Genomic DNA, 1,021,739 nt, shown 5'->3' with positions numbered 1-1,021,739 from the left:
CTATAGGCAGTGTGCATACTGGAGTGGGATACCCCAGAATGTGGAAGAAACTGACTGCATGGTGCGGGAAGAAGGGTGTAGCAGACAAGAGCAGCTGCCTCCACAGTTAGCCCAACCAAGAATTTCTGCAGACAGAGGGGGCGGAAGCTGACAGATCAGGGAAGGTTAGAGCAAGGGGGCTCAGGAGCAAAGAGGTGAGTAAGAGCTGGGAGATCCTGAGGAATAGACCACACCCAGGATGTACATTTTGGATAGAGGAATAGTGTGCCACCCAAACTCGATTAAACAAATTTTTATTGAGAGGCTGCTGAGCGCCAGGTGCAGCCCTAGGCACTCCGGGGGACACTGAGAAATCAGACATAGAACCTCTTTCCAGGGAACTCCCACAGAAGTGAGCTGTGACTGCAGGAGGGTACACCACACTGTCATCCCTAGGATGAGACAGTGACATCCCTAGGATGAGGACATGACATTGAGTGAAACCTTGGAGGCTGGGTTGGACAATACTATCACTACCGCTTCCTGAGCACCTACTATGTGATACACACACTCTCCATTCCTCACAACAAACCTATGACAAGAGACTATTATTATAGATAGCGACTGAGTGCATGGACTCTGGAGTCAGGTTACCTGAATTCAAATCCCTGTCAAGTCCTAGCTGTGTTACCCTGGGCGATTTACAAAACCACTCTATGCCTCAGTTTGCTTATCTGAAAAATGGGGATAAATAACAGTGCCTGCCTCAAAGTTTATACTGAAAATCAAATGAGTTTAGTCTTGGGGTGGCTGTCTGGGTCCGCTGGTGGAGTGTGCAACTTTTGATCTTGAGATTGTGAGTTCGAGTCCCATGTTGGATGCAGAGATTGCTTACAAATAAAATCTTTAAAAACAAAAAACAAAAAATGAGTTTGGTCTTTTCAACAAATGATGCTGGAACAACTGCATATCCATAGGCAAGAAAACGAATCTAGACAAAGACTTCGCATCTTTTACGAAAATTGAAATGGATCATAGGCCTAGATGTAAAACACAGAACTATAAAACGGATAGACGATAACATAGATGGAAACCTATACGACCTTGGGTATGGTAATGATTTTTAAAAAATTTTAATCCCAGCATAGTTAACATACACTGTTATATTACTTTTGGGTATATAATACAGTGATTCAACAATTCTGTACATTACTCAGTTCTCTTCATGAGAAGTGTACTTTTAATCCCCATCACATACTTCCCTCACCGCCCTCCTCCCCTCTCGTAACCGTCAGTTTGTTCTCTGTAGTGAAGAGTCTGGTTTTTTGTTTGTCTCTTCTTTTTCTTTGTTTGTTTTGTTTCTTAAATTCCACCTATCAGTGACATCATATGGTATTTGTCTTTCTCTGACTTATTTCACTCAGTATTATGCCCTCTAGATCCATCCGCGTTGTTGCAAATGGCAACATTTAATTTTTTAAGGCTGAGTAATATTCCATTTTACATATGTACCCACCTCTTCTTTATCCATTTCATCTATTGATGGATACTGGGACTGCTTCCATAATTTGGCTATTGTCAATAATGCTGCAATAAACACAGGGGACCATACATCTTTTCAAATGAATGTTTTCCTATTCTTTGGGTAAATACCCAATTGTGGAATTACTGGATCATATGGTAGTTCTATCTTTAATTTTTTGAGGAACCACCATACTGTTTTTCTGGAGTGACTGTACCAGTCTGCTTTCCCACCAACAGTGCATGAAGATTCCTTTTTCCCCACATCCTTGCCAACACTTGTGTTTTCTATTTTAGCCATTCTGACATGTATGAGGTGGTATCTCATTGTGGTTTTAATTTGCGTTTCCCTGATGATGAGTGATGTTGAGCATCTTTTCATGTGTCTGTTGTCCATCTGGATGTCTTCTTTGAAGAAATGTCTGTTCCTGTCTTCTGCTCATGTTTGAATTAGATTATTTGGGGGTTTTTGGTGTTGAATTGTATAAGTTCTTTATGTATTTTGGATACTAACCCTTTATTGGATATGTCATTTGCAAATATATTCTCCCATTTACTAGGTTGTCTTTTAGTTTCAATGATTGTTTGCTTTGCTGTGTAAAACTTTTACTTTGATGTAGTTCCAATAGTTTATTTTTGCTTTTGTTTCCCTTGCCTCAGGAAACAGATCTAGAAAAGATGTTGCTACAACCAATGTCATGGTGATGATTGTTTACATACAACATCAAAGGCATGATTCATGAAAGAAAAAATTGATAAGCTGGACTTCTTAAAAATTAAAAACATCTGTTCTGCAAAAGACAATACTAAGAGGTCACAAGCCACAGACTGGGAGAGAAAATTTGCAAAAGACACATCTGATAAAGGACGGTTGTCAGAAATATATGAAGAACTTTTAAATCTCAACAATAAGAAAGCAACCAGTCCTATTTAAAAATGGTCCAAAGACTCGAACAGACACTTCACCAAAGGAGACATATAGATGGCAAATAAGCATTTGAAAAGATACTCTACGTCATATGTCATAGGGAAATGCAGATTAAAACAACAGTGAGATATCACTGCACACCTATTAGAATGGCCCAAATCTAGAACAATGACAACACGAAATGCTCACAGGCATGTGGAGCAACAGGAACTCTCATTCATTACTGGTAGGAGTGCAAAATGGTACAATCACTGTGGAAGACAGTTTCGCAGTTTCCTACAAAATTAAATATACTCTTACCATATGATCCAGAGATTTCACTGTTTGTTATTTGCCCACATGGGAACTGAAAACTTCTATCCACACAAAAACCTGCACACAGATGTTTAGAACAGCTTTAATATAATTGCCAGTATATAAGCAACCCAGACATCCTTCAGTACCTGAATGGATAAACTGTGGTAGATCCAGACAGTGGAACATCATTCAGCACTAAAAAGAAATGAGCTACCAAGCCATGAAAAGGCAAGGAGGAACCTTAAATAACTATGTGAAAGAAACCAATCTGAAAAGGCTACATACTGTATGATTTCAACTCTATGACATTCTGGAAAAGGCAAAGCTATGGAGACAATAATAAGATCAGTGGTTGTCAGGGGCTGGAGGAAGGGAGAGATGAATAGGCAGAGCACAGAGGATTTTTCAGGCAGTGAAACGATATGATATGGATACATGTCATTACACATTTGTCCAAACCTGTGGAATGTACAACACCAAGAGTGAACCGTAATGTAAGCTATAGACTTTGGGTGATGATGGTGTGCCAATATCAGTTCATCAGCTATAACAAATGTACCACCGTGGTGCAGGATGTTGATGGCACGCGGTGGGGGGTGGGGTGGTGTGGGGGCTGTGCCTGTGTTGGGGCAGAGGGTATATGGGAACTCTGCACTTTCAGCCCCATTTTGCTATAAACCTAAAATTACTTTTAAAAATAAAATTTCTTGGGGGAGCCTGGGTATCTCAGTCAGTTGAACATCCAACTCTTGATCTTGGCTCAGGTCATAATCCCGGGATCATGGAATAGAGCCCCACACTGGGCTCCGTGCTAGGTGTGGAGCCTGCTTAGAATTCTGTCTCTCTCTCTCTCTCTCTCTCTGTCTCTCTCTCTGCCCCTCTACCCACCCTGCTCTCTCTCTCTCTCTCAAATAAAAATAAAAATGAAATTTCTTAAGTTTGAAATAATGAAATGAGCTAATATATAAAAAGAAGAGTGTCCAGCACATAGTAAGCATTCTATAACTATTAGCTTTACTATTCACATCTGTCCTAACTCATAGCTATGGAAACTGAAGCACAGACAGATTTGTGACTTGTACACAGCCTGCAAGTGACAGAGTCAGGATTCAAGCTGAGGTCCCCAAGGCTCCAAAGCCCATGTTCTTCCCCCTACAACATGACAGTGAATGAATAGGCATATTAACATGTATCTTTTGGGGGCACCTGGGTGGTTCAGTTGGTTGAGCGGATTGACTCTTGATTTCTCAGGTCATGATCTCGAGGTTCGTGAGTTTAAACCCTGCACTGTCAGTGCAAAGCCTGCTTGGGATTCTCTCTCCCTCTCTGCCCCTCCCACCCCATAAATAAACAAACTTAAAAAAAAAATGTTTTGTTTATGTGTGTCCACATCTAGGCACTGTTGGGGTAGTATAGAGTATTCTTTTTTTTTAATGTTTATTTATTTTTGAGGGACAGAGCACAAGCAGGGGAGTGGCAGAGGGAGGGAGACACAGAATCCAAAGCAGGCTCCAGGCTGTCAGCACAGAGCCTGATGCAGGGCTTGAACTCACAAACTGTGAGATCGTGACCTGAGCCAAAGGCTGACGCCCAACTGACCGAGCCACCCAAGCACCCCCTAGCACTGGGTATTCTTAAGAGCTCCTCTAGCCTGACCCAGGAAGCAGTTTCAGAGACCGGGTAGGTTTGAAACACCAAGATAACATCCACAATGACTGGTGGGCTCATGGTCTCATGGTTTTTAGTCTTTTACTTCCCAAAGAAGTAATCCCTGCCAGGGCTCTGTGTGAAAGTAAAGCACCTCTCTCCCCCTTGTAGAAAAATGTCAGAGGGGTGTCCACATAAAATAGCCCAGATGACCGCGGAAAGGCCAGTTTTTTTTTTTCCCCCAGAAGATTCCTGAGCTTCTAAAGCAATCTGACTTTAATCAAGGATCCCCCTCAGAGAGAAACCTGGTGATAACAGTCGCTTACGTCAGCGGAGCCCTTACTATGCAGTCAGTGCTGTTATTACCCCCATTTTACAGATTAGAAACCAGGCTTAGGAAGGTGAAATAATCTGCCCAAGGCCACGTGACTAATACATAGCAGAGCCTGGAATGCTTGCTCTGATCACACTCTGTTGGGCTGTGTCCCGGGTGCAGTGGAAAGCGCATGGGCTTTGGAGCCACACAGCCGGAGAGGACACTTGGTCTAGCAGCTGCTAGCAAATTCCTTAGCCTCCTTACGCCTCAATTTCCTCCTCTATAAAAAGGGGATAATAACAATGCCTGCCTCACAAGGGTATGAGAGGATAGAACAAGCAAACTCATTTAAAGCAATTAACCCAGTACTTGATACATAGTAAGTGGTTAACAGATGTTAGCCCTTATTAATCTCTCTGAACCTTTAGTTCCTCATCTGTAAAATGGGGGCTAATAATAGTATGTAGGTCACAGAGTTATTGTGAGGCTTACGAGAAATGGCAAATGACATGTGAGATGAGACTGTTATGGTGGCAAACTACCATACCATGGCCGTCCAAAAAGGGTCGCAGATAAGCAAGCCAGCTTTTTTAAAAAGCCCACAGAATTACAAATCTGCCTGATAACAAGTGCTATTCAGATGACAAAGGCACACCTTGAATATTTTCCCTCAAAACGCATTTATTAGCTTAAGATCCTTTATTTGCTTCGAAGCTTGGAGTGTAGGTGGAGAATGCTCTCCAGGAAACTTAAGTCTAAATTCTTTTTCCCTTTTTTTTTTTTTTTTTTTGAGAGAGGGGCACAGAGAGAGAGGGAGAGAGAGGGAAGCGGGGCTCACCTGAAGCCAGGTTCAACCTGAAGTGGGGCTCACGGGAAGGGGGCTTGAACTCACCAACTGTGAGCTCATGACCTGAGCCAAAGTCAGATGCATAACAACTGAGCCATCCAGGCGCCCCGTAAATCTAAATTCTTAGAAGACGGTACTTGCAGAAGTTCAGTCCAAAATAAAGGAGCACATCTCTGATATGACATGCAAATGTTTTATTTGAGGAAAGTTCAGACACATACGAAACTAAACAATAATATAACACACACCATCCCCGCCCCCCCACCCCCGCCCCGAGTATCCATTGCACAACTTCAATAGCTTCCAACTCAAGGAAAATTTGTTTCAACTATACTCCCTCCTACCCAGTAGAGATTTTTTTTAATGTTTATTTTATTTTTGAGGGGGAGGGGGCAGACAGAGAGGGGGGACAGAAGATCTGAAGCAGACTCTGTGCTTATAGCAGACAGCCCTATGCGGGGCTTGAACTCAGGAACCTTGAGATCATAACCTGAGCCCAGGCATCCCTACCCAGTAGAGTTTTGAAGCAATTCCCACACATCATATCATTTCATCTGAAAAGATTTTAGTATAAATCTCTAAAAGATAAGGATTATTTTAAAAACAAAACCACAATACCATTGTCACACCTAAAGATTTTAAACAATAATCACCTAAAGGGTGCCTGGGTGGCTCAGTGGTTAAGAAACTGACTTCTGCTCAGGTCATGATCTCGCAGTTTGTGAGTTTGAGCCCCACATCGGGCTTTCTCCTGTCAGCATGGAGCCCACTTAGGAACCTCTGTCTCCCTCTCTCTGCCCCTCCCCCACTTGTGCATGCACACTCTCGAAATAAATAAATGTTAAAAAAATTATTTTTTTAATTTTTTTAATCTTTTAATGTTTATTTATTTTTGAGAGAAAGAGACAGAGAGCGACAGAGAGAGCGAGACAGAGAGCGACAGAGAGAGCATGAGCAGGGAAGGGGCAGAGAGAGAGGGAGACGCAGAATCCGAAGCAGGCTCCAGGCTCTGAGCTGTCAGCACAGAGCCTGACGTGGGGCTCAAACCCATGAATCGTGAGATCATGACCTGAGCCAGAGTCAAGCATCAGACGCTCAACCAACTGAGCCACCCAGGGATGCCCTCCAAAAGGGGCGCCTTTTTAAATTTTTTTTAATGTTTTTATTTATTTTTGAAGGAGAGAGAGAGAGAGACAGAGCATAAGCAGGGGAGGAGCAGAGAGAGGGGGAGACAAAGAATCTGAATCAGGCTCCAGGCTCTGAGCTGTCAGCACAGAGCCTGATGTGGGGCTCGAACTCAGGAACTGTGGGATTATGACCTGAGCCGAAGCTGGACGCTCAACCGGCTGAGCCACCCAGGTGCCCCCCCCCCCAAATTTTTTTAAATAAATGAACAATATTGCTTAGTATTGTCAAATAATCAGTGTTCAAATTTCTAATTGTCTCCATTAATGTCTTTTTTAAAAAACTGCTTGTTTGTTTGTTTGAATCAAGATCCACATGTTTCAGTAAGCTGAAAACTTTTAAGTATCTTTTAATCTAAACTTTTTTCTTTCTTTTTTCTTCCTGCAATTTATTTGTTGAAGAAACTAGGTCATTTATCCTATAAATTTTTCACAGTCTGGACTTTGCTGATTGAATCCCCATAGGATAGTTTACTATGATGCTCTGATCTCTGTATTTCCTATAAATTGGTAGGTACATCTAGAGGCTTGGACAGATTTGAATTTAATTTTTTTGGCAAGAATACTTCATAGATGGTATAATCTTCTTTTCACAGGAGGCACATAGTGTCCCGTTGTCTCTAAAATGACACTTTAAGACATCAGAAATATGATTGTCTTTACTAAAAGTGTAAGAATATAAAAAGAACCCACCCATCCATAGATGAACGGATAAACAAAATGTGACATTTACATACAGTGGGATATTATTCAGCCATATGTAATTGAACTTTGAGGACATTATGCTAAGTGAAAGAAATCAGACACGGGGGACAAATAATGTATGATTCCACTTATATGAGGTATATAGAATATGCAAATTCACAGAGACAGAGAGTAGAATAGAGGTTACCAGGGGCTGATGGAGGGAAGGAATGGCGAGTAATTATTTAATGGGTACAGTGTTTTGGTTGGGGATGATGAAAAAGTTCTGGAAATGGAGAGTGGTGATATTTGTACAATATTGTGAATGAACTTAATGCCACTGAATTGTACACTTAAAAATGGTTAAAATGGGGGGTGCCTGGTTAACTCAGTTGGTTGAGTGTCCGACTTCAGCTCAGGTCTTGATCTCGCTCATGAGTTCGAGTCCCACATCTGGCTCTGTGCCGACAGCTCAGAGCCTGAAACCTGCTTCGGATTCTGTGCCTCCCTCTCTCTCTCTGCCCCTCTCCCACTCATGCTCTGTCTCTCTCTGACTCTCTCTCTCTCTCTCTCCAAAATAAATAAACATTAAAGAAAAAAATTTTTATAATGGTTAAAATGGTAAATGTTATGTTATTCATATTTTACCACAATAAACACTCCCACACAACAGATAAGTCTCAAATGTCCACGGCAGACATCACTCTAGAGGCTAGCCTGGAGCTTTCACCATCTCGTGCAAATATCCCAAATGAATCATGTCCAGAGCCAGATGTACAACCTTCCTCGATGACTCCTCCGTTCAGCTGATGACCCTAATCCTTGGTAGGGGAGCCAACAGTGCGTTCTCCTTGCCTCCTCCTCCCTCTGCCCCCATCCACTCAGGCATCCAGATCTACTCCACAAATAGCTTTCCAATCTGCACTGTTTACCTCCACTGCCTTCGTCTTAGTTCAGGCCTCGTCAGCTGTCGTCTGGACAATTGCAACAGCTTTCTCATTCCAACCTGTCTTCCATATGCCTGGCTGCCAGAAGGATCCTTCTAAAATACACATACGATCCTGTCACTCCCTCCCTGGCTTGGAATTCTTCAAAGGCTCCCAATGATGGCCTAGCACAGGGACCAGCAAACTTTTTCTGTGAAGGGCCTGATAGCGGATATTTTAGGCTTTACCCTCACCTGCTCAACTCCACGACTATAGCACAAAAGCAGCCACAGACGATATAAAGACAAATAGGTATGACTGTGTTCCAATACAAATTTATTTATAAAAACAGGTGGTGAGCCAGATTGGGGCCCGAGGGCTATAGTTTGCTGAGCCCTGGCCTATAGGATAGAACCCAGGCTTCTCTGCATCGCCCAAAAGGCTATTGGCTACCTCTCCTCTCAGGACCTAGGCATCAATAGCCCGAGGCCTGAGGAAAACAGCTTCCACTACAGCAAGCAGGACTCTAATTAGACCTTGGGAAGAACTTAGCTATTGAAGGATTGTTAAGATTGGCCCAAGTTGTGGAGGGAGGTGGAGGAAGGCCCATCTCTCCTGGTTTTCCAACACGCCCTGTCTGGACCCACGCCTCATTCTGTCCTAAAGATCAAAACAAAATTAAATCAGTGTGTATGAGTGAGCCCCCATTCCATACAAAGCACCCCATTGCTATCCTGTCTGCCACGGAGGTGCAAAGCCCAGCTGGAGACACTTGCAAAGTTGCAGCAGGATGGATTTAAATAACAGCTCCAGGCGGCAGTAAAGGGAAGTCACAAAACAGTGCATGACTAAGTATCAGATGGAGTCTTCGAGGAGGCTCAGAGGAGCAAAAAACAAAACAAAACAGAGGCGGGGTCGAGGAAGGCTTCATAGAAAGAAGGTAGGGTTTGAGTCCATAATTGTAGAATTTATGATAATCACAGCATCCACTGCTTGCTGAGGGACATTGTGCGCCCAGTACTTTATTTATATTGTCTCGTTGAATCCTCACAACAACCTAGTACGTAGGTATTATTAGTCCCTTTTGTTTTGAGAGAGAGAGAGAGAGAAAGAGAATGTTAAGCAGGTTCCACGCTCAGCAAGGAGCCCAACACGGGGCTCCATCCCACGGCCCTGGGATCATGACCTGAGCCGAAAGCAAGAGTCGGATGCTCAACCGACTGAGCCACCCAGGCACCCCTATTAGTCCCTTTTTTTTATACGGAAGGAAATTGAACTTCAAAACACCAAGCAGCTTGCCCAAGGTCACATAGCTGAGCTGGCTCTCAAGCCTACCAGGTCGGAGCTGCCCAGGAGGGGCAGAGGGTGGGAGGGATCTGGTGCAGGTCTGGGGCACAGGTCCTGATGTGGCTGGCCTGGGAAAGGGTGAATGACAAGGTTGGAAAGGGAGGTCTGGGCTGGCTCATGGAAGGCGCTGGATGCCAAGCTCAGGAGCTTCAGGTGGTAATCACGTACGGGTTGCAATGGAGGGAGGGGGCAGCGCAGGCACATTCAGCAGTAGCAGGGCAATGAGTATGCAAGTCTGTGCCAGAAGGATGTTGTCGGGACCAGCAGGAGGGGACAGGTATAGGAGAGACACAGAAGAAAAGACTCATGTGGGGACACAGCTACCAACAGCTGTAGGAGCAGGTGAGGGAGGAGTTGCCCATTCATCCAGTTCTGGGTGGACCGGGCAGCAAGCAATGCCCTAGACAGCTAAGGTTAACATGGCAGCCGATGTTCCCTATGACTCTCTACTACTACTAAGCCCTTTACATGTATAAATTCATCTCATCCTCACAGCGTTCTTACGAGGCAGGATCTATTATTATTCCCATTTTCCAGGTAAAGGAACTGAGGCACAGAGGGGTTAAGCAACTCATCCAAAATTACACGGCAATGGCAGAGCTGGGATTCGAACTTGGGCAGCCTGCCTCCAGTCACCTTGCTCCTGATCCCTTCATTATACTGTGTCTATTGAGGTAATGCCTTCAGGAGGAAGCACGGTTCCCCACTTCCCTCCACATTCCCCACCCTCAAGGATCAAGCAGGAGAGGTACGTCAATGGCAGGATTTTTCACCAGGTGGCCCTTCCCAGTAAGATCTCAGGTCTCTGCTGCTACCTTGAGCCAGGTGTCACTCACTGTTGGGCAGAGGTCTGTGCTGGGGCCTGAACTGTCCAGGCACCGACCGGCTGGAGGAAACATGGAGCCCAGTCCTGTCCTCATCAGAGTAGAGCAGGGGAGGACGGGCAGGCCACCCCCAGTAGTGGCAGCTGCTGGGCCACAAACAGGGGAAGGAGCCCAAGTGGTGCAGCTCCACCGGGTTCAGGAGGAAGTATCCCACCCCCACCCTGAACTTGAAGTTCAAGTACATCATCTTCTCCCTGGCCCTGGAAACACCGAGGTCAGTGCTAGTGGGCCAGGGGTAGGAATGTCAGTGAAACTAAGGAACATCAAACCTAAACAGACGGTATGGCCCCACCAGGAGGGCCAGCCCCACAAAAGGTCCTCAGCACATTGTGACAACGGAGTTGGAGATAACCCTGTCTGACCTCAGCGTTGGAGTCTGGGCTGCAGCCCCAAGGCATTTGGGGAGATTCCTCTCTGCCACCAAGAACTGTCCCTCTAGGAAGTGAGAACACCCCAGGAGCCACAGCCTGGGTCCCTGTGGCCAGGGGGCCAATGAGCCACCTTAGACAATTAATTGATGTCGGGCTAAGAATAGGGAAGGAAAGGGGTGAAGACATAGAGCCCCAGCAGCCAGACATTTGCATGACTATTTCTGGATCACAGCAGAGAGCTCCGGTTCCATCTGTGCCTGCCGCCCAGGCGTGCCACTCGCTGCCTGACAAGGACAAGAAGACGAGCTGGCAGAGAAAAGGACACTGAGGAAGAAGGGACGGAAGCAGCGACTCTCACAAGGAGCCCTGATGCAACCCCACATTAACCAAGACCATCTGCACGCTTACGTTGCAATCGGGCTTCCGCTGAAAGGTTCCTAACTAAATGGGCTTTTGAACCTTCCAGGACATTTTTTTCAGACCTACGTAGCACGAGGCATGTTTCCCCCAAGGTGCTACAGCAGACTATTCTTGGCTTAGGTTGCTTTTTCTCCAGGTTCCAGGGTGACCTATGACTTTTGGTCACCATGCCAGGGTTTGGAAGAGAGAGGTCTTACAGCCCCTGGCCTTGCCCAATGGATGTTCCTTAAAGGCATCGTGTTGCAAATATCTCATCTCAGTTTACATTTCTGTTACTTCTTTTTTTTCTTTTAATTTCTTTTTAAAGTTTATTTCTTTATTTTGAGAGAGAGAGAGCACAAGTGGGGAGGAACAGAGAGGAGGAGAGAGCAAGAATCCCAAGCAGGCTCCCCGAAGAGCCCGAAGCAGGGCGCAAACCCATGAACTGTGAGATCATGACCTGAGCCGAAATCAAGAATTGGACGCTTAAAATACTGAACCACCCAAGCGCCCCTATATTTCTGTTGCTTCTGATCTCAGGAATTACTGCAAATATTTCCAAGGCATAGTTTGGGGGGCATTTACACCCACTACCTCCGTCAGCACCCTCTTTCAGCCTCCCAAATACATATACAACCTAAATAGAGCAGTGGCATGCTTATGGTGTAAACCCAGGGTCAAGACAGGACCCCAGCCTTTGCCACTGACTTGATTGACTTCCCTAATCTCCTCCTAAACAGATTCCTGGAGCTGCCACTGGAACACCCCCTCCCCCCGCCCCCGCCTCCCCTTAACTTTCAAAGAACCAGACCCTCTTGATTCTTATCTCCCTGGCTGGTCAACTTGCCTGTTCCTCAACTCTCCTGGAGGTAAGTTCAACCTCTTGCTGATCCTGGAGGAAGTGGTCTCTTAGAATAGCCACAAGCATCTCCAACTCAGCATGTCTGGATTCAACTTGTTCCCTTGGGAAGGAGTGGTATTGTGGCCACAGCACTGTTTTGGATTTAGATGTCCCCAGAACTGTGTGATCTTGGGCAAGTTGCTTAATCTCTCTCTGCTTCTGTTTCCTCATTTGCATAATGGAGACAGTAACAGTATTTACCTCATGGAGTAGTATGGGTTATCTGAGTTAATACATGCAAAGGACTAAGAGAAGTGTTTGGTGCATATTGTTTCATGAGTATTACATTGTGTGTGTGTGTGTGTATGTGTGTGTGTGTGTGTGTGTTTAAGATTTTATTTTTGAATAATCTCTACACCCAACGTGGGGCTCAAACTCACAACTCTGAGATCAATAGCTTCATGCTCTATGGACTGAGCCGGCCAGGTGCTGGGAATGTTAGGTATCTTTATCTTTCTCCCAAACCTACTCTTCTTCCTGTCTTGGTGAATAGCACCATTACCCAAGTCAGAATCCTGGTTGTTACCCATAATTCCTCCCTTTTGCTTCCTATCCACTTAATTTTTTTTCTTTTCTTTTTTTTTTAACTTGAGAGAGAGAGAGAGGACACGAGTTTAGGGAGGGGCAGAGGGAAAGGGAGAGAGAATCTCAAGCAGGCCCTGCGCTGAGCGTGGAGCCTGAGGTGGGCTCAATCCCACAAGTCTGGGATCATGACCTGAGCTGAAATCAGGAGTCAAATTCTCAACCAACTGAGCCACCCAGGCACCCCTCCTATCCACTTCTAACTGCTGACTGAATCCCCTAAAAGCTACCTCCTTAATATCTCCCACATCCATTGCCTTCTCATTAGTCCATGGCATAGCCTTAGTCCAGACTTTATCTGGACTTTTTCTCTCCCCAGAATTGTTATAGTCCTAGGGAATCCTCTCTGCCTCCAGTTTTGGCCCTCTGGTCTACCCACTCAATGGCTGCATTTCTAAATGGTCATTTCATTTCCCTGCTTAAAACCCTCCAAGCCACCCATTGCCCTCAGGATAAAGCCCGCCCCCCCTGGGATGGCATAGACCCTCCCTGATAAGGCCTTTGTCTACACCTCCAACCCCATCTGGGCCCTTCCTACCCTTCAGCCCTCAGAATTCCTGGAAATCTAACACATCCAGGCAGCTTCATGCTTCTGAGCAATTACTCACCGTGTTCCTTCTGCCTCTCCAGCCCCACTGCCCTTCCAGCTAATTCTTATCTTTCAACATTCAGCTCAAGCAGTACCTTCACTAAGAAATTTACCTGACCTTATCCCGGGAAGGACTGACTACACTCTGGTCTCATACTCAGTGCATTGACTGCTGTACATAATGTCTGTCATTTCCATTTATTTACATAAAATCACATTTATTTACATAAAAACTTACCTCAATTACTAGATGGGAATCATTTGGTGACAGGGACAATATCTTATTTGTCACTGCTCCTATGCTCAACACGAATTAGGTGCTTGATATACGTTTATTGGATGAATGAGAGCGAGGTCTGGGTTTAAATCCTGTCTCTGTCGTTTGCTAATTACGCGAGTGTGATGCAGTTTACTTACCTTCGGGGGCAGTCCTCCCATCTGTGAAGTAGAGATTGCAGATTACGGAATTGCAGAGACATAGTGATGCTTGGTAGATTATATATTCAAAAAGCTGCATGGGGCACCTGGCTGGCTCAGTCGGTTAAGCGTCTGACTCTTGCTTTCAGCTCAGGTCATGAATTCATGGGTTGTGAATATGAGCCCCAAAGCGGAATCTGTGCTGACAGCTCAGAGTCTGCTTGGGATTTTCTGTCTCTCTCTATCTCTCTGCCCCTCCACTCATGCTCTCTCTCTCTCTCTCAAAATAAATAAAAATTTTCAATATAAACAAATAAAAATAAAAAGCTGCTTGCCCAAAATTCCCAGAGGCAGAAATCAGAATGGATTCCAGGGCCGAGGGTGGGGGATGAATGGGGAATTATTGTTTAATGGGTACAGAGTTACTGTGTGGGATCAAGAAAATGTTCTGGAAACGGACAGCCGTGCTGGTTGCACAACATTGTGAATATACTTAATGCCACTGAAGTGTAAACTTCAAAATGGTTAAAATGGTAAACTGTATGTTATATTTTACCACAAAAATATTTAGATCTCTGGACGCCTGGGTGACTCAGTCGGTTAAGCATCTGACTCTTGGTTTTAACTCAGGTCATGATTTAGTAGTTGGTGAGTTTAAGCCCCTCATCGGGCTCCAAGCTGTCAATGCAGAGCCTGCTTGGGATTCTATCTCTCTCTCTCTCTCTCTGCCCTTCCCCTGCTCATGCTCACTCTCTCTCTCTCTCAAAATAAATAAATAAACTTAAAAAAATTACATAAACAAAGGGAGCTAAAACACCCTTACTTAGTACCTGTCACCTGGTAGGTACTCAGTATAAATAGAAGAAGATACAGGGCACCTGGGTGGCTCAGTCAGTTGAGCGACCGAGTTTGGCTCAGGTCATGATCTCACGGTTCATGGGTTCGAGCCCCGAGTTGGGCTCTGTGCTGACAGCTCAGAGCCTGGAGCCTACTTCGGATTCTGTGTCTCCCTCTCTCTCTGCCCCTCCCCTGCTCATGCTGTGTCTCTCTCTGTGTCTCAAAAATAAATAAATATAGGGGCGCCTGGGTGGCTCAGTCGGTTAAGCGGCCGACTTCAGCTCAGGTCATGATCTCGCGGTCTGTGAGTTCGAGCCCCGCGTCGGGCTCTGTGCTGACAGCTCAGAGCCTGGAGACTGTTTCGGATTCTGTGTGTCTCTCTCTCTGACCCTCCCCTGTTCATGCTCTGTCTCTCTCTGTCTCAAAAATAAATAAACGTTAAAAAAAAAAGTTTAAAAAATAAATAAATGTAAAAAAAAAAAATAGAAGAAGATACTGGAAACTCCCAGTCAGGCTATTCAAACTCCCTCCAGGAAGTAGGTGCTGCCATGCAACTGGCAAATGTCTGCCTCCTCAGTCAGGAGGAGGCACCTGGGAGACAGAAGTGTCTGGAAAGTGTCTTCTGTTGACAGCATAGTCAGGATTTGGTAGCAAGAGGAAACCATCTGTCCTCCCATCTTCAAATCCAAGAGATGAGAACTGAGCTCCATCCCTTTGGTTTGAACCCTGGCGGGAGAATGGTGGAAGAGAAAGAAATCAATGAGACATAGAAATAATGAGGGGGGGTGGGGAATGCCAGCCAGCCCAAGAAGAGTGTGGGGACTGAGAAACTTATTTTCTATCTCCCTTAAAAGCTAGAGGGGGGAAATAGTTTCCCAATAACAATATGGGTGAATGAAGTGAGATGTTTCTGGTTGCCAGGGCTTTTAGGCAATGGATGAAAATGTAGTCTCTCGGGAGAGCTTGAAAATGGAGCAGAGATCTCTCTGTGCAGGCCAGGATTTCTCAACCTCAGCAATGACATTTTGGACAGGATAATTCTACATTATCGGGGACCGTGCTGTGCATTGTAGGAGGTTTAGCAACCTCTCTGGCCTCTATTCACTAGATGCCATAGGCATCCAACCGCCCTAGTCATGACAATCAAAAATGTCTCCATTGTCGCACACTCTCTCTCCCTCTCTCTAAAAAATAAATAAACAAACATTTAAAAAATTTGGGAGGGTTGGTGCCTTGGTGGCTCAGTTGATTGGGTGTCTGACTCTTGATTTCGGCTCAGGTCACAATCTCACAGGTTGTGGTATCGAGCCCTGCGTCGGGCTCTGCACCGACAGAGCTCCTAAATGGAGCCTGCTTAGGATTCTTTCCCCCTCTCTCCGCCCCGCTTCCCAGTAAATAAATAAATAAATAAATAGTAAGTAAACAAACATTTAAAAAGATGTTTCCATTGCCAAATGTCCTCTGGAGGACAAAACTGCCCCCCCCCCACCCTGTTGAGAACCACTGGTCTAAGGTAAGCAGAGTATTTGCCTGCTTGGAGGCAGAGGATGAAGGAGTTGACATGGAGATTCTAGGATCCAAAAAGGAAAAACTCCAAAAGGGATAAACAAGGTGCTGTGACTGGCTAGCAGTCAGGGAGAAGACCGTAGACCCCCTGTATCATAGGAAATTGAGATGCGCTCCAGCCAGGCACCAAGGTCATGCAGCAAAGACCTTGCAGGGGCAGGAGTAGTGCATCCTCAGGTTTTCAGCAGCCACAGGCCTTATGCCAATCAGGTCCTGCTCCTCCATTGAGCTCAGATCTTCTGGGGTTGAGGTAGACCGTTAGGGAGACTTCTCTGGGCCTTCCTTGAAGCCACACAGATCATAGAAACCTGCAAGAAAAGCCAAGGCCTGGAAATACTTTCAGCTCCAAATCCCAGAGTATCCCCACCCTCCCTAGAGCCCCAGAACACAGAGCCAGAGAGAGGAACCAATAGAAGCTTCCTTAAGTTCCTCCGGTCCCACATCAATATTACGGACCTTTTCTTTTGTCTCAGGCTCCAAGGTGGCCGGGCACAACACTGTTACTTACCTGCCTTTACAGAACACGTTATTTTGTTCAACATAGACTTTTTTTGGCATTAGTTTTAATTTTTAAAACATTGCATTAAGATATTCTTTAGCTTGATTACTGGCTGTTTCATCATCTCTTAAATTTTGTGCCTGGGGCTAGTGCCTCACTCACCTCACTCTCCCTTCCTGGCCCTGCTCACGGGGTTCCCAAAAGGACAGCCCATGAGGCACATTGTGAAGGTACAGGTCACAAATGAAAGCCCATAGGCTGAATTTTCACCTAAATGTGTTTTGTTTGGCTAGCTCTGTATTTTTTAAAGTGTCTTGATTTGTTGCCAATTTTTTTTTAACATTTATTTATTTTTGAGACAGAGAGAGAGAGCATGAACGGGGGAGGGTCAGAGAGAGAGGGAGACACAGAATCCGAAACAGGCTCCAGGCTCTGAGCTGTCAGCACAGAGCCCGACGCGGGGCTTGAACTCACGGACCGCGATATCATGACCTGAGCCGACATCTGACACTTAACCAACTGAGCCACCCAGGCACCCCCGCCCACCCCCCCGCTTTAAAAAATTTTTTTAAAAATAATTAAATAGATTATATCCAAAACAAAACTCCCAATTTCCTAATTATTTTCTTTTAATATTTATTTACTTTTGAGAGAGAGAGAGAGAGAGAGAGAGAGTGAGAGTGGGAGGCAGGGGTGGGTGGGGCAGAGAGAGAGGGAGACAGCATCTGAAGTAGGATCCAGGCTCCCAGCTGTCAGCACAGAGCCCAACTTGGGGCTCAAAGTCCTGAATCATGAGATCATGGCCTGAGCTGAAATTGGATGCTCAACCGAGCCACCCAGCTGCACCCCCAATTTCCTAATTATTTTACCCCGTGTTACTATCATCTGTGCTCTTGAGGTTATATACAGCCGTTGCACCATATGGTAGAAACGCGCATTTGGATTGGTGTGCTGCGGCATGTCCCGTCTGAACTCTGTGTTCAGTTATGTCACACTGGTCCCACCGCAGAAGTCAGCAAATGCTGCAAAACAGGGCTTGCTCTGTTGTTTGGTTGATGGTCTAGACCTGAGGTAGTGAAGGAGAAAATGTTAATAATGCAGATTAAACCCGATAGTGCGTCATGTCTATAGCAGTTACATTGTGAAAAGCACGACAATCTGGGGAAATCGCCTTCCAGTATTTGACAACTACAACGCAATTCAGCAAAGAAATTGACTGACGAAATCACTGACTAATGCCTGAAGTTCAGACAAGAACCTTCACTGTTCTGCTTTCATCTTATGCCTTAACTTAAAAACGTCAACCAGGGGCACCTGGCTGTCTCAGTCAGTGGAGCCTGCAACTCTTGATCATGGGGTCATGAGTTTGAGCCCCACACTGGGTGTAGAGATTACTTAAAAATCAAATCTTGAAAAAAAAATTAACCAACTTTCATGTCAAAACTATACTTATCATCTGTGGCCTAAGGTTGGTTTTCTTTCTTTCCTTTTTTTTTTTTTTTAATTTTTTAATGTTTATTTATCTTTGAGAGAGAGAGCATGAGCAGGGGAGGAGGAGAGAGAGAGGGAGACACAGAATCCAAAGCAGGCTCTGATCTATCAGCAGAGAGCCTGATAAGGAGTTTCAACCCACAAACTGCGAAATCGTGACCTGAGCCGAAGTCAGATGCTTAACCGACTAAGCCACCCAGGCTCCCCTAAGGTTGGTTTCTGATGCAGGGATCCTCAAAAACCAATGAAAGCATTTTGTAGATATTAATTGGCTCTATGGAACTTACATGAAAGGTTATTATATTTTTATTATTAGCTGTAAGTTATGTGCTACACATTCTTTATTCAAATAAAAAAAGTGTAATAAACTATGCATGTATACATCTTTCCAGAGAGCCAGTTTTTGAACATTTGCCAGCACGCTGCTGCCTGTTTGCATCCATGTTGGCACTCCTACTCTAAAGTTTCTGGACTAAAAAGACAGTAACGGGGGTGCCTGGGTGGTTCAGTCGGTTAAGCGTCCGACTTTGGCTCAGGTCATGATCTCGCAGTTCCTGAGTTCAATCCCCACGTTGGGCTCTGTGCTGACAGCTCGGAGCCTGGAGCCTTCTTCAAAATCTGTGTCTCCCTCTCTCTCTCTGCCCCTTGCACTCTGTCTCTCTCTCTCTCAAAAATAAATATTAAGATAAATAAATAAATAAATAGGTAGTACATTTCTCTTCTGTTTCTCCCCAAATTCCTGTGCCACATAGTCCCAGGATGGTCCCCCAGGAGTCCCTCAACCAACAGAAAATCTCTCAGAATCTACCCTCCTTCCAGGAAAGGAGGGGCAGCAACTACCTGTCCCATGTCAGGCCATTCACACACATTCATACTTGAGTCCTTCTTCCCAACAGCTCATTAAGGGAGATGTGATTATCCCCATTCTGCAAATGAGAAAACTGAACCACAGAGCCAGGATGTCAGTCTAGGTCTGTTGCCCCCAAAGCTTGTGCCCTTTTTGCTGTGCTGCCCCTAAAGGAGACACGAGCATGGTTTAGGGGTGGAAAAACACAGGAGAAAAGCCTGTACATCTCTCTGATTCCAGGGGGGTAATACCATTGAATCAGTCCTATAGAAAAGGTCTGCTCTGCGGGAAAAAGGGGCATAACATCTATTTGAACAAATTATAGCTGAGAACTTCCCTAATCTGGGGGAGGAAACACATTCAAGTCCAAGAGGCACAGAGAACTCCCCTCGAAATTGACAAAAACAGGTTAATGCCATGGCATAGCATAGTGAAACTTGCAAAATACAAAGATAAAGAGGGAATTCTGAAAGCAGCTAGGGACAAAAGGTTAACCTACAAGGGTAGACACATAAGGTTAGCAGCAGAGACCTGTCCACTGAAACTTGGCAGGCCAGAAGGGAGTAGCAGGAGATATCCAACGTGCTGAATGGGAAAAATATGCTGCCAAGAATTCTTTATCCAGCAAGGCTGTCATTCAGAATAGAAAGAGAGATAAAGAGTTTCCCAGACAAACAAAAACTAAAGGAGTTTGTGACAAAACCAGCCTGCAAGAAATTTTAAGGGGAAATGTCTGAGTGGAGAAAAAAAAAAAACAAAAAAAAAAACAAAGCAACAAAGACTACAAAGACCAGAGAATATCACCAGAAACACCAACTCTACAGATAACACAATAGCATTAAATTCATATCTTTCGATAATCACTCAGGATGTAAATGGACTAAATGGTCCAATCAAAAGATATAGGGTATCTAAATGGATTCAAAAAACAAGATCCATCTATATGCTGTCTATAAGAGACTTGTTTTAGACTTAAACACACCTGCAGATTGAAAGTGAGGGGATGGAGAATGCTCTATCATGCTAATGGATGTCAAAAGAAAGTCAGGGTAGACATACTTATATCAGACAAACTCAGTTAAATTTTTTAAAAAACATTTATTCATTTTTGAGAGAGCACGAGCCGGGGAGAAGCAGAGAGGGAGACAGAGAATCTGAAGCAGGCTCCGCACTGTCTGTGCAAAGCCTGGCACAGGGCTCGAACCCACGAACCACGAGATCATGACCTGAGCTGAAGTTGGATGCTCAACCAACTGAGCCACCCAGGCGCCCTGAGACAAACTCAATTTTAAAACAAAAACCAAAATAAGAGATGAAGAAAGACATTATATCATAATTAAGGGGTCTATCCATCAAGAAGATCTAACAACTGTAAATATTTATGCCCTCAACTTGAGAGCACTCAAATATATAAATCAATTAATCACAAACATAAAGAAATTCATTAATAATAATACCATAATAGTAGGAGACTTTAATACCCCACTTATAACAATGGACAGATCACCTAAGCTGAAAATCAACATGGAAACAACGGCCTTGAATGACACATTGGACCAGGTGGACTTAACAGATATATTCAGAACATTTCATCCTAAAGCAGGAGAATACACATTCTTCCTGAGGACACATGGAACATTCTCTAGAATAGATCACATACTGGGTCACAAATCAACCCTCAACAGGTACAAAAAGATCAAGAACATATCATGCATATTTTCAGATCACGACACTATGAAACTTGAAATCAACCACAAGAAAAAATTTGGAAAGCCCTCAAGTACATAGAGGTTAAAAAACATCCTACTATGGGGCACCTGGATGGTTCAGTCAGTTAAGCTTCGGCTTTGGCTCAGGTCATGATCTCACAGTTCATGAGTTCGAGCCCCGTGTCGGGCTCTGTGCTGACTGCTCAGAGCCTGGAGCCTGCTTTAGATTCTGTGTCTCCCTATCTCTCTGCCCCTCCCTTGCTTACACACACACACTTTCTCTCTCTCTCAAAATAAAAACATTTAAAAGATCCTACCAAAGAATGAATGGATTAACCAGGAAATTAAAGAAGAAATAAAACAATACATGGAAGCAAGTAAAAATGAAAACATGACAGTCCAAGCCCTTTGGGATGTAGCAAAGGCAGCCCTAAGAGGAAAGCACATTGTAATTCAGACCTATCTCAAGAAGAAAGAAAGGTCCCAAATACATAGCCTAACTTTATACCTAAAGGAGCTAGAAAAGGAGCAGCAAATAAAGCCTCAAGCCAGCAGAAGAAGTGAAATAATAAAGATTAGAGCAGAAATAAATGATATAGAAACAAACAAACAAGAACAGTAGAACAGATCAATGAAATTAAATTCTGGTTCTTTGAAAGAATAAACAAAATTGATAAACCTCTAGCCAGACTTATCAAAAAGAAAATAGAGAGGACCCAAATAGATAAAATCACAAATGAAAGAGGAGAGATCACAATCAACATTACAGAAACACAAACAATTATAAAAGAATACTATGAAAAATTATATGCCAACACACTGGGCAATCTGGAAGAAATGGACAAATTCCTAGAAACTCATGTACTACCAAAATTGAAATAGGAAGAAATAGAAAATTTGAACAGTCCCATAACCAGCAAAGAAATTGAATCAGTTATCAAAAATCTCCCAACAAACAAGAGTCCTGGGCCAGATGGCTTCCCAAGGGAATTCTACCAGGCATTTAAAGCAGAGTTAATACCTATTCTTCCCAAACTGTTCCAAAAAATAAAATTGGAGGGGCACCTGGGTGACTCAGTCAGTTGAGCATCCAATTTCAGCTTAGATCAAGATCTCATGGCTCGTGAGTTCAAGCCCCATATCGGGCTCACTGTTGTCAGTGCAGAGGCTGCTTGGGATCCTCTGTCCTCTTCTCTTTCTGCCCTTCCCCACTCATACTCTCTCAAATTAAATAAACATTAAAAAAATTTAATATTAAAAAAATAGAAATGGAAGGAAAGCTGCCATACTCATTCTATGAAGCCAGCATTACCTTGATTCCAAAACTAAAGACCCAAGTAAAAAGGAGAATTACAGGCCAATATCCCTGATGAAACTGGATGCAAAAATTCTCAACAAGATACTAGCAAATCAAATTCAACGGTACATTAAAAGAATTATTCACCATAATCAAGTGGGATTCATCCCTGGGCTGCAGGGCTGGTTCAATATTCACAAATCAATCAGTGTGATTCACCACATTAGTAAAAGAAAGGATAACAATCATATGATCCTCTCAATAGATGCAGAAAAAGCATTTGACAAAATACAGCATCCTTTCTTGATAAAAACCCTTAAGAAAGTAGGGACAGAAGGAACTTACTTCAACATCATAGAGGCCATATATGAAAGATCAATGGGGAGACACTGAGAGCTTTCCCCCTAAGGTCAGGAAGATAACAGGGATGTCCACTCTCACCACTGATGTTCAACATAGTACTGGAAGTTCTAGCCTCAGCAATCAGATAACAAAAAGAAATAAAAGGCATACAAATCAGCAAGGAGAAAGTCAAACTTTCACTCTTTGCAGATGACATGATACTTTACATGGAAAACCCAAAACACTCCACCAAAAAACTGCTAGAACTGATCCATGAATTCAGCAAAGTCACAGGATATAAAATCAATGTACAGAAATCAGTTGCATATCTATACACCAATAATAAGGCAGCAGAAAGAGAAATCAAGGAATTGATCTCATTTACAATTGCAAAAAACCATAAGATACCTAGGAATAAACCTAACCAAGGAGGTAAAAGATCTGTATACTGAAAACTATAGACAGCTTATGAAAGAAATTGAAGAAGACACAAAGAAATGGAAAAACATTCCATGCTCATGGATTGGAAGAAAAAATATCGTTAAAATGTCTATATTACCCAAAGCAATCTACACATTCAATGCAATCCCTGTCAAAATAACACCAGCATTCTTCACAGAAGAGAACAAACAATTCTAAAATTTGTATGGAACCAGAAAAGACCCCAAATAGCCAAAGTAATATTGAAAAGGAAAACCAAACAAAGCTGGAAGCATCACAATTCTGGACTTTAAGCTGTATTACAAAGCTGTAGTTATCAAGACAGTATGGTACCAGCACACACACACACACACACACACACACACACACACAAACTAGACATAGATCAGTGGAACAGAATAGAGAACCCACAAATGGATCCACAAATGTATGCCCAACTAATCTTTGACAAAGCAGGAAAGAATATCCAATGGAATAAAGACAGTCTCTTCAGCAAGTGGTGCTGGGAAAACTGGACAGCGACATGCAGAAGAATGAACCTGGACCACTTTCTTACACCATACACAAAAATAAGTTCAAAATGGATGAAAGACCTAAATGTGAGACAGGAAACCATCAAAATCCTACAAGAGAAAACAGGCAGCAACCTCTTTGACCTTGGCCACAGCAACTTCTTCCTAGACATGTCTTCGGAGGCAAGAGAAATAAAAGCAAAAACGAACTATTGGGACTTCATCAAGATAAAAAGCTTCTGCAGAGTGAAGGAAACAATGAACAAAACTAAAAGGCAGCCAACAGAATGGGAGAAGATATTTGCAAATGACATATCAGATAAAGGGTTAGTATCCGAAATCTATAAAAATCTTACCAAACTCAACACCCAAAAAACAAATCATCCAGTGAAGTGGGCAGAAGACATAAAGAGACACTTTTTCAAAGAAGACATCCAAACGGCTAACAGACACGTGAAAAGATGCTCAGTATCACTCCTCACCAGAGAAATATAAATAAAAACCATGAGATACCACCTCACACCTGTCAGAATGGCTAAAATTAACAACTCAGGAGGGGTGCCTGGGCGGCTCTTACTACACTTAATCTTAGCCAAAAGGCTAAGAAGCGATTGGGTGGCTCTTGATTGAGCACCCGACTTCAGCTCAGGTCATGATCTCCAGGTTCAAGAGTTCAAGCCCCATGTCAGGTTCTCTGCTATCAGTGCGGAGCCTGCTTTGGATCCTCTGTCCACCCCCTCTCTGTCCCTTTTTCACTGTGCTTTCTCTCTCTCTCTCTCTCTCTCTCTCTCAAAAATAAATTTAACAAAAAAAGGAAAAATTAACAATTCCAGAAACAATATATGTTGGCAAGGATGTGGAGAAAGGGGAATACTTTTACACTGTTGGTGGCAATGCAAACTGGTGCAGCCACTCTAGAAAATAGTATGGAGTTTCCTCAAAAAGTTGGAAAATAGGGGCGCCTGGGGGGCTCAGTACGTTGAGCGTCCGACTTCGACTCAGGTCATGATCTCGCAGTTCATGAGTTAGAGCCCCGCGTCAGGCTCTGTGCTGACACCTCAGAGCTTGGAGCTTGCTTCAGATTCTGTGTCTCCCCACTCATGCTCTGTCTCTCTCTCTCAAAAATGAATAAACATTAAAAAAAATTTTTTTTTTAAGTTGGAAAATAGAACTACCCTACAACCCAGCAATTGCACTCCTAGGTATTTATCTAAAGGGTACAAAAATGCTGATTCAAAGGGGCACATGCACCCTAGTGTTTATAGCAGCGCTATCAACAAATTATCGAAAGAGCCCAAATGTCCATCGACGGATGAATGGATAGAGAAGAAGTGATATATATATACAATGAAATGTTACTTGGGATCAAAAAGAACGAAATCTTGCCATTTGCAACAAAGTGGATGGAACTAGAGTGTATTGTGCTAAGCAAAATAAGTCAGTCAAAGAAAGACAAATGTCACATGATTTCACTCATACTTGGAATTTAAGAAACACAACAGATGAACATAGGGGAAGGGAAGGAAAAATAAGATAAAAACCGAGAGGGAGGCAAACCGTAAGAGACTCTTAAATACAGAGAACAAACTAAGGGTTGATGGGGGGAGGTTGGTGGGGGATGGACTAAATGGGTGATGGGTCTTGAGGAGGGCACTTGTTGGGATGAGCACTGGGTGTTATATGTAAGTGATGAATCACAGTGTTCTCCTGAAACCAATACTACACTGTATGTTAACTAACTTGAATTTAAATAAATAAATTTAAAAAAGAAGAAAAAGAAAGAAAAGGCCTGCTTTGGAGCCTTATCCTTCTCCCCGTCAACAAGGGATTCCTTCAGTCTATTTGAAATCCCTCCTATCATGGCTCTGGATTCTGGAGACCCCCCAGAGCCAGGACCACCACCCTTTAATCTGGAAAGGAATAATTGTCACCAGGCTATGGAAGCAAAAAGAAATCTGCCTCCTGCTCAGGGATGCACACCCAGGAAACACACAGAACAGTGCTGTTCATCCCCAGCCTTGGGGCCTTGCAGGAGGAAGTCAGAAAAATCTGGGGGACACAATGGGCATCCCTCATTCAGAGCTTAGCATAATAGAAGCAGCAAGAATCCCCTCACCCTCCAACATTCAGGAGCTAGTGGTGGGCCTGGCCTTCTAGATTGGGGAGAAATTCCCTCCCCAGGTGTGGATGCCCTGAGGGTCCTACCTCCTCATTCATACGGAGGGGTGAGGTGAGACCTGGCCTGGAAACCACTGGCCCCCCCAGGGACAGCTTGGCTGACATTGGCAGGAATGAATCAGGAGCTGGGGCTATTCCATCTCCAAAGCAGAAATTCCTACCAGTGAAACCCCTTTCCCCCAGCTTGGTGGGGGGTGGGGGTACTGGGGAAGAGTGGGGATGAAGTTTAAGGAGTGCTTTGCCAGGATAAAGCCCCCTTCTCCAGAAAGCCATTCCAGTCTGGTGCTCCCCAGGCTCTCACTTCTTATGTGACTTTGGGCAACTCACTCTACCTCTCTGGTCCTCATTTGTGTAACAGAACCAACAAATGTTGGACAGTTTCCACCCTTTGACATCTAAGAATTTTCCATTCGTTATCTCAATGGTAACTTCTCTCTAACGTTGCAAGGTTGATATTAAGGATCCCTACATTGTACTGAGGAGCAGGGAGGTGAGGTAATTTAGCAGGGGTTAGTCAGCTGGAATTCAAACCCAGGCCTTGGTGACTCCAACTGCACAGCTTCCTGTCATAAACTGTAAAGTACTTGACACAGGACAGCAGGAACGGCTCTGCGGGGTAAGGGCAATAGATGTGGATTTTACAGCAGCATTAAACTACATAACTCAGTTCAATTCCAATCCGTTTCCGGTTCCCCCTTCCTCTGCACCAGAATTTTGTCAAGGTGCCTCAGGGCAAGGAAGGGTGCACTCAGCCCTCTATGTCATCTGCCCCTGACTGGTATGGCTGATTACATATGGGTAACTGCTGGGATGTCCTTTATTTCTTGTCTGGTGGTTTTCCTTGCTACATCCATGCCAGGCTTGTGGGCCCAGGGTCCCTGGGGGCCAAATTCCCATCTGCCCCACCTCCCCATCCTGCTATTCCCTCTCTGCTTCCCCAGGCTCTAGCCCCACTGCACCACGGTGTCCCTTTTGCCAGGACTGGGCCACCTAGAGAGTCATCCCTCAGGCTCTGAGTTGATAGTGCAGAACCTGCCTGGGATTCTCTCTCTCTGCCCTCTTCTCTCTGCCCCTCCCCCACTTGCTTGCTCTATCTCTCACTCTCAAAATAAAGAAACAAATTTTAAAAATAAACAAACTTACCCCACCCAGCTATCACTTAGGATATTTTCCTCGAATTGCCAGTCTCTGCTCAGAAGACTTTCTATTCCCCGTGAAGCCAAGGTTTCTGGAGAGTTAGCCCAGAAAGCAACTTTATTTCGGAGGGATCATCCCCTGAGGCAATGAGCACAGGACACCCAGCTCCTTGAAAAGAAGGTAGTGGTGGGGATGAGGTGTTAAACTGCCAGTAGAAAAAAAAAAATGGGTAAGGGCCTAAAAATTTACATCAAGGGGCACCTGGGTGGCTCAGTTGGTTAAGCATCCAACTTTGACTCAGGTCATGATCTCGAGGTTCCTGAGTTCAAGCCCCATGTCGGGCTCTCTGCTGTCAGCACAGAGCCTGCTTTGAATCCTCTGTCCCATTCTCCCTGCCCCCCCTCCACAGGTTCTCTCTCTCTCTCTCTCTCAAATCAATAAATAAAAACTTAAAACTTTTACGTCAATAATCATGTACAAATTTATTACTATTCTTTTTCCCAATTCTTCTTTCCCTGGGGGCAGAGATGTTTTAGTCTTGCAAGGCTTGGTTGTAGTAATAGCAAAAACAAACAAACAAACAAACAATAATAATAATAATAATAGCTACTATATGTAGAGTAGTTATTATGGGTCAAGCACCGTGATAAGTGCTATCCGTATTTCACTTAATTATCATAAAAATCCTACGAGGCAGTTCTTCTTATCCCCATTTTACACACAAGGAAACTGACCCTCAGAGAGCCTTGCCCCCAGGATCACACAGCTTACAGGTAGAGAGCCTGATTCTCACCCAGTTTTCTGACTCCAAAGCCTGTGCAGCAACCACTGAGACACATTGTCCAGATGCACCCTAAAGACTCGCTAGGAGGAGGACCAGTGTCACTCAGGCTGCCCCTTCACCAGCACTGAGAAATGTTGTACATGAACAAGTGCGACAGGCACGTCCTGCGTGAGGATGTGATGGAACGTTGGTGTGAACTGGTTTCATTATGCAGAAGGAGGAAGTTGGCTTGGAAGGAGGTTACTCCCAAGTACCAAAAGACCAGACTGTAGGTCTTGGCCCCCCTGGCATGGGCTCCCCAGGCCAGGCTCGGAAGCATTGCCCCGTGTTCCAGGCTGGAGCCACCTCCTGCCTGTCTTCCCTCTTGTCTGGAGGATGCTGGGAAATCACCGCCCTATCCAGGTCCCCTCATCCACCCAGGATTGAAGGTAGGTACCAGGAAATAGGTATTAGGGGAAACAGGTGCCAGCAGCCTGGCCCTGGAAGGCAACAGGTCAGGTGGGACCAAAGCTGAACATTCCAAGCCCAGCTGCTTCCTGGATATGGGTGTGTGTGTGTGTGTGTGCACGCACACACACACACACACACACACACACACACACACTTAGTGACAGAGACTGCTAACCTTCTCCTACTATGAGATTGCATCTTTCCTATAGTGATAGAAGTTTTTATTTATAGTTGGGCAACTTCCACCCAGAATAAAGACCTCTTTCCCAGCCTTCTTTTCAGGAGGGGTGACTATGTTCCGGTTAATGTATATGAAGCAACTTCGAAGCCGGGCTCAGGTGGGCAATTTTTTTCCCCTCGTGCCATTGACCGAGGTCGCCCGGCGGTTTTCAGTCGGTGCACGGGTTGACTTGGAGGGTCCAACACGGCTCCGTTCACATGTCTGGCATTTTGGTAGGAACAGCTGAAAGGCTCAGCTGGGGCTGTCAGCTGGAGCACCCACCAGATGCCAAGCTTGTGGTCTCTCCAGCATGATGGCCTCAGGAGAGTTGGATTTCTTATATGACAGCTCAGGGCTCCAAGAGCAAATGATCCAGGGATCAAGACAGACACTCCACGGCCTTTTGTAACTGAGCCTCAGAAGTCACTCGACATCACTTCTGCCTACTCCGTTGGCCAGTCACAAGCCCACCCAGATTGAAGGAGAACTTCTCGATGGAAGGAGTGTCGAGGAATCTGCAGCCTTGTTTTAAAAACACAGCGCCAGCCTGGGGGCCACTTAGGTCTGGACTTGAAGTCCGAGAAAAAAGACACTTCTGTCTTATTTAAGCCGCTACTATTTTGGTTATCTGCCACTCACAGCTGAATCCAATCCTAACAGACACACACATGTACACAGACACGCTCACAATATGCAGTTCACGTACAGCCCACAAGACACAGGGGTAGGTGGATATTGAGATCACACAGGATTAGGGGTACTCACTCAGAGGCACTCATTTAACACACCAAGTTCATGGCTGTCTTTCTCTGAAGTTCTTACCTCACTCCGTTCTTCCCTGTCATAACATTTACCATGATCTATTGTAATTACCCGTTTACCTGTCCATGTCACCCTGGCTCTGCTCATCACTTGGCCATGTCTGTCTCATTCATCGTCATTCACTTACAATTGAGCAGAGGACCTCAATGAATATTTGACCAGTTTGCACCTTGCAGCCTGCAGGTGACGCTTAGGACTGCTGGGGACGAGACTGAGCAGAGAGCAGTGAGACTGGAGTCTGTAAGGCACCTGAACAGGATGAGTCCCTGGACTGAAGTGCCAGTAATGGGAACAGGGATGGAATGGAGAGAGAGCAGGAGATGGGATTGGCAGGCTTTGGTGATGATGGGTGAGAGAGAGGCCGGAGTCAAGAATGGCACCCAGATTTCCAATCTGAGTAATGGAATAACAAATAGCGGCACCAAAAATATTAATTGATTGATTGATTGACTGATTGAATCAGCAAATAGTGGCACCATTTGCTGCAAGAGAAAACAGAAAAAGAAAGCCGACAACCCGGACGAGGGTAATGAGCTCAGTTTTGGCTGTCTGCATTCCAGATGCCTGGGGGACATCCAGGTGGAGTAGCTGGAGGTAGCTGTGAGCTCATAGTCCGCGAGTTCGAGCCCCGCCTCGGGCTCTATGCTGACAGCTCAGAGCCTGGAGCCTGCTTCAGATTCTGTGTCCACCTCTCTCTGCCCCTCCCCCACTCATGCTCTGTCTGTCTGTCTCTCTCTCTCTCAAAAATAAATAAACTTAAAAAACATGTTGGATGCTAACTAACTTGGATGTAAATTTAAAAAATACATTAAATAAAAATTTTAAAAATAAATACATAAATGCTCCCACCTCCAAAACAAAGAAACAAACAAAAAAAAGTGTTGGAAGAAGCGGGGCCAAGGTGGGGCGCTGGGGTGGAAGCTGGCAGACCACATTCCCATCTCCACCACCACCTGATTGTTGTCTTGAGCAAGAGACTCTGCCTTTCTGGCTCGTAATTTTCTGCTTTTGTTGTAAAGATGAAAGGAATGCTTCGGACCTGTTTCTTTCCAGCTCACACGTGTCATGATTCTTCATTAAATACTTGAAATATTTGATGTTCTACCCTGGACAGAACATCACTATGCTAGACACTGACCCCATTTGGCTCTACCCCCCGCAGCCATTTTCTTAAAGACCCACCAGGAATAGAAATGATCTTCATCGCTTACACCTGTGTCACACTTTGCATTTCTACTTCCTCCAGTAGAAATGACATCTATTGCACAGGCACCACGTGGTAGGCAGTGGGCCAGGCTCCGAAGCCCTGGGGCGAAGAAGGCATGGCCCTGCCCTCCTCACAGAAAGCAGGGAAGAGAATTAGCAATGCAATCCGTGAGACCCACTGGAGCTGTGGAGGCGGAGTGTGTGTGTGTCTGCGTGTTCAAGAGGATCTTCAGACGCTGTGAAGTTTTCATGAAGGGATCTGACAGACCAGTTAGCTCCACTCCCTCGTTATGTATGCGTAGACAGGCCCAGGGAAGTGAAGTCACTTGCCCAACAACACATAGCAAAGCCTAGCCTGAGATCGTATCCCAAACGTCCTCCAGTTCGCATCCATCATGTTCTTGCCACCTCACCATACTCCCCCTGGATGATTCAATAATCGTGGTCTCTTAAGCTTCACAAGTGCCAAGATACCATCAGGCGCCATGCTGAGCTCTTTACGTGGATTGTCTCATTTATTACTTCCAGCAATTCTGAGAGTTAAGTGTGCTTTTATGATCTCCTATTATGATAACATTGAGGCTTAGATTAACTGACTTGCTCGAGGTCACCCAGATAACATGTGACAAAGTCAATATTTGAACACAGGTAGTCTGAATAGAGAGCTATGTGCATGGGGGGGAGGGGAGAGAAAAAGAAAAGAAATCACCTTGCAACCTTGTTTACCATACAATTCCCAGACTCTACCCCCAGAAAGTCTGATTCTATAGGTCTAGGGTGAACAACCCTGAGCCTATATTTTAACCACGCACGCTAGGGGATTATGATTTGGTGGTCATCGGACCACATCCCAAAAAAACCAATTCTCTTGCTTCTTTTTTTTCTAAATTCAGCGTTTTCTGAATTTAGACGGGCTCTGCCCGTCCCTTCCTTAGGACCCTAGGAAGTGTCCCCCAGGAACTGGCTTTGGGAGAGTAGGAGTAAGGGTGCTCTAGGGACGGGCGTGTGCCCCCTGGTGGTCAGACATTAGAGGTCCGGAGCCGCACTCCAGAGGCCCCTGGTCGAAAACCACAGATGTGAATTTTTCTACAATTCTGTTGAGCCAGTATTACTGGGGCACCGCTATGCGCCAGCACTGAGCCAGTGGAGCCCAGGACAGACTGGAAAGAAACAAGACTTTTGGGAGCAGAATTCTTCAAGGTGACTGACACAAAGGCATTCATTTCAAGCTACAGTTGGGCGAATTTCATCTGGGCCGAGTAGTCCTATTTGACGATACACGGCTCTGCGGTTTAGGTCTTTAGAAAGGCTGCAGAAGAGTTTTTTGAAAAAGGCTGAGCCCGCACTCTGGAACGAGAACACAGACACGTATTTGCAGCGCAGCGTGAAGAGCCCAGGCTTTGTAGTCAGGCTGCTGCAGCTCTGGCTTCTGGCTCTGGGGCCCCGGGGACAGTTATTTCGTCTTTCTGAGTAGCAGGTGCCTCACCTGAAACCTGAAACAATGCGAATACCTCCCTCATAGGCTTGTAATGAGGGTGAAATGGCCTCTGAGAACAGTGCCTGGCACATGGCAAAAGCTCAAAAAATTGAAGCGTTTTTGATATACTTCGCAGTGATATATCATGAAGTATAAAAGATACAAGCCGGGAGTTCTGATATCAGTCTTGATTTACTCTTTGAAAGGAAACAGAGATAATTCTCAATCCCGTGGAGTTGAGGGACAGAAATCTCGTTCCGAATTCTCTACTATGTGTGTGGACTCGTGAAGACGTGAAGTCCGCTCCAGACCTGGTGGGGGCATAAATTAGGATGACAACTTTGGGAAACTGTTTGAAGGTGACTGACAGCACTGAGCATAGTATGACACAGCACTTCTACCCCTGAGTAGATTCCCCCAAAGAAGTGCATTTATACCTTGGGGAGCCTGTGTGGCTTAGTCGGTTAAGCATCTGACTCTTGATTTCAGTTCAGGTTGTGATTTCCTGGTTCGGTTCGTGTTGGACTCTGCTGAGCATGGAGCTTGCTTGGGATCTTCTCTCTTTCCGCCCCTCCCCCACTCATGCTTTCTCTCTTTCAAAATAAATAAATAAGCTTTAAAAAAAAGAGGGGAGCCTGGGTGGCTCAGTTGGTTAAGCGTCTGACTCTTGATCTCGCTCAGGTCATGATCTCACGGTTTGTGAGATCAGGCCCTGCATCGAGCTCTGCACTGACAGCATGGAGCCTGCTTGGGATTCTCTCTCTCTCTCTCTCTGCCCCCCTCTCTCTCTCTCTTTCTCAAAAATATATAAATAAACTTCAAATATAAAATTAAAAATAAAATTAAACCAATAAAAAAACAAATGAGTATATACCTTAACCAAACACCTATGTAAGAATGGTCATAACAACACTATTTATAATAACCCTCAAGTGGAAACTACACAAGTGTCTGTTAATACTAGAATGAATTTGGGGAGCCTGGGTGGCTCAGTCGGTTAAGTGTCAGCTTGGGCTCAGGTCACGATCTCGTGGTTCGCTGTGCTGACCTCTCAGAGCCTGGAGGCTGCTTGGGATTCTGCCTCCTCTCTCTGCCCCTCCCCTGCTCGTGTTCTGTCTTTCTCGCTCTCTCTCAAAAATAAGTAAATATTAAAAAAAAATTTTTTAATACTAGAATGACTTTTCAAAATGTGATATTTTCATAGAATAGACTATCATACAATGAGAGCTACAAATACACGTGATGACGTAGGAGAATCTCACAAACATAATGATGAGAGAAAAAGCCAGACACTGAGGAATACGTGCCGTATGATTCCGTGTATATGGAGTACAAAATGGTCAAAATGAACCTAATGCTGTTAGAAATTGGAATCGTAGTTACCTTTCAGAGGAGAGTAGTGTTGTGCCCAGAGTGGTTATGACGAGGCTTTGGTGGGGTCTGCCAGTAAGTTCTGTATCTTGATCTGTGTGGCAATTATCTGTGTGGCAATTATACAATTATACAAGACTGTGTGCACAGTCTATAAAAACTCATCAGGCACTTCCCTCCTGATTTGGGTGCTTTTCTGTAAGTATGTGGGATTTCGATGAAAAGTTTACCTAAAAAATTCTTGATGGTCCCTCATGACCAGTCACAGAATACACTCAGTCCTCGCTTATCACAAGTGGAAGCCCAGTGTTCTATAGGGTATCAGAATCAGGACTAGAATGTCCCTCTGGGGATGTGAGATGTGGCCTTAGTCCCATGAGCCTGAACCAGGTTTCCATTCACAACCAAGAACAAAAGAGCTGTCTTACAGATAAACTGTTTCTTTTCTTTTTTTAAACATGTTTATTTTTGAGAGAGAGACAGACAGAGCATGCGTGGGAGAGGGGCAGAGAGAGAGAGGGAGACACAGAATCCAAAGCAGGCTCCAGGCTCTGAGCTGTCAGCACAGAGCCTGACGCGGGGCTCAAACTCACAGACCATGAGATCATGACCTGAGCAGAAGTCAGATGCTTAACCGACTGAGCCACCCAGGTGCCCCAGATATAACTGTTTCTAAGAACATGGCACCATGGGGCCATGGAACACAGCGAGATCACTGTGTGGGTGGAAAATCAGAGCTCTAACACTGCCAATGTCAGAGCTAGCACCTGAGGACATACTACATGCTTGCTGGGTGGGAACCCCAGTCCAAGAAATTAACAAAAATTGGTCTGGAAGTAGTGAAACTAGCATAGAGAAACACAAAATAACCCCTACTGGAATTCCCCCAAAGCTAGAGAATGAACAAGACCGTGCCCCCTTAAGAAATAAGTAAAAAAGTACATGTCATGATAGAGAGATGACAGATGCAATGAATGAGAAAATTCGTAACCCAGAATTTACAGGTAAAAGGACAATCTGAAAAAAATTGTTTCAATTCATGAAACATGAAAGCTAAATTAAAATAAATATGTTTAAAATGTTCCAATACGTAAAGGAAGAAGTAGAATCCATTTGATAAGTGAGATATGGAAGGAAAGGTAGGTTAGAAAAAGAACCAAATAGGAATTCTAGAAATGAAAACCATGTAGACATTTAGGCTTTGAAAAAGAATTTAATAGATTAAGCAGGTAACTAGATCCTGCTAGAGAGTGAATGAATGAATTGGAAGACAAATGTGGGGAAATCATTCAGGATGTGGCACAAGGAGATATGGAAATGGAAAATAAGAGAGATATGGGGCACTTGGCTGGTTCTGCTAGTAGAGCATGTGACTTTGGATCTCAAGATTGTGAGTTTGAGCCCCACATTTGGGTGTGGAGCCTATGAAAGAAAGAAAGAAAGAAAGAAAGAAAGAAAGAAAGAAAGAAAGAAAGAGGAAGGAAGGAAGGAAGGAAGGAAGGAAGGAAAGAAAGAAGGAAGGAAGGAAAGAGAATAAAAGGCATGGGGTATAGGGGCACCTGGCTGACTCAGTCAGTGGAGCATACAACTCTTGTTCTCATGAGTTCGAACCCCATTTTGGGTGTGGAGATTACTTAAAAATAAAATATGTAAAATAAAATAAAATAAAATAAAATAAAATAAAATAAAATAAAATAAAATACATAGGGTATTAGAATGAGAAACTCCAAATAGGAGTTCAGAGGGGAAAAATAGAAAATAATGGAAGAGAGAAGCAGTACACAAACCAGTAGCAGTGGAGAAGATTCATGAACTGAAGAAAGACCTGAGTTCACACCAATTGAAGAAGCACAAGTCCGGAACAGATGTTTTGAGTCCATATCTAATACAGCCTGGAACTGTGGACCATCAAAGATGAACAGAAAATCTTAAAAGCTACAAAAGGGAACAGACTACTTACATAAGAACAAGAATCAGATGGTGGATTTCTCATCATTGCTGATGTTTCCAGAACACAATAACATAAAATTATCAAAATACTGAGGGAAACAACTGTCAATCAAGAATTTTATTCCCAGCTATCCTTACATTCAAAAGTGAGGGTGATGGGGTGCCTGGTTGTTCCAGTTGGTGGAACATGCAACTCTTGATCTCAGGGTCATGAATTCGAGCCCCCCATTGAATGAAGAGATTACTTAAAAATAAAATCTAAAAAAAAAATTAAGAGTGTAAAATAAAAAGTTAAAAAAAAAAAACTGTTTTGGAGGCACCTGGGTGGGTCAGTCGGTTAAGTGTCTGATTTCTGCTCAGGTCATGATCTCACAGTTTGTGAGTTTGAGCCCTGCGTCGGGCTCTGTGCTGACAGCTCAGAGCCTGGAGCCTGCTTAGAATTCTGTGTCTCCTTTTCTCTCTGCTCCCCCCTGCTCACATTCTGTCTCTCTCTCCTTCAAAAATAAATGAATAAACATTCAAAAAAATTTTTAATATGCTGTTTTAGACATACAAAGATTTTTAAAAGTTTATTAGTTATAGCAATTTACTGACAGAACAATTAAAGGATCACTTTAGTAACAAGGAAGAGAAATCCAGAAAGAAAGAGTAAAATGCAAGAAGGTGTGATAGTAAATAAATTGGTATATCTAAATAAGCATCTATTACTAAAACAGTAAAATAAGGAACTAAACAGTAACATAGAAGATGGGAATGAAAAGTTTAGAGTGAAGATCTTTATCTTATTCAGAAGGATAGAGAAGCTGGATACATTTAAGATTAAAATATAGGGGTGCCTGGGTGGCTCAGTCAGTTTGAGTGTCTGACTTCCAATCAGGTCATGATCTCACAGTTTGCGAGTTCGAGCCCCACGTCGGGCTCTGTGCTGACAGCTCAGAGCCTGGAGCCTGCTTTGGATTCTGTGTCTCCCTCTCTCTCTGCCCCTCCCCCACTCATGCTCTATCTCTCTCTGTCTCAAAAATAAATACACATTAAAAAAAAGTTTTTTTAAAGATTAAAATATAATTATAGGGGCACCACCATAGGGGCACCATTGGGTATAGGGATTACTTCAATAAAAATAAAACTTTAAGGGGCACCTGGGTGGCTTGGTCGATTAAGCGTCCGACTTCGGCTCAGGTCATGATCTCACGGTCCGTGAGTTCGAGCCCCGCGTCGGGCTCTGTGCTGACTGCTCAGAGCCTGGAGCCTGTTTCAGATTCTGTGTCTCCCCCTCTCTCTCTGCCCCTCCCCTGTTCACGCTCTCTGTCTCAAAAATAAATAAAAACATTTAAAAAAATAATAAAAATAAAAAAATAAAATAAAATAAAACTTTAAAAAGTGTAATTATAGGGGTGCCTGAGTGGCTCACTCCGCTGAGCGTTTGACTTCGGCTCAGGTCATGATATCGCGGTCTGTGAGTTCGAGCCCTGCATCAGGCTCTGTGCTGACAGCTCAGAGCCTGGAGCCTGCTTCGGATTCTGTGTCTCCCTCTCTCTGACCCTCCCCCGCTCATGCTCTGTCTCTCTCTGTGTCAAAAATAAATAAACATTAGGGGCGCCTGGGTGGCGCAGTCGGTTAAGCGTCCGACTTCAGCCAGGTCACGATCTCGCGGTCCGTGAGTTCAAGCCCCGCGTCAGGCTCTGGGCTGATGGCTCGGAGCCTGGAGCCTGTTTCCGATTCTGTGTCTCCCTCTCTCTCTGCCCCTCCCCCGTTCATGCTCTGTCTCTCTCTGTCCCAAAAATAAATAAAAAACGTTGAAAAAAAAATTTTTTAAAAAATAAAAAAAATAAATAAATAAACATTAAAAAAAAATTTTAAGTGTAATTATAAAAATACTAAAAATAGAATGCATACTTTTCAAACCAGTGGAGAGAAAAAAAGATGATTTGAAAACGTCAGTCAGAAGGTAGGAGTGAGGGTAGTGGGAAGAAACACAGAAAATCATGATAAATGGAAAACACAAAGACACAAAGTCAAAATAAATAAATAGCACAAAGTAAAATTATAAGTTGTTGTACTTTCTTACTATGGAATATTATACAGTGCATAAAATGAGCGAACAGGATTTACATGTCTCAACATGGACAGATTTCAAAAATATATAAGGTCGAAAGGAGAAGGTGATTTGCAGGGATGCCTGGGTGGCTCAGTCAGTTAAGCGTCTGACTCTTGGTTTTCAGCTCAGGTCATGATCTCACTCGTGGGTTCGAGCCCTGCATCGGGCTCTGCACTGCTGGAAGTACAGAGCCCGCTTGGGATTCTCTCTCACCCTCTCTGTCTGCCCCTCCCCTTCTTGTGCTGTCTCTGTCTCTCTCAAAATAAATACATAAATTTAAAAAAAAAGAAGGTGCTTTGCAGAATTTATGTCATGCACATTTACATGTATACAATTTGCCTGTATATTATTTATATATTTTTTACAAAATACACACACAAAAACTATGCATATGTTTTATAAATATGTAGGAAAAATAGACAAACATAGGTGGGAGGCATACATACCGGCTTCAGGATAGTAGTTGCCTCTGAGGCGAGGAAGGGAGAATAAAACTGGGGAGAGGAACAAAGAAATCTTCCATTTTATTTGTAAGGTTTATTTCAAAATGAAAAAGATCTGAAGGAAATATGACAAATTGTTAACTCTTGTTAATTCTGGCTCGTAAGTCATGAGGTTTGGATACTGGAGGCTACTGGAAAAATTCTTCCTTGCCTTTCAGAAAGCCACAGGAAGCCACTCTGTCTCTCTCTCTCTCCTGATGGATGTGAACAATGAAGCACACAGCCCCAATTGCTACTGGAAAACATCCAACAATCATGAAAGCAAGCAGGCTTAGAATGAAGCCAGCACTGAAATCAGTAGAACAGAGATGGAAAAAACCCAGGCTATTGAAACATCACTGGGTTAACCAAGCCTGAAGATTACCTTACCGCATTGTTGTCTGCTAAGTAAACTAAATAATTTTCTTATTGTGCAAGACAGTTTGCATTATTAGGGTTTTCCATTACTTGCAGACAAACTTAGAGTAACTGATACAATGGGGATGGAGAAGCAGGGATTTATAGAACTATTAGGGAGGTAGAATTAGCGAGATTCAGCCAAAGGCTGGATATGAGGGTAAGAACGAGAGCGAAGACAAGATCGATTACCAAATTTTTGACGTGGACAAGTGTGGGTGGTGGTACCATCTGTGACACAGGGAAGAACAGAGGAAGATCAGGTTGAGGGTAGGGGTGACAGTAGAGGTCATCTGTACAGCTTGGTTACATTGGGTTTGAGGGATTTGTTGGAAGCCATCTAACTGGAGATGTCTAGGAGGCACCAAACACTCAATACCGGAGTTGAGTAATGAATAGCGTCTTTCCAGAATTCATGTCCACCCGGAATCTCAGAATTGTGAGATTTGGAAATAGTCATTACAGATGGAATTACATAAATTAAGGTGAGATCATATTGGATTAGAGTGGACCCTTAACCCAATGATTGGCATCCTTATCAGAAGGCCATCTGAAGACACAGAGAGACACATAAAGGAGAACAGACGGAGGCAGAGCCTGAAGTGATACACCTACAAGCCAAGCCAATGACTGCTACGAATTGCTAGCAACTACCAGAAGCTAGGAGACAGGCATAGGACAGTTTCTATTTCAGAGACTCTGGAAGGAACCAACCTTATTGACATCTTGATTTTTTTTTTAAACATTTTATTTATTTTTGAGAGACAGAGCACGAGTGGGGGAGGAGCAGAGAGAGAGGGAAACACAGAATCCAAAGCAGGCTCCAGGCTCTGAGCCACCTGCAGAGAGCAGGGACTCAGAAGAGAAGTGAAAAGAGAGTTTCTAAAGAAGGATGTGCTTTTTTTTTTTAAAGATTAATTTGTAAGGTTTTATTTATTTCTTTGTAAGGTTTTATAATGAGCTTTACTATCAGTAGTGTATCGATGTAAAACTAGAGCTTTCTCCCTTAAAATTATTAAGTTCCTTGGGTTCTTACTTTGCCCGAAAGAAAGATATGCTTAATGGGATGGATAGTGTAGAGAAAAAACAAGTCCATTGGGTGTGACAATACGGAAGTCCCTGGTCTCCCTGGCCAAAGCAGTTTTGGAAGAGTGGCAAGGACAGAAATAAACATTGCTGTTATTGAAAGTGAGAGGGGTGAAGATGTTGAAATAGTCACTACTTCTTTAAGGCCTCTGGCCATGGTGGGAGCAAGGGGTGATGTCCAGAAGGGCAAGCGGAGTCTTGGATGGTCTTGGGGTTTTGTTTTGAGATGAAGCCTTAAGCATATTTATAGGCGGAGGAAAAAGAATCAGGAGGAAAAGGGTTAAAAATTACAGGACCAGAAGTGTGCCTGAGTGGCTCAGTCAGTTGAGCATCCGACTTCAGCTCAGGTCATGATCTCACGGTTCGGTTCGCGTCAGGCTCTGTGCTGACATCTCAGAGCCTAGAGCCTGCTTCAGATTCTGTATCTGCCTCTCCTCCTCTCTCTCTCAAAAATAAACACACATTTTTTTTTTAATTGAAAAAAAACCCTGACCCGTACTTACTCCTCAAAACTGTCAAGGTCATCAGAAGTAAGGAATGTCTGAGGAACTGTCACACACACACAAAAAGGAGCCTAAGGAGACATGACGACTAAACGTAATAAGGTATCCATGCTGGAATCTTGGAACAGAAAAAGGACATTAGGGAAAAACTGAGGAAATCTATGTAAGTATAGACTTTAGTTAATAATAATGTGGCTAATACTTGTTCATTATTGTGACAAATGGACTATTCTGATGTAAGATGTTAATAATAGGGAAACTGGTTTTGGGGCATATGAGAATTCTCTCTACTGTCCTCACAATAATTCTGTAAATCTAAAACTATTCTGATATTTTTTTGAAGTTTACTTTATTTTTTTAAAGTTTATTTATTTATTTTGAGAGAGAGAAAGAGAGCGCATGTGAGCAGGGGGAGGGCAGAGGGAGAGAGGGGGGAGAGAGAATCCCAAGTAGGCTCCACACTGTCAGTGTGGAGCCTGACTCAGGGCTCGAACTCACGAACTGTGAGATCATGACCTGAGCCGAAGTCAAGAGTCAGACACTGAACCAACTGAACCATCCAGGTGCCCCTCCTTTTTTCTTTTTTTAACATTTATTTATTTTTGAGAGAGAGAGAGAGAGCAGGAGAGGGGCAGAGAGAGGGAGACACAGAATCTGAAGTGGGCTCCAGTCTCGGAGCTGACAGCACAAAGCCCGACGTGGGGCTTGAACTCATGAACCGCGAGATCCTGACCTGAGCTGAAGTCAGAAGCTTAACTGACTGAGCCACCTAGGTGCCCCTACTTTACTATTTTTTTAAAGTAGGAACTTTATTCTGTTCTTTGCTGTATACCTACAATTTTTCTTGGTTTTTTTTTTTTTTTTTTTTTTGAAAGAGAGAGTGAGTGAGAATGGGGGAGAAGTGCAGAGTGAGAGAGAGAAAGAAAATCTTAAGCAGTCTCCACGCTCAGTGAGGGGCTCAATCCCATGACCCTGGGATCATTATCTAAGCTGAAATCAAGAGCCAGATGCTCAACTGACTGAGCCACCCAGGTGCCCCTAAAAAGTTTACTTTAAAAAAAGGGAATGGGGGCACCTGGCTGACTCACTCTGTAGAGCATATGACTCTTGATCTCAGGGTCATGAGTTTGAGCCTCATGTTGTGTGTGGAGCCTACTTAAAAAAAAAAAAAAAGTGAATGGAAAATGGTAAATATCGTAACAAAAAGGACAGTCAAATCTAAGTGAGGGCAGTGAGCAGAAGCTTTGAAAAGAGCCTGGAATTGGAGGCACCAAATACCCACAGGAGGCTGGGTTCTACAAGGAGGCTCAAAGCAGGACTTTGTGATGATCTATAGAAAGAGTAGCTAGGTTTCAGTTCCCCCACCTTCCCACTCACAGCACGGTTAAAACCCTTCAGGAGATAAGACCGTCTGGACTTTGAATCCGAGGGACTGCAGGAGACAACGCACTGGGCACGGAGGGTGGAAGTGAGCCGCTGAGCTGACATCAGTAAGAGGAAGTGAGAGTTCATTCTACACCTGACCCCTTGCACCCGGCTCCAGAAAACGAACAGCCAGAGAGATCATCATTCTCAGCAGAAACTGAAGCACCCCAAGGAAAACACCTGTAGATACTGATCCCAACAAAAGAGCCAGTTGGCCACCTCTTGTCCTATAATGAAACCCACCGGCTGACAATCTTCACTCAAACATCCAGCACTTCTAATCCGTTTTTCGCAATCTGCTTCCAGCCAGCTTTTTCTTTTCTTTTTTTTTTTAATTTTTTTTTTAACGTTTATTTATTTTTGAGACAGAGAGACAGAGTATGAACGGGGGAGGGTCAGAGAGAGGGAGACACAGAATCCGAAACAGGCTCCAGGCTCTGAGCTGTCAGCACAGAGCCCGACGCGGGGCTTGAACTCACGGACCGCGAGATCATGACCTGAGCCGAAGTCGGCCGCTCAACCGACTGAGCCACCCAGGTGCCCCAGCCAGCTTTTTCTTTAATAAGAAAGGACATCCACAGATCATAACACATTTGAGAAGAACCTCCAACATAAAGTAAAATCAAAACACACAAACAGAAGGAAAGGAACCCAAAAGGAGCAGAGATAATGTAGGGAGAAGAAGAAAACTTCAAAGAAGGTACAATGTCCTCAGAGAAATAAATGAAAATATTGCATCTATGAAACAAGAATAGAATGCTTTTATTTTACTTTTTTTTATTTATTTTGAGCGAGAGAGAGAGAAAGAGAGCAAGCACACATAGGGGAGGGACAGAAAAAGAGAGAGAGAGAAGAATCCCAAGCAGGCTCTGCACTGTCAGCACAGAGCCTGACTGGGCTCTTGAACTCATGAACCATGAGATCATGGCCTGAGCCAAAATCAAGAGTCAGATGCTTAACCAACTGAGCCACCCAGGCACTCCTGCCTGCCTTTTTTTTTTTTTTTTTTTTAGATTTTTTTTTAAGGTTTATTTATTTTTGAGAGAGAAAGAGTGAGCAGGAGAGAGGCAGAGAGAGAGGGGGACAGAGGATCAAGCAGACTCCATGCTGAGAGCAGAGAGCCTGATGTGGGGCTCAAACTCGCAAACTGTCAGATCATGATCTGAGCCAAAGTTGGACGTTTAACCAACTGAGCCATCCAGGCCCCTCTAAGACTTTATTTTTAAGTAATCTCTACACCCAACATGGGGCAAGAACTCACAACCCGGAGACCAAGAGTCACACGCTCCACCGAGGCAGCCAGCCACCCCAAGAATGGAATGCTTTTAAAATGAAACAATCAGAGGGGCGCCTGGGTGGCTCAGTCGGTTAAGCATCCGACTTCGGCTCAGGTCACGATCTCACGGTCCGTGAGTTCGAGCCCCGCGTCAGGCTCTGTGCTGACAGCTCAGAGCCTGGAGCCTGCTTCCGATTCTGTGTCTCCCTCTCTCTGTGCCCCTCCCCCATTCATGCTCTGTCTCTCTCTGTCTCAAAAATAAATAAACGTTAAAAAAATTAAAAAAAAAATGAAACAATCAGAGATAACAAAATTGGCTCCTGGACATTAAACATGTAATAGTGAGGGGTGCCCGGGTGGCTCAGTCCGTTAAGCATCAGACTTCAGCTCAGGTCACGATCTCGCAGTTCGTGAGTTTGAGCCTCGCGTCAGGCTCTGTGCTGACAGCTCAGAGCCTGGAACCTGCTTCGGATTCTGTGTCTCCCTCTGTCTTTCTGCCCCTACCCCACTCGCACTCTGTCTCTCTCTCCCTCTCAACAATAAATAAACATTAAAATTTTTTTCAAACAAAACAAAAAATATATAAATAAAAATGTGATAGTGAAAATGATAGATTTGATATAAGAGTTTGTGGTAGATAAAATGATAGCCCTCCAAAGATGTTCCCCCTCTAGCCCCCAGTGATCCTACATGGCAAAGAGACTTTGCACATATGATAAAGGAACTTGAGATGCGGAGAGCAGGCTGGATTGTCTGGGTCTGTAGTCACAGCGTCCTTGTGAGAGAGGCAGGCCAGAACATCAGAGGCAGAGACAGAGAGAGAAGGAGAGAGAGATCTGAAGATCCTATGCTATTGGCTCTGAAGTTAGAGGAAGGAACCCTGAGCCAAGAAGTGCAGGCGGGCTCTAATTGCTGGAAGAGGCAAAGAGACACATTCACCCCGAGTCTACAGAAGGAACACGGCCCCACACAGAACTGTGAGGTCCTGAGTTCTCTCCTTTGAAGCCACCGTGTTTGTGGTAATTTGCAATAACAGCGATGGGAAACGAATACAGGATTAAAAGCTAAAATCAAGGAAATCTCTTAGAGGTCAGAACAAAAACACGAAGGGACAAAAATAGAATAGATCTATCAGAAAACCGGAGTATCAGTTCAGGAGGTCCAACATCCAACCAATAGAAGTTGCAGACAAAGAGACATTTGAAACAGATGTGAGAAAATGATCAAAGAAATAATACAGGAACATTTCTAATAATTGAAGGACATACGTTTCTTGAAGGTGGAATCTACCAAATGGGAAAAAAAGGAGAAAGATTTTCATCAAGGCACAGTCTCAAGAAATTCAGATTACTAGGGATTTTTTTAAAAAGGCTCCAGCTGCTTCTAGAAAGAAAATAAAAATTCTCATATAAAGGATCAGGAGTCAAAATGGCATCACACACGGGGCGCCTGGGTGGCTCAGTCAGTTAAGTGTCCAACTCTTGGTTTTGGCTCAGGTCGTGATCTCACGGTTTCATGAGTTCAAGCGTCGGGCTCCATGTTGACAATGTGGAGCCTGCTTGGGATTCTTGGTCTCCCTCTCTCTGTCTCTCCCCCACTTATGCTGTCTTTCTGTCTCAAAATAAATAACTAAAAAAAAAAAAAATAGCATCACACATAAAAGACAAAGGGGAAATGCCCTCTCAATTTATAGAGAACTAATACTCCAACATTCAGCCAAACCTTCAACCAAATGTGACTATATGAAAATACAGTTTTAGACATTTTGATCTTAAAACGTTCATCATTTCTCAGAATGATATTGGTGAATGTGCTTTACCCACTCAAAAAGGTAAACCATGAGGTTTGCCCATCTGGCTCCATTGGTAGAGCATGAGCCTCTAGATCTAGGGTCATGAGTTCAAGTTGGGCGTGGAGCTTACCTAAAAAAAAATGAAAACAAAAAAAAAAAACAAAACAAAAAAAAACAAAAAGTAATCTATGAGAGAGAAAGATACAGAATTCAATCCCAGAGCACAGCACAGGAAATTCCCAGCATGTTTGCCAAGAGAAGTCTCTGGGCAGTACCTGTGCAGTAGCATAGAAAGAAATTTCTTGGGGCACCTGGGTGGCTCAGTCGGTTGAGCGTCCAACTTCATCTCTGGTCATGATCTCACGGTTTGTGAGCTCAAGCCCCACATCGGGCTTGCTGCTGTTAGCCTGTCAGCACAGAGCCTGCTTTGGATCCTCTGTCCCTCTCTCTCTGCCCCTCCCCTGCTTATGTTCTCTCTCTCAACATAAATAAATAAATAAATAAATAAATAAATAAATAAAACATTAAAAAAAGAAGAAGAAGAAGAAGAAAGAGAGCTCTTCATACTGGAGCAGGACAACAGAGGCTTCCAGGGGAAGAGATGGAGCCAGTTGATTACCTGACAGGGTTGAGCAGAATATTGTATTAAGAGGTATTTCATGAAGATGCTGGAAAATTGAATCTATGAAAAAACGGAAAAGCAAAACACGGTTCAAAAAGAAAACGTTATCATGCATTACTTGGTCCAGTACTAAACAACATCTACAAAGTCACAGAAACAGATTCACGGAATATGGATGCAAGCAGAATTTGTAATATATCTGTAGAAGGATGGGGAGGGGAAAAGAGCTAAAATCCTCTCTGCCAATGTAGGAAATCTGTATATAACATCTAAAATCAATGAATACCAAAAGAAAAACTAAAAGAGTTGACAATGAGAGCCTCTGGGGAGTAGGGCTTGTGAGTTTGTAAAAAACAAACAAACATGTATTATATATCTTTTATTAATATATGACTTCTTAAGTTACATATACTTCTATAATAAAATATAGAAGTTACTTTTTAAAATACTATAGGGGTGCCTGGATGGCTCAGTTGGTTAAGCATCCAACTCTTGATTTCGGTTCAGGTTATGATCTTACAGTTTGTGAGTTCGAGCCCCATGTGGGGCTCTGTGCTGACAGTGCAGAGCCTGCTTGGGATTCTCTCTCTCTCTCTGCCCCTCCCCTACTCATGCTCTCTCTCTGTCTCTCTTAAAATAAATAAACTTTAAAAGAAAGATAAATTTTAAAAATAAAAATAAATAAAATACTATAGGGGTGCCTGGGTGGTTCAGTCGGTTAAGCAGCTGACTTCAGCTGAGGTCATGATCTCGCGGTCTGTGGGTTCGAGCCCCACGTTGGGCTCTGTGCTGGCAGCTCAGAGCCTGGAGCCTGCTTCGGATTTTGCATCTCCTTCTCTTTCTCTCTCTGCCCCTCCCCTATTCATGCTGTCTGTCTCTCTCTCAAATAATAAACATTAAAAAAATTTTTTTTAATTAAAAAAAAATACTTTAGACAAGAAGGGACTAATTGACTACATGAAGTCCTTAAGAAGGGTGAAAGTATGCTACCCGGGACAGGAAGCAGTGAGCAGCCGGGGCGGGTAGTGAAGAGGTGAGAGCTATGGAAATAGTGGTGTTATAGGTACTGCAGTTTCCAGGGGCAGGAAGTGAAGAAAGGTCATGGCTGATGAAACAGGATGTAAGATGTCCCGCTGGGAGGAAAGGGAGTACAGGTGGGCGAACAGCATGAGGAGAGCACAGAACAGAATGCACAGATGTGGACACTTGGGCTGAGATGTTAAAGTAGTAGTCGTATGTGACAGTTATGAGACAGACCACCCCGCAGAAATTTTGAAGGTGTTTGAGAACTGATTTGGTGGCTCTTAGCCCTCCCTTTTTACCGTGAGGATGTATAGAGTCGGAGAGATTAGAGACAGAACTTGGAGACAGTGTTGGGAGTAAGCTGTGCTGTGAACCCCACCACCCTTCAGGGGAAGGAGTCAAAGAGTTTCACCTCAAGAAAAGGAGAAGGCTCCAAGATCCACTTGGAAAGCTTGCTGTGTGTCCCTCCAGTTCAAAATCCAATGGTTAGACGTTGGGCTGGACAACCACTGAGGGATGAGACAAAGCAGGGAAGGCTGAATACGAATCCACCTACACACCAGAATTTTCCCAGGCAGAGTACGCACAAGTGTCTGGCGTGGCCCAAAGGTGGGTCATGCCTCACAAGGATCTGGCATGGGGCCGGAGCAGATTTAGTCTGATAGAAGTCCTGGAGGATCAATGAGTCCTTGTCAGAGTGGATCTAGGGCCGTAGTGGAGATGCATAGACCTAGGTCAAGGCTACTACAGGTGGGGGCCCTCCCAAGAACCACTACGTGCCCACCAGACAGGCAGCTTTGAGGAGTTTCCGGGTACGGAATGTGAAGCCATCTTACCCCAGGACCATCAAGGAAGAAGTGTCCTGTTCTCCTTCCTCTCCCATTCTCTCTAACCCTGAGAGGATCAGAAACCAGTGCGTAAGTGGAAGAAGAAAAAGAGTGTACTTTCCCTGGTTGCAGGCTTTCTGCCTAAAGCAGGTCCTAGCTAGGGTGGCAGAGAGAAGACTTTCCTCTGAAAGGAGATTGAAGTTTTGGTTACCGCGGTGGACGGAATATTCTAGTTGAAAATCAAGACTGTCTTTGGTGTTTGAAAGTAACCATCCATGTTTTTATTACCTAAAAGTGACCAGAAAATTCATGAGACTGCCCAAGTTTACATCCAGGACAGGGGAGGGAAACTTGTGCCGCTGAAGGAACGTACAGGAGCCGAGGAGATGGAAATAAAGTTGCTTCTGTGGCTCTTCCCCATGAGCCATGCTTGTTCACACAAGTGAAAGGTAACATGGTAAGAGCAACATGGTAAAGAGTATAGATTTTGGTACCAAAGAGAATTGAGTTTGAATCTGGCTGAGCCACCTCCTAGCTATGTGACCTTGTGTAAGAAACATGACCTCTCTGAGTCTGTTTTTTCTATTATAAAAATAGTTGAGCATATCTCACAGGGTTATTTGGGAAGATTAAATAAGATAACATTTGGAAAGAGGGGCCTGGGTGACTCAGTTGAGCGTACCCCTCTTGATTTCAGCTCAGGTCATGGTCTCATGGTTCATGGAATCGAGCCCCGTGTCGGGCTCTGGCCTGTTAGCACAGAGCCCGCTTGGGATTTTCTCTCTCCTCTCTCTCTGCCCCTCCCCACTCATGCTCTTTCTCTCTCTCTCTCAAAATAAATAAATAAGCTTTAAAAAAAGAAAAAAGATAACATTTGGGAAAACACTTAAAGACATATTTTCTTCCATTCTCCTCTTTGTTATGAGATGTGGGTCTGGGGGATGTCAAGGAAGGCTCCCTGAAGACGGTGAGATTTTGCACTGACTGTCTTCTCCAGAGAACGAAAGAGACACAGAGAGGCAGAGGGGTGCTCCAGACAAAGGTGGAAGGAGACTAGGTTTGGTAGATAAAATGCAGGACGTCTGGTTAAATTTGAATTTCAGATAAACAACAAATAACTTTTAGTATTAAAAAAATGTTCGGGGCACCTGGGTAGCTCAGTCACTTAAGACTCTGACTTTGGCTCAGGTCATGATCTCACAGTTCGTGGGTTCAAGCCCCGCGTCGGGCTCTGTGCCGACAACTCAGAGCCTGGAGCCTGCTTCCGATTCTGTGTCTCCCTCTCTCTGCCCCTCCCTCGCTCATGCTCCGTGTCTCTCTCAGAAATAAATTAACATTTTTAAAAAATGTTCGGAACCTATTTATACTCCAAAATATTCACTGCTTCTCTGGAATTCATGTTTAACTGGGCATCCTATACTTTGATTTGCTAAATCTGGCCACCCTCAATGGGACAGGGTTGGACCACTGGGCTGTGGTGAACAGGGGGGCTAGGCGTCACCCAGCAGGATGAGGCCCATCCTCGTACATATTTTCTACGTGTTGTAGGGTTTCGGTTGAGAGGAAAAGACTTAACCGGCAGCCTCCAGAACTTGAGCGAGACTGAACGGAACTGAAAGGCCGTCAAGCCAGCTCCACGCCCTGGCCCTCAGGACAACAGCATCCCGAGCAGGTGGGTGTCTTTTACTCCTGGCCGCAGAGGAACGGATGCCCAAAGCAAGGGCTCGGAAAGAATTGGAGGCTCAGGATGTCCCCAAGTTCTCTCCCAGCACTTGGGCCTTCCCAGGCCCAGCCAGGCCCTGGCTCTCCTGCTGGGGCTGGGGTAAAACAGGTCCCCCAGAAGCAGCCCCTTGTGGGGGAGGTAGGTGCTGGCCGAACGCTGACTGGGCCCTTTGCTTTGTACCCATCCTGCTTATTCCCAAACAACAGAAGTGCTGCTCAGCCGCCTGGTCAGCCCCATTATGCTCTTGCCACAAAGTGCTGAGTCCAGGGGCTGCCCGGGCCCCATGACCTCACCCCTCCTGCACTGGGCCTCATCCTGTGAGGCTCCCTGGGCCTAGAGGGAAGGCCAGGGGGCCAAGCCATCCATAAGATTCTCCTGAGCATCTACTGTGCTTGGCAAGTAGCCCTAGTCTTGAGGAGCTCAAAGTTCAAACTGACCAGGTGACACTCAGGGGGGCTGCCTCGTTCCCCCCAAGGGCCATCATCGCCTCCAAATCGACAGCCCGTTCCTCCATTTCCCCACCAGCTCGTGCAAGGAGTATGTGGGCTGAGAACAGAGTTCACAATCCACGGCCACCGTAGATCAGCGGTGCCCTCAGAGGATTTGACGGACTGTACTGCTAACATCAAATAAAGAAAACTAGTGGGAAAAAAGAAAAACTGAATGAATGTGGGCTTTTCCAAATTCAAAGAAAGCCTTTTTTTATCGGATAAATTTTTCTAAGATCTTTGCAGCTTGGTCCCACTTGTCTCTATGAGAATCTGGCACGAGACGGTATCTGCTTTGGAACAATCAATAACGTAGATGCCATTTATTGAGCTGAATCCCTAACGCTGCCCTGAAACTTACATCTCCCTCCATCTGACAGCAGTGAGTCAGATAGGTAGTATCATCCTACTGTAGGCCAGAGATACAGGGCTGCCCAGAGGAAGGAATATGGTCTTTGGAGTCAGACAGACATGCATTCAAAAAGCTGCTGGGTTCCCTGGGCCAGAACGTGGCCCCTCAGAACCTCAGTAAACTCGTCGGTAAAATGGGTATTATAATAATCTGCTTCATGGGTTATTGCGAAGAAAAGGGAGGTGCTATCTGGTTCACAGTAAATGCTCGGTAAACTGCAGTTATTATTAAGGATGAACAGGAGAGGGGCGCCTGGGTGGTTCGGTCAGTTTGACGTCTGACTCTTGATTTCAGCTCAGGTCATGATCTCACAGTTCGTGGGATCAAACCCCATGTCAGGCTCTGTGCTGACAGCATGGACCCTGCTTGGGATTCTCTCTGTCCCTCCCTCTCTGCTCCTCCCCTGCTCACGCTCACTCTCTCTCAAACACATAGACTTAAAAAAAAAAAAAAAAAAAAAAAGGATGAATAGGAGAGACCCAATCCCAGCTTGGGAGAAAGACTTACAAACTAAGTGCTCCCTCATTTCCACTCCTGGAGTGGCTCTTCCCTGACTTTCCTGGAAAGAGATGGTGGGGGGGGCCAAAGTGCCCATGCTGTAACCATCATGGGGCATGTGAAGCCACAGTGCCAAGCAATGCCAGAGGGAGAATTCTCTAGAACGTGGTTAAAAATCATAATAGGGTGATATTTGGAAAGCATAGCAGTTAGTTGGATTCCTGGTAATTCTTCTCCAGCTTTCTCGGATTTCAGGTAGTTGAGGAAAGCAGAGAGAAGACAGGCTAGGGCTGCTCATGACTCCAAGAATGTTGAATGGATCTTTGTAAACTGTTTGCACAGTAACCCTGATCCTCCTTCCATACACACATGATAGTTTTGTGCGTGTGGGTTTGAGCTTCTCGACCAAACATAAAAGCCCGCTTTTCTGTAAAAATTAAAAACGGGCTCAATCAGTCTTCATTATACTAACACTTAAATAGGGTGTAAAACTCCCACATTGAGGTGCTGAGATGAAGCACAAAGACAACATATGCAGGTCGTTTGTCGCTCGGGTAAGGACTATATCAGAGTTACCTCTGTGCCTCCAGAGTTGCAAAACCTCATCAGAGGATGTCATTCATTTATTTATCCGATCACTCAAAATGTATTTATTGAGCTACGAGTTATGCCCAGAACTAAAGATACAATGACAAACAAGACGGATGAAGCCCCTGCCCTCATAGAGCATGAAGTCTAATAGAAGAAGCAGATACTTAAACAATCAGCTTTTTTATTTTCAAAAATAGCTTTAATTATCTTAATAGAAATTGTGTCCACATTGTTCAAAACCCAAGAAGTACAGAAAAATATACTGTGAAAAGTTTTGTCCTCTACTTGAGCCCTGAGTGCCTCAGTTTCCCTCCTTGGAGCCCCATATTTCTAGTTTCTAAAGTAATTCCTACAGCATTATCAATGCAATATTTAGAGAAGTACAGGGTGCATGAGGGACCACTGCAGGGTCCCTAAGCCAGTCCAGGGAGTAGGGAATGAATGAATGAATGAATGAATGAACAGATGACCAAGTAGGTATTTCCCTAAGACCCCAATTCCGCGGAGGAAGAGAAGGAAAAGTGAGGAAGGACCACCAGCCATGGACAGTGGGTTCCATAAGCCCTTGCATGGTCACCAGCTGGCCAGAACCTACCATGATCCCCAAGTCAACTCTGTCCCTTGCCAGCCACTGATCCAGACATCACCAATTAATCCAGCAGCAGAAACATTCAGGGTGGCACATTGTGTTTAGCATCAGACCTATATGTTTGGAATGTTCTGCCCAAATCTGCACATACTTGTGTATATATCAGAACTCGTTCCCTGGTTTTTGGTTCTAAGATAAAGCGGCTCCAAAGAACCTTGAGTCACAGACTAGAGAGATTGGCAGAGGGACTGGGAGAACTTTACTGGGAAGAGGTTCTTCCTCTCTCCAAGCTGCCATGGAATTTTTCTCCAGTATCTGTCACCAGAAAGAAAGCAGAGTCATAAGCAATAATAACCCCATAACGTGTCAGGTAGATACTATCTCCTTTTGGGGGGTTGAGAGACACTGAGTGACTTTGCCCAGAATCACCTAGGCAACAGAGCTGGGATTTGAACCTGTGTCTGCCTGCCTCAAAGCCCTCCTCACCCACTGCAAGCCTCTGCTCCTCAGAGAAGCTGTGTTATTTGAGCCACACATCCTCCCCTCAGGGCTTCTGGGGAAGCCAATGATTCTCCTACACTAATCTCACCAAATACCCCGAACTTCCAGAGAGAAATCATTTGAATCTTTAGGATATTATAGGCATAGTACCTCGGGCCTGTGAGGTTTCCAAGGTCCTGAAACAATATAGTCACAGCCCAGAAAGATTTACTGGCTCCAAATTTTTAAAACAAGAGCGCAAAATTAAAATGAATATTTAATAAAATAGCTATGGAGAGATTCCTGTCTACGAGTCAACCATAACTGAATCCAGCTCTTACATATTTATGTATAGATATAGTATAAGAAAGATTCCTGAGAACACAGTGAACCTTCTTTTCTTTGTCTTAATGAAGTTCAGAACTGTTATAGTCCTTTCCTATTTTTTAACAACAAAAATGTATATCCGGTATGGGAAGTGAGGTGCATTTTGATGTGTCAGGTACGACATGGGTCTTAGGAAGCTCCCAGGGTAGCGTGAGGAGCCTGGAGAGGGGTAGGGGACAAGCACTCACATGGGGGCCTGTCCTCACCTCACAGCTGTTCTGAGATCAAGACCACGGCAGCCAAGGTCTGCAGCCCCCAGCCTTGCCCTCAGCAGCAGGGCCTCTCTGGATTTCTGTTTCCCCAGTTTAAACAAAAGCCTGAGGGATGCCTGCCCAGCAGGCTGAAGCACCAAAGCTCTGGGGATCAGGGGGAACAAAAGCAGAGGGAAAGCAGAGTGCTGACAGGGCCAGAGGCCATCGGCCACAGGGCTATAAAGGGCAGGGCCGCAGAGGAAGTGGCACCAGATGGAGACCCAGACTGTGCAGCAGGAGCTGGGTGAGTAAGGTCCTGCAGGTGTCCTGGCCCTTCCATTCCTTCCCCTGCAGAGACATGCCCAGGAGGGGCCCTGCTTTTTCTGTCTTGTGGTCAGAGCCTCGGAGGATGGCTAGAGGAGAGTAGGGAACACGGGGAGTGGGGAGGCAGCCTGCTCTCGCCACCCCAAGAGGAGTGGCAAGTGCCATTTATGTGGCAATAACCACTGGCCTAGCAGTTATGGCTGGGAGGGGGCATGGGGCTCCAAGAAATGAGCAGCTTCCTGAGGCACAGGGAGAAGCCATGGGGGGCAGGAGCTGGGAAATACTTACTCAGAGGTTCAGAATGGAAAGATAGATCACAGAGTTTACATGCATCAGTCCCTGGGCCTAACACTGGCCCCAAAGAAGGGCCATGAATGGCTGTTCTGAGCCATGAAAGCTGCCTGTCTCGTTCCCTCCTCCCCTCCCTCCTAGCTTTCCTTCCTTTTACACTTCCTACCATCTTTTCTGTCGACCTAACCTCTATGAGCCTCAGTATCCTCATCTGTAAAATGGGGATAATGATAGTACCTCCCTCATAGGCCTGGTGCAAAGCTCAAATGTATTCATGCATATTAAGCATTTAGAACAGAGCCTGGCATAGAGTGAGCCACTGTTGGCTATCATTACCCCCTTTTCTTGCTCACTTTCCTTCGGTAAGTCTTTTTCTTTTTTTTTTAAGTGTTTATTTATTTTTGAGTGAGAGAGAGAAAGGGAAAGACAGCATGCGCCGGGGAGGGGCAGAGAGAGAGGGAGACAGAAGATCCCAAGCCGGCTCTGCACTGAGAGCAGACAGCCCGATGTGGGGCTCGAACTCACAAACCCCGAGATCATGACCTGAACTGAAGTCAGACGCTCAATTGACTGAGCCACCCAGGCGCCCCTCAATAAGTCTTTTCCGATGCCACCCATCCTCCCCCACAACCCCGTACTGCCCGGACTTGGGGCTCAGCACAGTGCCACATCGATCAGTCAGAGGAGACCCAGACCCTGCCATTGAGATGTTCACCCAGGACACATTCGATAGAAAGGTCGGTACTCTTATGAGTGCCAGAAATCAGGAAAGAAAGCAATTCACCACAGGCTGGAAAAGCAGCAATGTCTCTCTGAGGAGGCCAGGCCAAGGCCAGGGAGGCCTAGAAGACAGAGATGGAGGGAGGGAATGGTGGCCTGGTCATGCTTGGCTGGTTGGCTGGACGCTGTGTGGAGCCAGGTGGGAGGGGACCACACATTGGTAATATGAGGGTCTGGTCTAGATGCTTGCCAAGGAGTTTATACTGGGGTGCTTGAGACCTAGGCAATGCTGCACCCCATAGGGGGGTTCCTGGGGGCAGGCAAGAGGGCGACAGCCACACTAATCAAGAGGTCATGTCACCTGTGCGGTGTTTCACCTGTATTACTGCTAATCATTTCAATAACTGCACACAGAAGATTTACTGATGGAAAACAACTAGTGAGAGGCAGAGCCAGGATCCTAACCAAAGTCTATCTGTTGGACCTGATGCCCCCTTTCCTTTTCCTGTGCTCTATCACCTCATCCTCTCCCCATGAGGCCAAGTCACTGATATGTGTTTTGTCTTCCAGAAGCCCTTCCAACCACCAAGATGGCTCAAACAAACCCCATGCCGGGGTCCGTGGGGCCATGGAAGGTAAGCTCCCTGCCATCACATGGAATATTGAGTAGTTCCACAGAGCAGAGTATGAGATCCTGCCACAGAGCAGGGCTGTGTTTTTCCCACGCAACAATGATCGACCAATAAAATGCCAGTTTTAGGGGAAGGGTCTACCCACCGTCGAGATGCTGTCTCAGGATGGATCTTTCAGGATACCCCATTTAGACAGAAGGATGACCCTGGAAGCCCAAATGATACCTAGTTTTCTAGGTCACCTCTCCACCACACTACTAAAATCATCTTAAAATAGAGCAGCCCAGAGTGGATTATGATGCCATGGAGAAACCGGGGGCCCAGAAACGAAGAGATCCCACCAGATCCCAAACCAGGACTCCTGACTCCCAACCTGAACTTGATTGCAACCATTTCCTGAAGTGGCTGAAACTCAGCTTTTCACTGTTTTCCTCAACATCCCTTCAACTGGGTCAACTCTGAGGACAGCTCACAGCTTTGAGGGTCGTCCTCTAGCCAAGGTTCAAGAGCCGAGTTCTAGTACAAGGTATAAAAGGGGTTTATCACAACGCTCCCTTTATACCTTCCATTTCTGTCGAGGATGTGGCTGGAGAAGATAAGAAATAATCCACAGGAAGGTCTGGGACCCAGAATCCTTGGAAGCATGGTGGAATGACTCCACAAGTCCTTGGTCTGTCCACTGGGCTAGCTATTGTCCCTGGCAAACCATTCCTATCATAAGCAAAACCCCACAGTACATCCCTGGGCATGTAAACACCACCAACCAATGGTATTAACTCAAATTCCTTCCTATCCTGTCTATACTGGAAAAGACCCTACCAGGCATCCTGGGCTATAGCTAGTGACGGAAAACACAGGGTCAGACAGAAGTTAAGCTCTTGACCTGGGCCTCTGTTCTTCCTGAGGTACCATATTCTAGCTCTTTCCCTTTCAATTCCATTCAGATAACCATCTATGACCAGGAGAATTTCCAGGGCAAGAGGATGGAGTTCACCAGCTCCTGCCCAAATGTCTCTGAGCGCAGTTTTGATAATGTCCGGTCTCTCAAGGTGGAATGTGGCGCGTGAGTATGGACCCCATAGTCCTTATTTGTGGTCTCTGCAGATGGGGTGTGGAAAGATGTTCACCCAGACTCTAGCCATTTCTTGGAGACAGGCCTCCCTATGGAAGTAATCTCAAAAGAAATCACTACATGTGTAATTTAGTAACGCAAAGCTAGAAGGAACAGGAGGTTCCTAGTTGCTTGCTAGATTGGAGAGGGGGTAAAAACATGTAGACCATGCGGTGGGGCAGTGACAGTCGTTAGATCTGTGCCTCCAGAGCCCATAGGCTGCTACCTAGGATTTTCTCAGAATAGCCACAAGACCCTTTAGTTTTTCTTGTCTACAGAAAATAGAGAGGAAACTGTCAAGCTCTTTACGGCTAACTCCTTTCCTGCATGTCCCAGGGCAGCCACTACTGGCTAATTTCTCTATGTGCGAAGGAACTCAACCCCAGAACTTGAGAGCCATATTAGTTCCCAGTGAGTCTTTAGGAGTTTCTTGTTGATGATTAATTTCTTTGGCAAGTTAGACTCTTACTTCCTGACTCTTGGCAGGGAGGTTGAGGCCTTTACCATCAGCCTGAAAACATGAGGAAAGGGCTCTCCTTTGGCTTAAGCAAAACTGGCTCTGCAGTGGATAGGCTTCCACAAGTTGCTCACCACCAAATTGAGTTAACCCTTTAAAGGGAGTAAAATACTTTAAGGGATCATTGGTAACAAAATTGATCTGAGGTGTTTTAATAAATAAGGTATAGGTGTATGACGGTAGGAAAAAACCCACAAAGTTAAAAGGAAACAAGAGACTAGTAATCCATCAGCTGCCTGTTCATCCCTTTGCTTCCTTAGGAAGAAGCCAATAGGTTTGGCTGGAGCCAAAGCAATAGTCAGTCACTAGATCCTGAACCTGGAGCTCCAAGTAGAGAATAAGGTAACCTGGAGAGAAAGGAAATAAAACTTGAGACTGACTTTGCTAATACACATTTCTCAGGTCAGTGAAGTAGACCCTTTCAGTGGAGAATCCCAAAACAAATAGTCCATCTACAAACTTGCTTAATGCAGCTGCCAAGCTCATTCCCCACCTCTTGTGATAAATATTATCACTTCGTCGTATGGCTCTATTGGAATTGGCTTGATAGTTTACCCCACGGTTGACACCTAAAACAAAAGATGCCTTCTCCCTGAGGCCACTCAGGCTCTGAACACCATGATCAAACGTCACTATTTGTCTTTGGCAGCTGGGTTGGTTATGAGCACACCAGCTTCTGTGGGCAACAGTTTATCCTGGAGAGAGGAGAATACCCTCGCTGGGATGCCTGGAGCGGGAGTAATGCCTACCACATTGAGCGCCTCATGTCCTTCCGCCCCATCTGTTCAGCTGTGAGTCTCTGAAATGTTCACTTCTGTGCATGTTGGGAGGACGCGGTAAGAGAGGGTATACAGATGGACTGACATTTAGTATTACTTCTCATCAGTTATGCTGAAATGCAGCAGGAAGGATAAAAGTATAAAAGAGAAGACACTGGTCCAAGTTTGCCATTTGTTTTTTTCCCCACTAAGAGGTATTTTCATTAAGCTAAAAGCAAGGGTGGCAGGAAGTGGATACTCAAGAGCCCAGATCTTCTACAGCGCAGTAGGATAACTGACAGCTAGTTATGCCTGTGTACTTCATACGGGATAGTCTCAGCCTTAATGTTTGTGAAGTATTTATATCCCCTACTGGACTTTAGGTTATTTCCAACACCATACACACACAGGCTTACTTGTTCTATTAATTCCTGTGATCTTTTCTCACATTAGTGAATATTAATCCCTTGGTTGGCTGTTTGCTGCAAGTACTTTTTTCCCTGCTCTTATTATATTTTCTTCATGTCTTTTGTTGTCCCAAAGTATCACATCAGTTATTTGTACATTTTTTTTTTTAATGTTTATTTTTGAGAGAGAGAGTGCGAGCAGGGGAGGGGCAGAGGGAGAGGGAGACAGAGAATCTGAAGCAGGCTCCACATTGTCAAACTCAGGTACCTTGAGATCATGACCCGAGCCGAAGTTGGAAGCTCAACCGACTGAGCCACCCAGGTGCCCATTATTTGTACATTTTAAATATTATGGTATTAAACTGGATCGGGCAGGATTAACTCTTACCACCATATTGCCTGCAATATTCTTACAATCAATGATCATGTACTTCCTTCTGTAACCAGAAGTGTTTTGAATTTGAAAAATATGGTAATTAAAGAATTAAGATGACAGCCATAACGCTTATGCCAAATGGTTTTTAAAAATTTCTGGGTTACAGAATCATAAGGAGTCGAAGATTACCATCTTTGAGAAGGAAAACTTCATTGGACGCCAATGGGAGATCTGTGATGACTACCCCTCCTTGCAAGCCATGGGTTGGCTCAACAACGAAGTTGGTTCCATGAAGATACAATGTGGGGCGTAAGTGCAAAAACAGGGTTGGGGTACATTTCAAAGTAACTCTTGCAACTGTAAGCCTTGTGAATATTAATACATCGGTGGTTACATCTTATCAGATTTCATACATTAGATCATAATTGGTATGGGTGGCACATTGTAGTTATTACTGATATTCAAATTTCAAGTTGTTGGCCCTCTCAAATATTCCTCTGTGGAAGCATTTATGCTGACTACTCTTTTACGTTTTTTTCATGACCAAGGTTCATTTTCAACTATCTGTAGCCATATTATGCTCATGAACAGTGCCTGGCACATTTAGGATGCCTCTTGTTTTCTTAACCTACAAGCATTCTCAATCAGTTGTGTTGAGAAAAGAGGCTCCTGGCCAGGTATTGACCAGGTTCCTAATTTTAATAACCTAATGTGCTTTGGATTTTCTAGCTGGGTCTGCTACCAGTACCCTGGATACCGTGGGTATCAATATATCTTGGAAAGTGACCACCACGGAGGAGACTATAAACACTGGAGAGAGTGGGGTTCTCACGCCCAGACTTCCCAGATTCAATCGATTCGCCGTATCCAACAGTAGTGGATTAAAAGCCCCAAAGTAAGAGAAACCTTGCTAAGCAATCTAGAATGAGTTTTATGTTAGCTGCTGAAATCCACAATAAATGTCATTAAAAACAACAACTGTGTAGACTGAACTACCATACTTTTATATAAATCACGCTCGTGGGGCTGAGAATTTATAAAGACAAGCTTCGGTAAAATTCCGAATTCCCTTTTGTATCCTTCAGGTCACTCACCAGACCAATTATCCTAACTCAAAGAACATAAAAACATATGAAGTCTATCAGTCTACATAGTGACAGACACACTTGTAAATGTTCTCACGTCTCTTCTCATTAGCTACTCTAGTATGTTGGTGTCAGCATTGATTTTTTTCAACTTGTGACAAATCAATGCTAAACAAACTCAGGAAGTTTTTCAAGTAGGCATTGCCATATATTTCTACATAAAGTTACAAATAAACCCAGAATCTTGGCAACTTATTCTAGTTGCTTAATTGCTGAGCTCAATTTTGGCTTATTTCGATTAGAACATACGGCTCAATGGCATGCAAAAAAACCAGGACAGCTGTTCTCACAGCTGATTTTTCAGTAAATACACCAATTCTAAGCACTTTGATAACCTGTATGATTTGTTTTAAAGCCATGACATACGGTCATGGTACACTTAAGATGTACATCTGACCCTTTGAAAAAATTGTCATTATCAAGGCAATAATCTTAAAGTACACAAAAGATAACGCAAACACCACTGAAACTTTAAAATTTTTTATTCAACAATGTACACTTATTGTCTCTTAATTTGATCTACAAATTTCTCAAGTTTTTTTTTTTTCTGATAAAATAAGTAAATCTGGGTATGGATGTAGAGTGTTTGTAATTTATATTTTTAAAACACTGAACATGGAGTAAGACATCGATAAAGGAAGATCATAGTGTAACTGACACTTCCTCAGATTCCATGACATCAGAAACAGCTATGGCAAATACCTAAGCAATTAGCAAAGGGGTAAATTTCTGGCCACTGTTCTTTTATCTAGAAAAGCCCTATCTTTTTTGACTGGGCGAAACAAACACTGAAAAAAATCTTAATTGGGAGAGGGAAGGAAAAACACCCTCCAACATAACTGTAGTCCACTAAGTATCCTTTCCCCCATATCAAAAAGAGGTAACTCAGCTTGTGAGTGCTGATGCACACAAGACACAGAAATTATTTTGCTCCTTCAGTACATACTGAACATAAGTGAACTAGTGACAGATGCTGAGGAGTAGCCATATCATCTAAGATGATGCTACACTTCTCCCGTTTATGCCTTTTAAGGCCAGCCGTCATGGGTTACTTTTCCAATCTTGACTACTAGATTTAGTTTTTAACTGTCACTTTCAGAAGGATGGATTTTGCGGTTTTCAAAGTCAACAACATACAGTAAGAGCATACTTGATGACAGAGAAGTAACCCTCCTCTATAGGTAGGAAAACCCTTACAAATCAGAAATATTTCTTTTATATTGAGGAGCATGGGGAAAATACCACTAGCATTATCTTCTACTTAAGCTTATTAGCCTCTTCTATAAAAGCCCTAAGGAGATTACAAAACAATGTTTTAAAAGATGGTTTGACAAACCTGGCCAGTACATCTACACAATCTTTTAAGTACACATACATGTGAAGTAAAGCTATTTAGTACATGCAGACTGCAGCAATTTAACCAAATTCGCCCAATTCCTAAACTTATGCTAATCAGCTTGGGCAATTTTTAAAAGATACACATTATCTTTAAAACAACCTGTGCTTTGAACTTTAAACAGTTGAATGATTCTAATCTCAAGTCATTCACTCAGTAAAACCAAACATGTGCTAAAGCAATAAAGGTAAAAAGGCTATCCTACCTTTAAACCAGGCTTAAGACAGAACTGTCACAGAACTCCATGTGGCAAAGGTCCTTCCCTCTTATTTGTTTGAATTACCTTCCATTTCTGTTTGACCAAATAAACCAAAATTTCCACGAGGAAGAGCATCCAAAAGTTTGTAAAGCTGATAAAACTGCCCTGTTTCAAGAAAAGCCCTTTAGTAGATACAAGTCCAGCTCTCATTCAAACTGGAGTTTATTAAAATAGGTGCCAGTTTTCCTCTCTTCTAGTTCCGCTGATGAGCTAGCCCAGAACTATTACTTTGAGCCATGTTTCTAAGGATGGTAAAGCTAAGAACAGCAAAGTAATAAGGACAGGTCACTTCTGGTAATGACACACAAATTAAACTTTCAAAACATGTGCATAGCTTTATTCATCTACTTAGATCTAACCTTTTCATGGAGCTTCAGCAGAATTCGAGTGTGCAAAATGCATTTCTAAAACGTAATGCAAGCAAAGCTTTTCACATTTACACTGGCAGGAAATACAGAGAAACTAACAAGTCACATTAGGGAGAGTTCAGATTTTTTTTTTTTTTTTTTAATGACAAGAATTGCACAGTTCATTATTTTGAGACAATTGTTGCAGACATAAATATTTAAAATTTCCTAAGCCAAGGTGCTTTAACAATAAAAATTTTTAAGTTGGAAAGAGCCAATAACTTGGATCATAGCTCACATAGAATTCCAAATTAAAGTGGACTCCATTATCTCCCTAGATTTTGCAAACAATGCTTTTCATAACACCTTTTTTTTTTTTTTTTTTTATAACACTAAAGGAGACAGCAAGCTGAAACTTTTTTCAAAGCACACAAGAAATGGTGTCATCACATTACTTGAAGAAGGTGCTGAGGGGGTAAAGGGAGTGAAGAATCCTTTTTACTATTTCCCACTACAGAACAGCCACTAACAGATTAAGAAAAAGAAACAACAAAAAGTAAATTAAATCACTTCCCCAGTTTATAAAACAGTTCCAGTTTGTGACAAGATCTATAACTTTAAACAGAGAGCACCAGTTGGGCGATAGAATGAGCATTTCATACTGCATAAAAATTAGTGAGGTGGTAAGAACCATCAACTATCTCAGGCATTACTACATGGCCTTTCCAAACTTTTTTAATATACATGCAAGGCACATTGATATAAAAATAGATCTCTGGCCAACAAATATATTAAATAAGCAAATTAAAATTTTGGCTTGGCAATATTGGCAACATCAAAATATAACCAGATAGCTTTGGACCACATATCTCATATTCCTCCACCCCATTTGGTGTTTCTTCCTCCATTATTTTGGGTTCAGTCTCCTCCAAGTCTAGGTATGTGCTTGAGAAATGACTTTTCCTCTTGTCAAGTAGCATTCCTACTATATGTAAGTTTATCTTTGCTAAGTAAAAATATACTAGAGAAGCAGAATAGCTGAGTTTTGATGGATTTGATTACACGAAATCTGATTGGCTCGGGATGGCATTATTTCTCCTCTGAATACAAACAAAAAATAAGTCCCCAGCTTATGTAGTAAACAATTGTTTTCTTTCTAAAAGATAAATCAGCAACAACCAATGAAACTTCTTTTAAGCTACTCTTCCCAAATCCTCTTTTTGAGGCAGAGAGAGGGAATAATAGAAACAAAACTAAGATTTAAAAGATTTTCAGTAGTAGAAGACATTTTAAGGCCAAAAAGCGTAATACTAACAGAATTTTTATTTTCCTAAGTTACTGCCCTTCATAGGCCAATACCATAAATAGTTATTTGTACTGATTCCCTCCTGAAGAAAAATTCTAAATTCATTCACTTTTGTTAGTGGCTGTGCTACAGGAAAGGTACTCAAAGCGACTTAGAAACATATGGTATATAGTAATGTAAAAAGTGCATCACATTCTTGATTTTCAGTTTCTCATAGCAGCAGCAGGATTAATCCAAGACAGAGAACAGTTGTATTTCCACTCTAAAAATGCAACAATTCCTAATGAAATGTATTCAAGATTATGAAAGGATCCTCCTCTACAGACGATAATTGAAACAAGACTAATATGACAAACAGGGGCAAACTAAAGGCATTCATTCATATTTACATATTAAAACCATTTTTGTTAACACCAAATCTTTATGTCTAGCAAAAGAAATGTTTACGAATAAAAGACATTACTAAAGCAGTATCCATTTTTTGGAGCCTTTGTTTAGCACCTGAGGAAAAAAGGATCTATGGAAAGCTATAGAATTTACCTCAAGTTGGTTTCTTGGTCTGTAGAGTGTAACTTTGATATACAACAAAAGTGAAACTGAACTGGAAAATGTTTGTAGCTATTTTAATAAGGCTGTAGAAAAGGGATACTGCATTGGAATATGTTTGTAGCTATTTTAGTAAGGCTGTAGAAAAGGGATACTGCAGTATTATAAAATGGCTTTAGAACTCTGGACATAAGCAAAATTGTATGGATAAATAGAGAAGTCTGAACCAGCAATCCCATCACATGTGAGGATGGCTGTTCCATAGGTGTCTTGCCCATAACTGCTATTGGACACTCCCAGTAATGCAGAAGCAACATCCCGCTCATGTTTCCCTGGGTGTTTCTATTATGCAGACAACTTAAAATTCTATTTATTCATATGGAGTAGCAAAACAGTGTGAAATTTAAAACTCACTAAAGCAGTGCATTTGAAGGGGGCCAATGATTTATCATTCTTTAAAACCAGCCCAGGGTGGTCCTGGCTCTCAAACATGTGAACACATTTAAGTATATTTAAAAAGAGACATTTTAAGATATTCAAAGTATAAGCCCATCTTTCTCACCATAAAATAATCCTGGTGCTCTGCTGATTAATCACATTAATAAAAATAACATCAGCATTAAGAACTAATGATACCCTATGTATCTGCAAACTTCGAGCAGCTATCATACATACTTCTAGTCTTGTCCTCTGCCCCTCTAATTTTGGGGGAAAAAACAGATGAGCAAATCCTACCCTCTTTCAAAACCCAGCAGTTAAGTTATGGGTAGGACTGCTAAAGAACACAGCCCACCCAAAGAATCTAATTCAACTAGTACCACATCAACAGACCTGATCACAAAAATTATTGTTCATAATATGCATCTGTCCTGCTACAGTCTGTTGTGCAGTTAGCATAGGTATACAAGGATCATGTGTTCATATGACCCAATGGCATAAACTATACTCCTAATCCTTGGAAATGGGACTTTTATTATCTATTTCTCTGAAGAAAGCCTTGACTGAATGATTCTCTCCTTATTTAGAGTTTAAAATCAAAGTCCTCTTCCAGTTTTCCTTGCCTGTAGCCACTGGGTAGGACACAAAATTTCACACTAAATGGCTTTTCTGTGTTTAAAAGTTTTCATTAAAAGATAGACCACTAGATGCCTCCAATTGGTTAGTCACAAGATTAACAACCGAGTATGAAACTACCGCTATGTAGTGTTTTGTGAAAAAACACATTTTGTACTGTGGACAATACTCCTGAGGTTTGCCAGATTTTGCCTAGAAACTGTTATTTGAAAAACCAATGCAGCACTTTTTTTCCTTTATAAAGTTTTTGCAGATTTTGAATGACTGTGTAAGCAGATGATTAGGGGAACAGCAAAATTCTACAATGGAGAGAACTTCTCCAGCCATTTATTCCGAGAGAAAACAAACTGGCATTAACAAATTTCCTAATTATCGTCTATCCCCTCCCAGAAAGGAGGAGGAAGGGCTAACTACAGATGCTGTAAATATACTTCATGTGAAAGTTCATTACTAAGAAAGTCAGAGGAAAGGCTATGCAATTAACTTCAGTTCAGCAAAGTGGGGGCGAATAAAGAGAAAGATAAATACACCCTGTCTTTTGTGGGGAAGGGGAATTATTCAAGACATCTACAAGAGAGTGGTATGTGACACAAAAGCCTACAATCAAGACAGATTTAAAAAGAAATCTTCACCCATAATTAGTATCTTCATAGCTATTAAAAAAATAGGTCATGATTTCATTCTTAGTGCCATTTTTCAAATACTACCCTTTTTAGGATTAAAACCACCTGACTTTTAAATTCTGTGTAATGAAAACAAATGGCACAAAATAAATACAAGGTTATTCTCTGAATACTAATATAATGTCTTACACACATTCATTTACTAATTTTTACTATCTCCATCTGTCCCTCACACACACACACACACACACACACACACACACACACACGCACACGCACGTGCACACACACACGCGCACGCGCGCGCACACACACACACACACACACACACACACTCCTTTTTCAGTCTTTATAATGGAGGGATGTTAAAAATCCCCTCTAGACTGTATTTGGTTTATGCTACAGTACTAATACTCTGAGTTGAAGGAAAATTCTGTATACCAAACAATAACACATTAATGTTATTTAAATGTGCTAAATTAATCACAGCTGAAGTTTGTTTAGAAGCTTACACAAAAATAATCAGAAAACAAATCAACTCTTAAGATTTTTTTTTTTTTTTAATAAGTGCTCTGTAAGGAATTGTGTGAGGACCTAAGGAGAAAGACTGCGACAAGTAGAGTTAAGTGTTACCAAACAGCACAAAGGAGATTTGTCCCAAAGTCCTGCTTGTACCTAGGCAATTAAATCCATTACCCAATGCCCAAAAATACTGACAATATGATGGGGCACTAGGGTTCCCAGAAAGAGACATTCCTAACTATATATCTCTAACCATATAATCAAGGAAATTTCAGTGGAGAAAATCAGGGTGAAATGTTGCATTGTTTCATTTAGAAGTGACACTCTCAAAAACCTTTGGACAAACAGATAAGGGATACATTCTTTTTGGCTTCTCTAAACATGGAGGCCTGAGGGCTATGGGAAGGGAAGTAGAAAAGCAACAAGAGATTTCTAAAGATATTTTTTAAGTAAGTGTTGCCTCTAAATTAAAAAGCCCAATTTAGACGGGGGCTGTTTTGTTTTCTTTTTTAAATATATATTCATTCAACCTCTATGTCACAAACCCAGAAAGTTTCTTGTGAGTTGTGAGACAGAAGAGCTTTTAAATTCCAGGCAAGCAAAATGGACATTTTAAAAAAAGAAGGGGGGTGCAGGGGAATCTGGCCCTAAGGCGACAAGTGGTTACACAAGGCAATTGAACACACAGCAGAACTTTAAAACCTATAAAACAAACTGGAGTCTTTTTTTGTCCTTTAATCAACCTTATATCTTTTTTTTATAACTTTTTGAAAATTTTTATTTAAAAAAAAAAACACAAAAACACAGACTTCTTTCACTTCAGTATGTGGTATGTTCATTTTCCAGTTTGTTCAATGCTTTAAAGCTCAAGGATGCCTCTGCTTTCAATTGTACATGGGCCTGAAGCATCCTAGCTTTTGGCAAGCAGGCAGGAGACTCAACAAAAATCAAAATAGGAACAAGGCAGACTAAATGCAGGGCACATCTGTAAACATATTATACATTTGAAAATTACAATATCAGTAAAAGTGATACAGTTTACAGGTGAAATGAAACTATCTGGAACTGGCCTACCACAAGTTTCTGAACCTGGACTGATACAATAAGTTATTATATATATATATATTATGTATAAAAAGTTTTGTTTACATCAAGTGGAATTGGCAATCCATGCTTATACTTTTAAAATCTAAGCAGGGCAGAAATCCAGACTAAAGATATTTTCTCTATTCTAAGTTGAGTCCAACAGCTTCGTTCACAAACTACTTGTTAAAAGTCTCAAATAATCAACAAAACAAGAAAACTCATCCATACTACAGTCGCTCAAAACTGGACATTTCTTAAGCAAAGGGTTTGAGCAAAAGTAGTTACCTTCTCCCCCAAATACCCCAGGGGATCCAGTCTACTTTTATTAGAAGACTACACCTCTCTGTATATAAATGCCCTGCTTTTTTTAACCTGTATTTGACATACATGGATATACTAATTTCTGTGTGTGTGTGATGTGATGCTATGTCAGGCCAGAGAACTTGTTTTTATGCCACTAACATCACCCAATCTTAAATTGGACCCTTAGTTTCTGCACACACACAAAAAAATTTATTTTAGCATGCTATATACAAGCTGCAGTGCAACAGGATGGCAATGTGATGATAAGACAGGGCTAATGCTCTTCTCTGCCCAAAAGAAAATTTCCAGAATTTCACATTATTTTCCTTAAAAAACCCATTTTGCTCTAGTAATAAAATATATTTATTAAGATATAATTAGAAGCTAATAAGCTCAGAAGTATAGTTTGCATGGAAACACACCTTCTGCAGGCAGGGTTTATCACCTCCTCACTGGCTAAAAACATGAAAAGTTTTCTAGTTTTCATGGAGTTTTTTCTTCCCCTTTTAGATATTTCTGAGAAATTAAAAGAGAATTTACAGAAAGGTACAGAAGTTTCTCTTTCGATGTTCAATGAAAAACAAGGAAAACAGCACATTTAGTGTTAGTGACAGAGAGCAAGTCTGGAGCACCTACAGTTGAAAAGCAGAGTATATTTTTGCTCCCACTTATACAATTACATTAAAATATGGGCAAAGGAATATTTTTCCATATTAAATATCTAAAGCCAATTGTTTGTTCTGTAACTTTTCTTTAAATGACACTCATGGATTCTTCACTTGTTAAAGTCCAATATGTAACCAAAGCCAAGTGAACTATGTACCACCAACTATTCCAGAATTATAGAACTTCAATGCCCTCCCCTATCCCCACCCCACAAAAAATAAAAGGAAAGAAAGAAAAATTTCCCCAACACCCCACAGAGGCTGCTTAACTCCTGGCAAGACATGCAAATCATATTCGCTAAAAAAAATACACCCCTGCAAACTTCAAGGCATTTATCCAGCATTCTCGCAGGGCTCAAAGTATAACCAAAAGATCAAAGGAGGAGTGGGGGAAATGTTGAATCATTCTGGGTTCCCCGTGATTAGTGTATCACTTTAGTCACAGAACAAGATACAGAGATCTTTTAAGTGGATTTGCCTTTCCAGTGGGTCATTTGTTGCCCAAGTTGATGACAGCAGGAACTTTAGAACCACGCTTGGTAATAAGTCTGTATTCATTAATCACTTGCATTCACACTTAAAAACAAAAACTAACAAAAGAAAAAAGAAAAAAAAAACAAAAAACTATTCAGTACCGGAGATTAAATAACCATGTGTAGTCTCTTGAAATAAATTTTGATTCCTTATGAAGTCTAATTACTTTCAGTTGCCTTTTTTTAAATAACTATATATATATATGTATATATATATATTTGTATATATTATCCTGTGATTCTACTTATGGTTCCTCTGCTGCGTTGAAGATCTAGGAGCATAAAAGCCTTGTGTCCCCCATGAACGGTGGCTCTAATGCTGCAGAAAGGTTACAAATAGGCAGTCTGGTCCTTCATTGATCTGGACTATCCATGGCTTCATTGTAAGTGATTATCCTTTTGGGATCTGGAAGGAAGGTTAAAAAATAAATACATAAATAAATATAAGGTTTGGAATCCCAAAATGCCCATGTTCCACAACAAATTCCAAATAACCATCATCATTTTAGCTGCCTCTTTTTTTTTATGAAAACAATTTAAAGACCACTTCTTTGTAGTAACACATGTATGATCACAACCCAATAGTCTGGCATTTCCAGCAATAGGGTCCTCTAACCAGTGAGGGCTTCAACTCCTACAGATTAGAGAGGGGTTGAGTTCAGTTAACAAGGGTTATTTCAATGTGTTTCTCCCAATTATAAAAGCAGTACATTTGAAAAAAGCAAAAAAACAAAAAACAAAAAAAAAAAGCTTCAATCATCAATAATCTAATACTAAAATAAACACTTGGATTTACTTATTTTTGTTCTTAGCAAAATGAGGCCAAAATTTATTTTAACCATAGTGGAGTGTCTAGTAAGGAACTGTTCCAGTTGGTATCTAGCACCAAAAACTTCAGGTTAAGTTTGGCAAAACTATCTGTTCAGTTCTAAACATGACTTATTTCTTCCTTCCTCCAAATTTCACATAGAACCACCAGTCTTTATTCTTACCAGTAGCAAAAACCTGTGATCACCTGGGTTCAAAGTATAAAATAGTCAGAATATGTCTAGGCAAAAATTCCACTGTTCTTCTGAATTCCAATTATTTAGCTGTATGCTACACCCTCTTCTGGAGAGGCAATGATTCTGTTGCACACCATTTCTGCCTATCATATGAATTTTTAAAAGTATACATACTTTTAGTAAAAATTAGGAAACCAATAAAACATGTCACCTAACGGAAAAGTATATAAAGACCTAAAAATAATATTAAAGATCTCAAGCTCACTTCAGCTTAAGAGTCAATCTAATTTAGTGCAGAGATAATATAATATCCTTTTTAGGACTGCAACAGCCATGCTCTAGCATCCTGCCATGAATAGAATGCTCATTCTTAATAGTTAATAGCCATCTTACAGTCAATATAGGTAGGTCTACTTTTGCCGACTGTATTTTCTAGTTCTACCTTTTTTTCACTTGTATTTGAACAAGAAAGCACACAGAAAGCAACTCAAAATAATTTAAGAGCTTGCTAGTTATATTCAGGCCACAGCTGTGTTAGACAAAAGACCTGGCCTAAGTACAAGAGAGAGGTGGAAGGAGGAACAATGCTGGGGGGAAATCAGGGAAACCTACATTTAATCTTGCCACTTTCTAGCTTACATAATAACATCTCTCATTTATATTAACTAGCAAAGTAGATGGGAAATAGGATGCAATTCAGCTACAGGGTTCTGAAAGCCCAAATGTATTAGCTATTAGTTCTCCAGGCTAAAACTTTATTTCAGGTATTTCAAAGCTACCACATTTTAATATTTGGAAAAGCACATAATTATAACCAATTTAAAATTTTTGAAAATTCCAAATATCCCAGATGTGAATTATTCAGTCCCTTTGCCTTCTTGCTATTCACATCTTATACTTGTAGTTTATAAAGGAAGCTAATTTGCTATTCTTAAGATTTTTTTTTTAACGTTTATTTATTTTTGAGACAGAGCATGAATGGGGGAGGGGCAGAGAGAGAGGGAGACACAGAATCGGAAGCAGGCTCCAGGCTCTGAGCCATCAGCCCAGAGCCCAACGCGGGGCTTGAACTCACGGACCGCGAGATCGTGACCTGAGCTGAAGTCGGATGCCCAACCAAGCCACCCAGGTGCCCCAAGATTTTTAACCATCTATTATTTCAGAGAATATACAGCCCAAATAAGGTTTCTAAGACAGCTAGTATTTTTCTGAACCATGAATTTCAGTTCTTGGGCTACCACTTGTCTACCACACAAAACAGATAAAGAATGGCTATAAGTGGAAACACTTATTCATGTTGGTTTCCTAGATTAAAAATATTTATGTTCTTACTTTCACAGAGGAGGGAAAAACGTAGCTTCTTCACCTAACAAGTAAAGAGTATTTTCATACATTCTTGTTTCACTTATAGTGTTTCCCCGGATATAAATAACTCAAAATACAAAGACTATTCACTTGGTAGGTGAACTATTCCATGTTATTACCACCCAAACATAACCCAGTTAGTCATTAGTACTAACATTTTAGGTAACCTAACTATTCTTACCTTGCTTCTGCAAATTCCAAACAGATTCCATTTCTGCAAAGAAAAAAAAAAAAACAGGCAGATTATTTTATACAGTAAGTTTTACAGAGCAAAGTTTAAAGCTATGCTTTCCACTTTAAACCTAAAAAATCTAGACTGGTTATTGCCGAGATAGAGGTAGGGTTGAAATAGCACAGTTCTGCTAAATCTCAGACATGACATTCTTATTCTCTTGGAATTCTCAAGAAGTATTCTTCAGATTACCTTAAGGGTTGATTATAGATAGTCAATAATTATCTGAAATCAAACTACCGAGAGAGCAATTCTGTCTACACAAATAGCAAAGATATGCAGAAGAATTCTATAGATAAAATATTTCCTATAATAGCTCATTATTACTAAAAATGAGGTTAAAAAAATTTTTTTAATGTTTACTTATTTTGGGGAGAGAAGGAGAGACAGAGTATGAATGGGGGAGAGGTAGAGAGAGGGAGACACAGAATCTTAAGCAGGCTCCAGGCTCCAAGCTGTCAGCACAGAGCCCAACACGGGGCTTGAACCCATGAACCATGAGATCATGACCTGAGCTTAAGTCGGATGCTTAACCGAGTGAGCCACCTAGGTGCCCCTCAAGTATTTTTTGGCAACCCATCATAACCCAATGAGCTACCCAAGTCTTCTGAATGAAGCATCCAAATTTAATTAAGTATGATGCTTAAAACACCTTATTAAAATTTTACCTAACTCTTTGCTATAGGCAAGTGGTTCTGTTCTTCAAACTACACCTACTCTTATTTTCTTTTTTAATTTTTTTTTAAGTTTATTTGAGAAAGTGAGCGAGCATGAGCAGGGGACAGAGAGAGAGGAAGAGAAAGAATCACAAGAATGCTCCACGCTGTCAGCACAGAGCCCAACACGGGGCTCGAACTCACAAACCCTGAGATCATGACCCAAGCTGAAACCGACAGTCAAAAGCTCAACTGACTGTGCCACCCAGGCGCTCCTACCCCTACTCTTATTTTTAACCCATAAGGTCAAAATGCTAATCCATACTCCTTTATTAGTAACACACAATCCTCATTTGCTCCAATTCCATTCAAATATGATTATCTACAAGGTGCTTATTACTTTGATATCCCACAGCAAAGAAAATATGTACATGACCAAACTGTAGTGACAGAGAAAAAGCAAGAAAAATTGTATCTGGAAGCATACCAGAAAGCTTCACAGATGGCTTATTTGAAGGCTTGATGCGTAAGACAGAAGATGACTATTATACCACAAGCACCTAAGAATGGGGACTTTGAAAGGGAATACCCTATTAAGAGATTTACAATGTAAACAAAGACAACTTAGTAGTAAGAATGAACTATAACTATGACTGAGAATAAGTGCTCTTCCCATGGCCATACAACTACCATTTTAAAAGACAAAAAAGTGATTTTATTCTCTATTACTGGATTCTGTGTAATTGTTTTCTATATAATTTATCAGTGACCAATTACAGTTAAAGAAAAATAAAACTGAAGCTCATTAAGATAGGATATATCTGGACATAGGTTACAGTTAAGGTACAACATAATCCCTCCCCAGGGCTAAAAGTATATAAATCTAAAATTATTTTTTTATTTTATGTTTATGGTTGGAGGCAAAGAATGGTAGAAATCACATTCTCCCTACTTCCCTGTACTCCTCATGGTATTCACTCCTAAAAACACTTTTAAAGTTTTGAAAATTTATCAGAATTGGATGTTTGGACCAATAGGTTAATTATTCAAAAAAATCAAAGTAATTATCCAGATAAAATTGCATTCAAAGTATCACAACAAGTGCCTGATAAAAACAAAAACCGGGAAGTACTTCACTAGTTGTCACTTGGTCCAAGAGCTTAGATGGATGTTATGGGCTTTTAATCGCTGGACAGAGGCCCATCCAAAGATTGGCAGGAAAAGTCTCCTAGGTCTAAGGAGAGAGAATTGTAATCAATCTAATCAGGAAAAAAGAACATAAATCAGAAAAGGCTATTCTAGTCATGGCACTCATATCTATCACTTTAATATAATTTCTAATTCTATTAGTGTCAGACAATTAGGAATAGTTGAAATGGTCATTAGAGCTGTTATCCTACAAATTTCTGTACCTCAGAAGAGCTTTAAGTCCAAAGATAAGTAAGCCTTTCCTTTGTTGACCTATCTTCAAAAAAACTAATTCAACAAACATTTTTTAGTGAAAGTACAGAAATCTCACATTTTGCAACAAATAAATCCCCAAGTTCTGTATGCATCGGTTACCTGATGCTCACTGTTAAGTTTGCTTAATGTAAAAATATATTATTTAGTTGTATGTTTAGAAAAACAAAAACTTTTCATTTTAGCCCCCTAAGCTGTAAAATATCCTTTTCTCTTCCCCACCACAAACCTCAACCTGCCCCTTCCCCTCCCATCTTTTTTTTTGGGGGGGGGGGGGGGGGAGGGGACAACACTCAAGATTGTCACAGTAACAACTATACTACTTTAAAGGCAAGCATATAAATGTTAGAGTAAAAATGAAAATAACTATTTACGGTCACCCAATTTCTTTATTGGATTGAAGACGTTTCCTTAGCTTAAACCAGAACATTCAGCTTTAGGTTTTAAATATACAGATTTTAAATGATTTCTGGTAAGAAAGTTTTATTACCTTCAAACAGGGCTCTGGAATAGTGAATTTGATTATGCCTTTTGAGAAGAGGAAAGAGCCATATGACCTAGCTAAAAATTAGCCATGGGCCAACTTAGCTTCTGGCCAAGAAATAAATCAGCATTATCTTAAGTGTTGAACTGAAAAATGAATGCAATTCCCCTTCTAGTTATTTAATATTAAATACTTCTATAACAAGTAGCAACTTGATTTCCTTGATTAGAATTACAAGTTTCCATGAATCAAAAAGAAAGGGAAATAAATCAAATACTATTTGCATGTTTACTTGCTATGCTTAAACAACCTTACTAAGGCTAACAAGAAGCTAGTAAGAGAGAATATATAGGAAAGAAGTAAATTACATTTTGCCCTCTTTTAAATTACAAGTCTTAATGCAGATTCTAAATATAAAATGAGTTACTCTGTGTAACTGTTTTAATTACCCCAACAGAAAGAAGTTGAAGAGTAAGATACATCCAACTATACAAAATCATTACACAGTAATTAATCTTTCTACTTTTAATAATGCTCCCCACCCCTGGTCTTTAACTTCCCAGTTTTTGTTAGAGTTGGATCCCAGTACCCAATTATGCAAATAGTTACTGAAGAAAATTTAACATTCAACTTTCTAAAGCAGATTACTTTCTACAGAGCTCCCTACCATAAATGTCCAATAACCTAAAAATCCTAAATTCTAAGTGGATTAAAAAGTACTATTTAGGGGCTAGGAATATAGACGCAAAAACAAAGGCTCTGCCTCTGTAAACTTCGTAGAATATACAACTTTTCTAGGTAGAAGCATCAGCATGGACAAAGCTTGGTGATATTAAAGTATGAGGTGTGCTAAAAGCAGGGGGTCAGCAAAACTGACTTCTGTCTTTGCAAATAAAGTTTTATGGAAGAGAGCCACCTCCATTTTATATATTACCCATGACTGTTTTTGTGTACAAGGCAGAATCAAGTAACCAGAATTCCAAGGAGAGACCCTATGGCTCACAAAGCCTAAAATATTTACTATCTGATCACTCACATAAAAAGTTTACTGATCTATGCTTTAGTGGTCACAATTAATTTAGTAAGGCTGAAGTCACTAAGACAAAAAGATTTAGAAAAAACACGATTCAGGAGCAGAGCTGAAAGTCACTAAGAATGAAAGATATACACACAGATAAATGCTATTCTGCTATTCGGGGGACAGCACAAAGGCACAAATGAAGGAAAGTTTACTGTTTAATCATATAGGTGAAGGAAGTCACTGAAGAGATCTGAGATTATTGTACTAAATATTAGTAATGACTGAAGTTTCAACTAGAGTATGGATGAAATGACAATACAGTAGTCCTCTCCCTTATCTGCAGGAGATACATTAAGACCCTCCCCTCCAGTGGATGCCTAAAACTGCAAATAGTATCACACGCTATATATACTAAGTTTTTTCCTATACATACATACCACATGCCTATGATAAAGTTTAATTTATAAATTAGGCACAGTAAGAGATTAACAGTAAAATAGAACCATTATAACAATACACTGTAAAAAAAGGTTATATCGAGTGTGGGCTCTCTCTCAAACATTGTACTGTACTTACATTCTTCTTGTGATGATGTGAGATGAAAAAATGCCTACATGATGAGATGAAGTGAGATGAATGACAATAGGCACTGTGATGTAGCATTAGACTACTACTGACCTTCTGACGATTCAGAAGGATCATCTGCTTCCAGACCACAGTTGACCGTGGGCAACTGAAACCGCGGAAAGCAAAACCACGGATAAGGTGGGACTACTGTACAGAAAAAGAGCCCAGTAAATGTTACTGCAAAAGTGAAGAAATTAGGACAGCTGTATTAGAGATGGAAAGGAAAAAATGGATATGTTAGAGACAGGATCTATATAACCTAACAATCAGGGTTTGGAATTCCATTTCATATACAAAGAATTGGGAGCGGTGATGCTGAATATACATGGTCTGAACTCAGAGTAAAAGCAATTGAAGTTTCGAGCTTAACACACAGCAGCAGAATTGGATGAGATTACCCAGGAGTTTGAGTAGCATGAAAAGGAGACCAAAAGAACATAAACCTTTGAGGAAAAGAGAATGATATAAGGAAGGTTATGCTGAAGATGTACAAAGTAGGAAAGTGGGTTGTTAAGGAAATGCAAATTAGAGAATTTAGGGAGGGAGTGTTCAACTACTGCAATCCTTACTCAAAGTTAAGACACTTAACTTTCTAGTCACCCTCTTTTTTTCTAGCCAGATGTCACTGCCTGGTTCAAGCAATGGTATCTTACAGAACATTTCTGCAGTGTAATCTTTTAACAGGTCTCTCTTGCCCTTAATTGGGCCTTACCTTCTATCTTCTACACCATGGCTAACATTCTTTTCCTCTAAAAATACAAACCTGAGGGGCGCCTGGGTGGCTCAACTGGTTGAGCGACTGACTGGCTCAGGTCATGATCTCACAGTTCATGAGTTCAAGCCCTGCATCATGCTCTGTGCTGACAGCTCAGAGCCTACAGCCTGCTTCAGATTCTGTGTCTCCCCTTCTCTGTGCCCCACCCATGCTCATGCTCTGTCTCTCAATAATAAATAAACATTAAAAATTTTTTTTTAAATAAATAAAAATACAAACCTGAAAGTGACCAAAACACTTCAGTGGATTCTCACTGCCTACAGGGAGAATGAATCTGTTTGTCTTGTATTACATTTCTAGCACTGGACACAGGTGTACATCAATAAATTGGTTCCATTTCTTTTGAGTCTTGACTAGCCTACCCTGACCCCACCACCCACCTTAAGGGTTTCTCTATGTTCCAAGTGTATTTTATATATTTTTTCTACAGAGCAATCACACTAGTAATATATTTCTTTCCATGTATGTTTCCCTATTAGACCTTAATGACATGAATCCTTATTTCATCTAATTAACACGATTGCTTTGCACAGAGCTTGGTGCCATATGTGAATATTGATTTTGAATGAAATACCACTTGTAAATCAGTCATCAGGAAGTAATAATAGAACAAAGTAGTATTAGGTAGGCCCATTTGAAACTGATACTCAACCTTCTGTGACCTACAAAAACAGTCATTTCATGTGGTCCAGTCAAAATTTCAGCTTTCAATTCTTCAAAGAAAAAGACAAGCTAAGAGGGTTAAAGCCAACTTGAGGCTTATTATTATTATTTTTACTTTTAAGAAGCACAGGTTCCCCCTCACACACACCAAAAAAACAAACAAACAAAATATATAAGGTCAAAAAGAAGACTCCCATAATTAAATATCCCCAGATCAATTTACTATGGATCTTGCCTTCCAATCCTTATTCAAGCCATTTAGAACAAATTCTGTAAAATTCAGCAGGGGTAGTGACATTATTAAATTCTACTTTTCCCCCTTCTATTCCAGATTTACCCAATTTTTGATGATTACTGGCTATCTCACCACCATGTTTTTTGCTCTTCTGATTTCCTTTCCCAACCAGTCCACTGTACCTCCCTATTCTTTTGCAAAGAAGGCTGCCAGAAACTTCTCACCCTTTCCTTTTCCATTTTGACTATACCCATAGAGAATTAACAGCTTATTTTCTTTTTTAAAATAAATTTTAGAGGTGCCTGGGTGGCTAAGTCAGTTGGGCCTCCACATTGACAGCAGAGAGCCTGCTTGGGATTTTCTTTCCCTCTCTCTCTGCCCCTCCCCAACTCACATGGGATCTCTCAAAATAAATAAATGTTTAAAAAACTTAAGTAAGGGGCACCAAGGTGACTCAGTTGTTTAAGCGTTGACTTCAGCTCTCAGATCATGATCTCAGTTTTTTAAGTTTGAGCCCCACATCAGGCTCTGTGCCAATAGCACTGAGCCTGGAGCCTGCTTCAGATTCTGTGTCTCCCTCTCTCTGCCCCTCCCCTGTTTGCACTCTGTCTTTCAAAAATAAACATTAATTTTTTTTAATAAAATAAACTTTAAGTAACTTCTATTCCCAACATGGGACTCCAACTCATGACCCTAAGGACTGACTGAGGTGCATACTCTACCAACTGAACCAGCCAGGCACTCTGGTAACAGCTTATTTTCAAGTAAATTTGACTCAAGTACTTAGTTAGAAGTCATCACCTTTTCAGGAGATGCTTAATGAACTCTTCACCCCATCAATTTCAATCTTACATTCCCAATTTGGAGCTAAAGACTAAACAGAACTGTCTTGACCGCCTCTAAATATATACGTTAGAAACTTGGAGCTTGAGGGGTTTTGTTCATTTCTACTGCTATACTTATTCTAATCCAGTTTACTTTTAAGGTAAAATATCAAATTCAAGTTGCTCGGAATGAAACTGCTACTACTAAGATACTAATAGACAATTTCTGCTGTTATAGCATGGATGGTTACCTCCCTCACCTTCAGGAGGTAAGCTACTAAAATCTGAGGATTAAATTTTACCTTCCATAAATTCCTGGTAAGCTACCTTTTTGACTAATACCCAAGTAAATTCATAATTATTACACTCATAAAACACACTTAATGAGAAATCAAGCATCTTATATAGATACTAAAATGGTTAAGTCACTGGCAAAAGAAAGGATCTCACAACCATATTAAATTACTTATTACAAACATTCCTATATGTCCCATATTAGAGAGAGGGCGGAAAAAAGGATCCTTCCCCAATCTAGGAAATTGAACTAGGGCTGAAAACAAAGTCAAATCTGCAGGCAATTGTTAATAAAATTGTAAGATAGCTGTGATGCCATAAGCAATCATGGAGCAAAATGCAGTAAAGGTGAAAATATTTCTTCAGCATTGTGTTTAAAGGAGAAAATTTAGTATTCAGATTCTATGAACAAAAGTCTAAAAACTGTATACATAATTCCCCTCTCCCTTTTATGGACTAACCATAACTTGTCTCCTGTCTCATCACACCCTGTACATATAAGAAGTATTTACCAGTTCCTTCCTTCATAAACCTTTTTAAAAAGTAAATGTGTATTTTCAGGTAAATAATACATTCACATTGACTGCAAATACAAAAGGGAAAACCTTTTGTCATTTCTCTGCCTGAACTATTTATTCCAAGAGTTCATCAGAAAAATGGCTTTCAATATACCCAACAAATTGGCCACAATAACCTACCAGAAAGCAGATCTGTAAGTCAATTACTTAATACTAACTCAACTTTTATTTTTATTTCTTAAAGTTTATTTTTTATTTTGAGAGAGTAAGGGAGTAAGCAGGGGAGGGGCAGAGAGAGGGAGAGACCGAATCCCAAGCAGGCTCTGTGCTATCAGCAAGGACTCCAGGGCAAGGCTCAAACTCATGAACCCGTGAGATCATGACCTGAGAGTCGGATGCTTAACCCACTGAGCCACCCAGGTGCCCCTCAACTCAATTTCTGAAACACTGTAGTACAATCTGATAGAATAAAACAAAGACTGATATACTTATAAATTAGGAAACCCAGGCTTAAAAATGCAACTGATCTTTTCAGGTACACAGGAACTGGGAATAGCAGTGTTAAAATCCCTGTGTTTAAGTTACTTCCATCTCACCAGCCTATCACTGATATTGAGCAGCTCCCCCACTGCCTCCAGACTGATCTGATGATCTGGCAGCAACTTACCTTCCTTCTCTTTTATATTTCCTCACCACATCCAAAGCGGATCCCTTCCAACATTTACATCTACTCAGGTTCTCCAACTTATCTATTATCTTCCTCTTCTTTGCATTTCCCCACCCATCAAAACCCAGTTTAAATGATGCTGCGTCAATGAAAACATACCCTGCCTGCACTTACTCTTCCCACCTTTATTCCATTAGAAATTCTCCCTCCGTTGAAAGCTTCTAGTAGGGGCGCCTGGGTGGCTCAGTCGGTTAAGCGGCCGACTTCGGCTCAGGTCATGATCTCGCGGTCTGTGAGTTCAAGCCCCACGTCGGGCTCTGTGCTGACAGCCTGGAGCCTGTTTCAGATTCTGTGTCTCCCTCTCTCTGACCCTCCCCCGTTCATGCTCTGTCTCTCTCTGTCTCAAAAATAAATAAACGTTAAAAAAAAAAAAAAAGCTTCCAGTTATTTATATCCATGACACTCAAATCTTGCCTTATAAACTTGTGTATTGTTTTCTCCTCTACTTAAGCTCTTCAAAGAAAAAGACTCACCCTGTCAAAATCTTCCTCAACTAAGCAAAGTACTTTGCCTATAATAAGTACATCTTAAGGGAAAGGAAAACACACACACACACACACAAATTATTACTGCACAACTGTGGCAGAGAAAAGAAAAAAAGGATTAAGCTGAGGAAAGCTCTCTAGACTCAGGAGTTCCCAATCCTAGCAGGCAATTAGAACCACCTAGAGTTAAAATACATTTTTATTCCAGGGTGTAGCCTAGATCTAGTGAATCAAATAATTTATGCCAATAACCTATGGAAGTAACAGAGAAATAAATTTTTTAAATTTCATGTAGTAGCTTAGTGTTACCTCAGGGATATTTTATACTAGATAACTTTGATGTTAACTCACCTCAACTATCAAGAATTATATCTTACCATATTCATCTCCCTCGCATCTCTATATGCTGGGTATAATTTACCTATCAAATTATCTTTTTTTTTTAAAGTTTATTTATTTTGAGAGAAAGAGCAAGCACGAGCAGGGGAAGGGCAAAGAGAGTGGGAGAGAATCCCAAGCAGGCTCTGCACTGACAGACCAGAGCCCAACACAGATCTTGAACTCAGGAAAAGCGAGATCATGACCTGAGCCGAAACCAAGAGTCAGACACTTAACCCAGTGAGCCACCCAGACGACCCTCAAATTATTTTTTAATGAATATTCCAAAATAGCAAGATGTTAACATAAATACACACACACACACACACACACACACACACACACACACACAAATAAATGCTTTTTGAATGCTTGATAACCTTCAGTGCAGTATTAGGCATGGTAAATCAACCCGTTTAAACGAACACTTTGACCAAACACACAACTCACATCAACCTACCTTATTTCAACAGACTTGGCTTCAAATGACTTTTTCAAATCAATAACTTCAAATGATTATTTCAAAATCAAAGATTCACCTCAAAAAGTTAGGGTCTAATGTTAGACATGTTCTATGTCTTGGGTATGTGCATTAAAAGCCATCACTCTAACATAACTAAAGTGTCAACTAGCAAAATGTTAGGATACCGGGAATTTGTTTTTGAAACTCCTACCAAAAGAAGTGTGAACGTAGATAGGTGAAACAAGAATGACAATGCTATTTAAATGTTCAGGCTGGATGAGGAGTCCACTGGGGTTCGTTACAGGTTCCACTTTAGAATATAAATCTTTTATAATCAATTTAAAACTTAGAATATAATTTTTTTCATAATCAACTTAAAAAGGTATCACTTTAAAGTTTGCCTCTTAAGTGCCACTTGAAATCAAAAGAAAATAGGACCTACATCTCACAGTCAATATTAATACTAATATGTAATGGTACACTATTCCCCCAGGTAATAGAAAGATTAACCCTCTTGTTTCTTAAAACTTTACACCATAACGTGTCAAAAGGTAAAAGAAAAATCCCAAGAACTAGAATTCTCATCAATCCCTTTTTTATGCCTCATTGTATCTTTTTTTCATCTCCTCAATTATACTGAACAGATTTTTTAAAAATCTGCAGTACTTCTAAGGCTGCAAATAATGTTTAACCTAAAAAATGCAGTATTCCTACAGAACTGATACCAAGCACGTTCTTACCTATTTCCAAATAAAATTGAAGGACTTATTTTTGAAGTTGGGAAGTATGCAGAGAACTTCCATTTCTAAGCTTAACTTTAACCAAGAGATTACTTCTGAACATTTAAAGAAAATACTACACTGAAGGTACAAGAAAATACAGGTGGCCCTTTTAAAGGATATTCCAATAAGCCCAACTGATTATTACCTCCTTTAGAGTTTAAGACAACTTAAATATAATAAGCCAGCCTTCACTTATGAAAAAGATCTTCAGATCTTCAAAAGGTTGTGATTTAAAACAAATTCAAAGAAAAGAGAAATTAATGACCTAATGAACCATCCACATTTGGCAGTAATTCAAAGAACCTGCCACTTTGGGACCTAACTGAACTGAACATTATTTGTTGGGGGTTGGGGGGAGGCTGGGCAATCAATATCAATTTAATTTCAATATCCAAATATAAAAGTCAAATTGATGCACTCAACTAAAGCAAGTATTTTAGTAATGCCAACAAAACTAAATATAAACTGCATCCACGTTGAGGCATTTAGCTTATCTAAATACCACTGATTTCACATCTAGTTAGCCCATCTATAGGGAAAACGCACACAGAATACCTAGTAATAAATAGAAATTAACTTCCCATTTAAAAAGGCCTGCAATCCTTCACAATAAAAATCTATATAAAACCACCAGCCAACCATTTAAGGGAACCTGTCCCAGAATTTTTCGCATGTTGTGGAAGAACATAACCAGATATCCTCTCAGGTTCACACAATGACCACCAGTATAAAATACACAGGTAAAATTTCCCAATGGTCTCTGGAGGGCAGATGGCACGGAAAATAACACCAAAAACACCAACTTCCCCAGCAGGATTTAACTTATAATTAACCACAAGTCTTAAGAAACTCAGCAATTGTTTTGCCTTAACTTTCCTAAAAACATCCATTTCCTGTTTAACTCATTTACTTCCAAACAGCAGTGCTGGAGAAAAAAGTTAAGACAGGTAATTTCATCTGCCAGGATTTCTGCCCCTAAACTGCCACAAGGCAATACTACTATTTACTCCCATTTTTTAAAGGAAGAAAAACAGAAAAAGTACATCTGTTCATTTTACTAAATGTCTTCCAGTTTGCAGATAAGGAAAGGTATGAAGAGAGGTAATTTGCTTAAAAGTCACATAAATAGCTTTGTTATTCATCTCTGAGGCAGTGATTCTTCCAGGGAAAATATGGGAATTACCTCATCTCCACTTAGCTGATATGCTGCCCCTTCCCTGCAGTTCCAAGTCACTGCCTAAATGAGCCACTGTTAAAAATCGGAATGTGCAGCATGTATTAGGTGTGTGTCTGCACGCGTGGGGTATAGATTTCTATTAGAAGAGGGAGAGATGGAAGTGTTCCCAATACACTGAGGTTTTAAACATCATTCATTAAACCTCATTATTTGCTGTAGGGATTTAAAGAAGTTATACCATACAGCAAATCTTTAAGATACAAATAAACCATATTCTAAAAAACGTATTCGCATGGAACTTGAAAGATACCGGATTCCTTTCTTAACATAGGCTTTGGGGCTATGAAAAGTACAGACCCCAAGAGCCTGGTTCCTACAATGCTCATTGGGCTTGCCACTGCAGTTGTCTAAATTATTTTCTAGTTCCCATTCAGCACCCAGAAAAAATAGTTTGACACTCCATCTTTTTGGACTCCTCCTCATTTTACACAAATTAGAAGTATCAAATGAGCTGACTAATAAAGAAGTGTAGGATATAAAAAGCAAAAAAGAGGGAACATCTGTTCAAAGAAGTTTTAAAAATAACAAGAGAAAATATAACGTCCTCCCTTTAGGCACCACCCCATTCCTCTTCACTATTTGAAACAGGTAGGAAGTCAACTATACTTGTAAATATGAAAAGAAATGTTTTAAGTCGAAAAAGTGAACATTCCTTCTAAATAGTACTGTTTCCAAAGACCCTGAATAGTTTATCAACTGCTTATCCATGGTTATTCTTAATTTAGTTCTAAAAGTCTTAAAGAATCTCATAGTAATTTCCAAAATGCACCTTTAACACAATAGCTTATAAATGTATATACTAAATTGAGCAGTAAGAATCTTCATATAGGAACAAATGAGTTACCTTTAGTGTGATATACAATAGCAGCCCTCAGGTCAAAAGAACCCCAGCTATCATTTCTTTCTAGGCCTCTCTGGTATCTCTGTTCTTTGGCGGAGCCTAACAAAGTGTTCGTAGGAGACGCCAGAGGATTTTGATTTTCTATCTCATAGTCCTTTGAGAGAAACACTAAAGCACCTTGACTACTGGTGTCTGCTTTTTGCAGATCACCTATATGACTGGGTTCCAAGGATAAGGCTCCACTCTCATTAGTAGTCCCAGATTTTAAAATGCTACCCAGAACTTGAGGACTAGTCCGTTTTTCCAGCTCATAAGCCTTGGGAAACACAGGATGCTCAGTTCCTGAGGGGATTATTTCAGCACCCTGTGAAACCAAAGTGGCAGGATATTCCCCTTGAAATGTCACCTCCATCACTTTATGATCTGATGACTTCCCAATAACAGTCTCAGGGCCAGCACTGGGCTCATTTATAAAAGATAAACCCCACTGATTCTGGAAGATATCCCCCAGGTTTTGCTGATCTGTCTGAGAGGGTAGATCCACTTGTGCTGTGCTCAACAGCACAGTTTGCATATTTGAAGGATAGATGAAAAGGCTAGATTTAATTTGTTCAACAGCTGCTGAAGTCAGACTCATGTCCTGGAGAACTGAATCAGTCCCAGAAGAGATGGGTGTTAGAGTATTAGCAGCAGTAGTTAACAGTGGCTGACCCCCTGGAGAATACACACTCGCATCAGTCCCTGCTAAAACAGGCCCATTAGAAAAGTTGGCCGAAGTAACAGATTTCAGCGCTGACATTGGGACCTGGGATAACCGACTTGAAGACTGGGTCTGAGTTTCCCCAGCAGATGACGAAGAGGATGAAGATGAAGATGGTGACACAGAAGAGTTCTGTACAGTTTTGTTGAGGTTTTCCTTAACTTTGCTTGCATAACTTATTTTAGGAACTATTTTAGCACTGCTATTGTCCACTGGAAAAACTGGGGGTGGTTTAAATAGGGTCCAAGAGTCCTCTTTGGAGGTAACAGCAGAAGCGTGTTTTCCTTTGGGCCGATCATCAAACTTCTTGCCGCTCACACCGGGTTTAAGATCAGAGCTTTTCCGCAGCATATCACCCACAGCAGGTTTTCCTCGATTTGTTCCTCCAGGCCCAGTTTCATACTTCCAAATGGGCTTCGAACTATCTACTCGATTTCCCTTTTGTTCACTGTAGTCAGGCTTGAAAGTTTCAAGTCCCTGTTTTAAGGTTGGGACACTGGTCTCTTGTTGCATTATTTTGTCCTGCACTAAATTAAGGTTTTCACATCCCTTGGCACTATTGCGCCTAGCTTTCCTTTTTTTAGGAGTGGTATATCCGCTCTCAGATCCACTACCATCATTATCTGCTCCTTTGCCCATATAACCATTAGTAATATAGCCAGAATTATTTGTTACAACACCATTTGGAATTGCTACAGTATCGGTCTTCTCTACAGACTGGTTCTCTCCAGATTTATTTTCGTAAGACTTCCCATTCTTTTTGTCCATACTGTTCTTCTGAATGAAATTCCTGGTTTTAATTCCTGCTTTCCCAAAGGTGTTGGCCTTTACAGTCTGCTTCAGATTAGTGTCTACAATTTGTTGGTTGCCATTGAGGACCCTGGAAATAGGGTTGGTAGCTTCATCAGAACCCAGGCTCTTTAAAGATATTTCTCTTTCTCCAGCATTACCATTTAGTTCACCATAGCCTAGAAAAGGGGAAAAAGAAAGGTTTTGATTTACAATTACAAAACATAAATTACAGTACTACCTGACATTTAAAGACTATTTACTATGTGCTAGACACTATGCTATGAGCATTAGCTTTACTATCTTCATTATTTCACAACCAGGAGAACACTTGTCACCCCATATTACCGATTAGAAGTCTGCCAAGCAAGAGACTGAAGCAGCTGGGATTCAAACCGAAGTCTGAGGTCAGAAAGAACAAGACCTCTTAAGCAGTATGCCATAATATCTCTCACCTAACAAAATCAACTTCCCCACTGTTCTCACAAGGCTGCTATAAAAATTCCTTTACAATTAACATCAGAGCTACCCTCTGGGCACAAATCAAGTTATACTGATACAGTAACTGTATGTATTTCAGGGAAATTAAAGAATCCCTTTCTATGAAACCACAAATGACTGGCAGTCACCACAAGCAGTTTCTACTGCATTCTGCTGAACAAAAATCTAACAATTGTGAACTTTTTCTAAAGTAGTCTTGAATCTATTTTGACAATTCCCAGACATTAGATCATACTGTTAATGTATGAAACTAGACCACCTATGTACCAACTTCTAACTCCTCTAAGATATATTTTCTTCATTTTACATCTGGGTAAAAAAACTCTCAGAAAAATTAACTTGCCTAAGTCAGATAACTGGAAACCTGAACTCCAGTCAGCCTGGAACATGGTTTTCTATCACTAAGTAATACTTCCTACACAAGTGATGCTGTAATAATTACCAACAAAACTACAATGAATGGTATCTAATTTAAAAACTGCTACGTGTTCAAGCGTAATTTAAGACCTTCAACTGCCATAAACAGTTCATCACTCTACATTATTCAATTGGTAACAACCATTCCCATTTCCCTACCAGTAAAATAGAGATATTACTTATCTACCTTTTTATGAAATGTTCCCAAAAGCATTTTGAAGTCATTAGAAACAGATAAATAGGATACATACACATTCATTTAAGGCAGCTTTCAGAAGGGTGTCCAATAAGACGAAGTTAATTTACATTTGTCACTTTCGTTCATCCTTGTGGTCCTTTAGCCTATGAAGGCTAAAAGGCATGTGACCTTGTATAGTCTTATTTTGAAATTTTGTTTTAATTCCCAATTTGGTATAGATATAACCCATAAAAGCTCTTTGTGCATTTTAAAAGCATAAGGGATCTAGGGGCGCCTGGGTGGCTCAGTCAGTTTAGTGTCTGACTCTTGGTTTCAGCTCAGGTCATGAGCTCACAATTTGTGAATTCAAGCCCCAAGTTGGGCTCTGCACTGAGCAAGGAGCCTGCTTGGGATTCTCTCTCTTCCTCTCTCTGTTCCTCCCCGGCTTGTGCTTGCACCCTGTGTGCTCTTTCTCTCACTTTCAAAATAAATAAACGTAAATTTGAAAATAAAGGGAAAAAAAGCATAAGGAATCTAAGATTTTTTTTTGTTTGTTTCAGAATCACTGCTTCAAAAGAATGTGACATGGAACAGAACATAGTCTAGGAAGACTCACAACAGGATTTACTATTAATTTTAAGGCATTCATTTTGTATCAGAGAAAGGACACTAAAAATGAACAAATAAAGGCATTTTATTCCACTGTATTAACTTTCAGAAAATAATTCAAGAAAATATACTTAAGGCATAATCATTCCTAAGTCTGAACCATACAAAACTTGTACCATAAAATAATTTTGTTTTAAAATTTGTTTTAGAGACAGGGAGCATGCGCAAGAGAGCAAACGCTCGCATGGTGGAGTTGGGCAAGGGAAAGAGAGAATCTTAAGCAGGTTCCACCCTCAGTGTGGAGCCCCCATGAGGGGCTGATCCCACAACCCTGAGATCCTGACCCAAGCTGAAATTAAGAGTCGGACACTCAACTGACTGAGTCACCCAGACACCCCCACCCCGCCGAATAGAATAGAATAGAATAGAATAGAATAGAATAGAATAGAATAGAATAGAATGGCTGCTGAAAGAGCTTTGACAGTCAATCAAGTCAAACTTTTGGTGGAAAAATTCTAACCACGCAACTACTGAAGAAAGAAACTACTAAAGAAGAAATCTGTTTAGGTAGGATGTTTTCTGAAAGGTTCTTTTTTCTTTAGGGAAGCAGCAAGTTCCTGAACAGGAGCTCTCAACGTTAACATATACAAGTTTACCTGTATACAACTCTAGACCAAAAAGAAAAACATACCATTTAACATGCTAACAAGCTAAACAAAGTTTTGTACTCTCGAGCCCATTAGTCATAACTTTCTCAAAGGTAAGTAAACAGTCTTAAACACAAAAAAATTCAATGTCCAAACTGACTTGGACCAAAGCCAAGATTTTTAAGTGAACCAGGATATTCTTTCCTAAAATTACTAGTATTTAGTGGCTCCGATATCAGAAATCACCAATTTTGTAACAGCTCAGAGCCACTATACTCCCAAGTTTTAATAACAAAAAAACATTTTTTCATTTAACTACTTAAAATTTTTTCCATGGCAACTTTGTTGGTATGCAAAAAGTGTACCAGAGACATTCTTTTTAAAACTTAGGTCTTTAAGAAAAATGCGACCACCACAGAATTACTGAGAGAAATCACAGGGCTCTTTGCACTTTTATTATTTAGGTTTGCCATGCTAATACTACTTCAAATGGACTGTGCAAAACTTGAGTCCTGATAAATCTCGCTTTTGGATTAGAAACCGAAATTACTGAACACATTTGGCCCTCTCTTGCGCCCTCTTCTGGATAAAGAAAACAGGTTCCTCTTTATAGGTTTGTGGGTAATGGGTCCTAAAAGCCCACTTCAACATACAACAGATACATTTCAAAAACCCTCCTAAGTTTTCTTAGTAAATTAGCATCATACATGTTGAAGCAACAGTATTGTGACCGGGCCACACATAAAAAACTGTTCATCCCAAATTGTTTACATTCTCTCAAAACTGCTAAGCCCAGTTTCCCCTCTTTATTCTCTTCCAGGACAAGACCTACTGATTTGAAGGATGCCACCTTGAATGGTTCAGGGGCTGCTTCTATACATAGAGACAACAAAATAAAATTTTCGAATCTGAACAGTAATACTGTTTGATCTTCCAAGCAACGATAATAAAGTAAGATTTTCTTATCTCTAAGTTGAAAAAGACCTAGAGTTAAAAGATTTAGTGTTGTACACTTTCTAATAGTTTTTAAACTGTTCCAAATCCGTTAAGATTAAATACTGAATATATTTACGTGTTCATTGCTACAGCACGCCATCATCAGTCCCTACCCCCCCCAAAGTGGAAAGTCTGATATTCCAATTTCAGTCTTTAAATTAAAGCAATTTTCCTCCAGCTCTCAGTAACTGCTTGTATTAAATTTGATAGCCTGGGTTTAACATCCATTTTCTTATTACTCCCTTCATTTTTATAAAGAACCTTCAATTTGGTAAAAATCTGCCTGGCTACAAACTTTTAAGTTCATTTCTTCTCAGATGTTTTCTAAAATGACTTTCACCCTCAATTTAACATTTGTTAGAACCAAGCATTTGGGGTTCGGTATCAGTTTAAAAATAGAAAAACACCTTTCCTCTTAACATGGAAAAAAAGCCTCGTCCGAGACAAGATGGTAGTGAACCAACCTCATGGATGGGCCACCGCGGTTCTTCCTTAAGGACAAGAAATAGGGGTCAAAAAACACCTCGCCCTCTTCCCCCATCCAATCATTTTCCTAATCGCTCTCCCTGAAAGCACTACTTAAGCCCAGAGGGTAAATGCTGGGGGGCTGGAGGCAGCCGGAACAAGCCTTTTTTTTTTTTTTTTCTTTTTTTTGTAAAAATGAGCTGCTAGAAGGAAAGGGCCCAAGTGAAAGCCTGAGAGGCGGAGTCGTGAGCGAACCTGGCAGGAGACGAGGTTCCTGTGGCAGAGAAACTCGTGACCGGGGAGCCTGGTTCCCGCTGGGTACCCCACCCGGCCTTCAGGCACCGCCTCTACCCAAAATGTATCCCCCCCCACCCCACCCCCAGCCCTCCTGCCCCACGAAGCGCCGCGGACACCGCCCGCGGCCTCCTCCTCCCGCGGCTCCACTTCGAGGCCGGCTCCCCGCCCGGACCGCCCGCGCCTCCCGCCGCACCGGGAGCGGGAAACGCGGCCGCCGGCGCGCGGGGCCCGGTGCAGGCCGCTCCCCTCGTGGCCGCTTCCCTCCCCCACCCCAACCGCCCCCGCCCCTCACCCCAGGGACCCGCCCGGGGCCGCGCGGCCGCCACCGGGTTACACAACCCGGCCGGCGGCGGGGGGAGGGGCGGCCGCGGGCCGGGGGCGACTGCGCCCCCGCAATGCGGGGGGCAAGGCGACCGCCGGTGGGGATCCCGAGCCCCCCAGCTCCGCCGCGCCGAGCGCCCCTCGACACCCTTCCCCCTCCGCTCTTCAGTGGGCCGGAGTCGGTGACAGGAATCGGCTTCCAACATGGCGGACAGGAAGCGGCCCCGCGAGGAGGAGAGAACATTCCAGCCGCGCCGGCTCTGGGGGGAGCGGGCCCGGGGCGCCGGCCTCGGGAGGAGGCGCGAGGGCACACTGCCGGATCCGGTGCCCAAAAGGGGCGTCTAGAGGTGGAAATAACCCAAGAAACGGGGGGTCCCGGCCACCCCCCCCAGACGGGGAACCCCAAGGCCACAGGTGGGCTTGGGGTGGCGGGTGAGGGAGGACACTTCCTCAACTCTGCCCACCTACCCTCGCCTCGCCGCCTGCAAAAGGGTCTCGCGACACCACCCGAGTCGGAATTAGGTAGGCCTTCTTGAGAAACACCCCGAAGGCTTTTTGGGGGGGGGGGGGAGCTATGTTCACCCCAACTCAGGGCCACCAAATTTAGGTTCCTCCGGGGCCTCACGAAGGTAAACGAGAAAGGAATAATGAGGACAGATTTCCAAGGCCGACCCTCCGGGTCTCCCTCTGGCCCGGGCGGGGGCCGGGAAGGTCATACTGGCCTGGTTGGGCCTCTCCCATGCTGAGGGGAAGGAGAGGGCGCTGCAAACCCCGCGGCCTGGCTCGGGCTTTGGGAGAATGGAAGGGGGCTTCCCCAGACCCGCAGGGCACAGACATACACACACACACACACACACACACACACACTCCGACCGCGTCCGCGCTTTCCAGATCCAGCCCCACCCCCATCTTCTCTACCCCCCACCCCCATTCCCCTTCCCCCACTCGTCCTCCCTCCCAGACCTGTTTTCTTCTTCGGCGTTTCCTGGTGCTGCTGGAGGGCGTGTTTCTGCTCATGTTTCAGCGCCTTTGGCTGGGCCTTGGGGCTGCCCTCGGCTCCATGCTGCAGGTACTGGTGAGGCTGCTGGTGATGGTGGTGGTGATGGTGGTTGTGGCTGTGGTTGTAGAAATAATAATGGTGGTGGTGGTGCGGCTGCTGTTGCTGCTGCTGCTGTTGCTGCTGCTGCTGCTGCTGCTGCTGCTGCTGCTGGGGGTGATGGTGCGGATGGTGGTGGCTGTGATGGTGCTGAGGCTGTGGCTGGCCGGGCTTCTCCTCCATTGAAAGCGGCTGGGACTCCCTGGCTGAGGCTGCGGGCTGCTGCACCGTCAGGATCTGAGACTGCTTCTCAGGGCACACTCAGTATATCTGAGCGCGTCTAGCCAGCGCACTGGTTAACCGAGCGATTCTGCGAGATTGGCAGCGGCGCTCCAGCAATCAGGAGACAGGCTGCGCCGCAGGCCCCGCCCCTAGCCCAAATCCTCTTTCCTTCCCCTTCGCCACTGCCTCCTGGCCAACGCCACTTACCCTGTGCAACCTCACAGGGCCGGGCTTTCAACGTCAGCACTATGGCTCTCTCTTCTGTCGCTTTCTCTCCTTCACCGCGCATTCTGCGAACAGCACTTTCTACACTCCTCGCCCGCAAGCAAACTCACGTCGAGTGTAGCAGATTCCACTGGCGATTCCACTGGCAATTCCACTGGCTCTGGGAGTCATCTGTTGGTTTTGCAGCTCCTGGAATCTGTTGGCTTTTTTTTTTTTTTTTTTTTACCCTTTTCCGGGTAACCAGAGGGGAAGCTCAGTTCCCTTAACCCTGAGACCACTAAAGGGGCAATACAAAAAGAGGAAATAAATGCATTAAAAAAAAAAAAAAAAGAAAGAATACAAGAGCTTCACAATCCAGTAGATCATTTTGTATTCTGGATTCATTTTGCTTTGTATTCATATGCTAATCTCTTCCTTTCCACGAAGGGATTATAGGGTTCCACAATGGGGTATCTGTGTAATTTTCTAAAAGGGCACAAAGGGTTTAAATCATTGTTTCTTTGTAGTTGGAGGCAAGGGAGAGCGGGAGGAATGAAAATCTAAAATCTACAGTGAAGTAGTTTTGTTGTTGTTGTTGTTGTTGTTGTTGTTGTTGTTTTTAACTCTGCAGGTGAGGTCAACTGTAGAACCAAGATAAGTTTTAGAATATGTGGTTTCAAGAGCGAAAGACAGGGGAAAGGGCACTTTAAACGTTATTGAGTTAAAAATAATTGCATGTATGGAAAATATTGGAATTTTAAAAAAATACTCTATTGCTTTTGTAATGTTGATTTAATTTATCCTGCATTATTACATCACAGCCTGATTTTTTTAAAAGCAAATGTTAGTCCAGAACATTGTGACAGTGATTACTCAGGAAGGAAGAAAAGGGTTTTGTTGGGAAGGGGCACACTGGTACCCTTTGATAATATTTTATTTCTTGACCTGGATGGCGATGATCCATATACTTGCTTCATAATTATTTCTTAAACTGAACATATATATATATATATATATATATATATGTTATATATATATATATATATGTTCATGTATAATACACTATTCTCAGTGTATGTTCTTTGAGCGGATTTTTTTTTATTTAGCATAAAATGTGTATGATTTACCATTTTAACCATTTTTAAGTTCACTAGAAGTAGGTATATTCGCATTGTTATGCAACCATCACAACTGTCCATCACCAGAACTTTTTCAACATCCCAAACTGAAACTCTGCACCCATAAAACAACAATTCCTCCACTCTTCTCCCCCATTCCCTTTTAACCAATATTTCATTTTCTGTGTCCGTGATACCTTATACCACAGACAAGTGGAACCACACAATATTTATCCTCTTGTGTCTGGATTATTTCACTTAATATGTCTTTGACGTTCATCTCTGTTGTGGTATGAATCAAATTTTCCTTCCTTTTCAATGCTGAATGATACCCCATTGTATGTATATGCCACATTGTGTTTATCCACTCATTTGGCATTGGGCACATGGATAGTTTCCTCAATGTATATTTTACAGTTTTTAAAACTGGCTTAGGGAGCAAGTGGCTGGCTCAGTCAATGGAGTATGCAACTCTTGACCTTGGGGTTGTGAGTTCGAAACCCACATTGGCTGTGGAAATTACTTAAAAATATAAATAAATACTGGGGTGCCTGAGTGGCTCAGTCGGTTAAGCATCTGACTTTGGCTCAGATCCTGATCTCACAGCTGTTGAGTTTGAGTTTCGCGTCCAGGCCGTTAAGCCTGCTTTGGATTCTGTGTCTCCATCTCTCTCTGCCCCTCCCCACTCATGCTCTGCCTCTCTCTTTCTCTCAAAAGTAAGTGAACATTAAAATATAAATAAATAAATAAATAAATAAATAAATAAATAAATAAGTGGCTCGACTTCCCATAACAGGACAATATTAAAGGAGTAAAGAGGGGTGCCTGGGTGGCTCAGTCGGTTAAGCATCTGACTTCAGCTCAGGTCATGATCTCATGGTTTGTGGGTTTGTGAGTTCGAGCCCCACATCTGGCTCTGTGCTGACAGCCTGGAGCCTGCCTCAGATTTTGTGCCCCTCTCTCCCTCTGCCCCTCCCCCACTTGCACTCTGTCTTTTTCTCAAAAATAAACATAAAAAAAATTTTTTTTAGGGGCACTTGGGTGGCTCAGTCGGTTGAGCGTCTGACTTCGGCTCAGGTCATGATCTCACAGTTTGTGGGTTTGAGCCCCGCGTCGGGCTCTGTGCTGACAGCTCAGAGCCTGGAGCCTGCTTGGGATTCTGTGTCTCCCTCTCTCTCTGCCCCTCCCCCGCTCATGCTGTGTGTCTCTCTCTGTCTCAGAAATAAACATTTTAAAAAAATTTTTTTTAAATAAAGGCATAAAGAAGCTTTAAAGGAAAAATTTGTGCTCTGAAATTAATGAATGTCAGCACAAAAGCATAATTAGAAGGTAAAAGCCTTTTTACAACAGCATATGTCACTGAATCCAACCATGACCAGCTCTTGACTTGTTTACAGTAAGGATTGGCTTTGCCTTGCAAAATTTTGAAGAAAGACCCCTTTGGGGTGTGGCGGGGAGTACATTTACCCAAATTTGAGAGCTAAAACCCCAATAATAACATCATAACAAATAAGTCTTTGCCATTGAGCAATATTCCACCACTTTCTCATCTATTAAAGAAGAAATAAAAGTGTATATAAAAAGAATTATGTTGATAGGGCTTTATATTCTTTGCTAACTTAGACTTTTAGTTGGAAGGCCAGAATTCCTGAGTTCTAACTTCTCTTTCTACATTTTCCACATTACAGTTGCAGGCAAACCAAAAGCATTTATTCTGACTTATCACACCTTAGCCGGACTTACTTTCTTCACATACATTGTATGAATTTTCGGAAATTAAGTCTTGCTTTCAGGTGCTTTAGTTACTGTGAATGTTGCCTTAGTGGCATGTAGTAGTATGGAGAAAGGCTTGTGATATAATGTAAGAAAAAATGCAGAATATTAAATTTTATGTACACTAGCATCATAACCTTGTAAAAACATGAATATTTTAAAATAAGTATGGAAGGGGCACCTGGGTGACTCAGTCGGTTAAGTGTCTGACTTCAGCCCAGGTCATGATCTCATGGTTAGGTTCATGAGTTGAAGCTCTGCATCGGACTCACTGCTGTCAGTGCAGAGCCTGCTGGGGATCCTCTGTCCCCCTCTCTCACTGCACCCCCCGAACTGCTCACGCTGTCTCTCTCAAAAATAAATAAACATTAAAAATATAAAGTATGGAAATATAACAGGAGAATGTGTACCTTCTCTTCCACCTGATTTTTCTAAAAGTTTTATGTGAAATATTTGAGATTTGCCATGTATTTGAAAACAATAATGCCATAATATCAAAGAGAATAATTGTAGGGCTAACCTCAGTCAGTTGAGCATCTGACTCTTGATTTTGGATCCTATGCCCCTCTCCCCAGCTAACACTCTCTCTCTCTCTCTCTAAAATAAAGCTTAAAAAAAAGAGTATACTTAATTCATTTTTTCAATAAAATGCATCTGCATTAAGGAAGAAAATATACCAAGTCTGGTAAAATTATGGATGCTTCTTTTTCCTTTTCTCTATTTTCCAAATGTTCTGTTATGTAGTTATTACTTTTCATAATAGCATTATTTTTATTTATTTTTGTTTTTTCAATGTTTATTTTTGAGAGAGAGAGAGAGAGAGAGACAGAGCATGAGTGGGGGAAGGGCAGAAAGAGAGAGATACACAGAATCTGAAGCAGGCTCCAGACTCTGAGCTGCCAGCACAGAGCCCGATATGGGGCTCGAACTCACAAACCCATGAGATCATGACCTGAGCTGAAGTTGGATGCTTAACCAACTGAGCCACCTAGGCACCCCGCATAATAACATTATTTTAAAAAATTAAAGTAGGGGCGCCTGGGTGGCTCAGTCGGTTAAGCGTCCGACTTCGGCTCAGGTCACGATCTCGCAGTCCCTGAGTTCGAGCCCCGCGTCGGGCTCTGTGCTGACAGCTCAGAGCCTGGAGCCTGTTTCAGATTCTGTGTCTCCCTCTCTCTCTGACCTTCCCCCGTTCATGCTCTGTCTCTCTCTGTCTCAAAAATAAATAAATGTCTAAAAAAAATAAAAAAATTAAAATTAAAGTAATAAAAAATTGAATCTGCACCATCCTTTGAAATTCATTTTACAGTATATTGTACCTACAGTCAATGTGGGAAGTTGTAAGGAGATAGGAGGTTCCTATGTGTGGTAGGTTAATGTTTTAACTATTGCTATAATCACAGTTGCTAATATTTATTGAGCATTTACTATGTGCCAGGAACTGTACCAAGTATTTATCTTGGTGTTCATTGTAAGTCTTAAGGTAGATATTAAGCCCATTCTACAGATGAGGAATTTGAGGCCTGAAGACATTAAGAGACTTGCTTATAATTAAAAGCCACCAAATTTATAGCAGGGACTGAAATAGCTTCCAGGTTGGCTGGATAGAAAGAATATCTAACCCTATCAAAGTGTGATGTACATTTCTAAAATTTTAGTACATCTCTGAAAAACATTCAAGTTATATCATAACCACCACGAAGATGGTATCTGGTTAACAGAGGCAGATCCATACTGCAAAGCTAATGAAGATTCACAGCCCTTCAATGCACAGTCCATCTAAGGCCCTGGAGGGGCCCTAGAAATGGCCTTTTGAAAGAGCTAGATATTTTTTCAATATTTTGTAAAATTTGTTAAAGCAATATATTTTTGTCTTTTATTCCTTAATGAGGAAGGGCTCCCCAAACCCAGGAGTACCCAGGTTAACAGTCATTTGGGAATCTGACTCAGAAGTGTTGTAACTTCAGAGGTATTTTGAAAGATTCTAGTCATATTTTATAACAATATGGAGAAATGTTGGCAGTATAACTCAAGTGCAAAAAGCAGAGTAACAAATTATATGTACACATTATTATTGCATATAAAATATGAATTCAAGGACTATCAGAGAACTTGAAAAATGAAAGCAAAAAATCCTTTTATTCATTTGTTCATTCGCAAATATTTATTAGGCACTTTTTTTTAAAGTTTATTTTGAGAGATGGGGGGAGCAGGAGAGAGAGAATCCCAAGCAGTCTCCACGCTGTCAGCACAGAACCTGATGTGGTGCTCAGTCTCATGAACTGTCAGATCACGACCTGAGCCAAAACTGACAGTCAGATGCTTAACCAACTGAGCCACCCAGGTGCCCCCAATTAGGCACTTTTGAGGTACCAGGAATTATGCTTTTTGTTATTTGGGTGTTGTTTGCTTTGTTTCATTTCATTTTGCTTTGTTTAAATGTTTATTTATTTATTTTGAGACAGCACGAAAGAGCAAGCCAGAGGCCGGGGGTGAAGGGGGGAGAGGTGGGCAGAGAGTGACGGAGAGAGAGAAAGAATCCCAAGCAGGCTCCACACTGTCAGCATGGAGCCTAATATGGAACTCCATCTCACATATGGTGAGATCAAGACCTGAGCCAAAATCAAGAGTCGGACACTTAACCCATTGAACCACCCAGGCACCCCTCATTCTGTTTTTTTTAAGTTTATTTATTTATATATTTAACTAATATCTGCACCCAATGTGGGGCTCGAACTCATGATCCCTAAGATGAAGGGCCACATGCTCCTCTGACTGAGCCAGCCAGGTGCCCCTTGTTTTGTGTTTTCAATCCATTTCTCTTATTAACACAGTTTTGCATCTTGGTTAAATATATTTGCAAGCCTGTCTTAATTGTCAAATGGAAACCACTTTTTACATACCTTTAATCTTACATTTTGTGTGCTATGACAACTTTAAGAGATACAGAAATATTTAAGTCTCTGGACCTCAGTTTTTTCCTGTCTAAATTATGGAGAATGGGTAAAGAGGCCTCCAAATTTCTTCCCACTCTAACATGTCATGATCATAACTCTGCACTTTCTTCCCAGATTATCCCTTTATTTCATTATAATAAAACTATACAACAGCAGGAAATTTAGCTGATAAAAGTTAAGTTTTCAACTGTAACAATTGATTATAACTTTACAGAAATTATAATCAGAAACAATATTATGTCATTTTATATAAATGGAAATTGGCTCTCTGATGATAGTTCCAGTTTCAAAATGGGGCAAATCACTGGTAACATCCACTGTTTTATTTCAGCAGGGAAAGAATTTTATTCATGTATATTTCCTTTAGATCTTAATATTTTTGCCTAGAGACACTAACTTCAAAAAACTTTCAAAGGAATTGAACAGAGGTATGGGTAAATTAGGTTAGTCTTTTAATAACTGGAATATGACAACTTTTCCAAATATGAAAGTTTTCAAAAATGACATTTTGCTTTTATGAAGAGTATTATGAGAAAAGTTTGAGGGAGAAGCTATAGCAGAGTGGTATAAGTTTTGTAGTCAGAAATGAGATAGGATCCCTATTCTGAAACTGCTTAGATTAGTGACCTTGTTTGGGCAAATTATTTAACCTCTTTAAACCTTAGTTTACTCAGCTGAAAAATGGAAGTAATATTAATGCCTAACTCACAAAATGTAGTGAACTTTAAGTAAGATAATATAAACAAAGTTGTTGAGTATAATGTTTATAATATTAGTAAGTGGTACTAAATATTAAATGTTACTGATACTAAATTATTAAATATTCGATATATAAAGGTAAACTCTCAGATATATTTCATTAAAGAAACTGAGTTTCAGAGAAATCAATTAGCAAGTTAACCAAGAATAGAGTGTTTTCCCCAATTTTTGAAAGGATAGGCAAATAGCCCTGTTGGCTCTCTGAGCAACACCATGGCAGTAGGCAAGAATAAGCACTTTAAGAAAGGCAGCAAAAAGGTTGCCAAGAAGAAAGTGGCTAATCCATTTTCTAGAAATATTGGTATGATGTGAAAGCACCAGCTGTGTTCAATATAAGAAATAAAAAACACTGGTCTTGAGAACTCAAGGAATGAAAATTGCATTTCATGGCCTCAAGGGTCGAGTTTTTGAAGGAAGCCTTGCTGATCTGCAGAATGATGAAGTTGCATTTAGAAAATCCAAGCTAATTACTAGGATGTTCAGGGCAGAAACTGCCTTACTTCCATGGCATGGATTTTACCAGTGCCAAATGTGCTCCGTGGTCAAAAAATGGCAGACCATAACTGAAGCTCAGGTTGATGTCAAGACTATCGATGGTTTTCTCTGTCTATTCAGTTGGTGGTTTTACTTAAAAACTCAATAATCAGATTTGGAAGACCTCTCCCGCTAAGCACCAATAGGTTTGCCAAATCCAGAAGAAGGTGATGGAAGTCATGACCTGAGAGGTGCAGACAAATGACTTGAAAGAAGTGGTTAATAAACTGATTCTAGGGGCACTGGGTGGCTTAGTCAGTTAAGTGTCCAGCTCTTGACTTCAGCTCAGGTCATGATCTTGCAGTTGGTGAGTTCGAGCCCCACACTGGGCTCTGCGCTGACAGCCGGGAGCCTGCTTGGGATTCTCTCTCTCCCCCTCTCTCTCTCTGCCCCTCATCCTCTTGTATGGTCCGTTTCTCTCTCTCAAAATAAATAAATAAACTTGAAAAAAATATTGATTCCAGACAGCATTGGGAAAGACATAGAAAAAACTTCCCAATTGTTTTTTCCACTCCATGATACATTTGTTAGAAAAGTGAAAATGTTGAAAACCCTAAAGTTGTACTGGGAGAACTCATGGGGCTTCATGATGAAGGTGGTAGTTCTGAAAAAGCTGCTTCAGATGAGACAGATGCTGAAGTTGAACAAGCTAATAGCAATAAGCCACCAGTCCAAGAAGCTGTTTAAAATTCAGACTTTTGGGGCACCTGGCTCAGTCCATAGAGCATTTGACTCTTGATCTCAGGGTCGTGAGTTCAAGCCCCACATTGGATGTGGAGCCTACTTTAAAAAAAATTGTTAAAAAAAAAACATTAAAATTCAGACTTTTAATGTGACAAAAGTCATTAGTAATGTTAAAAAAATAGATAGGCAAATGCTGTCAACTAAAAGCAGTAGTATATTCAGTCTCAATAACAGTCCTCTCTGAGCAGCAGGCTCAGAGCTGACTTTCATTTTCTTCTCTTTTGCTTCGCTATTTTCTCTAAATGTTGTATGTTGAGCATTTATCCCTTTTGTAAAAAGAAGAAAATGTCTTTAAAAAAATTAATGAATTCAACATCCAACTATCCTGTGAACATCAATCCCCCCAAAAAGACCAAGAGAATTGATATGCCATTTTGGATTCCTTTGTGAGTCCCCAGTAGATGAAATGAATTTAAGTTTGAAATAATCAATACATCTGAAGTTGTCAGTATGTATACTCAGTTTGTTGGAGTCCATAATTAGATGCATCCAGAAGTTGTATAAAAGGTCACTCCCTAGGGGAGCCTGGGTGGCTCAATTGGTTAAGTGTCTGACTTCAGCTTGGGTCATGAACTCACGGTTTGTGAGTTTGAGCCCTGCATCAGGCTCTGTGCTGACAGCTTGGAGCCTGCTTTGGATTCTGTGTCTGCCTCTTTCTCTGCACCTCCCCTGCTCATGCACTGTCTCTCTAAAATAAATAAATGTTAAAAAATAAAAATAAATATGGGGCACCTGGGTAGCTCAGTCAGTTAAGCGTCCTACTTTGGCTCAGGTCATGATCTCATAGCCCGTGAGTTTGAGCCCCGTGTTGGGCTCTGTGCTGACAGCTCAGAGCCTGGAGCCTGCTTCAGATTCTGTCTCCCTTTCTCTCTTCCCCTCTCCCATTTTCCCCCCACCCCTCTCTCTTTGTTTCTCAAAAATAAATATTAAAAATTGGGGTGCCTGGGTGGCTCAGTCGGTTGAGCGTCCGACTTCAGCTCAGGTCATGATTTCACCCTCTGTGAGTTCGAGCCCAGCGTTGGGCTCTGTGCTGACAGCTCAGAGCCTGGAGCCTGTTTCAGATTCTGTGTCCCTCTCTCTCTGACCCTCCCCCATTCATGCTCTGTCTCTGTCTCAAAGATAAATAAACATTAAAAAAATAAATAAATAAAAATAAAATTTTAAAAAGGTCACTCCCTGAGAAAAAACAACTGGAAGACTCTGCATAAATTGAATGAAATTAACCACTAATAGGGAATCTAGTCAGCATGATTAGAATGTCTAAGAAGCTATAAGAAAATAAATAGAATAGACATGAAAACTACAACATATCAATTTTATTCCCCCCACCCCATTCTCTTTTGGTGTTTTAAAATTAGTATTTCAGAAGTTATATGATTGGTATTGTGTTAGTTACATATTGCTGTGTAACAGTTTACCCAAAACCCTGTCGTCTTAAAACAAGCATTTATTATCTCATCATTTCTGAGGGTCAGGAATTCAGGTGCTGCTTAGCTGAGCGCTGGCTCACGGCCTCTCCTGAAATTGCTGGGAGGTTCTGCTTCCAAGGTCACTTACGTGGTTCTTGGTAGTATTCAGTTCCTCAGGATGTGTTGGACTGAGGACCTCAGTTCCTCACTGGCTGTTGCCTCTCCATAGGCAGCCCAGGACATAGCAATTGTCTTCCCTCAGAATCAACAATAGGGGGCGTCTGGGTGGTTCAGTCCGTTAAGCGTCTGACTTCAGCTCAGGTCATGATCCAAAGGTCAGTGAGTTCCAGCCCCGCGTAGGACTCCGTGCTGACAGCCCAGAGCCTGGAGCCTGCTTAGGATTCTGTTACCTCGCTCTCTGTTCCTCCCCGGCTCATGCTCTGTCTCTCTGTCTCAAAAATAAAACATTAAAAAAAATAAAAAATAAATAAAAAGAATCAACAATAGAACAAGAGGGAGCCCTCGAGATGAAGCCACAGTCTTTTTGTAACCTATTCTCAGAAGGGACATCCCATCACTTCTGCTTCATTTTATTCATTCGACGTGAGTTCAACCTACACAGAAGGGGGGGGAACACAGGAGGGTATGAATACCACACTCTCATTGAAGGTCATCTCAGAGCCTGCCTACTGCAGAGATAAAAACATCCATCAAACTTATTCTGCTTGCTTTGATGTCATCACCTAGCTATATTCTGAATATAATCTCATATTATATATGACTTGCCTTTAAGGTGAGAAAGTACACTAATAGCACACACAAGTTCCTCATTATCTTTACATTAGTAAATATTCTTTTTTTTTTAAGTTTATTCATTTTGGGGGGGGGAGAGAGAGAGGGGGAGAGGCAGGGAGAGAGAGAATCCCAAGCAGGCTCTGCCCTGTCAGTGTAGAACCTGATGTGTGGGGCTCCATCTCATGAATCGTGAGATCATGACCTGAGCAGAAACCGAGAGTCAGATGCCCACCAACTAAGCCACCCAGGTGCCCTAGGTATATATTTTAATAGAGCTATCACTGTAGAATTTGATGCTGTGTTGGGAGAAATGTTTCTTATATCTAAGTTAGCTGACACCTAAGTAACTTAACCCAAGTTAAGTTACCTGCCTGGCCCATGAAGGCATTTTATATTTGCATTCCTATTTTCCAAGGAGGCTTCCTTCCTGGCAGCTTACATTGGCCCTCTCAAGACAGGACTATAGCCCTGGGCCTGGTCACAAGTTTTGGTTCAGTACTTAGTAAATTAGTAAATATTCTTAACTACTTGAATTTTGTCATTTGCTCAGGTCAGGAGCTCACAGTTTGTGAGTTCAAGCCCCCCACTGGACTGTCTGCTTTCAACGCAGAGCCCAGTTCGGATCCTCTGTCCCCCTTTCTCTCTGCCCCTACCCCTCTCACACATACACGTTCTCTCTCTCTCTCTCTTTCAAAAATAAACATTATATATATATATATATATATATATATATATATATATATATATGCCTATTTACCTTAAGAACTGGGGAACTTAATTTCTCAGTCTAATATCTGCCTTCAGTTTAACTAAAAGATAATCTGATATACACTCTCAATCCTGAATCCTATCTTTTCACATAAGGTAATCTTTACTCTTTTGCCAGATAAGATGCTATTCATAGGTTCCAGGGATTAGGACATGTACACATCTTTTTGGAGGCGACCATTCATCCCACAACAGGACATTGTAAAGAATTTTAAAATAATAGTAAAACTGACTAAATGTCAGTCTACTTTTTATTATTACCATGGGCAGGCAATTTCAAGCAATGTCAGTGATAAAATACTCCCCATGGGAGCAGCCCACTCCCCATACCCCCCTACTTTTGGTGGGCCACCATTGAATAGTTCAATGTAAGCTATTCAGCCTGCCTTAACTTTTCAGGACCAAGCACCGCATAAAACTATTTGGTGGATCATCAGTGGCCAGTCGCACCCCCTCATCTTGGTATGACTGACTTAGGAATCAACTTAAGCAAATGTCACCTACTCAAGGAACATCTCCCTAAATATCTAGACTCGAAGTACCACCTCCCACTTATTTCCTGTATTTGTTCCTTTCACAGCACTTGCCACACTTTTTAGTTATTTTGTTTGTAGATTAATTTTTTTTCCATCTCCTTTATTAGTCTGTAAGCCCCAAGTCCTGTATGTCTTATTCTTTGAGTTATCCCCAGAGCCTAACACATTGGTAGGTGCTCAATATATGTGTAGTTACCACTGCATTCTCCCCAGCTCGTGGGCTACCAGTAAAGCGGACTCGCTAAACATTGAACAAATTATTCTTTCTTCATTTCACGCCCATTACTAAAAAGAAATAGCCACTTGTCTAAGACTGGTGACATAGAGAACTATTTATCTCCATAATTCAGAAACAGCTGCAGCGTCATGGATCTTAGTAGAGTTTTCTCCTCTTCCAAACTCGAATTCAGGCATGATTAGGAATGTTTTATTCTGAAAAATTCAGAGTTATCCTAAGACTGAATCATAGAATAAGATACAAATACAGCACTAACATTAGGAAGAGGACCTACACATTTTGTCCCAGCGGCACACTAGAAATGACAAGAATCCAACCAGTAGCCCAAACTTACCAAGTTCCACAGATAAAGCATCCATTTCCTCTTCAAACCACGTGCTCCTCTCAATCTCCTTCAGTATTTCTTTTAGTAGCACAACTATTCACCTGGCTAGTTCTCCAGGCTTAATCTTCAGCTCTCTTTTCTTCTCTGTCTACACTGTCTTCCTAGGAGATCTCACCCATCTCCAAGACTCAGACATTATCCCTACAGGGTTATTCTGATGTATGGCCTCAGTCCTCTCCCCTGAGCTCCAGACACACAACCGCCTACTTGTTATACCTTCTTCATTATACCACAGGCACTTCAAGCTTATCATGTCCAAAAGCAAACTCTTGTTTTTTCCTCCAAGCCCCTTTCTCTCTGAGCTTCTCCATCTGTAATGACACTGCCATTCACCTGTGGCTGAGTCCAGAAACCCAGGTGTTTCTGGGTTCTTTGACTCCTCTCTTTCTCTAACCCCCCACAGTTAGATCATTCACAAGTCCTATGAACTCTGCCTACAAATATATTTGAATTGCATTTACTTCTTTCCATCTGCACTACTTCCTAGTCTAAGCTACTGGTCTCTCTACTTCCATTCTTAGCAAAATAAGTGGGGTAATCTTAACATAAAAATCCCATCATGGCATTTCTTTCCAAACTTGTGTTATGTCATTCTCTGCTCAACCACTGTATTATAACCATCCATTGTGCCTTTCAGTTCTTTGCACAAGTCAAGAACCTCAGCACATTCTGTTTCTTCTGGTGTAATTATCTCTCCTCCAGCTTTTCCCATAGCAGGTTCCTTCTCATTCTAAAACTGAATGTCAGCATCACTTCATAGATTCCCTTCCTGGCCTATTGAAGCAGATCTTTCCTCCTCTACTCTTATTTGTGTTTACTTTATCCCATACATTTCCTTCCTGGCACCTTCTCCCAATTAAAATACTTGATTAGAGGGGCGCCTGGGTGGCTCAGTCGGTTAACCATCCGACTTCGGCTCAGGTCATGATCTCATGGTTCGTGAGTTCGAGCCCCGCGCGGGGCTCTGTGCTGACATCTCAGAGCCTGGAGCCTGCTTTGGATTCTGTGTCTCCCTCTCTCTCTGCTCCTCCCCAGCTTATGCTCTCTCTCTCTCCTTCGAAAATAAGTAAAAACATTAAAAAAAAAAAATACTTGATTAGAGAAAAGTGGGGGGGGGGGGGTCCCTGGGTGGCTCAGTGGGTTAAGCTTCCGACTCTTGGTTTTGGCTGAGGTCATGATCTCAGTTGGTGAGTTTGAGCCCCGCATCATGTTCTGTGCTGACAGCACAGAGTCTGCTTGGGATTTCTCTGTCCCTCTCTCTCTACCTGTCCTCAGCTTGCTCTCTCTCAAAAAATAAATATGGAAACACAATTTTTAAAATTAAAAAAATAAATAAAATAAAATAAACTTAAAAAAATAAAAAATAAAATACTTGATTAGTCTTCCCCACTAGATTTGACACTACATGAGGACAGGAACTGTGTCTTGTTTACTGATGTATCTCTAGCTCCTAGTGCAGTATCTGGGACGTGGCAGGAGATGAACCAACTGTTGAATAAATTAAGGTGTCCTATTCTATTTTGGTCCCCGTGTTACAAGTGTATTTTGCACAATGTTGCCCAGAGGGGAGAAATTCTTATCCTTCCATTTCATGTCCATTACTTAAAAAAAGAAAATGACAAATGACACAGAAGGCCATTTATCTCCATAGTGCAGAAACAGCTGCAGTGTTATGGATCTTAGTAATGACAATATTTTTTCCCATGATTAGGAAATTTCATACTGAATTTTACAGGAATTGCGTAAAGAAATTGAATCATAGAGGCGCCTGGGTGGCTCACTCGGTTAAACATCTGACTGTGGCTCAGGTCATGATCTTACGGTTGGCGAGTTCGAGCCCCGCGTTGGGCTCTGAGCTGTCCTCACAGTTGTGCGGACAGCTCAGAGCCTGGAGTCTGCTTCAGATTCTGTGTCTCCCTCTCTCTCTGCCCCTCCCCCTGCTCACACTCCATCTCTCTCTCTCTCTCTCTCTTAAAAACAAGCATTTAAAAAAACTTAAAAAAAAGAAATTGAATCATAAAATACAGTAAGAATTAATAGTGTAAAAAGGTAGAAGCCGGAAAGTTTGGCCTGGGGCAACAAGATATTTTCTTTAAGCTTCTGAGGTAACTGTACCGATGTTTCCTTTTGCACACTTCCAAATCATCTTGGAAAGATAGACAACACGTGCTGTCTATTCTGGCCAGAAGTACTAAAGTCATTTATTAAGGCATGATTCACCCACCAAGAGGCCTTCATTTTCCTGAAGAGGAAGGGCAAACTAATTTCAGATAAGTCTTGAATAGTAATTTGACCTAACAGAAGTGTGGGTCCACATTTACCACTCTCTTGGGGCTTACACTACATGACAGCATCCAAAGCAGTGTTCGTTCCTTCCCAGCTACACTTCAGAAATGCTTTTCATATCTGAGCTTCCCAGCAACCAGTTCTCATTTGCTATCCCTCCCCCAGACACTCTTCGGGCTAGCTTGAAAGTGCTCAAAGCTATAATAGCATTCAAACAGCAACAATCAGATTTCCTTAGTGTCTGTCTTTGAGCAGTTCATTCCACATTTGTTTTTTTTGTTTTTTTCTGGTGCTTTCCCTGTCACACTATGACGTAAGGAGATCTGAGATTAGAGAACCTGACGTTCAAATAGTTTGTTCAAAGCCACAAGTGAAATTACCTGTCACAATCATCAAATTCCATCCTCCTGACTCCCACACGGGGTTTGAGACCCTTTACTAAAACTTTCAAGACTACGTACAATTATGAGTCTTGAGCATTTTTTTATCACCCTCTTCACATAAAGAAAAAATATTATTTTGTGGTTTCTTTAATAAAATGTCTTTATGAGGACAAGGCTTCTAAATCACCTCATTTTAAGTTTACATAGAAAAGATCGAAGGAATAAACATAGAAGAAAAGTCTTCCACGTGCCAAAAACTTTGAGGAACTTCTGCTAGTTAGAATATAAAAAGACTCAATTACAAGGAAGGGCCAGTTCAAGATTCCACTTCTGTAAAATGTATTATCACCCCAACAGAAGTCCATGAGCATTCCCTTATTTAGGATTGAAGGCCAGGTGAGGGCAGGGGGAGAGACAGTCAAGCCTTACGCTCAGACCCATTTCAATCTCTAACTGAACCCACTGCAATTCCTACTTAAATATTAACCAAAGCTAGACACACATAGACCTCTCTATGTTAAGATGAGCAAATGGAGAAAAACCAAAGGACTATTCAAAGATGTCTCAGTTTGGGGTGCCTGGCTGGGTCAGTTGGTAGAGCATGTGACTTTGATATCAGGGTCGTGAGTTCAAGCCACACACTGGGGGCACAGTTTACTTAAAAAACACATATACAAAGATGCCACAGCTCAAAGTATGAGGTCCCCTTGAAAAAACAGAACAGGGACGCCTGGGTGGCTCAGTCAGTTAAGCACCTGCCTTTGGCGTGGGTCATGATCTCGCGGTTTGTGAGTTCGAGCCCCGCATCGGGCTCTGTGTTACAGCTCAGAGCCTGGAGCCTGCTTCGGATTCTGTGTCTCCTCCTCTCTCTGCCCCTCCCATGCTCATGCTCTGTCTTTCTCTGTCTCTCAATAATAAATAAATGTTAAAAACAATTTTTTTTTTTAAAAAAAGAAAAATCAGAACAAAAGTGGGTAATATATAGAGCAGATTCAGGAAATCCAATCAACAAAAATGTAAGCATTTGCATTCCCTAATAATATTTCCCCACTACTGAAAATTGTGTCTAGGGGAGCCTGGGTGGCTCAGTGGATTAAGCGGCCGACTTCAGCTCAGGTCATGATCTTGCAGTTCACGAGTTCAAGCCCTGCTTCAGGCTGTGAACTGTCAGCACAGATTCTGTGTTTCTGTCTCTCTCTGCCCCTCCCCTGCTCACGCTCTGTCTCTCTCTCTCAAAAATAAATAAAAAAGCATTTAAGAAAATTAAAAAAAAAGAAAAGAAAATAGTGCCTACCATTAAGTAGTTGCTCAATAAATCTTTGTTGAATAAGCTGACTGATTACATTAGGAATCTGGTGGAGGGGAGGTGTGGGGGGATGCTGGCTGGCTCATTCGGTGGAGCATGCGATTCTTGACCTTGGGGTCATGAGTTCAAGCCCCACATGGAGGGTAGAGATTACATTAAAAAAAGATCTAAAAAAAAAAAAAAAAGAATCTCAGAAGGGGGAAACAGGGTAGGAATAGAAACAATAATTAAATAATTGTCCCCAGACTTAAGCCTGCTGGTAAAATGAATGAAAAGAAACCAACATCTAGACTAACCAGGTGACATTATTAAATATTTCAAGGATAAAGAAAAAAGCCTTCAAGAATCCAGCCAGGGAAAAACAAAAACAAAACAGTTTATCTCTAAAGGAACTGAACTCAAGCTGGCCTCAGAATTCTGCAACGCTGTAGGACACAAGTCAAAGCATATCCCACAGAATTCTCAGGGTAAATGTTTATAATTTAAGAATTAAGTGTAGACTTAGCCAAGTTGTCATGCAGTTGTGAGAGCCTCAAAAATAAGTGCTTGGGCTTAAAGTCTCAAAAATTAAACCACCCAGATTATCTGTTCTGAAAGAAAAAATGGCTCAAACACATACTGCTGAATTAGAACTCAAGAAAAGAGAAGAAAGTCATGGCATGAAAGGACTTATGCTTAAAAGATCTTTGAGTGTCAGGGGCGTCTGCGTGGCTCAGTTGGTTGGGCGTCTGACTTTGGTTCAGGTCATGATCTGTGAGTTCGAGCTCTTCATTGGACTCTGTGCTGACAGTTCAGAACCTGGAGCCTGCTTTGGATTCTGTCACCTTTCCCTCTGCCCCTCCCCTCCTCGTGCTCTGTCTCTCTCTCTCAGAAATAAACATTAAAAAATTTAAAAAAAAAGATCTTTGAGTGTCTAAAATGAGAGAAAATACAGAATATAAGAAAAAAGAAATTTGTTTTTCCAAGAAGAATAATCAAGGTAGAAAGGGCCAGATTGCACTAAAATCAAGCTGGGAGAGGTGGAGAGTGGGAGGTAAAGAATGAGGGGAGGACACCTGGCTGTCTCAGTCAGTAAAGCATGAGATGTCTGATCTCGGGATCAGGAGTTCAAGCCCCATGTTGGGCATAGACCTTACAGAAAGAAAGAAAGAAAGAAAGAAAGAAAGAAAGAAAGAAAGAAAGAAAGAAGGAAGGAAGGAAGGAAGGAAGGAAGGAAGGAAGAGGGGAGGGAGGGAGGAAGGGAGGAAAGAAAGAAAGAAAGAAAGAAAGAAAGAAAGAAAGAAAGAAAAAGAATCGGGGGGATGCACCTGGGTGGCTCAGTCGGTTGGGCGTCCAATTTCATTCAGATCAGGTTGTGATCTCACGGTTTGTGAGTTCGAGGCCCGTGTCGGGCTTTGTGCTGACAGCTCACAGCCTGGAGCCTGCTTCAGATTCTGTGTCTCCCTCTCTCTGTTCCTCCTCTGCTGTGCTCTGTCTCTCTCTCTCTCTCAAGAATAAATAAAGATTTAAAAAATTTAATAAAAAAAAGAATGAGGGGGAATAAAGTGTGCTAAGTACTGCATCTTACACTGGAGAAATCAAGAACTGTGATTTCACTGTGATATTGAAAAGAGGTAGTTTTCTTTAATTTAAAGGTAGGCAAAAAAATAATAATAAAGTAAAAATAAGTGTAGATAATTTTAGAATAAAAACAGGATATATAACTTCCAAATCATTAAACAGACTTTAAAAAGCAAAGAGGGGCACCTGGGTGGCTCGGTCAGTTAAGCGCTCAACTCTCGATTTCGGCTCAAGTCATGATCTCGCAGTTTGTGGGATGGAGCCCTTCCACAGGGCTCTGTGCTGACAGTGTGGAGGTGTGAAGCTGACTTGGGCTTGTTGTCTCTCTCCTTCTCTCTCTGCCCCTCCCCCTCAAAATAAATACACTTCTAAAAAATTAAAAATTAAAAAATAAAATAAAAAGCAAAGAATACATAGTCCAGACAGTAAGAGACAAGAAAAAGAGAAAATTATGCAGAATATGAAAAAAAAAAGATTAAGAAAATAAGATGAGGGGCGCCTGGGTAGCTCAGTCAGTTAAGCGTCTGACTTCAGCTCAGGTCATGATCTCACAGTTTGTGAGTTCGAGACCCGCATCGGGCTCTGAGCTGACAGCTCAGAGCCTGGAGCCTGTTTCAGATTCTGTGTCTCCCACTCTCTCTGCCCCTCCACTGCTCACTCTCTGTCTCTCTCTGTCTCTCTCTCTCTCTCTCTCTCAAAAATAAATAAACATTAAAAAATATTTTTTTTAAAGAAAATAAGATGACAGAAAAATTCTAAAACATCAGAGTATTTATCCAATCTATCCTTGACTGTTTATGATAAACAGTATTTCATTTATTCACTTATTATTTCAGTAATCTTCTGGAATATCATAAAGCCATTAAAATTAGGTTAGTAAAGGGGTACCTAGGTGGCTCAGTCAGTTAGGCATCTGACTTTGGCTCAGGTCATGATCTCACCTTTCCCGAGTTCGAGCTGACAGCTCAGAACCTGGAGCCTGCTTTGGATTCTGTGTCTCCCTCTCTCTCTGCCCCTCCCCTGCTAGTGCTCTCCCTCCCTCTCTCTCTCAAATATGAATAAAAATTAAAAAATAAATGAATAAACATTAAAAAATAAATAAATAAAAATTAGGTTAGCAAAGTATATGGAATGTTATACAAAATATAACAAAAAGCAAGATCAACATTATTTCTACAGTAATTCCAATTTAATTGAAGATATAGAAATGGACAGGCAGTCCTGCAGCATAATGGTTGATTATAGACTTTAGAATTGGATCTAGATTTGTGTCTCAGATCTACTATTTACTAACTGATGACCTTAGGCCAACAATTAACTCTCATCCTCAATTTACTCACCTGTAAAGTGAGAATGATAGTATCTTCTTGGAGAACTACTGAGAAGATTACAAGAGATAAATGTATAAAAAGGAAATCAAAGTAACTGACATACTCAGTAAATGATAACTAATATATACATGTGTGTGTGTGTATTATATAGAGACAGAGATTATACAGTATACAGATTATACATGTATGTATGTACATATATTGCATATGTACACTAATATATAGTTTATATAATGTGTTTATATGTTATGTATAATAAGTCATATATAATATCTGTGTGTGTCATGTTAACAATGGTTATCTCTAGGTGGTAGAATTTGGGGTGATTTTTATTTGTTTCTTTATACTTTTTATTTCCTCTTCCTGCTTTTCTGCATTTTCCAAAATTTCTACAGAGAATATGCTTGCTTTTGCAATTAGAAAAAAGTTATTATTTATAATTAAAATATATAATAAAAAGTTTGTAGGGTATCAGTACAAATAGAAAGAATATATTATAACCATCCAAAAGCAATATCCATTCTTAGATACCTAAAATGCACAAAATTATCTGTAAATGCAGCAGTGTCTCTCAAATAGTCTGAGTTCAGTTTTAGCAAAACAAAACAAATGTCTTTTTCTCTGAATGGTGAATGCCTTGGAGTTACTCCAGAATAATATTGAATTATTCACATTGAATGGTGAATGCCTGGAGTTACTCCAAAATAATATGAAATCGAACTTTATTTCAGAAAGGATTTTTAAGCCTAAAATCCTACAAATTGAATCAGTCCTGGTATGTGTATCTGTTCCAAACACCAATCTCCAAATTTACAGAGACTAGGTCTGGCCCTAGGAGATTAAGATGTACTAGACAAATACTACTTGACGGTGAGGGTAGAGGTTTGGGGGGCAGGGAGAGTAGAGAATGTTGAAGCCCACCACCAATCATTAAAGTGTTATTAGTAACATCCATTTCCACTCCAAGTGATCTTTACCAGGTAGTGTGTGAAACACATTTCATTCATTCATTTAGTCTTTCAGTTAATATTTATTTCTGAGCCTATTGTTATACATGTGGCACTGTACCAGGGAGTGGATTTGCAGTGGAGAACGGGGTCCCTGCTTGCATAGGGCCAAGAGCCTAGTAGAGAAGACAAATACTTATCCAAATGGACATATAATTGCAAATTGTGATGAGGATTACAGAGAAGAGTACAGAATATTATGAAAGATAATTGGGGGAGGGGATATTTTAGGGTAGGAGAAGGGAGGGGTTCAACATGACCTCTCTGAGTAAGTGACATTTCAGCCGGAACCCAGAAGATGAGTAAGAGTTAGGGGAAAGGATGGGGAAGAGTGTTCCAGGAAAAGAAAATGGCATATGCAGAGCCCATAAGGTAGGGAAAAAAAAGTTTGGAGCCTTGGGGTAATTGAGAGAGGATCAGTGCAATCTCTTACGGAAAGGCATGTCCAGGCTCCACTGTTTCTAATCTCAGTAATTGCAGAGCACGGTGCAGGATACGAGGCACAGGTCTTACTCAGATCTGTCACTTAGCTGCTCAACTTTATTGCTGAGCCTTGTTTCGACATCCTTGAAATGAGAATTATGAGTTTCCTTCTGGAGCTTCTTGTGAAAGTGCAATATATTTCATCTGTGAAATACTTGCCCTTTTTATTGTATTACTTAAGCGTATTTATAATGGAATCATCAACAAAATGTGGCATTTTCACTCTTAAAATGCCCATTCTGAGAAAAAGGAGTAGGAACTCTCCAGCAGTTTAGGAAAGTGAGAAGAAGGAACAATAGTCACTCATTTGCAATTGTCATTCAATTCCAGAAGGCTAATTATGATCGTGAGCTAGGTCATCTATTTTTGTAAAAGTAAACTGTTGTTTACAAGGAAATGGTCTGTTTGAACCTTAAGGGGAATCCGGTGGCTTAGCCTGAGAGTTTCATTGTGAAATTTCTAGATCTTCATGGTTTTCACTCAAATATATTCCTGCTTTTAACCACGTGGTACTTAGATACGTGTCACAATCAAAATGACAAAAATCTATCCAAAGTCTTCCCCTCTATCTTACACTTGTCCTAACTTCCATGTGCCAGGCATAATGCTGAACGCTTGCACGCAATAGTTCAGTTAAGCCTTGCCGTAACAGCCTTATGGAATCCAGTCTCATTATTTAATTATATAGTTATTATAAATAACAATTCTCATTATTTACAGTAGTTATTCTATAATGTGGAAACCATTGCTACTAAGGCAGATACCAGATTAGGTTCCTGTGAACCTGTGGTCATAATATTTTTTCAGCTGATCAAAATACATAACTTCGTTTTATGTGTGTTTCTGTTTAAAGATACCATATTTAATATATACTGACCCCTTAACATTGCAATCCTAACCAACAGCACTATAATTCACGCCTGAATGAAGCTTATCCAATATGTGTATTTTCTCCATCGTCTCCTTGGCAGCCTTTTTGTACTTGGGAACAGTAGACAGCACTTCCCCAATATGCTTGGAGGCCATCTAATTGGTGAAATCAACAGAAAGCATAAAATGCAAAAAAATGTGACACTATTTAGTGTTAGACCACACTATTTAGACCACAAAAAGGACACATGTTTACAGTGTGAGAGCTGAAGCGAGAAGGCAGATCTCAAGCTGGGAACTTGCAAGGTGGACAACTCAAAATTTTCACTGCCCTGGGAACGACTGGGTGGCTCAGTCAGTTAATCATTTGACTCTTGATTTCAGCTCAAATCAGGATCTCTCAGTTTGTAAGTTCAAGCCCCACATTGACAGCACAGAGCCTGCTTGGTATTCTCTCTGCCCTTCCCCTTCCCTTTCTCTCTCTCTCTCTCAAAAATAAATACATTTTTTTAATTAAAAATAAATAAAAAATAAATTTTCACTGTTCTGCACGTGTCCACAAAGAGGCACAAAAGCACCACAAGTACTGATTTGGGAATTACAAAGAAGTTTTAGCAACCAGGCAAATTTACAAATACAGAATCTATAAATAATGTGGATCAACTGTAGGTTTATGATTTTCATTATTCAGATGAAGAAACTGAAGATCAGAGAGGTGAAGTCACTTTCCCAAGATCATTCTAATAAAAAGTGTTAGGGGTGCCTGGCTGGCTCAGTCAGTGGAGCATGCAACTCTGATCTCAGGGTTGTGAGTTCAAGCCCCATGTTGGGTATAGAGATTACCTAAAATAAAATCTTAAATAAATAAATAGCGGTAAATATAGGATTCAACAGTTCTGCTCAACTCCAAAGCCAAATGCTTCCAACCACTATTATCTCCTGAAGTCTATTAATAGGGAAACAGTTAAACAAATTGTAATAGTAAAATCCTACAGAAAGTTATGTAAGGTGATGTATAGGTGATACCTTAGTACTACATTCCTATTATTTAATGAGTTACCAAATGAAATCGTAGGTGTTCTTACAAAGATCTTTCTATTCATTTTCTCACTTGATTCTAATAATCACCCTGCGAGGTAGGAGCTGTCTGAATCCCTATATGATGGATTTGAAAATTGAGGCCCAGAAGAGTTATGTAACTTCTTTAAGATCATACAGCAAATAAGAAAAGCCTATCTCAAGCTTTTAACCACCATATTATTCTAAATCCAAGAAAGAGCACATGACCAAAAGAGCAACAAAAAGACAGAAATTGAACATTGGGAAAAATCTGATAAAACAAGTAAATATTAGGGGCACTTGGGGGGCTCAGTTGGTTGAGCGTCCAACTCTTGATTTCGGCTCAGGTCATGATCTCATGGTTTTATGGGTTTGAGCCCTGCATCCAGCTCTGCGCTGACAGTGGAGAACCTGCTTGGGAGTCTCTCTCTCTCTCCCTCTCACTCTGCACCTCCCCTGCTCATGCTTTCTCTGTCTCTTTCAAAATAAAGAAATCAACTAAAAATTTTTTTTATTTAATTTATTTTTTTTAATTTTTTTTAACGTTTATTTATTTTTGACACAGAGAGAGACAGAGCATGAGCAGGGGAGGGGCAGAGAGAGAGGGAGACACAGAATCTGAAGCAGGCTCCAGGCTCTGAGCCATCAGCACAGAGCCCGACGCGGGGCTCGAACTCAGGGACCACGAGATCGTGACCTGAGCTGAAGCCGGACGCTTAACTGACTGAGCCACCCAGGCGCCCCTATTTTATTTTATTTAAAAACATTTTTTAACATTTATTTATTTTTGAGATACAGAGAGAGACAGAGCATGAACAGGGGAGGGACAGAGAGAGGGGGAGGCATAGAATCTGAAGCAGGCTCCAGGCTCTGAGCTGACAACACAGAGCTTGATGTGGGGCTCGAACTCATGGACTGCAAGATCATGACGTAGGCTGAAGTCAGTGCTCAACAAACTGAGCCACCCAGGCACCCCTAAACTTAAACATTTTTTTTAAAAAAACAAGTGAAGATTATTAAAAAAAATAAGACAGAAACACAAAACTTATTCAAGCACTCATAGTATATGACTACAAAGGAAGGGTAAGAGAAAGATGTGCTTATTCAATGAGAATCTATTTAGTATGCAGTTAACAGAGATTTTTACAGAATTTTAATTTCTGACCCTTACATAAAATTTTATCAACAGATTAAGGGATGAGAAAGAATAAACAATAGCATATATCATTGGGAATATGCTAAAGGATGGAATGTTCCATATAAATCTTTACAGAAAATTTTGTTGTCTAGTAAGCAAAACAGTCCAGATTGTGGGAAGTGTTAAATCAAAGGCTTATATTCCAGCCAGTGCAACGCCATTAGGTTTTCAGAAACAGGACGTCAGGTTTCATGTGTGAGCTACATAAGTGTTCAGGTAACTGTCTTTTTCCATGAGTTCAAACTCCATTCAAATTTGTGGGAATGGGGTACATGTTAGTTTACCTAGCCAGAGGGCAACGAGGTCTATCTTGGAAAATCTGGGGACTAAAAATTCCTCTGGGCTGTCTTTCTCAATTAAGCTGCTTTTGGTTGCAAGCAACAGAAAACTCCAGCTCAAATGATTTAAGTAAGGAAAATTTAGGGGCGCCTGGCTGGCTCAGTCAGTAAAGCATGCAACTCTTTTTTTTTTTTTTTTAATTTTTTTGTAATGTTTATTTCTGAGACAGAGAGAGAGACAGAGCATGAGCAGGGGAGGGACAGAGAGAGAGGGAGACACAGAATCAGAAGCAGGCTCCAGGCTCTGAGCTGTTAGCACAGAGCCCGACTCGGGGCTTGAACTCACAAACTGTGACATCATGACCTGAGCCGAAGTCGGTCACTCAACCGACTGAGCCACCCAGGCGCCCCAAGCGTGCAACTCTTGATCTCAGAACCTTGAGTTCAAGCCCTACGTTAGGAGTTGGAGTTTACTTAAAATAATAATGATAATGATAATAATAATAAAATTAAATAAATAAGAAAAGTTATTATCTCACATAATAGACAGGAGATAGTGTAGTTACTAAGATGTTTAATTTAGCAGCAGATGACATTATCATGGATATAGGAGGTTTGATGGGTTTTTTTTTTGTTTTTTTCTCCCTTCCCTCTCTGTCATCTTTAGTGTGTTGGCTTTTATCCTCAGGGTTATCTCCTCATGGTTGTGTGATGGCTGCTGCAGTTCTAGGGTATCACATGTTGACATGGCCGCATCAAAAGAAACTTTTCATTCTGTATGTCTGTATCTTTCCCTAAGGGTCTATCTCTCACCCCAAAATACCTGTTTCATGCATCATTGATTAGAATTATATTACATGCCCATGCCTAAACCATGATTGGCTTAGACCAAATAAAAATTCACCTCCTGGAGATAGGAAGGACCGAGGTGTCCATATCTCAGTAAAGTTGGAGTTCTGTTAGCAATAAAAAATAGAAGGGAGCAGCAGTTGGGAAGGCAACAAACAGGGTCAACCACACTACTAAATAGTGATTATTTAATGTCATCACACCCGTAGGCTAGAGCCAGAAAATATACTGTTTGGATAGTAATATCCTGTATACTTAGGTGTTATTAATTGATAATAGAGCTCTTTAATAAGTCACTTCAACATCCTAAGTATACTTTTTTTTTTTGGTAAGAATAATATGAATAACTCCTCCCCCACCCCAATCCATTTGGGTGAAAGTTGCCAACATGATGTCCCATTATCCACAAATACTTTAGAATGTAATTCCTACAAACATGGATGTTCTCCTACATAACTACAATCCATCATCAAAACTGATACGTGACTGCCACCTAATACTCAGAATCTATTCATATTGTCCCAATAATGTCCTTTGTAGCTACGGATTAGATCTAAGGTTTTATGTTGCATTTAGTTGTGACCTTTAATCTGGAATAGTAGTTCTTTAATCTTTCCTTGACTTTTAATATCTTACACGTTTGAAGACTGTTGGCCAATGATTTTGTAGACCGCCTCTTAAGTTGGGTTTGACTGATGTTTCCTAATGATTAGATTCAAGTAAGGCAGGGATACCTGGGTGGCTCAGTTAGTTAAGCATCCAACTTTGGCTCAGGTCATGCTCTCACAGTTCATAGATTTGAGCCCCGCAACAGGCTCTGTGCTGTCAACTCAGAGCCTGGAGCCTGTTTTGGATTCTGTGTCTCTCTGTCCCTCCCTCCTCTGCTCACGCTCTCTGTCTCTCAAAATAAATAAACAATTAAAAAATTAGATTCAGGTAGTGCATTTCTGGTAGAATTTTCACAGAAGTAACATTGTATTTTTCTCATCGCATCCTATCAAATGGTACACAATTTCAATTTGTGCCATTACTGGTGATGGTAACTTTGATCACTTGATTAATGTTGTATCTGCCAGGTTTCTCCACCCTAGAGTTTCTCTTTTTCACTTTGTAATTAAGTATTTTATGGGAAAGTATTTTGAGACTATGTGAAAATTCTGTTCCTCATGAAATTTTCACCCATTAATTTTAGTATTCACGATGTTTCCTGGATGAATTAACTATGGCTACAATGGTTACCAAATGGTGATTTTCTCATTCTAGTCTTCTTTCTGTGGTTATTAGTTAGCACTTGAGTGTAAAGAAAATCTTTCTAGTCCTCCGGTTTGTTTATTCATCTATTTATTTATATCAATATGGACTTATAGATTTCTGTATAATACATTATTGTCGTTATTTGTTTTATTTATTTAGTCCCTTTGAGCTGATTTCTGTGTCCTTTTGACATACCCTATCATTTTTTTAGTACTTTTTTTTTTTTTTTTTTTGCCAGAGTAAGATGTTCCAAGTTTATTTTATATTTCCCATATCCCAGCCTTGGAATAAGCTATTTCTCCCAGCATCCCTGATATCTTTTAACAGAGAGTACTATTTAGAAAACAAGATATGGGTACTGTGTACTCATTGCTATTGGGTTTTTGCTGTTCCCAGACCCTCTAGAAGCTAATGGTTGTTTATACATATATATGTATAGAATTTATGTTGTGTACAATATATAATATTGTTTACATGTATATATTATGTACATATATGTGTATGTACATACACAGACATTTGCATCTATAATATTTGTTTTTATGTCCGTTTCTATACACGTTAAACCTTGAGTTCACACTGTAAGTCCAATTCTAATATAATATTAGAGGGCCATTCTAGTTTTCTCCCTTTCTGTATCTGTGACTCCCACAGTGAAATATCCTCGATATTTACTTATTGAATTAATTCTCCCTCATTTTGCAAAGTGGCTAATCACCCAGATCCATGATGCCTCCTCCCCAGGCAAACACTCTCCCCACCCCACTCCCACTGCAACAATGTTCACCCAGTTGACACTGCCCTTTATGTGGACACCTGCTTTGCTCAGCACCACCAAATGGCTTTTGGACTGGATTATTTAGGAAGAGAGGGAGTCAGGAGGACAGGAAGGCAAGCAAGAAGACAGTCAGGGAGGCACGTTTGCCTTTTTTTTTTTTTTTTTTTAGATTTTTTTTTTAAGTTTACTTATTATTTTTGAGAGAGAGAGAGCTCGTGTGCACCCGCAAGCCAGGGAGAGAGGTAGAGGGAGAGAGAGAGAGAATCCCAATTCATGCTCAGCATGGAGCCCGACACAGGGCTGGATCCCACAAACCTGGAATCATGACCTGAGTCGAAATCAAGAGTTGGACACTCAACTGACTGAGCCACCCAGGTGCCTCTAAGATTTGATTGTTTAAGTAATCTCTACACCCAACGTGGGGCTCAAACCCACAACCCCAAGATCAAGAGTCACACACTCCACCAATGGAGCCACCCAGGGACCCCCATATGTTTGCCTTTGAATAAAACTTTTAGGAGACATATTTTAACCCAAAGGAGAACTATAGTGAAAAATGTTGGATGCTCTGACAGGCCAGTGGAAATTTTATTTTGGAGGAAGCAGATCCTCATGGCAATCATTAAGTAATAAGGTAAGTATAAATACAGTTTAATGTGAATTCGGTTTTTTTCTCTTCTACAGATTTATGTTCATCATTTTTACATGAAAATAAATCATACCACTTAAGCTAGAGCCTTGCTGCTCAGTGTGACCCACAAACAGTTGCATCAGCGTCTTCTAAACACAGAATCGCAACCCTGCCCTAGAGGACTCAATCAGCATCTGCGTTTAACAGGATCCTCCAGGTGATTCATCTGTACATTAAAATTTGAAAAGCACTGAGTTTGAACACTCACCAGTTAGTACCAAAATCCATCCTGGTCTCATTTTACAAAATGTACATAGTAAAAGTCGATCTTCACTAGTTCCAGAAGTTAAAGATAAAAATACTGTATCTTGCCTCCTAGACTATTATTTTTATTCCCTTGCTTCTTTCTTCTCTTCCTATCTGCCTGTCTGCCTCCCTCCCTTCCTCCTTTCCTTCTCTCCTTTTTAAAGTCTATTTCCCCTAAATAGTTGGTAAACACCTTTAGAATAGGAAGCATTTGCCGCGAAAGTTTACAGTTTAGTAGCCAGATACCAAAAAGTCTGGCTAGTGATTCACCAACTAACTTCTAAGGGAACTTTATTTATTTATTTATTTATTTATTTATTTATTTATTTATTTACTAAATGTTTATTCTTGAGACAGAGAGAGACAAAAGTGCGAGTGGGGGAGGGGCAGAGAACGAGAGGCAGACACAGAATCCAAAGCAGGCTCCACTCCAGGCTCTGGGCTGTCAGCACAGATCCTGACACGGGGCTCAAACTCACAGACCGTGAGATCATGACCTGAGCCAAAGTGGACGCTTAACTGACTGAGCCATCCAGGTGCCCCAGAGGGAGCTATATTTAAAGACTATAGTGGAATCAAATCCAGTTAGATGGCTCTGCTCTCAGAGTTAGCTTCAAACGAAAGAACTGAATTATTTGCTATTATCTTCCTTATTGTGAAATGTCAGCATTTCAACTGTGGAATCAACCTGGATTCAGTCTGAGACTTGCTGGCTGTGTAAACTTGGGCAAGACTTTTAAACTCTCTGAACTTCCATTTCTATTTTTGGAGAGCTTAAGCTCATGGGCTTTGGAATAAGAAAGCCTAGCTTTGAATCTTGCTTCTTCCCATTCTGCCCTATATAGACTAGGGCAAGCTATTTAACCTCCTTGATCCTCAGTAAAATATAGAACCACTTTGCCACAGGAAAATGCATGCCAAATGCTTACCCAGTACCTTGGCATGTTATCTGTATCCAATAATTAAGTCTATGTTATTTTTCAATTTTGAAATAATGATAATCATCTGCAACAAAGGTTGTTGGGATAGCTTAGATGAGATAACACAGAGTCTGAAGAGTGTCCGGCACAGAGTAAGCACTCAGTAAATACTACCTACAATTGGTTCACAGGGTTGTTGGGAGGACCCAGGGGAATAAGACAATGTGACTCATAACCATTATTGTTTCCTCCAATAAGGGATAATTCTTCTTCTGGGTCTTATTTTATTTTATTTCTTTTAACAATTTTTTAAGTTTTATCTACTTAAGTAATGTTTACACCCAACATGGGGCTCGAACTCACAACCCCAAGACCAAGAGTCACGTGCATGCTCTTCAGACTGAGCCAGCCACGCACCCCTTACTCTGGGTTTTAGAGTGTTGTGGTTTTTGCTTTTGTTTTAAAATTTTTTTTAATGTTTATTTATTTTTGAGAGAGAGACAGAAACAGAGCACGAGAGGGGGAAGGGCAGAGAGAGAGGGAGACACAGAATCTGAAGCAGGCTTCAGGCTCTGAGCTGTCAGCACAGAGCCCAATGTGGGGCTTGACCTGAGCAGAAGTCAGACGCTTAACCAACTGAACCACCCAGGCACCCTTGGGTTTTAGAGAGTTTTGACTATAGTGTCTCTAACCTGCAAGTTGTGTGTGTGTGTGTGTGTGTGTGTGTGTGTGTGTGTGTGTGTGTTTCTCAAGCCATGCCACATTGTACTTAGTCCCTATACTTATCACTTATTTATACACTGGGATGCTACAGAAGGCAGCAGCTGGGCATTTCCACTAGGATCTGGCTGAGTAAACCTCCTCTGTACTGAAGATCCTGCTCCTGAAATGGCCAGTACCATCCAGTTCTTCCCAGACGAGTGGCTGGATTTGGACTGCTAAAAGGGAAAGGGGAAAGCAGGAGGCAAGAAATGACCCCAAATCTTTAAGATAAACGGCAAGGACTACATCTGCCTAGGAAATGACTTCTTTGAAGGCCGTGCAAAGGATAAAAGGAGGAACAGTGGGAAGAACAGCATCCAATTGCTATGGCAACTGGAATTTTGCAAATAAATACTTCAGCATAGCTTGTTTCTCAAACAAACTGACCTATTCTTTCCATTATTTGGTCCCCCTCCTGTTTCCTTATCCTTCCTTCATTAGTGTCCACCCATTCCTATCTTACCTCAGAATTAAAGGAAAAATAATACTCGTTTTTGAGCCTGTTTATCTACCCCCCTGCCAAATTCAATCTGGCAATACATTGTTTATACACTGAGACAGGAAGTGTCCTTATTATAAATCAGGAGCTCTGTCCCTTCACATGTGTCATCATACCAAGGTCCTGGGAGGGATGGTAAGACAGGAACCTCCCCCAAATCCTGACAGTCAAAACAATAAAGGTCTACTAATGACTTGTGAGTCACCCGATTTCTCTAAGCTTCCCTTTCCCGGTGTGCATGAAGGAAATGCTGCTCTGAAATAGCGGAAATGTGGGCAAGATCTGGGTCATTTGTATTCATAGTCAATTGACCCAGTTTGGACCCAGATTCCCTTTCCAGCCTTAGCTCTCACTGGTCTCCTGTGCTTTAGCCAAGCACGTCTACTTGTTCCTGGCGCACACACTTCTGTGCCTTGGCTCATGCTATTCTCTCTGCCTGGAATGCCCTCTCCCCTTTTCTCCATTTCCTCCTTCTATTTTATCAGCCTCTCATCTGTCTTATATGTCTCAAATCAAATAACACCTCTTCCGCAAAGCCTTCTCTGATTTCCATAGCTGGTATGGATCTTGCTTTTCTTGTTTGTGTTCTTTTCTGATATCTGTAGTTGTTTATTTCATCTGTATCTTTCATTCCACAGCCCCGCCCTTGGAAGAAATTAAGCCTGTTGAGAGCAGAGACCATATATTCTCCTTAATTCCCCACAGTCCCAAACTATAAATGGACTTTTTACTTATATGTAACCCTCCCCAGCCAGTGCTTGACTTATAAGTTCTTTAAGACCAAGGGCCGGGGCTCCTGGGTGGCTCAGTCAGTTAAGCATCCGACTTCGGCTCAGGTCATGATCTCACGGTCCGTGAGTTGGAGCCCCGCGTCGGGCTCTGTGCTGACAGCTCAGAGCCTGCAGCCCGTTTCAGATTCTGTGTCTCCCTCTCTCTCTGCCCCTCCCCTGTTCATGCTCTGTCTCTCTCTGTCTCAAAAATAAATAAACGTTAAAAAAAATTAAAAAAAAGAAAAAGACCAAGGGCCATGTCTTATTCCCTATTATAGATCCAGCATCTAGCTTCTTACTTGGCACATAGTTGGTACTCAGAACAAAATAATGGTTGAATTAATGAATAAAAGTAGATGTTTTTTTGGTAATGAATTAGATTAATTTGTAAAATAAAATTTTAAATTATTGGGGAAACTGAGTAGTTACAGGTTCATGGAATTCATTCATTCATTTAGTCAGCAGTGATGAAAGCAAATGAGGATCTGGACATCATGGAGCTCATGTTTTAATGGAACATGCAGAGAATTAACACACAAAGAAATAAGATAAATTCATATTATGGTAAGTACTGTGAAGGAAATAAACATGGCAATGAAATAAAGCCACTTTAAACAGGTAATAATAACAGGATGTTATTTGTAGGGTTTCTCAACCTCTGCACTATTGTCATTTGGGACTGGATAATTCTTTCTTTCAGGGGGCCGTCCTGTACATTCTAGAATGTTTAGGAGCATCCTTGGCTTGTACCCACTAGATAACAGTAACATACAACCCCACCAGTTGCGACAGTCAAAATGTCTCCGGAAGGGTTCTGGGTGGCTCAGTCGGTCGAACTTCCAACTCTTGATTTTGGCTCAGGTCATGATCCCAGGGTGGTGGAATTGAGCCCTGCATCTGGTTCTGTGCTGAGCATAGAGCCTGCTTAAGATTCTCTCTACCCCTGCCCCTCTGGGGTGCCTGGGTGGCTCAGTCAATTAAGCCTGGGACTCTTGATTTCAGTTCAGGTCCTGATCTCACACCTCATGGGATGGAGCCCTGCATTGGGCTCTGTGCTGACAGTGTAGAGCCTGCTTAAGAGTCTCTCTCTTTCCCTCTCTCTCTCTCTCTCTGCCCCTCCCCTGCTCACACGTGCTCTCTAAGGAAGAAAGAAAGAAAGAAGTTAAAAAGAAAAAAAAGAAGTAAGTTTGAACAGAAGAATGGGTAGAAATTGAAGTTCAACCTAGAACATGGGACCAGAAACTAAAATAGCTTGGAGTAGCCACTAAGTGAAAGGAGTGGATAGCAAGTGGGCAAATATTCTGACTCCTAATTCCTGAAGATCTTAATTGTATTTCTGGAAATATTATTTTGCCTGCTTTTTTAAAAATGAGATACAATTGACATATGACATTAATTTTAGGTGCACAACATGACTCAATATATGTCTATATTGCAATGTGATCATCACAATAACTCTGGTTAACATCCACCATCACACATTCTTACAATTCTTTTTCTTCTGGTGAGAATGTTTTTTTTTTTTAATTTTTTTTTAATGTTTATTTATTTTTGAGACAGAGAGAGACAGAGCATGAACGGGGGAGGGGCAGAGAGAGAGAGGGAGACACAGAATCGGAAACAGGCTCCAGGCTCCGAGCCATCAGCCCAGAGCCCGACACGGGGCTCGAACTCACTGACCACGGGATCGTGACCTGAGCTGAAGTCGGATGCTCAACCGACTGAGCCACCCTGGCACCCCTCTTCTGGTGAGAATGTTTAAGCGATCTACTCTCTTAGCAACTTTCTGGTATACAGTAGAGCATTATTAACGGTAGTCACCATGCTGCACATCACAACCTAATAAGGACTTACTTATTTTATATCTATGAGTTTTGTTTTGTTTGTTTGTTTTAGATTCCACATATAAATGAGGGAATACAGTATTTGTCTTTCTCTGACTTATTTCACTTAGCATAATACCATCAAAGTCCTTCCACATTGCTGCAAATGGCAAGATTCCTTTCTTATGGCTGAATAATATCCCATTGTGTGTGTGTGCATGTGTGTGCATGCGTGCACCTGTGTCACGTTTTCTTTATCTATTAATACATAATGGACACTTAGGTTGCTTCCATCTCTTGACTATTATAAGTAATGCTGTAGTGAACATGGGGGTGCAGATATCTTTTCAAGCTAGTGTTTTCCTTTCTTCTGGATGAATACCCAGAAGTAGAATTGCTGGCACATGGTAGTTCTATTTTTAATTTTTTGAGGAACTTCCATACTTCCACACTACTTTCCATAGTGGCTACACCAGTTTACATTCCCACCAACAATGCACATATCAGTTTCCTTTTCTTCACATCCTCACCAACACTTGTTATTTCTTTTCTTTTTGGTAATAGCCATTCTTTTTTTAAAAAATGTATTTAATGTTTGGGGCACCTGGGGCAACTGACCTGTGGCTCAGTCAGTTAAGTATCTGACTTCGGCTCAGGTCATGATCTCGCAGTTCGTGGGTTCGAGCCCTGCGTCGGGCTCTGTGCTGACAGCTCAGAGCCTGGAGCCTGCTTTGGATTCTGGGTCTCCTTCTCTCTCTGTTCCTCCCCTGCTCATGCTCTGTCTCTCTCTCTCTCAAAAATAAATAAAGATTAAAATTTTTTTTAATTATTTAATGTTTATTTATATTTGAGAGAGAAACAGCATGAGCAGGGGAGGAGCAGAGAGAGAGGGAGACAGAATCTGAAGCACATTCCAGGCTCTGAGCTGTCTGCACAGACCTCGATGCCAAGCTCAAACTCATGAACCGTGAGATCATGACCTGAGCTGAAGTCGGACACTTAACTGACTGAGCCACCCAGACTCCCCAGTAACAGCCATTCTAACAGTTGTGAGGTGATATCTCATTGTGGTTTTGATTGGCGTTTCCTGGGTGATTAGTGATGTTGAACACCTTTTCAGGTACCTGTTGGCTATCCGTATGTCTTCTTTGGAAAAATGTTTATTTAGATCCTCTGCTTATGTTTTATTGGATTGTTTGCCTTTTTGTTTTGTTTTGTGGCTATTGAGTTTTATGAGTTCTTGATATATTTTGAATATTAACCCTTTATCAGATATATGGCTTGCAAATATTTTCTTCCATTTCATAGATGGCCTTTTTGTTTTGCATATGGTTTTCTTTGCTATGCAAAAGCTTTTTAGTTTGATGTAGTTCCACTTGTTTAGTTTTGCTTTTGCTGCCTTCACTTTTGGTGTCAAATCGAGAAAATCATCACAAAGACTAATGTCAAAGGGCTTACCATCCACATTTTCTTCTTGGGATTTAAAAAATTTTTTTGTAATTGTTTATTTTTGCAAGACAGAGACAGAGCACAAGAGGGGGAAGGGCAGACAGAGAGGGAGACACAGATTCCAAAGCAGGCCCCAGGCTCTGAGCTGTCAGCACAGAGCCTGACATGGGGCTTGAACGCACAAACTGTCAGATCATGACCTGAGCCAAAGTTGGATGCTTAACCAACTGAGCCACCCAGGCGTCCCTCTTCTAGGGATTTTATAGTTTCAGGTCTTACTTTTCAAGTCTTTAATCCATTTTGAGTTGATTTTTGTCTATAGGGTGAGATAGCAGTCCAGTTTCATTCTTTTCTGTGGCTGTCCAGTTTTTCCAACACCATTTATTGAAGGAACTACCTTTTCCCATTTAATATTCTTGGTTCCTCTGTCATTGATTTACTATATATGTGTGGGTTTATTTCTATGCTCTCTATTCTGATCCATTGATCTATGTGTCTTTTTATGCTAATACCATAGTGTTTTGATGACTATAGCTTTGTAATATAGTTTGAAATCAGGAACTGTGATGCCTTTGTTCTTCTTTCTCAAGATTGTTTTGGCTATTCAGGATCTTTTGTAGTTCCATGCAAATTTTAGGATTGTTTGTTCTGTTTCTGTGAGAAATGCCATCGGAATTTTGATAGTGACTGCATTGAATCTGCATATTGCATTGGGTAATATGGACATTTTAGGTATATTAATTCTTCCTATCCATGGGCAGGGAATATCTTTCCATTTATTTGTGCCTTCCTTATTTCTTTCATCAGTGTTTTATTGTTTTCCATGTACAGGTCTTTCACTTTCTTGATTAAATTTACTACTAGGTATTTTACTCTTTTTATTCCATTCGCAAATAGGATTATTTTCTTAGTTTCCTTTTGTTTTTTTTTTTTTTACTTTTTAAAATGTTTTTTTTATTTAAAAAAAAATTTTTTTAACATTTATTTATTTTTCAGACAGAGAGAGACAGACCATGAACAGGGGAGGGGCAGAGAGAGAGGGGGACACAGAATCCGAAGCAGGCTCCAGGCTCTGAGCGGTCAGCACAGAGCCCGACGCGGGGCTCGAACTCACGGCCCGCGAGATCATGACCTGAGCTGAAGTCGGACGCTTAACCGACCGAGCCACCCAGGCGCCCCTGATTTTTAAAATGTTTTTATTTATTTTTGAGAGAGAGACAGAACATAAGTAGGGGAGGGGCAGAGAGACACACACACAAAGAATCTGAAGCAGGCTTCAAACTTTGACCTGTCAGTACAGAACCTGATGTGGGGCTTGAACTTGTGAACTGCAAGATCATGACCTGAGCCAAAGTCGTATGCTTAACCGACTGAGCCACCCAGGTGCCCCTCTTAGTTTCTTTTCTGATAGTGTGTTATTAATGTATAGAAATGCAACTGATTTTTGTACATTGATTTTGTATCCTGCAACTTTACTGAATTCATTTTCTAGTTCTGATGGGGGTTTTTTTGGTGAAGTCTTTAGGGTTTTGAAACATAATACATAAATTAACACCAAATGACTGATGAAAGTGGACACTCCAGAGGCTTTGGGTTTGTAACTTTTGAGAATTTTGGAAATGCTCAGAAAGCCATCAAAGGCACACACTGAAAAATCCTTAATGGAAACCAGTTTATGCCGGTAGGGCACAGAACGAAGCAGAGAGACGATCTGAATTAAAGCACAAATTTGAGCAAATAAAACGGTAAACCCACCAGGTGCAAGGGTGCTAATCTTTATGTGAAAGATGTTGAAGATGCTATTGTTAATCAATGGCTAAGAAGAGAATTCTCCCACTTTGGCACAATCACTAGTGCCAAGGTCACTAGAGAGGCTGGCTGCAGCCAAGTCTTCAGCTTCACTTGCGTTACATCTCCCGAGGAAGCAAACGAGCCATCATGGGAATGGATGGAAGAACTGTGAGCACCAAACCACTGCATGTGGCCATTGCACAAAGCAAGGAGGAGCGCCAGGCTCTCACCAAGCACTAAATGGAGAAAATGGAGACTACGGGAATTGGAGGTAATGCTATCATCAACTCTCACGGGCAGCAGCAACATCAAGTAACTTCATGCCAATTGTCCTTCAGACAACACGGAAGTGCACAACTCTGCAAGCCTGTGGTCAGGGCCAAACCTCATCTATCCCAATATATGCAGTGGTATCCCCTCAGCAGCAGCACCTAAATCATCATTTAGCACCTGCAGACCACCGCAACTTCTAGCAGTCAAGCCAGCCTATCAGATCACCAGTCCAACAACCCAGACCTTGGCTATTCACCTTCTAACTTCTGCCTCAAGACCATGTCTGACTCAAGGATTCAAAAAAGTTGCAGGTGTTTCAGGTGTTCACAGGCCTCTAAAGTTTAAAGTAGAAAGACCATCATCCATCCAGAAGCCTAACCCTGTTTGTAGACAAGGTCATGATATGTTGAATGTATCTGTGTTAGCATCAGCTATTACTCAGAAGATCTTGGATGAGAAGCTGGTTCCTCTGATTCAATCTGTTCACCCAACTCCAGATGGAGAAAACTCTGGCATATTATTGGAGATGGATGATGCTGAAATTCTTCATATGCTCAAATGTCCTGAGTCTCTCCATGCCCGAGTTGATGAAGCCATCCTTATTCTACAATCCACCCGAACTCAAAATACTGCCCTGAAATCTACTAACAGCACTCCCAGTATTCGACCTGTGTAAGATGAAATTCCTGCTGGCAGAAATGAAAATTCCAAACAACGAAAAAACAGAAAGATTGGAGGAAATGATGAGAACAAAATCTTTTTTAAAGAAAAATAATTTTACACTTTACCAAGAAATATCAAGACAATTATTGATTGTCTTTTTTTTTCCTTAATAAATTTCCTGTAGCAAGCAAGCAGAAGCAATAAAAATCAGTCTAATGACCTTCAAGCTGTTTCTAAAATTAGAAGCTCCATAAATATTGTGGTTGATGACTATGGCATTTCTCCTATGGAAAGCATATTTTAAAATAATGGCTGATCCAATATTTTCCCTTTCACTTTCCTCTTTCTGTGCATATGCAACTCTTGGATAACAACTCATGCCAATTACCGTATCTCATATTCCCCTTAACTCCCCTAACGCCCAAATTGGTTCAGGAATGGGCATATGTCCCAAGACAGGATATGCAGGGCTAATAAGACCTAAGTTTTGGGACTGTTGTTCCAGCTATCAGGGAAATCTTTTCTGCCAGATAGAGGTACATAACTCCAGGACCTGTTAACAGCTGGCTTGGCACCAAGAAGAGAGAGCCTGCCTGAAAATGGAGTCATCACCAAGGAAGTAGACATTGTTTGAGTCCTGGATCAAACTCTATCAGAAGCAAGAAACTGTTTGAGTGGTATGTGAACCAATAAACTTTTGTTGTTTTGTTTTATATTTTTGTTTAGGCAGTTCTGGTTGGATTTTCTAACATTTGCAACATAGAGTCCTGTCTGACACAGACAAATTCTAGCATACGAAACTACAGTAACCATGTTTCTTTTTTTTTTTTTAAGTTTATTTATTTTCGAGAGAGAGAGTGAGCCCGGAGGGGCAGAGAGAGAGAGAGAGAGAGAGAGAGAGAGAGAGAATCTCAAGCAGCCTCTACACTCTCCGCACGCAGAGCCCGACGCAGGGCTCCATCCCACAAACTGTGAGATCATGACCTGAGCTGAAATCAAGAATCCAGCCAGGCGCCTCCAGTAACCATGTTTTATAATCTAAAAACCTATACTGCAACTAGGTATAGAAAGATACAATTTTAGGGGCCCCGGGTGGCTCAGTCAGTTAAGCATCTGACCCCTGATTTCAGCTCAGGTCACAATCTCACTGATCTCACTGTTTATGAGATCAAACCCCATGTCAGGCTCTGTGCTTGGGATTCTCTCTCTCTCTCTCCTTCTCTCTCTGCCCCTCCAACACTCTCTGTCTCTCTCTCTCTCTATTTCAATAAATAAGTAAACTTAGAAAAAGATAAATTTTTACCCTATGACCCAGCAATTGCACTACTAGGTATTTATCCAAGGGATACAGGTGTGCTGATTTGAAGAAGCACATGCACCGCAATGTTTATAGCAGCACTATCAACAATAGCCAAAGTATGTAAAGAGCCCAAATGTCCATTAACAGATGAATGGATAAAGAAGATGTGGTATATATATACAATGGGTATTACTCAACAATCAAAAAGAATGAAATCTTGCCATTTGCAACTACATGGATGGACTAGAGGGCATTATGCTTAGTGAAATTAGTCAGAGAAAGACAAATATCATATGACTTCACTCATATGAGGACTTTAAGATATAAAACAAATGAACATAAGGGAAGGGAAGCAAAAATAATATAAAAACAGGGAGGGGGACAAAACATAAGAGACTCTTAAATATGAAGAACAAACATAGGGTTACTGGAGGGGTTGTGGGACGGGGGAGGAGCTAAATGGGTAAGGGGCACTAAGGAATCTACTCCTGAAATCATTGTTGCACTATATGCTAACTAACTTGGGTGTAAATTTTAAAAAATAAATAAAAAAAGAGAAAGGGAAAAAAAAAAGAAAGAGGAAGCAGGGAATGCACATATATTAAAAAAGAGAAACAAAGAATAAACATATATGAAAAGAAGAACACGTCTTGTAAAAATATAAACAGTTGAAAAGCCAAATGAAATCATCTTTAGCTGCCATAGACCAAAAAAAAAAAAAAAAAAGATATATTTTTAAACATTAACTCAGAATTCTTGATATTTTTTTGACGTGCCATCACTCCACACTTTGATGAAAAACTATCAAAAAATTTTCCATGTCATAAATATAGATTTTAAATATCTACTCAAAAAAATCTATTCAAAAACAATTTTGCCTTGGGGCACCTGGCTGGCTCAGTTGGTGGAGTATGTGACTCTTAATCTCAGTATTGTGAGTTTGAGCCTCACGTTGAATTTAGAGGTTACTGAAAAATAAGGTCTTTGAAACAAAACAAACAAACAAAAAAAAACAATCTGGCCTTAATAAAACTAAATGACAGAGCTCCTGGCTGGCTCAGTCAGAAGAGCATGCGACTCTTGATCTCAGGGTCATGAGTTCAAACCCATGTTGGGTATAGAGATTATTTATATTTTTAAAAGTTTATCTATTTATCTTGAGAGAAAGAGAAAAAGGATGAGATGGGGAAGGGCAGAGAGAGAGGGAGGGAGAGAGATTCTCAAGCAGGCTCCACACTCAATATAGAGCCCAACGTGGAGCTTGAACTCACAAACTGTGAGATCATGACCTGAACTGAAATCAAGAGTTGGATGCTTAACTGGGCTTGAACCCACCAACTGCGAGATCATGACTTGAACCAAAGTCAGTCTCTTAACTGACTGAGCCACCCAGGCACCCCTAGAGATTACTTTAACACACACACATGCACACACAAACCAAACAAAAAACCCAAAATGACTATATCCCAGAGTCAATTAATTAATTGTGAAAGATAAGAGATTTCCTTCCATTTTCTGTGCTTTGCTTTCAACCCCAACTCAATTCAAATATAAACATGGATATTTTAGGGGAACCTGGCTGGCTCAGTTGGTAGAATGTGCCACTCTTGATCTTAGGGTTATGAGTTTGAGCCCCACACTGGGGATAGAGCTTACTTTTAAAAAAAGAACGTGGGGGTGCCTGGGTGGCTCAGTGGGTTAAGCATCTGACTTCAGGTCATGATCTTGCAGTTCATGAGTTCGAGCCCTGCATTGGGGTCTGTGCTGATAGCTCAGAGCCTGGAGCCTGCTTTGAATTCTGTGTTTATCTCTCTCTCTCTGCTCCTCCCCTGCTCATGCTCTGTGTCTCTCTCTCTCTCAAAAATAAATAAACATTTTTTTAAAAGGACATAGAGAGGCACCTGGGTAGCTCAGTCGGTTAAGCCTCCTACTTCGGCTCAGGTCATGATCCCATAGTTCATGAGTTGAGCCCCAAGTTGGGGTCTGTGCTGAGAGAGAGCTCAGAGCCTGGAGCCTGTTTCAGATTCTTTGTCTCCCTCTCTCTCTCTGCCCCTCCCCCACTAGCTCTCTGTCTCTGTCTCTCTCAAAAATAAACATTAGAAATTTTTAATAAAAAAGAACATAGATATTTTAAATGGTACATTAAAACATTTGCTAAGATTAATATAAAATGGGTTTCTGACTTCCCATATAGTATTGTGCTTCCTTCTAGAAACAAAGAAGTAACAAGTTAAAAAAAAAAGTGAGATAAAGATAATTCTTAGATAATAAGCATTGTTAAACTGGGTGGTATAATATAATAAGTGTCATAAAAGGAGTATGGGCAAAGAGCTTTTGGAAGCACAAAGGGTACGGTAATGTTGGCAGACTCAGAGAGGAAGTGACATTTGAGCTGTGTTTAAAAATGAGATGGAGGGGCTCCTGGGTAGCTCAGTCGGTTGGGTGACCGACCCTTGGTTTCAGCTCTGGTCATAGTTTTGGCAGTTTGTGAGTTTGGGCTCCACATCAGGTTCTGTGCTGACAGTGCAGAGCCTGCTTGGGATTCTCTCTCTCCCTCTCTCTCTCTTTGCCCCTCCCCCCTCTCAAAAATAAACATTAAAAAAAAACCTTTTTGGGGCACCTGGGTGGCTCAGTCGGTTGAGTGTCCGACTTCAGCTCAGGTCATGATCTCACAGTCTGTGAGTTCAAGCCCCGCATCGGGCTCTGTGCTGATGGCTCAGAGCCTGGAGCCTGCTTCCGATTCTGTGTCTCCCTCTCTCTCTGCCCCTTCCCTGCTCATGCTCTGTCTCTCTCTGTCTCAAAAATAAAAAAAATAAATAAATAAATAAATAAATAAATTTAAAAAAAAATTTAAAAAAATTTAAAAAACCCTTTTTTAAAATGTTTATTTATCTGTTTTGAGAGAGAGACAGAGAGAGAGAGAGAGAGAGAGAGAGAGATAGCACAAGTGGGGGAGGGGCGGGCGGAGGGGGGGGGGGGGGACAGAGGATCCAAAGCTGTGTTGACAACAAAGAGTCCAACAAGGGGCTCAAACTCACAAACCATGAGAGATCATGACCTGAGATGAAGTTGGACGCCCAACCAACTGACCCACCCATGTGGCCCTAAAAAAAATGTTTTTTAATGGGATGGAATTGGGGTGCCTCGGTGGCTCAGTCGCTTGAGCATCCTATTTCAGCTAAGGTCATGATCTCATGGTTTGTGAGCTGGAGCCCCGCATCCTGGCTCACTGCTGTCAACCAAAGCCCACTTTGGATCCTCTGTCTCTCCTTTCTCTGCCTCTCCCCCAACTCACACACTCTCTCTCAAAAATGAAGACACCATAAAACAATGAGATGGAATTTGTCAGGCAAAGAAGAAAAAAACCACAGTATTACTAGGTATAAGTAAAGTCATGTCATTTTGAGAGTCTATTATGTGGTTAAACTTTCTCCTGTAGGTCTTAGAAGCAAACAGCAGAAAAATTATTTATTATTATGAGAGTCTAGGGTTGATAACTATGGCAGCGATGTGGAAGATGGGTTGGAGGACGGAGATTCTAAAATCCTGGAGATCTGTGATAACACTGTGGTCGTCTGGGCAAGAGGCACTAGGAATCTGTTGAGCAGCAGGAAGAGAACAAAGCGATGGAAGAAGTTGCCTATGGCTGTAGCTGTGAGCAGTGGAGACTGGTTAAAGATAACTCTTTGGTCTCTGGCTTTGCAACTGAATGGATGGTACTGCCTGCCATTCTCCAAGCTAAAGAATATAAGAGAAGCAAGTCTGTGGACAATGAAGAGAATATATCCATTTCTTTTGTTTTTCAGCCTATATCTAGGAAAATGAGTATTGCCCTGCAAGTATTACCTATAGTTTAGAAAGTTGACTTTATCTATAATATAAAATTTAAACTTTACTTCTTCTTGTTGAAAATGTTTAATTGGTGCCTGATGTTCCATTGTATGGATGTTCTCTAACTCATTTCACAAGTTCCTTATTTACAGTTATTCATACTGTTGTTTAAAGATAATTTTAAGGGGCTCCTGGCTGGCCCAGTGAGTGGAGCATACAACTCTTCATCTTAGAGATGTGAGTTCGAGCCCCACGATGAGTGCAGATTACTTAAAAAAATAAAATCTTAAGGGGCGCCTGGGTGGCGCAGTCGGTTAAGCGTCCGACTTCAGCCAGGTCACGATCTCGCGGTCCGTGAGTTTGAGCCCCGCGTCAGGCTCTGGGCTGATGGCTCGGAGCCTGGAGCCTGTTTCCGATTCTGTGTCTCCCTCTCTCTCTGACCCTCCCCCGTTCATGCTCTGTCTCTCTGTCCCAAAAATAAATAAAAAACGTTGAAAAAAAATTTAAAAAAAAAAATAAATAAAATAAAATAAAATAAAATCTTAAAAAAAAAAGATAATTTTAAATTTTAAAAAATAGTTGCTTGTCCACATTTTCTGCAATAGACATGTAGCACTAATTTAGTTTTTCATGATTTTATTTTTGGGGGTGCCTGGCTGGCTTGGTTTGTGACTCTTGATCTTGAGGGTTCAAGCCCCACACTGGGTATAGAGATTGCTTAAAAATAAAATATTAAGGGGCGCCTGGGTGGCTCAGTCGGTTAAGCGTCCGACTTCGGCTCAGGTCATGATCTCACGGTTCGTGGGTTTGAGCCCCGCGTCGGGCTCTGTGCTGACAGCTCAGAGCCTGGAGCCTGTTTCGGATTCTGTGTCTCCTTCTCTCTGTGACCCTCCCCCGTTCATACTCTGTCTCTCTCTGTCTCAAAAATAAATAAACGTTAAAAAAAAATTTTTTTTTTAAATAAAATATTTAAAAAAATTTTTTTATGTTTATTTTTGAGAGGGAGACAGAGAGACAGAGTGTAAGCTGGGGAGGAGCAGAGAGAGAGGGAGACACAGAATGCAAAGCAGGCTCCAGGCTCCGAGCTGTCAGCACGGAGCCAGATTCAAAGCTCAAACTCACAAACTGTGAGATCATGACCTGAGCTGAAGTCAGATGCTTAACCGACTGAGCCACCCAGGTGCCCCCCCCCCCCACCAATTTTTTTAATGTTTATTTATTTTTGAGAGAGAGCACGTGTGCAAGCAGGGGAGGGGCAGAGAGAGAGGAGGACAGAAGATTCAAAGTGGGCTCTGTGCTGACAGCCCAGAGCCCAATGTGGGGCTTGAACACACGAATCATGAGATCATGACCTGAGCTGAAGTTGGACACTTAACTGACTGAGCCACCTCAGTCAAAATAAAATCTTTTAAAAAAAAAGGAAAGAGGAAGTCAGAATGATGAACCCTTTTATTTTGGACAGGCTGAGAGATGCTGGATTAGGAACTAATGTCTTCAGTTTGGAACAGGTTAAGTTTTGTTTTGTTTTGCTTTTAATTTATTTGTTAATTTTGAGAGAGAGTGTGTGTGTGAGCAGGAAAGGGGCAGAGAGAGAAAGGGAGGGAGAGAATCCCAAGTAGGCCCCACACTGTCAGCAAAGACCCCGACGCAGGACTTGATCTCAGGAAACATGAAATCATGACCTGAGCTGAAATCAAGAGTCAGACACTTAGATGACTGAGTCACTCAGACACCCTGAACAGGTTAAGTTTTGTACACTCAAAAAATCAAAACATAAAACGAGACTTCAGGAGAAACTTAAATGAAATATACAGATTTGGGGTCATCCACAGAGTGAGAGTTGCAATTATAGAAAGGAGAGAGTTGTATGGAGGGGAAGAAGAGAGGGTAAAGGAAAAGAGAGAACACACACACACACACACACACACACACACACACACACACACACAGAAGGCAAGGAAACAACATGAGAGTTGTTGCTAGTGTGAGTTCAAATCTAGTTCCATAAATTACCATCTGTTCCAAAAATCACTAGCTAAGAGTCTTTGGACAAATCAGTTAACGTTTTATTCCTTCACTTTTTATTTGACCTCTTCACTGTGGCCTCCTCTCTACATTCAGCTATAGAGAATCTGTTGTGCCAGTCTTTGGGTTATTCTCTGGTTATTTACCCTGATGTGGGTGCCTCCTAGTTGTATCCAGGGGATGAGGTGAGCCCAGAATGCCCCGTATTCCGTCATCCTCCCAGTTAATATTTCTGAACCTCAGTTCTCTCTTTGGTAGAATGGGTGTAAATAATACCATTTACCTGAGTGCTGTAAAAAACAGAGGAAATATAGGCAAAGTATTTTATTAGCTATTTTTTGTTGGTCAACAAACTGCCCCAAAATTTAGTAGCTGAAACCAACTATCTATTATTTCACGGTTTCTGAGGGTCAGGAATATGAAAGTGAGTTGCTTAACTGGCTCAGAGTCTCTCGTGAAGTTGAGACCAAGATGTCAGTAAGGGCTATAGTTCCCTGAAGGCTGTGGGAACTGCTAACAAGAGGGCTCATTCATATGGCTGATAGCAGGAGGCTATCAGGTTCCTCCTCAAGTCAAGTTCTCCATAGGGCTGTTTTGTGTGCCACCTCCCACAAATGCTTCCTCAAGTGATCTGAGAGAGAGCAAGGAGGAAGCTGTAATGTCCTTAATGATCTAGTCTCTGAAGTCAAACACCATCACTCCTGCTATATTCTGTTCAATAAAAGCGAGCCACTAAGTCCAGCCCACATTCAAAGGGAAACGGATCAAGCTTGAAGACAGGAGTATCAAAGATTTTGTGCATATATACATATATATATTTTTAAGTTTATTTATTTATTTTGACAGAGACAGAGGGAGAGCACAAGCAGGGGAGGGGCAGAGAAAGAGGGGGACAGAGGATCCAAAGCGGGCTCTATGCCGACAGCAGAGAACTTGATGCAGGACTCAAACTCACCAACCATGAGATTGTGACCTGAGCCGAAGCCAGAAGTGTAACCGACTGAGCCAACCAGGCGCCACTGTGGATATATTTTAAAAACATGACAAATACCTAGCACACTGTTGCTTCCTGAGGCTTGGTCCTGGACCTTCTTTTCTTTTCTATCAGTCTTGATTTTCTTCCAAGTCTGACCTTCCCAGAGCTTGTCCCTTCTTAGTAAATGACACTACCATCCGCTCAGTTACTAAAAGCCTGAGTCATTCTTGATTCTTTTCTTTCTCTGAGCTTCCACCCCCAAGAAATTCATCAAAAATTCTACTTCTACTTCTAAGGTAATGTATATATAAACTTCTAAGGTTCTATTTCTAAGGTAATGTATATATAAAAGTTAGGAAATTGAGGTAGCAGGGATCTACTTGAAGGACAGGGGAACAGAGGTTGGGTATGGCTCTCCTGCCTTCCCTAAGGCAGCTCTGTAAATGTACAAGTGTCTGTTAAAGTGTGAGTGTGAAGGATTGGGAGAGAGGGGGAGATCAGCATTGCAGAGGTGTGGATTGCTTGCTAGCATAAGACCAGCCACCTTTTTCCTCCATCCTTATTGAAATACAACTGGCATATAACATTATGTAAGTTTAAGGTACACTGCGATGATTTGATATACACATATATTGTTAGATGTTCACCACAATAAAGTTAGTTAACCCCTTCCCCCCCCCCCCCTGCTTCACATAATTGCCATTTTGTTGTGGTGGTGGTGGTAAGAACAATTACGATTTAGTCTCTTCGTAACTTTCGAGTATACATGACAGTATTGTAATTATGGTCACCATACTATACCTTAGATTCTCAGGACTTATTCCTCTTATAATTAGAAGTTTATGCCCTATGACCACCTGCACCCATTCCCGCCCCCCGCCCCCCCCCCCCCCCCCGGCTACCACCAATCTACTCTCTGTTTTTGAGTTCAGCTTTTTTAGATTCCACATGTAAGTGGGACCATACAGTATTTGCATTTCTCTGTTTAACTTATTTCACATACCATAATGTCCTAAGTTTCCATGTTGTCACCAATAATGGGAATTCCTTCTCTTTCTGTGGCCAAATAATATTCCATATATATATATATATATATATATATATATATATATATATATAATCTCACATTTTCTTTATCCATTTATCCGTCAATGGATATTTAGGTGGTTTCAATGTCTTGACTGTTGTAAACAATGCTGAAATGCACAAATAGCTCTACAAGATAGCAATTTCATTTCCTCGGGATAAATATCCAGAAGTGGGATTTCTGGATCATATGGTAGTTCTATTTTTAATTTTTTGAAGAACCTCCATGCTGTTTTCCACAGTGGCTATTACCAGTTTACATTCCCACCAGCAGTGCACAAGGGTTCCATTTTCCTCACATCATCGACAGCATTTCTTACATCTTTTCTTTTTAGGAAGAACCATTCTAACAAGTGTGAGGTGATACCTCATTGTGGTTTTGATTTACATTTCCCTGATGATTAGTAAAATTAAGCATCTTTTTAGGGCTCCTAGCTGACTCAGTCAATAGAGTATGTGACAGGTTTTTTTCTAATCTTTTTTTTTTAAGTTTTATGCATTTAAGTAATCTCTAAACCCAACGTGGGGCTTGAACTCATGACCCGAAGATCAAGAGTCATATGCTCCTCCAAATGAGCCAGCCAGACACCAGGAGCATGCAACTCTTGATCTTGGTGTCATGAATCTGAGCCCCATGTTGGGCATAGAAATAACTTAAAACTAAAATATATTTTTTATACCTAAGCATATTTTCATGGTTTTTTGTTTTGTTTTTTTTTTTTTTTTTTTTGCCATTTGCATGTCTTCTTTTTTTTTTCAACGTTTTTTATTTATTTTTGGGACAGAGAGAGACAGAGCATGAACGGGGGAGGGGCAGAGAAAGAGGGAGACACAGAATCGGAAACAGGCTCCAGGCTCCGAGCCATCAGCCCAGAGCCTGACGCGGGGCTCGAACTCACGGACCGCGAGATCGTGACCTGGCTGAAGTCGGACACTTAACCGACTGCGCCACCCAGGCGCCCCTTGCATGTCTTCTTTGGTAAAATGTCTATTCCTGTTCTCTGCTCATTTATAAATCAGATTATTTGGGGGTTTTTTGCTACTGAATTTTATGTCTTCCTTATATATTTTGGGCATTAACCCTTTATCTTACATATGATTTGCAAATATTTTCTCCCATTCCATAGGTTGCCTCTTTATTTTATTGACTGTTCCTTTTGCTGTGCAGAAGCTTTTTAGTTCAATGTCGTCCTACTGGTTTACTTTTGCTTTTGTTGTTTGTGCTTTTAGTGTCATATCCAAAAAATCATTGCCAAGACCAATGTCAAGAACATCTTTCCCTATGTTTTCTTCTGGGAACTATATGGTCCCAGGTCTTACATTTGGAGTCCTTAATCCATTTCAAATTAATTTTTGCAACTGGCATGAGATAGGGGTCCAGTTTTATTTTTTTCCATATGAATATCCAGTTTTCCCAACACTATTTATTGAAGTGACTATTCTTCCTTCATGGTGTATTCTTGACACCTTGTCAAATATTAGTTGACTATATATGCCAGGCATCTTTTATTAAGCATTTATTTTTTGCCTTGCACTACACCAAGTAGTTTGCGTGCATTTTCTTATTTAATTATCACACGTTTCTAAGAAGTAGCTGTTACTATTGCCCATCTGACACTCTTACTTAAAAACCTATTTTTCACTATGATAAAGATAATCCGCCTTCACATATATACTTTTTTATTCTTCTGTTGAATTATTTTCATAGGATAATTTTCAGAAGCAGAATTACCAGGTCAAAGAATATAAAGATTTTTAAATCAGCAATAACTTTTTTCTATTCTCACTTGGAGGACTTGTCTACTCCCTCCCTTCTATTTAGCTTTTCTATTAAAAAAGAAAAGCTGGGGGCGCCTGGGTGGCTCAGTCAGTTAAGCGTCTGACGTTGGCTCAGGTCATGATCTCATGGTTCGTGAGTTAAAGCCCTGCGTCAGGCTCTGTGCTGACAGCTCAGAGCCTGGAGCCTGCTTCAGATTGTGTGTCTCCCTCTCTCTGTCCTCCTCTGCTTGTGTTCTGTCTCTCTGTCTCTCAAAAATAAATAAACATTAAAAAGAAAGAAAGAAAAGCGGGTGCTTACGGGGCAGAATAAACATCTTGTTTTCTAGGGCAAAAAAGAAAAGTGGGCTCCTTTACTTCTTGATGAGTTGCCCAGCCTAGAGCCTGACAGAAAGTAGATAATAAATATTTATTTCATGGCTATTAAATACATTTAGAGTATCTGATCTAAAAGCCCATCTAAGAAAAATGACTAGCTCTGTCTTTAATGGAGATTCCAGGATGGGGCTTTATGGAATCACCTTATTTTATAATTGAACTCATTAATTCATTCATCTATAGTTTGTCTTATTGCAAAGAGAACTTAAGGTGGCTTAGAAAGTTGTGAAAGCAAAGAGCAAGACAAAATATATTATATATAAGGGGCACCTGGGTAGCTCAGTCAGTTAAGCCTCCAACTCTTGATTTCAGCCCATGTCTTGATCTTATGGTTTGTGGGTTCAAGCCCCATGTCAGGCTCTGCGCTAGCAGCATGGAGCCTGTTTGGGATTCTCTCTCCCTCTCTGCCCCTCCCCTGCTCACGATCTCTCTCTCTTTCTCTCAAAATAAATACATAAACTTAAATATATACATATATATATGTAAAGTATATATAAGAAAGGTGAAGCAAAGGGCATATAAGGGGAGGCAAGTAAAATAGAGCCAAGAATGAGGGAATTACAAAAACATGCATACCATGAAGTTCTATGTACTTGCTAATAAGGTCAAAAACAACTTTTACTTTAAGCTCGTTGGCAACTAACAAAAAGATGAAAATGTGATCAGTTACAACAGTACTGGCAGTGTTCACAGGCAAAAGCAGCCTTGTTTTTAGGAAAATCACTACTTTTCCTGAAGATAAGGCTTGACATCAATTTTTCCTGTGTCTTCTCTGATTGCAAATCTTGTGAGCAATGTCACCTTCAACAGCATCCTCCTTATGGTAAGCATGGAGATCAATTTTGAAGGGCTGTTTCTTACAGTGCCTCTAATAAAAGCTGAAAACATTACAGCCATATACCATTCAGTAAAAGCAAATAAGAATAATAATTTTAATTATTAGTATAATAATTTAATAATTATTGTATTAATTACTACATTATTATTATTTTATTTTTATTCTGCTCTCCAGAAGATAAGCAACTCTCTTCTGGTTTTATTAGATCAACGCTTCTTTTATTTAAAGGATTAGTGTAAAAGTTCTTGAACTGGGGTTCATGAGCAACATTTAAGGTATTCCAAATTCTCTAGAATTGTATACAAAAATGCTGTGTCACTTTGAAGGTTTATGATGTGTCTGTGTGGATTCAATTGCAACATATGTACCACTGTGGTGGGGATGTTGATAATGGGAGAAGCTACGTGTGTGGGGGCAGGAAGTATATGGGAAACCTCTGTACCCTCCTCTCAATTTTCCTGTGAACCTAAAACTGCTCTAAAAAAAAAAGTCTTTTTTTTTTTTTTTTTATTTTTTAACATTTAATTATTACTTCTTAGAGACAGAGCATGAGCGGGGAAGGGGCAGAAAGTGAGAAAGGGAGACACAGAATTGGAAGCAGGCTGTAGGCTCTGAGCTGTCAGCACAGAGCCCAATGCAGGGCTTGAACTTGCAAACTGGTGAGATCATGACCTGAGCGGAAGTTGGACACTTAACCAACTGAGCCACCCAGGTGCCCAAAGAAAGTCTTTTTTAAACAGGCGGAAAATGTGTCCATGAGTAGATGTATTTTTCTGTGAGGGGAAAGTCTAGAGCAGTAGTCCTCAAATTTAACCACACATTAGAATAACCTGAGGAGCTTTTAAAAAATACCAATGCCAGGGTCTCCAGATATCCTGATTTAGTCAGTCTTGGGGAGCCTGGATATGGCAATGTTTTAAAAGTTCACAAGGTAGTTCTGTTTTTTTTTTTTTTAATTTTTTAATGTTTATTTATTTTTGAGAAAGAGAGAGACAGAGACAGAGTGCAAGCAGGGAGGGGCAGAGAGAGAGGAAGACACAGAATTTGAAGCAGGCCCCAGGCTCTGAGCTGTCAGCACAGAGCCCGACGCAGGCCTCAAACCCACGAACCGTGAGATCATGACCTGAGCTGAAGTCGGACACTTAACTGACTGAGCCACCCAGGTGCCCTGTCATGAGGTGATTCTAATGTGCAAAGTTAATACGATACCAAACACCTAAGGATTTTGTTAAAATGCAGATATTGATTCAGTATAACTGGGGTTAGGCCTGAGAGTCTGCCCTTCTGACGCCACTGCTGATCTTCAGAAAATACTTTGGGTAGAAAGCCTTTGGAACAGTAATATTCAAAGTGTGATCTGGGAATCTTTGGGGTAGGGGAGAATGGTTTATATGCATATTAACACCAAGATGTTGCCATTTGCACAAATGGTGGGTAAAATTGCAAATGCCTGGCACCTGGCTGGCTCATTCAGTTAAGCATCTGACTCTTGGTATCTCAGGTCGTGATCTCCTGAATGGTGCGATGGAGTCCCCTGTCAGGCTGTGCATCTCTCTCTCTCTCTCTCTCTCCCTGCCCCTCACCCCACCCTCAAAATAAATAAATAAACTTAAAAAAAATTGCAAATGCTTTAACACAAATCAAGTGGTGGCACCAAACCATACTAGGACTCATTGTATTCTTTACTGCCATCTACTTGCAATTTTTAAAAAAAGGATGCTGTTTCACTTAAGAATATCCTCTATGAAGCAGTGAAACTTATTAATTTTATTCAGTCTTGACCCTTCAGGAACTGTGCCTTTAACTGGTCTGTATGACGAATGGGAAGGATTTATGAGGCACTTGCGCTGCATGTGTAAGAGCAACTGATGGCTGGTCTGGAGGAAAAATAGTTAAATGATTCATTGAGTCGTGACCCGAGGTAGCTACTTTTCCCATTGACTACCATTTTTACTTGAGACAATGACTAACAAACTATGGCTGTGCAGACTTGGACACTTGGCTGAAATTTTCTCAGAAGCGAACAAAGTGAGCCTGAACTTCCCGAAAAATCATTGACAGCCTTTCCTGCCAATGATAAAATTTGAATTTTCAAACCAAGATTAGAATTTTAGAAAACTTATTTCGACCACCATGAGCTCAACAGCTTCCCCGTACTTAAAAGATTTTTCTGATGATGATACATTTGTTTTTAAAATATTGTGTGGGGCACCTGCGTGGCTCCATCAGTGAAGCCTCTGACTTTCAATTTTGGCTCAGGTCATGATCTCGCAGTTTGTGGGTTCGAGCCCCATGTTGGGCTCTGTGCTGACAGTGTGGGGCTTGCTTGGGATCCTCTGTATTTCTCTATCTGCACCTCCTTTACTCTGTCTCTCTCTCTTTCTCAAAATAAATAAAAACTTAGGGGCGCCTGAGTGGCTCAGTCGGTTAGGCATCCGACTTTTGATTTTGGCTCAGGTCACAATCTCACAGTTCGTGAGTTGGAGGTCCGCTTCGGGCTCTGCACTGACAGTATGGAGCCTTCCTGGGAGTCTCACTCTCCTTCCCTCTCTCTGCCCCTTCTTTACTCATGCTGTCGCTCAAAAATAAATAAACTTAAAAAAATGAATAAAAATTAAAAAAAAAACATTGTATAATGAAGGGGAGCCTAGCTGGCTCAGTTGGTAAAGCATGTGACTCTTGATCTTGGCATCATGAGTTCGAGCCCCACATTAGGTGTGCAGATTACTTAAAAATAGAATCTTAAAAAAAATAGGAGCACCTGGGTGGCTCAATTGGTTAAGCATCCAGCTCTTGACTTCGGATCAGGTCATGATCTCATGGGTAGTGAGTTGGAGCCCTGCATCAGGCTCTGAGCTGACAGCACACGGCCTGCTTGGGATTCTGAGTTCCTCTCTCTCTGCGCCTCCCCCGTTTGCTTTCTATCTCTCTCTCAAAATAAATAAAAATAAACTTTAATAAAAATAAATAAATAAACAAGTAAATAAATTAATTAATTAAATAAATAAAATAGTGTATAATGAAATGTGTCAGCATTTGGAAGCTCTTCATAACCCAGTGAACTAATATTTTCAAATGACCAATTAAGGTGTAAAAGATCCATTCAAAGAACAAGAAAGACCAGCGGATTTTAATGAAACAAAAAAACCAAAAAGCTCATTGATATGATGGTTTCAGATTCTACACTGCCACTAAACTTCAAGAAATTACCACCTGTTGGGGCACGTGGGTGGCTTAGTCCGTTGAATGTCTGACTCTTGGTTTCAGCTCAGGTCTTGGTCTCACAGTTTGTAAGATGGAGCCCCACGTGGGGCCCTGTGCTGACAGCATAGAGCCTGCTTGGGATTCTCTCTCTCCCCCTCTTTCTGCCCCTCCCCAACTGCACTCTCTCCGCCTCTCCAAATTAATAAATAAACACTAAATAAAAAGAAATTACCACTTGTTAAGTTTCCATGTAGTATCAAAGAATAACCACAATTTTCTGAAAACTCTATTAAAATAATTCTTCCTTTTCCAAATGCATATCTACATGAGGCCATATTTTCTTCATATACCTCAGCTAAAAACAACATATTGCAACAGACTGAATGTGGAGGCACATATGAAAATCTAGCTAAAGCAGACATTAAAGAACTTGGTAAAAATGTAAAACAGTGACACTGTTTTTATTACGTTTTTTTGTTGTTTTGGAAAATATAGTTACATTTCATAAAAATATGTTATTTCTGTCAACAAGCAATTTGTTTATTCTTATTTTAAAATAAAATAATTATTTCTTTATTGTAATTTCTAATATAGTAATTATTGGTAGATATAACCCACATAAACAAAAGCTCATTGAATTTTAAGACTTTTTGGATTGAGAACTCCTGCTTTCATTAAATTTCAAAGAGATCCAAGACCTCAAAAAGTCCTCAAAATGGTAAATGGATAAACTTGTTGTATATTCTCCACAAAGGTTATTTTTCCCAGCTAAGCTTTTGAAAACTATGGAATGGCAGTGAGTTCTAGACTATATTTCTAACAAGAACATGGAACACAACAGCTCTGGGTTGCCAGTTAACTGGTGAGCCTTAATATAAACAGGTTGAAAACAACTCTTAGAAGCTCAGATCTAATTCCCTAATAGGATGTACAAAAGCAACTTTATGAACTGTGCTTTACAGGAATTAATCCATTTAATTCATGACAACTCTATATGGTAGGTACTCTTATTGTCTCTGGTGTGTACATTTTGTTAAATAAATGAATGCGTGAATGAGCAAATACATGAGTAAATAAAATTAAGAGTTTGTTTTGTTTGCTTTTTAAAGATTTGTCCATTTATTTTTAAATATTTATTTATTTTGAGAGAGAGAGAGTGCACGTATGTGCGTGCGCAGGGGAGAGGCAAAGACAGAGGGAAAGAGAGAATCTCAAACAGGCTCCACATTGTCAGCACAGAGCCTGACATGGGACTCAATCCAACACCCGTGAGATCACGACCTGAGCCAAATCAAGAGTCAGATGCTTAACTGACTGAGCCACCTAGGCGACCCAAGAGTTTATTTTTATGCCATCTCTACATCCAACACAAAGTTCGAATTTACAGCCCTGAGATCAAGAGTTGTATGATCTACCGACTGAGCCAGCCAGGCGCCCCTAAAATTAAGGTTTATTACCCATATACAAATCCAATTTAGAAAAGAGAAGGGTTCTCAATACAGCTAGAATCTAGAATCAATACAGCTATCATCATCCAACTAGTGCTCATTTCCTATCTTTTTTTACTCAACAATTTGCCCATCTGCAGTTTTCCTTCTGTGTTTTTATTGCCACCTAGCTGTTGTGTTTGATCTCAAAAATCCCACAGTTAATTCCTTTCCTTCTTGGGGTTGGAGATCTTCTCTTCCCTCTAAATCTCCATGTACCTTTTGAAAATAAATACAAATACCACAGCCTCTATCAATTTGCCCCACATCACTTACTGCACTCCAGCCTTCAGGCCCCCGATGTGGACCATGTGTTCATCCTATCAGGCAGATCTCCTCACACCGTCTTCTGATAACACTAATAATAACAAGAACTAACATTCCCTGAATAATCACTATGTGCTCTGTGCTTTATTGCATGACCTTACTTAGTCTTCATTGGGTAGCTACAGTAAGTACTATTTTTATCATCCCTATTTTAGAGATGGGAAAATAAAGGTTTATTCTATGCAGTTGCTATGCTACGTCTCACAGCTAGAATCTAGAAGAGCCAGGGTTTGATTTAAACCTCTGCCCTGCCGAGGGCACCTGGGTGGCTCAGTCTGTGAAGCATCCAACTCCTGACTTTGGCTCAGGTCATGATCTCACGGTTCCTGAAATTGAGCCCCGCCTCAGACTCCACACTAACAGTGCAAAGCCTGCTTGGGACTGTCTCTCTCTTCCTCTCTCTGCCCTTCCCCCACTCGCTCATGCACGTGCACTCTCTCTCTCTCTCTCTCAAAAATAAACATTAAAAATTTTTTTCTAATTAAATTTAAAAAAACATATATTTCTTGAAAACTGATGCTGTGGAAGATATAAGGATGAATAGAGCAAACTGAAGTTTATCATCTAATTAATCATGTACTATGATACAAAGATACAGGTCCAAATAATGCAAAAGTATATCCTCTGCAACTGTGCATTTTTTTAATGTTTATTTATTTTGTGAGAGAGAGAGGGGGGAGAGAGAGGATCCCAAGCAGGCTCCCTGCGGTCAGCATAGAGCCTGACTCCAGGCTGGAACTCACAAACCGTAAGATCGTGACCTGAGCTAAAATCAAGAGTGGACGCTTAACTGACTGAGCCATCCAGGCATCCCCTGTGCATCAATTTGTTTAGCTATCATTTCTTGATCATCTCCAATGTATCAACCACTTTGTAATTGCTACTGTTAGAGGGAGAATAGAGATAAATTTCTATTTCCTCATAGCAAGATGAAGGGGAGCAACAGGTAATCAAACATTTTTAATACAGGGGCGCCTGGGTGGTTCAATCGGTTAAGTGTCCTACTTCGGCTCAAGTCATGATCTCCCTGCCTGTGAGTTTGAGTCCAATGTCAGGCTCTGTACTGACAGCTTAGAGCCTGGAGCCTGCTTCAGATTCTGTGTCTCCCTCTCTCTCTGCCCCTCACCTGCTTATGTTCTCTCTGTCTCTCTCTCTTTGTCTTTCTCAAAAATGAAAATAAACATTTAAAAAGTAATACAATAACAAATGCTGTAACAAAGGTAGTTCCAATGTGAGGATCACAGAGAAAAATGTTAACATTATGTCACAAAAGAGAGGACTTTGATTCGGTTCTTTATGAAAGAATATTAGCCAAGTGAAATGTAGGGCTTCCTGGCAGGAATCTGGCCCATCTCTGGGTTTTTCTCTCATCAAAAGGAAGTCAGACTGTCAAAAACCTGATCCAGTTTTGGACAGAGTAAAATAATTAGGGCACCAAAAATGTCCTGGCCTGACCTGGGTTTCTGGGAATATTGGGATAATGTCAACAATAGCACTTCTCCTCACTTTTTCCCATCTTCTGGACCCGTTTCCGAGCTTTATCCTCTGAGTTTTTAGAAAATGAACAGTTTGTAGAAAATAAGGAGGGTAGAAGGGCATGAGTACCGATAAGAAATGAACCTCTAGAAAAAGGCTGTCTTTAGCAATCTGATTTCTTCAAGCCTCAAGGGATAGCGTATGAGCCTGAGGCTCTGTATTGTTTTGGGGTTTTTTTTGTTTTTTTTTTAATGTTTATTTATTTTTGAGACAGAGACAGAGACAGAATGTGATTGGGGGAGGGGCAGAGAGAGAGGGAGACAGAATCCGAAGCAGGCTCCAGGCTTCGAGCTGTCAGCACAGAGCCGGAGGCAGGTCTGGAACTCACGACTGGTGAGATCATGACCTAAACTGAAGTCAGATGCTTAGCCAACTGAACCACCCAGGCACCGGAGGAGGTTCTGTATTGTAAATAAGGTTAATTGTTGTTGTTGTTTTCTACACGTACATTTGCAAACACTTCTTTTCAAATTTTTATTTCAATTCTAGTTAGTTAACATATATGGTAAAACTGCTTTCAGGTGTAGAAGAAGTTAGTGATTCATCACTTACATATAACGCCCGGTGCTCATCCCAACAAGTCCTCCTTAATGCCCATCCCCCATGTAGCCCATCCCCACACCCACCTCCCCTTCAGCAACCCTCAGTTTGTTCTCTGTATTTAAGAGTCTCTTATAGGTTGCAAGGGTAATTGTTACCAGATGTGGCCATTAGGGTTTTCTTTTTCTTTAACGAAGTATAGTTGAGATACAATATTATATTAGTTTCCAGTATTCAACATAGTGATTCAGCATTTATATATATTACAAAATGCTCACATGAAAAGTGTGGTTACTGCCTGTCACTCTACAGTTATCACAATATTCTTTACTATATTTCCGACACTGTACTTAACATCCTTTGACTTGTTTATTGTATAACTGGAAGTTTGTACCTCTTAATCTCCTGCACCTATATCACCCACCTCCCCATCCCACCTCCCCTCTGGCAATCACGAGTTTGTTCTCTGTATTTGTGGGTCCGTCTCTGTTGTTTTGTTTGTTTGGTTTGGGTTTTAGATTCCACGTATAAATGAATCAGATGGTATTGGTCTCTCTCTGTCTCACTCATTTCACTTGGCATAGTATCCTCTGGGTCCATCCATGTTGTCACAGATGGCAAGATTTCATTCTTTTTTTATGACTGAGTAACAGTCCATTGTATATACACATACCACATCATTTTTATCCATTCATCTATTGATGGACAGTTAGGTTGCTTTTATATCTTGGCTATTGTAAATAATGCTGCAATGATCATAGGGGTGCATATATCGTTTTTAATTTGTGTTTTTGTTTTCTTTGGATAAATACCAGAAGTGGAATTTTAAAACTGTTGGGTTTTTAGGTCCAAAATGTCTGCCCACCTGTATTTGGTTTTAGCCCATTATGACTTTTATTTTAGCATTGGAGGGCCTAATCTGGAAAAAAAAAAAAAAAAAAAGTGGCTGATGTCCAAGGAATCGAGTTAAGTATGAATAATAATATTAGTCTTGGGAATTGTTATTCTAAGTAACTAAACAGGAAGCTGTTTCTCCTGCCATTAACATAGTGGAATTAAAAACATTCAGATTTCAGTCATAATTTCAATCCTGAGTCTGAAACTTTGGTCAAACGACTTCACTCTTCTAAGTCTTAATGTCTTTATCAGAAAAATAATGCATCTTTAATTCATTATTGAAAATTAAAGGAAGTGTCTAACACCCTGTGGTTATCTACTTGATGATGGTGATGATAATGCTAATATTGCTATTACTCCAATAGCTAACATTTATTGAGCATTTGCTATGTGCCAGGCAGTGTTCCAAAGTGCTCCAAATAATGGTTATTTGCTGAAAATCAGTTCACCACTACATGCATATGAAAGGCCAGTGGATTCTCATTTGTCTTAGTCAGCTCAGGCTGTTATAATAAAATATGTAGACTGGGTGTCTTAAACAAAGATGTTGATTTCTCACAGTTCTGTAGGCTGGAAAGTCCAAGATCCTGATGTCAATGTGATTGGGTTCTTGGTGAGGGCTCTCTCCCTGGCTTTTAGACGGCTGCCTTCTTGCTATTTCCTCCCATGGCAGGTTGGGGAAAAGCTCTGGTCTCTTCCTCTTATTAATCTCACCATGGGGGCCCCTCTCTCACACTTTTTTTTTAAGCATAGTTGGCACATGTTATTACATTAGTTTCAAGTGTACAATGTAATGATTTGACAAGTCTATGTGTTATTCTATGCCTGCCACGAGTGTAGCTACCACCTGTCACCATACAATGCTATCACAATACCATTGACTATATTCCCTGTGCTGTATCTTTTATCTCTGTGACTTATTCATTCTATAACTGGAAGTCTATACCTACCCCTCTCCTTCACCCATTTTGCCCATCCCCCACCCCCGCTCCTCTGGCAGCCATTGGTTTGTTCTCTGTATGTATGGGTCTGTTTCTGCTTTTAGCTTGCTTGTTTGTTTATTTATTTTGGTTTTTAGGTTCACTTAGCATAATAACCTGTAGGTCTATTTATAATGTCTCAAATGGCAAGGTCTCATTCTTTTCATGGCTGAGTTTATATTCCATTGTACATGTATATACCACATCTTAATGGACACTTGTTTTGCTTCCATATCTTGGTTATTGTAAATAATGCTGCATAGGGATGCATATATTTCTTTTTGAATTAGTATTTTTGTTTTCTTTAGGTAAATACTCAGTAGTGGAATTACTGGATCATATGGTATTTCTAGTTTTAATTTTTTAAGGAAACCCCATACTGTTTTCCACAGTGGTTGTACCAATTTACATTCCTACCAGAAGGTCACAAGCGTTCCTCTTTCTCCACATCCTTACCAAACTTGGGATCTCTTGTCTTTTTGATGGTAGTCATTCTGACAAGCGTAAGGTGATATCTAATTATAGTTTTGATTTGCATTGCCCTGCTGATGAGTGATATTGAGCATCTTTCCAGCTGTCTGTTGGCCGTCTGTATATCTTCCTTGGAAAAATGTCTACTCAGTTCCTCTGCCCATTTTCTATTGGATTATTTGGGTCTATTGGTGTTGAGTTGTACAAGTTGTTTATATAGCTTGAGTATTAACCCTCTATTGACATGAATTTGCACATATCTTCTTTCATTCAGAAGGTTGTCTTTTTGTTTTGTTGATGGTTTCCTTCTCCATGCAGAAGTTTTTGTTTTCCCACCCTCATGACTTTGTTTAAACCTAATTATATCCCAAAGGCCGTACTTCTAAATACCGTCACATTGGTGGTTAGGGCGTCAAGATAGGAATTTTGAAGGGACATAAACATTCAGTCCATAACACCCTAGAAATTGGTTCTCTATCCTGGCTGCACATTAATGACCTAGGGAGCTTTTAAAAAATATCAATGTCTTGGGGCGCCTGGGTGGCTCAGTCGGTTAAGCGTCCGACTTCGGCTCAGGTCACGATCTTGCGGTCCGTGAGTTCGAGCCCCGCGTCGGGCTCTGTGCTGATGGCTCAGAGCCTGGAGCCTGCTTCCGATTCTGTGTCTCCCGCTCTCTCTGACCCTCCCCCGTTCATGCTCTGTCTCTCTCTGTCTCAAAAGTAAACTTAAAAAAAAATATATATCAATGTCTTTATGCTAGACCTACTAAATCAGACTATCTGTGGGTAGAGCCCAGTTCTTCATTATAGAATAAAGGATAGTTAGAAAGAGATAATATTGGGGCACCTGACTGGCTCAGTCAGTGGAGCATGTGACTCTTGATCTCAGGGTTGTGGATTTGAGCCTCACATTGGCTGTAGAGATTACTTAAAAATAAAATCTTTTTTAAAAAGAAAGAAAGAGGGGCGCCTAGGTGGCTCAGTCGGTTGAGCGTCCGACTTCGGCTCAGGTCATGATCTCATGGTCTGTGAGTTCGAGCCCCGCGTCGGGCTCTGTGCTGACAGCTCGGAGCCTGGAGCCTGCTTCAGATTCTGTGTCTCCCTCTCTCTCTGACCCTCCCCCGTTCATGCTCTGTCTCTCTCTGTCTCAAAAATAAATAATAAAACATGAAAGAAAGAAAGAAAGAAAGAAAGAAAGAAAGAAAGAAAGAAAGAGGAAAAGAAAGAGGTGGTATTCACTTTGTAAAAAAAGTAACGAGCACTAATTTTCTTAAAGACTTAGCAGTCAGCTCAAGGAGCCCTGATTTCACCCAATTTTACTTCATTCCTGGATTTCTCTGTTTTTTCCATATGGGAAGAATATCCAAAGAGAGTCTTCTTGAAGATTTCTGTGGCTTTTGAAGAGAAGAACATACCACCTGCCTTTTCTCAGAATACTATCAAGTGTCTTTTTACTAGTTTCTGGGACAAGCTTTGAATTTCTTTTAGAGGTGTTCTGTTCTGGCTTTATTAATTTGATTACTATATATTGACTGTATACCATGCATCAAAAGCTGTGCTAGACGGTGAGGATTTAAAGAAAACAGGGGCACCTGGCTGGCTCACTCAATGGGACATGTGATTCTTTGTCTCAGGGTCATGAGTTTGAGCTCCACGTTGGGTGTAGAGATGACTTTAAAAAATAAGAAAGAAGAAACACATCCTTTATCTCTAAAGAATTCACTCTCCATGGTGAGAGACCCACACAAGCAACAGATAAAATGTGGAAACTTCTTTATTTTTATCTTTTTTAAAATATCTTTTTAAGTTTTAAAGAGAGAGAGAGAGAGAACACACATGTGTGCACACATGCACGGGAGAGGGGCAGGGAGAGAAGGAGAAAGAATCCCAAGCAGACTCCCTCGCTGTCAGCACAGAGCCCGATATGGAGTCCCAACTCACAAACCATGAGATCATGACCTGAGTCGAAATCAAGAGTCAGAGGCTTAACTGACTGAGCCACCCAGGTGCCCCAAATGTGGGAACTTTTATGTAAAAATATTGTGAAAGGCTTTGAGAATGCTTACAAGGGAGTAGGTTATTATAGGCTATTAGGAAAAGTGGAAGAGGAAATGTGCCATTTGCACTGGCAATATGATAACAAGGGCTGCGAAGTGGGTAGAGAGTAGGTATTTCTGGCAGAGAAATAGCATGAACAATGGACGGAATGTGTGATAGTTGAGTGTTCCAGGGGCACTCAAATGTAGGGCATTTAAGGAAATTATGAGAATTTTCCTCATTAAGGAAGTGAGACTAGGATGGCAATTTGTGGTCAGATTTTAAGGAGGTGGAGATTAGAGGGGCACCTGAGTGGCTTGTCGGTTAAGCATCCAACTCTCGATTTCAGCTCTTATCATGATCCCAGAGTCATGGGATGGAGCTCCTTGTTGGGCTATGCTCTGAGTGTGGAGCCTGCTCAGGATTCTCTCTCTCTCTCTCTCTCTCTCTCTCTCTCTCTCTCTCCCTCCCTCCCTCCCTCAAAATAAATAAATAAACAAAGAAAAAGAGGTGGAGATTAGAGAAGGTAGTTTAAAGAGAATCTGAAGCAGCCATTTTACAGAATGAGAAAGGGAGTTCACTAGAAATTATATCAGTTACCAGTTATGAGCACTTACTATATACCAGGCACTCTACTAAATGCAGGACATGCATTGATGAGCTAAGCAGACATGGTCCCTGCCTTCATGGAGCCTCCAGTCCAGGTAGAGAAGTCAGACCACAAATAGGTATATTCTAAAAATATGTAACATTATTGGGGCGCCTGGGTGGCTCAGTCGGTTAAGTGGCCGACTTCGACTCAGGTCATGATCTTCCCCTTCATGAGTTCAAGCCCCAAGTTGGGCTCTGTGCTGACAGCTCAGAGCCTGGAGCTTGCTTCAGATTCTATATTTCTGTCTCTCTCTGCCCCTCCCCTGCTCACACTCTGTCTCTCTGTCTCTCAAAGATAAATTTAAAAACATTAAAAATTTTTTTCAAATAATAAAAATGTATATATAACGTTATAATTTGGGATACATGCCATGAAGAAACAAATGGAGCCATGACAAAGAATAATGGTTGGAGGCCAGGTTGGAGAAGGGAAATAGCTTCAAACCAAGATTCAAAGGATAAGAAAGAGACCATGACAAGAGCAGAAGGAAGAGCTTTTGCTAAAACCTCACAGCAAGAGTTTTGCATTTTCCAGGAATTGAAAAGAGGCCAGTGTGGCTGGAGCACAGCAAGAGGAGTGGCATAAGATGAGAGTAGATATGTGGGTAGAGGCCAGATCACTCAGGGGTTCTTCTAAGCCCCGGTAAGGAATTTGAAGTATATTCTTAGAGCAAAGGGAAGTTAAGGGCTGGTTTTAAGCAGGGGAATAACATGATTTGCTTTGCGTTTAACATTATCTTAGTTACTAAATGGGGATGGATTGCATCAGGGCAATCAGGAGGTCTAGGGAAATTTCAGACAAATAGTGCTTCTACCAAATAGAATACTGGAGGAAATTAAGAACACAGTGGGGTTGGGTGAAGAAGGTGACAACATCGGTTTAGGTTTTATTGACTTTGGGGTGATAACACTAGTTACTTCTACCAAGGCTCTAAATTGGACTGAGGTAAAGAAGATTTACAGATTGAGTGCAGAGAATTCCAGAGACTGTGGGTATCTCTAATGCAAGGATAAGGAGGGTCAGAGAGGTCACGCCAAGAGTGGAGTACAGAGAAGCCAAGGTACGTTCTTTACACGGATCAACTTCTACAGGGGTATCAACACCTCACATCATCCTGTCGAAAAAATGTTCCACAGATATCTGGACTGGAGTTTAGGATAGATGTCTGACTGGACCAGTGCGATACACATCGTAGCACACAGCAAGAAGTTAATTAATATTTATTGAACAAATACGATTGATGTGGTAGGTTTTTTTCTTTTAATGTTTATTTATTTTTGACAGAGACAGACAGACAGAATGTGAGCAGGGGAGGGGCAGAGAGAAAGGGAGACACATAATCTGAAGCTGGCTCCAGGCTCTGAGCTGTCAGCACAGAGCCTAACACGGGGCTCGAACTTACAAACTGTGAGATCACAAACCGTGAGCCCAAATCAGAGGCTTAACCGACTGAGCCACCCAGGCACCTCTGATGTGGTAGTTTTCTATCTAGCAGAGATTGTTGAAGGTACAGGAATGGATGAAATTACTGAGGGAGATGGGGCGCCTGGGTGGCTCAGTCGGTTAAGCCTCTGACTTGGGCTCAGGTCACGATCTCACAATTTGTGAGTTCGAGCCCCGTGTTGGGCTCTGTGCTGACAGCTCAGAGCCTGGAGCCTGCTTCAGATTATGTGTTTCCCTCTCTCTGCCCCTTTCCCATTTGCATTCTGTCTCTCTCTCTCTCTCAAAAATAAATAAACAATAAACATTAAAAGCAAAAAAAAGAAGAAATTACTGAGGGAGAAAGAGAGAATAGGAAAAGAGAAAAACCAAGAACAACTAATTTCGGATTGAAACTGATCTGATAGAAAATAAATGGTGTGACCATAAGAGAAATTTGGGTTGGACTCTGAAGATCCTAAAGCTGAAATTTTTGATAAGAATGGAAGAATATCTATTAAAGAAAAATGATTTGGGGCGCCTGGGTGGCTCAGTCAGTTAAGTGTCTGACTCTTGATTTCAGCTCAGGTCATGATCTCGTGGTTTGCGGGATTGAGCCCTGCGTTGAGCTCTGTGCTGATAGCACAGCCTGCTCAGAATTCTCTCTCTCCCTCTCTCTCTCTCTCTCTATCTCTCTCTCTCTATCTCTCTCTGCCCCTCCCCTGGTCTCTCTATCTCTCAAATAAACATTTTTAAAAAATGTTTCATTTCTGTCTCTTATGCCCAAGGAGATTTTAAAGAATAGATAATCAGACAAGTAGGATCTCAAGAATTTTGTGTTGATTTCAGGAGATTAGTATATTTTACATAGGTCTCACCACGACCAACTAGGAGTTTAGAAACAACAGGATATTGAATAAAACGGCATTCATTCATTGAGAAACTGTTTCTTGTACAAAATGGCTAAGTAGTGTCTCTGTAAAGAACTGTAATTAAAGGGGAGTGAGAACAAATTATTTGCTTATAGTTTCAGTGGCTTTAATTATAATGTATTTAGATGGATGAGCCAGGCCATTTCACATGCAATATGTATCTAATGTATTTGAATTTCGAGTTCCAGCAAACAAATCCAAAGATACTAGAATAGCTCAGTTATTCCTCTGCTTTTCTGTAGGAGAGACAGTATAACTTTATGGTTAAGATTCAGAGCATTAATGTTACGCAGACCTGGTTTTGATTCTTGCTAGCCCTGTGACCTTATGTAAGTTACTCAACATCCCTAGGCCTAGTTTTCTCATCAGTGCTACATAGAAATTGAAAGGGCCTACTTCAAAGAGTTATTGTGAAAATCAAATGAAAAAAAAAAAAAAAGAAAACCTTTTAATTTTTTTTAATGTTTATTTTTGAGAGGGGGCAGAGAGAGAGGGGGACAGAGGAAACGAAGCTGTCGGCACAGAGCCCGATGCGGGACTCAAACTCACGAACTGTGAGATCATGACCTGAATCGAAGTAGGATGCTTAACCAAGTGAGCCACCCAGGCGCCCCCAAAATTAAAGCTTTCAGGGTAATCCCTGACATATTCCATTAGAAAGACATAGTAGAAACAGTATAATGCCCAACGCTTATTATATGGCAGCTACTGTACCTAAGTGCTTTCTTTTTTTTTTTTTACGTTTTATTTATTTTTGAGACAAAGAGAGACAGAGTATGAACGGGGGAGGGTCAGAAAGAGGGAGACACAGAATCTGAAACAGGCTCCAGGCTCTGAGCTGCCAGCACAGAGCTCGACGCGGGGCTCGAACTCACGGACCGCGAGATCATGACCTGAGCCGAAGTCGGCCGCTTAACCGACAGCCACCCAGGTGCCCCTGTACCTAAGTGCTTTCAATACATTACCTCAATCCTTTGAGATAGGTATTATTTCTTATCTGAATTTCACTCCTGAGGACACCGAGGCTTAAGGAATTCCATGTAATCAGACAGTTATACAAATACCCAGTTAGCACAATCACTTACTTCTAGGTATGCACAAGTAATTTGGTGCAAGAATACGCATGCATACACATGCGAGGATATTTACGAGCCACCGTTGCCAGTCCCACAGTTCCTGGCACTTTTCTCTGGAATTGGTGGTGCTGGAATAGCACAGCGGCACGAGTGGGAGCGGCTGGCGGAACACCCGTCCAACCAGCACGAGTGTTTTCATGAAAAGGGTGACGCATTGCAAAGAGCACCACTCTGACGCTAACTTGCCCTTGGACCTTCCATTAAGTTATTTAACTTAAGTCTTTGGGCCTCAAATTCCTCATCGGCAAAATGAGGGGGGTTGGCTCAGTTCTAGAATCCTCTGAATCTAAGCGGCCCTCAAGGCCACCACCTCGTATAGGCAGTTCTGTACAAATACTGGCCCCCATGGCAACGGCCACTCGGCTCTCAGCAGCACTGGTATGTGCTCTACTCTAGCCAGCAGTACAATTTCCATCGCAAATTCCTGGATGAATAGAGGACTTGAATGGGGGAGGGAATCTGTCGGTCAGAAATCTTAAAGCCCCTGGCTTTAAAAGAAGTTCTGGAATAAATTACCTGCGGGTGGTGTGTATCTGCTAGATCAGAAAAACAGCATCAACGTTTAATTCACAAAATCACCCTTTTAGCAGGTAGAGGAGCTGTCTTGGCTGAGATGAGACTTAAAGGGTTGCTTTGCCATTAAGTGCTGAGTCAATGAGTGGAGGAGACTGTGGCCTGAGTTCGTTAGCACGTTGGCAAGGATGCCAAAGGAACACTGCCAGAGAGTGTTTAAAATCAATCTGGATTTTTGAGAAGTGATTCCAGTTTTTATTTCTAAGGTCCATAGACTAATAAGACTGCCTTATATTGTGATGGTCATTATCAGAACCTCATCTTAGAAGCACAGGGACCCTAGGGCAAAGAGACAAGGATATAGATATGAGAGAAGGAGAATATCTCTTTTCAAGGAAAGCAGATGTCCTTGAAAAGGCTACCCTATATGTGCCCTACTCTCTGTTCTCAAGACCGTGAAGAGTTGTTTTCTGGGGCCTGTTGCTGGTAATGGTGATGATGACAATGCTGGATTCATGGGGAGGAGGAGTTCCTGCTTTTTCTTCCTCCACATTGCTTCCTTAGATTTGAACCAGAGAGTAGAAGGGGGTACTATCCTTTTTTTTTTTTTAAGTGTTTATTTATTTTGAGAGAGAAAGAGAGAGAGAGTAAGCATGAGCGGGGGAGGGGCAGAGAGAGAGGGAGAGAGAGAATCCCAAGCTGACTCCCAGTGCTGTCAGCACAGAGCCGGAAGCAGGGCTCCATCTCACGAACAGTGAGATCAAGACCTGAGCCGAAATCAAGAGTCGAATGCTTAACTGACTGAGCCACCCAGGCGCTCGGATCCTTTTATAAGTAGAATGTAAACGAAGTGAATGCTCAATAAAACACCAAGTTTAAAGAACTGACCTGAAAGGGAACGGTTGCAGGAGAAAAGCAATATGCACTTCACTAGGTTGCCACCTGAGGGCAGCAGTGCTGGCCTTTGCCACCTCCATAGGGCTGCTTACTGAGAGAGAGGCAGTGTAGCACCAAGTGCAGCAGTCCGCGTGGGAGTTTGGGGACTAGGCTAGTGAGAGTTCTCAGAAGAGGGTTCTCCGTAGTCGGAGACAGAGTGGTGTCCATGAAACTGGCGGAATCCTGGAATGAATGGCTGGTCTCTGCTGAAGACTAAGCAACAGAACTCGCTGAGAGGTGCAGGAGCTGTGACACTGAGGGCAAATCGAGGGGGCTGCCCCTTACAAACCTGTGGAGTTGGAACTTGCTGGTTTTCCTCTGGCCACGAGAGGGCAGACGGTGAAAAGAAGATTTGAGCTTTCTCACCCTCTCAAATTGGCTTCTATAGCCCTGGAGGAATTCGAAGATTCAGAAAGGATAAATCTTGATCTTGCTAACATGTGTATTTGGTCAAGCCATTTACCAGTTAGCACCCCTCCCATACCCCCCTGTCCCCACCCCCACTCCCAGCTCCCCACCTGAACATACACAATCCTAGGAGAGCAATGAGGTGGAAAGGGCAAGGGTGTTGGAGCTAACCTCAAGCCAGTAAATCATCCCAGACTCCCCCTTTATCATCACCCTCATATTCAACTCCACTAATTCCTGTCTCTTCTCTCTCTCAGATAGACTCTGAGGGTGGAGACCACATCTACTTTGGTCATTTTTGTGTCCTAGCACTCTTACAGGAGCTCATTAAACATTTATCGATCAAGATAATAAATGAATGAATTCATCTAGCTCACTGTTACCATCCTAGTCCACCAGAAAGGAGTCCATCTCCTTTCTGCTCTGCAGCAGGAACCCAAGTGGTCTCCTTACGTCCCCCTTGGCTCCTTGCAATCTGTTTTATATACTCTGTAGCAGTGAGTGATCTTTCTGAAATGCAAATTTGCTTAAAATTCTTCGTGCTTCCCATTGCTCTTAAAGACCATAATCCTTAATATGATCCATAAAGGGGGGCACCTGGGTGGCTCAGTCGGTTGAGCATCCGACTTCGGCTCAGGTCATGATCTCACGGTTCATGGGTTCAAGCCCTGCATTGGGCTCCGTGCTGACAGCTCGGAGCTTGGAGCCTGCTTTGGATTCTGTGTCTCCCTCTCTTCCATCTCCTCCCCTCCTTGCATTCTGTCTCTCAAAAATAAAAAAATAAACATTTTAAAAGAATATATGATCCATAAAGGAAGTGTAACTTAGAAGCTTGGGTACCTGCTAGGTAAGGGATCGGAGGAAAATTACTAAATCTCACTGAGACTTGGTTTCCTCATCTAAAAGATGTGAGCGATAATTACTCCTGCCTCCTAGGGTTGTTGGGAGGATTACATAAGCTACTACACATAAAATAGTACAGTGTTCAGGTCTGTGTTCAATAAATGGTAACTACAATTATTAGGACCTGAATGATGTAGTCCCTGCCTGCCGCTTACTACCTCCTCTCATTGGAAGTCCATTAAGCTACTTTCAGATTCCGGAGTGTGCCATACTCCTTTTTATTTCTACTCTTCTTTCTCGTCCCAAAGTTGGGTCTCCTTCCTCTAAGAAAGCTTTCTTGGCACCTCATTGTCTGGTTCAGGTGGCCCTGCAATGGGTTCCCACAGCATGCTGTAGAACATGGATCACGGATGTGTTACCTATTCCTGGCATACTGACTGACATTTAACAATGCCTCAATAATTGTGTTGAGTCAATTCCACTGTATTTCTCTTTTCCATGCTCTTTGAATATATTAATACTTCTTTCTGTTCTAAACCTAATGTCATGACTGCTACATCCGTATTTCCATTCTTTTTTTAATTTTTTTAAATTCTTTTCTTTTTTTAGTTTTTTAACGTTTATTTATTTCTGAGAGACAGAGTACAAGCAGGGAGGGGCAGAGAGAGAGGGAGACACAGAATCTGAAGCAGTCTCTAGGCTCTGAGCTGTCAGCACAGAGCCCAATGTGGGGCTCGAACTCACGAACTGTGAGATCATGACCTGAGCTCAAGTCGGTCGCTTAACTGACTGAGCCACCCAGGCACCCCCCCTTTTTTTTTTAATTTTTAAAAAATGTTTATATTTGAGAGAGAAAGAGAGGGAGAGAGAGAGACAGTGCACAAATGGAGGAGGGGAGAGAGACGGAGACAGAATCTGAAGCAGGCTCCAGGCTCTGAGCTGTCAGCACAGAGCCCGACGCGGAACTTGAACTCATGAACAGCGAGATCATGACCTGAGTTGAAGTTGGACACTTAACCGACTCTTGATACCGGCTCAGGTCATGATCTCACAGTTGTGAGATTGAGCCCTACATTGGGCTCCATGCTGACTGCGCAGAGCCTGCTTGGGATTCTCTCTCCTCTGTCTGTCCCTGCCTCTCTTGCACATGCATGCTTTCTCTCTCAAAATAAATAAATAAACTTAAAAAAATTATTGAGATATATGAAATAAGTTGTCCTCTGCCACACAGAGTGCCTAACTGATAAACCATTTCTCTGATTTAGGAAAACCCAGGCATCCTTCAGGGCTGAATTTCTGGCCCCCTTCTCTGTTCCTTTCTCCATTTAGAGAAGCACTTGTCATGTTATCTATAAATATTGGTTTGTCTATCTTTACCATGTGGATATCAGCCTGTGAGCTCTTTGAGGACAAGGTAGCTTGTCCGTGTTTCTCTCCAACATATTCTGTCTAGGGACACACTTGCTATACAAAACCAGGTACTGATCTAAATACTTCACATATTTTAGGGGCGCCTGGGTGGCTCAGTCGGTTAAGCGGCCGACTTCGGCTCAGGTCATGATCTCACGGTCTGTGAGTTCGAGCCCCGCATGGGGCTCTGTGCTGACAGCTCAGAGCCCGGAGCCCATTTCAGATTCTGTGTCTCCCTCTCTCTCTGACCCTCCCCTGTTCATGCTCTGTCTCTCTCTGTCTCAAAAATAAATAAACGTTAAAAAAAATTTTTTTTTAATAAAAAAAAATTCTTCACATATTTTAATTTATTTAATCCTCATGAAAGCCCTCTGATGTGGATACTATTATTTTTACCTTTCATGAAGGGGAAAGTGAAACAGAGAAAGCCTCATAGAAGGTAGAGGATAGAGAAGGGATTCAAAACAGGAATTTTGAACCAGAATCCATGAGCTTAACTCCTATGCAATATAGCCTTGAGGTAAAGGGTTTTGTGGACAGGGGATAGTAGTTAATATGAATATCTGAACACTCCTATACAAAGTACTTTCACCATATTATATGAGAACACCTGGAGTCTTCTCACCCTTGGTTGGAAACTAGCCAGCAGTTCTAGCCCTGAAATACCAACTACCCAGATACTTCCTACAGGCACAGGAAAATAGAGTAAAGAGCACAGGAGTCGTATTTTGTAACCATGAACCCTTAGAGATGCTAATACCCAGTAGGTTGCTCTGATTACTGGGCTAGTGTGTAAAGAAAGGATTGCATTAAAATATGAAAACCTTTCGTGGGGGCAAAACAGCCACTGTCTTAGCTATTCCAAGAACTAAATCACTCCATAAAACTGACAATTGGCGGTAGGGACCAATTGGTGTCACCAATTGGTGACAATTGGGTACGTAGTGTGGTGGGGAGGGGAGATAGTGGTGATCCCACTTCCTACTATTGTTTTTAAAAGAGTCTGAGATTAGGGAGCTCTTGCAAACGCCTTTATTGGCAGCTTCAGCCTGTTCTCCCAGGTTGCCATGACAACAAGAAGCCAAACTTTGGGGGTTGTTTATCGGTGAGTGATAAGGAGCCAACTGAAAGGAAAAGTCTTTGAGGAAGCCCGGGGTTGTTTGGAGGTGGAGGTAGAGCAAGGTGTCTATGTGTTGGTCTGGGGTAAATCCAGGTGACTCCCGACATGATGCACGAGTAGCTTCCTCCTAATTGCCTGTATCTCAGAGATCTGAACAAGTAACCAGGGGAGAGTAACCAGGGGAGCAACAGTTCAGTCAGTATTCATGGTATCATGTCGGCACAGGAAGTCTGGTTTTCTCCCAAGTGAGGGAACAGCGGGAGATGCTTGTACCTGAGTAAAATTCACCAGGGAAGTGAGTGATATTTGTGTTTAGGCTGAATTCCTGGTGACACAGCCATATGGCTTTTGCTGACTGCCATCCTCCAGACGGTATATTCCTTTTGTGGAGCAGCTAAAGTATATAAAGGACTGTGACTTCCTGTTGCCTTTAATCCCTCCCCCATCATCAGCCAGAACGCTTAAATAAAGACTCAGGAGCCCCTACCTATCTCTGTATCCTGAATTCCTGCCCAAGATCAAGGATCTTGATACTTCTCCGCATCTCTGATTTTGTCCCTAGAGTAGGAGGCTCCAGGGGACCACAGCTGACTCCGCCAGGCACAGAGGGTTGAGTCATCCTGCAGGCGTCAGAGCTGTTAGCAACAGCTCTGCTGATCCGTACACAGCTCCGACTCCCTCTCCAGTTCAGAGTTTTGGAGCCGTCTTGTTCGAAAGTAAAGAACAGAACACAGATGGCTGGTAACAGGATCCCGCAGGGGCCTCCTTTCCCACTGAGCCCATCCTGCTAATCCTTTTGTAGAAGAAGAGAACATAAATGGTGAATGGAGCAAAAAAGGAGTATCAGCTTCTGCACTGTTCTTTGGGTGTAGGTGGAAGGCCTCTGAGAACAACCTCCAGCTACCCATTACATTTCCCAGGAACCTTCCCTTCCTGTTCCTCCTTTCTTCTTCCACTTCTTTTCCCCTCCTTTCTTCCAATTTCCACCCGGGGTCCCTATTCTCTGTAGGGGCTTGGAACCTGATGGAGTGTTTTGCCGAATGCCTTGTACTTAATTCTAATCCATACATGTGTAAGAAAGTCAAATGCACTAGAAGTTCAGAGTGGCTGATTGTATCACCTTTATCTCTTGGGAATCCCTTTAGTTTCTTCTCTTCTGAGGTAGCATAATGCATTACAAAGAACACAGAACTTGAAGCCTGAAAGAAGCGTGTTCCAAGCTCTGTCCTAAAAAATAAATAAATAAATACATTTAAAATTTTTTAGGGTAGGGATCCTGGTTGGCTCAGCCGGTTGAACGTCCAGCTTCTGCTTAGGTCATTTGTGGGTGTGAGCTGTCAGCACGGAACCTGCTTCAGATCCTCTGTCCCCCTCTCTCTCTGCCCCTCCCCCTCTCAAAAATAAACATTAAAACCATTGTCAAATACATTTTTTAAAGATTTTTAAAAATTTGGGGGGCACCTGGGTGGCTCAGTTGGTTAAGTGTCCGACTTTGGCTCAGGTCATGATCTCCCAGTTTGTGAGTTTGAGCCCTGCATGGAGGCATCTGGTGTCAGCACAGCGTCCACTTTGGAACCCCTGTCCCCCCCCCCTTCTCTCTGCCCCTCTCCTCTCTCAAAAAACACAAACTTAATTTTAAAAATTTAAAATTGTTTATTTTTAAGTAATCTCTACACCCTCTGGAGGGTTCGAATTTACAACTTTGAGATCAAGAGTCACACGCTCTACCAACTGGCCCAACCAGGCGCCCACTCCCCGTCCCCCCAATTTTTTTAAATCCGCTTTATCATTTACTAGCTGTGTCATCTTGGGCAGTTTACCTAACCTCTCTGAGCTCTGGGTATGGCATCTGAAGTTGTATATAGTAATATCTACTTTGTCAGTTGGTTTGTAGATTAAATTAGAGGCAAAACACAGTATCTAAAATGTAACAGTTGTATCCAGTAAATGTTAACTCTCTTTCCTCCCATCTCCATAGGCTATAAGTACCAGGTCCCTTATTTTCAAGATTTTGGGGGAAAAAAATTCCCATTGAGAAATTTAGCATCCTTGCTCAGGTGCTGCTGATACAATTGAAGCAAGTGGGAAGTGTGAGTGAGTGTTTTGCAAAAGTAGAGGACCAAGCTTTGGTAAAAACTGGCATGTGAATACTCTAATGTTGCTTTTCCCCAATTTAGGGATTCTTGGTGAAGATTGCTGGTTTCCTCACATTGCCACTACAGCATGGTTGCTACAGATTTATTTTCCTTGGAAGATAAGATGCCGGGTTGCTGATTGGCCGTGTGACTTTGGGTAAGTTATCATCCCTTTCTAGGTTTCACGAGGACAAAGGATCACTGTTCCTCTTCGCTCCAGGAAAGGAGGAGGATTGTTTGAAGTTTGTGTAAATTCCAGGAGAAAAGTGAACATGGGCTGGTAGTATCCTTGGCACTGAGAAGATCGGAAGTGCTCATACAATCAGGTCAAATGCCACTGTTCAATTTCTGTGATTACCAAAGACTCAGCTGACACAGGGCTGTGGTTTGACATGGTTCCTTTGTTCCAGATAATAAACATGTGTAATGTCAATTATACTAATGTGCTTTGCTCCAGTTGAAACAAGAAGGAGGTTGATGACGGGGCAGGACACTGTACTTCATTCTCTCCGACGGGGAGCTCTCTGACAACATGTTTTTCCTGTCTCTCTTTGTAACTGCTAATTAGGTTCTCAGCTGGGCTGTCAGAGCCTTGACAGGTTTCACAGGCAGTCACCACCTGACAATTTACAACTATGGGCTTTCCACAGCTGGCATGTTCCCTCCCAGGGAGCCAAAGTTGCTCAGTCCTAGTTTCCTCCTATCATTCAAAGAGTCTGATCTGAGAGGAAAGCTAGCTTTCACGGTACATTATCCAATTCCAAAGCAGAACGTAGTGGCCAGTGGTGGTGATGGGAAAACCTCTGGATTCGTGTCTGTCCTCAATGGTAAGGGCTGACTCTTTGTTTTGGAAGTAGAGTGGGAATGATCCAAGCCAGAAGTGGCATGGGACTATGGGAATTTAACGTAGCCTTAAAAAATGTTATTACTATTATTATTTTTAGAGAGAAGGTGAGAGAGAGAGAGAGCACATGCTAGAGGGCACATGTGTGTGTGCACGTGAGAAGGGGAGGGGTAGAGAGAGGGGGAAAGAGAGAATCCCAAGCAGGCTCTATGCTCAGCACAGAGCTGGACACTGAGCTCGAGCCCACGAGCCATGAGATCATGACCTGAGCTGAGATCAAGAGTTGGACGCTGAGGGCACCTGGGTGGCTCAGTCGGTTAAGTGTCTGACTTCAGCTCAGGTCATGATCTTGCAGTTCATGAGTTCGAGTCCTGCATCGACCTTTTTGAGGGCAGGCCAGAGCCTGGAGCCTGCTTCACATTCTGTGTCTCCCTCTGTCTCTGCCCCTCTCCCGCACTGTGTGTGTGTGTGTGTGTGTGTGTGTGTGTGTGTCAAAAATAAATAAAACATTAAAAAAACAAAACAAAACTAGATTGTCTTGACCAGACTCTTAATAGATATGTAGCTGTTACCTGCTGATGAGGGCACTGAGGAAAAAAAGCATATTAAAAAAAAAAAAAGAGTTGGACGCTCAACCCACCGAGCCACCCAGGTGCCCCAACACAGCCTTTAGTAAAGTTGCTATTTATTTTGTTCTTAAAATGATTACCCCCTTGGGGCACGTGGGTGCCTCAGTAGGTTAAGCCTCTGACTCTAGATTTTGGCTAAGGTCATGATCTCATGCTTCCTGGGATTGAGCCCTGCATTGAACCCTGCCCTGACAATGCAGAACCTGCTTGGGATTCTCTCTCTCTTTCTCTGCCCCTCCCCTGCTTGTGCGCTCTCTCTCTCTCTCTCTCTCTCAAAAATAAGTAAATATTGGGGCGCCTGGGTGGCTCAGTTGGTTGAGCGTCCGACTTCGGCTCAGGTCATGATCTTGCAGTCCGTGAGTTCGAGCCCCGCGTTGGGCTCTGTGCTGACAGCTCAGAGCCTGGAGCCTGTTTCAGATTCTGTGTCTCCTTCTCTCTGACCCTCCCCCATTCATACTCTGTCTCTCTTTGTCCCAAAAATAAATGAACTTTAAAAAAAATTAAAAAAAAAATAAGTAAATATTAAGTAAATAATAATAAAAAAAAGCTCAACCTCTATACATCCAAAACATCGAAAGCAGGGACTCAGACACTCCCATGTTCACAGCAGCAGCATTCACAGTAGCCAAAGGTGGAAACAACCCAAATGTTCACTGGCAGACAAATGGCTAAACAAAATATGGTATATACACGCAACGGAATATTATGCATCCATAAAAAGGAATGAAATTCTGACACCTACTGCAACATGGATGAACCTTGAAGACATTATGCTAAGTGACATAAGGCGGTCATAAAAGGACAAACACTGTGTGATTCCTCTTGTATGAGGTTCCTAGAGTAGTCAAATTCATAGAGACAGAAAGTGCAGTGGAGAATAGCAGGGACTGGGGAGGTGAAGGTAGGATGGGAAGGCGTTGTTTAATATACAGGGTTTGCATTTTGGAAGATGAGAAAAGTCCTGGAGATAGAGAGCAGTGATGGTTGCATGACAGTGTGCATATACTTAATGCCACTGAACTGTACACTTGAACATGGTTAAAATGGGGGACACCTGGGTGGCTTAGTCGGCTAAGTGTCTGACTCTTCATCTCAGCTCAGGTCTTGATCTCGGGGTCATGAGCTCAAGCCCTATGCTGGGCTCTGTGCTGGGTATGAAGCCTACTGAGGAAGGAAGGAAGGAAGGAAGGAAGGAAGGAAGGAAGGAAGGAAGGAAAGAAAGAAAGAAAGAAAGAAAGAAAGAAAGAAAGAAAGAAAGAAAGAAAGAAAGAAAGAAAGAAAAGGGTTAAATGGTAAATTTTGTTATGTGGATTTTACCACAACCACCTTTGGATGAGGGAGCCTAGGTAGTTGAGGCAATACAGTGGAAGACCTGAAGATGAAATCAGAGCCTTTATGGGCATGGAACTAACTCTGCCCGAAGCCAATCTTAACTCTGGACTGTTTAGCTTGTGTGAACCAAAATATTCTCATTTTTCTTAAACTACTTTGGGTCTGGTTCTCTGCCATTTGGGACCAAAGAGTCGTAAATGACGTAGAACTGTTTGTGTGTTGGTCTTTTCCATTAGGTGATGATCTCAAGAATGGGAATGGTATCTTATTCATCTGTATTTCCACAGAGCCTAGTATAATCCACGTAATTGACATCTGATAAATGTTTGCTATCTTATCAATTCAGTATTCCATAAACATTTATTGTGAGTCGTCTATATGTCAGAAATTGGTTTAGGTGTGGGAGATGGAAATCAGAATGAGTGAATACGGATGCCTTGCAAGCTCAGTCGGTAGAGCATGTGACTCTTGACCTTGGGGCTCTGAGTTCAAGCCTCATGGTGAGCATAGAGCTTACTTTAAAAAAAAAGAATGAGGGGGGCGCCTGGGTGGCTCAGTAGGTTAAGCGTCCGACTTCAGCTCAGGTCACGATCTCACGGTCCATGAGTTCGAGCCCCACGTCAGGCTCTGGGCTGATGGCTCAGAGCCTGGAGCCTGCTTCCGATTCTGTGTCTCCCTCTCTCTCTGCCCCTCCCCTGTTCATGCTCTGTCTCTCTCTGTCTCAAAAAAAAAAAAAAAAAAAAAAAAAAAAGGTTAAAAAAATTAAATTAAATTAAATTAAATTAAATTAAATTAAATTAAAAAAAAAGAATGAGGGGCATCTGGGTGGCTCAGTTGCTTGAGTGTCTGACTTCAGCTCATGTCATCATCTCGTGGTTCAGGAGTTCAAGCCCCACATCAGGCTCACTGCTGTCGGTGCAGAGCTTGCTTCAGATCATCTGTCCCTCTCTCTCTCTGCCCCTCCCCTTCTTGAGCTCTCTCAAAAATAAATACAACATTTAAAAAAAAGAATGAGTGAATAAAAACTGTTATCAGGGAGTATGTGGAAGAACAGCTAACTACAAAGGCTGGTGTGATAGAGAACTCTAGGAAAAGATGCATACATATGCTGTGTTCCCAGGAAGTTGCTGTCACCTTGGTACCAAGTGCCTGACTGATGGGCATCTCCTGGGCTCCTGCACACGCCAGATATTTTCAGGATTGTCTAAGGCTTCGAGAATGTCTGGAAGGCACCTGCCTCCCAAACTGGTGTACGTGTAAGATTTATACCTGGTCCTGTCCTGTGAACCATGTTTCTTTCTGCTGTGCTTCTTAGTGTTGCCTGAGTCTCCACAATATATTCTGTAAAATGAGTGTGCCCTGTCCATTTCTCAGGCTTATGGTAAAGGTCAGAAGACCTCATAGATATGGGAGTTCATTGTATCTGGGTGATGGTTGCTTTCTTGTACCTGACCGTAGCAAGGGTTAACACGTTCTACCCTAGCATCCTCACAGAGCCATATCGTTTGGCCTCACCAGCAGTTCTGTTCTACTTGTAGTGAACATCTGTTGTTTTTGTCTGTCCACAATTGCTCCCTCTTCTTCTGGCAAAAGGTACCCTACATTCCTTGGGGGAATTTCCTCTCTATCTATTCCATTCCAACCGCATCAATTCTATGTAGTTCTTGTGGAGCTGTTACTCTGAGCCTCACACCACTGGGTGGACACAGAATCCCAGCTAGGGCAATCAAAATGTCTCATCCTTTGGTGAAGCTACTAGCCCACAAAAGAGCCCAAGCTGGGCCGCCTGGAGCTGTTCCTTATATTTCATGTACTCTGAGAGAGCAAGAAGCTTCCCTTTGCCTTTGAGGTCAGTAACCCGGGATGCTTCTGTGGCCATTTCTCCCACTCCACTCTGTCCCCTGTCCTGGTCCAGCATCCTTCTGCTGTATGACATAAACTAGGATGGAAATCGACCTTAGTAGGATCTATGCGAATCTTGCTTAAACTTCTCGTGGAAACATGTGTGTGACACATAAGCCCCAAATTCTGATCTGTTCATCCTCACAAAGTCCCCAATGCCTTCAATGTCTACATTTGCCATATCGTAACGTTCAGTATTGAGAACATTTATGAAGAGGAGAAAGAAAGGCTGAGGTTCACGATAGCCATTGTATGGTCCCATGTGATAAGTAGACTAGACCTCTGTCCCCTGCTCAGGGGTTTTTGACAGCTTATGTAGGAAAGATCGCACAACAGGCAAGTTTGAGTGGATGTATACACCTGAACTTTGGGACAGGGGTTCCTGTCACTAGTGATCATAATACAACCTATCAGTAAGGGAAGCATCTAGTTAAAACCAATGTTAGAAAACTCCTTGATTCATTTCCTGTGTGTTGACAGTAGCAATGGCAGCATTCAGTGCTGGGGTATTTTAAACTAGGTGGCAGCAGTGGAGAGCAAGCACCTGAACCATCAGCTCTACTGCTCCCAAAACAAACACAGACACCCTTATGACAAAATCCAGTCTGTAGAGAAAAACAGGCAAACAATTGGGAGCTGGGATGATGTGTGGAGACACAGAAAAAGGGGGGGTCAGACACCTAACAAAATTCTTTTAATTCCTGAGGCACTGGACCTTTCAGTTATAGGGTCTGATAAATTTCCTTTTTCCCCCCTTCTGAAACTGATTTAAACAGACACTTTAAACCAAAAGACTTCTTACTAGTATAGTATTACTACCTAGTAAAGAGAAGGCTAGAGAGGAGACACAAAGACAATTCCAAGCCAATAAAGCAGCAACTTCTTTTATATTTTGATTGCCAGCTGTTTGTTTTAATGTTTTTAATGTTTATTTATTTTTGAGAGACAGAGCATGAGCCGGGGAGGGGCGGCGAGAGAGGGAGACACAGAATCTGAAGCAGGCTCCAGGCTCTGAGCTGTCGGCACAGAGCCCAAAGCAGGGCTGGAACTCAGGAACCGCGAGATCATGACCTGAGCCGAAGTCACTTAACCGACTGAGCCACCAAGGCGCCCCTACCAGCTGTTTGTTTTATATCCTATGTGGCACGACACTGGTAGGAATTAGTGTAGTGGGTTTTTTTGTTTTGTTTTGTGTTGTTTTGTTTTTAATCTTGGCAGATGTCAGCCAAAGAGAAGGGCATGACAAAATCACCAATTGGTCCTGAAGATAAATTCCAAAAACCTCTCAGTCCACAAACATGCTGCCCAACCCTTCCTACATTCACAGATGTCCCAGACAATCATGATGCACTGATCATGGGGTGCCTGCCAGAGGGTGGGCGTCACAGCAGTGGGTTGAATATTTACGTCCTTAGGCATATGTAATAAGAGCTAACACTTGAACAAACAAGCTAATGCACACAACTCAAAATGTGTATTTTGTTTGTTACTTAAAAAAATCTAACTACATCACCCTTTTCAGAAAGATCCTAAGCATGGTCACCTATCAGACTGCATTCAACCTTCTAATTAAAAAAAAAAATTTTTAATTTTTAAAAATTTTTAAAAATTTTCTTATTCGATTATTTATTTTTGAGAGAGAGACAGAGAGCAAGTAGGGGAGGGGCAGAGAGAGACAGAGACACAGAATCCAAAGCAGGCTCCAGGCTCTGAGCTGTCGGCACAGAGCCCAATGCGGGGCTCGAACCCGTGAACCACGAGATCATGACCTGAACCGAAGTTGCACACTTAACTGTCTGAGCCACCCAGGTGCCCTCAACCTTCTAATTGTTAATTTCCAGGAATTCTCCCAGTGAACATCTGAGTCCCCACCCTATTTACTCGGTTCATGAAAATTGTATGTCTCTTTGGTTTTTTTCTTTTCTTTTCACCTCTACCTCCAGTCTCAGAAATATGTTTTGTAATTCCATGTGGTATAAAACTGAAAGTAATCAAATAATGAATTCTTGTTATATCTCCCACTTAGACATCACCTAGTTAAATAATTTACATTTCAACCTCCCCGAGAAAGGTAGGAGAAGTACAACACTGATACTACCTCCTCCAAGGAAGCCTTCCCTAACTGTCTCCCCTACATTGGGGCTAGACTGGGAGAGCTTTCATGTACTCCCAAAGCATCCTCAGCTCACTCCTGTAGTACTTACAACACAATATTTTAATTGTCTGCTTACTTACCTATTTCTCCCAATAAAATCTGATCTCTTTGAGGAAAAAAAAAAAGAGCTAACCCTTTAAATGGGCTAGGAACTTTTCATGTTATATTTAATCCTCACACAACCCTCTGAGGAGGGTAATTTTTTATTTATTTATTAAGTGATTTTATTATTTTTAAGTAAGCTCTATACCAACATGGGGCTCGAACTCACAACCCTGAGATCAAGAGTCACAGGTTCCTGGTGCCTGGGTGGCTCAGTCGGTTAAGCGTCCAACTCTTGATTTCTGCTCAGGTCATGATCTCACGGTTTGTGAGTATGAGCCCTGCATTGGGCTCAGTGCTGACAGTGCTGAGCCTGCTTGGGGTTCTCTATCTCCCTCTCTCTCTCTGCCCCTCCCCTGGCTAATGTCTTTGTCTCTCTCAAAGAAATAAACTTAAAAAAAAAAAAAAAAGAGTCACAGGTTCTACCAACTGAGCCAGTCAGGCTCCCTTGAGGAAGATAATGTTAACCCCATTTTACAGATAAGGAAAGGAATACTCAGTCTGGTTATGACACTGATGCAAAGTAGCATAGTTTTGACACTAGTAAGTGATGGAGGTGGGACTCCACAGTCAGTGTTTACTGCTGCTGTATCTTCCCATCCTCTGTTTGACACCTTCAGGGTTGGACTTCTTTTTTTTAATTTTTAAAAAATATTTATTTTGAGGGGTGCCTGGGTGGCTCAGTCGGTTGAGCATCTGACGTTGGCTCAGGTCATGATCTCACGGTTCCTGAGTTCAAGCCCTGCGTTGGGCTCTGTGCTGACAGATCAGAGCCTGGAGCCTGCTTCGGATTCTGTGTCTCCCTCCCTCTCCATTCCTCACCTGCTCATGCTCTGTCTCTCTCTCTCAAAAATAAACAAAGTTTAAAAAAATTTTTAAATATATATTTATTTTGAGAGAGGGAATGTGTGCATGCATGCGTGCATGGAGGAGGGGCAGAGAGAGAGGGAAAGAGAGAATCCCAAGTGGGCTCCACGTGCAGAGCCCAATGCAGGGCCTGATCCCCTGACCTAGAGATCATGACCTGAGTTGACATCTAAGATGTTGGGCACTCAATCAGCTAAGCCACTGAGGCACCCCAGGGTTGGACTTCTTTGAGACTCTGGAGCAGCTGATTTAACTTATTCATGGCTTGCTACAGATGTTTATCTGATAGTTACCTGAGACTGAAAGGTTTCTAGGTCAGGGCTTTATGGAACTGAGTTATATTCTACTATCCTTAAGGGTACCTTGGCCCAGCATTTATCTATTCCTGTGGGTTAAAATGGAAGAACCAGCTGTCTCCACATGCAGGGAATTTTCAAAAAATTGGCATTTTTCTACGATGTTCACAAAAGGAACCCAATTGTATGGGAGTGAAGAGCTCAAGAAACCACTTTACACATGATGAGGTTTATTTTCCAGCCTATATCAGACGCCTTATGTAGATACGTCTGAGTGAGGTATGACAACCAGACTTAAACCTGCTTTAGTTGGTTGGTCTTAGGACCTAAAGACAAAATCTGTGGATGAACCAATAGGCCAGGATGCACTGAATGGGCTTCCAGTAACATACTTATTTATTGATTTGTTGATTATCAGTTTCATGGAGTGTCTCACTACATTTCTACAATGGAAATTCTAAGACACATCCTTCTCACCAACTACCCTCTCATGCACTCAGCTTTAATGTTTTTTGCCGTCTACTGTAAGGAAATAGAGGTTTCCATAAATAATCACAATGTAATTGCAAAACATGTATACACTAGTTAAAGTTGGTGGAGATATCATCATGACTAATGCAATTCCCCCCCAAATTTTAGTAGGAGTCTGGTAAAACACCCAAAGAAGCTTTTTTCCTTTCTTCTTCTAAATATGCATATGTGCACACACACACACACACACACATGCACACACTTTGGAATTCAAATTATCTGTACATATTATTTGCATCATTCCTATAATTATAGATTTTTGAACTAAAAGAATTCCAGAGATCATTTTAGTCTATTGCAGTTAGATAGGAAGTTGAAGCCCAGAAAAGCATAAATTAAGGTCTGGCTCAGTGTATCATTTGCTTACAGGTTGTTTTGCATTGGTATTTAAATGTTTTGTGCAAGCAGATCTCATCTCTCTAATAGGATTTTGAGTTCCTAGTCTGGGAAGGGATTTGAGAAAGGGGACCAAGAGGCAGTGAGAAAAAAGGGGGCTCATGTTGAACCTGTAGTGTAATTTTAGCTCTCCACTTAACAGCTAAGTGATGTTGCACAAAGTTATTTAATTTTTCTGAACTTTCTTCTTCTGTATTGGGAGTCATCACAATCATTATCATCATCATCATCATCCTTCTTTCAGGGCTGTTGGAAAGATTAAAAGGATAATGAATGTAAAACACTTGCTTCATACAGTTTTTGGCACAGAGTAACTTTATAAATATTAGTTCCATTTGCCCCTTCTGTATTTTATTTAAGGCTAACATCATACAGTAGGAATTCAAGTATTTGTTGTTTATTTGTTTGTTTGTTTGTTTTTTTAAATAGGCTCTACATGCAACATGGGGCTTGAACTCATGACCCTGAGATCAAGAGTCTCATGTCCTACTGACTGAGCCAGCCGGCTGCCCCCAACAAGTACTTGTTAAATTGAGTTGAATGTGCCTTGGCCTTTTACTGAGTGACAACACTGAAAAGACAGTTTAATTGGATAGACACCAGACCAGTCAGTGTACTCACCTACACATTGTCAAGGTGCCTTTACACACAAAGATACATGCATGACAAGAAATACACTGACATTACACATGGTCAGGCATGTCTTACACATACTAAAAATATGTGCATGGCATCAAGCTGTCCTCGGTTGATGGTGCCAGGAGTACAATATGTTGGAAAGAGAGTGTGGTTGAGATTCACTCACAAGTGGGTTCAAATTCTAGCTCATAACTTCTTAGTTGTGTGATCATGGGCAAGTGACATAGCTCTCTGAACTGTAGTTTCCTTACCTATAATATGGAGGTAATAATAATAATCGAACCTATCTCACAAGTTTGTTGTGAGGATTAAATAAGACAGTGTATGGAAAGAGCTTATTCTTGGTTTTGCCACTGCTTGGGTAACTTTTCTAACAAGGTCGAGACATGGTTGGTACACATTCTTTACCCTGTAACTTTCTTTCCTTTATTTATTTTTTTTTAGGTTTTTATTTTAAGTAATCTCTATGCCCAACATGGGGCTTGAACTCAATGACCCCAAGATCAAGAGTGGCATGCTTGGGGCACCTGAGTGGTTCAGTTGGTTAAGCATCCACTTCTTGGTTTTGGCTCAGGACATGATCTTACGGCCTGTGAGTTTGAGCCCTACATCAGGCTCTGTACTGATAGTGCAGAGCCTGCATGAGACTCTCTCTCTCCCTCTCTCTCTGCTCCTCCCCTGCTCACTTGCACTTTCTCTCAAAATAAATAAATAAACTTAAAAATTTTTTTTAACTTTTTTAAAATTTATTTTTGACAGAGCACAAGCAGGGGAGGGGCAGAGAGGGAGACACAGAACCTGAAGCAGGCTCCAGGCTCTGAGATGTCAGCCCAGAGCCCAATGCAGGGCTTGAAACCAAGAAACATGAGATCATAACCTGAGCCAAAGTTGGATGCTTAACCTACTGAGTCACCCAGGCACCCCACTTAAAAAATATTTTTTTAATATTTTTTAATACTCTTCACAGCATATTAGCAGTTAGCAGAAGAGTGAATAATAGTTCAAGATAGTGCAAACATCCCAAATAAAGCTAGAGAGGTATGCAGGGGTTTTGTCTGGATTTTATCTGGAGGGCTTTGAGGAGCCATGGAAGAGTTTTAAGCAGAGAAATGATACATTCAGCTTTTAGAAATTGCATCTTAGGAAGATTGAAACCACTCACCTCAATATAGAGAATGGGGCATCCTGGGGGATGAGGAGAGTGGTTGGAAGGCAATTATAGTACCCCAAGTTAGAAACTGAGTTATGGGGGCGCCTGGATGGCTCAGTTGGTTGAGTGTCTGACTTCGGCTCAGGTCATGATCTCATGGTTTGTGGGTTCAAGCCCCCCGTAGGGCTCTGTGCCGACAGCTCAGAGCCTGGAGCCTGCTTTGGATTCTGTGTCTCCCCCTCTCTCTACCCTTCCTCTGCTTGCATTCTCTCTTTCTCTCTCTCTCAAAAAATAAATAAAAACATTCAAAAAAAAGAGAGAGAAACTGAGTTATGGGTGCGTCTGGGTGGTCAGTAGGTTAAGCATCCAACTTTGGCTCAGGTCACGATCTTACGGTCTATGAGATCCATGTCAGGCTCGCTGCTGTCAGCACAGAGCCCACTTTGGATCCTCTGTCCCCCTCTCTCTGCCCCCCCCGTCCACTCTCACATGCTCTATCTTTCTCTCAAAAATAAGCAAACGTTAAAAAAGAAAAAGAAACTCAGTTTTGAACCACCAAAGCAGAGCCAGTGGGGATGAAGAAAGAGATGGATTAGAGAAATGTTTAGGAGTTAAATCACATAAAGTGCAACATCTGCACTTATTCTAAGTATTAACTTATTTTCCCACCATTGATGAGTGTAATTCTCTTGTTTGCACACAATCTTAGAAATTAAACAACTGATACATTTTGCAGTATCAAAACTGTTAATAAGCCCATGTGTATGTACACAGATTTTGCAACTGGCCAAGTCCAGAATGTGGAAAGTTCTACAGGTATCTGATTTCATAGCCAAATAAACTGCGTACAAAAAAGAAAGAAAGAAGGAAGGAAAAAGGAAGGGGAACTGTTATACAAGAAAAGAGACATGAAAGACATCGCAATAAATCAAATGCAGAGTGCAGAACTTCAGATCCTGGTTCAGATAAATGGACTGTAAGAAGACATTTTGGAAACTATAGGAAAAACTGAACATGGATTGGGTATTAAATAATAAGAAGTTATTGTAAAGGTGTGATAATGATATTGTGGTTATGTTTACAACAAAGGTATTTGTTAGAGACACATATTGAAGTATTTACAGGTAAAATGCTATGATGGTTTACTACAGATTTACTTAAAAATACATTGGCGGGAAAAGGTAGTGGGAGAATAGGTGAAACAAAAATGATAAAGTGGTGGTAATAGTTGAAGCTAGGTGATGGACACATGGAGGTTTATTATTACATCCCACTCCTTTTGTGTATGTTTGAAATTTTCTATACAAAGTTAAGAACAAATATTATATAGAAAAGCCTGTTTCCATTCCTAAATGTGTGAAATAACTAGAACATTCTTGCTGTAAATTTCAGAAGAAGGGATCAGGTTTGGAAGGGGATCATTTGAGGGTAGGTGGAGGAAGAGGGGCCCTAAGGACAAGAAGGTATTAAGAAAACTGGTTTTGAGTTGTGTTGAAAAACCAAGGAGGAACACAGTTTCAAGATGGAAGGAGTATCAACTATGTCAAATATTGCAGATGTCAAGAAGGAAAGGATTAAAATAAACTCCACTAGACACAGCAAGTAGGTCATTCTTGACCTTGGTAAGATCAGCTGCAGTGAAGGTGGGAAGACACAACTTTTCCAAGAAGCTTGGCTGTGAAGGGGAGGAGAGACGAAGATCCTAATCCTTTTCCTCCCAAAGAAACTAGGGCATGTTTTTATGTTGAGGGGAGGTTGCCACTTAATAGTTGTTGACAATATAGGTGAAAAGAGTAATGACTGACTGACAGAGCAAAACCCCTTACTACAAGAAAGCATATTTGGAATAAATTATATGTATAACACACTAAAGTGGATGTCTTGTTTTTCTGATCATAGCCAGTTTACTTTCCTAGTTTGCTGTAACTTCTAGTAATTTTTCTGGAGTACATTTTTATGCATAAGTCTCACATATTTATCTCACTGCTTACTAGTTGAAGAATCAAGATTTTTTTTTTAAGTTTACTTATTTATTTATTTTGAGATTTTTGAGATAGAACCAGTGGGGAAAGGGCGGGGAGGGGGTGGAGAAGATCAGAAGAGGGCTCTGTGCTGACAGTAGAGAGCTCTGTTGGATCTAGAACTCACTAACCATGAGATCATGACCTAAGCCCAAGGAGGCTTAACCTACTGAGCCACCCAGGTGCCCCAAGAACCAAGATTTTTTTTTTTTTATAACTGCACTTTAGGCACACTTTTTGGTTCTTGAATAAAACTGCTCTCTTTATAGCCCACTGAAGGGAGTTCCTCTAAAAAAATTTTTCACCACACAAAAAATTAAAAGCTCTATTCGTTTCTTGCATCAGGACCCGTAGGACTCTAGTTTGTTTACTGCTCACGTTTCAACAACTTACCTTCACTCAACCTACCAAAAACTTCTCAAGAATTTGTCTCTTTCCTACCATTACCAACATACAGGGTGGTTTAATCTGTATTCGCAACTCTTATTACCGTTCCAAAAATTACTATAAACTTTTAGAATCTCAAATACTCAACTATATACTGATGACGCTGACCAGTTTACCTCTGCATTCCACGGAGGGGTTGAATTAAGATGTGTAAGAATGGGATGTTCTACATGTCAGGGCAAGCTTCTTATTCGTAAGGTTATGGCGGGAGGGGGGGGGGCGGATGTTTTTGGAAGAGAGAAGGAGGAGAGCAGATAAGCTCTTCTTAGATTTCAGGGTGAAATGAATGCACCTGACACCCGCGTGGCAGAAGAGTTCAGCCAGCTGAGCGAGACAGGGCTGGACTAAGGCTGGGACTCTGGGCCACCCGGGAAGACTCCGCCCAGTGCAAGCACTCGCGCGCTCCCGAGAGGGCGCGCACGCGTACGCAGTCGTGTCTCGCGCAGGGTCGGGCCTGTCAGGCGGGAAATCTCGCGAGATCGGAGACTGGGATGACTGTCGGGAGGAGGGGAGTGGTGTCGGGGAAGGGGGGGGAACCTGGGCAGCGGCCGGGCTGTGTGGCTTCAGGGCTTGGAGAGAGAGAGAGGGAGGGTGGCAAAGGTAGTGAGTTGGTGCCGCCGCCTGTCTAAGGAGAGAGGAGGGGTCCCGCTTGCCTGCGCCCTTCACGGGCCGAGAGCGCGAGGCACCGGCGAACCTCTGAGGCCTCCCGGCCCCTGGGGACCCCGCCCCGCCGCCGCCGGCCGGCCGGCCCGCGGCCTCTCTTCCCTTTGTGAGCGCCCCCTTCCCAGGGGTGGTGGTGGTGGCGGAGGGCTGTGCGTGGGCCCGCCCGCCGAGGGGCCGCGGCGGGGGACGAGAGGGCCTCGGCTGTGTGAGGACGGGAGGCGGCCGAGGCCCGGGCCGGTTCCCCCGAGGCGGCGGCGGCGGCGGCTCCCAGCACTTCCCCGCGCCATCTTAGCTGAGCCCAAGCGCTGAGGGCGCCTCCTCGACCCCGGTCGTCCCCTCGCCCCCTCCCCCCCTGCCCCTTGTCGCAGAGCTTGGGCTGGGCGGCTTGCTGGGGCTCCGGGGGGGGGGGGGCGGCGGTCGGTCGCCAGGCCCCCTCCTCCTCACTCCTCGCCCTCCAGCGTAGCGGCTACCCGAGCGCTGCAGGGGGCTGCGCTTGCCTACTCCGCCCAGACCTGTCGGCGAAAGGGTAAGGGCACCTCTGCTTTGGGAAAGGGAGACATGGAGGGGGCGGGGAAATTCGGCCCACTCGGGCCTCTCCGAGTAGAAGGGATGTGGGGGTGGGGTAGGGAGAGAGACAAGGAGGGTCTGTGATTCTGTGGGTGGGGTGAAGAAGCTGGTGAGCTGGGCGCCCTCCCGTTTTGAGGGGCAAGAGCAATTACATTTCTCTTTCCTGAGGGTCACCGGAAGGGGTGGTGGAAGGGGATGTCTCGAGGAAGGTGTGGCTCTCATGGGGAGACTGGGTTGCTGTGCACCCCGATTTAAAGGCGCGAGGTCCCTTTCCTTCTCTTCTGATCCCTCTGCTCCTCCCTCTCCTCCTTTGTAGTGTCTGTATTCTTGGGAAGGGTAGCCTGCTGGATGGATTCCACCCCCGCTCAGGAAATCTATACTCCTGTAGGGGTGATGGAAGCGTTTCTCCCCCCTACCCTTCCCCCTTCCCCATCCTTTAGTCTACTGCAATGCTGCAGAAGTCCAAGGCAGTTTCTTCATACACAGGCCCGTGTATACACTGAAGGGAGGGGGAGCAGGAGTGGGAAGTAATGGCGCTTCCCTTGGAAAGGTTACCCTTTTCCCTTGGTTTTAAATCGATAACAGTACCGGTTTAATATTCTTCCCCTGAGATCTGTCCCTGGGAAGCATATCTGTTCCTGTTGTTATTGTTGAGAAATATGGTCTCTGGAGAGGGACCCTGCCATGTTTGAACAGTTTTGATGTCTCTCTCTCGCTTTCTTTTTAAACACTAGATTGACATTTTGTGTGTGTGTGTGTGAACACGTTGGGTTTTCACTGGGATTCAGATGAAATAATTTTGTACTCTTTCATGTCCCTGTCTTTTTTTCTTTTGTGACTTTTGTAGTTTTTGAAGAATTATTAAAGATTAATGCATACAGGCAGGCCGTTTAATGGACCTTCGTTCTCTTTGAGCTGTGAATTTTTAGGGTTAATGCTATTTGTATAACATTGAAATTGGAATTTTCTGAAAATGATTAGGTTACAAACCTTTCTGTGGAGATGCTTTGTTAAGGAAATGAAAAAGAAGACATTAATTTGCCTAATTATTCTGTGAAAGGATCTGTGTTATGTAGTCATTTTCCACTTCTTTTGCTTCATGTCATTTATTTAAAAGAAATCATCTGGTTTACAGTAGTACTTGTTTTTAGAGTAGAAATAAATAAAAATAAAAATTTTAACATCCTGGAAGTGTGTTGCAAAGTGCTTTTTGTGATCAAAGAATAGTCTTGAAGTCTACTGTTCATACTTTTTTTCTTTAAGTGTTTAGATTTACTGATGAAGTGATTTAAAAATGTCTCATATATAAAAGTTCGTAGAATTACTTTTTTTTCCCAAAGCAGTGAAGACTGAAATATGTACAGATATGAGTTGTTTTGATATTTTACTAACAAGTTGCATTTGGTGTTTAAGCTTTGCTTAGTGGGTGACTTATTTTAAAATACCTTTGGATGTCATCTACATTTAATGTTACCCATCAGACGTTTTTTGGTGTGTTTGTTGCATTTTGAAACCTGTTTTAAGACAGGGATTTAAAGATGTTAGTAGTAGTAGTTTTAGGCAACAATTTCGTTTCTGTCATTTCATGATTTTGATATAAGGAGGCACATTAATGACATGGTAAATCAGTTTTATTATTTTTCCTCGGAAAATGGAATTCTCCTTGCTTTCTTTATTTCGTTTTGATTTTTATCTAAATTTATTTTGACTTAAACAGCACTTCTCATTTGAATTTTTATTTCATGGCACAAAGCTGCCATGTGTGTAGAGTTTTGGTGTATAGAGTTTCTCCCTATATGGGAAATTATGCCGTAAAGTTTAATTCTGTATGTTGTTGATAATTCATATATATTGGCACGTGTAAACCCAAGCATACTGCTCAGCAGAGAATGATTATGTTTTTGTCTTGGAAAGATGCAGGCAGAGAAGATTTGTCAGTAAAGGCTACAAAACTTAGAGAATATACACAGAATGTACATAAACTTCTTGCTATACTTCAGCATGCTAGAACTAAGAGAGACTCTTAAGAACAAGTAAAAAGAAACCCCATTATCCATAGCTGGTAAGAATTCTAAAAGTGGTAAAAGTATCTTCTTTACCAATTAGATAAATTCATTATTAAGGAAAAACTGCCTGAGGGTTATTTCGGCTGACCTCTGATGCCACTGTCAGAGAATACTGAGAGCTGGGTTTGGTTGATTCCAGTTTAGTATGGTACTTAGGTTTCTAAATAGTTCATCTACAAAATGGCAGTGTACATCACTTCCTGTTCTTTCACAACTGACTCTTTCTCTGGATTCCCTTTTAATGACTTAACTTTTGGCATTCTGATATCTGATTTGTTAATTTGGTTATAATTCTCATGTTTTATAGATGGAAGAATTTCTAAGAATCAACTGGGTTTAATAGTCTAATATTATCTTGACAGTAACCTACCTTCCAAACTAAAAGATAGTTTCTCAAACATATTTAAACTCTGAGAGGTTTTAGAGAAATAGAACAATGTACAGAACAAAAGTATGAGTGAACTGAATAGAAAATTATTACTGTGTTTTCTATAGTATAGATTTGAGGAGAACTATGGATATGGCAGTTACTTGAATGTGTGTTAATATTAAACAAACTTTCTGTATATCGAGGCACATACATATTTGGTCCCATGTTATGTCAGTCCATTAATAAGAAAGAAGCTGATTAGTTATAGAACACCAGGAAGACTAAATGCTGTTATTAACCATAAAGAGAATAATTTATTTTAGTAATTTGCTGATACTTAGTGGATATAAATACTTAGTGACTTCAGAAATTTTCTAGGGGCCAACAGTTGGCATTGAAATTAGATTTGAGATTAATCTGTTATTCATATTACCAGGAAATAAATTCTGGGTTTTTCATCTGACTGATTTGTGTATTAAAATCAGTTAATTTTTTCTTTGTATCACTTTTGGTTATCAGTAGTCTCTGTTATAATAATTGCACTCATACTAGTTTAACCTTTTAGAAATTAGGAGGTTTTGGGGCGCCTGGGTGGCTCAGTAGGTTAAGCCTGGAGGCTTAACTCTTAACTCCTGATTTCGGCTCAGGTCATAATTCTCACTCCCCTTCTCTCTGCCTGCCCCCCCCCCCCAAAATAAATAAACTTAAAAAAAAAATTAGGAGGTTTTTTTGGTATGTATTAACTGATGTTCAGAATCATGTATGAATGAGTCTTTTCTAAAAAGTGTTATTTCTGTAGTCAACTTCTTGTGAAAAATTGAGATTGATCTGTTAAACAGAGTGCCATCGTTACATTTATCTGCTTTTAGGTTTTTATACTTGTTATGGCTGGATTTTAAAAAAATATTCTTCAAAATTTCTGGGGCGCCTGGGTGGCTCAGTTGGTTAAGCATCTGACTTTGGCTCAGGTCATGATCTCGCGGTTCGTGAGTTTGAGCCCCACATCGGGCTCTGTGTTGACTGCTCGGAGCCTGGAGCCTGGAGCCTGCTTCGGGTTCTGTGTCTCCTTTTCTCTCTGCCCTCCCCTGCTCACACTCTGTCTCTCTTACTCTCAAGAATAAATAAACATCAATTTAAAAAAATATTGTTCAAGATTTGAAATTCTAAGATGTGAGAAAGATACAAACCTGTATTATTCCATTCCATTCCATTGTTGGATTGAAATATTTTAATTTTTAGTGGTAAAAATTGATGTTTAATTTCATTAAAGATGTCTCAGACCTTCTAAAAAATCCACATGAATTAAAAAGTTGTATGGAGGGACTAGAAACAGTTCTTAAGAAGAAAAAAATTTTTTGACATTGTATTTTATTGTTTTGAGAGACAGATTGCTGAGTAGGGAAGAGGCAGGGAGAGGGGGAGAATCCAAAGCAGGCTGTGGGCTTTGAGCTGTCAGCATAGAGCCCCATGCGGCGCTCGAACCTATGAGCACAAGATCATGACCTGAGCCGAAGTTCGACGTTTAACCTACTGAGCGACCTAGGCACTTTTTTTTTTTTTGTAAGTTTATTTATTTAGAGAGAGAGCACACTTGTGTGCACATGCACACCAGTGGGGGAGGGGCAGAGAGAGGGAGAGAGAATCCTAAGGTGTCTCCACACTGTAGTGTAGAGCCCAATGTGGGCTTGAACTCACATAAATACCTGGCATGTAAATAAAAGTATAGATATATAGCCTATTAAAAATGCCAATGTCAGTGTAAACAACTCATTCTTTTTAGAGTTGTATATTTAAAATTTTTTTCAATGTTTATTTTTTACTTTTTTTAAATATTTATTTTTGAGAGAGAGAGACACACACAGCACAAGTAGGGGAGGGGCAGAGAGAGAGGGAGACACAGAATTTGAAGCAGGCTCCAGGCTCTGCACTGTCAGCACAGAGCCTGACATGGGACTTGAACTCATGAACCCTGAGATCATGACCTGAGCTGAAGTTGGACACTTAACTGACTGAACCACCTAGGAGTCCCAACGTTTATTTTTGAGAGAGAGAGAACAGGGAAGAGTCAGAGAGAGATGGAGACACAGAATCTGTAGCAGGCTCCAGGCTCTGAGCTGTCAGCACAGAGCCTGATGCGGGGCTTGAACCCATGAACTGGGAGATGATGATCTGAGTCGCAGTTGGCTGCTTAACCAACTGAGCTACCCAGGCGCCCCTAAACATAACTACTTTTAAGTGGCCTCTAACATCTTTAAAGTTGAAAAGGAGCTGATTTTTCCTTTTGACAAAATGCAGAGTTAGAAGAAGGTGAATTATTCTATTTAGAAAGACATGCACGGGGGGTCTGGGTGGCTCATTCGGTTAAGTGTAGGATTCTTGATTTTGGCTCAGGTCATGATCCTGTGGTTTGTGGGCTTGAGCCCTGCCTTGGACTCTGCACTGATGGGTTGAGCCTGCTTGGGATTCTCTCTCTTTTTCTGCCCACCACCCAGCTCCTCATGCTCTCTCTCTCTCTCAAAATAAATAAACTTTAAAAAAGAACTCTTAGAAAGATACGCAAAATTTAGTTTCTGAGAAAAGCAGTGACAAATAATGGAATGGAACAAAATATTCTGATTTGCAACCACTGATAATGATAAAAGTGGCACGTAATGTATCTTAATTTCACTTAATAATATTAGCTGTGTAATTACTTTATGTAACTTAAAAAAAGTTTATTTATTTTGAGAGAGAAAGGGGAGGAGGGGCAGAGAGAGAATCCCAACAGGCTCTACACTGTCAGTGTAGCACCTGATGCGGGGCTCAAACCTGGAGATTGTGACCTGAGCCAAAATCAAGAGTTGGTCGCTTCCAACTAAGCTACCCAGGTGCCCCCCCCCCCCACCTTTATGTGACTTTTTAAGCCTTACTTTCTTCATCTATAAAATGAATATAGAACCTACTTTACAAGGTTGTTAGGTTTAAATGGGATAACTTGTTAAGTACTTAGCATATTGCCTGATACATAGTACGTGCCCAGTAAGTTGTTGGCTATCACACACTAGCTGTTTAATAAATGTTTGCAAATGAATACAGGGAGTCTAATATTTAACACTGAAGTGCATTACATAATTTTGATTTGGATTAATACATTTGGAGCTGGACATACCTTTTTGAAAGAAATGATTAGAATTTTTCTTTTAAGTCAGCTCCACACTGAGCGTGGAGCTCAACTCAGGACTTGAACTCAAGCCTGAGCTTCAGAGTCGGATGCCTAACTGACTGAGCCAACCCAGGTGCCCCTAAATTATTAGAATTTCTAATTCTTTTTTTTTTTTTTAATTTTTTTTTTTTAACGTTTATTTATTTTTGAGACAGAGAGAGACAGAGCATGAACGGGGGAGGGTCAGAGAGAGAGGGAGACACAGAATCCGAAACAGGCTCCAGGCTCTGAGCGGTCAGCACAGAGCCCGACGTGGGGCTCGAACTCACGGACCGCGAGATCGTGACCTGAGCCGAAGTCGGCCGCTTAACCGACTGAGCCACCCAGGCGCCCCAGAATTTCTAATTCTAAGAGTAGCTTACAAACTTTTTATACCTATAGTGGACTACTGGCTAGTTCTACAAGAGATATTCTTTTTCCTTTGTGGATAAACCTTTCCTAAATAATGAAATTTTCTTTCCCTTTTGTACTTCATTTGTTTATTTAAGAGTCATTTCATGTCACTCTTCCACATCCTGGAGCTCTTTTCACCTTCCTAGCTTTGAAGGCATCCAAAGTACTCCTGCTCTCCTAAGCTTATCTTTATAGGTTCCCTTTGTACATCCTTACCTTGAAAGTGGTTTGTATTCCACAATATATTAATTAACAGACATTAAATGATGATTATATGCCAGTAAGACATGATACCTGCCCTGGAGGAATTCTGTCTTTTCATTTTTTTCCACCTCCTGAATATTTTCTTAAACTAGATACTCATGAAAGCAAGGAATTGTCAGTTCCTTGGGGTTGTCAGTTCCTCTAAGCTAGTGTTTTTTAAACTTTAGGTTGTGACTTAATAATGGCTAGTGAATTCAATTTAGTAAGTTACAATAACAGTTTTTTTTAATGAAAAATAATAGGAAATAATCAGAATGTGGTATGTAAGGGTAAACATTCTAATGAGAAACTTTTTTTTAATGTTTATTGATTTATTTTTAGAGAGAGAGAGAAAGTGTGCTCACACAGGGCGAGGGGGGCAGAGAGAGAGGAAGAAAATTTCAAGCAGGCTCTGCAGGGCTCAAGCTTACCAACCATGAGATCAGGACCTGAGCCAAAATCAAGAGTCAGATGCTTAAGAAACTTCAGAGTTGGGCATCCCAACAAACTTTTTTTTTTGGCTGTATCTTTATGTGCTCTGGATAACCAGTTACATTTTTAAAATATGTACATTCAAGTTAGTTACCCAGTTACATTTTTTAAAAATTTCTTTTTCAACTCATCCTTTCTACCTTTTTTTAATATTTACTTTGTTTGAGAGAGCGTATTTGGGGGAGAGGTAGAAAGGGGGGGCAGAGGATAGGAAGCAGGTTCTGCACCGATAGTGAGCCTGATGTGGTGTTTGAACGCACAAACCATGAGATCATGACCTGAGCCAGAGTTGTATGCTCAACCAACTGAGCCATCCAGGCACACCCCCTCCCCGCTTTTTTTAAAGTGTATATTTATTTATTTTCGGTAATCTCTACAGCCAAGGTGGGGCTCAAACTCATGACTCTGAGATCGGGAGTCACATGGTCTTCTGACTGAGCTAGCCAGACGCTACATCATCTTTTTATGCCTTTACTTTATGTATTTACTTTTAATGCCTCTGAAGTATAATATACTTGTTTTTTCTTTTAATAAGTCTACTTTCAGTCTTTCCTGATTCTAGTCTCTAGTCTATTTGATAGTTATGTTATGCATATTCACCTTTATTAGGCTGCACATCTTGTTAGGGTACTAAGGACTCTGTCTAAAAGATCCTGGTAAGGGTACCAGCCATTTTGGGTGTGATGGTAACTTTTGAGGTGTTTATATTGGGGAACCTATGTTATTACATATCTAGAGTCATAGCCTGTGTGTATGAGTGCAGTTTCTTAGGAATTGCAAAATTTATTTTTTAAGGAAGGAAAACTTTTTATTTGGAGCATATTGAGAAAATGTCTTTTATTTTTATTTGGGGTATATGTGGATTTTAAAAATATTGCAGCATATATTTTAACAGGATTTGTAAGGTGACTATTTAAGTATATTAGATAAGTATATTAAGTATATTTTTAAAATTTCAGTGTGCTTCAGTGCATGACATTTTACCATATCCTTATGTTTTGATTGATGTTTTTAGTCCACTTGTGGTAGCAGTTATGAGTCTCTAGGCTGTATTTTTTACTGATTTCTTCAAATTTATTTCCACTGAGACTGAGAAATTTCAGAAAAACTTGATGAACAGCATTACTAAACAAGGGGAAGGCTTTTTCTTTGGGAAAGCTTTCTCTCTTTGCTAAACGCATCTATATTGTTGATTGGAAAGACTAAAGTTACTTATTTACCTGTAATTATACTTGATAAGGAAACTTTATTGTTGCATAGAAACTCTGTATGGTATGTGTGATAGTATTTAACATGTAGTGTTTCAGTAATCTCATGCTATGTAAATGGTAGATGATGACTGTGATGTTTTATAATAACGGATCATCACATTATAGGAGTATGGTGTTTGTTGGTTTTGTTCCTTAGAATTTAAGGGTTCTGAGTCCCAGAGGAACAACATAATGTGCTTGTTTTCAGATTCTTTACTTTGACATATATAGTTGTTAGCGCTGATTTTTCCATTATTGAGAAAATAGAGTAATGAAAAGATCCTTCCTTTTATCTTCATTTTAGGTACTGACAAAATGTTTTTGTGTATTATGTGTGAATATTCAAGTTCTGTAAAATAATGCTGTGAAACTTTAGAGTAAAAGGACTTCAAGAAGGAAAAGATGTGAAAGTTTTCTATTTAGAAAAGGAATGTCCTATAATAGACTTGGTTGCTAGCGATGGAAAGTATAGAATTTGGGTATCTCTTCGTTTATGTGACATTTTGGTTGAACTCATTACACATATACATACAAATATATAGTAAATTGGGTGAAGAGAACCACTATATTCAAGAATAGCATGGTTTTAGAAGAAAATAAAAATATTGATATGTGAATTTTGTTTTTGTAATATGTATTAGATAATACAGTAAATTAGAAGAATAAGTTTTGCAAGAGAGGCTTATTACTATAGTAAAAGTTGTTATCCCAAAATCCTAAATAAAGGATTGTTACCAAATGAAATTTTTTCTGTCACTGGTTGAATATATAGGAAGTAAGTGCTATTTATTATTTAATAAAAAATAAATGATAAGGGGGATGGGAGTATTTTGGTTTATATTTTACTTTGTTTTTGCATTTGGTAGTTTTAGTATTGGAATTGAATTAGATTTTGTGCCTGTAAGGAGGGCCAAAATGATATTTGAAAAAAACATGTTTTTAATCCACAAGAATGGACCTACTTTGAAAGTTGTATGTTTTGAGAACTTTGAGTAGGAATCAAAGAACTTTTATTTACCATATTTGGAATGTAGATATTTCAATAATGTATCATTCTTTCAAAAATTTACCTTCAGTTGGATAATTAGCCTCCTGATATTTTACTCTAAACAACTAAATTTAACAGGTCATCTGATTGATTTAAAAGTCTTGAAAGTGCAGATCTTCATTCAACCTTCTACGTGATGGTGTGGAATATATTAGGGTAGGAATGGTAAAACAGGTACAGTAAGCAAACACCTAAAATATGTCTTATGACTCTTTGAGGTGGTACATCCAGTCATTAACAATAAAATTCTGTTTTTGAGATATGAAATGTTTATTAAATAATAAAAATGTCTATTTTTGACATTAAGGTGCACTGTTACTCTGTTAATATAAATTATATTGGATTAAAGTTAGGATTCTGGAATGGTATCCTTAAATTTTAGTATTAAATTTTTTATTTATATTTTTAAAATGTTTTATGTTTATTTTTAAGAGAGAGCGAGGCAGGGGAGGGACAGAGAGAGAGGGAGACAGAGAATCTGAAGCAGGCTCAGGCTCTGAGCTGTCAGCATAGAGCCTGATGCGGGGCTCAAACTCACAGACTCTGAGATCATGACCTAAGCTGAAGTCAAGATGCTTAACCGACTGTGCCACTCAGGCGCCGCTTTTATTTTTATTTTTAAGTAATCTCTACAACCAGCATTCAGGCTTGAACTCCCTACCCCGAGATCAAGAGTTGCATGCTCCACCAACTGAGCCAGCCAGTTGCTCTGGTATTCTAAATTTTAGTATCCATTATTTTACTTTGTCTTAGGTGGTACTGTGTGATGAGATTAAAACATTTTTTTGAAACAGTGTTCTTTTTTTATTCCTTTTGATGCATAGTGATTAAGCTATTTGGTATACTCATGCTTATCTTAGTATGGAAATCAATTTTCACTTAACACTTTTGAGATACTCAGGTTATAACTTTTGATTTGTTGGTATATACTATGAAAACACCAAATCAAAATAGTAATTGATGAAATTTGAATTTAAAGACTACCAGCTTAGGGCACCTGGTTGACTCAGTTGGTAGAGCATGCAACTCTTGATCTCAGGGTTGTGAGTTTGAGCCTGTGCTGGGTGTGGAGCCCACTTTAAATAAATGAAAAAATATCTTTAAAAGAAAAAAATAAATAAAGACTACCAGTTTAGCCAGTACACTATGTAGCTTTAGGTTTATTTTAATTAAAATGAGATTCATTAATAACACATGTATTTATTATATATTTTGAGTTCTATATTCTAGGCACTGTGTTTATCATAATGACATCTATTTATTATACATTCAAGTGCTATTTGCTAGGTGCTGTGCCAGGATACAAAAAATGAGTTAAGACTGGATTCCTCCTGTAGTTCAGTTTAGTTAGGGATATAGATTTGCAAATAGGTATATACAATAACTCAGTGCAAGATTTCTCAACCATGGCAGTATTGACATGTTAGGGAGGATAATTAATTGTTATGGGGGGATCTGTGCTGTGTATTATGATATTTTGCAGCATTTCTGGCCTTTACCCATTAGATGCCAGTAGCACTCCCTGCCGCATGTGACAATCAAAAATGTCTAGACATTGCTAGATGTCCCCTGGAGAACAAAATCACTTCTGATTGAGATGCACTGGTTTAGTCAATGCTAAGGTTATGGGAAGTGGAATGTACAACGAGCTGTTATAGCAAAAGTAAAGGTAGAATTTAATGTTATAAGAGCTGTTATAGCAAAAGTAAAGGTAGAGTTCAGAAAGCTGGAATGAGCCCTGAGGGAGTGTGATTTTATCTAGGTCTTAAAGAAAAGTAGGACTGGAAAGGATATCAAATACCTGAGAGCATGAAAGATCAATATCTAAGAAAGGGATTCATAGTTTGTGGCTATAGGTTATTTATAGGGTTAGGGATGGATATTTGGTAAAAAATTACTTTGGGGCCATCTTAGTTCTTTTAACTGTTTAATTGAGGCATAATTAATGCACCAGACTGCATAAATATGAAGTGTAACATTATTGAATTTTTGCAGATGTATACAGTCATGTAATCACCATGCAGAATATGAAACATTTCTAGCAGTTCTTATAGTTATTTTTTGAAGGACCATTTTTGCCGATGTGAGAATCATATAAAAGCAGGAGTGTATTAATCAGATTTGTGTTTTGAAAAGATTACTCTGAAGGTATTATGGAGAATAAATGGGCAGAAATTATATGTAGGAAGATTGGTTAGAAGGTTATTACAGAAGTCTAAATACGGAGAGCTGACATGATGGATTTGAGAGACATTAAGGCAGAAAAATTGATAGGATAGGGGTTTACTAGAGGTAAGGGAAAGGATGTGTTGAGGAAGACTTTGTTTTGTAAGCAAACAAGAAAGATAGTGATTTTGGCTTTGGTTGTGTATTAGGAAAGACTAGGTTATGTTGTGGTAACAAACAGTTCAGGACTTTTAGTGGCTTTTAACAGTACATTTTTTTGCTTGACACGCTATATGTATAGTGTGGGTTGGTGGGGGCTTCTGCTTGTTCTTGCTATGCAGGGTCTCAGACTGATAGAGGCTCCATTTTAACACATTGTTCGCGATCTCCATGGCAATAGGAAGGAAACTGTTGCTAATAACTCACTGGCTCTTAAAGTGTCTAGAAGAGGGTCATGTCATTTTGGCTTATTCATTGGCCAAAACAAGTCCTATGGTCTTAACAGATTACACAGAAGAGGTAAGGAAGTGCAGTCATACTGTGCATTCTGAAGAAGAGAACTGAAATATTTCAGCCATAGTAAATATTTGCCATATGTTGAGTTACAGCTTATTTAGTCTTTTAAATAGTTAATTATGTTGAAATTTATGATAAGAGTTTTAGTAGTAGTAGAGCTGCCAGTTACTGAACATTTATTTGTGTGTGTGGTACTTTAAGATATATTTTTGTTTTAATCTTTTACAACATTTCTGCAAGGTAGGTGGCAGCCCCATTATATAGTGGGGAAACCGATGCTTGAGGTTAAAGAACTTACGATTGTGTAGCCAGTAAGTAATGGAGCCAGGAATATGTCTGTAAAACCTGAGCTAGTTGTACTCTACCAGGTTAAGTAGAATCTACATGGCAGTAAGGTAAAGGGAGGAAAAAAACTTTTTGATTGACTAATCAATCACATATTGCTAATTAGACTTAATTTTTAGAAAAGATTTTGCTTTTAAGTAATCTCTACACCCAGTGTGGGGCTCAAATTCACAACCCTGAGATCAAGAGTTTCACGCTCCACTAGCTGAGCCAGCCAGGCAGGCACCCCTAGACTTAATATTGTTAATTAGACTGAAGTGAATTAGCAGTGGTGTTCTTCCTGTAAATGACATTTCTCCAGAATGTTACTGAGATTTCACAAGTTTAGACTATTTCACTACATTTTAAAGATTCAAAGATTAAAAGCTGCTGTTTTGTATTCATTAATTCTCTCTTTTTACCACCTTCTGATATCTACCTATATCATAACAGAGTTATTAATGTTTGAATATGAAAATTTTTCATCACTTCTTTGTACGTGAAATACTAGTGTATGCAGTTTATTTCTCTATTTCTCTTCCTTAGTGAGAATTTCCTTTCAGGTATGGGAATTACTAGTCTTGGGGTATTGATAATTAGAATTAGAGGGAATGTGGCTGTTGGGAATAGAAAACTCAAGGAGAAGGCCGAGTCAGGATTTTATAAAAAAAAAAAACTTTAGTAAAGATTAAAGGAAATAAATCTGATTTGTAAAACTGTCTTCCAGCTTCTAACGAGGCAAAGAAAGAGCTTATCTTTTAGAGGCTAATAGTACTTTTACATGAAGTTAATGGACAGAGCTAAGAGCTAAGGCTCTCTATAATGGCAAAGGCCTGTGAGAAGTAAATTAGTCAAAGTATTTCCATCATACTTGCATCTTGGCACCACGGTTGTCTTTGGGAAATCATCAGCTTTTGCCTTAAAGTTGGAAAAGGCCTTAAATAATGGAAAGAGGTTAAATTATTTAGAATAAGTTATAACTGTTCATGGTATAAAATTTAGAATATACAGGGGTGCCTGGGTGGCTCAGTCGGTTAAGAGTCCGACTTCGGCTCATGTCATGATTTCACAGTTTGTGAGTTCAAGCCCCACATCGGTCTCTGTGCTGACGGTTCAGAGCCTGGAGCCTGCTTCAGATTCTGTGTCTCCATCTCTCTCTCTTCCCCTCCCCTGCTCACGCTCGCTCTCTCAAAAATAAACATTGAAAAATTAAAAAATATATATACAAAAAAGATATACCATGGAAAGTAAGTTATCCTTCCATGTCTATCCCCTTCCCACACTGTACCCCTTTGCACAAGCAATCATAATTTCTTATCTATCCTTTCAAAGATGGTTGGTATTAAACATTTGAATGGTGGATTAGGCAGGAGGAGAAAAACCTCCTAGTATGCATGTCTGCAGAACAGCAGTACACATTTACAAGCACTTCAAATGAGAGACATGAAAAATTTAGAGTTTAGGAGCATCTGGCTGGTTCAGTCGGTAGAACATGCAACTCTTGGTCTTGTGACTATAAGTTCGAGCCCCATGTTGGGTGTAGAGACTACTTAAAAGTAAAATATCTTAAAAAAAAATTTGTAGTTACTAAATTACCTGTGTGGTACACATGGGAAATTTAGGATATGTAAATCTTATTGGTATTTTTTAGCAATTTAGTGTGTGCAAAAATATGCAAAAATTTTTCTAAGAGCATAAATATACCGGTGATCTTAGTCCTCCTGATCTTGTTTGCTTTTTTAATATTTTAAGTGCCAAAAAAACATCAATTTTTTTATTAGGTCGATTTTCAGGGAGCAGGACTTTGAGTTTAGAGAGAGACTCGGGGTGCCTGGGTGGCTCATTCGGTTAAGCATCCGACTCTTGGTTTTGGCTCAGGTCATTATTTCACGGTTCATGGGTTTGAGCCCCTTGTCCAGCTCTGCTCTGACAGAGTGGAGCCTGCTTGGGAGTATTTCTCTCTCCCCTCCTCTCTCTCCCCCCTTCCCCCTCTCTGCCCCTCTACCCCCAATAAATAAATAAACTTAGAAAAATGTTTCTGAGAAGTCTCAAGGAGAATAAATATTCATGTGTGGTTCTAAATGTCTTCCTTGTAATGCTTAGTGCTATTTATTGTCCCCTTCTTAAAAATTTTATTTTACTGGCCCCTTACTCTAAATGTCTCCAAATGCCTGCCTGAAATGTCTTGTATTTCTTCGATATTCATAGATATGCTAGTTTCAACACATATAAAATGAACTCATCTTTTTCATTTCCCCTTGCAAAAGGTTCCCCTTATTTACCAATTTCAAAGTTAATAATGTTTTTTTTAGTCAGCATTACCAAAGTATAATTTACTTGCAGTAAAATTCACAAATTTTTAGTGTTCAGGTAACCGTCACCCTAGTGACAACAAAGAGCATTTTTCTGTTCCCTGGAAATTCCCTATAACCCTTTGCAATCACTCTCACTCTATTCCTAGGCAGCCACTGATGTGATTTCTATTACTGTGAATTAGGTTTGTCTTTTCTAGTTTCATAGAAATGTAATCATACAGTGTGTATTGTTGTTGTTTGTATTCTTTTGGCATAATGTCTGTGGTATTTATGTTGCTGCATGTATTATGGTTCATTTCTTGTATTCCTTAGTACTATTCCAATGTTTTGTTATACCATAATTTATTTATCTGTTTACTTATTGGTATTTGAATCATTTCCAGATTTTAGCTATTACAAGTAAAGCTGTTATGAACATTTGTGTGCAAGACTTTTATGGCCATTTATTTTTATTTCTGTTAACCTTTCTAAAACCTTGCAAGCTAGAAACTTTGGGATTGTTTTTGATTCTTTTAACCTCTATTCTCACCTGTATTCATCCAGTAGATTATGAAGTTATGGATTTTTTTCCTTTGGAATATGTTTTATTCTTTGTTCTCTTTTCCAAGTATCTTTAACATTCTTGTGAGAAAGTAAGTACTTTTTATTTTGTGAAGCCTTATTTCAGAGTAGAAGATCAAGGGTGATGTAGATGGTGCCTTTCTGAGTGAGGTTTATAGTTAGGTAGGATTGCAGACTGAAATTGGTCAAAGGATGATGCTGACTTTGAAGTTTCATGATGGGGCAAAGAAATGTTACTGTTGGTCTCTGGTTTTGTAGAAACCAAAGAGAATGCCAGTTGTGAGAATGCCGGTTTTAGTGAGAATGCCAGTTGTGAGAATGCCAGTTTTAGTTTCTCTTCGTTTTTGTTTTGTTGTATATTCATAGGTATGTATGTTATGGTAAAAAAAAATAAGTTTATTATCATGGGGAAAGTTCTCATTGCTGTGTGACCTTGAGCAAATTACTTAACCTTTTTGGGCTTAAGTTTCATCATCTGTAAAATGAGGATAATAATACCTGTCATGTAGAGTTATGAGAAGGATTAGATGCATTATTATATGTATAGTTGGTTCTTAGAACAGTACTTGGTATAAAGTGTTAGTATTATTACCTTGAGTCCAAGTTACTTTATTATTTTATTTTAGAGAGCGCACGAGAAGGGGGAGTGGGGCAGAGGGGGGAGAGAGAGAGAGAGAGAGAGAGAGAGAGAGAGAGAGAGAGAATGAGAATGAATATCTTAGGCTCCATGATCAGCCAGAGCCTGACGTGGGGCTTGATCCCATGCCTTTGGGATCAAGACCTAAGCCGAAATCAAGAGTTGGATGCTTAACTGACTGAGCCACCCAGGTGCTCCAATTCTAAATTACTTTAAGGGCTATTTTTTCCTCTCCCATTTCAGTTCCTCTTATATATTAGTGTGATTTATCTCCTGACAGACCACTCTTCTGTTAACTGTTCAAACCTACAAAGGCACTGTATTATGTGGCAACTATTTGTGGGTCTTTCTTTCAATTGTGGTAAAATATACAATGGTTAGTTATACAAATGAAGTTTTACAGATGTACCTATCACTCAGATTAAGCTAGAAAAAGTTTCTAACATTCCAGATTATCATAAATTACTTTTGCAAATATATCTTTTTTTAAAAATTGAAGTATAATTGACATATAACATTATACTAATTTCAGTTATACAACATAATGACTTAATATTTATATAGCAAAATGATCACCACAATAAGTCTGGTTAACATCTGTCACCATACAAAGTTACACATATTTTTTTGTTGTGATGAGAACTTTTAAGGTCTGGTGTCTTAGCAACTTTTAGATATGCAATACAATATTATTAACTATAGTATGCTGCCTTGGTAACCACCAATCTGTGCTCTGTCTCTGTAGATTTATCTGTTCTGGATATTTCATATAAATGGAATCATATAAAACCTTTTGTATCTGGCCTTTTTCATTTAATATTATTTATTTAAAAATTTTTAAGTGTTTATTTTTGAGAGAAAAAGAGAGCACAATCAGGGGAGGGGCAGAGAGAGAAGGGGACAGGGTATCCTAAGTGGGCTCTGCACTGACAGCAGAGAGCCTGATGGCAGGGTTTGAACTCATAAATCATGAAATCATGACCTGAGCTGAAGTTGGACACTTAACCAAATGGGCCACCCAGGTTCCTCTTTCACTTAATGTTTTAAAGGTTCATCCACACTGTAGTTTGTATTAGTACTTTATTCCTTTTTATGGCTTAATTCTACTCGATTGTATGTACATACTACAGTTTGTTTATTCATTCATTTGTTGGACGTTTGGGCGGTTTTTACCTTTGGTTGTTGTGAATAGTGCTACAATGAACATGTGTGTGTGCACGTGTACTTCTTTGAGTACCTGTTTTCAGTTCTTGTGGGTATATACCTAGGCGTGAAATTGCTGGGTCATATGGTAATTCTGTGTTTTAACTTTGAGGAACTGCCAGGTGTTTTTCACAGAGACTAAACTTTATGTTTCCACTAGCAGTGCACAGGGATTTTGGTTTGTCCACATCCATTCCAAGAGTTATTTTCCGTTAAAAATTAAAAAAAAATTATAAGCCATCATACTGTGTGTGAGTGCTACCTCTTTGTGGTTTTGATTTGCATTTTCCTACTAAGGACATTAACCATCTTTTCATTTGCTTGTTGGCCGTTTGTATATCTTCTATGGAAAAATATAAAACTTTTGATTCTTAAAGAGGTATGCTTAAGTTACCAAAAAAAAAAAAAGTCTGGGAAGATACAAAATATTTGGTGTTACTATGTAATTAAGTGCCAAACTGTTTGGTACAAATACAAAGTACTATGGGTAGTTAAAAAGAAGAGATTGTAAAATAAAAAGAAGGGATATGGTGACACTAGTTTAAATTTTAAGAGTATAAGACTCCTTCCAACATTATATATAATTAGAAATGTTATCATATTTTATTTTTTAATTTAAATTTTAGTTAACGTACAGTGCAATATTGGTTTCAGGAGTAGAATTCAGTGATTCATCACAACAAATGCCCTCCTTAGTACCCATCACCCGTCTAGCCCATCTCCCACCCACCCACCTCCCTCTGTCAGCCCATAGTTAGTTCTCTATCATTAAGAGTCTTTTGTGGTTTGTGTCCCCCTCTTTTTATTTTCCTCCCCTTCCAATGTATTCATCTGTTTTGTTTCTTAAATCCTACATATGAGTGAAATTATATGGTATTTGTCTTTCTCTGACTTATTTCACTTAGCATAATACATTCTAACTCTGAGCACGTCATTGCAAATGACAAGATTTCATTCTTTTTGATGGCTGAGTAATATTCCATTGTGTATGTATCACATCTTTATCATTCATCAGTTGATGGGTATTTGGGCTCTCTCCATAGTTTGACTATAGTTGCTAATGCTGCTATAAACATTGGTGTGCATGTACCCCTTTAAATCTGTATTTTTGTATCCTTTGGGCAAATACCTAATAGTGTAATTGCTAGGTCCTAGGGTATTTCTATTTTTAGTTTCTTGAGAACCTCCATACTGTTCTCTAGAGAGGTTGCACCAGTTTGCATTCCCACCAACAGTGCAAGAGGGTTCACCTTTCACCACATCCTTACCAACACCTATTGTTTCTTGTGTTGTTAACTTCAGCCATTCCGACAGGTGTGGGGTGGTATCTCATTGTGGTTTTGATTTATATTTCCCTGATGATGAGTAATGTTGAGCATCTTTTCATGTATCTGTTAGACATCTGGATGCCTTCTTTGGAAGAGTGTCTATTCATGTCTTTTGCCCATTTCTTGACTGGGTTATTTGTTTTTTGGGTGTTGAATTTGATAAGTTCTTTATAGATTTTGAATACTAACCCTTTATCAGATATGTCATTAGTAAATATCTTTCTCCCATTCCGTAAGCTGCCTTTTAGTTTTGCTGATTGTTTCCTTTGCTGTGCAGAAGCTTTTTATCTTGATGAAGTCCCAGCAGTTCATGTTTGCTTTTGTTTCCTTTGCCTTTGGCGACGTGTCTAGTAAGAAGTTGCTGTGGCTGAGGTCAAAGAGGTTGCTGCCTGTGTTCTCCTGTAGGATTTTGATAGTTTCCTGTCTCACATTTAGGTCTTACATCCGTTTTGAATTTATTTTTGTGTATGGTGTAAGAAAGTGGTCCAGTGTCATTCTTCTACATGTTGCTGTCCAGTTTTCCCAACACCATTTGTTGAAGGGACTGTCTTTTTTCCATTGGATATTCTTTCCTGCTTTGTTTGAAGATTAGTTACCATATAGTTGTGGGTCCATTTCTGGGTTTTCTGTTCTGTTCCATTGATCTGTGTGTCTGTTTTTGTGCCAGTACCATACTGTCTTGATGACTACAGGTTCGTGATATAGCTTGAAATCTGGAATTGTGATGTCTTTTTCAGGATTACTTTGGCTATTCAAAGTCTTTTGTGTGGTTCCACACTATTTCAGGATTCTTTGTTCTAGCTCTGAAAAAATGCTGGTGGTATTTTGATAGGGATTCCATTAAATGTGTAGATTGCTTTGGGTAATATAGACATTTTAAGTATGTTTATTCTTCTAGTCCATGAGCATGGAATGTTTTTCTATTTCTTTGTGTCTTTTTCACTTTCAAATGTTTTTTTTTTTTTTTTTTAAGTTTATTTATTTTTGAGACAGAGACAGAGCATGAATGGGGGAGGGGCAGAGAGAGAGGAGACACAGAATCGGAAGCAGGCTCCAGGCTCTGAGCCATCAGCCCAGAGCCCGACGCGGGGCTCGAACTCACGAACCATGAGATCGTGACCCGAGCTGAAGTCGGACGCTCAACCAACTGAGCCACCCAGGCGCCCCTCTTTTTCACTTTCTATCATAAGTGTTCTAGGGACATCTGGGTGGCTCAGTGGGTTAAGCGTTTAACTCTTGATTTCAGCTCGGGTCATAATCTCACAGTTCATGGGTTCAAGCCCCGCGTGAGGCTCCCTACTGTCAGTGCAGAGCCGGCTTGGGATTCTTTCTCCCTCTCTCTGCCCCTTCCCTGTGCTCGCTTGCTCTCTCAAAAAATAAACTTAAAAAAAAAAAGGGGGAGTTCTATAGTTTTCTGAGTATTATAATTAGAAATTAAATTTTTTAAAATGTTTTATTTATTTTTGAGACAGAGAGAGACAGAGCATGAACAGGGGAGGAGCAGAGAGAGAGGGAGACACAAAATCCAAAGCAGGCTCCAGGTTCCGAGCTGTCAGCACAGAGCCCAATGAGGGGCTTGAACCCATGAACTGCTAGATCATGACCTGAGCTGAAGTTGGACGTTTTAACTGATTGAGCCACCCAGCCGCCTCTTTAAATTTCACTTAAATCCAAGTTAATTAACATGTTAGGTATGTGTTTTGCAAATCTTTTCTCTCAGGATTGTTTTTTATTAATATTACCTTTCAGAGAACAGAAGTTTTCAATTTTGATGAAGTCTAGTTTATCAATTTTTTTTTTTATTAAAAAACTTTTTTTGGGGCGCCTGGGTGGCGCAGTCGGTTAAGCGTCCGACTTCAGCCAGGTCACGATCTCGCGGTCCGTGAGTTCGAGCCCCGCGTCAGGCTCTGGGCTGATGGCTCGGAGCCTGGAGCCTGTTTCCGATTCTGTGTCTCCCTCTCTCTCTGCCCCTCCCCCCTTCATGCTCTGTCTCTCTCTGTCCCAAAAATAAATAAAAAACGTTGAAAAAAAATTAAAAAAAAAAAAACAAAAAACTTTTTTTGAGGGGCGCCTGGGTGGCTCAGTTGGTTGAGCATCCAGCTTCGGCTCAGGTCATGATCTCGCAATTCGTGAGGTCGAGCCCTGTGTCGGGCTCTGTGCTAACAGATCAGATCCCAGAGCCTGCTTCGGATTCTGTGTCCCCCTCTCTCTCCGCTCCACCCCTGCTTGTGCTCTGTCTCTGTCTTTCAAAACTGAATAAACATAAAAAAAAATTAATAAAATAAAAAACTTTTTTTTAAGTTTATTTATTTATTTTGAGAGAGAGAGAGCACGAGCAGGGGAGGGGCAGAGAGAGAGAGGGAGAGAGAAAGAATGCCAAGGAGGCTCTGAACTGTCAGCGTGGAGCCCAGTGCGGGGCTGGAACCCATGAACTGCTGGTGACCTGAGCTGACATCAAAGTCGGATGCTTAACCAGCTGAGCCGCCCAGGTGCCCCTTGATTTTTTTCTTTCTTTCGTTCTTTCTTTCTTTCTTTCTTTCTTTCTTTTTTTTTAAATGTTTGTTTATTTTTAAGAGAGAGACAGAAACAGAGTGTGGGTGGGGGAGGGGCAGAGAGAGAGGGAGACTCCAGAGAGCATAATTAGCACAGAGCCTGACATTGGGCTTGAACCCACTGAACCACGAGATCATGACCTGAGGCGATGTCCAGACTCTTAGCTGAGTGAGCCACCCACGTGCCCCTAGGTGCTTTTCTTTTTAATGTAAGTTTTAGAATACGTTTGTCAGTTTCTTAAAAAAAAAAAAAAAAGACCATTAGTCTTTTGAGATTATATGGCATCTTGGAGAGCGTTTTGGAGAGCATGAATACCTTAACAATATTGATTGAGTCTACTGGTCTACCAGTAGAGCGTATCTCTCTGTTTATTTAGGTTATCTATGATTTCTGTCATCAATGCTTTGTAGTTATCAGCATACAAATTTTGCACATATTTGTTAGATTTATTCCTAAGTAATGATTTTTGATGTTATTGTAAATGTTACTTTTTTCCTCCAAACTTCTGTTTTGCTACTACTGTGTAAAAATACGTTGATTTTTGTGTATTGACTTTGTATTGTACAACCTTAAGAAATCACTTACTAGTAAGTTTGAGAAGCTATTTTATAGATTATTTGGGATTTTCTAAGTAGACAGTTTTGTTTATGATTAAAGATAATTTTCTTTCTTCCTTTCCAATGTGAATGCTTGCTTATTTATTTATTTATGCATGCATGCATGCATGCATGCATGCCTTATTGCACTGACTAGATCCTTCAGTACAATCTGGAATAGGTGTGGTGAGAGTGGATATCCTTGCCTTGTTCCCCATCTTATGGGAAAAGTACTTAGTCTTTCATCATTACATATGATGTTAACTGTAGGGTTCTTGTAGTCTTATAGATATTCTTTATCAAGTTCAGGAAGTTCCTTCTATTTTCAGTTTGCTGAGTTTCTGCCATGAATGAATTGAACTTTGTCAATTTTTTTTTTTTTGCCTCTACTGAAATCATATAATTATACTTTTTTTAAGTCTAATATAGTGAGTTATATAGGTTGATTTTCACTCCAGGGATGAACTCCACTTGGTGATGATACATTATTATTTTCATAAGTTGCTAGGTTCTATTTACTAATACTTTGTTCAGAGTTTTTGCATTCATATCTAAGGGAGATACTGGTCTGTAGATTTCTTGTTCATATCTGATTTTGGTATCATGGTATTGTTGACTTCTTAAGTTAAATTGCTAAGTGTTTATATGCTAGAACTGTTTATGTAGAACTGATGTGATTTTTTTTTTTTTTTTAATGTTTATTTTGAGACAGTACATGCAAGCATGAGCAGGGGAGGGGCAGAGAAAGAGGGAAAGAGAAGAATCTCAAGCAGGTTCTGCACTGTCAGCACAGAGCCTGACCAGGGCTGGATCCCATGAACATTGAGATCATTACCTGAGCAGAGATCAAGAGTCAGATGCTTAACTGAGCCACTCAGGTGCCCTGATGTTATTTCTTTCTTAAATATTTGGTAGAATTTAGCAGTGAAACCATTTGGGTCCAATTTTATTTGTGACAAGGCATTTAAATTCAGTTTATTTAGGAGCACCTGGGTGGCTCAGTTAGTTAAGCATCTGACTCTTGATTTGGTTCAGGTCATGATCTCATGGTTCATGAGATCCGAGCCTTACATCCGGCTCTGTACTTCTAGCACGGAGCCTGCTTGAGATTCTCTGTCTTCACTCACTCTCACACTTGTGGTGCACACACACACTCTCTCTCTCAAAATAAATAAATAAACATTAAAAAAATGCAATTTATTTATTTATTTATTAAAAATATTTTCTCTCATTCCTTTCATTTTTTTTTTAATTTTTTTAACATTTTTTATTTATTTTTGAGACAAAGAGAGACAGAGCATGAATGGGGCAGGGGCAGAGAGAGAGGGAGACACAGAATCGGAAGCAGGCTCCAGGCTCTGAGCCATCAGCCCAGAGCCCGACGCGGGGCTCAAACTCACGGACTGCGAGATCGTGACCTGAGCTGAAGTCGGATGCTTTAACCAACTGAGCCACCCAGGCGCCCCGTAAAAAATGCAATTTATTTAAAACAAACATAGTTAGGGGCACCTGGTTGGCTCAGTCCAAAGAGCATGTGACTCTTGATCTTGGGGTCATAAGTTCAAGCCTCACATTTGGTAAAGAGATTACCAAAAAAGTAAATAAACTTAAAAAAAAAAAAAAAAGTAAAACAGTTATTTAGGGTGTCTATTTATTCTTGAGTTAACTTTGATAGTTTGTGTTTATCAAATTAACTGATAAAATTATACATAATATTCTCTTATAATTTTATTTAAAGTATATTTTTGAGTGAGTGAGCGAGCCATGTGTGAGTGCGAGAGTGGTGGGGAGGTGGGGGACAGAGGATCTGAAGCAGGCTCTGCAATGACAGCAGAGAGCCTGATGTGGGGCTTGTACTCAGGAACCATGAGATCATCATCTGAGCCGAAGTTTGACGCTTAACTGACTGAGCCACCCAGGAGCCCCTGTCTGTAGGGTCTGTAAGTGATAGCCCCTTTTTAATGCCTGATACTAGTAATTTGTATCCTTTCTCTTTCTTTTTGGATCAATTGGCTTGAGATTTATCTATTTTATCTTTTCAAAGAACTGGATTTTGGTGAAATTGATTTTTCTCTTGGTTTGTTTTGTTTTCAATTTCATTGGGTTTTACTCTTTATTATTTTCCTCCTTCTGCTTTTATTGTATTTAATTTGCTTTTTTTTCGTTTGTTTTGTTCATTTCCTAAGCTGGATGCTTATGGTGTGACTTTACGTCGTTCTTGTTTTCTAATGCAGGGATTTAATGTTATAAAATTTCCTTTTAAGTACTTGTTTAGTTCTGAACCACAAAGTTTGAATCCTGTTTCCACTTTTATTCAATTCAAAATATTTTCTTATTTTCCCATATGCTTCTCTTTGACCTACCACATGTTTTTATTTATTTGTTTATTTTTTACTGTTCAAAGTTTATTTGGTATTTTAATTGGTATGACTCTTGGATAGTTGGTTGCATTGTTTACATGTAGATCTTTTTTTTTGTTTTGTTTTGTTACAGTATGGCAATGTATACTATTCTGATATATATGTACACAAGATCTGTTGGAATAGTTCTGCACAATATATGCAATATTGAATGTATACTTTGGATCCCAGGATGTGGTTAACTGGAAAAAAAAGTTGTATGAGGCATGTTGGGTGAAAGAACCAGGAATCATATATCACACACAGTAAATACATATATGATTTGAAGAACAACTGTAACATATGCAGCAATGTCACTGGTGCCTCTGAGGTGGTAGAACTATTTTATATTTTACATTAACCAATTTAGGACTACACAAGGTAGGTATCATCCAGTATCAGCATATGGCTGCAGGGTTTTATGAGCTATTCTGTTTGCAACTTGAGGAAACTAATGTTTTTCCTAGATCATTTTAATAATTACTAGAGTAACATAATAAGGACAATATATACAACCTCCAACTAAAATCCTCTTGTAGCCTAAACAGTGAAGTGGTACAATAGTAGAAAACTTTAAAACTGCAGTTCTTTTTGGATCCCCCTGAAGTGTATCTGTACTCTTCTTCAAGTAGGCCTCTTCCTCAGGAGTCAGATTTACCTTCACAACATCTGAGATTCCATTCTGTCTCAAGGAACACAGAGGAAGACATCATGTTTTATTCCATAGAATCCCTTAATCATGGTGGAAATTGGATGCACCCACCTAAGATTCTTCATTATACTTTCTGCCAAATCTGCCACAGGATGTGTAGTCTTTCCATTTGATGACCTTATACGCACTGTCAACCACCTGTTTCTAAGCCTCTTTCCACTGTTACTTATCTGCATTAGTGTCTCTGTCAGGGTGCAGATACTTCTGGGAGACACCAGCAACATTTGCTCCATGCAGGTACACTAGAGTCTCCATGCTCACCAAGGACCCACCCATGACAGCTTAATGGCTGAACTCCCAGCCTTTCCCCCATTAGGTAATGGAGCCAGACTGAATCCAGATTGCAACCACTTCCAGTAACACAGTGTTTTTGGAAAGGTGCTTATCTTCCAAGCCACACGTGTCAAGATCCACCGGATTGGAAACAACAAGCAACTTGCAGTTTAGGCTCTATTTTACAATAATTAGAAATGATGAATTTAAATATGTTTGCTTTACGCTGGACAGTCTCTTGCTAATAGGCCCCAGCTGTGATAATAACCAGCTTGGAGTTTGCAGTCATGTTACAGTCTTTACCAGAGGCAGTTTTTGGTGTTCTAAGGAAAAGGCTGCCGTGTTGGAGATCCATCATCTGTCCCTTCAGTTTGTCTTTCATGATATCAGTAAGAGCAAGTTCATTTTCCAAGTCCTTCATTGAGAGACTGATGGCAGGACCCTGGTTAAATTCTTGGTTTCTGCTCAGGTCATGATCTTCCAGTTGTGAGATCGATCCCCTTGTGGGGCTGCGTGCTGAGAGTGGAGCCTGCTTAAGATTCTCTTTCTCTTTCCCTCTGCCCCTCTACCTGTTCACAAACTCTATCTCTCTAAAATAGAAAAAGAGACTGATGGCACAGGCCATGCCAACAGCACCAACTCAAAAAACTGTAATCTTACTCTTGGGGTTATGGCCTGCCTGCCTGCCTGCCTTCCTTTCTTCCTTCCTTCCTTCCTTCCTTCCATCCTTCCTTCCCTCCCTCCCTCCCTCCCTCCCTCCCTCCCAAGCTGATCCTTGAGAATTGCCACATTGGATTTAGAACCAAAGGAATTGAGGGTACTTGTTAGGCCAGGTGGTGCGCACATGTGTGGCATTAGATCTAGACTTGGTGACAGTGGCTTCAGTACCCCCACTATATGTTATTTAGAATTGTGTTGTTTTGGGGCACCTGGGTGGCTCAGTCGGTTAAGCGTCCGACTTCAGCTCAGGTCACGATCTCGCCGTCCGTGAGTTCGAGCCTCGCGTGGGCTCTGGGCTGACAGCTCAGAACCTGGAGCCTGCTTCCGATTCTGTGTCTCCCTCTCTCTCTGCCCCTCCCCCGTTCATGCTCTGTCTCTCTCTGTCTCAAAAATAAATAAACGTTAAAAAAAAAATTTAGAATTGTGTTGTTTAATTTCCAAATATTTAGGAACGTTCCTGATTTAGTTTCTAATTCTGTGTGGTCAGAGAATACACTCTGTATGAATTTAATTCTTTTGTATTTGTCGAGACTTTTTTTTTTCCTTAAAATTATTTTTAATGTTTTTATTTTTTTTTTAAAAACTTTTTTTTTTAATGTTTATTTATTTTTGAGACAGAGAGAGACAGAGCATGAATGGGGGAGGATTGGGGGGGAATGTGTCAGAGAGAGGGAGACACAGAATCCGAAACAGGCTCCAGGCTCTGAGCTGTCAGCACAGAGCCTGACGCGGGACTTGAACCCATGGACCGCGAGATCATGACCTGAGCTGAAGTCGGCCGCTTAACCGACTGAGCCACCCAGGCGCCCCTAATGTTTTTATTTTTGAGAGAGAGAGAGAGAGAGAACGCACAAGTGGGGAAGGGGCAGAGAGAGAGGGAGGCACAGAATCCAAAGCAGGCTCCAGACTCTGAGCTGTCAGCACAGAGCCTCACATGGGGCTCTAACTCATGGACTGTGGGATCCTGACCTGAGCTGAAGTTGGATGCTTAACTGACTGAGCCACCCAGGTACTCCTGTTGAGACTTTTTTTTTTTTTTTTAAGATTTTGTTTTTTAAGTGATCTCTACACCTAATAGGGGGCTGAAACTCAACCCCAAGGTCAAGAGCTGCAAGCTTCACTGATTAAGCCAACCAGGCACCTTGTTTTGACTTGTTTTATGGCTGGGTGTATGTCTGGTTTGGTTAATGTTACATAAGCATTTGAGAAGAATGTGCATTCTTTGTTAGATGGAGTGCTTTATAAATGTGAATTAGGTCAAATTATTTGAGTGTTAAGTTTCTGTATCCTTATTGATTTTCTGTACTTGTTTGTTCAGTTATAGAGAGTAATTTTGGAATGTTAAGTATAATTTTTCATTTGTCTTTTTATGTTCTTAATTAAAAAAAAATTTTTTAAATGTTTATTTACTTTTGAGAGACAGAGACAGAGCGCAAGCAGGGGAGGGGCAAAGAGAGAGGGAGATACAGAATCCCAAGCAGGCTCCATGCTGTCAGCAGGAAGCCTGATGCGGAGCTCGAACCCACAAACCATGAGATCATGACCTGAGCCAAAGTCGGACACTCAACCAACTGAGCCAGGTGCCCCTCATTTGTCTTTTTAAAGTTTTGTCTGTTTTTCTTCATGTATTTTGAAGTTTTATCAGGTGCATATGCATTTAGGATTGTGGCATATGTTTTAATGTTTGTTTATTTTTTGAGGGAGAGAGTGTGCATGCAAGCCAGGGAAGGACAGAGAGAAGGGGGCGGGGGTGGACAGAGGATCCGAAGTGGGCTCTGTGCTGACAGCAGCGAGCCCATTGCCGGGGCTTAAACCCACGAACCCTGAGATCCTGACCTGAGCTGAAGTTGGAAGCTCAACTGACTGAGCCACCGAGGCACCGCCATGCTGATATGTTTTTGACATGACAGTTTTAGATGTGAATTCTACATTCTTATTATTTTTTTTCTGTAGGAAATATGTCTTTTCTCTGACTAGTCATAAGGTTTTTTATTATTGGTTTTTCAATAAATTGACTATAGTGTACCTTCATCTTGATTTGAGGTTATCCTGGAGGTGTTTATTGAGTTTCTTGAATCTGTGGGATTAAAGTTTCCATCAAAATTAAGAAATTTTTGGTCATTATTTCTTCTAATAATTTTTTAGTTCATCTTCTTATGTGGTACTCCAGTTGCATATATGTTAGACCATTTAATATTGTCCCACAGTCACTGTGATCCTACACATTTTTTCTTTTTTAATTGTGCTGTTATATGGTTTTTTATTCTCATGTCTCCATATTAATAGATCTTTTAAAAATTTATGTGTTTTCTTCACTGTCCTATGTCATATTAATCCCATCTAGTGTATTTTTTGATTTCTGAATTGTATTTTTCATCTTTTGAAGTTCCATTTTGCTCTATGTTGTTTTTTTCCTTTCTCCTTTCTCTCTTTGTTTTGTATATGTTTTTATTTAAATGATTGTAGATATTTAGAATAACTAATGCTCTTTTTTGCTAATTTCTCTTTCATTCTGAGATCTGTTTTTGTTGACCAAGTTTTCTGTTAGTTATGGATAGCATTTCTTGGTTTTTTTGGTATGTCTTTTTCTTTTTTAACAGATTCTATTTTATTTTAATTTTTTTAAGTTTATTTATTTTGAGAGGGAGCATGTGTGTGAGAGTGGGGAAAGGGCAGAGAGAGAGAGAGGGGGAGAGAGAGAGAATCCAAAGCAAGCTCTGCACAGTCAGCATGGGGCCTGACATTGGGCTTGAACCCACAAACGGTGAGATCATAACCTGAGATGAAATCAAAAGTTGGACACTCAACTGAGTCAGCCACCCAGGCTTGCCTAAAATATTTTATTTTTAAGTAATCTTTACATCCAATATGGGGCTTGAATTTACAACCCCAAGATCAAGAATCACATGCTCCACTGACTGAGCCAGTCAGATGTCCCTGCAGTTTTTCCTTTTTTTAAAAATATGGAACACTTCACAAATTTACATGTCATCCTTGCATATGAACCTTACTAATCTCTGTGTCATTCTAGTTTTAGTATATGTACTGCTGAAGTCAGCAGTTTTTGGTATATCTTTTAATTTTTGATTGAGTTTAGTATGTTCTCCCCTCTTTTTTTTTTTTTTATTCTGAATTTTTTGCTTTTAAAGAACATTACACTTTGTCTTGATGGGCACTTGCTTGTGGATTGCCTTAATCCCTTCAGGAATGCTAATTTAGCTCTGCTGGTAAGTTATGACCGTTTTGGGGACTCTACTGAGTTCTCTAAGTCTCTAAGGATTCTCCACCATGGTTGAGTTGGAACTGAGACCATCTTCTAGCCTGTGTGACCTCTGGGAGTTTAGCTCCCCCGTAGTTGTTCTTTGCCTGGCCTTACGGAGTTTCAGGAAACCTGTGCATGTGCAGCTTTGTATTCAGCCAGAGATACTGGAAGGCATCTGCTGAACAGTTCTGAAATTCTTTCTCCAGAAAGTCTACTTTCTCTATTTCAGTTGGCTTGGCCTTCCTAAACTCTGATCTGTCCTTTTTTTTTTTTTTTTTTAAATAACTTTAAAATTTATTTATTTTGAGAGAGGGAGAGAGACTGTGAGCAGGGGAGGGGCAGAGAGAATCCCAAGTAGGCTCCACACTGTCAGCACTGAGCCCAGTATGGGACCCGAACTCAAGAACCATGAGGTTATGACCTGTGCCAAAACCACGAGTCGAATGCTTAACCAGTCGAGCCACCCAGGCACCCCTGATATTTGTCTTCTTTGCTCAGAGACTGCTGTGCTTTTCTTGGAATCTCTTTGCCTATACTGCATTCTAGAAAGTGTTTCTAGGTAGAAAGCCAGTAACCCTAGAACTTACCTTGTTTCACTTCTAGCAGAGATTGTGGTCATGTACTGCCTCTTGTGCAGTGTCTAAAAAGGAATTTTATATTTTTCCAGCTTTTCAGATCTTATGACAGGAATATAAATCCTGTCCCAATTACTCTATCATCGCTCAGAAACAGAAGTTGATCCTGAAATTGCATATACCAAGTTTCAAAACGGTTTGATTGGCTTAAATTTTGTCATAATATGAATAGCCAATATTGTGATATTCTTTTTTTTTTTTTTTTTTAAGTTTTATTTATTTAAGTAATGTCTACATCCAACATGGGGCTGGAACTCATGACCGTGAGACTAAGAGTTGTGTGCCCCTCTGATTGTGGCAGCCAGGTGTCCCTGGTGGTATTATTTTTGATTGAATTGTGTCAGCACATACTTGACGTATTTCCACTCTTTCTTTTGCCTTTTGGAAGAGTTAGTGGGGTCAGTGGAAGAATATAACTCATACAGTAGTAAGTGAATGCAGAATATGTAATAAAATAGATACAAAGTTGCATGAGGATTTTTCTACAGTATCTTATTGTGTTAGTGGAATTGATGAAGAATTTACATACAAGATAATAATTGAAGTATATTTAGAAGGGTGGATAAGATTTATAGGCAGAGATGGTGCGGATAGCATTCCAAGTGAAGAAAATAGCCCTAATATACATGATGTCATTGGTGAGAAATAAGCTCACAAGTATCAATTGGACCCAAGTTGGGAGAACTCTGAAAAGTCACCCTGGAGAAGATTATAATAGTGAAAATTTGTGGGTTCATTTGAAGTTTTTGAACAGGAGGATTGAGTGATACTTTCGAGGTGCTTTAGAGATCTGAAATGAATCAAGAGTGCTGTATTCATTATGGTCTTTGTTTGCAAGCAGAAAAGTGATGGTGACTATCTTATGGAGAAATGAAAGTCATTGTAAGGCTACTAAATTGCTCATAGACTCAAAAGGAAGGCTAGAGAGCCAGTCTGGGACAGTTCTTGGGATCTTGATATCAGGAATGAATTGACATTCTAAACAGGAGGCCACCAGAATAAATTAGTGCCATCCATTTTCCCCCCAAACTTTTTTCATTTTGCTCAAGATTCCAGACTCTGAAAACAGAGAGTGGGGTTGGCTTAGCTTGGTTCATGTCCAATCATCTGTAAGAGCAGAAGTAGCATATTTATTTCTTTTGGATTTAATTTTTTTAAGTTCTCACTACACCCAGCATGGGGCTCAAACTCACAACCTCGAGATCAAGAGTCGCACATTCCACTGACTGAGCCAGCCAGGCGCTCCAGAGCTAGGCATATTTATACATAGTTTTGTCTAGGCAGAGGAGAGGTTATTTCCCAGAAGGAAATCCGTACCTTTACTAAAATGTGGGTATACATTCTGGGAGGCCCATATGACTATGGGTGTATGTCATAATGGATTAAGGGGGAAAGACGAGATTAGAATGCTTGTTTGGGAGGCTTTTTTCTCTAGACCAGACAAGAGGTGACAGAGACCTCAACAAAAAGTAGTGGCTATGTGATTGGCAGTAAGGGTTTGGAAATGAAGAACACTGTGGAGGTAGAATTTTTAAAATTTAGTAACAAATGCTTCTTACTCATTCAAATACACATGATCCTAAAAGTACTAGGTGATTGGCAAAAAGTCAATGATGAGGTATAGTGAAAACCATGTGATAGTAGGCAAATTACTTAGCTTTTCTGAACCTCAGGTATAATTTAGGTTGATAATTATTTTAGGGCAGTTGTGACAATTCAATAAAATAAGCAAAATGCCTGGAATATAACAAGATTTTCTTGCTAAGCAGAAAAACAGGGAGGATTTCTTTTGATTGTATTTGGTTGGGAGGTGCTTATATGTTGTTATAAGCTATAAGGAGGTGCTATATGTTGTTCCCTCTGAATACACAGTATTAGAATCTAATGCCTTTCTGTTTAGCGAATTTTATGCAAACAGAAAGGAAACATTCTGGATTAGAAGTTAGTTTTAGATTTAGGGGTTCCTGGGTTGCTCAGTCAGTTGAGGCTCCAACTCTTGATTTCGGCTCAGGTCATGGTCTCAGGGTTCATGGGATCGAGCCCCAAGTCAGGCTCTGTGCTGACACCACGGAGCCTGCTTGGGATTCTCTCTTTCCCTCTCTCTTTCCTCTTCCCCTGCTTGTGGGCATGCTCTCTCTCAAAATAAATAAACTTAAAAAAAAAAAAAGAAATTAGTTTTAGATTTAGAGTTTTTTAAGTAAGCCTTTTATATTTATTTTATAATTTTAGACTTACAGAAAAATTATAGCTAGTGCAGTTCTCATGTACCTTTCACCCAACTTCCTCTAATGTTAACATTTTATGTAAGAGTGTTCTATTTGTCAGAATTACAAAGTTAATACTGATATGAAACTGTAAATTATTGACTTTATTCAGATTTATCCAGATTTTCCCACTGAGGTCATTTTTCCTATTCCAGGATCCAATTCAGGATATTACCATGCATTTAGTAAATTTAGATTTTTAATTCCATGTCTGTTATTAAGTGTGACCTTAGGCAACCACTGAACCCTTCAGGCCCTTCTCCATAATGTAAATATTGACTTAAAGGATATCTAATTTTAATTTTGTAGTTTTAATTTTCTGAGTCTGTTTATATCTGTCATACAGTATACTTTTTATTTTGAAAGAGATTTTAAGATCTAATCAATACACCAGATCTTGTTGACAGTAAAAAAAATTCAATTTTTATCTTGTAACTTTAGCATTAAAGGAAAACTATATATTGAGATTTGGGGAAACTCACAAGAGCTTTTTCTTCTATTTGAACAAAAAATGACAAAAAGGTAGGGTTTGTGTTTTGACTCATTTTCTCTGTAAATACTAGTTAACAGATTCTCTATTTAGTTATGTAATGATTGAAAGGAAAGTCCAAAACATTTGTATTGTTAAACTGTTCATTTTGGGAATATTAGGGAGGACACGAAGCTTAGAAATGTAACTTGAAGTAGATTAATATAGTAGAATTTATGATGAAGATAATTGAGAACAGATATATCCTAAATACAGTTAAACTTTGGATTGCCAGTAACTTGTTCGGTGAGTGTTCTGAAAGACGAGCAAGCATTTCTAATAAATTTTAACTCCATAAACAAGCAATGTCTTGCAATTCGAGTAGTAAGTATGCAGTGCTGAATGTCACATGATCACAGCTGAGCCAGTGGTTCTTCTTTCTCTCCCTCTCCCTCCCTCCCTCCCTCTCTGTCTCTCTCTCTCTGTCTCTCTCTGTCTCTCTCTGTCTCTCTCTGTCTCTTGCTGTGGGACCATGAGTGATTGTCTCCCATTTTTGGATGCTCGGTCTCAGGCTGAGGTGTTTGGCAGAAATCAGTGATTTTTCAGAACTTTGGAAGGTGCCCACAACTGGCACTAGTGTATTTTTTGTCACTTCAAAGCACCTACGGACAGACAGTCCTTTGCATTTGCATACAGGAGTAAGCTTAGGAATGCTTTGCTTCATTCTAGGTCAGGCTGCCTACACATATAGACCCTTTCCTCTACTGCCTTATTGCCAGTTACATTAAATACAGTATATAACAAGTTTATTAATACTGTACTATATGAACATCCATGCGAGTGTATACAATGGCCCCTGTGCAGAGAAAGATTCTACTGAACCAATAGATAGCAGTGATTCTGTCAGTGATAGTGAAAGTCGTCTTACACAGTAACCCTTCTCTCCCATGTCTACCTCACACCAGCCATGAAGGTTTTCAAATATAAGTGCAGGTTAATTTGTTTATTTTTCTTTATATTTTGTATTTTCTTTATTATTTTGTATTATAGTATTGGAAATCATTTTTATATGAGTATTTTTGGGTTGTGGAATTAATCATCTGAGTTTCCACTATTTCTTATGGGGAAATTTGCTTTGATATACCTAAGTGCTTTGGATTAAAAGCATATTTCTTTTTTTTTTTTTTAATTTTTTTAATGTTTATTTTTGAGGGAGTGAGGGAGAGAGAGACAGAGACAGAGACAGAGACAGAGTGTGAGCTGGGGAAGGGGCAGAGAGAGGGAGACACAGAATCCTAAGCAGGCTCCAGGCTCTGAGCTGTCAGCACAGAGCCCGATGCGGGGCTCGAACTCACAAGCCGCATGATCATGACCTGAGCTGAAGTAGGTCGCTTATCTGAGCCACCCAGGTGCCCCTTAAAAGCATATTTCCAGAGTGAATTATACTCTTAAACTAAAATTTTACTGTAATCTAAGTAGTTCATTTTTTGTTGCTTATTAGTGCTTCTCAGGTTTGGGCATGATTTGAAAAATGTTAAATTGTTTATATTTTTTTTTTAAATTTTTTTTTTTCAACCTTTTTAATTTATTTTTGGGACAGAGAGAGACAGAGCATGAACGGGGGAAGGGGCAGAGAGAGAGGGAGGCACAGAATCAGAAACAGGCTCCAGGCTCTGAGCCATCAGCCCAGAGCCTGACGCGGGGCTTGAACTCACGGACCGCAAGATCGTGACCTGACTGAAGTCGGACGCTTAACCGACTGCGCCACCCAGGCGCCCCAAATTGTTTATATTTTTAAGTTGTTGCCCCTTTTCACTTCCATACTAGGTTAAGGAGAATATCCTATTGGAAATAATCTTAAGACAGTTGTATTTTATCTCTTGGATTCTCCTATTCAGAAATGTTGAACACAATGTACCAGTAGCCTTGACTTACAAATAATTGACTCTGATTCAAAAGTAGGTTCTATTAAATGACTTCATTACTTTTAAGGATCTTGAATTGTAATATTTGACTATTGTATTATTCATTTTCTTTTTTTTTTTTTTGTATTATTCATTTTCTTAAATTTACATTTAGTAATTGTGTAAGGTCTCATTATTTATTCTAATCCAACAATTCCCAACCTTTGGTTTACCAAAAAATGTTTATGAAAAATTGTAGATATATATAGGTTTGATGAAGGGCCCAGGAGTATGCATTTAAAAAAAAAAAATACTAGGCAGTTTTTATGCAGGTGGCTGTGGACTACACTTTGAAAAAACATAACTGTACATAAAGAGTTTTTATTTACTGTCACAATTCTTGTATTAAAACCATATTTTTCATTGTTTACCTGATTTCTGTATTGACTCTTACATTTCTTGAATGCCTGCTATGAGAGATGTTGTATTAGGTATATCAGATCAAAGATTAATAAGATAGCTTCTGCCTTTAAGGAGCTCAGTAAGTCGTTGGGTGAGATCGGTAAACAATTCAGAGCAGTCAGATGAGTGCTAACTGGGTATAAGCAAACCTTATGGAAGCATCACACACACACACAGACACACACACACAGACACACACACACACACACACACACACACACACACACACTTTGCCTGGAAGAATTAGGGTGGGAAAAGTTTCCCAGTGGAGATGATAACCAGAGATTGAAGAAAGTAGAGGAGTTTAGATAACATCAAAATAAAAAGCTTCTGCACAGCAAAGGAAACAATCAACAAAACTAAAAGGCAACCTACTGAATGAGAAAAGATAGTTGCATATGACATATCTGATAAAGAGTTAGTATCCAAAAATGTATAAAGAACTGATACAACTCAATACCCCAAAACCAAATAATCCAATTCAAAAATAGGTGGAAGAGGGGTGCCTGGTGGGCTCAGTTGGTAGAGCATACAGCTCTTGATCTCAGGGTCATGAGTTTAAGTCCGATGTTTGGTGTAGAGCTTACAAAAAAAAAAAAAAGGGCAGGAGACATGAACAGACATTTCTCCAAAGAAGACATACAGATGGTCAACAGACACATAAAAAGATGCTCAACATCACTTCTCATCAGGGAAATGCAAATCAGAACTACAATGAGATAGCACCTCACACCTGTCAGAATGGCTAAAATCAAAAAGACAACAAGTGTCGTCAAGGATATGGAGGAAAAGGAACCCTAGTGCACTGTTGGCGGGAATGCAAACTGGTTCAGCAGCTGTGGAAAATGGTACACAGGTTTCTCAAAGAGTTAAAAATAGGGGTGCCTGGCTGGCTCAGTTGGAAGAGCACATGACTCATGATCTCAGGGTCATGAATTCAAGCCCCATATTGGGCATAGAGATTACTTAAATAAAACTTAAAAAAAAAAAAAGTTAGAAGTACCCTATGATCCAGTAATCGCACTACTGGATATTTGCCCCCAAAACACAAAAGCACTAATTCAGACTAATGCACCCCTAGGTTTATTGCAGCATTACTTATATATTTATTTTTTTAAAAAAAGTTTATATATTTTGAGAGAGCAAGCACGAGTAAGGGAGGGACAGAGAGGACAGAGTGAGACTCCCAAGCCGACTTTGCACTGTCAGCAGAGTCTGATGCAGGGCTTGAACTCACAATCTGTGAGGCCATGACCTGAGTCAAAGTCAGGTGCTTAACTGACTAATGCTGCCCCTATTGCAGCATTATTTATAATAGCTAAATTATGGAAGCAGCTTATGTGTTCATTGATAGATGAATAGATAAAAAAGAGGTGGTATATATATATACAATGGAATATTATTCAGCAGTGAAAAGGAATGAAATCTTGCCATTTGCAACAACATGGTTGGAGCTAGAGAGTATAATGCTAAGTGAAATAAGTCAGAGAAAGACAAATAACATGATTTCATTCATATGTGAAGTTTAAGGAACAAAATAAGCAAAGGAAAAAAAAGTAGAGACACAAACCAAGAGACAGACTTTTTAAAAAAATTTTTTTAATGTCTTTATTTTATTTTGAGAGACAGTGTGAGCGGGGAAGGGGCAGAGGGAGAGGGAGACACAGAATTAAAAATTTTAAGTAAATAAAAATAATAAAAAAAGGGGGCACCTGGGTGGCTCAGTTGGTTTAAGTGTCTGACTCTTGATTTCAGCTCAGGTCATGATCTCATCGTTCGTGGGATTGAGCTCTGAGTCAGGCTCTGTGCTGACAGCATGGAGCCTGCTTGGGATTCTCTCTCCCTTTCTCTCTGCCCCTCTCCCATACATATGTGTTCTCTTTCTCAAAATAAACATTAAAAAAAAAGTAGAGGAATTTGGCATGAAGTGCTTACTGGTTATGAGCACTATGTTCTCTACACATAATTCATTTAACCCTCACAAAATGACATAGGTATTACCATTTCCCCTATTGTAGAGTTGTGAAAAATTTGAGGTCAGAGAAATTAAGTTGCTTGCCCAATAAGTTAACTGCCAAGAGTTGGTATGTTGGCAGATCCAGTTTTGGGATTTAGATATTATAATTCTAGAACCTGTGTTTTTAGTTACTGTGTGTTCAAGGCTCTGTGGTAAAAGGAGCATGACAATAAACTGAGAGGTCTGTGTCATCAGAGCACAGGAAGTTGGAGTTGAAACTAGCGAGGTAGGGTGGGACCAGATAATGTAATTCCTTTAATGTTAATGATTTTTGTTCCAACTAAAATACAATGTAAAGGGATCGAACACTTAAGTAGAGGGAATGACGTAATCAGATTTGCATTTTGAAAGGTCATTCTAGTTGCAGTAGACCAAATGGATTGGAGAAGGGCCACGAGTGGATGCAATGGCACTATTTAGGAAGTTGTTATAGTAAGGCAGCCCAAATGAGATAAAGTAGTAGCCTAGGTGGAATAAGGAGGAAATTGTGGAGATGTAGGAAAGTGGGTCAATTTGAGAAAGATTTAGGAGGACAGATCTACAAAATGTGATGATGGATTAGGTTATGGGTGAAGGAAAGGGAGTTGTTGAAAAATAACTCTTAGGTTTCTGAACTGCTGAATTGAATATATTAGGTTGGCTCACTGTTCTATATAGTCACAGAATGATTAGTTTGAGTGATTAGACTATGTTGAGTTAGAAGTGCCTTTGAGATATTAAAGTGGAGATGTCAAATACATAGCTTTATAGTACCTTTGAACTTTCTGCATAGTAAATAAATGAGGTGTCCATTATTTTGTCCCTAATAGCATAGCTGATTGGTACTTTTTCAGGGCTTTATCATAGTTGTTATCTCTTGAATCACTGGTAATAAAAAAGAATGTAAATAGAGTTTGGCTGTCAGTAGAGCTAATAAAAGAATGTGAAAATATTCTTCAATCTAGAAAGCAATTAAGACAAGTATGTTAGGACAGTTCTCCTTTGGATAATGGCAGAACTAAGAATATACCCTGATAAGAGACTAGGGAAAAAGAGGGCCAAAAAAGGCTAATCTAAATCTAAAATGACAATTTAAGAGCAATCTAGTTTGAATATTGAAGTTACATATTTCCTTCCTTTTGTTAATAACGGAATTATTCTTGACTTACCTAAACTACAATTACCCAAGTTACTGTAGATGTACAGTGGGATTAGTTATACCAGAAGCGAAATGTTTTTTTTTCTTCATTTCTCCATCATAGTCATTTGATGCTGTGCTGATAAATCAGCATAGCATTACTTTATACATTCAGGCATATTGTATATTTTAACTATTCACTTTAAATTTTCTTGAAAAACAGAAGAGGTCTGACTAATATTTCTTTAAGTTAAAGCTATTCTCAGATTATTAGATTTTGTTTATTGAATTTAGAGCAGTAGTTTCCCTTTATCAGAAAATATTGCCACTCTTAAAAGTATTGTGATACTGGACAAGACTAAGCTTTTGATGAAGATTTTATATCTTGTAGGTATTGTAATGTTGGTTTCTGTGTTACTAATATTTTATTTATTTTTGTAAGCTTTTTTTGTAAGATTTTTCTTTCTAAGTAACCCCTATACCTAAAGTGGGGTCAGACTTAACAACCCTGAGATCAAGAGTTGCATGTTTCACCAACTGAGCCAGCTAGCCAGGTGCTGTTTTACTGTTATTTTAAAGTTCTCTGGAAAAAATAGTTTTAAAGATAATTCATATATAGATATAGAATATTTGGAAGATAAAAGCCATCACTGAATTTACCACCTAGAGATATCACTGTTTTGGTGTATTTCCTTTACTGTTACTTCTCTGTATTTATTTTTATTTTTTTATTGTTAAAAAAATTTTTTTGTGTTAACGTCTGTTCATTTTTGAGAGAGAGAGTGTAAGCAGGGGAGGGGCAGAGAGAGAGGGAGACACAGAACTCAAAGCAGGCTCCAGACTCCACACTGTCAGCACAGAGCCAGATGTGGCTCTCAGACTCAAGATCTGTGAGATCATGACCTGAGCTGAAGTAGGACCCTTAACTGACTGAGCCACACAGGTGCCGCTACTTCTCTGTATTTTTAATGTACAGACCATGTAGAGTGTAGTAGTTAAGAATGGAAAGATTCTAGAATTAAATCCCATAGGTTCAGATTTCTGTTCCATCACTTATTAGCTATGTGATTTTAGCAAATTTATTTCTCTGAATCTTGAGTTTCAAAATTTGTAATATGAGGATATAAAAGTAAATACTACTGTTTGCTGTGTGCCAGTTGCTTTACTAAGTGAAAAATCTGAATCTTCATAACATCTCTATTTAAGAGGCACTTAATAGTGCCTTTATAGGGCGCCTGGGTGGGTCAGTCAACGACTTCAGCTCAGGTCATGATCTCAGGGTTCATGGATACGTGCCCTGAGTCAGGCTCTGTGCTGACAGCTCAGAGCCAAGAGCCTGCTTCAGATTGTGTCTCCCTTGCTCTCTGCCCCTCTCCTGCTCGCTGTCTCTGTCCCTCTCTCAAAAATAAACAAATGCCTATAAGAGGATAAATTAAATAATGGATGTAATGTACTTAATATAGTGCTTAGATAAGAGACTCTTAAAAACTGAGAACAAACTGAAGGTTGATGGGGGGTGGGAGGGAGGGGAGGGGAGGTGATGGGCATTGAAGAGGGCATCTTTTGGGATGAGCACTGGGTGTTGTATGGAAACCAATTTGACAATAAATTTCATATATTAAGAAAAAAATAAAGAATGTTAACCCCCCCCCCAAATAAATAAAAATAAAAATAGTTCATCCAGTGTGTATATCTTTGACAAGAAAAAAAAATAATATAGTGCTTAGGACATAATAAATGTCACTTATGTGTATTTTGAAAATTGCATTGTACAGTTTATTAAAGCTTTTATTGTGGCCACCTTCTCATGCCATTAATACTCCTTGAATGAAACTGGAATTTTTAAAATGGCTTACAGAAATTCATCAAATGGATTCATTTACTCATTTCTCTAGCAATAGACCTTTAGATTGTTTCTAGCTGTTTAGCTCTTAAAAATAATGCTATTATGAACATATTTGTTATGATTATTTTTTTAGTTTCCAGAGGTAGAGTTGAGTTAAAGGGCGGGAGTATATTTTTATATTGATATCTAGCGCTGCATTGCTTTCCTGAAATGCAGATCGGTGTACATTCTTTTTTCATGTTGTTTAAATAGTTATTAGCTTTTCTTTCTTCCCCTATTTTTTTTTTTTTTTTTTTTGAGAGAGTGTGCGTGGAGGAGGGGCAAAGGGAGAGGGAGAAAGAGAATCTTTCTGAAAATTATTTATTTATTTTTTATGTTTATTTTTGAGAGAGAGAGAGAGAGAGAGAGAGAGACAGAGCATGAGCAGGTGAGGGGCAGAGAGAGAGGGAGACACAGAATCTGAAGCAGGCTCCAGTCTCCAAACTCCAGGCTGTCAAGCAAAGAGCCCGACTTGGGGCTTGAACTCCTGAACCATGAGATCATGACCTGAGCCAAAGCCAAGAATCAGACCAACCGACTGAGCCACCCAGGCGCCCCGGGAGAAAGAGAATCTTAAACAGGCTCCATGCCCACTCAATACTGAATACTTTGGAACTGTTTGCGCTGGGCTTAATCTCACAACTGTGAGATCATGACCTGAGCCGAAATCAAGAATAGGCCACTTAACTGACTCAACCACCCAGGCACCCCTAAGATTGTAAGTAATCTCTACACCCACCCTGAGGCTCATACTTCCAGCCCTGAGATCAGCATGCTCCACTGCCTGAGCCAGCCAATTGTCCCTGGAGTATGAAGTCTTTGTTGGGTTTATCACCCTGAGCTCCATAGAGGTGGGCAGCAGCTTTAAGCACAGAACTGTCATTTTTACCTCCTGCGCTTTTCGGATCCTCCAGAGTGGGCAGCTCCGGTATGATAGTGGTAGTCTGCATCCCTAGGAGGCGCCCCAGCTGCGTTGCCCCCATCTCCTAACTTTTTTATTTTGAGAAATATAAGATAGATTGGAAAGTTGCTAGAATTGTGCAGTGAATACCCATTGTACTCCTTACGAACATTCACCAGTTGCTAACGTATGTAACTATCGCTGTATTACATAGATACTGACTTGATTCCCCTGAACTATTTGAGTTCATTGCAGACGTGATTGTAAATACTTACGCATTTATTGCATAAGAACAAGGTCATTGTCTCACTAAACACAATAAAAGTGCCACAGGAATTTTAACAGTACAATACTCTTATCAAATATACAGCCCATATTCAGGTTTTTCTAGTTTGTCACAATGATGTCTTTTAAGGATGGATTTTCCCCCCAATCGAGGACCTACATTGCATTTATTTGTCATATGTCTTTGGTTTTCTTTAACTTCTGGAACATTTCCCTGGTCTTTTTGGTCTTTCATGATATTTTGAAGAATGCAGGTTAGTTTTTCAACTAATTTCCATTTTGACAGATTATCATCTTTGTGAGATTTTAAAATTTGTTAATATGGAATTGTAGATATCTAAATAGTTTGGTAGTCTTTTTTCTTCCCTCCAAATCTTTGACCCAGTAATTTTTTATAAGAATATTTTTCAGGGGTGCCTGGGGGGCTCAGTCAGTTGAGCATCTGCCTCTTGATTTCAATTCAGGGCATGATCCCAGGGTTGTGAGATCGAGCCCCGCGTCTCCCCATCTCCCCTGTGCACACTCTGTCTCTGCCTCAAAAAAAGAAAAAAAAGAATGGTTTTCAGTGTATGCAAGAAATTTTGAAAAATCTAAATGAAAATAAATCTCCTCTGCAAAGTTGTAACACTTGTAGATTTTGAGTTATACTAAAACTTAAATTTCTGCATCATTCCTACCTGGCAAGTTTCTAGCACTTTGAAGAATCATTGAAATTCTAATGTTTTTTATTTGCATTGTAAAAATTCTTACAAACTGCATTCGTTGAAAGAACTAACTAAAAATGAAGAAAGCAAAATGAAGAAACAAAATGAAGAAAATAAGTCTATACGTTCTAGGACTCATGTAATAGCTGTCAGCATTTTAGTCTATATGCTTCCAGTCTTGAGGGAATCAAAGTGTATGTGTGGGAGACATTAAAAGAATTTTGTATCAGGGTGTCTGGCTGGCTCAGTTGGTAGATCACGCAACTCTTGATCCTGGGCTTGTAAATTCAGCTCCCACATTGGATGTAGAGATTACTTAAAAATAAAATCTTAAAAAAAAATTTTTTTTGATTTGTAACACGGTGCTGTAATTTGCTTTGCCCTCCTTTACTAGTGGTTGCATTATTAAACAATGAAAGAATGGACAAGTAGAAGTGTTATATGATCTTATTAATGGGAAACAACTGGAAAGAGCAGCTCTTATCAGTCAGCATTTAGATTCTTCCTAAGTACTGTAAATAATTCTTAATGGTTGTATCATACAGTTGTTTTTCTAGTTCTCAGAATATCTGTTGATTGGGGATGAGGGGACATTAGAGAGGTGAGTGCTTGTGGAATTGCAGATTATGAAAATCTTAAACTTTATTTGGAACTAAGTTTCATGTAAGTGCTATGGCCAGAAAATGAATTTCTTACCTTAATTTTTTTTAATTTTTTTTTTTAACGTTTATTTATTTTTGAGACAGAGAGAGACAGAGCATGAACGGGGGAGGGGCAGAGAGAGGTGGAATTCACACAGAATCCGAAACAGGCTCCAGGCTCTGAGCTGTCAGCGCAGAGCCCGACGCGGGGCTCGAACTCACGGACCGTGAGATCATGACCTGGGCCAAAGTCGGTCACCCAACCAATTAAGCCACCCAGGCGCCCCTATTTATTTTTTTAAGTTCATTTATTTATTTTGAGAGAAAGCGTGAGCAGGGCAGGGGCAGAGAGAGAAGGAGAGAGAATCCCAAGCAGGGATTCCCCACCAGCGCAGAGCCTGGTCCGGGGCTCGAACTCACTTGCCATGAGATCATACCTGAGCGGAGATCAAGAGTCAGATGCTTAGGAGCACCTGGGTGTTTCAATCAGTTAAGCGTCCAGCCTCGGCTCAGGTCATGATCTCATGGTTTGTGAGTTTGAGCCCTGCATTGGGCTCTGTGTTGACAGTGTGAAGCCTGGAGTCTGCTTTAGATTCTGTGTCTCCCTCTCTCTGCCACTTCTCCGCTCATGCTGTGTCTCTCCATCTCTCAAAAATAAACAAACATTTTTTAAAAATTAAAAAAAAGACACTTAACCTACTGAGTCACCCAGGCACCCCTAAAGATTTAATTTTTATTTTTTTAATTTTTGTTTTTTAATTAAAAAAACCCTTTTTTTTTAAAGTTTTTTATTTGAGAGAGAGAGAGTACAAGCAGGATAGGGGCAGAGAGAGAAGGAGGAGAATCCCAAGCAGGCTCCACACCATCACCACAGAGCCCCATGTGGGGCTTGGACTCAGGACTGTGAGATCATGACCTGATCCAAATCAAGAGTCAGATGCTTAACCATCTGAGCCACCCAGGTGCCCCAAATTTTAATTTTTAATCCAGCGTGGGGCTAAAACCTGCAGCCCCTTGATCAGGAGTCACATATTTCGCTGACTGAGCCATCCATGCACCCCTCAAATTGTATTTTCAAATCTAAGACTCAAAAGTTGAAATTACCTTTGGTCCATGGGGCTGCAGAATGGATGTTGTATTATTAGCAGATATGAAAACAGCATTAATCTCATTGTATATCTCCATGTACTTGGGTGACCAGATGCATTGTCAATGAGCAGTAATATTTGAAAGGAATCTTTTTTTTTTCCCCTTGAGCAATAGATCTCAACAATGTGCTAATAGTACTCAGTAAATCATGTTGTAAACAGATGTGCTGTCATCCAGGCTTTGTTCCATTTATAGATGACAGGCAGAGTAGGTTTAGCGTACTTCTTAAAGGCATTAGGATTTTCAGAACAGTCCATGAGCATTGCCTCAACTTATAGTCACCAGCTTCAACAGTCCCTAAACAAGAAAGTTAGCCTGCCCTTTGAAGCTTTGAAGCCAGGCATTGACTTCTCCCAAGTATGAAAGTCCTAGAAGACATTATCTTCCAATATAAGACTGTTTACTTGACACTGAAAATCTGTTGTTTTTAGTGTAGCCACGTTTATTAATTATCTTAGCTAGATCTTCTGAATAACTTGCTGCAGCTTCTACATCAGCAGTTGCTGCTTCACCTTGTACTTTTATGTTATGGAGATGGCTTCTTTCCTTAAACATCACGAACCAACCTCTGCTTGTTTCAAACTTGTCTTCGGCAGCCGCCTCAACTCTCAGACTATACAATTGAAGAGAGGTAGGGTCTTGCTCTGGATTAGACTTTTGCTTAAGGGGATGTTGTTGCTGGTTTGATCTTCTATCCAAACCACTAAAACTTTCTCCATGTCAGGTTAATATCCAGAATATATAAAGAATTTATACAACTCAACACAAAAAATCCCAAATAATCTGATTTAAAATGGGCAGAGGAACTGAACAGACATTTTTCCAAGGAAGGCATGCATACTCATGCCAATGGACACGTGAAAAGATGCTCAACATCACTTATCATCAGGGAAATGCAAATCAAAATTATAATGAGATATCACCTCACACCTGTCAGAATGGCTAGCATCAAAAAGACAAGAAATTGGGGCACCTGGCTGGCTCAGTTGGTGGAGCATACGACCTTTGATCTCGGGGTTGTAAGTTTGAGCCCCACGCTGGGTGTAGAGATGACTAAAAATTAAAAAAAAAAAAAAATGAAAAAAGGCAAGAAATAACGAGCGTTGGTGAGGATGTGGAGAAAAAGGAAGTCTTGTGCAGTTGGTGGGAATGTAAACTGGTGCAACCACTGTAGAAAACAGTGTGGAGGTTCCTCAAAAAATTAAAACTAGAAATACCATATGATCCAGTAATTCCACTACTGGGTATTTACCCAGAGGAAATGAAAACACTAATTTGAAAAGATATATGCACCCCTATGATTATTACAGCGTTATTTACAATAGCCAAGATATGAAAGCAATCCAGGTGTCTGTTGATAGATGCGTGGATAAAGAAGATTTGGTATACAATAGGATATTACTCAGCCTCAAAAAAGAGTAAGAGCTTGTTCTTTGTGACATCATAGGTGGACCTAGAAGGTATAATGCTATGTGAAATAAGAGAAAGACAAATACCATATGATTTAACTTGTATGTGGAATCTAAAACATAAAACAAACGAATAGATAAGTAAACACAAAGCAGAAACAAGCCCATAAATACAGAGAACAAACTGGCAGTTGCCAGAGGGAGGGGGTGATGGAATAGACAAAATGGGTTAACCAGAGTGGGAGATACAGGCTTCGAATTATGGAATGAGTAAGTCATAGGGATCAAGGATGTTACATAGAGGATACAGTCAGTGGTGTTGTAATAATGTTCTTTGGTGACAGGTGGTAGCTACACTTGTGGTAAGTATAGATTAATGTATAGACTTGTTGAATCACTATGTTGTACACCTGAAACTTGTGTAATGTATGTTAACTATACTTAAAAAAAAAAACAAAAATAGTATACAAAAAAACCCAAACCACCTTTCTTCATATCAGCAATAAAGCAGTTTCTCTTTCTTATCATTCATGTGTTCACTGGAGTAACAATTACTTCAAGAACTTTTCCTTTGCTTTTATAACTTAGCTGTTTGACACAAGGTCTCACTGTTAACATTTCTTTCAACATGCCTTCCTCACTAAACTTAATGATTTCCAGCTTTTGATTTAAAGTCAGAGAAGTGTAATTTTTTCACTTGAACACTTAGAGGCCCATTGTAGGGTTATTAACAATCACACCCAGGTAATCTATGCAAGGATACATAGAAATAGGTGTACTTGGGAGACTTAGTTTTTCTTGTCAATTCTTTCTACCTTTCAAAATTTTTGTTCCCCAAATACATATATTACCTTTTTTTTTTTAATTTTTAAACAGAGATAATGTTATGTTCTTTTCAAGAAGGTCCTTAATTATGCAACCTTATCAGTTACCATTTCATTTTATGTGTTCCTGTTCCAATTAGACTGAGTAAGGGGGCAATTTTTCTTTCTCTAAAGGGATTGAATGTTTGACTGAGTTGGCTGTTTTCTAAGCCTGAGCCCTCTGATTAACAGATGTAGGGAAAAGGGCTTTATGGTATTGAAGCAGTTGCTTAAGACCAACAATGTCCTTTTTGTGAAAATCTGAAGGTTCTTAAAAGATGGAATAGCATGACATCATCACTGTTCATCCAAGGAGCATTCCTCAAGTAATACTGAATATGCTTTGATTATCAGTACCCTTCCCCCATCTTCTTTCTCTTGCTTTGACTGATGTTATTGTCAGCTATTTGACTATATTTTACAAATGTGGAACAGTTACTTAATTCTCAAAATCCTAATTTGGTCTGAGATTTTAAAATAAATTATATTGGATTTTTTATTCTAGTTTAATCAGCTTTCTTAGATGTATGTTTTAGGATTAACAAACTGGTACCACCTACAAAAATTGTTTGTCTTTTACATTCAACCCTAAATAATCTAATAAATGATAGGCTTCCTTGGCCTATTTTTGTAGAACCAGGCACAAATTAGATCTCAATTGCTGTTTATAAGACTGTTAATTTCATTTTACTGTTCTCTTTTAGTAAGAAGGATATCAGTTACTCTAACGATATTTATCCTCTGAGAATAGATAAGATATTTAAAAAATATAACCTAACAGCCTGGTTTTTTTTTTAAGTGTATTTATTTTGAGAGAGAGAGAGAGAGAGAGAGAGAGAGAGCAAGAGGGCAGAAGGGGGTAGGGGCAGAGAGAGAGGGGAGAGAGAGAATCCCAAGCAGGTACCGCAGTGTCAGCACAGAACCTGGTGCTGGGCCCGGACTCACAAACTGTAAGATCATGATCTGAGATGAAACCAAGAGTGGAATACTTTTAACCAACTGAGCCACGGAGGCGCCCCTGGTTTTTTTGTTTGTTTGTTTTGTTTTTTTATTTAATTAAAAAAATTTATTTTAAATGTTTATTTATTTTTGAGACAATGCTAGAGACAGAGTGTAAGCAGCGGAGGGTCAGGCAGAGGGAGACACAGAATCTGAAGTGGGCTCCAGGCTCTGAGCTGTCAGCCCAGAGCCCGACACAGGGCTGGAACTCACAAACCATGAGATCATGACCTGAGCTGAAGTCTGATGCTTAACCGACTGAGCCACTCAGGTGCGCCCCCCCCCCCCCCCCGCCTTTTTTTAAAAGAAGATTGCATGTACAGTTTAATAATACCTTTAAGAACTTATTGTAGATATTTATATCTTTTAAGCCTGACTTGTAGTTTATCTAGCTATATCAGTCCTCTATGTTAGTTATTCATGTGCCTAATATTCATTTTTAGCATTCTGCAGAAATTATGGAGTTTATGAGTAGGGTTGCTGTGAAAGCGCCTCTGTGCTGTTTATTTTTCTATAGTTATTCCTGACAGATTTTTAAAATGGACAAGACTCAAATCAAATGTCTTTGTCAGTTTTAACATTGATGACTCTGTTGCAGCAATATTCTGAATGTGTGCAAGGCAACCAAGATGGTGCTCATTTTTATAATAAAGTACTTTACTTTTGGGAATTTAAGGATGTATAGAAAAGCAGTTATGCAATGTATACTGTAAACTCTAGCCTAACAGTATAATGGAGTGTTTCAGGGATTTTTAACATTTGTATTTATTTTAATTTTCATTTTTTTCTATCTTCTAACAGCCCAAAGAACGTGCACACATGTTAGATATTTTTTTGTTATCTTTTTTCCTGGTTGTGGAAGTTGAATGTATGATTATTGTTGATAATTAGAACATAAGGAAAGTATTGACTTGTGAATGTTGTCTGTAATACTGGCCATAACTACCTAAATATAATTCATACCACTTTGGTGTATTGCCTTCTTTGCAAAAACTACAGTATATATAATTTCTGTTTTCATTCTTTTATTATAAAATCAAACAGATGGAGAAAATTCACAAAACAAACATATAGGTTAATTTATTATTAGAAATAAAATTCCCATGTAATCACTAAGGCAAGAATAGAACTTCACCAGTCATTCTAGAAGTTCCTCCTTATGTCTCACCCCAATCACAATCACTCTTTTTTCCTAAAGTAACTACTATCTGACGTTTACTGTGGTAATAACTTCTGGGAAATTTTTTTATAGTTTGATCATCCAAGTGTGCATTCCTGTATCCCATTATTGACTTTTGAGAGTTCTTTATATATTTTGGATACAAATCCTTTTTCAGTTACATGATTTGAAAATAATTTTTAGCAGCCTGTGGCTTATTTTTTATTTTTTTAAGGTTTTATTTTTAAGTAATCTCTACACCGATTATGGGGCTTGAACTCACAGCCTTGAGATCAAGAGTTGCATGCTACACTGACTGAGCCAGCTAGGTGCCCCTTGATTTCATTATTTTAAAAGTCTTATTTGCAAGAGTAAAGGCTTTTAATTTTGGGGAAGTTCAAATTATTAATTTTGCCTTTTTTTTATGGATAACACTTTCGGTGTTGTATCTGAGAACTCTTTGACTAACCTAGGTTGCAACAGTTTTCTCCTGTGGTTTCATCTGAATGTTTTACATAAAGTGTTAACTTTTTCATTGAGATAAATGGACTATTTTGAATTAATTTTTCTTAAAAAAATTTTTTTTTTGTTTATTTATTTTGAGATAGAGAACATGCATGTACCAGTGTGGGGAGGGCAGAGAGAGAGAGAGAGAGAGGGAGAGAGAGAGAGAGAAAATCCCAAGTAGGCTCTGCACTGGTAGCAGGGCTATCAGTGTGGGTCTTGATCTCACAAACCACGTTATCATGACCTAAGCTGAGATCAAGAGTTAGACACTTAACTGAGCCACCCAGGCTCCCCTGAATTAATTTTTCTATAAGGTATGAGGCAAAGTTTACTTTTAATTTTTATTTTATTATTATTTTTAATGTTTATTTTTTCTTTTCTTTTTTTTTTAAGGATTTTATTTGTAAGTAATCTCTACACCCATCATAGGCCTCAAACTCAGCCCTGAGATCAAGAGTTGCATGCTGTACCAATAGAGCCAGCAAGGCACCCCTCTATTTTTTTTTTTTAAGTTTATTTATTTATTTTGAGAGAGCGAGAGAGCAAGCAAGAGGAAGGGCAGAGAAGGAGTGAGAGAATCCTAAGCAGGCTTTGTGCTGTCAGTGCAGAGCCGGATGCAGGGCTTGAACTCATGAACCATGAGATTATGACCTGAGTCTAAATCAAGAGTCAGACACTAACTGACTGAGCCACCCAGGCCCCCCATATATAAATTCTATTCAGATATTAACATTTTTTAAAATGTTTATTTAAATTTTTAAATGTTTATTCTTGAGAGAAAGAAGACAGAGCACGAGAGGGGGAGGGGCAAAGAAGGAGGGAGACAAACAATGCAAAGCAGGCTCCAGTCTCTGAGCTGTCAGCACAGAGCCTGATGCTGGGCTTGAACCCATGGACCATGAGATCATGATCTGAGCCAAAGTTGGACACTTAACTGACTGAGCCACCCAGGTGCCCCAGAATGTTTGTTTGAGAGTGGGAGAGAGAGAGAGCGGGAACAGGGTAAGGGTAGAGAGAGAGAGAGAGAGAGAGAGAGAGACAGAGAAAGAACCCCAAACAGGCTCTGCACAGTCAGCACAGAGCCTGACTTGGGACTTCATCTGAGGAACCATGAGATCATGACCTGAGTTGAAATCAAAGGATTGGATGTTTAACTGAGCCACCAGGCGCCCCTCAAATATTTTTAGATATATCTGAATTTTTTTTCTTCTTTTACTGTTTTGTATATTCCTTGGGGTTTTTCAAATACACAGTAATGTCAGCAACTAGTTTTATTTCTTCCTTTCTATTATGTATTTTTTTGCTTTGCTTTTTTTATTGTATGGGTTGGAACCTCTAGTACAGTGTTTAAGAGGAATGATTAGATAACCTTACTTAGTTTCTAATCATAAGGGGAAAGCTTTTAGTCTTTAATCATTATGATGTTAGCTGTAGGTTTTTTGTAGATACCCTTAGCAAGGTTAATGATGTTCCCTTCTATTCTTAGTATTTTGACCATTTTTATCATAAATGGATGTTGAATTTGTCAAATCTTTTTCTGCCTCTGTTAATATGTTCATGTGTTTCTTTTATCTTTAGCCCATATAGAATGGTGACTTAAATTCAGGAACTTAAAGCTCGTCTTCTTTCAGTTTTCTAAGAGTATGTAGTAACATTTTCCTTTTGATTTGTGTTTTTGCTAATTTATGTCTGTTCTTATTTTCCTTGGTTAGTTTGGCAGAGGTGTTTCAGTTTTGTTGATTTTTTTTTTTTTAACCCAAAGGAACCATCTTTTGGTTTTATTGATTTTTCTCCATTGGCTTTTTTGTTTTCTAATTTCATTGATTTCTACTCTGTTTCTTTAATATTTACTTTTTTATATTTATTTTTGGCTTTATTTACTTCTCTATTTCTAGGTTTTTTTGTTTTGTTTTTAATTTTGTATTAGAGAGCATGAGCAGGGGAGGGGCAGAGGGAGAGAGAGAATCACAATCAGGCTCCACACTGAGATGAATCTCAGACCTTGGGATCATTACCTGAGCTGACACCAAGAGTTGGTCAACTGAATGAACCACCCAGACACCCCTGTTTCTAGATTCTTAAGATAGAAGCTTAGATTATTTATTTGAAATCTATCCTTTTTTTTCTAATACAGATTTAGTGCCTTAAATTCTTGTTTTAAATTTTTTTTTTAAGTTTGGGGCACCTGGGTGGCTCAGTCAGTTGAGCGTCCAACTTCGGCTCAGGTCATGATCTCTCTCGCGGTTCATGGGTTTGAGCCCCACGTCGGGCTCTGTGCTGGCAGCTCGGAGTCTGGAGCCTGCTTCCGATTCTGTGTCTCCCTCTCTCTCTCTCCCCATGCCCTGCTCGCACTCTGTCTCTGTCTCTCAAAAAGTGAAAAAAGATTAAATTAAAAAAATTTTTTTAAGTTTATTTATTTTGAGAGAGAGAAAGAGCAAGCACAAGTTGGGGAGGAGCAGAGAGAAGGAGAGACAGAATCCCAAGCAGGCTCTGCACCATGTGTGCGGGGTCTGATGTGGGGCTCAAACTCACAAACCATGAGATCATGACCTGAGCCAAGATCAAGAGACTGACACTTAACCAACTATACCACCCAGGCACCCCGAGTGCCTTGAATTTCTATGTAAGCACTGCATTAGTTGTACCTTACAAATTTTGTGTTGCATTTTATTTTCATTCAATTTGTATTCTTTTCTAATTTCTAATTTCCCTTGAAGCTCCTTTATCGGCCCATGGATTACTTAGAAGTGTGTGTTTAATTTTCACATTTCGTGGGTTTTATAGATATATTTCGGTTACTGATTTTAAATACACTATGGTCAGATGATCATTATTTTGTATGAGTTGAAATTTTTTACACTTGTTAAGATTTTTTTATATCCTAGAATATAATGGCTTGGTGTGAATATCATATGTGTTCTTGTAAAGAATGTATATTCTGTTTTTGTCAGATAGAGTATTCTAGAAATGTCATTAGATAAAGTTGGTTGATAGTGTTGTTTCTATATATTTTCAGACTACTTTTTCTTTGAATTTCTGAGAGAGGAGTATTGGGAGTCTCCCAGTATAATTATAGACTTGTTATTTCTCTTTTCTCTTGCATCAATTTTTGTTTCATGAATTTGAAGCTCTTTTGCCAGTGAAGACAAATTTGGGATTTGGTAAAAGTAATCATATCATTATATAGTATTCCTCTTTATCACTTGTGATTTCCTTAATTCTGAAGTCTATTTTGTCTGATATTAATGTAGCTACTCTAACTTTCTTTTGTTTAATATTTTGCATTTCTTTTGGGATAAGTCTGCTGGCAACAGATTCTTTTTGTTTTCTACCATTTAAGATCCCCCCCCCCCCCCCCCCCCAGGCCTTCATTCCTGTAGAAGATTTCTACTAGATAAAGAATTCTGTTCAGGGTTGGTAGTTCTTTCCTTTTACTGCCTTAAAGATATTTCACTTTCTGTGGACTCCAGTGTCTTTTATTCAGAATCTGTTGTCATTTACATTGAGTTTATTTTCGTTTATTAGAATTTTGGCTAGGTGTGTCTAGCCTGATTTTCTTTGAATTGTCCTGTTTGGGGTTGGTTGAGCTTGTTGAATCTCTAAATTTATGTTTTTTTCAAATCTGGGACGCTTTCAGAAATTACTAAAACAGTTTTTTTGTCTCCCAATTTATTTTTCCTCTCCTTAACAATACCAGTGATTTGAAATGTAGACAAGTTGATACTGTCCGAGAAGTCACCAAGGCTCTTATTTTTTCAATCTTTTTTTCCCTCTGTGTTCTTTAGTTTTAATAATTTCTGTTGCTCTGTCTTAAAGTTTACTCTTTCCTCTATCATTTCTGTTGTGCACTTAAGGCCACGCAAGGAGGTGTTTGTTTGTTTTAAGTAAACTCTATGTGCAATGTGGGGTTTGAACTCAAAAATCCAAGATCGAGAGTTACATGCTCTACAAGACTGAGCCAGGCAGGTGCCCCTCATTTCTGATACTGTATTTTTCAATTCTGAATTTTTCATGTTGTTTTTAAAAAATATTTTGTATTTCTCTACTAAGAACTGATTTGATGTCTTTTCAGTTGTTTGCAAAGTGTTAACCATTACCTCATTTATTATGATTATAATAACTGCTTTCAAGTCTGTGTGATTATTCTAACATTAGTCATCTCAAAATAGGCATCTGTTGGTCCTCTCTTCCCTTGATAATTTGTCACATTTACCAGTTTTGTGTGTGTGTGTTTATGTGTGTTTATTTATTTTTGCATGTAGGATAAATTTGGATTTTACCCTGGACATTGTGAATATTTCTGAATCATATTAATATCCTCTAGAGAATATTGATTTGTTTTCTTTGTTTTAGTAGACACCAACTGGTTTAAATGGAAAGTTCTGTCTCACTTTCTGTTGGTGGTAGTTCCAGTAGCAGTTCTATTTTCAAAATCTTTACTGTGCTCTTTGGATTTGCCCTGTGCTATGCCTCTCAGTGATGGTATGAGACTTGGCAGTGGTGTATAATATAGATTATTTCCCTTTAGTATAGTCTTTGCTACGCTTCTTTAAGTGTATTTTATACAAGTGCAAATACAGTATTTGTTTTGGCTTATACCAAAACAAAAGAATTAGGGATCTCTTTTCCAGCTCTCTCTTCTCCATAATTTTCCTCCATTCTTTTCAGTTTCCAATGGTTTTTCTCGGTTCATTGTCTTTTTTTTAATGTTTATTCTTGAGAGAGAGGCAGTGTGCAAGTGGGGGAGGGGGAGAGAGAGAGAGAGGGAGGGAGGGAGAGGGAGAGAGAGGGAGAGGGAGGGAGGGACACACAGAATCCGAAGCAGGCTCCAAGCTCTGAGCTCTCAGCACAGAGCCCGACACTGGACTTGAATTCATTGAACTGTGAGATCATGACTTGAGCTGAAGTTGGACGCTTAACCAACTGATCCACCCAGGCGCATATTCTTTTTTTTTTTTTTTTAATGTTTATTCATTTTTGAGAGATAGGAGAGACAGAGAGAGAAGGAGACACAGAATCTAAAACTCCCTGTTCTTTTGATCAGAAAGACAAGTTTTTCTATGAGCATTTAGACCTGTGCATTGTACAGTTACTCATCACTGGGGCTACTCTTAAGTGAAGTGGGGAAAGGAGAGAGGAGTTTAAAAAAATAACGGGAATTCCCCCTCATACTTTTTGGACCATCAGGGGCCCTGTTTTCCAATTTTTTCTGTTCAAAGAGAGGTTTTCTCACAGTTTTTTTCTTTTCTTTTCTTTTCTTTTCTTTTCTTTTCTTTTCTTTTCTTTTCTCTCTTTCTTTTTTTTTCTGTTGCTAGGGCAGTGCATTTCTGTGACTGAGGAGAGAAAAAAGAAAATGGCTTTCCCCCCTATAGTCTTTAGATTACAGGGTTTCCTTTTTCTGCTCCTTTGGGCAGAAAGAGGGGATTTCTTTAAGAGTTTCCTTGTCAGCACCCTCAACATAGTTCTGTAACTCAGGCCATTCTTAAGTCAAAGCCAGGAGTTAAAGGAGGAAAATAGAATTAGGAAACTCATGGCTATTCCCATCATTCTTCACATTTTAACTTTTCTCCCCAGTAATTTTTATTACCTGTTTATGGAATGCTGATGTATATCCTCTGGTGAGTTAGCTACTTTCTCTGATATCTGTGTATTTAAGGAGTATTAATTCTTAATTGTGTTTTCTCTGGATGTTTCAGTTTTTGTGTTTGACTCAATTTTTTTTGACATACAAAATTTTAAAATGTATTAGTCTTGGGGTACCTGGGTGACTTAGTCGGTTAAATGTCCGGCTTTGGCTCAGGTCATGATCTCAGGGTTTGTGGGTTTGAGGCCCAAGTCAGACTCTGTCCTGATAGCTCAGAACCTGGAGCCTGCTTTGGATTCTGTGTCTCCCTCTCTCTCTGCCCCTCGCCTGCTCACACTCTTTCTCTCTCTCAAAAATAAGTAAACATTTAAAAAGATGCATTAGTCTTTTGTGAATTAAAAAAAAATGCTAATAACCTTTTCAATGTTCTTCTGTTCAGAATATGTATTATTCTAGTTGTAAAAATGTTCTATTTTATTTTTCTCTAATTTGAAGTACAATGTAAAATTTCTTAAAATTATAAAAACAGTTACTATAAAAATTCAGATAATATGGATGTCTAGATTAGCAAGTAATGTTTTTCTTCTTCCTGTTTTTTTTTTTTTTTTTTTTTTGTTTTTGTTTTTTTTCTAAATTTAAATTCAAGTTAGCATACAGTGTAGTCTTGGTTTCAGGAGTAGAACCCAGTGATTCGTCTCTTACATACCCACATACTCCCCCATACCCATCCCAGGTAACCATGGATCTATTACTTTAGACTAGTTTTGCCTATTTGAGAATGTATCAGGGGAATCATCAAGTATGTATTCTTTGTTTCTGGCTTCTTTAGCTGAGTGAGCATAATGCTTTTGATACTCACCTGTATTGCTACATGTATTGTTAGTTTATTCCTTTTTATTGCTGTGAATAGTATTTCATTGTGTGAATATACCACAATTCTATTCTACATTTATTTGTTGATAGACATTTGTATTATTTGCAGTTTTGGACTGTTATGAATAAAGCTACTATGTACAAGTTTTTGTGTGCCTGTGTTTTCTTATCACTGAATAAATGACAGCTAGTTCAGGAATTGCTCCTTCATATAGTAAATACTTATTTTTCTTGATATGCATCTGCTAAACAATTTTCCAAAATGGTTGTACTATTTTACACTCCCATGAGCACTGTAATGATTTCCAGTTCCTGACCTTGTACATTTATCATTTCTGATGTTTTCTAGAAGTACCTTTGGTATAGATTCCGTAGAGTGGTATTTTGTTTGAAATGGTCAGTGCATATGTTTTTGCTAGATTTTTCTCCATAAGGTTTATATCGTTTTTTTCCATTACCACTGCTAATGGATGAGTGCATACATACTTCCCTTCTACCCCACCATCAACAGGTGGTCAATTTTTGCCTTTCTGATTACAAAATAAAATCTTAGTATAGTTTTAATTTGTCTTCTTTTACTTGGAGTGATTTTGAACATATTTTCATATATTTAATGGTTGTTTCCTTATTTTTTTTTCTTCTGTGAATTACACATATCTGCTGGATTCTTTTCTATTTGCTGTTTTCAGAAACTTTTCAGATATTAAGTATATCAGATTGTTGTCTTTTTTTCTTTCCTTTTTTTTTTTTTTTAACGTTTATTTATTTATTTTGAGAGAGAAAAAACGTGAGTGGAGAGGGGCACACACTGATGATGTGGAGCCAGACACAGGGCTTGAATCCATGAACAGTGAGATCATGACCTGAGTCCCAAGTCTGACGCTTAACCAACTGAGCTATGCAGGCACCTCTCCCCACTCCCGACACACACTTTTTTTTAAAAGCTCTTTACATATTAGGGATATTAACATTTGTAAACATAAGTTTCAAACTTTTTTCCAAGTTTATCTTTTGTCTTTTTGTTGAGGTGTGTCTTTTTCCATGGCTTCTCCTCCCAAGTTGTCTTTTTATATTGTTAAATATGTATTAGTCTTTGTCATTATTGTTTTGGATTTGGAACAGTTAGGAAAGTTTCCTCAGTTCCTGATTATGGAGGAACTTAACCTGTTTCCTTCTACTACTTGTATAGTTTCATTTCTTAAAATTGTACTTATTTTACGTAATCTCTACACCCAGTGTAGGGCTCAAACTCACAACTCCAAGATCAAGGGTCACATGCTCTTTCAACTGAGCCAGCCAGGTGCCCCAGTTTCATTTTTTATGTTTGTATTTCCCATATGTAATTGCCATATGTTGTATTTATGTTTGTATTGCCTGTGTGTGATTCTGTTTAGTTTGAAGAACAGGTGTTATTTTTTTACCAAATAGTTACTGGAGTCTCCAAACATCACTTGTATATATCTGATTCCTTTTTTCCTCATTTACTTGGGATACCTCTATAGGCCAGTAATGTTTATGTAAGATATGTGATAGGGTTATAATTTTTATATATTTTTTCTGAATGTGTTCTCAGTTTTCTCTGCATTTATTTCTTTTTATAATTGTATGCTAAATTCCAAGGTACACTTACATTGGTTTGTTTCTCGACTATCTTTTAGATTATTAATTTGCTTGTCCTATTTTTAGTATTCTAATGATGCCATTGTTTTGCATTCTGTTTTGATATTTGGCAGAGGAAATGTCCCTCATTATTTCTGATTTCTCTGATTTCCCTGAGGGATGCTATCCTATGAAGTATGTTATTTTCATTGTACAGATTAGGAAAATGAGGCTACCCAAGTCCACAGTTTGTAAATAGTGTTGTCAGGATTCATGTCCAGGCAGTGGCAGTGTCATTCCAGAACCCAGAGGTTCTGAAGCCTCTCAGTTTTTAAATTTCTATTTAAAAAAATCTATATTTTAAAAATATCTATATTATCTATAATCTGTATATGTCAGTACTCTGGTATAAAGGAACTGATAACAGAACACCAGGGAATTACTGGTTATCTGTAATATCTACTTATCTAATGATACAGATTTGATGAAGGCCATATTTTAATGTGAATCAGATTTATGAGGGAAACAGTTGTCTGTGTGAAATTCATTACTTTCTCCCATTGTGTTTTTCTTTGGAATGTCTGTATCAGAGTTCATTAAACACTGGTAAATGGTATCTTTTCAGATTTAGGAACTACTGTACTAGTAGACCACACCTCCGTCTCAGTGAAATTCTAGGCCGCAGATAATTTTGTATATGCTGTCAGAAAATGATCTTGTAATTATTCTTAGTGGTTTTTGCTTTTCCTGACTTTTTTTTTCTCTTATTTCTCTTCAATAGTTTATGCCAGCGTGGCTTCATTCATACAGATGAACCAGGGATTGGGATAGCAGTATAAAATTAGAATCAGAGAACTGATTGCCCAGCAGGATGCCATCAACCAACCGAGCGGGCAGTCTGAAGGACCCTGAAATTGCAGAGCTCTTCTTCAAAGAAGACCCAGAGAAGCTCTTCACAGATCTCAGAGAAATTGGCCATGGAAGCTTTGGAGCAGTATATTTTGTAAGTGTTAAAGGCTTAATGTCAGTGACCAGCATTTACTTAATATCTAGTCCTGGCAAAGTAAAAAAAAAAAATAATATAAAGAAACATAGGCAATAGTCCATTTTATAATCACTTACATAGATATATGTGTATAATATGAAAGTAGATAGTTTTATTTATTGAGCTTCTTGGATTATTAAAAAAATGGGAAAGAATATTATTTTGCTTTAACTTACATGTTTAGCATTTTAGTACAGTGGTTTGAAGAGTCTAATGACTTGCATTACTACAGAATTAAATATTGCAGAAGAACTCTGATTTCTGTTAAGTCTCATACACAGTCAATTTTAGTGTTTTGGAAATCTAGGATTATTATTTGACAGAAGGATATGTACCAAAGTCTTTTTTTCTTGTGTGTATATGTGTGTGTGTTATGCTAAAATAATCATCAAATTTGCCATTTTAACCATTTTTAAGTGTACAATTTGTGGCGTTAATTACGTGCACAATGTTGTGCAACCATTACCATTATCTAATTTCAAAACTTTTTCATCACCCCAGGCAGAAGCTATGTATTTATTAGCAGTAATTCCTTCCCCCTCTACCCAATCTCTAATCTACTTTCTGTCTATGAATTTGCCTATTTTAGATATTTCATATAAATGGAATCATGCAATATTTGTACTTTTGTGTATAGCTTGTATCACTTAGCATAATGTATAGCATAATCACTTTGCAGGTCAACCATGTTGTAGCATGTATCAGTACTTCATTCCTTTTTATAGATGAATAATATCCCATTGTATGTGCCATGGTTTGTTTGTCCATTCATCTGCTGATGGATACTAGATTGTGTCCATCTTCTGGCTATTGTAAATAAATGCTACGATGAACATTGGTGTACAAATATCTGTTTGAGTCAGTGTTTTCAAATTTGGGTGTGTACCTAAGAGTGAAAATACTAGATCACATGGTAATTTTATGTTTAACTTTTTGAGAACTGGCAAACTGCTCCATAGTGGCTGTACTGTTTCCATTCTCACCAGTAATTTACTGGAGTTCCAATTATTCCACATCCTCACAAATGCCTGTAATTTTTTGTTATTTTGATTATAGCCATCCTGCTAGGTGTGAAGTAGTATCTTGATGTTTTGGTTTGTATTTCTCTATTGACTAACAATGTTGAGCATCTTCTCATGTGCTTATTGGCCATTTGCATATCTTCGTTGGAGAAATGTCTATTCAAGTCCTTTACCTCTTTTAAAATTTGGGTTGTCTCTTTGTTTTTGAGTTATAAGGGATCTTTATGTATTCTGAATATTAAGTCCTTGTCAGATACATGATTTGCAAATATTTTCTCCCATTCTGTAGTTTGTCTTTTCACTTTCTTGATGATGACCTTTGATATACAAAAGTTTTAAATTTGGATGAAGTCCAATTGGTCTATTTTTGTTATTGTTGCTTATACTTTTGGTGTCATGTCTAATTATCCATTGCCAAATCCAAGGTTGTGAATATTTACCCTTATGTTTTCTTCTGAGAGTTTTATGGTCTTAGCTCTTATATACAAGTCACCGATTCATTTTGAGTTGATTTTTGGATATGTTGTGAGGTAGAGGTCCAACTTTACTCTTTTGTGTGTGGAAATCTAGTTGTTCAGTGTTCCAGTGCCCTCTATTGAAGAGACTGTTCTTTCTCTGTTGAATTGTCTTGACATCTTTGTGAAATCAATTGGTCATATTGTATAGGTTTATTTCTGAACTCTCAGTTCTGTTCCTTTTGTCTATATATCTATCTTTATGCTAGTATCATACTGTTTTGATTACTGTATTGTCGTACTAAGTTTGAGATCAGGGACAACTTTATTATTCTTTTTAAGGATCGCTTTGGCTGTTTGGGGCCCCTTGCCATTCCATATGAATCTGAGGATTAGCTTTTCCATTTCTGCTGTTGAAATTTTGTTAGGGATTGTTTAAATTTGTTGATCATGCTTGGTAGTATTGGCATCTGACCAATATTGAGTCTTACTCCATGAACGCAGTATGTCTTTCTAAACATTTATTTAGGTCTTCTTTAATTTTGTTTAGCAATGTTTTGTAGTTTTCAGTATACAGGGGTTCTAATTCATTGCTTAAATTTAGTCATCAATATTTTATTCTTTTAGATGCTATTGTAAATGGAATTATTTTCTTAATTTCCTCTTGAATTTATTCATTGCTGGTATATAGGAACAGCTAATTTATGTGTGTTGGTTTTTACACTACAATTTTGCTAAATTTATTAGCTGTAGTATCTTTTATGTGGATACTGTGGACTTCTGTATATAAGATCATGTCACCTGTAAATAAAGATAGTTTTACTTCTTTCCAATTTGGATGCCTTTTGTTTTTCTTATCTATTTGCTCTAATTGTAACTTTGATGGCAGTGATGAAAATGAGCATCCTTGTTCCTTATCTTAGGGAGAAACTTTTTTCAGTTTTTCATAATTGAGGATGATGTTAGCTGTGAGATTTTCATAAATGCCCTTTATCATATTGAGGAAGTTTTTTCTGTTTCTAATTTTTTGAGTGGTTTTTGTTTGTTTGTTTTGTTTTTCATGAAAGGTTGTTGCATTCTGTTATATACTTTTTGGATGTCAGTTAAGATGATCATAATGGTTTTTCTCCTTCATTCTGTTAATGGAGTATATTGCATTACTGATTTTGTTGCATTGAACCACTCTTGCATTTCTGGGATAAATCCCACTTTGTCATGGTTTATAATCATTACATCTCTATTCATAAGGGACACTGTAATTTGTGTGTGTGTGTGTGTGTGTGTGTGTGTGTGATTTTCTTGGTGTGGTGTTGGTATCAGGCTAATACTGGCTTCATAGAGTCAGTTAGGAAGTGTTCTTTTTTAGTTTTTGGAAGAGTTAGCGAAGAATTGGTATTAATTCTTCTTTAAATGTTTGGTAGAATTCACCAGTGAAGGCTTCTGGTTCTGGACTTTGTTTTTGATTACTTATTCAGTGTTTACTTGTTATAGGTCTGTTAATATTTTCTTTCTTTCTTTTTTTAGTGTTTTTTAAATTTATTTTGAGAGAGAGAGAAAAATAGCATGAGCAGAGGGAAGGGCAGAGAGAGGGAGAGAGAGAATTCCAGGCAGGCTCCATGCTACCAGCACACAGCTTGTTGTGGGGCTCAAATCCATGAACCATGAGATAATAACCTGAGTCAAAATCAAAAGTCCAATGTTTAACTGAATGAGCCACCCAGGTGCCCCCATCTTTTGATGTTTTCCCTTAAGTTACTTTTATTTGTGGGTTCTAGGAATTTGTTCCATCTCGGTTGTCTAATTTATTGGTATACAGTTGAAAATAGTATGCTCATATGGCCCTTTTTATTTCTGTAGGTTGTTTGTAATAGTCCCGTTCTTTTCCTGGTTTTAGTTATTTGGCTTTTCTCTCTTTTCTTTTTTATTGGTATAAGCTCAGTCTGTTTTCTCCTGAATTTTAACTATAATTCTATTTTGAGATTTTCAATAAAAGACCCTTTGTAAACTTTCCTTGTTCATAGAAAGATGTATCATATCACCTTTAACACTGAAAAAAGAAAAGTGTACAGAAACCATTACTTACAACTATTTTCCCTTCAGATAACCCACTGATATTATTTCATTTACATCTGTTCAGCCTTTCAAGAATGTACATATATCTAGGATTACTGTTACCTCAATTTAGCCAGGACTTTTCCAGTTCCAGTGGTGAAAGTCCCATGTCCTAGAAACCCCATAGCCCAGGTCAAATGAGATGATTATTCATCCTACATATATCTGTACCACATAATATTTATAACCTGAGCCACCCAGGCACCCTGCCATTTAATTTTTAAAATTAAAGTGTATAGTTTGTTTCATAAAATTTTGCAGTACTGCTTATTTTTCTTATGAATAAGTGTACATGTATAACAATGGCTATATCACATTTTGTCATGTATCTATTTGATATATCATAATTCACTTTATCATTCCACATAATTAGATATTAGGTTTTCAACCCTGCCTGGTTTTTTTGCTGTTAAAAATAATGCTGTAATGAACATCATTATGTTTCCTCTTAATGGACATGTTTGCCAGTTTGGAGGGAAAAAGAAGGAGAATAAAGCAATGTGAATAGCCTAGAAAATAAAAAGAATATTCGGAGACTATTGAAGGGATCCCTGAATTACCAATTTTTTAAAGTTTATTTATTTATTTTGGGAGGGGAGGGGCAGAGAGAGAGGGAGAGAGAATCCTAAACAGGCACTGGGCTATCAGTGCAGAGTTGGATACAGGGCTCCTGAACCATGAGATCATTACCTGAGCCAAAAGCAGGAGTTGGGCACTTAACCAACTGAGCCACTCAGGTGCCCCAAATTGTCAGTTTTTAAAAAACTATGACACAGGGGTGCCTGGGTAGCTCAGTTGGTTAAGCATCTGACTTCAGCTCCTGTCATGATCTTGTGGTCAGTGAGTTCGAGCCCCGTATTGGTCTCTGTGCTGACAGCTCAGAGCCTGGAGTCTGCTTCAGAATCTGTCTCCCTCTCTCTCTGCCCCTCCCCTGCTCTCTCTCTCTCTCTCTCGCTCTCGCTCTCGCTCTCGCTCTCTCTCTCTCTCAAAAGTGGATAAACATTAATTTTTTTAAAAAACAACTATTTTTCTAAAGCAGTTATAGTTAGGTTCACAACAAAATTGAAAGGAAGGTACAGAGAGATCTCATAAATTCTTATCCCTTGTACATGCATAGCCTCCCCCATTATCACAATCCTCCACAGAATACGACTGATGAACCTGCACTGACATAATCACCATAGTTTACATTAGGGTTCATCCTTGTACATTCCATGGGTTTAGTGTAATGTATAATTGACAAATTCCCATCATCATACAGAGTATTTTCACTGCCTTGAAAAAAACCTCTGTGCAGCTTTTTGGGGTTTTTTTTGTTTTTTTTTTTAATTTTTATTTATTTTTTGAGAGAGAGAGAGAGTGAGAGTAGGGGAGGGGCAGAGAGAGAGGGAGACATAGAATCGGAAGCAAGCTCCAAGCTCTGAGTTGTTAGCACAGAGCCTGATGCAGGGTTTGAGCTCACAAACCTGTAGGATCATAACCTGAGCCAAAGTCAGATGCTTTTAACTGACTGAGCCACCCAGGTGCCCGTGTGGATATGTTTTTAAACTCCTTTGAGTAAATACCAGGGAGTACCATTACTGGATTGTATGGTAAACTATACTTAATTTTGTAAGAAACGACCAAACTATCTTCCAAAGGGGCTGTACCATTTTCCATTCCCACTAGCAATGAATGAGAGTTCTTTTTGCTCCACATTGTCAGCAGTACCAAAGGGTACTGTCAGTGTTCTACATTTTGGCCATTCTAATTGTATTTAATAGTATCTTATTGTTTTAATTTCTATTTCCCTGATATTGTGAACAATCTTTATATCAGCCTATTTGCCATCTGTATGTTTTCTTTGGTAAAGTGTTAGGGTGTTTGGCCCATTTTAAAATCAGGCTGTTTGTTATTGTTCAATTTTAAGAGCCCATTGGGTCCAAAGCTTTGCTTTATTGGGAAAGTTTTATTACTGATTCAATCTAGTTACTACTTACAGTAAGTAATAAGTAATAGTATTCAAATTTTCTATTTTTTCATTATATAGTCTTGGTAGGTTTGGTATTTTTAGGAATTTGCCCTTTTCATCTAATTTGTTGGCATATAGTTTTTCATACTACACTTATAATCCTGTTTGTTTCTGTAGAATCAGTAGTACTGTCCCCCTTTTAATTTCTGATTTTAGTAATTTAGTAATCTTTTCTCCTTAGTCCACCTAGCTAAAGGTTTGTCGATTTTGTTGTCTTTTTGAAGAACCAACTTTAGATTTCATTGATTTTCTCTATTGTTTTTGTGTTCGCTGTTTGATCTCTGCTTTAATCTTTATTATTTCCTTCCTTCTGCTAACTTTGGGTTTAGTTCTTCTTTTTCTAGTTCCTTAAGTTATAAAGTTACGTTGTTAATTTGAGGTTTTTTTTTTTCTTCTTTATTATTTTTTTTAGTGTGTTTATAGCTATAAATTTCCTCCTGAACACTTCTTTTACTTGGTCCCATAAGTTTTGATCTGCTGTATTTTTGTTTTCATTCAACTCTAGGTATTTCTAATTTTCATTGTGATTTCTTCTTTGATCTGTTGGTTGTTTAGAAGTATGTTGTTTATAATTTACACAACTTTGTGAATATTCTAGTTTTCCTTTTTTGTTACTGATATCTAACTTTATCCTGTTGAGATCAGAGAAGATTCTTTGTATGATACCTATCTTTTTAAATTTATTGAGTTGATTTGTGGCCTAACATATGGTCTATCCTGGCAAATGTCCCATGTACCATTGAGAAGAATGTATATTCTGTTGTTGGGTAGAGTGTTCTTCATATGTTTATTAATTCTAATTGGTTAATTGTATTAAGTTCTCTTGTTTCCTTGCTCATCTTCTGTCTGGTTGTTCCCACCATTATTATGAGTGGGGTATTAAAGTCTCCAGCTATTGTAGAACTGTTAATATCTCTCTTCAATTCTGTCAGTCTTTGCTTCATTCATTTTAATGATCTGCCGTTAGGTATTGTAAATGTTTATAATTGTTAAATCTTCTTGCTGTATTGAACCTTTATTAATATATAATATCTTTGTCTTTTGTAACTTTTTTTGACCTAAAGTCTTTTGATTTACAAGTTTTTTGTGGACCCAGTTTTTCATTTCTTTTAAGTAAATACCTTGGATGGAACTGTTGGATCATGGGGCAGGTATATGTTTAGTTTTATGACCAGTTGTCAGACTTCTTCATTAAGAAGTAGAAATTTTATACTTTCATCAACAGTATATGAAAATTCTCTTTTCTTCATATCCTTTCCAACATTAGGTGTTGACAGTCATTTTAATTTGAGTCATTCTGGTAGATGTGTAATAGTATTTCAGTAAGGGTTTAACATACATTTCCCTGATGATTGGTACTTTTTCATAGATTTAAAGTCCATTCACATATCTTTGGGAAGTTTTTATTCAAGTGCTTTGCCCATTTAAAAAAAAAATGGGATGTTTTTCTTTTTGTTGAGTTGTAAGTTCTTTGTACATACTGGATACTTACCCGTATTATGTATTTGTGAATATTTTCTCCCAGAACTGGAAAATTACATATATTGTGCTGTTTGTTGGGTATAATGATCTATGCATGTCAAGTTGATAACATGCACTGATTATGTTCTTCAGATCTTTTGCATCCTTTCTGATTTCATTTGTTTTGGTGTGCATGTTCTGTCAGTAACTCAAAGATGTATACTGATTGTGAATTTATCTGCTTTTCCTTTTAGCTCTCTCTTGTTTTACTTTATGCATTTCTAAGCTGAATTACGAAGAATGTACAAATTTTGGATTGTATCTTCTTGAATTGTCCCATTATCATTACAAAATTTCACTGTTTATCTTTCATAGTATTTCTTGCTTTAAAATCTACTTTGGGGTGTGCTTGCGTGGCTCATTCAGTTACGCTTATGACTCCTGATTTTGGCTCACGGTTTGTGGGATTGAATCTCGCGTCAGTCTCCGTGATGACCCCTTGGAGCCTGCTTCAGGCTCTCTCTCTCCCCCTCTTTTCTCTGTCCCTCTCACAGATAGGCACACACCCTCTCGCTCTCAAAATAAACAAACATTAAAAAAAAAATCTACTTTGATGTTAATCAGACACCTTTCTTTGGCTAATGCTTGCATGGTATTTCTTTTTCCATCCCTTTTTTTAAAAAATTTTATTTATTTATTTTGAGAGAGAGAGTTCATGTGTGATCAAGAGAGGGAGGGAGAGAGAATCCCATGCAGACTCTGCACAGTAAGTGCAGAGCCCCATATGGGCTTGAACCCATGAACTGCGAGAGCATGACCCAAGCCAAAACCAAGAGTCGTACACTCAGCCAGCTGAGCCATCCAGGCACGCCTCCATCCTTTTTCATTTATTATTTCTGGAACCTTATATCTAAAGTGTTTCTTGTTTTTGTTGTCTTTTTTCCCCCAAATTTCTTTCCCACCTTTATTGTGATATGATATGATATGATATATATGTTATCATATATATATTGCGATATGATATCATGATATATCATATGATAAAATATATCATATTTATATGACATTGTGTAAGTTTAAGGTGTATGGTGTGTTGATTTGATACATTTATATATTACAAAATGATAACCACTATATCATCAGCTAATACCTCCTTCCTGTCACATAATTATCATTTCCTTTTTGTAGTGAGAACATTTAAGATCTACTCTGTTAGCAACTTCCAAGTATATAATATAGTATTATTAGCTATAACCATGATGCTGTACATTAAATTCCCAGAACTTGATAACCTTATAACTGGAAGTTTGTACCCTTTGACCGGTATCTCCCCATTTTCCCCACCTCCCAACCCCTGGTAATCACTATTCTACTCTTTTTCTGAGGTTTTCTTTAGATTCCATATATAAGCAATAATATATAGTATTTGCCTCTTTTCTTTTCCTTTTAAGTTTATTTAAGCAATTTCTACACTCATCGTGGGGCTTGAACTTATGACCCTAAGATCAAGAGTCGCTCTCTCTTCCAACTGAGCCTGTCAGAAGCCCTGTATTTGTCCTTTTCTGTCTGATTTATTTCACTTAGCATAATGCCCTCAAGTTTCATCCAAGTTGTTGCAAATGGAAAGATTTCCTTCTTCCTCATGGGTAAATTAATATTCCATTGTATTTCTGTGTATGTGTGTGTACATCATATTTCTATCCATCGTTTGGCAAACACTTTAAGATATGATTGTTTCCATATCTCGACTATTGTGAATAATACTGTGGAGGCATCTGGGTGACTCAGTTGGTTAAGTGTCCTACTCTCAATCTCAGCTCAGGTCTTGACCTCAAGGTTGTGGGTTCAAGCCCTGCACTGGTCTCCACACTGGGTGTGGAGCCTACTTATGGTGATGATGATGATGATGATGATGATGATGATAATGTTGCAGTGAACATAGGGGTGCACGTATCTTTTCAAGATCCTGAATTCAGTTCTTTTATATATGTACCCAGAAATGGCATTGCTGGATCATACAGTCATTCTATTTTTAATTTTTTGAGGACTCTCCATTTGTTTTCCTTAGTGGTTGTACCAATTTACATTCCTACCAGCAGTGCACAGAGTTCCCTTTTCTGCATACCCTTGCCAACACTTGTTATCACTTTTTAATTAGAGCCATTCTGACAGGTATGAAGTGATATTTCATTGTAGTTTTGATTTGAATTTTCCTGATGATTAGTGATATTGAGTACCTTTTCATTTACCTATTGTCTTTTTTGGAAAAATGTCTATTCAGGTACTCTTCATTTTTTAATCGGGTTATTTTTAGCTAAAACTTGTTAAATGCTTTGGATATTAACCCCTTATCAGATACATGATTTACAAATATTTTCTTCCATTTCATAGATTGCCTTTTCATTTTGTTGATTGTTCTGCTGTGCAGAGCTTTTTAATTTGATTTAGTCCCACTTATTTTTGCATTTGTTGCTTGCACTTGGGTGTCCTATCCAGAAAATTTCTGCCAAGAGCAAAGCAAGGAGATTTTTCTCTATTTCATCTTAGTTTTAATTGAGGTGTTTTGCCCACTTATATTTGATGCAGTTACTATTTATAGTTGGGCATAAATCTGGTTTTTTTTTTCTTATATGATTTCTATTTATCCTATCTGTTCTTTTGATATTCTTTGTTCTTGCCATCTTTTTTTTTTTTTTTTTTTAAGTGAGCTCCATGCCCAGTGTGGGGCTTAAACTCATGACTGCAAGATCAAGAGTCACATGTTCTATTGACTGAGCCAACCAGGCGCTCCTGTTCTTGTCATCTTTTTAATTAGTCAAGAGTTTATTGTTGTTGTTATTGTTTTAAATATAGGTTTTACTCAGGCATGGGGAGGCCAACAGATCAGGTAAGAATGGCCACTGGAAAGGTGGTTTGTTATACTGAATAGATCCAAGTGAGAGGGGCATGCCACGCCAAAGTGGGGCACATGGGGAAGTGTTGGTGTCAGTGAGGAGGCAGAAGAAGCAAGGGAAAAACATGGGCAGAAGCATTATTGTGGTTTCTATGGGAAGAAGCAAGTGAGGCAAGGTAAGCAAGTTTAAGATTATCTAGGGTTTTATTTTGTTTTGTTTAAGGTTTTATTTTTAAGTACTGGGGCTTGAATTTACAACCAGAAGATCAAGAGTCACATGCTCTGTTTATGAGTTAGCCAGGAACCCATAGGATTACTCAGTTTATACGTTTTCACTAGGCTCTGGGATACAGGAGTTATCCCTAATTGTCTAGTGTTTGGCCCTGTGGTAATTAAAGCAGAGAATAGGGATCCTAGACTGTGAGGTTGTTGGAGGTAAGGGCTCTGGATTAGTGATTTGTATGTGAAAGATGTGCTTGTTTGCTGTCTCTGTGAATTCGCTAACTCTGGGAGTGGCAGTCCCTTCGTGTTAGCAAGGCCCCAGACGACAGAACTTCAAATTACAGCAAATAAAAAGACATGAATATACATTTTCCCCACCATGGAAAGATACATATATGTATATGTGTATATGTATATATCTATATCTATATATAAGTTTTCCCTTTTAATAACATTTTGGTCCTGCATTCTTTTATTATTTTAATTGTCACCCCAGTATAATTCTTATTATAGTTAACTTAGCACTTTTACCACTATACAATGTGAAAACTTTATACTATTTCAGCTGTTTCGTGTTCTTTGTGCAATTTTTCCAAAATGTCCATTTGATTCTTTTTATTTATTGATTGATTTAAAAAATTTTCTTTAAATGTTTATTTATGGAGAGAGAGAAAAGAGTGTGAGCAGGTGAGGAGCAGAGAGGGTAGGAGGCACAGAATCTGAAGCAAGCTCTAGGCTCTGAGCTGTCAGCACAGAACCTGACACGGGGCTTCAACCCATGAACCGTGAGATCATGACCTGGGCCAAAGTCAGATGCTTAACTGACTGAGTCACCCAGGCGCCCCTGATTCTTTTTTTGTTTTAAGATTTTATTTATTTTTAAGTCATTTCTACACCAAACCTGAGGCTCGAACTCAACAGCCCCAAGATCAAGAGTTGCATGCTCTACCAACTGAGCCAGTCAGGTGCCCTTTGATTCTCTTGTGTGTGTGTGTTTTAGTTTTTTTTAATGTTTATTTACTTTTATTTTTGAGAAAGAGAGGGAGGGGGAGACACAGAATCTGAAGCAGGCTCCAGGCTATGAGCTGTCAGCACAGAACCTGATGTGGGGCTCAAACCCACAAACTATGAGATCATGACCTGAGCCAACCAGGCGCCCCTTTTGTGTATGTTTAATCTGTCTGGTAATCCCAGTGTTTGAGTCCTCATTGGGTCTGTTTATAGTTTCTTTTGCTCTTCAGTATTTGATCTACTTTTATCAGGCTTTATAATTTTTGATTGGTCACTCTATATCATAGAGGACAATTTATAGATATTTTGGGTGATGTTATTTTTCTTCAAAGACAGTTGCATTTTTTTTTTTTAATTTTTTTAAATGTTTATTTTTGAGAGAGAGAGAGAGACAGAATCCAAAGCAGGCTCCAGGTTCTAAGCTGTCAGCATGGAGCCTGATGAGGGGCTTGAACTCAGAGTCTGTGAGATCATGACCTGAGCCGAAGTCAGACACTTAACTGACTGAGCCACCTAGGTGTTCCCAGTTGGATTTTGTTTTGGCCAGCTAATGGTATATTGGTGAATCACCTTGAGGTTTGGTTTTAGGCTTTGTTAAGACTAGTTGGTATCAGTTTTGCCTTTGTTACTAGGCCTGATTCTTACTCTTAAAGCAAGGCCCTTCTGGGATTCCAACTGAATGTTTGGGTGTTTATCAAGGCTCAATCATTTTGGTGGGGTTTGAATTCCAATCTCCATCTCTCCAGCACTTCTTGTGTTTTGACAGCTTTGCTGATTAGTCTTCCAGCTGCTATTTTCTGCTGGGTTTCTGGGAGCCTTATGCAGCTATGTGCTTAGAAGTTGATTATTTACTTGAGGATAATTTGCAGATTTTTGATAATTTGCTGCTGCTTTTCAGCTTTGTTTTCTGAGATGATGCTGTGTAAAGTCTTACATTTTGGAAACTCTTATTCTCTGGCCTCTGTCTCCTCACCTTAGCTTTCTTCTTGGACTCTATTTTCTTGTACCACGTGTTCAGGGATGAAGCTGGAGTAAATTTACATCTCACTTTGTGTTTTATTCTTCTCGCAAGCATTCTAATTCTCGTCTCTAAAGCCTTGCCTGCATTTGTTGCTCTTTAACAGGTTCATACAATTGCTTTGCATATACTTCCTGTTTTTATGGTTGTTTGGGCAAGAAGTAGTAGTGAGATTTTCTTAGGTTAATGTTTGATATTATTTGTACTTGTTTGGGCTTTTCATATATCATTCTGTAAATATATGTGTTTTTGGAGCAATTGGTGTTTCATTGTTAATAGTGAAAAGTATAGAATTTCCATAGATTTTCTCTTTTCTTTAGACCTGCCCATATGATCTATCCATTGGGGGAAGTAATGTTATTATCCTTTTCTTACATTAAAGGGACTGAGTTACATCACATATTAGCAAAATGTCAACGATTTAAAAATTTTAAATCTATAAAATTGTATTACCCCAATCCATAACTTGTCAGTAGTCCTTGTTGAAGCAAGTGAAGCAAGTAGGTTTTGAATTAAGGTTGCAGTTGGGACTTGAGGATGTATCAGAGGAAGGTAAAAAGGAAAGGCAAGCAAAGGCTTTTGAAGACAGCCCCCTACCCTGTACTCAGAAATGTAGGCTAGGGGCACCTGGGTGGCTCAGTAGGTTAAGCGTCCAGCGTCAACTCAGATCATGATCTCAGGGTCTTGAGTTTGAGCCCCACATTGGGTTCTCTGCTGTCAGCACAGTCCACTTCAGATTCTCTGTTGTCTCCCCACCCCCACCCCACCGCCCCTACCCTGCTCACGTTTTCTCTCTCTCTCTCTCAAAAATAAACAAACACTAAAGAAATGTAGGCTTTATTCTGAAGTTTTGAGGGAACCACTGAAGTGCAAGAGAAATATTGCATTTCCATTTGTTATAAAAAGTGTGGAGGAAAGTGTGGAGGAAAGATTGGCATTGTCAAAGATCAAAGAAGAGAAGCTTTTGTAGTAATGAAGCTTTTATAATAATTTATTAAATACTGAGAGCTTAAATAGATAGTGGCACTGAGGGTAGAGAGGTGAATACACTTTTTTTTTTATTAATTAAGTAAGCTCTACACCCAATGTGGGACTTGAACTCATGACCCTGAGATCAAGAGTTGTCTGCCCTACTGACTGAGCCAGCCAGGTGCCCCATGAATACATATTTTTGAGCTCAAGTTTAAATTGATAGAATAAGAGAACTTGTTTTCTGATAAGAGGGTACACATTGTAGTGCCTCACCCATGGAAAATAATTTTGTGTGTGTATGGGGGTGATTCTCTAGTGCTTAGACTTCCTTATGCAATAGTTTTTGGGATTGTCCTAGGCAGGCTAGAACATTTCAGAGAGCTGTGTTTGGGAGAGAAAGTTGCATAGTTCCCAAAGTAAGGATCTCATGGGACCAACTAAAGCAAATTGGTTTAAACTGGATATCAGGAGCTGGCTTAGAAGAGACCCAGTTAAACACAATATGTGATCAGAGATTGGAAAATAATTCCTATAGAGGACATTACTAAGATAGTTGGTGAAATTTGAGTATGGACTATATATGCACTAGATAATAGTATTCTATCAATACTAAATTTTCTAAATTTGATAATGTATTGGGGTTATTCAAGAGAATGTTTTTGTTCTCAGGAGATATATGAAGAAGTACTTTGGAACCAAGGGTGAGAATATGTATTCTCAAATCCTTTTCAATGTTAAGTAATGACAATATGGTGATAATATGTATTTTAGAAAGTTTCGAACCAAATGTGGAAAAGTGTTAACTAAGGATTAATCTATAGTAGTGTCTGGGAAACGATAGCCCATGGGCCAAATAAATCCAGCCTATGAACCACTTTTGCTCAACTTCCAAGTTAAGAATGGTTTTTACAGGGACTCCTGGCTGGCTCAGTCAGTAGAGCATGCCACATTTGATTTTGGGGTTATAAAGTTCGAGCCCCATGTTGGATGTAGAGATTACTTAAAAAAAAGGAAGAAGAAGATGCAACATAAAAAGGATAATATATGTATTTGGCTCAGAAAGCCTAAAATACTAATACTAATATTTCTTTATAGAAAATTTGTGCTGACTTCTGACTTATTGGAAGGCATAACAAAGATTCACTGACCTATACTAATTACTGTATGTCTGAGGGAGGGAAACCAGAAAAATGCTGTTTTAGGAAGTCAGGAAACCTAGGTTCAGATTAGGACCACCCATCAGGAAATGCATGGGTACATGCATGAAAGCCTCAAGGAGTCAAGGGCAACTACTCATATCAGGTGTTTTCTTTTCTTTCTTTCTTCCTTCCTTCCTTCCTTCCTTCCTTCCTTCCTTCCTTCCTTCCTTCTTTCCTTTCCTTTCCTTTCCTTTCCTTTCCTTTCCTTTCCTTTCCTTTCCTTTTTATTTGTTTTGAGAGAGAAAGAGGGTGAGTGGGGCATGGGTAGAAAAAGAGGGAGAGCAAGAATCCCAAGCAGGCTCTGTACAGTCAGCACGGAGCCCGATGGCAAGGCTCCATCCCATGAACCATGAGATCATGACCTGAGCCGAGATCAAGTTTGATGCTTAACCAGACTGAGCCATCCAGTGGCCCCAAAGGAGGTGTTTTCTGTTAAATGTCTTGATGTATAGGAAACATGTACCAGGTAAATGAGCAGTTTGAATATAGCCCAGAATTGAATATTTTTGCCACAGTTACATTTCTAGGTTACTAACGTTCGTATTTCGTGGTATCAAGTAAACCTGTGTATGTGTATATGTTGCATGTGTGTGTACGCATGAATGCATGCTTTGGTTTTTGTTTCCTGTCACTCCTACCCCATGACAGAGCTTAATGTGTGGTGTCTATCTATAGGGTATATAGAGGAAGGACCCTCTCATCAAATTTTTTTTAGATGACTAAAAGTACTTTGTATAATATTTCTGAATTTTCATTAATTGACCATAAGGATCACCTTAAGTCTAAATATACTCTGATTGAGCCAGCTGTGCTGGCTGTCTCATCAGGCAGGTTAATCAAGGGCTGGTATCTTAAGTATTTGAAACCAAGCCAAAGAGTCAGATGTCCAAAAGGACTATCTCTGCATTGCCAGGAAGATAAAAATGTCTCGGGCACCTGCATGGCTCAGTCAGTTAAGCATCCAACCTGAGACAGATCTCAGGTGATGATCTCACAGTTCTTGAGTTTGAGCCCTGAATCAGGAGGCTCTCTGTTGTCAGCAAAGAGTCCACTTCGGATCCTCTGTCCCCCTTTCTCTCTGCCCCTCCCCTGCTCACACTTACTCTCTCTCTGTCTCTCTCAAAAATAAACATTTAAAAAATATTTTCTCTTTTAGTTTCCAGTATCTTAAATATAAGCAGCATGATGTCAGTAGATGGGCTACATTGCACTGGCTTAGGAGCCAACTAACTTGCCAACAAATAGGGCAGACCATGTATGATTCTAGCAAATTCATTTATTTATTTTTTAAGTATTTTCTTTGTTTTAAAAAATGAGATGTAATGTTTACCTCTTTTTTCTAGTGTAAGGTTTTGTGAATATATATTCTTTTAGGAGCTTGGCAAGTTTTATATTTTCAGTGGTTATAGCAAATTGTTTAATGTTAATGAAAGATATAAATATACAAAAAAGATATAGAAAGATTATTTACACTTGGTGGTGATTTCAGATCATTGTTAATTGGTTCATTAAAATGGCTCCCAAGTGGATCTTCACAGTTTTATGGCTTCGAACAAAATGATTAGTTGTATATATTTTTTGTTGTATATATATTATATATACGTATATATATGTATATATATATTAGTTGTATATATATATGTATATATATGTATGTATATATATTAGTTGTATATATATGTGTATATATATGTATATATATATTAGTTGTATATATATATGTGTGTATATATGTATATATATATATTAGTTGTATATATTTTTTTCCTTTTTTTTTTTTTTTCTCTCTCTCTAAAGCATTATCTTTGTCTTTAGGCCTATAACCAGTTTTGTCTTCACCTTATTCTCAGGCAGTGAGAATAGATGACATGCAGTATTGTACTCTTTTTTTTTTTTTTTTAATTTTTTTTTTTTAACATTTATTTATTATTGAGAGACAGACACAGAGTGTGAGCAGGGGAGGGGACAGAGAGAGGGGGAAACACAGAATCCAAAGCAGGCTCCAGGCTCTGAGCTGTCAGTACAGAGCCTGACGCGGGGCTTGAACTCACAAACTGTGAGATCATGACCTAAGCCGAAATCGGTTGCCCAACCGAGCCACCCAGGCACCCCAGTATTGTACTCTTTAATTACTTACAGTTCATTTATTTCTGTTCTACATAGCATTTGGTTATGTGTATATACAAACACTTAAAACTTTTCTATTATTTTCTTTTTTTTTTTAATGTTTGTTTTGAGAGAGATAGAGGGAAGGAAGGAGGGAAGGAGAGAGAATCCCAAGCAGGCTCCTTGCTATCAGTGCAGAGCCCAGTGGGAGGGGAGGGGCTCAATCTCAAGAACTGTGAGTTCATGACCTGAGCCAAAATCAAGAGTTGGACACTTAACCAACTGAGCCACTCAGGTGTTCCTCTATTATTATCTTATTCTCTACAAGAAGAATATCCCATCTTCTTTTCAGTTTATTTGTTAATCACTTCAAGGAAAATGTAGAAATTATGTACTCCTCCCTGTATCCTTTTTGTAGGGGCACCTGGGTGGCTCAGTTGGTTAAGCGTCCCAACTTTGGCTCAGGTCATGATCTCATAGTTTGTGAGTTCAAGCCCCACGTCGGGTTCTGTGCTGACAGCTCAGAGCCTGGATCCTGCTTCAGATTCTGTGTTTCCTTCTCTCTCTGCTGCTCCCCGACTTGTGCTCTGTCTCTCAAAAATAAACAAATGTAAAAAATATATATATATGTATATATATAAAATATATATATATAAATATAAAAAAATATATATATATATATTATTTTTTTTTTTAGTATTTATTTATTTATTTTGAGAGAGAGAAAGAAAAACCCAAGCAGGCTCTGAGCTGTCAGCACAGAGCCCAATGCAGGGCTCGATCTCACGAACCAGGAAGTCATGACCTGAGCTGAAATCAAGAATCAGGCACTTAACCAACTGAGTCACCCAAATGCACCAAGTAATCTCTATACCCCATGTGGTGCTCAAACTCACCACCCCAAGATCAAGAGTTGTACACTCCACCAACTAAGCCCACCAGGCACCCCACATTTGCATGCATTATAAATCCAGAATTCAGTGTTAACAATTTTTGCTTTAGTCCTATATATTTTAAAGAATCTAAGAGAAAAAATAGTTTTAAAATTTATCCACATATTTACCGTGTTACATACAACATGATTATTTACTTTGGAAATTCCCAAACAGTTTACAAAAGGATGCCCGGAATTAATAGGTGGGTTTAGCAAAGTTGCAGGATACAAGCTCAATATACGAAAACCTATTGTATTTCTGTATGTCTGCAGTGAACAACTGGAACTTGTTTTATTCTAGAAGTACTGTCTGTAATACCCACAAAATGAAATAACTTCAGTTTAAATTCAACAAAAAATGGACAAGATTTGTATTCTGAAAACCATAAAACATTGAAAAAATTCCAAGGAAACCTAAATAACTGAAGAGATATACTGTGTTGATAGATTGGAAGACTAAATAATGTTATGCTGTCAGCTGTTTCCAGATTGATGTATAGATTCAGTGCATTCCCAATAAAAATCCCAGCAGGCTTTTAATTAGATATTGACAAGCAGATTCTAAAATTTGGGGGAAAGCAAAGGAACTAGAATAGCCAAAGCAATTCTGAAAAAGTGAACAAGTTCAAGAACTCAAACCATCTGATTTCAAAAACCTACAGTAATCAAGATAATATGATATTGTTGAAAGGATAAATTCATAAAACCTAGAGTCCAGACATAGACCCATACAAATGTAGTGAACGGATTCCTGGCAAGGGTGCAATGGCAGATCAATGAAGAAAGGATAGATTTTTCAACAAATAGTGCCAGAGCAATTGGACGTGCATGTGCATAAAAATAAACTTTGACGGACACCTGGCTGACTCAATTGGTGGAGCATGCGACTCTTGATCCCAGGATTGTGAGTTTCAGTCCCATGATGGGTGTAGAGATTACTTAAAAATAAAATCTAGGGGTACCTGAGTGGCTCAGTCAGTTAAGCGTCCAACTTTGGCTCAGGTCATGATCTCACAGTTTTGGGGCTCTGCTTGGACATAGAGCCTGCTTCAGATCCTCTCCACCACCACCCCCAAGCTCTCGCGTCTGTGCTCTCTCTCTCTCTCAAAAACAAGTAAACATTAAAATAATGATAAAATCTTAAAAGAAAAAGAAAAATAAACTTTGACTTACACCTTACATAAAAATTAATGCAAAATGGATTGTATTCTACATTTAAAGCCTATGAAGCTTCTTAGAATAAAATATAGGAGAAAGTTGTTAACACGAAAAGCATTATCCATCCAAACAGATAAAATTTATAAATTGAGCTTTATCAAAATTAAAAACTTTTGGTTTTTGGAAGATGCTTTTAAGAGATGAAAAGGAAAGCCACAGACTGTCAGAAAGTGTTTTCATGTTACATATATGACAAAGGATTAGTATCCATAACAAACAGAGAAGACAACTTAATAAAGGTTGTTAAAGCCCCTAATAAACATAGATAAGAAAACAACCTAATAAACGTTGAGCAAAAGTCTAAACAGACACATTACCAAAACAAAACAAAACAAAACAAAAACAGATGGTTAATAAAAATATAAAAAGAAACTTAACATCATTAGTTTTAAAGGAAATACAAGTTAAGACCACAGTGAGATATCACTGCATGCCTGTTAGAATGACTTAGAAATAAAGATGAGATGAAAGAAATAGAATGCCAAGTACTGGTGAACATGTCAAGCAATTAGAAATCTCATTTATTGCTGGCAGGAATGTAAAATGGTCTAGCCACTGTGGAAAACAGTTTGGCAGATCTTTTTTTTTTTTTTTTTAAACGTTTATTTATTTTTGAGACCGAGAGAAACAGAGCATGAGGGGGGGCGGGGGGGGGGGCTGTCAGAGACAGAGAGGGAGACACAGAATCCGAAGCAGGCTCCAGGCTCCAAGCTGTCGGCACAGAGCCCGATGCGGGACTTGAACTCACAGACCGTGAGATCATTACCTGAGCCAAAGTTGGATGCTTAACAGACTGAGCCACCCAGGTGCCCCAACAGTTGGCAGTTCTTAAAAAAAAGTTAAACATACTATTGTGTTTAACAATCTCACTCCTAAATATTAATCCATGAGAAATGAAAACTCAAGTTCACACAAAAAACTTTAAATGGGGTGCCTGGGTGACTGAGTTGGTTAAGCCTCTTAACTTTGGTTCTTGTGATTCGTGGGTCTAAGCCCCACATCAGGCTCTCTGCTGTCAGTACAGAGCCCGCTTTGGATCCTCTGTTCCCCTCTCTCTGCCCCCACCTGCTCACTCTCAAAAATAAATAAACATTAAAAATATTTTTAAAAACTATAAATATTTAATGGTAGTTTTGTTGATAATTGCCAAAAATTGTAATCTACTTCACAGTGCATGCCACAAAGAGTGAATTTTACCTGTTTATTAAATGTTCATTAATGTTGATTAAAAAAAAAAACCTATGTTATGGGGAAACATAAATGGACTACAGACTATAGCAAATTATCCTTACCTGTATTATAAAGTTTGTTTTTGAGAGACAGAGACAGACATCCATGAGCAGGGGAGGGGCAGAGAGAGAGGAAGACACAGAATTTGAAGCAGGTTCCAGGCTCTGAGCTGTCAGCACAGAGCCCAGTGCAGGGCTCAAACGGACAGACCGTGAGGTCATGACCTGAGTCGAAGTCAGACGCTTAACTGACTGAGCCACCCAGGTGCCCTGAACCTTAACTGTATTATAAATGAATAACATAAACACACAGAAGTGGGTGGGAAAGAAAAGAACCTACTCTTAAATGATTTTGGAAACAGTATTTTGTTGTTGTTGTTGTTGTTGTTGTTGTTTTTAAACAACAGACAGAGAGAGACAGAGCGTGAACAGGGGAGGGTCAGAGAGAAAGGGAGACACAGAATCTGAAATAGGCTCCAGGCTCTGAGCTGTCAGCACGGAGCCCGATGCAGGGCTCGAACTCACAGACTCTGAGATCATGACCTGAGCCGAAGTCAGATGCTCAACTGACTGAGCCACCCAGGCGCCCCTGGAAACAGTATTTTGGCTGAATAAGACTAAAGGCAAAAGGAACTCTAGTTTCTAGTTTCTCACAGGTGTATGGTTTGGCAATTCTGAAACTATATTGTAGATTTGAATAAGTAAATGTATTATAATATTATAGACAATGAAAACCAGTTTTTTTACTGAGAAAGAAGTTACAAATAAAGGGGGGAGGCTAGGTATAACCTTTTGGCGTTGGATTGGAATTGTGAAGGTATTAGTACTTCTGTCTCACACAACACAGAGGTGTGTGTGTGTGTGTGTGTGTGTGTGTGTGTGTGTATGTGTGTGTGTGATATACATACACACACACACACATAATGAAAATTCCTGTTATTAAATGTAACATGACTAAGGGAAATAATTGTTGCAACCAGGATCCACTGATAGATGCAAAAATTAGTGGGTTAAAGTCTGAGGAGGAACAGGATATATGCATAATCTCAAGTATGGTCCCAAAGATATTTATTAATTGAAATGGGAAAATCAGTGGATAAATCTGACAGACTGCCTTAACTAAGTGATCAAGGTTAATATCAACAGTGTTCACATCATGTACCCCGTCTCTTGACATGACACTGAGGACACATCATTTCTGTGTTGTTCTTATTAATCTAATCGTGAGGAAATAAACTCAGTTTGGGCACTGTTAACAAAATAACCAATAGTCTTTCAAAAGTGTCAAAGTCATGAAAGACAAAGAAAGGTTGAGGAATTGTCACAGGCTGAAAGACACTAAGGCAACATGATATCCAAGCAATGTAGGATCCTGAAACAGAAAAAAATGTTTTAGTGGAAAAATTGGTGAACTTCAAATAAAGTCTTAGTTTAGTTAATAGTTAATAACTTGTTAATTTCCTAGTTTTGATAATTGTACTGTACTATGAAAGATACTAACATGGGAAGCAGGGTGAAGGATATATGGTAACTGTACTATTTTTGCAACACTTCTATAAGTCTAATTATTTCAACGTGAAAAAAAATTTTTAAGCTCATTTGTAACCAGAAATTGACTTTTTCTAAAAAAGAAAAGGAAGTTTCTCTTGACTTCAGAGAGATAATGTACGCTTCATAAATAAAAGATTCCAGGTGATAAAATTGGTAGGTAAAGAAACATGTTTATTATTTTTAAGATTGTTATCTTATTTTATGAGTGAGCATGAGCAGGGCAGTGGGTTAGAGGGAAGAAGGGAGAGAGAGACAGAGACAAAGAAAGAATCTTAAGCAGGCTCCAGGCTCAGCACAGAGCCAGATGTGGGGCTCAATTTCATGACCCTGGGATCATGATCTAAGCCAAAATAAAGAGTAGGATGCTTGGGACACCTGGGTGACTCAGTCAGTTAGGCATCTGACCCTTGATTTTGGCTCAGGTCATGATCTCCCAGTTTGTGAGTTTGAGCCCCACATCAGGCTCTTTGTTGGTTTGTGGCAAAGAGCCTGCTGGGATTCTCCCTCACTCTTTGCCCCTGTGATCTCTGTCTCTCTCAGAATAAATAAACTTAACAAAAAAAGAGTATGATGCTCTCAACCAGCTGAGCCACCCAAGGCACCCCTAAAAATTGTAATTTTAAAAGCAAACCAATGGGGGCGCCTGGGTGGCTCAGTGGGTTAAGTGCCCAACTCTTGATTTTGGCTCAGGTCATGATCTCATGGTTTGTGGGGTCGAGCCCTGTGTTAGGCTCTGCTGACAGAGTGGAGCCTACTTGGGATTCTCTCTCTCCTCTCTCTGCCCCTCCCCTGCTCATGCTGAGCTCGCACACTCGCTCTCTCTCAAATAATAACAAATAAACAAATAAATAAAAGCAAACCAATGAACTACCACTCTAAAGCCATAATAAAACATCTCTAAGAATTCCTTTCTTAATCTGTAGGGGAAAAACTCCATTCACATTCTTTATTTCTTCTTCCTATTAAAATTGCTTATTTTCCCCTCAAGCAACAAATGTTACATAGATGTTTAACATTTTGACAGTTATTATGGATTTAATTTTTTTTAATGGGCACCTTTGGAATAAAATCACAATTTAAAATATTATTCCCCTAGAGAAAATTTGTTTCAAATTCTTAACAATTTGAACTTTTTTTTTTTTTTAATTTTTTTAATGTTTTTATTTATTTTTGCGACAGAGAGAGACAGAGCATGAGCAGGGGAGGGGCAGAGAGAAACGGAGACACAGAATCGGAAGCAGGCTCCAGGCTCTGAGCTGTCAGCACAGAGCCCGATGCGGGGCTCGAACCCACAGACTGTGAGATCATGACCTGAGCCGAAGTAGGACACTTAACCGACTGAGCCACCCAGGCGCCCCAACAATTTGAACTTTTGATTTATATCCCATTTGTAAGTTGGACACAAAAAGAGTAAAGAATAAAAACTCCATCTGTAATTTCACTACCCAAGGACAGCTATTATTAACAGTTAGGTATATATCCTTGAAGAATCTTGTTATGTACACATGTCGTAAGTGTGCATTTGATGTTGATCACATTTGTTTACTTTCCAGATTGGACACTAGTTGAAGGAAGAGGGACCTAGAAAACAGATTATTTCAAAAACAAGACTTTTTTTGTATTATAGTTTTGTCTGTATTTATGCTTGTTCCTCCATATACACTAGTGTGGAGAAATACAGAACAGAGGAAAAATATACATAGAATCTTAGAATTGGGCCCAATAAAAGAACCACACTGAGAAAACCCTGACTTGTAGACATTCAGTGTGCCAGTAGTATTTTTTAAATTGACTGTTTTTATTGAGTACAATTTATGTACATAAATATACAGATATTAAATGTATATAGTTTGATGAAATTAGACAAATTATGCCCCTATACAATCAACAATTCAAGATATAGAATGGTGACAGTTGTGGGGAATAGAATGGAAGAGATAGAGGATGGAATGATCCTTATTTGAATTCACCTCTTTGGGTAATAAATGCTTTACATATTTAAAAATTAAAATTTACTCAGTATGTGGGGGGGGCATGTCACTGAAATCAAAGGAAAACAGGAACAATGAATCCAACTGTATTTCAGGTATAACCACATTGGAGGACAGAATAGAACTAATACAAGTAATTTTTGTACACAGTATTTTAACTACATACCCTCAGTCTTGGGAAAAGGAAACTGGAGACAAATTTTCAACTCTTAATATATTTCTTACATATTCAGATGGATGTGACAGTTCTGAAACTATGTGTTAAAGGATTGAGCCGTGAATAATATTGATATTATTTAAAATTTTTTTAACGTTTATTTTTGAGAGAGAGAGAGAGAGCGCGCACTTGGGAGCTGGGAAGGGGCAGAGAGAGGAAGACAGGATCTGAAGCAGGCTCCAAGCTGTGAGCATAGAGCTCAAGGTGGGGCTTGAACTCACAACCCTGAGATCATGAAGAGTCAGCCACTTAACAGACTGAGCCACCGAGGGGCCCCAATATTGATGTTATTTAGAGTCAGGATCCTAACTTTGAAAGAAGAGAGAAATATGGAATCAGGGAAAGTAAGGAAGAACCCTGTGGGATTTGATAGGATATATCTTCTTTGTCTGTCTGTCTGTCTCTATCTACCTACCTACCTACCTACCTACCTACCTACCTACTTACCTACCTACCTATCTACCTATCTGCCTATCTGCTGCAAGAAGGTCACCGCAGTGATACCTCAGTACCAGAGAATATTCGGATCTTGAATTCCTCACTAAACCGAGCAAGAGCTCCTTGGAGTAATGGCTCATTCTGTTTCAGGGATAGAACATTAAAAGATAAGCCTTAGGAAATCTTGTGCCAGAAAGTTAAAAAGTGCTTTAGAAAAAAAAAAGATGGGGCCTGGCAAAAGGACATGAAACCAGAGTGAGGGAGCTCCCACTGGCCAAATCTGGAATTATTTGAGCATCAATATAAAATGGTAATGGATTGGGGTACCTGGGTGGCTCAGTCGGTTAAGCAACTGACTTCAGCTCAAGTCATGATCTTGCAGTTTGTGGGTTCAAACCCAGCAGCAGGCTCTGTGCTTACAGCTCAGAGCCTGAAACCTGCTTCGGATTCTGTCTCCCTCTCTTTACCACTTGCCTGCTCACTCTGTATCTCTCTCTCTCTCTCTCTCTCTCTCAATAGTAAATAAACATTAAAAAAAAAATTGTAATGGTAATCAATTATAGCCTATTGAATAAAAATAGGAATCCATCATTTCCATGACTGATAATAGATGGATGAATAAAAAGGGAGGGCTTTTCCCTATGTGTCTCTCTCAAAAATAAACATTAAAAATTAAAAAAAAAAAAAAGGAGGGCTTTTCCTTATAACAGAATGCTGACTGTTAAATGTGAAGGGAATGGTAGAGTTGGAAAAAATCAACATTTTGTAATCATCATAGTGAAGATTGTTTGGGGCTAGAAACTTCAGTGGTTGGTAATCTAGGGGAAAAGTTTTTGGAGCAGGATGTTTACGTGATTTAAAAGTATCTCTCCACGGTGGTGCCTGGGTGGCTCAGTAGGTTAAGCCTTTGACTTTTGATTTTGGCTCAGATCATGATCCCACAGCGGGCCCCTCCCTGACAGTGCAGAACCTGCTTGGGATTCTCTCTCTGCCCCTCCCCTGCTTGTGCTCAGTCTCTTAAAATAAATAAATAAACTTAAAAAAAATATCTCTTCACAAATTCCTTGTTAGATACAAGGTAGAAAATAGTAACTCTAACTGTATACATTGGAAAAGAAGAGACAGTGCTTGAGTGGGTTATAAAAATTAGTAACATCAAGGAGGAACAGACAGACCTTGTATACCTACACTGAAAAGGACACGATATTACTCTTGCAGTATTTTGGCCAAGGACGTATAACCAGAATCTAATCTTGAAGAAATGCCAGACAAGCACAAATTTAATAACATTCTATAAAATATCACTGCATATTTTTAAAAAAATGACAGTGTCATAAAAGACAAAGGTTGAGGAATTGTTCTAGATTAGAGGAGACTAATAAGGCATGATGAGGAAGCACAACATGTGGTCCCAAAGGAGAGAAAAACATTTGTAGACATTACATATTTTTATTTTTAGACATAATAGGCAAAGGATCTCATTTTGTCATTTAATTTTAATGTAATCATTACTAATAAGTTTGGATTTTAATAAATTATACTCATTTTTTTAATTTACTATTTTATTTAAGAAACTTTTTTAACATTTATTATTGAGAGACAGACACGGAGCGTGAGCAGGGGAGGGGCAGAGAGAGAGGGAGACACAGAATGCAAAGCAGGTTCCAGGCTCTGAGCTGTCAACACAGAGCCCGATGCGGGGCTCAAACTCAGAAACCACAAGATCATGATCTGAGCCGAAGTTGGATGATTGAGTGAGCCACCCAGTAACCCCTTTAATTTACTATTATAAAATATCTTAACATTGCAGAAGATTTTGCAGTTACAGTAAAGAGTTTTTCCCTGTAATTTTCTTTTTTTTTTAATTAAAAAAATTTTTTTAACATTCATTTTTGAGAGTGAGAGAGAGCATGAGCAGGGGAGGGGCAGAGAGAGAGGGAGACACAGAATCCGAAGCAGGCTCCAGGCTCTGAGCTGTCGGCACAGGGCCCGACACGGGGCTTGAACTCACGGAGTGTGAGATCATGACCTGAGCCGAAGTCAGACGCTTAACCCACTGACCCACCCAAGCGCCCCTTTCCATGTAATTTTCACCCATTTCTCTTAATGTTAACATGTTATATAATGTTTTATCAACATTACCTTTATCACAACTAAGAAATCAATATTGATCAAATGATACCATAAACCACATACTCAGAGTTTTCCAGTTTTTAAGACTACTGTCTCTTCTATTTTTAGAATCTGATCCAGAATATTGATTTGCATTTGGTATACCCTCTTTTATTTTTTAATGTTTACTTATTTTTGAGAGAGAGAAAGAGAACAAGCAGGGGAGGAGCAAAGAGACAGGGAGACATAGAATCTGAAGCAGGCTCCAGGCTCTGAGCTGTCAGCACACAGCCCATTGTGGGGCTTGAACCATGAACTATGAGATCATGACCTGAGCTGAAGTCATATGTTCAACCTACTGAGCCATCTAAGCGCCCCTAGTATACCCACTTTTAAATCAAGCTTTATCTTAGGTTAATTAAAAAGTGCAGCTGTTTAATGCAAAACAGTGAGATTGGATCCTTCATACCATATGTAAAAATTCAAAATGGATCAAAGAGGGGCGCCTGGGTCGCTCAGTCGGTTAAGCATCTGACTTCGGCTCAGGTCATGATCTCGAGGTCTGTGAGTTCTAGCCCCGTGTCGCGCTCTGTGCTGACAGCTCAGAGCCTGGAGCCTGTTTCAGATTCTGTGTCTCCCTCTCTCTCTGACCCTCCCCCATTCATGCTCTCTTTCTGTCTCAAAAATAAAAAATAAACCTCGAAAAAAATTTTTTTTTCAAAATGGATCAAAGACCTATATGTAATAGTTAAAACTATAACACTTTAGAAGAAAACATAGGGGTGAATCTGCACAATCTTGGTTTTTGGCAAAGGATTCTTAGATATGACACCAAAAGCATGAGCGACAAAAAAAAGTAGATACAGCCGTCTGGGTGGCTCAGTCAGTTAAGCGTCTTGACTTCAGCTCAGGTCATGATCTCATGGTTCATGGGTTCAAGTCCCACATTGAGCTCTTTGCTGTCTACACAGAGTCCACTTCCGATTCTCTGTCCCCCTCTGTCTCTCCCCTGCTCACATTCTCTCTTTCAAAAATAAATAAAACATTAAAAAATGTTTTAAATACAAAAAACTGGACTTCATCAAAATAAAAAAAACTTCTGTGTTTCAAAACTTTGAAAGACAATCTACAAAACAGGAGAAAATATTTTTAAATCACATATCTGATAAGGGATTTGTCTAGAATATAAAGAACTGTTATAACTCAGTCATGAAAAGACAATTTAAAAATGGGTAAAGGATCTGAATTAACATTTCTCCAAAGAAGATACGCAAATGGCCACGAAGCACAAAAAATGATGCTTAACAGCATTAGTCATGAATCTTGAAAACATTATGCTAAATGAAAGGAGCAAACACAAAAGACCACATATAGTTCCATTAAAAAAATTTAAAAAAATTTTTTTAATGTTTATTTTTGAGAGAGAGAGAGAGACATGGAATCCGAAGCAGGCTCCAGGCTCCCAGATGTCAGCACAGAGCCCAATGCAGGGCTTGAACTTAGGAATCATGAGATCATGACCTGAGCCGAAGTTGGACACTTAATCGACTGAGCCACCAGGCGTCCCCCAAACAGTGTCTTTTTTTAAAAAGTTTTTAAAGCAATGCTGTAGAGGTATAATTTACATACGTGCTATTTATTTTTTTAACAAGTTTTGAGGCATGAATTATGTACCATAAGTTCACCAACTTTAATTGTGCATTCCAATGATTTTAGTAAATAGGAGTTATAGCTGTCATCATAATTAATTTTAGAGTATTTTGACCTTTTGGAATTTATTAAAGTCTAAACTGAAGATCATTTCTTCCACAGGTGATTTGAGATGGTCTTGACCCTTTTATGAACTCAATACTGTGTGTGTGTATATATACATATAGTAAGAGTTTGGCCTTCCTTTCCAAGAGTTAAAAATTGTATTTCTGTTACATTTTTATTACTTTTTTCAGAAGTTCCGTAAGAATGGTAAATAATTGTGATATCATTGTAGCATTCTTAATTCTGATTAGCAGTTGTTTACAATAGACATGATTTGTCATGTTGAGGAATTACCTTTCTCATCTGGGTTTTCTAGGAATTTTACCTTTCCTGCAGCTGAGTACATTTAGCATTCGGCCTTTCCTGCATTTCTAGCATTTATTGAGCATTTACATGATATTTTTCCCCTTTAACTTAAAAAAAATTGAAATGAAGTGTTTTCCTATTATCAGAGTCTTTTTCATTTATATGATTGTAGTATATTTTATCCAAATGAAAATTTCTTTTAATGCCATGTAATATTTGGTTTTTAAATTTTATTTAGAGCTTTTATCTATATTTTCAAACAAAATTGGTACTCTATTTTGTGCTATTTGTGAGGTTTTAGTTATTGGGTTATACTGCCTTCATAAAACTAATGGGATATCTTTTCCTTTGTTCCCACTTATATCTTGGAAAGTTCCGCTGGTAAAACTATTTTCCACTTAAGGCTATTTTAAAGATAATTAATTGGTATTCAATCTGCCACCATTGTTTTTTTTTTACATTTTTTCTTTAGATCAGTTTTATTAATTCTTACCTAGAAAACTGTCCATTTCATTGAGATTTCAAAATCGATTAGCATAGATTTACATATACTAACTAGTCTTGTTTTCTTTCTGTTTATAGTACTATTAAAATTTCTATATTTTTTCTCTCAAGTAGATCACTAAAAATAAACTTGCTTTATTTTTCTTTCCAAAGTATGAGCTCCTGGATAATTTGATAAGTTTTCATATATATTTATTATTTTTTTAAGGTATTTGAAAGCACTTTTGATGTCCTTTTTGACATGATAGCTTATAAATGCTTTTATGCTCAGAGAGATAAATAATTGCCCAGATTTATTGTGTTCATTTTCACAACGGTCCTTTATTTTTTTAGGCACGAGATGTGCGCACCAATGAAGTGGTGGCTATCAAGAAAATGTCTTATAGTGGGAAGCAGTCCACTGAGGTGGGTGAAATATATACATTCTTACTGGTATGTTAGAGAACATACCATACTGGTATGGTTTAAATTAGGGGTAGATGGGAATTCTTTCAAAAACGTAAAATGTACTTAAAGAAAAGTGTAGAAATATTGTCTATCGCAGTGAATTTTCTTTCAGAAACTAAATATACCCATTAAAATTGTGCCTAGAGCCTTAAACAGGACATTTGTGGCATGCCAAAAGCCTTCCAGCTTGTGTCCCTTGCTTTTAATTTTTTAGTATATGTGCTGCTGAAGTGAGCTTATTACTTTTTTAAACTGTGGTTTAATACATAACTCTATCATAGAGAAATTACCAGTTTCTGAGGAGGTAAACTAGAGTAAGATACATTTAACAATAAATTATATTGAGTATAATTTTTTAGTGGTTTAGAAATTGTGTAAGACTTATTTTAAACAAACTTTAATAATCAACAGGCAGTATAGTCTGAAAAATGGGCAGTGTGTAATAATTTGAGAAACAAAAAATAAAATTACTGATTCTACATTGATACCACTTTAGTTCTCTATTACTCAATTAGTTCTTGTCAGATTGTATTTATTCTATTTATTATATGAATTCATTTTATAACATGTAGTTTTTTAAATACAGAATCTTTAGGCTTTAATTTTTAAATTTAGTTATTGTAATTGCGATAAAATACATTTAACAAAATTTAACATTTTAACCATTTTTAAATGTACAGTTCAGTGGCATTGAAGACATTCACATTGTCATGCAGTCATCATGGCCATTCTTCTCCAGAACTCTTTTCATCTTGGAAAACTGAAATTCTGTACCCACGAAACAATAATTCCCCATTCTCTCCTTCCCTTGGAAATCATTACTCTACTTTCTGTCTCTAGGAATTTGACTACTTTAGGTGTCTCACATAAATGAAATCATGCAGTATTTGCCCTTTTGTGAGTGGCTTATTTCACTTAACATAACGTTCTCAAAGTTAATCCTTGTTATAATATGTGTCAGAATTGCTTCCTTTTTAAGGTTGGATAGTTGTCTATATGTGTGTATAAACGACCACATTTTGTTTATCCATCCATTCATTTGTCAGTGGAAACTTAGGTTGCTTCCACCACTTAGTTATTGTGCTGCTGTGAACCTGGATATACAAATACTTCTGTGAATCTCTGCTTTCCGTAATTTCAGGTGTATGCCCAGAGGTGGAATTGCTGGGTTAGTCTTCACTTTTTAAACATTTTGGTTTTCTATACCTTTGGAATCTCTATTTTATGGTAAATCAGGGTTTTGTGAAGATCATACAATGGGTGTGGTAACACTACTGATTATTTCATTCTTCCATTATTTTGATACCAAAAAAAATCTTCTAAAAATTCCTAAAACTCCTAAAAAAATTCCATTTTTTATAAGTTCAGTCTAATTTTATTTGCCGTTTCTATAGCACAACTTCAGAAATAGTTTTCACAGCAGACCGGTACTGTGTTGGAGTCTGTTTGATTAGCTACACCTAGAAGAAAGAATCATTTTAGTGTATCATCTTTTCACATCTAATGCTCCTTCAAGAATGTTAGGAATAGTCCTCATGAAAGTCTTTTCTCCGTTTACAAATACAGGCTTTGTTGTGTTCTGAATTTGTGTTCCAGAGCATTCAAATATGAAATTTAAAGCCCATGAAATATTTTCTGAATTGAAGATCTTGTATCATACACATTTTATATAAAACACTGTACATATTTCACTGTATTTTGTTGAGGACTTGTGAAATAAAATAGGAAATACATGATCTTAAATTTTAGTACAAAACATTCCTTAAAGTTTTCTATTATGCTAGTTTCCCTGCCTTAAGAAATGTGGCCTGTTAGTGGAAAACCTTGAACAAGAGCCAAAAGCAGATTCCTAGTTTCCTTCCCACATCTACTAAACCCTTAGATTCTTTGATTTTTGGACCCAAGGACCTGTTTTTTCAGAGTTGTCTGGTTGCTTCTTAAGAGTAAGTATGTTTAGGATATGATGAAAGTGTCTAAGGTTGTCTTGGAGTAGCTTATGTCCAAAGATTTATCTGTATTTCCTCATAGCTGTCAATGAAGAAGGCTCTTAAGTAAAATTTGTAAGAAAATGTTTTCATACAGCTTGCTTTTTCTGTGAACATTCCTACATAATAACAATTGTTTGCTAGCATTTAGCAAGTATACATTTAGGAATTTAAATAGAACAGTAATTATTTGAGTTTTAAAAACAAACAATCTTAGTATTTGGTACAAGACATAAGCCAGAAACAGAATAGATCACCTTTATGAGATGTAAATTATATGTTAGTAAAGCTGCAAATAAGAAAGGGGAAGCTGAACTGAAGAAAAATCACTAAATATAGCATGTAATTTTTATCAACATCCTTGGTGTGTGGTTGTAAAATTTTAATGATACTCATTGATGATAAATTTGTTCTACCTTGAATAAAATACTTTTATAAATTATATAGAGTTTAAAGTATATAAGTGTGATTTCTTTTAAATTTGTTAGTTTGATATTTAAATATTACAAATAAAGCATTAACCCTGCTTACTCTAGTTATTCCTTTTTTTCTTATATAGCTTTCTAAAGGAAAGCAACTTTTCATAATTCTTTCTTTTATTCCTTTTTTTCTCCCCACAGAAATGGCAGGATATTATTAAGGAAGTCAAGTTTCTACAAAGAATAAAACATCCCAACAGTATAGAATACAAAGGCTGCTATTTACGTGAGCACACAGCATGGGTAGGTGTTTTCTCCCCTTGCTATAATTTAGTTGGTTTTGGTTTAGAATTAATTAATTCAAGAATGTTTCAAAATGGTTGTGTAAAGCCATGCAAAAACACCTTGAAATGTTAGTTCATTCTGAGAGAGGAAGAGCAGCTTTTCTTAGAACTCCTTGGCGATACGAGATAATAGAACTTTTGCAAGTTTACTACAGAGATTTAACTGACTTTTATGTGCATGGTAAACTGCTCTCTGACATTTTTTAGTAGCATCATTTTTCAAATGGTTTATCAAACATTGTAAAAACAATCCTATTATTCAGTGATGAAAGTTAGCATACCTTTTTGACATAAATATATTGTAATCTATTTAACCGCAAAGATCTTGGTGAAGTCTTAGTGACTCTTGGTGAAGTATGAACTGATTATAATTCCTTGGCTGAATAATACTAACTGTAGAGAATTGAGACACTTTATTACAAAGGGTAGAGATTAATTTTGTCTTGTTACCATTGAGGTGACAAAGTAGTAATCTAGCAGTGATATAGGCATAGTAACTGCATTTTTAAAGAGGAAAAGGCCACATTTTCTTTTAACAGAAATGATCCCCAAGGGTAATAATAGGGCCTACCTTATAAGGTGGTTGTGAGGATTAAATTAGTTAATGTACATAAGATACTTGACCCACAGGAGGTGCTCTGCGTTTGCTTTAAAGAAACATTTAAACTGTAACCTAAACTTTGTGCATATAGATCCAGAAGACAGTTTTCCATTTCCTAACAGTAATTCCTAACAAGTAACTATATTCCTTTATAGTTTTAGTTAGTAAGTATGAATGAAATACACATCTTATACATGTAATTAATTATATGTTGGCATAAAAAAATTAATGTATCATTGGCTTAACTCTATCATTTAACAAATTGTTAAATGTATAAATATTTTTTTTTTTCAGGTAAATGATGACTAGTGTGTGTTTGACATCAAACCATGTTCTTGATCTCCTTGGTGAATTTATTTTATCTCGAATAGAATCTTTTTACTAATTTAATGCTTTTATAATTTTTCTTCCTATGTAGCTGGTAATGGAATATTGCTTAGGATCTGCTTCAGATTTACTGGAAGGTAGGTTTCCTTTAATTATTAAGGGTAAAAATTATTAACAAAATAAAATGAGAATTCCGTATGATTTTCTTAAATACTATAAAAGCTTTCCACAAAGAGTAAGAACCTTAGCCTTTTGTAGGTTCTTAGCATGGTATGCACTATTCTGTAGTAGCAAAACTAGGTGAGTTTTCTTACATTATGACTTTGTAACAAGCATTTTTCTTCCTTCTTTGTCATTTAGCTTAATCTGTTCCTTCTGTTCAGAATGAAGATGTGTGAGAATAAAGGGAGAACTTCTCTTCTGTTACTTTTGTTTTTATAATCAACTAATTCTTACATGTTGTTAGCTTAGGGGAAAATTGGCTGTGAACTATTTACTTAACAGCTAAGCACAACTGTAATACTAATTATAAAGTTCAATAGCCTTGTTTTATTGTCTTGGGAAGTAAATCTTCTTGTTAAATGTTAGTTTTCAAAAATAGCCACATATATTAGTATGTTTATCTTTTTGAACAAAAATATTCTGTATAGTAATTATTTTCCAATAAATTCTTATTTGAAGTTCACAAAAAGCCATTACAAGAAGTGGAAATAGCAGCAATTACACATGGTGCTCTCCAGGGATTAGCCTACTTACATTCTCATACCATGATCCATAGGTAAGCACTTTGAAAATTATTATGTATTAGCAGCAAATGGCTTATTGCGTTTATCAACCCTGGAACTTATTAGCCCTGTAAATTGTGTTGGTTGTAGCCAAATAAAAGCATTTCAGAATCTTAAAAACATGTTTTTTAGGTTGTCCTACAAACATTTGATCTCCCTTTAGGTTTATTTTTATCTTTGTCTGCATGTGTTACTGGGTTTTCGGACATATGTGCACTTTATAGATTGTGGTAGGAATTTAATTGTAGCATCATTTAATTTGTAAAATGGAAAAGACATTGGGGATTATATAGTCTTACCTTTTTTGATTTTACAAATAAAGGAATTGAAGCCCCAATTCGTGACTACTTTTTCCGAAGTGCTTACAAAGCCAAATAAACTAGACTAGAACTAAATCTAGGTGTTTTGTCCTTCCAGTAACTGATAATGCTAGAGTTGTGCCATTGATCCCACAACATAGACTGAACACTCTTTATGCTGTTGAGCGTTAATCCTTGATAATCCATAATCATGGGTAATACTTTAAGATTAAACGAACTATTTTAGGGCAGTCTGGGTGGCTCAGTTAGTTAAGTATCTGACTCTTTTGGCCCAGGTCATGATCCCACGGTTCGTGGCATCCACCTTCGTGTCAGGCTCGAGCTTCCATCGTACCACCAGGCTTGTGCTGGCACTGGGGAGTCTGCTTGGGATTGTTTGTCACCTCTCTTTCTGTCCTTCTATCCACTCACATGCTGTCTCACTCTTGCTGTCTCAAAAAAAAAAAAAAAAAAAAAAAAAACACTGAACTTTTATAATGTATTTTTAGCATTGATTTAGGTTTTGTCTATTTTAGAAGGAAACTAGCTTTTTTTTTTCATATATGTGAGCCAGGCAATACATATTAAACTATATAGTAGAGTCACTGTGAGTTAAATGGCTTACCATTTTTTGGATGAGGATAGTAAGGTCCAAGAGAAATCCACATGCTAATAAATAAGTGAATGGAAGAGTTGGAATTAGAAACTAAGGTCTTATCAACATCAAAGTACCTCTCCTCTTTCAAAAAACAAGTGGAAGGATGGTGTACTGGGGTGGCTCAGTTGGTTAAGTGTCCAACTCTTGATTTTGGCTCAGGTTATGATCTTCAAGTTCTTGGGATCCGAGCCCCATGTCCTGACAGCATAGAGCCTGCTTGGGATTCTCCTTCACCTCTCTCTCTCTGCCCATCCCCTGCGTGTGCATGCTATCTCAAAAATAAATAAATAAACTTTAGGGGCGTCTGGGTGGCTCAGTCGGTTGGGCGTTCAACTTCAGCTCAGGTCACGATCTCGCGGTCTGTGAGTTCGAGCCCCGCGTCAGGCTCTGGGCTGATGGCTCAGAGCCTGGAGCCTGCTTCCGATTCTGTGTCTCTCTCTCTGCCCCTCCCCGTTCATGCTCTGTCTCTCTCTGTCTCAAAAATAAATAAACGTTAAAAAAAATAATAAATAAATAAATAAATAAACTTTAAAAAATAAAAAATAAGTGGAAGGAAAAAGATTTATTTAATATTATATCCATTACAATACTATAGTAAGAATTGACAAGTGCTTGGAATTTTTTTTGAAAGGTTAAATGTATGTTATGGTGCCAGTTGGACATATAATCCCATTATATGAATACTCATAATTTTCTTATTTTGCATGAACAGTATGTTTGCTGACTTTAAAAAGTAAGCTTGGAAATAAATTTGGGATCATTGGATACAATATTATCTGTGTGCTTCAGTTTTCATTTCATGTTTAGTTAGGAGAACTATGCTAAGGTTTGGAAATGAGAATAACCTTTAAAAAAATTTCGGGTATGAAATTTCTCTTTCTTTCTTTCATTAAATGGTGTACTCAAATTATATTATTATATTATATTATATTATACTATACTGTACTATACTATACTATATATGTATAGTATATATTATTATGGAGTGGTCAGCTAATTAAATTCCATTTTTAAAACCACTATTTGCAACAATAAACGGGAACTCAAATATAAACTATCCTCTAATTACTTGATTTTTCTGTCTTGTTTTTACTGCCATTTTGTGTTCTCTTTTAGAAAATTGTTACTGTATATTTATATTACTTCCGTATTTCTTGTTTTCTAATGTGGATCTTACATCTCCTTGTCCTAATTGAGAGATTATCCAAGGACTTAATTATTTTGATTTCTCCTTCCCTATTTTAAAAACTTTTATTTGATTTTTATCGTCTCAACATAATCTAATGAAGGAAAGAGAAATAATTTTCTGTGTTCCTTAAACCCAGAGATATCAAAGCAGGAAATATCCTTCTGACAGAACCAGGCCAGGTGAAACTTGCTGACTTTGGATCAGCTTCCATGGCATCTCCTGCCAATTCTTTTGTGGGAACGCCATATTGGTAAGAATAATCCTATTTGCTATTGATCCTCATAATTGAAATAGGCGATGTGTGGTGATACTTTTTCAGATGTCTTATCTTTTTCCTAGTAATATAATGTTATTTTGGACATCTTAACTTTAAACCTAGTTAGTTTCAAATACAGATTTGGAGTGCTGCCCTTGGATCTCCTGTTTTTTCATTTGTCCTCTTGATATTTTCTTCCATATTATAACCTGCATCATATTTTGGGTGTGGGAGTGAAAAAATTCAATGAAATCCAAGTGAGGAGAAAATAGAAATGCTAAGTGGAAATTTCTGTGTGTTCTTTAGATTGATACTGTGTCTTCAGACTAGGAGTATCTGAAGGCTGGTAGCTGATTTGGAGTTTTTTGGTTTTATTTTTAATTATGAAGAATTTCACATACTCATTAAAGTAGACAAAAGTGTAATGAAGCCTCACATACCAGTCACCCAACCCAATAAAAGTCCTGCCCTATGTACTCATTTCTCTCTCCTTCCTCCCCACCTCCCCCCCACCCCCACTGCCAGTTATTATGAAGCAAATTCTAGGCATCATCTATTTTATCCGTAAATAATTCGTTATTAATGTCAGCAAGTTTGAAGGAAATAATTGTCCAGATCTTCAACTCCCACATGTTCTCTGTGTATGGTGAGAGTGATGTCTTAGGTCCACTACATTTTCTTTACCACCCACTTTCCAAATCTCCCTCTCTCACTTTATAAAGGAAGGACTTCTTACCCATCCTGAATATTACAATGATGCATTGGTCTGGGATGTAATAGCCTCACAGCAATAGCAGAAGTACAGTTTGAGAGAATGTATAGTAATTATCAGAAATACTGAAGAGTCAGGATACAAAGTCTTAGCAAGCCCTTGTCCCTTTCGAGTCCTCTTCCTCCCCTTCCTTTTACTCCTTGCTTTTTCTCTCTCCCCAGTTATCTTCTCTCCCTTCTTTTTTTCTAGTGTAAAATTCATAACTGAGATGGCTGTCATAGGGACACATTAACATGTTGGCATTGAAAATGAAGTCAGACTTTTTTGACAGAAAGTGATTCTGATTTGACTAATTGATAGGACAGTGAAGACTGGCTTTGGTAATTTGGCCACACAGCAGTGTGTTGTTGTTACTGCTGTTTAATAAAACAACTCTGTAACTCCACGTTTTAAATATCTTTAAATCACATATATAATATAAAGTATATACATAAGCTGCACATTATATCCTTTGTAGCTATCAAATTATAAAATATAGAGAATGTAAAAGTATACAAGGGGATAAATAGATTTCATAAATTCATTGGAGGTAAACAAATTAAAAACTTGAAGAGTTTTTACTCTTCACTGCTCTAGATGATCAAAAATTTCTTATGTAGAACTCTAGTTTAGATAGAGTCTATTTCCCTTCTATAAAAAAGGGTTCTGTGAGCAAATAATATTTCTTAATGATTCTTCTGTTTAGAAATTAATGGTGAATATTAGATACTAAAAAAGCCCTGAAAAGTTCTACAAATAAAAAACAAAATTACCCTGTTTAGCTCTCCTTAACTTAGTAATTTCCAAACTTACTTCAACATTTTAAAGAACACCTTGGAAACACTCTTCTATTGACCATTGAAAATTTACTTTATTTACATACTTGTTAACTTGTATATAGAGAATTTGGAGCATAGTAACGAGGTACATATTTGGATGTCTTTACACTTACACGCAGACACACACACTCACATACACTGGGGTGTCTGGTGACAATCCTACTGAACATTAGCAACTGTTCTAAGGGTCAGTCTGTGCTTAACACCAAAAACAGATGAAGTATAGTACAATCAAAAAAGTTTAGACTCTAAGGGCGCCTGCGTGGCTCGGTCGGGTAAGCGTCTGACTTCCGTTCAGGTCATGATCTCACAGTTTGTGAGTTCAAGCTCTGCCTCAGGCTCTGTGCTGAAAGCTCAGAGCCTGGAGCCTGCTTTGGATTCTGTGTCTCCCTCTCTCTCTCTCTCTGCCCTTCCCCACTCACACTGTCTCTCCCGCTCTCTCTCAAAAATAAACAGTAAAAAACAGTTTAAAAAAAATGTCTAATTGAAAACATGAATTAATGTTCCATTTTATAACCAAGACACCTACCTGTAAGGTTGATAATTGTGTAAATGTCTTCGTTATGAGCTACTCTAGCCACGTGTATCATGGAGCACTATTCCTATTTAAAAGGAAGACTGACAAACTATTGTTATTCGGTGTTGATTATTGTGGCAGATATTTTCTTAAATGCATGGAGTGAGCTTGTCACATGAAGGAAAACAACTGACAGTATTGTCAATGATGAAATTCCATCTTTCAAGCATAAATCAGACTTTTGTAGTGGGATCCTGAGATCAAAATAGTTAAGACTTACTAGCCCAGGAATTATATAATGTTACAGTATGCAGCCCTGCTCTGGGGCATCCTTTCTTTAGGATGCTGTTACATGATCATGACAAATGGGGAGAGTGAGTCTCACACTATATATGCAATGGTAAATATTTACCTGACAACCTGTGGTGCATTTATTTCTCATTATAAAAATTCTTACATCCAGACATAATGTCTAGAATTCACACAGGTGTTCTCTATCTGGATGGTCATTATATTTTTAAAGAATAGTATACTGGGGCACCTGGGTGGCTCAGCCAGTTAAGTGTCAGACTCTTGATTTCGGCTTGATGACAAGCTGTGATGACAACTCGGAGCCTGCTTGAGATTCTCTCTCATCCTCTCTCTCTGCCCCTCCCCTGCTCGTTGTGCTCTCTCTCTAAATAAATAAATAAACATTAAAAAAAAAAGAATAGTATACCTTTTTTTGCTTTTAATTTAAATGTCATTTTATGTTTTAGGATGGCCCCAGAAGTAATTTTAGCCATGGATGAAGGACAGTATGATGGCAAAGTAGATGTATGGTCTCTTGGAATAACATGTATTGAACTAGGTAAGCATTGTTCCTTAGGTATATTATATTTGCTTTGTTAAATTAAGCCTAAAGTAATTTTGCACTGTGATGCTAATTTTCAGGTATCTATGTCCAATACTTAATATTTGTTAAACATGTAAAATATGTGTGATTACTATATTTACCTTAGGTAGAAAGTGTCTAAAGCATTTATGAATTACTTACCTCTGCCTAGGATACTTCTTACTTTGAATTAAGTATGAGGGTTAGATATTGGACCTCATGCCATATTGTAACAGTTTGATTTTCTGCACACATTTTATTCTGTTGCCCATAAAGGGAGCTATGCTAAAGGTAGCGTGCCATCATTCCCAGGGTGGGACCTAACATTCCCAGTGTAAGTGAGCCAGGTAGATAATTGAACTGTCACTGTAATTGATGATGATATCCATCTTCTTGCTCTTGATTCTCCATGCTTCTCCCCTTCCAGTCCAATATCCTTTCCTTTTTTTTCTTCTTATAAAAGTATTCCAGTCAACTTTATTTAAAAGTGGGAAGGGGCACCTGCGTGTCTCACTTGGTTAAGTGTCAGACTCTTGATCTTGGCTCAGGTCATGATCTCCTGGTTGATGAGATTGAGCCCCGCACTGGGCTGTGGGCTGACAGCTCAAAGCCTGTTTGGGATTCTGTCTCTGCCCCTCCCCTGCTCACGTGCGTGCTCGCTCACTCTCAAAATAAATATATAAACTTAATATAATGGAATCATTCAAAATCATGCACCACCTCTTGAGAAAATGTAACAATGATAAAAATATGTTTTACTTCTTGATATTCCTGCCAAAGATGTATAACTCAAATTTAATCATAGGACAAATTCAAATTGAGGAACATTCAAGAGTCTTGTACACTTCAAAATTGTCAAGGTTGTGACTTCAGCTATTACCTTAAGAGACTAGAAAAAGAGGAGCAAGGTGCACCTGGCTCAGTCAGTAGAGCATGCGACTCTAGATCTTGGGGTCATCAATTCAAACCCCATGTTGAGTGTGGAGCCTACTTTAAAAAAAAAAAAGAAAGAAAAGAAACAGAGTAAATTCAACCCAAAATAACCAGAAGAAAGAGAATGTAAAAAATCAAAGCAAGAATCAATTAAATAAAGTCTCTAGCCAGATTGATCAGGAAAAAAAGAAGACACAAATTACCAATATCAAGAATGAGAAGTGACATCACTACTACAGGTATTAAAAGGATTATAGGAAGGTATTATGAACAATTTTATGTTAATTTAACATTTAGATAAGACTCACCCATTCCTTGATGCAAATGATCAAGGCTTGCTTTTGCTACAGAGGACATTATTGGAACTTTGATTGAAATTTGAATGGGGGTTGAGGATTAGAGGATAGTCCTGTATCAGTATTAATGGTCTGATTTAATTGTGGTGCTTTAGTGGAATGTTCTTATTTATAGGAAGTATACACTGAAGTATTTAGGGGTGGTAGGGCATTAAGCCAGCAACTTAGTATTAAGCCAGCAACGTAGTGTAAATTGACCCACTTGAAAAAGTTCTTTGAGGGGCGCTTGGGTGGCTCAGTCGGTTAAGCCTCTGACTTTGGGTCAGGTCATGATCTCGCAGTTCATGGGTTCAAACCCCACATCGGGCTCTGTGCTGACAGCTCAGACACTGGAGCCTTCTTTGGATTCTGTGTCTCCCTTTCTCTCTGCTCCTCCCTCGTTCATGCTCTGTCTCTCAAAAATAAATAAAAGTTAAAAAATTTTTTTTAAAAAGAAAAAAGAAAAGAAGAGGTTCTTTGAGCTCTACTTGGAAATTTTTTTGCTAAGTTTGAGACTATTTCCAAAAAAAAAAAAAATTTTTTTTAACAGTATTTGCAAGCATGCCTCTATATAACAGGCTCATATTTTATTTTATTTTATTTTATTTTATTATTTTTTTCTTTTTAATAGGCTCATATTTTAACAGGAAAATTTTCTTTCTTTTACAGCGGAAAGGAAGCCTCCTTTATTTAATATGAATGCAATGAGTGCCTTATATCACATAGCCCAAAATGAATCCCCTACATTACAGTCTAATGAATGGTGAGTATTGCTTGGACATATATTACTCAACATTGTATAAATTAAATACTTTTTAAATAATGTTATCAAAATGATTTAATTCAATTAGGTAAAGTGTATTACTTGAAGAGATATTAAATTGGTTTGTTTTACCCTTACATCATGTTTATCCTCTATATATTCTGCTTTTTGTAACATATGTGTAACTCAGTTCAGAAATAAAGAATAGATGAGGCCACAGAGAAGCAAAAAGTATTGCTTTTTATAAAATTTTAAATTTTATTTTTTTCTTTGAACTTTTGAACACATATAACCCTGATTATATAATAAATAGCTTAATTTAAACAGTATTTTATAACTAAAATACATAGATCGCCACAACTTATAGTGGTATTTTTGGGGGGAATGGTTTATAATTTATGAAGTTTAAAGCATAGATAAAATGATTTATCAAAATTATCAGATAATTCATAACTTTGCGATTGTTCTAATTGTTACTATGATAATTTATATTTAGAATGGTTTGTTATTCCATGTTCTAGTGCTTCCTTGATTTGATAAAATTAGCTCATTCATGTAAAGAACTTTATAAAGGACAGATTGACAGTTTTAGAAAACTAGAATTTTTATCATTGATAGAAAATTTTAGTGTATGTATCTAAGTATATTCAAGTATATCTAGCATTTAAAAACTTCTGGGGAGATATCTGAAATGCTAAATACTTTTAAATTGGCAAGTAGTTACATAAATTAGTGAAACTTTATTTTTTTTAAGATTATATATTTAAGGTAGATTTGTGGATCATTGTTACCTGTTTAGAGATATGTAGAAGGAATCTTCTGGCAGAGTTTACCATCATGGTATATGTTAGTAATAAATATATTGAACACAGACTATCGTTACACTCTTTGATACATAGGAATTCAAAAAAGAATTCTTGCCTTCAAGGAATTTAAAATCTTACGTGAATATGGAAAGACAAACATTGATTAAGTAATTATTACTACCTTCCTCACTAAACTCTCATCAGTAACATTGTATAATAATATGTTGCAGACTTCTAGAGCACCTGGGTGGCTCAGTCAGTTATCATGTCACGAGCTCATGGTTCGTGACCTCATTCAATCCCTGTGATGTTAGCATGGAGCCTGCTTGGGATTCTTTCTCCCTTTCTGCCCTCCCCGGCTCATCCTCACTCCCTCTCTTTTTCTCTCTGTCAGAACAATAAGCATTTTTTAAAAATACATTGCAGACTTTTGATGTTTTACAAAATATCTAAATTGATTTTCTGGGCTTAATGGAAGTTTATGCACTTATTTAGGAATACTAAATACTTAGGTGTAAAACTGCTCCCTCCAAAACAAATAGATTGATGTTCTAAAATTGCAATAGAGAAGATGATCCAAGAGGCAAACAAGAAAGAGAGATGGCTTAGAGAAAAGAAACAAAAAATTGAAAAGAATGTTATCTTAAATTTGAATGCAAAGAAGAAAGATTGGCTTCCCTAATTTTGCCTCAATATAGAACAAGTTATGATATTTAAATATGTGGGAATAGGATTTTTTTTTAAGTTTTATTTAAATTCCAGTTAACATACTGTGTAATGTAAGTTTCAGGTGTACAATATAGTGATTCAGCATTTCATACATCACCCTGTGGCTCATCATGACAAGTACACTCCTTAATCCTCATCACTTATTTAACCCATCCCCCCACACACCCCCCTTTTGTCAACCATCAGTTCTCTATAGTTAAGAGTCCATTTCTTGGTTTGAGCCTCTCTCCCCCCCCCTCCCCACTCCTTCCCTCTCTGCCCCGCTTTGCTCGTTTGTTTTGTGTCTAAACTTGTGGGAGCAGGATTTTTTAAATAATCTGTGTAAATTTGTCCTTGGAAAATGGTAAAGATTCATTGGTTGCTTTAAATAGATTTTCATAGATTTATATAAAATATACAATATATTTTATCTGCTTTTTTTTTGATAATTCCTTTTCCATTCCCCCTCCCACCAGTAGGCACATGCCTTGATTTGTGGATGTTTTCTTTAATTAAGTTTTTATTTAAATTCCAGTTAACATATAGTGTAAAATTAGTTCCAGGTGTAGAATTTAGTAATTTGACACTTACATACAACACCTATTGCTCAGAAATATGGAATACTTCATGAATTTGCATGTCGTCTTTGCACAGGGACTATGCTGATCTTCTCTGTATGGTTTGTGGATGTGTTTTAAAAGGAAATAGCAATATGTTCACTTGATACTTTCCTTTACAATAGGTCTGATTATTTTCGCAACTTTGTAGATTCTTGCCTCCAGAAAATCCCTCAAGATCGCCCTACATCAGAGGAACTTTTAAAGGTCAGTTTTACTTGGTCTGTTTTCTACCCTTAAGAAATTAAAATAATTTAAAGAAGGTGTTTTATTCTTTTTTTGATTTTGTGTCAGTATAAAGTATGCTCTACTAATTTTTTACTAAAATGCTCATTTTATATACTCTTCTCTTTTGGAACTTTTCTTAGAGTTTTTTCATTTGTTTTTCCAAAATTAATTAACTGCTGTACCTTGTCTGAATAGAATATATAGTTGTATATTCCATATACTACCAACTGGCCATTTGTAAGTTCAAGAATATATTCATGAGTTATAACTCCATATTTTAATTCATGTGGAACAATGTCATATTTCAAAGTTAGTAAAAACAAAGTTTAACTTTGGATTTAATTTTTAAAAAATTTTTAATGTTTATTTATTTTTGAGAAAGAGAGAGGGTGCGAGTGGGGCAGGGGCAGAGAGAGGGAGACACAGAATCCAAAGCAGGCTCCGGGTTCTGAGCTGTCAGCACAAAGTCCAATACAGGACTCGAACCCATTAACCTTGAGATCATAACCTGAGTAGAAGTCAGATGCTTAACTGAGCCACCCAGGTGCTCTGATTTAAGTTTTATGTCTGCCACACTTTATATATTTATCAGTTGTATATTAAAATAATATGAAAGAAAGAGAAATGGTGTATAATATATCTGTATAATTATTGTGGGAGAAAAGAGCTTTTAAAAGAAACTTAAAAATGCATATCATGTTTCTGTTTCCTTTTTGGAAATAATTTTTCTAACTTGGCAATGAAAATATTCTAAGAATCATGTAAATTCTATTCAGTTTTCAATGTGTTTGGTTACTTAGTTTAAACACATGATTAGTGTATGCTCTTTATTCTCAAAAATTGATTATTTTATTTGGAGGTTGGCCATGTTATTAATAGCAATAATAACATTGTTGAACTTAATATAGTTCCTAAAACATCTAGATAAAGCAGTAGTAGATAAACATCTAGATAAAGCAGGATTTGACTGTCTTCTTGTGCCCCTAAAGGATATTGTTGATTTTTCACTATAAGATTTAAGTAGACCATTTTTACATGAATGTTTTATAATTTCAGAGAGGTTTAATTTATTTTCACTAACACACATCAAAGATACAAAGAAACTGAAATTTGATTGTATTATTTAGAACCACAGTATGTAGAAGAACAATATAGTTTCAGTAATGCTTGTGGGATTTGAGGCAGTAAGTTCATTCATAGTCTCAGAAATGAAAGCCTAGGTAAATAGGTATTTATAATAGTAACAAAAGGCTTAGTGTAGCTAGAAATTATGTTAGTGATAAATAAGCAAGATTTAACATTTATTTATTTTTGGGAGAAAGAGAGCATGAGTGGGAGAGGGGCAGAGAGAGAGGGAGACACAGAATTGGAAGCAGGCTCTAGGCTCTGAGCTGTCAGCACAGAGCCCGACGCGGGGCTCGAACCCACGAGCAGTGAGATCATAACCTGAACTGAAGTTGCATGCCCAACCGACTGAGCCACCCAGGTGCCCCTAAATAAGCAAGGTTTATATGTAGAAAACTACTAAACTTAGAAATTTAAGATTTATTATTTTTGGATAAGAAGACCGAATATTGTAAATCATGATACCTTAACCTTTCTAAGGCTCAGGAAAAAGAATCTGTCTTCTTATACTATAGGCAAAGAAGTGATTTGGTGATGATAACCCAACCCATGAGATGAGACCTGGATATTTGGTGGTTAGATCCCAAGTCTGCATACAGTATTCATTTTGCTAGTTCATAGCATGTATTGGCACAGCCTTACTGAAAATTATAGGAATTATCTATTTGGTACTTTCCCTTTGGTCTAATTATATTTCTGTTGCAGTTCATCATAAAAAGAGCTAATAGAAAAAAATTTTAATTTATGAAGCTATCTCAGAATTAAAAATCTATAGGCCTCGTGTTTTTGAGTTTGAAATAACAATACTTATGACAGTGAAAGTAGAATAAAATATCATATAATTAAAATTCTTTACAGAAGCTTTTTCCTCTTCTGGGGATGGTGTCTTTAGGCATTCAGAATGGTCCAGCATTTGACATACTGTCATAGGCTGTCCTACATACAATATAGGTTCTAACAAAACTAGGCTGTCCTGAACCCCTGGTAATAGAATCTTCTTTATACAAAGAAGGGTGGGAAAGCACCAAAATCCCCATGTGGTGTGTGCCCAGACTGACTTTGAGGAGTTTATGCTGTGACACTTACAGTTCTTATGAGATTATCTAAAATGAAAAATACATCAGCAGGGCCTATGGTGTGCTATATGTGTTTGGGACAGGATCAAGTGTGCTCTCCTGTTGAGGAGCAGAAAATCGTTAAAGTGTTGAAGGCATAAGCACAGAATCAGAAAGCTAAATAAAAAAATGAAGTTTTTTGAGTAGTAAAAAAATCAAAAGGCAAAAGAAATTCTTGAAAGAAGAAATGCTTTTGAACTAACAAAGATAAAAAGTATTACAAGAATTCAAGGACATTTCACAGAACTCAAGGCAAAAGGTTTCTTTCTGCAGTCTGTATGCTGTGTTTGTTTTTTTTTTTTTTTTAATTTTTTTTTTAACGTTTATTTATTTTTGAGACAGAGAGAGACAGAGCATGAACGGGGGAGGGGCAGAGAGAGAGGGAGACACAGAATCAGAAGCAGGCTCCAGGCTCTGGGCCATCAGCCCAGAGCCCGACGCAGGGGTCGAACTCACGGACCGTGAGATCGTGACCTGAGCTAAAGTCGGATGCTTAACCGACTGAGCCACCCAGGCGCCCCTGTATGCTGTGTTTCTATAAATCAAAATTTATACATAGAAAATTTCTGAAGAAATATATCAAAATGTAACAGTGATAATGATAGAATTGTTCTTTGTACTTTTCTGTATTTGATAAGGTTAAATTTATTAAATGTTAGTGGTAAAAATCACTATACAATGGCTTTTAATCAACTGCTAGTGTTTTATGGAGTGTTGTTTATACAGCATATAAAGAAACTCATACTATCCAAGTTTATGTTACTATAAAATCATTTTTTATTTTAACCATAATTTACCATAAAATCATTTCTGTTGAAACCTAATACAGCTCAGAACTGAACATGCCTTTTCTATGAAATCGGTTCTAAGAATATGTAAACCTTTTTTTAGCCTTTATTTAGGGCTCTGTTGAACTTCATTCTTAGTGTTTAATTGGACTTTTTGTTTATTTCAACTCTGCATTTTCATTTAGCTAACAAAGGTATCATGTTTCTATTAAATGCACAGAGGTAGTTAAGTATGCATAGAGTGTGTGTGTGTGTGTGTGTGTGTGTGTGTGTATGTAGAAGACAATTTCGTAAATTAAGAAGCCAAAAATGTAGTAGAATTAGATAGCTATAGATTATATGCATTATCTATTATGATTAATTAGGATAGTAACTACTGTTTGAGAAAGGGGTACATTTGTACGCATTAAAAATATATATATAAATTTCAACCTGACTTTCACCTTCTGCTTTTATCCAGCACATGTTTGTTCTTCGGGAGCGCCCTGAAACAGTGTTAATAGATCTCATTCAAAGGACAAAGGATGCAGTAAGAGAGCTGGACAATCTGCAGTATCGAAAGATGAAGAAACTCCTTTTCCAGGAGGCACATAACGGACCAGCAGTAGAAGCACAGGAAGAAGAAGAGGTAATAACTTAGAAATGACTCAAATATTGAGCCCTCTTTATTGGCTTCTTTCCTTATGCACCTAGTATTGCCATGAATGTTTTATATTAGTGGTTCCCAGATTGTGTTTTCTTAATATTGGTCCTGTAAGATCCCAAGAGGGAAAAAAGGTTTTGCATTCTTTAAACCTAACCCCTTCGTAGTACACAATGACCTGATAAAGCTCTGCAAAGTCTTTTATTAAAGAAACTTATTCAACTTTAATCTAGACTCCATCAAATTTTTTGGCTGCTGAACCCTGTTTTGCCTTATTACCTGATTCCATGGGACATGCTTTTGGAAGTATTTGAAATTATAGACTCTAGAAATTGACAGTACTCATTCAGAAGTCGTTAGAATTACAAAGCATTGTGCTCTGTCACCAGGGATACTTGAATCAGAAGTTCTATATAATTTCATTCCATCTGCACAGTTCTAAAGTACCAATTTTACAGATGAGTAAAGCAAAGCTCAGTGGTTAATTCCTCATAGGTTCATATGGGTTCAAATTCACGTATCTCTCACTCTCAAGGCCAAGTTCTTTCCATGTTGCCTTTTGTAGGGTATGGAAATATAAATTTGCAATAGAAATGTTACAGAACTTCCTCACAAGGAAATCTACATATTTGTGGAGCTATCTTTTTTTACTCTAAATATTTTCATTTTTCTTTGTTCCTGTCAGAATTTGTTGATTCTTTTTTACTACTTTTCAGAGAGATCAGTTTGCATTCTGAAACCAGGAGCAATAGTTACTTACTTTACTTTTTCTTTTTTAATAGTGCTACATAATTAACGAACTAGAAAATACAAGACTTTCTTAACTTACAGTTTTGGTGGTGTTCATTTTGTTTTTTAGTTCATACAGTGATCACTAGAAGATTATTTTGAGCTTTTTTAGATATCTGAAATATTTGAGTAAAGTTGTAAAATTAATAAAATTCTAATGTAGTTAAATCTATAACAGCATCTCTTTTAGGCTGGGGATATATATATATAATCATATGTCTGTGTTAAATTTTGCGTATCTTACAGAATTTTGGTGCCCAGATAACATGGCTTGCCTGGTTACTTCATAAAACATTCTTACGAATGTGATTAAATGTATAGGTAATACATAATTTTTAATTTACAAAAAATAGATGGGAATTAATACTAAATTGATGAAAGAAGGATAGGCTAGATAATATATTCTGAGGAAGGAAAATACACTTAAAAGGCTTCCTTAAAAAATAATTAAAAGGGGTTATTTATAAAATTAAAAATGATTGGTGCGTATTTTAAGTATGGGAGTTATTGAGAAATGAGCAAAATTTTCTCTATACCTCATGAGATGTGTGGTAGAAATAGATTTCAAAAGTGACAAATTAGAGAAAATGCTACACTGTGGAAATAACCCATAAATGATTAACTGAATTTTTGACATGGTTGGGCTTTTTGTTATTTAGGTGTTGGTCATTTTTATTTTGTTTGTTTTTCAGCTGCTAAACTTCCTTCCTGGTCTTGGCAAATACAGGGAATTTCTCACAATAGACCTCTAACTTTCTTTCTTAAAGATTGTGTGCCAAGCACTGTGATAAGTGATTATAAGTAGCAATTCAAAAGAGATAAAGATACTTGAACCTAATGCTTTTTTCCCTCAGGAACAAGATCATGGTGTTGGCCGGACAGGAACAGTGAATAGTGTTGGAAGTAATCAGTCTATCCCCAGTATGTCCATCAGTGCCAGTAGCCAAAGTAGTAGTGTTAACAGTCTTCCAGATGCCTCAGATGACAAGAGTGAGCTAGATATGATGGAGGGAGACCACACAGTGATGTCTAATAGTTCTGTCATCCATTTAAAACCTGTGAGTATTTGGGTTTCAGTGAAAAAAAATTTCAGCTTTGGTAAATAATTTTCTTTATCTGATTAGTTTAATAAGGAGCTTGTCTTGGATGTTTCAGAACTTTGGAACATTTTTCGGTAACTTATTTTAAAGTGACATTAGGCTTGTTAATTCCCAGTATAATATCTGCATTTGGGAACCTATTGTTTTGAGAATACAAAAAGAATATTTTAAAAATCTTAGAAGAAAGACATATATAGAAACACTAGGTAATATATAATTTGAAGTTAGTTTCATGAAAAATAAAGTATTTAAAATATTTACAAATAGTAAGTATACACTTGAAAGTCATGATAATGGTTGTCTTTGGGGAGTAGGAAAAAGGATTGCAATGGGTAATGATCAAAAGTGACTTGCATTGTCTGTAATGTTTACATCTTTAAAATAAAGATGTGGTTCATATTACAATGGAATACTACTTGGCAGTGAGAAATACTACTTGGCAATGTTGCCATTTGCAGCAATGTGGATGGAACTGGAGGGTATTATGCTAAGTGAAATAAGTCAGTCAGAGAAGGACAGATACCATGTTTTCACTCACATGTGGGATTTGAGAAACGTAGCAGAAGACCATGGGGGAAGGGAAGGAGAAAACAATAGTTTCAAACAGAGAGGAAGGCAAACCATAAGAGACTTAAATACAGAGAACAAACTAACGCTTGAAGGAGGGGGCAGGGCGGGGGGAATGGGTGATGGGCATTGAGAAGGGCATTTGTTGAGATGAGCACTGGGTGTTGTATGTAAGCGATGAATCATGGGAACCTACTCGTGAAACCAAGAGCACATTGTATATACTGTATGTTAGCTAACTTGACAATAAATTATATTTAGAAAAAAAGGAAATATGATTTTTGCTACATTATTCTTCATACTTTTGAGTGCAAAATTTTTAATTTTCTTGAAAACATTTGAAAGTCAGGTAACTTGTTTTTAGTAACTAATAGGAATACTTCCTTTTTAACTTCACAGCTTATAGTATTACCTAGAAGCTTATTAGGCACAAGAACTAAAAGGTAGAACTAACCCAAGTATTCATCAACAGACGAATACATAAATAAACCATGGTATATACATACAATGGAATATTATTCGGCTATAAAGAAGAATGAAATTCTGATATATGCTACAACACAAGTAAACCTTGAAATGTTAACACTAAGGGGTATTAAGCCAGATGCAAAGGAAATATTGCATAATTCCACTTACATAAAATATCTAGAATAAGCAAATTCGTAGAGACACAAAGTAGATTAGTGGCTACCAGGGACTTGAGTGGAGGATAAAATGGAGAGTTTTTGTTAATAGATACAATTTCCATTCGGGGTGATGGAAAAGTTTTGGAAATGGTGGTAGTTGTGTAACATTGAGAATATAATTATTGCCACTGAGTTGTACATCTAAACATGGTTAAAATGGCAAATTTTATATATATTTTACTATACTCACACAAATAGTGCTTAGGAATGATTTAGTTGAGTGGTGGTATTATTCAGGACAAACTCATGTTTAATTTTTGCATCCTTAGGCAGTAGAATCAGCAGTAAAATAAGATTATTCCCACAATTAGTTGGTTGCTACTTAATTTACTTCCTCTTCAGTTAATGAACTAAGCTATATATAAGGAAAGACATCATTTCTTAAAATATTTACAGTTACTTTTTGATTACTTACTTTGGACAGAAGGCAGAAGTATTATAAAAGTATTTTTAAGATAAATTATTGTTTTCAAAACCCAAGAGCCTTAGAGTAATTAATTTTTGACTGCTGTTTAAAATTATTAAACCTTTTCCATTTTATATATAATAATTAGGATATAAATCTAACCTCATATATTTCCTTATCCAAAATCTGTGTGCTATTTCATACACTTAGGGAATAATGTTTCTTGATTCTAATTATATTGAAAATAAAATGTCAGCATTCTCAATTTTTGTTTTTACTTTTTAAAATTATTTCTTTAAGATAAATTGATCACGTGGTGTCTAAATTTTCTTGAAAGTTCAAGTGAACTGTATTTGTTCACCTCAAATAGTATTGTCTCCTTCTTTGCTTAGGAGGAAGAAAATTACAGAGAAGAGGGAGATCCTAGAACAAGAGCATCAGATCCACAATCTCCACCTCAAGTGTCTCGTCATAAATCACACTATCGTAATCGGGAACACTTTGCTACTATACGGACAGCATCACTGGTATGTTCTTCCCTTGAATTAGAAATACATTTCTCAGGGACGCCTGGGTGGCTCAGTAGGTTAAGCATCCAACTCCTGGTTTTGGCTCAGGTCTTGATCTCACGGTTCATGAGATCAAGCTCCATGTTGGGCTCTGCACTGACAGCAAGGAGCCTGCTAGGGATTCTCTCACATCCTCTCTCTCTATGCCCCTCCCCTGTTCATGCTTGCATGCTTGCTCTCTCTCAAAATAAATAAATATTTTTTTAAGAAGAAATACATTTTTCATTTTGGATTGTGGCACCTATACTCAGGTTATGGACTATGTCTTATTTTTTTGTATCTGAGGATTATTTTGTAAAATACCCATTCAACATTTAAGTGCCTTTTATAAGATACTATATAGAATACTCTGAGAGACATTAAACTAGTAATGTCTTCACGGTGTGCAGAAATAACTAATATATTAGAATATATCAAATGCTTAAGAGGGCTAGAAGGTACTAAATAGGAATTCAGATTATTTTTGGTTTGTGGCATAAAGGAAGTATTTATAAAAGAAATTGTTTGAGATTTTAATAATTAGTTGGTTTTAGGCACAGAGAGGAAGAAAAAGTTATTTCTACAATATAAGAATTAACAGTAAGGAAATAACCGAGGCTAACCAAAATGGGGGAATGTTTGAGAAATGGCAAGTAATTCAGTTTGATGTATTCAAAATATAGTTCTGATTTCCCAAATAACAATAAAAAGTGGATTATGGGGGTGCCTGACTGGCTCAGTTGGTTAGTGTCCCAACTCTTGATTTTGGCTCAGGTCATGATCACAAGGTCCGTGAGCTTGACCTCTTCATTGGGCTCTGCACTGACAGTGTGGAGACTGCTTGGGATTCTCTCCCTCCTCTGCCCCTCCCCTGTTCATACTGTCTTTCTCTCTCAAAATAAATAAATGAACTTAAAAAAAACTTAAAAAAAGGATCATATATCAACAAGGATGTTGTTTTAGTGGGGTGCTTATTACCCTTATCAGTCAGATTAAGTAGGACCAAAACATGATAAAGGATACACTGGATAAAAAGAAATTACATTAAGATATCATACGAAAAGTAGGCTGTTAGAAAATATGACAGGAAGTAAAAAAAGATGTATCTGAGTAAAAAAGTTATCTGAGTTATCAGCTACATAAGCAGACTTTATAAATCCCATGCAGTGGCCCATGAATCTGTATGACATGTGGGGTCAAGAATGCCATCACCCACACTGGGTGTAGAGATTACTTACAAATAAAGAAAATTTTTAAAAATGATTAATTTTATATTATGTGAATTTTTAGCTCAATTTAAAAATCCAATTTATACATTTTTTTTCTTTATAATCAGTAACTTTTGTATCCTGTCCAGGAAATATGTGTTTATCCAAGTAATGATGGTAGTCCCATGTTTTCTTTTGCTTTATGATTCTGAGTTTTATGTTTAGGTCACATGATTCTTTTCAAAGCAATTTTTGTATATGGAATGATATATGAGCCAAGGTTTATTTCTTTATTTTTTATACAAATAACCAGTTGTTTCAGCAGGATTTTTTTTTTTTTAGAGAGTATGAGCTAGGGAGGGGCAGAGAGAGTGAGAATCCTAAGCCGGCTCTGTGTCCAGCACGGAGCCCAACTCGGGGATCAATCTCCCAAACTGAACTGTGCAATCATGACTTAAGCCGAAATCAAGAGTCTGAAGCTTAACTGACTGAGCCTCCCAGGTGCCCCTCAGCAGGATTTGTTAAAAAATACTTTCCTCTTTTAATTAACTTGACTCCTTGGTAGAAAATCCAATTAACTATGTGTGGCTCTGCTTCTGGATTTTATTCTGTTCCTTTGGTCTATTCAGCCTGTCCTTATACCAGTACCACACTGTTTTGGTTGCTGAAGTGTATGTCTTCCAATTTTTGTATGCTCCTCAAGATTGTTTTGGCTATTCTTTGTTTTTTACATTTCAATATAAACTTGAGAACCAACTTGTTTATTTCTTTAAAAGACCTGCTGGAAGTTTAACTGAAAACTGCTAAATGGGATCTTTTACATTAATTGCCTGCTTAGTTAACAGCAGAGTGGTCTTAAAATGCTTTTGAAAGAAATGTGTTGCTTTATTTTATTCTTTTTTCTCTATTGTTTGTATGTCTAGGTTACAAGGCAAATGCAAGAACATGAACAGGACTCTGAGCTTAGAGAACAGATGTCTGGCTATAAGAGAATGAGGCGGCAACATCAAAAGCAACTGATGACTCTGGAAAATAAGCTAAAGGCTGAGATGGATGAACATCGCCTCAGATTAGACAAAGATCTTGAAACTCAGCGTAATAATTTTGCTGCAGAGATGGAGAAACTTATCAAAAAACATCAGGCTGCTATGGAAAAAGAGGTGACTGATTCAGTATTATTAATTTGTGACCATCCCAGAATTAACCAAGATAACATTTTGATATTAGAGTATCTTTTCCTCAGAACCAAGCAAATCGATTGGAGAAAGGGAGGGACATTTATATAACATGTATAGTATGAAATACTGTGTCTGGGAACCAGTAGACATGGGATTGTTTCCTGATACTTGATAGGTTTATAGTGTCACGGTGGGTAAATCATTCAACCTTTCTGGCCCTCAGGTACTCTGGTTATCTGAAGAGTTTGATAAATCACCTATCAATAAGGTGGCTCAGGTCTCAAAAAAATCATTCATGATTCTCTTCCTTGTGTATTTTTTGGAAATCTTCCTTAAATTTATACCAGCATTTTTATATCAAACAATAATTAAAGATTAAGAGATTCAGATTAAGGTTTAGCCCATTTGTTTATTTACAAATAAATGTCATTCTACTATATGATAAAAGTACATTTTTTAGTATTAATGTTTTGTGAAACCTTTTCTTCTAAAGGTTTTTGTTGTCCCATCAGTTTCATTTTGATAGTCAAATTTGTCAAGTACAATGTAAGCTTCTCAGTAAATTCACAGAATACCTTCAGATATGTCTGACTAGTCCACAGTGAGGCATTATTTATCATAGCTACCCTATTCACCCTTCTTCTCCCCCAAAAAGAACCACTATCTCTTTATCGTAGTGGCTTATAATATAAATTTATTAATTTACATATTAATAAATATTTATCAAAATAAATATTTGATTTTGAAATCATTTGGTGAAAGAAAACTACCCTATTGGGCGTTGGGTAGTATTTTCAATAACTTAGGAAGAGGTAGATTCTAACATACTTAGGAAAGCAATTTATGAAACAGGATGTAGAATATGATTACAAATTTGTTTTAAAAATATATATGCTGGGGCGCCTGGGTGGCTCAGTCGGTTAAGTGTCCGACTTCAGCTCAGGTCACGATCTCGCGGTCCGTGAGTTCGAGCCCCGCGTCGGGCTCTGGGCTGACAGCTCAGAGCCTGGAGCCTGTTTCCGATTCTGTGTCTTCCTCTCTCTGCCCCTCCCCTGTTCATGCTCTGTCTCTCTCTGTCTCAAAAATAAATAAACGTTAAAAAAAAATTAAAAAAAAAAATATATATATATGCTTAGAAAAAGTTAGGAATATGTACCAAAATGTTTATATTGGTTATCTCTGGGTGCTAAAATCATGGAAGATTTTCCTTCTTTGTGTTTTTCTGTACTTCATAAATGTTCTACAATGTTTATGCATTGCATATATAATCAGATATAAGGTGTGCATGTCAGTCATTAGAGCGTGCAACTCTTGTTATAAGTTGTAAGTTTGAACCCCATGTTGGGTGTAGAGATCACTTACAAATAAAATCTTTAAAAAAAGAAAGATAACAATATGATGCATATATCTGATATTTAATATTTTCATATTATTTAACATATAAATAAAGGGTCAGGGTTTAACTTGAAGAGAGAGAATCTTAAGTAGGCTCCATGCTCAGCACAGAGCCTGCCATGGGGCTCCATCCCATGACCCTGGAATCATGACCTGAGCCAAAATCAAAAAGTTGGATGCTCAACCAACTGAGCCATCCAGGCGCCCCAAAGATCATCTTAAAGACAGGTTCCATTTTATTGGTTCTCTGAAATTCAGATATGGATGCTAAGTAACAATTATGAATAATTTGGTGGGGAGGATGCCTGGGTGGCTCACTCAGTTAAGTGTCTGACTCTTAATTTCGGCTCAGGTCATGATCTCATGGTTAGTGAAATTAAACTCCATTTGGGGCTCTGTGCTGAGCATAGAGTCTGCTTGGGATTTCTCCTCTTTCTCTGCCCCTTCTTCGTTTGCGTGCATTTTCTCTCTCTCTCTCTCTCTCAAATAAACTTTAAAAAATTAATTTGTTGGGTATTCTCATTTTGGTAATACTTATGCTGATTTTCTACACTTGATCTTAGCCAAAAGGCCGAGAAGCAATGTTGATTTTCTATTTTTGGTTGAAAATTACCTCCTTGGTAATGTCTTATTAAACTGTTGCCTTGAATGTATCAACTTAACTAATTCGATCCATTTTCTAAATTTCTATAGGCTAAAGTGATGGCCAATGAGGAGAAAAAATTTCAGCAACATATTCAGGCTCAACAGAAGAAAGAACTAAATAGTTTTTTGGAGTCCCAGAAAAGAGAATATAAACTTCGAAAGGAACAGCTTAAGGAGGTACTTATTTTATAAACATTTTCAAGCCAGTTGTCTGCTTACTGATTGTATGTGATGTTGATCGACTCATAGAGCCACTAAGATAACATTTTTTTTTGTTTTTTGTCACCATAAAATGTATATCAGTTTGAATGAAGACATTGATTATAATCAATTACTCTTCAGTGGATTGAGATTCTCAGTTGAGTAGGGTCTAAAAAGAATCGTTTCCTGCCAACAGAAGTTATTTTATTTATAATAGCTTTTGTAAGCACTTATTAAGTAACTGAATGATTAGAAATAAAAATATGTGAGCTGTGAAACAAAAAGCCGCACATTTCTTTCTGTATAACAGGAGTCAAACTCTATACTAGAACATTGGGTTTGAAAAGATTATAAATAGGATTCCCAATTGTAAATAAATATCCAACAGCATGCAGTTTCCCAGTGCAGTAAGAGTTAAATGTTAATGGATATATTAGTTTAAATAATCTTTTAGGTGTATAACTTGTGTATGTATGCCTCTGTGTGTGTGTGTGTGTGTTCATTTGGAATAGTGATTCTCAGTGTAGAGGAAGGGACATACTAGAGTTTTGGTGGGGAAGTTTCCTGGTGGAAGATTTTGAGAAAGACACCCTTGGGTATAATGTGGCCCGTGTTCTCCTTGTCTCTTTCTATACTGTGTGTGTATATATGTCCTCTTTGGAGAACTACTAATTTATGTGTTTGTTTTTATGTGTTTGAATATCTTGTGAACTAAAGTTATAAAGAATTGGTCTCTTTCTTGAATAACAGGGGAAGGACCATAAGGTTAGTAGTCTCTGAAAAATCAACTTACACTTAGGAATGATGGCTGATTTGTATTCTCTGCAATATTGATGTTTTTTTAGGTTGAAAATATGCTAGTATTAACATCCTAGGGTTTGTCTCATTGAGTGTATCATGAATGTTCTCATCTTGCCCAATATAAATGCAATTTCATTTTAGATCGTTTCTAAGATGATATTTAAAATGCTATAGAGGGACACTTGGGTGGCTCAGTCGGTTAAGTGTTCTGACTCTTGATTTCAGCTCAGGTCATGATCTCACTGTTCATGAGTTCAAGCCCTGCATCAGGCTCTGTACTGACAGTGCGGAGCCTGCCTGGGATTCTCCCTTTCTTTCCCTCTCTCTCTCTGCCCCACTCCCTCACGTGCACAAGTATGTTCTTTCTGTCTCTCAAAAATAAATAAATTTTAAAAATGAATACAATGCTGTAGAAAAGCATTGGTTTTTATTTGTTTAGTGGTATTATAATGCCAAATATTAAATACCACTCATAAATAATGTCTCTGTTCTCCCCTGGTTTTGTTGATTTTCCATTTAATTTCCAAGGCTTTTATATTGAGTACATCCGTAATCTTGCCAAAAGCTTGATATTTAGAATGTCAAAAACCAACTGAGACATAACTGTATTGTAGCCCTAATTTTAATTTACATTTGATTTTCCCCTGAAAGCACCACCTTCTGTCTATTCTTGGGATGGATTTAAAGAAAGATATGTTTTACTTCATTTACCAATTATTATGTACTTTTGAGTCATCATACTTGTAGTTATGCAGAACCAAAAGGTATGCATGTTTTCTAATGTATTTTTCTCTTTTCCTGTCCTAATTCACCGGTAACTCAAGAAAAAGGAAACTATTTACCTAACTCCTTAAGGTCATTGCCCTGTTTGAGCATTAGAGAGAACACAAATTCAGTACTTTTATTTAAATTTACCAGCTACCAGGGCGCCTGGGTGGCTCAGTTGGTTAAGCATCCGACTTCAGCTCAGGTCACGATCTCATGGTCCGTGAGTTCGACCCCGCGTCCGGCTCTGTGCTGACAGCTAGGAGCCTGGAGCCTGCTTCAGATTCTGTGTCTCCCTCTCTCTCTGACCCTCCCCCGTTCATGCTCTGTCTCTCTCTGTCTCAAAAATAAATAAACGGTAAAAAAATAAAATAAAAATAAATAAATAAATTAATTAATTAATTTACCAGCTACCAAATATTACATTAACTACTTTCATGTAGTTAATTTTTATGTTTTTTTCTTTTTCTCTTTCTTTCTTTCTTTCTTTCTTTCTTTCTTTCTTTCTTTCTTTTGTTTTAATATTTGTTTATTTTTGGGAGAGTGCATGTGAGGGAGGGGCAGAGAGAGAGGAGGACAGGATCCAAAATGGGTTCTGCTCACAGGCTGACAGCAGCAAGCCCAATGTGGGGCCTCAAACTCACAAACCACTAGATCATGACCTGAGCCGAAGTTGGATGCTCAACTGACTGAGCCACCCAGCTACCCCAATTTTTATGTATTTTGAACTGAGTTGTTTTTTTGTTGCCAGGAACTGAATGAAAACCAGAGCACCCCAAAAAAGGAAAAACAAGAATGGCTTTCAAAGCAGAAGGAGAATATACAACATTTCCAAGCAGAGGAAGAGGCTAATCTTCTTCGACGACAGAGGCAATACCTAGAGCTGGAGTGCCGTCGCTTCAAGCGAAGAATGTTACTTGGACGCCATAACTTGGAGCAGGACCTTGTCAGGGAGGTATGTTTGAGTGATATGAAATCAGAAATAAGTCCCATCACATTTCAGTTATAAGGCCTTTGCACTCATTCTCTCTGCCTAAATCCTTCTTCCCCAGATACCCAATCTATATAGCTAGCTCTCTCTCCTCTCCCTTCTTTAAATGTTCTTCTTTGTACTTTTTTCTCTTACACATACACTTTTTGGGGGAAGTCTCTCTTCCCAACTAGAATGGAAATTATGTGAAGTCCTAGGTTTTGTACAGGTCTTTGTATCCCTAGTGTCTGGCCCATAGTAGGCATTCAATAAATATTTATTAAATAAATAATATTTATTATTTATCCATGAATGAAGTATTAATTTTTAAATATGAGAAAATTAATTGGATGATTTATGCCTTTTGATCTGAAATGAGTGCCATGAATTGTGTGTTACCACTTAACACATTGTTATAATCATACATTTATTAACTGGTCAAGTGTAGAAACTCTTATCAAAATGAAAACAATTTTTTTTCATATCAGGGATAACTGTGAACATAGATAAATTTATTTCCAAGATGGCTTAAAATAAGCTTCAAGTATAGCATAACTGTTCAAATTCAGTAATAATTAAAGAAATTGAAATTAAAACAGTTGCATCAATTAGATAAGAACAATTAAAAAGACTGGTAACATGGGGAAATGGACAGTATTGGTAAGTATAAAGTATAAACTGATACTGCCCTTTTGGAGTATAATTCAGCAATAGGTTTTAAAATTTAAAAAAATAAAATTTAATATGCATCTATATTTTTACCAAATCTACTTCTGGGACTGTATCCTAAAGAAATAATAACATCGGGCGCCTGGGTGGCTCAGTCGGTTAAGCGTCTGACTTCAGCTCAGGTCATAATCTTGTGGTTTGTGAGTTCGAGCCCCACATCGGGCTCTGTGCTGGCAGCTGGAGCCTGGAGCCTGCTTCAAATTCTGTGTCTTCCTCTCTCCCTGCTCCTCCACTGCTCATGCTCTGTCTCTCTCTCTGTCTCTCAATAATAAATAAACGTTAAAAAAAATTTTTTTAAAAAAGAAACAGTAACATGGTTATATGATGTATCTATCATGCCATGGATATTTATTGAAAATTTGTTTAAAGCAGAAAAATGGAAAAATTAGGAATTGCAAAGCAGTAGCTTACTATTGAAACTTAAATTTAAAAACAATTTTTTTTAATGTTTATTTTTGAGAGAGAGACAGAACGTAAGTGGGGGAGGGGCAGAGAGAGAGGGAGACACAGAATCTGAAGCAGGCTCCAGGCTCTGAGCTGTCAGCACAGAGCCTGATGGCAGGGCTCTAACTCATGAGCTGTGAGATCATGACCTGAGCCGAAGTTGGGCGCTTAACCAACTGAGCCACCCAGGCACCCCTTACCATTGAAACTTAAAAAAAAAAGATCTTTATGTACTGATCTGGTGAAGATGTATGTCCATTATATTTTTAGGTGAAGAAAGCACATTACAGGCCTATAATGTATATTGGTATTCAGTTTTAAAACTATAGGTTTTGTATAACAGATGTGTCATGATAAGCATGGGGGGATATTTTGGAAACATTTGCACCAAACTGTTGGCTTCTGGAGAAAGGGCAAAGGAGGCAAGTTTAACTTCTACACTTCTACAGTGTGTTTGGGTGTGGGTGTGTCTGTTGTATGTGATACACGTGTTTCTTTTATTCTGAAAAAAATTTATTGAGCATGATGTGCTAGGTATTATTCTGAGAACTTCACATTTATGAACTTGTTTCATCCTCACATTAAATCTATGAAATTGCTATATTATCTTCATTTGAGAAGTGATGAAGCTGAAGCCAAGAGTTTAAATAACTAATCCAAAGACTTACTGCTCATCAGTAGCAGAGCTATGATTTAAAATACAGGCAGCCTAGCTCTACAGTCCATGTTTTTAACCACTACACTACATTGGGTATACTGCATGTAATAGACTTGAATAGCATACTCTGAAAAAATACACTGGATGACTTGTGAACCCTCTTCAAATATAAAACTAGGAAACAATAAAGAAAGGAAAGAGGGGAGGACATTAAACCTCTTGAGATAGATTTGGTACCTTTTAAACTCACTGCATGAAGTAGTGTTAATGAATAGTAAATGAACAGTGTAAGGAAATGTGCTAATTGTTTATTTACTACAGCAAATATTATAAAACTCTAATACGATGCAGCCATTATTACATCGGAGGATTACATCTATTTCTTGGTTATTCTGTTTCTTAGGATTTTTTTTCCAGGCATCATACAGCAGTAAATTATACTTTTGCTTTTTGTGTTGTGGATTAGGAGTTAAATAAAAGGCAGACTCAAAAGGACTTAGAGCATGCCATGCTACTGCGACAACATGAATCCATGCAAGAACTGGAGTTCCGTCACCTCAACACAATTCAGAAGATGCGCTGTGAGTTGATCAGATTGCAGCATCAGACTGAGCTCACAAACCAGCTGGAATATAACAAGCGAAGAGAACGAGAACTAAGGCGAAAGCATGTCATGGAGGTTCGACAACAGCCTAAGAGTCTGAAGGTACCCCTTTAACCTAAGCTTCTTGATAAAGGGGGAAAAGAGATAAAATGCATCCATGTAAACTGTAAAAGTCTAAGAGGTCTGGCATACAGAATTTGAATAAACTTTTTTCTTTTCATTTTAAGAATGTTTGGTTAGTTTTAATGTGGAGTGTCCATAGCTGTAGACTTTTTGCTTGTGTATTTTTCAGCAGCGTACCAAAACTTTTGACTGTGGGAAGTACCATAAACATGAATCAAAATTCTTACTTTAAATGTACCCAAAATGTGCAATGCTGATATTACGGTCTACATGTCAACATGGTAACCTGTTGTCTTCTCACTGTTGTCCCAAGTAATACAGTTTTGGAATCTTATTTCCTCTAAATATGATTTGTTTCCAGAAAAGGCACTAAGTTCTTAATCAGCACAAAAGCAATGAATGAAAACTGCTTTTTTATCCCCTCTCCCTTCATTATCTATACTTACCGTAAGAGGAACAAGGGAATCATCACAGTGTTACCCCCAGTCTGCTTGCTTTCTTTCTTTGCTTGGTAGTGTAGGTAAAAACCATGGTAGTTGGAGGTATAATATTTTTTTTAATTGGCACATCAGGGTAAAGCAAATTGTTATATGCCTCCCTCTCCAAAATAAGGAAAAACAAGTGTTGGTGATATATAATACAAAGGACTTTAAATTTTGTATTTATTTTGAATACAGGAACTCATTCATATAATATGAAATTCAAAATATACCAAAGTATATTATAAAGATTTCCCCCACTCTGCCTCTCCAGCCAGCTGATCTAGCCCTGAATCAACCAGAGTTAACAATTCTAGGATGTTTTCAAATTTTATAACTTGTAATAAATACTTGAAGGAATATAATCAATCACATTAATCTTAATGAGCAAAAACAAAACCATCTACTACATAAGCTGTTGTCTATAGTAGTACCTCAGTTAATTTTATTTACATCCATTAAAGCCTACATCCCACAGTATTTCCTTTTTAAACTTTACCCTGACCCCTTTTATTTGATAATTTAACTATAGAACTGTTCTTTGTCTTACCTGAGTAACTGTCCTGGAGTGAAGTGCAGTTCATTCACAGAGGTAATCTATGTTAAAATCTATACCCAATCATAACTCTGATTCCCACCCAACTCCATTCTAATAGGCTGTCTTGAATGAGATATAGAAGCAGAATTAAAGTGTTTTACCCTTTCCTTGTGAAGGATAAAATTTCACTTTGCTATGTCTTCAAAATAACTAACATCAATTAAAGAGTAGCTTGTGTTGACTACCCATATAACCTTCATTAGTCATTGCTTAGAAAAACTGGAATTCATAATGATTTTTCAGCTTTGTTTTGTCTTTGTAATGAAGATCTTTGTCTACAGAACAATTTCCCACCAAAAGATTTTTAAAACATGTCTGTAAAATTAGTTACCATTTTATTTATTTATTTTTAAATGTTTATTTATTTTTGAGAGACAGCGACAGAGAGCAAGCAAGGGAGGGGCAGAGAGAGACAGACACAGAATCCAAAACAGGCTCCAGGCTCTGCAATGCGTGGGGCTAGAACTCATGAACCACGAGATTATGACCGGAGCCAAAGTCGGACACCCAACCGACTGAGCCACCCAGGCAGGCACCCCAGTTATCATTTTAAAGTCAGCAGTACCCAGAAGTAAACCAAACTGAAAGCTTGTGAGTTTTCTATAGTCATACCATAAATCTAATATGACTGCATTTCGTTGAGACTTGGAATAGGTAGTTGTTTGATATTTAACCCTTCCTCTCTGTTTCCTCTTGTTGGAGCCTTTTCAGTTTGAAAGCTTATAAACACTAGATTTGATTTTTACAGATACTGTACAAAAAGTGAGGAAAAAGTAGTGTTTCATAGTCATGGACTTTGAATAGAAAGCCTCCTTTTCTTTATTTTTTAAAGTTGACAAACTTGTGTGCAAGCAGGGGAGGGGCAGAGAGAGAGAGGGAAAGAGAGAATCCCGAGCAGGCTCCACACTCAGTGCAGAGCCCAATGTGGGGCTCAGTCTCATAACCGAGAGATCATGACCTGAGTCGAAATCCAGAGTTGGACACTTAACTGACTGAGCCATCCAGGCATCCCTAGAATGATTCCTTTAATGACCAGTGAGCTCAAGATTTTCCATAAAGGAAATCATCCTGTTACATTAGTAGGGAAGAAAATCACGATACTTACTTAGTTATGTATATCTATCTACTTGCTCAATTTGAACAAAACAGACTAGATTTTAACACGAAGTCGTTCCAATTTTATTTGACTAAATCGTAACAGTTGTCTCTTTCAGCTTTCTTCAAGACTTTAATGGGGACTAGGGGGACTTTAGTTTGAGCACTTACGTAAGTTGGAGTTGGGGTACCATTTCTGTAAAATGGATTGGGTAAACACTTAATTGCCTACTCGGCTGTTTCTTCATCTGTCATCCAGATGATAGTGTTAAATGATTAGAAACAACTGTAACTGTGTTCTAGTTTTCATTTGAGTTTAGTATTGAGGGATACAGTTTATTCTTGGTTATAAGTATTAGTATTATTCATGTGAAAAAATTTTCAAGTTCTTTTTTCTTACTACGCTAATATAGAATGATAATTTTCTTGATATAATATTTTAGAAATAAAAACTTTTAAAAGAACGAATGTTATACAGAGGCAGGAGAGAATGTCTAAATTGTATTGTTTGATTCCTAGCTAAGTTGGAGGAATTTTGTTAACCAAGGACAGCATTTAAGTGTGGTACTACCAAGCATAGAGTTTTGCTTGGTCTCTACTAAGCAAGAGTTTTGCTTTCTAGCTAGACAATTCTTGACCCTTCACAGAATAAAGTATATGACTATGACATAGTGCTTCAGTTGGTGTGAAATACGGAAAAGGTCTCTTTGGGGCGCCTGGGTGGCTCAGTCGGTTGAGCGGCCGACTTCGGCTCAGGTCATGATCTGGCGGGTCTGTGAGTTCGAGCCCCGCATCGGACTCTGTGCTGACAGCTCAGAGCCTGGAGCCTGTTTCAGATTCTGTGTCTCCCTTTCTCTGACCCTCCCCCATTCATGCTGTGTCTCTCTCTGCCTCAAAAATAAGTAAACGTTTAAAAAAAAAAAAAAAAAAAAGGTCTGTTTGAGGTTGTAGTATTACAAGGGGTGGTGAATAGTTCCTTGACAAGTGTTTTACTTTGGTGTAATACGTGCATTTGTTGCACACTGAATCAACCAATCAATATCTAGCAGTATTTATATTTAGGTAAAATAATTTCAAGTGTAGTTTCTGCCTTAGTGTAGTAAATGAATATATTCTCATTTACAGGCTTACTCAGTATACTTTACAGAATTATATCTCATCTTGTTAAATCTTATTAAAACCTGAGTTCAGTGATTAGCAAAAACTAAAGCCAAAACTCTCTGTCTTAGAGCTCAATTATTTTATCTCAGAAATATTTATTTAGCTCATGGCTCTTATCACTCCAAGAAAGGATGTCCTCTCCCTTGCCCCATGACTTTATTTTTTTTAATTATTTTTAAAATTTTTAAATTTTATTTAAATCCAAATTAGTTAACATATAGTGTAATAATGACTTCAGGAGTAGAATTTAGTGATTCGTCACTTACATATAACACCTAGTGCTCATCCCAACAAGCGCTTTCCTTAATGCCCATCACCCATTTGGCCCAGTCCCCCCCGCCCCAACACCTCATCCCATAACTTTTGTTTGACCTTTAAAAGGTTAGTTAACTTGACTGACTTTCAAGTTTTTGCTAAGGATGTTCCTACCTAATTTATTTCCTTAAGGAAAAGAATTGTATGAAGCAATATTAGTCTGTTACTAATACCCTGCTTTTGTGGAATCTGTCATACACTATGTAGTTAGAGTTGAGGTTGTTATTAAAAGAAATTGAAGCAAAGTGTTTCAGATATGGAAGAGAGTAAATATGCTTATTTTCTGCCTCAGAGATTTGATAAAATATTGTCTGGCCAATAAAATACTTTGCTACATGTAATCAATGAGAAGAAATTTGATTTTCTGTCATTAATATATACCATAATCAAAGCTAATTTTAATACCTGCTCATCACTAAATTTACTAACAAAATAATGACTATTGCTTGAAGTCCTGTGATAAATGAGGTTCTTGATATTTTAATGTTTTAAATTAGAGCTTTTGTTATAAAAATGCATAGAATCCAGTGGTTTGACCCAATAGCCAAGTGTAAAAGTACCTGTGACGTTATGATCTGACCTTTTTGTTTTCTCCCTTTCTCCTAGTAGCCTTTCTTTTAATGAAAACCTAAGGTATACCAAATGCCAAATGTTAAAAATATATGCATCTATTTTTTTCTTCCCAGTCTAAAGAACTCCAAATAAAAAAGCAGTTTCAGGATACCTGTAAAATCCAAACCAGACAGTACAAAGCATTAAGAAATCACCTACTGGAGACTACACCAAAGAGCGAGCACAAAGCTGTTCTGAAACGGCTCAAGGAGGAGCAGACCCGGAAGTTAGCCATCTTGGCTGAGCAGTATGACCACAGCATTAATGAAATGCTCTCCACACAAGCTGTGAGTTTGTTTTATTTAGACAAAATAAATTTAGTGCTCCTTTCTTTCTACCAGCAATGAAATCCCAGCAATTAAAATACTAGTTAGAAATGATACTTCTCCCGCAGCTTGGGAAATAATGGTGATGGTCCATATTCTTCCTTCTCTGAGCATTGCTTGGAAGTATGCATGATGTATGCAGAATTCTTATTGATACATTCAGACATGAAGTTTTATTTATTTATTTTTAAAATCTTTCCAGGGAGGGGTGCCTGGGTGGCTCAGTCAGTTAAGTGTCTGACTTCGGCCTGGGTCATGATCTTACCATTCCTGTTCCTGAGTTCAAGCCCCACATCAGGCTCTGTGCTGACCTGAGTTCAAGCCCTGCTTCGGCTCTGTGCTGACAGCTCAGAGCCTGGAGCCTGTTTCAGATCCTTTGTCTTCCTATCTCTCTGCTTCTCCCCTATTCATGCTCCGTGTGTGTCTCTCTCAAAAATAAACATTAAGGGGGCGCCTGGATGGCTCAGTCAGTTCGGCGTCTGACTTCGGCTCAGGTCATGGTCTCACGGTTCATCAGTTTAGGCCCCGCATTGGGCTCTGTGCTGACAGCTCAGAGCCTGGAGCCTGCTTCAGATTCTCTCTGCCCCTCCCCAGCTCATAGTCTGTCTGTCTGTCTGTCTGTCTGTCTCTCTCAAAAATAAACATTTTTAAAAAATTTTTTTAATTAAAGTCTTCCCAGAGAAGTTTCTCTTTTTATAAATTTTACTTTGAGAGAGTCAGAGAGTACATATGCACATGCGCATGCAGACACACACACGCACGCACGCACGCACACGCGCAAGTTGGGGAGGGGCAGATAGAGAATCCCAAGCAGGCTCTGAGATGTCAGCAGATCCACACCCCTCACAGCTGGAACTAAGGAACTGTGAGATCATAACCTGAGCTGAAATCAAGAGTTGGAGGCTTAATCAGCTGAGCCACCCAGGTGCCCCAGACATAAAATTTTTTTGTTTTGTTTTTTAAGTTTATTATTTATTTTGAGAGAGAGAAAGCACAAGCATGAGTGGGGAAGGAGCAGAGAGAGAGAGAGAGAGAGAGAGAGAGAGAGATAGAATCCCAAGCAGGCTCTGCGCTATGGGCACAGATGCTGATTTGGGGCTCAAACTCACAACCCGTGAGTTCATGACCTGAGCCGAAGTCAAGAGTTGGATGGTCTATTGACTGAGCAACCCAGGTGCCCCTAGACACTAAGTTTTAAACAAGCTCTCTGCCAGTGCCTCTTAGCACATGCCTGTTGAGGCTTATCCAAAAAGCATATCAAGATTGGAACAGCAGCTTTGTTAGGTAGTGGGTAAAAAGTAGTACTATATTTGGAATCCAAATGGTAACATTTGAATAGAAATGTAAAATATTTTCTATATAAGTTTCATAAACATGTTTTTTTGGTATTTTAGAGTCTGTAGGCCAGGAAGCAAAATTGAGGATATTATGTGGATACTTATATAGCTATTTAAAATGTAACTACTTCAAATGTAAAAACCATTCTTAACTAGTGGAGTATATAAAAAAATGAAAGCAAAAAAACCCAGCTGCTGCCCAGATTTGGCCAGTAAGCTGTTTGCTGGTCCCTATGCTGTAGTTATTTTCATTGGAGAGAAAACATTCAGAGTCATACATATTACCTGATCAGATTCTAGATTTTTCTTACGAAAAATATGGTTATTTAGCCATCTTCCAAAGAGCTGATGATAGCTTTATCTTCCTAAAGATAAAGGTTACTAGACGTTCCTTTTTCAGAGATGTTCATTCCACGACATGAGAGAGAACAATTGTATATCCTACAAAAGAGTAGTCTGTCTTCTTTCACACCTCCTCTTTTCCATAGGTCAGGAGTAGAGCGCTCACAGTTAGATATATTTGTTTTCCTTCTTTCTTTCAGCTACGTTTGGATGAAGCACAGGAAGCAGAATGCCAGGTTTTAAAGATGCAGCTGCAGCAGGAACTGGAGCTATTGAATGCATATCAGAGCAAAATCAAGATGCAAGCCGAGGCACAACATGATCGGGAGCTTCGAGAGCTTGAACAGAGGGTCTCCCTCCGCAGGGCACTCTTAGAACAAAAGGTATAAGTAATATGAGGAAGGTAATTGTGCTAGTGTTTGCTTTTAGCAAAAGCATTTTATACATATTTTTCATATTGACAGAGGTGGCATTGGATTGTTTTCATAATACCATATTTCCTTAATTCTAGTTTTGGTAGCGTTTTGCTTTTTCTTTAAAATTATTGATTTGGGTGCTTGGATGGCTCAGTTGATTAAGTGTCTGACTCTCGGTTTTGGCTAAGTTCATGATCTCAGGGTTTGGAGTTCGAGCCCTGCGTTGGGCTCTGCTCTGAAAGCGTGGAGCCTGCTTGAGATTTCTGTCTCTCTGCCCCTCCGTGGTTTGCTCTTGCTCTCTCTTAAAAAATAAACACTTAAAATTAAAAATAAATAAAATTATTGACCCAATAATTAACCTTATAATTATTGAGTTCTAAACATCAAGGAAATATAATTAAGTAGTAATTGCTAGAAAAAGGAATATGGGGTTCTGTGAAGACAGTTGAATTGGGAGAGAGTAGTTCTGTCTCTGTGTTCCTCACTTCTTTTGTGTACCTTCTCTCGTTAAGGAGATTGGGGGTGAAAAAGGAGATTGGAGAAAAACTTGGATAGTGAAGAAACAGAACATTAGTAATTGCCTGGGAGAAGCAGGAATGAAGCATCAGGAATATATACTTGTATATCTTGGGCCTGTAACTATACAGATTGGTGGAAGATTATTAGAGGGCAGGAGGTAAAACCAGTTCCACATAGGTGAAAAATCAGGCTGAAAATGTTACTTCTAGACGTATCTTCACTTACTTATTTTTTACTTATTCTTTGTCAGATATATTAAAGAACAGAACTATAATCTCCAAATTCATTTCATCCTTTAAGGTAGTAGAGCTGTGTGTGAGTATTATGTATGTTTTAGGGAAAGGGTGATGGGCAGAATTTTGAGAGGAAAAGTATTTGTTTTTAGAAGTATACTTAACCCTTAACGCAGGGGTTAGGGGCTGTGACAACCCATGCAGTTGAAAATTTGTGTATAACTTTTCTTACACATTATAAAATTGACCGGAAGCTTTACCGACAACATAGTTGATTAACACATATTTTGTATGTTATATGTATTATATACTGTATTCTTACAGTAAAGTAAGTTAGAGAAAATAAAACAGGTATTTTTTTAATGTTTATTTTTGAGAGAGCGCAAGTGGGGGAAGGGCAGAGAGAGAGGAGACAATGGATCCGAAATGGGCTCTGTGCTGACAGCAGCAAGCCCGAGGTGGGCTTGAACTCATGAACCAGTGAGATCATGACCTGAGCCAAAGTCGGAAGCTCAACCACCTGAGAGCCACCCAGGTGCCCCGAGAAAAAAAAATATTATTGAGAAAATACATTTACAGTACTGTACTATATTTACTGAAAAAAACCCACATGTAAGAGAATCCATGTCATCCAAACTTGTGTTGTTTAAGGAGCAACTGTAGTAGAATATCAGTTTTATCTAGGATTCAGAGCTATGTTCAAGAATTCCTGGGCCATAAGCTCCCAACAGCTGGTATAGTCTTAGGTCCATTGTAAGTGAATACTTTTCTAATGGTCTTGCCTAATGAAAGTTGTCATTGTTTCTGGATAAAAATACAATGCCTTCTTATATTAAAAAATAATAGTCTCAAAAAATCCACTAAGATGTTACTATTTCCCTGGGACAGCTGTCTTTATTGCTGGCTTCTTTGAGAGGTATTTGCTTCTATAAATTATCTCAGTTATGTTTCTCACTCAAGATGAGAAACATAGAACACATATAAAATTTGAGAAGAATCTAGTTTGGGGATAAGCAGGTGGCTCTGTTCGTTAAGTGTCTAACTCTGGATTTTTGCTCGGGTCATGATCTCACAGTTTGTGGGTTTGAGCCCCACATCAAGCTCTGCTCTGGATTCTCTCTCTCACCTCTCTCTGCCCCTCCCTGCTTGTGCTTTATTTCTCTCTCAAATAAATAAACTTTAAAAGAAAAAAGAAAAATCTAGTTTGTACTATGTACAGATTTCATAAATATGATTCCAATTTGAATATTTAAAATTCACTGTAAAGTTCTGTCTCTTATGCTTCAAAATTATCACCAAAAGGAAAACTTCTATAGTATCGTAGAAATAGTGTTGTGAGAGAAATATAGGTACTATTATAATATATTTGTATTTTTATAGCTCCACCTAGTGGTTGAGAGTTAAACAGTGCTAATTAGTATCTTACTTAGGTACAGTCTTATTTCAATATATGAACCAAAGTTTACATGTTCTGCAAAGCCTGGTGTAAAACTGTACCCACTGGTAAAGACGCAGTGGTACTCTCCTGCTGCGTAGGAGTACTGCTCCTACTGCGTAGGGGGACTGTTAGTCCATTTTGAAAAGCAATTTGGATGTATATGTTGAGCTTTAGAATTGTTAAGTATTTAATATTTTAAGAATTTAGTCTAAGAAAAAGAAATCCAAAATATAGGGGGGAATATGCATAAAAATTATCACTATAACATACTTTATAATGGTTTAAAACACCTAACCATCTAGGTTACTGGAAGGATGGGGGCTCAGGCAGGGGTGGACGATGGATTAAATGGGTGATGGGGATTAAGGATGGCACGTGTTGTGATAAATCACTAAATCCTACATCTGAAACTAATACACTGTATGTTAACTAATTGGAATTTAAATAAAAACATGGGAAAAAAATAAAAAAATAAAACACTTAACCATCTGAAATAGAGATATAATTAAGTAATTATGACCAAGCCAATGAAATCTTCTTACTCAGCCATTTAAATGATGGCTACAAAGACAGTGTTAATATGGGGAAATGCTTATGATATGTTGAATGAAATAAAAATGACAAATTATACTTAAAGTGAATTGAAAGAATGCTAGTAGTGGCAATATTAATACAGAGATTTGATTGATTCTTCTTTTTTTTTATTATTTGAGAGAGAGTGCCCACAAGCGAGTGGGGGAGGGACAGAGAGAGAAAGGAGATAGAAAATCCCAACCAAGCAGGCTCAGCACTGTCAGTGCAGAGCCCGATGAGGGCTCGAACCCACAAACCGTGAGGTCATGACCTGAGCCGAAATCAAGAGTCAGACACTAAACCAGCTGAGCCACTCAGGTGCCCCAATTGGTTGTTTTTTATTTTTAAAATATTAACTTTGATAATGGAAAGTGCTTATGATATTTTAGTATTAATAATAAAAGAACAATAGGGTGATAAATAGTGCTTTGAGTTGCTGCTTGATTTTTAGGGCTAATGTTTACATTTCAAGTGAAGCACATGACTATAAAGTAGTTGGGTCATTTGGCAACTACCAAGTCCATGTACCTTCTCTACAAAAACTTTGAAAATTTTTAACAGCTATTTTTCTGCACTTTGTACCTACTGGTTGTACAGATAAGAAACCATCATCTGAAAATAGAGGTGAAATCAGAGTTGTTCATAGATGAATAACAATTCTCTTTGAAGATTGCTTTCAGCCTCCAAATGAACCAAAAATTGTTCCTTTAGGTTGTTGAGACACCAACAATGTAAGCTGCACTTGACTCACATGAGGTCTTATTACAACTTTTCTTGCTCTTCCTTTACATAAACAGCAAGATAACATAACTATAAATGTTAAATTCCATGTGAATTTTAGACATGCATGAAAAGTGGCAGTGTCTTTGAAGTATAAATGGGCTTTTTTATTATCATTGAATTTTCTTTCAGTATTTCACAGCATCAACAACATGGTTGGTAGGTGTTTTTTTTGTTTGTTTTGTTGTTGTTATTGTTGTTTTTGTTTTTATAATTTTTTGAGGGGGAGGGCAGAAGGAGAGGGAGAATCTTAAGCAGGCTTCACGCCCAGTGCAGAGCCAGACGTGGGGCTCGATCTCATGACTGTGAGATCATGACCTGTGTGGAAACCAAGAGTTGGGTGTTCAACTGACTGAGCCACCCAGGCACCCCTCAGTATGTCACAGCACCAACAACATGGTTAGTAGTTTTTAAGTAAGAATCGACAATTGGAATATTTTATAGGACCTTTCTTTGTGGAACATAAAAATCACATTTAATTTCAAAGGAGATGGGTTGGAAGAGCCTCTCAAAAGTCTTAATTATGGTGATTCTTACCTACCCAGTGAAACCACCTTTCTAATTTTCAGAAATAACTAACATCTTTTAAAAGAAATGGGAATTAATATAGCCCATCACAAATCTTAGTTTTCACTTTTATCTTGTTGAAAAATGTTCTGAGTTTAAGTGACAAAACTAATCAAAATTAAAACTGTGCTTACTAGATAAAAGGTTGAGAAACATTAATGTGTAAAATATATATGTATATATGTATCTGGTTGCTGTACCCCAACCAGACACATAGATACATATATATTTTTAAGTAGGCTTCACACCCAGCACAGAGCCCAGTGTGGGGCTTGAACTCATGACTGTGAGATCAAGACCTGAGCTGAGACCAAGAGTCAGATGCTTAATGAACTGAGCTGCCCAGGTGCTCCAGTGTGTTTAATACTTTTGTCATGAGTTTCCTTCATAATATGCAAGACATCTGGATCAGTTATATACTTAGCACATTCTCATCATTTATTAGATCCCTTGAATTAAAATAAATGCTTTTAGCAAATGGATTTTTGAAAGTTTTACATAAAAATATTTAAAAGAAAAATTTGAAGTTCTTTGAATCCTTAGAGATATGTAAATTCTATATGAATCGGGTATTTTATATAAAGAGAGTAAAAGTGGAAAATTATTTTACAAATTCACAATCATTTTTCTTAAAACTTGACAAGTTTAGGGGCACCTGGCTGACTCAGTAGATCATGCGACTCTTGATCTCGGGGTTGTGTGTGAGTCCAAGCCCCATGTTGGGTGCAGAGATTACTTAAAAATAAAACCTTAAAAAAAAAAAACTTAAAAAAAAACTTGACAACTTTAGAAAAACATAAATAGAAATTAAGATGTCTTTAGTCCCACCATTCAAATCACCACAGTTAACAATTTGATGTCTTTCCCTCAGAAAAAGCATTCATGTGTAATCTTAAATTCTTCTTCAGCCTTGGTATGAGATGCTTACTGTAAAACTTTGTAACACTTTAGTACTTAGAATGTTCAATAATTTTCATACTCTTCTTACTGGAATCCATCTGGCCATAATAATTATTATTTTATCATTTTCTCATGCCCTTACACGTGTTCCTTCTGCTGAAAATATCTTTTCCTCCCCTTTGTCTTCCTGGTAGATCTGTTTTCTTCCTTCAGAATCCAGTTTCTGCCACCTCCTCTGAGAATACTTTGCCCTCGTCTCTCTCCCTTATAGAGTGAATCACTCCATCCCTTTTTATTTTTGTACCTTATAAATTCGTTATTATGTCTTACCACATTCTATTGAGATTTTGTATTTGCATGTGTCTCCCATGCTAAACTTCATATTCTTTAAAAAGGGTACTTCTGAAAACTTGATACATAAGAACTAAACATTTGTTGAATTAAAGTTCTGCAGAGAAGTGACTGTTGGCTTAAATCATCAAATACCTTGATATCTGATTTAATGCTCCTTTATCTCTTTTTATCTTTTAAAAACTGTTTATGGAAATTTTCAAACATACACAAGTAGGAATTAGTACAATGGAATCTCCCAGTACTCACCACCCAGCTTCAACAGTTACTAATATTTTGCTAATTTTTTCTTATCTGTCCCCCTGCTCCACACCCACAGCTTTATGTGGTGGAGGCAGGAGGTGGGGAAGAATGTCTGGAGTATTTTAAAGCAAATTTCAGCATACCATCATTTGACTCCTAAATATAGATAAAGACTTTTTGAATTTAACATAATGATAATTCCATTGTGATATCTAAGAAAATTCATAATAAAATTTTAATAATGTTTAATACTCAGTCCGTGCCTAAGTTTCCCCTTTTATCTCAAAAATGTCTTAAGTTGGTTTATTTGGATTGGGGCCCAGACAGAGTCTACACATTGCATTTGGTTAATTTTTTTTTTTAAGTTTTTAAAATTTATTTAGAGAGAGAGCGAGAGCGAGAGAGAGAGAGAGAGAGAGAGAGTGAGCTGGGGAGGGGCAGAGAGAGGGAGAGACAGAATCCCAAGCAGGCTCTATGCCACTAGTGCAGAGCCAGACATGGAATTTGAACTCCTGAACTGTGAGATCATGACCTGAGCCAAGACCAAGAGTTGACTGCTTAACCAACTGAGCCATCCAGGCACCTCTGGTTAATTATCTTTTAAGTCTTTTAGTCTGTAACCACTCCTGCCCCCCCCCCTTTTTTTTTTTTTACTGAGGATTGGATCATTTACTCTGTAGGAATTCTCACATATGAATTTGACTTATTTAATTTTTGTGGTGTCATTTAATGTATTCCTGTCTCCTTTACTTCATATTTCCTGTAAACTGGTAATTAAATCTGGAGGCATGATAATATTTAAACTTTCTTTTCTTTCAAAAAATTTTGCAGGTAATTTTCATAAGGGTTACTGTGTACTTCCTTTTGCATCACATCAAGAGATACATAATGTCTAGTTGTCTCACTTTTAAATGATATTGATCAGTGGGTTCAGGTTTTGTCCATCTGATCATTCAAGAGTTCTCTATCAACCTTTTTTTTTTCATTATCTATTGACTATTATGTATTTTTTAATATTAAAAAAAAATCCTATACAGCCAACTATCTTTATTTGTAATACCTTCCAGTTTTTCAGAACTGATGATGATGGCTACCCAGCTATGAATCTTTAGCTCCATAGAATCTTCTAACTTTTTAATGAAAACTTTTTAGGTTTTTTGGTTTGTTTGTGTTCACTTAAAGTTTTGGTCTGTCTAGAATATGGTATTAAGATGGGGTTCCATTTCCTTCTAGATATTAGCCAATTGTGCTTCCATTATTTTTTTCCCATTAAGTACTGCTTTTGTCTTGCATTAAAAGCCTGAAAACTGAGATCTTCATTCTAATTCTATTTTACTAATTATCTGTTTCACACCAATACCATATTTTATTAGAGTGACATTATGGGATGTCTGATAGGGCTAGTTTCCCCTTACCCACGTTTTTTTTCATTCATTTTTTTACCTAATGAATTTAATAGCCATTTATGATAATTACCTTGATTTATTTTTTTAAAGTAGTCTGCACCCAACATGGGGCTTGAGCTCAAGAGTCACCTGCTGTACTAACTGAGCCAGCCAGGCCCCCCTGCCTTTGCTTTTAAGAATTTGACTTTGGGACATCTGGGTGGCTCAGTCAGTTAAGTGCCTGACTTTAGCTCAGGTCATGATCTCATGGCTCATGAGTTTGAGCCTGCATCGGGCTCTGTGCTGACAGGTCAGAGCCTGGAGCCTGCTTTGGATTCTATATCTCCCTCTCTCTGCCTCTCCCCTGCTCACACTCTGTCTCTCTCTCTCAAAAATAAATAAACATTAAAAACCAAATTAAAAAAAAAAAAGAACTTGATTTTAACCTGAAACTAATGTAACATCAACTATATTAAATATAAAATCATCTAATTTAATTAAAAAATGTTTTTTGAATGTTTATTCAACATTCAACAGGCTCCAGTCTCTGAGCTGTCAGCACAGAGCCCAACACGAGGCTGAACCCATGAACCGTAAGGCATTACCTGAGCTGAAGTCAGACACTTATCTGACTAAACCACCCAGGCACCCCTAATTTAATTTTTAAAAAAGAACTTGATCTTACACATTAAAAAAAATAAGTTGTACATGATTCCTAGAGTACATTTCTTTAATTTCTTTGTAGAATTTTGTTTTGAGTTTTTATTTATTTATTTTTAAGTAATCTCTACATTCAGTGTGGGTCCGGAACTCATGACCCTGAGATCAGGAATCACATACTCTTCAAACTGAACTAGCCAGGTGCCCAACATCTCTTTAAATTCTTAAATGTGCAGGGCATCTGGGTGTCGCAGTTGGTTAAAAATCTGACTCTTGGTTTCAGCTCAGGTCATGATCTCACCATGACCTCATGAGATCGAGCCCTGCATTGGGCTCTGTGCTGACAGCGTGGAGCCTGCTTGGGATTCTCTCTCCCTTGCTTTCTGTCCCTCCCCCACTCACATGCATGCTTGCTTGCACTCTCAAAAAAAAAACAAAAAAACTTTAGGGTAGCTCAGTCAGTTGGGCATCCGACTTCAGCTCAGGTCATGATCTCGCGGCTCGTGAGTTCAAGCCCCACATCGGGCTCTGTGCTGACAGCTCGGAGCCTGAAGCCTGCTTCAGATTCTGTGTCTCCCTCTCTCTCTGCCCCTCCCCCACTCACACTCTCTCTTTCCCTCAAGGATAAATAAATGTTAAAAAAAAATTTTTTTTAACTTTAAACGTACATCCATAAAATAGCCAGAATGAGGGGCGCCTGGGTGGCTCAGTCGGTTGAGCATGCGACTTCAGCTCAGGTCATGATCTCGCGGTCTGTGAGTTCGAGCCCCGCGTTGGGCTCTGTGCAGACAGCTCAGAGCCTGGAGCCTGTTTCGGATTCTGTGTCTCCCTCTCTCTCTGACCTTCCCCCATTCATGCTCTTGTCTCTCTCTGTCTCAAAAATAAATAAACGTTTAAAAAAAAAAAAAATTAAAAAAAAAATAGCCAGAATGAACTATTTTATGATTCACTTCAAAGCTGAGTAATTACTGTTTCCTTAATTTATAGATTTTCTTTTAAATAAATCACCTTTCTTTTTGCTTTCCTCCCCAACCCCAAACAGATTGAGGAAGAGATGTTGGCTTTGCAGAATGAACGCACAGAACGAATAAGAAGTCTGTTGGAGCGCCAAGCCAGAGAAATTGAAGCTTTTGACTCTGAAAGCATGAGACTAGGTTTTAGTAACATGGTCCTTTCCAATCTTTCCCCTGAGGCATTTAGCCACAGCTACCCGGGAGCTTCTGGTTGGTCTCATAATCCTACTGGGGGTCCAGGACCTCACTGGGGTCATCCCATGGGTGGCCCACCACAGGCTTGGGGCCATCCAATGCAAGGTGGACCCCAACCATGGGGTCACCCTTCAGGGCCAATGCAAGGGGTACCCCGAGGTAGCAGTATGGGAGTCCGCAATAGCCCTCAGGCTCTGAGGCGGACAGCTTCTGGGGGACGGACAGAGCAGGGCATGAGCAGAAGCACGAGTGTCACTTCACAAATATCCAATGGGTCACACATGTCTTATACATAACTTAATAATTGAGAGTGGCAATTCCGCTGGAGCTGTCTGCCAAAAGAAACTGCCTACAGACATCATCACAGCAGCCTCCTCACTTGGGTACTACAGTGTGGACGCTGAGTGCATATGGTATATTTTATTCATTTTTGTAAAGCATTCTGTTTTGTGTTTACTAATTGAGATGTCATAGCATTTGGCTGCCGGGTTTTGTTTTGTTCTTTAACTTCTGGAAAAATTTTGAAAGGGGGAATTGTGTGTATGTAAAAAGAAATTGGCTAGATTGGGGGTAATTTTTGAACACTGCAAAAATAGAATACAGCATAGTGGCGTGAGTCATCACTTTGGGGCTACTGTATTCTAAGAAATTTGTGAAAAGATCTAAAGCCTTCCCCACACCCCAAATTCTTATGAGCCACTCACAGCAGGCAGGCAGCATATGTTGAACCAAGTGATTATTGAAACACACCTGTATTCCCTCACCAGTGTATTTTCTTTATTAAATTGGTCTGACTTCTCGGCCTCATTTGGAGTAAAAGAGTAGAAATTCACGAACACTAAAGGGTTGCATTGACTTTTACAGAGAGTAGAAAACAACTTAGTTCTTTTTCTGAATGCTGCATAGGTTTGTCAGTTTTTGTTTTTGTTTTGTCCGTTCAATTGTGCCTTCTTTGTGGCATGGTGAGATGGAGGTGCTTCAGGAGATCACAAGTTGTGTGGAAATTGCATCAACAAACCTGTGAGCCTTCAAAGGGGAGACTGGAAGGTGAGAGAGGCCCCTGAAAGTTCATGTGGTGGGTATGTTCAGCAGCAGAGTGAGGAGATGAAGCCTATATATCCTAATGTTTTATTGCTTTTACTGTGATATCTCATCCTAGCTAAGCTCTATAACTCCCAAGACCCCAAACAGTACTTTTACTTTGTACAAAAACAGACATATAGCCAATACAAATCAAATGCCAGAGGTATTTGAAGGATGCCATATTTGCAAACTGCCATCCATTGGAATTCTCATTACACTACATAGACATAATTTGATTATCCTCCCCCTTTTGGCTTATGGGATTTCCTGTTTACAAGTAGAATAGCCAATTATTTAAATATTTAGTTGCCATAGTGAACCAGGAGTCACTGAGCCAATGACTTTACCAGCTGCTGACTAATCCTCATCACCACTGTAGATTTTGCTGTATGTGCAGGTCCTTTTTTTTTTCTTTTGTGTGTGTGTGTCTCTCTCTCTCTCTCTCTCTCTCTTTTCTTTTTTCTTTTTCTTTTTTTTTTTTTTTGGCTATTTTTGTTGCTGCAATACTTTACAAACTTTTAGTTCCTTGAGACTTAGTGACCATTTGGCATCATGTTAACATCACACAGTAGGAAACACCACTTCCAGAAGTCTCTAGCCTCAGTGCTAAAGTACTACTGAAAAGGAACTATCAAGTTTGGCAAATTAAAAAAGACAAAAAAAAAGGTTAAGTAAGTTATAGTGGTCAGGGAATCTCTTAATGAAAGCTAACTTTTTTTTTCCCCAGAGAGGGGCATGTTTTGTTTTGTTTTATGTTTTGCAATGAAGGATCAACCCAACGCTAAAAGTCAGATGTTCCTTGGCATTCCACACCCAGTGTGGAAATTGAGTTGAAGGTGGTTAAGGAGCTATGAGTATGACTTGAAGGGAAAAAAATGTCCTTCCCAGTGACAGATCAGAGTTTCTTACAAGTTATTGCCCTGCCCCCTCCCCAGTTGTCTTGAAGAACCCTTGCTACTAACTCTGGGTCCTCATTTTCATGTGGTCAGAGGGCTCCAAGTTAGAATTCCCTAAGTCTCAGTGACACCTAGACCTGAGTGATGACCAAACAGTAATCTATCACTGTTGAAATCTTGGTTTTTCTCAACCAAATTTAAGTCTTCCCCAGGTATGTCAGCCCAATCTCCATGAAGCCTCCCCTTTAGGAGTTTCTGGCATTCATTGAAAGGTAACTGGAAGAAAAATTAATATTTTAATGTAAATTTTTAAAAAACCAAGGTAACAGTAGAATTCACACTCAGTTTAGGCAGTGTTTCAGATAACACTATGATACATTGTCCTTTTGACCATGCTCACGATCACTAGTTATTAGGTGAACATAACATGCACTTGTCCTATCTAATGAAAGGGGCTTCTGATTTTCTGAATCTCTCTTTTCTGGCATTAAAATATTACCGTATTTCAGACAAACTGAGATATATACCTGTTTGGAGGAAAATGATAGGAGAGCTCTTTAGAATTAATTAAATGTCCAAAAATGTAATGGAATTTTATATATTTCAAAAAACTGTCATTCAGTCTGGCCAATCTGTACTACTGGAGGGGGTGGAATATGGAAGCAGATCAGTTTTGCGTACGAAACTCTTTAAAATCCAAAATACTACCCGTGATACATGCTAGAGTCTACTTGTGGGCTTAGTCAAATCGAGTTACTGAGTTCATATATACTTTTAGAATCGTGATTGAGTACTGACTCCGCATGTCTGTCCAGTAGGGCTTTGTATCTATCTGATTGAATTGCATGACAGCCAGTTTTTCATGTAGGTCATGACTATACCTGGATTATTCCATTAAGTTAATTTAATTAAAATATTTATAGTTTGCAAAAATAATTTCACTTAATTGGTTTGTGTGATCTGACTTCTGAGGAATCTCATACATGGTAGGAATCATCAAAGAGTAAAGCTTGTAGCAGGAAAATATGAAAAGTTTTGAGAGATCCTAAAGAAAGAAGCAGGCACTTTCTGAGTCAGTGTACAAATGTCAACATTTGATCAAATTAATACTACCTCCTCCCCAGTGTTGGTGTTCACTTGGTATATATGTATTTAAGAAAATAAAAAGTATGGGAAATTTGTCCAGCATATCAGAACATTGTAAATGCTATATCTGGTATCCAGAGCTTGGCAGTAAAAAGTTTCTTGTGTTCACTGTCTCTCCCATTTTTTAAGTTAGCATTTTAAAAATGCAAAACCTCATACCTTGAAATATATTATTCCTAATTGGGTTTCCTTCCTTTTGCACATACTTTTTCTCTTCTTATTAAAGTTAGCTCTAACCCCAAATTGTAGGATCTGAAAGTATTTTCATGATATAGAGAATGTTAGCTGGAAAATGTGTTTATATTGTTTTTATTTAGAGCTGCCAGTCCTTTTAGTCCTTTCTATGCCTAGAAATGAATAGTCCTGCGTTTGAACCACCCCACAGGTATAATATGCTTGGTACCCAAAGCCAAGGGTTTATTGATAAATTGAACTTTTTAGCAAAGTCATTATGATTTTCAGCTGCCTAGACATCAAGACCATTCAGTACACTAAAACTGTCCTTGACACTCCTCCCTATTTTTCCTCACCCCCCATCCCCAAATTGAAAACTCTATGAGTATCTTTCTCAGACCGTAAGGCTGACTTTAGTAACTTTCTACTTCTTTAAGTACTAAATGTCTGGCATTTTAAACTTTTATAGAATACATTGTGTTGGACACTGGAATAATACTGTTTATTTTCACCTGTGAAAAAATGACTATTGTACTTGAAACACCTCCTTTGCATTTCTCCATTTGTGCCATTCACTAGTGGAAATAAATTGTATTATACCATGATCTACTGGCTTTTTAAAACTGTGTTAAATATGCACATTTTGGTATAGTTATTATCATTTGTATGTATATACTGTATATACATATGAGTGTCTATATGTGTGTATAGATAGATGGATGTAATTCATACTGTACATTTCCATCAGGGTGCTTAAGGTTCTGTTATTTTGTTATTTCAGTCCTCAGTTAAGGCAAGAATGCATGTGTTTCTTAAGAATGAGTATTCTGGGTTGATATTTATGAGAAGGTGGTCATTAGATGCAATCTTTTCTTTTTTACTCCCTTCTTAGCACTTGTGTGGGTGGAAAGAAAGTTAAGTAAATGTGGAACCATAAGTTGCAATGCAGTAAAATAATGCCAGGGGAGGAGCCAGTTAGTGTCTCTGTGAGTTTGTGTTGTGATGCAATAAACGATAAGTGGTGCAGAGAGAAATGAACCGTGGAAATTACAAACACTGGTGGTGATTCCTCTGCCAAGATGATGAAAAGAACCAGTAAGTCACAGTCTCCATGTGCGCGATCTCGGTGTATTTCTTAGTAGTGATGCCATTGATCCTCTTGCTCTTTTTACTCCGTTGATACTAACACTTACACATTTTGCTAAGGACCAAAACAGCCAAGAAAGGAATTACTGCTAAAGCATCTAAGGTTCTCCTAAACGGTGAGATCAACAGAAAATGGCCACTGGGAGAGAAGGATATGGTATTGGTGTGGGGCTTTCTCCCTTGAGCTGCCTCTTCTTGCTTGCCAATAGTTAAGTTCTTCATGCACCTTCCAGCTCTTCTGAGCCACTACTATTCAAGCACAGATTTGGCCCAACACAGCAACCCTTTCCTGGGAGGTTTATATGGTCCTGCATTCTGTCCCATGCTTACAATGTGAAGTGTGTAGTGTGTATTCAAGTCAGAAAATAATATATTTAAGGTATAGAAGTGTGAATCTCCTATAATGATGGAAGAAGAGGTTCTTGTTTCTTAGATAGAAAACTACCTTCTCTAAGGAACAAAGCCAAAACTTGGGCTGTCATCTCTGAGCTGCTTACCAAAATACAGATCATTATTAAAGAGAGACAAAGTCTCTCTTCTTTTCCCTCACCTAACATGATAGTGCCCCTGAGGTTGTAGCATTGCCTTTGAGAAGGCGCTCACTTACTCTTAAGTTGAGAACTGGAAATTTCCCATCCTCAGATTCCCTAAAGGATGAAGGCTGTGCTGTACACTTAGCAGACTTGCCTCTTGTATGCAAGGACTACTGATTGAAGTCTGTCTTGCTGTGTGTGTGGTTATGTTGTCTGCACTTTTATGAAATCACCACAATAGGTCTGCATTGGAAATGACTATTAATTTGTAAGGAAGTAAGTTTTATTTAAATATTGTCTAGAAAAAGAAAGTGAAGCTGAGAACTCTTCCGTTATTGTGCATTTATATTTTTCTGCTGAATTCCGGTAGCCCCCTTGAAAGTCACGTTGACTAAGTTTTCCCTCGTTTATATTCAAATTTCCAAAATTTCACTCACAAAGGAAGAGAACCCGTTTGGCCTAATGACAGTCTTCAGATTACAAGAAATATAAATTAATATGCACCTTATCTGCCTCTTGTGGGTTTCTTAAACTTGCACTTCCCTCCCACCCACCCAAAAATAGATATCTTTAAAGAAAATACAGGCGGAGAATTAAAACTGGGGAGCCATTTCCTATGTCACCATCACTGTTAACTGTTTCCCAGCAATCCTAACTTTTTGAAGTTGCGGAGAGATTTTTTTTGCATGTATGTATGTGTCTGTCTGTGTCGGGTTTATTTTTTTATTTTAAATATACAAGAAATTCTTCTTTAATGTAGAAAAAAGTGAATCCTCTCTGAAACAGGATGCCCACTGGATATACCAACCTGGACATCTGTAGGTAGTTTGCCATGGAAAAGTGGAGAGAAGATGAGATTTCTGAATGAATGAAAAGGGTGTCTTGATGCCCAAGGAGCCCTCCCCTCCCCCCCCCCAAGTACGGGTAATTCAGCCTGCACAGTTTCCTTTTCACTCATAGTTTTTAGCAATTATGAGTGAAAAATCATGTAATTATCTGTAAATATGTAGCTAACAAATTGACCTAGTTTCTGTATTTTTTTGTTTTTGTACTAAAGTTTATAAGTCTGTGCCAGCTAGAGAGGAGTTGCTGTCATTGCCAGTTGTGGTCCTAGCATCTAATCCTGAAACCATCCTAGGTGACATTTTTAGAATTAATGCTTAACTGTTGTTGAACAGGGGAAAGTGAAGCTTAATCGGTCAGGTTTTACATCTTTTGAAGCAAAGTCATTTTATTTAATATAATGATTACATGTTTTCGATCATGAATGAGGTAGGGAGCCTCCCTCCCCCAGTGGCCATGTTTACAGACGTGTGTTTTGTCTATAAAGTGCAAGAGTTTTAATGTTTATGTAAATTATGCAGGTGATAACATTATGGCTTGGAACTGTTTATTGGGCTCTGTAGCTGAATTTTCAGTGAAATGAACTATGTGAATTGCTGGCACATTGATCCCATTTCTGGAGTATTTTTCTATTTCCAGAATTGCATATGTTCCTTTGTCATTATCCCCACTAAACCTTTCTCTGAAATGCCTTGTAGCCTAAGGTATTACAGGCTGGTAAATATAGACGAGGGAAATGCATTTTAAAAAACCCGTGAACCGTCGTTTGTATGCATTCAGTACTGATATGTTTCAGTGGCAACTCTGAGGTCAGTGGAGTTTAGCAAAATGAGATACCAATGTTAATGAAAAGTGTGTACTCTTTGCTTTTGCATGGCTTGGCTTAGCTTCAAAGGTGTATTAGGGCCACTTGAAAGCATGAAAACCAGTTGTATGGGAACAGGTTTCTCTCAGTGGCACATTTTGCTTTTTCTGAGCCCTCAAGTACATTGCCTCAGCATGAACATTATTGTTACTATAAGTTGCACATGGTCATGGAGTGAATTACGTGATTTAAAAAGATGTAACTGCTTAATGTTTTCAGATTCTGGCTGGTCCATGTGACTATTTGGCACATATCAAACAGTGGGAGAGGGTTGTCCTGGACCCTTCTAACCCCCTTGTTGTCATAGACAACTATATTTAGTTTATTAAGATGTTGGCTGCCCCTGGTGTGTTGCCAGATAGCTCTTTTTTGGTGCCCATTCCAAATGTGCTTCCTTGCATTTCATAATATCAAAGAAACCACCACCCTTCTCCCTAACATTTTATGTGTTACACATTTTCTTCCACATTAAATGGGAATTGTGCCTACTTAGAGTGCCCCTCCAATTAATTACATGTATGTGTCCTAAAATAATCCAAGCCAGAGACACAAGGTGGAAGAATTTTTTTAAAAAGTCCACTTGAGGCCAGTAATTTATCTGACAAGATATTTTACCACATTATCTTGACACTTGATATATGAGCCTATTAGGAGTTGCAGGTGGTTTCATAGGGCAAAATCCAAGTGGAGAGGATATGTGGGGTTTCTATTAGAAGATAATTTTCTTCGTATTTTACCTTTCCTTTTATGATCCTTCTGTGCTAGGTTAGAATAGGTTAATGCTCCAAATTTATTGAGTTTTGTTTTTTATCTTTTAGAGAAATTTTTACAAAAGCAATGGTCTGATGTAAATAACATTTTAAAGTAATAGTGCACATACGTTTCCCAGACTGTTCCAACCAGATAATTTGTAAATGCTTTAGAGTTTTTTAAATTAACACTTGTGTTGCTAAATCCTATTTATGTAAGTCTGCTAAAATTTTTAACCCATTTAAAACTTAAAATGAACATTTAAATAATGGATGGGTTACTCTGAGCAACCTAGCTTTCAGAACCCTTGTTTTAGTGTATGAAAAAGCCTAATGCGCATTAATGAGGTTGGAGAGACTTTGAGAAATATGTATAGTGTATATTTTAAAACAGCTTTGCTTGTATTGTGAAGATTTAAAAACAAACTTGAGATTTTTAACGTAACTATTAACACAGTTTTAACATAAGTTATCCCACTGGGTTTAAGAGCATCTTGAATGTATAATCCTTTTGGTAACCCAGGTTGGTTTCTGCTTTCACCAGTCATCCAAACATATTATTTATGTTTTTAGTTTTATATACTCATTTCCCTTTGTTTTCCTCAACCAGCATGATTTTTTTGCACATGTATTGTAGAAATTTTTAAGAAAAGTTAAAATACATCGTTTTCTCTGAATTTCCTTCACTTCTCTCTTCCTTTCTACTAACCCCTTACCTTACAGGCCACATCGCTCCATTTGCATCATTTGTGCAAATGCCAGGGTTGGTTTTTATTTTTATTTTTGCTATTTACCTAAAAAAAGAAAAAAAAGAAAAAGAAAAATGCTTCAGTCAATTGCTTTTTTATTTAAAAAAGAAAAAAGAAAAGAAAAAAAGCTGTAACCTTATCATTTCCGAGTAGACCATTGAGAGATGAATGCACACCTGTAATGGCCCAGGACCAGCTCTGGTGGCTAACGGGAATATGTTAACTAAGCAAGAAGTTCTTTTCTAAAAGTGGTTTATATTATTCACGATCTCTTTCCGTTATTCCCACAAGTCAGGGGTCCAGATAAAATGAGGGTTATCAGCTAACTGATATGTTATCATTGAGGTTCATCAATGAATTTGTACATTTCTACTTCCCTTTGGTGAAGGGAAAAATGATGATTTTGCAAGACCTAGATTTTGGCTTGGTTTCTTGCCTCCTTTTTTGGCAGCCTTCATCTTCTCATCTCCCAAAGCCCTTGAGCCTGTAGGGTTTTCGCGGTAGACAAAGGACTTGTGGTCTTTTAAAACTAGGACTGATTTTTTGGTGAGAGATTATCATGTTGAAAGTGATGTTCTGCCACTTTACTGATGACTAATTTTAAATATACACAGTCCTCTCAATTTTCGGACCAAACAGATGCCCACAGTGGAGGCTTATCAAGGGTTGCAATGGGGAAGAAGCCTCTCCCTCACTGTCAGCACCAGCTGGTAAAGGTGACTGTACAGATGTGCATTTTCCTTTTGGTAGAAATGGTCCGCAGCACTAACTGGTAAGGCTTATTGTACAGTATATTGTCAGTATTCTTCTGGTTCAACATACCTTATAGTTCATATATAACCTGTATTAATTGTATAGATTGTGCATTTAAAGCTGTTACCAAGTTGTCAGAACATAAGAGCGAAAACAAGGTCATATGTAATATTTTGTTTGTAAGTATCCTTTGTATCATAGCAAAGGAAATGTTTAAAAAAAAAATCAACTGTAATAAAGTAATTTTAGTACACAGAGTCTCTGCTTAGTTTTTTAAAGTAATTTTATTTCCAAAAGATAAAGTATATTTCAATTAAGTGACTGTTAATCTCAGGCACAGTGCTAGATGTTGGGGCTATTACAAAAATGTGTAAGATACAGGGAAGAGTGAACTCCCTGATACAGACATAAACCCTCCAGTCTAATGGCCTCAGATTCTCTTTGCCCAGAGAATGAAGTCGCTGATTGTGTTGTGGGTGTGAGGTGGTCCTCATTTAGGTTCTGGTGGTTCAGTGCAGGTTCTGCGGTTTTATACAGACCCATGTTCTAGTCTGTGTAACTGCAGCTCCTCCCACCACACACAGACACATGAATGTATGTGGTTCATGGACCTTGTACAGAACTTCAAAAGGTCATTTCATCTGGGTGGTTTTACCTTCCCTAATTTGAAAATCATATTTTCTGCCCCTGTTTGGGGCAAATTTCTAATCTAGCCCCATTGCTTAAAACACTGTTAAAGTGACTGTTTTTGCCAGAGGCTAATTTGGGGAGAGGGAGTTTCATGTTTTTTAGTTAGAAAACATTTTTTTAAATGTTTGTTTATTTTGAGAGTGAGTGAGCAGGGGAGGTGCAGAGAGAAGGAAAGAGAGAACATCCCAAGCAGACTCTGCGCAGACATTGCAGAGCCTGACACGAGGCTTGAACCCACAAACCGTGAGATCATGACCTGAGCTGAAACCAAGAGACGCTTAACCCGCTGAGCCACCCAGGTGCCCCTAACTAGAAACTTTTAAGTGTCATTTTAAAAAGTAGAATTGTTACCTGCTTTATTGAAGAGAATACTGTCTGAAAAGTACTTTTAACTTTTTAACACGGCTTTTTAACTTCTAGTGTGTTGATACTGAGCTATTTCTACATTAACATTTTATATAGTGTAATTATGCAGGAGATCCAAGATTAGATCCCAGATCTCTTATGGCCAGCATTTCCAACCTCCTACTTAGAATTTGGAGGGATTCAAAAAAGGTTTAAGAAACAAGATTTCTAGGGTGCCTGGGTGGCTCAGTCGGTTAAATGTCCAACTTCAGCCCAGGTCATGATCTCGCAGTCCTTGAGTGCAAGCTCTGCATCAGGGTCTGTGCGGACAGCTCAGAGCCTGGAGCCTGCTTCAGTTTCTGTGTCTCCCTCTCTCTCCCTTCCCCACTCACACTCTGTCAAAAATAAACATTAAAAAACATTAAGGAAAAAAAATTTCTTCATTCTCCCCACATTTGGGCTCTTCAAACTGTAGTGGAAGGAGAGTACTGTAAAACTTGTAGCTTATATTCCCTGTCAACAACCCAAATGTCTAATTTGTCATTGTCTAAACACATCAAAGATGCTCTAAGCTATGCTTTAGCTGTAAAAACCTATCCTGACTGTAAAAGAATTTTGAACATAAATAAAAATTTGCCATAGCGTTTGGCTAGCTCCACAGCCACAGTGGCGATAAGCTAAGGCTATCATTTGCATCTCAGAGATGCCAGCTGGAAAATGAGGGTCTCTGTATGTGTAGTGGCCAATTAGTGACTTTAATTGCTACTATATCTGCAGATACTTGTTCTTAATGGTAGAAGAAAACAGAGTTGCTGAGGGTGTTGAGGCTGTGCAGGCTATGCAATAACCTTACGGGTGCCATTTATAGATTAACGTGTGTGGTTTCCCCGCAGAGCTGTGCACTAAGCAGCTCTGAAGACGAATTATTTCCCCTTTCATTACCATGCTTTATGAAGTCTAAAATGGGCATTATTTACTGTCATCTCAGCCAGTGATAGACTAGAAAAGCCAAAGTATGGCATAAACAGCACTGATTTGGGGTCTGGGCTTTAGCCCCATAACCAGTAATGATGAGATCTTAAAGCCACGTCTTTTCTGACCATTTATAAGAACTAGGAAAACAGTTTTGGGCTGGAACAAATGAACCAATGTGCAACCTATTAGCTATAACATGGTTATCAGAGAATGTGTGTGTGCACTCGTTGTTTGGGCAGGGGGTGGGGAGAGTTTGCCCTCAACTGAGCAGCCCAGGACTCAGCTCATGCAGGCCTTCCTAGCTTTACCATGAAATTAATAACTGGAACTTCTTGGCCTTGTAAGAATTGGAGAACACATTCCGTCTGAAGGCAAATGCCACCTCATCCTAGAGGTCTTTGAGCTCTGGTTGACAAACTAAGTAGACTTGGACAAGGGGACCTACCTACTTTTATTATTTTATTCTATCCCAACAGACCTTCTGAATTAAGGCCTATTTACAGTCTCAATCTCTTTATGTGGAACAACTTATAAAATAACTTTCCCAAAGTCCTATGAGTCACAGATAAAGTAGAAAATAGAACCCACATCTCCAAGCTACCTCTTCAGTACTCTATTCCAAGTTAACTAATTGCTCACTGGAAAATATCTCTTTGTAGGTATCATTGATTGGGGAATTTTGAGTTTGCTGGGAAATTATTAGCCCAGAGCAGGAGGCCTGGTTTTTGATTAAACAGAGCTGCCACTGGATGTGCCTGAGAACACAAAGCTAGATGTACAGAAGTGAAGCAACAGCCAGCAAACAGAATGTGCAGCTAGGCTCTGTTAACTCTGCAGGTGGGTAAGCAGGCATGGCTCAGTACACATAGGACTTCAGAAGACAAACAGAGCCTTTGTTTCTGGAGATTTAAAAAATAATGACATTCCATTGTTGCAGGGAGACTGCAATTTATTATTCAGACGCAAACAAGTTAGAAGTTTTTGTTCGGCCACAATGGTGATAAGTACTAGGGTATTACGTCATTACACAGGAAGGCTGGACACGGAGGGGTTAGAGACATTTATTTTTGATGTGTTAGTGTCTTGTGTTTCTTTTAATGAAATTCCATTTTTCTTTCAAACTCTTAGTGCTTCCTGGATACTTTAGAGTATAATTGTTGGGTATCTGAAAAACATCCTCGGTCACTTTGGCAAGGTTATTATTTTTTTAAGATTTTATTTATAAGTAATCTTTACACCCAACGTGGGGCTCAAATTCACAACCCTGAGATCAAGAGTTACATGCTCCACCAACAGAGCCAGGCAGGTGCCCCTTGGCAAGGTTATTTTCATTAAAATCTTTATGTCTACCAATTCCCAGAATCTGGAACAGGTCTGTGATCTTGATTCCAACCAACCAAAAGTCTTTGCAACTTACCGAGCTCATTAGCATTATTTCAATTCACCAACTCTCAGATGAGAAGAGACTTTATATCTAATCTAGATCACCCTTGGGCCACCTGGCTGGCTTGGGGCAAAGTCGGTAGAGCAGGCAACTCTTGATCTTGGGGCTGCGAGTTCAAGTCCCACATTGGGTGTAGGGCTTACTTAAAAAAAAAAAAAAAAGTGGGTCACCTGGGTGGCCCAGTCATTTAAGCATCCGACTCTTGATTTCGACTAAGGTCATGATCTCACGTTTTAGAGATCTCACATATTCTGCTGTCAGCACAGAGCCTGCTTGGGAGTTTCTCTCTACCCCTCCCCTGCTTGTTGTCTCTATCTCAAAATAAATAAACATTAAAAGAAAAAAAAAAAGAAAACTAATTTAGGCCCCCCCCCTTATTTCTCAGCACATGTCCCCTCTCTGATGTGTGCCAAATGGCAGTCCAGCTTGCATGTTCCACCAGTTTCGTGGGACTTGCTGCTTCCTGAGGCATTCATTCCATCTCCAGGCACTCCCTACATATAACTTCTCAATCTTGTCTCGAAAACTGTGATAACTAGGGAAGGTTTCTTATGCCATCCATTGTGGCTTGACTATAGAATCACAAATACTCATTGGCATTGTTACCAAGTCTTACCAAAGTGGCCAATTGTGTCTGCTTGTTTAAGCAGGGAGAGGAATGCAGGCTAAAGTTCATTTCTAAAGGAAGATACCTTGGCGTTACTAAGGGTGGCTGACTGAAAAAGGCTCTTGTGGTCTGGGTGGAAAGTAAGTACAGAGGAGATCCTGACTCTGGGGTAATTTTGAGGTTATATATAAAGCCAAAATGATACTTCCTGTGTCATGACTTTTTCTAACAGTACTCAAATCTTAGAAAGGATACCTTCACCCAAAACAGAGATGATATCTCCTCAAAGTGAGGATTTGGTGCTTTGTTTTTCATACTGTCTCTGGCCAAGCCCCCCTAGACACCTACGTATAAATACATAAAATACTAACTCTTTAAGAGAATCTAAGTTCTAGCTAGCACAGTCTTAGGTATCAGAGATCATAACTCACTACTGAGAACTCAACCTTCCGAGGCAACTGTTTGCTTCCTGGCACTCTGATCCAATGTGAGGAGACAGAGGACTCAGCCTACTTCTGAGATCGTGCCTCCTTTAAGCCATGGGGTTTTGGGGAATTTTTTTGTTTCTTTGTTTTCTCTTACCATTTGAAGGTGTTAATAAATAATGAAGAGACCAAAAGGAAGGCAAGCAAGTGAATGAGGGCCTGAGAGGATCATGTAAGACTTGAGACCTGGAAAACTCCCAACTCAGAGGTACTTCCTTGGGTTGTCTCAGTTTTGTTTGTTTGTTTTTGTTTTTGTTCTGGTGCCCTCTCTGAGGCTAGTTTTGTTTTGTTGTTTGGTTTTTCCTTCCTCAACCTCATAACTTGGTATTTCGTTCAAGGATCACATATTCTCTCTGGGGTTCTTCTGGCTGGTTTCATGTAATTAGCTATTAACCAATGCAGAGCCAATATGGGCGATTCCTTCATTGTTACACTGAAGGACAGGGTCACCCAAACCTGCCCCGATAGGGGCTGCACATTCTTGGCAAAATGAGCTGAAAAAAGCAGTGATGGGAAGATGAGAAAGAAGTAGCTTCCTGAGATAGGTTATAAGCACATGGGGCGCAAGGGACACGGAGGAGAAATACCTTAGGGTTTAGGTATTAGGGCCCTGGGTCGAAGGGAATTAATGAAGCCTGGGCTACAACTGAAAGGAAATTTTTATATGTATGTACATGCACCCCACCCCCACAAACTTACTTTCTTATAATAAAAGAAAAGAAAGCCAACTACAATTTCCCCAAAAGCTATTATCTTAAAGAACCAGAGTCCCATGGCCAGATACCAGATATCAGAAACAATCCAGAGTTCAGCCCTTGGGGGCTCTGTAAGCCGCGAGCTTAAAAACCACTGGGCTGCTTCCCATTTTGCAGGCAGTTCTGAATGATCCTAGGTCCTGCATGTGGGACTGCAGGACCCTGACTAATTGAAATCCCCACTATACCAGATGCTGGGGGAGAGGGGTGGCCAGATGTCAGTAATTCTTGCTCAGCAAGCCCTGTGCCGAGGCTGATAACCAGCAGTAGGACGGCTCCTTTAGATTTCAGTTCCTTGCTATTTCTCCTGCTCAAAAATGGTGAAAGAATGTTAGATGAGGAATGTGGAGGAGGAGGAGCAAGAAATGAGAAAGAAGGGAAGACATTTTTTCATGACAGGATAATGTGCTTTCGATACAATTGAGTGTTGTCTGCATTTCGGGGGAGATTCTTGGATAGTTCAGAGTTTCTTCCTATTTGATCTAGAAGAAGAAGAAGGCTGGACTAAGATCATCTAAACCTGAAAATTACGGCTCCAGGAATTCCTCATATCAAGCCTTAAACATCTCTCCTCTTTAAAATTGCTTTGCTGTTTGTGAGGCCAGGATGGAGCTTTGGGTCAAAGCAGGTGTCTTCTTTCTTGATGACAAAATAAAACTTCAGGGCAAAGCTCTTACCAACACATAGAACTAGATGCCTGCCCTATTGTTTAATGGCCTAATCCAAACCAGGATGTGCGGATCAATCTGTACGATGCCTTAGTTTACTCTGATCTTCAGCATTATTCCTCATGAAACCAAACACCATAAAACCAGTCACTGAGTGGCCAGATCCAGGAGGAAGTTTTTTCTACATCTACACAGATGGCCTTTTGAATAAATTGACCAGAAAAACTTGGTAATGGGAAATACTCATAAATCACTGGGTCAGCACCAGCCAACCTCTTGGAACTTTTGCTTTCCCTGGCCCCAGATGTCTCTCCAGGCTCTGGAGAGGAAGAGACTAGTAGTAGGGTCAGAAAAGAGGGCAACTAACCAGAAAATACCAAAGATACAAGATTTATACTTTTTGCCACTTAGAGAAAGCCCACGTGGCAGAAGAAAAATAGCTCTGGCTAAGGTTTTCCGGAATAACCTCCAGGAACGGTACTGGAGGGAGCAGCTAGAGTACCTAAGTGTCTGGCTCTTTGAACCATGGTCTGGCAGACTGTGTGTGAGGACTTCCTCTTCCTAGAATCATCGATCTCTCTAGGCTTGAGGTCCTCGCCTGAAGCCCCAGATCTGCCCAACCAAGATTTGCAGAACTAGTCCGGAAGACAGGACCTCAGTCTTCCAGGCACAGACACATTCACTCCATACCTTAACCTCACCACCCCAGCCTCAGCAAGCATTCACTGCCTCTGCCGCCTTTCTCACACTCACGCAAGACTGACGCAGCCACACCGCTCTAGGAGCTTCCACAGCTGCCACAGCATGAAGTCAGCAGAGAGCCACAACCACAGAACCAAATGAGGGAAGTGGGACTAAGACACAAACATCCTGTCCTCACTGCAGTGAGTGGCTCCAGATCAAGAATCAGGGTCACAGAGCTGATTATTTATGTGGGACACAGCTCCCCGATGACATACATAAACCCATTTTCTCTGTAGTTCTTTTGAGTGAGAGAGTATTTTCTCCTGAATCCATGGCTTAAATGGTGCTATTCTTTGGTTTAGGAGGTTGATGACAGGAGACAGAGACAGTGACAGTGACAGCCCAGCTGCTGACCAGGAAGAGCCAGGATGTGTTGAGCAAAGCCTGGGGCAGGAGTGTTCTCCGGGTAAAGTGAGCACCAGCTTGCTGGAAATCCCATCTCTTCCCACGGACCAGTTCAAGAGAGAAGGGGCTGAATCAGTGGCCAAGAGCTGGGACCGCCTGCCGCCTTCAGTGCTCACCACCTTTTCAGGACTCTGGTGTGCCCAGCCCTGCTCTTCTGTGCAGGACTAGGGATGTTCCTGGGCCAGGTCTCACCTTGTGTACGATCGCTTCCAGCTAAAGATCTCCTCCAGATGGGAAGAGGGAGAGACCTCCCGCTTCTGCAGGGTTCCCCAGCGACGGCGGCCCCCTAGGAATGAAGCTCGGCGCCTGCTCAGCCCCTTCATCCTCTCTTCCGTTCGGAAGAACTCAGTCAAGGCCCGGAAGTACTCCAAGATGACCTCATGGCTCCAGGCTGGCAAGGGCTCCTGGCGCAGGAAGCCACAGTGGCCTCCATGGTGACTGAGCAGGAGGAAGAAGTAGGGGTTGCTGTGAAAGAGTTCGGTGGGCAGAAAGTGGTCTGGGGGCCCACACACGGGGTCATCAGCACTACAGATACACAACACGGGCACGGCAGCCTCGTCCACATCCCGGAGGGGGTCGTTGTGGTCCCAATAGGTGTCCCAGCTGATGGGGAAACTCTTGGTGTGGCAGAAGAGGGTCTCCTCAAACTCTCTCAGGGAGCGGCTCCTGAACAGTTTGTGGGTGTCCACTGTGTCCTGCAGGGCCGAGGCGTACCTGGCAGCAAGAAGGTGAACGGGGAAGGTAGGAAGGAGAGGGAAGAATGAGAAAACAAATTGATAGTAGAAGTAATGGGGAGGCGGGGGGTGGGGGGGGGGGGGAGTTCACAGGCCAGATTCTGGCCACAGAAACCTTCTTTGGCCATATAATATTTTTTAAAACTTGCATTTCATTGTCATCATTTAAAGATTTTATTTTTTTTTTCTTTAAAGTTTTATTTAAGTAATCTCTACACCCACTATACGAGTGGGGCTTGAACTCATGACCCCGAGATGAAGACTCCCGTGCTCTTCCAACTGAGCCAGCCAGGCACCCCTAAAGATTTTATTTTTTTAAGTAAACTCTACACCCCAATGTGGGGCTCAACTTTACAACCCCGAGATCAAGAGTCACGTGCTCTGCCGACTGACCAAGCCAGGTGCCTCGTCATTGTTTAAAACCAGGAGGTTGTACATAAAAGGCAGCTACTTGGGTTCTCGAGGGAAATGGAAAGGTCTGGCAATGTGGGCTGGCATTCCTCAGGGCAACAAGCAGTGCATCTCTTCCCTTTTTCCTGTATCACAGTTCCTACCAGGCCTGCCACTCTTGACGTGACCTGCCCAGCCCTGGGGCAGCAAATGACTTTACAGCTAATGATCCATAGTGTGACAGCTCTCCTCCTGATCACAACTTCTGATCCTCTGTAGGGAACTTGCTTTGAATTCTCACCTCCTGAACCCCTGCTAGAGCTCCCTGGCTCAGACTATCCAAACCAGCAGGTGACATCCCCCATCGTTAACATTTTACTTTAGGTTATATTAGCCTTTTTTTTTTTTTTTTTTTTTTTTTTTTTCTTTTAAAGCTAATATGCTGGGGGTGCCTGGGTAGCTCAGTCTGTTGAGAGTCAGACTCTTGATCTGGGCTCAGGTCATGATCTCACGTGAATTTGAGCCCCGCCTCGAGCTTGGGATTCTGTCTCTTCCTCTCTCCACCCCATTCCCCTCAAAATAAATAAACTTAAAAAAAAAAAGCCTAATATGGTGCCCAGATAATGGCAAATAAGTGTGACCTTGAGCAGTGATGCAGGTATTCCTAGAGAGGGCCCAGCAGCAGAGGAAGTGGCTGGGAGTATCATTACTTTACAGGGTAACCTCCCACAAGGGAGCCTGAGAGCTACTGCTCTGGGGAAGAGGGACATTTTTGCTGTTTCCACCCGCATGGAGACAGCCCAGCACCCTGACAAGGGGGCCAGGACAGGCAGCTCAGTCTTTTGGGTGGTTCAGTCCAAACTTAAGCCAGTTGAATTTGGATGTGTGTCTCCTACAAACATTCAAAAAGGTTTGCCCTTTTTTTCAATCCCAATTTTCCATGGGCAGGGCAGATCCTAAAGGCCCAGACTTCCTCTCCACTTCTCTCACCTTACTCCAGCTGGTGCCCAGAGTCAGCACTGGTGGTGGTCATTTGGGGATGGAAACTGGCAATTAAGCCATATAAGAACACCTTACCCTTGGACTCCTCACAAGTTCTGGGTTGCCGTGACAGCATTGGGCCATTGTGGAGCTCAGGGATTGGCCTTCTCACAACAAAATGGGGCAAGGAAAGAAAGAGGGGGCAGCTGGGTGGCTCAGTTGGTTAAGTATTTGCAGCAAATTCGAGCCCTGCATTGGGCTCTCCACTGTCAGCTCACAGAGCCTGCTTCAGAACCTCTGTTTCCCCCCACACACATATATTTCTGCCCCTCCCCTGCTTGTGCTTTCTCTCTCTCTCTCTCTCTCTCTCTCTCTCTCTCTCTCTCTCTCTCTCAAAAATAAACATTTAAAAAATCTATTTAGGGGTGCCTGGGTGGTTCAGTGGGTTGAGTGTCCGACTTCAGCTCAGGTCATGATGTCGAGGTTCATGAGTTCAAGCCCCGTGCTGGGCTCTGTGCTGACAACTCAGAGGCTGGAGCCCACTTGGGATTCTGGGTCTCCCTCTCTCTCTCTGCCCCTTCCCTGCTCGTTTTCTCTCTCTCTTTCTCTCTCTCAAAAATAAATAAAAACGTTAAAAAATTTTTAAATAAAAATTAAGAAAAAAAAAAAGAGGAAAGAGAAATCACAATTGCCACCACTTTTTGAGCACCTACCCAGTGCTAGGATTTGAACCCCAGTGGTTCTGACTGCACATCCCAGGTCTTTCTGCACACCACACTTTCTGCTATAATGTCTTTGATCTCATTTTGCCATTTCCTAGGAAAGCAATGGTGCATGCTGAGATGTGGTTATTTGCTGTGGGAACATCGATCAGGCCTTCTCAGTGCCAAAGTCTCACCTGTCACAATAATGGTAGATTGCTCTCCTTTTGGAGACTTTTTTTAAAAACTATGTTGACATATTCTTTAAATGTTGGGATTCAATATACCTAGGAATATGCAAAACATTTGTCAAGTCCAAAGAATGTTAAAAATCACGTAACACCAAATTTCTGATTCCTGTCACCTCCAGTCTCAGACACTGGAAGGAAACATTCTGGATAATCATTTGTAATTGCTTCCAGAGGCCTCTTTGCTGATTTGACAAACTGTGTGAATTAAGTGGTAAATGTCAGGTGCTGCCTCTGCTACAGGTGGGGCAGGTGATCAGGTTGCTAGGACACGCTGGGGCTGAGGTGAGGCCACGCGCTCCAGGCCAGGAGTCCCTATTTTAGCATAACGATGCGAGCCCATCTATGGCTTTTAAACCTGTTTCCCTGGTTCTGTGTAGACCAGAGGGTTAGGGCAGCTTCAGAAATTGTGTGAGGAGAACTTTGCTCAAACTGCCCTAAACCTATTTGATTCAATACTAGGCAGAAATGTTTCTTGGTCACCCTAAGACCTCTATTGCCCCCTTGCCTGGCTGGGGCCTCCGTTACCCACCTGCTGAGGGTGATCTTCTGGTGGAGCAGAAAGCCCCGCTCGTAGGGCCAGGGCAGGCCGGCCTCAAACCACTCGCGGCAGCGTAGCACCGGCGAGATGCAGGCGGCGCCGGTCACATAGCTGGAGGAGCCGCACTCGCCCAGGTAGGAGAGCAGGAGCGCTGAGCCCGAGCCCTCGCTCACCGCGAACAGAGGGGCCGCCGGGTGTCGGAAGCGGATGTAAGTGACCGCCTCCTTGAGGTCGGACGGGTCCCCGAAAGGCTGCAGCCGGGGACTGACCAGCGGGCAGCCGTGGTGGCCGCGGCGGTGGAAGATGACCGGGTAGTAGCCGCGCTCCAGGGCGAGCAGGCAGAGGCCGAGCACGTTGCGAGTGAGGCGCCCCCATGCATTGGGGATCACCAGCAGCACCGCGGGAAGGCCCCCGGCGTTGGTGACCCGCCGACCCCGGGGGCAAGGTCCCACGACCCAGTCTAGGGCCACCAGCCCGTCGTCCGCCAACTGCAGGTACTCTCGGGCCAGTTCAGGCCCCGGCCCCACCGGCAGCACAAAGTGGCAGAGGGTCTGCAGGTGGGGCCCGGAGAGCCAGGAACGCGGGCGCGGCTCCAGAGCTGCTGAATGTCGTAAGGCGCTCAGCAGGCACTGGGCCAGCGCCGACGGCTTACAGATGAGCCTGCACCCTCCGGGCAGCGGCTCACGCCCGTCGCTGAACTCGTCCGCGGCGCCTCTGCCGTCCACCTCCTCCTCGTGGTCCCGGCCGCGAGGCCCGGGCAGAGTCCTCGCTCCGACGGCGCGCCGCAGCCGCGGGGCGAGCAGGCCGAGCAGGGCGAGCGCGGCCAGGAGCAGGGCGAGGGCGGCGCCCCACGGCGGCATGGCAAGGCGGGAGAGCCCCCGGCGGATAGCGGGCGGCGGGTGGAAGGCAGCGGGGCCGTCCCCTCGGCGAGCTCCCCGCTCTGCCCGCGGCTCCGCCCGGCGGCGGGCAGCTGCCCCAGGCTCTCCTGCGCGGAGGTGGGGGGTGGACGCTCCGGATTGGCCGTGGCCCCGCAGAGGCAGCCAGTTCGGGCCCGGCTCCCCTCGCCCGCCCCCCACTCCCGCCCCTGGCCCTTTGTACAGCGATTGCGACAAGCTGAAGCAGAGGGTGAAAGGAGCCTAGGCCACAAAAAGGGAGTGAGGACGCGCCAGAGGGCCGGAAGGGAGTGGGGAGGGCAGAGACCCGAGGAGTGGGGTGTTGTCGGCAGACAGTGGGGAGACTCGGAGACCGAGGATCCGGACTCGGGGATGAGCATCAGAGTCCGCGCCGACCCCTCGCCTCTGCCCCGCTTGGTGTGTAGCTGCGAGGGTAGACCCTGAGTCGCTGCGCCCTCAGGGGCCACAGTTGAGAAGTAGCAAAAGGGAGAAGTGCATAAACCACAGCTCAGGGCGCGGGCTCTCCCGTTCCCGCGGGGCGGCTGCAGCCGGAGCCACCAGCCGCGCCTCCCTCCCGAGGCTCGGCCGCGCTCTCTGACCTGTGTGTTCGTCTCGGCCCCGCGGGCACCCTCAACTGCGCGAGAGCCCAGTTGGGCGGGGGTCCGGCTCAGCGCCAGCGAGGGCTGGGCCGGCGTCCCGCCCAACAGCTGGTTTGCTGCAAGGGGCTCGTTCCCTTGCCTGCATCAGCGTGTGGTCTCTATCCCGCCCCCGCCCCCACCCCCACCGGGAGCATAGGGTTCCCCAGGAGCCTGGCTTCAGATAGAAGAAATCCTCAACACCGCTCCCTGAAAAAGACCTCCCCAGAAGCAACAGCCCCAAACTCGGGGAAAAGACGCACTCGGGTGCCTTGCGAGAAGGATGCCTGTCACCCTACGATGGGGCCATGGCAGGGGATAGATTGCAGGCCCTTCATCGGTTCAGTAACTGGCAACTGGGGGGGGGGGGGGGGGGGGACGAGGGATGGGTAAGAAATCCCCCTGTAGGTCACGTTCTTGCTCTATTTAGAAATAACCCGTTCTCGCTCCACTTCTAATTTGAGGCTGGTCATTTCAACCCTCATCCTCCACCCACGTTCCCTTCTTTCGTCAAAATCCTGAGTCGGGCCAAGGAGAAGGGCATTGGAAAGAAGACAGCAGAACCGGCGCCCCCCTGCAGGGGAGGTCCCGCCAGCGCTCCCTGCTGGGGGCGAAGCCTGTGACTCCATCTCACGGTGACAGATGTCTCCCTGGGCACATGCCAGCCATCGGTGAACTAACGACGACAAGAGCGGAGGTGGGCATGGGGGAAACAAAGCAGCCCCAGGCCCGGCTTCAGGTTCCACGGACTTCTGGGCCTAGGGAGGGTGGTGGCCTGAGACCCACCGAAGCTCCTCTGGGTTCGGGCCCTATTTGCGAGGGCACGAGTGGAATGGGCTGAAGGTGAAGCTCTAGAGCGGGGACGCTCTTCCTCCCGCAGCTCGGACTTCGTGATTCTGCCCCTCTTCTAGTTGCAGGTCACACTGACGTGTATGAAGCGGGTTTGCGGGTGGAGCGTACCCGTCTTCCCTCCTGGGCCACTCGGTCCACTGGGATCCCACTTCCCGCCCTTCGCCTGGCTCCATGATCCCACCCAAGCACTGCAGCTGCCCTCCGCAGGCCGTGGAGACTCGCTGGTACTGAAGCGCGGGTGAAGGAGAGGTCCCCGCCTGTGTTGCAGCGCCGTGCGCTTGGGCAGGGTGCCTACGCAAAACTTTTCCGGCTTCGGGTTTACGACGCGTGCGCGCAAGGTCGGTGGTTGTGGGCGGGTATTGGGGCGGGGCGGAGGCGGGGCGAGAGTAGTACGCAGCTGCGGGGGCGGGGCGAGGCGGGAGGCGCGCGATCTTGGGAGTCGTGTGCGGGTGGGGGCGGGAGGGCGCGCGCGCGCGCGATCCCGGGATCTGCGGGGGCGCGCGCGGGGGCGCGGGGAGGGAGGGGGCGCGCGTTCTCTGGCTTGTGGGACTTCGGGCCGAGCTCCGGGCCGCCGGGATGGCGCCTCAGCCGCCTTCGCCCCAGCTGCTGCTTCTGGCAGCCCTTGCGGGGCTCCTAGGTCCCAGTGAGGTAAGGCGACCCGCTCTTGAGCAGGCTTCAGCCTGAGATCTCAAAGCGCTTTGTTGAAAGTTGGTCCTGGAAGGAGTGGCGCGTGGAGGGGGAGCTAGGAGTCCTCCCCTGACTGGCTGGGCCTGGGAGGGAGAGGGCAGGGCCCACACCGAGGCTAGTTCTCCCAGTTCTGTGCCTTGGACCCACAGGTGGTAGCTGAGCCAGAGGAGGAAGCGGGGGCCAGTTGTCCCGAGGGCCCGTGGCCTCTGCCCCCACAGGTAGGAGCTTGGCGGGGGATGGGAGAGAGGGGTGTGAAGGGGTAGTCCAGCCCCGCTCTGGCCTCGCTGCACCCTCCACCGTCACCCTCTGAGGACCTCTGCCGGTTCCTCTGGCCCTCAGTTGCCAGCGTCTCCATCCCAGCCTGGCCGGATGGGGCCTGCTGTCCCCTCCCCACCCGCAGGCGGAGCCCCAGCTGCTCTAAGCCCTCCTTTTCCCCTCGTGCATAGGTGTCACCAAGAGTGACCTACACGCGGATGAGCCCATGGCCGGTAAGTACAAGCAGGGAGCCATCCTTGGTGTCTGCCCTCGAAACAGTGAGCTCCTTGCAGGCTTCCTCCGCTTTTTCTGCTCACCAGCTCCATTCTTCACCAGTTCCCTCAGTGTTCTTAGGCCCGGGACAGTGAGCCACAAGCCTCTGTCGTCTGCAGTGCTGTGTCAGGAATGCTGTCCGGTAGCTGTCTGCCCGTGGGCAGGAGGCTGCAGGGGGAACTCTGGCCCTAGTGGCAAAAAAACAACCCATGCCCCAACTCTGCTGTGTGACTGTGGAGAGTCTCCTGACTTCTCTGAGCCCCAGTTTTCTTAAGAGGGGCTGTTAATAATGTCCCACCTCCCCAGGACTAAATGAAGTGTGTGTGATAGCACTTTGGGAAGTAGGAAGCTGTATGAGGTAAAGAGTGTGCCTCAGTTACTGGGCACCAGACCGTGGCTTCACCTTGCGTGGCTGCCTCTCTGTTTTCGAGGCCAGTGGTCAGATACCTTCCCTGTCCCTTTGGTTTTCCTTTTGAAATATCTAACTTTTAAAAAAAAAAATTTTTTTTAAGGTTTTTATTTATTTTTGAGACAGAGACAGAGCATGAGCAGGGGAGAGGCAGAGAGAGAGGGAGACACAGAATCTGAAGCAGGCTCCAGGCTCTGAGCTGTCAGCACAGAGCCCGATGTGGGGCTCGAACTCACGGACTGTGAGATAGTGACCTGAGCTGAAGTCGGAGGCTTAACTGACTGAGCCACCCAGGTGCCCCTAACTTTTTTTTTAAAACCTTGTAATAGCTTCTGGCCAAGAAACCTCATGCCACCTACCTGATTCTTTCCCTCAAACAGCCCTTTCATTAAGTCATTCCACTGTTTGGAAACCTTCAATATCTTATTTCTCGTCTTATCATGGTCATACCCAACTGACCCCTCACTCCCACCCCCAGCTTTTCGGGCCTTGTCTGACCTCCCCAAATCTTTGGTCCTTCTCCACCACACGTGTGAGTGCCAGGCTTATTCCCACTGCTGTACCTTTAATGCCACTTACTCTCCACACCTGGCCTATCCTGACTAGAAGCTGGAGTGGGCAGCTCCCTGCCCTCCTGCCATCCATCCCATCCACCTCCAAAGCCCAGTGCAAGAGTCAGCTCTTTCCTGAGAACTTGCCTGATCACATCAGCCCTTATTCATCACCTTCTCCAAATTCGTGTAATGGTTACAACTTCTGTCTTACAACTTAATGGCTAATCACTTTGAGTTCTATTAGGTCTTTCATTTGCATTAGTTCTATTGCCCTGAGTTTCCTCTACATTTCCCACAAGCAGAGTTCAGGCGTTGTCTTTTGGCATCTCCTGTAACATCTGGCACAGTGTGGAGCATTAGGTCAGCACAATCAAAAATAATTAGTAATTGATGAAGTGTTTGCATCGTGGAACCGTGCACCTGCTGCCTGAGTGCCCTGCATTTGGATGTTTGGGGAAGATTGAATATATAGGTAGATCAGTAGATAGGAGACCTGGTCTCCATTTGGGGGATGCTTACAGTCTAGACTGGGGACCCGTAGAGCCACTGTCACAGGTGCAGAGAAATACAGCTGAAGAGTGTGTTCTGACAGCGTTAACCAGGCTTGCTGTCATGGAAGCTGTGAGCTTTGAGGTGTGGCATTTGAGGGAGAGGAGGGGTGAAAATGCTCAGAGGCAGAAGGGAGTGCTCACCAGTACCCAGGGCTCTTTGTCCTTTCCTGAGCCCTGAAGGTGGGTCATCTGGCTGCCTTGGAAATCCCTTTAATAAAGCTGGTCTCCAGGATGGGAGAACTTGGGATTCTCAGAGAGTCATCTGGCCTGGCTTAATGTCTCCATGCCATTACTCCAGGCTGAGGATGTCACCTTCCTCTACCACCCCTGTGCCCACCCATGGCTGAAGCTCCAGCTTGCCCTCCTGGCCCACGTTTGTGTGGCCCAGCCCTCACTGGCCCCGGACTCCAGCCTTACTCAGGAGCGGGTAAGCAGTTGATGAAAGGTCGTTGTTTCGCACTGGCAGAGGCTGCAGCCCCATGTGCAGGAAAGGAAAATTCAGGGACTTCCTCTTGCTGGCTCCCCACCTTCAACTTAGTTCTCCTTTCCTAGCCCTTGGTGCTGGCAGCATGTGGGGTGGTGCTGGAGATGGCACGGATAGAGCCAGCCTGGGCTGCCCACTGGCTGAAGAGGTGGCGGCGGCGGAGGAGGCTGAGGAAGGAGAAGGCATGGTTCTGCTCTCACGGTCTTTCTGGGTCTTCTCCCTCGGTGCCAAGGCCAGGTAGAGGGAGGCTGTGCTGGAGAGGGTGTCTGCAGGTGAGGGGTGCTGGGCTTGGTTGGTGGTGGGGTCCTTGGGTTATCTGGGCAGGAAAAGGGTGACTGCTGTCTCTCTCCCCAAAGGCCCCAGCTTTGGCTTTTACCCTGCGGAGCTGGCGGCCCCCAGGTGTGGAGGAGGCAGCTGGAGGGTCCAGGCACCTCTCTCCTGGCGGTGCCAAGAGGCGTGGGCTGCGGGCCGCTCTCGGTCTCCAGCCCACGCCCTCAGCCCTGAGGCTCCCCTCTGCCTCTCCACGGAGCTTGGAGGCCAAGCAACCCATGCCGGCAGCCCGGGGTGAGGGGAGTGATGCCCCATCTGTGCCCACTCTCCCCTTGATTCATGAGGGGCCCAGAGGCAATGCCAGCTCCAGGATAGAGGCTCAAGTGCTCAAAGGGCAAAGCAGCCCAGGGGGCTGTACCTGTCCAAGTGAGGCTTCCCCAGCCCCTCGGGCAGCAGCGCCCCCGCGGGTAGCTCGGGGCCCTACCCCGCGCACGGAGGAGGCTGCTTGGGCGGCCATGGCCCTGACCTTCCTGTTAGTGCTGCTCACTCTGGCCACGCTCTGCACACGGCTGCACCGAAACTTCCGACGGGGGGATAGCATCTACTGGGAGCCCACAGCGGACAGCCAGGACACGGTGGCTGGTGAGAAGTTAACCCTCCTTACCCACCCAACCCAGCCCTGGACCTCCAGGGCATCCCTGCCGATCACCGACCCTTCCCCACCCTGCCCGTAGCTGTGCTGAAGCGCAGGCTACTGATGCCCCCGCGCCGGGTCAAGCGCTCCCGCCGGAGACCCCTCCTCCCGCCCACGCCGGACAGCGGCCCGGATGGGGATAGCTCCGACTGACTTGACCCCAGCCCTGCCACTTTGGCGGATTTGGTTTCGCCGCGCCTGGTGAGGCCGCGACCTCTGCCACGTGGACCCTGCTCAGGACCGCCCCCTGGTGGCCAGATGGAGCAGTCCTGCCTAAGCATTGCAAACGGGCTTGTTCTTTAAGGTGTGGTTGGCTGGGGGCGGCGGGGGTGGGGGGAGGGATGGGCTGTGTTTCTAATTAAATTATTTTGGTAGAGTTTGGAGTTGAGCTTGTGTCTCTGCCACACAGACACTCTCAGCCAGGACACTGTCCTCGGCCACTTAGGTTTTGTTTGAAGTGGGTGCTTACAAAATCAAGTTAGGCACCCACCAGCCTGCCTCCTCCAGCCTTCCTGGCCTCAGCCAAAGTTTTAGGAGTGTGGTAGGACCAACGGTGGGGAGGGAGAAAATGGTGGTGGTGGTAGTTACTGACACTTTTATTTCCCAGCTTCTTTTCTAGAACACAAGGGCTTTCCTTGCAAGTTCCAGGTCTGGAGCAGCTGTAGTCTTCATTTGTTTCATGCTCTTGCCAGGTCTGTCTTTGTCCCTTTCATGTCTGTCACCTCCCCACCCCCAAATTCTTTCAACACTAGCAACAGCACATGGTCACTTATTTATTTTTGATACAAATGTACATGACACACGTCTTGACAGCCCACCCACCACCACACAGGTATAGCCTGGCCCCTAGGGCAGAGGCAGGACAGAGAGAAGGGCTGGTAGGCACGGCCATCTGCCTCTCCAGCCTTCCCAGGCTGCTGCCCAGATTCCAGATACCCAGAGACTGCAGGGCAGGTGCTGGCCTCTCAGAGGTTATAGGAGGGGGCTCTCAGCTGAGTCAGGGACCCCGGGGAGCCAGCCCCAGGCTCAGGTGCTCAGTTCTCTGCCCCAGCCAGCACAGCCCCCTCCACAAGGGAGGGGGGGGAGGAGAGATGCAGGGAAGTGGTTTTTTTTTTTTTTTGTAAGTTCATAGAGAAGGGGACCGATGGGGGAAGGCAACGGGTAGGACCCCAGATGATTTACCAGCAGTCCCTGGCCCCAGGATGGGAGAGTGGGGGACTGACCCCTAACTCTGGTCCTGCTGCCCTGGTCCCCTCACCCTTCACAAAACTCCAGATGGGCCAGGCCTCCGGAACGGCACTGCCGCCCCGCACACGCACACACAGGCACGCAGGGACACTCAGTTACCACAATGTTAAAATTAAGGGGTGGAAGAGGAGAGGAAAAAAAAAAAAAGATTTTCCAGTGTTTGCTGCTAGGGACCCTGGGAACACAGGTTTGGGCCCTGTGCCCTAGGCAGGGGCCGTTTGGCATTAAAGGAGAGCAGCAGGGGGGTTGGTGGCTACAGGGCAGGGGACATCCACAGAGATTATGTACAAAGGAGGGGATGCCCCCGGCTCAGCCCCCAACAGGGCTGAACTGGCTCATGGGGGTGGGGTGCCTGTAGGGGGAACTGGCCTCACTTGGAGTGTCCCCACCCGACCCTTTGCTGAGGGTGCCCCAGAGGAGAAGGGGCTGGGAGTGATGCCTTAGAGGCCCCTGCACACTAGAAGGGGGGGATGCTATGTACAGGGGGAGGTGCATGGAATGTGGGGGACAGAAGCTCCTGCCACCCCACCTCCCCATCCTTGGGGATTTGAGGGGGGCGGGCACCAGGGCGCCTGGCTGCTGGGGGACAGTGGCAGCACTAAGGGCACTTGTGCCAGCGGCTCCGTTGGGATGGGGATTAGTGTCTGGAGTGGCCCAGCTCCCATGGCCAGTGAGGTCCCAGTGCAGGTGAGGGTGCAGGGAGAGTGGTCACTGCTTCTTTTCTCGGGTGGTGATGGTGACCAGCTGCTTGGCAGCCTTGGCGATGTCATAGGCGCACTGGATCACCTGCTGAGTCAGCAGCTGGAAGTCCACAGGGGCGCCAGGCTCCGGGGGCACTGTCTTCCGGCACTCACTCTGCAGCCGGTAGGCGCTGGCATTGAGCAGCCGCAGTGAGCTGCGCACAGGCTCCAGGGCTGGCCTCTGGAGGGAGGAGGCGAGTTGGGCCTTGGACTTCAAACCATGAGCCATGAACATGGCCCAGTGTGTCCTCCCTCGTCTCCACCCAGGTAGTGGTCACATTCCCTACACCTGCCCCACCCTGAGAGCCTTTCAATCCTGCTCTTCTCTCTGGCCCCTGTACCTTTGGGAAGAGAGAGGCCATCTCCGTCACAGCCAAATGGATCTTCTCCGAGCAGGGCACGAAGCTGTGGGGGCAGGGGAGGGGAAATAGCGGCAGGGTTTGCAGGAACAGGACATTGGTCACCGCCCCCCCCCCGTCCCTTGCCCTCTGCAACACCCAGGGGCTGCTGTGAGCCCTTTACCTGTCATGCTTGAATTCTTGGGCAGCCCGCAACAATTCCTGGATGTTCTTGGTGACCTGTTCCGTCTTCAGGATGACATCCTCTGTGCTGGGAAGCCCAGGGTCAAGGTCTCCATCCAGGCTTTCCAACTCTGGGTGGAAGTCTTCTTCCTTGCCCAGCTCAAGAAACCTCTTCCCCTCCAGTCTGAGGTCAGGGTTAGAAAGAGACATTACAGTGGTAAGCCGCTTGCCTGTACCCTCACAGATCCTCCAGAGCCCACTCAGCCTTCTTCCCTGGGGTGTCTCACCCAAGCAGTGGGTCCCCGCTTTGCGTGTTCTCATAGTCACTGTCAGCACCACTGCCGTGGCGGGAAAGCTTGCTCTGGAGGATCAGGGAAGGGGTAGTGGGTGAGGTTCACATTCACAGACCCACACAGCCCATCACCTGTCCCCTTGGGCCCTGGGGATTGGAACGTTACCGTATGGCGGCTTCCTTCCTGGGAGCAGGACAGTAGTGGGGAGGAGGGAGTGAAGGGCACGGCTGAGGCTGACACCCCCTTCCGGATCTGAAACCCAGGAAGACTGGAGTCAGTCTCTCCTCCCTGCCACCCGCCTTCCAGCTTCCCGGCAGTGAGGGTAGGGACCAGGTATATCTAGTCATTCCTGTGCCCAGCAGCACAAAGCCTGACACCCACTGGGGCTCAAGACCTATCTGCGGAAATGGATCCGCTTCCTCCAGGCCCTACTTACCCGGTAAAGGCCAGCAGGGACATGCACTGAATAGATGGCATCATCCTCCAGCTCCTGGGGATTGGCACAGTAGGTGTCACGGAGGGCCCTGCGGCAGCCCCAGCCCTCTGTTCCCCCCAATCCTTGAGACCCACAGGCAACTCACAGTGCTGTGGAAAGGCTGTAGCCGGGTAGAGAGCTCATCCCCAGGCGGGGCCCCAAAGGGCTTCAGGGCAGAGCCTGGTTCATACATGGAGAAGGCCTGGCGGTCCCTGCGATGGGCACTCCCGCCAGGCCCCATGGGTGTGTGTTCTGCCCGCTCGCTGGGCAGTGGGGGTGTGGGCACTGGCCCGGGTGGCTGCCGGATCTGCAAGTTCTCTGCCTGCAGCTTGTGGATCTGAGAGCGGACAGTGATGTCAGAAACTCCAGAGGATCCAGGCAGCACCCCACCTCTGGGAGCGGAGGATCCTCTCCGACCTGGGCACTCCCACCAATGCTGCAGCCCTTACCTCCCTCTGCAGCCTCCGGAGCTCATCACTCAAGCTGCTGTTGACCTTCATGAGCTGTTGCACCTTTGCCTCGGAGGTAGCCAGAGCCTTCTTCAGCTCCAGATATTCCTGCAGCGTCACAGCCCCATCGGACAGGTCTGAGGAGTCCATGCTCTGCAGAGTGAGACAGAAGCTGGTTAGCCATCAGGGGCAGGGGGTGAATGCCCACAGAAGACTGTTCTCGAGGCCATAACCAGCCCACTAGTCCCTGAAGCCCTGGGCTACAAGGGGATAGAGCCGGGCCTTAATGGAGGCCCGGGGAGGGGCAGTGCTCAGACCCGGGCACGGTTGTTCCTAGTGGCACCGGCGCTGCGCAGGGGCTCCTGGTCCGTGTCCTCGTCTGAGGCCACACTGTCGTAATCGTGCTGGTCGTCGAGGTCACTCTGGCTCCGCGCGGATAGCTCAAGGTTGTCTGAGGACATAGTCCAGTTACTCAGTATTCTGCCACACGACCCTTCCATCATGCCACCCCAAAAGGGAGCCATGAAAGAGAATATACTAGAAAAATGCCCACTGCCCTCAGCCCTAGCCACACCCTTCCCACCTGTGGGGCTGCTCAGGCTCTTGCCCTGCTGTCTCCGCTTGGCCTCGCTGAGAATGTCAATGATCAAGGTGGCAAACTCTCGGGCATTGAAGCGGGCCAACTTCTGTCGCCCCTGGTAGGCAGAAAGAATCCAGCCTGCATGACGGGCCCCCTTACAGCTGATAGATGGGTGTGGGAACAAAGCAAGGCCATCCCCTGCTACCTGGCTCACCCAGCCAGATTCTGGGTGCCTGGGGAGCTCCCAAGAAGAGGCTGGAATGTCCCCCAGAAGCTGCTCACGAAGAGCTTAAAAAAAACTTTCCCCCAAATCCCAGTGCCAGCAGGGCCCTGAGAGAGGCCTAGGCCAGGGGAGGAGAAAAGCAGGCCCAGGCAGAAGCCCACACAACAGCCGGTGAGGAAGGGCAGGGCCCGCGAAGCTGGGGACCCCAGCAGGGGAGGAGAGGCCCCTGTCCGTCCCCCTCACCTGATTCCGCGTGGCCGAGTACTCGGGGTTCACAGGCAGGAAGGGTACAGCGCTGCGCTCCGTCACCAGGGTGCTGTGGTTCTGGGTAGCCAGCCACACTGGGGGAGGAGGAGGGGGGGAGGAGCAGGGAGCAGATCATCCAGAGCGTCCACGGTGGCCAGGCCCACGGGGTGGAGGTGGGGATGTGCTGAGCACAGCCTTCCTCGATCCTCCCCACGTCCACCAAGTGCTGGTGTTCAAACCAGGGGTGGTCTTCAGACACCGGAGGCAAGGTTGGGTCAGGGCAGGGCTGGGCAAGGCCAGCAAGACTGGCTAGGCCGATGACGACGAACAGAATGAGGCGACTCCTCCTTGCCAGGCCCAGCCCAGGGTTTGGGCTGGAATCTGGCTGTGGCCAGGAAGGAGTGATGTAGGGGGGGGTGGAGTGGGACTGGGGAGTGAGCCAAAGTGGGAGGCAGCCAGAGCAGAGATGAGCCCCAGTCCAGGGGTGGGGGTGGAGGAGCAGGCTGGCTGCCTCCAGCTCAGCACGCTCCGCCTGGCTGGGGAGGCTGCCCGGGCTGCTCACAGCCAGCAGGGGCGGAGAGGCAGACCTGCCGAGCAGACCAACCTCAGGCCTCCCTTCTTAGTCCCAGCAAAAGGCCCCAAGAGCCACACCAGGTCCTAGCCCTTCCCCAGCAGGTGGGTAGGTACCCGTGTCTCATCCACCCTCGGCCTCAGATGCCCTCTTGGCTCACCAGCGTCATTTTCTCTTCTGTCTACCTCGTCGTACACATCCATGGCAAGTTCCTCAAAAAGCCGGTTGCTGAGCTAGAGACAAAAGGGGGACCCAGTGCTGACAAGGCCAGGTCAACCAGGATGTCCTAAGATGTGGGAAGTGGCTTATGTCCTTTATGCTGCCCAGCCCCCACAATCTCAGAACTGGAAACTGGGGCAGGTGTCTCTCTGCCAAGCTCCAAGGTGGGAGAGGATGGAAGGGAGACCAGATCAGACCAGTTAGTGCCCTGGTAGGTCAGAGGTGGAGCTAGGGCCCAGGGAGCCTACGGAGGGCAGAGCCAGGGTCAAAGACCAGGGGTGGGGAGGCGGGGGAAAGAGAGCAGGGAAGACAGAGTGAGGGGCAGGTCAAACCCTTGGAAAAGGAGACCATCAGAGGAAGGAGGAGCAATCGTAGGGGTCGAGGCTCAGAGGTGAGGACAGCTCCAAGTAGAAGGAGCCCATCCAAGTGGACTCACCGCCTGCAGCTTCTTCTTGGCAGCTTTGGCCAGCTCGGACAGGTCTAGGCTGTGGAAGGAGGAGGGAGATGAGAATGGGCAGACAGGAGAGGTGACCAGGCCCCCACTTGTGACTCCCAAACATGCAGGGATCCCAGGAAGACAACATCCCAGATGCTGCACACCGGATGCCGCCCCCCACCCTGCCCCCAACCTCCAGAGCCTGCTCCCGAGGCAGGCACCATATACCTCTGAGACATGCACTTTTGCCGAGATCTAAGTCCAGAGAAAGGCAGCAGAGGAAAGAATAGGACAGAGGCAGCGATTACCCAGGAGCAGGGCCCCACGTGCCTTCCACGGCAAGCTCAGACCCATCTCCGTGTATACGCCAGACCCGGAGGGTGCAAAACGAACTCCTCTCCCCTCCCAACCTGCTCCTAGACCAGCCTGCTCTCTCCCTCTGTGACCCACTCACCCAGCACCAGCGTCTGCTTCTAGGAGTCACCAGAAACCTCCCTCACCCTCAAGCCCCAGCCAAGCTTTCTCTGGTTCTGCCATCGATCCCTCTTTGCCTGGGCCTTTGCAAGTTTCTTCATCTGTCTTCCCACTTCCAGTCTTGCCCCTACAAGCCTTTTTTTCCCACCCAGCAGCCTGGGTCACCTCTTTGACACGTTGGGCCACACTACCCCAGGCCTTAAAAACATCTTAATGACAAAACACATGTATGGATACTTCAACTGTACTTTAATAAAAAAACTTCCTTAAAAAATATACTACGTGTTTAGTGTGCATTATCTTATTTTAATCCTGTCAACAGCCCAGAAAACGTAGGTACTGTTGCCTTTACTCCCAGGAGGTAACTAAGCCTCAGAGAGGTTAAGTAGCCTGCCTGAAGTCACACAGCCAGTAAATGGCAGAGCTGACATATCCGGGCTTGGAACCTCTCAGCTCTTCTTGGGGCTCACAGGACTCGCCATTCTCTCGCCTGTTTCCAGTCCAGTGCTGCTCCTGGGATTCCCTGCTTCTCACACTATGCTCCAGCCACATGACTCCCTGCAGGTCCTGGCACAGCATTTCTCACTTATACCATTTATGCCTTTACTTCTGCTGTATTCCCCACACTGAACTACAGCTATCTGACCAGGCTGCCTCCTCCTCTGGACTGTGAGCTCCTGAAGGGCAGAGATCATATCTGAGTTACCCGTGTGTCTCAGGGCCAAGAACGGCAGCTGGCACCGGGCAGGTGCTCGGTTAGCCCTTTACTGAGTCCATGCCCATATGTGTTTAAACACATACACCAGACACACATGCAGGTACACACACCCCGCAGAATAAGACCAGAGAAGTAGGAGGGAATCTTGGAGTCTCAGAACAGAGTAGGTCTTGGTTCAAGGATTCAAGACGCTTAGGCCTGACAATCCCTGTCTGCCCACACTGGTCTTTGGAGAGGGAGGGAGCCTCCTCTCTCGGATCCAGGCCAGCAGGCACAGGTTGGAAAAACGGCCTTCAGATGTGGCCACCAGGTGGCGCCAGCATCCATCTTGTGAACTGGGTGCGTGTCCCCCCACAGCCTAGGCGCGCAGAGGCTTTTCAGATCAGAGGCAGAAACACCTCAGTTGTGAGGGGCCCTGCCCCCACCTCCCACCCCTCCCCAATTTCTGAGCACACCACAGAGGCCCAAAGTTAGTCAAATCCCTGGAGCCCACCATCTTTTCAATGAAAAGCAGAGGCTCGTCTAAAGATTTTACAGTGGGGTGAGTGCCACTGGAGCAGAGCCCAGTGAGCCACCCCTCCTGGGGCAGGTGTTTCTTGTACTCAGGCCTATGTGTGATGGCCTGGGGCTCAGGCGGTGCTTGGCCATGGGCTGAGCTGACATCCCTTCCCTGCCTTAGGGCCCAGCATTAGGGAGTGAGGATCTGACTGAAATGTTTGTACACCAGACCCGGGGCGGGGTCCCTAAAGCCCAGGGACTGGGAGGGGTAGAGGTTCTGGGGTTCAGGCACCCACATGGTGTCCAAAAGCCCCTGGGAAGGGGCATCAGGTGGGCACTCACCTGTCAGCCATCTGTGGGATGATGTAATGCCCATTCTTGTGATCTGAACAAAAATAAAAATGCCAAGTCACTGGTGCTGGGTGGCCTTAGCAGCTGGGAGCCCACCTCACTGCCACGAGCAGACCTTGGCACCCAGAAGTGTCAGGGGACAGGGATGAGGGCAGGCCACCCCCAAGAGCCCTGGGAGCTGGCTGGAAGTGATGCCCACCCCCCACTCCCTACCCCAGTGTGCTGTAGCCCAGAGCCTTCATCAATTTCACAGGAGCCAGTTGCCTAGCAACACTGTTCCCCAGCCGGCTCGGTCACCATGGCACCTGCTGCTGGGGTGTGTCTGGGTCCCACCTGCCTGGCCGAGCCAGGCCCACCCCGCATTCTGCTCACCCGGCTTGCGTCCACAGAGATAGAAGGCCAGCCGGTCAGTGAGCTCATACTGGCATTCGACTAGCCTTTCCGCCAGCTCATGGTGCCCCGCCTGCCTGTGGGGAGGGGGCATGGCTCAGCCCTGCCGCAGCAGTCCACTCCCCCCACCCGCCCGAGCCTCACCCATCATCCGACCCTCACCTGGCATAGTCAATGGGCGTTCGGCCATTAACATCAGGGGAGCCAGGATCAGCCCCATACACTACAAGAAGCTCAGCCTGCAGTGTCTGCCCCGCCTTGGCAGCCACATGCAGAGGTGTGGTGCCCTTCTCTGGATGGAAGAAGTTGGCCTGGGCACCCAGGGACAGCAGGCGCAGACATGTCTCCAAGTTGCCCGTCCGCACGCTTGAGTGCAGTTGCTGCAAGGAGCAGAGTGTGCAGCAAGTGTGTGCGAGCACCGCCCCCCACCGCACCCCCAAGCCGTACCAAGTTAGGCAGCTGCTGGGACTCCTACCAGCTCCAAGGGCCCGGCTGAAGTTGGGTTGTCAGGGAGGATAGAGGCTTTAGTGCCAAATACTAACAGCTGCTATCAGTCACCATCTACCTGTGCTATGGGCTCTGCTTGAAACAGGCATTATCTATGAGGGAGATGCTGTTGCTTCTTTCCCATTTTACAGAGGAGGAAACTGAGGCTCTGAGTGGCTAAGAAACCGCCTCAAGTTTTCCCAGCTTTTGGATGGCAGCCTGTTGTGTCCACCTAGAGGCGGAGGGGCCTTGGCCACATGCAGCTGACCACGCAATCCCATCCCCTGCTGTGCCCACGATTCTTGCCTGACCCGGCTGGCTGCCTTTGGGGCCTAGGGCTCGGTGGTGATGGAGAAGCCCTCGGGGTGCTGTGGGCAACAGGAGGGGAGGCCCACCCATCTGTCCACCGTGGGGCCCCTCTAACCTTGCTGAGGTCTTTGGCAGTGACCCCGTCATCTTCCCGGCAAGGAAGCTTGTGCACAAATGCCAGCATCTGGTACTTGGCCCTGATGAACTCTGACTTGATGGGGCTGGATGGGGCACAGAGGATGAAATGGGTGGGGGGCAGAGTGGGAGAGGCTATTCCCCCCGCCACCTCTCAGACCCACGTCCCACACCACGCAGCCCCTGCCACCACCCCTCCGGCACAACTCACTGGACTTTGTCTTGGGGGTTGGCTTTGCGCCGGCCGCTCTGTACTTGCGCGGGGTCCAGCAGGGAATGCTCCCAGATGGAGTTGGCCCCGTTGCTGGCGAGCGTGTGCACCATCTGCAGAGAAGAAGTGCCAAGTGAGAGTGCCCACTGTGCACTGGGTACTGGGGGAAACACCTCCAAGTGCTGGCCGCAGCCGGCGTGGCTGCAACCAGTACCAAGGGGCCTGTTGTGTGCCTGCCACCATCACACCTCCATCCAGCCGGGCCGCCCAAGCACGTGGGTCCTGGTCAGCACCTCAGGTTGTATGGCGAGTGTGCCAAGGCTCAGAGAGATAAAGCGACTTGGTCAGTGCTATGTGGCCAAGCTAGTAAGTGGCGGAGCTGCGGAGAGAGCCCCGGTCTGCGAGACCCTAGTCTCAGAAGCCCCCCCCCCCCCGCCGTCTGCATGGCAAACACAATGGATGGAAAGGGTCAGGGTTAGGTTCTGCCCCAGGTGGGTGCCGCCCTCTGGAAGCCGCAGAATCCAGAGCAGCGTGTGTGGGTATGGGGGAAGTGTGCCCACGCGGCCTGGCCCCGTACCTGCAGCAGCGTAGGAGGCCAGGCGCTGTGGCGGAGGTGCTTGACAATGGAGATGTGGCGGCCCAGGCTCCGGTGCACACTGCAGCACTCGTCACACACCAGCACCCCCCTGCTGATGGAGGCCCAGCCAGGGTCTGCCGAAGGGGGAAGCGACAGTCAGCGGAGGCCAGGTCGTCGGCAGTGCGTGCCGGGCACCTACTCCGGGCCCACACTAGCACTATGCTCACACACTTCAAGTACCTAGAAGCTGGGACCGCAGGGACACAGGTTGCTGAGGAGGAAGCTGAGCTATGGCGTAGGAGGGATTTCCCCAAAGGCTCGCAGCAGGTGACTGACAGCTGGGCCCCTTCCTACACATCTTTGCCTGTCTGGGGGGTGAGGGGGTGGGGGGAGGAATGTGTGGTCCCCAGGGCCTACTCAGCGGGTATGTCCTGCAGTCTTTCCCAGGGAACAAGACAGTTGGCCCAGGCCTTCCCCAGGGAGGCAGGAATCCTCTGGGGGATGTGACACCGATGCTACATGCCAGACATCCTAGACACTCCTGTGTCTGGGTCAGTGCCACATCTCTCCTGCACCCAGGCTTCTGCTGGAACCACTGGCCACCCGCCTGACCCACCATATCCTCCATGGGCTCCTGCCTTTGCCCTCATCTTGGCAGGCAAGAGGCTGTTTCATGCTGAGCCTCCTGCCACCATCACTGATGGGCTGAGCTGGAGCCCCTCTTAACAGGGATGGAGAGGGCAAAGGAACTAACACTGGATACCCACTGTGTACTAGATAGACCTGTATGTACGAGGTCTCTCACAACTGTCAGACAAGGCAGGAAATACTATCCCTGCTTTACCAATGAGGAAATGGTGGCTCAGAGAGGTTAGAGCAGTTGCTCAAGGTCACACAGCTGATGAGCAGGATTGTTGGGATGTGGACCCAGGCACTTTAGACACCAGAAGCCACGCCATGTTCACACCCACTGCTTTTCCTCCGTTCTTGCCTGGAAGGGGTCGGGCCCAAGTGGGCAAGGGCCCTGGAAGCCGCTCTTTACTCCCTGGGGAGCAGCAAACTTTGGAAACAAGAAGTGGGGCCAGGATAGGGTGGGAGCTCCTTGGGTGCTTCTTAAGGGCAGGGGAGATGCCACCCATCCCAGGCCCCTTGGGAGAGGGGGAGGAGACAGCTGCACACAGCTTAAGCTGTGGAAAGGTCACGGGGAGAAAGCAGCCATTGTGTGCCTCCAGAGAGTGGGGGCAGGGAGCTTCTCTCCCAGGACACTGTGCTCTGCCCGGGCCCCCCACCCCAGTCTCAGGAATCCCTGTGCTGGGTGGGGGAGCAGGGACTGGCTATCTTCCTTGCCTGGGAGTGCTTAGGGTGTCCAGAAGTGGGCCCCCCAGGGGAGAGACAGGCTTGGGGTAATGAGAGCCTCTCCAACCAGAAGGCAATCTCAGGCCCTTCCCCACAAGGACTTCCATCAAAGTTTCCAGGAGAATTGTAAGGAGACCGAGTCAGGGTGCAGCCTTTGTTCTGCCTACAGCAAGTGTCCCCTCCATAGGGGACAGGAAGAAAAAAAAGTGAAAGAGGGGGTTCAGCTCTTTGGGTCTAAGCTTCTTTAGGCATCTACCCAAAAACAGGGCAACAAGATGCCTGCCATACACCTTCCTGGGAGCTGATTCCAGGGGCCCACGAGGAAGGGATCCACCATCTGTGCCAAGAGGGGGAGCCCAAGGACACTCTTTAGTACTGGCTTTACCCAAACAGTGAGGCACCCCAGTGAGGCACATGGAAAGCTCCCTCCCCCCACTCCCAAATCACTGGGGTTAGGGGTCTGCCAGCCACCAGCCACCTCCGGCAGCCCAAGCAGGAAGCTGGAAATGACGCAGCCTAAATTCCTCTTGTTGAAACGGTGGGGTTTCCTGTAAATGGGGAGCCGCCCAGGCCAGGATCATAAATGGGCCGCCCTGAGGCCTCCAGCCCAGGCCCATGGCTCTACCGGAGAAGCAGGGCCTGGGAAAACTGCACATATATCGAGAGCCAGACCAGACATGGTGAGACTCTGAACATGGCAATGACCAAGAAGAGATCAGGATTTGGGGAATGTAGTCCAAGGCTTTGCTAGCCACTCAGCCTGGGGGAGGGGTCCTCCCTCTCCTCCACAATGACCTGAAACAGGAAGGTTGAGCAGGGGGCACTGTCCTGGCCTGGGGAACGCTGGTGTCAGCTCACTGGGCTACACAGATGAGAAGCCCACTATCTACTTCTTACATGCCCGAGGGGCCTTGCGTCTACCCAAGCAGGAGCCCCCAAGCCTCACTTAGGCCAGTTCCTAAGGCCAGGTAGAGTTTCTGAAAAGTCAAACGGCTATTGTAGCTGAAGGTTAAGGGACTCTTGCCCCCAAGAGGCTCCCTAGACTAAACTTGGGGTGGAAGGGACAGGGACATAAGGGTTTTTTTGTTTTAATAGGCTCCATGCCCAACTGCCAAGTGTGGGGCTTGATCTCATGAGATCAAGAGTAGTATGCTCTACTGACTGAGCCAGCCAGGCGAGAAGATGTGGTGACCTCCTCAGTATCCTGCCAACACTCCTGGCAGCTTCTGCTTCAGGGTGGGGGTCTGGGAAGTGTGGGCAAGTGGTAGGAGGGATCCTGGGATAATGTTAACCATGCAGGCCTCTACTAAGGTGAATTCATGTCATCACCCAAAGCCATTAGTAGCCTCTAGGTCTGCTCTAAGGGCCAGCGTCTCCTGAGCAAATTGTCACTAGGCACGAGGGAGAAGTCCACCATCTTGAAAGCAGCTAAGAGTAATTAATCCATGGGGATAAAGATCAGAATGGCGGTTACTTTTGGGGGCTGTTGAGTGCGAGGGGGCAGAAGAAGGGTCCAGAGAGTGATGGAAATGCTCTACCTCTTGACTGGAGTGGTGGTTACGCAGGTATATAGACATGTAAAAACTCAACAGTCTAAACAGTAAGCTGCAGGAACCCTGCTGTACCTAAATTAAACCTCAGTAAAAGAGGAAGAGAGCCCACCATTCACCCCACCCAACAATCTACATTGTGAAGAAACAAATGAGCCTGCAGGTTTCCAAATGTCCCCAGCCAGTGGCCATCCATGCTCATCCAAGGTGCCACCCGAGGTACTTCAGGTACCTTGAGGTATTCACTCCTGTGCCACCAAAGTGAGCTGGGCCAGGACTGTGTGGCAGAGTGAATGGAGGGGGACGTGGGGGGAACACATTCTCCAGGGTTCCTGACTGCTGCGCCTCCCTTGCCTCCATGGCAGGCAGGTACACATGTGGGGCCTGATGAGGTAGTACCACAGCAGCCATGCCATGCCCAGCTGTCTTACAAAATCCACCTGTCACTTATATGCCCAGGCCTGGGAGCAGAGGGAGGATGAAGACCTTTGGGGTCAGCCTGCACTTCACCTTTCACCTCTTTAACCTCCCCAAATTAACCAACCACAAAAAGGCCACGGCCCCACCCCTAGGGCTGGACACCCCCCTTCACAGTGAGAGAAGCCTATGACTAGGTAGGAGGCATACACCAATGGAGTCCAGACTGTTGTTTACCCTCGAGCCTCATACCTGGACTGCTACAGTCCCACACCGGGGATGCCCCTCCCTGCATCCTACAGTGGGGAAATGGGGTAGCCAGCTGGGTCCCTGACAAGCATCCAAACACTCAGGGAGTGCCTGCTGCCAGGTGCTGGGGTAGGGTGATGTGTAAAGACTTTGTCAGCACCCTGCCCACCTCACTCCTCACCTTCTCACCACCTGCCTCTTCTGACCTGTATTCTGGATCAGGGGAAAAGGAGGTACCTGGGGCAAAAATGCCTCTGTGGGACAATGACTATGGATAGGAACCAGACAGTCCCAAGATATCAGATACATACCACTCCTTCCTGAACCCACTGGGCACCCAGAGGCTTCACACAGCCAAACGCAATGAAAGAGGGACAACTGCCTTGCTGATTCTGCCCTATGTCCCTCTGGCTGAGAATCAGGACCACAGACTTCAAGATGGGATGGTCCTCAAAAACCATTTTTATTCCAACTTCTTTACCTCACAATTGAGGAAACTGAGGCCCAGAGTGAGGAAAGTCTTGCCATGGGTCACAGGGTAAGCTGATAGGGTGTCTGCTAATCACTCCCCACCCCCATGCTATGCCTGCCCCGCATAGGTATAGACCAGCCTGGGAGAGGCATAGAAGGCAAGCTGTCCTCTTAGCCCTTCCATCCCCAGACGTGCATGTGGTTGGGGGAAGGAGATCAGTTTCCAGCTCACTAGGGTAAGGACACATAAGCCCAGATAGCTTCTTCAGGGTCCTCTAGACCTGAGAGGAGTCACAGGGTCACAACCACCCAGAGTACCACGTCTCTTCCAGGCATCCACAGTGCCAAACTCTCTAGCCTGGAGGCATCAGAACCACCAGAGTATCTGTGGGTCCCAACCTGTTGGGGCCCCGGGCCTGTCCAAAGGGTAGCTAGAAGTTATGGGCCCATGAAACAGCACTTCACACTCTCACACTTAATTGTGCCCACAGTCCCCCTGGAGTTCACAGACACACTGAGCCTTCCCAGAGGTCTCCCAGGGAGATAGCTCCTTTTTAAAAGAGAGGATGGACAAGAGCCAGGGCTTCCTTCCCCAGGCCAGCTGCTGAGCCCCATCACTGGCAGTGTCCTCCCACATCATAAGATAACAGCCTCTCAGGTCACTGCTCCTCACTTCCTCAGGTCAGGGGTGGGGGGTTCGCATCAGCCTGGATCTGACTGTGCTGGGAAGAAGGGAAACACCACGGTAAATACAGCCAGGAGGCAGGCGAGGAAGCCAGATCCTGAGAACCTAGGCGCCCTTGGGTACTGTTCCCTACCCATTTCTGGTCAGACTGGGCTAGAGGGCTAGGAGGGGTCTGTGCCCAAGGTGGGTCAATGCTAAGCCCCCTTCCCAAGCAGGCCTTACTGGTGCATAGGAAAAGCCGAGCTAGTTGCTCCCAGGGATGCCTCAGAGGAAGATGCCCAGACTGTACTGGCCCTCAGCACCAGGCCCTGCAAGGAGCCCCCGCCTTGGGAAGTAGGGGCAGGGAGTCCTAGGAGGAGCCACCCCCTCGTCTGCTCACGAGGAAACACTATCCAGGCCTCCCCTGGCCCATCTGCCCGGTTCTCTGCCCCTTGACCTCCGCCACCTCAGCGGGCGCGCAGACCATGCGAGCAGCAGGTGCAAGACGCGGGGGTGGCACTGAGATGACACAAAACCACACTCACCCCCACTTCCTAAACCTTGCTGGCCTCTGCCACAGCCCTCCTGCCACCCCACCACCCCAGGCTGGCGCTTCCGTTGGGATACAGAGATGGAAGGTGGTGGCGGGCGGGGGGGAGGGGGGGCGGGGGAGGGAGGGCAGCTAGCTGCCTGCCTCTCTCAGACTGAGGGGTGGGATGTGGCGCCGGGAATGTCCTTCCTTGCTCGTCCACGGACGCGAGGGACTGGGGCCCCCAGCCGGCCCTCCCGCCAAGGACGCGGCTCCGCAGTGGCCCGGGCGGGGGCCGAGGCCGGAGGCCGCAGCCCCCAGCCCCGCCCCGCCCTCCGGCCCCGCACCGCGCTCCCGCCAGGCCCCGGCGCCTGCCCGGCGGCCTCGCCGCGCGGTCCCGCCCCTGGCCCGGCCCCGCTTACCCGGGGCGCTGCAGTCCGCACACACCTCCGCCCGCGGCCCCTTCCGGGACATCCTCAGCGGCGACGCGGCCGCAGCCCTCTGGGCCAGCGTGGGGGGCGCGGGCGGCGGGCCCGGGCGGCGGCGGCCCCTGCTGCCCGGCCCCGCTCCGGCAAGGCCCCGGCTAGGCTCCGCGCGCCCGGCCAACCGTCCGCCCCCGGGGCTGGCCCGGAACCCGCCGTGCCCGCCTGCCCGCTCGCCCTCCGGCGCCCTCCGCCCCGCGCCGCCCCGCGCCGCCCCGCCGCCGCTCGCCGCTCGCTCTCTCCGCCCCCTGCGCGGCTCCGGGCCGCTCCTGCAGGAAGCGGCGCAGGCCCTGCCCACCGGGGGAGGGGCAGCCTGCACTCCCGCCCCGCCGCCCGGCCCTGCGGGCCGCGCCTCCCAGAGAAAGGAAGCCGGGAGCGCGGGCGGGAGGGGGCGGGGGTGCTTAAAGGGGCCGCGCGGCCTCCGCTAGACAGGCCGGAGAGGGCAGCATCGCCTTCGGCCTTGGCCTCTGCTCTGGCACTTTCCGGCCCCGCGGCAGTGTGAGTTACCCTCACAGCCCCATCCGCTTCGCTTTCCAGGTGGAGGGTGGTCCAGGGGGCTCGGCCCCGGGGACAGTGACCCTTGGGGAACAGGGAAGAGAGTAAGGAGCTGGAGGCCCAGGCCCCCTTCCCCGTCAAGAGGCTGTTTGGGGTACCCGCCTATGTCTGGCTGGGGTAGCATGTGTGTCCTGGTCCCCCATGTGTCCTCATCTGTGGGTCCAGGTGTGTGTGTGTGGTCACACCCTTGTTGATTATGCACGACACCAACAATATGGACGCCCAGGTGTTCCCCTGCCTCCCAGCTAAAAATACATCTGTACCTCATCCATGCTTCCATCCCAGGAGGAAAGAATCTGGGCACTTTTTAAGGACCTCCCGAGGAGTGACCACTGTGCCTGTGTGCAGTAATATCCACTTGGCATTTCGTCTTGTATACGTCCACGGTGTTTCTGGGCCACCGCAGGTTTGTGTGTCCAGGGCGTGTGCACATAACACACAGGGACCTTTTCTTGTGGTGGCCTTTCTTCCTGGACTTCACACAGAGACTTGGCGTAGGTGGGGGGGACAGGAAGCGGAGGCGCGGGAGGCACGTGGGTGCACCCCTGCACTGAGCATGCTCCCCCATACACGTGTGCCCCGCGTGCACCCAACCCCCATCCCTGCAGCAGCAAAATGCCAGAGCACTTTGCTTGTGGGGACAGGGCACGGGTGGCCAGGACCAGGCCTGGGGGCCAGGTCGGTGGTGACAGAATTAAGGGAAGATTCCCAAGGGGGTAGGGGGTACTGCTCAGTAACAAGGAGGGAGGAGGGAAAGTCCTTGGGCAGGGGTTCGGGGTTGGTCGATTTTATCCCAGCGGTGCCAGAGCAGCAGTGACTTGTGGGTGGGCAGGCTGCTTCCCTGGGGGAGACAAGTAATGCTCATGAGTCACACCACCCGAAATACAAGCAAAGCTGCCTCCATTGCCTTTCGGTGCAGCCCAGATTGACAAGTTTGTTTGAAATCGCGATCCACGGGGTATATTTATAATCGCACCTTAAAAAAAAAAAATTTTTTTTTTGCAGGCTTCCCCTCCCCCCACAGCCAGCCGCTCAGCTGGCGGGGTTTCTGCAAGCAAAGGTACCTCGCAGTGGGGGTGGGGGTCGGCGGCGGGGGGAGCACCACCTGCCGCCCCATGCTGCACCCGCACCAAGCAGTCAGTCTGTGGGCTTGATGGCCCTAGGCTGGGCGATGAAAAGGAGCGGCTTGGCCGCTCTTTACCGGGCGCACAGCCCACGAGCGGTGGCCGCCCATTCACCCCCGATCGACCCCCAGCTATGGAATTTCATTTATTAAATGTCGAGGCGGCTACTGGCAGCCCCATCGCTCGGCTGTCTTTGTTTCTCTGCTGTGTGGGCGCGTCTCGAGCACGTGGCAGCTGGAGCGCGCAGACCGGAGGAAGAGCGACCCGGGTTTAGGCTATGGCCGCCTGGCAAAAAGAGGCCCGGCTGCTAAGGGGATAGGTCCCCCAATCCAGGCTGAGCTACCCCTCTCCCAGAGCTACAACGCTTTTCAGGATGATTCACCCCACTGCCCCCTCCCGCCCGCCAGCTCCACCTCTCGGTGGCCCAGGGACTACCTGGGCGTGGCCTAGGCTGAGAGGCACTGTCCAAACTTTGTTCCGGAAGCCCCCAGACCCACCACTGCAGACCTTCTGGGCCTGGGACTAGGGATAGAAGGTTTTCAGGATTTCCCTTGGGAGATGTCGCCAACTCAGGGAGCAGGACAGTAAAAAAGAAATCTCAGACAAGGTTCTAAAAACAGTTTAATGAGGAAACGTACACGCATTCTCCCGGCCACTCCTAGCCGTCCCTACTCCGCTCCAGCCCCCTCCCCAACTCTGGCCGCGGCCACAACACTCTGCTGACCCCTCGCGGTAGAGGTGGGCAGCGGTCCTCGGTTGCCTGAGGTGCCAGCTGGCTCCTCCCAGGCTGGAGAAAGGGGCGAGGCAGTCCACTCCTCCCTTATCCTTTCCCGCCTAGGCCTGGCACCGCAGGGTGTGGAGGAGGAAGGAGAGAAGACCACACAAAGAAACCTGAGAGAGGCGCGGAGAGTTTGCAAGCTTTTGCTAGCACCTCCCACACAAACACTTTTTGGATTGTTCTATCATGAGCTGGTATGGAATCCCTAATTCCTGTCCTGTTCTAGGGTGGACTCAAGAAGGCGCTGTGCCTGGTCCCGCCACCTGTCTCAGTCCGCCTGATTGGGGGCGGGACGCGCCGTTTCCAGGGTAGTTACTATCCTTAGCTCACCCCAGTAGGTAGTATTTCGAGTCTCATTTTAGAGGTGAGTGGTCTGAGGAAGCAGAAAATTTAAGCAATTTGCTTCTGGTCAGGCGGTTAGTAAGGGGGAATTCAGACTGCTCTACGATCCCAATCCCCTCTCCCTTCAGGTCTGGGCCACGCCTCTAGATCCTTCCAGCCCTTGCAATAGGCAGCCCCAGAGGTCAATTCCATTTTACCACAGCGTCTGCAGGGACCCTTCTGGAAGGACCTTTGTGCCCCGGGGGTTATTCGGGAAGGAGACAGTCTCTGGAATCAGTCACTTCCTCTCTTGAGGGGACCGCATTGGGTGGAGGTGGGGAACTGCCACCTGCTGCTTTCTCTGCCCAGCCCCACTCTGGTCCTTGCAGAGGACAGCAAAGGGGGGGGGGGCGGAGGGGGGGAAGGGACTGTACTCCCAGCCTTAGTGGTCATTCCCTTTCTAATGTCAAGTGTGGAAGATGGAATTTAATAAGAGCGCGGGGAAGACTCCTACATAATATTTCACGTGACAGATCCCTGGTTGCTCCAACGACCACTAGTCCTAATGCCCCGAACCTTTCTCGGGATTCTCCCCCATCAGCCACTCTAGGAATCTGGATCCCATCTCACGTTCCACTGGGACCCAAACTCAATCCTGAAAGCCACGCTTTCCTGTGCCCCCAATGGTTGAGCAAGGCCTGTAGCCCCCTCCCTCACCAGCAAAAGGCAAAACGCCGGTGGGTGGGGGTGCGCCCCAGCCCGCCTGGCGTCAGGACACTGTCTCCGTTCCTGTCAGGCCTGACTCCCTCCCCATCCTCTCAGGGGATCAGGGGGACAGAGTGGGACACTCTCCGGCCGCCCGCCACCCCCAGTTCCACGAGGCGGACTACATGCCCCATGATGCCGCGGGGCCGAGCTACAACAAGCTCTGCCCCGGGCACCCGGGTCCCCCTCCCCTCTTCCCCGCATCCCCGCATCTCTCGCAGGCCGCTCGGGCTGAGGGCCGGGCAATGCAGCTGCGGGGAGCCGGGGGCTGCGGGCGCGCGTCCCTGCGGCGGCGTCCCCGGGGTTCGCGCCCCGTGCGCCCCCGCGCCCGCTGCGGGAGCCTGCTCCCTTCGCCGAGTGGCGTCTTTGTGTGCGGGGGTGTGGGAGGTGAGGCGCGAGTCCGCGCCGCGCCGCCGAGCGCCCGCTCCCTCCCCGGGCGGGTGGGGGCCTCTCCGCGCCGCCCGCCGCCGCCTCGCGAGGACGCCCGCGGCCCGCGCCTCCCGCACAGCGCCGGGCGCGCCGCCCCCGCCCGCCGGCGCCGCTCGCACATGCCCGAGCCGCAGCCCTGCGAGCAGGCAGCGCCGGCCCCCCGCCCCGCGGCCCCGGGCCCCGGCTCCGGCGCCGTCCCCCCTCCCCGGCCGGGCGCCGCGGCCCTGGCATGAGGAGCGGGCGATGATCCCAGCCAACGCCTCCGTCAGGAAGGGGCCCGAGGGCAAGTACCCGCTGCACTACCTCGTGTGGCACAACCGCCACCGCGAGCTGGAGAAAGAGGTCCGCGCCGGCCAGGTAAGAGCGCCGTCGGGGCGCCGCGGGGACCCCACGGCCGGGCACGCCCGCTGGGTGTGGGGAGGGGGCGCGGCGCGGGCTGTCCCGCCTCCCCGGCGAGTTTGCAGCGCTTCTTTGTTCGCAGCGGCGGCTTTTGTGCTTGTTGACCGGGAGAGGGTGATGGTAGCGGTCCCCGGCCGCTCCCCTCCGGCTCGGACGGACGGCCCACACGTGTTCTGGACCCTCCCAGGTTGGGGTAGGGGACGCTGTGCCCCTCCTCGGCCGGGGCGGAGGGCTGCGGGGAGGGGCTGCCGGGTCGGTCTGTGCTCCATGTGGTGAGAGAGTCCGCGGAGCAGCAGAGCAGCGACACCTCCCGCGTGAGTGTGCGGAGGTGGGCAAGGCCTGCGTCGGGAGGGGGTCACAGGTCAAGGATCAGAGAATGGGCTGTGGCACTCCAAGGCATCCCAGCCCCACCCAGTGCCCTCTACCCTCCCGCTGAGCTCTTCATCTATTTGCTCAGATTGAGCAGAGCCCCCGGGTCCCACAGACCTCAGCGCCCGCTCTGGAATGGAGAGTGGGGAGAGACTCCCTGTGGGGAAGCCCTGAAGGGCCTTGTCCAGGTGCTGAAAGGAACTCTCCTGCCCTCTGGGGTTGGGGCCTGGCTTCTTGGGCGCTGAGGAAGCTAGGGGCCGCTGGCCTCAGGATTTGGGGTTCTGTACACAAAGTGGGCCCCCTGGTTGCTGCCAGTCTGTGAGAATGAGTGGGTCAGCCAGCTTTGGCTGGGCAGTAGCCTCCAAGAAGACCAGGTAAGGGATGGGGTCTCCTGGTCATTCTTCAGGACCAAGGCAGGCACAGGTCACAGGTAGCTCCGACTCTGCCCTTAGTCCCCAGGCCACAGATGGGCCCTTGGGGTGTGGACAACTCACCCTCCAGGGTGGGGAAGCATGAGCTAGTGCTGGGCCCAGCCTGCTCTGGTTTGCCTCAGGTTGAGGCCTGCAGACTTGGCTGGGATCTGAGACCCCAGGGCCATGGGAGTGGTTTGCTCAGGAGTGGTCCCCTTTGGGAATATGCCTTTGGAGGGCCACTTCCTGAGTCACAGGAAGTTCATTTTGAGGAGCTGCCTGCTTCCCAAAGGATGAGTGAGGGGGGGAGCAAGGTGAGGGTTGGGGAGTCTCTGAAGTCCACTACTGAGCCCTCAGAGTAGCAAGGCATCTGCCTCTGCAGAGCAGTCCTAGGAAATGTTGGGGTGACCTGAGCCTCCAAGCTTCTGGGCTGGTTGGGGTGTCCACTTACTTTCCATCTCTGCTTAAACAAGGGTACTCCAAGTTGCTCCTCAGACCATGCCTCTGTTTTATCCATCATAAAGGACGTGGTTTGCAACCAGAGAGCCCTGGTAAAGGAAGCGAGGCCTGAGTGGTAGGTCCTGGGGGACAAAGATGAACAAACCAGGCACATCCCCCGCTCTCAAGGAGACCCCGTTCTGGTGCTGTGAGTGTGAACCAGGAAATAGAGTATGCTGTGCTGGGTGCTAAAACAGTTCAGTCTCTTTTGAGTCTTCTGTTTTCCTCCCCTGAGGGCAAAAGAAGACAAGCTTCTGACGGAGGTTAAGGCTGGAGGGATTTAAATCTGATCTGAGAGGAACTTCCTGATGGGGTGATAGATGATTGGTCCAAGGATTGTTAGGCAGAAGGCTAGTGGCTGAATCTCCAGAATGTCTCAGTTGTACTCCCTTGCCTGAGGGGTGGGTGGTTCTTTTCTTGCTGAGATTGGAGAGAGGCAAAATGCCCTGGAAGAAAAGACTCTTACCTAGGTCTCTCTGATTGATAGTACTCCAGTCAGCAGCCATCTTGCTGAAGTGAGGTCGAGGTGGGGAGCATTGGAACCCGCTGCAGGTAGGGGTACTTTGGGGCTGATGAGTGTGTTCCTCTTTCCCCTCAGGCTGCCACAGAAACTAGGCACCAGGTTCACCAGTATCTCCAGCCTCCCATCCTTCCCACTTCCCTGGTGTGTTTGTGTCTCCTTGAAATGGACACTGCCTACCCTGATCCAGGATAGCAGGAATATAGGGCAATGGTTGAAGTTAACCCTTGTTCAACCACAAAGGAGTCAGGCCAGTCCTCTCCCTTGCTCCAGGGTTGCCAAGAAGGGGAATGCCAATCCTTCTGCATGGAAGAGGCCCCTGGCTGTATCTCCACATTAGGGCTGATGCAGAGTGGTCCTTGCATCCAAATAGGCACTGCTCAGTCCTCCAGGCATCAGGGTCCCAGGGGGAGCTGAGGGTGCCCAACCCAGCCCTTTACTGCTGGGGATAATCCTGGGGGCAGCGTTCTAACATCATAACAAAACCCCATAGACCCTAAGCATTCCATCCAGCGGGGGTTCCCTGACCTCTGGTTCTCCTGGCACCAGCTGTCACAGAAAACACCCAGGCTTTGCTCAAGCACATACCAGCTGGGTTTCCCTGGTCTTCACCTGGCATAGCTGCCTGTTCTTCGCTCCAAGAAAGCCCCGCAGAGGCCCTCCCATGGGCAGCCTTGGCAATGCTGGCAGGCTGGGGAGGGGGATGGAATGGCAGGTTTCAGAGCAGGTTCATTGGCTTTGCTTAGGGCCCCCACCCCCATAGCTCTGTTGGGGGCTGGAATCAGGGAGTGGTGGGGAGACTGGAGGTGCTCATCAGGTGTTTTGGTGACGGGAAGGATCTATGACCACCCCTAGTTGGCACCCAGCAGTATGATGGTTGCTGGGTGCCCTTTGTCCTGCTATGCACACACCCTGCCAGGTTGGGAGGGGGCATGGGGCTGTAGGCCAGTGGATGTGCTAGTTTCCCCTTGGCTAACAATGCCCTGAGGTTGGCACAGCCAGCTGAGCACAGCCCGGGTTCCTGAGTCAGAAGTCCCTGGTGTTCCCTGCGGGGCAGGAGGTGGAGGTTCGGCTGTGTGGCTCCCTGTGGGAGGGCCAAGGGGGGCAGGGTTCTTTCCTGGCAACAGAGACTCTGGAGGGGGCCAGACTGTTCCCAAGGAAACATTTCTTTCTTCCTGGGGCTGCCTCCATCATGGTCTTCCTTCCTGCTTTCCTCAGTTCATCCTTCTAACCTAGAGGCAGGCAAGATGGGACTGTGGGGACCCTAGATGCTCAGACAGAGGTTACCCCACCCAAGGTACCTGGTGTGTCCCAGAACACCTGTGATCCCCTGTCCCCTAACATAGGCAGACCTAGGTGTGGGCCATCACTACATCTGGTGAGTGGGGAAGCTCAGGAGAGGGACCCACAAACCCCAGAAACCCCAAATCAATGTGTCTGGGAAGCAGATGGGGAGGGGCTGCGTGGGGTAGGGTGGGAGGAGAGTGAGCAGGTGCCACCCTCTCCTATCCAACTCAGCTTGAGGAAGCATCCGGCCTCCCTGCCCCTTGAGTGAGCTCAGGCCTACCTGGTGGAGGCTGCGGGGCTCGGAAGTAGTGACCACACCAGACACCGGTTGTCCTCTTTCTGGCTGGGGGAGGCGAGGGAGCAGGGAAAGGAGATCAAAGCTGAGCATGCATGGCTCTATGCGCTGGGCCCTTCACCTTTCTTTTCCGGCTCTATACGTTTGGTGTGCCCTTGTAAGGTTTCATCTAACAAAAGGATTCTGCTAATGCTAAATAAGTTTGAAAAATAACCTGCTAGTGCCTGTGGGTTCAAGGGGTATGCATGTGCCAATAAGCTGGCAGCAAACTTAGGTGTGACCTCTACAGATCCAGAAGGCAACTGAGCTTGCAGATGCTGGTACACTTATGGGAGCACATGGACCCTCAGTGTGGGGGCAAAAGGAGTGGATTCTTGTGGATTCCTATGGTACCTGTTCACGTGTGCGTGTGTGTAGGTGTGTGCCTGAGTGGAAGCAGGGAGTCTCTCTGCCCAGGGAGCCTCAGCCCCTGAGCTCAAAAGACCCCTGCTTTTGACTCCAGCTGAGGCCTGCTGGGGTGCAGAGTTTCATTCTCTTGGTGGTGAGGTCTGGGTGTTAGGTTTCAGAGGAAACCTTTTCATTCTAGCAATTAAATAGCTGCAGGCCATTGCTTTGGAAATTAATGAATTCTTCCACCTGGGCGTGGGGCAAGGTGCCACTTTCACTGCAGGCCATGCTTTGAGCAGGTGTGGGGAGCTTCTTTGAGGGGTTGGCTGGGTGTATGTGGGGGGGGAGGGGGGGCTGTGTTAGCCCTGGAAAACAACAGGGCCCTGGGGACCCTGGGGAGAGCTCCCCAGGAGTGGAGGTGGGGAGGGGCAGCCAGGCCCAGCTAGCAGCACCAGCCTCTCTCTGGGTCCTGGAGGTGAGGCACCTGAGGCGGAGGGTGGCAGGCAGCATCTGGAGCTCTGGGGCTGGGCGGGGTGCCCTGTCAGCTCCCTGGGGCCTTGTTAGCAGCGCAGCAGTAGTAGCATCTGGGACAGGGCTGGTGGGACGCATAGACACATAGACTTTCAGCTGCTGCCCCATGGGAAGGCTCCTCCTGACTTCCCTGGGCTCAGGGTCTGTGGATCCTGCACTCCCACCCCCAGACTCAGGGCCCCACTTAGGCTGGACACAGAGGGGCTCAGCCCATCCCATAATAGATGAAGAGTAAAGAACGCAGTCCTTGTTGTAGGGGAGCCAATGTAGAGGAGCGTAAGATGGGGTGGGGAGAGGGGTGCTTGGATCTCTAAGCCACAGCTCAGAACGCCACGTGGGCTAGGTACATTTTTTTTTTTGAGGCTCCTAATATATTTAAAAATGAAGAAATGGGGGCGCCTGGCTGGCTCAGTCATTAGAGCATGTGACTCTTCATCTCAGGGTCATGAGTTCAAGCCCCATGTTGGGCATGGGGCCTACTTAAAAAATTAAAAATAAAGAATGAATAAATGCCAACACAGGGTTATTAAAATCATATAAATTACTTAAATTATTCAAAATGTCTTGTTTCTGACAAAGGAGTTAGTTCTCATGTTTTAAAAAATATTTAGCTGTTGCTAGAAGAATTATAATGAAAAGCTGTAGTCCTCACTTACCGCCCTCATTCCCTGGAGGCGACCAGTTTGGACTTTAGGCTGTTCTGTTATTTACCTCCAAGATTACAAACAATATACATCTACAACTACCTCTTGGCTTATCAGTTTTACATTGTATTGCTTTCCCCTCCCCAGGTCCCTTAAATATAGTCATTTATGCATCTGTTGAACAAATATTTATTAAGCACCAGTTACGTGCCAGGCACTGTCTAGAGACTGGGAATATAGCATTGAACAAAACACAAGGACCCTCCCTTTGTGGGGCTTACAGTCTAGATGAGGGAGACAACGAACAAATGAACAAGTAATTTAATGTTGGAAGAGAACTAAAGCAGGATCGGGGCAACAGATAGACAAATAGCAAGTGTCATTTAAGATGGATGGTAAGGGCAGGCCTTTTTAAGGAGGTGACATTTGAGCAGCCACCTGAATGAAGTGAGGGAGAAAGTGCTGTGGCTATCTAGGGTATCCAGCAGAGTGGAACTGGGAGGAGAGGTGGGAGAGCACATGAGTTCAAGGAGACATCCAGGGCTGCTGGATTCTATTCTAAACAGGATGGGAGGCCTTGGGGAAGTTTTGAGCTAAAGGATGTCAGGACCTGAGGGACATTTCACAGGATGATGGAGGCTACGATGGGTCATGTGGAGACTAGACCTAAGAAGCCAAGAGAGGAGTGAAGAAACCAGTGAGGGGCCCACAAGGCCACCAGGTGAGATAGGATGGCTGCCACCAGAATGGTAGCCTGAAGGTGATGAAAACAGAGAACAGTCTGGGTCTGTTTTGAAGGTAGAGCCCATAAGGTCAGGCCTCGCTGATGGATTTGATATAGAAGGTGAGAGAAAAGGAAGAGATAAAGACAGTTACAAAGTGGTTTTTTTGTTTTGTTTTGTTTTGTTTCTTTTTACCAGGGCACCTGGCTGGCTTAGAGCATGACTCTTGATCTTCGGGTCATGAGTTTGAGCCCCACATTGGGGGTAGAGATTACCTAAAATAAATAAATAATTTAAAATAAAGGTTTATTTTATTTTTTTACCAAAAGGGGGAGAGAATTGAGGTAATGTTTCCTATGAGGGGAGAATTGGGGCAGGTGTAGCTGTCCAGGAATGGCTGGGAAGAAGGCAAAGGGAAAGACAAAAAGTCATGGGAAGTCAAGGTGTCTCTTCTTGTTTCATGAATTCAGTTATCTTTTCATATATTTCTGAGGATATAAATTACTGTTCCCCTCTCCCCAAAAGTGTTCTTGTATTTCCTGCATTGACAGTGTATCCTCTAGGTTTTTAGCATCTATCTGCATGGTTTGGTCTCTTTCATATTGGCAGCTTTCCTCAAATGTCCAGGCACCCTTGGCTGTCGGGGCATATTTAAGAATGTGGGTGTGGAGCTCATTGATGCATGGGTGGTATTACTGTCAAACGATGGGTGCAAGCTGGCCTGCTTATTGGAGGGTCCCCAGAGGTCCGTAACCAGAGGTTTTCGGTGCCTCTAGTTTCTCCAAGAAGAATTCTCCAGTCTCCTGCTGGGGTGGGATGGGGCAGTTGCGTGTACTGTCAGGCTGTTAGTGGTTCAGGACCTGAGGCAGGAAGGGACTGGGCTTTCACCGTTCACTAGTTTTCAGCCCCATGACCTCATCTTCAGACCAGTGTCCCCAAGTCCAGTGGGTCTCAGGCTCAGTTTATACAGAGAATAAATTTCTGGCATCCTATGGAGGGGAAGGGGGACATCTCCCAGCTTTATAAGATTGGGGAGGGGGCCAAGGGTTCTGAATTTTAACCAGCCTCCCCCACCCCCCTGGATTTAGCTCTGAGCCTCACTCATACCTCTGCCATTCCCACTGCCTTCATGTTCTGGACATTTCAAGGGTGGTCTGGCTTGACACTCACTGGGGTTCCCCTATGAGTGTTTGGGTTCTAGTACCCTCTGCTCCACTGAGTCCGTTGTAATGCCCCAGCCACTTTCTATGTTCTAAAGATGTGTTAACATTTCTCATCTGCTAGCATCTCTTCTCTTTACTCTTGTGGGTTTTAAATATTTTATTGACATTCTTACACTTACTCACAAATTTTCCTTTTGAGGCACTCTTCATTCCTTTGTACAGATCTAAGTTTCCATCGGTTAACATTTTCCTTCCACCTAAATAACTTCCTTTAACATTTCTTGCATGTCTTCTGGTGATAAATTCTCTTAGCTTTTTTTGTTTGTCCACAAAAGTCTTCATTTCCCCTCCATTTTTGAAGGATATTTTTTCACAGGACAGAGAATTCTAGGTCGACATTTTTCCCCCCAGCACTTTAAACATTTCATTCGATTGTTTTCTAACTTGCATGGTTTCTGTTGAGAAGTATGCAGTATTTCCTGTATTTGTTCTTCTAGACATAGTGTGTCTCATTTCTCAAAATGATTTTATTATTGTTTTTTTAAGATTTATTTATTTTTGAGAGAGAGAGTGAGAGAGCACGTGCACGCAAGTAGGGGAGGGGTGGAGAGACGGGACAGGATCCAAGGTGGGCTCCATGCTGACAGCAGCGAGACCCATGTGGGGCTCGAACCCACGAATAGTGAGATCATGACCTGAACTGCAGTCTCACCGCTCAACCAACTGAGCCACCCAAGCGCCCCTCAAAATGATTTTAAGATTTTCTTTTTATCACTAAGCTTTCAGCAGTTGATTATGATGGGCCTGGGTGTAGTTTTCTTGGTGTTTGTCTTGGTTGGGATTCATTGAGTTTCTTGGTTCTGTGGGTTTATCATTGTGTTAGCTTGTGCAGAAAATTACCACAGATTGGGTAATTTTATTCTTTCATTCTTTTGGAGTTTGGAAGTCCAAAGTCAAGGATTCAGCAGGGCTCCACTCCTTCCAAATGCTTAAGGGGAGAATCCTTCCTTGCCTCTTCCAGCTTCTGGTATCTCCAGGCATTTTTTGGCTTGTGGCTGCATAACTCTGGTCTCTGCCTCCTCTTTACATGGAACTTCTCCTCTCTCCATGGATCTCTCCTTTGTAGGTCTTATAAAGGCAGGTCATTGGATTTAGTTAGGGCCCACCTGCAAAATCCAGGCTGATCTCATCTTGAGATCCTTACCTTAATTTCACCCACAAATACCCATCACTCACAGGTTCTGGGGGTTAGAGTATAAACATATATTTTGGGGGGACACCACCATTCAACCCCCTATAGTAGCTTTTTTAAAACAACAAATTTGGAAAAATGTTGGTTGTTGTCTCTTTAAATGTCTTATTTCTCCCACTTTCTTAGCCTAGCCTCTGGGACTCCAATTACATATATATTAAAATGCCTTATAGTGTCTCACATATTGTTGAGGCTCTTTGAATGTTTTTCAGTACTTTTTCCCTCTTCTGTGCTCCATTTCTGTTCTCTGTGCTATAGTTCTATTGTTATGTCTTCAAACTCACTGATTTTTTTTTTATTCCTTAGTGTCTAATCTTTAAAAAATTTTTCTTTAGATGTTTATTTATTTTTGAGAGAGAGAGAGAGATAGAGTGTGAGTGAGGGAGGGGCAGAGAGAGAGGGAGACACAGAATCCGAAGCAGGCTCCAGGATCTGAGCTGTCAGCACAGAGCTCGATGTGGGGCTCAAACTCATGAACCATGAGAGCATGACCTGAGCCAAAGTCAGACATTTAACCGACTGAGCCACCCAGGTGCCCCTATAGTGTCTAACCTATTTTTTTTTTTTTTAACGTTTTACTTATTTTTGAGAGACAGAGAGAGAGAGTGTGAGTAGGGGAGGGGCAGAGAGAGAGGGAGACACAGAATCTGAAGCAGGCTCCGGGCTCCGAGCTGTCAGCACAGAGCCCAACATGGGGCTCAAACCCATGAATGGCAAGATCGTGACCTGAGCCGACGTCTGATGCTCAACTGACTGAGCCACCCAGGTGCCCTGTCTAATCTATTCTTAATTCCATCCTATGAATTTTTCATTTCAGATATTGTACATATCTCTCATTTCTTTCCCCATGAACATTGTGTTCATGTTTTTCTTTCAACTCTTGAGCACATTAAACTATTCATCATCTTTATCATTTCTGACTATGTTTCTGTTAAATGATTTTTCTCCTGATTATGGGTCATATTTTCCTATTTCTTTGCATGTCTGATAATTTTTTTCTAGTAATTTGTAACTGGATGTTAGATACTGCAAACATCGTAATGTTAAGCATCTGGATTTTATTGTCTTCCTTTAAAGAGTGTAAGGCTTCGTTCTAACAGACTGAGTTAAGTTACTTGTAAATCAGTTTGATCCTTTTGAGGTTATTTTTAATCGTTATTAGATTGGGTTTAGGTGAGCCTTTTCTCTAGAGATAGTTTAATCCTACTACAAAGGCATCACCATTCTTGGGTCTCTGTTGAATACCTTGTGCAAACAACAAAGACCTTCTATTCTAGCAGGTTGGAGTTTGAATGTCTCCCTGCCCTGAGACATGAGTGCTGGAAATTTACCAGCTTATTGCTCCTCTTCTGTCTAGTATTGCTGAGTTTCACTCTACATAGGTGAGGTTTGGTATTCTGCAAAGACTCAGAGGAACCCCATGCAGATTTCTGGAGTCCCTTGTTTGCATATCTCACTCCTTCCTGGAACTTGGTCCTGCAACTTCTTGCTACCTCAGCCTCCCTGAACTCCTCTGTCTCCTCAACTCCTCAGCAAGTCTACCATGCTCTGCTAGGGATTCCCCGCCTCCTGCATTGCTGTCTGGAATGATACTCCCAGGTAGAAATCTAGGCAATCATAGGGCCTACCTTATTTGTTTCTCTTATTTCAGGGATCATAGTCCTGGACTACTTGTTGCCTAATGTCTGAAAACAATTATTTCATGTATTTTGAAGTATTTTTATCTGTTATAATGGGAGGGTGGTTTCAGGTATCTCACTATAGTTGGAATAGAAGCCATTTACTGGCATTTTAATCAAGTTTGGGGAAGGAGGAGTTACATGCATGTGGTCAGTTCACTGTATTTAGCTAGAGGTCTTAGACTCCTGAAATATATTTAAATATTTATGTTTTTATCACACAACAAAAATCTCATGCAATATAATTATGCTATCCACAAAACAATAATAGGATTTGTAAAAAAAAAAAAAAAAAAAAAAAAGTGTTAATACATAGTGTCCCACATATAAAGGACATGGGTTTGAAGTTGTACCATATTCTTTCATTCCTATCAATATATTACAGCAATTGTTTGTTAAACCTCACTCAGTGATAATGTCAATGATCTAAATTGATAGCCCTTCCTGAAAGTGTGGTCTTGGACCTGTAGGATAAATCTAGTCTCAAGTGCTCTCCTTGGCCAACAGCCTGTCTCGACCACCCTTCAGCTCTGGGATTATTCTTCAAAGTTAGCCCACTGGGCCTTGGAAGAGTGAACCCAGTCAGGGGACCGAGGTGGACAGGAAAGGAGGAAGGTCCTTCCTTTCTCAGGGCTACTTCCTGCCCTGTCCTACAAGCCTCTTTTCACCCACCTGACCCCAGCTCATTGTGTCTGTCTTTTCCATTGCCTTGTAAGGTGAGCAAGGCAGGGCAGCCAGGTGGTTGCTGCTTCCCTAGAGGCTGTTGGGTTCAGATGGGCTGCCTCAGAAGTGACCAGGGATACGTCTTCACCTCCTTCTCCAGGTGGACATCGAGCAGCTGGATCCCCGTGGGCGGACCCCCCTGCACCTGGCCACCACACTGGGACACCTCGAGTGTGCCCGTGTGCTCCTGGCACACGGTGCAGATGTGGGCAGGGAGAATCGCAGCGGCTGGACAGGTGGGCACCCCTGCTCACCCCAGCCCCACAGCCAGCGTCTCCCAGCTTCATATCCTCACCCTTGGTTTGCTGACGGGGGCCACAGGCAGGGTCCTGACCTGTGACTTTGCCTCCTCCCCCCACCCCCAGTGCTTCAGGAGGCTGTGAGTACCCGGGACCTGGAGCTGGTGCAGTTGGTGCTGAGGTACCGGGACTACCAGCGGGTGGTGAAGCGGTTGGCGGGCATCCCCGTGCTCCTGGAAAAGCTGCGCAAGGTGAGGGCCAGCCTCTCAGCCTCCCCACAATGCATTTGAACCCTGTCTCTAGCACAGGCTTAGCTACTCTCTTTTTCATCCTCCAGGCCCAGGACTTCTATGTGGAGATGAAATGGGAGTTCACTAGCTGGGGTAAGGGGGCCGATGGGGGCCTCTCTGGGCATTCTCCCACCTCAGGGCTTTTGCACCTGCTGCTCCCCTGCCTGGAGCTCTATTGCCACAGCTCTTCCTGTGGCTCCTTCTCATCTTTTAGTTCCCACCTCAGTGCCAACTCCTTGGCTAGGCTTTTCCACATTGCCTCAGACACTGTCTTGATTCCATTATTATTATTTCCTTCACTTTGTAATGATTTGCTCATTTGTTTGTTACTTGTCACTCCTTGCCAGAAAGTAAGCTCCAAGAGGGCATGTTCAGTGTTCTATCCTCATTGACTAGAACAGTGCCTGGTACACAGTAGGTATTCAATAAATATTTGTTGGGAGATTGAAAGGTTGAGTGAATGAATTAACAAATGGTGGCTATTAGGGACTTGATAGCGGCTGAGACGTGCCCATCTTCAACTTCGGGTTGCTTACATCTGAGTGACGGGTCTCCATTCACCTGGGGGGAGTTTGGAAAGGGGCTGCTCTCCCACTATCTCTGTTATCCTTGCCCAGCCACAACACTGACCCTGACCCCTATGCCCTGAGGTGGCCCAGGCTGGGTGGACCAGGCAAATTGAAGCCACTCTGACCTTCCCTTCCACCTAGTGCCCTTGGTGTCCAAGATCTGCCCTAGTGACACCTACAAAGTGTGGAAGAGTGGGCAAAACCTGCGGGTAGATACCACGCTCTTGGGCTTTGACCACATGACGTGGCAGCGAGGGAACCGCAGCTTCGTCTTCAGGGGCCAAGGTCAGGCAGGGCAGGAGGTGGGGCAAGGTGGGAAGGCCGGGGACAGCTCCACGCCACCCCTGACCCCCCTGTGCTATTCTGTGGCTGGCAGACACAAGCGCCGTGGTCATGGAGATTGACCACGACCGCCGGGTGGTGTACACAGAGACTCTGGCACTGGCTGGGCAGGACCGTGAGCTGCTGCTGGCTGCTGCCCAGCCCACTGAGGAGCAGGTGCTGAGCCGGCTTACCGCGCCTGTTGTCACCACACAGCTTGACACCAAGAACATCTCCTTTGAGAGGTGAGTGGGCGCAGCCCTCGTAGCCTAGAGCCAGGCTGCTGGATGCCCCCTCACCTGGACCACTCTGCTTCCCCAGGAACAAGACTGGCATCCTGGGCTGGCGCAGTGAGAAGACAGAGATGGTGAATGGGTATGAAGCCAAGGTGAGGCCACCACTCCCTGGTACCAGAACCTGCCAAACTCTTGCCTGTAGTGCCCTGGGCAGGGGTTTCCTGACCACTCTTTTTCAGCCTTGGAGGTGCAGAGGCAATGCAGCAAGGAGGGAAGGGCACTAGACTAAGAGGCAACTGATGAGAATGGCCCGAGTTCAAGTGCTTATTACTATACTCATGTTTGAGACTGTGTTCTGATGTTTTGTATGTATGTGTGAATACATATGTACACACACACACACACACATATTTAATCCCAACAACCTTTTTGGGTAGGTGCTATTATTATTCCCATTTTACAGGTGTTTGTTGAGCCTTTCCAACAGGAACCTTCTGTGGGGTGGGGTATTGGCCCATTCTGTGATGAGGAAGGAGGCTTGGAGCGGTTCCATGACCTGTCCAGGGTCACACAGCTACAGGTGACAAAGCCAAGGTTTAGACCTTGGCTGCCTAACTCCAAAGCCCGACCTTTACTCCTAAGAATACCTTGTTGGTCACGCTGGGACCCCTACATCACCCTTGTGGGGCCACATGGTGCCGCTGGTAAAGGAAGGAACTAACAAATGCTGCCAGGCTCTGCATTGTGTCCTGGAAGCGTTCCCTGGCCCTGCAGACTGCGTTAAGGCCTCTGCTTTTTGTTCCCACAGCCCTCTGCAACCTTCACCAGAGTGAATCACACTATATTATAACTGCCCATTTCCTTATCTCTTCAAATAGTGTGTGAGCCTCAAAAGGGTGGGGATTGTCTCTAGTAGTGCTTGTTCACCACTGAGTGGTGCACGTTCATCACTGTCCCTGATGCCTGCCTCAGTGCCTGGCACATAAAGTCTCCTCACAGAATGTTTGTTCAATGAATAAGAGAATGGATGAATGACTTCAGATATTTACTTGCCCAAAGGCTGGGAGATGGAGCAAACAACTCCCCCATCCCCCAATGGACCCTTCCTTGCAGGAAGTGTTCATAAGGCCCTTGGGGGCTGGGGATAGGGTACTGGAATTGTCTTTGAGCCCTTTCCTCATCTGTCGCCAGGTATATGGGGCATCCAATGTGGAGCTCATCACCCGGACACGGACAGAGCATCTTTCAGAACAGCACAAGGGCAAGGTCAAAGGTAATAAGCAGTGGTGGAGTGGCCGGGGAGGGGTGGTGTAAGGAAGCAGCTCCCACTTGAGTACCTCCATCAGTATTCCCTGTGACATCCCAGCAAAAACCAGGATAGTTTATTCACGTAAATAGGTTTCAGTTCAAGTGCCAAGTGCTAATAATTGGGAGTGACTGTCTGGAGTGCAGCTAGGAGGATTCTAAGGCAACATCTGGGCTCAGTGGGAAGGAATTCTACAACTGGTAACTGACGTCTGCCTTGGATTTGGGAGTGGAAATGTCATGTATGCTACTTATTGGCCATTCCAGTCTAGTGGAACATACCCTAAGCAGAAAGTCAGGGGGTCTGTCACTGATGCTTTGTGCCTCTTGATACTACACCTGACTCTCTGGGCACTGGTTAGGCTGCCTAAGGTAGAAAGACAATTCCTACCTCACAGGGGAACAAAATGAGGTAATTAAGATGGAAGTGCTTGAAGGAAAACACACACATACACATACATCCCCTAAAACTGCTCACCAAAAGCAGGTATTTTTCGTCCAGTGTCACCAACCTGGACACTTTTGGAAGTTTCTCCTAAGCCCCAGGCCTACTTTTATTCCCACTGTGCCTGTAGTGTTCCTCGCCCCTGGCCTTTGGAGTCCTCGGTCACCTTCAGATGAAGGTGCCTGAGAGTTTGGTGTGGGTGAGCAATCCTCCCTACCTGCCAGGAACCAGCCTCCTCCTTAGATCGGGGGTGCGTCACTTCTGAGGGTTGCAGTGCCCTCTGAGATGCTACGTTTCTTGTAGGCTGTAAGACACCTCTGCAGTCCTTCCTGGGAATTGCTGAACAGCATGGGGGCCCCCAAAATGGGGTGAGTATGTGCCAGGGGTGCCCTTGTGTGGAAGGGTGTGGATGTGGCTCAGGAGACCTGGGAGGCGTCCTGCCTAGTATGGCCTGCGTGGAACTACTTTCCACAATGCCCGAGGCCGTGTCAGCTCCACAGTGGCAGGGGGGATAGCTCTGGGGCCCATGATACCAAATGGCTGGCCTGGCATCAGAGACTGACAGGCTCATGGGCACTTCCTCATGTGGTACAGACCCTGATCACTCAGACTCTGAGCCAAGCCAACCCCACTGCCATCACTGCAGAAGAATACTTCAACCCCAACTTTGAGCTTGGCAACCGGGACATGGGCCGCCCCATGGAACTGACCACCAAGACACAGAAGTGAGGCCCCCTGCCGGTGCTGGGGAGGGGTGGGTAGGCCAGGGCTGGACGGGGTCTCCAGAATGTATTGGGTGGGAGGCCGTGGCTTCTACTATGTCCCTCACCCCTTGGGATCTGGGGGGGGGCAGGTTCAAGGCCAAGCTGTGGCTGTGTGAGGAGCATCCCCTGTCCCTGTGTGAGCAGGTGGCCCCCATCATTGACCTCATGGCTGTCAGCAATGCGCTTTTCGCCAAGCTCCGGGATTTCATTACCCTGCGCCTGCCCCCTGGTTTTCCTGTCAAGATTGGTGAGACCCCACCCCCATTTCTCTTCAGCCGCTGTTGGCTGGGGGGGGGTGGGGGGGTGGGGGGTGGGTAGGGCTTAGATGAGGTAAAGATTGGGGATGCCTAAGGTGTGAGAAGGTGGGTGGTGGCACCTGACAGTTTCTTCATCCTCAGAAATCCCAATCTTCCACATCCTCAACGCTCGCATTACCTTCGGGAACCTCAATGGCTGTGACGAGCCAGTGCCATCGGTTCGAGGCAGCCCCAGCAGTGAGACCCCTTCCCCAGGCAGCGACTCCTCCAGCGTCAGCAGCTCCAGTTCCACGAGTGAGACCCCACCCTCTGCGCGCTGCCCTTACGTCCCTCCCCGCCCCACCCCGCCCTTGCCCGCGCCCTTTCCAGGTGGGCGGAGGGTGGGGCCGCCCGCGCTCTGACGCCCAGCCTGGCGCCCTCAGCCTCCTGCCGCGGCTGCGAGATCTCCCCCGCGTTGTTCGAAGCCCCGCGCGGCTACAGCGTGCTGGGCGGCCAGAGGGAGGCGGCCACACGCGATGATGACGATGACCTGCTTCAGTTTGCCATCCAGCAGAGCCTGCTTGAGGCGGGTAGTGAGTATGATCAGGTGCGTCCCTGCCACCCCGCCGCCCCTGCCCGGCTGCAGCGCCACCCTGGCTGACTGGCCCACGTCCCTCCCTCCAGGTCACTATCTGGGAGGCGCTAACCAACAGCAAGCCTGGCACTCACCCCATGTCCTACGACGCTCGCCGACAGGACAGGTCAGTTCCCGCCAGTCCTGACTTGTCCTCCCTACCCCGAAATAACACATGCACATGTACCATGGTGCCCTGTCCCAGCGGGTGAGGATACTGCTGGCTGGGCAGCTCTTCTTGGCCCCAGGAAACCATGGTACCCTCTGTTGGGCCCCTGCTGGTTTCCAGAAGGCTTCCACCCCCACCGTTTCCTCACTCTGAGCAGTACTCCAAAAGCAGCCAGGGAGCAGGGGACAGGCCTCAAAGGCCTTCAGACCCTTACCAGGCAGGATGTCGGGGCTAGGGTTCTAGAAGTTGCATGCCCACATGTGCTGGTCCACCGTCAACTGGGAGGATGGGCTTTGTAGGGGCTGAGATTTGTCACATCTGGGTGGGAGCCAGGGAGGTGATGCGGGATTCATCGCTTCCACCGGCGGGTGACGAGCCCTACTCTGTCTTCGGGCCTCCACACTGTCTCCTGGCCCCGCTTACGGGCAGGTGCGCCCGGAACCCTCGACGTATCTTACCCGCCCCCAGGAGCGCCCCGCCCACGCCGCAGCGCCAGCCTGCGCCCCCCGCGGCCCTGGCGTCGGTGCCCAGCCCTCGGCCCAGCCCGCGCCCCGGCCCAGGTGGCCATGTGTTCCGGAGCTACGACGAGCAGCTGCGGCTGGCCATGGAGCTGTCGGCGCAGGAGCAGGAGGAGCGGCGGCGGCGCGCGCGCCTGGAGGAGGAGGAGCTGGAGCGCATCCTGCGGCTCTCCCTGACGGAGCAGTAGCGCCCACTGCCGGGCCCTTCGGCCACGCCCCGCGTGACCCGCCTCGCAGCGAGACTCGATCGCGCCCGCGCGCCCGCCGGGCTGCGGCCGGAGACTGACTGGAGCCGCAGCCTCGGGGGCATAGAGGCGCATCCGGCACCATGCGGGGAGGGGGTTCGGGGGACCGCGCGTTACCTGTCCCGGCCAGGGCCCTGTAGGCAGCTCGCACGGCCCGGTCCCCCTGCTTTGCTGTCTCCTGACGCCCACCACTCTATCCTGGGCTCAGACTTGTCCAAGGGGGCCAGGCCGTCCTAAGGGGGAGCCGGGTCCTTAAAGGAGCATTGTCCCCATCCCTTGCTCCTTCTGGTCGGTCCTCCTTTTCTGCTCACAGAACCCACTGTAGGACACTGTCCGTGAAGCCTTTGCATCTCCGCTCTTCACCCCTGGGGGGCAGCTGAGCTCCCCACGTGCTGTGTTGCTGCTTTGTCCCAGACACAAACCAGCACGTCAAGGGCCCAGCTCCTCCTTCACCCCGGCATTTCAGCGTCAAGTGCACTTAGCGGGGTGCCCGGCTTCCCCAGCCCCCCACACCCCTCCCGGGTCTCAGGGTGGTCCCAGTTTCTCCTTGGGCGGCCAGAGGTTGTAGTCCCTATCCCCAAGGCACGCTTTTTGTGATCAGGAAGGGTGCCCAAAGTGGCCCCCCGGCCTGGGCAAGGCCTGGTTCCTTCATGATGTCTTGGCAAATGGGGGGCATATTTGGGCTGGGGGCAAGCACTAGACCCTGTCCCCCGGCCCCGCTTATGGGCAGGTGCACCATGGAGCCCTCTCACCGGCTCAGGGCCCTGGCACCACCACCCACCCCTTCCCACCAGCTGCTGCTAGCCCTCTGTGGTCGTGTGTCCCACCTGCCCCCACCCAGGGGCTGACTCTAAAACCCTTCATCCAATGGTGCTAACCCCCGGCTCTCCCCTGCCCCACCCCACCCACCCAGAGAAGCACAGACCCCGCTAGGGGCAGGGGCCCACTGCACACCCTTGTCCACCTTCTCAGGCTGGCCTTCCTGGCTCAGCCAGTGAGGCTCAGTAGGGACACAAAAGGGATGGAAGAAAAGAACAAAGAGAAACTGTTCCTCTCACCTCCTTCCCTGATGCCAGGGGCACCAGACTGACTCTGAGGCACAAATAAAAGAGGCTTCAAACCCAAGGCTTTTCCTAGCTGGCTTTACTGGGGAAGAACGCCCACCTACGGGTTAGGGGTTCTTTCTGAAACTCAGTGTGGGAGGGTTTTGAGGTAAAAGAATGCCTAGTGGGTCCTGAGCATTTGTCGGCACCGCCCCCCCCCCCCCCCCCAAGCCTGGGGACAGCATTTACAGAGGCTTGGGTCTCGCCCCCCTCATCCCCACCCATGCAGGAGGCACAGACTGAGCACTTAGTAAAATATTTCATTCGGTAAGTCTTGTTTTCCTCCTAGGGTCAAGGCCACAGCAGAATGCTGGGGGCAGTGGGGGGCGGGTAAGGAGGGGGGGGGCGTGAAGGAGGGCGTGAACCTGCTTCCATGCCAGTTTTCTGATTAGTTCTCCGGCGGGGGTGCAGTGAGGAAGCCGCCCTCTCCCCTGTGGGTGAAAAGAAGGAAGAGAGCCCTCTGCCATAGACTGCTGGGTGTAGCCGGTGGATTCGGCTCCATAGCCAACAGGTTGTGTATGTCTGTAGAACTGGGGTGACACCCATACGTTTTACCACTTAGGGTAGTGAAATCAAGTGAACTGATTAGAAGGAGAAGCGTAACTTAACCCCAGTCAGTCTGGGGAGACCCATCGAATTGCCGCCACCCCTTTGAGGTCAAGCCCAAGCTCCTAGATATCCCCAAGAATAGCGCTAATACTAAGCACTTCCCCTGCCCTGACCGGGGGACAGAGGGGACACCGCTTCGCCGTGCAGCACCACTGCTGAGGTCCCTGTCACCCCGGGTCTCCCAAGGCCAGCTCCTGCTGAGTCCCGGACGAGGCACGCAGCCCGGCGGGTGCCAGGCAGACTCGAGTCTCTGCGACGCTCCATTTGTCCAGGACTCCCGCGAGGGGCGGAGTTCCCTTCCCAGTCCCGCCCCCGGCCCCAGCCCAGAGAGGCGGGGTCCGAGTTCCAGACCAAGAACCAGGGCGGGGCCAAGGGTGCTCCCGGTCCGGCAGGGCCCCCCAGGCTCGGAGCTTCCCCCCCGCGCGCTGCACTAGTCCGTGCCGTCCACCAGCTCGCACAGCATGTTCTCCAAAGCCGTGATGCGCTGCTCCTGGGCCTGCACCTGCTCACGAAGGGCCTTGATCTCCTCCAGCAGCGTCTCTAGAGTGTGCTGCTGCTGGGGCACAGGGGAGAGAAGAGGCTGTGTCTGGAAGGGATCGGTAGTGGGGGATGTGTAGACTGGGCCGGAGTGGAGCGAGGCCGCATCTTACCGACAATGGGGCGTCGCTGGCCGACTGGCTGCGGCGGGGGCCCGAGGGAGGGCGCACGTCCAGAATATTGCGCTTGGTGACCCGAAGCTCGCGGTGCTTGGGAGGTATGTAACCGTCCCTCAACGAGATGAGCACAGGTTCCGCGTCCTGGCCAGCTAGCCATTCGTCAGCTTCTAGGGCTGGCTCAGGGCCAGGCGTATCTGGGTATAGATCGTCCTGGAACAAGTCTGACTGCGGGCGGCGTGGGGAGAGAGGAGGACTAGTGTTAGCAGAGTGCCTGGCCTGCTCCGCTCCCTTCCTCCTCGGAGCCTTCGCTCAACCCCTCTTCCAGCCTCCTCACCTTGCGGGGCACAGTCATGATGATGGGCTCACATTTTCTTTCGTGCAACTTGTAGAACCTGGAAGGGAGCGGGGTTCAACACCCCCGCAGGCTCCCACCCCCTTTTCTGCCTGGGATCAATGGGTTGGAGACCAACACTTGCTGAGCCCCTATCATGCTCTGTACTTCAAAACACATTATTGGCCCAGCTGGTAAAACATCTCTGATGGGGTGTTTATATTATTTTACAGATGAGGAAACTGAAGTTTAGAGAGTGTTAAGCTAGTTAATGCTGAGACTGGCACCGAAACAAGCCTGTTTGACACCCCCCCCCCCCAAGTCCCTGTGTCTTCCCCAATGGCTAGTGGGGACAGACATGGCAAGCGAGAAGGCTGCTGACCGGGCGATCTCACACTTGTTGACTTCCAGTCCCCGCTTGGGCATGAAACCCATGCCCCTCTGAGGCTCCTTGCTGCTGAACGTGTTCAGGTAATGCACGAAAGGTGGTTCGTCTGTAATCTCAAAGTACCGAATGCTGCTGTCGCCCTGCAAAACCAGTCGGGTCAGAGACTCTCCCAGGCAGAATTTCAACATCTCGGTCAAGCCCTTGTACTTCCCTCCCGGCCGCAAGCACCTTGCCGCATAGGTAGACGATGCTGGAGTCGGGATCATAGAAGGGCAGTAGGACCCCGTTGCTTGTGTCCATCTCCTGCAGTGCCACTGGTTCCTCGAAATTGTTCTGCCCGAGCACAGGAGGCGTGACCAGCCCTGCTCTGGCCACGTGCCACTTCTGGACCCCCTGAAAGCCCCTTTAAGCTTCCTACCCGCTCCAAACTCCAAGCGTTCCCAAGGCAGCTCTGGAGAACGCAGCACCACCCCCCCCCCCGCCCCCGCCCCCGCCCGCACATATACCCCTGCGCCGCCGCATGCAGTCACCGCAAACCACCCCCAGGGACTCGGCATCACCAGGTGGAGGTGCCAGCGTGGGCTCCTTCAGGCGACGCAGCAAAACTGGGCAGAGGGGTGGGTGTGGGGATGGCAGGCGCTGCAAAGGGGGCAGCAGCCTCCAGCCCAGTCCAGGTGGGCATGCCCTGCGGGTGGGGGGCGCCTGGCCCCTCTCCCGTGATGCCAGTCCCCGGGGCACACACCCCAAGCTTCCAGCTGCGTTACCGGGTCCCACAGGCCCAGCTCTCGCTGGCTCATGCGGGTGAAGCCCGTGGTGAAGATATGACCCTGGCGCGTGAAGACGGCCCGCATGGGCCTCATTCCCTCGTGGGCCGCAAACCTCTCCTGGGGGAAGGGGGGAGACAGGGAGAGGCGTCACCCAGTTGCCTGCTCTGGAGAGCCTGGAGGGCCGAGCAACCAGCTTGCTGATTTTGGTGGGGAAGAGACAGGGTAGGGGTGGGGGTTGGAGACAGAAGAGGGCCTAACTACTCAGCTTCCTGGGGGTCCCTGGCTGGCCGCTGGCCTGGAGAGAGTCTGGGCCCAGAGAGAGTGGGAGGCGCGGGCCTCTCAGCAGATCCCGAGCCCTTAAGCGCCCTCAGAGGCTGATCCCTAGAGCAGGGGATGTCTGCCGGCTCCCCGGGTCGCAGCGAGGCTTTTCCCAGACAGGAGCTCCCCGCTCCGCTTCCGCCTTCTCGGGCACAGGCCGCGGCCTGGGAGGGCGCTCCTGGCAGGCCCAGCGAAGGAGCGAGCGCGTGTGCCCAGCGCGGCCTGGCCTACCGGGTCCCAGAGCGCGAGTTGCCGCTCACTCATCCTGCTGAAGCCGGTGCTGAGTAGCTTCCCGTCTGCAGTGAAGACGGCCCGCAGCGGGCGGGCGCCCTCGTGAGGCCGGGCTCGCTCCTGCTCGCGGGGTTAGTGGGTTAGAGCGCCCGCCGGCCCGCCCCCGCCCCGGCCGCGCCCTCCACGCGCACTCCGCGCAGACATGCACGTGCCCCACGCACCCGCACCCCGCGTAAAATTGAGGCTGGTGAGGCAGGTGCCGCCGCCCTGCCAGGGTACCGAGCTGGGACTAATGAGGCACGAGGGTTGTCCCCTCTCTCCCTGCCGCCCAGTGGGTTGACTAGGGCAGAAAGGGGCCTGCCAGAGAGCCCGTGTCGGGCTCCAAACCCTGGAAGATGGCGCTGGGTGCCAGCTGAGAGGAGAGGGGTGCGGGAGGTTTCATGCAGGTTCTGGTGGAGGGATAGAGTTGGCAGGTTCTCGCTCAATTACAACTGAAAGAGCACTGCTCTGAGCTTCTGAGATGCAGGGGAGTGGAGGGAACAGGAGGGGGGCAGAAAATTGTGGACTGTGGGCTTACTTAGGGCTGGGAGCAGTGGTTGCAGACACTGGAAGGAGGGTGGCCTTGGGTTGGGGTGGGGAGGCGAGAGCTGGGACTAGGGGCTCAGAGGATTAAGGGTACAGGGGCCTGACAGCTGGTTGGGGGATGGCCACGCCAAGCACTCACCGCCACCACCTGGCCCTTGCGGGGGTCTATAATGCGCAGGGTCTTGTCCTTGCAGGTCGTGGCTAGCAGGCTACCATTGCTGTTCCAGCAAACACTGTGGATGACGTCCGGGTGCATGTCATCTAGACTCAGGAGCACCTCCCCAGTGCCCACATTCCAGATGATGATCACATTGTCACCACCTGTCCAGAGCAGCCAGTCACCATTACTTGGGTCCTGCCTTTGCTTGCCCCCCCCACAATCTACAGTAGGGACCCCTCCCCCAGGCCCCAGACCTGCACTGAGCAGAACATTCCGGGCAGTAGGGTGCCAGCAGAGGATGCCCACACGTTTGGAGTGGCCCTCGAGTGTAATGATGGGTTCTGTGATGTTGCGCATAGGGGTATAGTCTGGAATTTGCCACACCTAGGTGGGGAGGAAAAGGCATAGGGTAAGTGGGATGAGGGGCCTGCTTTGTCCCTCTACTCCTCCCTTATTCCGCACCCCGCCCCCCAACCCTACAGGCTCTCTTGAGTGGTAAAAATCAAATGCAGGGCAAGATGTAATGGCGCCTGCCCCAGGCAGAAGCAGCTGGGAGCCAGGAGGGGGCACTGCCAGCTCTCCAGAGACCTCTCTATACACCCCAGCAGGGAGACTTCAGAGCACTGCCCCCTTGCTCTTCAGGCCTCAAGTTGGCCATGGCTATAATTAGTCCTAAGAAGTGCATCCTGGGAGCCGGTGGGCATGTGGCTAAATATAGCCTGGGAGCTGGGCAGGGTAGGGCCCTAGGACCTAGCAACTCTTTTACCACCTTCCCTAACACAGGTGAGGCAGCCCTCCCCCCCCCCCCTTCCCCTGTCCAACTGCCCTGAAGCATCCACTTGGCTCCTACCATGACCGTGGTGTCGTCTGAGGCACTGGCGATGACGTTGTCATTATGTGGGCACCAGTCGATGTCCAGCACTGGAGCAGTGTGCCCAGTGACCAGAGGGTAGTTCTTATCCACTCGTCCTGTCTGGAGGGGTCAGAGAGGGAGCTATAGGGTCACTTTCCTGTGTGTTTTTTGGGGGTAGGCAGTGGACCTGTTTACATCTCAGTACTCTATCACCTATTTTCTCTTTGCAAACCCCTTTCTGCACCTTCAGCCCCATCCAACTACTTCCTGTACTTCACTGAAGGCAGAGTTGAAGTCATTTAATATCTCAGACACAGAGAGGTAATGACTTAGCCAAAGACACAGAGCAAGATACTGGTTGAGTCAGTACTTGAACTCTCAGTCCAGAGCTCTTGCAAAAATACCTATTAGGAGGAAGCTGTTCTTGGGCCTGTTCTCCCAGTGAGAATGTCTATAGGAAGCCCCTGGTAGAAGAGGTCAAGGTGAGGTAATATGGAATGCAGTGGCCAATAGCCCTTTCTTTGTCCCCCTTGGCAAGTCTCCCCCTTGTCACTGGTTTGACCTTGGAACCACAAGCAGCAGTTACTCCTAGTGCCTGAGCTGGCGCTCATCTACTTTGGTCCTTATGGGCTTTTTATGGGGGCTCTGAAGCCTTTGCAGGGGCTGGAGTCAGTCCAGACCAGGCAGTAGGGGAGTGGGGTGGCTGTGTAGCATTGGAATGGCAGTTGTACTGGGTGAGGAAGTGGCTCCAGCTTGAAATTTGAGCCCTGGGGATGGTGTCCTTAGTTGATGTCTGCATTGTCCCCAAGTGAGTCACTGGCTATTGTCAGGCCTCTTTCTGACCCTGCCACCTGTGGAACCTCCCTTAACAAGGTATAGGGGCCAGATCCAGGTCAAGGTCATGACTTCAGGTGGCCATCCTGGGGGGTGGAGATTTCTAAGAGGCTTGAGGCCACTCATCAAAGGTGGCAGTCACTGCTGGCCTCCATCTCTGGGGTAGGGAGGGCTTTGGCCTTATATGTCATGTCCCCCTGCCCTTCGTTCTCATTCTATCCCACTGTAAGAACCACAGTGGGGAGGTGGCCAGGGACTCTTTGGAAAGAGCTTGACTCTGTCCTCAGTGTGCTGCTCTGGGGTGTGATTTAATCCAATGATCACCCTGCTCTGGGGAGAAAGATCCCACACCCAAAACATGAGGAGGCATGGCATTAGGAGAGATGGGGACAGAGTCTGGGCCAGGCCCTGGCTCCACTGCTTCCCAACTATCTTCATAATACTCTTCTGGTCCCTGCTGGCAACAGGGTGCTGCATGGAGTGAGGGATGGGCTATGAGTGGGTGCAGGGCACTGTGATGCTGCTGCTCTGTGAAGGGTGAGGGAGCCTCCCACTTGGTCCCCAAGGGCTTGGGGAACAGGGAGCAGCCAGTGGATACAAACTGCCCTCCTGACTGAAGGAGGGGTCCCCAGGAACTACAGCCAGTGTCTTCCCCACTGCTTTCTTCCCTTCATCCCTCACCTTGGCCAGAGGCAGGACAATGAAGGCACCTCCACCTCCAGCCTCCACAATAATGGCCAGGAATTTGGGGTTGACAGCACAGAAGGAGCTGTCCCACGTGACCTTGGACACACGGATATCCTCGTAGGACTGGTCAGCCTTTGCTGCCTGCCCAAACACATGGCGGAACTTGCTCTGCCGAACCACACGCCGGCTCATGGCTGTGGGTAGAAGTGGAGGATCTCAGTGCCCAGAAATGCCTTTGGTCCTTAGTCCTGTGAGCTGTGGGAGGGAGGAAGAGTAGGGAGAGGATGGCAAGTGAGAAGGGTTGTCTGGCCACAAGTCAGGTCCTAGAAGCAGGGAGCTTTCTTCTAGGTGATTAAAGTATGGGAGAGATCTTTGCCACCTATAAAGTGCTGCTTAATTCAAGAGGTTAGGATTTGGGGACTGACTTTTTTGAGACCCAGGCAGGAGACAGTGGAGTTTGGGACTGAAAGCTTCCTGGAAGTTGAAGTGATTTGGGGAGGAATGTCCATGCCAGGCTGCCCTCCTGCTGTCAGCCTTGGCTGAGCATCTCTTCAGGAAGTGTTTATCTCCCAGCAGCACCTTGTCCAGAATCAGAGGCCCTGGTTGTGGGATCTTGGCTCAAGGCCAGCTATGGGGCTAAGATTGTAGCCCCCCCCAAGATCCCCAAACCTGTATGTTTAACAGTTCAGGCAGAGGGACTTTTGCCTGTTTCTAAAAATACGCCAAGGAGAAGTTCCTCCTGTCAGCTAACCTGAGCCTTTCCTGCTACTATTTTCATCAATTTCCTCCCATCCTGTTGGGGGACACAGTGTAAGTGGATCTCTCCTCTTTCCACGCTTCTCTTCACTGGCTTCTCTAAGAGGTTTTAACTATGGTCTGGCTTTTGCCTACCACACTTTGGTCCCGTTCTTCTATGCGTCCTCTCTCCTACTCAACTTTCCTGGGGTGGGGTCCTCAACGCCCAGGCTATGGCCAGATTTGCAGGAGTGGGGTGGGTGATGTGGGGAGGGTGAAGATCCTTTTCTTCAAACAGGGTTTGTGTTGTGCTCTTCCCCAGGGGGCTCACCGAGCTTTTCCAAAGCCCCAGCCACGGACTCCTGCCCCTCCCCAGCCCCAGGCTTCCCCGTGCCCTTCACGCCGCTTCTATGGCCCCAGGCCTGACGCCCGGCCTCCCCGCACCCTCCTCGGGCCTCCTGCCCCAGCACTGCGTTCTTGGGAGACGAGGTGTCGGTGCCCTGCAGGCGCGCGGGCCGCTGTCCGGCCAAATATAGACACCAAGTCCGCCCCGCCCGGACCGAATTTGGCGGCGCGGGGGAGGGGGCGCAGACCTCTGCTTCTCCGGAGACCCCGCCCGCTCCGCTGGCTGCGGTGGCAGCGTGTGTGTGTGGGGGGGTACCTGGTCCTGAGTGGGCCGAGGGGCGCTCACGCTGCGACTCCTCTGCAGTGGGGGCTAGGGGTGCGCTGGGGGCCGAGGGAGGCGTCAGGGCGACGGAACTGCTTCTCCGGGTGTCCGCTGCGTCTGGGGCCCGGGTGTTCGTCTGAGCGCTCCAGCCACTGCTTGCGGCTCTCTGAGGCCCGGCGTCGCTGCAGTCCCAGCTGCCGCTGCCATCAACCTGCGGAGGCGGGGCCTGTGGCGGGGGCGGGGCCAGAGCTGCCCCGCCCCTCCAGCGGCGGGAAAGTTGAGCGCAGTGGACTCCGCGCCACGGTAGCCAGTCCGCTGGCCAAAGAAAACTGTCAAAAGTAATTGAATGTGTACACGCGGGTTGTGCGCACTCCTCCCCGCCCTCCGTGCCTCCTGGGTGGTCTGGGCATACCGAGCAAGATTAGGTGCCTTCGCGCCGCATTTCTGTTGCAATCGCACTCCCAACTTAGCCTGTCCCGGCTGGCGGTCCCGGTCTTCGGGACTGAACGCCCAGACCCTCCTGGGGAGAGGTCCCGCAAACTGCTTTGAGGGAGTCATTTCAACCCTTGGATGAGGGCCTAGGCTGGCCCAGGGCAGCTCCAGAGTACCTGACAGGGGGCACTGATGTTACTGTCATTGTTGTTATTAATGGCTGTAACGACCACTTCAGAACCTAAAACGTTGGCACTGTAGGCATTTCACCCTTTTAGAGAGGATTCCATGGAGCAAGGCAGAACACAGCCTAAAGACTGGGTGGGGGAGTGAATCCACCTTGACCCCATGGGAACACCAGATGCAAGGAGAAGCAGCTGCCACAGGCCTTCAACAACCAAATTTTAGACGCCCAACCTGACTCTTAAGTCTTCCGGGATTTGTTTGAATTGATGGCCAGCTGTGTTCCAGGGAAGTCCCAGCCCTCATTCACTCCCGCTGGGATCCATGGATCTGAGTACTGATCAAGATTAAGAAGGAAATAGGGGTGCCTGGGTGGCTCAGTAGGTTAAGCATCCAATTCTTGGTTTCAGCTCAGGTCATGATCTCATGGTTCATGAGTTTGAGCCCCCTGTTGGGCCCTGCGCTGTTGGTGCAGAGCCTGGTTGGGATTCTCTCTCTCCCTTTCTTTCTGCCCCTCCCTCTGCTTATGCTGTCTCTCTCTCTCAAAATAAATAAGTTAAAAAAAAAAAAAAAGACTAAGGAGGAAATAAAAAGAAACCTAATCAAAATACAGCCAGTGAAAAACAACTAGTCCCTGAAGCTGCTGTACACCCAGTATCCACCCACTGCCTGGATTTCTTGCTCTGGATCATAAGGCCCTTGGAGGCCAGCATGAGGCCAGGTATTACCTCTTCTTCTCTAGGGCACACCTGGGGATCAACGGAACAGCCCTGGGGAGGGAAGATGGTGGAAAGCTCAAAGGCCCACACAAGGGTCCTTCTCAGGAAGATTCCAAGTATCCAGTGGCTTGTAGGGGAACAGAACCAGAAACTGTTACAGGTGCTCCAGAAAGAATTCGTGGCATGGAGGGCCTTAAGGGCAAAGAGTCTCCCTTTTACCTAAAGATTCCAGGTACATGATTAGGAGGAAAAGACCTGAGTGAGTCAGTTGCTCCTTAATAACAATAGCTCACACCTATTGTGTGCCAGACACTGTTCTAAGGTCTTTACACATATTAATTACATTCTGATAACAGTCTTCTGTGATAGCTATTATTATTATCGCTATGTTAGAGGTGAGGAAACTAAGGTACAAAGAGATTAAGTAGCTTGCCCATCAGTCAACTGGTAGTTGGTGGAGCTGAAACTTTTATCCAGTGGTCTGGCATCTGGGTCCATGCTTTTCAGCACCATGCATTTCTGCCTCCTCTTGAAGGATAATGCTACTTTATCTCACAAGTGCTAATCCTGAGAGATACTCTGTGGCACAAAGGATGCTTGGACTAACTAGAAAACTGGAGCTCTAGCCCTGGCTCAATCACCCCATTTTTGCAGTTCTCTGAGCTGTAAAACAAAGAGAGCTGGGTCAGGTTCTTTCCAACTCTGCACGACCTGTTGGCAGAGAAGGGATTTGACATGTCACCTTCTACCTTGAAGTGACCTTTTCTTCCCTTTCCTTTCCTCCTCTTTAAAGAGCACTCCATTCTAAAGCCCCCTCCCCTTTTTTCAAGTTTATTTATTCTGAAAGAAAGAGAGAGCAAGCAGGCGAGGGGCGGAGAGAAGGAGAGAACCCCAAGCAGGCTCCACGCCAAACTTGCAGAGCCAGACAAGGGGCTCCATCTCACAAACTGTGAGATCATGACCTGAGTGGAAGTCAAGAGTCAGATGCTTAACCGACTGAGCCATCCAGGTGCCAGGAGCACTGCATTCTAGACACAAGAGTTTGAGACTAGGAAGCAGGATTCTTTTAATCCATCCTGCCTTCAGTTCTATCATCTGAGAGGAAGGGTGCTCTCCAGGTACAGGAGCAGGGAGTTGCAATAATTACCTGGACCAGGCATGTGTCAGCCCTGCCCTCTGGCTTTCTTCAGAGTGCCAAAGATTGACAGAGAGCTGGGTGGGTGGAGCCAAGGCATAAAGAACTAATTAGCAGGAGAAGCCACTGGGTTTGGTGCTTTCCTGTGTGGTTAACCATTTGAACTATTAGCTGAGCTCTGAACTACAATCTGTAGAAGACAAGCATGGATTCCATTTTTCATAAAGTCATTTTCTGGGAGAGGTGGCCTGGGAACTTAGACATGATTTGGTTCGTTTGCTTTGGCCAGAAAGACTGAGCTTATCTAGACAGGTTGGTGACTCTGGGAACCCCTAGAAAATCTGTGAAATGACCTTGCCTCCATTATCATGCATTCTGGCACTCCAGCCAGAGCCCAGTGATGTGCCCTTTCTACTTGATTTGGATAATTCAGAAAGCAGCAGGCAGACTTCATCTTAGTTCAAGGCAGTGTTTCCTCTGGAAACTTCAGTACATTGTTAGCAATTTGGAAACTGAGCTCTCCCTAGACAGTAGTGCTTCCTTGTATATGATGACTGGCACCACCAAATAGCTCCTGAAGGGTCGGTCTATGGAGGAGTGGGATTAGTGGAGAATCTCTCCTCCCACACACTGCCTGTTTTAGAGAACTGCCAGTTGACCTCATCTCCCTTCTTCCACTATTGACATTCAATGCTTCTAATCGCAGGAGGGGGTTAAGAGCTTGTACTTCGTTAGAAAGTCACACCTCATTTCTGGAAACCACTCAGTGAGCTGAGGTGGCTTGTGCTCAAAGTCTGTGAGCTCTATCTCACTAATGTCCAGCGGTCAGCCACCCAGAAAATCTAGTCCCTGATGGGGCAGGTCACAGCAGCTGTCCCAGAGCAGTCGCTCTGTACCACACATGGCAGAGGAATTTTTGGTTCCTTTGCTTATTCATTCTCCTAACATTCAGGTGACCAGGCCAAGTTCCCGCTTGGTCACTTGATTGGAGGCACAATGTCTGAAATAATCTTTAGTGATCCTATTTCCCATCCAGTCTTTACTTTGTGGGAGGTAGAAAGTTAAGATCCACACCCCCCCCCCCCCCCCCCCCCCCCCACTGAGTTCAGCTAACTGTTAAGGATGTGCATGATGGAGATCAGTGAGAATCGTTCCATGTTTATCATCAGTGTTCTCTTCCAATCCCTTCACCTGCTCCAGCACCACCCCACTTTTGTTGATCAAGTACACATTTCATCTTCAAAATAAAAATTTATTTAATCTGTAACAAGAACATTGAATCTGCACATTTGCGCACAAGTTCACATTTAAAAACAGCAGAGCACATCAGTAATAAAAAAACCCTATAATACAAGTGGAACATCCCAACCACCAGGAAGATTAAGGGAGGAGATGAGACCACTCTATATTCTGCTTCAAATGCCTCAGAAAGGTCCCAGAGATTCCAGGGAGCACCTGCTTTATTTAATAAAATGTGAGCATAAAAGTTTGGACTGGCCTGGGGCAAAGGTAACAGTCAGTGGGAGAGTCTTTTGGACTTACTTCCTACATTTAAAACAAGTCCTACAAAATAAAGTACAAAGAAAGAAAAAAAAAAGGCACCTCAAGCTATGCCAGGCAAACCAAAATCCAATAAAACATAAAAACCAAACAATTCCCTGTGGGCCTGTTGATTGAGAATCATTTCAGGGCCAGTTACCCAGTTTCCAGGTTGGGTCATCAGCTTGAAGTAAGCCCTGGGTATTAGCTCTGCATGTGTAGAGGACACTGCCACCAGTGTCGCTGTGAGGACACAGATGGCAGCTGGTCATATACCCTCTGAGGCATCTTGAAGCCAATGAGGGATGATTCCAGTTTAGAAATCCTGTCCTAGATCTCTGGGGCACTGAGAAAGTGAGGCTGGTTTTCTTTTCATAGCAGGAGCCAGGCCCGGTCACCCACCACTTCCAGGCTGGAAAAGTACAGAAGCACCTTGCAATAGCTCTCCATGGCATCAAGGAACCCCAAAGCCCTGGGACAGGGTTAGGAGTGTGCAGCTTCCTGCTTTGGCGGCAGGCTTTTCCTAAAGTGGGTGTTAGAGGAGTTGAGGCAGCAAATACATTTATGCCTAATACATGCCTTGACCTTTTAGTCTGGAAGGGAAAACAAGGTCCAAGATACTTTCAAGTTGGACTGGTGCTGAAAGAGCTACAATTTCACCTACCATCAAAAAAAAAAAAAAAAAAAAAAAAAGGCATAACAAAACTGGACAAAAATGACACTAGCCATTCACTGTTATAACCATCACTGAAAGACACACCATCACTGACTGAGGAAATGACGATTTCCATACAGAGTGTTAAACAGGAGTGTGGGACACAGATTGAAAAATTAGCTCCAGGTCCTCCCCATGTACCAACCAGTGGGCTGACCACTCTGGCCTTGCTTTGTGTGAGGACTCACAGGACAGCCAGGGCTGGGTGCCTGGAGGAGGATACTGAGTGGCTATCAAGATGATGCATGTTTTAATTATCACAATGTAAACAAAGTATCCACAAATAGTTGTCAAAAAGAGCCAAAGAATGGCTTTATTTAAAAAATTTTCAATGCCCTTAAAAGTAACCCTCTTTGCATAATGCTTTCTTAAAAGAAAACAACTCCCACAAAAACACCTTTACCAAACATGCTTAGATCACTTTAAACTGAAATCCTCAGATGGAACGGGTGAAGATTTCTGTGAGCTGCTATGTCTCAGAAACTTCAGGTCTATCCAAAAGTAACTGTCTGGGGCCTTTCAGTAGGAGGGGACCTCAGAGCCTGGGCTGCCTTCCTCAGGCTGTCCTTGGAGTGCTTGGTAGTTCCCCAAATGAGAAAGAATTGGGATAAAGGTATAGAATCAGGAAAATGCTAAAGAGCCTGAAGAGCCCGGGATGCTAAGAATGATCCCAAACATTAAGAATCTGAAAGGCAACCAAAATGAGATGATGATTACTCCACTACAGTACTATAGTTCTACTATAGTATATACCACTCCTAAGTGTTTCTAAAATCCAGAACGGGTTGGGGTTTCTCTCCTTCCTACTGACCAGGTAACCCTCCAGATTACAGCTCTAAAGTGTGCTCCTGGGGCTTTTACCCTCTGCACCAAAATGTTATTTTATATTTGCACGTGTGCACGCACATACACACTTACTCTCTCCTCCAGAGTAACTTGAGAGCCAGACTATGGTGGCTTTCAAAATAAAGAGAGCAAGAGGTCAAGACTTTTCCTACTCCTGTCCATCTACTAGACCTGCTGTTCCAGGTCTGAGTTTTCCATGAATGGAAAAGAGAAATAGGCCTCCCAAGACTATCAGAAAGTTTGAAGACAAGAAAGTCCGAGAAGTCCTTGAGAGTGCTCATCATGTACTTCCCCTGGACCTCGCTCAGCTATGCAAATAACACAAGAACACTCAGTTGTGGGAGTTTTGAGAGGGCTGGCAAAACCCCATGGCAAGGTTGAATTACAGGCCCTGTGTAGAAGATGTTTATTTAAGCAGGTAAATTAAATGATTAAAAAAAAAAAAAAAAGGAAGGCAGAGCAAGACTATTTCCTTTTCCTTTTCTAAAAAGTCATCTTCACAGCATTAGAGGATCTCTTCCCCATCTTTGTTCTTACTTAATGCAGGGATAGTGAGCGTTCGACACGACTGCAGGGGAGTAGAGAGAACAGTGCAATACTGTTGATCCTGCTTGTACTTAATGTGAGGGATGTCACCATTTCAAAGGGTTAATGAGCGGGCACCACTCTCTTCACCTCTCACCCCACCACAACTTTCTGTCTTTTCTCCATCAATAATGGCGGTGGTGGAAGTGCCTCAACAAGACAGGGCCGTTTAGATGGATGAGCCCTGGAAATTCATAACCCTGTCTTGCAAGCCTCCTCACACTGGTACATACCACCTAAAAAAACACTTCATAACATATTAAATATCCAGGAACCACAAAGCCATGTGGATGATACATGTGAACATGTAAGGAAACTATTTAGGGACAGCACAGGTACACAAAATTACTACATCATAAAGACACTAGAGCGGGAGGCTTCTGTCCAATCCACCTCCTGGCAGCGATGTCAGACCCAACCATGGCTTCCACACAGCGACTGGATTCACAGCTCCCCTGGAGCATCTGTGAATAGCCTCAGTCCACCTCTCTGTAGCAGGTCACCCTGCTACCTGCCCCCACCAAACTCCAGCCTCTGACATTCCCTTGACAGTCTAGGTATCCACCTTTTCCTCTCAGTGCTGTGATGAACCAAAAAACCAAAACTCAACTCTGTACTTGGTCAATCTCTCAGCAAGGTGGACATCAACCAGAGCCAACAGAAGCAATGTGCAAACCTCTTCAGTTCTGATGAGCTGCAGAGGGTGTTTCATTCCAGGCTAAATGCTTCTTGTAAGCAGCTGAAATAAGCTTGTTTATGGCAAGTGCTCCTGTGTTAAGGATCTCCACAATAGCAGCAAAGCAACAGCATCCTAAATGGAGTCATAATGGGTGCCTGCCCTTGGCGGGGAGTGGGGGGGGGGGCTCCCCACAACCTTTCAGCCCAATCCACATGAGAAGCTTCCACCCTGGGCCAGCAGTAACACTCACAGACTCCTTGGCTGTGGTTCAGCTACTGGCAAACAACCTACCCTGGGATTTCAGTCTCAAAGAGAAATCAGACTTCAGTCAAACTGTGATCTAATGGGAGCCTTTAGGGGTTTCTCTGAGGAGGAAGTTACTAACACATAATTTGGCAGGAGCTGGCGATTAGAAGTCTCCATTTAAACAATTAAAACCACCATCAACATATTCTGCAGATTCCTACCAACACCCATCAGTTTTATTTCTGTGCTGTGTGTTTTCTCCAGTTGCAGCTTTACTTCTTTTTAAAAAGAATAAATCAAAAAGATCCTACGACATCAACAACAAAACACTGTAAGAAAGTGACAACATTATGTACATAAATACTGTGTATAAGCTAGAGAAATGACAAATCTTTCAGGAAAATAAAAAAAACAACAACCCATGTCAAGTGTTAACAGTGATAACATTGGTAAGAAAACTTTGCATTCAATGGAGGTTATACATAGGTAATGTAACAATTCAAATATCATCTATGAAATTAAAAAAAAAAAGGCAGCATTGAAGAAACAGCATGAAGGAGGAAAGTAAACTGGAAAATATGGCCATTAAACTCAGAAGGCCCACAGAATTATTCAAGTAATGGAAGTGTTAAAACCCTATGTAATGTATTCATTTTACAAGAACACACTGACTTTCAATTGCTGTTTTTCAAACCTGTCCCTATTACGTTTTGGTTGAAAGGATCTTACATTTCCTGGCAGGGAGGGCCAGGATGACCACCTACGTGGAGCCCACTGACCCAGCCTCTCCAGACTGCGCCTCCTTCTTCTCGTATGCATTCCTCTACACAGGACCCCTCGGGTTTCATTTGGGGTTCACTTTGAACTTAAAAATTATGTGTTTGGGGGGAAAAAACCCTATTTGCTTGCTAAGTTTACAAAGCCAGCCACTATTGTGCCTTTCTGTGATGATATACTCTGGAATACCAGAAGAAGTGGATTCTGGAAGACCCCTTCGAAAGCACAGCGGAATTTGCCAACTTGGGGAATTCCTGGTGGGCGGGGGCCCAAGGCTCAGAGACTTGTGGCTGCCCTTCGGCCCAATCTCAGGCTTTGGGTCTGAAGACCAAACCATCATCACACAGGCCCAGGGGAAGAGGAGCATTTCCAATTCCCAGCTTCCTCCCCACCCTCCCCATCTGCTTCCTTCTGCAAGCAAGCAAGCAAGCAAGCAAGCAAGCAAGAGTGCTTTTTCTCAGAGGGCAAAAATGAGGAGCTGATGGGAGCTGATTGAAAAACAGCAATTTGCCTTTGATAAAGGTGCTCTTTGAAAATGAGTATTTTTGAGGTTTGATTTTTCGAAAAATAAAAAAATGATAAAATGGTCTTGCTGTCCAAATCAATCTCTCACGCACACATACACAGAGAAAAAAACCCTAACCCTGCATGCGCCAGGAACAGTAAAATGACCAAAATATTATAAAATTAACCAATAAAGTGCATGTTCTTTACATATTACACCTGCCCCTTTTACAAACATTTCTTTTAGAAAGTCACATGTGTAGGCTCAGAATCACATGGTATTATAGAAGGGGTTGGTTGTCCGTTTTTTATCATTTGCTTTTTTCAGTCTCCTAAGGGGGTGAGTTCTGCCGTGCTGCTGACGGGGCGCCACAGCCAGCCCGGGAGCCGGGCCTGCACGCTGAAGTCCCTGGGGTTGTAGCAAAGGAAGGCCTCCTTCAGAACTAGTCAATTTGGGTTCTGCCCTGGGGAGCAAACACTGCTGACCGTAACCAAATTCTTTGGCATACTGTACGATAGGCTTCTCCACTGGCTTGCTCTGAGCGATACACTCTGTTGTTTTGAGTTGCTCTATAAAATACTTGGTGGGCTCTAGGTTCTGGGGGGCATCTGGGTTTTCTGAGGACTCCTGGGGCTCCATGGCATGCATGCCTGAGTCTGTTCTGATGAAGGGCTGAAGCAGTTTGAGATGAGAGGGCTCGGAGGAGACAGGCTCTCTATCTGATAAACAGTCTTTACAGAGGTCCAAGTAACCTAACTTGGCAAGGGAAGCTGAATGCCGCATTTGGGCTGTTTTGGTGAGTCCTGCCTGGCAGATCGCTCGGGACTCGATGTCTTTAGTGCGCTCTTTCACCACACTGAGGCTATGGCTGACACTCTTCATACTGTCACTACTAGAGCTATGTGGGGGTTGACAGGCTGCAGGTAATGGGTCCAGTTTTTCTTGTAACTCCCCAATATTATCACCAAGTTTGCTTAAGTCTTCACTCCTTAACAGAGAGCCCTCATATGGCACTTCACTGCCACTGGAGAGTGCACCGTCCAGACCTTCTTCCCAGCCGCCCTGCTCCAAAGAGGGCTCGTTGTCTGTGGTGCTGCTTTGCTCTGTGAAGCCTTCCAGGTGAACTACGGCCCGGGAATGTGCGTAATCCAAGTTGGCAGACGGTACATGGGTTGTGTGACTGACAAAAGGTGTTCCTGTCTCCAGTGCCACTGACAGGCTGTTGTCCCAGTCTTCAGGGCTGCTCAGGGTAGAGGTCAGGTTGGTGGGACTGTCGTGCTCAGGAGATGAAGAATGAGGCAGAGGTAGCAGTGTGGGGTGCAGAGCAGGCTGGTCGGGGCCCAGAGTCCTGTTCAGATTTTCATCCAGTGTACAGAGGACGGTGATGGAATTCTCCCTTTTCACGCTCCTCAGTCCTTGCTCCCCACTCTTTTCGCTGGTGGCTCTTTCACCCCCTTGCCCAGTGTGACTGGGTGACATAATGATTTCGATCTTCTTGGGAAGGGAAAGAGGGACCGACTGTGTCTCAGATCCCTGGCATGAAACCACAGTCCTCGGATCCTTCAGGACTCCTTCCAGCTTTGTTCTAATATCTGACCCTGGGTACTCTTGAAACTCCAGCGGCTCTAGTGCTGGAACAATGGCATTTTGCTCGGAATGGGGCAGCAGGCCAGCCTCAGACCCACTGCATTTCCCTTTGCCCTTGTTAATCTCTGGTTCCTTGGGGACAAAAGAATGTTCTAGGGTAGCTTCATCACTCTTCCCTTTTGGTGCTAGGTCTGCCACAGAAGACTCATTCTTGGAATTCTTGCGGATGGACAATGAGGTACAACCAGGGACAGCACCATGGTGCTCTTGCTCCTGTCGCAAGCGTTCTTCAAACTCCAAGGTGGCTCGCCTCACAGACCCAGGGCACCACTTGGCACCCGGGTGCATCCCTGGGCCCCAGAGTTCTTGTTCCTCCTCAGCTGGTTCTTCTTCTTCCAACTCTGTGGTGAATGAGTGTGTAGTCAGGCAGCCTTCTAGGTCCCACTTCCCTGAGTCTTTGGCTAGTTCAGGCTGGGCTGTGTAGGAACCTTCATTCTGCTCCAGATTTCCAGGTTTGTTCTCTAGGGCCTGGGCCCTCTCCAGGGGCAGCTCATGGATGGTGTGCTTCTTTGGTGTATGGCATGGGTTGGATAGGATGTCTCCTTTCAGTTGAATCTGTCCAACTCCTTGACTGATGGATTCGATCTCAGTGACGATTTCTTTGACTGAAATTGCATTTTCTGAGTGAGATTGCATGAAGATATCTGGGCTGACCAGCTCTGAGATTGCCTAGGGAGAAACAGTGAGATGGTTATGGCAAAGTGCAGTCTAATTAAAAATGCCAGATGTTGTACTTATTAATCTTCTAATCCAGGAGAACCTTCTGGCTATGAGGACACAAATCACAGAGTGCCTGGGACTGTCCTCTGGCCATCTGTTTTGTCATACAAAAAAAAACCAGATTCATTAAAGGCAGAGATACAAAATTAGTTACAGGTTGAATCACTGCCTACTAAACTTTTGTTCTGTTTACTCAAACAGAATTCTGACCCAATATCTTGTTCCAAAAATGAATAGCAGATAGCCTTGGAGGTTCCTATAATCCTTACTTTCCTAAGATTATTAGCGTTCAGGATTTAGGCCATATTGGGATAGATGAGATTTTTCTTTTCTGGCCTATCAACTTCCAGTTGGATATTTATTTATTTATTTATTTATTTATTTATTTATTTAGAGAGAGCACGAGCTAGCGGGGGAGGGCAGAGAGGAAGACACAGAATCTGAATTAATTAATTTATTATTTATTTATTTATTTATTTATTTATTTATTTATTTATTTATAGAGAGCACGAGCTAGCGAGCGCGGGGGAGGGCAGAGAGGAAGACACAGAATCTGAAGCAGGCTCCAGGCTCTGAGCTGTCAGCACAGAGCCCAACACGGGGCTTGAACTCATGCACCATGAGATCATGACCTAAGCCGAAGTCAGACACTTAACCGACTGACCCACCCAGGCGCCCCTCAACTTCCACTTTGATTCTAACCTTATTTAAGAAAAGGAATTCCATTCAAGGGCTCAGTGGCCACCTTCAACATGCCCAGTGATAGGGCGAGATGGATGAGGTTATCATCTAATGCCTGATTTGGAGACTCACTGCTCCCTTCTCTCCTCTGTCCTGCCAGCTTTCCTCCTGATCCTCCCCCTGCACCTCCTGGCAGTAGCATTCCAGCACATGAGGGCACTCTGTACCTGATCACACAATTTCCAAGTTTGACATGGCTCCTTCTGGGAGAGGTTTACTTGGCTTATGCAGCCATATGCCTGAGCAACTTAGAAACTGTGACTCTCTGACATTTTACTGTTCTACCAGTTACAATTCCTAGATGGATTTAGAACAAGGCAAAAGAAAACTGGCCAACACAAAATCAAGTCCTACGGTGGGGGGGGGGGGCGGGAAGATAAGGATTTCAAAATCTGGAAATGGCCATTGGACATCTCTTAAAGTGGCATCATGATAGCCATCAATCTGCTTTGTTAACATTTTTATAAGCCTTCAACATATAATATTTCCGTACGAATTGTTTTGGTCTTTCTCCTTCAAGAGAAAGTCAGAACTAGTACAAACTAACAAGGTCAGTTATGCCTTTGGGAGAAATCTCCTGGGACATTAGGCAGAGGTAAACTAGCCAAGACTGGGAGAGAAGCCACAGTGAGCCCAGTGTGTGCATGGGCTGTGGAGAGTGCTCATATGACTAGGGACTTTGCAGAAAAGCTATTTCTGTCGGAGCTGCTACACCCACTGGTCCAAAGGAGAGCTCAAGCATTCTGATTTCCCAGTAGAGAGAAGACAGCAGCAGAGGCAATGAATGTCCTGGGATAGCTGAGACAGAGAAAAGATGAGTAACGGACAAGGTGGTAAATATAAGTAGATAGATATCAGGAGATATCAAAATGTAGTCACTCCCACTGAAACCATTAAGTGAAATTTGGCAGGTGAGAGTAAATCTGTCATCATTTACTTCCCAACTACTGTATTATATTGATCTAAGATACCATTATTGTTTTTAAGATGCATCCCAATTTCAGAAGTGTCAAAATGAGAATAAGTGTGAGTTTTAGCATTGATGACACACAGTAATTCTTTCCCTGGGCTCCTAAGAGTTCATATGCTACAGAGAAGAATCCAGGGATTCTGTCTGCTCTCAATCATTTCCTCAAACCATCCCCCAAGTCTTGGATACTACAGGGTCTGAGATGAGGAACAATCCAGAAACATTATTAATAACATCATCATCAAGAACTCAGCATTGGTTCCTACTCTAACAACTATTCACACATGTCTAGTCTTTGCATTTTCTGAGACAGAAAGAATTTCCCAAACAAATCCATCTCCACAAAAAGGCCTTACTCATTATCCCAGACACTTCATTATTGGTGAGATCTGGTCTGAACTGCAGAGGATCAGGGAAGGGACCTCTCCTTGTGCAGGCAAGACATTCATTCTGACTAATCCCTTCTTCCCACATCCCCTCTCAGAAGTGCTTCTAAAAACACCAAAAATCTGGAAAGATAAGTTTCTCAAAAGGCAATGGATTAAAAAAAATTTTTAATCCTAAATTTTTAAGGAAAGTCTCGGCTATAGAGTCTCTCCCGTACTGCCTTCCTAAATCTTTAGCAACATCAAAAATACAATGAACAGAGCAGACTCCCAACTATTTTATCTTCAAAGAGAACTTCATTAGGTAGAAAACTATAAAGACAGTTTTTACCTTTGACTGTTCCTCATCTATTGAAGATTCTTCAGATGCATGGGGAGTATTACTCAAAGAGCTGCTTCTCTGGTCGTCAGCTGTCACTTCAGAAGGGGTTACTTCTACCACTGAAAGTCGACAGGTCTCACCCCTTCCTCCACCCAGTTCTTCCATCCTTGAGTGAGAAAAAGATCGAGACCGGGTTTCTTGGGAAAGCTCTACAAACTTCTCTAGGGCGCTAAAAAAATCAATGCGATCTGTACTGAAATCTGAGACTTCAGCCTGGCAAGTGGGTTGGGGGCTCGGTGATTCAGGATCAGGGGACATGGGAAGGTCTTTCAGGCGAGATGTCAATTCTTCCAGAGGCAGTAAGTGGACGTTCACATCTGTTTTCAGCGCATCTGTCTCCAGATCTTCCACTGTTAAGTCTGGGAACTTGTTGGCAATTTCTGGGGCCTGTCCAGGTTGGATTAAGGCTTTGGATGCATGGCAGTTGTCAAGAGGGAATTTTGATTCATTGAGACAACACCCTGATGAGCATCCATTGATGTCATTTAGGTTTAATTCATCTTCAATCTGTCCGGCATGAAATTCCCTAGAAGTAAACTCCAAGCAGATCATTCTTTCTTTGGTACACAGGCCCTTCTGATTTTCATCTTGTGGGACAACATGTTCCACAAAGACGGGAGGTATGGGTGGGTGACTCTCCATGGTCTTCACCTCGGCAATCTGGTCTGCTGAGGTGGTGATCTCCTTCTTGTTGAGTTCTAGCCCTGGTTTGCAGATAGGTTCGTGGTGGTCTGAGAGGTCGCTATCTGAATGAGATCTCCAGAGCTTGTTATGTCGCTGTTTGCTGTGGGGACATACACAGGAAATGCCTCACTCTGGTTTGTGAAATCAACCAACACCCACCCAGGAAATCGCTCCCAGATAATATTAAATCTTAACCTGCAAAATGCTTTGTTAATACCCAGTGGAAGAAGTAGGCAATAAACATTTGTAAAGATGCTCAATTTGGGGCACCTGGGTGATTCAGTTGGTTGAGGATTCGACTCTTGATTTTGGCTCAGGTCATGATCTCATGGTTTGTGAGATCGGGCCCCAAGTCAGGTTTGTGTGTACAGCCTGGAACTTGCTTGGGATTCTGTCTCCCTCTCTGCCCCTCCCTAACTTGTATCTGTCTCTCTCAAAATAAATAAATAAAGTTTAAAAAAAGATGCTCTATTTAACTAATAGCAAAATACAAAAACAAAACAACAAAAATCAATATGATATCTGATTTTTTACCTATCAGACTGACAAGATCTAAAATGGTTAACAGCTAGTGTTGATGATGGCATAGCCAGACAAGCCCTCTCACATACAATCTTGAGTACAATCTGACAATAGCTCTCAAAATTTAACCCTTTATCCAGCAATCAATTCTTTTAAGGATTTTTCTTGGAGAAATACAACTATAGGTGCACAAAGATACAAAGATGTTTACTATGTAATACTATGGTACTAAAGGATCAGACACGAAAAAGAAAGGATTTATTAAAAAAACTTTTTTTAATGTTTACTTATTGATAGACTTTTTAAGAGAGAGAGAGAGAGAGACAGACAGACAGACACAGAGAGACAGAGTGAGACAGAGTACGAGCCGGGGAGGGGCAGGGAGAGAAGGAGACACAGAATCTGAAGCAGGCTCCGGGCTCCAAGCTGTCAGCACAGAGCCTGATGCAGGTTTCAAACCCATGAACCATGAGATCATGACCTGAGCTGAAGTTGGATGCCCAACCAACTGAGCCACCCAGGTGCCTCAAAAAGAGGATTTATTTGAATTACAGTCCATATACCCACATGCTACAGGTACTTTAGTAGAATGTTGTCCAAGATGAGTGAAAGAGCATGCTGACCACATTTGGAATGGTCAGTTCCCAGGTTAATAAGTACAGGAAAATATTTGGAGGTACATCATCAAATTGGTAACAGGGTTTCTTTCAAGGAAGGCAGAATACTTTTGGAGAGGGCTTTACTGTCTTTACTCTGTATTTCTATAAATTTTAAAATTTAAAAATGAGCATGTTTAACATTAGTAACTGGGGAGGGGGAAACTAAAACAAAATAGCACCTAAACAATACAAAGAGAAATATTCTATTGGAGCTCATTCCAAGTTCTCATAATTTGGATAAAGAGCTGATACACAGTTAATCACTGAAGTAGAAATGTGAGGAGGGTGGTAATCTTTCTTGAATTAGAAATCAAAGATGAGGCTAATAAATCCACAAAGGTTGGTAACAGAATGGAAGAGGATATGCATAAAGTATAGGCTTCTTCCATAAGGATCTCTGGATAAAAACCATCAAGCTGAGGTGACACCTGGAAAAGCAGGTGGCCTAAAGGAAGATCACACACACAGATCCATCCTTTAGCTCATTTTACAGAGAGAAGGTCTGATGGGATGAAATTTTAGTTGATACCATATTCTCTAACAAGGGAGCAGTTTCCAAAGCCCTAGCCAAAAAGAAAAAGGTGATGGCCCTGTGGCTGGTCAGAATCACCTGCCCAGGAAACAGGTCTCTTATTTAGGGGTGTGGTTTCCATGACTTACAAGTTGATGAAGAATTACCTAACTGCGGGGTGGAATGGGAAACAGCCCAAAACAATTTACCGCCTGCTCAGGGCCACGCCTGCCTATGAATCTCTGCCGAGTCATGCGCCTGCACTAATGTGAACCCCTGTTTGTTCTCAGCTCTGCACCTGCTCTCAGCTCCCCCTGTCTGGCTGTGGCTTGGGTGGGGCTCTGACTCAGGCCTGCACAGCAGAAGAGTGCTTTTCTGAGTAGGGAACAGGTCATTCTGTTTATGAAGACAAGCTATAATCAATAGCAGGGAGGAAGATAGGGTTTTCACCCTTTCCAAGCTGCATGAACTCTAGCCACCCCTAGGAGGAGACAACATATCACACTTCCCAAACAAGTGAGTGACTGTGGGAGGGGCAAGCTGAATGGTTGGATAGGTGGGGCTTAAATTGTACATTGTGATCAACAGAGGCCAATGTGCTTCCCTTTAAAGTTTCCTTTCTATCTGGACACTCTTGTTTCCTGACCTACATATGGCTCTGTTCTCCAATTTCTATCCCTCACCCATCATGATGATGTTCAAACCTGCACCAAGACCACTCAGCCCCCATGGGAGGACAATTCCTGTGATGCAGATGACTGGGAAGACAGGGAATAGCTGTTCTCACCTTTCTAAGGACAGCTTATCTTATCAGTTAACAGGCAAATGGGATTTTTCTCATGATCCCAAGAACCTTCCAAAGTATGATTTTTTTGAAACTGCCTGCAAATCACCAATCAATCAGGAGGGAATGAGACTAAAATTACACTAATAGGTACCAACAGCGTATGTTTCAGAGGAAGTGGCTGATGTTACAGCTGCTTTCTTTGCCCAGCAGGGATTTCATTCTCTTCCTGGGGGAGATAATCATCAGAAAATATTAGGTCAGGGCTCTGGAATTAAACTGACACCTTCTTGTAAAGGAGAAAGAAAAATCCCAATCCAAAGATAGGTCTGATTCCACTGCCTTTTTCACTTTTGCAATAGCACCTGCAGGGAGAGTGGTGGGCAGCTCTTTGATACAAACAAGACACTCATTACTATGGCCTTTGAAGCACTGCTACTCTAGGGCCCCTTCCTGCTCCCCTCCCTCCTCCTCCCACCTCAGAGGTTAGTAAACTCTGTCCTGAATTTTGTACTTATCATCTTCTTTCTTTATAGTGTCGACATGTTGTGTTTTTGTAAAAATTTTTTGATGTTCATTTATTTTTCAGAGAGAGAGAGAGAGAGAGAGAGAGAGAGAGAATGAATGAACACCTGAAGTAGGAAGGGGCAGAGAGAGGGAGACACAGAATCTGAAGTAGGTTCCAGGATCTGAGCTGTCAGCACAGAGCCTGATGCGAGGCTTGAACCCACAGAATGGCGAGATCATGACCTGAACTGAAGTCAGATGCTTAACCGCTGAGCCACCCAGGTGCCCCGACAGGTTGTGTTCTCAATACACTGCCTAGTTTTGTATGTTGTGAACTTACATAATGAAATCATACTCTATGTATGGATTCTTCTGTAACTGCTTTTTGCCTACACTGTTTCTAAGATTCATCAGGAGCGCCAGGGTGACTCAGTGGGTTGAGCTCAGCTCAGATCATGATCTTGTGGTTCGTGAGTTAGAGCCCCGCGTCGGGCTCTGCGCGGACAGCTCAGAGGCTGGAGCCTGCTTCGTATTGTGTCTCCCTCTCTCTCTGCCCCTCCCCGGCTCCCACTCAGTCTCTCTGTCTCTAAAAGAAATAAACATTAAAAAAATAAGATTCATCAGTGTGTATAGCTATAATTTCAGCGAGTATGATGAATATGCCACGGTTTATGTATCCATCTGTTGATGAACAGTTTTGGCTACTACAAGTAGCACTGTCATGGACATTCCTGTACTTGGTGCATACTTTGGTTTCTTTTTTTTTTTTTTTTAATTTTTTTTTTCAACGTTTTTTATTTATTTTTGGGACAGAGAGAGACAGAGCATGAACGGGGGAGGGGCAGAGAGAGAGGGAGACACAGAATCGGAAACAGGCTCCAGGCTCCGAGCCATCAGCCCAGAGCCTGACGCGGGGCTCGAACTCACGGACCACGAGATCGTGACCTGGCTGAAGTCGGACGCTTAACCGACTGCGCCACCCAGGCGCCCCCATACTTTGGTTTCTAAAAGATGCTATATATATGAGAAGAAAAGGTGGGTCATAGGGCATACGTGCATCATCAGTTTTACTCAGTAACACCAAACTGTTTTCCAGTGCTGCTTTTTCCAAGCCAGCTTATTCTGATGCTCCATCACTGGTAGGATAGATGTAAGACATTAGATTGTATTTATTATTTTAAACTGTTAATGTTTAAATTCAGCTCACTCCTTCCATCTATTTCAGGTAGGCACCAAGTAAACAAGTTGTCAAAAAGAACTTCAGAGTTGGTTTGTGGCCTGGATGATGCAAGTAAGTCTCAGGTTCTTTTCTCCCCTGAGTGACCGTGGGCCTAAATTTGTATTCACATAAACACACTGACACACACATAAGATGACTGGGTCATTCTGGGCAAGAATTTGGCCTTTTACTTCATAAATGAATAGTAAGGAAATCTAATGACCGGAGACATATGACATCCATTTTCTTGCCTCTAATTTGCTTTCTTCTTGTTACATGTTTGGTAAAGCACTAACCTACCTTGTTTGAGAAAGGTTTTTATAGAAGAAAATACTGCTAAAAATGGGGTATCGGTTATAGTAAAATCAGAGTGTTTATGGTTACTTTTTAGGGCATGAGGCAGCCTGAAGAAAGGAGGGAGAAGAAAGAGAAAAAGCACCAACCAAGCACGTTCTGTGTGGTATGCATGGTCGTAAATGCTTTAAGATTATTTCACTGAAGGGGCACCTGGGTGGCTCAGTTGGTTAAGCATCTGACTCTTGATTTCAACTCAGGACATGATCTCATGGTTCGTGAGTTTGAGCCCTGCACTGGGCTCTGTGCTGACAGCGCAGAGCCTGCCTGGGACTCTCTTTCTCTCTCTCTGCATTTCCCGCTTGTGCTCTCTCTCAACAATAAAACAAAAACCTAAAAGATTATTTCACTAAAAAGCTATTAAGAAAATCCTTTAAATCTCAATTGTGAATTGGGTGCATTTTTGGGTTTCCTTCTGCTGACTGACCACTGTGCACCAGCTAACTAGACTTCAATGTGTCCACCAGCAAAGCTGGGGAGTGTAAAAGACACCTCTGCCTCTTCTGGCCCTGGTGACAGGGGCGTTCAAAGAATCAGAACTGACATCCATGAAGACATGTGGCATGAACTCTCCCTGGCTATAACCCAGTGTTTCTTCTCTGCTCTTTGTACACAGGAACCTAATCTCATAGACACATGGTCCAGCTTGCAAATGACTGAAATCTGAACTTGTCTAACGGAACATAAATCTGCCAGATACCTGCATGATCAGAGTACAGAATAACAAACAGGGATGTTGGCAGTTTAATGGAGGGTTTCAACACACACGTATACACATACACACATGCGCGTGCGTGGACACACACACAGCCTCTTCCTGTCTCACTCTCATCCCCCAGCTATAATAACAGAAAAAATAAAGTTAGATATAAACAGTTACCAGTGGCCTTATGATACCCTCACTTTTAGGTCTAAAGGATTATATTAAATATTAGTCTTCCCTAGGCTCTTAAAGACATACTGAAATATGCAAAAAGTCCCTTGCATTTTAGACAGGTGGTCACTGTTAGGCCCATACCCTCACATCTGATCAAGAGACTATAACCAATTCATAAGTCACTTACCGGGGCCTGGCATCACTTTGGTAAACTTCACTTCTACCAAGACATCAAAGTACTGAGAGCTAATACACCCTCAAACAGAAGGCTGCCACCTCAAGTTAAGTACCCAGTGCCTCCCTAGACAACCATGGGGCTAGAGAATGCTAGGATCAGGGATCTATCTTTTTGGGAAAACCACCACGTACTTCCTGGGAGAAGATGTGGAATACAAGATCAAAGCACCTCCACAGGAAATGGATTTCTTTGCAAACACAATGAATGGAATTTTTCGAAGGACTTTCCTCTTCTGGCTACCTAAGCTGCCAGGTAACTGATAGAGCTTCAGGCAGTTCCAGGAGTCTGGGGCTTTTCTCTCTTTGCTCTTCTAAGCAGGCAGGTCCTAGAGTAGCACTTTACAGCTGGGCAAGAGTCTGCTGGGCCCACTTCACTTGGCAGCTAGCTCAGCAGTAGTCTACAAGTGCTGTTTCTTAACAACACACCAGAGACTGCAGACCCTAATGGCTGTCCACCCAGCAGGCACTCCCACTTTTTCCTAACTCGCAGAGGCCTGATTTGGTTTGGGTATTCACTGTTCCATGGGAGCCCCAGCAGGAGACAGTCTGGAGGGAGAAGAGTAGGGACAGGCCACTTATTCCCCTAGCTCCCTCCCCACAGGGCCATTTCAGGCTGGTGTGTCCCTTGACTGAAGGTTATTTCTCCTCTCTGAAGGTACCTCTTTTTTCAGGAGTCTCCTTCTAGGTTCTAGTAACTGCTCCCTCCCTCTTTGGGCCTAGCAGCTATTACCAAACAGCTCTGCTGATCCAAGTCCCTTGATTCCACCACAACCCCACACCTCTGTAAAAAGTAGCTTTATAAAAAGCCCTTCTCAAATAATCCTAATCCGAGTATGCGGTTTCTTGCTGAAATCCCAAGTGATGGAGGTATTTCACTACTTGCAGCTAAAAGCAGTTTGTATGATATTCCTAGAACTAAGATTCTAGTTCTTAAAATCCAGGAAATATCACAATATAGGAAATTCCATGACCACTTCCTAATCTAGTTTTTTTTTTTAATGTTTAATTTTACTTATTTTGGCGGGGGGAGGGGCAGGGAGAGTGGGAGAGAGAATCCAAAGCAGGTTCCTCGCTGCCAGCACAGAGCCTGATGTGGGGCTGGAACCCATGAACCATGAGATCATGACCTGGGCCGAAATCAAGAGCTGGATGCTTAACCAGCTGAGCCACCTAAGCGCCCTCCTATTCTAGTTTCTAATGGACTTACTGTGTCTGTGGGTGGTAGAAGGAGGATGAAATAAATGGCACATGTATATGTCTGTTTTCTGGGAGCCTTGGAGAAAGGAGATGATGGGAATCCCATCAGAATAACCCTTACCAGTATAGAGTATACATTTATACATGTTTTTATTTACAAAAACCTTGTGAGATAGGGTTCTTGATTTTCATTTTGTAGATGGGGTCAGGTGAGGATCACGACTGTGAAGTAACTTCTCAAAGTTCCAGCAAGGGGATGAACCAGAGATGGAAACCAGATCTACTGACTCAAATTCTGTGGTTTTCTCATTCCTCAGGGCTTGCCTCTCCCTCCATGAATCAAGCCCAGAAAGGCAGGATGGAAGAGAAATGGAAAGGAAGAGGCAGTTGTGATTTGTGGATTTATGCTGCCCTTCTTATCCTCATCTAAGATTTTTCTGAAGTTCCTTTAACATCTAAGAAAAACCACATATGCTAAAAAAACCCAACCCAACAGCTTGCAGTAGCCTGGGATTCCAGAATAAATACTGAAATTGGCAGGACACATAGTATCCTTGCTCTTGATGGGTCACGTGAGGACACTGCCTAACATCCGTCATGTGTGTGTCTGGGAACATACAATATTTATGTCTCATCCAGCACTCAGATGCCTCCTTCTTGTGCCAAAAAGAACTGCTGTGTCCTACCTTCTGATCTAATCTAAAAATGTCATCAAAATCTGGCCCCAAAGACCTATAAATTCTTTTTAAGTGGAGGAGACTTGAGTATCCTCCCAGCCTCCTAAAAGAATGGCTCAGATGAAATCATGCCAAGTACTGAGTAAACGGGAGGGGTTTTTTAGTGGAAACCATAATGCTACGCTGTGGCTGCATTTTCACAATACTTCGGGGGTGGGAGGGTGGTCCCTCTGCCTGGATAGGCTGGAAGGCTAGTTAACATTTTGTTCAGGGGAAACACAGCCCAGATTCAACAGTCAAGACCAAGTCATGAGACTCACTAGAGGCAAACTCTGGCACCAGCCCCAACTGCTTCTAGGCAGCTGTGCCTTCATTTGAACAAAACCACCTAGAACATGCCCACATGGAAAAAACAAAGCAAAATCTAGCACTGCACAGAACTTTAGCATGTGGCATCTCAGGAAACTGATGCTTAAATCCAGTTTAGTATAGGAATCTTTTTCTCTGAAAGCAATGAAGATGGTTATCACTTATATGTGTGTAATCTAAAAAAGCCAAACAGAGAAAGAGAGAATAGAGTGGTGGTATATTAGGGGGTAGAGGATGGGGGAAATGGGGTGATGCTGGTCAAAGGGTACAAACTTCCAGTTATAAGAGTAACAAATTCTGGGGATCTAATGTACAGCCTGGAGATTATAGCTCATAACACTGTATCATATACTACAGCGTTGCTAAGAGAGATCCTAAATATTTTCACCACACACAAAAAATGGTAATTATGTTAAAGGGATGGAGAGGTTAGCTAATGGTATGGTGATCATCAGTTTGCAATATATAAGTGTATCAAATCAACACAGTGGACACCTTAAACTTACACAATGTTATAGGTCAATTCTATCTCAATAAAGCTAGGGTGGGGGTTAAATGCTGGCTAAGCAGTATAACTGTTGAATATGTGTTGCTATAGTTAAAAAAAAAAAAAAAAAGAAAAAAAAGACCGGTTATTAGGTGAAGAGGTAGACTGAAGAATAGCTTTTGTGAGAAAATATCCACCAATATATGTGGTAAGACTTGGAGAACATGTAAGATAATGTTGATTACTGTATGTGGATATTGAATTTATAAATGATTTTTCCCTTTGTATTGTCTGCATTTTTGCAAAGCATATATATAAAAGCAGAGGGAAAGATTTTTAAAAAGAAAACAAGAGAGCTATTTCCGGAAAGTGCCTTCATACCCCAAATCTGATTTGTCACGTGACCAAAAATTTGAAGACGACTCACTGAAACCAAGCACTGAAAAAAATAATGCCAAAAATTTCTAAGAATTTCATCTATGCTTAGCATTTCCTCGGGAGCAAGAAGTACCCATTTTGATAAGGTAGCTGTATCTGGCCTTAGATGATGTTGAGAAATGTTTATGATAATCAGCACCTAGTTGAGAACTAAAGTAAGAGAACAGTATTTCCACCTTTCAGTTTAAAAGTCTTTAAACACCCAATCTTCCATACTAATCTTAAATGCTTGTACTTATTTTTTAAAAACTAGATTGAGAGAAGTTTCAATTTTCAAAATGTATCACATATCCAAATTAGGTTGAAAACTAGCTGCAGGGAAGGACATTTTACCTTGGTCCAAGGAGTGTAACAGAGGGAAGATCTGAGAAAGTCACTGCAGGACTCACCTGGCCAGCAAGATGCCCTGGTACTCTTCCAGTTGTCTCATGAAGCTGGGGTTGGGCTTGGTCACTGTTCGCCTTTCCTTCACGTAGTCATAGGCTCGATCCAGATTCCACCCATATTCCTTCATTGCGTAGGCAATCACAGTGGAGGCTGAGCGACTCACCCCCATTTTGCAGTGCACAAGGCATTTAGATCCATGTTTCCTAGGTTGGGGGATTGAGGTACAGAGAAAAACACTATAGTGAGTACATTTTAAAAGCTAGGTTCTAAATGTTTCCAAGTCTCCTGTTGCCCTTCCATTTTCTTTCAATCCATCCTACCTTAGTGTAGTTGTATACATGTATAGTCAAATGTGCAGGGAGGGTAGGCAATTCTAGTGTACTCAAACAATATTCAATGTTAATATTAATTCTTTTTAATTTATTCAAGCAAACATTTACCAGGCAACCATCATATGTAAGACAATGTACAAGGTCCTGGGATGCAAAGATAAGTAAATCTTCTAAAGGGTAGGGGGTTCAGTGGGAGAAACAGATAATTAAAATGGTAACTGCAATGACAGTTGATCACAGATTGTGAGGGGAAGAATTTTCAATTTAGAGACTGGACTCCATTTTATGTGTTTGGAGGCCAGTCCCCGCACCGCCTCAGGGACATGTTTCAAGGCTGGCACACTCTTGAGTTAAGAGTGTGACAGTGATTCATCTAATTCATCCAAATGTTCGGAGTTGCTTCTAGTTCAAGTTCCAGTAAAGGTTCTGCCCCTGGAGGAAAGTACAAAACAAATGAAACTAACCCTCCTCTTTACTCAGATGTAGCCCTAGATATTATTTTTCACCACACTACCACCCTGTTCGGCCTAGGGGCTGGCTAGACAATCTGTGAGGTTAGATGGGACCATGTGATGCCCTATGTGACTTTCTTAGTGAGGAGGGTGGAATGATTAACTACCTGTTGTTTTAATGGAGTGGAAGAAAGAGAAAACAAAGTTACCATAAAGTGACACTAAGAAACAAACAAAACCCTTTAGTCTTAACATGCCAGAGCTCATTACGGCTGGATATGAACATTACTCAGTTATGCTACTTCTCTAATAACACAATGTGTGACACAGAGTAAGTCTTCAAATATTTACCAAATATATGAACAAACTTAGGGGTGGTCTGCTGTTAGAGCTGTCAGCTGTTAAGTAAAAATATTTTAAAATATGGAAAAAAGAATGGTTACTCTTTTTACCGGTATACATGGGCTAAAAAAATCCTTCCCAAGTAGCTATTCCAATAAGTTATAAAAAAAAAAAAAAAAAAATACATCGCCTAATAGGGAAATCTATTCACTCACTCATTCACTATATCACAGTAGACAAGCTTCCTTCCAGAAGCTTGTAATTCTTCTCTTGGAGATAGATACACATTGAAGAGTTAACTACAATGCAAGGAGACATGAGGTTCTGTGCCAAAATGAGTGAACCAGATAAGTGATAGGAAGAAAGAGAATGGTTGGCAATAATGGTCTGGAAAAACTGAAATAGTCTAAAAAGGAAAGTAAGATTAACCTGCTACCCATCATTTAGAGGCAAAATTTTGGAGTCCATAGGTTGGTGCAGGTGTTTGTCTGTGTGTGCTTAGATGATCCCAACTGACTAGGATATTGTTTTGTTTATGACACCACAGGGTTTTCATTTAAACTACAGTGCACAGTGACTCAGACCGAAGTTCAGACATGTGCTCTATATTTTTCCATCAAAAGCTCTGACATCAAATTTCAGGTCTATACTTGCAGGCTTTGAAGGTACTCAAAGTTGGACAGTTTTAAGAAAAATACAATTATAAAACCCACTCACATAAAATCATTTCTTCATTTTGAACTGGGCTTTTTCAGGGGATGGCTTGTAACTCACATACTGAAAGATTTGAAGTCAGTTCTCACCTAATCCAACTTCATCTTTCAGTTCTGGCCACACACTTCCCCTATCTCTCCCATCCCTCCCTGAGCCAGTTGTCTAGATTAAGCCTGGTATCACTTTAGGAATCCTAAACCCACGCATATGTAGGTTGTGTCTGGAATTCAGGACCCTGATTTGGATGAAATACATGAGGTGTCCAGGGGGCCATTTAAGGAGGCACTCACTCACAGACGCTGACCCACACTTGCATGGGCCTGAGCAAGAGGGCCCGCTTACAGCAACCTGGGTGCCTCACATATCTCACCTCAATCCCAGCCCTGCTGAAATTGGCTTTTATTTTCACGGGGACTGGGGCCTCATCTGAACTCTAGCCTCTTTGGCAGTGATCCTGACAACTTGCCTGGTCTTTTCCAGTCTCCTTTGCTCAAGGACCTAGACTATATACTAGATGGACTCTGAAATCAGACATGATCTCAGGTTCAAGTCCTATCTTCACCACTTGTTACTTAAGCTCTCTGAACCTCATCTCTACAGTCTGTCCCCATCTCTACAAAAGGATGACAGCACATGCCTCTCTAGGTTTTGGAAAATATTACATAAGAGAATATGGGTAAAGTATCTGGCATGCAGTAAGCATGCCATGAGTGGTATTATTGAGAACAATTTCATAGGCTTCAAAAATATAAAACACTCAGGTGTTAGCTAAGGACTGAGAGTATGGGCTCAAAGCTAGTGTAGGAGGATTCAGGGTAACTAAGAGGAAGGACTTCTTGACTATGGAGGGTCTGCAGAGAGATGTGGAATCAGTGCTGAAGGAGGACTTTAAAAACAGAAGTGCTTCTCATCTGCCATGGATGATTTGGATGTGGTCCCATTGAAGAGGGCAGCACGGCCAGCATGCTCATTTATAGTTCCTTCTACTGAAGGAATATGTAGGATTGGCAAGGAAATCCCCAGGGACTTAAAAAAAAATTAGTGCTGACATATTAATACTAATTAATATTAAACACTAAATTAATACTATTAAATAGTTTCACTAGAAGGACCAATTTAAAGATGACATCAACAGAAGGGCCAGAGAAAAATTTCACTGTTTAGAGTACCATAAAAGTAAAGTAAAAGAATGAGAAGGCTTCCAAACCCCACTACGTGTCTCCTTGTCTTCAGGAAGAAGAGCTCTGTGCTCCGCCCATGCGGGGCAATTTCTATTACACAACTTTCAAATGTCCACCTTGACAACTTAAGCATTTCATTCAGAATTTCTTCCTTCTCTCATTCTTATTTCTTTTGCAGCAGCTTAGGTTTATTTTCCCCAATTTTGTGCTCAATGGAAACAGTCAACATGAGGTGATCTTCTTCCAGGGGCTTCATCTACTTACAGGAAAAGGATGAAGTCTCTAGTCAACTCTTCCCTAGGATTAAGGAATCTCAGTGTCCTTTTTCTCTTTACTTTCTTCTCCCTGAGTATAGTCAAGCAGGTTATCTATAGCTTTAGGCCTCACCCATGGATGGTGCACAAGGAACACAGGTCAGAATATGTGTGTGGGACCATTACTCACTTTGCTTTAGAGATGAATTTGTAAGTGTCATTCCAGTAAGCCAGGAGATCCGTTGCCTCTTCGTCATATACGCGGATGTTATGATACTCAAAGACTCCTGGGAAGAAGTTATCTATCTCTCGAGTGACATTCAAGATATAGCGCACCCTGTGAGGAAACCAAGGGAGAATATGGGCTCTACTACTAGGTTCCTCTTGAGTTGTTAAAATTACCAGAAAGATAGTTTATTCTTTGGAAGTCATTTGTATTAAATCACGACTATTAACATCTACCTCAAGGAAAAAAAAAAAAAAACAGGAAAGGGAAAAATCTCCTTTACCTTTCTAAATGTCAGATTTTGCTCTATTACTCTCTCTAAACTACAAGAAAGGCAAAAGAGGTGAGGGATGGGAGGGTCAGAGGAAAGTTGGACCTAAAACTCTCTTAACTCTCTAAGCTGCATTCCTGGCCACCACAGCAGGAGATGTGTCTGAGTTCTCCCATACCGAGAGGCTTGCAGAAAAGGGTTTCTGTATCATAAATTTCTTCTGCTCTCTCTCTCTCACTGCACAACTTCAATAAATGCTTGGGTCTAGTTTGCCACAGGGTTATCTTTTCTCAGTGCTGTGTGGACTTAAACATCACTGGAGTTTACTCCAGCAACACAACACAGACTTACTTATTTCTCTCTGTAGAAGCCGCTTCCTTCTTAGAACTACACATGGGTTCTTACAAACCCAATCTCTGAAGTCAGAGAAATGACTACAGAGAGACAGAGAGAGAGAGAGTCATAGTTAACCAATTCTGTGGTTAAGTTCCAGAGATCAAAATTTTTCTGAAACATTTGAATCTCGGCATCAAAGTCCATTACTACAAAGAATTTTTTTCCTTTTTAATTTAAAAAGCAAGCATACGCAATTGTGGAAAACAGTATGTACAGTTACTCTACAGCATATTCCTCTCTGAGGTATAAATCCAAAAGAAATGAAAACATAAGTCTACCCCAAAATTTGTGTGTGAATGGTCACAGCATTCATACATTAATAGCTAAAAAGTGGCAACAACTCAAATGTCCATCAACTGACAAATGTGGTATTTCCAAACAATGGAACATTACTTGGCAATAAAAAAGGGAATGAAGTTACTAATACATGTTTCAACATTGATAGATCTTGAAAATATAATGTTAAGTGGAAGACACTATTCTTTTTTTTTTTTAATTGTTTTTTCAACGTTTATTTATTTTTGAGACAGAGAGAGACAGAGCATGAACAGGGGAGGGTCAGAGAGAGGGAGACACAGAATCTGAAACAGGCTCCAGGCTCCGAGCTGTCAGCACAGAGTCCGACGCGGGGCTCGAACTCACGGACCGCGAGATCATGACCTGAGCCGAAGTCGGCTGCTTAACCGACTGAGCCACCCAGGCGCCCTGGAAGATACTATTCTTAAAAAACCACATATTATATGATTCCATTTAAATGGAATGTCCAGAATAGGTAAACGTATAGAGACAGAAAGTAGACTGATTAGTAGTTTCTAGAAGCTGGGGGAAAAAGGGTACAGGATTTCTTTTTCGGGTTAAAAAAATGTAAATTAATACCATGGTAATAAATACCATTTAAGTGTACATTTTAAAGTATATTTATTTGAGAGAGGGATGACAGAAGGCAGGGAGGGGAGGGAGGGAGGGAGAGAGAAGGAGAGAGACGGAGAGAGAGGGAGAGAGGGAGAGAGGGGGGGGGGAGAGGGAGGGAGGGAGAGAGGGAGAGGGAGGGAGAGAGAGAGAGAGAGAGAGAGAGAGCGAGCGAGCATGTGCAAGCTGGGGAGGGGTAGAGAGAATCCCAGGCAAGCTTCTCATTGTCAGCCTGGAGCCTGATGTGGGGCTCGAACCCATGAACCATGAGATCATAACCTCAGTTGAAATCAAGAGTTGGACACCTAACCAAATGAGCCATCCAGGTGCCCCAAAGTATACATTTTAAATGAGTGAACTATATGTGAATTTTATCTCAATATAATGGTCAGAAAAAAAAAAAAGGAAAGCACGCTTATTTTATTTAAAATAAAAATGGAACCACCTCCCACCTCTAATCCCATACTTTAGTAATAGATTACGGCAGTACAAGGTTTCCCAATCCTATTCATTACAGAACTCTACACAGCCACTACCAATTGAGATTAGCACCCCCTGAAATTTGTTTGCCACCTCTATATGGAGTAGCACTTTACTTGGGGTTCTGAAGTCAGTAAGATTGGGTGAAAATGGTCTTATGTAAAAATTAAACTTGAATATCCCTTAAATCATCCACAAGGGGCAGTATACATGTTTTGTAACTGTAATTCTTAATCCACAAGAGTTTAAGAACCGGTGAATTTATGAAACAAGATCTAAGTAGATGTCTGAGCATCTAACTATACTGTTTTTTAAGATAGATCATCTGTGTTTTATAATTTAGCATTTTAAGCAGTAAATGAGATGAACAGGTATCATCTCCACTGATCTTGTCAAAGTGTATTCTAAACTCAAAGATGTATGCATGATGTAATTTCAATGCATTTGCCAGGCAACAGCTGCATCAAGTCTCAGAAAATACTGTATCTCTGTGCTAGTTTCTGGCAAGTCAGTCAATTTTTCTATTATTCCTTCACATTTACTGAGCACCCCCTTGGTATAAAGCTCTGAGTAAGGTAGACGTACGTTTTACACAAAACTAAGATACAGTCTCTATTTTCAAGAACTCTAGACTCAATTCTAATCAATTTAAAATTTCTAAGTTCTCTTTATTTTCATATCTTAAATTAAGTAATAACCAGATTCACAGGCCCCCTTCTCTCAACCCAAGAACTCTTTGTATAATTCTTTGGCTTAAGTCTTGTCCCAAATTCACGTTAACAATTAGGATATATCTTTCTTTTGAGGGAGAAGTAGGGAGTATGTATCTAATCATGTTAAAGATAACCAGAAGGCTGACTTACAGCTGAGAAAACAGGCAGCCATCACTACTTCTGGGTTTCAGTAGGTCTGATCGCTGTCCACAATCAAGTTACGTGTGGCCAATTTTCAGACATGACTTTCTCTTCTTTTACTGGGATAATTTGGCCTCCTAAGGCCAAATTCAATGAAAAATTTAGGTATTAGCTAAGAAGTAAAAAGGTTAGAAGAATGGCAGCTTTTTGGTTGCTGAATGTTCATGGTCGTCTCAACAGCTACAATCAAACTCAATAACCATGCTGCTCAGGGGCACATTTCTTAATACAAGGTAGAATGTATTCTTGTTCAATTTCAGAAGCTTGTCCACTTTATATTTAAAACCTACTTAGGGGCACTTGGCTGGCTCAGTCTGTGGAACATGCAATGCCTGAAATTGGGGTTGTGGGTTCGACCCCACGTTGGGTATGGAGATTGCTTAAAAGTAAAATCTTAAAAACAAACAAACAAAAAACTACTTAGACTTCAAGCACCTTACTAAAAAAGGATGGGACTGAGTCTTATTTTTCTTTGGATTCCTAGTATCTAGCACTGTACCTAGTCCACAGAAAATGATCAATAAATGTTGATGAATAGCTGTGAACCCAACATATGCAGTTCTGTGTACTCTTACATAAAAAATAGGAACCAAAGGTAAAACTATGAAGACAAGTAAAAAGATCAGTGGTTGCCAGAAGTGGGAGTGGGAATAAATGGTCAGAAGAGGATTTTTAGGGCATTGAAAATACTCTGTATGATACCATAATGACGGATGCACGATATTATACATCTGTCCAAAGCCACAGAATGTACACCACCACCAGTGAACTGTACAGTAAATATGGCCTTTGGGTGATTATAATGTATCAATGTAAGTTCATCAATTGTTAACACATGCAACCCCTTTGGTGGGGATGGTGTTAATGGGAGAGGCTATGCATGTGTGGCGGCAGGGGGATATGGGAAATCTCTGTACCTTTCCCTCAATTTTGCTGTGAACCTCAAACTGTTCTAAAAACAAACAAAAGGGACCAATAACTACATTTGGTTTTAAAACAGTGCAAAAGACATGCACATCTGTTTTGGAAAGCCTTTCCATTGAAACAGAAGATCTTTCTTAGGAGGTGTTGGATGAAACAGTGGGATAACAGCCACTTAAATTTTTATTAGATTCCACCTGATTAGAATCAACTGGAAGCAACTCTTAAGCTTAAAGTTACTCATTGACACCATATTTAACAGGAAAAAGTAAAGAACAAACAGTGATTTCAGTCATGGGGTTGAAAGCAACTGTTGTGTGTGCTTACCCTCGGTTTTGTAAATCCTCTAAATTTGAGGCATTCCATTCAGAGCCCTGTGGAACCAAAAAAACAAGGTTAGAGAGTATTAGCAAATGAACAAAATACAATATTTGAAAAGGTGTCATATGAGGGAAGAAGCAGATCCAATAACATCTATCACATTTCCTCTCTGTAACTCAGGTACTTCGTATGTTATAACAATTAGTTTTCACAAATGAAAGTGTAAAAAAGTTATTTTCATTTTTACAGATAAGAAAACCAACTCCCATAGAATTCAAATAATTTTTGCTCAAGATCATACTCTGGAAAGCTGTCTTTGATCATACTCCAATTAAGTTAAATGTCATCTGTTTTTCTGGTTTATAGTATTCTTATTTCTTTCAAAGGTATGTATCACAATTTCTACTTGTATATTTATTTGTTTCTTTACTACCTCTCTCCTCCACTATAATATAAGCTTCCTGAGGACAGCTTGTTGCCTATGGAAACCCCTGAACAGTGAGTGCCTGGCACCTGGTAGGTACTGAATAAACGTGTTAAATGAACAAAGTGGCATTATTATGAATTAAACCTAGATTTCATTCTAAAGCCCACATTCTTTCTAGTGTATTATATTACATCAAAGGATAGCTAAATAGTAGCTTCTGTTAAATGAGGGAAATATGATAATGCAAAACTTAAAAAAGGGAGGGTTGTACAGATTATTTGGAGATCAATTTTTCATATTTTGCCACATTTGCTTTCTCTCTTCCCTTTCTTTCAGTATATATCATACTTTTTTCTCCTGAACCATTTGAAAGTAATTTGAGCAATCATGACACTTCAATACTTGACCATGTATTGCTTATGAACAAGAACATTTTCCTATTCCCATTTTTACAACTAAGAAAGAGAACACTAACACAATGATATTCTAATACATTATATTTGAATTTCAAAAACTGACCTCTCAAACTATTCTTTATATTCATCCAATCAAGAATCATACTTTACAAGGGGTGCCTGGGTGGCTCAGTTGGTTGAGTGTCTGGCTTTGGCTCAGGTCATGATCTCCTGGTTTGAGCACCATGTCGGGGTCTGTGCTGACAGCTCAGAGCCTGGAGCCTGCTTCAGATTCTGGGTCTCCCGCTCTCTCTGCCCCTCCCCCGCTCATACTTGTCTCTCTCAAAAATAAATAAAACATTAAAAAAATTATACTTTGCATTTAGTTGCCATGTCTCTTTCTCATTTAATCTGGCCTTGGACAGTCCACCCGGACTTTGTTTTTCATGATGACATTTTTGTAGACTACAGGTCTGTAATCTTGGAGAACTCTTCACAATCTGGATTTGTCTGATTTGTTTCCTGCTGATTAGATTCAGGTCAAACATTCTTGGCAAGAATATTACAAGGATGATGCTGTGTATTTCCTATTGCATGAAATCTTGAGGCACACAATGTCAGTTTGTCTCATTATTTGTCATGCTGAGTTTGAATTCTTGCTAGGTTCCCTTGTATCTGCCACATCCCACTATTGTAAAGGTTCCTTTACAATTACTAGTTATCTATAGGTATTAATGATCTTTTTTTTTTTTTAATGTTTATTTTTGAGAGAGAGAGAGAGAGCAAGCGAGCGAGTGAGTGAGTGTGAGTCGGGGAGGGGCAGAGAGAGAGGGAGACACAGAATCCGAAGCAGGCTCCAGGCTCTGAGCTGTCAGCACAGAGCCTGACGTGGGGCTTGAACCCACAAACTGCGAGATCATGACCTAAGCTGAAGTCTGATGCCTCGCCAACTGAGCCACCCAGGTGCCCCAGTATTAGTGATTTTTGAAGTCATGTGAATATCCTGTTTCACAATAATCTCTTACTCTATAGTTTTGGCATCAGCTGCTGACCTTGCCCAAATTACTTTACTGGAGGTTTACAAAATGGTGGTTTTCTAATTTTATCATTCCTTCTGCATTCCTACCTGCATTCTTCTGTAAAGGAGAGCTTCACCTAATCATTCCTTCCACACTCTGAACTCTTGAATTCTTTTTGCATTTAGAATGTTTTTATCCACTACCATTTTTTTTGACACTCAAATTGTCCTGAATTGGCCAGTGGGAATCTCTTCAAGTAAGCAAGCTCCTTTTGATACTGACCCCACTAGTCTTTGACCCCACTACTTCCTTGCTTCCTAGTTTAAGAGTTGTTCCAGAATCACTCTGTGAGTGGAATTAGCCATTTCCCCAAGGAGTCCTGGTTTTAGCAAAGAATGGTATTTTGTAATCAAGATCTGGACATTAATTAGATATGTTTAGAAGTATGGATCATTGCTTCTAAACTTTCCAGTGGACAGAGCTAGGAAATATTTTTTAAAAAAATATTGAATTTACATTGGTACCTCCAGTTCAAATTTAACACCACAAGGTACTTCCTTTCTTTCTTGCCCCTTTGCCATCATTTATAGCTCCCTATTCCACTGGGATAACCTTGGTTTCCAACAACTCATTTGCTCTATTTACAAAATAGTTTCAACATTATTTTTCCAATACCAATTACACCAATTACAAACCCATTAAGTTCAAATTTTCTGGGGTGTCTGGGTGAATTGGTTGAGTAAGCATCTGACTTCAGCTTAGGTCATGACCTCATGGTTCGTGAGTTTAAGTCCTGCACTGGGCTCTGCAATGATGGTGTGGAACCTGCTTGTGATTCTTTCTCCCTCTCTCTCTCTGCCCCACACGGACTCGTGCTCTCTCAAAAATTTTTTTCTTTCTTTGCAGTTTTTTTTTCCTCTTCCCATGAAGAGGTTAAGTCAGAATATAATGCTGAAAGTTACTTGAATTAATTTCTTTCTGTGAAATTACCCATTTGATATACATTTGGATTCATTTGCTCCTGTTTGTATTCAATTTTAGGGTGTGATTTTTCCATTCTTTTCCATTTGATTTTGAATATGCAAAACTTTCATAAGACTGAAAGTCAAAAGTTTATTAAAAGGTAAACTTGAACCCTCACTCCTACTCCAATCTTCCCAAGAGAAACCACTGTAACTAGTTTCCGGTTTATTCTACCTATGTTCTAAGCAAATACGCCCTTATTATCACTTGTTCCTTATGTAAAAGTAGTATACAATACATATGTTTGTTCTTTGCTTGCTTCACTTGACAATATAGCCTCAGAACCACTCCACAGCACAGTTCAGAGACCTTCCTTACTCTTTCTTACACCTACATAGCACTTCATTGGATAGTCATAGAATAGTTGATTCACCTAGTCTCCTGTGAATGATGTTTCATATCTGTGGAAGTGAGACTGTTGAGCCAATGAGCAGTTTTGTTGGGCATTGCTCAATTCCTCTCCACAGAGGCTGAGACAATCTGCATTCCCATAGCAATGTAGGGAAAGTGCCCCTTTTTTTCCCCAGAGCCTTGCCAACAAAACCTGGGGTTAGGCTTCTGAATTTCTGCCAGTCTGACAGGTGTAAAATGTTACCTCAGTGTAATTTCAATTTGCATTTCTCTTAAAAGTGAGCAACTTTTCAATGTTTCAGGCTCATTTTCTATCTTTGGACTATCTGTTCATCTCTTTTGAAAAGGCAAACATTTAAAATAATTTACCTATTTTCGAATTATGTATGAAATGGAATTTAGCATTACAAGACTCAGGTTCAAATCTCAACTCCCCATTCTACTGTGGGGCACTGAGCAAACTGCTTAACCTGTCTTCACTTTCCTTATCCATAAAATGGAACATTCCTCCCACCCTAGTCCTATATACCTAATGGGCACATTCTCAAATTATAAAGTTTTTCCTAATTCCTTCTGCCTGTGAGAACACACAGAGAAGTTAATGACCCAGAAGATGGCTGTCGCCTGACCATGCAGGTGCCCTGATCTCAGACTTTAGCTTACAGAACTTTGAGAAGTTTCTATTGTTTATAAGTCCCTGTTGCTCCCCATCCTTGTCAAAACAAAACAAACCCAAAACGTTTCACCCATATTAAAATGGAAAAACTCTCTTTCCATCATGAATTCTTTTCTAGACACTCTCCTTTTTTCCCTTCCCTTGCCAAGATTCATAGAAATCTAATCCCTTGCCAACATTCATAGAAATATAATCTAATACCTTCTTTGATTACTCATTTCCCATAAGTCTCAACCCACAGCACTGTGGCTTTTGCCCTCACTACTATTGCTAATGTTACTAATGACCTCTTCTAATTGTCTAACCCAGGGGTCACTTTTGTGTCTTTATCTCATTGGCCTTCCATGAATATCTATCTGATAGGATTCATTACTCCCTCCTTGTAGAATTAAAAAAAAAATTTTTTTAACATTTATTTATTTTTGAGACAGAGAGAGAGACAGAGCATGAACGGGGGAGGGGCAGAGAGAGAGGGAGACACAGAATCGGAAGCAGGCTCCAGGCTCTGGGCCATCAGCCCAGAGCCCGATGCGGGGCTCAAACTCACGGACCGTGAGATCGTGACCTGAGCTGAAGTCGGACGCTTAACCGACTGAGCCACCCAGGCGCCCCTCTCCTTGTAGAATTAGATCAGACTGCACAAATATCTAGCCTCTTGTCTGGTACAAAAGAGAGGGTCAACAAATATTTGTTGAATGAATGATCAAATAAGACAAATAAATGAAACACTCTGAAACTGTAAAGTGTTATGCAAGCACTATCATTGTATTACAAGTGATATGTAATTTAATTTGGCTGTTGAACTGGGAGACAGATCAAGGAGGCTGTGAAGGTGCATTTAGGTAAATGGACTAATGGACAACTGATATTTTCTACAGACCAGGGCTCAGCTGACTTGCCTTAAAAAAATATGGGACATTCTGAAGGCTCTGTGCTCAACCTTAGGAAATAAGCTCCCACACCAAAGAAAGAGGTTAAGAACTATAAAGGATTCAAGGAGACAGAAGCAAGCCATAAGGGTTGAGTGGCTAAACGGTAGCCAGGGAAATGTGACCACTTCACTTCTTAATTTAGAAATCTAAATCCTCTGTGGAACTCTGTCCAGCTAGATGGAAATAACCCTTACGCGATGGGAAAAGTCCATGGTTTTCATCTACCTGTCCAGAGAAAATTCAATCTGACAATCTGAAATGGCACATATCCAGAAACAAAAGAAATTAAAAGCTTTGGCTACTGACTGACTCAGTGAAGTCCATATAACGTGACTTGGGTTGTGCTTAGGGTTGCTTCAGGTTCAACTTGAAAGAAAGAACTGGAGTCTATGTGGTGTAATTACTTTTCTGTCCTCAATATAAATGCCATGCATATTAGCCACCTGGGGCCCTCCACAGACTCCATCTATTTTTTTCCTCCATGCTTCTCAGGCTTACAATGACACAATTCCAAGGGGTTTTTCCACTATGTTCTATGTAATTATGCAAAGTATATTCTAATCTTACTGAAGTGTAAGATGAAATCTTGGGACTATAATACATTCTTTTTTTTTTTTTTTTTTTTTTAACGTTTGTTTATTTTTGAGACAGAGAGAGACAGAGCGTGAACGGGGGAGGGTCAGAGAGAGGGAGACACAGAATCTGAAACAGGCTCCAGGCTCTGAGCTGTCAGCACAGAGCCCGACGCGGGGCTTGAACTCATGGACCGCGAGATCATGACCTGACCCGAAGTCGGCCGCTTAACCGACTGAGCCACCCAGGCGCCCCAATACATTCTTAAGTAAGTTCATTTCCATCTTTCACTCTTGTTCCCCTATACTGTGCCATTCCCAGAGACCCAAGTGATTAATTCCTTTCTTTCTTTCTAAAAATAAATATTTTTTAAGTAGGCTTCACGCCCAATGTAGGACTCGAACGCATGACCTGAGATCAAGTTGCACGCTCTACCAACTGAGCTAGCCAGGCGCCCCCAAGTGATTAATTTCTTCTCAAATGTCATCCTCAGGAAATAGCCTTGTGAGGGTCCAAATGTTCCAAGCAAAATAGAAGAGAGCACATTTATAGCACCTAAAGGAAGACTGTATTGGGGTTCTGCTAGGATCAGTATAACGTGATATCATCTCCAGGGATTGGTATCCTGTCCATATCTTCTTCATCATACGACACCAACAGCCTCAATATTGTGAATCAAATTATTGAGACAACCAGGCACAACATCTCTAATTAATTTTTCCTTCCGAGAAAAGTTTATGCTATACATCTTCAGGTGAGGGACAAAATCATGAAGGATTAAAATAGCCCATCTGTTTTAAGTTCTATCTGTTCATATACCCTCCATTTCTCTGCACCTACAGAAGTAACTACAATTTGAGGCTTAATTTTTCTTTGGAAATGAAACATTATTTTAAAAGGAGCTGTAATGTCAAATATTGAAAAATATTACAATCAGCAATAAAAATCAACTAGTTTTTTATTCATGAACAAAATTATTGGTTGTGTCCAATATTCCTGTTTCCCTTGTTCAACTAAGAAAGCTGCCTGCCTTTCAGCAAAGGGTCTCTGTTCACATTTAGCTTTTTCTCAGCCAATGGGACAACATCCAGGAGAGCTGTTGATATTAAGACTTGATTGGGCAAAGGCTTCCAGCTCAGAGAAGTGGTACACTCTTAAGGATGTGGAAGAACTTTTTCTGGAAATGCCCTGGCTTCCAACCAATCAATCCTCTCTTCTTGCTGAAGGTTTTCTTTAAACTATGCTCTATACTTTTCTCCATACCAGCTGGACACCTTTCTAAATAAACATCTCTGTGCAGTGCACTGCAGAGCTGAGCATTCTTTTGAAGGGAGGGGAAAAATCCTGCTGCCTCCCTTCACGCAATCTGCTTTGCACTCCAGGCATGGCAGCTAAGCACAAGATGAAATGACTTTGCAGAAAACTAACACCACCACTTGCAGCTTGGATAAGACCTTTTTCCGTGTCAATTGCTGGAAAAGCCAGCAGAGCACAGACTCACTGGAGAAGAGACAGGGGTTTGGATATAGGATATGGTGGTTCAAACAAGGGGAGGAAGCCATTGGGGAAGAAGTGTTCATGTACCCATTTTGTGCATAAGAGTTAAATTTCAGAATTCTCCAGTTGAAAGTTTTTCCCAAATAAGAGAAATATTCAGAATGGAGAGAACATGTCCATTTCCTAGAAAATGGAATTATATGTGAAGCTGAGATTTCCCCTTTTTCAAAAATCTATAGATACATATTAAAAAAATAAAAAAAGACTAATATAACAAAAGATATCAGTGCTTACCTCTTTTGGTGATGAGCAAATGTTATGTTATTTATAGCTTTCTGAAATTGTCTAACTTTTCTACAATGAACGTGAATTATTTTTGTAATGAATAAAAAACCCAAGACAGAAGAATATGCCAATAATCATGCTAAGTGACATAAGTCAGAGAAAGACAAGTATCATATGATTTCACTTATATGTGGAATATAAAAAGCAAACAAATAAAACCCAACTCAAATACAGAGAACGAACTGGTGGTTGCCAGAGGAAAGCTGGATGGGGAAATAGATAAAGGGGATCAAGAGTTACAAACTTCTGCACTTGGGTGGCTCAGCTGGTTAAGCGTCTGACTTCGGCTCAGGTCAGGATCTCATGGTTTGTGAGTTCGAGCCCCACAGGTTCTCTACTGTCAGCACAGAGCCTGCTTCAGATCTTCTGTCCCCCTCTCTCTGCCCCTCCCCTGCTTGCATTTTCTCTCTCTCAAGATAAATTAATAAGCTTAAAAAAATAGTTCAAGAGTTACAAACTTCCAGTCATAAATTACAGACATGAAAATGTACAGGATAGGAAATACAGTCAATAATATTGTAATAATGTCGTATGGTGACAGATGGTGACTGCAGTTATTGTGGTGAGCACTGAGTAATGTATAAAACTGTCGAATCAACAATGTTGTACACCTGAAACATTACATTGTATGGTAATTAAATTATACTTCAATAAAAAAATAAATAGAAAAGAATGGACTTTGTGTAGCTCACTAATAAGCAGTCTAAGCTTTCTATAATGATCATGAATCATTTTTATAATAAGTAAAAACACCCAAGACAGAAGAATATGCCAATAATCACGAAATAACAGGATCAATATACTGGTAGAAATACTGAAATGCATTTGATTAGGGACTCTAGTCTGGGAAGAACTGGATTGTTTTTTCTGCTAAGAGTACTATTAAATTTTCTCTATTTGTCCTAAAATAAGCCAAGGAGAAGGTAGTTCTTGAGCGGGTGGCATCAGAGACACAGGGAAGTATACCTGAAGTTAAACAGGTTGAATAGTCAGATATTAATTATATTTCATAGTCATCATGTCTACGTCCTTTTTGGTATTAAAATATAAGCTAATGGAAAAGTGACTTCCAAGTTTATAGCTCTGGTCACTTTCTAACATGAGCTATTTTTGGCTACAGGCACTTGCCCTTCATAAAAATTAGTCATGTTACATAGACACAGTCAGGGGCAGGATCCATTTGAATGAGTGACTCATAAGTTTTCTATAGAGAACACAAAAATTCTTTCCAATAATACAACAGCAGGGAACCCTTGTGGAGGTACACACAAAAGACAACAAAGTCAAGTGCTTTACAAATGGAAAGGTCAATGACAGCTTTGTAGTATGATCTACACTTAGACATGGCAACACACATTGGTCAAGTTAAAGTAATGGAAAAAAAGTTCCTTTTCCAGCTCACAGCTTTTCATGAGTAATTTCATAGCTATACACCACTGTGAATCACTCTCCAAGCACACACAGAGCGTCAAAAAGTTAATTCAGGGCACAAGCCTTCAATGGCATAAAATCTGACTGCTTGGTGACATAAACTCTTGAATATTCAGGGTGAGATGATCCAATTTAGCCAGTTGCTGTGCATTTATTCCTCTTATCTCCTGTTCCTCAGCTTCTAGTCATTTCACAAATGTCCTTACCGGAGAAAGGAAGTGAAATTCAAACCAAATCAATTTAGTTTCTGGTTATTAGCATTTTTGGTCAAAGTGTGTGGGAAGTGGAAACAAAACAAAGTTTTGACGTTCCCCACTGATTTTAATGACCCTTTTAACCTCATTCCCACTACCATGTATAGATGAAAACTAAAACTCTTAACATTTGGGAAGAAAATGGGTCTTAGGATTGCAGAAGGTTTCCCAATCCATCAGTCAGAAAGGTGTCCTTGGGCTAACCGCAGGTCATTAAATGTTCAGGAACCACAAAAAACAATTTTAAGTCACTGAAATTTTAGCAATCACAAAAGTATTTGGGGAACTCAAAATGTGGCTATAAGGTTCCAAATGTTTAAAAGTCCAATAGCATCTCAGTTATAAGTAGTTCCCACCTGCTCTGCTCAGATATATTAGACCTTAGGCAAATTTGGCAGATTTGAAAGAGTGATGACCTCAAAGGATCATTCTATTTGGATACATTGTATAAAACTATTATGGACTATTTTTTTTTTTTTTTGAGAGAGAGAGAGAGAGAGAGAGAAACAATGAGAGAGAAACAGTGCACAAGTGGGGGAGAGGAGCAGAAGGATAGAGAGAGAGAGAATCTCAAGCAGGCTCCACCCTAAAGCTCCATCTCATGACCCTGGGATCATGACCTGAGCCAAAATCAAGAGTTGGATGCTCAACCGACTGAGCCACCCAGGCTCCCGTTTTGGACTTTTGACTGTCATGAAAAACAGACGAGATACTTAACAATCGATGGGTAGAAGAAGGGCATGATTTATAGCATTTGCCTACTTCCTTGGTCTAAATTTTTCCACCCATTTAAAAAAAATTTTTTTTAGTGTTTATTTACTTTTGAGAGAAAGAGACAGAGTGTGAGTGGGAGATGGACAGAGAGAGAGGGAGACACAGAATCGGAAGCAGGCTCCAGGCTCTGAGCTGTCAGTACAGAGCCCGACATGGGGCTTGAACTCACATGTGAGATCATAACCTGAGCTGAAGTCGTACACTTAACCGACTGAGCCACCCAGGCGCCCCTCCCACCCATCATTTAAAAGATTTATTTATTTTGAGAGAGAGAGAGGGAAAGCATGCACATGAGCAGGGGAGGCGCAGAGAGAGAGGGAGAGAGAAAATCCAAAGCAGGCTCAGCGCTATCAGTGCAGAGGTGATGAGTGGCTCAATCTCACAACTGGGAGATCATGACCTGAACTGAGAAATGAAGACTTGGACGCTTAACTAACTGAACCACCCAGGCAACCCCTGACCAGTCAATTTTAATCCTTGATGTCACTGAATGAGGAACTGGGAAGAGATGAGCAGAAGCATACTACTAGATAACATTTCCACCATACAATAGATGTAAATAATCTAAGAGCACAGATAACAGTAAAATGTAGCAAAAAACTAGGAAGTAATGAAGTTTGAGTATTTATTACCTTTGTTTTAAATTTAAGTTACATTTTATTTAAATATAATATGGACTAGATTCAGCACATCACTTAAAGCAGCCTGAGACTTACCAAGAATACATGCTCAAATATCTGTGTAGGACTATCCATCTGACCAAGGATCACTATCATTTCATTATCTATAAATTCCTTGAATTCTCGCAAGTTACACACCATTTGCATTTCCAACTCAGTTCGTATCTGAAACAAAGAGGACATATTTTACTTCTCTGGAAAGTGCCTCTGTACTTTCAACCACTATTTCTTTTTTTCTTTTTAAAATTTTCTTTTTTTCTTTTTGAGAGAGAGGCAGAGTGCGAGCAGGGGAGGGGCAGAATGAGAGGGAGACACAGAATTGGAAGCAGGCTCCAGGCTCTGAGCTGTCAGCACAGAGCCCAATGCGGGGCCTGAACCCATGAGCCGTGAGATCATGACCTGAGACGAAGTTGGACGCTTAACTGACTGAGTCACCCAGGCACCCCAGTCATTCACTATTTCTTTTTTTTTTTTTTTTTTTTTTTTTAAATTTTTTTTCAACGTTTTTTTATTTATTTTTGGGACAGAGAGAGACAGAGCATGAACGGGGGAGGGGCAGAGAGAGAGGGAGACACAGAATCGGAAACAGGCTCCAGGCTCTGAGCCGTCAGCACAGAGCCTGACGCGGGGCTCAAACTCACGGACCGCGAGATCGTGACCTGGCTGAAGTCGGACGCTTAACCGACTGCGCCACCCAGGCGCCCCAGTCATTCACTATTTCTAACCCCACACCTGCTATTCCATTGCTAGCCTTGGAACAGGAGTTCAAGGTTTCTTACCTCTTTGGATGTGATATTCTCCAAATCCTTCTGCATCATTATCTCCCTTAATTTGGTTTTAATTAATCTTTCTGTTCGCTCACGTTCAGTTGGTCTGAGAAGAGAGAAATGGTGATTTTTTTCTTAGGCAGGCATTTGACTAGCTTAATGAACATACCATTTGATTATGTTTCCCAACTGGCAGACCTTCCCTCTATTACCCTCAAAAATTTATATTCTGAAGGTATGGTAAAAAAAAAAAAAAAAAAAAAAGTAATTGAGGAAACTTTCTTTGCACAATGTATAGAATGTAAACATGTATAGAGAGGCTGTACATGTAAAAGCCCTTAAATATATGCATAATCATCTATGAAGGAGTAAAGACAAATAGGCTATGCTGTGTATGCTACTTTAACACAGAACCACAGCCATACTTCTCCATCAAGTACCCCTGGCTACCACCTGCTGCACTAGAATACCAAGCTGGGTAGAACAATGCTGTGACCCACTATGGAACTGGGTCTTCTGTAGGTTAAAATGCCACCTAATGCTGATCATTCACTGCTGTCGTTCTAGAAAACAGGAAAGACAAAAGAATGATTTCTGCCTTATTCAATGAGGCAAATTCTTTCCAAAATGGGTTTCCAAGAATTAACTACCCAGAGGACTTCCATCCAAAATGCATTCCTTTTCATGAAGGTTCTCATAACATCTCTGTGAAATTATTATCCCCATTTTACAGATGAAGGAAGCAAACACAGTTGAAAGGTTAAATGACATACCACAGATCACATACCCTGGCAGTTGAACCAGCACTCTCAGCCCAGCCTAACACCCTACCTGCAGGATTATGTTACTTCCCTTAATCTTCTGACTCTCAAAAATAAAATTACCCCAGGAACTAAAGGAAGTTAAACTAGGAAGCTGACTCTCCAATTACTAGAAAGACATTGGTTCAATGTAACTGGATGCTTCTCTCTAAAAGCACTACTTCATATTATGCAGAATTTGAGTGAGGCTGACAAAGAGCACTTTCCATCTCATCTTTCCCTCTTACCTACTCAAGAAGGTATCTGCTCTGTACCTCCTTATTTGGAGATGGAAATGGACTAAGCCTTCAGGCATCCTGCCTGCCTTTGCTGCCTAAAGCCTTATCACTGGCTGCAAAAATAGCTTCGGTAATCTCCAAAGATGGATGCTCTGACCTCACAACCTTGGGGCTCCCTACCATTTGGACTCTTAGTTTCTCATGAGCCCTGCAGAATACAGATAATACTGGTGCCATTTCCCTATCCATCAAGGCATCCCTGTCTTGACCAGGATTAAAATTCTTAATCATGCTCCCCACGATTTTTCCTAGACACAGCTAATGGTAGGAACTTATATATTTCAGTCTTTTATTAAAAAATATTGATAAAAACAAATTTTACCACCTATGTGCATGAGTTAGATTCCCTAGTTTAGTAATCTTTCTCCTAATCCTTCACAACACTTGGATCAGAGTGGTTTGGGAGCAGATACACCTGGGTTTTAATCCGAGCCCTGCTACTTACCAGTGGTACAACCTTGAACAAATTCCTTCCCTTTTCTCAGCAGGTTTCCTTTTCTATAAAATGAGGACAATATCTGCCTCATGAGATTCTTGAGGATTAAATGAGGTACCATGTATGAAGTGGCTGGCATAATATTTGATATACACTGGAGGTACTACACACATATGTTCCCTTCTTCCCCTTCCTTGGATTTCAAAATATAAACTGTATTTGCACTAGAGCACTTCAATCCATTTTGGCACACATTCTCCCTGTATGCTCAGCATTCTTTTTTAGGCTTTTCTAGTCAATTTAGGGAGGAGGGAATGGAAAAAACATGACAACACAGACACAATTTCTTGCTCAATTTCACTAGAGAAAAATTTGGAAAATACATAAAAATGCAAAGAAAAATAAAAATCACTAAAAATCCCTGCATCAGAGATAATCATCAATACTCTGACCTATAGCTTTCAGTCTCTTTCTAAGGCAGATATATAAATATATCTTAAAATTGGGGTTATGTTGTACATACCAAGAACTAACATTTAATGAGCCTCTACCATGCGCCAGGGACTACACTTTACATTACTCTTTTTGCTTGGGGATATATATAGATAGAAAATGGCCAATTTCCTTGCCTTTTCTTTCTTTCTGCTCTAATACCCAAATTTTCTCCAATAAATCATGAGAAATGAGAAGGGTTTTCTCTCTCTCATGCAAGTCTGCTTTAGAATGTCCAGTTTTGCGGGGCACCTGGGTGGCTCAGTTGGCTGTCTGACTTTGGCTCAGGTGATGATCTCGTGGTTCGTGGGTACGCGTCCTATGTTGGGCTCTGTGCTGACAGCTCAGAGGCTGCTTGGGATTCTCTCTCTCTGCCCCTCCCCCCAACTCTCTCAAAATGAACTTAAAAAAATAGAATGTCCATTTTTGAGTCAGATGAGACATCCATCCCTTTGATACCCATCAACCAGCTACAAAGCATGAAATCAGTAACATTTTCCAAGATTCTGAAAGCCAGACTAATCCTTATTTTTTCAGTTACTGTGGGATCGTCAAAGGATTAGGGATAATGAAAAAGGAGGTCCTATTATCAGTAACACCCTATGCAAAAGAGCTTCCACCGCTTTTTTGACTGATCTGTTCACACAATTCTTGGATATTTTAGCTTTTCTAGTAAAAATAAGTTCACATTATTATCTAAATTAAGCATTTGCTTAAAAAACAAAAGAACTCCACCCCCCTGAACTATTTTGATAGGACTTTAGGAATCTGAAGGTGAAGGTTTATATGATCAGACAGTAAGTAACTACTCTTTTTTCCTAGCTGTAGAATACCTTGGAAGTGCTGAGATGAGTTCAGAGCAAAATAAACACCTTTTTTAATTTCCAAAATAGTCACATAAGTTTCAACACATAGACCTAAAAAGGAAATAAACATCATCTCCACCTCAGGCCTTTATCCAACTCAACAGTACACCAGGGAGATTTAATAAAATCTCCCTGACAAAGACCCAAAAAGGCAAAGGTGGGGCTGATTCCAACACTTGAATTATAAATTATTTTTTGACAAACGTGAACAGAAATCAGTTTAAAATTAGCATAACAACCTAGGCAGTCTTTTAAATTGACTGGAAACATTAGAAACATCCCTTTAAAAGCTTCTCTATGTCATTAATTTGCTTACCAAATGCTTCTTTCACAGATAATGCAAAGGCAGACTTCAGCCTACCTCCCTTTACATTTTTTTATTTAAAAAAAAAATTTATTTTAGAGAGAGAGCGAGCAAGCACGTGGGAGCCAGGCAGAGGGAGACAGAGAGAATCTTAATCAGGCTCCACTCTGAGCGACCACTGAGTGTGGAGCCTGACATGGGACTTGATCTCATGACCGTGAGATCATGACCTGAGCAGAGTTGGATGCTCAACTGACTAAGCCACCCAGGCGTCCCAGCCTAACTCCCTTTAAATTCAAATTTCAAATTAGTGGAATCTGAATAGGATTTTATGGTATTGCAGTTTTTTAATATGGAGATTCCAGTGTGCCCAGGAGTGAAACTCCTAAAGCCTTTGCAGATGGAAAGAATAGGGTTCTTTGTATGGCAGATGTGTAGTGTAGACAATGACTAATATCACTGGTAAGATTAATTCTCCAAGAGGAGAGATTAGGGGGGAACATGTTGCTTACGACACTTTGGACACAGTACAGAAAAATTCCGTGATCCTAAGTAAACTGACTTACATGTCTGTGAAGAGAGCTGGAGAGTCGGGCCGGTGGGACTGCACATCCTGCATAGCATTCCATTCATTGACTGATGACTGATCTGAGTTGATATGGCTCTCGTAATAACTCACCCAGGTGAGAAACAGACTGCCTGGATAGTAGTTATGCATTCTGGCCACCTCACAAGCCTTGTGTAAACTCTGTAATGCAGACCTGAAAGATACATTGGGAAATAAACACTGTAGAACTGTGGGGATACCAAAAAGCCAATAATCCATGTGTACCCAGAATTCTTTCAATTTTTAGATCCTATAGAATTTGGCCTCTGGAGAATCTATTCCCTGGAATTTAAGATTCTCTGATTCTGATTATACTATATTACCTATTCATAGCATTCGGCTAGATACTTCTTGCTGAAAGATATGATGCATTATTAAGATTGGGTTAGAGATGGGGGTAGGAGAACTGACAACCCATCAGTGAAAAACAAGTACCTATGGAGCTCATGACCCTGTGGTTGGAACATGCTATCTATGGGTGTACTATGTCACTACAGAACTAAAGATCTCAACCATTTACTATATTAACTATATAAAGATTGGTTTCCTTTGGTGCAGAATCATCTTACAGCATATATTCCCTATGATTCTCAGAGGGTCCACGAAGAACACATAGCTAGATGTCCCTAAGCCTTGAGGACATGTCCTTTCATGCCCAGGAAGGACTAATCTAATGACATTTATCATTCTTTTTTTTTTTTTTTTTTTTAAGGTGTTAGAACCTTTATTTTTTACTTTTTTTAATTTTTAATTTTAATTTTTGTTTTAAATTTACTCCAAATTAGTATATAGTGCAACAATGATTTCAGGAGTAGATTCCTTAGTGCCCCTTACCCATTTAGCCCATGCCCCCTCCCACAACCCCTCCAGTAACCCTCAGTTTGTTCTCCATATTTATGAGTCTCTTCTGTGTTGTCTCCCTCCCTGTTTTTTATATTATTTGTTTCCCTTATGTTCATCTGTTTTGTCTCTTAAAGTCCTCATATGAGTGAAATCATATGATGTTTCTTTCTCTGATTGACTAATTTCACTTAGCATAATACCCTCCAGTTCCATCCACATAGTTGCAAATGGCAAGATTTCATTCTTTTTGATTGCCGAGTAATACTCTAACATACCACATCTTCTTTATCCATTCATCCATTGATGGACATTTGGGCTCTTTCCATACTTTGGCTATTGTTGATGGTGCTGCTATAAACATGGGGGTGCATGTGTCCCTTTGAAACAGCACACCCAGGGGCACCTGGGTGGCTCAGTCGGTTAAGCGTCCGACTTCAGCTCAGGTCACGATCTCGCGGTCCGTGAGTTCGAGCCCCGCGTCAGGCTCTGGGCTGATGGCTCAGAGCCTGGAGCTTGCTTCCGATTCTGTGTCTCCCTCTCTCTCTGCCCCTCCCCCGTTCATGCTCTGTCTCTCTCTGTCTCAAAAATAAATAAAACATTAAAAAAAAAAAATTAAAAAAAAAAAAAAAAAAAAAAAAAAAAAAAAAAAAAAAAAGAAACAGCACACCTGTATCCCTTGGATAAATGCCTGGTAGTGCAATTGCTGGGTCGTAGGGTAGTTCTATTTTTAGTTTTTTGAGGAACCTCCATACTGTTTTCCAGAGTGGTTGCACCAGCTTGTATTCCCATAATGACATTTATCATTCTTGCTGCGTAAGTTTCCCAGTCTCTTTAAACCATTTATTCATATGCTTGAGCTACTTTCTAAGAATAGCTCTGGTTATACGAAGACTAATTAAATCTCTGACTCTGAACTTAGGAACCCAAGGGTAAACAAAACTGAAAAGTACCTTTTTTTTTAACTTTTATTTTTTTATTTGAAAAGTACCTTTTTGGTTATATGCTTGGGAAAAGCTAAAGCCAGAAATGCTAGGAAGTCAGTTACATAAAAGCAGGGATCTTTCTACATTTTGTTTACTGACATATTTCAAGTACCTAAAAGAATGTCTAGTTTATGGTTGGAGCACAGTATTTGCTAAAAGAAATGTCTTATTAGCTGTTAGCTAATGCTGGTCTCCTGTGGGAAGAGGGCAGTATAAGAAAATTCTATAGGCAATCTATTTACATCTTACTTCTAAAATTTTGCCTCAAAACAGAAGTGATCCATGTTAACTTTAGAAAATTTAGGGATCTTAAGTATAAGGCAGAAATAGCCTATAATCTGGCCACCTAGAAATAACCACTGTTAAGGTTTTAGTATAGATCTTTTCAGTTTTTTTGTTTATGCATAGATCTATAATAAAGATATGATCACATTCTATATACCTTTTAACTTGATTTCACTTTGTACCTTCTTACCAACGTCTATGTCAATATTCTTCAACCAGATTCTTTTTTAATTTTCAAAAATATTTATTTTTTGAAAGACAGAGTGCGAGTGGGGAAAGAGCAGAGAGAGAGGGAGACACAGAATCAGAAGCAGGCTCCAGGCTCTGAGCTGTCAGCACAGAGCCCGACACAGGGCTTGAACTCACAAACCGCAAGATCATGACCTGAGCCGAAGTCGGACACTCAACCAACTAAACCACCTAGGTGTCCCATCAACCAGATTATTCTTAATGGTTGCATTATATTTAGTAACATGGAGGCACCATAATTTAATTCCTCCTTTTCAGACATTTAAATTGTTTTCCATTTTTTGCTATTATTACAACACTTATGGTTAAAATTTTTGTACACGCCCATGGTTATCACCTTAGGATAAATTCTTAGAAGAAGAATTACTAGGTTAAAAGGGCATGCAAAATGGTAAGGCATATTGGCAAATCATCCTTAAGAAAGGCTGTTCCAGTTTATTCTTCCACCAATAGTAAATGACAACGTCTGTTCCTTAAGTCCTTGTCAACCCCATATATTGTAAGTTAAAAAAGAAAATAGTTGCCAGTTTAATAAAGGAAAAACATTTCAGTCCATTTTTTTTTTTTTTTTTTTTTAACTTTTTTTTTTCAACGTTTTTTATTTATTTTTGGGACAGAGAGAGACAGAGCATGAACGGGGGAGGGGCAGAGAGAGAGGGAAACACAGAATCGGAAACAGGCTCCAGGCTCCGAGCCATCAGCCCAGAGCCTGACGCGGGGCTCGAACTCACGGACCGCGAGATCGTGACCTGGCTGAAGTCGGACGCTTAACCGACTGCGCCACCCAGGCGCCCCTTCAGTCCATTTTTATCAGGGAAACAAATTTTTCCCTAAAAACAAAGTTGCAGAATCTTTTAAAATGCTTTCTATTACTCAAAGTAAGCCAAATTCTCAAGAGAAGTTTGTCAGATTCTGAGAATTCTCAGTGAATTTCAGTGTCATTACATAGATTGGAAGGTAAGGGCCAGCTGAGTGCAATGTACAGGATATTCAACACATGTTTTCTTTATCCAGGAAACATGTGCTTCAAAAGCATATGCCACAAGTGTCTGGGGCAAGTGCCCTAAAATACACTCAAGGCTTATTAGCCACCTCAGTTATTTTAGCTGCATACAGGATTGGGAGGCTGCAGTAACCACCTTCTCTATGAAGGAAACACCTGGTCTAAATGCTGCTTTGATCCATACATTTTTTTTTTTTTTCCCTGTGACTTTCAGTTCACTACTCCCCATGTGGTACACCAAAAACTTTATTCTACAATGAGCTAACAGAAGTAGGACTAGTCAATTTGCTTTAGAACATCCCAGATTGAACTAGGTTATTACTTGAATCTTCACTGTCTTATGAATTAAGACTGCTTTGTACTCCTTTTCAAAATATAACTAAAAACACTGTCATTTTTGGGACTTACGCTGTTTGGTTTTACTTGAGACCTAGGAACAGATATAGGTCAATTGCCTTTAAAGGAGTCTTCGTCAGAGAAGGTAAGTTTTCCATGAGAGATTTATCTGTGAAACGTGCCCTAAATCTAAAAATCTGGCTTAAACACATAACTCTGTTCTACCTCAATTACTGCATGAAATGGTGACTCTTAAGCTCATTTGACTCTGTTTTATCCAGCTCAAGTCTATCAATCCTGTTATTCAGGGGCAAATGAGCTCTCTGGAATCTTTTTTCAGGCTCCTTTATTTCCTGTTGGCTTTCATTCTGTCCATTCTGTTCCTCAGGGGGACTTCTACTACAGAACAGGCAGCTGAATGAGAAACTAAAATTCAAATCCCTGAACTCAGGGATAGACTAAATCTTAGAGTCACACCATTCCCTAGTTATATGAGATCATTTTTCTACATAATCGAGAATAAGTAAGAGTCGATTCTGTTTAAATAGAAGAGATACTCTCAGGCCAGTTATGTAACCTTTCCAAAACCTCAGTTTTCTCATCCATAAAAAGGAGCCACTAATATTATATTGGGGAGTTGGTGTGATGACTAGATATAATCCACATAAAGCACGCTGTCTGACACATAGTTAAGTAGCTCCAAAGCATCAGCACACTAGCTGATGTTTATTGACAACTATAATGTGTAGGCTTTATTTGTATTATGTAGTCTTGCAAACAGTCACCAGCAATTTAAATGGAAACTTATCTACCTATAACTCCATCAATAATATCCCTGATTACCTTAAGAAATTCAACACTAATGCATTGTAGTACTGCAATGTTGTAGATTTGGCTCTAGACTGTTACTAACTTAAGTCAATGTGTCCCTGTAAAACTCTGTTCCAATTGGCAATCTGATCCATTAAGTGTCTTCCAGAGTCTAAGAACATCTCTGAATTTTACTTGTTTACCAATGCTTAAGGCCTTCCACTATGAGAATTTGAAAACTGAACTCTTAGGTCATCTTTAACTATGAGGACCACACGAACAGATCACACAAAATCTTAAACACACAAACAGATCATATAGCATTTTCATAGAGAACTGTGCTATTTCAAATACTGCTATTCACAAAATATTGCCCTAATACTATATTTAAAAACGTTCATAGAGACATTAAAAGTCCTCTTACCACATTGCCTGTACAGATACAGGTTTGAATATGTGCACTCTGTTATCCGTTGATACACTGAACCCACTAAGGAAAAAAATGAGACAAAAATCCACAAATGAGAGTAGGTTATTTCAGTTTTGAGTTTTTGAGGTCATTTCCCAGGCTCACAACTGCTGGCTTGGTAGAAGAAATCACCAGGTTCATGTAGAAGTTAACTGGAGTATAGTTGACTTGAAAAGCTTGACTGAAAAGCTTCAACAAATTGTCTGATTTTATCTACCAAGCAAAACGAATGGACTCCCACACTGGAGTTAGGAAATTACATATAGTTTCCCAGCTGTAGCTACAGACAAACTGTTCTGCTGTATATTTCTATTTGGAAGTCTTGTGGGTTCTTAGCAAACCTGACCTGGGTTTTATAAACTGGAGCAAACATCTTGGTCTCTTGGGGACACATTCTAAAAACACCAGGAGGTGGGGGTGGAGGGTCACTGGAAGGAATTGGCACAGGAAAGGGGTTATACTGTAGGCTGACAGCTGGCAGAGGCAGCAAGAGGTTATTTGAAACAGAACATATCATCCTCTGGGAGAGCATTGCAACAGTCCCACATGCTCAGATGAAAGAGTGAGCCAACAAACTAGTTTTTCTTTGTTTGGATTCTTACTGTAGCCAGCCTAGAAGAACAGAAGTGAGAGGCCCTGGCAAGTTATATTTTTACTCCACTTTACAAAACAGAAGTTTAAAAGGACTCACTGAGTTGCTGACATGACAGTTTACTTGGGCACACTGGGCCTCCCATTCAGCTGAATGAATGGGCACTAAGATGGAACCCATCCCTTGGCTTTCTGTAGGAGAATAAAAAGGGAAAGCTCTTACCCATCACCATCCAAATGAATTAGGGTGTCACTCCAGAGAGGCAGGACTAAGCCCATGGTACAAGTGCTGCTGCAAGACAAGAAACAGTCCACAGGTTAATAATGCCTATTATTCTAGGAAGCAGTTCTTTATTAACTCTTTCAACACAAAAGATAAAGCCCCTCAGCTCTAAATTCTGGCGTGTTAGGAGTGGAGGAATCTCTATCATATTACTATCAACCTAATGCATGTGCTCTGGAGCTGTATCAAACAGGTGGTTATTAGGTCCTTACATATTTAACAAAGAAAACTTATTGACTGAGCAACTTGTATTGCAATCTCGAAAGTGGCCACTGTCTAAAAATCCACATGCTGACTTGTGATTGGCAGGTTTCACCCCAAAGTCACAGCACCTAACACAACAACAAAAAAATTTCTTTTAATATTTATTTTGGGGGGGGGGCAGAGAGAGAGAGAGAGAGAGAGAATCTGAAGCAGGCTCCAGGCTCTGACCTGTGAGTATAGAGCCTGACAAGGGGCTCGAACCCATGAACTGTGAGATCATGACCTGAGCTGAAGCTGGATGCTTAACTGACTGAGCCACCCAGGCACCCTCCAAAATTTTTTCTAATGCCAAGAACTACTGCTGGTTGCTGAAGACCTCTGAATATATAATTTGCTCAAATTTAATTCTGAAGTTTATGTAGATTTACTAAACATCAGAACACATTCAATTGTCTAAAAGAGAAAGGGAATTAAAATATGTAAAAAAGTAATTGTTAATGGTTTGTGATCAAGTTAGAGAGAAAAAATAGACACAATGCAACTTAAATAAAACAGAGCCTGGTGACAGTGCACTGAACTAGACCAGCACTGCTGAGATGCAGAGCGAATAGGAATGTTAACAAACCAACAAAAGGACAGCCCTAGTATACTGAAATCCTATTTAAGTCACATATTAACTCAGGGAGGAAATTAGCTTTAAGTTAAGGGAATAGGTTGGGATAGAAAGCCATAGGTTCTCAGGGTGCCTGGGTGGCCCAGTTGGCTAAGTATCCGACTCTGGCTCAGGTCATGATCTCACAGTTTGTGAGTTTGAGCCCCATGTTGGGCTCTGTGCTGACAGCTGAGGGCCTGGAACCTGCTTCTGATTCTGTGTCTCCCTCTCTCTCTGCCTCTCCCCCACTTGTGCTCGGTCTCTCTGTCTCTCTCTCTCAAAAAAATAAAATGTAAAAAAAGAAAAAATTAAAAAAAAAAAAAAGAAAGAAAGCCATGGGTTCTCAATTGTGTCTCTATTGCACCACTTCTCTGTAGTCTTCCCCGGACCTCTGCCACTTTCTCTCCTTAAGGTTGCCATAAGCCAATTTCCCCTTCCATCCAGTCTCCCAAAGGCTTTGACGCCCTCTCCCTGCCAATGTATCTAGAAGAGCAGCATGGTATAGAAGGAACCGTACACATGGGAGGCAGAACAGCAAATTATGGTTGAGAGCACGGGCTCTGGAGTCACATGGGCTCTGGAACCTAGATTCTGGCACTAACTGTATAATTTTAGGCAAATTATTTAATTGCTTTGTGCTCCAGTTTTCTCATCTATAAAACCAAAAACACCTTCTTTTGAAGATTAAATAACACACTAAAAATGTGTATCACAGTACCAAAACATAACAAAACACTTACACTGTATCAAAATATCTGGATTTGATCTCCTTCGGTATTTCAATTCTTTTTGGTAAGTTATTTACCCTCTCTGTCTTAATTCCTTCATCTTAAAATGCAGGTAACAAAACCTACTTTCATAGAGTTATCATAAATATTTTAAGTATTTAAAGTGAAACAATACATATGAATAGTCACATAAAACAAATGCTGAGTATGAATTTTTGGTGAGTGTTCTAATACAACTGAAAGTGGGGGCATGGAGAGACAGGAAACATCACAAAAATGCAGTGAAAACAACATGAAGAATATCAAGCTTTGACTGTTGGGAGTCAGTGCAGGGCTGACCAAGGCCATTCCCTAGGTGGGCTGTGTCTAATGCTTTGCACTGTGCTTGCTGGTCTGTGTTACTCAGTGCTCCCTCCACTAATGATTCCAGAGTTCAGGAGAGTCAAATCAAGATTGCAACAGCTTATCCACATTGGAAGGCTGGGCCTGAACTCCAGACACACAGCTATCATGCTAGAGTCCAGGGGGGAGGAAGACAACTCTACCACTATTTTCATTGAGAAGATGAGATGAGCACAAGTAAAACTTGTTTTGAAAATGGTGTCCTCAGATGGAGTGGGGTTATTTTCAGAGTAGTTCCTTTTTCCTTCTTTTCTTTTTCTTTTTGAAGTGAGTGCCTAGCCAGGTTCTCAGCAACAAGTATAGTTTGGGTATAAACACAAAACGTTTATAGCCTAGTGACAAATCTTGACATTAAGTAACTACAGAAGAGGATGCAGAGGTCTAAAAGAGTGTGATATATGAGCTTGTGATCAAACACCAGTTAAACTTTGGACAAGAGGCAGTGATATGTAGGAATCAAACATCACATTTTCAGCTTATATTCAGGCCAGGCTCCTTCTTTACATTAAGAAATAGCTTTTTCACATGATAGGAAAGACAGGCCTGAATTAGGCACACCTAGTATTTTTTATCTAGTTTACCTTGAGTTTCATGAGATTTTTCTCCTTTAGAGTATAGGTACTTATTTTAGTACTCATCCCATTCAACAAATATTTATCGAGTGCCTATTTGTACCAGACATTTCAAGGTGTTGGGGGTTCAAAGGAAAATTACAAAATGACACCAAAAAGCTCTATTATTTTATAATTTGAAATATATTCAATGCAATTTGGAAACCAAGGTTACACTGTATATTAAATATTTGTTATGTTTTCACTCTTATGTGGATCCTGAGAAACTTAACAGAAGACCATGGGGGAGGGGAAGGAAAAAAAAAAGAGAGGGAGAGAGCCAAACCATAAGGGACTCTTAAAAACTGAGAATAAACTGAGGGTTGATGGGGGGTGGGAGGGAGGGGAGGGTGGGTGATGGGCATTGAGGAAGGCACCTTTTGGGATGAGCACTGGGTGTTGTATGGAAACCAGTTTGACAATTTCATATTAAATAAAAATGTCTTCCTTAAAATATAACACAATACTGAAAGAACTTGTAAACAGGCTAAATGAATTGGCATATCATATCTTGGGGACTATTTGGGAAGATATGTCTGTCATAAACAATCGGTTCTACTTTGGTTTAGTGCTATTTTGAAACATGAACTTTTTATATTCTCTGATATAAAATGATACAAATTCCTTCAACAGCAGTTGAGCTAGAAATGATACTAGATTACCTGAGTGCCAGTATTCTGAAGTGGGCAGCACTTTTTTTTATTATCCAAGGAGATTAATCAAACAGAAGATGGGAATTCATAATACTGAGGTTACCAAACAGAATGAAAACTAGTTTCTATAGCTTTTCACATTACATTCTGTCTTCCATAAAATAAAATTTTCTTTTGTTAGTCAGATGTGATTCAGGCAGGACCATTACTGAAGACAGATGAAATTCACTGAGGATAAATTATTGGGCACCCATATTAATAAGCATTCTTTATGATTTCTGGGAACATTTGGAACAAAGTAAAAGAGATAAGATTACACAGCTCATTTCTCACATGCTGAGTCAGGAGAATCTGAAGTTGTTGCCTTGGATCCCTAGGGGAAGACTCAAGTATAAGTTTCCACGCAATCCCAGTTCCTGTTTTATGGGGTTTCTAAGAGAAGAATCAGGAAGAACCAAAGGAAATAAGATATAGAGTAGCACTGCCCAACTGAACTTTCTGCAACAATGGAAATGTTCTGTACATGTACTGTCCAATATGGCAGCCACTAGCCACATATAGCCAAAGTACTTGAAATGTGGCTAGTTGTGACTGAGGGACTGACATTTAAATTTTGTTTAATTTTAACTTATTTAAATGGTCACAAAGTGGTTAGTGGCTACTGTATGGGACAGCGCAGATCTAGAGAGAGAAAAGTCCAAATCAGAGGTCTTAAAATACTAATGATGTAGGCAAGGTAGGTAGTTAAAAGGATAAATGCTTACTTTCTGAAAGGTCTATTGCTTAGCTAATACCAGAGGTTAAATCCATGCAGGAGAAAACCGAAATGTGGTTTATAAACCTGTGTAATTTCAGAGCATACAATTAAAGGCTGTAAGAGTTATACAAGGTAACAACTCTGGCCTCGTGAAACCACAAATAACTTTCAGGTTGACTGTACAAGTGTAGGTAAACACTTGTTTGGGAAACCTAATGACAAATGTGATTTTTTTCTTCCCAAGATCGCGGACAATTAGAATCACTCCCTGTCTTCTCTTTGTGGCTAAATTCTCCCAGGCCCGGATCACACTGCCAGCTACTCCACAGTTCCATTCTAGTCCTGAACCAGGAAGTCAATGCTTTGAGACATCTGGCAGGATTTCCTGAGGCTTATTATCTGGAGTGCAAAGATCTGCTTAGCCACATTCCACAGTCTTCTCAAGGTTTCTCCAGAAGAAGTGGGAAAATAAAAAAGGAAAGCAATAAACCTTATGGACACAAAAGAGCCAGGTTCTGAGTGGTGTATGGTATCTTTAAATATAGGATGCAAAGTACTGCTAAAGCCAAAGGTGCAAGATTATAAAAGGTTCTGTTCTGAGTTTAAAGAATCAATTCCTCCCAACCCTGCCCTTCTACCTCAGAAGCAGGAAAAAGGAAGTAAAACATTTGGTAAAAGCAAGGTGTAAGGCCAAGAATAAATAGAAGAGATTGCAGTTAAAGTGGGCTCTCTTTGAACCCAAGACCCACTGGTGCACTATATTAAAGGGTACGTGCCCTAGAATCAGCAATGTGAATCATTACTGCTTAAAATAGAGTTAACTACAAAGAAAAGGTAGCTTTTTATTCCTGGAGACTGAAGTTTAAATCATTTGCTTCATATTCATTACCACCTAAGGGTAGAGGAAGGTGAGGAATAGGTGATAAATTAGGAACACAATCAAAGACATTCACTAATCATTTTCATCCCTCAAGATTGTATGGCTAAGATAACTTTTGTGCTCCCTAGTTTTAGGCATTGACCTTTAAGAATAGAATTGGCAAAATATGTTTTTGTAATAACTCAAAAGGCAACTGGAATAGGTTATTTAAAAAGGAGTCTTCTCATCCTCCTTTTGGGGTACCGTACCTGTCATTAGAAGAGAAATCCATTCCTAGGACGATGCTTTCTTCAGTGTCTTGTCTACCATTAGTTGAAACCACTACCATATAGCGTGTTCTATTCTGGTAAGTACTTTCTAGTCTTACAGCCTGGAAGATAACAGACAACAGATACGTTAGGAAATTTAGAAGGTTAGTTGTAGATCATTCAACCTTTTTTATATCAGCATCTTACAGCATGCTCAGGAAGACTTAAATTCACATCCCAGCTCATGTATTAACTATGAAACCTTCAGTAAGTTACTAAATTAATTGGAGGGAGATATAATAATACCTACCACCATTGGATCATAAGAATCACATGAAATAATGCATGTAAAACATAGTGCTTGGCATAGAGTAAAAGCTCTATAAATATTTGCTACTAGCATTTATAATAACAACTACCAGGGCATGTTCTAAAGATCGAAGAGGGAAATGTGAGTTGTATGAATGTGAGCACCGGACTCATAGATGCAAGTTGCAGAAACAATTTTAATACAAAGCAAGCTATTAATATATAAGAGGAGTGTACTCAATTGAAAGATTATACACTATGAGATTTCCTTCTTTAGTTTTAGTGATAAAGACATTGCTTTTTCAGAGGCTTATATTATTTTTTTGTTAAAAATTTTATTTATTGCTTGTTTATAGTACTTTAAACGGGCCTTCCAAAAATTTGAATATGGACAGGATATTAAATGATATTAAGGATTTACTGTTAGTGTGATAATGGCACTGTGGTTATGCTTTCTTCTTAAGTATCTAGAGTAAAATGACATGGTGTCCAAGTTTTACTTTAAAATGTTCCAACAATGGGAAGCAACCAAGATGTCCTTCAGTAGGTGAATAAACTAAATACATACAAAGGATTATTATTCAGCACTAAAAAGAAATGAGCTATAAAGTCATGAAAAGACATGGAGGAATCTTAAATGCATATTACTTTGTGTGAGGAGCCAATCTAAAGAGGCTACATATTATATGATTCGAACTATATGACATTCTATAAAGGGCAAAACTATGGAGTCAGTAAAAAGATATGTAGTTGCCAGGGTGTAGGGGAGTACAGAAGTTTTTAGAGCCATGAAACTACTCTGTAGGATACCAAAGTGATGGATACATGTCATTATACATTTGTCAAAACCCACAGAATGTACAACACCAAGACTGAACCCTAAGGTAAACTTTGACTTTGAGTAATAATGATCTGTCAATCAATGTAGGTCCATCAATTGTAACAAATGGGGCAGGCTATGAAAGAATGGAGACAGAGAATATATGGGAAATCTCTACCTTCTGTTCACTTTTCCTAAAACTGCTAAAAAAAAAAAAAAAAAAAAAAAAGGCCATTAAAATTTTTGTTAAGAGGGCACTTCTTGGGGCGCCTGGGTGGCTCAGTCAGTTGAGTATCCGACTTCGGCTCAGGTCATGATCTCAGAGTCTGTGAGTTCGAGCCCTGCATCGGGCTCCGTGCTGACAGCTCAGAGCCTGGAGCCTGTTTCGGATTCTGTGTCTCCCTCTCTCTCTGACCCTCCCCCGTTCATGCTCTGTCTCTTTCTGTCTCAAAAATAAATAAATGTTAAAAAAAAAAAAATTAAAAAAAAAAAAAGAGGGCACATCTTATGTTATAACAATAAATAATAACAATTATTATAATAAAGAGGGTTGGGGGAGACTTTGGGAAATGATAGAGATGTTTATGGCATAGATTGTGGTGATGGTTTCATGGATGTATACTTATCTCCAAACTCATCCAGTTGTACATATTAAATATGCACAACTTTTTGAAGATCAATTATGCCTCAATAAAGCAATTTAACAAAATTTTCCAATAAAGATGGGGGCCTGGCTGGCTCAGTCAGTAGAGCATGTGACTCTAGATCTCAGGGTCATGAGTTCAAACCCCACATTGGGCACAGAGTTGAAGCTTAAAAAAATAAAAATTCCAACAAAGAAAGAAAAAAATGTGGGGGTGGGGTGGGAAACAGATGAAAAAAATGGCTTCCAGTTAACATCCATTCAAATATTACTATACATTTACTGCATATATAATCAGAGCCAAGTGCTAAAGATTCAACGGTAGAAGAAAGACACCGTCCTTGCCCTTGCAGAGTGCATAGTCTAGTTTGCTCTTCTCTTTTTTTTTTTTTTTAATTTTTTTTTTAACATTTATTTTTGAGACACAGAGAGACAGAGCATGAACAGGGGAGGAGCAGAGAGAGAGGGAGACACAGAATCTGAAACAGGCTCCAAGCTCTGAGCTGTCAACACAGAGGCCGACGCGGGGCTCGAACTCACAGACTGTGAGATCATGACCTGAGCTGAAGTCGGACGCTTAACCGACCAAGCCACCCAGGCGCCCCTCTTTATTTGTTTTAATAAAAATCCAGGAAACTGCACTGGAGGCAATTTACTCTGTATAAAATACCCACCATTCCTTATCTTTCCTTATCTCATAAGAGACACAGAGTTCCAATCCCATCAACTAGCTCAAGATATCTGTCAGAAATTTGACAGAAATTTCTATTTGGGATTCTTTCAGTGCTTCTCTTGGAGTTTCCTTTCCCTCAATTCTGTCACTAATCCAAAAGTAGCCATGCAAAGAGAAAAAGAAATGCAGTCACACAGCTTAAGTGAGCCATTTAGCAAGGCAGAGAGAGGTAAGACTCACTGCCATGGCTACCTTTTTGTCTCTAATCCGATACAACTAGGAAAAGTTAGGGAAGCACAAATGGCAAAAGTGGCCATATTAAAGCTTGTTTCTAATAAGAGCTGATACAACAAGAATGTAACATCCACCATTCTGATTCCAAGTATGCAAGGTTGAGAGAGCTGTACTGCTAACTTTATGTTCCACAAAGCAACAGAGCGTTTCAAATCAAATTCATTTGTGAGAAGCTAAGAACTAATACTTAAATGGACAAAGGCCTAACAGAGGGCTGGGCCAAACGAGCATTATACACATATAGCTATGGATAGGAGTAAATGCACATGAGGAGACTGGAAGGCAGCATCAACACTCTGATTCTAGGAACACAACACAGAATATTAAACTAATCAGAAACCAGGTACAGGTAAACTAGAATTTTTTATCAACAAGAACTCACATATTATTACATACCTAAACTTGGGCTTGCCTTGGCAAGCTCTGAGCTAACTGTTCAGTTTCCTAAATATGTTAGAGGCTCTTTCATCCTCTGTCAAGGCTCAAATACATACAGAATGGGAACAACTGAACTGTGCTCCTGAAATTTATCCACAGCTTCTACACCAACCAGTGGCTAAGCTGAAACAAATAAAAGGAAAAAACAAATAACCTCCACAAACATTACCTATCATACAAGTTATGAGACTAAGTTAGCAGGTGGGCAGCAAGAGTTTCTTTGGGATATTCAGGGTAAACATTAGTTGTCTTAAAAAATTTTTTAATGTTTATTTTTTCAAAGAGAGAGAGAGAGAGAGAGAGAGAGAGAGAGAGAGAGAGAACGAACACACAGGCTGGGGAGGGAGAGAGGGAGGCACAGAATCTAAAGCAGGCTCCAGGCTCTGAGTTGTCAGCACAGAGCCCAACACGGGGCTCAAACCCACGAGCCACAAGGTCATGACCTGAGCTGAAGTCGGACGCCTAACCAACTGAGCAACCCAGGTGCCCCATTAGTTCTCTTTTGTAAATGTGAGGGGTTTATTTATTCATAACATCAAGAGAATTTCAAACATTTGGCCTTCCCTTGCTTATTAATATAATCATAACATCAGACCCCAAACCTAATGGGAAATGCTGATTTCCCATTTTATACTGATTTAGGATTAAGTAATAGGTACATCTCAGATTTCTTCAATTCTAGGCTTTTTAGATGGCAGAAAGGCACTTAGAGGCCTAGGGTTTGATCTCGGACCTCTAGAGAGTATCTGTGTAATTGCTAATACGTTTTTGTTTGTTTGTTTTTTATTTTTTTGAGATCTATTTTTAGGCAATCTCTACACCCAATGTGGGGTTCAAACTTACAGCCCTGAGACCAAGGGTTACATGCTCTATCGACTGCGCCAGCCAGGTGCCCCAACTAATTCTTACTAAAAGGAAGTGGTGCTTTAATCAGGAAGTCAGAAGCCATTAACACTTATATACTCAAGAAGGTTGAGATGAAAGCTTTTATAGAAAAAATTGCAATGCTGAGGATGGACTCAAGGTTTTAAATTTCCTTTCAAAGTTCAAGATTCTAGGTTATGGAATTAAAAATTTAAGAGCCACAGCATAAAGAAAAACCCAATACCCACCTGGGTTTGAAGTTTATTTCATACTCTTCTGTTGGGAAGAAGACTGACAAAATCTAATAATGTAATTTAACCCAACAAGTTAATCAGAGAAATGTAATTTAAAATGGCAGTTTTTTACATAATTCCCTAATATTGGAATTGGCAGTAATTCGCGCATTTCCTTAGTTTCCAACATTTACATGGAATAGATGACTAGAATAAGACAACAATTCAGATGCATTTGATCAACTAAAGTTCTCACTGAAAAGAATACCACTGAAATTTATTCTAATTGTCCAGCCAAAACAATATTTTAAATTTCAAAACTTGGCAATAATAGCAACTGAGAAAATTATTCCAAGAAAGTCCATTTATTGCCTAAAGTTGAAATCTTGTTACAAGTTTCAGGTGAACTGGATTCAGCAATCTGAGGACTGGGGTAGGTCTGAGAAGTCACCTGCCTCTGCTTTATTTCTGAGAGATAAGAACTCAACCTGTTTGCAAAGCTCATCTATCAAAGAATGATGTTAAAATTTCTCTCAGTAACTAATTTAAATTTTTAATCTCATTATAAGCAGTTCACAAACACCACCTGGTAAAATAACTTCTGTCTTCAGTATCATCCAACATCAAGAAATACTATTCCTTAAGCTTATACTGCACCTTTGCCTTTAATTTCTTTTTACTAAGAGTCTTACATCATGCCACTGCATGCAATGTTTATCCTCAAGGAAGCCACATTATAAAGTCCCAATGTCTAGACAGGCAGCTCACCCAATCCATCAGAGAGAAAGGTTTCAAAAGTATGTAAATATTAAATTCTAGCCAAAAGAACAAAGCAAAGTCAATATATAAAATTAAAATAGACTTCAGATGTGATACTAATAAACTAAAGAACATTGTTTTCAAAAGAAACAGAGCTTGAGGGAGTCTCAGGATTTTATTCCTTCAGTCTATCTCTATGAAATTCTTCAATTAAAAAAATCTATGTATTATATTCTTTGTAGCCATTAAAAACAGATTTATTTGCTGACACGGAAAGATATCTATAATAAAGTGTGAAGAAAGCAGGTTATAAGACAGCATTTATATTTTTTCTATTTCATCTTTAAAAATGTTTATTTATTGATTTTGAGAGAGAAAGAACGCAAGCAGAGAAGGGGCAGAGAGAGAATCCCAAGCAGGCTTGGCACTGACAACACAGAGCCCAATGCAGGGCTCAATCTCACAAACTGAGATCAGGACCTGAGTTGAAATCAAGAGTTGGATGCTTGACAGAGTGAGCCACCCAAGGAGCCCCTTATCTCATTTTTGTAAAAAAAAAAAAAAAAAAAAAAAAAAAAAAGGTGCTTTGACATATACTCTTTTCCCCTTTTATTATTATTATTTTTTAATATTTATTTATTTTTGAGAGAGAGGGAGACAGAGTGCAAGAGGGGGAGGGGCAGAGAGAGAGGGAGACACAGACTCTGAAGCAGGCTCCAGGCTCCAAGATGTTAGCACAGAGCCTGCTGCAGGGCTCCAACTCACAAACCATGAGATCATGACCTGAGCTGAAGTGAGATGCTTAGCCAACTGAGCCACCCAGGCACCCCTCTCTTTTCCTTTTAATTCTAAGCTCAGATCAAGTGGTAAGAAGCCTTCATTGTTTGTTTGTTTGTTTTTTTTTTATTAAATTTTTTTTTTAAATTTATTTTTGGGACAGAGAGAGACAGAGCATGAACGGGGGAGGGGCAGAGAGAGAGGGAGACACAGAATCGGAAACAGGCTCCAGGCTCCGAGCCATCAGCCCAGAGCCTGACGCGGGGCTCGAACTCACGGACCGCGAGATCGTGACCTGGCTGAAGTCGGACGCTTAACCGACTGCGCCACCCAGGCGCCCCTGTTTGTTTGGTTTTTTAATAGTTTTCTTTCTTTTATTTATTTTGAGAGAGAGAGAGAGAGAGAGAGAGAGAGAGAGCACATGCACAAGGGAGGGGCAGAGAGAGGTGGGGAGGAGAGAATCCCAAGCAGGCTTCATACTGTCAGCATGGAGCCTGATGCAGGGCTCGAACTCATGAATCGTGAGATCATGAGTCAGATGCTTAGCTGACTGAGCCACCTAGGCCCCCCCGAAACCTTCATAGTTATAAAGGTCAGTAGTAAAACCTTTTCGTTACTCAAAACTGATTAGCCTTTCATATACACACATTTCCCCTAATTTCATTCATCCATGAGCAAGTTGTCAGTTACTCACTGTCACTTTTTTTTCAAATGTATTTGTTTTGAGAAAGAGAGAGAGAGACAGCATGAGCAGGGGAGGGGCAGAGAGAGCGAGAGTGAGAGCGAGAGAGAGAGAGAATGAGAACGAATGAATCCCAAGCAGGCTCCGTGCTGCCAGTGCAGAGCCTGACTCGGGGCTCAAACTCACAAACTGTGAGATCATGACCTAAGCTGAAACGAAGATCACACATCAGGGAGACTAGTAGGTTTTCTGATACTCAGATTTGGCTATTTTTATCATTGATCCACTTCAGCAAGAGCAGAGTCAGAGAATCTGACACATACTTTTATATATACACATAAGACTGGAAGGATGCTTATCCAAATTACTAAGAATTGTTTTTTCAGAGTGTAAGATACAAAGTGATTTTTACTTTCTTCCTTATACCTTTCTGTTTGTATGATTTTTAAAACTTTTGTATTTAGAAAAAATAAACCCATTTTCATTCTGAGCAACTATCAATGAACTATAAAAAACAAAACCAAAAAACTCCTTATTTTCTTAAACTCTTCTACAAAGTGAAAGTACTAAAAAACATCTCCCTGTATCTTATGAGCACCTTACCTCTAGTAAAGAACATTGAACTTCAAATGTTAAGAAAGTTTTTTATTTCCCAGTCTGTTTTTTTTTTTTTTTTTTAACGTTTATTTATTATTGAGAGACAGAGAGACACACAGAGTGTGAGCAGGAGAGGGGTAGAGAGAGGAGGAGACACGGAATCCGAAGCAGGCTCCAGGCTCTGAGCTGTCGGCACAGAGCCTGATGTGGGGCTTGAACCCACAAATGTGAGATCACAACTTAAGCCCAAGGCAGACACTTAACTGAGCCCCCCAGGTACCCCCCGTTCCAGTCCATTTTATGTTAAATGGGTCTTTGATAATGTGCAAGAATACCAAAAAACCCACTGTCTTTATTTTATCAGCTACAGTTTTCCTAAGTACTGAAGTTAATGCTTGAGACTGTATTTGGAATGCAGAGCTTCCCTGAAGGAAAAACTGGTTCACTCTTACTTTCAATGCTAAAGCAAAATGTGGGATTTGGTGCCTCTATTTGTTGTTTGGTTACTGAAAAAATAAAGGCAGGGCTTTCAGTTGACTATCAAACTTTTAACCTTATGTACAAGTCCCAGGATGAGAATTTTAGCATTCCAAATTTAACTCAAAACAAAAGGCCTTGCTTTGAGTCTACAAATGCTCCTTTCAGTTAGAAAAGTGCTAATTTGTCCAAAGTCACACAATGTATTCACTCATTTTCTTGAAGATGACTCACTCAATAATCTGAAACATAATGACTATGTGTTTGTAACAATTCAAAACAACTGTAAAATGGCTGGTCATTTAAACTGAATTAATTCAGAGGCATCAGTTACATTTTCTGAATTTGTATTTTATAAATGTAAAGCAGATGAAGTTGCACATTTTAGCAGGGGAAGAAAAACAGTTAATTGCCAACTCTGCCTTCCTAACTGCTTCCTTAATGCTCTCCTGTGGTTAAAATTATTTTAACATTTAGAGGTACATTCTAAACTCCAGAAGGTTATCAAAGAGAAAAAGATAAAGTAAGTGATGACAGACCTCAACTTTAGCTCTACCAAACCACACAAGTTTTGGAAACTATAAACAAATATATCTAATGGACATCTAGTACGTGCAAGTGACCATTATTATGGGTTCTAGAGGAGGTGTTCTCAAAGTGTGACTCCTGGATCAGCAGCAACAACATCACTCGAAAACTTGTTAAAAATGCAAATTATCACTGCCTACCCCTTCCCAAATCAAACATTGTGGAGTCCAGCAAATGGCAGTTCAACAAAGCTTTGCAGGTGATTCTGATGGGCTCCAAGGTTTGAGTATCTGCTTTCAAGCATCTAAAAAAAATTTGTTTTTACATTTATTTATTTTTGATAGAGAGAGACAGAGCACAAGTCGGGGAGGGGCAGAGACAGAAGGAAACACAGAATCCGAAGCAGGCTCCAGGCTCCGAGCCGTCAGCACAAGCCTGATGTAGGGCTTGAACTCACAAACCACGAGACCATGACCTGAGCCGAGGTTGGACGCTTAACTGACTGAGCCACCCAGGTGCCCCCGCTTTAGAGCATTTTTGCTGTAAGAGCTGTACCCCACTTTGTTCAATTATAAATAAGTGTTAAGATAGAAGTATATAAAAATATAGACAGGATTTACATAAATGTATGATGTGATTTTCAGATTAGAACATAAAATAATGATGTAAGGATTTATTTCATATTCTTTCAATTTCAAAGGAAGTTTCTCAAAAAAATTGGTGGTCATTTTAAGGTGACAGAGGTAGCATCTGAGAGGACAAAATGACCTGATTTAAACACAGAACAAATAAGTGAATGAAAAATCAGTTAATCACTAGAGAGTTCAGAGACCTGATCATCAATTTTCCATTTACTCTTGTATTCTACTTATTATCTCTCTCCCCGTTCAGACAGCAGAGATCAACTATTTGAACTGAACGTGCCAGTAGAAACCCACTTTCCAAGTTACCACCCAACCTAGAAAGGCCCATCATCACATGCTTGGATTACTGCAATAACTGCTTAGTGGTCCCCCATGACTTAAATGGCTTCCTCCACCCCACTATTCTGTATTAGATTCTGAGGAATCTTTCTCTCTCTCTTTCTCTCTCTTTTAGATGTAATCTCTACACCCAATGTAGGGCTCAAACTCAAAACCCAGAGATCAAGAGTCAGATGCTTTACTGACTGAGCCAGCCAGGCACCCCTCTCAAATACTATAGCTGTTCCATCGAATTCCTTGCTCAGAACCCTGTAATGTTTCATCACTGCTTACTGAGGTACTACCTCCAAGTATTAATCTAGACAGTCAGATAGGGAATGTAAATGAGAGAAGGAGGCCACATGAAAACTAAATGGGTAAAAATGCTCTTCACTTTTCTTAAAGAAACATACTCATCCCATTTTTGTTTTCCTACTTGAATTGAAGTTCTACACTACAAGAAAACGGTGAAGATATGATGACAAATGGAGATACCTGGCTTCAGTGCCTAGAAGACCAGAGGATATGTGGGGATTATGGTAAATTAAGAGCCTGGGCCATACCAATGCCTGCTCCTCCAGGTCTAGCAAGTTTTGTCATGTGAGAAAAAGGTTCCAGTGTTGCCAGATTTTTAGATTTTTGAGGACAAGCTTCAAGTATTGATTTTTATGTGAAATCATTCAACTTTAAAATTCTGGCTTGGAGTCAAAAACACTACCCCTGTGGTCCAAACAAAACATATCTGCCAATTTGAGACCTCTAGTATGGAGCATTAAGGTCCTATTTGCCTGCCTTTTTTCTGGTATTTTATCTTCCTTATAGTAACAATAATCCCCAGATTTAGGCAGCAATACGCTTTCATGTCTACTTGGTCCTCTTAACTGTGAGAGGCAGAAAGGAGATGGACTCAAACAAACTAAGTAACTTGTCCAACATCACATGATTAGTAACAGCCGAAGCCCAGGTCTCCTGACTCAGAGACCAGCACAAATCCCTGGTCCTTTTACTCTCTCCTTGTCCCTTCTTAACACGTGTGCTTTTGCTTTGTCATGTCCTCATCTAGAAGGACTGTCTTCTTTTCTGCTAATGTAAATCCATCATCATTCAAGACCCAGCTCAAGCTTTACTGTATATGTAACCCCCCTTTTTTTTAAAATGTTTAATTATTTGAGAGTGAGCGAGAGAGAGAGTGAGCGAGAGAGTGAGTGAGAGCAAGCACAGCCAGGGAAGGGGCAGAGAGAGGAGAGAGAGAGAATCCCAAGCAGGCTCCACGCCCAGCACAGAGCCTGACGTGGGGCTTGATCTTACAACCATGAGATCATGGCCTGAGCCAAAATCAAGAGTTAGACACTTAACCAACTGAACCACCTGGGCACCCCTACATAAAAACCTTTCTAACTAAGCCAAGTCTCCAAGTATTCTTTCTTCTGAAATTCAGTTGTTATGGTCAATAACTCACAAACTGGTGCTTATCAACAGCTCTGACTCATCAAATTATTTTGCATCATTTCACCTTAACTCCTATCCCCAATTATATTCTAAACTTGCTGGTAGTGCAGACATGTTATTCTTTTTTTTGTTCCACATAGTTCCCAGCACTCTGCTGGTACACAAAAATGACTGTTTAATGTTTGCTATCTTAGAAAGTCTTTTGAGGAAGAGTTGTAATGATAACACTAACTTACCAGCCTGATGTTGTCTTCTGGGCGCAGTAATATGAACATTGCTTGGAGATGCTGTTGGAGATCACCTGGTTAAATTGGTAAAACAAAACAATAATTATTCCTCATTGTAATGTCAACAGAGAGGATTCCTTCTACCTTAATAACCTGCATAAAAGAAAGTTCTGGGTCACGCAAGGACTGTAATTAGAAATTAAGTGAATGTCTTAATATGATTAACTTCTTTTTAAGTGAAAAGACAGAATGGCAGACTGCATCTCTATACATTTACTTTTAGCCTGTACTATATTAAAATTTGCTTTGTGTCTGTCCAACGGAAAGTGCACTTGAGAGCAACCTCTGTTCTGTACTGCAGTGGGTGCTGAAAAGAGCAACAGTGATATATGTCCGGGCACAGACACCACTGGCTGTGCTCTCAGGCACACTGAAGGTAGCAAGGAAGGAATCCTGAAAATGAGGTGTGTGACTGAGGTTAGAATTATCCCTAACTTTAAAAAAAGCTAGCCATTTTGCCATTCTTATTCCTGTAAATCTTCTGTTGCATTTAACCTAAGAAGATTTTTATATTTCCCATAAAATAATATCAATAGTTAATGATTTCCATATTAGTGGCTGATATTAAAATAAGAGTTCTCATTAAATATAGCAGATCCCAAGAAATATATATTCCACTGAACCTATTATTAGGTACTTTAACACGGCCAATCAGTATTTGAAAACATACTTGTTCCTATACATTTTATAAAACTAAGTTGAATTTTTTTTGTATTAAAGTATTAGAAAACCTGAGGCTTTCGCTAGTAGAAGATAATTAGATAACATACTGTTTTTTTTTTTAATTTGTTTTTTTTTAACGTTTATTTATTTTTGAGACAGAGACAGAGCATGAACGGGGGAGGGTCAGAGAGAGAGAGGGAGGCACAGAATCTGAAACAGGCTCCAGGCTCTGAGCTGTCAGCGCAGAGCCTGACGCGGGGCTCGAACTCACGAACCGTGAGATCATGACCTGAGCCGAAGTCGGCCGCTTAACTGACTGAGCTACCCAGGCGCCCCGATAATGTACTGTTATAAATAATGACAATCAGAGAACAAAAAACTTCATTTGTGCCCATCCAGATCTGTCTCTTTTTTAAGAGTCTAAAGATTCTGATGTTCTCACATTCATCTTGAAATCTGCATACAAAATTTTCTTCCAGGTTAACTTCAACTCTTAACTATGAGATGAAATACTGATATATGCAAGAAGTGGTGAGGGGGAAGAAGGAAAAAGTAGGTTAGCAAACAGGTATTTGTCTAAAAGGTCAGCAAGTCTGGGGCAACTAGGTGGCTCGGTTGGTAAAGGTCAGCAAGTCTGGGGCAACTAGGTGGCTCGGTTGGTTAAGTGTCTGACTCGTGACTTTGGCTTAGGTCATGGTCTCACAGTCATGGGATCGAGCCCTGTGTCAGGTTCTGCACCAGGCATGAAGCCTGCTTAAGATTCTCTCTTTCTCTCCCTCTGTCCCTCTCATGCTCTAAATAAATAAATAAATAAATAAATAAATAAATAAATAAATAAATAAATAAATAAAGGTCGGCAAGTCTCAAAGACTTTCCTTTTTCTTTCCTTTTCTTAAAGAATAGTTTTCTTGCCTCACTCCCACCCCACCCCTATTTCAGTGCTGGCTTCTGACCAATTCCATTATGGCAGAATCTTTTAACTTTCAAAATTAAAAAACAGAGTCATTATGTTCGGCCAGGTCTGTTCTGCTACATTTCAAACCCAGAGACACAATCTAAGTCTCATGTGTAAGAACCAATATGGGCTCATAGGTATAAAACCAAGAGAAATTAAAACATGTCCACATAAGAGCTTATACATATATATTCATAGTGGCATTACTCATCACAGCCAAAAATGGAAACAACTCAACTGTCTATCAACTGGTGAATGGAAAAATAAAATATAGTATATCCATACACTAGAATATTATTTGGTCATAAAAAGGAATAAAGTAGTGATACACAGTATAATGTAAATGACCCCTGGGCACCTGGGTGGCTCAGTCCGGTTAAGCATCCAACTTTGGCTCAGGTCATGATCTCATGGTTTGTGAATTTGAGCCCCATTTTGGGCTCTGTGCTGACAGCTCAGTCTGCTTTGGATTCTGTGTCTCCCTCTCTCTCTCTGCCCCTCCCCTGCTCACACTCTGTCTCTCCCTCTCAAAAATAAATAAGCACTAAAAAAAATTAATATAAATGACCCTTGAAAACATTATGCTAAGTGAAAGGAGCCTGTCTCCAAAGAGCGTTTATATAATTACACTTATATGGAACACCCAGAACAGGCAGATCTATATATAGAGAAAGTAGATCAGTGGTTGTTTAGGATTGGCAGGGAAGGTGGGGAATATAGGGAATGACTGCTAATGGATAACTGGGTTTCTTTTGGAGGTGATGAAAACATTCTAAAATTAGAGCGATGGTTGCACAACTCTGTATATATGAAAAAAAATCACTGAATGTATACTTTAAATGAGTAAATAGAGTGAATTATATGGTATGTGAATTATATCTCACTAAAAGTGTTTAAAAAAAAAAAAAGAACCAGTGTGGGGAGAACACAAAGTGTTAGGAATAAACAATGAAGAGTGACTTAAGTTTCATGTTACAACTGAGTTAAGCAGCTGAGGCTTTTTAAAAATTAAGATTTCTTCTGTTCTATCAGGACAAATAGCCTGAGGAAAGGATTTTTAGGATGGAGAACTTGTAGAAGAGAACCATTTCTGGGCAATAGTGGGCCTAAGTCCCTACTCTAAGTGCCACTGGCCCCAAGATCCAGATGGCTTCTTTGAAGGTCAGGCAAAAGTCAGGAAGCCCTATCCCCACTGTAAGGCTTCTTATGTGAGCTGGGTATGTGGAAGTTCAGGTTTGTTAGCAGTGAAAAGTACTGCCAGTAAGCAAACTGGGTATATTCTACTGGGAACCTTCATTGCTAAATCATAGAAAAATTCATTAGAGTATTTTTGTACCTTAGTATTTGTCCAACAAAAATTTACTGAATACCTACTACATATATAAGGCATTCTGCTAAGTGCCAGAAAAATAGTGAGAATGAAGGAAAAGTGATTATAGCACAGTACAATTCTTTCTTTCACTATTACAAAACTGTTGGAGAAATGGGAATGGGGTAGTCAGCCTTGTAGAACAAAACAAAAGGCTAAGAAACCAAGAAAGGAATGGTATACATGGAACTTTACCTGCATGCTTGTTGCGTCTGTGGCTGATTCTTGGTGTGGATGAGCCATTTCCCCGTGGTAGAAAAAGGGCAGCACCTTTGACAGTTAGAAAGCTCTCGCTGATGCTGTCAGGAAAAAGTCAAAACAAAACGAATTATTTAAGGAAGGAAATCAGAGTATGATGGAGATCCATTTTGGGATTGTTCTCTCTCCCATCTTCCAAAGTCCCAATTTCAAGGGATGAAGTAAAAATAAAATCAAAAGAGACCTTGATTATTTGCAAAGTCATTTCTACTCTAGACAATTTTTCTGAAACATAACTTACAATATTCTCTACATATTACATGGTAGTAGTTAAGAGTGAAGGCTCTGGAAACAAAAAAGAGGGTGAAGGCTCTGGTGCCAGATTGCCTGGGTTTAAATCCTGGCTCTGCTACTTCTTACCTGAGTGAATTTTGGGGGCCCTAAATTTCCATATCTGTAAAAACAAAGCTGTCATGAGGAGCCAATATAAATACAGTTTCTTACAGTGGTACCCTTAACAAATATTAGATATTGTTATTAGATCTATGATTACCAATAAGTGTTTGATTAGTGTAATAATCAGATGTAAAGTATAATACTTTAACAGGCTCAAAGTTTGCCAAAAAAATTTATTATTTTTTGTTTGTTTGTTTAAAATACACCTACACTGGGGCGCCTGGGTGGTTCAGTTAGTTAAGTGTCTGACTCTTGATTTCAGCTCAGGTCATGATCTCACGGTTCGTGGGTTCGAGCCTCACATCGGGCTCCACACTGGCAGTGTGGAGCCTGCTTGGGATTTTCTCCTTCTTTTCTCCCTCTCTCTGCCCCTCCCTGCTCCCTCTCTCTCAAAATAAGTAAATAAAAAACTTAAAAAAAAAAACTTAAAAAAAATACACATACACCACACTAAAGTGTTACTAAAGATTTTACTTTTACAGACTTGTATTCCCATATGCCTGAAAGGAGTAAGGCACAGGAAATGTGTTTAACCTATGGAGCTGGCCAGGTCAACACCATCCTTCATGTAAATGACAGTTCAACGGAGGTGGAGAATTACTACTCAGGATAGCAGTAATATAATTACTAGTGAATATCCACAGAAAACAAAATATATCCAAACTATTTCATATCAACAGACTAAGACTTTTAACGTTACCCACAAATCTGAAAAGGTCTAATAGAACTTTTAAAACACTAATGGCAAAATTCAGAACGGAGGGTTCCAAGTTTGCTTATAAGCATGTTATGCAGAGTTAGGTAATGTATTGTGAATTACACTCCCTACTCAACATTTCCACTTGGAAATCCAACTGGCATCGCAAATTTGCATTGCCAAAACAAAGCTCTTGCGTCCCTGCAAACCTGATCCCTATTCTCATCCACCCAAACTGTTTGGGCCAAATACTTAGCAGTCATCCTTGGTTTCTCTTTTTCCCTGTAACAATATGTATCCTAATCCATCAGTAAGACCTAGGGGTTTTACTTTCAAATATATCTTGAATCTGCCCACTTATCTCCATTACCACTTTGACAATGTCCATAGCACCATCATTTTTCATTTAGACCACTATTAAAGTTTTTTTTTTTTAGCTTTTTATTATGGAAAATTAAGGGCATAATATAATGAACCCCCATGTTCTCATCATTTCAGCTTTAACTGAAGGCCAATCTTCTACATCCTTAGATGTAGACGTAGATGTTTCTTCTACATCCTTACTCTATTCACCTGGTCCCTGAAGTGAAACTAAATCCCAGACAGTCTATCAGCAAAAAATTTCTTAACTGGTCTGTCTGCAACCACTTCTGCACCACTGCTATCCACTTACCAAAGAGTAACCAGAGTGATTTTACGTATATAAAATACACATATATATCACATAATGCCACTTCCCTCCTTAAAACTCTCCAATGGCTTCCCTTTGTACTGAACAAATAAAAGCTGAAGTCTTCAGACTTCAAGGCCCTGTAACATCCAATAATACACTGCTTCTCTAATTTTGCACTATCTCCCCTTTTGTTCACTGTGGTCTGGCTGCACTGGTCTCTTTTGTTTCTTCTATATTTTAGGCCCCTTCTCAGGGTCTTTGTGCTTTTTGTTTTCTACTTGGGACACATTTCTCTTGCCCTGCCGCTATTTAAGTCACAGCTCCAAATAGATCACCTCTCACCTATCCCAATCATACTCTGTCCTGTTGTTTTATTTCCTTCAGGATATTTATGTATCATATACTAAAATTACATTTACTTACTTTGTATACTTAATGTGGTTATCTCCTTATGACAGGATATAAGCTCAATGAAGAGCAAGGATTTTATTTTGCTCAGCACTATATCCTCAACATTGGAAATAGTGTCAAGCACACATTAGATGTTCAATAGATATTTGACAAATGAATGAGTTCATCTCAGGGTTTTTTCCACACTGTTTTATCTGTCCTGTCATTGCAGCAGGAACTATAATTTAGGACAAGAACACAGAAATTCTGTAATTTCACATGCAAAAAATAATTGTTACAGAACTCAACAGATTTGGCAAATTAATGGATTGTAACTACAAATGTTTGACGATAAATTAATTGGCAAACAATTAAATCACCTTTATAATGTCACTTGTTGACTCAGTTTTATTCTTTAATTAAGTGGCATGAAGCTGATAAACTTTTGAGCTAACTTGCTAAATAGATTGGAACATGTCTTCTAAAAACAAACAGAAGAATCCACAGATGCCACTTTAAAAAAAATCTGTATGCTGGCTAGGAGGGACTGCCTTTATTTTGTTTTGTTTCCATCTTTAAATAAAGTGTTGCGCTCTTGTGGTCTATTGCACAAGTCTTGTCTCTTGTTACATTCGTGGCATGCACATGTCACCCTGCTGTGGGTCACTCTGTTTCACTCACATTACGGGAACAACCTAAAACAAAATGTCTTGAGTGACAGGATGAGTGGGGTACACCACAGACAGGAAATGAAATTCACACTTCTGCCAACACAGCAAGTCTGCTTTATCAAATGAAAGTATTTTAAAAATATAGGCTAATATTCTACCTAACCCAGACAAAGTTACAGGTGTGGGCACTTTGGTTTCCAGTAAACAAAGTGGTTTCAGTATCTTCAAAAGAAGTATATGTAGAGAGCTAAAACAACAAAGCATATTTCAGTTGTTCCTTTTGAGACAGAGGTAGTTTCTCTTTGACAAACACTAATCTAAGAACTAACTTCCTCGTTTGATACATTTATTGCTGCTTATGCTTTAAAGCAAATCTAAGTGTGCTCTTTAAAATGTAGGTAGTGATGGGCACCTGGGTGGCTCAGTTGGTTGAGCGTCCGACTTGGGCTCAGGTCATGATCTCACCGTTTGTGAGTTTGAGTCCCAGGTCAGGCTCTGTGCTGACAGTGCAGAGCCTGCTCTGGATTCTGCATCTCCCTCTCTCTCTACCCCTCCCCTGCTCGTGCTCTATCTCTTTCTCTCTCAAAAATAAACATTAAAAAATTTTTTTTAAATGTAGGTAGTGCTTTTCACTAGGGGAGGGTTGGGGTAGGGGGCAAGGGCCCTTGGTTAATTCAAAGCTACTTGGAAAATTCCTTATTATAAAATAAAAGAAAGACCAGGAGTCAAACTTACATCTAGTATAAGAGAAAAGATGCTTTTCTATTTAAATCATTTACACAAATCTCAATGAACTTTTCAGAACAAAATGCAGAGCAGAAACAGCTGGGCCAGGAGACTACCATACCAGGTGCAGCACAGAATCCCAGAGAGTCATGGCAGACACACACGCGCTGGATGGTACAGTCAATCCTCTTTATGCTGTGGTCCCAGATTGTGACTCCCCAGTTAACACAAAAGTGGCATATATTGTTGGTCACTGGAGATCCGGAATAAAAGTGTGGATGATTACGAAAATCCTTTATCATCACTGAACAAAAGTCAAAGCTCTGTAAGTGCTATCAAAGACGGGATGGCAGTATGATGGCACAGAAGTGAAAAAATAAAATTCACAACCAACAGGATTTAGGTGGTTCAAATTCAACTTGAAGATTAAATGCCTTATTTACATATGAATAAAATTACATGTAAATTTAATCACAGGTACTTCAGTGTAAGGTAAAAGCTTATTTTGCTACAACAGCAAGAAATTCATTGCTCTTTTTGAAAAGCTTCCTGAAGATTCAATCAACATAGAGTTCATTTCTACTTAAAAATTTAGACAGGCAGGTGAAACCATTTACACATTTTCTGAGTTGACCAATTCTGGACCAGACACAGGACTTCTCCAATAAATCTTACGGAGCCATCCATAGGTAATTACAGATGCCTAAGGTAAACACAAACCCAAAAGGACTCCAGAACCTCTATATTAAGGAAAACACAAGATAAAGAGAATACCACTCTCTCAATCTAAAGACGGATTGTGATTAGGAAGTGATTAGGTGCTTGATAAGAAAATGACACAGTATCATGTTTCTAACAGAGTGACCATGAAGTTCTCCAGTCTATCAGAACACAGTTGAAGTTCATCTATTCTTCACTTGCTCAACAAAGAGAAGATCATTCCTAGTTAGACACGAATAGCTAATAATAACTAATGTGACTAGAAGCCTAGTGTGTGTGCAAGGCACTAAGCTAAGCATGGGACATTATTTCATTTAATCTTCATAACAACTCTATGAAGTAGGTACTATTTTTTACCCCTAATTTACATGTAAGAGACTGATGGACTCAAGAGATTCTAAGTTATTTGCCCAAGATCACACAGCTAGTAATACTCAGAGCAAGAATTCAAACCAAGATTTCACTTGGAAGTTCATGCTCTGAATTACTACTCTCTCCACTAGGCTGTTCTAGTTTTACGATATTATGTAGGATGAAATATAATGTTTTCCCACAGAGTTTTCAACAGAATAGAATTTAAAATAGAGTACAGGAGTGAAAGAAAAGACTGAAATAAATCCAGATCTCAACTCTTCTCATGCCTTTTTTGTTTCCCTTATCAAGGCCAGGAGCAGAAAGACCATACTGAGGGGAATCAAGAACATCTGGCTGAGAGAGATGAATCCAAATGGGATGGACAGTAGAGAAGAGAACTCTAACTTCTGTTGGGAATGGCAGTAGCATTTCAAAAGTCTCGAAAATGTAGGAAAGACTATTCTGCTTTAAACAGATTTGGGAAGCACTCCATACCACTACCTCCTGATCAAAGTCACTTCTTAAAGCATGAAATTTGTTAACTGGCAGTTAATTTTCAGGCAAAGTATAGAGAAAAAGGTCAACTAATGGAAGAAAATACTTAACTCTTCTAAGGTTGGAATGATTTCTGAAGAATGTGGCCAGGGCGATCATCCATGACCAGGAGAAAGGCCAAGGAAGCAAAACAAAGCAACACACCTGGCCAAATTGCAGGATATCAGCTGGACACATATTCTTCTGTTTTATATACAATACACACAAAGAACTGGATTATTTACAATGGGAAATTGGGTTTCAGAAAGTGGATGTAATACTTGTATTTCAACATTAAAATGAAGGAAGGAGATTTTCATGTTTATAGTGTTTGTAATGTTTGGTATGTCTGTATAACGCTAAAATTTAAAGGTAAATTATATTTTACCTATAAATTGCACAAAGTGAGATGGTTAGCATTTACATAAAATTAAAATACACATAATCTAAACTGTTATATTTTTGTCTTGAGGAAGATTCATCTACTGGAAAGTTTCAAATATATTCTACCCTAATATTCTGCCTTTCCTGATAAGTGTTCTCCGCTTATTTTAAAGTGTTTAATTTTCAGATTCAGGGCAGTAGGGTAGCTTCTATAAGTTTCTTAGGTGGAAAGGAATTCATGTCTCTGTTTAGTATGACCATTATCAAACAGAAAGGAAATTTCATAATAAAAAGTTTCAAATATCAGACGAGAGGTCAAAAACCAAAGAGCTACCAAAAACTACAGAGCTCCCACTGCCTCCTCAAAAGTTTGGCTAAATCCAAAAACAGGAAGGAAAAAGTCATTGTGCTTTCATGTTGAAACATGGCTGCAAAAAGTCAAAGCATACTTCTAGGCAGTTGAGAAAAAGTTTGATTCTGTAATCCTCAAGGAATTTAGGGACTACACTACAATGGGAGAAAGTCTTAAATCCAAATATCATATGTAGTCTTCTCTGTAATTAAACATTTCCCAATCCCATCCCCACCCCCACCATACATGGCCATATGTTCAAATGATAGTATTAGGACAGCAATCACTATCTGTTGGAACCCTCTCCCCCCAAGGCATAAATTCCAGACACATGCCTACGAATGCAGGCAGCAGGATTATTTCTCTCATCAGCAGACAAGTAGAGGTTGGGTACATTTGTAGACCAATTATTGGCAAGGTGAAGAAGAACTTAGGACTCCTGTTCTTACTCATTAACTATAACCATCAGATCATTTTAGTTCCAGCTAATCTTCCACTTAAACTCTCTTGCACAATATCCAACACAACTACCCTCAGATGCAGCTATTTGTTTTACCTTTTTCCTACTTTTCCACAATCTAAGAAGAAAAGAAAGGGTCTGTTTAAGACTGAGAACAAATTCCTTCAGGACTATCCTCCTGGTCTTTTCCCTATAAATCATAAACGGGAGAAGAAACAAACCCAGAAAATTCCTTTTATTTTGTTCATTTTGAATGTTCACTTACTTGGTAAGATCTTGTAACAATTCCATTTTGCCTCAAACATGTGCATCTCAGAAATGTTCAGACAGAAACATAACATAGGATCAATAATTTTGCCACTGACCACACAACTCAACCTTCTAAGTTCTGTAGACTGGAGTACATCTAAATTGACATCTGTTATTTTTGGCTGTCTGGAAATAGATCTTCCTTCCTAATCTCACTCTAGTCTCCAAATGTGCATGGTCTTGGTGGCCTCTAGCTCTGGAACTGTAAGGGGCTTGCAGGAACCTGGCATGTGGTTTAGGCTTGGCGAGTTGGAAATTCTCCCTGGATCTTAGGCAAGTGACCCAAGGGAGCAAGAATAGTGGGGAATGGTCACATTCACTATGGGGAGAATGGCAAGGTATAGACCAGACTACTACTCCCTGGCCTTCCTTTAATGCCTTTGGCTCCTGCCTGTTCTCTAAGCCTCCCTGTCCATATGGTGAGCTCTGACCTCCTTCAAACAAAAATTTTGGTTAAGATAGTTAAAATTAATTTCTGAGCTTGCAACAGAGAATCTGATATATCAATTGAAGTTCAAAGAATTTAATGACTGGGATGCCTGGGTGGCTCAGTTGCTTAAGCATCCGACTTCAGCTCAGGTCATGATCTCACGGTTCGTGGGTTCGAGCCCCATGTCGGGCTTTGTGCTGATAGCCTGGAGCCTACTTCGGATTCTGTGTCTCCCTCTCTCTCTCTGTTCCTCCCCTGCTCGCACTCTCTCTCTCAAAAATAAATAAACATTAGAAAAATTAAAAAAAAAAAAGAATTTAGTGACTTGTTGCAAGTCACACAGCTAGTTAGTACTGGAACCTAAACTAGGCCCCATGTCATCTGACACCCTGGGCAGCACTTTAACCCTTTATCCGGAATTCGATGTTCCTACATGTTGTGGATCTAATAATTTGAAGCAACCAGCAGTTAAAAACACATCTGGTCAGTTCATCTAAAGAGAACAAAGACAGGATTTTACTGCAAAGCCTGGTGTGATATTTGTTCTATTTTTCACAGCATCCTGAAGACAAAGTTGAGGTTCGAGTGAGGAAAAGCTTAGACATATTCCCATGAGGCAAATATTTTCATGCTGTTTTTTAAAGTTGTTTCTTTTCTTTTTTGTTTAGTAAGTTTGTTGACTATTAAACATTGCTTTAAAAATATCAAAAACAAGATGCCAAAAACAAAGACTATGGGACCTAGGAAGGAGGGCAAGAAAGACTACTTGACAAAAGAAGTGGATGCAAAAGAAAAAGAGGGAGGACTCAATAAATCAGAAATGAAAGAGAGGAAGTAACAACCAACACCACAGAAATATAAAGAAGAGGATTATATGAAACTAGTATGAAAAACTATGTGCCAACAAATTGGAAAGCCTAGAAGAAATGGGTAAATTCCTAGAAACACACAATCTTCCCAGACTGAACCAGGGAGAAATAGAAAATCTTAACAGACCAATTACTAGTAACAAAACTGAATTAGTAATCAAAACACTTCCAACAAACATAAGTCCAGGACCAGATGGTTTCACAGGTGAATTCTACAAAACATTTAAAGAGTTAATGCCTATTTTCTCAAACTATTCCAAAACACAGCAGAGGAAGGTAAGCTTCTAAATTTACTCTAGGAGGCCAACATTACCCTGATACCAAAACCAGATGGAGACATTACAAAAAGAGATAACTACAGGCCAATATCCCCAGTGAACATTGATGCAAAAATCCTCAACAAAATACTGGCAAACTGAATTCAACAACACATTAAGGGGATCATTCACCATGATCAAGTGGGATTTATTCCAGGATGGTTCAACATCTGCAAATCAATGTGATACATCACATTAACAAAATGATGGGTAAAAACTGTATGATCATCTCAACAGATGCAGAAAAAGCATATGACAAAATTCACCATCTCTTCACGATAAAAATATCAATAAAGTGGGTTTAGAGGGAACATACCTCAATACAATAAAGTCCATATATGAGTGGGAGTCTTATTCTCGAGAAGGTCCTCCTCTAAGGAGAGGAGAAAACTGCCTCAGCTCAAAGGAGCCCATTCCCTTTACAGGCCAAATTATCAAAGCTCCTCGGTCCTGTGGCTCTAAACTCTAGGCTTAAATACTTTTTTTTTCTAAAAAGGTTAAGTTTTAAAAGCTGTTTGGACCAAAAAGTAAATGACCTGAACAGTTCTTTCTCAGTATTCAAATTGCCAGGTGTACTGGTTACCAAGATATGACCAATATCACTTGGGACCAAATTTAAAATAGTTGGTGGGAATAGATAAAACAAAATGATAGTAACTCAGAAAAACTGTTCAGCATTTGAAAAATAATTTCATCTGCATGATTCAACAAATGCCTTTCCAGGTATTTAAAACACACCTGCAGAAGGAATGCAAGCTGGCTCTTAAGCACTTGGCCAAATGTCCAACCCTGTTTTCAGATTTCTCTTTCGCTCTAATGCAAAGGAGGCTCAGGTCATCTTCTATTCTTTGCTGCTGTCACCTTCTGACACCCTTGTCACCATCTTTTATTTAATCTAGCTCAATCATCTCTCTTTTCACTTATTTATTTAAAATGTATTTATTTTTGAGAGAGAGAGAGAGAGAGAGAGAGAGAAAGAGAGAGAGGGAGAGAGGGAGGGGAGGGAGGGAGACAGCACAAGAGGGGGAAGGGCAGAGAGAGAGGGAGACAGAGGATCTCTGTGGACAGCAAAGAGCCTGATGCGGGGCTCAAACTCACAATGTGTGAGCTCATGACCTGAGGTGAAGTCAGATGCTTAATCAACTGAGCCACCCAGGCTCCCAGTAAGGCATCAGATCTTGATGGACTTAACTTCAGAACAAAACTCCCACTTCTCGACTACAATCCCCTCTCTTATGACTCTCATGTGTTTACTCTCTTCACCACACTCATGGCCATTCTGTCCTATATACAGATGACTTCTGACTACTTATCTATTGCTGAATAACAAATTACTCTAAAATGTAGAAGCTTAAAACAATAAAGAACATTCATTATCTCACAGTTTCTGGGGGTTAGGAATTCAGGAGCAACTTAGAGGGGTGGTTCTGGCTCAGAGTGTCTTATCAGGATGCAGCAGACATCTGAAGCCCTGACTAGGGCTGAAAGATCTGCTTCTAAAAAGGCTCCCTCAGTATATGGAGAAAGGGGAACTCTCTTGCCCTGTTGGTGGGAATGCAAACTAGTGCAGCCACTCTAGAAAACAGTATGGCGGTTCCTCAAAAAGTTAAAAATAGAAAGAACTACTGTAGATCTGGCAATTGCATTACTAGGTATTTACCCCAAAGATACAAAAATACAGATCTGAGGGGCACCTGGGTGGCTGTCAGTTAAGTATCTGACTTTGGCTCAGGTCATGAACTCAGTTCGTGGGTTCGAGCCCTGCATCGGGCTCTGTGCTGACAGCTTGGAGCCTGGGGCCTGCTTTGGATTGTGTCTCCCTCTCTCTTTGACCCTCACACTCGCTCTCTCAAAAATAAACATTAAAAAATAAAAAAAAAACACAGATTCAAAGGGAATCTGCTAGGGAAAGAGCCCAAATATCCATCGACTGATGAATGGATAAAGATGTGGTGTGTGTATGTGTGTATGTCTGTGTGTGTGTGTGTGTGTGTGTGTGTGTGTGTATATAATGGAGTATTATTCAGTCATTAAAAAGAATGAAATCTTCCCATTTGCAATGATGTGGATGGAACTATAGTGTATTAAGCTAAGCGAAACAAGTCAGAGAAAGACAAATACCATTATGATTTCACTCATATGTCGAATTTAAGAAACAAAACAGCTGAACATATTGGGGGGGGGGGGAAGAGAGGGAAACAAACCATAAGAGATTCTTAATGAGAAGAGAACAAACTGAGGATTGATGGAGGGAGGTTGGGTGAGCGATGGGCTAGATAGATAATGGGTATTAAGGAGAACACTTGTTATGATGAGCACTGGGTGTTGTATGTAAGTGATGAACTACTGAATTCTACTTCTGAAACCAACATTGCACTGTAAGTTCACTAACAAGAATTTAAATAAAAATTTGAAGAACAAAATAAAAAAGATAAAAATTAAAATAAACAAAATGGCTCCCTCAGATGGCTATCGACAGGAGGCCTCAGTTCTCTGCTATGTATACTTCTGCACTGTCCTACTTGAGAACTCTTGTGACATGGCAGCTGTTCTTCCCCAGAGTGACCCCAGAGAGAACAAGGCAGGAGTGCAAGGTTTTAGGACTTAATCTTGGAAGTTCACCATAATTTCTGCAACATACTATTATACAGGTCAACCTTATTTAAAAATATTTTTTTAATGTTTATTTTTGAGAGAGACGGAGCATGAGTGGGGGAGGGGCAGAGAGACAGAGGGAGACACAGAATCTGAAACAGGCTTCAGGCTCTGAGCTGTGAGCACAGAACCTGCCACAGCGCTCAAACTCGGGAATGGTGAGCTCATGATGTAGGCCAAAGTTGGAGAATTTGGACGCTTAACTGACTGAGCGCCCAGGTGTCCCTTATTTAAATAAGGTCATCCTTATTTAACATAGGATGAGACTACATAGGGATGTAAACACTGGAAGTCAAGCATCAATGGGAACCATCACAAAAGCTGGCTGCTACAACTTCCACAATGGTTCTGGAGCTCAGATCCATCATCAGAGCCCTAAACCTGTACAATCAGCTGTCTACTGGATAGCTTTTTGTTGATAATAATGCCAATACCTTTACAAGTATTTCACATACTTTTATTTGTGAAAACTTGCAATCTGGTACAATGATATATCCATCAAAATGTTCTCTTTGGGAATTGTGTCATGGTGGTAGAAGTGGTTAGGTGTTGGTTCTGAGCACTATCAAACAAGCTTAAGAAGGATGTTGTAATTATCATTTATTGAATACCCACCCTGTGTCAGACATGATGTCTAGTGCTTCATATCACTATCTCACAACACCTCTATGAAAGGAAGGCATTCTTCCCATTTCATAAAGAAACATAGATGAGAGAGATGAGAGTAACTTGTCTAAACTTACCAATTACACAATCAGTATGATAGAGCAGGAATAAAAATTTAGGCCTATTTCTTTCTTTTTTTTTTTTTTTTTAATTCCATTCCATGGCTTCTTTAGCAGTTTGAACTTTGTGTACCCTACCCACCAGGGTATCTTTACTCTCTAAAGGAGAATTCTCAAATATCAGAAAACTCAGGGTCTGGTCTGGTCTTGTCCATCTGTCTGTTCTTTTCTTTTTTCTTTTCTTTTCTTTTCTTTCTATATGAGTCAGTTCAGTGCTACATTATTGTATGTAGTCTTAGAAGTAATTTTCAAAACTCACTGGCCATAGACATTTAATACAGTTTGTAAAACACTAGTCTGTCAATTTTCCTTATCAAATCATTTCTCCTAGAGTTGTTTTCTACCTTACTAGGCTAAGAAAATGAAATAATTTGCTAACTAGTATTCTTAAAAAAGTCCCTCAAAATGCTAATTCTTAAATATCAAAAATACAAATTCTTTTTTTTAATTATTTTTAAAAAATTTTTATTTATTTTTGAGACAGAGAGAGACAGAGCATGAACGGGGGAGGGTCAGAGAGAGAGGGAGACACAGAACCTGAAGCAGGCTTCCAGGCTCTGAGCTGTCAGCACAGAGCCCAAAGCGGGGCTCGAACTCACAGACCGTGAGATCATGACCAGAGCTGAAGTCGGAAGCTCAACCCACTGATCCACCCAGGCACCCCCAAAATACTAATTCTTAAATATCAAAAAAAGGGGAATAGAGAAAGGCATGGCAAGGTATGTTGAATATCTTCTGCCTGGTTTTCTTTACCATCACCTTACTGTCTTTTTATAGTCCTTGGGCAAACCCTTATTCTCATAACTGTTTTGATGCATATTACAGATCCCCTTGGCCCTGTACTGATGCACAATGAAATCCAGGAGGAACAGGGTTGCCACTGCTTAGGTTCTGACACTTAACAAAAACAGCGAACTTTTGTAAAATAGTGATGATGATGGAGGAAGAGGAGAAGGAAGAGAAAAGAAAATTAGCTAAAGGCAAAGTTCAAAGGGCAATTTAAGGAATTGCCAAAGGAAAAAGAGAAAGCAAGTGGCAGTCTCAGGCCTTAAATAGCTCAGTTTTTAACCAATTCCAGTGTTCCTTGCTTCCTACTCTCTTCCTTCTTAATCATTACTGACTCACTGTAGACTTGTACCACCAGTACAGATGAAAAGTTTACTCCACTGGTTTCTTGAAAATTTAATTTATTGAACTTTCTTGATGCCTGATGTAATGTTTATTTTTCAAATTTGCTAAATGCACATTTTAGATAAATTTATGAAGAAGCAGTGACCCAAAGCACTTTCTTCCCTATTTTCCAAACACTATTCATAAGAAATCAGAGAGCTAGAGACAAAGAGATCATACAGTAGTATTTTGCAACACTCTAGAGTGCAATGTGAAGCAATGAAAATCCAAGCATTTTAGTTAGGATTTGGATAAAAAAAAAAAAAAAATTCCAATCAAACTGATCCAAGAGTAAATTTAAATTTCATATGTGTTTACAGGGCCCTTGGGTGGCTCAGTTGGTTAAGTGTCACACTCTTGATCTTGGCTCAGGTCATGATCTCTCAGTTCATGAGATCGAGCCCCACATGGGGCTCTGCGCTGACAGCGTGGAGCCTGCTTGGGATTCTCCCTCTCTCTGCCTCTCTCTGCCCCTCTCCTGCTTATGCTTGCTCTTTGTCTCCCTCTCAAAATAAGTAAACTTAAAAAAAGTTTTTTAACTTAAAAAACTTTTTAAAAAAAGTTTCATATGTGTTTTAAAGAAAAAAAAAGTTAAAACATCACATATTTTCAGGGCACCTGACTGGCTCAGTCAGTGGAGCATGTGGCTCTTGATCTTGGGGGTGTGAGTTTGAGCCCCAGGTTGAGTGTAGAGATTACTCAAAAATAAAAATCTTGCAAAAAAAAGTCACATATTTGCTCCAGTGTAGGAGAAGACATTGCTGTACAATCCCATACCTAGAATGGTTTTAGGTTCTGTTGAGCTAGGTCCTAAAAACTCACAAATGGCAACTCAAGACATAGGAAAACGTAAACAACAAAAGGAAATGATTTTAACTGTCAAAGGCAAAATTTTTGTACAATGACTCTAAGGAAAGCTGCAATCCTAAAGAGCGTCTTTCATTTTTTCACATGGTAGCAGACAGCTGGCATGGCTCTATCTGAGTTTGGCAGACTTGCTTAGTCATCATCAGAGGACCCTACACACCCCAGAGATTCATCCTTTAAACATCTAAGCACAGGGCACACAGTTTCTAAAAGGAAGGTGGCTGAAGATATTCCATTTTACCAAAACAAGAAGATATGGCCCATTTCATTCTTTTTCATCAAAAAAGAAAGGAAGAATAATGAGAGACATGGATATGGCCTCACCCACCATTAGAGAACAAAGGGGGAGATGTACAGATGGCTCATGATAAGGTTACAAGTGAAGCATGGCTACCAAACAAGACTAGTGAGGTACTGGGAGAGTTGAGGCTTGTAACACATACGGGACAAAAGATATAGACATTTTTTTTTTGGCTGTATGAATTGGTAAGTTTATTTATATTTGCTGTAAATACTGACATGTGGACTAATTTGTGTTTTCTATTTACTTGATTTTTCTTATATATTTTCTTTTATCTATTTTCTTGCATATTATCTTTTATCTATTCGTGTATGTTAAACTTTATTCTGTTTAGTGAGATGAATACTCCTAGGTCTACAATATTTGCTTTTCGTGTCAGGCAATGAAAGGAGAGTGCACTTTATTAGGGTAAAAAATAATATATATTCTATTTCTACCTTTACATGTATATCTTAAAACTTTAATAAGTATATTTAATGCAGCAAATCAACAGTTCTACATTGTAGACACGTTTTTTTTCTAAATAAGGCTGTTCTGGAGTGGGCCTAGTAACGTGCCTTGAAAAATCAATGTAATTTAAAATACCAGTTTTTAAGTGTTAACGAAATTAAAAATCCTACACATAAATGTCTTACTTTTAAAAATAAAGGTTGGGTCTCAGCCATACTCTAAAAACTAGAATACTTGGGTCTATGAAAGGAAAATAAAAACTAGAACTCACTGACAAAGTAGTGATAAAGTTGCAATGCCCTTTTGGTAACTCAAGACCAAAAACCAAATGAGGCTAGAATCAGGAAGAAAATAGGGAAGTGACTGTATAACAAAGTACCTGAACTTCTGCTTAAGAAAAAGGACATAATCAGGCAAAAAGCTATGCATGTGAAGAATGGGAAAGTAATATGGCAGGAATGGAAATGGCTATTAGCAAAGGAAGGTGGCATTGTGGGTGATAGTTTTCTGTTTTGCAAATTTCTCTTTAACGATGTTGTTACACTGGGTTTTCATTTTTTTTTTTTAAAAGGACAAAAAAAAAAAAAAAAAGCCTAACAGTACAGGAAAACACACCGTGGGAACAGAGTCAAGCACACAGATGTTTTGCGTAAGCTGCATTTTCAGAGACATCTGCCTTTGTGCAAGACTTGAAAAAGTAAAGCTGTTGTCAACAAGTTCTCCAAAGTGAGGGGTGGGGCCTGAGAGAAAGTGAGCTGTGAAGAAACCAACAATTAGAACCCTGAGGGCTGAGAAACACATGGTTTCTTAGACTAAGTTCCTCATTTATGAGCCACCTCTCTGCCCAAAATGCTTTGCCATCAGCGATGTCTCCTACTGAAACAAAGAGGACTCAAGCTGCCCATGTCTCTACTCAAGTGACTGAGGTTCTCTGTTAGCAGTGCCACTCAGCTCTTTGCAGTGGTTGCCTAACTCTGTGGTAGGAGAGATAAGGCAGAGTCTATGTAAAAATCTGAGCGGGAAGCAAGATGCCCCACTCCTCCTTTCTTGTTCCAACTCCAAATAAAAACACTTATTATGTATGAAAAAATTCATGTAAAAGCAAAGATAATAAATACGTTCATCTGTTCTACTGCCTTGCTTTCGTGTAAGTTAAACTTTATTCTGTTTAGTGAGATGAATACTCCTAGGTCTACAGCGTTTGCTTTTTCGTGCCAGGCAACGAAAGGAGAGTGCGTTTGCACTTGCTTTACGTACTGCCCAGTCTAACATCACGTACAGAATGTTTAATAAATGTGATCGGAAAATGATAACAGGGATGATGCTGAAGACTCAAGTATACTTCGGAGGATAATAAAGGAGGAAAATCACTGTGTGAAACCTCTTCTCTGCTGTTCATGTAGGAAGTGCCTAAGCCCATATGTCTGCAACACAGACCACAGGGAAAAGCTGCCTTACTTGTTCTTGTTTGCAGCCTTCCATCATGCCTGATGTGAGTGGGGGACTTCTCAACAAAAGAACTTTCAACTTACTTGCAAAGTTCTTACAAAGTTCTATGTAATGTTCTGTCTTGAACTTCTCTTTTCTGAGAAGTTGGGTGGGTTGTATGGGTTACTGTCCTACATTTGCTTTCTGGGCAAGTTGACTGCAAAAGATTTTAGACACCTCTTGTTCAGGCACAGGAGCTTCTTCTAGGTCCTATAAAAGCTCCACTTACTGTTAACATGACAATGTCGCTAATAATCTGTAGGTTTATACAAATTTGTTAGGATAAAGCTACCCAAACTGCTAATATAATCTCACTATATTGTGAAAGAGTGGTGGCAGGTCTGCAGTAAAGATGGGGAGCGGTAAGCTGGGCACAGATCTGAAAGGTCTTATACAACTTGCCAAAGAATTTGGATTTCACTCTGATAACACAGATCCAAAGTTAGCATTTCCAGAAAGATTTCTCCAACTACAAATGCAGAATGGATTGGAAGGGGTTAAAACTTAGAAAAAAAGGAAGATAGATGTTACGTTAGTATTCCAGGCAAGAAAGAAGGGTGGTCTGATCTGAGCTGATGGGAATGAAGAGGACATGGATATCTTGGGGATATCTGTCTGGTTTACTTTCTGGTAAGATGGAAAATTTGTCCATAAATAAATTCAAATTGTAAGAAAAATCCGAGAGAAAAGCTTTGATATGTGCAAATTTCTTGCACTCAAAGAACGTCTTTTTCTGTGTACCTCCTGACTTTCCAGACTGATCATCTTTTCCCTTTAATAAATTCCAATGCTTTGTGACTCTCACCCAGGAGGGTCCAAGAAAGAAGCATATTTACATGGCTAACAGCCTTCATACCACCTGCTTTGTCCAAACTTTTCTCAAAATAGGTTTCTTTCTCTTAAGTTATACTTTGTTAATCCTCAGATTTTGATGTAAAATCTGTTTTACTCTATCTGCCAGCTGACAGCCAATCATCCTGGACAAGTCAGGGAACCTTACAGGCAATTTTTGTTCATGTCACTTTGTTATCACACATGTCTATATCATTTCCTGCCAGGCACCAAACTTCCAGCATCAAGGAAGAACAGCGGAGGAGAATGCTTTTACACAAAGGACTTCCCTCCTTCCTTATCCCCTATGCAACGGATATGACAATATACTGAATGATACAGTGAGGGCTCAAATGAAATGAAAGATAATGCAGCTAAGTTCTGAAATCACCATTTTAAAGCACTCAAAGACAGAAAACTTAGTTGTCTGAAAGTAATAGCAAGCAAGATGAATCAAAACCTGAAGGTACTTCCATCAAAGGAAAGCAAATGAATTTTATAAATTCATTTGTATTACATTAGAATAGGACATGTAGGGAGGAACTGCTAGGCAGGTAGTGCCAAATCTCTTTGGCTCTCCATTTTTAATAACATATTTTAATTTAGCTATCTATTAGAAGACAGTTCTCATAGATAATTTCTCTGTCTCTAAAATCAGTAGTTGTGCAAAATGCAGCTGTTTGAGAATTTTAAAAGAATTTACTTTACAGATGAACCACAGGCTATCCAGATGAAAGGACTGGAGCAAGTCTGGGGAATAAGATTTGATTCAATACACATCTATGATTTTTTTTTGTAAAGTAGACTTCATGCCCTGCGCAGAGCCCAATGAGGGGCTTGAACTCATGACCCTGAGATCAAGACTTGAGCTGAGATCAAGAGTCGGACGCTTAACCAACTTAGCCACCCAGGTGCCCCTCAGTATATATGTAAATTACAGTATAGTTGCCATGCTATAATAGGCAACTATCTTTGCTTCTTCTCTTCTACAAATGAGATCATAACACTAAACAAGATGTTTGAGTGAAACAGGATGAGAAGTATAAGGTGGCTACATCAAACCTTTCCACAAATAGACTTCCAGTTCTCAGATCACGTTTTCCCTGACTTAGGGGAAGCAGTAAACAGTAGGTGCACATTTGGCTAGGATTCACCTGACCCGTGTTTTCTAATCTCACTTTGCCTATGGCTGGATGCTTCTGAGTCAGTTTTAACATGTAGGCAGATTCTCCATTTACAAAAGAGAAGGTTAGTATCTCACTTCTTGCAGGGAAACACAAGGTAGGGAGAAAAGCACGGAACTGACAGGTGACCTGGAATTCTTGTCTGTCACTAATGAATCATATAAAATGAGGTGAGACAATTAGATCTCAATTTTCTGATAGAACATTATAAACTCTCCAAGTTTATGATTTTTAAAAGATTATCACTAGGAACCTTAAAAGCACTCCACTAGTTCAAGATGAAATCATCACCATATTTTAAGAGTATTAAAAAACAATGAAAAAAATACAACCAGGTTTCTCACAGAAGAGACGAACTCTCAAAGAACACTCCCAAAAGTTATGTCACAATGGGATGGACTATTCTGTAAATATGACTTCAATCCTATAGGTTTCTGTTTAGTTAATTTGTTTACTAGATTCCGGCTTCCACTGGAAAGTTTTTCTACAAGTGGAATCTCATCCCTCCCCAACCCCAGTGTTGGTTAATTAAGAAAAAAAAGGGATGGGAAGATCATATGGGTAGTTTTACACTCAAAAAAGAGGGTAATAGATGGCTGTTTAAGCTAAAGGGTAGTATATTGGAATTACCTGCACTGGCCATATTACCGATTCATTTAGCCCTCTAGAAAACCATTATATCACGCTTTATCTGAATTTCTTCATCTGTAAAACAGGAGATCAGATTGATCTACCCTGTCTCTCATGCTTAGGGATAAAATATCCTTTTTTCTTGGTAGACAAAAACTGGTGTAAGCTTTCTAAAATGGAGCAAGTATTGGGACTATATAAATGCAAGTTATTAAAGTACATAAAGCTTAGGCTTTACCATTTACATCTTGAATAAATGTTTTTTTAAATTAAAAAAATTTTTTTTACATTTATTTATTTTTGAGAGACAAAGCCAAGTGGGCGAGGGGCAGAGAGTGAATGAGACAGAATCTGAAGTAGGCTCCAGGCTCTGAGCTGTCAGCACAGAGCCCTATGTGGGGCTCAAATTCACAAACCATGAGATCATGACCTGAGCCAAAGTTGGACACTTAACTGACTGAGCCACCCAGGCGCCCCCTGAATAAATGTTAAGTTTAGGTCAATTAAATGGAAAAAGAAATCACCCTCTAGGCATGTTTTCATATGGAATGAACTCTGGCTTCCTTCTGAAGGGACTCATGTTAGCTTTTAAAACAATTTATTGGTTTGGTGCAGAAAGCTTTTTACCTAAGGAAGCTGAGCAGTTGGAAAGAACATCTAAGCCTATAAGCAAAACTAGAACACTGTCCCTATTTCTTTAAATTTAGTTGTTAACACTAGTAATGAAGACCAGCTAAGGTCATTCTTCTGTCTCTTACCATATCAGCCAAGTCCACACCTCGCTATATTTAGATAAGTTATGCCTATCCCATTAAAGACAGGAGATTCAGATCTACGCATAGGATCACAGCAGTGGGGTTTTACCTCAGCTTAGGGGGGAAAGACGCTAACAAAAAACCTGTATAATGATGTATTCCTTGGCAACCAAGAGAACAACCAATGCTCAATTTTATTTCATTCTTAACAGACATATAATCTCTAGGATGCATACAGCAATCTCTACCACAAACTCTGGCATAGTCATGACTAAAGCAAAACTGTGAATATCTTTTGGGTAACTCTCTTGCCATGACTGCCTGTCATGTCTTATCCAGAGACAAGGAACTGCCCAGGTTAACAGGGTAAAACATTTCAACAGTCTGGTCTCCTGGGAATTGGAACAAACAGGTTTACAACTCAGGAATCACCATTATTTTAAAACATCAGGGTCTGGCTGGGTACAGCCCTGTAGCAGTGTCCAGCTGACAGCCAATAGGACCCAGCATTCAAAAAAGGAAGAACTGGGGCACCTGGGTGGCTCAGTCGGTTAAGCATCTGACTTCAGCTCAGGTCATGATCTCACGGTCCGGGAGTTCGAGCCCCGTGTCGGGCTCTGTGCTGACCGCTCAGAGCCTGGAGCCTGTTTCAGATTCTGTGTCTCCCTCTGTCTCTGCCCCTCCCCTGTTCATGCTCTGTCTCTCTCTGTCTCAAAAATAAATAAACGTTAAAAAAAAAAAAAAAAAAAAAAGGAAGAACCAAATGGAGACAAAGTGACTTATGTATTTATAAAAAAAAAAAAAAAAAAAAAGTTATGGAACATGGATTTTATAATAAAGGATGTGATGAAGTGAGTCAGAGACATGGTAGTGCAGGTAATGGGGAACCTGCTTGGATGAACATATTTCCTTAAGTGGCCTCTAAATCTGGAATCAAAAGAATGTATCTTAGGAAAATTTCTGAGGAAAATATCTTAAAGAAAAATAAAATTGCTCTCAAGAGAAAGCTAAGAAAACTCCAGGAACAATCAGATGTTTTGATACCTCCCCAACTGTCAGGGGGCGGGCGGGGGGGGGGGGGGATTACATACATTTAAAGAATGTAGTAAACATACTTCTGAAACATAAGTATAACAAACAAATCTGTTTATCTTTATTCAAAGGAAACTGCACACTGCAGTTATGAACATTTCCACTGTAGGTAAGATAAGCAGATGTTGGATGTTTTCCCAAAGTTTCTCTAGTGTCACTGAAGAGGTTTATGAAATCTGCTTTACATTTTTTCAGTTAACAGTTAATGCTAAAAAGGCAACATTCTGAATGTTTTTCTCTTCATATTTTATCATTTCTACAGTGACATAGTTAAACAATAGTTACCAAAAAGAAAACAAAACATATAGTTAGACATTATACTTGTATCTTCATTTTCCAATATTTACTTCTAAACTAAAAGTTACATAAATAGTTCAATATTTCAAATAGAGTGAATTTTTAAAATCCCCATTTTCTGCTTCCTCTGCCTCAAACCCCACTTAAAGAAAAATACCTATGTCTAAGTATTCTCAATTGACACTGAAAACTGAAGTAATCCTCTTAGGGGAAAAAGTCCTAAGACAGATAAATAAAGCTGTTTTTTTTTTTTAATTTTACTTTTTTTTTCTTTATAAGGTGTTTAATTTCTTTTTTCTTTTTTTTTTTAACGTTTATTTATTTTTGAGACAGGGAGAGACAGCATGAATGGGGGAGGGTCAGAGAGAGAGAGGGAGACACAGAATCCGAAACAGGATCCAGGCTCTGAGCTGTCAGCACAGAGCCTGACGCGGGGCTCGAACTCACGGACTGCGAGATCATGACCTGAGCCAAAGTTGGATGCTTAACCGACTGAGCCACCCAGGCGCCCCTAAGGTGTTTAATTTCTAAGAGAGCTAAACTGGTCTGAGTTTTCTCAAGTCTTTATATGCAAAACCCAGATTTTTTTTGCCCCAGCAAATAGGTATTGGATTAATGCCTAAATAAATAATGTGAGATGGCAAGAAAGCAAAAATGGCACCTAAAACTTGACTGGTCACACTTCTGAAAATTTATAACTATATGTGGTAGGCTGTAGAAATTGGTCTTAACAGCAAAGAATGGTTTAATAGCTTAGAGAATCCTTGACCTTCAGTGCACAACTGAGTTCAATAGCACATTCATTCCACTAAATGTCTAAGCCCCGGGCAATGTCTCCCAAACCTCCCAACAAGCCCTTTATAATTAATTTACAAGCCCTTTATAATTAATTTACTAAGTATCTGGATTAAATGAAATTAGAAATTCTAATTCCTCTCATAACTTTTTCTTCAAAGTAACAACTTTAAGTCATTTTTGCCTTCTAGGATATAGTTCAAAGCACCAGAAATACCCACTATTGCTTCTCTTTACACTCATCACATAGGTTGTGACTATTTGTTGAAGAACACACAATATTCAGACTTTACAGTAATATTCCTAGTTTTTCTTAAGCAAATTCCATTTCTGGAATATCTACTCCAAGATTATTATGAGAGTGAGAGAGATGGAGGGGGGGAGAGGGAGAGAGAATGAGAATTCAAGAGGCTGCACAATCCTTCTCAATAGTGAGAAAATGTTAGCTCAGGATCTTTCAGAGTTGGGAATCATGAGTGATTGTTTAAAAATGGATAAATGAATCTCACTGGTAAGGTCGAAAAGCTTAAAAAGAGTTCTGACTTGGGGCGCCTGGGTGGCTCAGTTGGTTAAGCGTCTGACTTCAGCTCAGGTCATGATCTCTCAATTCATGAGTTTGAGCCCTGCATCTGGGCTCTGTGCTGACAGCTCAGAGACTGGAGCCTGCTTTGGATTCTGTCTTTCCCTCTCTCTGTCCCTCTCCCACTCCCACTTGGTCTCTCTCTCTCAAAAATAAACACTAAAAAAATTTTTTTTAATTAAGAAAAAAAGAGTTTTGACTTAATTTCTAAGTCAAATGCCTGAGACAGTCTATTCCAGGTTCTTAATTTGGGGCATGAGAAGGGATTGGGAGGGAATGTCACTAGATTCCTTTGACAGTTTGATGAAAGCTATGGCCTCTCCTGCAGAAAAATAAATGTATTAATCATATACAAACCCACTTTTGCATGTGATTTCAAAGTATCCATGAATTTCTTAGTCTAAAACTCTGGATTAAAGGAACCTGGTAATTGCTTTACAGAAACTATGGGCAGCTGAGAATTAACAGCCTCCCCACTATTACCCCTCATCTTTTAGCAGCTAACAACTCCACTTTAACAAGAGGCAAACACTGATCAATGCTTGGATTTAACTTTGAAACCAAAGGAAACACACATCAATAGATAAAGTTTGGGACTTTCTAAGGGTCTTTTTTTATTAATACTTTGGACTCTTTCAATTCTAAAGCACACAACAGGCAAATCGAATGAAAAGACCCTCTACCTCTCCCCACTATGCTGCCCCCATTTCTCCCTATTTCTGAAAAATCCCTCTCCAACACATTTAAATTACAAAGATCCCCAAGCATTAGGTGAAACTTCACTCAGTGAACCCCTGAAGTACTAGATATAACAGAATTTCAGTACAATAAAAAATTCTCGACAAGATTTTGAAATTCATTAAAGTTGAATCAGACCAGCAAATGAGATGTTACATTTCTTAAACCTGATGGATACTCCAGAAATTTTAACAGCCACCCAGAGCATGCCATTCCATGTACCATGCTGCTACAGTACTTATTTTCGAGGAGTGTGAGAAATCTAGTATCACTAATACATTAAACATTGCTTTATTATGGTAAGTGATTCATCATGAAGGAAATGAGTAGGTTTCGAACTTTATTGATCTTATGATTTTATAATGCATGCTACACGGGAAAGGAGATTAAATGCAAAGTGTAACTGTTACTATAAAGGTTAATGTTTATCACAGTTAACAATCCTCCTCTATTGCCGTTATGTTCATAAATGCAGTGGCCTCATATTGTTTAGGTGATTTTTTATACCTAGAAATTGATTTATACAATACACCAAATATTTACACTTCAGTCTGTGGCTCAAACAATGATTTATCAGGTTGCTGACCATTTTTTCTAAAATAGGATCGCCTACTCCCAGCTTACTTTTCATCACTTTGTACTGCTTTTTCTTTACAGCTAATTTATTATTTTTTAATTTAATTCCAAGTTAGTTATCATATAGTGTAATAATGATTTCAGGAATACAATTTAGTGATTCATCACTTACATATAATGCCTAGTGCTCATCCCAACAAGTGTCCTCCTTAATGCCCACAGCCCATTTACTCCATCCCCCCCACCAAAAACCCTCCAGCAACCCTCAGTTTGTTCTTTGTATTTAAGAGTATCTAATGGTTTGTCTCCCTGTTTTTATTTTTGCTTCGCTTCCCTGTGTTCATCTGTTTTATTTCTTAAATTCCACACACGAGTGAATCATTTTGTCGTTCCTTGACTTCTTCTGCCTTGCATAACACACTCTAGTTTCATCTATGCTGTTGCAAATGGCAAGATTTCATTCTTTTTGATCGCTGAGAAATATTCCATTGCGTGCGCGCGCGCGCGCGCGCGCACACACACACACACACACACACACACACACACACACACCCCACATCTTTATCCACTCATCAGTGGATAGACATTCGGGTTCTTTCCATAATTTGGCTATTGTTGATAGTTATAGCTAATTATTAATAATAATTTATTTACATGAAGGAATGTAAGCTCTAAGAGCTGTGACTTGAGTCTTTTTGGATCACTGATGCATTCCCAGTGCCTAAAACATTATAGGTCATCAATAAATGAATGAAAAGATATTTACTAAGTACAGATTTGAAACAGAGGCAAACATGGCACAGCACAAAAGCATGGGATATGAAGTTACGACTTGGATTTCAGTCACTGTTATTGCACTTATTGTTTACAGAACCTTGAACAAGTCACATCTCTTTGAATCTCAATCTCTTTCCTTTAAAATGATGCTAAAATATTACTGCACAGGGTTACTGCAAGTATTACAGAAAGTAACAGAAGTAAAAATGTGTTGCAAATATTCGTGATTGTATCTAAGAAGTTATTCTTGGAAAACTGGCAGAAAATTCTGTAAAACGGATCAATCTCGAGAAAGCAAGTTATCTCAAGTCACCTTATCCTTGGTCTTGCAGAACTGTAGAGGGAGAATGAAGTAGTGAGAAAGCCCTGAGTTAGAAAAGATGGGCTTGAACTTCACTTACCAGCTGGCTGACCTTGAGAAAATCTCTTAACCTAAGGCTTAATTTTCTAATCTATAAAATGAGGGAAAAATACTGCCTCAGAAGTGTAATTGTTTGATTCAAATGTTCCATTAATTATGAAAGCACTTTTAGAATATAATGCAGAATATGTGTTTTTATTAAAATCAATTAACTGGCATTCCTTAAAGAAAATCCTAATCTTATTTGTTCCACCAGTCAAATAGAAGGTTGTATTATTCAAGAATGTGATCACATAGACTATAGGCAGAAGTATACCTACTCCCAATTCTTGCTGCGGGCTCTCCAACTTTGGTGAGAGGATGGAACACAACAGATGATAGAATAGGAAGATAGAGAGTGGGAAGAGAAAACAGAGATTCAGAAAGACGTGAATAAGTAGCAAAGCTCTGATCAACTACAGGTCTATTTAATTTCACATTCCACAGGCAGGGCCAACTTCAGGGATGTGTGATCTGTGCAGTTGCACAGGGTAGGAGCTCGCAGGGGCCCTGCACTCGGTTTAATGCTGTTGTCGCTGTCTTGAAATTCTCAGTTCTTTTTGAACAAGTGGTACCACATTTTCATTCTGCACTAGGCCCTGCAAATTATGTGGCTGGTCCTGCCCATAATCTTTCCACTAGAGGACAAGAACAATAGCTTAGTCTCAATGACTCTGTATACAGGAATCACTGCTAACTTAAAGGGCATTCACTAAAAAGGAGATCTTAAAACATGTTGGTGATCACACATTTATAATACTTGAAGTATTTTGAAGTGAGCAAAATACTTCTTAGAAGCCAATTTAATTAAAAAGCATTAGCCCCAATTAGAAATACAAATGCCATATGCCTTTCCTATTTTTGTGCTCCATCACATCCTAATAATGAGCCAAAATGTGATGAGTAAATCGAATACCTGAATCTAATCAAATTGACTTTCCATTCTGAAATCCAACAAAAGACCCTTTAATGTGGATTGTCTTTGGTTTTGATTTGATATCTGCTATCTCACAGTAAGCCAAGTAACATTACCACAGAAATCATCTCTGGAATGATATCCTTAACACAACCCAATTCAATGAAATCACACCCTTTAAATAATGGTTTGTTTATTTCTGCTCCTGCTGACTACAGACAGTTGGTGACTGTTTTTCCTTGACTGAAACGGAAAGGCTGAAGCTGATGAACTGAACATTTCCCAGGCTGCAATTCAGTTTTTGACGTCTGCAGGCCAAAAACATGCCTTTTCCTCTGAAATCCAGACTGAGCCTATACTAGTCCATTTTGACCTTTAGATTCCTTATCAGTCACCTTTGGTCTCTGACAGTGGTTGGACAGGCCAACCAACAGAGGTCCACTCTCCATGAACAAAGGCTGGTTATGTAAAAGAGGTGAGCTGTGGGCAGAGATACGATCTGAAGAGAAGGTGCTGAACTCATCCTCTGTGTTCCAGCAGCATGTCCAGGACTGCTGTCACTACAAAAAGTGAAACTTCACCCAAAAACATTTTCTCTGCTGGTGATTTAAACCCACACCTTCATTAAGGAAGCAGCTGGATTTCAGAGAGAGGCAGGCAACCACCAATACTGAAACCAGCATGCAACTGTGGTCTGTACTCTTAACATTCCTTTCTCTTTCCTTTTTTTTTTTTTCCCCTTTAAGTCTGCCAGAGGACCCCTTGGTTACTATATATATACACACATATAGATATGCCAGTGACATTTCAACGTTAAGATTCTTTTTTTTTTTTTTTTAAGTTTATTCATTTATTTTGAGAGAGAGAAGGCACAAATTGGGGAGGGGTGGAGGGGGAGAGAGGGAGAGGGGGAGAGGGAGAGAGGGAGAGAGGGAGAGAGGGAGAGGGAGAGAGGGAGAGGGAGAGGGAGAGGGAGACAGAGAGGGAGAGGGAGAGGGAGAGGGAGAGGGAGAGGGAGAGGGAGAAGGAGAGGGAGAGGGAGAGAGAGAGAATGAATCACAAGCAGGCTTCACACCATCAGCACTGAGTTCAACGTGGGACCGGCGCCCATGGACCCTGAGATCATGACCTGAGCTGAAGCCGGATGCTTCATTGACTGAAACACCCAGGCGCCCCATCAAGGTAAGATGCTTTAAAAGCTTTAGGAAATACACCTTTCTCCTTTCTCCATTACTCAATACTCATAGAGACTCTAAGATGAAAACTTTTATTCCAAGAATTTAGCAGTTTGTTCCCTAAAAACGTTAACCTCCTCAACTCTGAGAAATACATCCACTGCTTCCTATAGATAGAATCTGGAAATTCTAACTTCATCAGTTAGAACTGTTTACAAACTAATGTGTTTGATCATCTTTTTAAATTTCACTATCCTTAGAGTAAAATGGTACTACTGGAAATCTCAATGCTGTTTAACATTTCCTAAACAGAAAACAACGAAATGTTGCTCAAGGTCTGAATTAATTTGCTGCAGGATTCTAGGTAAGCTGGATTTCTCTGAAATCCAGCTGCTTCCTGTAAGTTTATCTTTGGGGTCTAAAATTCTCTAAGTCAAAAATGGTGATGATTTTAGAATAAAATGAAAAAGTGGGGAGCCAACTAAAATTCACAAATGCTACATATATACTCAACAACATCTCAGGATAATTAGTTTATTTTGACCTCTGACCAACAATAATGTATTGATAATACATTATTATTTCATCTTCCTATTAGTTCTACTCAAATAGTTCACAAATTAAAGCATTTTCCATTAGTGTTTAGGTAGGAAATAGCTTCCTGATAGAAAAAGGCAAATGAGGATCAGTTTTTCTAGGTCTCTAAGTAGTTCAGATGAATTAGTGAATAAAATTCTATTTATCTCAATTTCACTTATCATTTCAGGAGGGTTATGAAAATGAATTACCAAAACTGCTGGTGGCAGTGAGACTGGTATATTTCTGGTAAGCAAACTAGCAATCTATCAAAAGTCCTAGAAATAGGTATACACTTTGGTCTAGCGATCCCACAATTGAGCTTTAGGATAGTTCTTTTATGCAAAGATTGCATAAGACACGTGCAAAGATTTAGGCACAAGGATATTCATTCAGTGAGGCTTTCTTTATAACTGAAAAAAACCGCACATAATCAAAATGTGCAACAATAGGACAGAATTTGAATCAGTTCTATGGAAAACAAACAACTCTGAACAAGGATATGAGAGAAATGAGTTTGAGGACAATGGCAGGATGTTCGCAATATGCTAAGTGAAAAAATCAGATTACAAAGCAGTAGATAGAGGACAATCCCATTTTTAAAAGTATATACATATATAGAAAAAGCCTGGATGATGTTAATAGTAAGATCTTTAGGAAATAAGAATGAGTGTAATGCTTTTTGTGGGAGAAAAGGAGTGCTTTAGTATTTTCTGTTTTTTATATAATAAATGTACATTATCTGCAAATATTAAAAAAAAATAACTGGGGCACCTGGTGGGTATCTGACTTAGAAACTAAGGAGCTGAACATTGCTTATAGAACACTAAATAAGTTGAGCCATTAATAGGCAACCAGGCCATTAAACTGGTAACCAAGCCAATAAGAACAAGGGCAAATAGTTATCAGCACACTCCACCCATTATAGCTCACTCTACTGTAAATATTACAAGCGCTCTGTGCCATGGGAACCACCTTGCCTACCACATGATGCTGATGTAATAATATCCAGAGCTAAGCACCTGGAGGAAGCAGAGAAAGGTTTTGCTTTGAATTACTTGAATGCATTTTTCTTTTTCTTTTCTCTTCTCTCTCTCCTCCCTTTTTAAACCATAAAGCTTCCACTAGCAGATAGTGTAATGATTTCTATTCTTATGCTGCCTGTGGGGATTTCACATTATGCTCCCAGCCACCGGTACTGATTCATTAACAGCCTTGTAAAATTGGCAGCCTTCCTAAATAAGCTATGTAAAGTCTGCAAATGTTACTGAGCTGTGTACTCAGTGGGTACTCAATAAAACTTGATAAATTCTGCCCATGATAGATCCAAAATATGCTCATAGCAATATCCCAAAGAAAATCATCAGTCTATACAAAAGCTTTTCTGGATTCTTCTGCTAACCACAAATCATTAATAGCAGTCCTTCACTGAAAAGTAACTATTGTAATATGGTGATAACATCCACCACATTCATCTTCCTTTTCTCTCACCACTCAAGTATCCTTTACCTCTGTTTATACAAATCAAGACATTTAAGACAGCAAGAAATAAAGGTCAGAGCCCCAGCTCAAATCCTACTGTAATGCCTTTGCTAATTGGCTCATTTACAATACCTTTCTGTCCTCTGAATACTTAACATTTGTACCATTCATCTGACACTTAGCACCTGTTAAATTGTTTTCTTAGTTATCCTTTTATTGACCAGTTCCTATATCTTCAACAGACTGAGCATCCTGACTGCAGAAGAACCATGTCTTGTGTTTCTTTGTATCTCCCACCCTTTGCCCAGAATAGGTGCAATTATTACAATGATGCAAATGATAGGATTTTACCATCAGGCAGGCTCACCACTCTGTATTCTAATTCTTACTCTTATATTTCAGCTTATGTCAAAAGAGCAAAAATATTAGCTACCATTTACTGAGTGCTTACTATTAGTAGTACTTCACACATATCACATTTAATCCAAATAGGTATTACAAGCTCCATTTTATTAATGAGGAAAATAAGGCTTACAGTGGTTATATAACACATTCAAGGTCACACAGCTCATACATAGGTGATGAAACTCTGAATGGGACTCTTACTATTAGCAACAAGAACAAATGGCAAGTAAAATCCTGAACACGTGACCAAGAGACCTTTTGAGACTTTTTAAAAAGAATATTTAAGGAATGGGATACTTAAAGAATTGACTGTGAGGGGTGCCTGGGTGGTTCAGTTGGTTAAGTGTCCAACTGAGGCTCAGGTCATGATCTCGCAGTTCGTGGGCTTGAGCCCTGCATCAGGCTCTGTGCTGACAGCTGAAGCCTGCTTCAGATTCTGTGTCTCCCTCACTCTCTGCCCTTCCCCTGCTCACGCTCTTGTCTCTCTTTCTCAAAAATAAATAAACATTAAAAAAAAAATGAATGAAATTTTATTGGGGATGGATAAACATCACAGAGGTGGGATGTCAAAGAAGTTCAGTTTCACATACTGTTTGTCCTATTCCATTCATCTCCTAGGAACGGAAATATACACTGAGAATTTATATTCTCCACAGATGCTGCAACTTTTCAAACTAAAGCTCTCCACAATAGAAAATAAAAAATTAATAATAATAGAAATTAAAATATTTTTGGTGTTGTGGGAATTTGGTATATCAACCTTAGGAGAAACATTGTACAGGTGACCAGTATGAACAGTATGGGTCTGAACTGCCTAAGTCCACTTATGTGCAGATTTTTTCAGCAAATATACTGGAAGGTATTTCAGAAAGCTGCAGCAACTTGAAAAAATTCACAGATGAACCATGCAGCACAGAAAAAGTCAGAAGTTATTATAAGAATATAGTATATAATACATATGACATACAAAATATATATTAATTGGCTGTTTATTTTATTAGTAAGGTTTCTAGTCAACAGCAGACTATTAGTAGTTAAATTCCGGGGGAGTTAAGTTATACACAGATTTTTCTATGAACAAGAGGGTCAATGCCCCAAACTCCTGCTTCGTTCATTCAAAGGTCAACTGTAATTCTAAGTCTTCTACATTTAAAAACTAAACTGTTACAACTAAACAAAACAAACAAACCAAAAAAACCAAAAAACAACCCTAACACTCTAAAATACACTAACCCAGAGGTTTCTCTTTATTTGAAAGTAATTCGAGCCACTGGATTCTGTTGCTTTAACAGACATAACTAATGCCCAATCCCTCAGGTTACTAAAATAAGGATCACAATCCTCTAGAAACAGATTAATGCAGAAAACAAGAGTTGCTCACTCAATTTGCACAAACCTGCAAAAAATGAAGTGGGCCCATATTTGCCCTTTGGTGTGTAACACTAGCAATCTATTTATAAATAATTTGCTACATCCTTTCCAAATCACAGGAACACCCAGAAGTCCTTGATGTTCTTAGCACATTTCTTCAGGTTAAACCTAATTACATTACTGGCAGCAACATCCTGCACCATTCAACAAAGCAAAGTTAATTTTAACTCTATCTTAAAGTAGTTAGGATACCAATTTTTTTTTCTTTCACCTTAGAAATTCAGAAACATTATGGGATAGCATCTACACCACTACTCTTTAGCACCAAGGCAGTTTAACATAATGAAGAGGACTCACAGTTACTGGAAAGACCCAAGAAGAGATGTGAGCAACATGATACATAGAAGTTTGGACCCTTCTATTACTCTGAGGTCCAACAGCTCTTGGAAACAGAGAATGACAACATCCTTAATTATTTAGCTTTGGGCAGTGGTTTCTCAGTGTTAGTCAAAAGGAATTGCTCAATTTCAGGAGTGATTACACATAAGCACACAAACAAAAAGCAGTACTTTAGGGGAAAAAATCCACTCTAGATTTATCAAAAAGAAATTTTGACTTGAATGTATTACAACCTCACCATTCCTGTTCATCTTCATTGTGCAGATTTACTCTTTAGTTAACCTGCTTAAGTAAGCATGGTTCCAATAAAACCAAAGTTGAGAGCTCTCTTTGTTTTTTTTTCTCCTTGGTTCCTAGCCAATTACTGCTCTGACTTCAAACACACACAAGTGTGGATAAAGTCACATAAAATTATCACCACCAACGAAAACATAAATGTACCTTTATACTGTGACAGCAGATCATTAACCTTTCCTTCATATTTGAAGGCCAGAACACCTAGAAGATTCACTAGATGTAAATTTACTTGATCATCTTTTAAAGGCATTACACTTTTTAAAATTTTTTATTTTTTGTTTGTTTTTATATTAGAGAGTGAGTGGGGGACAGGGTACAGAGAGTGAGAGAAGGAGAATCCTAAGCAGGCTCCACGCTCAGCAAAGAGCCTGATATCGGGCTTGATCCCACAACCCTGGGATCATGAACTGAGCCAAAATCAAGAGCCAGACGCTCAACTGACTTGAGCTACACAGATGCCCCAAACAATCCGCTTTTTGAGGCTATCTTCTCTGCATAAGAATCTGATAACTACAAAAAACAGTCGGTAGTAATTTAAAATCAAAGAAAAAGAAATATCCTATGCTTCTTTTAACTGTATTAGTTTCTTTACCCACCAAAGAGAGAAAAAAAAGACCTTAAATTGCAAATAAATGCCTGGTTTCAATCCATTATCAATAATCTATCAATTATTCTAATTACGTTTGTCCATTTCTGTAAAATACATGATTTAGATTTAAAAAGTATCACAGAGGAGCACCTGGATGGCTCAGTCGGTTTAACATAATTGGCCAACTTTAAGTTGCCAACTTTAAGTGGCCAACTTTAGCTCAGGTTGTGATCTCATGGTTTGTGAGTTTGAGCCCCACATTGGGCTGTCTGCTCTCTGCACAAAGCCCACCTTGGATCCTCTGTCCCCCCATCTCTCTGCCCATCCCCACTCATGTTCTCTCTCAAAAATAAATAAAACATTACAAGAAAATAAAAAAATAAAAAACATCATGGATGAGGGGTGCCTGGATGGCTCAGTCTGTTAAGCGACTGACTCTTGATTTCGGCTTAGGTCATGATCTCAGGGTTTGTGAGTTCGAGCCCTGCATTGGGCTCTGCTTTGACAGTGTGGAGCCTGCGAAGGATTCATTCATTCTCTCTCTCTCTCTCTCTCTCAAAATAAATAAACTTAAAAAAATATCATGGATGATAACTATACTTATGCAATGAGAACAAAGAAATTTAAAAACTTGAAAGGCAAAAAAAAAAAAAAAATTCATAAAATTATAACACTGAGAGTAGGACTTCTTGGTTCCAGGCTTGTCAAACACAGGTAATTTTTGCTAAAGAACTGTTTCAGAGCTAGAAAAAGATGGAAGGCTACACCTAAATTATTCTACAAATCAGACATAAGATGGACAAAGACTGTATCAAAGATTCAACAAATACTCAAAAGCAAAAATCGTAAACAATAGTAAACCAAATCCAGCAATCTCTTAACAAATAACGCAAATAGCATGTAAGGATGATTTAACTTAGTAACTCAATATAAGTTGCTGCACTACTAGCAAATGGGGGGAAATATTATCATTCCAATAGATGTTCAAAAATCACTTAAAAAAATTCAATAACTACACCTAAAAATCTTTGGTTGGATATACAGTTGACCCTTGAACAATGCGGGGGTCAGGAGAACTGAGCCCCCATGCATTTGAAAATCTGCAAATAACTTCGGCTCTCTGAAAACTTAATGTCTACTGTTGACTAGAAGCCTTACCAGTAGCAAAAATAATTGATAATACATATTTTGTATACATATTCTATAGTGTGTTCTTACAATAAAGTAATCTAGACAAAAGAATGTATTAAGAAAATCCTAAGAAAATATATTTATAGTACTGATTATAAAAAAATCCATGTATTAGTGGACCTACAAAGATAAAATCCATAATGTTCAATCCTCAACTTGAGAAATGGCCTATGCCAGAACCTACAGCACACAATAAATCTGCTAACAAAACATAAGAAACATTCCTTTCACAGTGGAAAACAAGATAAAACCATTAGCACTATTATTTAACATTCCACTAAAGCCCTAGCCAAAGCAATGTTTCAAATAAAACTCATTTACAGATGATATAATGATGCATGGAGAAAAGTAAAGAAAATCAACTTAAAAATCTATTGGATATTTGGACCAAGCAAGAGTTCAGCAAGGTGGTCTGATATAAAAGCAAATATAGAAATTTTTACTACACAGTTACAGTGACTAATTAGAAAATGTCATGGGAGAGAGCTCAAGAAATACATTAAAACAAGAGCAACAAAAACTTTAAGAAACACCCATGAATATACCTAATAAGAAATGTGTAACTACTATATGAGGAAAAGTTTAAAATTTAAATGAAAAGCATTTAAAATATAGTAAACACACACACCACATTATTCACTGGAAAGGCTCATTTCATAAAGCTGTTAATTCTCTCCAAAACCAGTTCAGCGCAATTTCAGTCAAAATCCAAATAGGACTTTTGTTTGTTTATTTATTTGGGGGAGAGAGAAAGAGTCCCTGGGTGTATGCAAATGAGCAGGGGAGAGGGAGAGAGAGACTCCCAAGTAGGCTCCAATAGGGGAGAGCCCCATGCAAGGCTTCATCTCAGTAACTGTGAGATCATGACCTGAGCTGAAATCATCAAGATACTTAACCAACTGAGCCACCCAGGAGCCCCCTTAACAGGATTTTTTTTAAGTGGAAATTGACAAGGTGTTTCTAAGACATTTGGAAATAAAATAAGAATACCTGATACATTAAAACATAATAACGAGGCAAGCCTTGCCATACAAGATATCAAAATACCCACTAAATTCCTATAGTAAGTACACACAATGTGGTATTGGTGTATGAATAGAAAAACTATCAATAGGACTTAATTGTACAGAATCAACTCCAAATATCTATTAGAATTTAATATACAATAACTGTAGTGTTTCAAATCAGCAAAGTGAGAATGGACTAAATAAATGATACTGGGATAAATGACTATCCATTTGAAAAAAAGGTAAAGTCAACACCCCTATCTCACATTATAAATTCCAGATATTTTAAAGAGTGAAATACTTAAAAAGTATGGACTTATTAGAAAACACATAAAAGAATACTTTTATAATCCTGAAAGTGGGTGGGAAGGGTTTTTTAAACAAGATACAAAACTCTGAAATCCTAAGAGAAAATATCAGATTTTATTAAATAAATACTAAAAACTTTTAGAAGCACTTGGCTGGCTCTTTTAGAGCATGCAGCTCTTTTTTTAATTGTATTTTTGAGAGAGAGGGAGAGAGTGAGAGGGAGAGAGAGAACAAACGAACAAGCAGGGGAGGGGCAGAGAGAGAAAGAGATGGAATCTGAAGCAGGCTCTAGGTTATGAGCTGCCAACTCAGAGCCCTGTGCCTTGCTCGAAATCACAACCCATGAGATCTTGACCTGAGCAGAAGTCAGATGCTTAACTGACTAAGCCACCCAGGTTCCCCTGAGCATGCAACTCTTGATCTCAGGGTCACAAGTTCAAGCCCCCTCTTGGGTGTGGAGATTACTTAAAAACAAAATCTTAAGAAAAAAAATTAAAAACTTTCATTTTTTAAGTTTTTAATGTTTTTATTTTATTTTTGAGAGAGAGACAGAGTGCAAACAGGGGAGGGGCAGAGAGAGAGGGAGACACAGAATCCGAAGCAGGCTCCAGGCTCTGAGCTGTCGGATCAGAGCCTGACATGGGGTTAGAACTCACAGACCGTGAAATCATGACCTGAGCCAAAGTTGGACGCTTAACAGACTGAGCCACCCAGGCGCCCCTAAAAACTTTTATAACAAGATGAAAAATTAAAAGACACATAATAAACTGGTAGAAAGGGTTTTGGGTTTTTTTTTTTTTTTGTTTTTTTTTTTTGGCTACATATTAAGATCATGTAGAGTACATCAAAAAGAAACAAATAACAACAGAAAAATAGTCATAAGTACAAACATGCAAATTACAGAAGAAAAGTGAAAAAGACCAATAAAAAAATATAAAAGGATACTTAAACCTCTATAGTAATAAAGGAATTGAGAATAGAGAAATATTTAAGAGCAGGCCCTGGAGTCTGAATGCCTATGTTTGCACCCTGGCTATATTTATACAAGTAACTCAACATCTCTGTGCCTCTCATCTGTAACTGAGGAGAATATCTAACTCATAAGAAAAAAGAAAGATAATGTGAATAGTATTCAAAATAATGCCTAGTACATAGTAAGAGTTCAATAACGTGCCATTTAATGTTATTATTAGTATTACCAGGATTGGTGAAGGTCTATTCCTACAGCTGGTAAGAGCAAATTAGCAAAGCCTTTTTTGAAGGCAATTTGGCAGTATGTATCAAATTTTTAACATATACATACCATTAGACCCAGAAATTCCACTGCTACAAATTTATCTAAAGAAATGTTTCCATATGTATACAAAGATAGCAGTCCAGTACAGCAGTGTAGGAGCTCTGTGTTTTGAGACAGGAAATGCTGGTTCTAGTTTCAGTTCTGCCAATAACAAATCATGTAACTGCTATGCAAAAATCACTGCACCATTTCAATTTTTTTTTAGTTTATTACTTCATAAAATGTGGATGAGGACTTGCTCAATCTGCCTCAGAGGAATACTTTAAGGATGTTGTTGCCAAGTGCAGCCCCTGGACCAGCATCATCTAGGAACTTGTTAGAGATACAAAACACCTTTCAGTTTCACAAAAAGTTATATTTTGGATAATTATCCGGATATGCTCTCCTGTTGTTAAACTTGAGCTTTAGAAAGCATCCATGTATAGCTTCGAAATCAAACTCATATATGAAATCAAATACTAAATACAAGTATTTTAGGTCAAGGATAAAAAGCTCAAGGTAACCCATTTCACAATCAAGCAATGTTTCAAGCACTTAAGTTCCAAGATTTCTGATCAGAGGTTTTCATAATGGGAATACTGTTTTAATGGTAGCCTCTGTCAGCATTTTGTCTAATAATTCTTGATCTTTTTCTGATCTTTTTTGGTAGGCACAAAAATAGCCACCTATTTGATACGTTGTTTGGCATATACCAATAATGCTAGAAGACCCCTTGCTTAGTGGCCACCTCTCAGGGATTGAATGTTGGCTCCCGAAACATAACATAGGCTCCCATATTTTTCAGAAATTGATTTCTCCTTTATTAAAAAAGTATGCATAGACTCTTAAAGGGCATGTAACTTGTCATGATTATTTGAGAAGTCTGATTTAAGACTCCTGAAATCTGATCCTATGATGCTCTGGGTCGCTCACATGTTTTTTTCTAGTAGGATTTAAGCTTATGGCAGGGACTATTCTTAGTTTCTGGAGTGAATTTAATCACTTCTTAATGTTCTTCATTGATACTTCAAAATTAACCCCCTATTTGGTGAGTTTTATGCAATGACAAAGGGAGACCATAATGTAATAATGATGATATAATTTCCAGTAAAATACAGTAATACCCTAGTTATTCTCTAATTTCATCTATATATAACAGTTGAAACTCAAGAAATTAGTATGAACCTGTGAAATCACCAAAAAGGTATCTAAACACCATACTCTAAAGGTCATGAACTTTCTCCATTGGAGAGCCCCAAGGATCTCAGTCTGTTATGCTGGCCTTTTTCCTCTGACACAATTCTCATAGCATTTGTTACTTGGTTTCTAAACCCACAGCAAATCCCAGGCAGCAAATAAGAACAGAATAAAAATTCATGAGTGGATTCTCAGCAGTGACAAGAGAATTATCTGGCTAAGAGTACACGTGTGTCAAGGTATCCCCTTCCCCAAACATACACTTCAAATTTTTTTTTGAGTCAGTCTCCACTTATGATCCTAAATCTTAATCTTTTAGTTACTCCCACTAGTCGCTATTTATATATCTGGCACCACCAGGGAAATGCTCACACCAATTGAGCTCTACATTATCAAGCCTTAGAAATAATACTTCCCTTTAGGAAACAGATTAACTTTTTATAAGATCACATTAGAGAATCTAATTTTAAAAATATATTTATCTACACAACATTTTCATATGATCTTAAGGAGTTCACTTTTTTTAAGTCTATTTATTTATTTTGAGAGAGACAGACATAGCACAAGTGGGGAGGAGAGAGAGAGGGAGGGAGGGAGGGAGGGAGGGAGGGAGAGAGGGAGGGAGGGAGGGAGGGAGAGGGGGAGGGGGGAGGGGGGAGGGGGGAGAGAGGGGGGAGAGGGGGGAGAGAGAGGGGGGAGAGGGGTGGAGAGAGGGGAGAGAGGGGGGAGAGGGGGGAGAGAGGTGGAGAGAGGTGAGAGAGGGGGGAGAGGGGGGAGAGGGGGGAGAGGGGGGGAGAGGGGGGAGAGGGGGGGGAGAGAGGGGGGAGAGGGAGGGGAGAGAGAGAGAGAGAGAGAGAGAGAGAGAGAGAGAGAATATCCCAAGCAGGCTTTGTGCCACCAGCACAGAGCCCTATGAAGGACTCAAACTCACCAAACCATGAGATAATGACCTGAGCAGAAACCAAGATCCAGACACTCAACCAACTGAGCCACCCAGGTGGCCCTAGGAGTTCAGTGACCTTCTAAAGCCAATCCATAAAACTCTAGGTGACCATGGATCCCAAATTAAGACCTTCTACATTACATGCCAAAAATGTGTGTTTCAACAGAATTTTTGGTATTATTTTTATCAGAATGACCTCTAAAGATTCTTAAATAATGATGAACTGGGGAACACTATAAATGCAAAATAAAAATGATGGCTGGTGTAATACTAATGAATATACTTTAGATGAAGTGAATTTGGATATTACATCTCTTATAAGAAAAAAGGGTAGCAAAAGACAAAAATTAAAGAGATATTCTGCAAATTCTTTAAAAGACTGTCTACGTTAGCAGCAAATCTTAGTGTAGCAAATACATTTTTTTACTGCTAAGTTGAAGATGTCAGCAGTTAAAGACAATTCGTAAGATTAAGTCTCAAAAGTGACCTTGCAACTCCTCAGAATATAATTTTTATAGTGGTTGAAAGCACCAGTCTAGGAAACAGCTCTGGATTCTAAGGACAGTTTTATCATTTACTAGCTACATGGCCTTGAGCAATTAACATCTCTGAGTCTCAGTTTCATTGTCTGTAAATAGAACAAATTGGTTCTTAGAGTTGCTGTTATGATTATATGAGACAATACACGTTAAACTCTTAGCACGGTGACAAGAGGTCAACAAATGGCAGGCATTAGTTATTAATTTCAATTCACTCATTTTTAATGTAGGTATTTATGGTTTGCAAAGTGTTACTGGCACATATGATCTCTTTTGATCCAACCTGGGGGTAGGAGCCTCATTTTACAGTGGAAGAAACTGAAGTCAAATGATTTACTCAAAGGCAATAATAAGTAGGAAAAGAAATTTGGGCTTAATTTGATTATACTAGGAACTAAAATGCAAAAGCTGAGAAGCTCTGCCTTTTAATGTTTTTTAAAAGTGTAGTTCAATATACATAAAATTTGCCATTTCAACCATGTTCAGTGGCATTAAATACATTCACATTGTTGCATAATCATCATCATTCATCCCTAGAACTTTTTCTTCCCTTTTTTTTTTTAACGTTTATTTATTTATTTATTTTTGAGACAGAGAGAGACAGAGCATGAACGGGGGAGGGTCAGAGAGAGAGGGAGACACAGAATCTGAAACAGGCTCCAGGCTCTGAGTGGTCAGCACAGAGCCCCACACGGGGCTCGAACTCCTGGACCACAAGATCATGACCTGAGCCGAAGTCGGCCGCTTAACCGACTGAGCCACCCAGGCGCCCCAAACTTTTTCTTCTTTTAAAAAAATTTTTTTTAATGTTTATTTATTTGTGAGACAGAGAGAGGCAGAGCATGAGTGGGGGAGGGTCGGAGAGAGAGGGAGACACAGAATCTAAGCAGGCTTCAGGCTCTGAGCAGTCAGCACAGAGCCCGACGCGGGGCTCGAACTCACGGAGCGTGAGATCATGACCTGAGCTGAAGTCGGTCGCTCAACTGACTGAGCCACCCTAGTGCCCCTTTTTCTTCTTTTTAAATGAAATTCTATCAAACACAAACTCTCCATTCCCCCTCCCCCAAACTCCTGGGGATTTCTTTAGGTGCCTCAAGTGGAATCACGTGGGATTTGTCCTTTGTCATTGGCTTATTTCATTTAGAATAATGTATTCAAAATTCATTCTTGTTGCAGCATTTGTCAGAATTTCCTTCTTTTTTAAGGTTGAATAATACTCAGTTGTACTGCATACCACATTTTGTTTTATCCATTTATCTACTGACGGACATGTGGGTTGCTCCCCATGTTGTTTTGTTTTTTCAAAATATTGTTAACACTATTGATATAAGTTATCCAGTTTCTGATTATTCCCTCCTTTCCTTCTCTTTTACTCCATTTCTTTTTTTTTAAGGAAAAAAATGCAAGTAAGTGGCTGATTTAATTCTGTAGAGTTGATATACACACCACTAAAACCACTTTATTTTGTGGCTATTTTTTGTAGGAGCTCCACCATGAATCAACACAAAGAAAAAACCTGAAACTCAAATGAGCTTAATTTGATTTGGTAGGAGAGCAAACCATCAATTAAAATAATAACTTATGTGTAACATTATAAATCACTTCACATGCTATTTTAGGACTTTTAATAAGAGATAGTGGAAAGTTTCTGTTGTTGGACATTAAAAAAAGTTTTTCAGGGTTGACCTGGGAGGGAGAAAGAAACATTCCCTAAGTATCCAAAAGTCTGGAAAAACCTCAGTAGCTGACTCTCCTGAAGCCACTCCGGAGTGAGTGCTAACACACTACGAAGACCAAACTGCTGATACATAAAGTAACCCTCGCCTTAACTGTGAGGCGAGATTAACCACAAGCTTCGGCACACAGTTCTCAGAAATAGCTCAACCACAATGGAAGGGAAGGACGACAACTCTAGAGACTTCAAAAAAACAGCGACGATTTAAGATGCATTGAATCTTGTACTTTCGTGGATGAAGGTGTGCATGCAGGCTTGGATTTTGATTACGTACTGGTACAAGGGGAGATTAAAGGAAAAACAGCCAAATTACCGAAATTCAATTTTCTTAAATAATTCCACACTACATACAGCCAGCGGGAGCGAAGAATGGACAACCTTCTTTTGTGTGAACGGCTTTCGAAAAGAAACCTATAGTCACACGCAAATTTATTTGAAACAGCAACCCCAAAACAACAAACACGGGAGCTTGATCTCCAGCAGGACCCGCGAGGGAGTCCAAGCGTTTCCGGGCGACGGTTCAGAAGCTACAGACCGCCCTTCACCCAGAGCCTCCCGGCTCGGCTGTCACTCGGTCACCATAGACAGCTTCCAAGGGAGGACTGCACTTTCAGATTCCCTCAAAGTTTATCAGAAATTCTCGCAAAGGGTTCTTTAATCCGCCCAACCCCCAGGGACACCTTCTGCCTCCAAGAACTGCTCCACAGCTTCACCCCACTATATCCCCGGACACTTCGAGACCTCCAAGCACGCAGGGCGCGATTTCGCCCTCGCTTGCTTGCTCCCCAGGATGCTGGGGAAAGCGGCTCCGGAAAAGCAAACTTTCCGAGCTTTCGCGGAGGGCGGGAGGGCGCGCCGCGAACTCACAGCTGGTTGATGGCGTTCTGAGAGATGACCGCGTTGGCGGAGAAGTAAGGGATCATGTCGGGGCTACCGAGGTTGCAGGTGCAGGCGGGAGACGCCTTCCTCTCGCGGGCCAACGTGCTCAGGGTCATGAGGCCAGCTCAAGGCGCACAGCTCCGCATCCTGGCCCCTCCCGGCTCGGGCACGAGGCGATCGCGTAGGGCTCCGCGGGGCCAGAGGCGCGGGCAGCTCGGGATCCCCGCGTCCAAACTGGGCCCGCCGGGTCGCACGGAGGCAGTCGCCGCAGCCCTAGGGCTCGGCTGTGGAGTCTCGGCGGCCGGGCGCCACCAACATCCCACCCCAACCCGCGTCCGGGGCGGGGCGCTGCGGCGGGGCGGGCCGAGCCGAGCGGGCGGGGAGAGTCCTAGGAGGAGAGAGGGTCGGCCCTTTCGGGCGCTCCGCCCCTGAGCTCGTGGCACCCACCGGATCACGCTGCGTGCCTCTCGGCGGGCGAGCGAGCGAGGCTCGGCACGAAGACATCGCGGCTCGTGTGAAGGAGTGAAGCGAGCCTGGGGTGAGCAAGAAAGGCTCGCGTTTCTTGGGAATGTTTCCACAGAAAGGTCCTGCTTATCTTGAACGGCTCTATACATTGAACCTCAAGTCCCATTTTTCAAATGATCTTAAAACTTTAATAAAAGGTCGTACATTAACAAATGTAACGAATACTTACCAGCGGTTTTCTAGGTGTTAAGGGCTAGGGAAATTCGGTAATAAACTAATTTTTTTTTTTTTAAAGCAAAACATCTGAAGTTATAATGGGGAAAAAACCTATTTACGTTGTCGATAACATCTGCTAACCCTTGTAAATAAATTTATAAAAGGCTTTCCTAACCATCCTCCAAACCAAGGACTCATAGCCGTTAGCTGCACATATGAATCACCTGTGGGGATTTTAAACACTCCAATACCTGGCTACACCACAGACCAATCAAATCAGAGTCTCCTGAAGTTGGGATCCTAAACATCAATATTTTTTCAAAGCTCCCCGGGTGATTCCAATACGCAGCTGTGGTAGATAGCTATTGTGCCAGATGATCTAGGAGAGGGAGACAGGCTAGAGAATATAACCTTACTTTACAGATGTGGAAATAAATATAAAGGGTCTAGCCAGATAACCTCATTTGTAAGTGACATCACTTAGATAGGAACCCTAGTTTTATGACTTCTGATCTAGGTTGGGCTTTTCCCACCAACCCTATATACCCTGATGCCTTCATGAGTTTAATCCTTTATCAATGTTGCTAACAACTCACTGAAAATCTCTTTTCTCTCCTGCATGCTATATAGTGGTTTACAAAAGGGGCTGACCTGGTGTGGGCACTCAGTAAAAGTTAGCTCCCTCACCTCTTGCCCTTCCAGTTTCATCAGAACAAATATTTTCAGGTATGAGCATTTTATGCTTTTTGAATACTTGACTAAACTATATACCAATAGAACTGTCAGGAGTTCTAGAGCTGGAAATTAATAATTTTAAAAAATGATTTCACTATCCTATTACCAGACAAAAGAGACTAAAATGAGGAAGAAGTCACTTTAAGACTCAACATATGCTAGAATCAAGAAGAAATATGTCTTAATTTTTATTTTTTAATGTTTATTTTAGAGAGAGAGACAGAGCAAGCAGGGAGGGCAGAGAGAGGGAGACACAGAATCAGAAGCAGGCTCCAGGCTCTGAGCTGTCAGGACAGAGCCCAACCTGGAGCTCGAATCCACGAACCAAGAGATCATGACCTGAGCTGATGTTGGTCGCTTAACCTGAGCCACTCAGGCGCCCCTTAATTTTTTTTTAATGTTTACTTATTTTTGAGAGAGAGAGAGAGAGAGAGAGAGAGAGAGAGAGAGAGAACACGAGTGGGGGAGGGGCAGAGAGAGATGGAAACACAGAATCCAAAGCAGGTCTAGGCTCTAAGCTGTCAGCACAGAGACCAACGTGGGGCTGGAACTCAAGAACTGTGAGGCACCCCAAAATGTGTCTTTGTTTTATATATACAATTTTTCAGATCTCTTTTTCTATTGGGAGGTTTGGCAATTTTCTAAATACTAGTAATTAAATAATCAATCTAAATTATACATTCTATTTCTAAAACCAGAAACTCTTTTGTTAGTTTATCCTTCCATAAAACTTAAAAGTTGGTGGGGTGCCTGAGTAGCTCAGATGGTTAAGTGTCCAACTCTTGATTCTGGCTCAGGTCATGATCTCATGGTTGGTGGGATCAAGTTCCTAGTCAGGCTCTGAGCTGACAGCGCAAAGCCTGCTTGGGATTCTCTGTCTCTCTCTCTTTCTCTGCTGGTCCCCAGCTTGTGCCAATGTGGGCGCGCATGCTTGCACTCTTTCTCAAAATAAATAAATAAAGATTTTTTTTAAAAACCTTAAAGTTGTTGCCCAGGGATTTGAAATATTGCAAACTCATACTGGAAATAGGATCTAAGTTTCCTATGGATCTGATAATAGGAAAGAACCAGTTGGCAAGTGAAGAGTTAATGAAAGGTCTGGAGTCCAGTGCATCATCGTCTTCATCCATCTCTGGTAAGGAAAATGTTTGAAAGATTTATTCAGGCTGTGTCAGCAGGCACCCAAATGGCAGTGTAAGAAAAAAAAATCTGCTGATACACCCCAAAATAAATTGCTTTAAATATCTGGCAAAGTTGCCAGTTTGAAACTTCTTCCAGGCTGTAATTTATTATAGCCTCCTGGCAGTGATCAAAAAAAAAAAAAAAAACACAAAAAAAAAAACGCAGCAGGCTCTTTAGAAGAGCACTGTTAAGGTGAGTCCAGTTCCTTTCATGACAGCAGAGATGGGATTTTATGGAAGTCAATACTAACTGATGCTGCTTACGGAAGACGATGGAATGTCATCTGTATCTGTCTGAAAAAGAAGTCAGCAGGAAATGTATCTTACTCAATTCACACTTAATATCTCTGGCATTTAAAAAACGCTAAAGATAAGGATTTCATAAATATGTATATCTGTCTTTTATAGATAGGTTCCTATAGTGACACTCCAGAAGTGCATAGTCCTTTGTTTCCCCTCAAAAGACCTCTGCCAGTGCCTTTTCAGTGAAGTCTATTTTAACACCCCCATCTAGGCCTTTTCAAAAGCTTTCAAAGTTAAATTCTTGCTTTGAACTGTAATATAGGAAATTGGGAAAGTGCTACAACGTGCCTCATAGGTTTTTAAGAAAAAAATGGAATCATCTTTGCAAAGTGAGGTACCTTTAAGGGAATAGATCTTTCTGCTACTGTTTTAAAAGTTTAACAAATTCCTTTTCTTTTCACAATCTGCAGAGTGTCAAAATGTCAATCAATTTAGTTTCAGCTCAATTTAATCCTTTACTCTACACTGTCAGAAAACAAGGCTCTAGGGAGCAAGCTCTCTGTACCCAAGCTTCTAGGAATTCAAAAATGATTCTAAATTAGACTGAGCGACGTGAAATAAATGAAGCTAGTTTTCTACTCCACATGAAGTCCAAAGGGGCTTTTAAAAATGTGCACAAAGGCCCCGAAGAAAAATTGTTGCATTTCTTCACACTCTTGTTTGAGTTAGAAGATTTAAAATAAATTTTGTCATGTCATTTGCTGACCATTTCAAGGCTCAGAAATATGAATATTCTATAATGTTAATCTGGCTCTTGATAGCATCAGCTATGACCAGATTAAATTTTTATAGAATTATATGGTAAAAGCATTAACAAAATTTTAAAGTAATAGATGTCTCTTGTATCCATCGGTACTTCCATTACTATGCCTTCATGTGTCTCTCCATAAGATACAAACACTGTAAAACTGTAAAACCAGAGACTTACTTGTTGATCAATCGGTATTCCAGGACAGATATGAAAGTGCACTTAAGTGTGAGTGAAGGATGTAGGCATGTTTTTGCTGCTGTAACAAAATTTCATCATGGGTGGATCACTTGAAGGGAAGGTAGCTAATGAACTAAAAAGTGACAGTGTAACGTGCCAAAAGCAGTAGGCCAGAAACCAGAGAGGACCTAAGTTCTAGTTCTAACATGGCCACTTAATAAACTAAGATTTTGGCTAAGTCACTTATTTTCATCTATAAAATGGGATAATAAAACCCTAAGGAAAGGTCCCCAAATCTGTTTTTGTGAGAGTTAGAAACCGTAGGAAAGGAATATCATTCAGCTTAGAAGTCCTGAAAAATACATTTAATCCACTTAAGATAAACAGTCATCTAGATGAAAGCAGTAGAGCCCAGCAGTTAAAAATCTCAATCTTGGTTTTATATATAAAATGGAATATTACTTAATCATAAAAAAGAATGAAATCTTGCCATGTGCAACAACATAGATAGAGCTAGAGGGAATAAGATTGAGAAACAAGTCAGAGAGAGACAAATATCATGGTTTCACTCATGTGAATTTAATTTATGTGGAATTTAAGAAACAAAACAAATGAACAAAGAAAAAAGAGACAAAAAACTAGACTCTTAAATACAGAGAACTGGTGGTTGCCAGAAGGCAGGTGGGTGGGGGAGGATGGGTGAAATAAAGGGGATTAACAATACACTTATCTTGATGAACCTTGAGAAATTTAAAGAATTGTTGAATCATTATATTGTACACCTGAAACTAATATAAAACTATGTTAATTATACTTGGAAAAAAATCCTAGCCTTGGAATTAGTTGGATGGGTTTGAATCCTAGTGTCACCATTAGCTGTGTATTTTGGATAGTTATTTAATCTATGGCTCAGTATTAGTCCCTAATTTATGAAGTTACTGCAAGGATTAATTAAGTTAATACATGTAAAGTGTAAAAGAGTGGCACAAAAATCTACTCTTTGGACTTAAGGGCTCTATAAACTTAAGAGAGCTAAGAGAAAGGTTGAGGAGGAGATTGCCCTTCAGGAATAAAATCAGAGAGCTGGAATCTCCAAAGAACAATCTTAGATCAGAGTGCATGGCTGTAATAAATCTTTTTATTTTATTTTTTTAAAGATTTTATTTATTTTTTTTAATGGGTTTTTTTTTTTTAACGTTTATTTATTTTTGAGACAGAGAGAGACAGAGCATGAACGGGGAGGGTCAGAGAGAGAGGGAGACACAGAATCTGAATCAGGCTCCAGGCTCTGAGCTGTCAGCACAGAGCCCGACGCGGGGCTCGAACTCATGGACCGCGAGATCATGACCTGAGCCGAAGTCGGACGCTCAACTGACTGAGCCACCCAGGCACCCCTAAAGATTTTATTTTTAAAGTAATCTCTACACCCAATGTGGGGATTGAACTCACAACCCCAAGATCAAAGGCACATGTTATACCAACTGAGCCAGGCAGGCACCCCTAAATCTTTTTTATTTTTAAGTTTCTTTGCTTCTCTAACTCCTCCATTTATCTGATCTTTTGGTTGTTTCTCTGAGGTAAAAATTCTTAATAGGGAAAAGACCTATGTGCCTTTCTTCAGGTCATTAAGAAAGCTGTGTGGTGTGTGTGTGTGTGTGTGTGTGTGTGTGTGTGTGTGTGTGTTGGGAGTGGGCAGGGGGACTCTGAAGTCTGTCTGGCAGCCTTGAGGTAAAGTTGACTGTACATTTTAATTTATGCACTGACGAAATTAAGATGTTGACTAGAAATAATCTTCTATGAAATATAGTCTGAAAAATAGCTAAAGCGGGGTGGGCAGCATTAAAATGTCAGTGAGTCTGATGTCAGAGTTATAGATTCTAGTGACTTTATCCAATGGGCTAACAGAAAGCTAGCCGTATTTGTTTGTATTTGGGATGAGAAGTTGAAGAATGAATGAAAATTAACATACATACAGATTTCGCCAATGTACCACACTATTTCTTCCAGGAGTCTTCACTATTATTGTTTGCTAGGTAGCTAATTACATTAACTTAATATTGCATTCTGTAGTAATGTGAGATCTGCAGTGTTCACTACAGTTTTGTATTTATAACCTTTGAAATAATAGTATTACCTTATTAACTTTATTTAAAAAATACCTAGTCATAAGAAATATGATTGTACCTGTCAGAAGACCTATTTGTATTTTTATGTTTTCTCTAAGGGTGTATCTACAGAAATAAATAGTAAATTAATCCCCTGAGTGTCAAAAGGGAGAAAACCAACACTTTAAAGAGTTACAAAACAAAAAGCCTGTTACCTGGAGTAGCACAACATTCTGTCTCCTGTTAATCTGTAAAACGCTAGGATAAAACTCTCAAGATAATACACACAAGTTCCAAACTTGTTGCCCAGACAGCACCAAGAGGTATCTCACTACACTTAGTCAAAGGCACTCTTCATACAATACAATAAACTAAACTCTGTAAACAAAGGCTCTTAAAAGCAATCATTTTGCAATCACCATGTGGCTAATAGTTTTATTTAAAAGAGTATCTGACAATAGTTTTAAACACTGGATAGAGCAATGTCACTGAACCCTTCTAGTCCTTTCCATGGAACTTTCCACCATAAGAGCAATGGGAATACTGAAAAGATCTGCATATCAACTCCATGAGAGGCAATCTCTAAGGCATTCACCCCCATGGTCTTAACCACCATATGCTCCAGTAGGAAAAGATGCTGAAATGCTGCTTTCTTCAGGTTACAAAAGCCCCACGTGCTATTGTTTAGTAAAAATAATAGGCATTTATAGATCACTTTTCACATCCAACACGCCTTATAAAACATTTAACCATTTCATCCCCATTCTATCTGTTCAGTTTGTTTTTTAAAAACTAGTTAAAAAAAGTAAAATACATGCTGAATTATTAAAACTTTTTTTCAGTATTCGGAAAGGTAAAATAAAAGTCACTCTTTCATTCCCATCGTCCTACTCCCAGGGATTGCTGTTAATATTTCCAGAAATGTTCTTGCATATGCAAATGTTAATATATTGAAGCTGCCCTTTTAGAAACACACATGCACACAAACATAGAATTATATATATTATACATATTATTCTGCTTCTTGCTCCCCCCCCAAACTTATCACCACATCTTAGACGTTTTTCTATGTGTATATAGATTTGCCTCATTCTTTTAAAGGAGTTCATAGTGTTTTATTTTATAATTATGTATAATTTATTTAAACAGTCCACTACTGATGGACATTTAGGTTGTTTACAATTTTTACTATTACATACAATATCACCATGAACATGTCTTTATGCATACATGTGAATATATTTCTTGGATTTACATCTAGAGGTGGAATTGGCAGTTAAAATATTTTAAACATCTTAGGAATTGGTAGATATGATCAAATTGCCCTCCTAAAAGGTTTAGTTTTTTATTTTCCCATAGAACCTTAGCGCCTTCTCTCCTGTGAGCTATTATTATTTTTTTCAATATATGAAGTTTATTGTCAAATTGGTTTCCATACAACACCCAGTGCTCATCCCAAAAGGTGCCCTCCTCAATACCCATCACCCACCCTCCCCTCCCTCCCACCCCCCATCAACCCTCAGTTTGTTCTCAGTTTTTAACAGTCTCTTATGCTTTGGCTCTCTCCTGTGAGCTATTAAATTAACTCAGGGTCCAAGATCCTCTTCTACGTCCTATCTTTTATATACTACATTAAGAAAAACCATATATATATACATATATGTATATATATGTATATATGCATACATATATGTATATATATGACACATGCTTAAAGAGAGAAACTAGAAAAATAGAGTAAATTATAAAGAAAAATATGTTAATTTTTGGGGCGCCTGGGTGGCGCAGTCGGTTAAGCGTCCGACTTCAGCCAGGTCACGATCTCGCGGTCTGTGAGTTCGAGCCCCGCATCAGGCTCTGGGCTGATGGCTCAGAGCCTGGAGCCTGTTTCCGATTCTGTGTCTCCCTCTCTCACTGCCCCTCCCCCGTTCATGCTCTGTCTCTCTCTGTCCCAAAAATAAATAAAAAACGTTGAAAAAAAAAATTAAAAAAAAAAAAGAAAAATATGTTAATTTTTAAAATTTACATAAATGTAAATAATTTAAAAAATGTTAAAGAAAAATATAAGGAAAAACTATGTTAAGGATCATTGATTTCAAAGAATTACTTAGACTATAATAAATATAGGTAATACTTAAACTATTTTGAAGATAATACAATTTTAAATTCAGAAGATATTTAAGGATCTTGTTGATGCTAATGTTGTAGAACATACTGTAGGCAAATGAGCCAAATGTGGCCTTCAGTGTCCTGGAATGGGGTGAAACAAGAGATAGAAAAATAGAAAGTGAATCAGGGAATAACAAAAAATGGAGGCTAGACGAGTTGAGGAGGTCTTGAAAATAAAAACATTAATTGACATTTGTTGAGCTAACGTTCACTGTGTACCAGATCCTCTATTAAGAGTTTACATGCAGTATCTCACTTAATTCTCTCAAACAACTCTATGATTCTATTCTTATCTTTATGAGGCTCAGAGAGACTGAATAATTTGCTTACTGTTAGATAGCAGTATTTTGATCCCAGCCAGTTATTCTGGTTCCAAAACCTGTTTCCTTAAACCAGTATTCTACACTGTCTCCATGATGATGGAGGTTCACTACAGAACAGGTTAAGTCTGAAAAGTTCTACTGCCAACGGGAAGGACTCCTGGAGACCTTACTTACCTGACTGCACTTGGTATTTTCTCCTCTATTTGATCCTAGCTATGTCTAGCAGGTCCTGACAATAATAGGGACCTAACCTAATATTAAATATAGTACATTTTTTGGCTGTTGTATACCATCCTCTTGCTACCAAATTCCTCAGAACTCTGAATTCAAACTAATATTCATCACAAGATTCTCTAAGGCATTCATACCTACATTTTGTTTCCCTCGTTTCTTTACATGGTATCCTACGTGAAGGAGGCATTTAATGTATTTGTGGATAATAATGGCATCATCATCTTATTTGATGTTTGAAATAAACCTACTAGCTAGGCAGGTATTATCATTCGTTGTGACAGTTAAAGAAAAACATGAACCAGACTAATATCTAGGTGATAAGAAGCTTAGACTCTAGGTGCAAATGTGTCTAATTCATCCTGTATGTTGTTGATAGACTGACTGAATTCAGTTGGACTAATCCTGAATAGCTGTATGTCAGGCACTTTCTAAGATACTATCAAAATGACTTAAGAGTTAAGTACTTTTATAATAGTTCCTTACTCAGAATCCCCAAATAGTTCCTTATTCCCTTTCAGAACAAGTCCAAACTCTTCCTTCGGGCCTCCAGATCCTCCTTAATTTAAATCCTACCATAATTCAGTCATTATGGCATGTTACCCACAATTCCATTCCTTCTCAGACACAATCAGTGTAACTATTTTTTACCCATTTTCCCAAAATAAATCTTTGCTATTATTAGGTGGTTTCTATCCTGTCCTCCTGTATCTGAGTCTCATTCTCTTCTCTGTTCAAGTTGTCCCTCTCTGAGACCACTTTCATCTAGTCTTTCAAATTATCCATATAAAACCTATCTCTCAAGGTCTAGTTTCAATTCTCAGCTTTTTCAATAATTAGAAACTCTACAGGGTTTTCACATTTATCCTCACTTGATTCTCATTACAATCCTGTGTATAGCTAAGCAGAGCTAGCTGGGATTATCAGCTTCATTTTACAGATGAGGAAACTGAAGCTCAGAAATTAGGCGACCCGCCCAAGTTTACATAGCACGTGTCAGAGCTTGGATTTGAACTTAGCTCTTCTAGGGGCACCTGGGTGGCTCAGTCAGTTAAGTGTCCAACTCGATTTCGGCTCAGGTCATGATCTCATGGTTCGAGAGATCAAGCCCCACGTTGGACACTCTGCTGACAGCACACAGCCTGTTTGGGATTCTTTCTCCCTCTCTCTGCCCTTCCCCTGCCCCTTGCTTGCATGTGCATGCTCTCTCTCTCCAAACAAACAAACAAACAAACATTTTAAAAAATGAACTTAGGTCTTCTGGTTAAGTCCAATGATCAATTCCTGGTTCATAGTATGCTATGACACTTTTCTAGTTTCTTTGGAATTTATAATCTATATCATTATTCAAGGTTTTTACTCTCTCTTTTATGCCATATAGCTTATCTTTTGTGAGAGCAAATCAGACACAGTAACTCTCTCTGGTGGTCTTCATAGAGCCTAGCACAGTGCTAGGTTGGTTGGTTGATCCAACCTTATACCACACCCTGCTGTAGTTTTCTTAGGGCTCTAGATAAACATTTCCTGAAGGAATCAATACATTAGTGATCTCCCTCACAGCTGGTATAGGTATAAGCTGGCATAAGACTCCTTTTCACTGCCTCATTTTTCTCCTGCTGTCTTTCTTTTCTGATAGATGCTTCCTTCATCAGAGAATCCAGTAGAGGGCCTGGAACACAACCCAGTTAGGTAAGGGCTTTATTTTTATTTTCAGGCTTGTCCTAGACTTTCAGGAGCCAAAAGTTCAAATCGCAGCAGGATTGATTCAGCCCTTTCACAAGCAATTTAGTACTATGCAGTTTGTTTAGACTGGTCAAGTTTCTAGGCCCTGGCTGAGCAGCATCATTATCTCTTCAAGCTTTCATGTATCAGCTTCCCTGGCCATATTTCACTTTCCATGTCTTTCTTTTCTAAAATCAGGTGAACATGCAAAATCACATACTGATACAATTATACGCTTTTCAAAAACCATGTCAAATATCTTCAAGGAATTTAAATACAATACAGGAAGTTTTTTTTTTTTTTTTTCTCTTTGGGTTAGTCAAAACCAAGAAGTATGCAAAAGTTATACTCCTTAATCCTTAGTAGAAAGGGGGGTACATTGTATCATTCTTTAGCTAGTACATCAACTGAGAAAAGATATGGGGTTGTCAGATTCTATTCAATCCACCTCAGCTGTAAGGCCAACTGGACAATGGATCTTAAGTGAAGTGAAAAATACTTTGCCAGGGGAAAACAAAACTAAGTAGCAAATCTTTTAATTTTTAATTGTGAAATATTTCAAACATACAGCAAAGAACGGAGAGGATAACAAGCAGCCAGATACTCAATAGACAGTACTATCACATTCTAACATTTTACTCTTCAGAATTTAAGAAATAAAACATCACAACTGAAGCCCCCTGTAAACTTCTCAATGAGCCCTTTCCCCTTTCTCTGTTTATATAGCTCCTCTTCCTGAATTTGGTGTTCATCTTTCCATTCATGTTTTTATATTATGCATATGGCATATTTTTAAATGTAAAATTAATTCAGAAAAGTGTAGCTTGTAAAGTCTTGAACTTTTAAAAAATTTCTTATATATTGCTACATAAAACACATATAAAAGAATAAATAAAACATTTTTCCTGTTTAAAACTTCTAGTCCAGGGTGGATAGGTGAATAGAAACATGATAAAGCCAATAGAGCAAAGTGCTAATTGTGAAGCCAGGAGGGGTGTATATTTCAGTGTTTACCGTTCTTTCAATTTGTCTGCACATTTACTTTCTTAAATAATAAAATGTTGGAAAAATGAAACAAAAATCTCTAGTTCATATTTTGTGTAAAAATTTCAGTGAAGAAGAGCCTGGATGGCTCAGTTGGTTGAGCATCCAGTCCAATTCTTGATTTTGGCCCAGATCATGATCCTAGGGTCACGGGATTGAGCCCTGCGTCAGGCTCCAAGCTGAGCGTGGAGCCTGCTTAAGACTTTCTCTCTCTCTCTCTCTCTCACCCACCCTCTCCCCCAGCCCCCACTCATGTGCTCTTTCTCACATAAAAAAAAAAGTCTCAGTGAAGAATAATATCAACTGGTTTCAGATACTTAAGAATCTAGTATAGTTATAGGAAACAGTAATTAGGCTTGCTAGTCTAATTACTGTTTAAGCTCTTGCTTTATGGTATCTAACAAAAAAAAAAAAAAAGACCAGTCCCTCTAAGATTTATCTTCACATAGCCACTTCTCGTGAAGCAGTTATTTCAGTTTTGGCTTTTCCATCCTTTACTAGGGAGTTCATGAAATGATCTGAAATGATTTTATAATCCCTTTCTCACCATGATTTAAGCCCAGAGCTGGAAAACTACTTATGATTGATAAGCATCCCTAATAAAATGAGTTTATTAATAATTAGAAGAGAAATACTTTTAAAAGTTTTTAAAAGATTTTTGTAGTCCCCCTTTATAAACCTTCTAAATGAACTCTTATTTTAGGAAAATGCTCTGTTACAAACTGACCACAGGAAGAACTATAACAAATGATTCACTAATGATAAAAATACCACTGTGATAGAACATGCAGTGCTTTGCCTGTTTGACGTATTTTCATATTTGTATATTACTTATGCCCCATAATAAGCATGCTAATTTTTTTTTAAGGAAGAAGAAATTAAGTCTCAAGGAATGAATCTAAGGTCATGCAACCAATACAAACACATCTCCTAACTCCAATACCAGTGCTTTTTTCACAGAACTGCAAACAATGGAATATAAGCCTTTTGGTTTGGGTGTCATTCTAAAATGCCAGAAATTGCATTATTTATTATTTGTTTGTGGGGTACTTCACTTTAAGTGGGCTAATTTTAATAGTAATTGCTCCTTGAGGATAATGTTTTCATAATTTTATAGGTAAAGTAATAGATTCAGAGAAAACTAAGCTTGAATGTGGACTGTTTCAATTGTAGAATACTACCTTTCAAAAGGAAGGTCTTTAAGGAAAAGGATTGTGTTGAGTTAAAAATAGCAATTCAGTTTTGGGAAATGAGAGATATTACTGCCTTAACCCAAACTCTAACAAAACACTTTTTTAATGTTTTATTTATTTTTGAGAGAGAGAGAGTGCAAGCAGGGGAGGAGCAGAGGCGGGGATGGGGGGGACAGAGGATCCAAAGCAGGCTCCATGCTGACCGCAGAGAGCCTGATGTAGGCTCGAACTCACAAACCAGGAGATCATGACCTGAGCCGAAGTTGAACCCTTAACCGACTGAGCCACCCAGGCGTTCCTCTAACAACAACAACAAAAATTTTTAAATTACTTCTTGCAATTAATCATTTAGGTTAAAATTAAATTTAAAAATATGTCCAAGCTGATTTTTTAAATTGAGCAAATAGGAAGATATAATAAGTGGCTGTTAAAAATAAAGTCCTTAGTGTAATTTATTGATTGCTGAAAACCACTTATAATTATAGTCCCTTTAGTGTCATAGAAAATAAATTTGGGGCTTTGAGTGAGAGTGTGGTGACAGATTTAGCTAACACTGAATGAATTACAATTAAGGAAAGCTTTTTTTTTTCTTATATTATTACCATGAGTAATTTATTCTAGTTATTACTGGAACAGAGGTGGATGATTAAACAGTCAGTTAAATTATAACAAAAACATAGCTCCCAAACTCTTCATTTGAAACTCTTCATAGTTGAATGGAATCCAAAGTGGCACCTAAATACACATTTAAAACTTAATTCCTCTAAGAAAAAATCCCATCACTAAAAAAAGAACAAAAGCACACAAATACCCACCTTTGTGGGCAGTTAAATTTCATCTTTGTCTAATGCAATCCCTGCTTACAGGCATTTTAGTTCTACATAGCCACCCCATCTCCAAAGGGCCATACTGATGATATTGGACTATTTTGGGTGATACTGCTTGAATGACGGATGTGTTCAACCAAACATTAAGTTCACATTTTTCAAAGAGTTCAAATTTTGTTCTGCATCCCAAAAAACATAAGAGGTAGCCATTGTTTGCTCCGAGGACCTTTTCTTAAAAAATCTCACAAGTGGGGTGCCTGGGTGGCTCAGTCCACCCTTGATCTTGGCTTAGGTCATGATCTCACAGGTTTGTGAGATCAAGCCCTGCGTTGAGCCCTGAGTCAAGTTCTGCACTGACAGTGTGGAGCCTGCTTAGGATTCTCTCTCCATCTCTCTCTCTCTGTCCCTCCCCTGCTGTCTCTCTTTCAAAATAGATAAGCATTAAAAAAATAATTTTAAAAATGTCACAAGAAAGAGGCTTGAGTCAGTCAAACTAAAGCATTCTCTACAGAAGAACTGCTGCTTACACTTTTACATGGGCATACTAGTAAGTAGTGAAATGGTAAGTGCTAATACTTTAGAGAAAAACTCTATAATAATAAAAACAGAACACTGGGAGACAGAATATTAAATTTCTTATACTGAATCTTCACAACAGGGCTTTCAAAGTCCTTTCAAATAGTAATTCATGTTTGAACATATACTATAATTACTGCTCATATTTTACAGATGGATAAACAGAGGCATACCAAAATATGAAAACCAACTCTGCCAGGCACCGTTAATGCTAAGCATTCAAAAAAAAAAAAAAAATGAGGATATATAATTATATACCAAACAGTTCACAGTAAAAAAGCAGGGGAGACAGATGAGATACATGAAAAATTGGCCCTCAGCTCACCAAACTACTCAATGTTCTCCCTGAATGCTGTTCTCGTTACTGGTCTGCATTTGCAGATGTTGTCCACCCAAATTGAAAAGCCTATTCCTCCCCTCCACTCATCACCACCCAATGCTGTCTGGTTAATACTTTACTTAAGACCCCTTCTATAAAGGTTATAATGGGTCTTAGTAATAGTAAATAACATTTATTGAACATTTACTATGTTCAATTAAGCATTATGCCAAACTATGTAAATGGATTCTGTCACATTTCATCATCACAGCAATCTGTGAGAATTGCTAACCAGCTTTTTTTTTTCTTAAAAACATTTTTTTTTTCTTAATGTTTATTTATTTTTGAGAGAAAGAGAGAGAGTGCAAGCAGGGGAGGGGCAGAGAGAGGGGGAGACACAGAATCCGAAGCAGGCTCAAGGCTCTGAGCTGTCAGCACAGAGCCTGAAGCAGGGCTCAAACCCACGAACTTCAAGATCATGACCTGAGCTGAAGTTGGAAGCTTAACTGACTGAGCTGCCCAGGCACCCCCAAACAGCTTCTACTTTTAAAGGACTTGCTGGACTGACAGTCTCCATTCTCTCTATAAAGCACACTGTCATAGTAGCAGAGATGCTCCTGCTTAGCAGGCTACTCCTCTCTAGTGATGCCCATTCACTTCTACTTTTACCAGTTAAGTTGCATGCTTATCAAGAATCTGCATGTTTGTTTTAAAAACTGTTGTATCCATTGCATTTCTTATCATAATTGTATAATTTAATTAAGTATTATGTAAACTAACTACATACATGTACAGAAATAAAAAGTTGTTATTTCTAAGAATATGAACTCGAATGTTTTTGACAAGCCTAATCAATAAAGGAGACTTACTTTAACAACTGCTGTTTAATTAGGTGTGGCTAAGGGGGCTGTAAGAGACTGAAAGAAAGTGCTAAACTTCTAGTAGAATTCTGTACTTAACTCTTGCCACAATTATCTATAAGTTCTCTAAAGAAACCAAAACAGGAGACTAAAAAACAATGCTTGCGTTATGGGTTGGATTATACAAGAAAAACTACAAATCACACAATCAGAAAACCAGGACAATCCACATCTCATCTAATTCTAAAATCCAGGTTCTTAACCAACACTCAAAAAGTGCTCAGTAAAAGTTCACAAGATAAATGAATGAAAAGAGAAAACTCTCCATGGGAGGTGATATGAGATATAGACTTTAACGGATGAATGGAATGTTACTAGACATTAAAAGGATGGGAAAAGGCATTCCAGAAGAGAGTAGGAAAGGCATTAATTAGTTAGAGTGAAGATATACTGAGTTTGAATTGGAGTTTGGTACTGTATGATTTGAGCAAGTAACTAATCTCTTTGGGTTTCCTCTTTCTCACCTGAAGAACAGACAATAATAATTCCCTGGGACTGACAGCAGTACTGAATGAGATAATAAATACAAAGCATTAATTTGGTGCTTGAAGGCATATACTAGTTAGCTTTGAGGCATGTTTAGGGAAGAGCACCTAATTCTTTAAGGCCTGAATAAAGGTTGTAAGGTTGAATGGCAATAGGTAAAGCTGGAAAGTTGAACGGGGGTCGGTTTTTAAAGTTTTTTAAATATCATAAACAAAGTCTAGACCATTCTATAGGCAATGGGGAATAATGGGAGACTGTAAGTTGGAAAGTGACATGAATAAATCTGAATCATGCCTTAGGGTGGGTGAAGGATGTATCAGCATGAGGATCAGTTAGATGCAAAGAGATGATGTTAGAAGGCAATAATTCAAGAAAAGGCCTAGACTATAGTGAAGGCAGGGGTTGTAAACAGAAAAGGAAAAGTCTGATATAAAAACACATACATGTACTTTATGTAACCCCTTCTGCCTTTAATGATTCTATAAATACAGAGTTAAAGTCCTTTATAAAGCTAATAACATAGGGTGCCTGGGTGGCTCAGTAAGTTAAGCATCCTGATTTTAGCTCAGATCATGATCTCAGGGTTGTGAGATTGAGCTCTGGGTTGGGCTCTGTAGCAGGCATGGAGCCTGCTTAAGATTCTCTCTCTTTCTCCCCCTTCATGCACTTTCTCTAAAAACAAATTTTTTTTTTAAAAAAGGATTTTTTTATTAACATAAATCCTGCCAGTAAAATAAACTCTATATTGTTATGTTAAGATAATAAACCTTATAGCATCACCACAGAATAAAAGGATTGGTCTGTCCAAATCCACCTTAAACCTGTGCTTACTATTCTTACTTGGATATTTGTTCAAGAAGTTATTTTTGCGGTGATTGGGGAAATGGGTAAAATAGGTAAAGGGGATTAAGAGTACACTCACCATGATGAACACTGAATAATGTATAGAATTGTTGACTTACTGTATTGTACACCTGTAACTAATACAACACTGTACATTAATGATACTGGAATTAAAAAAAAGAATTATTTTCACTAATTTAAAATGATTCTGTCTGTACTAATTCCTTATTTCAGTCTATAACCTTTTCATATTTGTGCTTTCATCAGTAAGCAGTTAGGAGGTAGAAGTGACAGACACAGGGATTTATTGAATATGGGGGGTAGGGAAGAGTCAGGGATAAATATGAAGTTTCTTAGACTAATAAGCGGATGGTGGGGTCCTTAATAAGAAGAGAAAGAAACTTTGTATGAGAAACAGATTTCGTAAATACAATAAGGACAATCAGAAGATATACGAGAGATTGTAGGCAGTTAGAAATAAGGGTTTAAAGCACCAAAAAGAGATCTGAGGTGAATACAGAGATGTGAAAGTTCTTGGCACATGGGCATGAATAATAGGGTGGATAAGGTCACCAAAGGACAACATACAGAGCAGAGAATGGGATACCATCAGCACTCTTGAAACTGTATGCAAAATTAAGTTGTATGCACACATTTTTCTTTTGAAAAGATTTAGCTTTTTTTTTTTTTTTAAAGCTTATTTATTTTGAGAGACAAAGCGAAGAAGAAAGTGTGAGCAGGGAGGGGCAGAGAGAGAGAGAGAGAGAGAGAGAGAGAGAGAGTGAGAGAGAGAAAGAATCCCAAGCAGGCTCCACACTGTCAGCATGGACTCCAATGTGGGGCTTGAACTCACAAACCATGAGATCATGACCTGAGCCGAAACCAAGAGTCGGTCACTCAACCAACTGAGCCACCCAGGTGCCTCAGGTCTAGTGTTTTAACTAGCTTTTCAAATGATTCCATGTTTTCCAAAAGGTTGAAAATGTCACTCTATACTATAAAATAAAAGAGAGGTAAGGATGATTTCTGGGGAAAAATTAACTTTTAAGAGATGAGCAGGGGCAGACTTGCTGGTGAAACCAATTGGGAAGCTATGTGCAGAGGATATAAGGGGAACCAGCAATGAATGATGATAAAAAGCCAAAGGAGGTGAGAACCTGCAGAGAAGAAAGGTCAATAGTGCCATTTAAAATGGGAATCAAAAAGTATTCACTAGTGTTTTTTGGGTTTTTTTTTTTTTTTTTTTTTTTTGAGAGTGAGCAAGTGTACATGTGAGCAGGGGAGGGGGAGATGGAGAGGGAGAGAGAGAATCTTAAGCAGGCTCACGATTGTGAGTTCACGACCTGAGACGAAATCAAGAGTCTGATGCTTAACCAACTTGAGCCACCCAGGTGCCCCTTCACTGGTGATCTTAACAAGAGCAGCAGTCTGAGTCGGTAGAGGGGATAAAAGCTAGATTTCATGAATTGAAGAGTGAATGGGAGTAGACAAAGGAGGTAATAAATACAGATGGTCCTTTCAAGAAATCAAAATTGTAGTTTGAGGTGAAAGCAAAGTTATGGAATGGTACTTTATTTTTTTTAATTTTAACTTGTTTTATTTTTTAAAAATTTACATCCAAATTAGTTAGCATATAGTGAAACAATGATTTCAGGAGTAGATTCCTTAGTGCCCCTTACCCATTTAGTCCATCCCCCCTCCCACACTCCCTCCAGTAACCCTCTGTTTGTTCTCCATATTTATGAGTCTCTTATGCTTTGTATCCCTCCCCGTTTTTATATTATTTTTGTTTTCCTTTCCTTATGTTCATCTGTTTTGTCTCTTAAAGTCCTCATATGAGTGAAGTCATATAATTTTTCTTTGATTGACTAATTTCACTTAGCATAATACCCTCCAGTTCCATCCATGTAGTTGCAAATGGCAAGATTTCATTCTTTTTGAGTGCCAAGTAATACTCCATTATATATACACAAAATGGAAAATGGCTGACAAGCCAACATGATGTGGATCTTGGAGGTTCAAGTGTGTGAATACATTTTGAAAAGTACACACACACACACACACACCCCACATCTTCTTTATCCATTCATCCATTGACGGACATTTGGGGGGCATGTGTCCCTTCGAAACAGCACACCTGTATCCCTTGGATAAATGCCTAGTAGTGCAATTGCTGGGTCGTAGGGTAGTTCTATTTTTAGTTTTTTGAGGAACCTCCATACTGTTTTCCAGAGTGGCTGCACCAGCTTGCATTCCCATGGAATGGTATTTTAAAATTATATTTTGCTTTCTTTTAGTCCGATAGAGACCTGACCACATTGATGTCCGATAAAGACCTGACCACATTGATAAAATGAGGGAAACAAGCCAGTAAAGATAAAATATATACTTAATCCAATGACAAAGTAGAACATTATCAGAATAATTGATCTTGATATGCAAACATTTTTAACTTAAAGGATATAATATTTATAGAGTCTAAACTCCAAGAAACCATTAGAATGTTTTTAAGGCTATTAGAATATTTTGCAGATTCAAACTTTTCAAAATGTATTCACACACTTGAACCTCCAAGATCCACATCATGTTGGCTTGTCAGCCATTTTCCAGAAATTTCTAGAGTGACAGAAAAATGTAATCATGTGTGTTTTAAGGATAATTTAAGTTTTCATTCTTGACATATGCTTCACATATAAAGATATCTGTATAGGCTCATTTTCTGCCCCTCCCCCCTTTTGCCTAAGAGCAGATACACAATCAGTGGTAATTGTATTAAAATAATGGCTAACCGTCTTCCTGGGCAATCTCAACTAATCTCTTAGTTTCCATTATTATTGCAATGCTGCTAAGTAATCCTGACCTTCTCAATTCCAGGCCAGTTCCTAAACTCCATAGGACAATCCTACCTGCATACTACATGGCATTTAGAGTGCAATACACCCCCAAATAAACTATAGTATATATAAAAAAACAAAACAGTATGTGTGGGGCAGACAGAATTCAGTTAATGCGCTCTGCATGATAGAACCTGGTACTCTATAAAAATTGAGCTCTTGCATAGATACCTTATCTCAGTTAAGGAACTTGGAGTTTCATAACTTCTAGCCAACAGGTTATTTAAAACAACAACAACGACTGTTTCCTTTTCTCAGTCACAGATAAAATCTCCAACTTAAAAATAGTAACACACATGAACTTCCTATTGGGATAATATTTTTACATGTAAGTATTTGCAATCTTCCCAAATATGCCATTCTTATCTTCTATATGGCCTCTATTTTCCTGTTCCAGAGGATATAAATGTTTCATGTGGCTAAAGATGCAGCAGCAATGTATGTATAAGTATAATGTGTGTGTGTGTAATGTATATATGTTATAAAGCATCTTTTAAACAGAAAGCCCAAAGTTTGGATTTCTTAAAACTAAGTCATTTGCTATTCTATAAGATTCATATACCAACCTATCTAAGACAATCATCACTTAACTCAGTTGAATATTAAAAGTGATTTCATGGGACGCCTGGGTGGCTCAGTCAGTTGAGTGTCCGACTGCAGCTCAGGTCATGATCTCACAGTCCATGGGTTCGACCCCGTGTCGGGCTCTGTGCTGACGGCTCAGAACCTGAAGCCTGCTTCAGGCTCCCTCTTCTCTCCCTCTCTCTCTGCCCCTCCCCCACTCACGCTCTATCTCTGCCTCTCAAAAATGAATAAACATTAAAAACAATTTTTAAAAAAGTGATTTCATGGATTATATGTTCCAGTTGTTATGAGGAGGGACAGTTAAGCAAAACAAAACAGAACAAAACAACTTCGGCCTCCCAGGTATATTTTAACTTATTTGAAAACAACTTTAACCTTAAAATCAACTGCTTTCTCCCTGCTTTGAGGAACTAGGCTGTAGTGATTTTGAAGGTTTCCGAAATATGTATTGTGAAGATTTATTTATTATGGACAAAAAATTATGATCCTAGTTTTAGAAGAACTTAGTTTATAATGATAAAAAGGAAAAATAGTAAAAATAATAATAGTCACTACTTCTTGAGGTCCTATTACTGTGATAGGCACTTTTATATTTTATGAAAATCCTTAAGAAAAACTGTAAAATATTCTTATTTTTATTACAGAATTGAGGAAATGGGCTCAAAGAAGCTAAATATCTTTTCCCAAAGCATGAAAATAGATGAAAAGCATGGGTCTTTATTTATTCTGTCTACAGAAAGTAACTGATACCTTCTATGTGCCAGAATTCAAGGATACAATCAGAACCTTGCTGTCCTCACTTAGTTTTAAGTGGCAAGAACAGACAATAAATAATGTGTAACAACAGTGTTGGAAGTGTTGTATAAGGAAAGCAGGGCATGTAAAGCAGGAAAGGTTAGAGCATGAAGTAAGAATTTTTCTACTGAAGAGTACGGATTTTTGTAAGCAAAGATGGCTCATAACCAATCATGTGTTTTAAACAGTTTCTAAATTTCCCGACCTTTTGTTTGGTGTTTCAGCAGAATAGCTGTTTTAGGGCGGGGCTAGGTAATCAATAACAGGTCCTTTCTTCTCTCTCCAAATGACTGCTTGGCTTGGGGAAATTCCCAGTGAATAATTAACACCACGATAGTCTGCCAGTTATGTTTATTAATATATTCTTTCTGCCCCAGGACAGTGGAATAGTAGTGAGTCAGAGAAGCAAGTAGATGAGTCTTTGCTTAATATTCATTGAATGAATAAAACAAGATGATCAGTACCTTTAAACAGGAATTTCCAAATAGCATCCAATGGCTTTAACTTTAGGTTATCATCCAGACTGAATCAGATCTGAACTACTGACCTGGAGATGGGAAGCTCCCGTTTCTAATTCAATACTAGATTTGTACTAAATAAGAATTATATTGGTATCTAAAAAGTCTGTCAACTTCTCTTGTTATTTTTTCTCAGTAAATAATCTTAATACTACATAATATAAAAAGGTGTCAGCCAAAACAAAATTTGATAAATTAGGCCTGTGAGTTTGTGAAATTAATATGGGAAACAATTTATTTATTTATTTTTAAAGTTTATGTATTTATTTTTAAGAGAGAGGGAGTGGGGTGGGGGAGAGAGGGAGAGAGACAGAATCCCAAGCAGGCTCCGCACTGTCAGCTTAGAGCCCCCAAGTGGGGCTGGAACTCCCAAACCCTGAGATCATGACCTGAGCTAAAATCAAGAGTCAGATGCTTAACCAACTAAGTCACCCAGGCACCCCAAAATGGAAAAGAATTTAGATAAGTACTAGTGAAAGTACCACCAGTTTACATTTTGCTATAACATAGGATGCTTAACATTAAGGCTTTCCTATAGGCTATTTTGCTTTTTCAACAAACCTATAGGATAGATGGGTGGATGTTATCCTCTTTTTACAGATGAGGAAACTGAGGCTTAGCACAGAAATGGCGAGACAGAATTAAAATTAGGTCTTCTTAGTCTTACTTCACACTCTTTCCCTCTATTACACTGCTGGATATCCACACTACCCTTGATGACCCCGTTGTATATATAAAAAGAAAATCAAATCAGCTGTAGACTTAGAATCTTAGCTAATGAGACAGTAAGGTTAAAACAAACTTTTATAGAAATACTACAGTTAAGATTGAAAAAATAATAATGTCCAATTCCCTGCTATTAAATAGGTGTGATAGAAATTGTAGGCCCATAATTTATCTACATTTCTGCTTTAATTTAATTTGAAGAACACATGCTGCTCTGGAATAAATTTTTACTTTTACCTGGAAAATTTTTTGTTTTTCAGAAATCTTAATCTCTAAGATGAAAATATGGGAAACATTTTAAACTACCTTTTCAGAAGACTAATGTTCTATACATAAAACTAATATTCATATTAGTCCTAGTAAGTGCTCTTTATTTTTATTTATTTATTTTTTTGAAAGAGAGAGAGGGAGAGAGGGTGAACAAGCAGGGGAGGGGCAAGGAGAGTGGGAGAGAGAGGGGAGACTATCTCTCTCTCTCTTTTTAATTTAAATTTTAGTTAGTTAACATACAGTGCAATATTGGTCTCAGGAGTAGAATTCAGTGATTCATCATTTACACACAACACTCAGTATTCATCATAACAAATGCTCTCCCTAATACCTATCACCCATCTAGCCCATCTCCCATTCACCCCCTTCCATCAACCCTCAGTTTTCTCTATCATTGAGAGGTTCTTGTGGTTTGTTTCCCTCTCTCCTCTGTTCAGATGAACCCCATATGTTCATCTGTTTTGTTTCTTAAATTCCACATATGAGTGAAATCATACGGTATTTGTCTTTCTCTGATTAACTTATCTCGCTTAGCATAATACATTCTAGCTCCATCATGTCATTGCAAATGGTAAGATTTCATTCTTTTTTTGAAGGCTGAGTAATAATATTCCATTGTATATTTATACCACATCTTTTTTTATGCATTTATCAGTGGACATTTGGGCTCTCTCCATAGTTTGGCTATTGTTGATAATGCTGCTATAAACATTGGGTGCATGTGCCCCTTCGAATCTGTACTTTTGTATCCTTTGGGTAAATACCTAATGGTGTAATTGATGGATCGTAGGGTAATTCTATTTTCAGTTTTTTGAGGAAACTCCACACTGTTCTCCAGCATGGATGCACCAGTTTGCATTCCGACCAACAGTGCCCAAGGGTTCCCCTTTCTCCACATCCTTGCCAACACCTGTTGTGTTGTTAATTTTAGCCATTCTGACAGGTATGAGGTGGTATCTTACTGTGGTTTTGATTTGTATTTCCCTGATGATGAGTGATGTTGAGCATCTTTTCATGTGTCTGAGCCATCTGGATGTCTTCTTTGGAAAAGTGTCTATTCATGTCTTCCACCCATTTCTTAACTGGGTTGTTTTTTAGGTGTTGAGTTTGATAAGTTCTTTACAGACTTTGGATATTAACCCTTTATTAAATATTCATTTGCAAATATCTTCTCCCATTCCATAGGCTGACTTTAGTTTTGTTGATTGTTTCCTTCACTGTGCAGAAGCTTTTTATCTCTTTTTTTTTAATTTTTTTTTAACGTTTATTTATTTTTGAGACAGAGAGAGACAGAGCATGAACGGGGGAGGGGCAGAGAGAGAGGGAGACACAGAATCGGAAGCAGGCTCCAGGCTCTGAGCCATCAGCCCAGAGCCCGACGCGGGGCTCGAACTCACGGACCGTGAGATCGTGACCTGAGCTGAAGTCGGACACTTAACCGACTGAGCCACCCAGGCGCTCCCAGAAGCTTTTTATCTTGATGAAATCCCAAGAGTTCATGTTTGCTTTTGTGTCCCTCGCCTTTGGTAATGCATCTAGTAAGAAGTTACTGTGGCCGAGGTCAAAGAGGTTGCTGCTTGTGTTCTTCTCTAGGATTTTGATAGTTTCCTGTCTCACATTTAGGTCTTGTACCCATTTGAATTTATTTTTGTATATGGTGTAAAAAAGTGGTCCAGTTTCATTCTTCTGCATGTCGCCATCCAGTTTTCCCAAAAGCATTTGTTGAAGAGACTGTCTCTTCTCCATTGGATACTCTTTCCCACTTTGTCAAAGATTAGTTGACCATATAGTTGTTGGACCATTTCTGGGTTTTCTATTCTGGGTCCATCTATCAGTTCCACCGATCTATGTGTCTGCTTTTGTGCCAGTACCATACTGTCTTGATGACTACAGCTTTGTAATACATCTTGAAATCTGGAACTGTGATGTCTCCATTTTGTCTTCCTTTCTCAGGATTGCTTTAGCTATTCAGGGTCTTTTGTGGTTCTACTCAAATTTTAGGATTCTTTGTTCTAGCTCTGTGAAAAATGCTGGTGATATTTTGACAGGGATTGCATCAAATGTGTAGATTGCTTTGGGTAGTATAGACATTTTAACAATGTTTGTTCTTCCAATCCATGAGCATGGAATACTTTTCCATTTCTTTGTGTCCTCTTTAATTTCTTTTAAATTTTTTTTTTCAACGTTTTTAATTTATTTTTGGGACAGAGAGAGACAGAGAATGAACGGGGGAGGGGCAGAGAGAGAGGGAGACACAGAATCGGAAACAGGCTCCAGGCTCCGAGCCATCAGCCCAGAGCCTGACGTGGGGCTCGAACTCACGGACCGCGAGATCGTGACCTGGCTGAAGTCGGACGCTTAACCGACTGCGCCACCCAGGCGCCCCTTTAATTTCTTTTATAAGTGTTCTATTGTTTTCAGAGTATAGATCTTTCACCTCTTTAGTTCGGTTTATTCCTAGGTATTTTATTGTTTTTGGTGCAATTGAAAATGGGATTGGGGGCACCTGGGTGGCTCAGTCGGTTAAGCATCTGACTTTGGCTCAGGTCATGATCTCATGATTCGTGGGTTCAAGCCTGGCATCAGGCTCTGTGCTGACAGCTTGGAGCCTGGAGCCTGCTTTGGATTCTGTGTCTCTCTCTCTCTCTCTGTTCCTCCCCTGCTCCCCCTCTGTCTCTCTCTCTCAAAAATAAAGATTTAAAAAAAAAAAAGAAAATGGGATTGATTCTTTGATTTCTTTTTCTGCTGCACTCTCCCCGTTACTATTTAACATAGAACTGGAAGTCTTATTCTCAGCAATCAGACAACAAAAAGAAAAAAAGGCATCCCAATTGGCAAGGAGTAAGTCATACTTTTCCCTACTTGCAGACAACATGCTATTCTATGTAGAAAACCCAAAAGACTTCACCAAAAAATTACTAGAATACATGAATTTAGCAAAGTCGCAGGAGATAAAATCAATGTGCAGAAATCTGTTGCGTTTCGGGGCGCCTGGGTGGCGCAGTCGGTTGAGCGTCCGACTTCAGCCAGGTCACGATCTCGCGGTCCGTGAGTTCGAGCCCCGCGTCGGGCTCTGGGCTGATGGCTCGGAGCCTGGAGCCTGTTTCCGATTCTGTGTCTCCCTCTCTCACTGCCCCTCCCCCGTTCATGCTCTGTCTCTCTCTGTCCCAAAAATAAAAAATAAAAAAAAAAAAAAAAAACGTTGAAAAAAAAAGAAAAAAAAAAAAAAAAAGAAATCTGTTGCGTTTCTATACACCAATAAGGAGAAAGAGAAACTTAAGCAGGCTCCATGCCCAGTGTGGAGCTCAACACAGGGGCCTAATCTCATGACAGTGAGAGCATGACCTCAGCCAAAATCAAGAGTCAGATACTTAACTGACTGAGACACCCAAGCACTTCAGTAAATGCTCCTTAATTTCAATTTCACTTGTAAAAATTCTCCATCAGAGGGTTTACTCCTCTTTTGAAATAATTAAATATAAATATTGAAGTAATATGGAATTTGATGATGATGGCAATTTGAGAGTTCATTTTGGTTATAATAGGAAATCTTTCTGTAGTATCCATTTCCCCTAAAATATATTTAAAACATAAACATACACACAGGTGATATATATATTACATATATACACATATACATATACATATATATAAAATTTTTCTTACCCTGAAATATATACGTGTGTGTAGATATGTGTGTGTGTGTGTGTGTGTGTGTGTAAACACACATGCATATATGTATACTTGTTTCAGGGTAAGAAAAATCATGTATATGAGGAGTTCCTACATTTATACTGTTTAAATCCAGAAGCACGAGAGTATCAGAAGAAGAAAAAGCTTGACCTTATACTGAACTCAGCAGTTCTGAATTAAGTATTCAAAATAAACCTTTCCTAATAGTGTCTTATCCTTTCAACCAAAACTTGTAGTGAACAAGAAGGAAAGTATATCAACTTTATTAATTTTTTTAAAGTTTCCCTGAATATTTTCTGGAAGAAGATAAGATTCTAATTTGGGGGGTTGGACTAGGAGGGTAGGGAAGTGGGGAAGAAGGATGGGCAAATCTTTGGTTCTTATTTGTAAGCTTTTTTTTTTTTTTTAAATGAAGTCAATTACACTTTTCATTCAATTGGGAAAATCATTTTGGGAGAAGGTAATAGCACTATAAAAAGTTAATCATCCAGTCATGAATTACTTTTAAAGCTACAAGATACTTGTTGCCATACAAGCTTCCCTAGGTTCAATTCATACATTTATCATTAATTTACTTAGTAATTGAACAATTAGGTAATGTATGCCTATTAGTTGCTAGGGGTTGGCATGGACCTTGGGAATGCAAAAACGAGGAATGCATGTGAGCTGAGTGCCTAAAGGGGAGACAAATAACAGCATGGAACCTGAAGTCCTTTCCTACAGAGAGATCTGTGAATTATGATGAACTTCCATTGCTAAGTTTATTCATCAAATTAATACAGAAGAGACCAGCAAAATTCAACAGTTTTAAAACAGGACTAACACCAAATTCACTAAAATTGTTTCATGAGTGAGTAGAACTATCCTGTGAATATGTCTTTAAAAATATACATAGTTGTCTTTTATTTGTATGTTCTGATTTGTTGTTGTTGTTGATGATGATGGGAAGAAAAGGAAGTCCTTAATATAGTGACTCTCCTGTCCTGGATTTATGCCTTCAAACTCATTTCCTGAGTTTCCCTGGCCATACTGTTTTGTTTGTAGCATAGGGCCTTATCCCGAGACAATTCCACTTGATGGTCTTGCTAAATTGGTAAAGCCAATGCCAACACAAGTTATCAATACTCTATCTCTGCCCTTTAATTCTTTACAACATGGCTTTAGTTTTAATTTTAAACATAATCTGGAATAGCTCTTCATATGCCTCAAAAACTATGGTAAAGGAAGACAGCAAGTCTAGCAGGACTGTGGATCATGAGCAGCTTCTCAACTCAGGCTCTGGTTAGTAGAATCCACACATTTGCCCCTGCAGACTCCTTCCAGCAACAGCTTGGCAGAGTTTCTGCTGAGATGCCCTGGAAACCAGCTGCCCCTTGACCCTGAGGGTAGAGGGCCAGGTCAGCAATGGGGAAGTTTCCATCCGTGGTCTTAGCAAAGAACAATAGCCCAAAGCTAGAAACTTCCCAAGGCTGGCCCCTTTCCTGTGGTCTGTGTAAAGTACAAAGTTGTTGAAGGTGCTCCTTTAGAGTGCCACAACTTAGTCATCTAAAGCGGTAACACTTATGGATTACACTATTCCTCTGACACTTGATTTACCTAGGATCTGAGAGATGAATAGGTCTCAAGACCTTCCTTATAGGAGATGAGAAAAACACTTCTAGGAGTCACGCCTCAGTGCACAGTCCTCAAACTCAAAAGATTCACTATCAATTTCAAACTGTTTCTGTAGAGGGCTGTTGTCATAAAGAGCCAAGCAAAAAAGGCTTTCCAGGTAATAGCCACTATTGTGACAGACACTCCAGTTGTGTTCTACAGACCCACCACAGAAAGGCATACATAGCTGATAATAAAAGATCACTCTAATTCGGCTCATTTCCAATTTGAGAATCAATAATTGTTTTTGTCTACCATTATGACACTGACTTCAAAATCTCTGGGCCTGGGTTGTGGTCTTTGGCCTGGATCTTTTGGACCTTGATGGAATGGACAGACACGGACACAAAAGTTGTAGCCCACACAGCTGAAGAAGCACATCTGGATTGTCATGTGGGTGCCATGGAGGTACTGTACCCACATATAGAGCACTGGAGATAGTAATAGTGGCTGTGGCTTCAACTCTCTCTTACAGCTCCCTGAAAATGCTTTTAAAAGGATTAACTTTAAAAGAATATTTGTATAAAACTATGCTATTACTGAAAGAAGACTTTTAATTCAAAAAATACAGAAACCTCATACTGGATAGTGGCTGAAATTAAAAATTCATTGCTATTATCATTAAATATTTAATTATTTTATAAATTAAGATATTTATTCATTAGATATTATAACTTACAGCATCTATCCAGCTCTGATAGGGAGATGCCCCTTGGTTCTAGTAGTTAGCACATATATACTTGATAGTTACTGAAAATTACTTATTTTGCTAGAGGCATAATCATACATTTTTAGCCACTGGACCTTCTGCTTAAGGACTCAAACTTTACCTATAAAATGTAATTCTATATTTGTCAATTATTTCTCAATAAAACTAAAAAAAGAGTATTACTCAAGGACAATCTAATAAGGCAACATATAGTATGCTGCCATACTGTAAAAGCACAATCCCCTGGCACCTATGTTCATTTTACAAAGGGTAAGAATGGAAAGGGAATCTTCCAATCACTAACCTTTGTCTTTAGAAAATTTGAATTATGAACAATTCTTTCTATTGCTACTGGTTGATCTGGAAGGTCTCTATGCCAGAGGCCACATTGCCATACCTTTCTCTGACTTGTAATCTGTCCAGCTTGCCAGGGAGAGGAGACAACAAGTAGGAACAGTATCCTCTCAACTGCTCAAGAGTTCTTGACTATCAGCTCTTTCCTCTACTCCTGAAAGGGACTCTTTCCTCTTCTGATGTGATTGTACTGTTGTTCTTCCCCATTTGCCCTCTCCCCAGCAGAAAAAAAATAAACACTGAATTGACTAAGATATTATTTATTCTAACACTTTTCAGTGCTTTGATGAGAACTGAATTATGGAATGTATAATGCTTTGAATGGTGGGAAAAAGGTAGAGGCCACATTCCCAGAGCTGCCTACCTCTTATTTCCCTTCTAGTGGAGGAATTTTACCTCAGACCTTTTCACTCCAGAATATAGAATTTCTGCTAAATATTGGCCCTGGTAATAAGAGAAATAGTCCAGCCAAAAAGAAAATATCAAATTCACTCATTTCCAGGATATAGTCCACAGGAATCTATAGTCACAAGTCATGTAGCTAAAAAGATTTTGCTACTACTAAATAATCACCACTGATAGGTATTTTTTTTGTCTTTTTGTAATTGTGGTAAAATACACATAACATTTATGATCTTACCCATTTTTTAGGTATACAGTTCAGTGGTATGAAATACATGTAACCATTACCACCATCCATCCTCATAACTCCTTTTCTTATAAAACTGAAACTCTATACCCATTAAACAATAACTCCTTTTTTCCCCTCTCTAGCAAACACCATTATACTTTCTGTCTTTATGATTTTGACTATTCTAAATATCTCATATAAGTGGAATCATACAGTATTTGTCTTTTTTGTGACTGGTTTATTTTACTTAACATACTGTCCTCATGGTTTATCTGTGTTATAGCATATTGCATAATTTCCTTCCTTTGTAAGGCTGAATAATATTCCACTGTATGTATGTATACCTACACACACACACACACACACACACACACACATACACACTCACACACACACACATATATATGTGTGTATATACACACACAATAAAATATATATAACAAATATATATTTATGATCTTACAGTTTGTGAGTTCAAGCCCTGCATCAGGCTCTGTGCTGACAACTCAGATCCCAGAGCCTGCTTTGGTTTCTGTGTCTCCCTCTCTCTCTGTCCCTCCCCCACTCATGCTGTATCTCTCTCTGTCTCTCAAAAATAAATAAATGTTAAAATTTTTTTAAAGTTTTAAATGTTTATTTATTTTGAGAGAGAGAGGGAGAGCGTGTGTGCATGCTAGTGGGGGAGGGGCAAAGAGAGAGAGGCAGGGAGAAAGAATCCCAAGCAGTCTCCTCCCCTAACCGACTGAGCCACCCAGGTGCGCCAATTTATAGTTTTCTTTGTGCAAAGCCTTTCATCTCTCTGGTTAAATTCCAAAGTATTTATCCTTTTTGATGCTATTATAAATGGAACTGTTTTTATAATTTTCTCTTTAGGTTGTTCATTGTTTGTGTACAGAAATGTAACTGACTTGTGTGTTGACTTAGTATGTTGCTACTTTACTAAATTCATTTATTAGTTCTAGCAGGTGTACGTGTGTATAATCTTCAGAGTTTTCTCTATATATCGTATCACCTGCAAGCACAAAAATTTTACTTCTTCTTTTCCAATTTGGATATTCTTTTATTTCTTTTTCTTCCCTAATTGCTGTGGCTAGAACTTCCACTCCTATGTTGAACATAAGTAGTGAAAGTAGGCATCCTTGTCTTGTTCTTGATCTTAGAGGAAAAGCTTTCAGTCTTTCACCTTTCACATCAAAGAGTACTGAATTATGCTAAATGTGCTTTCTGCATCAAATGACGTGATCATGTGTTTTTTCCCTTTATTCTGTTGATGGGGCATATTACAGGGGCTCCTGGGTGGCTCAGTCAATTGGGTGTCCAACTTCGGCTCAGGTCATGATCTCACAGTTTGTGGGTTCAACAGCTCAGAGCCTAGAGCCTGCTTCAGATTCTCTCTCTCTCTCTCTCTCTCTCTCTGTCTCTCTTTCTGCCCCTCCCCTGCTTGTGCGCATGCTCTCTCAAAAACTGAATAAATAAACATTAAAAAAAAAAAAAAAGAAATCTCTCAACAAAGAAAAGCTTGAACCCAGTGGCTTCAGTGGTGAATGCTACCAAACATTTAAGTTTTTTTTTTTTTAACACTTATTCACTGGGGCGCCTGAGTAGCTCAGTCGGTTAAGTGTCTGACTTCAGCTCTATTGTTTTTTAGTCTCTATTTCACTAATCTCTGCTCTAATTTTTATTATTCCCTCCCCTCTGGTAGTTATGGATTTGGTTTGGTCTTTTGAGTTGTAAAGTGGGCTGCTAGTTTGAGATGTTGGGTATTTTTTTTTTTAACTTTTTAAAATAAGATTTTATTTTTAAGTAATCTCTACACCCAGTGTGGGGCACAAACTCACAACCCCGAGATCAAGAGTCACATGCTCTAACGACTGACCCAGCCAGGTGCCCGAGATCTCGTTTTTTTAATGTAAGCATTTATAGCTATAAAATTTTCCCCTTAGCACTACTTTTGCTGCATCCCATAAGATTTGGTATGCTGTGTTTTGTTTTCATTTGTCTCTAAGTATTTTCTAATTTCTCTTGTGGTTTCTTCTTTGATGCATTGGTTGTTTAAAAGTATGCTCTTTAATTTCCACTATTTTGTGAGTTTTCCAGTTTTCCTTTTCTTACTTACTACTGTCTTCACTCCATTGTGGTCAGAGAAGATAACTTGTATGAGATCTATCTTTCAAAATCTATTGAAACTTAATTTGTTGCCTAACATATGGTCTATCCTATAAAGTGTCTCATGTGTACTTGAGAGGGATATATATTCTGGTGTTGTTGGATGGTGTTCTGCATATGTCTGTTAAATCTAGTTAGTTTAAGTCTTCTAATTTTTTACTTATCTTTTGTCTGGTTGTTCTATCCATTATTGTGAGTGTAATACTGAAGTCTCTAACTGTTATTATACAAATATCTATTTCTCCCTTCAATTATGTTAGTTTTTGCTTCATACATTTAAAAATGTTTTTAAAGCTTATTTATTTTGAAAGGGAGAAAAAGAGAGAAGGGGAGAGAGAGAGAGAAAACGAGGGAGAGAGTGTGTGTGTTTGAATGGGGTAGGGCAGAGAGAGAGAAGAGGAGAGAGTGAATCTCAAGTAGGCTCCACACTGTCAGCACAGAGCCCAAGACAGGGCTCAAACTCACGAATCATGAGATCATGACCTGAGCCAAAATCAAGAGTCAGACACTTAACCAACTGAGCCACCCAGGTGCCCCTCATACATTTTGATGGTCTGACATTAGGTGCATAAATATTTACAATTGTTCTATCTTCTTGCTGTATGCAATCTTTTTTTTTTTTTTTTTTAAATTTTAACGTTTATTTATTTTTGAGACAGAGACAGAGCATGAACAGGGGAGGGTCAGAAAGAGAGGGAGACACAGAATCCAAAACAGGCTCCAGGCTCTGAGCGGTCAGCACAGAGCCTGACGCAGGGCTCGAACTCAGGGACCATGAGATCAGAACCTGAGCCGTAGTTGGACGCTTCACCGACTGAGCCACCCAGGCGCCCCTGCAATCTTCTTTTAAAATTGAAGTGTAGGGGCGCCTGGGTGGCGCAGTCGGTGAAGCGTCCGACTTCAGCCAGGTCACGATCTCGTGGTCCGTGAGTTCGAGCCCCGCGTCAGGCTCTGGGCTGATGGCTCGGAGCCTGGAGCCTGTTTCCGATTCTGTGTCTCCCTCTCTCTCTGCCCCTTCCCCGTTCGTGCTCTGTCTCTCTCTGTCCCAAAAATAAATAAAAAACGTTGAAAAAAAAATTAAAAAAAAAAATAAATAAAATAAAATTGAAGTGTAAGGAACATACAGTGTTATATTACTTCCTGTATTAATATAAAAATTCAACAATTCTATGTATTTACCTAAGAAAATAACTTTTCCAAAACATAGTTTAGAAAAGTCAATAAGTGAGGGGAAATTTACTTTACATTTTTTTTGTTGTTGTTAATGCCATGAAGAACAACATCTGGAAAAAAGGTAAAACTATTTACCTACTTTTAAAAGATATGCATAATTTCATCCTGGCTGCAATAATTAGATTTGCTTTTCAAATTAGATTTAAGAAGAATGCCTTTCATAGCTACCAGAAGCAGAACATGCCAGATAAATGCAAAATACCTGTGACTACATTCTTCAGAAACAAAGAATGCTTCAGTGAAATGAAAATTCTCACTCTTGTCAACAAATGCAAAGAGCCTTTAAAAGTGTGCACTTAACAATTTGAAGAGGAAACTCAATACAGTGGCAGAATTCAATAGAATAAGAAGCCAGCTCACTACACCCTGTGTTGGCCAGACCCAAATGTTTATAGACAGTTGATAGTTCTCTGGATTAGAAGAATAACCTGCATGGTGGGAGGCAGAGACTGAGACCTCAGAAGGGCCAACAGCAGAAGATGTATACTTCAATGTGATCAGTTAGAAACAGTTTTTTTGTGTGTGTAATTTTTAAGTTTATTTATTTATTTTGAGCAGAGGAGGGACAGACAGAGGGAAAGATAGAGAACCCCAAGCAAGCTCTGCACTGTCAGTACGGAGGCCAATGCAGGGCTCAAACCCACAAACCGCGAGATCGTAATCTGAGTTGAAATCGAGAGTCAGATGCTTAACCGACTGAGCCACCCAGGCACCCCTAGAACAAGTTTTTAATTTATGGAAAGCTCTAATTTTGTAAGCAAACAACAGATCACACACACACACACACACACACACACACACACACTGAACTCACAGGAGTAAGTTCAATAAATATTCAGTTCATCTTTGAAATGTTAATGCCATCATTCTATTTCTTAAAACAGAAAAGCAAGGTGATAGAGCATCTTACTATCACATGGCTGAGGAGAAAAAATGCCTTGTATTTGCAACTTTTGTAAATATAAGATTGTTTCAAAATTTTATTTTATTTTATTTTAATATTTTTTTTTAACGTTTATTTATTTTTCAGACAGAGAGAGACACAGCATGAACGGGGGAGGGGCAGAGAGAGAGGGAAACACAGAATCGGAAGCAGGCTCCAGGCTCTGAGCCATCAGCCCAGAGCCCGACGCGGGGCTCGAACCCGCGGACCGCGAGATCGTGACCTGAGCTGAAGTCGGACGCTTAACCGACTGAGCCACTCAGGCACCCCTCAAAATTTTAAAAGAGATAAAAATTAGGATTAAATCATCAGCTCACATTTACAATTGACTTCTATCTTGTTTCTCGTTTTTTTATTTAATACTCTTATTCTCTAGGACAATATGTTCTTTAACTAGAACGTACACTGAGGTAGAAGTGTATGTGTCCTTTTCTTATAGTCAAAAGATGGGCAATGCATAATGACATTTATTGTCATTATGATATTTAAATCCATACTAAAGTTATTTTACCAAATAAATGGAAGACATATCTCGAAAGTACAAATAACAGAATGAATACAAGATAAAAAAAAACAAAAACACAACAACTTGATGAGGTACCAAAGAGGAAAGATTTGGCCACAAATTGAATGAACTCATAATAAAATGCCATTGTGAAACTATATCTCACACAAAGACATGTCTGATTCTGTTTTCTTCCAACCGTCTTCAAGCAGTCTACTTGACTATCACACTGGTATTTCACATGTTCAAAGGTGAACTCCTCATATAAGTTCTGTTTTTCAACTACATCATTTCTAGTAGAGCTATCAACACTCTCCTATTTTCATTTATTCATTCAACAAGCATTTCCAAACACATGCTAATTGCTGTGGATACTGAGATAAAAGATGTAACGCTTGCCCTCACAGGGCTGTCAGATGGAAAAAGATTGCCCACCTCTAGCCACTTGCCTGAAACAGCTTCCTGGATAGTTTTCTTGCCTCTTCTCATACTGCTTAACACTGCCATACTCTTTTCTGCAATCATGTCATTCTTCTAGACAAAGATCTATCAAATAGAAACTCTGCTTTTAAGATATAGGCAATAATCCTCTATCACTGAAACACATCAACACCTACTTCTAGACTTTTGAGGGTATCTTTCCATTCTCTCCATCCTCCTATATTTGGAATGCTCTTCTGTTCTCCTATCTAAATCCCATTCATTCAAGATCCAGCTCTTCCAAGAGATTTCCCGAGAGTACTTTGGTCCCCACTGCTCTCTTTACCCCATCTACTGCAAACTTTGTTTTCATTGCTAGGTTTGAGGTATCATGGGGAAAAAACATGTTTTCAATGGTAAAGAACTTTCTCAGTAGATGGTGAGTAATTCTTCATGTCTATGAAAGACTAAAAAGGAAGAAACCAGGCTTAAAAACAGGAGAGGTTTTGGGTTGGACATGGAAACTAACTTCACAGAGGCAACTGGCTGGCTCAGTCAGTGGAGTATGCAACTCTTGACTTCAGGGTTGTGAGTTCAAGCCCTACATTGGGCATAGAGCTTGCTTTAAAAAATAAATAAATAAATAAAAATTAAAAAGAAAAATAACTTCACATTGAGTAATTTAAAAAGAAAAGGTTCAGTACTTCCAGCCCCCATTATTTTGGATTCCTCCAGAGGGTAACAGATTCCTGCTGGTCATATTTTGGATATAACCGGCATCCACTAATAGCTATGTAACCTTAGAAGTCACCTTCTGGAGGTGGGATCAAGATGGTAAAGTAAGAGGATCCTGAGCTCACCTCTTCCCACAGACACACCAAAATCTACAACTATATATAAAACAATTATCTCTGAGAACAAACTGAAGGCAAGCAGAATAGATCATATACAACTAAGGATATAAACAAAAAGCCACATTAAGACATGTAGCACAGGTGGAGACTCAGTTTAGTTAGGACCCACACTTCCACCAATGGAAGGAATATTGCAACCATAGAGGCTCTTCCTAAGGAAGAAGAAGTCTGAGCCACACATCTGGCTCCATAGTCCAGGTGACCTGCACTGGGAAGACACACACCCATAAACTCTGGCTTTCAAAATCAATGGGACTAATGTCTGGGAGAGCTGGAAGGCAGTAGGAAACCGAGGCTCTGCTCTTAAAGGGCAAGTGCACATTCTTGCTCTTAGTCCCAACGCAGAAGCAGCAGTTTGAAAGTGCCTGGGTTACACATGAAGGAGATCCATTGACTAGTTTTATGGTGTGTGCTGGAGGGGCAGTGATCTGTTGGAATGTTCTCTGAAGATAGAAACACCGGTGGGCACTTTTAATTTTTTTACTTCCCTTCTTGCCTGGCTTGCCTGGCCATAGCAGGTGCCATTTCTGACGCTCTCCATCTACTGTACTAGTACAGCTAGCCCCATCCAACCTGCCCACCCTGGCCTGGAGTCCCTCCCACATGGCTCCCTGATCCACCACATCCCACAGTCATACTCAGCACCAGAGCCATTCCCAAGTGCTCCTGCCGTGGAGTGCCAGCCCTGCATTTAGAATGCTTGCAATAGTCATAGCCAACCTGGCAATCAGCTCTGCCAGAGGCCTGCCCAGCCCACTAGCATGCTTACAGCTGCTGCAGCTGCCCCACAGACCCATGAGATTGCACTGATCATGACCAAGCCACAACAGGAAGGTGCATGTAGCCCATACAAGAAATATCCCTGAGGCACCTGAGCCAGGTGCCTCAGGGATGTTCGCAGTACTGGGCCCCAGGATGCCTTCTGCATAAAGCCACTCTGCCAAGACTGGTACATGTAACTGATCTAATATATAAAAACAAACAGAGAGTTACGTAAAATAAAAAGGCAGGAATATGTTCCAAATGAAAGAATGTGATAAAATCTCAGAAAAAGAACTAAACGAAATGGAAATAATCAGATAAAAAGTTCAAAGTAATAGCCATAAAACAATCTCACTGTACTCAAGAGAAGAATGCATGAACACAGCAAGAACTTCAACAAAGAAACAGAAAATAAAAAAAAAAAAACAAAAACAATCAGAGCTGAAGAATTCAGTAAGTGAAATGAAAAATATACTAGAGGGAATCAACAGCAGATCAGAATGCAGAAGAATGGATCAGCGATCTGGAAGACAGGGTAGTAGAGATCACCCACTCAGAAGAGAAAAAAGAAAAAAAAAATTTTTTAATGAGGATAGTTTAAGGGACGCTGGGACAACATTAAGCATACTAACATTTCTATTATAGGGCTCCCAAAAGGAGAAAAGAGGGAGAGAAAGGCACAGAAAAACTATTTGAAGAAATAATTGCTGAAAACTTCCCTAACCTGGTGAGGGAAACAGACACCCAAGTCCAGGAAGCAAAAAGAGTCCCAAATAAGGTGCACCCAAAGAGACCCATACCAACACACATTATCATCAAAGTGTCATCAATTTAAAGATAAAGAGATAATCTTAAAAGCAGCAAGAGAAAAAAAAATCTATTTATGTACAAAGGAACTCCCATAAGACTATAATTGATTTTTCAGCAGAAACTTTACAGGCCAGAAGGGAGTAGCACAATATATTCTAAATGCTAAAAGGAAACAACTTTCAACCAAAAATACTCCACCCAGCAAGGTTATCACTCAGAATTGAAGGAGACTTCTGCTTTTCCCAGAAAAGCAAAAGTCAAAGGAGACACCAAAGTGGCCCTATAGTAAATATTAAAGGGATTTCTTTAAGTGGAAAAGTACAAAATTAGAAATAAGAAAATTATGCCTTTTTAAAAGTTTATTTATTTTGAGAGAGAGTAAGAGCAAGTGAGCATGGGAGGGGAGGGGCAGAGAAAGAGAGAGGGAGAGAGGGAATCCTAAGCAGGCTCTGTGCTGACAGTAGAGAACCTGATGCAGGGTACGAACCCAAGAACTGTGAGATCATGACCTGAGCCAAAATCAAGAGTCAGATGCTTAACTGACTGAGTCACTTCGGTGCCCCAAGAAACTTATGAAAGAAACAATCTCAATGATAAAAGTAAACATAAAGGTGGTGGATCAACCACCTACTTTAACTAGTCTGTAATCAAAATACAAAATTAGTAAAATCATCAGGACCTACAAAGAATATACAAAATAGTAAGATGTAAAACATGACATAAAAACATAAAATGTGGGGAGAGAGGAAGTAACAGTGTAGTGCTTTTAGAATGCATGAATTGAAGCAATCACTGACTTAAAATAGGCTGCTATATACATAAGATGTTATGTATGAACCACATGGTAACTACAAACCAAATACCTATAATTGATACACAAAAAATAAAGAGAAAGGAAAATAAACATAACACTAAGGAAATTCACCAAATCACAAGGGAAAAGAGCAAGAGAAGAAAAAAGGAACACAGAAGAACTACAAAAAACAACCAGAAGGCAACCAACAAAATGGCATAAGTACATATCTATCAATAATTACTTTAAATGTAAGTGGACTAAATGCTCCAATCAAAAGACATAGGGTGACTTAATGGATAAAAAACAAGACCCATGTGTATGCTGCCTACAAGAGACTCACTTCATATCTAAAGACACATACAGACTGAAAGTAAAGGGATGAGAAAAGATATTCCATGTAAACGGAAATGAAAAGAAAGCTGGGGTAACAATATTTTACATGTGTAAAATATTTATATCAGACAAAATAGACTTTATTATTAGTTTCTAAGTATTTATTTTTAAGTCAGCCCTACACCCAGCGAGGGCCTCAAACTCACAACCCCAAGATCAAGAGTCCTATGCTCTGCTGAGATAGCCAGGTGCTCCAAGACAAGATAGACTTTAAAGCAAAGACTGTAAGAACAGACAAGGACATTACATAATGATAAAAAGATCAAGAAGAGGATATATTTTTACATGTGTAAATATCTATACACCCAACATAGAAGCGCCTAAATACAGAAAGCAAGTATTATCAGACATAAAAGAAGAAACTGACAGTAATACAATAATAGTAGGGAACTTTAACACTCCACCACTTCCATCAGTGGATAGATCACCCAGACAGAAAATCAATACGGAAACACTGGCCTTAAATCACACATTAGACAAGATGAACTTCATAGATATTTGCAAAACATTCCATCCAAAAACAGAATAGATTTTTTTTTTCTCAAATACACATGGAATATCTCCAGAATAGATCACATGTTAGGTCACAAAAAAGTCTCAATAAATTTAGTAAGACTGAAATCATATCACGCATCTTTTCTAACTATAACAGTATGAAACTTGAAATCAATTACAAGAAGAAAATCAGGAAAAACACAAACATGCAGCTGAACAACATGTTATTAAATAACTAATGGGTCAATGAAGAAATCAAAAGGAAATAAAATACTTTGAGACAAACTGAAATAAAAACACAAAATCTATGGGACACAAAGGTAGTTTTAAGACAGAAGTTTACAATGACACAGGCCCACCTCAAGAAACAAGAAAAATCTCAAAACAATGTAACCTTACACCTAAAGGAACTAGAGAAAGAACAAAGCCCAAAGTTAGTACAAGGAAGGAAATAATAAAGGTTAAAATGAAAATGATATAGACACTAAAATAAAAAAATAGAAAACATCAATATAACTAGGAGCCAGTTCTTTGAAAAAAGAAATAAAATTGATAAGCCTTTAGTCAGACTCATCAAGAAAAAAAGAGGGAAGGCCCAAATAAATAAAATCAGAAATGAAAGAGAAGTTACAACTGATACCACAGAAATACAAAAAATCATAAACAAATAATTATTTGACAATAAATGCGACACCTACAAAAACAGATAAATTCCTAGAAACATACAATCTTTCAAGACTGAATCAAGAAGAAATAGAAAATCTGAATAGACTGATTACTAGTAATGAAATTGAAGCAGTAATTTAAAAATTCCCAGCAAACAAAAGTCCACAACCAGACAACTTCACAGGTGAATTCTACCAAACATTTATGGAACTATTAACACCTATCCTTCTCAAACTATTCCAAAAACTAAAGAGGAAGGAATGCTTCCAAAATCATTCTAAAAGGCCAGCACTACCCCAATATAAAAAAAAAAAAATCAAAGACACCACAAAGAAAGAAAATTACAAGCTAATACCCTGATGAATATAGATGCAGAAATTCTCAACAAAATATTAGCAAATCAAATTCAACAACACATTAAGAAAATCATACACCATCATCAAGTGGGATTTATTTCAAGGATGCAAGGATGGTTCAGTATCTGCAAATCAATCAGTATGATACACCACATTAACAAAAAGAAGGATAAAAATCAGTTGATTATGTCAATAGATGCAGAAAAAGCATCTGATAAAACTCAATTATCCATTTATAATAAAAATTCTCAACAAAGTGGGTATAGAGGGCACATACTTCAACATAATAAAGGGCACCTATGACAAACCCACAGCTAACATCATACCTAATGGTGAAAAGCGAAAAGCTTTTTCTCTGAGATCAGGAATGAGGGGGCCCCTCTTGCCACTACTAGACACATCAGACAAGAAAAAGTGACAAAAGATATCCAAATTGGAAAAGAAGAAGTAAAACTGTCATTATTTGTAGATTAAATGGTACCATATATAGAAAACCACAAAGACTTCACCAAAAAATTATTAAAATAAATTAATTCAGCAAAGTTACAGGATATGAAATCTGTATACATAAATCTGATCCATTTCTATACACTAATAATGAACTATTAGTGAAATTAAGAAAACAATCCCATTTACAATTGTATTAATAAGAATAAAATGCCCAGGAATAAATTTAACCAAGGAGGTAAAAGACCTATACTCTGAAAAATGTAAGACATTGATGAAAGAAATTAAAGTTGACACAAATAAATGGAAAGGTAAACAACGCTTATGGACTGGAAAAATTAATATTGTTAAAAGGTCTATACCACTCAAAGCAATTTACAGATTAATACAATCTCTATCAAAATACAATGGCAATTTTTCACAGAACTAGTACAAGTAATCCTAAAATTTGTGTAGCCACAGAAGACTGAATAGTCAAAGCAATCTTGAGAAAGAGTAAAGCTGAGGTATAATGCTCTTTGATTTCAAACTATACTACAAAGCTAGAGCAATCAAAACAGTAATAATATTGGCATAAAAACAGACACATAGTTCAATTGAACAGAAGAGAGTCTAGAAATAAATCTACAATTATACAATTAATTTTTGACAAAGAATATGCAATAAAAAAATGACAATCTTTTTATTAAATAGTATTGGGAAAACTGGACAGCTACATGCAAAAGAATGAAACTGAACCAATTTTTTTTTTACACCATATACAAAAATAAACTCAAAATGGATTATACACCTAAATGTGAGACCTGGTCTCACCAGGAACTGAATCTCCCAGCACGTTGATCTTGGATTTCCCTGCCTCCAGAATTGTAAGAAATAAATTCCTTCTGTTTAAGCCACTCAGTCTATGGTATTTTGTTATAGGAGCCTGAGCTGAATAAGACAGGTTGTTTTTGTTTTTGTTTTTGTTTTTGTTGTTGTGGTGGTGGTGGTGGTTGAGTTGTAAGAGTTCTTTATATATTCTGGACATTGACTCCTTATCAGCTATATGATTTGCAAAAATTTTGATGTAGCTTAATTTATCTGTTTTTGTTGTTGTCTATGAACACTGGTTTTTAAGCCTTCATAGTTTGGGTTGGTTATATTAAACTACTACTTTTAACTTATGAATTTCCCAATAAATGGCATTTGGATAAAATAAGAGATAATTAGGGGCACCTGGGAGGCTCAGTTGGTTGAGTGTCTGACTCTTGATTTCAGCTCAGGTCATGATCCCAGAGTTGTGGGATTGAGCCCCATGTCAGGTTCCATGCTCAGCGTGGAGATTCTCTCTCTCTCTCTCTCTCTCTCTCTCTCTTCTCTGCCCCCCCCACCCCTCTCACATGTGCTCCCTCTCTCTCTCTAAAATAAAAATAAATAAATAAAAGAGATAATGAATACAACATCTTTTTTTATTACCTGGAGCTGCATTCGTTTTAATAATATGCTACTTACTATTCAATTCTCTACTACAAACCAGAATTGAATCTGCAAACTTGTAAAGATGAGTTCAGGCATGCTCAGTGAAATGATGCTAACTCAATGCTGGTTTATTCTGTGGTAAGTGGTGAAGAATGCCAGAATAATCTGTAGTGGTCAAGCATACAAAAAAATCAACTTTTTACACACCTCTAGCTATAAGGGGCATTCAAGTGGCACTTAAGAAGTTTCTTTTCTTTGAGTAAGACTAAAGCAATTAGATTTAGAAATAGCCTGGGAAACATACTGAATGTAAGAAATTGCAATAAACAAGTAAATTTTTATTTTTAAAAATGGGTGCTACCAGGTTTTTCTTCATTTATTATTTCTATTTCTTATTTCATTCATTTCTTCTTATTATTTGTATCATTTCTTTTTTTTAATATATGAAATTTACTGTCAAATTGGTTTCCATACAACACCCAGTGCTCATCCCAAAAGATGCCCTCTTCAATACCCATCATCCACCCTCCCCTCCCTCCCAACCCCCAACAACTCTCAGTTTGTTCTCAGTTTTTAACGGTCTCTTATGCTTTGGCTCTCTCCCACTCTAACCTCTTTTTTTTTTTTTTTTCCTTCCCCTCCCCCATGGGTTTCTGTTAAGTTTCTCAGGATCCACCTAAGAGTGAAACCATATGGTATCTGTCTTTCTCTGCATGGCTTATTTCACTTAGCATAACACTCTCCAGTTCCATCCACGTTGCTACAAAGGGCCATATTTCATTCTTTCTCCTTGCCACATAGTACTCCATTGTGTATATAAACCACAATTTCTTTATCCATTCATCAGTTGATGGACATTAGACTCTTTCCATAATTTGGCTATTGTTGAGAGTGCTGCTATAAACATTGGGGTACAAGGGCCCCTATGCATCAGTACTGTATCCTTTGGGTAAATTCCTAGCAGTGTTACTGCTGGGTCATAGCGTAGGTCTATTTTTAATTTTTTGAGGAACCTCCACACTGTTTTTTGTATCATTTCTTAAATGATCTTTTTTCTTATTAATAGAAGTCTACAAAAACCCTCTGCTAGTCATATTAATGATTTATTGCCAACAACTTTAAAAACAGTGGTCTATATGGTTCCTAATGGCTTGACAATTCAGTGTTGTGAATGAGAATAAACTTGCATTGCCTCATCATTATGTAATTTTTGGAACAACAATTATCCCAGTAGATGCCAAGTCGATACGTAAAGCTGAAAATTAACCCAAAGATCTTTACATTTGGCCTACTAGAAAATTTCAGAATCTTTTGGAATCTTTTTTTAACTCTAATGGGAATAAGCTTATGATGCCTCTGTAGTGCCTCTGGTAATTTCAGCTAAAATTTTTTCTGGGTTTGTATCCCTTAGCCCTATGCAAAAGAGTGACACATCACTGTCAGATTTTCCCTAAGAGAAAGTAAGAAATTAAGCTTCAAGCCAATTTTTTTTATGCTAACCAACACAGAAAAATATTGTCAATAAACCTCAGTTACTGATGAAAGAAACTTTTTATATAAAGTTATAGTTTACAAGAGGGGTAAACATCAACAAACCCCTGATAATTCATCATTAAGGAAGCATTCCCTTTAGCCAGTTTCTCCACATTGAGCATGCTTATTGTATCCATTCTCTGTATTGTGCAGAATGGTTCATGTGATTGAGTTCAGAGGATACAAGTTTGGTAACATTTATTTTTTTTATTTTTATTTTTCCTTTTAATTTTTTTAATGTTTTATTTTATTTTTGAGAGAGAGAGAGAGAGAGAGAGAGAGAGCGTGTGTGCACGTGAGTGAGCAGGGGAGGGGCAGAGAGAGAGGGAGAAGCAGATCTGAAGCAGGCTCCAGGCTCTGAGCTGTCAGCACCGAGCCCAATGTGGGGCTCAAACCCACAAACTGCGAGATTGTGACTGGAGCTGAAGTTGGAAACCTAACCAATTGAGTCACCCAGGTGCCCCAAGTTTGATAAACATTTAGAACTTACCAGGACTATTTCTTGTGGAAAAAAGTTGTTTTATAAAACCATTTAAAGGAGATAATAATCTCTCATAATTTTTTTCTTTTAATGGCAGTAGGTATTGGTACCCTTTTAACCACATGCCCGCTACTCCGTGAGTATTCATTATATTCATTGTATTTAAGCTTTGTATTTAGGAAATGAAATACTGACCAATCTATAAGGATTCAAATTATCTATCAAAATGAATGACAAACCTAAGTACAAAACTGAAGGCTGAAATGTTCAGTTGATAGTGTCCTAAAAGGCAATAAAAACGTACTTTTTTATTACTCAAGATAGTTCTGGAGACTTGAGTCAAAACTGGGCTAATATTGGCGTATCTGCACTTTCTTAAAGCAATCTACCATTGTATGTATGTACGTATCATTGACATACAACATTCTATCAGATTCATGTATACAACATAATACGATCTGCCATTTTATTTTATTTTATTTTATTTTATTTATTTATTTTTTTTAACATTTATTTTTGAGACAGAGAGAGACAGAGCATGAACGGGGGAGGGTCAGAGAGAGAGGGAGACACAGACTCTGAAACAGGCTCCAGGCTCTGAGCAGTCAGCACAGAGCCCGACGCGGGCCTGGAACTCACTGACCGCGAGATCATGACCTGAGCCGAAGTCGGCTGCTTAACCGACTGAGCCACCCAGGCGCCCCACAATCTGCCATTTTAAATCTTTGAGTCGGTAACTGGATTCTTTTTTTTAGTGTTTATTTAATTAAGTAGAGAATTAATTTAATTAAGTACAGAAATGCTATAGAATATAATAAACAAACATACCTCCTGGGCTGTGACCGGCATTCCTCCTCCCCACTGTCTGCCTCCTGCATAAACAGGAAAAATGATAAAAAAATTATTTAAAACCTGAGGTCTCATATCATAATATCAACAATGCAATTTTACTAAGCTTTGTATGTAGGAGCATCTCATTCACCTTGTGCACTTGAACGAATTCTCTCCATAAATAGCAACTTCAACCACCCCAGAAGGTTGATATGTATCAGAATTTATTTCTGGAGGAAATTTCAACAATAGTTTTACAAACAAATTTCATTGATAACAAAATACTAACAATTAAAAGAACTATACCTCTGAAAACCAACTAAAGATGTTATGCTATTGTTATGTTACTTCAAATTCAAAATAAGTGGGCATTCTGATTACTATCAGCAAATCTCATCAAGATGACCTATTAATAATTCTGATCCCCAAAGAACAACCTAAACAATGAGCACCACTTCACAAAATGCTCATGCTCAAATCACCAACAGTATCACCATCAACACAATGGTTACTACTTATTGAGTATTTATCATGTGCCAGGCACCTTGCTCAACACTTTAAGTATATTGACTTATTTATAAGTTCTAGAAGGTTGATGGTACTATATTTCTCATGAATTCTACCACACACACACACACACACACACACACACACACACACACACACACACACACAGCTTAGGATAAGTATCTTCAATCAATAAAAAAGTACTGAATCATTGTTTAATTACAATGTTTAGTTTTCTTAGTAGCACATAAAATAGTTGAGGGTGTTATAACATGGCAATTAGACTCAATGAAATATGGATTTTACAGATGAAGAAAATGAAATCCAGAAAGTAGAAATAAATAAGTTGTTTAAGGAAATTCACATGGTGAAGTAGAATTAAAACTAATAAAAATACTGCCTCCCAACACATTGTAAAAGCTTACCCCTCCCTGGCCTAGGTCAGGACTTACAAGTTATTATACAGATTTTCATGGACACAAGAATATTGACATAAAGGAAAAGTGAGAAAAGATGTAAGAAATAATAATACTAAGGCGCTAAATGTTTCTTTAAATTTGCTCCCTGACATTTTACATTTGTTTTTTGGTCACTTTTGCTCTATTTGGCAAACATAAAAAAAAATTCACTTTTGCTGAATTTCAAGCAGTATGTGTACTGTCTGCCAATGAGCCACCTACATTTTTGAGTTTATGGAACTATCTCCATTCACCTCTGTTATCATTCTGTCTCCATTCCTGAGCAGCTACTATAATTTAAAACTCTACAATTTTTATTCCCATTTTATTTTCATTATTGATTTCAGGCATGCCTATTATTTTCCACAAAGGGAAGAACACAGCAAAGAGGGAAGACAGATTAAATGTCATAGTGCGCTCAACTATTTGCTGTAGGGGAGGTTTTAGGTTCAGAAGTATTCCCTTTAGGGATTGAAAAGAAAGGTGTCACAGGAAAAGAACTGATTATCTCTAGAGTCAATAGTCAGAACCCAGAAACCAAGTGAAAAGATTCAGATAAGCAAATGTAAATGTTAGATTTTGACTCCCAAAGGAACTATAATCAATAGAAATGATTTCCTGTAATCTCATTTTTCGAATAGTGCTTCATTATTATTACTGGTTAATAAAGCTCAACTTCTGATATATTCTTATCATATTTTTAATTATATGAACAATTATACAAAGGTTATATTTAAGATAAATGTAAGTTACGAGGTGCAATAAGATAATGAATACCTGTGAATACCATTCCACTTAAGAGCTAAAACAGTATCAATCCCTTTGCATCTCTGTGCTTATTAGCTATCTCCCATTCCTATCCTCTCCCGATGTGACTACTATCTTGAATTTTAATTATCATTTTCTTGCTCTCACTCTACTATAAAAAAATTCAAACATACAGAAAGGTTGAAAGTTCTTGTAGTGAATCTGTATATTCATCATATATATATATATATATATATATATATACATATATACATATATATATATATATTCTACCATTAATATTTTATATACTTGTTTTATTACATATTATTTTTCTGCCCATCCATCAATCCATCTTCAAAGCAGGATACAGACATCAGTATATTTGTCCTTAAATGTGTATAATTAATTAGAATTCAGTATTATAGTTTTTTTTCTTTTACGGTAAAATTTATACACAATGAAATGCACAAATCTTAAGTGCATCATTCAATGAGTTTTGAAAATTTATGTATCTGTGTAACCCAAACTTCTACCAAGAAATGAAACATTTTTATCACTTCAGAAATTTTTCTTGGGGCTCTTCTCAGTCAACACCTGGTACCACCTACTCCTAGAGGCAACTACTCTTCTGATTTTTCTACAAACTTTTCCTCCCAAATTAGTACATAGCATATGATTCCATTTATATGATTCCACTGTTCATATAAATAAAATCATATAGTATGTACTGTCTTGTGTGAAGCTTCTTTTATGCAGCATTATGTTTTAAGATTCATCCATGTTGCATTTAACAGGAGTTCATTTCTTTTTACTCCTGAGGATTCCATGAATTCACCAGTTTGTTTATTCATCTCGTATTGATATATATGCTTCGGGTGTTTGAATTTTTGTCCATTATGAATAAAGCTGCTATATGCATTCCTTTGTGGGGTTTTGGTAGAAATATGTTTTTGTTTCTCCTGGGTAATGGGATAGATGCATGCACAGTTTTATAGGAAAGTGCAGGCCTTTTCCCAAAGAGATTCTAACACTTTACACTCATCAACAACGTATGAAAGTAGCAATTACAGTTTAATTAGCAATTTTCTTCTCCAATGGTTATTGTTTTCCATGTCCTTAGAAACTTTTGCTTAGCCTTTAGTCACAAAAATACTCTACCATATTTTTTTTAAGATTAAAAAAAATTTTAAGTCATCTCTCCACCCAACATGGAGCTTGAACTCATAAACCTGAGATCAAGAGTCATGCGCTCTACTGACTGAGCAATCCAGGTGCCACTCTACCATATTTTTTAAATAAAAGCTTTATGGTTTTATATATAAGGTCTATAACTCATGCTGAAATAAATATTTGTATATGATGTGAGGTAGAGGTGAGGAGTGAGGTTCATATTTTTCCACATGGATATCCAGTTTTAAGTACCATTTGTTTATGACTTTCCTTTCCCATGGATTACTTGGCTCCTTTGTAAAAAATCAAATGACTGTACAGGTGATCTCTACTTCTGGGTTCTTTATTCTGTTCCATTGATCTATTTGTCAATGTTTATGCCAGGACCACATTATCCTGATTACTGTACTTTATAGTACGTTTTGAAGGAAATATAAATCCTCTAACTTGATTCTTCTTTTTCAAGATGGCTTTATTTTCTATAAGATTTTTTGTCTTGAAAGCTATTTTATCTGATATTAATAGAGCCACTACAGACTTATTTATGCTCACTATGTTGAGCATATTTATGCTCACTTATTTATGCTCTGTTTGCAAGACATATTTTTCAATCACTTTATATTTTAATGAATGTCTCATAAACAAAATATAGTTGTATCTTGCTTTATTTTTATTTTATTCATTGTGACAATCTTTGCCTTTTATTTTTTCTTAAAAACTTTTTTTTAATGTTTATTTATTTTTGAGAGACAGAGAGGCAGAGCACAAGTGTGAAAGGGACAGACAGAGAGGGAGACACAGAATGCAAAGCAGGTTCCATGCTCCAAGCTGTCAGCACAGTGCCTAACGTGGGGCACAAACTCACAAACTATGAGATCATGACCTGAGCCAAAGTGAGACACTTAACCGACTGAGCCACCTGAGTGCCCCTTTGCCTTTTAATTGTAGTGTTTTGTTCATTTACATTTAATGTAATTTGATATAGTTAGATTTGGGTCTACAATGTTACTGTTTATTTTGTTTGTCATCTACCTTTTTCCTTTGTTACTCTTTTTCTGTCTTCTTTTATGTTATTTGAATATTTTTTAGAATTTCATTTTAATTTACTTTATTTTTATTTATTTTTTAATTTTTTTTAATGTTTATTTATTTTTGACAGAGAGAGAGAGAGAGAGTGAGAGAGAGAGAGAGAGAGAGAGAGAGACGAAGCATGAGCGGGGGAGGGGCAGAGAGAGAGGGAGACACAGAATCCGAAACAGGTTCCAGGCTCTGAGCTGTCAGCACAGAGCCTGAGTGGGGCTCGAACTCACAGACCGCAAGATCATGACCTGAGTTGAAGTTGGACGTTCAACCAACTGAGCCACCCAGGCGTCCCTTAATTTACTTTATTGGTTCTACCTCTTTTCATTATTTTTTTTATTCCATTGTTTTTTTAAATTACATGTCTGTATTCATTCTTTTTCAAGATTTTTTTATTTTTATTTTCTAATATAATTTTATTGTCACGTTGGCTAACATACTGTGTATACAGTGTGCTCCTGGTTTTGGGGGAAGATTCCCATGATTCATCGCTTACATACAACACCCAGTGCTCATCCCAACAAGTGCCCTCCTTGATGCCCATCACCCATTTTCCCCTCTCCCCTGCCACACCTCCATCAACCCTCAGTTCTCTATATTTAAGAGTCTCTTATGGTTTGCCTCCCTCCCTCTCTGTAACTATTTTTTTCTCCTTCCCTTCCCCCATGGTCTTCTGTTAAGTTTCTCAAGTTCCGCATAGGAGTTAAAACATATGATATCTTTCTTCCTCTAACTTGTTTTACTTAGCATAATACCCTCCAGTTCCATCCACGTTGCTGCAAATGGCAGGATTTCATTCTTTCTCATTGCCAAGTAGTATTCCATTGTATTCAAGATTTTATTTTTAAGTAATCTCTACACCCAACGTGGGGCTTGAACTCACAACCCTGAGATCAAAGTCACATGCTCCAAAGACTGAGCCAGCCAGGTGCCCCATGTCTATATTCTTAAACAATGTATTATTTAGTTTTGATTAAGAGATTTAAAAATTGGCCCCAATGTTTAAATTTTTAAACTGAGCCTGGGTGGCTCAGTTGGTTAAGCATCTGACTTTTGATTTTGGCTCAGGTCATGATCTCATAGTTAATGTGTTTGAGCCCTGCATCAGGCTCTGCTCTGACAGTGTAGAGCCTACCTGGGATTCTCTGTCATCCTGTCTCTCTGCCCGTCCCCCTGCTCATGTGCACAAGCACTCTCTCTCAAAATAAATAAATAAATACACATTTTAAAAAGAGACCTTTAAATATTGTATTATATGTATGTGGTCTTCCCAATATGCTTTTTAACACTAAGTATTATGCTAACAAGATTCATTTACTTATTACATATAGCCATAGTTCATTTTTACTGGTGTAAAATACTTAGATAGATTGTTTCCAATTTTTGGTGACATCAATCATGCCGCTATAAACATTCTTGTAAATGTCTTTTGGTCTACATGTATAGGAGTGTACCAGGGATTGGAATTGCAGGGTCACATAGTAAACAAAGGTTAACATTTACAAGATACTGCCAAATTATTTTCCAAGATGGTTGTGCTGATTTATACTCTTACCAGGAGTGTATTACTAGCCTATTGCTAGCTTCACACTCTTATCCTCATACCTAAAATGAGCAGACCAATAGGGAGATAATTCAAATTATTTTCAGTTCTTTGGTGGATTTTTCTAAGGGAATTTTTGTGAAAGTATGTGGAGAAGGAAAAAACAAAAATACCCTTGGTGCTTCTTAGGGGGCACACAGAGCCAAAACTAGTTACATCTGCAGAGGAGAACTAGCATTTATTGAGCATCACTATGGCTCAAGTGCTTTACATGTTATTTTATTTAATATGCACCATAGTGGGACGTGTTCAAAGTCATGATGCCAATAAATGGTATAGTTAGGATTTGAACTCATGTCTATCTTTCTGTTACAACCAAGCTTCCTGTAATCTAAGAATCTGACATTAATACCTACATCCAGAGTCAGGGGTTAGGGAGTGAGCCATAAAAGAAAGCATTTCTTTTTTCAGGACTTAAAATAAAATAATATCCTCTGTCATTTTTCTATGACTTCAACACTTTAAAATAGTGCCAAAGGAGTGGAAAATTTCTTTTGGCACACACAAAAAAGCAAGTCAGAGTAGTATTTCTTTTGTTTCGTTTTTTTTTTTTTTTTTAAGTTTAGTTTTGAGGGGGGGGGAGGGAGGGAGGGAGGGAGGGAGAGGGAGAACACGTGAGTGGGGGAGGGGCAGAGAGAGAGAGAGAGAGAGAAGGAGACACAGGATCTGAAGCAGGCTCCAGGTTGCAAGTTGTCAGCACTGAGTTTGACATGGGGTTTGAACCCACAAACCATGAGATCATGACCCAAGCTGAAGTCAGATGCTCAACCAACTGAGCCACCCAGCTGCCCCCAGAGTAGTGTTTCTAACACAAGATCCTCAACATTTTTTTCTTTCTTTTTTAGATTAATATTACAATCATCATGGCAGTGAATGATGAGCCAGTTGTTAGATTTTTAGGAATCTTGTGACACTCACATTGGTAGCCTGAAATTGGCCATGGTGGGAGTATTTACCAGGAAAATCAGCAAGTGCTGCAAGTCAGCCCCCACCCAGAGAAAAGTTTTTTTTTTTTTTTTTTTTTTTTTAATTTTTTTTTTCAACGTTTATTTTATTTTTGGGACAGAGAGAGACAGAGCATGAATGGGGGAGGGACAGAGAGAGAGGGAGACACAGAATCGGAAACAGGCTCCAGGCTCTGAGCCGTCAGCCCAGAGCCCGACGCGGGGCTCGAACTCACGGACCGTGAGATCGTGACCTGGCTGAAGTCGGACGCTTAACCGACTGCGCCACCCAGGCGCCCCCCAGAGAAGTTTTTTAAACAATTACCAGTACATCATGAGGTGTGGGACCTAAGAATGTATACATTCTATTTATTTTTTTAACGTTTGGTTGAGAGTGCGGGGGCACAAGTGGGGAAGGGGCAGAGAGACAGGGACAGAGGATCTGAAGCAGGCTCTGCACTAACAGCAGCGAGCCCGATGTGGGGCTCGAACTCATGGACCATGAGATCATGACCTGAGCCGAAGTCTGATGCTCAACTGACTGAACCACCCAGGTACCCCAGAATCTGTACATTTTAAAAGCTTCATAGATAACTAACAAACAGTTAAGATTGAAAATCTTTGTCTTAAACAATTGGAAAAACATTTTAAAGCCTGGGATACACATAGCTACTACTCCCTCAAGGTAACTGTGCTAGTTACAAGGGAGATCAGTGGTGATGGGCACTTAGCTCTCCAACAGGATCTATTGTCCCCCTTCCTAGACTGAAAGTCTGCAAGGGCAGGACTGTGTTTGCATAGTGGCAGTCATATGCTTAGCAGATATTATATGAATTAATAAATATTGCCCAAGGTATCATAACCACTAAGTGGCAGAATTAGGAATAAGCCTTGGGGCTAACTTCAATATATTATGTGCTTCATCTCCGTTAAATTATTGGTCATATCCTTGGTTTGTCAATCCAAGATGAGTACTTAAAATTGGGTAGAGATCAAGCAGTATCTGATTTCAAACTATACTACAATGCTATAGTAATCAAAACGGTATGGTACTGGCATAAAAACAGACACATAGATCACTGGAAAAGAACTGATAACCCAGAAATAAACCCACACTTTATGCTCAATGTACTCCTACAACAAAGGAGGCAACAATATACAATGGGAAAAGACAGTCCCTTCAATAAATGGTATTGGCAAAACTGAACAGCTACATGCAAAATAATGAAACTAGAGCTTTCCTGCACCATACACAAAAATATTTCAAAATGGATTAAAGACTTAAATGTAAGACCTGACCTGAAACCATAAAACTCCTAAAAGAGGCAATAATCTCTAAGACATCAACCTTAGCAATATTTTTCTAGATATGTCATCCAATGCAAGGAAAATAAAAATAAACAGTTGGGACTATATAAAACTAAAAGGCTTTTGCACAGCAAAGGAAATCATCAACAAAATGAAAAGGCAACCTCCTGAATGGAAGAAGATATTTGTAAATAATATAACCAATAAGGGGTTAATATCCAAAATACGTAAATAACTCACAGAACTCAACACTCCAAACTAATATGATTAAAAAATGGGCAGAGGACCTGCATAGACATTTTTCTAAAGACTTATAGATGACCAACAGATACATGAAAAGATGCTCAACGTCACTCATCATCAGGGAATTGCAAATCACAACCACAATGAGATATCACCTCACGCCAGTCAGAATGGCTAGTACCAAAAAGATAAGAAATAAATGTTAGCAAGGATGTGTAGAAAAGGGAACCCTCATGCACTGTTGGTAGGAATGTCAACTGATGCAACCACTCTGAAAAACAGTATCGAGGTTCCTCAAAAAACTACAAATATAAGTACTATATAATCCAGTAATCCCACTTTTGGGCATTTATCCAGAAAAATGAAAACACTAATTCAAAAAGATAAATGCAGCCCTATGTGTATTGCAGTGCTATTTATAATAACCAGATATGGAAGCAACCTAAGTGTCCAAAAGTAGACAAATACATAAAGAAGATGTGATATAAATGGAAAATGGAGTATTACTCAGCCGCAACAAAGGAGATCTTGCCATTTGCAACAACATGGATGGACCTAGAGGGTATTATGCTAAATAAATCAGGCAGAGAAAGATAAATACCATATGATTTCACTTATATGAGGAATCTAAAAAACAAAACAAAACAAACAAATAAGCAACAACAGCAACAACAAAAAACCAAAAAGAGAAATAGACTCATAAATATAGAAAAAAACCCTAGTGGTTGCCAGAGGGATGGGGGGGGGGGGGTGATTCATGAAATAGGTGAAGAGAATTAAGAAGTACAAACTTCTAGTTATAAAATAAATCACAGGGATGTAAAGTACGGCATAGAGAACATAGTCAATAACATTGTAATAACCTTGTATGGTGACAAATGGTAACTACACTTATCTGGTGAGCATTTCATAATGTATATAACTGTGGAATCATTATGTTATATATCTGAAAGTAATAAAATATGCCAACTATACTTCAAAAAAGCAAGCAAGCTAGCAAGCAAGCTGTCCAAAAACACAGGCAGAAGGGTAATGAAGGAACACGGATTACCTGCCAAATATTACTAAACTAACAGCATAATTATTTCAAGTTTTCCAAAGTCATTTTCGAACTGAGGAGTTGATAAATACAGTTAATGGCTCTGACCAAAAAGAAATAAGAATTTTTTTAAATATGAAATTTATTGTCAAATTGGTTTCCATACAACACCCAGTGCTAGAAATTGGAATATTTAAGACATTGATGTACTGCTAAGACTAGTTTGATAGAGGAAAATGCATTACTATTTTCCGAGTATTCATATTTAAATCTAGACAATTAGCTATTCAGCCACCAATAGGGGAAGGGATAGAGTGAGGATCTGGGATATCTTCGGGGAAATAAAAAATCAACATATTCACTAAAAGCTGCTGGAGTCCACAGGAGACAAAAGGAAGTGTGAGACAGTACCATAGTCAAGGAGTTTATCTTCCTGAAGAGATAAGGTTATTATTATATTTGAAGAGTGGATCCAAAATTTACAGTATAAATGCATGGCACAGTGAGTACATTTCACAGAAGTTCAGGAGATATGGTGGTATACTGTTCATAGGAACAAGTGAGCTATGAGTCCAATATTGAAGGAAGCGTAAGATCTGAAGAGGCAGAGACTGACAGGGCATCTGAGACATGAACAAAAGGAAGGAAAGCAGGAATATGTCTGACACATTGGGGTGCTGGTGAGCTGACCAGCTGAGTTGAAACCCAGGGCTTGCCTTGATGTGAGTTGCAAAGTTGCAAAGGGCAGGGATCTAGGCCTGATCCTATGGGGAAGCTGGGGAAGCTAGGGAAGGTATTTATCAGCAACTTAGAAAACGGAACAAAATCCTAAATATGTTGCTTTGGTGGTAATAAAATTCTTTTAAGGAAACAGGCTAAAATTTGGAAAGCCAATTACGAAAAATGAGGTCCTTTTCCTAAAGCCAGAAGACACTGCTCAGTTTAACCACAGATCTCCACTAGAGGGCAGACAAGTCAAAGCTTATTCTGTGGTTAACTGGCAAAATTGCCTCCACAGAAAATATTAAGAGAAAATGTCTTGTGTTGTGTAAAGACCATTTTCAGTGCTTTTAACCTTGAACAGAGCCTTTAGCTAGCATATAAATGTTTCACAGAATAGTTTTGTGTGGTGTGAAATGCTTCTTAATTGCAAATTGGACCAGTGGAAAAGTTCTACCTTGGGAATCTAGCTTAGGTGACAGGCGCATGTGCTCATCATACATTGTAACGTAACTGGAATGCCAACAGCAGGACTCATCACTGACTACCTTACTTCGATCTTCCCCTCCCATCTCAGGCACATCCTAACCACCGCTCAAGCCAATGCCCAACAATGTGTATATTATCTGGACTGTGATTTCAATCTAGGTTCTCCTTTTGGTCAACTGGGGATGTGCTTGGTTTTAGGGACTCATTCCTTTGAAGTCAGAGTGAGGTGAGGTCACCAGATAGAGGATCTTTTATGTACATTTGACTCAGCAGGCTGAGTAGCTGTCATATAGGGGTGTTAGTGGGAGTCCTCAGGTCTCACTAACATAGCATGAATATTAACATCTAAATAAAAGGGTTGAGAATTCCATCAAACTTTTTAGATGCTAAGGCTAGATTCTGCAAAGTACATAAACATTTTTTCTGTTTTTTTTTTCTATTATTTTTTTCAATTTTTTATTTAAATTATAGTTAGTTAACATACAGTACACTATTGATTTCAGGAGTAGAATTCAGTGATTCATCACTTACATACAATACCCAGTGCTCACCACAAATGCCTTCCTTAATACCCATCACCCATCTAGCCCATCCACCCCCCCCCCCAACATTTGTCTGGTTCTCCATAACTATGCGTCATACGCATGCATTATCTGATCATTTAAAAAAAAAAAGAAAGAAAGATGTTAGTTGAAAGATGCTTTCTTTGTATACACATACCACTTCCATGACAGATGAAGCTTGAGTAGTATTATGCTAAGTGAAATAAGTCAGTCAGAGAAAGACAAATACCACATGATTTCATTCATATGTGGAATTAAGGAGCAGAACATATGGAAGGGGGAAAAAAAGGGAAACTTTTTTCTGTTTTGATCTCTTGCAAAATATCTGTCATTAAAGAAACGAGGGCGGTAGTAGGTCGATTTTCTGTTATTAGCTGGAAGTAGTTTTCTTCCACTCTTTTTTTATTTTTTTAAATTTTAACTAGGTTCCACACCCAATGAGGGGCTTGAACTCACGACCCAAAGATCAAGGGTCCATTGACTGAGCCAGACAAGGTGCCCCAATTTTCTTCCACTTTTGATCAATGCTATTATCACAAATATTTTCTTTCTCCTTGAAAAATGACATTTGGTTTCAGGTATTAGGTATTTCAACTGCAGGTAAATTTTACTATACTCAAATTCTGGTGTTATCTTCAACAAGCCAGGCCATCTTGAATCTCAGACTTTGCTATACTGTTCCTTTTGCCTATGATATACTTCATTCCCCTCTTTGCTTGCCTACTGCTACTCAAGTATAGTGGAAAAGACCCTTCAACCAAGGTGTCCCATTTTCTATAATGTAGATTCAGTCTTCAAACATTATTTACTATTTTAATTTAAATACAAAAATGTAGTAGTAATTCCCAGCACAAGAATATTCATAGCCATACCTATTGTACATTTTCACATGGCCAATCATTTTAGAGGCTTGCATAACAGAATTCTGATAGAAACAAAGATGAATGGGGGCAATGTTGGCAATAACAGTTAGGAATCAGTGACCTAATCATCACCCTCTTCTTTTAGAAATGCATTCTATTTATTTTATTTTAAATCATATCCAACAATCTTTTTCTTTATAGATTCTCTAATATTACTTAAATATTTAATGAGTTCCCTAAAACTTTAGCTCATTAATTCAACTATCATTTCTTGTGGTATATGGTTTAATATATAGCAATATAACTTCATTTTTCCCCAAAATAGTTAATCAGTTATTTCGGTACTATCTGGTTATTGGCCAATTTTCCCCCACTGACTATAAATCCTATCTTAATTAAAAAAATTTTTTTTCAATTGTTTATTTATTTTTGAAAGACAGAGAGATGGGGCGTGAGTGGGGGAGGGGCAGAGAGAGAGGGAGACACAGAATCTGAAGCAGGCTCCAGGCTCTGAGCTGTCAGCACAGAGCCCAATGCAGGGCTCGAACTCACAATCCGTGAGATCATGACCTGAGCTGGAGTGGGATGCCCAACCTACTGAGCCACCCAGATGCCCCCCTTAATTATACATTAAATATTTTCATGTACTTGGGTCTATTTATGGGAGTGGTAATACCTACATTACCCTTGCAGAAAATAAAAGTATAGAAAGTATAGAAAGACGCACTAAACTGTGAGCTTTTTGAAGGCAGGGACTATGTTTTACCTTTATATCCAAGTACCTGGCACACAGTATGTGTCTTGGGGGTTTTTTTTTGGTTAAACATCTTTATTGATACATATGAATTATGTCTCATAAAATTTACCTATTAATTTTTTAGTATCTTCACGTGGTTAAATATGTGTTCCTAAGTATGTGGTCATGCATTTTATTTATTATTATTTTTAAAAAAGATTTTAAGTAATTTCTACACCCAACATGGGGCTCAAACTCATGACCTAGAGATCAAGAGTTGCATGCTCTCCTGACTAAGCCAGCCAGGCACGCTTTGTGGTCACACATTTTAAAACCATGCCATATATTCAAATATAAAAAAATCTATGTACAGAGGAAAGCAGTAAATTAAAAAAAGAAAAGTCTAATGACAAACTGAAAAATATTTTCACCATATATAAAACAATGGATTAACAGTTTCAATAAACAAAGAATTCTAATGAATCAATAAAAAGTCAAAGATAATTCACAAATGAGATACAAAGGGGCTGGAAAGGAAGTTAAAATATGATTAGCTTGAATTTTTTTTTTTTTTGAGAGTGCAAGAGGGGGAGGGGCAGACAGAGAGAGAGGGAGAAAGAGAATCTCAAGCAGGCTCCTCACCCAGTGTGGAGCCTGATGAGAAGCTCGATCTCATGACCCTGACACCATGACCAAAGCTGAAATCAAGAGTTGGGTGCTCAACCAACTGAGCCACCCAGAAGCCCAAGGTTAGCATGAAATTAAACACACACACACACACACACACACACACACACACACAAATTCAAATAAAGATGCTGTCCCATATTTTCCCTATTAAATTATTTAAGATAAAATAAATAATAATGCACAAAACAGTCAAGAATTCATGAAAATGGGCATTCTTTCTAGCAATCTATATTACCAGCTTTAGAATGGGTCATATTTTTTACCTTATAATTTCATGTCTAGAAATGTATTCTAGTGAAAAAAAAAATCAGAAATATCTCCAAAGGTTTATTTATATACAAGGAAACCAAATGCAGACTACTCATTTTAACAAACAAGTTGTAAGCCACTTTAATGTATCAAGACAGGAGAAGTTGAGTAAATTAAGAGACTGCTAAACGACAGAATTTTATTAAGCCATTAGTTTATACTATTTAAAATGAGAACATGATCAGAATGTAACGATTACTGAAAAAAAGGCAGGTTTCTTATGGGATGTGGTTATAAGTGGTAACCTTCTTCTTGATGATCATTTATATTCTCTAAACTTTCTACAATGATCATTTATTATAATCAGAAAAAACTAAAAAATGTGGAGTAGAACATGGGAGGAATGTACAGATTCCTATTCTTTTTCGTTTCTTAATTAGAGGTCTTCTGATATATTAGGTAGAAGATTACACACATCGTCTAACCACTGTTTTAAAAGAGACATAATTAATAAGTTGGAAGATCATCAGCTAGTAAAAGCCTCTGTTGGCAGGTGGCTACCTGAATAAATGATATGCTCCGTTTCCTTCCTCTTTGAACAGTAGCTTCTAAACTCTTGCTACAGCCATGTGAACTCAACTCAAGTTCACAACTTTTCCTATTCAACGTCCTTTTTCTCTAGAGCCATGCTTTTTAAACAGGAGAGAAGTACCCCAGGGTCATGCCTCAACGTGGTAGGAATTACTGAAATCAAAGGATGAATATAAATCATATTCCCAGAGCATCAGTTTTCCCTGATGGGAAGTAATATTTTTATGGTAACAAAGATACAGATATATAAATGTGAAGTTTGAAGTAGATCATGACAATCCAAATAAATCTCAGGTTTATAAAGACTCCTTTAAACTCTATATACCCAGACAGCTAGGGGTTTCCTATTCACTCCCCTCTGCTGTTAGAGAAACTTCTGGTGGAAAATTTGAGGAGCACTGCAGAGGACTGCTGTGTGTAACTTTATGTATGTATGTATGTATGTATGTATGTATGTATGTATGTATATATGTATGTAATGTATTATTATTATTTTTTTGTTTTTACATAGGTTCTACACCCAATGTGGGGCTTGAACTCCTGACCCCAAGATCAAGAGTCACGTGCTCTACCAACTGAGCCAGCCAGGCAATGCTTGCTGCGTGTAACTCTAAAATAAAGCTTGTGGGGCACCTGGGTGGCTCAGTCAAGTGCCTGATTCTTGATATGGGTTCAGGTCATGATCCCAGGGTTGTGAGACAGAGCCCTGTGAAGGGCTCTGTGCTGAGTGTGGAGCCTGCTTAAGATTCTCCCTCTCGCTCCCTCTCCCCCCACCTGCCACTCATGCTCTCTCTCTCAAAATAAAATAAATCTTTAAAAATAAAATAGGGGTGCCTGGGTGGCTCAGTCAGTTAAGTGGCCGACTTTGGCTCAGGTCATGGTCTCACTGTTCATAAGTTCAAGCCTCACGTCGGGCCCTGTGCTGATGACTCAGCGACTAGAGCCTGCTTCGAATTCTGTGTCTCCCACTCTCTTGGCCCCTCCCCTGCTGCTGCAGCTCTGTCTCTGTCTCTCTCTCTCAAAAATAAATAAACATGAAAAAAATTTTAAAAATAATATAAGATAAAATAAAATAAAGCTTGTGCCTAATATTGAACAATTAATATATAAGTTAAATTCTGGGTAGTATGGTCAATTAATATGAAAAGATCAGATCAGATTTCTTGATCTACCTCTAAGACTACAGGCGGGACACTTAACTTTATTTGGTTTCCATAAAAAAGGCTTGAAAAACAAAAGTGGTGAAAAAGTTGATTGAGTACTTTAACCAACAAACCTAAAGCCTCCAAGCTTACTTGAAGTGAAACAGAGGTACTGAAATGAAGAAAAAATATGAAGTTATAAATCAGAATGTAATCTAATTCCTAATATAAGTTAGGCCTAGCTAGTGAACCTTGCTAACACAGTGAACATCATAAGGAATCCAATTATTAATAGTCTTCCACAGTTAAAACACTCCTGGCTTTATTTTATTAATGGGAATAAATGACAGAGGAAAAAAAAATTGGCGACTTATTGCAGGAAACTTTTAATTACACTCACAGTCCCCATTAACCTTGACAACCTACCAACTCAACTATAACAAGAGTGCCTCCCCCACTAATATAAGTCTAACTAGACAGAACTGCATGATTACAAAACACTGTTTAAGAAAAAGGTAAAATCTTGTGAGAGAGAAGCACTCAGTCACCTGAATTTCCCCACCAATTTGTTAAACATCAGAATCATGTATTGTCAATTTTTAGATTACCTAACCCACCTCAGAAGCTTCTTGGCTACTCACTCTTATGTATCTATTGTTTTTCATTAAATACTTCCACAAAAAAGCCTAAATGTCCATCAACTGATGAATGGATAAAGAAATTGTGGTTTATATACACAATGGAGTACTACATGGCAATGAGAAAGAACGAAATATGGCCCTTTGTAGCAACGTGGATGGAACTGGAGAGTGTGATGCTAAGTGAAATAAGCCATACAGAGAAAGACAGATACCATATGGTTTCACTCTTATGTAGATCCTGAGAAACTTAACAGAAACTCATGGGGGAGGGGAAGGAAAAAAAAAAAAAAAGAGGTTAGAGTGGGAGAGAGCCAAAGCATAAGAGACCGTTAAAAACTGAGAACAAACTGAGGGTTGATGGGGGGTGGGAGGGAGGGGAGGGTGGGTGATGGGTATTGAGGAGGGCACCTTTTGGGATGAGCACTGGATGTTGTATGGAAACCAATTTGACAATAAATTTCATATATTAAAAAAAAAAAAAAACTTCCACAATGTCTCCCCATTTTCTCCTCCAGCCTCACTTTTTACTTCCCTAAGGCTCCTATCCACCTTTCCCTTCCATTTTGCACAAATCTCAAAAAGTTTTCTCCTTGGTCTTTTTATACGTTGAGATAACTGTAGAAAATGTTTATACTCTAAAGTTTGGGGAAATACTGATGCATCTCTCCCACCACTCACTCACTAGTTAACAGTCTAGGACAGAAGAAACTATTAAAACTAACTTTTCAATGCAATCCTTTTCTTCTTCCATCTGCAGGGAGTTCAAAATGTACCTCATTAGTGATGCTTTGGATAGTCAGAATTCTGAAAATCAAGACAAGTAACCACAGGAAGCCTCTGATGATAGTTTGCTAATTATCCTATGTTATCTATTAGTAACTTATTCTTTGATCTAGATTTTGCCCCCAAACTGAATAGAGCTGGGGAGGAAAAGGGAGGAAAAAAAAGGTAAACATTAAAAGGCAAGATGGGTATACCTGATAGGAAGCCCCTTTCCCTATTTACAGATTCTAGTGCAAATAAGTTTAACTGAAAGCATTTATCTCTCAATGTCATTAGTTAGATATTTCTTCTTGAGAAACTAGCACAGTCCCAAAAGAGATTTTTGCTATAGGCAAAAATCCAAAGGACAAAATAAAAGCACCAGCAATTCCATAAGAACAATTCCTGGAAGCAAAAATAGTTTTAAAAAGACATTTGCCAGCAGTATCTTGGTCACTAAACACTTTGAAGCAACTACCAAGAAATATTTATTGCTTTCCCAATTTCTTGAAAACATAACTTTCCTGATAAGCAATGCGTTAAATATCCTATGAAAAGAGTACTGAAGGCTACGAACTAAGTGTTGGTAAAATGAAACATTACACACTACTATCATACAACTTAGAGTCAACTGAAACTATGGAATAAAATAGTAGCTATAAAGTATTCTGTAGATTAAAAAAAAAAAAAAAAAAACCCTCAGGGCGCCTGGGTGACTCAGTCAGTTAAGCGTCGACTTTGACTCAGGTCATGATCTCCCAGTTTGTGAGTTTGAGCCCCGCGTAGGGCTCTGTGCTGACAGCTCAGAGCCTGGAGCCTGCTTCGGATTTGGTGTCTCCTCCTCACTCTGCCCCTCCCATGCTCATGCTCTGTTTCTCTCTCAATAATAAACAAATGAACGTTAAAAAAAATTAAAAAAAAAAAAAAAACCCTCCAGGGGCACCTGGGTGGCTCAAGTCAGTTAAGCATCTGACTCTTGATTTCAGCTCAGGTCACAATCTTATTATGGTTCGTGGGTTCAGGCCCTGTGTCAGGCTCTACACTGACAGTGGGGAACCTGCTTCGGATTCTCTCTCTCTCTTTCTTTCTATCTCTCTCCTGCTTGCTTGCTCTCTCTCTCAAAATAAAATAAACTTAAAAAAAAAAAAAACTCTCAAACTATCAAAGTAAATTGAGATGGCAGACAAAATGCTTTCATGCTGTATTTCCTGAAAGATCTAAGAGACCAACAATAAGAAAACCTGGGCCTTGAAGAAAATCAATAGTGGCTTACAGTTGTATCTCTGTGTATGATGTGAACACATGTACACAGGCATCATCAGTCTTAAGTAAGTGCTTCTACAGACTGCACCATCGAACTGAATTTTATAAATTTTTATAAATTTCCAATTTTAATAGCTTTGTGGAATCACATAACTGAATACTCAGTATGCACAATCCAATAGCAAGTAAGCAGTCATTAATAGTTACCTGTGACAATTATGAAAGCTATGTAATATACTCAGATCTGATCCTCAGCCTTTAGAGCAACTACACTGCATAGATAACTTAACAACAATGCTGGGTTCACAAATACTTATTTCTTGACCTGTATAAGTCAAGGGTTTAAAACAACATCACATAAGTAAAATATTAAAAATATTTCTCTAGTGAAGTAAAACAAATCCACTTTTTAAACATTCTATTTTATATGAACTAGTCCCATGACATTTTCATACTGGGGTGCTGGACAAACTAATTCAAAAGTCATGGTTCTTCCCCTTATATTGGTTAAAATAAAGGCCAATGCCAACAATAGTTATGGTAATAATATAAAGGGCAAAATAAATGTAAACTAAAGGGTATACCACAGGCTGTGAATATTCAACTTTTGTTCTAGACTTCACTTCAAAAAGCTTATGTGAGAAAAGCAAATATAGGATTCTTTACATTCTTAGATTCAAAATGAATCCACCACAGAAATATGGGACATGATCCTTCAGACCTACATGCCCATGTATTCAGAAAATGTCTCATAAGTCACTCCAGTCTCCAAGTACTGTGCTAGGTGTTGGAGGTAAGACAGATATAGTCCCTGCTTCAGTCTGATAAAGGAAGCAATAAAATAATCATAAGCAAATAAGCAAAAATAAATTGTTAACTACAAACAGTTGGGAAATAAAATAGTATTACTGGTCTTTATCACACATACATACTATGCACCCCAGGTCCCAGTTTTTATGCTGTCTACAGTAAAAATCCTAACTCCCTTCTAGAAGTTATTCCTCACGATTTCTTTTCATTCTTCATCATTCATTTACAAAATAAAACAAATTTAAATAAACCATTTCTATTGAATTTCTGACCGAGTGCTGCCATGGAGACTACCTCACAGGCTATTAATGTAGGCTTTGGATTTTAAATCATAAAGGAGCCTACTAGAAAACTAGCTAGGAAAATTTTAAAAATTACAATAGATTTAAAATTCAGATTAGATTGAATTCAGCCCGTTGCCTCCTCTCTCTTGCCCCTGGTCCTTGGACCGTGCAGCAATTTCTGACTCTGCTATTTGGGGGCACCGTCAGCCATGAGAACTCCAGGCACTTTCATTTCTCTCTTCTCCTATACCTCCTACAAGCATCAGAAAGATGTCCATTCAGAATTCAGACCACTGCAAGTTATTCTTAGCACCACATCCCAGAGAAATGCTTCAGTCAAAAACATATTTTACTTTGAGCTTCGTTCATCAAGGACTTGGCTCCTGCTTTTTAGGAAGAAAACTCATGTAAATTTCTAAAGTCTCTGATCTCCCCAGATTGGGTATGAGCCCCGCTTTCCTAAAGTCCTATTCTTTCTTCTTGCATTTATGTACTTTTTAAAATTATAATTACATGTAATCATGACTTTATTTATTAAAAAAATTTTTTTTTAACATTTATTTATTTTTGAGAGAGAGAGAGAGAGAGTGCGTGAGCCGAGAAGGGGCAGAGAGAGAGGGAGACACAGAATCTGAAGCAGTCTCTAGGCTCTGAGCTGTCAGCACAGAGCCCGACATGGGGCTCAAACCCATGAATCATGAGATCACGACCTGAGCGGAAGTCCAGCACTTAACCAACGGAGTCACCCAGGTGCCCTGACTTAACAAGAGTAAAGCACCTAATAAATGCTCTTTAAATATTTACTGAATGAGAGAGTCATTGGAGCAAATTATGAAAAAAAAGTTTCTAGGTCAGGGAAAGGCAAATGAGTAAAACAGACTTCATAATAATGAAAAAAACCATGGACGTTATGAAAAAACCATGGAGGGGGTACATTCTGGTCTACTACATAGCAATAAGGACTTAAGTATATCAGTCAACCAAGGCAATAAGTAAAGAATATCTAATGTGTTATACCTAATAAAACTTGGAATTCATGGTAATAAGAGACTGGAAAAGAAACTAAATAACAACCTGGGTCAAATTTGTAGCTAAGTTAGGGCAAAGGCTCTACTTTATATGATCACAGTTAGAACCAGAATCACCAACGCAATCTCATTCAATGCATCTTGTCCTCTGAATTCATCGATGCTGCTACCTCCATATACGCTGACTTACCCCTTTAGCATTTCCAGTGATGGGTAACCTACCAGCTCAGTTATCTGAGACTGGCAATTAGTTAATAAGTATTGCACTTCCTCAATCTCATGAAACTAAGCAAATTTTAAGTGGTATGTATTTCTAGCTATGAAAAGATTTTGTTAAAATGATGTACAAAAACTGAAGAAATACTTCTTATGAGCCAGGTACTTGTTTTTCCTTCCCTTTATTCTGGCCCTAGTTTTCCCCAATCCTCATTTCCATAAAGTACCTTTAATAGACAGTTAATAGCTCTTGGTTTTAGGAAAATTAACCTAGTTGTAGTTCTTCCTGAAGATCACAGTGGGACCTATGTTGGCCATATTTGCCACTAATAAAATGAGGCTAATCTTGACTACCTGATCACATTTGTAAAAGAATCGCAACCATATTGTGCTGTTGTGTTGGTAACAAGGGTGAGCTGAAATTTTTGCTTACAAAAATCAAAGAGCTTGGAACATCAGTAAGGTTAATTTTTTTTCCTCAAAAGACAATTTCTATCAGGTTTCCTTTGAAACTTTTTAGAAGTGCCAAAGTACAATTGTGAAAAAGTTAGTTTTACTCCACTGAAAACTAAAATGAAAAATATTTTCTATGTAGATGAGATGCAGATTATAATTAATGAAATTTATGCATTATAGAAAATAAGCTGATTTGCTGGGAAGGTGAAGACACTTAAATAGAAGGGCTTCAAGGAATTTCATGTGATATATTAAAATAAACAATAGTTTCATATTTTGAAAAGGGGCATTGGAAAGGTTAATTTTGTGATGTTTTCATTAAAAAAATGAAAATTAAAAAATGAAACAAGGTGCATTTGAGGCACAGATGATTACAAAATTACAGTAAAGTTTCCAAAACAGTGTAAGCAGATATCTTTCTCATCCCACTCAGGATCTCACACCTTGCACTGGGCCAATGTCCCTCTGTATAGAAGCCTTCTTCATGTTCCTCAGGCTCTAACACCCCCTGTATTAGGACATACAATCTTTGCTTCCCACAGAGACTCCCTCCTCACCCTATTCAGGTTCCAGCAATCCACTTCAGGGTTGCAATATCCCACTCACACGGGGCCTTGGTGCCTGAAGACACCTAGCATGCTTAGTCCCATCTAATGGCTTTTGTACTAAATTGTTAGAAGAAAAGTCTTTTATTCTTTTAGTGCTTTTTTCATAAACACAAATAAATACAACCACATTCCTCTAAAAAGTATTTACTGTGTTTCAACTATGTGCAAGGCATATACTAGGTCCAATGGAACTATGTAGCTCTCCAAGAATTTCTTTTCTGAGGAGCCCACAATGTCTCTGCTTATTACTCAGGATGTTTTTCAGTCTCAAGTAATTTAAAAAGCCACCCCAAAATGGCCTAAACAATAAAGAAAAGTTTCATCTTAATTCTGTAGCTGAACTTTATCAACAATGCAGTTTTTCCCATCTTTTGGCTCTGCCATCCTGATTGTAGCAGCGTTTCTCTCAGGCTAATATGGTCCCAAGATAACTGCCACATTCAAGGTCCATCACATATATATCCAGCAACAGTCAGCTGAAGAAAACAGCTCTTTTCCTGTGTCTCTTCAGTACAAGGAAAATTGTCCCAGAAGCCTCCCTGCAACCCTACCTCCTCCAGCTTCCCCTCTCATCTCACTGCTTTGACCTGATCACATGGTTAAGCCAACCATTAGCAAAGGGATGGCACCCTCAGACTGGCTGTTAATGAAACAACAAATAATTTTATTTTCAACAATAAATAGCCTTTATTTGCCTACTTAAACCAGTTTTCTATTACTCTAAACCAAGAATCCTGACAAATACATTATGCACCACATTTTCCCATGTGCACAATCAAGGAGAAGAATGGGAAAATTTGTTTCTTTCCATTTTACAGGTAGAATTACCCAATGTGCTCTGCCCATGAGAATATGCTGCCCTTCACACAAACTGGACAATCCAACACAGATACTGAAGATTACAATAAATAAATAAAAAGAATAGGTGTGTGTCAGTGTCTGTGTGTGTATGATTTTTTTCTTACAATAAAATATTCCCCAAAATTTTGGTGAAAAATTTTATACATCTGCCTTTAAAGTCTAGCACTGTGGGCATGTTTTGTGTGGCATGAACAAATGACACTGCCTCAAAGAGGCGTGGCTCAAAGAGGATGTTCATGCCCACAGAGCTCATTGCTGCCTATATTACACACACACTCACTCTGCAACGACAGCAGCTTCCTTGATGGTTATCTGCCAAGGGTTCTGTTAATTCCAAGGCTTCCCGACTGATACTACATGACTGCAAATCAGGCTTTTGTTCAATCTGTCCTTAAACCATTCCCTCCTACCTGTCTGGTTTCTCTATTTTCAGAGAGCAAGGCCTAGTTAAGGAGATACCCCACTGTCCAGGCCACATAAGAGAAGCTGTCATGGGCAAGGCCAGAATGCTTACATAGTGTCTGAGTTTTAAACACCTGTCATTATAGACTTTGTCCTGCCACATAATATGAAACAAGGCAACTGTAATTTGGTCAGGGGTCACAGTCCTAAAAGCAGGTTTAATTCCTGTATAGTAGACAAGGAAACACTGCTGTTTACTTCTAGCCTGTACGTTAATATGGAACTAAGATAACTATTTATACTAAATATTTTAAGAATCTCATTCTGAGGACACTGGTATTTTGAGATGTTATATACCAAAATATTTCTTCACCTGAAATGTTTAGAGAATTTTAATATAGAAAAATGTATTCCATATGGATATCAAATCAGATCAGCTAGAAAAACATATAGCATCAAAGTCTTAGTGGCTTAAAATAATAACAGTTTCTCATTTATGCTATATGTCAATCTTAGATTAGTGGAGATTCTACTCCATGTTACCCTCACTCACCAAGGACATGACTGGTCACTATGGCAGGGAGAATGGAATATAACAAATCATTCATCAGCTCTTAAGACTTAAAGACTTCCACCTAGAAGTGACAAAAGTCACAAATTTCATTTGCCAAAGTATTTCACGTCACCGTGGCTGTATAATTCCACAGTTATCTGGAGTAAGGAGAACCGGAAATACTAGCAAACACAAATGACTACCCCAGTAACAGATAAGGATACTGTATTATACAGATGCTTTTGGTTACAGGCAATCTGACTTAAAAACAAAAAACAAAAAGTAGTAGTTAGGTAGTGGTTCGCATAACTGGTAAATGTAAGGGGGACTCAGAAATGCAATGATGTTATTAGATCTCCATCTTCCCCTCTCTCCCTTTGGACTCTTTCTTCTTATTCTTAGGCAGACTCCATGTGGTAGTAAGATGACCATAAACCACACCAAGCATGTATCACTCTCTTAATCAGAAAGTCCAGAAAGAAAGAACTAAACCTTTTTTACCACCAGCATCTGTATCTGTCTCTTAACATACTCCGATGGGCCCAGCTTGGGTCATATGCTACTCTGAACCAACCATGGAATCTAGGGAAAATGGGTACTTTGACCAGCTTGACATGGGTCTATTGACATATGGCTGTCCTAATGGTAGCAAAGTAGGGCCAAGGGATTGTCAGCCCCCCCAGAATCACACAGAATAGAACAGACAAGCTACTAAAAGGAAAGCAGACCATACCAAAAAAGCAGCAGCTATCTAACTAGAGCACTCTGTTATTTCATTTCCTTCATCATTTCCTGCAACTGTGATGACACATGTGAGATTAATTCTATAAACATAAACTCGTGGTCTTGGCTTTCATATTACAAATTGTTGCTGATGTTAAGCCAGATCCGTTGTAAAAACATAGGAGGGAACATACACAGGTAAATCCGAGGACAAAATTTCTTTAAGTTATTTTGTATAAGGCTCCTCTGAGTATAAATCCAAGCAGTTAACAAGGAAATTTCCTCTTACACAACCAACACCAACACAATGGACGTTTTTTGAGATAACCGGATAAATAACATGACAACACGATTATTACGCTTACAAGTAAGAGGATCAAAGATGGGAAGTAGCCTCCCAAGGTCACAGACAACATGCAGTCATACTAGGATTTGAACCCAGCACTTCTCTTGGCGGAGGCAGAACGTGAAATTGTAACAGGCATCAGACTATAAGCTTTATAGGGCAGAGCTTTTGGTTTGGTTCACAGATGTCTCTAGAGCAAGTAGAACAGTGTGTGGCACACACTAAGTGGTTGATAACAAAGCGTAAGGATTAAGTTCCTTTTCTTATTTTAAGAAACAGTCAACAGCAATAAGATAAACTTGGTTTTCTCACATTGTTATTCTTCTAAAATTTGAGTAAACAAATTTCTACAGAAATAAAATGTCCAGCTCCCAGGAAGTTCCAGGCAACACAAACTGTGACTTGGTACTTTCCTCAGTGTTGCTTCTTGAAGCTGAGCAGGACAAACACAAAACAATGAAAAAGAAAAAGAAAACAGAATGAAAGGGAACATTAAAAAAATCAACATGGTTATAACATCTGTATATGAACATTTTTCTAGATTAACATAAGTCCACACTACCTTAGGTTTTAGTAGTAATGCTATATAACGCGTTACTTAATAATTTTAAAGAAGGTAGTTACATATGGTAAAACCTCCGTTTATCTTCTTGCAACAGCTGGTAAAGCCCTGTTTTTGGCCAATTCTTTCTCACTCAACACCCTTTCCACTGCCAGAACAATTTAGCTGATTCTTTTGGGTATTCCCTTAGAGCACAGAGCGACAGAAAAAACAGCTATACAGGTGGAGCCATCATGTTGGACAAGAGAAGGAACAAGACACAAAGCTCACTTTCATTTTTAAAATGGAATTATTCACCATCTGTGAACCATTTCACCACAGGAAGTCTCTGACAAATTCAGTAAGTAAACGTGATTGCAGTGAACTCTCATTGACTACATGAGAAATGTTAAATTTTTTCTTTTGTAGCACTTGGCAGCAAAACTCCCTTCAAAATCTTGCCCTCTTATGTTCTCAAGCTAGAAGACAATTTTTAAACACAAAACAAAGGATTTCCGGCAGGGTCTGAATCCACTGCAAACTTTCAGAATAGATTCCCACCTACCCAAAACCCCCAGGACCCTCATGAAAGATGACATGCTTCAGCCACTCTCTCCAGTTCCACAAAATGGATCAAAGGATAAATGTATAATTTTAGAGAACAGGCTAAAGATAGCAAAAGTCAGGCGGTGAGAATTTCTGTAGGCATGTGATATGGCAAACTTTAAAGTGAAAGAGAAAACACATTTTCTGTGTATTAATTTCTCAGAAAATATTAAATTGAAAGATCCCAGTTTTCAAGCCTAGAATTATATCTCACTGAATGAAGAAATCAATGGCATTTAATCTTTTGTGGAGCTGGAACAATCTATTTTGGAAAGGCAGCTTTTGGGGGAGACATTATTAACATTTCAAATACTGTCAACAATTAACCTCTATCAACCTGAAGCTTTGCTCAGCAGTATAATTACACACATTAGTTACCTAGTATTGTGGGAAACAAAGAAATACAGATGTTTCCAAGCAACTAACTACATTCTGTTGGGCTTCCTGTGTCAGATCTTCACATTGGTGTTTGTAAAAAATCAGCTTTAAAAATTTTTTTAATGTTTATTTTTGAGAGAAAGGGAGAGAGAGAGAGCGAGCGTGAGCAGGGGAGGAGCAGAGAGAGAAAGGGGGACAGTGGATCTGAAGCAGGCTCCAGGCTCTGAGCTGACAGCAGACAGCCTGACAGGGCTCAAACCCACGAGCCGAGAGATCATGACCTGAGCCAAAGTCGGTCACTTAACCGACTGAACCACCTAGTCACCCCTGTAAAAAGCCAGCTTTAAAGCAAAACCATAGCTAGGGTTCAAGGGAACAACCATTCCTCAGCTTCTATTTCCATCTTCAAATGACATTTGTAAAAGTAAAACAAAAGCATGATGTTTCCTTACCAGTTGACGACACTAGATTCCTACAGTCCAGTGGTGGTAGCGAGGCAAATCCACACATGACCTCCAGATGGAAAGCTACTCCATCGACCACCAAGAATGGGCGGTTCTCAGAGGAACAGATGAACCCTTTGTGAGACTGTTGGATTATAACAGTGGCTAACATTTATTATAGGCTTATAATAAGCCAGGCCTTAATCTAAGCGTTTGCAGGCATTATTTCATTTAATCTTCACAATAATCCCATAAGGCAAGTATGTTATTTATTATTTCCATTCTTTGGATGAGCAAATTAAGACTTATAGATGGAAAGTAACTTATCCAGGGTCATACACTTTTCACCACCACACCATACTGACTTTCTGGTCAATTTCCCTCTTATTAAGCATGCCATCCTCCAACAAATTAGTTAATCAAATCAAATCACAAAAAAGCAAACAGCCATAGACAGTTGGGGCTTTGTTTTTCTGCACATTCTCCAGAGTAAAACCAGGTAGATCTTTTTAAAATGTTAACTGGTTCACTCCCCAGCTCTTCAATGGCTTCTTATTGTTTAAGGAATAAAGACCAAGATCCTTAATTTAGTTTACAAGAGTCTTCACCATCTGGCCTTTGCGGACCTCCCTAGCATCATCTTGAATTATTTCCTCCCTTATTTTCTATTTTCCAACCTCATTGGCCTCCTTTTGGTTCCTTGAATTTGCCATAGATTTCCTGACCTGTATTTCTTTCCCCACTCTCTCCACCCAGTTTTCTAGTTGACTTTGACTCATCTTTCAGTGTACCACTCAAAACACTCGTTCTCCAAGGAAGCTCTCTTTTTGACCACTAACACTTAAGGAAGTCAGGTTCAGCTTGCTATAATCTCATAGTATGGTGTACTTTCCCCTTTTCAGAATCCATCACGATTATAATTTAAATATTCAATGTAGAATTAGTTGCTTAATGCCACTTTTTCTACTAGAATATAAGTTTCAAAGGGAGGAACCCTTTGAAATGTTTGCCATAAGCATCATTATATCCCAGCAACCAGAACAGTGTCCAGCACATAGGAGGTACTCTACATATTTACTGGCTGAAAGAATAATGAGTGAAAGGTAACCATATACACAAGAAATAGAAACTAAGGTCATGCCCTTAAGGCACAGGGGTCAGGCAAAGAAGTGTGACTATAGTCAATGAAGGAAGTACCAAGGCCAGTTCTGCTCCACTTTTGGTATTGTGCCGAGTGCTGCTCCCTGTTGAGCCGGTTTAAATAGTTCAAGATACAGCCATAGAACCAGACCAGTGGAAACCATGAATGGAGAGGGAAATGAAACGGTAGGGCTTTAAAATATAACTTAGGGGCGCCTGGGTGGCTGAGTCAGTTAAGCGTCCGACTTCAGCTCAGGTCATGATCTCGTAGTTCGTGGGTTCAAGCCCCACGTCAGGCTCTGTGCTGACAGCTCAGAGCCTGGAGTTTGTTTCGGATCCTGTGTATCGTTCTCTCTCTGCCTCTCCTCTGCTTGTGCTCTGTTTCTCTCTGTCTTTCAAAAATGAATAAACATTATAAAAAAATTAAAAATATATATATATAACTTAATGAGAGATAGAGCTGATCATAAGACCCGGAACTAACTCATATGGTAGAATTTAAATTATTATGACACACATCACAGTGGGTTTTAATTGGTGTTTACTTGTTATATGTAGCTCATAACAGGAAGGCCATAAATTCTGAGTGTCAGAATTGTTCAATATAGTCCTGGCTGTTCTGTAGCTCACTTTTAAGACATCTAAAAATGGCCCTGGTAAAGGTCTGCTAGTGTTAAAGAAGCTCTTTGAGAAGGGAAAAAACTGTTATATACCAAAAATTGAAAAGACGCCCCACCTCCCATGAAGATCACTGAGCACTTCTACAGATATAACTTGTACACTAATTAGTTCCAAGGCTCTTCACAGTAACCTGGAGAGATTCAGGCTTAAACTGTGTAGGTGAAAGTAAAGAGGTATGTGTGATAAAGAGACTGTTTATTCCATATATTAACTTAGGGCAAACACAGTACTTCTTACCCTCTCATCTTTAAGACTATGAGTAGGGGACTCTAGGGACTCTGGCTTAGCTGAGTCCTGATTACTTGATTTTTAAAAAATGTTTATTTATTTATTTTTGAGACAGAACATGTGGGGGAGAGGCAGAAATAGGGGGAGACAGAGGATCAGAAGCAGGCTCTGCACTGTTTGATGTGGGGGCCAATCATGAACTGTGAGATCATGACCTGAGCCGAAGTCAGATGCTTAACCAACTGAGCCACCCAGGGGCCCCTGGATAACTTGATTTTTAAAAATCTAAATTAAAAAAAAAAAAAAAAAAGCACTGTCTTTAAAATATGAATAAGACAACTCTGATATTCCAAAAGGCTTTCACATCCTCACCATTTGAATGAAACTTCTTATATTTAAGGCTTCTTCTGTGTTTCCTCTTTTTGTTATTTATTTATATAGTTTTAATGTAGTTATAATCAGAGTATACATGTAAATTTTGTTCATTTTTATTTCTTTTAATTTAAATTTTATTTAAAAAATGTTTATTGAGGGGGAGAGAGAGAGAGAGAGAGAGAGAGCAAGAATGCAAGTGGGGGAGATTCAGAGAGAAAGGGAGAGAGAGAATCCCAAGCAGGATCCTGACACGGGGCTCAATCTCACTAAGATCACTACCTGAGCTGAAGTCAAGAATCAGATACTTAACTGACTGAGCCACCCAAAGCCCCAAGATTTTTTTTTTATTTTTAAGTTATCCCTACACCCAGTGTGGGGCTCAAACTTACAACCCTGAGATCAAGAGTTGTATGCTCTACTGACTTGAGCCAGCCAGGCATCCCAAATTTTGTTCATTTAAAAAAAATTTTTTTTTAACATTTATGTATTTTTGAGAGACAGACAGAGTGTGAGTGGGGAGGGGCAGAGAGAGAGGGGGAGACTCTAGAGCTGACTCCAGGATCTGAGCTGTTAGCACAGAGCCCAAAGCAAGGGCTTGAACTCACAAACTACAAGATCATGACCTGAGCCAAAGTCAGACACTTAACTGACTGAGCCACCCAGGCGCCTCCAAATTTTGTTCATTTGTAAACTTGACATATCAAGTAAGTAATGAATTATTCTCTTCTTGTGCCACATTGTACTTAGTACACACATCTACTCCATTATTGTACTTACCATACTATATTTTAATAATCTTATTTAGGTATCTCTTTTTCTAGGCTGTGGGTGTTTAAGGAAAAGAGATGTCTTATTTCTTTTAAAATAATGTTTGTAAGGGGTGCCTGGGTGGCTCAGTCAGTTGAGCATTGACTTCAGCTCAGGTCATGATCTCATGGTTTGTGAATTCAAGCCCCGCATTGGGTTCTGTGCTGACAGCTCAGAGCCTGGAGCCTCCTTCAGATTCTGTCTCCTTCTTCTGCCCCTCCTCTGCTCATGCTGTCTTTCTTTCAAAAGTAACATTAAAAAAATTTTTTTTAAGAAAATAAATAAAATAATATTTGTGGGATGAATGAATGAATGAATGGCGACTATGAAATTCTGTTCTACTCCTCTTTTTCAATTATTTTAGCATTTTTTAAAATGTTTATTTTTGAGAGAGACAGAGCACCAAGTGGGGGAGGGGCAGAGAGAGGGAGACACAGAATCCAAAGCAGGCTCCAGGTTCTGAGCTGTCAGCATAAAGTCTGATGCAGGGCTCAAACCCATGAGCCTCGAGATCTTGACCTGAACCAAAGTTGGACACTTAACCAACTATGCCACCCAGGTGTCCCTTATTTTAGTATTTTTTAAAAGTAGGTATCGGAGAGAGGGAAGATGGCGGCGTAGGAGGACGCTGGGCTCACCGCGCGTCCTGCTGATCACTTAGATTCCACCTACACCTGCCTAAATAACCCAGAAAACCGCCAGAGGATTAGCAGAACGGAGTCTCTGGAGCCAAGCACAGACGAGAGGCCCACGGAAGAGGGTAGGAAGGGCGGCGAGGCGGTGTGCGCTCCACGGACTGGCGGGAGGGAGCCAGGGCGGAGGGGCGGCTCGCCGGCCAAGCAGAGCCCCCCCCCCCCCCCCCCCCCCCCGAGTCTGGCTGGCAAAAGCGGAGGGGCCTGACAGACTGTGTTCCGACAGCAAGCGCGACTTAGCGTCTGGGAGGTCATAAGTTAACAGCTCTGCTCAGAAAGCGGGAAGGCTGGAGGACAAAGGGAGGGAGAGCTGCTGAGCCCCCGGACGACAGAGCTCAGTTTGGTGGGGAACAAAGGCGCTCGCCAGCGCCATCTCCCCCGCCCATTCCCCAGCCAAAATCCCAAAGGGAACCAGTTCCTGCCAGGGAACTTGCTCGCTCTGCGCAAACACCCAACTCTGTGCTTCTGTGGAGCCAAACCTCCGGCAGCGGATCTGACTCCCTCCCGCTGCCACAGGGCCCCTCCTGAAGTGGATCACCTAAGGAGAAGCGAGCTAAGCCTGCCCCTCCTGCCCCCATGCACCTTGCCTACCCACCCCAGCTAATACGCCAGATCCCCAGCACCACAAGCCTGGCAGTGTGCAAGTAGCCCAGATGGGCCACGCCACCCCACAGTGAATCCCGCCCCTAAGAGAGGGGAAGAGAAGGCACACACCAGTCTGACTATGGCCCCAGCGGTGGGCTGGGGGCAGACATCAGGTCGGACTGCGGCCCCGCCCACCAACTCCAGTTATACACTACAGCACAGGGGAAGTGCCCTGCAGGTCCTCACCACTCCAGGGACTATCCAAAATGACCAAACGGAAGAATTCCCCTCAGAAGAATCTCCAGGAAATAACAACAGCTAATGAACTGATCAAAAAGGATTTAAATAATATAACAGAAAGTGAATTTAGAATAATAGTCATAAAATTAATCGCTGGGCTTGAAAACAGTATAGAGGACAGCAGAGAATCTCTTGCCACAGAGATCAAGGGACTAAGGAACAGTCACGAGGAGCTGAAAAGTGCTTTAAACGAAACGCAAAACAATATGGAAACGACGACAGCTCGGATTGAAGAGGCAGATAAAATTATGGAAAAAGAGGAAGCTGAGAGAAAGAGAGATAAAAAAAATCCAGGAGTATGAGGGGAAAATTAGAGAACTAAGCGATACACTAAAAAGAAATAATATACGCATAATTGGTATCCCAGAGGAGGAAGAGAGAGGGAAAGGTGCTGAAGGGGTACTTGAAGAAATTATAGCTGAGAACTTCCCTGAACTGGGGAAGGAAAAAGGCATTGAAATCCAAGAGGCACAGAGAACTCCCTTCAGACATAACTTGAATCGATCTTCTGCACGACATATCATAGTCAAACTGGCAAAATACAAGGATAAAGAGAAAATTCTGAAAGCAGCAAGGGATAAACGTGCCCTCACATATAAAGGGAGACCTATAAGACTCGTGACTAATCTCTCTTTTGAAACTTGGCAGGCCAGAAAGGCTTGGCACGAGATCTTCAGTGTGCTAAACAGAAAAAATATGCAGCCGAGAATCCTTTATCCAGCAAGTCTGTCATTTAGAATAGAAGGAGAGATAAAGGTCTTCCCAAACAAACAAAAACTGAAGGAATTTGTCACCACTAAACCAGCCCTACAAGAGATCCTAAGGGGGATCTTGTGAGACAAAGTACCAGAGACATCACTACAAGCATAAAACATACAGACATCACAATGACTCTAAACCCGTATCTTTCTATAATAACACTGAATGTAAATGGATTAAATGTGCCAACCAAAAGACATAGGGTATCAGAATGGATAAAAAAACAAGACCCATCTACTTGCTGTCTACAAGAGACTCATTTTAGACCTGAGGACACCTTTAGATTGAGAGTGAGGGGATGGAGAACTATTTATCATGCTACTGGAAGCCAAAAGAAAGCTGGAGCAGCCATACTTATATCAGACAAACTAGACTTTAAATTAAAGGCTGTAACAAGAGATGAAGAAGGGCATTATATAATAATTACAGGGTCTATCCATCAGGAAGAGCTAACAATTATAAATATCTATGCGCCGAATACTGGAGCCCCCAAATATATAAAACAATTACTCATAAACATAAGCAACCTTATTGATAAGAATGTGGTAATTGCAGGGCACTTTAACACTACACTTACAGAAATGGATAGATCATCTAGACACACGGTCAATAAAGAAACAAGGGCCCTGAATGATACATTGGATCAGATGGACTTGACAGATATATTTAGAACTCTGCATCCCAAAGCAACAGAATATACTTTCTTCTCGAGTGCACATGGAACATTCTCCAAGATAGATCATATACTGGGTCACAAAAGAGCCCTTCATAAGTTTACAAGAATTGAAATTATACCATGCATACTTTCAGACCACAATGTTATGAAGCTTGAAGTCAACCACAGGAAAAAGTCTGGAAAACCTCCAAAAGCATGGAGGTTAAAGAACACCCTACTAACGAATGAGTGGGTCAACCAGGCAATTAGAGAAGAAATTAAAAAATATATGGAAACAAACGAAAATGAAAATACAACAATCCAAACGCTTTGGGATGCAGCGAAGGCAGTCCTGAGAGGAAAATACATTGCAATCCAGGCCTATCTCAAGAAACAAGAAAAATCCCAAATACAAAATCTAACAGCACACCTAAAGGAAATAGAAGCAGAACAGCAAAGGCAGCCTAAACCCAGCAGAAGAGAAATAATAAAGATCAGAGCAGAAATAAACAATATAGAATCTAAAAAAACTGTAGAGCAGATCAACGAAACCAAGAGTTGGTTTTTTGAAAAAATAAACAAAATTGACAAACCTCTAGCCAGGCTTCTCAAAAAGAAAAGGGAGATGACCCAAATAGATAAAATCATGAATGAAAATGGAATTATTACAACCAATCCCTCAGAGATACAAACAATTATCAGGGAATACTATGAAAAATTATATGCCAACAAATTGGACAACCTGGAAGAAATGGACAAATTCCTAAACACCCACACTCTTCCAAAACTCAATCAGGAGGAAATAGAAAGCTTGAACAGACCCATAACCAGTGAAGAAATTGAATCGGTTATCAAAAATCTCCCAACAAATAAAGAGTCCAGGACCAGATGGCTTCCCAGGGGAGTTCTATCAGACGTTTAAAGCAGAGATAATACCTATCCTTCTCAAGCTATTCCAAGAAATAGAAAGGGAAGGAAAACTTCCAGACTCATTCTATGAAGCCAGTATTACTTTGATTCCTAAACCAGACAGAGACCCAATAAAAAAAGAGAACTACAGGCCAATATCCCTGATGAATATGGGTGCAAAAATTCTCAATAAGATACTAGCAAATTGAATTCAACGGCATATAAACAGAATTATTCACCATGATCAAGTGGGATTCATTCCTGGGATGCAGGGCTGGTTCAACATTCGCAGATCAATCAACGTACATCACATTAACAAAAAAAAAGAGAAGAACCATATGATCCTGTCAATCGATGCAGAAAAGGCCTTTGACAAAATCCAGCACCCTTTCTTAATAAAAACCCTTGAGAAAGTCGGGATAGAAGGAACATACTTAAAGATCATAAAAGCCATTTATGAAAAGCCCACAGCTAACATCATCCTCAATGGGGAAAAACTGAGAGCTTTTTCCCTGAGATCAGGAACACGACAGGGATGCCCACTCTCACCGCTGTTGTTTAACATAGTGCTGGAAGTTCTAGCATCAGCAATCAGACAACAAAAGGAAATCAAAGGCATCCAAATTGGCAAAGATGAAGTCAAGCTTTCGCTTTTTGCAGATGACATGATATTATACATGGAAAATCCGATAGACTCCACCAAAAATCTGCTAGAACTGATACATGAATTCAGCAAAGTTGCAGGATACAAAATCAATGTACAGAAATCAGTTGCATTCTTATACACTAACAATGAAGCAACAGAAAGACAAATAAAGAAACTGATCCCATTCACAATTGCACCAAGAAGCATAAAATACCTAGGAATAAATCTAACCAAAGATGTAAAAGATCTGTATGCTGAAAACTATAGAAAGCTTATGAAGGAAATTGAAGAAGATATAAAGAAATGGAAAGACATTCCCTGCTCATGGATTGGAAGAATAAATATTGTCAAAATGTCAATACTATCCAAAGCTGTCTACACATTCAATGCAATCCCAATCAAAATTGCACCAGCATTCTTCTCAAAACTAGAACAAGCCATCCTAAAATTCATATGGAATCACAAAAGGCCCCGAATAGCCAAAGTAATTTTGAAGAAGAAGACCAAAGCAGGAGGCATCACAATCCCAGACTTAAGCCTCTACTACAAAGCTGTAATCATCAAGACAGCATGGTATTGGCACAAAAACAGACACATAGACCAATGGAATAGAATAGAAACCCCAGAACTAGACCCACAAACGTATGGGCAACTCATCTTTGACAAAGCAGGAAAGAATATCCAATGGAAAAAAGACAGTCTCTTTAACAAATGGTGCTGGGAGAACTGGACAGCAACATGCAGAAGGTTGAAACTAGACCACTTTCTCACACCATTCACAAAAATAAACTCAAAATGGATAAAGGACCTGAATGTGAGACAGGAAACCATCAAAACCTTAGAGGAGAAAGCAGGAAAAGACCTCTCTGACCTCAGCCGTAGCAATCTCTTACTCGGCACATCCCCAAAGGCAAGGGAATTAAAAGCAAAAATGAATTACTGGGACCTTATGAAGATAAAAAGCTTCTGCACAGCAAAGGAAACAACCAACAAAACTAAAAGGCAACCAACGGAATGGGAAAAGATATTTGCAAATGACATATCGGACAAAGGGCTAGTATCCAAAATCTGTAAAGAGCTCACCAAACTCCACACCCGAAAAACAAATAACCCAGTGAAGAAATGGGTAGAAAACATGAATAGACACTTCTCTAAAGAAGACATCCGGATGGCCAACAGGCACATGAAAAGATGTTCAACGTCGCTCCTTATCAGGGAAATACAAATCAAAACCACACTCAGATATCACCTCACGCCAGTCAGAGTGGCCAAAATGAACAAATCAGGAGACTATAGATGCTGGAGAGGATGTGGAGAAACGGGAACCCTCTTGCACTGTTGGTGGGAATGCAAATTGGTGCAGCCGCTCTGGAAAGCAGTGTGGAGGTTCCTCAGAAAATTAAAAATAGACCTACCCTATGACCCAGCAATAGCACTGCTAGGAATTTATCCAAGGGATACAGGAGTACTGATGCATAGGGGCACTTGTACCCCAATGTTTATAGCAGCACTCTCAACAATAGCCAAATTATGGAAAGAGCCTAAATGTCCATCAACTGATGAATGGATAAAGAAATTGTGGTTTATATACACAATGGAATACTACGTGGCAATGAGAAAGAATGAAATATGGCCTTTTGTAGCAACGTGGATGGAACTGGAGAGTGTGATGCTAAGTGAAATAAGCCATACAGAGAAAGACAGATACCATATGGTTTCACTCTTATGTGGATCCTGAGAAACTTAACAGAAACCCATGGGGGAGGGGAAGGAAAAAAAAAAAAAAAAGAGGTTAGAGTGGGAGAGAGCCAAAGCATAAGAGACTGTTAAAAACTGAGAACAAACTGAGGGTTGATGGGGGGTGGGAGGGAGGGGAGGGTGGGTGATGGGTATTGAGGAGGGCACCTTTTGGGATGAGCACTGGGTGTTGTATGGAAACCAATTTGACAATAAATTTCATATATTAAAAAAATAAATAAATAAAAGTAGGTATCATTTGCACATGGTACACAATTAAAAAAAACAGCAACATGATGAACATTAAATAGGTCTCCATCTCACGTCCATTCCTTGAGCCAACAGGTTCTTCTCCCTAAACACAATTGCCGTTTTTAAAATTATTTTTAAAGTTATTTTTATTTATTTTGAGAGAGAGATAGAGAGCAAGCAGGGGAGGGGCAGAGAGAGAGGGAGACAGAATCCCAGGCAGGCTTGAAGGCGATGTTCTCAATGCGGGGCTCAAACTCATGAACGCGAGATCATGACCTGAGCTGAAGTTGAGTCAGATCCTTAATAGACTAAGCCACAGGCACCCCACTGTTTTAAATTTTTTTTTTAATTTTTTTTTAACGTTTATTTATTTTTGAAAGAGAGAGACAAAGCATGAACGGGGGAGGGGCAGGGAGAGAGGGAGACACAGAATCGGAAGCAGGCTCCAGGCTCTGAGCCGTCAGCCCAGAGCCCGACGTGGGGCTCGAACTCACGGACCGCGAGATCGTGACCTGAGCTGAAGTCGGACGCTCAACCGACTGAGCCACCCAGGCGCCCCTTAAATTTTTATATATATTACCAGATACAATCTATGCATATTTAAGGATCTAAATATATTCTTTTTCCTCTAATTGTTTTTCACACAAATGAAACACACACACTGCTTTGCATTTTGGTATTTCAACAACAGAAGACAACTCCATATTAGCTGATATGGAAACACCTTGATAGGCATCTAGGATATTTCAATTTTTTTGTCATTATAAATAGCAAGTTTATATTCAAATTTGTCAAATTCATTTACATTGCAAGGAATATCCTTCAATATATGAAATTTCACATATATAGGAATATTTCTGGAGGATAAATTCCTAATGAAATTTCTAGAGTAAATGCTATTGGCATACAGAATTTTAATAAATATTTCCAAAATGTCCTCTTATTCTAATTTAGAGTCCACCAACAATATACAGCATTGCTGTTTCCCCTAAGTACCTGCCAACACAATGCAGTATCATACTTATATGACCTTTGCTGATCTGATTGGTAAATAATTGGTATGAGGACTACTGAATGTTTTCTCATATGGTGAAGAGCCATTTATATATCTTTCTGTGAAACTCTGTTAATTTCTTTTGCACATGTTCTATTGTGTGTCTGATCTTAAAAAAATTATATAACACATTACATATTATAGAAATTAGCTCTTTTGTCATATGTGTTGAAAATCTTTTTCCAACGTGTTGTCTTGTGATTTTATTTATAGAATCTTCTAATGTAGAATTTTTGGCTTTATGTATTTGAATTTATCAATGTTTTCTTTTATGGTCCCTGGGTTTTGTGTCTAATATTAACCACAGTTTACTTAACCATTCCCTTTCTCCTATTATTAAATATAGTCACTAAAATTTTAGTACTACACTATTTAAATAATTTCTTCAGAGGAAGTTTTCAAGAATTAGATTTCAGGGTCATAGAGTTTCAACGTAATTATAACTTTTGACTGAACTGTCAGATTGCCAGGATTTACAATCTTTACCAGTATAATCATCAAGTTAAGATATAGACATGAATATCATGCACAGACCTTTTCCAAACATAAATTTATACTAAGCACTATTCAAATCTACAGTTAGGTTCATAATCCAGGGTTTAAAAACTTGTATTACACTTCTACAGAATCTAAACAGCTTAAGAACTACTGTTATTTCCTGGGAGGAAAAAGATTAAGTGGACAAATTCTTCTGGAGCAAAGGGGGAGTTCAGAGGACTCTGCTGGAAAATCCTAAGAAAGTAACTTGGCAAATTAAGCATTGCAGTAAAGGCAAAAGAAGACCGCAGCATTTAAATGCAAGGCTGTATTTCACAGTTCACTTCGTTCTTTCCCTTCCCAAGAGCAGTTTCCCTTCCTTCAACATTCTTTCCAAGTATCCTGAGGTTCTAGCCATCACGTAACACTCCTCAGTCAGCTTCTTCCATTAGATGTCTTCTGCTTGGCTCCTGGATCAGCACCTTCAAGTTCAAGTTCAAGTAAGGCCAGGAAATAAGATGTTGATCCAAAGTGGAACACCCAGTCCCAGCCCATGCATGCCAAGAGAGCACTTCCTCATGCAAATGTACCTGGTGCAATTATAGCAGAGATTTCCAGCTTCTCTGGAGCTATGTCTATCATTTGCTGAAATCCATATACAGCTTGCAATATTTTTTGCTATCCCTTCTCCTTGCTGCCTCCTAGGGCTCTCTTTAAAGAAGTATTTAGGAGGCAGATTTTTTTGGAAAGAAACATTATTATAATTTCTTATTTATAAATTTTATGATGCCCTTCTGGAAATTTGGTACGGTGTCATGACAGGAATGCTTGTCAGACCAGATAGGAGAGTCTGGCAGATTCCAAGCACATGTCTGACAGGCAGTATAGCTTAGTGAGCATAGCCTTGGAAATCAGACTTGAACTTTATCACTTCCTAAATGTGTGACACTAAGCAAATCCCTGAACAATTCTGAACTAAAATATCACCATGTTAGGGAGGCCCTTCTTGACCACCCTTTATCTAACTGGCTATTGTTTTGTTATTCTTTATTATTATTTTCCCATTTGTATTTTTCATTGCACTATCAAATTTTATAATTGAATATTTATTTGTTTTTTATTATGTGTCTTCCCCTGTAAGTTCCATTAGGGAAAGGGTTTGGTTTGTTCACCACTGGATACTCATTGCCTAGCATGGTACCTGCCACAGAGGAGACTCAAATAACTGTAGAATAAATGAGCTCAGTTTTATTATCCCTAAAACATTGTCCACATCAGAGATGCAATATGAGATAATACATGTAAAAACATTCCTACAGAGCCAGGAACATGGTTAGTGTTCAACAAATGTTAGCCATTATTTTAGTTATAGTTCTCAGCAAGTCCTGGCCTTTGTAACTCAAGCTTCCTAATTGTAAAGTGAAAGGAAAAATTACTAACCCTTCCCTGTTGCCAAAGTATACTGTGAGATTACAAAAAATAAACAGAAGGTATTAGGAGGGACTCAGAAGACAGGATCCATTAAGATTAAGAATTTGTTAAATTTACATTCTCCCATCACATTTGTCTTAATCACTGCCATCCACTGCTCTCTTCAGAGTTAGCAGTTCTTGCCTAATAGTCTGAAATTGCAAATTCACTAGAACTTTACCCCAACCACTGGGTAAAAAGATATCTGGGAGAGCAAAATAGGGTTGAGAAGGACTGTGCTTAAGTACAATAGTGGCAGCACTCTAGAGATTCACAGAAAGAATGGAGAATTAATCTGGCTATAAAATAACCTGGTGATATATCCAATTTCTGATGACACATACTATTCTACCTCTTGAAACATGAAACTTTATTATTATTAAGCTACCTCTTTTTCCCCTATACTTTTATCAATGGTGTGTCTTTACAATATCCCAAATTCAGTCTTCAGATGCCCCCAGATCTGTAATCTTATAATTCTTCCCTACGGAATTTCTAAGAACCATGATTCTTAACATTGGCTGTGTGAAGTAACCACCTACGTACCTTGTAAAGAATACAGATGTCCAAGACCCACTGAATGAGAAAGTCGTTAAGGTAAGATTTGAGTCTCTATTTTTTAGAAGATCCATAGATTACTCTGGTGCAAAAACAGAGCTGAGAACCACTATTCCATTTGTCCCAACCCCCTAGCACTAGAATAACAATATTCCATTCAAAGGCAAAGGTAATCCAGCATAAGATGAAAAGTTCAAATAAGTGTCAGGCAGACCTGGCTGTCACTACCAGCATGGTACATACCTCACACAAGCCTCTTTTTCTTTAGCTTTAAATGGGAAATACTAAAAGTCCTTAACCTCAAAAATTTGGATTCAACACTAATGTGTATGAAAATCACTTAGCATGTCTGGTAAATAGTAATTGCTAAATAGATTGCTTACCTTCCAAAGGGTAACTCATTTCCAAGCTGTAATCTAAAAAAACTGTATAATTTTATTAATGAAAAATCCTACAAGTCATGCCATCTTCTGCTTTTCTTGCTTTCCTAAACCAAAATAAGGAACAAGTACACCCGAACAGGCCCTGCCTCAGATTATGGAAGCAGGATAACTCAGCTAGTTGGAGCTTTTATTTGGTTGATTTTATAAATCAGGTCAAGCTCTTGGTGTCTGCCTACAATTATCTCACTGCTACATTCTATATCCTTGTGCCAGATGTCGCCAAAGTATGTCTCTGGTCAAAAGAAGGGCCAGAAGTCAGACCAATATAAAACCAGTACAGGGGAAAGCCTGGTGTGCCTGAAGCATCATTTTGAGATTCCATTACCCAAGGCATTCCATATATGTATGCAACTTGCAAATCACTACGGTAGGCACTGTGGCAAATATAAAGAAGAATAAAAGAAAGCTTCTGGCCCTTCAATAATCATTTTACAAATTTAAATAATATATTTTAGAAATTGCCACAAGTTATTCGGACCACAAGCCAAATCAAGGGTGGTGAAGAAAAATAAAGATGGTCAAGATGTCCACTTTTTCCTCTTCCCTCACAGCACTGGATGGACTACAAACTTAAATTGTGCCCACGGACAACAGTGGCACTGTCCTGACTCTGTGGAAGACATGGTGACATCAGGGAATCCTACATCTGTCCTTGCTCTCTATTTAGCACAGAAAATGTGCCAGACCCTCTAAGTACCTTACATAAATCTTATTTAATTCTAACAACACTCTGAGACAGGTACTATTATTAATCCCATTTTACAGATGGGAGAAAGGAGGCTTAGAGAAGTGACATCATGAGCCAGGAAGTAGAGTTGCGACTCTGACCCAGGTTGTCTGAATCTTGAGCTGTAATAAAACTCACATCTCTTTGGCAACAAATTTTCTTATTTTTATCCTTTTTATATTTATGTATGTTGTCTAGTGAAATGGTATCTCTGTAAATCAGCCTGCAAAAATGGAAAAAAATACAATACCGAGAGCTAAAAGAAAAAAGGTAAATACAAACCATCAGAAATGACTAGGTGCACATACTATCAGCCTACACCATCACCACCTTCCAGCCAATTACTTTGGTTATCATTGTATCTCTGAGTTTATCTACGACCTACTGTTTAGTGTGCCTGCTCACAATATCTAGAGTCTTACAAAAGTAGATTTAATGACAATAGCAGTTCTCCCCCCTTTTCAAAAAAATTTTTTTAACGTTATTTATTTATTTTGAGAGAGACAGAGACCGTGCAAGTGGGGTGGGGCAGAGAGAGAGGGAGAGAGAAACCCAAGCAGGCTCCACACTGTCAGCGCAGAGCCTGATGTGGGGCTTGAACTCATGAACCTTGAGATCATGACCCGAGCCAAAACTGAGTCAGGCGCTTAACCGACTGAGCCACCCAGGTGCCCCAATTTTCCCCCCTTAAATATAGTTTTACTTTCTAAGCTGACAAATAATTCATTGTTTTGATCATCCCATATACCACATTCTAAAACGTAAAACATACAAGAAAAACAAGATGCTTCAGAAGAATCCTAAAGATTAAAGTGCCTTCTGTTCTCAACCCATAGGCTGACTACTCAATAGCAGGCCTTGAATTAGGGCTTGCTTATCTTAATGCTAATAACTTTTTACAATTCTTAAATTTATCTTAAACATAGGTTAAACATTCTCTCTCTCTCCAAAGCCATTTCTCCCACAAAATGACTACACATGAAAACCTCCATAGAAGTTGCCATCTAGAAGGATACTGCTATATTCTGAGACACCTGGCCTGCCCTAGAAAAGAATGCAAATCTACAGTTTAAAAATGTAAAGTATGCTACACCAAATAATTCTTACATTTTAGATTTCCCTTTTTGTCTGCCTTTTCCACATTTGATTCAAGGGTAACATTTTCTTTTTTTCTCTCTTTAATAACAGAAGACTAACACTCCTTCCTTTCACTGGGCTAATCAAACAAAATGCTGTTTTGATTGTAGGGAAGGGAAATGCATTCCCTACAAAGATATAATATCCAAGCATAGGAATGAAATAGACCATAAAAATAGTATGACCACCCATATGTGTCCCTCCTCCTGTTTGGTAGGGTGGGAGTGGGGGTCAGAAGACCAGGGGAAGGAGAGAAAGAAAGAAATTGTATCCTGAGGAAAAAAACTAACATAACAAGCATTTTCCTGACCTCCAGGCTGGGGAAGATATAACCCTGCAATGGTAATGAATCTGCTTGGTTCTAGCTGAACCCCAACAAACATGGTAATTGGAATTCCAGCTTACACAGAGCTTTTTCTCCTTTAAGGCAGGAAAGCAAGGTATGGGGATGAGGAATAGAGAGGACTCTCAGGAATCTCAGTGGCTACTGTGGCTAACAGTACCCCAACCTGCTTTAGTCACTACCTACATTCTTTCCTTTCTGAAGCCAAAGTGAAACTCCTGCAGCTAAGGCCAGTATCTTCTCCTCTGCTACCTTTTCCAGTCATACTGTCAAGCCTGCTCTGGGGGCAGGCAGTCCCTCTTCCCATTATGGAGACCTCCAACAACCCTGGACACAGCAAAGGGAACAAGAAGCTGCTTCTACCCTTTATCTGCTTCCCCAGAGGCTGAATAAGACCAGAGAAGAGGGAGAAGCTTTTCTACACTCCTCCCTTCTCTTCTAAGAAAGCCCCAAGAGATCTAAGGCAGCCATCCCCTCTTTGCCTCCAGCCAAGTTTCTTTCTACTCATCCACATATTTCTTTTCTTCTCCCCATGTACTGCATATGAATGATTTTCTCCTCTCCTTTTCATGGCTTTCCATAAAAATCCATAAAACTAAGCTGTTGAAGCATAGTTATACATTCTCCTAGGGTAGATTTTTTTAAATTCAGTTTTATTAAGGTAAAATTGACAAATAAAACTGTAAGATTCTAAGGTGTACATCATGGTGCTTTGATATACATATACATTGTGAAAAGATCCCCCTCCCCCCATCTTCAGATATTTATCTTCTCTGTGAGAACATTTAAGTTCTGCTTTTTTAGCCATGTCAAATTATCAAATGCAATGTTATCAACTATAGTCACTATGTTTTACATTAGATCTTCAGAACTTATTCATCTTATAGCTGAAAGTTTGCTCTTAGGGTAGATTCTATATTTTATGCCTAACTTCCATGGCCCTGGGCCCAGTGATTACTACGAGATAGTCAATCAGTGCTTGGAGATGAATGAATGCATGCATGCATGCATGCATGAATGAATATAGATAACCAAAGTTCATAATTCTGTTATCCTGAGATTGAAGAGAAAGTTCTTCAGTGATTGACTTTATGTGCTACTCTTCTTTACAATAGTTAACTTCTATTTCAAATAGTTATCAAGATCCCATGCAATTTCCTTTGAAGAAAATTCAAAGTGGAGATTTCAATCAGTTTGTTCTCCAAACAATTTTGTTTTCAAATTTAAGGCATCAAACTGGGAAGGAGATCTTCAACCTCCTTTGACATGAGGGTGGGAATGGGAGCTGAGGAAAGGGGGAAAACATATAGGAAATACTCCCTAAGCAACCAAATAGGAGGATAATTCAATACTTTTTAAGAGCCAGCCAAATACATGTAACCACTTTTGCCTTATAAAGAGGAAAAGATAACAAACCTGACTTAAATGAATGAAATCTGGCAATAAAATAAAGCGATCCAGAATAATCTGCAAATATACATACCCAATTAATTGTTTCTCAGAGAACCATTAAAACTAGAGTCATCTTTTCCCCACATGTGCACAACTTCATAAAAAATTTTCTTCATATAGATTGTCATACATTGGTCTCTTTAAGACAAAGTCAGCCAAAAAATAAGGCAGTCTAATCCAGAAGATGCCACTGCAGACTGAGCAAAGTAAATCTTGAGGAAACTATATAAACAGCCTTGGTACATATTCCATCAATGATGTTGCTGCCTGCTGATAATGAGAGCACTGATGACAGCACTGATGGGTGCTGAGATCTGACATCAGCGCTGCCCCTGCTTATCACACAACACTGGGCAAAGAATACAACCTTTCTACCCTCAGTTTGTCATCTGCAAAATGTTGATAATAAATGAGTGTTCATGTGAATTCATCAATGTTTTCAAGCACTAGGGAATGAGCACAGCTCCAGCTATTAGTGAGTCACAATAACTAACTTAATGCCATTTCAGACTCATCATCAACGCTGAAGGAAGTGCAACTGGGTCAGTCAATATAATAGTTGGATGAAGTCCTGAAGTAGCGATCACCTTCTCTGTGAAGTGAAGGTGAAGTAAAGAAGACAGTTTAAGAGCAGGCTAGGCTGTACTATGGTGATATACTTAGGAGGCCCTACTTACTTCGAGAGTTTCAATTGGTAAAACTTTAACATTTATAGAGTGCCTACTATATACAATAAACATCCTAAAATAGACAGGATCCAGATTTTATCATCAAGGTTTGTAGAACCTAGCATTAGCCATGGCTAGCAAAGGCAGTTATCCTGTTACAAGACATATTTAAATTTTTTAAAAGTCAATTTAAGTCCTTCTCTAACTAACTTCAGCCTGATTCAGCCTGGGCAATTTGTGGTAATTAAGCAACTATTTTGGGGGTCCAGCGAGATAAATAAATTTATAACATCTCATGAAATGTATTTAGGTAGATAGCATGATCCAGTAATTAAAACATTATTTGGCTTAACATTCTCAACAGCCAGGATGTGTTAGGTCTACGTCTGTGGGGCATAAAGGTCCAGTGGAGCACCAATACCAAGCAGTTGCCACAGGGAAAAGGAAACTACTGACCATTAAAAAATGCAAGGGGGCGCGTGGGTGGCTTACTCAGCTGAGCGTCTGACTTCAGCTCATGTCATGATCTTATGGTTTGTGAGTTCAAGCCCCACATTGGGCTCAATGCTGTCAGCGTAGAGCCCACTTTGGATTTTCTGTCCCCCTCTCTCTGCCTCACCCCTGCTTGCACTCTCTCTCTCAAAAATAAAATAAACATTAAAAAAAATTTTTTTAATGTAAAAAGCCCACTAAAACAATCATCTTTACTGAGGGAGAACTCACTCACAGGTTACAACATTTTTCTACTTTGGTAAATACACCTTGAATGGAGATTATTAGGCATACAAATATACTCATATTTATATTTATAAATATAATGCTTATATTTATATATATATACTCATTCCAAGTCCCTTATTTGCTTTCACAGACTATGTATTTTGCTGAGTGAGGCCAAACAGATGAAACAATAGGTACTGTATCTCAGTTGCATTTGAAAGCCAAGTTTACCCAAAAAGCTTTCACTTGGAATTACCAAAGGCTGTATAAAAACATATACCTACGTACATTGGAACCACTAAAGATATCTGATTCTTCACATTCACAGGAAAGTAACACTGCTGATTCACTGTCTTCCAAATGAGAACTCTGTAATACAAACAAGATTATTTCACAGATCCAGATGAATGGGGCCATAAGCCTGAGGGAAAAGCCAGCAGACATCACCGAGTCATGTTAGCTCATACGTGAGAAGCTGAAATTCTGATTAGTGATGGCTATTTTGGAAAGAATAAAGCCAACAAGTTGATTGGTTAGGTGACCAGAAAATTGATTGAGGCATGTTTGATTAGCTGAAGCATTTTCTATGGTTTCCAATTTGGGCAATGGGGTGTCCCTTTTCTGTAAAGATGGTACTACTAACTGTTTATAGTATGTCCTCTGGACTATTCCCAGAGGGTAGGCTTGTGTTCATTTATCCTCATATCCAAAGGTACATATTTAATATGACTGTTTAGAGTCAGGCTTCAGAATATAACATAGGACATGACTGGAGGTATCTAACTACTAGCCTCATCAGCCATCTTCTAACAAGTGTTTATAAGAACAGCCAAAAGATATGCCCTACCCAAGTCCACCTGATGGATGCCAGAAAACAATTTAAAACCTTTCTTCCACTGTCCAATCTCTTTTTCAAAATCTGTCTAGAAGACAGATAAGGAAAACGAGACAAAAGAGTGAAATAATTAGCTGCTAACACAAGACTATTCTTTCCTTATGACTAACAACACCACAAAAAAGAGAAGAAAAAAAGCTCCAACTCTCACCCATTAAGTTCCACCCAAATGTCTGCTGTTTGAGTAAAAGCTACTGGAAACTGAGCTATCCCTACATAAAGATGTAAATGCTTATGTCATCAAAACTTCTCACTATTGTATTATCAAGCAATTCCACTTCTGGGTATAAATCCAAAAGAGCTGAAATCAGGAAGAGGTGTCTGCACTACCATGTTCATGGCAGCACTATACACAATAGCCAAGATGATGGAATCAATCCAAATGTCCAACAACAGACAAATGGCTAAAGAAAAAGTGATATATACATACAATGGAATATTATTCAGCCTGAAAAAAAGGAAATCCTAAGTGAAATAAGCCAGTAACAGAAAGACAAATATTACACGATTCCACTTATATGAGGTATCCAAAATAATCAAATTCACAGTAGCACAAAGCAGAATGGTGGTTTCCAGGGCCTAAGGGGGAAGGAGTAAATTGAGAGTTCTTCTTTAAAGAGTACAAAGTTTCGGTTTAGTGAGCTAAAAAAGTTATAGAGGTCTGCTATATGACATAATGCCTACTGTTAACAATATTCCATTGTGTATTTAAATTTTTGGTAGGAGGGCATACCTCATGCTTAAATGTTCTTACCACAAAACAAATAAACAACAAAAAAAAAAATGCAAAGAGGCATGAGGAAACTTTGGGAGGTGACAGATAGGTTTAGAGATGGTTATAGTGATGGGTTTCACAGGTGTATGCATGTGTCCAAACTCATCAAATTGTACACATTAACAATGTCTGTGTTTTGTATATCAGTTATATCTCAATAAAGCTCTCAAATGACAAAAAAAAAAAACAACAAAAAAACCCACCTTGCTACCAGTGGCTGAAACTTAATCTTACATTAACTACTCTGTGGCTATCCTAGTTGACTCTTACTTTGACTTTTCAAAGCTGAAACTACATTTAAACCCACTTAATACCTGTAGAGATTGAGTTTTGAAGTGCAAATAAACAACTGAAAAAAAAAAAAAAAGGAAAGCTCAGAGCTATTATTTCTGGTAAGTGCCTTCTCCTGGTTTATCTTCTTTTTTCCTACCCTGATCTTTTGCCTACTTTAGTTTTCCCTCTTACAACCAAGTCTCATCTTCCATTTTCCCTCCCTCTTCCTCTTTTAGAAAATAAACAGAAACAACCAAACACTTAAAATCACTTTTTAAATCCTACAAATGCAAAATCTCTTTATTCCTCACTCCCTTGAATTTTGGAGGGGGGAATAATAAGAACATTTACTTTCCACTTGTCTTTAAAAAAAAAAAATCAGACTACAAAATACTTGAAGACTTATAAAAGTCATATTAGAAAAGCTAAAGGCATAATTAAAAAAACTAAAATATTTGAAGAAATTAATAAGGTAGAGATAAAAACTGCTTTCAATTCTCCCAAATTCTCGGATCACAACAGATGACAACATAAGTAATATTAAGCATATCAATAGTGGCTTGTCACTGCCACAGTGTACAATTAATCCAAATTACACTAGTTAAGATTTTCAAAGTTTTCATTCTTAAAAATATTTCAGCATGTTTACATGATTTCTTTTAAAATATCTTCCAAGAAGGTGGTTCTGTGATGACTCACACTCCTAAAGTTATTTTAAGACTTTACTGCATACGTATTAATTGTAATTTAATTCATTAAGTTACAAGGTATCAATTTAAGTGTGTTGGCAGCATTAAAAATAATTGGTTCACGGAACAAATATTTACTAGCAAACAACATATTTAGTTCCAAATTAAAATCTAATCCTAAAGGAAGACAAAGGATATTTCAAGTTCTTTCCTCTGCTTTCTGGGGTACTTGGTAATTCCAGTTCCTGAGTTGTTCCTGGGTTCTGCAGAGTGAACTGTCTTGCTTATAACTATAAAGGACTTATTCCAAGAATGAATGAATATTTAGGAATTCTATTAATATAATTTAGCATATTAGGTCAAATGAGGAAAACTATAAGATTATCTAAATAGATGCTAAAAAGTACTTGATAAAATTAACATTACTAAACTGGGAATAAAAGATGCTACCTTGATCCACTCCCAGGTGGACTTTTATATATACATAGTACTTCTCAAGTTGGCAGGCTCTTCCCCAACCTGGCCTTGCCTGAATTTCATATTGAACAAAATCCTCCAGTGTTTTTCTAGCATGAAGATAGTGATCATGCCCAGTTTGTAGTGCAGATGTCAATTCTCTTTTCTTTTCCTTCTTTCTCCTCCTTCCCTTCTTAAATGTCCCTTTGGCCAATTTTGAAGTGGATAATGTCAAATTCATATTTTTGCATTAGAAGTGCCAAGTCCAAATCTTAACTAAACTAAATTGAGTTCATACCCTGGTTCTGACACCTACTAGCCATGGGATGGTGAACACATTACTTAATCACTCTGAGCTCAATTTCCTCATCCATAAATATAGGCACGAAAATAGCATTTATCTAATAGGGGCATTGGAAATATTGCCTGAGAGATAATACAGGAAAAGCACGCAGCATGACTTACTGATGTCACTACTGTTGCTCCTGCTGTTGCTGCTGCTGTTAATGATGATAATAATAATATAGTAATAATCTCCCTATTAGATGTAAAAGGCTTATAAATTTGCATTAAATTCCCTTTCAAAGAAACTTCTACTATATAGGGGAATTTTGCTTCTATAAAATTATAGGTGTTGGGGTGTCTGGGTGGCTCAGTAGGTTGAATGACCAACTCTTGGTTTCGATTCAAGTCATGATTTCGTGGTTCGTGGGTTTGAGCCCTGCGTTGGGCTCTGCGCTAACAGCGCGGAACCTGCTTGGTATCCTCGTGCCCCTCTTTTTTTCCTGCCCCTCCCCACTCACTCTCTCTCTCAAAATAAATAAATAAACTTTAAAAATATATAGGAGTTTCACTTCTAAATACAGACAATTTTGTATACCCTATATAACCCTGAAGTTTTGAGTTCACAATGAGTCATTCGTTACCATTTATTGTACCCCTACTATGTACTAAGCAATTTTCTGGGTGCTATATTAGCTACAGGAAAATTCTAAACAAAAAGGGAAAGATAACTGAACAGGCTCCAGAATTAGTTTTTTGTTTTTTATGAAGATGAAAAACTACAAAAAGAAGTATATGGCTCTATGGAAATATGCTTTGGCTAAGCATTGGAGAAAAACAAGGGCCAAGATTGTTGGTAAGGAAAACACATCCGTATATAACAAGAAGTTTCAATCCAGAATAGCTTCTAAGCAACAATTATAGTAATAAAATGTTGCAATCTTTATATGGAATGTATGATGCAAGGACTCATGTACTAAGAAGGATGTTTTGAAGAATGTTAAAATCTAACTTGTCCAGTTACCTAACAATTTGTAAGCAGAAGTCTTAAGAAATAATCCCACAAGAGTCAAAACCTGTTTCTACTGTTAAGTGTCTTTTATTCTATTCTTGTTGTATACAGGTTATGTGATTTTTAAGAAGCAGAAAATATTGGCTATTATATTTCTTTTGTCTTTTCTATTTTCATTTATATTTTCTCCCCCAACTTTTTTCGGAGGTTCTAAGTGAACACACTGCACTTATTCTTAAAGAAACTAGAGATTTTAAAAATATACTATTAGATACCAAACCATAACATACATGTGTACCTTAAAGCCTAATGACCACTTTGAAACTAAGCTTTTAACTCTTTAAAGGCCAAAACAAGAAGGTCTTATTTATCCTGACACTTAGACATAGCTGGATTGACAAAGCGATTTCACAGTCTAAACATGACCCAAGTGAGAAAACCCTCTCTGCAGTCCCTAACCCCAAGTTACAGATTTAAAAACCTTATGACTTCCTCTCTCCCTTCCTCCTTCCATTTCCTTCTCCCTTCCTTTCTTCCTTCCTCTCTCTCTTTCTCACTCTCTTTCTTTCAGTATATTTCCATTACTTATTTTATAACTAGAAGTTTGTGCCTTTTGACTGCCTTTATCCATTTTGCCCAGTCTTTCCCCAACCTCTGGCAGTCACCAATCCGTTCTCTGTGTCTCTGGTTCTCTGTGTCTATGAGCTCAAAATTATTGTAAATTATGGTAAAAACCATTACTTCAATATGTAATATATGCATGTGGCCAATAAAATTCAGAAGCTGTCAAGGAGTATGTAAGTTTTCCTCCCATCCCTGTCCTCCCACTTCCTAATTCTCTACAATCCCATTCTCATAAGTAATCACTACGTGAGTTTCTTGGGATTTTTTCAGAGATATTGTGTGTGTGTGTGTGTGTGTGTGTGTGTGTGTGTGTGTATACTTTCTCTAAAAATACACAATGAAAGCACACTACACCTATTTTTCTGTCATTGCCTTTTAAACTTGTCTTTGGTTTCACTATTTTTAAAACTTCAAATTGTGGTAAAATAATATAACATAAAATTTACCATCTTGACCATTTTCAAGTAAAGAGTTCATTAGTATTAGGTATATTCACATTGTTGTTCAACCAATCTCTAGAACTTTTTCATCCTGCAAAATGAAAATTCTATATCCATTAAAAAACTAATTTCCCCTTCCCATAGCCCCTGGCAACCACTATTCTGTTTTTTATTTTTATGAGTTTGATTTCTCTGAATACCACAGATAAGTGATATTATACAGTATTTCTCTTTTTGTGACTGGCTTATTTCACTTAGCATGTGTCAGAATTCCTTTCCTTTTAAGGCTGAATAATATTCCATTGTATATATATCACATTTTTAAATCTATTTATTGGTCAGTGGATATTTATTTCAGTATTTTTGATCACTGCTATTTCATTGTATAGATGTTCCAAAATTCATTTAATCAGTCTCCTATTAATGGACTCAGATTACTTGTAACTGTATTCATTTTTCTAATTTGCTGTAACAAGATACCACAAACTTAAGTTTAAACAACACAAAATTTATTATCTTTACAGCTCTAGAGGTCAGTAGTCCTAAAATCAAAGTGGTGGCAGACCCATGTTCCTTCTGGAGGCTCTAGGGGAGTATTACAGGCTGAATTTGCTCTCTCCACCCCGCCCCCATTTATATGTTGAACTCCTAATCCCTAGGACTTCATAATGTGACTCTATCTGGAGATATGGTCTTTAGAGAGGTAATTAAATTAAAATAAGGTTTATTAGGGTGGGTCCTAATACAATATGACTGGCGGCCTTGTAAGAGGAGGAGATCAGGACACAGACACTGAGAGGAAAGACAATGTGAAGACAGAGACAGGACAGACATCTACCAGCCAAGGAGAGAGATATTAGGGGGAAAAAAAAATCAACCCTACCAACACCTTGAATTCTGACTTCTAGCTTCCAGAACTGTGAGAAAATTAATGTTGTTTAAGCCACTAGTCTACGGTACTTGTTTTGGCAGCCCTAACAAACTAATACAGGCAGAATCCGTTTCCCTGCCTTTTCCAGTAACTAGAGGCCACCTACACTCCTTGGCTTGTGGCTCCCTTCCTGCATCTTTAAAGTCAGCAAAGGTAGGGTGAGTTTTTCTTATATTTTATCAATACAACCTCTTCTCTGTCTCCATCTTTCACTTTCAAAGGCCCTTATAATTATATTTCCCCTTATTCCAATAATCCAGGATACTCTGCCTATTTTAAAGTCATCTAATTAGCAATCAATTCCATCTGCAACCTTAATCCACCCCCTGCCCCAACCATGGAACATGATATATTTGCAGGTTCACAGGGGATTAAGATGAGGAGACTCTTTGGGTGGGAGGAGGACATGTTCTCCCTACCACAGAATCTTCTTTTCTGCAAGTTTTACTGGGGAAAATAATTGTTTTATAGAACCCAGTATTCATACCTAGTATAGCAGGAAGCACAAAATTAAGTAAATAAATAACACTACAGCCATATACTCTGTACATAAAGAGGATCCTAAACACCTAACAGCAGCAGTAAAATGTTTGAAATTGCTTTTTCTGGATGATGATTTGGATTTGATTCAACCACAGTATTTCACATAGGCCTCTTTGTAATCAATGGTACAGATCTGTAAGACAACTGGCTAGTATTAAGGATGGTGCAGCCATTGTGGAAAACAGTATGGAGGTTCCTCAAAAAGTTAAAAATAGAACTAACCTATGATCCAGCAATTATACTACTAAGCATTTACCTAAAGGATACAAAAATACAGACTTGAAGGGGTACACGCACCCTGATGTTTATAGCAGCATTATCAATAATAGCCAAACTATGGAAAGAGCACAAATGTCCATCGATGAATGAATGGATAAAGAAGATGTGGTATATATACACAATGGAGTTATTACTCGGCAATCAAAAAGAATGAAATCTTGCCATTTGCAACTACGTGGATGGAACTGGAAGGTATTATGCTAAGTGAAATTAGTTAGAGAAAGACAAATATCATATGACTTCATTCATATGAGGACTTTAAGAGACAAAACAGATGAACATAAGGGAAGGGACACAAAAATAATATAAAAACAGGGAGGGGGACAAAACAGAAGAGACTCATAAATATGGAGAACAAACTGAGGGTTACTGGAGGGGTTGTGGGAGGGGGGATGGGCTAAATAGGTAAGGGGCACTAAGGAACCTACTCCTGAAATCATTGTTGCACTATAGGCTAACTAATTTAGATGTAAATTTAAAAAAAATGAAAAACAAAATTAAAAAAAAATAAATAAAAGCCTTTCTAGACTTGGGAAAAAAAAAGATGTGGTATATATACACGATGGAATATTACTCAGCCATCAAAAAGAATGAAATCTTGCCATTTGTAACCATGTAGATGAAACTAGAATGTATTATATTAAGCAAAATACGTCAGTCACAGAAAGACAAATACCATATGATTTCACTCATATGTGAAATTTAAGAAACAAAACAGATGAATATATGGGAAGGGGGAAAAAAGAGAGAGGGAAACAAACCATAAGAAACTCTTAACCATAGAGAACAAACTGAGGGTTGATGGAAGGATTGGGTGGGGGATGGGCTAGATGGGTGATGGGTATTAAGGAGGGCACTTGTTATGATGAGCACTGGGTGTTACATGTGATGAATCACTAAATTCTGCTCCTGAAACCAATGTTACATTATATGTTAACTAATTGAATTTAAATAAAAATTAAAAAAAAAAAGAAAGAAAAAAAGGATATAATCTATGTCCACTGAAGGACAGCAATAATTAGACTGAGTCACCTAGAGTTTAAATCAGGATTAACTAACTGATGGTTCCTTCTTCTAGGCATTCACAGTTCCTTGTACATATATTTTCTAATCCTTATCTCATTCTACTATAATTATCTCTCTATATATTGTTTCCCTCCCTCTAGACTATAAGTTTTCAACTTATATCTTTAGGGCCTGGCATACACTCAGCATTCAATAAATGTTCAGTGAATGAGTGACTTAGCATTAGTTGATGCAATTCTTCCTTGTTGTCAACAACAATAGTACAAATTGAAGATGAGTTATGATCTTTGTGTATAGCTATGGTTAAGACACCAAGAATCTTCTCCAAACACAAGATGTTTGTCCTTTAATTAGTCATAGTAGCAACAGCTCCTACTGAAGAGCCAACTGTTACATGAGACACTGCCTTCCTTGGGCTCCAAGTCAACATGGAGGCTTTAAGCCAAAAGAGCATCTTTATTTCTCAGAGATACTTAGAAGGTTGGCTTGTCAGTGGCTGAGGCAGTCCAGGTATGCAGCACTCCCTAACTTTCATGTGCAATTTGGCCCATTTCACCTGCAGAGGTATTGCTGCTTTTCACTCTTTGCAGGTAACATGTAGCTATTTTATGGTAAGCTTCACAGACATGTTTCCCCACCCACTGCTCCCTTCAGAAGTTACAGAATCTCTCAATGTAAATCTTACCCATCCTTCAAAGACCACTCAAATCTCAGAATTTCAGGGAGTTTCAAAATGATGACTTCAGCCTCAGTCATCTCCCTCTCCTCTGAGCCTTCATAACCTTGGCAGGGTTGGCAAACTATAGCCTATTTTCATATGGCCAGCAAACTAAGAATGTTTTTCACATTTTTAAAGGGTTGTGGTTTTTTTTTTTTTTTTTTTTGAAGAAGAAGAAGAAAAAGCAAGGAAGAAGATGCAAGAGACCATTTGTGGCCAGCAAAACCTAAAATATTTACTATCAGGCTTTTAACATGAAAAGGTTGCCAACCCCTACCCTAGAGCATACAATTTTGCCTAATGAGAAAGTGCCTAGAACTGTCATCTTTACAGATCACAGTCTTAGCTCCCCTTAGTAGACTCTCCCTGTTGTCTACCAACAGTCATCTCTCAACTCTGTCATCTATTAGTCCTACCATCTGTCATTTTAGCCTTCCTGCAGGCTAGCACACAGTATCCTAATCCTGGTCAACAAGACCTAAGGCAAGTCTGCTTGAGGGAAAGATTTTCCACCCTGATAAAGGAGAACTGAGAAAAACAACAATAAAAACCCTGCCCTTTTTCTGCCTTTGGATGCAGTGGTGCAAAGATATGAGGTCTACAGCTGTGACAAGTCATTTTGTGACCTGGAAAGGGGAGGCTCAAGAACAGAAGGCAACATGCTAAGGATGACAGAGCACAAAAGATGAAAAGAATCCAGAACCTTGATAACTGCATTGAGCCACTGCCTTACCTCTGACCTTTTTATGTTTAAAAGGTCACAGTTTATCCCATTTTTAATATAGTAGTTTGGTACTTTTTTTTGTTTGTTTAAGTTTATTTATTTGAGAGATAGAGAGAACAAGCAAGGGAGGGGCAGAGACAGACAGAATCCAAATAAGGTTCCACACTGTCAGCATGGAGCCCCATGCAGGCCTCAAACTCACAAACCATGAGAATATGACCTGAGCCAAAACCAAGAGTTGGATGTTCACTGACTGAGGCACCCAGACACCGCAGTAGTTTGGTAGTTTCAATGGAAAGGATCCTAACTCTCTAAGCAGATTTTACGTAGTTCGAGAACAGGGTCCTTATCTTCTATGTCTGCATTTCTATAGCATCCACAGGGCTGCAAATGTTGGGATCCAATTATAAGTAATGACTTTGGATAAAACTTATCACATAGAGTTTGAAAAGATTCCTGAGTATACAAAAGCAACAGAGGAGGCCAGCTTCTATGAAAATAACCGATGGACAACAAAAGCAACAGAGGAGGCCAGCTTCTATGAAAATAACCGATGGACAACGATAAGCAGAGCATTTCATATTTGTTACCTTATTTAATACTAAACAACCTAGTAAAGTTACACACTCCTAAGTCATTCATTAAATGTAAGTGGCAGAACAAGGATTTTAACTGATGTCTCCTAGATACCAACATTCCTACTCTTTCATTATACCTCCTCTCCCCAAGTCTTTTATCACAAATAACAGTGATAAGAAGTCCCCCCCCCCATTTTGAGATAAAATTGATATATAACGTGTATTAGTTTAAGGTCTACAACATGATATCTTGATATATGAATATTTTGTAGATTTGGAGATTCCACTTTTTAATTCTTTGAATGTTCACTTAGGATACTATCTCAGATCGTATACAAACGCCACATTACTCGTAATAGCAAATTCACATCTTCACATGGAGATCATTTGAATATATATATTTTAAAGCCCACCAAACTCTGTCATCTTCTTGAGGTTTGGGCTTTTTTTTCCTTCTCTTTTTTTGATATAACCATCTGTCCTACGAGGCCATGTTTCTGAAATAGGAGAAAAATCCCTAAGCAGTGATTCTTTTTTTTTTTTTTTTAAAGATTTTATTTTTGGGGGTGCCTGGAGGGCTCAGTTGGTTGAACATATGACTTTTGGTTTCAGCTCAGGTCATGATCCTAGGATCATGGGACTGAGCCTTGTGTTGGGCTCCACGCTGAGCCTGGAGCCTGCTTAAGATATTCTCTCTTTCTCTCATTCTCTCATTCTCTCTCACTCTCTCTCTCTCTCTCTCTCTGTCTCTCTCTCTCTCTCTCTCCCCCTCTGTCCCCTCTCCCCAGCTCACAAACAAAACAAAACAAAACAAAAACAACCCAGCATGGGGCTTAAACTCACAACCCTGAGATCAAGAGTCACACACTCTACTGACTGAGCCAGCCAGGCACACCCTGCCTGCCCCAAGCAGTGATTTCTTAAAAGTGTGGTCCCCAGGTCAACAGAAACAGCATCACCTGGGAACTTGTTAGAAATGCAAATTCTTAGGCTCTGCCCTGGATCTAACAAATCAGAAAATCTGGGGGTAGGGCCCAGAAATGTGTTTTTAACAAGCCCTCCAGGTGATTCTGATAAACATTGAGGTTTGAAATACACTGGTCTAAAGTATTTGCATCTACAGAGAACACTTAAGTCACTGCTTTAGAATCAGAATGGTGCAATCATATCAGTCCTGAACTAGTTCTCTATAGCAAAACCAACAAAAGGAAAGTGGTGAATCACCAGTGAGATATAAAAGCAGCCATTCATATACAGACTATTCAATTTACAAAAAGGGGCACTACCCGTATTTATTGAATGCCTACATAGGTAACTAGGGTACCATGGTGGATTTTGAAAAGCAATCATCCACAGAAGAACAAATTAATAAGCAAGTAACAAGTAAGCTCATAAATACGTGAAAAAGCAAAGAAGCCAGTGGTAGATGTTCAACCTTCACTGAAATCTCATAAAAAAAAGAATAAAATAGCAGCAGTAACTCAGAACTTCTAGATCTGTAATCTCAAAATAAAAAAGAAAATTTTTGGATTTATGTCTCTAGTTGCTAATTAAGTGGCTCAAAATTGATATATAATCCATAGAGAGATAGATTTGTTTTAATTTAGGCAAACCAAATAATCTATTATTTTCCATTTTGGGTTAGGCTTCTGCTATTAACAAGTTAGCTGATTACTTCCCTCCTGTTCTGTGTAGGAGTTTGGGGGGAAAAAAAAAACTGTTCTGTCAACTTCATGAGCTGACAGCAGGCTAGCAAAACAAGGAGATAAAGAAAGTTTAACTCCCAACATGTGCTGAAAGCATACAATTCTTGTTGTCCCCTTTTTATTTAGTAAATCATCTTATATACTGTTTTTATGGTCTTTAAAACCTGAGACTTCTAATTCTTTATTTCCCTCTTCAGACCAACGCATGAGAGCTACCTGTGGTTTAAACACAGCCATAGACTCGTGCCCCACAAACACCTTAATATTTTTTTGTGTGTAGCTTGATTTGGAACCTGGGCTATGAAAGTGAGTTGGGTTTTAGAGATGCTAACGCATATACCATGTAACATGACCACCGTATGCTTCTGTAGAATGTGCAAAGAAGCAAAGCTCTGTTATTCCTTTGGGGAATGCAGGTTTGAAGAGCAAAGAGAAGGCTATTTTAGAGAAACTGGGAGAATTCAGAAAACAAGAAGAACTTGAAGACAAGAAGACACTGAGTACGAAAGAAGAGAAATGCCTCCCTTGGACAAAGGTCTGGGTATGTGTGCCAGGAAAGAAAGACAAGTGCAGAAAGATTGCTCTTACTGAGATAGAGTCCCAAGACATTATCAAGTCAGGTTTCAGATGATTGTGAAAAGAGCAGTTTTTACTTAGGACCAAGGATTAGGCCTATTTCTCAGTAAAGAGCTTGATTCCCTCTTCAATTAAGTAAGAGAACTGAAAGACTGAACTCTAGTACCAGAGAAGGATCCAGGCTGATTAGCAAGGAAGGCTAGAGATACTTAAAATTAAGGACTAACAAACTGAACTGGGAATAAAGTGAGTGATGATTTTGTACTTGTAATTAATTTCCTATTATTTTAATGTGTATTTATCTTTGAGAGAGACAGACACAGAGCATGAGTGGAGGAGGGGCAGAGAGAGAGGGAGACAGAGAATCTGAAGCAGGCTCCAGGCTCTGAGCTGTCAGCACAGAGCCCAACGTGGGGCTCGAACTCACAAACTGTGAGATCATGACCTGAGCCAAAGTCTGACACTTAACTGACTGAGCCACCCAGGCGTCTCTTAATTTCCTATTTTGACCACAAGATCTCTTCATACTGCAGAAAGGTCATTTTTATATTCTAATTAATTAACTGAACCTGACGAAAGAAGCTGCCCAGAAGGAGCTGTAAGGTTGTAAACTTCAGATAAAATCTTTCTAGAAAATTCACTCCCTATTCTTTGGAGAAAGAGTTATATCAACCATTAAAACTATCTGAGGTGAACATCACCTGAATACCTCTCCAGAGCTCTCCTTCCCCGATTTGACTCTCAACGTGTACTAAAAATCACATTCAGTTTTGGGTCTGGTAGAGATAGGGCTTACTACTCAAGATCCTTGAATTCATAAAACTGTTAATGGTGAGAGAAGCCCAATTACAAAATCTGCCCAAGTCTGCCTTTTTTTTTTCCTGCAGTCACCCACAATTTAGCAGGTGACACCATGGTGAGATTGCTAAACTCCTGGGGAAACTCTCACGCTGGTAGGAGACAAGGTGACCACATAAAATTCAGTTTCTGCCAGAGAATTCTGAGAAAGGTCCCTCAAACATCGGTCATGGGTCTGAGGAGTTCTTCCCGCTACCCTCAAGAGGAGAAAAACAGACTTTTCAGCCTGTCTCATCCAGCATTATAGAAAATAACCTGGAAAAGCGGGTCTTTATTGAGGGCTAACAGCAGCCCAGAGCTGACTACAAGTTGAGCAATGTCAGGAAATGAGCCCAGGGATGAGAGGGGAAGTGTCTCAAGAGATCCCAGACATAAAACAGCAACACCCCACAGCCAGAGAACAGAGGAGCAAGAGACTAGAGAAAATAACCCACGAAAGAAAGGGAGCATTTCTCTCAGTTTAGTTCCACTTTAGAGAAAGGATTTGGGAGATGAATTCAGAAATTACTTCAAGGGCCAGAGATTCCAGGTGGATAGTCAATACCAAGGTGTCTTACCTCCTAAACCACAACTTGGAGACATCATAAGAGCCACTGTGGTGAGAAAAATCCCCAAAACTAGTCTAGGGGTTCCAGTGATAAAGGAGTCCCTCCTGCAATCAAGAATATTGGTTGTGGGTGCCTGGGTGGCTCAGTTGGTTGAGCATCCGACTTCGGCTCAGGTCATGATCTCGCAGTTCGTGAGTTTGAGCCCTGCGTCAGGCTCTGTGCTGACAGCTCGGAGCCTTGGAGCCTGCTTTGGATTCTGTGTCTCCCTCTCTCTGCCCCTTCCCCGCTCATGCTCTGTCTCTCTCTGTCTCTCAAAAATGAATAAACATGAAAAAAAAATTTTTTTTAAGAATATTAGTTGCCCCAAATCCAAGCTAACAATGCCTCGAAGAGAAGCTTGCTGGTGAGTCAAAGCTCAAATTTGAGATAGGGCTCTAGTACCAACCATAGGTCTGTCCCCATGCAGTGCTCCTTGACTCCGGTTGGCTTCTAAGGTCTCATAGTTCCATCTCCTGAATGTTTCCACTGGGGCCAGGGCAGCTTTCCAGGTGCTGTGTGTCCTTATGGAGGCCAAAGGGAAACACCTTGGGGCCCTAAGCTTGAGGCCAAAAAAAAAAAAAGAGACAGACAAGGATGCATCTCCAACTGATAACAGCAAGGATACTAGAGACCCCAAAGAAGAGAGCATCAAGGAGGATGCAGAATCAGGGAGCTCACAAGGGAAGAGTCACTCTGCTCAGGCCAGGGGTCAGCAGAAACCTTTGTGAACAAGGCCCCCTGATTACTGCCACAGAAAGGAGTTCCTTTGAAAAGAAACTTGCATAAAAAGATGAACTGCTTTTGACAGTGGCTTCTTCTCAAGAGCAGAGGCAAAATGCAGGAAGGTCCTCTGCAGAAATCAAAACCCATGTCAGTAGAAATCAGAGCTCTTTTCATGAGAAGCAGAGAAAGACACTAAAGCACAGGAGTTTATGGTTGCTACTGTCTTGATCCTAGAAAAAACTTGGGGCTTACACATGGATTTCTTGCATTGGACATTAGTCAGCACAAGGATGAACTCCAGGCCCAGGCAATGCCCCTGAGGAAGCAGTGATAAGTGCCAAGTCCTACAGACATCAGTCAGGTTTTGAAAGGCAGAGCTGTCTGAGCATGGGCAGGATTGTCAGAAACCGGGATATTCCAGCAAAAAATCCCCTCCTGGGAGGATAATTTCTCTGAAAGAAAACGTTCATTCCATGTAGAGAAAAATCTTAGTTCTTTCTCATGTTAATATATCCTCTGAAAAGGATGGTCTCTGTTTCTCATAACCAAGAAAATTCTTTCCAAATATACTAGTTTCTTCTAACTGGGGAAAAAGAAGAAAGCAAAACAAAATATGAGAAGCCATTGACTTGGGAGTTGTCCTAGCTCATTTTGTTATTCTCACTATTCCAGTGTCTAGATGGAGAACAAATATTGGCATGAGAACAACACTGGTATTCTTGGTAATTAAGCCATGTCCATCTTAGAAAATTATTGTCTAAAATACAGTAATTTACTATCATCCCTTTGCCACAATAAAATAATTTCATTAGGAATTGTAATGTAATTTCCATCAGGAAATGCATGGAAATACATTTCCATCAGGAAATGTAATGAAACCCTACACCCTCCAGAAACTTTAAATCTGGAACATATTTTCTGTAAGTTCAGATCATTGTCATTGGCTCTGTCATTGTCATTGTCATGTGGATTTATCAAAGGAAGGTGGTTATTAGAAAAATTCAAAGTAAAAATCACCCTACTATAATAGTTATGCTCCCATTGGGGTAGAAAACAAAAACCTCCACTACCAAAATGACAAGTTTTGGATCCAATTTGGGTAGAAATCAGAACATACAGTGCCACAGAATAAAACTTCCTCAGATTAAAAGTTCTAATTTCAAATTTCTGAAGCAATATCCTTTTTTCTCTAATCTTCAAAGAACTACAAACTGAGATGAATGGATAGACCCCTCTTGTGTTTCTAAGCTCTGAACTGTCTTCTGTAAAGGATAAGAAACAGTTCCATATTTTGACAAAAAGATCACTTGTGAGGTTAGGGATCATAAAAGTCCTCTCCGCAAGCATTGTTCATAGTTTACTTCCAGTCAAGTAATACTACTAAGTATACCCAGTTTCCTCAATTCCAAATAATCAAATGAAGAAAGATACTTTCTAAACTTCTTACTGAAAGTTTTCAGGTTTTCTGTGTATGTTTTGGCATTAGCCTTGGATAAATTTCCTTAGCTAGTTATTTCCCACTTATTACTAAATCTAAACAGCTCTGATCATTTTGAGAATAAGAAGCATTGTCCTTTCCAGACCTATAGAATCTTATGACGTTAGCACTGCCTTTGAAATTTTGAAAGTTTTGGTGTATTTGGGAGGAATATGTAGTTATATTCTCTGTCCCATCTGAGCAATGGGAAGCTGGGAATCTCAAAAGGCAGACACCATATTCATGCTCTCCTAGCAAGCCCCTTGGCAACAAACCATGTGTTTGAAAATCTCCCCCAAAGCAGTAATCAACCAGCTTCTACTCATCAAACTGCAGTAATCAAACTTCAGACTGAGACCCATTAATAGCTTGTGAAATCAATTTAGTGGTTTGCAGCAACTTAGCTTTAAAAAAAAAAACAAAAAAAAACAACAAATAGAAAATATCAGAGCACCCTGCATAAAAAGGAAGAACTGTTTCATGAAACTTCTGTTTTAGATATGTATGTGTAAGAGCACTATACAAGTGTAACAAGTCATAATGTAAAATGTATTTCTTACCGTGGATCTCCATCATAAGAATGGAGATCTTCCATTCTTAAGAATGAAAGCTACTCCTCTAGACTACAAGTTTCAAGAGGAAGAAGATCAAGTGTACCTGATTCACTCATTACTGTTTAGCCAGCAATTACACACACTGCCTGCCACTTATAATAGGCACTCAAATACTTTTTGGCTGATTATTCAATATGCATTCTTAAATCATTAATACTGTGGTCCATAAAGAAAAATTTGGATTGAATCCAAGTAATTAGAAAATATCTTCTATTAAGGCACTAAAAAATAACATTTGATTACTAAATTTAATTTAATTCCTCTTTCACTTGCCATCTAATTGATGTGCTAAATAAATGGTTGATCCTAGGTGCCTGGGTGGCTCAGTCTGTTGAGCGTCCGACTTCAGCTCAGGTCATGATCTCACGGTTCATGGGTTCTAGCCCCGCATCGGGCTCTGTGCTGACAGCTCGGAGTCTGGAGCTTGCTTGAGATTCTGTGTCTCCTTCTCTCTCTGCCCCTCCCCCGCTTGCACTCTATCTCTCTTTCTCTCTCTCAAAAATAAATAAATTATTATTTAAAAAAAATAAATGGTAGATCCCAGCAGGAAATAAGAGAAGGCAAGACCTTGGGAAATGACAAACTAAATGATCATTCCCAGGATATATTAGATCTACATGGGCCTATGATCTTACTATATATGCATATATTCTGGCATAATATGCACAGTGGGAAAAGCACTTTGGAATCAGAACACACAGTGACAACTCACAGCTCAATGACCTTTGACAAATTGTTTCAACCTCACTGAGCCTAGTTTCCTCAACTGTGAAGACTAGTTGTGAGAACTATAAATGGTTACCAAAAAAATAGGTGTAACTTCCAGAATACAGGAACAAATCTTTGTGGCAATGGGTTAGGCAAAGATTTCTTAATGGCACCAAAAGCACGAACCATAAAAGAAAAAATTTATAAGATAGATTTTAACAAAATTAAAAACTTGCTCTCAAGAGACACACTTAAGAAAATAAAAAAGGAAGCTACATACTAGGAGAAATATCTGCAAAATATGTCTGACAAAGTATTTGTATACAGAATATATAAAGAATTCTTACAAGTAAATAAGACCAGAATAAAAGACAAAAGATTTGAACAGATCCTTCACCAAGAAAAGATACAGACAGCAAATAAGCACATGAAAAGATGTAGCCAGGTATACCATTTATTGAAGGAAAAACAAAGAAACAAATTATAGACCATGATATAACATTAAAAAAATGAAAAGCATCCTTTCTGAATTTTTGCCCAGATTGTGAACTACTAATTTAGTCAACTTTTTGAGGGCAAGGACAATGTCTTCATAGAATAAGAACTTAATAAACGTTTAAACCTGCTGCAATGTGAATGAGTTTAAAATCATGATGCTATTTAAAATACCAAACATTAATGTTTTAAAAAGTGCACAGCAGTATTTAGGACAGTAGCAAGTTGAATAAATGAACTCCTTAGAATCATATAATTGCCTTGAAATACCTATGGCAAAATATTTTAAAACGCTGAATTAAAGTTATTGGTCATCACTGAATCATTACCAGAAAGTAATCATTTGGGGCACTTGGGTGGCTCAGTGGGTTAAGGGTACGACTTCAGCACAGGTCATGATCTCACTATTCGTGGGTTTGAGCCCTGCCTCAGGCTCTGTACTGACAGCTCAGAGCCTGGAGCCTGCTTCTGATTCTGTCTCCCTCTCTCTTTGCCCTTCCCCCGCTCATGCTTTGTATCTCTCACTCTCAAAAATAAATAAACATTTAAAAAAAAAGTAATCATTTAGCATTTTCACTGCCATTTTTACTTACATAAAGAAAAATATTTTAAAGTCATCTTATTAAATGACACAAATCAGAATCCCTGGTCAGCTAACTATGACCTCTATTTCTTTTCAGGTTTGGTAAAAACCCTTGGGTCTCATCCTAGCTTTATGTCTACTTAAAATAAAACTGTATTTTCTCTTTGGCCCAGCAACTCTGTTTCTAGAAATTTATTGTAATTATGTGAGATGACATTTTTCTAATGTTATTTATTGCAGCATTTATTCTAATAACAAAAGCCTGGACACCAGTTAATTAGTCACTGAACACCTATGCAATGAAATCCCATCCAGGAATAATAAAAACAACGGAGCTTTTTATGTATTAATATGGAGTATTTCTAAGTTAGACTATGTGAAAAAAAGCAAAGATATTATGTATAGTGTGGTACCACTAGTGTGAAAGTGGGGAAAGGCATACACACACACGCACGTGTACACACACACACGCACAGCTTGTATATGCATAGAATATGTCTAGAAGGAGTCACAGAAAACTAGTAGCATTAGTTAAGTAGTTGTATGTTAAGAGTAGAATTGGATGGCTGGGAAACAGAAAGAACTTTTTGAATTTTGAATCTTATGAATGTTTAAGAAATGCATCCACTTTAAGAAATTAAATTTTAAAAACTTAAATCAAACAACAATGAAAATATTTACTTATTAGCCTTTCGGCATAAGCAAACCCCAGAAAAAAAACCAGATTTGATTAAACTCTGACGCATGAGTGAAGATACTGACAAATGTCATAAAGCACCTATCTGTGCCTGTGTGAACTCCTTTACAACCTGGAATATTGGTATCATAAACCCCAAATCTGTATGTGCCATCATTCAGGCGATGATTAGCAAATTCCTACTGCAATTACCATGTCTTCATTGCCCATTTGATAAACAAAAATAATAGTTTTCTCTTAAAGTTTCTCTTCATTCCCTGTAAATTTTACCTCAATACAAAATGAAGAAATAGGCTTTCTTATGATGGATATAATATAAATGAAGTCTGGGTATATCATTCCATGGGTAAACCCTAATTATATACAGGCTTCTAGATATGACAACATCATAGGGGGCCAATTAAAGCAGTATCAAGACCTTCTGAAATTGTGAAATTCCCTTCAGCATTTCTAAATCTTCTCACATGAGAAAGAAGGGAAGCAAAATATGGAATTTTAGGAATGAAACTCTGGCTAACAGGGTTATGGGGCATCTGAGAAGTCACGGGATAGGTCTGACTTTCTCAGAGGGGAGCTGCTTTTTTTTTTTTTTTTTTAATATTTCCAACATCTGCTATTAAAATTAGTTCTGCACAAATGTTTGCAGATGCAGAGCAGCTGGCAGTCTTGCTTGCATTTTGCCCATTGGTGGATCATAAGCAAGTCACTGAAGTAGGGCTCTTGAATTTTCCATTTGTGTTCTACCTTTTTCAGAGAACTGGCAAATTTGTGTTCTGGAATACTGGATTCAGAATGTTAATATTCTGCATACTGGTTATAGCTTGAGATATGCTAGCAGAATTGAAAGTTTACCTCTATTCTCTCAAGATAACAAGATTTGAAAATATACTCTCTTGCAGCCATTTGTATGTAAGCAAATCTTTTTCACGCCAGTGTGGAATAAAGATACACTATTCTATTTACACTAGTGCTTTCTGATTCATTTGATTTTTTTCAGAGAAATCTGAAAATAAACATGTCCTACTCCATTAGTAATCAAAAATGCAACACAGAAAAGGATATAATTTTTATCCTTCAGACTGGCAAAGATAAGAGACTATAACTGTTTCCAAAGCTATTGAAGAAAAAGAGGAACTTGCCCAACAATGGCTGAGAGTATAAACTGGTAGAGTTTTTCTGAAAAGTGATATGACATTGTATCAAAAATCTTGAAAATGTTCATTGTCTTGAACTCAGTAAATTCCAGAATTAATTTTAAAGAGACAATCAGAGATGTATATAAAGATTTATGTACAAAATAATCCCTACAGAATTATATATAATGAAACCCAAATATCCAACAGGTAAATAGCTAAATTATAGCATGTTGAAATGACTATCTTAGTAAAACACAGGGAGACCCTTATTTCAAATCCTTTAATAAGCCTGAATTATTTTTTAAAAACAGAAAAAACAGTGACTAAAGTGATAGTCTACTAGACATGCTTGCTTTTGGCTTTTAAAGTTATGGAAGGGTAAAATTATTTCTTTTGAATTATGTAATGTTGGCTTTAAACTAATTCCAGCTTTGATTCTTGAACACTGAGAGTTTACAGCTTTACGTTTGTTTTAGCATCTCACAACTGTAACTGGTGACTATTAGTGCTCACTGGACATACCACACAGTACAACATTAGCATGAAGTATTGGCTCCCCTCCAATAAACAACACAATAGCAACAATAAAAATCAGTGTGTATTCCTATGCCTAGATCCTACAAGGAAAAAGAAAGGCCAAATCTCTCTCTCACTCAAAAAAGGTTAATGATATTTACATAAGGTTAGGTGGGCACAGGAACAACTAAAGGGGAAGGGGGGGGCGGCTAGTGTTCTTATAACATGATGATACTGAGCTCAGGAGGGCTTACAATGGCAACGAAAACCAACGAAAATTCTTGGTAGCCTAAAAGGTATTTCTTTGGCACAGTAAGGTGCAAGTAACAAGGCTCTGAAATGTTTAATGCTTGAAAGAAGAATTTGAATAATTCTGGCGAGCTTCAGAGCTACAGGGCTAATAAAACAAGGAAGCAAGTCCATATGCAAGCAAAACAAAATATCCATACTTACTAATGGGTTACCTAAAAAACCCCAAGAGAAATGAAATTGAGTAGGATAGCTTTTAACATAATTTTTTCAATGAATAGGCTTTAGAATGTATAACTGGCTCAAAAACCTCTAAAGAAACATTTGGAACAAATAGAGACAAGAAATATATTTAAAGAAAGAAAAGAAAAACCAAGGCCACATACCCAGAAGAAAAGCTGGGCTTTTTCATCATTACCTACTGAGGCAAACAGTATAAGACATGTAATCTGAATGGAGCAAATTTATTATTTTAACTGGAAATTTCAAGGGAAGGTTCTCTCCACCCCATCCCCTTTGTGTTCTAGTTTTATAAGAACACAAATGGACTGGCTGATTTATAAACAAGCTAGGAAAACTTCTGAGATTTGATATTTGGCCCACTTTCCAAATCTATACTCCCTCTAAAGAGAAGTGTTGAAAATAATGGCTGCTTTCCAGAAAAGTTTATGAATATACTAAAGAAAGATATTTAATTAAAAGGAGTTTTCAGATTAACACTTTAAAAAAATTTCACAGTTGGGTTTATATTAATTGGCTTTATGAGTTGTGAAAGAGAACACAGAGATACAGAATTCTCATTGTCAGATAACATGTAACTGGGCCAGAAAATGAAGCTAACTAGAATGTTGCAGACTCTCAAAAGATAAAGGACTTGGTCTTTTAAAAAAAATGTTTTTAATGTTTTTATTTTTAAGGGTGGGGGCAGAGAGAGAGGGAGACAGAATCCGAAGCAGGCTCCGGGCTCTGAGTGGAAGGACTTGGTCTTGAGCTTTCTTTTCTTTCTCTATAACTCTCCCCCCGCCAAGTGATTTCATTAGTCACAGGATTTTAAATATCAACTATTCACTGATGATACCCAAATGTATATTCTTAGCACCAAACCTTTCCTCTATGGTCTAGACTTACATATTTAACTATTTGTCACCTCTACTGGGGGTCTCACAGTCATCTGTAAACTCCCAATTCAATTCCCACTCCCTCCCCGAAATCTGCCCTGGCCTAGAAATCCTTATCTTGGAAACTGGTACAAATATACATCTCACCTGCAATAATCAGAAAGCTGGAGTCATGTCTTACTTATTCCTTTGCCTCAATCCTCTATCCAACTTATCACGAAGCTCTACAGGTTCTACCTCATATCTATGCACTTCTTGTCTCCCCCCTCGTGGCCTCCCTACTGGCCAGCCTGTTTCTACCTTATCTCCTACAATCTATTCTCTACATAGGAACTAAAGCCATCTTTTGAAAGCAGAAATACGGCCACACCCTGTTGAAAACCTTTCAGTGGTTCTCCTGTATCTCTTGGGCGAAGTGGGGGGGGGGGGGGGGGAGGAAACAAACTTCTGTGTTCTATAAAGCCTTATGTAATCTGGCCTTTGCATACTTCACTAGTTTCCTCATTCTGCCTCAGTCACTGCCAGCACACTGGCCTTCCTCCAGATTCTAACATGCCAAACTCTCTACACCTCAGGACCTTTGAATATGTCATTCTCTGTTTAGACTACTCTCTTCCTTGTTTTCCTACAGGTGGCTCCTATGCATTCTTCAAACATAAGTTTGACTTCTTCAGGGAGGCCTTTCCTAACCTCCAATCTAAGCACTGCTCTCTACTTGTTTCAGTTATAGAAGTGTCAGTTTGTAATTATGAATTTGTGTACATGCTTAATTTTATCTTCATTACTATACAGAATAAGCTTCATGAGAGAAGGAACTATGTCTGCCTTATTCATCAATACATATTTATTGGCCTAGCACAGTATGTAACATCTAGTAGATGCTCCACACATATTTTTAGAATTAACAAACAAGTTAAGATTTTTTATAAAGCAACTGGAGAAATCTATGGAAACAATGAGAATATCAAAAAAATCAGGACTGCAATATATCATACATCAGCATTCATATTTCTTCCAGATTTCTACTATAGTAGATATTACATATTAAATGAATTACTAGTCATAAGTATCAGAGAAGGCATATGCAAAAAATATATGAGATAAAATCTAGCCACATCCTACTAAGTATATTGCATGGTTATAACTAGTTATCTACTATGATTATAACTAGTAAACTTATATTAATAATGCAGATACTTAGGATCTCAACTTATTAATTATCTGAGCTACATAAATTATGAAATAGGTAGAAAAATAAGCTCAAAGCAGCAAGTAAACAACTGAAAAGGTCTGGTTCAAGATTGGTTGATTTTCTGATATCAATCATAGGCAATCTTAAGTACAGCATTTGGTGTTATTTTTCATAATTATACAAATTGTACAAATTGGTGACTAAGGTACATGAATGTCCCTTAAACCTCATGTCTATACATTTTAGTTTTTAAAATGTGTCCAGGAGTATCTAGTTTTATTTTTTTTTAATTTTTTTTTTCTAGGAGTATCTAGTTTTTAAATTCCATGGTGAAAAAGTCTAAGAACTAAAATATGATGACCATGCTTTCCAAACACAAAGAAATCAGAATGTATTTTGATGAATATTTAAAACTAGAGAGTATGAAAATCCATAATTATTATCATTTTCATATTACAAATAAGGGTACAGAACTCAAATAATTTACTCATGATGAGTACAAGAGTTAAAATTAATATCCAAAATAGGCTTTTCTTAATCAGAGGTGCAAGCTGTTTCCAATTTGTTACAATGCTTTTCAACTGTTCATTTTTTCATTTATGCTGATATTAATTGAGTATCTACTAGATGCTTCTGTGATTTAATGGATATTAGGAAATTATAACTTTTCCTTAAAGCTAACAACTACTTCCAGAATTAAACTAAACCTAATGAGAAAGAGAGAGAGAGAGGCTATTTGAAACAAAGAGGATCAACTGTCTGTCGTTTTCTTTGTTAGATCTGCTCCAACAGCATGTGACATCCATTTGAGGCCTCTGGTCCATCAGAAAGTTATCAAAACAAGATGCATTGTTTCCAAGTCCGAACCAAGGTCATGAAATTAAGCTGGTGAAAGCAATGCCATAAATATAATGTTGGATATTCTAAATTTTGACACCTAGACATGTTAGAGAATAGAATACTAGAAAAATGAAGGGTGTTATCAATGTTTTTTTAAATTTATTTTTGAGAGAGACAGAGACAGAATGCGAGTGGGTTAGGGGCAGAGAGAGAGGGGGAGACACAGAATCCCAAGCAGGCTCCAGGCTCTGAGCTATCAGCACAGAGCCCGATGTGGGCGGGGCTCGAACTCATGAGCTGTGAGATCATGACCTGAGCTGAAGTTGGCTGCTCAACCGACTGAGCCACTCAGGCACCCCACAAAGGGTGTTTTTAAAAACTTAATGTTACAAAATAATTTGTTCCTGAGAATCAAATAAAAAAATAAAATGCAAACCAAGTGGAAAGCCACAATTAATACACTTATGCACATGATGCTAGGATAAAAAGCCCACTAGCCATCCACCCATCCATCCATTTATCTTTCTAATATCCACCTGACTAGCTGGCCATCAAACATCACTGAGTGCCTGCTACAAAGGACACTCCTCCCCACAGTATATAAGGATGAATTAAATGTGGAGTCCATTCCTAAGTAGCCTTCAGTTTAGTACTTAAAGGAAAAAATAATTCCAAGATAAAAAGGAGAGGTTACTTTCGTCTCAAGGACTAGGGAGGGATTTGTGGAGAAAAGGTGTTTAAATCAGGCCTGCACACACAAAGGTGTGGATAGATGGAGATGTGAGGAGAGTACACTTGTGCATTCTGTCTAGGTACGGATGGCAGGCTGACTACTGTAGAGAGGCTAAATGGAATCCAGGCTACACCCTGGAGTCCATAATTCTACTATTAACTCAGCCCATTTAACTCATAAATGTTGAGATACTTCCCACTTCTTCCTGTAAAATGAAGCTAGCATCACCTTCCTCCTTGACTGGGATTTTGTGAGAAGTAATTAATATGTACAAAGGAGTAATATTCTCAAAGGAAGTTTCTTTTCCTGGATTTTAAAAGGTAGAAAATAATTTTACACATTACATTTTCTTTCCTAGCTTCTCCTTAATAAGTCTTTTTATAAGCCAAAGTTACTCTAGCCAATCTAATGAATAAAACTAAGATAATTCCATAAAGTATCAGAGAATCCTTTTTTCTCCTCCAGTCTATGTCCTAACCTTACTAAACTAACAACAGAGGTTAAGACACAGCACCTGCTTGGGAGGTGAAATAGTGAGACAGAAAATACACTCAGATGAATTAGTTTGCTGCCACCAGAATATAAGCTTCTTAACATAAAAGAAAGTAATTCTCAGGCAGTGTAAGGGTCATTACACATGGATTTAGTTCAACTTACACAGATGAGGGAATGGAGGCTGAGAGAGTTCTAATGACCTACTCAAGACTTCTCATTTAGTCAATGGCAGACCCAGGACTTTTCATATCTGGTTCAGCATTCTTTCCTTTACACCAGAGGCTCTCAGAAAGAATCCTGCCTGAAAAACTGCTTGGCGTAGCCCTCACAGTATTTTCTTTGTTAATCTGAATTTTTAAAGCAATAGATACATAAAGACTGACTCCAAATATCACAGATTCCAAATATTTCCTGTCTTATAAAGTCCTAATTCACATATTCATGCTACCTGCCTGGTCTGGCAGAATGAGTTCTGTGTTGCTGTTTTATTTACTCTGTGCTGCCTTCTCTAATAGAACATACTGAATTTATTTAATTTTTAATTTTTTTAATGTTTATTTATTTTTGAGAGAGAGAGACAGAGTGTGAGCAGGGGAGGGGCAGAGACAGAGACACATACACAGAATCTGAAGGAGGCTCCAGGCTCTGAGCTGTCAGCACAGAGTCGGATGTGGGACTTGAACCCACAAACCGCAAGATCATGACCTGAGCCGAAGTCAGACGCTCAACTGACTGAGCCACCCAGGTGCCCCAGGACATACTGAATTTAATCAAGTTATTTCTCTACCATCCCAAATCTTAAATGCCAAAGTTTTTTCTTCTCTCTAATAATATTACCTCATATTTGAGTAATATTAATTATATTCTTTGTGTAAGACATTTTATAAAAATACAGAGATAAGTCATATGTTCGAGGTTACAAAGCTAATTAGTGACAGAGCCAGGGCTAGATCCCAGGATTCCTGGCTCAGTTCAGGGGTCTTTTTACTAAGCCTTGAGCCCATAGGACCAGACACCATATGCCAAAACAATTCATCTATAGCTCAATTATTTCCTTCCAGAAAAACATTTATATCAAACTAAAAGTGAACCTAATGCACTCTAAATAATATATTTCACTAGGTATAGGGAATCTAAAAGATACAGAGTAGTATCTGTATGCCCATTATATATCCCAAACCATGCTAATGTCTTCAAATACAAATATATAACCAATGATCGCAAATGGAATGTAAGATGAACAAAGTGTTAAATGGCTAAGCATTTTTTTAAAGAACTAAAGACAGAAACTATAATTTAATAATAAACTGCTAAAATGTACACATATGCAAAGTGCTAACGATTTCCCAAACCTTAGTTATAGTAGCTACAAAATACATTTATTATCACTCAGCTACCAAAGAGTAATAGGATGGTTTTAAAATGAAAAAGAGAGGGGTGCCTGGGTGGCTCAGTCAGTTGAGCATCTGACTTCGGCTCAGGTCATGATCTCACGGTCTGTGGGTTCGAGCCCTGCGTCGGGCTCTGTGCTGACAGCTCAGAGCCTGGAGCCTGCTTCCAATCCTGTGTCTCCCTCTCTCTCTGCCCCTCCCCCGCTCTCACTTTGTCTCACTCTGTCTCTCAAAAAATAAATAAAAATGTAAAAAAATAAAAATAAAAAATAAAATGAAAAAGAGAAATAAAATCCTTATATTAAATGGAATTAGGGAATCATAAACCATCTATAGCCCCTATTTTCCCAATTTCTTTGTTAATAACAAAATAATTATGAAAAGTACACCAGGGAGATGAAATTAGAACCTGAAATTCCCTAAGAACTGAAAAAGGAACTCAAACTTTTAAAGGCTTCAATGAAGAAAAAATATTAAATATCTCCACTGAAAAACAAATTACATAATTGGCTTCTCAAGATGTGTACAATGTGGTTTGGTTATGGAACTCAATAGCTGGGAGCTTCCAGAACATCCATAGCTTGGTACATAGCTATCAACTTTGCCTGCCACCTGAACAGCTATACAATGTCAATTTTCTCAACTTTTCCTAAAATGAGAATATAATTTTTAATTTTTGGAAAATGATGTTTGGGGCATACTCACTGTCATTGCTGTTGGAAATGTAAACAATATAACTTTTCTAGAAAGCAATTTGGCACACTTGCCAGAATTCTTTAAAAAGTTTGCTGCCTGTTTTCTAGTAAATCCATTTTGTTATGCCATGTTTCTTTCTCCTACTATTATTACCATCAAATGAAGATAACAAATTTGAAATCATCAAGGATTTACAACTGGCCTTAAGGATCTAGAGAAAGAACAAGTCTGACTTTTTTTCTTCTTCATTGTATACTCAATGTATCTGAGTACATACGGATTTATCCCATTCTTCTTAAGCACTGCATGGTGTTCCAAAGTTTATGTAAGCATTCCCCTATTGATGGATATTTAGGGTTTTTGGTTTTATTTTGTCTTGTTTTGCTATTACAAACAACACTACAATGATCATTCTTGTGGCACATGCTTGCATTACACGGAAGGAAGTTTTTCTAGGGTAAATACCAAGAAAGGGAACTGCTGAATCATGAGGTACAGGTATTTTTAAGTTTTAAGAGATATTGCCAAATTGCCCTCCAAAGCACCTGTATCAATTTATATGTCCACAGTTTATGAAGATATGTCTTTCCCTATTTCCTCATCATACTGGATATTTTCTCATTAAATATTTTTCTTAACCCAATGAGTGAAAATTTTATCTTATTTTTAAATTTCTCTAATTATTAATGAAGTTGAACATATTTTCTTATTGGTCATTTTTATTCTTTCTTCTATGAATTTATTTTTCCTATTAGGTAGTTTTAAATTATTTGTAGGAATTCTTCATATATCATGAACACAAAGCATTTGCTATACATATTACAAATATTTCTCAATTATTGCTTGTCTTCTAGTGTAATTATACTATCTTGTACTACATTAAAATTTACATTTTGATATAGTCAAATTTATTAATCTTTTTTAGGGTTTTTGCGTTTTGTGACTTAAGAATATCTTTTCTTGGGGCACCTGGGTAGCTCAGTCAGTTAAGCATCTGACTCTGGATTTCAGTTCAGGTCATGACCTCAGGGTCTTGAGATCAAGCCCCACATTGGGCTCTGTGCTGGGTGTGGAGCCTGCTTAAGATTCTCTCTCTCCCTTGGGGCGCCCGGGTGGCTCAGTCGATTAAGCATCTGAATTCAATTCAGGTCATGATCTCACGGTTCATGCGTTCCAGCCCCACATCGGACTCTGTGCTGACAGCTCAGAGCCTGGAGCCTGCTTCGGATTCTGTGTCCCTCTCTCTTTCTCTACCTCTCCCCCACTTATACTCTGTCTCTCTCTCTCTCAAAGATAAATAAACATTAAAAAAATTAAAAAAAAAAAAGATTCTCTCTCTCCCTCTTCCTCTGTCCCCCCCTCAAAAAAAACTTTCCTTTCTCAACATCATAAACATACTTTCCTATATTTTTCTAATAACTTTATATACTTAAAAACTGTTAGGCCTATAATCCATCTGGGATTATTTTTGAGATTGAGATAATGTGGGGCTCTACTTTTTTACTTATCAAGAGCTTATTACCAACTCCAGTTGTAGTTCTTCCCATCCCCACTGACTTGAAACATCATTTCTATCATGTAGTAAATCTCCAGATATATTCATGGATCTGTATCTATTCCATTAATTGATATTGCTTTAGTAATGGCTAATAATACGTTTTGACATCTGCTAAAGTACGTCTTCTCTCACTCTCTTACTTAAAAATATTTTGCTATTCTTGAGCATTTTCTCTTCCACATGAATTTTAGAATCAGCTTATCGAGTTCCAAGAGAAAGCCTTTTGGGATACTGACTGGAACTTCACTGGATATAAATTAGGGGTAGTGGGCTGGCCCAGTAGGTAGAACATGCAATTCTTTATCTCAGTGTCGTGAGTTCAAGCCCCATGTTGGATGTAGAACATACTTAAAAAAATTAATAAATAAAATTATATTTTTAAAAAGATATAAATTAATTTGGGTAGAAACAACATCTTTGCAATATTAAGTCTTCTCTTTAAGGAACATGCATAAGTATCTACTCAGGTTTTCTTTTATATCTTTCAATAGGTTTCATATATGTCTTACAGATTTCTTGTCAATGCTGTCACACACAGTAGGCACTCTGTAAGTGGTAGTTACTATTAAAGGCTTATTGGCTACAGTATATTGAAAAATAAACAAGGAAGCATATTCTAGAAACCACTGTCAGTTTCCCAGGCCAAAACTAAATCTGGATCCTATTCTTTATCCCATATCTCCCTTCCTATTCCTACACCTCTACCAAAAGATACATTTTCAAAAATTATTTAAAAAAATTTTTTTAACGTTTACTTATTTTTGAGAGAGAGAGAGACAGAGCATGAACAGGGGAGGGTCAGAGAGAGGGAGACACAGAATCTGAAACAGGCTCCAGGCTCTGAGCTGTCAGCACAGAGCCCGACACAGGGCTCGAACTCACTGACCGCGAGATCATGACCTGAGCCGAAGTCGGCCGCTTAACCGACTGAGCCACCCAGGTGCCCCTCAAAAATTATTTTGGAGTCAAGTTTTAAAAACTCTTAGTTACTAATGTATTAACTCATTAGAGAATATATTTGAGCCTTTTAACAGTCTTTGGGCAGATCCTTTTTTTTTTTTCTAATGTTTATTTTTGAGAGAGAGAGAGAGAGAGAGAGAGAGAGAGAGAGAATGGGAGGGGCAGAGAGAGAGGGAGACAGAATCTGAAGCAGATTCCAGGCTCTGAGCTGTCAGCACAGAGCCTGATATGGTGCTCAAGCTCACAAACTGTGGCATCATTACCTGAGCCGAAGTCAGATGCTTAACCAACTGAGCCACCCAGGTGTCCCTGGACAGATCCTTAATAAAACACTAGGAGCATCTAGGGGCACCTGGATGGCTCAGTTGGTTAAACATCCGACTCTGGATTTCGACTCAGATCATGATCTCACAGTTTGGGGGTTTGAATGCCATATCTGGCTCTGCAATGTCAGTGCAGAGCCTGCTTGGTATTCTCTCGCTGCCCCTCCCCCACTCACACTCTCTCTCAAAACACTAAGAACATCTAAAAATACAATTCTAAGACATAGTATATAAATCACATTTCCTGTGCAGGGACAGGGGTTTCTACTCCATGGATCCAGAGGTCAACTAAGAGAATTCTCTCTCGGTCTATTCTGCATGCCCACCAATAATTACCTTAAAATCCAAGGAATAAAACCCAATTATGGTACTCTTTCAACTTCTCTTCCATGGGCCTGAAGGCACTTTACCAAGAGTATGTAGTATCTCTGAATGCTAAAACTGAACAGGACCTTAGAGATTCATTCAACTTTTATTTCTCACATGAGAAAACCATGGCCAGACAGATGAAGAGACTAGCCAGGGCCATAGAGTTAAATGGCAGCAAAGCCAGATGAATGGCTCTCCTATCAGGCCAATGTTATTTCTTTTACATTGTGCAGTTTATGTTACTTTGAGGCTACCTGTTTACTTGGTAACATCCCTATGGATGATATTTCAGTAACAACTTAATATAATACCCAGGAGCAGTAATTAATTAATATTACAAAAGCTATAATTAATTAATTAATTAATTATATTACTATAGGCTGTAAGTAATTATATTACTATAAGCTATAAGTAATTAATTAATATTACAAAAGCTATGTTCATACATAGACTATGATGTTCATCATCATAGACTTGTTTAATGAGGATTAATGGAGAAAAAGCTTCAGCTTTAGTAGAAAAACAAACAAAAGGCACTTCTGGTGTATTTCCTAGATCCTCTTTCCTAGACCCATCAAAAATGACATGAAATTCAAGACTGGAGTTTAAGACAAGAAAGATAAGGTAGGCCAATCCTTGGCATGAGCTGTTAAGGTTCTGAAGTCAGACTGCCTGAATTCTGACCCTGTTCTATCCCTTATTGGTGCCTCAATCTCCTCATTTGTAAAATAGGGTGATTAACAGTACCTATCCTCAGAAGGTTGTTGTGAGGACAACACACTTATAAAGAGCTCAGTGCCTGGAATAGAGTAAGTGCTCAGTAAATGTTCATCATTCTTACTTCTTTCTCTTTGGAGAGAAGAAACTTTATGGTCATCATAGCACAGGGAATAAGACCTATTTTTAAATGGTCATCTATACTGGAGGCCATAGGATTCTATTACTAAATAGTAATTTTAGGAAAGAAAGAAAGAATTTGTGATTTAATGTGAAGAAAACATTTCCTCCCTCATCTTTTATAAAAATTAGGACGATCTTTCAAAAGGTATAATAGCTTTATAGGCTAGTATATGTGAAGTTAATAAAGGAAACTGATTAGAGATTACACTTGATCCCACCATAGAGATGGGTATATACCAGCAAGAAAAAGCCTACTTCCACGAAGCTCAAGAGTGGGAAGTCTTCATGGTCCCATGGAATGACTAGAAAGGCCTTTGAAGAGAATCAGACTTTAAGCATATTCCTTTCCTTCCAAAATCCAAGAAAACAAGAGTTGGAACTTTATACATGAGATTTGGTTCCATGGCAGAGACAAATTGAAAATTAGGCAACACTCTGGGTTGGGATCTATACGAATGCAAAATAAAAATTGAGTAATTTTTACAAACCAAATATTTTAATGGTTTACATTTCTATAGTCTTAACTGCAACCTTAACGACATAAATAGAAAAAGTCACTATAAAGAGGGGTGCCTGGGTGGCTCAGTCAGTTAAGCATCCAACTTTGGCTCAGGTCATGATCTTGAGGTTTGCGAGTTCTAGCCCCGCATCTGTGCTGACAACTGGGAACCTGTAGCCTGCTTCAGATTCTGTGTCTCCCTCTCTCTCTGCCCCTCCCCCACTCACACTGTCTCTCTCTCTCTCTCCTTCAAAAACAAGTAAGCATTAAAAAAAAAGTCACTCTAAAGAAAGAAAATTGATATAATTCATATATATTCTTTCACAGGTAACTTCTATCCTTCTAATTTAAAATAATGAAAAGCATTTTATATAAAAATCAAGTCTAGTTTTTTATTTTTTAATTTATTTTTTTTTTAATTTTTTTTAATGTTTATTTATTTTTGAGACAGAGAGAGACAGAGCATGAGCAGGGGAGGGGCAGAGAGAGAGGGAGACACAGAATCTGAAACAGACTCCAGGCTCTGAGCTGTCAGCACAGAGCCCGACGCGGGGCTTGAACTCATGAACTGTGAGATCATGACCTGAGCCAAAGTCAGACGCTTAACCGACTGAGCCACCCAGGCGCCCCTAGTTTTTTAAAAAGAATGAACAAATGGTACTGAGACAAATGGATAGCTACATGCAAATGAAGGAAGCTGGATCCTTACCTCACGCCATATACAAAAATTAACTCAAAATGGATCAAAGAACTAAAAGTAAAAGAAAAACTCTTAGAAAAAAACATAGGAGTAAATCTTCATGACATAGGGTTTGGCAAAGGATTCTTAGAAGTGACATTAAAAGCTGAGCAACGAAAGAAAAAATAGAGAAATTACACACCATCAAAATAAAAATATTTGTTTCAAAGGATACCCTAAAGAAAGTGAAAAGGCAACCCACAGAATGGGAGAAAATATCTGCAAATCATATATCTGACAAGGTATTTGTATCTACAATATATAAAGAACTCTTACAACTCAAAAATGAAAAGACAACCCAAAAATAGTGAATAGACATTTCTCCAAAGAAGATATAAAAATGGCCAAGAAGCACATGAAAAGATGTTCAGTATCATTAGCCATCAGAGAAATGCAAACTAAACCCAGCATGAGATAGCACTTCATACTTAAAAAGATTGCTAGACTCAGAGTCAGATAACAAGTGTTAACGTGGATATGGAGTAATCAGAACCCTCTACACTTAAGTTCCTTTACAGGGAACGTAAGATGGTGCAGCTGCTTTGGGAAACTTGTCCAGCAGTTCCTCAATTAAACAGAGTTACCTAGCAATTCTGCTCCTTATGTAAATACCTAAGAGAAATGAAAATATATCTCCAAAACATAAATGATTATAGCAACCTTATTCATAATAGTCAAAAGATGGAAACAACCTAAATGTCCATCAGTGGAAGAAAGGATAAATAAAATGTGCTACATCCATATAATGAAATATTATTCTATAAAAAGGAATGAAGTACTGATACATGATACAATATGGACAAACCTTGAAACTATTATGCTAAGTGAGAGAAGCCAGCCACAGAAAACAAAATAGTGTATGATTACATACATATAAAAGTCCATAACAGGGAAATCTATAGAGACAGAAAGTAGATTAATGGTTGCTTGGGTGGTGAAAGGGAAAGAGAGGGTGGTGATAATTAAAGGGGAGAAGGTTTCTTTCTGAGCTGTTGAAATTGTTCAAAAATTGACTGTGGTGATAGGTGCACTTATCTACAAATATACCAAAAAACAGTGAATACTTCCAATGTGTTAACTATAGAGTATGAATTGTATTTCAGTAAAGCTGTTTAAAAATAACAAGTCTCAACAAAATTTAAAAAGATCATCCTATGAAAAACACCTGGTCATGTACTCATTTGATTTAGGTCCTGACCATGGACACTTTTGTCACATTCAATGGAAGAATCGGTCTGGGTCAGACTTAATCACAGGCTAGATCCCTGGTACCAGTTTTTCATACTTTAGTGCCTACCAGAATCACCCAAGAGCAGTTTAACAACTCACAGTCCTAAACCTCATTAAAAGAGATTTGGTGGGACAGAGATGAAGCCTACGAATCTATGTTGCTACGTTCCCATGTGTTTAATGCAGATGGTTAGTGACTACATTTAATTACAAACACTTCCCTGCACTATGTTATCTGGATGAAACCCACCAGATTGAATACATTTCTAAATAAATTCTAAAATGTCAAACAGGTACCCTAGTCATAGAAAAAAAAAAAAATAGCCTCCAAACTTATGACTTGCGAAAAGCAGTCCGGAGGTTAACTACAGATTTTCCAGACTTCTCATTTGAATGAAAGGGATGTCCAGCTGCAGACAAAAGAACCATATATAGCTATAAAAGCACAGAACAGGACTGCATTGTTATATGGTGACCCACTTAAATCAAAAGTCCTCAGTATAGACCACACCACAAATACTTGGTAGTATTAACTGAAAAATATTTACTCTTGCACGTTTTTTTTAGAGAAGGCTTCACACCCAGTGTGGAGCCCAATGCAGGGCTGGAACTCACAACCCTGAGATCAAGACCTGAGCTGAGATCAAGAGTTGGAGGCTTAACCGACTGAGCCACCTGGGCGCTCCTACTCTTGCATATTTTAATGGTTATTATTCAATACTTTTTGTCCTGTTTGTCCCATTACTTTTCTAGATTCTAGTTTAAAAATATCCTTAAACTGAAGAGATTTTATATGAACAACATATAGCTTAAGATATTTACCATCAAGAAGCTTTTCAAAATGAGAAAAATGGCTTTTAGAATTTTAAAAAGTAGAGAAATAAAGAGATAGTAGACATATGTATATATAAACTTCTAGTAGTTCCTTATCTGGTATTTCTATCTGGAAAACATAGAAATTTGAAAGCAACTCCAATCTAACACCTCCCCTAAAAAAAAAGGGATTCTAAATACAGAAAAGACATATCCCAAAGCTTATAAACTCCATCTCTTGGGGCTTTAGGGTTGCATGCCTTTTAAACCTTCAGTTTATTTATTCTTACTTCCTATTCAACTCTGCGAAGCTTGGCTTCCTTGTTTTCTAGTTGGAAGCGGACATAAAGCAACAAATGTTTTTTTTGTTTTGTTTTGTTTTGTAAAGCAGCAAATTAGTAGAAGTAAAGAGCTACTAGAGAAAGACACAATGACAGCAGGAAGTAACAGCTGACACTATGACAGTAAGGGAGAAGATTCAGTAAAGCTATAAAAAGTAGCCACAAACACAAACACCAAGAGCACAATCCTACTTGGAAAAGATGCCCCTAAGGGCATTACTGTATTAGAGCTCAGTTTAATACTTCCACCCCTCCAAAGCTAATCTCTCCATCTGTCCTCTGGAACCTCTCTCCTCCCATTTCCTCTGGAATGTTATTCCATGAATCATCTGTTCTTCCCTACTACATCTTGACCCCTTTTCTTGCCTAAGGACTCCTTCCTCTCAGCAGAGAAATATTCTCAAATCTCTCCCAAATAACACACACACAAAAGCCCTTCTTTTACCTGAAACTCTCCTCTAGTTACTTTTTTCTCCTTTCCTTCAGAGACAACGTTTTGGAAAGGGCAATCTCTGCTTGCTTCCTCCCCTTCCTCACCATTCATTTATCTTTTAACCTTCTGCAACAGAATGGTCTTCTGACCACCAACTGTACCATAGCTGCTCTCTTATAGGTCACTAGCGCCCTAACTACCAGGGTAACTGACTGCCTACTCTTTCTACTCTGTTGACCTCTCCAAGATACATGATCCAACAGTGACCACTTCCTTCCTGAAACTCCCTTTTTGCTTAGAGTCTGTGAAGCCATACTCACTTGAATTCTTCAGTTCTGGGATGTCAATGAAATGTACACACACAAAAAAAAAGGTGGTGGGGGGAGGAGACTCATGATGAAACAGGTTTGGGAAATGTGGTACTAAGTTAAACAAGTTTCCTTACTACAGGATTTCTCAGATTTCTCATATCAATACCAGAGTTCATTGTGACTGTACAAGATGGGGTTTTGCAGTGTCTCCCAAACTTACTTGACTCTAGAACCCTTCTCTCCCTTTTAAAGAACCATCTTATATGACAAATTAATTGAGGAACATAATTTGAGTAACATTGCTCAAATTATTGTTCTTTTTATTGATGTTCTTTTCAGTCTTATCTGTAAGATCTTCTTCCTCCACTAGCCTCTCAAATGTCCAAGGTCCTCAAAAGTCCACTTTTAGTGCTTCACTCATTCCATACCTTAGTCACCTCTCAGTCGTCCACTTGTCTCCACCGTATATATTCATCCTAATCAATCAGTCATATTCTCATGCTTTTAACCTGCCTTAGAGTCAATAAGTGACTGCCACTTACTAACTGTGTAACCTTGGATCTTGGTTTCCTAATCTATAAAATGAGAATAACGATGCCTATGCATAAGGATTAAATGACATAATATATATAATGCATTTACCACAGATATTTACACATCTACAAAATATATACACATTTAAGCAAAAGTTTAATAAGTGGTCACAAATATTTTCTCTGTCCCCAGCCTAGATCTTCTTGATGAGCAGCAAATATATCTATCCAACTTAGGAATTTCCCTTGGTTGTTTCATATATACCTCCAATTCAAGATGCTCACTTCTCATCTTATCATCTAAATGGCTCCTGTACTCTCCAGCTGGGTGAATAGCACTACTCTCTACCCAGCTGCCCAAACCTGAAACACTGAAGCAATACTCATTCACATTCATACACATTCTCTCTGCCCACCAATTTAGTAACTAAATATATCTGACTTCCCTCCAATACATTTTCAGATAGCTATCTTTCTAAAGTGCAAAATCTGATCACATCACCCCTCTGTTTAAAATTCCTCAATATTTCCTCAAGGTTTTCAGGATAAAATTCAACCTCCTAACATATCATGTAAGGCTCCTAATGATCTGGCCTCTTATGTCTCATCTCCCTCTATGTCCAATCCTAACATATACTCTCCACTCCTGTCAACTCAAATCACGTGTATTTCTACAAATGGTCATTACTGTCTTGTCTTTGCACATCATATTCTTCTGTTCATAAAGTCAATTCAACCACACTCCTACCCACTTTACTGCTGGTTAATTCCAAATGGTCTTTTTCATGAATTTAATTATATGTTATTTCATTCCCAGCCTTTAAATTTTCTCTATAACAAATGTAAAACACAGCCTATAAATGTAAATATTCATTCTCAACCTATTTAATACTATAAAATACAAGCAGTACATTCAACCTGGTTAGGTAAAATTATCAGCCCCAGAACCATCCTATTTTAGTAATTAGGAAGGCTATAATTAAGATTAACATTCCTTTGCTGACATATGTTTACTACATATTTTTAATATTCCAGATACTAAGGAGGTCACAAAAATGAACAAGAAAATCTCTTGACCTCAGTCTAATGAGGGAGGCTGACCCTTAACCAAATAACCCCAATATAATTCTATAAAGATGTATATGTGTATAAAATTGTTAAGAGAAAACAAAGAAATGCTGTGATTTCAAAATAATATAATAAGAACATATTCCAAATAAATGTTCTCCCCCTCTGTGAAAACTCACCCAATAAATACCAAGATAAATTCTAGCTTTATCACTAGGGTCACCATGTGTCCCCATTTGTATATCTTCATTAACAGCTATTGCACAGTGAAATAATTACTAGCATCCCTTTCATTCTCATTATTTGGTAATAAATTATAAGTTTGGACAATAAATTGTAAGTTCACCTTATTTATCATCCACTTCCTGTTCCCCTAAAAACAACTTCAATAATTTGTTCTTTTCACTCTGAAGGCTATATCTATCATTTAACATCTTTAGGAGGGGAAAGTATCTAATTTTAACTACTCTGTCTCTGAGATGGATCAGCTCAAAATATTTTTCAGTTTTACTACCTCTTTCTCCTTCCCTCCCCTTCATATTTGCTGGGAAAGAAGACTGTCTTTTTTAGCCTAGAAAAAAAAAAAAAAAAGTAAGTGGTAGAGGCATCTAGGAGAGCCAGGAAACAATAGACAAAATCTATGTTAATTTACAGGGCAAATACTTAAAAAGTATATATGTATATATATATTTAATATACATTTATTTTAAATATACATTTAAAATACATTTATACATTACTTTTAAATATACATTTATTTATTTATTTATTTTGAGAGACAGTGTACCAGCAGGCTTGAGCAGAGGAGGGGCAGAGAGAGAGAATCCCAAGCAGGCTCCATGTCAGTGCAGAGCCCAACTCAGGGCACAATCCCAGAACCCTGGGATCATGACCTGACCTGAACGGAAATCAAGAGTTGGACTTTTTTAACTTACTAAGCCACCCAGGCGCCCCATACATGGTGATACTTTTTGAGAATGTCTCTCAAGGTAAAAATATTCAATTTAAATATATGAAATAATAAACTAATGAAAGTTTCTTTTTTTAACCAACAAAACAGAATGTATATTTTTAAATGAATATTCTCTTCAAATAGTCATCTTGAGAGGTTCTATGATTTCTCACTACTTGAAACATTTTGGGAATATCTGCTTGGAAACTGTGTTTAAGCCAGTTCTGGATTCACAGAAATTTATCTTGTACACAAGGCTTTTTTTTTTTTTTTAACTCTAAACTCACAACCCTGAGATCAAGACCTGAGCTGAGATCAAGAATCCGACGCTTAACTGACTGAGCCATCCAGGTGCCCCTATTTTCATTTCCTTTACTTCTTTTACTGAAATTATTAATTTTGTGAATTAGGTTCTATGACTTAGGGCCCCTTCCCTGTTCTTATCTCTCTGCCAAAACCCTTAGACAAGTTTTTAGATGTGGTTTCTGCCCCAAGATTATGCACCATCCACATCCACCAAAGTCCCACAGCTTTGAAAGCAGGGACAAATTATTTCAGACATTCTTGTACCCATAGGGCCTGAAATATAAAAGACACTCGATTAAGAAGTTTTGGTTTGGTTAATTACTAATCATCAGACATGGATACAAATTTTTCTGGCTATTGCCAATAATCAAATTTACCTTCAAAGGAAGATTTGCTTCCTTGGAGATATTTAGAAGAGCTAAGGGCAAAGCCAAGAACAGCAGCTCCAAAGATGCTAAGCAAATGTTGCATCTTTTGCACAAGTATGTTATCTAATTTCTTTAGGGACTAGACAACAGTGTTTCAAATATACAAGCTCTGTTATGTCTGTCAAAAGAACTAGTCTTACTATCCTATATCCTAGAACTCCTTAACTAATTGAAATAAAGAAAACACTAAGGTCCAAAACCCAAATTGGCTATTTTTCATCAACATCTGGCCTTAAACACTTTGTTACTTTTAAAAACTCTCTGATTATCTCCAAGACCGCCAATCAATCAAGAGTCAAAATGCATCAATCCTGCCAAAATCTTAATCATGTTTCAATCCTTTTCCAAAGGTTTTCATTGAGTTTCTCTAAGCCTCTCTTAGTTATAGAAGATTATTAAAAACTATATTCTTCATTACTGTAAAAATGGCTTGAGTTTAAGTTTCAATACAATTTCTCTTACAGGAAATCATAAAAATCTCTTAAATCTCTGTAACTAGGAAAATAAATGTCTATGTATATCTCCAGTTATCCATACCTGTCCTCTTTTTACTAGCAAACAGTATTTCCAGGTATCATGGCAATATCTGTATAGCTATAAAGATATCAAAATCAAGTTTCCATTAGGCCTAGTTCCATAACCACAGTAAGATTAAAAAAAAAAAAAAAAAAACATAAAATAAGACTCAGAAGCTGAATTTAATTAACTGTAAATGGATAAATCAGCCAATCATAAATGAATGAGTCTCAAAGGACAGCAGGAAAAAAATAATCACAGATAAGAGAGACTGAGAGATATTTAAAGTTTTAGAAGTATAAGCTAATTATAACTCATATATTATAAACGTCACACCTTAAATTCCCATGGTCACATAGCAGTCATACTTAACCATTCTTACTATTAAGACTTTCTGGAACCAGGTCCCTGTACACTCAGATTCCTAAGAATTCCCAAATATGAATTAAATTATATGGGAAAGTTGCCAGTGTCTGTTATTACTAATGCTCATACTGAGCAAAGAAACACCACCCTGTTACTAATGTACTACATCACTATATGAGTCACCTTAAAACAAGATTTTCCTCCTTTGTTTAAAAACAAGACAACCCTATACCAAGCAACAAGTGATAAGGTACAAGTTTAGACAACTTTACATTCAGTAGAAAACACTTGGATAACACTTGAAAAAAAGCACACTACTGCTCTTAAGAGTTTTACTGTCTATCACTCTTAAGCTTATTTTAAAATTTTGGATCTTCAAGAAAAACATTCAGAGGCTGCACCCCTGCCCATTGTAACCTGCAAAGTAAATTCTTCTCAGAAAAGGGGGTGTCCTATTTGTCTTCCTATATGGCAATTTCTTAAGCTATATTTATACCTTACCCTATATATGATTCATTATATTTGAGCACTCCAATATGACCCAAGCAACTTAAGTCCTAAGTATTTTAAGCTACAAATGTAAGTACAAAAAAGTACTTTTTGTCAGTGGTACAAGATCTTGTTGGACATATGTGTCAACACTGTAAAACAGATCACCAGTAGCTATTTATGGCTCAGTATAGCTTTAGTTGAAAATGGTTAACATCCTTGATGAATGAGTCCCAGATGAATTTTATCATTAAGCATTAGGGTTTCCTAACCCTAACATCTTGCACTCCACTTAATATCACTTTGTCCTTTGAAAACCTTTACATCATAAATTTGAAAGGAAGAAAAAAAAAAAAATTTGCATTAAAATAAAAATATTCTTTAAAAATATTCTTCTGTATAGGGGTGCCTGGGTGGCTCAGTCGGTCAAGCATCTGACTTCGGCTCAGGTCATGATCTCTTGGTTTGTGAGTTTGAGCCCCGTGTCAGGCTCTGTGCTGACAGCTCAGAGCCTGGAGCCTGCTTCAGATTCCGTGTCTCCCCCTCTCTCTGCCCCTCCCCTGCTCATGCTCTGTTTCTCTCTGTCTCTCAATAATAAATAAAATGTTAAAAAATAATAATAAAATAAAAATATTCCTCTGTATAAATGATACACTTCAAAATTTAAACAATAAAAATAAAGGGGCGCCTGGGTGGCTCAGTCGGTTAAGCGGCCGACTTCGGCTCAGGTTGTGATCTCGCGGTCTGTGAGTTCGAGCCCCGCGTCGGGCTCTGTGCTGACAGCTCAGAGCCTGGAGCCTGTTTCAGATTCTGTGTCTCCCTCTCTCTGACCCTCCCCCGTTCATGCTCTGTCTCTCTCTGTCTCTGTCTCAAAAATAAATAAACGTTAAAAAAAAATAAATTAAAAAAATATATATATAAAAGAAAATTAGCATATTTTCTTCAGATCATATTAACTTTGGCCAATATATTTGGAGGCAGTTATGTTAGAATTTTCCCTTGATATACAATTGATAATCTTTGTCCTAATCCCTCAACAGTGACATTATCACTTTGTCTAAGTTTTGGCTAGTGTGACAGAAAAAAACCCATCTTTGGTCCATATTGCACATCAGGAGTCTAGATGAGCCCTAGACAAATTAAATTTCATCATCCTCACACATCATGTGCTATACCTATGGTAAAAATAACAGCTACCATTATGGGAGACTTAAAAGGCCCAGGTTCTGTGACAAGTACCTCATAATAACTCTGGAGTTGCAACAATTGTGCATTTCATTTATGCTAATTTGATTACATGTGCTTGGAAGAGAGTAAATACGAATGAAAATATAAGTTATCCTACAGTGCACATGATTTTACCTGCAATTACATTCAACAAGTGCATGTAACAAAGTGAGCATGAGATGAAAGAAACCACATCCCCTCAGACAGTCTCAGTTACAAAGTTTTATGCCCAAAACCATATATATTGTTCTTTATGGGTGGTTTAAGAGATATTTTTCAGGGATAATTTTGACTATAATTTGATTTTTGCCTTATATGCTAACTTTAGAACTCTGGAGGATAGGACTTCCTCTGTGTCTGTGATAGGACTTCACTGTGTCTCATGGGTTTTCATAAAGACTCTGTGAGGTAGGTACAACTATTAACCCTGTTTTACAAAAGAATTAACAGGCAGAGAGATCATGCAACTTGCTTGGCAGAGGTAAGATTCCAACTTGGGTTTTTCTGATTCCAAAGCCTCTGCATTCAACTACTATGCTCTATTGCAATATGCCCATTTTCCAGATGGGAAATGAGAAGTTCAGAAAGATTAAGCAAACTTGTCCAGTATTGCTCTGCCAGTAAGTCTTTATACCAGTACTTAAACTCAAGTTTTCTCATTTCAAGTTCAACACTCTTTCCACATTACAAAAAGATGCTTCTTTTCCACCAAGTTATCCTAGAAACCTAATAAAATAACTAACTGATGTAAGTCAGGAGTGAGTAGTAAATGGGGGAAAAAAATACTGTTATAAAGTATTCACAAACTGGTGGCCCACAAGATAAATCTGGGGCCACAGATAAGCTCTCTTTAGCCCTCAGGATACATTCCTTTAAATCTTCATTAGTTGTGGGGCGCCTGGGTGGCTCAGTCAGTAAAGCGTCTGACTTCGGCCCAGGTCATGATCTCACGGTTCGTGAGTTTGAACTCCACTTTGGGCTCTGTGCTGACAGCTCAGAGCCTGGAGCTTGCTTTGAATTCTGTGTCTCACTGTCTCTCTCTGCCCCTCCCTCACCTACACTCTATCTATCTCTGTCTCAAAAATAATCACTAAAAAAAAATTAAACTTCATTAGTTGTTATGATAGACAAAGTCTGAAACAGCTGTTGCAAATATCCTTCTCCCTTCCTGCCACTCAATGATTAAGCTGGAAAGTCACATACTTGCCTTCCCAGGCTCTCTTGCACCTAGGTAATCATGTAACCTAGTTTTGGCCAGAGACTAAAAGAGAAGTCGGCTAGGAATGGGGGGTTTGTTTGAGAGAAAATTTGTACTTTCCTAATCAATCAATCAATCAATCAATCAGCGAAATGCTGGCAGTGTACCGTTTTACCTCTTCTTGCATCAAACATGGATGTACTGCCTGGGCTGCCTGGAGCTACAACAGATACTTTTTTAATGTGCATTAAGATGGGAATCAGTATACTATTAATGGCAGAACATAAAGTTATAAAGGATTTGGATCCTTATGACATTGTTCAGCTACTGAGTAGTCCTGGACTATCTATCTTGGACTTTCTGTTACATAAACCAAAAATATTCTTATGATTTAAACTTGGTCTTTTGTTACTTGCAGCCAAAATCATTTCCAGCCAATTCAGTTGCCAACATTTAAAAATCAGGAGATTTCACATAACAATCTGCATTACTAGTATTTCTTGAACTAGAAGACTTTTCTGGAAACACTGTATCTACACTCTCACTTTGTTACAACTGCCAGCCCCTGATAATAGAGCTCTTAGTCTCCAAATTATCACAGGCCCCATTTGGCCAGTTTCACTAATTTTGTTCATCTGCCTAATCCCACTGCCATATTTAAATATGTGACCTTCTATATTACATTTCAATGTATGTCTAGCCTAGAACCCAGGTGGCCACTTGAATGCCTAGCATTCTAGAAAACCTCCAATCAATTCCTACCTAAGACAAAGTGTAGGGTTTTTAGTATAGCAAAAACTCTCCTAAAACTGCTCAAGAAAGGAGTTATTCTAAACTTTATTCCTGAGGCCAAACTCTGGAAACTAACAGTGAAAGAGTCAGAGTAGTCAATTTTCCAGTTCTGAAATTCTGTGAAACCCTAGGAGGCAATATTTATAAATAAACACTAAGATTTTGACAGTAATCAAAGGTTTCAAGAAACTTCCTGCATTTCCCCCATAGAAGTAGCAAAGAAATATAAAAATTATTGTATCCAAGATCCCCAAAACAAGAAATTTGGGTTGTGATTTTGTAGTCTTAGCAAGGTAAGCTTACACCACTACTGCACATTACTGGTAAAAGGTTTAGGGTTCTGATAGCCAAAGCTATTAAGCCAGAATTTCACAAAAATCTCATTAGTCACAGGTGGGGGATGATGTTGGGGGCTCTTTCAAGATGGCTGTCATTTAGAATTGCTAAATAATGTAGACTTTCACTAGAAGCAGTTCCAAGAAATGACACACATCTCAACTACCAGAAGACTATTTCTCGTGAATTCCTTGGAAAATAATATAAACGAAGGGCTGAATTATCTTAAATATCACCCATTTGTGCCCACTGAACATTATATTTGGACATACACTCAGTGCAAAAGTTCACCCTATCTTTATCTGAAGAGAATTTTAATAGCTGTAATGGTAGTTGTAGGTAACCACAAACTACAGTTCTCACCATCTTCAAATATACTTCAATTACACATTACTTCATTACCATTACAAAGATGGCTGTGTCCATTTTAATCCAGGGTATACAACTTCTCATAAAGTAACACATCTGAGAATACAACATACTGGACACAATTCAGTAAAGACCCAAATATATCACCTAAAATAAATATGCTTTGGTAGCCAAGCTATCATAATCTCTTAAAATTAAGTATGTATGTAATACTGTGCAAAAAGCAAAGAATTAAATCTACTTAACAACAGTAATCACGAGCAGTTACTGAACACTCATTATGCTATAATGCTAAACACTGTGCTAAGCAGTCATTCAGTTATTTCGTGAAAGCCAACAGTAATTCTATAAGATAAGGAAGCGAAGCTTAGAAAGGTGATTTGCCCAAAGTCAGTACTTAGTAAGTGGGAGAGCTGGGATTTTAACTTCAGAATCTGAGTCCAGAACCTAAAGCCAATCTAATCACTATACTATAATGCAGCCTACTTCCTTGAGAACAAGTTCTTAAGACATAAAATCATTATTAAATTAGCCAGAGAGGGAAACTGTCCTTTTGGATCCGGATGTGGCAGGGAGAAAAGTATACTGAATGAGGGCCAGTGTATAAAATACTTTTTCTTCAGAGGAATATAATCAAGAAAGGTTTAGCAGCATTAAAAAAATAAAACAAAAAAAAACTCATTATTTCAATACCACTGTCACATTACCTAATAATCTTAAAAAAAATTCTGCTCTCTACTTCCAAAATTATATTTCAGAAAGTCAGTAACAAATCAAGTACAGTAGGTAAAAAGCAAAATGAGGAAAGAGAACTTTCTAACTTTAGGGAGGGGTTAAGAAATAACTATCTCATAAGGCATTTTCTCTACTATTGACCCATACATTTTCCAAGAACATTTGTGTGTGTTCAAATATTTTCCAAAGGCAACTGTCCGTTTCAATAATTTTTCCTTCCTCTTTGAATGCAGGACCATATATGATCTAATTCTATATAAGATTTCACTTTGGAGTCCACACAACTATTGCAGAAAAGAGAATCACTAATTAGAGAATTTCTAATTAGAGAATCACTATCATGGTTACTTCCGAAATGTGAGCCACAAATAAAATACAGAATAAAAAAGTACAAAATGAAATGGGACATTTCAGTATATCAGCAGATGAAGAGAATAAAACACAGAATCTCAATCAACTAATTTTCTAGATCACATACTTAAGATAAGGCAAGTTGTTTTAAAAAGGGTAGACTACTAGTAGCTTAAATGACAAAGTCTTGTGCACAGTACACTTAAATGTTTTGCAAATGAGTGCAATCCAATAAAGTGAAAAAAAAATCTATGAGAAAAAGAAAGAAAAAGGCTGGGACCTGTAAAGCACAGTCTTCCTCTGAGTGCCTTGAATCACCTGAAAGGACAGCTGGAAGCAAAGGAAAGACTAATTTGGTGAGCGATATCTCTATTTCTAACTTTTGGCAGACTGGCATTCTAAACAAGCTCACCCAGTACAGAGGTTCAAATCAACCTTGTGCCTTTAATGATTTTCATTTTGTGCCATAACTACAGTCTTCTATAAGACATTTTTCAGAAACAAAATAAGACTTTATGGTTTAATTAATAAAACTCTCTTAATTTTTAAAATCTTTTGGATTAAAGCTCCATAAAACAGTGCTTAAATGGAAATCTCCTAAGAATATCTTCTTTCTCCTAAAAGCCCTATATTTAATTTTCAAGATTCTATACCCTGCAAAAATGTTTTGTAAGCAAGTGGAGGAGTTCCTGGATTTTTCGGCCACATCTTGTCTAACCAGACTTCCTTTACAGTCAGTATAGTTTCCTTTGAAGTTTAATTGAAAACCACAGAATCAGCATAAAAAATGCTCACAGTTGAAAAGTTGCAGCTTATATAAGATAGATCAAGAAGAAGAATCAAAATACTGTGCTCATAGAAAACTTAGTGCAATTTTTTAAAGTACTCTCTCAAAGAAGAAATAGGTTGTCTTATTTTCTAACAGGGTTCAATAATAAAAACTATAATCAAAATGCAGCCAAAGCCTGAACCAAAGACCTCTTGTTATATCACCATTCAGTTGCTTTAGAAATACATCTTCTAAAAGCTGCATTCAATTTCAACTCCCAACTGTTTGGTATAGCTGAATTAGACAGATCATTCTTCTCACCTATTGTTTCTTTGTACAAAGATATATTTAAACCCATGAATACATTCAGTGTCCTCAGATTCTGCATATTTAAAAAATATCTGTAAATTTCTGTTCTACTTTGCCACATGATTTATAGCCTCAATCATTAAAAACACCAACACAGCCTATTATTTGACTATCCAAACTACGATGACCACTTCCAATGATCCATCCTACCATATAGCAGAACATCTAATAAATTCATATGCTGCTAAGCATGGCCTAGTAAATTGATAAGCTCTCAAGGGAAGGAGAGTTTTAAAGATTACAGTTGCATTAATGATTCTGTATGGTGCTCCAGGGTCATTACAAAATCACACACAACATACTCTGCCGGGAGACTGGCAACTAGAGCAGAGACTCCCTGATTTAAAAAATAAAGCTATTGCTAAGTAAAAAATAATTAAACAGAAAGAAAAAAGATATAGAGAAACTAACCCCTGAAACGGGCTATTTGTTTGAATTCTATTGTCATAAAGAAAGTATCTTCTCCACTAAATGTGTACTCTAATGAAAGATTGCTTAATAAACAAATAGCCATCCTAAATCACCATCATCGTAAAAACAACTAATACTCCATGAATGTATGCTTATTTGGTGCCAGACATGGTACTAAGGCATTCTCTCATTTAATGCTTATTTCTCTGAAAGAAGTACTATTATTACTCCTATTTTACAGATGGGCAAACTGAAGCATAGAACACTGAAGTGACTTATTTATTAAGTCTAGTAAATTGTAAAGTCAGGATTCAGATTCAGGCAGATATTTTCCAGACCCTACACTATTAACCACTACAGTGGACTGCTTCATGTTGCTATAGGTATTTTTGAAGCTTAAGAAGAGAGAAATGAAAATACTATTAGGGCTTCCCCATCACATGGTATATATTAGAATCATAGATACTATTTTTACTCTAAACCACAATCTCTTTCTCAAACCCCAAAGAATCAATGAACTTCCTTAACAGATTAAGATGCGTCATGAGATGCTAACATGTGGTTTACTTTAATTTTGCTTGAGACATGCTAAGTATCATAACTGTGAAAAAAAAAGGGCTCTCCCAAGTTGTTGCTGTTTCTATAAAAATGTCTGAAGTAATAATCGGAAAATCATTGCTCCAATGAGCACGTTGCACAAAGACGTCTTTCCTTAAACTTCAATAAATATAATTTCATATATCCCCCTATCTGTCTGAAGCAGTGAAAAAGAAGTTGTTATATTTTTCTTTCACTAGGGGAAGGTATGGAGTTGGGAGAGGAAGAGTAGGTAAGAGGCAAGGTAACACTCAGAAATACACATTTTCCAAAGATAAAAGAAGCTTGATTATCAGGCTACCATGCCTTAGACAGCAATATCTCACAATAACCACCCTGTAGGAAAATAAAAAAACAAAAACAAAAAAACTTGCTTCTAATTATGAATGGAACTGGAAGGGATTAATATTTAGAAGTAAATAACATATCTTTCATTTTCTTAGTCGCAAAGATCTTTTGTTCCTCCATCTTTTCCAATTACTGTTTCACATTCCCTATCCATTATTCCTTTTGGAAGTGGTATCTTCTTCCTTGTACACACTTGGTTTTGCCTCTCCCATTGCCCTCACTATACTACTTTTTTTGGTTATGCTGCCTTCCCCCACTAGACCTGAAAATTCTAAGACAAAGATAATGCTTTATATCATTCCACAGTGCCTGAGAAGGCTCTCAAATGAGTTTATCAACTACCAAGAAAGGCATAAGCAGGAAAATGACACAAGTCACAGCGATCCAAACTAACACAGGGCAAACATGAAAAAAATGACTTTAAAAAAAGGGAGGGGGGAAGAAATCAAACAGCACCTGGGAAGAGAGACTAACTCTAATATCCAGAAGATAATTTAGTCTAGTAGTTTGTTTCTGAGTATGATAAGCAAAGTTTAAATCCCAGCTCTGCCACTCCATGCTGGGGGAATCTAGACATCTCTCTGAAAATCAGTTTATCTGTAAAATAGAAACGATAATGGTACTCCTTTGAATGGTTGTTGTGATGCCTGTTTAGCACTGAACCTAGTTTCTACAGCACAGCAGACACTTGAAACATGGTAGCTATTAGGACAGTTATACTTGCCCCTAATCACAAACTTTAACAAACTCGCTTTACAGGAAAGTCAAGAGAACAGACATACTATATGAAAGGTAAAAGTAACAGCACAGATGTTATAGTTCAGAAGAAATTATGTTTACTTCTCCAGCCCTATTTTCTGCACTTTGCAAGACATCAGCACTGTACTGCTTGTGGTTCCCAGCGTACATCTGCCATTTCTACCCTTGTGTTTTAAGTTCATGCTTGAGAATGCTTCCCTCCCTCCTGCTACTCACCCCTAACCCTCTGTCTGCTAAGCCAACTCCCACTCACTATTGAAGCCTCAACTAAGAAACCCTTGGTGGCCTTCTTTCTCCTCCTCAAGGCTTATATCATCTATGATTACTACACTATTTACTTAATACCAATCTCTCTACTTATACTCTAAAAGCTTCCTGAAGCCAGGGACTAACGGGTTGCTGGATCCTTGACACTGGCATGAATGAGTAAATAGATAACTCTGGAACTGAGTATAGCCCAGGGTACAAAAAGGTACTAAATTACCTTTAAAAAAAAAAAATTAAACAGCTTCATGAAAACTAGGCTGGAACACAGTACGCTACTTCTCCCCCATTTGTTTCTAAGCATATCCTCTCTCATTCAGCAAGTGAAATATTTCCCGTCTTTCAGGAAATCTAGGGAACCATGGGACCTCTCACTACATTTCAGAGCCAAGATCACCTCACAGGACTTTCTCTTGACAAACAGGAAAATGAAGGGCACTGTGAACAGCAGCTGTGCTGCTCAGCTGGACAAGAAAATGGAGGGCAGTTTGTAAAAGAATCTGAAAAGGACTCAGCGCTAAGAACCAGAGGAAGAGAATGGATGGGGTTACTTGAGCAAAACAGCACTCATTAAATATTTGCTGATTAACAAGCTTCCTTAGGTCTCTCCCATGTATACTTGAGCTCTGGCATATTTCAGATTGGATAAAGGGTCTTATCAATAATCACACTATTATTATTATTATTATTATTATTATTATTATTATTAGAAATAGTTCCTTTACTATAGCTAAGATTTTTGAATGAATGAGCAAATAGGTGAAAAAAAAATGGACACGTGAATGCCTACGATGGGCCAGGCAATGTGTAGCCAGCAAAACAGCAGGCATTTAATGGAAAAACAGTAAAGCTGTTTTTCCAAGCTGCTGGTACTAGGAATGATATTTAATGGTGCTATATAGGAAGCAGTATGGGCTCTGCATGGTACCTTTTTCAGACTGCACATAATTTAGAATCTGTTCCCTCTCACTTAAAGCCAGATAGAAAGGACAAGAAACCTGAAGATGCCTTCCGATTACCAAAGGCATGCTCTTGCTCTGGACTTCGCAAGGCACCTGAGTCAAAATTTTTAAATCTAAGCTAGTTTAAGTTTATTGTCTGTCCATCCAACTCTTAATGAATACTAAGTAGTATGTGTTAAACTAAACTCCTGTGGGAATAGCAATGGAACACATTCTAGCTTATACTCCAATTTAGTATTTCCCATAGGTAGAATTATACACCATTAGAAAAAGAAGTGATTGGGGAACATCTGAGTGGCTCAGTTGGTTAAGTGTCCGACTCTTGATTTTGGCTCAGTTCATGATCTCACAGTTCGTGAGGGGCTCTGCGCTGTCAACACTTGGGATTCTCTCTCTCCCTTGCTCTCTGCCCCCTGCCCTGCTCGTGCTCTCTCTCAAAATAAATAAACATTAAAAAAAAAAAAAGAAAAGAAAAAAAGGTGATTGTTTCATAAAATGCACTGAGACAAGTTGTTATCTATTTGGGACAAAATAAGTTTAATATTTACCTCATACCATGTAGTAAAATTAATTTCAGGTGATAAAAGTTAAACATAAAAATAAACTATTAAAAAACTTAAGAAATACAGGTGAATATTTCTCTAATGATGGAAAATTGAACTAAGCAGAAAAACAATGGAAAAACATATACACATAGACTTTAGATTGATGGCATTAAAATTTTTTAAATGTCTACACATCGAAATGAATAAAACAAAGTGGCAAATGAAAAACCAAGGCAAATGTCCACCATAACAGAAAAAGGTTAATATTCTTAGTGTATAAAAAATATTTACAAATCAGGAGAGCTCCGCTGGCTCAGTCGGTACAGCATGCAACTCTTGATCTTGGTGTCATGAGTTCAAGCCCTACATTGGGTGTAGAGATTACTTTAAAATTCTTTACAAATCAATATGGCAAAAATAACTATCCATGGAGAAAGCTGGGCTAATCGCATGAGTGACTTACCAAACAGGGAATATAAAATATATAATAGCAAATATTTGAAAAAAAAATGTTTAACCTCTGAAAAAAATGTAAGCAATAAAACAGCAGAGGTTAAGAGGAAAATGTCTGGGGTCAGACATCAGGCCTATCACTCATTTTACTTGGGCAACTCATTTTACTTCTCTGAGCATCAATTTTCCTTGTAAAATAGGGATAATAATATCTAAACCACAGGAGTGATGTAAAAATTAAGTAACAATGCATGTAAAGTACTCAGCATAGTGCCTGGTACAGAGTAAGTGTTCAATAAACAACAGCACTTATTATAATAAAGAAAATGGATGATGATGATGATGATACTCAGGGCTAACGAGGGAACAGCAGAGCCAACATTTTATGCACCTGACCTCTGGCATATTTCACAGTTTGTCTACAAAGTTTGATTCAGCCTTTCTAGAGGACAATTTAGCAATATGTACCCAAAGTCTTAAAAGGCTTCTGGAAACAGAAATGCTTAAAAACAATGGAAGAACTTAAAATGGAAAAGACTGCTGAATAATACTACATCCATCGAGTCATCCATCTGCTGATCCACATGTCCAATATTTTTGACCCTAATGATACAAAATTATGAAAACAGACCTAGTCCCTGGCTTAAAGGTTAGTTGGGGAGATAAGTAGTCAAACAATCAAGTATGTTAAGGAGACAAGAGCCACGATGGGTAAGTATAAGGTACTACGGTGCGCATAGAAGGAGCACCTACCATAGTCTGGGAGTGGAGCCAGGGAAGCTTCCCAGAAGAAGTGACATTTAAGCTGGGACCTGAAGGATGAGTAGGAATTAGTCAGGTAAAGAGATGAAGAAAAAGTGTTCCAGGGAAAGGAAACAGCATGTGCAAAAGCCTAGAGATCAAAGGGAGCATGGCATGTCAGCTTGACTGAGCAGTGTGCAAGGCAGGAACTTGGGAAGATACAGGGCTGAAGAGGTAAAGCAAGGTTAGCTCATTAGAAGTCTTGCTAGCAAAACTCTGGAGTGTAGACTTTATTCTAAGGGCAATACAAACAATTCCAAGCAAATAGTGCTAATAAATGAAGAGTTAATATTCATAATATATCAAGAGGGTACACAGGCTGAAAAGAATGACCAAATAGCTCATATAATGGAAATAAGGGATTATAGTGAAGGTTGTACAACTCTGTAACTTTACTAAAAATCACTGAATTATAAAATTATTAAAACGGGTCTATTTTAGGCTTTGGAGACGATAGCTCAATAAAACTTTTTTTTTTTTTTAATTTTTTTTAACGTTTATTTATTTTTGAGACAGAGAGAGACAGAGCATGAATGGGGGAGGGTCAGAGAGAGGGAGACACAGAATCTGAAACAGGCTCCAGGCTCTGAGCTGTCAGCACAGAGCCCGAGGCGGGGCTCGCACTCACGGACCGCGAGATCATGACCTGAGCCGAAGTCGGCCGCTCAACCGACTGAGCCACCCAGGCGCCCCGAAAACTATCTTTTAAAAAACTATCTTTTAAAAAAGTTAACAGAAACGCCTAATAAAGATTTGAAAAATACTCAACCTGTCTAGTAATAAGATATACATAAAACCAACCAAGTAATTTTCATTATCTTTGAAAATTACTAATGATTAAATGTGAAATGAGAATATCCAGTGTTAACAAGGTTAGGATAAATGAGTATTCTTACACTATACTGGTCTGTGATCCAGTAATTCTATTTCTTGAAATTTTAGTAAGGTCCAAAATGCTGTCAAATATTTATGCCCAATGATGTTCACTGCAATGTGATTTAAAATAGCAATAAAAAAAATTTGGAAAAAATCAGATGTTTACTAATAACGGAATGGTTAGAATGAGTTATAATATAACTGCTCAATGCAGCCATTTGAGTGATATGGTACTACATCTATGATTTATTTCAAACTTAAAAAAATATATATATATGAAGTTACATACACAGCAGCATTTCAGCTATGTTATATATATACAGATATAACACATATATAAATAGATAGGTAGATAGATAGAACACATATATTTTATTATCTTTTCTGTGCTTTTCTATATTTTCTAAAATTTCCTACACTGCCCATGTATTATTTCTACAGTGTAAGAAAGTTTCTAAAGCTTTTAAAAATTTAAAGGCATCACTTTTAAGTATTTATACTTCAGATAAATCAATTTCATATTTGCTATGGTTTTATTTTCTCTGGGGAAAGATGCAGTCATATTTGAATATATATAATAAATAAGTAATTTAATAGTATCTCATTTATCAAGTATCATATATGTAAATAAATTTCCTGATTAATTAAAATGTACATTATAAACATCAAAACTTCAGTGAGAATTGGATGGATGTCTATCTAAAAGTACAATTCACTCAATCCTGACTGCTTAAATGAAGAGAAAATAAGATGAAGCTTTATTATGATTATTCAGGGTCATCTTAGAGAGGGATTTGTCCTCACATTAAGTAGTTCATAACTGCCAAATTTTTTCTTATGCCAGCTATTTAGAAATCATCTTCTTCCTCCCTTGCTATAAAACCATCAGCTATCATTTCCCAGAACTATTAGCAGCCTGTCTTTAGCAGCACTTGCCACACTTTCCATTCCTTTTTTGCTGTTGATAATCTTCTAAGAATAAGAAAACTAAATATCCAAGTTTTAGGAATTATGTATAAACTAAGAGATAATAGGCTTCAAATAAGGGTATCACCTAAAAATGATTTGCACAGACCCAGATGATTCTGTTCTAGTTAAGCTTACAATATAAATGAACTGCAAAGAGGAGTTCTTGATTGTATCTTAAGTCTTGATTTCTTTACTATACTGGCAGTCAAGTTCTCAGGATCAGAAACTCATATGCTGTTTCACACCATGGAAAGAAATGTGGACTAGGAGCCAAGGAACTTAGTTCTAGTGCAGGTTCTTACACCAACCAGTTTTGTAACCTTCAGTAAGTCTTTTAACCTTGGTACCTGTCCTGCATAACTTATAAGGCTGCTCTAGACTTAAAGTAGATCACAAACACAAAAACACTCTGAAAAGTATAAAGCACTACACAAAAGTAAAATATTTTTATAGTATTTCATTGTGTTTATATGACCCTGGATCAACATAGGTATCCACTCATAAAATTCATACCAGAAAGAAGGAAAGAGATAATTCTTAAATTGCCTCCTATTAATTAGGAAACATCTATTATCTTAGAAGAACAATACATTCCAAGAGTTGGCATCTCTGATTCCTCCTCCCCTATATCCAGTCAGTTCCCAGGCCCTTTGTGTTTTCTCCATAATCCCTCACATCTGTCCCTTTCTTTCCACTACCAGTTCACATCCCCAGTTTAGGCCTTTTTATCTTACACCTGAGCTACCACAATAGCCTCTAACTGGTTCCACTCATGGCCTTCCTTTGCCTCTCTCAAATCTCTCTGGCAACAGCTGCCAGATCAATTTTCTGAAAACACCACTGTGATTATATCTGCTCAAAACCTCTGAAGACTCTCCATTACCTTCCCCATCAAGTTCAACCTCCTAAGCTCAGGAGTCTCTATGCAGTCCCAGCTTCCTCTTCACCTTTATCTCTTACTACTCTTCCAAAGAAATCCTTCTTCAAACTGGTCTAGTTAAGTCCTTCAGATATGCCTTGTACTTTTCTGCCTGTAAGTGTTGGGAATATAGCTTCTCTCCACCTGGAATACTCTCTACTTCCCAGCTTCTATCCCAGCCTATAAATATTCTACCCATCCTTAAAGGCCTAGTTTGAGATCCACCTACTATGTGTACTTTTCTTTGATTACCAGATGGAAAATTCTAAAGTTAGACAAATCTTCAACAGCTAAGTGACACTGGGCACATTCCTTAATGGCTCTTTGCTTCAGTTTCTTCATCTGTAAGATAGGGATAATAGCAATTTCCTTTGGACATATTGTGAGGAGTAAATGAGTTAATCCACGTAAAGCACTTGGCATGATGCCTGGCACAGACAAAAACCCAAGAGATGTGAGATACTGTTACTTCTACTATTGCCAGTAGTGAATTTATCTTAATCTGAATTCAGACAATACTGGCCATTACAAACCAGCTATTCATATACATGCGGTATCATTTCCCTCGCTCTCCTTTTCTACCCTCTCATCTCACATTTGTTCTTTCTGCCCCCTCCAAGATTACATGATCCTGATAGACAGGGTCAATGTCTTATACATGTTAGTATCTATAACAGCCACACATACCCAGTAGATGATCAATAGATTTTTTTAATCCCCAAAATGAATATTGAAAAGCTGACAGTATTAAAATGTCCTACACCTCCCACAGTGAAAAAGTAAAATGAAATGCTTAAAATTATTAATTAAAAAATCTAAATCTCCAGTCTCACAAAATTAAATCTCTACTTTCATGGTTCTCTAGATTCTTTTTGCTCTCTTTTACTTTTAAAACAAACAACTTAACCTATTCATGCAGCAAGAGATGCAAGAGCAAATATATGCAGGTCAGACAGCAGCCAAATATCGGAATACAAGAACCACAAGACAACTCTGCTGAACACAGCGCTGGATGAAGTGAAATAGGAAGACAATTTAAAGGGAAAGGTAACTGGCTTATCAGTCATACAAACACTATTGAGTGTTACACACACACACATCCCAGGATTCCGAGGGCCATGCATACACAACTGAAATAACCAAGTTACCATGGTAAGTAGACATAGAAATATCAGCTCAACAACTGAGCTTACCACATGATCAATTTAATTACCTATCTCAAAAGTGACTATTACTATACCTCAATATTCTAAAAACTAAGTTTTGGCTAATTAAGTCATATCAAGTAGATATGGCCTTATTGTATACTAATCATTCACCTCAAGGAATTTAGTATGATAACTCGATACATGTATGTATGTTATTATTATAGCATAAACTGTTTTAAACAATGCCCAGGGGAAATGATGTTACTATAATACTGGTTTATAGTGTATTTATTTGCATGACTCTACTAACTTTCAGTTGCTTTCTCAGCCAAAATCACACCTGGTGACCACTATTCTCAAAGGGTTTACTAGTAAAGAGAAGTAAAATGGTCTGATGGAATGTTAACTTTCCAAAATCTAGCATAAAGTACTACATATAAATAAATTTTACTAAATTTCTATCCTATGATACTTGTCTTCAGAGGACCTTAAAAACGTTTTACCACCTTTGAAGTGCAACTATTCTCAAATCACAAAATCTTAAGAGTTGGAAAAGGCCTTAGAAGTCCCTCACTGCAGGAATTCTTTATACTAACTTCCAGGCAAAAGGTCCTCCATCTTTTCTTTTAATACTTTAAGCAACGGACATTCACTATTTTTGCAAGGCAGTCCACTCCACTGTTACAAGATTCTTCTTCCTTACAATCATTGAAAATCTGCCTCCCTGAACTTCTACCCAAGGATCCTAGTTCTGCTCTCTGCAACAATACAAGTTAACCCCCGAAATATAATCACTTCTAGAATTAGGATATAATTGTCAATTTGGTCACACAAAATTCACAAGAAAGCTCAGGGGAAAAAAAAAAGAAACCACCACTATACAGAACAAAATTTTGAAATTCAGGAAACTATGTTGAAATCACAAGTCACTGTATTTTCAAGATATCAAAGCCCACAGCTCAGTGAACATATAAATATAAAGAATAACCTGATGTTTTACAGTGAAGGGTGGTACAGTGTTTAGTGAATACCTTTTGGCAACTTGAAACTACTAAATCCACCAACACAGTTTTAAAAATTACAATTCTGTAGGAAGTTCAAGATGGCTTTTCCAGTTGCTCATTATTTTCATTCTATTTCCTTCTACAACACTTGCATGTTTTAAAGATCCCATTTCGCCCCACTGATGCAATATTTTATTTTTTAAATAAGCATTTTCAAGAATAAAGCCTAAAAGAGTGGGGTGTAAAGGGATGGAGGTGGGGCTAGGAGCCAAGTCAAAGAAGGGCCCAGCAGGAAAAGGCTGGTTATTGGGTATTTTCCTTCTGGAAGCATGCTTCACTGGCATACGCATCTGAAGCATACAAACACGACCCAAGAACAAGAACGATCATGAGCAATGAGTGCAAGGCATTAATACCTGTAAGATGTAAATGAATTGGCCCTGGTTATCAAACAGCGCCAGATGCTTCAGGACTACTTAGAGAAAAGGTAAGACGTCCAAGAAAGAGACCTCTCTGCTGGAGAGGAGGGAAGAAACCAAGGAGTAACTACCAGCTCAGCAATCCAATGAAGCCCAAACAGTACCAGAGCCCAAGAAAGATAGCAAGTGACTAGAGGAAAGGCACATACCCCGGAGAGCCTGAAGAAGGGGTTGCAGGGTGGGAATACTGAACGAGTCCATGAAATGGGTGTGGGTATAGGGATGTGGTGTGTGTTAGGGGCAACGCAGGAGTCCCATGGTCCTCTCCCTGCAGCAGAGCAACAGAGGGTACAAGGAAGGGGGAGGGTGAAAAGCAAGAATGACTCATTCGCGAAAGGAAGTGTTCAAGCCGTAGGAAAGCATGCCACGGGGGTGGGGGTTCGGGGCGAGGACTGTGAGAGCCAGGTGTTCAGAGTGATGGGGGCAAAAACCAACGTCCCGTAGGTCCCGTAGCTCGTCTTAAAGATGGGGGGTGTGGGGGGTTCGCGGCAGCCGAGTGCCAAGGCCTGGGAAGCGGCGCGGCGCGTGCGCAGTGGCGCTCGGCGGGACCCGCTGAGGCAAAGCGGAGCCGCAGTGACAGAAGCGAGCGGAGCGGCCGCCGGGTGGGACTCACCGAGGCGCAGGGGCTGGAGGTGGTGCTGGGGGTAGGCGACCGCTGGACCGTGACCAAAGCCATCTAGGCGCTGCTAGGTTGTTCCGGGCAGGGCATTCTTGTCCTGAGTATGGGGGGCGGGAGGGTGACGGAGCCGGGATGGGGAAAGGGGTGTGGGAGGGGGGTGAGGGGAACGGGGAGGAGGAAGAGGCCGAGGGAACGGCCGCAGGCTCCGCACCCACCACCGGACTCTCGCCGACTGACGCGCCGAACGGGCGGCGGGCGGGCGGGCGGGCGGGCGGTTCGGCAGCAGCGGGGCACAATGAGCGCTCCCAGTGCGCAGGCGCCACCTGTCAGCAACCGCCTCTCCCCTCGGCGCGCGCCGCCGCCTCGCCGTAACCCTTGAGTTGCCGGAAGCCGGCCGGTTGTTTGCGCCTCTGACCGCCGCCCCTTCCTGGGTTTCCTCCTTTGCTCTGGAATCGCGCGGTTTGCCCGCGCCCGGAGGCTGTGAACTGGGATGGGGGGAGGGGCCCCGGTTCTGGGAGCCTTTGGAGTCCCCACTCCTGAGAGACGACCATTTTATGAGGTGGGGGCGCGCAGCTTAACCGATCTTAGAGAAAGGAAACTGAGGTGAAAATCCTGAGGCAAACACGTTGTCTGGTGGGAAAGGGCTCAGCGGGGCTTCAAAGGCTTTCGCTAGGCGGGAGTGAGACTTACTGGACTGGAGACCCTCGTGGCGCGACCAGGAGACGAGTTTATCCCCCTTTGACCCGGCTCTCGGGGGCTTTTTCAAAGCTGTACCACCCTCTATCTCAGAGTCCATGTTTTATGATGCGACTTCATGAAAGAAAGAAAGCTTTTTCATATTATACCCTGAGAAGCTTCATGGTAGGTACCCTCACACTTCCTCTATTACCCTGGCCCCTAAGGACTCACTCATTCATTATTCCTAAGGTGAGAGAGACTGTATGAGCCCGGGAGGCCGAGAAAGCAGGGCTCACAGAGTTATAAGGGTCCAACCTGCTATTTACCTCCCACTTGCTTCCCGCTGGGAAGAAATTCTCTTAAAAAGCATTTGCTCTTTGAGATTTTTTTTTTTCTCCTTCGGCTCTAGATTTCATTATTTCATAGACAAATGTGAAATGTAGGTTATTAAATATTTTAAAGGAACAATCTAAAAGATAAACCGTCAGCATGGGGCGCTTGGGTGGCTTAGTCGGTTAAGTATCGGACTTGGGCTTGGGTCATGATCTCACAGTTCATGAGTTTCAGCCCCACATAGGGCTCTGTGCTGACAGCTCAGAGCCTGGAGCCTGCTTGGGATTCTGTGTCTCCCTTTCTCTCTGCCCCTCCCCTGCTCTCGCTCTCTCAAAAATGAATAAACGTTAGGGGCACCTGGGTGGCTCAGTCGGTTGAGCGTCCGACTTCGGCTCAGGTCATGATCTCACGGTCCGTGAGTTCGAGCCCCGCGTCGGGCTCTGTGCTGACAGCTCAGAGCCTGGAGCCCATTTCAGATTCTGTGTCTCCCTCTCTCTCTGCCCCTCCCCCACTCATGCTCTGTCTCTCTCTGTCACAAAAATGAATAAACATTAAAAAAAAAAAAAAATGAATAAACGTTAAAAAATTAAAAAAAAAAAAAGATAAACCATTAGCAGACCATAAGCGAAGAAAGTAATGAAAAATCAAGATTTAAAAAGGGGGGAAGTCTCACTATGCAAATATCATTGATTGTTTACACAGAGAAAGAGAGTTGACAAAGCTATTTCTCAATTTGAGTGGACGCTCTGGAATATACCACCATATGTATCAAAACTGAGGAAACACACACATTAAGGAGTTTGCAGTTATTAAAGCCACCTCCTCCTGTTTGTCACTCAAACTCTCTTGGATTTCATTGCTTCCTTTAAACTGACAGGACTGTCATGTGCTCCTTCTGGCTGCTGTATGGTTAAGTGCCACTAGAGCCCTCTGTGCTGAGCCTTTGTTCTCTCCCTGGGGCCCTGCGGTTGAAATAATTAGCAGGGAGGTTCCATCAAGAATCAGACACTGAGGGTCCCTGTACTGTACAGTCCTGTGTAGAATGAATTGCTGAGAAGCCAGCTGGTAGGCTTTTGCCCCCTGGTGGTGGTCAAGAGTGCCTGCGAGACAAAAATTAAACAAAGATGTATGGTTCACAGATTAAACAATCTGTGTTTTTCCCAGAGCTGCGAAGTAAACAGGAAAAGACAAGACAAAGTTCAGAAGTAAGAACTTTGAACCAATGCTTAGGAGACCACACAGGAAGCTGTATGCATAGGTAAGAAATGAACATAGCTGAAAGCTGAATGAACTCAAATGAAACACGTGGTTTATAAGCCAAAGTATTGTTCTAGAAAAAATATTATACAGATCAATAGGTCTTAATGTACTTGTATGTTGATTTTCTTACTGACTCAGGATAGCAACACTGCCTATCTAGTTTTGTGTCAACATAATATTAAGAAATTCTTTTGGCAGATGAGAGAATTCCATTAATCTCCCAGTGGGAAAGATCACTACTGTAGGAGTCAGAAGACCTGGCTTCTAGTTCCAGTTTGTAAAACCTTATGCAAATGGCTTAAACGTTTTGAGCATTGGTTTCTACAATGGAGCTCTAACTCACAGGATTCTTGTGATCAAATGAGATAATGCATGGTAAATTCCTATATAATCTGTGAAGCCTTGTATGTAATTAAGATAACTTTATTATTGTTTGAAGTTTGTTCCAAGTTCAGTCAGCTTTTGCTGAGTGTACCCTATGTGTAGAAAATAGCATCAAGCAAAAAGGGACTAAAAAGGGCTAAAAAGACGTATGATTCATGCCTTTCTCAACAGTGAGAGAAGTAGATCAGTGGTCAAGAGATGTGTCATCTGTAGGAAGATATAGAACATCTCTATTAAACATATCTGAGAAGATAAAATCCTGGTCAAAATTGGGATTATAAAAAAGTTGGGATTATAAAGTACCCAGATTCACATTAAGTTTATTTGTATCAGGAAATTAATTTATTAATTTACAGAGGAAGTATCTCTTCCTGGCATATAACCTTTTAAGGAAACTAAGATTTGGAAATTAATGGTGCGTGTTCATTAATTTATTTGTCATTAATTGAGAAAATACTGAGTGTATATTTTATACTAGAGACTGTTTTAAAAACAAAATAAAAGTCTATCTCTCAGGGGCTCAAAACCTTTTAGGGAAAAACACACCAAATAATGACAGTATGGCAGAGTGGCACTGTGGATTTTGTCACCTCTGCTAGGCCCCCAAGGGAGACACATATATAGGAGAAGTCTAGTTATGTGCAAAGTGCTTTAGAAACACAGAGGAAGAGGTCTGGGCAAATATACATTTTACAATATTGCCTTTCAGGCTTTGGCTGCAGAGCTAGATCAAATGTGAGCATTTGAAATCTATACTGTCTTCCCTGGATTCCACCCTGGTTTGTACTTTCTGGTGATCTGAGGAAGTATTTACTTCTAACAGAGAAAAGACCCTAGAATCCTCTTAATATGTTAGTTGAATTTAAGAAGAGAGAGGCCAAGAGCAGGAGTCCCAAAAGAGGGAGCAGGAGACAGAAGTCCTCCTAGTTCTACTTATAGCACCTTTATTCTTCCCACCTGTGATAATGGAGGCCTAGTTGTGCTATTGGAATTCCTTTAACCCTTAACTTGTAACATCACTTCTTTGGGGATGAAATTATAGGGGAACTTTTGAAATTCTTGAGTCACTTGGTTCTTAAGCTTTGAGAACTTATGAAAAGTATTAACTATCTCTCAAGAAAGATATATGTGGGGCGCCTGGGTGGCGCAGTCGGTTAAGCGTCCGACTTCAGCCAGGTCACGATCTCACGGTCCGTGAGTTCGAGCCCCGCGTCAGGCTCTGGGCTGATGGCTCAGAGCCTGGAGCCTGTTTCCGATTCTGTGTCTCCCTCTCTCTCTGTCCCTCCCCCGTTCATGCTCTGTCTCTCTCTGTCCCAAAAATAAATAAACGTTGAAAAAAAATAAAAATAAAAAAAAAGAAAGATATATGTGCGCATTTCACACACCCACTGAAATCCATTGAGAGGCCCCAGGTAAAGAGTCCTATCTAAAGCTAAAGCAGTGCTTCTGAACCTTTTTTCATATCATGACATCCATAGAAATAATAGTTGTATAGCACACTGGGATAAATTTAAAGGAGATTGGGAGGCAACTATAATGGGGCATGGTGAAAATACTTGTATTTATATAATATAATGAGGAAAAGAAAACATTCAGGATATTAAATATTGAATTTGTATAAACTTCCAAATAAAGTTTCTCAAAAATTTAATGAAAAACTTGAGATTGCTTCTATAAGCATAATGTTTTTTACGTAGGGTTTTTAAAAACATTATTACAATATGATTGATTATACTCTCTATGCTATACTTTTCATCTCCATGACTTATTTATTTTGTAACTGGAAGTTTCTTAATCCCTTTCACCTATTTCACCTGAACCCCTATTTCCTTCCCTTTTGGCAACCATCACTTTGTTTTCCATATTTATGAATCTATTTCTGCTTTTTGTTTATTTGTTCTGTTTTTTGGATTCCACATATAAGTGAAATCATGTGGTGTTTGTCTTCGTCTGACTTATTTCACTTAACATAATACTCTTCAGGTCCATCCATGTTGTTGCAAGTGGCAAGATTCCATTCTTTTTTTATGACTGAATAATAAATATGTATATGTATATGTGTATATATATATATATATCACATCTTTTTTATTCATCTATCTATAGATGGATACTTGGATTGCTTCCATATCTTAGGTATTGTAAATACTGCAATAAACATAGGGGTGCTTATATCTTTTCAAATTGGTGTCTTCACTTTTTTTAGGTAAATGCCCACTAGTAGAATTACTGGATCATATGGTAGTTCTATTTTTAATTCTTTGAGGAATCTCTGTAATATTTTCCATACTGGTTGCACCAATTTACGTTCCCACCAACAGTGCACAAGGGTTCCCTTTTCTCCACGTCCTCACCAACACTTGTTATTTCTTATCTTTTGATACTATCCATTAAGACTGGTGTGAGACAATATCTCACTGTAGTTTTGATTTGTCTTCACCTGATGATTAGTGATGATGAGCATCTTTTCATGTGTCTGTTGGCCATCTGTATGTCTTTGGAAAAATGTCTAGTCAGGTCCTCTGCCTATTTTTTTTTTTAATTTTTTAATGTTTATTTATTTTGAGAGAGAGAGAGTGCAAGTGGGGGAGGGGCAGAGAGAGAGGGAGACACAGAATCTGAAGCAGGCTCCAGGCTCTGAGCTGTCAGCACAGAGCCTGATGTGGGGCTTGAACTCAAGAACCATGAGATCATGACCTGAGCTGAAGTTGGACACTTAACTGACTGAGTCACCCAGGTGCCCCTACCTATTTTTTAATCAGAGTATAATTTTGTTAGCGTTGGCTTATATAAGTTCTTTGTATAATTTAGATATTAACTCTTTATTGGTTATATTGTTTGCAAATATCTTCTCCCATTCAGTGGGTTGCCTCTCTGGTTTGTTGATGGCTTCCTTTGCTGTGCAAAAGGTTTTTATTTTGTTGTAGACCTGATAGTTTACTTCTGCTTTTGATTCCCTTGTTTGAAGAGACATATCCATAAATATGTTGCTAAGGTCAATGTCTAAGAGTCTATTACTTATGTTTTCTTTTAGGAATTTATGGTGTCAGGTCTCACATTTAGGTCTTTAATCCATTTTGAGTTTATTTTTGTGAATGGGATAAGAAAGTGATCCAGTTTCTTTCTTTTGCAAGTAGCTGTCCAGTTTCCCCAGCACCATACATCGAAGAGACTGTCTTCGTTGCATATTCTTGCCACCTTTGTCAAAAATTAATTGACCATATAAGTGTGGGTCTGTTTCTGGGTTCTCTATTTTGTTCTGTTGATCTCTATATATGTTTTTGTGGTTTTACTATACTGTTTTGATTATTATAGTTTTGTAATATATCCTGTAATCTGGGATTGTGATACCTGCAGTCTTTGCTCTTCTTTCTCAGGATAGCTTTGGCTTTTCAGGGTCTTTTGTGGTTCCATACAAATTCTAGGATTATTTGTTCAAATTCTGTGAAAAATGCCATTGGTATTTTGATAAGGATTATGTTGAATTTGTAGATTGCTTCTTCCAATCCATGAATATGGTATATCTTTCCATTTGTTTGTGTTATCTTCAGTTTATTTCAACAGTGTCTTATATTTTCAGAGTATAGGTCTTTCACCTTCTTGGTTAAATTTATTCTTAGGTATTTTATTCTTTTTGCTGCAATTATGAATGGGAGTATTTTTTTTATTTGTCTTTCTGCTACTTTCTTATTAGTTTATAGAAATGCAACAGGTTTCTGTATATTAATTATGTACTCTGCAACTTTACTGGATTCATTTATTACTTCTAATGGTTTTTTGGTGGAGTCTTTAGGGTTTTCTATATAAAGTATCATGTCATCTGAAAATAGGGATAGTTTTACTTCCTTACCAATTTGGATGCGTTTTATTTCTTTTGTCTGATTGTTGTGGCTAGGACTTCCAGTATTATGTTGAATAAAACTAGTGAGAATGGAGATCCTTATTCCTGATCTTATAGGGAAAGCTTTCAGTTTCATCATTAAATATAATGCCAGCTGTGGGTTTTTCATTTATGGCCTTTATTATGTTGAGATGTGTTCTCTCTAAATCTACTCTGTGGAGAGTTTTTTTCATGAACAGATATTGTATTTTATCAAACGCTTTTCTGCATCTATTGAAATGATCACATGGTTTTTATCCTCCCTCTTGTTAATGTGATATATCACATTGATTGGTTTGTGAATATTGAACCATCCTGCAATAAATCCAACTTGACTGTGGTGAATAATCCTTTCAATGTATTGTTGAATTTGGTTTTGGTTTGCTAGTATTTTGTTGAGGATTTTTGCATCTATGTTCATTGGGGATATTTGCCTGTAGTTTTTTTTTACAGTGTCTTTAAAAAAATTTTTTTTCAATGTTTATTTATTTTGGGGAGAGAGAGAGAGAACGTGCAAGTGTGATCAGGGTAGGGGCAGAGAGAGACAGAGACAGAAGATCTGAAGAAGGCTGTGCTGTGTCAGCACAAAGCCTGATGTGGGGCTTGAACTCACAAGCTCTGAGATCATGATCTGAGCAAAAGTCAGACACTTAACCAACTGAGCCACCCAGGCACAGTGTCTTTTTGTGGTTTTGATATCAGGGTACTTCTGTCCACATAGAATGTATTTGGAAGTTTTCTTCCCTGTTCATTTTTTGGAATAGTTTTAGTAGAATGGATATTAACTCTTCTTTAAATATTATATTAATATTATGTATAATAATTATAAATTATATTATTTATAATATATTATATAATAAATATATAAAATATAATGTATTTAATATGTAATATAACAACATTAAATATTTTATATATTATATAAGATATATATATTTACTACCTATCTATTTTGAGAGAAAGAGTGAGCAGGGGAGGGACAGAGAGAGAGAGGGAGAGAGAGAATCCCAAGCCAGCTGTGCGCTGTCAGAACCGTGAGATCATGGTCTGAGCCTAAATCAAGAGTCTGACGCTTAACCAACTGAGCCACCTGAGGGCCCCAGTATTAACTCTTCTTTAAATGTTTGGTAGAATTCAGCTGTGGAGCCATCAGGTCCTGGACTTGTGTTTGTTGGGAGTTTTTTGATGACCTATTCAATTTCATTACTAGAAATCGGTCTGTTCAAATTTTCTATTTCTTCCTGATTCCATTTGGAAGATTGTATGTTTCTAGGAATTTATCCATTTCTTCTAGGTTGTCCAATTTGTTGGCATATTATTTTTCATAATTTTATTTTATAATCCTTTGTATTTCTGTAGTGTTGGTTGTTATTTCTCCTCTTTCATTTCTGATCTTATTTATTTGAATCCTCTCTTTTTTTCTTTCTTAATGGATTTGTGTAAGTTTATCCAATTCTATTTATCTCTTCAAAGAACCAGCCATTGGTTTCACTGATCTTTTCTATTGATTTTTTTCGTTTCTCTTTCATTTATTTTCACTCTAGTCTTTATAATTTTCTTTCTTCTACTAGCTTCAGGCTTTGCTTGTTCTTTTCCTAGTTCCTTTAGTTGTAAGTTTATATCATTGTTTTGAGCTTTTTCTTGTGTCTCAAGGTAGACTATAAACTTTCTTCTTAGAACTGCTTTTGCTGTGTCCCAAAGATTTTGGACCATTGTGTTTCCATTTTCATTTGCCTCCATGTACTTTAGTTGTTGTTGTTGTTTAGTTTTTATTTCATAATCATAAGCTTAACTCTGCAATCCAGCTAGACTTGGAGGGGAGTGAGGAAAATATGGAACCCATAGAACTACAGTGAGAGCACAGATTATAGGATATTTCAAGCAGATAGGGGTGAAGGGATGTATTCTTGAGCTATAAAAGAAATGGTTTGGTAGTTAAAATAAAACACAAGTCAAATTTATTAGATTTGTCCAGTCAGCATTGGTGATCTTCTTGCTGATCTTGCCATTCCTATACCCAAGGTGCTCCATGGCTTCCACAGTATTCATGCCCTCTTTCACCTTGCCAAAGACCACATGCTGGCCATCGAACCACTGAGATGAAAAACTGGGAACCATTTGTGTTGCATCCAGCATTTGCCATGGATAAGATGCCAGGACCTATGTGTGTCAGAATGAAATTCTCATCAAATTTCTCCCCATAGATGGGCTTGGATCCAGTGCCATTATGGCATGTAAAGTCACCACCCTGGCACATAAATCTTGGAATAATCCTGTCAAAGCAGGAAACTTTATAACCAAATCCTCTGTCCCCAGTGCTCAGAGCATGAAAGTTTTCTGCTGTTTTTGGAATTTGTCTGCAAACAACTCAAAGGAAACACGGCCCAAGGGCTCATCATCCACAGCAATGTCAAAGGACACAGTGGGGTTGACCATGACTGGGTGGCATGGGCGACTCTGGGATGGTGGCACCTGCAAGTCTGTCTCCATGTATTTTTTGATTTCCTCTTTGATTTCTTTGTTAACCATTGGTTGTTTAGTAGCATGTAGTTTAGCTTCAATGTGTTTGTGTTTTTTCCAGTTTTCTTTCCTTGTTTCTAGTTTCATATTGTTGTGGTCAGAAAAGATACTTGATAGGATTTCAATCTTTTTATTGAGACTTGTTTTGTGGACTAATATGTGATGCTGGAGACTGTTCCGTGTGCATATGAGAAGAATGTCTGTTTTACTGTTTGGGGATGAGATGCTCTGTACATATCTGTTAATCCATCTGATCTAATGGGTTATTCAAAGCCACTCCTTCCTTATTGATTTTCTGTCTAGATGATATATTCATTGGTGTAAGTTGGGTATTTAGGTCCCCTACTATTATTGTGTTACTGTCAATTTCTCCCTTTATATCTATTAATATTTGCTTGTATTTAGGTGCTTCCATGTTGGGTGCATAGATATTTACAGTGTCAATCCTGTTTTTACATTGATTCCTTTTTATCATTATGTAATGCCCTTCTTTTTCTCTCGTTACAGTCTTTGTTTTTAAGTCTGTTTTGTCTGATGTAAATATTGCTACCTTTTTTCCACCTTCATTGCATGGAATATCATTATTTTATCCCTTCACTTTCAATTTGTATGTGTCTTTTGGTCTGAAGTATCATAGACAATGTATAGGTGCATTTTGGTTTTTTATCCATTAAGTGACCTGATGTCTTTTGATTGGAGCATTTACATTTAAAGTGATTATTGATAGGTATGTACTTATTGCCATTTGTTGTTTTCTGGTTGTTTTTTAATTCTTTGTTCCTTTCTTATCCTCTTGTCCTCCTTACTTTTCCTTTTGGTTTCATGACTTACTTTCGTGTTATGCTCAGGTTTATTTTTTTATTTTGTGTATAATAAGTTTTTAATTTGTGGTTACATATGGGGTTCATATATAACATGTGTATTAGCGGTCTATATTAAGTTGGTCACTTGAATTCACATGTATGCTGAAGAATACATTCTAAAGGCACTAAATTTTTACTCCCCCTGCATGTTTTATGTATGTGATATCATATCTTACATCTTTATTTTGTGTATCCCTTGACTACTTTTTTGTAGATATAATTGATTTTATTATTTTTGTGTTTTAGCCTCCTTACTGACTTTATAAGTGATTAATCTGTTACCTTTATTATATATTTGCTTTTACTAGTGAAGTTTTTTCTTAATTTTCTTCCATTTATGTTCTTTTCTTTTTATTTAAATAATTACCTTTATTTTATTTTTTCATAAATATTTATTGAACAAATGCAGAATAAATTAAGTGGGGTGTGGGGAGATAACCTGAAGATACAATGAACATCTCCAGATATTCAGAGGGCATCACACAAAAACTGAAAGACTTGTTCACTCTTTTTCCAAAAGGCAGAACTTGAACCAAAGGATAAATATAAGCAACCAGTAGGCTGCAGGACAGTTGGGCAAAGTGTATCACTTATCTTAATAACTTTGCCAATATAATGCTTTCCACCCTACATTTCCCTGCTCCTACAAGGAATATTACATCTAATATGTCTCCTGAGGGTCTTAAATAGTCACATTTTCATGACAAACCCTCCACTGCCAGTACACTGGATGTACTAACACTATCAGGAAACGATGTGAAGTTAACACACTGCTTTACTGAGGAAATGGTCTTTTGTTCCTCATCTACATTTCAGCATTCTGTGTGTGATATTCAGGAGGTGAGGAGAAAGGAGAGCACATTCTCTGAAGAGGGTGGATAGGAATCCTCAGCAGCTCAGATACTGCCTCTGGGGACAGTCTTTCTCAAATCCCACATGAATCACTGTAACTCTTAACCATCGGTGCAGACTGGGGGGTGTGCTGTGCTGCGGCAGGAACAAACAATTGACAACCACTGTCCCACATGAAGCAGGAAATCTGTGTTTTATAGTCACTAGGAAATATAAACTGCATAATACTGACGGGCTCCATCCAAATTGTCAAATATTACAAAACAAAAATTGTTTCAACAACTATTCAGCATAATGTTTAAGGACAAAATACATATAATATACTTTATATATGTATTTTATCACATACTCAGTAGGGAATGCTGAGGTGCTAATCCATCCAATAAATTGAAAATAAAAATTTTACATTTCTATATTTGTCAGTATACAGGATTCTGAAGGTGGATCTTGAATTCAGAATGATATATCAGCTTTTGATGAAAGCCACATAATTGGTCAGTCTGGCTAACTGCTGCTTGTTGGGGATTGGTGGAATTGGGGCAGGTTCTGATGAGGGAATGATCCAGTTGAAGGAAACATCCAGGGCCCCTGCAACTGGTTTTTTGGGCAAAACATTCTTGTGGTGAAGTGGGCTTGCCATCCTTGTTCTAATGTACCTTTCACAGGCTCTTCCACAGCAGCCTGACAACGGCTGCAAAGTCATTGGCTCTTTATGGAGGTGTAGGCTTGAGAGACTAGGGTGAAGGCTCTTCTCTTTGTGGCATCTCTAAGTGCTTCTATGATTGGCCAGACCATCTCAGACCACTGGTGTGCGTTGAAGGTCATGTAGATTCCAGGAAAATCTCTCTCCAGATTCTTTGTCCTACTGACCAAATTCCCCCAAGTTCAGAATTTACAGATTCTATAGTATCCTTTTCCAAAGATATCTTCCATTATTCATGTCATTATAGAGCCTAACAGCTGACCATACACTGGGGGTGTAGCAATTCCTCCAGGAGCCTTGAGTTCCTGGTTCCCACACTGATCCAGCAACTTACTGAAATTAAGGCACTTTCTGTCATAAAACCATCACTGGCATCTTCCCAGCCAGTCCCACCTCAGCACCTTCCCAAAAGTAGACCCCAGACAGCCCCTTGGCCATCGCACCCACAGTGAAGTACTAAAAAATTCCCTGTAAACAAAAACCAAAAACAAATAGAAGGAGGAATTCCATTTAACATTTCAGGTCATCATTCAGAATTTAAGAAGAGATAAAGATTTTCCCAGATAAAAGTTAAAGGAGTTGCTCACCACTAAACTAGTCTCACAAGAAATGTAGAGTCTTATGATTAAAATGACTGCACATAATTCCTGAACAAGACAATTCAACAATGATCACTTGGTAGTCATTATTGATGAGAATATAATTCATGCAACTAAGTGATAAATTTAAAATAATTTTCACAACAATTAAAAAGTTACAAGTATAAATTATATTTGACTAATCACTCTTACTTTTTTCCTACTGGCAAATGTAACGTGGCAATATCTTATGATAACATGACTGGTTTTATAATCCACTTTTTCATATCAATTATATATTACAAAATAATGGTCAAACTCTAATTTGCAGAGTATGACTATGTTATTAAAATGAAAATCCAGCAGCTAATTTGTATGTAACTAAAAGGGCATATCAGCCATGAAGAAAAGGAAGAATTCAATATATAGGAAGAGAGATATTGGGGGTTGAGTCCATAAGGAGTATCTGGCAGGCCTCCCTGTGTTTCCTGGCCACACCTTAGGCTGTGAGTCCTGCCCCTTGGGTACCTGGAACATGCACTCTTCCAGCAGCTCTAAGGCTCAGTGTTTATGACAAGCAGCAATACTCACTGCAACTGGCTTTGGAAGGTGATGCCCTGGTAGTAGAATACTCCTTGGCTTTGCTCTTTTATTAAAGGATACTTGCTTTAATAAAGCAAATTCTTAATTATGCTTGCCTCCTATGGGACCATGGGGGACACTAGAGTGGATCATCAGTCTCTGATTATTTTGGGCTACTCTCTGAGAATCCTTCGAACAAATTGCTTTTGGCCAGGGGTGAATTATGTAGAGGCACCAATGACTCCAGTCCTTTCAGGCCCTCATAGGGCTGGATAGGTAACTATCTTGCGGTACACCTGTAACTCATTTATTATGTACTAAATGAAGTGTGTCACTTAAAAGACTATGGTTTATATAGCTAAGCTGGTTAAAACGGGGAAAAAGAAATCATACTTTCTGTTTTTAATAATTCAATTCCTTACATTTGAAGTGATTATATTACAAAGTAACATGACTATAAATTAATTAGTACAGGTGGAATATATAATAGCTAGAGTATGAACGAGTCATGTATTGCCTTCACCTGGTTGTAATTTTTCTTAAACTTTAATAATTTGTTACTAACTTCAATAGTGTCCATATAGGAAATGGAAATCATACCAGTTATTTGAATAGATAATTTTTTAATTTTATTTTTTTAATTTACATCTAAATTAGTTAGCATATAGTGCAACAATGATTTCAGGAGTAGATTCCTTAATGCTTCTTACCCATTTAGCCTATCCCCCCTCCTACTACCCCTCCAATAACCCTCTGTTTGTTCCTCATATTTAAGAGTCTCTTATGTTTTGTCCCCCTCCCTGTTTTTATATTATTTTGCTTCCCTTCCCTTATGTTCATCTGTTCTGTGTCTTAAAGTCCTCATATGAGTGAAGTCGTATGATTGTCTTTCTCTGACTAATTTCACTTATCATAATACCCTCTAGTTCCATCCACATAGTTGCAAATGGCAAGATTTCATTCTTTTTGATTGCTGAGTAATACTCTATTGTATATATATATACCACATCTTCTTTATCCATTCATCCACTGATGGACATTTCGGCTGTTTCCATACTTTGGCTATTGTGCTGCTATAAACATGGGGGTGCATGTGTCCCTTCGAACAGCACACCTGTATCCCTTGGATAAATGCCTAGTAGTGCAATTGCTGGGTCATAGGGTAGTTCTGTTTTTAGTTTTTTGAGGCACCTCCATACTCTTTTCCAGAGTGCCTGCACCAGCTTGCATTGCCACCAACAATGCAAAAGAGATCCTCTTTCTCCGCATCCTCGCCAACATCTGTTGTTGCCTGAGTTGTTAATGTTAGCCATTCTGACAGTTGTTAATGTTAGCCATTCTGAAGGGGGTATCTCATTGTGGTTTTGATTTGGATTTCCCTGATGATGAGTGATGTTGAGCATGTTTTCATGTGTTGGTTGGCCATCTGGATGTCTTCTTTGGAGAAGTGTCTATTCATGTCTTTTGCCCATTTCTTCACTGGATTATTTGTTTTTTGGGTGTTGAGTTTGATAAGTTCTTTATAGATTCTGGATACTAACCCTTTATCTGATATGTCATTTGCAAATATCTTCTCCCATTCTGTTGGTTGCCTTTTAGTTCTGCTGATTGTTTCTTCTCTGTGCAGAAGCTTTTTGTTTTGATGAGGTCCCAGTAGTTATTTTTGCTTTTGTTTCCCTCGCCTCTGGAGGCGTGTTGAGTAAGAAGCTGCTGCGGCCAAGATCAAAGAGGTTTTTGCCTGCATTCTCCTTGAAGATTTTGATGGCTTCCTGTCTTACATTTAGGTCTTTCATCCATTTTGAGTTTATTTTTGTGTATGGTGTAAGAAAGTGATCTGAGTTCATTCTTCTGCATGACACTGTCCAGTTTTCCCCGCACCACTTGCTGAAGAGACTGTCTTTATTCCATTGGATGTTCTTTCCTACTTTGTCAGAGATTAGTTGGCCATAGGTTTGTGGGTCCATTTCTGTGTTCTCTATTCTGTTCCATTGATCTGAGTGTCTGTTTTTGTGCCATGAATACATAATTTAACAAGAATTGTTACCCAGATATAAAGTGAAGGAAGTGACTACAAAGCTAAAAAGAGAAATCCAAGGTATTATAGAGGGAGCAAATGTTACCACATCTAGAGCTGGGGGAAAAAAAATGAAGCAAAGGAAGAAACTTACAGAGGAGTGATCCCTCAGTTGAAACTCAGATGTATGAGAAGATGCTGCTCAGTTGGTGTCGGTGTCCCTGAGCTTAAAGGAGGGACTCTGTGGGACCCAGACCTCTAAGGCAGGAACAATGGCTGGCTGGTGTTGATGCCTTTGAGTCGATGAAATGACAAAACTGTAGAAAAACTACAAACTGGATTCAGTTGTTGCTGCAGAAAGGGCCTGCTGCTACCAGGATGAAGAACCATTGCTGGCATAAAGCACACAGAAACCAAAAGGCTATAGGAGGCAGTCTTGAGGTAGACAGGAAGGAACAATTCTCTTGCCCTCCCACAGTCTCGGGTTCTCCCTCTGGTGCCACCAGTTAACAGAGCTTAACAGGACCACCTGGCAAGGCAAAGAAATGTGGTTTTCAGAGTCCCAGCTCCAGCATCAAAGAATAATACAAAAGGGTGAGTTGAGAGCTGAGATAACGATGTAGTAACTGGCATTTGACTGATGTGAAAACTGGTACCAGAAATGGGGTTTACATACATATATACATACATACATACATACATCCTCTGGTTTGCATATATCTCATAAAGATAGTTAAAGACCTTGCTTCTTCCTGCGCCTCATATCCAATGAGTATAATGTCATCAATGTAGTGGACCAAGTCAATGCTGATTGGAAGGTCAAGATGCTCAAAATCTCTGTGGACTACATCATGGTAGAGAGCAGGAGAATTGTCATAGCCCTGGGGCAAGACAGTGAAGTTACATTGTTGGCTTTGCCTAGTAAAAGCCAATAGCTTCTGGTGTTCTCTACCAATTTGTATGGAGAAATAAGCATTTGCTAGGTCAATAGCTGCATACCAGGTAGCAGGGGGTACATTGATTTGCTCCAGTAAAGATACTACATGCAGAAAGCAGCTGCAGTTGCAGGCAGACATCACCTGATTAAATTTATAATAATCTACATTCTCCAAAATCCATCCACCTTCTTCACAGACCAAACGGGCAAGTTAAGTTGGCATGAGATAGGTTTCATCACTCCCTGCTGCTTTCAAATCTTTATTGGTGTTACTAATCTCTGTAAATCCCCATTCTGTCATCCCAGGAAAACAATATTTTTTGTTTACTCTCCTGGTATATGTATATGTGGGGGAGGGGAATTTCCAAGGGCTACAACTTGACCCTTCATACTATAAGCCTCCTTATTTCACGATCAGAAATTCTGATCTGGAATTCTAAACTGAAAATTCTGCCAGTTACCATGTATCTATTCTAATTATACACACAGGAACTTATGAAATCACTATAGAGTGGTTCTGTGGATTTACTTAATCCACTGATTCAAACTTGAGTTAAGACTCAATTTCTCGGGGGGATTGTGGGGTGGGGAATGGGTTAAATAGGTGATAGGGATTAAGGAATGCACTTGTCGTGATGAGTACTGGGTGATGTATGGAATTGTTGATTCATTTTATTGTACACCTGAAACTAAAATCACACTGTGAACTAACTGGAATTAAAAACTTTTAAAAAATAAAAGGAAGGTGCAAGGACTAAGCTCTGGGAGCACTCCAATGTTAGAACTCTAAGAAAAGAAGAGTAACCAACAGGAGAGACATAAAAAACGACTAGGGAAGTGAAAGAAAAACTCAAGTATTGTTATCTTGGAAGCCAAGTGAAGAAAGTACAGGTTTTCCCCACTGTCTGAAAGTATGACATTCCTGTGAAACCTTCTGCAAGCCAGAATGACATAAAGCAAAGAAGCAATTACCATTTATTTATATGGCAAAAATTTTTGAACATTCCTAGACCCCAAAAAATCAACTCTTTTAGGCTTTTCTGTTTCCTCAGGACACATCTTGTTAATGGATGCACAATATATGTCGAGATAAAGCACAGATGCTTCAGACACAGTTCAAAGCTACGGTTGCTGAATGCTGAGCTGAGTGTGGCTCCTGGGAAGGAGCTTAGGATGCATGCTGCCTCTATAATGACTTGCCTCAAAACAAACGCTGAATGCTATTTTTACTTTCTGCCTTTTTTTGTAAAGGCAAAAATCCCTTTGGATTTCTTTCCCTTAGGGAAACCAGGTGGTGGTCAATGCATCATCAAGATTAATACTCAGCTACGACCTCAAGACCTAACTCACCAATTGACCCCAATTCAACTGTGTTCAAACTCTTCATCACCACTGGGAGAAATGGTGCTAATCTTAAAGGACCCCAAGTCAGGTCATGGGCATTGCAGCAATACTTCTTCCTGAGACCCTCATGTTGGGCCATGTGCAGTTCAGTATTACTTTGCTAGACATCCCAGCAAGCAAAGTCTTCCATGTCCATGCAGATGTCAGAATGGAGAAAGATCAGTGTGAAGATTCAGGTGTCCTCCAGAAGTTTCTGAGTTCTCACCAGACCATCCTCTTTACCCTCTTTGTGGTGCTATCGTAACATTTTTTTTTTTTTTTTTTTGTCTTCTAGCATACAATGCCTTCTTAAACAAGATACAGGCAATTACAGTTGTTTATGTAGCAACTCTAGGAATACCACAGCCATGTTCTTAGACCTCCACATATTCCTCCCCACTCTTTCATGACTCTACAACCCCCACCAGCCCAGAGTCAGCTACAACATTGGCTGTGGAGTATGAGGCACTAACCTCCACTTGGACAAGTCCCCTTAACTGTAGAGGACTGGAGATTTCTAGCAACCAGGAACTAGCAGCAACCTCTATACTCATAAGCCCCTAAACAAGGGTTCTGAGAACTGTAATTAAATGATCCTAAGCTGTTCCATAAAGAGAGAGAGACTCAGTTTCTCACCTGTGCACCACAAAGCCCACACTTAAACTGGTGGGCTGCAGTGGCATTTAGAGTCCCCAGGAATTAACATCAATTTAGTGCCAATGTTTAGAAATCCCTGAAAAACCTGAATATTTCTTTTTCCCTGGCACACAGTCATTTTAGGAGATGGCCACAGCTCCTTGTAAAGAAGACTTGGAGGAAGATTTTCAGTATATACTAATGGCAGTGCTACAGTAGCCTCCTTTAAGGGGATGCAACCTTGCCTTCAGTTATGGGGCTTGGGCCTGGTAACTGGTAAGAGGTCAGAACTTTCTACTGTGGTGACTAAAGTCATATTTTTGGCCACCATATATGGATTTTTTATACTAAATGTTGGTGACCAACATTTCAGTAGGCTGGTCATCTATTTTATTCCTACAACCATCATAATCATTTAGCCACAAAGATCGGTGAGTGTCAAAAAAGCATCTGATTACCACTATATTTCTACTTCTCTCTTTTAAAAAATGTTTACTTAGTTTTGAGAGAGAGAGAGAGAGAGAGAGAGAGAGAGAGAGACAACATGAGCAGGGGAGGGGCAGGGAGAGGGAGACACAGAATCTGAAGCAGGCTCCAGGCTCTGAGCTGTTAACACAGAGCCCGATGCGGAACTCGAACTCATGTACTGTCAGATCATGACCTGAGCTGAAATCGGATGCCCAACTGACTGAGCCACACAGGTGCCCCTATATTTCTACTTCTCTTTATAGTAAATGTGCCTGCTTTGTCTTTGGTGATTAAACACTAATGTTTAACTTCTGCTACTCGGAAATGGATCATCCCACATGCCTAACCTACAGAAGAAAGCCACTATAGAGCTTTTCAAGGATGTAAATACTCCCACTCACTAATATAATTTTCAGTGTGTTGGTAAGGGGATGTTCCCAGAATCCTCTCAGAGGATATACTTGGAGGGAGTGGATGTGCAAGCCAAAATGTGATAAATATACTCCAACATTCCTGTCTTCCTAAGTCTTTGGATTTCTTCCTACACGATGCCAGGGATGTTCCAGTATCTCAACTTAAAACACAGGCCACTGTGGAGTCCAAGTTTCAGTGAGTTTACCAAATAAATGGTTAGCATCACTTACAGCTGTAGATGCTAGAACATTAAATCCTTAATGTCTGATAAGTGTACCCATATTAATAAATTCTAACCAACTCAACATTATATTCTGTGCTCCTTGTTTTAACTCCCTTATAGTATACTCTCACATATTCCCTGGATTTTTGTCACTATATATGCAAATCCTGAGAGTCTTTTGCTGTAAAAGCTATTTCCTCCTGGTCAGACTTTGTATTTGCCCTGCTGGGGCATTTGAACATCTGACTGTAGTTATGAGTCTACTAGAAGTAAGAGGTGGTTGTGGTGAATATTCAGGAAAATGGGAGTCCCTACCAAGGCAGTTGCCTCAGATGAGATTTTTACAAGGTTTTCAATTTAGTGAAGGCTAGTCTCCACAAATACAGGAGGACAAACTGCCTCCATTTGCAAGAGAGGCTAGAGTGACTCAGGGGTTTGAGATTATTAGTCTCCTAGTTCCACTAAATCTTGGAAATTTGTAATGAGGTCCTTCTTCCCAATCAGTGCCCCAATTTTCACATGAGTAACTTGGCTGGGATGTGAATTCAGTTAACACTGAAACCCATAATTCTTGATGAATTGACCCCTTTATCATTCTATAATGACTTTCTTTGTTTCTTGTTGCAGCTTCTGGCTTAAAGTCTATTTTGTCTGATGTAAATATAGCTACCTCTCCTCTATTTTGGTTTCACTTGCATGTGATATCTTTTTCTATCCCTTCACTTTGAGCCTATGTGTGTCCTTAAAGCTGATGTGAGTCTCTTGTTTAGGCAGCACATAGTTGGGTCTTGTTTTTCATCCATCCAGCCACTCTGCATTTTGATGGAAATTTTAATCCATATGAATTTAGAGTAATTATCGATAGGGAAGAACTTAATCATGTCATCTTGTTAATTGTTTTCTGGCTGTTTCATAGTTCTTTGTTGCCTTCTTCCTCTCTTACCACCTTCCTTTGTGAGCTGATGATTTTCCATAGTGGTATGCTTTGATTGCGTTCTTTTTATCTTTTGTGCATCTACTGTGGATTTTTGCTTTGTGGTTACCATAGGGCTTACGTAAAACATCTTATAGATACAACAGTGTATTTTAAGCAGATAACAATTTAATTTCAGTTACAGACAAAGAGTCTACCCTTTTACCCTCCCATTTAAAAAAAATTTATTTATTTGGGCAGGGGGGCAGAGAGAGACAGAGAGAGAGAATCCCAAGCAGGCTCCACACTGTCAGCACAGAGCCCGATGTGGGGCTTGATTTCATGAACCATGAGATCATGACCTGAGCCAAAATCAAGAGTCTGACATTTAACTGACTGAGCCACCCAGGCACCCCTCCCATTTTGTTTTTGAGGCCACAATTTACATCTTTTTATATTATATATCCATTAGCAAATATTGTAGCCATAGTTATTTATAATACTTGTGTCCTTTAACCTTTATACTAGAATTAACTGATTAACACACTACCAGATTACAGTATTGGAATATTCTGAATTTGACTATATAATTAAATTTATCAATATGTTTTATATTTTCATGTTTCCATGTTACTAATTAGTGTCTCTTCATGCCTGCTTGAAGAACTCCTTTCATCATTTCTTATAAGGCAGTTCTAGTGGTGGTGAACTAACCTCAGCTTTTGTTTGACTGAGAAAGACTTTGTCTCTCCTTCATTTCTAAAAACTTTACCAGATAGAGTATTCTTGGTTACTTAAAGTATATCACCCCACTCTCTCCTGGCCTTTAAGGCTTCTGCTAAGAAATCCACTGATAGTCTTATGGAGTTCCTTTATAAGTAGCACACTTCTTTTTATTGCTGCTTTCAAGATTTATCTTTGTCTTTGATTTTTGAAAGTTTTATTATAATGTGTCCTGGGGAAGATCTCTTTGGGTTGAATTTGTTTGCAACTTCATGAACTTGAATGTGCAAATATGCCCCCAGATTTGGGAAGTTCTCAGGCATATTTTTTTAAAATAAGCTTTCTTCCCCTTTCTCTCTATCCTTAGATTCTCATAATACATACGTTGTTTCTCTTAATGGCGTCCCATCAATCCCATAGGATTTCTTCATTCCCCTTCATTTTTTTCCCCTTTGCTTTTCTCTGAGTGGATCATTTCAAATGATCTGTGTTCCTAATGAGTATTTACACAAAGAAAATGAAAACACTAATTCAAGGAGAAGTATGCACCCCTATGTTTATTGCAGCATTATATACAAAAGCCAAGGTGTGAAAGCAACCCAAGCACCCATTGACAGATGAATGGACAAAGATGTCATACACACACACACACACACACACACACACACACGAATATCATTCAGCCATAAAAAAGAATGAGGTCTTGCCATATGTGACAACATGGATGGACCTGGAGGATATTACACTAAATGAAGGAAGTCAGAGAAAGACAGATACCATATGATTTTACTTATACGTGGAATCTAAAAAACAAACAAACAAACAAACAAAAAACCCCAAATAAACAAGAAGCAGAAACAACTAATAAATATAGAGAACAAAGAGATGGTTTTCAGGGGGAGGATATTGAGGGATGGGCAAAATAGGTGAAGGGAGTGGGAAATACAGGCTTCCGGTTATGGAATGAATAAGTCACAGGAATTAAAGGTACAACATAGAGAATATAGTCAGTGGTATTGTGATAGCATTTTATGGTAACAGATGATAGCTATACCTGTGGTGAGCATAGCATAATGTACAGACTTGTCAAATTACTATGTTGTACACTTGAAACTAATGTCACATTGTGTGTCAACTATACTTCAATAAAATAATCTGTATTCAGATTTACTAACTTTCTTCTGCTTGGTCTCATCTGCTATTGAAGCTCTTTTTTGAATTCTTCATTTCAGTCCTTGTATTCTCCAGCTCTGAAATTTCTGGTGTTCTTTTTTATATTTTCTCTTTGTGGAATTTATCATTTCATTCTTCTATTGTTTTTCTTATTTCATCAAATTGTTTATCTGTGTTCTCTGTTAGCACTCTGAGCATCTTTAATACAATTATTTTGAATTCTTTGTTAGGTAGTTTATGAATCTTTACTTCTTTGGGGTCCATTACTAGAAGTTTACTACATTCCTTTAGTGGTCTCATGTTTCCCTGATTCTTTGTGATCCCTGTCACGTTCATAGGTGTTTGTGCATTTGAAGAAGCAGTTATCTCTTCCAGATTTTATGGAATGAGTTTGGTGAGGAAAGACTTTCACCTATGGTTGGGGGCATTTTGGCACATGCTGTGACCCATGGTCTAGTACTGCAGGATACCAAGTGTGAGGGCATGTAGCATGTGTAGATGGGTATGGGTGGAGGTGGCATGGTGTCTCATTGGCTCCAAAAGCTGTGGTCCATAACGTCAGTTACATGATCCTTTGTGGGAGCTACAGGCAGTCCACAATGTCTGCAAGGACTGTTGGATTCTTTAATGGCATCTCCAGTCTAGTGGCTAGGGATATGCCAGACAGTGATGGTGACCATAGCCAGTGGTGTGCACCCTCCTAGCTATGGGGCTAGTTGAGGGGGGTGGCTGCAGGGGCCAGTTGCAGGCAGATGTGCAGTGGTGAAGGCTAGGTCCTTCAGCAGAGGCTGGGGCCAACTGCAGGCACACAGGCACCTGCAGGGGCCCTGGTTGTCAGTGTGTACATGTGTAACCATTGGGGCCAGCTGTAGGCATGCATTTGTCAGGGTAGGCCAGTGATGGGAGTTGAGGCTGGCGTCTTGCAGATGTACAACCATAGGGTTAACTGCAAGTGAGAGGGGCTGTTCAGACCAATGACAGGGGTTAGGGTTCAGTTCAGACCCATCAACAGCTATTCAGATGTTGGCTGTTGGCATATACCTGTGGGACTGCAGGAGCTTGCCATGGCATATGCCCAGCAGTAGAGGCTGGTAATGAGAGTCAAGCCAGCAGCATGCAGGTCAATAGCTGCAGGAGTCTCCTGCCATTCTCAGCAGTTATCTATCTTACACTAGCTTTTCTTTCTTAGCCTTACCTTTAAGTGTTCATCAGCAAGGGTTTATCCTTAGCTTTTTTTTTTTTTTTTTCATCTCCTAGAAGATACTCGTATTGGGTGAGCTCCACTAGCATCTTCCTGCAAATGCGTCTTTCTGTCAGTACCCAGGGATTTAAGACTCATGAAATCCAGCTATATGATACTGCTTATCTTCTATTAGTCTGAAAAATCAGAATTGTGTATGATTACTTTCTTATACTGAGAAACCTCTTCCTCAAGGATAACTAGCTACCCTTTCATCTATGACTGACAGTCTTGCCAATCAAGATGTCAAATGCTGCAATTCACCAATTTATAAATCTATTGGGAGTGCATGTGAAAGGCCCTTACCAGATTCACAAAAACCCAGCCTCAGAGCTGACAATCTAAGTGGGATGACTCTGGAATCTCATGAGTGGGGTGTGTGAGGTGTGAATAATGCTGTGCACTGTGGGTAACTAAAATGCAAATTAATACTTCAGACTGGACAGTGCTTCTATCATTATCCAATGGACTTGATTCTGCATAACGTCCTACAATATATTTCAGTCACAATATATTTCAGTGGCATGAAGATTCTTACTGCCTGCAAACTTCTATCAGACTATTGAGCAGATATCTTAAATGTGTTAACACCTACAAACTCAAACTCTTATCATTCCTCTAACCTGTTTTCCTCTCCTTTCCATATTTCATTTAATGGCATCATGATCCATTCAGCCTTATAAATATGAAAAAATACTCAGTGAACCTTAACTATTTCTCTTTTTCTCTTTAGATCCAACTTTGCCCCCAATCCTGATGATCATATCTGTTTTAGTTTAGGTTCCTTCAGAACAGACCTTGATCCAAGGAGTTAAATGTAAGTTCATTTGGGAGGTGGTTCCAGGAAACAATGGCAAGGGAGTAGGGAAGTAATACAGGAAAGTGAGGGAAGCCTGTACTATTAGGCAGGTTTCACTGAGGCAACTAAGGCTCTATCCCATTGGGGAACTCTGGGAGACAGATATGTTCCACCCATGGGACTCTATGCAGCTTCCTATTCATCACTGGCTGAGGGCTTCTCCTAGAAGATATCAACTCTCAGGCACTTCTTGCCATCCCACATTTGGACTGGCACAAGCCCTCAGACAGAATTGCAGGTGCTTGCAGTCAGAGACCATTCATATGTACTGAAAAGTGAAGCTGAAGGGATGTAGTTAGGGTATTGGCAATGTCTAGCAGAAAGTAGATTAGAGTGAGGGGCATTGAAACGTGCAACATTTACGGGTGCAAAATTTACCTTCATTCTGCGCACCCTCCTCCCATCCTTCCTAATTCTAGTCATTGCTGGCAGAGTTAACTTTTTAAAAACACCAATTTGATCACATCTGTCCTGTGCTTAAAAAGCACAGAGTAAAGTCCATCCTCCTTGATTTCACATGAATAAACATTATAGACTGAAAAGTTACCTTAACAAATTTTTAAAAACATTTATTCATTTTTGAGAGACAGAGTGTGAGTGGAGGAGGGGCAGAGAAAGAGGGAGACACAGAATCTGAAGCAGGCTCCAGGCTCTGAGCTGTCAGCACAGAGCTCAAAGCAGGGCTCGAACTCATGCACCATGAGATCTTGACCTGAGCTGAAGTTAAATGCTTAACCGACTGAGCCATCCAGGTGCCCTGAAAAGTTACCTCTTTAGCCTCATCTTCTGCTATTTTCTTTTATATAACTAAGCTCTGTACATGAATGCTTCACTTCCTGAACTTTTATACCCTAGTGTGTATTGTTCCTTCTGCCTCAAATACCCTTCCCCACTCCTTTACACAAAAATTTCTTACTAGTCCTTTAAAATCCAGTTTAGAAATCTTTCTATGAAAACTTCCCTGAACTCCCTGGGAAAATTAATTGCTTACTCCTGTGTGTTCCTTAACACCTCTGCTTTTGCACTGTGCAGATGGAACTGCACCTGTAAATCCTTTTTTTCATCACTAAACTAGGAACTCTTCAAAGGAAGTTTTCCTGTCTCCCTGAGCACAGGTCTCATTTATCTTTTTTAACCCCAATGCTTGCATATAGAAGTCACCCAATAAAGGTTTATTGCATTGAATTTATCTGGGTGCATCAAAAAAACCCTGATTTTAAAAGAAATGGAAGGGAGCTTCTAGTAATTTCAGGAGATGGACACCATAAGCAAAGAAAGCAGGCTGTGAGAATGTACAATTGGGACCTACCAAAGAAGTCTATTTTATATTACTTATTTATGAACTGCTTCAAAAAGGCTTTGAGGCAGCTATTCTTAAGTGCTGGAATCTGTTGTCTCCAAAGGCAGTACTTCTGGTTTATTCTGCTGGAACATGTGTTGATAAAAAGACATGCAAATACTCTAGCATAGTTTAAAGAAACCATTTTAAATTAAATAGTCCCTGGATTGTAACTGTCCTAGAGGCAAAGGCCGTGTATATAAAATTTACTTTTTACATAGCACCTAGCCTAAATATACACAAATTCTTAAATGATTTTTGGCACAGCAGTAATTTTGATTACTGTAGTCATTTGCAATGAAGTAAGCATCAGATAATTATCCACTTTAATTCCTTAATATGAATAAATAAGCAAGATAAATCACATTCCTCTCAGAACTCCCCACTCAGAAAAATGCTTTGTAGTGAGATTATTATTCTAATATCTGTATGCCTTTCATACATGATGAATTGGGTAGCCATCAGAGTTTCACTTCACCTAATCTTGTTATTTCAAAAATTATTAAGGATGATAATATATTTAAAAATTTTTTTTTTAATTTTTGTGTTTATTTTTTTTTTGACAGTGAGGAAGACAGAATGTGAGCAGGTGAGGGACAGAGAAAGAGGGAGATACAGAATCTGAAACAGCCTCCAGGCTCTGAATGTCAGCACAGAGCTGAACATGGGGCTCGATCTCACAAGCCGTGAGATCGTGACCTGAGCCGAAGTCGGGACGCTTAACCGACTGACCCACCCAGGTGCCCCATGATGATAATAATGTTTTTAAAACTTCACTTGCATTACTGTTGCTGCTGCTGCTGCTGCTGCTGCTGCTGCTGCTGCTGCTGTGTGTGTGTGTGTGTGTGTGTGTGTGTGTTTCTTTCTTAAAATGATAATGGTGGTGATTGTTATGGTTGAGCTTTCCTGTCTCCCTGGGCACTAGCCTAGCATTAATCTAGGTTTGGTCAGTAACAACAGCAGTAACAGTAGTACAGTTTGAAAAGTTTAGCAGTTGAGAACTTAGTACCATTCAATAGAATGGTGGGATGCAGTGGGGGTTGGGAGTGACTTTGGTCTCCCACAGTACTTTTTGTTGTTTAATATTTTCTTTCTGTTATTAATATTGGTCTGATAATAGTGTTCCCTAATATTTGATGATACCTTTTAGTGGTCCAGATGAGTGAGCCAGCATCTCAAGAGGGATCCAAACCTGTTCAGGTACTTGGCTTACATAGATTTCTAGCCATTTAATTATAAGAGGATTTGAGATTTAACATTCTTGAGAAAATTGAGATGCAAGATCATATTTTATCATTTACTTACTTCTCTTTTTAGTCAAAGTATTCTGCCTCAGGTCATGACAAAAGTACTGGAAAAAGGGGTTCAAATAATAGTTGGGTTACAGTAACCTTCTAGTTGGTTGGCATTTATAACATATCTGTTATTGTTTGAATTTTTTTTAATTTTTTAACGTTTTATTTATTTTTGAGACAGGGAGAGACAGAGCATGAACAGGGGAGGGTCAGAGAGAGGGAGACACAGAATCCGAAACAGGCTCCAGGCTCTGAGCTGTCAGCACAGAGCCCGACGCGGGGCTTGAACTCACGGACCGCGAGATCGTGACCTGAGCCAAAGTCGGCCGCTTAACCGACTGAGCCACCCAGACGCCCCTTGTTTGAATTTTTAATATGGCTACTTTGTGTGATTTTATTTGGTATGATGTTTGCCCATTATGTAATTTTTTTTACATAAAAAGTTTGCTATACTAGAGTATAAGATGTTAGTTTTATCTTTAGCTTCTTTTGGATCCCACTTACTAATACTGTTTCCATTTCAGGAAAATGGAAAAGAAGAGAAAGAAAGGAAACAGGAAGCAACTGAAGTGAAAGTCCCTACTGAGGTAGAGTTTTCATAAATAATCAGATGTTAATGCTGGAGAATACACTGGTCAAATTAATTTTCTTATGAAAAAGGAAAAGAGGGGTGCCTGGGTGCCTCAGTCAGTTAAGCATCAGACTCTATTTCACCTCAGGTCATGATCTCATGTTGAGAGACTGAGCTCTGCATCGGGCTCCGCACTGTGCGTGGAGCCTCCTTAAGATTCTCTTGCCCCTCTTCCTCTGCCACTCCCCACTCATCCTCTTGCTCTCTCAAAAAAAATTTTTTTTACAAAAGGAAGGAAAAGATGTGGATGTCCAAAAGGATAAATAAAATGCCAAATGGAAATGAGCAAATTCATGTTAACCATTAAGCTGACTCATCTGAGACAGTTGCAGAAAGTGTCTGTGGACAGATAAATTATTTTTGAAAAGCTATTACAAGTTATAGATAAATAAAGGTTGCATTCTAAGGTCAGAACCATTACCCCAAGTACAAAACCCACCAGTTTTTAGGATAACTTCATTATTCATTCTGAAAATATAATTTCCATATTAATAATTTAAGTAACTTTGTGTTTATTTGAATATAAGACTTCAATGAGGAAGAATATTCTATAGAAAAAGGGATGCGATTGAAAACAGTTATATGGGGCTCCTGGGTGACTCAGTTGGTTAAGCCTCTGACTCTTGATTTCGGCTCAGGTCATGATTTCATGGTTCATGAGTTGGAGCCCTGCATCTGACTGCGCTGACTGCAGATTCTGCTTGGGATTCTCTCTCTCTTCTCTGCCCCTTCCCCAATCTCTCTCTCTCTCTCTCTCTCTCTCTCTCTCTCTTTCAAAAATAAATAAACTTTAAAAAATCTTAAAAAAAAAGAAAATAGTTATATGGATTCACCATTAAGTTCAATAATATGAGTCTTAAAAATATTGTTATCGTTCTTTTAACATTACATCAACATGAGTACAAAAAATGATTTTTCCACCATTTATTCATGAAACTAACCTTTAATTTCAATTAAGATGAAATATTTTTCTATCTACCACAAACATAGAAGATGATTCTAATAGTAGAAGAAAACAGTAGCATTTTCAAAAGTCCACTTTCATCTTGCAGTGGTCTCAAATATTGTTTCTAGAAAGTATTGTATAATTTGAAGATTAATGTACATCTGAAATAATATTCTTTGCATATCACTTTGTTAGCCATAGAAAGATGGGATGACATGTTGAACCAATGTATTTTATCTTATCAATGCAGTAAGCAGTCTTTGCTTCTAATGCACAGCATTAAATCCTAGAAAAATCAAACATATGTCTGGTAACTCCTGTAAGTCATTTATCTGCATTCTTTAATTGGGAGGGTTGATGCAACTTTGAAGAAAAGTAACTCATTTTACAATTGGGATTTCTTTTCTCTTTTCAGAGTTCACAGAGCGTACCAAGCAGCTCTGCATTAGACAACAGCAGCAATGTGCCAGAAACAGCAACAGATGAAATCAAATCCCAAGGTATAGAACTAGCCTTTCCCCTACACAATGGAATTTAAAACAATTGTGTTTTCACTGGGGATGCATTCCTTAAGATTTTGCCTTAAAAAAATATAGTCTCAGGGGTATTTTAAACACAATTTGGGAAATAGTTTAAAATGTATTCCCTTCATCATCTATTAATATTTTTGAAGCAACTTTATGACTATTCATCCTGTGCTTAAAGAGAAAATTTAGCTGAGATCTGACTGATACATAGCAGGCAACCCATTAATGAAAACATTAAATGAAGAACGCAAATGATTTGGCCTGCTTATTGTTTTTTGTTTGTTTGTTTGTTTGTTTGTTTCTCCTTTTTACCTCTGTACTTGACCACACATTTATTGTGTTTGATTTCTAGCCCCATCCTTAACCCATATCCCACGTAATTATGCATCTTGGAAGTGTATCAGATCAAAGACAAAACACAAGTGGGAAAGACAGTCATCCCTTTCATTGCAGTTCTTCAAACTTTAGATACTTAGTGAAATCCTGTACCAAAAAAATTCTTTACAATATTTGAAATTTAACAATTTTAATTAATTGAAATGTGCTTCTGTTCAGTTTCAAGTATTAAGTGTTAAGTATGTGCTAGGCAATGCTAGGCCAAGTTACCATAATAATTATTTAAAGCATTTTCTAAAGTATAAATTGTTATATGGGTGCTACTTACTGCTTTTAGGTACTTACTTTTCTCCAAAGGGTTTCTGTCTCTTAAACCAATTAAAAGCAGTTATTTACTATTTCTTCTTATCAACACACATTATAATACATACACATTAAGAACCAAATTTTCCAACACTTACTCTGTTTTTATTATAAACTTGTACTATTTTCATAGCTTCACTAACTTTTAAAAAGTTTCTCAAAGTCCCTCTCCACCTGCCTCTCCACCCACCCCAATTTCTTGATTTTACTTCTTCCTCACTCCCACCCTCCATCACCATTGCTGCATACATATACTTTGCCTTTACCTTAATCATTTCAGCCATGTTTTTTTAAAGTTTATTTATTTATTTTTAGTAATCTCTAACACTCAAGGTGGGGCTCAAATTTACAACCCCATGATCAAGAGTCACATACTCTTCTGACTGAGCCAGCCAGGTGCTCCTCAGCCAGGTTTTTAAATGAACTCTTTCATTTTAAATATGCCAAACAGAATTGGGATCTTGGTAATTTGTTGTAAATTTAATTAGATGTTCACTTTAATCAGTTTGTGGCCAAATTTGCACATACAACACTCACGCATGCATTCCATCATGTAATTTATTACCTCTCTAGAAAACGTATCAATCAAGAGTTTGTGTTATTTCTTGTTCCTGTATTTTCAATTTCTGTTATAGCTTTTCAGTTTGTGCTATAGGGAAGTGTGTTTTGTTTAAATCTGTGCATCCCAGTATGTGTTATATACTGAAAACATTGCAGTTGCTTATTACAATATCAGTTGCAAGGCAATGTACTTATTTATTTGGTGACCAGGCACTATTAAGCCTAATATTCTAAATCTCCCTTTGTAAATGTGTGTGTGTGTGTGTGTGTGTGTGCGTGTGAGAAGTGGGAAGAGGAACTGTTAATGCAATTTCAATATATCAAAGGAAGTGTCTTTATTCTTGTTATATATTTTCAAAATTAAAATGATGTTATCTTGTCAGGCAGCTCTCAGAATGCACTCAAGTATGTATCTTTGCAAAGAAAATATTGTGTTTAAATGTACCATGAAAATTCCTCATTTCTTTACCCTAGTCATCATACATTTCAGGGTATGAACTTAACTTGCATTTTGAGAAATCTTTTTTTGAAAATGTGTTTGCTCGGGGCACCTGGCTGGCTCAGTCAGTGGAACATGTGACTCTTGATCTTGCAGTTATGAGTTTAAGCACCATGTCGGGTGTAGAGGTTACTTAAAAATAAAATAGTAAAAGAAAAGAAAGAAAATATATTTTCTCAACTCTGTTCTTATTTCACAGCCCTAAGATTAACAATTTTGTAGGAAAATACATTTTCCTATAGTTATTGAATCCTAATTCCAAAAGTATTTGATAGTGGTTCTTTTCCTCCTTGTTTCTTTATAATCATTCTTCCTTATGTACAAATGTTAAGAATCAAGCCAGGTGGAAAAAAAAATCAAGCCAGCTGAGTTTAAGACAGGACCTATATTTAAGGAGAACATCACACATGTAGTTGAGTAGCCCTGCTGGGTCAATTTGCACCAGTTTAATCAGCTGACAGTCCTACTAATGTTATAAGCCCTCTTGTGAAGAAAGAATCTGCTAAAGCTTATAATGTGGATTATAATTCATTCCTATATATGTCCTTAAATAGGGTGGTACTGAGGCCATGCCCAGCAGGGGGCCATGAACTAAGTGCTGGAAATGGTAAAAGTCACTTTGAAGGCTGGGCCTTTCAAAATATGAACAAGGAATTCTTTTATGTCCCTACTTATTTAGTTGAAAGCATTTATGCCCAAAGTACCTGAATAAGTCTTTGCATGTTAGAAGGTAGATTAATACAGGGTTGAAGGTATACATGTCGAGGAAGAATGTGAAAGGCTCTTAATACTATGAAGAGTTTAGGAAGATAATCCTGAAAAAGAATTCCAGGGCTTAGCATAGTTCCTGGCACAAAGTGAGACATCTATAAATATTTATTAGAGTGAATGTATAAACGAATCAGTCAGTCTGTGAAAGGGTTAGGAATGTCCACGCATAGACCTGCTAAAAAACCCTATACCTGTTTGAAACTATATTCAACTGAACCTCAGAATTAATTTGCCCTTGGGGCAGCTGGGGCTGTAATTTATGAACCTTGAATTCAGAGGTCGCTCAATCAAAAGGGAACTGCAGTTAGGCTTGCTTAGAATCCTGATTTATTAACCCTGCTATTGCTGTGCCTCCTCTTTTCTTGGTTTTATGGCTCTAAGAGAGAAGTGTTTGACTAGAGTTGTAACCAAATACACATCTTCTATTCTACATGTCAGTGCAAACACTAGGATTATTGCTTAGCAACCTATAATAGCCAAACACACTAGAGAAGCACTAGCAGTCTGCAGCAAGATGCAGAATGTCCTAATTCATGTGTGAGTGTACAAATGAGCCGCGGCAGATGGGTAGATATCAAGGTGCTGTACATCTGTAGCAGTATCTTTAAAACAGGAGAGGATCCTCTTTGGGTTATGTCCGAGAGAGAAAAAGCAAAGAGAGTAACATTAGAATCCGCAGGCTTTAAAAGTTTTTTTAAATTATTTTTTCAATTTACTTCAATTTTATTTCAATTATTTTTATTTATTTATTTATTTATTTATTTATTTATTTATTTATTTATTTATTTTGAGAGAGAGAGACAGAGAGAATGAGAGAGGGAGGGGCAGAGAGAGAAGGAGAGAGAGAATTGCAAGCAGGCTCCGCACTGTCAGCTAGAAGCCTGATGTGGGGCTCAAACTCATGAACCGTGAGATCATGACCTGAGCCAAAACCAAGAATTGGATGCTTAACTGAGTAGCCCAGGCATCCCTAAAAATTTGTTTAAATATTTATTTATTTTTGACAGAGACAGAGTGTGAGCAGGGGAGGGGCTGAGAGGGAGAGAGATACAGAATCTGAACCAGGCTCCACGCTGTTTGCTGTCAGCACAGAACCTGACATGGGGCTTGAACCCACAAACGATGAGATCATGACCTGAGCCAAAGTCGGACCCTTAACTGACTGAGCCACCCAGGTGCCCCAGAACCTGTAGACTTTAAAGAATTGCTCTCTTTCACACTTAGTAAGCATTGTACCCAACCAGAGTGTAAACATCCCTTCACACTCAAAAAAGTGGTTAATTTGTTTGCAAATCCAACTGAGAGATTAGGGAGAGCATTATACTACCCTCCTCACTTCCCCCATATTGGATAAAAGAATTAGCCAAAGAGCAAATCAAAAATTGGGAGGAGGTTCATAAATACTATTTACTATTGGACATAAGACATTCTTCAGATGAAATGTTGGCTTTTCAAGAGTTTCTTTATAGACTACTTATTTTTTTCCTGGGAAGAAAGATGGATACTATCTAGCTAGGTAGGATTTAAAAGTATTCTTCAGAGTATTCTCAATTAAGCTAGAGGAAATTTTAAATAAATTAATTAAACGAATTTGAAATATTTGTGGATAGCTCCCCACCGAAAATGAGAATGAATAAATACATTGCAATAGTCATATAATGAAATACTATGAAGCAGTGAAAAATGAATGAAGTTCATTACAAGTGTATCAAAAAACAAACAAACAACAACAACAACAAAAACCTAGGAATAAACCTAACCAAAGAGGTGTAAGACCTGTACTCTGAAAACTTTAAAACGGTGATGAAAGAAATTGAAGATGATACAAAGAAATAGAAAGACATTCCATGCTCATGGAGTGGAAGAACAAATATTGTTAAAATGTCTATATTACCCAAAGCAATCTACACATTCAATACAATCACTACCAAAATACCAACAGCATTTTTCACAGAAGTGGAACAAACAATCCTAAAATTTGTATGGAACCACAAAGGACTCCAAATAGCCAAAGAAATCTTGAAAAAGAAAAGCAAAGCTAGAGGCATCACAATTCTAGACTTCAAGTTATATTACAAAATTGTAGCAATCAAAACAAAAATGGATACATAGATCAATGGAACAGAATAGAATATCCAGAAATAAACAATTAAATGGTAAATTAATCTCCAATAAAGCAGGAAAGAATATCCAATGGGAAAAAGTCTCCAGCAAATGGTGTTGGGAAAACTGGACACCAATATGCAAAAGAATGAAGCTGGACCATGTTTTTACACCATACACAAAAATAAACTCAAAATGGATTAAAGACCTAAATGTGGGACCAGAAACCATAGAAATCCTAGAAGAGAGCACAGGCAGTATTTTCTCTGACATTGGCTATAGCGACTTTTTTCTAGATAGATGCGCTGAGGCAAAGGAAACAAAAGCAAAAATAAACTATTAGGACTATAAAAACAAAACAAAACAAAACAAAACAAAACAAAAAAAAACTTCTGCATTGTGAAGGAAATTATCCATAAAACTAAAAGGCAACCTATGGAATGGGAGAAGATATTTGCAAATGACATAACCAATAAAGGGTTCATATCCAAAATATAAGAAGAACTTATAAAACTCAACACCCCAAAACTAAATAATCCAATTAAAAAATGGTCAGAAGACATGAACAGACATCTCTCCAAAGAAGACATCCAGATGGCCAACAGACACGTGAAAAGATGCTCAACATCACTCATCATCAGGGAAATGCAAATTAAAACTACAATAAGATACCACCTCACACCTGTCAGAATGGCTAAAATTAACAACACAGAAAACAACAGGTATTGGCGAGGATATGGAGAAAAGGGAACCTGTGTGCACTGTTGGTGGGAATGCAAACTGGTGCAACCACTGTAGAAAGCAGCATGGAGGTTCCTCAAAAAGTTAAAGAAGAATTACCCTATGATTTAGCAATAGCAGTGCTGGGTATTTACCCTGAATAAAAAAACAATGATTCAAAGGGATACATGAATGTGTGCATCATTATTTACAGCACCCAAACTATGGAAGCAGCCTAAGTGTCCGTCGACAGATGAATGGATAAAGAAGATGTGTTATCAGTATACAACGAAATATTCTTCAGTGGTAAAAAATAATGAAATCTTTCCATTTGCAACAACATGGATGGAACTAGAGTGTATTATTATAATACTTATTAATATAAGGGGATATAATAAGTGAATACTGTATTTCACTTGTTAGTGACAGAAGCCAGAGAAAGATAAATACATATGATTTCACTCATGAGGAATTTAAGAAACAAAACAGATGAGGAAAGGGTGGGATGATGGGGTTAAACAGGTGATGGAGATTAAGGAGTGCACTTGCCATGATGAGCACCAGGTGATGTATGGAATAGTTGAATCACTATATTGTACACCTAAAACTAATATAACACTGTATGTTAACTAACTGGAATTAAAATAAAAACTTTAAAAAAATCAATGAACTAGAGCTGCACTGAATGATGAATTTCCAGATGAATTTACAAACATAATATTAAGTATTAAAAGGTTGCAGAAAACACATGGTATGAAATAATTTTTATAAGGTTTAAAAACAAGAAGAACAATATTATATTGTTTAGATACAATATAAACAATTGCAGAGAAATGATAAACATGAAATTCAGAACAGAGTTTCTATCAAAGTAGGGGGATATGGGAGGCTTTAATATTTAGGTAATTTTTTTCTTTTTCTTTTTTTAGGTAATTTTTTTCTTAAGCTAAGAGCAGATATATGGCTATTTATTATATCATTATACTTATAGGTCTTAAATATTTAATATTAAGATTAAAAAAACACTGCTCTGGGGCGCCTGGGTGGCTCAGTCGGTTAAACGTCCGGCTTCGGCTCAGGTCATGATCTCGCGGTCCGTGAGTTCGAGCCCCGCGTCGGGCTCTGTGCCGACAGCTCAGAGCCTGGAGCCTGTTTCGGATTCTGTGTCTCCCTCTCTCTCTGCCCCTCCCCCGTTCATGTTCTGTCTCTCTCTGTCTCAAAAATAAATAAACTTAAAAAAAAAAATTAAAAAAAAAAAAAAAACAAAAAAAAAAAAAACACTGCTCTATGTTATAGAGGTTCTGGTCTCTTGCCTTTTATTGTACTACTAATATTTATTGAGAGTTATTAATGGTTGAGGCATGAATCAGTAACTACTTTCTGATTATCTTAAAAATAATGAGTATAAAAATAATTTTCATATTTATTTCTTCTTTTCTCCTGCATCAAAAACAAAAGACTTTAACAATAAATGGCCCTGATCCTATTGTGGTTCAGCTGGGCACTAATATTCTTTTCCAGCACACAGAAGCAAACTGACTAGTGGATAATGTTTGAAAAGGCCTGAAATAACTTCATCTCCATGACCATGTCAGAAAAAAACTTAAGATTCCCATTAACTTTTTCATTCCAGTCACCTCGGCATCCATAAACAAAACAAAACAAAACAAAACAAAACAAAAACCAAACAAACCATCTGATAGCTTATTGTTCAGAGCCTGAGCTAGCTAGGTCCTGGGAACCCAGAGCCCAGCTAGCCAGTTAATGCTAGGAAAAAGTCATACAATTCTATGTCCTGACACCAATAAAGATATAGTCTTCCATCTCAGATGGACATTCTGTATTACTTGGAAATCCATTTAGGTGTTTGTTTTCTGCTCCTTTCCACTTCCACAAAAATTATTTCAAACTTTTATCATGCACAAACCTATGATCCCACCATTTGTTGGTGTTAGCAATATTTATTTTATTCCACAAAAAAATAGAGGCTATTAGAGGGAATGTCCTCAATATAGTGTAGGAAACACCTCATCCAAATTTACTATATATTCTTGATCTCAATCTCTCATATCTCCTCAGACCCTAAGGACCATTATCTAATCTCCCGTCTGTAGCTTCTGTTTTCCTTTCTACATTGGCTCCTTTCTTTCACTCTCTCTATATAGTCAAGACTATCCCACCTTTAAAGAAAATCCTTCTCTTCACAGTCCGATTCCTTGAAATAATTGTCCACTTGTTTAGTCTACACTTCACCCCCAAGTCCCTCCTCAACCCACTGAAGTCCTGGTTCCATTCTTATCACAGAAATTGCCCTAAGGTCAGTGAAGAACAACTGGATGCTAAATCCAATGTATACTTTCTACTTCTTTTCTTTAAATGTTTATCTGTCTTGAGAGAGAGAGAAAGAGAGAGCAGGGGTGAAGCAGCAGAAAGAGAGGAGGGAGAGAATCCCAAGCAGGCTCTGCAATGTCAGTGCAGAGCCCGACGGAGGGCTCGAACTCACCAACTGCGAGAGCATGACCTGAGCCTAAATCAAGAGTTGGTCGCTCAACCAACTGAGCCACCCAGGCACCCCAGTATATTTTCTACTTCTTATATCATTTGATTTTTCTGCAGTATTTGACACTGTTTACCACTTCCTCTACAGTGATAATTTTTTTTGTCTGTCCAATGTCTCTTTGGGAAACTATCATCCTGTCCTTAATCCCTTTGGCTTAGATGGGGCTGACTCCACCCCTTTATTTCCAGGGATAGGTGGTAATCCAAACCTGATCAATCAGAATACTTACTACCCCTTCAATGCTGTGGATGGTTCAGAAATAGGCATATAATTTATACCAAGTAAAACTTTTCCCAGATTTTTAATACTAGAATTTTAATGGCAGATTTTTTAAGTCAATGATTATAAAGATTATGCAAATCTAAAGCTGCTGTTGATCATTTTTAACAACATGTGAGGACAACCTGCCTAAAAATTAATTCAGTAGAGCAAATTAGAAATTAGAAGTGGATTTCAGCTATGCCTGAGAATAGTCATATTCCTGGATTTTCCAGCTATAGAAGCTAATACATTCCATTTTTAATTTATGTAAGATGGATTTCTATTGCTTGAAATTGAAAGGGTCTTTAATAATACATCCTTTTGGGGGCACCTGGGTGGCTCAATCAGTTAAGAGTCCAACTCTTGATCTCAGCTCAGGTCTAGGATAGAGGGAGGATGGCAGCATAGGAGGACGCTGGGCTCACCGCGCGTCCTGTTGATCTCAGCTCAGGTCTTGATCTCAGCGTCATTAGTTCAAGCCCCACATTGGTCTCCATGCTGGGCATGAAGCCTACTTAAATTAAAAACAAAACAAAACAAAACAATATTTAGTAATACATCCTTCTTGAAACTCTTCTTATAGCTCCTGCAATTTTAACCTATCCTATTTTTCTCCCACTCTCAGACTTTCAGACTCCTGTATAAGTGTTCCTTTTCCACCTTAAAAATGTTGCATAAGATTCCTTTCTTGGTCCTCTTCTCACTCTAGACATTCTCTCTGTGTGAGCTCATCCAATAATAATAATAAGTATAGATTTTTTAGTATATATAATTTCATATATGTACATAATTTTCTCGTTGTGACTATCCTGCAAAGTATAATTATTGTTTCCATTTCACAGAAGTAGAAACTGAGTCTAAATTGAGTAATTTGTTCTAAATCACAGGGCTAGGAAATGTTAGAGGTAGAATTTGAAACTGGTATCTCTGATTCCAATGCCCATAATATTTTTAAACACATTTATTCATTTATCAAGTATTTGAGTTCTTAGTATGTTTCTGACACTGTTCTAACCACTAGGAGATCAGTAGTAACCAACACAGAGTCCTTGCATTAATATGTTTTAATTTCTAACGTGTGTTAGAAACAGATTATTTTCCTAAAAAAATCCATGGTTTTAGCTAGTGCAATAAGGCAAATAAAGTTATAAAGATTGTAAAGAATAAAGTGGAAATATCTCTTTTTTTGCAGATGACATAATTGAATAAGGCAATCGATATAAATTTAGCAAGGTATCTACATAGAAAGTCAATACACAACACACACAAAAAACAATTATGAGTGTTTTACTTATCTTGATTCTTAGCTTATTGGGGATGGTAACTGGGACCCATTGTCTGCTCCTGTTGCCAGCACCTTTTACTGATAGCCACCATGCATGAGTGCATCTCCATCCACATTGACCAGACTGGTGTCCAGATTGGCAATGCCTGCTGGGAGCTCTATCGCCTGAAACATGGCATTCAGCCCGATGGCCAGATGCCAAGTGACAAGACCATTGGGGGAGAAGATGACTCCTTCATCACCTTCTTCAGTGAGACAGGTGCTGGCAAGCATGTGCCCAGGATGATGTATGTAGACTGGAACCCACAGTCATTGATGAAGTTCACACTGGCACCTACTGCCAGCTCTTCCACCCTGAACAACTCATCACAGGCAAGGAAGATGCTGCCAATAACTGCCTGAGGTCACTACACCACTGGCAAACAGATCATTGGCCTTGCCTTGAACCAAATTCAGAAACTGGCTGGCCAGTGCACAGGTCTTCAAGGCTTCTTGGTTTTCCACAGCTTTGGAGGTGGTACTTGTCTGGGTTCACCTCCATACTGATGGAATGTCTCTCTGTCGATTATGACAAGAATTCTAAGCTGGAGTTCTCCATTTACCCAGTCCCCCCAGGTTTCCACAGATGCAATTGAGCCCTACAACTGTATCCTTACTACCCGTACCACCCTGGAGCATTCTGACTGTGCATTCATGGTAGACATCAAGGACATCTATGACATCTGTCACCCAACCTACACTAACCTTAACCACCTTATTAGCCAGATTGGTCTTCCATCACTGCTTCCCTCAGATTTGATGGAGCCCTGAATGCTAATCTAACAGAATTCCAGACCAACCTGGTGCCTTATCTCTGTACCCACTTCCCTCTGGCCACATATGCCCCTGTCATCTCTGCTGAGATATCCTACCATGAACAGCTTTCTGTAGCAGAGATCACCAAGGCATGCTCTGAGCCAGCCAACCAGATGGTGAAATGTGACCCTCCCCATGGCAAATATATGGCTTGCTGCCTATGATTGCCCAAGATGTCAATGCTGCCATTGCCACCATCAAGACTAAGTGTAGCATCCAGCTTGTGGATTGGTGCTCCACTGGCTTCAAAGTTGGTATTCATTACCAGCCTCCCACTATGGTACCTGGTGGAGACCTGGCCAAAGTACAGTGACCTTTATGCATGCTGAACACCACAGCCATTGCTAAAACCTGGGCTCACCTGAACCACAAGTTTGACCTAATGTCAAGAATGCCTTGTTTACTGATATGTGGGTGAGGGTTTGGAGGAAGGAGAGTTTTCTGAGGCCCATGAAGACATGGGTGTGCTCTTGAGAAAGATTACGAGAAAGTTGGTGTGGATTCTTCTTTTTTTTTTCTAAGTAAGCTTCATGCCTAGCACAGAGCCCAATATGGGGCTTGAATTCACGACCTTGAGATCAAGACTTGAGCTGAGATCAAGAGTCAGATGTTTAATAATCTGAACCATCCAGGTGCCCTGGTTGGTGTGGATTTTTTTGAAGGAGAAGGTAAAGAAGAAGGAGAGGAAAGCTAATTACCATTCCTTTCAGTCCCATAACATGTCACACTCAGAACTTTAGATTCAACATTCACTGACAAGCATTAAAGGTTTCTGGTTAGATTGTCTTCACTTTTCACTGTGATCATGTCTTACTTTTCTATGTGTACCTGTGAGATTTTTCCATCATGTCTCAAAGTAAAGGCTTTAAGAAAGAAAACAAAGGGGTTCCTGGGTGGCCCAGGTGGTTAAGTGTCCAACTCTGGATTTTGGCTCAGGTCATGATTTCACAGTCATGAGATCAAGCCCCGTGTCGGGCTTCATGCAGGGCATAGAGCCTGCTTAAGATTGTCTCTCTCCCTCTCTCTCTGCCCCTCCCCCACCTGCACACATGCACACGCTTGCTCTCTCTCAAAAAAAAAAAAGTATATTTCTATATATATTAGCAACAAATAATTAGAAAATAAAAACTTTTAAATACCGTTTTAATAGCATCAGAAACATTAACTATCTAGAAATAAATCTAACCAAAAATGAGCAAAACCTCTATACTGAAACTATTAAGCTTTGCCAAAAGAAATTAACGATGTTCAAATAAATGAATATACACACCTTACTCATGAATTACAAGCTTTAATACATATTGTTAAGATAGTAGTTATCCCTCAGTTGGCCTCTAAATTCAATGTGATTCTAATCAAAATTTCTGCAGGGCTCTCTGTATATGTCTGTATGTGTATAAATTGACAAGTTGATTCTAAAATGTATGTGGAAATGCAGAAGATCCAGAAAAGCCAAGGAAATCTTGAAGAACAAAGTGGAAGGATTTATAACAGCAAATATCAAGATTTGTAAGACAATTACAAAAATTAGGATGGCATGATAATGGCACAAGGATGGACAAGCCAGTAGAACAGAATAGTCCAATTGAAAGTCCTGTATTGAAAACAGGTGTTCTCAATAACGATGCCAAATGGAAAACATGTATTTTGAGTCCTACCTTACCTGACACACAAAAATAAATTCTACATGTATTTTATATCTAAATGTGAGTGATAAAACAATAAATCATTTTAGAAAAATACATTGGAGAATATTCTCATGACTTGGGAGTAGGCAAAGATTTCTTAAGCAAAATGCAAAAAATACCAATGATATGATAAAAAAAATTCAGAAGTAGACATTAAAATTAAGAACTCCTGTTCATCGTAAAACACCATTAAGAGAGTGAAAAGGCAAGCAAGGTATGAGAAAAGTTATTTACAATACCTTTGTTCATCAAAGGTTTTCATCTGACTATATAGAAAACTCCTACAAATCAATAAGACAGACAACCCAACAGAAAAGTGGACAATAGATATAAACAGATACTTCATTTAAGAGAACATTCAAATAGCCTATAGATAGAGGAAAATGTGTTCCAGTTTATGATTTACCAGGAAAATGCAGATTAAAATCACAAGATAAAATTATGTGTTCAGCAGAATAACTTAAAAAACAGACAATGCCAAATGTTGGCAAAGATATGGAATACAGGAATTTTCGTACATTGCTGTTGGGAATCTAAACTGGTACAATTTCAGAAAATTGTTTGGCACTATTTATAAAGCTGAATGTACCCCATGATCAGCATTTATACTCCTAGAGAAGTGAATCTATATGTCTACTAAATGACATGTAGAGAATGATTATGGCAACTTTTTGTTCTAGTCGAATATGGAAACTATTAAAATGTCCATCATTAGTAGAATGAATTTAAAAATTATGGTATATTCATACAGTAAAATACATGCATCAACGAATAACAACTACTGCTATGCAATATGGATAAAAGTGGTTAAAGGGCACTTTAAAAGTGGTTATTGGGCAAAGGAGAGGAGTTAAGATGACAGAGCAGCATGGAGACCCTGAGCTTGTCTTATCCCTGAAGTGCAGCTAGATCAGCACCAAACCATTTTGAACACCTAGGAAATTGATCTGAGAATTAACACAACAATATACATAACTTGAGCCACAGAACTCAGCAGGTATGCGGTGAGGAGAGGTAAACTGGGGGAGACAAAGGCCGAGGAAGGTAAGGAGCTGTTTTTGCGGAGAGAGGACAGAGAAAGAGAAAGGGGAGAGTGCACCCATAGGGATAGCACAAGAAAAGCACTTCCCTGAAAGTAGCTGGAGTGAAAGAGAGAGAAAGAGTGAAAACACTCACAGGGGACTGAACAGGAAATCTGTCTGCAAAACCAATGCTGGGAAGAAAGGAGAGGGTTTCAATACCACCTGGATTCTATAAACAGTGGAGCACAGAGTCTGAAGGTTCGGAGCTCAGTGCCTGGTGGTGCTCTGGTGAGGAACTAGGGCAAATCCCCAGGAGCAGCCAGTGTGGTCTGAGGAGTCCACATGCCACATGGAGAGAAGTGGTCCCCTTGCTTGGAGTACATTTGGTAGAGGCCACACGGCCTCCCCACAGGCAAAGGTCCAGCAGACCCTGGAGAACAGCCACATTTGCTGGTATTGGGACAAAGACGGCAGAGTGTGGTGAAGCCTGGTACTGGCTGTGTGCTGTTATCTGCCATAATCTCTGAAACTCTGCTACTGTGTGATTACATGAAAGTTTTCTGGGGGCAAACCCAGCCATTACTCGGTGATACACTCCCCCAAAGAGTTGGCTCATGTCCAAGCCACAGGGGTCTCTGAAGTGTGGGGTTTTGAAACACTTTCCCATCTGAAATAAAACTCTGGAGGGAGGTGTCGCCTGGAAGGTGGACAGCTTGGACATGGACAAAGTAGAGGTGGGGTAGAGAATGGATGGTTAGAGTATTCTAATTTCGTGAATTGCCACCTCTGGTTCCATGGGTGTCTTCCCAGCATCTTTAAAAGCCATGGCTGCAGTGGATTTCCTGATCAACTTGTTCCTCTGAGACAGTCAACAGCAGTGAGTCAGGAGCAGGAGCCAGATGTCCAGAGCTTTACTATAGTGCCGACTGCATCTTCCTCAAAAGACTTTTGTATTTTAATCATGTATCTTGCATTGATTATTTGGTGCTTTAAAAAAATTGTGATAAAATGCACATAATATAAAATTTACCATTTAAACTATGTTGGGGTGTACAGTTCAGTGTCATTAAGTAAATTCACATGTTGTACAATCATCACCACTATCTAGTTCCAGCAATTTTTCATCATTCCAAACAGAAATTCCATTTAGTAAGCCTTTTAAAGTGCAAGATTTGTTTCTTTCTTCAGGGTTACAAGATTTTCTTGCATTATCTCTTTGAATATTCCCTTGTCTCTATACTCTTGACTCACTCCATTTAACACTTGTATAAGATGAATATTAAAAGTTCTGGATCTATCCTCCTTTCTCTTTGCCTTTTTTATCTGCTTTGGCTTAGCATTCCAGTTTGCTGGTTAGTTGTTCAGTATTTTCTGATCTTCAAGTCAATGTATTGATGGTTTTGTTGGCAACAGTAATTCTTTTTCATTCCCAAGTGATTTCTCTTTTTTTTTGGTTCATTTAGTTTCTTTTTTAAAGATCATGACCTGAGCCTAAGTCAGATGCTTAATGGACTGAGCCACCCAGACACCCCTAGTTTCTTTTTTAAAATAAACTATTATTGTTTATTTTTAAATAGTGAAGTCTGTCAGCAATTCATTTTGTCTCTATGTAGAGGCATTATCCTGCCTCTCTAGCCCAAACCCGCTTGTCCCAGTACAGGGGTGAACACCTCTGATGCCTGATGGTTAGCTCACATGGGGATGAAGGTACACAAATGGTCAGTGATTCCCCTGCTACCCATATCCACATCCTTTAAACTTGGGGTGCCTCAAAGTTGCCCTCCAATTTCACAGTGATTTTCTCTTGTTTTTTTTTTTAATCCTATAGTTTTATCAATCAATCTGATTCTCCCTATCTTACATTTTTCAGAAAAGTTCAAAAGTTCTGACTACTGAAGACCCCCTTCATAATTGCCATGATTGACAGTTTTCTCATGTTTATATTACACACACACACACACACACACACACTTTTTAGTCATTTCTAGGTATTTTAGTAGATAGGGGATGTAAGTGCCTGTTCTTACTCTACTCTCTTGGTCTAATATCTCCATATTGCATTTAAAGATTTTTTAAAAATGTTTATTTATTTTTGAGAGAGAGAGCGAGAGAGCAGCAGCAGCAGCAGCAGCAGCAGAGAGAGAGGGAGCAGCAGAGAGAGAGGGAGACAGAAGATCCAAAGCAGGCTGTCTGCTGTCAGTGCAGAGACGGATGCAGGGCTCAAACTCACGAACCGTGCGATGATGACCTGAGCCAAAGTTGGACACTTAACCAACTAAGCCACCCGGGTGCCCCACTCCATATTGCATTAAAAATTTTTTTAAATATCTATTTATTTTTGGGAGACAGAGAGACAGAGTGCAAGCAGGGGAGGGGCAGAGAGAGAGGGAGACACAGAATCTGAAGGAGGCTCCAGGCTCCAAGTTGTCAGCATAGAGCCTGACGCTGGGCCTGAATCCTCGAAGTGCGGGATCATGACCTGGGCCAAAGTCGGACGCTTAACTGACTGAGCCACCCAGGCACCCATATTGCATTTTTAAAATGAAAATCTGGAAGAGGCTGGAAATAACAAGACTCTCTTCAAGAGAGAGTAGACTCTCTTCACTGCCTACTCAGCAGAAATTTACTCACCTTTTTGCCTGACAACTAAACCTCAATTCTGTAGCAGGTGGAAATCACTTGATACCATAGAACTTGTTCTTTTTTAAAATTAATTAATTTATTTTGAAAGAGAGAGAAGAGAGAGAGAGAGAAAGAGAGAGAGAGAGAGAGAGAGAGAATCCCAAGCAGGCTCTGCACAGTGCAGAGCCCAAATTCACGCACACAGTAAGATCATGACCTGAGCTGAAACCAAGAGTCAGGCGCTTAACCAACTGAACCACCCAGGTGCCCCCAGAGAACTTGTTCTAACCCCTAACATGAAGGAATAACTTATGATTAGTCAAAATTATTCATAGTAATTCTTTTTCCCTTTACCAGTTACTGGTCTAGGGGTAGACATGCAACTGAATAAGGCCAATGAAATGTAAAGGAAAATCTTAGAGTAGCAAGTCTGGGGTATTCTATTCTTATATAATAAAACAGAACCATAAGAGGAAAAATCCCCTTTGTTCTCAAATCTCTTCCTTTAAAAGGATGCTGGGAGCTACAATAGCTATCTCGTGAGCCTCAGGGACAAGCACAAAAAATTAATAAAGAACAATTGAAGCAGACTATGTACTTAATGAAAAACAGTGAGCTGCTGAATGACATCTGATTAAGTCAACAATTAATGTCCTTATGCTTAAAGTCACGGTTACCTGATTTTCTGTTATGTTCAGTTGTGTTTGAATACACCATGTAAATAGATGTAAAAAAAACTTTTTAAAAATAATATTCTAAAGTAACATAGATTAAAATCTACTTCTAGTATTTCTTACATTTCACTTTTTTTTTCCTCCTCAGAAATACACTTGGAAGAGCAAACAAAAGCCTCAACTGATTTAATAAAGGACTCTGACACTAATGTCTCAAAGAATTTTGTGGTTAGAAAACCTGCCAAAGTGATTTTCAACTTAGATCCAGATGTACTGAATTCAAAGCTAGAACAGCCATGGAAGAAAAATTTTTACAAAAGAGTGGAGGCAAGAGCCCAGGCAATGCAGCAGAAAATAATAAATAAGGATAATCTGAAGAAAGAACTAGAAAAAAAGGCTGAAAAAAAATTCCCTAGGAATAATTTGGCCAAAGAGTGGTTTAATACTGAAAACATGACACTTAAAACTCGTGCATATTTGCTTGACAAACTTCTACCCACCTTAGTTCCTGGAGTGGAAAAAATGTTAATGCAAGTGGAAAAGAAGAAACTTTGGGCAGAAGCTGATATTACAACCAAGTTTGATCCAATTAATCATTTGGGGGAATATTTAATGAGAAACAATCCTTATTATATCAAAGACTCAGGAATGTCTGGTTATCAGAGGGTGATGAGGGATGTCACGGAAGAACTGAAGATACATGTTCCCAATACTATTGGCAACAGGTACAGTTTGATATATGTAATTTTTTTTTTTGAGAGAGAGATAGAGCAAGCATGAGAAGGGAGGGGCAGAGAGAGAGAGAAGGGGACAGAGAAAGCGCAGAGAAAGGCGCTGACAGCAGAAAGCCCAATGTGGGGTTTGAACTTACAAACCATGAGATCATAACCTGAGCTGAAGTCAGTTGCTTAACTGACTGAGCCACCCAGGCTCCCCATAATTTGTTATATTTTCAGTTGATGATCTAGGTCCTTTCGTTGAAAGGAAGTAGAATAATAACATAATCATACAAATAGGACTTAAATATTCAAAAAGTATTTATTGAGCTGCTAGTATGTGCTTCACTATTTATGAGGCACTATGAAGATTAATGAAGCATATTAAATAAATTCCTTGAATTTGTGGATTTAGTTATCTTACTATGATCCAAAGTATATATTTATTTGTTTACCATCTGTCTCCCTGCACTGGAAAGTAAGTTACATGAGAGCAGGGACTTCTTAAAAATTTAACTTTTCAGATAGGCAGCATATTCACCTGGTTTAAATTCAAAATGTATTAATAGTTATACAGTGAAAAGTTTCTCATCCATTCTTATCCTCCTTGTACCCAATACTCCACCTCTGCCATAAATAACTAGTGTTCTTCATTTTCAGTGGGTTTTTTTCCAGTTTCTTTATACATACAGAAGCAAATGCAAATTTGGATTCTAAATTTTCTTCCTTTATATAAGAGCATCTGAGTTACAAATATTTTCTTCTGTTTTTATTTATCTTTTGTCATGCGGAAGATATTATTTCTATGTGGTTGAATTTATTTACTTTCATTTTATGACTTAGAGTCATTGTTACATTTCAAGATATTAAAAGAATCCTCCCATGTTTTCTTCTGGAGTTTTAATATTTTAATTTCCATTTTAAGTATTGATCCATATGGAATTTATCCTAATATAAGATGTAGATATGAATCCAACTTTTTCCTTTTCCAAATGGTTACATAGTGATCCCAACAACTGTCGAATAGTGTATTTTGCCCCACTGTTTTGAGATGAAATTTTATTACTAAATTCCTGTATATTTTGGAGTGTATTTAACTGACTGAGCCACCCAGGCACCCCAAAATTGTGAAATTATTGATAAATTTGATTACATAAAAATTAAAAGCTTTTTGCCTGGAAACTTTAGTCACAACTACTCAATTTTGCTGTTGTAGTACAAAAGTAGCTATACACAATAGGTAAATGAGTAAGCATGGCTATGTTACAAGAAAACTTTATTTATGAATACCAAATGTGAATTTCGTAGATTTTCTACCATTCTACAACACATTATTCTTATTTTGATTTTTAAAAACTATTTTAAAATATAACAGCCCATCTTAGCTTTTGAGTGATACAATACCAGGCAGCAGACCAGATTTGGGCACTAGACTTGGTTTGCTGACCCCTGGTCTAGAAAACATCTAGCTCTCTTCCAGATCTGAAAAAACAAACTAAGAACAACAACAAACAAATAAGACACTTCTGATTCTCTTCCTAAATCTTCATATTTTCCTCTGAATGTCTTCTGGCATGCCTATACTTAAATATACATAATATACTTAATATACATATATATGTAAAATAATGTAATAATATATTTAATATATTTTAATTAATTTTAATTTAATTTAAATATAATTTAATATAATATAATTATAATATATAATATATAATAATTATATAATATATAACAACATATATTACATATATAATATAATAATAAATAATATAAAAACATAAAAATAAATATATATTTATTTATATTTTAATAATTTATTTATTTTCACATTTACATCCAAGTTAGTTAGCATATAGTGCAACAATGATTTCAGGAGTAGATTTCTAAATGCCCCTTACCCATTTAGCCTATCGCCCTCCCACAACCCCTCCAGTTACCCTCTGTTTGTTCTCTGTATAAGAGTCTCTTATGTGTTGTCCCCCTCCCTGTTTTTATATTATTTTTGCTTCCCTTCCCTTATGTTCATCTGTTTTGTATCTTAAATTCCTCATATGAGTGAAGTCATATGATATTTGTCTTTCTCTGATTGACTCATTTCGCTCAGCATAATACGTTCTAGTTCCATCCATGTTGTTGCAAATGGCAAAATTTCATTCTTTTTGATCACTGATACCACATCTTCTTTATGCCTTCATTCGACCATGGACATTTGGGCTCTTTCCATACTTTGGCTACTGTCGATAGCACTGCTGTAAACACTGGGGGGCATGTGCCCCTTCAAAAAAGCACACCTATATCCCTTTGATAGATACCCAGTAGTGCAATTCCTGGGTCGTAGGATAGTTCTATTTTTAATTTTTTGAGAAACCTCCATACTGGTTTCCAGAATGTCTGCACCAGTTTGCACTCCCGCCAACAGTGCAAAAATGTTCCCCTTTCTCCTCATCCTTGCCAACATTTGTTGTTTCCTGAGTTGTTAATTCTAGCCATTCTGACAGGTGTGAGGTGGTATCTCATTGTGGTTTTAATTTATATTTCCCTAATGATGAGTGATGTTGAGCATTTTTTCATGTGTCGGTTGGCCATCTGGATATTTTCTTTGGCCATCTGGATATCTATCTTCAATAAACTTTGAAGTGTCTATTCATGTCTTTTGCCCATTTCTTCACTGGATTATTTGTTTTTTGGGTGTTGAGTTTGATAAATTCTTTACAGATTTTGGATACTAACGTTTATCTGATATGTCATTTGCAAATATCTTCTCCCATTATGTCGGTTGCCTTTTAGGTTTGTTGGTTGTTTCCTTCGCTGTACAGAAGCTTTTTTTTTTGTATATGAAATTTATTGTCAAATTGGTTTCCATGCAACACCCAGTGCTCATCCTAACAGGTGCCTCCTCAATATCCATCACCCACTCTCCCCTCCCTCCCACCCCCCATCAACCCTCAGTTTATTCTCAGTTTTTAAGAGTCTCTTATGGTTTGGCTCCCTCCCTCTCTAACTTTTTTTTTCCTTCCCCTCCCCCATGGTTTTCTGTTAAGTTTCTCAGGATCCACATAAGAGTGAAAACATATGGTATCTGTCTTTCTCTGTATGACTTATTTCACTTAGCATAACACTCTCCAGTTCCATCCACATTGCTACAAAAAGCCATATTTCATTCTTTCTCATTGCCAAGTAGTATTCCATTGTGTATATAAACCACAATTTCTTTAACCATTCATCAGTTGATGGACATTTAGGCTCTTTCCATAATTTGGCTATTGTTGAGAGTGCTGCTATAAACATTGGGGTACAAGTGCCCCTATGCATCAACACTCCTGTATCCCTTGGGTAAATTCCTAGCAGTGCTATTGCTGGGTCGTAGGGTAGATCTATTTTTAATTTTTTGAGCAACCTCCACACTGTTTTCCAGAGAGGCTGCACCAGTTTGCATTCCCACAAACAGTGCAAGAGGGTTCCTGTTCCTCCGCATCCTCTCCAGCATCTATGGTCTCCGGATTTGTTGATTTTAGCCACTCTGACTGGCATGAGGTGGTATCTGAGTGTGGTTTTGATTTGTACTTCCCTGATGAGGAGTGACATTGAGCATCTTTTCATGTGCCTGTTGGCCATCTGGATGTCTTCTTTAGAGAAGTGTCTATTCTTGTTTTCTGCCTATTTCTTCACTGGATTATTTGGTTTTTGGGTGTGGAGTTTGGTGAGTTCTTTATAGATTTTGGATACTAGCCTTTTGTCTGATATGTCATTTGCAAATATCTTTTCCCATTCTGTTGGTTGCCTTTTAGTTTTGTTGATTGTTTCCTTTGCAGTGCAGAAGCTCTTTATCTTCATGAGGTCCCAATAGTTCATTTTTGCTTTTAATTCCCTTTTCTTTGGAGATGTGTCAAGTAAGAAATTGCTGCAGCTGAGGTCAGAGAGGTTTTTCCTGCTTTCTCCTCTAGGGTTTTGATGGTTTTCTGTCTCACATTCAGGTCCTTTATCTATTTTGAGTTTATTTTTGTGAGTGGTATAAGAAAGTGGTCTAGTTTCATTCTTCTGCATGTTGCTGTCCAGGTCTCCCAGCACCATTTGTTAAAGAGACTGTCTTTTTTCCATTGGATATTCTTTCCTGCTTTGTCAAAGATTAGTTGGCCATACTTTTATGGGTCCAATTCTGGAGTCTCCATTCTATAACATTGGTCTGTGTGTCTGTTTTTGTGCCGATACCATGCTGTCTTAATGATTACAGCTTTATAATACAGCTTGAAGTCTGGGATTGTGGTGTATCCAGCTTTGGTTTTCTTTTCAAGATTGCTTTGGCTATTCTGGGTCTTTTCTGGTTCCATACAAATTTTAGGATTGTTTGTTCTAGCTCTGTGAAGAATGCTAGTGTTATTTTGATAGGGATTGCTTAAAATTTATAAAAGAATCTAAAATTGCTTGTGATTTGTTTTAGTATTCTTCCTACAGGGTAAGGAACTAATCAGAAGCTTTAGAATAACAATTCTTTTGAAATTGGGTACATATATTCCTCTAGAATAAAGTAAGAGATATGTACAGAACTCTTCTTTTGTTTTATTTTATAGGTGGACATGGCATTTTAAATTTCAGTTCAAACAGTCTTTCTCAGAGTGTGGTTGCCTAAGAATGACATCAGGATTACCTGGATGCATGGTAAAAAAGTGCAGATTCCTAGCTTCTTCCTCAGATCTTCTGAATCAGAACCTTTAAGGATGCATTGAAAACAAGTTCCACAGAAGGTCATTCTGCACACTGACAAAAGTTTCAAAACCAATTATGTAGAGAAACCAAGTTAAGGGAATTTTAGTACTAGTGAAAACTTCCAACAGCAGCAGGGGGCAGTGTCATTAAATTTAATAAATAGCTTAAAGAACATTTCTGTTCACCATCTGTTCTTGCAAAGCAATAAATTAGATTTGTATTTAAATCAATTACCATGAAAAATACTTAAAATCTGAGAGCTGGTGTCAAGGCTGTAAGTCAATACATTGACAAATCCTTCCTCCTGTTAGGGATATGTAAATCTCAATCAGTACATAAAACTAGTCATTTATCAATATCTATAAAAGAATAGTAATGGGCGCACTTGGACACTGGCCTAGGTCTCATTGCCAACAAATGACACAACACAACAGAGTTTATTTCGGTAATGCTTCTTGAATTGAGAGTTTGAATATTTAGGGTCATTTGAAGGTTGATAAGAGCCCTAGTTTCTATTGGAGCAATACTGTAGGAATTTCATGAAAGAGTTAAAGTAATCATAGATGCTTTGTTTGCCTAGATTGTCAGGAGTAGGGCTTTATCTCTTTCTGCAAAAATTCAAGATCTATATGCCAACATATGACAGTGTCAGGCATCTGCAGAATATTCAGAAATCCTTGACATACTTTTACAACAGCACAGTATCTATTCATTAAAGCTTGGAAACACAGGAATCTTAGCTAAAACAGTCTTGCTTTTAAATTCTCTAAACTATATCATTGTTTGGGTCATCTTACAGAGTTTTGGAGAAGTCCATTTATTTTAGGAATGAGAGTTTTTCTTACTTATATTCAAGAAAAAAGACAAATAAAATTTTTGTTTGGTTTGTCAAGACTTTATCTTCTGGTGATGATGTTAAAGCATTCATTTGCCTCAACTAGATCCAAAATTTTTTTTTTTTTTTAATTTTTTTTTCAACGTTTTTTATTTTTTATTTTTGGGACAGAGAGAGACAGAGCATGAACGGGGGAGGGGCAGAGAGAGAAGGAGACACAGAATCGGAAACAGGCTCCAGGCTCCGAGCCATCAGCCCAGAGCCTGACGCGGGGCTCGAACTCACAGACCGCGAGATCGTGACCTGGCTGAAGTCGGACGCCCAACCGACTACGCCACCCAGGCGCCCCTAGATCCAAAATTTTTTCATCTCACTACTTCCCTGGGTAAAAAGGGATTCGTCTCTGTTCGGTGCCCAAGAACAATAGATAGAGAAGATGCTCCTTACTGACTTGGAACAATTTTTATAGTGGTAGCCACTTAACTAAAAAATAAAATATCACTGTTGTTTGTAAGTTTTACATATGCAATATACCCTTATTGCTTTTCATCAGGGTTTCTGAACAACAGATAAAGAATTGAAGTGGACTTTAATTCTTGTGTGTAATTTTGCAAAATTGATATGTTAGGTTTCTGTCCTTTTGCTTTCCTTCAGATTTTCTTTTCTTTTAACATCTTTCTTTCAGTATCTTTTCCCTCTGACTCTTGATTCCTCCTGTGCTTGTGAATGCATATTTTATAAGTCACGACTGCCTTATTGTGAACTGATAATGAAAAGCATTTGCTTTTAAAATAGGATTATGAACTTCCAATAGCCTGATTATAGTGATGGTTACACATTTATGTATGTGTTTAAATTTATAAAACTATGTACCAAAAAAGGTCAATTTTACTATATCATATTTCTAAAAATAAAAAAATTTAAACAGTAAAGAATATTACAGAGATGTATATTAACTAACTGGAATTAAAAAAAAAACTTTAAAAATTACAAAGAGACTATTAATGCTAGAATTTTACTATTCCAGAGAAGCAGGGCCTATTATACTGTAAATGTCCTCACTTTTCTCTACCAGTCCTGATATATAGTCCTGAGCGTAGATGAGAATTCAAATGAACTAGGAAGTAGATATAAGAGACGCAAGGCAAAAAGTTGGATCTTTTCCTGTGTGGCAATTATAGTGATGCCTACCAGGTTCTGGCTTGGTAACGATCTTAGATTCCTACATCCTTTGCTTATTGCATAATCAGTGTGGGGTCTGTGCAGCACCTTGAGATACCTTTTGTGCATTTTCCCTTTGACAACTCTTTATTAGCCTTATGAAGTAACAATGGAACATTTAACGCACAAAGAGAAGAATCACGACAAACTATTTCATAGAATTACTTTCTCCACCACAGCTACAAAAAGGAGAAAAATAAGTCAGGATAAATGCTCAAGCATTAAGGATACATATAAGCCAAGTAAAAACTAAAAGGAAAAGAGACAGCACTCTTTATTTTACTTAATATTTTAAAAAATGTTTTACTCAGTAATTCCCTGAGAATTAACTCGTTGTATAGTGTTCAAAGAACTTATGCAGACCATATGACAGCACCCATTGTGTATGTTTCTATTGGAATTTGGTATCTGCAAAGGTTTGATGATTTACTTCAAAGTACTTACTTTTTGTGTTTCAAAAAAAAACCCCAAATGTCTAACTCATGCTTGCCAATCACTAGGACTTGGCAAGACTAAAGGAATGATATGGATCTTCTTTGGTTGCCAGGAGACAGTGACTTCCTAGACAGATGTCTGTCTGCTCATACACCACACCAGCTGTCACCTCTTTACCCAGCCAAACTCTTATGGTTATATTAAGCTAGGAAATCCCATGGGCGCTTCTCCCACAAGTGATATTATTAATATCAATCATTTTGTCAATTCATACTGAATATCATAGTTTATCAATCCAGTAAAACAGATTATGCCAAAAGTGAGTGGATAGATAGGGAAAATGTGTTTTTATAGCATTTGAATGACTATTATAGCCAATGGTGTGTGGTAGGACTTTATCAAGTAGGTTCTACTTTTGTTCAACCCGAAGCATAATAATAATGTTTATATATTACTAGTTTCCTATCCATCTCTAGGTCACACTTTGTTGCATATGTATATATCCCCTTATTAAGTACTTAGAAATTCAAGTTCTTACAGACTGAGAAATCATGGTCTCCTTGAATGTTATCCTAATATCCTTCAAACACACACCCTGAAACTTGATGGTGAATGAGTCTGTGGTCCTACTTCAGTGGCATAGACATTCCTAATGTTAAAAAGACTGAAGTTCCTAAGTCAAGTTCACTCCAGCTGGGGCTGGATATCTGTCACAATGCATGACAAGGTGTGGTGGTCCTGGAATAAGACTATCCAGGATATCCAGAAATTCCTAGGATTTGCCAGATAAAGCTATTGATTCATTTAAAAAAATTTTGTAATGTTTATTTTTTTTTTTGAAAGAGAGACAGAGTGCAAGTGGGGGAAGGTCAGAGAGAGAGGAAGACACAGAATCCGAAGCAGGCTCTGGCTTCAAGTTCCGAGCTGTCAGCACAGAGCCCGATGTGGGGCTCAAACCCACCAATGGTGAGATCATGACCTGAGCCAAAGTCGGATGCTTAACCCATTGAGCCACCCAGGTGCCCCAACTATTGATTCATTTTAAACTATCCAGTAACTGATATCCTCAGAAGAAAATAGGATTTTTTTTTTCTATTTATAGAAGAGAACAGATGGAAGACCTTATGTGCTACCACACTGGTTTATATATCCTCTACCCAACCTCAGTCCTACACCATCAAAATAGATGCTTTCCAGGACTCCCATGGGAAATATCCAGTGGGAAATGTCCTCTGCCTTGCTCATATGCTTCCAAGAAGGTGGTTTAGTTGGAGTTCAACCACCTGATTTGGAAATAGAAATCTTGACCACTCTTCAATTACTGTTGCTAAAAAAAGGTGGGGGGGGAGGGAAATAGAAATCTTCACCATCAAGTCCAGCTTAAAACTTGCAGACACTAGATATGAGGTACCCAGCATGTAGTGAGATTGAACTCAGATCATAAAGCCCTGACTTCACTCATCTGGGCTAGATAGGCTACATTCTTTATGCACATCAATTTTATTATCTCTTACATATCAACTAAAGAAAACCACTAGCCAGATGTCCTTTCCTCTAATCCAGAGTGCCAGCTTTCTCCATCTAGAATATCCTTACCCTCCTTTCTCTTGCTGGACAATTTTTCCTTGTGCTTCAGGAATCAGCCCAAGTATGACTTCCTCTGGATACCTTCTGTCTCACCTTCTCTGGGTCAGGTACCCTTTCTTTATATTCCTGAAGCACCTGTAAGCTCATGTCAGCATTTAGCACATTTTTTAATGTAATTGTTGATTTACCTCCCTATAATCTCTTTGAAGACAAGGACTATTTTCTATCATATCTGTATTTTTAATACTGAGCACAGTACTTGACATGAGTTGGGGCTCAATAAATATGTGTTAGATAAATTAATAATTTATTAAGGAGTCTCAGTTAATCAGTATTAAGATAATAAATTATTAATTATTAATCTTATAAATTAAGATTTATTGCGGAGTCTCACTTAGTTAATCAGTATTTATTGCATAACTATCAAGTACTCAATGTTGAGCCATACCTTATAGGGAAAAAATTCAAAATTTGGTTCTTGTTGTGAGGAATTTATACCCTCAAGTTGAAGAAATGTAACTAAAACATAGCTAACTTTATTAAAGCAGTTGTCCATATACATTTTCCCCACTCCCAACACATTTCTCAACCTGTTATATCTGGCTTTCATTCCAGGCTGTCTTTCATAAATGTCACTTACTGAGATCACAATGTTCTCCATTTTTCCAAGCCCAGTGGAAAGTTTGCAATCCTCATCTTACTTGGCCTCTTAGCAATATTCAATAATGTTGACCATTTCCTCCTTGAGATACTCTTTTCTTACCCTTCTATGATATTATTCTTTACTTTTTTTCCTTCTACCTCATTTTAGTTCTTCTCAGTATCCTGTGCTGGCTCATTCTCTGCCATCTGATCTTCAAATATTAAGGTTCCTTAAGTTGTGGTTGTCCTGTCACCCAAAATCATTGCTGAGTGCGCTCATTCCAACACATGACTTCAGTTACCATCTGTACCTTCATGACTCTTAGATTTAGATCTCTAGCCCAAACATCTTTTTTGAGCTTCAGACCAGTATATGTATCTACTCAATATCTGTACTTGGATGTTTCATAAGCACTTCATCTTCCACAAGTCATTTTCTTATTTCGTTTTGCATCAAGATTTTCAAGCCCAAACCCAAGAGATGCAACTTGACACCTTCTACTTTCTGACTGTGTGCTTTTCATCAATCATTAAGTCCTATTGGTTTTACCTTCTTCTCTCAAATCTGTTCGTTTCTGACCTTCCCTGCTGCTGCCACCCTAGTCTAAACTACCATCAGCTCTCACCTGCACTATTACAGCAGGCTCCTGATTGGTATATTTATATCCACTCTTACCCTCTTGCAACCCATTCTTTACTTGTAACAGAAGTCATTTTTTTAAAAAAGGTTAATCTTATTCCGTTTTCCCCCAGTATGGAACCTTTCAATGGTCTGCACTTACTCTTAAGATAAAGACCAAAATCCCTAAGTAGGCCTATAAGACTTTCCTTGTATGACCCACTTGGTCCCTCTCTTTGTTTGGCTAGATCCTCCACAAACTTTAGGTCTCAGCTCAGACATCATTTCATCCCTCTTTTTAATAAAGAAACAAAACCTAGTCTGTATTTCCAGGCCATTGAACACGAGACTCCAAATATAATCCAAATGGGTTAACTGGATCCTGGTAACGTCATCACCATCCAACCAAGCTAGCATAGGACTTACTTTCTAGCCTTCACTGCTGCCTCTCTTCTTCTCACACTCTATACTTACTCCAGGCATACAGGATTACTTTCAGGTCTTCAAACATATTATGCTTCTTTTCACCTCAGGGTCTTGTCGTTTGCCATTCCCTCTGTATCATTCTTCTCCTTCCTCTTTATCTTATCCTACCAATCCTTTAGAGTTTAGCTCACATACCACTTCATTGTGAAATTCTTCCCTTATATGATCTCTTATTGCACCCTGTGTTTCTCTTTTACTGCATTTATGACAATTGTAATGGTTGTTTCCCCTGCTATAATGTAAGCAGGAACTGTCTGTAGTATTCATCTTCACATCCCCAGTCTCTAACACTGTGTTGTATAAGTAATGCTCAATAAGTATTTGTTAAATGAATTAACTAACTTATTCTAATCCTGCTTTTGTTTTCATGATGAAAGTTTTCTTGTGTGAGTTTTGGGTTTGTTTGGGGTTTTTTTGTTTTGTTTTGGTTTTTTGTGGGCTTTTTTTTGCCTTTTTGTTCTTGTTTTTAGGCACATATGATTATTACAAGATATGTCTTAATTTGGGGTAATTATTTAATTTTGTAATCTCAGAATTAATTTTCAGTATTTAATAAGGAAGCTATGATAACTGTTTTTAATCATTTTATAAAGTTCTAGATAAGCCTAATTATTCATCTATTCAAATATTTGATTATCCAGTAACTTAGACTTTGCTTCAGTCATTATACCTTTCATAATAAGATATGGGTGAATAAACAAAAATAAGAGTTAAGTAAGTATAATAATTAAGTAGACACATGTCATATGTGGATTTTTATATGAATACTCATCACAGAAATAATATGGACATGCTCCAGGGATGCCAAGAAGTCCAGTTTAGCTTTGTGAAACTAAGACCACCATAGCTTAAAAAGAAACAAGCAAAAACTTAATTTATTAACTTTCCAGGCAAAGGAAGATACAGCAGTGAGGAATTCACTAACTACTTCACAGAAGGGGAAAATATAGGAGTTTCAAAAAGTTTATAATGGTTATAGTTATAACAACTGAAAACTATCACACTGTATGGGACAGAGGGAATCCATAGGTTTGTACATGATTGATTAAAACAAGTCCCATTGTTCAGCAGTCCAGAGTCTTCAGTTAGGCCCAGCAATGGTCTAGTACACTGCGGTCACTCGAAGTTTATAGCCAGTTCTCAATATAAGCTGATTAGAATTGGTTTTGATGAAATAAAACATTCAATTTTAATATAGGCAAATGATGCTGTAAGAGGAAGATGTTCCTTGCACTGCTTGAGTGAATGGATAGAATTTGAGTGGTCACAAAAATTTTGAAGGCCTTATATGAGCATAAAGCAATGACTTAGGTTTCGATTGATTCTTTTGGATTATTAGAGGTATCCAATTTACCAGTCCTAATTGTAAATTCTTTTGCGTTTCCAAATCTATCAGATCAGATTGGAAGACCTTAGTCTTTCTTTTTTAAAGCAAGAATACCGGGCTCAAGCAAATTGTATTCGAAACCAGCAGATATTTTGATTACTTTGAGACATTTTGGTGTTTCAATCCAAACCAGTTTGGGGTTTTAGAGTCCTAATAGGGATGACAAATATGGGAACAATCAAAATCACAATTCTTCTCCCATTCCCAACATGGATAATGTAACTCTCTCTGAATATAAGGATAACTATGATGCTCAGGGACTGTCAAAGTATTTGACTCTGGATGTTTAAAGGAAATTGGCAATATATATTCCTAGACAGAAATCAAAAGTTTGGTCCAAGACATTAGAACTACCTAAGATGCTTATTATAAATGCAGCTTCTATACTTCCACTGTAGACCGGAAATCAGAATCTTTCCAGATGATTTCTGTATCCAGAGAAGAGAGAGTCCCACCACTGTAAGTCTTTAGTGCATTCAGCTTTGCTTTTAGGTATATGTGGCAGCCTCTAGGGCTATTTTAGTATTTCTTAAGTATGATATTTTCTTGGGCAAAATAAGACCCACCTCTATAAAAACTCAAATAATACTAGAAGACAGCCTGTGATCAGTGCCAAATTCAGTAAGTGTGTGGGGGGGAGAGGGGGTCACCTCAGGCCTAAATCAAGAAGATTTCATGGAGTAAAGACAGGAACAAATTTTAAATGAGGCTCTGAATTCTTGTTTTCTGCCATTTGAACAATCTGAATCAAACCCAACAGTCTTAACTCAACCTGTCTTTTATTTTGACCTCCTTCAGAGTATCCAAGATGAAGGAGAGTATTAAACAGAAACGAGAAGAAAGAGAATGCATAAATGAAGTCAAAATCAAGGTGGCCAATATACGGAAGCAGGCTCTGCAGGAGCAGTTCAGTGAATGGATTCTAGACCCCAAAGGAATGATTCCTCTGGTAGTGGTAAGAAAGGAGGATATCTGTGAAGGGGAGGCAGAGTGGGTGATAAGAGGATGATTGTTGGAATATTGAGTGGAGTGCCAGAAACCTACCTCTAAATTTTCAGTGTTACTGAGGTAAGCTGATTCTTGACCTGTTTGGTCCATGAGAGCTAATTTCTTCAATTTTCTCTTGAGCATTTAAAAAAAATTCTAGCTAGCTATTTCTAAATTCTAGCTATTTCTAAAATATTGACTCTGGCTGAGGTTCCCAAACTCTTCATTAAGGGCAGACATTTTCCAAAGAAGACATCCAGATGGCTAACAGACGCATGAAAAAATGCTCAACATCACTCATCATCAGGGAAATACAAATCAAAACCACAATGAGATACCACCTCACACCTGTCAGAATGGCTAAAATTAACAACTCAGGAAACAAAAAATGCTGGCTAGGATGAGGAGAAAGGAAACATTTTTGCACTGTTGGTGGGAATGCAAATTGTGTAGCCACTCTGGAAAACAGCATGGAGATTCCTCAAAAAATTAAAAATAGAACTAGCCTATGACCCAGCAATTGCACTACTCGGTATTTATCCAAAGGATACAGGTGTGTTGTTTCAAAGGGGCACATGCACCCCAATGTTTATAGCAGCACTATCAACAATAGCCAAAGTATATAAAAAGCCCAATGTCCATCGAAATATTATTCATCAATCAATGAAATTTTGCCATTTGCAACAATGTGGATGGAACTAGAGTGTATTATGCTAAGCGAAATTAGTCAGAGAAAGACAAATATCATATGACTTCACTCAAATGTGGAATTTAAGATACAAAACAGATGAACATAAGGGAAGGGAAGCAAAAATAATTTAAAAACAGGGAGGGAGCAAAACATAAGAGACTCTTAAATATATAGAACAAACTGAGGATTGCTGGAGGAGTTGTGGCAGGGGGGATGGTCTAAATGGGCAAGGGGCATTAAGGAAGACATTTGTTGGGATGAGCACTGGGTATTATATGTAGGGGATGAATCACTGGATTCATATTCTTGCACCATATGCTAACTAACTTGGATGTAAATTTAAAAAAGAAAGATATAAGCAGAGAGGGAGACTCTCTATATAAAAACAGGGAGGGGGACAAACTATAAGAGACTCTTAAATACAAAGAACAAACTGAGGGGTTCTAGAGTGGTGTTGTGTAGAGGGATGGGCTAAGTGGGTAATGGGCATTAAGGAGGGCACTTGTTGGGTTCAGCACTGGGTGTTAAATGTAAGTGATGAATCACTAAATTCTACTCCTGAAACCATTACTACACTATATGTTAACTAGCTTGGATTTAAATCTAAAAAAAAAAGGACAGACATAGTTTTTATTTTTCTCTTTGTTTATTGTATGTGTGTGACTAATTACTTCTGTAGACTAAGAGCCTGTGTCTTTTACCTTTAGAAAACAACTGTACTCTAACAGTTAAACATATTCTTTTAGGTGTACATAAGTGTGAGAACATTTCTTGGCTAGATACATGGCCAAGCATATTTTTAATTCAAAATGGATTATTAAAAATAGACCAAGGAAGGTAGGCCACAGACTGGAAGAAAATATTTCAAAAGAGACATCTGATAACAGACTATTATCCAAAATATACAAAGAACTCTTCTACAATAAGAAAACAAACAACTGACTTAAAAATGGGCAAAAGACCTAAACAGACACTTCACCAAAGACATGTAGGTGGCAAATAAGCATATGAAAATATGCTCCACACATGACATCAAGGAAATGCAAAATAAAACAATGAGATACCACTACACACCTATCAGGATAGTTAAAATCTGGAAACTTGACAACATAAAATGCTGCCAAAAGTGTGTAGCAGTTGGTGGGAATTGTTGGTGATAATGCAAAATGGTACAGCCACTTTGGCAGTTTCTTGTAAAACCAGACACAGTCTTATCATATGATCCAGCCATAATGCTTATTGTATTTACCCAAAAGGAGCGGAAAACTTATGTTCCCAGAAAAATCTGCATGTGGATGTTTACAGCAGCTTTATTCATAATTGCCAAAACTTAGAAACAGCCGAGATTTCCCTCCATGGTTAAATGGATAAATAAACTGTGGTACACCTAAACAATGTAATATTACTCAGCACTAAAAAGAAATGAGCTGTCAAGCCATGAAAAGACATGAAAGAGCTTTAAATGTGTATTACTAAGTGAAAGGGGCCAATCTGGAAGAATATCTACTGTATGACTCCAATTTTATGATGCTCAGGGAAAGGTAAAACTATGGAGAGAGTAAAAAGATCAGTGGTTTCCAGGAGTGAAGACAGACGGAGGGATGGATAAGCAGAGCACAGAAGATTTTTAGTGTGATGAAACAATTCTGTATAATACCGAAATGATGGATACACATCATGACACATTTGCCAAAACTCATAAAATGTACATCAAACAGTGATTCTTAATGTAAACTATGGACTTTGGGTGGTGATGTTTCATGTAGGTTCATCAGTTGTAACAAATGTGCCACTGTGGTGCGGAATGTTGATTGCAGGGGAAGCTGTGTATGTGGTGGCAGGAGGCAGGGAGTATAAGGAAAACTCTGCACTTTCTGCTCAATTTTTCTGTGAATGTAAAGTTGACCTAAAAAAATCAAGTCTCCTTTTTTTTTTTTTTTAAAGTAAGCTCTACTCCCAATGTGGGACTTGAACTCAGGACTTGGAGATCAAGAATTGCATGTTATACTGACTGAGCCAGCCAGGGGCCCCTCAAGTCTATTTTAAAATTTTTTTTTCAACGTTTTTTATTTATTTTTGGGACAGAGAGAGACAGACAGAGCATGAACGGGGGAGGGGCAGAGAGAGGGAGACACAGAATCGGAAACAGGCTCTCAAGTCTATTTTTAAAAAATGGACCAACGCCACCTGGGTGGCCCAGTCGGTTAAGCGTCCAGCTTTGGCTCAGGTCATGATCTCACGGTTTTGTGAATTCGAACCCCACGTGGGGCTCTGTGCTCTCAGTTCAGACCCTGGAGCCTGCTTTGGATTCCTTATCTCCCTCTCTCTATGCCCTTCCCCCCTTCATGCTGCCTCTCTCTCTCTCTCTCTCTCTTTCAAAAATAAACATTAAAATTTTTTTAATGGACCAAGAAGAACTCTGAAATTTTGTTTTTTAGTAATTGAGGAATGAATTATAGAGGATTCTTTGGATTGCTAAACTGGTTGCCAAAGGTGCCTAGTGTCTGAGGGTTGCTAGAAATGTCCTTGGAGGGGACAAAATAGGATCACTCTGGGCATCCTAGTTCTCAACAAAATGTTCTCAATGGGAGTCATTGAGGATATATATGAAAAAGCATTTGATAAACCTTGAAGTAGTATATAAACTAAATGTTAATTATTACTGTTTCTGTCCCTGAGTTAGAAAGGTTACCCAAGACTTAAATTGAAAGTTCCTACGTGGATTTTAGTCTAAAATACTAGATGTATGATAACTGAAGTAATATATGGTCTACTTTCTTTAATTTGCAGATTCAGAATGTCCTTCATGAATTTTTTCAAAATCCAGATTTCCAGCTTGGTAAGCCTGCCTATTCCTGTGGTATTTCTACTTGTCCCTCTTTTGCAGGGGAGCAGTGAGGGGAGGGATGCTGGATTACGATGAAAAGTCAATATTGAGAAATATGTTATTCAAAGCTCTTATAAATGTACTTAAGTTCTTTTGCTCTTTCCAGATGGAGAATGTAGAAAAACAGAAAAGCAATCAGCAATTTTCAATTCTTTTGAAATGCTGTTTTATTATAAATATTCTGTATTATCTCTTTATCATCCTATCAAGTTCCTAGAAAATATTACTTACATACACAGTATTTTAAAAGAGAGTTATAATGTCTGAACTATAATATAAAATAGAAATACAAGGAAAGACATAAGAAAATTATATGCATTGCATTAAAAGAATTATTCACCATGAACAAGTGGGATTTATTCCTGGGCTGTAGGGCTGGTTCAATATTCACAAATCATTCAACATGATACACCACATTAGTAAAAGAAAGGATAAGAACCATATGATACTTTCAATAGATGCAGAAAAAGCATTTGACAAAGCACAGCATCCTTTCTGGATAAAAACCCTCAAGAATGTAGGGATAGAAGGAACATACCTCAACATCATAAAAGCCAAATATTCAAGGCCCACAGCTAATACCATCCTCAATGGGGAAAAACTGAGAGCTTTCCCCCTAAGATCAGGAACACAACAGGCATGTCTACTCTCACCACTGTTGTTCAACATAGTACTAGAGGTCCTAGCCTCAATAATCAGACAACAAAAAGAAACAAAAGGCATCCAAATAGGCAAGGAAGAAGTCAAACTTTTACTATTTGCAGATGACATGATATTCTACGTGGAAAACCTGAAAGATTACACTGGTAATCTAGAACTGATACATGAATTCAGCAAAGTTGCAGGATATGAAATCAATGTACAGAAATTGGTTGTGTTTCTATACACCAATAATGAAGCAGCGGAAAGAGAAATCAAGGAATTGATCCCAGTTACAATTGCACCAAAAAACGTAAGATTCCTAGGAATAAACCTAACAAAATAGGTAAAAGATCTGTGTGCTGAAGACTATAGAAAGCTTGGAAAGAAAGTGAAGAAGACAGAAAGAAATGGAAAAACAATCCATGCACATGGATTGGAAGAATAAATATTGTTACAATGTTGATACTACCCAAAGCAATCTACATGTTCAATGAAATCCCCATCAAAATAACACTAGCATTCTTCACAGAGCTAGAACAAACAATCCTAAAATATGTATGGAACCAGAAAAGACCCAGAATAGCCAAAGAAATCCTGAAAAAGAAAACCAAGGCAGGAAGCATCACAATTCCAGACTTTAAGCTGTATTACAAAGCAGTAATCATCAAGACAATATGGTACTGGCACAAAAACAGGTACTCAGATCAATGGAACAGAATAGAGAACACAGAAATGGACCCACAAACGTATGGCCAACTGATCTTTGACAAAGCAGGAAAGAATATCCAATGGAATAAAGACAGGCTCTTCAGCAAGTGGTGCGGGGAAAACTGGACAGCGACATGAAGAAGAATGAACCTGGACCACTTTCTTACACCATACACAAAAATAAACTCAAAATAGATGAAAGACCTCAATGTAAGACAGGAAGCCATCAAAATCCTCAAGGAGAAAGCTGGCAAAAACCTCTTTGATCTTGGCCGCAGCAACTTCTTACTCAACACGTCTCCAGAGGAGAGGGAAACAAAAGCAAAAATGAACTACTGGGACCTCATCAAAATAAGGAGCTTCTGCACAGTGAAGGAAACAATCAGCAAAACTAAAAGGCAATCGACAGAATGGGAGAAGATATTTGCAAACGACATATCAGATAAAGGGTTAGTATCCAGAATCTATAAAGAACTTATCAAACTCAACACCCAAAACACAAATAATCCAGTGAAGAAATGGGCAAAAGACATGAATAGACACTTCTCCAAAAAAGACATCCATATGGCCAACCGACACATGAAAACATGTTCCACATCACTCATCATCAGGGAAATCCAAATCAAAACCACAATGAGATACCCCCTTCACCTGTCAGAACGACTAACATTAACAACTCAGGCAACAACAGACGTTGGCGAGGATGCGGAGAAAGAGGATCTCTTTTGCATTGTTGGTGGCAATGCAAGCTGGTGCAGCCACTCTGGAAAACAGTATGGAGGTGCCTCAAAAAACTAAAAATAGAACTACCCTATGACCCAACAATTGCACTACTAGACATTTATCCATGGGATACAGGTGTGCTGTTTCGAAGGGACACATGTACCCCCATGTTTATAGCAGCACTATCAACAACAGCCACAGTATGGAAAGAACCCAAATGTCCATGGATGGATGAATGGATAAAGAAGTTGTGGTGTATTTATGCGATGGAGTATTACTTGGCAATCAAAAAGAATCAAAAGAAATCTTGCCATTTGCAACTACATGGATGGAACTGGAGGGTATTATGCTAAGTGAAATTAGTCAGTCAGAGAAAGACAGAAATCATATGACTTCACTCATATGAGGACTTTAAGAGACAAAACAGATAAACCTAAGGGAAGGGACACAAAAATAATATAAAAATAGGGAGGGGGACAAAACAGAAGAGACTCATAAATATGGAGAACAAACTGAGGGTTACTGGAGGGGATTGTGGGAGGGGGGATGGGCTAAATAGGTAAGGGACACTAAAGAATCTACTCCTGAAATCATTGCTGCACCATATGCTGACTAATTTGGATGTAAATTTAGAAAAATAAGAAATAAAATAAAAAAATAGTTTCTAGACTCAAATTTATTCTAAGGAAGTATTTTACCTACTTGAATATTTGGCTGAATGGAAAAAGTCTTCATTGTGCAGGAATTGCAGGATTTCTGACCTGACTCTAATTCGTCATCATTGTGGCAACAAAAACGTAAACTGCGGATTTCCGCCATGGTCACAAGAGGCAGAAAGAGACAGTACTATAACTACAGAAAAACATAGATTTTGATGCTTTTGTTTTCAGAATTGTTTCCTCATATGAGATTAAGCAAAATATTCTGACTTGTAGGCACGCCTGGCTGGCTCAGTCAGAAGAGCATGTGACTCTTAATCTTGGGGTTTTGAGTTTGAGCCCTATGTTGGGTGTAGAGATTACTAAAAAATAAATAAATAAATAAATAAAAATAATTCTGACTTGTAGAATAAAGCACTAGAATTTGGGTCCTGAGATTTACATTATTTATATCAAGTTGCTTTTTTTCAATTGATTTTTGACTGCTATTATATTGATAACAATAGATTGTCTGAAATCTATTCTCATATTTCATTTAAAAAATAAAATATGCTTCCCATCTTCCTGATAACTGGTCCCCAAACATGATTGGGGCCTTGCTGACAACTCTTTCTCCTACCTTTTCACAGCCTATCCAAAATATAGAATTTTCCATGGTTAGAACAACCTCAACTTCTCCTTCAGAAAAATCTGTGAATAACTTCTTTTATTTTTATTTATTTAGTTTTTGATAAGTATACAGAAGGAATGAGTGAAGAGAGCTCTATTTGAAATTGTGATAAAATTAGAGAAATTCCAGACCATTCTAATTGACAGTGATTGTTTTCTCTTCTTACCTCCTATACTATCTAGTATTTTCTGTACCATTTATTCATTCATTCATTCATTCAGTAGTTATTAAGCTCTCAGCTAGTTCCAGATACTGCGATGAGGTAGAGGAGGCAGACAGGACTAAGGCATGTTTCCTCTCAAGTTTCTCAAAGTCTAGCCAGGAGACAGACACATACACTTAATAACAGCTATTATCATTAGAAACCAGTCTGGACTGCATAATCATCCAGAGCTTGGGAGGAAGTTTAGGATGAGGCTAACAGCATCTAATGCATAAGCTTATACTAACATTTATACAATCTTCTTATGACAATAACTGATATAATAAATCGTTACAAAAATCAAGAGTATTAAAGAATCTTTTATGTACCAGACTATGATAGGCAGGAGAAGTTGCTGCTAGAAGTAGGAGAGGAAGTCAGTGCTTTCATCATGAACTTCTAAACAGTTTGTGTGTTTGTGTTTTGGTAAGGTCAATAAAGGTTTCATAATTTTATATCAAAAGGAGGTTTAAAAAAATCTTTATTTGAACTAACTGCCACATTTACCGTTATTGATCATTCTGTTATTCATGAAACTCTTTTTTTCTTGGCTTTTGTGATATCATTCTATCTTGATTTTTCATCTATCATTGATCACCTCTTAGCATTTTTGTTTCTCGGTTCTTCTTTTATTTGTACCTCAAATGTGGCTTTCCGAGTTTCCTTTTTGGCTCTATTATCACTTTACATACTATACACCCTCCTTGGGTTTTCTTATTTAAACCCATGACTTTAGCTAATGACCCATCCGTATATCTACATTCCCATCCCAAACCTTCTCCCTGAGTTCCAGATCCTATTTGAAAAGATCTACAAGATGAGTAAGTGAAAAAAGCAAGTTGCAGATCAATGTAACCATATTTATGTGTAGGAAAATAAAAGGTGTCTAATATATTTAAAAATGCTTAGAGAAGTTGCTTGAAAGGTGGCAACAACAGTTGAAAAACAGTGGTTCCTTCTGGGGCAGAGAGGAGTGAGAATGCTGGCAGTGGGGAGAGGGAAAAGGTAGATATTCATGTTTTACTGCTTATGTTTTTGTATTATTTGAATCTTTTACTAAAAGCACATATTCATATATTTTTTATTTAATTTAAGAAACATTAAAGACATAATATTTGAAAAGAAAGTTTATAGAAGTGTGTTTTAGGACCTGCTTCCTTAAATGCTAGCATAAGCCAACACAGTTGTTTTTGTAATCTTTATGCTATTGACATGCATATTTGTTTTTACTTTATCTCAGGCTGGTCATTAAAAATGTAGGCACGTTTATTTCAGTGTTTGAGTTGCTCAGTTAAATAAAAGCCAGGAAAAATAATCATTTTGTAGGAATTGGAGTGTTACTCAACTATATAATCATTTACTTGTAAAAACTGATGGACATTAATTAAGGAATAATTTTATGTTCTTTTTTTTATGTTCTTTTAAAGAGCTATAAAATGAATATGAAATCTGACTGTATTACAACCAAACTAACTAGCAAATAACATTTTTTTCCATAATTAGAAGCATGTTGCAAACAATTGGATATTGCTGACTCAATGGGACCAAGACTGAACAAAATGGAATTTACAGAAGTAAGAAGTTATATTATTTGTTATTTGAATCAAATTTTTTTGCCAGTTTCACTTCTGGGGGATGTCACACATACATTAACTTATAATTACATTAAATTAAAGCATACTAACTTACTTTGATTCTAAGATGCAATATTATTTTAACTCCTCTGAAGTTAGGGTACATTTTATGATCAAAGGCATTTTACAATTTCTTTCAGTTAGTGGTACTCATGATGTGAAAGTGAAAAACTTCCACTCACACCTTCAGTTAGGATCAAGAAAAACCAGCTTCTTTTTTTTTTTCAGTGAAATCTAGTTATACAAATAATAATGAAATCTAAAAATGGAAAAACATCTCTTATAGGCCAGGCATTGTCCTAAGCTATCCATGTATTAACTCAGGCAACCCTCTCCGCAATCTGTATTCCTGCTTTTATAGAGGAAGACACTTAAGGTGCAAAAAGGTTAAGTAATTTGCACAAGGTCTCAAAATTAGTGAAGCTGGGGAAATTTGTACTTAGGCAGTTTAGTTTCAAAGTCTACATAATATTTCATCTGTGAAAGTATGGGATTACTTTTGTATTGATATTGTATTGGGATAAGCAAAAGAAACAATGTAATAGTATCAGAGTCATGTCTTTTACAGGCTGCTTTTTTATTTGTTCATGTCTTTCCTCTAATTTCCCTTGTTTTTCTCTGAGTCCCAGAGTCAAAGTAACTTTTTCCTTCTCCCGCCTCACCCTTGCTCCATTGTAGATGATGACTATGTACTATATACAATTTCAAGGTTCTATGTGAAGGATTCTGGAATCCTTCTTGAAATCAGGAGATAAGTTGGAAAGTCAGGAAAACTAATATTAATAGTTCAAACCCCCCATTAAAACAAAATTGTATACGTGTACACACACACACACACAAAGGTATTATGTAGAATGCTAATGATTTTGTATCAAGTATTATTGGGTATACATCACCCATACCCATTTCCTCATTTTAAATGTGTAGATATGTATACACACACACACACACACACATATGTGTGTTTTATATGTGGATATATATGTATTTGTATAGGATTTGTGTGTATGAATGCATGTATGTGTGTATATGTATATATTTGTTGAATTAATTAAATGAAGGGAGAAAAACAGTAAGACTGACATCAGACTTCACAACATTCAATTCCAGAAAACAAGCAATGTCTATATTGTTCTGAGGTAAAAAGAAAAGAAAATGTGACCTAATTACACTATAATCCATCCATGGTATAGTTTAGAGGCAATATGCAGACATTTTCAACACAAAAGAACTCAGAAAATATAATACCCATGTGACCTTCCTGAAAAAAGAAAACTATTTTATAATAAATTCAGCGAATTAATTGATGAATCAAAATAAATGTTTCAGGAATAGCGAAGCCATTGTAAAAGAACAGGAAGTGCTTTTTATTGTGGTGTAGTCCCAATAGCTTAATTTTGCTTGAGGAGACATATCTAGAAAAATGTTTTGACAGCCAATGTCAGAGACATCACTGCATGTTTTCTTCTATGCGTTTTATGGTTCAGGTCTCACATTTATTATTTTTTTTTCAATATATGAAGTTTATTGTCAAATTGGTTTCCATACAACACCCAGTGCTCATCCCAAAATGTGCCCTCCTCAATACCCATCACCCACCCTCCCCTCCCTCCCACCCCCCATCAACCCTCAGTTTGTTCTCAGTTTTTAAGAGTCTCTTATGCTTTGGCTCTCTTCCACTCTGCAGGTCTCACATTTAGGTCTTTAATCCGTTTAGAGTTTATGTCTGTGTATAGTGTAAGAAAGTGTAGCTGTCTAGTTTTCCGTTTGTTGAAGTACCATTCTAGTACCATTTGTTGAAGAGACTGTCTTTTCCCCATTGTATATTCTTGCCTCATTTGTTGAAGATTAATTGACCATACAGTTGTGGGTTTATTTCTGGACTCTTTATTCTGTTCCATTGATCTAGATCTCTCTTTTTGTGCCAGTACCATATTGTTTTGATTACTACAGCTTTGAGTATATCTTGAAACCTGGAATTTTGATATCTACAGCTTAGTTCTTTCTCAAAATTGTTTTAGCTATTTGGGGTCTTTTGTGGTTCCATACAAATTTTTAGACTGTTTGTTCTAGCTTTACATAACAAAGGAAGGCATCAACAAAACAAGTAGGCAACCTATTGAATAATAGAAGATATTTGCCAATGATATATCCAATAAGGAGTTAATATCCAAAACATATAAAGAACTTATATAACTTAATACCAAAAAACAATCCAATTTAAAAATGGGCAGAACACTGAATAGAATAGATATTTTTCTATTTCTAATTTTAATGGGTGTTTTGAGCCATTAATATTAGTTTTCCCAACATTTCCAACTTCTCTTCCTGAAATATAAACAGCCCATATTAAGGTATTTCATTATAGAGAAGAGCTGTTACATCAACAGAAACCAAGAAAATATTTCTTGTATAGAAATATTTATTGAAAATATTTAATTATCTGATCAATAAATCATTGAACCATTCTGTATAACATATGACATAGAAGTAGTGTTTGGAACAGTGCCTTTTTTTTGGTGGAGGGGGTGGACACTTGCTTTTAAAGAGATTTGCTTTGGGGTGCCTGGGTGGTTCAGTCAGTTAAGCACCCAGCACCCGACCTGATTTCGGCTCAGGTCGTGATCTCACGGTTGGTGAGTCCGAGCCCCAGGGTGGAGCACTGCATTGAGTGGCGCGCTGACAGTGCAGATCCTGCTTGGGATTCTCTCTCTCCCTCTTTCGCTGCCCCTCCCCCACTTGTGCACTCGCTCATGCTCGCTCTCTCTCAAAAAAATAAGCTTTAAAAAAAGATAAAGAGATTTGCTTTCAGGCTATTTTGTCAGCACTCATTTAATGACACTGGAAGACAATAAAATTGTAAATGCTGGGTTTAAAGGCAAGATATTACACACACCAGCCATCCAGTGAAGATACTATGCCATGAAATTACCCCTCTGATCATTTGTAATGAGCCGAGTGATTAGCATTCAGGATGGAGCGTGTTTGGAGAAAGTGGAATCATTGAGTAATAATTAATATAGAGAAAAAGACAAATGGAGAGAATGAAAGGTCACAGATACTTCTATATACATATCATTTTCCTAGGTTTCTGTTTTCTTTTTTTTTTTTTTTTAATTTTTTTCAACGTTTTTTATTTATTTTTGGGACAGAGAGAGGCAGAGCATGAACGGGGGAGGGGCAGAGAGAGAGGGAGACACAGAATCTGAAACAGGCTCCAGGCTCCGAGCCATCAGCCCAGAGCCTGACGCGGGGCTCGAACTCACGGACCGCGAGATCGTGACCTGAATGAAGTCGGACGCTTAACCGACTGCGCCACCCAGGCGCCCCTCTGTTTTCTGATATATAAATGAACAGGTGACAATATTTTTGTTGAGTGTAACCTCTCTCACTTTCCATCTGTTTTACTCTAGTAAATGAAGATCAAAAGTAACTGTTTTTAGAAGAATATTTTCTATTCTTTATAATATATTATGTAAGAATATTTATGTCTAGTCTCTTAGTTATTAAGTATATACTAAATATTTATTTACTCTCTGGTAGGAGAGATGTCAAAATAGGAAGTTGTGTTTCTTACCCTTAAGGACCAAATAATGCCTTGTTGTGTGGGAGTGTGCCTATGAGTATATATGTCATATGCGTGTGTGTGTGTGCGCGCATGTGTGTGTGTATGTATGGGCATGCATGCCTACACATGCTGGGTGGAACTGGAGTAGGATCTAGGGAATAGAAGGATCAAAATATAAGCACATTAAGGACACACACCACAAGATAATTACAAAGCAACAAACAGGTTCAAACCATTATGATTACTATATTCATCACTGCCAAAGGATCCATTGTAAAAGAAAAACGAGGCTTCAGTGGGGCAGGTTTCATGTAGGAAACTCATCTGGTGGTCATGAGGTTTGAATTTTTTCCACCTACCATACCTGTAGCCCCTTACTTTGAAAGGAACCTTAATAACAGTGCTTTAAACATTAATATATTGACAAGAACAATTTAAAATGTAGAATGTACTGGTTTATCTGGGATTCTTGTTTTGTTTTGTAAGTTGGATATTTAGACACAAAAGAAATATGTTTTTGGAGAGTGTCAGGCTTGTTTTGAATTTTCAGAACACTCTGGTTTCCAAAAGACAACTCATTCCAGGAGACAAAACTTAGCATTTGTATCATTTTAACACTGGTGTTCAGTTGTCCAAGTCGATATTGAATATAAGTTTAAAAAGGAACGGAAGTCTTAACCCTTAGATTTCACTGTGTCCCCATTAGCATAGTAACTGCATTACTGTGTTCAGGCCAGAAGTAAGCAGTTCCTGATAGGTGTATCCTTCCTGAAATTTCCAGATTTCAATCCTTCAGAGGACAAACCTTTCATTTCACCTTTCATCTGATTAATTAATTTGTTTATCAGCAGAGGAAAATCACCATGAATGTGATTATAGAGAATTTAGTTAACTTTTTTAGGTAGGAAGTTTCTTTTTTCATTTCCTGGACTCTTTGAGCTCTACAAATTTCATTTGCTTTGATAAAGAATTTTTTACTAATTTGCTTCCAGAGAAGTCTGAGAGTTGGACATGTTTAAATTTTTCTTGGTACATTTCAAAGCAAAATTTACTGTGAGTTGTTAAAGTGCCCATACTTTTAATTTTATTTTTTAAGTGTTTTAATTTTTATTTTTGAGAGAGAGAGACAGAGCATGAGCGGGGAGGGGCAGAGAGAGAGGGAGACACAAATCTGAAGCAGGCTCCGGGCTGTCAGTTGTTAGCACAGAGTCCGACACAGGGTTGAATTCCAGGAGGTCATGACCTGAGCCGAAATCCGACGCTTAACAGACTGAGCCACCCAGGTGCCCCTAAAGTGCCCATAATTTTTAAATGACAGTCCCACAAGTGGCTGTATGCCCTCCCTCCAAAAAAAAAAAAGGTTTCCGTAGGTTGTTTGGAACTTCGAACCCATTTCCTAAATAGAAGCAATATTTTGTGTAGTGGCTGGAGTCTGTGGTTTGAATGTGCCTGAAATGGAGTTCTTAATAAAAGTGACTATTTCTGTGGGGAAAATGCTACCTGAAGAAGGCATCACCATGCACTACCAGGGAAAGGAAATTTGTTATCTCTAAACCATTAGTGATGGCCACATACAAGACTTTTAGTATGACAAGAGTTCATGGAATGAGGGGTAAGGATGGCCTCAGGTAGAGGAGAATCTTCTAAGATCCCAGAGTGAGGAACTGAGGGAGGCTGACCTCTTATCACTGCAGATCCTCCTTCCCTACCTCTGGGGGCTCCAGAGATTGACATACTTCTGTTTCTACTGATTATATCAGCTGGCTCTGGCCTGGGTTATATTCCTTCCCTAGTATAATTTCAAAGTTAGTCCCCTGAACTCTTGCCTTCAAAGTAGTACAAAGTATGGCCTTCTCAAACAAGAGTGAAGTCTTTCAAAGCATTATTCTCTAGGAGAGTGTGACCTGCTTATCAGTTCTGCTCATTCTAGGCACCAGACTCCTGACTCAAATTGTCATTTGTGTTCATCATCCTTCCCGGTTATCTATAACAAATACATATTCTTTATCTTGTGATTACATAAATACAACAAATGGTTTGAGAATGGATGAATGCATACCATAGAATAAGAACTCTCTGTACAGCTTGTCCTATGTGTGGTTGTCCAATGGGATGGTAATGGAAAGATGCTTCACACACAGTTAAAGTCTGTAAAATTTCTTTTATAGCAAAGGATTCAGGTATTAACAGAGATGGTTTGTTCTATAAAGCAGGATACAACACAGTATGCTTCCAAACAGAGGTTCCTCCAGAGTTTCCCACAGGAATTAGACCATTGGCATGGATCAATGTTTAGAGTTTCAAACCGTTCTGATTTGCTTGGAAGTGAGGGGTTTCTTAGAACATGGGACTCTCAGTGCTAAAACTAGGGAAGTCCCAGGCAAACTGAGGCAGTCAACCACTCTGAGTTTGCTTTGCTTTGATCCTATCTCCTACCTGGTCATTGTGGGAACTCTGGCTGCACCTATCTGCTCACCAGAGGCAAGTGAAAACAATCTAGCATCTTGTTTACTGTGGGACTGGGTAAAGTGAGGGTCAGTTTCCTGGGAGCATCCTTCAGTAGGCCTGGGCTTCAAACAGTCTGAGATCTGCACCTGAATTATATAATAGGCTTGAGAAGAATTCTATGCAAAAACTACAAATACTATACAGTGGGATTCAGATATTAACTTCTGATTTTGTGACACTAAGAAACTAGGGAGTTAAAGAGGAGTAAATAAAGGCCACATCTCTGCCTGAATTCTCTTCTCTGGGGCTTAGTCTGTTCTTGCTCCGTAGTGGTCTGCTTTGAGATAGCCACTTTCTTAGGCTCAGTTGTTTTGTCAGCCTTCAAGCTGATGTGACTCAAAGTTTAAATTTTAAAATAGAGCGGTTTCATCAAATTACTCAAAGACTGTATCTTTCCTTTAACTATTCTACTAAATCCAGGCTGTGCATTTTCCCCAAAATGGTATGTATCTGAGTGACTCTCTATTCTGTTATTTATAATTTTACATTTTGTAATTTGTGTTGTTTTGTTCTGTTTATTTTGTGTTTCATATGCTTTGAGTTATGGCAGGGAAGGACAGAAGAAGGAAGAATGATGGCTTTTTTTGTGTTTTTTTTTACCATTTAATTTAATTTATTTTTTAAATTTACATCCAAGTTAATTAGCATATAGTGCAACAATGATTTCAGGAGCATATTTCTTAATTCCCATTGCCCATTTAGCCCATCCCCCTTCCCACAACCCCTCCAGTAACCCCCTTTTTGTTCTCCATATTTTAAGTCTCTTATGTTTTGTGTCCCTCCCTGTTTTTATACTATTTTTGCTTCCCTTCCCTTTTGTTCATCTGCTTTGTATCATATGAGTGAAGTCATATGATATTTGTCTTTTTCTGACTGAAGGAATGATGGCTTTGGTGGAGGTAGAGGTAGGAGTAGCAATATCTTGTGAAAACTGCATGAGGGAAATGAGGGAGAAATGAGGGAATTTTAAGCCCAGGAAATGGGACGGTCTATGGTAAACTGTCCTCCCAGGTGTGTGTCTTCCTACGTGGTCTTCAACTGTAAGAAATACATAAATCAAGGAATTTGCTGATCAGTAATTTCTTATTGTTTGTATCAGTTTGCTAGGACTACCATAACAACGTACTGGGTGACTTAAACATCAGAAATTTAATTTCTCATGGTTCTGAAGGCTGGAAGTCCAAGACAAGGTATTGGCAGGGTTAATTTCTTTTGAGGGTCTCTCTCCTTGGCTTATAGATAGATGGTCATCTTCTCCCCGTGCCTTTGCATGGTCTTTCCTCTGCACATGTCTGTGTCCAAATTTCCTCTTCTTATTAGGACACTGGTCATATTAGCTTTTGGCCCACCCTAATGACCTCATTTTAATTTAATTACCTCTTTATTTTTTTTATTATTTTTTTTAACTTTTTTTTTTATTTTTGAGACAGAGGGAGACAGAGCATGAATGGGGGAGGGGCAGAGAGAGAGGGAGACACAGAATCGGAAGCAGGCTCCAGGCTCTGAGCCATCAGCCCAGAGCCTGAGCGGGGCTCGAACTCACGGACCGTGAGATCGTGACCTGAGCTGAAGTCGGACGCTTAACGGACTGAGCCACCCAGGCGCCCCTTAATTACCTCTTTAAAGAGCCTATCTCAAAATACAGTCACAATCTGGGGTACTAAGCGTTAGGCCTTCAATGTATGAACTTTGGGGGGACACAACCTAACCCATAACATTGCCTAAGCTGCCTTTTACCAATAGGGGGAAAATCGTGTGTTTCAGTCTGTTACTTTTATTATTTTTATTTTATTTATTTTATTACTTTTGTTATTATTGGATAATTATATATAATATGTATTATATATAATATGTACTATATTATGTATTATTGGATAATTGAATAAGGCCTTTGTTGAAATTCATTTGTTAAACAAATGATTCTGATTTTCAAAAATTGGAAAAGTTAAAGTATATTTCTGTTTTGTTGGGCATATTAATTAGCATTAATTGTTTTTAAAAATTCCCTCTCTGAGACTGGAAATCTAATTTTCTGTCCAAATCCTATATGAACACACCACTTCTTCAATGATAGATAGCCAATATAATCTGTGTATTTCAATATTTTATAGTCCTTATCTGCAGGCATTTCTGAAAATGTTATATGCTACCAGGACTTACATATATAGTTTGGAAGTTAATGCCTAAAACAGCTTCCAAATATAGTTTTCTTTCCATCACTCTTATATTACCCACTTCATCAACTCTCCAGTATGTCTACAATTAAATAAATATGAATCCCAATGGCCCAGAGTTGTAGAATTTAACAGTAGCTATCAGTCTGTTAATTGTGACTTTCACTACATTCTCAACATTTTGGTTTTCAAGTCAGAAAGAAAAAGTCCAGAATTCATCACACTGGGACCCAGAACATGAAGATAACTTGATTAAGTACAATTCAAGTGTTTATCAGCTCACAGAGCTATTAAACTGAAGGATATTAGTAGTTCATTATATTCTTAAATTAGACTAGGCAATCATTTCAGGACTGGCAGGTATTCATTGTTTTATTCCTTGGGAGGCTATGCAAACACAAAGGTCATGTGTTTTTGCTTTCTCTGTTTTTAGAAGAGATACCGGCAAACTTCTGTAATTGTTCTGTTTGGAATTTGTAGTTAGTTGGCAATTGCTAGTCTTTACGTCATATAGCCCACACTTACAGAACACACTCACTCAGAAAACCCATACTCTATAAATCCAGAATGTTGAAGTGTCTCTTGGAGAGGCAGTTAAACTAAGCCGTGGTTTAATAGGATTACCGCATCCAGAAAACTCAAATGTCTTTGTGGTCAATTCCCAAAAGGTTAATTTATATATTAGGATTCTGGAATAATTAGGATCAGTCGCCCGCATGTCATATATTTCAATGGTTCTCAGCCTTTAGTAAACATAAAAATAGCCCAGAGGGTTTATTTTTATATTATATTTTATTTTATTTTATTTTTTCACTCCAGCGTGGACTTTTTATTTCAAGTTACCATGTGTAAAGTTGGAGGAAAAAGACCCAAGTCTGTCTCCTTGACTGGGGCCCACTTAGATTTCTATACATAGTTTACACAACCACATGCCCCCCACTGGCTATTGTCACAGGATTTCTGAGTGTTGAGATACAAGGAAAGAATAACAGCGGAAAAGTGTTTGGGTCCGTCCGTATTTTAAGAGGGGGAAAGAAAGATGATTTCCCTTCTCCAAGAACTCTGGGGGCAGCTACTCTGGTCATGTGACATTAACTCATATTATTTCTGTTCTGACTCTGCACACTTGTGACAGGAAGGAGCCTGTTTAAGAGCTAGAAGTGTATTTTGCTCCCAGAGGGCTTTTAAAAACACAGATTCTGGATCCCACTCCCCTCTCAGAGTTTCTGATTCAGTAGATCTAGAGTAGGGTCCCCAAATTTACATTTCTTCTTCCTTTTTTTTTTTTTTTTTTTTTTGGAGAAAAGTGTTTGTTTCTTTAAACACATTTTGCTTTAATAGCCACCCAAAGGATTGTGTTTCTTTCTTTTTTTTTTAAAGTTAAGTTTCTTTTTATTTCCAGTTAACATACAGTATCATATTAGTTTCAGGTATACAATATAGTAACAACACTTCCATATATCATCACCCTGTTCTCATCACAAGTGCTCTCTTTAATCCCCATCACCTATTTAACTCATCCTACTCACCTCTTCCCTCTGGTAGCCATCAATTTGTTCTCTACAGTTAAGAGTCTGTTTCTTGATTTGTTTCTCTCTCTTTGTCTTATTTTTTCCCCTTTACTTTTTTGTTTTGTTTCTTAAATTCCACATATGAGTGAAATCATATGATATATGTCTTTCTCCTACTGACTTATTTCATTTAGCATTATACTCCCTAGCTCCATCCCTGTTGTTGCAAATGGCAAGATTTCATTCTTTTTTTTATGGCTGAGTAATATTCTATTTTGTATATCCCACATCTTATTTTTTTCCCCAATATATGAAATTTATTGTCAAATTGGTTTCCATACAACACCCAGTGCTCATCCCAAAAGATGCCCTCTTCAATACCCATCACCCACCCTTCTCTCCTCCCCACCCCCCATCAACCCTCAGTTTGTTCTCAGTTTTTAAGAGTCTCTTATGCTTTGGGTCTCTCCCACTCTAACCTCTTTTTTTTTTCCTTTCCCTCCCCCTTGGGTTTCTGTTAAGTTTCTCAGGATCCACATAAGAGTGAAAACATATGGTATCTGTCTTTCTCTGTATGGCTTATTTCACTTAGCATAACACTCTCCAGTTCCATCCACATTGCTACAAAGGGCCATATTTCATTCTTTCTCCTTGCCACGTAGTACTCCATTGTGTATATAAACCACAATTTCTTTATCCGTTCATCAGTTGATGGACATTTAGGCTCTTTCCATAATTTGTATCCCACATCTTCTTTATCTATTCATCAATCGATGGACACTGAGGCTACTTCCATATCTTAGCTATTATAAATAATGCTTCTGTAAAAGAAACACTCATGCACTGTTGGTGGGAGAGCAAACTGGTGCAGCCACTGTGGAAAACAGTATGGAGGTTCCTCAAAAAGGTAAAAATAGAACTACCTTATGATCCAGCAATCACACTACTGGGTATTTACCCAAAGAATACGAGAATACTAATTCAAAGGGATACATGCACCCCTAAGTTTATACCAATTTTTCATTTCTAACAAGCTCTCAGGTGATGCCCTCAGAGGTTCTAACAAGCTCTCAGGAGTTGTAGTCAAGGGGCAACATTTTGAGAATCCCTGATCTCATTGGATTTTTCCTTCTAAATAGATATGTCTACTGAGAAGACTTTTATTCTTTTTCTTGGTCAATTTTTTTACCTACCTCAAAAAGAAGCAGGAGCAATGGCTACAGAGAACTTATTACATGAAATACTTACACTCTGTACATACACAAGATCCTCTTCATGACTCAGTGAGAAAGCTACTGTGGTACGCATTTTATCAATTAAGAAACTGGGAAGTTCAGTGACTCAGCCAAGGTTACTCAGCCAGTATATATGGGAATTGGGATTTGAACTCAGATAGGTTCCAAAATGTGAGGGGTTTTTTTTTGTCTCCACCTTCTGGAAATGTTTAGAATCTGATGTCTTCTCACCACCTGCACTCTGTTATAAGCCATCATCATCTCACAACTGCCTTATTTCATTAGCTTTCTGACTGACACCCTTATTTTCACTCTTGCCTTTTTTTTAATATATGAAATTTATTGTCAAATTTGTTTCCATACAACACCCAGTGCTCATCCCAAAAGATGCCCTCTTCAATGCCCATCACCTACCCTAACCTCCCTCCCACCCCCCCATCAACCCTCAGTTTGTTCTCAGTTTTTAAGAGTCTCTTATGCTTTTCACTCTTGCCTTTTAAAATGAAAGGTAGGGGTGCCTAGCTCTCTCAGTTGGAAGAGGATGCAACTCTTGATCTCTGGGTCATGAGTTCCAGCCCCACATTTGATGCAGAGATTACTGAAAAATAAATAAACTTTTTAAAAAAGAAATATAGGTAAATTAAGCCAGTCTTCTGCTCAAGACCCTCCAAGGGCTTCCCATCTTACTTAAAGTAAAAACCAAAGCCTAACAAGCCCCAGGGCTTGACCTGGTCTGTCTGATGACCCCTGTCTTCACCTCTCTCTCTGTACTCCTCACTCATTCTGCCTCAGTCACATTAGCTACCTTGCCATTACTAGAAACCCCCAAGTATGTTCTCACCTCAGGGCCTTACCACTTTTCTAGGACAGTGCTCCTCACATATTTCCACATGGTTTACTCCCTCTTCTCCTTCTTGACTCAAATGTCACTTTCCCCATGAGGCAGATGCTGAGACGGATCCTGGTACACAGGTTATTTATTAGGGATCAATAGTTGTGAAGGGAGGGAAGCGTAACAGGATTAGGCAGAAGTCAGCTGCAATACAGGCCTGGTAAAGCCTCATCGATTCTGTATATAAGTGAAATCATAAGTATTTGTCTTTCTCTGTCTGGCTTATTTCACTTATCATAGTACCTTCTGGGTCCATCCATGTTGTCGCAAATGGCAATCTCCTTTTGTACGGTGGAGTAACATTCCACTGTATACATATACCACATCTTTTTTGTCCATTCTTCTATCGATGACACTTAAATTGTTTTCATATCTTGGCTATTGTAAATAATGCTTCAATGAACATAGGAGTACATGTATCAAATTGGTGTTTTCATTTTCTCTAGATCCAGAAGTAGAATTGCATGTAACTGTCCTGTTTTTCCAACACTGTTTATTGAAGAAACTGTCTTTTCCTCATTGTATGTTCTTGCCTCCTTTGTCATAGGTTAGTTGACCATACATGCATAGGTTTATTTCTGGGGTCTCTATTCTATTCCAGGGATCTATGAGTCTATGTTTATGCCAGTACCATGCTGTTTTGCTAACTCTAGTCTTGCAGTATAGCTTGAAATCAGGAAGCGTGATGTCTCCAGCTTGATTCTACTTTCTCAAGGTTGTTTGTGTTATTTGAAGTCTTTTGTGGTCCCATACAAATTTTGGGATTCTTTGTTCCATTTCTGTGAAAAATGCCATTGGTATTTTGAAAAGGAAAAATGTGAGTTCTTAACCATTACACTATTCTGCATCCCAAGGGAACACATAAGAACTTAATTGTACTCATTGATCCATCAGAAATAATGACAATTAGAAGGTTTCGGCTGCCAATGAAACTAAATATTTAGAAAACCTCTCTTACACTGCTTTAAATTTCCTCTTTTGATTTCTAAGTCAATTGAATATGGTTTACGATTCATTAGCATGGATTCAAGCCTAATGTATCTCTTACATAGTACATTCTAAATTTGCCTAGATGATATTAGTGAGGAAGTGAAATGTTTACTACATTCTTCATTTCAAAAATTATGCCAATGAAATATGCCAATAAAATATTCCATTTTAAGCAAGCTATATTAGTCTCCTTTAATGGTAAGAAACAGAAGCCAACCTGAGTTAATGTAGATGAAAATGAAATGTATGCAGTCCAAGAGCAAGAATATGGTCTGACTTCTGGAAGTCAGGGACTTGGAAAAATCAAGACTCTTCTTTCTGCTTTCTGTTTCATCTGTCTCTATATACTGACTTATCCTGCATCCTCCATTTACCTGGAGGAATCTGGCCACCCAAAACTCTTAAGTTTACATTCACAAGTCCAGCCCCTCTCAGAGGACAACCAACCATTTTCCAGTCCTAAGTCCCAATTTCTAGTGGAGAGAATCTGAATGGCTTTGTTTATATCAGGGATCATCCCCTGCTCCAATCATTTATGGCTATGGAAGTAGGGCGATTTGATCCAAATTGGACTCCCAGTACAAATTTGGCCACCACTGTGCTGGGACAGACAAGGAAATCATTTACTTATGAGTTGGGCTAACACTTCAAGAAAGGTTCCCTCAGAAACTCTTCCAGCACTAGATCCATTTGTCCCTTAACATAAGATCTTTATAGTCAAGTATAGATCAAGAATGTTATGTTCCTGACCCATAAAATGAGGGAAAATCCAGAAGACAATACACACTGGTGGTGAGGCTGAGGAGGAATGGCCACTCATTCATTAGTACTGGAAGAACAAAAAAGCCCAAGCCTGATGTAAAATCCTACCCAAAAAACAGATGCATTTACCTTCTAAGCTAACAATCCCACTTCCGGGAATCTGTTCAATAGGGACCAAGAGAAATGGCCCATAAGTGTAGATGTCTTCAGACTCTATACTTTCAAAAAAAAAAAATAGACAAAGGATATCTTATTATAATATCAGAAGATGCAGAAACTTTGCACAATCCCCGTTCTTTATACTCCAATAATTAAATGTAGCCAGTCTCGGAAAACACATGGTTTTATATGCCATTCATCAAAAGAAAACTGCATCCAATTTTTAGAATGATTAACTTACAGGCAATGTTTTATAACTGCTGCTATTTCATGCTGGGAGGTAAAAAGTGTGCTCCGTATAATGCTGTTGTGGTCTAGAGGGGAGTTGCTCCAAAAATATTTAGTCTCACTGGTGTATGGTTTTGGTGTATGGTTTTGTATTAATTACCTCTGTCTGCAGCACAGCTGAAGAATAGTACTAACATGAAAATGCTTTATTCACGTGACAAGCAAATGATAAGGAAAAAATTGTAGCCAATAATTTCATACGCATCAACTGAATCCCAGGGAAAATCCAAGTAAAGAGCCCTGTTTTAAATCAATCATTTATCTTCTTTTTCTCTGCAGTACATCTCCTCATACATTGCAGACTTTAAAAGTGAAACGTTTGAGAAACTCCTTAAGCACCTCTGTCATTGTGCAGATGAATTCCGGGAGATCATAAAAACGGATATGCGGAGGCAGATGTTTGCTGAACTCTTCCTGTGTTGTGACCGTGGGAAGGTAGGATAAGACCTTAAAGCAATACTTCTCAAACTATTTTTTTTGTGAAGGACTGGATTTTAGGTTGTTGTGGATGGTGATGTTTTTAATTGCTAAACCGTTGTGGACTAACACTCAACGAAAACGGATTGCTGGGGGGGGGAAAATGCACGTACAAAAGACAATCCACATTTTTTATTATTAGATTCAAATATGATTTATCTGTTACTTTCTCAAATTGCTATACAATTTTTTAGATACTATCCTCAATTTCTATACCTTTCTTGTCACAGACTGGTACCAGCCTATAGACCATGTCTTCAATGGCACTGCCATTTTACAATGTACAACTTGTCTCTTTCCATTCTTAAGAATGTATTTTTTTAAGATTGTTTTTGCTTACTCTCTTTGCTGCTGGCTTCCTATAGAAAATAAATTGTTGGGAATAGGAAGCTTACCACATTGTATTATGCTGCTTCTTAAAATAAGAAAAGTTTATATCAAAAAGTATTTCGGGAGACCGGCAGAAGATGGCGGCGTAGGAGGACGCTGGGCTCTCCGCGCGTCATGCTGATCACTTAGATTCCACCTACATCTGACTAAATAACCCAGAAAACTGCCAGAAGACTAGCAGATTGGAGTCTCCGGAGCCAAGCGCAGACGAGAGGCCCACGGAAGAGGGTAGGAAGGGCGGAGAGGCGGTGCGTGCTCCACAGACGGGCGGGAGAGAGCCAGGGTGGAGGGGCGGCCCGCTGGCTGGGCAGAGCCCTGGAGTCTGGCTTGCAAAAGCAGAGGGGCTGGATGGAGTGTGTTCCGACAGCAAGCGGGACTTGACATCTGGGAGGTTATAAGCTAACAGCTCTGCTCGGAAAGCGGGAAGGCTGGAGGACAAAGGGAGGGAGAGTTGCTGAGCCGCGGGACGACAGAGCTCAGTTTGGCGGGGAACAAAGGCGCTCGCCAGCGCCATTGCCCTCGCCCATCCCCCAGCCAAAATCCCAAAAGGAACCAGTTCCTGCCAGGGAACTTGCTTGCTCCGGGCAAACACCCAACACTGTGCTTCTGCGGAGCCACCCCTCCGGCAGCGGGTCTGACTCCCTCCCGCTGCCACAGGGCCCTTCCTGAAGTGGATCACCGAAGGAGAAGCGAGCTAAGCCTGTCCCTCCTGCCCCCGTGCACCTTGCCTACCCACCCCAGCTAATACGTCAGATCCCCAGCACCACAAGCCTGGCAGCGTGCAAGTAGCCCAGACGGGCCACCCCACCCCACAGTGAATCCCCCCCTAGGAGAGAGGAAGAGAAGGCACACACCAGTCTGACTGTGGCCCCAGCGGTGGGCTGGGGGCAGACATCAGGTCTAACTGTGGCCCCGCCCACCAACTCCAGTTATACATCACAGCACAGGGGAAGTGCCCAGCAGGTCCGCACCACTCCAGGGACTATCCAAAATGACCAAACGAAAGAATTCCCCTCAAAAGAATCTCCAGAAATAACAACAGCTAATGAACTGATCAAAAAGGATTTAAATAATATAACAGAAAGTGAATTTAGAATAATAGTCATAAAATTAATCGCTGGGCTTGAAAACAGTATAGAAAACAGCAGAGAATCTCTTGCTACAGAGATCAAGGGACTACGGAATAGTCAGGAGGAACTGAAAAACGCTTTAAATGAGATGCAAAGTAAAATGGAAACGACCACGGCTCGGATTGAAGAGGCAGAGGAGAGAATAGGTGAACTAGAAGATAAAATTATGGAAAAAGAGGAAGCTGAGAAAAAGAGAGATAAAAAAATCCAGGAGTATGAGGGGAAAATTAGAGAACTAAGCGATACACTAAAAAGAAATAATATACGCATAATTGGTATCCCAGAGGAGGAAGAGAGAGGGAAAGGTGCTGAAGGGGTACTTGAAGAAATAATAGCTGAGAACTTCCCTGAACTGGGGAAGGAAAAAGGCATTGAAATCCAAGAGGCACAGAGAACTCCCTTCAGACGTAACTTGAATCGATCTTTTGCACGACATATCATAGTCAAACTGGCAAAATACAAGGATAAAGAGAAAATTCTGAAAGCAGCAAGGGATAAACGTGCCCTCACATATAAAAGGAGACCTATAAGACTCGTGACTGATCTCTCTTTTGAAACTTGGCAGGCCAGAAAGGATTGGCACGAGATCTTCAATGTGTTGAACAGAAGAAATATGCAGCCGAGAATCCTTTATCCAGCAAGTCTGTCATTTAGAATAGAAGGAGAGATAAAGGTCTTCCCAAACAAACAAAAACTGAAGGAATTTGTCACCACTAAACCAGCCCTACAAGAGATCCTAAGGGGGATCTTGTGAGACAAAGTACCAGAGACATCACTACAAGCATAAAACATACAGACATCACAATGACTCTAAACCCGTATCTTTCTATAATAACACTGAATGTAAATGGATTAAATGTGCCAACCAAAAGACATAGGGTATCAGAATGGATAAAAAAACAAGACCCATCTATTTGCTGTCTACAAGAGACTCATTTTAGACCTGAGGACACCTTTAGATTGAGAGTGAGGGGATGGAGAACTATTTATCATGCTACTGGAAGCCAAAAGAAAGCTGGAGCAGCCATACTTATATCAGACAAACTAGACTTTAAATTAAAGGCTGTAACAAGAGATGAAGAAGGGCATTATATAATAATTACAGGGTCTATCCATCAGGAAGAGCTAAAAATTATAAACGTCTATGCGCCGAATACCGGAGCCCCAAATATATAAAACAATTACTCATAAACATAAGCAACCTTATTGATAAGAATGTGGTCATTGCAGGGCACTTTAACACTACACTTACAGAAATGGATAGATCATCTAGACACACGGTCAATAAAGAAACAAGGGCCCTGAATGATACATTGGATCAGATGGACTTGACAGATATATTTAGAACTCTGCATCCCAAAGCAACAGAATATACTTTCTTCTCGAGTGCACATGGAACATTCTCCAAGATAGATCATATACTGGGTCACAAAACAGCTCTTCATAAATATACAAGAATTGAAATTATACCATGCACGCTTTCAGACCACAATGCTATGAAGCTTGAAGTCAACCACAGGAAAAAGTCTGGAAAACCTCCAAAAGCATGGAGGTTAAAGAACACCCTACTAACGAATGAGTGGGTCAACCAGGCAATTAGAGAAGAAATTAAAAAATATATGGAAACAAACGAAAATGAAAATACAACAATCCAAACGCTTTGGGATGCAGCGAAGGCAGTCCTGAGAGGAAAATACATCACAATCCAGGCCTATCTCAAGAAACAAGAAAAATCCCAAATACAAAATCTAACAGCACACCTAAAGGAAATAGAAGCAGAACAGCAAAGGCAGCCTAAACCCAGCAAAAGAAGAGAAATAATAAAGATCAGAGCAGAAATAAACAATATAGAATCTAAAAAAACTGTAGAGCAGATCAACGAAACCAAGAGTTGGTTTTTGAAAAAATAAACAAAATTGACAAACCTCTAGCCAGGCTTCTCAAAAAGAAAAGGGAGATGACCCAAATAGATAAAATCATGAATGAAAATGGAATTATTACAACCAATCCCTCAGAGATACAAACAATTATCAGGGAATACTATGAAAAATTATATGCCAACAAATTGGACAACCTGGAAGAAATGGACAAATTCCTAAACACCCACACTCTTCCAAAACTCAATCAGGAGGAAATAGAAAGCTTGAACAGACCCATAACCAGTGAAGAAATTGAATCGGTTATCAAAAATCTCCCAACAAATAAGAGTCCAGGACCAGATGGCTTCCCAGGGGAGTTCTACCAGATGTTTAAAGCAGAGATAATACCTATCCTTCTCAAGCTACTCCAAGAAATAGAAAGGGAAGGAAAACTTCCAGACTCATTCTATGAAGCCAGTATTACTTTGATTCCTAAACCAAACAGAGACCCAGTAAAAAAAGAGAACTACAGGCCAATATCCCTGATGAATATGGATGCAAAAATTCTCAATAAGATACTAGCAAATCGAATTCAACAGCATATAAAAAGAATTATTCACCATGATCAAGTGGGATTCATTCCTGGGATGCAGGGCTGGTTCAACATTCACAAATCAATCAACGTGATACATCACATTAATAAAAGAAAAGATAAGAACCATATGATCCTGTCAATCGATGCAGAAAAGGCCTTTGACAAAATCCAGCACCCTTTCTTAATAAAAACCCTTGAGAAAGTCGGGATAGAAGGAACATACTTAAACATCATAAAGCCATTTATGAAAAGCCCACAGCTAACATCATCCTCAATGGGGAAAAACAGAGCTTTTTCCCTGAGATCAGGAACACGACAGAGATGCCCACTCTCACCGCTGTTGTTTAACATAGTGCTGGAAGTTCTAGCATCAGCAATCAGACAACAAAAGGAAATCAAAGGCATCCAAATTGGCAAAGATGAAGTCAAGCTTTCGCTTTTTGCAGATGACATGATATTATACATGGAAAATCCGATAGACTCCACCAAAAGTCTGCTAGAACTGATACATGAATTCAGCAAAGTTGCAGGATACAAAATCAATGTACAGAAATCAGTTGCATTCTTATACACTAACAATGAAGCAACAGAAAGACAAATAAAGAAACTGATCCCATTCACAATTGCACCAAGAAGCATAAAATACCTAGGAATAAATCTAACCAAAGATGTAAAAGATCTGTATGCTGAAAACTATAGAAAGCTTATGAAGGAAATTGAAGAAGATATAAAGAAATGGAAAGACATTCCCTGCTCATGGATTGGAAGAATAAATATTGTCAAAATGTCAATACTACCCAAAGCTGTCTACACATTCAATGCAATCCCAATCAAAATTGCACCAGCATTCTTCTCAAAACTAGAACAAGCCATCCTAAAATTCATATGGAATCACAAAAGGCCCCGAATAGCCAAAGTAATTTTGAAGAAGAAGACCAAAGCAGGAGGCATCACAATCCCAGACTTTAGCCTCTACTACAAAGCTGTAATCATCAAGACAGCATGGTATTGGCACAAAAGCAGACACATAGACCAATGGAATAGAATAGAAACCCCAGAACTAGACCCACAAACGTATGGCCACCTAATCTTTGACAAAGCAGGAAAGAACATCCAATGGAAAAAAGACAGTCTCTTTAACAAATGGTGCTGGGAGAACTGGACAGCAACATGCAGAAGGTTGAAACTAGACCACTTTCTCACACCATTCACAAAAATAAACTCAAAATGGATAAAGGACCTGAATGTGAGACAGGAAACCATCAAAACCCTAGAGGAGAAAGCAGGAAAAGACCTCTCTGATCTCAGCCGTAGCAATCTCTTACTTGACACATCCCCAAAGGCAAGGGAATTAAAAGCAAAAATGAACTACTGGGACCTTATGAAGATAAAAAGCTTCTGCACAGCAAAGGAAACAACCAACAAAACTAAAAGGCAACCAACGGAATGGGAAAAGATATTTGCAAATGACATATAGGACAAAGGGCTAGTATCCAAAATCTATAAAGAACTCACCAAACTCCACACCCGAAAAACAAATAACCCAGTGAAGAAATGGGCAGAAAACATGAATAGACACTTCTCTAAAGAAGACATCCGGATGGCCAACAGGCACATGAAAAGATGTTCAACGTCGCTCCTTATCAGGGAAATACAAATCAAAACCACACTCAGATATCACCTCACGCCAGTCAGAGTGGCCAAAATGAACAAATCAGGAGACTATAGATGCTGGAGAGGATGTGGAGAAACGGGAACCCTCTTGCACTGTTGGTGGGAATGCAAATTGGTGCAGCCGCTCTGGAAAGCAGTGTGGAGGTTCCTCAGAAAATTAAAAATAGACCTACCCTATGACCCAGCAATAGCACTGCTAGGAATTGATCCAAGGGATACAGGAGTACTGATGCATAGGGGCACTTGTACCCCAATGTTTATAGCAGCACTCTCAACAATAGCCAAATTATGGAAAGAGCCTAAATGTCCATCAACTGATGAATGGATAAAGAAATTGTGGTTTATATACACAATGGAGTACTACATGGCAATGAGAAAGAACGAAATATGGCCGTTTGTAGCAACGTGGATGGAACTGGAGAGTGTGATGCTAAGTGAAATAAGCCATACAGAGAAAGACAGATACCATATGTTTTCACTCTTATGTGGATCCTGAGAAACTTAACAGAAACCCATGGGGGAGGGGAAGGAAAAAAAAAAAAAAGAGGTTAGAGTGGGAGAGAGCCAAAGCATAAGAGACTCTTAAAAACTGAGAACAAACTGAGGGTTGATGGGGGGTGGGAGGGAGGGGAGGGTGGGTGATGGGTATTGAGGAGGGCACCTTTTGGGATGAGCACTGGGTGTTGTATGGAAACCAATTTGACAATAAATTTCATATATTGAAAAAAAAAAACTAAAAAACAAAACACAACACAATGAAGCCGATCAATAATACCAGAAGCTGGTTCTTTGAAAAAAAATCAATAAAATTGATAAATTTTCAATTTTACTTTGAGACATTCACCAAAATGATCAAATGATATACCATGAAAGTGGTCTCAATAAACTTAAAAGAATTGAAATCATATTGTGTATGTTCTTTGGCTACAGCAGAATCAATTAGAAACCAATAACAGAAAGATACTTGAAAAATGCCCAAATATTTAGAAATTAAAAACACACTTCCAACTAACCAATGGACAAAAAAATATCATCAGAGAAATTAGGAAATAGTTTAAAATATTAAACTAATTAAATAATGATAATTAAAACTAATAATTTAATGACAATTAAACTAATTAAATAGTGATAATTAAAACACAATGCATTATAATTGGAGCAATACAGTGGTGCTTAGAAATTTATAGCTTAGAATGCTTTTATAAAGAAAATAAGAGAGGTCCAAAATCAGTGATCTAGGCTTCCATCTCAAAAAGCTAGAAAAGTAAAGCAATACCAAATAAATAACAACTAAGTAGAAAGAAGGGCATGATAAAGAAATGGGCAGAAATTAATGACATAGAAAAAATACAGTAGTAAAAATCAATCAAAACAAAAGCTGGTTCTTTGAAAAGATTAATATAATTGATGAATCTCTAGGTAGACTAATCAAAGAAAAAAAGGGAAGATACAAATTACTGATATCAAGAAAGAAAAAGGGGACATCACTACAGAGCCTGAAAACATTAAAAGAACAATGAGAGAGCATTATGAACAACTTTTTGTCAGTAAACTTGCAAATTAGATTAAATGGACAAGTTTCCTGGAAGACACAAATTACCAAGTCTGACTCAAGAGGAAATAGAAAACCTAGATACTCTTATATGTATAAAGAAATTAATTAATGCCATTAAAAACATTTCCGCAAACAAAACTCCAGGCCCAGATGGCTTCACTGATTAATTCTATCAAACATTTAAGGAAGAACTAATTCCAAACCCATGCAGTCTTTCAGAATATAGAAGAGGGAATACATCCTACTGGTTTTATGTGACCAGCATTATTCTTAAATCAAAACCAGACAAAACTCTTCCAAGACAAAAAACTATACACTAATATCTCCCCTGAACAAGATACAAAAATCTTTGAGTTAGTTTTACTTATTTAGTTCAGTAATATATTAAAAAAGTAATATATCAGTATCAAATGGAGCTTAATCTAGGGATGCAAGGTTGATTAATGGTAAAATTCAATCAAGTCAACTCACCACATTAAGAAATTAAAAAAAGAAAAGCTGTATGATCATCTGACAAAATTCAACATCTATTCATCATTTAAAAAACAAAAACAATAAATCTCTTGGCAAATAGAAATAGAATTTCTTCAACCTGATAAAGAGCATCTATACAAAAACTTACAGTTATACTTAATGGTAAAAATTTTAATGATTTCCTCCTTATATCAGGTGTCCACTTTCACCACTTTTATTTAACATTGTCCTGGAAGTAATAGCCAGTGAAATAAGGCATGAAAAGAAAAAGAAAACTCCTTCAGGAATTACATAATCTTCTATGTATAAAATCCTAAGAAATCTTTGAAATAAAAATTTTTATCTTTGAAGTAAAATCTTTGAAATAAAATCTTTGAAATACCCACCAGAACATATACATGATTTAGTAAGGCTTCAGGACATACAGTCAATACACAAAGATCAATTTATTTCTATATATTAGCAATGAACAATTGGAAGATGAAATTTTAAAATTCCATTTGCCTGGGGTGCCTGAGTGGCTCAGTCAGTTAAGCATCTTACTTTGACTCAGGTCATGATCTCACGAGTCATGGGTTTGAGCCCCGCATCAGGCCCTGTGCTGACAGCTCAGAGCCTGGAGCCTGCTCTGGATTTTGTGTCTCCCCCTCTCCCTGCCCCTCCCCTGCTCACTCACTCTCTCTCTCAAAAATAAATACAACATTAAAATTTTTTTTAAATAGATAAAATAAAATGCCATTTGCATTAATATCACACACACGAAATAGAGATACATTGAACAAAGTACTTGCAATGCCTATAGACTAAAAACTAAAAAACACCGTTGAGAGAAATTTTAAAAACCTAAAAAACAGAGAGAGCATTTCTCATTTGTCTCAAAGACTATATTCATAAATCAAAAGGCTAAATATTATTCGTTCCCAAACTGACCTATAAATTTAACACAGTTCCAACCGAAATCTCAGTGAACTTATTTGTAGAAATCAACAGGACTAGTTTTACATTTTACATTTTTTTAAATGTTTATTTATTGTTGAGAGAGAGAGTGATAGACAGAGTGTGAGTGGAGTGGGGTAGAGAGAGGGAGACACAGAATCCAAAGCAGGCTCCAGGCTCTGAGCTGTCTGCACAGAGCCTGACGAGGGGCTCGAACCCACGGACCATAAGATCATGACCTGGGCCAAAGTTGGTGGGCCAAAGTTGGACACTTAACTGACTGAGCCACCCAGGAAACCCTGACAGGACTGGTTTTAAAATCTATATGGCATTTCAAAGGATGCAGAATAGCCAAAATAATTTTGAAAAAGAACAAAGTTGGAGGAGTCGCACTACCTGATTTAAGGATTTACTATATATCAACAGAAGTCAAGAACACACAGTATTGGTGTAAGGATAGACAAACAGACTAATGGAACCAGGTAGAGTCAGACATAAAACCACATGTGCACAGGCAATTGCTTTTCAACAAAAAGTGGTGCCTAGGATAATCTTTTGAAATAAAGGTTCTGGAAAAACTGGCTACCAACTCTAGGGGGAAATAAAAGTACCTCAAGCTTTACCTCACACGATACAAAAAAAAAAAAAAAAAAAGCTTGAAATAAACTTTAGACCTAAATGTTTAAGGTAAAAATCAAATTTCCAGAAGAAAACATGAACCTTAAAAGAAAATTTGATAAAAAGCAATTTTAAAATTCCATTTTTGGAAAGACACTATGAAGAAAATGAAAAGGAAGCTATAGACTGGGAGAAAATATTTGCAATACATTTAATGACAAAAAATTTGAATCCAGAACCCATAAAGAACTCCTATAACTTAATGAAATAATTCAGTTAAAAATGCCATGGACATGTCAGAAGAGAAAATATATGTATGCTCAATACATGGAAATATTTCAGTGTCAGTCATCAGAGAAATGCAAATTAAAACCATGAGCTAAAAATTACACCCACTTAGAATAGCTAGAGTTAAAAAGACTGCCAGTGCCAGTACAGCATCTATTCATGATTAAAAACCTTCAACATGGAAGGTTTAGAGGAAACATACTTAATAAAGGCCATATATGAAAAACCCACAACTAATATCATACTCAATGGTGAAAAACTAAGAATTTTCTTCTAAGACTTGGAGCATAACAAGGATGTCCACTCTCACCACTTTTATTCCACATAGTATTGAAAGTCATAGCCATAGCAATCAGACAACAAAAAGAAATGAAAAGAATCCAAATTGGTAAGGAAGAAGTAAAACTTTCACTATTTGCAGGTGACATGATACTCTCTATAGAAAACCCTAAAAACTCCACCAAAAAATGACTAGAACTGATAAATGAATTCAGTAAGGTAGCAGCATACAAAATCAATATGCAGAAACCCATTGCATTTCTGTACACTAATAATGAAGTAGCAGAAGAAGAAATCAAGAAAACAATCCCATTTATAATTGCACCAAAAATAATAAAATACCTAGGAACAAACTTAACCAAGTCAGTAAATAACCTATACTGTGAAAACTGTAAAACACTGATGAAGGAAAATGAAGACGACGGAAACAAATGGAAAGATATCCCATGCTTATGGACTGGAAGAACCAATATTGTTAAAATGTGCATACTACCCAAAGCAATCTACAGATTTAATGTAATCACTATCAAAAACCAACAGAATTTTTCACAGAACTAGCACAAATAATCTTAAAATTTGCATGGGACCACAGAGACCTTAAAGCCAAAGCAATCTTGAAAAAGAAGAATAAAACTGGAGGTATCACAGTCCCAAATGTCAAGATATTAGTACAAAGCTATACTAATCAAAACAGTATGATACTGGCACAAATATAGACACAGAGATTAATGGAATAGAATAGAGACTCAAGAAATAGCCCCTTGTTGGTATGGTAAATTAATTTTCAACAAAGGAGGCAAGAATATGTATTGGAGAAAAGATAGTCTCTTCAACAAATGGTATTGGGAAAACTGGACAGCTATAATCAGAAGAATGACACTGGATCATTTTCTTACACCATGCACAAAAATAAACTCAGAATGTCCTAAACACCTAAATGTGAGACCTAAAACCAGAAAAATCCTGTAAGAGAGCACAGGCAGTTATTTATCTGACATCAGCCATAGCAACATTTTTCTAGATATGTCTTCTGAAGCAAGGGAAACAAAACCAAAAATAAACTATTGGGACTGCATCAAAATAAAATCTTCTGCACAGCAAAGGAAACAATTCACAAAACTAAAAGACAACCTACTTGAACGGGAGAAGATATTTGCAAATGACATATCCAATAAAGGGTTAGTATCCAAAATGTATTAAGAACTTTTAAAACTTAACACCCCCAAGACCAAATAATCCAATTAAAAAATGGGCAGGAGACATGAACAGACATTTCTCCAAAGAAGACATCGAGATGACCAACATACAAATGAAAAATGCTCAACATCATTCATCATCAGGGAATTGCAAATCAAAACTAAAATGAGATATCACCTCACACCTGTCAGAATGGTTAAAATCAAAAACACAAGAAACAAGTGTTAGCAAGGATGTGGAGAAAAAGGAGTGCTCAGACACTGTTGGTGGGAATGCAAACTGGTGGAAAACAGTATGGAGGTTCCTCAGAAAATTAAAAATAGAATTACCATATGATCCGGTAATTCCACTACTGGGTATTTACACAAACAACACAAAAACACTAATTCAAAATGATATATGTACCCCTATGTTTACTGTAGCATTATTTATAATAGCCAAATTATGGAAGCAGCCCAAGTATCCATTGATAGATGAATGGATAAAGAAGAGGTGGTATATGTATACAATGGAATATTACTCACCCATAAAAAGGAATGAAATCTTACCATTTGCAACAACATGGATCAATCAGGAGGGTATAATGCTAAGTGAAGTAAGTCAGTCAGAGAAAGACAAATACCATATGGTCTCACTCATCTGTGGAATTTAAGAAACAAAACAAATGAACAAAGAAAAAAAAAAGACAAACCAGAAAATAGACTCTTGGCTATAGAGAACAAAGTGATGGTTACCAGAGGAGAGGTGGATGGGGAGATGAGTGATATAGGTGGAGGAAATTAAGAGTCACTTATGATGAGTACTGAGTAACGTATAGAATTGTTCCATCACTCCATTGCATACCCAAAATTAATATAACACTGTATGTTAACTATACTGGAATTAAAAAAAAAAACAAGACTGACAATGCCAAATATTGGCAAAGATATGAAGCAACTAGAATTCTCATATATTGCTGATAGGAATGGAACAAACACTTTGGAAAACATTTTGGCAGTTTCTTAAAAAGTTAAACATATAAGGACACCTGGGTGGCTCAGTTTGTTACAGCTTGGACTTTGACTCAGGTCATGATCTCATAGTTCGTGGGTTTGAGCCCATGTCCAGCTCTGTGCAGACAGTGAAGAGCCTCCTTGGGATTCTCTCTCTCTCTCTCTCTCTCTCTCTGCCCCTCTGCAACTCTCTCTCTCTCTCTCAAAATAAATAACTTTAAAAATTTTTAATAGAGAAAAAGTAAACATATATTTACCATATGAGCCAGCAACCAGCAATTCCACTCCTAGCTATTTACCAAGAAGAAATGAAATAAAATTAGAAAAAATGAAAAATATGAATATTCAAAGACTTGTTTGCCAATGCTCTTAGCAGCGTAATTCACACCTCCAAACTGGAAACAACCCAAGTGTCCATCAACTTGTGGATAAACACATTGTATTATATCCTTACAATGGAATACTACTTTGTGATAAAAGGAGATGAAGTACTGATACACACAATAACATTGATGAATTTCAAAAATATTATACTAAGTGAAAGAAAGAAGACATAAAAGAATGCATACTACATGATTTCGTTTATATGAAAATCTAGAAAAAGGAAAACTAATCTATAGCAGTAGAAAGCAGAATGATAGTTTTCTGGGGCCATGAGTACAAAGGGGCACAAGGGAACTTTTTGATTTAATGAAAAAATCTATATCTTCATTTTGGTGGTAGTCATGTGGGTGTATATACATTGTCACAAGTCATTGAACTCTACGCTTAAAATTGGCTCATTTTATTGGATGTAAATTATACTTCTTTGAGGTTGATAAAAAAACAAGAATGCTCATAGTATTATTTATAATAGTAAAAAACTAAAAATAGTACAAATGTTTATCAATAATGGTATGATTAAATAAATCTTTATATATTAATTAATATATATTAATAAATCTATATATATTAAAGATTTTAATAATAAATCTTTATATATTAGTGGATTATTATGTAGCAATGAAAAAAATTACAGAAAAATTAAACATGAATAAAATTTATGGATATAATATTGAACAAAAAAGATACAAAAGGGTATATACTATATAATTTCATTTATATGAAATACAAAAATAAGCAAACTAATCTATAGTGAAAACATCATCATAATAATAATAATTACCTTTGAAGGAATTATTGACTAAGAGATGCCATGAAGGAGCCTTCGGGCAATTATGAAAATGTTCTATATCTTTATCTGAGTGGTACTTACATAGAGTATACAGTATAGTATAGGTAAACATTCGCTGAAATAAACATTTGGTATTTGCACACCTTGTTACATATTTATTATTCCTCAATGAAAAAATATTTTTAAATTGTCACTGTGGTTGCTTGGGATGAAGTGTCTTTTGAAGGAAGGGCTTTAAGAGACCAAGTGGCTGTTGCATTTAACCATAATTACAGTAAGTGTTGACTACAAGGGCTGTCAGTGGATGGGCTTCATTTCATTACATTGGAGATATTGTAGAAAGTAAAAGACAAGCTCAGGGCTTTAAATTCTCAGCTCAAGTTGCAGTCAGAAAACGATAAAATTTTCATAATGGCTCTGAAGGAATCTCTATTTCTTTTATTTTTAGGGCAGATGTGGATGAAAAATCAGCCTCTAAATTTAATGTAACAGGATTAAAATGCAAGTTGAATTCACAGAGTTGTCAAGTCTCTTATAGGAAAGTCAGCATGCTACTTGGAAAATAGAGGGACCTTGAGACTTGGAATGTTTACGTTTGGATGGAAGCTAAGACTTGAAGTACAAATCTCTCTAAGCCTTCCTTGGCAGCAGAAGCAATCCCTTCTCTCCTGTTTGAGAATATTAGCTTTTCTTTCCTTCTAGCCCCCATAATAACTTCACTTAAGGCACTTAGCTTGCAGGGGGATGTCTATTTTCCTTAAGGCCCACCTGTCCAACATTCATTGCCATTAGACCCAAAGTTGGAGTCAGATCTCAGCATGTCCCAACAGGACTAGTCAAATCTGTACTGAGAGGTGATTGTTGGTACTCTAAGGGAATAGTAAGTTTTTACTAATTCATAGCAGCAAAAACCTAGAGAATATGTGTGGGGACTGATTATAAAACTTTTAGACTAGGAAGGATAGATATAAGTTTGGATTGGCTCGAACTAGTCAATATTGTTATACTTAGAAAATTTACTTAGCAATAATATTTTGAGTATCTGTGAATGGTTTTAACAGTTTTCTTGGTAGGTAAATTGAAACCTTGACTCAAATATGGCTTATGTTCAATGAGATTGAATACTCTATAGTATTCTTGGAATACTATAGAGGAAGAAATCCAAAAGCTTATAAGGTTGTTAAAGTTGATTTCTCTTATGTAGCCTGCCCATTATGCACCTTTACCATATCCCCCCAGAGGGCACAGATGACACTTTCTTGAGAAGTACGTTAATGAGGAGAAGACTAGTATCTCCAAAAAAATCTCTTTGGTAGCTGTCCTCTGTAGGCTGAAGTTGATGGTAGTAGATAGTGCCATTGAAATTATGGGATTCCAGAATGATAGAAGACATGGTATTTAACTGCCAGAGACAAGATCTACTGGTCAAAGTCAGTGCTCATAGATATCATAGATAAATGGCATTTTAACTCAATGCCCAATGTCAAGGTCCATATTATAATGAATTCATTTTGTCTGGGACTTACACTGTGGTTATTTACCTACTTACTGAATGTATACTTGGAATTACCACAATGAACAATAAGAATTAAAGTAGCCATCTGAAAAGTTTGACCGGTTTCCTTAGAGTTACATAGATAGGATGTCTATTAAATTATTACTAGAGTTATTCACAGAAAAGCTCTAACTATGAGGCTAAAAACATGAGTTGAGACACCTCAAGGGAGAGTCTTGGCTTCTCATCCACTTTCCAGACTTAAGCCAATTTATACACCCAGAATTCTTTGATTGAACAGGAGTCTGGCTCTCTTGAGAAAGAATCCTACAAGACTGCCTCAAACATATACTGTAGATCTTACTGCAAGCATTCCTCAAAATACCTGTAGCCATTTACTAGGGTGATATACATTGGAAAAAGGAAAATATCCCAGACTTTCAGAGATTACCAGACACTGACTGCAAGTTAATACTAATTCCTAAGATCTCAAAATCCCCCAGTGGACCACTGGTTAAAATTAGAGCTTATAGGTGTCAAGTGATAAATGCTATTTTGGTCCCCCAATTAATCTTTGGATTTAGCTCTGTTTGTTTCTGGTTCCTGAATGTATAATTAGAATAGACATACTCAGCGACTAGCAGCATCCTCACAAATTAGGGACTAAAGGATGTCATGGTAGGAAGGACCACATAGAAACTCCTGAACTTTCTCAGTCTGCCAGAATGGTAAAAATAAACAAAAATAACAAAAACAAAATCATTCCACAGAAATTAGATATAAAAACACACGAATGAAGGTTCAGAAGAAGTAACCCTATCACATTCTTGTCTAATTCTCCTGTTTTGCCTATGCAGAAGATAGATCTTAAAGAATGTTTGTAGACTATTACAACTCCATTTGCAGTTGTTATCCACTGTGTGGAATCTTTATTGAACCAAACTGACACAACCTCCTCATTTACAACTATTGGTTTGTCAAATACTATTCTCTCTAGAGCAGTTTACAAGGACCAACAGATGTTTGATTTAACCTGTCAGCACTATACTTTTACTGCCTTGCCAGAGCAATAAGCAGCCCTCTTTCTTTCTATTAAAATCTATTATGCAGACATTTCACAGAATGTCAGATCTACTAACCACGATGATTTCCATCATGGTGATTGGATCTGCTGAGCATGATGCTTTAGATGTTTTGGTACAACCCATATGTGTCAGAGGGTGAGAGATAAAAACCATACAAATTCAGGGTTTACTACCATGGCAATATTTTTAGCATATCCTGAAACATGACAGGATATCTCAAATATGAAGCAAATATGTCGCCTGCCACTAAAAAAGAGGAACAATGCTTATTGGACCTTTTTACATTTTAGGAACAACCTTTACTCTTATATTCTGTTGTTACACATTAAATGAGCTGTTAGCTACTAAAGTCCTAGAGAAAGAAAAGGCTTTGTAGGTTTTGTACTCTACAGTGCAAAAACTCTTCTTTACTTTATACCTTAACACCTAGATTATCCTACAGTATTTGAAGTGTATGGGGCGAATTGGAATGTTATGGCAAGTTGCAATAGAAGAATTACAGTGTAGATTACTTGAGTTTTGGAGCAAAATTATACCCTCTACTAATGTTAACTATTCTCCTTTGAGAAACAGCTCCTGGTGTGATTATACTGTGATAAAACCATATGCTTATTATTTGTATACTTTTCTGTATGTATGTTGTACTATAAAAAAAGGTTTACTTTTTAAAAGCTATATAGAAATTAAGGTCCAAATATAGCAAAAACAATTATAAAAAGAAGAGCAAGCTGGGGAGGATTTCCCGGGTTTTTCAAAATAAAGCTGTATTTACAGAATATTGGACCTGACATTAGATTTATGAGTATGTGAGAATTTAGCATATGACATAGGTAGCAATAGATATCAGTAAGAAGAGCCTAATCAACAAATACTAAGTTGGAATAACTGGGAAAAAAGTTAAAATTAGATTTGAGCCTCCATAATGAGGAAAAATAGGTCCTATCTAATCAAAGACCTAGATATGGAAAACAAAATTATAAACATTTTAGAAGCCCATACAAAGTATAGAGCATGCCTTTAAACCTCAGGTAGGTAATATTCTTAAAGAATACCTCTAGTAAGCACAAATCATAAAAGAAATAATCAATATATTTGACTTCCTCAAAATTAAAAACTATGATATGACTAAACTCACCAAAAGTTAAATTAAAAAATAAGAGATAAACTGGGAAAGGGTATTTGCTATATAGATCACAGAATGATCATTGTCAAAAATTTACAAATTAGTAAGAAATAGGCAACTCTAACTGAAGAAAGGAAAAGGACGTAAAAAAGCCATTCATAGATGAGAGAATGCAAATACATAGTAAACAAATGAAAATATTTAATGTCACTAAGAATCAGGGAAATGCAAATTAAAATAACTAGATACCATTTTTTATCCATCAGATTGAAAAAAAATTGTAACCTTTAACAATATCTAGTATTGGCATGGATATGGGGAAATGACATTCTTATTCAGTAATGGTGAGAAGTAAATTGTATAGGTGTTTTGTTGAACATTTAGCAATAACTACTAATAGTGAAAATGCACATAGTATACAATCCATTAATTACACTTTTAATTATTCCCTAAAGGAAATGTTTACAGGTGTACTCAAGGAGATGTGTATAAGGAAATCCATTGCAGCATTATTTGAGTATCAAAACACTGGAAATGATTGAAATGCCAATCAGTAAAGGGACTTAAAAAAATTACAGTGTTTTCATATTATAGAATAGAAAACAGCAGCTAAAAGGAATAAAGTATATTTCTTTACATACATGAATTGATCTCAATGTTGAGTAAGTAAAAGCAATTTTAAGAAGTACACGTTTTATGATGTCAACAATATATTTTAAAGTACATAAAACATTTCTGGGTGTTGGGAACACAAGTGTTAGTTTTATCATTTTCTCTATTTTTCTATAATTAAAATGTTTCTCAAAATAAAAACAATGCGAAAAATAGAACAAGTAGGGAGCAGTTAATTGTTTCAAGTGTCATACTCAGATCAAATTAGATAAGAACTGAGCATTGTACATTGGATTTAACAATTAAGTCAGTAACTATTTGTTAAGCATATATTTAAGTGCAAGGTATTTTGACATGTCACAGGATGGGGAAGTAGAATATAAGCCTGAAGACAAGGTATAACTTTCCTGACTTTGACTCCTCAGCTTTTATTTACGTAATGATGGTAGTAGTGGTGATGATAAAAGCTTCAATATGCCATATTACATTTACACAAAAATCTCAAATTTTCTGTGACAACTAATTGCAAACTTCCTGCTTAGGTAGGGTTTTTGGGTCGGCAGAGGACATTGGCCTTGCTGGAAACATTCTATGACCAAAGTTCGAAAATGCTCAGAAGTTTGCTGCGAAACCCAAGACAATGTAAGTGCCACTCAAAGGGAGTGTGCTCAAGCTGGAATGATGTAATACACCGCCATAATAAAAGCCATTCTATTCCCATGGGATCCCTTCACATGACATCTCCCTTAGATCATGATAGCTATATCTAACTGTTCATTCCCCACACAATTCACTCATCACAACTAGATGTATTTTTCACTATAGTGCAACACTAAAGTTGTCAAGTTAGAACTCAATTTTAAGTTCATTCAAATGAAGAGGTGCTTGAGTGATAATCTGAATATTTTGGAAATTAAGTTGGTAATGGTAATTCTAGTTTTAATATCTAACTTAGAATTCTAACATTTCTAGGTTTTCTTCTCCCAAGCGTTTTTACTTGTATGCCTTTATTGAAATAATACAGTAAAATGTTTTTTATGTTACTACCAAAACAAATAGAATTATGGGTTTTATTTTTATTTTTTAAAGAAAAAAGTCTCTAAATTGATGGGTTTTCCAAAGAACGTCAATATTTTAGTTCTATGTAAAACTAGTTGGATACTTAAAAATCTATGGGTGATATAGAGTAATCCTGAAAACTGTGGGAATCACACTTTTATAGCATGGCTACTAAATGTTTTGGGTGAGAAAGGAACAGTTTTGTGTCATGAATCCCACTACAGAGAGTGGTCCTGGACACCAGGTTTGTTTTGTTGTTGTTGTTGGTGGTGGTGGTGGTGGTGGTGGTGGTGGTGGTGTTTAAGTGGAGTTCTGGTGAATGCTATATAATCTTTCCCTAGATTTATGAAACAGGTGTTCATATAAGTTGAGGAGGAAAAGAATTAAGGAATGAAAAAGAAAGAAAGGTGGAGAATAAGAAAGGGGGGAAATTAATATTGGGAAAACATAGTCCAGGGAATGATAGTCATGGATAGAGACTTGCCTTATTTTGATATTGCAGATATTGAAAAGGTATTTGAGGTGGAAGACATGTGTCCTCCCCCTAATCCCTATGCTGTGCTTATTGTGGGAGGACCAAGAGTAGATAAATTCTTTTTTAATTTTTATTAAAATTTAGTTAACAAGCAGTGTAATATTGGTTTCATCACTTGCATACACCGTGCACTCCTTAACACCCATCACCCATCTAGCCCATCCCCTGCCTTCCATCAACAAACCCTCAGTTTGTTCTCTATAGTTAAGAGTCTCCTGTGATTTGTTTCCCTCTTTTCTTTTCTTTCCCCCTCTTCCCATGTGTTCATCTGTTTTGTTTCTTAAATTCCCCATATGAATGAAATCATGTAATATTTGTCTTTATCTGGGTGACTTATTTTGCTTAGCATAATACATTCTAGCTCCATCCATGTCATTGCAAATAGCAAGATTTCGTCCTTTTTGATGGCTGAGTAATATTCCATTGTAAATATACCACATCTTCTTTATCCATTCATCAGTCAATGGACATTTGGGCTCTTTTCATAGTTTGGCTATTGTTGATAATGCTGCTATAAACATTGGTGTGTGTGTACCCCTTCAAATCTGGATAAATTCTATTTGTTTTGGCAGTTTTAAGCAACTCTGCAAGTAGAAAAAGAAGAATCATGTTCATTTCCAAAGCCACACCTTTTAGGAAGAGATGATTTCTAACTTACAGTAGTGAGCATCTTTTATGTTCCTTTGAATATCTTTTTGCCTCTTGTGTTGGAGGGAAAGCTGTCATTTATTTAAAACAATAAGCCTATGTTATAATTACTGTGATCAGTGCTGTTTTGCATTAATTTACTGGCTCTGATTCTGCATTATAAGATCAATTGTTTAAGTAAATATTTTGTTTTCTGCATTAGGGCCATTCATTGAATTTGAAGAGATAGACTTGCCTGAGTTCTGGGGAGACATGGATAATCAGAAACATATTTATGAAGACTTTGACAAAGTGCTCTTAGAGATAAATGCATTACTTTCTGAAAAACATGCTAGCAAAACCCAAAGCAAATTGTTAGAAACTCCAGAAGATCAACATAAACATGATGAATATACAGAATCAACACCACCAGAACAACAGAGAGGGACGACAGCAGAACAAGAACCAAACAGAATTTCAACCAAAGAACAAGAACAAGACAAAGAGTCTACTGGAAAAAAAGAACTATACAGAGAAATAGTAACAAAACAAACCCACACAGGGTCAACTCCAGAACAAGGATCAAGTAGAGAGTTAATAACAGAACAAAGACGACATAGTGATTCAGTAACAGAACAAGGACATAGTGATTCAGTAACAGAACAAGGACCACCACAAAGAGTATCATCTTCAAAACAAGGAGTCCACATGGAATCAACTGCAGAACAAGGACGCCACAGAGAATCAATAGCAGCACAAGGACCACACAGAGGGTCAATCTCAGAACAAGAATCACACAGAGAGTCAGTAACAGAACAAGAACCACACAAAGGGTCACGTGCGGAACAAGAACCATCTGGAGAGATAATTCCAGAAAAACAACAGGACATAGATTCAACTTTACAGTCAGGAAGAGGTAGTATCTTCAGAGAAAGTAGAAAATCTAGGGAGTCTGCTTCCTTTGAACATACTGAAATCCTCCCACAGGAAAAGAGGACTCAGGAGCAAATATATGAAGAGGAACTATTTGTGAGTCCTGAACTGCAAGAGGAGGTTCCAATATCAAGAAGAAAATATCATCTTTCAGGTAGTAATGCAGTTTTTCTATGACATTGGCTCCCTGTTTTGTGGAATGATTGTTAAAGTCTTTTCAGAAAATAATCATTTCAATTAGCATTTTTTCTGGCATATCAGATCAATCAAACCTTAGACATATTTAGCTACTGAATATGCATCTAGGCCTTGAACAATCAATTAAATGCAAACCAGAATGTTTCTGTTGTCAATTTACTTAGAATTCCTTTTGCACAGGAAGCCCATTCATAAAGAAGTAATCTGGTGATGTTACATATAGAAAGCTTCACTGGACTCCTGAAAAGGCAGTAGAAGCCCTTTAGTTTTAAATGTAGCGTGTAATATTAGAAGCCACTTTTAAAAATGTATTTTATTTCTTTTTTAAAATTTTTTCCTAGAGAGAAAGTGTGTGTGAGCAGGGGAGAGGGGAAGAAGGAGAGAGAGAATTCCAAGCAGGCTCCATGCTCAGTGCAGAGCTCAACACAGGGCTCCATCCTATGACCCTGGGATCATGACCCGAGCAGAAATCAAGAGAAGAATCAGACACTCAACCAACTGAGCCACCTAGACACCCCCAAAATTTTTTTTGTTTTGACTATAAAATGGGTCTTGCTTTTTTCAGTTATATAAAATATATGTTCTAGAAACATTTCTGAAGGTTACATTGAAGACAGAAAGCACCCTGCATTTCAAATATTTATTCTGCAAAAGACTTTTCCTCTGAATTACCTATTCCAATGTATGCCTTTTTTTTTTAAATCTAACTTAGAGAGCCAAACTCAATACCGCTTAAGACCTCAGTCAGGCACGAATATTTTAAAAGTTCTGCTCTTTAATTTTAAAGTCCCACGGTCCCAAAGAAAATCCTTATTTAAAACTCCTAAGAAATGAGTAACCTGTGTTGTAGTTTCTACATTATCATTAACTAATTTGAAATCTCTCATTTTTTCAGCATGATGTTTATTTCTTCACAAAAAGGGCCACTAATTTCTGGCTCTCCTTGTGTAGGAGGGATGCAGCTAGAAAAATTGTGAAGTTACTATTCAATTAGATGTTATTGGTGATGACTTGATTTTGGCTATGTGTAGCAGTGATTCAAAATGACAGTGTCTAAAAAAAACATAAAAATAAAACAAAATAGCAATGTATAAACAACATAGAAGTTTCTTTCCTTCTGATATAAAAGTCATGTGACAGCTCAGTCTCATGAAATCAGCAATGGCTCAAGTCCTATCTTGTGTCTCCCCTAACCACATAGTCCAGGATGGCTCACTAACATATCCACATTCTGACCAGAAGGTAAGGAGAAAGAAGAAGGGATAGGCATTACATCACTTGCTTACACATGACACTGGTCAGAATTTAGGCATTTGATGACACCTAGCTGTGACAGAGACTAGGAAATGTAGCCCTCATATTGAGTGGCCAGATTTGGGTACCAGGAATAGCTTTTGTCATAGAGCTGCTCTCGACAACTAGAGTTATTAAGTGATATCATTATGGTTCAGTGTGATATAACATATGTGGGAAATTATCTGATAGAAAGTTTTTAGTGTTCTGTATGCAAAGCATTTTTCTCATTTATTAACTTAGGAATTTATCATAGAATATATAATGTCCAATTCGAAGGCCTTTTATTTTTTTTTCAAGTTTTTATTTAAATTCCAGTTCATTGTGGTACTTTCTCTTATACCTTTTAGAAACTACAAAAAAGGAAGTTCAGAAAGATCCATCTTGTGAAAAGTCCCAAAAAATAGAAGGAAAGTCATGGTCAGGTGACTCCTCATTTAATCCTCCTTTCATTTATACTCTAGAACAAAAACATTATGAAAGTGAAATTAAATTGTCCATGTTATGGAATGTATATTTTTTAGGTGAACTTTTGACATGTAACTGGAATATGGATTATATCAAATGCGAAGAAGAAGAACAAGCAAACTTACTCTACAGTAGCTCCAGGTTCACAGGTACATGTCAGCAACCAAATTAGGAAGGATAGATGGCAGTCCAGTTGATGAATTTAATTTACTGTGGTACCCCATGAACTTAGCCAAGACACAATGGCAGGATGATCCTTGCATTATTTTGTCACTGAATTGATGGATCTAAATATATACAAGGTGGATGTTTTTGGTGGTAGTGTACATGTAGGCATGTGCTATTGATGAATGCTTTTCTGCCTTAAGTCATATGCATTAGTATATAATTTGTTTTGACCATTACATGGCCCTACAACTTCTTTGAAGCTATGATACAGGTGTACAAAAGGAATCAGATATTGGATATTAGAACTCAGTGGAAATCATTCCAGCTATTCCTCTCCCTTGTAGTCCCATAACTCAACATGTCAGACAGGTGAGAATATGTCATGTTTTTGAAGACTTATAAAGAAAGATCTACTCAACAGCAGAGAGAGCAAAGACTAACTTTTAGTTCTCAAATAAACCATGTATTAAACAATGATTATTCCAACCAGTACTCATATTACTACAATGCTATTTTATCATTTTATCTTTCATCAACAAGCAGTATATTTGATTACTAATCATATTAAGATTGTTTTCTTCCTATCAGCAAATTTTTTTCTCATTTAAGCCTGGGTCAAATAACAAACTTCCTATCCTCAAAATATTTTGGTAAAAATGCATGGCATTGGTCAAGCTCTTGTGGCCTATACTAGTTCATATTCTTCTGGTCTTACTTCTTTATTTCAGTTTTGCTTTACGACCTAAAAAACTGCATTGGTGATTATTTTCAAGTCATGTCAATCTCATATGGAAGGCATGAGGGCATGAATGATTGAATCGATGAATAAATCAAACATAAGTCACTGGGCTGATATCTTATGAAATATGCTTCATAACATTGAGCTTCAAGATAAATATATTAGTCAAGACTCTTTGGGGGAGAGATTGCAATGGTATTTATAGATTTGTTTAACTGTGAAGTCCAGACTACAGCTGGCTTCAGGCACAAATGAATCCAAGGGCTCAATAATAGCAGCGAGACACCATCTTTGCTTCTCAGCCCCGTTCCTCTCTGTGTAACTTTCAGTTTTAGGTAGTTTTCTTCATGTTGTGGCAGATATATTTATAAGAGTATTGCTAAGCCTATATCCTACTAGTTCAGGAATCAGAATACAAAAAGAGTGATTCTTCCCCAATAGTTCCCAAAAAAAGTTCTGGGGCTCATTCTCATTGGCATATGTAGTGGATTACATTGCTGTCATATAGAAATCATTGGCCAGACCTATGTCACGTAGTCATTCTTGTCACGAGGGTGGGGGAGGCTGAGTGCCACCTGATTAATCTAAACTGACAGTGGGGAAGAGATGTTTTCCTCATGAAGGGAGCATGGATTCCTAACAGGAAAAAAGTAGCAGGTGTTTATTACAATAAGTACTCGTATATTTTCTCTAAGCTTTAAGAAATTGTTCACTTTACTGTTTGTTGTATGTTTCTTGCTTAATAGACCTACATGCAATTATCAAAAATATTCAGTCTTACAAGGAAGTAAAAGGTGGGAGTGCTTTCAATGGAGTTTCCTTCAATCTGCTCCAGTTTGTGCAACTTCTGGAGACATTTGTTGGTGAAGATGCCCCCCTGAGTGTCAGTGAGACCCTCACATCCTTTTTTAAGAGGGGCTATGTTGAAACAAAAGAGGAGAAAATAAGTGGCTTAGAACAGGTGAGTAATATTATTTATCAATAAAACAGGTGAGGTCAGAACGACAACAGCCTTGTGAGTTGACTGGACAAACATCCCTGCAGATGAGAAATTAAAGCAGAGTAGAATGGTCAAGGTCACACCCTAAATAAGCAATTAAGGGGGCTCGAACACAGGTCCCACAATCCCTGGGTCAGAGCAGCCTAGGGCTACACACACATAGACAGACCCCAGGCTCTAGCTTCTTCAGGCTGAAGTTGTCTTGACCCCTGATGGAGTCAGTGTCTGCTGCCAATGATCTTAAATGCAGATTTGTCTCTGTGTTAGAGGTGGAAGTCTTGCAGTTGAGTGGGGGAGCTCCTCCTAAGAAATTCAGAAAATTTCACTGAGTGAGCGAATTCTTTCTTGCAACAGGGACTGCTTCATGCATAATGTAATATGGTTCTGGATTTTGGAAATAAAAAGTCCTGTGTAAATCCAATGTAACAGCACTAATACATTAAGGGTCCCTTTGGAATTGCTCCTCAGCCTTCTCTACTCTGATTTAGGCCTTTTATCCTGCACATGGCCTCTTACTGTTTTTCCCACTTAATCCTCCTAGCACTCACTCCCAGCTGGCCTTGACTAAGGAGAGACTGGATAGGGCAGTGGTTGGGAGTATGGCTTCTGGAGGCAGAGCACCTAGACTCAAACCATGGTTCTGCTGCTTATTTGCTGTGTGACCTTGTGCCGGAGCCTTGACAGCAATGCTGGCTCAGTTGCCTTATTTTCAAATGAAGATATAATCGTAATGACCTCACCAGGTTGATAGGAGAGTTAGATGTGTTAATTCAAGTACTTAAACAGTGCCTGACCCATAATAAACCTTAACTATTATCATCTTCTTCAATTCTCTTGTCAGAAACCCTAAATAGTTATAGAATTGAGAACAGTGTTTAACCTGAAATAGACTTTCTTGGCCTCTTTTAACCCATGCACTCCAGCTCAGTTTCCCAAACCTGCCCTCCTGACTTGACTCATGCTGACCCAGTACTACCATCAGTTGAAGTCACTGCTGCCCCTCAAAGGCAGGCTCTCTGGTCAGAGAGAGCCTTTGAGCTCCTTTGAGCCATTCTAAGTATCTCAGTATCCAAGTTCCTCTAAAGTTGTAGAGGAGGGGCACCAGGGTGGCTCAGTCAGTTCAGGGTCTGACTCTTGATTTCGGGTCAGGTCGTGATCTCACAGTTCATGAGTTTGAGCCCCACATCAGGCTCTGCACTGACAGTGCAGACCCTGCTTGGGATTCTCTCTCTCTCCTTCACTCTCTTCCCCTGCTGTGTGCTCTCTTCTCTCTCTCTCTCTCAAAATAAATAAAATAAACTTTAAAAAATTATTTTAAAAAATAATAAAGTTGTAGAGGAAAGCTAAAGTCATCGTCATCAGACATGAAAAGTATTCTCCAAACAACTGACCATTTAAAAAATTACTTTCCACATAGACATTATTAAACAACAAAAATTCAACTGAGTAACTTTAAAGATCAAATTGGCTTGATTCAACAACTCATGAGTTCAGCAACATCTCATCCAGCAATAGAAAGGAGCTCTGAAGGGCTGCAAGGTTTTTTAAAAGGCAGAAATGGGGCTGGGAAGGCAAATTATTACTAAAGAATGCATTATTCCAGGAAGGTCGCCTTTCTAACAGGAACAGAAGGGGTCTATCAAGTGGATTATCTCACTAGTGCTGACTGGGTATTTCCATGATGACTGGTTAAAGGTTATGCCTGGGGAGCCGAAGGTGCACTTAGGTTAATTATTAAGCCATGATTTACTGACATGGGGCGTGGAACAAGCCTAGTGTCTCTTTTTTAACATCTCCCTACCTAACACCATCCATCCATCATAGCCCATTTCATACTTACGACTGTGGGATGTTGTAAACTTCTGACATTGACAATGCAACAAAATGGTGTCAAAGTAAAATTTAAGTTTTAAAACCTAGAATTTCATAAAGCCATGAAAGTGTTATTGCAAAACTGCTCAAAATGATTGCAGTCATTGGCAAATGAGGATCTGAGAGTCAGGTCCATTAACAAATGAAGAACTTCATGGAACCAAGTAGGTACTTCATAGGGGTGATTTGAGTATCAATGAGATAATGGATAAAGAGAGGCCTTCAGATGTGGTATATATACACAGTGGAATACTACTCGACAATGAAAAAATAAAGAAATCTTGCCATTTGCAACAGTGTGGATGGAACTGGATGGTATTATGCTAAGCAAAGTAAGTCAGTCAGAGAAAGATACCATGATTTCACTCATGTGGAATTTGAGAAACTCAACAGATGAACATAGGGGAAGGGAAGGAAAAATAAGATAAAAACAGGGAGGAAACCATAAGAGACTGTTAAATACAAAGAACAAACTGAGGGTTGCTGGAGTGGGGGGCCGGGGGTGTGGGTTAAATGGGTGACAAGCGTTAAGGAGGGCACTTTTTGGGATGAGCACTGGGTGTCATATGCAAGAGATGAATCACTGGGTTCTTTCTATTCCTGAAGCCAGACTACACTTCATGTTAACTAACTTAAATGTAAATAACAAAAAGAGAGAGAGAGAGAGGCCTTCAGGAAAACTGAGGAAGTCCTTGACTAACTTTTGCAAAAATGACTGATTGCCCTATGGAAATGGTGTCCTATTGGGCAATCATATAATTTTAGGTAGGAAATATACTTAAAATAATTTTGTTCTACGAATTATCCCATAGTTGCAATTACATTTTGTTAAGCGATACTAGGTTTAGTAGTTTTATTTTGCAAGAAGTTCCAATCAAACCTTTTCTACCATTTATTGTATGCCACTCTGGTCTCCATTTTAAGTAGGTTGACTCAGAGAAGCCTTTTCAGGTCTCAGTTCTTTTTGGATAATGAGCGCCTTTTAACTTATTTTTATCTGCCCCATCTTCCCTAACAGACAGCACATTCCTAGGGCATACGGTGCTGAAACAGAGAGAAATGCCATGTCATCATCTCATGGGACAGTGGGGGCAGATATGCATGAGTCACCGATGAAGCCTGTGCAGACCCATAGCCCTTGTTAAATGAATGAGTTCTGGTGTATTCAGAGCTGTTGGAAGCAAAGACAGTGAGGGTCCCCACCAATGAGAGGTGACTAGATGACCTCAGATACCCAGGCTCTTGTCTTCAGTTCTGTCTGGGCTTTTCAAGCATTGGCAGTGATCTCCAAAAGTCTGGAATGCTTTGCAGGGCAGGGCTGGGTGAAGGACATGAGAGTGGTAAGGGTGATCAGGGATGCCCTTGTAAGGAGAGGCAGAGGCCCCTGCTGCCACTCCTCTGACCACCCCTCCAGTAGCATACAGAAGTTGTGTAAAGTGGCTTTATGTGCTCTGGTTCATTCCTGCCTGTTATGGTTCAGAACTTTTTAAAACTGAGCTTCATAACCAGACTGAATGATGGAGTTTTCCCAGTCCCAGTCCCCGGGAAGGTTCCTGGAAAGAGGAAGTTACCTTCCTACTTGGGAGTAGAGGTGAGAAGGGCCAACTGGCACCAATGATCACCCCAGCTGCAAGCAGTGACTGCTTGGTAAAGGACCACCAAACCTAGCAGAGGACAAAAAAAAAAAGGCCAGCTGCTGCAGGCCTTTCTGTTCAGCCCTATTTTTTTTTAAGATTTATTTATTTTTGAGAGAGAGAGCACAAGCAGGGAAGGGGCAGAGCTGGGGGGAGGGGGGTGGACAGAAGATCCAAAGTGGGCTCTGCACTGACATCAGTGAACTCGATGCGGAGCTCGAACTCATGAACCATGAGATCATGGCCCGAGCTGAAGTTAGACACCCAACTGACTGAGCCACCCAGGTGCTCCCAGCCCTCCTTTTGCCTGACAAAATTGGGTTAGCCCTCAGGCCCATGAGACAGTCCCAGAGTTAATGCCTCAGAACTGTGTGGGAGCAGGTGGAGGAGGTGTATACATGAGGCACGACCTTGAAAACTGTCTCTAGCAGGAACACCTGATGCTCTAGCAGCTTCCCCAAGCTCCTGGGAAAGATTGCCTTTGTTGCATCCCTGGTAGACTCATAAGGAACTGTTGTTAATAAAATGTCCCCATTTTAAATGCCTTGATTTATAAGTCTCCGAGGAAGCATGCATGAAAGGAGGGCAGAGAACTGAGCCTCAGGAATACTAATACTTAGGAAGCAGGGAAAGGACTGTCAGACAAAGCCCCTGAGAGCCAGTTGTAGAGGTGTAAGAGCCAGCAGGAGGTTTGCCATGCTATGAAGTGCTTTGAGAAGGAATGCTTTGGAACAGGGGCTGGAGTACCTGGCTAGTCCTTGGGGACATCTGAGGACAGTGTCAGCAGGGCAGAAGGAGCCTCTAAGACAGCAGCTGGTTTATCAAGTCAGATGAAAGAATCAGACCCCTGAGGTGCCAGGGGACCGAGGTCATGTCCCAAGGGCTGACAGAGACCTCAAGAGTGGATGCCCTCCCAGTAAACAATGTATACTAGCTTATACCAGCACCTTCTTGGTGACCTGAAAGAATCTCCAGTTCTAGGGATTGACCTTCCAAATGGCAAAGTACAGTAGAGGAACCATTTATAACTAACATTCATCTGTTTAAACTTGGGTGACAAAGTCTTAAATATGTTCAGCTACCTTGGGTCCCTTTGGCATTGGAGATGGCAGAGAGGATCATATGAATGCAAGGTCTTCACTTCCTTTTACAACCTTGGGCTCTAGGATCCTCATGGAGGCTTTTTTACTAGATAGAGCACACAGCCCAGGCCCTGGCGTCTGCCTCAGACATCTATACCGAAGAGGTAAGAGCCACTGGCCCTGCCTCCCCTGCTCCTCAGCCTGGAGAGCTGGTCTACATTTTACAGTTCAGTCTGTAGTCAGGATCCTCAGCAAAGTGACGTTACATCAGTCTCCACAGGGCTCAGGAGTTCTTTGATGCTGCCTCTACCCCAATAAGCAGTTCTTCTGTTGGCCCCCTTCCCATTGCTTTTATACAACTTTAAAGCATCAATACACCTGATGCATCTGTTTAAAAATTTTTAATTCTTTAGTAATATATATATATATATATAAACTTAAAATTTTTAACCTGTATCCATTAAAAATTTTTAATTCTTTAATAAAATATATACATGAACTTAAAAAATAAAATAAAACAGGTGAGGTTACTATTATTAGTAAATCTCTAACCTCAGTTACTCCTAATGTGGCTTTTTAAAAATTTACAATCAAACTTATCATCTTATTTCAATGAGCATAGTCATTAAATATTTTATTTTATTGTCAAATGGTCCAAGATCACACTCCAGAGAATTCATTCCCCTAATAATAACATGATTGCTAGTGTCAAGAGATGGTTTATTGTACAGCTTTGTTTTTCCTCCTCTGAAGCTTGCAGAGCAGATTCTGAGGACCACATATGTGTATGTGCAAAAATGTGTGTGTGTGTGTGTGTGCACTGTTTATCTGCTTTGTGAATGCATTTACAAGTGCACATACCTAGAAGTACAATTATGATTTGAATATATATTTTTATTCATGTGAATCCAGGTATTACATATTTCCTAAAAACTTACTACTTACTTGAGTGATAGATAAATGCATACATGTTAGCTGATATAAACAATTTATGTGCTCTTTTGTGAAATATGTAAATTACATTCTCCAGGCATATCCATCAGCCTCATGAGTCTTCTCAACCTAATTCTAGAGTTGATATCCCTTTTGCCTCCTCAATTGCAGTTCCCCCTTTTAAACAAATTCTATATATTCACTTTCTTTTAGTGATTAAATCTAGATAACAGTTACTATTTTTTTTTAAGTTTATGTATTTATGTTGAGAGAGAGCACACAATTTGGGGAGGAGCAGAGAGAGAGAGGGACAGAGAGAGAATCCCAAGCAGGCTCTGCACGGTCGAGAGGCTCAAACTCATGAACCATGAGAGATCATGACGTGAGCAGAAGTTGGATGCTTAACAGACTGAGCCACCCAGGCACCCCGATAATAGTTACTATCTGACTGATATTATAATTAATCTAGTAAAAAATCTAAAAGGTAAATAAAACCAACGTCCAGTTAGGTCAATGTTAAATATAAAAAGTAATTTTTGAACATGGTTGTTTTTCATTTTTTGAACACTGCCACTCATCCTCCTTAACTACATAGCATATCCCCCTCCCCACCCCCCAAGAACCCAGGTCAAGCATACCATACGTTTATCACATTCCTGAGCAAACAGCAAGGGAGTGGAAAGGAATGAATCAAAGATTCTTAAGGAGTGTGGCCCCCTTTCTAAGTTAATGTGTTTTAGTCCAATGCAGAGAATGCCTGTTTTTGTTTTTGTTTTTGGTCTAGAGGTGAAACAGAGAAATAGTATTTAGAGTATTAACATTAAATGCTTCATTTTACCATTAATATCATGCTTAGTCCAAGTTTTTTCAATAAAGCTGTTTTTAGAAATAGTGCTTCACTTTGGGGGGAATAAACCTAGGATGGCAGCTAGCACAATAAATAGTGTGTCTTCTGTGCTTTGTTATCCGGTTTCTATCCTAGATTAGACATAATGCTTCCAGAGTCCGACGGGAACTTCTCCTAGAAGCCCTGTTTCAGAAGTGGGACAGTGATGGCTCAGGCTTCCTGGATCTGAATGAAGTTGATGAACTCTTGTACACATACAAGGAGGGAATGGAAAAAGAATCTATGAAGAAAGGTAAAAAGATGAGAATTTTCTCATTAAAACTGTGGTAACAACTTGGTTTCAAGTTTTCTAGTACTATGTCATACATAGTTAAAACTCTCATTTTGAAGCCACAAGACACCACTTCACGGCTATTAGAATGGCTATAATTTTTTCAGTTTTATTGAGATAAAACTAACATATAATGTTGTGTAAGTTTCAAGTGTACATGTGTTGGTCTGATATCTTTATATACTCTGAAATGATTACCACAGCAGCATTAGTTAACACCTCTATCACTTCACATAATTACCATTTCTTTTTTGTGGTGAGACCATGTGAGATCTATTCTCTTAGCAAATTTAAGTATATAATATTGTTAACTATAATCACCATGCTGTACATTAGATCCACAGAACTTATTCATCTTATAGCAAGTTTATACCCTTTGACCAACAATCCCCCATTTCCCCCAACCCCATCCCCTAAGAACCACCATTTGACATTCTCAGTTTGGCTTTTTTAGATTCCACATATAAGTGATATCACACAGTATTTGTCCTTCTTTGTCTGATTTCACTCAGCATAATGCTTTCAAGATCCATCCATGGCAACACTCTATCTTTTTCATGGATGACTAATACTCCTGTGTGTGTGTGTGTGTGTGTGTGTGTGTGTGTGTGTGTGTGTGTGTGTGAATCACACTTTCTTTATCCATTCATTCACTGATGGTTAGTTTTTTTTCATACCTTGGCTATTGTGAATAATTTTGCAATGAACATGGTGATTCAGGTATCTCTTCGAGATTGTGATTTCATCTCTTTCCATTAGATACTCAGAAGTGGAATTGCTGGACAATATGATAACTCTATTTTGTTAATGTTTTTTATTTGTTTGTTTTGAGAGAGAAAGAGAGAGGGCACAAGTGAGGGAGAGGGGCAGAGGGAGAGAGAGAGAATCTTAAGCAGGCTCCATGCTCAGCACTCAGCATGGAACTCAACGTAGGTTCGATCCCACAGCCATGGAATTGCAACCTGAGCCAAAATCAAGAGTCAGATGCTCAACTGACTTGAGCCACCCAGACACCTCTATTTTTAATGTTTTGAGAAACATCCATACTGTTTTTTATAGTAGTTGTACCAATTTACATTCCCACCGACAGTGCACACTGGGTCCCTTTTCTCCACATCTTTGCCAACACTTGTTATCTCTTGTCTTTTTGATAACAACAACTCTGACAGGTGTGATATGACATCTCATTGTGACTTTGATTTGCATTTCTCTAATTGTTAGTGATGTTGAGCATCTTTTCATGCACTTTTTGGTTATCTGCATGTCTCTGGAAAATTCAGTTTCTTTGCCCATTTTTAAATTTTTTTTTTCTGAGCAGTGTGGAGGTTCCTCAGAAAATTAAAAATAGACCTACCCTATGACCCAGCAATAGCACTGCTAGGAATTTATCCAAGGGATACAGGAGTACTGATGCATAGGGGCACCTGTACCCCAATGTTTATAGCGGCACTCTCAACGATAGCCAAATTATAGAAAGAGCCTAAATGTCCATCAACTGATGAATGGATAAAGAAATTGTGGTTTATATACACAATGGAATACTACGTGGCAATGAGAAAAAATGAAATATGGCCTTTTGTAGCAACATGGATGGAACTGGAGAGTGTGATGCTAAGTGAAATAAGCCATACAGAGAAAGACAGATACCATATGGTTTCACTCTTATGTGGATCCTGAGAAACATAACAGAAATCCATGGGGGAGAGGAAGGGAAAAAAAAAAAAAAAAAAAAAAGAGGTTAGAGTGGGAGAGAGCCAAAGCATAAGAGACTGTTAAAAACTGAGAACAAACTGAGGGTTGATGGGGGGTGGGAGGGAGGGCAGGGTGGGTGATGGGTATTGAGGAGGGAACCTTTTGGGATGAGCACTGGGTGTTGTATGGAAACCAATTTGACAGTAAATTTCATATATTAAAAAATAAAAAAAAAAAAATTTTTCTGTTTAGGTGCATGAGTTCCTTATATATTTTGGATTTTAACCCCTTATCAGATATAGGATTTGCAAAAATCTTCTATTCTGTAGGTTTCCTTTTCATTTTGTTGATTGCTTCTTTTGCTGTGTAGAATCCTCTTCGTTCAATGTACTTCACTTATTTACTTTTGCTTTTGTTACTTATGTTGTATACTTTAAAAATAGAAAAATAGCAAGTGTTGACAAGGATGTAGAGAAGTTGCAACCCTCGTACATTGTTGGTGGGAAGTGTAGAAAATGTCAGAGCTATCAGGAGTGTATTGTGTTGTAGAGTGCTTTGTCCAAGACCTTAACTCTTATCTAGTTAGATTCCTTCCATGTGCCTAGCTACCCTCACTCTTGGGGTTAAAAAAATCCAAAGCATTCCTCAATTCTGCCTATTTTCTCTTCTTGTTGTATCTTTCTGCCTCTACAAGGTCCGATTCATCTCTCAAGTCGGTCTGGCTTGCAAGTTTCTCCTGAATTTACTAACTTAACCACTAAATTCTCCTTAATGACTTTTCTTGTCCTATACTACATTTTTCTCTTCTGATCAAACTTCCCAATAAAAAGTTACTAAAATTCTTATTCTAGTATAATAAGTTTCCTCATTCATTTGATTAGATTCTAGTATAAATGATTTTGCTTTTTACTGGGTTTAAGGATTTATCTGGTGACTCTTGCATATTAGATTTCCAATTCTTAAAGTGTATAGTAAGTGAAAGAAAGAATGATCAGGGTTAGTTAAGTTCTTCAACCTTTTAAAAAATTATTGTATTCATTTATCTTCAAATGTACCTAAGTTTATCAATTGTCATGTGTTCTTCATTCACTACATCTTCTGCAAACTTGACATTAAACTACACTACTTGTCTTAGACTGCATCCAAAGAATGGAATTTCAAAGGGCACAATGAGATGGTTTCCACTTATAAAGTGGGAAAATTTTATAATATAAAACCATGTTCTATAGAGGAAAACACCACACAATGGTCAGGAGAGCTGGGTTCCAATACTGGATCTTTCACTTAATGGTCACAGGACCAAAGAGAAGTTACTGAACCTCAATAGATTCAGGGGTCCTCATTTGTAAAATGAAGGAGTTAGACGTGATAATTTCTAGAATTTAAGAAACCTGAGGATGACATTATAAGGAAGTTCCAATATATATGAGTGAAGTACAGCAGTAGGGATAGGTAGAAAGTATAAAATGTAATGGGTTAAGCCCAGCAAATGAGAATGAGGAAAGTAATGAGGAGACAGAAACTGCTGCCAGAAATAAATTTCTGCAAGCAGGAAGAACAAATTATTCCCTGCAAGGGTAGGCTTATACAAAATGACTCTCTCTGAACACATGTTGGTAGCCACCTGGCCTGAGGAGATGATTGCTGAGCTGATGGCCATATGGAAGAAGAAAGGCAGATTTAGCTTCTTTTAAAAAGGGAGAAAATTCCAAATTCAAACATTAGCTAATAACTGATCAGCAAATCTTCAAATAGCTCTTTGTTTCATTTTGTTTTGTTTTGCTCTACCCTTCTTATCTATTTCTGTGTCCAAGATTAAAAATTGGATAAAAATTGGAGAAATAGGATAAAGCCACAGAATTAGAAGTGTCTATAAATGTTTCTGCTGGTATTCTCAAAATGGAAGTTGTCTATATAGAGGGGGCAACTTGAAACTTTTAGCTGGTAATTTCCCTGTTTATTCTTGTCTAATACAGCTCAATCTTTAGAGGAGAAATATTACATATAAAATCTGTAAAACATGTGACCTGTCTACACTGTAGAACTTAATGGAATAGATCACTCTTTCCCCATTACTTCCCATGGAATAGCTGTTAACATTTCTGGATATATATACCCTCTAATTTCCTATTAAATGATAAAATTTACTTTAATATAAAAATTTCTATATAAGTAGGACATTTAACTCTCTTAAAGTTATGAAATTTTGTCCATTCGTCAGTGGATCCTGAGAAACTTAACAGAAGACCATGGGGGAGGGAAAGGAAAAAAAAAATGGTTAGAGAGGGAGGGAGCCAAAACATAAGAGAGTCTTAAAAACTGAGAACAAACTGAGAGTTGATGGGGAGTGGGAGGGTGGGGAGGGTGGGTGATGGGTATGGAGGAGGGCACCTGTTGGGATGAGCACTGGGTGTTGTATGGAAACCAATTTGACAATAAATTTCATATTTAAAAAAATAATAATAAAATAAAATAAAATGTTATGAAATTTTTGTGATGCATTTTGTAACCAAATTCCAGAAATCTTGAACACTTATGAACCATGTTTATTCAGAAAAATCTCATTGAAAAACTCACATAGTGGTTTTTTTTTTTTTTAATATTTATTTATTTTTGAGAGAAAGAGCAAGCAGGGGAGGGGCAGAGGGAGAGAAAGAGAATCCCAAGCAGGCTCCACACTGTCAGCACAGAGCCCAATGAGGGGCTCAAACCCACCAACTGTGAGATCATAACCTGAGCTGAAATCGAGAGTCGGACGCTTAACCAACTGATCCACCCAGGCATCCCACATAGTGTTTTTTAAAGAAACTGAAAACCGGACAAGTAGTTAGTGTAAAACAACTGCTGTTTCTTTACTCTCCAACAAGGGATCTTTAAGAAACTCTTCAGTCTTTCCTTGATTGTCGTGTCTTTGACAATTTGAAGATTATAGGCTGTTTGTTTATAGTATGTCCTCCTTTTAGGTTGGTCTAATGTTTCCTTATGATTAAATTCAGATTATTCATCTTTACCAGGAATGTCACGTAAGTGATGCTATGTTCTTCTCATTGAATCCTAGCAGAAGTCCCATGATAATAACATGATGTCTGTGGAGGTTCTTCAAAAAATTAAAAATAGGACTACCCTATAATCCAGTAATCAAACTACTGGGTATTTACCCAAAGAATACAAAAACACTATTTCAAAAAGGTACATGCACCCCTATGTTTATTGCAGCGTTATTACAATAGCCAAACTATGGAAGCAGCACAAGTGTCCATGATAGATGAATGGATAAACAAGTGAAATCTTATGGTATTTGTCTTTGACGGGCTTATTTCACTTGGCATTATACTTTCTAGCTCCATCCATGTTGTTGCAAATGGTAAGATTTCATTCTTTTATATAGCTGAATAATTCAGCCATAATTTGTTAAGAAACAAAACAAACAAGCAAAGCGGAGAAAAGAGAGAGAGACAAGCCGAAAAATAGACTCTTAACTATAGAGAACAAATAGATGGTTGGGGAGGGGGGGCGGTGGCGCGGCTAGGTGAAATAGTAGCTGAAGGGCCTTAAAGACGAACTTATCTTGATGAGCACTGAGTAACATATGGAATTGTTTAATCACTATGTTGCACCTGAAACCAATGTAACACTGTATGCTAACTACACTGGAATTAAAAAAAATTTTTAAAGATGATATCTATCAGTCCCTTCCATTTAAAAATTACTCTTTCTCCCTTTGTAATTAATAGATTTTTTTTGTGGTTGTACTTTGAAATCATAGAAACTTTCCCTTTTTTTCTTTTTAAATATTTTATTTTTAAGTAATCTCTACACCCAATGTGAGGTTTGAATTTACAACCCCGAGATTAAGAATCCCACACTCTACTGACTGAGCCAGCCAGGTGCCCCAGAAACATTCTCTTCCTTATCAAACTTTTTATTTATTTGTTATAACAGTATGTATTCATGGTTTCCTATTTTATTCAACATGTTGTAATCCAACACTATCATTATTTATTTTAATGTTCCTATTGTCTCAGATTTGACCAATGGGAGTCCTTTCAGTCTGAATTTTATGTCTTCCCCTTCCCTCCAATATTCTATTATGAAAAATTTCAAACATACAGCAAAGCTGAGAGAATTTTATAGTGAACACCTATATATCCATCACCTAGATTCTATCATTAACATTTTATTACACTTTTAAAAATTATTTATTCATCTCTTTATCCCTCCATTTCTCTTATTTTTTTATACATTTCAAAATAAATTGCTGACCCCAATACACTCCTCCCTAAACACTTTGGCATGTGTATCTTTAATTAGAATTCAATATATGTTAACAGCTTTTTTTCTTTTGAGGTAAAATTAAACAAATGAAACACAAATTTTAAGTGTACATTCACTGAGTTTTGGCAAATACATAGATTGTGTATCCAATACCCCTATTAACATATAGAACACTAAGTTCCCTCATGCCTCTTTCTCACTCAATCCCCACCACCCAATCCCCAAGACAACCACCCTTCTGGTTGTTTTCCACTACAGATATGTTTTATCTCTCTGAGTTCATATATATGGAATCATTTGTATGTACCCTTTTGTGTAAGGCTTCTTTCACTCAGCATATTTTTTTTCTTGAGATTCTTACATGTTGTTTTGTGTACCAACAATTTCCTCATTTTGTTTGTTTGTTTGTTGAGTAGTATTCTGTTGTATGAATAAACTATAGGTTGTTAGTCCATTCTTCAACTGGTAGTCATTTAGACTGATTTCATTTCTTGGCTATTATGAATAAAGATGCTATAAACAATCTTGCACAAATCTTTTGTGCAGATACATGTTTTTATTTCTTTTATAATAAATACCAAGCGGTATGATTTCTGGGCTATAGGGTAGATATATTTTTAGTTATATTAAGAAACTGACAGAATATTTCCTGTGTCCTTTTAACATGTATCCATCATTCTTTGAGTACTTCCTTGCTTTGCACAATGAGATGTTCTAGATTCATCTTATACTTTCCTACTGCCAGCATGGAATCACCCATTTCTCTAAGGAACCTTGGTTTCTTTTAGTGGAGAATCGTATTTAGAGGCCAAGATCTTGGTTCTTTTTTTTTTTTTTTTTAATGTACAATTTTAATGATTTTAAAAATTTATTTATGTATTTATTTGTTTATCTTTGAGAGAGAGAGTGTGAGTGAGGGGCAGAGAGAGGGAAAGAAAGAGAATCCCATGAGGTGCACAGAGAAAGGGAGAGAGAGTGCAGAGCCCAGAGCAGGGCTCCAGCTTACCCAATGTGGGGGCTTGAACTCACAAATCATAAGATCATGATCTGAGCCGAAATTGGATGCTTAACTGACTGAGCCACCCAGACATCCCAAGATCTTGGTTCTATACATGCTCATTGCTTCCAGGTCCCTGCTCCCAAGTTTCTCATAGGGAGTGTGTGTGTGTGTGTCTGTGTACACAAAAATTTACATCTGTACATATCTCTGTAAATATCTATTAATATTAAAAGCTGTAAGTTCAAGGCACCTGCCTGGCTCAGTTGGTGGAGCATGTGGCTCTTGATCTCAGGGCTGTGGGTTTGGGGCCCATATTGGGTGTAGAGATTACTTAAAAGTAAACTCTTTAAAGAAAAAAATAACTGTAAGTTCACACTCATACCTCCAAGTCCAAAATAGTAACAGAGTTCATTCTAGTTTTCTCCCTTTTTGTAGCTCTCTTCTTCTCTCTTGCTTGTATTATCCTAAATTTGTTTATTTATCTAATCAGTCCTCTTGTATGGAACTAATCTCCCATCACACTGTCCTCTCCCCCACACTGATGTTCTTTCCTTCTCACTACACTTAAGTCTCAACACCCTGTATTAATCTCCCTTCCCCCAGTTGCCCTCCTTACTCTGCTCAGGCTCTAACATCCCACAACATTCCCCCCACACACACACCTCACGAGGATGCCTCTCATACATCCCCTTAAGTTCTGGCATTCTGTGACAAGAGACCTTTTCATGTAGATGCTCTCCTTAATCAAACTTCTGATTCCTCATGCTGAGCTAAGTCCTACCTGGAAGACCTCATTTTGCTTGGGTCCTGATTCCCCATGCTGGGCTGCCCCTATACACAGACACCCTCCTCACTCTGTTTATGTTCTGACTTCCAAAATCAAACTGTCCTTCCATTTGGATACCCTTCTCACTCTTCTCAGGCCTAATACCCCATGTTGGGCATCTACCCCATGTGGGTATCCTCTTCATCCTGCTTGGGTTCTCACACCCCAAGCCAAACCACCTCTGCAGGGCCACCCTCTTGACTCACATAGGCTGAGATTGCCCTTGCACCTGGGTAACATCCTCACCTGCTCAGGCTCTGACAACCCATGCCTATCACTTCCTGAACAATGCCCTCCTTACCCCACGGGATTTCTGCTACCCTATTCTGCGCCACTGGGCTTACTTTGACCAGGAGCAAATGCTTACCATGCCTTACCTCACCAATGGCTTTAGGACCTAATTGTTCAAGAAGGGAAAGGAATAAAAAGAGGAGGAGGAGGAGGAGGAGGAGGAGGAGGAGGAGGAGGAGGAAATGGAAGAGGAAGAACCCACAAGTTAATTTAATTCAAGACTATATCAGTTAGGACCCTTTGAGTTCAAGTAATAGGAAGCCCAGCCTAGAGTGGTTAAACAAACAAAAAAAAACTTTATTGGTTCATATGATAGAAAAGTCCAGGGCTAGTTCAGAACACAGATTTGGGAGTTCAAATAATGACATGAGGACAAGTGTCTGCTTCTTTCTTTTTCTTTTTCAGTCTGATCTTGCTCTTTTCTATGTTTTGACTCATCTTCATACAGCCTTCCCCCTTGTTGAGTCCAGGTACAATCTCACATCCTCCAGTCCAGTGGGAATAAAAAGGAAAATATCCTCTTGCTAGCAAAGAGTTTGGCATTAGTCTGGACTAAACCAACCACTCTGCCTGAAGGAATAGAATGTCCTGACTGGTTTAGGCCTGAGATGCATGCTACATCTCTAGAACCATGATTGGAATCCTACTCAAACAAACGAAGTGAGATGAGAATGGAGTAGTTTCCCCAAAACAAAATTTGGGATACTAGTAATAGAAAGACGAATGGATGTGATAGAGCAAAAATTAACAAAAGTTCACACTAGAGGGGAGAAGTTAAGATGACGGAGAAGTAGGGGGACCTTGGGCCTTCTTCATTCCTCAAACACAGCTGTATTGAGGTCAGGTCACTTGGAGCACCCAGGAAATCAATCTGTGGACTGGCAGAAGGATCTCCCTGGTCGGAAGGAGATAGTGCGGCAGGTGCGAGGCTCATTTTAACAGACAAATCAAAGCACGCCTAGTTGAATATCCAAATACTCCCAACTGTAAGCAAGGAGGAGCTCTGTAGAGGACTGACAAGTGGGAAAGAGCAGCCAAAATGCAACAGCAGAGGGTAAACAGCATACATCAAAAAAACTTCCTAAAGTGCCAGGCTCTTGACAGTGTATGACCCCTTTTTAATACAGTATTATTCTCAGGTGAAGGAAACATAGCAAGCTTTCAAAACATGCAAAAGACAGAAACTTAGCCAAAATGACAAGTGGGAGGAATTCTCCTCAAAAGAATGGTCAAGAAGAAATCACAGCCAGGGACTTGCTCAAAATAGATATAAGCAATATATCTGAAAAGGAATTTAGAACAATAGTCATAAGACTACTAGCTGGGCTTGAAAAAAGCATAAAAGACACCAGAGAAACCCATCCTCCAGAGCTCAAAGATCTGAAAACTAGTCAGGCTGAAATTAAAAATGCTATAACGGAGTTGCAAAACCAACTGGATATATTCACAATGAGGATTGAAGAAGCAGAGAAGAGAATAAGTGATATAGAAGATAAATTTATGGAAAATAATTAAGTTGAAAAGAAGAGGGAAAGAAAACTAATAGATTACTAAGGGAAACTTAGGGAACTCAGTGATTCTAGAAAGCAAAAACAATATCCATATCATAGGAGTCCCAGAAGAAGAAGAGTGGGAAAAAGAGGCAGAAGGTTTATTTGAACAAATTTTAGCTGAGAACTTCCCTAATTTGGGGAAGGAGATAGGCATTCAAGTCCAAGAAGCACAGAGAATGCCACTCAAAATCAACAAAAATAGAACAATACCATGGCATATCATAGTGAAATTTGAAAATACAAAGATAAAGAGAGAATTCTGAAAGCAGCTAGGGACAAAAGTTCCTTAACCTACAAGGGTAGACACATAAGGTTAGAGGCAGACCTGTCCACTGAAACTTGGCATGCCAGAAGGGAGTGGGAGGAAATATTCAACGTGCTGAATGGGAAAAATATGCAACCAGGAATTCTTTATCCGGCAAGGCTGACATTCAGAATAGGAGAAATAAAAAGAGTTTCCCAGACAAACAAAAACTAAAGGAGTTCATGACCACTAAACCAGCCCTGCAAGAAATTTTAAGGAGGACTCCACAACTCTACAGGTAAAATAATGGCACTAAATTCATGTCTTTCAAAAATCACTATGAATGTAAATGGACTAAATGCTCCAATCAAAAGACAGAGGGTATCAGCATTGATAAAAACAAGACTCATCTATATGTTTCCTACAAGAGCCTCATTTTAGACCTAAAGACACCTTCAGATTGAAAGTGAGGAGATGGAGAACCATCTATCATGCTAATGGACATCAAAAGAAAGCCAGAGTAGCCATACTTATATCAGAAAAACTGGATTTTAAAACAAAGACAATAACAAGAGATGAATAAGAACATTATATCATAATTAAGGGGTATATTGATCAAGAAGTACTAACAATTATAGGGGTGTCTAGGTGACTCAGTTAGTTAAGTGTCCAAGTCTTCATTTTGGCTCAGGTCATGATCTCACATTTTGTGAGTTCAAGCCCTGCATCAGGCTCTATGCTGACAGTGTGGAACCTGCTTGGGATTATTGGTCTCCTTCTCTCTCTACCCCTCCCCCAATCTCTCACACACACACACACACACACACACACACACACACACACACACACTTTCTCTCTCTCTTTCTCTCAAAATAAATAAATAAACATTTAAAAAATTTTTAAAGACAAAGTACTAACAATTATAAATATTTATGCCTCCAACTTGATACACCCAAATATATAAATTAATTAATTAAAAACATAAAGAAACTCATTGATAATAATACTAAGAGACTTTAACACTCCACTTACAGAAATGGGCAGATCATCTGAGCAGAAAATCAACAAGGAAACAATGGCTGTGAAAGACATTCTGAACTAGATGGACTTAACAGATATATTCAGAACATTTTATCCAAAAGCAGCAGAATACACATTCTTCTCTAGTGCACATGGGACATTCTCCAGAATAAATCACATACTGGGTCACAAACCAGTCCTCAATAAGTACAAAAAGATTGAGATCATACCGTGCATACTTTCAGATCACAACACTATGAAACTTGAAATCAACCACAAGAAAAAATTTGAAAAGCCCTCAAATACATGGAGGTTAAAGAACATCCTACTAAAGAATGAATGCGTTAACCAGGAAATTAAAGAAGAAATAAAGAAATACATGGATGCCAATGAAAATGAAAATATGACAGTCCAAACCCTTTGGGATGCAGCAAAGGCAGTCCTAAGAAGAAAGTATATTACAATTCAGGCCTATCTCAAGATGCAAGAAAGGTCCCAAATCAACAATATAACCTTGCACCTAATTGCTAGAAAAGGAAGAGCAAATAAAGTCTAAAGCCAGCAGAAGAGAAATAATAAAGATTAGAGCAGAAATAAATGATGTAGAAACAGACAAACAAGAAAGTAGAACAGATCAACAAAACTAAGAGCTGGTTCTTTGAAAGAATAAACAAAGTTGATAACCCCCTAGCCAGACCTATCAAAAAGAAAAGAGAAAGGACCCAAATAGATAAAATCACAAATGAAAGAGGAGAGATCACAACCAACACCACAGAAATACAATTATAAGAGAATAAGAGAACACTATGAAAAACTATATGCCAACGAACTGGACAATATGGAAGAAATGGAAAAATTCCTAGAAATTCACAAACTACCAGAACTGAAACAGAAAGAAATACAAAATTTGAACCGACCCATAACCAGCAAAGAAATTGAACCAGTAATCAAAAATGTCCCAACAAACAAGTCCTGGGCTAGATCCCTTCCCAGGGGAATCCTATCAGATATTTAAAGAAGAGTTAATACCTATTCTTCTCAAACTGTTCCAAAAAATAGAAATGGGAGAAAAACTTTCCAAATTCATTCTCTGAGGCCAATATTACCCTGATTCCAAAACTAGACAAAGACCCACTAAAAAGGAGAATTACAGGCCAATTTTCCTGAATGCAAAAATTCTCAACAAGATACTAGCAAACTGGATCCAACAATACATTAAAAGACTTATTCACCATGATCAACTGGGATTTATTTCTGTGATGCAGGGCTGGTTCAATATTTGCAAATCAATCAACATGATACACCACACTAATAAAAGAAAGGATAAGAACCACATGATCCTGTCAACAGATGCAGGAAAAGCATTTGACAAAATATGCTATCCATGCTTGATAAAAACCCTCAACAAAGTAGGGATAGATGGAACATGGCTCAACATCATCAAAGCCACGTATGAAAGACCCACAGCTAATATAATCCTCAATGAGAAAAACTTTCCCCTATGGTCAGGAACAAGACAAGGATGTCCACTCTCACCATTACTATTTAACATAGTACTGGGAGTCTTAGCCTCAGCAATGAGACAACAAAAAGAAATAAAGAGCATAAAAATTGCAAGGAAGATGTCAGACATTCACTATTTGCAGATAATATGATACTCTGTGTAGAAAACCTGAAAGACTCCACCAAAAATTGCTAGAACTAATACGTGAATATAGCAAAGTCGCAGGATATAAAATCAACATGCAGAAATCTGTTGCATTTCTATATGCCAATAATGAAGCAGCAGAAAAAGAAATAGAGGAATCTATTCCATTTGCAATTGCATCAAAAACAATGTTACCTAGGAATAAACCTAACTAAAGAGGTAAAAGATCTGTACTCTGAAAAGTATAAAGAAATTGAAAGGGACACAAAGAAATGGAAAAGAATTCCATGCTCATGGATTGGAAGAACATCGTTAAAATGTCTATACTACCCAAAGCAATCTACACTTGTAATGCAATCCCTATCAAAATTACATTATTAGGTATTTACCCAAAGGATACAAAAATACAGATTTGAAAGGGTGCATACACACCAATGTTTATAGCAGCATTATCAACAATAGCCAAACTATGGAGAGTGCCCAATGTCCACTGACTGATGAATGGAAAAAGAAGATGTACATGTATATCTATACAATGTAATATTAGTCATCAGAAGGAATGACATCTTGCCATTTGCAAAGACGTGGATGAAGCTAGAATGTATTATGCTAAGTGAAATAACTCAATCAGAGAAAGACAAATACCATATGATTGCACTCATTTGTGGAATTTAAGAAACAAAGCAGATGAACATATGGAAAGAGGAGGAAAAAAAGAGAAGAGAGGGGAAACAAAACCACAAGAGACTCTTAATGATAGGGAACAAACAAAGTTGATGGAGGGAAGTGAGTGGGAGATTGACTCAATGGGTGATGGGCATTAAGGAGGAAACTTGTTTTGATGAGAGCACTGAGTGTTGTATGTAAGTGATGAATTACTGAATTCCACTCCTGAAACTAAATTGCACTGTATGTTAACTAAAATTTAAATAAACTTATAAATAAATAAATAGTATAAACTCAGAAAAAAATCAACAAAAGTCTAACCACAAAAATGAGAAACCTTCATCAGTAGGAGGACCAAAAATAATAGGCAGTATTTGTTAATTGTCAAACATATGGTATAGAATAGATGCTTGTCTTCCAAAGGAAGGAGATATCGTGGTGGGAGCCTTCTTCAGGAAGGAGAGATTTTGAAATGTAAACAAGAAGGGTACATACCCTATGACTTATTAATTTATAATGAATGTCAAAGAAACTTGCACATGCATACTGGAAGACATGTATAGCAAAACACTGGAGACAACCTACATGCCCACTGACAGGAGGATAAATCAATGGTGGTATACACACAGAATGACATAGTATACAGTGGTGAAAATGAATGAATCACAGCTACAGGAACAACATGGATGGATATGGTAGCATGATGTGGAATAAAAAAGTAAGTCCCGGGGCACCTGGGCGGCTCAGTCGTTAAGCGTCTGACTTTGGCTCAGGTCATGATCTCGCGATTCATGAGTTCGAGCCCCGCATCAGGTTCTGTGCTGACAGCACAGAGCCTGGAGCCTGTTTCAGATTCTGTGTCTCCCTCTCTCTCTGCCCCTCCCCTGCTCATGCTCTGTCTCTCTCTGTCTCAAAAATAAATAAAAACATTAAAAAAAAATAAGTCCCATAAAACTATATATATATACATACACACACGCACGCACACATATATATATGAACACTCAGTGCTCATCAAAACAAGTGCCCTCCTTAATGCCCATCACCCATTGAGCCAATCTCCCACCCACTTCCCTCCATCAACTTTCAGTTTGTTCTCTATCATTAAGAGTCTCTTGTGGTTTTCAAAAATGAACTACTGGGACCTCATCAAAATAAGGAGCTTCTGCACAGCAAGGGAAACAATCAGCAAAACTAAAAGGCAATCGACAGAATGGGAGAAGATATTTGCAAACGACATATCAGATAAAGGGTTAGTATCCAGAATCTATAAAGAACTTATCAAACTCAACACCCAAAACACAAATAATCCAGTGAAGAAATGGGCAAAAGACATGAATAGACACTTCTCCAAAGAAGACATCCAGATGGCCAACCGACACATGAAAACATGCTCCACATCACTCATCATCAGGGAAATCCAAATCAAAACCACAATGAGATACCACCTTCACCTGTCAGAATGGCTCACGTTAACAACTCAGGCAACAACAGATGTTGGCGAGGATGCGGAGAAAGAGGATCTCTTTTGCATTGTTGGTGGCAGTGCAAGCTGGTGCAGCCACTCTGGAAAACGGTATGGAGGTGCCTCAAAAAACTAAAAATAGAACTACCTTACGACCCAGCAATGGCACTACTAAGCATTTATCCACGGGATACAGGTGTGCTGTTTCGAAGGGACACATGCACGCCCGTGTTTATAGCAGCACTATCAACAACAGCCACAGTATGGAAAGAACCCAAATGTCCATGGATGGATGAATGGATAAAGAAGATGTGGTGTATGTATACAATGGAGTATTACTCAGCAATCAAAAAGAATCAAAAGAAATCTTGCCATTTGCAACTACGTGGATGGAACTGGAGGGTATTATGCTAAGTGACATTAGTCAGTCAGAGAAAGACAAAAATCATATGACTTCACTCATATGAGGACTTTAAGAGACAACACAGATAAACATAAGGGAAGGGATGCAAAAATAATATAAAAATAGGGAGGGGGACAAAACAGAAGAGACTCATACATATGGAGAACAAACAGAGGGTTGCTGGAGGGGTTGGGGGGGGGGGGATGAACTAAATGGGTAAGGGGCACTAAGGAATCTACTCCTGAAATCATTGTTGCACTATATGCTAACTAATTTGGATGTAAATTTTAAAAAATAAAAAATAAAATCAAATAAATACAAATAAATAAATAAAATAGTATTTAAAAAAAAAGTCTCTTGTGGTTTTGTTTCCCTCTCTTCTCTTTTTTCCTCCTCTTCCCATATGTTCATCTGCTTTGTTTCTTAAATTCCACATATAAGTGCAATCATATGGTATTTGTCTTTCTCTGATTGAGTTATTTCACTTAGCATAATACATTCTAGCTTCATCCACATCTATGTACATATGTATGTGTGCATATGTATGTATGTGTGTGTGTGTGTGTGTGTATATATATATATATATAGTACGATGTCCTTTTCCTGAAATTTACAAATAGGCCAAACTAAACTACATGTTGTTTAGAAGTGCACACACAAACACACACACAATAACACTACTAGGAAAATAAAAGGAAGGGAAAGATAATGCAAAAGCAAAATCGCAGGTTATTGGTGGGGCTGTGGGGGGGCAGGGGATGAAACAGGGTAGGAGCATGGAGTAAGATGTGTTATTGCAAATGCTTAAGTTTGGTAGCACATTCATAATTGTACAATTAAAAAAATAGAAGAGATATGGATGCAGAAGTGTGTAAGGCATTGTCAAGACCATGAGTAGAATGGAGATACTAGAGCAAATAATTTCTATATGGTGTTATGGGTAGATATTATTGGAAAATGAACTGGATCTGTATATGGTAGGACTTTTTCCCCTATCTCTTAATTTTTATTTATCTTTAATTTTTAAATTTCAGCATAGTTAACATACTATGTTACATGAGGTTCAGGTGTACAACATAGTGATTCAACTTCTCAATATATTGTGCTATGCTTACCTCAAGTATATCGTCATCTGTCACTGAATATGGTAGGAGTTTGAACCAGGGAATTGCATACTGCAAATTGTGTTTATTTTTCATTTTAGTTTTTGTTTTTGCATGTTGATATATTTTTATTCTTTAGAATAATTGGGGAGTGTGTTTATGATTGTTTAAATACCATGATTAATAAAAGCCATAAATTTGTCTTAGTGCCTTTGAGGTTCATTCCAGTTGTGTGATATGTATATATGTATGTATGTATGTATGCATGTATGTATTTATTAATTTTTTTACTTAAGTATAACCAACACACAATGTTACATTAGATTTAGGTGTACAACATGGTGATTCAACTTTTCTATCTGTTATGCTATGCTCCCCTCAAGTGTAGATACCATCTGTCACCATACAAAGCTATTACAATATTATTGACTATATCCCCTATGCTATGTCTTTTATTCCTGTGACTTATTCATTCTATAACAAGAAGCCTGTATCTCCCACTCCCCTTCAACCTTTTTGTCCATCTCCCCACCCACCTTCCCTCTGGCAACCATCAGTTTGTTCTCTGTATTTATAGGCCTGATTCTGCTTTTTGTTGTAAGTTGTTTTAATTTAATTTTATAAATATGTATTGAGACTTACTATTGGTAATCTAATTATGTATAAAATGACTAAGACTGGTTTGGGATTATGGAATTAGGAATGGAGAGGAGTGGCAACAAGATATATTGCCAAAGGCTAACAGGATAGGATTAAGTGGCCTATTGGATATGGAAGGTAAAAAGTAGGGAGGAGTCAGAGTTGACCCTGGAGTTTCATCTGGCTGAGCGGTGGAGTTAAAAAAACAAAACAGAAACAGGGAAGATGACACAGGATATTGTGAGTTCAATACAGGAAGTCACTGTAAGATGTTTCATTAGACTTTGAGATACCTTTGATATACCTGGTTTTCCATGGGGAGCAGTTGTCAGGGGCTTCAGTCTGCTATAAAAGGGGAATGAAAATTTCCCCCATAGATAAATGAACTTTTGATTAGTTCTTCATTTTGTGTTTATGTCTTTTAGCTAAACTACACATCCAATTTCCAAAGCCACACCCTGGTCAAGAAGTGAGGATGTCTTCAAAACAATTTCAGAAATACATACAGTTGGTTGTATCTGAACTCAGGGGCAATGAAGATCATGTTCTGGAAAGTGTTGTGGAGTTCCTGATGAATTCTTTAGAAAGGAGCCCTACTGAGAACCTGAGGAATTGTGCCAGGCGGAAGTGGCTATACCGAATCCAACATGCTGCAGAGACAAGTGGGGTATCTTTGGAGCCAGTGTACACCGAGACCTTTAAGGCTCTCACCCAGGTATGTTTTTCTAAAGTGAAATATAAGAGGAAAAATTTCCTCCTAGTATGTGATGTTCAATGGTTGCAAAGGGGGAGCACACTAAATTCTCTTGAAAAATTACTGAGTACTGCTATAGATGTTTTGTTCATTCCAAAACATTACAGTGACCCAAAGCCTAGGAAAGACACAACTGGAATGATTGCAGGTTGGGAAGGTAGCAGTAGAGAGGAAAGGTATAAGAGACAGAATTGTGTCTTGGGATTTCTAATTTCATTTGTGCTGAGAGTCAATAAGCTTAGAGAAGACAATAGGCTAATATTGAAAAATACCAGTAAGGAGATGGTACAGGCAGTTCAAGCTACATTTCCCTTGAAAAATGTTTTAGGAGTCAGTTTAAAAAGGAACTATTTAGGGTCATCTGGGTGGCTCAGTCAGTTGAGCATCCAACTCCTGATTTTGGCTTAGGTCATGATCCCAAGGTCATGGGATCAGACCCTGTGTGGGGTTCTCGCTGAGTATGGAGCCTGGTTAAGACTCTCTCTTTCTCGCTCTCCCTCTGCCCCTCTCCCCTGCTTGCACACACTGTCTCTCTCTTTCTCTAAAATGAAAAAAATTTTAAAGGAACAATTTAAGGGGCACCTAGTTGGCTCAGTCAGTTAAGTGTCTGACTCTTGGTTTCCACTCAGGTCATGATCTCATGGTTCATCAAATCGAGCCCCGTGTTGGACTCTGTGATGACAGCATGGAGCCTGCTTAGGATTCTCTCTCTCCTCTCTCTCTGCCCTCCCCCCACTTGCTGACTCTCTTTCTCTCTCAAAATAAACATTAAAATTTTTAAAAGAAACTATTTAAATCATAAGGTCATTAGGAAGTAGGATCCAATATCACACAATATTTCATTGCACTGCCTAGAAACAACCTGATACTATTATAGAATCATGTCACTTAAAACACATGACTCTGATGGACCACTGCCCACAGCTTTGCCACCCCCTCAGGCACTCCCAGCTTGCTGCCCCTCCCGGACAGAAACAGCCAGCATGGCTGTGATAGATAGATAGATAGATAGATAGAGATATAGATATATAGACATATAGATATAGATATAGATATAGATAGATAGATAGATAGATATCACAGATTCCACTAGTCCAGGGAACCTGGAGCCATTCAGCTCAATTAAATAGCAACACTTAATTAATGGATTCATCAACTGAATGGCTGAATTTTCCAATGTACTTTGATGAAATGGTGTGACCAGGAGCAGAAGACCAATCTAGAAAAAGAAGTATTACTCCAGCTTGCTTCAGAGGTCTGTGGTACCCTAAGAGAAATCTTACTACATTTGCTAGTTACTCTATAGATCTTTTATGTAGAAAAGAAAGAATAAAGGCAAAAGAAAAAAAAATACATGAAAAGTAAACTCAGTGCTTGCTTCAGCAGCACATACACTAAAATTGGAACAATACAGAGAAGATTAGCATGGCCCCTGCTCAAGGATGTCATGCTAATTTGTGAAGCATTCAATATTTTTCCAAAAATGAAAAGAAAAAAAAAAAAGCAAACCCAAATATATAGAAAGGGAAGGCAAAAATCAAGGAAAGCATTTTTCATGTCCCCAAATTATGGACATGCTCAATAATGTGTCAACACAATATTGTTAATAACATAATAATATTTTAGGTACAGAGAATTTTCTGTTATTTTAGTTAGAAATAGTAGTTGCATAAACTCTGCAATCTGAGACCCCAAGAAATTTTTTCCTGGCATAAATCAAATATCATAGCCAAACTATGTTAAGAATTCCCTGAGAGCATTTTTTCCTACATTCACTTCAGAGTAGATGGTGAAAATGTACTCAAGAAATATGAGTTAAATGAAGCCATATTCTTGCCCTGGCCCTCTAAGATAAATACTTTTAACTGAAGCCGAGACAATATGACTATAGTTCAAAGGGATCCAAGTTTTAAACCTCTAAATTTGAGAAGACTTGAGAGATTTTTTTTTAGTCTAGTTGACATAAAGTAAATCCATTCCATTCATTAAAACTTAGATTTGGGGGGCATTTGGGTGGCTCAGTTGGTTAGGCGTCCAACTTTTGATTTTAGCTCAGGTCATGATCTCACAGTTGTAGACTCTAGCCCCTCATCAGGCTCCACACTCACTGCGGAGATTCTCTCTCTCTCTCTCTCTCTCTCTCTCTCTCTCTCTCTCTCTTTCTGTCTCTCTCAAATAAAAAACAAAACCAAAAACTCAGGTTTAGGAGACAGCTGTGGTGTCAGCCTTTTCCCCACTGCCCATGAATGGTAATTATTGTGGTCAGATGCACAAACTGGCTAATGATGGGAGACATGATTAAGAGAATAACTCTTAATCACCAAATACATCATCAGAAACATTTTGACATAGGATGCTGAATCCCATGGAAACAAGAAGATCAGTGCTCACATTTCCCTCTTAGAAGAAAACAGACTACTGCCTGACAGAGGGAATGTTCTATTGAGGAACGTAGCTTCTACTTTAGATGATGCTCCATTTGTACTGAACAGGGTACTCTACAGGGACATGAAGGGAATCAGGTAAGAATTTCTTGAAGAGGTTGGGTTTACACTTCTAAAAAAAATAGTTCCCTTTCTGAAATAAACTAGTATAGAAATCCCAGTTAGCTTCCCAAGAGAGAAAGACCTCAGGCCACCAATGCTTCTGGAGTGGGAGGTGATGGGTTTCCAGTCTTAAATAATTTCACCTGGTCAATTCTAGAGCTGACTCCTAGGCAGTGATTTGCCATGTTGGAACTCTGCCTCACAACATCAGCTCAATTACTTCTGCCTGCTTTATAAGTTACGTCTCCAGCATCCTGTTCATATATGTTTTCTCTGGTATGAGCTAAGCTTGTTTTTTAATCTTTTTCTCAAGTCAGACTCTCCAAACTAGTAATTTCATGAGTCCACTTCTCTGACATATAATGACAATAACTATGAATGGAGAATTGATCTAATTTCCTGCACGGTTTCATCTAAAGCCTTCTCCCGTGCCTTTCTACCACCTTCTAATTCCTATTCCTCAGCTTTACAGTAGTGGATGAAGGGAAGCCAATACATGTCCCCCAGGTTCAGCACCATGGGAACGTCTTCTTCTGGAACAATTCCATCAACAAGAGTGATCAAAATGGTTCATTCCTGGCTCTGCCTCTTCAGGATGCATATATGAGGGTCTTTGGGGTCATGGCTGTTGACACCCTAAGAGATCCCCAAAAAATAAACATCTTTGTGCCTCATGAGATCAGATTCTATCAGGTAAGTCATGGAGAAATTCTTCAAGAGAAATGGTAAGATGGCCTCTCCTTCTATACTTTTTAAAAAGCAAAACCTAAAACCAGATGAAAATAGATAGTGTCATCATACTTGTTACTGTTTATGTGTATGTCTAACAGTCTTTGGAGAGGTTCTCCATTACACACAGGACTCTCAGCCTCATCTATGCTTTAGCTTCTGGGAAGATTGTTAATATGTGTCCTATTGCATTAATTATAGGAACAGCATTTTATGCTGTAGCACTGAAATCCAACCATTAGACTACTAAGACCCACAAAGTAGGAATGAATCTTTAGAAGGGAGATATTTATGTTTTATTAGTAGGGGGCATCTAGAAATCTTTTACTCTTTCCACAAATGCATTCCCATGACTCTTGATTTCAGTGTCATGATTTTTAAGGATGAAGAATGTAGGAAGAAACCTAAATGTTTCTTGAGTATTCATGTTTTCAAATTAGATCACAAAAAAGATGGGCACTTAAAATTTTTTTCAATGTTTCTTTATTTTTGAGAGTATGAGCAGGGAAGGGGCAGAGAGAGGGGGAGACACAGAATCCGAAGCAGGCTCCAGGCTCTGAGCTGTCAGCACAGAGCCCGACATGGGGCTTGAATCTATGAACCAGGAGATCATGACCTGAGCTAAAGTTGGATGCTTAACCGACTGAGCCACCCAGGTGCTCCAAAAGATAAGCACTTTTAAGACTATAACTGGATCATTTATTTCTACAAGCATTTTAATTTGATTTTATGAATAGTAATTGCAATGAAGAAAGATTGAAAGCCTTTATGGAGGCGATGGACTGGGATGTAGCAACAATCAGGAACTTGCTATGCCTTTACCACGTATTCCCCTCTAAGCGTCTGGCTCTTTATGTTTATCTACCACAATTTAAAATTTTCTCTTCTCAGGGTACCTGGGTGACTCAGTCAGGTAGATTAAACTCTTGATTTCAGCTCAGGTCATGATCTCACAGTTTGTGAGTTCAAGCCCCTCATTGGGCTCTGTGCTGTCAGCACAGAGCACTGTGCTTGGGAATCTCTCTCCCTCTCTCTTTGCCTCTCCCACTCTCTCTATCTCTCAAAATAAATAAACTTAAAAAAATTTTTTCTCTTCCCATTTATTGGATGTATAACTGAGGAAAGTGGTGGAATCTTTTTCTCTGGACATTTTAAAAAAATGTTTATTTAGTTATTTTGAGGGAGAGAGAGCCCAATGTGGGGCTCAAATTCATGAACTGTGAGATCATGACCTGAGCCGAAATCAAGAGCTGGACCCTTAACTGACTGAGTCACCTAGGTGCCCCTGGACATCTTTTTAATAATGTGATTCACTCTTATCTGATATAAGAATGATATAAAGATATCAAGAAGAAAATGGAGGAGTATGGAGTTAACAGTAGGTGAATTATATATAATCTTATTAGAGACCATGTCAAAATGAACTTTATTTTTTATTTTTTTAAGTTTATTTATTTTGAGAGAGAGAGAAAGCATGCTCAAGTGGGGAAAGGGCAGAGAGAGAGAGAGAAAGAGAGAGAGAGAGAGAGAGAATCCCAAGCAGACCCTCTGCTGTCAGCACAGAGCCTGACGTGGGGCTCAAACCCTTGAACCGTGAGATCATGACCTGAGCTGAAGTTGGACACTTAACCACCCAGGTGCCCCTCAATATGAACTTTAAATAGATTCTCCAGGACCTAGAGGTAAAGTGTCCTGAGTTACCCTTAGATGCCTCAGGTTGTATTATAAAATTCATATAGTCTTGAAGAATTTGTGGTTCCTAGAGTCTCTTGACAACAAGACAACAGATGCGTTCTAAGGACTTCATCCCCCTTTTCTGTGTAACAGCCTCTCTTAATGCCTATAAGAAGACTGTGTTATCTAGCATGTTGCAGGCCTTGGACCAGAGTACAACCTGTACTGATCTGATGACAAAAAGGACAGAAAGATCCAGAAATTGAAATTGCATCATATCAGGGCAGCTCCTACCCATCTGCCCAAGGCTGTCATTAGCTCCTGGCTTTTAAATATTTTTTCTCATTTCAAACTTTATCTTGTTCTTCTGACTCTATTCTCTGACAGCACATATCACAAATTTCACTGGATGATTATCAGGAAACATAATAAAGTTATGCGGATCTTGTAGTAGATATCTCCTTACATCTTTGATTTCTTGAGATCTTTTTTTTTCATGGTAGAATCTGGAACACTGCCTTTTGAGAACTGATGAATACTTTGTCTGAAGTAGGTCATCATTAATTTAAAAAGATAATCCGGGGCACCTGAATGGCCCAGTGGTTGAGCATCAGACTTCAGCTCAGGTCACGATCTCAGGGATCGTGAGTTTGAGCCCCACATCGGGATCGCTGCTATCAGCACACAGCGTGCTTCAGATCCTCTGTCCCCCTCTCTCTGCCCCCTCCCCATTTGTGCTTTCTCTGAAAAATAAACATTAAAAAAAAGATAAGCCAATTGGTGCATTATTCTGCTATTTTAAAAAGAAAAGACAGTTGGGGTGCCAGGGTGGCTCCGTCAGTTAAGTGTCCGACTTTGGCTCAGGTCATGATCTCACAGCTTGTGGGTTCAAGTCCCATGTTGGGCTCTGTGCTGACAGCTCAGAGTCTGGAGCTGCTTAGGATTCTGTGTCTCCCTGTTTCTGCTTCTTCCCTGCTCACACTCTTTCTCTCTTCTCTCTCAAAAATAAACATTAAAAACAATTTTTTCAAAAGACAATTAAAATTTTCTGTCTCTACAGGGTGTTGCCAATGTCTTTAGCACTGCCTATCACTACGTCCACAGCAGGGAGCACATCCTGCATGTTGTGATCACTGGCATCGCCTGGCTCTGTGAGATCACATCTGACATCACCACCATCACTACATACTTCATCGAGCCTGGCCCAAAGCAGGTAGGCAAGGTGGGGCAATGTTAGACCTCTAACAGAGTCTCTAGATAGTATTGTCTTGCTAATATGCTAAAAGCATATTTAGTTAGCTATTAGGCCAACTGGGGATGTACTTCCCATGATCCCAACTCAAGATCCTTGGTTGTGAGTGGCAAAAGTCCATCTCAAACTGCCTTAGGCAAAAAAGGGAATTGATTGACTTGTGTGATCAAAATGAAGAATGGACAGGAGTCAGGCTGGCTTCCAGGATGACCAGAAAGAACCAGGAATTCGATATCGTCAGCGCTCTCCCATGTTCTCTCTGAAAGTCTCATGTGTGCTTCCCTCTACACTTTAGCTTGGTCCTTCCAGTTTAAGACAGGCTTTCTCCATAGGGCAAGCCAGATGCTTAGTAACTAAAAAAGAATCCTCTTGTTTCAATTTGGAAAATCCAAGAGAGCATTTTTAGTCTATCCTGAGACATGGCCTCCATCCGGGGGTGGGGCTGGCAGAGTTTACAGTAACTGGCAGCCCCCACCAGAATCGTATGGGTGAAATAGGAAGGAATGAGGCACTACTCTTTTGGAAAGACATGATTACATCACACCAGTTAAAGAAAAAAGGCACATCTATAATGTAATGAGTTTTTGCTGAATGTTTGTTGTGCTTCTTTACACTCCCCCCCCACAAAGTTTTTATTTAAACTTCAGCTAGTTAATGTACAGTGAAATATTAGTTTCAGGTGTAGAATTTGGTGATTCATCACTTACATACAGCACCTGGTGCTCATCACAACCAATGCCCTCCTTAATCTCCATCACCTATGTAACCGATCCCCCCCCACCTTCATCCACCTCCTCTCCAGTAACCATCAGTTTGTTCTCTATAGTTAAGAGTCTGTTTCTTGGTTTGCCTCTCTCTCCTTTTTTTTTTTTGACACTTAATTTTAATGTTAAGATTTTGCATGTAGTGAGAATGGGTGGAAAGGTGTCTGTCTTCCTTTTAAGAAAGGGGTGCCTGGAGACCTCAGTCGATTAAGCATCTGACTCTTGGTTTTGGTCATAATCTTGCAGTTCATGGGATCGAGCCCCATGTCGGGTTCTACATTGACAGCATGGAGCCTGCTTGGGATTCCCTCTCTCTCTCTCTGGCCCTCTCCTGCTCTCTCCTTCTCAATAAATAAATAAACATTAAAAAAGAAAAAAGAAGGGTGCTTGGGTAGCTTGGTCAGTTAAGCATCTGGCTCTTGGTTTTGGCTCGGGTCATGATCTCAAAATTCATGAGTTTTCAGAGCCCTGCATTGGGCTCTGCTCTGGGTGTGGAGCCTGCTTGGGATTCTCTGCCCCTCCTGCTCTCTCTCTCTCTCTCTCTCTCTCAAAATAAATCAATAAACAAACAAACAAAAAAAGGCTAAACAATCCTGCGTGGTGCCTGATCAGGTGATAGCATCACCTTGGTGGTCTCTCAGTCCCTCGGCTAGCCCTCCACATGTGTCTCTCCCCTTCTCTCCGGGCTTCTTCTTTCTTCTCTCAGTGGCTGGACCAAGCTGATGAGGCCTTGGCCAAAGAGCGGAATCACAGAGCTCTCTGATGGAGCGAACAGACTGAGGAGGTGGAGAACCCTAGTCCTGGGTGCTGCTCCTGGGGGTGGGGTAGGAATGGGAACCTCCAAGTACCCTCAGAAGGGAGGTGGACAACTCAGTGGGGGGTGAGGTGGGTGAGGACCATTTGGTGTGGGGGACAGACCACCAGGTCTGATGGACCACTGTCATAGTGTGGGATCTGGGGAGGATTTGACTTGGCCAGTGTCCACACCTAAGAAGACCCCTGTTTGGGCCCTAAGGGAAATGATATCTGGGGCACTGTGAAGAAAGTTAAAATCACCCACAGCAGTCAACAAAAAGTGTGCCTTCAGGGGCATGTAGTTTTCACAATCGCAATGCTGTGGACAAGATCACAAGGGTCACTGTCCATCTAAGTCATGTTATGGAGGGAAAAAGATCATCCCCAGAATGAGGAGGAGGACCACTCTGCAGCCCAGGGTCTGGGTGAGGTCACAGCTGGGCAGAGACCAGTGCACCTGTCCAAGGGTGTAGTCAGGGGTTTGTCCTAAGTGGAAGATAGGTGAGGTTTTGGTGTTAAAAATGGCTGTGGGTGACAGTAGGGATACCTTTTTCCAAGCACTTAATTCTACTAACTTCCTAAACCTCCTCCTTCCTCATCTGCAGCTTCTCCAGTCTATTCTGCTCTCTTCTCCAACCCGCTCTGCTTCAAAAAGTAGACAGTATCAATAGGCTCCTTGGCTTCTGTTTAGGTTTGTCCGATGAGACATACCAATAGGAGATGCAGGACACGCGGAGAGTGAGGCTGGGGTAATTTGCTTCTGGCAGTCTCTCTGCCAGGTTGCTGTAGATTGGCTGTACTCTTCTACTAAAGGCCACTACACCTTCAGTCAGGTGACTCTCTCCATACAGCTGTCCTCTCCAGGTTCTAGTAGTCACTTTCTTCCCTTGCCTCTTCAGGCTAAGTGTGGTAACAACTCCCTATTGTTACTAGGCCTGGGATTCTATATACTACCCAGGCCTTTACAAATAGTCCCTGATTGGGGCTCCTGGGTGGCTCAGTCTGTGGAGCATTTGGTCCTTGATTTCTTGATTTTGGCTCAGGTCATGATCTCAGGGTCATGGGATGGAGCCCTGGGTTGGGCTCTGAGCTGAGCTTGGAGCCTGCTTAGGATTCTCTCTCTCTCTCCCTCTGCCCCTTCCCCGCTCACTCCCTCTCTCTCTCTTTCTAAAATATATATAACTTCTTCCAAAAAACTCTAAGAAAAATCCCCCAATTTTTTAAGTTGACCAAATGATTTTAATTTTCATTCGGAGAAAGAATAAATAAGTGCATGAGCATTGCTAAGAAAATGCAGGATGAGAGGGAATTTACCATCTTTGGGGAAGAATGGCTAACCCTACACCAAAGTTGAAACAATTAAAGTGAGGCTGATACATTGATGGCATAATCATGTGCAACTTCCTTGCACCAAAATTATAGACAAAATAAGTTGCTTTAGGTGAATCGGGGGAAATTACCACATATTTAACAAAGGGTTAACACTGCTCTACACAAATCAATAAGATTTTTTAAAAAATCCAAAAGAAAAAAAGCAAAAGACAAGTCTACTAAAAAAAATTTTAAAAAAACCATGCTCAATAAACATATGGAAAAAATGTTCCATTGTTCTTATAATGAAATAAATACAGTTAAATAAAAGTTAACTTTTTACCTAATAAATTGAAAAATATTTTTTAACTATAACTTAAAATGCCTGTTAGACATCTAAGTGGAGATATTAAAAAGACAGTTGAATATATGAGCTAGTATTGGGGGAAAAAATCCAGTCTAGCAAATAAATGGTACTGAAAACTGTGAGACTGGGTTATACAACATCATTAATGTATTTCATGCTACCAAATTGTACACCTTTGAATGGTTAAAGTAATAATATTATGCTATGTATATTTTACCATAATAACCTAAAACAAAACAAAAACCATGAAACTAGAGGGAGTGACCAAGAGAATGAGTGAGGATAGAAAAAAAGTCTGAGGTCCAAGCCCTGAGGTACTCCCAAGTGTTTGGAATCATTGTGGCTCAAAATTATATTGACTTTGACCTATCATATGAAAACCATTTTATGTCCTGACCCCTTACAGACACACATACATACACACACAGTTAAGACTGAAGTTTCACAAAACAATACCTACTTTTACTATGTGATGTTTTCTGCTATTTTCTATATATTTCATTCTTTCTTTAAAAAATGTTTGTCACAAGAAAAACAAAGCAGAGGAGGGTAAATACTAAATGATGTGTAATATATAAGGTGAGAATGAACCGATGCTATTATTCCCACCTTCCAGAAGTTCATGTTAGCCCACTTCTGTTTTCCAAAGGCCCTCAGTAGTATCTGTTTTTGCTAACTGAAAGAAATCCGAAGAGGATTTTGCTTTTATGAAAAAAGGTAAAAAGTGAAAATAGCATTTGGTGTTTGTTTGGCAGTTAGCCCCCAGAGCAGCAAGAGTGTCCCCACCAAGACCTCCTTCCCCCCAGCTGCACTCAGCAAAACCACCACATCTTTGAATTGTGTCTGTGAGCATCTGTGCTTTATCTCAATTTATTTTGTGCATCCATTAGCAAGGTGCATTCTAAGGTATCAGAAAAGCCTAAGAATCATTATTTCAGGGGTCTGGGAATGCTCAAAAATTTTTCTGTATGATTTAATAGTAATTGCTTCTTCACATTATGCCAGTCCAGCTTATGAAAGGTTTCATAGGAATGCTCTACTTTCATATAGTGGTGCAAAGCTGTATTGGAAAGGTAAGGGGGGAAATAACAAGCCAGTAGCAGAAGAAAGAAAATGGGGGAAAATATCGTTGCAGCTCTTTCTCTAAACCGTTTCCTAGAAAATTTTAACTATGGTAGTTATCTCACTACTGAATAATTACTGAGGCACTTGCTGAATTTATAGTTTCTTGCTCCAACTAAAATTAAATGAAAAGCTTGTTTTTAGGCATATTATTTTACCAACCCCTTATTTTCTATAGTATGCTTCCAGTCTTTTTTTTACCATAAAATCTTTTTTTAAATTAATTTTATTTTTTATTTTTTAAAATTTACATCCAAATTAGTTAGCATATAGTGCAACAATGATTTCAGGAGTAGATTCCTTAGTGCCCCTTACCCATTTAGTTCATCCCCCCCCACAACCCCTCCAGCAACCCTCTGTTTGTTCTCCATATCTATGAGTCTCTTCTGTTTTGTCCCCTTCCCTATTTTTATATTATTTTTGTGTCCCTTCCCTTATGTTTATCTGTGTTGTCTCTTAAAGTCCTCTATGAGTGAAGTCATATGATTTTTGTCTTTCTCTGACTGACTAATGTCACTTAGCATAATACCCTCCAGTTCCATCCACGTAGTTGCAAATGGCAAGATTTCTTTTGATTCTTTTTGATTGCTGAGTAATACTCCATTGTATACATACACCACATCTTCTTTATCCATTCATCCATCCATGGACATTTGGGTTCTTTCCATACTGTGGCTGTTGTTGATAGTGCTGCTATAAACACGGGCGTGCATGTGTCCCTTCGAAACAGCACACCTGTATCCCATGGATAAATGCTTAGTAGTGCCATTGCTGGGTTGTAAGGTAGTTCTATTTTTAGTTTTTTGAGGCACCTCCATACCGTTTTCCAGAGTGGCTGCACCAGCTTGCACTGCCACCAACAATGCAAAAGAGATCCTCTTTCTCTGCATCCTCGCCAACATCTGTTGTTGCCTGAGTTGTTAACGTGAGCCATTCTGACAGGTGAAGGTGGTATCTCATTGTGGTTTTGATTTGGATTTCCCTGATGATGAGTGATGTGGAGCATGTTTTCATGTGTCGGTTGGCCATCTGGATGTCTTCTTTGGAGAAGTGTCTATTCATGTCTTTTGCCCATTTCTTCACTGGATTATTTGTGTTTTGGGTGTTGAGTTTGATAAGTTCTTTATAGATTCTGGATACTAACCCTTTATCTGATACGTTGTTTGCAAATATCTTCTCCCATTCTGTCGATTGCCTTTTAGTTTTGCTGATTGTTTCCCTTGCTGTGCAGAAGCTCCTTATTTTGATGAGGTCCCAGTAGTTCATTTTTGCTTTTGTTTCCCTCACCTCTGGAGACGTGTTGAGTAAGAAGTTGGTGCGGCCAAAATCAAAGAGGTTTTTGCCTGCTTTCTCCTCGAGAATTTTGATGGCTTCCTGTCTTATATTTAGGTCTTTCATTCATTTTGAGTTTATTTTTGTGTATGGTGTAAGAAAGTGGTCCAGGTTCATTCTTCTGCATGTCACTGTCCAGTTTTCCCAGCACCACTTGCTGAAGAGCCTGTCTTTATTCCATTGGATATTCTTTCCTGCTTTGTCAAAGATTAGTTGGCCATACATTTGTGGGTCCATTTCTGGGTTTTCTATTCTGTTCCACTGATCTGAGTGTCTGTTCTTGTGCCAGTACCATACTGCTTGATGATTACAGCTTTGTAATACAGCTTGAAGTCCGGGATTGTGATGCCTCCTGCATTGGTTTTCTTTTTCAAGATTGCTTTGGTTATTCGGGGTCTTTTCTTGTTCCATACAAATTTTAGGATTATTTGTTCTATCTCTGTGAAGAATGCTGGTGTTATTTTGATAGGGATTGCATTGAATATGTAGATTGCTTTGGGTAGTGTCGACATTTTAACAATATTTGTTCTTCCTATCTAGGAGCATGGAGTCTTTTTCCCTTTTTTTGTGTCTTCTTCAATTTCTTTCATAAACTTTCTATAGTTTTCAGCGTATAGATTTTTCATCTCTTTGGTTAGATTTATTCCTAGGTATTTTATGGTTTTTTGTGCAATCTTTTTTTAAAATTTCTTTTAACATTTACTCGTTTTTGTGAGACAGAGACAGAGCACAAGCGGGGGAAGGGCAGAGAGAGATGGAGACACAGAATCTGAAGCAACTGATAGCACAGAGCCCAACGTGGGACTCAAACCCACGAACTATGAGATCATGACCTGAGCTGAAGTCAGACATTTGACTGAGCCACCCAGGTGGCCCAGTATGGTTCCAATCTTAACAAAAGTGGCCAAATTGACACAATTTTGAGGGGAGAGGTGGGAACAGGAGAGGAATTGTTTAGTTTGGGCTAAAGATTTAAACCTAGAAACACAGACACAGTGAGATTCTAACCATGGAATTAGATGGATTCAAACCATGGAAGAAATATATTAGGAAAAGCTAGATGCTCCATTGCCAGCATCAGAGAATCTTTACAGTTTGGTAAACATTCTATTGAAAACATTTTTCATCTAAAGGGTTTGGGAGAACACTTGAGGTCATGGCAAGTAAACGTTCCACACCGCAAAACAGTTGTTCTTCTCCCAGGCACCATTCATCATGCTGCCCCTATTGATCCTATTGTCAAGGTTCCCTCTTAATCAAAGAACTTTTTCTTTATTTTTAAATGTTTATTTATCTTTGAGAGGGTGTGAGTGGGGGAGGTGCAGAGAGAAAGGGGGACAGAGGATCTGAAGCAGGCTCCACGCTGACAGCAGAAAGCCCCACGTGGAGCTCGAACTCATGGGTGAGATCTTACCTGAATGGAAGTCGCTCAACCAACTGAGCTACCCATGTGCTCCAATCAAAGAACCTTTTTTTTTAATGGTTATTTATTTTTCAGAGACAGAGAGAGACAGAGTGTGAGTGGGGGAGGGGCAGAGAGAGAGAGAAAGACACAGAATCCAAAGCAGGCTCCAGTCTCTGAGCTGTCAGCACAGAGCCTGATGTGGGGCTCGAACTCACAAGCCGTGAGATCATGACCTGAGCCGAAGTCAGAGTATTAACTGACTGAGCCACCCAGGCACCCCTCAAAGAACTTTTTAAAGGCAGACATAAAAACCCCTTTTTACTTCTTCCAATTGAATTAGTCTTTTCTACAGTCATATATTATACAGTCATAAGATATATCCTGCATATTTTACAAGATATGTTAATATTACTTTCTTATAAGTAAATCAGTCTCCACCAATAAATAAATAAATAAATAAATAAATAAATAAATAAATAAAAAGTTGGTCAAGACTCAGTCCAAACTCTTCAAATTGTAAACATTAAATATGTGCAGTTTTTTGTATATCAATGATACCTCAATAAAACTGGTTTTAAAAGGCATTAAGGGGTGCCTGGGTGGCTCAGTCAGTTGAGCATCTGACTCTTGATTTCAGCTCAGGTCATGATCCTAGGTTCGTGGGATTGAGCCCCATCCAGGCTCTGCACTAAGCATGGAAACTGCTTAAGATTCTCTTTCTCTCCCTCCCTCCCTCTCTCTCTCTCTCTCTCAAATAATAACATAAAATAAAGGCATTAAAATGTTTTCACAGCCCATAGGTAGGTTATGGCCTACAGCTTGAAAACCTCTTAGAGGTGAGGAAGACAAAGAAGCAGCAAGAAATATGAGTGATTTGTAGGAATACTGGAGAGAGTGGTGTCCCAAAAGCCAAGTGAAAAAAGTATGTCAAGAAGGGAGTTGTTCATTCTTTCTCATTGCCAAGTAGTATTCTATTGTGTATATAAACCACAATTTCTTTAACCATTCATCAGTTGATGGACATTTAGGCTCTTTCCATAATTTGGCTATTGTTGAAAGTGCTGCTATAAACATTGGGGTACAAGTGCCCCTATGCATCAACACTCCTGTATCCCTTGGGTAAATTCCTAGCAGTGCTATTGCTGGGTCATAGGGTAGATCTATTTTAAATTTTTTGAGCAACCTCCACACTGTTTTCCAGAGAGGCTGCACCAGTTTGCATTCCCACCAACAGTGCAAGAGGGTTCCTGTTCCTCCGCATCCTCTCCAGCATCTATGGTCTCCGGATTTGTTCATTTTAGCCACTCTGACTGGCATGAGGTGGTATCTGAGTGTGGTTTTGATTTGTATTTCCCTGATGAGGAGCAAACATTGAGTGTCTTTTCATGTGCCTGTTGGCCATCTGGATGTCTTCTTTAGAGAAGTGTCTATTCTTGTTTTCTGCCTATTTCTTCACTGGATTATTTGGTTTTTGGGTGTGGAGTTTGGTGAGTTCTTTATAGATTTTGGATACTAGCCTTTTGTCTGATATGTCATTTGCAAATATCTTTTCCCATTCCGTTGGTTGCCTTTTAGTTTTGTTGGTTGTTTCCTTTGCAGTGCAGAAGCTCTTTATCTTCATGAGGTCCCAATAGTTCATTTTTGCTTTTAATTCCCTTTTCTTTGGAGATGTGTCAAGTAAGAAATTGCTGCGGCTGAGGTCAGAGAGGTTTTTTCCTGCTTTCTCCTCTAGGGTTTTGATGGTTTTCTGTCTCACATTCAGGTCCTTTATCTATTTTGAGTTTATTTTTGTGAGTGGTATAAGAAAGTGGTCTAGTTTCATTCTTCTGCATGTTGCTGTCCAGGTCTCCCAGCACCATTTGTTAAAGAGACTGTCTTTTTTCCATTGGATATTCTTTGCTGCTTTGTCAAAGATTAGTTGGCCATACTTTTGTGGGTCCAATTCTGGAGTCTCCATTCTATTCCATTGGTCTGTGTGTCTGTTTTTGTGCCGATACCATGCTGTCTTGATAATTACAGCTTTGTAGTAGAGGCTAAAGTCCGGGATTGTGATGCCTACTGCTTTGGTCTTCTTCTTCAATATTACTTTGGCTATTCAGGGCCTTTTGTGGTTCCATACAAATTTTAGGATTCCTTGTTCTAACTTCAAGAAGAATGCTGGTGCAATTTTGATTGAGATTGCACTGAATGTGTAGATAGCTTTGGGTAGTATTGACATTTTAACAATATTTATTCTTCCAACCCATGAGCACGGAATGTTTTTCCATTTCTTTATATCTTCTTCAATTTCCTTAATTTTCTATAAACTTCCTATAGTTTTCTATAACTTTCTATAAACAGTTTCCATAAACTTTCTATAGTTTTCAGTATACAGATCTTTTAAATCTTTGGTTAGGTTTATTCCTAGGTATTTTATGTTACTTGGCAATGAGAAAGAATGAAATATGGCCTTTTGTAGCAATGTGGATGGAACTGGAGAGTGTTATGCTAAGTGAAATAAGTCATACAGAGAAAGACAGATACCATATGTTTTCACTCTTATGTCGATCCTGAGAAACTTAACAGAAGACCATGGGGGAGGGGAAGGAAAAAAAAAGTTATAGAGGGAGGGAGCTAAACCATAAGAGATTCCTAAAAACTGAGAATAAACTGAGGGTTGATGGAAGGTGGAGGGAGGGGAAAGTGGGTGATGGGCATTGAGGAGGGCACCTGTTGGGATGAGCACTGGATGTTTTATGGAAAGTAATTTGACAATAAATTTCATTTAAAAAAAAAGAAATAAAGGAACTAAAATACTTCTAAAAAATAAACATTAATAAAAATTTAAAAAATACAGCCCATTTTTAAAAAAAAAATAAATAAAATTTAAAAATTAAAAAAGAAAAAGAAAAAGAAGGGAGTTGTTCACTGAGTCAAGTGCTGCTATAGAGAAAGATGATGACTGGGGGTAGATCAGTGGATAATACAATGACAGAGCCACTAGTAACCTTGACCAGAACAGTTTTTGTTGAAGTTTTGGTGAAGACAAAGACCTCAATGGAGAATATTTTTTATTGTTCTTATTTTCTTTGGACTTTTATGTATTTTCCAAATGTTCTACAATGCAATTTGAACATCAAAAATAATAATAATAATAATATAAACACACAGTTTTGTCACAATTATAAAAAATAAGTTTGTTTATTTAAAAGAATGTCGTGGGGCGCCTGGGTGGCACAGTCGGTTAAGCGTCCGACTTCAGCCAGGTCACGATCTCGCGGTCCGTGAGTTCGAGCCCCGCGTCAGGCTCTGGGCTGATGGCTCGGAGCCTGGAGCCTGTTTCCAATTCTGTGTCTCCCTCTCTCTCTGCCCCTCCCCCGTTCATGCTCTGTCTCTCTCTGTCCCAAAAATAAATAAATTAATTAAAAAAAAAAAGTTGAAAAAAAAAAAAAAGAATGTCGTAATTTGAAATTTTTCTCTTGTGAGCACCTCATTCTCTTTTTAAAATGTTTATTTTTGGGGCGCCTGGGTGGCTCAGTTGGTTGGGCGTCCAACTTCAGCTCAGGTCATGATCTCACCGTCTGTGAGTTTGAGCCCTGCGTCAGGCTCTGTGCTGACGGCTCAGAGCCTGGAACCTGTTTCAGATTCTGTGTCTCCCTCTCTCTCTGACCTTCCCACATTCACGCTCTGTCTCTCTCTGTCTCAAAAATGAATAAACGTTAAAAAAAATTTTTTTAAATAAAAACATAAATAAAAATAAAAATGTTTATTTTTGAGAGACAGAGAAAGAGAGAACACACACCCATGAGCAGGGGGTGAGAATGGGGATCGGGGTGTGGGGGAGGGGCAGAGAGAAAGGAAGAGAGAATCCCAAGCAGACTCCACACTGTCAGCTCAGAGGCCAATGCAGGACTCAGTCCCCCAAACCCAAGATCATGACCTGAGCCAATGTCAAGAGTCAGACACTTAACCGACTGAGCCACCCAGGTGCCCCGTGAATACCTCATTCTTAATAGTACTAAGTAAAATGTCCTGATACTTCAAGCTAGACATCATCTAAACTTTCCTAAATTTTTTCCTCTATTTTTCTGTTCCCCAAACTTCTCTAAAGGGAAAGTAAGGTTTAATTATTTCTCTCTGTGTTGAAATCTCTTCCTGTTTTCAAGGATTCAGACTATGTTTTACGCAATATGATGGTTACAAGGCACCTGGGTCTAACAAAAATCCACAGGAATCCCCCTATCATCTTCAGGAAGACATGCATCTTCAGGTATGAGAAGCATTTTCATGTTTGTTTTGCTCGACTGCCAAAACACATTCCCCTACTGCGATAGTAGATCTGAGAGACACAGCTTTTGTCTATTATTAGTATACTTAAATCTTACCCTGATAAGTTTTAAAGAAAAATTCCTGTTTGCGTGGGACATGTTAACTCCTTTCCCCTTCAAGTACTTTTTAAAACAGATTTAATTGGTATTTTATATTAAAATTGCATGTTTTAAAGCATGATAGTGTTTTATTTTTCTGTGATTTTTTTTTCAAACATGGAATTCAACAAAAATCCACCATGATTGTGAAAAATATATCCATGTCACTTACCAGAGCTCATCATGTTAATGTTAGCTAGCCTGTGGACATGTATTTTTTATTTGAAGAAAACAGGCCAGGCAAAGGTGGGGAGGAAGCAGAGAACATTGTCTTTAATAAGTACTCAGCTCTGGGTTACTTTGCATGCCTTTCATCTGTGGGATGCCAGGAACACAAACCGGACAGATGCAAAACTGATCTCAACCAGGGACGCACCTATCACAAAAGGGACTGACTGCTTGTTAGAGGTCAGTGTGGTTGAGTAGGCAGTAATCTATCCCAGTCCAGTAGGCTAATTTGACATTTAAGCACATGTGTTAATTAAATTTTAGTTTGGCCTCATATCTGAATGTTCATTCAGTTTCAACCTCTTTTCCACAGTTATTCCTTGTGCTGGTTGAATTTTATGAGAGTCCTTGCACACCCAGACTCAATCTTGGACTCCTGTGTGTAACTTACAACAGGTGCCTCTTGAGGAACTTTGTTGACCAATCAGCTTTATCTTTATGCCTGGAAAGTTTGGCATGATGCTTCATGACTGTGGTTATCATAAAGACACAAAGTGGTGGCTCAGCAGCAGGAAGGAGTGGGAACAGCAAAAAAAAAAAAAAAAAAGACATAAAGGACATAATCTTCCCTGGCATTATAGGATTGGTATTATGAGTCATAAATGTGCTTTTTGAGGCTAGGCAAAGCACCAACATTTTTACAAATACCTCAAAAGAATGACATCTGAATGTCAACATAGACTGGAAAGGGGGAAAAAGATGTGTCTATACCTCACTATAGAGAGAAACCACTACTACATTTCAATGAAAATCTCAGGTCCCTCCAGGGAGCAGTGCTGCTGAGGCCCTACCCAGATCCTTAATATACATTCTGCTAGGGGCTGCACACTGTAGCTTCCTCTGGAGCAGTGCCCTTGAGTGATGGGAGCCCCTTACCTGGCTGTGCGTCACAGTTAGGTAAACACTTGTCTTACAACACACACTCAAAGATGCATGGTGGAGCCAATGACTGATAAAAGACCTCTCCAAGGTGGGGCAGATTCTTGGCACCATTTGCCTTCCAGAGCTCCCCTTAGGATGAGGCTGAGGCTAGCCTTCACATTCTTTTTAAAATTTTTATAAGTTTACTTATTTTTGAGAGAGAGAGAGAGAGAGAGCAAGCAGGGGAGGGGCAGAGAGAGAGGGAGACACAGAATCTGAAGCAGGCTCCAGGCTCCGAGCCCGATGCAGGGCTTGAACTCACATTGAACCCACAAGCAGTAAGATAATGACGCCCAAAGTCGGATGCTTAACCAACTGAGTCACCCAAGCGGCCCTAGCCTTCACATTCTTAATTAGCTGCTTCTTCCCTCTTCTGCTTTCCTCAGACCCTTACAGGTTTCTGTGGAAAGCATTCCCTCTATAAATCCTTTGCAGAAGCATTCATGTCTCGGGCTCTGCTTCTAGGGAACCTGACCTAACATACTCATCAGTTCCTTCAGGCATTCAACTGGTACTTATTGGACAATATGTAAACAAAAACCAAATACCTTCAGACAAGTAGAAGTATAGCAAAAGACAATAAAACAGAGTAGCAGATGGACAGCGACCCGGGCGCTGCTACTTTATTTAGATTGCTTGGTCAGAGAAGGCTTCTCTCTCCAATGAGTGAGCTGAGAGAGAGAGAGCTCTGTGAAAGAAAGGGGGGAGCGGTCCAGGCAGATGAAACAAGGGCTGGTGTGGCTGGAGCATTGCTGGCACAAAAGAGCGATTCAGTATGTTTGGGTGGAATGTTACGAGACTGCTGATGTCTTATATCCTTATGCTTATTTGGTTTTGGTTTCAGAGACTTCCTCTTTAAGTGTACAGACACTTCAGAAGTCATTTTGGCCTCTGTCTGTGGAGAGAACCACATAGTAATTCCACTCCGTGAGAGAACGGGAAAGGCCTTAGGAGTTCTTGACTTTAACATTGGCAGGAATAAGATGCTACTGTATCGAGAATTTAAAGATCTGCAGAAAATGATAAAGGTGGTCCAAGCTGCCTGCTACGAAATATTGGGAGAAATATCTGGAGAAATAAAGAAAAACTATATCCTAGGTATTGTGAACGTAAATGTTCTGGATTCATGGGTTTAATAAATTTGGGGGAATCACAGATTGCAATGAAGGATGCACTTTCTAAAAGGAGTTGTTACAATATACAGCAATATACAGCATGAAAGCAATTCCCTCATGCAGTCTTGGGCTGATGAGTGTGGTCTATAAATTAGAGGAAAGGGTATTAAGTCTCATTTTCTTGGCTAGAATCATATGGTTTAGAACTGGAAGGACTCATAAAGGCAATATAGAACTAGCATTTATTAAAAGCCTCATCATGTATCAAGCACTTTAAATATGTAATTTCAATTAGTCCTTACCCTAACTCTGTGAGGTGAATGGTGATACCTCATTTCACAGGTGAGGAAAGTGAAGCTCAGAGAAACTAAACAACTCACACCAAATCACACAGTTAGCAAGTGATGAAACCTGGATTTGCACCCCAATCTGGTGCTCTTTCCACTAGATTACACAGTATTCATTTGCTGGGACAAGTGAATCTTATCTTGTTTTACAGATAAAGAAGCTAAAAACCATCAGAGTTAAGGTCCAATAGGAGCTTAGTGGCAGAACCCAAGACTAGACCCCAGTTCCTGTGATTCCACATCCAATAGGCTGCTCTTAGTACAAAATCAGTTTGGCCATAAGGGAAGGAAGAAGGAAACATGGAGACCTTTGGCTATCTAGAATGGAGTAAATAGAGTAACACTACGTGGGATTAATCTGAGAGGTTTCTTGCCACCAGGTAGGGTGGAGTAAGTAGAAAAAAGAAGAAAATTTATGTTTTTTGAGCATCCACTATGTACTTACCACTAAGCACTTTTACTTATATCATCTTATTCAATTCCCAGATCACCAGGGAAGTAGGGATCAGCCTATGCTCACAGAAAGGAAAAGGAGGTTCAGAGAGACAAACCTAAGAGTGGGTATTCAACCTGAGGTCCAACTCCAAAACCTGAGTTTTTACCTTTCCTCAAAGCCTCTTCCTGTGAGCTTCACCAGTGTAATTCCATTTCTGCATATTAATTTCATGACTAGAGAAACGAAGGTTGTTTAAAAGCATAGGATATGGCTCTTTTTCCTGGAAAAAAAAAAGTTTACTGTATTATGTTCAGAATGCTATGAAAAACCAATATATGTACTGAACAACAGTGTGAGATGTTGCTCTGTTGTTTCAGAGATTGAAAATGTAGGTGAAGTCCAGCGGGCAGGAATTCTCTTTTTCCGAATCATGCTGCAAGAGCTGCAGGAAAGCCTCCAACTGCTTACCTCCTTAGACTTTGTATCACTGTTACTCTATGACTATCATCCTTCGGTAGAGCCCACATACCTGCCAGACACCAAGTCCCAGGAGGTGGAGGCCAACACAAAACTAGTACATGACATCCTGTTAGCAGTTATCTTGTTCATTCATCCAGAGCTGGAATTATCAAGTGACTTCGGAAATTGGGACAAGTGTAAAATGGTAAGTTTTTTTTTTTAAACGTTCTTTTTGTTGAAGAATAACCCACACAAGTTTAGGTATACAAATCATAATTGCACAAATCCTAAGTGTACAAATGCAAGATTTTTTACACAATAAACATTTGTAACCAGCATCTAGCTCAAGAAACATTAATGGCACCCCCAAAGCCTTTCTTTGTACCCTCTCCTCACCCCAAGAGTGACCAGAATCCTGACTCCTAACACTGTAGATTGGTTTTGCCTGTTTTAAAATTTACATAAATGGGGGCTCCTGGGTGGCTCAGTCAGTCGAGCATCTGACGACTTCAGCTCAGGTCATGATCTCACGGCTCGTGGATTCGAGCCTTGCATCTGGCTCTGTGCTGACAGCTTAGAGCCTGGAGCCTGCTTTGGATTCTGTGTCTCTCTCTCTGCCCCTGCCCCGCTCACACTCTGGGTGTGTCTCTCTCCCAAAAATAAACATTAAAAATTTTTTTTTAATTTACAGAAATGGAATTATGTAAACTCATGAATTGGATACTCCCACTTGCTGATGCTCCCATAACTTTTATTCTTTTGTTCACAGTATGTTAACAGACACTTTGTCACGAACATTTGTGCCTTTGATCCAACTGCTAGGCATGTGGAAGTTAATTTAAAGCTCATTGGTGAATATATCAGAGGTAAATTTACACTTCATTGTGTTCGAAATCTAACAGTAATAAAACATAGTTACAATTCAAATATTCAGATATTTTTATCACAATAAAGCAAGTGCCTCATAAGTTCAATTTTTAGGAAAAATAGTTCTGATAGTAATCCTCTACAGGGAGGAACACTATAATTGAGTGCATTACCCAAAGTCACTGTCTATGCCACACGTTTGAGAATTCAGAATCATGTTCATCTCCCACTTTATTGACTACATGTGCATTATTTACTAAAAAACAATAGAGGATATGGGCTGCAGTGAGGAAAAGAAACAAGTACATTAAGGAAAAAGGCTATTACTATCTTCGGGTTTCAATGAAGAACCAAAGAAAATGATAGATCATGAGACTTTATATGCCAGTAATGTAGACTTTTTGGAGAAGGAGAGTCACCAGAAATCAGAGTAGGGGAGCTCCCAGGTTGGAAAAGGTGATGAGCTCTTTGGCCACAGAGAACTGACCACATATAAGAGTAAATATCCAGAGTGAAATAGGTGAAGGGATTTTCTTTATTTCAAATTTGTACTGAAATTCTAGTTAGTTCACATATTTGGTAAAATTGGTTTCAGGTGTAGAAGTTAGTGATTCATCACTTACCTATCACATCCAGTGCTCCTCACAAGTGCCCTCCTTAATACCCATTAGGTGAAGGGGTTAAGAGTACACTTATGATGAGCGCTGAGGAGGGTATAAAATTGTGGAATCACTATATGGTGCACTTGAAACTAATACAACACCATATGTTAGCTACACTGGAATTAAAATTTTAAAAAAGAAATATCTATACATATATAGGCATACATTCTTCCATGGGTGTATGTTATCCCACCAGAGACCTCAGGCCATTTGTGCGAATGTACCAGTTAGGAAGAAATTTAAAGTTTGTATCTATTTTGTTACTGATGAAAAACTAACCATCAGTTGGGAAAATGGCTCTGTAGAAGTTTTTTACTAAACCTGTCCCTTTCCTCCCCTTCCACCTTTCCAACTCTCTGTAGAGACTCTGGACTAAGTCAGAAGGGTTTCTAGACTTTTGTGATGTGCATATTATGCCAAGAGGCTGAGAACCAGAGAAAGTCTGAGAAGAGGAAGGCAACCACACTCCTCAGGGTGTCTCTGGCAGTGGAAGCATGTAGCAGTGAGCCAGGGCAGATAGATGAAGGGGAGAGATCGAATCGCCTAGGAAAGCAAGATACTCTCAGAAGTTTGGGAATGCTAGAGAACAGGAGAGAACATGACATTCAAATAAAAGTTAAGATTAGAATTTCTGGGGTGCCTGTGTGGCTCAGTCAGTTAAGCATCTGTAAGCATCTGACTCTTGATCTGGGCTCAAGTCATGATCTCATGGGTTTGTGAGTCTGAGCCCTGCATCAAGCTCTGGGCTGAAGGTGTGGAGCCTGCTTGGGATTCTCTCTCCCTCTCTCTCTGCCCTTCCTCTCTCTCTCTCTCTCTCTCTCTCTCTCTCTCTCAGAATAAATAAATCAACTTAAAAAAATAAAGATTAGAATGCGTATTTGGAATGGCTTCTCCTGTAGCCTCATGACTCTGGGCTGATTCATGGGAGCCTCTGAATTTATAGATGTCACAGGTATCACTTCTTTTAAGGTGCTATTCAAGGGAAATTATAATAAGAGCAAAACCAAAGATTAAAACTTGTTTAACTCTATCCTTGTCTACACTTGTTCCATACTTGTTCACTCACTGTTCACTGAAGACTTAAAAATCCAGAAGAAACATCTCTGTGTCAGTGCCTGCTTGCTGCTCCTCCCTTTAAGGTAGATTTAGTCCCCACCATGAGCACCAGTAGGCCCTTCCCCTCCACGTGCGACCTGAGTCCCTGCTCCACTTGGTAGGCCCCAACATGCCAGCCCCTTGGCCTAGAGCCAGACCCTGCTGCTAGGGTCACTGGTGTCCTCTCAGACTGCTGTTTCACCTTCTCGGGCAAGGACACAGGCGCTCACCACTGAAAAATCTAGTCCTTTTGTCAGATGGGAGCTGGGGATGAGGAGCAAGCCCCACAACTCCCCATCTTGCAAGTGTGTTCAGGATTTGGCTCTCACCCTCAATTAGCTCATCTCCAGACAAAGACATCTTCTGTAACATTGTCCCAATGCTTTATGGGAATCTTTTCAGTTCAGGTTCCACCTCTGATTTGCCTACCAGAACTAACTCCTATAGTCACATGCAGCTCCTTTGTTTGGGTAAACATGCAAATTTCTGCCTCCTCTCCTCTCCTTTCAGCTGTGCTAGCCAATTCCTGAGCAGCCTTGATTGCCAAAGCTTCCACCACTTTCTCTTTTCCAACAGTGTCCTCAGGTGGCAGGAATTCCAACTGCAGTTAACACAGCTGGATTCAGCCAGAACCCTAATAGCCCTCAGGCCCCCCTTCCACCACCACTGCCAAACCTTTAGCATTATAGCAGTCTCTGCTGCAATCAAGAAAGTTCATAGGCCACCCAGACACCAACCCTCTCTCCTTCAGACGCAATTGTATTAGGAAATTGTAAGCTCTCCATTTAGGGAAAGAAGGGGAACTCATGGGGGCACCTTTCTGTTTGTGCCTGAAAGAGAAGAGCCTCTGGCGGGGCAATTTGTGGCTCAAAATTTATCTGAGCCTTCTAGCAGTGTTAACTAAAGCCCCGGTCAACAACACTACCTAGCATGAAATACCACCAACAGTGGTCATTTCTGCCCAGGTTGGGGAGGGACTGTTAACACAGCTCCTAGCCCACCAAGCCTTTCAAACTAATGATTTTGCCAAGAAGATAAAATCAGGGCTGGTGATGTGTCTACACTTTCTTAGGACTTCTGCTGTCAACTTTCACCCTACTTCATCCTAGTTCTAGAAAGGAATATATATTTTTTTAATGTCTTAGAAAAGGTACACTTTATTTTTTATTCTTTTTTTTTTTATTTTTCCCAGTTATTATTGAGATATAATGACATATAACATTGTATTAGTTTAAGGTATGCAACATAATGATTTGATATATCTACATATTGAGAAATGGTCACCACCAATAGGTTTAGTCAACATCCATTACCTCACATAATTAAAAGATTTGAGGGGGCAGCACCTGGGTGGCTCATTTGGTTAAGCGTCTGCCTCTTGATTTTGGCTCAGGCCATGATCTCCCAGTTCATGAGATTGAGCCCCGCTGATATTCTCTCTCTCCCTCTCCCTCTGCTTCTCCCCTGCTCCTTCTCTCTCTCTCTCTCTCTCTCCCTTCCCCCCCCAAGTAAATAAACATTTTTTAATTAAAAGATTTTTTTCTTGTGATGAGAACCTTTAAAATGTACTCTCTTAGAAACTTTCATATATACAGTATAGTATTGTTCACTATAATCACAAGGCTGTACATTACATTCCCAGAATTTATTTATCTCATAACTGGCAGTTTGTACCTTTTGACCACCTTTGCACATAGCCCCTGTCTCTGGTAACCACCAATTCATGCTCTGTTTCTGAGTTCAGTTTTTTTAGATTCCACATGCAAGTGAGATCGTACAGTACTTGACTTTGACTTTTTTTCACTCAGCATAATGACTTCAGGGCCATCCATGTTGCAAATGACAGGATTTCCTTATTTTTATGGCTGAATAATATTCGTTGTATATACGAAATGTACACCACATTTTCTTCATCCATCCAAGTCTTGGATGTTTTCATGTCTTGGCTATTGTAAATAATACTGCAATAAACATGGGGTGCAGATATCCCTTTGAGACAGTGATTTCTTTTCCTTCAGATATATACCAAAAGTGGAATTGCTGGATCACATGGTAGTTCTATTTTTAGTATTTTGAGGAACCTCCATATTGTTTTTTACAATGACTCTACCAATTTACCTTCCCTACAGTGTACAAGGGTTCTATTTTCTCCACATCCTCATCAATATTTGTCATTTCTTGAATTTTTGATAACAGCCATTCTAACAGGTGTGATATGATATCTCATTGTGGTTTTGATTTGCATCAAAAGGGGTATTTTATATTCTGGTGGAATTCCAGGCAGCTGAATCCCACCTTAAGATTGAGGCTGTCATCTATGAAGGAGCATTGGACAGCTTTGTTCGGCAAGCTTGGCGTCCTAAGGCTGTGCCATTCATTGCATGTGAATGTTGCTGACATACTTTCCTGTAAGGGAACCCAGTGCCTCCAGTGACCCCTGGACCAGGACCCAGACAGCTGTGCATGCAGTAGTGCATCAACAACCTCTGTCACTCTGCCTAAAGCACTTCCAGTAGTTGTCCTCTTCTTCCCGAAGACCCATGACCTGACCACCTTCTCAAGGATCTATTTTCCCCACTCCACTTTGGACCTATGCTGCCAACTTTGCCTGCTCTTTCTGTAGGGTGTCCCATACCTGTCCCATGTCCCCATCCCAGGGGGTTAGACACATGTTATCTACCGGGAAATGTTATCAGACTTGGAAGCAAGAAGAATGATCTCTCATTTCAAGTGTGACCAGAATCACTTTGCTCTCTAGAGCCTGTATTTCTGCCAAGTGGCCATACTTCCTCCCCATGCCTAAATCCAAGGGTCTCTAAGTCTATAGATGCTGGTCTCTGCAGAAGTTCCCCTGCAGGAGCCCTAGAGCTCCTCCTCTGCCAAAGCAGCCAGATAGATGTGCTATTACCATCTATAAAGAAACTCACCAGCTTCCTCAAAAAAAACACCACCATGATCCACCAGAGATGGCAATGGAGGGAGATGACCCACCATCATGGGGGAAGGACTGCTGGACTCACAACCCTGATTAACTGTCTTCAAGATTCACCTTCCCCAGGCGATCTTTCCTTAAGCACTATTGCCACCATCGTGGTGGCTCTAGCAATTGCTATTCTCTATCTCCCTCCATTGCAAGAGTGGGACAAGCCTCTCCTTCATTCCTCATGGCACAGCTGAAGATGAGATAGGAACCTTTAATAAGACACTACCAACTTTCCACAAATAAGAAATGTGAACACAGCACTGAACTGAATATGCAACTGTGATCATATGCCTGGTTCTTTTAAACAAGTCAAAGTGAAATGAACAAGATACCAAGAATATTGTTTTGTCCTATTAATTTGGACCCTCTATATACCCTCATTGGTTTGGATTTAGTTACAGTTCTCTACCGCCTTCTTAGACTTGGTTTCTTGGGTGGTGATTCCTTCTGAGATTTGTTGTTTTCCCACCTGCAATCACAGTTAGACCTGGGTTAAACAGGGAGCTTTGAGGGTGCCTTTTATGAGATGCTCACCAGATTTCAGGCTCTAGAGGAGGAAACATCCATTTAGTTTCAGAATAGATTCCTTTTGTTCTGGCAAATACCTCTTAAAGGGTGTTGTATGAAAGATATTGGAGAAGCACTCAACTCACACACTGTCTGGGAAACTAGTTTAGGGTTCAGTAAAGACCTGGGGCCTGGATGCTTGACCCATTTCCCATGCATGCAGACCCTTTCCATCTCTAGTCCAAGTCATCCTGGGGGAAAAAAGAAAGAAAAAAAATCAAATCATCAATTCTCTTTTTGCTTTTGGTTTTAAATTTTGAAGTTTTCCAACAGTTGTTATTGAAATTAGAGAAACAACATGGTTTTATTTATCTAGGTACCATCACTGATGCTTTAATATCCAATAAGGTCTGTTAAAAATCAGTTGAATGAGAACATTTTTCTATTTAAGGCTAAGATATTTTTCCAGATTTCCTTGACACAGTTTTTTTTTTTTTTTTCATTTTAGTGGATGTTAAATAATCTTTTATCTCAAAGGAGTATAAAAATTATATGTTTTTTAAAAGTATTTTAAAAGGTCAACTGGAACTAAAAGCCTTCTAACAAAAGAGTCATTAGCCCATCCCTCTTCTCTCTTCTCAGTCTCCCCAGGTCCCCTCACCAGAGGCCATTCTTTTTGACTCTTTTGACTATTTCTTCTGGCATGTGCACATTTCTGTCTTTTTAATACTGTAGAGCATTGCTATCTTTTCATTCCTCAATTTTAAACCTTGTCAACTGATTTCCTCTTATTATAGATGAAAGTTGAGTTCTGTTGTACCACCATTCTCTTATCCTGTCCTCCCAATGTAATTATATTATCATTTGGAGTTAAATCAAAATGCATTGTTTACATGATTTTGCCTATGCAAATATGATCCACAGCTGAACATATAACATATTTTGGTTGCTCCTTTTTCACTTTTTGTCTTTCCTGAAGTAAATAATTCACTTTTTTTTTTATTTATTTAAAAAGTTTTTTAAATGTCTATTCATTTTTGAGAGACAGAGACAGAGCGTGAGCCGGGGGAGGGGCAGAGAGAGATGGAGACACAGAATCCGAAGCAGCCTCCAGGCTCTGAGCTGTCAGCACAGAGTCCGATGCGGGGCTTGAACCCACAAACTGTGAGATCAGGACCTGAGCCGAAGTCGGAAGCTTAACCAACTGAGCCCCCAGGGGCCCCTTAGTTTTATTTTTTAAATTCCTAAATTTTCTTTGTACTTCTTGACAATTCCCACCCCATCCATTTTGTCTCCATATAATTTGCCTTGGGGGAAGGTTTATCAGGTAATTTTTTTTAGTTCCATTTTTTTTTTTTGCCTTGAAGCCATCCCTCTAGAGATCTTGATTCTCCTTCTATCTGGGGTCTTCCCCCACCCAGATCTGCTACTCAGTTGCCTTCTGAAATCCATTTTGCTGCTATCATAAGAATTTACTTTGCCTTGCTCTGAGGTAGCGTATCTCTCGTAGTTTTCTGAGAAAGAGTGTGTGAATGGTAAATTTTTTGAGACTTTCATGTCTGAAAATGTTTTTATTCAACCCTCATATTTGATTTTTAGTTTCCCAGGGAACATAATCTTGAAGACAATGACCCATTGTCTTTTTTGAGAAACTGAGATTATAATTCATATACCACAAATTTCACCAATTTATCCTGTACCATTCAGTAGTTTTTAGTATATTCATAAAGTTTTGCAAACATCACCACTAATTTTGGAATATTTTCATCACTTGGAAAAGAAACCCAGCACCCATTAGCTGTTCTATTCTTTGCCCCTCCCTACCCCTACCCCTGGCAATCACTAATCTACTTTCTGTCTCTAGGATTTGCCTGTTCTAGACATTGCATATAAATGGAGTCATACAAGGTGGATTCTTTCACTTAGCATAATGTTTCAAGGTTCATCTTTGGTCTATGTATCAATACTTCATTCTTTTATTATGGCTGAATAATACTCTATTATATGGATATAGCACATTTTATTTATCCATTTATCAGTTGATGGAGACATGTGGGTTGTTCCTACTTTTTGGCTATTGTATATAATGCTGCTATGAACATTTGTTTACAAGTTTTTGTGTGAGCATATGCTTTATTTTGAGAGACAGGGAGGAAGGGAGGGTGTGAGTGGGGGAGGCAGAGAGAGAGGGAGAGAGAGAGAATCCTAAGTGGGCTCCGTGCTGTCAGCACAGAACCGGATGCAGGGACTGAACCCACAAACCGTGAGATCATGACCTGAGCCGAAATTGAATCTGACACTTAACTCATTGAGCCACCTGGGCACCCCAACAATAATTATTTTTTGAAGTTTTCTCTTCCCTGTTGTTTCTCCTTTCTTTCTGTTTTTAGTGTTTTTGTCTGTATCTCATTTCTACATCACACCACTGGGCAACTTCCTCTCCCCAACACTAGAAATTTATTTCTCAAAGGGGATAACATAGAAAGTCTCTGGACTGGGGGACATCAGACACAGTTGAGAGGGAGAGGACCAGAGTGAAAACTGGGAGATTATGAGTGTGTTTACTGAATATAGAGCCCTCTGTAAGCTTCCTTGACAAAGCTCCAAACAAAAAGGAGGAAACAAAAGGACAAACAGCTGATACCTGTACTTTTGGGGTGTAAGAAAAATACTATAGGACTTTTGTTTGTAATTATTGCCTATTGCCCATCACTGCCTACTTTGTTTTAAAATGAATGATTTATAAATAAATATACATGTATTGGGGCTCATGCTCAATATTTGTTACTGATGGAAGTACATAATCAGAGTTCAGAGTCTACTGCATTAAACTATGAATTTTTGTAAAGCAAATTGCATTGATTTCAATTCTCACATTAAAAAAAAAGTTTATTTATTTGGAGAGAAAGAGAGGGAGAGAATGAGGTCGGGAGGAGCAGAGAGAGAGTGGGAGAATCCCAAGTGGGGCTCATACCCATGAACGGTGAGGTCATGACTGGGCAGAAACCAAGAGTCAGATGCTCAACCAACTGAGCCACCCAGGCGCCCCTCTCATATTTGATTTATAGATATATCATGAAAAAAAGCGCCAATACAATGTGATATTGTAAGGAAATTATACCAACAGAAATGAAACTAATATGCCTGCAAGAACACAATGTTCAGTCTGGAACAAACTTCTACCCAACTTTGGATAATTTGAGAAAAAATGTGTTTTTACCTCCCCATTTAACACTGATCCTAGAAGCAGCACTCTACAGTACATTTTGGATCACTTTAAGTTAATGATAACATAGTAAGTGCCTGAAAGCCATGGCAAATATGGGTGTTCTGACCTACTTAAGAACTGACTGAAATATGCACACACATGATCTTTTAGCTATATGATGTTGCAGGACATTCAGCCCATTGCATGTGGCAGTAATGTTAAAAGGTGGCACAAGGTATACAAAACAATAGAAATAAAGGAACTAAAACTAAGAACTAAGGCTAAGGAGAGAAGCATTCAAGAAATACTTGGGTTATTAGTTGAAAGGAGCAGTTATACTTTGACTTTTGAACTTGATGCTTAAGTACTTCATTATTTTTGCTTTGCCCATCTTTCTAATTGCCTATAATTCCCAAAAGGGGATTTTACTAATCTAGTGTTAAAACAGAGATCTGTAAAGGGAGTTTGAATTAGAAATACCCTGGACTATCCCACAGCTTTCAGCAAAATCAATTCCTTATGTAATTAAAAGTTTGATTAAACTAAAACCTACAAAAATACCATTAAATGTTTCTGAGTTAATAGGTTTATAAACAGATTCAAGGGTTTGACCCAGCAATTTTTTTAGCTCAGATTTCCTCCAATAATTTACTATAAGCTTTACCAAGGCAAAGCAAATAAATAAATAAATAAATAAATAAATAAATAAAACAAAAAACCAAAAAAACAAAAAAAAAACAAAACACAATTTCTAACAGTTAGAAAAGAAACAAATTGGTCTGTTTGAAAGAATTACCAAACCTGTGCAATCTGGCTCTTGTCATCTGCCAAGCGGCAAAATCTGGCGTCCATCCACCACAAGAGGGCAGTAGCGCTCAACCGTTGTTAATGGGAACCCAACAGAGCCAAGGAGGCTTCATTAGAGAAATCATTACAGCTGTTGTTAACACATCACTCTCTCACTGGAAAACGCAGGCAAACAGGGATCACAACCCAGATAGGTTCAGAGCTTCTGTCCTGGGTAACAATAAGACAGGAAATAAGCAACAGGGGCTTGTGAAAGGGAGAGGCCTCCCTCCCCATCCTCATGTCCTTGAGTCACCGTGGAGATGGCCGACTAGCTTAATAATGGCTGCAGATAGGGGTCTGTTTCATTTGGATGTTGAGATAAAAACGCTGTGGCAGGCAGGCATCAATGGAACAGAGCTCTTAATGGGGATTTGGAAAGGGCAGAAAGAATAAAAACTGTGGGGTGCAGCAGAGCCGATATCTCAGAAAATGAATTAGGTTTGGTTTTAGGTGTGTTCTGGGATGAACTTTAGATTCATAACACTGGAACGTTAAGATAATCAAAGCAATCTTTCCAGCCTATAGCATTACTTTGTAAAGTTTCCAGGAAGTGAATTAATAAAAAAAGGAATCAATTACAACTAGTGCACCTCAATATTTTAAGTATGTATGTGGATTGGTCTGGGATTGCCCAGAACTTGAGATGAATCAGATATTTGTACTATGCTCTCATGACCACCATCTGTTTTTGTTTTATTCATTTGTTACTGAGCTATAATCTGAAAAGACTTTTAATATTTGAAAGACCTAATTTAACCATTCTGTAATTTAATGTTGTTTCAACATTTATTGAACAGTTACAACTGAGAGAAAAGACAGTGCCTCTGTGTGTGTTGAAAGAAAAAGTTTTAGAAAATTGTACCTCCATGTTTTAAATCAGCCTCAAATAAAAATTGAGACTTGTGAATGTTTCCTACTTTTTACGTGCCTTTCATATCTTGTATTGTACTTTTGTTGAAGTCAAAGCTTCATTGTTGAAGTCAAAACTGAAATCATAGAAAGGCTAAATCTAATTCAGGGAATCTTGTTCCTTCATAGAAAGAAGGGATAGAATATAGGGAAATAAAATGTTCTGTCATTCTTTTTTTTAAGTTTATTTATTTATTTTGAGAGAGAGGAGGGGAGGGGCAGAGAGAGGAGAGAGAGAATCCCAAGCAGTCTCTGCATTGCCAGCGCAGAGCCCGATACAGGGCTCGAACTCATGAACTGTGAGATCATGATCTGAGCCAAAATCAAGAGTTGGATGCTTAACCGACTGAACCACTCAGGTGTCCCTGTTATCCTTTTTTTTAAATTTTATTTTAGAGAGAGAGAGAGTGCAAGCAGGGGGAAAGGTGCAGATGGAGAGAGAGAGAGAGAGAGAGAGAGAGGGAGGGAGGGAGGGAGAATTTAAGCAGGCTCCATGCTCAGCACAGAGCCAGACACAAGACTTGATCCCAAGATCCTGGATCATGACCTGAGCTGAAATCAAGATTCAGATACTTAACCAACTGAGCACCCAGGCACCCCGTTCTGTCATTCTAATACAGATCCATGAAGGACATACTTGTCATTAATGAGCCATTAGATAGAAGATGACATTTAAAAACTCTTATTCAATTATAAGTATCACTTAATGGTTTATTCAACTCAAATTAGCAAACATTTATTGGATTAGTCACTGTGGTAGACATAAGAAGTAACAAAAATGAATAAAACATTGAGCTAATGGTGAGAGGCACCTGAAAGAAATATTGTTTTAGCAGCTACTCTGTGACAGATTTTTAAATATCTTTTCTTATTAATCCTCATAACAGTTCTGAGGTGTTATCCCTGTTTTGTAGAAGAAGAAACAGGCTAACACCAATTAAGTGGCCTGCTGAAGGTCACAGAACTAGTTGGGATAGTGCCAAGATTGAAACCCAGATATGTTCAATTTTAAAGTATATTCTCTTTTCATTGGACCATTCTATCTGGATATTAGTCACTGACTCCTGGGAAAAAGTAACTTTTATGAATGGCAGTTTAATAGTTTACAATTTAACAAATGAAACATATGGTGTGCAGTTATTACATATTTTAAAATAAATTTTAATTAGGAAAAATTTTAAACATAGAAATTATAGGGGTGCCTGGCTGGCTCAGTTGGAAGAGCATGAGACTCTTGATCTCTGGGTCCTGAGTTCCAGCCCCACGTTGGGTGTAGAGTTTACAAACCAAAGTTAGAGACTAACACCTGTGTAGTCATTACAGAGCCATATTCTGTATCCAATCTGAATGTTATACATGTTTGAGTCAGACTTTTTTTTTAATTTTAATGTTTATTTTTTGAGAGTGAGACAGAGCACAAGCAGGGTGGGGAGGAGGGAGCAGAGAGACACAGAATCTGAAGCTGGCTCCAGGCTCTAAGCTGCTAATGCAGAGCCCCATGCAGGGCTCAAACCCACAAACCATGAGATCGTGACCTGAGCCAAAGTCAGATACTTAACCAACTGAGCCACCCAGGCGCCCTGAGTCAGACATTTTTAAAGAAATAAAACATTAGAGAAACAGTTGAGACTTTCTACCTCTCCTTGATCCCTCCCATTCTCTTTTTTTCCTCTCTAGAGCTAAGACTATTATGAATTTGATGTTTATCAGTTTTATGCATGATTCCTTACTTTTACTTACATGTTTATGAATCCATAAACAATACAAAATTATTTTGCAGTGTTTTAAATTATATTTTAATTGTATCCAAAAGAACGTATTATTCTACAACTTGCTTTTTGTGATAATACATTCTGAGATTTATCCACAATGGAATGTGTAGCTTTAGTTCTTTATTCATTAAATGCTATGCAATATTCTATTATATGAATGTATCAAAATTTATTTATCCATTTTCTTATAATTATACATTTAAACAAAATTCTGCCATGGTTTTGATTCAAAGCATATCTGATGAACTTTCATCATAATACTGGAACTTATATATTTTAATAATAAAGGTACAAAACAATCCATACTAACTTTTTTTTTTCTTGGTATAGATCATTCTCGAATCGAAGTATGGAAGTTTGGTAATAGTGTCATCGAATACCTATACCACTGGGCACACATCTGTTTAACTCTCATGGAGCTAAGCAAAAAAACAAGTAGTGCCATTGCACCCCCATTGCCCTCCAAAACTGACTCCTATGTGTATGCAAAAATGCCAAAGGGAAGCTTGCCAGGGAAATGCTAATGAATTGGTACTGTATTCAGGCTATTTTTGTCATGTTCAGTTTTGCTTGTTAACTATAAAATATCTTCAATTGGAAAGGAGTGTCACATAGACATATTTTGCTCCTAGACATTGACCTCAGCATTTTCCAAAACGAAAATGCTACCTAAGGAGAAATTTGATCTAAAAAATATCCAGTTAAGGTAGCCATAACCAAATGCATGTTATAAGATATATTGAAAAGTTTCCTTTTAGTTTTAGCTTTGTATCTGCCGTGGGACTATTGTGGTTAATTGGGTAGAATTATTTCAACTCTTTAAAGGTGCAAAGTAAAGACTGAGGATTTATGGAAAAATGGCTATTTTTACATTAAAGGAGTACCAAATAATAAAGATTTTAAGACATGAACTGGGAATTGTTTTTCTAATTTTTTCAGAGACTTAAATTTGCATCACCTTTTCCCCCTCCCCAATGATCACTACTCCTCCCTACTGACTTTAACAACTTAAGTTACTTCAATAAATAGAAATTCTTGTAGGAAAATGTCCATGACTCATGGAAAAAAGAAAACACCTTTTTTAAATAACAAAAACCTCTCAAGTTAAAGAACTGCAAAAAGAGTTTATATTTATTTAAAGCTTATTATTACAGCAAACTTTACTGCTCTTTTGTGAGATTTCATCTTTGCAATAACATATCTGATGAGAGTCCATTTTTAATAAAAATTTGGGAAATTAAACTTCATTTTCTTTATTTGGTTGACAAAATGTGATGTGTTGCAAACATCTTATAATTTGAGGTTGGAGGTCCCTTCTTAACCTTCTCTGATAAAGTGGCAGCAGAGTTATTACCAGTTCTCATCTCTTGGATGATCGCATGCCCAGTCTTAACCTATAAGCCTATTTCATATTTGGAAGAGGGCTTTTCAGGGCATTTGCAACAACATTTCTAGGAACAATGTTCTTGAAGATATTAAACTGATAGCCACATATCCTGATGGCTGCAGAACAAGCTTATAGAGTTCACTGTGCATACAAATGGCATTTTAGGCAGCGAGCAGAGGACTTTTTCTGCAGAATGCTATCTTATTAACCATTATCATGGGAATTAAGTTAACTAAATGACATCTAGCTTAATGAGAACAGGTATCATACACTTGCATGGAGTTTAACTTGTTTGAAGTATTTTCACACACAAGCTTATAACCTCCCAATAACCTGTAAGGTAGGCGGTCTAATAGCATTATCCTCACTTTATAAATGAGGACATAGGCTCAATGCATGAGTTACCTACTTCACAACAGCTGGTAAGAAGCCAGGGGACCTAGCTTCCATCTATCCTACCTTTTGCCAGCACTCAGACATCTCACTGACACTTTTCAACCTTTACCAGACTAATGATTATGCTATCAGTCTTTTAGAAACTACTTTAAAATTAAGCAACCAGGGATGCCTGGGTGGCTGGTGGTTGAGTGTCCTACTTTGGCTCAGGTCATGATCTTGCGTTCCATGAGTTTGAGCCACACATTGGGCTTGCCGCTGTTAGCACAGAGCCTCTGTTCCCTTCTCTCTCTGCCCCTCCCCTGCTCACACACACATTCTCTCTCTCAAAAATAAATAAAACATTTAAAAAATAAGTAAAATTAAGCAACCAACAAGAAAGATTAATTGAATTTATTTAATGATCATTCAAGTAAAATACTATCCCTTAACACTAGGAGCTTACTTTTTTAGTGACGAGGATGTTATTTATACTTGACAAAATTTACATACAGATTTATATTTAAATCCGTTTATTGAATACATTGCTTTACTTATAGTTATATATACTTCAGAAGCTTGATTAGTTTTTTGTTGGCTTTCTTTACTGTAGCTTATACATAACATGGACACGGTATGGTGTTGACCATCCAGACCATTTTCCCTTTATTTTTTTAAGTTTATTTATTTTGAGAGAGAGAGCACATGAGCAGGGGAGGGGCAGAGAAAGGGAGAAAAGAGAATCTCAAGCAGGCTCTGCGCTGTCAGTGCAGAGACTGACACAGGGCTCGATCCACAAACCATGAGATCGTGACCTGAGCTGAAATCAAGAGCCAGATACTTAACCAACTGAGCCACGCCTCACCCCCCCCCCCCCGCCCTTTTTTAAAGGAGACAGATGTTTTTTGAAAACACTGTAAGGGAGCAGTGGCATGCAGGACAGCAAAGGATAGGCTGTCTGCCAGGAGGCGGTGGTGGGGGCCTATAGTTATGGGGTGAAATGAGGTATGGGAACCTATGGAATTTTCCTTTTTTGGTAACTGCCTGGTTGTAAGTAGCCCATTGGTCAGCTGGGGCCTATGGCTTTTTTGAGGTGGGTCATTTAATGAGCCTGTTTGCATGCAGCCTGGTTATCACTCTGGGCCCTTTTGCCTTACTCAGGTTTCCATTGCTCAAACCTGTTGCGTAAAACAGCCTCTGGATTCCACCCTGACAGATCAACAATGACAAAGCTTTGGTATTTGAGTAGAGGTCTCATCTTCAGTAGCTGCTTCTTGCTAGACAGGGTGGGTGCACGTCTCTACCTCAACTTGTGGGTCCATCAGGGGTTCTGTGCAGTTATAGACCAGAACATGGTATTATTTAATGTGCTGAAAGGAGATTGGAGTGAAATTCACTGGTAGCCAGGTCCATGGGATTTAGGGAGAGGGGACCCTCTGATGGCATGGCCTGGAATCCTTATTGAATAATCATTCCTATACATAATTGTTGGATTCACTCAGACAGGTAGGAATGTATTTTGCCTGTAGATCAAGATGGTGTTGGATCTGAGGGAACAAAGGAAAAAAGCGTGCAGGGGAGGAGGAAGCAAGGCAGCTGAGCGTCAGCCAGCATCAGAAAGAGTCCCAACCGAGTCTGTAATGGGTGCAGATTTGTCCTGGATGAGCTTCTGCTGCCAAATGTGCTGCAAATTGGTAACAGAGACCTCAGGGGGATGGAGTGGGAGAGGAGAGGAAAGCAGTCTTCACCCTCACAGGCATGAGGTGTCGAACCTGTTTGCCCTTGGACCTTCAGACCACATGGGGATAGCTGCCCTGGCCAGAAAGCTTCAGTTGTGGTGGAGTACTAGGGTTAGACTGCCAAAGGGCTGAAAAGAGAAAGGTGAGGGAAGAAAGGATTCCTCTGAAGGTCAAGAGGGGAAACCCCTCACCCTTTCAGGCAAGGGCAGTCTGGCAATTTCCCTCTGGGGGCTTTGACTCCTTACCAAGGAGTGACCTCAGCCAAGGTCATCAGTTCCTCAATGACTACTAGAGATGGTTCTCTGAGGAAAAGTCCTGAGAAATTCCTGGAGAATCCAGGGAGAGTCTGGGCCCAGCAGAGATTCCCCATATGGGCCACAAAATGCCAGGTCATCCAGATTGGGTGGAGAATGGTGGCAGGGGCAGTGAAAGAATTCACCCAGGGCAGAACAAAGGAGATAGAAGTTTACTGAATACACTGCAAGGGAGCAGTGGGCAGGACAGCAAAGGAGAGACTGTCTGCCCAGACCATTTTCCTTTTTAATTATGGCTTTCCATGGTCCAGCAACAACTTAAGATTTTAAGACAATGATACTGGAATCTCAGGAAAGCTTCTACTGCCTCTTTTCAAGCTTTATGGAAATATAACTTACATGATATATAATTCATCTACTTAACAGGTACAGTGCAATGGTTTTTACTGTATTCAGAGAGTTTTGCAACCATTACAACAATCAATTTTAGAACATTTTCATCACCCCCGTGAGAAACCCCATACCCATTAGTAGTCATTGTCCATTTTCCCCCACCTAAGCCCTAGGCAATTATTCATCTTTCTTTTTCTATGGATTTGCCTATTCTAGACACTTCATATAAATGGAATCGTACAATATGTTGGTCTCTTGTGACTCACTTCCCATTCCCTCTTTATCTAAATATGTTTAAGCAACCAGCTACCCTTAACTTCCACAGACATCTCCAATCCAGACTCAGAAGATCTTCTGCAGGTAATTTAGGGAATTTTCATTCTTCTCATGTAGGTTTTATGCAATGCCACTCCCACCTAACCCCACCCTACATCATTAACTCTGTGTTCTTACTCTCCCCTGAATGATTTTATTATAAAGACCTCCCTCAATAGATATCAATTAAATATTGCCTATTTCTTTGTCCTTAGGCATAGTAATTACCCTCAGTAGCTGTTCCATCTCTTAGTCATTAGCTCTATTTTACCTCTCTTTGACTGTCCCTTCCATAGACCACAACTAGGAGGGTACCTCTTGGTGGCCATATTCTGTTCTATGTGACCCTGACTCTGTAGCCACAGCTTTTTGAACTGGGGTTGACCCCTTGCCAAAGGAAGACCAATTTGTGAAAAGGCCTAATATACAAAGTAACCAAACCATGGATAAGCCAAACTAGGAAACAGCAATAAGAGCAGTGTCTGGAAGGACAGTAAAGAGTTTAGAGAGGCCAAAAGTGTCACGTCAGGCCTTAAACAAATTAAAGGATACTGCCTTCCAGACACTACAAGTTGGCAGCGAGAAAGTTTAGAAAATGCGTAGTTGGTTAGGGACAAGAATGCACAAAAAGGCAGAGGGCACAAAAAGAAGCGGAAACTGAAAGAGTAGGGAAGTGACATCAGTAACATTAATGTCAAAAGATTAAATGGAAGATCCATTAGTTTGGGTGCTGAGGTCCCTACAGTTGCCTTGGATCCAATGCTAGTCAACTGTTCTGTGTTTGAGGTCTTATTGGGAAGTCTAAGACAGTTGGAATTCTCTGTTGTGTAATAGGAGTATGGTAGTAATGATACCATCTTTTATTGGTTCACTCTGCTTCTGTTCTTACACCATCTTCAATTAAAGTTCCCAAACTTGGGTTCAAAATGTTAGGAGTCTTTTCCGTGTCTCTGATTCACTGCTGCAGGTACCACCATTGCTGCAAACTCTGCCAAGTGATTGAAGAAGTTGAACTCTCTGAAACAATGCATCAGAGAAATCAGCCTTCTACCTTTAGGAAAATCTCACAACTGCTTCATTACGACATCCCAAAGGCAATGGGAGAATACAGGATTCAATACACCAATTCAAAAGCTCACATTATATATAGGATATTGAGCTGGGTAATTTTGTGTAACTAATTCTCCATTCAGTCTCTTTAAGCAAGAGGCAGACAGTCTTGGCAGGGGGCTTTATTTTTACCCTCTATTGATTCTTTTTATTTTAAGCAAAATAACACATACTCATAATTTAAAGAGTCATCTTGTTATACAAGGTCTTTTAAGACCACAACATTTCCCAGCCCCACCTCACCCCTGTTTTTCTTACCTCCGAGTCAACTACTTTCAATTCCTTTAGGTCAGGAATTAATAAACAGCTCAGGCCTATTACGATAAAGTTTTATTAGAAAAGCCATGCCCAGGGGTGCCTGGCTGGCTGAGTCCATGGAGCAAGTGACTCTTGATCTCAGGGTCATGAGTTCAAGCCCCACATGTGATGTAGAGTTTACTTTAAAAAAAAAAAAGAAAGAAAGAAAAGGATGCCCATATTGTTTATGACTGCTTTCATACTGCAAGGGCATAGTTGAGTAGCTGCTATAGCTACTAAGACCCCAAGACCCACAACCCCTAAATATTTACTATCTGACCCTTTGCATAGTTTCCCAACCCCTTGATTTTGACACGTACCTCCATATTGTGAAATAACATGTGGTGTGGCTACATTTTTTTCCCTGATTTAAGCAATATTTATTAACCTCTCAGTATGCATTACAAAGATTCAGCTTCTTCCTCAGTATGTGCGTCCACACACACACAAACATTTCCCAATCCTCTATCCTTTTCAATATATTGCACTAGAATTTAAATTAGAATAGATTGATATTCAGCATTTGCATTATCATGACTATGTATGCTATTTAGGGCTTAGCCATGTAGTAAATTACAATCATTTTCCTTTTCTGAACATCTTTTCACTTTCCCTGGAGTTAATGTTTGGAGTTAAAGTTTCTTTTGGAGTCAATGTCCAGAGTGGCTGGAGTGACTATAATAATAACACACGAAGTAGATTTCAGAGCAAAGAATATTACCATGATAAAGAAGGTCATTTCATAATGAAAAATAGGTCAATTAATTAAGAAACCATAACAATCTTAAATATTTATACATCTAATAACAGAGTTTCAAAGCATATGAAGCAAAAACTGAGAGAACTGCATCCATGGAGACACAAGTAGATAACTAGTTACCTAGGGTCAAAGGGTTTGTGCAGAAATGAGTGACTAATGTATATATGCTTTCTTTTTTGGACATTAAAATTATTCTAAAATTGATTATGGTGATGGTAGCACAGCTCCTTGAATATATTAAAAACCATTGAATTATATACACTTTAAATTGGTGAATTACATGGTATGTGAATTATAGCTCTATAAAACTGTTTAAAAAAGAATGGCTGTGGGGCGCCTGGGTGGGTCAGTCAGTTGAGCATCTGACTCCTGATTTCAGTTCAGGTCATGTTCTCAGGGTTGTGGGATTGAGCTCTGTGCTGACAGCATGGGGCCTGCTTGGGATTCTCTCTCTCCCTCTCTCTCTCTCTGCTCCTCCCTTGCTTACACTTTCTCTCTCTCTCAAGTAAGCATAAAAAAAAAAAATGTCTGTACTAGATAGAAATCTGATCTACATAGAAATAGTAAATGTGTGCATAAACATAATATTTTTCTTATTTTAAAAATAGCTTTGAAAGATAATTGCTTGAAGCAAAAATAACAATTTATTGTGTGCTTGTAACATAGGTAGAAGTAAAATGTGTGAAAATAATAGCACAAAACTTAAGTGAGGGAAAATGGAAGTATACTTTTGTAAGGTTTTTTTTTTTTTTAACATTTATTTATTTTTGAGAGAGAGAGAGAGACAGAATGCAAACAGAAGAGGGGAAGAGAGAGAGGGAGACACAAAACCCAAAGCAGGCTCCAGGTTCCGAGCTGTCAGCACAGAGCTGGACACGCGGCTTGAACTCATGAACTGTGAGATCATGACCTGAGCTGAAGCCAGACGCCCAACCGACTGAGCCATCCAGGTGTTCCATAAGGTTTTTTAACTATACATAAAGAGGTATATTCTTTACTTGAAGACAGACTGAGATAAATTAAAGATGTAGACAAGAAACCCTAAAGCAATACCTTAAAAAACAATAAGCAAAGAAGTATGGCTAATAAGTCAACAAAGAGGTTGCATCATAAAAATTGTAAGCTGAAACATAAAAATGTCTTGATTAATCCAAAAGAGGGCAAAAAAAAAAAAAAAAAAAAAAAAGCAGGGAGGGTTAGAGAACAAAGAACAGATAGGAAAATAGAAAAACTGCAGCCATACTCATACTCACTTTAATGAAAACGTTCTAGGGGTGCCTGGGTGGCTCAGTTGGTTAAGTGTCCAACTCTTGGTTTCAACTCAGGTCATGATCTTGCAGTTCCTGAGTTCCAGCACTGCACTGCCAGTGCGGAGCCTGCTTGGGATTCTCTCTCTCTCTCTCTCTCTCTCTCAGAATAAATAATAAACTTAAAAAAAAACAAAAGAAAATGTTCTAAACACGCTAATAAAAGAAATTATCAGAGTAGATTTAAAAAAAAAAGCAAGACCCAAATACAGTAAAATCTTGGATTGCAAGTAATTTGTTCTGTGAGTATTCTGCAAGACAAGCAAACATTTCTAATAAACAATTCTAAATTTTTTTTTAACGTTTATTTATTTATTTTTGAGACAGAGAGAGACAGAGCATGAATGTGGGAAGGTCAGAGGGAGAGGGAGACACAGAAACTGAAACAGGCTCCAGGCTCTGAGCTGTCAGCACAGAGCCTGATGCGGGGCTTGAACTCACGGACCGTGAGATCATGACCTGAGCTGAAGTCGGACGCTTAACCGACCAAGCCACCCAGGCGCCCCTCTAATAAACAATTCTAATAAATTTTAACTTGATAAATGAGCAATGTCTTACAAATACGAGTAGTATGTGATGCCAAAGGTCACACAATCACCACAACTGAGCCAATGGTTCTTCTCTCTCTCTCTCTCTGCAGGATTGTGGGTGATCACCTCCCATGCCCAGATGCTCAGTCTCAGACCATGGTGTTTGGCAGAAATCAGTGATTTTTCTGAACTTTGGAAGTGCCCATAACTGGCACTAGTGTATTTTTTGTCACTTCAAAGCACCTATGGACAGTCTTTTGCTTTTCCATACAAGAGTAAGCTTAGGAATGCTTTGATTCATTCTAGGTCAGGCTGCCTACAGATATAGACCTTTTCCTCTGCTGCTTTATTGCCCAGTTACATTAAAAACAGTATATGGGAATGCAAACTGGTATAGCCACTCTGAAAAATGGTAGTATGGCGATTCCTTAAAAGTTAAAAATAGAACTACTCTATGACCCAGCAATCGTACTACTAGGTATACCCAAAGGATACAAAAATACAGATTTGAAGTGGAACATGTACCCCAATATCCATAGCAGTATTATCAATAGCCAAATTATGGAAAGAGCCCAAATGTCCATCGAAAGATGAATGGATAAAGATGTGTATAATACATATATAGATTACATATATACATATGTACATATGTACATACACATATATACATATACATACATATATACATGTATATGTAATCTATGTGTGTATATGTATATATGTGTGTGTATATATATACACACACATGGAATATATATACATATATATGTATATATATATACACACACACAATGGAATATTACTCAGCAATCAAAAAAGAATGAAATCTTGCCATTTGCAACTCTGTGGATGGAACTAGAGGGTACTGTGCTAAGTGCAATTAGTCAGAGAAAGACAAATATATGACTTCATTCTTATGAGGAATTTAACATACAAAACAGATGAACATAAGGAAATGGAAGCAAAAATAATATAACAACAGGGAGGGGGGGAAACATAAGAGACTCTTAAATACAGAGAACAAACTGAGGGTTGCTGGAGGGGTTGTGGGTGGGAGGATGAGCAAAATGGGTAAGGGGCATTAAGGAAGACACTTAATAGGATGAGCACTGAGTGTGATAGGGGATGAATCACTGGAATCTACTCCTGAAATCATTATCGTACTATATGCTAACTTGGATACAAATTAAAAATAATAATATACAAATAAAATACAGTATATGACAAGTTTATTAATATTGTACTGTAGTCAACATCCCTGTGAGCATATACAATGGCCCCCATGCAGAAGATTCCATTGAGCCAACAGACAGCAGTGACCCCGTTAGTGGTAGTGAAAGTTGTCCTACACAATAACCCTCCTCTCTCTCTTGTCTCCCTCACACCAGCCACAAAGGTTTTCAAAGGTTAAGTGCGGGTTATTTTTCTTTATATTTTATATTATTTTGTATTTTATTACAGTATTATAATCATTTTTATATGAATATTTTGGGTTATGGAACAAATCGTCTGAGTTTCCATTATTTCTTATGGGGAAATTCACTTTCATATACATATGCTTTGGATTAAAAGCATGTTTCCAGAATGAATTATACTCACAAAGGTTTTATTGTATATACTATCAACATGAGATCCACTTTTAACATAAAGACACAAGTAGATTAAAATAGGTTAGAAGGATGGAAAAAGATAAACTATGCTAACAATAAAAACTGTCTATATTAAAATCAGATAAAGTACATAAAGAGAAAAAAAGACAGGGTCATTTCTTAATGGTATCATGGTCAATGCAAGAGGACCTAACAATCCTAAATGTTTAAATACCTAAATAATAGGATTTCAAAATCGGTGAAACAAAAACTGACAGAATTAAAAGGAGAAATAAACAAATCCACAATTACATTTGGAGATTTTAACATCCTTTTGTCAGTAACTGAAAAGATCTCTTTGGCTGCTAGAAAACTAGCTTTGAACAGGTCAAGAGCTGGTGGATGAACAGATGAAAAGCGACTAGAATTTAAAACCAAACCAAAACAAAATGTATATATATATAACATATAATTTTGATTCCTATATCCAGTATTACCACGATGCTGTTATTAATAATTTCGTCTATGAGCATGGGTCCTATATTAACATACAGATTTTCAGTTGCCAAGTTACCCTGAGCCAGGTATACTCACACTGAAGCCTCGGTGGAAAAAAAAAAAAAAAAGTCGATAGCTTTACGGCAGTGTTTTTCAAACTTGACTATCAAAGCTACCTGCAGGGCTCTGTAAAATTCAGATTGCTGGGCCCCATCCGGGAGTTTCAAATGCAGTAAGTCTGGGAAACCATCAGAGAATTTGCATTTTAACAAATTCCTGGTGATGTTCCTGGGACCACACTTTGGGAATTGCTGGCCTAGAATTTTGTCAATTCCTTTCTTCCCAAAACGTCCAGGCAGCCAGTTGGTCTCCAAACAAAGCCAAAGGCCGTAGGACTCGGGCCCTTGCAAGACGGAAGCAGCGCAAGAGAGGGATTCATCCGCTAAAAGTGTTTCAGGCCGCCCAGATCCGCGCGAGAGTGTACGTGATGACGTTGACGTCTGCGTGAGCGTCACGTAGCCGTCGGCCACGTTCAGCGGAGACGGGAGCAAGATGGCGATTCCGGGCAGGCAGTGAGTGATCCGGGAGTTAGGGTTAGGCTGGGAATGAAAGATCACGGCGACTTAGTCTTTGACCGACGAGTAAAAGTGCGCTGGAAGTGAAGGGGCTTTGTCGTCAGGGATAGAGGCGGGGAAAAGCGAGAAATCCTGAGGAACATATTCCCCTCCCCCCACATTTTCCAGGATGGAAGTCCGAAGTTTGAGGGAGAAACTTGTGAGGAAATAAAGGAAGTTAGGCTGAGGGGCAGAGAGCGAGACTTTTCTATTTTCCAAAAGCTCGGTCTGAGGCCCCTCAGTCTTGCTTCCTACCCCGCGCTTGAGTTTCTCCCTGGTTGGATGCTTTCAGGGGCAATGAGAAGAGACAATTCCTGGCTTCCTTAGAGGGCCTTGTTCTCCTTGGCTGCTCAAGTCCTGATTCCCGCCCTCCCTCCTTGTTTTAGGAATGTGCTGAGAAGTCACAAAAGGGTAGGCATAATAGGGACCTGGGTATACGTTGCCGCAAGAGAGACAAATATTGTATGTTCTTGAAAGTTTTACCTTTGATGTATAATTCTTACTTTCGATGGAGTTTCCCGTCATCTCGGCATTTTAAAGGCCAAAGCGTGAGAAACTAAATGAGTTGGACCTGATGGGATGGTTTTCTGAGCTGCTCCAAGACAGAGCAAATGAGCGCAATAGAATATAATGGGCATTTGTCCCGTGACTTCTTAAGTTTCTCAGTTACTGTAATCTTTTAAAAATTTTTCGTGGGTCACATTACCCAATAACTTATTTTAAACTATGTAAGTACCCAGTTGGAAAAAAACAAACAAACAGCTATTTTCTTGTTCGACCACAAGGATAATTTAGAGTGTTTTAAAATTTTTAGTAGGCATGAAACGAGCGTTTCACTAACATGTTCTTTCTAAAACATTATTTCATCATCTAAAACATTTCTGATCTCTTCAGTTATTTCTCTTTTTTTATTAAAATGCTATTTGAATTTGACCCGTGTCAGCAAATAATTACTTAGAAGAGTAATTATAAAATCTTAACACACATTAGAACTTTGAGATCATTGGAAAGTGGAAACCCTGTTCTGTGTTCATAAGCTGTGTGATATGTTTTGACTTGGTAGCTTCATCTGGAAGAAGTAGTGGATGTATTATTTTTTAACATTTAAATATAATGGTGTAATTTCTATTTCAAAAACAAAATGCAGGTATGGGCTTATTTTGCCAAAGAAAGCACAGCAGTTGCACCCTGTTTTGCAAAAACCATCAGTGTTTGGGAATGATTCTGATGATGATGATGAGGTAAGGGAACCTATGTTTTTCTATTGCATTATTAGAAATAGAATTTTTTAAATCGAACTTGTGAATTTGATGTCTTTGCTTGCCTTAGTTGTTTGTCATTACAGTGTATCTGGAGTATATTATCATTTACAGAATCATCAAAAGGAATATTTAAAGAAAGACTTTTCACTGATTTTTTTTTCCTTCACTAATGTTACATGGGAATCTAAGATTTTTTTCAGAAGTTGTGATTTTCAGTTATTTCTAAGTAGTTACACAAAACTGTTTTAGACAGCTAATACTAAAGTAACAAAATTATTAGTGTAAAGATCCCTGAAAATGAGGTATTAATATGTCACCAATTTCCTAGAAATTTTTATTAGCAAAGTAGTTTCTTTTAAGTCTACTTTTGTGATTATTAATTGTCTGCTAAATGTAGTTGTTCAGTTTTGTAATTATGGTAGTGCATGAAGTTACAATTGATTGTTCTACAATAATAACACCTAATATGAATATTTTCTATTTTAGCAGCCAAAACTATGTTTTCCTGTGAAATCTACAGCTTATAGCAGAAACAGCCTCAAATGTATGCTTATGTCTTGAGTCATTTTCTGTATTTCTGAAAGACCTTTGCATCAGTTAGTCTGATAGTTCCTTTGGTCTGGCAGAAAGATAGCTTCTCTTTTTACTCATTTTATAATGACATAGGTAGGTAATTGAACATATTTGATACTTCTTTGCTTTTGCTTTCTTTCTGTTGAAGAAATTGGCTCCAGACACTGTCTACTTCCCTACATTCTGCCCCAGGCAACTATCTCATTGTGATTTTGATTTGCATTTCTCTGATGGCCAGGGATGTTGGCCATTCATGTATCATCTTTGGAGAAATGTCTATTCATATCATTTATGTATTTTAAAATTGAATTATTGCCCTTTTATGAGTTACAAGATTTCTTTATATATTCTAGATATAAACAAGTCCCTTGTTAGATATAATTTAAATATTTTTTCCCATTCTTTTGTCTTTTCACTTTCTTGATAGGATCCTTTGAAGCACAAAAGTTCAATTTTGAGAAAGTCCAATTTATTTTTTTCATAGGTTTCTATTGCTTTGGTGTCATACCTAATAAACCGCTTAATCCATTGTGATGAAGATTTATACTCGTGTTGTAGTTTTACCTCTTAAATTTAGGTCTGTGATCCATTTTGAGTTAATTTTTGTATATGGTATGAGGTAGGGGTCCTACTATTAGGACCTAGGTCCTAATAGTAATAATACTATTATTTGCGTATGGATATCCAATTGTCCCAGTAGCATTTGTTGAAGGCTATCCTCCATTGAATTGATAGCACCCTTGTAGTTTGTTTTAATGTACCTTTTCTTTTCTTTTCGTTTTAATTTTAGAGGATGGGAGGCACCTGGGTGGCTTAGTTGGTTAAGTGTCTGACTCTTGATCTTGGCTTGGGTCGTGATCTCAAAGTTCCTGAGTTTGAGCCATTGTCAGGCTCTGTGCTGACAGTGTGGAACCTGCTTGGGGTTCTTCCTCTTCCCCTATCTCTGCCCCTCCCTCCACACTCCCCCCCCCCCCCCAAATAAATAAACTTAAAAAAATAAAGAATTCAAAGAAGAAAGAAAAAAAAACCTGAAAAATAGCGGTGGGGGGAGGGAGGGATGAGAGAGAGGAAGAGAGAGAATCCTAAGCAGGCTCCATCTCCATGATTTGGGGCTTGCTCCCACAACCCTGGATCATGACCTGAGCCAAAATCAAGAGTTGGTCGCTCAACCAGCTGAGCCACCCAGCCCCACAAATATTTTTTTAAGTCATCCTACCATGGATATGCTTGTTCTAATGTTTCATATAAATCGTCTTGGCACACCATATAATACAAAGCAAAATATTTGAGAAGGATGGATGTACACAAGTGATCTAGAAAGTATAGTCATATTATTGCTCTTTCTTTTCCATTGTGAAATGAGGTTGGTGTACAGTGAGGCTAGAGCTAGAGAAAGCTAGGGGTAAGCCATTTTGCTCTTTCTTCATTCTGTCCCTCCCTGCCTCCTCCCATTCTTTTACATAAAGGGACTTTAATGCAGAGAACTGGTTACATAAGTAATGGAAGACTTAAGCCAAAAAGAGAATAGATGGTGAGGCAACCCAGAGATGAGCCAGTGGTGATAAATGGAGGGATACAGGTAGGATACAGGTCCGGGAGGCCAAGGGCTAGGGTTATCTGGTGGGAACTGGACTCTTCCCGAAGGAGCTGAAGCCACTAGGGAGATTCAGTTTTAGGTAGAGAAAAAGGCAGGGTGGAATTCCTTGTTTTTTCCCTTTCTTCTAGCCAATAGATCATTTTTGTCTTCCATTGGTAGAGCTCAGCCAGAAGCCAACTGACAAGCTGCAGCTTAGTTCTTAATGAACAGGATATAAAACTTTTCTTCAGTATGCCTTACCAATAAGATCAGTCTAATGAATTCCAGCTTATTCTTATACTGAGAAATAAATTTCTTAGTTAAGTATTTTTAAATATTTGTGAGGTTTGAATACAAAATCTCTTATTTAAAAAATCAACAGTTTAAGCAACAATAAAGTTTTTCGTGCTTTATAAAATATAAAGGTAAATTTTATGGTTCTTTTCCTAAAGAAGGCATTTGGTATACCAGGAGAAGAGCTGCTGTAATGCACATCCTTTTATTGTTATTTATAGCAATTTAGCAGAAGCATTTATGAGCCCAAATTTAAGATCAGACTTTTCCTTCCACAGGTCCAGCAAATGGGGCCCTAGTAAATGAATTCAATATTAATATGTGCTTATATCCAGAGTAAGTTTAAAAACTGGAAAGTGGTAGCCCAGCACTTTAAATTACTGTTTAAATAGTTTTAAATTATCAGAACTAATTAGAAATAATATTTTGTTCAAAGGTAGGGGAGATGGAGTTTTTTACCCCTTATGAGTAAGAGGTTTATATTGTATCCAAATGCAACTGTCTGCTCATAAGTATTTGAGTGGTTTTGCTATTATAGTAATGTGTTTATTCCATTTTATCCAGTGTATCCTTTTTTCCAGTGCCATTGCCACCACCTTCATTACTTATTTTAATACTTTGTAATTAGTTTCCTTATCACCTGTCTCCTTAAATTCGTTTGAAATACTGTTGACAGATTGATCTTTCTAAAGCACAGTTGTATTCACTTATATTCCTTGCTTTTGAACTTGATTGTATTTAAAATCTAAACTGCTAATCCTGACCTTGGAAGTCTTCCCTATGCTTTGGCTTCAAAATGCTTATTAGCATTTTTTACTAACTGTCCTCCTCTATGCAAAGTACACTGTCATGTTTGTAATTTTTCACAGCTCTGCTTTTCTTCACATTGGAAGTCTCCCCATCCTACATGTCTATATTATAGCCATCCTTCAAAACCCATTGCAAAAGCTGCTTCCTTCAAGATTTCATACAGTGGGTGCAATCTCATCCTTTTTATGTCACTCTACTTATCTTAGCACTTAGCTTTTCATACCTTGTGTTGTAAGTTATTTGCATACATCATGTCACTATCTCGGAGTATGAGCTCCATAAGTTAGGATCTGGATATCTATTCTGATACATTTTTTTAAATGTTTATTTATTTATTTTGAGAGAGCGAGAGTGCGAGCACATGCACATGCCCATGCGCAGGGGAGGAGTAGAGAGAGGACAAGCTCCATGTTCTTAGCTCAGTGCCCACTGTGGGGCTCAAACTCACAAACCGTGAGATCATGACCTGCGTTGAAATCTAAATCAAGAGGGGCGCCTGGGTGGCGCAGTCGGTTAAGCGTCCGACTTCAGCCAGGTCATGATCTCGCGGTCCGTGAGTTCGAGCCCCGCGTCAGGCTCTGGGCTGATGGCTCGGAGCCTGGAGCCTGTTTCCGATTCTGTGTCTCCCTCTCTCTCTGCCCCTCCCCCGTTCATGCTCTGTCTCTCTCTGTTCCAAAAATAAAAAAAAAAAAAAAAAAAAAAAAAAAACGTTGAAAAAAAAAAAATTAAAAAAAAAATAAATAAAAAAAAAAGAAATCTAAATCAAGAGTCAGGGGCTTAACTAGTAGCCACCAAGGTGCCCCATGCTGGTACTTTTACTACAAGTACAATTATTTACTTAGATGTTTTAGCTGTCTATATTGTAAAGAGACAGGTAGTAGAGCAAGCCCACTACAGAACTTTGCTTTCATAGTGTGAAGGCAGCCATTAGACAATATATGAATGAATGAGCGTGACTAATAAATATATTCTAATAAAACTTTATTTACAAAAGGAGGGGTGGCTGGATTTGGTTGTAACTTACCCCTGGTCTACACAATTATTCTCAAGAGTACTTGTGATAACCAGTAGTATTTCACAAATTTTATAAGATAGTCTCTGACCAAAATTGATGTTGCCTGACAGGTTCAACAAGGAACTTCCTTTTAGATATTTCTCAGTAATGGATGCTTGCTCATTTTGCATAGCATAGTGACTTTTCCTTTTAATCTTGGCAATTGAAATGCTTATTTCTAGACAATATTCTTGCAAGATCTATTTTGCACAGTAATTCATAATGCCATGAAGAAGTATCCATACAACCTGAAAGTTGTTGCAGTTTTGTATCTTTATCCTTTAAGAGGATAAGTTAAATAATGTATATAATGTACTTAATATAATATTTAGGACATAATAAATGTTACATGTATTTTAAAAATTGCATTTGTACAGTTTATTAAAGCTCTTACTGTGGCCATGTTCTCATGCCATTAATATTCCTTGAAACCGGAATTTTTAAAATGGCTTATGGAAATTCGTCATATGGATTGTATGTCTCTCTCAAAAATAAATAAACATTAAAAAAATAATTTAAGGGGTGCCTGGGTGGCTTGGTCGGTTGAGTGTCCGACTTTGGCTCAGGTCATGATCTCGTGGTTTGTGAGTTCAAGCCCCACGTCGGGCTCTGTGCTGACAGCTCAAAGCCTGGAGCCTGCTTTGGATTCTGTGTCTCCCTCTCTCTCTGCCCCTCTCCTGCTCATGCTCTGTCTCTCTCTGTCTCAAAAATAAATAAAACATTAAAAAATTTTTTTAAAATAAATAATTTAAATAAATGTAAAGCATGAGGTAAGGTGAAATAAACAATACAAAATTGAATATGTATGATTGTACAAAGCTATATGTCCATGTATAGATAGAAAAATGAAAACTATTATTTTGGATGACAGGATTTGGCTTTTTTATTTAAAAAAATTTTGTTTATATTTGTTTATTTTTGAGAAACAGTGGGACAAAGTGTGAGCGGGGGAGGGGCAGAGAGAGAAGGAGACGCCGAATCTGAAGCAGGCTCCAGGCTGTGAGCAAGAGGTCAGCACAGAGCCTGATGTGGAGCTCGAACCCACAGACTAAGATCATGACCTAAGCCGAAGTCAGATGCTCAACCAACTAAGCCACCCAGGCACCCCTGGTTTTTTTATTTAAAAAATTATTATTGTAATTTTGAAGAATAGAAGGAAATGAGTACTTAAGAAAAAGATAACAATAATTGTATATTCTTGAAGTTAGAAACATTAGCAAGTAACGGGGTTACGTAGTACACTTTCATTATTGCTTGATCTTTCTCCACTTTAATTCTGATCATTTATTTATTTATTTAAATTTAACTGCATTTATTTTTTTTTTAATTATTTTATTTATTTTGAGAGAGAGAGACAGAGAATCCCAAGCAGTCTCCACACTGTTATCGTGGAGCCTGACACGGGGATCGAACTCAGGAACCATGAGATAATGACCTGAGCCAAATCAAGAGTTGGATGCTTAACCAACGGAGCCACACAGGTGCCCCTAATTCTAATCTTTTAAAAACATTGTCTTGAAAAGTAGTCTTCATAGTTCTGTTTTTCCTAATGAAAAGCTGTTCTTAGTTGGAAGCCTGTTTGGCTTGCTGATGGTAAGAAAAAGTTAAAATACTAATCTATCTGAACCAATAAATTTTCAGTTTTTTTTTTTTAATCACTTATATGATTTTCTATTCCTCTGGATATTGTTTGGTACAGTTAAAATGACAGTTTTATATACACATGACAAAGTGTATGATGTATGGAAATGGCAGGAAATTTAGGTTATTTTAATGGTAACTAAGAATTTTTTACACTTTTCTCATGCTATTAAAATGAATTCCTGGTAAATTTATGATACTGAATGTATCTAACAGCAGTATAGGCAGTGAGGAATTTAAAGTTATTGTGCAGTTTTGCTAAAAATGCATCCCCTGATTTGCTGTCCAGGAGTGAAACAGAAACAAAATGTAAGAGGGGAGAAAAGGACAGCACTAAATGAAATGATAGAATTCTGTTAGGAGTGGGAGAGATGACAAGAGAATTCTATTCTTATTTTTTAAGTAAGCTCTGTGCACAGTGTGGGGCTTGAACTCATGACCCTGAGATCAAGAGTCATGCTCTATGGACTGAACCAGTCAGGTGCCCTGAGAATTCTATTCTTATTTTATCTCCCAGTAGGATGGAAATATTAGAGAAGTAGCTGAGAGAACCCAGATTATGAAGATGAGATAAAGTAAGAGTTTTTGGGGTTTTTTTAGGAAGGAAATGATGTATAATCATGAGTCCTTGAAGATATGTAAAGTTGATTTGTGAATCTCTGTTTAAATCTGTGCATTTTTAGCCAAATTTACTTACATTGGCACATGGGGAACTTATTTTTTAAAAATGTTTTTTGGTTTGAAATATAATGTATAAGCATTATTTTATTTTTCAACTCCAGAGTTTTGGTTTCTTTTATAATTTCTGTCACTTTATTGATACTCTCTATTTGATGACACATTGTTCTCATACTTTAGTTATTTAGACATGGTTTTCTTTATTTTAAATCATTCTGTGTATGGATCATACTTTTCTCGTTTCTTTGCATGTCTCAATTTTTGGTTCAGAACTGAAACTTTAAGATAATATAATATGGCAACTCTGGAAACCAGAGCCTTTCTTCTTCCCAAGGTTTATTAGGATTTTTTGTTGTTTTTTGTTGTTTTTGTCTTTTACACAGAGACTTTTCTGAACTAATTTTTAAAGTTTATATTTCTGTGTGTGTGTGTGTGTGTGTGTGTGTGTGTGTGTGTGTGGCCACTGAAATCTCTGCTTGGTTAGCTTGGTGGTTAGCTAATGATTTGACAGAGCTTTCTTTTTTTTTTTTTAATTTTTTAAAATATTTATTTATTTATTGAGAGACAGAGCTTGAGCAGGAGAGGGGCAGAGAGAGAGGGAGTCGCAGATTCCAAAGCAGGCTTCAGGCTCTGAGCTCTCAACACAGAGACGTGGGGCTCGAACTCACGAACCACAAGATCATGACCTAAGCCAAATAGGATGCTCAGTCGGACTGAGCCACCCTGGTGCCCCTGACCTTTCTTTAAATACTTGTAACTAAGTCTCTAGTCTGCCAGGAGGCTCTATATGCATGCTGGGCAGGTGTATAGTATACCACTAGGCATTTTACAACTTTGCCTTAGCCTTCACTTCTTGCTTGTGCAGTCTCAGGGTCAGTTGTGAGAGTTTAGGACCTTCTCAGGTTTTTCCTGATCAGGCACAAATGTCTTTGTACGTGTGTGGGCTTCATGATCCCCAGGAATATGTTGGAACTTTCAAATCCCCCTATTGAGCATCCTATTTCTCAACGTTTCTTTTTAAGCTTTTTGGTTAGCCTATTATTTACCCCAACTGTTAACGCACTGCGCACTGCCGCAGGCAGCCCTGAAGTTCAGCAGTTGTCTTTGATTGTTTTTGACAGAGACCCCCAGGGAAGAGGCTGTTTTACTTTGGCACTCTGTCACGTCAAATAAAGACTGCCTACTGAGTGGTGTCTTCAGGGAACCACCAGACAGGTCCAATAATAATTCTCTGGAATAGGGGTTTTGAAGGAGCTCTAACCCCATTCTGCCTCCTCTAGTGGCTGCCAGACTGCTGGTTTCTGCCATGATTGTGGGCTGTTGTTTTAGGCTACCATGGCACTAGGGAGGGGATGATGGAAATAGGGAAAGTTAAAACACCACAAAGTTCTTAGTGAAATTCAGCTATTCTTAAATAAATGCTCCCTGAGCTCCTGTAAGCCTTTGGTTAATTTCCAGAGTTCGGAAAAAAACCTGATTCTGACATTTTTGCCAGTGTTAAAGAGTTTTGTTGGTCCATACTCTGTCATTTTCAGTGACTGTGACTCTCCAGGTTATCTTTTAAGCTTCTCCAATGCATTTTCGAACACTTCAGACAAAGTCATCTTCTTGGTTTTAAAATCAGTATTGACTTCTCCTTGCTTTTAGAATTAAGACCAGCATCTTATTTTTTACCTGCAAAGCTATGCATTTTCTTGCTGTTCTCTTTAGGTCTTTTCCACTGCCCTGCCCTATTTTATTCTTTAAAATTGCCTTAGGTCATCTAAGTGAATTTTAGTGTCACTTTCAAGGTACACATTGAAAAAACTAGAAATTTTGATTGGACTTGTATTGGATTTATAGGTACTATAGAAGAGAATTGATATTTTAATATTTTAGTCTTTTCATTTATTTGTTCAGGTATTTTATATATCCTTTAGTACAATTTGAAAATTTCCTCACTTAAGGTCACACCCATCTTTTTTGAGTTTCTTTGTGTCTTTAGTTCTTTTATCTGATATTTATTATTTCTCTGTGTCATGTGTGTGCGTGTTATTGCATTCTCTGGAAACTATATATGGTGATAAACAGAAACTGATAGAAACATTCTTTAATGTTTCTTTAATGAGAGTTGCTTATAAAGTTTTATAATTAAATCTGATGTTTGGGCTGTTGGCTTTTGGTACTGTTTCTAGTTTACTAAGAATTTTTATCATAAATGAATATTAAGTTTTAATCTTTTTAACATCTATTAATATGAGTTTATATTAATTTTTTGAAGTTAAACCATCCTTGTATTCCTAGAATATTTGATTTATTATTTACTTTGATTTGGGGCACTGCACTGATCTTTTTACCAGTGATTTCCATTTCTGAGGTCTTTGACTTAATTTCATTGTTGAGTACTTTTTTGGTATGTGCTCATAAGGGCATTGTTTCCTAAGTTCTTAATTATTAAGGAATGATTGCTTATTGCTTTTGTCACCTAATATCTACTTGAATGTGTGTAGTATTTCTAACGAATAATAAATTATTTCAAAATCCTGTAGATGTTAAGTTATTTTCCCTGGTATTGAATGTTCTTGTGAGGAAGTACAATACTGTGTTTTATTTTTTTTGTAAATCTCCAAGATGACTTACTTTTTCATTGGCTTGGACAATTAGTATTTTCTTTATTTCTTTAAGTTCAGTGTGTTGTCATGCAAATCATTTTGAATTTTTTCCTGGAATGAATGCATTGTTGTTTTTTACCTAAATATCTATTTTTTTCTTCATTTCACAGAAATTTACTGTCATTGTATCAGAGTATTTTTTCTGATTCACTTGCTAGGTTATCTTTTTGGAAGATTATCTTTGCCTTTCATATCTTTGTGTATTTATTCATTATTTCACTCAATAAATCTTTAGTGATTCCTGTTCTGTGCCAGTGAAACAAAGCCATGGCCCTTGTGGAACTTACATTTTAGTGGGAGGAACAGAGGTGATAAATAGTTAACCTAACAGATAAGTAAATTACATGTTAATTTAGAAGATGTCAAAGACTGAGCTTCTGACTTTTGATTTCAACTCAGGTCATGATTCCAGGGTCGTGGGATCAAGCCCCGTGTTGGGCTCCATGCTGAGCATAGAGCCTGCTTGGGATTCTCTCTCTCTTTCTCTTTTGTCTCTCTCTGTCTCTTTCTTTCTCTTTCTCCTGCCCCTCCCTCACTTGTGCACTCTCTCTAAAATAAAAAAAATAATAATAATAATAAAGAAGGTGTCAAGGACTAAGAAAATGTAAAGCTAGGTAGGATGAGAGAGTTAAATAGATATTTGGGGAAATTACTTGATTTTTGTCTTTTTCTCTGCATTAACCATTATTATCTTAAACCTTTGTCAGTATTTCAGTTATATCTTTTTTTTCAGTTATATGTTTTTTGCTCTTTTTAATTTATTTATTAGCTTTAATGGTGGTGTTTCAGTCCTCAATATGTTAGCTCTGCAGTCTCCTCTCTATCCCTTTTATTGTTTTATTATCTGACCATTAACTCATTTGATTTAATTTGATCTTATTTTCAAAGAATTTTACAGAGAAGAGAGAAGAAATGGAGATGATAACTTGAAGGAATAATAGAGTTGGTGGAATTTTCCTTTTTGTGGTTTTCTTAGGATAGAGGTGAATTATGGATGTTTAGGCTGGAAGGGAAGAATCTGAAGGAAAAAGATTATACAGCTACGGACGTTAAGGTGTCAAGGAAGTAAATTGGCATATATCACACACAGAGTCCTTTGGTAATAGTTAGATTTTGAATCCAGAAGATCTGCCTGATTCCAAAGTCCATGCTTTTAACATTGTAATGTACTCCCTATGAGAAGTAGTTTGTTTATAGTGGTATTAAAAATTTTTTTTAATGTTTATTTACTTTTGAGACAGAGAGAGGCAGAGCGCGAGTGAGGGAGGGGCAGAGAGAGGGGGAGACACATAATCCGAAATAGGCTCCAGGCTCTGAGCTGGCAGCACAGAACCCGATGTGGGGATCAAACCCACAAACCTTGAGATCATGACCTGAGCCGAAGTTGGACGCTCAACCGGCTGAGCCACCCAGGCGCCCCTATAGTGGAATTTTAAAACTTTGAGAGAATGGATTTCAGAAGCAATAGAAAAAGGGTTAGTCAGGGGACTGGCAGAGATCAGATAGACTTCAAAGAGTGCATCTTGTTTACTAATTGGAAAAGGAACACAAATAGAAGTTATGTTGAGACATGGTTTTTACCATGTGAGATTACACAACTCTGCCTTCTGGTGATTTAGGAATATTTTGAGGAGATGGGGCTATTAATTTTCAACAAAGTGGGTATCCAGTTGTCCAGAATATTTAAAAAAAAATTTGTTTTAACGTTTATTTTTGAGAGAGAGAGAGACAGAGTGCAAGCAGGGGAGGGGCAGAGAGAGGAGACAGAATCCGAAGCAGACTCCAGGCTCTGAGCTGTCAGTATAGAGCCTGAACGTGGGGCTCGAACCCATCAGCCATGAGATCATGACCTGAGCTGAAGTTGGATGCTTAACTGACTGAGCCAGCCAGGTGCCCCCAGAATTTTTTTTTTGACGAGTCTATTCCAGGGGTTTTAGTGGAAGTGTTACTACTTCCAGAGGGGCATTAAGAAATTTTTGGAGTGGCTTTTGCTTATTGTAGTATTGAAAGTATTACACCATTTTTTTTTTTAATCCATGTTAGTTAACAAATAGTGTAATAATGATTTCAGGAGTAGAATTCAGTGATTCATCACTTACATGTAACACCCAGTGCTCCTCCCAACAGGTACCTTCCTTAATGCCCATCACCCCTCAGCCCTCCAGCAACCCTCAGTTTGTTGTCTGTATTTGAGTTTCTTATGGTTTGTCTCCCTCTCTCTTTTTATCTTATTTTTCCTCCCCCCACCCATCTGTTTTTGATGTAGACCAGGCAAGATAGATATTCTGCATTTCATGACCCCCATCCATATAGGTTAAATCCCTCTGAACATTTATATAGATGAAAAACTATAATTTTATGAGCCTAGACCTAAGTTCTTTTTACACATAAACACAAAATATGTTTTGTACATTTTATTTTTATCAAATAAATTTTAATAAAATAAAAATTTAAATACTTTTTAAAAAGTATTGATTTTGCACGGTGTAGTGTATGCTAACCTTTCCCCTAATTTGACCATTTTGTAGATTGAGGGAAGATTATATCTTATTTTGTTTAAAACTTTACAAAAAAAAACTTTACAGAGAGTTCCCCATTTAAGAAAATCAGGTCACTTGTCACCAGTGTCACTTGTGGTATTTGAGTCACCAGTTCTGCAGTCAGCATTTGTATCTGTAGCATTAATAGTGATTACAGTGAGTCTACATAGTAGAAGCTTTTGATAACTACTGTCTTCTGATGTGCTTATGCATTTACATTTTGAAATAGTTTATGTTTTTCCATTATAAGTTACTTCCCTTTATTCTGTATAGTTCTTTATGGATGTATATATGTGTATCCAAAACTGCACAAGAAAGAAGAAATATGTATATAGTTTTTAAAAATTACATGTAGAGAGTTATGTGTGTTTCATTTCAGTATAGATAAAGGGCCCTATAAAAGGGTATTGAGTATAACAGGACTTAGAAATACTGTTCTGTGCCTTTCCCAATGATGTAAAATGACTCATTTATTATATATTAAATTCCCATACATATGTGGGTCTGTTCTCTAGACTGTTCTCTTCCATTAATTTCTTTCTCTAATGATGTTCTGTAATGCAGTTTTACTTCAGTTACTTCAGCATTATAATCTGGTTTGATATACAGTAGTACAAAGAATAAGAAAAAGTAGTATTTATTGAGCACTTGCTATTTGTTAGCCATTGTTCTGTTTTATATGAATAAATTCATACAGTCATCACAATAACACTAAATATTACCGTATTTTGTTAAATCTAAGATGCTTTGTTAGTAATGCTTTCTTGATGTTACCAGAAAGTGTCAGTAGAAAGCTTTCATTTGGCACAGCATTATTGCCTTCTGGGTGACAGCTGTTATTTTTAAGACATCATCAATTTCTGATACATTAAAATATGAAAAAATTTGTAGAATCATTGAAATAGGGTGTTGTCATCTTCATTTTACAGTTGAGGAAGCAGGCAAAGAGAGTTTAACTTGCCTAAGATCATGTAGTCACTTGATTTCATAGCGCATATGCTTGATTGGGATTTTTTAAATTTATTGATACATTTTCCAAGCATCTATTGCTGATATATAGCAATAGTTGTTTTTGCTCTAGGTTTATGTTAAATACCCTTTTTCAAGTTAGAGGAGTTGCCCTCTGTTATAGATTATTCATTCCCAAATCTTCTTATTTATAATTATTGGGTAATCCTGTCTACTGGGTCCATCTCTAGAGAGTTCTCCTATCAGATGCTTCTCCTGGTATATATTTTCTGCCTTGATACTAAGCTTATCCATGAATCTTGCTTTAACCACTGGAATGTGAGTGAAACTGATAAGCTATATCTGAGCAGAAGCTTTCAAAGCCATCTTGTGATTGAGCCATTGCTTTCCTGCCCTGCCATAGGAACAGCATGTTGTAGATAGGGACTGCCTTCAGCCTGAAATGAAGACAGTATGGACCTACAAACCATCTACAGTGGACACACATCATGAGCAATGATAGACGTTTATGTTGTAAGGCTTGAGATTTTAATGTTGTTTGTTAACACAGGCTAAATTAGTGGAAGTTGACCAATAATCTAGATTGCTAAAAAATTTTATTAGGCATTTGGGTTGAGTTTTATCACATTTTTTTGACATCTGTTACTATGGTGAATTATATTGATAATTTTTCTAAAAAGTGAAACTATTTAAATACTAGAATAAACCCTGCTTAGTCTTCTATTCTTTTATATGTGCAGCTGGATTTTATTTGCTATTTTTTTTATTGTGGAAAAATATACATAACATAAAATTTACCATTTAACCATTTTTAGGTGTGACATTAGGTACATTCACGTTGTGCAATCATCACCACTCTCCAGAACTTTCTTTTTTAATTTTTTAAGTTTATTTATTTATTATTTTTTTAATGTTTATTTTGAGAGAAACAAGGTGCTAGTGGGGGAGGAGCAGAGAGAGAAAGAGACCCAGAATCCGAAGCAGGCTCTGAGCTGTCAGCACAGAGCCCGACATGGGGCTCAACCTCATGAACCGTGAGATCATGACCTGAGCCAAAGTTGGAAGCTTAACCGTCTGAGCCACCCAGGCACCCCTAAGTTTATTTATTTTTGAGAGAGACAAAGACAGAGCATGAGGGGGGGAACGGCAGAGAATGAGGGAGACACAGAATCCGAAGCAGGCTCCAGGCTCTGAGCTGTCAGCACAGAGCGTGATGTGGGGCTTGAACCCATGAAGCGTGAGATCATGACCTGAGCTGAAGTTGGACACTTAACTGACTGAGGCACCCTGATGCCCCAAAACTTTTTAAGTTGTAATATGGAAGTTCCAGTGACCCCCAAGATCCTTTCATGAGGTCTGTAAATTCAAGACTATTTTCATTAGACATTTGGCTTCTTTTTTTTTAGTTTTTTTTTTTATTTTATTTTTTAAAATTTACATCCACATTAGTTAACATATAGTACAACAATGATTTCAGGAGTAGATTCCTTAGTGCCCCTTACCCATTTAGCCCATCCCCCTTCCCACAACCCCTCCAGTAACCCTCAGTTTGTTCTCCATATTTATGAGTCTCTTCTGTTTTGTCCCCCTCCCTATTTTTATATTATTTTTGTGTCCCTTCCCTTATGTTCATCTGTTTTGTCTCTTAAAGTCCTCATATGAGTGAAGTCATGATTTTTGTCTTTTCTGACTGACTAATTTCACTTAGCATAATACCCTCCAGTTCCATCCACGTAGTTGCAAATGGCAAGATTTCATTCTTTTTGATTGCTGAGTAATACTCCATTGTAAATATATACCACATCTTCTTTATCCATTCATCCACTGATGGACATTTGGGCTCTTTCCGTACTTTGGCTATTGTTGATAGTGCTGCTATAAACATGAGGGTGCATGTGTCCCTTCGAAACAGCACGCCTGTATCCCATGGATAAATGCCTAGTAGTGCAATTGCTGGGTCATAGGGTAGTTCTATTTTTAGTTTTTTGAGGCACCTCCATACTGTTTTCCAGAGTGGCTGCACCAGCTTGCACTGCCACCAACAATGCAAAAGAGATCCTCTTTCTCCGCATCCTCGCCAACATCTGTTGTTGCCTGAGTTGTTAATGTGAGCCATTCTGACGGGTGTAAGGTGGTATCTCATTGTGGTTTTGATTTGGATTTCCCTGATGATGAGTGATGTGGAGCATGTTTTCATGTGTCGGTTGGCCATCTGGATGTCTTCTTTGGAGAAGTGTCTATTCATGTCTTTTGCCCATTTCTTCACTGGATTATTTGTGTTTTGGGTGTTGAGTTTGATAAGTTCTTTATAGATTCTGGATACTAACCCTTTATCTGATACGTTGTTTGCAAATATCTTCTCCCATTCTGTCGATTGCCTTTTAGTTTTGCTGATTGTTTCCCTTGTTGTGCAGAAGCTCTTTATTTTGATGAGGTCCCAATAGTTCATTTTTGCTTTTGTTTCCCTCCCTTCTGGAGACATGTTGAGTAAGAAGTTGGTGCGGCCAAAATCAAAGAGGTTTTTGCCTGCTTTCTCCTCGAGAATTTTGATGGCTTCCTGTCTTATATTTAGGTCTTTCGTCCATTTTGAGTTTATTTTTGTGTATGGTTTAAGAAAGTGGTCCAGGTTCATTCTTCTGCATGTCGCTGTCCAGTTGTCCCAGCACCACTTGCTGAAGAGCCTGTCTTTATTCCATTGGATATTCTTTCCTGCTTTGTCAAAGATTAGTTGGCCATATGTTTGTGGGTCTATTTCTGGGTTCTCTGTTCTGTTCCATTGATCTGAGTGTCTGTTCTTGTGCCAGTACCATACTGTCTTGATGGTTACAGCTTTGTAGTATAGCTTGAAGTCTGGGATTGTGATGCCTCCTGCTTTGGTTTTCTTTTTCAAGATTGCTTTGGCTATTCGGGGTCTTTTCTTGTTCCATACAAATTTTAGGATTATTTGTTCTAGCTCTGTGAAGAATGCTGGTGTTATTTTGATAGGGATTGCATTGAATATGTAGATTGCTTTGGGTAGTATCGGCATTTTAACAATATCTGTTCTTCCTATCCAGGAGCATGGAGTCTTTTTCCATTTTTTTGTGTCTTCTTCAGTTTCTTTCATAAGCTTTCTATAGTTTTCAGCGTATAGATTTTTCACCTCTTTGGTTAGATACATTCCTAAGTATTTTATGATTTTTTGTGCAACTGTAAATGGGATCGATTCCTTGATTTCTCTTTCTGTCACTTCATTGTTGGTATATAGGAATGCAACTGATTTCTGTGCATTGATTTTGTATCTTGCAACTTTGCTGATTTCATGAATCAATTCTAGCAGTTTTTTGGTGGGATCTTTTGGGTTTTCCATATAGAATATCATGTCATCTGCAAAGAGTGAAAGTTTGACCTCCTCCTGGCCGATTTGGATGCCTTTTATTTCTTTGTGTTGTCTGATTGCAGAGGCTAAGACTTCCAATACTATGTTGAATAACAGTGGCGACCGTGGACATCCCTATCTTGTTCCTGACCTTAGGGGGAAAGCTCTCAGTTTTTCCCCATTGAGGATGATATTAGTGTTGGTCGTTCATATATGGCTTCTATAATCCCAAGATATGCCCCTTCTATCCCTAGTTTCTTGAGGGTTTTTATTAAGAAAGGATGCTGTATTTTGTCAAATGCTTTCTCTGTGTCTATTGAGAGGATCATATGGTCCTTGTCCTTTCTTTTATTGATGTGATGAATCACGTTAATTGTTTTACGGATATTGAACCAGCCCTGCATTCCAGGTATAAATCCCACTTGGTTGTGGTGAATAATTTTTTTAATGTATTGTTGGATCTGGCTGGCTAATATCTTGTTGAGGATTTTTGCATCCATGTTCATCAGGGAAATTGGTCTATAGTTCTCCTTTTTAGTGGGGTCTTTGTCTGGTTTTGGAATCAAGGTAATGCTGGCTTCATAGAAAGAGTTTGGAAGTTTTCTTTCCTTTTCTATTTTTTGGAACAGCTTCAAGAGAGTCAGTGTTAACTCTTCCTTAAATGTTTTGTAGAATTCCCCTGGAAAGCCATCTGGCCCTGTACTCTTGTTTTATTGTTGTTTTTATTTCTGCTGTGTCAGTTGTGATCTCTCCTCTTTCATTCTTGATTTTATTTATTTGGGTCCTTTCCTTTTTCTTCTTGATCAAACTGGCTAGTGGTTTATCAATTTTGTTAATTCTTTCAAAGAACCAGCTCCTGGTTTCATTGATCTGTTCTGTTTTTTTTTTGGTTTCAATAGCATTAATTTCTGCTCTAATCTTTGTTAATTCCTGTCCTCTGCTAGTTTTTGGTTTTATTTGCTGTTCTTTTTCCAGCTCCTTAAGGCATAAGGTTAGGTTGTGTATCAGATCTTTCTTCCTTCTTTAGGAAGGCCTGGATTGCTATATACTTTCCTCTTATGATGGCCTTTGCTGAATCCCAGAGGTTTTGGGTTGTGGTGTTATCATTTTCATTGACTTCCATATACTTTTTAATTTCTTCTTTAACTTCTTGGTTAGCCCATTCATTCTTTAGTAGGATGTTCTTCCGTCTCCAAGTATTTGTTACCTTTCCAAATTTTTTCTTGTGGTTGATTTCGAGTTTCATAGCGTTGTGGTCTGAAAGTATGCATGGTATGATCTCAATCTTTTTGTACTTACTTAGGGCTGATTTGTGTCCCAGTGTATGGTCTATTCTGGAGAAGGTTCCATGTGCACTGGAGAAGAATGTATATTCTGCTGCTTTAGGATGAAATGTTCTGAATATATCTGTTAAGCCCATCTGGTCCAGTGTGTCATTCAAAGCCATTGTTTCATTGTTGATTTTTTGATTAGATGATCTGTCCATTGCTGTGAGTGTGGTGTTGAAGTCTCCTACTATTATGGTATTACCATCGAAGAATTTCTTTATGTTTGTGATTAATTGATTTATATATTGGGGTGCTTCCACATTTGGTGCATAAATGTTTACAATTGTTAGGTCTTCTTGGAGGATAGACCCCTTGATTATGATATAATGCCCTTCTGCATCTCTTGATACAGTCTTTATTTTAAAGTCTAGATTGTCTGATATAAGTATGGCTACTCCGGCTTTCTTTTATTGACCATTGGCATGATAGATGGTTCTCCATCCCCTTATTTTCAATCTGAAGGTGTCTTTAGGTTTAAAGTGGGTCTCTTGTGGGGCGCCTGGGTGGCTCAGTCTGTTAAGCAGCTGACTTCATCTCAGATCATGATCTCATGGTTTGTGGGTTCGAGCCCTGCATTGGGCTCTGTGCTGATAGCTCTGAGCCTGGAGCCTACTTCGGATTCTGTGTCTCCCTCTCTCTGCCCCTCCCCCGCTCGTGCTCTGTCTCTCTCTTTCTCTCTCAAAAATAAATAAAATGTAAAAAAAATTTCTTTTTGTTTTAAAGTGGGTCTCTTGTAAACAGCATATAAATGAATCTTGCTTTCTTACCCATTCTGTTACCCTATATCTTTTGATTGGAGCATTGAGTTCATTGACGTTTAGAGTGAGTACTGAAAGATATAAATTTATTGCCATTATGATGCTTGTAGAGTTGGAGTTTCTGGTGGTGTTCTCTTGTCCTTTCTAATCTTTGTTGCTTTTGGTATTTATATATATATGTATTTTCCCCCCCATCTTTTCTCCCCTCAGAGAGTCCCCCCCCCCCCCCCCTTAAAATTTCTTCCAGGGCTGGTTTAGTGGTCGCAAACTCCTTTAATTTTTGTTTGTCTGGGATATTTTATATCTCTCCTTCTGTTTGGAATGACAGCTTTGCTGGATAAAGAATTCTTGGCTGCATATTTTTCTGATTCAGCACACTGAATATATCCTGCCACTCCTTTCTGGCCTGCCAAGTTTCTGTGGATAGGTCTGCTGCAAACCTGATCTGTCTTCCTTGTAGGTTAGGGACTTCCCCCCCCCCCCATGCTGCTTTCCTGATTCTCTCCTTGCCTGAGTATTTTGTGAATTTGACTATGATATATGCCTTGTTGATGGTTGGTTTTTGTTGAATCTAATGGGCGTCCTCTGTGCTTCCTGGATTTTGATGTCTGTGTCTTTCCCCAGGTTGGGAAAGCTTTCTGCTATGATTTGCTCACATAACCCTTCTTACCCCTATTTCTCCCTCTTCTGGGACCCCTATGATTCTGGTGTTGTTCCTTTTGATGAGTCACTGATTTCTCTAATTCTTAAATCGTGCTCTTTTGCCTTCATCTCCCTCTTTTTTTCTGCTTCACTATTCTCTATGTTTGTTTGTCCTCTATATTGCTGATTCTCTGTTCTGCTTCATCCATCCTTGCCGCTGCTGCATCCATCCGTGATTGCAGCTCAGTTATAGCATTTTTAATTTCATTCTGGCTGTTTTTTACTTCTCTTATCTCTGCAGAAAGGGATTCTAATCTATTTTCGACTCCAGCTAGTATTCTTACTATATCGTGATTCTAAATTTTGGTTCAGACATCTTGCTTGTATCTGTGTTGGTTAAATCCCTGGCTGTCATTTCATCGTGCTCTTTCTTTTGGGGTGAATTCCTTCGTTTTGTCATTTTTTTTTCAACTTTTTTTTTTTTTTTTTGGGGGGACAGAGAGAGACAGAGCATGAACGGGGGAGGGGCAGAGAGAGAGGGAGACACAGAATCGGAAACAGGCTCCAGGCTCCGAGCCATCAGCCCAGAGCCCGACGCGGGGCCCGAACTCACAGACCGCGAGATCGTGACTTGGCTGAAGTCGGACATTAACCGACTGCGCCACCCAGGCGCCCCTTGTTTTGTCATTTTGAAGGGAGAAAAGGAATTAATGAGGCAGAAAAATTAAAATTAAAAAAATTAAAATCAAAAAAATATTAAAATTAAAAAATTTAAAACACACACACAAAAATCAAATAAATGATGCTAAATCCTAGGTGTGTTTTGGTCTGGGTGTTGAATGTGGTTTGACAGATTAGAGAAAAAAAAGGAGGGGGAAAAGAAAAAAAAGGAAATCTTTTGAGAATTTGAAAAAATGAATACACTGTAGTAGACTAAAATAAAATGATGGAAGTAAAATAGAATTTGAAAAAATTCACATCAAAGCAAAAAATATAGTAAAAAATCAAAGTATTTTTAATAGAAATTAAAAATGAAAATGAAGTTTTTCTCTTTCTGCATTCAAGAAAAAGAAAAACGAAAAAAAAGGAAAAAGATTGTTTGAAAATTTGAAAAGGTGAATACACTGAAGGAGACTAAAATAAAATGATGAAAGTAAAATAAAACTTGAAAAAATTTACACAAAAGTAAAAAATTAATAAAAATTAAATAAAAATATTTTTAATAAAAATTGAAAATAAAAATGAATTTTTTCTCTTTTTGTATTCAAGAAAAAGAAGTGTAAAAGAGAAAAAAAAAGAAAATTGAATAGATGAACCTACTACCAGATTGAAGTAGGACTGAAATTACTTCGTTTTCCCTTAGAAGTCAGTCTATGTAGCGCTTTAGAGTCCATAAACTAAGCTGGCAGTGAGACTTGTGTTCTTGAAGAGCGAAGTTGGCCCAGTTGGGTGGGGCTCAGCATAATGGCTCTGCTGTCCACTAGATGGCACTGCTAGCCTAGTGGGGTGAAGGGTTGGGCTCGTGGTAGGTGTGTATGCGCATGCGCGGGAGCAGTGAAAATGGCGCCACCCAGCTACCCAGTCTGTTCTCCTGGATCAGCAGTCGCGCACCCCTCCTCTGTCTTCAGCCTTCGTCCACTCCCTGCTTTTTCGCTCTCCGTGACCAGGCCCCAGGCAGTACCTCTCTCCCGAGTTTTGTCTCAGATGCGGCTGTTTTCCCCAACCCCTTACTTCTGAAGGACTGCAGCTTTGACCTGTTCTGCCCCTCTGTGGGAGGGTCTCACTGAGCAATGGCTGAATTGGCAATGGCTGAATGTCGGCGCACACAGGAACGCTTGCTGGACCCTGCTGCTGCCGGTGCCCTGAGACTATGGCCAGGTGCCAGCCCGCCCCAGAAAAAGTTGGTGAGATAGCGTGGCAGCAGCTTTTCAGGGATTATAGAAAATCACAACACACATCTGGCACCAGGCTTCACCCTTAACGACCTTGTTCCAGCACCAGTGAATGTGGCTGTTTTCTGGGGTCTGCTGGGACCAGGTGGCTTCAACAGTCTCTACCAAATGTCCTTCCAGCAGTAGAACCGCTTTTCCCCGTGTGGCCCAAGATCCTCCCGGACCCCACTCTGTTCCTGGGGATTCGCCCTTCCCACCAGAGCACTGCCAGGTATCGAGCTGCGGAGTTGCAGACTCTGCACTCCCCTTGTTAACAGTCTTAATGGAATTTAAACTGTCTCCTTTATCCTTTCTCCCTTTTTAGTTTAGTCCCTGCAGCTGTTTCCAATTTTCCACTTTCTCTCTAGCTGCTTTTGGGGAGGGGTGCTTTTCTCTGTATTCTCCCCTACCCCCGTCTCCGTCCTCTCTCTGCTGGCAAAAGCACCTCCCTTCCTGCACCTTCTCACTCCCCAAGTTCACTTCTCTGCACCACGGACCTGCTGAATTCTGTGGTTCAGGTTGTATGATTGTTGTATTAATCCTCCAGTCAGTTTTCTAGGTGTGTAGGGTGGTTTAGTGTTGGTCTGGCTGTACTTCATGGACACCAGACACACAAAAAACTTCCATGCTGTTCCACCATCTTGGCTCTTCCCTTGACATTGGCTTTTTTACCGTTTTTCTCAGAAGTGTACAGTGGGGTTTTCCAGAGGCTGCATTACATGTGAATTGCAACAAATTGAATACAGCAAATTTGAGAATCTAGCAATTCTGTTACAGAGATAACGCGGTCAGTATTGATAGGATAACACATGAAAGCAAAAGTTCTTTGGGTCCTCAGTAATTTTATTTTATTTTTTAAGTTTATTTTGAGAGAGAAAGCACAAGTCAGGGAGGGGCAGAGAGAGAGGGAGAAAGAGAGAATACCAAGCAGACTCCACATTGTCAGTGTAGAGTTCAGAGCCCGACACAGGGCTGGAACCCACAAACTGTGAGATCATGACCTGAGCCAAAGTCAGACACTTAACCAACTGAGCCACCCACGTGCCCCTGGGTCCTCAGTAATTTTAAGAAGTATTAAAAAAGGTCCTGAGGAGTGCCTGGGTGGCTCAGTCAGTTGAGCGTCTGACTCGGTTTCAGTTCAGGTCATGATCTCATGATCTCATGATCTCATGAGTTCGAGCCCCACATCGGGCTCTGAGCTGACAGCATGGAGCCTGCTTGGGTTTTTCTCTCCCTTTTTCTCTGCCCCTCCCCCGCTTGTGCTGTCTCTGTCTCTCTCAAAATAAGTAAATAAACTTAAGAAAAAAAAAAAAGGTCCTGAAACCAAAATATTTAACAACCTCTGCCCTAGAATAGTAAAAAAGGAAAGTATTTTCCTTTAAAATATGTTAAAATGCAAAGTAATTTATTTGCATTTTGTCCTTCACTATTTTGATTTCTTCTTTTTTAAAATCTGTTCACATTTCTACTTTTTCAGCTAATGTTGGCCATTTAAATTTTCTTAAGTAATCTTTTTTTTTTTTTTTTTAGGATTCAAATCCTATTTGTAGAGAATTTCAGTAGTAGCTAAAATGTCTTCTGAAATCTCTTCTGGATTTGTAATTGTCTGCTTTTTTTCCTGATGTTTGCTTTCTCTCCTTTTTCTTAGACCTCATAAAAGTTTGCCTATATTATTTACTACCTTTTTCAAGAATCAGCTTTTTTGATTATTGATTATCTGCTATTTTTTAGTTTTTTAGTCTTCTATTTTATGATATTTTATTACTTTGTTATTTTCTTGTAACTTTTTTTTTAAGATTTTATTTTTAAGTAATCTCTACACTCAACATAGGGCTCAAATTTATAGCCCTGAGAATTAAGAGTCATACGTTTTATGGATTGAGCCAGGTAGGCATATTTGAAAGAGTTTGGTTTTGTATAGAATTCCAAGTTCAAAATTATTTTCCTTCAGAACTTTTACTTTTTTATTTTTTAAAAATCATTTATTTAGTTATTTATTTATTTATTTAGAGAGAAGGAGAGGGGCAGAGAGAAGGAGAGAGAGAAAATCCCAAGCAGGCTCCACACTATCTATCAGCATGGAGCCAATATGGGGCTCAAATTCACAAACTGTTAGGTTATGACCTAAGCCAAAACCAAGCTGGCTGCTCAACCGACTGAGCCATCCCAGTGCCCCCTTTCCTTCAGAACTTTTAAATATACTTTGTTTTACTTTTATATCCACTCTTTCCAAATGGAGGTGTGTGGTATCAATCTAATTCTTTGTAAGTAATTTGTACTCCCAACTTCCTTCACCAGTTGTTTTTAAGGATTTTTCTCTTTATCCTTGGTGTTCTAAGATTTTACCAGGCTAACTCAAGTTCCTGTGTTCTCACTTTCCAACTAAGGGCAGAAATGAAATCTCTGTTATTTGCCTTTTCCAGAAAATGAGTTAATCTGTCTTCTGTCTTTTCCTGCTCTTTGCATCCCTTATCTCAGAATTTGTAGCACCCTGGGAACCACTCCCACCTTTTCTAGCATTCAGTCTCTTTGAGCAGTTTGCTTTCTTGCCTTTTATATTCTTCAAGTTTCCAGTCCGTTGAAGGTATCCCTTCTTGTTTTCTAGCATGATTATGGATTTCTTTTCTGTCATTTCGAAGGTTTGGATTAGGAGGAAAAGGAGGCTGCAACATGTATTAATTTGCCATGTTACGCCAGAAGTTTTGCATTGTTTTCCTAGCTTTAAGATCTTGGGCAAATTGTTTAATCTCTCTGAGATTCAGTTCCACATTAAAAACAAACAAACCTGTTTTATAATACTGCCTACTAAAAGTTTATTTTAAGGCTTAGAGTATATCTTAAATGCCTAGTACAGTATATGGTATAGAGTAGATGTGTAATTGTACCTTTATCACTATAATATTAAATGCCTAGTACATTGCATGGCAGAGAGTAGAAGTGCAATATATAGTGCCCACATTGCTACAATAAATCTAATGCGTTGTCTGTGTGCAGTAACTATATCATCATTAATCATTAGTCATCTGAAATTTTCTTGTTCTGTCTCCATCCTACTTTGTGTTTGACAGTCATAATTTTGGTAGCCTGGCTTTTTTTTTTTTTTTTGGCTTTTTAATAGAATCTTGATCTTCATGTTGGGTTGTAGCCATTAGCTAAGGGCCATTATGTTGGAAAAATTCCATAAAGAAGGCAATAATAACCATAATTATATTTTTGAATTATTTTTTTTTATTGTGTACAGTCTTACTGCACTCTTTTCACTCATTTTTTTAAACCGACAACTGACAGTTTCTAATTAGAAGACAGTAAAAGCTTTACTTCCAAATTTGCTTTTAAATAACAAAATTAACTTTTTATTTTTCCAAAACTGTACACATCTTCCTCATCTATTAACAGCCTTTGATACTGCCTATTCCAACTTTACTATAAAAAATTATTAACAATTTTTTTTCCTTTATTTTCTTGTTGTGTTTCAGTGTGTATAGTGAGACAAAAAGTAATAATCCCTCATCTCATTCTTGGATTTATCAAAAGCTGAAAATAAAATAGATCAGATCATTTTCTGGAACAAAATTACTTTATTAGTTTAGTAATAATTTGAGGTTACTTTAAAGATAAGAAGCAGCATTTGGGAGGAGATTCATTTCCTGCCTTTGGGCATTATCTGTAAGAACTACATCTTCAGTGTCAAGAGACTATGTATGTATAACTGAACTCTAATAAAGTCTGTACTGGGGATGCTGCACACCTGACTTGGTCATTGTGATTATATATTAGGTGCCAAACTGTTGGTTGTCTTTTGAAAAAAAAAAAAAAAAAAAATACATTGCCAAATGTATTTCATTAAAATTTGCCCTGTGGGGAGGACTACAAGACCTTTGTTGATTATAAGTGTGCTAGTTATTTCCAACATAGTTAATGGTGTTCTTTTGGAAAATAAGCTTGAGTTTCTCTTTTCTTTCTTTCTTTCTTTCTTTCTTTCTTTCTTTCTTTCTTTCATTTTTAAAAATGTTTTTATTTTTGAGAGAGAGAGACAGAGTGCAAGTGGGGGAGGGCCAGAGAGAGAGAGAGATGCAAAATCCAAAGTAGGCTGTCTCCAGGCAACAGCTGTCAACACAGAGCCCGATGCAGGGCTCTAACGAACTGTGAGATTATGACCTGACCCGAAGTCAGATGCTTAACCAACCAGGCACACCAATAAGTTTGTGTTTCTAAACGGAATAAAATGTAGTTTTCCTTTTATTGGTAAATTAAGTTAATAATTGGAAGCGGTCATTAATTATAGTAAATATGTTTTAACTAGATCTCACAAAGTTTTTCACAACTCTTTTTGACTGATGACAACATAGAATATTGACTGGTAGGAACCTCCGGTTGCTGATACCTGACTCTTAGTGCTTAGGACTGAGAAATAGTACCTCCTGGAGTATAAGACCCAAATAAAGGAGATGATTCAGAGTATGGGTTCTAGGTTGGTTAATTTACATGTGAAAGATATATTCCTGGGTGAACCCTTCACTCTCTCTCAACAAATGGCCAACCCTGGGAGAGACAGTTTCTCTGCCAGGTTGCAAATGCCAGAGCATCAAGAATACAGAAAATAAGAAAATATAGTTAATGTAATTGGCCTTGTGGTGGATGGATGCCAAATAGACAAATACAGAATCTAAGAAAACAAAATAACTATCTATTCTTTCCTTGTTACCATCTAGTTTAGAAATCAGAATGATGTTAGCCATATAAAACACGTTAGATATTTCCCTCTTTGTATTCTATTATCTGTAACAAATTGTAGAAAATAGGGATTATTTGCTCCTTGAAAATTGGGGGGAATTCAGCTTGTATAACTGTCAGGGATTACAGCTCTTTGGGAGAGGATGTCTTTGTGGTTATTGGTCTATTCAGGTTCTTTAACCATTTAAGAAAGTATATCCATTCTGCTTAGATTTTCAGATTTATTAACATAAATATTATAATCTCATATAACAGTGTAAACATAGTAATATCATAATAGTACTTTTAAATCTTTCATTTATCACACTTGCATCCCTTTTCACTTTTCTTGATTAATCTTGCCAGAAGTTTGTCATATTAATCTTTTCAAAGAACCGGCATTTGATTTTATTCATTTTTTTTAATTAAAAAAATTTTTTTAATGTTTAATTATTGAGAGACAGACAGAGCATGAGCGTGGGAGGGGCAGAGAGAGGGGGAGACACAGAATCTGAAGGAGGCTCCAGGCTCTGAGCTGTCATTACAGAGCCTTACACAGCTCAAACTCACAAATCACGAGATCATGACCTGAGCTGAAGTCAGACGGTTAACTGACTGAGCCACCCAGGCGCCCCTGATTTTATTCATCTTTTGCATTTTGTTGATTTATACTCTATTTGATTCCTGCCCATATCTTTGTTTCCTGTGGTGTTTTTTTTTGTTGTTGTTTTTTTTTTTTTTAGTTCTTCTATGATCTTTTTCAACTTGAGTTCTTCTGTGATCTTTTTCAAATTGAACTTTAATCTTTCTTATATAAGCATATAAATGTATTTGATTTTTTTGAGTATTCTGTCTCACAGATTCTGTCATTTAGTGTTTTTGTACTTTTTAAAAAATTATTTTGTAATTTCCTTTATAATTTCTTTGTTAACCTGAGGATTTAGAGCTATGGCTTTTGAGTTTCTAGACATATGGGTGGAGGTTTTGTTTTGTTTTGTTTTTTAATGTTTGTTGCTGGGTTTTGTTTTGTTTTTAATACAGATTTTTAGTTTTTTTGTTAGGACCAAAGAACATACATTATATAATGTTTGTTTGGAGGGGAAGTTGTTGACTTTGTGGTCAGCACATAGTTGGTTTTTGCAAATGCTTCTTGTGTCTTTGAAAACCATGTGTACTTTCCACAGTATGTAGGTTTTATATATATTTGTTAGTTTGAGCTTACTTGTATTTTCTGTAATTAATCTTTTCCTATTGATCTATTAGTTTCAGAGAAGAGTAAGTTAAAATTGCCATCTAAAATTGTTGATGTCCCTATACTTGTGAGAGTTGTTGCTTTGTGTATATATGTGTATTTCTAACATTATTGCAATAAAACTCACATGCCATAAAGTTCACTGGTTGTTAATATATTCACAGGGTGCAGTCATTATTATTACCTAATTTTAGAATATTTTTGTCACCCCCAAAGAAACTTGTCTGTTAGCAGTCACTCCCTGTTGCCCCTTTCCCCAGATCCTGGAAATCACTGATTGCCTTTCTGTCTCCTACTCAATGGGTTTACCTATTCTGAACATTTCAAGTAAGTGGAGTCATATAATATGTGGCCTTTTATAGTCACAAAACATGGCTTCTTTCACATAACATAATGCTTTCAGAGTTTATCTGTGTTGTAGCACATGTCAGTACTTCATTCCTTCCTGTGGCCAAATAATATTTTGTTGTTGGATATATATTATTGTATTTTGTTTATCCATTCATCAGTTGATGGGCATTTGCGTTGTTTCCACTTTTTGGTTATTAAGAATAATGCTGCTGGGCGCGTGGGTGGCTCAGTCAGTTAGGGGCCAACTTTGGCTCAGGTCATGATCTCACAGTTCATGAGTTTGAGCCCCACATCTCTGTGCTGACAGCTCACAGCCTGGAACTTGTTTCAGATTCTGTGTCTCCCTGTCTCTGCCCCTCCCCCTTTTCCCATTGAATAGATTGAATTTTCTTTTCATAGTTTGGAAAGTTACACATTTCACTTTTTTTTTTTTTTCTTTAAATGTTTATTTTTGAGAGAGAAAGCATGGGGGAGGGGCAGGTGCCCCTGTTCTGTTCCTTTTTTAAAAAAATAATAAGTTTTACCAAATTATTTGTTGACTTTCATGTATGTCACAACATCATTCTTGTTGGAAATAGTTCCTTTAATGAGTATTTTCAAAGAGGGCCTTTAATACAGGAAATCTTCTAAGACTTCGTGTGCCTGAGGTCTTTACTTTTGATGATAGTTTATCTGTATATAAACTTTTTGGTTCAAAAGTCTATCAACATTTAAAAATTATTCCACACAGCAACTTTGTGTTGCTGATGAGATATCTGATGTCATTTTGATCTTATTCTTCTATAAGTGAACTCTACCTTGTTAGAAGCGCTTTTAGAATTTTCTTTTTGTCTTTGATTCTGTTAATATTTCATTGTATGTATCAAAGTGTTATTTATGTATGTCTGTATGTTTTACTTATACATAAATGTCAGTTTAACATTTTTTAATTCTAGAAAATTCTTGGTCATTCATGTATTCCTGTTTAATTTATACATCTTTTTTAAAATCTATTTTTATTTTTTGAGCAAGAGCAAGAGGGGGAGGGGTAGAGGGAGAGAATCTTCCTTTTTAAATGTTTATTTTGTGAGAGAGATCATGACCTGAACTGAAGTCAGATGGTTAACCGGCTGAGCCACCCAGGCATCCCTTGTTTCTTTTTTAAAAAACTATTTATACTTCATGTTACCCATATCCTCTCATTTCTGAGGCTATGTATTAGGGTCATTTAAAATTTATATTCTGGGGCCACCTGGGTGACTCAGTCAGTTAAGCATCCAACTCTTGATTTTAGCTCAGGTCATGATCCCATAGTCATGGGATCAAGCCCTGTGTCAGGCTCCACGCTGGGCATGGGGCCCGCTTGGGATCCTCTCATCCCCTGCGCTCTCTGAAATTAAAAAAATATATATATTCTGGGGTGCCTGGGTGGCTCATCAGTTAAGCATCTGACTTCACCTCAGGTCATGATATCACAGTTTTTGAGGTTGAGCCCTGTGTCAGGCTATGTGCTGACAGCTCAGCCTGGAGCCTGCTATGGATTCTGTCTCCTTCTGTCTGCCCCTCCCCTGCTTGCATATTCATTCTCTCTCTCTCTCTCTCCCCCCCCCCCCCCTCAAAAATAAATAAACATTTAAAAAAATAAATTCTGTCTGGGTCATTAACTTTTTTTTAATGTATGTACAATTTTTTGTACTTTTTTAATGTTTAATTTGAGCAAGAGAGAGCATGAGTGGGGGATAGCAGCGAGCCTGATGCCGTGCTTTAACCCACAAGCTGAGAAATCATGACCTGAGCTGAAGTCAGTTGCTTAATGGACTGAGCCATCTAGGTGCCCCTATATTTTGTTTTTAATCTTTAAAAAGGTTTTAATTGTCCTTATACTTCTTTAATGCTTGAATTTTTTTGTTTTCTTTTCTTTTCCATGAACACATTTTCCATTGAGATTTTCAGCTACATTAAGTTAACTGGTATTGTTTGAGAGGAGTGGTAAGGTTGTCAGGAGGAAGGAAGAAGAACCTCAGGACAGAGAGCCCTACAGTGTTCGTCTGGACTTGCCATTTGTATCATCTACCTAGTAACTATATCCCTCAGGGTAGTAACTCCATCAGAGAGTTGCTCTTTATCAAAACCAAGCTCCCAAGGAAGTTTGTTCAGCAAACAGAGATCAGGTCTGCTGCCCCAGGCAAACTGGAGTACTACCCTGACATTACCTCAGAGCAATTGCTTTTTTTTACCTGAGGAGACTGGAGAGAGACATTTCTGAAAAGCTGTCCCATCATCCAGCCCCATCCCCCAAAGTTGTTCAGCTCTGGGTTGCTACTTTTCCCTCCCTTTGTCCCGATAAGCCAGCATTTGTTTCCCAGGGATTTTTCAGTTTTTTGTTTGTTTGTTTTGTTATTTTTTTGGTTTTTTCTTATCTTCAGTCTCTCACTTGTAGAACAACTTCAAAGGAGGGAGCTTGGCTTAGTATCTTACCAAGAACTGTAAGCTGAGTATGACTAATTTAAAAAATTATGTATGTTTGACTTTTGATTACATGAGGTTTTTTTTTTTTTTTTTTTGCCACAAATTTTTCTAATTATCATTTCCAATTATTTAAGCTTTTACTGGTTGTTTTCCATTTAGGGATCACATATTTTCTTGACAGTGGGAAAGGAAAAAAGAGATGTCCTGAGCAATGAAAGGAAACTGGTTTAGGAATATTAAGTGATAATTCAGAAAGTGGATAATGTAGGGGCACCTGGGTGGCTCAGTCGGCTAAGCGTCCAACTTTGGTTCAAGTCATGAGCTCACGGTTCGTGGGTTCTGCACTGACAGTGCAGATCCTGCTTGGGATTCTCTCTCTCTCTGACTCTTCCTCCCTTGTGGCATTCTCTCTCAAAATAAACTTAAAATATATATTAAAAATTTTTTTAATTGAAAAAAGTAGGTGGATAATCTAGATTTCAGTGCACATTTTTTTTTTTGATGGTTTTCTTGTTCAAAACTTTTAAGTATCATTTAAGCATGTGATGTGTAGAAGACAATACTGGGTGTTACTGATAAAAGTTTGAATAAGATAAGATCTCTGCTTTCAAGGAGCTTTTTTTTTTTTAATACTTTATGAAAGTGAATTTATATATAATTCAAGTTAAAACTAAAATATCTTCACTTCTGAGAGAAGTTAAAATTTCAGAAGCTACTAAGGGTGTTTTGTTGGGATTAGGGCCATTTCTCTTTGAGCAACCAGGAGTGAAAGCCAGATGGAGCAGCCATCCTTACTTTGAGGAGAATTTTTTTTTGCGGGCTCCTATTTTTTGTGCACAGCTACACTGCTTTTGTTCATTCTGCACTCTACTTGACTATGACCCATTTTTAGCTACACACTCTCTAGCTCCACCTGATTTGGGCCACCCTGCTTTCTGTTCTTAAAATCAGTCTCATATCTTAGTGTTTTTAAGCATTCCAGGAATGATTTGCTTCGTATACTTGGACCGTGTTCCTTAGCTTGTCTCTGTCAGTCTGTTCATCTGTTGCATTATAATTTGCTTCTGCTACTAGATTCCTGCCTTTGAATTTGCTCTGTACCTGTCCTCTTATGTACTTGGTTTGACATATTTTGGCTCTTGGCTTTATTTTTAAATATGTTCTTCTGTTCTTCCTGAGGTAATTCATTGAGGTGTTCTTTTCTAAAACACTGTTCAGTCCTGTCACTGGTTCAAATCCTCTCTTCTTCCAAATTTTTGAATTGTAATACCACAGCTCATTTTATTAAAATTGTTACTATTATTTAATTTTTTATTTAAAATTACCCACCATGAAAGATAAATAAACATAAAACTACGCACCACAGGTAAAAATAGTCTATAGTTTTTTTGTGTATGGCCTGATGTTATTTTACTTTTTAAAAACAGCTTTTTTGAGGGGTGCCTGGGTGGCTCAGTTGGTTAAATTTCCAACTTTGGCTTGGGTCATGATATTGCAGTTTGTGAGTGAGTTCAAGCCCTGCGTCAGGCTCTGTTGACAGCTCAAAGCTTGGAGCCTGTTTCAGATTCTGTGTCTCCCTCTCTCTCTGCCCCTCCCCTGCTTGCACTCTCTCTCTTTCTCTCTCTACGACAAATCAACATTTTAAAAAGCTTTATTGAGGTAAAATTGATATATACATGCACCTATTTACAGTGTACAGTTTGCTAAGTATAAGTAAATATCATGAAACTATCACTGCAGTAAAGGTAATGAACATACCCATCACACCCCAGAATTTTCTCATGTCCCTTTGTAGTTCCTCCTTCTTGCCCCTTCCCATCCCCTCTCCAGCCCCTGGCAACTACTGATCTGATTTCTGTAACTATAATTTTCATTTTGAGGAATTTATTTAAATGGAATCATGCACTATGTACTGTGGTTGAGGGGTGTGGATGGCTTCTTTCAGCATAATTACTTTGAGGTTAATTCACACTGTGTGTTTTAGTAGTCCACTCTTTTTTCTTGCTGAGTAATATTCTATTCTATAAATACATGACAGCTTATCTGTTCACCTGTTGATCATTTGGATTGTTTCCCATTTTTGGCTGTTAAAAGTAAAATGGCTGTGAACATTTGTGTATGAGTCTTTGTATGGATATATACTTTTATTTCTCTTGGATGAATACCTAGGCATGGAGTAGCTGGGTTGCATGTTAGGTGTATGTGTAACTCTTTAAGAAACTGCTAAATTCTTCTCCAAAGTTGGTGCACCATTTTTTATTTCAACTATTGATATATGAGAGTCTTAGTTGCTCTAAGTCATTTGTATAGACATACTGTCATTTTACCTTTTAATAAAACATTTTCTTCTCTTAATGTTCTGCAACTTGTATTTACCTTTAAATGTTTAATAAGGCCTGGAATGTATTTTGGTGTTTGTTATAAAGAATGAGGTGAGGTAAGAAAACAGTTTTAATTTTTCCTTCAGAAGGCTGGACAGTTGTCTCCACATAATTTTATTAAATAATGTGTATCATATTTCCACTGATTTAAAACTTGCCTTCCTAAGGAATTGTTTCAAATGAATACATTTCTAGGTTCTTTGCCTATTCTTTAAAATCTAAATGTATAGATACTAGAGAATAACGTAGAATAAATAAGTTCTCCATTTATGATGTGATAAAGCATTTTAAGGAGGTAAAATTGAGGATCATGTCCTGTATAGGAGGTATAATTGAGTTCTCAATGGAGAACTATTATGTAAGTTTAAAAAAAAAAAATGTACATTCATATCTTTTTTGGATAAGGAGTTTAACTTTTCATTTTGTAACCATTCTAAACACACTGCTCTGGATGAAATGATCATCCAGACATATGACAACATATGTGTCATTTTATCTCTGATTACTGTTTCTGCAGTTTCCTAGCTTAGAAACTTTAATACAAGTTTGACCCTGTTTTCTGCATTCATTCTGTCCATCTATTTCCAAGTTGTTTATATTTTGGACCTAGCTTATCCCATTTATCTGTTCCCATGTGCCATAGTCTTATAACTTCTCTGCCCCTAGTCTAACTTCGTATTATCCATATTACATTGATTCCAGATAATTTTTCTAAATGACTTTTCATTAAGTTAAAAAAATTTAAAAATTCTTTTTTGTCTTTGCATCGCTCTTACGGTTCTTGTTTTTATGATATAGTCTGAGTCCAATTTTAGCCCTTAGCACCCATGCAGAAGTCATTTGCTATAATCATGTTGATCTCTTCATTCTTTCTTGCTATGTTTATGTCATGATATATCTTTATAGGGTTTCCTTTATATAATACAACCTTTTTTTCCTATGTTACCCATCTTTCTAAATTTGTCTTAGGCTTTCCTCCTCCATAGATTCTTCTTTGACTCTCTCAGACCATGATTTCCCCTCCTCTGAATTCTTAATACTGGTAGTATTTTTTCCATTCACTGTATTCCATCCATGCCCACTTCTTTGGACATGTTAGCCATGCTTTTGCTTATTCTCAATGCCTGAAAAGCTGTTCTCTAGATCTCATTATGACTTGTTTTCTTAACTTTACAGGTCTTGATTCAAATGGCACCTTCTCATTGAAACCTTCCTTGAGTGTCCTATTTTAAATTCAGTCCTCTCCTTAGTCTCTGTACCTTTCTTTGATTGTTTTTCTGCATAGAGTGCAATATGTCTGACATAAATTTTACTAGTCTGTTATTGTTCCTTATAAGTTCATTGAGGACAGGGGCTTTATTTTATTGTTTTTTCATCAGTACCTTGAATAGTGCCTTGCACGTGGTATGTGTTCAGAAAGTACTTCAGTGAATGAATAAATGCTGTTAGGTTGGTGTTAATTGTTCTTTAGTTACATAAAAGTATTGTTTAGTTGTCTCCTTAACTAGACAAGAAGTTCTCTGAAGCCTAGAGTGTACTCTCAATTCTCTCTTTGGCATAGAGTGACCTAGCAACATTAAGTACTTACTGAAGGTGTAGAATTAGAAACTGACCACACAAAGGCAGATGGCACTTTATATTCCACAACTGGTGGATACTAAGCATAATTAACTTTAAGTTCTGAGTAGGATCTTAAAGTTGCTTTTGTTACTTAATAAATTAGAATAACTTCTGGTTTCATAATAATTATAGTCACTCCTGGTTACATAAAAAATACATATTCCTTTAGACCATTTAGAAATATATAAAAATATGGACAGTATAAAATGTTCACAAAAATAAAGTAATGGGAATTTACACACTGTAAGTGGAAGCTTGAATTGGTTAGACCACTTTGGAGAACAATTTGTCAGCATTTAGTGAAATTGAAGATCCATGCCCTACAACATGCTCTACATGGTAGCAGTTCTCCTAAATGGTTACACATGTGTATCAGGACACATGGACAACAATGTTCATAGCTGCTTTCTTTGAAGGGGGTGGGAAATAACCCAAATGTTCATCAGCAGGAGAATGTATAAAAAGCCCTACAACATGCTCTACATGGTAGCAGTTCTCCTAAATGGTTACACATGTGTATCAGGACACATGGACAACAATGTTCATAGCTGCTTTCTTTGAAGGGGGTGGGAAATAACCCAAATGTTCATCAGCAGGAGAATGTATAAAAGTTCGATCATGCAAAATCAGCATCATTTAGAGATATGCTGAAAGGGAGGTAAACTATTACTCTACTATCATAGAGTCTCTGGACACAAGACAGATTAACAGGAGAAAAGCAAAGTTCACAAGAAAAATGAAGACCCAAAGAAGTGATTAGGCCTAAGTGCTTATATACTAGGTTGAACAAAGTAGAAGTTGTAGGAAAGTAACCAAAATAAGTGGGTAGACTAAAGGAAGATAGTTATTTTAACAAGATATGTTTATGTAGATGTCTCTTGACCTTGACTCCCCATTTTGGGTGATAAGTGTGCTTCTTCTTCCTAGTACAGAGAAGGCACCTTTCACATGGGAATTTTATCTCCTGCTTTTAGGAAGAAAAAGGAAGGTCATAGTGTCCTTGCATTGGCTGTTTTTCAAGTGTCTTCAACTCAAAATAATCAATATGCCAAAGCAGCATATTTTGGGGTGGCCTTGTCCTGAGCTCCTTAAATACATATGTAGCAAAACTAACAAAAAGCAAGGAGATGATATAAAAATTTAGGGTGGAAAGGGTGGGAAATGAGATTAGGAAAGGATATATAATGACTTTACTGATAATGTTCCATTTCTTAGGCTGGGTAATAAATTCACAGATGTGTTATTTTTTGCACATAATGATTTTTCTTAATTTTTAAAGGTAGTGTTGTCATGTATAGGGAAAGTTGACAGAGTATAGGAGGTTTAAAAAGAGAAGAGACCTGAATATAGTTGGTAGAGAAAGAAGAGAGACTTGATAAGTGAAAAAGGAGAAGTGGTAAATAGCATGAGGGCTCAGTTATAATTGGAAGCTAAGAAATTATATTTTCTAGGAATGCTTGGTTGCCTTACTGTAGACAGCAGATGGTTGCATGCATTCAAGATTTGTGATTATCAAGTAGGTGCAGAAGATGGGCAGTGTTGCAAGGGAGTTAAGATTATTGGCAAGAGTAAACTTCAAAAACAAAGAAGGGGCATCTGGGTGGCTCAGTTGGTTAAGTATCTGACTCTTGGTTTCGGCTCAGGTCATAATCTCATCGTTCATGAGTTTGAGCCCTGCATCAGGCTCTGTGCTGACAGTGTGGATTTTGCTTGGGATTCTCTCTCCCTCTCTCTGACCCTTCCATGGCTCTCTCATTCTCTCAAAATAAATAAATAAACTTAAAAAAAAAAAAGAAAATAGAAAAATCAAGGAATTAAGGGCATCCATAAGATCAAAGAAAAGATACAGTGGAAATAAATGAGCAAGAGAGCTATCTATTTTATTGAAATCTGAAACATTGTAAGTTGCACTTTTATGTATCATTAAGAAAACACTACCAATTAAACTATGATAGTCTTCCTTATGAGTTAGAGCTCTAACTATATATTTAGTATGCAATATAATATTGAAAGAGTTCTTTTAGTCTTAATCAGATGTAAATCTTTATCTTCGCTTACTCTTATATAAAAAGCAAAATGTGAATTAAAATAATTGGTTAAGGAATCTCTAAAACTTCTTCAGATCTAGGGTTTTTTGTTTTTTTCTTAATGGTGGTGAATTGTCATTTTGTTCAGATTTTCCATGGAATGAATGTGAGTGAGTCATCATCAGTCTTTTTTGAACTTACTTTTTCACTCAGACTCCTTGATGACTATTTTTCCAGATTTATCACTCTTTCTGACTTAGTGGTCATAAAGAGGGTGTTTGGAGATGGTGAAGAAGGCCTGTTAAATAATAATCCCAAGTGGGAGTCCAAAGTAAATTATCTCTACCTAATTGCATAATTTTAAGAAATGCTACATCACCAACACTTGATGGTACTCATTCTGAAGGTTTTGATGCTGACACTTTTAATATTCACACATATGTAGGCAATACCAAGTATATTAAGAATACCTTTTGGTCAGTAGCAATTAGATGATGCCACTGATTACAAGGTGTATCCCAATTTCAGAGATGTAACAATGTGAAATAATGTACATCTTATATTCAGTGAAATTTGGTCGAAGAATAGTGGTTGTTGTCGGGTTGGTTTTCCAGATTTACAGTTTCAAATCAGAGCTTCAGCAGTCGCAGATAATGACAAGAGTGACCATGATAGGGTGACTAAGTAGAGAGGAAACGAAACCATCATTACTGGAGCTGAGGAAAACAAGGTCAGGTCAGGGTGTTGTATGGAGGATGGCATGATGTAGAGTAGAGAGGAAAACTGAAATCAAGATGTCAGAGATAGTAAGTAATAAAAGTTCACAAATCGAGAGAAGAAAAGGATAAAGGTAACAGTCATATGGCATGAAGTTCAAAGGAGTAGGGGTTTTACCCGTAGCGTATGACACAGTGTTTTCCTAATTTGAAGAATGTGAGCCATGAACAGCCTCAGAAGAAAGGGGATTATTAGGGAAAAGCTGGTTTCAATCAAGGAATTTAAAGTTCATCAAAGGGAATGAGGATGTGGGGATTGTTGGACTTCATGAGAAGGTTTTAATCAAGGTAAAAGACACAAGAAACAGTGTGGCCATAGTATGAGAGGGGATGATTATTAGAGCAGAGCTTCTTGAGTAGTGAACGTGGACTGATACGGGTAAAGCATTAAAGTTTGCGCATACCATTAAATGTTGTTGAAACCAAATCTTTAAGTGTCTGCAGAGCTGTTGAAGGATATACAACTTAACTGATCTTCTGATGTTGAAAGTTAGGTTGCATCAAGGTTTTCACAAGTGTGAGTAGATACCCCATTATATAATACAGTGAATATCCTAGCACCTAAATCTTTTTGTACATCTTTTGTTTTTTTTCTTTTTATCCATAGAATGAACTTCTGAAAATGGAATTACTGGGTCAAAAGAAATAGATATTTTTTCAGGCTTTTAATAGATTTTGCCAAATTGGGAACTATTTCACATTTTCACAATGTGGGAGTATATATTTGCTTTTGCCAACATTGGATGATAAAATGTTTAAAATCTCTTATTAATTTGATGATAAAAGTTAATGTTTTCATTTTTATCTCCTTAGTTATTGATAAGATTGAACTTTTTTCATATAGCTAATGGTCATTCATATTTTCTCTTTTATAAATTTTCTGTTGATAGCCATATCCATGTTTTCTGTCAGAGCTTATGTAATAAAAATTTTGTCTATTTTTTACATCTCTTAAATAGGCTTTTGTACTTACAAAAGAGTTATATGAATGTGGACAAATAAAGCTCATAATAGAGATTGCAGAGTTGTAGGCCCTTTATTAAATGATCTCAAGTTTAAAAAACAAATGGCTCACCTGGGTGGCTCAGTTGGTTAAGCATCTGACTTCTGCTCAGGGCATGATCTTGCAATTTGTGAGTTCGAGCCCCACAGTGGGCTCTGTGCTGACAGCCCAGAGCCTGGAGCCTGCTTGAGATTCTATGTCTCCCTCTATCTCTGCCTCTCCCCCACTCATGCTCTGTCTCTGTCTCTCACTAATAAATAAATGTTAAAAAAAGAAAACATAGTTTAAAAAATGAAGAACAGGAAGTTTTCATTTCTAAGTTTTCAGAGCACAATTTTCAATTGTAGCGATAAGCCACTTGAAGAAGGATTGATTCTTGGGGCACCTGGGTGGCTCAGTCAGTTGGGCATCCGACTTTGGCTCAGGTCACGATTGCGCAGTTCGAGAGTTCCAGCCCCACTTCGCACTCTGTGCTGACAGCTCAGAGCCTGGAGCCTGCTTCACATTCTGTGTCTCCCTCTCTCTCTGCTCCTCCCTGCTCACACGCTCTCTCTCAAAAATAAATGAAGATTTAAAAAAAATGTGTTTAAAAAGAAGGATTGATTCTTGAACTGTTTTTTCTTTAGCTGAGAACTATTTTGGATAAGTGGATAGGTAAACCTCTTATTTCATAAAGAAGTCCATATGTGATTTTTAAATTGTGATTTATTACTTATGGAAAAATAGATTGATTTCTCCCCCCAAAGAAGAAAAATTCAGAACACTTTTCTGAATTTTTAATTTTTAAAAATTTTGTGACTGAAGAAAGGTAATTCAGTAATATAAATTAATGGGTCCAGTATCTTATTTCTTTCTCAGTGTCATTAAACTATAGTATAAAGCTATTTCTCTTCTGGTAGTTCTCACAGCCCAGGAGACAAACCATCTAAACATGTGTAGTGATCTAAGAAAGGCACAGACATACGGTTTCTTTTGCATTTATCTGAACTGATTGTGAAGGTGTTTAAAACCATCTCCCTTTTGTATGGGGTGCCTGTGTGGCTCAGTTGGTTAAGCATCCAACTTCAGCTCAGGTCATGATCTCACAGTCCGTGAGTTTGAGCCTCGCATCAGGCTCTGTGCTGACAGCTTGGAGCCTAGAGCCTGTTTCAGATTCTGTGTCTCTCTCTCTGCCCCTTCCCTGATCACACACACACTCTCTCTCTCACTAAAAAATAAACATTAAAAAAAAAAACAAAAACCCATCTCCCTTCTAATTAGATCATATCTGTCTGCAGCTTACTGAGACAAACATTAGATTGATTAAATAATTTTTATTATCTACACAGAACAATGAAGTACTAAAGACTAAGAATATCCAGTTGCAGTGTTTTTCTTAATTCTTCAGTTTATGGTGCCTGTACTTGATAATCACATCTTTGTGTGTGTGTGTGTGTGTGTGTGTGTGTGGAAAGAATATATTGTTATATATTACTAGTATATATAAAATGGACCTGGCATTTTATCTCATTTGTCTTCATGTTCATTTCTTAATTTCTTACTTGGAATTAAAGTTAATAGGAACCTACCAACTCTTAGATTAGACATATAAAACTAAGGTGTTAACCAAATATGGCTCCTCTCTCACTTTCAGTGCTATATACCTAGTAGGCTCTCAAAACATGTTTGTCAAATTAAGTGAAACATTTGCAAGGAACTATTACTTCAGGTTTTCTGAAAAGTTATTTCTCTGAGATTTTTGGTATAAATCCTATTTTGAAAAATTGTGGTACAGTGGCAGTTTTTACACTTTTAGGACCAGTTGGAGTGTTTACATTTGAGCCAATTTATAACTTGAGTTATTTTTTCTTTAAGATAAAAGCCCTTACAGGCAGTAATTTTTATCTTCCTACATTTAAAACTAATGGTAATTGTGGTTTTATTAGGAGACACTATTAAGGAATACTCTCATTTTATAAACTAATTGGTGTTCAGACATAAAATTAGAATAATTGCCTGCCTGCTAATTTTGAAACTAATCAATCAGTGATTGTATTGTGTGGTTTGGTCACATTCAGCTTTAATCATTTTATTTAACAGCTATTTTTCCTTAGGCCAGTTGTAGGCTAGAATATTTTGAGGCAAGAACTAAAGTGTTTTGTGATATCTGTACTAAGCAATATATATTCCTTTAAAATAATGCTGAGTGAAAAAAGCCAGGTTCAAAATGATTCCATTTATTTAACATTCATGAAGTAACATATAGGGATAGGGAACAGCTTAGTGGTGCCAGGGATTAGGGGTGGGGAAAAGAGGTGAGTATGGCTGTATAGGGGTAGCACAAAAGGAATATTGTGGTGATGGTACAGTTAAATATCTTGGTTGTGGTGGTAGTCACATGAAGCTATACATTTCATAAAATAGCATAGAACTATACACGTACTGTCACGAATATATACACGTATAACTGGTAAAATATGAATAAGCTCTGTGGTTTGTACCAATGTCTGTTTCCTGGTATTGATATTGTACTATAGTTATTTAAGATGTTACTATTGGAGGAAGCTGGGCAAACGACCTTCCTGTACATTTTTTTGCAGCTACCTGTGAATTTACAATTAATGAAAAACAAAGTTTTAGAAAATATACTTCAATGAGAACTCCACCCTAAACCAGAGCAATTATTAAAGGCAGATATCCCAGATCAAGTCCCACTATCCAGTTATTACTATAGCAGCACAGTAGAGGACTCCCTCAAAGAAGGGTTCTTTCTGATCTACTCATGCTTGGAGAGGTATATTTTCATTTATAAGTAGTTCCTAATAAAGCCACTATCAGTTCTAAAAAAACCCATTCCTTAGCTATGCCATAGATCCCATGGCTAGCAATGGACTTGAATGTATACATCCTCCATTTTCCTGTTGATTGGTATACTGGATATAAAACCTTAAGGCATCTTAACACAAAACACATGTACAGCCTTTTAAATATTCTACAGAATAGATTTTTCTATTTTAGTAGATGTAAATTGAATCATACTATATGTATTTAGAGTTCTAATTAAATAACAATCTTGTGTTTTATTAAGCATAGCAATAAATATAAGATGAGACAGAGTTTACATGCTTTTCTGGTGAGCACATTGGTTTAACTGTAACTTTCCCATAACTTAATTTGTTTAAATATAAACATTTCTTCAGTCTCATGTTCTTAAACATGAGCATAGTAATAATAATGGTAATAATGATGGCTACCCCTTATTGAGTACTTCTTTGAGCCAGAAACTTGCTAAGCACTTTTTATATTTTATTTTCATTTAATTCTTGTGAGGATTAAAGGACCTTTGAGGTAGGTACTATTATATAGATGAGTAACATACCTGAAATAACACAGCTAGTAAGGGAAAGAACAGTTTGAACTCGGTCAGAGTCCCAAGCCTACACTTGTAACCATTATTCTGTACTTCCTTTTTATACCATACAATATAGGAACTCTGAAGTTAGAGGCTGATATTTTGGTGATTATTATATATCTAAGTTTTTTTAATTCACAAGGCATATACATGAAATCTATTACTGAGTTCATTAAGATGAAGCCTTCCTTGATTTATGCAGGAGGACTTGTTTTTGTCTTTTTAATCTTCTCTCACTTATCCTTCCTTTTTCTTTTCTTTTCTTTTTTTTAATTAAATAAGCTATATGCCCAGAGTGGGGCTTGAACTCACAATCCCAAGCTCAAGAGTTGAGTGCTTTACCAACTGAGCTAGCCAGGCGCTGCTCCTTTCTTTTTATAGAAACCATAGACAGTCCCTGACTTAGGATAGTTTGATGTAGGATTTTTCAGCTTTATAATGATACAGAAGTGATATGCATTCAATAGAAATTGTATGTCAAATTTTGATCTTATCCGGGGCTAATGATATGCAGTACTCTTGTCATGATGCTGGGCTCTGGCCATGAACCACAGCTCACAGTCAGCCATGTGATCACAAGAGTAAACAACCCATACACTTAAAATTATCCTGTACCCAAACAACCATTCTGTTACTGACTTTCAGTACAGTATTCAGTAAATTATGTGAGATATTCAGCACTTTTATAAAGTAGGCTTTGTGTTAGATCATTTTGCCCAACTGTAGGCTAATGTGAGTGTTCTGAACATGTTTAAGGTAGACTGGCCTAAGCCATGATGTTGGATAGGTCATGTGTATTAAATGCATTTCAACTTAAAATATTTTCAATTTATGATGGGATTATTAGGACATACCTTGTCATAAGTTGAGAAAGAGCCGTGAATTAAAAGTTGAGTCTTAACATTCATATTTTAATTCAAGGATATCTCTAAAGACTTAGAAAAACTTGACCTTTAAAATACAAAATGTTATTGATCCTGCTTTTAATTTGGCTGGTTTTTTATCTCCAGGATGGATCTAGACTTGAATTTCTTATGTTTGTTATACAGAAAATTTTAAATGATCATTAATACATTTATTGATTTTTTATATATTGATTTAAAATTGTTCAATACATTCACTGATTTTTATGTGAGGTCACAATTATAGAAACAACTAAAAGTTCTACTGCACTCTTTATTTTTAACTTTTTGTGTGTATGTGTTTAAACAAATTATTGGCTTTTTTTTTTTTAAGTAAACTGTACCCCCAACATGGGGCTCAAACTCATGACCCCAAGATCAAGAGTCATGTGCTTTACTCACTGAGCCAGTCAGAGGCCCTCAGTTGTTAACATTTTAGTTATTACCTTTAATAGTCACTGTCAGAGTTCGTTTAGTTAGAAAACTGAGAATCGGGCTCCTGGGTGGCTCAGTCACTTAAGCCTCCAACTCTTGATTTTGGCTCAAGTCATGATTTCATGGTTTGTGAGTGGTTTGTGTTCAGCAGTGCAGAGCCTGCTTGGGATTCTTTCTCCGCCTCTCTCTCTGCCCTTCCCCTCGTGTGCGCACGTGTGTTTGCTCTCTCTCAAAATAAATAAACTTAAAAAAAAAATTAAACTGAAAATCGAAGGAGCTTCAAAAGGAGGTACTGTTCCCTGACTTTCTCAGCTTAGGTTCAGAGCTGCCTCTTTATTCCACTGATGATGCTGTTGGAATTCCAGGGTTATAAGTCTGTGAATAGAATGTGTAAAATACTGTACTCCTTCCATTCTGTTAACACCCTTTAAGTAAGAACATCTGATGTTTTTCAAAAGTCAGACAGAAATCATCCTTCAGAACAGCTAGAAACATGGGAACAAAACCTCTTGTTATGTCTCAGAGTATATATACTTTACATTAGAAAGGCCCTTCCCAGTCTCCTTGTTCTATATTACATGAGTCTAAAAAGTACTGGCTCTGTGTTTTACTTTTCTAACTTAAGTAGTTTAGGTTGAAGCAACCACACTGAAAGCGACAGCAGATGAGTTGTGACCGGCTGGAGGAGAGATAAGAAAAAATAATATAATAAAAGCAATCAAAGAAGTTGATTGCATTTGGACACTTAATCTTCTAGTCAATTCTAAAGACATTACTAAGTCAATGATCAAGAAACATTTAATTTACACTTAGAAAGACTGAGACATTAAAAATAGATTGGAAAGAATTTATGAGTTATGCTTATTAGTAGTACATTTAACATTTTAATATTTAACATTGGTATTCTAATGAGTAAAAATGTGTTGTATCACATAACAAATTTGTATTAAATTAATAATACATGTAATACACAAGTAATCCACCTAGCATGGCACCTGGCTCGGTAAATGTTAGCTACTATTGTTTTTGTTATTGATATCTTTTTCTCTAGTTGTAGTCAATTCACTGTCACCTAAAATGTCCTTAGTTCTTTGCCTGTACAATTCTTTTAATAAGTGTGTGTTCTATTACTTGTATGGCATTTGTGTATTAACTTTATTTATCTCCATGGCTCTAGGGAACTAGAATTAGGTTTATTTATTTTGTTCTGTTTGTTGCCATGGTAAACAAAGGAGGCACCAACTGATACTACACAGCTGAAAGCAGCAAATGTCAATATGCTAGAGAAGTATAGTCCTGAGGCTGGGGGTTACACTTTTCATTAAGAGATAAACTCAATCAGTAGCCTTATTTTTTTTTTAATTTTTTTTTTTTTTACATTTATTTATTTTAGAGAGAGAGAGAGACAGAGCACGAGTGGGGGAGGGGCATAGAGAGAAGGAGACACAGAATCCAAAACAGGCTCCAGGCTCCAAGCTGTCAGCACAGAGCCCAATGTGGGGCTCGAACTCACGAACTCATGAGATCATGACCTGAGCCGAAGTTGGACACTTAACTGACTGAGCCACCCAGCCTTATTTTAATATAAAATTCACATACCATAAAACTCACACTTTTAAAGTGTACATTTCAAAGTTGGTTAGTATATTTACAAAGACTTATCCTTTTAAGAAAACATTTTTTAAGTATTTTAATTATATTTCCTTTCTTAGCTGTAAATGTTTGCTTTTGCCCATGTGATTACTAAATACCTCTTGCCTTCTCTTAAATTCTTTTTTGGTTCAGGTTTAATGTCCTATCTCTTTTAGGAAGGCTTTCTTGATTCTGTGCTCCCACAGGCTTTTTTTTAAGTCACTTTATAGCTTATCACATCTATGTTCTAATTATCTCTTTAGTCACTTTTTCTTCCCTTTCAAACCATTTATCTCTCAGAGATAGAGACTGTTCTTGTTTTCCTTGCTATCTGCAGAAGCTAGAACAGTGTCTGATATGTAGGCTTTTCAGTACATATTTATTGAATGATTATAGCCACAGATAGTTCTGGCAGCCCCTAAGCCTTAACATATGCCAGGAACTTGATACTATTATTCAATGGTGAATATTAAAAGAATGTGCTTTTTGTTGCTGGGAATCATACCACTTTCGTGTTGCAAGGGACCAGTGTTCCCCTACCCAATGCATGCACACTCACACACACACTCACATGTACAGGCAAAATAAATTGAAATCTGTTAGAGATTGAATGCCTTAGTGGTGAAGTTGGGAATAAAAAGCCATGTTACCTCATTTTTTCCTGTACCACTCTATTTTCTCTTACATGTTACAGCCTGTTCTCATAATTTATAATTCATTTGTTTCCTAAGGTTTAGGTAAAAGACCTTGAAAATGTTAATTTAGTTCATAATATTTTTTCATAATTTTTTCTGTTTTTAACTATAGGTAAGGAACTGGCTGCCAACCAGAATACTAGAAACGAAATTTTAAATTAGTTTTAAACAATGACAGTATTTTTTATGTTTTATAGACCTCCGTGAGTGAAAGCCTTCAGAGGGAAGCTGCTAAAAAGCAAGCAATGAAACAGGTAAGGTGACTGGGTGAATTAAATGTGTTTGGTGAAGTATTTCAGCTCATGTTTTTTTTTTAAGTATAAGTTCTGGTTATCTAGGTCTTGAGACTGAATATATATAAAGAAATAATTTTATGTAGGGGCACCTGAGTGGCTCAGTCGGTTAAGCATCCAACTTCAGCTCAGGTCATGGTCTCACATTCGTGAGTTTGAGCCCCACGTCAGGGTTCTGCACTGACAGCTCAGAGCCTGGAGCCTGCTTCGGATTGTGTCTCCCTCTCTCTGCCCCTCCTCTGCTCGTCGTGCTCTGTCTCTCTCTCTCTCTCTCTCAAAAATAAGTAAATGTTTAAAAAAATTTTTATCTTGACCCTTGTTTTCTGAAAATGTTTAGGATGTTTCTTGATTCATAATAGATTTCAGGTTTTTGTGATAAATTTTAAAGGCAAAGCACAGTGAAGAATTAGCTCTTCATTGCTGTGTTGTAAATTAAACCCATTTCTGCTTTCAGATGACTCAGTAGTCTTATAGTGGATTATGTGGTTTAATAATTCTTATTAATGAACTTACTTGCTTAAAAAAAGTCTTTTCACCCTGAAGTAATTTCATGAGTTTATAATCTGAAATTCTCTAAGAATGGGGAATATCTAGTAATTTTCGATAGACTTGCCTAGAGCCTTATATTTATATGGCATTCTATAGTATTTACAAGGACTTTTTTTTAATACATACATTATATTTTTAAAATTCTCGCAAACTTGCCTGTGGTCCTGATTAAGAAATCTGAAACTTCAGGTGCGCCAAGGTGGTTCAGTCAGTTAAGTGTCTGACTGATTTCAGCTCATGTCATGATCCCAGGGTTGTGGGATCAAGCCCTTCATTCGGCTCTGCACTGAGCATGGAGCCTGCTGCTTAAGATATTCTCCCTTTCTCTCTCTTCCTCTGCCTCTTTCCCCCATTCCTGTGCTCTCTCTCAAAAAGAAATTATTTTTATTCTACATGTGTAGTACATTGGGGGTTATATTATTGATTTATATATATATATATTTTTTTAATCCATTGTTATAGTTTAGTCATGGAGTATTCATTATAACGTACATGTGGAACTGTTAAATTGTAAGGAATAGGGTTCAATTTGCTCCATCCACTTGACAATTTCTCATATTTTGCAATGTCAGTAGTAACATTTGAATCAAAATTGAGTAAATCTCCTTGAATGACAAGTACTCATCTAAATGTATTTGTTCCAGGGGTGCCTGGGTGGCTCGGTTATTTAAACGTCCTACTTCAGCTCAGGTCGTGGTCTCTCAGTCTGTGAGTTCAAGCCCTGTGACAGGCTCTGTGCTGACAGCTCATAGCCTGGAGCCTGCTTCAGATTCTGTCTCTCTCTCTCTCTCTCTCTCTCTCTGCCCTCCGCCCCCGTACTCTGTCTCTCAAAAATGAATAAATGTTAAAAAAATTTTGTTTTAATGTATTTGTTCCATATCAATACAGGAGAAAACATAACACCCTCTAGTCAATATTTGTTGGTTATTTTAGCAGTTTCAACCTGCATACATCAAATATCAGCTCTTGTATGTATAATATTAGCAACCATTTTATACCATTGTTTATTATCCCTGTAAAATTTTTAGTAGTTCAGTACTAGTAAGTAAATCTTTTAGTGAATTAATAGCTATTTATATATGGTTATATAGGTGAGAAACTGTAACGGTTTTTTGTTTGTTTTTTTAGTGTTTATTTTTGAGAGAGAGAGTGCGAGTGGGAGAGGAACGGGGGTGGGTGGGGGGACACAGAATCTGAAGCAGGCTACAGGCTCTGAGCTGTTAGCACAGAGCCTGACGTGGGGCTTGAACTCACAACCTGTGAGATCATGACTGAACCAAAGTTGGATGCTCAACCAACTAAGATACCCAAGTGCCCCTCTGTGACAGTTCTTTAGCTATATCTTGTTGTAACAAAATTTATATATTTATCTTAAATTTTTATTTAAATTCCAGTTAATATAGTGTAAAGTTATTTTCAGGAGTAGACTTCAGTGACTCATCACTTACATATAACACCCAGTGCTCAAAATGATTAGCTCTTTCCTTAATACCCATCACCCAAGCCCATTCCCCCACCTATCATCCTCCATCAACCCTCAGTTCTGTATCATAGAGTCTGTTATGATATGTTTCCCTTTCTTTTGTTTTTCCCCCTTCCATGTGTTCATCTGTTTTTTGTTTTTGTTTTTTCTTAAATTCCACATATGAGTGAAATCATGGTACTCTGAGTGACTTATTTCGCTTAGGATAATACACTTTAGTTCCATCCACATCATTGCAAATGGCAAGATTTCATTCCTTTTGATGGCTGAGTAATACTCCATTGTATATGTATATACCACATGTTTATCCATTCATCAGTCGATAGACATTTGGGCTCTTTCCATAATTTGGCTGTTGATAATGCTATGGACATTGGGGTGCACGTACCCCTTCAAATCTGTAGTTTTGTATCCTTTGGGTAAATACCTAGTAGTACAATTGCTGGGTCACAGAGTAGTTCTATTTTTAACTTTTTAAGGAACCTCCATACTGTGTTCCAGAGTGGCTGCACCAGTTTGCATTCCTACCAGCAGTGCAAGATGAACCCTTACTCTGCATCCTCACCAACTCTTATTGTTTCCTGTGTTGTTAATTTTAGCCATTCTCATAGGTGTGAGGTGGTATCTCATTGTGGTTTTTGATTTGTATTTCTCTGATGATGAGTGATGTTGAGCATCTTTTCATGTGTCAACCATTTGGATATCTTTGGAAAAATGTCTATGTCGTGTCTTCTGCCCATTTCTTAAATGGATTATTTGTTTTTTAAGTGTTGAGTTTGATAAGTTCTTTATAGACTTTGAATACTAACCTTTTATTAGATATGTCTTCCATTCTTCAGGTTGCCTTTTAAGTTTTGTTGATTGTTTTCCTTCACTGTGCAGAAGCTTTTTATTTTGATGAAGTCTCAGTAGTTCATTTTTGATTTTGTTTCCCTTGCCTTTGGCAACTTCTAGTAAGAAGTTGCTCTGGCTGAGGTGAAAGAGGTTGCTGCCTGTGTTCTCCTGTAGGATTTTGATGGTTTCCTGTCTCACATTTAGGTCTTTCATCCATTTGAATTTATTTTTGTGTATGGTGTAAGAAGTGGTCCAGTTTCATTCTTCTGCCAGTCACCATCCAGTTTTCACAACACCATTTATTGAGGAGACCTTTTTCCATTGGATAGTCTTCCCTGCTTTATGAAAAAATTAGTTGACCATATAGTTGTGGATCCATTTCTGGGTCTTATTTTCATTGATCTATGTGTTTGTTTTTGTGTTTGTGTTGTGTGTACTGCCTTGATGACTATAGCTTTGTAATGTAGCTTGAAGTCCAGAATTACGATACCTCCAGCTTTGCTTTTCTTTTTCAGGATTGCTTTGGCTATTCAGGGTCTTTTGTGGTTCCATACAAATTTTAGGATTGTTTGTTCTAGCTCTGTGAAAAATGCTGGTAGTATTTTGATAGGGATTGTATTAAATGTGTAGATTGCATTGGGTAGTATAGACATTTTAACAGTGTTTGTTTTTTCAGTCCATGAGCATGGAATGTTTTTCCATTTCTTTGTGTCATCTTCAATTTCTTTTACAAGTGTTCTATGGTTCCAGAGTAGAGATCTTTTACTTCTCTGGTTAGGTGTATTCCAAAATATTCCTTATTGGTTTTGGTGCAATTATAGAAGGGACCAATTCCTTGATATCTCTTTATGCTGCTTCATTATTGGTATATAGAAATGCAACTGAATTCTGTTCATTGATTTTATATCCTGCAACGTTGCTGAATTCACATATTAGTTCTAGCAATTTTTTTGTTGGAGTCTTTCAGGTTTTCTACATAGAGTATCATGTCATCTGCGAATAGTGAAACTTTGACTTCTTCCTTGCCTGTTTGGATGCCTTTTATTTCTTTTTGTTGTCTGGTTGCCAAGGCTAAGACTTCCAGTACTCTTAAATAGTAATGGTGAGAGTGGACATCCCTGTCTTGTTCTGATCATAGGGGAAAAGCTCTCAGTTTTTCCCCATTGAAGATGGGGTAACTGTGGGTCTTTTGTATATGGCTTTTATGATGTTTGCATATGTTCCATCTATGCCTACTTTCTTGAGGGTTTTTATCAAGAATGAGTGCTTTTTCTGCATCTATTGACAGGATCATATAGTTCCTATCCTTTTATTAATGTATCACATTGATTTGCAAATACTGATGGATTCGATTTGCTAGTATCTTATTAAGAACTTTTACATCCATGTTCATCAGAAATATTGGCCTGTAATTCGTCTTTGTAGTGGGGTCTTTGTCTGATTTTGGAGTCAAGGTAATGCTGGCCTTGTAGAATGAGTTTGGAAGTTTCTTTTCATTGTTACATTTTTGGAACAGTTTGAGAAGAATAGGTATTAACTCTTTAAATGTTTGCTAGAATTCCCCTGGAAAGCCATCTGGCCCTGGACTTTAGTTGGGAGATTTCTGATTACTGATTCCACTTCTTTGCTAGTTATGGGTCTATTCAAATTTTCTATTTCTTATTTCAATTCTGGTAGTTTATATGTTTCTAGGAGCTTCTCCAGTTCTCCAGATTGCCCAGTTTGTTGACATATTTTTCATGGTATATTCTTAAAATCTATGGTATTTCTGTGGAGTTGGTTGTGATCTCTCCCTCTTTCATTTGTGATTTTATCTATATGGTTCCTTTCTCTTTTCTTTTTATTAAGTCTGGCTAGAGGTTTATCAATTTTATTCTCCAAAGAACCAGTTCTTAGCTTTGTTGATCTGTTCTCCTGTTTTATTTTTGTTTCATTTATTTCTGCTCTAATCTTTATTATTTCCCTTCTTCTGCTGGCTTTAGGCTTTATTTGCTGTTCCTTTTCTAGTTCCTTTAGGTGTGAAGTTAGGTTATGTATTTAAGACTTTTCTTGCTTCTTGAGATAGGCCTGTGTTGCAATATACTTCCCTCTTAGGATTGCCTTTGTTGTATTCCAAAGGTTTTGGACTATCATGTTTTCATTTTCATTTGCTTGCATGTACTTTTTAATTTCTTCTTTAATTTCCTGGTTAACCCATTCATTCTTTTTTTTTTTAAATTTTTTAAATGTTTGTTTATTTTTGAGAGAGAGAGAGACAGAGCATGAGTGGGGGAGGGGCAGAGAGAGAGGGAGACACAGAATCCGAAGCAGGCTCCAGGCTCTGAGCTATCTGCACAGAGCCTGATATGGGGCTCGAACTCATGAGCTATGAGATCATGACCTGAGCTGAAGTCAGACACTCAACAGACTGAGCCATCCAGACCCCCCACCATCTGCTCCTCCTCCCCCCCGCCCGCATTCATTCATTAGTAGAATGTTCTTTAACCTCCATGTATTTGTGGTTTTTCCAGATTTTTCTTGTGGTTGACTTCAAGTTTCATAGTGTTGTGGTCTGAAAATATACATGGTATGATCTCAATCTTTTTGTGCTTGTTTAGGCCTGATTCATGACCCAGTATGTGATGTTCTGTGTTCTTTTCTAGTCTTTATTGCTTTTTCCCCCCTCAAGGAGTCCCAACCTTTAATATTTTCTTGCAGGGCTGTTTTTGTGGTCATGGACTCCATGAGTTTTTGTTTGTCTGGGAACCTGTTTATGTCTCATTCTATTCTGAATGGCACCCTCCTTGGATAAAGTATTCTTGGCTACATATTTTTCCCATTCAGCACATTAAATATATCATGCCACTGCCTTCTGGCCTACCGAGCTTCTGTGGACAGATCTGCTATGAAACTTATCTGTCTTCCCTCATAGGTTAAGAACTTTTTTGCCCTTGTTGCTTTTAGGATTCTTCACTTGTCTGTGTATTTTGTGAATTTGACTATGATATGCCTTAGTGATGGTTGGCTTTTGTTGAATTTAATGGGAGTTCTTTTTGCTTTTTGAATTTCTATGTCTGTTTCCTTTGCCAGGTTAGGGAAATTTTCAGCTCTAATTTGCTCAAATAAACCTGCCCCTTTTTCTCTTTCTTTATCTTCTGGGACTCCTATGATAGGAATCTTATTAAGCTTTAAGGAGTCCTTGAGTTCCCTAAGTCAACATTTGTGATCCAATACCTTTCTTTCCCTCTTCAGCTTCATTATATTCCATAATTTTATCTTTTATGTCACTGATTCGTTCCTCTGCTTCATCCATCCTCATTGTCATGGCATCCATTCAGGTTTGCATCTTGGTTATAGCATTTTTAATTTCAGCCTCACCAGTTTTTAGTTCTTTTGTCTCTGCAGTAAGGGATTCTCTAGTGTCTTCTATGCTTTTTCAAGCCCAGCTAGTATCCTTATAATTATTGTTTTAAATTCTAGTTCAGACATCTTACTTGTATCTGTATTGATTGAATCCCTGGCTGTTATTTCTTCCTGTTCCTTCTTTTGGGGTGAATTCCTCTGTGTTGTCATATTGTCAAGGACAAAAAAAAGAAAAAAAGAAGCTGGATCGTAGATATGTTTTGATCTCTCTCTGCATTCAGGACTCCCTCCCCATCACAGCACCCACAGCTCTTCTGTCCCCCAAATCAACTCTCCGCAGCTCCTAACTTCAACATTGTGGCAATTTTTTCATGTCTAGTGCATTTTTTCTTAGTCCTCAGATTCATCTCTTGGGTGTTCAAAATGATTTGATATTTATCTAGCTGTGTTCAGGGATGAGGCAAGCCTAGTAGAAGAGAAGTCTCTAGTAGTAGGAGTAGTAGAAGTCTCTTCTCCTTCACATTTCCTTTAACGTTTGTCATCTGTTTGTTCCTTGTCCAACTGGAATTCTGCATAACGATAAATTTGTTAAGCACTTTTTAATGTGCCAGACATTATGGCAACCACTTCTTGAGAATTCTCTTTAATTCTTAAAATAATCCTATGAGATAAATGCTCTTATAATCTCCATTTTGTAGTTGATGGACATGAAGGCAAAAAGATATATGTGACTTTTATGAGGTCTCATAGTTAGTTCAAACCCAGGCATTGAAATTGCAGAGCCCATGCTTTTAGCCACTATGTTTACTGCCACCCTGGGGAATGGGCACAGAATTATGTATTTAGTAATATTAAGGTAATATCTTAGTTTCATAGTGGAAATGTAACTCAGCATCCTCAAGATGGTTTAATGCACACATAAAAGACTGTTTTTTAAACATAAATGCTGAGGTGCTTTGAGTTAGAATTTTAGAGTTCAACTTCTTCACCATATCAATGAGAGAATTAGTTCCAGAGAATGTGATGACTTCTCCAACATAATGTAGGCGTCTAGTGTTCTGGTGTTCTTTAAAATTTTGAGGGGGGCACCTGGGTGGCTCAGTCGGTTAAGCATCCGACTTTGGCTTAGGTCATGATCTCATGGTTCATGGGTTCGAGCCCCGCATCGGGCTCTGTGCTGACAGCTCAGAGCCTGGAGCCTGCTTCAGATTCTGTGTCTCCTTCTCTCTCTGCTCCTCCCCTGCTCATGGTCTGTCTCTCTCTCTCTCCTTCAAAAATAAATTAAAATATTAAAAAAATTTTTTTTTCACGTTCATTTATTTATTTTGAAAGAGAGAGTGTGTAAGCAGTGTAGGGGCAGAGAGAGAGGGAGAAAGAGAATCCCAAGCAGGCTCAGCACTGTTGGCACAGAGCCTATTGCAGGGCTCTATCCCATGAACCGTGAGATCATGACCTGAGCCAACATCAAAAGACAGATGCTTAACCAACTGAGTCCGGTGCCCCTTGTGTTCTTTTGACATTTTTGTGTTATCTTTTCTTACTTAAAGCATAAATCTCAAATCTACTTTCATTTTTAACCCTAGCTGTCCAGAACCACTTTTTTCTTTTTTTTTTTAATTTTTTTAATGTCTCTTTGTGAGAAAGAGCTCTTGTGTTCTGCTTTAATACAAAACTTTTATTGTAAAGAATACTAACTTAATTATATTTACTAAATCTAAGGTAAAATGCTCTTAGAAATGGGATATTTTATTTATTTATTTATTTTTAAATGTTTATTTATTTTGAGAGAGAGCACGTGCTCAAGCAGGGGAAGGACTGAGAGAGAGAGAGAATCCCAACTAGGCTCTGCACTGTCATTACAGAGCCTGACATGGGGCTTAAACTCAAACTGTGAGATCGTGACCTGAGCCACCAGAAATGGCATATTTTTAATAGCTCGACAACATTTTTTTCTTTTTCTTTCTGCTCTTTTATCTGAACCTCAGGTGCACAGAACTGATGATAGCAACATTATTTTACTCCCTATTTCATTGAAAAAGCTATTAAATGTTATCATTAAATGCAATATTTGATAGGTATCTGTTGTCAAGCCAAAACCTCTTGGTTTGAGGTTTGTTTGTTGTTTGTTTTTAAAAGTCCTATATGAATGAATTATATAAAATAGATAATACAACAACTTGGAAGGTAGATACAATTATTATCCTCAATTTTTTTGATGAAAACTGAGGCACAAAAAGATTACACATCCTTTCCCAGAGTAGCTAAGTATAGAGCCTGGGATTCAAACCCAAGCAGCCTGGCTTCAGACTGATGTTTATATTTTCAGTCTAAAATGTGATTGATAGAATTTTTATGATCTATATATGATTCATGATCCTCTCTGAGAAAAATTACTTAAGGCTTTCTTTGGTATGTATTAACTGGCTCATTTTTTAAATGTGTTTGTTTGTTTTAGACCAAACTAGAAATCCAGAAGGCCCTTGCAGAAGATTCCACTGTATATGAATATGACAGTATTTATGATGAAATGCAGAAAAAAAGGGAGGAAAATAATCCCAAATTGCTTTTGGGAAAAGACCGAAAGGTTTGTAGCTGAAAAGTATAAATTTCTTTGACCTTGACTTGTATTATATATATTAATCTTATTTTAGCATGAGGATGATCTGAGAAAAAGCTTTTAGGTATTTGAAATGTGAAGAAGAGCCCCTAGTTGCAGATAATATAGGTTTGATTTAGAACCCAGGAAACCCTACTAAAAGTATCCTAACAGGAGTGAATAAATTCTCTAACAATAAAAACAACAAGTTGTGTTTTTTGCTTTAAAACCTTCACACATTTTGGAAATTTTTTTCTTAGAAAGTCTCTGTACTAGTAACTCCTGTTCCTGTTCATATTTTTGTGTTTTATCATTCACTCATTTTTTTTATTGCATTCTAGCTGGTAACAGAATCATCTGCACATGTGATCATATTTTTAGTTTGAAAAAAATACTTGAGAGTGGGAGCTTGAAATACATTCACATTTTGTATCACTTTTTGTCTTTCATAAGCACAAACAGACATCTTTGCATCTTATAGTATGTGCAGGTAGGGTGGTAGTATAAAATTAAAGCTATTCTTTTAAATAAGCATATTTCACCTAATGGAAAAAGTAGTAGGAACCTTCTGAATCACTTACTTGAAGTATTGAGACAATACCTGTGAAAAGGGTGAAAACACAGTGGAAAAATTAATTTGAAATTAAAAAAAAAGTAAAATAGCAGTTTGAATAATTTGTTTTACACTTAAATTTTTATTGTAAAGAATTTTAGTTTCACTCTTGCTAGTAAATTTATATTGAATTTTGAGAGGATGACAGTCCCGCCTATTTGGACTAGCCATTTTTATCTTAATAAATTCATGATAAAAACAATATTCTTAATTTTTATTTTTGATTCTTCCCTAAATAATCTTATTTTTCCTCCTAGCCCAAGTATATTCACAACTTACTAAAAGCAGTTGAGATCAGAAAAAAGGAACAGGAAAAGAGAATGGAAAAGAAAATACAGAGAGAACGAGAGATGGAGAAGGGAGAGTTTGATGATAAGGAGGCATTTGTGACATCTGCTTATAAGAAAAAACTGCAAGAGAGAGCTGAAGAGGAAGAAAGAGAAAAAAGGGCTGCTGCACTTGAAGGTGAAATAGAAGAGGGAAAAGGGTAGAAGGAAACCGAAGCAGCAAATTGGTTTAGCCATTTGCTCTGTCCGTGAACTTCTAGGTTATAATGTGGTGGTCCTAATTTACGTATATAGATTTAAGGTATAAGATATGATGTTTTGTAGTATTATAAAACGTTGAAGAGATTATGAGTAAAAACACAGTTTTACTCTCAGTAACTTATTTCTACTGGACTTTTCATATATCTCATTTTGTTGTTTAAAACTATGACCATTACGAGTCATTGCCATAGAAAAATTCTAAATGTAAGAACTTTTATTACAAATCATAACACCATAATCTTGGTCAGAAGCAATATAAACTGAGATTTAAATCCTAGTTATATTTTCTGGCTTTAGAAAACTAGAGTAATACCACTCAAGGAACATTAACTGTGTGGGCATTTAGAAAAAGCATAACATTAATTCAAAAAAGAAAAAGATGTGCAGGAGCCAAAGAATGTCTTAGTGCTTTACTTCAGTACTTTCTACTCATGGTCATTTCTCAAGGTCTAAGTAAAATGTATACATATAAATAGCTTAATTGACAAATGCTCATCAACTTTAAATAGAAGAAAATCAAGTCTAATGTTCTAAGGATGTATTAAGTGTTCATCTAGAGTATCAGTTGGCAGATTTTCTGTGAAGGACCAGATAAGTAAATATTTTAGGTTTTGTGTACCATATGATCTCTGTTGGAGCTCCTCAGTTCTGCCTTTTAATGCAAAAGCAGCCTTAAACAATAAACAAATGAACAAGGCTACATTCCAATAAAAATATATTTACGAAAACAGTAGGCCACATTTGGTCTACAGGCTATAGTTTGCCAACTCTGGATCTACAGTTTATATACTGTATGTTACATACTCTACACCTGTAAAACAGAACTGTGTTGTGCCTTGTTGAATATATTCCTCTCATGTTTGCTTTCCCTCTCAGCCCGTTTGGATGTAACCAAGCAGAAAGATCTCAGTGGATTTTATAGACACCTATTAAATCAAGCAGTTGGTGAAGAGGAAGTACCTACATGCAGCTTTCGTGAAGCCAGGTGAGACATGGCATATGGAATATTTAGAAGAAAAATTCTGTTCATGATCTGTGGTTGTAGGATTATTTTAACCCTCTGAAAGATAGAAGATTACAGCATTGCATGTTGTGTTGTCAGCCAAACCTGACCTGATTGAATTGCAAAGGATTTACACTTTCTTAATTAAAAACTTACAGATTTAGTTCAAGATTATTTCTATTCTTCAGGATTCCTACATGTATGTTCATAAGAAGTAGTTTATTTTCATAAATAGGACATGGCCTCCAGAAAATGTAAGATTCACATATTTAGGGCTAGAAATGCACTCTCTAATATGTAGCTAGTAGTCACATATGGCTATTTAAATAAAATCTAGGGGCGCTTTGGTGGCTCAGTCAGTTAGTGTCTGACCTTGGCTCGCGTTCATGAGTTTGAGCCTTACATGTGTCTCACTGCTATCAGCTTTCAGCGTGGAGCCTGCTTCAGATCCTCTGTCCTCTTTGGCCCTTCCCCGCTTGCACTCTCACTCTTAAAAAAAGAAATAAAACATTAAAAATATATGTATTATAAATAAAAAATAAAATTTTGGTTATAATAGCCACATTTCAAATACAGTTGCCACATATGGCTAGTGGCTACCACAGATGGCACAAATATGGACATTACTATTTCTGTACATATTTCCATTAGCACCGGTATAAAAAGAAAGTATTGGAGGGTTTTTAAAATAAAATTATAAAGTATTGTAGGAATGGTTAAACGACTCTCATAAGTATATAGCTGAAGGTAAAAGGGAGAATTTGTCCTAAGCTTGTATCTGAGTAAATGGTTTTTGGAACAGAGACATTCAGATTAGAGGATCTGTGTCTGTGTTGCTGGGAAAAGGAGAGAGGCAGGAGAATGGAAGTAAAGGGAAGAGAAGGAATTAGATTTATACTTCCACCCCTACCTCCTTTGCTGCCAACTGCTAGGTTTGATTACAAAATTGATGAAAATTATGAGTCTAAGAAAGTATATTTGAAGAGAGATTTTGAATGGAGAATTAGAATTTCTGTTAGAGTTTCATCTGGAACAGTTGTGAGGCCAGCCATGAAACTCCATAATGTCATTTAATATTGTACTTTTCTCAGAGTCTAATAATAGAATTCCTAACTGTTAATCCTTTAGAAGATAGTTCTGTGCCAATTCCCAAAGAACCACTGTTGTTTTATTAGTATAATTATTAAGTGATTAGTAAGAATGAATGTGTGAGTAATGTAGACAAATTAACCGCATTTATCAGCTGGGAAAATGTAGGTGATCTGAACAATTTTTAGTGTTATTGATTGTAATCGAGCAGATTCATATATTCCCATTTTGTTGTGATAGGTGCCAAGGGAGGGGTGCTCATGCCTTTTTAATCATAAGACAAATTATTTAGTGATACTTAAGAATTAGATTTTGCCAGCATTTTGCTATAAAAAAAATTATCTTCATCTATTCCCAGGACTATTATTAAATTTTTTAAAAAGAGAAAAATCCAACAAAGAGCTGTAACTTGAACTTCATATTATGAAAATAGTACTTAGATACAGAATATATCTTACTTTTGCCAATTATTGGCATGCTTAACAAAAACAAAAACCTTGTACAGACTCCTGTCTGAAGGTTCTAACGGTCCAATACAGCAATCTAATTTTCTCTATTTCACTTCTACCTTTTTCTGAAAATATCCTGAATGGTTAGAAAATACTAGTTTACAATATTCATAAGGTAAATAGCACTTTTTCACATTTAGTAGTTAAATTTAAGTATTGAGAAAAATTATATGAACATTTCATGTGCTTACTACAATTGATAATGTGGCATTTTTTAAATGTTACTTTTTTTAAGGTCTGGAATAAAGGAAGAGAAATCAAGGGGTTATTCTGATGAAGTAAGTTCAGAGAACAGAATACCACATGAGAAATGCATTCTCCAAACTGTTGTGCAAGTAGAGGAAAACCCAGATGCAGATAGCGACTTTGATGCTAATAGCAGTGAGGATGATGAAATGGAAGAAAATAAAAAAGCAAACGCAAGAAGGGAGAGGGTCACAGAGACCTCCAAGAGTGACTCTAAACATCAGAGGAATCAAATCCACTCACGGTCTTCTAGTGAAGAAAGAGAGCATGGTACCAAATGCCACACAAAAAGGTCCAAGTCAAGAGTTCATGAGAAAAGGGAAGATCAGCACCAAGAGAGACAATCCAGGGATCATGAGAACTATTACAATGACCGTGATTACCGAAAAGAAAAGAAGGATTCCCATAGGCACCGAGAAGCCAGCCATAGAGATTCCCACTGGAAGAGGCATGAACAAGAAGATAAACTGAGGGGAAGAGACCAAAGAGAAAGAAATGACAGAGATTGGAAAAGGGAGAAAGACAGGGAGAAATATTCCCCAAGAGAACAAGAAAGAGAGAGACAACGAAATAATCATGATCGATACAGTGAGAAAGGAGGAGAGAAGGAAGAGAAAAGCAAAGAAGAGCATGTGAAAGCAAGGAAAGAAAGATATGAAAACAGTGATAAGTACAGACATAGAGAACAACGAGAAATAAGTATTCAGTCTTCAGAAAGAAACCGAGAGAAAAAAGAAAGCAGCCCAAATTCTAGGGGAAAGGATAGGTTTCTTGACCAGGAAAAATCCAATAAAATGAGAAACATGGACAAAGAAAGAAACCCAGAGAAACCCTCTAGTTCTGAAACATCAGTAGGAGCAAAACATAGACTCACAGAGGAATACCAAGAGATGGGCAAAGAACAAGAGGGGCCACATGAGGTGGGGAACAAGTTTGCAAAGCGAAATAATGAAGAAACTGTAATGTCGGCTAGAGATAGGTACCTGGCCAGGCAGATGGCACGGGTTAATGCAAAGACATATATTGAGAAAGAAGATGATTGATAACTGCCCCAGTAGAAAGACCTGTGGAGGCACAGAAAATGAAAACTCCTGAAATATGCTGTGTGAAAGCATAAACGAGTGTGTTAACAGTGGTTGGGAGGGTATTTTTTAATATATTTTCAAAATTCATTATTGGCTTAAGTAAAAATAAGTCCTTTTGTCTTGAATGTTTAAATTGATATGTATTTTATTATCATTACCACATTCTTGGTTGGTGGTAAATCCCTGTACAGGTTCTTAATGAGGAAAATTGTCTGCACTCTAACCATTAAAAAATAACTCCTCAAACAACTCTCCTAATAATGTTGGCTTTGTTGCAGGAGCTGTTAGTTTTATAAATAGTGTATTCTAGATAAAAAATATGTGGATTTGTGGATTTGAGTAACAGAATATTGCTATACTTTGTTTTGATATTTATGTTAATATATAAAATATAGATCATACATTGTCTGACTTTCTAGCTCACAGAATATTTGGCTTAAATGCAAATAAAAATAGTGATACGTTTGTACATTTAATTCAGTCTCATATTTTAAAAGTAATGTCATTTATGCCACGATTCCTTTTTTTTTTTAATTTTTTTTTTTTTAATGTTTATTTATTTTTTTGGAGAGAGACAGAGACAGAGTGCGAGCTGGGGAGGAGCAGAGAGAGAGGGAGACACAGAATCTGAAGCAGCCTCCAGGCTCTGAGTGGTCAGCACAGAGCCAGACATGGGACTCAAACCCACAAACCCATGACCTGAGCCAAAGTTGTACACTTCACTGACTTAGCCACCCAAGTGCCCCACCTCTTTGTTTTCTTATTTAAAAATCACTTTAATTCTGAAACCTTAGCAAGGTAGTAAATTGGTTATTTCAGTCAGTTTTAGCTGAGGTGAAAAGATGGAGACATTTAGCCTAAATGAGGTTAAAGATCCAGGTAGCCTATGTATGACCCTGACTTCTTTTATATATTCCAATAAAGAAACAGCATTTGAAATTAAATAATTCATTCATGGGTAAAAAATGAATGACATGGAGAAAGTAGTTCTAACAGAAAGTAGTTTATATCTTCATCATGAAGTTACATTGTCTTATTTTCAGAAGGATAAACTTAGTTTAATAATATTGACTTTTAGGGGCGCCTGGGTGGCTCAGCCAGTTAAGCGTCTGGAACTCTGGGGTGCCTGGGTGGCTCATTTGGTTAAGCATCTAACTTCGGCTCAGGTCATGATCACAGTTCGTGTGTTCAAGCCTTGCGTCAGGCCATGTGCAGACAGCTCAGAGCCTGGAGCCTGCTTCAGATTCTGTATCTCCCTCTCTCTCTGCCCCTCCCCTGATCATGATCTGTCTGTCTGTCTCTCTGTCTCTCTCTCTCTCAAAAATAAATAAACATTTAAAAAAAATTTTAAAAAAAGCGTCTGACTCAACTTCGGCTTGGGTCATGATCTCACAGTTCGTGAGTTTGAGGCCCGCATCAGGCTCTGTGCTGGCAGCATGGAGCCTGCTTGAGATTCTGTCTCCCTCTCTCTCTGCCTCTCCCCAGCTTGCTCTCTATCTCCCTCTCGAATTAAATAAAAATAAACTTAATAATATTGACTTTCAGAAAAGACATTATATATTTAGGATCAAATTTAGTATTCATAAGTAATTTTTATTATACCTTTAAAGCCAGAAAGGGAAAGTAAGAAATCTAGTGCCATTGTCTCTTGATGGACACATTAAATGTCAGTTGCATCCTAATACTTTAACATAGATCAGTGACAGTGACAAACACTTAAGAGTACTGGCTACATGTACACAGAGGGAGTCGTGTAATGTAACTGAAAAAGTTCAGGTGAGATGATGGAAGACCATGAGTGGTAGATCTTCCCCTTCAGTTGGGAATGTGGTTTCTTTGCTGGAGTTACTAGTGCCATATAGTGGAAAGATTTATTTGACCATAGTATGCAAGATACAGTCAAGGAGGGAGAGACTGGAGTCAGATTTGATAAGAAATTTGATTTCCCTCCCCCAGTAGTTCAGAAATTTTCACAAAGCAGCTTGGATGCTTTGGATAGGAAAAACAATTAACAAAGTTTCGACATAACTCAGGAACAAACTACAAATTAAGGTGTTTTTTTTTTTCTTTTCTATCTCCTCCAAATATATAGATGCTTTTGCCTCTCTTGCATTCATTTTACCCTTTTCTAGGACCAGTGCCTTGGTTTTCTTTCAGGAAAAGTACCCCTTCACTACTTAGTCCATTGGTTCAAATGGGGTTGAATAGGCTCCAGGAAAGGTTTGCGACTTAACCTAGGTCAATTCTGACACTGTCAGACTTAAAGAGATAAAAGTTTTCCGCTACCATTGCTGACTTCGAAGATGAGGTAAGTCCAGAGTTGCATGGGAAAATGACTGCCTCAGTGCCTGACAGAATAAAGCTCACACAAAGAGCAGAAATGAGGGGAGGGAGGGACAAACACCTGATGATTGCTTTTGTCTCTCTGGCTCTCCATATATTTTTTAGATATTTAAACCATTACTTTTCCTGTCTTTTACTTAAGACAGTTTCAATTGGATTTCTGCCACTATAGCCAGAAAAGCCCTATTTGATAGAAGGTTCTACCTATGATGTCTATGCCAGAAGTTACTGGAACATTTTTAATAAACTTTAAAAAATTATAGCATAATAAGCATTTTTAAATAGTGCATATATCTTGAGTATGTAGTTTAGTGGATTTACCCAGAGTGAACACATCCAGTGTGAAAACATTACCTGACCCACAAGAAGTTCTCTTCACACCCCTTCCTGACCTCCTTACTACCCCTTCCCCCTTTGACTTTCAACTCCACAAATTGGGTTTTTTATTTTCTAGATTTTATAGTATTTATTCATTCTATTGAATGAATAGACATTATTTCCTGAATGGGATTATTACAAATAATACTTCCATGAGCATTCTGGTACTTGTCTTCCAGTGTGTGCATATATGTTTTGGCGGGGGGGGGGGGGGGGGGGATATTCCTAGGGATGGAATTGCTGATCCATAGGTTATACATGTGTTCAGCTTTAATAGATACTGTCAATCAGTTATCCAAAACTACTCTAGCAATTTGTGAGGGTTCCAGTTGCTCCATCTTCTTGCTTAAGCTTGGTAATTGTTTCTCTTTCGTCTTTTGAGTTTAGTCATTCTGTTGGGTATGATGATCTCTCATGGTTTCGTGGTTCCCTACAGGCTGTCATATAGTTACTAGCATTAGAATATTTCCCTTTTGAAGAATATGTTTCTTTTGCCTATCTTAGAGGAGCTGGGGATGGGGGGTGGGGGATATTATCTGCCTTGTTTTCATGACCTAAATGATTCTTTATATATTCTGGGTAGGAGTTGTCTTTTGTCTTTGTAAGCAACCTCTCTTCCTCAATGGCTTGCCTTTTCCCTCTCACTCATAATGGTATCTTTTAATGAACTGAGGTCTTGCATTGTTATAAAGTTAAACAATCAAAAGTTAAAATTTAAAGTTCACTTCCTCACTTGCACTAGACATTTTTGAAGTGCTCAACAGCCGCATGTATCTAGCAGCTACCATATAGGAAAGTGCAGATTTATAGAACACTTCCGTTGCAGAAAGTTCTGGACAACACTCTTCTAGAAGCATTATTGTTTACTTTTCACAATTAGATTTACCATGCATCTGGAATGAATTTTTATATGTAGTATAATATGGAGATGAAGATTTATTGTTTCCCATCTGGGCATCAAATAGGACTCATCAGTGAATGAAAACTTTGTTCAAAGTAAAACCATAATGAATACCATTGAGCATCCACCAGGAATGGCAAAAATGTTTAGACACACTACCGAGTGTTGGTGAGGATGTGGAGCCAAGGTAAGTCATATATACTACCAGTGGCAGATGACTGGTACAACAATTTAGTTTTACCTAGGAATATTGATGCTGCACCTTATCTATAACTTGTGTTCTTCCACAGATGAACCAGGAATTTTCATAATAGTGTTTTTCATCAAGCTGGAAACAGCCTCAAATGTCTATCAGTAGTAAGTGAATCTGGTATGTATATATACACAATACAGTGAAAACACTAGAGCTATAGGATGAATATAGTGTGAATATATACAATTATGATGAATTTCAGAGTATTGTAAGTAACAAAAAGTAATTATCATAGTTTAAAAAAAAAAAAAAAAGCAAAATAGCGGCTCCTGGGTGGCTCAGTTGGTTAAGTCTTAGATTTCAGCTCAGGTCATAATCTCACAGTTTGTGAGTTTGAGCACCATTTCAGGCTCTGCTGACAGTGCGGAGCCTGCTTCAGATCCTCTGTGTCCCTCTGTCTCTCTGTCCCTCCCCAGCTTGCATGCACGTGTTCTTTCTCTCTCTCTTTCAAAAATAAACGTTTAAAAAAATTAAAAAACAAAACAAGCAAGGCGTGCCAAGGTGGCTCAGTCAGTTAGTGCCAACTCTTGGTTTCAGCTCAGGTCACGATCTCACAGTTTGTGAGCTTGCAGAACCCGCATCAGGTTCTGCACTGACAGCTCAGGGTATGCTTAGGATTGTCTCTCTCTTTCTCTCTGCCCCTCCCCCACTTGCTCTCTTTCTGTCAAAAAAATAAACTTTAAAAAATAAAAAAAAAAAAACAAGCAAAATTATACTGTATAGAGATACTTGGGTAGGTAATAAAACTAAGAAAAAACAAGGAAATGATGGTTAAAGTCAAGATTTGTGATACAGGAGGGGTACACATGGGGCTTCTAGATATTGACAATATTTCATTTCTTGATGTGGATGGTTGTTACTTGGCTGTTTGCTCTATTCTTTCAATTGTAAATATGTTTTATATATTCTGTATGCATAATACATCTCACAGTAAACACTTTTGTAAAAAATTTCTAATATATGAATCAGAGGAACTATTGGCCATCCTGGTTAATCTTAGTCATTTTTACAGGAAGAGTATATAGATGTTGCTTAATCGAATGGCTTATGCACAGGGCCGCAGTATTTGATAATGTATTATTTGGGCTAGTATGAATAAGAGATTCATTAAATTTTTTACTAGATATGTTCTTTTAAATATGTAAGTTCCAAAACAGTATACTTAAATTTTGTGAATTGATGAATAGCTGTTCCTCAAACTCAATTTTTTTTCTCAATTTTTTTTTGAAATTTGTTTTTACATTTATTTATTTTTGAGAAACAGAGTGAGACAAAGCGTGAGCAGGGGAGGGGCAGAGAGAGAGGGAGACACAGAATCTAAAGCAGGCTCCAGGCTCTGAGCAAGAGGTCAGCACAGAGCCTGATGTGGGGCTCGAACCCACGAACTGTGAGATCATGACCTGAGCCGAAAGTCGGACGCTCAACCGACTGAGCCACCCAGGCGCCTCTCTCAATTTTTAACAATACATAAATAACTCAAGATGTTTTCATTTTCCTTCTCCCTCCTCCTGTTTACTCTTACTCCAATCATACCAAATACATAGTACTGTTTCATGATAACTGTGCCTTCTCACAGACTTGTTGCTTTGCCTAGAACTCTACCTATATTTCTACATATTTTTATTTATTTAAAAAAAATTTTTTTAACATTTATTTATGTTTGAGAGAGACAGAGCACAAGCAGTGGAGGGGCAGAGAGAGAGGGAGATACAGAATCCAAAGCAGGCTCCAGGCTCCGACCACAGAGCCTGATGCAGGGCTCGAAACCACGAACTGTGAGATCATGACCTGAGCTGAAGTCTGATGCTTAACCGACTGAGCCACCCAGGAGCCCCACTACATAACAACTTTTTTTTTTTTTTATTAAAAAAAAATTTTTTTTTTTAACGTTTATTTATTTTTGAGACAGACCATGAACAGGGGAGGGGCAGAGAGAGAGGGAGACACAGAATCTGAAACAGGCTCCAGGCTCTGAGCGGTCAGCACAGAGCCCGATGCGGGGCTCGAACTCACGGACCGTGAGATCATGACCTGAGCCGAAGTCGAACACTTAACCGACCGAGCCACCCAGGCGCCCCCATAACTTCTTTTTAAAACTAACCTGAGGTGGCATTGCCTCCAGAAAGCCTCTCTTAATACCCCTCATCACTTCAACAACACCTCTGTTTCCTTCACGTGCTGTGCATTATAGTATGATGATAGGATGTTAGTTGTCTGAGGACAAAGATCTAAACTCAACTTTATATGCCTAGTGCCTACTATAATGCAAAGTTTTTGTTTCATATACCTTAAGCATTTCTTAAAATCAGAATTTTAAAACTGGAATGACCTAACATCTAACATAACCCCTGCAATTTAAAATGTCTGTAAGGCACAGGGCACCTGAGTGGCTCAGTCATTTGAGCATCTGACTCTTGATTTCAGCTTAGGTCATGATCTCACGGTTTGTGAGTTCGAGCCCTACTTAGGGCACTGCTTGGTATTCCCTCTCCCTCTCTCCCTCTGCCCTTCTGGAGCATGTGTGCACTCTCTCTCTCAAAATAAATAAACTTAAGAAAACTTTTTTTTTAATGTCTTTAAGGCATCATGTTTAAGAGCTGAGACTTGGAGGTCTAGGGTCTACTATTTATTAGCTGCATAACCTTGGACGACAAGTTTAAGTTCTCTAAGCTTCAGTCTCTTCATTTGTAAAATGGGGATAATAAAAGTGTGTCTTTCTTAAGACTGATATAAAGATTACTTGAAACAGTGCATATAATGCTGTGCCTGATATTAGTAAGCACACAGTAAATACTCATAATCAGTTATGTTATGACAACCCATGAGGAGTTGGGGCCAGTGAAGTTGAGTGACTTATATAAGGTTACTTAGTTTGGTGGTTGCTGAGAAGAACTTGAGCCCTGTCTCCTCAATCCTATCTGGTTCTTTCCACCAGTGCAGGAAAGTTTTTTGCTTTTGGCAAAATATATGACACCTATCATACTTATGATGAAGGGAAAATAGGCCAGATGAATGACATGAAATATGATATGTTTTCATGTATCTAGCAAATTGAGGCCTTTTGCCAGATGTACTAGATTCTTGTTCATTGTGTTAAGAAGATAAAGTCTAAAAGAAGAAATAAGGAATAATTAACAGGAAAAGTTGTGGGTTGGGAAAAAGTTTAGAAATATACTTTATCACTGAAGTGTCTCCTGTGGAAGATGCTTTCTTTTTCCAAGCCCTGACCATCCCATTATACTGCTAATCCCTTTCCTCACTTTGTCACTTAAGAAAATATGATGGCTTTCTTAGGCTATAATTTTAACTATTAATGCAAATTGATACTCTCCCCTTTTGATTATCCCTTCCCTAACTAGTCAATCCATTAAGTGGTACTCTGAAAGGTAAAAGCTCTCATGGCCCAGAGCTGGGGGTCACTCCAACACAGCGAAGAAAAGAACTATGTAGGAGTGGCCTACACTTTGTGTCAGACCAAATGAGGGTGAGGGGTAACTGTGCAGAGAGGAGACCCCTGCAAGAGGTTGAGTCCAGGTATGGTGGGGAAGGCATCCACTGAGTGGGTGGCAGTGGTGACTGCCCAATAAGCATTGTCAGCCTGAGCAAGGTGAGAAAGACATTAGTCCAGAGGACATCCCATCATGAGGTGTCAGAACTTGAATGGGATAAGGAGAGCAGCAGCAGTAGAATATTGCTCATGTTCAGGGATACTGATCAAATAAGTAAATATATTCAGGAAAATGGGAGCCATTGTTTCTCATTGTCCTAGAAAGGCTTATAAATACAGAGAAAACTAGAGAGAACTTTGCAGTGTTGGGTTAGAGTTGGAAATACTGGGTGTGAACTCATAGTTTTCACAGTACAGATCAAGAAATAATTATGGATGCAAATGTGTGTGCACAGATACACACACATTTACATACATACTTTCATTCTGTCCAATGAGAGGACTTGGGATCAGTGACAAGCCATTAGTAGTGATCATGCCTACCCCCTAAATCTTGGTTTCTGAATACATTCTTCACTAAAAGGAACCAGGGCTTCTTAGAGAAAAAGCTGTGGCAGGGCAAGTACAAGACGATCCTGGAACATCTTACTCCAGAAAGTAAGGAAGTGTTCTAAATGATAGGCACATGTCATAAGGATAGGAGCCAGCTTGCCAGGACTCTCACTGGCTAAATGTGGGATAATTTGAGCATCAAAATTAATGATTATAGTCCACTGAACAAAATAAGAATCCATGAAAAATAAATGAATAAATGTTAGAAGAGGAAGAGGATATTTGCACAGTCTCAGAGTTACTTACTCCCTACAAAATATTAATTACAAAAGAAAATAAACTTTACAGTGGAAAATCTGGTAGACACCACCTTATTTGGGTAACTGATGTTAACATCACTAATATGGGACAGATCAAATTGTGTTTCACCCGATAGAGGAGCATCAGGTGAAGATAGAGAAGCATGAGCACCATTCCTGTGATATTTGCCAAAAATACTTAGCCTGAATCTAATCATGAGAAATCAATCATCATCAAACATCAAACTGAGGGACATTCTGCCAAATATCTGACTTATAATCTTCAGAAGTATTGAGGTTATGAAAGTCAAGGGAAGACTGGGAAACTTCCAGCCTAAAGGAAACAAAAGAGGCATGAAACTAAATGAAAACTGTGATTCTGGACTGGATCCTTTTGCTAAGAGGATGTCATTAAATGAGGCCTGAGACTAAATGGCACTAATGTATCAGTGTCACTTCCCTGATTTTGATGGTTGTAATGTGGTTATGTAGGAGGATGTCCTTATTTATTGAAAATACATCCCTCATGATTTTCATTTTTGAATTTAGATCTATGTATGTAGGTTTCTATGGATGATTTTAAAGATAGCATGCGAATAACCTTTGGCCTGGAATCAGAAAGCCTAGGTGCACATTCTGTCCTGGAACTTGTCAGCTGTGAACTTGGGCAAATTAATTAACTTCTTTGAGCCTCAGGCTCCTCATCTGCAACACTAGGGAAATAACAGCTGCCACCCAGAGCTCTGATGATCATGTGAAATGATAGATGTGAAAATACATTATAAACTAAAGTTCTGCACAAAACACAAAGAATTGTCATAATTTAGCTTTACCGAAATTTAGTATTTCCAATTGTAGGTAGTTTCGATACTAAATATTTGCAAATGACATGCAGTAGTGTTTGGGAATTGTATAAATGTTTTGTACAGTTAAGACTGAGATTAAAAAAAAAATTTTTTTAATGTTTATTTTTGGGAGAGAGAAAGAGAGTGTGTGTGTTTGTGTGTGTGTGTGTGTGTGTGTGTGTGTGTGTGCAAGGGAAGGGCAGAGAGAGAGAGGGAGACATAGAATCTGAAGCAGACTCCAGGCTCTGAGCTGTCAGCACAGAGCCCAATGTGGGCTCGAACTCACAAACCACAAGATCAAGACCTGAGCTGAAGTCAGATGCTCAACCAGCTGAGCCACCCAGATGCCCAAGATTAAGATTTTTTTTTTTTTAATGTGTATTTTTGAGAGACAGAGCAAAAGCACGGGGAGGGGCAGAGAGAGAGGGAGACAGAAGATCCAAAATCAGACTCTGTGCTGATAGCAGAGAGCCCAACATGGGGCTCAAACTCACAAGCCTCGAGACCATGACCTGAACCAAAGTCAGATGCTTAACTGAGTCATGCAGGGACCCTAAGATTAAGATTTTTATCTTAACCTTAAAAGTTTGTAAGTTTTGTTTCTATTGTGAGACAAAACAAATCTATATATCGTAATGTGAAAAGTTATTACAGTTGACAGTTCACAACATAATGCATTTGCTGACATCTCACATTTAACTTGGACCATTTACAACTAAACTGCATAAATGAATACAGGGGCATGCTATGAATCTTTAAGAGGAGACTACTTTTATACAAATAAAATGTAGTTTAGTTCTGGGGTTCCTGGCTGGCTCAATTGGAAGAGCATGTGACTTGATCTCGGGGTTGTGAGTTTGAGCCCTACATTGGGTATAGAGATTACTTAAATAAAACTTAAATTAGTTCTGCCACTAAAGTTTTAAAATAATTATGTTTCATGTAAAAAAGAACAGTGAGAAATTTCCTATTACCACTGTTGACAGAAGTGAGGAAGAAATTTACTTAATTGTAATATTTATTTATTTATCTTTGAGAGAGAGAAAGGCAGTGAGTGAGCAGGGAAGGGGCAGAGAGAGAGGATCCCAAGCAACCTCTGTGCTGTCCGTGCGGAGTCCAATGTGGGGCTCGATCTCACAAACTATGAGATCATGACCTGAGCTGAAATCAAGAATCACACACTTAACTGACTGAGCCACCCAGGTATTCCAGAATATGCTTAATTTTTGCTGTAGGTAATGTGGGAGGTGAAATAAAGATGAGGGGGAAGAAATACCATTTGTATATAACTCAACCATAATCTAGAATTTGAAACACCTCGCTGATATGTCCAACACACAAAGTATCCTGAAATTTTGTTCATGAGTTAAATCATATTTACACTTGATCTTAGCCAAAGGCCGAGAAGCAATAATCAAATCATATTTTAAATAACATTGGAGAAATAACTAAATTCTTAAGTCCCTAATTTTATCTTTTAAAATATGCATTTTCCATATATCAACTTTTCTTAAAATAAGGTGTACCTGTAGATTAGAGTTTGAATAAGAATCATGTTTCTTTTTCAAATACCTTTTTTTTCTTTTTAAGATTTTATTCTTGGGGTATCTGGGTGGCTCAGTCAGTTAGATGTCCAGCTTTGGCTCAGGTCATGATCTCATGGTTCGTGAGTTTGAGCCACTGCATCGGGCTCTCTGCTGTCAGCAGCACAGGGCCCTCTTTGGATTCTCTGTCCTCCTTTCTGCCCCTCCCCCATGTGCAGTCTCTGTCTCTCTCTCTCTCTCTCTCTCTCAAAAAAAAAAAAAAAAAAAAAAAAACATTAAAAAAAGATTTTATTTTTAAGTAATCTCTACACATACCGTGGGACTCAAACTCACAACCCTGAGATCAAGAGTCTCATGCTCTACTGACTGACCCAGATAGGCACTCCCAAAATGACATTTTTTTACAAAAGAAAAAAAAAAAAAAACCAGAAATGCTGTTATTTGCTTATAGTATTTTAGGTATTTTAGCATAAAGGTGAGATAACTTTTCCTCCCCAAATATTTGTTGTTTGGGCTGTCACTGGTTACTAACTCTTAGAAATAAATTACTATAATTGGAGTCTTCAATTTTAGAATTGAAGGACTGCTATAATCTATTCTTTCCCATAAATGATAAGATTTAGCAGACATTAAAACTTTTTTCTGATGAGGTATTCAAACAAATACAGAGTTTCCAAATTGGAGTTGGCCAGTGAAGACAACCTATTGTGATGGCTTGAAACAAAACAAAACAAAACACTAAAGACGAACTTGCACTGGTTAGAGCAATTTGGCATGGATATTGTGATGTGTAGGTAAGAGAAACACCATCTGAAATTCCAACTGAAATATATTGTGAATTATTTTTTTTAAAGTCTTCTCTTGAAAAGGTGAGTTGTTTTGAAACACCTAATTTAGAAATACTAAGTAGATCCCAGTTATATGAATCCAAAGGAGAGACAATATTTAAGATTCCATCCTAAAACGTTTATCTTTTCCATTGTGGTAAATGCCCACTAAAACAACTGAGAGGAGTATTGTTTCATTCTAGCAGAGGAAATAACCTCACCTTCATTTAGAAACTTCCAGAACCCGGGGCACCTGGGTGGCTCAATCGGTTAAGTGTCCAACTTTGGCTCAGGTCATGATCTCACGGTTTGTGAGTTTGATGCCCGCATCGGGGCTCTGTGCTGATGGCTCGGAGCCTGGAGGCTGCTTTGGATTCTGTCTCCCTCTCTCTCTGCCTCTCCCCTGCTCATAATCTGTCTCTCAAGAATAAATAAAACATTTTTAAAAATTTAATAAAAAAAGAAATTTTCAGAGCCCAAAAAGAGCAGAGAAATTAGGTAGATCACCAGGTTTGCTCTGCCTGTACTGTGGTTACCTAAACCTTAAAATATTGTTGTCATTAAAATTTAGAGAAAGGTAAGCAATGAAGGGAAAGTAAGAAAAGAAAAAGTTAAGAGATTTGAAATACTCCATCCATGGAACTAATCATGACAAATTTTAATAAAGATCATTTACTTATCTCTGATACCGGAAAAAAAAAGTCAAAAACTAAAATATTTCATGTGAACCAGAACAGCTTTCTACAGTTTAGGGATATTCTCTGTTGTAATGTTTCTTTTTCCCACACTTGGATTTACTAGCATCCTTCTCAAATAAGCACTTTATAAGCTCAACTTTTTTTTTTTTTAATTTTTTTTAACATTTATTCATTTTTGAGACAGAGAGAGACAGAGCATGAACGGGGGAAGGTCAGAGAGAGAGGGAGACACAGAATCCGAAACAGGCTCCAGGCTCTGAGCTGTCAGCACAGAGCCCTACGCGGGGCTCGAACTCACAGACCGCGAGATCATGACCTGAGCCGAAGTCGGACGTCCAACCGACTGAGCCACCCAGGCGCCCCTAAGCTCAACTTTTTAGTTAAGAGCCTTTTGTGTAACTCACCTTGTGTTTTATTATTTTTTTTTAATGTTTATTATTGAAGAGATTGTGCACATGCACAGGAGAGAGGCAGAGAGAGAGGGAGACCAAGGATCTGAAGGGAGCTCTGCGCTGACAGCAGAGAGCCCCATGCAGGGCTTGAACTCATGAACCATGAGATCATGACCTGAGCTGAAGTCAGATGTTTAGCTGACTGAGCCACTCAGGTGCTCCTCACCTTGTGTGAGTTCCATGATGACTTTAAACTATGTATCTCTTCCCACTTAGCATAAGACTATTTTGCTTTTATTGCATTACTTATGGGATAATAGGTTGCAACATAGTCTCTCTGAGGAAACTACCGCTTCTCTTCCCCACCCTTCCCTAACCAAAAAAAAAAAAAAAAAAAAAAAAAAAGAAAAAAGGGATGGTGGAAAATGTCCTCTGGTTACTGCTATTTAATGAAGACAACCATTCTGAACAATTCTGGTGTCTTAAGCATTAGTTGTTGATTTATGAGTAAAGAGACTTGCTAAGTAAGGAACCAGGCTTCAGTTGTATGATTTTGTAGCTAAGCACTAAGATATGTGTAAGAACACCACAGTGAAGCCATTGCATTCCATAGTTTTAAGCTTTGCTTTGACAGTGAACCCCAAATCAATTATACAAGTAGAACATATCAGGTCACTCTTTCCTACTTACCAGGGAGAATATGATCCTAATTCTAGAAGAATAATCTCCCTTTTAAGGCTTGGGGGGTGGGGTGGATAAGTTAAATGGAAATTCATATTTAAGCTTAAATTTTGAGATTAGTGTCATCAAATTAACAAGCCTAGTAAAAAGGATGGTGAGGAGTGATTCATCTCACCAACGAACTTTTTTTGCCTTATTTTGAGATTTCATTATTTGATTCGATTTTCACGATTTGATTTTGGAGCTATTATATAGACTTTGTGCTTGTCAGGTTCTTGCATCCATCTCCAGATGGGGCAGCCAGGGCAATGAATTTAGGTTACAAGTCATATGCAGTCTGCACAACAAATGGAACGAATTTTAAATGGGTTAAGTTTTCTGGAAGAGTGATGAATTCTTTGGCTTCATTACTTATCAATATAGGAAACAACTTTAGTTGAATTGCCTCCATGCCTTTGTCTTGTGTCTTGCCTATTTCTTGGGTATTTCTTACTAATAAAATCACAGCAAAAAAAAAAAAAAAAAAAAAAAAAAAAAATTAACGTCAGTACTTAACTTTACAATTCAATTCCATTTTTATTTTTACTTTTATGTAAATACTACATTAAATGTAAAAGATCTTTAAAAGATTGTTTTAAAGTCCATCTCCCTACTTCTACGTTTTCCTTTAAAAAAAAATCCATAGTAGTACTGATAAATAGGGATCAAGGAAATGCAAACTATGCAGAACAGAGATTTTTTTTTTTTTTTTTTTTTTTTTTTAAGTCCAGTGAAGTCTGACAACATTTCAAAATGCCTATATAATTCCCTCAATACCTGGCTTGGCCAACTCTAATTCTGTTTGAAAAAGTGCTTTTTAAAAAATAATATCTTTGAAGCATGTATAAGTGTGTCTGGGATGGAAAGAATCCATATCTGAATATCTTTATAAAGTAGTTCTTAAAATTTGCAAAGCTATTTACCACTGAGTACACTGCCACTTATACAATCCCTCTCCTTTCAGCTTGAAAGAAAGCAAAGAAAATGGAAATACGGTAGCATGAAGGAAGGAAAGAGTGAAGATAATGAAGGTAGGTCAGTGAGGGACATTTTTTAATCCCTCTTCTCTTTTCCTCTAATATTTCGGGAAACTTCTCAGCAGCTCACATCTATAAGGAAAATATCCCGCCGAGAAAGGCAAAGAATCAGAAATAGAAGGATGTAGGGGGAACACAGGAAGATGGCTGGGGCAGAGATTGTTGGGGAAAGGAAGCCAAGAGAGGAAGATCTATAATTGGATAAAACCAGGCCTCTGCTATATGGGTCTTCTTTCTATAAGGTTAGAATCAAATTTGATTTATATAGAGGAGTGAAGTAATATGGGGCTAGATGAGTGAGTCCTTTTATCATTGACTAGGCTTTATTCCCTTTAAGATTTTGATGAGGAAATCTTATACAAGGTGAATTTGCTTCTTTACTTACACATCTGAGAGTCACAAGCCACAAAAGGTCAAGTTTACTTGATATGTATTAAAGGCTTTATGTGAAATGAAAAGCTACTCATTTAACTGACCCTTTTCCAATCAGCCTTACTTAGTTTAGACTCAATCTTGGGAAATTATCTGGAGGACTCACAGTCCTGATTGTCACCAGGAAGGGTTGGGGGAGTTCCATTTAAGGCTAACCCAAAGTCTCCAATTACTTCTGGACTAAGGATGACCTTGGTTATAGTCAGGGTGCCAGACCTATATATCCTATAAGCAAGAATTGGACTTATCCTCTTCACAGAGCAAAGTAACCCAGTCATTTGAAACAGAGCTTAAACCAGATAGTTAACTGAGCACTGAAGATGCATTTGTCAGTATCCATCTTCAAAGCAGTTCACGGCCAAGCCACAGTGACTGATGAAATAGGCCAGATTTGCCTGTGGAATGTTATCCTGAATGTTTAGCTGGCAGAGACAGGAAGATGGCAATGAAGTGCAGCAGACGCTGAACACTGACCCATAAAGGAAGGTGTGTGGCTACAGTAGTGTCACAGGAAAAGGAGAAGGTGACAGAACATGTGTAGCAGTTATACCCTTATAATAACATACATACACATTTGAGTAGGTGGAATTTGTTAATGTAAGAAAAATTAAAGGAAATTCATATAGTTTGGAATGGGCCCAAAGTATTGGAATAGAGATAAGGATACACTGAAACAACAGTATACACAGACACACATGCTCACATGTATACATTATTTTTCAGTTTAGTTTCTACATCTTCCTCTCCTGACTCCACAGCAGCACACAGGTTAAAGGGTTCTAGTAGATTCCAGCTACAGAATTCTATGCTATTCAGAAAATATATGGCTAGCAAAACAGCATCCCTGTTTTCTCCTACGTGGTTTATGCATTCATGACAGTGAAACCTTTAGAAGCAAATGGATGTCACAATGATAATAACAAGAAATGATACATGAGACTTTTACAAACTTGATTCTAAACCTAATCCTAACTGACTAGATGGTGGTTTTCATCACCTCCATACACACCCTGCACATCCAAAATAGTCCAGTTCAGCTGTGTCACAGAGCTAACGTAATATGTCGGGGAGATTTCACAGAAAGAAGTAGTTGGAGGCCATTACAGTCTGGGCACCATAGTCTTTGGGACTGTCTCTCCATGAAGAAGGCCCTTCCATTGTCAGGCTTAGCTGGAAACTCTGACTCAGAGGGGAGAAGGCGAGGCATGACTAGTCAGAACCAGAGGAGAGGTTGTTGGGAAGCCATTTTCCTCTCATTGAAGTGTTTTATATGGCGTTCAAGTGGACGTCCCCATAGGGAATTTCTGTTGGTGTTTCGGGAGTGATACCTTTAATGATACGCTGTTGAGAAGAAAATATGATGTTATAAACATAATTTAACAGTATTGCAAAAATATTTCAACCTTAGTATTGAAACATTTAAATAGCATGTTAATGGCATTTAATAGTAAGTTGGAATAGTCTCATTGACTTTCCTTAAGAAAGAAATTCCCAGGTGGCTCAGTTGGTTAAGTGTCTAACTCTTGATATCAGCTCAGGTCATGATCTCATGGTTCATGAGTTGAGTCCCATGTCAGGCTCTGCGCCTGACAGTGTGGAGCCTACTTGAGATTCTGTCTCACCCTTTCTGCCCCTCTCCCACTTTCTCTCTCTCTTCAAAATAAATAAACATTAAATTTTTTTTTAAACAAAGGAATTCCCAATTTGCTCTCAAATATAGATAAAAATGATACATTCAGGGAGCAACTGGCTGACTCAGTCGGAAAGCATGCAACTCTTGGTCTTGGAATCTGAAGTTTGAGACCCATGTTGGGTATAGAGATCACATACATACATACATACATAAAACTTTAAAAAATGACATATTCAGGAACTATAACCGTCTGTAAACTAAGAATATCACTGTAACACTAATGGGAGAAAATAATGAACTTTCAATAGAACCCTCCACTGGCCTATAACATGCTTTTGATGACCTGGGTAAGGGCATCTTTTTCTCTGGACATAGGAGGCCTGCTGTGGCCACACAGGGCCTGGGGAGCAGAGTGAGTGCTGGCCTCTGTCCCCCAGCTCCCTCACCCCTCAGCCAGCCTCCTTGTGCCCGGCATATACACCCCAGGCATGGGGCACAGTGCCAGCAGTCACTGTAATGGCTGGGCTGTTACTGATTTAATGAATCTACCTGTGAAGGAGTACTGGTTAATTCATACAAGGGTACAGATTATCATAACTAAGTTGAAAAAGATGTGACCATTTAAGTCATTACTCCTAAAGCAAACTCATGTTGACATAGAACTCACTATAGGGAAAAGGTTGAGAGTCTTTAGCTTAGAAACAGCTGAAGTACACAGAAGCTTTAAGACAGATCTAAAATATGTTTGGGCTTGGGTATGAAATATACAGCCCACCTTTTAAAACTTAGCATCAAGGTGACATGAAGCAGCTCAGGGTTGTGAAGAAGGAAAAACAGCACCACTTCAGAGGCTTAGAAAAATCTTTACTGAGTGGCTTAGTAAAATTTTTGATGGCCAAAAGTCTGTATGTATAGGAAGTGGGCAAAATTGGATCTGAAAGTAGTTTTTGATTTACGGATTTTAGGTGAAGCTCTGCTTCTCGTCCTTTAGATTTTGGGTTGAAAAAGTATGTAGTCCCCTCTGATCTTTTTTTCTTTTTTGAGTATAGTTGATACACAATGTTACATTAGTTTCAGTCCTTCAATCTTTTTTATTCTTATTTATTTATTGAGAGAGAGAGAGAGAGAGAGAGAGAGAGAATGCACACAAGCAGGTGAGGGGCAGCGGGAGAGAGAAAGAATCTCAAGAAGGCTCCACATGGAGCCCGACGGGGGTGGGGAGCAAGGGGCTCCATCTCAGGACCATGGGATCATGACCTGAGCCCAAATCAAGAGTGGGGCACCTAACTGACTGAGCCAACCAGGCACCCCCCGATTCAATCTTTTTATTTCCTGGTTCTGGGAGTTCTTTAAGGAGCAGGGCCTATAGAATCCAAACAGTTCTAGCCGCACCATTAATGAAATTAATAAAATTATGTATTTTGTGTTTCTAATGACCTTACCATTCAAGCACTGAAATCTCGCACTAGAAATCCCCTTAAAAAGGAGTTGCTCCAGTCCTCATCAGCTACCAGGACGTGTCAAGCCATAGAAAGTGAAGTTTCACAAACCATCCTTCCCCACAGACGAGTATGTAAATCATAACTGATTAAACAGAATTATGTCTTGGTAATTTGGAACTGGACACAGATAATTCTAACTACTCTTTAAAAATTTTTTTTAATTATTGTGAGAGAGAGAGTGCAAGTCGGGTAGAGAGAGAGGGAGGGAAAGAATCCCAAGCAGGCTCTGCACTGTCAGCACAGAACCCAACACGGGGCTCGAACTCACAAACAGTGAGATCATGACCTGAGCTGAGATTGAAGTCTGTTGTTTAACGAACTGAGCCATCCAGGTGCCCCAATAATTCTAACTACCCTTAAGTGGAGCTATGTTGTGCAGGGAGAGAAGGTGTATGGTGTATACTAAGGTGTTTGGTAGAATGGTGGAATGAACAGCATTGTAAAGTAGAATTTTGGCTTTTGTATTCTAGTCCCTAGCCACCCATTCTGCTGCCCTTCTGGTTGCTGATATCCCAAAATGCCAGGTCCGCTTTTTGCCATAATTTGGCAGCATTCTAGTTGCTGGACTACCATTGCTCTCAAAACTTGCCAGGCCCTGGCCTTTTACAAGATGATAATCTAAGAAAACGGATCACTATTGACGTCTTCATGAATGCTTACTTATTAGGGGACATCTTCCCAGGATCTTTGTGTAGTTTACTGGAGGTTTTTACAACAATGACCTAATCTAGTTGAATGACTCCAAACTTGAGACTTCCAGGATGCAGGTGCATATGCTGTCCTCCAAATTCCAGGTGAACAGTGGTAGACTTTCCACATAAAAGTCCAACTTTTGATCTGCCTAGGGTCCTAAAGAGTTAAGAAATTTACCTTTCTCTTAGTCTTTTTTTTTTTTTTCTTAACTATACCAAAATTGCATATGAGGCCTCCCTTATAGGTAGAATGTTATGGACCAAGGTATTTTGGTAGCATAATGAGATAATATACATGAAGACGCTTTGAAAAATATACAATCTTATATAAACTGTAAGGTTCTATGATTAAAATTAATTTTATCATTTTTTTTAAGTAGGCTCCACCCCTACGTGGGGCTTGAACTCACAACCCTGAGATCAAGTCACAACCCTGAGATCAAGAGTCAGATGCTCTACCAACTGAGCCTCCCAGGTGTCCCTAAAATTTTAGAGCACATTATTCATTACTGTATTAATATTACTATAATGGTAAGTTGTTTTTACTCTAATTCCTTAAGCTAAAACTACTACATCCTTATTTAGTGATGATTTTCAAAATAGCACTCGTCATACTGCTGTTAGAAAAATGGCCATGGACATTTTCCACCATCATCTCTACTTAAAATTCACATACTGCTTCAGACATGACAGATCTGATGTCCATGCCCAATGGCAAGCAGAAGGCAGAGGAGTCATCTGATGAGTACAGAATGCTATACACACCTCAAGCTGTGTGCTGTGGCGCATGCAAATAACCAGCTCACTCTTTTGCCACTGTATCTGAGGCTTATGGAGATGCCTTTTAAGGTGACAGAGGCAGCCGTCACAGGTCTACACCATGGTGTAGGTGAGCTTCATGTGGTGGACTCATCTCTTTCGAACAGAGCATAACAAGAAGACCCTTTTCTCCCAAAACGATTTAACTACTCTGAACACACACACTAGCACCTACCTCTTTAAATGTCCCTGGAGTGATGATCAGCCGATACGTTATATATGTGGGGATGCAGATAAAAGACGAGGTTCCTATGCAGTAACCCAGGACGATACTCCACTGAGGATAATTATATTGGAAAAGTCGTAGCTGTGGTGGGCTCATCAAAAAACTGCAAATGATGAACTAAAACAGAAATACCAAAAACATTCAAAATCTTAACAATATCCGTGCAGACAGGGACAGTTCTGATACCATGAACACCAAATGCTAAGGCTGAGATCCTCTTGGGAAATTCCCCAGATGTGATCTATCCTGCACTGAGCTCTGACACATGGGATCCACAAATTTCTGTGCCTAAGCAGCAACAATAAAACAGGTGCTTCTATTGATTTTCCTTTCCACCCCCCACCTTAACCCTTAGAGCAGGGACACCAAGCCTCAGAAAGTTGTTTCTGGGGGAATTACAGCAACCCCTTCAGGGCAAAGGGGAAGAGACCAGCATCTACTAAGAGTGGTTTGGGGCCTGTCCTCCCAGACAGTGAAGACTAAACTGGATGACCTCTCCACGGCTCCTGCCAGTCCTAAGGCTTCATACTTCTCTGCTTTATTCTCTTTTCCTCCTTCATTTCTCAGCTGTGATTATTTTTGGTCAGATGGAAGTTAGCTTTGTCCAGGAGAGATACTAAGGTTCTCAAGTCCTGTAGAGGACTTGGGCTCCTGGGTACACGTTCCTACTTTTCCCTTTTCTTGAGCTCTCTGCTTTCAGCATTGAGCACCTCAGCCTGGGGTTTCAACAAGGATGGCTTGAGGCATCTGAACAGTGGGTGCCCACCTGCCCCAGGCCCTCATCGCGAAAGGAATAATGGAAGGAAAAAGTAGCTTAATATACTTTTTACTTGAAAACTCAGTGAAAATTTCTCCCAAGAAAAGTTCTACAGTGTGTTCCCAACACTCCGTTTATAAGTTTTCTTATTTCAGTTTGGTTTCCAGAGAGAGCGTAAATATCAGTTTTTGCCCAGTAACCACTGGGCCGAAATCGTTATTGCTCTTGGTTTAATTTTATTTTATTACTTCATAGTCATAAAGAAGACAGTAATGTAAATTATTTGTGTGGTTAAACATCTATTTGTATCTTTTTTTCTTTGTCTGCAGGTAATAAAATGGGAAGCTGTTAAACACATATCCATCTTTAGTTGTCCTAAGTCCAGGAGGAAGCTTTCAAAACAGGAGCCTGGCCAATTACAAACCTTTCTCTGGACTTACTCTCCTCACCCCAGACCCAGCTACTAAGGAAGCCAGTTTTGGAACATGGAAAGATGGATTGGATGCAGTTAGGAGCCCTGATCTCATCTTGATGTCAGGTGTGTGAAATCCAGCACAGTTCAGAGGGGCCTCAAGCTCTTGGGGCAGAGCCAGTAAGTGTTGCTCCAGACACACCTTTGCAGGGCCCTCTCTCCTTGCTCATATATAATATTTTCTCTTTTTGTAACTTGGCCTCAGTGAAAAAGAGTATTTTTAGTAAGCTACTCATTGTTTACTGAAAGCAGCCTTAAAAAGCCCAGGGCAAGGGCTCTGTTAAGTAAACCCAGAAGTGGAAGACAGACTTGCCTCCTCTTAATTGGGCACTGGAGCACTTGCCTTTAGAGGAAGTGAGTAAAGCAAACATCACAGGAATTATGAGTGATGTGCCTGAACACAGATCTGTGCAGGGGTTCTGCTGGGCACAGAAACTCACTGACTGTACACCAAGTATTCACCCAGTCTGTTAGACGACCAGAGGTTCAGAGAAATTAAAAGTACTAAGAACCCAGAGCCAGGACTAGGGTAGAACACGTGAGGCACTCACCTTGGGCACAACATGTAAGTAAATTTTAGCAATCAAGAAATAATACTATGGTGCAATAGTTTAAATAGACAAGATCTGACAGGGCCAGATTAGGGTAGGGTGGGTGAAGTGAGACATGCAAGCACAGGGTCAGATCTTGTGTTTATTTAAAATGAAATCTGTTGATTAGGGACTTTTTTTTTTTTAATGTTTATTCATGAGAGGGAGAGAGACAGAGCATGAGCCGGGGAGGGGCAGAGAGAGGGAGACACAGAATCTGAAGCAGGTTCCAGACTCTGAGCTGTCAACACAGAGCCCCAACGCGGGGCTCAAACTCACAAACTGTGAGATAATGACCTGAGCTGAAGTCAGATGCTTAACCGACTGAGCCATCCAGGTACCCCAAATGGAGACTTTTTTTGCATTAATTTTGGTTTTTTAGAAAATATTACATTAAAATGGTCTTTATCTTGATTACTGAGTTTTTCGGCACCTCCCCTGCTGAATTTTATGCCTGTGGTGAGTGCCTCACTTGCCTCTCCCAAATCTCAGCTCTGGACATCATCTCCTCACTGTGTAGGAAATACTAAAGTAAACAAACAGACATGGCTTCTTCCCTCAAGGAAATAATGCAATGTCTCCAATTGCTTTGAAAAACAAATGAAAGGATTTAAGTAGATTATCTAAAAGCATTGGTAATAATATAAATTAATAATCCACTTATGTCAGAGTTTATGCTTCTAGTAATGGCAGGCTAGGTGGTTCATGCCAACACCCTCACTGAAAACAACTGAAACTTCTGACTTAAAAAAAAAGAAATATATATATATATATACGTATATATATATATATATATATATATATATATACGTATATATATATATATATACGTATATATATATACGTATATATATGTGTATATATATATATATATATATATATATATATGTATATATATATGTTTTTAATCTACCAAAAAGCACCAGTGAGCTGATAAGGTAATAAGGAACTACCAGGCCAAGATCTAGGGGAACATACCAGAGCCGCTGGGCCCTGAGAATTATCTGCTGCCTGGGACAATAGTTGGCTTTGGTTTTTAGAAAACTTCAGGGTCCAGGGGAATGGAAGTCAAGAAGGGATTCTGGGGTAGAGAGAGACACAGGCAGCATCGCAGAGGCAAGAATGAACATTCATCTTCTATGTTACTGTCCAGATGTATGGGTATAAAATGCCAAACAAAGGACTGCCCAGAGAAAGTCAAAAGAGAATACAAAATGGTTTTTTGTTTTGTTTTTGTTTTTAAAGACAGGAAGTAACAGCTATATGCCAAAGGCAGAGATGTCCCAGACACTCCTAACAAGCTGGAGCTGGATGGAAGGACCAGTCCAACAAACTTTCTTGGCTCTAAAAGATTTTAAAATTTCCTCCAAAATAAAGTTACAGATAAATGAAAGAACTGGAGAGTAATTTGTGCTGATGTGCACAGAGTCACTTTACCCCACACTACCTCAGAGCACACTGGGGATGTCAGCAGGGCACTTATCCTCCTTTGAGCAAGTTACCTCCTTCAGAGGGATGCCAGGAGGAAAAGCAGAGGCACGTGCTATAAGGAAAGAGTGAGTGCTGAATGCATCCTGGCAAGTAGGTAACCCTTGGAACTGAATGTTCTCACCCAGGTCCTTTAGCAATAAATGTATTCTACTTCTGACTCAGGTCCATGCTTGAGGACTTGCAGGGGTATTTTTAAGAAAATGAGCCACCTGGGTGGCTCAATGGGTTAAGCGTCTGACTTTGGCTCAGGTCCTGATCTCACAGGTTCGTGGGTTTGAGCCCCACATCAGGCTCTGTGCTGATGGCTCAGGGCCTGGAGCCTGCTTCAGGTTCTGTGTCTCCCTCTCTCTGTGTCCCTCCCCCGCTCGCATTCAGTCTCAGTCTCAGTCTCTCTCTCTCTCTCTCAAAAATACATAAACATTGAAAAAAAAATGAATACAAAATTACAAGGACCCCTCCCAGGACCTTCAAGAGCAGCTCAGTAAATCTTTCCCAGGTCTTGAACAGGTCTTACTTGTCATGTGACCTGGGACCCTTTAAGGCTTCAATTTCCTTAAATGTAAAATGGGGCATTAGAACTATTACTACTTCATAGAATTGCTGTAAGGATTAATAGAGCAATGGGTGTAAGTTTAGCACAAAGTCTGGCCTGGCACTTAATGTTCAATAAATGTTATTTATCATTATCACTGAGTTGGGGAATGATATAATACATGCATCAGGGACCGAAGCCCAGACTCCTCTACAATGTTAGAAGTCAGAAAAGGAGGCGGGGAAGTGTGGGGAGCACAGTGACTGGGAGGGGGCATCAGAGGGGCTTCTAGAGTGCTGGTTGTGTTTTTGTTAGCACAGTTTTGGCTACAAAAGTGTGCTCCATTATAAAATTTCAATGAGATGTACATTTAAGATTGGCACACTTTTCCATGTATCTGTTACACTTCAATAAAATTTACTTTTTATAAGTGTTTGAGTGGGCCATTCTTCAGGGCCAGAAGGAGAGGGAAATGACAACTCACCAGGAGAAACAGAGGGCTGATGGCTACCCAGCAGATCTTCCAAAACCATCCAGGGCTGAAGCCAAGCATTTCTTTCACATCACTGCAGAACTGAGTGATGCCTAAAATCACCCAAAAGAAAAAGAGATTGACTGAGGGAGGACATAGGCTGTTCTGTCCCTTGATTCTCAGAGACAGTAGCAGCTCTGGAATTTCTCCACAGCAGGAGCTCAGGGGCACCCATCTAGTCTGAAAGTGGGACAGAGGATTTGTCATAAAACTGCATTTGATAGCAAGCAACTTTCTTTCTACACAGAGTGGGAGTGGGAGGATAGGTGGACATTTGGGGGGGACCTAAAACCCCCCCCACTGGTGCCTCCCCACTTGGTACCCACACTGCTTTTCTAAGATCTCAGCATATATTTGATTTTACTGTAGAAAAGAATTTTCTAGGAGGGGCGCCTGGGTGGCTCAGTTGGTTAAATGTCCCACCTTGGCTCAGGTCGTGATCTCACGGTTTGTGAGTTTGAGCCGCCCCTCATCGGGCTCTGTGGTCTCAGTTCAGAGCCTGGGGTCTGCTTCAGTTTTTGTGTCTCCCTCTCTCTCTGCCCCTCCCCCACTCATGCTCTGTCTCTGTCTCTCAAAAAATGAATAAATGGTAAAAAAAAAAAAAAAAAAATTCTAGGAATTGTGAACCCATTTGACAGAGGCTGACTTCAACCCTTTGTTGGAAACTTCCAAGAGAAAATTTTAACCACGTATTGCCCATCTCCTATGCCAGATCAAGATCAAGGTTCTTCCATAAAAAGTATGTGAAAGTGAGTATTGGTAAGACATCGAGAGGGGCAAGGCAGTTGCTTCCCTGAGAGACCCAGCAATACCTGGGGCAGGTCTACTGCAATTCACATACTCTGAATCACTGAGGAGGTAGGGAGGGCTTCTGTTTTAAAAACTGGCCTCATGTTTAAAAACTGGGCTGGAAATTTGGGGCCTCCCCTTCTTCATATTATGTGTAACAACAAACATGCCAAAGCTGTTTTGTTACCATAGAAATTAGAGGGAAAAGTCAATACATTTTCAGAATAAAATAATCATTTCTTAATTTTATAAAGATGAAGAGTGGTATCTCTGAACCTGGTTTCCTTCATGTCAACTCCTAGGTTACCCCCACCCCCACCCATGAATTCTTAGAACCCATGTTAGCCCACTCTCTGTGCTCCTGCTAGTTTCACCCTTATCAGAATCCATCCCAGGATCAGAGGGGGTGAAGTGGGGATTTCACCAAGGCAGATAATACAAACAGGAACATTCTTGCCTCTTCTCTGGAAAATAATCTCTTGAACTCTATCTCAGGGCTTTGCAGGGAGCTCTTGCTTGCAAAATTTAAACTTGGGGCTACTCTATAAAACAGTGGGATATTGTATACTCTGCAAATGCACTCACTATGCACTAGTCCATTGTTCAGTTCTTAGACACAATCAGTATTTGAAGCCTCCACTATGGATGAGCTATATGGAACTGCTTCAGCCTGTCTCCACTGGGTGAACATTTAAACTCAGAAGGGAAAAAAAAAAAAAAATCCTCCCAAGAGTAAGGGGAATCAGTGTGGAGGAAATGGTGACCTGTTTCTGAAGAAGGCACTCCACTGAGGTTATTTTACAGACCCACTGGGAGGTGACGTACCCTGCCCTGACTTTCTTCAATGAAATCATCCCTTCTCTACTCTGGTGGCTGCAGGCTGGTGTAGATCATGAGTGTGGAAGGAAGCATCTTACCGTAAAACCAATAGACAGCAACTGCTTCTATAAGTACAACGGTGAGCACTGCAGGGCCTGTGGCATATTCCTCCAGCAGCTTTACCACGTACGCCCCTCCCTGGAAACGACATCATGATCCTGAGTGCGGGCCCTCTGAGGCACTACCTTCTCTTTACGATTAAAGCCAAAAGCAGCTTCTTAACTTAGGATAATTCTAGAAAAGTCCCACCTTGGACCTAATATAAATATCCCAGAGCCTGCCTCTTGGACTGACCCTCACTGTATGGGCCAGATTTCATCCCATCAGACGCCTCTTCCTGTCCTATGGAGCACTCTCTCCTTGTTTTTTATCCCACTAAGTTTTAAGAGACAAACTCAAGAGAGCCCCTGGATCTTTTTTTCAACTTTCTTCAATTTACTGAATACCTACTGTGTACTCTACCCTAAAGAATCCTCGTCCCTCAGGGCGCCTGGGTGGCAAGTGACCAACTCTTGATTTTGGCTCAGGTCATGGTCTCACGGTTCATGAATTTGAGCCTGAGGTCACTGCCACTGACAGTGCAGAGCCTACTTGGAATTCTCCCTCTCTTTCTCTCTCTCTCTGCCCCTCCCATGGACTCACTCTCTCTAAGTAAAATAAATTTTTAAAAAATCTAAAAAAAAAAGAATCTTGGTTCCTGAAGACTGAACCTGGGAGAGTTTGTAATACCAGACCCACTGAACACAGTGGCCATGGGTTTGCCTTCTATCTTAACTCACAAATCCTTTGGATCCTCCTCAGGGCCCCACCACCCTGACAAAGCTACCAGAGCCACTGGGGTCATAGCTTGAAGATTCAGATCTTCAAAATCTGCCTTATGTCGGGAGGACACAAGCCTAGGATGCCTGTGGGCCCTGATTACATTTTACAATATGTGCTTCAGCTACAAAAAAGAAAAAAAAAAATCATAGGAGAGAGGGTCTGACTTCCTCACCACTGCAAATTCCCTGGAGGAGACAGGGTGACATGACAAACATGAGATGCCAGCCTTCAGATATTCTGCATATGAGGACATCACGGCAATAATCCCATGAAAGCAGCCCTAAAGACTGGAAGAACAAATCTTAGTTTTTCTCCAGATACCCTGCCAAGCCTGAAATCTAAATTGGGTCTAATGTAAAATGCTAAGACCTCCAGATACCATGCACAGATTCTACAAACAGATGCTGCCAGAAACAACTTTTCTTCTTATCCTTGGTGACATTTTAACAGCAGTGACAACCCCTCTTACTTTAGGCCAAAGCCAGGGCACCATGTGGGGTGGAAGGAAAGGAATAGCTTCTTGTGCTGTTCCACTGCCCCGGGGTAGGCTGGCTCACAGCTGAGGGCCGTGGTACTCACAAAAGTCAGGGTGACGAGGGATCCGAAGAAGCAGGTAATGACCACGCCAAGCACAAACCACTCTCGGCGCTCGGACCAGATGTGCGGAAACTCATCTATCACAGCTGTGATCACCCCCTCCAAGCCTGCAAACTGAAAGGGACACACAAGCAGTCACAGGGGAAGCTCAGGACAAGTCTGTCACCTTTGAGGACAGTGAACAGGAGGGAGTGACCGTCAAGCTGGTCATGACCAGTTCCCCACCATACACCAGACCTCACTGGAAATATATTACCCTGTTTCACAATCTCATTTAGAACCCAACCCTAATGACATCAAGGAAAGAAAATATAGGGCCTGGACAGGACTTCTTTATGTGACGTCTCTTGGGGTAGACGCTGGTTGCACCAGAAAGGCCAACTCAAAGCTGAGACTCATTCCACCCTAATGAGTACAAGGTGCTGAGCCGAATGTGGGGCAGCAGGGTACTGAGACAAAAGAGTGACCTTGCTCTCACCTTAAATACTGCCATCTGGTTAAGGGACGGTGCCCAGTAATAACAGGTCACATATGCTGAGCCCTGGCCTGTGCAGACACCTTACCCTCATTAGTCCATTATGACCCTCTAACACACTAGAGGGCCGTGAGCACCAGCAGTGAGGACTGAACAGGGGCTGAGAAAGCACCGGGAGGGAGCAGCCAAGACCGCCTGGGGTGGCCAGGATGTGAGGGGTGGGGGATAGGTGCAGCTCCCCCTCCCTCCTGCTCCCCTTCCCCCCTCCCCTTCCTCCCGCTCCCCATTCCCCTCCTCCTGTTCCTCTTCCTCCTCCTTAGAGCCAGGTTTCCCTCTCCATCCACTCACGGTGCTGTCCAGGCCCAGTGTGATTAGCATCAGGAAGAAGATGATGGCAAAGAATGTGGACGCTGGCATGTTGGCTATGGCTTCTGCATATGTGATGAAGAGGAGGCTGGGGCCTGAGATAGAGAGGGAGAGAGGAGGAGGTAGTCCCTGGGACCTGCTCTGCAAAGATGTCTCAGGGGAAAACTCAGCCATACCAGCAATTATAATTCTTTTTTTATTTTTTATGTTTGTTTATTTCAAGAGAGAGAGGGGAAGGAGCAGAGAGAAGGAGAGACAGAATCTCAAGAAGGCTCTGAACCACCAGTGCAGAGCCTGATGTGGGGCTTGAACTCAAAACTGCGAGATCATGACCCAAGATCAAGAGGCGGACGCTTAACGGACTGAGCCACACAGGCGCCCCAACAATTACAATTCTTGTCACAAGACCTTACATGTGAATTAGGCTTGGACACCTACCAAATACTTCCTCACACTCCACACCAGCTCACCAACCCATGCTGACATCCTGGGAGGCAGGCAGGGAATAGTATCCATCTTGGAAAGTGTGAACTCTCAACTAATGTGGGGAATGGAAACAAACCCAAGACCCTAAGACTAGCAAAACTGCACACAAGAATAAGTTTCCACCATATAACAACTCAGAGCTTTTTTCAGGGCCAGGACTGATATCTCTAACATTTCACAACATTTAGCTCTCTCTGATCGCTTTAGCTCCAAAACAGTCGGAGACGTGAAACTGATTTCAGAAGAGTCATAGAAGCTTTGGAATAAAGGCCTCCCGCTATTTTAAAGTCCCTTTTGATAGTGTGAGGGACTTGTCCTCAACCTCTCACGAGCTAGATAGGGGTGCCTTAGTTTGGGGTACAGGCATGATCAGAACTATGCATCAGGCCAGAGACAGAAGCATGTTGGCAAGCATGTTGGGATTCCATCCAGGAGATCCCACTGCCACTTTTTCAATATCTGTCACTCCTTTTCCATGAAAGCCTCATAATACAATAGAGTGACTGTGTCATCTACATTTTATTTTTCTCCAAGGGGAAATTCTAAGGATCATTTGCTTACTAGACTTGTACCCATCACTGGACCCAAACCTACTGGTTTAAAAAGACCTCAGCTAAGTCATATTTCAAGCCTATGTGTGTTGAAGGCCCCAGAACCGGGTGCCAGGGGAGCTACCCCATCCCCACCAGGGTGGAGTACATGGGAGGCAATAAGTTTCCCTAAAACTTTGGAAAAATTTTAAAGGAACACTTAGAAATAATTTAAAAGTTAGATATTTGTAAAGATCCATGGAGCAGCCAAGCAGTTCAGTGAAGAGTAAGGGACGTAAATGGAACCCACATTCCCACCTGCATCTTTAGCCACCTCAGACACCTCTTCGTTCCTCATCTCTGCCATATACCCGAGCACCGTGAAGATGACAAATCCGGAAACGAAGCTCGTCATGCAGTTCACCCCACTGGTCACCAGGGCATCTCTGGAGCAGAAAACCCAAATGAACCTCAGTTCACCAAGCAGAGGGTCTAAAGAGCATCTGTCACCAGCCAAGGCAAGGACGAGCAGGCTGAGTTCACAGGGACCTCAGGCCAATCCTGGTGTCCCCTCTGCCCCTCCCAGGCCCAGCCTCTCAGACGGGAAGGTGGCTCGAAGCACAAGCTGCCGTTACCACCATGCACAGCATGGCAGAGCAGCAGGTCAGGACTGGTTTGAAGAGATGGTGCTGTTGTGAACGGGAATAACACAGACCTTTTTATTTCAAACAAGAATTGCTCGGAAACAGGGCCTGGATTGGAGTGGGAGCCAGGAGGGGGCCTTGGCCTCACATTTGTGAAGCCCTCAGATTCAGACTTTTGAAATTATGTGCAAATGAGGTTACAAGAGTGTCACAGAGATATCCTGACACTTAAATTAAAAAAAAATTTTTAACACTTACTTACTTTTGAGAGACATAGAGCCCCAGTGGGGGAGGGGCAGAGAGAGACGGAGACACAGAATCCGGAGCAGGCTCCAGGCTCTGAGCTGGGGCCCGACTTGGGGCTCAAACTCACAAACCATGAGCCAAAGTCAGATGCCACTGAGGTGCCCCAATATCTTGACACTTTTAAAAGAACACCTCATCATACAACTTTAGGCAGGGGTCCCAATGCAATGCCACATTGCTTAGGGTACTTGTGAATTCCTTTTTAAGAATAAAAGAATTCATTAATTATCTTATGAACAAGCACAATTAGAGTGCTGGACACTGCCATCTGTGGTGGAACATTAAAAAAAAAGTTAACTCTAAAGATGATGAGTGGGGGCGCCTGGGTGGCTCAGTCAGTTGAGCATCTGACTCTTGGTTTTGGCTCAGGTCATGATCTCAGTTTGTGGGATGGAGCCCTGTGTCAGGCTCTGCACTGACAGCATGGAGCCTGCTTGGGATTCTCTCTCCCTCTCACTCTACTCCCCTGCTCATCTCTCTCTCTCAAAAAAAAAGTAAATAAACATTAAAAAATAAATAAATAAAGATGATGAGTGATACTGAAATCATAATTGGTACAACACTCACTGTTTAGTCCAAATTTCTGATTTTGCCCCCAAAATTATGGCATTTTGTATTGGTCAAAATAGTCCAATCATCATACTTTTGTGCATATGTACATAAGGAAATTATCACATTACAACTGTTGTTCAACACATTAATAAGTGAAATCTAAATATTTAATATATGTTGCAATTTTTGTAAACCTGCTTTGGCATTTCTTTATTTTTTTTTGATATACAGAGACTTAAAAAACGGAAGTGGCCTGGGGCTCCTCTCAATCTCTGAATGGTCTGGGTGAGGCTTCGACCCCAGGGGGTGCTCTGGCCACAAGGGAACTGGTCAGGGATCTGTGACACACCTGAGCCCAGCCAGGCTTGAAGCCATTAGTTCGATCCCCTTCCTCCTGGCCAGCTGACTTATGCTCACCCCACTTTCAGGCTTTACTTGGGGTGGGGGGCAGATACTCACTGATAACAGTTGTTGTTGAATTTGTTGTAGCTAGCGAAAGCCAGTAAGACCCCAAAGCCAGGACCAAGAGAGAAGAAGATCTGTGCGGCAGCATCCACCCACACCTGGAAGGCAGCAGAGGTGGGGGTGAGGGCTGGGCCCCGGGCCTGTACTCTGGCTTCCAGCTGGCTACGTGCAAAGTGAAAACCCAGCTCTCAAAGCTCATGCCAGGGATGACCACATACCAAGTGCCAACAAATGTGGTTTCTCCTCCTAACATTGAAGCACAAACCAATCTACTGGTCTCAACTCTATTTTTCATGCTTCTATTTCTGACTTAAAGCACGACTGCAGACTTGCCATTGAACCCAAATTTCAATAGTTGTCCCTACTCGGGGGGACTAGCTTCAGTTAGTAAAATGACAGACAGGGGCACATCGTTTTCCTCATGATCTTACCCCTGTCTCCAGGAGTTTCTGCCAGTTGGGTTTCAAGTAGAAGAGAATACCCCTCCAGGCTCCGGGGAGGGTGGCGCCTCTTACCAGCAGGACTGAAAGGATGATGTAAGGGAAGGTGGCTGTCACCCACACCACCTGTAAAGAAAGGGGTAGAAACACAGGTTGTCAGCATGTGGTTGTTTATATCTTTTATTCTCGAAAATCTCCAAGGAAGGAGATGTACCTCTTCTTTTCTGTAACTATAGAAGGCAGGGTGGCGTTGCAGAAATATCAGCAGCTTTAGAATCAGTCAGTGATCTGATTCACAGCTTGCCAATACTACCACAAACCCACTTCCCAGCCGTCATATGGGAAAACACCTAGCAAAAGATGATAAAGTAGCCAGTGTACATAAAGCACTGATCATGGCTCATCATGGGTTTTCAATAAATTATTGTCACTATTAATAATTGTGACACTACCAGTGGGTTAAAAGAATTTTTTAAAAATCACATAATGGTTCCTGGGATTGGCCCGTTTCTGGAAATTTTTTTAACACATATCCGGTAAAGAGAAACTGAGCATCATAAATTGTGTTTGGTGTTGAAGGAAACATTGTCCCTCTGTCTATAGCGGTCCAGGCTACTGAGTTCTGAGTTTGAATCCTCTGGAGCCCCTTGGCAGGCCTGGGTCAGCAGCCAGAGTCCTCCTCACCTTGCCAGACGTTTTGACACCTTTCCAGATGCTGAAGTAGATCACAGTGAAGATCAGCATGATGCAGAGAGCGAGCTGCCAGCTGATGCCCCCCAGGTCCTGAAGTCCCTTAGACCGATGGATCTGCAGGATGTGGCGCCTGGAGACAGCGAGAAAGAAAGGCCCATGAAACGGCCTGAGCAGTAAGCTGAGGATACCACCTGCAACACCTCCAGGGGGGTCCAGAGAAGAAACAGACACCACGCTGCAAGGACCAAGCAGTCGCTAGGCCTCAGGAAGCGCTGGGTCTGCGGGTCCTGATGGACGGGGCAGTACATTCAGCCCACAGACCCTAGAAGAGCACGCAGCTCCCAAGGTGGACTTCCAGGCTGGGGCAGCATCTGTATGTGTGGGAAGCATCTTCTCCACCCCAAAATTACTCTCTCCTGGGCCACAGCTGCCTGAAATTCCAGCATTAAAGAATACTACCCACCCCAGGCATCTTCTTCCAAAGGATAGATTCCACTTGTGAAGTGAACACATGAAACCAGAAACCCTGGATGGTTTTAAACTATTGAAGCAACGGGAGGCTCTGATTCCATGACAACAGAATGAGAGCAGGGCCCAGGAGGAAGGGCGGTTTTGACACAGGCGAGTAAGTTTGTAATGTGAATGAAGGAATCACCCTGGGCACATTGGGACCGCCTGGCCTGGCACATCAGGAAGGAGGGGGCAGGGTTGCTTGGGTCTGTTATATGTCCGACTCTTGGTTTCGGCTCAGGTCATGATCTCACAGTGGAGCCCACATCGGGCTCTGTGCTGAGTGTGCATTCTGTCTCTCTCACTCTCCCTCTGCCCCTCCCCTGTGCTCACTTTCTCTCTCTCTCTCTCTCTCTCTCAAAATAAATAAATAGGGGTGCCTGGGTAGCTCAGTCTATTTTGTGTCCGACTCTTGGTTTCCTCTCAGGTCATGATCTCATGGCTCATTGGTTCAAGCCCCAAGTCAGACTCTGTGCTGACAGCGTGGAGCCTGCTTGGGATTCTCTGTCTCCCTCTCTATCTGCCCCTCCCCTGCTCTCTCTCTCCCCCTCTCTCTTTCAAAATAAACATTTAAAAATCAACAAACATTTAAAAAAGCGTTTAAAAAAAACAAAAAAAAGAAAGGGGGATATCACAAAGGGCCAGATTAGGGAGCACTCAAAGCAGAGTCTCCCAGCTCCAAACCTGCCAGGGGCGCCCTGCCACTCCCTCACTTACATTTACTCACCCCACCCTAAGAGCTTCATCCCTCAGAAATCTGTCAGGAAAGAGGTGAAGCGCCCCTGGCCCCTGCCTCCCTCCTAAGACGCCAACCCCCAGGGGTGTGGCCTGCTTCTAACAGACCACCCCCTCACTTACATGCACTTACGTGTAAAATTCTTCTGCAGGGGACGTTGAGTGGAGCGTCCAGGTGACGTTGTCCTCGGAGAAGTAGTTGGTGCAGTTGCCAGTGTTCCAGGAGTTCTTGCAGCTGGTCCAGGGCAGCTGGTCCGTGAAGGAGGAGATGAGGTAGTAGAGCGCCCAGGCCATGATGGTGTTGTAGTAGGAAGCGATGTAGAAGGCAATGATGCAGATGGCATACCCGATCCCTGGGAGAGACGGGAAGGGAGGCCAAGTCTCAAGGACAGCCCAACGGTGAAAGATGGCCCCGGGTCACCGGAGGGCCCTGCGGCTCAGGTGAGAGAGAAAGGTGGGGCTGCCATTCACTTCATTCCCCAAGACTCTGGGAGGCCGCAGAAAGGTGGCAATGTGGTAAATTCCTTAGATGTTTTTTGCAAGATTACACATTTTAGAAACTAGGTGCGTGTGCTGTTAATGCTTTAAACGTTTTTTTCTATTTCGTTTGCCTGAAAAAATATTTTTATTTCAGTGTAGTTGACACACAATGTTACATTAGTTTCAGATGTACAACAGAATGACTGGACAAGTCTGTATGTTATACTGTGCCCAGCCCAAGTGTAGCTGCCGCCTGTCACCACACGACGCGATTACAGCACCGTTGCCTGTACTCCCTATGCTGTGCCTTTTATCCCTGTGACTTACTCTTTCCGTAACTGGAAGCCTGTATCTCCCACTCCCCTTCACCCATTTGGCCCATCCCCCCACCCCCTTTCCTTCTGGCAACCATCAGTTTATTCTCTTTACTTACAGGTCTGTTAGGTTTACTTTTGTTTATTTATAAGTTTACTTTTATTTATTGATAAGTAAAATGTTTACTTTACTTTTATTATTTTTTTAAGTTTATTTTTTTTAGTAATCTCTACATCCAATGTGGGGCTGGAACTCATGACCCCGAGGTCAAGTGTCACATGCTCCACCAGACACCCAGGTTTACTTTTTTTATATAACATTTTTGAAAGTTTATTTATTTATTTTGAGAGAGAGCGCGCGCACGTGAGCAGGGGAGGGGCAGAGAGAGAGGGTGAGAGAGAGAATCCCAAGCAGGTTCCACATAGAGAGCCCCATGTGGGGCTCAAACTCACGAACCATGAGATCACAACCTGAGCCGAAACCAAGAGTCACTTAACTGACTGAGTCACCCAGGTGACCCCTCCAGGTATACTTTTAATTGCCATTTATTGTTTCCCTTTAACAATCTCATACCACTTAAATAGTCAAAAACTTCATTACTCAACTTATCTCCCAGAGATACCTGAAGGCCTAATTGATTCCAGAAGAGGGTCCCTAGCTTCCATATGTGGACAGAAATCACCTCTGCCCTGCAGGACCCACTCATACACCCACCCACTTAAGCCTTCCAGTTACCTTTGAAAATTGGGCAGATTTTCCTCCATATCGAAATGCATCCGTTTCGGTGGTATTGGCCTAGTGCGAGCTCCATGTAGAAGAGCGGGATCCCCCCAAAAACAGCCATGATGGTGTAGGGTAGGAGGAACGCTCCTGCGACAGATGAAAGACAATTTTATTCCCTGCCCACGTCCCTCCCAGGACAGCCCTACTGACTGGGCTCACACCAAGATTCACAGGGCCACCTGAGGCTCGAGTGTCGTGAAGCCACGGTGTGCCGAGGGACCTCACATTGTGCCCCCCCCCCCCCCCCCCCGCTCTTAGTGCTCTACCAGAGCGCCACAGTGAACGGGGGTTTCAGGGAGTGAATGAAGGAGGCAGAGAGTGCGTGGAAAGGAAGCTGGACTTGGGACTCAACAGACCAGGTCCCAGAATTAGTCCCACTTCTAACTACCGGGAGGACCCTGAGCCACCTCTCCCCTCTGAACCTTTATTTTCCCTCCCCTATAAAAATGACAGAGTCGAGGGGTGCCTGGGTGGCTCAGCCAGTTGAGAGTCCGATTTCGGCTCAGGTCATGATGTCACGGTTTGTGAGTTTGAGCCCCGTATCGGACTCTGTGCTGACAGCTCAGAGCCTGGAGCCTGCTTCAGATTCTGTGTCTCCCTCTCTCTGCCCCACCTCCATTCACACTCTCTCTGTGTGTGTCTCTCTTTCTCAAAAGTAAATAAAAACATTAAAAAAATTTTTTTTTAAATGACAGGGTTCAGGTGGGCTGAGCTTCCCCAATCCAGCCACACGTAATAATCACCGGTGAGCTTAAGAACACACACCCACCATCCCCCTGAAGCAGAAATTCCAGATATGGTGTAAGACAAAAACTCTTAAGCTGCTCAAGTGATTCTGATGCAGCTGGTACACAGAGCGGAGTTCGAGACCCTTGGGACAGAACACCCATGACAACCCGTACAACAGTGGCAACAATCACCAAATTAGTATTTTTGTTCATCCGTACGTACTATCCCTGGCTCCAGATACTTGCTATTGATATTTGGTTGTAATTCCATAATTCTGCTGTGCCGGAATGCTCCCCTCCGGGCCACCTTTGCAGATGTGGCTGAAAAGGGTAGTTCGTCACAGAATGAGGAAGTGTGGGGTTGTTGTGTCACTGGAGATGCTGGTGTATCTTGGTTCTCATGGCTGACGCAGAATGTGGAAAACCTAGGTGGCGACTGCTCACCTGCAGCCTGAGTTTTAGCCCACAGGGTGGGTCAGCGGTGATTTTCCCTGATAATGTTCTCTCCCGTAAAGTGCTCTGAACTCAGAAACCTGAAGTCAGTGCAACTCAGAAAGGTCCCACCTGACTTAGAATCATGCTGGGTAAATCTGGCTTGAGAATAAGAACCACGTTGTGTTCTCAGGATGGCATCTGTCCAGCTTTATAGTGGGGAATTGATGTAGAAGAAACGTCACCAGTGACCCAACCCCTTATATAAAGCTCAGGCTAAAGGTGAGCCCTTGCAGGCTGGAGATAAGGTGACTCCAACTTCTGCTCCTCCCAGGCAGGGGGTGCTGGCCTTCCCCAGCCCCCACCCCACCCCTCACCCCTGAACTGCCTTTGCAGCTGCAAGGACCAAGGTCCTTAAAAAATGTGGCAAATCCTGGCCACTCTGCATCAGGCCATCGGAAATGAGGAAGGACACTAATGAATTCTCCCCCAAACCTTGTTTTAGCTGCCCTACCAAATCAGAGTCCAGAGCTTCTGTCAAAATAAAGATTGACTGATTTGACCTCCATTTCTCGTCCTTTTCCCACTTTGATAGCAAGTCCATTGTCAACACAGAGGCCCCATACCTACTCACTCTTCTCCACTCTCCTCTTTGGGGCTCCCATATCCATGCCTCCAGTCAGCTACTGGTTTTGATAATCTACAAGTTAACTGCTCTGAAGGTAGAAGGAGGAATAAGAAGTAGTCTCTAGCCTCAAAAATGCAGCACAAAAATGTAGACATATCCATGTATGATTTAGGTTAGCAGCAATGCCATGCTGTGGCTGGGTTCAGCTCTAGATCATGCTCAGATTCTAACTCCAGACTCTGGACCTGGGCTGACACCCTTCTCTGACCCGGGAGGGCCTGGGACCCTGGAGCCACTTCCCAACGTTTCCTTACACAGACGTAACCTCTCTGGACTCCCTGCAAGAGTGCAGCTTGGATGATGCAGGGATGAGAAGGGGGCTCTGCCACAAACGACGCACTAAGGAGGCTGAAAGCCTGGCGAGTTTGGGTTTGGGAGAGCTTTCACCCAACTTCATAACCCAGAGAGCCCCAGACATGCTGACTTAGCATTTTGGCTTCCTGGGGACTTGTCTTTTGGACTAGCTTGAAAGTCTGAGCAATCATGTTCCCAGATTCCTCAGTTAAGACAGAAAAGACATGATTTCTGTTCTGGCCTCCCAAGAGGATTTACAGACCATCCCTCGGACACAGCCTCTGCTCGTAGCCCATGATACTGACCCCCTCCATTCTGGTAACATATGTAAGGAAAGCGCCAGACGTTGCCCAGGTCCACGGCATAGCCAATGACCGAGAGGAGGAAATCCATCTTCTTGCCCCAGGTCTCCCGTTCCCCTCGATGAGCCTCAGCCACTAGGGAGGTGGTGGCAGCCGGAATGGAGTGCTGAGTGTCATCTTCTGCACCAGGGCTTGGAACTGCTGAGTACCCATTGGAGATTTGGCCAGACTCCACCTTATCCTCGGGGACAGGCACACCCTTCTGTAGAACTCCATTTTCCTGACAATCGTCTTTATCCTTACAGGCTGACAGCTCCTTCTGGGAATTTAAGGGCGTGGTATCCATCCTGCTGGCTAGGAGATGATACTGACACCCATCTGCCGAGGACCAGAACCGAATCCTCAGTGCTCAGATGCGTGGGTCTCCTCAGAGCTTTATACCAATGGGATTGAGAGCTCTGTTGGAAAGGCACAGACAGCACGGAATTATGCATTTTACTCATCTTTGGTATTAACATCAACAAACATCTTAAACTGCATTAACCAATGGGATTACAAATGCCTCTGTCAAGCATGAAACGTTCTGTCTGCTGTAGGATAGTCAATAAAATCAACTACAGTTTTCAACCTACATGAGGTATCAAAGCACAATCAAGTAATTTGGGAAGGAAAAACCAAAACAACAAAACAAACAAAATAGACAGCAAGTCACCAAGGTCTTGCACAGGCTCTATTTAAGAACAAAGTACTGACATCACTCTGAGGGGCTGGAATTGCATCCTGGGGTTTACCAGTAACTCGGAAGAGTGTGAGAAGAGGGCTTGCTTCAACAAAGCTTCGCAGAGCACTTACCTTGTCCTGGACGCGGCGCTGGGAAAAGAATAACAAAGAAAGAAGCGGTTTTTGCCTGCAAATAGGTTAGGACAATCCTCTCCGTCTTTTAAGCTGAACATGCCATATGTTTTATATAAATTGTAAGTATGACTTTGAAAGGAAAAGAGCAAAGGCACGAGGTGAAAAGGCCACCCTGTGGGAGGCACCACTAGCTCCTTAGCTCTGGGCTTGTTCACTCTTCCTGCAGCCCAGCTCTTAGAGATGCCAGCTGCTTCTGGCTGTGTCCAGGCCATCAGCGCTCCGCTGTTCACGTTGTGCCTCTACAAGTCCGACAGGCTTGAAGCGGCGCCACTGCTCACCATTTATTCTGCCTGCCTCTCCTAAGGTGAGTCCACCTGTTACTTCGCAGCCGTGGGCAGGTGGGATCACTTCTCCCCTAGGCCGGAAGAGCCAGGGAGAACAGCATGCAGGGTAGAGATGCCAGCATGACTGGTGTCTCTGTCCCCAAGCGCCTCGGTGGAGAGGGCTGGCCGGGAACTCGGCACCACCATATCCCTGCCGGGGGCCGAGGTGTAGAGAAGTCAGCTCGGCAATCCAGATCGAGGCCTCACACGTCAAACATGGGGTAGAAATCTGAGCCCTTTTGGACTTTAAACCTATGACCTGTTATAAAGTAGTACGGAGCCAAGACCTTCCATCTAACTTCATTTCATCTGGGCCTGAACTTTTCAAGTTCTTGAAATGGTCTGGGACTTGAAACACATTTCTGCTTAGCTCAGGTCACTTTCTACCTTTCTAGATGCCTGGTATCACTATTCACAACTGAAAAGATCTGATATTACCCCTTCAGAGCCAACAGTTGGAGGATGGCTAGAAATTGGTAACTAATAAAAATGGCTGAGTATGTCTCCTACCTACTTGGGGCTTTCAGGGACTAGAACTTAACTATCCACATGTGGGAACGTGAAGACGAAAATGTAGTGAAAAATTAGAACACAAAGTAGTAGATTCACACCGATGACGACATACCTAAATACTGGCAAGGATTAGAAATGAACACGAGAGGATGCAAGTAATTAGCGTTTTGTGTTCATTGGGTTCTTTTTTCTGTAAAGTAGAAAATTTTAAAGGGATTGATTGTTGCCAAAAATATTACAGCAACAAGAGAGAAACCAGCTCCATAGATCTAGGGTGTGTGTGTGTGTGTGTGTGTGTGTGGATGGGGGTGGGTGTCTTGGGTTCTCCCCTATCCAGCTACTCGGTCCCTACCCCCTGACCCTATCCGGGGCTCACGGATGCAAACACCACTCACCGAAGAACATGAATTTCTGACCAAGAGTGTTCTAGGTAAAACCCCATTTGGCTCATCTTGACGCTGTTCTCCAGCCTCTCCCTGTCCGCTTCTCTGGACTTTTAAAATTAACCACACATTCTCTCATCCACCATAAGTAACCATGTACCAGGCTGAGGGATTTTTTTGAAGGTTCATTTTTTTCCCCAGGTCCCCTGGTTGGCTCAGTTATTTAAGCGTCCAGCTCTTGGTTTTGGCTCAGGTCATGATCTTACAGTTCATCGGATCAAGCCCCACATCAGGCTCTGCACTGACAGTGTGGAGCCTGCTTGAGATTTTCCCTCTACCTCTCTTTCTGCCCTTCCCCACTTCCGTCCCCCCACCCCTCTCTCTCTCAAAAATAAATAAGTAAATAAACTTATTTAAAAAAATAAAGTTCTTGGGGCACCTGGGTGGCTCAGTCGGTTAAGTGTCTAACTTTGGCTCACGTCATGATCTCACGGTCCGTGGGTTCGAGCCCGCGTTGGGCTCTGTGCTGACAGCTCAGAGCCTGGAGACTGCTTTGGATGCTGTGTCTCCCTCTCTCTCTGCTCTTCCCCCACTCATGCTCTGTCTCTGTCTCAAAAATAAATAAACATTAAAAAAAATTTTTTTTAATAGAAAAATAAAATAAATTAAAGTTCTTTTTTTTTCAAGAGAAAGATGATGAGGTGTCAGTGTATTTAAACACACAGCTAAATTAAACCTGAACTTTGTGGTCCCTGGCTGTGTTGTTTGAAGAAGGTCTCTGTACTTCCCTTTGGCCTATATCAATGCTGTGTTCTCCACATTAAATACTGAAGAACTTGAAGATCAGATGACAGAGATAAAGAACTTTACCATGTGCAGCCAGATGATACTCAACAAACAAAGCCAGCCCATCACTGAGATTCCTTTTTCCCCCAACTTCAAAATTGTACCCCAAATTTTCTGCAGGAACTTCTTCCTATCTTTAATACTCCTCTAGTTTCAATGCTCCTCTAGTTTAAACTGCCACTCATGGCACCTGGCCGGCTCAGTCGGTGGAGTGTGTGACTCTTGATCTTGGGGTCATGAGTTTGAGCCCTACCGTTGGGTGTAGAGGTTACTTAAAACAAAACAAAACAAAACAAAAAACTGCAGCTCAAAGATCTTCCTCTGGCGCATCCACCACGGTCTATGGGACGGAAACATCACCCATCTCCGAAGAATACAGTGGCAGAGGGAATACACACTTTGCCATCCTAGCAACTCTGTCGCCTTTCTGATGTGAGAGTCAAGTGATTTGTTCTAGATTTCATGTAATCTCTCCCTTGGGGCATTCTGCAGGGGAGCTGGAAGACGTGTGTGTGTTAGTGAACTTTTTTGGACAATGTATGTTCTTCAGTACCTTCCCCTAAGGCAACCAATCTTGATTTCTTGGCATCTGTCATGAGCAGCTTCTAGACAAATAACGTGCTCTCTATTTTTGTTCTGAGCATTACAAAGATCTTGTTTCCTGAAATATCCCCCCGCACTTTTTTTTAATTGCATCAACAGCCTGAAATGGTTCAAGTTGTAAGAAAGCCTGTTAAGAGCGATCCATGACTTCAGGTGGTCTCTCTGTCCACCCAGCTCTGCTTTCTAGGGTTCTTCTATTGTGCTTGCACCCCCAATCACTTATGTGCAAACATAAGTTACAGCCACCCAAAGCCACCAGACAGGTGGGAGATGCACATCTCCTTTTCTTCAATTCATTCCTCTGCCTCTCCCAATTGGAAGAAGCTCCTCCCAGTTACTCACCCAGTTGGCCAGGAGAAGATGGCCTGGCCTGGACCCCCTTCTGCCTGCAGGATGCTCCTACTTGTGGGTCCCACTCTCCCTTCCTACTTTTCTGATTCGACAGAGCACTGGCCACCCTTTTCTACTGAGATCAGCAGGTAACAGTTGAGAGCAAGCCACCCGGGAACACAGAAGTAAGAGTTAAGAATATTGGTTTCTAAGAATGTTCCCTTAAAAGCTTTCTTTTTACAAGATATTTTTATCCTGCTGGGTAGAGATTGCAAACGAGGTCAATATGACAGCTGTGACCTCCACTCAGTAGCCTTTGAGTTTCTCCGTGGCCAGAAAAAGCCCCAGAAGCCCTTCCTCTGCACCTCGAATGTGTGCCCTTGTGCCAGGCTGAGCAGGTGACAGGCTGTGGGTGGTGCCACATAACCCCAGTCCTCAGTGGGATGACAACCTCACATGCAGGACTCTCATCCCCATCTCTGCACACGGGCAGCACAACGGTGTCATTGACAGGCTGGCAGTCAACTTTCTGCTCACACCCTGCTTCCTCCCAGCCTAGAGGGGGGGCTAATTCACTCCACCTCCCCAACTCTACCCCAGTATAAAAGGGATTGTTTCCATTTAAACTTCTTCTGATCAAATCTCTATTCCTCTTTTCACAAACTCTGTCTCTGTAGCCAGGGGAACCAGTATGTGAACAAGTGTGTAATTATAGTGATTAGTCATGAAACCACCCAGACCTTTGGAAATGTCCATGACCCTACTTGTCTGTTTGACATACATCAGCACATTCTAAGCAGAAACACTATAGAAATGTTGTACTTTGACTTCACTTGTGGAGATCAAAGTGAGTTCATTTCTCAGGACGCTCAGTTTTCATTTCCAAAAACAAAACAAAACAAAACAAAACCCAATGTGAATTATGGGTTTACCACTGAGATAAGATTAATTATAGGTCATATAGCCAAGTGGCAATTTGCATTCACTATTCAGAGAGAGAGTCTGAAGTTCCCAAGACACCTCCCGAGGGTGACAGGAAAGCTCTGGTGTCTATTTATACGAGGGTGACAGGAAAGCTCTGGGCCGGCATGGAGCCGGGCCCTCTGCCACACAGCAACACTAATTCTACAAAGACACACCGTGTGCCTAGTACATGCTAGGCTCTTCGAGGCAAGGCAGCCACTGTCCTGCCTTCACGGAGCTCACGGCACAAGGCCAAAATCTGACTGTGGGAGAAACGGTACTTCTGTCTAAGGAGGGAGAGGCGGGCGCTGCTCCACAGTGCTGCTGTGCACCCTTCTGTAAACAGAGGTTTCTGCCGACCTGATGCAGCATGTTGAGATGCCTCACACTGCCAGCTCCAAGGTGCCCTCAGATTTTCAAAGCCCTTCTTTTGTTCCTTTGTGCAGCTTCTGTCCCAGAACCCCAGACTGCAGTCAGTTCTGGCTCACAGTCTCCACACTGTAAGACGGTGGTTTGTATTTGTATCTGCAGGGACTCCTGGCTCACCTTACAAACAAAACAGACTTCAGGATGTGAATGGAGACAGCAGGGAAAACCTGCTTGTTTCTGGACAAAGGGGGTAGACATGAACTCCACTATCCCAACCAAAGAATTCCTTATGTGAGACAGTCGGACAGTTTAATTTTCTGGAAAGGAATTAAATAGTCTAAAACCAGGGTGCCTGGGTGGCTCAGTTGGTTAAGCCTCCGACTTTGGCTCAGGTCATGATCTTGCGGTTCATGAGTTCAAGCCCCACATCAGGCCGTCTGCTCTCAGAGCAGAGCCTGGAGCCTGCTTCAGATTCTGTGTGTGTGTGTGTGTCTCTCTCTGCCCCTACCCTGCTGGCACTCTCTCTCTCTCTCTCTCTCAAAAATAAACATTTAATAAATAGTCTAAAATCCTTAGGGCTGTTTGAGCCAGTTACCATGAGAAAGGACAAGGGTCTCTGTCCAGAACTTTCCCTGCCTGGGACAGAGTAGCTGTGAACTTCTCTTTAATAAAAGAAATGGATTTGGCATAGGTAGGCATAAATAGCCCTCCTTTAGTGAACATGAGTGGCTGAGCCTAGACTAACCACCGTCATGAGGCATCACATAACATTTCTTGTGTCCACACCTCATGGCTCTCCTGTGGAATCCGCAGTGGAATCCCAGATCCACCACTTACTGGCAATGTGACTTGGGGCAGGTCACTTAACCTCTCTGAGCTTTCATTTCCTTATGTGTAAAAGCAGGCCATTAAAATTTTCACTTCCTAAAGGCTGTTGTGGGAAATGAGGTACGACAAATGTTTAACTTAGTGTCCAGTGCATGGAAAGCATCAATAAATGAGAGTGAATTGATGGTCACAATGCCACCACATATATGCAACCCATTTTACTTTTCAGCTTCACACCCCAGTCAAGGGAACTGAGGCCCAAAGGCTAAGTGACTCCTAGCCCACAGCACAATGGAAGGAAAGGCTTCCGGCCCCTTCCACGCCTGCCTGGTTTGTGCTTGCTCCTCTCCATCAGTTACTCTCCTTGGGGTCTCTGGGAAACTGGCAAACAGCAGATTCTTAGGCTGCTGTCCCAGAGATTATAATTCAAGAGATCCATGTGGGTGCTGCATGCTTTACAAGCACCCAGGTTATCAGGGGCAGGTAGGCCACCGAGCATGCCCAGTGCATCCCTACCCTGCACCCTTGCTCCCCCCCAATTATGCTGCATCCCTTGAGGCCTGGCTTAAGTTTCTATCTACACCCTCCATGAAGCATTGCTTACCACCCCAGCCCAATTACTGCACAATTACCAATGTGTCGTTTATCAATGGTTGTTATGGACCATTAGTTATCCTTCTATGTCTATTTACTTTGTATGCCCTGGAACCAGGGGCCATGGCTTACACATCTCTGTGCTCAAATACTCGCTGACTGGTGTGCGCACTGTGCAGCTCCCAGCGAGGAGGCGCTATTTCGGGTTTCCTGGGCGCAGGCCCTAGGGAGCCACAGCCTCCATGCCGGCAGTTTTGAGCCTCAGGAGAGACACTCCTCTTTCTTGCCCCTCTGGGGCCCATTCTCAGGGGCCTTGCCCCTCCTCACCCATCAGGAAGATATGCTGTGCATCTTGGGGGCAGAAGGAAGACTGTCACAACAATCGTTTTAATGGACTATGGACCAGAAAAGACTGACATGTCTGGGATTAAAGAAGAGCCTGGGTTGTGCTTTTAGACTTTGAAACAAGTACCAGCAGGCACGCCCGTCAACGGTCTGTGTTCCAAACACTCACTTGTGCCTTGCTTGTTTGGAACTTGCAATGTATTTTCTACCTACAGAAATAAATCTTGTTAAGTGGTGGTTAGCCTCCTGAACTAGCTTACAAAATCCTAGTTTAACTGTCAAATACTGAAACACCTAAAATGTAAGCTATGGAACACAGCCCTGCCAAGTCTTACAGAATGGGGTAGGGGGACAGTGAAAGTGATTACGAATTACTGGTCATCTATCACCTATCTATCTTTTTAAAAATTTAATTAAAACAATTTTTTAATGTTTATTTATTTTTGAGGGAGAGAGAGACAGGGCATGAGTGAGGAAGGGGCAGAGAGAGAGAGAGAGAGAGAGAGACAGACAGCAGACAGAATCTGAAGTAGGCTCCAGGCTCTGAGCTGTCAGCACAGAGCCCAATGTGGGGCTTGAACCCACAAACCTCAAGATCATGACCTGAGCTGAAGTCAGATGCTTAACTTTTTTTTTTTTTTTTTTTAATTTTGAGAGAGAGAGAGAGAGCCATGGAAAGGGACAGGGGACAGGGAGAGAGAATCCACACTCACTGCAGAGCCTGATGCGGGGCTTGATCCCAGAACTCTGGGATCACGACCTGAGCCGAAATCAAGTCAGATGCTCAGTCGACTGAACCACCCAGGCGCCCCGATCATCTTTCTTAACATTCTTTCTGATTCTTAAGAAACTCTAAATGTAAGGACAGGACAAGGAAGTACAGAGACTCCCATGCAGATTCTGTGGCGGTGTCTTTCAGGCTCCTTTATTAGAGCTGTAGAAGGTGATGACACAATTTTGTTATTACATTTAACTTCACAATTTACAACTTCTTGTGGAAAACAAAATTGCTGCCACTGTGTTGCAGTGTGACCTAGGCTGGGAAAGGAGTTGGGAAACTAAAACAGGTGATGTGGTTAGGAGGGGTTAGGAGTGTTGCTGACACCTTTATTGTTGTCATAATGCCATTTATGCAATAAGTAGAAATCAAGATTAAAAAAACATTTCCAAACACAGGTTTTCTCTTCCTTGATATGAAGTCTTGCGTTAAAACTACTTTCATGTAAAACAGACATGATTAGACCCACAAAGAGAGCCAAGAGAGAGACTGGCGGGAAAGAGACAAAACCAGCCCCAGGGAGGGGGTATTATGAAAGGAGGGTGGATTTACCTGTGGCAGCTGAACGAAGTGGAGAGAGAAGGCAGGAGAAAGGGATCTGAAGTGGAATTAAGTACAGTGTGAGTGATGGAGGCAAGAGGGAAGGAAGAGCTGGGCCCATTTCTTTGGGTGGGGCAGGGAGCGGCGGTGGGGGGGACACACAGGGGAGAGACATGGGGTCAAGCAGCAGAGCGGAGGGGGCCGTAGAGGCCACAAGATGTTTGTGACTCAGGTAACGCTGCTTGAAGGGGCCTTTACTCTTAGGTCAAGAAGTTCTGAAATGCGCTTTACAATGTGTCACACACAGTTTGGATTCATGAAAATCCGTTCAGCATTACACAGCACTGATCCAGTCCTCAGATGCACTGAGATGAGGGCAAGAGGTTCCAAACCCTAGGAGTTTGTGGTTTCAAGACGTGACCCTCTGCACTTCCCTTACTACTGAGATAGTAAGGGAAACTTAAATATGGGCTGTATAATTTGCAATGACATCTATGGAGCTAGAGTGTATTTGATAAGCAATATGATTTCACTCCTCTGTGAAATTGAAGAAACACAACAGATGAACATATGCAAAGGCGGGGAAAGAGAAGAGAGGGAAGCAAAACAGAAGAGACCCAAATACAGAGAACAAACTGAGGGTTGCTGGAGGGGTGTTGAGTAGGGGATGGACTAAATGGGGGATGGGCATTAAGGAGGGCACTTGTGAGGAGCACTAGGTGTTGTATGTAAGTGATGAATCACTAAATCCTACACCTGAAACCAATATTACTCTATATGTTAACTACCTAGAATTTAAGTAAAAACTTGAAAAAAAAAAGAGGAAAAAAATAAACTGAAATTAAAATAAATAAATAAAGACTATATATTTGATAAAAATATATTATCAACGTTGTTTCCCAAATGTGATAATAATGGGGCTCTGCTTATGTAGAAGAATCTCCTTGTCCTTAGCAGACAAGAGAGGACATATTTAGATGTCTGCAAATTCTCAGAGATTCAACCAAAAAATTATATAATATACAGATCGTATAATTATTACATGAATTATATCACATATTACAGAAAGTGTATTGAACTATATTACACATGCAAAAATTAGAGAGCGTGCATGCACAAATGTGACAATATGTTAATAGCTGGTGACTCTGGGTGAAGTTTCACTGGACCATTTCCCTGACTTTTCAGTTGAAGTTTTTCAACTGGCGGGAGGAAAGAAGTTCTAGCCCTGGGAGGGCTGGGGAACCTCTGGTCAGTCAAACCTCCCTGCGGGCCGGGCTGGAGCACCCAGAATAGCTTATCTCCACTCTCCCGGCAGTGCCTACCCGCCCCTTTCCTCCGGCCCAGCTCCTTTCCTCTGAAGCGAGGAAAAGAGCCAGCTAACTTGATTAGTGTTTAAAAACAACACACCCAGGGGGAAAGGAGAGAACAGAAGTACAGGAGACTCAAGTTTCTGGATGGGCTTGAATAAGCCACGGGGGACCTGGAGCACCTCCAGCTCTGCCCCTCCCTAAATTCGAGGGAGTCCCTTAGTTAGAGGGAAAAAGTCTGTTTAGTTTATTTTCATTCAGCAGCTTAGTAGTAACGGAAAAAAAATGTTCTTTTTCTTTGAATAGGCCCAGAAAAATCACACAAAACTGCAAGAAGGCAAAGGTCTGCTGACTTGCTCCCTCCTATCCAGCCCACCTACCAGCCACCCCAGCCCCCACTCCCCTCTGGCACAGCACACAACTGACTTTTCCAGATTTGCCACTTGGCCTTGTCACAACCTCCCCCAGGCACCCACCTCACCTCTTCCCTCCCTATCTCAAAAAAGGACATAAAGAACTGGACCTCAGGATCCCGGGAGACCTCCCCCATGCCATCAACCACCTGGCAGTGCCTGGGGCCCAGGCCACTGGGCTGGCTCTGGGACATTGCCTCCTTGTCTACACATTGCTGGGGTTCATCTCTGTTCTGCAGGCTAGGGGGCTCCGGGGTTAATGAAAGGATATCCACTCCTAGCTTTTAAAATGCCTATGGCTTAGGGGCACCTGGCTGGCTCAGTTGGTGGGGTGTGTGACTCTTGATCTTGGGGTTGTGAGCCCCGCAGTGGGCGTAGGGATTATTTAAACATTCGCTCTTAGGGGTGCCTGGGTGGCTCAGTTGGTTGAGCATCCGACTTTAGCTCAGGTCATGATTTCTCGGTTTGTGAGTTTGAGCCCCACATCAGGCTTGCTGCTATGGTCATCCTGTCAGCCCACAGCCAGCCTCAGATCCTCTGTCCCCCTCTCTCTGCCCCTCCCCCGCTTGCACTCTCTCAAAAATAAACATTTAAAAAATAAATAAGATCTTAAAGATAAAAATCAAATAAATTAATTTTTAAAAAAGCCTATGATTAAATACCCACTAACAAGTACCCTAGGCCCAAGGTTGGGGTGGCAGCAAGGAAGCTGCTGCCAGGTGCCAGGGGAGCCAACAGGAAGGAGAAAATGAGGCAGACTGCCCCACACTGGCCTTCTCTCTACTCATTCTGTCACCACATAGATACAGGGCTGAGGAATCACTCGCTTGCCTTAAAAACATGTTATTGACATCAGTAAATGAGCATTCATCCTCCCATTCACCAACAGCCAACGGAGGTCAAGCTTGAGGGAATGTCCCTGCACAGAGACATTCCTCAGAGATGATTTCTGCAAGCGGGCCCAAGTCAGTACCATGAGCTCTGCCTAGAAATAAGGGGGCCGTGTCAGCCTGTGGTGGGTCTTGTGCCCACCCCAGAAAAGCAGTTCACCCTCTGCCTAGGTTTCTTCTCAAGGCTGGTTTCATCTATTTTCCAGCTGGGTCCCTCCTAGGATGAATTTTCTTTCCTTAGCGTGCCCGTTAAGGTTAAGCCCAGAAACGGATTCACCACAGGCGTGGGGTGAGTCAGTTTCACTTGCCCCAGGAATGGAGACATGGGTGACTTATTGTATCTTTGACTCCACACCCAAGCCTGTTACTGTTACATGGGATACCGCAAACCTCAGAGGCGTACAGCCGACTGTCCACAGCTCCGTGACTGGAAAGAAAATCGGCACAGCCCAAATCTGTACTGCCGAGAAGCTGTCTCCAACACACCGCGCCCTGGGCGTATTGCAAAAGGGAGGTGGGGAGCTGGGAAACTGTGGCTTGTTTGTCATTGAGGTCTGGGACTTGGCTGGTGCACGGCAGCATGTGCCTTAGAGTGAAACCTGAGGTGTCCCCAGTGGGCCCCGATTTGACTGCAACATCTGGGTAGAGTCCCAGCACTCCGGGCATTTCCCACTATCATTTCAAGTCCTGTTTGCTTAAAGCAGAGAGATTAGGGTCACAGTCACAGAATGAGTTGGAGGGGACTCAGACCTCATGTTAGGCAGGGCGCCCCCTCCAGCCCCTCACTTAGAGCCGAGGACTGTGACACCCAGAAGGGTTGATCTTCGTCAGGAAGCACGAAGTCTGAGGTACCTCCTTGGACAGAAAAATTACCGCATAATTTTCCCTTTGGCTACACAGACATCTTTCTTTAAAAAGTCAAATCATGACCATATCCCACTGATTCATTAAAGCCAAATGAAAATTAAACGTCTTCAGGCAGCCCTGCCTTTGTTCTTTCAAATAAAACCATTTGATGACTATGAAGGAGAAGGACCGGCCACTTAGTGACTGAATTTCTGGAATTACCTGTGTTTCTCTTTGGAAGGGAACATCAGGGATGTTTCTGCAAGCCTGCCATTGGAGACAACCGCCTCCAGCCAAGCACCCCTCTTCCGAGGCCACATCGCCCATTAGTGAACTCTTTGACATGCCTCTCCAGGTTTCATCAAAATGCTCAGACGACTCTAAAAAGCCCCCAAAGAGGAATTTCTGAGGTTTTGCTAAGTCCGTTAAAACTGCAACATTATTCTGTCTTCATCCTCACCCCTCTGCCCACCCTCAGTGTATGTTTCTTAAGAGGCTGAAAGAAACAGGTTTGAGTATCTGTGCTGCTGTTACATTCCTGAAATGTCCCACATGGATCACCAAAGTGCTGAGGGGACTTTTGATTAATTGCGAAGCAGTCTCAATCCGCTCTTATTCAGCTTTCGTGAAAAAACAAAACAAAACAAAACAAAACAAAACAAAAAAAACCATGCACGAAAAGGCTTGCTTAATTTGCAAAAGCCCCTTAAGAACCAGACTCTCATAGGCGCCCGGAAGCAGCCACCCCCACCCCAGGTAGGAAAACCACCTTTGGGCATCAGTGGCCACACAAAAGCAAGGAATGCGACAGAGTCAAAGCTGTGTGTTTCCCTCCACTCCTAAAAACCCTAACACTAATGCTGCCATAGTGCCCCTCCGTTTAATTAAACACAAATCCCAACGTTGCTTTCTTAGACATTTTTCCTATGTAACTGAAGGCAAAACACATTAAATATTTGATCTAGTCTTACCATGATGAGAGCTAGCAGGCTCATAAATAATCCATTGACCTGGTTCATTTTTCTGAGCAAAAATGATCACAAAAATACATACACACAAGCGTTTGCAAAGTCTGACTCTTAGAAATTCTACCCCTCTCAAGTTCTTCAGAACCCCAGTGGAAAAAGAAATTCTTTATGCAAAAGACCCAAAAAGGAAACTGCTCCTCGGGGTTCTTTAGCTCCAGAGAGTGTTTTCACTTAGTTAAATGTACAGTTATTTTTTTTTTAAAGCAATTGATGGTTACACCTTTCAACCATGTAAAACAGCTCGTTGGCGGTTGAGTTTCCCATAAATTCTGAATGGCCTGTGAGCTGTCTGAGCGTGCATCAGCTCTGCCAGTTAAACAACCCAAGCGCAGGGAGACTCATCCCACTTAAGAGTCATTCAGAGATTTCTCTAGATGTTTGGGCATTTATGTCAACCAGAACTCACCCTGCCGAAATGCCTTTGCACAAAGCCACCTGCACACCACAGCGGTAAGTAAGGATCAAACAGAAGCCGTGGGTTCAAACTAAAGCAACTTTTCCCAACGCGCAGGACAGCACTTAGCTTAATATGGTCTTTACAGGGTCTTGCTCTGGTGCTCAGGACATCAAAAAAGCCGCCTGCGTCCGTAGACAAAGGAGCCCTCCAGGTCCCCTCGTCCGCTCGGCGCTCGCTAGTCCCGGGCGCGCCGGCTATTCCCACCCGTCCTCCCCGCAAGGGCAGCGGCAGGGCAAGGAGCCCACCGCGCGGCGCACGCCCTCGCCCTCGCCCCGGGAGGCACCGCGGGCTGACTTGCGAGTTCGCAGAGAGGAAAGGCGAACCCACCTGCCGGGAGACCGTGGGGAGGCTGGTCCGGGGCTCTCTGAGGCGGGGCAACCCTCGCGCCCTCGAGGCACCAGGGGCGCCGCTGCCTGTACTGGAGCTGGCGCCCAAGCGGCCGTATTTGTACTCTCGTTCTCTCACATGGTCTGATCTCTAGATATCCGCCGCCAAAGAGCTCTTTAAGAATTTTTGCGTCACTTTGAGCCGCAGAAACTTTACGGGTGTCCCCGGTCGTGCCTCGGCCTCCCACCTGGGGTAGGGGTGGCCGCCCGGGGGCTCGCCGAGGGTGGGGGGCTGCGCCGTACGGGGGAGGGGCAGCAGGGGGCGGGGCCCCGGGGGACGTGAGGGGGACACGCTTCCTAGGGGGACGGTGCTCTAGGAGGCGGGGAAACCCTGGGGTGGTGGGGGGCTGGCAGAAGGCCGAGCAGAGCAGAGATTCCCAACTTGCTGGCTCTAACCTTTCGGGGGAGGGGGCTGCTCCACAACCGACAGGTGTATTTCCTTCCCCACCAACTTCTCCCCGAACTGGGTTTAGGTTTCTGTTCAAAGTCACTTATTCAGAGCAATCTTTCTAGACCACGGACACCTCCCCATCACCCACGTCCCGAATCCTGCTCTGTTTTTCTTTCCTAGGACTTGCACCTGGCATTCCCGAGTTTATCTGGCTCCACTGTGGGATGTGCGCTTGGCCAGAAAGGCCCTTGTCTAATTTCTGGCTATCTCCAAGAACCCCAGCAGTGCCCAGCCTGGTGGCTCACACTAAATCCTGGCAGACAGAATGAATGAATTCTTTCTCGTTTTGCTAACCCGCCACACATCAGAGCTGTCTCAGAACAGATAGTGTGGGTGGTGATCTGCAGAAGTGGATATGCCTGTGGTGTTGCTGGGGTGGATAAATTACTACAATATCTTAATTATCTCAAGAGGTTCAACAGGAGCTTATTGTTTTGAATCATATTAATATACTCCTTTGATAACTTTTTTTTTTTTTTTTTTTAAGTTTAAAAATGAATTTCAGGGGTGATGGGTGGCTCAGTTGGTTAAGCCTCCAACTTCAGCTCTGGTCATGATCTTGCTTTGTGGGTTTGAGCCCTACATCAGGCTCTGTGCTAACAGCTCAGCCAGAGACTAGAGCCTGCTTCAGTTTCTGTGTCTCCCTCTCCCTCTGCTCCTCATCCCCCTCTCAAAAATAAATAAAACAAAAAAAATTTTTTTAAATGAATTTCATGTTATTGGCTGTATTGTCTTTTCAGCAAAATTATATTTTACATTTGAAAAGAATAGACGGAGTACTTGCTTTGGGATGTCCCTGAGGAAGAGATGAGAGGGGAGGGGAAACCACCTCCCTCCTCCCAAAGGGGGCCAGGGATGGGGCAGAGTAGAAGGAAGAAAGGAATTACAAGCTTGCAGCCCGTATGTGCATGGAGGGACTGAACCCACAAAGCAGAGCGCGCACTGAGCTGAGTGGAGCCAGTGTCAGCGGGAGCAGGCGGGGTCCCCAACCTGGGAGGAATCAGTGTGAGGCTTTGGTGCCACCTAGACGTCAGGGTGGCGATTGCAAGGGGCCGGGGCTGCTCTGGTGAGCCAGCTGGCATCCAGGGCGGCAGAGCCAGGCTGGTGATTCCTGCGCAAGATTGGGAATTTCACCTCAGGCCAAATCCCCAGGAGGCAGGGGCCCATGTGAGCACCTCCCCCTTTCAGATGAACAAGTTGATGCACCCAGGGCTCTGCTTGGCCTTCTTAAACTCATGTGTAAGCACAGTATGAACAAGGGGCTACACAAAAGTAGGGCGCCCGTCTGAAGAGGGGGAGGGGCAGAGCTAAGGAAGGAGGAGACCAAGAGTGGGACCACAGGCTGTAGGAAGCAGTGGGGGTGACTTCAGCCTTTGGCTAAGGCTCTACCCGATCTGTCCTCCACCTTGGTTCCAACGTGGCTTTTTAAGACCACTTGATAGTTTCGCGATCCTGTTGACCCCACCACTCCTGGCCTTTTTTCTAGATCCTAATACCCATTTCTGCTCAGCCACTCCAGGCCCCTCTTGGTACTGCCTTCTTTGGTGCTATACTGGCCTAGAGAGTGGGAATCCCATGGATCTGGGTTAAATCTCGGCTCTGACCCTCTACTGCCTGTGTGGGTTTGTTCCCATGCAGGGTAAGTTCCTTTACCTCAACCTTCTGGCCTTTGAGTCCCTGGTCTGTAAAATAGGGATTATGTGAGTGGTGGGCACCGCCCACTGGGGGGGTGTGAAGGGGGGAAGGATCCCTCCCACTGTGCACTTCTCCTCCCCAGGGAGACTTCCCCCATCTCCTCTCTGGCCTTGGACCACCTTGGACCACCCAGGCCTAACGTCTCTCCTCTTGCTCCCTGCCTGAGGGTGCTACCAGAAAAAGCTATTAGACTTATACAGACTGCACCCTTTCCTCGTTCCTTCACTGCCTCCCTGGCAGAGTCCATACAAAATGTCCCAGATGGTCCATCTTCTCTCTAAACACGTGCTTTCTCTTCCTCTTGTCTCTGTGGGTGCCACCAATGAAACATCACTTAGCCTCAGCTGCCCCACCTTCACCTCAACGAATCTGAATCCAGCCCCTCTCTCTTCCCTAAAGCGAACTCTTCCCTGTCCTGCTTCTCACCCTCACTGCCACAACTGCCCAGTCATCCCCAGAAGCTGACTCTCCCCTGTGAAGATCCCCCAGTTCTGGCACCCTATTCCCTCTGCCTGTGAAGCTCCACTCCACTGCCCATCCTCCTTCCACATCAGGGCGAGTGGACAGATGTCATGGTCTATTGCCAAGCCAGGGCAGCCTGTACCCTTCCCCATCGTCCATCTCCATCACACAGCACCATCCTGACCTGGGCACCTGCTCCATGCCAGGCAGAGGAAGACAGGAGCTGTGCCCTTCGGAGTCAGGCAGGAGGTCTGTGCTGAACACAGGAGGCAGCAGGGAGACTGGAATGGGAGAGGCATGAGGAAAGCGGTATTTCAGGGAAGGATCCCATGGCTCCTCCAACCTGGGCTAGAGGACCAGCGGGGCAATGGGGGTGCTGGAGGCAGACAGGTTCCTTAGCAAGTAAGGAGTGAGGCCGGGAGGCACTAGTACAGACAGGGAGGAGGTGGAAGTGAGAAATCAGGAGAACCTGTGAAGCCCAGCCACTGGTTACCCTGTTGCCAAAGCGATGGGGCTGTCAAAGACTCCGTGAACCTGGGTGAACTTGGGTGGCTGGGTGAGGAGCCCTGCCAGGCAATTGTGGTTCAGCAAGAATTTCTCTTACTTCCGCTAGCACTAGCCTAGAGATAGCGGGGGCTCCACAGAATAAACACAGCCCTCTCTCCCTCCCCACACATAAACACTGCTACCAAGAAGACCCACTTTCTGGGTGTCTCAAGGCTCAGCAAACCGTTCTCCTGTGGAGCCAGACCAGAAGAAACCCTGTAAGTCCAATCCTCTCCCTCCAGAACGCCAAGTGCCCTCTGTGTGCCCTGCTCTGTTCTGGTTAACACAGTAACGGAAGATGAGGCCCACCCCTTCTTGTGGGCCTTTCCCCAGCCTTTCTAGCCTTTATGGTGTCTGTCTGCTCCATCCCTTCCAAAGCACCCCACCCCTTGATTTTTCAGGGAGGTGACACAGTTTTGGAGACTCTGTTCATGTTCAAGCATGTGCAGAAGACAGCACCTGCAGGGCAGGATTTGCTGCTACTGTGAACCCCCAGAGGGCTGGGCAGGCATTCCCCTGCACCAGGGCCTCCTGGATCCAGATGAAACAAGGAAAGAGGATGGGAGGGGCAGCCCCATCCGGAGTGCCAGGAGGGTGACCTTGCCAGGGCTCGGGCAGGAGTGGAAGGCTGTGTCAGGCTCAGTCCTGATAAAGATGCTTTGGTCACCTTTCCTGGCCCCATTCTCTTTCATTCTTTTTGAGCCTCCTGCCTTTGCTAAACCACCCTCTTCCCCCACAGTTTACAGTGATGGTGACTACCCCATGCTCTATCTGTAATATCTTTGAAGCAGGGTTTTGATGTTTACTTCCTTCCTACAGAATTTCCTCCTCTGACTGGGGACACCCTTCGCCGGGGCCACATTCTGGAGGACAGCTGTTTTTTCGCCTTCTACCTTGGCAGAGAAGTGTCAGTCGGGAGAAGGGTGGAGTCCCAAGGGAGGGCCCCCACAGCCCTGTGTGCACCTGGGATATAGCCCTTTGACCTCTCCGACATGCCCACCTCTGAGGCTCTGAGTTCCCAAGGGAAGGGCCTTTCTACCTCTCTCCATGTCTCAGCACACAGGAGGACCCGCGAGCACAGGTACTGCCAGTGAATGACAAGGAAATGCTTTTTACTCTTGACAGACTCGGAAGTGCCATTAAAACCAGGGCCCTGGCAGCTGGCAAGGAAATCCTGACACACCCAACAACAGAGTGCCCCCCAGCTGGTGGAAAGGGTGAGGCAGATTTGTCTGGGCTGTTTGGGGAGGTTCACAAGATTTATTGTTCAACGAGAAAAAAAGCAAACCACCGAACAGGTGTTACTCAGTTTGCCGAGCAGGGGGAAGCTGATAAGTTACATTGAAATCTAAGTATATACCAGTGAAAAAGAAGAACAGGAGGAGGGGGAGAAAAGAGAGAAGGAAGGAAGAAAAAAGACAGACAGAAAGAACACAGGAAGACATTCTAGAAGCCCCAAGCCTTATCACAGAGCAGGGCAGAACCTGAAGGCTTTCTCAGGGGCGCGGCTGCACCTCACCGGGTATAGACGGTAACTTCCAGGCCAAGTTACTCAGCGCCATTGTACTTTAGTCTGTTCCCTCAGGAAGGGGGCATCTATTTGCACTAATTTACTAGCAAGGATGCGGTGAGCCAAGAAGTGAAGTTTAGGGCTTCTCTCAGGATTAGATGAAGAGGGACAGAATTGTTTTTAGAACTCCTGTCCTGTGCATCAACCCCATGAGGTCAGTCCTCTCGCCTGGAGTCCTACTGTCAGTGCCCCTTTGCCAGCTCACGATTATGAAACACTCACCCTTCCTTTGGCTTTTCTTCCCTTCCAGGAGCTTCAAGATAATGTGTGCCTCTTTGTAGTGGGAGGTTTCCCCTCAGTCTCCTCTTGGTGTGCTCATCACCCTCATCCTTGAGGTCTGTGGTCACTGTGGTTTTAATTTAAAACCAGTCAGTATTTCTTTTCTTTCTCCAACTTCAAGCCCTTTTATAACTGTTCTGGCACTTACTAGAAGAAAGACCTCATTCATAGAAAGTCACCTTCTTTTTCCACTGGCTCATGTATATCCATCTTACTGTCCCAGCAAAATGATACACTCCTAGAGGGGAGGGAACTGTTTGGACCCCAGACGGCCAGGCACAATACTGGACATGGAGAGGCTCTGTCAGAAGTAGTTATTAATAAAAGCTACCATTTATGGAACATCTATCATCTACCAGAGTCATTCTACACATTGTCTTTTGTCCTTCTCCTACTGTAGGTAATACACAGCAAAACTCTTTGGCTGCATTTTGCTATAAATGGTTTTAAAAATAAATGACAGACTCCCTCCTTTTCAAGTTGTGAGTCTGCATATTTAATACATTTTAAAAACTTTTTAATTAAATTTTTTAAAGTGTATTTATTTTGAGAGAGTGACAGAGGAGGGGGAGGGGTAGAGAGAGAGGGAGAGAGAGAATCCCAAGCAGCCTCTGCACTGTCAGCACAGAGCCCTATGCAGGGCTCAAACCCACGAACTGTGAGATCATGACCTGAGTTGAAACCAAGAGTCGGACACTTAACTGACTGAGCTGCCCAGGTGCCCTTCATACTTAATACATTTAAAAATGATTTTTCAATAAAAGTGCTATGGATACTGAGGCTCAAAGAGGCTCAGTAACTTGTCCATGGTTATACAGACTCCAAGCAGCAAAACCAGCCTGCCTGTCTGAGTCCAAAAGCCCTGCACATCCCACTGTGCTGGGCTGGTTTGAAATGAGGAAGGTACAAGCAGTGAGAAAAGCAAACTAAACTGTGTGGGTTTTCCTTCTTTTTTCGACTCCCCTTAAGTAAGTCACCTTCATGAAGTCTGGACCTTTCTGTTAAGCACTAAAATGAGGGTCACAGAGGCTTTGTTCTCCTGCTACTCGTCCCTATTGAGCAAGTTACAGGAAAGGAGACTTCAGATCTATGTATAAACTTTTAATTGAGCATTGCTGTCTGAATGTAGGGCACTTTCAATCAGCCAGCCAATCAGTATTTACCGTGAGCCAGGCTTGTGAACACTGCGGTGAGCAAGACAAAGCCCCTGCCCTTGGGGAGCTGACAGTGAGTATTGACTTTGGGGAAAACAGACAAATACATATAAATAAATAGGATAATTTCAGAAAGTGGTAAGTGCGGTGAGGAAAATAGACCCCAGTCACAGTAGAGAGGGATGGGTGTGGAAAAGGTAGAGGCAGTCAGGGGGTGGGGTGGGGGGAAGCTGGCTACCTAAGTGAGGTGCTCAGCCATGACCTGAGTCATGAGAAGCCAGCCATGCAAAGACCTGCGGGAAGAGCTTTAGGAAGAGGGAACAGCAAAGAGGCGGGAGTGAACTTGGTGTGTTGGAGGGACAAAGGAAGAAGAGAGCAGTTAGCAGGAGCAGAGCAAACAAGAAGGAAAGGGAGGAAGTTGAGACTGCGGAGGTAGGCATAGGCCATAAGACTCCTGTCACTGAACATTCCAAGTAAAACTCCAAGGATTTCTTAACTGTTTTGGACAAGTTTGGATGAGTTAACGTTTATGGTCCCCGGCCAGGTGAGATGCAGGGAGGCTAAGCTGTAAGTCAAACACATGCTGGTAGTTCCCACCATATGCCTACCCTGCCTCAGCTCCCTGTTCTGCTGAACTGCAGCTGATTTTAAAAAATAAAATAAAAATGGAGCACATGGGTGGCTCAACTGGTTAAGCATCTGACTCTTGATTTCGGTTCAGGTCATGATCTTGCACTTTGTGAGACTGAGCCCGTGTTGGGCTCTGCGTTGACAGTGCAGAACGTGTTTGAGATTCTCTCTCTGCCCTGCCCCTGCTCACATTGTTTCTCTCTCTGTCTCTCAAAACAAACAAACAAACAAACAAACAAACAAAAAAAAAATAACTTTGAAAAAACAAAAATACCGTCATGGGGCAGCCTGAGAAATGGTTCCAGAGAGTGCTCCGTCACATCAAGAGGAGTTATGGAACTAGAGGTTTTCTTTTTCTTTTTTCTTGGAACTAGAGTTGTTCTAGAGAAGTAAGCAAAGTGAAAAAGAGCAGTTAGTATTCAAACTGCACTGAGAGAGAGGAGCACAGATGGGCTCACCACCTCCACAGTCCTGTTCCCAAATAACTGCAGCTGGTAGGAATTGAACATTTGCTCCCTCCCTTTCTTCTTTTCCCTTTGTGGTAATGCGGAGAAGGCTAGGAGTTTGAAAAGGGAAACAAAAACAACTCTGGCTGGTTTATTCCTAGTTTTCAATCAAATTGTATCACAGGCCACAGGGAGGAAGAGTCAGCGTCAAGAGCAGCAACAATGGTTCAGACAAGTTGTCCTAAACATGGGAATGCTCATCTGGAATTACTTAGAGAAGTCCCACTTGACCGAGGCCTACGGCTGGAGTCAGCAGCAATGCTCACACACACCATGTGACTGAAGGAATTAGAGCACAAGTGCCCTGGCTCTGCCAGCAGCAAATTAAAATTAAGCTGCTCTTTAAGGACAAGCTGGATCAAGCAGATGGGTCCTCAACCACATCCTGAAGGCATGTCTCATTATCAGGTCTTGGCTTCTTGGAAGTGTAGGGTCAGCATGACTCTACATGTCTCCAGAGTCATCCTGGCTGGCAAAGACTTTCCAGAGGTCAGAGTATCAGTTAAAGAGTTCCCAGTCACACCTTCCTATTTCTGTGCTCAGTGGTCACCCAAACATTAGCAAGTTCCTCCAATTCAGGTCTCTGGTTAAACCTTTGGCTCATTTCCCTTTATCTCCAGCAGAGAAGACATATGCAATGCTGTTTGTTCCACCCCACTTGATCCTGATTTTATTTGGGAAATCGCTTTTATTAAATATGTTGTTATGAAGATTATTCTTTTATATATTGCAGATTTGGTTTATAATTTGTTTAGGACTTTTGCATCTATGCTTATGGGTGTGATTCACATGTAATTTTTTCTCTTACTATCCTTGACAGAGTTATGCCAATCTCATAAAATGATGCTTTATGCCATAAAATACTTCTTTACGTCTTTCCTTTTGGGCTAATCAAGATTCCCCAGAGAAGATTTCCAATCTCCTGGGCACTAGAGTTCTAGGAGTCCAAGATGACAGAGAACATTCAGAATGTAACTACTCACTTAATCCCCTTATGGTACTTTCATCCTCAGTTATGTTTCTGACTTCCAGACCATAAACCGTTTTTCTCTCTTGAGAATAAATCTTGAATGGGCTGAGAGAGCAAGGGAGGGACAGTCACCAGCTGCCCAAAGTAGGGAGGGGATCTAACAGACACACCCAACCTTCAGTAACCCTTCTTTCACTCCCAATTCCCTTAATGGTCATCTGGAACTACCATATTGGGGAATTACACAATGTAAATTCGTTTGCTTAGCACTGGCTGTCTCCACCATTGGCTCAGGATTCAACTTTTTCAGCTCTGCTAAATTGTTCAGTGCCTCTGTGGGCTTTCCAGCTTATTGTTTCTCCTCTTCTGTTGCTCCCAAGTTGTGGATTTAGGTCTTCTAAACAAATCCCTCTACTGTCACATTTAACAAAGTTAAGTGTATCTTCTAGTTTTTAAATATCTGCAGTATCTATCATGGTATCTTCCTTTTGATTTCTTGTGTATGTGTTTTAATTAGTCTTGCCAAGATCTGTTAATTTGTTTTTTTTGTTGTTGTTGTTAAGACTTAACTTACAGCTTTGTTGATCCTATCTTTAATTTCTGCACATTTTTTTAATGTTTACTTTTTGAGACAGCACAAGTTGGGGAGGGATACAGAGAGGGGGGACAGAGGACCTGAAGTGGGCTCTGTAATGACAGCAGCAAGCCCGAAGTGGGGCTCAAACCCACAAACCGTGAGATGACCTGAGCTGAAGTCGGACGCTCAAGCGACTGAGCAACCCAGGTTCCCCAATTTCTGCACACACATTTTATTTCCTTCTATTTTTAGATTTTGCAGTTCTAATTTCTTGACATAGATGCTTAGCTCAATTCTCAGTCTTTCTTCCATTCTAATAAAATTTTAATACTATAAAATTTAAGTACTATTTTAGCTGTATCTGTCATTTTGATATGCAGTATTTATCATTGTTTAGGTTAAATTTCCTTTATGATTTCTTATTGGACCTAGGAGCTAATTTCTAAACATATAGGAACCTTCTAGTTATCTCTTTAGTTTCTAACTTAACTGCTTGGAAATTTGGTGAGGTTGACTCTACTTTCCAGCGTATAGTTAATTTTTGAAAAAGTTCCATGTGTGCTCAAAAAGAATGGACAGTTATTCGATGCAGTGTTCTAAATAGATGTCCATTACACCAACCTTACTAAATGCTTAAACCTTTCACTTGAGTTTTTGGTTACTTGACCTATCAACAATTAAAATCTTCCATTATAATACTGGCTTATTTTTCCATATAGGTATGTTTTTGCTTTATATTTTTTGAGGTTATTAGGTACATACTAATTTATAATTTAGAATCTTCATATTTTTCCAGAGAATCAAGTAAACATATAATTATGTAGTGACTCTATCTCTAGTAATGCTTTTTGTTTTAAAGCCTACTTCCAGGGCCATTGTGTTGTACAACTCCAGGGAGGCTGTGAATAACATACTCTGGAATCAGTCTGGTTACTCAGAGTAGCCCTAATTTGGTAATTATTAGTATAGCCACACCAGATTTATTCTGGTTAGTATCTGCCTGATATATCTTTCCTATCCTTTCTTACATCCCAGGGTTGCTGAGGTCTCTTATAATCAGCTTATGGCTGAATTTTTTTTTTAAAACTCCAGTTTGACAGTGTCTTTTTTCTGGGACATTTAACACATTTATATATAATTATTGACACATTTAGATTTATCTCTATCTTATTTTGGACACTTTGTCCTGCATTTTTTTTTCTCTCACCATGTTGTCTCTTTATGGATTGATTATATTCTTGCTTAGAAACTATATCCTGCTTATTTTTTAGTAGTAATGTAGAAATATAGATATATTAAATAGGTATATAAGATATATAAATTTAGAGGGGCACCTGGGTGGCTCAGTCGGTTAAGCGTCCGACTTCGGCTCTGGTCATGATCTTGTGGTTGATGAGTTCGAGCCCCGCGTCAGGCTCTGACAGCTCGGAGCCTGGAGCCTGCTTCGGATTCTGTGTCTCCCTCTCTCTCTGCCCCTCCCCCGCTCATGCTTTGTCTGTCTCAAAAATAAATATAAACATTAAAAAGATATATAAATTTAGATAAACATTTTATACATCTAGATACAAATATTTTTATACGTTTTATATAACTAAAAATAGATATACAAATCTAGAAATCTAGGATGTTATTAACATATCAAAGTCTAAAGTTAATCAATATACTTCTACTTGAATGATATAAAGAATATGTTTAGTCCAATCACCTCCCTAATTACAATTATCTGCTTTCATGTATTTTAGTTTTGTCTTTCTCTGAACCCTATTAGACTTACCTACACATACTTTTTGTTTAGATGATCCACATATTTATCATATTTCAGATCTTTCATACTGGAACACTTTCCTTCTCCTTGGGCAAGTTTTTGACTGAAAATGTATTTTATTTCATCTTTGGAAGACAGTTTCATGGAGTATAGAATTCTAGGCTCACAGTTAACTTCTCATAGCACCTTGAAGAAATATTTCTCTTTCTTCTTGCTTATATAGTTGCTGATGAGAAGTTAGGTGTCAATCTAATTGTCTTTTCTTTGGAGGGAGGTAATCGGTGTTCCTGGATGCTTTTAAGATCTGTTCTAGGGTTTTGCCATGATGTGTCTAGAAATGGATTTATTTATCTTGCTTGGAACAGGAATACTAGAATATTATAAACACTTTGATTAAAACTTGAGCCTTTATCTAATGTTATCTTGGAAAGTACTGTGACAGACAATATCCCCTGCTAGGACCGAGAAGATTCTTAGAAAGTCAGAAAGGTAGGGGGCTCAGGCACTGATGGAAATGTTGATTAGGATGCTACACTTTTTGCTTTCAGTGAAAGGGATGTCCAGTCTCAGTGAAATACATAGTCTTCAGCCAATTCCGAGGCTGGACCTAGCAGAAGCCAGTGAGGATCAGCGTAGACTGGGAAGGATCATCTATCCCATACAGAAGCTGAAGCAGGGAAGCCCTGAACTATCTTGCTGTTTTCTATTTTGAAGAACATGAGTCACCTGGCTGCTTTCCTTTGTTGCTAAAGAAACTCTTAGATCAAATAAGCCACTTACTCTCATTTAGCAAAGTGTTTTATTCAAAAGCTTCTCAGCACCATCTAGTTGTCAGAAAGAATGGTATCACTTTTTCCTGCCCACCCAACTCCCAATTCCAGAGGCAGAAGGTAAGCCATTTGGCCAAGCTCCCCTTAATGATTAGAACTCAGATCATGATATAGTTTTGGCTGTTTTCACACTCCTCTTTTTCTCTAAGCCTCTACTTAACCCTGACTTGAGTAGAGCTGTGCCCCCCCCCACAGTTCCAAACAACAGGAAGGAATCATGTCAGATCTGATCAACCTCCCATTCCTGGGCTATTAGAGGCATATAAAATTACCTTGAAAAAACCTGAATTCAGTGACTGCCATCTAGGAGGGACAGTGATACTGTCAGGCAGCATGCAGTTTGAAAGCTCAAATCTTAGGACAACCCTCCCCCAACTCTACTCTAGAAACACGGAGCATCAGGTCCATTTTCTCTCCATATTCTACAATTGCTCATCCTCTCCTGTCTTATTAAAACAGACACTAAACCAAACCTTTTTGACAGACTTAAGACACACAATTACATCTGATTAAAATGCTAAGAGATCCTGAGCTGTTGGAGGTGAGGAGAGTACATAGTGTGACCTGATCTTTCCCTTTAAGAATATTTTGTTTCATCATAAAGCACACTTCTCCAAGAGGTTCCTGGAAGAGCAATCCAAGTATCTGACTGTGTCCTGTGGGAACCCGTGTAACTTTGGCTTCAGTCCCTGGGTCTGTCCTTTGTAGCCACTTCAGGTCCCATGGGAGGAGGAAAGAGCTGCAGGCAGCATCACTTGGCCAAAGCCCCCATGGGGTCCCACGCTGGCAGGACAATGGGTTCCTGCTCTAACACAGCTAGCACCTCTTCAGGGACATGCTTCCTGTCCACAACCACTTCGTAGACATATTCAGAGAACCATTCATCTGTCATGCACAGGTAACCTGGAGAAAAGAACAAAAGCCTCATGAATCCAGAGGGCAAGAGGAAGAGAGCAGAAGCCCCACAGGCACTATAAAGAAGTTTGCTACAAAACTAATATTTGCACATGTTTTTCAGCTTTCTCATCTATAACCTCACTTAATCTAAGTCTTATTAACTATTCTGTGAAGCAGACAGGCCAGGCAAGGCTTTAGTTTTATCAGTTAGAAAACTGGGGCTCAGAGTAACTAAGTGACATGTCCCAGTCACACAGGTGAGGTTCAGACCTGGGCCTTAAACCTAAGACTGTTACCAGATCCCATGCTGTTCCATTGCCCAGGCTGTCAGGGCTAAAGAGAGCATGACCCTGAAAGATAGGTGGAAATGCTTCTTGTTCATACAGCCACACCACGGGGATTAATCTCCATCTAGGGTCAGAAGGGCAAGCACACAGGGTCCATTCTTACCTACCTTCTCACCATCACTGGCTGTTCTCCTACCTTTCTCGCTACTGTAAATTCCTACAACTAGCTAAGCTGGAGAGCTGAGAGGAGACCCAAGGGGGCCATGTCGTCATTCCCAGGAGCCCCTTTTAGCAGATGATACTGTATAGGTCAAATGATAACAGTCTTTGTTGGCCTCCTGGGAAATCTGATGTGAGATCAGGTAGAACTGGAAGACTGAAACAGCATCCTGACCTCTCTTCCTCAGGAAGGCCCAAGCGTTTCTGGACCTCCAGTGGGCGGACTGGAGACCGGCACAGCTGTACCGGCACCCAGGCTGGGAGCTCAGCTGAGAGAAAACATGGCGTTATCAGCTATCCAGCCATCTTAGAAATCTGCCCTTTCCCATTGGGAAGATTAACCCATATCTTGGGCTCCACTAGAATGAAACAAATTCCCCTTCAGGAACGTATTCCAACAAACTTAAACAGCAGGAAAACTGCTTCACTTGAGTCACTGATAATATAAAGAGCAAAATTAAAGCGAGAGACTACAGTGTGTGTATTTGAAACAAGAATTGGCCAAGGAGAGAGCAGAGAGCACAGAACTGTGAATATACACAGGGGTCCTGCTCCTCCCATGCAAGGACTCACAGGAACTAGCGATCATCTTCGTCATCATCACTATCGTCACCATCGCCCATCTTCCCACGGCACCTGTTCTATACCAGACACTTGAGCCATTTTTTTCTCAAAGTGTTTGTGCAAATCTATATGCTGTATCCTTTCTCACTACAAAGAACCAAGAGAAGGAAAGCAGATGTAGGTATTTCTCTCAAGGCAGTCCTCTGGTGTGGCAGTTATCAAACTTCTCAGCCCTGGACCCAAACTGTATGTATTCTCTTAAAATTACTGAGGATCGTGAAAAGTTGTTTATGTGGGTAATACTTACTGATACCTACCGTATTTGAAATTAAAACCTTAAGTTAAAAATACTAATTCATAAGAATCAAAAAACATGAATGTAAATAACATATTTTTAGGAAAAAATAATTATATTCTCCAAAACAACTAAACTTCAGTTAGAAAAGTGGTTTTGTTTTACAATTTAATGTCTGGCTTCATGGAAGACAGACGAATTCTTGTATCTGCTTCTGTCTGCAATCTGTTGTTCTGGCTGAAGTAGAGGAAGTAAAATCTGGCCTTATACAGATAGGCTGCTGGAGAAGGGAAGACCCTGCAACCTCCCTCAAAGGGAGGTTGACAACTTTGACAACTGCTGCTCTAAATGCCAGACTGATTTAAGTAATTAAAATGCAACATGAAGGTAAGCTAAATGGTGCAACAGAGGACATTATCTGACATAAAACCACAACTATTTTGGTGAGGTCACCCTGTGCCCAATTCTCCTCTTCACCTCTGACAGAAGCCAAAGACAGCTCGCTCTGATGTGGCACAGGGTATCTGATCTCGTAAGAAAACACCCCAGAGAAGTGCCCAAGGGCTCCTTCCAAGTCACGTGAGGGAACACATCTTTGTCCGCGGATACAAGCCTCCTGATCCGGCTCTCTTCTTCTCGGCAGGGGAGACAGGAGAGGGGAACACAGACAAACGCTGTAGCCTGTGCTGTTTCTGGTTTCTGTCTTAATTATATTCTCCAAAGGCCCTGCTTTGCTTGCGTCAGCCAGTCAAGGACCTGGCCCTTACTGTCACCTGCACCACTGCCAGTAAGTTCTATCAACGGACAGATAGTTCTATCAACTGACATCAACTCTCAACTTGGTCAGCTGAAGGGCCAGTACTTGCTGCATACTAAGTAACTGCTTCCTGAGAAATTCATTATCTGCCCTCTCCAAAAGGAATTTTCAGTGGGCATGGAGACCAGACTACTGAATACCACACCATTTGAGACACCAGTCATCCTCCTGCCCCCACATAATGCAGGCTAAATCAATCCCTAGCATAGCTCTGGACAGTGAGGCAGGTGAAGGACAGGGGCAGATTCATGTAATAAAGTTCTGTGTCCTTATGACAATACTATCATCACACAATCAAATGAGTCTTCAAAGAATGCACAGAGAAAATGGACAATAAGTACATCTACACTATCTTGTTCCAAAAGCAGATCAGATTAAGTCCTCACAAATTAAAACTCCTATCAATTGCAATCCACCCTTAGGACCTGCCTGATTAGTCTCTCTCTTCAGGATATGAGTTCTCTGGGGGCCTACAAAAACCTCACAGTCTAGGTGGCCTCCAAGTAATTGCACCCTGAGTAGATAATGAACTTGGGGCTGCTCTAACTGTTGTATACTGTGTGTCTTGGGAGTTTGAGATTAGGATCAGTATGTCTGAAACCCAAGTGAGTGCTGTGTAAGGAAGCAGCAAAGTACCCATTCAGGCAGGTTTAAAGTGGCCATTTTGACTTGAACAAAGTTGCAGCTTCTAGCCCTTAAGCACTTCGGTAACTAGAACAGGCGTTCCCCAGGGAAAACGGAACAGAAAAATCTGCAACAAGGATCCCAAGGTTATATTTTGGGAAACAGGTAAATAGATAAAGTCAGCTTTAGGAACGAAGGTGAAATTAAATTTTGCTTAAACTTTAAAGTGGTTGTTTATATGCAGTGAGAAAGAAATAAGTTAGTCCCTCAAAAAAACTGGCAATGTTTCTGTATTTGTTAAGAAAAAGGGTAGTGTTGGTCTGTAAAGAGAAAAACCGTGTCTGTTGATACAGCTCTAGACGGATTAGGCCAGATTCACTCAGAAACAGAAAAGGTGTGAATAGGTTAGTTTAAGGGAAAGAAGATCGTTACCTGAGAAAACAGTTTTCTGAAATTCTACCAGAAATCTAACATTTAACCTCTCAGACTTAAGGGGATAAATACACCATCATTCATGATTAGGTCAATTTTCTATCTTGTGCTGTCTCTGGTCTACGAGGTACTTCACCTCACTAACAAATGATTTGTGGTTAACATGGGGTGGGTTTTTTAGGGCTATTTTTGAAAAGAATGTGACAAAATCAAGTTTCTGTTCTGCTCTGATGGATGTGTCTGGCAGCATGGACCTAAGGAGGCTGGACTGTCAAGGCCTCATTAAATCACTGCCAATCTTTCACCTGATGGTGATAATGCAAGGTTGAAGAAAGCCTCCGAGAAAGGAAAGCAAAACCTCACTGGCATTGTTCTATTTCCAACTTCCTAATAAATAGTGAGAAACAGCTTCATGGAACATAGCCAGTCATTTAAAATGAAGTTGCAAAGGCTATGTAGCAACATGGGAAATATTTAAGTGATAAAAGTAAAGTATATTAAAAATGATATACCCTATATAATTACAACCATGTTACAAATCCAGATACACAGGTGAAAAAAACTTACAAAAAATAACAAAATAATTTTATACAACAGGGTAGGTGATTTTCCTATAAAAATTTCTGAATTCTTATATTGGTTTTTGACTTCAAATACTAAAGATTACCCAAATAATTAACGCATATTAGAACAGATTTTGGAAGCATGGGAGGAGGAGGAACAACACAAGGAGGAAGAGGAAGAGGTGGATGAGGAGAAGAAGAGAATAAATTTAAAAACAGCCTACAATCCCACCACCTTGGGATAAGCCCTGTCCACATTTCACATATAGCCTTTGATAGTTACTGCGGGTAGACTCTATACATTTAATAAAATGAGACATCATACACACTCTTTTATTACAAAGTACCACACAAGCTGTTTTCCAATGCATCTCTTTCCATATTGATTAATAAAAAATACATCTATCTACACCATAGTTTTTAAGCGCTGAATTTGTATGAGTAAACCAATTATGATCAATCCCCTACTGTTGAAGTCTGGATTGTGTTTTCATGCTTAGAAACAACATTGCTATAAATATTTTTGCAACTAAATCTTTGTACGCATCCTTAATTATTTAATTTTCTTATGTGTGTTTGCTTGCTATTTACAGTTTTCTTTTGTAAAGTGCCTGTCTGGCACCTCTGCCTATTTCACCTGGTGTGTTTGCCTTTTTCGTAGTGATCAGTAATAGCACACTATATATTTATATATTATAATGGTGGCATACATTTTTTCCTATCATATAATTTTCACTCTAATTTAGTCTAGGATGCTTTCTAGTCAACTAAAACTTTTTATTTTCATGAAATCAAATTTATTAATCTTTTCCTTTATGATTTCTAACTTTGGTGCTATGCTTAATAAACATTTTTCTACTATTATAATAAAAAATAAGAGAAAAAAAGAACGACGAATGGTAAGAAAACATTATAAGCATAGTCTAAGTGAAAACCCACCACTCGCTTAAGGCCTTGGCACAGTCTAGTCTCCAATTAGGAACATATACAATTTCAACAGATAATTACATGGTGATAATCTGTCAACCACTTTTGTTGGGTACCCACTGTATAAAGCCGTCGTAATACCTTACATTTCTATTGAGTGTGTTGCAAATGTGCAAAATGACACAATCCCTTGAAATGGAATTTGGCAATATCTAGACAAATTTCAAATGCATTCACCGCCTTCACTAATGCCATTTCTGGGACTTTATCCCACAGACACACAATACTTGCATGAACATAGTATGTATTTATGCACGATAACTAATACTTTTTTAGCACTTACTATATGCCAAGCACTGCTCTAAGCATTGTGCATATACTAACTCACTGCAATACTGTTTGTAATAGCAAAAAAACTGGAAGTACCCCAAGTTCCACTAGTAAGGGAACTGATTGAATAAACTATGGTACATTCAGACAATGGAAAATAATGAAGCTGTCTCGATATGGAAACATACTGATATGAAATGCCTCCAAGACATGCTGTTTAGAGGAGTGAGAGCAAGAGGCAGAGCAGGGTAATACGGCGTGTTACCTCTGCTGCACTAAACCACACTGCAAACATACAACGAAACTAACAGAAATGGTAACCTGAAAGAAGGGAAGGGGAAGGGAGTGGAGAGTGACAGAAATGGAAAAAAAGCCTTCTCTTTATATGCTTTCTGGTAATTTGATTTTGGAACAATGTGATTTTATCATTTGTCAAAAGAATTACACTTTCAAAAGCAAAACGAAACAAAGGCATATGCATAAATCTGTAGGAAGCTTCACTTCACAATGAAGTTTCACATCCACTGCCCTTGTTTTGATTTTAATCCTAAAACAATGCTACAAGGCAGGAAGGGTTGGTATGAATTGTCTAAAGTCCTGTAGCCAGTAAGTAAAGCCCGCATTCAAACCTCCGTCTTCAAATTCAGAGTCTTTTCCATGAGGTTCAGCTTCCTTCTAGAGAGTGCTCAGAGGCCAGGTAGTTATGGCTTAGGCAATAAATAACAGCACGTAATCTAGTTCAGGCAACTGAACTTCACCTGCTCACACATTCCACATCAGCAGTCATGTGCCCAGTTTTTGTGAGGTTTGCTTATAAGGTATTTTGTATCTTTAAATCAGAGATGCCATGTGTTCCCAGGGCATGCATTGAGAAGACAGAGAACAGGTTGGGGTGGATGTTTCAAAAACAAAAGAGAGAGAGAAAGAGAAAGAAAGGGAACCGCAAGTGCCATTTATGAGACAAACATTGGACACTGATATGAGAAGAGGCTTCTTTTCCCTCCAGAGTTAACACAAAGGTTTGGCTATACGGTGAGTTTGGCTATTCAATTTCCTGAACCTTTCACTGATAAGAGAAAGGATACTCTTATAGCTTGGTATTACCTGTGGCTTTTTTTTTTTTTTTTTCCTTTCCAGAAACAAAAGCTAGAGAGCTTACAGAGTGAAAAATATGGTAGGGAAAGAGGGCTGTTTTGGCTTGTGGGTTGTGTTTCTTTAAACCATCAAATCACAACCAAATTTAGTTATAGCAGAAGCACAGGCTACTAAAGAAGTGTCCTCTGCTAAGGAGTCCAGAAGAAGCCTGTCTACCTCAGGGCTGAGGAGAAATGGCAACGTACCAACCAGTCTGATTTCTCCTTTTCCTGGACCCGTGAGCACGACCCAGGCGAGCCTGAGAACACACACAATTCTGCCAGATCTTGAACGATGGACAGGAGAGGCAAGTACAGATTTAGGTATCATCCAAGGGTCTATTTTCTCACTGAAACTCAATGACTTCTCTCTGACCCCAAAACTATCATGACTCCTGTTTCAGGCAAAGCTTGCTTTTCAATCTCGAAAGCTCACACTATTTCTTGGCCTCATTCCTCAGATGTGCTGAAGCACGCTCCACATGCCAAGACCCCTCCTCAGCTATCCTTTCTCTGGCTGGCCTCCCACTTCCTTCCCAAAAAAAGTCGCAACCCTAACACCTTTCTTCAGACTCCACTCACCCTTGAAGACTCACTAAGGAGCCTTCACAGCTCAGTCACTCACCAGCCACCTTACAGTTTACCCCTAGAGTATGCTGCATTTCATCCCTATAATTAAAAACTACATGTGCGGCAAGATTTACAACCTCAATCGTCCCAGCTTCAATCCTCCTGCCCTCTCACTGCACCTAGCATTTGAAGGGATTAGTCCTGCTGCTGATGTGGCAGAACAGCATCCCCATCCCTCGTACAGTTTCCAAAACCTGCCTAAAGGCCTTTTCCCTGGACGCATCTTCTGACTGCTCTGCCGCAGCACGATTTACCACCACGTTCTCCCGGATGCCATCTAGTCCCTTGACTCCTTGCTAACCCCTCACCCACCTCAGCTTCAGTGTCTTCCTCCTGTCTCCCCTTTGTGGGGGCCCTCCCCAGTTCCCATTTCTCCGTCATCTGCCCCTCTTGGAGAAATCATCTCCTTTTCCTTTTCTGGGTCTACTTATCCTATATCTTACAGTCTGAGGAGCACACCATGAGTGCCGCTTCTGTCACATCATGGCCCTCTTCAAATCCCCTTCCTGCATCCCTGATGAAAAAGTATAAATTCCTTGGTGGGCCAGACATTCACTCCACCGTGGTCTGAGCACGGTTCCCTGCACCCCATCAATAAATGTGAGGTGATGCTCCTGCTAATGGTTTTTTTCCACAGCACTAGGTTTATTCACCTCCACTGCTTTCTCTCACGAAACTAAGCCCACAAGATGAGTTACTCATCTGGTAAACTGGTGATGTAGCACGATGGTTGCACTACAGTCCTGAATTCTTAAGAGGTCTGAAACTGGAAGCGAGGGCAGGTTAAACAGCTCTCCTCTAGAAGAGAAAGTTTAAGGGGCCTTCTTCTTGTTCTGCCTTCATTTGTCCATAGGTAATAGTAGCGACAGTCACAATGACAGCTAATATTCCGAACACTTCTTATATGCCTGGTACAGTTGTCGCGACAACCCGAGGCAGGTATGGTTATTATCCCTACTTTATAGATGAGAAGCATAAGGCTTAGGTAGGATAAATACCATGACCAAGGTTATACCGCCAATAGGTGGGACTGCCAGGACCTGGGCGGTCTGGCTCTGGGTTCTGTGCTTCACCTTTATCCTTCTGAAACTAATGCAAATACACCTTGGAGACGATCAGGTGAAAACAGTAGAAAGCAAACACATGGCACAAAACTCTACGATGAATATGAGGATATTTGTCCCTGAAACTTATGCCTGGTTACAGGTCAAGAGGAGCCCAAACTGTCCCATAGTTTGTCCCCTCTCACAAATGGTAGCCCTTCTTAGTCATACACTTTGATAAGGAAGCAGCGGTCGATCCGAGATCACAAGCTTCCTTTGTTTCACTCATTCACATGTACTATTTTTTAGCCCAAGTCATGCAGCCTCTTTGGTTAATAAAGATAGAGGATGAGAAGTCCCTTTGAAAGAACTCTGATACTTGGTAACAGCAGCACTTTTCCCAAGCTAGAAGAGACATGAAAACATTGCAGTGCAATAACAAATTTGTATCTTGCCCCCTTCCAGAAAGTCAGAAGCCTCTGTTTTTAGCTCATATAATTTTCTCGTTTCAGTATATTCAGCTCAATATTATCTATAATTTACATTACTTGTGCCAGAAATACAAAACTGAATTTCAAATAGGTCTGCAAATAACAGGTTATCTTTTATAGGTAATAAACATTTTTAGGAAGCTGCCTCTGTCAAACTAAGAAATCTGAGTCCGAATTCTATCTCTGACACAGTGCAATCCAAGTAAATCAAAACCTCTCAACAAGTTTCAGTTTTTTCACATAAAACATGGGCATAATCACCCATACTCCTATCCTGAGTTACTCTACCTTGATACCAGGAGGAAAAATAAATACAAACGCATCAGCAAATTTTGAATTCTTATGAAGCAAGATGCTATGAGCTATATATACTGAGTACCTCTGACAGAAATACAGAATACCCATTAAACTCTTCAGAGTTATGTAATAGCATACAGTTTGAAAAATGCTTTCATACATTATTTCATTTGATGGGTATATACAAACTGTAGGACATCATAAGGAAATAGAAATTATATGTTACTGATAGAGGAATGTGAAACCGTAAGGACTTAAATTACTTTCCAGGATCTACAATCAAGAAAGTAGTCACTGTCTCTCCTGGTTCCACAATATGATATTAGATGAAGGATATGAGGACTTTTTTTTGCCTAGCTTTGGACATACTGTCTCCAAAATCATATGGGATAGTTTGGCTGGTGAGGCTGGTTTTCCAGAAGTAGGAGAAGTCCAGATATAATCTGAATCAGCCACATAAATTTCTTTCTAGAGTAATCTCTAATATGCCGAAGTCTCTTTAATTGAAATCACCAAGAGACTCTCTTTTAGGAGAAAGTCTGAAAATTCCATTAAAATGAAATCAGGAACAGAGAGGCTACTTGTAAGAAAAGATGAAGAATATAGGTTAAAAACAAATTCAAATGTTCATGTATCTGAAAGGCACAACAGGAATTTGAAAAATGAAAAACTAAAAAAAAAAAAAAAAAAAAAAAAAAAAAGAGGTTAGAGTGGGAGAGAGCCAAAGCATAAGAGACTGTTAAAAACTGAGAACAAACTGAGGGTTGATGGGGGGTGGGAGGGAGGGGAGGGTGGGTGATGGGTATTGAGGAGGGCACCTTTTGGGATGAGCACTGGGTGTTGTATGGAAACCAATCTGACAATAAATTTCATATATTAAAAAAAAAGAAAAACTAATCTTGGTTCAAAATGAAAACTAGGAGAGACAAAATTTAAAAAAAAAATTTTTTTTAACGTTTATTTATTATTGAGAGACAAAGAGAGACAGAGCATGACCATGGGAGGGGCAGAGAGAGGGGGAGAACCAGAATCCAAAGCAGGCTCCAGGCTCCGAGCTGTCACCACAGAGCCCAATGAGGGGCTCAAGCCCACAAACTGATATTATGACCTGAGCCAAAGTCAGACGCTTAACCGACTGAGCCACCCAGGCGCCTGAGGAGAGACAAAATTTTTAAAAGAAATATTTTCTTTCAGTGACCACTGCAGGATGAAAATAATATTCTCCCTACCCTCACTTAAAGACTGTGTTATTTAGTATATTGAGAAACTAAATAAGAACCATGTTATGACAACTCCATGTTCAGAGCTCTGCTGTATCAGATTTTAAAACTAGAATACCATTTCATGACTAAGTGAACGCATTGGAGAAGTAAAGTTCCATAATAAGACTGGCTCATTAGGAGGAACATCCAAGAATTCAATTTATTGATGATCAGAAACACCTTGTTATATGCATGACAGAATGCCAATAATTATTGAAGCTGGGTGATGGGCACGTGGAAGTTCCTTAGTACTATTCTGTTTACTTTATATGTGCTTAAAAGTATCCATGATAAAAAAATAAGAAAAAGAAACAAACACACACATTATAAAGCAGCATGGACAAAATAATTCTGGGAAATTTGGGATATTTACATAGTTTTTTACTTGCTCAACTCACAACGTGCTAAATTTGAACATAAAACTTCACAAGATACCCCACCCTGCTCCCTTATTATTCACATTCCCAGCCATAAATGGTGCTCTAGGAGCCCAGTTTCCTGACATCAGCCATTTACACGATGTCTCCAATCCTTTATGGTTTTATATGTTCCCTCAACCACTAGTTTCCAATCACCAAAGATCATGAATTGTTCTGTTGTTCTGTTATTCCATGAGTGGAATAGAAGCTACAAGAACAGAGAAACTGAGAGGAAGTAGAGTTCAGTGGTTAAGAAAACTGGCTCTAGTGTCAGACTTTCTAGGTATAATTCTGGTTCTATCACTTATTATCTAGATGACCTGCAGCTTATTTTGGCTTGAAGAGTGTCCTCTTTTCAAGTGATTTTCTGACTAAGAGAAACACCAAAGGTTATTTCCTCTATTTTAAATTCTTAAATACTTTACAAACCATTTTACTCTAATAAGTCTACCAACTTCTCCAAATGGTAGGCAGTGTAACAAGTCCCAAGGTCTGTTCCCTTATCCAGTTGTGAAATTCATTTCTTTTTCTTTTTTTTAAGATTTTAATTTTTTTAAGTAAACGCTACACTCAACGTGGGGCTTGAACTCACAACCTTAAGATCAAGAGTCACATGTTCTACCGACTGAGCCAGCTAGGCACGCCCCCGCCTTTTCTGATACGATCCATAAACGTACAAAACACACAGCTAAGTATTTTAAGAAGCAGGTGCAAAAAGAAAGCCTTGTTGGTAATACAACATGTTAGATATGCATCCAATTTTCAGTCCAGCTGACTAAGAATACTGGAATTCACCAACATGAAGTAACCCAATGGGCCCAGTAAGACAAGAATGAATTTCTCTTTTTATATCTCTTGTGGTCAGAAAGTACTTTTGTTCACTTGGGGAAACAGGACCGATGGGGAAGACCAAAGCCAGGACTGAGGAGAGGGCAAGGGCAGCATGCCTAAGTATCTCTGCTCTGTTTACATCTGGCTTGTATTATCAACACTGCTTTTTCAGAAACCATCAGTCTTAACAAGCAGAAATCCCAAAGAGAATAGTAACAAACTGTTAACAATGTTATCTACAGAAACAAAATCCCAGCATTGCTGTTTAAGGCTGTCATGTCTCCAGAGGGAGCACAAACAGAGCTTCTGCTTCACACATGCCAGCCAATGCCCACCAGGATGCCAGATAGGAGGGCCTCACTGGGGTAAACACATATTGCCAGCATAACAACATACTATACACACTCTCCTAAGGTCAGGCCAAGTATGCTAATGAAGTTAGATTTATGTTTTCTTTCCTTCCTTCCTGTTAAGTAAAAAAGAACATCACTAAGAAACACATGAAAATAATTTATTTATTTTGGCTTTGAATGAACTATTCCTTATTCCCCACTCCTCAATTTCTTAGCTTTTACTTCTCCACTGAAATGCTTTGCTCTGCATAATCTCAGGCATTTTAGTTATTCAAGAACAACAACAAAAAAGTTAGTTTAATCTTAACTAGATAGCTGAAGATTTCACCAAGGATTACAGGCAGATCACAAGGATCAAGACCTCAGTTCTCTCAACATAATGGAATAAGTTAGCAAAAATAAAACTTTTGAGTAAGTAAAGAGGTATAGTTGAATGGGAAAAAAAATAATAGTGGCCCAGAATCCTCGTTAAGAGTATTTAGGTCCAAAGTAATAAAGGCAATAACTCACACTACACAGAAGAAAGCACTTGTCTGACTTTATGTGTTTATTCTCTCTTAAATGGATACTACCATGTAGTGTAAACCCTGAGAGGTTTGTTGTTGTTGTTGTTGTTGTTGTTGTTTTGTAATGCAAGTGCCTGACTTAGGCTTTGATTGCAATGGCATCCACTGCCAAGATGTTTATCTCAAATAAACACATTGTCAGCCACGTGACTAGAGAAAGAGCCAGGCCACCTCCCCCAACTGAGGCTCCTTTGTTTTAGAAATCCTAGTTGATTTCAATAACTGACCATTTAGGCCACTTGCTTCTTCTCTTCCCACACTTTAAGTTCCTGCTCTTATGTTTTAAATTCACCAATAAACAGTGAGCCTGCAAAACCCTAGTTTCCCATCCTCAATTCTATTTAAAGCAGAACCTCAGGCATGTGCATGCTCTCTGTCTACCTGTGACCTCAATGTCTGGCCCCACGTGAACTGTGTAATTTCCAGGTTCTGTAAGCAATAAACTTTTACTTTTTCAAAGTTTCCTGATGGTTACCACTTAAGGGTATCCTGTAATCATAGTAAAAACCACAAGGGCGGTCAAGCCACGACACCGGCTATGGACAGGCTGAGACCAACAAAAAACACTACTATCTATAAATTGAGTGACTGTGACAGATGGAAAAATATCACAGAAGCAAGCCAACAGGTCCAGGCTCATCTAAACAAACCGTAACTTGAGTCCACTTCCTAGACACTAACCATTATGGACACAAGCCCAATTACAAGGGACCAAATTAGACCAAAAATGAAACAGAAGCTACAGAGGTCCATCTGGAGCAGTATCTTATGTTGTAAAATGTTACAAATATCAAATCCTTCCAAATTAAGACAAGCTATTCCTCTGCATCCATTTCTTAACTACTACCAATTTGTAGATGTAACTGAATTATGAGTGTCCGTTACTTTCTGCTAGGTTTGTTCAGGTTTCTACTCCTCTCCATCTGATCCCTATGTGTGTTTGTCTTAAAACAAAATTCATCATATAAGGAATCACCAATTTTAAAATATGCTGCACTTGGCGGGGTACCCAGGTGGCTCAGTCGGTTAAGCGTCTAATTTTTGATTTTGGCTCAGGTCATGATCTTGCGGTTCATGGGTTTGAGCTCCGCATTGGGCTCTGCGCTCACGCTGATGGTATGGAGACTGCTTGGGATTCTGTCTCCCTCTCTCTCTGCCCCTCCTCTAATATGCATGCTCTCTCTCTCTCTCTCAAAAATAAACACTGAAATATATTATACTTTAATTCACACCAGTTAATTTAATTAATAAGTGCCCACAATCACAGAATAACAGCAGGGAGATATGCAACTATCTGATGATGAACTGCACTAACAGCCCTGGTATTTGTTTACATATAAACACCAAGCTGCTGAGTTTCACAGCAGATCCTGGGGATGGTTAGTCAAAATCTACCAATGATCCTATCACGGGGAGATGAAAAGACTTGGAAAGACAAATTAAATGGCTTCCAGGTTTTGGCTGTCATGTATGGGCCCATGCTGCTGAATCACAGCACACTCAAGTTTAAAACTCAGGTTAACAGACTCTTCTAAGACAGTAGTTTGAAAATATAAATGACTGACGCCCCATCTGCTCACTTCCAAACCTCCACACCCTTTCTTCTCCATCTTTTACCTTTGGAAATCCTACGGCTCTGAAAAACATAGCTGGGAAATCACTATCTAAACATACAGGGAGGCAACAGGCAAAGAGCTGCTGAGATCTCTATTTTCTTTTTCAATAAGGATGTTTCTGGCTGATTCCTGATTGGTGGGATGTATGCTGAAGTTTGATTCTAAGTGTTTGGGTATCTACTGGATTTCCTACCTACTTCTTCTCAGTCTCCTAACTGGTCTAGTAAGCTGTGGTTATGATGTTTTTCCTAACCAGAATCCACTGACTAATGTTAAGAATATGGGCTGTGGGGGGGCGCCTGGGTGGCTCAGTCGGTTAGACATCCGACTTCAGCCCAGGTCACGATCTTGCGGTCTGTGAGTTTGAGCCCCGCGTCGGGCTCTGGGCTGACGGCTCAGAGCCTGGAGCCTGCTTCTGATTCTGTGTCTCCCTCTCTCTCTGCCCCTCCCCTGTTCATGCTCTGTCTCTCTCTGTCTCAAAAATAAATAAACGTTAAAAAATTTTTTTTTTTTTAAAAAGAATATGGGCTGTGGGAAAGAGTGGCTACAAAATGCCACCAGCACACACGTACAATACTTTATGGTGGTTGCCACTTTGGGTTTGAAACCCTAAATATTAAAGCATACAAACACCTTAGAAGGCTTTGATTTACTATGAAAAACTGTCTTGAAATATATGGTCTCAAAAATTTGCAAGGATATACCCTAAACTGTTAGTCAATGGTGATCTCTGGCTGATATCACTATTAGAAATTTTTATTTTCTTCATTTTGCTTATATATCTATTTATTTTTCTCCAACTCATATTACCTATTACCTGTTAGCTTTTAGCCTAATTACTATAATGTCCTTATGACTTCTGCCTGGGTTTTGATTTGTCAGAATAGAGCAGTTCTAAACGGTAACCAGAGAGCTCCTCTGCTCTTTGGACTTCTAAGGACTCTCCAATAAATGCCTAAAGTTTCTTGCCAATCCTATTCTCCCACTCAGAAGGCTTTAACTTTCTAGAGAGCGCAGTAGGTGAAAATACACCAAATAGCATTTGGTCATTGGTCAAGTGATTCTGGTACAAGATCTAGAAGGGTCAGCATGGTTTAGAATGAATGCTAGCACATATTGGTGTCAGAGATAAAGTGTGGGTTCTGGCACACCATGCTGGTCACAGGGATCGTGGGGGCACACCAGATCCTTAGATTTTCCATAGAATAATCTAGCTAATAGACTAATTACTGAAAAATACTCCACACTAGTGCAGCTTTTTACTCATATGTCTTAGGAGGCAGAGTAGCACCGACTCCAGTCAACCCCGAGTTAGTATTATCAGATTAAGCTCACCTTTGTGGCCATGATCTTCACCCCATGAATTCTCCACTCTCCATTTCACAAATGTACCATCCTGATCATCCTGCAAAAAAGTGGATAACAGTGTATGGTCTGAAACTAGATCCCTCCTGCTGAGGTGTCACATAATTTTAGCTCTTCTTCAGCCACTTAGAAGAAACAGCCTTCTCTATACAGCCATGATCTACATGACCAGGGCCAAATATTCTCTACTATAACTAAAGGGATACTCTAATAGAAATGGGGTTTAACTCTCGAGGTAAAAATGCAAGAAATCTAATAAATACTATTTTCTCCATTACACTGTAGTCTATACTAAAAATAAGCATAATAAAATGCTCCTTGGCTGAAAATACAAAATATTAAATTACTAAAAGTGGTGAATACCATCTGAAGACGGGGACCCTTGCTTTTAATCAATTAGCATTCTTTGTAAAGGCTTCCCACTATATTGATTATAGAAATGATTCTAAGACCTAGTCAGAGTTTTAAAAAGAAAACAAATATATTTTCATCATACAGCCTAATTTTCTCCTTAGGGGAACCAAGTAATGATACTCTCCAAATGTGCACTTTTACTGATTCAGTTACACAAGTACTGAATTTAATACAATACAGATTGAATGGCAAAGCAAAAGGACTATTTTCATAAAACAAAATCCAGATGGTTCTACCGTTCTCCCTCCTCTATCTTCATTAATAAAATAAACTCAATTATAATCTTCTTAAAGGAACAATGACACTTACCATGATAACCTTCATTTATAACCTTTACTATAGTGACACAGAAAGGGACAAGAGGAAGGCTCCATTTGGGAAAAGACTTTATTCTTTTATGTTTACCCAGGGCATTTGCTGATGTCAAAACAACTTAAATCTTTGTAGCATGAGAAGAAGAGTTGGCTACTGCATTATCTCCTAATGATTTCATCTGTCAACTCCCACTTGCATATAACTGCATGAGTCTCAGCTACATGGGATTTGACTCTACTCTTGGCAGTTTTCTTAGATCTCAGTAATTTTCAGTCTCAGAAATAGCCAAAAATCAAATCAACAAGTTTCAAACACCCTTATCTGTACTACCCCTGCATCGCAGCCCTAGGTACCTTCAAAACCACATAATTAAACTCTACATTCTGGGGCTCGCCTATTAGATGTGTGTTCTGGTTTTCTACCCCCCTCACTGTAGAATATATTTATTTTCCTTTTAAATATCTGTATTAGATCTGTTAGAATCTGTATTACCTAGGGTCATTTATTACAATGAGTCTGCAAATGTCTCCTCTCCTTTCCTTTGCCAATGAATTCCTGCATGGCCTACATACAGCTGTTCTCTATGTCATCTACAAATATAGAATAATACCTGGACCTCCCTCATAGGGATTCCAAGAAATCAGCAACAAGAAAGATATCCCAGAGTGTAGCTACTAGCGCTTATTTTTGTATAACCGTTCAAATGCAGTGCAAACTAGTTTTGGCAGTCAAACCCCAAATTGGAAGGAAGAGAGAAATCTCAATATAAAATTCCAGTTATGATAATATAAATTCTGCTTTATACTATTAGCACATAAAGTGGCTCCATTTCCCTGAGGAAAAAATGACATCTTAATAAACCATACCAATCAAAGAATGGAAGTTCCACAGAAAATGACATAGTATGTATGATTTTTATTTCTGAGTAAGTATGTATGATTCTTAGTTCTGAAAAACAGGAATATCACACAGATGGAAACTGATAAAAAGCTGAACCTCTCCTGGAAATTACAGGCTTTTCATTTATTTTTGTCCTTTAATAATCCTCTAAAAAATTTAAAAATTTAATTTAAGGAGCTTCACGAAATCCACCTTTATTTATAAATCCACTAAATTTTACAATATAGCAGTCCAAACATACAAATATGAACTCAATATTTTATTCTAAGTATTTTAGTATTTTATTTAATTTTGTATTTCATTCTATTTTTTATAGTATTTTATGAAAAGTTCCTTCTAATGTTTTGCTTCTAATGTCAAGGTAGTTATTCTGTGACTTTCCAGTGATTTGGCTACAAAAAGAACATTTCTGCTATGATGGTAAAGAATTAAAGTAGTTTGAAGCCTTTTTTTCCTTTGATCACTAGCACAGGAGTAAAATATACACTTTACAGCCTAGAAATGGGTGAGCTTATTTGTGAAAGATAAAATTTCAGTTACTGTTTCCAACACTGTGTCCTAGAAATAGTGACACTACTTTTCACAGTATTTCATAGGAAATTCTAAATACTTTATATTTACATTTTCCTGAATAGCTGTGCATAAATCCAATAATGGGCACAAAATCCTCAAATTACTGTTCCTGAAATTTTACTGCAGAAGAATCTGAATGACAAATGAAAAGAAGGTAAGTCTAAAAACATAAGTCATCAAGATATGAACATAATTTAATTCCTTATAAATAGAAGTTATTTTATTTATAAGTTAATTCCTTATAAATAGAAGTTATCTTCTCCCCCAGGTTCTCTTGCTGATTTCTCTTCACACCAAGAACTTCCAAAGTCACAAAAAAGCTGTTCCTTCCCTACTCTCTTTGACCCAAATTCTGCTCCTCATGGAAAGTTCCTATTTTTATTACCTCTGAGCAGGCAGCCAAACCCCAAGTGACGCGAGTACAATGTTTTACTTGGAAGTTAACTTTTAACAGAAATCACATGAATGAAGCTCTCTTGGATAACAGTCTACAGGAGAATATAGGTCCATCTGTGCAAACACTGCAGTAGGCATGCTGAGGGTCATACCTTCTCTGAGACAGCAGTGAAGGTCATGGCGTGGGTCATAAGTGACTCACCAAAAGTCAACCTCTCAGCTTTATTCATGTTCTTCAAGGAGACACCAAACACTAACTCATGATCATAGCTGTAAAAAGAATGGTAGTACAGAATAAAGACAGTACAATCAAGGGGGAAAACCGGCTTTGGGATTTAAAGGAATACAGAAGAAACTGAAGGGGCTCAACAGTTCCAAATAAATATGGGCTGTAGCATTTCAGAGAATACACATGCAGAATTTAGTCTCTCGATGGGATTCCATTCTCTATGTGTCACAAGAGTACTGAGAAAAATATGAAGTAAACATATTACTTCAATATGGTGATATTAAAATATGAAGTAATTAAACATATTACTTCAATATGTTGATATAAACATTCCCCATATCAAAAAGCTGACAAGATGAGTTTGTAATGGTCATTTTGGCAAGAAAAACTGTAAAAAAGCCTTTTTTTTTTTTTAAGTGTTTGTTTATATTTGAGAGAGTGCGAGCAGGGGAGGGGCAGAGAGAGAGGGAGTCAGAGGATCCGAAGTGGGCTCAGTGCTGACAGCAGAGAGCCAGATGCGGGACTCAAACCCACAAACCAGGAGATCATGAACCTGAGCATAAGTCAGATGCTCAACCAATTGAGCCACCCAGGAGCCCCGCCCCACCAAGAAGAAACAAAAAAACAAACTTTTGAAGTAACTTAAAAAAATAAAAAAGATCTCTTCTGAGCTGAATTCATTCAGTTTCTGAATTCATTTAGATCACTGTTGATGGTGAAATTTAAATAAACAATGTCAAAAATATTCAAGAATATTGTCAAAGTTAAAAAAAAACATGAATTCTCTCTTTTAGCAGATTTCTTTCCTCTGTTGTTAACTGTCAGCTAATTTCTCAACTTTTTATAAGTAACAATAAGAAAGCATAAAGGGGTGTATTTTATAATAGTCAAGGAATTTTGTATGATTTAGTTAGCAAATGAATCTTCACTGTCATAAACAACCAGGAAAATGCTTTAAAGCATACATGGAAATTAGTCCTACTTGTCATAAAGACAAAATACATAAGGCATCAAAGAGAAGTAGTTAAGGATGAAATAGCGAATAAGAAATCTAAAAAAAACCTTTCATTACATCTTAAATGCACTGAGCAGACTTAAAGAGCAAGTATTTTTAAAAATGCTTTTCTCATATAGGATGGCTTTTCAGGAACATGCAATAATTTCAACTTAGTATGAAGTATGATCTTGACTTCCCAGGTTAGAGCATGTATGTACGTGGAGGTTCTGCTATGAGTCCTCAAACTCTACAAGATGGAAAGAGAGAGATCCACCCTTGACCCTTAATCTTTGGGTGAACCTCAGCTGAGTCATTTCATACCAAGAGTACACTCCAATAGTAACAACCCACAAAGGATTTTTTATTTTAAATTTCTTGTACTCACACATTCATGTCACTGAGGCCCAGCTTGCCACTGAAGTGTTTTCCAACATCGCAGCCAAACCACACAGCCTAGAAATGGAGGAAAGAGGAAAAAAAGAAAGTCAACATAAATCCTATTTTCCTAATACACCAAACAAGTGGAGGTTTTAACCCCAATGTGGAAGACACAGAAACAACACCAACCTCTCCATCTTTGATGGAGGCTGCAACCATCTTCTTCAAGAAGTCAATGGGCTGGTTGTTATATAGAGTTTTTCTCCCGCCAACCATATTGCTTAAGTAGTCCACTGTGTAAACTCTGTTGTACTTGTGCTGGGGCCGAGGGTCATTCACTAAACAAATCTATTGAGATCAATACCACGTTGATTAGAAAACCAGGAATGTGAAACAAGACACACACACCTCTCCTCTAAGTTCATATGTGGGCATCAAACTCATCACCTCTGCCTACAAGAAAAAAACATTGCAAATACCTTGTGTTAAATAACAAAGAAACAAAAAGTGAGTCATGTGAGAGAGATTCTTGCAGAATCCAGTTGGGGACACCCTTTGGGAGCTACATCTACTTGTTTTTCCTACTGGCAAGAATTGCCCCAAAACTAATTCTGAAGAACTGTATGCAAGGAGTATCAAGGCAAGATAGAGATGACATCTCTAGAAGATCCTTGCTCTCAAGGTACAAGACAAGCTCAACTCCTGGCAATACAGCAACCAAGCTGGGATTCCACTGATAACGTCATTTGCTTATAAGAGGGTCAAGACACCAACAAAGTAAGAGGCTCTGGTCATCGTGCTAAATTGGTGGAGAAGACATGAAGAGAGCAGAAAAAACTAGGACAGGACAGTGCTCCCTTCCACGAGAGGGTTCCTAATGAGCCCACAGTACAGAGGTGCTCTGAACCCACAGTGAGAAACACCTAATCTCCTTTTATGGTCTTGCACTTGAGATTGATTCTGGGCCCAAATCATGGAAGCATGTGCGAGTTAAACTGACTGCTGGCCTAAAGTTAGAAAAGTCTCTGAAGAGGAGCTCTGAGGAAAGGTGACAGATCCTGAGATGATCAACTTTATAAGTAAGTACATAAAATATGTCAGAGGAAGGGGGAAAAAAGTGTGTTTAGTGTCTTGTTTGATGATTGCATGTTAACCCAAGAATCTTATGCCCTTCCCTGTAGTCAACAGGTATCTGAAAGTAAATAGCCAGTGGCTGCCAGTGCCTGTCTCCAACCTTATTTTCCATATTGAAGAGTGGCTTGACATGTTCCCTGTAAAACTCCAACGGTGTTATGGGGCCAATCTTCTGATAATTTTTATCTTTGTCTCGATACTCCCAGGTAAATGTCTCTGGTGGATTACCCAAACAAATGCACACCACTCGGAATATCTGGAAGAAAGGAGGACAAATGAGCAATGGCTAGGGAAAAGTGTTACCTCGTCATTTTCTTCAAGCTTGGGAAACACAAGAAATCAGCAGCTTATTCAAGCCAGAAGTTTCACAGGAAATCTAATACTTCCAAAAATTTGAAGGCTGATGTCTAGGATTTGAGATCATTCAACTTGTGAGTTCATAAACACTCTAAACAATACAATTCTGAAATGTTAATAGTTAGTGCTTAGGATTTTCCCTGCAAATTATACTTCTTTAGCCAAGAAACCGCTCACCACTGATACCCAATAAGATCTGGGTTGCTACTCTGGTGATTATATTTTAAGTGACAAATAATGATGTATTTTATAAATGGATTTCCTTCCCTTTAGGCATCTAGGTTTTCCATTGATTATGACAGGGATCTCCACTAACAGAAAAGGCATTAACTTTTCAGTTGGAGCTTGGATAATGCCTATTAAAAGTATTATTAGAACAAAAATAACTTCTAGTGGAAGGTACCATTTTTGGGGTCACGAGACCCTAACATATTTTCTAATGATGTCACACCTTTCAAGTTATCATTATAATCCAAGGATATATTTTGCATTATTTTCATCTTATAAAAAGACAAAAATAGAAGCATAAAGAAATATCTTGTATAAGGTCTGCTCTATCAAATTTGCTATATCTTTTTAAAAATATAACATAATCTCTACCCCACAGTTACCACCCTGATCCAATTTCATCACTTATTATCTGCATTATTTGTACTACACATTTGTATACTCCATTACATTCCAGAGAAATGAATATTTATTGAGTGTGCCTATTTTATGTTAGATACTAGGTATCTGCTAGGCTTTGTTAATTCTCATAACACTCTCTCAAGGTATAATTTCCCCTCTCTTTTTTTTCCCCCAAGAGATTGAGACTCGAAGAAATTAAGATCTACTTAAGGTCACATAGCCAATAAATGCCAGAACCATGGTCTGAATTAAGGTCATACGTTGTTTTTTTTGTTTTGTTTTGTTTTGTTTTAAAAGCTCTATGGGTACAGGGTTTAAGAAAAGGGAACATTTACTGAATGTCGTGCTGTACTATAGTCTTTGAATATCACATCTCTAAATCTTCTAAACAAAAGTAGTATGTTATTTCCATTTTACAAATAGAGAAACCAATACTCAAGGGAAAACTAATAAGGGAAAACTTCAAGGGAAAACTAACAGAAATCTAATAAATGGCAGAATTAGGATTTGAATTCAGATCTGATTTCAGTGCTGTTTCCAAACCACCACGAATCAAGCATTTGACACTGTAACTTTCTCGGTTTCATAGACTTTGTCTCCTCAAAAGACCATAAACTTCTTAAGGATAAGGACCACGTCATGGATATTTGGTCTCTCCTACAGCATAGCATGTAGCACTATATCTGATCTAGATATAATAGCTGATCTGAACACTGTTCTATTCTCCACATCATTAGAGGATGAGTAATTTTAGAAACATTAGTTTCTTCAAGTCATTTCCCTGTTGAAGATTTCATAATGCTTCCCTATTACCTCCCACAACAAATCTAAATTCCATGACCTTATTTACTATTCTCACTTTTTTTACTGAGACATAACATATATTCAGTAAGTATATAAAGTACACTAATCTGAAATATACAGCTCTATTCAACTTTTTACATACACACATACCAATGTAACTACCATTTATATCAATATACAGAACATTTCCGGGGCTCCAGAAGTTCCCCGGTCCCTTGGCAATCAATAACCCATACCTCCCCCACGGTAAGTACCATTTTGACTTATATAACCATTGATTAATTTTGCCTGTTCTTTAACTTCATATAAATGGAATCAGGGGCGCCTGGGTGGCTTGGTTGGTTGAGCGTCTGACTTCGGCTCAGGTCATGATCTCACGGTCCGTGAGTTCGAGCCCCGCGTCGGGCTCTGTGCTGACAGCTCAGAGCCTGGAGCCTGTTTCAGATTCTGTGTCTCCCTCTCTCTCTGCCCCTCCCCTGTTCATGCTCTCTCTCTGTCTCAAAAATAAAATAAAAAAAAATTTAAAAAAAATTAAAAATAAATAAATAAATAAATGGAATCATACAGCATATTTTCTTTTGCGTCTGATTCTTTTGTTGACATAATGCCTGTGAGATTCACTGGCTGTGCTGTGGGTATTACTAATTTGTTCTTTATTGCTGTATAGTAGTCCACTGTGTAAACATATTATAGTTTATCTACTCTCTTACAATTTGAGACATGTTGCTTTGTTTTATATTATTTGTTTACCGTGATTATAAATTATCCAAGCCAGTTTGTAACACTTCCAAGTCAGTTTGTAATATTTTGGAAAGAACAGTTGGCTCCAAGCAAACTAACAATAGTTACATAAGCTCTAACTTAAAAAAAATATTTCCAAAGTATAATCTCCAGAGTCTGTGACACTGTATCTTCTTGATAAGAGGCTCTGCTGTTCTGAAATAACATTCCCTGTTCTCAAAGGTACCACTGACAGAGAGCTTTAGATAGCCAAGTCTGCTCTCTGGTGGTCAACCTGGGAATGTCACCTGCTTCTCACAAGACGCACTTGGCATTCAGGACAAAAGAAAAATACTAGTCATCGAACACAAGTCATTATACACAATTGAATAAAGTAAGACTATAACCATATACCTCAGATTATAAGTACATATGAAAAACCATAATTATCCATTTAGGAAAATATATTTGTGACTTCAATTGAAATTATCCACTCCCCATCCCAGCACTTGCTATCTTTCCTTTATTTTCCTCCATAGCACTAACCTTCTGACATATTACACTTTTTACATATTTTATTCATCTCTATTAGAATGTAAACTAGGGGCGCCTGGGAGGCTCAGTTGGTTAAGCGTCCGACTTCGGCTCAGGTCACGATCTCGGGATTCCGGAGTTCTAGCCCCATTTCGAGCTCTGTGCTGACAGCTTGGAGCCTAGAGCCTGCTTCAGATTCTGTGTCTCCCTCCCTGTCTCTCTGCCTCTCCCCCGCTCACATTCTGTCTCTCTCTCAAGAATAAATAAACATGAAAAAAAATTTTTTTAAAAGAAAGTAAACTATATGAAGGCAAGGATTCCTGTCTGTGTTGTTCACTGTTACATCCCAATGCCTAGACAGTACCAGGGATATGTGTTAAAGAAATACCTACTGAATAAATAATTTGTAAATGTGATTTTAGACTAAACTTAGTATAAGAACCAACCCGATAAAAAGGTGTTAAAGAGAGCCAAGGGAGTGGATTCAGGGAATATGGGCTCTCTAAAACACTAAAATACTGAAGGCAGAGAAATATGGGTCTCAATGACACATGGGAACTGAAAGTGCTTTTTCTCTAACTTCCCAAACTAGTAACAAGGTGACCCTGTTGACTCTGAATATAGTTTAAAAACTAAACAACAACAAACCCCAGAGGAATCCAATGTTTGTAATTATTCCTTAGAGATCACCAGAGAATGTTGTCTTAAAATTGTGACATGAGCCAAATATAAGAGGGCAATGGTATGCCAAAAATTTATCTCAGTGAAGGATTCACCGAGATCCTTCCCTTGCATACTTTGGGGAGCAAAGGGAAGCTATGCTGAGACATGCTGCATCTATACCTGCCTCTTGTGGCCAGCTGGCTTCTATGATTTTATATCCTTGGCTAATTAAAATTATTGGGAGTTCATGGAGTGCCTGGCTGGCTCAGTCGGCAGAGCATGCAACACTTGACCTCGCGAGTTCAAGCCCCACAGTGAGCACAGAGGCCAATAAATAAATAAATAGGGAGTTTAAACTAACCTCAAGGGGTGCCTGGGTAGCTCAGTCGGTTGAGCGACCAACTTCAGCTCAGGTCATGATCTCACGGTTTGTGAGTTCGAGCCCCGCATCGGGCTCTGTGCTGACAGCTCAGAGCCTGGAGCCTGCTTCAGATTCTGTGTCTCCCTCTCTCTCTGCCCCTCCCCCACTCATACTCTCTCCCTGTCTCAGAAATAAACATAAAAAAAAATTTAAACTAACCCCAAAATGCGGATATGTGTACCAACCTATAATCCATCAGAAAAGCTTCGACTGGTGTCAGAATGGCCCACGTCCTATTTCCAGTTTATATCCATTTTGTACTATTGCCTATGTTTCTTATTATATTGTCTACAAGTAGGAAGAATGTAAATTATAAAGGGTTTTGCCTCTTAAGTCTAATTTTATAAAAAAAAGATCCATTATAATGGGTCTCTAGAAAAATTTCTCCAGAGAGATCTGTTCATTTTCAATGATCTGCTGAAGTCTACATGGTGAATGATAAAATCAATAAAGGGAATGGAAAAAAGAAAAAAGGACAAAGAAAGCATGAGGCATGCAACATGGAACAGGGAATGTGTGGATCTCACTTTAAAGACAAATGATGTGGGACTGAATCAATTCCCACAGCCCTGGCTCAATGGGAGACAGACATCAAGTGAGAGGAGGAAGGGAGGATGTAATAGTTGACAATCAGCTATGAACACTTACCAGGGCAAGAGTTTAAAGCCGGCTACAGGCAGACACAGGATGGAGGAAACCATGGTAATTCGAAGGGTTAGAATGCAAGGTAGTTCAAAGATATCAACCTAACTACACTAAATGGAGAAAACTGGTAAAGCTAAAAGATTTTGGTGTCTAGAACCACTACAGAAGTGACAGAATCTTCATTTGTTTTTACAACACTGGGTTGCTGGGAGAGTGGACAATAAAGTCTAATGAACTATAGAAATATTAGTTGCTTACTGCTATAAAAAATGCAAAGCTACAGTGCCCTTAAGAGATGATCTACTCCAACTTACTGATTGAGGAATTAGGCTCAAAGGTAAAATGACCTATTGATCACAGAGTAGAATGGCCACAAGGACACAAAAGGGGTCATTGAAAATAGCTGAACTTTGAAGAAAGTTCAGTGTAGAGGGTAAATAAGCTATTTACAAGAGAGAAGGAGCAGGGCCTTGGGGACTGCTGATAATGCCAAGAAGACAGCTCTCTACTGCTTTCTAGTGGGGAATGAAAGAAGGGCAACAATCTGTTAAAAAGAAAATCAAAAACTCACCTGTGCCTGCAAGAGCAGACAGGGGAGATACTTTCTGGAGGCACTGAATATGTTTTCAGGCAGAGAAAGACATTAAAAAGTACCCTGAGGGGCGCCTGGGTGGCTCAGTTGGTTAAGCGTCCAACTTCGGTTCAGGTCATGATCTCACGGTTCGTGAGTTTGAGCCCCAAGTTGGGCTCTGTGCTGACAGCTCAGAGCCTGGAGCCTGGTTCAGATTTTGTGTCTCCCTCTCGCTCTCTACCCCTCCCCATGCTTGCTCTCTGTCAGTCTCTCTCAAGAATAATAAACATTAAAAAAAAAAAAAGTACCCTTAAAAGGTAGGTGCCTTTTCTGTGATGTTAAAGGAAATGAGCTCATACAGAGAGCTGATAACTAATAGTCAAATGATGATTTTGAGGTTACTTCTAGAGCAGTGTTTGAATCAAAGAAATAGTTAGAAATGCAGACTTTCCAGCTGCATCCAGACCTGAATCAATCTGCATTTTAATAAGATCTCCAGTGGATTCATAAGTACATTGAAGTTTGAAAGCACATTTACTCTTTCCCTCCTTCAAATCCTTATTCAATTATTATTTATTATTTTTCTCATTTGCATTTGCTATCCTTTTTGACATGCTGGTTCCCTCACACTGCCCTAACTGCCAAAAGACCGTTGCTCAAATCTGCAAGCCCTCTCCTTCAAGGTACCGTGACATCACCTGATTCTTCCTTTTTCATTGTCCTCCACATGAGCAAGTCCTGACAGCTTCACTTCTGAAATATATTCCAAAATGTATTTATTTCTCTTCAGCTTCAGTGTCACCAACCTGATCCAAATCACTATAACCTCTCATTTACATGACCACAATAGCCTCCTAATGGTTTTACAATCCATTCTCAAAGCACTCAGAGGGATTTTTTTTTTTTTTTTGAATGTTTATTTATTTTTGAGAGAGTGAGAGACAGAGCATGAGCAGGGGAGGGGCAGAGAGAGAGGGAGACACAGAATCTGAAGCAGGCTCCAGCCTCCAAGCTGTCAGCACAGAGCCCGACACAGGGCTTGAACTCATGAGCTGTGAGATCATGACCTGAGCCGAAGTCGGACGCTCAAGCGACTGAGTCACCCAGGCGCTCCAACAGAGGGATTTTTTTTTTTTAATTGAAATGTTACCTCACAATAAAATGCAAAATTACCACCATGGCCATATATAAGCCAGTTCTCAATTCATCTCTACAAGACCCATTCCACAACCATTCCCACCTTTGCCCAGCTCAAGCCGCATTGCTTTCCTTTGTTCCTCAAAAGTACCAAGCTTTCTCCCATCTTAGGGCTTTTGCACGTACTGTCTTCTCTGCCTGGTATGCTCTGTGTCCACTTCTCTGCATGGTTGGTCTTCCTGTTACTCCTGGCTCAGCTCAAATTTGACCTCAGAAAGGCTTTCCCTGACCACCTCATTAATCACCATATTATATGTTCTTCCAAGTACATATCACATTAGATAGTTTCTTGTTCATTTATTTGTGTATTGTCTGTCTTCCTCCACTAGTATGTAAAGTCCATGAGAGCAGGGACCCTATCTGTCTTGGTCGTCACTGTACTCCTAGTGCCTAGAAATGCTTAATATTTGTAGGTACTCCATAAATACTTGTGGAATTAATGAGTATCAATTTTTCTCCTTCTCTTCATTGCCCAGCTTCTTGAAACTACCTTCCTTTTCTTGCCATGGTCTGACTCCTCTCCATCTAGCTCCTTCCCTTCTCCTTTCTACTAACACTATTCTATACACTTGTTCAGGAAATCAGCAGCCTTTTCTCAGTCCTCATATTCTCTGACCTGTCTACAACATCTGACCCTGATGATTGGTGCCTACATCACAACATAGTTCTGGCATTCACTTTTATAGAAATAGGTATCTTCCAGAATTCTCTATTCAGATCTATTCTATCCCCATGTAGATAGCTAGATTGAGTCACTCATGTCAAGCAGGGACTTATGTCAAGCAGTGTCATAAGGAGTCAAGGGGGTTGCAGCTAAGACCAGATATTGCCAAAACCAGCACTGGTTTCTGATGACACCCAGAACTGATAGGCAGCAGAATCAGAGGAAGCCTGCAAAGGCCCACGGCTGATTAAACTCTAAAAAGGAAGATTTCTGCAGCAAACTGTCAGACCCTCCAGATGCTGACCTTTTCACATCTCCCCACATCAAAAAGGCAGTGCCACTGAAGGCTCTGCCTGACTGATCTCTGAACATAACAGATTCTCCACTGCTTGAACATAACAAGCAGCACATGCTCAGAGCTTCATCTCAACTATGCGCCCATGGACTGACTTTGCATTTGTTAACTTCTTACCTTGTTGTATCTTGTTTAATGTATGACTTTGTATTCTGCTTTGTTTTCTGTGTCACGTATGAAGCCAAGTTAAACGTGCGGAAAAATGTCACTGAATTTGGAATCCTGAACCTGCTTTACAGTTATTTTAACGTTGATTTATGAATGCATAAAGCTTGATATTGTAGACACAACTTGTGCGTGTCTTTGTAGTGCGCTCACACCTTCTATTCTCCTTCAAGGATTTCAATCATCCCCAAGGCTTCAGCCATTTGTACTATCATCACTATCACTTTTCTAGATTATTCTCCTTCTTGAGTTCCAGAATTGCTCCCATGTGCTTGAAACCCATTTCCAACTGGACAGCGCCTTGAGACTAGGCACTTTAAAGCCAATGTTTCTCCTCCTCACAGTGGTCTCTGAAAATAATTTCTCTCACTTATATGAACCACAGCAGCATTCGCCCAGCTACCAGGCTTAAAACCTTATTACTTTTTTATTTTTATTATTTTTTTTAATGTTTATTTATTCTTGAGAGACAGAGACAGAGTGCAAGTGGGGGAGGGGCAAAGAGAGATGGAGACAGAATCTGAAGTAGGGTCCAGGCTTGGAGTTGTCAGCACAGAGCCTGATGCGGGGCTGGAACTCATGAACCACAAGGTCATGACCTGAGCCAAAGTCAGATGCTTAACCAACTGAGCCACCCAGGCGCCCCTAATCTTATCATTTTTTTAAAAATTTTATTTGAATATAACTGTAACTATAACACAGTGTTACATTAGTTTCATGTGTACAACACAGTGATCTAATACCTCTGTATGTTATGCTATGCTCACTGCAAGTGTAGCTACCCTCTGTCACCACACAACACTATTACAGTATCACTGACTACACTCCCTACACTGTACTTTTTATTCCCATGACTTATACATTCCATAACTGGACGCCTGTACCTCCCACTCCCCTTCACCCAATTTGCCTGTCCCACCAACCCCCTCCCTCTGGCAATCATCAGTTTGTTGTCTGTATTTATAGACCTGATTCTGCTTATCTTTATTCATTTCCTTAACATAATTTTTACAATGGATAGTTGGCAGATAAGCTGCCAAGTCATACAGATTTTTCCTCTAAGATCTCTCTCAATTTCTCTCCTCTTTTCCATTTCTATTGTCACTATTCTTGTTCAGACCAAGTTACTACACCCTGAACTGCTACAGCTTCATAATTGATCTTCCTAACTCTCCTCCCTCCAGCTTCACCTAACTAAATTAATCTCCTAAAGTGCAGTTGTATTTTAATTACATCTCAAAAATCTTCCTAACTTCTCATTTCCTGCTAAATTAAAATGAACTCTCATCCTAATATTCAAAACTCTTACAATGTTAGGTCTAATTCTAACTTTCCACTTATTCTAGCTTCAAACTTCAATATACCTCATATCATTAATTTAATGCAGATTATAGGGGCCAGCCCTAGAGATTCAGATTCAGTATATTTGCAGTGGGACCCAGAAATTTGTATTTTTTGACAAGCTTTTGATGAGTCTTTCTTGTCTTTTTTAAAAAAATTTTTATACATTGCAAGTTTATTTATTTATATTTGAGAGTGAGTGTATGCACACACACAAGCAGGGGAGAGGCAGAGAGAAAGGGAGAGAATCCGAAGCAGGCTCCGTGTTGTCAGTGGGGAGCCCAACAGGAGGCTGGACATCACAAACCATGAGCTGAAATCAAGGGTCAGAAGCTCAACCGAGTCACCCAGAGGCCCCTAAGCTGCTGATGCTTCTAACGCAGATAGACTTCAGACTAGTTTTTGAGACATACCATTCTAGCTCCTCCCTAAGACTCTAGGTACTACCCCACCCATCACCCAACAAATCTGCCTTGAGCATGTCTAGAATGCTTTTCACTCCAAACTCACTTCATTCAAACCACATCTCAAATGGAACTTTCTCCAGGAAACCTTTCTTGATCTCCCAAATAAGACACAGCAATTCTATCTTTGGAGTTAGATATGTTTGCACATCTCTTAAGACATTTAGTTTGCTTTGCTTTGTAATTTATTTTATTCCCCTACTAAACGTAAGCCACTTAACATGTATTATCTGTAACTCCTTCCACATACCAGGCACTGAGAAATATTTGACTGAATGCTGTGTAGCTCCAGAATGCTTCACACAATATGCCTCCTGGGTGCTACTATCACAAAGAGAACCTTGGGGCGTCTGGGTGGCTCAGTTGGTTAAGCATCCGACTCTTGGTTTCAGCTCACATCATGATCTCATGGTTCCCTGAGTATGAGACCCATGTCAGGCTCTGTGCTGAGAGTGTGGAGCCTGCTTGGGATTCTCCCTGTCTCTCTCTCTCTGCCCCTCTCCCATTCATGCTGCCTTTGTCTCTCTCTAAATTAATTAATTAATAAGGAAGGAAGGAAGGAAGAAAGAAAGAAAGAAAAATAGAACCTTGAACCAGATGGATCGAAGTCTGACTTAGCAAGCAATTTTGAACATTCTTTCAAGTGAAGAGGAGGACTAAAAGTTGTTGATCTACTTTAAAAAGAAGAAAGCATGTTCCCGGGCTTTTGTCCTTCTTTTTATAATATCCACTAACTAAGATAGAAGAAATGTAGGTTTATTTTCAAAATAATTCTGATCCTCATTGGGCTAAAAAGAGAAATGTGACTTGAGATCCAATAAAGATATTTAAATGATGACAGTTCACAAAGCTAAGGAATAAGTCACTATATTTGATTTTCATGATAGATAACGTTGTAAAAATGTATTTAGGGTTGTAAGCAAACATGATACACAGTTTATCTCCATTTTAACTAAGGATTTTATATTGTTTGGAGATGTGAAATTATCACCTCTAAAGAAATATAGTCAACTGACTTTCAGCTCAGAATACTTAAAAGAGACTGCCTGAATTTACATATTTAGTTACTATTACTTGAGAATTTTAACTATTAAAGAGAGTCTTTATTTTTATTTTTTTTAATGTTTATTTATTTTTGAGAGAGAGAGGGAGAGAGAGACTGTGAGCGGAGAAGGGGCAGAGACAGAGGGAAACAGAATCCAAAGTAGGCATAATGCTGTCAGTGCACATCCTGACATGGGGCTTGAACTCACAAACTGTAAGATCATGACCTGAGCCCAAGTTGGACGCTTAACTGACTGAGCCACCCAGGTGCCCCAGAGTCTTTGGTTTAAGTACTTATTGGTTTTCCTGATTATGTCTATTTAGTAAAAAGGGACACATAGTATGTGAACATTATCTGTTTCCTTTAAGAACTAATGTGAGGTTAGTCCCTTACTCAGTGTCAGAGATGTCCTCCAAGGCCATCAAAATAATAATTCCCTTTTCTCTTCCAGAACCCAGAAGAGAAGGCCATACTAGAAAATGTTATTTCTTTGCAGCAGTGGATCTTAACCAGAAGCTTTTAAAAGTACAGATGCCTAGGGGCACCTGGGTGGCTCAGTTAGTTGAGTGTCTGACTTCAGCTCAGGTCATGGTCTCGCAGTCTGTGAGTTTGAGCCCCACATCAGGCTGTGTGCTGACAGCTCAGAGCCTGGAGCCTGCTTCTGATTCTGTCTCTCCCTCTCTCTATGCCCCTCCCCCCGCTCATGCTCTCCCTGTCAAATATAAACATTAAAAAAAAAATTTAAAGTACAGATGCCTTAATTAGATGCCAAATCAAAATTAGCCAGAGAACAATAAGAATGAGGTGGAACTAGCTTCACAAATATTACAACACTATTAAGAAGCTTCAGTAACTAAAACACAGAGTTATTAGCAAATGAATAAACAGACTAATAGAACAGAACTTAAAGTCCAGAGGCTTTAGAACGATAAAGCATCTCAAATTAAGGGGTATAAAGAGACGGAGTATTTCAGGAAAAACGTGGGGAAAAAAAGTTAGATCCATTCCTCATACCCCACACCAGGATAAGTTCTAAATGGATTAGAGATTCAAATACAAAAATCAAAACCCCATAAGTATTAGAAGAAAAATGGAAGAATTCTTTTATAATTAGAGTGAGAAAAGCCTTTTTTTTAAATGTTTTATTTATTTTTGAGAGAAAGGGAGACAGAGTACAAGCAGGGGAGGGGCAGAGAGAGAGGGAGACAGAATCCATGAAGCAGGCTCCAGGCTCTGAGATGTCAGCACAGAGCCTGACAAGGAGCCCAAACCTGTGAATCATGAGATCATGACCTGAGCTGAAATTGGACACTTAACCGACTGAGCCACCCAGGCACCCCAAGAAAAGCTTTTCTAATTAAAAATGTAAAAGCTTTCAAATTTGATTACATACAAGTAAAAAATTCTGCATAACAAAAAAGCATATCATACATAAACAACTAGGAAAAAAATTACAATTCATATAAAAAAGGGCTAATTTCTATAACATGTAAGGAGTATCTAGAAATTGACAAAAGACAGAGAAGAAAACAAGTTAAAGATATGAAGTGACAGTTCACAGAAATGATGCTTAGTTCCATTCAGAGTAAGAAAATATAAATTAAAACCAATGAGATAAATATAAATTAAAACTCCTTTTACCTATCAGATGTTTACCTATCAACTATTTACCTATCAGAGTGGTAAGTATTCAATTGATCGATATATTGCCTTGATCTAACTAAAGGGAAATAAGTTCTATCAGATATTGCTGATGAGAGTATAAACTGGTATAATCCCCAAAGAGGATAATTTGGCATATTCAAATTACAAACAAATGTGTCTTTTTTCTGACCCAAAAATTATTCTTGGGGCACCTGGCTGGCTCAGCTGGTAGAGCATACAACTTTTGATCTCAGGGTCATGAGTTCAAGCACACACTGGGTGTAAAGTTATCTTTAAAAAAATTCTAGGGGCACCTGGGTGACTCAGTTTGTTAAGCATCTGACTTCGGCTCAGGTCATGGATCTCAGTTCATGGCTTCAAGCCCCACATCGGGCTCCACTGAAGTGCGGAGCCTGCTTGGGATTCTCTCTCTCTCCCTCTCTCTCTGCCTCTCCTGCACTTGCTCTCTTTCTCTTTCTTTCTCAGATAAATAAACTTTAAAAACAAAACAAAAAAATTCTACTTCTAGAAATATAATCTACAAGTATACATGCATATAGGCAAAATTATGTAAGCACAAGATCATTTACTGTATTTTTAATGGAAGCTTGAAAAATCAGAGCGTCCGTTACTAAGGACCAAATAAATTAATTATGGTACATCTATTCAATAGAATTCTATGCAAATACTTTTTAAAATGCAGAAACTCTTTATGTATCAATATAGAAAGATTACCAAGACGTATTCTTAAAAAACAAAAACAAAAAAAACTGTGTAGAACAATATGAGTAATATACTAACATCTCTACAAGGAGGAGGAAAATAATATAAATTCATGGATTGTAAAAAAAAAAAAAAGATCTCAGTCAGGAAGGATAACTGACAGCTAATATAATAACAGAAACTAATAAAACTGGTTGGGAGGTGTGTGGGAACTAAAAGGACGGAGAACAGAATGGGAAGAAGACTTTTCACTGTACACCTTTTTATATTTCTGATTAAAAAAAATACTTTTTGGGGCACCTGGGTGGCTCTGTGAGTTGAAATTCTGACTCTTGATTTTGGCTCAGGTCATGATCCCAGGGTTGTGGGATAGAGCCCCGTGTTGGGCTCCACACTGAACATGGAGCCTGCTTAAGATTCTCTCTACCCCCACCTCTCTCTCTTCCCTCTCCTCCACTAACACTCTCTCTCTCTCTAAAAATAATAATAAAATAGTAAAAGACTAATAAAAAAAGTTTTTATTCAAAGTAGTCTTTAAAATAAAAAAATAAAAATGTAGATAATTAGGCTCCAGCCTCAGGGAAACTGATCTCTTAAACGTCTGGAGCAAGCCCAGGCCTATATTCTACTTTTTTTCTTCAAAAAAAATTTTTTTTTAATGTTTATTTATTTCTGAGATAGAGACAGAGCATGAGTGTGGGAGGGGCAGAGAGAGAGAGAGAGAGAGAGAGAGAGAGAGAGAGAGAGACAGAATCCGAAGCAGGCTCCAGGCTCCGAGCTGTCAGCACAGAGCCCGATGCGGGGCTCGAACTCACAGACCATGAGATCAAGACTTGAGCCAAAGTCGGACACTCAAACAACTTAGCCACCCAGGCACCCCAACCTATATTCTGTTTTTAAGAGCTGAGAGCCACTGCTATAGAATTTCTTAGGTGAATCATAATGGCTTCCTGTCTCTTTTCATGGCATTGATAAATACTGTTTCTAGTCTTTGTTTTATGTTTTATTTTAAACAGAATTTTGGTGAAAAGTACATTAATAATCCTTAGGATATCTGGAGGCTAAAAGAATGAGTAGACACACCAAGAAAACATTGCAATGAAGGTGACTACATTTCCAAAATGGGTCTGCCGTGTCTGTCATCACAACAAGCAACCTGCACTTCTCTAAATAATGCATTTAGCATAAAAACATTTCATTCAAAGCTATCTGAGCTTCATGGTTGTTGATTAAGTCATTATTTTGATGTGCCTACAAGGCTAGGCAAATCACAGGTACTAATTTGTGGTTTTAAAATCATAGCTAGACTCTTCATTACCAAAGAGTCAGGATCAATAAAAAGGGGGTTGGGGGATTGTAAAAATCTAAAGACCTACTACAGAGAATTCTGTAGTCAACAGTTTACGTAGAATCATGAGGTAAATAATCTTATAAAACATCCACACTCAGGACTCAGTAAGGTGGTATTTTACTCATTTTCTGAGGTAGGAGCAGGGAAAGAAAGATATGTGAAATATATCTGCCCTAATTCTTATCAGCCAATCTCAGGGTCATGACATGAATCTTAGATACATTATTTAGAAGATCATTAGTACAAACAAAAAAAGCCAATAGGTTGCTTATGATCTATAAGAAATATTATCTGGGCTCTTTTCCATAACTATTTACAGAATTTTCATTCTTACTATACCCCACCATTTTACTATAATCATAAATGGAAAGCAAATTATGCAGGAAATATGGCCTCAACAAGAGAGATCATTCTAAGCTGGAAGGGAAGAGAACTAACACTTACTGGACAACCGCTGTGTGCCAGGCACTATATCTTGCATTCTTGTATTTAATTCCTTATTTGATCCCCACAAAAATCCAATGAGGAATACATTTTGAATCCCAAACTGAACCTAAGACAGGTTACTGTGTTAAGCACTGGGTTAAACATTTTACACCTGAACAGATTTGAGAGCTAAAGGAACCTGTTCCAGGTCACACATCTGTTAAATAATGAAAAGATTAGAACTCAGACAATCTGACTCCAGAGACCATGCTCTCAACTACACTTTTCCACCTCTCTAAAATTCAAAGGAGGGGTGCCTGGGTGGCTACGTCAGTTGAATGTCTTGATTTTGGCTTGGGTTGCGATCCCAGGGTTGTGGGATGGAGACCCCCCGTCAGGCTCCACATCAAGTGTGGAGACTGCTTGGGAATGTCTCTCTCTCCCTCTGCCCTTCTCCCCAGCTCGTGCTCTCACTCTCTAACATAAAATTAAAAAATAAACAAACAAATAAAATTCAAAAAAAAAAACACAAGTGAAGTATTAGTTTTATCCATGGCAGTGAAAAAATAAGGCCATTTTAATTCTACATAAAATTTTGAAGAGACTATTGGTTGAGTGATTCCTAGTAATGTTTGTTCTTTTCTCAAAGTAATTCATACTTTTACACATATTCAGCTGCATTATGTAATTAAAGATTAACATTAAGTAGTAAAGATTAGCTCTCTTGACAGTATTACCACCTAATATTCGTTTCATGCTTTTTAAGTTTACTAAAACGTTTACACATACATTATTTTAACTGATATAAGCATCAAGAGTTTCCCATCTTTACTCTTACAAAGTAAAGCCAAAAGCCTGGCATCTACCTAAGATCCCTCATAGCTCTGCCTTTCTAGCTTAATTTACTACCAATCACACTCACAAAAGGTTATGTTTCAGCTATGCTACTCTTTGAAGATTCTACTTCTGTTCATGCCACCGTACATGCAATTCTCTTTGTCTGGAATGGTCTTCCCAATTATCCATCCAGTAAATTCCTACAGCTCTTTCAAGAGCTGGTTCAAGTATTTTCCCCATGAAACCTTCTGCTCACTGATTTAGTCACTCCCTCATTTAGGACCACCAAATCCTTTTTTACACACCTCTAGCATAAGATTTACCATAACTATTCATGTGTTTCTTTTTCTAACCGATTGAGCTTTTTGTACAGACTATGTCTTCTCTATTTTTGTATCCCTAGTGCCTTATGAAATGAGTAGAAGAATGAATTATAAAGAATATTAAATTGAGAATTAGAAGATACAAGTGAAAGTCTCATACTAAAATGCAAAGTTTACACCTCAGTTTTTTCAGCCGTAAAATAAGCAATTTTCTATTCAATTCTACATATACTGCAACAGTTATGCTTCCTCATCAGTTTAACAGACGGAAATATTCTGAGAGCTCTTTAGAATGGTACAAAAAATCCAAATAATTGTTTTTACCTCCTCCATCATGACATCCTGTGTGGCTGAGATTTCTCCTTTGGTTGCTCCACTGTGTACCAGGTTCCGTAGTCGTATACAGAATTCTCTCATCTATGACAGAAACTTATTCAGTACTCCAAATCGTTACCCAACTTCAACTGTGAATGAGCCTAGCAGATCACTGCTAGTTCTTTTAAAGTGTAAATAGGTCAAGCCCCAGAGCAAAGTTCATAAACACATAGATTTTTTCCCCAACCGGTCCACTTAAAGACATAGACAAAAACACTATCCCTAAAGGGTAAAAAAACATTGATTATTCCCAAAGAATTCTAGATGCAACTGTTCCTGCTATGCAACTGATGGTACCCTCTGTGACAGTATGTGCCTGGATGAGGAACACATCTGATTCCATAGCACCTATCACCCTTAGGAAAAGCAGGAGACTTAAGACGATTATGCTACTCAGTCACTTCAGTAGATTTTTATTTAGAATTTTACAGATTATTCACTTCTCTTTCTCTGCCAAACGGTTATAACAATGGCTATGCCAACCACCCGATAGTTTTCATTTTTGTTATTTTCAATTTTGAAAGTACCTAAGATAGAGGTGAGTCTTAAATCTAATCACAGTGCTAAAGAGGATCTTGCTCTCCCCTAAAATGAAATTCAATGATATACTATTAAGGATCTTTTAGCCTGTGGATAAGAATCCTCAGTTTCCTGGGTGGAAAATAACCTACTTCTAATATTGGGGAAACACATCTATATTTTAAAACGTCATCTTTCTCCCAGGGGTGACAAATCCAATTTCGGCCTCCTAGATCAAGAGAACAGATTCTTGTGACTCCCAGTTGTCAAAAAACGATGTCTGGTAGAGTAGCGTCCCTGTAAGATTTATAACCATCCTTGGGGGGGGGGGGGGGGGGGGGGGGGGAACGCCTCGCTGGCTTGGTCAGCAGAGCATGCGACTCTTGATCTCAGGGTTGTGAGTTTACTCAAACGTATATGTATGTGTAGGTATATATGTATATATATAACCCACCTTGGGAAAATGGGTTACGTAGAGAAGAAAATGATTCATTAAGATAACTCATGCAATAAAAAGCAGTTCAATGACTACATAAAATCTTTAGTGAGTAAATACACTGATGTGGTTTGGGGATGCCTCAGAACTCCACATACTCTTTAAGAAAAGTCTCACAAATACTTCTTTTTTGTCCCAGCCCACCTCCAATAGAACCCAGTGGACTTATAGCCCATATTAAGCATAGATTTTCTTTCCTCAGTACCCATGAGAAAATATTTAAATCAATGGAAATAAAAGTAGAAGGTTTTTAAAAAGAAAAAAATAAATAAAACAAAACATTCTAAACTCAATTATTTTTAAGTTAACATGTAGCTACGTTGCCTTTGACAGACACAGAGTAGCTCCTTGTACACAAACTGTGTACACTGAAATGCCTAGGAATCGCCCTGGAAAATTAGTTAAGAGCTTTAAGGTATGTGCACTAAATTCAATCCCACCCTGCTCCATATGTTGCACCTTGTGATTCAGAATGTCATTCATCCTTCTGGTTGCCTCTGTTGTATAAGATTCAGGGAAGCACTTCTTAGGGACGACACCATATTTTTCTAAAAGAAAACAAATTTTGGTGTTCAGTAAGGTAAAAGCATACTCCAGCATTAGAAACCTTGGAAAAATAACCACTGCTTTAAAGAATAGGCCATATTTTGCCATTCTAAATCAGAAAACTTAACAATTTTATACTTCATATTAATAAACAGGACATTAAATCTGCATATTTATCCATATATCTGAGACTGAATTCTGTTCTTTTTATCTATACTTTGTAAAACACTCAGCATGATGAGGTTTTCCCAAAAGACAACTTTTTGAACGAGAATACTTTCTAAATTTTTTTTTTTAACGTTTATTTATTTTTGAGACAGAGAGAGAGAGAGCATGAATGGGGGAGGGTCAGAGAGAGAGGGGGAGACACAGAATCCGAACCAGGCTCCAGGCTCCAAGCGGTCAGCACAGAGCCCGACGTGGGGCTCGAACTCACGGACCGCGAGATCATGACCTGAGCTGAAGTCGGACGCTTAACCGACTGAGCCACCCAGGTGCCCCGAATGAGAATACTTTCAAACAGTTGCAGTTTCAAAGTTTTATGATCACATCAATGGACAAGAGATAAACTTTTTCATAGAAAGTCAGTTCTACTTAATACAACCATTCCATCTCCAACCAGCTCTTCACAGTATCTACCTCCTTACCTCTCATTTAAGAAAAATACTTAATAGGCGAGAGTGTAAGATAAAGGTTCTTAAGCTAACTGTATACCCTTCTGGGAGACTAATTCTACTCTGTACATAACCACCAAAGAAATGGCCCACGCCCAACTACAGAGCCTTGTTTGATCATACGGACTTTCAGTTCCATTAGAGAAATGCTCTTACCAACAATATTGACAAGCATATCCCACTGTCCACCATCATTTGCGGGATTCATAAGCAAATACTGCACCAGCCTACCATCCTCGGGCTCTTTTTTCTGGGCTGTGTCCACAAAAGCATTTAAGAAGAAATAACAACGTTCAACCTGGAGTAAAAGAAGTTAAATAAAATTAAAGGAAAAGAGAGCTAATACTTTTATTGACATTATCAACACAACAGGATTTTTGGACCTAACACCATAATAGGTATTTTTAAACTAAAGTTGGTAATTAAGTATCAGTATCTGGCTTCATATTTAAAGTTTCTTCGTATATTTCTGTAGATACGTTCAATAGTTTATCCAAAATAATGCACTATTTTATTTAGATACAAAATCTGAAACAAAGTCTTAGTCAATAAACATCTAATGGATGCTTATATAACACACACTTTAAAAATTAAAAAATGAAATGAAATTTTTATTTACTGTTTTTCTAACAAGTATTACCTGGATGGGAAATTAGGCCATAGAAAGACCAAAGAACCTAAATAAAGATGCTCAAAGGGGAAATTATTAAAAACAAAATAAAAAATTTTAAATAAGCTAAGAAAGAAACAAGGAAGCATCAGGGTGAGTCAGTAGACTTATTATTTCATTGCAAAGAGTAGCCACCTACCAACCAAAAGCAGTTCTGTGTTTGAAGAGAGTCAACCTTTGATACTTTGGAAATCAGAATAAGTGGTGTCCCATCTATAATGGAAGGCAGACTATAACTGGAAAAGCAAGAAATGAAGAGATAGTCCCTACCAACGCTGATACTGAAAAAAAAAGCCTTGCAAGATCAATCCCATACCTTGTCCCAGAAAAAGAGATAAGATTGACTAAACTCAAATTCTTCAATATTTAATTTTTTCATGAATGGAAGTCTCATAACATTCAGACAAGAAAAGATCCAGCATCGCCCTGTAACAAGAAAGCAAACCAAGAAATTAGAATGAGTGTTCACATAGATTACATTGTTCTATCCCTGTTTCCTAAAACTGAATGCATGACAAGATCTTCGACAATTTAAAACTAAATCAGAAAGAACAGAAAGATTAAAACAAGGGGCGCCTGGCTGGCTCGGTTGGAAGAGTATGTGACTCTTGATCTTAGGGTTGTGAGTTCAAACCCCACACTGGGTGTAGAGTTTACTTAAATAAATAAACTTAAAAAAAAACCACAAGAAAGGTCAGAATTAGTATTTGAAATATATACGCAAAGGCTTAAAGTCCTTAACATATGAAAAAAACTCTTTACATATCATTTAAAGAACCCAATACAAATCGCCTAAGAAAATCACATTAGAAAAAGAAAATACTGCCAGAGAGATGTGAGCAGAGATCATGAATAGATAGATAACTTAATGGCCGAAAAAGATATAAATGGCAAAGAAACATTTTTTGAAGTTTATCATAAGATACCTGTTAAGTTGGGATACATTATTTTTTAATTAATAATGCCCAATATTGAGAAGGATTTGGGAAACAGCATTATTGTACACTCTGGATATAGACCCAAACAGGTACAAAATATCTGAAAGCAAATTGGCAATATATGGCAAAAATTTTAAAAAGTCCCTACCTTTTTTTTTTTTTAATTTTTTTTTTTAATGTTTATTTATTTTTGAGACAGGGAGAGAGACAGAGCATGAACGGGGGAGGAGCAGAGAGAGAGGGAGTCACAGAATCAGAAGCAGGCTCCAGGCTCTGAGCCATCAGCCCAGAGCCCGACGCGGGGCTCGAACTCATGGACCGGGAGATCGCGAGATTGTGACCTGAGCTGAAGTCGGACGCCCAACTGACTGAGCCACCCAGGCGCCCCTCCCTACCTTTTTTTTTATGTTTTATTTATTTTTGTGAGAGAGAAAGAGAGAGCAAGTGCGAGAGAGGGCGTGTGCGTGGACACGAGTGAGCAGGGGGCAGAGAGAGAATGAGACAGAGAATCCAAAGCAGGCTCTACCAGGCTACACACTGTCAGTGTGGAGCTCAAACCATGAGATATGACCTGGGCCGAAGTCAGATGCTCAACCAACTGACCCACCTGGGTGCCGCAAAAAGTCCCTACCCTTTAATCTGGAACACGTAGTGTATGCTTCAATATAAGGTGACCCTAACATAAGTCAATCCCCATTCTCCCAAATTAAAAAAAGGTTGTTGGGACACCTGACTGGCTCAGTTGGTAGAGCGTGCAACTCTTGATCTCAGAGTTGTGAGTTTAAGCCCCATGTCGGGTATAGAGATTACTTAAAATCTTCAGGAAAAAAAGAAAAAGTTGTTTGGCTAACTGGATCATACAGACACTGGAAAATATAGACGAAATAGTAACTGTCCACCTATAATATTTAATTTAGTAATTTAAATATATACAGATATTTAAAATCATGTTAACAATAAATTGACGTAGAAACACTGCTTCTTCCACTTTCACATATGTCATTTTCACATTGATTCATATCTTCACTTGCATTTTGGCATCAGTGCTTTTGCCATCATTAGATGTACTCTTTCAATGGAACACTTCATCTTTCTTCCATCTAGTATGTTTGAGTCACAGCAATGTTTTAAATCTATCCTTCATGCTATCCCTGAAAACCGTATGCTAGCATCAATTATACAATCACATTTCTCATTTGTTCAGTAAGTAGATAATCACAAACTTTACAATGTCACCATTTCCTTAATGATTTAAGTGATCTTTAAAAGGTCTATTTACAATGATATCCAACATTTCCATGTGAGGTCACATCCTAGGAATATATTATGTTCAAATTTTTCGCATTTTTAAAAAAAAATTTTTTTTTTTTTTAACGTTTTATTTATTTTTGACACAGGGAGAGACAGAGCATGAACAGGGGAGGGTCAGAGAGAGGGAGACACAGAATCTGAAACAGGCTCCAGGCTCTGAGCTGTCAGCACAGAGCCTGACGCGGGGCTTGAACTCATGGACCACGAGATCATGACCTGAGCTGAAGTCGGACGCTTAACCGACTGAGCCACCCAGGTGCCCCAAATTTTTTGCATTTTTAAAAAACTGATTCAATCAAATGATCTCTACACGCATCCCAAACTAACACAGATTGAGGCCATTTCAGAGTTAAGTGCTTACCAAATTGTATTTTACTTCAAAATAAATTAACCACAAGTGTTCATTATGAGGATCTCTGTAAGGCCTCAAATATAAGGTAACTCTCTTTACTAAAGGAAAATTCAGGGGGGAAAACCCCTGACCTTTATTTGGCATAACTTTTTTTTTTTTTAAGAGAGAGAGAGAGCGCTTGCGAGCGAGTGCACACAAGTGAGAGGGGGAGGGGGCAGAGGGAGAGAGACAGAATGTTAAGAAGGCTCCATAAGCAGGGTGGAGCCAGATGCAGGGCTCAATCCCACAACCCTGGCATCATGACCTGAGCTGAAATCAAGAGTTGGACAGATACTCGCAGTGCCTGGGTGGCTCAGTTAAGCATCTGACTTCAGCTTAGGTCATGATCTCACGGTTAATGAGTTCAAGCCCCACACTGGGCTCTGCGCTGACAGCTCAGAGGCTGGAGCCTGCTTCAGATTCAGATTGTCTTTCTCGCTCTCTGCTCCTCCCCCACTCACTCATTTTCTCTCTCTCTCTCTCTCTCTCATAAATAAATAAACATTAAAAAAAATTAAAGAAAAAAAAAGAGATGGACGGTTAACTGACTGAACCACCCAGGCACTCCTGGGCGTAATCTTTTTACTGCTATAAACGCATGTTCCCGCTATATTGGTAAACGAAAAAGGTAGATAGATAGTTTACCTAACAATATGTAAGGTATCCACCTATATTAAACACACACACACACACACATATACACACACACAGAATAAAGACCTGACTTTAAAAATATGTACCTGTTGGTATTTTGCAAATATTCTACATTGAAGAACAATAATTTGTAACAAGAAAAAACAATTAAAAATAAATGACGATGGGGCACCTGGGTGGCTCAGTTGGTTGGGCGTCTGACTCTTGATTTTAGCTCAGGTCATGATCTCACAGTTTGTGAGATTGAGCCCTGAGTCTGAGTTTGTGCTGACAGCACAGAGCCTGCCTGGGATTCTCTCTCTGTCCCTCCCCTGCTCACTCATGCTCTCGCTAATAAACATTTTTTTAAAAAAAGAAAAAAAATAAGCAACTATAGTATTTTTCAAAAACCACTAATTACTTAGCTCATTTTTACCTTGGGTCTGTCTGTATGTCACCCCTCTCATATATACTGTATTATTTCCCAGTAAAAAAAAAAACCTGTATGTACTGTTAATGTGAAAACTACATAGCTCATAACCTATTTGTAACTCTTGTAAATAAAAGTGATACTACAAAATATAAGACTTGATCTATTCCAGAGGCACATTTCCAGGCTTTTCCCTAAGAGGTCACTGCAATCTAAACTGTGTAGGACCACTGTGACATTACTAACTGGATCACTTGCATCCCAAGCACTTCTTACTATGGCAAAACATTAATTATGGCAAGGTCATGGCCTTAACATCTAAAAACCACGGAGTTATGATTTCCATACAAGAAAATATATCCATGTTAAACATAACACTTTGAGTTCTAACTGGCTCTCACCAAGCACTGATCTGCTTTCTGTCAAAATACACTGGAAGTAGTTTTTATTTTTTATTTATTTTTTAAATGTTTGTTTATTTTTGAGAGAGAGGGAGACAGAGTGCAAGGGGGCAGAGAGAGAGGGAGACACAGAATCCAAAGCAGGCTCCAGGCTCTGAGCTATCAGCACAGTCTGACACGGGGCTCAAACTTGTGAACCGTGAGATCATGACCTGAGTCGAAGTCAGACGCTTAACTCACTGAGCCCCAGACGCCCGACTGGGACTAGTTTTTAAATGGATAGACTTTTAAAAGTCCTTTTAGTACAGTTCTGCCATAAGAATGTCCTCCTTATTTAGATTCTTGGTTAACCAATCTTTCACATTGCTGCTTTTCAAACAATCATGCTAGACAGCAAAACAAGAGCTCTTGACCAGTAAGGCAGGAGAACTGAGTATTTTTCTGTATTACAAACTGGTCTATTGGTGGAAATTGAGCCCATTAGCACATTTACTCAAACTGTAACTATTGGCCTATTTAAACACTTGATGATGTTTTGATACAATTACGTTGTGTCTTTTCCACTCCATACATTTGTATATGGCCTTCAGGGCAAGAACATTTTGGAGTTTTCTAGAGCATGAACATTTTTGCATGGTCTGTTTCGTACTAAAAACATGTATCTCCAAGACACCGGGCCACAATCACATAACTTCAGGACAGAATACAGTGAATTACATTCAAACACATGACTTGTCACTTTAATGCTCAACGCCAAGTACACCATCAAGCCACAGAGGACCAAAGTAAGTCACAAGGTAATGTTCTTGGACCTGCCTTTCCCTGTGCCTGTTCCCTGGAAATTTACAAGTTCTTTCAATGCAAACTTCTTCTACTCAGTACCATTCTTAAGACCTCAAAATGGGGCACTGTCAGGAAGGTTAAGTAAAGTGTGCAAGGAGTTTTGAGACCTCACCTGAGCTCTTTTGGTTGGTGACTGGCTTGCCTTCCTGAGTCACAGCGTGCTGGAACACATGCTGAGCACCCTGTACCGTGGCCCTCTTCAGACAGATGTCCAGCAGGTCGTGGGTGGTCCCAACATTCTGGGCAAGTACGAACTGAGGGTCGGAGTTCAGTTTCTGAATCAGAGCAGCTACCTTCTCCGAATTCAGTCCTGTTGGAAAACCAAATGGTATTGATAGTATCAAAAGGGGGCTCAAGAGGGCTGATCCGGGGCTCCCACAGCTTGGCCCTAACTTCGGAAGACCAGCCGGAGGTGACCCTTGCGGCGGACAGGCCCCTTACCGGCGACCTCCCCCAAGTGCTGTCTCCCACCAAGGCCGCTCCGGCCCGCCTAGAACGCTCCATTCCCGCCATCGCCCCCGGTCCCAGGCCCGGTTCTCTCCGCCGCCGGGCCTCTGGGGCCCAGCTGAGCCCCCCCGAGAGGACCCCGGCAGGGCCTCGGCGGGAAAGAGCGGCGCCTCACCCGCGTTGTTCATGGTGGCCACACCGCCCGGCAGGGGAACGGTAGTTTGGGGGTTCTCAGGGGAACGCCGGGGTTACACTGTGGCTCGCTGCCTCAGCTGCCGGACCTGCCACTCACACACCGAACGCCAGAAAGAGGGAACCGGCCCGGTGGCGGAGGAGAGCTGAAGCCCAGAGAAACGGGGTCCGCGGAGGGACAAAACTCCCCCTCGCGTTGCTGAGTCAGCGCCGTCTGGGCAGGCCCCGCCCGGGGGAGGGACGACCGGGCGGGCTCCCGACGAGCTCCATCCCGCTCGCGCCCCCGCCCTACCTCCGCGCGACCCGGGGTCGGCCCACGTGGCGCCAGCGCCCTTGCGCGTCAGGCTCCGGCTTCCTAGCCCTCGGGGCGCCCCAGCCGTTCCGTGCTGGACCCGGAGCCCGAATACTCTGGCCTTGGGGAATGGACCCATTAAGCCTTACCGGAAGCCTAAAGGGCGCTCAAGGCAGTAAGGCGGAGCTGAGGGGCCGCATCATTAAGCCCAGGGCTTAGGGTGGGTGGGCTCGTGCAGACACACACACAAAATGTTCCCAAAGGCTCTACCCGGAGGCATCCTTAGCTGACCATTCACTGCGTTTTCGATGGCAACTTGTTGCTTGGATTCTAGTCAGGACCAAGTTCTTGTATTTGAGGGGAATTTGGAACCACGCTCTTTCCCACCCACTCAGAAGCTACTATCACGGTTCTACAAATAAGACATCTGCTCGTTCAAAGAAAACTATCCATTCTGGGCTTCATGGAGTCAGTGAGTGTTTCCTGCTTAGCCCAGCATGTACTGTGGGCTTAACTAAGGGGGATGACAGAGGTCAGTCTTATGCACCAACACTGTTTTGCCAGGCCCTCTACAAAACTGCAAATGAGCTGCCCCCTCCTCTCTGCAGGCTCTCAAGGTAACTCAGCGATTTTCCATGGTTTTGAGATTGTGATGCCCTTTAATATTGTTTTTCGCGCTATGAAATCTCAACCCATTGGGATGCGACCCACAGATGATAAAGCAAATACAAATATATCTGCCTTATCGCTGAAAATCCCGACTCTGCTACTCAGAACACTGGGAGTCTATTGTGGAACCTGGACTCTAGGAGCTATATTGAAAATCATCACTGGTTCTACAGAATTCTATTATCTGGAAAAATCCACACTCAGATACTAGTCATTTGAGAAAGCACAGTCTCTTATGTCCCTACGGAGACCTAGCTAACATTTTGGGGATATGATATTAACTATCTCCAAAAGAGCCCATGGACTATCCTGTTTTGAGATTCTTCTGATGGCTGAAGAAAGGGAACAGGTGGAAATTATGCTGAAAGAAGTACTTTCACAAAATGATGCCCAAGCATCTTGCCCAATTCAACCCAAAATTTTATTCATTATCTACAAGGTACCAGGCACGAAGCAAGTTGCTGATGATACGGAGACCAATAAAGCTTCAACTTCCCCTTAAGAAACTCACAGTGTAGTGGGGAAGATGCAAAATAACTTTTAGACAATCGATAGCAGCATACCAATAGTACTGCAGAAACAGTGATCAGAGAGCTGTTAATTAGGGCCAGAAGCTCCTGAAAAAAGAGGTGACAGGTGAGCATAATCTTAGAATGGATGGGATTTTATAAGGCAAAAAAGAGGAAGGGCACGCAAGGCAGCAGCGAAGGCACAGAGCATTAAGGCACACAGCAAAATCATGTTGAAGAAACTGTGCATCAGAGTCTGATGTGGTTAAGAGCAAGGAAGGGTCTGAGATCAGGGGCAAGGTATAGAACTGGAAAGGTAGCTTTGGTCAGGATATGAAGGACTTATATGCCATGCCCCAGCATCTGTAGTTTAACCTATGAGTAATTAGATGCCAAAATTGATTTTTAAACAAAAGAATGATGTGCTCAATTCTGTGTAAAGAAAGAAACCCAACGGCACTGAGGAGGGCGACTTAGAGGGGAGAGATTCTAGAGATAGAGAAACTAGTTAGAAGACTGTTCCAGTAGTGTCTTTAGAAAATGATCCTTAAATTGAGGAAAGGGAAGAGACACAGATAATCTGGAAGTTTTCAACTGAGTGAGAAACTGGATCGTGGTGTCATTAACCAAGAGAGGGAGTACAGAAAAATGGTATTTGGGAGTATGCAAGTAAGCAGGTAATGAATTCAGTTTGGGCCTTGGCAAGTTTGGGGCACCCACAGGACCCCCAAGAAGAGAAATACAGGAAGCAGATGATAGGATGTCTAGAGATTAAGTAAGACATGCAAGTCTTGGAACCATGAAAGTCAACAAGGTTGCATAGGAAAAGAGAGTAAAGCAAAAAAGGGATGAGGACTGAGGATAGTACCCTGGGCGGCAGCATGCGGTTTTATAGGGTGTTTTCCAAGCTCTGCTTGCCAAGCCACGCGCTCTGGCCCATGGCTGTCTTCAATCAGAGCATGCTGCATCTTTTACAGGTCATTACAAGGAATCCATATGGAAGTGCCATTAACTCCAGTAACAGCAACATTTAAGGAATGATTGAAGACCGGGGAGCCAGCAGGAAAGGACAGAAAAGAGCAGACAGAGAGGTAAGAGACTTGGAGCGTTATGTCTTGGAATCCCAGGAAGGCAAGGAGAAGACGGTGAAAGGACTGAAAGCTACAGAAGAGTTTGGCAATTGGATCAGGGGCAGCCTAGAGAGGGCAGCTTAGTGGAAGGGTGCAGCAGGCAGAAGCCATGTTACAGTAAGTTGAGAGGGAAGAAATGTTAAGGAAGCTCCTTCGGGAGGAAAGGAAAACTTATGTCTACCAGGAGGATGAAAGGCAGGAACCAGATATCAGAGGGGTATAGTTGCTAAGATAAGAGCCTAGAAAAAGAGGAGCGATGGAATCAACAGGGTAGGTGGAGGGGACCAGTTTTACAGCTACTGCCACCCTTTTCATACCAATAATTACATTTCCCCACCCCATGCTCAGGGATTCCTATCGTCACTTTGCCAGGTCTCCTACTCTGCCCACATTGTCAGGGTGACACCCTTAAGTGCCAGCTTTCCACCCAGCAACTCACACCCATACAGTCAGCCCCCATATGAGCACAGACAAGAGGTGTGGAAGAAAACTGGCTTCCCAGTGGGCTCACCCCAAATGACCTAGCCAGGAAGACATACATGTCCCCAAAAATACAATTCTTAGGATCTACCCCTCTAGCTCCATCCAGAAGAGATGTTGTTGGGCCCAGTGACACCTCATGGAACGAAGCAACTAGAAACAATTCCAGTATGAAGTCCACAATATTAGAAAAGGAAATCTTTATAAACCCTGTGAAGTGGCATCACCTGCTGTTGCGGGTGTGCCTACTGCCTGTTGCTTCCATGGGCTGTACCCAGTTAAAGCCAACAGGACAAGTCTCTGAGCAAATTCTGCATCCAGGTTCCCCTTCTGCACTGTCCACCAGTCTTTGACAAGTGTCGGTTACCTGCTTCTACTTTGGCGGAAAAGACCAGGTTTTTATGTTGGATGGAAGTCTGGATTATTATCTAACACAAATATGAACACATATGAATGTTGCCTTAACACTGAGGTTTGCTTTGGTCAGAAAGCCTCCTGGTATTGGGGTGCCTGAGTGGCTCAGTTGGTTGGGCAGCCAACTTCAGCTCAGGTCATGATCTCGCAGTTCGTGAGTTCGAGCCCCACATTGGGCTCTGTGCTGGCAGTTCAGAGCCTGGAGCCTGCTTTGGAGTCTGTGTCTCCATCTCTCTCTGCCCCTTCCCCAGTCCTGCTCAGTGTCTCTCTCTCTCTCTCAAAATTAAATAAACATTTAAAAATTTTAAGAAAAAAGGAGAAAGCCTCCTGGTATTTCATTACACCTGACAGTAAACTTCAGACATCACATATTGGTGTCCTGCTGGGCCAAATTTAGCTCCTAGATGTATCGTTTGGCCTACATGGTGTTTTAAAATTGTTGAGCCAATATTTAGGATTGGGACATTTTGTATACAAATCTGGGTTCTGGCTTCTCTTGAAAATATTGTTTCAAAAAAAATTCTCTTCCCCCACAATAGTCATTTCTCCATCAAAAGTGAAAAAAACAAAAAACACGTTAAGGGGGCCCACATAATTTTCTTTTTTAAATTTTTTTTAAATTTATTTTTGAGACAGAGAGAGAGACAGAGCATGAGCAGGGGAGGGGCAGAGAGAGAGGGAGACACAGAATCTGAAGCAGGCTCCAGGCCCTGAGCTGTCAGCACAGAGCCCGATGCGGGGCTCAAACTCATGGACTATGAGATCATGACCCGAGCTGAAGTTGGATGCTCAACCGACTGAGCCACCCAGGCACCCCGCATATAATTTTCTTTATATCGAGCTTTCTTGTTTCACTCATTTCCATTTATTACATTTATTTATATTTGAGTTTTTCATGCCCTGATTTTGGGTGGCCTAGGTGGAGTTTGGGAAGACTACTTCTCTTCTATACTCATCCCTACCCATAACCTCCAAATTCCTTCCTCCCTGAGATGTGCAAAGTCTGCAGGAGCTGACTTGGATAAGGCTTTGGATAAGATCAGATACTGGATCTTGGGACTTTTGGGGGCCCAAAGAAGCCCATATCCCTTCACTACACTTTTCCTCCAGATGTACCCATCTGAGTACAGGTAACTGGCAACTTCGGGACTTCTATCTTCCCTACTATTCCTAAACCCCATGTAGGCTTAATCCAACTCTGTTACCCCTCCTTCAGATTCAGATTTTAAGGGTTTTACATATTTGACATCAATTGTAAATCATGTCTTTTTTTTTTTTTTTTGAAACATTGTCCAATGTTCTAGAATGACATCGATATATCAGCAATATTATTCCTACTTCTGGATATGACATTTCTGCAACTCACTCACTGTTCTGGGTGCTAGCAATTCACAGAATATACAGGTAGAGGAACCAGCATATGCAAACGCAAAGAGGCACAAATGAGCTTAAGTGTGATTCAGGAAAAGTAAGAAAGTCTGGAGTTTTACGAATATTTTAATTATACAAATTTGAAGTAGTTCATAAACTATTTTTTAAAGTTTATTTTATTTATTTTGAGAAAGGGAGATAAAGAGCAGGTGGGGAGGGGCAGAGAGGGTGGGAAAGAGAGAAAATTCCAAGCAGGCTCCCCAGTGTCAGTGCAGAGCCCCATGTAGAGCTTGAACTCATGAACCATGAGATCGTGACCTGAGCTGAAATCAAGAGTTGGGCACTTAACCAACTGAGCCTCCCAGGCACCCCAATTATAAACCTTTTTTTTTTTTTTTTGAGAGAGAGAGAGTGAGAGAGGTCACGAGTGAGCGAGGGTGGGGAGAGGAGGGAGAGAGAGAAAGAAGCAGGGCTCACCAAAGGGGGCTTGAGCCCACCTGAAGCAGGGCTCATGCTCACCCAATGCGGGGCATAAGCTCTCCTGATGTGGGACTTGAAGTCATGAACCGTAAGATGACCTGAGCCAAAGTCAGATGCTTAACTTGCTGAGCCACCCAGGCACCATTATAAACTATTAATAACACCTTCGTGTATGCACAAAATTTGAAGCAATGTGAAGCCTTCACATGTTTAACATTTGTCAGAAATGGCATATTTTCAAAGCTGGTGGTGGCTCAGTGAATCAGAAACTACTTATGCTATTGCCACATGGCGGAGCCATTTTAGCTAGTAAAATAGTATCTTCCCTTCAATAAATTTACATTTATCACTAAATAATCTTGCTAAATAGTCTTGAATTATAGATGTTTTAAATTTTCTGTAAAGTTTTCAGGAATGTATCCCTTCTCTAAAATTCAGCTGCACTGGAATGTGGTGTGGCAAGACTAAACTATGGGGGTGGGGGGAGAAGATATATAGGTGGTAAGAAATAAGGTTTAAAAGACTTTATATTCATATTGTGAAGCATTTGGAAGATCATGTGTCTTTTATTCATGGGGATATTACTATATCCACAAAATTCCCCCATAGGTGGTAAGGAGAGAAAATCATCTTCAAGTGATATTGCCCATAAAGGCAATAGGTTAGTGTTTTATTTCTCCCAAGTATTTCATTTCCCCCTCCCTTTCTTCCTTTCCTTTTTTCTTTCTTTTAGTCAACGGCTTGTTGAACATCTGCTGTTTGTCAGCAACTGTACCTGGCACTTGAAATACAAAAATGACAACACCTTGGTCCCTGACCTCAAGGAGCTTCAATCTAGTAGAGAAAATAAAAAATGAAAGTAATCATTATTTTTTGATTAATGCAAAAAATATGCATTGAGTACATACTATGTGTCAGGTGGGGCACCTGGGTGGCTCAGTCAGTTAAGCGTTCAACTCTTGATTTCCACTCAGGTCATGATCTTGTGATCCTGAGATTGAGCCCCTAATTGACAGAGTGTAGAGCTTGCTTGGGATTCTCTCTCTCTCTCTCTCTCTCTCTCTCTCTCTGTCTCTGCCCCTCTCCTGCTTGTGCATTCTCTGTCTCTCTCTCTCAAAATAAATAAACATAAGAAACAAAAAACAAAACAAAACAAAAAACTACGTGTCAGGCACTGTATTAGATACAGAAATATGCAGGAAAGCCAGACAGACAAAGTTCCTGCCCTCCTGGTGCTTACATTCTAGTGGGCAAGACAGAATAAACAAATGCAGATGATTCCAACAGTGATATAAAGAAAATAAGACAGCATGACTTGATAGTGACTGGTCAGAGATGGTGGTAGCATAAAAAGCCCCTCCGAGGAAGTGACTAATACTGAATGGCCGTAAAGATCTGGCCACGGGAGGATCTCTGGGGAAAAATAGCAAGAAAAGGGGAAAGCAAGGGCAAGGGCCTTGGGAGGGAAACAAGCAGTGGCCAGCAAGGTCATAAAGAACCCAGCTTCTTTCCGGCACCAGGAAACACCATCCACAGTGTTACTACCATTCTTGGGCTTGTTCCCCTTGTGTTCCTTCTTCAAGTCTAGTGGGCGGAAAAAAATCTGGCTTTTTTTCACTTCCTTCTAGGAACTTCATTCACTTCCTTCTAAGAGTTAAGACCACCAGAAGCTTCCAGCAGATTTCATCCTGAATTGTATTGTCCACAATGAGGTCACATGTCTGTTCCCAAAACAGTCATTGGCTAGGGGAATGGGATTACCCCTACATCAGTCAGGCCTATCCTCATGCCATAGTTAATTCCCCAAACATCATTGCTTCTCCTGAGTGCAGGATGGGTGGGATGGCTGTTGGGCATCAAACACAATGTTCACTACATCATAGTAAGATGTTTAGATTTTATTCTAAGTGTGATGGAAAGGAGTGAGGGGACATGTTCTTGTTTATGTGTTTTTTTTTTAATCTTTATTTATTTTTGAGAGACAGACAGAGACAGAGCACGAGCAGGGGAGGAGCAGAGAGAGAGGGAGACACAGAATCCGAAGCAGGCTCCAGGTTCCGAGCCGTCAGCACAGAGCCAGATGCGGGGCTCGAACTCACAAACCGCGAGATCATGACCTGAGCCGAAGTCAGACGCTCAACTGACTGAGCCACCCAGGCACCCCTGTGGTTTTTTTTAAATGTTTGTTTTTGAGAGAGAGAGAGACTGAGCACAAGTGGGGGAGGGACACAGAGAGAGAGAGAGAGAGAGAGAGAGAGAGAGAGGGAGACACAGAATCTGAAGCAGGCTCCAGGTTTTGAGCTGTCAACGCAGAGATGGATGCGGGGGCTCAAACTCACCAACTGTGAGATCATGACCTGAGGCCGAAGTCGGTCGCTGAACCGACTGAGCCACCCAGGCGCCCCCTGGTTTATGTTAAGGATACACTGAAGATATTTGTAACATATTTTATTAGGAAAAATAGTATTAAAAATATACACAGGGGCGCCTGGATGGCTAAGTTGGTTAAGCATCCAACTCTTGATTTCAGCTCAGGTCATGATTTCACGGTTCATGGGATTGAGCCCCACATCCCCTGCTGATGCTCTCTCTCTCTCTCTCTCTCTCTCTCAAAATAAATAAACAAAACAAACAAAACAAAAAATATATGTGTATATACAAAGAAGGGCACGTGGTTGGCTCAGTCAGTGGGTCATGTGCCTCTTGATCTCAAGGTTGTAAGCCCCAAGTTGAGCATACAGATTACTTAAAAAAAAATCTTTAAAAAATAAAAAATAATAAAATTAAATATATACAAAGAATTCCTAAACATAAATAGTAAAAAGACAGACAACTCAGTAGAACAATGGACAAAACAGGCTTTTTACAAAGGATAGTGGCATTTCACCAGGCACTTCACAAAAAAAGAAGCATGACTAGCAAACAGTCATGATGGAAATGCAAAAGAAAATTGGGATAAGATGCCATTTAATATCTACACAGGTAAAAATTTTGCTTAAAATTTTTTTTTAATATTTACTTATTTTTGAGAGACAGAACATGCGTGAGAGGGGCAGAGAGAGGGAGACACAGAATCCGAAGCAGGCTCCAGGCTCTGAGCTGTCAGCACAGAGCCTGACACAGGGCTCAAAGCCAAGAACGGGAGGGAGATCATGACCTGAGCTGGAGTCGGACGCTCAACCGACTAAGCCACCCATGCGCCACAGACAGGTAAAAATTTTAAAGGCAGACATTAAAAAGTACTGTTGATAATTCTTTAAATACTGCTTGTAGAAGTATAAATTAATATTGCCACTTTGGAAAACATTTGTTAATATTTGTAAAATTGAAGTCCCACATACCCTGTAACCCAGCAACTGTTTTTTAATGGTTATTATTATTATTTTTTTTTTTTTTTGAGAGGGAGAGAGAGCGCAAGTTGGGGGTGGGTCAGAGAAAAAGGGTGAGAGAAAATCCCAAGCAGGGTCTGAGCTGTCAGTCCAGAGTCCAGCATGGGGCAAGATCATGACCTGAGTGTACATTAAGAATAGGACATTCAACCAACCGAGCCATCCAGGTGCCCCTATAATTCAGCAACTTTATTCTTGGGTGTATATTCCAATTTTTAAAAATGTTTATTTATTTTTTGAGAGAGAGAGAGAGAAACAGAGTGTGAGCGGGGGAGGAGCAGAGAGAGAGAGGGAGACACAGAATCCGAAGCAGGCTCCAGGCTCCAAGCTGTCAGCACAGAGCCTGATGCGGGGCTCAAACTCACAAGCTGTGATTATGACCTGAGCCGAAGTTAGACACTTAACTGACTGAACCACCCAGGCGTGCCTTTGGGTATATATTCTAAAGCTACTCTGTTCAGTATGGTAGCCACCAGCCATTTGTGGCTATTTAATTTTAAATTAATTTAAAAAAATTAAAAATCCACTTTCTCAATTGTAGTAGTTACATTCCAAGTGCTCAGTAGCTACACATGCAACCAGATTGGGTGGCATAGATATCGAACATTTTCATCATCATGGTAAGTAGTATTGGACAGCCAGCCCTGCCCTGGAGAAATTCTTGCATACGTGCACTGGAAGTCATAGTCAAAACTGTTTATCCGAACATTTTTTGTGATTGCATAGCACCTGGAAGAATTCCAATAGTGAATCAACAAGAATTTAAATGAATTGTGACATAGTCATACAATGGAATATTACACAGAAGTGAAAATCAACATGGATGAATTTCAGAAACAGATTGTTGAATGCAAAAAGCAAGTTGCAAAGCAAATGGCATTCAACTATTTTCTAAAATTTCAAAAACAAGAAAATTTGAATAATGTATTGTTTAGAGATGCCTACATGGTAAAATAAATTTTTTTTAAATTTTATTTATTTATGTAATCTCTAGAGCCAACATGAGGCTTGAACTCTCAAGATCCCAAGACTAAGAGTGACATGCTCTTCTGACTAAGCCACCAGGTGCCCCCCCAACCCTTTTTTAAGGGAGGCTCCATGCCCAATGTGGGGCTTGCACTCACTACCCTGAGATCAAAAGTTATAAGCTTTGCTGACTGAGCCAGCCAGATGCTCCAAGAATTAAAAAACAAAAACAAAAACAAAAAAACAAGGGAATGGGTGCCTGGCTGGCTCAGTCAATAGAGCATGTGACTCTTGATCTCACGGTTGTGAGTTGAAGCCCCACATTGGATGCAGAGATTACTTAAAATAAAATCTTAAAAAAAAAAAAGGAAAATTAAACACATTCAGGATGGTGTTTACCTTTGGGAAAGAGACACAATCAACTTCAAAGGTATGGGCAGTGTTTTATTTTTTAAACTGGTGGTTGTTCACTTTATGGTTATACCTAATTTTGTGTATTTTTGTATATATGAAATATTTCTTCTTAAAAAGATTATTCTGGCTGTAGTGTAAATTATGGACTGAAGAGAGACATGAACATAAGCAGGAGACCTGTTAGGAGACAAGAATTTGCTCAGGCAAAAGGTGAATGGTGACCTGGATCCAGAAAGCAGCACTGATAAGAAAAGAAATGGATACATATGGGAAATATTTTAGAGGCAAATCACCCTAACCCTAATCCTGATCATCTACCATTATGCTCTGGTAGAGGTTTGTGTCATGTAATGTAGAGCATGGAAGAGGAATATCTAAGTCAGACTGGGAGCTTTAGGGAAAACTTCTTGGAAGAGATGACAGATCATCTGAGTTTGGGGCAATTAGGGGTTCCTTAAATGATGACTAAGGAAAGGCATTCCAGTTGCAAGTAATGGCCTATACAAAGATCTTAAGGCAACAAGTTGCTCTTTGGGAACTGAAGACACTGAGCATAGCTAGAACTGAGAAGGCAGGAGTCAAGCATGGAAGGCCAACTGTGTGCACTAAGGAGTTGAGGCCTTATTCTGGAAATGCAGGAAAACTGCCTCCATTTTCCTTTCCCTTTGCCAGGGAGAAACGAAGATCCCTATGAACAACAAAATAAGGCACTGAGATAATGCGAGAGAATCTAGCCCCAGGGAGGCCCTAATAGGGCTACTCTGAAAATGCTTCTCTTTACATTGATCAGTTTCATAAACGGATCACTTAAGATCACCAAAACCTAAATTTTGTGGAATTACATAAAGGTTGAAATGAGAACAAAAGAAAAAAATAAGCAAACCAAAGAGAAAATAATAGAGATGAGAAAGAAGAAATTGGACCTGGGAGAACATAATAACTAGATACCACTGGAGACCATAGATCCTGGTTTCCTTTTAGGAATGCTGTTAGACCAGTTTTCCTTAACCTGCAATGAACAAAACCAGAGCTTTCTGTAATTCTTTTGTTCGTGAATTGCATTCATCACTATCTAAAGCAAATATTGAAGTATATTAATTATGACATTTTTGGCCTTTTTTAAAAAAGAGGTTTCTTGAGATGCATAAAAGGCATCAAATGAAAAGCATAAACATGTCACAAATAAAGTTTAATACATAGGAGTTGGTGACTCGAAAGCACCTTCTCCAATTTGTATCCTTTCTACTATTTTCTCATTAGACTTTCATTTTACATCTCATCTTATTTTTCTTTCATTTAATTTTCTTTCTTGCTTATTCCAAGAAAAATAATTTGTCAGATAAAAGTAAAACTGAACACATTCACAGGACAAATGGAAAACTAAAAAAAAGACAACATACATCGTACCCTGAAAGTAGATGAAGTATATATATATATATGAATGTATTTTCTTAAAAGCCGTCAAATAGAAATCCCAATTTTTTTTTATTTTAAATTTTTTTTTTTCAACGTTTTTTATTTATTTTTTGGGACAGAGAGACAGAGCATGAACGGGGGAGGGGCAGAGAGAGAGGGAGACACAGAATCGGAAACAGGCTCCAGGCTCTGAGCCATCAGCCCAGAGCCCGACGCGGGGCTCGAACTCACGGACCGCGAGATCGTGACCTGGCTGAAGTCGGACGCTTAACCGACTGTGCCACCCAGGCGCCCCGAAATCCCAATTTTTTATGTTAAATAAGAAAGGCAGCATGGAGTTAAGAGGGCAAGGTTTGAAGTCCATTAAATCTGGTCCCAACTACTACTATTTATAGGCATAAACAATCTTTTCATTTTTTTTTAACGTTTATTCATTTTTGTTTCGAGAGACAGAGAGAGACAGAGTGGGGGAGGGACAGAGAGAGAGAGGGAGACACAGAATCTGAAGCAGGCTCCAGGCGCTGAGCTGTCAGTGCAGGGCTTGAACTCAAGAACTGTGAGATCCTGACCGGAGCCGAAGTCAGATTCTCAGCCGACTCAGCCACCCACGGGCCTCTGCAATCATTTAAACTAAGTGTCAGCCTCCTCTTCCAAAAAGTAGGGTACCAGCTGTAATAACTAAAATTTAGTGAGTGCTTGCTGTACTACAGGTCTTATCATGTACAAGTCTTTATTTTTTTAGTGTTTATTTCTTTCAGAGAGCATGAGTCAGGGAGGGGCAGAGAGAGATGGGGGACAGATCTCAAGTAGGCTCTGCTCTGACAGCAGGGAGTCTGATACAGGACTCAATTCATGAACCGAAATCAAGAGTTAGATGCTCAACCCACAGAGCCACCCAGACCCCCCCTGCTCCCCGCCAAGCCATGTTCAAGTCTTTGTTCCTGCATCCCCTCATTTATAAAATGGGGATAGTAATAGAAGCTACTTCCTAACACAGGGTCATGATAAGGATTAAATGAGCTGAGAGGTTAGGTCACGTGCATATCCTCACTCAGCTAGTGAAAGAGTAGAGTTAGGATATACACCCAGGTAGTTTGATTCCAGGGACTAAGAGTATAAGCACAAAAGACAGAATGTAAGTGAAAGCATTTTGAAACTCAAGTACTTTAGACATGTCAGCCTAAACAATAAGCCTACAGATTTATAAATTGCTGTTACATACGTTATATGTCATTTTTCAATTTGCAACATGGCAACCATTGTGGATATTCCATTTGTGGGTGGTTTAGGTTTATGGGTTCCTTTATTCTAGGCTTTGACAAATGGGATAAAATCAGGAAGTTTGTCTTGGGTGCTTACATATGCAGCTGTTATGTTTTCACACTGGCCCATTTTAATTTGTCTGATACAGGTAGAAAATCACGAAGACCAGGGCACCTGGGTGGCTCTGTAGGTTGAGCGTCCTATTTCGGCTCAAGTCATGATCTCACAGGGTCGTGGGTTCAGGCCCTGCATAGAGCTCTGCACTTATAACTCAGAGCCTAGAGCCTGCTTTGGATTCTGTGTGTGTGTGTGTGTGTGTGTGTGTGTGTGTGTGTGTGTGTGTGTGTGTCTGCCCCTCCCATGCTTGTGCGCTCTCTCTCTCTCTGTCTCTCAAAAATAAGCAAATAAACACTAAAAAAAAAATCATGAAGACCAAACAAGACAAAAAAGGATCAATGACAGAAGCCTTAGTTAGATGACTAATAGTGTTATGGAATCATAAAGCGCATTATGCCTGCATTTAGAGTGATCAAAAGAGAGTGTACAGAAATCTTTAGCAGAAATACGAACTTGTTAATAAATCATTAAATATTTTCTTAAAAACAAATATGATCCACATCTCAAATTGGGGCAAAGTCCTTTACACCGGTGATTTCCAAGTGAGCCAAGTTTGTTATTAAACACTTTTATGAGTACCATAACTATAAAATACAGGAATTCAAGGCTATGATTCTTTAGCAGCAGCAAAGTTTATATCCTCTTTGGTGGAATGTTTTAAATTATGTCCTTGAACTGCCTATAAAGCCTACAAATGACATGACAGCAGGAGTGAAAAATGACCTGTTTTGGGCTAAGAATCTGTTGCAAAAGAAGCATACAATTTGCAAAATGCCATACAAAGAAGTAGTGAGGGCTTCTAAGAGGTACTTCATTATCATCGATATTTTTTTAAATGTCAATCATTTAATATGAGGACTCACAGGATCTTAGAGATTATCTTTTGTCTAGAACCTCAATTTGGAATCTCTGGAAGATTATGGGACATCCTTGAGCTGAGCAGCTCATTAGTGGCCGAGCCAAGAAGGGAGGCCTGTTTTTCGAAGCAACTGTTCATACATCTGGTAGCTTCATGTACATCTGGTAACTAAAACTTTTCTGTGAGCAATGTTGAATATACACAGCAAAGTTGCATTACACACTACAGGAATGCAATCACTCCCTTTGGCACCAATCAGGTTCACTGATACCAAGTGGGTTGTGGCTTACTCAAGGATTAAGTTCCAAAGTCAGGCAAAAATTGGTTATAATCAATATCCTTGGAAATCCTTTGAGAAAGTGTCACTTCAGAGACCCAAACAGCTCCTCTTCTTGTGCACAGCAGAACAGGTTTTCATTCCAGTATGGGAAGAGATTGCTGTTTCTTAGGTGGAGAATCAAATTGAGTAGTTGGCCTGCATTTAGGGGCCATGTTATAAGAAAAATGCACATCATCACTAGACTCGTCCTCAGCACATGAGATGCTCACACTTTCAGAACTATGAGGGAACTAGAACTGGCCAGGAGAGCTGATTCTCCTCCACATCTGATGCTCACATCAGGGCACGTGTTCTCTGAGTTGAAAGGCAGGCTTCTCAGAAGCTACCTGTCTCTCCTTCCTCACCCCAGCCCTTTTTTACCCATTCTCCCCTCCCTCCCTGTCTCTCTGCATCCACTTTCTGCTTGAATTCAAATGTTAAATGTGTCACTCACAGGGATTAAATCAGTCTATATGTGTTTGTTCCTGCCATATAGAGAGTACTGTATAAGTCAGTTCTTAATGTAAAGGTAATTTTTCCTAGTGGTTAAAAACTCAGCAACCATACTGCCTGGGTCTAACTCTGGTCCAGCCACTAATAAAAGCTGCATGACCAAGGACACACATGACTTAACGTCTCTGTGCCTCAGTTTCCTCTCCTATAAAATGGGTATGATAAAAACAGGACCCTTGTTGTGTGAATGTTAGGAGGATTAAGGGAGTTATATTTAAAGTGATTAGGGCGGAGCACAGTAAGTGTAGGAGTGTAACTGTTGTTATGTGATGTCACTTTAGGTTACTCAGAGAACTCGGTTTTGACAGTGTCTATTAATTGCATGTGTTAGTGTAATTTCTCATCTTCTGTCTCCCTTCTTGGCATACAGTGGTCACGTATAAGGCAAAAGTGTCTTATGTAAAACTGAAAGCAATTGTAGCACTTACGTAGAGCCCATAGGCAGGGTCATGGGACGGATGACTCCTCTTACTAGCTATGTGACCTTGGACAGATCACTTAAACCCCCTGAACTTTAGTCTCTCCAGTTGCAAATCATAAAGAGAGACAGCGCTACCTATGTCAAAGAGTGGCTGTGTCTGTGAGGATCAAAATAAGATACACGTAAAAATGTTTCGTAAACTACAAGGTAGCTTGAAAGTGTAAGAGAATGTTGTTAACACCCATAATCTAAAAGAAGGCCAAAGCTATTATTATTGCTGTCAAGAGTGTCTGAAGAAATAAAGACATATTTCGTGTGCTGCCACAGCAAAGCTTTACTGTAGGAATCTGTTGGCAGTGATTCCAGATCTCCAATTTTCCCTTACCATGTACACAATTCTCTGAGAATTCAGGTTTTTGGGAATGCACAGTGATGTCTTCCACGTTTTCCAGTATTCTGTAAGTGAAAACTACCTATGTTCGAAGTTGTTTGGTAAATGATAGCCTTGGTGTTGCAGAAATAGACTCTTGAGAAAAGTCCTGCATGTTAAACAATTTGTTATTCATGTAAAAGTTTTGTTTTCTATAGTTGCTGGCATGAGATTAAATGTTATTTGGATTTTGAATTTTTTTCATTTTAATGTTTTTGAAAGAGAGTGTGTGTGCGAGCAGGGGAGGGACAGAGGAAGAGGGAGAGAAAGAATCTTAAGTGGGCTCTATGCCCAGCACAGCGCCCCATCTCACAAACCATGAAATCACAACCTGAGCCAAAATCAAGAGTTGGAAGCTTAACCAACTGAGCCACCCAGGTGTCCCTGGGTTTTTTAATGAGACAGGTTAATTTTTTTCTGGCTTGCTCTACTGCTGCCCTATTTCCTTAAAGATGTGTTCTCAATAGATGAGAATTAATTCACTGGGGAAAATGGGATTTTATTGCAGGTTTTTCAGCATTTTAAATGACTCAGGGTCCCTGGTGGGAGGGGTTGGGGATTATTATGAACTTATGCCTGAAATTAAGCATCATTTCATTAAAGTAGATTAAATGTCCTCCTGATTTCTTACTGTAATGAAATACAATTAGGATAAGCTAAGTTATGCCGCAGTAGCAAATTCATCCTAAAATCTAGTGGTTTGACACAAGGGTCTATTTCTCGCTTATATGTGAGTAGGTAGCTCTGGTCCACATAGTGACTCAGAATCCCAGGCTGACAGATGCTCTACTGTGTCTCCACAGTTGCCATGTCAGGGGAACCAAGAACCTAAAGAACATGTGCCCATTCTGTTTTGCTTTGCCCAGAAGTGACACGGTTAATTCTATCCACAGTGCTTTGACTACGACTAGTCTCATGGACTAGCTAATGGCAAAGGGGGCAGGGAAGTGTGACGTGCATGAGGATATTCAGTTAATGACAGATCTCTGCCACAACTCCCAAGCTCCCAGCCAGTAAGATGCTCTCAATCATATTCCAGTACCTTTATCCCTGGTCCCTCACCCCAGGACGGTGCAGTGTAGAGAAGGAGCATGAACTGTGAGGCCCTTGTGCCCTGGGTTTGAATCCCAGCTCCACCCCATGCTAATTGTGCAAGTCTGAGCAAGTTATTTTGTTTCTCTGATCCTCAATTTCCTCATCTGTAAAATGAGGATTCCAACACCTACCTTAGGCAAACCCTTTGGCAAAGAGTAATACTTGGTGATTATTATCATCAGAAGGACAAGCAAATATTTAGGGCAGCAGTTCTCAGCTCCAACACTACAACACTGTAGGACATCTCAAATTATCTCAAGGAGTGTTGTAACATCTGCAAAATACTCGCCAACCAAGATGGTTTTAAATTCCCTTCACTTACTAAAATACATGATCTGTAAATAGGTCACTAGGAGTAGGATTGGACGTGAACTTTGTCTTTATTATTCAACCTTTGCTCCTTTTGTGATATCCTCTCCCCCATTCCAGGCCCCAGGCTTTGGATCAGTCCAATATGAATTGTAGCTTAGTCACTCTCTATAAGTCAGTTAAGCATTCTGAGCCCAGGTGTCCTCATCATCGAAGTTGGAACAGCCATGAGTACTTCCTAAAGGTTTTTTTTTTACAGAATCGAATAATGTAGGTAAAGTCCTCGGTATGGTATCAGTAACTGTCCTCTGACTTAGTTCTTAATGATCGTGCCTGAGCTTTGGAGGAGAAAAGGATAGCTGTGAAAATTATAAGAGCTGTTTCACAAAAATCTCCACAGGACAATGAAAACCCAAGGCAACACTGGTTTGTAACTTAACTAACAGAGATTAGCATATATTGGGGTGAGAGGATTCTTCTACTCCTAGACATCCAGGATTAAAAAAAAACAACAACTTTTTTTTTTTAATTAGAAGAATTATACATACAAATTCAGAATTCTGACTTCTCTCAAAGAATCAAAAGATCTATGCCGAATGGTAGCTATTAGCCCTTGTTCAGACAAAGATGTGCTCTCCGTTTGCCACAGTTTCCACCACTCCCTATTGTTTTACAGATCTGTCCTGTAAAACAGATCTGCTTGACCCGGTCAGAATTTATGACTCCTGGCCAGTAGGTTCGAGAAGGTGGTGATCGTAGCGATAACAGGGGTAAGGTTGGTGAGCAAAGGAGTTTGTAAACTATTTTCAATGACTCAAAAACCTAATGGCAGTGATTATATTGTTAACCCATGAAAGATTGCCCAGGTTAAATAAAGTACCAGATTTCTTTGCTTTTAAATGAAATTACATCAACTGGGTAATTGTGTTGTCATAAAAGATGTTCAGACGGTGAGTAGATACCACTGATGTTTTAAAAATTGGGCAAGCAGATTGCTATTATTTAATAAACACAAGCTGCTTGGTAGACCAGTTTTTTTCAAAAAATGGGGCCCAAGAAGGAGAGAAATGATAATCATGAAAGGTGTCCCTATTGGTAGCTTTGTCTGTCACTTCTCCACTGGTATTTGTAGTCCAAAGTGTCAAAAACAGACTAATAATGAATGTTGGCATTTCAAGTATTTCAATTAGCAATAATCGCGCCTCGGATAAACCTCATTGGCTACGATACTGCCACTGCGCAAAGCTTCAAGTATTTCATAGTAGATATAGAACACATTTAGGGAAAGGCTTTGGGGACTTCTTTTAAGTTCTGGAATTTCATGTCCTTCTAAGTCAGGTTCTAGGCTGAACTTATTAAAAAAATTTTTTTTAATGTTTATTCATTTTTTGAGACAGAGAGACAGAGCATGAACGGGGGAGGGGGGAGGGGGGCCGAGAGGGGGTGGGCAGACAGAGGGAGACACAGAATCCAAAGCAGGCTCCAGGCTCTGAGCTATCAGCACAGAGCCCAATGTGGAGCTTGAACTCATGAACCACAAGATCATGACCTAAACCAAAGTGGGACTCTTCACTGGCTGAGCCATCTAGGTGCCCTAGGCTGAACTTCTAATTTTAAATAATAGACACAGTTTTGGGGGGCACCCTCAGTGTCTCAGTTGGTGAAGCATCCGACTCTGGATTTCAGCTCAGGTCATGATCTCTCGGTCTGTGAGACTAAGCCCCCGCATTGGGCTCTGTGCTGTTAGCACAGAGCCTGCTTGGGATTCTTTCTCTCTGCCCTTACTCTGCTCACACTCTGTCTCTCTCTCAAAATAAATAAATAAATAATAGACACAGTTTTTAATAAAGGCTGTTTTTTTTTTTTCAAAACTGCAAGGCAAAATGAAATGCAGTGACCATTTATAATATTGCTACGCTCTGTTAAAACTAGTTAATGTTCCTCACCTATGCTAATGTACAAGGTCACTGTAGTTTATAAGGGTGACGAAATTCTCTACTGATGACTTGTAATACTCAAGAATTGCTATATGTCCTACAACAAAGCTGATTCATACTTCTACCAGGTAGGGCAAAGGTATTACATTTTCAGCTTTTCTTGCCAACTTCTTCCAGCATTTAACTAAACTATTTGGGAATCTTTCTAGAATCACATGAATTAACATGAAATTTAACATGAAAATAAATCCCAATCCTTCTTCTAATTTTCCAAAAGCCCAAGAGAGAGAAAAGGACTATGCCCAAAGTAAAACAGTCAAGATGGCAATTCAGGTCTCTTGTATCCGAAGTCCAGTTAGATAGAGTCCAGTAAGTTTTTCCTGTTTCCTCTTCCACTTTAAACTATCCCAACCCACCAGTGCCTGAGATCTGTTTTTTCCATTTGGTCTCCAGGCTTCTCCTTAATTGTCTAAACTTTTGGATTTTCACACTCCTCCTACTTTGTTCTTATGCCATTTTTAGCAGGGCTTCCAAATTCTACTTTGAGAAATCCTGAATGAGGAACATAATTTGAAATCCCACAAAAGCCTGCTGGGGCCTCCAACAAGATAGAGAAATCTGTAAATCATAGTCTTTAACAGTCTCTCTCTCCATTCCATGCAGAAGTTTTCCAAGGAAGCAGCGAGAAGCCTAACAGGAGGATTGGGGGGAAGGGGGTCTCTCTTCCAAACAAGACAATTGAGATTTCATACATTCTGTCCATTTCTTCTCTTTGCTTCCATGTCAATAAGAAGCTTTTAACCACCAGCTTTTAACCACCTGTCCGATAGCAGATCTCTCTCTCTCTCTTGCTGTAGCACATTTAGCCACTGCCATATTAGAAAAAAAAATTGTTTTTTTTCTAAATGAGAGGGTGAGCACAGCAGGGACATCAAAGTTGGTTCTGGGGGCGCCCGGGTGACTCCGCTCGTTGCGCATCTGACCCTTGATTTCGGCTTAGGTCATGATCTTGTGGTTTGTGGGTTTGAGCCCCACATTGGGCTCCGTGCTGACAGTGCAGAGCTGACAGTGCAGAGCCTGTTGGGGATTCTCTCTCTCTTCTCTCTCTGCCTCTCCCCTTCCCACATGCACACTCTCTCTCTCAAAACAAATAAATAAACTTTAAAAAAAAAAAAAAAGGTGGTTCTGGCCAGGATGGTCTCTCTCCCTAACACATCCCACCTGTGTGGGAAAGCGAACCAGAGACTCTTAAGGGAAAAGAATGAAGAAAGAATGGAAATGGGCAAAGTCGAAGACAAATTAGAAGACCTGCAATTTAAAACAGGTGTATGAGAAGGAGTACAGGCTGATTCATAATTAATGTCCCTGGATGTAGGCAAGTAACTGCTCCACAAAGGCAGAGGCTGCTTGTGAACAGACCGCTGGCTAGCCCCCGCGCCCTGCAGGTTTTGTCTCCGTCACCATGTAAAGCTCACCAGGTCTGCAACTGTGTCACCAAACCACGATGCACTGAGAAAAATAAGGACATATGCTGACTTTTTCATAACGCTAAATTTATTCCATTTAAAGGAGTGCCTTATATTCTGAGATTGCATCCTTCCTTTTTTGAGTCCTAAAACGTTTCTTTTATGAAACAGCAGCTAAAGTAGATGATAATTGATATTATTTATGTGCTTTCTTGGCGAACTTAAAATACCGATCACTCTATATTCAGCTCTCCTTTTGATTTTGGTTTTGCACCTTATTTGTGAAACCCAAATGTCCATTAATCTCCTACCTAGAAAATATATGCTAAATGTTTACCAATCTCTCTGGAACAAATCTCAATTAACATACCTTTCAAGAAGAAGCCTTAACAGAACCTTACTTTTCATTCTTAATAGCGTTCTTCATAAAAATGTTCTGCAAGTATATCAAGTTAGTCATAACAACTACTGTTCAGTGCTTAATGAAACACTTCTTCATAACCTCTGACAATTTGACAGGAGTGAATTTAATAATAGCAATAAATACAGATGGGACTACATAAATCAAGGAAGTCCTGATGCAAAACTCTTGCTGTGTTAGATGGCATCTCAGCTTTCTCATCTGAAATGAACCAAGAAATCAATTATAACAATGATCATAGCAATATGAAAAAAATTCAAAACAAGAGTCATGCCCTTGGAAGGAATGCCTTTGTTCTTTTAACCCACTGCTTACTTCTCCAATGCTGGAGCCAACAGACTAGGCGTTATTTAGAATGAGGACTATGGCTTCTGACCTTGTTGTGAGGGAGAATGTAGCATGGCTTCCCCCAGGCTAGGCCCTCTCAGTCATTTACATCACGTGGCAGTACAATGAAGGTGCGGCTTAAGCATTAGCCCAAAACTTCCTAAATGGAGAGCAGGCTTAAGACCAATGGTACTCTCCTGTTCTAGAAAACCTTCCAACCTAGCCTCGCCTGTCTTCCTGTGAAGTGGAGGCAGATTCTCCTCCACCCTCCATTCTTGTCAGAACCTTCTTCTCTTCACCTTCCAGCACCTCCCATCTCAGGAGGAGTTTGCCTAGGATGACCTTTATGTTGCACACCACTGTTACCCATCTGCTTATGGGAAATCATTGGCCCCAGCCCAGAGTACTTACAAAGCTGTTTCTCTTTGAGGATCTTCATCCTTTATGCAGAGCTAAAAGCAAACACAAGGGCAATGAGTTTGCATGCTTTTCTAAGGCAGATAAACATTTTGAATGCATCAAGGTGGTTCAGGGGATAGGAAACCCAAATGTCTGTTAATCTCCTACCTAGAAAAATACGCATCAATACAGAGATGCCTGGAAATACAGACACCGCTGCACTAGTCCAGATCTTGTGTTTTGGCCATGTTAATCATTTCTGTATTGAACCTACAGAGATATAATCCTTGAATCAGAATGCTTCTAGGATTCTTAGGTAGTTGATTCTCTCTTTCTTTCTTTCTTTCTTTCTTTCTTCCTTCTTTCCTTTTATAGGAAAAATTTGCTTTGGATTAGAACTGGGGGTTGGGTGAATTTCTTCTTGACAGACATTGTTGCCCTGAATTACATGCAGTTACCATATATTTCAAAGAGATAGTGCTGTGTAATTAACTGAGCCTAGACCACACTGGCTTTTCCTTCGAGGCTCTCTGCCACTTTTGCCTCCCTTTGGCATTGAATTAACTGGTGGAGCCAAATGCAAGGCATTCACCAATACACACACATACTCTGCATCAAGCTAACCAAGAAGATTCACCATTCAACAATTCAGACTCCAGTCGCCACCCCCCCCCCCACCCCCCCACCCCAGCCCCCGGTCCCAATCCCGCTGCTGCAGCTGCCCTTGTGGCTGTCCTCAGGAGGTGAGCAAAAAGTGCCACCTTTTTCGTGCAGGTCTCTGAATCCACAGCAGATGTTTCCCTGTATATTTATTTATTGTACCAGAGGTACCATAGCAACAATAAAGGGAAATTTAAAAGGAAGAAAAAATCAGCCCCAAATCCCCTACTCCTAACACCACAGCTATCTTCATTCAGGTTTTGTCCAGATGCACTTCCACTCTTTTGTTAAAGCCATCCTTATAACATACATACAATTTTTATGCCTTTGAGCAACTTCCACTTTAGGTCTTTAGAGAGACCATATTGTCCAAGTATGGTTCCCAATTCTAGAGTCACTTATATAGCCAGTTGTCTGCCTGTATTTAGATGATTTTTTACCTAAATATCTTAGAATACTTTAATACCTTCATTATACTTTTTCTTCTAGCGATGAGTCCAAAGCACAATGTCAGAAAGACCACAACACATGCAGCAATAATGGGTTCTATGGGTATAGCCACACCTTTATCTGTTGGAAATGCAAACACAGGAGATAAGAACTAACATGTATATGCTTTTTAAAAAGTTTTTAAAAATATTTATTTATTTTTTAAGAGACAGAGAGGGAGACAGAAAATCCGAAGCAGGCCCCTGGCTGTGAGCTGTCAGCACAGAGCCCGACGTGGGGCTCCAACTCATGAACCATGAGATTGTGACCTGAGCCAAATTCGGATGCTTAACCGACTGAGCCACCCAGGCACTGCTATATGTTTCTCATTTATATGCTTCTACTAAGTCCCAGCCATGGAGCCTTGCACTCAACATGTGTCATCCTCCAAACAACCCAGAAAGGTAGGTGTTAGTAACCTCATTTTGCAGGTGAGGAACCTCTTGTCCAGAGTCACAGAGCTAGGAATTAGCAGAGATGGGTTTTGAATCCATCCCTTTGCGAAAGGATAATTTATTATAATATGAATCACTCCCCCCAAACGGGTAGTCAGACCATTTTGTGCTTTCTTCATCCAAAATTTTTCCACTCAGAAGGTAGAAATAGGCTGAAATCAATGGTTTTTCCTGCCCTTTGAAAGCCCAAAAGAGGGGCGCCTGGGTGGCTCAGTCGGTTAAGCGTCCGACTTCGGCTCAGGTCACCATCTCGCGGTATGTGGGTTCGAGCACCGCGTCAGGCTCTGTGCTGACAGCTCAGAGCCTGGAGCCTGTTTCAGATTCTGTGTCTCCCTCTCTCTCTGACTCTCCCCCGTTCACGCTCTGTCTCTCTCTGTCTCAAAAATAAATAAACGTTAGGGGCGCCTGGGTGGCGCAGTCGGTTAAGCGTCCGACTTCAGCCAGGTCACGATCTTGCGGTCCGTGAGTCCGTGAGTTCGAGCCCCGCGTCAGGCTCTGGGCTGATGGCTTGGAGCCTGGAGCCTGTTTCCAATTCTGTGTCTCCCTCTCTCTCTGCCCCTCCCCCGCTCATGCTGTGTCTCTCTCTGTCCCAAAAATAAATAAAAAACGTTGAAAAAAAAAATTAAAAAAAAAAAAATAAATAAACGTTAAAAAAAAAAAAATTAAAAAAAAAAAAAAAAAGAAAGCCCAAAAGATACTGGGAGGGATCTCTGAGAAAAGGAGGGAGGAAGGCTTTAAGAGCAAGAAAAGTTGAGGAGCCTGCTGGACTAAGGGGAGAGAGGCCTGTGGGCCCCGGGAGAGGTGGGGACCCTTGTAGCTGTACTGTGATAGTGCCTTAAGCAGGGAGAGGACATTATATAAGGTGACTGCACGGTGCCCCTAGGGAAATGGGACTCTGAGCACCAGCCTTCCTAACCTTGGCAAAGATTTTCATACCTTTCTAAACGACGTGGAAGAACAGAGAGTCTACTTCTTTTTTTTTTTTCTTTAATGTTTATTTATTTATTTTGAAAGGGGGGGGGGCTGTGAGTGGGGGAGGGGCAGAGAGAGAGACAGAAAGAGAGAAAGAATCCCAAGCAGGCTCTGTGCCGTCACACACTCTATGGGGCTCGATCCCGTGACTGAATGGAAATCAAGAGTCGGTCGCTCAACTGACTGAGCCACCCAGGGGTCCCAGAGAGTGTGCTTCTAACCTGGGTTAGAAAGAGATCGGCAGCAATCATAACAGCCTGGAAATGAAAACCCAGCCCATCGTTTTCTGAATACCAGGTAAACTCAGAGCTATTTTGTTCATCAGGCACTGCAGGCACAGTGCCTGAACTTGCAAGCTTCCCAAAAGCCTATGAAAATATTTGAGACCTGGAAAATACATATTGGTTCCAAAGTATGAACATAAAGTGGCAGATTGGTCAAAATTAATAAATGTTTAAATATCTATAAAACGTAGCTTTATGTCAACTGTAACCCAACAGCCAAATTTAAACCTTAAGAACCACATTAATAACTTATATATAATAAAACTCAAAATGTATGCAAGTTACAAACATCCTTTCAAAATTTTTACAGCAAAAAAGTATACTCTGTGTGATTCATTTTAATAAGTTTGATATGACATGGGATGAAACTTTTAAAAGTAAGATCAACAAAGATGTTTAAATGACCTCACCTAAGCCCCTGGATTCTGATGCCACCCCGGGACCAGGGGCAGGGAGCGGGGCTCCAATCTTTGCTAAGATAATATTTTAGGAACTTATAGGAAATAAAAAGTGTGCTATTTATTGTGCCCTTGAGTTTGTAGATTGAGTGTGGTCAAAAAGTTTTTACTAAATGACTACTGTGAGGTAGGTATGGTGCTCAGCCCTGCAAAAAATAGGTCAGACATGGAAGGCCTCATGGGGCTCACATTCTAGTAGTGAAGACAGACATTAAACAAACAAAAACCACAGACTGAGATCAGTGTTATAAAGGACAAAGGGTCGTGAAATAGTATATGAGGGGCAAAAGGTGGAAAGGAGGGGAAGAGAAGACTTTAGATAAATCTCATTTCAAAGCCCAAGCCCTATTTCCCTCAAGATTATAAAATAGCATTTATCCCTCTGTAAATGTATGACACACTTAAACCACTTACCTTTTACTTGTTTTCTTCTTTCCTGTATGTCTAGTTACTGTGCAGGATAATTTTGGGGAGTAAGTAGATTAAGCATCCTTTACTCTGGCTCTCTTTTAGCTGTTACTAAAAATTTGTTTCATGAGAGTGTGAGCTGCACCAATATTCTGGAGAAATTCTGCTCCGTGGGCCTTCTTATAAGCACCGGCCCTGTGAGAGCCAGCCCTGGGGGACACCGAAGAGCCTTAACCTTAGTAGGGGCCCTTTCTACTTTCAGTGCCAAGGAAAGATGTCAAAATGAAGGGAAGGCAAAGGAGGGACAATTAGGAAAAGAAATTAGAATTTGGTCAAAGATCTGGATATTTTTACCAAGCTGAATTAAATGAAGCCCCACGTGACAGCTTTCAGTCCTTAAACAAGCTGATATAAACTGCTTGATCCACTAAGGCTCCCTTTGGATTTCAATGAAAGTGACTTTGGTCAGTATAACTGCATCTCTCCTGTTGTCCTGTTTTACTCTCTCTCTCTCTCTCTTTTTTTTTTAATTTTGTAATGTTTATTTTCGAGAGAGTGCGCGAGCAGGGGAGGGACAGAGAGAGAGAAGACACAGAATCCAAAGCAGGCTCCAGGCTCTGTGCTGACAGCTTAGCACAGAGCCCGATGCAGGGCTCGAACTCATGGAGCTGTGAGATCACGACCTGAGCCAAAGTCAATTGCCCAACCGACTGAGCCTCCCAGGCGCCCCCTGTTTTATTCTCTTATTTGTAACCAGATTTGGTAATTTTTCCCCCTCCATATTTATTATGCAAGAAAATCCCAACACACAGGGTAAACTCTCGTGCTCAAGATCTGTAATTACACTTCTAGCTTTGCATGGCCCCATTTAGAAACTACCCTACGGAGCCCTGAAGCCAGGAGAGGCTCGTGGCAAACACATTCAGCCTGAGCACAGGCAGCAGAGCACTTATTGCTGTGAAAGCAGCTGACAGCCTGGGAAATAATAGAGCAGGAAGAAATAAGAAAAACAAGTTGGCTTGGAAGGGTTCCATCCAAAACAGGATCCTGCCCACCTGAAAGCCAATTTGTCAAGCTGACATCCTGCTTGCCACACAAGTTGCATGTTTTTTATCTCGAGGAGCACTTAAGATTCCTTCTTAACCAAGAGGGATGATATAATTCCCTGATCTCTGCGGGTAGCTTTTTACACCCAGTTAGAATGGCATGGCTGGAGGCCCCACCTACCGAGCTTTTGCAGGGAGGTGAATAGCCACAAGCTTCAGTAAACTGCCTCTTCCACTGCTTCTACCCCATGAGTACTTGGGTTATTTGTGGGTTTGGTTTTTTAAAGCGGACAGACCCTGGGGGTACTCTCACTGCCCTGCAGGACAAATTACTGAGCATGCCAGTAATCACGGTAATGGGCATTCAACTGGCAGCACCTCTTTCTCCCCACCAGCCTCTCTGTTGGTGTCCCAGACCCCCCTGAGGGGCAGGAAATAAGCCCTCTGGTCACATCGTCCAACCCTTCTGGCAGGGATTCAGTTGGCTTCCTAGGAACTAGCAAGAAAGGCAATGAGTGGGCACAGGGAAGCAAACGGCAGAGTGAATAATGTTCTAACAAGAAATAGGAGCCTCAGCTTGTTTGGCTGTTCTTGGCGTACTGGCCTCAGACCAGAAAATGTGTGAGCATTTTCTGCATCTGCTACACCAGGTATCTTGCCTTTCTCTTTTTTGTTTTTTGGGCTTTTTTTGGTATTGTTTGTTTGTTTTTCAGAAAAATAAAATTTTATTTCAACTGATCAACATTATCCAATTAGAGTAAGAAGGGAGTTCATAAATGTCCCCAAACTAAGGCTTTCTAACTGGAAAATTAACTTAGCTTGCCCAAGTCTGCAGATGACATAATTGGGTATGCCTCTCAGCTTCATAATTGCAGTTTTAACATGAAAACAAACTTAAAGATTTTTTCGGTATGTTTTTGCCTATATATTCAGCAATCAAAATTAACATTTTTTCTGACAGCATGAGAGAGAGAGAGAGAGAGAGAGAGAGCGCTCATGAGTGGGGGAGGGACAGAAGTAGAAGGAGAAAGAGAGAATCCTAAGCAAGCTCCGTGCCCAGTGCAGAGCCCGACGTGAGATCATGACCTGAGCTGAAATCAAGTCAGACTCTTAACTGACTGAGCCAACGAGGCACCCTGCAAATTAACACGTAAAGGTCTTACTAAATGTTTGTTTCAAATTAAAAGAGATGTTATCTAAGAAAACTTAAATATTTTAACCAAACTTTCAGGATCTGTATCAAAAAGGAAGTTATCTTTGAACTTTTATTCAGTGAACAGCAGCAAAGAATGATTGACAGGCTTGATTGTTGCCAATTCTGTCTCACACCGTCCTGCTTTTTCCCCTGGCTGGGGCATTGTCTAAAGAAGTCCCCAAGACCCAACATCCTCTACAGGTCTTTTCTGCTGTGCTAAGACTGCAGCTTTCTTTACCCTGGTATCAAGATGGCTATTCCTACTCAGGCATCACAGCTGCGTTCTTGAAAGTTTCTTTTTGTGCAGCTCACCTCAAGGTCAAATTTTGCCACAATTGCCAGTGGTAAGTGGAAATGTGGGAACACCGTTCTATATTCCATTTGCTCTCTGACCTCATTTCTTTCTACTGTCTTCCTTGCTTTCTCTGCTCAGGTCCCCTTTCTCTTTTTGTATGAATGAGAAATATGAGGAGGGAAGAACATTTGAAATTTCATTTGTTCTCTGTTATTGAAGAGGTAAAAAGTCTGCGTGGATGAAGCATGAAGCCCAAGAGAAAGACATTTTTCCACCATCTTCCCCCTCCCTCACTACTGATTAGCCTATAGATTACAATTTCAGGGTCAAGAGTGATTGTGTTACTTTTTAAATTTTTTTATTAAAATGTTTTAAATGTTTATTCTTGAGAGAGAGAGAGACGGAGAGAGAAAGAGCATGAATAGGGGAGGAGCAGAGAGAGAAAGGGAGACACAGAATTTGAAGCAGGCTCCAGGCTCTGAACTGTCAGCACAAAGCCTGACACAGGGCTTGAAGTCATGAGCTGTGAGATCACGACCTGAGCCAAAGTCAGATGCTTAACCAGCTGAACCACCGAGGCGCCCCAAGTCAGGAGTGATTTCAGAGATTCATTTTCTTATCTGTCTTCCCTTCTTTATGTGTTTCTGACTTCTCTTTCTGTTTATCATTAGGCTGTAAACTCAAAAGTCCAGTTCCTACAAACCTAGTGGCCCAGGAGAATTTACAGAAGTACTCCTCCCTAAAAGCCAACCAGAATTATCTCCTACCACTTGGTTCTAGAAAGGACCTTTGCTCAAAAAGCAGTGTTTCATATGGAATGGGCATGATCCCCTAAATGGAAGAATTAGAATTCTTTTTTTTTTTTTAGGTTTATTTATTCATTTTGAGAGACAGAGTGTGCAAGTGGGGGAGGGGCACAGAGAGAGGAAGAGAGAGAAAATCCCAAGCAGGCTTTTCATGATCAGGTCAGTGCAGTGCCTGATGTGGGGCTCAAACTCATGAACCATGAGATCATGACCTGAGCTGAAGGTGGATGCTTAACCAACTGAATCACCCAGGTGCCCCATGAATTAGAATTCTTAGTGGAAATTTCTTGGATAGGGGTGATTCTCCAAAGAAAATCATTGGCTATTAACCATAATTAGCATCATCATTTGTTGCCACACAAAATGTTTACTGAGAACCTATTCTGACTTTTGCACTGTTCTGGATATTACTTAAAAAGAGAGTTACCTTTGACAATGAGGTGAAAGTCCTTGGTCTCCATTTGCAGAGATGAATTTGCAATGCAGCTATAGGTTCCATTGTCAGATTTCTTGACTTTGGTGATTGACAGTTGAAGAGACTCACTTGTCTGTTGGACTTGGTGATTTTGCTCTAAATTCAGGATGTTACTGTTTTTGTACCACATCATTCGAGCCTGGGGGTTGGATTTCACATTGCAAACCAACTTCACATCACTGCCTTCCTCAACGGTTTGCAAGTCGTCTCCACTCAGAAGAGGAGGAACTACAAGACTCAAGCATTTAGGCTTAATTAGTGGATAAGCAGTAGTTTACCAACAGTGTTCAAGATCTTCCTTCAGTCTGTCTCACGCAGTCATTCATTCATTGGACAAAAATTTATCAAGTACCTACTTTACGCCAAGCACTGGACTAGGAACCAGGGATACAATGGTAAATAACATACATCCAATTCCAAACCTTACAGATCTTCCATGTGGTAGAGAAGATAAACCATGAAACAAATGTATATAATGATGAATCTGTACCAAGTAGACCATTTATAGCACTACCTAAGAGGATAAGCCTTGAGTCTTTGCTCTCTGAAACCAATCTGTACTAATATGTTGGAGAAAACAGTATAATATAAAGAAAGCAGGGATTGCACTTGTCCCTAATTCCATTTTACACCACTTTCTGTGACCTTGAGAAAGTTACTTAATTGCTAAGCAACTGCTCACTTTCTTCATCTAAAAAGTGGGACAATACCTATCTCACAAGGTACTGTACAGATGAAATGAGATAACACCTGTAAAGAATTTACCACAGTGCTAGTTACTATTTTTATGGTGGTGGCGGCGGCAGCGGAAGCGGCGGCTGCCACGGTGGTTTTGAGGTCTCCTCACATCCTCAATTTTTGCATTTTATCTAACCGCATTTGCCCTGGCCACATTTCCCAATGCATATTTGCATTTCCTCAATGATTCTCTAGAAATAATGTCCCCCTCCCAGAAGGTGCTCCGATTGTGGCAACTCTGACATCTATGGAAGGTGAATGTGACATTCTGGGTCCCTCTCGTCCCTCTGGGTGAGCCAGTCCGTACTCCCTCCATGATAAGGGCAGTCCTAGAGACATAGATACTTGAACACATTTATCTTCACCAAATAATTCCAACCCTCACCTGCACCAGGGCTTTCCAACCAGGGCTTTCCAACACCCACCAAAGGGGAGAAAAGGCTGAGCTGACTCTTTCTCTTCTCCATGCCCCTTGCATTTTCTGGTTAAGGTGTAGAAGAATAATGAAATGCTTGAAAAGCGGGCAGTAGGAAGGAGTTAGAGTCAGGGAAGGAGGAAAGAAAGAGCTTGTGTAATCTGCACACTGAATAATTAGACCCTGAGTAGGCTGTGCTATTAATAACTCTTTCAGAAGAATGACATTTTGCTGCTCTTTGGAATGAGCTTGAATTCTGTATCCGTATCCAACAAGGATGTTATATGGTATTCGGATATGTTGGAAGCTGCTACAATAGAGAATGTAATTATCAAATATACCATAGGACCTATGGACATGTCCTATTAGTTGTTCCGTTTGATTTAACCATTGAAGGTCAATTTTAAATCATATCAGCTATATGTGAGTATTCCCTTTTGTAAAAATAGTACATTTCAGGTAAAGTTAAGGTCCTCCTTGATTCCATATTGTTTGCTTCCTCCCCAAAGATACCCACTGCTATGAGTTTGACATAAATCCTTGCAGATCTTTTTTGAAAAAACAGGTTTTTAAGAAATGTTTATTTATTTTTGAGAGAGAGAGAGAGAGAGAGAGAGAGAGAGAGAGCATGAGCAGGGGGAGGGCAGAGAGAGAGGGAGGCAGAGAATCCCAGGCAGGCTCTGCACTGTCAGTGCAGGGCCCGACGAACGGCTTGCATCCACAAACCACAAGGTCATGACCTGAGCACAAATCAAGGGTCCAATGTTCAACAGACTGAGCCACCCGGGGACCCTGAACAAAGTTTTTTATACATATAATTTATCAATAGGAAATACACTGTATTGTTTTTAGGAAGCTTATATAAAGACTTTACTCTCTCAAAAGATTGCAGTTTTTGAGATATATCCACTTTGAACCACAGAGATCTAGCTCATTGCTTTTAGAGTGCTACAATATAAGACTCTTGAATCATTTTGATTGGTGGGCATTATTTTCATTTTTAAAATGTTAATGCTTTAATAAATATCTTTGTATATGTTTCTTTAAGTACATTTTGCACGCGTTTCTCCAAGCTTATCCCATCTAGAAGGAGAAACACCAGATCACAGGGTAGGCATCCTTTAAATTTTGATAAAAATTGTACAAGAGGTGGTCTGAATTTATACTTTCAGCAGCAACTGTGAAAGAAGGGTCAGGTTCTGTGAGAAAAACTTGTTTCTGCACACCCTCCCCCAAATTGTGTATTATCAAGCTTCCATGTAGTTCTCAATCTGCTATTTATAACAATAATAATACTTCCCCAGAATTGTACATTATATTCTTATCACTTTTATGAGCTTATTTTGATTTATTGATTATGAGTTTGTGCCAATTGTTGTCATTACGAATCACTGACCAATTGGCTTTTTTATATGTGCTTAGCAACAGCCACATTTAGGAGATTGTTGTAAAGATGGTCTGAAACATGCATTCAGGTTGGAAAACTGAAAATCATTTCTTTAAGCCACCGCACGCTATCTGCCATGTCTCCCTTAGGAAGACAATGGAAGGGCACTGAGGAGCCTGGGGAATGGTGTTCTGTTCTCAGCTCCAGCTGTGATAATTTGGGCCCTCAGTCTGGGCCTCCGTTTCCTCATCTATAATTTTATAAGGATTATAAGACCTCCAAGATCCCCTGATAGCCTTGAGTACTATCAAAGTAGCCAAGAGGTAGCTTGCTAAAAACCACATTTTACTGATTCATAGAAAAAAAAAAAAAACAAAACAAAACTCCTTTGCCCAGGAACATGCAAATGTTTCACCCTAGAAACCCAAACTGTAAGATGCCAGTATTTTCCAGAGTTGGATTCTTCAGCCTCTTTTCCACCTTTTTATTTCAAGAGCAATGACATCCATTTTTCACAGAAAAGTTTGCTGAGCTCATGGAGTCAAATGCCTTTGACTTTATTATTAGGTTCTGAGTCCAGAGCTACTTCTTCCACCAAATCATACCACATCGTCACCTTATCCTACATCACCCCTCTCTGTATTATCCATACCTCCCTCACATAGCACCACTTTCCACCCAAAACACCTATGTGATCACCTATATGGAATTACTTGTAGGACTCCCTTGCCCCCATGTAGTCTACCAATGGGTTACCAATACCTGAATCCAACCATCAAAGAGTTTCCTCATTTTGGGTGTTAAGGTGATGTTAAGAGATTCCCAGGGTGCCTGGGTGGCTCAGTCAGTTAAGTGTCTGACTCCTGATTTCAGCTTGGGTCATGATCCCAGGGTCATGGGACTGAGCCCCACGTGAGGCCCTATGCTGAGCATGGATCTTAAGATTCTCTCTCACTGGGGGCACCTGGGTGGCTCAATCGGTTGAGCGTCCAACTTCAGTTCAGGTCATGATCTCACAGTTCATGGGTCTGAGCCCCATGTCGGGCTCTGTGCTGACAGCTCAGAGCCTGGAACCTGCTTTGAATTCTGTGTCTCCCTTTCTCTCTCTGCCCCTCCCCCACTCGTGCTTTCTCTCTCTCTCTCTCTCTCTCAAAGTAATTTTTAATAAAGCTTTTAATAAAACTTTTAATACGTTTTTATTTAAAAAAAAAAACTTAGGGGTGTTTGGGTGGCTCAGTCAGTTAAATGGCCGACTTCAGCTAAGATCATGATCTCACGGTTTGTGGGTTCGAGCCCCGTGTTGGGCTCAGTGCTAACAGCTCAGAGCCTGGAGTGAGCCTGCTTCAGATTCTCTCTCTCTCTCTCTCTCTCTCTCTCTCACTCTCTCTCACTCTCTCTCTCTCTCTGCCCCTCCCCAGCTCATGCTCTGTCTCTCAAAAATAAATACATGTTAAAAAACTAAAAAAAAAATTTTAAAGATTCTCTTTCACTCTCTTCCTATGCCCCCCCCAAGATAAAAATAAATAAATAAAGTTTAAAAAAAAGATTTCCAATGAATGTCTAAGTAGAACACAAAGCTAGAAACAACAAAGGAAAAGATCAAGGGTTTTAAATACATAAACATTTAAAATTTCAATATGGCCAAAAAAAGAACTATAAGAAGATCAAAAATAAATACAAGAAATACAATAATCTCAAATGACAAAAGGTTAATTTCCTTAATATATAGCCCTTATCCAAACCAATTTTAAAAAGACAAATAACTCAATAGAAGAATGGGTAAAGAACATGAACAGGCATTTCACAGAAAAGAAACATGAACAGCCAACACATTTATAAAAAGGTGGACACCCTTATTTGTAATTTAGAAAGTGAAAATAAAATTTCAAACCAGGCTGGCGAATTCTTTGAGTTGAGGATACTCGATGCTCACAAGGGTGTGGGGGAGTAGGCCCCCACCTGCACCGCTGTGGGAGCATAAATTGGGCAATTTGGCAATACCAAGCAAATGTTAAAATGCATGTAACTCTTTAGACCCAGATTTCAAGTACCACTTAATATAGTGCAGATAACACAGATTGACTTGCAATTTCTTCCCCCTCACTCACAAAAGACATTCAGCACCACTGAGATGGACACCGACTGATCCCTCCGTAGCTTGCAAGTAAAGGTGATTCCGTGGTCATTTTCACTGATGGAAGAGACACAGACAGAACTGGAGTTGATTTTGTTTCCAGATTTCAAATCCACTGTCCCCTCTCCTCGGTACCAGAGTAGTTCTTCCTCCCTGGTGTGGTTTTTAACAGCACATTTCAGAGATTCTTGGGAGCCAAGCCAAGTGTCCAGAATATAGTTCTCAGTTTTATCATTCACAGTTAAGACAGAACCTGAAAGGGCAGGAAGAAACTTTTAACATAGACTGAACATTCTAAATAGCAGAAATAGGGGATTGGTTAAATAAATCATGTTACATCAGTACAATGAAATACTCTGCAATAATTAAAAATAGTCATATTGATCTATATGATTTTACAAGGAAAAAGATTAATACAGATAAAAATAATGTATTATTAACTAAAAAAATGAAAATGTTAAAATGATGGTTACAAAATCTTGCTGCACGTCAGAATCACCTAGGGATCTTTAAAAACATATTGATGCTTGGCTTCCTCACCCAGACATTCTGGTTAATTGATATGAGTGCAGTCTGGGCATTGCGTTTGTAAAAAACCTTCAGACAATTCTAATGTACAGTGAAGTTTGAGAACTACTGGGTTAGAAAAGGGTATGTACAGAATTACCCTCATTTACACACACATACACACACACATTTATGAGGAAAATTTGGGGGAAAAATCTCCCTGTGTATACTGAATAGAATTAATAAAAGTAGAGAAATGCTTTCCAGACTTAAATTGTTTAATTCAAGGGGTTGGAAGTAGCAAAACAAGGGGGTGGGAGTGGGAAAGGACAAATGAAAACAAAATTGAAAAATACATAAGACACAACTTTAGGTGAATAGGCAGAATGTAAGTTACATCTGTAATAATTCCTATAAATACATAAAAAATTGAATATGCAATTGAATATGGGCAAAAGTTGATTTGGAAAGATTTCTGATTTGTTGATGGGATTGTGGAAAAATGGGTCTTGCATTTCTGATGTTTTAATATTGTTTTGGCAGTGTGGTAAAATAATTGTTGGTTAAACAACTGGTTTGTAGGGTAGACAGGTTATAGAGTGGATGATCAGGATATATAACAGTTGTTTTTAATCTCTGATTTTCAGAAATACATTCACTGTAACATACCTGAATTTCAATTTTTACTTTCCTAGTTCAGAAGCAAGTTAACAAAAACTAAGAATGACTTTAGCTGTCACAGACTTGCCCCCTACATAACATTTGTTAATATAATCTGTAAACATATGAACTTTTCCTTTAGAATGCATAAACTACTGATGAAAATAATGTCACTTTGCAGCCTAGGATTTTTTAAAAATCTAGAGGAATATATACCAAAATATTGTTGAGTGCATCTCTGGATGATGGGATTTGGGGGACTTTTAATTTTCTTTATTCTTTCATATATTTCCTGAATTTTTTTTTACTGACTAGGTATTACTTAAAAAATTTTTTTTAATGTTTATTTATTTTTAAGAGAGAGTGCTAGCGGGGGAGGGGAAGAGAGAGAGGAAGACCCAGAATCTGACGCAGGCTCCAGGCTCCAGGCTCTGAGCTGTCAGCCCAGAGTCCAATACAGGGCTTGAACTCAGAAACTGTGAGGTCATGACCTGAGCTGAAGTCAGATGCTCAACCGACTAAACCATCCAGGTGCCCCAATATGTATTCCTTTTAAAACGGATGTGCGTGGGGTGGTGGGGGCGAAGGGTTCGGTGAGATCCACTTCCAGACTGGGGTAGAGAACAAGTACAGGAAGGATTTTCCTGTAAGTGGTATGTTCAAATAACTAGCATAGCCTGTTTGGGATGTGATTAGTAATGGAATGCATTAAAATGTAGGAAAATTCTGGCTGTGGCTCTGGAGAGAATAGAACATTTACTCTGTCTCATAATTACCAGAACCATAAAAATATTTTTCCATTGACTGTTATGTCATGTTGTCTGACTCCTGTACTCTGAGCCATATCAACTGTGTATTTGGTGATTTGGATTTTGGATTTTCCCAATGCCCACTGATAATTTTTTAATCTGAAATTTTTCTTTATTTAAAAAGAGACCAAAAGAATATGAACTTACTTGTCACCTCACAGGGCAGAAACAAAATCACTAAGAGAAGAAATCTGCACATTCTCATTAGGCAACTGATCTTCCAGGCCATCTTTAACAAATTTACGTCTGGTCTGCTGGGGGGAAAAAGGGAGTAGTTGGTTCTGTACTTTGGTCTATGCTGAGTTTATGAAACTTCCTCTTGCCTATTATGCATTTAAAATAAAATCCCAGATGAGTCATCCCAGCTGTAACAGTACTATTTCTAGTTTTTAATTAAACAATCTTGTTCTGATTACTGAGTCCAAAGTACTTTTAGTATTCAGGATATTTTTTTAAGGCAAGAAAAAGAAAACCACAAGGAAATAGGCTTTAAGATATAGGGCAGCTATAGGGCAGCCCCGGGGAAGGTAGAACCAGTCTTCCCTGGAGAAATTGATTGAATGTCATTTTAACAGAAAGAGAAAGAAACTTCCTTCATTCACAGACAGTCTCTACTGAACTGTAGTAATTCTGATCTCGAAAGCCTGTCGGGTCATTTTTGTAAAAGTTGCTTTCTGCTAAAGAGAGTTGTTGAGATTGTTCCAAATCCCATAGACTCAAAAAGTTAATACCTTAGAGAAGACTCAATTGCAGCATAGACTCTAGTCCTTTTTCTTTCTTTCTTTTTTTAAGTTTAATTTATTTGGGGAGGCAGAGGGGCAGAGAGAGAAGTGAGAGAGAATCCCAGGCAGACTCCTTGCTGTCAATAAAAAATAGCCTGACGTGGGTCTCCATCTCAGGAACCGTGAGATCATGACCTGAGCCGAAATCAAGAGTCAGACGCTTAACCGACTGAGCCATCCAGGCGCCCCCCCGCCTACTTTTTTTGTTTATTTATTTATTTCGAGAGAGACAGGGTGAGTGAGTGGGGGAGGGGCAGCGAGAGAGGAAGAGAGACAATCCCAAGCAGGCTCTGCACATGCAGAACCCAACGACTCAGGGCTCAAAGTCATGAACCATGAGATCATGACCTGAGCGGAAATCAAGAGTTGGACGCTCAACCAACTGGGCCACCACCCAGGTGCCCTTAGTCTCTAGTCTTAAACCATGTTAATCTCTTTGCTTCCTTCCACCCCTCCCCCATACTCTCCCTCAGAATACCTATTCTCTTCAACCCAGGATAGACTAAGAATAAAAGATAACAAAGTCCTTCTTTTTTCCTTCTATGCTTTTGCTGCTGCCATCCATCTCCCTAGACATTCTCTACTTCATCTAGGAAAAATATATATTTAATTACTTCCTTTCAAGAGTACCACTATGAATATGGTAGAAACACATACTGAATGCTTTCTATGCAACAGGCACTGTACTAAACACTTCACATACATTATTCCAATCTCAGTGAAGTCCCTAACAACCCTCTTGACATCATTTCTAAAGGTTTAGAGAGATTATATCATTTGCCCAAGATCCCAAAGACAGTAAATGTCAGGGCCAGGATTCGAACCCAGGACTCCCAGGGCCAGACTCTTAATCACTGTACTGCCTAGACTGATATTCTCCTCCTTTAAGAAGCTGCTGTTAATCCCTTCTGAGCCCTGGCCGTTCCATAGAGCTCAGTGACTTGGAGTTTCATCCCTGTATTACAAGTATTAACCTTCAAGAGCTGTAACATTCCTACGACTGTGTGGATGGGCTTTGCTTCTCCCCACCCCAGGCCTGTCCTGACAAGAGCAAGCTTCATTCCCACCAGACTCACCCTTTCTGGCTGGCAAACCTGC

The 1,021,739-nt window shown here is 40.1% G+C and overlaps 15 protein-coding genes, 1 long non-coding RNA gene, 3 other non-coding genes and 7 pseudogenes across 59 annotated transcripts; 11 read left to right on the top strand and 15 right to left on the bottom strand.

Moving 5' to 3' along the window:
• Positions 1 to 52,138: 52,138 nt before the first annotated feature.
• CRYBA1 (crystallin beta A1) lies at positions 52,139 to 58,750 on the top strand. Its single transcript, XM_042916724.1, has 6 exons — positions 52,139 to 52,169; positions 53,771 to 53,835; positions 54,696 to 54,895; positions 56,110 to 56,251; positions 57,168 to 57,310; positions 57,731 to 58,750. The coding sequence occupies exons 1-6, from the start codon at positions 52,139 to 52,141 to the stop codon at positions 57,876 to 57,878; spliced, it is 729 nt and encodes a 242-aa protein (XP_042772658.1). The 3' UTR covers positions 57,879 to 58,750.
• A 5,340-nt stretch (positions 58,751 to 64,090) lies between these two features.
• On the bottom strand, positions 64,091 to 89,279 carry NUFIP2 (nuclear FMR1 interacting protein 2). 2 transcript variants are annotated; one of them, XM_042917523.1, is made up of 4 exons: positions 88,822 to 89,279; positions 81,882 to 83,606; positions 69,357 to 69,389; positions 64,091 to 67,212 (listed from the first exon to the last, which is right to left on the bottom strand). In XM_042917523.1, the coding sequence occupies exons 1-4, from the start codon at positions 89,135 to 89,137 to the stop codon at positions 67,160 to 67,162; spliced, it is 2,127 nt and encodes a 708-aa protein (XP_042773457.1). In that variant the 5' UTR covers positions 89,138 to 89,279; the 3' UTR covers positions 64,091 to 67,159. The 2 variants fall into 2 exon arrangements, with proteins under 2 accessions (XP_042773457.1, XP_042773458.1); XM_042917524.1 differs by lacking the exon at positions 88,822 to 89,279 and adding an exon at positions 84,597 to 84,843.
• LOC122207389 (translation initiation factor IF-2-like) lies at positions 87,856 to 161,479 on the top strand. 5 transcript variants are annotated; one of them, XR_006196812.1, is made up of 3 exons: positions 87,856 to 88,380; positions 116,723 to 116,886; positions 161,160 to 161,479. XR_006196812.1 is itself a non-coding variant. In XM_042917525.1 (2 exons), the coding sequence occupies exons 1-2, from the start codon at positions 87,933 to 87,935 to the stop codon at positions 116,770 to 116,772; spliced, it is 498 nt and encodes a 165-aa protein (XP_042773459.1). In that variant the 5' UTR covers positions 87,856 to 87,932; the 3' UTR covers positions 116,773 to 116,941. The 5 variants fall into 5 exon arrangements, 1 of the variants encoding a protein (XP_042773459.1); XR_006196814.1 differs by lacking the exon at positions 161,160 to 161,479 and adding an exon at positions 130,665 to 130,956; XR_006196815.1 differs by lacking the exon at positions 161,160 to 161,479 and adding an exon at positions 120,385 to 120,459.
• On the top strand, positions 96,201 to 97,260 carry LOC122207388 (annotated as a pseudogene).
• Positions 161,480 to 174,936: 13,457 nt separating the features above from the next.
• Positions 174,937 to 318,396, top strand: TAOK1 (TAO kinase 1). Of its 3 annotated transcripts, none has more exons than XM_042916444.1 (20): positions 174,937 to 175,617; positions 232,495 to 232,716; positions 261,829 to 261,900; positions 264,548 to 264,649; positions 265,710 to 265,755; positions 266,300 to 266,396; positions 268,686 to 268,799; positions 271,671 to 271,762; positions 273,724 to 273,817; positions 276,074 to 276,155; positions 279,665 to 279,832; positions 281,491 to 281,694; positions 283,788 to 283,922; positions 286,075 to 286,311; positions 288,418 to 288,546; positions 290,888 to 291,091; positions 293,404 to 293,643; positions 297,999 to 298,211; positions 300,130 to 300,312; positions 309,037 to 318,396. In XM_042916444.1, the coding sequence occupies exons 2-20, from the start codon at positions 232,585 to 232,587 to the stop codon at positions 309,496 to 309,498; spliced, it is 3,006 nt and encodes a 1,001-aa protein (XP_042772378.1). In that variant the 5' UTR covers positions 174,937 to 175,617; positions 232,495 to 232,584; the 3' UTR covers positions 309,499 to 318,396. The 3 variants fall into 3 exon arrangements, with proteins under 3 accessions (XP_042772378.1, XP_042772379.1, XP_042772380.1); XM_042916445.1 differs by lacking the exon at positions 174,937 to 175,617 and adding an exon at positions 225,265 to 225,298; XM_042916446.1 differs by lacking the exons at positions 174,937 to 175,617; positions 232,495 to 232,716; positions 261,829 to 261,900; ... (2 more) ...; positions 266,300 to 266,396; positions 268,686 to 268,799 and having other exon boundaries at positions 271,673 to 271,762; positions 276,100 to 276,155.
• On the bottom strand, positions 199,894 to 200,874 carry LOC122206849 (annotated as a pseudogene).
• On the bottom strand, positions 203,983 to 204,085 carry LOC122207429. The gene has a single exon (XR_006196846.1). It is a non-coding gene; the product is annotated as a U6 spliceosomal RNA (small nuclear RNA).
• On the bottom strand, positions 275,941 to 276,037 carry LOC122207422 (annotated as a pseudogene).
• LOC122206851 lies at positions 277,697 to 278,541 on the top strand (annotated as a pseudogene).
• Positions 318,397 to 321,900: 3,504 nt separating the features above from the next.
• ABHD15 (abhydrolase domain containing 15) lies at positions 321,901 to 330,752 on the bottom strand. Its single transcript, XM_042916457.1, has 2 exons — positions 328,844 to 330,752; positions 321,901 to 325,971 (listed from the first exon to the last, which is right to left on the bottom strand). The coding sequence occupies exons 1-2, from the start codon at positions 329,710 to 329,712 to the stop codon at positions 325,446 to 325,448; spliced, it is 1,395 nt and encodes a 464-aa protein (XP_042772391.1). The 5' UTR covers positions 329,713 to 330,752; the 3' UTR covers positions 321,901 to 325,445.
• Positions 330,753 to 331,714: 962 nt separating this feature from the next.
• On the top strand, positions 331,715 to 335,718 carry TP53I13 (tumor protein p53 inducible protein 13). 3 transcript variants are annotated; one of them, XM_042915262.1, is made up of 7 exons: positions 331,715 to 331,880; positions 332,069 to 332,137; positions 332,366 to 332,407; positions 334,260 to 334,388; positions 334,514 to 334,717; positions 334,802 to 335,357; positions 335,450 to 335,718. In XM_042915262.1, the coding sequence occupies exons 1-7, from the start codon at positions 331,809 to 331,811 to the stop codon at positions 335,560 to 335,562; spliced, it is 1,185 nt and encodes a 394-aa protein (XP_042771196.1). In that variant the 5' UTR covers positions 331,715 to 331,808; the 3' UTR covers positions 335,563 to 335,718. The 3 variants fall into 3 exon arrangements, with proteins under 3 accessions (XP_042771196.1, XP_042771198.1, XP_042771199.1); XM_042915264.1 differs by lacking the exon at positions 332,366 to 332,407; XM_042915265.1 differs by lacking the exon at positions 334,260 to 334,388.
• Positions 335,719 to 336,169: 451 nt separating this feature from the next.
• On the bottom strand, positions 336,170 to 351,375 carry GIT1 (GIT ArfGAP 1). Its single transcript, XM_042915853.1, has 20 exons — positions 351,218 to 351,375; positions 345,560 to 345,693; positions 344,983 to 345,095; positions 344,752 to 344,857; positions 344,004 to 344,221; positions 343,824 to 343,918; positions 343,443 to 343,485; positions 341,411 to 341,459; positions 340,916 to 340,988; positions 340,182 to 340,279; positions 339,719 to 339,830; positions 339,453 to 339,586; positions 339,136 to 339,288; positions 338,793 to 339,023; positions 338,648 to 338,701; positions 338,377 to 338,463; positions 338,206 to 338,279; positions 337,920 to 338,102; positions 337,739 to 337,802; positions 336,170 to 337,578 (listed from the first exon to the last, which is right to left on the bottom strand). Exons 1-20 carry the CDS (start codon positions 351,267 to 351,269, stop codon positions 337,366 to 337,368), a joined length of 2,286 nt encoding a protein of 761 aa, XP_042771787.1. The 5' UTR covers positions 351,270 to 351,375; the 3' UTR covers positions 336,170 to 337,365.
• Positions 351,376 to 355,434: 4,059 nt separating this feature from the next.
• On the top strand, positions 355,435 to 373,224 carry ANKRD13B (ankyrin repeat domain 13B). Of its 2 annotated transcripts, none has more exons than XR_006196573.1 (15): positions 355,435 to 355,606; positions 366,229 to 366,364; positions 366,494 to 366,618; positions 366,705 to 366,750; positions 367,368 to 367,511; positions 367,603 to 367,792; positions 367,869 to 367,935; positions 368,975 to 369,056; positions 369,837 to 369,901; positions 370,128 to 370,258; positions 370,442 to 370,544; positions 370,696 to 370,848; positions 370,977 to 371,140; positions 371,218 to 371,294; positions 371,805 to 371,887. XR_006196573.1 is itself a non-coding variant. In XM_042916306.1 (15 exons), exons 1-15 carry the CDS (start codon positions 355,493 to 355,495, stop codon positions 372,040 to 372,042), a joined length of 1,890 nt encoding a protein of 629 aa, XP_042772240.1. In that variant the 5' UTR covers positions 355,435 to 355,492; the 3' UTR covers positions 372,043 to 373,224. The 2 variants fall into 2 exon arrangements, 1 of the variants encoding a protein (XP_042772240.1); XM_042916306.1 differs by having other exon boundaries at positions 370,387 to 370,544; positions 371,805 to 373,224.
• A 159-nt stretch (positions 373,225 to 373,383) lies between these two features.
• On the bottom strand, positions 373,384 to 381,104 carry CORO6 (coronin 6). 12 transcript variants are annotated; one of them, XM_042916307.1, is made up of 13 exons: positions 381,018 to 381,104; positions 379,616 to 379,876; positions 378,098 to 378,220; positions 377,502 to 377,631; positions 377,227 to 377,408; positions 376,503 to 376,622; positions 375,951 to 376,070; positions 375,415 to 375,519; positions 375,181 to 375,326; positions 374,802 to 374,859; positions 374,462 to 374,692; positions 374,270 to 374,367; positions 373,384 to 373,633 (listed from the first exon to the last, which is right to left on the bottom strand). In XM_042916307.1, the coding sequence occupies exons 2-13, from the start codon at positions 379,811 to 379,813 to the stop codon at positions 373,591 to 373,593; spliced, it is 1,554 nt and encodes a 517-aa protein (XP_042772241.1). In that variant the 5' UTR covers positions 379,814 to 379,876; positions 381,018 to 381,104; the 3' UTR covers positions 373,384 to 373,590. The 12 variants fall into 12 exon arrangements, with proteins under 12 accessions (XP_042772241.1, XP_042772242.1, XP_042772243.1 ...); XM_042916308.1 differs by having other exon boundaries at positions 374,270 to 374,364; XM_042916309.1 differs by having other exon boundaries at positions 373,384 to 374,367.
• Positions 381,105 to 384,723: 3,619 nt separating this feature from the next.
• SSH2 (slingshot protein phosphatase 2) lies at positions 384,724 to 640,558 on the bottom strand. Of its 7 annotated transcripts, none has more exons than XM_042916299.1 (17): positions 640,331 to 640,558; positions 596,646 to 596,798; positions 582,556 to 582,636; positions 537,384 to 537,427; positions 451,762 to 451,865; positions 448,529 to 448,593; positions 437,788 to 437,909; positions 432,593 to 432,658; positions 431,734 to 431,799; positions 426,760 to 426,954; positions 423,009 to 423,102; positions 422,266 to 422,394; positions 411,859 to 411,905; positions 407,605 to 407,751; positions 404,142 to 404,342; positions 394,180 to 395,014; positions 384,724 to 391,700 (listed from the first exon to the last, which is right to left on the bottom strand). In XM_042916299.1, exons 1-17 carry the CDS (start codon positions 640,391 to 640,393, stop codon positions 389,655 to 389,657), a joined length of 4,458 nt encoding a protein of 1,485 aa, XP_042772233.1. In that variant the 5' UTR covers positions 640,394 to 640,558; the 3' UTR covers positions 384,724 to 389,654. The 7 variants fall into 7 exon arrangements, with proteins under 7 accessions (XP_042772233.1, XP_042772232.1, XP_042772235.1 ...); XM_042916298.1 differs by having other exon boundaries at positions 432,593 to 432,661; positions 640,331 to 640,557; XM_042916301.1 differs by lacking the exon at positions 582,556 to 582,636 and having other exon boundaries at positions 432,593 to 432,661; positions 640,331 to 640,556.
• Positions 444,483 to 444,563, bottom strand: LOC122207463. The gene has a single exon (XR_006196875.1). It is a non-coding gene; the product is annotated as a small nucleolar RNA U2-19 (small nucleolar RNA).
• EFCAB5 (EF-hand calcium binding domain 5) lies at positions 639,063 to 805,758 on the top strand. Of its 13 annotated transcripts, none has more exons than XM_042916289.1 (27): positions 639,063 to 640,361; positions 642,512 to 642,605; positions 663,827 to 663,910; positions 665,858 to 665,880; positions 666,442 to 666,491; positions 667,111 to 667,173; positions 668,579 to 668,663; positions 685,159 to 685,735; positions 698,444 to 698,600; positions 702,114 to 702,162; positions 707,318 to 707,388; positions 721,815 to 721,970; positions 740,031 to 740,130; positions 741,933 to 742,796; positions 744,484 to 744,558; positions 744,658 to 744,750; positions 746,255 to 746,469; positions 753,012 to 753,168; positions 770,458 to 770,747; positions 773,139 to 773,308; positions 773,797 to 774,025; positions 776,796 to 776,948; positions 788,229 to 788,332; positions 790,483 to 790,736; positions 791,914 to 792,200; positions 792,765 to 792,861; positions 805,178 to 805,758. In XM_042916289.1, the coding sequence occupies exons 5-27, from the start codon at positions 666,450 to 666,452 to the stop codon at positions 805,369 to 805,371; spliced, it is 4,482 nt and encodes a 1,493-aa protein (XP_042772223.1). In that variant the 5' UTR covers positions 639,063 to 640,361; positions 642,512 to 642,605; positions 663,827 to 663,910; positions 665,858 to 665,880; positions 666,442 to 666,449; the 3' UTR covers positions 805,372 to 805,758. The 13 variants fall into 13 exon arrangements, with proteins under 13 accessions (XP_042772223.1, XP_042772228.1, XP_042772231.1 ...); XM_042916293.1 differs by lacking the exons at positions 639,063 to 640,361; positions 805,178 to 805,758 and adding exons at positions 640,791 to 641,197; positions 793,887 to 794,210; XM_042916287.1 differs by lacking the exon at positions 639,063 to 640,361 and adding an exon at positions 640,792 to 640,895.
• LOC122206782 lies at positions 648,688 to 649,307 on the bottom strand (annotated as a pseudogene).
• On the bottom strand, positions 651,483 to 652,061 carry LOC122206783 (annotated as a pseudogene).
• On the top strand, positions 772,157 to 772,263 carry LOC122207525. The gene has a single exon (XR_006196926.1). It is a non-coding gene; the product is annotated as a U6 spliceosomal RNA (small nuclear RNA).
• Positions 805,759 to 815,888: 10,130 nt separating the features above from the next.
• On the top strand, positions 815,889 to 876,372 carry NSRP1 (nuclear speckle splicing regulatory protein 1). Its single transcript, XM_042915397.1, has 7 exons — positions 815,889 to 815,973; positions 817,163 to 817,256; positions 861,904 to 861,960; positions 870,663 to 870,791; positions 871,674 to 871,881; positions 872,841 to 872,949; positions 874,801 to 876,372. The coding sequence occupies exons 1-7, from the start codon at positions 815,954 to 815,956 to the stop codon at positions 875,852 to 875,854; spliced, it is 1,671 nt and encodes a 556-aa protein (XP_042771331.1). The 5' UTR covers positions 815,889 to 815,953; the 3' UTR covers positions 875,855 to 876,372.
• A 13,415-nt stretch (positions 876,373 to 889,787) lies between these two features.
• SLC6A4 (solute carrier family 6 member 4) lies at positions 889,788 to 932,068 on the bottom strand. Its single transcript, XM_042915085.1, has 14 exons — positions 931,729 to 932,068; positions 913,126 to 913,580; positions 910,631 to 910,765; positions 909,234 to 909,453; positions 907,847 to 907,985; positions 907,154 to 907,288; positions 906,717 to 906,820; positions 905,074 to 905,201; positions 903,722 to 903,834; positions 902,881 to 903,012; positions 901,518 to 901,617; positions 899,764 to 899,864; positions 895,387 to 895,554; positions 889,788 to 891,906 (listed from the first exon to the last, which is right to left on the bottom strand). Exons 2-14 carry the CDS (start codon positions 913,466 to 913,468, stop codon positions 891,832 to 891,834), a joined length of 1,893 nt encoding a protein of 630 aa, XP_042771019.1. The 5' UTR covers positions 913,469 to 913,580; positions 931,729 to 932,068; the 3' UTR covers positions 889,788 to 891,831.
• Positions 930,076 to 931,148, top strand: LOC122206176. The gene is made up of 3 exons (XR_006196379.1): positions 930,076 to 930,154; positions 930,756 to 930,843; positions 931,062 to 931,148. It is a non-coding gene; the product is annotated as an uncharacterized LOC122206176 (long non-coding RNA).
• Positions 932,069 to 938,167: 6,099 nt separating the features above from the next.
• BLMH (bleomycin hydrolase) lies at positions 938,168 to 984,471 on the bottom strand. Of its 2 annotated transcripts, none has more exons than XM_042915086.1 (12): positions 984,244 to 984,471; positions 983,734 to 983,931; positions 978,991 to 979,100; positions 978,161 to 978,302; positions 977,244 to 977,332; positions 975,719 to 975,811; positions 959,615 to 959,770; positions 958,570 to 958,728; positions 958,388 to 958,455; positions 956,929 to 957,046; positions 954,149 to 954,218; positions 938,168 to 939,120 (listed from the first exon to the last, which is right to left on the bottom strand). In XM_042915086.1, the coding sequence occupies exons 1-12, from the start codon at positions 984,254 to 984,256 to the stop codon at positions 938,969 to 938,971; spliced, it is 1,368 nt and encodes a 455-aa protein (XP_042771020.1). In that variant the 5' UTR covers positions 984,257 to 984,471; the 3' UTR covers positions 938,168 to 938,968. The 2 variants fall into 2 exon arrangements, 1 of the variants encoding a protein (XP_042771020.1); XR_006196378.1 differs by lacking the exon at positions 938,168 to 939,120 and adding an exon at positions 956,429 to 956,512.
• Positions 984,472 to 1,002,241: 17,770 nt separating this feature from the next.
• On the bottom strand, positions 1,002,242 to 1,002,363 carry LOC122207519 (annotated as a pseudogene).
• Positions 1,002,364 to 1,005,086: 2,723 nt separating this feature from the next.
• TMIGD1 (transmembrane and immunoglobulin domain containing 1) lies at positions 1,005,087 to 1,020,088 on the bottom strand. Its single transcript, XM_042916970.1, has 6 exons — positions 1,020,007 to 1,020,088; positions 1,017,858 to 1,018,136; positions 1,013,162 to 1,013,437; positions 1,006,793 to 1,006,896; positions 1,005,679 to 1,005,719; positions 1,005,087 to 1,005,141 (listed from the first exon to the last, which is right to left on the bottom strand). Exons 1-6 carry the CDS (start codon positions 1,020,086 to 1,020,088, stop codon positions 1,005,138 to 1,005,140), a joined length of 786 nt encoding a protein of 261 aa, XP_042772904.1. The 3' UTR covers positions 1,005,087 to 1,005,137.
• Between the last annotated feature and the right edge of the window lie 1,651 nt (positions 1,020,089 to 1,021,739).

This window comes from Panthera leo, chromosome E1, assembly GCF_018350215.1.
Source record: "Panthera leo isolate Ple1 chromosome E1, P.leo_Ple1_pat1.1, whole genome shotgun sequence".
Classification (NCBI taxonomy): domain Eukaryota; kingdom Metazoa; phylum Chordata; class Mammalia; order Carnivora; family Felidae; genus Panthera; species Panthera leo.
Note: the sequence above shows the minus strand (reverse complement) of the source record. Positions and strands in the feature narration are given on the sequence as shown.

Bases quoted from the DNA above. Each gene is read 5' to 3' on its own strand.
- CRYBA1 (XM_042916724.1), top strand. From the start codon at position 52,139: ATGGAGACCCAGACTGTGCAGCAGGAGCTGG. The intron at 52,170-53,770 runs GTGAGTAAGGTC...TTTGTCTTCCAG, and splicing joins GACTGTGCAGCAGGAGCTGG to AAGCCCTTCCAACCACCAAG. The intron at 54,896-56,109 runs GTGAGTATGGAC...TGTCTTTGGCAG, and splicing joins CTCAAGGTGGAATGTGGCGC to CTGGGTTGGTTATGAGCACA.
- LOC122207389 (XM_042917525.1), top strand. From the start codon at position 87,933: ATGCGGGGGGCAAGGCGACCGCCGGTGGGGATCCCGAGCCCCCCAGCT. The intron at 88,381-116,722 runs GTAGGCCTTCTT...TCTCTTCTACAG, and splicing joins ACCACCCGAGTCGGAATTAG to ATTTATGTTCATCATTTTTA.
- NUFIP2 (XM_042917523.1), bottom strand. From the start codon at position 89,137: ATGGAGGAGAAGCCCGGCCAGCCACAGCCTCAGCACCATCACAGCCAC. The intron at 83,607-88,821 runs GTCTGGGAGGGA...CCCCTTTTCTAG, and splicing joins AACGCCGAAGAAGAAAACAG to GCTATGGTGAACTAAATGGT. The intron at 69,390-81,881 runs GTAACTCATTTG...TTTTCTTTGCAG, and splicing joins TATTGTATATCACACTAAAG to AAATGGAATCTGTTTGGAAT.
- TAOK1 (XM_042916444.1), top strand. From the start codon at position 232,585: ATGCCATCAACCAACCGAGCGGGCAGTCTGAAGGACCCTGAAATTGCA. The intron at 265,756-266,299 runs GTAGGTTTCCTT...TCTTATTTGAAG, and splicing joins TGCTTCAGATTTACTGGAAG to TTCACAAAAAGCCATTACAA. The intron at 293,644-297,998 runs GTACCCCTTTAA...TTTTCTTCCCAG, and splicing joins AACAGCCTAAGAGTCTGAAG to TCTAAAGAACTCCAAATAAA.
- ABHD15 (XM_042916457.1), bottom strand. From the start codon at position 329,712: ATGCCGCCGTGGGGCGCCGCCCTCGCCCTGCTCCTGGCCGCGCTCGCC. The intron at 325,972-328,843 runs GTGGGTAACGGA...TCTTGCTGCCAG, and splicing joins CAGAAGATCACCCTCAGCAG to GTACGCCTCGGCCCTGCAGG.
- TP53I13 (XM_042915262.1), top strand. From the start codon at position 331,809: ATGGCGCCTCAGCCGCCTTCGCCCCAGCTGCTGCTTCTGGCAGCCCTT. The intron at 332,138-332,365 runs GTAGGAGCTTGG...CCTCGTGCATAG, and splicing joins CGTGGCCTCTGCCCCCACAG to GTGTCACCAAGAGTGACCTA. The intron at 334,718-334,801 runs GTGAGGGGTGCT...CTCTCCCCAAAG, and splicing joins GCTGGAGAGGGTGTCTGCAG to GCCCCAGCTTTGGCTTTTAC.
- GIT1 (XM_042915853.1), bottom strand. From the start codon at position 351,269: ATGTCCCGGAAGGGGCCGCGGGCGGAGGTGTGTGCGGACTGCAGCGCC. The intron at 344,222-344,751 runs GTTAGAGGGGCC...TGCTCCTTGCAG, and splicing joins CTGCCAAAGACCTCAGCAAG to CAACTGCACTCAAGCGTGCG. The intron at 343,486-343,823 runs GTGAGCAGAATG...ATTTTTGTTCAG, and splicing joins TCTCTGTGGACGCAAGCCGG to ATCACAAGAATGGGCATTAC.
- ANKRD13B (XM_042916306.1), top strand. From the start codon at position 355,493: ATGATCCCAGCCAACGCCTCCGTCAGGAAGGGGCCCGAGGGCAAGTAC. The intron at 367,512-367,602 runs GTCAGGCAGGGC...TGTGGCTGGCAG, and splicing joins CTTCGTCTTCAGGGGCCAAG to ACACAAGCGCCGTGGTCATG. The intron at 370,849-370,976 runs GTGAGACCCCAC...TGGCGCCCTCAG, and splicing joins CAGCAGCTCCAGTTCCACGA to CCTCCTGCCGCGGCTGCGAG.
- CORO6 (XM_042916307.1), bottom strand. From the start codon at position 379,813: ATGAGCCGGCGTGTGGTTCGGCAGAGCAAGTTCCGCCATGTGTTTGGG. The intron at 376,071-376,502 runs GTAGGCCAGGCC...CCCTTCCCCCAG, and splicing joins AACTCGCGCTCTGGGACCCG to GAGAGGTTTGCGGCCCACGA. The intron at 373,634-374,269 runs GTGCGAGCTGGT...TTTCACCCACAG, and splicing joins ACGGCTTTGGAGAACATGCT to GGGAGAGGGCGGCTTCCTCA.
- SSH2 (XM_042916298.1), bottom strand. From the start codon at position 640,393: ATGGCTTTGGTCACGGTCCAGCGGTCGCCTACCCCCAGCACCACCTCC. The intron at 432,662-437,787 runs GTACGGTACCCC...CTTGTCTTGCAG, and splicing joins GATTTCTCTTCTAATGACAG to CAGCACTTGTACCATGGGCT. The intron at 423,103-426,759 runs GTAAGTCAGTTT...CTCTCTTCTCAG, and splicing joins CCAGCTCTCTTCACAGACAT to ACCAACTGAACGTGAGCGAA.
- EFCAB5 (XM_042916289.1), top strand. From the start codon at position 666,450: ATGAGTGAGCCAGCATCTCAAGAGGGATCCAAACCTGTTCAG. The intron at 770,748-773,138 runs GTATGTTTTTCT...ATTTTGACATAG, and splicing joins CCTTTAAGGCTCTCACCCAG to GATGCTGAATCCCATGGAAA. The intron at 774,026-776,795 runs GTAAGTCATGGA...CTGTCTCTACAG, and splicing joins ATGAGATCAGATTCTATCAG to GGTGTTGCCAATGTCTTTAG.
- NSRP1 (XM_042915397.1), top strand. From the start codon at position 815,954: ATGGCGATTCCGGGCAGGCA. The intron at 861,961-870,662 runs GTAAGGTGACTG...TGTTTGTTTTAG, and splicing joins AAAAGCAAGCAATGAAACAG to ACCAAACTAGAAATCCAGAA. The intron at 871,882-872,840 runs GTGAAATAGAAG...TTTCCCTCTCAG, and splicing joins AAGGGCTGCTGCACTTGAAG to CCCGTTTGGATGTAACCAAG.
- SLC6A4 (XM_042915085.1), bottom strand. From the start codon at position 913,468: ATGGATACCACGCCCTTAAATTCCCAGAAGGAGCTGTCAGCCTGTAAG. The intron at 907,289-907,846 runs GTGAGGAGGACT...CTTTCTTTACAG, and splicing joins GTGTCAAAACGTCTGGCAAG to GTGGTGTGGGTGACAGCCAC. The intron at 895,555-899,763 runs GTGAGTTGTCAT...TTTCTGTTTTAG, and splicing joins TCAGCCCTCTGTTTCTCCTG to TTCATCATTTGCAGTTTTTT.
- BLMH (XM_042915086.1), bottom strand. The intron at 979,101-983,733 runs GTGAGGTCTCAA...TTCTTGTTACAG, and splicing joins CACCAACCAAAAGAGCTCAG to GGCGATGCTGGATCTTTTCT. The intron at 977,333-978,160 runs GTAAGAGCATTT...GTTTTCTTTTAG, and splicing joins TATGCTTGTCAATATTGTTG to AAAAATATGGTGTCGTCCCT.
- TMIGD1 (XM_042916970.1), bottom strand. From the start codon at position 1,020,088: ATGGCCTGGAAGATCAGTTGCCTAATGAGAATGTGCAGATTTCTTCTC. The intron at 1,006,897-1,013,161 runs GTAACTCTCTTT...CATTTCCAACAG, and splicing joins CTTTCACCTCATTGTCAAAG to ATAAAGGTGTGGCTATACCC. The intron at 1,005,720-1,006,792 runs GTATTAAAGTAT...GTTTGCTTTTAG, and splicing joins GAAGAAAAAGTATAATGAAG to CTCTGCATAAAGGATGAAGA.